Source organism: Lissotriton helveticus, chromosome 5_1, assembly GCF_964261635.1.
Source record: "Lissotriton helveticus chromosome 5_1, aLisHel1.1, whole genome shotgun sequence".
Classification (NCBI taxonomy): Eukaryota; Metazoa; Chordata; class Amphibia; order Caudata; family Salamandridae; genus Lissotriton; species Lissotriton helveticus.
The window spans coordinates 728,162,747-729,316,179 of NC_136065.1; the positions used below are offsets into that span (position 1 = coordinate 728,162,747).

The 1,153,433-nt window shown below is 47.3% G+C and overlaps 3 protein-coding genes across 6 annotated transcripts in view; all 3 read left to right on the plus strand.

Moving 5' to 3' along the window:
• Positions 1–21,129: 21,129 nt before the first annotated feature.
• STOX1 (storkhead box 1) lies at positions 21,130–202,573 on the plus strand. 2 transcript variants are annotated; one of them, XM_078643196.1, is made up of 4 exons: positions 21,130–21,695; positions 94,590–94,742; positions 151,661–154,010; positions 201,765–202,573. In XM_078643196.1, the coding sequence occupies exons 1-4, from the start codon at positions 21,395–21,397 to the stop codon at positions 201,916–201,918; spliced, it is 2,958 nt and encodes a 985-aa protein (XP_078499322.1). In that variant the 5' UTR covers positions 21,130–21,394; the 3' UTR covers positions 201,919–202,573. The 2 variants fall into 2 exon arrangements, with proteins under 2 accessions (XP_078499322.1, XP_078499323.1); XM_078643197.1 differs by lacking the exon at positions 21,130–21,695 and adding an exon at positions 21,985–22,100.
• Positions 202,574–404,720: 202,147 nt separating this feature from the next.
• Positions 404,721–879,105, plus strand: ARL6 (ARF like GTPase 6). Of its 2 annotated transcripts, none has more exons than XM_078643198.1 (8): positions 404,721–404,894; positions 495,977–496,125; positions 558,170–558,231; positions 629,145–629,213; positions 730,756–730,850; positions 743,280–743,409; positions 785,730–785,785; positions 878,534–879,105. In XM_078643198.1, exons 2-8 carry the CDS (start codon positions 496,003–496,005, stop codon positions 878,557–878,559), a joined length of 561 nt encoding a protein of 186 aa, XP_078499324.1. In that variant the 5' UTR covers positions 404,721–404,894; positions 495,977–496,002; the 3' UTR covers positions 878,560–879,105. The 2 variants fall into 2 exon arrangements, with proteins under 2 accessions (XP_078499324.1, XP_078499325.1); XM_078643199.1 differs by having other exon boundaries at positions 404,782–404,899.
• Positions 879,106–1,152,428: 273,323 nt separating this feature from the next.
• LOC144754879 (nucleolar RNA helicase 2-like) overlaps positions 1,152,429–1,153,433 on the plus strand; it is a 650,789-nt gene continuing 649,784 nt past the window's right edge. Inside the window, exon 1 of one of the 2 annotated variants that reach the window (XM_078643201.1) lies at positions 1,152,429–1,152,644. In XM_078643201.1, the coding sequence (XP_078499327.1) occupies positions 1,152,546–1,152,644 (99 nt within the window). In that variant the 5' untranslated portion in view covers positions 1,152,429–1,152,545. The remainder of the gene's footprint in view (positions 1,152,645–1,153,433) is intronic. The other variant, XM_078643200.1, reaches the window with a different exon arrangement.

A 1,153,433-nucleotide genomic window follows, 5' to 3' on the forward strand; every position in this document is an offset into this window, starting at 1 on the left:
AGGTCTGCGAACTGTCCCAGCAGCTTCCGGCAGTCTTGGTGCTGTTCTGGGGTCAGGGTAGAGGAGAGCGTGACCCCTTCGACGGAGCCGTCTTTCTCAGTGGTGCTCAGGAGATCTGGTAGAGGTTCGGAGTCGACTTCAGCTCCGTCATCGGTCGCTAGCAGCAGACTTAGTTCAGTGCGGGCAAAGTGCGGCTTGAGCCGGTTAGCGTGTAGAACCCGGAGGGGGTTCCTGGGGGACTCCATGTCCACCAAGTAAGTGACGGGGCTCTTGCGCTCCACCACCTTGAAAGGCCCTGTCCATTTGTCCTGGAGGGCGCAGGGTTTAACCGGGGACATGACCCAGACCTGCTGGCCCGGCTCGAACTCGATGGACGAGGCGTTCTGGTCATACCAGCGTTTCATCTCCTCCTGACTAGCCGCCAGGTTGGCTTCGGCCAGTTCCCGGAACTTCCGAGTTTGGTTGCGGAGGGTCAGGAGGTACTGGTAGACATCTGGGGGAGCACCTCGGACAGCCGTCTCCCAGCCTTCTTTGACCAGGCTGAGGGGGCCTCGGACCGGGTGCCCACCGGGTGCCCATACAATAGTTCGAAGGGGCTGAACCCCAGGGACTTCTGGGGTACTTCGTGATATGCAAATAGGAGGCAAGGCAGCAGGATATCCCATTTGCGTCGTAGCGGTTCTTCTAGGCCCTTGATCATCCCCTTTAGTGTTCGGTTAAACCGTTCCACCAGTCTATTTCCTTGGGGGTGATACGGGGTGGTGAACTTATAGGTGACCCCGCACTGTTGCCACAGGGATCGCATATACTTGGAGATAAAGTTTGTGCCCCGATCACTCACGACTTCTCGGGGGAAGCCGACTCTGGAGAAGATCCCCATTAGGGCTCGGCCTACGACCGGGGCCGTGATGGTTCGGAGGGGGATGGCTTCAGGATAGCGGGTGGCATGGTCCACCAGAACGAGGATGCCCTTGAGAGGTGCGGGGGTCCAGGGGCCCCACAATGTCTATCCCCACTCGCTCGAAGGGGGTGGTCACCACCGGAAAAGGTTGGAGCGGGGCTTTGACTTTCCCCCCGCTCTTCCCGCTGGCTTTACAGGTCGGGCAGGTTCTGCAGTGATGATGCACATCGTGGCGCATTTTCGGCCAGTAGAAATGGGTCACCAGGCGGTTGTAAGTTTTGTCCTGCCCCAGGTGCCCGGCGAGGGGCACATCATGTGCTAAGTTCAAGAGGAAGTCCCTGAATCGGAGGGGAACGACCAGCACCCGGCTGGCCCCTAGTTCGGCAATCTTCTGCTCACTGTAGAGGAGGTCGTTGTCCCAATAGATCCAGTGGGACCCCGCAGGGTCCCCAGTGGCTTGAGTGGCGGCTTGTCGTCGGATTCCCTCGAGGGAGGGACAGGTGTTCTGTTCCTGCCGGAATTGCTCGCGGGTGGGGCCACCTTCTTGGTGCCATTGAGCTAGTTCTGGAAGGTGGCCGAGCTCGGCGAGATCTTCATGGCTGGGCCCCTGGGGGCCTGGCTCAGGGTCGGCGTCCTCGGGGACGGCGGGCGGCGGAGGTGCGGGCCACTCCGGCTCCTCGGTCGGGGCTTCCTCCGTTGGGGTGGAGGCTCGGGCGGACATGGAGCGGGTGGTCGCACAGACCCACTCTGGAAGGCCTAGCATCCCCAGATGCTCTCTCCACTCTACGCCGGCCCAGGGGGAACTTTCCAGGTCGTTCCCGAGGAGGCAGTCCACGGGGGCATCGTCTCGGACAGTCACTTTCAGTATGCCCGACACCCCTCCCCACTCGAAGGGGATGCGGGCCATCTGGCACAAACTCTCAGAGTTGTCCGCCGACCGTACTGGGCACAAAACGTTGGGAAGAATTTGTTCGGGGGTCACCAAGTGGCAGCGGACCGCCGTCACGCTGGCTCCAGTGTCACGGAGGGCTTCGGCCCGGCGTCCATTGATGGTGACCCATTGGCGGTACTTCTGGGTGTTGCCTGGGATCGGGTCTCGGGGGATCATGTCTCGTTCACCCAGGCATGCTAAGATCATAGCGGCGGGCTCCCACTCGGCCTACTCGTGGTCGTCGTCTTCTTCCTCGCCTCTTTCTTCACCCAGGGCGGCGGCCGCGATCTGGCGGTTCGGGGGACCGGTGGTGCTGGGTCGCTGGTTCATTGGGCAGAGAGGGTCATTCACGTAATGGCCCTGTCGCTGGCATCTGTGGCACGTAACATTCGGGCGGGGCCCGGGTCTGGCTGGGGGGCCCCCTCTTCGGCCCAGGGATGGCGATGTGGAGGTAGGGGAGGACCCCGTGGGGGCGACTCGGCCCCTGCTCTGGCCTCCTCCGCCGCCTCGTGGTCGGTGGTTCCCCGGGGATCCCCGGCCGTAGTCTCCCATCGGACTCCGGGGAACTCGGGTGCTCACCCATCTATCAGCCTCGACAGCGAGTTTTCGGGGCTCAGTCAGTTTGCTGTCGAGGAGGTGTTGCCGGAGTTCGATGAAGCAGTTATTGGAAAGATGTTCCCATAGAATGAGGTCGACCAACTGCTGGTAGGTGGTGGCCTGGCAACCTCTGATCCACCCCTCGAAGGCTCTGCTGTAAAAGTTTACGTACTCCACCCAAGTGGTACCGGGGATTTTTTTACAGTCTCGGAATCGCTGCCGGTACATTTCGGGGGTGAGTCCGTAGCGTGTGAGGAGGGCGGTTGTCACGGGGTCCAGTCCTGCCCCGTAACAGACTCTACATCTCGATTGCAGGAAGGGCGCGGGCCCTTTAACGACTGGGAGCCCTGCGAGGAGGAATTCCCTCCTCCGATGACGTAGAGGCCGTCCCGCCAATCAGAGAGCGGATCAGGGCCTGAAAGGGAAGAGCCGGAAGACGCCGAGGTGTGGATGGTGCGGAGCTCGTCGGCACCGAAGCCCCGCAGAGGAATCACCCACCAAGGGACCCGGACGACGGAAGGAGGTCAAGAGCGAGGAGCGGCGGAGGAGGAAGACGGCACAAACACGAGCACTCGGCTTTCTGACCAGGCGGACGAGGACTTCGCGAGGACACCGGAGAAGCCAGGAGGCCACCGTTCCTACGCACCGCCCAGCCACGCGCAGGAAGACGCGTGGCTACCCCAGGTACGTGAACGTTTGCGTACCCTGTTTCCATTTAAACGTGTCGGGAAGGGGCAGCAGCGGGAGGAGGGAGGTCGGAAGGGGCACGGAGACTCCTGAGCACGCACATACACTCTTTGTGGTTGGTCTGCTTCCTTGGTGACGGTAGCCTGTTCTCCCCTCACGCGTGTTGCCCTCACTCCCCTCCCTGACGATATTTTTGTACCGTAAGCTGTGAGCTAACAGCCACCTGTCTTTCCTTTGTTTTGGGCCGGCGAGAGAAAGAAGAAGACGACGGAGCCAGGCTGGGAAGACGTTCCTTCCGTTACATCGACATCCCGCCTAGCTACTGTTGTTTACCTGTGCCTTATGATACTCGCTGACTGTGTCTGCAATAAAAACCCATAGACCCTCACTTCCTTTTGGGCTCAGTTTCTTCTTGTACACCCCTAAGGTGACAGCGGTCTTCATGTGCTCGTACGAGGTCATCTCGGCGTCTGGGAGCTCTAGCAGGGCGTCTCTCCCCTCGTTGATGAACTTCCCCCATAGGCCGGCGCCCCAGTCCTTGAGGGGTACTCGATGGGCGGTCATGGCGACCTCGTAGGCTTTGAACCACTGTTGGATGTCGTCGTTCTTATAGTACTCTTTGACGACATCCTTGGGTATGTGCACCTTCGTGTCCACCGGTGGGGGTGAGGTCTTGCCTCCGGAGGTGCCGGTCTCGTTTGTCTTGGCCTTGATTTCTAGTTCTCTGAGGCCGCGCTCATGCTCGAGCATGAGTTTCTTTTCTTCGAGGTCTCTTTGTCTTCGCCTTTCTTCTAGGTCTCCTTCTAGCCGTAGTTGCTCGAGGGCTAACTTCCTTTCTGCCAGCTGTATCTCTTCTTCTTGTCAGAGTCGGGCGAGCTCCAACTCGTGGAGCCGGTTCCTCTCTCGTTCTCGGGCGTCTTCGTGGGAGAGGCCCGTGTCTGGGTTTGCGGGTCTTTCCCCCGCTGGGTTCTCGACGGTCTCCGGGCGTCCGTTCGGGCCCGGGTTGTCTTCATTCTGGGGTGGCGTATCATCGGCGTCCACCCATGCTTGCAGGGCCGATTTAAAGTCCTCTTTTGTGTTGAGGCCCGTGGTAGCGATGCCTAGGTCCTTGCAGAATTGTTTTAATTCTTTGTGGCTGTAATCTTCCATTTTTTCTTTCTGGAATTCCGTAGTTGGTCTAGTCTCCTGCGTAGACAGGGTCGTAGTGTGTTTTTCTCGGTAGTGCGTGAATCACTCTCTGTGCGCTCTGCGTCGGCTCGGATCCCGTTGCTTGCCACCAATGTTAGAAAGGCGACCCCGGGGGAGGCAGAAGAGGTCTGACTGGCCACCCCTAGACCCACCTCTCTGTCAAGAAGTAGCCGAGCGTTGCCGAGAGGCCTCCTGGGTGAGGGTCCTCTCCTAGGATCATACAGCAGAGAGATCACAACACTACAAATGGACACCACACCAGAGGTTAAGTTCGTAAGTTTTATCAGGAAATAAAGGTTGCTGGTTCTCAGCGATATGTACAAGCAGATCGAGGGATCTGTAGAGTCTCGTAAAAAGGTCAGGGTAGCGGGACAGTCTCGATAGGGGTGCCAGAAGGGATACCTTGCGCACAGCTCTCAATCCTCGAGCCGGGGGTTCCGAGAGGTCGAGTCGCGGCAGCGCCAGCAGGACTCGACAGGTGGTCGGTGTCGGAGGGGGTGGCCGCGGCAGCGCCAGCAGGCTCCCAAGGGGGTTCAGCGAAGGTGGGCCGCGGCAGCGCCAGCAGGCTCCCAAGATGGTTTAGCAACGGTGGGCCGCGGCAGCGCCAGCAGGCTCCCAGGACGGTTCAGCAAAGGTGGGCCGCGGCAGCGCCAGCAGGCTCCCAAGATGGTTCAGCAAAGGTGGGCCGCGGCAGCGCCAGCAGGCTCTCAAGGTAGCTTCGTGTTACAGGAAAGATGAGTTTGTCTGGTGTCGGCCGCGACAGCGTCAGCAGGGCTTCCAGTCCAGGATACAACTGGCGTCCTACTCCGGGGCTGGCCCAGATATAGGACTGGGGTCCTTTGATGTCCGGACCCTCGCGCCTGGGGGCCAGAGGGGCCGGGATGATGGTGTCCAGACACCCAGCAGGAGGGTGGAGCCAGCGCCCAGGGAGGCCGGAGGGCGATCGATACCAGGCGTCCGGGGACGGCTGGAGGGCCATCGAAACTCCCCTTCCTCCGGGATCTGTCGAGTGGCCACTCGACCACCTGGGTGGATCTTGGTGCCTCGATGTCTGGGCTTCGCTGGGGGCCTGGGCCGGGGCCGAGGCCACGTGGTCGTGGCGTGGTGGGCCCAAGATGGAGCCAGACCGGTAGTGGGGGTCTGGGATGGTAGCCGGACCGGTAGTGTTGGGACGTGCAGGGTCGGGCGAAAGGGCTGCTCGAGGCTCGGTGGAGGCCCGATGTCGTCCTGGGCCCGCCATGCGGGAGGGGTAGGACCATGCCATGAGGCCGGGTCCAACAGGAGGGTTGAGTCGAGTAGGTCCCAGAGTTCAACGGCGTGTTTGCGGGTGGAGTGGGTGTTGAGGAGAATGCATCTGAGGTAGTTGGGTTCTTTCCTGGTCGGTCGATTGGCGGGCTGGATGCTGGTGAAGCTGCAGTTCCGGCAAGTGAAGGGTCCTTGCGTGTGTTTCAGGGCGGCCAGGAAGCAGGGGTGCGATTGTCTGGTGTTCAGTGCAAGGAGGGTGCTAGCATCCTAGCGGTGATTGGTGTCGTGGTGTTTGCGTGGGCCAGGGGTTCTGGTGCTGGTCTCGGTCCGGGCACGGGCGGGCGCAGACGGGCTTGCCTTAGGCGTGCACTCGGCGCGCCAGCGCGGCCGCCATATAAGGGGTAATGGGAAGGGAGGAGCAGCTGGGAGGCGGAAGCGGGGCGACGAATGGGAGAGCGAGGGGGCGGGCTCCAGGGAGACAGCGGCGGGAAGATGCGGGGAACAGAAGGCAAAGTGGACGGGGCACAAACCAGATCACACGGGCAAAGGGGTTCAGAAAAACGGTAACAGAACAGTAAATACAGTAAACACAGTACACTACGTGAATAAGAGGGGAGGCACAAAATAACACAGAGCAGGGGAGGGGAGGGCAAACTCACGGAGCAGCAGAGCAGCGGGCACCATGGGCAGAGCAACACAGGCGGAGGTGTGCGGCGAGGGAGCGGCCTAACCTGCAAGCAGGGTCAAGGGTCGAAGACCGCTAACGGCTGCAGTACTTATTGTGACACCCTTAGAGGCCCTCTACCATTACACTCACACACTGCTTTTGCAGGCTGCATGTTTTGATGTAGAACAAAGTGAAGAATCGACATGGCACACATCTCTGTGTGCCATGCCTACAACCCACTGCCCTGGCATAGATCAGTCACCCCTCTAGCTGGGTGCACTATACCAGTGGTTAGGATACAGGTGCATGAGCCCTATACCCCTACAGTGTCTAAGTCCATTCTAAGACACTGTAAGAGTATATGGTGCTGGGAGTTTGTCATTACGAACTCCACAGCACTATAATGGCTACGCTGAAAACAAACTTCTAAGCACATTAAACCCACACTGATGCCAGTGTGGGATTTAATGAAAAATGCACACAGAGGGCATCTTAGAGATGCCCCCTAAAAAACGACCTACCACTGGTGTCCAGGCTGAGTGGCTGCTTTCAGCTGCCACCACCAGACATGTTTCTGGACCCCTGGGTCTAGAGCCTGCTGCTCTTGGGGGCCTGAAACAATGCACATCCTGGGACGAGGTGCCAATCCACCCCCCCCAAGATGGGCAAGGTTCACGAAGGGGAAGCTTTAAAGGCTTGCTGCCTTTTTGAGCTTTCCCGGGCTACTTGCTGCTTTCAGCAACTGGTCCCCACTGGTTCTGACCCCCACTTAGGGCGGAAGAACCGGCGGAAAAAATAGCAAGGAAGGGAGGTGTGCCCACCTCTGCCAACTCCATCCCTCAGGTAGGGGAGGCGAGGTGAAGCACAACTCTCAGTCCCCGCTATCTTGCAGATCGGGAGACCCAGCCAACCAGGGAAAAGCTTATGCCCCCCTCCCACTGGAGGGTGGCATAATAGGGGCTGTACCCACCCCAGGGAAGGGATCAATTGGTCCCACCTTTTTACCTACCTATAATGCCCCTAAATGTATTATTTAGGGGCACCCCTCAACCTTGCTTCCTCAGATAAGAACCTGCAAGAAAAAAAAAGGAAGGACCGAACATCAGTGCTGAAGCTAACAAGATGATGATGACCACCGACTTGGCCCCAGCCCTACGGGCCTGTCCCCACCTCGAACACGCTCCAACGAAATCCGGGTGTGTTTTCTGCAGCCAGCAACCTCAAGAAACCCAGAAGACCTGCCTGCCTTCAATCCCAAAGCCTCTGTCTCCCGTGAACACCGGATTTGTTCAAACAACAGACTCCAGCTCCGCAGGGATCCGCAAGTTTGCACCACTCTGCACCCGATGCCCATGGCCCAAGTTTGAGTGGCCCAACACCAAGATGAGGTCTCACCGGCGATCCTGACCCGAGATACGGTGACCCCTGACCTGCCTCAAGCCTCCAGCCGAAGCCTGCAGCCTCAAACTGGAAGGTCCCCCCAACCGCGACCAGGAGCTGGTAGGAAGATCGACCCTAAAAGGCACCCCTGCACCCTATGCCCCACTGCCTTGGGTGGCCCAACCGAGGGTGCCTGACCAACCCTTAAGATCCCAACTTACCTTTCCAAGTGGGGGTCGCACCCAGAAGACCTTCGCCCCCGAGCCTGCAGTGCTTTTGCAAACCGGAGACACCCCATTGAAAGCTACAGGGCTTCCGACGCCAAACAGCACTCTGCACCCAGCCGCCCCAGTGCCGCTGAGGGTGCCTCTTTTGTGCTGGCCTAAAACCATATTTGCCCTGCGCTTAAGTCCAGGAGCTTTGCTCCCACAACTCAGTGGCCTGCTCGTCAGCAGCCACCAACCGAAGGACCCCTATCCCCCATTGGATAACATTAGGCCTCAGCGCTCTGCACCCTAGTGCTGCTGAGGGTGTAACAAGAGTGCATCCTTGACCCTGGGGGATCCCCGAGTCTAACCCCAGAACACCAACTTCCACAACCAAGTACTTACCTTTAAACCGATAACACTATTTTTCTTCATATGATAACATTGACAGTTTTCTATGAAAAGTTTCTAAGTGTGGAGTTGGAAAACCTAAAGAAATCCTTTAAAATTGTACTAACTAACAAAAACGCTTTTACTTACCTGTTTACAGGAAATGTCCCAGTGCAGTATCCAGGCATACTGCACTGTGTAAGAAAAGTTATCCCAAAAGTAACATACCTGTAATTTTACTAAACATCTCATAAAAAGTAATATGTACTGGATTCTGAAAAGCATTGCATTATCCGTAATACTTCTGTAATCCCGTGAAAGTACATTTACAATTACAATTAAAACTATTTAAAAACTGCATTACTACTGTAATGGCTGTATTGCTTACCTGTGAGAGGCTTGCTTGGTTCTAGAAAATAAAATAAATAAAAGAATATTTTTATACACAAACAATTGGTCTGAAGTTCAGTCTTTGAGTGTGTGAATTCATTTGCTCACTGAGTGTGTACAACAAATGCTTAACACTGTCCTCTGATAAAGCCTTACTGCTCAACCACACTACCACAAATAGAGAGTGAGGTGCTATCTACTTTACATCTGCCTACCTTTTGGGTTCCACTGGACTCTGTGCACATCTACCTCACTTTGGTATAGTATATACAGAGCCAGCTTCCTACAATACCTCCGTAAGACTAAAATCCTCAATTGAAACGGCATGGGAACAAGACCTCTCGATGTCCCTCTCGACTTAGCAATGGAATAAATTATGGCATAACATTTTTACCACCTCCAAAGCTGCCAGTATCACTTAATTCCTATTTTTCTTATACAATAGAGGTGCGCACACCAGTTTTTATTCATAAAATCAATCCTTCCACCTCACCTCTTTGCTAGTCATGTCTACCCTCAAATGGCACACTAATTCACTTAATATACTATTGGCCTAATGTTCTTAACTTTTGGAAACCCATTTGGTCTAAATGTTCCAAGATATTTCAATGTTGTTTTCCATTATCAATTCAAAATGTGTTTTTAGGATCCTTATCTGTTGATTTCCAAGAAAGTTCTATGAAGTCAGGGGTATTTGAACGTTTTATTGCTCTTGCCTTTAAAGCTACCTTTACTTGTTGAAAGATCATTTTAAAATATATACATCAACATGGTGGAATTTTAAATGCGAAGAACATAGAATTTCCACGGTTTCATCATCTCTGTTATCTCAGAAAATCAAGTCTGATTTACTCTGGCTACCTCTTACTACCTTTTTATCTTCACACTCATCCTTACCCTAATTCCGACTTGCCTTTTCCCCCTCTCTTTCTCTTCTACTATTCCTTTTCCTTGCCTGTCTCTTCCTTCTCTTTCTCTATCTCAAATGTATAAAATGACCAATGCTTGATAGGTAATCTAATCTATTTTTACTTACCTTATAGCATATGATTGTACTTTACAGTTTTTCTAACGTGACATTATTATATTTAGTATTGTATTATCTTTCATGATATCTGTTTTTATTATGTTATCTTTCTTCCTTATGCTGCTTGCACTTATGTTACTCTTTTTAATCCCAATACAAATTATTTTACTTTCTTTTTAAATCCACATTTGAAACATTATTCTTTCTTTTTTAGCCTAGATAGCAGACAAAGTAGACATGTTAGACAAGGTATAAGAGCAAAGAACAGACTTACATAATACTCAAATTTATATTTCAGTAGACAATAAATAGATTCACATGTAATATTACCAATGTTCTAAAAAGCCCGACTCAACCTTCATAATACCCAAATTCATATTACAGCAGACACATAATTAGATTCACATATAATATAACCTTCATAACACCCAATTTCATATTCCAGTAGACAGATAGATTCACATGTAGTATAATCAGCATTCTAAAAAGCCTAACACAAGGAAGAACACATGCCACAAGAACAAGAACCAGCCTCGAATACACAATTAAAATTAAAAAGCAGGCATGATATACAATAAAAACCTCAGATTCCCAAGGAGATATCCTGCCTTACACATTTGCATCTAAGTGTGAAATCCGAGCATAGCCCTCCCAAGTTATCTTGAATCCTCGAAGCGCCCCAACTCTTTTTGCATATGCCTCTTCAAATTGGTAGGTCCGGGCTAACTTGGAAAGCCATTGTCCCATTGTTTCTTAACAGTTTCACTTTGTAAGTGGGAGAGTGGATTGGCTTGCAACAGGCTGTGCAGGGCTTGTGGTATGGGAAGAAAAATACTGAGCATATCTTGTTTTTTTGTCCTATCTATTCAACAGCAAGAAGGAAATGGTTAAACCCTCTTTGTTGTAATATAGGGTTCCGATATTATGAGCTAGCCTTATGAGTGCTGAGGTCTGACACAAGCACTGCAATTTTGTCTGGCATTAGTATAAATGTTATTTTTTGTATGGATATAGCAGTGAAGATTAAGGCTACACTATTAATTGATAGATTATCAATCAATCAGAGTACTTGTAAAGCGCGCTACTTACCCGTGAGGGTCTCAAGGCGCTGAGGGGAGGGGGTGCCGCTACTGCTCGAAGAGCCAGGTCTTGAGGAGTCTTCTGAAGGCGAGCAGGTCCTGGGTCTGCCGTAGGTGGGTAAGGAGGGTGTTCCAGGTCTTGGCGGCGAGGTAGGAGAAGGATAGGCCACCGGAGGTTGTTCGTTGGATGTGGGGGACAGCGGCGAGGGCGAGGTTGGCGGAGCGGAGCTGGCGGGTGGGGGTGTAGAAGCCGAGTATGCTGTTAAGGTAGGCTGGTCCGGCGTTGTGGAGTGCTTTGTGTGCGTGGGTGGGGAGCTTGAAGGTGATCCTCTTGTCGAAAGGGAGCCAGTGTAGGTCTCTCAGGTGGGGGGTGATGTGGCTGCGGCGGGGGATGTTGACGTTCAATTGGGCGGAGGCGTTTTGGATGCGTTGTAGTCGTCATAGGTGTTTGGCTGGGATTCCTGCATAAAGTGCGTTGCCGTAGTCCAGTCTGCTGCTGACGAGGACCTGTGTCACCGTTCTTCTTGTTTCGGTCGGGATCCACTTGTAGATCCTGCGGAGCATGTGGAGGGTGTTGTAGCAGGAGGAGGAGACGGCGCCGACCTGTTTAGACATGGAGAGGGAGGAGTCGAGGATGAATCCCAGGTTGCGTGCATGGTCGGTGGGTGTCGGCGCTGTTCCCAGTGTGGTCGGCCACCAGGAGTCGTCCCAGGCTGAGGGGGTGGGTCCGAGGATGAGTACCTCCGTCTTGTCCGAGTTCAGCTTCAGACGGCTGTTTCTCATCCAGTCAGCGACGGCCTTCATTCCCTCGTGGAGGTAGGTTTTGGCGGTGTGCGGGTCCTTGGTGAGGGAGACGATGAGCTGGGTGTCGTCGGCGTAGGAGATGATTATAATTTTATGTAACCCAGCTGATATATTGTATATTTTGCAAACAGTATGTAATAGCTATGTTTTAAGAATTGTATTTTCTTTTATATAGTTTGTGGGACATTACAACGTAATATACATTTTCTACTACTACTTCAACACAAAAAACATTTCAGACAAACAAGGAACCATTATCCTCACTCTCTTTGAAATCCATACTAATATTATAAAGAGAGAGCCCAAACCTTTGAGGCGGGTAAGCTCAGGAACTACAGCGCCAATCGGAACACCCAATACAGTATTGAAAAACACAGTATCAGCAGATGGACATAGGCTATACAGCAGCCCACCATATACATTATAAGGGGAAAAGAACGTTAGGGGCAAAGTAGTCAGTTGTGGGCGTGATCGTTGTGCTGGGGGAATGTGCATAGAGCGATGGGCGCGGCATTCATCAAAACCCAACCCTGCTGAATTATACCGCTTGCGAGAAGCGTTCTGAGTAGTCCGTTGTGGGAGTGTGCGTTGTGCTGGAGGTGTGTGCATAGAGTGATGGGCGCGGCATTCGTCAAAACCAAGCTGGATTCCACCGGTTGCGAGAAGCGTTCTGGGTGGGACTAGCGTTCCAATACGAGTGGGAGGTGCATTTGGCATTGTTGTGGGTGTTGGCCGTTGACGCTATGTGGGGCGTCTAAGTTGAGCTACAGCGGACAAACACGTTCGCGGCTGACACAGTTCGCATGTTGCAGTGGCGTCAGGTACAGCGGACAAACACGTTCGCGGCTGGAGCCGACAAAGACGTTGCCAAAATTGCTCGGGTGCTGAGGCGATTCAGCGTAGCAGCGGGGCTAAAACGCAGTCACTGTGGCACTTCCTCACACTGGCTGGACAAGCGGAGGCACATGTTTGGCTGCAATGGACACCTAGTGTTACCGTGCATGCACTGCTCAACTACACAGGTAAAAAAGAACTTTCGAGACTTTCAATCAATCAATCAATCATAGCATTTGTATAGCGCACTACTCACCCGGAAGGGTCTCAAGGCGCTTGGGGGAAGGGGTCCTCTATTGCTCGAACAGCCAGGTCTTGAGTTGTCTCCTGAAAGCGAGATGGTCCTGGGTCAGCCGAAGGTGGATGGTGAGGGAGTTCCATGTCTTGGCCGCCAGGTAGGAGAAAGATCTGCCTCCGGCGGTGGTTCTTCGGATGCGTGGTACGGCGGCGAGGGCGAGGCTAGTAGACCGTAGCTGGCGGGTGGGCGTGTAGAAGGTCAGGCGGTCGTTGAGGTACTTGGGGCCCAGGTCGTGGAGAGATTTGTGTGCCTGGGTGAGGAGCCTGAACGTGATCCTCTTGCTGACGGGGAGCCAGTGCAGGTCTCTCAGGTGGCCGGAGATGTGGCTGCGTAGGGGATGTCCAGGATGAGTCGGGCGGAGGCGTTCTGGATGCGTTGGAGTCTTTTCTGTAGCTTGGCTGTGGTTCCGGCGTAGAGGGTGTTTCCGTAGTCCAGTCGGCTGGTGACGAGTGCCTGGGTGACCGTCTTCCTGGTTTCGGTCGGGATCCATCGGAAGATCTTGCGGAGCATGCGTAGTGTGTGGAAGCATGATGAGGAGACGGCGTTGACTTGTCTGGTCATCGAGAGGGAGGAGTGCAGGATGAAGCCCAGGTTGCGTGCGTGGTCTGTTGGCTTGGGGGTGGTGCCCAGGGCGGGGGGCCATCAGGAGTCGTCCCAGGCGGAGGGCGATGGTCCCAGGATGAGGACTTCCGTCTTGTCTGAGTTCAGTTTCAGGCGGCTGTCCTTTATCCACTCGGCGACGTCTTTCATCCCTTCGTGTAGGCTAGTTCTGGCGGTGTCGGGGTCTCTGGTGAGGGAGAGGATCAGCTGGGTGTCGTCGGCGTAGGAGATGATGTTGAGGTTGTGTTGGCCTGCGATGGCTGCAAGAGGTCTCACGTAGACGTTGAAGAGGGTGGGGCTGAGTGATGATCCTTGCGGTACGCCGCAGATGACTTCGGTGGCCTCGGAACGAAACGGGGGGAGGCGGACTCTCTGTGTTCTTCCGGCGAGGAACGAGATGATCCACTTCAGTGCCTTCTCTTGGATACCGATGTTGTTGAGGCGTTGAACTAGGGTGTGGTGGCAGACGGTGTCGAACGATGCGGAGAGGTCCAGGAGGATGAGTGCCGCTGTGTCCCTGTTGTCGAGCAGGGCTCGGATGTCGTCGGTGGCTGCGATGAGGGCGGTCTCGGTGCTGTGGTTGGCTCTGAAACCGGACTGCGAGGGGTCGAGGGATCCGTTCGTCTCGAGGAAGGCGGCAAGCTGTCGGTTGACGATCTTCTCGATGACTTTGGCAGGAAAAGGGAGGAGCGAGATGGGGCGGAAGTTCTTGAGGTCGGTGGGGTCTGCTGTTGGTTTCTTCAGCAGGGCGCTGAGCTCGGCATGCTTCCAGCTCTCCGGGAAGGTGGCGGTGTTGAGGGAGCAGTTGATGATGTCCCGGAGTTGGGGTGCGATGACGGAGTCGGCCTTGTTGAAGACGTGGTGGGGGCAAGGGTCGGTTGGGGATCCGGAGTGGATGGTGTTCATCGTGCGGGCTGTGTCTTCGGTGGTCACCGCGGTCCAGGTGCCGAGGATGGCGGCGGGGGGCGTTGGTTCGACGGTTGGGTGCGTGGTTGGTGCGCCGAAGCTGTTGTGGATGTCGGCGATCTTGTGGTGGAAGAACAAGGCGAGAGAGTCGCAGAGATCTTGTGAAGGAGTGATGTTGTTGTTGCCGGTGCGGGGGTTGGAGAACTCCTTGACGATGCTGAAGAGTTCCTTGCTGTCGTGGGCGTTGTTGTCCAGTCGTTCCTTCAGTGATTTCTTCTTGGTGGTGCGGATAAGCTGGTGGTGTTTGCGGGTGGCGTGTTTGAGGGTGGTCATGTTGTCAGTGGTCTGGTCGAGGAGCCAGGCTTTCTCGAGGGTGCGGCAGTTCTTGTTGAAGTCCTTGAGTTTGTCGGTGAACCAGGAGGCTTTCTTACTTCTTGGTCTGCTGGGGGGGTTCTTCAGTGGCGCGAGGTCGTCGGCGCAAGCAGTCAGCCACTTCGTGAAGTTGCGGGCTGCTTCGTTGGGTTCCGTTGTGCTGGCGGGTGGGTTCTGGCTGAGGGAGGTGGTGAGCTGCTCGGCGGTGATCTTGCTCCAGCTCCTGTGAGGAACCTGTTGCGGGTGGTGGTGGGTTGTGGTTCTTCTGAAGCTGAAGTGGACGTTCAAGTTCAAGTTCAAGTTCAAGGATTTATATAGCGCACTACTCACCCAGAGGGTCTCAAGGCGCTTGGGGAGGGGGATTATTATTTATCGAATAGCCAGGTTTTGAGTTCTTTTCTGAAGGGGATGTGGTTCTGTGTAAGGCGGAGGTGAGTGGGGAGTGAGTTCCAGGTCTTGGCCGCCAAGTAGGAGAAGGATCTACCTCCCATGGTGGATCTTTGGATACGCGGAACTGCGACGAGGCCTAGATTGGAGGATCTTAGTTGGCGGGTGGGTGAGTAGAAGGATAGTCGAGTGTTGAGGCATTCGGGTCCTAGTTTGTAGAGGGCCTTGTGTGCGTGGGTGAGGAGACGGAATGTTATTCTCTTGTTGACGGGAAGCCAGTGGAGGTCTTTCAGGTGGCTGGTAATGTGATTTTGGCGAGGGATGTCCAGAATGAGTCTCGCTGATGCGTTTTGGATGCGTTGGAGTTTTTTCTGTAATTTGGCTGTGATTCCGGCGTAGAGGGTGTTTCCTTAGTCTAGTCGACTCGTAACCAGTGCGTGGGTGACAGTCTTTCTTGTTTCGGCGGGGATCCAATGGAAGATTTTTTTGAGCATACGAAGTATGTTGAAGCAGGAGGATGAGACGGCGTTGACTTGTTTGGTCATCGAGAGTGAGGAGTCTAGGATGAAGCCAAGGTTACGTGCGTGGTCTGTGGGTATGGGTGCTGAGCCCAGATCCGAAGGCCACCATGAGTCGTCCCAGGCAGTGGGGGATGATCCTAGGATGAGCACTTCCGTTTTGTCTGAGTTAAGTTTTAGGCGGCTGTTTTTCATCCAAACGGCTACTTCTTTCATGCCTTCGTGAAGATTGGTTTTGGCGGTGTTGGGGTGTTTGGTGAGGGAAAGGATCAGCTGGGTGTCGTCAGCGTAGGAGATGATGTTAAGGTTGTGTTGACGCGCGATGGAAGCGAGTGGACTCATGTAAACGTTGAAGAGGGTGGGACTGAGTGATGATCCTTGTGGTACACCGCAGATGACTTATGTTGCCTCTGATCTGAACGGGGGAAGTCGGACTCTCTGAGTTCTCCCAGCTAGGAACGAGATGATCCAGTCCAAGGCTTTTCCTTGTATGCCGATGTTGTTGAGACGTTGTATGAGGGTGCTGTGACATACAGTGTCGAAGGCCGCGGAGAGGTCGAGTAGAATGAGGGCCACTGTTTCTCCGTTGTCCAGTAGTGTTCGGATGTCGGAACTGTTGCAGCGATGAGGGCGGTTTCGGTGCTGTGTTTGGCTCGAAAGCCGGACTGTGAGGGATCGAGGGAGTTGTTGGATTCGAGGAAGGCGGCGAGTTGGCTATTGACGGCTTTCTCAATTACTTTGGCCGGGAATGGGAGGAGGGATATGGGGCGGTAGTTTTTAAGTTCAGAGGGGTCTGCCGTGGGTTTCTTCAGGAGGGCGCTGACTTCGGCATGTTTCCAGCTTTCTGGGAAGGTAGCAGAGTTGAAGGAGCAGTTGGTGACATCACGGAGATAGGGTGCGATGATGGAGTCAGCTTTGTTGAAGATGTGGTGGGGGCATGGGTCGGTTGGCGAGCCAGAATGGATGGAGTTCATTAGGCGGATGGTGTCTTCAGTGGTGATTGGGTTCCAGGCGCTGAGGTTGTTGGAGGGCGGTTTAGGTTCTGAGGGGGGTGGAGAGGATTGTTCGTTGGAGCTGTTTTCGAAACGTTTATGTATGTCTGCAATTTTGTTGTAGAAGAAGGAGGATAACGAATCGCAGAGGTTTTGGGAGGGAGTGATGTCGTTTGAGGCTACGGTGGGGTTGGTGAATTCTTTGACGATGTTGAATAGTTCCTTGCTGTTATGGGCGTTGTTGTCGAGTCGATTCTTGAATGCTGATTTCTTGGTGGATCGAATCAGCTGGTGGTGCTTGCGGGTGGCTGCCTTGAAGGTGGTCATGTTGTCGGTAGTTGGGTTTTTTCTCCATGTTTTCTCGAGAGTACGGCATAGCTTCTTGGATTTTTTAAGGTCATCGTTGAACCAGGGGGCCTTTTTGCTATCTTGTTTGGTGTGGTGGTTTTTCAAGGGTGCTAGTTCGTCAGCGCTGTGAGTGATCCATTGTTTGAATTTGATGGCCGCTTCGTTTGGGTCCGATGAGAGGGCGGGTGGGTTTTGGTTGAGCGATGTGAGGAGTTGGTCGGTGGTGATTTTGTTCCATTTTCTTCGGGGAATAGGTTGTGGGGGGTTGTGGGTCAAGGTGGTTTTGTAGCTGAAGTGAACACAACTGTGGTCCGTCCAATGGAGAGCTGTGGTGTGATCGAAGGAGATATGTTTGCTGGAGGTGAAGATTGGGTCGAGCGTATGTCCGGCTACATGGGTGGGGGTGTCAACAAGTTGTTTGAGGCCGAGATTGGTCATGTTGTCAAGAAGGGTGGTGGTGCTGCTGTCGTTTTTCTTTTCCAGGTGGAAGTTGAGGTCTCCTAGTAGAATGTAGTTCTCGGAGGTGAGGGCATGTGGACTGATGAAGTCAGTGATGTCTTCGCTGAATTGTTTACGGGTTCCTGGAGGCCTGTAGATGAGGGTGCCTCTGAGTGTGGTCCTAGGGTCGGTGTGGATCTGGAAGTGGAGGTGTTCGGCGGTTGTAAGGTTATCGTCGGAGCTGGTCGTGATTTTGATGGTGTTCTTATGGATGATGGCGATGCCTCCTCCTGTTTGGATAGTGCGGTCTTTTCGGATGATTTTGTAGTTGTCCGGGATGGCTATGGCGATGTCGGGTGTTGAAGATGCGTTCATCCATGTTTCAGTAAGGAAGGCGACGTCCGGTGATGTAGTGTCCAGTAGATCCCAGAGTTCAGTGGCGTGTCTGTGGATCGAGCGGGTGTTTAGCAGGATGCACTTCAGGTGGTTAGAGTTGGGGGCTGTTTTTGGGGTTAGTGGATGTGGTAAGGGTCTTGATGCTGGTATATTTGCAGGAGTGGCAGGCGAAGGGACCGTGGGTACGTCCCGGGGCAGCTTCGTAGCATTGCGGTGTGCGGCCGGGGTTAAGGGCTAGAAGGGTGGTGGCGGCATACGTTATGCGGGTGGAGTGGGGTTTGCGTGGACCAGGGGGTCTGGCGCTGGGCGCGGTCCAGGCGCAGACGGGCGTAGACGGGCTTACCTTTGGCGCACCTTCGGCGCGCGACCGCTGCGCGTCAACGCTGCGCGCAATGGCATCTGTCATATGGGTATGGTGGAGGGGGCGGGGGCGAGGGAGGGTCAGCTGGGAGGCGGTAGCGGGGAGGAGACACGGGCCAGGAGTGGACACAACAACAACAAAATGGCTACGGAAACAGGAAGCGAAACGGGGCACAGCCGAGGACCGGCAATCTAAATAATAGCAGGCTACGGCAATTAGCTCAAACAATGCAGCGCCAACGTACACAAAAAGCAATCTGCTTGTACAGTTTCGAATTCCCAACAGGCAGGCTAAGTTATTATGAAATTTGCAATGCGGCGCAGGAAGGGCACTGATAGCGCTTTGCGGCTACGATACCAGGCGCTGTGCGAGTATGCACGAATCACGGGTCCAGCAGGGTAGCAGGCAGCAATGAGGCACACAATTAATCAGCAAGCGTGGGAGCGTGGTTGAGCGACCGCTTCGGGGCAAGCCCAGGTGGTCACAGCGCTAGGAGGGGAGGAGGGACGAGCTTACTCTGTCTGTGGGAGGGAGGGTCAGCTGGGAGGCGGTAGCGGGGAGGAGACACGGGCCAGGAGTGGACACAACAACAACAAAATGGCTACGGAAACAGGAAGCGAAACGGGGCACAGCCGAGGACCGGCAATCTAAATAATAGCAGGCTACGGCAATTAGCTCAAACAATGCAGCGCCAACGTACACAAAAAGCAATCTGCTTGTACAGTTTCGAATTCCCAACAGGCAGGCTAAGTTATTATGAAATTTGCAATGCGGCGCAGGAAGGGCACTGATAGCGCTTTGCGGCTACGATACCAGGGGCTGTGCGAGTATGCACGAATCACGGATGTATGTGAGAAGTTGGCCTGATATATAGTGCTCACTATTCTAGTGATCACTGTGTATCATACCAAACAACCCTTATTGATGATTGGTTGTAAGTCAACCTGATAGACCAGCTATCCTAGTAGCATGGACAAGAGCAGTCTTTAGGCTAAACTCTAGAGGGCGTGTTAAGCCAGCTGTTTTACCATCACATTTACCCCTTGAACACCAAGTGAAAGGACACCACACAAGTTGTTATGAAAATAAAGTATATTTATTTATAACAAGACTACCCTGAACTCTTTATGAGTCAGGGAGCTAAGCACAATACAAAACTCTTAAGAAAACACTTTAAGTTGCACAATTTGAGCACGAGTATGCACAATCAGCTGTGGTCGGTCCAGTGGAGTCCGGTGGAGTGGCTGAAGGTGATGTGCTTGCTGGATGAGAAGACGGGATCAAGCGTGTGGCCGGCGTAGTGGGTGGGGGTTGTCACCAGTTGCTTGAGTCCGAGGTTGGCGAGGTTGTCCAGCAGGGCGGCGGTGTTGCGGTCCTTGTTGTTCTCCAGGTGGAAGTTGAGGTCCCCTAGGAGGATGTAGTCGGTGGAGGTGAGTGCGTGCGGGCTGATGAAGTCCGTGATGTCCTCGCTGAATTGTGTGCGTGGTCCCGGTGGTCTGTAGACGAGGGTGCCTCTGAGGGTCGTCTTTGGGTCGGTGTGTATCTGGAAGTGGAGGTGCTCGGCGGTGGAGAAGGTGTCGTTGGAGTCGGTCGTGATGTGGATGGTGTTCTTGTGGACGATGGCGATGCCTCCTCCAGTCTGGTTGACGCGGTTCCTCCTGATGATCTTGTATCCGTCCGGGATGGCGATGGCGATGTCGGGGGCTGAGGAGGCGTTCATCCAGGTTTCCGCGAGGAAGGCGACGTCCGGGGATGTGGTGTCGAGCAGATACCAGAGTTCCACGCCGTGTCTGTGGACGGAGCGGGTGTTGAGCAGGATTCACTTGAGGTGGTTGCTGCTGGTGCTCGGCTTGGCGGGTGCGGTGCAGGTCCGGATGCAGGAGAACTTGCAGGAATCGCAGGTGAAGGGTCCGTGGGTGCGTCTCGGGGTGGCGCAGTAGCATCCAGGGATCCGGCCGGTGTTGAGTGCGTTGAGTGTTGCGGCGTCGTTCATTTTCATCCCCAGGCAACGTCGGGCGGGCAGCTAGTGTATTAATATTTGAAAGGATGTTTGCCATGCTACCCACAAAGTACTTCTCTAGTCCAATAATTGGGGGCATTCACACTGTCAATTCAATTCAATATAACTTTATTCGGTCTAAAAACAATAGGCCATAAAAGTACATAGAAATGTTGCACATGGCTGTAATCACACTGTCTCTGTGGACATTTTCCTTCGTTCCTATTTAATTGAAATTTGTAGCGGAAGGTGATCAACTAAATGTTACCAAGTGTCTGAAACTGTGATGCACCATATGAGCTGTTGTATTTGTAAAATATTTTTTTGTTTTGATCTGTAAATTTTGAAGAGGCATATCTAGATGTGAAGGCTCTTGTTCTTTCTCAACTCAGTTCAGCTGTTAATGCAGTGGTGTGTCGCAAAAGCCATGGGCCTTTCCGTAGACCTCAATGTTTAAGTAAGTCTCTTTATTTTTATTTATTTACTTACTTCAATAGTTTTTTATAGCGCGTACCCTTGCGGGTATCAGAGCGCTTTACAAATTTAAAGAATGCATTACAATAATATCATATTTGAAGAAGAAAAATACAGGATAAAAAAGGCAGCACCCAGAAAAGGGAGGGTAACGACCTAAAATAATCTATTATGACAATTACTATGCGAATCTCCAAATGACTCATTCAATTCAACAGATAGTTCGAGTTCGATCAGCCTTTTAAAGTCTGAGGGCCCCTATTAATATTTGAAAAGGTCGAGTCTGCCGCAGCACTGTATTGCCATCATCACCACGTTCACTCTCGCAGAGAGTGCTTTAAAACAATTCCGTGCCTTAGGCTCAGTAACCGGATCTGTTTGTTTGAGGAGGGCTGGAACCACGAAGTGACTTAAACGCATGCATAAATGTTTAAGTTCAAACGAAACTTTCCCCAAATTAGCACAACAAAATGGGATTGTGGGGCCGGGTAAGAGTCTGGGGTGAAAGTGTGGTGCTCCTGTCCAGCTCTTTGTAGCGGCCGAGTCGATATATGTGCGCCACGCAAACTTACAAAAGGAGGTCCCTGGGGGGCCGATGCAGCTCGCTGGCAGGCGAGGCGAAAACCATAAGGCGGCAGCGTCTAACAAATTCCAAGCCTTGTATACAGGTGGTTAGGGGGAGGGCCTGCCCCCCCCCCCCCCCCCTCCCGCCGGGAACGGAGACTTTCCCCTGGCCCTCTCGAATGACAAACACATTTAGACCAGCCCAGGACCTGAGTGGGTTACCTAGGCAGCGGTGTAAACTGATCCTCCCATGCCGCCTCGGGGCACACACTTGTTCCTCCTCCTCTCAGTAGGTATGAACGCCGGACGAGGACTTCCCAAAAACACACCCGCCGGGCCCCTAAGTGAAAGATGAAGGACTTCCCTGCCTGCGGTGCTGTTTAGTCACCTCACCCTTTCAGCCTGTGTACCCGCCATGCCGCTGCCCCGGCCGGTGCGACTGGCCGCCACCTCGCTTGCGTTGGTGCTGTGCCCTTCGAAACCCGGGCTCACGGAGCAAGGCGGCCCAGAGGTGTTCAGGCTTTTTCAGGCGGCTAACGGCCGGTCTTTCTGGGATCGGCGGCTGGTGGCTGCCGTGAACCGGGTATTTTTTCAAGGTTGGCTGCGAGGCGCCGTGCTGCTCTTACTGGGCGAAAGCGGAGACCTGGAGGAGCTAAAGGAGGCGTGGGCAAGGAGGGCGCTCAGGGCCCCCAGGGGCTACAACATCCGGGCTGTGGGTAAGTATTCTGTTCTGCTGCAGCCCTGCGTAGCAGTGCACGCGCCTTGATGCGATGGCCACAGGAGTTAAATCTGGTACATAGAACGAGGTTCGTGGGGGTGGGGGTGTTGGCCTTACCTGTTTCTTACATAAAGGGTACAAGGGGGTTCAACTGGTGCTGCACAACCAGATACATGTGGAGCACCCTCCGTTCTATGGTGAAAATTCCATTGATCCAATTCAGGGTTGCATTTGGAGAAGGACCCCATCTTCTCTGGTGGCGCCAATGAGTTACGCCATCCTATTCCTACCTTACACTCAGCTGAGCAGTATGTCATGGCTAGATGTAGGCTGCAGAAAAGTCGAGGAGGCTGAGAGTTGTACCGTTGTTTTCATCTCAGGAGAACAGAAGCTGTTCGTTGAGGTTAGCCATATTGCTTTAATTTCTCCTGGATAGCATGAATTTATAGTGGAGACCATGGCGAATGAGAAGTGGCTCAATGTACTCAAATAACTGTTTTGAAACCCCACCCTCTTTGTGTGACTGTTCTGGAGTAGGTTGGAAATTAGACTCTTCTTTGTTTTATGATTGCGGATGAAAGATGTTGGAGACAACTTTACCCTGGTTATTTGGCATTTCTTTCACTTTTGAGCTTCTTAAAATCTGATGTTCTCATGCTCATGGAAGCTTTGTGACTTTTAACTTGTTTTTGTTTAGATGTAGATGTGACTAGGAGGGCACATTGGCGGCGTACAGTTACAGCACGACTATCACTCTGTTCATCCACCCATCTTAGTCTCAGAAAACTCCACTTAACTCTTGAGGGCTCTCTTTAATCTACCATTATGATTTTGTTTAGAACACAATCCGGGTCTTCAATCCGATCACCCTCGATCCAGGGGTAAAAAAAGGGACGGGCCGCAATCCAATTGCAATCAATCCAGCAGTGGTTTATTGAATCCTGAAATGGCAATTCAGTGGCGGCTCCTTCATTGGGGCAGAGGGGCGTCTCCTCACTGCTTTCTCGCAGTACAAGCAGCAGAAACCTAAAATGGTAAAACTACAATTTTATGTTTCTGCTTCTCGCACTGCTAGAAAGCAGAAGTGTGTGGTTGGTTCGGTCCTGCTCGAGGGCAGGTAGGGAGTGACTTGCCCACTGTTGTGGGCCCTGACTGTTTGGTCGACCCCTGGGGCCGACCTAACCCGTCATGCGCACTCTCCCTTTTTAGGGCAAGACCTGCGTAGGCTGCGCTTGCGCAGTCTCTCAGGGGAGATCTTATGTTTACAGTGTGGGGGCTTGGACCCGCCCCTCTTCTGCATTGGCTGGCTTCCTAAACGGAGGCCAGCCATTGGAGGAGAGGGGCGTCACTCCCGGATTCGGTGGGTGTTTTTTACTTTCTTTCTCTTTTCTTTCTCTCCTCTTCCCATTGGCTGGAATTTTACATTCCAGCCAATGGGAAGAGGAGAGAAAGAAAACATGCCCGTATCCAAAATTGACGCTGCGTTTCTCTGAGGCTTTCTTGCTTCACCTCGGAGAAACGTGGTGGTGTCATGGCGGAGCTCGCTTGTTCCTGCTTCTCGTGGGTCTTTTTTTCCTACTTACTATACAAGCCTGCTTTGCTATTTTATATAAGGAATTGTATATTTACTGTAAAAATAACAATAGCGTAAAAATAGATTCTCTAGATCTGGATCGGACCGTGACTTGATGGGGATATATTAAAGATTTACATTGAAACCTTATTCTAACGCTCTCTGTTACCGCGTTACACATGGTCTGTCTTTGTTTTCTTTGACCTCTCCCCTTTTGTCCTCCACTCTCACGCCTCATGCCCGCCCCCCCAACACGAATACACATAGTAAATAAGAAATGGAAATGCTTTTCCCGTCCCAATCGCCCAACAGCCCGCAGGGAGCCCGCAATTTTCACATTAGAAAGAACATGTGAGGATATTCCGCCGGAGCTGCTAAATTAAGTGTATCGACTGCGTCCCCCCTTCCCGCGGCTCCGAGGCTGATAGATGGCCATCCGCGACCCCGTGACAGCGTCGGCGCGATGCTGAGCACATTACAAGGCACAGCGAGGAACAGGCTATTAATTCAGAGAGACATTTAGAAACCAAGGATGCTGGCAGCCAGCCAGAGGGTGTCCAATAGGAACCACTGGGGTCAGGCAAGGGATTGGTGTCAGTACAACGCGGATTTTTACATCGCATTCCGTTACAACGGAATTTTTACAACGCAGGATCCATTACATCGGATGCCATTACAACGCATGGCATTACATAGCAGATGGTATTACAACGCATGGCATTACATCGTAAGTATAGGTAAGTATACTTTTTTTTAAAAATGTTATTAAGTTAATTTAATTAATTTAATTTAATTTAATTAATTTAAATAAAATACATTTTAAAAAAGCCATTAATTTAATTTAATAAAATAATATCTATTTAATAAATGTAATTTTAATAAAGAAAGGGAATATTTTAATTTAATTAAAATAATAAAATTAACTTAATGTACATATTTTTATAATTGATATTAAATTAAATTAATTGAAATAATGTATTTAATTTAATTAATTTAATTTAAAAATGTAATTAATGAAATAAAATTAATTTAATTTATTAAATATATTTTAATTAATTTAAAAATGGTAAATATATTTTAATTAACCCAAAACACAAACCCCTGTACCCCAAAACCCAAACCCTGCCCTAAAACCTAAAAACACTCCTGTACCCCAAAACCCAAACCCTGCCCTAATACCTAAAAACACCCATGTACCCCAAAACCCAAACCCTGCCCTAAAACCTAAAAACACCCCTGTACCCCAAAACCCAAACCCTGCCCTAAAACCTCAATCAATCAATCAATCAATCATTGCCACTTGTAAAGCGCGCTACCTACCCGTAGGGTCTCAAGGCGCTGGGGGGGGGGGGTGCCGCTACTGCTCGAACAGCCAGGTCTTCAGCTTCTTCCTGAAGGAGAGGTGGTCTTGGGTCAGGCGCAGGTCGGTCGGGAGGGAGTTCCAGGTCTTGGCGGCCAGGTAGGAGAAGGACCTTCCTCCTGTAGTCGCTCTTCGGATGCGGGGGACGGCGGCGAGGGCGTGGTTGGCTGATCGGAGGTGGCGATTGGGAGCGTAGAAGTTGACTCGGCTGTTGAGGTAGCTCGGGCCTTGGTCGTGTAGGGCTTTGTGTGCGTGGGTGAGGAGGCGGAAGGTGATTCTTTTGTTGACGGGGAGCCAGTGAAGGTCTCTCAGGTGACCGGAGATGTGGCTGGTTCGTGGGATGTCGAGGATGAGTCTGGCTGAGGCGTTCTGGATCCGCTGGAGTCTCTTCTGGAGCTTGGCGGTGGTACCGGCGTAGAGGGCGTTGCCGTAGTCCAGGCGGCTGGTGACGAGGGCCTGGGTGACGGTCTTCCTGGTCTCGGTGGGGATCCACCAGAAGATCTTCCGTAGCATGCGTAGGATGTTGAAGCACGCCGAGGAGACGCTGTTGACTTGCCTGGTCATGGAGAGGGAGGTGTCCAGGATGAAGCCCAGGTTGCGCGCATGGTCTGTCGGTTTGGGTGCGGTGCCCAGGGCGGGGGGCCACCAGGAGTTGTCCCAGGCGGAGGGCGAGGAGCCCAGGATGAGGACCTCCGTCTTGTCCGAGTTCAGTTTCAGGCGGCTGGTCGTCATCCACTCGGCTACCTCTTTCATCCCTTCGTGCAGGTTGGTTCTGGCGGCGGCGGGGTCGTTGGTCAGGGAGAGGATCAGCTGGGTATCGTCGGCGTAGGAGATTATGCTGAGGTTGTGTTTGCGTACGATGGCCGCGAGGGGGCTCATGTAGACGTTGAAGAGGGTGGGGCTCAGAGATGAACCTTGGGGGACGCCGCAGATGACTTCGGAGGCCTCTGACTTGTACGGTGGTAGGCGAACTCTCTGTGTTCTTCCGTCGAGGAAGGAGATGATCCATTCCAGTGCCTTCCCCTGGATTCCGGCGTTGTTGAGCCGCTGTACTAGGGTGCGGTGGCAGACCGTGTCGAAAGCCGCGGAGAGGTCTAGGAGGATGAGGGCCGCTGTTTCTCCCTTGTCCATCAGGGCTCGGATGTCATCGGTGGCGGCGATGAGGGCGGTCTCGGTGCTGTGATTGGCCCGGAAGCCGGACTGTGAGGGGTCGAGGGATCCGTTCGTCTCGAGGAAGGCGGCCATCTGCTTGTTGACGGTCTTCTCGATGACCTTGGCTGGAAACGGGAGGATCGAGATGGGTCGGTAATTCTTGAGGTCGGTGGGGTCCGCTGTTGGTTTCTTGAGTAGAGCGCTGAGTTCGGCGTGTTTCCAGCTCTCCGGGAAGATGGTGGTGTCGAAGGATGTGTTGATGATGTCTCGCAGGTGGGGTGCGATGACAGCGTCGGCCTTGTTGAAGACGTGGTGAGGGCAGGGGTCTGTCGGTGATCCGGAGTGGATGGAGTTCATCGTGCGGATGGTGTCTTCGGTGCTGATCGGGGTCCAGGCGTGGAGGGTGGTGGTGGGGGGTGGTTGTTCGGTCCTGGTGTGCGTGGGTTGGTTGTTGAAGCTGTTGTGTATGTCCGCGATCTTGTTGTGGAAGTATGAAGCGAGGGAGTTGCAGAGGTCTTGCGATGGGGTGATGTCGTTGTTACCAGCGCTGGGGTTGGAAAGCTCTTTCACGATGTTGAAGAGTTCCTTGCAGTTGTGTGCGTTGTTGTCCAACCGGTCCTTGAAAGCTGTTTTCTTGGCGGCGCGGATCAGCTGGTGGTGTTTCCGGGTGGCGAGTTTGAAGGAGGTCCTGTTGTCTGGTGTCGGTTCCCTTCTCCAAACTTTCTCGAGGGCTCGGCAGTTCTTCTTGGAGCTCTTGAGTTCGTCGGTGAACCATGGGGCCTTCTTGCTGCCGGGTCTGCTAGGCGGGGTCCTCAGTGGGGCGAGTTCGTCGGCGCAGTTGCTGATCCACTTCGTGAGGTTGTCGGCGGCCTGGCTGGGGTTCGCTGAGCTGGCAGGAGGGTGCTGGCCCAGAGAGGCGGTGAGCTGGTCTGCCGTGATCTTGTTCCAGCTTCTGCGGGCGGCCTGTTGCTGGTGTTGGTGGGTCGTTGTTCTCTTGAAGGTGAAGTGGACGCAGCTGTGGTCCGTCCATTGAAGCTCTGTGGTGTGGCTGAAGGTGACGTCTTTGCTGGATGAGAAGACGGCGTCGAGCGTGTGTCCGGCGAGGTGGGTGGGGGTGGACACCAGTTGCTTGAGTCCCAGGTTGGCGAGGTTGTCGAGCAGGGTGCTGGTGTTGCGGTCGTTGTTGTTCTCCAGATGGAAGTTGAGGTCTCCCAGGAGGATGTAGTCGGCGGATGGGAGGGCATGCGGGCTGACGAAGTCGGCGATGTCCTCGCTGAATTGCGTGCGTGGTCCAGGGGGTCGGTAGATCAGGGTGCCTCTGAGGGTGGTGTTCGGGTTGGTGTGGATCTGGAAATGCAGGTGTTCGGCGCTGGTCGGAGTGTTGTCGGTGCTGGTCGTGAGACGGATGGTGCTCTTGTGGATGATGGCGATGCCTCCTCCCATCTGGTTGGCGTTGCGGTCCCTCCGGACGATCTTGTAGCCCTTCGGGATGGCGATGGCGATGTCGGGAGCTGAAGAGGCGTTCATCCAGGTCTCCGTGAGGAAGGCAACGTCAGGGGCTGTGGCGTCTAGGAGGCTCCAGAGTTCGATGGCGTGTCTGTGGACGGAGCGGGTGTTGAGCAGGATGCACTTGAGGTGGGTGCTGCTGGTGTTCGACTTTGCGGGTGCTGGTGCGAGGCAGGTCCGGCTGCAGGTGAACTTGCAGGCGTGGCAGCTGAAAGGTCCGTGGGTACGTCGTGGAGTGGCCTGGTGGCAGTCTGGAAGTCGGCCGGTGTTGAGTGCGATGAGGGTAGCGGCGGAGTACGTCCTGCGGGTCGGTCTGGATCTTCGAGGTCCAGGGGTCCTGGCGCTGGTCGCGGACGGGCGCAGACGGGCTTACCTTTGGCGCGCCTTCGGCGCACAATCGGCGCGCCCGCTGCGCGTGACCGCTGCGCGTTCGCACGGTCGCCATTTAAGGCGAAGTGCGCGGGTGGGCGGAGCAGCTGGGAGGCGGGAGCGGGGAGGGTTACAGAAGGCAAAAAGGGGCGTGGCTAAGCGGCGGTGGCGGGAAGGGAGGGCGGGGGGCGTCGAGGAAGGCGGTAGGCGGACAACAAGGAAGGAGGGCAACACGGAGGAGAAAACAATGAAGAAAAACAGGCACAAATGCACGCAAAAGCGGGGAAAAACAAGGAAAAACAAGTTAACACAGACAAGCACAAATCACTGTCAAAATAATACAAAAAACCACTCGCAGCGGCGGGAGCCGGCAACGAGGCAGCAGCGAGGCAGAGGCGGCTGGGGGCACACGCAGCAGCTGGTGGCCGTGCGGCGCGGGGGTGTCCCACAAGTGGGTCACACTCACCTGCGTCGCACGGTCGCCATTTAAGGCCAAGTGCGCGGGTGGGCGGAGCAGCTGGGAGGCGGGAGCGGGGAGGGTTACAGAAGGCAAAAAGGGGCGTGGCTAAGCGGCGGTGGCGGGAAGGGAGGGCGGGGGGCGTCGAGGAAGGCGGTAGGCGGACAACAAGGAAGGAGGGCAACACGGAGGAGAAAACAATGAAGAAAAACAGGCACAAATGCACGCAAAAGCGGGGAAAAAACAAGGAAAAACAAGTTAACACAGACAAGCACAAATCACTGTCAAAATAATACAAAAAACCACTCGCAGCGGCGGGAGCCGGCAACGAGGCAGCAGCGAGGCAGAGGCGGCTGGGGGCACACGCAGCAGCTGGTGGCCGTGCGGCGCGGGGGTGTCCCACAAAACCTAAAAACACCCCTGTACCTCAAAACCCAAACCCTGCCCTAAAACCTAAAAACACCCCTGTACCCCAAAACCCAAACCCTGCCCTAAAACCTAAAAACACCCCTGTACCCCAAAACCCAAACCTTGCCCTAAAACCTAAAAACACCCCTGTATCCCCAAACCTTGCCCTAAAACCTAAAAACACCCCTGTACCCCAAAACCCAAACCCTGCCCTAAAACCTAAAAACACCCCTGTACCCCAAAACCCAAACCCTGCCCTAAAACCTAAAAACACCCCTGTACCCCAAACCCAAACCCTGTCCTAAAACCTAAAAACACCCCTGTACCCCAAAACCCAAACCCTGCCCTAAAACCTAAAAATACCCAAACACCCCAAAACATATACCTCAGTACCCCAAAACATATACTCCTATACTCATACTTATTTAAAAAATTACTTAAATTAATAAATTTAATTTATAATATTTAAAAACATAAATAAATATTTTTATTTATAATTAATAATAATTAAATCAATTATATAATATTAAATAAAATTAAAAAAAATTATATACTTACCAATACTTACGATGTAATGGTATGCGTTGTAATACCATCTGCTATGTAATGCCATGCGTTGTAATGGCATCCGATGTAATGGATCCTGCGTTGTAATAGCTGCGTTGTAACAGCATTACGACGTAAAAGTTGCGTTGTAAGTGATACACACCTCAGGCAAGGTGTGCGTGGGCCAGGGGTCAGGGCTGCTGAGCTAACAAAGGCGCCGCCTGAGAAAGGCTCCATTAACACACAATCCGCAGATTTAATGCATGGATCTCAGGAAGGAAATGTTCAAGCACCGTTGATAGGTTGATTTTTTAAAGCACACGGTTATTCGGCATGCACACAATAAATGCATGCTTCATGGCGGGCTCACCAGGTGGTGAGAGTATTAATGTAATTTTATTTTTTCTTAGGTGCGGACAACTAATTAAAATAATTTAAAAGCTAATACCAACAAAACTGGTTACAGGTAACATTGCAGGCATGCAGACCCTGCTTAAATTTCCTTGTAAATAGAGAGGCGTTGTTTATTGTGCGGGAGCATCCAAGCTTCAAACTTGAAAGATGTGCACGAGCACTGCTACCATGTTGCCAAGATCCATGCCTGATGTACTGCTCAAGTCATTGTTTTTTTCCCATTGAATTCTGGATCTTGTAGTCCTATTTTATCTAGGAGTAAACAAGACTACAAATTCCAAGAATTCAAAGTAAAAGGCCTATACTGAAGCAGCACATTTCTCGTGAATCTCGAAGACTTGGTAGGACTTCACGAGGATGAAGAGCTGCGCAAGGACGTTGCCAGTGATGTCTGGTTGAATGTAGTGACGTACAAAAATAATAGACACAATCATTATATGAAAGACCACTCAAATCACAAGGGAGCCTGAGGTCGGACACTGTGTGTATATGTTCACCAACTCCTTGCGGTGCTGCTGAGGATTGGCGGTGTCTCTCTTAGGTGACAAACAACGCTGTGTGTATATGTTCATCCACTCCTTGTTGTGCTGCTGAGGACTGGTGGAGTCTGTTGTGGTTGATAACTGACACTCAGTGTATATGTTCTTTCACTCATTGTGGTGCTGCTGAGGATTGGTGGAGTCTGTCTTAGGTGATATAAATAACACTGTGAGTATACGTTCATCGACTTCTTGTGGTGCTGCTGAGGACTGGTGGAGTCTATTAAGGTTGATAACTAACACTGAGTGTATATGTTCTTTTTTTTTTTTTTTAAACTGTTTATTGATGTTTTTCACAAAAAAAGTCACATCAGTTAGGAAAGACAATCCAGGTTACATCGATAATTGACGTAAGGTTAAATGCAGCATAGCTCTAACTAATCAATTGTATAATAGCAATGAATTATCCATGCAAAAGTAGGCAATAAACAGCAATATACAGCAGTCCACATGTGACATCATGACATATGACGACATTAGGAGATCAGAGGCTTGAATTAATAATTGATAAGAATCATGACTGTGTTGTGTGTGGCTCTGTGTGTGGCTCCTGGTGTTGCTCTGTGTGTGGCTCTGTGTGTGTGTGGCTCTGTGTGTGCATGGCTCTGTGTGTTTGTGTGTGTGGCTGTGTGTGGCTGTGTGTGTGTGTGTGGCTCTGTGTGTGTGTGTGTGGCTCTGTGTGTGGGACTCTGTGTGTGTGTGTTGCTCTGTGTGTGTGTGTGTGTGTGTGGCTCTGTGTGTCTGTGTTTTTGAAACATAAATAAAACGCATTGTTATTTGCAATGTCAATAGCTCAAAGTAACGTAAATACGCGACCTATTGCATTGTAAAAGCAATAGGTCTGCATTTGCGAGAGATTAAGCTATTGGAATTGTAAATGACAATGCCATTTATTTATCTGTTTTCAAAACAAACACATAAATAAAATTTGTCATTTCAAATGACAATAGCTCTAACTTTTGCAAAGGCGAGACCGTTGCATTGTAAATGCTTGTTTTTTATGTAGGCTGGTCCACTTACATCGAGAAAATGGCCTCTCTATAGGTGCCTGGCTGTGCGCCGTCCACACCAGTCAAAACGCTGCCATTGCAGCATTGAGATTGGCTTAGTGGAGGGAGGCTGCCTGTGGAAAACGCAGACCCGGCCAAGAGCAGCAGGAGCTGAGGCGGCGGCGCGTGACCCGGGGGAAGGTATGTTTTTAAAAATTTGAATTGCCGTCCCGCTTCACAACCCCTCCCAGCGAACCCCCGCGTCATGCCAGCCGCGGCTGGATCATTTCTTCACACAAATCCCGCTTTTAAGTGGTCCTTTTTTGGTTGGTACAGTAAAATAATCCGTTTGTGGTTAACAGCTATGCCATTGGGCGGATCGCATTTTTGTGCATCAATCATTATCAATTGGAATCAAGATAGATGCTGAACCAGAGCAAATATGTAGCGCCCTGAATCTGCTTCACTGCGCTACATGTTGAGTGCTAGATGCAATGAAAAGCCTTCGGCACACGGAATGGAAAAGGCGGGGTTTCCATAGGTTGTGGACCCCAAAAAAAACATTTCTGCTTTTACAGAAGAATTTACGGGGGTCTGTCTTCTAGCGGCTGTATGCTTTTTCATGATGGAGATTATAGTATAAAGGTTACACTTGTGCCGGGAGGAGGGTTTCTGCTAGAATGTGTATCCCAGACTTTTGAACAGTTCTGCAGGACGTTCCCTATGTCGTTTAATTTTAAATCCCGCCTGCTCCACCATTGCAGAGTATGACGGGGCGTTAGACAGAATTTAGGGAACAGGTGTTTGTGGTAAAAGGGCAGATAACATATATGATAACTGTTAGAATTGGGGGTCTCTGGTTGGCGCAGTTAGGTACTTGTGCCAAGCAGGGACCCTCTCCTCTAGTCAGGGCAAGGGAATTACCCTCTTAAAATAACCCCTGCTCACCCTCTACACCGTGTGACGCGAGCAGTCAAGGCTAGTTCAGAGGCGATGTAAGTTGAGCATTTGTGACTACATACAGTAACCCAGTGACTAAATGGACACCACACAAGGTTTTGTATCAAAAAGAAGTTATACTTTATATAGAGTTACCACAAGACCAATAAACAACAAAAAGAATCCACAGTACAATTAAATATCAAGAGTTCTGGTTAAAAAGGTGTAAATCAAAGTTCTGTGCGAGTCGGTAGCCTTCTCCGGCTACGGCGTGCTGAAAGAACACAGAGCCTAACAGATCCAGCGGACAGCAGCGGTCCGGGCCCACTCAAATGTCGACAGACTCAAACACAGTACCTTTTCCTTGAGGCGGCCCGCACGGATGTGCGAGCCGCCTCAAGGTGTACAAAAAGAAAGCGTTGCAGGTCACGGTGTCCCTTCCGTCGAGGTGCAGGCTATGGCGCAGGCTACGGCTCGTTGACGGCGTCGGTGAGCTCAGAGCTGGCGTTGTTCGGGGCGGACGTTGCTCAGTGTGGTGCCAACAGGACACCGGGCCGGTCGTGAGAGTCGGTCACTGCTCCCTGCCTCTGTTGCCACTGGAACAGCAGCAATTCACAAAGGCTGGTGAAGTCCACAGGTCCTGGGACTTCGGTCAGGGGGTAAGCTCTCTTCCAAGCCCTTGGAGATCTTTTTAGCACAAGTTTAAAGCAAAGGTAAAATCCACAAAGTCCTTTCTCCTCTCTAGGCAGCCAGACAATCACTGCAGGCCAATCCCCCAAGCAGCACGTCAGCTTGGGAATAGTCTCTCCTCAGTTTCTTCAGGTTCCTTCTCCTCAGCAGAGGTTTCTTCTTGTCAGTTCCAGGAGTGATCTAATTTCATGGGATCAGGGTCCCAATACTTATACCCCAAAATCCTTTGTTCTCTGAGGGGAGAGGGGCCTGTGCCTAGTCCAAACCAGTTCTGAAGCACTCTGTTTACCAGACTTCTCCTTTCCTTTCACAGTACAGTCCTGGAGCACTTTGTTGATAGTCTTCCTTCTCTTCTTTCAGTGTGCAGGGAAGAGACATCAGATGCACCACAGGGGGTGGAGCCAGAACTGTGGGGGGCGGGCACAGTTCTATTCAGGTCCCAGGTGCAACTCCTCCCTCCCATCTGGTTGCAGATCTCCCTATTCACCACCGGGCTGCCCCAGCCTGTCTCCTGGAATTCCCCAGTCCTGTCACACACAAACCCAGACAAGGAATACACAACCTAGCAGAGGCGGGCTCAAATGGTTAGGCAAGCAAATACCTACTTTATAAAAGTGGTATTTGCAAACACAGAATATTAAAATAAACTTTACTAAAAGATGTATTTTATTATTCTGAGTCCAGGCATACTAAACTCGAATTTCTACAATGTTCTCTGAGTCTGCTAGGATTATAAACATGTAACAATCCAGCACCCCATTCTAGCCTATGGAGAACAGGTAGCCTTGCAAAAGTAAAACACGAAAATGGTTGTAATTCACTATTAGGATATGCCACACACATCAGGGCTTGTCGTACCTTATACTTACAATGCACCCTGCCCTTGGGCCTACCATAGGGGTGACTAATATGAAGACAAGGTAAGGTTTAGGGACCGGCAAGTGGGTGCCCTTGCCCAGTCAGCATGACAGTACCAGACTGCACGCAGGCTCTGCAATGGCAGACCTTAGACACATTTTACAAGGCCGCTTCTGTTGGTGGCACAACCAGTGCTGCAAGCCCACTAGCAGCATTTGGATTTACACGCCCTGGGCACACTCAGTGCACTGTACTAGGGTCTGACAAGTAAACCAAATATCCAATCAGGGAACCACTAATCAATACATACATTAGTTTACAGTAGGGAGAGCATATGCACTTTAGCACTAATCAGCAGTGGTAAAGTGCCCATAGTCATAAAATAGCCAACAACAGGTCAGAAAAAATATAGGAGGGAGGCAAAAAGTTCAGGGATGACCCTGCAAAAAGGGCCAAGTCCAACAATAACTTTGTACTGTAGTGTTTATTTCCTTTGTAGAGTGCTTGAGCGTGTCATGGGAAGCTGCCAGGGTTGAGTCTCTGGTTTGCCTTTGAGCTAAGGTGGGACAGTTGAGATTGATGCTGGGCAAGATGGAAGTAGCTCTGTGTGAGCATGGGTCTCTGTGGAGTTGGGTGAAGGTACAAGAGCAAAGCTGTGTGAAGTGAGGGGAGGTGCAGTGACCGATCTATGTTTATTAGGCCCAGCACTAATTGCTTTATTACCCTTCCTGGTTCCTCAAATTTGCTTGAAAATGCACCATTTGTCCATTCTTTTTTCAAGCCCGTAGTTTGTTTGGGCTCGCTACCCTCAATCGCCTGCCATAAAGGATACATTAGCTCTTATTCTTTTAAATGACTGAACTTCGAAATTACTCAAGTCCGACAGATATATTAGCCACTTATCTTTTCACATCCAGGTTCATAACACACCTTGTGGATACCTAAAGAGTGCTAAAAAAGAAAAGGGAAAAGATAAGAGAGAAAAGAGAAGAAAAACTGAAAACTACTTAAAAATTGTAAAACACTGGTAACCAACCTGATGCTGGCAGAGATATGGGGATGGGAAACAAAGACAACATATTTACCAACAGGTTATAAATTACACACAGTACCACCACATTCAGCTACCTTCATGGGGTTGAGATGGAAAACAGCCTCTGAATCCTGAAACTCATACATATACATCAACCTAAATGTACTAATAACTTTTTATCAAGATTCAAACCCACTGGATGTGGAGTACCGTAGCCAAGTATGAGTTTTGATTCAAGCCTTCTGAGATCGAAATTTCAAGTGTTTGATATTCTCCATAAGACACACAATTTCAGAAGGTTTACATTTTTATCATGATGTGATTTGAAATGTCGGGCGATAGTATAGTGCTTATTTTCATTCACAATAGACTGCATGTGTTCCAATACTCTCTTCTTGGCTTAATGCAGAGGTCTTCAAACTATTTTGGTCTGAGCCCCCTTTAAACAAAATGTTTTGAAGTTGGGCCCCCCTCCAAACCTATATGGCAAGGATTTGGGGAGTGGGAGGGATGATCACAGGGGGCAGGGATCATGAGACCATTTCAGGGGTGCTTTTTCTGCATCTTGTAATCCACACTAAATGTGTAGCATCAAACAAGAACAGAATTGACCACAAACACTACTGCCCATAATTGGGGTGCCGTGGGCCCCAATGCACTCCACCTGCTGCACTAATGATGGCTGTAGCCCTGAGAAACAAGCTATTTCCTCTTCTTTCATTCCTTCTCCACCATGTCTGACCATCACTTCAATCTCAAAACAAGTCAAGTCTCTGTCTGAAAGAAAATGAGCTACTGCATGCTTCCCCAGTTGTTTTACGCCAATGGTGTAATCTTCCCTAATGCTAGCAAGGAAAATGAGCCCCCATGGCAAAATTCTATTGTTAAAACATTCATAATTGTGATGCAGTGTGCCACTTGACAAAAGTGTCACTGTACTTGCTTCACTAATATCATCTGCTGCCTTGCTGTTGCCTCTGACCTTTAACAACATGGGATCCCATCCCTCACCAACCCTCTCCCTCCCCACCCTCTCGTCTCTCTGATGCCCAAATCAAGGTGTTGCCTCTGTTTAATTTCCCCCCTCCCTTGGGTCATTGTCCCAAGGCTCAAAGAAACACTGGCACAGGAAGTGTGTCCTAGGCCTCTTATGCAGCTGCAGCATCACAGATGCCTAGAGCTCTGAAAAGCAGGCTCTCTATTCTTCCCACTCAGCTGGGCTATTACTTAAAGGGCAGATGCCCAAAGCAGGCTTTCTGCAAAAAATAACCACACGAATAGCACATTTAGCACCCCCTCCTTCCGCTGCTTGGGCCCTGTTCCGTGCGGAACAATAATGTCCTGGGCCCTAATGCTAGCAAGGAAAATGCACCCCCATGTTCTTTTTCATAGCAAGACTGCCATACCTGAGGTCTAGGGCCCACTCACAGAGTGTCTGTGGAGGGGGAGGGCTCCTGTGCTGCAAAACAGATTGAGAACTAAAGAAGTAACATGCCTTCTCACCAAGGTTCCCGCTACCTGAAAGAAATGCAAATGTGTGGAATGGTTGGAGCCAGTGTAGCCTTTAATTATTAGAGTCACTTCGTTTCATGGTGACAAATATTTATTCTTTCTGGGAAGAAATATATGTGTCCATCAAAAGGAGTGCGCCCTTTTAATGGGCATATATAAAAATATTTACATTAGATATAGTCTGGATTCTTATCCCTAAAATGTATATTTTTAAAACACTTGTTTTTATCTTAAACAGTATTTTCCTACAGTTTGTTTTATCCAGAGTAATACAATTTTAAAACAATGACATTCACAGTGCTTTCTGTCACAGACTGGGACCTTGTAGCACTATAAACAAGCCGCTATTCCTCACTGCACTAAACCAAATTTAATTCTGTGACTTAGTAGTCACACACAAAGACAACTGCTGTGATCATATTAGCTAACTGTGGTTTCATAAGGTAAAAGAGTATATTTCCTTTTGATTAGTTTAACTTGCATTTATTTTTCAACTGAGGTGTGTGTACCTTTATTACAAATACAATTACATCTTCAAAAATAGAAAATAAATAAGGGATATTGCATTTTACAAAATGTAATGTAGTCTCACAGATAGTATGATGTAGTGTCTATGAAAAACCAGATGTCTCTAACTGCATAACCTCAAAGTCCTTTTAGAATGGTCACTGTGGTGCAGTAATTGTGTGCAGAACAAGTGACCATCATGTCTGTCAGTGCCCAACGAGCATGCTAGGTGACAAATGCCATCCATTTACCACTCTCCTGACTGCAATCTCCACACTTGAATACAAAATCGGAAACATTGAGAGCACTTTATCCTCACCAGCTCCAAAATACAACAAGCATTGGAAATGCAATAGGTCTCGCAGCATTAGAGTTAGTGCTTTTAGAATTGTTTATGGGTTTTTTTGTAAATCTTTAGCATTTTTGTTTCCTGTAGCCAATGCTAAAGAATTAAAAAAAAAAAACATAAACATTTCTAAAAGCTCTAACTCAAATGCTCCGAGACCTATTCCACTGTGTGAGGGTGAGGGGTTGAGGGTGAGTGAGGGTGAGTGAGGGTGAGTGAGGGTGAGTGAGGGTGGGTGAGAGTGGGTGAGGGTGAGGGGTTGAGGGTGAGTGAGAGTGAGGGTGAGGGTGAGTGAGGGTGAGTAAGGGTGAGGGTGAGTGAGGGTGAGTGTGAGTGAGGGTGAGTGAGGGTGAGTGAGGGTGAGGGGTTGATGTTGAGGGTGAGGGGATGAGGGTGAGTGAGGGGTTGAGGGTGAGTGAGGGTGAGTGAGGGTGAGGGGTTGAGGGTGAGTGAGAGTGAGGGTGAGTGAGGGGTTGAGGGTGAGTGAGGGTGAGGGTGAGGGGTTGAGGGTGAGTGAGGGTGAGGGGTTGAGGGTGAGTGAGGGTGAGTGAGGGTGATGGGTTGAGGGTGAGTGAGGGTGAGGGTGAGTGAGGGTGAGTGAGGGTGAGGGGTTGAGGGTGAGTGAGGGTGAGGGTGAGTGAGGGGTTGAGGGTGAGTGAGGGGTTGAGGGTGAGTGAGGGGTTGAGGGTGAGTGAGGGGTTGAGGGTGAGTGAGGGTGAGGTTGAGTGAGGGTCAGGGGTTGAGGGTGAGTGAGGGACCGCAAAGCTATGGGGGGCAGAAATACCACAGGAGGGGGCTATAGCATAAATACCACTGGGAGTTGATAGAGCGGGAAAACGGCCAGAGATTTGCAGGGCAGAGAGAGCACCACAGCGAGACAGCAAGGTGCGAACTGTGTGAGATATTGTGACCGGCGCACGGTGGGGCATTCCCAGGGTAGAAACGCACTGGGACAGTGGCAGGACAGAGAACCCGCGCGAAGCTGGAATGGCAAGAAGATCTCTGGGGTTGGTATGGGTTGAGTACCACTAAGGCTGGTAGGAGGGGTGTACCACGTGAGACTGGGGAGTGTGAAATAGGAGCAGCTTTGTGAAAAACGCCGGAGGGTGGTCCGTGGAGAATTTGGAGATTATTGAAAGCATGGCGGCGCCCCCAGATGTTCTTGTTCTGCGTACAGTGTTGTGGACGCGCAAATAGCCGGAAATCCGTGAATTGCTCACGGCAGCAGCGGCGGTGTTGCAGGACTCCTGCATGGTGCTTGCCAGAACTTGGATAACTTCAGAGAATACGGATAAAGTACATTTCAATGCACGCAGGAGACTCCAGGAAAAGGTGCAAGGCGCACCGAAAATGGAACTGCCTGACAGGATGCAGATTTAGAAGGTCGCGTGCCAAATGCAAATAATTAAGACAGTGCTGCATTCCGTAATGTAGCCCGTGAAGCAGCATGCTGGAACAATGACAGAGGGATCTGCTTAGCAAAACAGTCATTCCAGGGAAAACAGCATGACCAGGCGAGAGCAGAATGCTGTGACACACTTAAAGCAGGCATGGAAATTCTGCCAGGCTAACTCAATCTATCTTCGATGATTCAAGTCTCTTCTGCAGGTAAAGATTACGAAGCGGACGGCACATGAGCGTTTGTTATAATGCAAACCGCTCGAGCTAACTCGACAGACGTCTGAAGCAGGACCAGGGCGCCTAGAAGACCACCCGAGGTGATACACAGTGGTATGCAAGGGATGGCACCCACTCATTCGATCTCACGCAGGTTCACATAATAACAGCTCTCTAACACTCTAGGTCAAATTTTGAAGTGCATATTAGGGAGTCAGGGAGGAGATATGGTGGTGGTGGGGGGGAGGGGGGGTAGTGTTGCTAAAGGAGATTTTGAAAATCGTCAGGTCATTTAAGATATAAATGCGCGAGCGATAAGGATTAACACAACCAAGAATGGGGAAATGAAGCAAAATACACGCAGAATGGGGCAAGTGGCAAGACAAACTTGAAACAAAAGGGGGAGGGTAAGGGTTCGTAGGCATGCTATAGATGCCGATCCTGCCACGCCTCTGTAGCAAACTAGAAACTATATGGTAGGCAGGGACATTCGGAAAGATGTCAGCTACTTTAGGCAGTGTTCTATCTACCGTAACAGCATAAAAAATGTTTTTAAAAACGGTTCGACTTAATGGTTTGACGGTAAGAGCTGTAATTTTAAGTACTGAAAAATAGAGCTTGTGCAAATTCCATGAAAAATAAACTGGAAATCTTTAGATTTATACAGCAGCTGAGGAAATTGCCCACTTATTTTCATTTTTTTCCATTTCAAAATACTTATTTTTTTTCACGCTGCATACAGACATGTAACATAATTTTGTTAAAGATTTGATCCAAACTTCAAGTTACCGGCAATATTTTCCATTATACAGAAAACCATGGCAGTTCACAGCAGCTGTGCTTTAATGTACAACAAATCGGGAATCTTTTTTTATTCCACTGATACATTTGCCTTTTAGCGGAATTGGAAGTAACATTTTCTTGACAGCTAAGGTGTGTTTAAATTGTGCCTGTGGTGGTGGGCCCGCACACTCGATGGTGACCCAGAGCTAAACAGAGAAAGACAGAAAACGAAGAAAGACCGAGGAAGATATAGATAGAAAAACAGTCACAAAGGAAGACAACAAAGATGAAAACAAGACGGAGGGAAGAGAGGGGAGGGGGGAGGAGAAATGCGACACGGCGGGAAGGGGAGGGGGCGGAGCGGGTACAATAAACAAGACGGAGGGAAGAGAGGTGAGGGGGGAGGAGAAGTGCGACAGGGGAAATGCGAGACGGCGGGAAGGGGAGGGGGCGGAGCGGGTAAACAAAGACGGACGTGCACGCGCTTTTAAGCTCAATGCGCATGCGCATTGAGCTTAAAAGTCACGGGCACTGCAAGGAATCGCCACGATTCCTTGCAGTGTGGATAAAGAGCGGATAAGTCCCAATACTCTCGCCTTGCTCGATGCGCATGCGCATCGACAGGCGAGACCTAAAAATGCAGCAGTATGTCCTGTGAGGTTCTACTTGCGCAAGGTTTATTTTTCTCAAAAAAGAAAAAATCCCTGTTTGTTGTACCTCCCAACAAGTAGTTCTTAAAGACTAGGTTCAAAGTCATCTTCAGTAACAGCTTCAAAAGCATTCATTCATTTTAGGTTGGTGGCAAGTGTTCACAATCCTCAAAGGTGTAAAATGGCTATAAAAAAGCATTTTCTCTGGGTAAAACCTGCTTTAATGTTAAGCAGTCTGTATTAGTGAGTGGCAGTCTGTCTGTTTCTGCTAGTCACTGGTCAGATTGCAGCCAAACATCTCCTGTGATACATGGGTCATGTATAAAAAGCCATCTTGATCCTTATGATCCCAATACACTTCTGACATTGTGACAGACATGGACAGTAAGGTCTTGTTATTCACCATAAAGAAAAAAGCCTGTGTTGTGGATAAAGCTAATCAGCATCAAACAATTGTCTTAAATTACGTCATGGTCAGCTCTTCGGGAACAAGAAATTTCCTTTATCCAATACAGGCAAATACTTTTCTCTTTGATACCTTTCAATGACCACTGGTAGTTTGGACGGAAACTGTCTGTTTCCAGTTTCTCTGCAGACTTTCCATGCCTTCCCTGACAGTTTTATGCTGTTGCCTGCTGAACACAGCACTACACCACACGCTCCCTCTATGCCTAATTGACAGTTAATTGATGATTTGTCCTCGAGTGGTGTGCGTGTTTTCTATATGCAGTTATTCCAAGGTGAACAGCAAACAATGGAATGCATTTTTTGTCTTCTTTTTAGCCTGTTCTTTGACCCTAACTTCACATTCACTGGCCTCCCCAGTGCCACTTAATAGTACCATCCTTTCACTTTTTTGTGGCGTTTCACTGCAGCATTTAAATGAAGACAGCCTAAAAATGGTGCCTTTTGCTCTTCCAGGCTCTCCAGCTGACCCCTGTCCTCCCAACATCTTTAAGATGGCATGGCTGGGTATTGAGGACAGGGTGCTCACCCTCCTGAATCGCTCCTTGGTAACAGGGCTTGTTCCCTCCAATTTTAAGGAAGCCCGGGTGATTCCGCTTTTAAAGAAACCGGGCGCTGATCCTAAGAATTAAAAGAATTTTAGGCCAATTTCGCACTTGCCTTTTTTGGCAAAAATATTATAACAGCATGTCTTACAATCTCTTTCCCGCCACTTGGAATTTAACCATCTCCTCAAGTTCAACCAGGCTGGGTTCAGAGCTCATCATACCACGGAATTGGTTATGCTCTCCGTGCTAGATGATTTGAGACTTAGGGCAGACAGAAAAATGCCGTGTGCTCTGGTATTACTGGACCTATCCGCGGCATTTGACACTGTTAATCATGGCCAATTATTGTCGCGGATAGCGAATCTAGGAATTCAGGGCACGGCCCTGGCCTGGCTGACCTCTTTCTTCAGGGGCCGCTCCCAGCGAGTCCAACTAGCAGATATGGTGTCCATCCAGCCACTCTGGCATGTGAAGTGCCTCAGGGCTCAGCATTATCACCTCTGCTTTTCAATGCTTATTTTGCAGCCCTTGATTGCAGCACTGAACCAGATGGAGTGCAGGGTTTATAACTATGCTGATGACACTCAAATTCTGATCCACATTGACCATTCACCGAGGGCTCACTTGAGAATGCAGGATATTCTGAAGTTCACCGTCAACTGGATGTCGGTTAATTCGTTACAAATAAATCCTGACAAAACGGAGGTTCTGGCGGTCACCACAGCCTCAATTCCCTGGAATGATGTGTTCTGGCCTTCAGAACTTGGGCCCTTTCCTGAACCTGCCGTGGCTGTAAAAAGCCTTGGCATCAAAATTGATGCCTTGCTATCTCTGACACAACAGGTGTCGGCTGTGATCGGAACAGGTGTTGGTTTAATGCGACAGCCGCAGAAACTGTCCCCACTGTTGTCCTTTGCTACCCTCAGACTGGCGGTTTCAGCATTAATTCTGTGGCGTCTCGATTATGGCAACTCTTTGTACTATGGTCTACCAGAAAATCTATTGGCCAGGCTCCAGGTTGTCAAGAATGACGCGGCCAGATTAATAAAAACGCCCTTACTGCAGGACTTACACTGGCTCCCGATCTTACAGAGAATCAAATTTAAAAGCCTCTGTATTGCGCATAAAGCCATTCATGGTTTAGCCCCCAGCTACATCAAGGACCGATTGACTAGTTTCATTCTGAGCAGGACGCTTCGGTCAGCTGATGCATGTCGCTTGGTTTGCCCCCGGTTTAATCTTTCGTCCATAGGTGGAAGAGCCTTCTCGACCACAATTCCTCAGGCATGGAATAGCCTTCCTGCAAATCTTCGCAAGGAAACAAATCTTCTCCGATTCAGAAAGAAACTGAAGACTGTGCTTTTCTTAGAGGCATGGGAGCCTCTCTGAGCAGGCCACTTTCATCTCATCTAGTGTCGGGCGTCCGCTGACAGCGCTTAGAGACCTCTGGGTGATAATGCGCTCTGTAAATCGACATTAACATAACGTCTTTATTTCCATGTAGTTGCAGACCTATTCGCGCCCCCCCCCCCCCCGGCAACACATCCACACCCCCCAGGGGGGCACGCCCCACAGTTTGAAGACCTCTGGCATAATGTATCATGCTGTAAATATACAATTTTGTTAAAAGGTCAGCACAAAGCATAAATGCAGTAATAAGAATTACAAGTGAGATTCGTTTTTTATTGTGTAAGGTCGAACAATCAAAGGAAATTGAATCTGCTTCGTATTCTCATTGTACCTGCGGGCTTTACCAGAGAAGCTGGAGAACATATTTCTTTTGCATATGTCACTCTAAGTGGGAAGGGTATGCCCAGACGTGGGTCCCGTGCTCACTACACCACTGTATTCAAGCTAGCCTGGCTGATGAAGGGTGATGCCTTGAAACCAGTCCCAGGCAGCTTGTTTCTGGTCCAGGGAGGACCTGGCTTGGCAGTTCAGGCTGGCCTGTTTCCACAAGGAACAGGGTGAAGACTGATTTGCATATGGCTGGGTCCAAATTGGGGTGGTGTGGTGAGCAAAAGAATGATGGATTAAAGCCAGATCCTTGTGACTGGGGGTGAATGTTTGCATTTTCCAGCATTCCGTCCATCAATTGTTAGTTTTCCATTTTAAATTGTGGCAAAGATTACTCGAGGCCACACAAATTACCTATGTAGGTATTACTAGGGTTATACCACAACTTGTCTTAAGGGCGTGCAGATGCAGGTGTCTCTGGCTGGTAAATAGTGAGGTTGTTCTTAGACGAAATGTCCTTTGCTGGAAGCTATAGCAGCTTGGTGCTCACAGAAATCCTAACCGAAGAGTCACATCCACTCTGATACCACCTTGTTGGTTGGACTACCAAGGTGAACTTTTACAATTCTTGCTCTATGTCTGGTATTTAGTCTAACAATAAAAAAAGTTATTTGACCATTTTTCAAAAAAGGTACAGCACAGACATATTTATTTTATTTTTGTGTTTTATAGAGCGCGAACTTGACCTGTGAGGGTATCGGAGCGCTTTACACGGTATACATTGTTGAACAAGCAAAAGGTTTAAAGTGCAGAGACAACCAAGATCAACATGTATGGTTACAATCACCGTCAGTCAGTAACAAAAACAAAGGTTCCATGTGTTCTAGTTGTGGGGAGTTGGTGATATGGGAAAGCGGTAGTCATAGAATAGTCCCGCACAATGAGGTGGTTGCGGGCAGGCCTTGGGCGAGAAATTTACCCATGAGGAAGATTTTGGTCTCATTTTTGAAGCGTGCTAGAGAAGGGGTTTTCCTGATGGAAGGTGGGAGAGAATTCAAAATTCTTGGTGCTACTCCGGTGAACGCCCTGTTGTAGGTTCTTTTTTTTAAAGGCTTTGCGTCCTACAGATGGAGGTACACCCACTGAATATTCAGTGCGTAGAGTCCCCCGTGTTATTACTATGGGCGAGAGTGGAGAGCAGCATTATTAGGATTGTGAGCTGGCAGGTATTTAGCCAAAATGTAAATATGTCTTGTGACATTTTATATAAGCTGGTACCTGTAGTACGTCCCCCGTTGTCGCGTTCGGGGACGTAGTTGGTACCAGAGGTTCAAGCACTTACCAAGGTGGACTTTTAGCAGGTTTTGCTCCCTTTGTTATTTCTTGAAAAATTAAACGGGTAGCATCTAGGCCAGTACTGAGGTTTGTGTTTATCTCCGACGTGTCCAGTCTCTCCTAGTGTCCGTTATTAGTTTTTAGCTCTTGCCTGGCGTTAGCAGAGCTCATGCGCTGCTCTCGCCATGGCGAGGGCATTTTGGAATCAATACAGATTCCAAGCGTGCACGTGGTGGGACAGAAGATGTGCACGCGGGGACTGGATGCTTTACTGGCGGCGTGACACTGTGGGGACTTTTTTTTTGGCTAGGCAAACTGTACTTTTCAATATCGGCAAACTATACTTTTCAATATTTGATGCTTTTAATAAGCAGCGAGGCATGCTGCGCTGCTTACTAAAATGATCAAATATTTTATTTTTGTCAGACTACTACGCTATCCGTGAGCAGGGCGCGTATATTATTTTAAATGTCCGCTGAGAGGAACGGGTTGTTTTGAGTTGCGCGTGCACACTTGCATTGCAGAGGTTCCCGCGAGGAGCCAGCACTTAGGAAGGAGAAGGTCTTCTCCATAAACGGCCCCTGAAACACATCATTGGTGATGTTAATAACGAGGTATGTGAACACCTGCAGTGCAGAGGCCCCAGACAAATAGGACATTAGTCTGGTGATGGCGAGATTAAGTTAATGGACAGTAGGCCCTTGCCCTCGTGTTTACTGTGAGTCGGGTCCCAGACTTGAACAACAGTACTTTTCAATATGTGATGCTTTTGATAAGCAGCGCGCCCCTGCCCCTAATCTTCCCCATCCGTCCATATGTGGTTCGCTATCCAGTGCATTGGTGATGCAGGGGTATCAATTGTCAGATAGTCTTCGACAATGAATTCAATATATACCAGATTATAGCGAATCTGTCCATGTTGGGGATGTCAAAATGCCTCAACAAGGAATGCTAGAAAAGAGGCCGCTTGGGACCAAATGAAGAAAATGAAGAGAGGAAAATATCCCCTTAAGCAACATGAAATAATGGGGGGGTATGAACAAAAGGGGGAAAAAATTGTGAATATGAAACAAATAGGAGGATATTAAGAAGTGAATGCGTCATAATGAATGTCAATGAGTGGCCGTGGAGTTCTGTCTTTGAGTCCTTAATCAGATTGCTGTTCGGTGGGGGTCTTGTGGGGTGTGGGTCTCTTTCAGGAGGGGGGGGGAGGGGGTCATCTGCGGCCAGTTGTAATCAGGGCGCCGGGGTCGTGGGCATGGGGGTGTTAAGCAGTGATTGTGATGCAACACCGTGTGAGTGTCCCTCTGTGTAGGTAGACATCGCTCCCAGTATCGCGCTCAGATCGTGTGGGTGGCATCGCGGGTGTGCGCTTTGCTGCTGTGTCTTGTGTACATGGCCGGCTCTGAGAAGGCTGTGATTACGTTATTCCCTGGTCTAGACTCGCCCGCTGGAAGGATAGCAGGGTGTCATCCCAGAGTTGTGCTATGGGGAACTTCCTCATGCCCGCCGTCTCCTCTCGATGGAGGGTGGCGCTTTCTGCCCTTGCCCAGTTGGTAAATGAAGCGTGCCAGTGTTTAGCATGAGGGGGTTCAGTCTGCTTCCAGCGTTTGGTGAGCAAGCGCTTGGCTGTGACGGCTTCCAGGTCCCAGAATCTAGCCGGTACCTTATTCAGTTTGGTCCTTTTGTAGAGCCCCAGTAGGCAAGCCTCCCATGTGTGTGGTATTTCTTCACCAATGCTGAGTGTTAGTAGAGTTGTGACCATGGTCCAGTATGTTTGGATAGAGGGGCATGTCCAGGGCATATGTAGAAGATCCGCTCGGTCGGGGTGTTGTAGTCGCCATGGATCAACTAAGTTTAACCTGCTGCATAGGTTCATTAGTATCTTGTGGGACGTCGGGGTGCGTACTTGGGTTTTTGATTGTCTGTCAAGTGTTTGGTCTAGCGCCAAGTTGAAGTCACCCGCCACAACTGTCATGTTGTGCGAACTGTTGGTCTCTAGTTCCTTCGCTACCCTCTCCCAGAATTGTGTGTCGTCGGTGTTTGGTGCATAAATGTTTATCAATAGTATTGTCTCATCTCCTCTTTTAAGCTGCGTGGTCAGTAGTCTGCCTTCATTGTCATGCTGTACATTCTCTATCGTTATGTTTGATTTGCTGTTGGTCAGGGTAATGAGCCCCTTCTTTTTACCCACCGCCGGCGAGCAGGCTACCTGACCTATCCACTTGGTTCTGAGTTTGCCTGCTTCCTCTGTAGAGAGTTTGGTTTCTTGTAGCAAGATAATGTCTCCCTTGGTCTTGGCTAAGTAGTCTAGTATCTTTTTCCTCTTGATAGGTTTGTTAAGGCCTTTAACATTGAGGGAGATGATCTTAAGGTCTGATGACAGTGTCGTGTTATTAGACTGCGTCATTTTTAATATTGCTGTGCGCTAAGCCTGGACTCTCTGTGGATAGCCTAACTATGACCGGTCTGTGCTGTGAGCTAGCTGCGTATATAGGATCCAGTGTTCTCAGTGTTTTTGGTGGTCTATCTGAGGTGATTGCATTGGCTACGTCGAAGACATGGACAAGACGTACGCGGCAAACAAGACAAACATGACATACAGGACGGACAACCCTTCTCACCCCTCATTCAATTCCCTCCTCCCAACCCCCCTCTCTCTCACTACTACTTTGTGCTGTGGGCGTGCGACAGCAAGGTCCCCCCCCCCGCCCCGTCTTGACCCCGGGATATTAGGGCTGAGGTAGTTTGTCGCGTTCTGAAAAAAATAACATTTTGATAAATTTAAAGGATATATAGCTCTGTGATAAAGTCACTGTAATCCTAGGTAGATTTTGTTGCAGGTCTTTGGCGTGGAAAGTCAGTTTTTTGTGGTACCTTTAGGAGCTTGTTTCTTTGTGCTCCGTCTCATTAGTTCTGGTCGCTATACCTTTAGTCCTTGTGTGTATTCGGTGAAGCACCTCTTTTGGCCGTTGGTGCTGAAGCTTTCATGTCCTGTGTCGGTGGGCCCTTTAGATAACGTGACAGTTCTGCTGGATCCTCGAATGTTAGAGTGACCCCCTTGTTGTTTATTCTGAATCTTGTGGGACCTGCAAAGGAGAAGGTGATGTTTTCTCTTCTCAGCTTGTCTCTCTGGGCTAGAAAGCCTTTTCTAATGTCCACTGTAGGTTTCAAATAGTCCTGGGTGAGGATGAGCTTGTGTCCGTTCCATAGCAGATTGGGGTTCTTCCTCGCTACTCCAAAGATGGCGTCCGAATAGGTTTGCATATTATAGGTCTGGGGCCTGCTCTGCTCGCTTGTCTGCTGGCTGGGACTCTGTACGCCTTGTCCAGCTCGAAGGGGCTGTCGAATTTAAGTTTAGTCAGGTCAGGTATGAGGTTCTGTATGAGTGTAACACATGATCCGGCTTTGTCTTCTTTTCCCTCTGGAACTCCTAGGATTCTTATGTTACATTTCCTGTTGCGATCTTCGAACTCTGCTGCTTGTCTGCATAGTTCGGCCGTTGCCTTGGTGATGTTGCCTATGGCCTTCCCTGTGAGTTGGGATCTGTCCTCTATGTCGCTTACTCTTTGTTCCATCGCTTCTATCTTGTTGTTTGTTGCGTGGATGTCTGCCCTTATTGCTGCTAGTTCTAGTTGTATCGTATCTGTTGTTTTTTTTGTGGACTTTGCAAGATCGTGTACTTTGGCCAGTTTTTTGAGGATACTGTCTAAAGTGCTACTGATGTCCGCTTTTAGTTTTATGGGGGATTACGCATTGTTCTCTAATCTATTTTTCTTTTGCTGTTGTGCCAGTTTATCTTCCCTGCCTGCCATTTCCGTCCTTTCTTTTGTGCCCCGTTGAGGTGCCTAGTCTGTTGTCGCGGCTACTTCCCTGACTTTGGCCCCCTTTTTGTCTTCCGCAGCTCCGTTGCGGTGTCAAGTCTGGTGTCACGGTCTGTGTTCTTTGGCTCCTCCACCTTCCTTAGCTTCCTTTGTGTCCTTCACTGCCACACGTTGTTAGCTCCTTTAGCGATTGTGCCTCTCTTGTGAGTTTCGGCGCTGAAGCGGCGTGTACAAGCTCGATTTACTTGTCTCCCTTCTTACGGCTTTCTTTGCCGTGTGTTCAGTGGTCTCTTTGGTCGTGCCCCCTTTCTCAGCTTCTTCTTAGTGTTACTGTTCACTTCTGTGTTAGCGGCGCTGCGTGCCTGGTAGTGGTAGTTTTGGTTTCGTTCACTGGCGTGTGAGGCTTTTAATTCGGATTGATAGCTCCTTGGTGTGTACTCGGGCTTTCTCCTTAGTTGTGCCACGTGTTTCTATTGTGTCCCCAACCAATATGGCGGCGTGCGGCAGTTGAGACAGTATCGTTTTCACTTTCCTGCTTGCCAAGTTATTGATCTGTTTTCTGTTGCGGCTATTGTGGGGGGGAGGTAGCACTTCCTGATCGGCGCGCTTGACTTAGTGTGGGCGACTGTCCCCAGCACAGGTTTGGGTCCTCGCACCCCCCGCTGGCCTTCTATGCCTCTTGGCTATGCCGTTTGAGTACCTGTTGAAAATGTGGTGATACGGGTGGTACACCAGCATAGGCGCTTGAGTCCGCTGGCCGTCCTGCAATGGCAACCTCTTTCACACCCCACTTTCTCAGCTTCTTTGGAGTGCCGCGCGTTGCGGTTCTGTTCCTTCTTCTAAAATGGCGCCGCCCAGGGGGGTTTCAGTTTTGTTCGCTTGCGCGCTAATTTCTTTATTTGGCAGGGGGTTGGTTTCCTATAAGGGCATTGGACGGGTGGCAGCCCAGCGAAGGCGCTCGCGTCTGCTGGCAGTTCACACCCGCGACCTCTTTCTTGCCCCTCTTTCTCTGCTACTTTGTGGTGCAGGGCGTTGCCGTTCTTTTCCTCTCCTAAAATGGCGCCGCCCAGGGGAGTGTGGGTTTCGGTTTCGCTTGCCTGTGCGCGGATTTTCCTTATTTAGCGGGGGTTGCGAGCGGGGGTAAATCTTTTACGTTGTTGTGGTCGTCTGCCGCTCACTGACCTAAGGTGTGTGTTGAGGTCGAATGCTGGTTTTGGTTGAGGTTGAAAGCTGGTTCTCGTATCCTTGTTGTTTTGCACTGCGGCGGGTCGCTTATTCAGCGGCGACTCCCGTCGGTGCCATTTTGTTCCTCTTGTCTGCTTCTCGGTGCTCAATCGGAAACTTGTGGTTTGTCGTTCTTTTGGTCCTTCTTTGTACCTTCTGACACCACCTGCCAGTTCCCGTTCCTTTCCGATTTACTCCGCACCTTTCTGTTGGGTCTTCCGTGTAGTCTTTGCGCTGGTTATTCAGTCATGAGTCCCGGGGTCTGACGGAGCTCCGGATTTAGGCGACTGTGCCCTTTGCCATCCAAGCCACACCCCTCCAAGGCATACCTTTTCTAGTGGATACATGCAAAATGTTCTGACTAATATGTTCTGTTGGATATTTAGTCATGCCTAGTTGATTGTGGATGAAAGGTGCGACCTTCTTTAATTACAAAGTTTGGGAGTATCTAGTGGTCCCAAGGAGCCATTGCTGATAATTCCAAAGTTCGTTTCTCAGAGACAAAAACATAAGACATAATACTACGTAAGTCATATTTATTAAGCGAACAAGAGTACGTCATAAAATAATGGAAATCTTGACATAGTGTGGATTGGAGAAGAGATACAGTGAAAATCTAAATGCTGAAGAGCAAACGTTTTAACTTGGTGGAGGATTGTGGATGGTCTTTTTGTTGCTTTAATTTGATGGAAGCAAGTGTACAAGTAAAAGAAAGGCTACAGTGTATGATGTAAGGCAACAAACCGAGTGAGAGCAGACCATTTTAAATATCATTTAAATATTATTTTGGCACTTTGCTCCCCAGATACCTATGAGTCGTGCAGACTAGTAGTTTGTTGACATTCAAGTGCAACGAAGGTGAAGCATGCACGTTTGAACTTCTTTTTGGCCTCAAATGGCAACTAATGGTAAACTTTCATTATAGTTCAAATTTCTTGAAGTACAAATTCAGAGAGAGAGGAATAATTAAACTTTCCATGAACTGATCAGTAAAGCATTTCTATAGCCTATTTTAGAAACGACAATGGTTTGGACTACAGTTGCCTGGTTGAGTTTTCATCTTTTGTGAAAAAATGGACCACCTTTGGCTAACGTCTGGTTGGGTTTCGTGTGACAGCTCATGAACTGGTGGGGATCAAGACACTAACCACGGAATTTTACTCCCTTATTGAAGTGTAGGAGCTAAATTCTCAAGTTCAGTTAACCCTGCAGAATTATAAGCAAAAAGATTATATACTGAAGATATCTTCAAATTTTGATATTTTTATGTAGATTTGAATGTTTGCGTAGTGATAGTTTGAGATGCCCAACTACTCCATCACAATTCGCTAAGATTAAGGAACTACAAACGTCAGAAATTTGGGGGAAGAGCAGACGTTAACTGTTTTAGCTAGCTGTTTGCATTTGGGGCAGGAGAATAAAAAGTAAGATTTTAGGACTGTTGTTGAAGCCCTTGACATTTAATGTATTATTTAATAAATGGTTTCAAATGTAGTTAGGAGATCAAGGAGACAAACGGTATCGTCCTTGTATGTTTTAGATAATTCTCACAGGCTTTGGGGGTTGATTACTGTGCTCTCCTTTCCCTTTTAGGAATTAAACTCATCTGTCAACTAAAGGTTGGCCATGTGTAAGGGTTTTTTCGTCAGCTTGATTAGAGCAATTTTGTCAGCTATTCGTAGTAGAAGTCAACTTGGAGTTCTTCGGTACTAAGTTAGTAGATCCAATGTGGTGGTTTTAATAAAATAATTTGCAGACTTTTTTCATTAGAAGAATCTAAATTTGAAGACATTTTCTGTTTACGGATGGTTGGTGGGAATTGTAGCATTTAAAACTGAATGGTGCTTGTATTCCAAGTGTGTGTCACCCTTCAATCCGTGGCCTGTTTAAACTACCTTTCTGCTTTATTTCTAAGTTCTGATTTTTTTATGATGAGAAAAATGTACAGCCTGCAGTTTTTCGGAGGTGAGGTGAGAAATAAGTGCACCCATGGAGAACTTCCTATCCATGTTAAGTGTAGTAACACCACCCCTTGATGTGGGGAAGCAAAGGGGAAAGATAAACCCCAATTCCATGCCTAGAACCTCCATCTATGTGAACCGGAGAGGGAGGGCGAGAGATCAACTGCGGGACAGAATGCTCTAACCCTCATTCCGATCCTTCAAGAATGGTGGGAGATTGGCGATTAGGTCAATTATAGCAGAACTGAGGGTCTGGGGGCAAGACTTGAGCAGCTGAAACCCTCACCCCAGTCCCTAGAGACATTCAGAATCCCAAGCAATGAGTTGCTGCAAAGCAGAGCTAGTTCAGGGGAGCTGATATGTGGATCAACTACCGCAGTGGTCCCACCTCCTTTTCTCGCCCCTCCTTCCCCCTCTGGAAGAGCACATAGGCTGCAATAATGAAAGAGGCTAGCTGAAGTATACTTCCATGAGATCAGCATGTAAGGTTTTAGTGTAAACAACTTTGGAGACCTGACATTCCAATATAGTTTAAATGACTGTAATGTAAATGTTTATCGTGGCTTACTCTTGCCACTGCCATTGGTGCACTCCTTCTTATTTGTTTATAAGTTAATGTTTAAAAACTAATACTTTCTGTAAGTCACTTAATGCAGTAATGCATTATGTTTAGATTGATTTTTTAGGTCCCGCCTACGCAGCACGCATGCGCTGCATAGGAGGGCAACTCTTGGAATCGATCAGCTTTTTGGCCAAAAATGTGCACGTTTTGCATTGCTTTCTATAGCAACGCGTGCACGTTTGGCATTTCCCTTGCTGGAGCGAGCTTTGCGACAGGTCCCGCCTAAGCAGCACGCATGCGCTGCATAGGAGGGCAACTCTTGGAATCGATCAGCTTTTTGGCCAAAAACGTGCACGTTTTGCATTGCTTTCTATTGCAACGCGTGCACGTTTGGCATTTCCCTTGCTGGAGCGAGCTTTGCGACATCTGTTTGTAATTATCTTACAAACATATGGTGCCCCTGCTTGCTCCTGCTAGGGAAACGCTGTGTGGCTGTGTGAGTTGCTTTTCAATTCGATGCCACGCCGCACGCTCCCTGTCTTGCGTTACTCTCGAACTGCCCACGAGCCCTCTCAATTTAGACACAGAAAGGCAGTGATTTGGCCTGGGTGAAGTTTTAATCAATAACTCGTTATATGCCAATTTCGAGTTCCTCAACAGTGACAGAGGAGACATGGCGTTATGCGACAAGCATGCAAGTCGTCTTTTCTTTTTTTCTAACACCCCCCCCTTCACCGTTCCCTAGCAGGCGCCACTAATGCCACAGACGCTCATCTCTCCACCCGTGGTCTGTCGCTGTTCCAAGGGTCACTTGTCCGTTATCCCCTCGTGTGTTATCGACTGTATGAGAAAAACAGCAAAGATTGGGAAACAGAAGGATAAAAAGCAGCCCTCTGTAATGAAGCGCGCGTTGTCTTTTGCCGCGCCCGTGGAGCCTGTTGGGGTCTGAGCGGCCGTCGGCAAATGTGTCCATTTTTGGTTCTAATTATTGCATCACGCCCGCGTTTTGTCCCTCGGATGCTAACGGCGTGCCCGGATCAGAATGTGCGGCCTGTGCTCTGAGGTGTGATATATTGAGTGGCACGTGGCTGTGGAGCAGAGCCCACGCCACGGTACCTAAGAGAAGTATGCAACCTAGCGAGGGGGCAGGGGTGGCGAGGTAAACCACCACCGCAGCTGCAACGGCATCTCCCGGATGCGCTGCCATGAATTGCCTTGAAACATGTCAGACGCTACGCGCTTGTTGTTTTACACCATGGGCACTGCCACAGTCCAAAAGTATTGATTCTCTTCTCTGTGTGGAGACAGAAACTGTCAGCCCTAGCAGGCTGACCTTGGCACCACTCAGACAACTATTCCCCACCCTGCCTACTCGACGGAACCCCCAAAGGAGATGTAAAGGCAAGCAAATGCCAGTGTCTGCTGCACACGAACAGTATGAAACCGAAGCCTCGCAGTCAACCCCTGCCCCATGCGTAGCAGGAAGTCTTGGCAAGCAGTTGTGAACTACATTCCACGTGACAAGAAGCTTTGATTTGTTGTTTACTTTGTCGAGCTATCTCAAAAATGCAAGAACACCTACTGCACATAATTGGAACGGCCAGGCGATTTGTTGAAAGAAAAATGTAATTTGAACACTGGTCTAAATTATGCTTCGGATTTTCGAGAGACAAGTGCTGACAGATAAAGTGCATTGCTTTTAACTCTGGGCAGTGGCTGTGGATGTGTCACAAGTATTTGTTGTTGGTATTTAGTATTTTCTGAGATTCCTGGCCAATTGTCTTGCTTCTCTAACCAGGTGCCAATAGCCATGTCTTTATAAAGAGAGCAAAGTCATAACGAAACGGAGAAAATTCTTACATACACCACCAATACTAAAATAGAAATAGTGCACTACTATCATTAACAAACATTGGCATAGCGAATAGGTCTCACCTTTGGGACCTGCTGCATGACCTATTGGCTATGCCAATGCTTGTTTTCAATGTTACAAATACAGTAACCGACCATTGCAAGATGTCCCTAGGCTGCTGACACTATAGGGATATATAGTACTGTACACAGATGTCATTAATAGATCTCCATCAGGCATCAGAATTCTCGTCCTGACTCCACAGGAAAGTTTAATGGTAGTCTGTGGTTCATGGCCCATTTGTTTTCCACCGTGCAGGGAGAGTTGTGGTACAGGCTTTTTGCCCTTCAACATAAGTGGTGAGAGGGAAGGTGAGCTGTTTTCTGTGGATTGGACAAACCCCCAAATAATGTTTTTCTTTCCTACAGATCTGTTTATCTCTACTGTTTTTATGGTTTTTTTCTCACACTGGACAGAGGCGCGGGTACTAGGAGCCTTTTCAATTTAGCCCATACGATAAAGAGAAGGTTATGGTGGGTAAAGCTATTATTGCACTACCTCTCCCTGGCCCCTAACATACCAGGAGCTAGAAGGTGTCAACATTGTTTTTTTTAAAAGAAGCACTCCCTGTCATATTTTTGTGACTAGAGAAAGTCTGGAGCACCTTAAACAGTAGAGACTTGTGGTAGCAGATGGATGTGAACAAACTAGGGTAAGGTGTTTTATACCCTAGTGTGTCTAAATTCTGTATTTTTAGGTCTCGCTTAAGACCAAGCATGCACTGTCTGTTCTGAGACATATTGTTAACTTCCAGTGGGCTTACAGTCTTCCCACTGCCATCCATAGGTTGGCTTCATTGTCACTTGTTTCTTATTCGTTAGCGTCTTTAGGCTTTCCTTTCTCTTCTTGTGTTTGTCCCTCCTGTGGAGCGTGGATGCATTACTTTTGTCCTTCCAATGCTCATTTTTCAGGCGCTACTTTTTTCTTTCTGTTTAACTCCGTTACCGCAGTGCAAATTCTGCCACGGTGCGGGAGTTCTGAAGAGTGGGCGGGGCCGCGTAGGCCAACGGATGTGCGTATCGCTACCGAGGTAGTGCTCGCAACGGCCGTTGGCCGACACCCGCAGCAAAGGAGTTAAGCACCCTACGAGAGTGCATGCGTTTTCCAGCTATCTCCCTTGTGCACTTCATCCCCCTATGGCTCTGTTTCTCTCTGTACCTCATTTGCTGTTCTTGCTTCCTCCCAGCCCACCTTCCCTTGCTGTTCTTACTTTCCCACCTCCCTATTGTCTGTTTACTCCCCCAGTCCTGACTACCCTCCGTTGTCCATGTGCGTCCCCATCTCCTCCCTCCCTCCGTTGTCCGTGTGCTTCCTCATTCCCGTCTGCCTACCCTATGTTATCAGTGTGCGTCCTCCACCCATCTACCCTCCATTGTCGCTTGCTGCCCCAGCGCCTCCTGCCTATCCTCTGGTGTCAGTTTGCTGCCCCCCCTCCACTGTCAACTTGCTGGCCTAGCCTATTCAGCCCACTCTATTCTGTTAACTTGCCCTCCTGCCCATCTACTATTGTAAGCTTCCTCTCCCAGTCCCTCCCATCCCCTGCCCCACTGCTGTGCAGCATGGCTAAATATCATTGCCAAATCCAAAAGCACTCTTAGACGAGATCTGTTAGTTTTTCCAATGCTCGTTTGTTGTTGTTATTACCTGCCATACTACTATCTGCAAATTCCCCTCACCCCAAGTGTACAGAAAGAAATGTGCAGCCGTTTCATTTTTAGGTCGAGCCTAGCGCAGCCCGTATGCGCTGCTCCAGGAGAAGGGCCTCCTGGAATCACTCCAGAAACTCGTGCGTGTCCCACGACCTCCAGCTTGCGGGCGCAAGCAGTGGCACGCATGGTGCCATCTGTTCCATCTGTTCTGGATCATGTTTCCGGTCACTTTCACTTTCGCGGCTGCTCTTGTTTTAAAAGACTGTTCCTGTCTGCCGTTACAGCCCCGCCAGCAGCAGCAAGTTTGTTTACTTTAAATGATCCTTCTCATTGATCATTAAACACAGCGCTGTCACGCGCAGCTCGATCCAGACAACTTGTTAACCACGTGTGTCTGAATTATCGTGGTTGTTCTGCCGTTATTATCCCTTGGCTATATTTTAGCGCTCTAGTTTTTGGGGTGGTGTGTGCGCGCTCGCGCATGCTTGTTAACCTTTCTGCTTGTTTTAATTGTGAATAGATTACAATTTTTTGTTCAAGAGAAATTAGGCCTCACAGCCACGCTGTCTCTGAAAAGGCTTCTTGGCTGTGGCAGTCATTCGCGTTGCAGCGGTAGTGACTGACTACGCCCAGTGCCTATATTTGCTGCTGACCGCTTGATTTCTTGCCCTCACTTTTCAACGTACTTGCCTGCCAGCCTTCCGGCTTGCTTCCATTTGCCACCAAATTGTAGTTCTGGTGCTATTTTCCAGTGAACTCTGCCTATTTTTCCCACCCCGTTCTTTGCAACTCTTTGACACTATTGTTACAGTGCAAGCTTTGCTGTGTAAGTGTATCCTGTGGTCTGGCCAGCACTACGTTTTGCGGTCTCTTTGCTGGCTGAATGTAGACTTTACAGTGTATAGCGCTCGAAACCCAGTTGGGTAGGGTCTATGCTATTCAAGACAACTTTTCTAGATAAAGAGCCCCGGTGTCTCTTAGCAGCAACTTACTCTGCTCCTGCTCTTCTGGACTTTCAAAGGTACCGGTTTGTCAAAAAAAGGCCTCCCGTTGTTATTGCAGAAAGACACACATATTATTAACCTTAAAAGGATGAATGGGAGTGATGTGGCCCACACATGTGGCTGACCAGGCTTGAACCTGACTCTGTCCCAACCCTACCGGAACTCTCAGCTGCGAACCCGCTGCCTGCTCCCTGCCCCAGCATCTCCCGAGAGCCCTTTGTTACACGGCCAGAGTTCAAGTCGAGTCTGCTGTGTATGCGGGTTTATTGATTAGATTCCGACTGTCCCGCCTCCATTATCTTCAGGCTCTCTGCGGCACCCTCTGTCACTTTGTTTTTCTGTGACATTATCTCATCCAAGCTCTTCCCGAGGCTCCCCGCCCCCTCTACTGGACAGCTGCTTGGCTCCCAGGGAGGTTGGGACGGGGCAGGGTTGCAATGCCTTATGCAACAACAAAGCTGGGCTCTCTTTCTCCATGCCCTCTCCCTCCCCTCTCCCCCCCCCTTCCCAGAAGCCTGTTGTTTTCCAGGCATGTTTTATGGCCTCCTTTCGGCACACTGGCCCTGTGACTCCCAGTCCAGCCGTGGGGAGTCATTCTAATGCAGGGGAAAGCGCCTGCCACTTTGGATCTCTGCTTTGTGCAATGAAGATAAGTAAGTCCCAGTCTGCAAGACATAAGTGCTGCTGCACGCCAACCGCTGCACGCCAACCACAAGCACAAATTCTAAGCACTCTGCACACACTTGTTTCCAGCGTACACTCATTTGGTGGTCACTTCCAAAGAGTTGGCACATTTTTTGCTGTGACCCTTCAAGCCATTTTTCTTATTACATGCATTGCAGCGTTTATTTCAGGCAGGGACACTACTTTCAGGGTTCCCAGGTACATACAAAAGCAGTATATCAATGCCAGTTTTTAGGTCTCGCGACCTATCGATGCGCGCATGCGCATCGAGCGGAGCGAGAATTCAAGTGGCGAAAATTCTCGTGAAACCACCAGCTTTTTGCCTGGCGTTTTCATCAAGTTCACGTGAACCACGTGATCAACATGAACGCGCATCAGCCTCCCTCCCTCCTAATTGCATCTTGCCGCAGAGCACATCAAAGGGCTTCGCCCAGCGTGCGCTCTGCGGCTTCTCGGCTTCTCCTCCCCTAATTGGATTTCTCCTCCCCCTCCCCAGCCAGCTTCCCCCAGGCAGTGTTCCCTCATCCCTCGCACCCCCTCCCCCTCCTCACTCGAGAGCATTACACTCATACCGACTCGTGACTCCACGTCTCGGTCCTTCCTTCACCGCGTCTTCCTTTCTTACATTTCTCATTTCTTGTCTGTCACCTCAGCAGTGCCCGCTTTCCTCTCCGCACTTCACCCAACCCCGTTCTTTCTTATTTTGGCCATTTGCTACCCCGTCCTCCCGCCCCCAGCAGTTCACTTGAGACTTTTACAATACCAGACGCATTTCTCTCCTTTTACAACATGACGCGATTCCTCACTGCTACACAGACTATCAACCTATAATTGGGACTCAGCAACTGCGATAAACATATTTGTTAGCCAGCCATACGAAACAGGCAAAACATTACCTCCCCCACCACCACACCAAAAAAAGCACATGCTAGACTGCTTGCAGTACCTCGCAGCAGAACTTTTGGCGGTTCTTGTTTCCACGGTCATCACCATGAACATGCTGCAGAAATCTTAACTTTCCAATACAATTGATGCTCTTATTCGCAGCAAAGAGATCACACAGAATCATGACATTTGACGCCCCAGTAACACTGGACACCGCCCTTCATCAGGGAGATAACACAGTAGCTGAGGGATTCAATGGCAACAGTTTGAACATGCTAGCTTTCAAAACCTTTGCCGTGCAAATCATTCGTTCGTATGCAGAAGAGAAACAGAAAGCTGCGGCCACATGTGTAGGCGGAAAGGGCAGAACATTTGATAACCAGTGAGAGAAAATAACGTGAAAACTACCAACCAGGGGACGCTTCCTAGAATCTCCGAGCAAGCACAAATGTCGGTCAAGACTAATTCCGATGTACGTACAGGTAATTCATTTGGTGTGGATGCTATCCTCTGAACAGTTACACTTTTAAAATTCTTATTTTAAAGCATTAATAAAAGGAACTTTTGGAGAACGTATTAAATGCCAATTCAGATTAACTGGCTCTGGTCGATCCAGATGGACACTACCGTGGTGTTAGTTTACAAAGGGGTGCCGAGGGTTCTAGGGCAACAGGGTGTTCGCATGGGGAGTAAAGAGACTGCACGTGCTCGTACATCTCTTTAAAGCGGATAAGTTTACTACATTGAAGATAAGAAACAAGCATTGGCATAGCCAATAGGTCTCGCTTGTGGGACCTTATAAGTATTTAGTTTTGCAGCACAATATCCGATTATGCAACAAGGATATTGTGCTGCAAAACTAAATACTTCTAAGGTCCCACAAGCGAGACCTATTGGCAATGCCAATGCTTGTTTTCTTTGCCTCCTGATACTTTTAGTCTTGATTACTCACTTATAAATTTAGTAGCACCACAGCAAAATGCAAAACTTGAGAGATCTGCATTACTCACCCCTTCTATCTCTCTCGCCCCTTACACATGATACCTTTCTTAAAGAGTTACATGTGTTTAAGTAGAATGTCCCTCGAGGGAAATCTAAAAGTTGCATGTACCACAACTTTCACAATGCAGAAGCACGTCTGTTATTCAGCGCCAAGATGCCCCTTTGCGGGTTAAAGTGCGCTTTACTAATACACGTTATATTATGTTACTATGATGAACTGCCCCCACCTAACAATAAAACTATAACAAAAAAGCATTAGAACAGGCAGGGAAAAATTGACAGCATTTCATAAACCCAAAAACTAGAACACATTTTTGGTGTTAATTCTGGTTTTTATTAGGGTACTTCAATTGTATATAATGTTTTCTAGGTTATATATAAGGTGACAAAAATGGTTATAACACTTTTTTTATTATAACATAACTTTGAACAGGATACACAACATTCACAATGCTCTACAACACATATTAAAATCGTTAACAACGCCTATAGCTCTCTGTAAACACTTATAAGGCCCCAAAGGCGAGACCTATTGGCTATGCCAATGCTTGTTTTGGATGGTTTGTGTACACGTCTGCAGACCATGCAGATAGTTTTTTTTCCCCATGGGTGTTAACAATAACGACATTTTCAACCCTCTCGGTTACGCCTTGTAGAAATTATTTAGCTGTATTACAAAAATTCAATAAAATATTTATAACACTTCAGCCTGAGTACAAAATGCACCTCTAACAATAGCACACCTGCGTGTGGAGGGAGGGAATTCAAAGGGAAACATCATGTCATATCTGCTGGTAAATCAAGCGATAATACTCAGTAAAAACTAAAACCTCTCCCCTTTGTCATTGACGGGATTCGCACGAGTTTCGATAGAGAGCGGTGTCTGCCCAACACTAGTGGGAGAGAAGAGAATTAACACCAGCTGTTCTGGCAACACCACTGACCCAGGGCAGCCCCAGGTCGAGCTGCAGCTAAATAGGGCCTTTTTAAATTGATGTTTGGAGAGCCCCCCTGCCTTCCACATTCCGATATAGACATTCGCTTTGCAAATACCGAAAACAGAATCTTACAACAATTAAGGACATAAAATAACAACATAAAAAAACCTGCTCTGAGCATCTGTGAAAGCCATCGCACGAATGCTGCTAGCTTGCTTGTATATAGGAAGCTGAGGCTGCAGGCTCGTCCTCAATTGACAGGGATGAACGTCCTGATGCCGGGCAGCTTCTTTAGACCGAACCACAACCCCCTCTTGGGTTTCTATCAAAATCCAACTGTTTCTTAGCAGCACTGGAGCTAGAAAATATGCAAACTTTACCATCGCCTTGGACATTTAGCCGCACAGGAAACGAAAAGTAGGCCTCTTCACCAAGAGTCCGAATTCCCAAAGTGGAGTGACTCAGTACTTTGAAGACGTGGTCTCTGGACCAGTCTACCATGAATTTTCTCTTTATAGAAGCTGTCCTTGTCATATGTTCTCTCTGTTCTGAGTACTTTATTTCGACCAATGTGGTACCAGGGTTAGACCTGCCCTTGAGGTGTTTGTAGTCAAAAGGCACCCTCCTTTAAGAGCATTACTTGAGTGTGACTCCATCAGTTCTAGGATCATTGGATTGAAGAACCACATCACCTCTGCCTTAAACCCCTGACCAGCAGCTGGAGTTGGCAAACCTAAAACTCTAATCTCCCAGCTCTAACCGCATTTTTAAGGTGTTTCACTTTTGTTTCCGCAAGGGAAGAAACAGCCACTGCATACAGCTCAGAAATTACTGGTAACGCTGGTTCACTGTTGCCCCCTCCTTCTGTGTTTTCTCCAAGTCGGTAATTCAGCGGTTTAGGTCTCCAACATCACACTCTGTTTTATAGATGCGTCGTGTAAACACCTCAAGATTCCCCTCTACTGAGGACACATTATCCTTGATTAGCATTTTGGCAATTTGCATCTCAGTTAGGGCAGGTGTAATTAGAGCCTCATCCTATGTCAATCGGAGCATGTCATCCTCCAACCAGTCACCATCGTCCCGGTGGCGTACTACCAAGGAGGTGATTTCAGGGCAGAAAGGTCACTCTTGGGCTTTACTGCTTTCTGCTTGGTTTCTTAGGCCAGCCACATACAAATAAGGGGCAACCGGTGTTCCTAGGAGACTAGGGGATAAAGTCTTTGTAGAGTAAAGGGAATCCTTATGAGTTCTTTTTAGATCAGGGTCAAACATTTAAAGAGTCAATGTATCACCACAAATCAAACATTTTAGAGGTCTTTTTAATGCATCTCCACAGCCATTATTGGCGTGTACACTAGCTAGGATTTTCCCTAAGGTTAGGTGCAGTTTTCACAATAATTAACCCATTGAGTTACAATCCTTTTTTGTAGATCCAACATCAGCATTAAAAATGACTGAATATAATATGTATGTCAGGCAAGTGGTCCTGCCTTATGTTGGTGAGGTAAAACCCATAAGGAAGTCTCAGAAACCATTTGCGTCATATGTTTCACAAACTAGTGAAAGCTGTGATGAAGGGAACAGTCGTATGCTGGCTCATGTAGTGCATTTAGTCACATTACTGTTAAGCTGACAGATTTTTGCACACTATACCAAAGTTGCAGCCAGTAGCAAAAGTTGCTCCTTTAGCTATTTCTGGGAAAGATTATTACCCTGATATAAATAGTAGCTACTTGGTAGTCACTTCACAAATTCACTAGGTATTAACATGTGGATGCTGCGGCCTACCAAGAGGACGCATTGGTGCAGACAATACAAAATAATTTGTTTCCTAGAAATCGCTCTTCATAACCTCTGCCATAAAGTGAAAACTGCTTTGCAAGTTTGTATGTACATGGCATTTCTGTAGCGTGAACCTAGGCAAAAGACAGCAGAGCTTTGTACAGGATCAGAGACAAGCATAAAGTCAACGGGTGATAAGAGAGGTAGCTTGGTTGTGGATGGTTAAAGCATTGTGCTACATGCAGTGTTCTTTAAAGAGGTGAGTTTTCAACTGTTTCCAAAATTGGAGTAGAGTTCGGGTGGTCCTGATGGATATGGGGATACTGTTCCAGATCCTATGTGCCTAGAAGGGCAAGGCCTGCTGCCTTTTTTTCCTTTTTTACACTTCTTAGTCTGCAATCCGATGGTATCCTGGTTACTGGTGTGCCAATAACTACCAGAGATGAGCTTGTCTGCAAGATAAGTAGGGGTGCTGGTCATGATGGCGTTGTAAATGATGCAGCTGGCTTTGAAGATGGTGTGGTCTGGAAAGGGGAGCCAAATTGACTTCCATCAGGATGTGGGAGACCATGTTAACCATATTTTTTCAGGCTGAGGATGAGAGGAGCTGCAGTATATCGGTTGCCCTTAAAGGATGCCATTGTGGAGTCTGGAGGGCCAAGAGAGCAGGGCATTACCAATATCCAGATGCGAGATGTTAAGGGCTTGAACAGCAATTCCGAAGTAGTGTAGTGCAAAAAACGGTTTCACTTTCTTTAGAAGTGAGAGTTGGTACTAGCTGGTCTTTGTTTTTCTGGCAAAGTGCTCCTTGATGGTGAGGTTTGAATCCAGGGTTGAATCCAAGTGACTAGGCATTTGGTAAAAGTTGAGCTTCGAAGTTGTAATGCACATTAGTAATTTACATCATGTGAATCTACAATAAGTTTGTCACAAAAGGAAACGTGTACTTACAAGTCACAATAGTTTTGCTTCTTGAGGCTAGTCTAGATCCAGATAAAACCCTCCCACTATCTCTATCAAAAAATAATGTTTGCATATGTTCTTTATATAACATCTCAAATTCTTGGTTGACTTTCTCATGATTCATATTGACTCCACTACTAATCAAAACCCAGAATATTACATTTATGAAAAGAGGTTTACTTGGCCTAGCCACTAGGTGACAGAATGTTGTGAATCTAGACGTATTTTAAGCTTTAAACTGTTGCTACGGTTAAGTAACTGTTTTCTTTCTTTGTTATTTTAGAAATAACCCGAAATCTGTTCAACAAACTAACAGATACTGTTTCACTATATTTTACTTGCTGGCAGGAATTGATTAACACTTTCCAAAGCCATCATGGATTAAAGAACTTGATATTTTTTTCTCCTCACTGCTTTTCAGAACACAGAAGTACGGTATCAGTGGTTTGCTACAACATTCCTTCAACTTGTGGCGCCCTTAATTGTCTTGTCACTTTCCCAGTACTTCAAAGTAAGATCCTCTTTCTTGGAAGACCTAAGGCAGTGTCTAGCACAATATACCATTCTCTTTGCAAATATAACTAGCATATGTTGCCTTCGCCTCTATGTGCTAGAATCATAACTTCAACTGGGAGTTTAATTCGCATGTTTGACTGCTTCTGAATTTTAGATGCATGTAGTTTCTTTGATCCCTTAAACCTCCCACACAGTGGTTATGTTCGTGATTTACTTTCCTTGTGAATAACTACAACCTGTTCCCTAATCTTTGCCTTCACCTTTGGATTTCATTTAAAGTCTGATCAAGACTTTAGTCACTCATGGACTAAGATGTACATCATGACCTGAATCAATTTACTGCTTAACCAGGTAGCCAATCTCAGTCCTTCTTCCCGTCTCCTTGGTACCTCATCTCCAGACTGTTTCCTTGGTCTTGTGGGGATTCATTGAGGTTTGTGAAAGCTACATTTGCAGCATTTTCACAGAAACGCCAAAATGTAATCACTTCCCGAGATTTAGTGATACTCTTTCTTATTGGCTAGCGTTTAAATAAGCACCCGACAGTCCGACCTGAGTAGGCCATTTCATAGCTGATTATGTAATTGTTTGTTCTAAATGAATTGAAACCAACGGAGCAATATCATTACAGAGCCAATGTGTCAACGTAACCCATATGTGGATTTGATGCCTTTTGCCATTCTCAGATTACACTATTTCAAAGCCTTTTATACGCAGTTTATGCTGCACATGAATGCTGTCGTGGTTACTTTTAAATGTACACAGTGATACAATTAGTGCTCTTTTTTCCAGACTGAGGTTGAAACTAACTTTTAAAAACACGAGCAGTAAACCTGTGTAACATGTGGTCTCCAGGCTTTGCCTGCAAAAGACATTAACTGAAAGAAGTCCGATGACATTTGATGTGGTATTTGTGCACAGGAATGTGTAAATTGCATGTGTGGCAGCGCAACAGCAGGTGGGCATGTTGTACTAGGCTTTTTCGTTGTGGTTTTCCTTCTTTCATCGTTATTTCCGAACAGACTTTCCCAGAAAATAAGGGTGTGTGTGTGTTTTCTTTTAATTGAAGTCCAGTAATGTGAAATTTCTCCCATTATGGTGACTGGAGGTTTATATTCTTGTAAAGACTCTGAGATACATTTATGAAAAAGCTTCATTAATGACAAACTCTAGCAGCAAATACGAACTATTCCTAGGAGAAAATCCAACATACACTCCCCATTTTACCAATGCAGAATTAACAGCATACAAGACATCACGTCCGCTGACCGTACAGCGAGCCCTTTCGACATAACAAACCCATCAAATGTTGCAGCCACAGTCAACACTTCCTCCTCTTTTTACACTGGAAGCTGGACTGTCAACAAAGGATCTCAAACTGGAAAACGACTTGATGAATGATGTATGTTCACAACCTTTTGTATTGTATTGCAACATTTCTATAGATCTCATTACCCCTATGTGGGACCCTGAAGAACTTGCCTACATGGATAGCACACTGCACCATGTAGGGTGTTTGGCTGGAAGTGTGTTGTCTTTGTTTTCATCCTATGTGGTTTCCATGTCATGCGCGAGGACCACCGTTATGGGACACAGCACTTAGCAGTGTGATGGATGAAGGAGTGTGCGAGATAGGTGTTCAGTTTGATTTGTTCTGTAATCTGCCAGCTTTGAGCAGCTCTGTAAGTTCCTTTTTGGTATTTCATATATTCATAGTCCACTTAGCTGGTTACTATGCTGGGTTGTGCATTCAGAGATATTGTGTTTAAGTTTATGGCCTGGAGCAGTCACAGGTTAAAGGGAAAAGTGGTGGAGAGATCTGCTGGGATTGACTTTGTTAACCCCTTCCATGCGGGGCTAATCCCCCCACTGTGCAGGGAGGGGGGGGCTGCGTTGCGCCACGGTGCTCGTGACGATCCCAGCTCGTCATGCTGCACAGTGGAGCTGTGCTCTTGATGAGCTGGACTCGTCACAACTCTGCCCACTCCTTTACAACGCCCGCACAGGTGGGGAATTAGCCGCGCATGGATGGGCCGCAGCAGTTCTGACGAGCTCAGCTCCACTGTGCCTCATGACGAGCTGAGCTCGTCATAAGCATGGAAGGGGTTAATATCATCCCAAATATGATTGTCATTGTGAGATGCCAGGAAGTGGCCATCTATGTTGTTAACCAGGACCTGCAGAGTTGGTCTATATTGATATCCTCCGTTGGACAGGGTATGTGGTAGATCTCTTTAGTTATTCTGTGACTATTCATTTGGTGATGGGTGGTTTGTTACTGGGGACTGGCATAGTACTGGCCTTATGTGAGTGTAAGAGTTTTAACCAGTACAAGAAAATTATTAAGCAGCCTGTATTAACTATAATCTGCGGCCTGACTACTGGGTGTTATGGAATTAGTTTTAGTGTGGGTATAGTTTGTATTAAAATTGCATTATGTTAGATCTGGGGGTCTGTAGTTGGCAATGGTTTTCACCTTAGTCCAAAAAGAGACCCTTACTTCTAATACAGTAAAAGGGGATTACACTCCTAAATAATCCCTGCTCACCCCCTTGGTAGCTTGGCACGAGCAGACAGGCTTATCTCCGAGGCAGTGTGTTAAGCATTTGTGAATATATACACAGTAATACAGTGAATACACTACAGATGGACACAACACAGGTTTTATAAAAATAAGTATTCTTTATATTGACTTAAAACGAGACCACAAACGACAAAAGTCCACAATACTACACTTAAGATTGACTTAAAGATGGTAAAAGTTACTTAGTTCAAGTTGATGATAAATGCAACAAAGTTCTCAACAAAGTACCTGGATACGTAACGCAAAATGAACAAAAGGCTAGCAAAAGGGGAGATGCATCGTTCCGTGATCCGGGGGAAATGATGCGTCGTGCCTCAATGCTTGCGCAGAGTAGGGGATGCATCGTGATCCTTACCGGGGTTGATGCGTAGATTCTCGACTTGCGGGCAAGTTGCGATGCGCAAGATGGCGCCTTGATGCGATGCGTTAATCGTGGTGCGATGCGAAAAGATGGTGCCCTTGATGCGACGGGGATGCTGCCCTGGCAGCCTTGCGACGACTGTGTTCTTTGGAGCCGCGACAGGCCCTGCGACACGCTTCTCCGGTGATGCGGCGGCGGCACGCTTCTCCGGCGGTGCGACAATTTTAGCTGCGGCGGTGACACGCTTCCTCTCGTTGCGTCGCGCTTCCAACTCCCAAAGACACGCATGCTTCTGCAGTTAGAATTCCCAGCAAGGAAATTCAGGGAGTAGCTGGAGATGAAGTCTTTTGTCCCTGAGACTTCAGCAGGAGGCAAGCACAAATTCAAGCCCTTGGAGAATATTCAGTAGATGATGAAAGTCCTTTGAAAAGTTCCTTCTCCTTTCCCTTGGCAATGAAGAAACCACTGCAGGCCAACCCAGCAAACAGCACACAGGCAGAGGGGCAGTCCAAACCCCTACGGCTTCCTTGTTTCTTCTCCTTAGCAAAAGGTTTCTTGTTCCCAGAAGTGATCTAAAGTTCTTGGGACTGGTTCCCAATATTTATACCCCAAAATCCTTTGTTCTCTGAAGGCAGAGAGGCCCCTGCCTAGTCCATACCAGTTCCTGAGCACTTTGTTTACAGGACTCCTTCCTTCCATTCACAGTGCAGGGCAGAGACATCAGAAGCCCCACAGGAGGTGGAGCCAGCACAGTGGAGGGAAGGCACAGCCCTGGAGCAGTTTGTTGACATGATTCCCTCTCCTTTCACAGTGCAGGGCAGAGCCATCAGACAAGCCACAGGAGGTGGAGCCAGCATTGTAGAGGAAAGGTCCTGCCCTATTCAGGTCCCAGGTGCAACTTCTCCCTCCCATCTAGATGCAGACCTCTATATTCACCACTGGGCTGCCCCAGCCTGTCTCCTGGAATCCCCCAGCCCTGTCATTCAAAACTCCAGACAAGGAATACACAACCTAGCAGAGGCAGCGCTGGACAGTTAGGCAAGATAATACCTACTTTCTAAAAGTGGCATTTTCAAACACAGAATGTTAAAAACCAACTTTACTAAAAGATGTATTTTATCATTCTGAGTTCAGGCATACTAAATTTGAATTTCTACCATGTTCCCTGAGTCAGTTAGGATTATAAGATGTAATAATCTAACTGCCCATTCTGGCCTTTGGAGAATAGGTAGTCTTGCAAAAGTGAAAAACGAAAATGGCTGTAATTCACTATTAGGACATGCTACACACATCAGGGCATGTCCTACCTTATACTTACAATGCACCCTGCCCTTGGGCCTACCATAGGGGTGTCTAATATGAAGCAAAGGGAAGGTTTGGGACTGGCAAGAGGGTTCACTTGCCAAATCGACATGGCAGTCACAGACTGCACACAGGCCTTGCAATGGCAAGACTGAAACACATTTTACAAGCTGCTTCTGTGGGTGGCACAACCAGTGCTGCAAGTCCACCAGCAGGATTTGATTTACAAACCCTGGGCACCCCTGGTGCACTGTACTAGGGTCAGACAAGTAAATCAAATTAACCAATCATGGAATCACTCATTAGTACATCAATTTAACATCGGGAGCACTTGCACTGTGGCATTGAATAGCAGTGGCACAGTGCCCAAAGTATATAACCAGTAAAAACATATCAAAACAGAAGAGGCAATCCGACAAAATGGAAGGGAGACTCACGCCAGTGATGCCAGGTCTAACACGTGTCCCCTCCAGCTGAAATGTGGGGAGAACTACGCTTCCCCTTGGGAGTTCTCTTCACCAAGGTGGACAAATCTGGACAGACCATCAGCGTTGGCGTGTTCTGTACCAGGGCGGTGTTCCACCGTAAAGACCATACCCTGTAGGGAAATGGACCACCTCAACAACTTTGGGTTCTCACCCCTCATCTGCATTAGCCATCTGAGGGGGCCTGTGGTCGGTCTGAACCAGGAAGTGAGTCCCAAACAAGTATGGTCTCAACTTCTTAAGTGCCCAGACCACAGCAAATGCCTCACGCTCAATTGCACTCCACCTCTGTTCCTGTGGAAGTAACCTCCTACTGATGAAGGCTATAGGTTGGTCTAGGCCCTCTTCGTTAATCTGTGATAGAACAGCTCCCACACAATGCTCTGAAGCGTCTGTTTGAACAATGAATTCCTTTGAGAAGTTGGGTGGCTGAAGCACGGGTGCTGTGCACATGGCAGTCTTCAGGGCGTCAAAAGCCTTCTGACAGGTGTCAATCCAGTTCACTTTCTTGGGCTGCTTCCAAGAAGTCAGCTCAGCCAAGGGTGCAACAATGTTGCCATACCCCTTGACAAACCTCCTGTAGTACCCCGTGAGTCCTAAAAAGGCTCTCAACTGTGTCTGAGTCTTGGGGGTTCCCATGCCAGGAGGGTATCAATCTTGGGTTGTAGGGGCGCTACCTGGCCGCTCCCTAGCTGGTGACCCAAGTACACCACGGAACCTTGCTCGATCTGGCACTTACTCGCCTTGACCATGAGGCCTACCTTTCGCAGTGCCGTCAAAACTTCCCAGAGGTGGTGCAGATGTTCTTCCCAACTGGCTCTGAACACTGCAATGTCATCCAGGTAGGCGCCACTGAAATCCTTCAGTCCAGCCAACACCTGGTTGACCAACCTCTGAAAGGTGGCAGGGGCTTCTTCATCCCAAAGGGCATAACCTGGAATTTGTAGTGCCCATCTGGTGTGGAGAATGCTGACCTCTCTTTGGCCCCATCAGTCAAGGCGATCTGCCAGTACCCAGACGTCCAATCAAACGTGCAGAGGTACCGTGCAGCCCCTAACCGATCAATGAGCATATCAGCTCTGGGGATGGGGTGCGCGTCCGTCCTGGTGACTGAATTGAGTCCTCAGTAGTCCACACAGAACCGGAGTTCAGGTGTGGGACCAAAACCACTGGGCTGGCCCAAGGACTGTTGGAGGACTCAATCACCCTTAAAGCAAACATCTTGGAGACTTCCTCCTTGATGTAAGCCCTGACCTTATCAGTCACTCTGTAAGCCTTGTGCTTCACAGGAGGACTGTCTCCAGTGTCCACATCATGGACACACCACTCAGTGACACCAGGAACCAAGGAAAATAGATCAGAGAATTGCCCCAACAGTTGGCGCCAATCTTGCTGCTGATCAGTGGTCAGAGTGGCAGAGAGGCTGACACCATCCACTGACCCATCTTGCTCTGTTGCAGACAGGAGGTCAGGAAGAGGGTCGGTCTCCTCCTCCATTCCATCATCTGTTGCTAGGAGCATGCCCACTTCGGACCTTTCTAAGTGGGGCTTCAGGAGGTTAACATATAGGACCCGTAAAGGGTTCCTTGGTGACCGCAAGTTCACCAAAAAGGTGACATCAGTCTTGCGCTCCACCACCTCATATGGACCGGTCCACCTGTCCTGGAGCGCACAAGGCTCTACAGGGGCCATGACCCAAACTTTCTGTCCAGGCTGAAGCTCAATCAGAGTGGCATTCTGATCGTATCACCGCTTCATCTCTTCCTGGCTGGCTTTCAGATTTGCCTGAGCGAGATCTCTGAATCGCCGAGTCTGGTTCCTGAAGGCCAGCATGTAACTGTATACATCCTGGGGAGGTTTCCTGGGAGATTGCTCCCAGCCTTCCTTGGCCAGACTCAAAGGACCTCTTACCGGGTGACCATACAACAGTTCAAAGGGACTGAACCCTATGGAATTTTGTGGCACCTCACGGTAAGCAAACAGAAGGCATGGCAAGAGGACGTCTCACTTACGCCTCATTCATTCCTCAAGACTCATGATCATGCCTTTAAGGGTCCAGTTGAATCTCCCAACCAGCCCATTACCTTGTGGGTGGTAAGGAGTGGTGAACTTATAGGTAACACCACACTCCTTCCACAGAGTCTTCATATAAGTGGAAATTAAGGTTGTACCTCGGTCAGACACAACCTCTCTGGGGAACCCCACACGGGAGAAAATCCCCATCCGTGCACGTTCCACCATGGGGGCGATCACTGTCCTGAGCGGGATGGCTTCCGTGTACCGGGTAGCATGGTCCACCAAGACCAGGATAAACCTGTTGCCCATGGCTATCTTGGGGTCCAGTGGCCCCACAATGTCAATTCCCACCCATTCAAAGGGGGTACTGACTACTGGGAAAGGTTGGAGAGGAGCCTTGTGCTTCCTTCCACTTTTCCCACTTGCCTGGCAAGTTTGACAAGTTCTACAATGAGTATTTGAACTCTTCCGTATCTAGGGCCAAAAAAAGTGGGAGACAAGCCTTTCAAAGGTCTTGTTCTGCCCCAGATGTCCAACTAAAGGAACGTTATGAGCCAACCCCAGTAGGAAGGCTCTGAAGCACTGGGGTACCACCAGCACACGGGCTGACCCAGGCTCAGCAACCTTAGGCTCGCTATACAGGAGACGTTCTCCCAGTAGATCCAATGTGACCCAGACTGATCACCTGCTGCCTGGTTTGTGGCCTGTTGTCTCAAACCCTCAAGAGAAGGGCACTTCTTCTGCTCTGCACAAAATTCCTCCCTGGAGGGCCCCCTTTTTGCTGCCAATGGGTCGGCTCAGGTAGGTTCCCCAGTTCAGAAACTTGCTCCCCTGTAGGTTGCAGGGCATCCCCCTTAAAGGTCTGCCTCCTCCTGGACCGTGGGAACAATGGGGGCTGGTTTCCCGTGCCTCTTCTCTTTAAGGCAGGTTCCTGGGCCATACTTTCAGGCTCCAGGATCTCTTGAACACCCTTAGCTGCCATAGACCGAGTGGTCACACACACCCACTTAGGCAGACACAGCATCTCCAAATGAGCCTTCTTCTCTACCTTAGCACAAGGGGAGCTTTCCAAATCATTGCCTAACAAACAATCAACAGGCATGGATGGCCTCACAGCCACTTGAAGAGTACCAGAGACCCCCCCCCCCCACTCAAAAGGAACTTGAGCCACTTTGCAATGGCTCTCTGTGTTGTCAGCAGCAACATCTGGGCAGAATGTATTGGGGACAACCTGCTCTTCACGCAGCAAAGGGGGCACCCCCTCTAAAAGAGTAATATACGGTCAGGGAGAAGAGGGGAAATGCAAAACAATCATAGCAAAAAGAGTCTCCCTCCGACCTACAATTATTTTACATTGGTATTATATCCCTTTTCATATGTGAGCCATACAAAAAACTATTCAAAACGCCAACAATTCCCCAAAATATCTTTTTAATTTCTTTTATCAAAAATATTTCTATCTTAGTCTCTCTTTTTAATATAAGTATATATCAATTCTTTTTCTCTTTTTTACAAAAAAGCAATACATAAATTATCGACAATCAAAATATATATAAACAAACAATCAAAGAACATAATATACGCAACACATTTTTAATCCCACGAGAGGAGACACTCAAACTCACACACACACTTTCATACCATGGAACCACTTTCCCCAAACACATTCAATCAATCTGGGGGGGGGGGGGTGGCTAGCGAGCCATGATGGCGGACGGAGCCTGCTAGTGCTCCGGTGCCGCCGGGGATTTGTCATCCTGATATGTGCCTCTGGTGAGCCCAAAGCCTACTGAAATGAGCGGCTTCTACTCCGCTGTGACATCCGGAAGCTCCGGGACGTTTTTGGCGGCCCGGCGAGTGGCGTTAGCCGGAGATCGCGCAAAGGCGATTGCGGCCTTCCTCCTCGAGGACAGCCGGGGGCTGCAGTTGGGAGAGGACCCGGGAGGCTTCGGGCGCCGGCAACCGAAAGTGCCGCTGCTGGCCCGCGGAGCGAGGTCGGGACACCTGGACCCCTAACAGACTGTCCAAGGGCGCAGCATCGGCGAGACTGCCTCGCGACCTGGCCGTCCCAGTCACAGGGAACGCTCGGAGAAGGCGGGGCTCACGACCAGCGTGGAGCGAGGCTGGCGGGCCCTGAGGGAGGAAGAGGTGTGTGCTCCTGTGCGCTGGAGCGCGACTCTAAATTAGCAACCACGACGGTAGGGGGCGAGGCTGGTGCCACTTAGGGTGACATTGGCTGGCCATACCCTTCGCCTTGCCCCCCCCCCGCCCTTCCCTCTCTCCCTCTTCTCTCCCCCCCTTTTTGCTGCAAAGAAGACCGCTGTCGCTGGGGGACACCAAGATTTTCCCCTATCACCGACCCTAGATGACCGCACAGCGGGCCCGGGACACTGCGCATCCACTGGTATCGCCCGGGACGAGCTGGGGCCCCAGACACCGCTACGCATTGGGCCCTGACATGACGTGCTAAATTGAACTGGTGCCCTGAAGGGGGCTCCCCCCCGGTCCACAGCTGCTGACACAGAGACGACGGTGAGTGGGGAGCCCAGAATCCGCACATCCACGCGAGAAGGAGCCCGGACGGCCCGACACAAATCGAAGGGCCCCGCACCACGTGAGGGGCGCAGCGACGAGAAAGAGGTGCCCAGTGTGGCCGCCCAGAGATACTGGCCACATTTTGGTAGGCACTTCCCCAGAGAGGACCGGACACGCCTGATCTGCGACAGCCATGGTGCGGAAAGGCGCCAAACCACTGGACGGCCGGGATGGCCCCGCTATACCGGTGGCCACCCAAGGACACGCAACAGGGGAGGCCCTTCCGGGAACATTCGGCCAGGATCCTACCGGGGACCAACAGATGGACAAACTGGACCTGGTCTTAAAGGAGATTAGGGACTCTAGTACGGCGGTGGAATCGCAGATGGGAACCCTCACTACCAACCTCTCCTTGCTTAAAGCGGACCACACTAAATTGGCCGACAAGGTCAAGGACCAGGGTATGGCGATAGCAGACCTGACTCCGATGGTGGCGGAAAACACCGCCTCCGTTCAACAACTGCAGGAACAGGTGGCATCTCTGATGGACCGCGTGGAGGATGCGGAAGGCCGCAGTCGACGTTATAACATCCGCGTCATTGGCCTTCCGGAGCGCAGCGAGGGGGCCCACGTGACGGAATTCATAGAACAGTGGTTCCGCGACCATGTGGCCCCTGACGGACTATCACCGCTCTTTTGTGTGGGGAGAGCACACCGTATCCCCACCGGGCAGCCTAGACCTGGCCAGCCGCCGCGCCCACTGATCGTCCGGATACTCAACTACCGGGATAGAGATATACTACTGCAAAAGGCCCGAGAAAAATCCCTCATAGAGTTTGAAAACCGGCGCATCTCCCTATTACCGGACTATACCAATGTGGTACAGAAACAACGATCATCTTACTTTGAAGTCAAGAAGAGACTCCAGAAGGCTAAGCTACGTTACGCTCTACTATTCCCGGCCCACCTCAAGATAGTGTACGACAAAAAGACGCACTTCTTCGAAAGCCCCACTGACGTGGAGGAATGGCTGGAGGTGATGGACATTGAAGGTAGCCAGGTCACAACCCTAGGAGCGTCGGCCAGTGAACCTCGACAGGGTTCGGAACATGTGGATGAATCGTCTATCACCTCGACGACAGGGCCAGGACGGAGGAGACCCTCCCGAGAGCAACAGAAGGATGACCAGCTGGGAGCTGTTGCCTTAGTAGGCAACTTCAGAGAAGATCAGGCAACTATCAATACGGACATGGACGACAGCACGATCCACTCGGACTCGGAACACAGCATGGTCCTATTCCCGACTGTAACGCCCAGAGCCGCAGATGAAATATTGGACAATGGACAAGAGGAACCTCCTGGGGAGGCATGAACTGCATATCCTGAGGACCACTGATATCCTTTTTCTTGTTACTTGCTTGATACCAACACCTACACAGGTTGGGAGAGCGATGGGGAGGTCGGGAAGCTATCTTTACAAGGTACCGTACACATGACGGGCATGGGACTGACTACACGCACTTCCCTAACGAGTAACTTGAAGAGAGTAACGCTTACCTTGCATAGAAGATCCCGGGAGAACTTGGCACTCTTAGAGTGGGATTCCCCAGAGGCTATATAGAACTAATTTCCTGATAACCACATCCCTGGCGGCGCCATCGAGCCGGCAGCACAGCAACGAATGGTTAACTGGACTAGAACAGTGCTTGGCCACCCCCCCAATGGCGTATGCACTAGCGCTTGGTTGGTTATGTTGCAGGTTTTCTTGTTCGGCCCATCAATGTTTTCAGGCTGCGCCAAATTAGTTTTGGTCTTGGGTGGGGAGAAGTACGTCTCCTGGCTGATATTTATATAATGCGCTATGAGGTGCATGGCACCCTACTGTTCTTTCACCTGGGTCCGACCATGGCTGAACCTATAGGGAGGTATAGATTGACTACCTGGAATGTGCGAGGGCTTGGGGCCATTCAGAAGAGGCATATGATCCACGCATTCTTGCTGCGCCATCATGCCCAAATAACCTTCATGCAGGAATCACACCTGACAGTGACCGAAGCACACACTTTACGAAAGAGATAGAGAGGAACCGTAATTTCCACTTCCTACTCCGCCTTCTCCAGAGGGGCTATTATTTGGGTACGTCACAGTACTCCCTTTGTAGCACTAGAACGGAAGGTGGACGACCAGGGAAGATATGTTTTGGTAAAAGGCACACTAGAAGGTACCCTGCTGGTCCTAGGTAGTATTTATGCCCCGAATTTTGACCAAGACACATACCTTGCGAAGGTGGGAAGGGCTTTAGCTGATTGGATGGATATTCCCTGGATCCTGGGAGGGAACTGGAATATGGTGCTGGATGTAGGACTAGATAGATCGCACCCTCCACTGCAAATGACTGGGATACATAGAGTGGCGGAAACATTCCAGACTTGGCTTGCGGGTTGGGGACTGGTGGATGTATGGCATGCATTACACCCGACCCACAAAGAATACTCTTACTATTCTCCGGTACACAACCTTCATACACAACTAGATAGATTCCTTTGCACTAGCTCTCTGCTGTCCAGGTGTACCTCATCGGAATACCTGGCTAAAACCTTCTCGGACCATAGACCACACACATTAGACCTGCAGTGGGGTAGTGTGCCGTCCCCGGTGCCCACCTGGAGGCTCAACCCACAGCTGTTGGAAGACGGCCCCTTCTGCGTGTCGCTGTCAGAGGCCCTGGATAACTATTTTCGGGAGAACTGGGACATGGCAACGTCCAATATGGTGGTGTGGGACGCCCTGAAAGTTGTAATTCGAGGGGCGGCCATAGGCCAATTAGTGGGGGCCCGGCAGGAAATTCATAAGAAGCTGTGCGTGGTCGAGGACCGGCTGAAAACCCTGGAAAGAGAGGCAAGCGTAGACCCCAACCGGAAGGGGGAGCTGCAGACCAGCAATATCGAAACGCGGAGTTGCTGGAAACACTACGGGGCATAGACCATAAAGAGTATTTACGCAGTCAGCTGGCCGAATCAGACAGATCGGGAGCCCTATTGGCCCAACTAGTACGAGACTATCCCGAAACCCTGGTAATTACACAGATCCGAGACGGGTCCGGGAGAGTCGTGCATACACAGTCCGAAATTAACAATGCATTCCGGGTTCACCTGCGAACACTATACGCCCCCTTTCCCACGGACGCCACAGACAGGATAATAGACTTCCTGCTAGACTTACCTTTCCCAGTCCTGACTCGAGATGAGCAGGCGGAGATGGACGGACCCATCACGCAGCAAGAAATTAGAATAGCACTCCGATCCCTTAATCGCGGTAAGACGCCGGGCATGGATGGACTCCCTGTGGAGTTTTACCAGACTTACTCTGCAACCCTGGTGCCTATTTTAGAGAACGTCTACAAGACGTTGTATGAGTCTGGTCATCTGCCTGCCTCGACGATGCAGGCCCTTGTTACCTCTATACCCAAACCTGGCAGGGATACTCTTGAGCTGACTAATTATAGACCCCTCTCGATGCCCACAGTGTATAAGATACTCAGTAAGGCCATTGCTCTGAGAATACAGGCCCGACTCCCTGCCCTGATCAACCCAGACCAGTGCGGATTCCTCCCAGGTAGGAGCACTTCCCAAAACACGCGGAGACTCCATTCCCTCATGTCGGCCACGCCAAAGGACTTTCCCCGGGCAGGCTGTATCGCATTAGATCCCCGACAGGCGTTCGACTCCTTGTCGTGGTCGTTCATGTTCGAAATGTTGCGACGCTTTGGCTTCCCGGACTCACTAATAAAATGGATACGACTACTATATACAGACCCTTCAGCCAGGGCACGTACCGGCAGATACATCTCGGACAGTTACTCCATCCACAGAGGCACCCGACAGGGCTGCCCACTATCGCCCTTCTTATTTGTTTTGACGCTAGAACCCTTAGCTATCGCTCTCAGAGCTCACGCGGATACAGTGGGCATCTCCATCAGGGGGACACATAACTTGATATCGATCTATGCTGACAACATCTTCTATACTTCCGGGACCTGGAGGGCGACCACTCACCCATAGCATCCATACTTGACCGATTCTAAGCCGTGTCGGGACTAGCCGTTAACCCTGCAAAATCTACGGGATTCTACTTTGGGGCACTACAGCACGCTCCCCATACTCAGTTTGGCGGACACCAGATTCCAATAGCGCAGACTACGTTCAAGTACCTAGTTATTAACGTTTATAGATTGCCAGAGGACCAGATCGAGGGAAATGTACGTAGAGCCATTAATGGTCTACGGGGTAGTGTGGGATTCTGGACGTCCCTGCCCCTGTCCGTCATGGGCAGAATCGCCGTCTCTAGGATGGTCATGCTCCCGCGTATGCTATATTATTTTGTAAACCTACCGGTTCTCCTCCCACAGCAAATCTTTAACACACTGAATACGCTCCTGATCACTCTGATTTGGGGCACTGGAAGGAGGAGAATCAGTCTCCGGAAATTACAACTGAGTACCAGAAGGGGAGGTCTTGGGGTACCGGATTTAAGGGGGTACTATTATGCGAGCCAGCTCCAGTGGTTGGCGCGATGGATAGCAGGTAGAGATCTCCATGAGATTGACTTCATGACCGATCGACTGGCACGCGGTGAACTGCACTCCCTACTGTTGCCTGGGGCCAGTATCCCTCGGGACTGCCACCCTCTCTTACACACTGCCCTGATGTGCTGGCGGAAAGCACTAGCGTACACGTCAGAGGCCACGCCTTATGCAGACAATATCCCTCTGTTAGGTGTCCCAACACAGCAGGGACGACTGACGCGGGGTAGAGTGCAACCCTGGGCAGACGCGGGGGTGGACACAGTGGGAGGTCTTTTTGGAGATGACGCACTATTGGACCATGACCCCTTTTTGCAACTTACTGGTGCACCTCCGAGGCTATACATCCTACACGCCACAGTGTCACACTATGTACGAACTACATGGGCCCTACGACGAGTAAAACCCGCACAGCACGAACTAGTGCATCTCCTATTACATGGGAACCGGGGGACACTTGGTGCGCTGGCTCTACACTGGGGTCAGGGAACACGCTGCCATATCTCTTAATCCATTCCGAGACTCCTGGGCACTGGACTCGGGTGAGGCGCTGTCGGATGGTGCCTGGAAGACTGTCCTTGAAAATCCTAGAAAGGTGTCCCGGAATGTCACATTCAAATTTATACAAGCTATGGTACTGCACAGGGCATACCTCACCCCCCAAAGGCTACATATGATGTTCCCAGATTCCCCCCACTGCTGTCCCCGTTGCAGGGCTGACGACGCCGGGCTTCTCCACATGTTATGGGCATGCCCACGTCTACGAAGATATTTGGGAGGGGTTTGCCAGGTCTTGAGTACAGTCACAGCCCTGCCGGTACCGGAAGAGGCGCTGTATTGCCTGATAGGTCACCGGAAACGCCCCAAACACCATGAGGCCCAGTTGAAGCTCCTTGATCTATCCTTGCTGCTGGCAATCAGAGTTTTAACCATGAGTTGGAAGTCCGCCAGACCTCCTGATCTGGAGGTATGGCGATCTGATTTGCTGAGGTGGGGCAGAGCTGAGGGAACTGTTCTACGCAAGGAGGCAGAGAGAGGACAACGGAAATACCCAATTGCGCAGGACTGGGAACGGATGCTACTGGAGGTGGAGGAAATGGAGAAGGAGCCATCACTGGCAGACGGCTCTTAGGTGTGAGTGTGGGGAGAATGGGTGTGGGGCTGTCATGCAGCGAATAAGCCCAGAAAGCGCGCAGGTTAGTCAGCTGGGTATGAGTATGCTAGCCGAGATGAGGCCGGTTTAATGCCAGGACAGGTTACCAGGTACACGAAAAGACCAGGAGACGTACGAGATGGGGTGGGGGGAGTTGGGTGGAATGGGAAAAATGTTCAGACTAAAGACTTCCAGGACTAATGTTACATACCTAAGACACAATACACGGCGGTGTAAGGGAGGTAATATCATAGGTGACTATTGTATTCCTGTTCTACAGCTTATGGCCGTGCGATACTTGACAAGTCTTAGAAGTAACATGTTATAGCAATTAGTTTTTAAGTCTGCAGTTATTTGTTGTGGGAGTAAAGAGAAAAGACTGTACACTGTTGGAATTGCCTACTTGTATAATGTGATATGATGTGCAGTCGCAAATAAAGAGTTAAAAAAAAAAGAAATTCAATCAATCTGGGAGGATCTGCTACAGAGTGACCTAGTAGTTTCCACAGACTATATCCAACAGCTGCACAAGGCAAGATCTTGATTAGGCTCTAGTCGACGCGTTTCGGTGGCTCAACAAGGATAACATGCCACCTTCTTCCGGACCAGCCAGAAAACAAAGTAGAGTGTCTACTCAGCCCAGGAAAAATAACCACCAAAAAATTATATGTAATGTTTTGAATCAAAGAAGCATAACGCTTAACACAGTAGAAGGAAGTATACCTTTCCTTCCAAGTCTCGGGTGTGGAATAGAAATTGAAGTATTCTGTATCCTATCCTGTAATGAAATCTAGCAAGGTCAGGCACGGGCAACGGATTCAACCCTAATATACATTGAATGAGGCTCTCCATTGCCGCAGTGATATTTGATTTTGCCTTCCTGATCCACCACTGCTCACCCTTCAACCAGTGCGCCTCCTTCAAGCGTTTATTCAGCAGGAAAATGTATTGCAAGCGGAACAGGAGGTAAAAGCGGGTCTGAGGTTATTTTTTGCATCGTGCTTTCAGTTTCAGTGAAAGCGCGATGCAAAAAATAAACACGCGTCACTATTAACAAAGCCCCTGTCCCGGCTGCTCACGTCGTGCAGCTTTTGTAAACCGATCCAGCACGCAAGTGGTGCGCGCGCGCACTCCACAGCGAGACGTCTGTTTTGCATTATCGGGCACGATAATGCAAAACAGATGTCGGGCCTGCGGTAACCGACACCAATAGGCCGTGGGCGGAGCAATGCGCCCGCCTTTGGCCAATTGCGTGCTGTCTTTTTTAAAAAGACGCACGCAAAGGCCAATAGCATGGGGCAAAACAAAATACACACGCACGAGTGTGTGCGATTCTTAGGTTAGTTTCAGAAGCCCCTATATGTGATCTTTTGCCAGAACAGCGCATGCGCTAAAAATGTAAAACAGGAGAGTGGGTTGGGGTACAACACACAGCAGAGGGAGGGCAGGAGAGAAGGATGTGCTTAGGGGTGAAGATATACAAAAGACAATAGACAGGAGGTGGTGGAGAAACAAGCCGACAGCCGAGGAAGGATGGGAGGGGATGGATAACTAAGCCAACAACAGAGGTTGTGGGGTAGCGAGCTGGAGAATCACAGACAACAGAGGGTGGGCGGGGGCAGAAAAGCACACGGACAACAGAGGGTGGGTGGGGCACATGGACAACAGACTGGAGGAGCATGTGGGCAATATAGGGTGACAGTCGGAGGGAGCTGGAGAAACACAGACATCGAAGGGTGGTGGTCAGGAGAGATGGCTACATACACAGACAATGAAGGATGGGCAGGGAACACAAGGGGAGCAAATGGCCAGCAGAGGGTGAGCATGCAGAGCAAATGGGAAAGGGAGTGTCGGGGAATCAAAAATGGCACTGCAGGCTGGTTGGGGAGGAAGCAATAAAGGCAACTGAGGAAGGCGAGAAAGAGGAATACAGATGAGAGGGAATTACATGAAACATACAGCTGTTAAACACATGTACTCGGCCTCAAAACAGTGCAGAGGTTAGGGGAGGGCAAGCAACATGAGGGGGGTTAATGAGAAATGGAAAGGAGGAGGAGGGCGGGGTGAACACGAAGGATTAAACAACAGATACAGGAGGAGGACGGGAAAGTGATGAAACAACGGATAGTGAAGGAGGACAGGAGGAGTGATGAAACAATGGACAGGGGAGAAGAGGGGTGGGGGAGTAATTTAACAGACAGGAGAGGAGGGCAGGGGGAAAGGATGAAAGAACAGACAAAGGAGGAGGGTGTTAGGGAAAGGTTTGAAAAACAGGCAAAGGGGTGGTGCGGTGGGAGAATGATTAAACAACAGACGCAGGAGGAGGGCAGTGGGGGAATGATTAAACAGACAAGAGGAGTGCAGTTTGGGAATGATTAAACAACGGACACGGGCGGTGGGGGGTGACTAAAGAACAGACACAGGAGGAGGACGGGGTGATTTTACAATTGACAAGGGGGAGTGCTTAAACAATGGAAACGGGTGGATGATGGGGGGAGAGGTTAAGCAACTGACATGGCAGGAGGCGGGGTAGTGATCGAACAACGGACGTAAGAGGAGGGTGGGGGAGTGATTAAACAACGGATAGGGGCGGGTAAACAACAGACATGGGAGGTGGGAATGGGGAGACAATAGGCAGTGGAGGAATGAGGAGACAAGGGACAGCGTGGGGGTAAGTGGGTGGGGAAATAGCCAACAGTGCAGGATGAGGGTGGGGTGAAGGAGAAGGTCTGCAGACGCATGCACTTGGAGCGCATGTGCAAAAGTAAAATTTGAGTTGAATGACCATCCATTGCAGACTGATCAGAAAGGGTATATATCATCTTATTCTACATGTAACAGCACAGCCTTTAACAATGTGTCTGGGCTCACTCATAACCCCAAAGTCATGTCTCTGCACGCTGGTCTAAAGCCACATTCTAAAAAAGTATCCATACTTAAAAGGTGATGTTTCGTGAGACTTGACTGCAGTTCGTTATACTAAATCTTTGTGAGTCAGCACTCCTCTCAAGAGTTCCGAGAATAGATATTTGTTAAAGTCTTCTAGTTCTAGGTAGGGATTTTCCTTAGTATGTTTTAGATGTCCGAATATTCGTTCAACGGGGTAATTTATGACTTGAGATATAGATGTGCAGCTTCGCAGGGGCAGCATTTGATCAAATTCACCACAATTAGGTTGTTAGAGTTGGTTGCAGTTTCTGTCACATCGGATTCTTTGGAGAGGCAGTAAGATAAGAGGCTGAAATGATGACTAGGTGGAGATAGTTTATTGCTTGATTGGGTGTGGGAATGCTCCATTGCAGGTCAGAGTTTGCTTTTGTCCTAGAGCACTACACAAGCTAGTCGCAGGAAGGATGCTATGCATCATTAGGAAATAAGGTAGGCATGTTGTAGTTTCCATTTTCTAAGGCTCAAAGGCAGTGATATAAGGAGCAGACTTTAGGATGATGCTTTGTGAAGGGATGGCATAGCCTTCTGTAGTGTAGATGGAGGAAAGTTAGTACAGATCATGGCTATGAAGTTAAAGGAGGGGACTGGATCTGGAGCTAACAAATATGGCTGGTGGTTTTCAAAGAATGGTTGAAGGCATACAGTGTGAAAGAGCAAATGCACAGAAAGAATGAGCGTGTGCAGAGTGCTGACGGACTCAGTCTGCAAAGTGTGACTGAGTGCATGCAGAGCATTACTGAGAGTTTATGCACCGCCTCGGAGGGCGTGAGGAGTAGGATTGTGGGTATGTATCAAAAGTATGTCTACAGGTGTTGAGAACATGGATTAGGAAGTACATAACATGGCTTTGGAGAGTAATGCTCTGGCTTTATAGCGCATGGGTGAGTAAGCGCACAGCATGGCACAGGAAGAGCGTGGCAAGGGGAGTAAAAAGCAAGGGTGGAGGCAACCGTGTGAATTTGCAGAGGTTGTGCATAGGGCTACTGGGGCTGTGGAAAGCACATGTGAGCGTGTGCAGGGCATGGCTAAGGACACAGCAGATATACAACTGTTCAGGATGGGTTTACCCATGGGGCCAAAACCCCAGGCCACATTTGTTTAATTTTCAGTACCATTTAAAACATTAAAAGTAAAACGCTGGTGTCGCTTTTGGTATAAGTAAAGCGCGGGTGCCGCGATTATGGCAAACGTAAAGAAATAGAAAAAAAACATCTATTTCTTTACTTTTGCTATAATCACGGCACCCGCCCTCTACTTTTAACATTAAAAGTAAAGTGCGTGTCCCGCGATTATACCTCAAGTAAAGAAATAGAAAAAAAATCTATTTCTTTACTTTTGGTATAATCGCGGCACCCGCGCTTTACTTTTAATGTTAAAAGTAAAGCACGAGTGCAGCAATTATGTCAACACCTAGAGGTGCTCGTGCAGCACAGAGGAGGGGGGAGGGCGCACGGCAGCGGCAGAAAGGCGAACACACGCTGATGCACGTTCTAGCCACTGTCGGGAATGGGCGTTTCAAAGGCGGAACATTGTCCCGCCTGTGCCCAATCGCGTGCCTTTTTAAAAAAAAAAAAAAACCACACGGAAGCCAATGACACACGGGGAAAGCAAACCCACACGCACGAGCGTATGGGTAGCTTTCAAAACCCCACACAAGAGGTCTCGTGCTGCGCACTGCAACGCTAGGCGTGAGACCTAAAAATGAATAAGTGACGGTGCATGTGAAACAAAAATGATTGCCTTTCATATTCTTAATTATTAATTTTCGAAATAGCAGTCAGGTAGAATTGTTTTAATAAAAACCATGACAGAAAGCATTGCTTCCAGTTTTTGACATACTTTGTGTTTGACATTTCCATTGTTTTATTGTGTTTAGGAATACCATTCTATTGCCTAATTTGTGACGCTTTGGGTGAGTCTGTGTCTGTGAAAAAAAAAAGGGGGGGGGGGAGATCCCTTGGTGGACACACTCAAAATCAATCAAATGGTGTATTACTAACACCACAGTTAGCCCATATATTAGCAATGGTCTCTAACACTATGTGATACACAAACAATGAATTCTATAGATTCTTTTTATTTTTTAGTTAAAAACATATCCTAGGTATTACAAATTCTAAAACCAACATATTACAATTCCATTAAAAACATATACAATATCATCACATTTGTATTCATCTGAATTCCATAAATCTATTATAGGCAGAATATACAGACAACAAATTATTTTAACAATGTATTATACAAAAGGGAGAGAGACAAACACAGACCCTCCTATTTGTCATAAAAATGCACATCAGGGAAACCCAATTTTCAAAAGAAATAATCCTGGACACGCTTAATTTATCTTGTCTGCAGGATAGACTTTGTCCCTTGATTGTGCGGATGTAGGCGTCGACGCGTTTCGATCGATTTTAACAATAATAAACCATCTTTTTCAAGACAGATTGATAAGTCTCTCCTAAAAAGGGCACTGGTTGGTTGCCACTTTGAAAGATTTCCTGTAGATAAACATATTTGCATGACTATTATGCATAGATGACACATTCATGTTATCTCCTACAGTACAATTATTTCTCTGGATGCTTAAATACTATCAAAATGCATTCACAGGAAGTCCTTTATAACCTCTTCATTACTTAAATACTTTAGACGTGATTTTCTACTCCTTATCACACCTCTTTCATAAGATCTAATCATCTGTTTTACAAGTAACATGTTCATTTCTTTGGGATGCATTGACTATTTAGCAGTTAAACGCATATATTCATATGCAATCATACTTATCCAGTTCTAATATATGGGCTTCCGAGACCACATTCAATGTTTACCCAGCAGGCTCCTTTTAAGGATTATACATATGTATGTATCGGCCCGACTGACCACCCCCTTTGTTGTCCCACGGTGTATGCTTTTAATCATGTCATTAAAAATATTAATGAGAGGATGTATTAATTTACCTTATTGCATATTACTTCCTTGCATTAATCCTATTCCACATATCTTATTTATATAACCATCGTGCCTTTGAGTTGTTTCTGTAACATAGATGGGTTATATTAATATTGTTATATGTTTGACATTATAGCATCTATAATTGTGCTCTCTTATGGGCTTTTCCTCAAACAATTACCTTTATATCCAACAGTCTTTGCAGTAATTACTTTTGCGCAGCAACGACTTCCTATGTGCGATATCCTTTCATGTTATCTAAAAAAAAAAACATAATTTGGACTATATCTTGGCCCTAAGTGTAAAAAAAAAATTTTTAGTTTGTCCTAGCCGTTTTTATTACTAGTATACCCACTTTTAAAACACCCTCGTTTGGACTCTTCTTGTTCTTCACCCCACAGTAATCACTTAAAAAGGAAGAGGAGGAAATCGGGGGACTACACCGGAGGTTAAATCTTTACTCCTACACGTGGAGCTCCTGCCCTGTGTCTCTCCTCTAAACGGGGAAAGAAAGGAAACTCTAATCATTATAAGCATTGGAGTATGTTTGCATGAGAAGTCTATAGCTCAGAAATCCCTTACCCAAGTCCACACACCCTTGGTGTCCCAGGTGTGAATTTAAACTTCTGTACTTGTTGGATTTGGTTCTCTATACAGATAGATATAAATATAACAGAAAAAACCTCACCAGTAAAAACAAAGAATGAAATTCATGCAGCGGGATAAAAACCAGAAAATGTCTATCCTCTTTTGCACTGGGAGATACCCTCGTGAAATGTCTTTTAAACATGTGCCACGCCTCATAAGGGCTAATGTAAGGGCACTAAATTGTTTCGCTTTTCTTACATGCTACCACTGGAAACAACTGTGGCATCATTATTTTTGCCATTTCAATCCAATCTCTGAGGCTATTTTCTCACAGGAAGGACACACACATTTATTTGCATTGTATTGTATTGCAACATTTACATAGCACTTACTACCCCTACATGGGATGCTGAAGCACTCACTTACACTTTGTAGGGTGTGTGGTTGGAAGGGTGCGGCCTTTGTTTTGATCCTGTGTGGAAAGTAGTTCCAGTTTGTTCGTGAGGACCGTCATGCAACAAATAAAGAGTACGCAGTTCCTTGGTGAAATATTATTCACAAAAAAACGCCACCAAGATAGGTGTATATGGTGGAGTATGTCAAACAGGGGTCTTAAAATAAAGGAGGAGGGGGAATTCCTCCTTTTGGAACTAGGGCTCTCGGACACCCAGCAAGCTAGGTGTCATGCTTCATCATTTGAGCCTGCTCCTCGTTGGGCCGGCGCTGCAATGCCCAACGGGCACCCTTAAAGGGGCTCTTTATTGGAGATCTTTTGTTCCGTGCCGTAAGGGTGCAGTGGGGGTGAGAGGGCCTAGTTAGATGTAGATGTATGTAAAGTGTTTTTTATAAAAATAGGTTAAGGATTCCTCTGAAAAACTTTATTATATTGGGTACCTATCCTAAGTAAAATACAAAAGGAGGGGTAGTGCTTTTTATGAACTAGGTAACAGAAAACTACTCTACTCCTTAGTGGTCGACATGTTTCTCGCCTTGTGATTGTCTATAAAAGATCATTGGCGATTCTTCAGGACTGTGCAAAAACAATTCGTGAAAATAGAGCTATCTACATGAAAGTGTGGTAAGTGTAATTTTCTACTTGCCACTGGTAATGCCCTATGGGGGATCCTCCTAGGCGCTGGAGACCACCTGAAATACAAAAATAAACAAAGGGACAAAATATATATACAAGTACAGCACTCCTGAGTTTGTGCTATGCTGCACATGGGATGTAGTGCAAGTGCTAATACATCAAAATACCAGTGTTTTTTTCCGTAAGGGCGACCTATCTATTGGTGCCCTTCTGGTGAACCACACGTATGTGCATAAAGAGAAGGGAGCAGATTCCACACCATGAGCTGAGAAAACAGCTAAAAACAATTAAAACATCCAAAGAATGCACCACAAGCATATAAGTGGGACTCACCTAAAATACTGTATGTTTAGGCCTCATCTGGTGCAGCGGTACGAAAGACACTAAGACAGTGATGTCCCTACAGTCGGGTGAAAAAATAGGGTGGCGGGGGGAGGAGGAGGGTAGTATGGCACGTTAGATATGGGAGGCACATTGGTCCGCATGCACAAGGTCTGAAAAGACCGGGGACCTGCATCACAAGAGGCGAAGAAGCTGTGTCATACATCAAGAACGCCCAAGGGGTTTAGAAGTTAGATGCGGTGACAAGAGGTCAATTGCAAATGAAAACCCTCAAGGAGCCTCACTCCGGGCCCACAACCGGGGTTAAGAAAGGAGCAATGGGCATCATAATCACTCCAAGGCGGAACCAGCAATAGCAGATCACGCCCAGGAGCAAAAACGAGCCCCTGCTTGCCTAGCGGGCACGTTGTGGGCGTAACATTGACGCGCAATATGTACTCAAGACGGGGGGGGTGCAAATTCAATTAACCAGTACACCCCGTTCGTGAGGACCACGATCTTCTGGACGAAGCACTTAACAGTGTGATGAATCAGGAAGTGTGAGAGACAGATACGCAGTTTATGTCTTTCAGTTTGCTGGCAGGTTTGAACATCTCTCATTTTCATAGTCCACTTATCTGGTTACTGCACAGGGTTGTCCTTTCTGTGATATTTTGTTTAAAGTTTAGCATTCTGAGCAGACATAGGTTGGAGGAAGAAATGGATCAGAGATCTGCTGGGATGGCCTTTGTTACTATCATTCCCTATCTGATTACTATTGTGAGATGTCAGAAGGTGGTCATAGTATTTACCTAGTTGGGACCCGCAGTGGTGGACTAAATTAAAGTCATGCAGCATGTGGCAGATCTTTTCAGTTATACCATGCTTGTTCAAATTGTCATGGATGGTTTGTTGCTGTGGACTGTACAGTACTGGGCGATGGGCTTGACTTGTACAGTTTTGTCTTATGCAAGAGTGTCCGGCATTACAGGCAGTATTATGCAGTCTGTATGAACTACAATCGACTGCCCAACAGTGTTATGGCATTAGTGTGGTATATATATTGTTTTGTATTGTAATTGCATGTATATACTATTTAGTACCCCTGAAGAAGTATTGCAGCACTTTACACCGGGCAGCAGGCTGCTCTGGAACCCAAGGTTAATAAGATTTAGTTTTGTGGCCTAATATAGCCTTATAACCTGCCGTAGAGGGCTATAACGGCTATTAAAGGCTCTCTCCAGCTTCGGCGAGGGCCTGTAACAAGGGTGAGGGACTTTAATAGCCGGTATAGCCCAGCTACGAAGGGCTATTAGAACATTCTGCCACTAGAGGGCAGAATGTTCTAACAAAAAAAAAACAAAGCCTTATGGGAGCGTTAGGGGATTGGAATCCCCTCAGGCACCCTGAAGCCTTTGTTCACAGCCAGAGCTGTGAACAAAGAAACATTGGAATGTTGGAGCTCCAGGCTTATACCAGCCATTATAAGCCCAGAGCTCTCCATTGTTTTCAATGGAGCTACCAACATTCCAATGTTCTAATATAGCCTTATAGCCCGCCGTAGAGGGCTATACCGGCTATTAAAGGCCCTCTCCAGCGTTAAAGGCCCCGAGCCGAAGGCGAGGGCCTTTAACAAGGGAGAGGGACTTTAATAGCGGTATAGCCCATCTACGAAGGGCTATAAGGCTATTAAAACATTCTGCCACTAGAGGACAGAATGTTCCAACAAACAAAATAAAGCCTTTTGGGAGCGTGAGGGGATTGGAATCCCCTCAGGTTCCTTGAAGCCTTTGTTCACAGCCAGAGCTGTGAACAAAGAAACATTGGAATGTTGGAGCTCCAGGCTTATACCAGCCATTATAAGCCCAGAGCACTCCATTGTTTTCAATGGAGCTCCCAACATTCCAATGTTCTAATAATGGTTATAGTGATTGGTCTTCCACTCTTAAGAAAACTGTGCTGTTCATTCACTCCAGTTTATATGTAGTAGATTAAATTAATAGGAGGTAGGTGTGATCTTTAATGGAAGAGGGAGATACGAGAATTCATGCAGTGGTTAGCGGTTTTGAAAGATGAGCTACAGGAGATTAGGTATTGTTAGTTTATTGTGGTATTACTCCTAAAGGAGAGGTTGTAATCTTTGAAGTGAGGTATTGAGATTTTGAAGAGATACAAGAATAAGAATAAAGGCAAACATGCATGTCACTTGAAGTAGGCTATACTTGGAGAGCGGCCGCATGCAGAGGATGGAACGGAAGGAGAGAGTCTTTACAAAGGAGAGGAAATCGAAGTCGTTATGCGAGGTTTTTAGGAATATTGTGGAGACTTTTTGGGATTGCCTGCTAAACTGTAGAAAGAAACAATATTATTTGCATGTATTGCAGTATCATTATAGACTGTGAGAACTCTACCATCACCTGTGAGTAAATAGATTTAAAATACTTTTTTTGTAATTTTCTCATAAATCAGATGAAAGGTAAACGCAAAACAGGAATGTTGTACTTTATCTGTTTGTGCTTGAGTTGCTCTTCCTGTTTCCTTCTGGTGAGCAGGGTTGGATTAAGGATAACTGGGTCTGTTTAGTGAAATTGTGTAAAGTAATGCTTCACTGGGCAGTTAGCAGTGGGGTGCTCCAGTCTGAAGCATCCACAACATAGGCACAATGAAGTTTGAGATCTTGCATCATCAGTCTGTCATTCAGCCTTCCTGTAGCAGTAATCAGACACACAAAAGGAAAGGTCCTGTCTAAAAGCTTCCCCACCTTAACAATATAAACTGCAGTCTTCCCCTTCCCCCTCATACTTGCCATATATCTACCTGCAGTCCACGTGCAAAACAAGTAATCAGCATCCCCTTCTTGACAAGGCTCTTCCTCTGCCTAGAGAGGTGAATGCACTTGTTGTTCTTGCGTTCAGAAGCATTATAACAAGGTGCACAGTTTAGTATTACATATGTTTATTGATGGTACAACATGTGATAATACAAAATGAACACTTGAAAATTACAAAACTGGCTGGGAGCAGTCCCGCCAAGCAGTGTTGAGGAATACCCATATCCTGATCACGTTATGAGCCAGCAAACTTATACACAGCAAGCCGCCTACAACCCAACCAGGGCCGGCCGCGTCAAAAACATAACGTGAATGGTGCGCTTCCCTGAGGTCTTGCTACCCCCCCTCCCGCTGAAAGGCCAGTATTCTTGACCTCTTGCATTACTGCCGCTGAATGTCCATCATTCCTTCAAAGCGCTGTCATGTGCATTTACAGCTTATCGGCCACCTGAAGACCCCCATCCTAAAAGTTCAATAAACAACTCCGAACAAAAACAGAAAAGAGAGGAAGGGAGGGCCTAATGTAGTCAGTTTCAACTTTTCTCGAGCCCCTAACCCCTGTCCCCCCCCCTCTCGTCTCCCCCCCTCCCCAAACTCCGTCCACCCTCCCTCCCAAGGTCCATGGTCCACTTGTGCCCCCTCCTAGGGCCTACAAAGTCTTCACTGGCAGGTCACTGTGAGTTTGGCTCCGTTCCGGTGTCTGACCGCTTCAACAGCCGGAGGTACTTGGGACAGGTCACCTCCATGAACTCTGACGCCAATAAGGACAAGAATGGCTTCCACAGGTCCGCACAACGCGCTCCCTCCCCCCCTCTAGATAGAGACAATTTCTCCATGCCTAGAACCATCCACAGGCGATGAAGCCATCCCTGATATGTGGGGACATGTTTAGATCGCCAGTACGCCACTATGTTCTGTACCGCTGACCCCAGTGCGATCGCTATCAATCGTCCTCTCCGTGATTTCAGTGGGTAGGTCAGTGCGTTCGGCAACCCCAGAAGCACGTATGTGGGGAAGCGTGGGATGTCTGTTTCAAAGTGTGTGTCTACCTCCCCTAATATCTGGCTCCAGTATTCTTGTAGAAGTGGGCAGTCCCAAAGTACATGTACCAATGTGCCAATCTGACCGCAACCACGCCAGCACCGAGGATCTTGTTTGCTATCCATTTCGTACAGGCGTTCGGGGGTGTAATACCAGTAAGACGCGATTTTCGTGAGTGTATCTGTGAGGCCCATGTGGTAGGCCGAGTGTTGCGCTCTATAGTAGACTCCCTCCCACTCCTTGTGCGTCAGGGTTCTCCCCAGCTCCCGCTCCCAACGCACCCTGCCCGCATTATATGTGTATTTGTGTTTCTCCATGAGCATCTTATAGAGGTCTGAGATCAGTTGTTTGTCGTTGGTGCGGGAGATCAGCCAGCATTCGAATTTGGTCAGGTGCCTGTCCGCCTCCGACCTCACTGCTGTGTTGAGCGCCCAATGCCTAACCTGGAAGTAACGGAGCCTTTCCCTCTCTGGCAGGTCAAATTCCTGTCGAAATTGCTGAAAGGGAATCACCCCTTCTGCGTCGTAGACGTGGTGGAGAGCCCGACAACCTGCAGGCCTCCAGCGCGCAAACGCCTTCTCATCCAACCCTGGGTGGAAATCCGGATTCCCTATGATGGGCGGAAGGGGGGAAGGGTGGGTGGTGAGTTCCTGACTAATCCCCACTCGGTCCCAAATCTCCAGGGGAACCCGTGTGATGAGGGATGCGTAGAGATTGGGAGGCCTGTGTTCTCGTCTCATAAAGGGGATTTCCTGTAGAGTCCGTCCCGCTACAGCCTCCTGAAACAACCAGTGTTTCCCCGATTCCCACCTGACCCATTCCACTAGAAAACGGAGCTGGGATGCTTGAAAATACGTCGCTAGGTCTGGTATCCCGATTCCGCCTTGTTCTGGTGCCAGCATGGCGATCTGGCGCTTCAGACGGGGTTTCCGCCCATTCCATATGAATTGTGACAAGTCTGACTGCGTCTGTTTTATCCAGCCTCGAGGTGGTGCAAGAGGGATCGTACGGAAGAGGTATAAGACTTGTGGGAGAATTGTCATCTTAACCGCCGCCATTCTACCCAGCCAGGACAGCGGATAATATTTCCATCGGCCCAGCTCGTTTCTGATTTTCTGTCGCAGCTTAGTGTAGTTGATATCTACTGAGGTCTGAAGGGAGGGTGCTAATTGAATCCCCAAGTATGGGATCGTGTCTGTCGTCCACGGTATGGGGAACAATGCCTGTAAATGATTGTGCGTAGCGGGGTCCAGGGAGAGGTCGAGGGCCATCGATTTGGTTATGTTGACTTTAAAGCCAGAGACCCTGCCGAATCTCTCCAGGACCGCAATGCACGCCGGCAAGGAGCTCCGGGGATTCGCGAGGGAAATCAGCACATCGTCAGCGTATAGGCTGACGGTGTGGATGCAGCCCCCAAATTTGATACCCTGCACCTCCGGATCGGTGCGCAGGAGGTGTGCAAGAGGCTCCATATATAGGGCGAATAAGAGAGGGGACAATGGACAACCCTGCCTGGTGCCGCGTTCGATGTCACATCGGGGATACGAGCACCCATTGACTCGGACTGTTGCTGTCGGAAATTTGTAGCAATTGAACACACTATTACGGAATTTAGGCCCTATCCCTGCTTTTAGTAACACCTTCTCCAAGTAGGGCCAATGTACTCTATCAAATGCCTTCTCGGCGTCAATGGTCAGCATTATGTATTCACCCTCTGTCCGTGCGGCTTTTTCTAGTAGGTGAAAGGCTTGTTTAGTATTATCCGAGGTCTGGCGCTCCGGAATAAATCCGGATTGGTCCGGGTCGATCAGCCCCCCCATATACGGTCCCAACCTGGAGGAGAGGATCCCTGTATATAGCTTGAGGTCAACGTTCAGGAGGGAGATTGGTCCTAATGCTCCGCACTCACCCGGATCCTTACCCGGCTTAGGTATCACTGCGATAGACGCCTCCAGTAGGTCCCTATGGATCGCACCCTCTTCGGCGAAAGAGGTAAAGAGTCGAGCGAGTAGCGGGGCTATTTGGCTGCAGAACGCCTTGTAAAAGCTTACCGGGAAACCGTCTGGTCCCGGGGCCTTGCCTAATTTGAGCCGGGAGATGGCGGAGATTACCTCCTCTGGTCGGATGTCTTTTTCCAGGCAGTCTATTTGTTCCTGTGTCAACTCCGGCAGGGGGACACTTGCCAGGAACTCAGTCTCCACCTTTGAGCAAGTAGGGTCGGCCGTGTACAAGTCTGCGTAGAATGTGCTGAAGGCTTCCGCTATGGCTTGGTTTCCGTCTACCGTGATACCATCACCCCTTCTTATCTCTCGCACCTCTCTGCGCTGTGTGACCTCGCGAAGTTTGTGTGCCAGCAGGCGCCCACACCTGTCTCCGCCCGTATAATAAGCGTGGCGTAGTCGTAGTGCTGCGTACTCTGCTCTATCTAGGTCAAGTGCTGCGAGCTGTTGTCTGACCGCTTTTAACTGCCGCCATATTCTTGGGGCCCCCGTCCTCCGGTGCATTTGTTCTAACTCTCTAGTCTGCCGTGTAAGTTCTTCTCTCTTAACCTGACGTTCTGCATTTTCTGCAGTCGAGAGTGATATGAATTCACCCCTAAGAACTGCTTTCATTGCGGACCATTGCGTGGAAAGGGTGGTGTCAGTGTTGCTGTTATGCGCCAGGTAGTCAGTGATTGCACTTTGGATTTTGGTGACCACCGCTTTTCTCTCCAGCAGTGAGTCTCGGAGGCGCCAAATCCTGCTTGGGCGTTGGGTATCAGGCATGGAGAGGACGACCTTAACCGAGGCATGATCGGAGAGTGAGGCAGTGCCTATGTCGGTACTAATGGCGAGTGATTTTGTGGCAGTGGAAACTAGCAGATAGTCAAGCCGTGCATATGTTTGGTGTGCAGCTGAGAAGTGCGTGTAGTCTCTCTCACCAGGATGCAGCTCGCGCCAAAGGTCTATTATTCCTAAGTCCCGCATTCTGACTTTGCAAGGTGCACAGTTTAGATGAGATTTAACACCATGAAAATGTAGAGGTGAAGGCTTCACACTAAGAGTTTGATCAACCATTCTACGAGATGCAAAGCACATGCTTTCAACAAACTCATAGAATGCTAAAAGCGTGGCAGTGTGATAGATATGAATTGGAGTGCTCCATATTCATTGCAGTGATGGAGTGACATATATGCCTGGGGATTCACTACTTTTCTCGCAGTGATGCTGTGTGATAGGCATGCCTGGGGATGCTGTGTATTCTGTAGAAATGCTAGGAGTGTTCTTGGTTCCGCGCTGTAATACAGTGAGAGACTTCTGTGGTGTTCTTTATTAATGGACTGAAACAACTAGAAACTTTGTTTGCAGTTACTCTATATTGCGTTCAGTGATACTGTAAGATTTTAGGGGTACAAATATGATATGATACAGTGGGATAGGTTTCACTTGTGCTCCACAGAGCTATGTACAACATATGGTAAGCATTCTTTAAATTGTCTATTACAAAAAGGTGTAGAAGAGACCCAGGATTAACAGTTTTTCCATCAAATATTCTCTAATATGACATTCAATTGATTTTTAGTACTTATCATTTCTTGTAGTATGCAATATATATATATATATATATATATAAATATATATATACACACAAACATATAGTCCAGTGGTGTATTTTAAAATATATATATTTCAAAATACCACCAGACCTCGATTTAACACAAGTTTGTGTATATATATATATATATATATATATATATATATATATATATATATATATATATATATTTATATTGTGCTCACACTTGGTATCGTTACAATTGAAGAGCACTCGCACATCAACACGAGCTTCCAAGCACAGATCTTTATTTACACGGCAAGGAGAACGTCCACCTGCTACCTTCACAGCTTGCACCACATGTGCCGACGCGTTTCGAGTTCGTTACTCTTCTTCATGGGCTGTGGTGAAAGAAAGCACATTCCGGCCACTTCCTCTCCTTAAACCCTGACGAGGCACGCCCTCTGTTGGACCGCTCCGTATGAGTTCAAGACAGCATTCTGGGATTTGCAGTGCCGGTTATATGAAAGTGCAATGTCCTGCTGATAACAAGGCCCCCAATGGGCCTCGGCAGAGGGTTTGCGTCCTCCTCAATGCCTTGATGATGTTCCCCATGCAGAAGTCGGCAAATGCTGATTTTAGGGGCCCCCATGCTGTGCTTGGAAGCTCGTGTTGATGTGCAAGTGCTCTTCAATTGTAACGATACCAAGTGTGAGCATAATATATATATATATATATATATATATATATATATATATATATATATATATATATATATATATATTTTTTATATATATATATATGTATATATTCAAGAACGTAGCAGTTCATCGACTTGCTTCCTGAGCGAGAGTGGTGCACAGCTTTCTCTTTGTGGGCCTATTCCATCAAATTAGCTAAACAGCCTCCAGTATATGTGGTATGGTTGTGTATGATGACATAGAATGAGTTCAATAGCTTTGTGAAGTAAAAAAATCAGTAGAAACAAATACTGAAAGGTCCACCCGGAGTCATGCTTAGGAAAACATGCAAGGGTTTGTTTCAGAACTAGAATTTGGGACATTGCTCGGAATGGGCTAATCATTTTAAATAGTGCTTACATATAGACCAGTACTTTCGCAACCCACAGTTTGAGAAACGTTAGTGTATAGCATCACTAAAAACATTGGCAAAGCAAATACACCCCAAAGGTGAGAACTGTTGATTTTGCCAATGCTTGTTTATTATAAAAATCTAAGTGAATTTAAAGAGCACTGAATTCTTTTAAGGTACTTACGCTTTTTAAGGGTTCTAAAATGTGTTAATGGTATTTTTGTTTTTATTTTAGGTGATGTGTCTCCAGTTAATATGAGTCCAGTTCCTCAGTCTCAGTTCATTCCCTTGACAGAAGTAATTTGCTGCACTATATCGGACATGAATGCTGATCATATTGTTGTTACTCAGGACGCATTGATGGAAACATTAGTAAAGCATCACCCAGGTAGCATGCTTATAATTTTAGCACTTCTTAAGTGTGTTTTGTGGAGGTGAATGAGTGAAAAAAGACTGAGAGTCACAAAGACGCTAATGGGATGAAATTGTCAACAAATAAGAATTATACGGCATGTTTTTGTGTTGCACAACATTCACTTTTTAAATGTATTCTTACTACCGTCAGTTCACTTTGTGTGCAGTCTGTCTTCCAGTGGCAGTTAATGAATTTTGAAAATGGCGGGCTTATATCCCTTGTTGGAACTTAAGTGAGCCCGATCTCCTTTAAGAAGGTTCGAGGGAGTACTTCCCTGGGAAAAATTTGAAAAAACCCATTGCTGAACAGTTTATTTTAGAACACACTTTTTGCATGAATTGGCGATGTATCTAGGAGGCTGTGATGGGTCACTAATGAAATATTTCAATACTTCTGTTGTGTTTCAGGCAAGTCTCACTTGGCTCAGTAGAAATTCGGGGTCGCCATGAAAGCTGTGAAAAAGATGTGCTGCATTGCCTGTGCGGATTACTATGCAAGTGATCCGACAGAAGAATTACAAGAGTCATATAGTCTTGACTTCCGACATTTGTCTAGTAGGATTCATTCATAGATAACTATCCGTCAATTATACCTAGTGTATCAATATGTTCCTTGTTTTTATTTCATCAACCACATTGAATGAAAACATTACGAAAAGAAATACAAACTGTTTGTCTTGTCCTAATGTTTTCAATGAATGTGGTTGATGAAATCTAAACCAGGACAAGATTAATACACTAGGGGCACGATTCTGATGCGGATTGGAAAGCTTCCCAGCCAAATGGGTTTGGGAATTGTTTCCGATCAGATTGGGAGAGTCCAACTGACCCAGTACGATGCATCCGGATGCTTCCAGATATGATTTGGTTGGACTCTGATTAACTTCAATGGGAGCCTTTGTTCCACCCAAAAGCATAGGCTCCCATTGAAGAAAGGGGTGGCTGGGGAAAATCGAACACCCTGTGGTCGGCGCCCCCTGGTGCCTGCCACACTATGTGGCTGGTAAGGGAGACCCAAGGGTACCCCCATGGGCCCAATTGGGAAGGCTCCAGGTGCAGGGGGGCCCCAAAAGTTTGATTCCGACTGCCTATTTGAGTCAAGCGACACGATTTGGAAAGGCTGTCCAAATCCAACATCGTACTCAGTGTTTTGGAAGTGCGCTCCGTAGAGACTTACGATTCTGCTCTGTACAGCTCGGTCATTACAAATGCCGTCTGGTTCGGATTGGGATATTCCTAACGCCTTACTCGCATAATAGTCGGTTGGTCGGAAACCTTTCCAAGTCGGTTGGAAAGACACGTTCCTGATCCGATTTGGATGGAGCAAATGCTGTTAGGAGGCCTTCCTAACCGCATCAGAATCAGGCTCTAGGTATAATCGACTTTAGGAAAACAGATTCCATATCCGAGTCTCTGAATTAGTTCTGACTCCCTCTAAGATGCAGTGGAATAAAGGGACCCAGAAGTAAGATGGGGCCATGTTACTCATGACACTGATCTATTGCTAATTTATTAGATAAAATCACTGGATGGACTAGTTTGCCATTATTAACTTTTGACATTAAAATTCAAATAAGCATGTTGTGGCTGGGTAAAAATCCAGAGCTTGTAACGTGTATTATATGTAATGAAGACATAGGGCTTCATCATTATCAGCCAGCAGCGCGCACTCTTTCTAAATATGGCATATTCACATTTACCAACGCCCCTATTGCAGAAGAGATATCAGATTTTTGCCAAAATACTGTTTTTTTCCCCCCGGACTAGCACTTCACTTATCAATTTAGTTCAATTGATTGGACTTTATAAAGACTTTATAAAGATGCTATATTCCGCCGGCCTGGGGCTCGGAGATGCCTGGAGACTTTGGCACCCGACTGCGCGGCAATACACCCACACCTCAGACTCACACGCACCCATGCGCGCATAGATTATATCTTCCTGCCGGCCTTGGACTGTCGGGCGACTCAAACTGTCTCTATCCTTCCCAGGGGCCTTTCGGATCATTCTCCAGTGTCCCTCTGTGCGGGGGCCCTCCCCCATCCTCCCGCCCATTTTGGCAGCTCAACGCCTGGTTCTTCCAGAACGGTGAGTTTAGAGACAGCGTTGGTGCCGAGCTCCGACGCTATTTCACTACAAACCAGGGCTCAGTGTCCTCCTCTCGCACCCTCTGGGAGGCCGGCAAGGCCACCATCCGAGGATTTGTTAAGGGCCAGCTTAAGCACACCCATGCAGACCGGGAATCCCAGGTCACACTTCTTGAAGCCCAGGCTGCCCAGCTTGAGACACTCCAGCCCGAGGACAGGGATGAGGCCCAGGATAGGAGGCTTACATTCCTGAGGGATGAGATCAGACAGACCTCCATGGAAGCTGCCAAACTCCTTTGGCGCTCTTTGGTGGTCCGAGTGTATGGCTGGGGGGATAAAAATGAGACTTCTTCATCGCCTAGCTACCTACCCATTGGCAATCGTATAATACCGGAAGTGGTCGATGCGAGTGGTGGGATGCAACGGGCTCAGTTGGAGGGGCTCAGTGCTTCGCTACCTGCTACACTACCCTATATTCGGAGCGGGTGCCTGGTCTTTCCCTCCACGAGCTCCTCCAGCGAGAACATTTCCCTCTTCGGCGTCTTAGTGATTCAGCGACGGCGGACCAGGATGTTCCGCTTACCCCTGAAGAGGGGACGGATGCCATTTCCCGCATGGCAGCTGGTAAGACGCCGGGCCCAGACGGGCTCCCCCAAGAATTACTTGTCCTACCGAGATACTTTGGTCCTGCCTCTCATTGAGATGTATAACGAAGCGGTGGAGTGTGGCTCCTTTTACCCGGAGACGGACCTGGCGACCATTGTAGTGATCCCAAAGTCTCAACCCCCCTCGAGTTGTTGTTTGGATTATCGTCCTATCTCGCTCATCAACACTGAACTTAAGATCTTCGCCTCCATCCTGGCAAACCGCCTATGACCCCATCTAGCCACACTGGTTCATCCGGATCAGTGTGGATTTATGCCTCTCCGAGGCACCAGACATTGTCTCAGACGCATCTTACTCTTGCAAATCGGCACTTGCTGTCCCCATATTTATCTCTCCTGCTGGTTGACTTTAAGAAGGCTTTTGATTCGGTCGATTGGGGTTACCTGGAGGATGTCTTGGAGCATATGGGCTTTGGTGCTCCCTTCCGCAAGCTGGTGAAGACGCTGTACCAGTGGCCCCGGGCGCAGGTCTTAGTCAACGGAGCTTTATCTCACCCTTTCCCCATTCGCTGTGGTACGCGACAGGGATGCCCCCTCTCTCCGATCCTCTTCGCTCTGGCTATTTGTGCCTTATTCGTGGTGACCACTCCCTCGCGAGCTAGCGGTGGCCCGGCTTTAAGAGGACAAAATCGCACTTTATGCAGATGACGTCCTGCTGTTTTTGGCTGACCCAGCCCAGTCGGGCCCGATGCCTCCGGGCACTTAGCCTCTTCGAATGTACCTCTGGTCTACGGCTCAACCCAGCTAAGTCTGTGTTGGTCCCCCTGCACGTATCGCGGGAGTGCTTTGATTGGCAGTCGACGATCCCCCTTCGACTGCAGTCCTTCATGTACTGGGGGATCTGGGTGGCCCTTCTCCCCGAACTTGCATGGTCACTCAATGTCACCCCGCTGGTCAAGCGGCTCCGTGCGGATCACTCGAAACGGCGTACTCGACCCCTTAACCCTTTGAGAAGGATAGCCCTTTTCAAAATGAGGATTTTACCCCGTTTTCTCGACATGCTTCAAAACACACACCTCTTGCTCCCCAGGTCTTGGTTCCGGGAGAGGATGGTCTGATTGCGAAGTTTCTATGGGGTGGGGAGTGGCCCAGGCTGGCCCTGGCCCCTTGCCGCATTCCATCTTTTGACAGAGGTCTTGGTCTGACGAGTCTCTATATGTATTATTTAGTGACACGACTACTCACGCTTCACGACTGGTTTAACGGCGGATGGTCCGATCCGGCGTATCACCTGGAACTGCACACTCTGGGCTTCGCCTCTCTCCAGGGGATGCTCTATGGTGCGGTTGTCGCTCGGGCTATCCCTAAGGTTTCGTGGAGTGTTCCTGGCTTGGCGGGCCTCATTGCGCCATACCCGCTGGTCGGGCAGGCTGACGCAATATACCCCCGTGTGGTGTGGTGCTCGGGGAGGTGGCGTCCCTCGCAGGGTTCCGACAGTGAGACCTCATTGGGATATCCCTGCTGGGCGATGTCTGGAGTGGTACCCACTTGCGCTCCTTTCAAGACCTGCAGGCCAGGTATTCTCTCCACCCCTCCCAACTTTTCCGCTACCTGCAGCTGCGCCATGCCCTTCGCTCATACATTCCAAATGTACTTCCTTGCCAGAGTTTAGTCCGCCAGAGGCGCAGATTATGACTGGTGATTTGGGGAAAGGGGGGATTTCCAGAATATACAGATCACTCACTAATAATAACCCCAACTCCCTCTCTCACCTCCGTGATAAGTGGGAGGGCTGGCTTGGGGCTCTAGAAGATGCCGACTGGAGAGATGCCTTGATGGGCCCCAAAACAATCACGGTCTCGGCGGGGCTTCGGTTGGTCCAAATGTACTTCCTGCATGCTGCCTATCTTACACCGCTTCGCCTTCACAGCGCAGGGCTCCGGTCGGATGCCCTTTGCCCCCGCTGCTCCCATCCCAGCGCAGATTTCTATCACATGGTGTGGCTTTGTCCTGCGATACAGAGGTACTGGGAGTCTGTAACAGGAGAATTGACAGAGGTCTTGGCCTGGGAGGTCCCTTTGGCTCCTACACGTATTCTATTGGGCATAACTGATGGTCTGGGCGGTAGCAGAGCCAAAAAGCTTTTTCTTAACAGGGCCTTGGTGGTAGCTAAGAGGGATATCGCTGCCCATTGGCTGACGGCTACAGCACCAACATTGGCGCGTTGGTGCAGGGGGGTGGACTGCTGTGCCGCCCAGGATCGACCTCTTTATGTGGCCAGGGGATGCCCCAGGAAATTTCTCCGAATGTGGGGGAAGTGGGTGGGGGTGATAGAGTTTTAAGGTGGGTCGGCTGGATCTACGGAACGCTTCTAGGGATTTGGGCCTTTGATTTGCATGTATGTCACCTTTTATGTCAATGTGAGTTGTGCTTACCCTGGACTATTCCTATGCGATGTAATCCTGAATGGTGCTGTTTGTTTGGTTTCATTGGAAACTCAATAAAATTGATTATCGAAAAAAAAAATATATATATATATATGCTATTTTTGTAGGATGCACAGCCCTGAATGCCACCTGTTAATTAACTTTGAAGACCAGTTCGACGGGATTTATTAAAATGTGCACATATATCCTTGTTGGATATTAAGTAGGTGTTTCGATACAAGTCTATTTTTGTGATTTCGTTATGATAATGATCTTGTTCTCCGCATTTGATAAAATAGACGTTTTAATTAGTTAGACAAAATAATAAGAAAATGTATTTTTTCATATGACAATCCTGAGGAAGCATTCTATTTTAGCTTAGGTTGAATTTTAAGTTCGTTTTTACTTGTTTTGTAATTGATATCCAAATAGCTAAACAAAATAAGCGTAAATGATTATGTGAAAGAATAATGAAAAGCTAGTTTTGTGGCCTTGTCATGATGTGGCTGGGCTTGTATTGGAGAGCCTTTCCAACAGGTGCTGCCATGAGATGCTACACCTTACCGATGGCAAGGACTGGTATCCAAGCAGTTAATGGATGAACACCATTGCTTGCTTTGTATACTCCAAAGCATGAATGCCTCATAAGATACAGGCACTAGAAATATATATTCAAATCAAGGCATGTAGTTATTCCCCTCTTTCTACCCTAAAGCAAGACCGCTTTATTTCTTCGTCATCGCATGTTATCTTTTTCTGTATTTAATGCACAAAGCACAGGAGAGTTAAAGTGAGGAAGGCTTCATGAACCCTAAATATAGTCTTGGGAACATACAAGTAGATGGGTTTATTTAGCAGGTCTATATGAAGAAAACCGGATCAAGGCGCGAGGGTAACGTTTTCTGCAGTCAAAAACAGAGACTAGAGGTCTCTGTTCAAAAGAGAAGGTTTTTCAACATTCAAGAGACACTGTTTGCATTCTAAGTAGGGACAGGAACTGGCCCACATTTAGCTTGTTCATCTGCATTTGCATTAGACGTCTTAAAATGTGTTTGAATTTTTTTATTTATTTATGAACTACAGTAGAAATAGACTAAAATCAACTGTTCGATCAGAACATTTGGGACAGGCAATTTTCTGTGAACGTTTGTCACCCTCACTCTCTCTGCCTGTTGAGGACAGTTTGCAGGTAAAATGCAGTGGATTCAATATATTGAAACAAGCATTTGCATAGTCAATAGGTCTCCCCTTTGGTACCTTATATGTATCAATTTATGCAGCACAATATCCTTGGTGCAACAACATTAACTGTTGCATTGCTAAACACTTATAAGGTCCGAAAGGCGAGACCTATTGGCTATGCCCATGCTTGTTTGCATTGTAGTGGCGCAGGGCACCATTTACTGGCACTCGTGAGTTCCACAGACAGAAGGGTGTGAGGGAGCAGTGCAGATATTGAGAGGATCACAATTCATTAAAATGCATAAGGGCCAACATTAAGAAGCATGCGGGGGGCACATTGCACAGTTTACGATTGTTGCAGGTAACTGTTCACTAGAGGGGTTCACAGTAGAAAGGGTGCAAGGGCATAGTGCCTAAATGACACGTATTTAACAGAGAGAGAAAAAGCTAGGTCTTCAGAGATTTCCTGAGGTTTAGAAGAAATAATTGTTACTGCAAAGATAGAGTAAGCAAGGTCAAATCTGAGGCAGTTGCTGCCGAAAACGCTCTGTCACTAATTGCAGAATGGAGAAACTGATGTACTGACAGAAGGAAAACATCCATAGACCACAAGCAACTGCTGGGTTTATAGCAATACAAAAGGGGGTGGTGATGGACGGAGCATCTGAATCAATCAAACACTCACACCCAGTCAAAAGATCTGGGTTTAATCCATCACCGTTCTTTAGCCCACTCTGCCACCCCAGTTCAGACATGGCTATATGCAAATCAGTCTGACCCTGTGCCTTATGGGAACAGTCCAGCCCGAACTGCCAAGCCATGTCTTCCCTGGTCAGGAAACAAGCTTCCGAGGACCGGTTTCTGGCATTCCAGCCGTCTTCAGCCCGGCTTGCTTGAATCCAGTGGCAAAGTGAGCAAGGGACTCACGTCTGAGCATACCCTGCCACACTTATGGCGGCCAAAAGCGGTACAAAAGGGGGTGGTGATGGACGGAGCATCTGAATCAATCAATCAAACACTCACACCCAGTCAAAAGATCTGGGTTTAATCCATCACCGTTCTTTAGCCCACTCTGCCACCCCAGTTCAGACATGGCTATATGCAAATCAGTCTGACCCTGTTCCTTATGGGACAGTCCAGCCCGAACTGCCAAGCCATGTCTTCCCTGGACCGGAAACAAGCTTCCGATGACCGGTTTCTGGCATTCCAGCCGTCTTCAGCCCGGCTTGCTTGAATCCAGTGGCAAAGTGAGGAAGGGACTCACGTCTGAGCATACCTTGCCACACTTATGGCGGCCAAAAGCGGTACAAAAGGGGGTGGTGATGGACGGAGCATCTGAATCAATCAAACACTCACACCCAGTCAAAAGATCTGGGTTTAATCCATCACCGTTCTTTAGCCCACTCTGCCACCCCAGTTCAGACATGGCTATATGCAAATCAGTCTGACCCTGTGGCTTTTGGCCACCATAAGTGTGGCAGGGCATGCTCAGATGTGAGTCCCTTGCTCACTTTGCCACTGGATTCAAGCAAGCCGGGCTAAAGACGGCTGGAATGCCAGAAACCGGTCCTCGGAAGCTTGTTTCCGGTCCAGGGAAGACATGGCTTGGCAGTTCGGGCTGGACTGTTCCCATGAGGCACAGGGTCAGACTGATTTGCATATAGCCATGTCTGAACTGAGGTGGCAGAGTGGGCTAAAGAACGGTGATGGATTAAACCCAGATCTTTTGACTGGGTGTGAGTGTTTGATTGATTCAGATGCTCCGTCCATCACCACCCCCTTTTGTACCGCTTTTGGCCACCATAAGTGTGGCAGGGCATGCTCAGACGTGAGTCCCTTGCTCACCTTGCCACTGGATTCAAGCAAGCCGGGCTGAAGACGGCTGGAATGCCAGAAACCGGTCCTCGGAAGCTTGTTTCCGGTCCAGGGAAGACATGGCTTGGCAGTTCGGGCTGGACTGTTCCCATGAGGCACAGGGTCAGACTGATTTGCATATAGCCATGTCTAAACTGGGGTGGCAGAGTGGGCTAAAGAACGGTGATGTATTAAACCCAGATCTTTTGACTGGGTGTGAGTGTTTGATTGATTCAGATGCTCCGTCCATCACCACCCCCTTTTGTACCGGGTTTATAGCAAGGCAGCAAACTGACAAAGGTGTGTAACAAGCATTAAAAAGTGTTTTATGTACTAGGCAGAGAGATGTAAACAACCCTCTATCCTTCACCGGTAGCCAGTGGAGAGAGGTTAGGGCACGATAGACAAAAGTGAGAGCGCATGCAATGTGTGCGCTGTTGCAGGCGAGATCTAACAATGAGTCGCTAATCAGTATACGTAAATTAAAAAGTAAACTATTAAGCAGCGAGTTCCATATGCATAAATACATGTGACCCTTAATGCTGTGAGTCCCAAACTCCTAAAAGCTTCAAGCCCTATATGAATAAAGAGTGACCCGTTCAGAAGCCAGTTTAGGGGGTTTTCCCTGTATGGGTCCGGGCTCGCGTCTCTGTCCAGGGGGAAGCTGTGGGGGCCGAGACGTAGAAGGAGCTACATTGTGTGCACTGAGGATATAGCCACTGCCCAAAGCAACAGGAAGTCTTCTAGCACAGGCCAAGTGCCAACATTTAAGAAGAGGAAAGTGAGAGACATAAAAAATAAACTAGCGGGACGCAGCGGCATGTGACCCATGTGCGTGCGCTGTCAGGGTGCCCGCGAGCGATGCGCTTAATGAGCCATGACGGCAAAGCATCCCGCGTGTGGCACACGCTCGAGAGCGAGCACCAGGCCATATGTTTTGCATTCTCGCGCCCGTGTCTGGGCACGATAATTCAAAACATATGGCGCCCGTGCGAGTAACCGCAAGCAATAGGCCACACGCGCACGAGCGTGTGGTGAGCTTTTGAAAGCCCCTTACTATAAGTCTCGTCAGAGCAGCGCTGAGACGTAAAGTGAAGGAAGGATCAGGCCATGAACATCTCGTTCGATTTAAAAGCTATGGGAATAAGTGCTGGTCCGAGGGTATAACCAGATTAAGTGGAACTTTTTTCGATTTCAGAATACAGTGGGCAGCAAGTGTGGAAAAGTAAATTTTGCCATGTTATATGTGCCTACGTGTTCCCCATCTTATGCTATATGTGCATGATCGATATGCATGTATCCCCCTGTGATCGATAAAAGACGCAATCATAGTTGTGTCCAACTCTAGTATGCCAGTTCCCAGTTCTCGTGAAAGCAACGAGTATTAGGCCTATGTTGCCACGTTTTACAGTGTGCACGTTAATTCATTGAATTGTCCCCGTTTCTAGGCCTCAAAAGGGCCCGGACACCAGATTCAGCTCCAGTCTCCTGAACCCTCTCCGAGGAGCGATACAGCCCCCACCTGCATCCCTGACCCTTCACTTATTTCCTGCCTCACAGTGCCCGGCCCGGCCTGGCTCTGCCTGCCAGTCTGCCAAGAGTATGTTATGCTTCTAGTTATCAGTCCAGCCCTCCTTCTCTGCATTCCTAAGCTACTGAATCGCATCAACAGTTTCAGCCATGGTCTAGCCTTACTGTCTCCATGTAAGAAATACTGTATTAATATTCATAGAATACTCCTAGCACACGCAATACATGTAGAATTATGCATGCATCAGTCTTAGTGTCTAGTAGCCTTTGCCCTGATAACTTTTGGATTCTGAAAATAAGAAGGTCCCCCTACTGGGAGGAGAACTAACCAGTGCACAGCGAAAGGACCGTAGTCTTATTCCATAAACATCATAATCACAGCAGTCTGTGTGAAAAGTTTCAAGGATTTTAATCCATTCGTGAAGAATATTCGAGCATATTCAAGTTCAGCCAGAAGCGTGTCGTTACCCGTCAGATAATCCAACCATAGTGATTAAATAAACAAGTCCCGATGCATTTCGGGCAAAAGCCCTTTCTCAAGGGAATGCTCTACAAAGAAATACAAATATGAACAGAATCAATAAACTGTACAAGTTACAAACGATCGAATGCAAACATGCAAAAAACAAATTGGAGTGACTGGAATGACTCGTGACAATAGTTACAATGCTGTGTGACATATCCCAAGGGTTGCCAAGTCTAGCGGTCATATCCGAAGTTGTGCAAAGAACGTTGAGGCGTGGGAAACAGACCACCCGAGAATGCGTGTAAAACAAACAAAGTAAAGAGTATCCGCAACGGTACCAAACCAAAGAGTGAGACGGCAAGGAAACAAACATGCCAAGAAGTGCAGGCAAATGGTCGAAGAATTACTCACATGCTGGGATTCTACGGGATGCCAAGCGGCATAACAGCCAGGTAGTGTTTGTGAAAACGAAGAGTGCTCCTCGCGGTTAACTACCGACAGTGAACATAAACGAAGGACGCAGTGCAGGGTGTTAGTGAACAAGAAAAACGGACTACAGAGTGTGAAAACATCGCCATTTTGGAAAGGTGTGATGTGAGAGGTGAATGACAGTACACTGAAGTGATAAATGGTGTGTGCAGATAGCCAAGAAATATTACAGATAACAAAGAAATTCAATTCGATCGTTAAGCCCGTTGGGCGCCATCGTTGAGAGGAAACGGATCCAAAAATTTTCACGCTTAAGTAAAGTGTTCTTGTTGTTGGAAGTTATTGGTACTTGTTCCAGAATCAGGAATTTAAGTTGAGCCACAGAATGTCTCAATTCGGAAAAATGCACCGCCACAGTGGATTTTGGGTTATTGGTGCGGATGTTACTTTTATGTTCCAAAATCCGGATACGGATTTTTCTTTCAGTGTGTCCTACGTAACATTTGCCACACGGACACTTCAATAGATAAATGACATTGTTCGAGTTGCAGGTGGCATTTACTTTGAGCTTGATGGGATGCCCTTTCATGGGATGACACATGATGTTACCAGTGATGCAGTTGTTACAATTAGAGCAGTTGTAACAGGGTCTCAGTCCTTTGTATTCCTTGTGTACGTCTTCTTGATTGGATTTGCTCAGGATTTCTTTGAGGTTTCGTCCTCGGGTAAATGCAAAAATGGGAGGTTGATTAAACAAACCATTGAAGTCAGGTTCCAGGGTTAAGATAGACCAATGTTTTCGGATGATCGATTGAAAGCGGTTGGATGTTTTGGAATATTTCGAAACTACTACTAAACGTTCAGATTCAGTTTTTGTTTTAGGTTGCAGTAAGGTGGTTCTAGTTTTTTTGGCACTTCTTGCCATGGCGAGATCCAATATTGGCGTGGGGTATCCTCTTGATTTCAATCTATCAAGTGTGTTTAACATTTGTACTTTGCATTCTTCTTTGTCTGAAACTATGCGTTTAATCCGTAATAGTTGTGCGTAAGGTAAATTGTTCTTCAAACCAGAGCGGTGAAAACTACTGTAGTGAAGCGTGGAGTTTCTATCGGTGGGTTTCCGATAAACTGTGGTTGACCAGTCTCCTTGTCTCCTATGTATTTCAACATCCAGGTAGTGTATTGTACTCTCGTCGTGTTCCCATGTGAATTGAATTCTTTGGTTGAATTGATTCCATGTTGTCAAAAAGGCGTTCAACGTATCTGCATTGCCCTCCCATAGTATGAAGATATCATCTATGAAGCGTAGGTATAGTCGTCCATGTTCATGCCAGCTGCTTTGGTTCAAGATGTAAGATTCCTCGAATTGTTTCATATAAATGTTCGCATAGCAAGGAGCTGCCGAATTGCCCATGGCAGTGCCATTGAGTTGCAAAATCCATTTGTCTTTGACTGAGAAGTAGCTGTGGTATAATGTGAATATTGTCAATTGCATAAGGAACACTTTGAAGTCTGCGTCCAGATCAGATGAGGATAACACTTCTTCAATGGATTCAATACCTCCATCATGTGGGATGGAGGTGTAAAGTGAACAGACGTCCACCGTACACATGATAAGTTGGTTGTTCCTGAGTTCGTTCATGATGGGTGCAATTTTCAATAAAAAATCAGTAGTGTCTTTGACATGTGATTTGGTAGCCGCAACGAAAGGTTGCAAATATTTGTCCAAAAATTTGCCTACATTTTCGTGTAGGCTGCCTCGAGTCGACACAATCGGTCGGAAAGGAGGGTGTGTGGGATGCTTATGCATTTTGGGTAGCATATACAATGTAGGAGGTCTAGGATTGGATGGTGTCAAAAATCTGCGAGTCTTGTCGTTGATCGTTCCTTGATCAAATGCTGCCTGAATGATGAGTACCAGGTCCTGTGTGTACTCCTTCGTCGGATCTTCGGGTAGAAAATCATAAGTGTTTTGATCGTTGATATGTGAGTCTACTTGTTGATCATAAAAGCTGGTGTCCATGATGACCAGGGCACCACCTTTGTCAGCATTCTGACAAGTTATCGTTGGGTCATTGGCCAGTTTCTGGAGGATGTTTCTCTCCTTACGAGTAAGGTTACCTTGTTTGACGGTTGTTTGAAAAGGCAGGTTCAAGATTTCTTGTTTGATCAGGTTCTCAAAGGCGTCGATGATCTTGTGGCTTTGTGGTGCCATGAATGTGCTATGGGGTCTCAGTCCTCGTAGCATATCTTCTTCTTGTATTGTTACTGGAATGATGTTGGTGAAATAATGCCTAAGGCGAATGTTGCGCATCAATTTAAATGCGCTGACTTCCAGTTCAAGTGTGTTGATAACGGTAGTAGGCACAAAGGATTGACCCTTTTGCAGGGTGTTGATTTCGTCGCTGGATAGAATGGTAGAAGATATGTTAATTACCAAGTTGTCTTGAGCCTTCACCGTCTGGCTTTTCTGTTCTTCTTGGTTTGCGGAGGCGTTTTTTCTGCAACTCCGGCGGGTTTTGCCCCCCCGGGATCTTCCTGTTGATCCGGGCCTGACTCTAAAAAATGAACCGAGGAATCTGTAGAAGTGCTGGGTGTTTGTGATTCAGGGTTAGGAGTTGCACGGGTTGGTCTAGATCTGTTGTCGTCTTCTGACGATGATGTTTCAGTGGCAGAAGCAGGGTTATAGGGTTTGTTGGAGCGTCGGCGGGCATACACCTCTGCCCAGGTGTATACCTCGCCGAGCTTATAATCTATAGTGTCCCTTTTGAATTTACGCAGTTTTCTCTCCTGAGTCTCTCGGGTGTGTTTCTCAAGTTGAATGCTGATGTCATCCAACATTTTCTTCAGGTCATCTGCTGTGAGTGACTCGGTCAGCTCCTCTTTTATAGTGGTAATTTCCAGAGATAGTTCTGCCAGAGATTTGGAGAGTTCCTCGACGATCAACAGGATCAAGTCGAGGGAACACTTATTCAATATAGCGTACCAACGCTCCACAAATTTGACATTGTTTTTGCACAAGAGCGGTTTAAGTGGGACACGCAGGCCCCGGGGAATCCGTTGCACTCGATGGTACCGTATCAGGGTACTCGCATGTAATTTCTGATTTGTTTCCTTCTTTAGCAAGTAGAGCAATTGTTTGAGGTTGCTTTCAGCGCTGCGGGTGTTGCCAGCAGCGGTAGCTTCTTCCTGAATTAAACTGTATATTTTATCAGCGTCAGCAGTTGTATAGGCGAAGGTGGAAGCTTTCTGATCAGTCATCCCTGAGACTGTATCAAAATTCATTTTGAAGCGCGTGCTGAAATCCTGGGGCAGAGTAAGTAGAAATCAAAGATAAGTGGGAGTTCGCACAGCGTAATGACATTTGTGGGTTGTAAAGAATTGTAGCGTGCCACTGGATAGAACACTGTCTGACCAAGCAGTGTGAGCACAAAGCTGAAAATAAGAAGGTCCCCCTACTGGGAGGAGAACTAACCAGTGCACAGCGAAAGGACCGTAGTCTTATTCCATAAACATCATAATCACAGCAGTCTGTGTGAAAAGTTTCAAGGATTTTAATCCATTCGTGAAGAATATTCGAGCATATTCAAGTTCAGCCAGAAGCGTGTCGTTACCCGTCAGATAATCCAACCATAGTGATTAAATAAACAAGTCCCGATGCATTTCGGGCAAAAGCCCTTTCTCAAGGGAATGCTCTACAAAGAAATACAAATATGAACAGAATCAATAAACTGTACAAGTTACAAACGATCGAATGCAAACATGCAAAAAACAAATTGGAGTGACTGGAATGACTCGTGACAATAGTTACAATGCTGTGTGACATATCCCAAGGGTTGCCAAGTCTAGCGGTCATATCCGAAGTTGTGCAAAGAACGTTGAGGCGTGGGAAACAGACCACCCGAGAATGCGTGTAAAACAAACAAAGTAAAGAGTATCCGCAACGGTACCAAACCAAAGAGTGAGACGGCAAGGAAACAAACATGCCAAGAAGTGCAGGCAAATGGTCGAAGAATTACTCACATGCTGGGATTCTACGGGATGCCAAGCGGCATAACAGCCAGGTAGTGTTTGTGAAAACGAAGAGTGCTCCTCGCGGTTAACTACCGACAGTGAACATAAACGAAGGACGCAGTGCAGGGTGTTAGTGAACAAGAAAAACGGACTACAGAGTGTGAAAACATCGCCATTTTGGAAAGGTGTGATGTGAGAGGTGAATGACAGTACACTGAAGTGATAAATGGTGTGTGCAGATAGCCAAGAAATATTACAGATAACAAAGAAATTCAATTCGATCGTTAAGCCCGTTGGGCGCCATCGTTGAGAGGAAACGGATCCAAAAATTTTCACGCTTAAGTAAAGTGTTCTTGTTGTTGGAAGTTATTGGTACTTGTTCCAGAATCAGGAATTTAAGTTGAGCCACAGAATGTCTCAATTCGGAAAAATGCACCGCCACAGTGGATTTTGGGTTATTGGTGCGGATGTTACTTTTATGTTCCAAAATCCGGATACGGATTTTTCTTTCAGTGTGTCCTACGTAACATTTGCCACACGGACACTTCAATAGATAAATGACATTGTTCGAGTTGCAGGTGGCATTTACTTTGAGCTTGATGGGATGCCCTTTCATGGGATGACACATGATGTTACCAGTGATGCAGTTGTTACAATTAGAGCAGTTGTAACAGGGTCTCAGTCCTTTGTATTCCTTGTGTACGTCTTCTTGATTGGATTTGCTCAGGATTTCTTTGAGGTTTCTTCCTCGGGTAAATGCAAAAATGGGAGGTTGATTAAACAAACCATTGAAGTCAGGTTCCAGGGTCAAGATAGACCAATGTTTTCGGATGATCGATTGAAAGCGGTTGGATGTTTTGGAATATTTCGAAACTACTACTAAACGTTCAGATTCAGTTTTTGTTTTAGGTTGCAGTAAGGTGGTTCTAGTTTTTTTGGCACTTCTTGCCATGGCGAGATCCAATATTGGTGTGGGGTATCCTCTTGATTTCAATCTATCAAGTGTGTTTAACATTTGTACTTTGCATTCTTCTTTGTCTGAAACTATGCGTTTAATCCGTAATAGTTGTGCGTAAGGTAAATTGTTCTTCAAACCAGAGCGGTGAAAACTACTGTAGTGAAGCGTGGAGTTTCTATCGGTGGGTTTCCGATAAACTGTGGTTGACCAGTCTCCTTGTCTCCTATGTATTTCAACATCCAGGTAGTGTATTGTACTCTCGTCGTGTTCCCATGTGAATTGAATTCTTTGGTTGAATTGATTCCATGTTGTCAAAAAGGCGTTCAACGTATCTGCATTGCCCTCCCATAGTATGAAGATATCATCTATGAAGCGTAGGTATAGTCGTCCATGTTCATGCCAGCTGCTTTGGTTCAAGATGTAAGATTCCTCGAATTGTTTCATATAAATGTTCGCATAGCAAGGAGCTGCCGAATTGCCCATGGCAGTGCCATTGAGTTGCAAAATCCATTTGTCTTTGACTGAGAAGTAGCTGTGGTATAATGTGAATATTGTCAATTGCATAAGGAACACTTTGAAGTCTGCGTCCAGATCAGATGAGGATAACACTTCTTCAATGGATTCAATACCTCCATCATGTGGGATGGAGGTGTAAAGTGAACAGACGTCCACCGTACACATGATAAGTTGGTTGTTCCTGAGTTCGTTCATGATGGGTGCAATTTTCAATAAAAAATCAGTAGTGTCTTTGACATGTGATTTGGTAGCCGCAACGAAAGGTTGCAAATATTTGTCCAAAAATTTGCCTACATTTTCGTGTAGGCTGCCTCGAGTCGACACAATCGGTCGGAAAGGAGGGTGTGTGGGATGCTTATGCATTTTGGGTAGCATATACAATGTAGGAGGTCTAGGATTGGATGGTGTCAAAAATCTGCGAGTCTTGTCGTTGATCGTTCCTTGATCAAATGCTGCCTGAATGATGAGTACCAGGTCCTGTGTGTACTCCTTCGTCGGATCTTCGGGTAGAAAATCATAAGTGTTTTGATCGTTGATATGTGAGTCTACTTGTTGATCATAAAAGCTGGTGTCCATGATGACCAGGGCACCACCTTTGTCAGCATTCTGACAAGTTATCGTTGGGTCATTGGCCAGTTTCTGGAGGATGTTTCTCTCCTTACGAGTAAGGTTACCTTGTTTGACGGTTGTTTGAAAAGGCAGGTTAAAGATTTCTTGTTTGATCAGGTTCTCAAAGGCGTCGATGATCTTGTGGCTTTGTGGTGCCATGAATGTGCTATGGGGTCTCAGTCCTCGTAGCATATCTTCTTCTTGTATTGTTACTGGAATGATGTTGGTGAAATAATGCCTAAGGCGAATGTTGCGCATCAATTTAAATGCGCTGACTTCCAGTTCAAGTGTGTTGATAACGGTAGTAGGCACAAAGGATTGACCCTTTTGCAGGGTGTTGATTTCGTCGCTGGATAGAATGGTAGAAGATATGTTAATTACCAAGTTGTCTTGAGCCTTCACCGTCTGGCTTTTCTGTTCTTCTTGGTTTGCGGAGGCGTTTTTTCTGCAACTCCGGCGGGTTTTGCCCCCCCGGGATCTTCCTGTTGATCCGGGCCTGACTCTAAAAAATGAACCGAGGAATCTGTAGAAGTGCTGGGTGTTTGTGATTCAGGGTTAGGAGTTGCACGGGTTGGTCTAGATCTGTTGTCGTCTTCTGACGATGATGTTTCAGTGGCAGAAGCAGGGTTATAGGGTTTGTTGGAGCGTCGGCGGGCATACACCTCTGCCCAGGTGTATACCTCGCCGAGCTTATAATCTATAGTGTCCCTTTTGAATTTACGCAGTTTTCTCTCCTGAGTCTCTCGGGTGTGTTTCTCAAGTTGAATGCTGATGTCATCCAACATTTTCTTCAGGTCCTCTGCTGTGAGTGACTCGGTCAGCTCCTCTTTTATAGTGGTAATTTCCAGAGATAGTTCTGCCAGAGATTTGGACACCAGATTCAGCTCCAGTCTCCTGAACCCTCTCCGAGGAGCGATACAGCCCCCACCTGCATCCCTGACCCTTCACTTATTTCCTGCCTCACAGTGCCCGGCCCGGCCTGGCTCTGCCTGCCAGTCTGCCAAGAGTATGTTATGCTTCTAGTTATCAGTCCAGCCCTCCTTCTCTGCATTCCTAAGCTACTGAATCGCATCAACAGTTTCAGCCATGGTCTAGCCTTACTGTCTCCATGTAAGAAATACTGTATTAATATTCATAGAATACTCCTAGCACACGCAATACATGTAGAATTATGCATGCATCAGTCTTAGTGTCTAGTAGCCTTTGCCCTGATAACTTTTGGATTCTATCAATATGTACTCCAAACACCAGATACCAGATATGATATAGGTACATGTCGTCCTGACACTGTAGACTGTAGTCTCCTCTTCTAGCGCAGAAGTCATAGCCCCCAGTTCTCCCTGGTAACACGTCATTGCCCGTTTGCGCGCACCACTAGGTTAAAGGTCCCAGCTGCTCAGGTAGCCCCCTCCATATTTCCGCCCCATTTATGACACTTCTGTTACGTTTACATCACATGTCTATGTATACGCCCTGTACACGCCTTCTTGTTACATCATTTTGTCCTTATCTTTCGCGACTGCTACGAGATACGCCTACTGCTACGCCTACTGTATTGAATGTAATGTATTTGTTTTAGTATATATACCATGTAATGTTGCTTTTCGGTGTGCAGCTGCCGTCCCGTCCCGTGCTTCCAGGCTGTTCTGTCCCTTCCCCTATGCCTGATTAAAGCCTGAAGACTCAAGATACCTCGAATCCTGTCTCTTATTTATTGAGCTATCTGTTTTATTCATTGTATTCAAAAATAGTACCGGTAATTAATTATTTATTTACCACATAATGGCGCCCGAACAGGCACTTGCCCTTTCCCCACGCGCCGGTGAAGCCACGCAGGCCCCCTGATCCTCTGCAGCCGTGATGGAACCATACCGTGCACGTGCAGATATTTCTGCTTCAAGTATCCCTCAGGCCCACGGAGGAGACGGAGGTTGCGGTCCAGCATCCAGACGAGGCGGTGAGGAACGCGGCGAGTCCCGACCAGAGCCCAAGCCGAGAGTCCAAGGTCCGAGGTATCCAGAGGCCCACCTGTAACTGAAGTCCGAAGTTCGTAGTCCGACGTCGTAGCAGTCCAGTCCAGTCCGAGGCCTTCCGTTCTTGCTGCCCGGTGAGTACCGTTGCTGGGGTAGTATCTAGACAGGGTCAATTAATTTGTCTCTGGTCCGTGGGTTTGGGTACACAGATCCAACACGAAGTGTCCACCTAGGTGGATGCGGGTCCTGACGTGTCTCTTTATGGGACCGGTATGTTCGTACTGTTTTAGCAGTGCATCTAGTAATTCTAGTAAGTTCCGTTCTCGAGAAATTCAAGTCTCTGTTTTCAGTATACCAGGTAATATTTCTGTCCGAACTGTTATTCTAAATGTTATTTAATGTGTTTTCAATGTCGTGGTATGAGTGATTTGTTTTTCCAGTCATTACTGTGTTTATCGTGTATTGTATTGTGTTCGGATTCCAGTCTAGAGAATGCCTCTATTTTCCAAATTACGTCAGTTAAAAACCCGAAAAGGGTTACTCGAGGAAGCAGTTCCTGTCCCGCCTAGGGACAGTCCAGGTCATTTTATGTATCACAAGCATGGCTTAAGTGCCATATTATATCTAGACTTATGGGCGGACTATACCAAGGAATTAGAACAGCAATATAGATGGCCCGTATCAGGTACATGGGATGCCGAGTGCATCATGCGAGTAGAAGAAGCATTATGGAAAAAGAAAGCCAGACAGTCCCAGAAAGATGCCATCGAGTTATGGCGCAAAGAATCTCATAGAAGAACCGAAAAAGAAATCAGAAAAACAGAATTAAGTAGGGAATCCTCAGAAAGAGCCCAAGAAAGGGAATTAATGGAAGTAGGTGAACGAGTTAAAGCAGAACAGTCAGATAGACAGAGAAATGCCCTTATTAAGGGTATGTATCCTCTTCTTGCCGAGGGCTTGCCAAAAGCAACCCCGGAAGCACCATGTAATTTTCCGCCGCCATTAGTTCCGATCAAGCTACGTCATAAACCGACCGCAGCTGATATTTTTCTCTCGTCCTATTTGGACGATACAGTCCCGGAATATGCAAACCCTGTTCCGCCTGCTCCCGTAAATAATGTAATTCCTGTTCCTCCAGCCACCGGGGCACCCGTTACAGCATCTGTTACGGCACCCCCGGTCCAGCCTACAGTACATGTACCCGCTACATCAGTCACTCTGCCAGCACGTACAGTACCCACCGACGATTCCAGTTTAGGAGCCGTGGGGGGGAAGTCCTCCTGGTACCCCGCCTCCACACAGACGTATGACGCTACATGAACTAGCGTTACAGCGTACGCCAAAAGTTCATACCTTCACAGATATCAAGCGAGCACTTACTGAATGTCGTTATGATCCAGTTCCAGGCGATGGTACTATGGTCATATATTCATTACGTTTAAGACGGGTGACCGACTATTTGGACACCCTGCCCAATATGAAAGAATATCTAGACAGAATATATCGTTTTATCCGTACAGGAGTGGACCCAGAAAGTATCCGCGACGCCATGATTCAAAGAAAAGTCGAGATCCAGCTTATGCTTTTAAAGTTTTTAATTAATTGTTTAATAAGAGAACAAGATTATCCGGATAAAGATCCAGAAGAAATGAAAGTCTTGACCAGGTGGAGTGACCATATAACCGAGGGAAGACACAAGACACAGAACTGTATAGAGAGTATGTACAAGAAAATTCGTAGGGAAATAATAAAGTTACACGAGAAACGAGAAGCAGCACAAGTAACCGAGAAAGAAGACAACTCTGATAATGAAGAGGTAGACGACGAGAATCCCTCCAGAATAGCGTATGTAGGTAGAACTAGACTTTCCGACCGACATTTACGCCTAGATCACAAGAAAGTTTTCCCTCCTCCCGTACCAGAACAAGGTTCTCTTGAACAAGTATTCCAAGCTACCGATCAGATTCTGAAATCACGAATAGGCTATAGTGAGCTTAGTACAATGCATGACCAAGAACTAGCCCGATCAGCAGTCCGATGGACTACTGATTCTACCACTTTTCCAGACGAAATAGTGGCACAAATGTTTCTGAAATTACCCCCAGCCAAGCAGCGACTGGTGGGTATGTATATGATCCAGCACCTCATTACACTGTATGAGGGACAGCATTCTGATCCAGGTCCGCTACATGATGTATTGAACGAGTTACTACAGTATAGATGGAGAGGTCTAGGTACTGATTTAATTAGTATCATTCTTGAACAGCGCCACAAATATCAAACGTTTCTGAATCCGCATTTTGTTCACGTCTCACCTCCAGAAAATAAATCATATTACATAGATAGACAGCATCCGTTACGAGAAGTACACCCAGTTAGGACAACGGGTGGTGATCTAGAACGAGTATTTGTTTACACCCCTATCACAAAGATGGAACTCTTGGAGATGAAAAAGCTAATTCCCTGTCACGATAAAGATCCAGCAGGGTTCCATCGAGAATTAAAAGACATGCTCCGTATGGGAGAATACACGTATCCTGATATCATTAAAATGTTAAAGGTCCTGTTGCCCGCAGGGGTATATGAAAAACTCAAGGAAAAAGAATGGGAGGTGGGAGAGAAAAAGATCGATTGGACAGCTTTAGAAGCTGAAGATAATTTACGAGTACCAGGTACCGGTCTTGGGGAGAAATGTAAAGACTTGCCCGAGTTATTGATACAAGTTTTGCCCAGATTACTAGCCACGAAAAAGGAAGATTGGGATGCAATCTCAGCGTGTAAACAGAAACAGGATGAAGACACTAGTGATTTTTATTCTAGATTCGAAAAATGTTTTATTATTAACAGTGGTCTGAAAACAAGTAGTGAATCGTACCCTCATCTTTTTGTTACCAAACTAGTCGAGAATTCAAGTCCACAAGTTAAAAATCGAGTTTTGAAAGTCGAAAGTACCTGGCAAGCTAATACTCCGTCACAAATGTTACAAATGCTCCAGTATCACCAGAACAGAATCAGGGAAGAGCAAGAACACGAAAGGAGACGTATGAAAGACACGAAAATGAAAGTATTAGTTGCACAATCTGTTCCACAAGACAGTCAGAAGAGGGGTCCGAATCAAGCCAGTCATCCTGCAGCTCCCGTTAAAGGGACCTGCAATTACTGTAAACAGCCAGGTCATTTTATAAACGAGTGTGCAGTTCTGAAACACAACATAGCTACTGGTAAAACTAAAGAAAGACCACGTCCGCCTAGACAAGAACAAGTTTCACAGACTTCTCAGTCACCACAGAATGCACAACAGACAGTTCCAGCACCGCAGCCTATCGCTGCAACACAGCATGTTACACAGCAGATGTACCAGTATGCCCAGACAGAGTATCCAGATTATCAGCCGTATTCATGAAACAGCCTAGAGAGGGAGGTAGGCTTGCCTCTCATTGAGATACCTGTAGATCAAGAGGGTCCCTATGTACACAGTCAAGTATTAGGGAAAGACAGAAAGTTTCTGATTGATACAGGGGCAAGTAGGACTACTATCAGTCATGACGAGGTTCCAGGGGCTCCGCTCTCAGGCTCTAGAAATGTTTCCCTTGGATTTTCAGGAAAGCCGATTGTTAATGAAATATCGAAACCAGTTACTCTAGAAGTCGGTCCATTGTCCCGAACTACTGATTTGTTACTCACGAAATCATGTCCAGAAAATTTGTTAGGCATTAAGACATTGAAAGAATTAGGTGCAGTAATTTGCTGTTCCCCAGAGGGGGTTCGTTTGTTTTTGAGAGACTTCAAAGGTCATTATGTATTACGAGATTTTGATCCAAGATTATTGAATGTACCACAGCATTTATGGGCGCAAGGTCCAACTGATGTAGGTTGTATGCATATCACACCCCATCGTGTGACTCTGAAGCAAGGTGTAGTTTTGCCACGAATCAGACAGTACAAATTGCCACCTGAGGCTGTAGCAGCCTTATCCAAAATTATTGACGAGCTCATTGCTCAAGGAGTGGTTGTAGAAACTGACTCCAATATATGTAATTCTCCTATCATTCCAGTCCTGAAACGTACTGATCCAAATGCACCTCCAGTATATCGATTAGTGGTTGACCTTCGAGAACTTAATAAATGTATCATACCTCAGTATCCAGTAGTCCCAGATATTTCATCTCTATTGACAGCCATTGATTCTGAAGCTACGTTCTTCACAGTTATCGATCTCAAGAACGCATTCTTCAGTGTCCCCATTCATCCAGACAGCCAGTACCTTTTCGGTTTTTGTTTAAATGGAAGAAGCTATAAATTCACACGAGCTCCTCAAGGTTTTACAGAAAGTCCTAGTATTTACAGTCAAGCACTTAAAAGACAACTAGACAATATTCACATGCCAACTGACACTGCCCTGCTCCAGTATGTCGATGATCTACTGATCACAGCCCGTTCTGAACGTGACTGCGAGCGAGCGTCGCTTACAGTCCTGTATTTTCTGGCAGAGATGGGGCACAAGGTGTCCCCTTCCAAATTACAATTCTGTGTCCAGCAAGTGGTATACTTGGGACACTTACTGTCCAAGTGGGGTAGGCAGTTGACACCTGACCGTATCCAGTTAATAGCAAGTCTTCCACAGCCCAAGACACAGAAGGAGGTACGAGCTTTTATCGGCCTCACTTCTTACTGCAGACAATGGATTCCTCAGTATGCATTTCTAGCCAAGCCACTGATACAGTTAACGACACAGGAGGCAGCCGTATCGACTGTCCTCCCTTGGACCCAGGAACATACACTTGTTTTTAATGAGTTAAAGAAAGCCTTATGTCAAGCACCTGTTCTAGCAACACCAAACCACAGTAAGCCTTTTACACTTTTTGTCACAGAACGTGATGGTACTGCATTATCTGTTCTCACACAAGATCAAGCAGGACAATACAAGCCCTGTGCTTATTTTTCTAGCACATTAGATCCAGTGGCCCAGGCTCTGCCTGCGTGCCTCAAGTCAGTTGCAGCCACAGCTCTAGCTATCAGACAAAGTGATTCCATAGTGTTAGGAAACTCCCTGACAGTACAAGTTCCACACTCCGTGGAAGTTCCTTTAAACCGAACCCAGACTCAGCACTTGACAATTGCACGTTTAACAGGTTATGAACTGACACTGTTCCAGCCACACATAGAAATCAGACGCTGCAACATTCTAAATCCTGCTACACTGTTGCCGTCAGTTACTTCAAATCCTGCCACACATGACTGTGTGGAAGTTGTTAACACTATGACAAAGCCAAGACAAGACCTGACAGATATTGCATTACCTGATCCCGACCTGACACTTTATGTGGATGGTTCATGTATGAGAACAAGTACAGGAGAACTAGTAGCCGCGTATGCCGTGACTACTGAAACCGAAGTTATAGAAACACATCGTATTGATACCCTGTCTGCTCAAGCAGCAGAGCTAGTCGCTCTGACCCAAGCCTGCATACGTGCCAAGAACCTGAAAGTAAACATATACACAGATTCACGTTATGCATTCGGAGTCGTACACGACTTTGGAGTGCTCTGGCAAGAAAGAGGTTTTATGACTTCTCATGGAACCAAGATCCAGCATGGTCTTCTCATTCAAGCTTTGTTAGATGCAATACATTTACCGACAGCTATTGCCATCATAAAGTGCAAGGCACATACGAAAGTCACTGACATTATTTCCCAAGGTAACGATCTAGCAGATCGAACAGCCAAGCTCACAGCTCAGACTCCAGACATTCCAGTTAACACGACACAGACACCCACTCCAGATCAGACTACTTGTATGACAGTTAAGGACCCTACACAGGATGTCATAGACATACAGTTACATGCTACTCCCGAAGAAATCAAGAAATGGTCCGAACAAGGAGGGGTCCAGACAGATCAAGGATGGTTGACGAAGGGAAAAGCCACATGGTTTCTCCCCGACTCTATGGTTCAAGTCATTATTAATACCGCACATAGTCCAGCACATCTAGGAGAAAAAGCTATGTTAGATAGTATTCAGAACCTTTGGTTCAACAAGCATTTACGAGCTGCAGCCAAACAGAAAGTCCGTACCTGTATGATATGTTGTCAGTTCAATCCAGGTAAAAGTGTCCCGGTGGAACAAGGTGGATTCCAACCTCCTGACCATCCTTTTGAGGTCCTCCAGATGGATTATATTCAGATGGAGCGATGTCGAGGTTTCAAGTATGTCCTCGTAGTTGTATGTGCTTTGTCCAGGTGGACAGAAGCATATCCAGTTCCAGATTACACAGCTGCGACCACTGCCAGGCAGTTGGTTCGTGAGTTCTTTCCCCGCTATGGACTCCCTAGGGTCGTGTATTCAGATAACGGCCAGCCATTCTCATCCGAGCTCATGAAACATGTTTCCCTTCTGTTAGGGTACCAGTGGAAGTTCCATTGTGTACGCCATCCTGAAGCAGCCGGTCTTGTAGAGAGACATAATCAGACTTTGAAAATCCGAATTGCTAAAGTATGTAGAGAAAAAGGTGTAGACTGGCTAGTAGCTCTGCCAGTTGCTCTGTTCTACATGAGGATGGTTGCACATTCCAGATCAGGTCTGTCCCCGTATGAGGTCGTATTCGGCCGTCCTCCAAACATGTGGGGTACACCTAGACCCCGTAGTATTACAGACGTTTCCAGTAATATACTGACAGATTACCTAGCTTCCTTGATGTCTGCCCTACACTCTTGTCGTTCACAGGTTGCCGCTGCATTTCCAGACAACACCGAGGTGAAACCGCATGAAGTCGTTCCGGGAGAATATGTTTTGGTCCGCAATTTTGATCGTTCAAGTCCGCTGGAGCCCCGGTGGAAAGAGCCTCGAATGGTGTTATTGACAACAAGGACCGCCGTGAAACTAGAGGGCAGGAAGGGGTGGGTCCACACCAGCCATATTAAAAAGTTCCATGGATTACGACAAAAGACTTTTGTTAAGGACTGCCTTATTCCTAAAGACTGCCTAAAAACAGACTCTGAACTCAAGCCTCCCCTGTTAGAGAAAACTCCGCAGCAGGAGTATAAAGATAAGCTAAGGTCTAGTAAAATAAGTCAGCCAGTTTAATTTTCTAAGTCCCTCTCGGGTGAAACGGTTAGACAGGTTCCTGACATGTATGAGACAGACCCACACAGTGAGAGAGTTAGTCAAAACTCTAAAAGATGTATTATCGTTCTATTTTTCTTGCTATTTTTGAGTCTTATGGTTACCTGCACAAGTTATGCTTTACATTTATGTTTTCCAATTTCACATGTACATATGTTTTCTAATGCTACAGTAGAGCACACATTTAGTGATCTGCCTCCTCACGAGCTATCCTATCGTCTTGCTATGCGTAATAACACATTCATCCGAATGTTACACTATTCACACCAGACCAGCAATGCCACTAATTGTTGGGTGTGTGGTCGACTCCCCCCTTTCCAGACACCGAAGGGAGTTCTGCCACTCTTTCCTTATCCGTTTTCACATAATGGTTCATGTGGAGCATGGTCCACGTTAACGTCTTCCTCAACTGATATGTCCTTTCTGAATCGAACATGTTTTCCAGACAAGCAAGGTCTTTCCCATAGAACAGGGTTAGATCTAGAAAATGAAGTGTATGATTTAGGTAATTATTCCTCGAATTTCATGGTCTTGAATGTTCAGTCCGATACTACCCCAGATTTGCCTGCTATTTCAGTACTATCAGTCAAAGGCGAATTATGTATCAGAAAGAATGGTTCCGCACATGTAGGACATAGTGATTGTACTACTACTATCGAGTATAGTGACAGTGGGAAATCTATTTTCAAAGCCTCACGTCATTCTTATTTTGTTTGTGGTCAGACCGCATATGTTCGTCTGCCCCTCGATTGGGATGGAACATGTTACATTGCCTTCCTACTGCCACCAGTTTTTCTAGCCCCATCTGATTATCACAGAAACACACATCTAGTACACGTCAGACCTAGAAGGGAGATCGAGTCCCCAATTGTCGATCAAACTGAAACTACTCTAGAACAATATCAAGACTTCAATAAAGGTTTCTTTTTCTTTATAGGACCTGTCCAGAATAGTAAGTTAATACGTAGGCTAACCAGAACCCTTGAAGCAGTAGTGAATGAGACTACTTCTGCTCTAGGTAACTTAACCGAAGAGCAATCTGCTATGAGATTTGTCGTGCTCCAAAATCGTCTCGTTCTTGACGTCATACTGGCCGATAGAGGAGGAGCATGTAGAGTCATCGGATCTAGTTGCTGCATTTTCATCCCTAATAACGCGCCGTCTGTTTATTCAGCTATAACCAGACTTCATAAAATTGCCCATCAGTTACACCAGAATCCAGGCACCTGGACATGGTCCGGTTGGCTCTGGAGTATAATATCTGCCTGGGGATGGAAAGTATTGTCATTCCTGGGTATAGCAGTAATGATCATATTCAGTTGCTGCCTCTGTATACAATGTGGCCCTGCGATTTGCGGCATGTGTGCTACCTCTTGTATTCCTAGTCCTAAAACCCGTTCCAAGACAATCCGAGACGAGCAAATGATGCTATATGAACAGATAGATGGTATCATGAATATTGATGTTTCCTGATGGAAACGTAGGGCACAAGGAGGGAATGTGGAAAAGTAAATTTTGCCATGTTATATGTGCCTACGTGTTCCCCATCTTATGCTATATGTGCATGATCGATATGCATGTATCCCCCTATGATCGATAAAAGACGCAATCATAGTTGTGTCCAACTCTAGTATGCCAGTTCCCAGTTCTCGTGAAAGCAACGAGTATTAGGCCTATGTTGCCACGTTTTACAGTGTGCACGTTAATTCATTGAATTGTCCCCGTTTCTAGGCCTCAAAAGGGCCCGGACACCAGATTCAGCTCCAGTCTCCTGAACCCTCTCCGAGGAGCGATACAGCCCCCACCTGCATCCCTGACCCTTCACTTATTTCCTGCCTCACAGTGCCCGGCCCGGCCTGGCTCTGCCTGCCAGTCTGCCAAGAGTATGTTATGCTTCTAGTTATCAGTCCAGCCCTCCTTCTCTGCATTCCTAAGCTACTGAATCGCATCAACAGTTTCAGCCATGGTCTAGCCTTACTGTCTCCATGTAAGAAATACTGTATTAATATTCATAGAATACTCCTAGCACACGCAATACATGTAGAATTATGCATGCATCAGTCTTAGTGTCTAGTAGCCTTTGCCCTGATAACTTTTGGATTCTATCAATATGTACTCCAAACACCAGATACCAGATATGATATAGGTACATGTCGTCCTGACACTGTAGACTGTAGTCTCCTCTTCTAGCGCAGAAGTCATAGCCCCCAGTTCTCCCTGGTAACACGTCATTGCCCGTTTGCGCGCACCACTAGGTTAAAGGTCCCAGCTGCTCAGGTAGCCCCCTCCATATTTCCGCCCCATTTATGACACTTCTGTTACGTTTACATCACATGTCTATGTATACGCCCTGTACACGCCTTCTTGTTACATCATTTTGTCCTTATCTTTCGCGACTGCTACGAGATACGCCTACTGCTACGCCTACTGTATTGAATGTAATGTATTTGTTTTAGTATATATACCATGTAATGTTGCTTTTCGGTGTGCAGCTGCCGTCCCGTCCCGTACTTCCAGGCTGTTCTGTCCCTTCCCTTATGCCTGATTAAAGCCTGAAGACTCAAGATACCTCGAATCCTGTCTCTTATTTATTGAGCTATCTGTTTTATTTATTGTATTCAAAAATAGTACCGGTAATTAATTATTTATTTACCACAAAGTGATGGACTGTTGACCCTTATACTGGAGCATCTTTTGTCTGAATTAAAAACCCCAGATACACAGTGGTATCAAATAGATATGGAAAATTATCCATGAAAAATTGAAAAGAAAGAGAATATGTCTTGTCACCGAGTGCAATAGCACCGGTTTTAAAGAAAATTTTGTTTTTTTAACAAAAACGGAAAGGAGGAAAGTGAAATTCATGTTTGTCCTGATGAAGGTGGTCCGATTTATTTTATCCACCGAAACGCGTTGATGTTGGAAACTCTGTTAAATTTGCTCAAAACAGTAAAGACTCAAAGGCGGAAAATTGATTCCCCTATGTTGTGCTGTATATGATTGCAAATTAACATCCAAATTACAAATTTGAATGTCTTATGATATTCCTTTCCAGGGGGTTATTAAAAATGTGTAAAAGTATATTATATTTTGAGCTTTAAATAAATTGAATGTACTTTTTTTAAAGAGTATGTTTTTATTATTGTGAGAATTTTTAATAAATATTTGTATAAGTGCCTTGACATCCTGAGTTGGTGGGATACCTGGTTGAGCAGTTGATGATTGCACAATAGTGGTGTGGATATCTGTTTGCATACATAAGATTGGAAGCATCTTAGAAGGGAAAATTGTTATTTGACTTTTGTAAAGTTACCAACTACAAAGAACAAGCATATAATCTGTCAATCACACTTTAAGCAAGAGAATACCCTGAAATAATTACACAAAGGCCCAAGAAAAGAGCAAAAAATAATAATTGCTAAACTCTATTAGAGATCACTAGCTCCTCTACCCGGGAAAGGTAAACATGTGCTAACATCATTACAGCCAATATCAAATGATGTAAAAAAAAGAAGAATGATCAACAAAAACTGGAGGATACTGAACACATAAAAATTAACCCTATCAAAACCAATATTTGCCTACAAAAGATCACAAAACCTAAAAGACCAGCTAATTCACACCAGCTGAAGAACCAGGAAGCACACTGAATCTTAGGCCAGAATTTGGGGTTTACCACAGATTAATGGACATTTCTCATCTGCAAACTGTAATATAGGTCATCTCACTACACTAAGCAAAATATATTTATATATATTTGATCACACGCCCATAGGAGCCATGATCAATGGGACTAAGACTGTTGAAATCAATTAACATAGAAGTACTGTTCAATGCAAGTTGACCACCACTAAACTCGACACACACTTTTTAGATACTCACCAAGACAAGGACACAATGTCCCCAGACCCAATAATTTGAATGACACTAACCTCCGCCTTCCTTCTCTGCCTTTTTAGGTCTCGCCTTGTGAAAGCAGCACATGCCCTGCTCTCGCTATTACGAGTGCCTTTTTTAATCAATTCTGCGAAGGGCTTGCGTGCACGCGTCTGCATGGACAAACATGGCTGCTCTTGCCATTTGTGCATAGCAGACAGCATGCGCGTGTCGGTAGTCCGTAGGCACTGTGGACAGCCCGAAGCCATTTTGCAATTTGGTGTCCTAGCAACGGAAATGCTTTTTCCGGTATGGCATGTGAGTGCACCCCCCCCCCCCCCCCCTGGACCCTCCCCCTGACCCTCCGTCCCTCCTCCCCCCGATCCCTGCCTCTGACACTCTCTGTCCAGTGCCTGGCAGTGTTTGTGAGTGTTAATGCACTCCCCCTGTGCCCTCTTCCTTGCGAAGGGCCTCTCCCCATACGTTAGTAACTTATGTTAATATGCCTGATCCTAGTGTGGCAGTGGCTGTGGCGCGGCCCATCCCTTGCGCAGTAGGTGGTGCGCAGTGGTAGTCCTCAGGCGTTCTAGACAAGTTTGCTTAGGACGAGCGGCGGCCCCGTGTGACCCGAGAGCACTAACTCCCGCAGTGCGACTATCTTTTGACCCGAATTCAGGCGCAGTCTCGTTGCCGAGCCTCTCTGCCCCCGCCGGAGCCCCGCCCTCAACACAGCAGCAGTAAGAGGGACCCGCAGCTCCCCTGCCACCTAATGTTTGTTGCGACATGGATTACTTCCAGGAGCAGGTGCAGCAGAAAGACGTGGGCCGCCGTTTGCAGGTGAGGCCGGAGCTATTGGAGTATGTGTGCGATCCCCGTCGTTCACCGGATCTAGAACAGGACAAGCAGCACCTGGACAAGATAGTTAACGGCTGGGTTAACTCCAGCAACTATAAGGTGAGGAAAAACATGAGACTTGCAACTCATAGTCATAACACTGGTCTTGGGAGTGAATCAGTACCCGTATGATGGTGATCGGGACTGTCAGGCTAGGAAATTATAGTATTATGATTGGACCCCACACTGTTGTGATAGAAATCCGGCGCGTATCATCGGGGATTTGGCATTTGTACCTGGGTGCTAAATTGCTTGCTTTTTAACCAGGATAGTTTGATTCAAATTGTGACCTCTTGACCTGACCAAAATATAGTGATTTTGATCGAAACTATTTGAAGATACATGTGTGACTGTAAGACAAAATAACTTGAACCTTACTTTATGCGATCTTGTAACATCCTAGATGGTGTTTCACTCCTGTATCACACTATGATTCCTGTAGTCTTGTTTCAACAGGTCTCCATGTATTCTATTTTCTCTGTGGACAGCACAGTTTTCTCTCTAAAGTGTTTTGTTCTTTGGAGCTAAATGAATATTATACCCTGCCGTCTCCACTAAAAGCTGTCTTATAAAGAATTATCTGGAGCTAGGGTTGTAGTGCATATTCCATTTGAGCAGTATACTTTTTGGACGTAATTAATTGCTATGGGAAAATAATTTGTGTCATTCTAGTTGTGTCATGTAAATAGTAATCAGCACCTCTTGGTTTTATTCGGTACCGTTCAACCTGTGAAAATTTCCATTGCTTTTTTTTCTGGGTGCAGCAGTGAAATGTCCAAACCCCATAAGCCTCACCTGGATTTAGGATACCATGTTTGCATCTGATAAGCATGAATACCAGGGTTGCTAAATACCCAGGTTTAAAGACCAATGTTGTTGGACTAGAGGTATTGGATATTGGCCCAGTGCCCTCAGGACATTCTGCAAAGGACAGAGCTCCAATCCGTGAGAACATGTTGCTATGGACCGATCTTCGGATCCCAGGTGTCATAATAGGAGATACCATACTGTACGGGGCGACATATCACCCCAATCCCAGCATACCCACTTACATCCCAGTCTGGCCATATACACTTGCATACACATACCCACTTACATCCCAGTCCAGCCATATACATGTGCACACACATACCTACTTACATCCCAGTCGGCGATGTACGCTTACATAGATATACACACACTGACGCATGTGCACACCCATGTAGGCCTGCACGCACATGCAGACACTGTTGCAGAAATGTACGGACAGGCTCCGGCCTAGTACAAAGCATATACCCCTACACTCAGATACATAAAGACACAAATACATGCACGTACTCCAACACTTATGTACACATGCACACATATAGACACAAACACCCACATATCACACTGGTAATCTTACCCATACAATATATATACATGCACAAAAACATATACACAGGGCTTTAAGTGGGATGGAAAAGCTGGGTTGTCTGCTTTGCCAAGGACGACTTGGGTTAATTCTAAAAAACCTCATTGGGAATGCATTCTGCCCATTACTTACAGTTGGCTTCATGTTTTGTAATTCACGGTTGCTTGCTTTCTGTTTGCTGGCTTCATTTATTTCAGGCTGTCCAGCATCTAGCATTTCTTTGTCCCACCCATGGCGCAAAGCCTGTTTATAATGTGCTGTATAACTAAACACGTATAAGGTCCCAAAGGCAAGACCTATTGGCTATGCAAATGCTTGTGACTCCCAAGAGCGATTCTAGTTTTCAGGAGCACGAGTCACTGGACCTAGTTCCAGCTCCTTGTCCCCCCCTACCTTTATCGTGTCACTTTAAGATGGCTCCTAAATAATCATTGCCGTGGCAATGTCACTTGGATTCCACAGTTACACTAGATCTCATTACAACCGGGATGTCATTAATAGTGACAAAAGTAGGAAATGAGTTTAAACTGAGACCACAAAATGCAGCATCTTGAAAAGAAATAATCGAAACTTTATACTTTTTGTCTGTGCCCCCCGCAAATATGTCGTACTTCTCTAACATTCAAAGCTGGCACTCTCAGTGACTTGGTAAACGCTGTCAAGTTCGAAGTCATGTGAATGAAACAACACGTTTGAAAACAAGGAACTGGAAGTGTAGAAGACACTAACCAGTCCTGGAGGGTGGAGAGTTACTTTCTACCCTAGGAAAGGTAAGTGGGATACGTCCTCCAAGGCTCAATGTCCATTTCTTAAAGGTATCCCAAATAGTCTCATGCCACTGGCCATGATGAGAGAAAGTGCTTGCCACAAATAGACTCCACACCAGTAGGAGCAGGAAAGGAAAACAAATATTTTATGTAAATACAACACACCCATGCTTGCAACGCAGAACAGGGCTCAGCACTTGTTTGTGATTACACACAGAGTAGGAATTTAAATAACGCTGTTCCCGACTCCTTCAACATCATTTGGGAGCGTTAGACCACAGGGCCATCATTTTAACACTTTCACTCTATTATGACAGATCAGTGTACCAAGAGGATGCCATGTCCCCACATCATGTGGGGGCACTGACAAACTATAGAATAGTTGAGACCCGCTGTTAAATGAGATTTATCCTACAAAACAGGTTTTTATAGAAAAGAATCCCCAATGAGTAGCAATACACTATGACTCACGTGTTAATGTGCCCACTGTAGTGCATTTTTAATATGTAGAGTGAACCCATGTGTTACGAATAGTCCTCAGGATCGTTTTGTTGAAAGGTAAGCCCACCTCTGAATCTAGCCAACACCTGGATAGCCGTTACAGCACAGAGTGTTGACAGGATTGAGTGAGGGAAAAAAAATAAAGAATAGCAAGGAAGGAAAGGATGGGGACAGCAGGGAGGGAGATCTGAAAGACACAAACAAACACAGGCATAAGACTAACTCCCTATACAGTAAATGGGTAGCTTTTATGACGGTTGCTATGAGGTTTCCTACCTGTAAAAGAAAGAATAAAGCCTTGAGGATGTGAAGAGGTACGTAGGGTTGGATATGCTGTAACTATATGGATACAGAATATATACATGAGTGATACATACTCCAACGTAACAAATAACACAATGCTTGCTACGACAAACCAGTTCCTACTCTAAGCACATACCTATATAAGACTCCAATAAACCTCACAGGGGTAGAGTGTAATCCACACCTCCTAATCCCCTGTTAATAGAAAAGCCAAAAGAACAAGTTACACATCTGTACATATATTTATATGATCCGTGATACCCATTCACTCACAGTGATTGTTATGTCTCTCAAAGCTCCTCTGGAAATCCCAAAGGTGGAATTCCCAACTAATACCTCTTAGCTGGGTTCCAGGTATAGTCATATGTACACAAGAAAAAGATCACACCAAAATAAGTAACTATCCAATGTTCGATAGTTACAACTGAAATCACCGCCGTTGGCCGACAATACCAACCGGGACAAATCCAAAGTAAATCCCCAAAGCAAAACACCAGCACTAATCAAGGTCTCAAATAATGCTTTACAGCCGGAGGTGGAAGGAAACAAACCGCCGCTGAGAAGGAACCCACAGCGTCACGGTATACACACCCTTACCACACCAGCAGGACAGAACTCCAAAGACGAGCAAAGCTACGGGTCCGGAATCACCGACAACTTGCTCCGGCCGCCATTTCCTTTTTTATCGCATGGCGGAAGCATGATGCGCCGCAAGGAATGCCGGGAGTTGTAGTCTTTTCCCGGAGGATGCCGGGATTTGTAGTACGCGGTACCTCCGCGATCGTAACACCATGTCACCAGACTATGTGGGTATGGCTCATTGGATCAAACAAAATAGTCATATTGCGATGGCAGTGTTTTATGCAAATGTCTGTCTACGTATCTATGCATTCTCTTTTGCTTTCAAGGTTCTCCAGATTATTAGGATATGAGTTCCCAAAATATGGGACACACCTAAAAATTCCTACACCCATACACAATAGATTAATCATTTAAAAAAGCTATAAGAAACAGATATAAAGCTGTATATGAGTAAAGTAGGGCTCTACGCATGGGTCTTGAAGGAAAGCCATTGACCGATTATGGCAGAAAGGCGTGAAACATGTTGACCACAAATTGGACCAGAGAAGGAGTTATGTTCAATCGGTCCATATCGATTTTTATCCTTGCCATAGATCACCCCCTAAAATAAAAGCAGTGTGAATTGGTCATCTATAGGAAATGTTCGAATCACCACACCCACTACTCAACTATTTTCACTGACTCACCACAATCCCATCAGGATAAGGTCAGTAAATTATTTCCACTGAGAGACCCCTTTTGGAAAGGCATGCTGAGTACTGCTCTTCCCTTGCAGCATGGAGCACGACCTGATGATGAAGCATGTAACCTCTGTGGGTGAGGGTCAGTGCAGCTTATAAAGGCTACTCCTAGGGACATACGTTCCACAAAAAAAAGTATTTGGAATGTTTGTGTTTTTCCTCAATGAAGATCAGAAACCACACAGAACTTCACATCTTTTGTGAGTAGTCAATTCAATTCAAAATATCTTTATTCGATTGTTAGATGCATTCATAAAATTACAGATAAAAAATTGCCTAAAAATAGTCATGTTTAGGGAAGACATATGATGGGTCGTCAGAACCCTCTCATTACCTCTTGTGACTTTTGGTTTATTATGACCAAGCCAGAGCAATGTCTACACAAAGGCTTGGCTAAGAGGTAAGTCCAGGACTGCACATATGCCAGAGAACTGATGTTCTACCTACCCAGTCCTGCCAGTCTGTGCTTTATGTTGCTGGTAAGTGAGAGCAATATACCAAGTGAGAAAGACAGTTTCGCCTGAAACTGATTACCATGAAGACACTGAGGAGATATATATTTTGAGCTCTGCACACTGGTGTAGAGGAAGGAGAGGACCAGAAGCAGAATTATTCACTGATTCTCTTTTAGGCTTATGATGCATACCCCAAAAAATGATTAAGAAAATATGCACCTGAAGAATTCAGGAAGATGGCCCCACTTCATGTAGAGCACCTTCTTGATCATTGTGAGGCTAGATTTGGCTTCTTGCTTTCAGGAGGTGGATGAATAGGGCCACTGCAAAAACCTCAAGAGCCTGCAGTACTGGCCAACCTAATTTGTGGTCTCTGCCATGAACACTCCCTGAACTGGTGGGCTTCAGTCTGCTGCCACTGCAAGAGACATTCTTCAGGTACCAATTATCTTTTGAGATCCTGCAAACCTACACCCTGCATTGCCGTAGAGTTGTCTCAACCCAGTGCCTGTGTGGTGCATCCTGTTCTTGTGTATTTCTTATGCAAGTCTTCTTTGACCTTTGATCTTGTTATACTTTGCATTCACCACCACATTTCTTTGTCCAATTTCTGTGTAACGTTGGTCTCAACAGGAGGGCTTATGTACCCATCAAAACTGCTGTTTGTTCCACCCGCTTCGCCTGGACTGTAGCTTCCATCTGTCCCAGCAAGCATTGACCTGAGAATGGTGTGCCTCCTGCCGAACAGCACCGTCCTCATGCATGTCATATGTAATGCATAAAGAGCTATTCTGAAACACTGAACCAGGTATTAAAGTGTGCCAAGAGAAGGAATACATGTAAATGCTGTGCTTGGCTATAGTAAGTAAATAGCTTTATTTCGATATAATTGATATCATAAAAAGCAATACATGTACATTAAAAAACAGTAAAAACAATACATTAATAATAACATATACTTTAAGCGTCAATTTACATATAGAACTGCAAATAAACAGTCTAAAATACTCTCAGGCAAGGTGGGAAAGTCTGTTAAATCTAATACGCCATGCCCAACCTAAAAATGTAGCCAGTCCACTAGCAAACAGGGGCCGAGGGTCCGTTTTTAAAATTCTTAGGGCCTCCTTGTGGGATCTAGTCCCGAATTCTCTACAGAGTGGCTTCAGCCATCTGCTACGGGGGACTGCGTAGGCCGGGCATTCAAACAGTAAGTGTGAAACTGTCTCTAATTATCCAAACAACAGGGACAAAAAGGGGTTGTCTGCACCGGGACCTTCCAACTAGCAGTCATGATTCCCACTGGAAGAACGCCTACCCTAAATTTGAAATAAAGGTCCCTGTCCCAGGGAGCTAGGATAGTATCCAGGTACGGCTCACGGAAATGCACCTCCTTAACCAAAAGAAATTCTGCCGTTGACCTGCACAAATTGACATTACTCTTTCTGCCCTCGATCACCCAGGACCAGAATAGTTTTTTCAGAATTGGCTTGGGCGGGGCAGATCTAGTAATCCAGGCGTCCTCAAGGCCCAGATCTATTAGAAGACGCTTAACTTCCCTTAGCCACTGAATCTTTGCCCAGCCAGGCATTAGAAGGATCTCTTTTAGACCATCTGCGTAGCTGGACAGTTCAGGGACTCTCCAGATACGAGCCCATAGAAGGAGTGGGCGCAGCCTCGCCTGGTCACTGATAGGGCGGGTACCCATATCTAGAAGAAGAGGGAGAGTTGGGGTGCTGTGAGGGAGGGCCATTAGATCTTTATGGAATTTATTTTCGGAACGGGTCAGCTGATCCACGTTCTGCACACCCCATAGTTCTGCCCCATAGAGAGCTGCACTGACACCTCGTGCCCTATAGATATCAAGAACCGGTGCAATTGGTTTGTGGGAAGAGGCCCGTTGTTCCTTAAGAAGGGCCCCCGTCACCCTCTTATGGGTCAGCAGCATCTTTTGGTGATGGAATTTCCAACTCATGGAGTCACAGAGACGAATGCCAAGATAATCGAACTCCTTGACCCTCTCGAGTGGGACTGAATCAAGGGTAGATGGTTTGACTGATTTCTTCGGTGGGTTTAAGACCAGGAACTTCGTCTTCCCCGTGTTTATGACTAGTCCCCTTGAGTTGCAGAAGGTCTTAAAGCTGTTTAAGAGACTCTGCAGGCCCACTGGTGACTTAGAGATCAGGAGGGTATCATCTGCAAATAGAAGGTAGGTATTCTCTTGCCCGCCAGGGATGGTGCATCTGCTGGATGTTGTAGCAGATGCTCCACCACTCCGTTGACATATAATGAAAACAGAGTGGGGGCTAGAACACAACCCTGGCGGACACCTCTATTTACAGTTATTCGTGATGTTTTTTGTCTCTGATTACCCCACCTGATCTGTGCAAAGTTGTCTACCTGGAACCTTATCAGCATGTCCAGTAGGTATGGGGGAATGCCCAGCGCATCGAGAACACTCCAGAGGTGGTTGCGTGGGACCAGGTCAAAGGCAGTCCTTAGGTCTATAAATGCAAGGTACAGACTGTCTTTGCCCAGTACAACCACTTTCCAAAAAAGCATCATCAACCGGAATGCTTGCTCGATCGTCCCCATGCCAGTTCTAAAGCCGGCTTGGAAGTCTGATAGAATATTGTTCTCTTCGACCCACTGCAAAACCCTTCCTAGGACCACTTTGCCTGCCACCTTCTGCGAGGAATCCAGGAGGCTTATAGGACGGTAATTAGCAGGGTCGTCCCGACTCCCTTTCTTAAAGATAGGGACGACCTCTGCGCCCCTCCATGAATCTGGTAGGGCCGCACCAGCCAAGCCAGCATTCATTACGGAGGCAATAAGTCTCCCCCACTCGACTAGGTTAACACGGAGCAAATCCCCCGGGAGGCCGTCAGGGCCCGCCGCCTTGTTGGGGACCAGGCACTCAATCGCCCCTTCTACTTCTTTGCAAGTGAATAGGAATTCCTCACTGGGCTCTATGTTGCCCGAGGGATACTGTCCCACCTCGGTAATCTCGGGGCCCACGGCCACTGCATAAAGCTTGGAAAAATGATCGAACCATACTCCCTCGGTTATGTTACATGTTATGAGGGAGTCCGTGGGTTTGTCCCTAGTTCTTATTAGGTTCCAAAAACCCTTGGAGTCCTTCCTTGAGCTAGCTGCCAGTAGGTCTTGCCAAAACTGGTTCTCATGCTCGGCCCTCGCCTTTGATAAGGTCTTTCTATAGTTGCGCCTAGCGAAGCTAATCTGGGCCCCATCCTTAGCTTTCACCGCCCTGGTTAGCTCCCTTTTGGCAACACTGCAGGCATGGGAGAACCAACCCGCGTTGCGCATGAGTCTACCATTTGCATTGCCCCTTGAACCTGAGGAGTGAGCCACAAACAGTTCACCTAACACATTTGTTGTTTCAGAGAACAAGTTAGGAACCTCGAGATTGATGGCCCCCAGCGAGTCTAACCGCGTCGCTTGGCAATAGTGTGGGCATCATCCCTTGTTAGACCCCAATTGGGAGGCCACTGGGCAAGCATTTGTCTGAAGAGGAGATATGCGCTCTAAAAGACATGCACTGGAGGCCAGTTCTACCCTGTACCTCATCAAAAGGGGGTGAAATGTGTCCTGGAAGAGACCACAGACAGTATGGCGTGCCTTATGAGAAAGATCAGCAGGGGTAAGAGGTCCTTGGAAGAATATTTCCTCAGTGATGCTTGATGTAAATCAACGGTTTTATTAACACAAGGATAAAGCAATGTACGTTATCGTCATTTCTTTTCAGAACAGTAAATAAAATGCAAAAATGTTTACTTTTCGAATGGACTCAAACTAGGTTATGTAATAAACAATACCAAAAGGGCCTTCAGGGAGACCAGTCCACTGTTAGAAATGTCAAAGTAGGAGAAACTTATCTCCCTGTTTCCTAACATACTGAAGGACTGAGGAAGTATCCGAAATAGAACCATACTTTGATGTTGGAGGATTGGCCTATATCAAGGATTTCGAGAAACAAACTGCCACTGGCTGTTGTCAGACAACGTTCCATGTATACAGATTGAGTCTAAAAAAGATGGTGGAAATTACCTGTCAATAGTTCTGTAGAACAAACCCTCCTGAATTGAGGAAGAAAGAAAGTCTATGGTGTCTTTCTCAGAAACCAAAAACTGCCTCGGGTACTCCTTCTCACTTTAACTGCCAGATAGGCACTCAAGGACATACTAATTGCAGTATGGTATTCTTCAAATGACTTCATCATAACATCTTTAAAGGCTAAATGATTGATGTTGGCCGTCAAGACCAAGTAGTAAGTTAGTTGATCCTGGGAGAAGAGGAAGACATAGTGCTAAAGAATGAAACAGTATAGTACGCAGTGGCTTATTTGGCGAAGTTCACCAATTGACTGCTGGAGTCCTTGAAATGATGGCAAATGGAGACTGAAGATTTGCCTTAACCCCAATTCTGAGAAAAAGCTTACAATGCCACTACTTGAATATTTAATTTTCATCTGTAAAAAATAGAAGCTGGTCATGGAACTGACCAACAAAATGTGAACTCAAATAAACTAAACCTTTTGAACACCTGACTATATGGGCTAGCTGCTGGTGTTTCTCGATTTCCTTGAAAACCAGTCCTCGGTTACACTGGACTCTCGCCGAATGTGTAGTATCTGAACAGTTAACTAGCAACTGAAAAATCATTTTCAAAACAGTACAGTAAGACAGGTCAGGACCAATGTTCCCTCTAATTTTTTTCCACAGTGTGCGGCAGTGCAAGCTCCCTGTGCACTGCAACCAAGGCTATGTGCGCCAACCAACTGGACATGCAAGCGAGTACTGCTCTCAGCAGTATAAATCTATGGCAATTAACACTCCAAACTTCTGTTTACAACCAGAGCGAAAACAGGTGCATTACACACACACATAGCTCTATATAAAAGGGTCTTGAGACAGTTTTGCAACGTACATACATACCTTTGTGACATGAATTGTTTACTCATGTAGCACCTACACCCTAGGTTTAGAAAAGGACTGAACATAGAAGGTGGAACCATTATATTTTTCTGAACAGCAGGGTTGATGCAAACAGTTAGAAGGAGGCAGTTATTATTGAGCGTGAACCCAGATCCATGCTGGTCATATCAGTGAAATATGCTGACATTTTTCCTAATGTAAATTACCGACACCAAGGCACATTGAGCAGCGCCCGCAGGTTGTCTGCTTTATTGTTATGAACAAGAATATGCAGTGTGAATGTGCTCTCTTATTTACAATTTAAGTTGCCCCAAAACAAAGCCCTCATTCAAATGGCAATGAGCCCTACTTTTATTAAAAAATAGGCCTGGCTGGGGGTCACGGGAGCCTAATACATATACACCAAGCAATGGAGGGGAAACAAAGGTACATAACTTATCACTTTACAAGTCAAGTACTAGGGAGAAACATTTGAGGCAGGCTTTTGACTTTGTTTACCCCTTGCATAGGAACTGTATGCAGGTACTGTAAGAAGGTAGGCATATGTTAAGAGTGCAGAGCCGGAGAAACAAAAAAGTCTGGATTTAAAATGTAACAGTGCCTAGGATATGTCTATATTTATAAGACTTTACTGAACCGCAAGTAATAAAGGATATGTGTCAAAAGCAAAAACCCACTTACCTATCTACAATTAAATTTGGAATTTGCATGTCACATAGTGTGCTCCACAGGAGATGCATTGGCCCTCTATGCAGCATAATGCATCAAAACTGTAACTAGACAAAACAGATCTCTCCAGCAACTGCATTAACCACTAGAGCTCTACTACCATTACTATTGCTCCCTGAGATTTTTGAGCACCCAAATATATTTGCAGAAGGTTTCTTAACACAATAAGATATTTAAAATGTCAGCCTTTGTATTAAGTTTAGCCAGAACAGATGTACTGTCACATTTGTACTTTTAGCCAATTTCTTTGCTGCAGAGTTTGAAAAAAGTAAAGGTATAAGATGACAGCCACACTGAGTTTCATAACTCCATTTCTCGAGACTGCACCCTCTTTCTGTTATCACGTCTTGACCACCAATTTATATATTGGTACATCTATGAGGTCTTTGTAGTAGGTTCATGGTGAATTGGCAAAAAAAGTGCATCCTGTTCTAAGATCAGCACCCACAGGATAAAAGCCTACAGCCATCCATTCCCCTACCTCTCCAAGTTCTAACAGCACTATAAATAAATGGTATGACTTGGAAAGGGTTGCACTCTGTATGAGCTCAGCCTTGAAAATATTTGGAATGCAAAACATTCACAAACATCCTGTTAGAGGATAGCAAGGTTGTATATGATAAAGTGACCAGGTAAGAGAAACCCTTCAAATGGCATGCGATACAAGATGAGCCTTTCACTAATTCGATGAACTGGTTATGGTCTACCCTATTATGAACGATCCAGATGAAGGCCTGCTCCTCATTTCTGAAACCGATGCATCCTTGTAGTACATCCAGTGGTGTTATTTTCTCAAACCTTAACTACTGTAGAGAATAATTTAGGACAGTTATCAACTGATTATCAATGATGACATTTCTCATTAATGACATTACCTTGAGGGGGCACTGCATACTGTGGCTGTGTGGAAACATTTTTATAACATGGCCTTTTTGAAGTTGACGATGTGTCCTACCTCCGGGGGTGCTCAGTAATCTGTTTTTTGTAATATGGCATCTGCTTTGTCTCAGGCAGCAGAGGCCTGCATGGATCTGGGGTGGTAAGGATGTATAATTATAAAAAAAGAAAAATGTACTTACCTCTTCGCCGCTTTTTCCCACTTTGTCTCTTCTCCACCGAGCAGGAAGCAGCAAGGCTCCCCCTGAGCCAACTCTACAATACAGTGTTGTGATTGACTCCCCTAAACCAATCACAATGTTGCAAACGAGAGGGCCGGTCAAGGCATCATGCACACTTTAGTGTGCCCACCACTCTCCCCTGCTCTGTCATCAAAGCAGCCCCCCCCCCCCCCAAAACATCACGTTATTATCATTTTATTTTTCCTTTCTTTTACTGCTGCAGACGAGGCTATTCTGCCTTGGCAGAGAAGCCACTCGGCTCAGGACAACAGCATGGAAAGGCTGTTTCTTTACCTTTATCTCATCATGAGGATATTGAAGTAGCATACACCACAGCAAGTAATTATTAAAAGTAAAATAGTTAAAAACATGAACTGAGAAACAGTCCGTCACATAACAGGAGTGACTGTGCATACTATGGACGAAATGTAAAGTGCAAAACATAAATGTTGTGTACAAAACATTAATTCCTGCTTTGTGCCCCCAAATGCTGCTGTTGATAGTTTTATATAACGTAAACCTCAGAGTGTTTTACATGAGCACCAGTTGCTTTACACAAAGACACATACATTTTTTTTTAATATGGGGGGATTAAGTGCACACTTCGGCAACATTTTTCTTTGGAGGCTAACGCTGCCTTTGGTGATTCTAAAGGCTTTTCAGAAGATTTTCTGGGGGGGAAGCACAAACAATAAAACTTGATGCAATCCTGGACTTGAACTTGGCTCCCCTGTTCCAAAGACGGAAGCACTGCCACTACTCCACACTGTCGCTGCAAATGTAAACAGCACCTGACATTAACAGAGCAAGCAGAAGCTGCGAGCTCTCTAATGTGCAGCATATCTTTTGTGCCCGTAACAGCTGCTTTTCTGTCTGTCTTTTTAAACGTACTGCCACTGCTCCTAGCACTTCACCAAGAAAGTGACAGTTTTATTACCATTCCGCATCATGTCTTTAAGTATGTGGTTTCAGGAATGGGCTCTTTGTGACCTGCGCGCTTTGGAAGTGTGTGTGCACGCTGGTGGCAAGCCCTGTATGCGCGCGCGCACACACCCACGCATGTTAGAGAGAACTTTGGTCGGGACCATACATCTGGAATATCCTCCACCCGTTTGACTGTGGATGGTGAAGGATTTAGATAGAACATCTAAGGCACTGATGTGAAAATCAAACTTGTTGAGCTTCTAACTGCCAGTTGATGCAGTCCCTCAGTAGGTTTCTGTAGGAAGCTGGCTCTGTATATACTATAGTATGAACAAAGGAGAGAGTGTAGGGATTTAATCCACCTTAGTGGATGGAAGAATACTCCTGGTCCCCTGGGTTAGGTGTCTAAATTAACAAAAAGAAGGAGTACCACCAGAAAAAATGCTCAGCAGAGCGATTTCGGCGGGATGATTCGGTTTCAAAAAGAAAAGAGTCCTTCTTTGTTTTTTTGTTCAAATCTGTTTTTATTGTGAACACAGCGATAAGCCTACAACCCCTTATCGAGGCCGGCCGCGCATATGCAAGTCTGTAGATGGAGTTGACCAGGGGAGATGAGATCCTTAACACAGCGCCCTGCCTACAACCCCCGGGGGGGCCGGCCGCGTGGCTTAGGGGAAAATATAGCAGAAGGTGGTCATGTGCTGGCAACGCGCCGCTGTACGGGGGGGGGCGCGTATGGGGGGGAGAGCAGTGGTGTCACATTTTCAAAGGCCCAACAGGGGCCAAACTGTCCCAAAGGGGGGCGGAAGCCAGAGTGGCAAGCAAGAAAGAAGAAAAAGTCGGAAGTAGAAGAGTAGCGGTGTGGCGGAGAGGGGTTAGGGGGGCATAGCTACGATCGCCTACAAGAGGCGTAGAGCGCGAACCAGCACTGGGAGGGGCAACTAAGGGCCTAGTCTGCTTGGGTCAGCAGGAATGAGGGCGTCCTCGAACAATTGCAGAGCGCGGAGCCTGGGGGGCATGTGGCGGGCATAACTGATGGAGCACAGGTGACGCACGAGGGGTTCCCACACTGCCTTGAATCGCACCCCCCTTGATTGTATCCGCGCCGTGAGCAGCTCCATGGTCAGGACCTGCCAGAGGCGCACGAACCAGGAAGCGATCGGCGGTGCCTCAGCCCGCTTCCAGTACAGAGCAATGAGTTGTTTGGCAGCGCCTAACATGTGGAGGGTGAGGATCCAATCGCTGCGCGTGAGTGCTTTGAGTGTGGGGGGTCGGACGCCCAGCAGGAGTGTGCAAACCTCTTCAGGGAGGGGAAAACCCAACACCTTCTTAATGTGGCTAAGGACCTCCTTCCAAAAGACAGCCAGGGCAGGGCACGACCACCAGATGTGTATGAAGTCACCAGTCGCAGTGCTACACCTCCAGCACAGTGGTGAGGAGGCGGGGAACATTTTGTGGAGGCGCAGGGGGGTGTAGTACCATTGCGTTAGCATCTTGTACGCATTTTCCCTCTGCGGGATACTGCGGTAGGTTTTGGGAATGTCACTCCAGAGCCTAGACCATTGAGATGGCGTGAGTTCAGTGCCAGTCGCCGTCTGCCACTGCCCCTGGTAGGGATGCGCAGGGGGGGTGAGAGGGTGCTGCAGGATATTGTAGATTTGGGAGATAAGCCGTTTCAGTCCCCCGAGGGAGCGCGCCAGCTTCTCAAACGGAGTAAACTCCCTGGAGGCAGCCTGGGACATGTCGTCTCCCGAGATCCAATGGCGCAGCTGCGCATACTGTAAGCCAGCGGTTAGGGGGAGGTTAAATTCTTCCCTGCAGTCCAGCCATGATTTAGGGGATCCACCAAGAAAGAGGTCCCCCGCAACCCTGCAGTCTCCCTGCGTCCAGCTCTCGAAGGCTCGGGTCCGGGCAGCAGGGGGAAAATGCGGGTTACCAGCAATGGGGGTATGCGGAGAGGGGAACGTGGTTAAACCCTTGGACACTGCCACTCGGTCCCATACCTCAAGCACCGTCCTCGTGGGGACCGCCATATACGCACTCCTGGAGCGCGCCACCCGCGGTAACCAGGGCAAGTCCCATATGGTGCGCCCCGTGACCACTCGGTCCATGTGGAACCAGTGTTTGTCGCTTTCGCGTGCACCCCATTCGATCACGAACCGGAGATGCGCCGCCCAGTAGTAGTGGAGGAGATTCGGGCAGGCGAGGCCACCCCTGTCTCTCGGTTCCATGAGGACTTTTTGCGAAAAACGAGGCCGCTTACCTCCCCATATGAAGGACGTGAGGTCGCGCTGGAGGTTCCTGATGCAGTGGATCGGGATCGGAGTGGGGAGGCACTGGAAAACATAGAGAATGCGGGGAAGGACCGACATCTTGACCGCATTGAGCCGCCCCAGCCAGGATATCATCAGGGGCTTCCATTTCCGCAGGTCTGCCAGGACTTCTTTGCGGCAAGAGGCCCAGTTTCTGGGGGACCACGAGTCGAGGTGGGGCGTGATGTCAAGACCCAGGTATGTAATGTGATCATCCGCCCAGCGGTAGGGTGCGATCTCCTTCAGGAAGGAAACCTCCTCCTCGGGGATGGTGAGGTTGAGAGCCCAAGATTTGGTGTGATTAATTTTAAGGCCGGACGCCTGCTCAAACAGTGAGAGGGCGTCGTGCACCGCTGGGAGGGAGATCCGAGGGTTCGTAAGGGTAAGGATCAGATCGTCCGCGAATAACGCTACCTTGTTGGTGCGTCCCCCGTGAGGGACACCGTGAATGTCAGGAGCGCGTCTAATCAGCTCCGCCAGCGGTTCTACCGCTAAAGCGAACAGGAGCGGCGAGAGCGGGCATCCCTGTCGTGTTCCCCTGTGGATTGAAAGCGGTGGCGTCAGTTGGCCATTGACCCGTATTCTGGCCTGTGGTCCGAGGTAAGGGGCCATGCACCTGGAGATCATGGTAGGGCCAAGACCCAGTTTCCTGAGAACCGCCCGCAGGAAGGTCCAGTCGACCCGGTCGAAGGCCTTTTCCGCGTCCAGGGAGAGGAGGCAGGCCGGGATTTTCCAATGGTGCACCTTTCCCACCAAGTGCGCCAGCCTGCGGACATTATCAGCCCCCTGTCGATCTCGAATAAAACCCACCTGGTCTGGGTTCACCAATCCCGGCATAAGCGGGTCCAGCCGTTTGGCCAGGATCTTAGTGTAGATCTTGAGATCGGTGTTAAGGAGGGCGATGGGGCGGTAGGAGGCGCAGAGGCCGGGATCCTTCCCGGGCTTGGGGATCAGGGCTATTTCCGCCAGACCCATATCGGGGGACGGTCCAGTGTCGTCAGAGAAGGAGCCGTAGAGCCGCAACAAATGCGGGCGGAGCTGGGTCAGGAACAGTCTATAGAAGGCCAACGGCAGGCCGTCCGGCCCCGGGGTTTTCCCCACAGGGAGGTCCTTGACAGCTTCCGTTATTTCCTCTTCCAGCAGGGGACCCTCCAGCGAAGCGGCGCACGCCGGGGACAGTGGAGACCCCTCGAAGTCCGCGAGGACGGCCTCCCGTGCCTCCGCAGAGGTGGGCTCCTCAGCATACAGAGAGGAGTAGTAATCGACAAAGGCAGCCTGCTTGGCCCTCTCGGAGGTGACACTAGTGCCATCCTGCCGCTTGACATTGGCGATGTGGGCCCGAGCGGCACGCGCCCTCAGCCTGCCGGCTAGTAGGCGACCTACCTTGTCCCCCCCCTCGTAGTACCGCTGCTTGAGCGCTAGCAGGGAGTGCTCTGCCTTGTTGGTGCGCAGAGCGCGGAGTTGTCCCCTGAGGTTGGCGAGAGTCCTCTTTGACGCCCGCGAGGGGGTGTCCCGGTCCCGGGCCTCTGCCAGTTTGATCTCGGAAGCCAGGTCGGCCTCCACCTTGAACGCCTCCCTCCGCCGTGCCACCGCCAGGGAGGTGATGTGGCCCCGAATGGTGGCCTTAAAGGCATCCCAGATCGTGTGGAAGGGCAGGTCGGGGGTGTCGTTGACGGCAAAATACGAGTCTATGGCGTCACGGATGCTAGCGGCGTCGTCTGGGTCCCGAAGGACCCTCGGCGGGAGCACCCACCTGCGTTCACAAGTGGCGCGGGCCAGGGGATCCTGGAGCAGGAGTTCCACATGGGCGTGGTCCGACAGGGAAATGTCGGATATAGCGGCTGCTAAGGAGTCGCGAGCTAAGTCAAGGGAAGTGAAGAGGTAGTCGATCCGGGAGTACGTCCGGTGGGAGTGCGAGTAGAAGGAGTAATCCCGGGTCCCCGGGTTGTGATAGCGCCACACATCCACGAGTCCCAGGTCGAGAAGTTGCGTTCTAAGGGTAGAGGACATCGCTCCCGCACCGTTGAAGGGGGCTCCCGCACGGTCTAGCTCCGGGTCCCAAACAAGATTGAAATCTCCGCCCAAGATCACATTGGCCTCGCCCGGTGGGAACTGATCCCGCAGAAGTGCCTGGAGGTATTTGTCCTGCGACTGGTTGGGCGCATACACACAGCCTAGAGTAAACCGCGCACAGCCCATCTGTACCGAGGCTCGGAGGAACCGCCCGTCAGCGCTCCCGAAGGGTCTCACGGGTCCCCGCCAGATGCCAGCCCTGCAGAGAATTGCCACCCCCGCTGTCTTGGTGTCAGAGGATGCCCAGAACTGTGTGGGGTATCTAGGGTGCGCCATGCGTTTGGTGTCCCCCCTGAGAAGGTGTGTCTCCTGGAGGAGGATAATGTCAGGGGAGTGGTGTAGGAGGTAGCGCCATACTTGCTTCCGCTTATTAGGGGAGTTGAGCCCTTTGACGTTGAGGGAGAGGACCTTCAGGGGTGTAGGAATGTTCGCTGTCATAGCACTAAGGGGGAGTGAAGTCGCGCAGGCCCCAGCTTAGCAGACACCCCCGCGGAGAGAGCAGCGGCATTCTCGTCCCGCCCCCAGCGCGCCAATCCCCGCAAGACCCACCATGCCGCCCCTCCGTAAGCGCAGAGGGAGAGTAGTAAGAGAGGGCAATGTGAAGGAGAAGTAGGAGAAGGAAAGAGAGAGAAAAGAAAGGAGTCACAGGGAAGAAACAGAACCAGAACAGGCCAACAGGGCCAATACACAATGTCCCAGGTACCGGACATCCTCTACCCGAGGGTTCGGATGAACTCAGGAATGTCACTTCCTACAGGACAAAGGGGGGGTGAAGATGCGGGTAGATGGAATGAAGTTGAGTCATCTCAGAGTCCGTGCATCCCGCTGCCTCAAGGTAGTCCGGAGGGGAGTCGAGCCGTGGGGTGTACATGGTCTATGCAGACGCCTATAGAGCGCTGGGGCTCAGTGGTGCGGCTCATGACTTGGTAAAGGTAGGGGGCATCGTCCAGCCCGGTAGTACCCCACTAGTGAGAAGGGGGGGCCCTACCCCCAAGAACAGTGGGGTGAAGTCACCATAGTGCAGGAGGGCAGACCAAAGTGTCCAGGGGGGAAGGGCGTGTTTAGGGCAGCTCGGGTCACCGTAGCGATGGTCAGCTGTCTTCCGGGGTTGAGGGGCGACCCCCACCTTCAGAGCCAGAGGCGACAGGCTGGGAGGACTGCTCCTCGCGATCGCCCTCAAGAGAGCGGATGTGCGCTATGATGTCCTGCTTGGTCTGGGAGGCAGATAGAGCGTCCACCGGGGGCGACCGTCGGCGTTTGCGCACAGTGGACCATTCTGGACGCGGAGGCGCCTTCTCCGAGTGGGAGGGGCGAGTCGGGCTGTGGTCCGGGGATTCCGGCATGCCTAGCAGTTGTGCCGCTTCACGATAGGACCTGAGGGCCCTGCGTTTGCCCTCCCACCTGAAGATGAGTGCAAAGGGATGTCCCCACTGGTAGGAGATGTTGAGGGCCCGGAGTCTCTCGGTGACCGGGCGGAAGACCTTCCTTCTATGGAGTGTGGTTGGGGCTAAGTCCTGGTAAATCTGGATCTTGTGGCCCTCATACCGCAGGTCCGGGTTGTCCCTAGCCGCCTTCAAGATGGCCTCCTTCTCGGTGAAGTAATGGAGTCTGGCGACGATGTCGGGCAGGAGGCCCGCTTTACCTCCCGCTCCAAAGACTCGGTGAGCGCGGTCGAGGCGCGGCGGGGGGGCGTCTTCCTCACCCCTCACCGCTTGCAAGAGTAGGGCCACGTAGGCCATGGTATCAGTCTCCTCTTCTCCGAGTGGCACACCCCGGATGCGGAGGTTGTTGCGGCGCCCCCTGTTTTCCAGGTCCTCCTGCTTGATCTGGAGCTGGATATGTTGCTCTTCAAGGGTCGCCACTCTCTGCCAGATCAACTCGAGGTCCTCGGTGCGGGAGTCGACCGTTTTTTCCAGGCCGTCGACCCGGTCGCCAAGGTCGGTGACTTCCCTGCGCAGTTCTTTGACGCACGTATGGACCTCCGTCCTGAGGGATCCAATTTCCGTCTTCAAATCGGCCATGAAGGAGGACATGAAGGCCTGGGTCACCGGTGGAGAGACGGCCGGTGGCGGGGGATTCCCCCCCGCCGGTGCGGGGCCCCCAGAAGAGGACGGCGAGCCCGTCTTGCCCCACATAGAGGCCACTGATGTACCCCTTGTTGTCGGTGGCGGGGGTTCCGGTTTGTTCCCCCTGCCGCGGGTCATGGTCCACGTAGGGCGTCGAGGGATTGCGGAGGACAGGGGCAGCTGATGCTCGTATCCCTCGTACCTTGGCGGAGTAGAGTCGAGTAGCCCGAGCCGCTCGTTCAGGGGGCAAGGCCACGTGGTAGAAGATGGCGATGGGGGGGTCAGAGCACGCTGCTGAAGGCCGGGGTGCTGGAGTGCCGCTGGTGCTGGGAGGGGGTGAGTCCTCTGGGCAGGCAGGGCAGTGCGCAGGTGGGGAGCCGTCCGCAACAGGCGACTCAGGGCTCAGGGCTCACAGGCGGAAGGTCCCCGATAGCTTGGGGCGGGATGCGACCACCCGCTCCCACCTGGTGAAGGGTCTGCTCCCAGCACAATGTTCAGGTGGCCCCCCAGTTGTGGCCCACGAGCGACCAGGAGGGTCCCCTGAAGTGTCCCAGCAACAGCAGGCCCAAGGCTGGGGTAGCCGGTGTTGGCGTTGGCTATGGCGGGGGCCCCCCGGAGTCTCCGCAAGCCAAGCGGGGGGATTGCCCCGATGGTAGATCGCTAGGCCCAGCAAGGCCTCAGGGGCAGATCAGTGAGTGGTTGGATCCTGCAGTGCCGGGGTCCTCCGAGGCCGGTCTCACCCACACATGGGCCCCGGTCAGCCCCTCAGCCCGCCGGGATGTCTAGGGCAGCAGGGGGCACTCAAGCGGGGGCCACCTGCGCCAGGGAGCCGGCCCTCTGCCTCCAGGAGCGCCGCCGCCGTGGGTCAGCCAGGGGAGGTAAGCGGCGGGCAGACCCGCGCCCGGGCCTCACCAATGTCGGGCCCCTCCCGGAAGAGACAGGGGGAGGGGGGATGGCGCGCCGCTGCTCACCGGGGTGTCCCGCGTCGGATGTGTCGCTGCCAGGCCTCTCAAGCAGGGGGCCTCCGAAGATCTCCGCAGCCCAGGCCCGCCGCCTCCACCAAAGCCGGGGCCTCGCGCGTGTGCGGCGTCCAGGCAGCCGCCGCGTTTCCCGCCGGGGGTAGCTCGGCCCCAGCTCCAGTCGCCTCAGTGCGCAGGGCGGTAGCAGGAAGGTCCGCCAGGGGAGGATGGCCTCAGGTGGGGTCAGGGAAGCTCCGATGCCACACTCGGACCGCCCCGCAGGTCCACTCCGCAGGAGCCGGCCAGGACGTCTCGGCAGCAGACCCGCAGTCAAGATGGCGGCCAGGGAGGCGATCACGGCGGGCCCGGGGCTTCAGCACCGGTCGCCTCGGTGCTTAGAGCGTCAACAGACAGGCCGCCAGGGAAGTATGGCCTCAGGTGAAGTCAGGAAGGCTCCGATGTCGCACTCGGACCGCCACGCAGGTCCACTCCGCAGGAGCCGGCCAGGACGTCTCGGCAGCGGACCTCAAGATGGCGGCCAGGGAGCCGATTGCGGCGGGCCCGGGGCTCCGGTCACCGTCCACACGAACTTGCCCAGCCGCGGAATGTCACCAGAAAAGATCGTTGGCAGTGCCAGCAATGGTTAGAGGGTCCCCAGGGACAGAAACCCCCCGGTATCCGCTGAAACAGGCTCAAGTAGGCAGCGGGGCAACGGAGCTCGCACGAGATGCGACTGCTCACATCGCTGTCTCGGCCACGCCCCCCCTTCTTTGTTTTTTAGTAACCCCTCACTCACCGACCTGGTCGGTGACATGCTTCATCATCGGGGCCACCTCGATGGCCGAGTGCCATCAAGGTGTGCTACAACACCTGAAATACAGTGGAGCTGGTATGTGAGTGATGAATGTAGAGAAAAGAGTGGGTGTGTTAAAAATTGTCCTGGTATGACTTATTTTGGAAAAAACTTTATTCTTTAAGACTACTGGACAATATTAAAATCTATGTGTAGATACAGTAATAGGTTTAATTATGACCAAGTGTATCTGGATTATATGTGGTGGGTCTACATGTTTCAAACCGTATTGGGAGTTACCGGTTATTCTTCAGGACCAAAGCAAAGAAATGGGTGGTCAGGGTACACTAACACCCTGCCGTGCCGTCATTCCTTTGTGCCTAGGTAACCAAATCGTGACACTAGGCAGAAAAAACAACAAAGGTATAACCCGGTGGTGGTTATCCTAACAATAAAAAGACGTAGTGAAGTGAAGAAATCTCCTGTCTTTGTGCTTCATCAATGATTGATGAAGCACAAAGACAGGAGATTTCTTCACTTCACTACGTTGAAGGCTTGTAACGAGTTTTCTTGTGATCAATATTCCTTTTCTCCACAGGTCTTTTTATTGTTAGGATAACCACCACCGGGTTATACCTTTGTTGTTTTTTCTGCCTAGTGTCACGATTTGGTTACCTAGGCACAAAGGAATGACGGCACGGCAGGGTGTTAGTGTACCCTGACCAACCATTTCTTTGCTTTGGTCCTGAAGAATAACCGGTAACTCCCAATACGGTTTGAAACATGTAGACCCACCACATATAATCCAGATACACTTGGTCATAATTAAACCTATTACTGTATCTACACATAGATTTTAATATTGTCCAGTAGTCTTAAAGAATAAAGTTTTTTCCAAAATAAGTCATACCAGGACAATTTTTAACACACCCACTCTTTTCTCTACATTCATCACTCACATACCAGCTCCACTGTATTTCAGGTGTTGTAGCACACCTTGATGGCACTCGGCCATCGAGGTGGCCCCGATGATGAAGCATGTCACCGACCAGGTCGGTGAGTGAGGGGTTACTAAAAAACAAAGAAGGACTCTTTTCTTTTTGAAACCGAATCATCCCGCCGAAATCGCTCTGCTGAGCATTTTTTCTGGTGGTACTCCTTCTTTTTGTTAATCTGTATATACTATACCAAAGTGAGTTATAGTGTACAGAGTCCAGGGGATCCCCAGAGATATGGAAGAGGCTGAAGTAGATAATGCTATCAGCTCTATTTGTGGTAGTGTGTTTGAGTAGTTGGGCTTATCCGGGGGCGGTGTTAAGCATTTATTGTATACACTAGTAAGTATAAAAAGTTATACGTTGTAATTTATTTAAGAACCAAAGGTTACTTAATTAAGGCAAGTTGTAATGCTTTCAAAGTATCAATGTTTTTCAAATAGAAAGGTTTGTAGAGTTTCAAGCAGTACTTATCAGTCGGTAAGAAAATACTTTGTATTCAGGATATAGAGTTAGTGCAATACATAGAGAAAGCCAGGCAATCCTGGGGGGAAAAAGACAGGTGATGGACTTGCAAGTAAGCACCATGCTTACAGTTCCAGTCTACGAGTGGTCCAGGCCAACACTGTGGGCAATGTCGGTCATTGGGGACTGGGGGCACCCAGAGGTGCAGTTTCAGTATCTACATAGCGGCGGTTTATTCTCGCGATCTACGGAGAGTAATGTAGTAGGTTGGTTTTCAGCAGACCGTCAACACTTTTTCAGTTGTGGTCGCTAGTGGCTGCCTGCTGTCCTTCGGCTGGAGGAGTTCCGTCATCGTCCTACCGTCACTGGCAGGTTGCGGTAGGGCTGGAGGCAGCCGACAGGGATACTTGCTGGTAAATACGGGCTCTCGGGCACCGGCTGGGCATCACTGGGGTTGTGGGGGCCAAGAGGACTCCCTCAGGGTCTTGGAGACCGAATGACTTGAATGCTTTTCTTCTGGCAGGGCAGAGTTGCATCGACACAAGTGTCGGTCCTCTACCACTGCGGTCGGGGAGTTCTTTTGTAGCAGTGAGTGGCGTCGGCACCAGTGTCGGTCCTCACTGTGGCGGTTCAGGTACCGGTGGACGCAAATGCTGCAGGGCGTCCAGGGTTTCTTGGAGGTCAGGCAAGGTTTCTGGAAGTGTAAACCACATATGACAGTGGAGATCCCTCCACTGGCAGACAATGGGGTTAAAGAGGTGAAGACATGGATACCTCCTCCCAACTAGAAATTCACTACCAAAATTGTATCCAGAGTAAACAGAGCTCTAGAAGCTAGATAAATCCTTACATGGCGTACATCGCGAAATGCGGGAATGAAGCAATTCCTTTTTGTTATTTAACCCTCACACACCCTATTGGTGTCATGCCTCATCATCGGGTTCACCCTAACTCCTAAAGGTCAGGGTGAGCTCAACCATATTTCAGGGAGCTCTTAAGAGATGTAGGACAGGGGGACTTAAAGATAAAAATCCTACTCCGTTCCCCAGGTATCCCTTTTATTCGCTGGGATGTAGTGGATCTTAAAACAAGATAAGAAACTGGTATTTTTGGAGTTATGGTCCTATACCCTAATAATCTGCCAACATGTTTCAGCCCAAAAAATTGGCCATATAGGTCCTGGGCTTTCATCGGGCACAACAAACATTCCCTCCCTGGTGTTGACCAAATGTTGTCCTATATATTTGTGTTGAAGGTACAGAAAGCTGTAACCTTCAAGAAAATAATAATGGGGAGTATACCTATCTCCCTTCTTTGTGTACGAAAACATTCCGCACAATTAGAGGGGAACAAATGTTTCTCATTATTCACGGGAAGGGGAGCCGTGTAGTAAAACGTACTTCAAAGGTCCTGCCCCACATTATACCTATTTGGTACCTGTGTATCCCGGATCTTGGTCTGGATACAATTTTGTTAGGGTTTCTGGAAGGACAGCAGGTCCGGTAGTGGGGGACAGGGGTGCAGGTGACGAGGTTCTTGCCGAGGTTTGTCTGCAGCGGTTCAGTTCCTGCCCCAGCAGCGGTCCTGGTCTGTCTTCTTATTTGGTCTGTCGAATCTGAAGAGATAAGGTTCAGGGGTGCCCGTAAATACTAGATTTAGGGGTGTTACAAGGGGGTGCAGGTCAGGACCAATGGTTCCATTCCCTGGGGTGTCTACCATCCTCTAGTGGGAGGGGGCATAATCCTCTTCCTAATTGGCCCCCTCATCTTTAAGATAGAGGGGACTGAGATGTGTGCTTCACCTCGCCTCCCCCACCTGAGGGGTGGGTTTTGCAAAGGTGGGCACACCTACCTTCTTGGCTAGGTTTTCCTGTTGGTTCTCGCACCCAAATGGGGGTTCAGAACCAATGGGAGCCCGTTGCTTATAGCAGCAAAATACTGGGGGTAGCTAACGAAGATGGCAGGCCTTTGAAGCGTCCTCTTTGTGGACCCTGTCCATCCTGGGGGAGGAGGCATGACGCATCTGCCCCGGATGTGCTTTTTTTCCAGTCCAAGAGAGCGAAGGGCTCTCTACTCCGTGGTCCAGAAACATGTCGGGTAGTGGCAGATGACTGGAAGCCAGCCAGGAACCACACCAGGGCTGGTTGTGTTTCAGGGGTCTGAGTTGATTTTACACTAAATCTGACACTGGCATTTGTGCGGGTTTAATGTGCTGAGACGTTTGATACCAAACTTCTCAATCGTCAGTAAAGCCAACATGGAGCGGGGGAGTTTCTGATGACAAACCCCCAGTCCATGTACTCAAAATGACTTCACGGCACTTATAATGTCTGTGAATGGCACAGACACTGTAGGAGCAGAGAGTTCATGCCACTGTGCCCTCCCCTGTGGTATAGTGCACCCTGCTAGAGGGGTGGCTTGTCTATCCCACAGGCAGCTTTTGTTAGGCATGGCACCCAGGGATGGGTGCCAAGTCGACTTTTGGGTTTGGGGTCCCACACTGACACACAGTCTGCAGTGGCAGGGTGTATGTGTCAGGTGAGGAGTCTGAGGGAGGCATAATACATGCTGCAGCCCTCAGAGGCTCACTCTGGCCACAAGGTCCTTTGGTACCAGTGGGACCTTTTACAATGACTTACATAAGGGCCTGAGGTTGTGCCTATTGTGGATGCAAAGATACCGTTTTGGGAAATAACACAAGTGCCGGGCCTGGTTAGCAGGATCCCAGCACACAGTTTGTTCAGGTTGGCATCAGTTTTAGGCAAATGGTTAGGGGCTAACCAAGCAAAAGGGAGCACTTTCCTAAAGCTCCCCAATATAGTCTACTGTTCTGGAAATCAAGTTCCAGATCTTGCTTGGAGTCACAAATTTTACATCAGGATTCGTTTATAACGGGTTTTCCTCTTTTCTGGCTTCAGACCTATGAAGTCCTTTGCGATAAGACCCTACAGCACTGTTTCTCGCAGTTAATCTTGAAGATGTTGAAATTGTATATTGTAAGCCAGCCCAACATTCCTAGTAGTACTATTTGAGACTTGGAAGCTTCAGTAAGGTGCACAATGTCAACATTTCATTGATATAAAATCACAGTCTGTGTGGATTTTAGGACTGCTTTGAAGCAGTTTATTACAAATAAAAGAGTTTCAAGGAGAACGATAGTGATTATACTGTCTGTTGACAGCCTCATTTATCCCGACTTTTAAAAAGGATGTCATCTGAAGAGGGGCTAATAAATGTCACATCCTGAGCATGTTAATTGTTTAGTACTTTTTCATTCCAACATGGCCAATGCTTTGCTTCCAAACGTGTACACCATCTTGTAAAGTAAAGAAGCTTAAAATATGCAGAAAACATTACAAAATGGCCACCCATGATTGCACATGTTGGGGGCTACCATCTTGGCATACTTTATCATTAGTATAAGGGCTCTATTTCACATATTTTAAAAACATGTTTAATGGGAGAAGGGGAGATTATCAATCCCTTCCTCCTAGTGGCCTTTAAAACCTACCCAATCTTCTTCTTTAAAGTGATTGGCATCATGTGCTACGTTTTTGGGGAGAAAACTTCCCAAAGCTTTCTTACAGCGGCTTTATAAACCGTTTTTTATTGCTGTATTTCAGTTGATTTGTTTATAAAGTACACAGTTTGCCATTCCACTGAAAATGTTTCTGGGAGGAGGATTTGTAGGGACGTCACAAGATCTCCATTTTGAAAAAAAAAGGTTTTGCTTCTGAACACACATGCAGTTGCTTTTTTAAACAAAAAATCGTTTTCTGTGCATACAGTATTAGTTTTGTAAAAAAAATCGTTTTCTGTGGATACAGTATTAGTTTTGTAGAGTGTTATCACACTGTCAATTTACTTTATCATTTTTTGTTTTGGTCAAACCAAAAATCTAACTTGAGGCTCCAGGAACGTGTTGGTGAATAGATTAAATCAACACAAATGTAGCTGGCAGCTAAACATTGTGCAGGAGACAGTGTACAGAATAATTAGATTGCCAAATTAACTTTTTCTTAAAGAGCACTTGCAGTCTGTGATGTGAACGCAATACTAAAATTGGTGCAGTTCCTAGCTACACTGTTGTATTACTTTGTAAAATTGTTTTCTTACCACCATTTTCCATTTCATTTTAGAAATAAAGATGTATGTCAAAAGCTTAATAGTATTCGTTTATTGCCAAATTTATATCTAATATTAAAAAAATTCTGTTCCTTCTAGGCATGGCAACACCTCCACAAGACGTTCTCTATTGTACCCTTGGAAATCTGATAAAAGAAAGAAAGATTTATCATACCGGAGAGGGATACTTTATTGTCACGCCACGGACATACTTCATCACAAATAATGGACAGAATGACAACAAATGGCATGTCTCCGAGGATAATCCTCCTCTGCCACCATGTGCCACATATCTTGTCAGCATGGCAAGCAGCACAGACTTTACTAAAGGGAACCTCCCCACTGTTTCTCATTGTCCATCCTGTCACTGTTATTCAGATCCATTAACGCAGAATGTACCAGAACAACCCCACGATCAGAAAGATATAAAAGACCCCAAGGAACCCACACCTTGGGTTCAGACTTGTGCAGTGGTTACATCGGTTGAGCACACCTTCAGTGAACAATCAAAGCCATCCGCTTCAATGAGGCAAAAGGAAACATGCAGCCGGAAGTTTGGTCTTGGACTTTTTCGACGTAATCTGTCTAAAAAGGAAAAATCTAAAAAGCAGTATACAACTTTTGCAGCACAGTTTCCACCCGAGGAATGGCCAGTTAGAGACGAAGACAACGTGGACAACATTCCACGTGACATTGAACACGAAATAATTAAGCGTATTAACCCCGTCCTAACAGTGGACAATCTGGTAAAGCATACAGTGCTAATGCAAAAAGTTGAGCAGCAGAAGAAATATATCAGTAAGGGCACCTCAACTGAAGTGCTGACAGCCAGGCAGAAACATAACTCCAAAACAGGTGTGAGAAAGAAAATCAATAAAACCACCCAGCACCGCAGGAAACTGCCAGTGGGCAAAGAAAAGTACCCTTTGAAAAACCAGAAGGAATTTCTGGTTGAAGAGTCCCTTCTGCCTCATGACTGCTTAAGGGAGAATTTGCCCTCGCATCCCAGTTGTGTCATCAATTCTAGTGTGACGTTTCAAAAACAATTCAAGACCAAGGTTGCATTGGAGGGAGTATCCCATTGTATTTACAAGAAACGTATTGATAATCCCTTTCAAAGTCATCCGTGCAAAGGCCATCAGTCTGCAAAAAGCCACAGAGTCCGTCAGAACTGTGAAACGAGAGATCACAGGAGCAGGAAGGAAGAAAGCAGCGATCAGAGGTCCAGGTCCCTTGATTCCAGAACAAGATCTACTGCAAATGAAGGGAAACATTTTTGCGCTGAAAGGCTTACTATTGAGAGTAAAGAAAATAACCCATTTCCCATGGAATCTGTCAAAGTGGATATTCTCAAATACCCTTCCAGTTACCAGGATACATTAGAGGGTACATCTAAACATTTTGGAGCATACACCTCTGATCATAATTTAAATTATGTGAACCCTCCAAATAAAATGGGAAACCGTCAAAACAAAGCCCATATGGATGATGATGTCCTTGCTCGAAATGAAAAAGAAGGAATCAAGCACCCACAGACGTCAATGGGCACATACCCATATGATGGGCCGCCTGTTTTGTATGGGTTAGCCCAAAAAACAGCAGCTCACTGTCACACTGTTGGCATTTTTGATAAGTTTAGGCTTGTTGAAAAGGTTACTGTTCCAAGACAGAATGGTGAACCAAAACATGGCGTATCCACTGCAACTGCCCCTGCATGCTCAGAACCAATTGATGCCGCAAGCGAAGGCTGCGCTGATGATGAGCTGAACTTCTATCAGAAGCAAGTGGAAGATGATGTCTGTAGCTCCTTGTATCTCGAAGACAACGACTCTGATGAGAACAATGCAATGCAGCATGTGCTGCATGGGCATATGCAACATATGTTTACTGGTACTTGGGACGTCAGCAACAAGCAGGTAGCAAAAACAATTGAAATACCAAACAGCTGGAACCATAAAGCAATCTCCCCTCAGTACAGCGGTGAAGTGCACAGGTTTGATCAGTGCCATGTCAAAGAAAGAAATCAGCAGTCGAAGCTGCAGGAATCTCTGAACTCGTCTGAATGTCAAGGACTCCCCGAAGAAATGTACTTGAAAAATGAAACCTCTCCATCTTTTTATGAAAAGGCTGAGGCTGAGTGTATATTAAATGAACATCTGCAGGTTTCCAATATTCTTGATGCCAGTATCTTTGACTACTGTAATGGAAGTGATATGGATTCGCAGGCCGAAGTTCTGCGGAAATCATCCAATGAAAGCGAAGAAAAATCAGCATGCTGGAGTTCCGACCAACAGACAGAGGGAATGAGGGAGCATTTTGAGAAGAATTTCAAGCTTTTTAACACTGCACGCCACACAGCTCTGCCGCCAAACCCTCAGCAAAAACCAAATAACTTGGAGAGAACAGAAAATCTCAGTAATACAGGAGACAGTGGAATTGATTCCCCAAGGTGAGATGGGATGTTTTGATACTCCCTTTTTTCAAAAAGTTAATGCCAAGATTTTAGTAGTATAATTGGCTGCTGACGTTGCACATGCAGATTTCAGGTACTGTTGGAAACTCCAAGTACTTCATTAATTAGTTTTCCAGGTATATAAAAGAAAAAGAATCTCGTTGCAAACCTCCTTCATAGTTACTTGGTAAACAAGCATTTTCAATGCAATGAATCTCGCGTTTACGCAGGTTTAAACTATTGGCATTCTAAATGACAATGCCTTTAATTTATGTTTTAAAAACGAAAACCAAAATAAAAGGCATTGTTATTTGCAATGTCAATAGCTCAAACACGCGTACATGCGAGACCTATTGTATTGCAAATGCTTGTTGGATTTATTTTTAACAAGAAAATCCTCATCTAATCCTATTTATCAAAACTTCATTGGATGGTAATGGGACCTTTTAAAATCAGGATGTCTAGAGCAGATCAAAGAAAAGCCTTGAGTGATCAGCGTGATGTCATCTCCTCCATTTTGATGGTGGATGCTGCATAACCTTTCCATTAGTCTTCATGTGGGAGACCATGAGGGAGTAAGTGCAAGTTACTCACTGTAGTGACTTACACAGCTGCCCTGTGATAAATAGCCCCTGTGTTGGCGCTGTTCCCTGCTTGTTTCTTCAGATTGGAGTCTGCACATTGAGAAATCAGCACCTGGTTTCTAGAGGTGTATTTTACCTTTAACCCCTTCGGTGCTCATGACGGAACGGTTCCGTCATGAGCGTCGGTTGGCCTGTGCTCATGACGGAACCGTTCCGTCATGGGTCCATAGGTTCTTTAGAACCTTCAGCACCGCAGCGGAATTCGCGCAGCACTGAAGGGGTTAAAACATGAACAGAAATTGTCAGACCCATATGGGTGCTTGTAATTGCATATAAATGTATGTATTTGATCAGATCAGAATACGCTTTATTCGATTAAAAAGTTGTTTAACCATAAAAGCACAATACAAAATAAAAGATAAAACCATACATTTCAAGTATATATACAAAATAGAAATTCAAGCGATATTTTAGGAAAAAGTGGGACCATCCATTGACAGCCGTTGTCTAACCACCCCTTGCAAATATTTAACAATGTGATCAGTCACGGATCTGTCATTCAGATACTGCAGCTTTAGAAGGGCGGAGCGACAGTGTCCCAAGCCATAACTCATTAAGATTGGTAAAATCCATTTTTTCTGGGTGTAGAATAAAACTTGCAAAAAAACATAACATGGATTTTCGACTGAACAGAGATATTGTCACACAGGCATAGACATAAGGTGCAGGACCAGTCGTTGGTTTTTGAGAAGGTTACCCTAGTGTGAAAAATGCCAAGGCGTAGGCGGGTCAATAACAATCTATCATAGGCTCCTGCAGTATTCAATAAGTATGGATGTATTCCTGGTTGAGTCAAAAGTAGTTGGTGTGTACTCACTGATGATTTTACAATGTTGCTAGATAGATTAATGGACTCCAAATAGTCCAAGCATAGTGATTTAAAATTATTTCTAGTAATATTGTTCAAAATGTCAGGATTAGAGAAATATTCCGGATGTCCTAAGCTCTCTAAGATTTTTTTAACATAAGTCAACCAGGAAGTAAAATCAAACCCATCAAGGGACAGACAATCATTAATCAGGTCCCTGTTCAAGCCAGTAGAAATACTAGTCCAAACTTTATGCCACAAAAAGATGGGCTACAATTTAGGGTGAGGGTGAGTGTGAGTGAGGGTGAGTGAGGGTGAGGGTGAGTGTGAGTGAGGGTGAGGGGGTGAGGGTGAGTGAGGGTGAGTGAGGGTGAGTGAGGGTGAGTGAGGGTGAGTGAGGGTGAGGGGTTGAGGGTGAGGTGTTGAGGGTGAGTGAGGGTGAGTGAGGTGTTGAGGGTGAGTGAGGGTGAGGGTGAGTGAGGGGTTTTGGGTGAGTGAGGGGGAGTAGTTGAGGCTGAGTGAGAGTGAGGGTGAGTGAGGGGTTGAGGGTGAGGGGTTGAGGGTGAGTGAGTGAGGGTGAGGGGTTGAGGGTGAGTGAGGGTGAGTGAGGGTGAGGGGTTGAGGGTGAGTGAGGATGAGTGAGAGTGAGGGTGAGTGAGGGGTTGAGGTTGAGGGTGAGTGAGGGGTTGAGGGTGAGTGAGGGTGAGTGAGGGTGAGGGGTTGAGGGGGAGGGGTTGAGGGTGAGTGAGTGAGAGTGAGGGGTTGAGGGTGAGTGAGTGAGGGTGAGGGGTTGAGGGTGGGTGAGGGTTTGAGGGTGAGGGGTTGAGGGTGAGTGAGTGAGGGTGAGGTGTTGAGGGTGAGGGGTTGGCGATTCTAAGGTGGCCCCTTACTGCAAAACTGGTTGCGGAAATCCTGGTGCATGAGCTGGACTGCTGCTGGGGCGCATTGGTGCTGTTACAAGGGTGTAAGTGCAGCAAAATCACCCGATTGAGCGCTGGGCGCTGCGCATCTAAAATGACGGCAGCGCACTGAGGGGGAGACTTCCACCGGCTGCGGCAACGGGAGATGTGCACTCTGTTTGTGAGCGGCTGGGAGGCGATTCGGCGTGCAGACTCACAGCGGAAAACTGCGGAGGCGGCAGTCCTGGGGGAGAAGTCTGGAGGGCGAGATCGCCTTAACCTTCCTGTGGTGCACTACGCTCCCAAGATGGCAGTTATGGGATGCGGGCGGAGGCCTGATGCCGACGAAGGTGAGAGGCAGACCGAGGCGGTGAGGCGAGGAGGTGCTGAATGCTGGAGTTTCTTTGTAGCTCGGGACCTGGTTCAAGCAGCTGTAGGGACCACCAGCAACCAGGTTTGATGTCCTTGCGTGGCAGGCCGCGTTGTTTGGGGGAGCACGTTTGGGTGAGGTGGCGAGCCTGCGAGTATATTGAAGTTACAGTAGGAGAACGGGTGCGTTTGCCTGTGCTGGATTTTATTCATGCAGTCAGGATTAGCACGGTCGGGCAACTCATGTGTGGGATAAGAGAAGGGCGATCCAGCACCGGGCTAAGGGGGAGCGTGGATATTACAGCACCGGGCTTACGAGGACAGATCCAGCTATGGCAGAGGAGATCCTCCGGACCGGGCGGGGTAAAGAAAAGGGGAGCCAGCAAGAGGATAAATAAACGGAGACCTCGCAAAACCGAGTTAAAAAGGGGAGAACGATATATCAAGCACTGGAGGTAAAAAGGGGGAAACATCACGAAGGTTAAAAGGGTAAGATTTAGTAAAAGCGGTGCAAGTTTGAGTAAGAATAGATCATCCAGGGCAGCTAAAGGAAACAAGACGGAGGGAAGAGAGGGGAGGGGGGAGGAGAAATGCGTCTCGGCCGGAGCAGGGGGCGGAGCAGGGAGAGCGGGCTTTGGAATGTAATTGACACGGCCGGCCGGTCGTGAAACTGAAAGCATGGCCGGCCGGCCGTGAAAGCCTTTGATGCGGCAGGGGAAATGCGAGACGGCGGGAAGGGGAGGGGGCGGAGCGGGTAAACAAAGACGGACGTGCACGCGCTTTTAAGCTCAATGCGCATGCGCATTGAGCTTAAAAGTCACGGGCACTGCAAGGAATCGCCACGATTTCTTGCAGTGTGGATAAAGAGTGGATAAGTCCCAATACTCTCGCTTGCTCGATGCGCATGCGCATCGACAGGCGAGACCTAAAAATGTTCCTGTTTTCGATAACAAATTTTTGGCACTTCATACTGGGCTTACAACATTTAATTGTAAATGTTTTGGTTATATTGACACGAAGATCAAGATCTAGCATATAGGCAGAAAAGATGGTAATTACATTTTGTAGGCCAAGGGTGGTACGAGCCAATAGGACTGCATTGTCCGTATATAATAAGGCTCCTATTGGCCGTCCTTTTATGTATGGCAAATCCTGACAGTCATTACCTAATTTTGCTCCCAGGCTATTGATATAAAGAGTGAACAAGAGGGGTGCCTCACCCCCTTCTTTACCGATAGGATCTTACTGAGTTCACGACCCCTTCCATAGCTCACCCGGGCGCTAGCATCTAAATAAGACTGTTTTAAAAAAATTAAGAATGGGTGGATCAACCCCCATGAAGTCTAAAATGCTCCATAATTTCTGATGGTTAACACAGTCAAAGGCTGAACTCAAATCAACAAAACATAAGAATAAATCCCCCTTTTAGCATTTAAGTACTTTCCTACCAGTAAGTTCAGATTCAAACATTGTTCGATGGTTCCCACACCTTGGCGGAAGCCATACTGTAATTCAGAAATTATACAGTTTTCATCTGCCCATAACTGGAGGCGGTTTAAGACAACACGCCCAGCCCCCTTTGCAAAAGAATGTAATAATGATATTGGTCTATAGCAGGACGGATCGTCCCGATTACCCTTCTTGTAAATAGGGACAAGTATCGATTCCATCCAAGTGGCTGTGAATCCCAGGGAGAAACAAGCTTTTAAGACCAGGGCTAGCAAGGGTCCCCATAGCAATGGATCTGATTTAAATAAGTCCACTGGTATGCTGTTGGGGCCCGGGGCTTTACCCTCCATGCTTTCATTAATGGCCAAGATCACATCCTGGGCATCAAAGTCAATTTCAATAGGAAGATGGTTTGGGTGATTTAAACATATGGCCACCTCATTTTGGGTGTCCACCTGATTATTATAAAGGCCAGAAAAATGGGACACCCATGTATCCTCCCCTATTGCTATTTCGATACTAGGCAGGTTACCTGGGGCAAGGAAAGGGGCATTCACTGCCTTCCAGAATCCTTTCGTATCTTTCAAGACTGATGGTTGTTTTAGATCTTGCCATAGTTCATGCTTTATGATCGCCTTGTGTTCCTTGATAGACGTCTTATATGCTAGTCTTGCCCTTTTTATATCTGCTCGATCTTTTATGGGCTTATGTAAGGCGGTTATCAAGGCTGCATGGGTTTGAGAACATTTGGAATCAAACCAGCCGTTTCTCTTATCAGCCCATTTCTTACTTTTTGCCCGTAGTCTGTTTTGTATAGTCTGAGTTATTTTCCCAAAAGAACTAAGAATATCTGTTTTGTTTGTTTTTTCATCAAGACAGGCTATAAAATCGTCTTTGCAGACGGTCAAAAGGTGCTTACAAAGTTCAGGTTGATTTATACCCGCCCATTTGACTGTGTAACCATTTCGTCTATCAATAGCAATATCTCCCGCCAGATGAGTTGCCAATGTTTTACTTGTTAATACTTAGGCAGGGAGTTTTAAAAGGATACTGATTGGATAATGATCGCTAAAAGCAACAGGATGTACTTTAAAATTGTGTATTCTGTCTGCATATCTGTTTGATACCAGTATATGGTCTATGGCTGAAAACAAGCCGCATCCATTAAAGGTGCTATTAGAAGGAGTTGGGGGCAAACACACACTGTTTCCAAATCCCAAGTCCATAGAATATTTCAACAAATTAAATAAATCTCCAGGAGCAGTATGCAAAAAATGGGACGAATCATTTGCATCATCTAGATCTATACCACAAACATCTCCCACGGTTTGTGGGCAGTGTCCACAGTTAAAATCCCCGCCCCAGATTATACAGTAGTCTTTCCCAGAACTTCTTTGGGTCTTGTCCAGATCTCTCTGCAGATGCATTAAAGTTTATCTGGTGTCCGCAGTTGGTATGTTATTATAAAAATTTGACAAGACTAAATAATGCTTGTTGTCTAAATTAATTTTAACACCTGATAATAGGTTTTGGACTTCGTGAGATCTATCTTATGAGCATTTAACCTTTAGGACACATAGATGCAAAGACCGCCCTTATTCCTTCCCTTACTTGATGGCACAGCTGGGCTGGAAAATGTCCTAAAGCCATTAATATGTAAGATGTTATCAGACCAGGGGCTAGATGTAGGTAATTGAAATTCACCGATTCTAAAATACCGAATTTTACCGATTCGGTATTTTAGAATCGGTAAATGCAATGTAGGTAAATATTCGGTAAGTATTACCGAATCAGTACGAATCGGTATTTACCGATTCGGTAATTCCCATTCATTCCTATGGTCCTGGAGGCCCATAGGAATGAATGTGAATTACCGAATCGGTAAATACGAGTCGGTAATATAGGGAAACATTCAAGAGTGGCAGGGTGTCACATTAACACCCTGTTCCACCCCTGAATAGTGCTTGTATGCACATGTGGCACACATGTCTGTCACATGGCACAGTTGAAAATGCACAGAATTGCATTTTCAAAGGGATTCGTTATTTACCACCAGCTAATAGTTGGTGGTAAATAACGAATCCTTAAAGCACATGAGCACGCATTAAAGTGCTTCCTACATGCCATTTACTGATTCGGTAAATACCGAATCGGTAAATAATGATTCGGTAAATACCGATTCAGTATTTACCGAATCATCCCCTACATAGGAAATGGCCCAATACCGGTCGGTAAGCCTGAAATTTACCGAATTTCGGGTTTACCGACTGGTAATGGTCCACCTACATCTGGCCCCAGGTTTCTTGAATACATATAATGTCAAAATTATAGATGAACTCCAGCAAGGTAGGGTAAGATAGTTTATCTTTGACCTGCCACATTCCAGAACAGGATCTCTATTTCTTTCAATCTGGGCTCAGACTGTAATGTGCAGTCAGTAGGGACAGGAGCTACGTTGGGGCCACCAGAGCTATTTGGTGTTTCACTATAAGAAATGCTGACCTTCGATTGGATTATTTTACTCTGAGTTTTACATTTATTACAATTATTAGCGGCATTTATTGCCTTAATGTCAGGTTGTTTAATATTTGCAAGTAAAGCTGTGTATTCGGAGGATGTTCCTATTGGTTGACATTGTGCCTTATTGCTATTACTGTTACTGAGTCCATTGTTCTCTTCCAGAGAAGAAAGGGCCTCAAATCTATTAGTCAAGGGTATACTAAATTGAGTATGGTGCATGTTGTTCATGAAGTGGACTGGGGGCTGCATCTTCAGTCCTGCACTTCGGAGGTAGTTAGTGAGGGATAAAAGTAACCCAATGGGAGTACATTTATACCTAAATTGGTCACATGGAGGGAGCCCTGTCGACGCAAAATTTCTTGTGTTAAACTAGGTGTTCTGAAAGTGAGGACTATGCAATCACCCGGGAGCCTCTTATCACGTTTCCCCACCCATCCCACTCTACTTGCCATTTTAAATTCCCTAAATAGGGCATCAGTCAAACCAACGTTAGACCCAAGCCAACCAAGAGACATGTTATGTAAAGTCTCTCAGGATTCAATAGATTTGGACGTGGATTGTGGTACATTTGCCAATATTATTGTATACGGTGTGGCTTCTGGAGGTAGATTTAAGGTCAGGCCTTCTTCATTTAACCTATCCCTTTCCCTATATGTAATCTCTGGGTTGGGCAGTCTTTGGTTACTAACGGGTGCTATATTGGATATCGCTTTGTTATGATCTACATTAAGAGGACTCATATGTCCAACACCCCTCCCAGATTTTACGGCTGGTTTTAAAATATCCGTCATATGGGCGTTGGCTATATTTCCACCATTTGATGTACTCGCTGAGCACCCTGAACGACTAGACGGTATGTTGTTTGTGCCTACACCCTGTGTTTTGCTCAACAATTCCTCGATCCCCAAGGTCATTGCCAACAGTTTCTCTAATGTGGCCGAGGCCGCTAAAGGAGGTTGATGGTGTGAGACATTGCCAGGGTTCTGCCCCTCACTGGGCACCGAAGAGTTTACAGTAGTAATACGCGACTCCAGTCGCCCAGACAAATCAATCAAAGTATCTTCCAGAAGCTTTAAGCGGCCATCCAATGAGGCAACATTTTTGTCTATAGATTCTCTGATCCGACCAAGGGCAGGGTCCAGTACAGTCATATCCGTGGCATTGATGGCTATGCCAACCTCCTTAGGGCAGGATTGCGTAGACAAAGAAACATCCATGGTCTGAGTAAGAGCGACTCTTTAGCGCTGTATTGGTCTGTGAATCGCACTGGGGCTCTTTTTGGAGTTTTTGTTTTAATTGACAACATACCGTTCTTACGGTTCACGGATGCCTTTGCCTTCGGCTTAGCCTTTGTGCCCCCAACAGAAGAATTGGAAGTCCGAGTTCTAGAGGCTATACTTGGCCCATTAGAGGTATCCATTTGTTGTACTGGCGGCTCGTCGTGTACAAGGGCCTGCAAATCCAGAGCCACCGGTGCTGTCCCCAAGTTATAAAGTGATGAGCAGGATTGAATTGAATTTTGAAAAATACCTGCTGAATTATGTGATCCTAATGAGGTACGCCTTGCATGCGATAAAGGGTCTAGGGACAACCGCCTCTCTGTTAGTTCTATCTCGTGGCATAGTAAGGACTCTGCCCTCGTTATAAATGCATCCAAAGTCCCCTTGACCCCCTTTCTATTTGTCATTGCAGAGTTACTCATTATTGTGCATCAGAAAGTCACTCCCCCACGACATTGAATACCAGTCTCACTTCACACAATTCAATGGCGCGAAAAGGTGTGATTAAATCTGTACCTGGGGGTTGTTATAGAGATTGTATGATGTAGGGCCACTTGTTAAAGGGGGGCCCTGGCCAGCCTCCTCCGGACTTTGCCCGGGCGCGTCCCGTGCCGCGGGAGCCCCCGGCGAGTTTTGTGGACCAGGTGGCTGGCTGGCGCTGCTCCTCACGCGAGACCGCACTGCCCTCTGTGAGATGGAGTCCGGGCAGTTTGCGGTCCGTGTCTCGGAGCAGAGGAGAAGAGGAGAGGTAATGCAGAGTCCAACATTGGTGGCACCCAAGGCCCAGGCAGCAACACAAGCAGCAGAGCAGCAATGTAGGTAAGTGAGGGCGTCCCGTGCCGCAGGAGCCCCCGACGAGTTTTGTAGACCCGGTCGCTTGCTGGCGCTGCTCCTCACGCGAGACCACACTGCCCTCTGGGAGATGGAGTCCAGGCAGTTTGCGGTCCGCGTCTCGGAGAAGAGGAGAGGTAATGCAGAGTCCAACCATGGCGGCACCCAAGGCCCAGGCAGCAACACAAGCAGCAGAGCAGCAATGTAGGTAAGTGAGGGTGTCCCGGGCCGCGGGAGCCCCCGACGAGTTTTGTGGACCCGGTGGCTGGCTGGCGCTGCTCCTCACGTGAGACCGCACTGCCCTCTGGGAGATGGGGTCCAGGCAGTTTGCGTTCCGCGTCTCAAAGCAGAGGAGAGGTAATGTAGAGTCCAGCGATGGCGGCACAACACGCAAGGCCCAGGCAGCAACACAAGCAGCAGAGCAGCAATGTAGGTAAGTGAGGGCGTCTCGTATTTGGTTTCAAAGACACTGGCAAGCAGCCTACCTGTTCTTTGCATGATTAACCTGCAGAAGAGTCAGGGCTGGCCCCCTCTGCATTAACCTAGAGGGGACCTGCAGCCAGAAGCTGGAGGAGGCGGGCCGGCGTCCCATCCATGGCAGGCACCGAGGTGAGCAAAGGAGTGTGTGGGCGAGTAGTTAAACCACATTTAAAGTGATGATTCAAATGGCAAGAAAAGCTGCGATGGCGGAAGGGAGAGACACATGCTTAAGGCCTGCTTGCTCATGAGGTTTCAGATCATGGGCCACCAAACCAGCTGGGTTGAGACCAGCATTGCTCTCTTTCATGGAGAATGAATGCGAATGGCCTTCTCGAAGGGCAACTCATGTTCACTGTTCCGATTGTAAAATATTGAAAGCTTTGAACTGCCCACTCACGTTACAGAGTTTTAGCTGTGGGTAGAATACCTGTAGTAAATTAGGGAGTGTCTGGGGTTTGAGAATACAGACATCTCCACTTCTGCTAAATTTGCTATAGCTATGGTGTTTGAATGGAAGAGTTGTATTTTGTATGAAATACTTCATGTGGTGATGTCTGCTGAGTTCCACAAGCAGAACAAGACCTGTACACAGACCTCCAAACAGAAGGAAGAGCTTGGAGGTCGTGTGTGACCTCATAAGCACTGGAGCCAACCCTTGTGACTGCTCCCAAGAGACGAACACAGCTGGAAATCTCAACATGTGGGGAGGCAGACAGGCCACAACAGTGTGTGCTGCAGATCCTGGACACTGAGGAGAGACTGCTGGGAAAGTGTAAGGGGTTGTAACTGCTTACACCAACAACTCTTCACTTCTAACAGAGGATCAGAGTGACCTGGTCTCCTGGTTCTCCTCCTAGAGCACAGTGGGGCACAAGAATTTGTTTTGCAAATCAGATCAGTTGTAACTGGTTTGCCACGGGTCTTTGGAAAGATTCTTGTTGGAACATGGAAGTGGGTGATAAAGCGGGTGGGTGATAAAGCTAACTTTCAGTCACAACAAGCTGGTATCCGCAAGGAGCGCCCTCCAGTGGAAGGCAAAGACTTTGATGTCAGCATCAAGGACTGAACGTGTACCCAGAAACGTAGGGGCACCCCTTCAGGTTTAGGCAGACATGGAAGGACCAGAGAACACTCTGTTTTTTATGGGGAAAGACACCAGAGACTCCCCATAGGAACTCTCTGAAGTTTAGAAATTGTGATTTGTGCCTGCCTGCACAAGGTAACTGACTCTCATTCATCCTGCCAGCCCCACTGACTGCAAGAGCCAACCCGGCCTGTTATCCTAGGTCTGTTATCCTTCTGGCGTGGGAGGAAGCCTGCAGTGTCCACTTCGAGTAATGTGCAGGAGCTTTGATTGACTGCGCATGGAGAACAGAGATGTGTGGCAGGGAACTGTGACTTCGAAACCGTACATCTTTTTGGTGGCAGACCTACTTGTTATTTCGACCTATTTTTAATCATATTTTTTTCTTTTCACTAAATTGGTTTAACTGGCTTTTTTGAGTGATTTCTTGATTCAAGTATTGCCTCAACATGGCTTATCCCTAACCCCCTTTCTCAGAAGGAGTCTTTCGTCTCAGCTTGGTGCTAAGAGTTCAAAGAGATCTTGGAGAAAAAGTGGTTGGTTGTCTGACTAGAAACTCGTGGGAGAATCTGCCCCTCCAATCACAAGCCCATTCCTTCTGATGACTCAGCCGCTCTCCTCACTGTGTGTTTTATAGCACAGGTACTCATAGTACGGCCCGCGGGCAGCCAGCGGCCCGGCAAGCCTTCCCTGGCGACCCGCGAACCTTGCAGACTCTGCTGCTCTGTGGGGGACCGGCATTCCATTGATAGTCAGAGTGGAGCTGCAGGGGCGCTAAGAGGTTAAATACAAAAGCCTCATTAACATACACATGGTCTTTTAAAGACCTGTGAAGTGCTCAGGTGCGGCTCTGTGTGTGTGTGCCCGGAAGCTGTCTCATCCCGGGCACACAAAGGCAGGGAGAGATGAAGAGGGTGCCAGAGGAAGGTAGAGGGAGGGAGACAGAGGGAGGGAGACAGAGGGAGGGAGGGAAAGGGATGGAGACAGAGGGAGAGCGAGGAAGGGTGTGAAAGGGAGGGAGAGCGAGGGAGGGAGGGAAAGGGAGGCAGACAGAGGGAGAGCGAGTGAGAGCGAGAAAGGGAGGAAAAGGGAGGCAGACAGGGAGAGCGAGGGAGGAAGGGAAAGGGAGGCAGAGAGAGGGAGTGAAAGGGAGGGAGAGGGAGGGAGGGAAAGAGAGGCAGACAGAGGGAGAGCGAGGCAAGGAGGGAAAGGGAGGCAGAGAGAGGGGGAGGGAGGGAAAGGGAGGCAGACCGAGGGAGTCCGAGGGAGGTAGGGAAAGGGAGGCAGAGAGAGGGGGAGGGAGGGAAAGAGAGGCAGACAGAGGGAGAGCGAGGCAAGGAGGGAAAGGGAGGCAGAGAGAGGGGGAGGGAGGGAAAGGGAGGGAGAGCGAGGGAGGGAGGGAAAGGGAGGCAGAGAGAGGGGGAGGGAGGGAAAGGGAGGCAGAGAGAGGGAGCAAAAGGGAGGGGGAGGGAGGGAAAGGGAGGCAGACAGAGGGAGAGCGAGGCAAGGAGGGAAAGGGAGGCATAGAGAGGGGAAGGGAAAGGGAGGCAGAGAGGGAGAGCGAGGGAGGGAGGGAAAGGGAGGCAGACAGGGAGAGCGAGGGAGGGAAGGAAAGGGAGGCAGACAGAGCGAAGGAGGAGGGTGACAGAGGGAGGAAGGAGGGTGACAGAGGGGAGGAGGAGCGTGACAGACAGGGAGGGAGGAGGGTGACAGAGGGAGGAGGGTGACAGACAGAGGGAGGGAGGAGGGAGACAGGGAGGGAAGAGGAGGGAGGGGGAGGGAGATAGAGTGAGGAGGGAGATAGAGTGAGGAGGGAGACTGAGTGAGGAGGGAGACTGAGTGAGGAGGGAGACTGAGGAGGGAGACTGAGGTGAGGAGGGAGGCTGAGTGAGGAGGGAGACCGAGGGAGGGAGAGAGGGAGAGGGAAGGAGAGAGGCAGACAGAGAGGGAGTGAGACAGTCGGAGTGAGTGAGACAGAGTGAGACAGAGGGAGAAATAGGGAGAGATGGAGGGAGAGAGAGGGAGAGAGATGTGTGTGTGTATGCCGGGTCTGGGGGCTCAGTGAACAAAGGCGTCCGCAGCAGGGACCTGTGTTCAACCTCCTGGTCACGTTGTTTTTGTTGCTCTAGCCCCGCCCCCTCCCCCACTGACTCCGCCCCCACCGGTGCGGCCTCGGACGCAAACCACACTGTAAATTTGGCCCCGAGAGAAAGTTTGTGAGTACCCATGTTCTAAACTAAAGCCTGACCGAGTGTGTATTATAGGATATGTGAACGTACATGGGGTTATCGCCAAAACAGCATAACGGGCGTTGCAGCATCTATTTTTTTTAAATACTGTATCCAAGGAGTAATAGGATTTTTCAACTTTTTAAACCACAAATTAGTACAGTACCAACACCACACAATCGAAGGGCCTAATATCATAAAAAAAATTACCCTAGTTGCTAATGGCTACCATCGTAAGAAAGTTCCACATGGCTTCCCACCCAGATGGCAACTTTAAAAATAAAACGCACGGCATAAACGAGTTACATTTGTCTGCTGAGACTAGTGTGACTTTTGCAAACGCATCCCATCGGTGAAGCAACTTTATTTCTAGACAAATATTGTACAGCTTTAGAGACCGCTTTAAAGACAGTCCCTTTGCAACGCAAAGTAGGTAGCGCACACAGAAGTTCTTCCATCAATGTTGACAGGCGCGTTTCTGCCAGAACGGCCTTTCTCATGTCAACGAGCATGAGTGCATCGATTATTTTTAAACTGCCAGTGCTTAATAAATGAGCAATGAAAATGCAATGGGTCTCGCCTTTGATTAAGTTAAAGCCATTTGCTTTGCTAATGGTATTGTATAGCAAAGCAAATGGCTTTTAAATGGCTTTTTCGAGTTTAAGCTATTGTAAATGATAATGCCTATTTTTATGTTTCAAAAACGAAAATAAAGATAAAAGGCATTGTTATTTGCAATGTCAATAGCTCAAACTTGCATAAAGGAGAGACCTATTGCATTGCTAATGCTTGGTTAGACTGAGGACCTTAGAAAGGGAAGAAAGGGAGCTGAGGAAGTACGCAGATTTGTCATCCTGACCACTGTGCAATCTACCGAACCATATCTTTTGGGGCCACTTGGAGTCTACAATCGTTTTTTATTGACCAGGTTCCGTTTTGATCTCTTTTACCTCCTACTGGTGCAGCCTCGTGGGTGTAGCAGGAGACAAAGCCTAGAGTTCTGTGGCTGCAACGGAAAGTCCCCACAGGACATGCTCCATTCTGGAAAACTTTTATTCTCCCTATTTTGAAAAATCTTGAGTTTAGGCAGGTGTGAACTGCCTTTATCTTTTTACAAATGTTATCTGGCAATACCGTCTTTTATGTCCTCAATTTCTTAAAAGCAGCTGTCAGGCTTAGAGCCTGTTGCAATTAACCGTCAGAGGCCTATAAGGGTTGGTTGAAACATGTCCTTGTATGTATTGCTAGGTCATATCTAGTCTGTGTAGGTACTTTGTTTTTATCTCTTTTTAAAGGCAAATTATACATTCATTTTATTTATATATTGTTTTAAGGTATAGTATTTGAGGTCATGAAGTAGATCTGTTTCTCAAGAGACCTTTTTGTACACACTGTTTTATCTGACTTTTATGGTTTTATGCACAACCGAATGAAGTGAAAGTGGAAAGTGGAGTGCTGAGTTAAACATAAACAGCAGATTTTCAAAATCTCATTTTTGACTGGTGCCTGTACCTTGACACCTATGACATTCTTTTCATTTTTGTTGAGATTCCAGTTTGTTTTGACAGCCACTATGCTGAAGTTTATTTAGCACATATTTTTGTATACAATTCATTTCTTCAGTGGCTTGTCATTAACCCATTCCGCACTACGCGAATTTCCACGCTGTGCGGGGGGGTTTTATTGAGTGGGAGGGCTTTGGACGGCGCCCGACCATCAGCATACGCCCACCGTGACGTTGGATGGCCGGGGGCTGTCCGAAGCACACAAGGGGTTCAAGAGTGCTGGGTTTATATCGTTCAGATACAATTGTATCACAACAGATAAGCATTTCATTTACTTAATTTATTTAATGTTATTGTTCTTAAATTGCTGTTTTTATTTGAAATTACTTATGGGTATGAAGTAACTTGTAGACTATAATTCTCACTTTCACGCATATGTAGAATTTAAATGCAGTTACATAGACAAATTGTTGCCTGTTAACGAGCATGGTATCCATTTAGCACTGACATCTGCTTCTGAAACGGGTGACTCTGGTGGTGGGTGGGCACTACGATGGTATTTTTGCTGAGATCTAGCCTTGTGGTTCACTGCCTTTTCTGGCCCCCTACTCAGGCACTTCAGTGCGCACCTATGCTGTACTGTAACCTGATAAGGCAGTCATAAAGACAAAACGCAAGACAAATACAGAGAACTGTGAACATCGGCGGCACCTGTGACCGTCTGCCACAAGGTGGCGCTGCCTGTCTAATTTAGAGATGACCATCAACACAATTATTAATTCAATATATATATTAAAAATTACTATTACCTGCTGCCCAAGTCATTTATAGCTTTGCGGGCCTGAAATAATCTGAATTCTCACACTTGTAGGAGTGTGATGGGTAGTAGTTGTGGTGTTACTATCAACCAGTCCCAGGATGCTTGTTTCTGGTCCAGGGAGGACCTGGCTTGGCAATTAGGGCTGGACCGTTCCCATGAGGAACAGGGTCAACACTGATTTGCATATGGCTGGGTCCAAACTGAGGTGGCATGGTGAGCAAAAGAACAATGGATTAAACCCAGATCTTTCTGGCTGGGGGTGAATGCTTGCATTGTTCAGCATTCCGTCCATCAATTGTTCCTTTTGCAGTTACTATAATTGGCAGCATAGCAGGGGTAATATGTGGTGCACGCTGCAGTGGCCTCCTGACGAGAGCCCAGGTACCTTGTGTTTTTTTTTGTTTGTTTTTATTTACAAATTCGGCAACTGGAATAAGGGCCAAGGCACCTATCTAGTGTAAAGTTCTTGTTCCTTCATACAGAAAGTCAGAAGCAGGCACAGTCTATTTATCTCATTTGCAGCTTTGTTAACTGAAAAAAGAATCTCCCTTTTAGGTCTCGCCTACGCAGCGTGCAAGCGCGGCTTAGGAGGGGACCTTTAGCCATCGCTCAGGACTTTTGCCTAAATGCGTGCATGTTTTCCATTGGTTTCTATTACGACTTGTGCACGTTTAGCATTTCCCTTGCGGGAGCGAGCAGCAGCGCCATCTGTTAGCAATTATCGCGCTCACACCCGCAAGGTAAACGCTGCGCTTCGCTGCACTCGCACCTGGCTTGGCAATTCGGGCTGGACTGTTCCCATGAGGAACAGGGTCTAGACTGATTTGCATATGGCTGGGTCCAAACTGAGCTGGCATGGTGAGCAAAAGAACGATGAATTAAACCCAGATATTTGTGGCTGGGGGGTGAATGCTTGCATTGTTCAGCATTCCGTCCATCAATTGTTCCTTTTGCACTTACTATAATTGGCAGCATAGCAGGGGTAATATGTGGTGCAGGCTGCAGTGGCCTCCTGACGAGAGCCCAGGTACTTAGTGTTTTTTTTTTGTTCGTTTAAGGGCCAAAGCACCTATCTAGCGTAAAGTTCTTGTTCCTTTATACAGAAAGTCAGAAGCAGGCACAGTCTATTCACCTCATTTGCAGCTTTGTTTACTGAAAAAAGAATCTCCTTTTTAGGTCTCGCCTACGCAGCGTGCAAACGCTGCTTAGGAGGGGACGTTTAGCCATCGCTCAGGACTTTTGCCTAAACGCGTGCATGTTTTCCATTGGTTTCTATTGCAACTCGTGCACGTTTGGTGTTTCCCTTGAGGGAACGAGCAGCAGCGCCATCTGCTAGCAATTATCACGCTCGCACCCGCAAGGTAAACGCTGCGCGTCACTGCACTCGCCGTCGCTCGCCCACAGATTGTCCTGATGTAATTCACACAGGTGCTGCGCGTCGCTGCACTCGCCGCCGCTCGCCCACAGATTGTCCAGATGTAATTCACACAGGCGTAGTGTTGTTTGGCTTCATAAATGATTGCAATATGAGCTGACGCCCCGGGAAATGGGAGACGCGAGCTGCTCTCAATGGGACCATGCACGCGCTAAACCGATTAAAGGAAAAAAGAGTGAGAACATAGAATCTATATCAAGTTTTGTATTTTATTAGGCCGTTTCACCTTGCAATCGGATACCGATCCATTTCAACATTGCAACTGTGGACAGCAGGACCACCGGGCTAAGCCCCTTGGAGGAAATTCCAGTTGACCAATCTCAAAAGGCTCCGACTGGAAACAACAGCAAATCAGTTTTCTTAGGTCTCGCCTAATAGGTCTCGCCTTTGGGACTTTATAAGTGTTTAGTTATCCAGCACAATATCCTTGGTGCAACAACATTAACTGTTACATGGCTAAACACTTATAAGGTCCCAAAGGCGAGACCTATTGGCTATGCCAATGCTTGTTGTTCCCTAGGTTGATCATACACTAGTAGTTCACATATAAGGCAATAATGTCTTAGATAATTCAGACTCAGTTTATGGTAAGCTTGCAAAGCAACATTGCAACAGCTTTCTGGTTACCCCAGATGTAAGGCCAGAAAAGGTAATGGTGGAAAGAAATGGACATCTTCGCTGATCTCCAGTGGACCTCAAGGCACTTCTCAAGGATGTGAGTGTCTAATGTACTAGTGTCATCAAAGGAATGCTGCTCTTTACTTTGCTAGTGATATATCTCTACCTTAATCAAACACGTTTGTTGCATCTCTGTGTTATCAGTTCTTACATGTCATTCAGTCTGTTTGGCACACTGAATGAAGCATTTCTTCCCTGCGATGGCGAGCTGCTATTCTGCAGACTCCTTCCCAGAATGCTTCAAGAACCATCGAGCTAATGTTCGTTTGCTGGCCTGGCCTCTCAAGCAAGGCAGTTTTAAACAAAATGTACCACTCTTCTTAATGCAGAAGTAATTCTAGGGTACTTCCACGGCAGCCATAAATCCAGCCTCTCTGACTTCACCCTTAACCCCACATCTTTCCGTTGGCAGAAGGGTCGCCCATTTTTCAACCAGTTGTTTAATAATCATGAAGGATCCCTAAGTCAATCAGCTAATCCGTAAAGGTAACACCTTACTTTTCCTGTCCTTACCTCCAAATCACCTGCCTTCCACCAGGATATACTCTTCAACACACACCTTGATTTCTGAAATGGAATTTCTTTCTCTGCCTAACAAAGGCCATAGAAGAGGTGCCTCTTAGGGTAAGATTCTACTCCCTGTACGTATTGGCCCTCAGGAATGATGGAGGTCTGAGACGCATCCATAATCTCTGCCTCTTGAACATGTTCATTTGGCAGTATATGTTGAAGATATTGTCCTTGAGCCGAATCCTGCTTTCTTTCAATGCAGGGCATGTATGCCATGCAGGACACTGACATCCATTCCTGGTACGTTTTTGTCCCCATCAAGGAATGCAGGAAGGAACTGATAAAGCATAAACAACTGCAGTAAATGCAACCTATGAATTGTTTTCACACTTTGGCATCCTATTTTCGCTAATAAAATTCAGGGCATTGTTGAAACTCTTAACTGTACGGCCCCTTATGATATTTGTGACAGCAGTGTGTTGGCGTGGTTTGCACTGCCTCTCTTAAGCCTGTGTCCTGTTTGTTCTAAGAATGTGTCCCCCTTACTCTAAAGGAGGCTGAACAGGCTTTGGCTGGATCCAAATCAGTCTTGATGACCCATGTCCGCCTCACAACCTGCATTTGTGTCCTTTGGTCATCAATCCCATTCCAAGTACATTTCTAAACTGCTCCATTCAATCAGCAATGGTACCTAGCTGAGGAAATAAGTTAAATTAATACCCCTCCTGAAAAAAACCTCCACTGGCAGATCTATTCTTTCTAATTTTAGGCCAATTTCCCTTCTGTCTGACTTCTCCAAGATTCTTGAGAAGCTTATTAATCGTCAACTGTCTAGCCAATTGGAGATCGGCTGGTTGCTTCATCCATCCCAATCTGGTTTTCGCCCCAGGGTTAGTACGGCGACCACCCTGGTTGACATTGCAGATACTATCAGGTTGGCGGTAGATCAGTGGAAGCAAGTTGCATTGATACTTCTTGATGTATTGGTGGCTTTTGATACAGTGCCTCATTCCATTTTCTTGCACCGTCTGGAAGACATCGGAGTAGGTGGATCAGTGCTGGCTTAGTTACATTCTTTTATTGACAGGCCATAGGCAATGGGTTTGGATGGCCCCATTTGTCCCCAGTCCCAAACCTCTGACATTGTGCCCCGCAAGGCTATGCCCTTAGCACGACACACTTTAACATTTATATGACCCCCTTGCTTTATTGGTGGTGTAATTTGGTGTACGCAATGTATCCTGTGCTGATGATATGCAGCTTCTTCTTACCCTGGATAGGAACACACCCAATTCTTTTAGCAGTTTTAATACATGTTTGACGGCTGTTACTGGTGGATGTGGCTCAGTAATCTTCAGTGCAGTGCCAATAAAACAGAGATTCTCCTATTTGGCTCCCCTCCCCCATTATGGGATGGTGGATGTTAGCCCAGTTATCTCCCAGCCCCTCCAGTCCTGGCTTCCATAGAACGCAGTCTTGGAGTGAAATTTGACAACCTTGTGGGTCTTCAACCTCAAGTGGCAGGTGCGGTTGGCTCTTGGATTGGATTTCTGAAATCTTTAAAAAACAAATGTTTGTACCTATTGCCATTTGATACTCAGAAATGAGTCCTTTATGATTTAATCACCTTACAGCGCGGTTTTTCCAATGATCTCTAGTAGGGCCTCCTGGATTAACATCTGAAGAGACTTCAGTTGGTCGAGAATGCCACAGCTCTGCTTTTTCTTAAGATCCCTAGAGGGTCTCCTATTCATTTTCATCTTAAGGCTCTGCATTGAGTACCGATTAAGGAAAGCATACAGATTAAAAGACTTCTTTTGGCTCAAAGAGCCTTTTAGTAAGGCCCAAGTTATGGTACCCACAGGCTGATCCCAAAACATCCGACGAGGGCTCACCGGTCTTCTGATGTCTTTCTGGTTGTGGTTTCTCTTTTCAAAAAGAAAAGATGGAGAGGCACCTCCTTTTCATATCTTGTGGCTCCTGCTTGGAATGCCCATCCTTTTCATACATGTGTATGTGTGTATGTAGCGTAACTTGAAAACTTGGCTTTTTGATTAGGTGTTTTACTGGTAGATGGATCTAATTAATGCCAGGACACTCTTTGAGTAGCTGTGCGCTCGATAACACTTTTATTATTGATATTATTATTAATGAAGGCAGTAACTCACCGGGGAGGAGAGAGTTTTGTGATGTATCTGTGGCAGATGATGTATCAACCAGAATTGTCATTACAGGAGGCCAGCAGCTCAGATTCCTCATTTAATGAAAGATTCCCTAAGCAATGGTCTCCAGGAGGTGGGATTGAGTAGCACAGATCAACCAAAAAAGTCTTACAATACAACCTAGGCAAGGTCCCTGTCACTGCATGTTTGGACCGTGTAGCAATGTTTTGCAGAAGTTTGCAGTGATGACCATATAATCACCCCACCAGATGTCAGCTGCCAGGAAAGCTGTGGTTGCAATCATCGCCCTAGTGACATGGGCGCAAATACTTTCTGAAGGGTCTTTCTTAGCCAAGACTTAGCAGATCATGATACAAGGGATAACCCACTGTAACATTATGTTTGGTCACTGCCTTTCTCTTTTGGCTCCAGTGAAGCCCATGAAGAGCTGATCATCTGATCTTTCCTGTGGACTGCGACCAATGCAATATGATACTGCATGCCTGGTGTCCTGTCTATGCAGCTGTCCCTCCTCCAAGTGTGATGGACTGGCCCATATGAAAAGTAGATTTATGTTTTGTTATAAATAATCGGCAGGTGAGAAGAACCAACTTGGATAAACTTGAGAGAGCCTCATGATCTGCGACCCTATGAGTTGAAGTAATTTCCACCAAGAAAATGGTCTTCAGAGTGATAAATCAAGCTGGGCAACTATGTCTCAACTTGAATGAAGATACCATAAGGAAAGTAGACTCAAGATTCAAACCCACAGAGGAATAATAAATTGAGTGGGATGAAACAAGTCCAGCTATTAAGAAAACATTCCACTAGTGGTGATTCAAACAGAGAAGGCTAGTGAGTGACTACAAGGTGGCAGATAGGGCACCCAGATTACTATAAACAGTAGCCACATGTAGTTTTTTGTTGGCGAGTTACGGTGTGAAGTATATAACATTGGAGAGATGAGACCCAGCCTGGTACAGACTTTCCTACACACACCAGTGAACATACTTCTTCCAGCTACCCACATTTGTGGTGCTATGTTTTCTGGCAGACAAGCTGCTGTCTTCACTCCTGTGCTCTATCTCCATTTGTCCAGCCACAGAGTTTGGGAACTGGGGTGAAGCATCTTGCTGTGTGAGCATGTAAATGTAAATGTCCAGTATTTGTTAAGCGCGAACAATTACCCGAGGGTGTCAAGGCGCTGGGGGCCGTCGGGAAGATTAAGCAAGCTATTGCCCAGAGTCACATGGTGCTGGGCTAATCTGCCGCCGCCACCGGGGATCGAACCGTGAGCCCCCGGGTTCCGGAATCAGTCGCCCTGGCCGCTGTGCTACACCTCTTCCCACTGTGGGCAGCAGAGTAAGAGAGAGCTGAATAATGAGTGTGTGCCAACACACTGGCACACTAAGCCCTCCTCACCCAGTTTGAGACCATCATAAACATCTGTTGAACTTCTCACACCTTCTGCGACTACTCCTGTTCTGGGAGGTGCTGAAAAGTTTCCAAGCACAGGCATCTCAATACACAGAAGATCTTGCCTGTGACTTTGTGATGAAGTTGCAACTTGTGGTTCTCTAAGAACCGTTGACTCACACCATCTGCTCTCATGTTGAGGGAGCCTGCTTTCTGTGCTACCACTTGAAAAATTCTCTATTATTGGGCTCACTTTTTAGATTTAATACAAATCTGTTGATATAGTGGATTGTGGTGGTGGTGTCAGATAGATCACGAACAGCTGTTCTTTAGATGCAAGAGAGGAAGGCCTCAATGGCAAGTTGAACCACCCGCCGCTCCAAAACGTTTTCTAGTAGCTGTTTTTAAGCAGATGAAAAGCCCCATGCTGGCATGTCTCCCAGATGAGTGTCCGAACCCAAAAGAGGTATCCGTGAACATGATAGCCTGCATCTTGGAGGGCTGAAGACATGACCCACAGACAGGTTGTAGGGACACCTCCAGAAGTGTAGGTCTGGATGGGTTGACTTAAATGTAGGCACCTAGGCTAAGAGGCTCCCCGCCACAGCCTTCTCAGGTACCACTGAAAAGCTCAAAGCCGCCATCTGGCATGAGGCACAAACATGATGAACAAGGCCATTAGACTCTGAAGCTGTCGTACTAGCTGAACCGGAACCATGCAGAGTCAGAAACATTGCAATGATATCCTACATTTCTCTATCACAAAGTACAAATGGTCGAGAAGAGTCTTAGACTGTTGAAAATGCTCCTTGACCAGCACCAGAAACCCTGCCTTCACTAGCCAGTTGCGCAAGTACGCAAGTACATGAACTCCTAAACTCCATAGCCAAGCTGCCAAAACGAATGATGCTTGCAAGAAAACCTATGGTACTGTCATCAAACATGTCTTCCATAGTCCCCAGGCCTTCATGCTCCTTTAAAATGTATTGATACTGTTATGCACTACAGTCTGACCTGTGTATTTCGATACTGGTTTAAGAAGTAAAAGTAGAAAATGCATCTCGCCTTATTCACTTACTTATATGGTTTTGAGGTCAGCGTTTCAAACATAATGTGCAAACAGTAGTCACAAAAGTGTGCATTCTTGTGGACTATGTGACGGTGATATGATTGCAAAAGCGGCATAAATCCCTCTCTCCTCTCCCTACCCCTCAGTCGCCCTCCCTTTGATGCAACCGTTTTCGTGCTGCTGGCTTCTGGCTGCTATTTTAACTTGCTGAATCGTGTCTTTCTTGTCAAGACCAGAAGAGAGAAGTTTACTAAGCTGACACTAATCCTGTTGCTAACAACTATCCTCAATGGACTCGCATCCTTGATTTATCTTTTCTATCATACGTACTTAACTTTTTTTTTTTAAAGTGTTCATTTATTAATGAACACCAGCTGGAAGTGTAGATTTAACTTCACCCTCTCCGTGTGTTTCCCCCGTCCTAGAATCAATGACCATGTACAGCGTCCTTTGTTTTTTGGAAGTGTCTTTCCTCTGCTTCCACTTTTCTCTTCAGCCAATTTTTTCTTCTACTTGCAGCACTCAGTAAGAGTGTGTGGGGTTATTAGGCTGTCTTGTTCCTGGTTTTGCTCCACGTTGGTTCCACCTGCTTGTTTACCGTGTTCATTTTTGTTCGCTTTTTCTTTTCATCGTCTCCCCTTCTACTCTTTGGTGCTGCATAGACCAGCAGGCCATAGGTTGTTAGTGTCACTCATAACAATAAATGCCAATTACAATAATGGCTTCGCTCAATCGCTATTGAGTAATCACTTATCTTGTTTATAACTAAGTGCTTTTTTACACGTTTCATGATTTATGAGATGCTTGAGCATGATTAAAATGTTTTTTGTGTTTGAAATTGGTTCATGTTTGTACGATTGCGGGTTGGATAGACCATTCTATCGTGAAAATAACATTATATTTTAAAGCCCTAATTGGGCTGATCCTATTCAAGTCAAGTCAAATTGTCTTTATTCGGATATAAAATATCCATAAAAGTACAAATCATCACTGCCAATATACATATAACATACATTCATCAATATCAATAAGAATACAAAAAGATTAAAAAACGGGATAGGACAATAATCTGACAATCAATAAATAAATAGCATAAAACCAGATGTGCAAGGTGTAGCAATGAAGTGCAAATAAGCGTGATTTTTAACCCTACTAGCAGCATTATTGTGCAAAAAGCAGATGTGTAAACTTTGGACTAAGTGCAAAATAAGCAATTCTAAACATCCGAATAAATAAACTATCACATATATGCTAAATCCAAATTGAGGAGCAATTGCAAATGTATAACAATTTTAAGGTGCGTTCATGGAAGCTCGTGAGCGTACCACTGCTCGTAGAAATGAGCTCACTCAAAAAATCATATCGTCACAACCCAGCTATAATATTTCCTGGTATACCAAAGTATAATCAGAAATCACATTTGCCTTAAAATAGGGGATTAAATATTGTTTAGTATATTTTACATAGAATTTACAAGCAAACAGGAAATGTAACATTGTTTGTTTACAACCAATGCCACATGGGCAGCATGTCTCCTCCAGGTTACTATTAAAACCAATCGGGAAGCAGATAGAATATTTTATGCTGTTATCCCTGAGGCGAAAAAGCAAACTCCTGTTCCATCTTCCAATGTTTTTCCTAAGATAATCCTGTGGCATCTGATAACTATTACTTAATGTCCTCAGGATAGGAATGTATCTAATAATTGACGGTTTACAAAACTCATTTTTCCTTCTTTCTTCACAATACAGTTCGAATAGTGCCCCTCTCACAGCTTTTAAATCTAACCCGTCTGCAGTTAAAGGAAGATGAAAGGCATACTCTAGTTGGAAGCTGGCCAAACTATTTTGCACTGCAGACAGTCAGGGTATACCTCTACCTCCATCACATTTAAAGCAGTCTGTGATAATTTCTTGGGTTAAAATCGCAGCTGGATTTCGCCATATCTTTAGCCAGAATAAAGCAGGTCGTGATTTAATAAAATCCTCCACATAATGTAAATTTAGTTCTTTATGGCATATGTAGGTAGGTGATGAAATTTGAGCCCCTAAAATCTTTCTACAGAATCTATTTTCCTCCATTTGTATTCCGTTACAATTTACATGCCCCCATACTTTGGCGCCATAAGTCGCCGTAGGCAGGCATTGGGTTTTATAATCTGTAATAGTGGCATCACCACTTCTGCCTTCTTGGGCTGTCGCAGGCTAATAACAGAATTAATTGCCTTTCCAAGTTTACTTCTACCTTGGACTATATGCGAGCACCATGATCCTGATTCAGAAAAAACGAAACCCAAATACGGGAAAGTGCTGGTGCTTCTTAAAAGGTCGCTTCCCGACATTATGTGCTTAATAGAGTGCTTTTTTGGTCCACAGGACATTATATATGATTTTTTTAAATTAGTGCAAAGTCCTAAATCCGCCATGAAGGATACAAAGCCTGAGATTAAAGTGTGTAATGCATTTGGTGTGCTGCCCATTAGGACCGCATCATCCGCATATAAAAGTACGGGGTAAAATTGACCATTCATTTTCGGTACATCCCATGTTAATTCAGACAGGGAGTTATTTAATTCATTAATGTGAAGAAAAAAAAGTAAGGGGGCTAAAACGCACCCTTGTCTCACCCCTCTGCCGATTAGGATGTCTCTAGAAACCTCTCCTTCATTATTGATTCTTACCCGTGCTTTCAAATCTCTGTGCAAATACGCCAAAAAGTGCACAAGTGCAGTGTCCAACCCGTACTTTAAAAGAATCTCCCATAAACGAGAACGATTAACAAAATCAAAAGCTGAAGTTAAGTCCATAAAACCTAGATATAAAGGTACTTTTTTAGCAACAGTATATTTTCACAATATAAGACTTACATTTAGGCACTGTTCAACAGTTCCAACATTACTACTAAAACCCAACTGGCAACAGTTTAGAATTTGGTTGTCCTCTGCCCAATTCCTGATTTTGTTAAAAACAACCCTGCCCAAATTTTTTAAAGTATTATCAATCAAGGATATTGGGCGATAACAACCAGGGTCAGATCTATCCCCTTTCTTAAAAATGGGCACAATTATACTTGTTGACCAGGTTTTTGGGGTTGGGGTGTTGACCAAATTATTAAAAACATTGCATAAAAGAGGGGACCAAAAATCCGGTTCAGATTTGATGAGATCAATTGACAAACCATCTGAGCCTGGGGCTTTATTCCCTGCGCTTTGATGTATAGCATCTTCCACCTCAGCTAAGTATACTGATACATTAGTGACTGGGGGATAGCTATCAGTGCTTGTTGTATGGCCTGTATATATTCTTGAAAAATGTTCCTCCCATACCTTACTAGATATATTACAATTTAGGGGAGTAATGTTCAGACCCATAGCCCGCATTGATGGAACCTCTTTCCAGAACCCAGTTACATCTTTGAGAGCAGCTGCGCAAAGAAAGGGAGTTCCACCGGTCCTTTAGTACCTCCTCTGCGCGTAATTTAGTAGCTTTCTTATAGCGTTCTCTCAATAATCGGACTAATGCCATGTCCCTGGGTTCACAATCTAATGCGTCGTAGAGAGCCCTATTGGCCCGAGAACAAGTACCATCAAACCATCTAGGGTTCTTGCCCTGACTCATGACAGGTTTAGAGATCTCATGTTTAATCCAGGCACATAGCTCAGAAAAAGCCTGAACTATCTCGATTCCTGAACATGTATTCGATAAACATGTTTCCACTAACAATGGATAAGATTGTATGGTACGGGCGAGTAAGGCTTTGTTGTATATGCCCTTCCAAATTACTTTAAATTTATCTGTGGATGCATCCAGATTTTTCGCCCCTATTTTCACTCGTTTTTCATGTTTGTTAAAAAATTGAACAATTGTTAAAATTGGGTTATGGTCACTGTAACTTGTGCCTAGTACTTCAGCCTTGACTAAGAAATCCTCAAGGGATGAGGAAATAAAAACATAATCTATAGTAGTTGAACAACCGCGTCCTCTATAGGGAGGCAATACACATTTGTCTGATTCACATCCTACTTTGTCCATTACATTGACCAGATTGCGGGTAGACCAATAACTAGACAATTCCTCTCCTTTTCTACAAGGAATTATCCGGGGAGATGTAACAGCAAAATTATCTGTTCTTTTGTTCAAATGGGCATTAAAGTCCCCCCCCTAGACAAATTCCATCTAATTTGCCATACCTTTCCTCATCTACTAGATTATCAATAAATTCAAATAGATTGTTAAAATTCTTACTGGGCAGTGATGTAAAATCATTATTATAAAAATGTATTAAACACAAAGTAATTCCTTGTGAAAAAATCAGAGCCTGGAAATTCCCATCGTTCGTCTCTATGGGTTTTATATTACTGTCCGCAGTAATCTTTATCCATATTGATAATCCCCCGCTTGGTCGGCCAAATCCGGGACTGGGTACGATCTTGTTATGGCAGGCAAACCCATCAAGCAACAAGTCTCTAGTGCACCAGGTTTCTTGGAACATTAGGATATCAAATTGGCTAATAAAGTTGATCCACTCCATTATGTTTAATTTAGCTTTTAAACCTGCGATGTTCCAGCTAATTATATTTAAATTCTGATTTAAGGATCGTGGTACAGAAATCACGGGATAAGTTGCGGAGATTTTACCAGGCAAATTTCTTTGGGGGTGTCTTATCATTCTAGATTCGGCAATGGCTGAAAAGTTCAATAATAATCCCAGTTGCCCTTCTACAATGTTCAAAGATCTATTTGATGGTCAATCCTGCCTCTCCAGGTCAGATAAAACTGTGTACCTATTATATGAGGAGTATAGTGGGGTGGCAGGGTTGTATGCTCTCTGCTGAGGTCTGTAGAAAAAGCCCAATGGTAATAAGGTGATATTTGTAGGACCATTAAACTGATCTAACGGAGCTTTTAATAACCATTTCACCAGTGAAGGGTGCCGCAAATTCACAACTATACAATCTCCCATGATGTTTTTAGTCGAGGATCCCACCCAACCCACCCAGCGCGCCATCAAGATATCATTAGCAATCTCCCAACCCGCCCCCTTATATTTACACAACCAATCAATACATTTATTCTTAAGCTGATCCTAGGATTCATTTTGATCGACTCTAAGGGGGGGTACACCAGTTAAAATTATTGCATAAGGGCATGCCTCTGGGGGTAGGTGAAGAACGTCCTCCGCATGTTTTTTGACCTGTGGGACAGTAATAGACCTGTTGCTGAAATCTGAAACTTGTTTTACCCGGGCCGACGCAGGGACTACAACCGGGGCTACTATCGGGGGTAAATGGTTACTAGGGGGCCTATTTTCTACAGACACTTTCTGCAATGGCAACATACTGGCTCCGGTGTTAGACACATATTTAACTGGTAAACCTTTAGTTTTTCCATTACATTTTTCGCATACATTATTGGTGCCCAGCAATGCACAGGTATCACTTCCACCTTGGGTTCCTTTACTAATTGCTTCCAAATCCTTTAGAAGCCTATCACCCCTAGCCTGATCAATGATAGTAGTTCCTTTTCTCTTGGCATCCTCTTTCTTCACTAGGTTTTCCAACCTGTCCAGTCTTTTAAAAATAACATTAAATTGTTTGTCCATTAGACTTTTCAAACGATTAAAAGTGGAATCCCCTATGGTCTCAATTAGGTTTCCATTAGACCGGTCTTGTATGCCATTTCCCGGTGCTGACTCTGTTTGTGTACAAGCAGAAGGCTGAACGACTTCTGCCTCAGTCAGATCTACGGTACTATTGTTAGGTTGTGCAGTAGAACTTAAAAACGACCCAGTGGATCCAGTAGTTCCTCGTGTCCACAAACTCATGGGTGTTGGTTGAGATTTATTGCGGGGTGGTTGTTTCCTCTTGCTTATAGGTAATTTCGCACAGCCTCTTTTCCTTTTTTCCCCCACACTCTTTGTCGTTATAACCTTGGGTATAACATTGTCTATGACTTGGGGACCCTACTGAGAGTCAGGAATCTCTCTTACATCATCGTTAATCACAGGGTCCTCAGGTACATTTCCGCGATAAACAGGATTATTTATTGTTATAGCTGGTGATCGTGGGAGAGCGGCCTCAACACCACCTTCCTCTAAACCATCCGGTGGGACTTGGTATGATGTAATTTTGCCCATGGAGAGTCTTCTCTCTGCATTTTCGATCTCTAACCATATTCACCTCACTTTCCAACACATTTTCAAATGAGGATGTATTAGTGGTAGTGATCTTAGGGACCGAGGTAATAATAGGGGATATGCGTTTTCCCATTGTGAACTAAGGTATGCTCACTCACCGTGGACCGCAACTCAAGGGGGTGGCCCAGCCCGGCCTCGTCTGGCCCCGGACAGCCACAGACAGCCCGCCCTTTGCCCGGGCTTAGCCCGCGCGCGATCCTGCGACGCGGGGGCTCTGTGGAGCTTTGAGCGCCTCCGGGCGCGATGTGGGCGTTGGCGGCTTCCGCCGCTGGGGCACCTGGACGTTGTGGTCCTCCCTCCGTGGCCACGCCACATTGATGGTGGCTGCGGCAGCGGCGAGGGAAGACGTGTGGCACCGGCAGCAGACTTGCGACAAGGGAGACAGGTGAGTAACCCCACCAACAGCACGGGTAACAGCCTCAATTCCCCCGCTTCACCGGGGCTCTGTGGAGCTTTGAGCGCCTGCGGGCGCAATGTGGGCGTTGGTGGCTTCCGCTTCCGCCGCTGGGGCACCTGGACGTTGTAGTCCTCCCTCCGCGGCCGCACCGCGTTGATGGTGGCGGCAGCGAGGGAAGACGTGTGGCACCGGCAGCGGACTTGCAACAAGGGAGACAGGTGAGTTACCCCACCAACAGCACGGGTAACAGCCTCAATTCCCCCTGATCCTATTGTGCTTCTTCCCATAGCTTAATGTATATACTGTAACAAGGATTACCATACCATACCATACTATACTATACTATACTATACCATGGCAGGCCATACTATACAATGACACCCCATACCATACTATACAACGACATACCATACCATCTCATACTGTACCAAGCCTTAACATAATGTTCGGGGCATGTGTGCTGTAGATACACATGCTTTCCATACTCCTGCCATCTAGTCTTGGGTCCGGATGTTTGCAAGTTGTTTTTCTCCGAAGAAGTCTTTCGAGTTACAAGGTAAGGGGACTCCTCCTTTCGGTGATAGTGCGAATGGCCATCGACTCCATTGTTAGATTGTTGTTTTCTGCCATCGGGTCCGGATGTGTATTGCTGCGCGCCGGTACGAAAACGTTCTTTGGGTTCCCAACGGTGCGCAATCCATTCTTCTCTCAATCGTATGGTGTCCTACACGTTTCCTACTCCTCCGCGTATTCCTTCGGTCAACGAATCCTTCATTCTCAATCAAAAAACTTTGTGGGCTGCCTTCGGGCCTGACTGCATAGGTCCGGGTTTCTGTCAATGGCACAGACTCTGTTTAAATTATGTCCTCGGTGCCACGCTAAGTATCCTCGCACCGACTCACATAAAGTGTGTAACTTGTGCTTTTCTCCTGAGCACAAGGAAGACAACTGCAATGCTTGTAAATCGTTTCGGTCTAAGAAGACTCTTCTGGATCGACAGGCGTGATGTTATGAAATACAGCATCAGAATATTCAACCCACCCCGGATATCTTCCGTAAAGAATCCGAGCATGATGATGGTGAAGAGTCAACGGCAGAAGAAGAAGAGGCCATCTCGGTTCCAGAGTCTGATTCTAAACTTGAGATAGACATGGGGTCTGAAGATGTGCCTTCAGGACAGGGTGCCCTGAGTCCCAATGACCCCTTGCCCCTTAAGCCCATGCTCAAAACTCATAAGGCTTCAACATCACCTCTGCGTTCTGGCCACGGTTGGCACCGAGACGATGTTTGCGACGCCCCGCCTTCTGGCTCAGGCACCACACGGCTTGGGACAGAATCGACCGAAATCCTCTTTGGATCCGAAACTTTCCAGTTCGAAACCCACATCTGGTTCGGAACCAAAATCCTCCACGCCGAAAGAAAAGCATGTTTCGCAGCTGAAACTTCCACTCCTAGAAAGCGAGTCCATCTCGGCACCGAAACCTTTGGTGACAAAATCAAAAGACAGCAGTTTTGAATCTTCTGACTCTAACCTAGACACTGTTCATCCCAAACTGGATCCCAAATAAAAGAATATTCATATCAATCCTGATACAGGCCATATTCATGCTAACTTTCCAGTTAAATGCAAGCTTCCTTCTGAGGACTCTCACTATAAGATTCCTTTAAAGAAGATGGATGTGGCACATTTAGATCCTTTACACATTACACCTCAGGGTTCTCCACTTTCACAGCCTGAAGAGGGAGAAATTGTTGAGGAAGATATTCATTTACCTATAGACCCATGGAAGGATTACACTATTGAGCCTCTATTAGACAATGACCCAGACCTTTACCCTGCAAAGCCTTCCCCACCTGATGATAATGTGGCTTATCAGGAACTCATTGCTAGAGCAGCAGAGTACCATGAAGTGGCGTTACATAAAGAGTCGTTAGAAGAGGACTTTTTATTTGAGACACTTGGGGCCACACACGGGTCAAGACACTCCCTATTCTGAATGGCATGATGAGGCATGCGGATGACAATTTCAAAGACCCCGTGCAAGCACGCATTTTGACTCCTAAAGTCGATAAAAAAGAAAACATTCACCATCTGATCCTATCTTTATTAAAGGTCAGCAGCCTCCCTTGTAGTGTCCAACACTTTCAAAAGAGCTAATTCACAAACTTCTGGTTATGCTCCTTCCCCAGATAAGTAATCTAAGCTCATAGATGCTTCAGGCAAACGTGTAGCCGTTCAAGTTGCTAATCACTGGCGCATCACAAAAACACAAGGCTTGCTAGCTAGGTACGACGGCGCACTCTGGGATTAGATGGAGCAACTGTTCCAATATCTCCCAGAAGAACACAAAAACAAAGCAAAAGAGTTAGTTCAAGACGGCAAACTTATTTCTAACTCTTCTATTAGATGTGCTGCTGACACCACAGTGAACAACGCAAAATGCCTAAACTTCGTCTCCAGGTTTTGACACCCTCTCTCCAAAGGCAATACCATATGGATGAAAAGGTCAGGGATATTTGACTATGCTTTTCTGCATCTCCCACTCCTTCAGTTTCTGGTTCAGAAGCTCAGGCAAACATCAATCACACTGATTCTAGTAGCCCACCATGGTCCTTTGTCCATGCCCATGCCCCCTCCCTCTAGCCCACCATGGCCATTGTGGTGCCGCTAACCCTCGCGCTTGTCATGCTTGGCCTTCTGTGCTGCCACAGCCCCTCCCACCTGCCTTGTCCGATCAGCTTACTGCCCCTGACCCTCTCCCACCTTCCCTCTGTTGTCTGTGTGTATGCCATTATAGCCTCAGTGTTTCCCTCCATGGTGTGATGTGCTTCCAGTGTCCATTCCGCCTGCCCTTCATGGTCAGATTGCTGCTCCCGCCCTGCCCCTTGACCCATGCCCTTTGATTTCCATGTGCAGACCCCTAACCCCTTCCAACTGCCTTGTCTGGCCCATTGTCGTGCCCCTGCCCCCTCCCTCCTGCCGTTCATGGTCTGTTATGCTGCAACTGTCCCTCCTGTCTGTCCGATATGGTCAGCTTTCTGCCCTTTCCTCTTTCCCCTCTGCTCTCTGTTGTCCATATGCAACGCCCTGTCGCCTCCCTATTGCTATCCATAGTCCGCTGTGCTGCACTGCCATCCCACTTGCCCTATGTGGTGTATTGTGGTGCTGCAGTCCTTGATGCGTGCCCTGTCAGGTCAGTTTGGTGCCGGTGCCCATCTCCCTCCTTCCCTCTGTTATCTGAGTCCATGTCCCTACTCCATTCCTCCTCCCCTCCGTGATCCGATGTACCACACTTCCCAACATTTTAAACTTAATAAGAGGAAGATTTTGAAAACAAAACTTGGGGAATTGATTTTCCCCCAATAACTTACATTGATTTTTTGGCTCAAAAACATCAGGAGTCTCATGTCTGAATCGGGCTGTTGGCATCTATGGTTGTACTGCGCCTGCCTCTACCTTCTGCCCTCAATGGTCTGTTATATTGTCACAGCCTCTCTTGCCTGTCCAGCATGTTTTTTAGTTGCCCCTGCCCCCCTTTCCCCTGTACCCTATGCTCTGTAATGCTGCCACTGCCCCTCCCATCTGCCCAGCGTCGTCAACTTGTTGCTTCTGCACCCTCCTCCCCCTTTAATTATTCAATTCCGTGACCCTGACCTCTGCCTCCCAACAGTATTCTAATGAACAACTAGATTTCTATTGTTCTATATTTGTTACAAAAGCGTTGGTCACCTGACATCGTCTTGATGTAATCAAAACAGTAATGCCTACAGCATTTCCTTTCGAAATTATAAAAATGAGACGGTCTTATTTCCATAGAAATTATGGTTAGTGCTCTAAAAAACTAAAATGAGGATATGTTTCCTGAGTTCTCAAATAGTGGCAAAGCACTTCAAAATTATTTGCTATCTTTGTTTTTTTATCCAGTTGATCACTTGATTATATGTTACACTTAGGGGAGAGGATGTGGCCAGAGATCCAGACTTTGCAACAGGGTAACCAGGTTCAAAGTCAGCTCAACATCCGTGATTCTAGGCAAATCACTTAATCTCCCCGTACCTAAAACCAAAATGAATGTGTCCTTGTGTAATGTAACTGATGCTCAAGGAAAGCACTCCAATACCTTTGAGTCAAGTCTGCGCTATATAAAACTACCTCCAACACCCCCCTCCCCAAAAAAAAACTATTGAGTGTTTTGCATACTCCTATTTTTGGGCTATTCTTGGGTGGTATTTGTGTTACATTTGGGCTCTCTGGTAGCTATCTTGGGAGACGTATTTGTTATCAAGCTCCCTAATTTCCTCATTTACTATAGTATCCTCAATAGAAAATAGTTTCAGTTTTCCACTTCGATTCCATCAAGATGACGTTCAGATGTGCCACACTTTTGGCATATATTCAGAATGTTAGCACTCTAGTTGCTCATTAGAACACTGTTGTAAAGCTGCTGATAACCAGGGAGTTCGCTGGCAGTCTGCTGCTGGTGTTGAAAGTCTATGTTGCAGTTTGCATGTCAGAATGTTTTAATTAAGCAGAAGAGAAAGATATTTGAGAACTAACTCAAAATGTGTCCTAATTTTTCTTTCTGCAGCACTGACCATCATTTGTATGACAAAATGAACCTTCTCATTTTGTTCCTTTCTCAATTAAATGTTTTAAATTTTAGCAGTTTGATTCAATCATGATGCCTTAAGGTGTGCCATACGTTTGTCATAAATAAGACTGCTAGCACTCTAGTTGTTCTTTAGAACAATCTGGGAGGCTACAGTAGAACACAAGAAAATCAACTGACCGACTGCTCCTGTTGGAAGTACTTGTTTTCCTGAGAATGTCAGACTTCTTTCTCATATGGCTGAATTAGCAGTAAATAAGCTCTATTTAACTTCTGGAGCACCTTTCTTAACCTCTATGAGAAAACAGTTTTCTCTCAAACATGATTTATGACATCCTAGCAGAAGGCTTTTGTACTGGGCATATTCACCTTAGAACATACGTCAATTCCTATAATTGGTATGGTACCATCAACAAATGATTTATATTGTGACTAAAATCTGTTAGCACCCTTTATATGTTCTCCTTTTTGTGATCCTCAAAAGCTGCTATTCATTACAATGCATTTCAATGGGGTGCTATCATGTATATTGGTCCCGAGATGGCTTCCAACACTTCCTGGCTGAAGTGCTGGCCGCCAATCGGATCCCACCATGAGATCTGTGCTTAGGCTCCGCCCAGATATACAAATTTGTGTTTCCTTTAATATCTCCAAAACGACTCCATGGTTTTACACCAAATAACAAAGAGCGTGATCTTCAGAACAAAATCTAACTTTCGGACAAATTTGATGTAATTACATCCAGCGGTTCGGGCTGCAGGTGTGTCTAAAACACTATGGGAATTAACATGGTCATAACTATAACTATCTACTGGAGACCTGAAGGAGTAATTTATGTATATCAGGCTTTGAATAATCCACTCACCCAATCGCAATAGTGAGTGAGATTTTATCAGGTCGAGCTATTTTTACTGAAAAAACAAATGTTACAGGGACGTTATAGTTAGGAAATAGGATTTTTTTTAAACCTTACAATTTTACTAGAAAAAACTAGGTTTCAGGGACGTTCTAGTTAGGTTAAACTTTAACATGTGCAAAACAATAGAAATTCAACTGTAATAGTTATAGTTATCTCAAGAAAATACACCTTGTGCCTTATTGTAACCATAGCTCGGACCCTTATCATGCACTGCTGCTTACCCCATACATTACATCAGTATTGACATCTTGTATGACATAATTCATAATGTAACTGCAACATTTGCAATACATTTAGTGATGAGAAACCTGTGCATGGCAGGTGCAAGTTATAGCTACCTTAGGGAGTTAAAGTTTCTTGAGAGAAGTATAACTTTAACCGTTGAATTCCTATGGTTTGTGCATTCAAAACTGGAACCTAACCATAACATCCCTGTAACCTTTGTTTTTTTCAGTGAAAACAAAATATATATATATATATATATATATATATATATATATATATATATATATATGCGCAAACTCCAAGGAAACGCCACTTCCAAATCCCAACACAACACAGCGGACCGGCGAGGCAAGTAGGAGACGGACCACAGCTTACAAAATCACAGGTTTAATTGCAGGAAAGGATGAAGGCAAACGGGCAAGACGCGTTTCGGGCTCCACGAGCCCTTGATCACATGCAAAGAACCAACAATTTTCATTTGTATTTATAATGCAGTGAAGCCCGCCTCCCCGCCAATTTTCAAAACTGGTCACATGATCATAAAAATAGAGAAAATACTCTATAGTGCCGCTGAAATACCTAAACACATGTTAATAAGTTACTTTACAATTGAAAAAATAACTAAGCAAGACGGAAAAAAAAAGTATATAACGTTGAATTAATACCATCTATTATATTTAGTTTCAGAAAATTATTTCGGGATAAATCCCTAATTAAAGAAACAGTGTGCAAAGTATAGCCTAGCGACATGTACCAAATTGGGGAAAAACGGGTAAAATTTAAAGTGCAATATACAACGATCGTTGACCCATTGTCTGACATAAGTGGAATAAACATATTTATGTGCAAAATACAACTCAAAAGGGAAGGAAAAAATAGTGCTAAGGGTGACTGATACTCGTAACCTGTGTATATAATGCATATATGTCTTTTACAACATAGGAAGACAATATTAGCCTAACATATGTTATGAATTAAGCATATCTTAAAAAGCATTTGATACAGGTTAAAATATTTATTCTTATATATAAAATATAAATTCATATATAAAAACACCACATGTGTAAAAAGTGCTAAAAAATCACACATCTAGAATAAAAATGGTTGCATAAAATTGCATAAATTTATATATACATGAAGAAGCAGAACAGTTATGATTGTCTATGGAGTGGCTAACAAGGAACTTGACTAACCACCCCTGCCATTGTTTAGAAAGCAACACTGTATAGGACTATTATTGAAAGATAAATCATCTCCCTAGATCACAGGGACCCTGATATATCTAGGGAGCAGAACAAGAAACTAAGTAGCCTGTTTCACATAGATGGACATGTTGACAGAGTCGAAGCATTAAAGAAAGTGGCGCAAATCCTCAGTGTTATTAAGCCCATTTGGCCACTTGCTATCGAACTCAAGAATCAAACTTGATTCTAATCGCCTCAGTTTGAGCTCACGGTTACCTCCTCTTCTGGATTTGGGAACAGACGCCACCACATAATACGAAAGACAACTGATGTCTTTATTATGTGTACTCTCAAAGTGGCGAGCCACCGGGTACGCCTGATCGCAATGTAGGATTGCCCGAATATGCTGGAGAATCCTGACGTGCACTTGCTGTTTAGTACTGCCTATATAATTAAGGCCACAAGTGCACGTCAGGACATATACCGCATATTCTGTCTTGCAGGTGTGACTACCCAGAATTGGGATTTCAGAGGCGGAAAATGGGGTTTCGTAATGAGTTTTGTTTATTCCAAACTTACAGGCTCTGCAAGTGGTACATTTACGGAACCCAACTGGTGACAGCCAATTCGGTTTTTGTTGCAGTTCTGGACTGCTACAGTCCAAAACTGCACCCATACTCTGTGCTCGCCTAAAAGTAACCGATGGTTTATTTGGCAGCAAACATCCCAAAACAGTATCTGATTAATTATTTGTCTAATTTTCTTTTCTTGACTGCTATAGTTTGTTATAAACCTGGGACAGTCTGAACTCCTTAAACTGGTCTTGTCAAGGACTGTGTCATTTTTGCTTTTAGTATCTGTAAGCAAGCTGGCCCTGGAACGCTTTTGTGCTTTAGTTAGTTAAAGCTTGATTAAACAACCGTTCCGAGTATCCCCGAGCTTTCATTCGATGTTTTAAATCAATGACACATTTGTCAAAGTCCTTAGTGGAACTACAAATTCTCTTTAGCCTAAGGATTTCTCCATAGGGTATATTATGGATGGTATGACTGGGATGAAGACTGGACGCATGAAGCGTGGTGTTGCCCACTGTGGCTTTTCTGTGCAGGGTAGTTTGTATTCGTTTGTCATTATCTACATATATTTTAACATCTAAGAATTCTGCTTGTTTGGCGCTTATATTAGAAGTACATTTTAAGTTAAGGTGGTTGTGGTTGATCTCGTTAATGAATGTACATGCTTCATTTTCATCACCTTGCCAAACAATAAAGATGTCGTCAATGTAACGAAGGTATTTAACAATTTTCTCACGTACCCATGCTTGATGTGTGACCCTGAGGACCCGCTCCTCCCACCAGCCGACGTGTAAACACGTGTAGCTGGGGGAGAAGCAGGCCCCCATAGCCACACCTCTCAGTTGTCTCCATATCTCCTTGCCAAAAGAGAAATAATTGTTATCCAAACACCATTCAATCAAGCCCAAAATCACCTTATTGTGTTCGTAAAATTCTGCTGGTCGCTGACCAAGAAAGTGTGAAACTGCATTCAGACCACAAGTATGAGCAATGCTCGTGTACAATTGTTCAACATCAAGTGTAATTAACAACATGTCATCTTGCCATTCTAAGTCCTCTATTTTAGCTAGAAAATCACTAGTATCCCGAACAAAGCTGGGAAGGTTGTTAACCCAATTCTGTAAAAAGAAATCAATATATTGACCCACATTTTCTCCACAACTATTAATAGCGGAGATGATGGGTCTGCCGGGAACCGGTGATATCCCTTTATGAACTTTCGGGATAAGGTAGAGGACTGGTAGGACCGGATGTTCATTGTGCATGAATTTGTATTCGTCCACAGAAATTAGACCTTCTCTACGATATTTTAAAAGCAACTTATGAAGACCCTCCGTTGATTTTAGATACTCTTTATTAGTTGCTTTGATGTAGCAAGCAGAGTCTTGAAGCTGTCTTTGTGCCTCTGTGGAATAATCCGATTTGGGCCAAATAACAATGTTACCCCCTTTGTCAGCAGTTTTGACTACTATATTGGGGTTATCTTTTAGTTTTTTCATTAATTCAAAGTACTTGGCTTTTTGCACATTATATTTCTTTTTCTTTTGGTTGTTGATTTTTTTGTACAATTCTTTAATGTCTGTGATAATGCAATCTTGGAAAACATCCACAGCGTCTTTGGTCATAATGGGCACAAAGTCTGATTTCCCTTTGAATGGCGTAATACCTGCACCTTTCTGAATCATATCAATTTTTTCTAGTCTTTTTTGTGTGCTGGTGTCAACTTCTCCACTCATGCTTTGAGAGTTTATGGCTTGATTAAGGTCATATATGTCAAGAAAAAGTGGGACATCTTGTGCCGAAATCTGTGGTTCATTAGCCGTGTCATCTGTGTCATTGTTGGTATCAGTTCCATTATTGGATCTAAGTTTCTGTAATGCAAAATATTTTTTCAGCTTTAATTTGCGAATGAAACGATACACGTCGACTCTGGTGGAGGCGTATTTGAAACTCTGTTCAGGGCAGAAATTCAAACCCAACTCCAGGAGTTGCTCTTCCTCTTTGGTGAGAACTATATCAGATAAGTTTACAATTGATCTCCCTATTTCTACTTTTTCTTTCTCCAAGATCCGGTCGACTTCTTGTTCTGGTCCCCTTTGTTTGTGTTTCCGTCTCCTTTCGCGTCTTTTTTTGTTTCTACGGGTTTTACTATGTTTTTTTGACGTGGTCTCAGTGTGCGCAGTCTTTCGGTTACTAAAAAATCAAGTTCCTCATCAATGTCGAGAATAGGCATCGGCAAGCCAGATGTAGTCAAATCTTCATTTGAACTCATGGATCCACTTGAGGTAGAAGCTATATCAGAGTTGGAACTTGCCGTTGCATTGTCTTGTGCTTCAATTGATTTGAGTGTTGAACTTGGATTTGACATTGCATTTCCTTTGCTTTTATATTGCTGCCGTTTAGTAACATTGCATTTACGCGCAAAGGTGAAAATCTGGCCATTCGCGTAATCTGCTGCATCTCTTGCAAATTTGCTGACTTTCCTTGCTTTAATCTTGTCGGCATGTTTTTTGAGTCTCCCTTGCATTTCTTCATTTAGTATTTTAACGGCTTCAGTTTGTTCTGCAGAGTTGATTTGTTCTTGAATTTTATCGATAGTAGTCAGTATTGCGTCTCTGTCAATGGCAGCATATTTAATCAGGATGTGTACTGAATTCATACTAGCCGTCAGGTTATTTTGCGCCCATTCCTTTAACATCAAAGGGTTTGGATTCTCAAAGCTCGGAGCGAGCATAATTCTTAAACGCCTTGGTACACGATTGACATCTGCGTATTTAGATAGAGAATAGTGCTCCCACCATTTTGTCACTTCCAGGCGTTTCTGCCTTTCTAACGCCTTGTATAAAGCCTTGATGTCTGTGTCTTGTTGGGTCTCAGTAATGGGTGCCGTGGTATTGCTGCCTGGCGTAATGACCTGATTAAATAACTGTTCCGCTTCCTCCTCCCTCATACGAAACTCCTCCGCAGACATTGTCCGTTGCCACCACCTTTCTTATGTCTCTGCTATGCGCCTCAAATAATTGCACCGGCGCGCTGTATTGTGTTAATCCCCCACCGGGGATGTAACCTCTTCACCTCCGCTCTGCCGTACAGTATTACTCACCAGGTTTCCGATGACAACACGCTTTGGCCGTGTCTTCCGACTCGACCGCCGAATATCGTCCTCGACACTGGTATTCCGAGATTGCTGAACTTCTGGCCGCAGGAGGGGGCATCCACTTAGAATTCCATCCGGAAATTTTGACAAACAGTAGCTTGATAGCGGATGCCTGCTTGCTGAGGAGGGGGTCCGTGACGGAAACAAGCCGATTTCCGTAATTCAATGTGCGCAAACTCCAAGGAAACGCCACTTCCAAATCCCAACACAACACAGGACCGGCGAGGCAAGTAGAAGACGGACCACAGCTTACAAAATCACAGGTTTAATTGCAGGAAAGGATGAAGGCAAACGGGCAAGACGCGTTTCGGGCTCCACGAGCCCTTGATCACATGCAAAGAACCAACAATTTTCATTTGTATTTATAATGCAGTGAAGCCCGCCTCCCCGCCAATTTTCAAAACTGGTCACATGATCATAAAAATAGAGAAAATACTCTATAGTGCCGCTGAAATACCTAAACACATGTTAATAAGTTACTTTACAATTGAAAAAATAACTAAGCAAGACGGGAAAAAAAGTATATAACGTTGAATTAATACCATCTATTATATTTAGTTTCAGATATATATGTATATGTGTGTGTGTGTGTGTGTGTGTGTGAACGTCATGAGACTACCTGCACTAGAAAATAAATAAGGAAATCACCTAACAGGTCTGTGTCCGTGTGCTCTGTATCCTGGCTGGTGTGACTCCAGAGCGTGGTAACGAGTGACGGAGAGTTGGATATATATATATTTAAGTTCTAGTTAGGAATATAATTTTAAAAAACCTTAGAAATTCACAGAAAAAAACAAAGCTTACAGGTTCGTTATAGTTAGGGTGATATTGCACTCATACAAAACCAGAGAAATTCAGCAGTTATAGTTAGCTGAGCTAATTATAACTTGCGCTCCTGCAATGCACTGTTTATGACCTCACATATTACATCACTCATGACATGGTCAGTGACATCACTGATGACATCTCAAATGAATTTCTAAGGTTTTTCAAGTTCTATTTCCCAACTGTAACATACATGTAACTTATGATTTTTTAATTGAATTTTTAAGGTTTTTAAATTGTATTTTCTATCTAAAATGACTCTATAAGGGGTATTTTTAGAAGCTTGTATTTTGTTCGTGGATTAATAAAGGGTTGTTTTCTTTAAATTTTTAATATTCGCGACGACAAAGCAATCCTGGCAGATACGTCACGATAACAGAACAAAAGCAACCACTTTGAACATTGCCCTACACATATTACTATATACACACTTCTTTCAAAGCATGTTTAAACTCATATTTGTATACTAAGTTTCTTTAAAAATCTTCTTTCAGACGTATTTTCTGTTTTGCAGTTATTTGAGACGTTGCGACGTCGCCATTAACCGCAATGGTCACACCATTTCCATAAAGGCATAACACATATATGGACACGTCTGGATTCCTTCCATCACGGTCGCTCCCCCTGCTCTCTGCTCTCACGACGGAAGGCTCTTCTTGCTGCCTGCTTTGCCTGACCTGATTCCTGCAGCCTGCCACCCCGCTACAGCGCACCACTCAGCGCCTGGTATCGTTATCAGACCACATTTATTTAATCTTACTTGCACACAGCCACGAACTGCATAGCGGCTAAGAGATTATATTTAGAAGCATTTTTGGACATCTTTGGTAACATTGTATCGAGTTGAACTCCGGCTGTGCCCCAGTTTCGGTTTATTACCGGGCGGCCATTTCAGAGTGTGTTTACCTCCACCCGTGTCTCCTCCCAGACCCCGCCTCCCAGCTGACCCTCCCACACACTGTCGACTACACCAGCCCCGTCCTCTCCTACCCTGTGACCGTCTGGATTCCTTCCATCACGGTCGCTCCCCCTGCTCTCTGCTCTCACGACGGAAGGCTCTTCTTGCTGCCTGCTTTGCCTGACCTGATTCCTGCAGCCTGCCACCCCGCTACAGCGCACCACTCAGCGCCTGGTATCGTTATCAGACCACATTTATTTAATCTTACTTGCACACAGCCACGAACTGCATAGCGGCTAAGAGATTATATTTAGAAGCATTTTTGGACATCTTTGGTAACATTGTATCGAGTTGAACTCCGGCTGTGCCCCAGTTTCGGTTTATTACCGGGCGGCCATTTCAGAGTGTGTTTACCTCCACCCGTGTCTCCTCCCAGACCCCGCCTCCCAGCTGACCCTCCCACACACTGTCGACTACACCAGCCCCGTCCTCTCCTACCCTGTGACCGTCTGGATTCCTTCCATCACGGTCGCTCCCCCTGCTCTCTGCTCTCACGACGGAAGGCTCTTCTTGCTGCCTGCTTTGCCTGACCTGATTCCTGCAGCCTGCCACCCCGCTACAGCGCACCACTCAGCGCCTGGTATCGTTATCAGACCACATTTATTTAATCTTACTTGCACAAAGCCACGAACTGCATAGCGGCTAAGAGATTATATTTAGAAGCATTTTTGGACATCTTTGGTAACATTGTATCGAGTTGAACTCCGGCTGTGCCCCAGTTTCGGTTTATTACCGGGCGGCCATTTCAGAGTGTGTTTACCTCCACCCGTGTCTCCTCCCAGACCCCGCCTCCCAGCTGACCCTCCCACACACTGTCGACTACACCAGCCCCGTCCTCTCCTACCCTGTGACCGTCTGGATTCCTTCCATCACGGTCGCTCCCCCTGCTCTCTGCTCTCACGACGGAAGGCTCTTCTTGCTGCCTGCTTTGCCTGACCTGATTCCTGCAGCCTGCCACCCCGCTACAGCGCACCACTCAGCGCCTGGTATCGTTATCAGACCACATTTATTTAATCTTACTTGCACACAGCCACGAACTGCATAGCGGCTAAGAGATTATATTTAGAAGCATTTTTGGACATCTTTGGTAACATTGTATCGAGTTGAACTCCGGCTGTGCCCCAGTTTCGGTTTATTACCGGGCGGCCATTTCAGAGTGTGTTTACCTCCACCCGTGTCTCCTCCCAGACCCCGCCTCCCAGCTGACCCTCCCACGCTCCGCCCCCTCCACCATCCATTTATGGCCAATGCCCCCACGCGCAGCGTCCACGCGCTGCGGTCCCGCCGAAGGTGCGCCAAAGGTAAGCCCGTCTACGCCCGTCCGCGCCTGGACCGCGCCCAGCGCCAGTCCCCCTGGCCCTCGCTTTGCCCAGCCCTCCCGCATTACCTACGATGCCACCACCCTCCTAGCCCTTAACCCCGGCCGTCCCCCCAACTGCGTCCAAGCCGCTCCTGGACACACCCATGGACCTTTCTCATGTTACTCCTGCAAATTTATCGGCACCGTCAACAACTCCGCTACGATCACACCTCAGATTCCCCACCCCAACCACCTACAATGCATCTTGCTCAACACCCGATCGGTCCACAGGCATGCCATTGACCTATTGAATCTACTAAACACCATCTCTCCGGACGTCGCCTTCCTTACAGAAACATGGATGAACGCCTCCTCCGCCCCAGACATCACCATTGCCATCCCAGAAGATTATAAGATCATACGCAAGGACCGTACCGGCCACACAGGAGGAGGAATCGCCATCGTCCATAAGAAATCCATCCACATCTCAACCAGCTCTGACATCAATCTCGCCAACTCTGAACACCTTCACTTCCAGATCCACATCGACCCCAAGACCACACTTAGAGGCACCCTCCTTTACAGGCCACCAGGTCCCCGCGCACAATTCAGTGAGGACATCACGGACTTCATCACTCCACACGTGCTCCCCTCCAAAGATTACATCCTTCTGGGAGACCTCAACTTTCACCTTGAAAAGAACAACGACCGCAACTCCACCACCCTTCTGGACAACCTCGCCAACCTCGGACTTAAACAACTTGTCACTACCCCCACCCACATCGCAGGTCACACTCTCGACCCTATCTTCACCTCCAGCAATCATGTCTCCTTCAACCACACTCCGCCTGATGAACTCCATCCACTCAGGATCCCCCACAGACCCATGCCCTCACCACATCTTCAACAAAGCAAACTCCATCATAGCACCGCACCTCCGAGACGTCATCAACTGCTCCTTCAAATCTGCCACCTTCCCGGAAAGCTGGAAACACGCTGAACTCAGCGCCCTTCTGAAAAAACCCACAGCGGACCCCACCGAACTCAAAAATTACCGCCCCATCTCGCTCCTTCCATTCCCAGCCAAAGTCATCGAGAAAGCTGTCAACAACCAGCTCGCCGCCTTCCTCGAAGCCAACAAATCCCTTGACTCCTCACAGTCCGGCTTCCGAGCAAAACACAGCACTGAGACCGCCCTCATCGCAGCAACAGACGACATTCGAACTCTACTGGACAATGGAGACACAGTCGCCCTCATCCTCCTCGACCTCTCCGCAGCCTTCGACACAGTCTGCCATAGCACCCTTCTACAGCGCCTCAGAAACATCGGAATCCAAGGAAAAGCACTAGATTGGATCACCTCGTTCCTCACCGGAAGAACCCAGAGAGTCCGCCTTCCACCTTTCAAGTCAGAGGCCACTGAAGTCATCTGCGGCGTACCACAAGGATCTTCACTCAGCCCCACCCTTTTCAACGTATACATGAGCCCCCTCGCGGCCATCGCCCGCCAACACAACCTCAACATCATCTCCTACGCGGACGACACTCAACTGATTCTATCACTCACCAATGACCCTAGCACCGCCAAAACTAACCTACACGAAGGAATGAAAGAAGTAGCCGAATGGATGAAACACAGCCGTCTGAAACTGAACTCAGATAAAACAGAAGTCCTCATCTTAGGTACCTCCCCCTCCGCATGGGACGACTCTTGGTGGCCAGAAGCTCCTGGAAAAGCACCCATCCCGACAGACCACGCACGGAACCTGGGCGTCATCCTGGATTCCTCACTTTCAATGAACAGACAAGTCAACGCCGTCTCCTCATCCTGCTTCAACATTCTTCGCATGCTCAAAAAAACATTTCGTTGGATCCCCACCGAAACTAGGAAAACGGTCACCCACGCTCTGGTCACGAGCCGACTGGACTATGGAAACACCCTCTACGCCGGGACTACCGCTAAACTCCAGAAAAAACTCCAACAAATCCAAAACGCCTCAGCCAGGCTCATATTAGACATCCCGCGTAAAGAACATATCTCTGGTCACCTGAAAAACCTCCACTGGCTTCCCGTCAATAAGAGGATCACTTTCCGGCTCCTAACCCACGCACACAAAGCACTCTACGAAATCGGACCAGAATGCCTCAACACACGACTGTCCTTCTACACCCCCTCCCGCCAGCTTCGATCTTCCAACCAAGCCCTTGCCACTGTACCTCGCATCAACAAAACCACCATGGGAGGTAGATCCTTCTCCTACCTGGCAGCTAAAACCTGGAACTCACTTCCCACTTACCTTCGCCTTACCCAGAACCACCTAGCATTCAGAAAGCAACTTAAAACGTGGATATTTGACAAGTAATTCCCCACCCCTCCTTAAGCGCCTTGAGACCCTCTGGGTATGTAGTGCGCTATATAAATTATCTGACTTGACTTGACTTGACTATTTGACACACTTGGGGTTTATTAATATACACTTCAAACTCATGTTTTTCTAGTGTATCTCTAGAACAACCATCTCTAAACCTTTTTTTCCGTTTAGGCAGTGAGGCTGATTATCGCAATGACGTCGGCAATCGTGATCCCCGTGGTTACGTCGCAAAAGCAGGAATTCAATAGCCACCACCACATTAAAAAATGATAACTATATAATTAATTCTAACCATCACAGTAGATAACTCACTATATAAATAAGTCTATAAAACATTTATCAAAATCTCAATATCTCTATAACAATGCATATTAATAATTTACTGATATATATTTTTTTTAATTTCAACCAATGTTGGCAATGACGTTGATAGTCGCAATGTCACCGCGATGGTACCCAGGGGGGAGGGGCACGCTGGCGGTTGAGACGTTGTCACGAATTTGGCCATGTTTAAAAAAAAAAAGTTACATAACACCCCCATTTCTCGACCATGGGGTTAGAGTATCTCCACTCTGACCCCTTATTTGGGCTTTCACACAAATTATCAGCCCCGGGAACCATTCTCAATGGATAAAATGGCAGCCGCAACTTTTTGTTCAGGTTACGTCCAGCCAATCAGAGCACTCCCGTTGGCACATGCGTTTGCGATTCATTGCGAAAGATCCATGGCCAAAGATATCACAATAATTTTTCACTTACATTTCTCAACAACTGCTGAATTGAATTACACCAAGTAAGCAAAAGGCACTTCCTTGAACCGACATCTACCTCCCTGCCAAATTTGGTGTAAGTCCGTTCAGCAGTTCGGGCTGTAGGTGTGGCTAAAGTTTCCAACGGGAATTAACATTACAAACGCAACCTTATTTCGTGACCCAAATTCTTGGTCCCCACTGCATGGATCACCCCCATAATTTCCATAACAATAAAACCCACCTTGACACTTTTTTGGGAAAATTTCATGAAGATTGGTCAAACGACAACAAAGTTATAGCCAAGTTAAAAAATGCTTTTCCTATGGAAACTAGGTTCCAATGACCCCCAGTAGGTAATATATAGGTATGTATATGTTATGTTATATTGATTTGTATAGTGCACTAATCACCCAAGAGGGTATCCACGCGCTTGGGCAGGTGTGTACGTTTGTTTTCCCCAAGGGCTTACATGAAGAGCCACGTCTTCAGATGTTGCAGTGATGTTATCAATGATGTAATAGAAGATGTCATGAATGGTGTAATATGTGAGGTAAATAGCAGTGCATGGCGAGGGCGTGAGTTATAATTATCTTAGGGCACAAGTTAGTCATTTGAGATTACTATAATTAGTGAATTTATATGGTTTTTACAGTTTAAAACCTGTTACTACTGACCATTTCACCTAACTAAAATGTTACTATAAACATTGTTTTTTTCAGTGAATTTCTAGGGTTTTTTGTAACGTAAAGTAATATTTAGTAACGATATACAAATCCTACCCCCGGCAAGCATGGCCACTGGCGCGGCGGGAAGTTTGGCTGCAGGGCATAGCTTTTGGCAAACCCCCAGCATGGAGCCAATGCTATGCCAGGGTAATATTTAGGGTGTGATCTCAGCCTTGGGGACCCATCCCCCAGGGCCTGGAGACATTTTCAGAGGGAGGCACTCGTCCCCTCTCCCTAGGCTGAATTCAGCCCCAGGCATCCCATCCCACAGGGCTTGGCATTAATATTAGGGGGAAGGGGTACACAGTGTCACTCTCTGGGCTGATTTCGACCCAGAGGACACGATCTTCCAGGGCCCAGCATTAATATAAGGGGGAGAGGGCCGCGGGCCCACTCCCCTGGCTGATTTCGGCCTCGGGGACCTCATCCCAGGGAGCCCAGCACCATTTCGATGGGGTAGAGAGCGAGGTCGATAAATCTGTGCATGTTCTTTATGCGTTTCATCAGCCCCAAAAGGCAGTATGTGGCCACCTTGGGAATCTGCATACCCACAATATCTGATATGTGCATCATCACCGCCTCCCAGTACTCCACAATGGTCGGACCGAGCCACATCTTATGGTAGAAGTCAGCATTAACCTCGGTGGATCTTGGACAGGTACGGATGGCCCCTGGAAGCATGCAGTCCATCTGTTGGGGAGTCAAGTAGGTATGCTTTAGGTAGTTGAACTGCAGATGTTTAAAGCGTGCCTTGAGGGAAATGTTCTCAACTATGAGTAACCATTGCACCCACTGGTCCTTCATCAGTTCGTGCCTGACATTGACCTCCCATTGTTACTTCAGTATAGAGTGGTGCAACCCTCTCTTTTGTTGTAAGGCCCTGTAAATGCATGTCACTGCCTTTCTGACTCATCCGTGTGTGGGAAGTGTTTGCAGCGAGTGGGACATATTAGACTTGTCATGAGTTGCATGTCAGGTCAAATACAGCTGGCACGTCAGCGCAGAGTATAGAAGGAAGTTCCTGGGGAAAGCCCTGTGGCCTCTGTCAACTCCTCAAATGTCTTGAGCATCCCATCTGTGGAAAAGTCCCTGCAAGTAAGTAGGCCAGCCTCTATCCAGCAGCATGTGTGGAACTAGATCCAGGCATCCCCAGAGTGGGACAGCCAGGGCATAGGATGCTAGTTCACCCCTAGAGTAAAGTCCCATCCTCCAGCAACATTTAGCCACCCTATTCCATACATCAATAGTTACTGTAAAATAATCCTTTCCTCTGACAGTGATGAAACTGACGTGACTCATATGTCTTAATGTATGTGAGGTATGTAAACAAATCCCTCTCTTTCTAACTTATTTTCTCTTTTTTCTTGCAGAACCCGTATCAGTCTTGCATCTACAAATTCTGTAATTTTAGCTGGTCTGAAAAGAAGAATTATTCTGCCAAATATGGATGGCATGAATGCCAATTCAAAGGGAATACTCTCAAAAAACACATTGCTGCAGTTGACACCTGTCATAAATGTGTAACTTGATCTTTCCAGAAGTGTATTCTTTTAAAATGATACAAATATTTTCGTGTAAAAATGCAGTGTAACTGAGCACACTGTTCTGGCCATGTTTCTGTATGGATCATGGAAATTGTTGAGATCAGTAAATAACGTTTTCCAACCAAATAAATTTTTTTAGTATTTAATGTTGAATAATTGTTGTCTTGACTATGTTGAACAAAGAACATTGAACCTTGTACCTGCAAACTCCAAAATCCATGATCTCCTTTCTTGGTAAACTACCCATTTTAAGAGCTTGGTGTTGTTGATTTCGTGTGATATAGGCTCAACAATCTAGAAATAATAGGGCAACGACCTTTGTGCCTTTCCAGTAGATACAATGCAATTTGTCATCATATAGATTAAACTATTCAGTTATTAGTAAGATTCTTTAGATGAAAATGCGTATTTTGGCATTACTCTGCTAGCTCGCCTACCTTCCCAACTAGTTAGTGAACACCTGATGGTAACCCCAAGAAGAAGCAGTAGGCCTGAGAGTGATCACTTTTATATGTATGAGACCCCACAGGTCTTGCTCCATGTAGTGTTGTCCAACTTGATTTTCTGCCTACTGATGATGATGATGGGAACTATTTAGCTGTGCTTAATTTTTAAGGATTTATTAAATCTGACATTTTTACAGGATTTGTGTTTTCATTATTTTCAGGCCTTTCGAAATGCAAATCTGCAAGCCACAACCCCTTTAAAAAATACTCAACTTGAATAACACATTCGGCCTCCCTCTGTCTGTTATTATTTACTACTGGACTCAGTGCTAGAGGGCTTCTCTGCAACTCAGCTGCATGATTCATTTACAATTGCAATTTAATTTCTGAAATTAACTGAGGATCTCTCAGTTGCAGCCTCAATGTTAGACAAGAAAAGAAAGTAAAATATTCAGTTTTTTGTATTTTTAGAACAGTTGTTTTTAAAATATCTTAAATCAAATTGCAATGCATCAATTAGTGATGAACACACAGTCCATGTTAAAAAAAGTCTGAAAATATGAATTTCTTTATTTCATATGCATAATATCCCAACCCATTATTGTCATGTAAAAAATAATCTTTACATTAAGAGCAAATGGATTTTGCGAAACACTATGCACTATTTTTTTGATAAGCAAATTTTTATTGATTTTAATGGATATAGAAAAACAAATCAGCCAATACATGGAAATCACAGATGAGTTCATTCAGATCATCGCTGTACTCCCCAATCACGGACCCTCTAAAAAGGAAAATCATAACCCCTAGGAGATGCTGGAGTCCAGTCAATCGGGACCCTCCACAGCCCCCAGCCACTTCCCCCCCACTCTACGATATTTCTTGGCACGCCCCTTCGCTATAAACATGGCTTTCTCTTGGGTCGCACACCAGTCCACCCCTCTTCGCCATTTCTCCAGGGTAGGAGGATCAGGGCTTAGCCAGGCCGCCGCAATGTCTCGCTTGGCCACCATCATTGCTGTATTGTAAAACAACTTATCAGACCTGGACCCATCCAGCCCGTCAGTGATACCCAGCAAGGAGTGACGCGGGTCATGAGGAACATCCCAACCAAGAACCTCCTTTAACTCTCCCTCAATGGAACCCCAGAACTGCCCCAAGCGGGGGCATGACCAAACCATGTGGAGGAAATCAGCCAGGATGTGCTTGCATCTTGCGTATACCACATCTGGGCGCAAACCCACTCGCTGCAGGCGCAGGTGGGTGAGATACGCAGTGTGTAGATAGTATAATTGGATCAACTTACGTTTGGCAGAGACAGTAACTGTTCTGGGGGCCATAAGGGCATCTCGCCAGTCCGCATCATCTAGGGGGCCCACCCATACCACCCATTGATCCCTCAACTTGTCCAGTGATGTGGGGGTGCTATTGACTAGAGTGCAATAAATTCGGGAACCCCCCCCAAGTCACCCATCAGTGTCTGAGCCTCAGTGGGGCTGTATTTAGGGAGCCTCGTGTCGCCCGTGATGTGTGTGAGGAGGGCATGTCGCAACTGCAGGTATTTATAGTGTTGAGAGGAGTGCAGAGAGTAAAGGGTTTGGTGCTCTTGGAAGGACAACATCTGGCCTCTCGCCCACACATCCCCTAATTAATTGAGAGATACCAATGCGGTCCCAAGGTGTAAACCCCCTCAACCCGCTGACCTCACGAAGCCAGGCCCCCTGCCAGAGGGGGGTGCACTGGGTCAGTTTCCCCGACCACCCCGTGTGTCGGAGCAAAGCCCGCCATGCCAACAACACTGATCGCGTCACTTCAGGAAGCCGGCTCAGAATGGGTTCTCCATATGTCCTGGACGCCCGTTATCCCCAGTTCACTCAATTCAAGCCTATAGGCAGGCTCCAACCAGCCCCCATTAAACCAATTGTGTATCACTAATAGGCGCACCGCCAGAAAATACAGGTATAGGTGCGTCAATCCCATGCCACCGTCGTAAGAGGGAATCCGAGAGACAGACAAAGCCACCCGGGCCCTTCCACCGCTCCAGAGAAACTTAGTGATCAGAGTGTCCAGTTCCTTGAACCAGACCATGGAATACCAGAAGTGGGTGTTCTGGAGGACGTAGAGGAACCTGGTGAGGATCATCATTTTAAAGAGAGCTACCCTCCCCAGGGGGTTCAGGGGTAGCGCCCTCTATTTAAGGAGATCCTCTTTAGCCTTCTTAACCAAGGGGGCCACGTTGAGGGACCAGCTCAGTTCAGGCAGAAGGGTGATCCAGATCCCCAGATACTTAAAGGACAGCCTCCGAATCGGTATGGTGGACTGCCTCCGGTGAGACCAGGTTGACTGCCTCCTCAATCTCTTGTGAGGAGATGGGGCACTCCAGGTCCTTCTGGGCCGCCTGTTCCAACGTGGGAAGGCGCACCCCGCCCCAGTCAAGGAGAGCAGCAACTGTCAGCCCGGGGTCCCGTGCCGTGTATAATTCCCGCTAGTACGCGGCAAAAGTATTTGCCTTAGCCATGGGAGCCCGGTGCACCACTCCATTTGCGTCGACCACCTCCGGAATAATACGGTTCGCCCTGGGGTACGTGGCCAGCCTGTGCAGTATGGTCCCTTTCTTGTCACCACAGCTGTAGACTCTGGCCACCGATGACCGCCAGAGGAGCTTAATTGCTTGATGTCGCCCCGAATAAGGGCCAGTTGACGAGCCTGAGCGGCGTCATCCGATGTGGATAAAAGCCGTTCCAATCGAAGCGCCTGCGTTTCTTTGGCAGTAATTTCCTGCAGCTGCGCTTGCCTCCGGAGTTTAAGCTACCGTTTTACAAAGCCCCTAACGGTCGCCTTTCCTGCCCCCACAGGATGCCCGGGATGCCACCGTCCCCTCGTTGGTGTCGAAGTAACAGCTAAGCTCCCTACCAACCTCTTTCTTAAACTGTTTGTCCTGAAGGAACCAGACATTCATCCTCCATGTTTGGCGGGTTGCGGGGAGCCCCGGAACCAAGAATTATCGGGGAGTGGTCAGTAATGCCCCTGTGGAGGATACGGACATCTACTATCATTGAACAGTCAAAGATCGCGTCTATGCGGGCCTGGGTGTGATGTGCCGCAGATGTGTGCGTGAATTGGACAGTACGCGGGTGTAACGTGCGCCACGCATCACAAAGCCCCAGGGACTCAGACCACCTCCGCAAGTGTTTCGCATTCGCCACCCGGGCCGTCGAGGGGGGGCCCGATGTATCAAGGCTTGGAGCTAAGACTGCGTTAAAATCACCCGCAATGATCATGCTGCCTGCAGGCATGTCGTGTAGGAAGGAAGCTGTGTGCGCCAGAGTGGTCGCAAGCAATGAGGGAGGGACACATATGGACATGAGAGTCAGGGGCCTACCAGACACTGTCCCATAAACCGCCACAAACGAGTCTGGGGGGTCGTGAACCACTTGAGAAAGAACAACGGGCAATGTCCGCCTTAGAAAGATCGCCACCCCACGGGAGCCCCTGGAGAAGCCGGAATGCCATACCCTGTCATAGCGATACAGAGCCAGGAAGGAACAGCAGTTACCCAGAAGGTGCGTTTCTTGGAGCATAAGGAGGTCTATGTGGAGACGTTGTGCATATCTTAAAACCGTGGTACGTTTGTGACGGTCCAACAGACCGTTGACATTCCACGACAGGATGTGGAGGGATCCTGTAGGGGAGGTGTTATCTGTCATAGTAGTGTGGTCTTGGTCTAGGCGGAGCGCTTGGTATGGAGTGTACAGCCGCGCTGGAGCGCCTATGGTGGTGCATGTGCGGACATAGTACGGGAACACACCCACCCGCCCCACCACCCGCCCCACCAGTGAGTCGTATCAATCCGTGATGGCTGAAACAGAAAACAAAACACAACAGAACAACATACCAGACTAAACCGTCCCAAACCCACCCCTCACCCCCACCCCCCACCCTACACTTCAGGAACAGAAGCATCTGTCATCCCCCCTAATCAACAGTATACTGGGTGAACAACCAAACTAAAACGCCTGGGAATCGGGAATCGTGGAGGACCCCTCCTCATAAGCGGATGCTTAATGATAACCATCAACAGGAATTTGGGAACAGATCAGGCCCGGCGGGCAGAGAACGGCTCATGCAGGGTCTTTCAGCAGCACTGGGCTACAGAAGAGGTCTGTGTCTGGAAGGTCAGCCACGGGGGTGGGCCGGGGAGCTTCACCTCCATTGTCCTGCGGGCCAGATGAACCCGAGCGCCTCCCATTGGATGCTCCTTCCTCAGCCTGGGTGGACTGTCGTGTGTGACCCGGCGGGGAGTCCGATCGGGCCCGCCTACGATCACGGCGCCTACGGGAACGATTACGGGGAAGCAGAGGGAGCGGACCGACCTGGACCGCCCCCCTCCTCTCTCTCGTCCATGGCTCGGCCCTCAACCCGCGGAGGACGCTCTTCCGTCGACCAGGTCCACGCCTCCGTCGGATTGTCAAAGAACAGAGCCTTGTTCCCAAATATCACCTGCAGGCGAGCCGGGAAGAGGAGCCGATATTGAATATTAAGTGCCCTCAACTTTTGCTTGATCTCTCCGAAAGAGCGCCTCTGACCCTGATCCTCGCGGGTATAGTCCGGAAAGATCATGATGGTGCAGTTTTCATACAGGAGCCGTTGTTGCTTGCGGGCCTCAGCCATGATGATGTCGCGATCTTTGAAATTAAGGACCCACATGATAAGCGGGCGAGAAGGAGCACCCGGCAGTGGCCTGGGGGCCAGGGACCGATAAGTCGTTCAATCGCAAACCAAGGGGATAGGTCCCCCTCAGGAACCCACGATCGCAACCACCGCTCCAGGAAGTACACCGCTCGCCCCTGCTCCGCTCCCTCCGTAAAGCCCACAAGGCGGAAGTTGTTGCGCCTCGACCTACTTTCGGCGTCCTCTGCCCGGCGGTGTAACTCCTGTGTGTGTGACTGAAGACGTGCCACCTGACTCTTAAGTTACTGCACGTCATCCTCCACCGAGGAGATCCTAGACTTCTTTAATCCGGGCATTTGCGTTATGGAGGTCCTGCCTAATGAGAGTCATGTCCACCCATACCTCAGCGATTTTTCCCTCCACCAAGGTCTGGAATGCGTAGATGGCCTGGAGGATGGCGGCCAGCTCCGCGGACGGAGGAGCATCCTGTCCCATCGTCCCCCAGCAGCCCCCCCCTCTGGGGTGGTGAAGCGGTCCATTTTGGTCTGGGTGGCGGGGACCTATGAGGACCAAGTTCCCAACGACTCCCAGGCCGGACCCCACTCCAGCTCGTGCCAAGTGCTCACCGGATGAGTGACAGCTGCGCAGGGGGTTATTATTGTCAACTGCCACTGTGCGTCACTGGGCAGCGCCCGGTCCAGTCAGGTCAGATCGCGTCAACCGCAGGATGTAGGAAGTGTGCAAGGAGTGTGGGGGAGGGGGAGGAGACTGGGTGGCCCATAGGAAGCTACGGTGACCAGGGCCCCCTCACACCTGTCTGCCACCCGGCTGATGGTTGAAACCTCCACCCAAGCCCCGGCGCCTCGCGCCCTACTCCTTACCTCTACTTCCAGGCACAGGAGCTCGTCACAGGCCCTCCACCAACCGCCAGCTGGGCCCCGCAGCAGCAGCACCTGCTTCACACCCAACCGGGCAAACAGGAATCGGGCAGGTCTCCGCACATGTCCACCACAGGTTCAAGGCGCCCAAGGATGCCGCACCGGCCCAACCGTCACATTCCCGTAGTCCTCCACAAGGCACCAATGATACATTCTCCTGAAGAGTCCACAGATCCGCAGCCAGCCCCCCTGCAAGTAGGGCCCACAGTGCATGAGGAGTCCAGGGGCCCCAGTCCATGAGAGGGCCCCGGGGTGGGTGGCCGCTATTGCCTGCGGCAGACTGAGTCACTGGGGGCTCCAAGCAGCAGTGTCCACAGCCAGGGATTAACCAGCAATGAGACCACAACCCTCTCAAATAGCATAGCTGAGAGGGCCCCATAAATTCACAGGGGCCAGGGCCGGAGGCGACCCGTCCAGGGGGCCCTAGACGCAGAGCCACGCATACATGGGATTACAAGGAGAAGGAGCGACTAAGCCGTGGAGATCCTCCTCAGCAGTCCTCCATCCAGCTAGCGCAGCCCAGGCTCCTCTTCACTCGGGGCGCTCGTACACAAGATGGTGCTTTCCCTGGGCAGATGGCAGGCCCCGGTCCGGAGAGCGTGTGAGTCACCACACTTCTAGCAACAGCAGGAGTGAAAGCTGCAGGTATCCCAGGTCCCGATTCCGATGGGGAGGAGGGGATGCAGCCGATACCTCCCCCCTCCAGCAGGGCCTCACCGCCCCGCGGGTCTCAACGCAGGGATGACCCTGCCTACGCCACCGCCCGGAGTGGCGGCGGAGCCCTTCAAATGCAGATGAGGTCACTTGGGTCCCAGGCCATGTGTAGAGGGCCCCAGATGCTGCACACGCAGGAGGGCAGCGGCCGGGGTGCCCCACTTACACCGTTGTTTTATGCAGGAATAAGCTCGGAGAATGCCCCATGCGGCGAGGACTCTCCCGGAGGTCGGGAACCCACGCTCAAGCCGTACCTCAGGTATTCTTCTTCAAGTGCGCCTCATGGTTACCCAGAGGTACAGTTCACCCGCCATTTCACCCCTATGCCGCCCGAGCCGACGGCCAAACCACTCCGTCTCAGCAGCGGTGCGTCCATAGGGGCGTAGGGGCGTAGCCCCACTAAGCCTGGACGCACCTGACGAGCAGCATACACAAATTGAATCATTGAATTTTATTAGCGCAGCGCTCCTTCAATCCGGGTTGCGGGACACACCCGATTGAATAGGGAGTGCGCAGGGGGTGGGGCTGGCTGGTCTGCTGAGTGACAGTCTGCAGAGCAGGCGTCAGCAGGCCAGCAGCAGTACTTGCGCATGAGGAATGTAGGGCTGCAACTAGCCCGAGCATGCGCGCTGGCAGGAAGTCCCCAGATGCTCATACGGAATAGGGGGCCAGGGGAGGAGGGGTGGTGCTCTAGCCGGCCCCGTGGTAGGAAAGGCGCCAGGGCGAGGAGTCAGTGTGCCCCCCTAACCGCCAGGATTGGTTGGTCAATCGCGCCGAAGGCCTGGCAATCCATAATTGGATGCCGCGCCGCGCGTAGGTGGCACACTGGCTCAGACTCAGCACTGCATGGCCAATCACTGTGTGACTTCAGCATGTGAAGCCATGCAGTGATTGGCCATTCTGTAATTCTGGACGTGCACGCCGTGACGTTGTCCTGGGCTGGAGTTGCACTTGCTTGCTGCCTGCTGTACTTGGAGTCGTTGCCACTCGCAGTCGCCATGTGCACACACACAGGTAGCAGGCGGCAGCAGCAGCAGACGTCCGTCCGTCCGGTCCACAGTCCGAGTCCGACACTACCTGCACTTTATTGACTCGAATGTGAGTAGAGAGACAGAGGCTCGAGGAAATCATTTGATGTGATATGACATGAGGGGGGAGGCCGCGGAGCGGCGGATGGGCCCTGCCTTAATCTTTCTTTCATTATGTCTGACCCCTGACCGTCGAAGAAGGGGAGAGGGAGTGAGTCTTAAGTAAAGTTATACCACACACTACACAGTGGGGCAGAGTCACATGGCACAGAGGGGGGTGGCCGGGTGGGTAGGAACTTCTGATTGTCCTGGCCGCCGTCGTGGCCGGTACACTTCGATAGTCCTGGCCGGTACTACTAGCCTGAGCCTCATTTCACAGGCAGGGGCAGAGGGAGACTTCTTCTTTCCGATAGGCTGGGGGGGGGGCTGCTTGGACTGTGGCTAGAGATCAGATGAGGCAGAGGCAGAAGTAGGCAGGCTGCAGGCACTGTCAAAGGCAAAAACAATCACATTTCGCTATATTAAATAATTGAATTTTGCGGTGCGTGCATGTTGCTTTTAGATTTTACGTGTTGTAATCACCTGAATATTAACGCGGGACTGCAGGCTTTTACCGGGCATATTAAACTTTTAGAGCATCAAATCCTACCTGATCAAACTTCCAGCCAGCCAGTAATGTCAGCGCGGGAAACCTTGCTGTGGGCTGTCGACTAAATGCGAGTGCGACACAAAGCAAAATAAAAATCCCACAGCGAGGCAAAACGTCTGTCCTCTCTGTGAAGGGGCTTAAAAACTCTCCATCGCGTGTTTTAATGTGTACTGTACATCAGTAAAAATGAATTGAGCAACTGCTTTCGGAGGCCAACCGTCATTAGGGTTGTGAAGTCAAGTCAACTTAATATAAAATGTATTGTACAGTAAGCAAATCACTGGCACTGCAGGCGAAGGCCTGTCCAACTGTTTGGAGAGTTGTCGTGCAATCTGTGCTGGGGGGGCAGTAAATTATCAATAACCCTGCCTACAAACAATATGTCAATGCAAAAGCAGTGACTTAGCATACGAGCGTGGAGCGCCTGCGGGGCTGGGGCAGAGAGACTAGTCACTGGTTAGAGAAAAAATGAAACTGAAGGTCGGTGGGGTCGGGGAGAGCTAGTCACTCATTCGGCAGAATAATCTGTGCATGCCTAACAAAGGAAAATACTTCTTTAGTTCCGATGCAGCCTTCCCTCCAGGTAGTAGGTACGCTGTATCCTTGGAGTGAAAGGCAGCGCTACTGCTACTGCCTCGCATGTTATCACGGTGGAGAACGGAGGTACACTACTTTAACAATGCAGCCCCTGCCTGCATGTATTTTCTGAAATGTGGGTTGGTCCAAACATCAGGCGAGCAACAAGGCAGATGAGGGGCAAAACTATTTTGAAACTGGAGCGTGCCACGAGCAGTCAGCTCTATGTCCTTTGTCTGCTCAGGTTTTTTCTTGTTATGGGGGTGGGGGCTACAGGGGGTGAGAGTTTATTATGTAGAGCTACAGGGTGAAGTAGGAATGTGTTGGGGGGGAACTACGTGGCTGGTTTATATCTATGCAGGAGAGGCGTAGCCATCATGACTGCATGGTGCAGGGGTTATGGTGATAGATTACAGGATGCAAGTGTTTAGGGTGTTGGGTTTATAACATTTTGGTTAGAAGAAAGAGTTTGTAGGATACAGGTCCGTAGTGCAGAAGGGGTACACGGGTGTGAGATACAGAGGGCAGGCAGTGTGGGGATTTTTGGTGCAGGGTGAATAGGTATTGGGCTCATCAGTAGTGGGAGGAAGCAGGGCCTGATTTAGACTTTTAGAGGCCTTATGCACTTAAAAGATTTTGGTGCCCCATATATATCTAATTCAAAATATAAACAATAATAAACCTTAAAATGAAATGTTATTTTTTTCGAAATGAAGCAATACTTACAGTAAGATTGAAAGTAATGTTAATTTTTGTATACTTTCACTTTATAGGCTCAGCTGCTTCGTTTGCAGTATTGCACCATATGGTGCTTGGTAAATCCGGCAATGAAAAATGTCTGTGGTGCCCTCCCCTTCCCTTGATGCCCTAAGCACATGCTTATTTTGCTTAATGGTTAATCCAGTCCTGGGATGGGGTATGGGGAATAGAACTGCGTTGTATGTGGGGGGTGGGAGGGCATTGCCTTGGAATGTGAGGAGTGATCGTTTTCTTTCTGTTGCACCTGTTACTCGATGTCGATGCTGTTGAGACTTTTGGACTGTTTGCATTCATAATTCGTAAGATGACGCGATGTGCTCTACTGATAAAGTTAGACTACTTTGGAGCCTGCACTATCTATACCATCAGCTAATAGAAATTATAGTGAGCGTTGAATCAGACGTATAAAACGGGGCTGGTTAAAACCATGCTAGGACCAAAAAATATTTGGGCTGGCGTCCTTACCACCAAGCGTACTGTTGTATAGAGCATTGCCGGCGATGGCGTTGTCCCCACTATTAGCATCTATACAGTTCCCCACTTGGTTATATATGTTCATGCCCTCGGGCTTGGCTTTTGCAGTAATGCAGAAGATGCCTGACTCATGAAACAGAGTACATCAGATGGATGGAGTCATCTCTCACTTCATGTGTTTGAACGGATTCTACTAGAGGTCGGCCTTTTTTTTAATATCGTAAGTATTTGTAAAGCGCATGTTCTGTTCACCCGTAGGTATCTTGGCGCTGAATAACAGATGCTTTTTGTTATCCGATGGTACTCATTTTATCGACCTCAGATGGATGAAAGGCTGCGTGGACCGATGGGGATTCGAACCTGTGCCCATGCGGTTGCACACAGGCCCATGCAATGGACACATTAGTTCACTGAGCCACCAGACCTTACTAGCCAGCCACCAGACCCGGCTAATCCGTTGTCATGTTTAGACAGGAAGTGACGCTGTAGTTCACAAGCAGGGCTGTGTCTACAATGACAGTGCAGATAATAGATTGATTCAGTTCTCTACATAGGCACCTTCATTCTCAAATGTCACGAAACTATGATGAGCACTACCTTCACCAAATTAGATATTTCGATGGTAATCCAAGGTTTATCTCAGGGAAGCTGTATACAGTAAGGCAATTAATGTGGGCCTGCTGAGCAGCTAGTAAAAACGCAAGTCCTATGAAATAACGCTGCAGTTGGTATCATTGCATCCAGTGAGGTATGTAAACACCCATCCAGGAAGAATATTGCTTTCTAATCTGAGGGTGCTCGCAATTCATACTAGTATGCCAGTTCACTAGTCATGTGTGGTGCAGCACCTACTTATATTAATTCTGATATATACCTATACACACCTGCTAAAAGTTTTAGTTGTAAACCGGACTTCGATAGAAAACAGGCCTGGACACAAAAATAGAAGTGGCCTCCATTATAGAATTATTGAAACTAAAAAAAATGGCCCGTGTTTGCAAATGTGGGCATGTTTGAATACGTATAAGTGTTTTCTTCAAGGTATGGAAAATTGCATGGATTTGGGCTTACTGCAGGCACAATTTGTTTTAATATTAGGGAAATCAATAGTACAGCTGGGCCAGTAGACCCTAAAATAGGCCCATAGACAGCCAATAAAATGGCCCACACACTGACCTGTCAGAACACCCGGTCGGACATTGCCTGATTGCTCTATTGGCCAGTCTGGCCCTGCTTCACACCAATAACACAAAATAAAATAAAATATAACATATTTGAACAACTGTGACAATATGAAATAATGTTTCACACCGAATGCAAAAATATTAAAATAAATAAATTAGATGGCATTTAGGTATTTATTTTCAGCATTTCGGAATATTTTGAGAGAAGATATTGATATTTGCAAGGCCCCTGTCTCTGTTAGTTGCCCCTGCTCAGGCGCTCTTGGTGGCATATTTTCAAGCCCCTATCACCACATGAACGTCACTTTTTATGGCGTTCCTGTGGCGATAAACCCTTCCCCTCATTTACAAGGCAGAGTTAAGCCATTTAACATGACTTAACGCTGCATTGTTAATAAGGCCCCCTTTCACGCTACACTTTGAAAGGGGTGTGCAATGGGTGTGGCGTGCAAATAGGAGGCAACAATAAAATTAAGACTATATTAAGATGTACAAATTTTTTGCTGAGCATCTCTCGTTTTTTCAGCTGGATGTTAAAAATGCTTTAGAACTTCCGTTTGACGAAGGTATGTACTGTATGAATTTAGTCTTTCAATAATTATAGAGAGGACAATGCAACAGTCAAGTTTTATTGGTCTCTTTGTTTGATTCTCAAGCCACAAGCTCTCCATATAGGTATCTGCAATTTAAATGTACCACTCCCACCTACAAGCAGAGGGGAAAATTGGCTGCTCTAAAGTACCAGGAGAGGTGTTTATTAAATGGCTTATTCTGTATTAAAGGGGCTTACATTTCGGCAGACAAAAATGGGCGCCCCCTCGCTGGCTCCTCGTCAATTGTTGGTTTGAGAAATCTGCCACTCCCTATCTCCCCCTTCCTGTTTCTATAGTATTGCGCAACTTGGGTTTTGGGATAGGTACAGATACAGGCTCTGCCTATGCAGGGCAATATAGCTGGCCAATTAATGGGTGAGGCATCACTTGAGGAAGCTGCCTGGCCTACCTGTCTCTACCCACGAGGGTTTTTTTGAGAGTCCTGTTTGACTTGCTCTGCAAATATGATTATTTCGTGGGTGGCACTCAGAGACTGATAGGCCCAAGCATGGGGATTGGGAATACATGTGGCTGCACATTACAGCATTGAAGGAGGAGGCAAAATGAGTCTGAATCACCCCATGAAGGGTGAGTGGCATATGCCCATTCATGTGTTCATTATTGGGTCAGTACATTATTACGACCCTGGAGTTAATTACATTGATTTGGAAACTATTAACATGAAAGGTGCAATATAAATGCTCTGGGTCGAACATGCATGAATTATAGTATTTAACTTTTTCAATTAATTTTAAGATGGCCGCCTTGTAATTTATTTTGACGAAGTTCATTCCCATCTGTCTTCAGTGTTTGATGTGAGAAGCAAATGGTTGATGAAATGAATTGATATTATTGGGTTTCAGGGATATGGTTTCAAAGAAAGCAAGATTAAGGCAGACAGGCATGCAACAGAGTACTCTATATGCACGAGGCATGTATAGGGGAGGAGAGGGTTCTAATATTTGAATAAATAATTTAACAGCAATGGCTACTGCATGGTAACATGTGCACCTTACCTTTTGTTACTTGCAGTTTCTAAGTTAAAATCCTAACATACAACAGCGAGCTATTAACTGTCATCTAAGAGCTGGATGCAAACTGAATTCAGCACGTGAGCATAATAGGACAGAATGTATGAAGCTCTGAGGTTATACTGAATAAGCAGCTACCTATGTTATGCCATCTATTAATGTAATAACTGCACTTTCACAATTGCTTTATTAACCTTCCTGCTTTCTCAAATTTGCTTGAAAATGCACGATTTTTCTTCTTCTTTTTCAAAATTTTCTTGGGGGGGGTAATCCCACTAAACCCCCCTTTTGGGGTTCGGGCTCGCTCGCTGCGCTCGCTCGCTACGGTGCTGTATGCAAATCACTTTGCGACCCACCACTTGAAAATATCACCCACCGCCCCTGCTCCGTCTTCTCTCCGGCTGCTGATCATCAGCAATCAGGCGGCGCAGCAGGTCTGCTGTAGGGCGCCTCCCAGCTCCTCACCTCTTCTTGCCAGCTCCTCCAGGGCCCCGCGGCCGACCCGGTCCCACAGACCGCCTGTAGTCGCCGTCCCCAGCGCGATGCCACCAAGGGAGAGGTGTTACGATACGGGGCCCTGAAACCTCCATCAGCAGTCCGGGCCCAACACTCGCGTAATATGCGGCTCGAACTTCAGCAGCTACATCCACCAGCAGGAGCGGGACAGCCTCTCTCCTTCCCTCTTCTCACCGCACAATCAACAGCCGGTCCTCCCGCATTCCTCAAAGCACCTCAGGAGCCCAATCCGACTACAGCGGCAGGCCACCTCCACAGCCCTCTCACCTCCACCAGGTGTAGGGCTCACTGGTCTGCGGTGAATCTGTCACCTATAGATGACTAGGGAGTCTCCTTTCCCCGGGCCTCCCATCTCAGCACAGCACCTCAGGCAGGAGCAGACTACCGGAGTTTGCTGCCATTTTGGAGCTGTCACGCGACGGGTTGCTCCACAAGGCTGACAAGAGCATCACCACGCCACCCGGTAAGCTCCTCTCATGGATTCAAGGCGTAGACGCAGTCCAGGGACAAGAACTGAAGTTGATGGTCCCTGATAGTGGCGGATAAAGGAGCGGATGACGGAGGGGTCCGGAGCACTTCTAAAATGCAACCGCCATCTTGACGCTCCTGGCCACTATGCACTATTTATTAAACGGTAGATGAAAATATATTCACAGTGGGGATAAAAAGCAAACTGTCCATTAACCAGTGGGGTATAAAAAAAAAACTGTCCATTAACTAGTGGTACAACTTGAATTTCACCCCCTCCCTGCACATGCATTTCTCATCATTGCATTAACAAGATACACATTTATCAATTTTCCATGCTATGTACCCCTATCCTAAACTAAAGGATTTTAAGGCATAACCTTTTTTTCCTAAATAATTGGATTGCTTTGTAGCAAAAGAATGCGTGGCACACACAGACATATTACAACTTAAGATGTTGAAAGGGGAACAAATCGCATGAAAAGTATCCAATTTGTCTAGATGGTACATAAACAGATTTATTGTATAAGGCATCCACAACCCCTGTGTTTGTCAGGTTTGTATCTTATCAGAGCAAGTCCCGGCATCACCCATCCACTGGGGCTGTTAGACCCCACATGCCGCCCCGTCAGAGGCGCAACTCGAGTAAAATTTCGGGGAGGGGGGGGCTAAGAAATGTTTTCGGGGGGGCTGATTCTTCAAGGAAAAGGCAGAGTGGAGCTGCAGGGGCTCTAAGCGGGGGGGGGGGGGAGACATCAAAGCGTCATTAACAAGCAAAAGGTCTTTAAAAGACCTGTAAAGTGCTTGGGTGCGGCTGTGTGTTTGCCCAGGAAGCTGTCTCATCCCAGGCTGACACACACGACGGGGGGGGGGGGGGGGGGGGGGTGGATGTGAAGCCCTTTGAGTCCAATGGGCGTTGCGCACCTGCGCCCGGTTGAGTTGAGGCTCGACCAGGAGCCACCATATGTAACATCATTATCATCCAGGCTCCCTAGATTATGGTGTGTTTTTGAGGACAACAGCTGGCCTTAACAACTGCCCGTCCAGGGTTCCAGCTGCAATACTGACCCTTCAATGATGCAGGGTGGGACCTGAGGGGGTCAGAGTCCTCCACTTTTTAATTATATCTCCTTTGGCTATCGAGTAATCAAGGCCAATAAGTGTTTTGTGTGCTCTGGTGCCCTCCAGCTCCTCCACAATCCTATTTAGGGCCACCTTGGGTGTCAAACTAATGGGTTGCCCCACTACGATGGCCAAGGTCTGTTGAACTCGTCTGCAATCGGACTGGATGTCAGGAAAGTCCCAAATCCTGTGCCTCAAGGTGTCCCGTAAAGTCTGACATCTAGTGCAGCTATGGGGGAGCATGGCTCCCATACTCCATAGCTGCTCCGGGGTAGAATATATTCTATGTAAAAAATACAATTGGACGAGTCAAAGCCAGGCTATAATTGCAAGTGATCATGGTGCCATCTTCGCCTCTCCCCACTCATCGTCATTAGTCGAGGCCAGATCTGCTAGCCAGCTAGCAAATAAGTGGGTCATTGGGTTTTACGTATTTGTGACTAGTGAGCGATAATCGCAAAGACTCCTCTACTGAAGGGATCTATTGTCACTTTGGCCTCGAAGGTCGTGTATGTCTTAATTAAAGGCATCGATATTTATGCAACTGTTAATCATCTATTAAATCTTTAAAGGATTTCACATACTCTCCCCTAAATGTCTCCCAATTTGGAAATTCCAACATAGTCTCACCCCTCAAATTAGTGTCCTGAGAGTAGAAAGGTGCAGGTCCTCAAGCCAGAGGGAGAGATTTCTTGTGTTTGTTTGCCATCCAAACCCGTGTGTCATAGGGCTTTGCGCCAGGCTGTCATTGTCGATGTTGTGATTGTGGGGAAATTTGTACCGACCTTGGACTGATGTAGGACCTGTAAAGGGCTTGCGTTGTGGAAGATATCCAACTTCAGCCGATGGGCTGAGTCATCTCTGTCCCCGAATATCAAATCATTGACAATGATGAGGTGCATGGCCCAGTAACAGAGTTGAACATCTGTCATGCTTAGCCATCCTTCGTATGCTGGTTGCATGCATTTGGCCATGGACTCCCATGGTGGCTTACCAGACCACAGAAAAGTCCTAAAATTGGCATGTAGGGAATCTAAGAATGTGTCCGGGATAATTTGTGGTAAGTTCTGCAACAACAAGAGAATCTTGGTGAGGCCAATCATTTTTATAGTAAATACGGTGTTCAGTTCCTATATTGAACAGTGATGGAGTGTGATGACCAGTTCACTCAAGTCCCGAGTAGTCAGCAGGGAGCGCGACTCCTTAGGAGCAAGAGCCATTACACATGCTTCATCATCGGGCTGGCGCTGCGGTGACCAATGGGCACCCACAAGGGGACTCTTTAACTGAGATCTTTTCAATATGCCATTTTTTAACATGTGGGGCTGAACTGTGTAGATTGGTGAAAAGGATTTTTGAACTATGAATACTAAGAGTGCAAGTAAAAATAGGTCTGACCGTCCTCTAGAATGTTTTTAATAAGTGAGTTCTGTACCCTATGTTAAAAACGTGTGCGCCATCATCAGAAATGATGGTCTTTGATAGCTAGTGGGTTGACACGTTTCTTGCCCTGATCAGTCCACTATGGATCTGGGGAAATTCTTCAGGACCAGTGAACCCTAATCTACACAATGGCTGTAATCGTTACTTGCTCAATAACCCCATTTCCAATCACCAGACAAATGCCTGCATATATAAATTCCTTACAATGTGAAAAAACCGACCTGTAATCAAGAAAGGCAAAAGTTTACAAATAAACATTAACAAAATACTGGTGCGACATGCATGACACTGCAAAACATGCTGTTAAACTGTGCTCATTACACAAGTTGTGGCTTATATATTGAATTAAAACGAGACGTCACAAACACCACATATAGATTCCAACCACTATGCCCCCAAAGGTTTTCAACACAACTTATTATGGTGCGGTGGGGCTTCCGCTAGTAGGATCATAGCTACACGCGTGCTGAAAGACAAACATAAAAGTGTCTCCAAAATTAGGACGACAGCACTTTATACATTCCTTCTCAGGAAGGGTGTCCAAGTAGGGGATGTCTTTGGATTTTGTAAATACTAAGGGAGTTCGCAATAAAGGTGCGCGGGGTGACCTACCCGGGCTCCTCTCTCGGAAGTGAGGGGGCTGGTCGGGTGACCACCGTTATGTAACTTGTTAATGCATTCAATTGGCTTCAGGTGCAGTCGGCCCTGGGTAGCTAGAACGCTAGCTGACCCCAGTCGGAGACTCATTGTGGGCACCATTTTTCCCTTTGAAATGTCTAAGGTGGGGTTAGTCCACCCGATCGCAATAGAAAGTGAATGCGTACATATGCCTTTAATATGAAAAATTATTAAAAACTGTTGGAAAAACCACGTCAAAGGCCGCTGGGACAAGTAAATCAGTGTCTGGATTGGCCAGCATTAAAAATTGTTGGAAAATTGGCAGGTGAAGGCCGCAAGGACAAGTAAATCAGTATCAAGAGTCAAAAGGAGGCGAATATCTCCAAAGTTAGTTTTTTTCAGTTTCATGTCCCTGCATGTGTACTGTTAGAGACGTCTAGGTGTCAGACCTCACTTCCTGGTTCTAATCAAAATTGTATGTGTCAACCCAGATAGTCGAAAGACTTGCAAAACCTATAAAATAGGGGTAAAAAAAGAAGCAGATAGACAAAATGTGTCTCTTGAGCGAAAACAACTCCAACGTTTTGATTCAACCTTTATTTTGTGACGTTAGTGTCGAATTTTGCTCCTTGGAATCTCATTGTTTAATCCCTTTGAATGTTACCTGGTCATCACGCTCCATCGCTGTTCATTATAGGAACTGCATTCCCTATTTGCTGTATTATAGTTCTATTTGGAGCATGTATGCTGGACTTCAAGCCCTCCAGATCCCCTTTTTTGTGAGAAAATGGCAATAATCTTTACCAATGTGATCTTACTCATTATTCACAATGGGAGAACCTTTTTATTTTATTCAATTAAATGTACTTTATTCGGATAAAAACATATCCATAAAAGACCAAATCACATTTCAGCATATAAAATACACAATTGCATCATAATATCAGATATAAAATCAAATACGTTAAAACATTGTTCATAATGTGCACACCGTATTGCGAACATGCCCGTTTTTCAGAAAAGCGCCTACGCATAAAACCAATTTGTCATCTTTCAAATGGAGGATAGACCTGTATGTAGCTACATGGTGGACAGGTGAATTATTTCTTTAAAAAGGTATTAAAAGAAATTTAGCACACTTTATATAAAACTTACAAAAGAATAAAAAGTGTAATATGGTTTGCCCGCTCTGACCATCACACGGGCATGGCAAAAGATCAAGATTAGCATGAAAACCAAGGGGAATACAAAGTAAGAATTTCACCGTGCCCGCTCTTAAGCAGAAAAGGAGTCCCCTTTCCCAACGACCTACAGGTTTTGTGAGGTAGCTGGCCAGCTGGTAATAAGTATTCTCAATTGACATAAAAGCAGCTACAGTTGGTTTCTTAGACTCCCTATCTAGTCTTGCCTTGCTATAATGTGTATAGAGTGCTGTTCGAACTTCTTCTTTGCTGATGTGAACCATCTCATTTGGGCTTACAAAAATATGTTTGTGGTTAGCCCTGCTTAGGCTTCAACGCACCTCAGCTAGACGCAGAATGTCCATTCCATTTTCACACTTGAGGCAATCTATATTCTCTCGTGTGAGGGTCGCTGCTGGATTTTTCCAAATGGCTTGCCAGAATAGGGCAGGGCGGGTCTGTATGTAGTCTTCAATATAATGTAAGTTCAATTTGGTGTGGCGCGCATATTGGGACGTGGAGTCGGGGGCAGCTAGGCATTTCCGACAGAACCTTTTGTTTTTCTTGCGGAATGATACAGCTCCTTGACCTCCGCACCATAGGTTGCCGTGAGTATGCACTGAAATTTAAAACATTTTAAAATAGCTAAAATAGCCTCCGTCATCCTAGGTTGCGGTAGGCTGAGAACTGAGTTAATAGCTTTAGAGAGCGTATTCCTACAGCATACCATGTAGTCTGACCAGGAGCCATTAGCAGCAAAGACCAACCCCAGATAGGGAAAAGTGCTAGTGCCTTTTTAAACTTTGATTGCCAATGGAAATCGAGTTTAAAAGGCGCTTCCTCGGTCCACAATCCATTATAAAATATTTTTTTTAATTAGTGCATAGATCTAAAGTGGCCATGAAATCGACAAAACCCTGCACTAAAAGACGTAGAGCTTAAGGTGTGTGGCCCATTAATACTGCATCATCGGTGTATAATAGGGCGGGGAGTATATTGCAGTTAATTCTTGGGACATAATTAGTTAGCTCGATCAGTGTTTTGTGTAAATTATTAATGTATATAATGAAGAGTAGAGGGGTCAGAACACTTGCCTGCCTGACCCTCTTCCAACCCTGATATCATTAGACATCCCCACCTATATTGATCCTAACCTGGGCTCTCAGATCCTTGTGCAAATATGCTAAGAAATGTACTAAAGCCTTGTCTAACCCGTGTTCTCATAAGATGGACCATAATCGTGACTGGTTAATATAATCAAAAGCTGAAGTCAAGTCCATAAAAGCCAAATAAATGAGTGACCTCTGTGCGATAGTGTATTTCACGATTATTAGATTAAGATTTAAACATTGCTCGATGGTACCTCCTTTACTCCTAGAACCTAATTATCTGAAAGAAACAGGTTAGTATTAGATTCCTTACCTTAGAATATCCCCAGGCGTCAGACTGGATCCGGAAACTTTTGCGTAGCAGTACCCTTGCACGTCGATAGGCGTCGTCTGCGGCTCCGCGTCCGTCGTCGGCGTCGTGGGTGCCGGAATGACGTCGCCGGAGTACTTACACGCCGCCCTCGCGCGCTGACGTCAGTTCTTCTGTTTTCCGCGCCAGCAAGCGCGATCCGGAAAAAGTGGTACCCTTAGTCAATTTTTTACTAAACTTTTTTGATCATTTTTGATCTACTTCGAAGTCTGTACGACTCCGACGGTGCCGGTAGGGATGCCCGGGTTTAAACCCTGCGCCGACTGATGTCGGTTACCGACCCCCATCGCCGGTGTCTTCATTGCCTAGGCCTCGACCACGACCACAAGGCCTGCTCTGACTGTCGAGCCCTGACGTCCAAGGCTAGGCAGGAGCGGTCCCGCAAGCGGCTCGAGCTCCGGCAGTCGGCCCGCGCCGCTCAAGGTCCCAGTCCGCGAGGAGGTCGAGGGACCGGTCGCAGGGTCGGAGCCACCATGGCTCCGGGAGTCGTCCACGATCTTCGGTCTCCTCAGGTAAGCACAAGAAGTCGAAGAGACGTCATCGCTCTTCCGACTCCCCCTGACGCCGGGGGTTCTGGCGATACCGCCCGTGCGGCTCCGCTGAAGCCGCAGGCGTCGCGGCCTGCTTCATACCCAGTGGTCCCTGGGCTGCACGGAGGAGATAGAGGCCTTCCTCACGGCCATGAGGTCGCTCACTCCTCCGTCGGGCTCCGCGGCGCCTTCGGGCTCTGCGGCCCCGACTGGGAGTCCCAGCGGGTCGGGTGCTTCGGCCCGACGCCGTCTGGTGTTTCGGTCCCGACGCCGCCGGTGACTTCGGTCCCGGCGCCGGAGGATCCGGTTTCAGATTCGGGTCACTGCTGGTCGCCCTCACGACCTCGCCGGCGTCGGCGCCTAGGGTGTTGGCGCCATCTTCGGGGGGGCGCCGTCCCCGATCCCTCCCATCGATTCGTGTCCGGCGCCGATAGGAGATTTCTACTTCAATAACCCGGCCGCATCCTTTGGTACTGAGTCTCAGGAGATGGGTGGTTAGGGGGATTGGGAGGGGTCTGAAGACCCTCTGGCACTGGAGTGCCAGTCTTATCAGGACTGGTCAGGTGAGCTAGGGGACGCCAGTGGTCTGGACACCTCGCCAAACACTGGTTTTGTCTCCCCTCCTACCGTGGCTACGGAGGAGGGGGCTGCTTATAGTGTGGTGTTGACGCGGGCAGCCAAGGCCTTGCATCTTGAGCTCCCCGTCGCGGCCGTGAGGACTAACCTCCTCACTGAGGTCCTTAAACCGCAGGCAAGCTCGGCCGAGCTTCTGCTGCCGTTTAATGAGGCCTTGTCTGACGTTCTTCTGGGCACCTGGTCCAGGCCAACTACAGGTCAGCCTGTAGATAGGAACGTAGCCAGACGCCACTGACCCTGCTTTCCTGTCCACCCACCCCACCCCCGCGTTCCCGGTCATCCAGGCCTCTAACTCCCAGACCGCGTTCCCGACGGCTCCCCCCGGGAAGAAAGTATTCTCATCCCTGAGTTTGGGATTGCGGTCAGTCAACACCGCATGCCTCTTGAGCCGCTACACCCACTCTCTGTGGGACACGGTTGCGGACATGCTGCCACAATGTCCGGAGGAGGTCTGGACTAAACTCACCCAAGCCCTTGCGGAGGGTCGAGATGCGGCACGGTACTCCATCCGGTGTGGGCTGGATACCACGGACTAACTGGGCAGAGCGATGGCAACGACGGTGGCGATTCGTCGCCACGCCTGGTTGAGGTCCGCCAACTTCTCGGCTGATGTCCAGAAAACTCTTATGGACATGCCGTTTGATGGCCGTCGCCTCTTTGGCGACAAGGCAGACCATGCGCTTGAGCGCTGTAAGGACTCGAGGGCTATGCCCAAGTCCTTGGGCCTCTCGGCCCCGCGCCAGCCATCGGCTGCCTTTCGCTCCTTTCATGGCCAAGGAAAGGGCACCCCCACACGTGCAGCCAGCCACGGACCGCAGACTACCGTCCAGTGCGGTGGCGTACGTGGAAACCGCCGTGGCAGCGGTCGGGGACAACGGCGCGGCCAGTCCACACCTGCCCCTGCAGCATCCGCCTCAAAACCTTCATAGTCCGAGCTTTCAGGACCATGTGACGCCAGTGGGGGGCAGGGTTCGCCATCACCACCTCCACTGGCACACTGTTACATCGGACAGGTGTGAGCTGCAAATCGTCCGAAGGGGCTACTCCCTCCCCTTCAAGGCGACCCCTCCAGCCATGCCACCGCAGTACCATCGCGTGTCAGGGGATCACTTGGCACTTCTCAGAGAGGAAGTTACGGCCCTCTTGGCCAAGGGGGCCCTCGAGCGCGTTCCTGGGCCAGAAGTAGACTGTGGTTGTTACTCCCACTACTTTCTGGTACCCAAGAAGGGCAAAGGGGGCCTACGCCCTTTCTTGGACCTGCGGAACGTCAACGGCATCCTCCGGCAGGAGAAGTTGAAGATGCTGACACTAGCTCAGGTCCTAGCTGCCCTGGACCCAGGAGACTGGATGGTAGCGTTGGACTTGCAGGACGCTTATTTTCATATCCCCGTCCTGCCGGCCCACCGGCGTTACCTGCGGTTCACAGTAGGCCATGAGCACTTTCAGTTTACCGTGCTCCCCTTTGGCCATACCAGTGCCCCACGGGTGTTCACGAAAGTGATCGCGGTGGTTGCAGCTCATCTGCGCAGGTTAGGGGTTTCAGTCTTCCCCTACCTCGACGACTGGTTGTTGAAGGCGGGCTCACCCCAGACAGTCGTCAGCCACCTCCAGACTACGGCCGACCTCCTGCACCTGCTGGGGTTCTCCATCAATGTGCCGAAATCACACCTGTGTCCCTCTCAGAATCTCCTCTTCATCGGAGCGGTTCTAGACTCAGCGCAGTTTCGGGTTTATCCTCCCGAACAGCGGGTTCGGGATATTCAGGCTATGATTCCGATCTTTCATCCGTTATCCCGAGTCTCGGTCAGGTTGACGCTGCGGCTTCTGGGGCTGATGGCCTCCTGCATCCTTCTGGTGCATCACGCCAGGTGGTAGATGCGGGCTCTGCAGTGGGACCTGAAGTTTCAGTGGGCCCAGCATCAGGGCAACTTGTCCGACCATGTCTTGATCTCGGAGGGCACTGCAAAACCGTTGCAGTGGTGGCTCACGGACCGCAATTGGGTCAGCGGCAGATCCCTCTCCATACCCCAACCAGAGCACGTAGTTGTGACAGACGCGCACTCCAGGGCTGGGGGGGCCACATGGGAGAGACGGAGATCAGAGGCCTCTGGTCTCCGGCGGAGTCCCGGCTCCATATCAGCCTTCTGGAGGTGCGGGCGATCCGACTTGCACTGAAGGCATTCCTCCCCTCTGTCCGGGGGAGTGTAGTGCAGGTGTTCACGGACAACACCACTGCCATGTGGTACTGCAACAAACCGGGCGGGGTGGGGTCGTGGACCCTATTCCAGGAGGCTCTGCGCCTCTGGCAGTGGCTGGAACATCAGGGCGTGACCCTGGTGGTTCAACACCTGGCAGGTTCCCTGAACGCCAGGGCGAACGAACTGAGCCGTCGGTGCATGATGGATCACGAATGGCGTCTGAACTCGGACGTGGCTCAAGGCCTCTTTCAGCAGTGGGGAGAGCCTTGGTTAGATCTATTCGCCACCGAAGAGAACGCGCAATGTCATCAGTTCTGCGCGTTGGAATTTCCAAGGCGGCACTCGCTCGGCGACGCTTTTCGTCGCGAGTGGAGCTGCGGTCTGTTGTACGCCTTTCCGCCTTTACCACTTCTGCCCAGAGTGCTGAAGGAGATCAGGCGTGACCGGGCCCAAGTTATCCTTGTGGCTCCGGACTGGGCACGAAGGTATTGGTAGTTTTGAAAAGAAATTATAGCAAACATTTCATAAAAGAACGCCACAAACCTCTCATGCACACCCTCGTGTGTATAGCTACGACATTGACACAGTGTTATATTTATAAGATCACAAAGAGATATATATTTTTTATGAATCTTTTATTTTTATTTTATCACAGTAGTTGTCTGATTATTTTTGGTGTCCTATGTAGGCTCTTTAGATAGAAAATTATACTTATAAAGATTGATAATTCATTTGATAAAAATATATACAATTACAAAGGAAGCTTTTGAAAGATATATAAACACATATCACAAAAACCAACAAAGACAAATCGGTCAGTAGTCTTATTGTAGTGGGCAAAAGCGGTGAATATTGACACTACGCGCGTTTCGGCATTCTGCCTTCATCAGGTGACCGTCTTTCACGTATAAACTGTACAGGACAACAAAAACTTATTTTGGATAATACGATATCGCTATGTAGATAGTAGTATGGTTCATATACCGGTCCTCATGGGTTATTATGTCGGTTTAAACGAATTTTGTTGTATTGAATAATGTAACATTTATCGGACAAAATTTGTGCTCGAGGTACTTGTTCCGATGTATTTTTCTCCTTTTTTTCTCTCTATTTTATTTCTCAAAGACCCAAACTCAAAAGTCCCCGAGTTGGAACATTATCTAATCATAGATGTGCTGAAAATCTTGAATCGTCATAATTGGGAGACCGGCAAGTGTAGTTTATTCTCTCTTCTCTTGCTCATAAAAGATGATAGCAGGATAATTTCGCCATGGGTTGAACTGAAGAGGACATAAGTCATAAAAAAATGATGAGTTCCCCGTGCTTCGTGTTGTCAGGTGGTGTCTTCTAGGCCAGATCTCCCCTCGACGTGCCGGTGGTTCAAGAACCACCGGCACGTCGAGGGGAGATCTGGCCTAGAAGACACCACCTGACAACACGAAGCACGGGGAACTCATCATTTTTTTATGACTTATGTCCTCTTCAGTTCAACCCATGGCGAAATTATCCTGCTATCATCTTTTATGAGCAAGAGAAGAGAGAATAAACTACACTTGCCGGTCTCCCAATTATGACGATTCAAGATTTTCAGCACATCTATGATTAGATAATGTTCCAACTCGGGGACTTTTGAGTTTGGGTCTTTGAGAAATAAAATAGAGAGAAAAAAAGGAGAAAAATACATCGGAACAAGTACCTCGAGCACAAATTTTGTCCGATAAATGTTACATTATTCAATACAACAAAATTCGTTTAAACCGACATAATAACCCATGAGGACCGGTATATGAACCATACTACTATCTACATAGCGATATCGTATTATCCAAAATAAGTTTTTGTTGTCCTGTACAGTTTATACGTGAAAGACGGTCACCTGATGAAGGCAGAATGCCGAAACGCGCGTAGTGTCAATATTCACCGCTTTTGCCCACTACAATAAGACTACTGACCGATTTGTCTTTGTTGGTTTTTGTGATATGTGTTTATATATCTTTCAAAAGCTTCCTTTGTAATTGTATATATTTTTATCAAATGAATTATCAATCTTTATAAGTATAATTTTCTATCTAAAGAGCCTACATAGGACACCAAAAATAATCAGACAACTACTGTGATAAAATAAAAATAAAAGATTCATAAAAAATATATATCTCTTTGTGATCTTATAAATATAACACTGTGTCAATGTCGTAGCTATACACACGAGGGTGTGCATGAGAGGTTTGTGGCGTTCTTTTATGAAATGTTTGCTATAATTTCTTTTCAAAACTGCTTTTGCCCTACCTATAGCAAATATATTTTGGTGTAGGGGTCCCCTGTTTTTCAAACCACGAAGGTATTGGTATCCCGAGCTATTCAGTATGTCTGTCGATCCCCCGATCCGTCTGCCTCTTCAGGAGGACCTTCTGTCGCAGCAGCAGGGGACGGTCCTCCACCTGAACCTGTCCAGTCTCCACCTCCATGCTTGGAGATTGAGCGGCAACAGTTGAGGCCATTTGACTTGCCTCCTGAAGTTTGTACTGTGATTCTGGCAGCCAGGCGTCCCTCCACAAAGTCGGGATACGCCTGCAGGTGGAACAAATTTGTGGCATGGTGCACGGCAAAGGCTGTGGATCCTCTCTGTGCACCCCTTTCTGAGGTTCTCCTCTTCCTTCTTTCTCTTGCCCAGCAGGGCTCTGCTCTGGGCACTATCAAGGGCTACCTTTCTGCCCTTCCAGCCTTTTTAAGGCTACCTGATCAGCCATCTTTGTTCAAGTCCCCAATTGTAAATAGGTTTTTGAAGGGCATCACACACATGTTCCCTCCTGTTCCATTCGTGATGCCTCAGTGGGACTTGAACCTTGTACTTACTTATCTGATGTGCGCTCCCTTTGAGCCACTTCATAACTGTCCTCTCCGCCTTCTTACTCTGAAGACTGCTTTCCTGGTTGCCATCACCTCTGCCAGGAGGGTGAGTGAGCTCCAGGCTCTTTCCTCTAAACCTCCTTTCCTTTCTGTCCATCCGGACAAAGTTGTGTTGCGGACAAGACCCTCTTTCCTGCCCAAGGTAGTCACAGCCTTCCACATCGGGGAGTCCATCACCTTTGCCCACCTTCTTTCCGCCTCCGCATCCCTCGAAAGAGGAAGAGAGGCTCCACCGTCTGGACCCAAAAACGTGCGCTCTCCTTCTATCTGAATCGCACTCGCCAGTTCCGGGTGGATTACCAACTCTTTGTTGGTTACGTGGGCGCTAAGAAAGGTTGGGCGGTGCACAAATGGACCATCTCTCGGTGGATCGTCTTGTGCATCAAGGTATGCTACTCCTTGGCTAAGAAAGAGCCTCCTCTTGGGCTGAGGGCCCATTCCACTCGGGCCATGGTGGCTACTACTGCCCTGGGCCGGGGAGTCCCCTTGCAGGACATATGTCAGGCAGCTACGTGGGTCTTGCTGCACACGTTTGCAAGACACTACTGCCTGGACAGCCAAGTCCGGAGGGATGGCTTCTTTGGCCGTTCCGTCCTCCAGGACTTTCTGGTGTGATCATTGGTTCGCAGACCCACCACCGGGGTTGGTATTGCTGGGGTATCTATTCTAAGGTAAGGAATCTAATACTAACCTGTTTCTTTCAGATGCACAAGTTACTTACCTTCGGTAACGATATATCTGTAAGAAACAGTAGTTAGTTTAAGATTCCTTACCGACCCACCCATCCTCCCCGTTCTGCGAACAAATATCTAGGGTTAAAGTCATCCCCTTTCAGGGCCCTAGTTTCTTGGCACAAGTGTTGGTTTTTATCATGGCTCTGCGTTTCTGGCGCTGAAAAGCTGTGTATAAGAACTGACATCAGTGCGCGAGGGTGGCGTCTAAGTACTCCGGCGACGTCATTCCGGCGCCCACGACGCCGACGACGGACGCGGAGCCACAGACGACGCCTACTGACGCGCAAGGGTACTGCGACACAAAAGTTTCCGGATCCAGTCTGATGCCTGGGGATATTCTAAGGTAAGGAATCTAATACTAACTACTGTTTCTTACAGATATATCGTTCCCGAAGGTAAGTAACTTGTGCGACATGATTGTAAAATGAGATTGTCTTCAGTCCATGTTTTGATCTTAATATATAAAACCTTCCTTAAGATTTTCAAAGTATTATCAATCAGGGAGATGGATCTGCAACAACTAGGTTGGGAGTGGTCACCCATTTTAAAAATTGGGACGATAATACTAGTTGACCAGGTACTAGGTAGTGGGGCATTGGTTAAATTGTTAAAAACATTTAGCAAAAGCAGAGCCCAAAAATCGGGTTTGTGCTTAATGAGGTCAATGGGAACTCATCAGGGTCAGGGGATTTATTGCCTGTGCTCTGATGTAAAGCTTCCTCAATTTCGGGTAGGGATATTAATATCCCAGTGGGGGCACGGAGCCCTCGCGGGGCTTCTCTGTATGTAGGGGCTGTATATATCGTCCAAAAATTAGCCTCCCAAACCTCACTGGTTATGTTACAGCTGATTCGTGTTAGTTGTTGTCCCATTGCTCTCATGTCTTTAACAGCAGCCCAAAAGTTGTTCCCATTATTTAGGCTGGTGAGGTACTGGGTTTTTCAGAACCTGTACCGAACCGGTAACCCAGCGGTGTGAGGGTACACCCAAAGACCTCGGGTACTTTCCTGATTCAGACACAGAAACTCAGAGTCTTCTAGGTGAAGTCAAAGATCGGATTTATTGGCTGCAACCAAGTAACAGGCGTCCTAGAAGTACAACAACACGGTGTGTATATTCTCAGGAGACTGCTCAATCTTACAAAGCCAGTCTTCTCTTTTTATACAAAATATTATGCTTCAGGCGAACATTCTTAGATTTACAGTAGACCATTCACATATTTTCACTACAAAGAAAAAGCAGAGTCATGATGACAAACCCACATTTCAGTTCATAAAGCCCACAACAAATTACCCGGCAAGGCCCAACATTTTCATCAGATATCGGTGGACCCCCAATAAAAACGGGCACCTCCTCCTCGTAAAGCAAGATGTAGAGAAAGGAACAGGGACAGATGTGAGCAAGATTAGGCAGGGTGTGTGTGCGATGAAAAGGTTTATGGTAGGCTGTGCCTTGATGCTATCTCGCTCGGCCACTGGGAAAGTAACTGGCCGGGCAGGTTCGGCCTGGGGCGATGGTTCCAGCTTGCCCAGGTCGCAGAGAAGTCAACCAAGGTGTACGTGTCCTTTGGAATCATGTTTGGCCTTAATCTTAATCAGTGGCCTATGTGAGGGAAACTCACAAAATGGCTGCCGTTCACAAAATGGAACCCAAGGGTTCAGAACGAAAACTACGATTTCGAGGTGAAATCGTCACTCGAGTATGACGAAAATGCTTGTACATAGTGTACTAGCCATTCTCGGTCTTTTGATACCAAAATCGTCATACTACGACAAAGTTTATTACACGAGTCCAGAATTTTCAGAACCACAAACCCTCCTTTTGCCCTTACATAGGCAATTAACCTACCCTCATGCTAATCTGAGTCCAGGTCTATATTCCTAAAGTCATTGAGATGTTGCTGTAACATAATCCTAGTACTTATCTCGTCTCTTGACACAGGTTTCCTTATACAAGATGTAGCACAGAGGCCACATATTGCAGGAGCACACTGCACACACAGACAGAACAGGAAAAGAATGGCTAAGACCATCCCAATGACCATCAGAATTTTCCATCCCCAGGCGGATATCAGTTCCCGGAACCATCCCATTAACAACCAATCTCCTTTATCCACATGAATAGATTCGGAAATCTTATGCAGTTTGGAGATGGCCTGGTACACTGTTGGAGCGTTATCTGGAATGAAAACACAGCAACTTGATTGGATCAATTTACATACCCCACCTCGGTCTGCAAGTATGACGTCTAATGCGACCCTGTTCTGAAGGGTCATGAGACGATCCGACTAGAGCTTAGCAGTCAAGTTACTAAGGGCACCGGCAGTTTCAACTACGGTGGATTCAACTACCCTTGTCAATTGCCTTATGTTCCTGCTGTTAACCATGGGTCCCCAGAACAGCAGAAAACCTTTTACGAAGTCCCCCTATTCTTGTCCCGCAGTGTCTTCTTCACTGAAGACACCTCTAACTATCCTTGTCTTGTGGTAATCTGCCGCCGCTGTGTAGGTGGGAGGCAACAGGAACGAAACAAAACATGTGCCCGAGAAGTCAGGGGGCAACCATGTATAGGCTCTATCGTGGCAGATGAAATAGGTACCCTTAGCTGCTAAGAACGAAGGGGAAGTCTGGGACGCAAAAACATATGTTTCAGTACAGATACTCTTCCCTAACTGAGCTCTGGGATTCTTGCCATTGCCTTGCAGACACAGGTGACCCTGATGGGGTACAATCCAAATCGGGGAAGATCTCTTAGCTTGCTGTTTCTCACTCAGAGTAGCTCCATATCCGGTCACGTTCCATCCTATATATACTAGTGTCTCATCTCTAGGGATAGTCTCGTAGGATATATCTTCCTTAATCATGTCTACTATACCCTTAACTAGAGCACTATTCTTAGGATTGTCTGTTATAGAACGTAGGGGATAGACTTCATGTACATAGATGAACATTGTTCTGTATGCCCACACAGAACCATTGTGGCTGAATGGCAGGACTAGATAAGGGATACCTTTATCCGTTGTGTGAGGCATAAGACCACACACCCAACAGTTAGTCGTGTTCATTACTAGTTGGTGTTGGTGCAAAAGCTGAACGAAGCAGTTATTAATAAACTCTAATCTCCTAGCGGATTCATGTTCAGGAAGGGGTTGAAAAGAGTGCGGGGAAACAGTAGAAGGAGGAGGTATGGGCGATGTAGTGGGTGCAAATGTCACTTGAAAAGAGAATAAAACATATCCTATTAAAAATATCATTACACTAAATAACATGAAAATGCATATTATCAAAAAGCTCTTCTTGGTCATCATTTTACATATTCTGCTTTTAAAGTTCATTTCTTTGGCAGGTCTCTCCACCTCGAAAAACTCCATCCTCTCTAATATGCTGCTCGCGATGGTTGGGTGTTCTTTGCTAAGGAATGCTTCTGTCAGTCCAGGGCAACTCCCTTAGACCAACCAGAACTGTCGACCTAACGTCTTCAGCTGCACCCCAAAGACTTTGGGCAACCGCGACCCTACAGCGGAACCCGGATGGTGGTTCGAAAAACAAAAATAAAAAAGTTTCTCAGATGGGAGAGCTGCACTTTCAAAAATAGCAAAAAGGAAAAATGTATTTATTTGTCCATAGGTCTCGGCCTCAAATTATATCGTTGTTTTCCCGGTATTGTCTGGTCTTGGAACAAGAGTTCAGGTTCTGCAGTGTCCAATTGAACTGACGGTGATACAGCTGGTTGCAAAATATTGTCACTCTCTTTTTCAGTAAGTGTTCCTTTTATACGTGCATCACTGAAAGGCAGAAAACTAGGCACGGTTTCAGTCTCTGAGTCGGCGACACCCTCCTGGACCCACCGGTCGTACGGCAGAGGCAAAGGCACCCTCTTGCAATGTACACCGTGGATCCAGTGTTTCTTTCCTTCCACACGAACAGCTGATCTTGTTGACAGAAGGACGAGGTGAGGGCCGGTCCACCGGGGCTGGTCGTTCTTTGTTCGTTGGAAGTTCTTTACCAGCACCCCGGATCCAGGATCGATTTGATGACCTGGAGCTTCAGAGGCTTGAGGCAGAGTGTCGTGGACCTGTTGGTGTAAAACACGCAATTTAGCCGTCAATTCGTACAAATAGTCAAGCAAAACAGGGTGTTCGATTTCACTAAATTTTGTGGGCCTTGGCACTCCCCATATGTTGGCCGGGCGGCCAAAAAACGATCTCATAAGGACTAAGTCCCACTCGCGAATGCACAGTCATTCTGGTTGATAGGAGTGCTAAAGGGAGAGCGTCAGGCCATTTAAGACCAGAGCTCGCTTGGATTTTGGCCAGTTTTAACTTTAGCGTGCCATTGTAGCATTCTACTAGTCCAGCTGATTGAGGGTGATTTGCAGCGTGGAATTTCTGCTGGATGCCTAGCCCTTCACATACTTTCGTCATCACACGACCCACAAATTCACTTCCATTGTCACTCCAGACCATTCTCGGCATTCCAAATCTAGGGAAGAACTCTTTCACAAGGGCTTTCTGCTTGAGCTGAATTATGTGGGATACGTGCAGCTTCAACAATCGTATGCAAAGTCGTGACAGCATATGCTGCAGTCGTATCACCATTCGGAAGCTTGAAGCATGAACCATCCACCCATAAGGTACCATCACACTTTGCAAGGGGAGTATCCTGGAGGTCTATTCTCCCTTTCGTTTCTTCTTCTGTTCTGAGAAAACAATCATGTTGTTCAGAAGCATCTAACTCTGCTACACTCGGCAACAACATAGCTGGGTTAAGCGTGTTGCATCTTTTTATGTGCACATGACTCGCTAACAATGTCAACTCGTAACCTGACAATCGAGCACTAGTTAAGTGCTGTGTCTTGGTACTGTTTAACAATGTGTCCACTGCATGTGGAACCATTACAATCAACGTGTTATTCATCACTAAACCAGCAGACTGCCGAATAGAAACAGCTGCTGCCGCTGTTGCTCTTAAACAACTCGGCAATGCTTTAGCTACTGGGTCCAAAGTCGACGAAAAATACGCGCATGGACGCTGCTTGTCTCCGAACAACTGTGTCAACACTGACAATGCACAACCTTCTTTCTCGTGGACATACAATGTAAAGGGCTTTTTGTAGTCGGGGGTACCCAACACAGGAGCCAAACATAATGCATCACGCAATTCGGAAAAACTTTTCTGACACTCTTCAGACCATGGGTCGGGATTCGGTGTATCTTTACAGGTTAATGCCACCAAAGGTTTGGCCAGCAAGGAAAAATTTGGTATCCATTGCCTGCAATATGATGTAATGCCCAAGAAAGCACGCACTTCTTTGTGTTCTTGGCACACTCAATTTCGCTATTGCCTGAATTCTTTCTGGGGTCAGTTTCCTTCCCTCCTTCGATAAGAGATGACCTAAGTAGGTCACTTCTTGTCGACAATATTGCAATTTTGAGAGAGACACTTTGTGATGCAAATCACACAAATGACGCAACAATGACAACGTGGCTTCTTTACATATTTCCTCAGTATCTGCAGCAACAAGCAAATCATCAACATACTGAATGAGGGTAGCGCCATCAGGTAAAACAATCGTATCAAGCTGTGTTTTTAGAGCTTGACTATATATTGATGGACTTTCACAGTAGCCCTGGGGAGCGCGTTTAAAGCGGAAGCTTCGACCTCCTAAACTGAAGCCAAAAATATCCCTACTCTCCTCTGCAATCGGGATGCTGAAGAAAGCATTCTTCAAGTCAATCACCGAAAACCAGGTCGCGGAAGCTGGAATCATAGTCAATAGGACAGTAATGTCAGGAACAACTAGAAATTGTGGCACAACTATTTTATTCACCTCTCTAAGATCAATCCCGAATCTGTAAACAGGTGGCTGAGAAGGGTCAGTTTGTTTCAAAACAGGCAGAACAGGACTATTGCAAACATTGCCTCTTGTCTCTTCAATCACATCTTTTTCAATCAGATCGTAAATGATCGCTAACAAAGCTTTTTCACCTTCACTAGAAATTTTGTATTGGGGAATGCGGGGCATTTTAACATTGGCTTTCAATGTCACAACATATGGTGGTATTTCCAAAAGACCCACATCATTAGGACCAGTAGCCCAAAGAATATCAGGAAAGAACGACAATTCTGTCGGAAGTTTGTCCCTCGACAAATACATTGGAGAAACCACTTTCTTACCCAGTGTAAGTTGTACTCCTGAAGGAGAACAGTACAAAGTTGCATACAATCTTTTTAACAGATCCAATCCTAACAAGTTTTCACCACAACCTGTCGTTAAAATAAGGGGTGCTTCAAATTCGCAAGGTCCAACAGAAAGGGACAAAGGGTCAGAAATCGGGTTTCTAACTGGGGCGCCAGAAAAACCTACTGATACATTCGTTTCGCCAGACAAAGGTGCGCCAGGAAGTTTTGAGTGCATAATAGAACTCTTTGTAGCACCAGTATCCCAACAGAAAAGGCTCTGACACACCTGATGTAATCACCTCAACGTAAGGTCCACTCTGATCTACTGGAACTGAAACAACTCCCTCTCTTTGACTATGGCTGTCCTAGCAATCATTACCTTCCAAATGCTCAACTTCTGCATAGTAATCATCAGCATAGTACTGAGCTGTCCTACCAGACGCATTATTCTGCTGATCAAAACTGTTCATTGAATTCTGAGGCGGAAAGGAACGAGCGTTTTGGGGGAAGTTTCCACGTCCTCTACCTCTAGGAGATTGCTGAACACCTCGACCTCTTGAGCCAGAAACACCATTTCCACGCTGTAACAAAATAGGGCAACTATACTTAAAATTACCCTCTTCCTTACAATATGAACACTGATTGGGACCTACAGGGACACGTGGTTGAGTATACTCGACTCTTTGCGAGTTCCTCTGAAACTGTTGAGGCTGCTGATAGTTATTCTGATAGTTACTCTGACCACCACTATTTTGACCACCACGTGGCGGATATGCTTGCTGTAACAGAACCTTCGTTTTTAACTCTTTAGTTTTCTTCTCTGCTCTATCTTTCTCATCTTTGTCTCGGTTTTCATAATACTGTGCAGTAGCCAATATCTGCGCTGAAGAGGAAACTGCCCAAGAACTCTCTGAATCCTTTAATTTCTTACATAACTCGGGTAACAAATTATGCACGAACTTATCGACGAACAACCGTTGGCCACCTTCTGTACTCATATCTTGACCACTGTGGTCGACAAACGTTTCCTCAAACCTGGTAAAGAAATCTGACACCGTTTCATCTTTCTTCTGCTTACACGCAGACAATTTATCCCAATTCACACGCATCGCAGGCATTAAAGTTTTCATGTAATTAATGATCCTACCAGGGAGGTCTGCTACTAAAGGCTCGGGTTTAGCACCACCAACTTGTCAGGCATCTGCAGCAGTAATATTGGCCCATGAGTCACCTAACTCCTGATCATGATCTGCATGACGAATCTTTCCCCATAAAGGCTGTGGAACAACATTCCAAAACAACATGTCTATGTCGGCTAAATTCATAATGCAAGAGCCTGCAGTCTGTGACAATTCCTTGTAATACCCTGCAGGATTTTTACGTGGATCAGGCAATGTCTGTTTAAGGGCCAAAACTTCAGCTCGCTTCCAAGGGACATGTACCCAAACACGCTGAAAATGTGCTGGTACCGCATCAATATGAAGAGCGGCATCGGCCTGAATTGCTTCCTTCCATACCGGAGGAACTTCTCTCATGGGATATTGTCCTACCTTCTTTTTAACCGAGGAATCAGACTCGAACAATGACCGAGAAACACCTTCAGTCCTTAATGACAACAATGTCGCAACTGCTTTCTTAACATCTGAACCCACAATTGCGCCTTTTCCAAATTCGAACCGTGCACGGCACAACTCAGGCGGATTGGGCTCCAAATCATTCTCTTCTAAATCGTCACTAAGGAAAGTACACATTTTCTCAAAAACGTACCTCTGCTTTGATGCTTCCCACTGATGGAAAACATCCATGACAGACTCTAGCCCATACCTCGTCGGGTCGGTAACCCATTTATGTGCCAAATAATTCAACGTTTCTTTCTCCCTAGAATCAGGCAGTTGGCTACGCAACTGTTTACGCTCTGTGACAGGAGTCGGACTTGTCGCTCCAAAGAGAGGGTATAGAAGACTAGTAACAGTACTAGCCACTCTTTGTCGCACAGAAGGAGAAGTCGATGAAAAGACAGGCGGAAAAGCAGAGTGAGGCAAGGCAGACGCAGAGGCAGTGTCAGGAGGAGTACCAGGAGTGGTAGTCGATATAGTAGTCAAAGTTGTAGGTTGTAAAGGAAGAGCAGATGTCAAAGCCGGTGGCCCTTGAGGAGGCTGCACCGGAGGAATAGGAACCAACTGAAGAGCAGCTGGTAGTTGTGGAGGAGCAGGAGGCAATACAACCAAAGGTTGCGCAACTAAAGGTTGCGGAGGTGCCGTAGCATTTTGCGCATAAGGGGGTGGCGAACTTAGCAAATGCGACATTAGGGGATCTTTTTCAATGTCTTTTGCTGCATCTTGCTGAGGAGGCGGCATAACTGGATAGCATTTATCGATTACCATTTTACGTTGCCTGTGCAACTGCTCACTCATCTGTTCTTCTTCGTTATCTTTGTACTGCATAGCAACTTGCATTATCGAGATGCCCCTTTCTCTCTTATTTTTCTTCGCTAATTTAATTTCCTTCTGTTTTGCTTCCTTACGCCATAGGCGGAAAGAGTCAAACATCGCCGGCCGAGCTTTCTTCTTGAAAAGTTTAACTTCGAGGTTATCTAAGATTTCCGTGTCAAAGCTACCATATTGGGGCCATTTTTAAACACCATCTTTTCTGGTGTATTTGATCCACACTTCATTGTATGTGATGGGGCCTACGCCATGTTTCACATACAATTCATAGGTCGGAGTTCCAATCGGAGGAACCGGACACGAGTCCTCCAATCGGGAATCCCTATTACTACCACAACAAAACAAGTTTCCAAGTCTGCTAAGACCAGGCATCTTCGCTCTCTAGTCTAGCTTCAAACTTCAAAGGATTATCGATTACGATATTCTCGTGAATACACGAGTCCTTCGGCTTTGGTACTTGCAAGTTCCAAATCAAAGATCCCAAAGGGATACCCAAACTAAGAACCAACTAAGGACTGGGAGACGCTCCACTTATACTTAACTGAGATATCGATGACGTCACCAGAAGACTCGTCTATTGTTTCGCTCTACCAAACATCAAGGGTCCAAATCAGGGCGATAGCCAGGGCAGCAGTCCTTCGTAGCCGTCGGGAAGCGGGGAACCTCGCAGCAAAGACTTTCGGACCACGTCGACATGCAGGGGTCGATGAAGTGGCGGCCTTCTTCCAGAATTTTCACACGAAGCTCCTCACGAACCTCTGGCTTGGACCGGTACCGTTGGTATCGCCCCACGTTGGGCGCCAGCTGAGGTACTGGGTTTTTCAGAACCGGTACCGAACCGGTAACCCAGCGGTGTCAGGGTACACCCAAAGACCTCGGGTACTTTCCTGATTCAGACACAGAAACTCAGAGTCTTCTAGGTAAAGTCAAAGATCGGATTTATTGGCTGCAACCAAGTAACAGGCGTCCTAGAAGTACAACAACACAGTGTGTATATTCTCAGGAGACTGCTCAATCTTACAAAGCCAGTCTTCTCTTTTTATACAAAATATTATGCTTCAGGCGAACATTCTTAGATTTACAGTAGACCATTCACATATTTTCACTACAAAGAAAAAGCAGAGTCATGATGACAAACCCACATTTCAGTTCATCCAGCCCACAACAAATTACCCGGCAAGGCCCAACATTTTCATCAGATATCGGTGGACCCCCAATAAAAACGGGCACCTCCTCCTCGTAAAGCACGATGTAGAGAAAGGAACAGGGACAGATGTGAGCAAGATTAGGCAGGGTGTGTGTGCGATGAAAAGGTTTATGGTAGGCTGTGCCTTGATGCTATCTCGCTCGGCCACTGGGAAAGGAACTGGCCGGGCAGGTTCGGCCTGGGGCGATGGTTCCAGCTTGCCCAGGTCGCAGAGAAGTCAACCAAGGTGTACGTGTCCTTTGGAATCATGTTTGGCCTTAATCTTAATCAGTGGCCTATGTGAGGGCAACTCACAAAATGGCTGCCGTTCACAAAATGGAACCCAAGGGTTCAGAACGAAAACTACGATTTCGAGGTGAAATCGTCACTCGAGTATGACGAAAATGCTTGTACATAGTGTACTAGCCATTCTCGGTCTTTTGATACCAAAATCATCATACTACGACAAAGTTTATTACACGAGTCCAGAATTTTCAGAACCACACTGGCAGCATTGGCAAGAGCAACCCATCGATCATTTAATAATTCGTCCTTTCTATGAGATATGACCAGCTTGTACGTCTGTCTGAGCGACCTGATTAAAGGGGGACACCTTGAGTTAGTTGATAGAGCCTTCCGTAGTTTTCTATTAATCACTGATCACTCGCTACTGAACCAGCTAGGTCCATGCTGCCTAATGGCATCAGGTTTTGATAGCGCAGATTTTGTAGCCTTACAAAGTTTAGCAAATGCGCTAATAACCTTGGGGTTGGGTTCCCATCCGGACAAACAGGAGTAAGAAAGTCCCAAATTATCTGTGACCACCATGTGGAACAGATCAGCGCTATTAACCCCTCGCCACGCGAGTCTTTATTTGTCTGTTGAGGGTACCAATTCCCTAGCACTGCATTCTGTTATACTCATCGGCCTTGGGGACATTTTCAGCACTACTTGAATCGGATTGCAGTCATCGTGGTGTATAGGAACAACCTTGGCTTTCACTAAGAAGTCTTCAAGGGCGGGGGAAATAAAAATATAGTCAATGGTGGTTGCACTACCCCTTCCTCTGAATGTTGGGTCGGGTGAGCTGTTAACATTAGTTACGGCAGCAATGTCCATGACATTACTCAAAGCATGCTTCCGCAAATGTTCCTTTAGCTCCACGCCCTGTGACAGGTTTGTCCTCTTTTACTTTGCCTTAGAGCCTCGGTGTCTTCACTGGGGAGCCCTGGCATCAAAATCTCCCCCCAGACAGTTACCAACTTTTGTATCGGAGCCAATACAGTTCTCTAGGGTAGCAACAAAGTCAAATAGATTATTAAAATTTGTGTTGGGGGAATTGTGAAAATCATTGTTATAAACATTGAGTAAATAGATAGATACCCCATTTTATATAACAAAGCTTAAAATGTATTGCTTTGGGTATGTAAAATCGTAATGCTACCCCCTGCAGCAATGTTCACCCAGATAGAGAGACCACCAGATGGTCGATCAGATTTAGGAATTGGGTCCACGACATTAAAACATTCAAACCCTTTGAGATCTAGATCTTTAGTAGCCCAGGTTTCTTGGAACATCAGAATATCCTGCTGTCTGACCAGTTCCAGACAATATACTAGGTCTATTTTTGATTTAAGGCTAGCAACATTCCAACTAAGTATGTTCCGATCTGGGTTACTGCGAGCCTTGGGGATAGTTATGGCAACGTCCTTGTGTATCTCAGATATGTTTGAAGGGTGTGTGGGTATGTAGTCGACCCTGTCAGTCACAGGGGTGGTGATGGTCAATCCTGAAAATCCAGGGCAGACAAAGCCAAAAATGTATTTTGGGCAGCTAGGAGAACAGGCTCGTTTAAAAAGCATCTGGGTGTTGGTTTGTAAAAGTAACCCAGTGGTAGAGACCAGATTTTTGGCAAGTTGGTAGTTGTGATCTCCTGGCTTCTCAGCAGTGACCTTACTACAAATGGTCTACGAAGTTAATAACAATACAATCCCCCTCAATATTCTTGGGCGAATCGCCTACCCATCCCACGCTTTGTACCATGATAATCTCTTGCATGTTTAACACGTTGAACCTTGTATTCTTGGACAGCCAATCCACGTATTTAGTGCGCAATTGATCCCAAGTTTTCCTCTGTTCCTTCTTGCCCTGCCAACACCAAAACATAAGGGCATGCTGCCGGTGGCAGACCGAGCACATCTGTATTGGGACAGGGATGGGTCCTACTCGATGGATCAGGAATGGTACTGGTAGATGTGCCTGGGTTTGGTCGATCACCAACTAATCTGTTAATAGGTTCAAATGTTGGGATAAGGGGCCTGGATGAATCAGTCCTAGTCGGAGCTGGACAGCCATTATCATAAAAGGGGGATTTTGTTGCAATGTTGACCTTGGGGAGGAGGCATTCCCTTAATTGGGTGCATGTATTACAAGAGGACACAGCTAGGGAATCAACAGGTGGGCAAGTGACAATAGTGGGGGGATTGACTTTGGTTAAAACACTGGATGAAGAAAAAGTAGACACCCCCCCGAAGCAACGTTAGTTAGGGCTATCTCCCCCGTTGAGTACGTTTACTCACTACAGTGTCGAGGAGATCCAAACGCTCCCATAGAGATGTGAATTTCATGTCTATTATGTCAAGACCCGCGAACAAACGGAATTAAGAAAAATCTCCCCGAGATCTAGTGCACTTGATCCCGCTTCCATTTGGGTGCAAATAGAATGGCTAGAGTTCCTACTTGACACTGGACCACAAGTACTGGCTCAAGGTGATGATGATAATTGCATCTAGGATGACAAACCTCTGCGGGAGGAGCTAGTATGTGGGGGCTGTTTCCTTTTAGTGCAGACAAGCTTTCCACATTTCCTTTTATGTTTAGTGGTCACAGCAACTGCAGATGCAACATTTATGGTACCCATAACTGGGCGTGGCATGCCCTTGAGCCCCAAGGGTGCATCCGCTGGTAAGCGGGTGTTATTAGAACCAGCTGTCTGGTACAAGGGATCACAGGATGGAGTGCTATATGCATGCCCAAGTATTTGAAGCTGTCTAATCTGACCTGAATAACTGGCTGCCACATCACCCCTTCCTTTGTCTCCGTAACTGGAACTGGAACTGGACCGATTTGTTCCAGTTGACCCTTAAACCAATTGCATCTCTGTTATATATCAGTATTTGGATTATACTGAGTCCTACAAACTGGGGGTTATTTATATAGAGGAGCATGTCATCTGCATATATTGAAATTCAGTCTTCCTGCAATTCCTCCCACTCGAGACCCTCCACCAACACATCCCTTGTGATCCATTCAGTCAGGGGATTGATGGACCGGGCAAAATGGAGGGGAGCGATGAAACACCGTTGACTAGTGCCCTTTGCGATCAGGAAGAGGTCAGATGATTACAGCATCTTAACTTACTTAAGAATTGAGGGACAAAATGTATTTTCTCTGGGGTCTCGAACATGAACTCCCACTCAATGGAACGGAAGGCTTTTTCAAAGTCTACTAAAAAGAGGTCATAGGGTCAAGCCAGTTATTGGCACCCGGCCAGTACCTGGTTCAGTCTCTTAAAGCAATGGCTAGTGCACTCTGGGCATAAACCCATTTTAGTCCCAGTGGACTAGAGAAGTTATGACCTTTATGATGACTGATCCAAAATTAGTTGGCTTTTCAGCCCTGCCCAGGATGGCGTATAAGGATTTGTAATGAAAAGCAAAGGCATCTGCTATCCCCTTAATGTCTGAAATCGTATTTCCCTTATTATCCGGAATACTCAGGATCACTTTAGCTGCTGACTCAGTGGCTACCCAGTAAATCAATATACCAGATTTATCTCCTGAGTCACAGATTCTACTTTGAAAGGCTATTCACGTATCTGGCTGTTTCTAATGTCGGGAATAGGCAGGTCATCAGACTTGCCTTGTAACTGAAGAACCTTCACCTCTAGAGTTGTGACAGCCACCCCCTGATCCCTCTTTTTGTATCTAAAATGTGCAATGGCCTTCCCCTGGATACAGTTTTAAATGCCTCACATAAAGTAATTGTGTGGGGATCTCGAAGTTTTCTTCGAAGTCCAGTCAAAGTGAGGCAGCCAAGTCATCGCATGCAACCCACCATGGGCTGAATCCCCAGTCATCTCTGGGTCCTGAGTCCTGCGCCGACAGTTCTAGTAGTAAAGGGGAGTGGTCTGACACGTCTATTGACAGCAGAAAGAACTAGGCAAGGCAGAAAAAGGAGCAGTGCACAGGCGAGTGGAAGGTCAACATTCTCTCCTCCCCTCCATGTCAGGCATCCATCAAACGCAGGATGTTAGCCCAGTCTGGGAGTCCTGTGGGTTGGTGCACCGCCAAGGATCCCGCCCACCACATTTCTCTGTTTGTCCATGACTGCAATAAAGTTCTCACCAATTATGAGTTTTCTAGGTGGATAGCAGTGAGAGCCCTCAGTGTATTGTGAAGAAGAGTGAGTGGGGGTATACGCACAGCAGCGACCATCCTTGACCATGTATGGATCCTGTGACTAGAGCATATCTGCCCTGGGGTCTTCCCTGGACTGATCTATGATAAGGTGGAAGGACCTGTGAACCAGTATCGCAACTTCCTCGAATCTGGATGTGAACCCTGCATGATTGACCCAGTCATATATGTACCAACTCAGGAATGTACAACTACTACACAGGAGATGGTTTTTCTGGGAGGAGAGAATTCCAGGACATGTCTCTTCACAAACTGCATGAATGTCCCTCATTTGTTCTTGTTGTTAAGTCCATTAATGTCCCACTACAAAATTCTCTATGTGAGGTCTCCGTTTAGCTAATCATTGGATGTCATTGTGCTGTTGTAAATAGGCTTGTGTAGTCTGCTATAAACTATAAAGAACTCTCCCCATCCTTACACTAACCATAAATGTAATTCCCAACCCATCCAACTCCCCCAACCTTCCACACTACAGTTCCAGCCAAGAAGTACGTTTTTCCCATAATCAACCTGAAAAACAAAAACTAGTGTTAGTACACAACTACAAAGGTTGGGCTACATTTCAAGTTGTGGCCCAATGCAGCAAGGGACACCCACTCCAATCAAGCGGCCCAAACCATGATTGGTATTTTGACATTCACAATTATAGTGCCATCTGCATTTGTCAGCCTGTCATACTAGGTCTCGTAGAGTTCGGGCACCGCTGGATAAAAGATCCCCTCTTGCATTCAATGTCAGGTGGTACATTTCACATATCGGTGGTCTGACAGGTTTTGTAGATTAAAGTCTGTGGTGTGTATTCGGTGCGATGATCAGTCCGCAGTTCCCAGCGAGTGCAGGTGGGCAGGTGGGCAGAGCAGAGGTCCTCCCTTGCTTCGTCGTTGTACTTGGGGGAGAGGGGACTTGGGGATGCTGCTGGACTTTGATTGTATAGTTGTGTTGAGGGGTGCCATGGGTTTATAGTCGTGGGAAGGAAAGTATTTTTTTCCTCCATGCACGTGCGCTCCAACCCCAGAGCTTGGGTACACGGCACTGAGATACACCCGAGTGGAGTAGTGTGCTCGGTCACTTTCCAAACCGGTTTTAGCATAACCTCCCGTTGTAGTGGAAATATGAAATCAGAACCAAGTTGAAGGAGCCCATCTGACACCCACAGACCCCACAGGAAGGCATGTACTGAGGCCCTGCCCAAATTAGGGCAGGGCAAGCGTGGCTGCAGGGTCCTCTATCTTCATATACGGGTGCCCATAGGAGAGTCAATAGAGCTGACCACTGTATCCCATCCATCGGGCCCTTATGATTCTAATGAGCAAGTAATGCCTGACATGAGAAGGGTAGGGCAGAAATCTCTCACAAGAGACCCCAATAGTTAGAAAGGTTCTTATGATTCGTGTAGCAGGGCAATCTTCAGGCAGTATGACCCACTACTGGTGGGTGATCTCAGGCTCACGTTCCAAGATCTCCACTCTGCTTCATTGGGACCTCACCTTGCTGGTCTTTGCTAGCCTCTCCAACAATACCGCTATGGGTTATCAAGGCTGTCTGATCATCCAGGAGGCTGCCGGGGGGGGTCTCAGGATAGCTGCTTTACTTGAGCCCCCACCCGCACTCCAATTCTGCAGTGACCATCAGAGATCATCCAGGACCAGCACAGTGGCAGAGGCACAAGGCCGCCAGTCCTCGTCCAGAATGCATAACCTTTCTATAAAGGAAGAGTGAGAGGGCACTCACCCAGTTCCAGGTATGCTGCAGGGATGCCTTTTTAGCTAACCTGACTTTCACCTGCAAAATGCAGAACTCATTTGTTGCATTATATGAACAATTCTACTCACAGGCAATCTATTTCTAGAATCTAGACCAAACATGGATTGCAAGTGATCCGCCAATTCAGTTATCAGCCTGGCACACCTTTAAGCATGTTACACGAGCACATCGAGGAAAATGTAGACTCCTCAGGAGACCTTAAGAAACAAAGAAACTGACTAAGTGGAGAGAACAAGCTTTACCCTTACAGCATGAACAATAGAAATGTCTGGATGGGAGAGGTGGCAAACACGTCTAATGTTTGCCCTCTAGGATGGCTCAGATCAGTCCTTCCATTCGAACAAGTTCTTACGCCCTACATAGAGTGAGTGGCACAGCTTTACTTTGCAAGACTTTCACTGGAGGTGGTTGTTATTCAGCATAATGTAGTCTTCAGTCAGGTAGAGATCTTAATATTACTGATTCGAGCTAGAGCGTTCAGTAGGGAACTTCTTGTGGCTCTGCTCCGCTCCAACAGTTTTCTACCCATCCTAACGTTCATATTCAAATATTACAAATGTTCCTCTAATACTCAATGCTTGCTGGACCACTTTAGAGAAAGAGGTGGAAGGAAATACCACACTCCTCTTCTCGTATTATTGGAACCTAGGATAAGATTAGTATTCAAAGCACTGATGAAAAAAACTACATCGCATAGGTCGCAAAGCTTCTGTAATCTCTTCTTTCTTCCAGGTCTGTTTATCTATACTCTCTCCTTCGAGTTCTCTACTGTCACCCAAAATCAGGGAATCATGGGATGAACCACAACCACACTAATAAAATCAACGCCTTTCCTTCTGTACTCACAGCTTTGAACCTCTCCTTCACTTGAATTGGAGATGGGTATGACCTCCCTCCTTTTGGCACTTCACCTGGGAGTTTAATCTTCAAATAATCTCTCATATCCACCAATTTGTCTCTGACTACTCTTCTCTCATTCTGTCTCTTTTCTGCCACTTTTTCTCTTTTACTCACTAGATTTGAGTTGCCAGTCATTCACCTCCTACTATCTAGCCTCACCTACCCACACCAGCACGCTCTGTCTTAGGTTTCCTTCCTTTTAACACCTCACAGGAAACGACCATTGGCACTGTCATGTCTGCAATTGGCATTCTGTATGCTGCCACTCTTTCCTTTTGTTACTTCTTTTAATTCTAGTAATCACTGGTGTGGGTTGTGCACCTACCGTATTAACCTTTCTCTCAGCGTACTGTGCAGTATGACTCAATTCCAATACCCACCACATTTTCCTAGCTCCAGGTATCATCCTTTAACATCTAACGTTAATGTAGCTTTTTGTTTGCCTTCCATCATTCCATATCTGTCTCCTCTTGCAGTACTTTTTCTTCCTTCATCTCATGGTTCCCATCCACTCTTCCCTTTTGGATGATATCCTGTCCACACTCATTACAACAAATACTTTTTAGGTTTCGCCCTGGCCGTAGCACTGCGTAGCAGTGCTCGCCAGGGCGAGATCTTATGATCCTACAGTGTGGGGCTTTGTCCCGCCTTCTCTTCCATTGGCTAGCTCCATAAATGGAGGCTAGCCATTGGAAGAGATTCGCTGTCAATTACTCTTTCCCGACAGAACGCGATTCGGGGGCGTTTCCGTGTCTTTTTTTAAGTCCCGCCCTCTTCTCTTCCCATTGGCTGGAATTTTACCTTCCAGCCAATGGGAAGGGGAGAGCACGAAAAACACGCCCCCGAATCCCAAAATGACCTTGTTTTTTATTTTCAGCGCCAATAGCACTCACTAAAGGCTTTTGCAAGACATATTGCATTACAGATGCGTGTTATGCTGTATGCACATTATTGTTGTAATTTCAGAATCCTCACATTCTCAAAGGACTGGTGTAGCAACGCTATGCTTATTTATTTCGGGCATGCTCACAAATTACACTCGTTTCAAAGATTACCGCCTCGCCACTTATACAATTCAGCAGCTGTCACTGTCCCGGGGCCGTTATTCCCTATAATAACATTCCAGAACTGCTTCTTGGCAATAGTATATACATTTATTAACTTTCCACTAGCATATCTTTTATTCAGTCGTTTATTTATATGTTTTCACTGGCCGTTTAATCAACGTTTATAGAATTGTATGCGTTTCCTATTAATTGCCGGCTTCCTTTGCCAGCTCTGAAGAGAAACGACGCTACTGACGCAGCGTAAAATACGGTCGTTGCTGTTTCAGACTCGGAAGGGACTGCGCCCTTCGACGCTTGATAACTTGTGACAGCTGTCTCTAGGACAAGGAAGAAAAAGTTAGGAGAAGGCGGGGCGGAAAGGAGCAAGAGGAGCTGGACTGCCTTTGCCATTCGTCCTCGGCGAAGTAAAAGCGAAAGTTGTTTCCTTCCTTCGTACACCGCAGATCTGGGTCGCTGCTCACGCGGGCGCTGCTGAGATAAATAGACCTCCAGACCACGGAGATGGAGCAGGCGCGTCTCGAGAAGCTGCTCGAGCGCCTGAGGGACCTGCAGGAAAGGCGGCCCATAGACACCCAGATCCAGATACTGGACGACCTGCTCGTCTTCACGTACGCCGAGACCGGTAAGCTTCTCTTTTCCACACCAACCCATCCATCCTCCCTCCGCGTAATGTCTTAACTAGCTTCGGGGGATGCGTAACTCTTTCTGCCAGGTCTTTCTTTTTTGCAAGTTTAATACAACTCGGCCCGAAGGCATTGCTGCAATTGTATATGATATAAATATTGATATATCACGTTACAGTTTTACTTTTTTGTTTACTGTCAGCCCCTGAACTTTTCAAAGGAAAAAACGTCCATGCTCCGTTGCTGCTGGTTCTGCATTCTTACAACAAAATTGCCGGAGTCCAACAGGTACGTGTGCCTCTTCCGTGTATTTGTTACATTGTAACGCGATTCACCGTTCAACGACCAGCATTTAAAGCCGCTGTTGTGGAAGTAATAAATTCCAGGACGCTAATTGGGAGAGGATTAGCGTTTAGTGTCTTGTCAGGGTTGAGTCACTTAATTGCAGGACTTGTGTTTTTAAGGAAACCCCGCTTTGTTTTGTTCTCTCTTTAGCATGACTCAGGCATGTCAAGCATCCCGCTGGCATACACATACTGGAGACAATGTTGCCTGGAAGCTTTCTTTGCTGGGAAATGCTGACGCATTCTTCAGTAACGAGGCCATGCTCCGTATCAAGTTAGCATCTCTCTGGCCGCAACAGAAGTAACTTATACAACAGCTATGGATTCTATTTTGACCTTTTAGTTGCTTGAAAGAAAGTCAGTCATCCCTATTAGAGTGTCAGCCGCAAGGCTATTGAGGAAGTATGTGTCGTTGAGCATTCCAGCAGCCTATCAAAACACTTTTGCCTACAAACTAAAATGCTCAACAACATCCTCTACATGTGGAGACTGGGAAGGGGGGCGGTGGAGGGCACATGATAGGGAATGGGAGAAAAATATACTTCTATGTTAATCAAATACAGACATTTGTGCAATATTTCCTCAAGAACTATTCAGTTGCTCACCATCGTGTTTTTTTAATTGTTCATTACGCCCTCTTGGTCCAGCTGTCATGCTCCCCATCCGCTATCTTGTTTCCCTTCTCTTTGTCCCCTATAACGACATGTCATGAGGTTGTAAATAGTACAACGCTTTTGTTTGAAGGAAATGAAGCAAAAATGTGAAATTGCTTCACAGTCTCGCCGCTCTGGTTGGAGTAGCCTCCCATGCCGTGTGCAGTCGGTCATCTGAAGAGCACAAGTCCTGAGTTGACGCGGTCCAAACTGTACTGTCGGCAGATGCAGCCCCAAAGGGGTTCCTCGTATTTGCAGTTGGACCTCACATCCTGGCCAACTGGAATGTATCTGTATCCCCAGACCGGGCCTGGCCTATGCAGATGCAGTCCTGTAATGGCACGTTCAGCAAGAAGTTCTATTTTACTTTAATTGTTTCAGTGTTATGTACCTTTAGTTTGGCTGTTATGTATTCAGTTTCTTGTGTTCCTTTTATGTTCTTGTACTTTATTGAGCTACTGTTCGTGCGGGGGGGGGAGGGGGCGAGTGAGGGGGAGATGTGTGCTATTCTGACTTCGATTATAGCCCAGTGTGAAATGTGTGATGTCTTTATTGTGAGTGCTCTATTCCTGTATGTTGTAGTTCCTGTCTACAGCTAGGGGCCGAGATGGTTACATCCTAGGTCCTGGTGGGATTCCAGCACTTTTAACTTGTTTCTTAATATAGTACCTGGTCCTGCACACACCTGCCTTCTGCGTGTTCCTACCAGCGAAGGAAATGCAACAACATGCTAGATGGGCAAACGAAAAACAGTTTTATTATGCTTATAGGGTCCGATTCACAAAAGTATGAAAAGTCGTATTCCTGTAGTACTACACATTAATGCAGATCACATAAGCACATGCATAGATCCCTGCGTCTACCTCTCCTACCTCTCATGGGCAAAGTTCTCTGTCACATGTGTTGAGAAGTAACGCACTCAGTTCTTCCTAGGCCCTCACTTCTGGCACCTGTGCCCTCTGACCTCAACCCAGGCCTCCAGCCCTCACCACGCTGCCCTCACCTGTGCCCTCAGCTCTTACCCCTGTGCCCTCAGCTCTTACCCCTGTGCCCTCAGCTCTTACCCTTGTGCCCGCAACTCTTACCTGTGCCCTCAGCTCTTACCTGTGCCCTCAGCTCTTACTTGTGCCCTCAGCTCCTACCCCTGTACCCTCAGCTCTTACCCCTGTGCCCTCAGCTCTTACCCCTGTGCCCTCAGCTCTTACCCTGCCCTGTGCCCTCAGTTCTTCCTAGGCCCTCGCTTCTGACTCCTGTGCCCTCAGCTCTTACCTCTGCCCTCAGCTCTCACCCCTCTGCCCTCAGCTCTCACCCCTCTGCCCTCCACTCTTACCCCCGTGCCCTCTGCCCTCACCCGTGCCCTCTGCCCTCACCCGTGCCCTCAGCTCTGACACCTGTGACCCTCGCCGGTAGCCATGGCCAGCATGGCAGGGGAGATCGTGGCCTTCCTGCTGGCACTGTCGGGCTGGGTGCTAGTCTGCTCCACGCTGCCCACCGACTACTGGAAGTGTGTGGCTCTGTGTGTGTGTGTGTGTGGCTCTGCATGTGGCTCTGTGGGTATGTATGTGTGTGGGACTCTGTGTGGGTCTGTGTGTTTGTGTGTGGCATTTGCGAGAGATTAAGCTATTGGCATTGTAAATGACAGTGCCATTTATTTATCTATTTTCAAAACCAACACAAATAAAAATGTGGTCATTTACAATGCCAATAGCTCTAACTTTTTCAAAGGCGAGACCGTTTCATTTTAAATGCTTGTTAAGGTTGAGCCTGCAAGAGCATGTGCTAGCTAGCGCATGCTTCTCACTTGCAAGACACTATTGTTTATAAAAGGGGATTGGAAGCCCACCCATTGCTTACCTTTCGTTGACTGTAGTGTCACTTCTTCTTTGCTGCCTCCTAAGTGGACAGCGCAGGCCAGGCGTCGCTTCCTGTTTCTTCTCTGGTGCATGGACTAAGCACAGATTGATTCTTCTTAATTAGTGTCTCTCCACTGCTGGCGCTGTGATTCAGGTACTTTTGTTGCTTTTTGGCCCGTTTTGTTCTTTACCCTCCCACCGCCACTTCTCCATGTTGCTGTCTCTCCGCTTCTCGCAGTGATTGAGGTTTTTGTTGAAATTGTTTTCTGTTTTGTCCGTGAAGTTGTTTTGCCCGTGTTGCTTTTTTTCTGTTGCTCACTGAAAACTCTGTCTGTAGCCTACGAACACTTTCAAATGTACTGAAACATGTGACATGATCCTCCCTCCCCTCTGCTGCCACACCTTAACTCCCACTTTACCGCTTTCCAGAGTATTACTTTTTTGTATTACAATTCCAGCACTTATTGGCAGCTATGGCAGTACACGAGTTTGATGATAGCAGCTGTGGTCAATTGTCTGGACTAAACCTCTTTTAGCATTCTTCTTTCATATGTCATCATTGCTCCTGCTTTTGCTTGGAATGTTAGAATGATGGGAATGAGAGTTCTGCAAGGTGGGAATGGGCCCCCAGGGGCACTTGGCAAAGCCAATGTCCCCCTGGGGTATTTCGCGCGAGGGACGACCTCACGCAGCCTGATTGGGTGGTGGGAGGGGTTAGGTCCAAGTGAAGGGAGGGGAGGGAGGGCTGACGTCACTCTGAGCGAGTGAGAGGAACAGTGGTGTCGCTTTTGAGGGGCTCGTTTGGCTCCCCCCCCCGTTTTTCCTGTCAAACTGCATATTTTCATGGAGCTGAACTGTTTTCTGTCAGCTGAGGAGACTCTTTCTGTCAAGCGTCGAGCCGTTTTTCTTCCTTCAGGCGGAGAAGAGAGGAGAGTTGCCATGACGGAAGCTGCTATCGTGAGGGGGGCTGAAGACGTGTCAACATGACGGACGTCGTCAGCGCGAGGGAAACTGTGGAAGCTTGTTGGCGGTAGGGAGAGGTTTTTTACAGCGTCTTGGAGCTGCTGTGGACCCGAGGGCGTCAGAGCGCTTCACATTAGGAACTTGAAATTACAAATGAACGATATTACAATAGCAGGTTAAGTTACATGGGGTACAAAGTGACAATGGTGAGCAAACAAAATACATGAGGTAGCATACAGTGCAATACGGGGGGAAAGAGTGTTAAGTGTGCAGGTTACAAGAGAAGACAAAGTACATTTAGAGGATAATACTGCATTATATGCTAGACAGAGGCACAAGAACAAACGTTACGTAGGCAATGGTGGCACTTGGGCAAGTATCATCAACAAACACAATATATGAGAGGTAGCAAAACAGGTGTTACAAGAGACAAGTGATGTGTGCAAGTTACAAAAGGGTACCATACACAGGTACAAGGATAATACTGCAATAAATGGTAAACACTCAAACTACCGGAACACACTGGGAAGGCCCTTCCATAGTCATGGAGAATAGTTTTTTCAGTGATGGAAGGAGGGCTCAAGGCAAAGCAGCGCCAGTGTTGTACATAGCCCTTAGCAGCTTTTTTACGAATGAAGAACCATTGGTTATAGACGGTGCAGCGGGAGTCAGAGATTCTAGCAAGTCCACAGCGGGGCCAGTGGTTGTGGGTTGAGCACTCACATGTGTCCACTAATGAGGCGGCTGGTCTACGTAAGGGATCAGATAAATGGTAAGTTGGTGGCGGTTCCTGGCTGGAGCGGCTAGGAATTGTTAGCGGACTCTGGGAGCAATTCTGGGTCTCAGATTTTTTCTTCCAGCTAAGGCAAAGCAAGTGCGGCTTTTGGTAAGTCAGATTATACCCGAGGCGGATCTTTGGCGGATCTAGCGGCTTCGGCTGGGTACTCTTAAAAAGTCATGTGACCTCATGGGTAAATTTGGATGGGGGTATTGGAGATGGAGAAAGCAGAGTACAAAGGTTGACGTGAGCAAATTCGCTTGGGGCATAATACATATCATGGTTCTGATAACGAGAATGGGATATTAATGTTTAAAATTTGGTCCAAGAAGCGGCTCCTGTTTTGGTTAGTCAGGAGTTTTGGGTAGCTGGGGCTAGGGTCATTTTACGTTTGCTAGTTTCTGCAGAGATCTGGAGCGGATTTCTCAACATTTTCATCATGGGCGTGATGTTCTTAAAGAAGTTGGGTAACGGGGGATAGGGGTTATTTCACGTCTTTTCGTTTTTTACAGAGATCTGGAGCGGAGTCTCAACATTTTCAAGGAGTCGTGGCGGACATCACTGGGCGTGATGATCCTAAAGATAAAAATAAATTAAATAAATAAATAAAAAGGGGGCTACGCAGTTACTTCAGGTAGGAACAAATGGTGGGCGGTGTGGTTTTGTTCTTTACTGGGCGGCAATTTTGGGTTCGTGGGAGTTGAATTGGGGGGGGGAGGGGTTTGGTTTCTTTGGTAGCAGAGAATTTTTGTCAATTCCCTGCACAGTTAAGGCAGTGCCACAAACCGCTGGGGTGCCATTATTTCCTTGTAGTCCAGTTATGAATGTGGCCAGTAAACGAAAGAGGTGGTTTTGGGTCTGGCCGGGCGAAAATACCTTATATGGGATTGGCTATGTGGGGGCGGGTGGTATCGGAAGAGGTCAGCTACCCACAACTGGAGCATGTTGGAACTTTAATAGAGGTTCCTGCGTGCGCCAGTATTGTAAATTCAAGCATGAATGCACTCAGTGCGGGGGCAGACATGCCATCTTTCAGTGCTTTCCCAACCAGCACCCCGGAGATCATGGTAGAGGTCAGAGGGGGGGGCGAGGATCAGTGCCGCCTCTTCTGCCAAAAGGCGCCTACCCCAATTAGGTTGCAGGCCATGTTGAGTTCTTTGGAGAGGTATCTGGATTTGGAAGGAGCGGCCAAGTTGTTTTGGGGATTTCGGCTAGGCTTTAGGATTGGCTACCAAGGCCCCAGAGTCTCGCGCTGGGCTGATAATCTCAGGTCCGCAAAGGAGATGGCTTCAGTGGTGAGGGTGAAGTTGCAGAAGGAAGTGGATTTAGGACGTATTGCTGGTCCTTTCGCGGTGTGCCCCTTACCAAATTTAATTGTGTCGCCTCTTGGCGTTATCCCAAAGAAAGCGCAAGGCGAGTTCCGCCTGATACATCATTTGTCCTGGCCGGAAGGAATGTCAGTGAACGACTTCGTCTCCACATCTGATTCAGCAGTGTCATATTCATCAGTGGATGACGCTTTGGAATTGGTGCGTAAGGCAGGGGTGGGAGCTGACCTTGCAAAATGTGATGTTCAGGCTGCTTTCCGTCTTTTGCCGATTCACCCGGCGGATTTCGGGCTGCTGGGCATGTATTTTGAAGGAGATTACTATGTGGATCGGGTGCTACCCATGGGTTGTGCTATCCCTTGCTCACTGTTCGAAACCTTTAGTACATTTTTGGAGTGGTGTGTAGTCCAGCGCTCAGAACATGTGGCGGTATGTTACTACTTGGATGATTTTTCAAAGTGGGGGCAAAGCGGATACGGGGCAGTGTGCCAGAGTTTTGGCATGTTTAAGGAGGTGGCAAGGGAGTTTGGTGTGCCTTTGGCGGCCGACAAAACGGAAGGTCCAACATCCATGTTGACTTTTTTGGGCATTGAGATAGATTCGAAAGAAATGGTGGCCCGGTTGCTTGGAGCGAAAGTGCAGGAGATCAAGCTTTTTCTTCAGGAAATGTTGGGAGCCAAAAAAGTGCAGTTGCGTCAAGTCCAGAGGCTTCTGGGATACTTGAATTTTGCATGTCGAGTTGTCAGGGCAGGCAGGACCTTTTGTAGGCGTTTGGGCTTTGCTATGGCTGGGGCGTGCTTGCCACACCATCACATCCGTTTGACATCAAAAATTAAGGAGGATTTGAGCATATGGTTGCGAGTTTTGGAAGAGTTCAATGGTGTGTCCGTCAATTTTGTGACGGAAGACATGGTCTGGCCAGTGCAGATATTTTCTGACGCGGCTGGGTCGTTGGGACTTGGCTTGTTTTGGGAAGGAAGGTGGTGTGCGGAGCAGTGGCCGGCACAATGGTTGCAACAGGGTCGCAGCATTGCTTTTTTAGAATTTTTCCCATTGTTAGTGGCGCTGCAGGTTTGGGGTGAAGAGTTCAGGGACCGCTGCGTGTTGTTTCATATCGATAACATGGCAGTGGTTTGTCTGGTTAATGGGCAGCGGGCAAAGGATGTCAAGGTGCTGTAATTGTTGCGGGCTTTCATGTTGCGTGTTCTGCAGCTGAATATTGTTTTTTAGAGCTCAACACATCCCTGGTGTCAACAATTCAATTGCCGACGCTTTGTCTCGTGTCAGTGGCAGAGGTTTCGGGACTTGGCACCTGGAGCGGACCAATGCAGGACACCGATTCCACCGAACATGTGGGACCTGGGGAAATGAGAATGGCAGAGTTTGTCGAGCAATCATTAGCAGGCTCCACGCGACGCAGTTATCAGCTGGCATGGTCTGGTTTTTTGGAATATGCGGCACAGCACGGCTGGGATGGTACAGTGGTGTGTGATGAAAAGTTTATGTGGGAATTTGTGTTGAGTTTGATAGGCAAAGGTTTGTCGCCATCAACCATTTCAGGCAAGTTGGCGGGCATTTCATTTTATAGTCAACTGTTTTTGGGGTGGGAGGTTCGAATGGGTTTCCGTTTACAAAAAATGTTGAAAGGTTTTGGGAGGTCATTTGGGCAGGCGAAACAGTTGAGAAATCCCATTACATTTGCATTGTTACAAAAATTGTTGGGCGTCCTGCCCGCGTGCTGTTATGATGAGTGGGAATGGTTTCGATTCAAGTAATGTATGGTATGGTTGTTCTTTGGTGCATTTAGAATATCAGAATTATTGGGGTTGCGAAATCAGGAAGGGATCCAGACATCTGATATGGAAATACTGGGTTTAGGAGTATTGCAAATTACATTGAGGCAGTCAAAGACACACCAGAAAGGGAAAGGGATGTTGGTGCGACTTGGTAGGAGTGGGATTGGGGGTTGCTGCCCGGTGGGGGAGTGGGAGGCATTTGTGGAGTCGGTGGTATTCCAAGAGGGTGGGATATTTTGCCATAAGAACAAAACACAATTGACTTGTTTTAAATTTTTAGCGGTTTTAAGGAAGGCGTTGGTATTGGTGGGGGAAAATCCGCACAGTTTGGGACGCAATTATTCAGAATCGGTGCAGCTACCGAAGCAGCAAGGTTGGGTTGGGGGAAAGAGGAATTGCAGCGAATTGGGCGTTGGAAGTCAAATTGTTGTTTTAAATATGTTAGGTTGTAAAAAAAAAAAAAAAATGTTGAACAAAAGAAGGTTTTGGTTGGTTAGTGTTACTTTTTCCACCACAGGTCGAGTGGCGGACTTTCCTCAGAAAAAGAGGACCTGGATTGTCGGCCATTCAATAGTAAAGTGGGCGGCGAACTTTGCTGAACAGCAACTGTGTGGGAGAGGTCTGGGATTGTATGGTAATGACCATGAGGTGATTTGGAAAGGTGTCGGGGGATGAAATGGGGGGAGTTGTTCCAGGTTTTAAACAAAATGGCTGAGGCATGGGGCATTCCAGACGTGCTGATCCTGCACTTAGGTGAAAATGATCTGGTGGAATGGTCGGGACTAGCTTTAATCAAGCAAATGAAACTTGATTTGGCGGTGATCAAAGACAGATGGGAGGGGACCAGGGTAGTGTGGACAGAATTTTTGTTCAGGAGCCAGTGGAAAGGAGCTAGGGTTCATGCAGCGGTAGAAAGGGCCCGCAAGAAAGTTAATAAGGCTTTGAAAACGTACTGTGTGGCAATGGGCATCACGGTCATTGCACATGAGCATTTTAACAAGGAAATGCTGCATTTGTTGAGGAATGATGGGGTTCATCTCTCGCAGATGGGTCAGTCTTATTACCTGATGGAACTCAGAGACACATTAGCCAATCTGTGGTGTGTTGATTTGTGGTGCTCCAAACCAAAAGGAAAATGAGGGGATGAAATATAAAAGCAGTGTTTTCCTTTACCGTGAATGGTATATTGACTTGAGCGGTCCATTTCTGACGTGAGAGGGAGGTTTTTTGGGTGGGGCAGGAAAACTCGGGGGCTTTTCCTGGGTGGCGTGTGTGAAGGGGATTGGATAATCTAGAGCGGATTCATCCTTTCTCTAAGGGGCAGGGCTCGGGAGGGTAGGTTGGGAAGAAATGGAAAGAAGAAGGAAAACATACGGATGGTATGGAAACAAGTTATGGTTATTGGGTAATAAAGCATTGGAAAAGGAAATGTTTTATATGGAAACGTTTGGAGAAAAATAAAAGCAAAAGCTTGGTTTGGAAAAGTATGTTGCGGGTCTGTCTTTGGCTGTCCTGGTAATAAAGGTGACCTTTTATGCTATATTCAGAGTTGTGTGAGAGTCCTTATTTGCGCGATGGGCCCCCAGGGGCACTTGGCAAAGCCAATGTCCCCCTGGGGTATTTCGCGCGAGGGACGACCTCACGCAGCCTGATTGGGTGGTGGGAGGGGTTAGGTCCAAGTGAAGGGAGGGGAGGGAGGGCTGACGTCACTCTGAGCGAGTGAGAGGAACGGTGGTGTCGCTTTTGACCCACCCACCCACCCTGGTTGCAAAATCATGGGTAGGGTGTTTTTTGTCAAATGTCACGTGTTCTTGTTGTTATGTGTTTAAAAAAAAAAAAAAAAAAAAAAAAAAAAAAAAGAAATGCAGTATGTCAAAAATAAATAAATAAATACAGAGATGAATAACTATTCTGGTTACATGACAAAATTGTCAGGATGTCACCTCAGGACACCGCAGGCAGATTCTTTTGTTGTTTTGTTGGCGTGTGTGAAGGGGATTGGATAATCTAGAGCGGATTCATCCTTTCTCTAAGGGGGAGGGCTCTGGAGGGTAGGTTGGGAAGAAATGGAAAGAAGAAGGAAAACATACGGATGGTATGGAAACAAGTTATGGTTATTGGGTAATAAAGCATTGGAAAAGGAAATGTTTTATATGGAAACGTTTGGAGAAAAATAAAAGCAAAAGCTTGGTTTGGAAAAGTATGTTGCGGGTCTGTCTTTGGCTGTCCTGGTAATAAAGGTGACCTTTTATGCTATATTCAGAGTTGTGTGAGAGTCCTTATTTGCGCGAGCACAATTTGGCAGTTGATGGAGAGTTGGCTGCTCGTCAGGGGTCGTTGCTGGGATCTGAATAACCTATCTTCGTTCTACTTTTGTACTGTCATCTTCGTAAAACTAGTGACAAGGATGGGATACCCAACTGGTTGCACTCTATTGTGCTAGATTTGCTTTGGATCCATATTCAGTGATCCTGAAAAGGTCTATGACCCCCTATTTCATCCTGTGATAATATTTTTGGTGATGGTCACTTTGAGGTGATTACAGGTGAAAGTGTAGCAGCCGTTTGGACTGTGCAGCAAGTACTGGAAACTGAATTGGCCTATTTATAATTGTATATTATGTCCGCAAGCCAACCGTGAGGGTGCACGAGGAGGTCTGTGTGAGGCACAGCGCATGCAGAACATTTATTTGACATCCAGTGTTGACGAGCAGCACGTGTGCAGGCTCGAGGATGCATTCCGAGGGAGCGCGAAGCATTATGTCTGAGTAAGAAAAGACACCTGGTCCCAGCGCTTTTGCCGCTTGGAGTCTGCCCAGGCGCAGGGGAGTGCACTTACCAGTGACATCAGGGGCAGAAATCGAGCCTCAGCTGGCACAGGCGAAGAGAACGTCATGGCGTTTTCTCGTCGAAGCCGCCGCTTCCTACAGGAAGTGATTGCCTGGGATGGTGGCTCTGCCCTGAACAGAGTGATTTGATTGGAACAACAGAGCAGGATAGCTGTTGGATCTGAAACACTAACATTTCAGTACTGGGAAAGTGACTTATAGAACTGATTCTAGAACTGGGTTTTCATTTGTTAAAAATAAAGTGTGTGCTAATTGCCATTGCATTGTTCTGTGTGTGTGAGAGTTGGTGTCTGGGATCACCATATGTGCTGATTAAGATGGGTATATTAAGTAGTGTTTAATGTTAAGTTTTACAGAATGTTAAATATGACTTAACCTTTGTCATTCTATTATTTTGGTCAAATTGAAAGCGCCGACAATTGTCCACATCTGTATATTGTGCTGAGTTATTGTTCCAGAGTATTTATTCCTATTCCAATGGGTTGACATGGGTGTACATTCTATACCTGCACCCCCACTATTTTTGCAAGAGCCAAGACTTCCAAGTATGGCATGGGCAGACTGGAAAGAAACTTTTGAAACATATTTAGAAGCCATAGGAGCAGACATGTTTGTGGCTAAAAGAAAATTAGCCCTAGTGTGGAAGGGAGGAAAGACCTAAAAACATTACCAATTCCTATGGATGAGAGCAGAAAGGTGAACACGGTTTCTGATGCAGATGAAGTTTTATCAGATAAAAATTTCAGTTCTTTAAAATAATTATAATAGACTCGTGGTAGGAAAGTAAGTATTGTGATTGAAAGGCACACAGTTTTTTTCTCATGCCCAAAAGCATGAGGGAAACAACTGAGCAGTATGTTGCAGTTTTGAGGAGATTGGCTATCATGTAAATTCAGAGACCTACATGATAAAATAATAATGGATCAGTTGATCAATAGAACAAATAACTTCGATTCAGTGTAAGTTATTAGGCTTGAAAGATCCCACGTTAGAAAATATAATAGACATTGCGAGGAATTGGGTGATACTGTATCTAAACAAAGAGTTGAACAGGTTGAAACTTATGATGTAAATGCCCTGCAAAAATTCACATGTAAGATGGGTAGTGAGTCTGTTGACAAGGGTGGAGGAAAATCACAAGAGTCAGACAAAAGGAGGATATGCTATAGATGTGGGAGTGTGAAACTTACAGCTGAGGCAAGCAATTGTCCTGCTTCCAAAATCAGATGTTACAAATGCAAACAATTGGGGAATTTCTCCAATGTATGTATAATAGCTGATAATTTCAATTCTAAACAAATGGTTGATCTTGTTAATGAAAAGGTGGGGCATATTGCCTTCAAAGTGTTCTGTCAAAATGAATGGCAAATAAGTGCAAGTATGGGCTGACTCGTGTTCACCATTTACCTTGATAGACAAATCATTATGGGAGAACTTGGACAAGTGTGATTTGTAGCCTACTGGTGTGGAACCGGAAAGGTATTGTGGGAGCAAATTGCAGATGGTAGAATATTTCACAGTACAACTGGAGTTCCAGGATAGGAAGGCAACGGGCAAGATTAATGAATAGAGAAAGGGAGAACAATTTTGGGATAGAAGGATCAGCATGCTTTGGGTATGATATTAAATCCCAACCATCCAGACCAAGAGTTGTTTATGGTGCAAAATGATATGAAGAGGAGATGGTGCACTTTATTCTCAAAATTGTTTTCTGAAAGATTGGGTTTGCTATTGAAATTTGAGCATAAAATAATACTAAAAAATGAGGTGCTGGAAATTTTCTGCTTGCTTTGCAAGAGCAATTAAAAGATGAATGACACTGAAGCAGTTGTGCAACAGTGGCGTGATTGAGCCGATAGAAACTTCCAAATGGTTGAGTCCCATGTGTTAGCCAAGAAAATCAATGGCAAAATATGCATGTGTGTAGATCTCAGGAACCTCAATGAGTGTATATAGGTAGATCGGCATCCCATTCCTCACATCAATGAGATGTTAATGCATGTGGGAGGTGCCACATGTGTCACTACTCTGGATCTATCTATTGCTTATCAGGTGTGGATACATCCAGAAATCTTATGTCCTTCGTAACATCCGAGGGGGTGTACCAGTTCGTTCGCTTCCCTTTGGACTTGCCTCTGCATCTAATGTATTGGTTTTTCAGGACAATGTATTGGGGTGGGGTGTAAATTAAGAACAGCATAATGTTGGATTGGACAAATGTAAGTTTGGTATTGAAGAGGTGGAGTATTTGGGCCATACTTTGACTTATGAAGATGTTAAGCCCAAGTTCAGTTTGGTGGAGGCAATCCAGGAAGCACCTCCTCCTCAAGATAAGGAGCAATTATGTTTGTTTTTCCGTCAGGAGAAGTACTACTCCAAGTTTGGGGATCACTTTTCTGAAAAAGTTTATCTGTTGAACCCTTTGATGAAGAAGGGAGTAAAGGGAGTAAGGCTTCAGTGGACGCCATCTTGTCAACAGGCATTTGAAATTGTAAAGGACTCTATTGTCAAAGCTGTGTTTTTTTCAACCATTCAAACCCAGTGATGAAACCATCATCGGAACATTATCAGACTCGACCGAGTTAAGAAATTGCGAGGTGGCATAGCCTGTTTCCGCAACTCTCTCACAGCAAAACAGTCCCCTTCAGCTAATCTCTCCTCCTGTGAATACCTATGCATAGATATCACTAGCACATGGGTGCGCCTACTCTACACCTCTCCCACGGCGAGAGCTCGCACCGGAGGGATATTTCTCGGGAGTACACAATCCACAGGGGTACAAGGCAGGGATGCCCTCTGTCCCCCCTGTTGTTTGTACTCGCATTGGAACCACTAGCAATAGCCCTGAGACAATCAGCAGAACAGCTGGGAATACCCATTGATGGCACAACCCACCGTACTTCCACATACGCCATGATATCCTTCTCTATCTTCGTGATTTGTCTGCCGAAACCACACCCCTCCCCACTATTCTTTCAGACTTCGGGAAGATATCGGGCCTTGTTATTAATTCAAGGAAATCACATGCCTTTTTCTTCCGAGAGGGGCCACACCCGGCCGAGGTACAATTTGGTACCAATACTTTACTAGTAGCCCACACCACATTCAAATACCGAGGAATACAGGTATATAGATCACAGGCGGATATGCTGGAAGGTAACCTCTTGAAGGCCTTTTGGACATCCTTGCCCCTCTCAGTGATGGGACGAATTGCCATCTCTAAGATGGTAGTATTCCCCCGGTTATTATATTATTTCGTTAACCTACCTATAGTGGTTCCCCAATCCATATTACGCACCTTGAACACTATCTTAGTGGAACTTGTCTGGGGTGCTGGTCGCTGAAGAGTGAGCCTTCAAAAATTTCAACTGGAATCCCGCAAGGGAGGGCTAGGGGTCCCTGATTTCAGGGCATACTACTATGGTTGCCAAATCCAATAGCTGTCTTATTGGACAGCGGGGAGGAATCTACATGAAATTGGATTTACGTCGAGAGACATTGACTGGGGTATGCTACATTCCCTGATTCTGCCTAAAGCTAAAATTCCCCAAGAGGGACCCCCATTGCTGAAGACTGCACTGCAATGCTGGAAGAAAGCACTACTGTATACATCATATATAACGCCATACACCGCAAATATCCCATTACTGGGTATTCCTACCCCCGGTGGTATGCTTACGAGGGCTGAAATACGCACCTGGACGGAGGCAGGGATGGAGAAAGTTGGTGCTTTCTTTGGCGATGGCAACCTTCTTGATCACGACACATATGTACAGATTCCTGGAGCACCGGAACACCAGTACCTACTACACACAGTCGTATCACATTATATTAGGAACACTTGGGCACCACAATGTAGGGAACCCCCGCAACATGATCTGGTTCATTTACTATATTATATGGGAACAGGGGGACATCTTATCAAATGGTTGCATACCGGTATCAGGGCGCATGCTGGCATAACACTCACAACTCTTAGGACGAAATGGGCAGAGGACGCTGGTATAGACCTTACTGACAAAGCATGAGCGATCATGCTAGAATATCCCAAGAAGGTGTCCCGCAACGTTAAAATTAAATCTATTCAAACAATGGTCCTACATAGATCATACCTCACTCCGCAAAGAATACACCGGATGTTCCCAGAGGCCCAACACTGCTGCCCCCGCTGAAAAGGCGACGAGGCAGACTTTATCCACATGCTATGGACCTGCCCGTGTATACTAGATTATTGGACTGGTGTTCGGCATTACCTAGGAGTAGTCACGCATATGACGGTTCAAGACAAGGCCCTAAAGTGTCTTATGGGGCTACGTAGACCCAACAAAACGCAGAAGGTTTAAGGTCGTTTCCTGAACCTTGCCCTTCTGCTAGCTGTTCAGGCCCTCACTAGGAGATGGAAATCCCAAAGATGCCTGACATTATCTAGCTGGCAAAATGACGTGATACAATGGGGTGGTGCAGAGAGCTCGGGCGCTGCGCAGGGAGGAGGCAAGGGGGTTGCGGAAACTGCCTATCTCCATGGAATGGGACATCATGTTAGAGGACTTCAAACAACTAGATCTAATCCCTACACAGCACACTCCTACAGGATAATCTACTTTCCTTCTCCATGGAAACATAGATAGACCCACACGGACCCCAGACCACATACCACGGATCTCAGATAGGTGAGGACGCATAGTACCACAGTAATAACCTATTAGACGAACATATGACTCAGGAACGGCAGATCAGGAAGGGGGAGGGTCGGGAGGTGGGTAGGGATCAGTTAGTAAGTGAGAGTTTGGTTAAACATAAACATGCTTGGTATTATTGATCTTGATGTCATGTTATTGGCCGCTTATGTGAAAATACCTCTAAAGCCGCAACAGCGGTCGACTGACGAACTACGTTTGTAACCAGTAGTTATCCCATGGTCAAATATGTATTATGTATGAGATGAGAACAACAAAAACAAAATACCGTATGTGTTGCAAATGATCCTACTTTTACGCTGAAGAGGTGTTTCAATAAAGTATGTTTAAAAAAAAAGAGATCACTAGCACACAGACCCTTATGCACCCTTCAAATCTTCTACCACCCCCCATGTGATAACCTCCATCAAATCGAACAACTTATGGAAACCATCTCATCCAACCTAGGCCGACACTCCCCCAGATCTTCCTGGGTGACTTTTATCTCCACTGGAATGACCCGCATGATCAGGCGGTTACAACCCTCAAACACTTCCTAACCGACCTATCTCTGACCCAATTCTGCGATAGCCCCACTCACAACTTAGGCTCAACACTGGATCTTATCATCCCCAACCCAAACTCCATTCATCTCGAATCCATTGTACCCTGTGACTGGTCTTGTGAGAAGTTGGCCTGGTATATGCTGCTCACTAGTTCTAGTGATCACCTTGTACCATGCCAAGCAACCCTTATGATGATTGGTTGTAAGTCAACCTGATAGACCAGCTATCCTAGTGGTAGCATGGACAAAGCAGTCTTAGGCTAAACTCTGTAAAGGCATGTGAAGCAAGCTGTTTTACCATACACAATCCCCTTGAATACCAAATGAAAGGACACCACACAGATATATATTGAAAATATATATATATTTATTTACTACCAATATCCCCTATACTCTTTATGAGCACAGAAGCAAATGCGTTAAAACAAAACACAGTTTAAATACACGAAAGTTGCACAATATGGATGAGCCCTAGGGGCCACCTAAACCATATTCTAAAATAGTGGTATAAGAACCACCATTGGGAAAGGAAAGAAGCCTAGGGCCTGGGGAATCGCTGGAGCTGTTCGGGACTAACAGTGATGAAGTCGGGAAAGGCCCGCGGGACTCGGGTGCAGCGCTTAAAGCGCACGCATGCACCAATGCAATGTCAATGGTGCGTAAAAGTTACAAAGTTAGTGTTTAAGGAACCTTCCGATGGACCTAGAAAGACAAAACTTTAGACCTAGGCACTAGAGGTGTGTACCAGTGTGGGAACACCGGCGTTGCTGAGTTACCTCACCCACAGGAAGCAGGTGCACAGGTACGAAGTAGTGTCGGGTTTCGTCACGCAGGTCGATGGTGCCTGGAGATGAAGATGCTGCAGGCGGGTCGTCGAGGAGAGTTCCGGTGGATCCAAGGGTGGATCTGAAGAGGTGAAGACCTGAAAGCAGAGGGGACAGTGTTCAAAGTCACTAGCCAGTGACTACCGTGGAACCAGGACGGAACCAGGCGATGTCGGGTGCAAACAGGTGAAAAGGTGAACATTGTCTCTGCAGCCACGTGGACACGAAGAGGTCAAGGACGTCCAGGCGTTGGTCACGAGCTGTTCCACGAAGGCTCTAGCTGATGGCAGTGTCGGCTTCTTGATCGGAGCAAACAGGCCTTGGCTAATGCAAGCCACGCAGAAATCGATGTAAGCTTCTCACTTGGACCAGCAAGGTCAGAGTGGGTGCTCCTTTTCAGGGGAGTGAGGGCCAGTCTGGAGCAACCAGACCAGCGGTGTTGTTTGTAGTTTTCATCACCAAGATGGCCGCTAGACACGTGGCAAGTGGCCGGGATGGCGCGTCGAGTGGCAAAGTGCAAAAGGGCCCCACGCAGATCGTGGAGATGCTGGGGGCTGATCTTCGGTGCAAATGCTGCTCGATGGTGGGGCTTCTCAAACCCTAAAGCACAGCGTCGAGGGTGCCTTGGGTGCTGCGCAGTCAGCTTCCCGGGGGTCTTTCAAGGGGTCCGGTCCCACGGTGCCTCCACGGGTCTCTTCTTTTCAGGGACTGTGGATCGGGCTCTGAGATGTCTGGGAGTCTGGGTCTTGTCAGGCTCTGGGCTCCGGCGGGAGGCGGCGGCAAAGCAGACGTCGAGTTGCTGGTTGGTGCCTGTATTCACAGGGTGGTCACTCCTTGGCCACAAGGGAGATTCTCTTCAGTCTTCTGTGCAGCAGAATGTCGAAGTCCAGTTTTCTTCTTAGTTTCAAGTCGAGTTCAGGATGATCTGAAGTCCTGGGACACAGCTCCTACTCTTATTCCAATTCTAGGGGCCGGATTACCTGCTAGGTCCCTCCTCTGGGTGGGACCAGGAAGGGGGGCGGTTACACACCCTTTCCTTTGTCCAGCTTCGCGCCAAGACTGGGGCTGGAGAGCCCCAGCACCGGTTTAAACTGGCAAATGCACAGGGACACCTTGTGTGCCCCAAGCATGTCGGATTCTATTCAGCCCTGTCCTACCCAATACACAAAATCCTGTCTGGGGTGGTGCTAGCACCTCCCAAGGCAGGAAACCCTTTGTCCAAGCCTCCCTCGCTGGAATGACTACCAGCAGCAGGAGGTCAGACTTGTGTCTGTGGTGGCAGCATCCATTTTGTGATGCTAAGGCTCACGTTTAACTTTAACCGGGGTTCAGGTTAGGTACATGTCGTGTCCCTCTAAAAGGGTGGAATGCTACCCCCGTCGCCAGAACTGGCAAGGGGGTAGTATTCCAATTCGAATGACACCTTACTCGACATGTTTTGATAAAGCCAAACCAAAGATAGCATTTAACCGCGAGGTTCATAATGCACTTAAGAGTATATGGTATGGCAGTTTCATGGAACAGCTAAAGGACGTGGTTCCGAAAGCTGCAGACAGGCTCAGCTCATGCCAGAGCACCATCTCACATATTTCCAAGCACTCTGCCTTCAGGATTGATGGGGCCTTCCATAGGAGTGGCTGATAGGAACATATGTGCCCATTTTAGGTTAGATATAGGCATACTATACCTAAGTAAGGGGTGATTACACCGACTTACCCCAGCTGAATGATCAGCCAGTTATGTCAAATATGGAGGCCAGTCCAGGGGTGGCACAATACGTGCTGCAGCCCCTGGTAGGCCTTGGAAGCACCTGTGCCCTGGGTACCTGGGGTACACTGTTACAGGAGCCAATAAGGTGAACCAGTTCCAATTTCGTAATGCACCTAATGTGCATTGGAATTAATTTAGAGAGAGAACAGCAGGCTGCGGGTCTGATTAGCAGGCCCACAGCCACATTAAGTCATAAGCGAGTTAAGCAAAAAGCTAAAATTTGGGGTGACCATAGGATAGCAGTCCCTACTCTCCTACACAACCCCCCCCCCAAACGCAGGGACATTAGACTAACCTTGACCAGTTGTGTCTTCATGTTCTAAGTGGAAGTACCTGGAGAGACCATCTGCATTACCATGGTCAGTCCCTGGGCGGTGCTCCACTGTAAAGTCCATCCCCTGTAGGGAAATGGACCACCTGAGCAGTTTGGGGTTTTCACCCTTCATCTGATTAAGCCATAAGAGGGGCTTATGGTCGGTCTGAATCTTGAAGTGAGTGCCACACAAGTATGGTCTCAACTTCTTCAGGGCCCACACCACAGCAAAGGCCTCCCTCTCAATGGCTGACCAACGTTTCTCTCTGGGGGTCAGCCTTCTGCTAATAAAAGCAATGGGCTGGTTTTGACCATCTACATTAAGTTGTGAAAGCACAGCTCCCACTCCCAACTCAGAAGCATCTGTTTGGACAATGAACTCTCTTGAGTAGTCAGGACTCTTCAGGATAGGTGCAGAGCACATGGCCTTCTTCAGGTCATCAAATGCCTTTTGACAGTATACTGTCCACTGAACCTTTTTGGGCATCTTCTTGGATGTCAGATCATTAAGAGGAGTCACAATTGACCCATAGTTCTTAACAAACGTCCTGTAGTACCCAGTCAGGCCCAAGAAAGCTCTGACCTGAGTCTGGGTAGTTGGAGGGGACCAGTCCTTTATGGTCTGGATCCTACTCTCCAGTGGTTGAACTTGGCCTCCACCTACAAGGTGGCCCAAGTATACAACTTTACTCTGCCCTATCTGGCACTTGGTTGCCTTGATAGTGAGGCCTGCCTTTTGCAGAGCCTCTAGCACTTCCTTCAGGTGGACCAGGTGATCCTCCCAGGTGGAGCTGAAGACAGCAATATCATCCAGATATGCTGCGCAAAAGTCATCCAACCCAGTAAGGACTTGATTCACCAACCTTTGGAAGGTGGCAGGTGCATTTTTCAAACCAAAGGGCATCACCACAAATTGGTAATGACCTCCTGGGGTAGAAAATGCAGTTTTGGCTTTAGACTCCTCAGCTAACCTGATTTGCCAGTAGCCAGCTGTCAAGTCAAATGTGCTCAAATACTTGGCAGAAGCCAATTTGTCTATGAGCTCATCTGCCCTTGGAATAGGGTGTGCATCTGTCCTGGTGAAAGCATTGAGTCCTCTGTAATCCACACAGAACCTCATCTCTCTCTTCCCATCTTTGGTGTGAGGTTTGGGGACCAGAACCACTGGGCTAGCCCAGGGGCTCTCTGAAGGCTCAATAACACCTAATTCCAGCATCTTTTGCACCTCAGTCTTGATACAATCTCTGACATGGTCAGGTTGCCTGTATATCTTGTTTTTCACAGGGAGACTGTCACCAGTGTCCACCACATGGGTACACCAGTTAGTCTGACTGGGTGTCAGGGAGAACATATGTCGATATGACTGCAAAACTTGTCTACAGTCATTTTGCTGATGTTCAGTGAGGCTGCCATCTAAGGCCACACCATCAACTGAGCCATCCTCCGGGTTCTGAGTCAGCAGGTCTGGGAGAGGGTCACTCTCTTCCTCCTGCTCCTCATCTGTAGCCATGAGCAAGCCCATGTCTGCCCTGTCAACATATGCTTTCAGCCTGTTAACATGGAGCACCCTGTGGGGGCTCCTGGGAGTTCCTAGGTCCACCAAGTAGGTAACCTCTCCCTTCTTTTCAATGATAGTATGGGGTCCAGACCATTTGTCATGGAGTGCTGCTGGGGCCACTGGCTCCAACACCCATACTTTCTGTCCAGGCTGGTATTCAGTCAAGACAGCCTTTTGGTCATGCCAAGCTTTCTGTAATTCTTGGCTAGCCTCAAGGTTTTTTTATGCCTTCTCCATGTACTCAGCCATCCTGGAGCGGAGACCAAGTACATAGTCCACTATGTCTTGATTGGGCTTTTTGAGAGGTAACTCCCATCCTTCCCTCACCAAACACAGGGGTCCTCTTACAGGGTGCCCAAACAACAATTCAAAGGGGCTGAAGCCAACCCCCTTTTTGTGGGACCTCTCTGTAAGCAAACAGAAGGCAGGGAAGAAAGAAGTCCCATCTTCGCCTGAGCTTTTCTGGTAATCCTTTGATCATACCCTTTAGGGTCTTGTTAAATCTTTCAACAAGCCCATTGCATTGTGGATGATAGGGAGTGGTGAACTTGTAGTTGACACCACATTCCTTCCACATAGCTGTCAAGTATCCTGACATGAAGTTGGCACCTCTATCAGATACTACCTCCTTAGGAAACCCCACTTTGGAGAAAACTCCAAGTAAGGCCCTGGCCACAACAGGAGCTGTTGTGGTCCTAAGTGGAATTGCCTCTGGGTACCTGGTGGCATGGTCCACCACCACCAGTATGAATCTGTGACCAGATGCTGTAGGGGGATCCATTGGACCTACAATATCAATCCCCACTCTTTCAAAGGGCACCCCCACCACAGGTAGTAGTATCAGGGGGGGCTTTGTGGTACCACCTGCTTTGCCACTGGCTTGGCAGTTTACACAGGAGCGACAAAACTCCTTTGTATCTTCAGACATGTGAGGCCAGTGAAAGTGAGAGACAAGCCTGTCCCAAGTCTTATTCTGGCCTAGGTGTCCTGCTAAGGGAATATCATGGGCCAAGGTAAGAAGGAAGCCCCTAAATTGCAGAGGTATGACCAACCTCCTGGTTGTACCAGGCTTGGGGTCTCTACCCTCTGAATAAAGGAACCCATCATCCCAATATACTTTATGGGTACCTTGAGCATTCCCAGCAGCCCCAGCAGAGGTTCAAGAGAAGGACAGGTTAACTGAGCCTGCCCCAAGTCTGCCCTAGAAGGTCCCCCTGTCCCCAGAAACCCAACCTGATCAGGTTCAAGTTCTTCAGGGACAGTTCCTTCAGGGGTCTCAAGATCATCTTCCTGTGAAGGCTGATCCTCACTTGTAGGCAGTTGGGAAGGCACAGCCTTTACCCTCCTGTTCTTTGTCTTGGAAGGTGCTTGGTCCATTGTTCCAGGATCCAAGACCTGAGGTTCAGAGAGGCACTTTTTGGCCTGTGACCTGGTCACAGCAAGGACATGTGATGATATCCCTAACATCTCTGCATGAGTCCTGTACTCAACTTCTGACCATAGAGAGCTCTCCAGGTCATTGCCCAACAAACATTCAACTGGGAGATCAGCACTAACCACAACTCTTTTTAGGCCAGTTACCCCTCCCCAGGAAAAGTTAACAATTGCCACACTATGGGTAGTAGTGACATTGCTGGCATTGGTCACCAGGTAATTATCACCTGGTATGTATTGTCCAGGGTCCACAACACTAGGTGTCACCATAGTGACACTGGCACATGTGTCCCTGTATGCTTGAGCCACTTTTTCATTAATCAAAGGCGTCTGCCTGTACTTGCCCAGATTACTGGGACTGACAGTAGTGGACAAATCAATTTCCACATCACAAATCAGAACAGCCTGTGTAGGGGTTCTGACTAGGCCAGAATCTCCCTCAGTTCCCAAGGTGATACCCACTGCCCCCTTAGTTTGTGGTCCAACACTGCTAACTGTACTAGTGGGTGCAGGTGCCTTAGGGGCTGCAGTGTTGGGGGCTCCACCCTTTTTACAATCACTTGTCCAGTGAGAGGTGTTTTTACAGATACTACACCAGGGTTTTCTTTGACCTTCTTTCTTCTTCTTCTTGGAAGTTTGAGACCCACCCTCAGTATTAGTTTGGGGCCCTGTTGAAGACTTCTGGTCTTTAGCTTTCTGCTCCCCACCCTTCTGGTCTGTTTTCTTTTGGTCACCACCCTGGTTCTGGTTCTGGTTATTTTGCTTAACTCTGGTTCTAACCCATTTGTCTGCCCTCTTTCCCAATTCTTGGGGAGAGGTTAGATCTGAGTCAACCAAATGTTGATGCAACTGCTGGTTCTGATAGTAATTTAACCCCTTCAGTGCGGATGACAAAGCCAGCTCGTCATGGGCGTTACCTGCGCTACGCGCATGACGAGCTGGCTTTGTCACGTAACCCGCGATTTTTAAATTTCAGCGCGCAGCGGGAAAACCCGCTAGCGCGCGTGCGGTTAAAATCTGTTCTCTCATAAGCAAATTGTACAATCCTTCATAGTCTGTAACCTTACTTCCCAGCAACCAGCCCTCCAGAGCCTTAGTGGCACATTCAACTAATTCAGACCAGACCTGAGTCTGTGTCTTCTGGGTGTCTCTGAACATTAACCTGTACTGTTCAGTGGTTAAGCCTAACCCATCAATCAGAGCACTCTTCAGGACCAGGTAGTTTCTAGAATCCCCATCACTAACTGTGAGGAGTCTGTCTCGGCCTCTACCTTCAAAGGAGAGCCACAAGATTGCTGCCCACTGCTCCTGAGGGATCTGCTGTACTCTGCAGGCTCTCTCAAGGGCAGTCATCCATTTGTGGATATCATCCCCAGCTTTGTAGGGGGGCACAATCTTACTCAGGTTTCTATTGTCATAGGACCTGTCTTTATCCTTAGGGATAGTGCTGCCACCAGTGGATCCTAATCCACTCTCTCTAGGCTGTCTTGCTCTAGCAAGTTTCTCTTTGGCCAGGGCAACTTCTAATTCTTGCTTCTGGATCCTAAGTTCAGCCTTTCTCATTTTGGCCTCATGTTCCCTTCTCTGAGGGCTAGACATCACTCTTCTGGAGTGACCATGAGAGCCTCTAGAAGCTTGGGAGGTATTGGATTCACCTGAGTGATTCCTCCTCCTCCTGGGCTCCTGGTTAAGTCCACTTGGGGGTCTGAATGGGTTGGACCCACTTTCAGTCCCAAATAGGCTTAAGTTAGCCTGGTTAAGCCTGCTGACTAACACCTGACTATTTCTCTCATCATCAGAATCACTTTCTTCCTCCTCCTCCTCTTCTTCCTCATCCTCAGGCTGAGTATCCCCAGTGGTCTGGTTTTCCTCATCTATCTGGATGACAGGGACAGGGGCATCAGTGTTATCATCTTCAGAGGGAGAGCCTCCATCTCCATTCCCTGAGGGGCCTGGTTTGGAGGTCTTTAGAGCTTCAGACTTTTCTAACAGCTCTCTGAGCTGGTCTGCTGTAGGGGTAGGACCCGTTTTGATACCTCTTAAGGTACACAGCTGCCTCAGTTCTTTAAAGTTGAATATAGCAAATCTGGATGGTGCCCTTGGAGGGTCACTCTCAACAGAGATAGGTCCAGTGGACCCCTCTGCTCCAGACATTGCTCTAGTGTGGGTGGATGTGTTGCAATCTACCTACACTGGTGTTTACCTACTAAACCTATCTAGTAGTTGTAGTCAGGGTGTGCTACTCCCTATCCTCTACAACAACTAAGTTCAGTAGAACTTAAGTATACTAGTCTTGTTTAATGTACCTAACAGGTACCTGTATGATCTTTCAAATGATACTCTCAAAGATTGTAATGGTAAAACAGCAAGCTCAAATCCCAATCCGCTGCTCACCAATGTGAGAAGTTGCCTGGTATATGCTGCTCACTAGTTCTAGTGATCACCTTGTACCATGCCAAGCAACCCTTATGATGATTGGTTGTAAGTCAACCTGATAGACCAGCTATCCTAGTGGTAGCATGGACAAAGCAGTCTTAGGCTAAACTCTGTAAAGGCATGTGAAGCAAGCTGTTTTACCATACACAATCCCCTTGAATACCAAATGAAAGGACACCACACATATATATATTGAAAATATATATATATTTATTTACTACAAATATCCCCTATACTCTTTATGAGCACAGAAGCAAATGTGTTAAAACAAAACACAGTTTAAATACACGAAAGTTGCACAATATGGATGAGCCCTAGGGGCCACCTAAACCATATACTAAAATAGTGGTATAAGAACCACCATTGGGAAAGGAAAGAGGCCTAGGGCCTGGGGAATCGCTGGAGCTGTTCGGGACTAACAGTGATGAAGTCGGGAAAGGCCCGTGGGACTCGGGTGCAGCGCTTAAAGCACACGCATGGACCAATGCAATGTCAATGGTGCGTAAAAGTTACAAAGTTAGTGTTTAAGGAACCTTCCGATGGACCTAGAAGGACAAAACTTTAGGCCTAGGCAGTAGAGGTGTGTACCAGTGTGGGAACACCGGCGTTGCTGAGTTACCTCACCCACAGGAAGCGGGTGCACAGGTGCGAAGTAGTGTCGGGTTTCGTCACGCAGGTCGATGGTGCCTGGAGATGAAGATGCTGCAGGCGGGTCGTCGAGGAGAGTTACGGTGGATCCAAGGGTGGATCTGAAGAGGTGAAGACCTGAAAGCAGAGGGGAAAATGTTCAAAGTCACTAGCCAGTGACTACCGTGGAACCAGGACGGAATCAGGCGATGTCGGGTGCAAAGAGGTGAAAAGGTGAAGATTGTCTCTGCAGCCACGTGGACACGAAGAGGTCAAGGACGTCCAGGCGTTGGTCACGAGCTGTCCCACAAAGGTTCTAGCGGATGGCGGTGTCGGCTTCTTGATCGGAGTAAACAGGCCTTGGCTAATGCAAGCCATGCAGAAATCGATGCAAGCTTCTCACTCAGACCAGCAAGGTCAGAGCGGGTGCTCCTTTTCAGGGGAGTGAGGGCCAGTCTGGAGCAACCAGACCAGTGGTGTTGTTTGTAGTTTTCGTCGCTAAGATGGCCGCTAGCCACGTGGCAAGTGGCCGGGATGGTGGGTCGAGTGGCAAAGTGCAAAAGGGCCCCACGCAGATCGTGGAGATGCTGGGGGGCTGATCTTCGGTGGAAATGCTGCTCGGTGGTGGGGCTTCTCAAACCCCAAAGCACAGCGTCAAGGGTGCCTCGGGTGCTGCGCAGTCAGCTTCTCGCGGGTCTTTCAAGGGGTCCGGTCCCACGTCTCTCGGTGCCTCCACGGGTCTCTTCTTTTCAGGGACTGTGGATCGGGCTCTGAGATGTCTGGGAGTCTGGGTCTTGTCAGGCTCTGGGCTCGGGCTCCGGCGGGAGGCGGCAGCAAAGCAGACGTCGAGTTGCTGGTTGGTGCCTGTATTCACAGGGTGGTCACTCCTTGGCCACAAGGGAGATTCTCTTCAGTCTTCTGTGCAGCAGAATGTTGAAGTCCAGTTTTCTTCTTAGTTTCAAGTCGAGTTCAGGATGATCTGAAGTCCTGGGACACAGCTCCTACTCTTATTCCAATTCTAGGGGCCGGATTACCTGCTAGGTCCCTCCTCTGGGTGGGACCAGGAAGGGGGGGGCGGTTACACCCCCTTTCCTTTGTCCAGCTTCACGCCAAGACTGGGGCTGGAGAGCCCCAGCACCGGTTTGAACTGGCAAATGCACAGGGACAACTTGTGTGCCCCAGGCATGTCTGATTCTATTCAGCCCTGTCCTACCCAATACACAAAATCCTGTCTGGGGTGGTGCTAGCACCTCCCAAGGCAGGAAACCCTTTGTCCAAGCCTCCCTCGCTGGAAGGACTCCCAGCAGCAGGAGGTCAGACTTGTGTCTGTGGTGGCAGCATCCATTTTGTGATGCTAAGGCTCACGTTTAACTTTAACCGGGGTTCAGGTTAGGTACATGTCCTGTCCCTCTAAAAGGGTGGAATGCTACCCCCGTCGCCAGAACTGGCGAGGGGGTAGTATTCCAATTCGTATGACACCTTGCTCGACATGTTTTGATAAAGCCAAACCAAAGATCGCATTTAACCGCGAGGTTCATAATGCACTTAAGAGTATATGGTATGGCAGTATCATGGAACAGCTAAAGGACTTGGTTCCAAAAGCTGCAGACAGGCTCAGCTCATGCCAGAGCACCATCTCACATATTTCCAAGCACTCTGCCTCCAGGATTGCTGAGGCCTTCCATAGGAGTGGCTGATAGGAACATATGTGTCCATTTTACGTTAGATATAGGCATACTATACCTAAGTAAGGGGTGATTACACCGACTTACCCCATCTGAGTGATCAGCCAGTTGTGTCAAATATGGAGGCCAGTCCAGGGCTGGCACAATACGTGCTGCAGCCCCTGGTAGGCCTTGGAAGCACCTATGCCCTGGGTACCTGGGGTACACTGTTACAGGGGCCAATAAGGTGAACCAGTTCCAATTTCGTAATACACCTAATGTGCATTGGCATTAATTTAGAGAGAGAACAGCAGGCTGTGGGTCTGATTAGCAGGCCCACAGCCACATTAAGTCATAAACCAGTGAAGCAAAAATGTGGGGTGACCATAGAATAGCAGATCCTACTCTCCTACAGGTCTGACCATCATTTTATCAGCTTTCTGATACTTGAAAGTTGGAACCACAAAATTCCTCTACCATTGAAACTAAAACACTGCAAAAGACCGCTCCATAACACAAGCGTTAATGAGCTCATAGAGCGATGCAATCTCTCCTTTCCGCCCCCTCTAACATGACTGACGTTCACAACCTCACTGACCACTATAACAACACCATGCTATCTGCCTTGAATGATACGGCCCCCCTTCAACTTAAAAGAATTTCCATAAAGACTCCAAACCGTGGTTCAATGACAATCTAAATGCTGACAGTCTCAGTCTTAGACTACCTGAACGCAAGTGGAGATCCACTCTCTCCACGGATCTTCTAAAAACTCCAAGATTCAAAAGAAGTAAATACAACAAACGCATTAGAATGGCGAAAGCCAACTTCTTCAAATACCAACTTGACAAAGCCAAAAAGCGCCCAAAACGACTTTTTGAGCACATTAAATCACATTCCAACAACACCTCTACCCAATATCAGCACCCCGCTCGCCAGCAACCAAACTGCGATGCGGTTGCTGAATTCTTCCTCGAAAAGAAGAAAAAAATCGAATCAGATCTATGGTCTGCTGCACTCACTCTCTCGCCCTCTCCTGACTCCTCGGTCTCCACACCCCTGCCCTCGCCACTTGGTCTCTCACTCAAAAACAATGCTTCATGGAGTCAATTCACTCCCCTCAATGACATTACCATCCTCAATACTCTCTCAGCCCTAAAACCCTCAAATCACTTCAATGATTCAATAACCCCCTCCCCCCCAACTTCTTTAAAGAAATGATAGGTTCACTAGCACCACTCTGGTCTAAGATCACCAATGCCTCACTTCTTCAAGGTGAGATCCCGGACTGCTTAAAGGCAAGCCTAGACTCCCTATTCTCAAAAAACTCTCGGCTGACCCTGTTGACTACTGCCCAATCACAAATATACCCACCCTGGCAAAACTTCTGGAGAAATGTGTTCATGAACAACTTCGCAAACGCATTGAGCAATACCAGCTTCTCAACCTATTCCAATCGGGCTTTTGCACTGGACACAGCACTGAAACGGCCATCACATTGTGGACGACGCCCTCACTTTACTTGACCAAAATGAAGCCTGCCTTTTAATTCTGCTTGATCTCTCATCGGCATTTGACACTGTCAAGCATGACAATCTACTCTCCCTCTTGGAACACAGGATGGGGCTCTCAGGCAAGGTCCTTAAATGGTTTTCCTCTTTCCTCAGCAACAGAACACAAAGAGTCAAATCCAACCAGTCTCTCTCCAACCCGAGTCCCTGCACTCTTGGTGTCCCCAAGGATCCTCACTCTCCCCCACACTCTTCAACCTTTTTCTGGAACCCCTGACTGTAATTCCGAAAGCCTCCAACATCCCATATCACATGTATGCGGACGACACCCAGCTCTACATGAAAATCTCCTTACCCGAAGACATCAAATCTCTCAACGGAACCCTTCTCAAAACCCTCAACTGGCTACCCACCAACCATCTCAAATTAAACGCCCTCAAGACAGAATTCTTCCTCATTGCACTCGCTAGGCAAACCCGCACTGTGGTGACATTTCTCTGTAACCTTACCGCCCTCAAGAGCACACCTCACAATGTGGACTCCACTAAATCACTGGGAGTTGTGCTAGACAAAAACCTAAACATGCAAGACCACATCAGATCATCGACCAAAGGAGCGAACTTCCAACTTAGCATCCTAAGAAAACTCAAACCCTTCCTTCCCCAAGATGACTTTAAATTGGGGGTGCAAGCACTTGTCATCTCCAGACTAGAATACGGTAGTGCTACTCTTCGCGGTCTGGCGAAATTCAGTTTAGCACCTATCAGAGCATCTCTAAATGCTGCTACTAGACTCATCACGGGTTCCAAGAAGATCAACCACATTTCGCCGGACCTGAAATCGCTCAAGCGGCTTCCATATGAAGTAAGGATAAAACTAAAGATCGCTTGTATGACCCATAGAGCACTACACTTTAACACCCCACTCTTCCTGACAAACAAGCTGAAACTCTCGAGTGGCTCCAGGTCCACAAGGAGCACCGGCACATTGCTACTCAAGCCCAAGAAATGTAATAAGCTTAAAACCTAAACATCGTACATTCTCTAGCATCGTCCCGAGAATCTGGAACTCCCTTTCAGTGGAAACAAGACTGATTCCCTCTACACTTCAAAAGGGACGTCAAATCCCTACTAATGAACAATGCATTGATCTAGATGCTATGCTCCTATTGCCTATAAGTTGCTGTATACTGTCTTGTTTGCTCTTGATGTATATTGCCCTACTTGTCGTTCTCACCCAACCTGCTTCCTATGTCCACCTCAATTTCATCTTGCACCTGCTGTATATTGTCTCACTGTTTCCCTGATTTCTCTTCCCTATCAATTTTCCTTTGTCTACCTAAACCGTATGTACAGCGCTCTGATACCCACCTGGGTCATGTCCGCGCTAAACAAAACTTTAAATAAAGAAATAAATAAAGTAACTGTTGCTAGTAATTATGGTCTAGGGGCAGTGTTGGTGCAGATGCATGAAGGGTGTGAGAGGGTAGTGGCATTTGCTTTGCTCTCACTTAAGGGTGCTGAGAGCATGTACTCCACTACAAAAAAGGGGGAGTTACCTTGCTGGTGGGGAATGCAACATATCGGATAGAGACATCTAGCTGTAGATTCCTTAACGTCTGAATTCTCCCCAGGCATCAGACTGGATCCAGAAACTTTTCAGCAGTATTTCTGTGTGCCGTAGCTCCTGATGGAGTTGTTGTCGATCTCTTTCAGTACTCCTAAGCAGTCGGCTTCGCAGTCTGGGGTTCGGATACAGAGCTGTTCCAGAGGCTGTTCCTGTGAGCGTTGCATTACATCCCGTGGACGACATCAGCGGTACAAGTCCCCATTCACATCTTACGCTAAGCATTGTCATAAGCCCTTCTGCTGAGGACTCCACGCAAGAGTCGCTCCCGAGCCTCCCTTAATTTCCTGGAGCCGGGGCGACCTGGGCCCAGATGAAAGATTATTATGATGCTCACCATGTCATCTTTGGACCTACACCTTCCTCTGGAGCGCCTTCAGGCCCCAAGAAGGTGACTGCATCTTCGCTGATGGATTCGTTCTCTACTGTGGTCAGGCCCTTCGGGACAACGGTGCACAGCCCTCGGGGGCTCACACCTGTGGCGTCGACTGACTCCGAACCAACGTCAGTTGTTCTTCAAGAAGTTTTGGAAGGCTTCGAACTGGAGTCGGTGCACTATCCAGCAGAGAGTCTTGAAGTGTCAACATTTTCTCTACTAATTCTGTCCACAATGCCGTCGGTGTCGACAGATGTCCTACCAATTTCTGAGCCTGATTTTTTTTTTTTTGAAATATGTTTTTATTGCAGAGTTAAAAAAAAAAAGAACAAAGCATCCAATCAAGTCAACCAGTACACCCTTGACCCCATAATGCCCAGTAGTATCCACACAGTTGCACACAGCCATTTCGCCCACATCCCGGAGGCTGGGTGGCGTATCATTATTCCGGCATAGTGTCACGGTGACCCTCTCACTGAGATGCCTGGTCAACAACAAAACTTAATATCTGCATTTTCTAACCAACAAAACCCTCCCTCTCCCCGAAGCCCCGCCTAGTGTAGCTGTGTAGCCTATATGGGCTTCGTCAGTATCAACTGTGCCCGCTGTCATGGATCCTTATCAGTACCTTCCCATTGTGGCTGCTCGTGAAGTCTATCGAGGACCATTACCCCCATAGTTAATACTCTACACCCATTAGTCATGCCCAATCTGATATGTGTGAAGGATCCCCACTACAGGCGCCCTTCCTAGTACTACAGCGGGACTCTAACACCTACCCACCTCCCACCCCCCTCTCCAACTGCAGTTGATGTGGGTAATATTCATGGGATTCGGCTCTAGGGCTCTCTACCTATTAAAGTCAGCTTATCGCACTACCAGGCTTCACTCTACCTCTCTCTCTGGTCGTTCTCGCTCTCCACCTGACGTCAGGTAATCACGCAGCGCCTGCACAATTGTCTCCCAAGCTCTCGCTGCTTCCAAACCCTTCTCACTACCCGCCTTGGTGGCCTGCCGCATTCTCACCACACTCTCAAATCTGGACCATTTTAGCAACTCATTCGACCATCTCCTAATGGAGGGGCCCTCCTTGGATTTCCAATGCCAGGTAATTTCTCTTTGGGCCAATACGAGTCCCAGGTCTATAAATTTACTCGTAAGTTTTGTCCGCTTTGTATGAGGGAACCAAAGCAGCAGGCACGTCGCCATGTCGAATTCCACCTCCCTGTCAGTCACCGTGTTCAGAAGTTCTCCCACCTCGGGCCAGTATGTTCCTAAATTCGGGCAATCCCATAATAGGTGATCCAGCTCCACCTCCAGCGCTGAACACCTTGGGCACGCAGCGTCTTGTACCCGAAAATATCTTCTAATATTCCCTGGGGTGAGATAAGCCCTGTGGAGTATAAAAAAATGCACCTGCTGGAAGCGGGCATTCCTGCTACTCTTCCATGTCCTTTCCATTATATGGCTCCAGACCGTGTCCGGTATCGGTTTGCCCACACTTTCCTCCCACTTGTCCTTTAGGGTAGTCAGCGGCTCCAATCCTTCACGCAGCATTCTAGAGTGAAGGCAGGTCACCGCCTTAATCGTTCCTGCCGCCATCACCACATACTGGCAGGCCAAAGTCGTGTTCGGCTCCGTCAGACCCCCCTTCCAATACTGCCGTATCGCTGCCACCACCGCCGCATGCAGTAGGTAGTGTCCATCGTGAAGGCCATATTGGTCCCGCAGCACCTGGAAGGGGACCAACAATCCGTCGACAAATAAGTCCCCCACCATCTGCAAACCCAGCTCTTCCCACTCCCGCAGCGGGGACCAATCGCCCCCATGCAGAAGCGCTGTCAACATCCCCAGCGGGATCTCTGGCGCGTACGGGCGAGTTGCTTTCGCCCTCCGTAGGCTTCTATTCCAGCTCAGCCGGAGAATCCTCTCTTCGACAGCCAGACCTTTCAAGTCCAATTTCTGCTGCATAATTATGTATGAGAGGACATGACGCTGTATGCCGGACCCTCGGTCCTGTTCCGGGCCTCTAAATTCTTTAGCTACATTTTGCGTCAACACCTGTAACTGGGCAGCCAGGTAATACAGTTCGAAATCGGGAACCGCTAACCCTCCCTCAAGTTTGGGCCTCATCAGAGTGTTCAAAGCCACCCTACGCCGCCCGCTCCCCCAGATAAAGTCGATTGTCATTGACCTAAGGTCTCTGTATATCCGCTGAGGGATCCAAATCGGTAGGGTACGGAAGTAATATAATAATCTCGGGAGAGCCACCATCTTTAGCAGTGCTACCCGGCCCTGTACCGACAAGGGGAGGGTGGTCCAAAAGGCCATGCATCCTCTCAGAGCCCTTACACAACGGCCAACATTCCCTTCTAGCAGATTAGCGGCATCGTGGTAAATGCGGACTCCCAAGTATGTAAAGCATGTACCTTCCCAAACCACCTCAACGGTAAGAGGGGGATACCGCACATTCGCCCGCAATGGGAAAACGCATGTCTTTTTCCAGTTGACCCTAAGGCCTGAGTGTTTGCCAAAATCAGACAACAGCCCTACTTCTCCCTCTAGCGCCCTCTCTGTGTCCTCCAGGTATAACAGCAAATCGTCCGCGTATAACGAGATGTAGTGATTCTCCATTCCACAGACAATCCCTTCATACCACATTGTCGACCTCGCTCGTGCTGCCAGCGGCTCCATTGCCAGTGCGAACAGCAGGGGGGAGAGCGAGCACCCCTGCCTCGTCCCTCTACACACCGGGTAATCCGAGGATATGACAGATCCCAATCGCACCCTGGCCGTAGCTGGCGAGTAAAGAACCCTCGTCCACCGCCCAAAACCTTCTCCCAGGCCAAACTTCTCCAGCACCCCATCCAGGTACCTCCATTCAAGGCTATCAAAAGCTTTTTCTATGTCTACTGATAAGACTGCTGGTAACTGGTCCGACTCCGTCACACCGTCCAATATCCTGACCAGACGGCGAGTGTTTCTGGAGGTGTTTCTAGTCGGAATAAACCCGGCTTGATCCCGGTGCACCAGCGTTGTCATGTGCGGCAGTAGCCTAGTGGCGAGGATGCGACTCAAAATTTTATAATCCACCGTCAACATAGACAGAGGTCTGTAAGACGTCACATCAGAAGCCTCCTTGCCAGGTTTTAGCAGCGGCACCACCAAAGCCTCCCTCATCGATTGGGGCAGGTGTCCCAGCGTCATTGCTTCAGAATACACCGTTAACAGCCTGGGCGCCAGGACATCAATATACTTTGCATAAAATTCAATCGGTAGTCCGTCCACCCCCGGCGTCTTATTCCTAGCCATCTGTTTGACGGCTACCCGGATTTCCGACAGTGTGATAGGGCCCCATAGCTCTTTCGCGATCTCGGCTCTTTCGCGATCCCGGTAGACAAACTGTCGCTAGATATTCCCCTATCTCAGGGGCCTCCACTTCCAGCCGACTCTTATAGAGATTCCTGTAATAGGATTGGAAGCGCAGCACAACTGCAGTCTGTGAGTAAACCACCTCCCCCGTTTCTGTTTTAATGTTCATGATCGGGGCGCCCCTAGGGTCCGGATTGGCGAGTTTAGCAAGGAGCGTTCCCACCTTATCCCCTTCTGCATGTATTTTGGTGGCGTACAACTTATAGTCAAAACAACGCAAGCGCTCCGTTTCCGTTGCAACCAATTCTTTCGCCTCTAGCAGTCGGCCCTGTAATTCAGGTCGCTCCGGCCTACGCTGCTCTAGATCCCTCAGTACTCCCTCTGCCTTCTCCAGATCAGCCACAACCATCGCTCTTTCATTCGGGAACCTACCCATGCATACACCCCTCACCACCACTTTCAGTGCATCCCAATCAACCGATCTCGTGGTAGCAGTACCTTCATTCTCAGCAAAATAATGCTCAATTCCCTGGAGGACCATGTCACTGAACACTGAATCCTCCAAAGCAACAGGCTGCAGCCTCCATGATGGAACCGCCGATCTCGCCTGCTGCCACTGCATCGTCATCAGGAGGGGGTTATGGTCCGAAAGGGTTCTAGTCAGGTATTCAGTATGTGCCGCCATGGCTGCCAAAGGGCCGCTACACAAGATGGAGTCTATTCTAACGTGTAATGCATGTAGCGCTGAAAAAAAGGAATAATCCCTGACTTCAGGATGCTGTTCTCTCCAGATATCTATGAGGCCCCACCTCTCTTGCCAATCTTTCCTATGGGCGGCTAGCCTACGTACTGGAGAGTCAGACAGTGGGGGATGTGATCTATCCAGTGCAACATCAGTAATTGAATTGAAGTCCCCTCCAAGGATGATAGGGCCCGCCAGAAAGTGCGCCAGCGAGCCGGATAAGCCGTCAAAAAACCGGGCCTGGTCAGAATTAGGGGCGTACACACTACACAATATCACATCACGACCATACAATCTTCCCTCTACCACCACAAAACGACCCTCAGGGTCCACCAACTGGTTCGTAGCCTGAAAGGGGATCCCTGCCCTCACCCATATCAGTACCCCTCTGGCGAACGCCGAATACGCGGTGCCGAACACCTGGCCATGCCACCTCCTCTGCAATGCAGCACATTCCTGCTTGGTTAGGTGAGTCTCCTGCAACAGTGCAATCTGGACACCTCGCCTCACCAGATGGGCGTGTACCTTATATCGTCTAGACCTAGTTCGAAGTCCGCGAACATTCCATGTGAGGCATTTCAACTTAGGTAACGTCCCCATTGCCACCATCACCCAACCAGTTTCTCATAATCAACCCACTACCCACATCAATGCAGTTTATCCCCCAATTCAAAACACCCCAACAAACTCCCTCAACCCCACTCCCCAGAACAGGACCTAACAACGCTGTATCAGTTCCCATCCAAACTCGTAACACAACACACAATCCACTATCCTGTGGTCGTCACCACAGAAGGCCTTAAGGGCCACGGGAGGGGTAGTCCGGGCCGACCCGGAGCAGGCGGGGCCCTCACCCCGAGCCCTCGACCCCAGTCAGCGGTTCAACACAGTACCTGCCCATCTTCAGAGCACCAGGGCAGCTCACTCCAACAGGAGTCAAGGACACAAGTTCCGCAGGCAATGTCATTCATTAAATAGACCATCCGCCGTCTGCGGGGTAACCGCTGTCCCCCCGGAGCTATCAACATCCGAAGCGTCCCCTTTAGACTTGCTATCGTCCTCACCAGAGTCTGATTCCAGCGAGGTTCTCTCTTGCTGCGAGCCCGTGATGATCACCGTCGCAGCAAGCGCCCCCCTCTTGTCTGCCGCCATCTGTTCCGCCTGCTGCGCTCTCTTGAGTTTATCCTTTTTGCGGAGACGCTGTGATTTCCGCACCTTGACCAGTGGTAGCCTCTCCTTACCCCCTTTACCTTTACAGTCCGTACCAGCACGACATAACTCGAGCCATGACCACACCTCATCAGGGGTTTGAAAGAACTGGGTCGTGCCATCTATGATCACTCGCAGCTTTGCCGGAAAGAGCAGAGAGTCCTGTATGCCCTCATCTCGTAGTTCCTTCTTCACGGCCCGATACGAGGCCCTGCTTCTTTGGACCTCCTGCGTGTAATCGGGGAAAACCGTGACCGGACTGTTGTCCACTTGGAAGGGGCCCACAGAGCGTGCCCTTTGTATCAATAGGTCACGGTCCTTAAAGTGCAACAGGCGGACTACCATCGGTCTGGGAGGGCGGCCCTGCATAGGTGGACGGGCGGGACCCTATGTGCGCGTTCGAGAGAGAAGGGGGAAAGCCCTTCCGGGGCCACGACCGATTTAAACCAGTTCTCCATGTACGCTACTGCGTCATCCCCCTCAATTTTCTCCGGAACGCCCACCACCCGCACGTTATTCCTCCTATTGCGGCCTTCGGAGTCCTCTGCTCGCTTCTCAAGCGTCGCCAAGCGACTGAGGATGTCAGATAGTTTATGTTCTGCGGTCACCACCGCCGGCTTCAGTTCTTGCAGCAGTAGTTCATTTTCCTTTACCCTGTCCTTGAGTTTAGCATGATCCGCCTTCAAGAGGCCAAGCCCCGTGGCCAATTGCGCTATATCCTGACGCAGGGCCTCCTTGGTTGCGGTAATCGCCTCCAATATCCCATCCAGCCGCGCAGTCAGCCTCCGTTCCTGTGCCGAGCTCTCCGGGTCAGTACATGTTCCACCACCTGCATCCGGCGTCTTCGCCCATTCCTGTTCCTGGTGCAGCAGCAATCCGCTGCCGTCGGCGGCCATCTTGTTCTCCGCAGAGATCGTCCCAGTGCCGTTTCCAGGGACTATTCCGGCCCCAACGGTCGTTCGATCAGGGGAGAAGGCCCCCGAGCCCTCTGCTCGCTCAGTTGTCCAGTATCCCCTCCACCTCCAGGAGTCAGGTCGTCCGCGGCTATCGGGCCCTTACCGGCTAGCAAAGATGGCCGCCCACTGTCTAGTACTCCTCATGCCGGAAGGCCTTCTCAGCCACCATGCGGCGCTCCACAATCCCAGGCTAGGGAGAATCAGAATCCCATTCGGGGGCACAAAGTGTTCAGCGGCCCTCGCTCGGCCACCCCGAGCGGTTCTGCGCCTGACCGAGCACTCGGCTAGTTCTGGGGCGTCGTCCCACAGCAGGCCGTCTCATCGATCTCCAGTCGGCTCTGTACCCCGACACACCGCCATTGCGCGGACACCGAGTCCTGCCGCCAATCGACGGGTGCCCGGCTCCGCCGCCTCCCCGGTTCCACACTCCTCTTCGTCCCGCAGTGCTTCCCAGACGCTCCGGTGCGGGGTCAGCAATCTTCCTCGAGGTTGATCACAGCAGCCGCTTTCTCGCGGTTGTCCTCGGTGGGCCACCTCCGTTCAGGTCTCCTAGGCCCAAAGCAGACTCTCGGCACCCAACCACTGCATGCGTCAGAGGTACCCGCTAGGCGGCGATGTCCTCAGCTCCAGGCCTACGCACTAGGTGCCAGGGGAGGGGCGCCCCAGTCCAAGATCTCCGGTACGGCGGGGACTACTCCCAGTTGCTCCTATGATCAGCGAGCCTTCAGCGGCAGGGGCCACCTTCCTCACACCCCACTGCACCGCGCTCAGTGTCGTGTCCCAGCTACGGCGCCGCTCGCCTCGGAGGGCAGTTCTCTCAGGCCCAGGCTGCCGCCATCTTGAACACGGTACGCAGCTCTCTCAAAGTTCGAGGTCGGGTCCGGGCATCATCGGCAGACCCTCGCCGGCCCTCAACAACGACCTTTTGTTCCCCTGGTGCTCTGTGCAGGGCCCCCGTGCTGCAAGCAGCCCGGGCGGGTCGTTTTCAGGATGTTCGGCGGGATCAGGCACGGAGCTGCAGGCTCACGGCGCCATCCCGATCGGCGTCCAAGCCACGCCCCTCCCAATTTCTGAGCCTGATGTCGATAAGGCACAGTGTCAGCATTGTGATTGGTGTCAGTTGCAAAGCTGGTAATTCAGGGTTCTTTGGAGCTGATGGAAGGAAATGAGGAAGAGGTTACTTTGGTGCAACCTGTAAAACTACCTCCTGTGGGGGACAGCTGGATTTCGGAGTTAGATGAAGCAATCGGGCTAGAGTCTTCCCCTGCTTCTAGCCTTCTATCTATTCCTGGCCTCGGAGGCCAGCGCTTCTTTGGCAGAGGTATTAAGAAGGGTGGCAGACGTTTTACATTTAACTCTACCTACAGTGGAGACATTTACAGACCCCCCCCCCCCTCATTGAGGTTCTTCTTTAGTGGTCAGCCATGGATTGAACCAGTGCTACCCTTTTGTAAGGCACTACATGATATTTTACTGGAGACGTTGGCGCAGCCTGATTCTGGTCTACCTGTGGACCGTACTATTGCCAACAAGCACCATCCGGCCCTCAATGATCCTGTTTGCCTTCTTCGCCAAGCCACACACCACAGTTTTGTGGTTCAGTCCGTTACAGCTTACCACAATGGGGATAGCCTGCCTCATACTCCAGTTGACAAAGATTCCCGGAAGCAAGTCTCTTTGGAAAATGTATGTACTCTTCCACTACTGTGCCGTTATGTTCCGTTAATACAACTTGCTTCCTAGGAAATTTTTCTCATGCCTAATGGGATTCATTGGCACAGCTATTGCCTTTGTTTCCATAGGCTAATAGGGACGAATTGAGTCAATTGATATTGGATGGACGGAAGGCGGCAAGGTTGATAATTTGGTGTGGAATGGACACTACTGATTGGATTGTTCGGGCCATGGCGTCTTCTGTGGCGTTGCTTCAGAGCTGGATTTTCAGAGACCGTCCAGTCAGTTTTAATTGACATTTCATTTGTATCTGTGGTCTTGCCACGGTTTAAAAAAAAGAACCCAAGCTTTTTTCATCTGGTTCCTACACATAAGTGGTCGATTGTTGATTGCAACTGGCTGGTTCTTGTTGTGAACTTTTGTAGGATTAGCTTGCAGACCCTCCTGTGTTGCGTATAGCTATGGTATTTAATTCAGAAGTTAAGGAATCTGCGGCTAGCTGTCTCTATCGGATGAGCAAGTTACTTACCTTCGGTAATGTATTATCTGGATGAGACACATGCTAGCTGCAGATTCCTTAACTCCCTGCCCATCCTCCCCGCACTGTGAACGATTTGTAGTGTAAGGGTTATACTCTTTTTCAGTACTGGTTTTATATACCAGTGAGCACTGTTTCACGTGTTTGTGTGATTCAACAGACCATGGGGTCTTACTCCTTTATCTTGACTTGGTATTGCTAAAGTTTTTGTTTACGATTGCGTCGTCATTCTGCGAACAACCTATGATGTAGGAGTTATCCCCCTTTTCAGTGCTGATTTTATACATCAGTAATCACTGTCTCATGCAATGGTATGACTCAACAAACTAGTTGGTCCTGTCTCATAGCCCTTGCCATTGGTGAAGGATTAGTAGAGTCAGAGGTGCTTCCTCTGCAAAGATGGTTGACATACCAGCGCACAGGGTTTGTTGTAGCTTGTGCGTCGTCCATTTATTTAAGGAATTTTCCTTGGAGTCTTTGTCTGGTTTTATCATACCATTTATTGTTACTTTTTAATTATTGTTTCAAGGATATTTTTTATTCTTTTGACACACTGTTTCCACAGCCAGTTTCTATAGTGGCTCTGCGTTCTGGCGCGGAAGGTTTCTTCGCTTCTGTGCCGAGTGGTCGCTCCCCTGTGCCTGTGGTATCGTTGTGCAGCGTATTGGAAACTGCTTGTGGAATCTGCTGTGTGCTTTTGACTGCCGCTTTGCCTATTTACTTATTTGCATTTTTAAACTGCCAGCGCAACTCTCTTGCTGTATCTGTTATCGTTGTGCAGCGCATTTTCACGGAAACTGACTATTATATATTGCCTGCTGTTTGCTTTTGACTGGCGCTCTGCTTATTAGCATATTAAAATCGCTAGCGTTTATTCCTTGCTGCATTCGCGTTCTCCCCCAGGCGCTCTTGCCGTGCTGACCCCTCCGCCTCCATTTTGTTGTTGTTGTCCTCCTACGTCGCCCGCCCCGCCTCCCAGCTGAGCCGCCCTCCCACTAACTACAAACAGCGCTCCCTTACCTGGAAGCGCTGTGACTCGCTCTTCGCTTCTGTGCCGAGTGGTCGCTCCCCTGTGCCTGTGGTATCGTTGTGCAGCGTATTGGAAACTGCTTGTGGAATCTGCTGTGTGCTTTTGACTGCCGCTTTGCCTATTTACTTATTTGCATTTTTAAACTGCCAGCGCAACTCTCTTGCTGTATCTGTTATCGTTGTGCAGCGCATTTTCACGGAAACTGACTATTATATATTGCCTGCTGTTTGCTTTTGACTGGCGCTCTGCTTATTAGCATATTAAAATCGCTAGCGTTTATTCCTTGCTGCATTCGCGTTCTCCCCCAGGCGCTCTTGCCGTGCTGACCCCTCCGCCTCCATTTTGTTGTTGTTGTCCTCCTACGTCGCCCGCCCCGCCTCCCAGCTGAGCCGCCCTCGCCCCTCCCCCTCCACTCTCCATATATGACAGTAGTTCCCGCGCGCAGCGTTTACGCGCAGCGACCGCGCCCAATCCGCGCCGAAGGTGCGCCAAAGGTAAGCCCGTCTATGCCCGTCCGCGCCTGGACCGCGCCCAGCGCCAGACCCCCTGCCCCTCGCGCTGCCCAGCCCTCCCGCATTACCTACGATGCCTCCACCCTCCTAGCCCTTAACCCCGGTCGCGCCCCCAACTGCGTCCAAGCCGCTCCTGGACACACCCATGGACCTTTCTCCTGCTACTCCTGCAAATTCATCGGCACCATCTACAACTCCACTACGATCACACCTCAGATTCCCGACCCCAACCACCTACAATGCATCCTGCTCAACACCCGCTCGGTCCACAGGCACGCCATTGACCTATGGAATCTACTAGACACCATCTCTCCAGACGTCGCCTTCCTAACAGAAACATGGATGAACGCTTCCTCCGCCCCAGACATCACCATTGCCATCCCTGAAGACTATAAGATCACACGCAAGGACCGTACCGGCCACACAGGAGGAGTAATCGCTATCGTCCATAAAACATCAATCCACATCTCTACCAGCTCTGACACCAATCTCGCCAACTCTGAACATCTTCACTTCCAGATCCACATCGACCCCAAGACCACACTCAGAGGCACCCTCCTTTACAGACCACCAGGACCCCGCGCAAAATTCAGTGAAGACATCACGGACTTCATCACTCCACACGCGCTCCCCTCCAAAGAATACATCCTTCTGGGAGACCTCAACTTTCACCTTGAAAAGAACAACGACCGCAACACCACCACCCTCTTGGACAACCTCGCCAACCTTGGACTTAAACAACTGGTCACTTCCCCCACCCACATAGCAGGTCATACTCTCGACCCTATCTTCACCTCCAGCAATCACCTCTCCTTCAGCCACACTACGGCTCTCCTCTGGACTGACCACAGCTGCGTTCACTTTACCTACAACAAGCCGAAACCCATCAACCACCCCCAACCGACTCTGCAAAGAAACTGGAACAAAATCACCAGCGACCAGATCTCCTCATCGCTCCTTCTAAACACCCCAGCCCACTCTTCTAACCCAGACCAAGCCGCCACCAACTTCACCCTTTGGTTATCCAACTGCGCCGACATCCTAGCACCACTGAAAAAACGTCAAAGCAAACCTGGCAGCAAGAAGGCCTCATGGTTCAACGATGATCTTAAGAAGTCCAAGAAACTCTGCCGCTCCCTTGAAAAGGCCTGGAAAAAAGACCCAACCACCAGCACCAAGGACGCCTTCAAAAACGCCACCCGCATACACCACCAACTAATCCGAAAGGCCAAGAAAACCGCCTTCAAGGACCGACTAGATAGCAACGCCCACAACAGCAAGGAACTTTTCAACATCGTCAAGGAATTTACCAATCCCTCGGCCAACTCCAACGACATCACCCCTTCCCAAGCTCTCTGCGACTCCCTAGCCTCATTCTTCCACAACAAAATTGCAGACATCCACAACAGCTTCGACAACCAACCCGGCGACCAACCCACCCAACCATATGCGGAACATTCACCCCCCTTGAACACCCTTAACGACTGGAACCCTATCTCCACTGAGGACACCATCCGCCTGATGAACTCCATCCACTCAGGATCCCCCACAGACCCATGCCCTCACCACATCTTCAACAAAGCAGACTCCGTCATAGCACCACACCTCCGAGACGTCATCAACTGCTCCTTCAAATCCGCCACCTTCCCGGAAAGCTGGAAACACGCTGAACTCAGCGCCCTCCTGAAAAAACCCACAGCGGACCCCACCGAACTCAAAAATTACCGCCCCATCTCGCTCCTTCCTTTCCCGGCCAAAGTCATCGAGAAAGCTGTCAACAACCAGCTCGCCGCTTTCCTCGAAGCAAACAAATCCCTCGACTCCTCACAGTCTGGCTTCCGAGCAAAACACAGCACTGAGACCGCCCTCATCGCAGCAACAGACGACATTCGAACTCTGCTGGACAATGGAGACACAGTCGCCCTCATCCTCCTCGACCTCTCCGCAGCCTTCGACACAGTCTGCCACAGCACCCTTTTACAACGCCTCAGAAACATCGGAATTCAAGGAAAAGCACTTGAATGGATCACCTCGTTCCTCACCGGAAGAACCCAGAGAGTCCGACTTCCACCATTCAAGTCCGAGGCCACTGAAGTCATCTGCGGCGTACCACAAGGATCTTCACTCAGTCCCACCCTCTTCAACGTATACATGAGCCCCCTCGCGGCCATCGCCCGCCAACACAACCTCAACATCATCTCCTACGCGGATGACACTCAACTGATCCTTTCACTCACCAATGACCCCAGCACCGCCAAAACTAACCTACACGAAGGCATGAAAGAAGTTGCCGAATGGATGAAACACAGCCGTCTGAAACTGAACTCAGATAAAACAGAAGTCCTCATCTTAGGTACTTCCCCCTCTGCATGGGACGACTCTTGGTGGCCGGAAGCCCTTGGAATTGCACCCATCCCGACAGACCACGCACGGAACCTAGGTGTTATCCTGGATTCTTCACTTTCAATGAACAGACAAGTCAACGCCGTCTCCTCATCCTGCTTCAACATTCTTCGCATGCTCAAAAAAACATTTCGCTGGATCCCCACCGAAACCAGAAAAACAGTCACCCATGCTCTGGTCACGAGCCGATTGGACTACGGAAACACCCTCTACGCAGGTACTACCGCTAAACTCCAGAAAAAACTCCAACGAATCCAAAACGCCTCAGCCAGGATCATATTAGACATCCCGCGTAACGAACACATCTCTGGTCACCTGAAAAACCTCCACTGGCTACCCGTCAATAAGAGGATCACTTTCCGACTTCTAACCCACGCACACAAAGCACTCTACGAAATCGGACCAGAATGCCTCAACTCACGACTGTCCTTCTACACCCCCTCCCGCCAACTACGATCCTCCAGCCAAGCCCTCGCCACTGTACCTCGTATCAACAAGACCACCATGGGAGGTAGATCCTTCTCATACCTGGCAGCTAAAACATGGAACTCACTTCCCACTTACCTTCGCCTTACCCAAAACCACCTAGCATTCAGAAAGCAACTTAAAACGTGGATATTTGACAAGTAATCCTCCTCCCCTCCCTAAGCGCCTTGAGACCCTCTGGGTATGTAGTGCGCTATATAAATTTTATGACTTGACTTGACTTGACAGAAGAAACTGACGTCCACGCACCGGAGGGGACTTATGTGGCTCCACTGACGTCACAACCAGAGTTGGCATCATCACGGAGTCGTACTGCGCCATCCCCTGGCGTGCAGAGATACTGCTGAAAGGTTAATGGATCTAGTCTGACGCCTGGGAAGAATTAAAAAGTTAAGGAATCTGCCGCTAGACTGTGTCTCTCCCAGATAATATGTTACCAAATGTAAATATCTTGATCTTTAGAGCCTTTGTATGGAGGACGAAATTTGAATTGTGCAAGGATTAAAAACCATTGGTAGATTTGTTCTCCACAAGAAGGTGCTAGTAGATCACTCCATGTATCTCCAAGTGGCTGCATTGTCTTTAATAATTTATGTTTTCTATCATGTACATGCCAGGTACAAAGAATATCAATGCAGATTGTTTATCAAGGTTACCATTGACCTGTGATTCTAGTGTCCAGGAGGATAAATGGATTGCAGCAGAAATTGAAGAGGTGCTTATTGGTGCCTTTAGTGAGGAAGAATGGCGGAGGGCAATGTTGGAAGATGTGGAGGTGGCAATGTTGATCAAGTCATTATCATGCTAAAATGGTTAGAATGCGTAAAGAGGAATTAAATGCGTTCAAGAATTTATGGTACAAATTGTCGATTGTGAATGGAATAGTGAGAAGGAGTGATAGGTTAGTTGTGCCAAGCAATTTACATAAGACACTAATGGTTTTGCTACATGATGGTCATGGTGGCATGTCCGCTATGAAGAGGAAAGCCCGTCGATGCAGCAAGCACAAGGTAAGTGGTTTTATTTATTTATTTAACTTTCCCTATCCCGTCGTCTGTCCACTACCCCCCGTCCACCCGCCCCGCCACCAGTGTTACCTGTGCCGGCCATGCCGGATACCATTACCACGCATTTACATTGGATCACATTAAAAGTTAATCTACCACACAAACAACTAGCACACAGACATTCACTACGCTTACCATTTCATCATATTTTTTAAATATTGGTTTTATTTGCAATTTACACTTGCAGTCTTGTTTTAACCACCAATGTTTGATAACACAGTAAATAAAACTGTAAATTATAAATTAAACGTTGTATTTCACACAGTTTAAAAAAATACCACCACCAAGATGGCGGATCTCGATAATTGAAAGGGTCACATTAGTAATGTTGTAAATAAAAATGTCAATCTAGATTAGTTGTTCAGTCATACTTTAAAGGAGAAAAAAAAAAAATAATAATTTCTAGAACATATTTTTTTTTGTCAAAGGTATGTTTATTGAAATTTTTTAAACACAGAGAAAAAATAAAGCGACAATCCCGCACATCTCCCACGCAGGGGTAGCATTGGAATCAGCCCACACTTATCTCGTAAAGTCCGACAAAGCTCCCTATCACCAGACCCTTAGCCAAGAATCAGGCCTCCCGCAGGTGCAATTCAAAATGGAGACGGGGAGAATCCAACTGCTCGTGGGGCAAGTGGGACGCAATGATAGGCAGGGCAAAAGTCCCCACAACTGCGTAGCCGAAACCTGCTGGCCCCAGGTAGTTACTAATAGCCGCCCCCTTACTCTGGATCAAGTGGCGAGATGCCTCGCGCAGAGTGCCTGGTGGGCAAGCCATAGAAGAAGCGGTACGTCGGATGCACAGTAACAACAACATCCCCAAAGAGCCCCCTCTCCCGCCCACCTCCCCCCTCCCCAGTGGTGGTAGCATCAGTAGAGGACAGAAATCAAAGCATGGATGTTGGGAGTTTACAGTTGGAACAGGTGGAGAGATCTCACGCTAGCAGGACACACTGCCGAAGGCAAACCCTTGGAAAGAAAAGTGACCAATGGGCCCCAGCGGAATTCGAAGTTCTTAAAAATCATCCAGGAAAATATCAGCCATCCTCTCCAGACCCAGTAACTTCCAGAGGCGCGAATGCCAAAGAGAAATGGCAGAGGCCTCCCTCTGTTTTCATGCTGCCGCGAGGGTGAGTTTGGCCGCACCTATATTGAGCCACATAATCTTCTTGTCCGCCTTAGTCTGATGTTCAAGACTAGGATCACGAAGACCCAGTAAGGTAGTAGCCATCGCAGTAGGAATGGGGTAACCCAGCATCTCTTTAATTTGGGCTAGAATTTCCTCCCCGAACGGCCGGATAATAGGGCAGTCCCACCAAATATGCTGGAAGTCTCCTAGTAACCCACACCCCCTCCAACATCTATCAGAGGTGTTCGGGAAAATCTGCCGCAGCTTGGCCGGATGCAGGCACCAATCCATCATGGTTTTCATGTGTGCCTCCCTAAGTTCCACGGAGTGGTTAAACTTAGCTATGTCAGACCATAAGTGTATCGGTACAAAAGGGGGTGGTGATGGACGGAGCATCTGAATTAATCAAACACCCACACCCAGTCAAAAGATCTGGGTTTAATCCATCACCGTTCTTTAGCCCACTCTGCCACCCCAGTTCAGACATGGCTATATGCAAATCAGTCTGACCCTGTTCCTCATGGGAACAGTCCAGCCCGAACTGCCAAGCCATGTCTTCCCTGGACCGGAAACAAGCTTCCGAGGACCGGTTTCTGGCATTCCAGCCGTCTTCAGCCCGGCTTGCTTGAATCCAGTGGCAAAGTGAGCAAGGGACTCACATCTGAGCATACCCTGCCACACTTATGGCGGCCAAAAGCGGTACAAAAGGGGGTGGTGATGGACGGAGCATCTGAATTAATCAAACACTCACACCCAGTCAAAGGATCTGGGTTTAATCCATCACCGTTCTTTAGCCCACTCTGCCACCCCAGTTCAGACATGGCTATATGCAAATCAGTCTGACCCTGTGCCTCATGGGAACAGTCCAGCCCGAACTGCCAAGCCATGTCTTCCCTGGACCGGAAACAAGCTTCCGAGGACCGGTTTCTGGCATTCCAGCCGTCTTCAGCCCGGCTTGCTTGAATCCAGTGCCAAAGTGAGCAAGGGACTCACGTCTGAGCATACCCTGCCACACTTATGGCGGCCAAAAGCGGTACAAAAGGGGGTGGTGATGGACGGAGCATCTGAATAAATCAAACACTCACACCCAGTCAAAAGATCTGGGTTTAATCCATCACCGTTCTTTAGCCCACTCTGCCACCCCAGTTCAGACATGGCTATATGCAAATCAGTCTGACCCTGTGCCTCATGGGAACAGTCCAGCCCGAACTGCCAAGCCATGTCTTCCCTGGACCGGAAACAAGCTTCCGAGGACCGGTTTCTGGCATTCCAGGCCGTCTTCAGCCCGGCTTGCTTGAATCCAGTGGCAAAGTGAGCAAGGGACTCACGTCTGAGCATACCCTGCCACACTTATGGCAGCCAAAAGCGGTACAAAAGGGGGTGGTGATGGACGGAGCATCTGAATTAATCAAACACTCACACCCAGTCAAAAGATCTGGGTTTAATCCATCACCGTTCTTTAGCCCACTCTGCCACCCCAGTTCAGACATGGCTATATGCAAATCAGTCTGACCCTGTGCCTCATGGGAACAGTCCAGCCCGAACTGCCAAGCCATGTCTTCCCTGGACCGGAAACAAGCTACCATAAGTGTATCCACTCCGAGTCTGAAATGTCCCGTTGAAGGACCTCCTCCCACATGGACATGTATCGAGGTCTGGGTGAAAGTGCTGGGAAAGGAGGAAGCCATATATAAAGGTGATGGCAACTTTCATGGAGGAGGTTTTGGTAAGAAAGGCTTCAAATTCAGTGAGGGGACGTGTAGCTGCCTCTCTCACCTGGGGAGACAGTGCCCAGTGGAGTAGTTGCATGTGGTGGTAGCGTTCCTCCTCTTGCACCCCGTAGTCCCTCCTACAATTATCGAAGGTTAGTGGGTCGAAGTTATGAAATAGGTGCGTTAGCGCCAGACAGCCCCCGTCCCTTCAAGCATCAAAGGGGCCCTCCATCTGGCTGGAAAGCGGGATTAAAATGTAGGGACGTAAAAGGGGAAGGAAATGTGGTCCACCTATCATCTTTGGCGACGGAGTCCCAGACTTTCAGGGAGGTGCATGTGGGGGTACTGATGTAAGCATTTTTGGGCCTATCCCCCTTGGGCTTCCACACCAGGTCCCAGTTCGTCCTCCCCACTACACTCATCCATGTGCAACCAGTGTTTTTCCGACTCCTGTTGTGACCATTCTACTAGTATGCGAAGTTGTGCCGCTTTATAGTACAGATGAATGTCAGGTAGCCCACGCCCCCATCCTTCTTTGGTCTGCGCAGGACGCCGAAGGAGAAGCGTGCTTGATCCCCCTGCCAAATAAAGCGCAACATCATAGACTTAGCTCTCCTAAAAAAGTCCCCATCGAGGTCAATGGGCAGGGCCTGGAACAAGTACAGAAGCTTGGGAAGAAGGGTCATTTTAACCGCATCAATCCTCCCCAGCCATGATATGAACTTTGGCTTCCAGCGGTTCAAGTTAGCCTGAATCCTGGATAGGAGCGGGGGGAAGTTAGCCGAGTACAGTTTCCCCAGCGTGGGAGTCAAGTGGACTCCCAGATATAAAATGGAGGCACTGGTCCATGGAAGGGGTGTTAGTGTCTGGAAGCGAAGGACTTCAGGTTGGGGGAGGGTGAGGTTCAGGAAGTAGGATTTATCGTAGTTGACCTTAAACCCTGCAACCACTTCAAAGCGCTCTAGTTCCGCCTGCACATGGAGGAGAGAATGGGCCAGGTCAGAGAGGGAAAGAAGGACATCGTCCGCAAAGAGGGTGATCTTATGCGACTCCCCAGTGAAGGGTAGGCCGTGGATGTCGGGGTTGGCTCTCACCGCCAATGCCAAGGGTTCTATGCTGAGGGCAAAGAGCAAGGGTGAAAGGGGACATCCCTGCCTAGTGCCCCGTGAGTGTTAAAAAAAGGAGGACGAATGACCATTGACCACCACTCTGGATCTGAGGGCGAGGTAATTCGCCCGAATCATTGTCAAAAATTTAGAAGAGAAGCCGAAGGCAGCCAAAGTCCGGAACGAAAACCCCCAGTCCACCCTGTCAAACGCCTTCTCGGCATCAAGCCCCACTAGAACTGCCGGGATTTTGAACCTATTGGCCTTTTCAATCAGATGAATCACCCGCCTCGTGTTGTCGTGGGTCTGACGTCCCTTGATGAACCCTGATTGGTCCGGATGTATTAGTACCGGAATTAGGTCATTGAGCCGTCGGGCAATGATGGAAGAATAGAAATTCAAGAGAGCGATCGGCCTATACGAGGCGCACTTACTGGGATCTTTCCCGGGTTTGGGTATTATAGATATCAAGGCTTCAGCCATCATACCCGAGGTCTCACCTTCGTCCGCCATGCTGTTGAACAGTCGGACCAGATGAGGGCTGAGCTCAGAGGCGAAGGTCTTGTAGAAAGCGGCTGTGTACCCATCCGCCCCCGGGGCCTTATGGGGCTTCAAGGCCTTAATGGCCGCCAATACGTCTTCTCTGGTGAAGGGGCAGAGAGCGTCTTGTTACATGCCGCCGATACCTGTGGTAATGGTAAAGTTAGCAGATACGCGTTTTGCGCGGCAGCGTCGAGAGCCTCCCCGGAATAAAGACTCTTATAGAAGGAACCGAAGAGTTCGGCTTTAGACTCATCGTGTTGTGTCAGTACCCCCTGAGTGTCCTTAATCCCCCCAATGTATTCCCGTTCTCTCTTGGCCCGGAGCTGTCTGGCTAGATGCTTACCCACTTTATTGCCTTGTGAGTAGGAAAGACGTCGTAGTTTTAGTAAGGTATACTCCGTCCTGTTGTTGTAGTGTGCCCGGAGCTTACCTCTAACTGCCGTGAGCTGCCGCAGTGCACGCCTGGAAGGGTTTGCCTTGTGTGCTTTCTCTAAGGCAGAGAGTTCTTCCTCCAATTGCTCCCGCTCCCGACCTCGCAGTCTATTAAGGGCAGAGTTCAGAGCCAGGCACTGCCCGCGAATACAAGCTTTAAAGGCGTCCCAGGTGGTAAAAACGGAAGTGTCCCCGGTGTCATTCAGTACAAAGAACTCATTTATAGCTCCCCGCAGAGCGTTACAGGAAGTCTTGTCCCGGACCAAGGATGCCGGGAAGTGCCATTTAGGGACCGACTTGTTCTTCACGCCCCAATGAAGGCACATTGCGTGCAAACTATGATCGGACACAGACAGTGGGAAAATCTTAGCCTCTCGGAGGTCGCCCCGGAGAGATTAACTCAGGAAGAAGTGATCGAGACGGGAGTAAGAGCAATGCACGTGTGAGAAAAAGGTGTAGTCCCTAGATTGGGGGGACAGGGACTGCCACGCATCGAAAAGTCCCATATCCAAAATCTTCTGCTGCGACTCAGGGGAAAACGAGCCCATATCAGATCTTTGTGTATGAGTACTACCTATGTCTTTTTGACAAACCAGCAGTGGTCCTTCCGCAAAATCTACAACCTTTCCCAAGAGAGTTTGGAGGAAACCATTCTGGCCGGTGTTGGGTGCATATAATACGACAAATGTGCAAAGTCTACCTCGCAGAAGGCCCTTCACCATGACCCAGCGTCCCTCCCTATAACTGAGTACCTCCAAAGGCTGAAAATGCAAGGCTGATCGAAACATAAGAGCCACTCCTCTCTGATTCGTGGGGGCGGAAGACCTATAGATAAGTAGAAATTGTTTGTGTTTAAGGTCCATGATATATTTCCAGATCTTCTGGCGTTTCTGGGGTGAGTTCAGCCCCTTAACATTCTACGTCCCCAAGGTTAGTGGCATCGTCTAGTGTACCTACGAGGCTGCTCTGCAGGGGCCGTCCACCCCAACCATCTACACTGAGCCAAGGAATGGGTGACCCCCCCCTTTGTGTGTCCCCCAAGTCACCAGTGGTGGCCTGAGGCCGCCCAGCCCAGCTAGGGTCCCCCCCCCTACGCTTGCTCCACCCGCCCCCCGCTCCATCCTCCAGCTGCTCCCCATGTGTGTGAGGACCCCCCAACGCGCTCCCTGCTGTACGTCAGTAATCCCCTGCTACCACCACTTCACCCCCTGCCCCCACCCACCCTTCCCCCCCCCAGAACCCCAAGACCCCCAAGAAGAAAACATGATACAATGGACATTGTGAAACAGAGTCCATAGAGGATGGGACGTGGCACCTTTCAGAGTGCTCCAGAACGTGACGTAGGCGTTCGTCAGAAACAGGAACTAAGTCCAAAGACAACCATCCCTCTCCGCACCACCCTGCAACTCAAACCGGGCAACCTCATCCACGTCACTGGGGTGGTTCGCTTTCGGTCACCAACGCCACCTTTGAGACGGCTGCTTCTCTTTCCAAGAGGCTTGTAGAAGGGTCAGGCTTCCCCCTTGGTAGCGGTCTACCCACTGTCTGCCAGCCGCTAGAGCGCCTGCGTTGTCGGCGCGGGGAGCCCTCCGCCGGTGGATCAGGGTCCGGATGTTCCAGCCCCAATGCTTCAAATGCTGCATCCAAGGAGCGTACCTGGAGGAGCTTCCCCTTGAACTTGAAAACGATGCGAAATGGGTGGCCCCAGGAGAAGGGGATGCCCTGCTCTTTGAGATACGAGGTAATTGGTCTGAAACTGCGGCGCTTGATGAGTGTGGAGGCCGCAAGGTCCTGGAAGAGGGCAGGCTGGTGACCACGGAACTGGATGACGGCAAGGTCCCGTGCTTTACGCAGGATTTACTCCTTAATCTGAAAGTCATGGAGGCAGACCAAGATATCCGGCGGCGGGGCCTGGGCACCCCTCGGCAGACCAACTCTGTGCACCCTATCCAGTTGGAGATCGACGTCGTCCCCCTCGCCCAGCAGCTGACGGAACAACGCTGTGACATATTCTCGGGGGCTCTCGCCCTCACCCCTCCAAGGCACCGCCCGAATTCTGATGTTATTCCTCCTCGAGCGGTTCTCCAGGTCCTCTGTGTGCACTTGCAGGTCCAGGTTTTGTTCTGTTAGTCGAATGACGTCTTGCTGGAGTTGGTGCAGATCATCCGCAGTGCCTACGTCATGCTTCTCTAGAGTGGCCACCCGTTCACCAATGGAGTGAACGTCGCGGTGCATTTCGGGCATGTCTGAAGAGAGCTGGGAGCGAACCTCCAAGATGTCCGCTTTGATAGCGGCAAAGAGCTCCATCATTAAGACCTTAGTAGCTGGTGCCTCCTTATCGGCTGGCTGCGCGCCTGTGTAGTCGTCTGCCGAGGGCTCCCTCCCCCCGGCTTTGGCAGCGTGTCCTTAACAGTCTTGCCCTTCTTGCCCCGATTCCCTATTGGCTGCCCTGATGGAGATACTCCGGCCCTCCGGGCTGTCTCAAGCTGTCAGAGAGGAGTCCCACAGGAGTCAGGAGGCCTTTGGGGCTGTATACGGTCTGCGTGGACTGGCCGCTCCCGCCTGGCGACGCAGCCACCCCTATGCCGGGCCCTCAGCACAGAGCCCGTCCCGGGCGGCCTGGGGAGCAATGGCAATGAACAGTGTCACCTGTTGTTGGGGCGCTCAGTCGTCAGACACACTGCTGGTTGCGAGCCATATCACCTCGCCGGGGTCGCAGCTCCCCAGCCGGCCAACGCTGGGACACCATGGGCCGGCAGTTCAAAGAGATTCCCCCCATGCTCCTTCTCCCTCACCGACTCCGCCGGTCGACCCCCGTTTGGAGCCCAAGAACGCCAGTAGCACTGCAGGCTGGAGGTCACTGGGGAGGGGGGCCCGTGTCTCTGCTGCCGCTTGTGGCCTGCTCCTCCGCACCGCACGCCAGGCCCACCACCACCGCCGAGGCGCAGGACGACACCTCAGGCCCCCAGCGGCACGGCCGCTGGGTCCTGTATCTTCACCTCCCGGGCAGCCACACAGTTCAGTCCCGGGGGAATGGCCTGCTCCGGGGTACGCTGAGGCTCCCCCTTGTTCGCCACTAGGCTGCTGCACAGCACACCGGGAAACGCTGGGCCGTCCCTCCAGTCCTCACCTTCCTTGACGATCGCTGCCGAGGCCACCACCCGCCTCTCCACTCCTCCGTCGGATCTGTAGGCCTCACCGCAGTCGCTTGGGCCCACCTCCTCGCAGTCCCCTGAATCGCTGCCGCCCCGCCTTCTACACAGCCGGGAACCTCAGGCCGCTCTGCTGTTACCGGGCGCACCCCTTCACCACGCCGTGCCGCTCGATCCCGGCCCACGTTCTCCAGGCCCGGGAGAGCCGCTCCAGTCACCCGGCGGGTGGGGGGGGCGCCACTCTCCGCACTCCTCACAGGCCTGGGCTCCGCTGTCCGCCGATGCGTGGACCGATCGCCGCCTATTGCCCAGCCCCGCCGTCAGACTGCTGCTCCCCGGCCGGCAGGCCCCATGAGCCGCGCACACCCCTCCGGGCTTGCCCCGCTCAGCGCTGGGCACCACAGTGTCCACGCCCCGCAAGCGTCTCTCGGGCAGGGGGCACGCAGCTCAGCAGCAATCGCCGGTTGCCTCCACCGCTCAGCTCCGCTCCGCTCCACTCCCAGCGACCGCCGTCCGGTCACAGTAGGACTCCACGCGGCGGCGGCCCAACCAGAGGGCACCCAGGCCGCGGCCGTGTCTGAGGCGGATCCCCGGTGACGGGACCCGAGAGAAGGGTACCCCCAGTACCAGCTCCGTGTGGCAATCGGCAGCAGCCCCCTTTTGTGTGTGGATGGGCACCAGGGAATGCAAAAATCAAAGCTTTAAGCCAGGCGGCGTGGGAGGGACAAAAGGACACGTCCTACACCACCGCCATCTTGGCCACGCCCCCCTAGAACATATTTTATATTTAATAGAGGTTATACTCCTATTACACCGCCCCGCCCCACCGGTGTTACCTATGCCAGCCACGCCTGATACCATTACCACGCATTTACATTTGATACAAGATTCAGTGATTGACAACTCTCCCCTGAGGCGGAAAGCCGGGGGACTAGGCAGCCAAATTTTTAAACCATTTGTTACTTTGTTTTGGGCTATGTAAAAACTTGCTTTGACTTTAAAATTGCCACTCACCCTTTTACCTCGCCGCATCTAGAACCCTACTCCACTCGCAGACGAATAGGAGCTGACGCGATTGGAGACAGGGCTTGCCGCCATCTTGGGGGTGAAAGTAGGTTAGCGCACCAGGTCTGGGATGCCTCCCGCCCTCCCTGGTATTTAACTCGCGTTGTACTACGCGCGCCTAGATTCAGTGATTGACAACTCTCCCCTGAGGCGGAAAGCCGGGGGACTAGGCAGACACATTTTTAAACCATTTGTTACTTTATTTTGGGCTATGTAAAAACTTGCTTTGACTTTTAAATCACCACTCACCCTTTTCCCTCGCCGCATCTAGAACCCTGCTCCACGCGCAGACGAATAGGAGCTGACACGATTGGAGACAGGGCTTGCCACCATCTTGGGGGGTGAAAGTAGGTTAGCGCACCAGGTCTGGGATGCCTCCCACCCTCCTCCACCAACATATAAGGAACACCAGTTCCCGTCCGCGCAGCGGGCGGGCGCAGCGGGCGCGCCGGCGGCACACCGAAGGCGCGCCAAAGGCAAGCCCGTCTGCGCCCGTCCGCGCTAAGTCCGCGACAGGCGCAGGAAATGCCGGACAATTACATCCAATCCAAACGTACCCGGGAAGAGAGCTTCTAAGTCTCAATGCTGCAAATAACTGCTTTTGTGGTTTCTTAATGGAGAAGATAGAGGGACCGTTCTCATGCAGGTTATGCAGCTGGTCTTCACCTTGGTCCCCAGTCGAACCCAAGGCTTACTCAGATAATACTTCTGCTGGTAATTGGAATTTTAAGGGAGGGCTAATCAATGCGCTTTCTATGTGTTGCCATAGCCAAGATATTAAAGATCTTATTCTTGACTTAGACTTAGATTGTCTTTTTATAACTGAAACTTGGCTAAATGATAGCTGTAACCCAGACCTAGAAACAGCCCTTCCTCCTGGCTTTACCATCTTCAGGCAGGATAGACCGAAAGGGAGAGGAGGAGGAGTGGCCGTGGTGTTGAGAAATTCCATGAAATGCCATACCTTCAATTTAGGCTCTCTTAAAGGAGCTGAAGGAATTGGCTTCTCCATCAACTTAAACGCGATCTCCTCATTCTAAGGAAGCCTCATATATCGTCCCCCAGGCAACGCAACTACGTTCTTAGACTCCCTGAGTGACTTACTAGGACAGCTCCTGCTACGTTACACGCATTTCACACTGTTGCGTGACTTTAACCTCCAGTTAGAATCTAAAACCGATGTGCACGCACTGAATTTTCATCAGACTCTCGAGATTCTTTTTTTTTTTTTAAAACCTTTATTATCAGAAAAGTCATACAAATACAGACCTACAACCCCCAGGGCCGGTCAGTAATAAACCGCAACACAGTCGAAAACAGTACAAGGCCCATCAACCCCTGGAATCAATCGCAATGTTTACACATCAATAAACAGGGTTGGCGGCTGTAAGGGGATAATCAAAAGGTTTCACATTTTATATTTTAACAAAACAACACAGAAACAAAGTCCGAGGTAAGAATGTTGTCGAAGTGACCATCTCCACCAGCAGAGGGGGAAAGCCAGCCAATAAGGCTGGTATAAAGAAGGATAAGTCTTAAGGGGGTGGAAAGAAGGGCCAAGAGTGGACAAGCAGACAGTGTGGCATAGGAGAAGGATGCACGGAAAGCGAGATCACGGAGACAGAGGGGTAGCAACGGGATCTACGGAGGGGGGGGTACAAATCTCTCCCCGATACGCATTCCACTGACCCCACACCTTACCCCATTTCCTAGGCCTACCACGGGCAGTATACACCGTTTTCTCCCTAAACATACACCAATCCATGCATTCCATCCATGCCGATGCCGAGGGTGCCCTCTGGGATCCCCACAATTGGGCTATGTCCCTTTTGGCGATCATGTTGCCTAGGGTGGCCCACAGAGTCTGCGCAACGCTATAATCATTGGGCTCCCAGACGTTCAGAAGGCACCTCCTAGCCTCTGGCAATAAAGACACACCCGTCACCTCCTCCATAATGTCATGTACACTTCTCCAATAGGACACCACATCCGGACACTCCCATATGATATGGAAAAAAGTAGCAAGCATACCACAGCCACGCCTGCACAACCCATCTAACGAATAACCCATCCTCATCAGGCGTGGACCCGTGACATAGACGCGGTGTAAAATCTTCAATTGCACTAGCCGTAGACGCGCCGGAATCGCCACTTCCTTCGGAGACGACACCGCGGCCTGCCAGTCTTCGTCATCCAACTCAAGCCCATCCGCGGTCCAGGCATTACGGAGCTGTAAAAGGAGGTCAGATCGGGCGTTAATAAGCTTCTTATATATAAGAGAGATGGTACTACCAGGGACATGTCCATCGAGCACCCTATCTTCCAGAGGGGAGGATTCCGGGACAACGGCACCAGCCGGAAACACCGAAGCAAATGCGTGGCGAATTTGAAGATAGCGGTAGTATTCCCTGTCACTCAGGCTGTATTCCCGCTGGAGTTCGGCAAAAGTCTTGATCCTGTCCTTGATCAGGAGGTCCCCTACTCAACTGATACCTATAAGATCCCACTTGTCGAACCCCTTCGTCGCCCAGAGATTCCCCAGCCGTTCAGCCGCATAAAGCGGAGTTGCTCTAGTCAGCTTGTCTGTCCATCCCGTGGCAGCCGTCGCACTAGTCCAAACTCGCACCGCGACCGCAGTGGGACCAGTAAGTGACTTCCTAGCAGCTTTAGAATAAAGCGCTCTATTGTAGTCGCCACCCGGTAGCTGCCATTTGTCCATCTCGAACGCAGGGTTAGGGGTAGGACCATACATGGCATGGTTGATAGCACTCAACTGAGACGCCCAGTAATAGCGCCTGATGTCGGGCAGCGCTATACCGCCATCATACCAAGGTAGAGTAAGTTTCGAGAACGCAATGCGAGGCCGCCCGCCCCATACCAGTTGCCGTTGGAGGCCCTCAACCTCACGGAAATAACTAGCTGGGACCAGATCGAGCGTATTCTGAAGGGCATAAAGGAACCGGGGGAGAGACATCATCTTAAACAGGGCGGCTCTCCCCAACGGGGACAGCGGCAAGCCACACCAACCCGCGACATCCGACCGCAGCCGACGAAGTGGCGGCAGTAAATTCCTCTCATACCGCACCGCAGAGTCCAAGGAGATATAAATCCCCAAATACTTAAAGCCGTCACGTACTACAGGAATTGGGCAGACACGGGGCAGCAAGGGCATTTCTCCAGTGAGCGGATAAATACAAGACTTGGTCCAATTGATGGACTAGCCAGAGTTTCTCCCGAAGGAGCGCAACACGTCAAACAACACTCCCAAGGATTTACGAGGGGAAGTCAAGTACAGAAAGGTATCATCCGCATACAACGAAACACGATCTTCATATCCCGGGGACCAACTAATGCCCTTAAGCGACGGCTCCCATCGGAGCCACGCGGCAAGGGGTTCAAGAGCAAGTGCGAAGAGCAACGGTGACAACGGGCAGCCCTGCCGCGTGCCTCTGCCAAGAACGAAGGACTCCGAGGCCCTGCCGTTCACCACCACCTGAGCCAATGGCTGTTCGTAGAGGAGCTGAACCCACCCAATAAAACGCGGGCCGAAACCGAACTTCGAGAGAGCCGCCCATAAATACGACCACTCTATTGTGTCAAAGGCCATCGAGGCGTCTAAAGAAACCAAGATGGCCGGTTCACGAAGAGACCCCTCCCGCGCCAGAACGCCATTAAGACGGTGAAGGTTGAGCGCAGTATTACCGTGGGGGATAAATCCAGACTGATCCGGATGCACTAATTCACCAATCACCGTAACTAGACGGTTCGCCAATACTTTCGCCAGAACCTTAGGTTCAACGTTCAGAAGCGAAATCGGTCTATACGATGAACACTGCTCACGGGGTTTCCCATCTTTATGAATTACCACAATGGACGCCAACCTCTGATCCCGGGGAAGGATTCGAGATCTTGCGATTCCAAGAACATGTGACGGAGATGCGGCGCCATCTTATCCGGGCACAACTTATACAGCTCCACCGGAATACCATTCGGGCCAGTGGCCTTGCCTGAACGAAGGGAACGGATAGCAAGCGCTATTTCGTCAGCGGAAAAATCCGCTTCCATAAGCTCACGGTCAGACTCTGAGAGGCTAGGCAGCGCGATATCTCTCAGTAGCAAATGTGAGTCCTCCTCCGGCCTGTCCGAGACCGGCGCGTAAACCTTCTGGAAGTGCTGAGCAAAAGCCGCGACTATCTCAACAGGGTCCACAACCCGCGAGCCATCCACCCCTTCCACAGCAGGCACAACCCTATTCAAACACTCTCTCCTGTCCAACCAAGCAATCAACTTCCCGGCCTTATCACCAACATCATACATTCTCCCTTGTTGCACACGATACATCATCCTGGCTGCATCCGTCACCAAAGCCCTGTATTCAGCCTGTTTAAGGGCCAAAACATGCAACTTCTCGGGTGTAGCCCCAGATCCCAAGTCTTCCTCCAAAGCTGTGATATCATTCTCAAGGCAAACCACTTCCTCATGCTTACTTTTCTTCGCGCTAGCAATCAAGGACAGGACCTGACCCCGAATCACGGTCTTATAGGCCTCCCAGAGGGAAACGGAAGAGGACACCGATCCCACGTTCTCATTAAAGTAGTGTTCCATGCATTGAACCACTGCAGCCCTAGTTTTGGGGCTGCGTAGGTGCCAGGGGTTGATCGGGGCAACACGGCCCTCCGCTCCCAAGGACAAATCAATCCCAAGCCAAAGTGGAGAGTGATGCGAGATCCCCCTAGCCAAGTGACGCACTTCCGTTACGGAGACCATCTGCACCGCTGGCACTAGAATATAGTCAAGCCTCGAAAGACTACCATGCGCTCCCGAGTGAAAGGTGTACTGTAACTGTCCAGGGTGCAGGTGCCTCCAGCTATCCACTAAGCCCATCGCATCCAGAAAATCACCCAACCATGACTGCGATCTCAAAAGAGTTCTTGGGGGGTTACGATCATCTTCACCACTGACCACTGAATTGAAGTCGCCACCCATTATCAACATGCCCTCGGGGAGGCTCAAGACCACCCCACCTAAATCAGAGAACGTAGTGGACTGCAGACCTGGTGGGACATAGACAGAGAGTATGGAAATCGTCCTCCCCTCCCATCGCCCCGTAATGGCCGCATATCGGCCACGGTCGTCAAGCACGACATCATCGATCTCCAAGGGGAGGGAGTTACGAACCAAAACGCCCGCCCCCCTCGAACCTGTGGTGAAACCTGAGTGCGCCACCAGACGATACCCCCTCCTATTCAGCGCATGGCAAGTGTTACCTATCAAATGAGTTTCTTGAAGCAACACAACATCAGGTGAAAGACGTTTCAAATACTGCAAAACTATCCCCCGCTTGATCCTATCACCCAGCCCGTTTACATTCCAACTCAACACCCTCAGCCCCCTCCCCCCATTGCAGAAATGTACCCAGCGTCCCCCCCGCATAAGGACAGTCACATCCAGCGAATCGTATATTGAAATGAAACCTCGGAGTAAACAAAGAAACAGAAGACCCCCCCGCCCCCGAAAGAATACCCAATACACCCCCGCCCCACCCTGCACCCCTGCGTCGATCCAAAGAACCACCCCAACTTGCAGTGTGCCTGTCGCCCCATTAAACTAATCTACGAAAAGAGAAAAGAACCCCTTAGAGGAGGAAGAAACCCGAAACCACCCACCCCCGGGTAGACAATATACATGCGCTCAATAACAGTCAAACCGCCGCTGCAAGTCCATATAGCCGGCCCTTTGGCGGGAACTCACTCCACCCGCTCCTCCAGGCCACCTTCAGCACCGCCGGAGTGTTCAGATCGATCGCGTCGTGTAGGCAGAGTATCAAGCCAGTCACTAACAACCTCCGGGCGATCAAAAAAGAAAGTGCGCTCCTCATATTCGACCCTCAAGCGGGCCGGGAACAGCATAGCGTACTTTAGGCTCATATCTCGGAGGCGTCGTTTCACACCCGTGAAGTTCATGCGCTGTTTTTGGACTGACTGCGTGAAGTCCGGGTAAAAACTGATAGATGCATTGTCAAATTTCGTGGGCCCACCAGTGCGCGATGCCTGAAGAATAGCGTCTCTGTCCCGAAAGTTGAAGATCCTGGCTATAATGGGCTGTGGCGCCGCTCCCGATTTAGGCTTACCACCTGGGACTCTGTGGGCCCGCTCCACAGTGAAGAAGTTACTGAGGCCCTTAGGTGCCAAGTGGTTCAGCACGAGATCTTCAACCAAAAGATCCGTGGACACTGCTTCGGAACTTTCCGGAACACCAATGATGCGGACGTTGTTTCGCCTGGCCCGGCTCTCGTAATCATCCAGCCGACGAGCAAACAAGTCATTAAATTTCCGGAGATTGTGGACCTCAGTCTGAAGGTCCGAAACATCAGTAGTGAGACTTCCTGTTTTAATGTCCAGCGATTTTACCCGCTCATTAGTCTTTGCAAGATCCGTTCTGATGAGGTTAACCTCGATAGCCACAGTGTCTATCTTCGAGGCCAGTGTCTCGTACTGCTGGCCCATGGAGGTCTTTACACTGGCAATGGCGCCCATGACGTCTCGCAGCGTCAGGTCGTCTGTCGCAGGAAGGTCCTCTCCAGATTCACCCGGGGCTCTACCCAGCCCCCCAGGGGTGCTTTTCGGGCGGGCAAAGCGATCAATGGTATTAGACTGAGTAGAACCCCCTCGGTTCGTGACCCTGGTGGCCCGCTTCTCGCTCTCAGGTTTACCCGACATGGTGGCCAAGGAGACCTGGCAGACCTCCGGAAGGGTACGGTGAAGGCAGCTCTCTAGAGATCCGACGTGTACAGTCAAGAAATACGAGAGACAGGAGAGGCGCTGGGGGCGGGCTGCAAGGTATGGGCCAGCAGTACTGGCAGGCAGGAAGCCACGGAGGACAGCGACCAAAAACGAAACCGAAAGTACCACGAGGGTTGCGATCAAGCCCCAGTGACCGTTGTTATTCAATTACCACTCGGGTAGTTCGGCAACTCGAGACCGTGGGCATCCGCTGGTGTAGGCCAGAAAGTTCGAGATGCAGCAAGTACGGTGTCCGGCGGCCAAATCGAATTACGAAAGACAATTTCGTATCAGCAGGGCTTCCTTCAGTCGAACCCGTCGTCTGAATCAGGATATTGTACAGGATAGCCGCAGGAGGTGGAAGGGGTCTCGGGAGCCCTGTGCTCACGTGTCCATCTTGGATCTGCGCGAAGCTCCTCCTCCGACTCTTGAGATTTTTAATCTACATCAAAAGGTAACTCAGTCCACACATCATGCAGGACACACTCTGGATGGGGCATGTTCTAATTTTCCTTTCCTAACGACCCAGTCACCTATCCCACAAATGTGGACAGATCATAGTTTAATTCCCCTTAACATTTGCGTCCCTTGTTCCTGGAAACCAGTAAAGGCAAGTCAACACCCTACAACCAATGTAAATTGGAGAGCAGTGGAGGACAGTATTAAGCTTAAACCAACCCACCAATCCCAGACCCCACCATGTCTGGAGAAGTGGTGCAGGATTCTAAACTTTTTCACACTTGGTCGAAACAAGTGATTACAGAACGGGTTCCACCTAAACGCTCTTCTGGAAAGGAGAAAAGAGGAAAGATAAGTGCCCCATGGTTTTCTTTGGAGTTAGCTGAAAAACACCTATTATGTAAGAAAAAGTGAACGCAAGTGGCGTAAAACGTACGATCATACCGCTAGAACTCTCTATATACAGCAAAGGAAACTATATCTTTCCTGTATTAAAACCGCTAAGAAGGAATACTACATAAAAGCCATTAAAGAAGCCAAGCAGAAACAGAAAATGGTATTTGCTATTGTCAAGGCATTTACACACCCCAAGGCCTTGCAGCCAGAAATTCCACCATCCATAGATTTCTGCAATCAAATTTCGGACCATTTCGAGGAGAAAATCGAATTGTTACAAAGGGACTTTCCGGCCCCTCTGGTGTCCCCAGCTTCAGATCCCTTAGACAAAGCAGAGACCAGGGTTCACACTATTAGTGTCTTCAAACCGGTCTCCTTACCTCAAACTCGTGAAGCGATTTTGACATGTAAATCTGGAGCTCCCTCCGATTCATGTCCTCCATTTATACTTCACCAGATAATTGACGTGGTCAATCCCATTATCAATGGGATTGTAAATGCTTCTCTCGGCACAGGCCTGGTTCCCTCCGATTGGAAAAAGGCAATTGTTAAACCACTCATGAAAAAAACCAATAAATCTACCACGGACCTTACAAATCTGCGTCCAATTTCACTCCTTCCAGTGTTAGGCAAGATAACTGAACAGATAGTCCATCAAGAGCTAAAAAACTTTGTCGAAACTCATAATATTCTCCACCCCCAACAATCGGGATTCCGCCCAAAGCATTCAACTGAAACGGCCCTTATTGAGCTCACTGATTCTATAACATTTCTACAGGACGAAGGGAAAAACGCCGTTTTGATTTTATTAGACCTTACAGCAGCCTTCGACACCATCTCCCACTCAATACTGATCAACAGGCCAAGAGACTTAGGCATCACAGATACAGCTCTTGCATGGATAACTTCGTTTCTCTCAGACAGATCTCAAAACACCGCATTGGGCCCCTTTCTCTCTAAGGAAAAAAAGGTATCGTCAGGAGTTCCACAGGGCTTGATTCTCAGTCCATTGTTATATAATATCTACATGATCCCCCTTATCTCCCAAATTGAGTCATACGGCATACTTGTCACATCTTATGCCGATGACACTCAATTAATTGTACCTCTTGACAGAAATTCCATCGTTGCCGAACAGAAGCTAAAGAATTGTCTGATGGAAGTTTTCCTTTGGATGGAAAATAACCATTTAAAATGTAATACCAGAAAGACAGAGGTCCTACCTATGGGGAAGAATGCCCTATTTCATCCAAGCAAATGGTGGCCTGAGGACTCTCCTGTACCGCCTCATGCTGTCAAATCAGCCAGAAATTTGGGGGTCCTATTTGATTCTGAGCTGTCCTTTGACCAGCACGTGAGGAATGTGGCAGGAAGCTGCTTCAGTATTATCAGATCTTTAAAGAAATTCTTCGACTTCCTCCCCACAGACTCTACAAAGGCAGTGGCAGTGGCACTAATACTCTCCTGCCTCGATTACTGTAATGGCCTAATGGCCGGGGTTAAAAAGGCCACGCAAAAAAAACTCCAGAGTGTGCAACATGCTGCGGCCAGATTGGTATTAAAATTACCGAGGAAATCCTCAGCATCGCCGGCTCTCAAGACTTTACATTGGTTACCACTGCACAAGAGGATCCTGTTTAAAATTCTTGTGATTGCCTTTTGTGCGTTTATCCACACAGGCCCAAGGTATCTTATTAGGCGATACTCTCGCTACAATCCCTCTAGGTTGTTGAGATCATCAGGTGGTAACCTGATTAATCTTTCCAGATTTCACTACAAAACTAATGGGAGATCTTTTTCGTTTGCTACTGAAGCCGGCTGATAATTGTGTGAATAGCTGAACCTTCGCCGAGACGCCTGAACTTGCAAGGCTCCTGAGAATCCTGAAGTGCTCTCTTGCTAGCGCTTGTGCTTAAGGGATATTTGCAGCGCTATTTGGCAGCGCTTGTCATTCACTGCTCGCGTTTCCCGCTTCGCGGGAAACACTCGCTGTTTGTGGGCTTGTTGGCCGTCAAGGAGGCCAGGGAACATCAGCGCCCACAAGCCAACTGGGCGTAGAGAACCTCCCCGCCACGCCCCCCTCAGCTGGAACAAATTGCGCTGAGGCAGCGCTGAAGTGCGGAGATCTTTTTCGTTTGCTACTGAAGCCGGCTGATAATTGTGTGAATAGCTGAACCTTCGCCGAGACGCCTGAACTTGCAAGGCTCCTGAGAATCCTGAAGTGCTCTCTTGCTAGCGCTTGTGCTTAAGGGATATTTGCAGCGCTATTTGGCAGCGCTTGTCATTCACTGCTCGCGTTTCCCGCTTCGCGGGAAACACTCGCTGTTTGTGGGCTTGTTGGCCGTCAAGGAGGCCAGGGACCATCAGCGCCCACAAGCCAACTGGGCGTAGAGAACCTCCCCGCCACGCCCCCCTCAGCTGGAACAAATTGCGCTGAGGCAGCGCTGAAGTGCGGAGATCTTTTTCGTTTGCTACTGAAGCCGGCTGATAATTGTGTGAATAGCTGAACCTTCGCCGAGACGCCTGAACTTGCAAGGCTCCTGAGAATCCTGAAGTGCTCTATTGCTAGCGCTTGTGCTTAAGGGATATTTGCAGCGCTATTTGGCAGCGCTTGTCATTCACTGCTCGCGTTTCCCGCTTCGCGGGAAACACTCGCTGTTTGTGGGCTTGTTGGCCGTCAAGGAGGCCAGGGAACATCAGCGCCCACAAGCCAACTGGGCGTAGAGAACCTCCCCGCCACGCCCCCCTCAGCTGGAACAAATTGCGCTGAGGCAGCGCTGAAGTGCGGAGATCTTTTTCGTTTGCTACTGAAGCCGGCTGATAATTGTGTGAATAGCTGAACCTTCGCCGAGACGCCTGAACTTGCAAGGCTCCTGAGAATCCTGAAGTGCTCTCTTGCTAGCGCTTGTGCTTAAGGGATATTTGCAGCGCTATTTGGCAGCGCTTGTCATTCATTGCTCGCGTTTCCCGCTTCGCACTCGCTGTTTGTGGGCTTGTTGGCCGTCAAGGAGGCCAGGGAACATCAGCGCCCACAAGCCAACTGGGCGTAGAGAACCTCCCCGCCACGCCCCCCTCAGCTGGAACAAATTGCGCTGAGGCAGCGCTGAAGTGCGGAGATCTTTTTCGTTTGCTACTGAAGCCGGCTGATAATTGTGTGAATAGCTGAACCTTTGCCGAGACGCCTGAACTTGCAAGGCTCCTGAGAATCCTGAAGTGCTCTCTTGCTAGCGCTTGTGCTTAAGGGATATTTGCAGCGCTATTTGGCAGCGCTTGTCATTCACTGCTCGCGTTTCCCGCTTCGCGGGAAACACTCGCTGTTTGTGGGCTTGTTGGCCGTCAAGGAGGCCAGGGAACATCAGCGCCCACAAGCCAACTGGGCGTAGAGAACCTCCCCGCCACGCCCCCCTCAGCTGGAACAAATTGCGCTGAGGCAGCGCTGAAGTGCGGAGATCTTTTTCGTTTGCTACTGAAGCCGGCTGATAATTGTGTGAATAGCTGAACCTTCGCCGAGACGCCTGAACTTGCAAGGCTCCTGAGAATCCTGAAGTGCTCTCTTGCTAGCGCTTGTGCTTAAGGGATATTTGCAGCGCTATTTGGCAGCGCTTGTCATTCATTGCTCGCGTTTCCCGCTTCGCGGGAAACACTCGCTGTTTGTGGGCTTGTTGGCCGTCAAGGAGGCCAGGGAACATCAGCGCCCACAAGCCAACTGGGCGTAGAGAACCTCCCCGCCACGCCCCCCTCAGCTGGAACAAATTGCGCTGAGGCAGCGCTGAAGTGCGGAGATCTTTTTCGTTTGCTACTGAAGCCGGCTGATAATTGTGTGAATAGCTGAACCTTCGCCGAGACGCCTGAACTTGCAAGGCTCCTGAGAATCCTGAAGTGCTCTCTTGCTAGCGCTTGTGCTTAAGGGATATTTGCAGCGCTATTTGGCAGCGCTTGTCATTCACTGCTCGCGTTTCCCGCTTCGCGGGAAACACTCGCTGTTTGTGGGCTTGTTGGCCGTCAAGGAGGCCAGGGAACATCAGCGCCCACAAGCCAACTGGGCGTAGAGAACCTCCCCGCCACGCCCCCCTCAGCTGGAACAAATTGCGCTGAGGCAGCGCTGAAGTGCGGAGATCTTTTTCGTTTGCTACTGAAGCCGGCTGATAATTGTGTGAATAGCTGAACCTTCGCCGAGACGCCTGAACTTGCAAGGCTCCTGAGAATCCTGAAGTGCTCTCTTGCTAGCGCTTGTGCTTAAGGGATATTTGCAGCGCTATTTGGCAGCGCTTGTCATTCACTGCTCGCGTTTCCCGCTTCGCGGGAAACACTCGCTGTTTGTGGGCTTGTTGGCCGTCAAGGAGGCCAGGGAACATCAGCGCCCACAAGCCAACTGGGCGTAGAGAACCTCCCCGCCACGCCCCCCTCAGCTGGAACAAATTGCACTGAGGCAGCGCTGAAGTGCGGAGATCTTTTTCGTTTGCTACTGAAGCCGGCTGATAATTGTGTGAATAGCTGAACCTTCGCCGAGACGCCTGAACTTGCAAGGCTCCTGAGAATCCTGAAGTGCTCTCTTGCTAGCGCTTGTGCTTAAGGGATATTTGCAGCGCTATTTGGCAGCGCTTGTCATTCATTGCTCGCGTTTCCCGCTTCGCGGGAAACACTCGCTGTTTGTGGGCTTGTTGGCCGTCAAGGAGGCCAGGGAACATCAGCGCCCACAAGCCAACTGGGCGTAGAGAACCTCCCCGCCACGCCCCCCTCAGCTGGAACAAATTGCGCTGAGGCAGCGCTGAAGTGCGGAGATCTTTTTCGTTTGCTACTGAAGCCGGCTGATAATTGTGTGAATAGCTGAACCTTCGCCGAGACGCCTGAACTTGCAAGGTTCCTGAGAATCCTGAAGTGCTCTCTTGCTAGCGCTTGTGCTTAAGGGATATTTGCAGCGCTATTTGGCAGCGCTTGTCATTCACTGCTCGCGTTTCCCGCTTCGCGGGAAACACTCGCTGTTTGTGGGCTTGTTGGCCGTCAAGGAGGCCAGGGAACATCAGCGCCCACAAGCCAACTGGGCGTAGAGAACCTCCCCGCCACGCCCCCCTCAGCTGGAACAAATTGCGCTGAGGCAGCGCTGAAGTGCGGAGATCTTTTTCGTTTGCTACTGAAGCCGGCTGATAATTGTGTGAATAGCTGAACCTTCGCCGAGACGCCTGAACTTGCAAGGCTCCTGAGAATCCTGAAGTGCTCTCTTGCTAGCGCTTGTGCTTAAGGGATATTTGCAGCGCTATTTGGCAGCGCTTGTCATTCATTGCTCGCGTTTCCCGCTTCGCGGGAAACACTCGCTGTTTGTGGGCTTGTTGGCCGTCAAGGAGGCCAGGGAACATCAGCGCCCACAAGCCAACTGGGCGTAGAGAACCTCCCCGCCACGCCCCCCTCAGCTGGAACACATTGAGCTGAAGCACCGCGCATCGCGGGACGCGCGCGGGCGACGCCGGGCTAAGCCCGGGCAAAGGGCGGGCCCTCTGTGGCCCTCAGTGGCCGAGGTAGGCCGGGCTGGGCCCAGGTATTTTTATTTTTATTTCATACTTTTGTTGTCTGCACATCTTCGCTGCTCCTAATTGCAGCAAATATTCGAACAAAAAAAACACTGATGATCTGCAGACTGTAACTCTGTCATCTGCTACTGTGAACTTATCGGCTTCCTCCAGTATTCCAGTATTTATATTTTTATAAACTGTGTGTGTTGATATCTGCGATTGCCTATCAGGCGTAAGGGCTGGTTTCTCTAGAAGTATTATGTCTACAAAGAAATTACGTTCTGGGAAAGTTTTAAGGGACAAAGTAGAGGTGATACCTGAACCCGCACGCCTGAGGAAAAAGTCTGAAAATAGTGCGTTAGTGAAAGGTCAGATGCAGCTGGAACATATTTGGGAAAAATCAGGAAATAAACTCGCAAAAGACCCAATAATCTTAAAGTCTGCTTTTTCACCTCACTCGCAACCACAAACCAATGTGGAAATGGATTTAAACACTGACGTACTGGTTGAAATAAATAAATCTTTTTGTCCTCAAATGAATGATTTAAATTCCTTAGCTCATGATCATAATACTCTCATCGAAAGAGAAAAGGAGGAGGAAGACTTTGCTGCTACATCTATCTCCACTAGTATTGATCTCGAACTTTGTGGTCGATACATGGATAAGAAACCTTTTGTCCAGGTTGGGGATAGTAAAACTCCAAGTAGAGCAACTCCATCTGGAATGCTTTTATATAGCAGCACCCCATCAATCAAATCTCAAGATGATTTATTAATGCATAGTGATTTGAAGTCTCCTCAATTTAATTTATCAGGGATTTGTTCTTTTGTTCAATCTAGCTACCCAAAAAATGAGAAACCAATTTCTGAATCTCTGATAGCGCTTGAACAAATATTGTCTTCTATATTGTTACTCCTTGGTAAATTTGCTGTGAGTTCTGATTGTATTTTGTCATCTGTGTCTGAGATATTGAAGGAAATGTTGTCAAAAAAGGGTGCTAATGTTTCATTACCCCCCTCCGAACCTGTAGTTGAAAATGTTACATTACCCCCCACTGAACCTGCAGTTCGAACTGCGTCAAATTGTATCAATCTCTTGCAGGGTAATATCCCTATGAAATTGTCTGTAAAGGCAGACATCCATACACCTCTCAAGAGCCCTACCTTATCTGTCACTGGGCAGAGCAAACTCTTAAAGCCCATTGTCAAGGATGATAGCTTGGTAGAGATGGTACAAACGATCGAAAATGATCTTTTTCCCATCTTTAATCAGGAAAAAAAGGGCCCGGATGGATTGCCGGCTCAGACTAAAATCAGAAAAGAAAAATCAAAAGGGAAAAATAGGAAGTTATTACGTAAATATAAGAAAAAAAGGCCAAGGCAAATCATTTTTCAAAAAAACATAAGCCCTGAAGCGCGAGAGGAGGTAGGAAATGGGGAAAACCCACTACTGAATATCACCAACAATAAGGTAGCGGACGATGCATTTAATAAAGTATTGGAGGATAATATGGCGGGGGGCTGTACAAATGAGGTAATTCCATCTCATGTGTTACAAGCGCCACAACCCTTATCCGTGCTGGTTGACGCTACGGGAATTCCGCCGCAAGTGGTAAAAATATTAAATCCAATTGCATCTATTTTCCGGCCCCAACCTGATACTGCTAGTGGCTTAAATATTGAACCAGTAAAATGCGCAACGATATGTGTGGATACATTAACACTGGATTTTCTTCCGGTGTTTGATCAGGATGTAAAAATGAATAGGTCTTGGCTGCTTAACTGTTTTAAAGAGATGGATAGTCTAAAATTGATTTTGTCAAATGATATTGATTTAGTTCTTCCAATAAAATCAATTACTGGACAACGAACAAGAGTAACTTTCTACTCAAAAATAATTACTAATCTTGTTCTACAACAGGCGGAATTTTTCCAATGTAGAGGAATTGACGTATTACCTCATTGTAAGAAGGCCTTATCTATTGCCTCTAGAGATAGTATTGTTAATCCAGTATTTACACAGGATGATTATTACTTTGGTAATAAAGATCTAAAAATCTGGGTCTCAAAGGGCAAAAGAATGGTATCTCAGGCTCTGCCATTGCCTGATAATACAGATGTCCCTCTAATAGAAGACAATCAGATGTGGAACTGGTTGCCCGGGGTTTTATCTACTAATTCCGCGAGTAACCCACGACTCTTCCAACATCTTTAACAATAACTTAAAAATTGTCTCTTGGAACGCTGCTGGCATGTTTAATTCCCCTGAGAAATTTGACTTTTTATCTTCTTTAAACGTTGATGTAATATGTCTCCAGGAGACGTGGTGTAAAAATCTCCCCTATGTAGGGAAAGAGTTTTTTGTCCTGGAGGCTTCAGCAAAACCTTCAAAAAAAGGCCATGCGAAAGGTGGAATTGCTTGTCTTTTATCCACCTCTCTTCAATGGCAATATACACACTACTCAGACTCTAGTAATCTCTTTCAATCTATAACTATCAGTAACTTAGGCAATGTAGGCACGCGGTCTTCGTTTGTTATTTTAAATGTATACATCCCTCCCGAGGAATGTTTTAATTCAGTTATGAAGCGAATGTTTTCTTATGTAACAAAGCTATTGGAGGCTGAATATCCCCCCTATATACTGATGGTTGGAGACTTAAATAGTAAAATATCCAACTCTACTTTAGTTAAGTTCAGAAATAAACTTAAGGAAGAAGTATATAATATACCCCAAATGGCTTGGCCTACTAAAATAAAATCTAATAAAAGAGGTAAGATTCTCTTGGAGGAACTTAGCCTCTTAGAAGGGCTTATTATTAATGGTAGAATGCCCTCTGATAGTCCTGCCCATTATACACATGGCTCATACAGGGGTGAGTCTATTTTGGACTATGCCATTACGGACTATGAGTCGTTCCATTTGATTAGGGATATGGTGATCACTCATTCTATACTGAGTGATCATAAAATAATTAATTTAACTCTTTCACTAACCCTTCCTGAAACTAACTCTTGGTCCTTAAAGCATAGAGATCTTTCCATTGATTGAAGGTCGGGTAGATGTTTTTGGGGTCCCACTACCATGAAGGATGTACAAAGCCTCCTGGCTCAAACTTTACTAGAACTCGATCAGTGGGAGGGTACAGAATTCCTACAACTCGAAAACCTTATTAAAAAAGTTATTGGATTTGCCAAGAAAAAGGGAAACCCTAAAAGACCACATTTTTCTCCTAGTCCTCTACTTTTCCTGAATAGGGAGATAAATGCACTAATCAGGAAACAATATCTTAATAGATCTGAGGAAAATGAGTCTCTACTAGCCTTATTAAAACGTAGAAGAGTTAGATTGAGACTAAAATTGAAAAGAGAAAAAGAAGATTCTCTTTGGATTAGTTTGAGGGAGGCTATAACCTTTAATCGATCTAGAGAATTTTGGTCCATAATAAGGAAAGGCTGTGGTACCATAGTAACTGCCCGTCCTATAGCCATCTGCGAAGAAGTCTGGACAGTATTTGTAACTGCATTATATGCTCCAAATGAAGTACTGGAGGATATAGGTATGTTGGATTTAAATGGTATGCAAAAAATCATTCTCCCTACTGAAAAAACAATAGTTGCTGCGATAACGAGTATGCGCTCTACCGGAGCCATGGGTCCAGACGAACTGCCCATGTCAATCATTAAGCAGGATATCGCTACCTGGAGTAGGATTCTCCTCCCTATATTTCAGGCTTGCTTTTTAACAAGAACTGTCCCTGACTCCTGGAGGGGTAGTATATTAATTCCTATATTTAAAAAGGGGGATCGGGAGCTGCCATCTAATTATAGTCTAATAGCTTTATTAGATGCCATAGGAAAAATTTTCGCCAAATGTTTATTAATGTTAATTATGGAATGGGCAGAAATTAATAAGATTTTACCAATGGAACAAACTGGTTTCCGTGAAGAGCACGGAACGCTAGATAACCTGACATTATTGCAGGTGATCAGTGACAAGTATGTATGCATCCGTGATGGTGGCTTATATGCCGCATTCATTGACTTCTCCACGGCGTTTGACAAAGTGGACCGCCCATCGCTGTGGAGAAAATTGGCGGCATTGGGTATGCCAGGATACTTACTTGCATTGGTTCGTTCTCTGCATATGAACACATGGTGTAAGGTGCTACAAGGCGGCGAAGAGGGTCTTACATCATCCATCCCCTCCCAGAATGGCCTTAAACAAGGGTGTATACTGGCACCTATATTGTTTTCTTTATATATGGCCGACCTCCCAATTTTTATTTCATCTTGTGAGGGAGTGGCACCGAAAATTGGAGGGTCTGCTATATCTATCCTAATGTATGCAGACGATATTCTTGTCTTGGATTTGACCCCGAAGGGTTTATCTAATCGTCTGCTTGCATTGAATGAATTTGCTGTAGCACACCATATGAAAATTAATACATCAAAAAGTAAAATCATGTGTATCTTTGGTAAGAGAAAATGCAGATCTAGCAATTATAAGTGGTTTATTGGGGGGCAAAAACTCGACGTGGTTAAATCTTATCCTTTTTTAGGCAAAATAATATCAGCGAATCTTAGTGAGATTCCCCATATCGAACATAACTCTCGCAAAGCATTGACCCATGGTATGGGGTTATGTTCGTTATATAATGCCACTGGGAAGAGACACTTCTCACTCTTTCTGGAAGTTTTTAAAGCAAAAGTGCCAGCTACTCTTTTATATGGAATTGAATTAGTGGAGCTGAAATATTGGGGTTTCCTTCAAAAAATGGAAGGACGGGTACTTCGGAAAATTACATCGCTTAGTAATGCATGTTCTACTTCTTCATGCAGATTAGAATTCGGACTCCGAAGTTGCTGGACACAGGGACTGGTGGCCCTGGTAAGATGGGTAGCATGCTTGGCTAGAGGAAAACCTGGTACCCTAAGAGAACTTATTAAAAAGGAGTTACTGGGTAATCTTAATGATTTTTCCTCTCTACTAAAAAAATTTAGGAAAGCTGTGGCCCTGTTAGAGTTGGATGAGAGTACCCTATTCTTACTTACTCCCTCTGAACTTAAAGCTTCATTAAAAAGAGCTTCGTGGGAACTATGTTATAAGATGGATACCCTTGCCCAACCCAGATTATATGACAGGGAATCTCTGCTAGAAACATACACCCCCAAGCTGGCCCAACAATATTTGACCTGGAATATTCCTCATGGAGTCCGTAGGATATGGTACCTCCTACGACATGATTTGCTCCCTCTTAATTCACTCTTAGCAAAATGGTACGGGGGCTCCCCTATATGTAACTTCTGTAATGTCGCTGTACAAGATCGTAACCACGTCTTGTTTATCTGTCCTGCTTTACGCTCCTTACGATCTAAGTGGATTAAACCTATTTGTTTACAATTGGGAATTTCAAATGCTAAATTGTTTTTACATGCTCTTTACTGCCCTCCTAATGAACTGTTTTGTTGTAGAATTTTTAAATTTTTTAAAGGGTTCTTAAATATTTATTGAGGTTGCTGGGATGTTGCCGTGGTTCACTTTAAGAGCCGATTACTGTAGTATTTTGCTCTTTTGTCATTAATTATGTATGTTTATATATCTCTTTTTCTTTTATCTGTTACTATTGTATTATGGTGTATTTAATTTTTATGTGGCCCTCAGCGAGAGCCAAAACATAATAAATTTTTGACTTTGACTACAAAACTAAGGGGGGGAAGACCCTATCCTTTCTGTCCTCTAAAGTTTGGAATGTAATGCCCAAGGACTTGAGATGCCTGGATCAGGAAAACCTGTTCAAGAAACAATTAAAGACCTGGATTTTCAACCTTTCCGATGAGTTTGTAATGGCTTCCATCTAGCTCCTGTAATTGTATCACTCACTGTCTTCTAGCGCCAGGATGCTCCTTTTGGAGCGATAGCCGCGCTCTATAAATACACAATACAAAATACAAATACAAAATACATTTGGTCACATTAAAAGTTCATCTACCACGCAAATAACTAGCACACAGACGTTCACTACGCATACCATTTCATCATACATTTTTCATTATTGGTTTTATTCGCAATTTACACTTGCAGTCTTGTTTTAACCACCAATGTTGGAGAACACTGTAAATAAAAGTGTACATTATGAACTAAATGTTATATTTCACCCAGTTTAAAAAAATACCACCAAGATGGCGGATCTCGATAATTGAAAGGGTCACATTAGTAATGTTGTAAAAAAAATGTCAATTTAGATTAGTGGTTCAGTCATACTTTAAATGAGCAAAAGAAAAATCAAAAATCATTTCCAGAACATATTTTATATTTAATAGTGGTTATACTCCTATAACACCGATCATAAAGTCGCCCAGCCTCCATTTTGTGTGCTTTGTGCTTCAACACAGCCGGAGTTTCATTCACAGAGTTTACAGTGCCACCTACTGATGAAAGTAAGTGACATAATCAAATTGATTGCAATTAACTATAATCCCTAATACACTGAAAAAGAAAATTCATATATATATATATATATACTTCCCAGAATGCACTGTCTCATTTGAGCCTCCCATCGGTGGGTGTGTTGCATATAAAATGGAGAAGTGGGTCGGTGGTTGCGCACACCGCTTCCGTTAAAGCCCCTGAAGAGAAGCATATGGAGCTTCGAAACGCGTCGGGCGGATCCCGTACGGAGCGGCATCTACGAGTGGATCCCCGTCCTCACCTATACATAAACCAAGCTGCTGTTCGCGTGCTACTCAAAGGTGGACACCTTCGAGCTTTGATTTATACGCGGCCTTCCAGCCGCGGAGTATGCACCACCCCGGTACCCTGGGGGTCACGAAAGTGAAGCAGCAGTCGTACTTGGAATCGAGGACGGGCCCACTTGTGGAGTCCATACAGGACTTGATTGTGTGCTTCCCGGACCACACTTCCCAGAATGCACAGTCTCATTTGAGCCTCCCATCGGTGGGTGTGTTGCATATAAAATGGAGAAGTGGGTCGGTGGTTGCGCACACCGCTTCCGTTAAAGCCCCTGAAGAGAAGCATATGGAGCTTCGAAACGCGTCGGGCGGATCCCGTACGGAGCGGCATCTACGAGTGGATCCCCGTCCTCACCTATACATAAACCAAGCTGCTGTTCGCGTGCTACTCAAAGGTGGACACCTTCGAGCTTTGATTTATACGCGGCCGTCCAGCCGCGGAGTATGCACCACCCCGGTACCCTGGGGGTCACGAAAGTGAAGCAGCAGTCGTACTTGGAATCGAGGACGGGCCCACTTGTGGAGTCCATACAGGACTTGATTGTGTGCTTCCCGGACCACACTTCCCAGAATGCACAGTCTCATTTGAGCCTCCCATCGGTGGGTGTGTTGCATATAAAATGGAGAAGTGGGTCGGTGGTTGCGCACACCGCTTCCGTTAAAGCCCCTGAAGAGAAGCATATGGAGCTTCGAAACGCGTCGGGCGGATCCCGTACGGAGCGGCATCTACGAGTGGATCCCCGTCCTCACCTATACATAAACCAAGCTGCTGTTCGCGTGCTACTCAAAGGTGGACACCTTTGAGCTTTGATTTATACGCGGCCGTCCAGACGCGGAGTATGCACCACCCCGGTACCCTGGGGGTCACGAAAGTGAAGCAGCAGTCATACTTGGAATCGAGGACGGGCCCACTTGTGGAGTCCATACAGGACTTGATTGTGTGCTTCCCGGACCACACTTCCCAGAATGCACAGTCTCATTTGAGCCTCCCATCGGTGGGTGTGTTGCATATAAAATGGAGAAGTGGGTCGGTGGTTGCGCACACCGCTTCCGTTAAAGCCCCTGAAGAGAAGCATATGGAGCTTCGAAACGCGTCGGGCGGATCCCGTACGGAGCGGCATCTACGAGTGGATCCCCGTCCTCACCTATACATAAACCAAGCTGCTGTTCGCGTGCTACTCAAAGGTGGACACCTTCGAGCTTTGATATATATATATATATATATATTATTTTTTTTTATTTGTAATTTTTAGGTTTAATTATACTTAACCCCCCAGTGCCTCTAAACCCCCTGTATTCTGTTCTGAGAGTATATAATCATTAATACAACATATATATTACTATTCAATTAATTAATATGTTAATAATACATCATTTTAAATACACTTTTTCATCCATTATTATTGTTTACCCATTTAAAATAATAAGGTGAAAGGGTTCTCAAAGAGTAACACTGCCACCTACTGATACATTCTGTGGTAAAGTCTTGTGATGTAAAGACTAGTGTGCCAACAGTCATTTTGTTGTAAAACAAAATTCATTGTAATTGCAGTACGATGTTAAAGGCTGTTCCCCCTCCATCCTCCTCCAGCATTGTTGCTGGTCCTGTTTACCTCTCGCCTGTTGTTGCTTCAACCGTCCAGCCCCTCTCACATGCTCCCCCAATGTTGTTCACGCCCTCCCACCCGAAAAAAATCACCCAAAAGTAATACCAACGGGTTTCAAGATTATACAACAATGCAAATGACACTGCACTCCCTGCTCTGCATGGCGTTTTTGACGTTGTCTTCATGTGGGGCCAACCCAGCAAACGTTAGCTCAAACATAAAAATACTGATACTTTTTTTGTGAAAGCAGAGAAAAATCCTTTATTAACGAAACTGATCACTTCCGTTCGTGGTCACTGCTGGCGGTTTCATAGCACTTTTTTCTAACTTTCAGCCATTCTGCTGTACACCATGGCTAAAATAAACTGACATATAGCTCTCTCATTGGCAACACCTATTGGCTTTCCCAATGTTTTTTACTGTTATAAACTATACACATTTCATGAACTAGGACAGGGTGTTGATGTTTCCTAAAATTAAAAAATATCCTTATTGTGCATTTTTGAGTGTCTCTATTCATGGTGAAAAATTATTTGAAACCTACTAACAACAAATAATCCTTTGAAGTCTTACAGGACAACCTCAACATCATCTCCTACGCCGACGACACCCAGCTGATCCTCTCCCTCACCAACGACCCCGCCACCGCCACAGGCAACCTTCACGAAGGGATGAAAGAGGTAGCCGAATGGATGAAGAACAGCCGCCTGAAACTGAACTCGGACAAGACGGAAGTCCTCATCCTGGGATCTTCACCCTCCGCCTGGGACGACTCCTGGTGGCCCTCCGCCCTAGGCAACGCACCCAAACCAACAGACCACGCACGCAACCTGGGCTTCATCCTGGACTCCTCCCTCTCCATGACCGGACAAGTCAACGCCGTCTCCTCGTCGTGCTTCAACATCCTGCGCATGCTACGTAAGATCTTCCGGTGGATCCCCACCGAGACAAGGAAGACAGTCACCCAGGCCCTCGTCACCAGCCGCCTGGACTACGGCAACGCCCTCTACGCCGGAACCACCGCCAAACTCCAGAAGAGACCCCAGCGGATCCAGAACGCCTCAGCACGACTCATCCTGGACATCCCCCGTCGCAACCACATCTCCAGACACCTGAAAGACCTGCACTGGCTCCCGGTCTACAAGAGAATCACCTTCCGCCTCCTCACCCACGCACACAAAGCCCTACACAACGAAGGCCCAGGATACCTCAACAACCGCCTCAACTTCTACGCTCCCAAACGCCAGCTTCGATCGACCGGCCTCGCCCTCGCCACCGTCCCCCGCATCCGAAGAGCCACCACAGGGGGAAGGTCCTTCTCCTACCTCGCCGCCAAGACCTGGAACTCCCTCCCGACCCACCTCCGCCTAACCCAGGACCACCTCGCCTTCAGGAAGCAGCTCAAGACCTGGCTGTTTGAGCAGTAGCGGACACCCTCCCCTAGCGCCTTGAGACCCCCCGGGTGAGTAGTGCGCTATATAAATGCTTTGATTGATTGATTGATTGATTGTTACCCAGAACAGATCATCCTCATGGAATGCATAGGTAGATTATGGCTACAGTCCTCTGGGATGCCCGTCTCTAGCTAATAAGTTTGCATTGTCTCTGTACTCGCAGAGAATTTAGAAAACTAAATTGCAGGCTGTATTTTGTATGGGGTTACAAAAACATATCACGGCCTGCAGGGCAATCTTGCCTCAATGCTGTATAATCTGCATTCAATGCAAAGCAACAAGTAACCATTGAAGTTTCTGAAGAATATAGATCGCATCCGAATGTGTTCCAACTGATCTCCTTGCTGCGTGATTTTTTTCTCCAAGTCAACAATAATGAGTCACAGCAGTATTAAGTGGGAGCCAGGAATGGCCCTCACAATGGTGGCTTAATGCTTCTTCTCTAAAAAAGGATACAGTTGTTTGAGGAGGAAGCACCAATAGAAACGGCTGTCCTTCAAAAAGTAGTTGGTTTGTCCCTCCAAATAGCGTTTTTGGGTCAATAGGACTCCCTAGATTTTTGTCCTTCAGTGAGATGTTAATACAAATTTCCCCCAATAAAATATAACTGTATAGATTTTAATTTTTTTATACAGACAGCCTAAGGTTGAACAGACCTATTGTTTGCAATATAATTAGTGTTCTTTAGATCAGACCTTTGTTCATGATTGGAGGACTTTGCTGTCTACCTCACTTCCTTGCTCCTGATTAGATTGCTTTCCTCTCTATTCTTATGTTTATCATGCCCAGAAGTAATTCAATTTCACATTTTACTTACTGCTTGACTGGTATCGTTGCACTGCTGACGATGCTTGCATTAGGGAACTACTTTTTTCTTTTTTTTAGCACTTCATGGGAGGGCATGTGTTTTCTTGCTCTCCCTCACATTGCCACTCAGCTTTATTGGTGGCCTTTTTCAAAAATACTATCATGTTCAGTGCTATAACAGAGAGGGATATGATGATTTGAGTGTCATCTGCTTATAAATGCTACTAATAAAATATTGTGTAGGAGTTGGGGAACACCGAGGAACCCCATACTGCATCTCTGTAGGGTGGCAAGCAAGACTTTCCCAACACATAACCTGAGCTACCCTATTGTCTAGGGGAAAAAGCTAACTAGCGTGGGCATGCTCATCAATTCTTAATACCACAATCAACCTTTCCAATAGAAGGTCTTGTATGTGGTATTGGAAGCAAAGGAAAGGTGCAGCAGCATAAGACGGTCTGCTTTTCCCTTATTCACTACCTCTAGTAGCTGCTCACTGACATCAAGCATAACCTAAACCCCATTTGCCTGAAGAATTCAATTTGATGGGAAATGTTAGATGCCACCGTTTAAAAAAACATTTTGCTTAAAATGTAGCTCCAGCCTCATAAAAGGTGTGTATGGCTAGCTTGATGGGCTGGGCATCCTGGGTTCCCTTTGCATGAGTGGCGCATTTCTTAGTAATAGGAGCCTTGATTGAGAAAAGAACCAACTGCCAGTGTAAGATACACTCGGATGTGGAAGGTGCAGGCTTCTTGAAGAAATAGTATTTTCTTTAAGTCCGGGTTAAAATGTTGCCTAATTGGAATCCATACACCATCAGATAGTTTTTTGTGTGGGTACTTATGGTGCCAGATGAGCACTTAGCAGTTGTCATTTATGTGTAAATAAAAGTGCTCAGCGATCGATCCCTGCTTTCAGGCAGGCAATGTTGTAACTTCAATGAAGATACTTTTGAGGCTGAACAGACAGTCCACAAAAAGGTATCTCATCGCCACTACTTCCGCCATGCCCATCACTCTACACATCACTTTTTAACATACCTGAAATGCCTATCAGAGTGGCTATGTCTGACGATGACTAGTACACAGATGTGTAGGGGAAGGAAGTGCCTAGCTCAAATAAATCAAGAGCGGATTAGCGGGATGGGTGCATCATTTGGTGACAGGTGCACCAACAGCAGCTCCGATTGACTCCCCAACTGATGACATCTACAAATTTCATATCTTGGTGGAAAGAGCTGAAAAAAGATGTGACCTTCCTGCTGCAGTCAGGCAGAATTACTTTTTTATATGACTTAAAAGTCGGCATGGAGACAAGTAAGTGCTATTCCTCTGGTGTATCACATTTGGCAGGGGACCATTAAGTTGATTCAGACCCCAGCCACAGTTACCACAATAGTTCCTAGTCTGGACCCAAAAAAATGTAAAGTTCCAGACAGTTCACCACGTTGTCTCTTATGTCACCCAAAGCCAGACTCTGTTGTAATGCTGGCTGCTCAATGTCAATCATGAAATCCTATGATTCCATGCTCTGTTCCATCAGATAGGGCAGTTCATAGATAGGGAAGGTCGTAAAATTGGATATGTCTCAACAGTAGCGGCAATGCCCATCTGAGTTGCAAATGACTGTCAGATGTGGTCATATAAAGCCCCATATCCTGATATGTTACTAGAACATAGAAGCAAGAGATCAAGGCTATTTTTCAAGAAGGTGAACAGGCTTCCACAGTACTCACTGGGTCGACTATGGATGTAGAAAATATTGGCTTTCATTAGCTAGCTGGAATGGTGGTCCTCAGAAGGCAGGTGTAGTTAAAAGCCACTTCATTTAGGCCAGAAGTTTAAAAAAATCGTGGACATGCGGTTTTATTGGGGGCTGCTATTCAGGTAGCATGTTGACGTTGCACTCCAAAACATTAAAGCTGATACTAAAGCCACCTGATCATTAAAGACATTGCAGAAACCACAGGCACAATCTTTTTGAGGTACAGGAAAACAATACTGATACCGTGGGTCACACCAGCCTTACTGATTGCCATCATACCAATCTCAACAGTATCAGCAATAGCATATCCCTCATCAGCAATATTAGATTTGGGGGTCTCTAGTTGGCACAGGTAGGTACTTGTGACAAATAGGGACCCCCGCCTCTAGTCAGGGTATGGGGATACTGTTGGGTTCCATTCCATGTGTTCTGTAAAGAACTTTCCGATATGAAGTTCTAGAAGGGGGAGAATGGCAGTTGGTAAGGACACAGGAGGCAGTACAGTTGGATGCTCCATGTCCTGCTGGGAAATAAAGAATAATACTTAGGACTTACCTGCTGTCAAGGTCCTTCTTTTCATTGGCAACGGGGTTCCCAGCAAGACGTCCACGCGTGCAGGTTCCTGAAGGTTTTACCGCATATCAAATTCTGGAATCATCTGCAGAACGACCATGGAACAACGAGGATCCACAAGAAGAGTATTGTGCTGATTGTATTGTAAGAATCTGCTGGTTTTGTTGTGCTCAATCATCGGAAAAAGGTACGTTTCATTTTTAAGAAATAGCGCTCGTGTTGAGTCTCACGCTTCTGACTGTGCGCATTCAACTGAGCGTGCTACATATGTCAGCTAACGTGCATTCCAGCTTCCTGAGATTTGCGTTCCACATATGTCACTGTGCGTCTCAACCAAGACGTAATTGGCGCCTAGGTGCTGCCATTTTTATTCACAACACATACTCTGTTACTTGGCAACCGCATCAATCTTCTTGGAGTTTATTTTGCTGCCTTTAACCAGTGTATCTTACAGTGACAGCGATTCGCACGCTAATAATTGGACTATTGATGAAGCAAGGTGAAGAACAAGATTTTGTTCAAACTTGTGAAGTTAATCTCCCATAACAGTAATTAAATTAATAAGCTTGTGGTGAAATTACTAATCAACTTAGTTTAAGAATACATTCATCAATACACGTGGGATAAACTAATGTGCTTTATGTTGCAAACGCAAAAAAAAATAAACTAACCTTGTCTATTGTCTTTGTCAGTATTAAATGCGGCTGTTTAACTAATGGCATGTGCTTATTTTGTGTGCTTATGTTATGTCTTTTCTGTGACGAAAGCTCATGGAGTTCGTGCAGTTCCTAAAGGAAAAGTAATTATAATGCTGCCTGATTGTGCTTTTTGCTAGATAACATAATTAACAGGATTAATTAGTAAAGGGTGGGTAACCGAATGGGTCTCAATTCTTTAATTAATTGATGTCTTGTGTTTGTTTAATAATAGTTTCCAAAGTAAGGCCTAAAGGTGGTTCAGAAAACATGGCTGACAGAGCTGCAGACGCAAAAGCTTGTCCAGAGTGGAGTCTTTGCACATGCGTAGCTGTGAAGATTTTTACTGCACTGTCATCGTTAATTGAAAGAACAATTCTTTGGTTGAGTTGAACGTGCTCATGGAGAAAAGGCTCAAGGACAGGAACTTAAAGTGTCTGCCAAGGCTAGGAAGTAAATGTTCGAAACTCGAGGAAAAGTTACTTTCTTGAGGAAGCTGAAAGATGTGGAAGTGAAAGACAATAGGGCTTATGTGAAGCCTGGACTTGGTCAAGAATCGGAGATAACCTAATGTATTTTATCATGGACTGACACAGGACAGCCAATGAAAAGCTTGGATTTGCTTAAAAGAATGTAAAATGTAGAAAGTTTAGCTAGAAAGAAAGGTATAAAATCTGGCACTATGAGCAGGGAAAAAACTCTTACTTTTCCGATTCCTGAATGACGTGACATGCTGTTGGACTTTTTGCGCACGTAAGGACAGCAGACTTTAAATGATATTTCCTTTCTAGGTGAAGTGAGAAATAGACAGGGAAATAGATTTAGGGAATGGAAACTGTTATTCTGCTAATATTTCAAGTTTCTGAGCTTGCTTTGAAAATGTCAGTTTATTAATTCATTTCCTTATTAAAATGCTGCTTTCTTAATTGCATATAAAATAAAGATTCTAAAACGTAAATGCTATGCTATATCAGCGCCAGGATACCCGCTGGGTGACAGCTGCGCTTAATAAGCATTAAAATACATACAAATACATACATACATTTTCTTTATGAAAAATAAGTTAATAAAATTAGATTTGAAAAGACAAGCTGGTCTTGTTTATTCATGGACTAGTTTCCATCAGATGATCCAATCGCCTTAGTGGTCTGATTAATAGATAATAAATGTTTAAAGCCATGGTGAAAATAGATAAACTGCAGCTGTAAATAATAATGTAAATAAAATGTGAGTAGTATTGATTAATCATACCACCTGATTCAGTTGCTCAAAAATTGTCTCATTGGTATTATGGGCCTTTATATGTGTTTCATGATTAATGGTGAGTGTCGAGACAGTTTTTCAACCAGAGCGCTGGATCAATTTCTTGGTAGCAGAGTTAGGGTTTCTATGGTAACTAGCATTTTACATGGTAATACATAGGATTGATGTCTAAAACATGTTAAGTTTGTTCAGTTGTTATATGTAGTCGAAAGGTTTTTTCCAGCAGTGTGAAAATTCCTGGTTTGTGCCGGCATGAGAAGTGTGACAGGTGAAGTTACACAGTGCATTTGTTCTGTTTCAAAATAGTGGTATCGCCGTATATCACAAGTGTTGTGGTCGTACAACACAAGTTTAGGGATTTTAGGTGTGTAAGGTAAAATGCATAGTGAGGATTGTCTATGAAATTGTAGCTTTCGAGTATAGGGACTTCTGTCCTGTTTTAAAACTCATTGTGAAAAGAGTAGTAGAATTTATCTAAACTTGAGTGAAGGGTAAGGAAGCGTCGTCTATCTTACTGGCGAGTGAGGATTTCTATTAGTGGGTTAAAGTCCTACTAAAGATTTATGTATGCATGGTTAGGGATTTTTCTGTATGAATGTGCGTAAATGAATTTGTAATGTACGATCGAGTGAAACTCTGAATTGTCTCTAAGGAGGTGTAAAATACCTCTGTATGTGCATTTAGAGAGAAACGAGTTCGTTATTACCTGCTAGAAGGATAAAGAGCCTTACTTTATTGACGAATTTAAATATTCTGTGAAAATAGTGTTGTCTATTTCACGTGAAAAGAATACTTGAATGTTTGGGAAAGCTATCACTTTATTTTAGTGAAACAGACAAATGGTTTGTTTTTGTGGAGTTATTAACTGAATTCAATTGAAAGATTTGTAAAAATAGCGCTGTGAGAATTTTTTGTAAAGGAGATGTCAGTTTAAGGAGTGGAGTGAGGGATAGAGCAGCTGCAGCGGTAGCATACGTCACAAATGTCGCGCTGTGATTGGCTAACATACGTCACAGTATTCGCACATAGATTGGTTAATGTGACTAAGGCAAGCTAACAGCTGATTGGCTCATCCTGAAAAACAGTAATTCTATTGGTTGTGCAAAATAGTGACGAAGCTTAACTTGATTGGTTTGTTGGAACGTTTCGCGCACGGATTGGTTGGTGTTGTGGAATAACAAGGAAGTTGTTACGATTTTTTCCGAAGTAAGGAAAATTGTTTAAAAAAATGGATTATTATTACATAAAGGAGAAAAAGAAGCTTTCATGGTTTCAGAAATTGAAAAACAAAATTAAACCTGACAAGAAAATTTCAACGCGAGGTGGAAGATTACTTCATAAGTACAAAACAACAAAACACCTGCAGCCTATATGTTGGGTGAATATGGATATCATACTTGTCTTTGGATTGAGAATTGGATGAAGTATACTGAAAATGATGGTGTATTAGCATGGCCGGTAGATGGATCATTTAACATAGCAGTTTAAAAAAATTTAAGAGAAAAAAATGATGAAACTCGTACCAAAGCCTAGACCTACTCAAATTGAAGCTTTAGTTGAATGGGAGGATGAAATGTTTGAATTAGGACGAGAGAGTGGAGGAATATTAAGGGGAACAGGATTAGGTCTTGATAGAGAAACACATGAGGATAGAATGCGTCGATGGAGAAGTGCAGACATGTGTAAAGGCTTGTACCCGGTGAGACTAATTGATGAGGTAACTGGACAAAAGAAAAAGAAAAATAGTGAAGAAAGTGATTCAGAGGATGCGGTATTAGAAGAAATTTATACTAGAAAACCGTCACCTTATCATCCAGTTTGTTCATGGACTTCTCCAAGTGCCCCTCCAAGAGAAATTATTGATGAGACATCTCCTAAAACAAATCCGAAAAATAGAAATACACCTGAAAGAGTAGAAACAAGACGTAATTCAAATATATCAGGAGAAAATAGAAATTATACTGAAACCCCGGTTCAAAGAAATGAAACTCCAAGAATTGAAAAAAGAACAGAAAGGTATGAGGAATTACCAAATACCTCAGAATATATTCGTTCTATGAATGAATTAATACAGCAGTTAACTAAAAGCATGGAAGCAGTAACAGTACCTGTAACGATTGGACCGGTTCTTCCAGTATTTGATCAAAAGGAAATTAGACATTCAGCTTTAACTGTTCCATTAAATTCAGAAATACAGAAAGTGACTGAAAAATGTTATTCAGACTTGTCTGAAATACATTGAGAGAAAATAATGATGCCTGATTTAACTTTTAATCAAAGTTTGTCATGTAAAACTCCATCTGGAGCAGAATCTGACTCTGGAACTCCGGAAAAGAGTCTGAGTAAAATAGATTTAACACAAATCCCGGAATGTAAATTACTTGATGTTCCAAAATTGAAAGCAGATTTAGAGGAATTAATAATTGGAACGATTGGAATTGAAAGATTGAAAGCGTATCAGGATGATGAATTATTATTTATTTGCAAAAGCATAACATGGAAAAAAAAACAAATATGATCAATTAGAGGATATAGCTTTTGAATTAGAAGTAGATTTAAGTAAGCAGAAGAATTTGCAGGAAACATATAGGGTGGATTTCTCTGAATAAGATATTGAAAATATGAATACCACAGGAAGAATAACTCATATAAAAGACTTAATTGTGATTTTGAGAAAATGGGGTGAATTAAGTAAATGGAGAACGAAATGGGCAAAGAAAAGAGATGAAGACAGAACAAGTTTAGCTTTTCCTATCAGAGAAAAGGAAAAAGTAGTAAATGAGTTTCCAATGAGAGAAATACCGGGAGGAGGGTATGTGCATGTCCCATGGACAAGACCTGACATTTTACTGTTTACAAATGATTTTCCTCGATTAAGAGAAAAACCTGTAGAATGGTATCGACAGGTAGACAGATTTGTGAAAGTTTCAAAAGTTTTGTGGATTGATCCTGATGGATTCTTTGACATAGTTGTCCCATCAGATCTTTGGACAGAATGTAAAACTACTATAAATTGGCCTAGAGAAGAATACCCTCGAGATAAAGTAACAGGTGCTCCTTCACCAGAGGTAATGAGAAAGTACGAACAGGTAATTGTGTTTTTGAAAAACAAGATTCCCCCAAAAGAGATAGATTGGGTTAAAATAGATAGAACAAACCAAGAGCCAAAGGAATCAGTACATTCATTTTATGAAAGATTACTGCTGGTATTTAAACAATATAGTGGTTATGAACATTTAAGTGAAAAAGACATGAGCCATTTTATATACAGATTTGTATATGGCTTGAGACCTGAAATTAGTGAAATGGTAAGAACTGGAATAGTTGGTTGCAATCACACACAGTAGATGACATCTTGAGAAAGCAAAATACTGTAGTGAGGAAATAGATGCTAAACAAAAGAAGTTAAAAGAAAAGGCTATGTGGGCACAGGTAAAAGTGGCAGAACAACAAATAGCAACTTTAGAAAATAAAAATGTTGATCAGAATCAAGGGAAATTTAAAAGTAATTATAATAAACCAAAATTGATGGGAAATATAGAAAAGTTAAAACAGAAACTCCCATGTTTTAAATGTGGCGAATTTGGACACTGGAAGCGTGAATGCAAGAATCCGCCCAGAAATTATTTAGAAACTGCATAATTAAATCCACAGATGCAGAATGAGATAAATCAGCAGCAACAGCTACAGCGACAGGTAGTGATTCAGCAAAGTCAGTTACCACAACCGCCACTTCCAAACTGTGTAAATGTGCAGAGATACAGTGCAGAAACAGGATTCAGCGGAGGTGAACAGGTAAACAGATCGCCAAGAGTGAATGTGTCTCAACAATATTGGTTGAAAGAAGATGGAGGGAGTGAATCTGAAGAATACTTCTGATGGTGCCTGAGAGAGGAGGAAGAGTGTGTGCTTGGAGCCACTCTTGAGGTAGATCAATCTGGTCCATTTGTAAATGGTAAAGTGAATGATGTAGAAATTACTTTCCTAGTGGATACAGGTGCTACCCGTTCTACTGTTAGATCAGTGGAAATAGAAAACCTTCCTCTCTCTGGAGATAAAATCCAAGTAGTAGGTGTAGCTAATCAGCAAATAAAAACAGATTTAACTGAATCAGTTGAAGTTGAAATAGGTAAATTTAAAGACATGCATAGATTTGTAGTTTGTGATAGCAGTCCTGTAAATCTATTAGGTAGGGATATCTTGTGTAAAATGAATTGTGCAATATATTGCTCATCGGATGGTATAGAGATTCAAACTCCAGAAGAAGATGGGCTTTACAAATTAACAATGTCAATGGTTGAGGCAGAAGAAAGTAAATTATTTCCTGTGTTTGATAAGAATAATCTACCTGAAGAATTAAAAGACACAGTGAATGTAAAAATTTGGGATTTCACTGGAGATGAAATGGGTTTGAAGAAAAATGTAGATCCAGTAAAAATATCAGTAAAACAAGGAGCAGATTATCCAAACATTCCTCAGTATAAAATGAAAGCAGAAGTGATCGAAGGTGTTACTCCTGTAATAGACAAATTCATAAAACAAGGTGTTCTAAAAGAAATTGAGAGTAGTCCATGTAATTCACCTATTATGGGAATTAAAAAGCCAAACGGAACTTTCACGATTGTTCAAGACCTGAGAAAGGTTAATAAAATTGTTGTTCCATGTTGCCCAGTTGTACCAAATCCAGCGGTAATTTTATATCAGATTCTGCACGATGCAGAACGGTATACGGTTATTGATTTGTGTAATGCATTCTTTACTGTTCGATTGCATCCAGAAAGCCAACAAATTTTTGCGTTCCGGTTCAAAGAGCGTATTCTAGCATGGTGTAGAATCCCTCAAGGGTACACTGAAAGTCCATCTAATTTTAATCAATTGTTAAAGAAATCATTGGAAAATCTAGATTTACCTGGAAAATCTACGTTAGTGCAGTATATTGATGACCTCCTTGTGGCTGCAAAAACGAGATAATTGTGTAACAGATACCATTACTCTTTTAAATCATCTGGCAGATGAGGGACATAAAGTATCTCCTGCAAAATTACAGTTTTGCAAACAAGAAGTAAAATATCTTGGTCACAGAATTGCAAAGGGAATCAGACAAGTGACAACAGAAAGAATAAAAATGATTCAAGCAATGCAACCTCCAAAAACACAGAGACAGGTTAGAATGTTTCTAGGAATGGTAGGTTATTGTCGCCAATGGATTAGTGGGTTTTCAGTAATCGCAAAGCCACTGCAGAGACTGACAAAAGCAGACATAAAAGACCCAATTAGCCTAACAAAAACTGAATTAGAAGCTTTTGAACAGTTAAAGAAAAGTTTGTGTGAAGCTCCAGCATTAGAAATGCCTGATTATGAAAAAGAATTTGAGCTGTATTGCAGAGAAAGAGAAGGATGTGCATTAACAGTTCTGATTCAAAGACATGGAAGACTGAGAAAGCCAATAGCATATTTCTCAGCTGTTCTTGACCCTGTTGCAAAAGCATTACCAGGTTGCTTAAAAGCAGTAGCTGCAACAAGTGTAAGTTTGGAACAAAGTGAAGGAATAATAATGGGATTTCCTGTAAAAGTATATGTACCACACTCAGTTGAAATTCTCCTCACTAGAAGCAGAACACAACATTTGACAAATAATAGGCTAACAAAATATGAAAAGGTTATCCTTGGCTCGGACAATGTTTCAATTGCGAGATGTGTGAATTTAAATCCTTCCACATTATTACCTGACACTACTGAAACAGAAATCAGGGATGAGGTTGATCATGAATGCCTGGATGTATTAGAATATTGCACTAAACCAAGACAAGACATAAAAGATGTCCCATTAGCTGAATCAGATTATGTTTTATTTGTTGATGGTTCATGTTTAAGAACAGATGAAGGTGTTCTGAGTGCAGCATATTCAGTATGTACAGTTGCAGATGTAATTGAAGCTTCCTGTCTCAAAGGAATTCGTTCAGCTCAAGTAGCAGAATTAATTGCTTTGATTCGTGCATGTGAATTGGGAAAAGAGTTAAAAATTACCAAAGTGACTGATAGTCAATATGGTTATGGTGTAGTCCATGACTATGGCCAGCTCTGGTCTTAACCGCTTCCGTGCGGCGCGAATTCCCCGCCCATGCTGACTCCGCCTTGCGCGGGCGGAGTCATGACGGAACGGTTCCGTAATGAGCACAGCTCAACCGACGCTCATGACGGAACCGTTCCGTCATGAGCATGGAAGGGGTTGAAGAGGTTATTTAACTTCTGCGGGATCACCAATAAGAAATGCTCAGTTGATTAAAAGATTGATTGATGGAATTCAGCTATCAGAAAAAATTGCAGTAGTAAAGTGCACAGCACATAAAAAAGGTGAGGATTACATAACAAAAGGAAACTCATATGCTGACTCAATAGCAACATTCTGTGCAAAACAAAATGTGTCTATTAATCAGGAAAAAGAAAATGAACATGTTTTGAACTCACTTATGCTGACATCTGTAGTTGAGACTTGGCAGGGAGTAAAACAGTTGCAAGATGAGGCAAATGATGAGGAGAAAAACACATGGTTAAAAGCAGGATGCAGACAGAGAGAAGAAGATGAGGTTTGGGTTCACAAAGATGACAGACCAGTAATGCCAGATAGTATGATTTCTGACATGGCACGCATGTACCATGGTCCAGGACATATTGGTAGAGATTCAATGATTAGATTATTCAGACAAATATGGTACAATCCAAAATTCAGAATAATTGCAGAGTCCTTTTGTCAGAGGTGTCTTATCTGCCAACAGATCAATCCAAACAGAAAAACTGTTGTGAGCATGGGAACCATAGGACGGGAGGGTGGTCCATTTACCAGAATACAGCTTGACTTCATTGACATGCCACCTCACACCACACTCAGATATGTCTTGGTGATAATCTGTTTGTTTTCGAGATGGGTAGAAGCATTCCCAACAAGTCACAATGATTCAATTACTGTGGCAAAATTGCTTTTGAGAGAAATCATACCAAGGTATGGATTTCCAGTGACGGTCGAGACAGATCGTGGCACACATTTTGAAAACAGATTGCTAAAATTGATTTGTGAAGCACTGGATATAAAGCAAAAATTACATTGTGCTTACAGACCAGAAGCATCAGGTGTTGTTGAGCAAGTGAATGGTACAATAAAAACAGAATTGCAAAGATGTGCTTAGCAACAGGAATGAAGTGGACAGATGCGCTTCCACTTGTTTTGATGTCTTTGAGAAGCATTCCAGATAGAAAAACAGGTTTGAGTCCACATGAGATACTAATGGGCAGGGTTATGAGGCAAGCATTTGTTCCAGTTGATAAACTGTTGAGCATTAATGATAGCGTCATTATGGATTACTGCAAAAATCTATCTGATGTGGTGACTTCTGTGTTCCATCAGGTGGGAACTGAAGTAATTACAAAAGAGAAAGAACAAGCTCATGATCTGTTACCAGGAGACTGGGTAAGGACAAAAGTACATCGAAGAAGAAATTGCCTAGTACCAAGGTGGCAGAAGGCAAGACAGGTGATATTAGTCACAACAAATGCAGTAAAGTAAAGTGTAGGGGATTGAAGAGATGGATTCATGCTAGCCACACCATACGTGTACCAGCACCTAAGAATCCTGACGAAGGTGAAACAACAGCTGATTCAGATTCAGAAGAAGAACCTGAAAGAAATCCAGATCCTGAAGATCGACAAGAAAGTCGACATCTGGGAAATTCAAATGTGAATGAAGCATTGAATGAAGAAAATGAAGAAATTGTGATACAAGATTCTGAAGAAAATGAAAATGATGAAGATCTGCTAGATCAAAAAGCAGAAAAGGAAACTGAACAAGAAGTGATTCAAGATCAGGAGAGTATTGAAAAGCAGATTGGAAGCTCTGGAAGAAGGCACGAAAATTCTGAAACTGGAGAATTGGAAGTAATTGAGGAAGAAGGAGAAGAAGAAATTCCAAGTACCAGCTATAAGGATGTTGTTCCTAACAGAGTGAAACTGCCGAGTAAAGAAGTACTTGAATCTAAAGAAGAATCTGATACAATAAAACTGATTATTAATGAATCGGCTGATAATACAGAAAGTGAAGCAGATGATAGTGGAGATGAATCAAAAGTGAAAAGATCAAGGAAAAGAGCTTGGAGAGTGGAGTATAATTTAGCAGAACCGAAAAGGAAATTAACAAGAAAAGGAGATAATTGGCCAAATGAAAACGAAGGATTAAAATTTAAATTAGTGAATAAAGCAAAAGAGCAGGTGAATGAGATCACAAGTCAAAAGGAAGAAGACTCAAATAAGAAAAAACAAGCAGGAAAGAAAATAGAAGTGATAAAAAGCAGAGCAAAAAGAGTAATAAAGCAAAATCAGAAGTACAAATCACCTGAGTGGACCTATATTATAATTCCACCAGTAGTAGAAGTAAATAGTAGTCAAGGAAATTTAGATGATGCAAGTGATAATGATTGATTTTGTTCATTAGGTGACACAAGGTTGAAGAAATTGTGCTAGGTGACACAAGGTCGAAGAAATTGTGTTAGCTGGAAAACACATTGATGTATGACATAAGGTCGAAGAAAAGCTGTTAGAAAAAAAAAGGGGAGTATATTTAGTAATTTTTCATTTTTCATTTTTTTTAAGGCTCTTGTTTGAAAGTAAAGATGCCTTCTATTAATAATAATTCGAGATGCTCAATTTTCAAAAGATGTTGCAAATTGTCTTCAATATGTGTAATCTTGATAATTTTAGTTTGGTTAATTTTAGCTGTCATTTTTCCTTTTGGAATAGATAAAGAGATGTATAAAACTAACATGACTAGTAAAGTTGTGGTTAATCATGATAAAGTTGATAAGACTGATAAAATTATTGTACATAAACCACAGATTCATCAAGATAGATCTGTGGGAGATTTTTCTAGTAATACCTTTTCAAGACTTTTATCTGAATATGTTAAGGTGATGGACGCAAAAGATTGCTACATTTGTGTGAAGTTACCTACTTCTGTGTCTGAAGGTGTTACGTATAATATGCTTCCTCTTATTTATGGCATAACATGTAGTGTGATAGCTAGTTTGTTTTTATCAAACTGGACGTTTGGAACATTATTATTATTCAGATTTTGATGAGATTTTTGCAAACTTAAAAGTTGAAGATAGCTTGAATAAAGTGAAATATGCTAAACAGATGAGGGAATTTTTCCTAGTGACTAGTGAACTCACTTATGAGTACGCTTTTAGAAATAAATTTAACATGTAAATTGAGAACAGAAGAGAAGACGTTCTTAAATATGGTGGAAGAGAGAAGGGCAATTTACAAGCGAAAGCAGATGATGAAACATATTAAGTCTATAATTTCGGCAGATGGAAGATGAAAAGCTTAATGTAAAGAAATGAAAATGTTGCAATTCACATAGATAAACCTGTTAGTGGAAAATTTTGTATAAGAAGAGATAATACTTTGTTTGATAATTATTTTGTAGGTGCAAGTCAATGTGAAGACACTTATCGTATTACAGGGGGTTGGGGATTTAAAGGAGGCAAAGATCCAATTTTTCCTGGAATTTATTTTGTTTGTGGGAATAAGGCTTATTACAATCTCCCAGACCATTGGTATGGGACATGTTATGTAGGTTTAGTTTTTCCAAAAATGTTTCATGTAGATAGAAATGCAAAAGGTTCATTTGAAATTGGCAATCACCTGAATAGATTTAGAAGGGAAAGCTTTTCAGAAATAATGGGAAACATATTTGGTGCATTAATACCTATGGTAGGAATAACCCTGAATGCAAACAAAATCAGAAAAATGTCTACAATTGTTGATAGATTGTCAACAGACACTGCAAGTGGATTTCAATTAGTGAATACAGAGCTTGTTGCTATGAGAACTATGGTGATGCAAAATCGTCTTGCTCTTGACATTTTGCTGGCAAAAGAGGGTGAAGTCTGTGGAATTTTGCATGTTCAAAATTGTTGTACTTACATACCTGACAAAAGTCAGAATATAGAAATGTATATAAAAAATATTACTGAATTACATAATGAAGTTGAACCTTTAGAAGACGAAAGTTTTTCAGAACGTTTAAGTAAAAGATTTGCAGCAATTAAACACTGGTTTCAAGAGATTGGTAATTCAATTATTGGTAAAATAGTTTTTCCTTTAATAGTCATAGCTATAGTGATACTTTTGTTAAAAATTAGTTGCATGATACACAAGAGAAGAAAACATGTAATAGAAAAGAAAATTATTTGTAAATTAAGAAAAGAAAAAGAAATAGAATTAGAAGAGTTTCGGAGAACTCAATATGAAAAATGCAGAAAAACAGATGAATCTAAAGTTTAGAAATACTAATATTAAGAAAGTCCAAAACATGTTCAAGGGTTGAAAATTTATAAATTTTGGGTATTATTTGGTGATTTAGAAATCACCAGATGAGGGAGTTGATGAAGCAAGGTGAAGAACAAGATTTTGTTCAAACTTGTGATGTTAATCTCCCATAACAGTAATTAAATTAATAAGCTTGTGGTGAAATTACTAATCAACTTAGTTTAAGAATACATTCATCAATACACGTGGGCTAAACTAATGTGCTTTATGTTGCAAACGCAAAGAAAAAATAATAAACTAACCTTGTCTATTGTCTTTGTCAGTATTAAATGCGGCTGTTTAATTAATGGCATGTGCTTATTTTGTGTGCTTATGTTATCTTTTCGGTGACGAAAGCTCATGGAGTTCGTGCAGTTCCTAAAGGAAAAGTAATTATAATGCTGCCTGATTGTGCTTTTTGCTAGGTAACATAATTAACAGGATAAATTAGCAAAGGGTGGGTAACAGAATGGGTCTCAATGCTTTAATTAATTGATGTCTTGTGTTTGTTTAATAATAGTTTCCAAAGTAAGGCCTAAAGGTGGTTCAGAAAACATGGCTGACAGAGCTGCAGACGCAAAAGCTTGTCCAGAGTGGAGTCTTTGCACATGCGTAGCTGTGAAGATTTTTACTGCACTGTCATCGTTAATTGAAAGAACAATTCTTTGGGTGAGTTGAACGTGCTCATGGAGAAAAGGCTCAAGGACAGGAACTTAAAGTGTCTGCCAAGGCTAGGAAGTAAATGTTCGAAACTCGAGGAAAAGTTACTTTCTTGAGGAAGCTGAAAGATGTGGAAGTGAAAGACAATAGGGCTTATGTGAAGCCTGGACTTGGTCAAGAATCGGAGATAACCTAATGTATTTTATCATGGACTGGCTCAGGACAGCCAATGAAAAGCTTGGATTTGCTTAAAAGAATGTAAAATGTAGAAAGTTTAGCTAGAAAGAAAGGTATAAAATCTGGCACTATGAGCAGGGAAAAAACTCTTACTTTTCCGATTCCTGAATGACGTGACATGCTGTTGGACTTTTTGCGCACGTAAGGACAGCAGACTTTAAATTATATTTCCTTTCTAGGTGAAGTGAGAAATAGACAGGGAAATAGATTTAGGGAATGGAAACTGTTATTCTGCTAATATTTCAAGTTTCTGAGCTTGCTTTGAAAATGTCAGTTTATTAATTCATTTCCTTATTAAAATGCTGCTTTCTTAATTGCATATAAAATAAAGATTCTAAAACGTAAATGCTATTTTCTTTATGAAAAGTAAGTTAATAAAATTAGATTTGAAAAGACAAGCTGGTCTTGTTTATTCATGGACTAGTTTCCATCAGATGATCCAATCGCCTTAGTGGTCTGATTATTAGATAATAAATGTTTAAAGCCATGGTGAAAATAGATAAACTGCAGTTGTAAATAATAATGTAAATAAAATGTGAGTAGTTTTGATTAATCATACCACTTAATTCAGTTGCTCAAAAATTGTCTCATTGGTATTATGGGCCTTTATATGTGTTTCATGAGTAATGGTGCTTATCGAGGTGATAGGTAGCGTTAGTGAGACAGTTTTTCAACCAGAGCGCTGGATCACTATCATACATATAACGCGCATCTTGCAGCGACACCGATGCGCTCGCTAACAATTTAAATAACATACATATTAAGCGCATTTTACAGCATTAGCGATGCACACGCTTATAATTTGAACTCACAAGAGAATTCATCTTTTCACAGCAATGTGCTCGTCGATTAGCTTCACAGCGACGCGCTCGCTGAATTTCTACATTTAAATGCTTACATATTTATTACATGTTTCCTATTCATGTTAGTATTATTTTATCGTACATTATTATTATATCATTTCTTCACTACATTCCATTGTTCAAAGAGTTGTTACAATAGTGTGTTGTTTAACAGTAGTGTGCAGATTTGCCAACTAATACAATTTTATGCCATTTTCACAAGCAATTTTTAACTGTGTTGCATTTGCATTGCTGTTTATAATTATTATTATAATCTGTTGTATTATACATTAATTATATTCAATATGCAAGTCTTTAACAGCTCCTCCAGCTTTTTCACCAAATCCAGCTTCTCCTGAATTAGATTGGGAGAAGTGGAAAGAAAGTTTTGAAGCATATTTAGATGCTCTGGATGGTGATTCGTTCACACATAAAAACGCCGCCCGACTGAGCAAGGAGGATGCAGAGCGAAGACGCCGAGGCTGCTGCTGCTCTCTTCTCCCGGCTCTTGGCCCCTGGCAACTGTTACAGGCCCACGGCTTCCCTGCCCCTTCTTTCCCTTGGCCTCGGAGGGGCACGGAGTGGCCGAGGGAGCCCGTGGGGTCAGCGGCCGCAGTGAGCAGAGGAGAGCAGAGAGGAGCCGGGAAACAGCAGCACGACCAGGAGAGATCTGGGGCCTCAGTGTTAACCTCAGACCGGCCACGGCAGCATGAGTGCATAGAGTGCACATAGAGTGTGCGGTGAGTCATGTGCACAAAGGAGTGTGCACCAAGGAGCGAGCGCGGCCGCAATTAACTGTTGCCGCAGAGTGCGAGCCCGATGAACTCATGGAGGCGTGCAGCCCGCACTCACCAGTGTGCACTGCTCGCCCCCCACCCTCCGCTTGCCCTGCTTACTCTGACTGAAAGTGGCACTGCTCCAGCTCTGGATACTACTCTTGACTAGCCGGTCCAGTCTGTGCTTTGCGCTCACCCCAACCGCTAGTTGTGAGTAGTGAGCAGGGCACAGGAGGCGGGGAACACAGGATTCCTGTCCAGCACAGCCTAGAAAAAAAAAACATTCAGCCAACAAACTGACCCATCTATCCCAAATGACATCAAACAAAACTCCGGACAATTGGAAAAGTAGAAAAGGAGGAGTGATCAAGCAAAGTGCTACCACTCACAAGATGTGCAAAACCTTGATATTTAAAGAACATAGATACGGGGTATATAGCTGAAAATCGACATACAAATTACCATACAAACTTGGTGACAGGATTGCACGAGAAAACCAAAGACAAGCTCACGCACAACAGGGGAGGGAAATGACGAAGAGCAGACCAGGCATCAAAATACGTAAAACCAGGGTCGGTTCTGGCACCAGCATCAAGAAAAAGTCGGATAAGGTGGCCCAAGCGCAATTAGAGTCTACCCCTATCGTGCATTTCACATTATATTCAAATCCCAACTTAAAAAGCAAGGGAATCTGCCAATACTTTATGCCAAAACTGACTGGACAAAGAACCTTGGGGAATGGAGAGCCCGACGCCAATACACCAAAACAGGAGAAACAACAAGCTAAAGACACAATGCGACAGGAATCAAAAATACAGAGCATTGACATACTGGACGATGGGAACTATTCTTCCTCCCGGAATAATGGAGCAGACCCCTGTACATCCCCGGAAAGGAGACAAGACGTATTAGGGCAAGATAACCCGGAAATCCTGGAAATATCTTCAGTATCTGAGCCATTTGATAGGAGGCAAGATGTACCGGGCCAGGAAACCCAGAAGTCCTGGAAATATCATCAGCTTTTGGGTCCCCAAATAAGGTTAAACTGCAGATGTATGGGGAGAGCCCGGTGACCCCACAGGTAGCTGGCAGAGGATCTCATTACAAACTGTCCCAGTCACCGTATCTATCAGCAATCAAACTCCTCACCTTCAACCAAAGCTTAATTTTGCAGGGAGCGGAGCTTAAAGAGAATAGCTATCTGGTGGTACAAAATCCCCATCAATTAACTGTAGAAACAAAGAGCACAACCCAAAGTGGCTCTTACCAACAAAACAATTTGTTATTGTTAATAAACTCCACATTGTCGACGGCCATCAAGGCTCTTACTTGGCAAACACAAAAACTTGAAATTCAAATGGACACAATGCAGGCAATTACAACAGCTATGATCAACATAGAAGGGAAAATCGATATATTGGCAGGACATTTGGAGTTGTTACAGCTGTAGACAACTGCTGGGTGTTCTTGTTTGCCAATAGTCGAGAAGTTTAGCTCTCTTCCAGAAGTTTTAACATCAATAATATCAGAGCTAAAGGAAAGACAATTGAAGTTTACAGATCAACCAAAACAAAACATAGCTGAAAGAGCACTAAATCACGCAAAACATAATGGTATCAACGCCACAACAGGGGCTGATAGCCCCCTCATTTTGTTACATCAAACAACGAAGAGCGTGAACCACATCCCAAGACTAGAAGTCAAGTCTTTCATGGACAATAATATTCAAGGTAGCAAACTCAATTTAGGGCCGGACACACCTCCGACATCGACGCAGTTGGCGTTAGTAATGCGCCAAAATACACCCAACCACTAGGAACCGGTGACGGGCAAGACTGTCCATAGCAACTTTAACCATTCAGTTAACTCGCAAGAAGCCACAGAACCTGCCAAAGTATTATCAAGGAGAGAAAAAAAACGCTTGAAGAAGCAAGCAAAAAATAATATACAACGGCTGGGCCTGGCTACATCACACGGCAGCCAGAGTCAAAAAACTAACCCAAAGAAGGCCCGTGCACAAAGCCTTCCGGAGTCTCAGAAATATTATCATATATTTCAAAAGTTTAGACCAGGAAAAGATCAGCCAAACAAAATACCGCCATTGAAACTAATTACAAATACAAATTGTGACAATAATCAGCTAAATCAATCATTGGCTATCAAATTAACCACAAGCACAAATCTCGATGCTGGTCATATTTTCAAGCACAAAGAGCAGCCTATTGGAATCCTAAATGAGCCCAAACCTTCACTAAACATAGATAGCGGGGAGCGCCACCTTTTTGAACAGCACTTAGAAAATCAAGAACTGGTTGCATCACCACAGGCTAGGGGCAGAGAAAGGATATCCTTCCCTTTAGCTGAAAACCTCGGGACATGGGGGAATAAGGCCAGACTAGACGACAACAGAGTAACCACAACAACGGTTCAAAGTTTGGAAACACAACCTCCTGCTGGCGGCCAAAGGGTTCAAGTGCAAATGGAGACGGAGAACAACATCATAATTTTCTCACCTGAATATATATCTTGTGGAAGCTCCGACACATTAATCAGATCTAATATTTTACAAATCTTCCGATACATCCCAGAGCTCTCTTTTATTGTGACTGAAGACCTTATTCAAGTCCAATTCAAGGTTCTAGGGAGTAACACAACAAGAGAGTCAACAATATCAAAACGGAAAAATAATTCAATAGTCTACAAAATCATGCCAGAAAGAGATCAATTTGCGAAATGGGGGATCAGTATATACATACCAAAAGAGGAAAAGTACCCGCATATGTTAGGAGGCGGTTCAAACGACAAAAAGACAACAACCCCAAGAAAGACCATCTTAAGAGGGACAAAACCAATTCCCCACACGTCATCGTTTCTTAACTTAAGAATACATCTTTCACCAAACCTCAACCAAACAGAAAGAGGACAAATTGACCAATCTAGAAAGTCCCAAAATGGAACCATAATGACCCGTACATGCATAAAACCAAATTGCTCCTAGCACAATAAGGAACGATCGTTTGGGGAGTCAAATGATCACTACTATAAAAGTCATCTCATGGAACAGGTACAGATTAAAAACTACGTTGCAAAATAGAGCTGCATTTGAATTCTTACAGTCTGGGGATCTGTTGTGTCTCCAAGAAACCTGGTTACTTGCTCCAGTGGTCATTCCAGGCTTTGTAGAATTCCAACAACCCGCAAAAAAGTACAATATATTTGGCAGGCCATCTGGGGGCTTATCCATATACATACGAATTGGCTGTAACATAAAAGCTAAAACCGTGTTAAACACGGATTACGTTCAAGCTATCTACTTGCAGGGATTTCAATTGGAAGGCCATCTATTTACAATTCTCCTATTGAATATTTACTTTAATTGTAAAGATAAACCAAGATACTCCTAGATGAGGGCCATGGTAGACAGACTTGAAGACTTGCTTAGTAACCACTCAAACAGCGGGATCATATTGGCTGGGGACTTCAACACCCAGAATCTGGGGAAAGTAAAAGATGCATCACTGCACATGGCTCTCGCTGGGACTTTATTAAACATCTTTTTAAACACTTACAGATTAAGGTCAACGCACAACCCACAACTTACCAACTATGCCACGAATAACGCTTCACAGGGGAAGACCAAACCCTCAATTGATTATATCTTTATGTGCAATTGCCTGTATGAACAAGCTGGAGAACTCCGCAATCCAGTGCTTCAGACCAGTGATCATTTTCCATTAGCCATAGCCATCTCGCTGCAAACAGCCAGTCTTTTGAATATTCCCCTCTTAGGCCACTCTAAAGGAGAGGAAATACATGTACTCCCGAGAAGGCTAAAATGGAATAAAATAGATACAACTGGCTTGTCAAAGTGGAAAAGCAATTGGCCCGCACTCGCTAAAGACTTTACAGCTGGCAATATATGTGAGAATTGGACCAACTTGGCGCCAGAACTGTATCGCCTTTTGTCAGGCAAAAGACCACACCAGCAGCAAGACTCTGTAGAAAAGGTGTGCTGCAAAACTCAACCAAGATGTGAAAAAATCGCACAAAGCAAGCGGGACTTAAGACAAGCCAACCGTGAACATACGAGAGAGGGTAACGATAAAACACTTCAAAACCGGTTGTTAGCAAGAAAAGCTCACAGGAAAAACCTATGGGCTCACAAAAGTCAATTGCAAGACTCACAATGGCTGCATATCTTTAGCCTGTTGATGCCAAACAGACAGGCTGAATTCTGGTCATATATCAATAGGCTGTCCAGCCACGGGCAAGACTGGCGCAATGGGGTTGCCAGCCACACATGGGTTTCCTATGTGACTACACTGTACTGTAATGTTCCGGACCACAGATCAGTAAACCATCAAAGAGATTCTACCAACACCAGTTCAATTAACCCCCGTATAATGACCACGGAGGAAGCTCCTGAAACTCTAGACCCAGGCCCTCGGGTGACACTAATATTAAAAAATATTAGAAAGGATGGGGCCCCGGGACCCAATGGTCTGCCTGGATGCCTCTTTAAAGAAGACAGTGATTTCTGGGGAACTTTACTTACTCCACTTTATCAGTTCTCCCTGAATAACTCAATGGTGTCTGAAGCCTGGAAAGGCTCCCTGCTTCAACCGATACACCAAAGGGGGGACACTGGGGATCCAACTAATTATAAGTTGATAGCCCTCTTTGATATTGAGGCAAAAGGATATGCAAGCCTCTTCCTGCAAGACCTGCAAAATTGGGGTAACGAGAATGAAATTCTTCCAGTATATCAGTCCGGTTTCAGGTCAGGAGTTTCAACACTAGACAACATCATAGCCCTCGCCTATCTGGTAGAACAGCCCACCCAGGAAAACCAGCTTCCACTCTTTGCATGCTTCGTGGATTATTTCACAGCATTCTATGGAGTCAACAGGAATTTGCTGTGGAGAAAAAAATTAAAAGATTGGGGGATTCCGACTACCCTGCTGAAAGCAATTATTGCTCTCTATACCGGAACTTGGGTACGCGTGAAGGTATCGACGAACGCAGTAGCCAAAAAAATCGACACATACAGAGGTTTAAAACAAGGGTGTGTACTGGCACCCTTGCTTTTTAATCTCTACACTGCCGACCTTGGCAAAACAATATCTAAAGCCAATCTGGTACCCCCGAAAACTGGATCTACTAGACTGTTTCTACTGCAGTATGCAGACGACATGGTGCTCATGGACCATACCAAAACGGGCATGCACCAAACACTGAATGCATTAAGCATCTATAACGACGAACACGATTTAAGAGCAAACGCAGGGAAAACAAAGGTAGTAATTTGCGGGAAGTATGCAAATAAACTAAAAATAAAATGGAGAATAGGTAACCTGAAAATAGCAACAACAACCAAATACAATTACCTAGGGGTTTGGATTATGAGCAGTGGGAAATCAGCAGCATACACTGCATCCATGGAATAAAAAGCTAAGGCAGTGACATACGCCCTTTGCAAATTAAACTCCAAACTAAGTAGCCCGACAACTGGACCCATTAGAAAGGTTATAAAAGCTAAGCTACTCCCTTCAATTACATATGGCCAACTAGCATTCCCTGCGGCATCAATCAACATCATGGAGCGTGCCAATTGCCGGGCATTTAAGCAGATCTTCCATATACCTGCTCATGCTCGAAACATCTTGGTACGGCTTGAATTTGGGCTAAACAAACAGTGCTATGAACACTGGGCGTTGATTGTTCGGTACTATCGAGGGGTCTGTGCTGCCCCCTCAAACACAATGAAGGCAATCTTGAAGGAAATTTTTATGAAAAGTAACAACTCGTGGGCCAACGGCCTTCTAACTGCTTGCACTGAATTGCCCCTTGACATGTCCAATTGGCAGGATTTTATTTATCAACCTGGAATTTTAAAAACCATTTTAAAGAAACAAGTTAGACTACTATCGAAGGAAGTGGACATGAAGGAACTAGAGTCCTCTAGTAGCAACATCAGTCTACTAGCCAGTTCCTTTCACGATAAACTGAGTCAGCCATACCTTGACTCCACCTTGAACAAGTCTATTTTAAAGCAAATTCTGTCTGTGAGATTGATGGTATTACCGATAAAAGACATCAACGGGCGTTGGAAAACACTAGAGTTGGTTACTACTTGTAGATTGTGCCATCAGTACGAGGAATCCATGACCCATATGATCTGCTTATGCCATCGCTTGTATTATGCATGTCGCACTTTACTGAAACCCCTCTTTTTAAAATATGGGATACGCACCTGCACAGACGCTATGAAACTCCTCTTCAAGATGGAGATGCCAATGGAATTAGCAAGATTAGCGAAATTTGCACATACTACACAATGACTCAGTCAAAGACTAGAAACAGTAGTTTTAACCCACGTTTCATTGCTGTAATTATGAGAATGGCTCAGAAATGATTATGTTTTAGATATGTTTAACAGTCTTGTTAAATGAAATGACCATGCTTATTTATGATCGAACCCAACCAGTTTCCTTTTGTAACAATTTTAATTAATTGAAGCAATAAACAAAATACAAATACGCACATAAAAAGAAGTTAGCAATTTTAAGACATTGTCTTGGATCTGAAGGTCGCACCATCCTTAAACATACCACGAAAATTGTAGTTTTATTAAGTGGTGGCAAAGGTAGTGGTGAAGGTGAAGATGAATATGCCACGGCAATTAAATCTCTGGATAATAGATTTAAGGCCTGTAAGAATATAACATTAGAAAGACACAAATTTAGGAAAAGAGCACAGCACACGGGTGAATCTGCTACTACCTATGTTGGAGCATTACGCATTCTAGCTGAATCTTGAGACTACAAAACTTTTGAAGAAGAAATGATAAGAGATCAGTTAGTAGAGAAACCTAACAGTAAAAAAGTACAAAAGGCTCTGCTTAACAAACCAAACTTATCTCTACAAAAAGCATTAGAGATTGCGGTGAGAATTGAGAGCACGTCTTCTCATTTAGAACAGATATCTATTTCAAGTTCGGATAATCAGGCTCAGCCTCAAGCTGTTTCTGCCATTAAAAGCAAATCAAATTCTTCTTCAAAAGATAAACAAAAAGTAAAAAGAGATGGACGTGTTAATCCTGAACTTAACTCAAGATTTTCCAAACCTTGGGAATGTTATCGTTGTGGGAGTGGTTCTCATCTTGGAAATGCAAGATTTTGTCCTGCACTCAACAAAACTTGTACTAAATGTCAAAAGAAAGGCCATTTCGCAAGTGTCTGCAGGTCTAAATTTAAACCATCATTTGGAAAACCAAGTACATCAAGTGAAGAGGATCAAATCTGCATATTATCTACTCCTCAGGAAAATGGTGTTGTAGCTGCTGTAGAAACTGAATCCAGACGTCCCATAGGCACTTTAAGTGTCAATGGTATTGAAATCAAAGTTTTAGCGGAGTCAGGATCGCCTTTCACTCTTATATCAGAAAAAGTGTGGGAGGATTTGTTCAAAAGTCATGGTCATACATTAAGACGCTCTATTGTTAAGCCTGTTGCATATGGAGGGAAAAACATAGATGTTATAGGCAAATTTGATGCTAATTTAGGATTCAAAGGGAATTGTTTATGTAGCCAAGGATGACACATGTTTATTGAGTTGGAAAGATCAAGGTAATTTAGGAATAATTTTAGATCTCAACAATCCTGAACAAGTTATACTCAAGAAAGACTTAATTTCAATATATGCTCTTGGAAATGCGCCTTGGCTGGCTAGTCACCCTGAAGTTTTTAATGATAAGCTTTGTTCAATTAAAGGCTTCATGCATAAATTTAAATTGAAGGATGGGAGTAAACCTGTTATCCATAAAGTTGGGAGAGTACCATTAGCACTACGTGAAGAACTTATAAAAAAATTAGAAAAACTCTGTGCCAATGATATAATAGAACCCATAGAATCTTCTGATTGGGTTTCGCCAATTGTTTTGGCACGCAAAGCTAATGGTTCCCTTCGGATGTGTGTGGATCTTCGCGAACTAAATCGCAACATCTGGATAGATCAGTACCCATTGCCCAACATAATTGAAATGACTAGCACTCTTAAAAACAGCAAAACATTTAGTTTGCTTGATATGACATCAGCCTTTCATCAGGTTGATTTACGTCCAGATTCACGTCATTAAACTGCCTTCATCACTCCTGAAGGATAATTCCAATTTAAACGCATGCCATTTGGACTTGCGTCTGCTTCGGCAGTTTTTCAGATAATTGTTGAGAGCATGTTTATGAATATTCCTGGAGTGATGGCGTTTCAAGATGACGTGCTGGTGTATGCTTCTGATCAGGGTCAACATGACGTGACTTTAGAAAAAGTTTTTGGAATTTTGAAAGAAAAAGGTATCACTCTAAGTGTAGAAAAATGTAAGATGAATGTAGCCTCTGTAGATTATTTAGGGTATAACATTTCGGAATTTGGAGTTGAACCTAAAGCTAGTTTTATCAAGGCCATAGAAGATTTTAGTACTCCTATTGACAAAGACCAATTAAGATCCTTCATGGGGTTAATCGCATTTTATGCCAGATTTGTCCCTAATTGTTCTTCAAAAATATTCCACATGAGGAATACTCTTAAGAATGTTTTTATTTTTAAATGGTGCAATGAGTGTAATAAGGAATTCCAAAAAATCAAATATGAAATTGCACATGCAATTCCTCTTAAACCCTTCAACATCAATGATGAGACCATACTTATGACAGATGCCAGTCTTAAAGGTCTGGTTGCGGTGCTTATGCAACGAAGAGAAGGAAGAGAAGAAGTAGTGGCATTTGCATTTAGAAGCCTTAAAGGTGCAGAAGCCACTAACTCTGTAATCGAACGTGAGTCTCTAGCATGTTGGTGGGGCATTGTTCACTTCAAACATTATCTATGGGGTTCCAAATTTACTGTTAGAGTTGACCACAAACCCTTGGTACAACTTTTTATAACTAAGGGTGCAGAAAAAGCAACACCTCCTATTGCCAAATGGCAATATAGATTGTTGGAACACAATTTTGTTGTTGAGTATGTTCCAGGGAAGAAAAACATTATAGCAGATTGTTTATCTAGATTACCAAGTGAGAATAATGATTTTAGAAATGTTGATGATAGTGAGTTATTTTGTTTTGCCATTTCTGAATCTTTTGGGGCGATTTCAGAAAATGAATGGAGGTATTCTTACTCTCGTGATGAGAACATAAAAAAAGTGATGGAAATGATTCGCACTGGATGGTGGAATCAGTCTTCCTTGGATGATTCTCTTAACAGGTTTAAACACGTTTTTGAAGAATTATCAGTAATTAATGATTTTTTATTTCGCTCCAATTCTCTTGTAGTTCCGATAGACATGAGAAACAAAATACTCAATTTAACCCATAAAGGACACATAGGTATACGAGCCATGAAGACAAGAATTAGAGAACAATTTTGGTGGCCTGGCTTCGATAAGCAGGTGGAACACATTGTGAGAGATTGTTTGCACTGTGCAATTAATGTTAAGAGTCAAGTCACCATTCCAAGTCCCATTCAAGCTGTAGAAGTGCCTTCGAAACCTTGGTCTAAGATAGCTATTGATATCATAGGTCCTTTAAAACTTTCTGATCATGGTATCACAGAATATGGAACAGTTGTAATTGATTATTATAGTTGTTGGCCTGAATTAAAGTTCGTAAAAGATCCTACTACGTCTAGCATTATAGAATTTTTAGAATTTCTTTTTGCTAGAGATGGTATGCCAGATGAAATTGTATCTGACAACGGTAGTCAATTCACATCCGCGGAGTTTGAGGAGGTTTTGAAATTTTTAGACATTAAACATACTAAGTCATCTTTGTATCATCCTAGAAGTAATGGCCTTGTGGAAAGGTTTAATAGGGCGATTAAAGAGAATATTCAACTTTCCAAAGCCAGTAAACTTAAGTGCAAAAAATAACTTAAAAATTTGTTATGGGCTGTTCGTACCACACCTAACTCTGACACTGATGTTTCTCCCTTTATTTTGCTAAGAGGAAGAGTTCCATCTACCAAATTGTTAAGAGGATGGATCGGTGCATTTAGTGTACCTATAACTAAATTGGAAGAAGTTGATAAAAAGAGAAGGGAAGCTCAAAATAAATACATACAGTCTAGCACAAGACATCTCATGGTAAAAGTAGGAGATTTAGTGTGAGTTAAGTGTTCAAGAATTTTACCTAAAGGTTTATCAAAGTTTTCTCATCCTCAACTTGTGGTAAGAGTTATTAAAAATGCTGTGCAATTGGGAGATGGTAAGTGGTGGAATAAAAACAAGTTATCTATTTTTAATTCCCCGAAATCATCTTGTATGAATCAATCCAAATGTGAAAATCAATCTACTACCAGTATTAATCAAAATGTTTTTAATCAAAATGTCACTGGTCAGTACATACACAGGTGTGAGCCCTCTGTTAGGTCTACTAGATTACCAAATAAGTTTCGTGATTATTTGATGTATCAGTAACTGTTATATATCAATCAGATTATTTAATGTGGTTGTTGAAATATTTCATTTTCTGTTTGTATTGTGAAAAATGTTCTTATTGATTTTTGTTTTTGTTTTAAATTTTTGTTTACTTTTCTATTGTAAAAGGGGAAGATGTGTTGGGTTCCATTTTATGTGTTCTGTAAAGAACTTTCCAATATGAAGTTCTAGAAGGGGGAGAATGGCAGTTGGTAAGGACACAGGAGGCAGTACAGTTGAATGCTCCATGTCCTGCTAGGAAATAAAGAATAATTCTGTCAAGGGCAAGTACCTGGAATTCCAGATTTCCGTAGGAACGCCTGGCTGAAGACGAGATGCTAATTTCCCAACTCCCTTTCACCACTGAACCAGATTTCTCTGAACCCAGAGGCGAGAGGGAAAGGGGAAGTGGATGACAAACAGAGAGACAGACACACTGGTGACTTCCTTCTTCTTCAGAATATGGTTGTTCACCTGTAAGAGTTAACAAACCATTATTACATTCTCACAACATTGGAATTAACTAAAATTTACTTTACGCTAACCCCTAGTGTTACCTGACTGAGTGTGTGCATAAGCCTCTCTCTGAAAAGACTCAGAAGCTGGATTAGCTACAGCTGGATTTCTTGAGAAATGTCAATGAATCTTTAAATCTGAATAAGGCTGAGTTATGGTCTGAGGAGCTGGAACTGCTAGTTCTAGAAATTGTTTTCCAGAGGGTTGAAGTTCTCCGAGGAAAAGAACTCTGTAGCTGAAGTGTAGAGTTGGTAAGCAAAAATATATATATATATATATTTCTATCTACATACAGGAACCTGCTTGAAGAATATTCCAACTGCTGCCAATATCACAGAGCCTTATGAAGAGTGAAATAACTGAAGCCTTACTCAGAAGATTGCGAAAGACGCAATATCAGGGATTACTGGCGCTGTACATAAGTCTATTTGTACACAGGAACTCATGAAATATTACACTGTTTTTAGTCTTAGTTCCACTGGAAATAAACTCCTCACAAGTGAATAATATATTGTTTACTGGAACAGCAAGAATAATCCAGTGATGACTCAAGCCGGTACAACAAGGAAAATTCTTACCGGCAACACTGCTGAAGTTCAGAGCGGCTTGACAGGAAATAGCACAGTCGTGACAGGAATGTGCTCAAAGGGTAAATACTGCAGAAGCTCTGACTCGACGTGAAATAGAATAGCGCTGTCTATTCAGGAATGCGCTCAAAAGAAAATGACTCCGTGACCGCTTCTCAGCTGACAGTTCTCTCAGTCACTACGGAAGGAAGCGCTGTCAATTCAGGAATGCGCTTGAGAGAAAATAACTCCGTGACCGCTTCTCAGCTGACAGTTCACTCGGTCACTACGAAAGGAAGCGCTGTCACAAGGTGAAGACGGGGAAGGGAGACAGGAACTCGAAAGACGTCTACAATGACGGACTTGAAGTTACCACAAGAGTCAGTTCAATAGCGGGAAGAGAGCACGGAAAGGCATCCGTCTCTCCAGGAATTTCAGTTGAAGTGCGCAGCGGCTATATCGCTCGCGCATCAGATTTCCTGCATCAGCGCGTCAGAGCGCAAGACTAGAACGCTGCCCAACAGCACAATCAGTGGCATTGGAAATGGGACTCTCCATCTTGTGTCTGAATCTTGCCACTAGTTGTGACCATTTGGCAGAGTGACAAAGCATCTTCGTGTTGGTATGAACCAGTTGATGAGGGGTTGTAAGCGGAATTAAAGTATCACCTAGACCATTCCTGACAAATACTTAAGACTTACCTGCTGTCAAGGTAATTCTTTTCAGGTACACTCCTAAAATAACCCCTGCCACCCCCTTGGTAGCTTGGCACGAGCAGACAGGCTTATCTCAGAGGCGGTGTGTAAAGCATTTGTGACCACATACAGTAACCCAGTGACAACACTACAGATGGACACAACACAGTTGTATATTAAAAATAAGTATTCTTTATATAGTTTTAACACAAGACCATAGGAATCCTACAAGTAACTGTGTAAAAAATCCTATGCACAGGCTGTTAGTATTCTATGAGAGTTCATCATGTAATTGGAGCACAGACGTTAGTAAAGTCTCATAAAGTAAAAAAAAAAGTATTCTTTATATAGTTTTAACACAAGACCATAAACGACACAAATCCACAATACTGTACTTAAGATGGTAGTTTTAGCTTAGTTCTGTTCAGTTCTTAAGACGCGACACTTTAAGTCAATGTACCTTGTGATGCGTTGTGCTTCCACAACAAAAGTGTTGCAGCGATGGAAATGCGGCAAAGTTTCGGTGCAAAGAAATAAAGACGTGAAGATCTTCCAAAAGCGGCATGCTTCTCCGATGATGCGAGAAGTCTCGATTCGATGCGGCAGCGGCTACACCCTTGTTCAGCGATGCCACGGCAACAGCCTCGGTTGCGGCACTCTTCTCCGACGTTGTGAGACGCTTCCGCACAATGCGACAACTACAGCGGCGACATCCAAGATGCGACGGCAGCAGCTCCGACGGTGGCACGCTTCTCCGTGGATGCGAGGCGCTTTACTTGATGCGGTGCAATACGACTGCTACAGCGGTGACATCCATGATGCGACGGCAGCAGCAGCGACGGCGACACTCTTCCTCTTCGTTGCGAGACGCTTCTCTCAATGCGGTGCAATACGACAGCTATAGTGGCGACATCCAAGATGCGACAGCAGCAGCAGCAACAACGACACGCTTCTTCCTCTTGAGTCGCACTTCCAGCTCCTTGCGACATGTAGTACCTCAGGAGGCCCAAAACAGCAGCAGGCACTTCCCAAGGAACGCTGGGGAGCTGGGGGTTGAAGTCTGTTGTCCCTGAGACTTCAGCAGGAGGCAAGCTCTGTTCCAAGCCCTTGGAGATCCTTACAAGTTGAAAATAAAGTACACAAAGTTCCTTTCTCCTTCCTTTGACATTCAGGCAAACACTGCAGGCCAATCCTCCAAGCAGCACTTTAGCTCAGGGATGGTCTCGCCTCAGTTTCTTCAGGTTCCTCTCCTCAGTAAAGGTTTCTTCTTGTTTGTCCAAAAGTGATCTAATTTCTTGGGATCAGGGTCTCAATACTTATAACCCAAAATCCTTTGTCCTCTGAAGACAGAGGGGCCTTTGCCCAGTCCAAACCAGTTCTGGAGCACTCTGTTGACATGAGTCCTTCTTTCCTTTCACAGTGCAGGGCAGAAACATCAGACGCCCCACAGGAGGTGGAGCCAGCATTGTGGAGGGAAAGCACAGCCCTGGAGCACTTTGTTGACATGATTCCTTCTCTTCTTTCGCAGGGCAGAGACATCAGGTGCACCACAGGGGGTGGAGCCAGCACTGTGGGGGGCAGGCACAGTCCTATTCAGGTCCCTGGTGCAACTCCTCCCTCCCATCTAGATGCAGATCTCTCTATTCACCACTGGGCTGACTCATTCTGTCTCCTGGAATCCCCCAGCCCTGTCACTCAAAAGCACCAGACAAGGAATACACAACCTAGCAGAGGCAGGTTTGGATAATTAGACAAGAAAATACCTACTTTCTAAAAGTGGTATTTTCAAACACAGAATGTTAAAATCAACTTCACTAAAGGATGCATTTTATCATTCTGAGTCCAGGCATACTAAACTCGAATTTCTACCATGTTCCCTGAGTCAGTTAGGATTATAAAATGTAATAATCTAACTGCCCATTCTGGCCAACGGAGAACAGGTAGCCTTGCAATAGTGAAAAACGAAAATGGCTGTAATTTACTTTTAGGACATGCCACACACACCAGGGCATGTCCTACCTCAAACCTACAATGCACCCTGCCCTTGGGCCTACCATAGGGGTGTCTGATATGAAAAAAGGGAAGGTTTAGGGACTGGCAACTGGGTGCATGTGCCCAGTCAACATGGCAGTACCAGACTGCACACAGGCTCTGCAATGGCAGACCTTAGACACACTTTTACAGGATGCTTCTGTGGGTGGCACAACCAGTGCTGCAAGCCCACCAGCAGCATTTGGTTTACAAGCCCCGGGCACACGCAGTGCACTGTACAAGGGTCTGACAGTAAATCAAATAGGCCAATCATGGAGTCACTAATCCATACATCAGTTTACAATAGGGAGAGCATATACACTTTAGCACTGATCAGCAGTGGTAAAGTGCTCAGAGTCATAAAACAGCCAACAACAGGTCAGAAAAAATAGAGGAGGAAGGCAAAAAGTTCAGGGATGACCCTGCAAAGGGCCAAGTCCAACACAACCCCCTTCCAGCCAAAACGCAGAGTTGACCAATCACTACCTTGATGGGCTTCTCTGCTTTGGGCAATAGAACATGGACCTGGCCCACAACAGCAGGGGCATATTCCAGTTCTACGCCAATCTGAACCCATTTCAATTCCTCTGTCCATACTCTCAGGGCCTACCATGCTTATCCATGGAGAACCCTTCTCCTTAACTGTGGACACCTCCTGTGCAGTATCTAACCTTACCTTGCTCACAGGTGTGTACCAACACACAGACAGCAAGCCACAGTGGCCACTGACAGTAGTCAGTGATGAGACCCAGGCCTTATGCCTCTCCGGGCTCTCAAACCTCTGTGGCATCCGAGAGCAGGGGGCATTAGCCTCAGGTGCTTGGCACCCTTTGTCCACTCTCCCTGGAGCAGCACTACCAGGCACTAGAACTGATGGGGGCCTGCTTACAGACACTCCCAGTTCACCAAACACCAGGGGATCCCCCTCAACCGGCAGCCCATCAGGACAGCCTAGGCTCCCCACCTGGTGTTCCCCTAAAGAACCACCCAGGCCCTGAGACTGGGTTTCGGGCACCTTGGGACACGCAGCCCCACACTCACTCCTTCTCCACTGAGACAGGACGTGAGTCCCTACACCCTTCCCACTACACTGGGACCTAGCTGGACTACACTGAACCACTTCCACCACTCGGGTTGAAAGATACCTGAGCCACTCCCCACAGAGTCATTCCCCAATGCCTCTCCAGACCCTCTGGAATCCACCAAAAGGTCTTCCTCCAATGTGGGCTCCCTGGGGTCAGAGAACTAACTCTCCAACAGGTGTTGGCATAGCACTGGAAAACAGTGACTTACAATATGCTCTCCCACAATTGGATGACACAGCCCCCTACAAGGGTTAACCAAACTATCTTTCACCTCTCCATCTAGTGCCTCGCACACATACTCCACACCACTCTCTTGAGATTGGGAAGACAGTATCTGACTGCCTCTGTCACTCAACACACACTTCTCTGGGCGGTCTTCACACTCACATACCAGGACTTCAACTTTGGGGGAACCCCTCTCCCTGCACCTCTCATCTAGAGTCAGTAGAGTGTCCCTCCCACCACTAGGACCATGAACCCCTGCGCCAGTTTCCCCATTCTCCTCAGGGACGCTGTGCACTACTGGAGCTACCTCATGTCCTTGAACCTCCTGGTGTATGTTAACCCCCTCTAAGTCAGGCGCCACATCTCTGGGTATGTGTACTACTCCCTCAGCACTAGAAAATTCCATTTTGCTACCACCATCTGAGCTGGACCCACCTCCAACTCAGCAAAGCTCAATGTCTGAGCTACACACATTTCTTGTTGCTGGGATGAGACACTCATGGCCTCAAGCCTCTCAAGCTCTAAATCAAGCTCCCTCATTCTCAACTCATGCTCCATTTCCATTCTCTTTTCCTCTAGGGCCAATTTCCTATTCTCTAACTCCAGTTGTACACTCAACTTGAGCTTGGCCAGCTACAGTTCATGCATCCTACATCTCTCTCTGTCCTCCCAATCAAAATCAACAGATGCTATGGATACTGCTTTACTCATGGTGGTTAAACTTGGCAGTTCTTGGCAAAAATAGAAAATCCCAAAAAGAAATCTACCAAAAGTATGTGGTTGCGTTTTGGTCTGCACTCACTAGTAGTGTTCACCAATCACTGTACATGAGGCACAAATGCAAGTCCAGAATCCTCACCGCTGACGACCAATGTTAGATTTGGGGGTCACTAGTTGGCACAAGTAGGTACTTGTGACAAATAGGAACCCTTGCCTCTAGTCAGGGTAAGGGGGTACACTCCTAAAATAACCCCTGCTCACCCCCTTCGTAGCTTGGCACGAGCAGACAGGCTTATCTCAGAGGCAGTGTGTAAAGCATTTGTGACCACAAACAGTAACCCAGTGACAACACTACAGATGGACACCACACAGTTGTATATTAAAAATAAGTATTCTTTATATAGTTTTAACACAAGACCATAGATGACATAAATCCACAATACTGTACTTAAGATGGTAGTTTTAGCTTAGTTCTGTTCAGTTCTTAAGATGCAACACTTTAAGTCAATGTACCTTGTGATGCGTTGCGCTTCCACAACAAAAGTGTTGCAGTGATGGAACTGCGGCAAAGTTCCGGTGCAAAGAAATAAAGACATGAAGATCTTCCAGATGCGGCACGCTTCTCCGATGATGTGATAAGTCTTGATTTGATGCGTCAGCTGCAGCGGCGACACACTTGTTCAGCGATGCGACGGCAACAGCCTCGGCTGCGGCACTCTTCTCCGATGTTGCGAGCTACTTCCGCACAAAGCGACAACTACAGCAGCGACATCCAAGATGCGACTGCAGCAGCGCCGACAGCGGCACGCTTCTCCGTGGATGCGAGGTGCTTTTCTTGATGCGGTGCAATACGACAGCTACAGAGGCGACATCCACGATTCGACGGCAGCAGCGACGGCGACACGCTTCTTTCTCGTTGCGAGACGCTTCTCTTGATGCGGTGCAATACGACAGCTACAGCGGCGACATCCAAGATGCAGCGACGGCGACACGCTTCCTCTGCATTGCGAGATGCTTCTCTCGATGCAGTGCAATATGACAGTTACAGTGGCGACATCCATGATGCGACGGCAGCAGCAGCGACACGCTTCTTCCGCTTGAGTCCCGCTTCCAGCTCCTTGCGACACGCAGTCCCTCAGAAGGCCCAAAACAGAAGCAGGCACTTCCCAAGGAACTCTGAGGAGCTGGGGGTTGAAGTCTGTTGTCCCTGAGACTTCAACAAGAGGCAAGCTCTGTTCCAAGCCCTTGGAGATCCTTACAAGTTGAAAATAAAGTACACAAAGTTCCTTTCTCCTTCCTTTGGCAGTCAGGCAACCACTGCAGGCCAATCCCCCAAGCAGCACTTCAGCTCAGGGATAGTCTCTCCTCAGTTTCCCCAGGGTCCTCTCCTCAGTAAAGGTTTCTTCTTGTTTTTCCAAAAGTGATCTAGTTTCTTGGGATCAGGGTCCCAAAACTTATACCCCCAAATCCTTTGTCCTCTGAAGGCAGAGTGGCCTTTGCCCAGACCAAACCAGTTCAGGAGCACTCTGTTGACATGATTCCTTCTTTCCTTTCACAGTGCAGGGCAGAAACATCAGACGCCCCACAGGAGGTGGAGCCAGCATTGTAGAGGGAAAGCACAGCCCTGGAGCACTTTGTTGCCATGACTCCTTCTCTCCTTTCACAGTGCAGAGACATCAGATTCACCACAGGGGGTGGAGCCAGCACTGTGGGGGGCAGGCACAGTCCTATTCAGGTCCCAGGTGCAACTCCTCCCTCCCATCTAGATGCAGATCTCTCTATTCACCACTGGGCTGACTCATTCTGTCTCCTGGAATCCCCCAGCCCTGTCACTCAAAAACACCAGACAAGGAATACACAACCTAGCAGAGGCAGGTTTAGATAAATAGACAAGAACATACCTACTTTCTAAAAGTGGTATTTTCAAACACAGAATGTTAAAATCAACTTCACTAAAAGATGCATTTTATCATTCTGAGTCCAGGCATACTAAACTCGAATTTCTACCATGTTCCCTAAGTCAGTTAGGATTATAAAATGTAATAATCTAACTGCCCAGTAATAAACAAATGCACACAGGGTATGGGGCAAAAGCGACTGCACCTATCCCCTGAATTGGGTATAGTGATTGGTTTGGGTACCCAGGACCTGAGACGCAATACCCTTCCGTCTCCTATGGAACACTCCACAGAACAATAGTTTAGCAAACAGTGATCCGGCACTCCATTTAGTAATAAGATTAATATAAAAAGAAACAAATTCTCAAAAACAAACAGAGCAGGTCGTGGTATGACTTCTTTATTCAAGATTCTTCCTTTTTATAAAAACACGAAGTAGCCACTTCGTTTGTTAAACTAATAATCTAACTGCCCATTCTGGCCTATGGAGAACAGGTAGCCTTGCAATAGTGAAAAACTAAAATGGCTGTAATTCACTATTAGGACATGCCACACACACCAGGGTATGTCCTACCTTATACTTACAATGCACCCTGCCTTTGGGCCTACCATAGGGGTGTCTGATATGAAGAAAAGGGAAGGTTTAGGGACAGGCAAGTGGGTGCACATGCCCAGTCAACATGGCAGTACCAGACTGCACACAGGCTCTGCAATGGCAGACCTTAGACACACTTTTACAGGCTGCTTCTGTGCGTGGCACAACCAGTGCTGCAAACCCACCAGCAGCATTTGGTTTACAAGCCCGGGGCACACGCAGTGCACTGTACCAGGGTCTGACAGTAAATCAAATAGGCCAATCATGGAGTCACTAATCCATACATCAATTTACAATAGGGAGAGTATATGCACTTTAGCACTGATGAACAGTGGTAAAGTGCCCAGAGTCATAAAACAGCCAACAACATGTCGGAGAAAATAGAGGAGGAAGGCAAAAAGTTCAGGGACGACCCTACAAAAAGGGCAAAGTCCAACAAGCAACAACCACCAACATATAGATAATCCTACAGCAGGACTGGTCTTTTATTTCACAGGGCATTTCCCTGGTTGGCTGGATCCCTGAAAGGCCGGTTTTGAGACCCCAGGACCACTCCTAGCACCTCTGTCACTGCTCCCAAAGACACTGAGGTTTACTGCAGAATGCGCTGAGAGGCTTCAAAAGTGAGATTAAGAGAGGGAGTGTGGTAAAGAAAAAACGATCAGAGAGGGCGAAGAGAGACAGAGCACAAAATGAGAGCAAGAGAATGGATGGATGGAAAGAGACAGCTTACACAAGGAAATGAAGCGAGCAGGGCTGATTTGATCTTTTTGCCAGGGCTGCAATTAAGTTCCCCAGTCCAGCATTGCACCCAGCCAGACAGTAGAGCCTCTTTCAATTACAGACGAGGTCAACAAAAGGATCAGGGCACTAGACTTCATTGATAGCGCCATCTTTCAGCCCCTCATGATTTTGTACCCTCATGCAGGCAGAATCGCAACATTTTGCAAAAAGTATGCAAAAATCACCAATGAAAAGTGGGTGTTGGATATCATCCAAAACAGCCAGGCACAAGAATTCACTTACTGTCCACTCGCGCCTCTGCTAAGGGTCAAACATTGGGGGCATATTATCAAGGACGGTGTTAAAATGATCGCCGGTTTAGCGGCAGAAAACTGCTGCTAAAGCGGCGATAATGGGCTTTATAATATGCCCTGGAGAATTCCAATAGAAGCCCATGTTCACACCAGAACATGGACTTCTATTGGAATTCTCAAGGGCATATTATCAAGCCCATTATCGCCGCTTTAGCAGCAGTTTTCTGCTGCTAAACCGGCGATAATTTTTAACGCCGTCTTTGATAATATGCCCCTAAATGCTTAAGTAGGTTGAAGGCAGAGTTTCACAGCATGCTACAGAAGCGAATCATAAAACCAGTCCTGAAACATCCTCAAAATGCCAGGTTTGATTCTAGGGACTTTCTCATAAGGAGAAGGACTTCAAAAGAATGGTGGCCCATCAAGATCTAGGACAACTCATCCCATTTCTAAGGAACCCATTGTTCAGAATGTTAAAACTTCAAGAGGTGCTACTGTTACTCATAAAGAAGGACTAAATGGCATTGCTAGATCTCACTGATGCATATTTCCACATACCCATCACAGAAAACCCTGCAAATTCCTATGATTCGAGATAGCTGGCCACCATTATGCATTTTGGCTTTTGCTCTGCTCCCAGAATATTTACCAAGTGGATGACATAGTGGCAGCCCATATCCAATGTCTAGGACATCAGTTGTGTCCATCTCTAGATAAAGAGATGGTCATCTATACCATGTACAAGACACTCAATTACAGCCTGCATCAAGCTATACAAAACTTTAGGGCTGGTCGATGCATGGCGATGACTTAACCCCAATACCACAGAATTCACCTTTCACTCCAGGGCCCATAACAGTCAGTCACTAATTGATTATATGTTCACACACGCACAGGACATTCATGAATTCTCTGAGTCCTGCTGCCTCACTCGGGAATCTTGGACCACTCCCCCATTCTCACAAAGATGTCAGTTGGCTCCCCACCTCGAAGCACTACCCTGACCATAAATCTCTGGGTGCTCAAAATACCACACATTAAAACAACGTTAACTAAAGACACCGAGCTATACTTTAAAGAAAATGTCAGTTCGGTCACCTCAGCCCAAATCCTGTGGGGCGCGTTTGGTGCTCTTGCTCTGATGGTGGGCCATAAGAGAGAACTAACCAAACATATAGAGGAACGTGAGGCAGATATCCTACAGAGGGAATTAACACTAGCATAAACCCCTGATCAAGTCAAGTCAAGGAAAGCTTTATTCGATTGTTATTGTACCATTCATAAAAGCAAAAAATACATTAAAAAAATTCATATAAAATTTAATTAGAAATTACACAAGATAAAATCTAAAAATATACAATAAAATGTTTAAGATGCCATAAAACCATACAAATACAAATGTTTCATTTTAAAAACCTGCTATTTACTGCAAGGGAGGTATCCAGAGTTTACAGAGCATCAAATATCATGTGTTTTCACTGCAGGATAGCCTTCTTTTGATATTGTATTACTCTCCACGCAATGTGTTGATCTTTCAAGAACTGAACCCAAATAAAAGCTGGACGGCATTGCCTTACACCTTGACATTTTAAAAGTGGAAGTATCCACACTTTCCTCAACTCTTCATAAAATTTATAAAAGAACATTAAGTGAATCGTGGACTGCTCTGAGTGTCTGTCACAGGGGCAGAGTGAAAGGTTACGTGACCAGTCGTTCATAGATGGTATTGTCGTTATTCTGTGGACATTACCCAATCTCAATCTTATCAGAAGCATCCTATAATACGCTCCTGGTACGAATATTAGGTAGGGCTCCATTTATGCACAAGAGAGCGTTAACTGATGCTGCATAATGCTAGGTTTCACCATTTCCCCTGCCATTCTCCAGGAGCCCAATAATTGTAAACCCTCAATTCTCTGAGCTTTTCTCGACATGGCTAGCATAGTGGTAGGATTTGTAAAATATTCCGGGTGACCTAGATCCTTCAGGAAATTACATATAAAGTTGATCCACGGGATCTTTAGTATTAAATTTGTTTTATTGGCAAAATACTGGGCATGAAAAAAAAATAAAAAAATAAAAGTCGCCTACAACCCAGCGGGCCGGTGTGGAAGGATCAGTAGCACAGCAAAGAAAAAATCATAAGGGGGTGTCAGAACTTAAACACAGCAAGCCGCCTACAACCCTTACCGGGCCGGCCGCGTCTTAAGCAAGTAGAAAGGCGGTAGGAGGGCTGCACTCTAGCATTCTCATCAAGGAGGCAGTCATAGGCCGCCAATCCAAGCCAACCCCAAGAGGCAACCCCTCAAACCCTCATTGAATCCCTTCCACCGGCCTTGGGCAGGCACGCTAACTTGTCGATTATTACAAACAAGGAAAGGAACCCCAAAAGGAAGAACTCACCCCCCAAACAAACCCAGCCCATTACCCCCACCCTCCCCCAACTCACCCCTTCCCCCACCCCTTCCCCCCGCTCCCCATGGTCCATGTCCACCGTACACTGTCAGCCATACCTACTCCGCCCCAACCTACCCTATCCATGACCCCCTACCCTGTGTCCGCAAGGCGCACCAGTCTGAGATATCTGGGGCAGGTAACCTCCTGAAACTCGGAAGCCAACAGAGACAGGAACGGTTGCCACAACTCAGCGTATTAAGCGCCCTCCCCTGCTCTTGATAACGAGAGTTTTTCCATGCCAAGCACCATCCAGAGGCGATGAAGCCACCATTGGTATGTGGGAACTTGCGTCGAGCGCCAGAGTGCCAATATATTCTGCATCGCTGAACCCAGGGCTATAGCTATCAGTCGGCATCTACGGGAACGCAGCGGCTAAGTCAAAGGATTGGGGAGTCCTAGAAGGACGTACGAAGGGATACGGGGGATCTCTGTGTCAAAGTGGGCATCTACGTCGTCCAGAATCTGTTTCCAGTACCCCGTGAGCAGCGCGCAGTCCCAGAGCAAATGGATCAACGTGCCCAACTGACCGCAGTCGTGCCAACACAGGGCGTCCTTGGCAGGATCCATCTCGTGGAGGCGCTCAGGGGTGTAGTACCAGTAGGTCGCTACCTTGGTGAGGGAGTGATACGCTGAATGCCGCGCTCTATAATATATCCCCTCCCATTCTTTGTGAGAAAGCATCCTCCCCAAGTCCCGCTCCCATCGCACCCTGCCAGCACTGTAGATGTGAGTGTATTTGCCCTGGAGCATCTTGTAGAGGTCCGAAATCAGTTGCTTGTCTGTTTGGCGCGTAATCAACCAACGTTTGTAGGGCGTTAGGTGTCTGTTCGGCCAGGGGCGCACATGGTCGCTGAGAGCCCAGTGCCGCACCTGCAAGTAACGGAGCCTCTCCGATTCCGGCAACCCGAACTCTTGGCGGAACTGCACAAATGGAATAACACCCGCTGGGGTGTACATGTGATAAAGGAACCGGCAGCCAGAGGGCTTCCACCTACCAAAGGCCACCTCGTCCAACCCCGGCTGGAAGTCCGGGTTCCCCACAATGGGGGTGAGGGGGGACGGGAGAGTCGTGAGTTCATGGCTCACGTTCGTACGATCCCAGATCTCCAGCTGGACTCTCGTGACATAGGGGCGTACAAGTTAGGAGGTCTGTGTCGTCTATGCAGGAAGGGGATCTCCTGTAGGGTTCTACCAGCGATAGCTTGATCTTGGAATAACCAATGCTTCCCAGACTCCCACCTGCTCCACTCCACCAAAAAGCGTAGTTCCACAGCTTGAAAGTACGCTGCCAAATCCGTAACCCCGATCCCGCCCTGTTCAGGGGCCAGCATTGCCAGACGTAGCTTCAGGCGTGGTTTCCTCCGCCGCCGAAATGGCAATAAACTCCCCCCTAAGCACCGCCTTAAGCGCAGCCCACTGCGTGGCAAGCGTGGTATCAGCATTGTTGTTATGTAAAAGGTAGTCCGCAATCGCACGCTGAATCTTAGAGACCACCTCCTCCCTGTGTAGCAATGTTTCCGCAGTCGCCAAACCCTGCGTGATTGCTGTGCGGCCGGCATGAAGAGGACCACTGTCACTGGGGCGTGATCAGAAAGTGAGGCTGTTCCTATGTCCACCTTGGTAACAGGTGCCTGAGTAGGCGTGGATGCAAGCAGGTAATCTAAACGCGCATATGACTTGTGTGCATTGGAGTAGTACGTATAATCTCTCTCACCTGGGTGGAATCTGCGCCAAAGGTCTTGGAGGCCAAGTTCAGCCAAACGTTCCAAGCCCTCCGACGAAAGAGCCCCTGCCTGGGAAGTGCGCTGACACAACCTGTCTAGGACATTATCGAAAACAATGTTCAAGTCGCCCCCTAGCACTATGTAGCGGTCAGCTGCGGTCGTGATCTCTGTGAGCGCCCTATGGAAGAAATTTTCCTGGCCCTCATTGGGGCCATATACAGTGCCTATCGTGAGTGTGGAGTCTCCTATTGAGAATCTGTAAGCTAACAGTCTCCCCATAATCTCCGCAGATTTGTGTAACACCTTACCCCTAAACTTCTGGGTCACCAAGATCGCAACACCGGCCGTCTTAGTGGGGCTCGAGGAAAAGAATTGAGAGGGGAACTTGCGGGAACGAAGGTGATGACAATCTTTGGGGAGGAGATGTGTCTCCTGGAGGAGGCAAATGTCGGCCTGGGATTGCTCCAAACATAACAGGACAGCCCTATGCTTGACTGGATTGTTCAGCCCTCAAACATTAAGTGTTAGTATTGTAAGTTCCGTAACCGGCATTTAACCAGTGGAACACCAAACCAGCCATAGCAAAGCTCTAGAAGCACACGGTATCGCAGCGTATAAACACATCTCCACCAAGGGCCCCTGGAGTAGAGAATAAACACAGACCCAAACCCTCGGTGGACCATGAACCATTCCCAACCCCCAGAACCCCCCACACAACCAACATACAATGAGTCCATCATCTACAGATGATAGGAAAAATGTAGAACGGGGTAGTCCACCAAACCCTCCAGTGGTCTCTCTCCTGCCAACGGCCAGGCAGTCAAAACAGGAGCTCATGGCTTGACAGTGAACTTGAAATGTCAACCATTGAGGGCCAAGCTGCCATCTGAAGCCACCGCCTCCACCGCAGACCTCCGGCCTTCTGCTATTTCCGTCACTGGAGGTTTCTTCACTCTCCGTCGTCTCCTCTGTTGTCGCCATCTTGGCTTGGAGTCGTCCATCTCCGGCACTGGCCCCTGTCCTTCATCCTCCTCGGAGGGTGGTTCTATGCCCAGCAAACGGCAGGCCTCCGAGACCGAGCGAAGCTGGTATTGTTTGTTATCCAGTCTGAAGACCAGGCGAAATGGGTGTCCCCAACTGTAGAGTATATTCTGCTGTTGCAAATGGGCCGTGACCGGTTTGAAGAGACGACGCTTGTGCAACGTGAGAGCCGCCAAGTCCTGAAACAGCAACGGAGAGTGACCCTGGAATGAAAGTGGATGCATCTGTCGCTCCTTCTGCAGTATCTCCTCCTTCGTTCGATAATCTTGGACGCAAACCAGAATGTCCGGCGGCGGAGCCGGCAATGCCCTCAGGGGACCCGCACGATGCGCCCTGTCAAGGCGGAGTTCAGAATCCAGTGGATTACTGTCCTCCAAAATGCCACCCTGTCTTTCAATAAGGCCGCTGTGTGAAGAGTTTCCCAAGCTTCCTGCCTCACGATACATTTTCTATCCATGATGGCCCGCTTGTACTCTAATCTAGCCTGTCTTACCCGATCAGGGGATCTAGGTTGCCTATGCATCTCCTGTTTCAGGTTAGTGTGTGCTTGTGTGCAATGTTTATCAAATCCCCCTTGTTTTTAATGGTTATTACGATGTTTCGCAGTTAATAGACTCCTGATCTCATTACATATAGTTAAAAAAGACTGTACAATGCTGTCATAGGGAGATGTCTCATTCAAACAGATTTCAAAGGATAATTTGCTATTCCTAAGTAGTTTAGTAATAACCACCACTAGGTCCACTTTGGGCCAGCGTACTGAACATCCATTAGTTCTGCTCAGTTGAAGGTTGCCTGTTAATGGAAGGACCTTCTTAGCTTTACGAGGAGGGATTTTAACCTCCAAACAAAGCGGAAAGTGGTCTCTCATTGGGTTATCACTGACCTAAAAAGAGGAGACCCTGGATGCTGATGAGCATGAAACTAACATAAAATCGTTTGTGGACGCTAATCCTCTTCCGTTAAAAGTACATGGCATGGGTACAGGGGGGGTTAATAGATCATTCACAAAGCCCAAATCATTCATGTACACAATCTCATTAAACAGATCTCCCAGTGGCGTGTGACAGTAGTGAGTGTTGCGACCCCCACCATCATTCTCAAGTCCACATGTTCTGGTGTCTACAGGGTTACATATTGCACAGTTAAAGTCCCCCATCAAAATAATCATACAATCAGAGGTGTCCTCATTGCAGATATCTAACAAAGTCTCCGATAGCTTCCCAAACACAGTGCTTATTTCCCCAGGCAGTGCATTGTTATACAAGTTGGCCAAAACTATACGTTGATTAATGCCCAAGGAAAACTCTAAGGTATGATAATAGGGGTCCCCCGCACCGAAGGCTACATCTTCAGTTACCAAACTATTCAAAATATAGGTACAGAGTCCGCCCTTAGGTCTGCCCCCTAAACCCTTTATTGCTGGAGTATTAAACGTCTTAAACCTGTTGATATGGATTGGGTCCAATGACCATGTTTCCTGCAGACCCATTACATCAACTTTAGCTATGACCTCACACCAGGCAGGATCTTGGGTATTTGAGCGCAGCCCCGCAATGTTCCATGCAGTAATCCTCCAAGTGGGGTCCACGGAATTGGGCAAAAAAATTGTTGGAAGCACGCCTGAGGGGAGGATCTGATCCAACCCTCCTATCTCCAGTGGGCTAGTGCAATTTACACATGGGTCTGTTTGCTGATCCCGAAATACTGGGTCGCCATCCCTTAATGTTGGGTCAGGTTTCAGCGGTATATGTGGTACTCTTTTCACTTCTTTACAACAATCTAAACTGACCACTTGTTCTGAGAGATCCTCTCCTTGATCCAAAACTACCTCACCACCCGGTTCTGACTGCTGATTATTATGAGTTAGTCAGTCAATCTCCTCCAGGTTATTGAGGGGCTCAAAATAATTATTATTCGAGACAGCATAGCCAAACCGCGATGGCCCTGCTGAAAAACCCTGCTCTTGGGGAAATCGCAGAGATCTAGGGGGTTAGTAGAAGTAACCTAATGGAACAACACTTATCCTATTACTCCTAACCGACCAATTGCCAGCCCTACCTAGAATTGTTCGAATTAAGGCTGGAGACCTAAAAGATAGCACAACACAATCGCCAGGTAGGGTTTTATTAGATAATCCGACCCACCCAATTTGTTGTGCCATCATAAATTCCTCAGAAAGTTTTGAATTCAGCCCTACTTTTCCGCTCAAGAAATGCAAGGCTTTATTTCGCAGGGTGGACCAATGTTCGGTCTCTCCTTCTGGTAATGGGGGAACATTTACCAATATCACTGAATACGATGTGACTTCTGGCGGAAGGTGCAAATTTCCTACGCCCTTCGAACTACCTTGGGCGGGCAGCTGAATACCCATCCTAGCTTGATTGTGAGCCCTTTCTCCTAGCAATGAGCCTTCCCTACCTATTGTCACCCATTCAGAGTCAGATATACTATTAGCATGCCCTTGGGGTCTGCGCTGTGCGGTGTAAGACCATTGTCTGAATACATTTGAAATTAGCATTCCTTGAGGCTTTCCGAGGGTGCTCAAGTATTATTGACCATTCTTTATCTGTTAGGACTCTGCCTATGTCTACTTCCCAAATTGCCTTCAGCGCATGTAAGGGTGCTCTTGTATGGGAGCTAATACCAGCATATAGCCATCTGATCAGATGTCTTCCTCTCCCCATGTAATATGCCATTTTGACAAGTTTGTTGTCAGGTGGTGCTCTCCTTTGCGGGGCCCAGTGTGTCCTTATATATCGGCACAATGCTGCATGTGTTAGATATAATTGTGCCGGGGCGCCGGTTTCGTTTATAAAAGTATCGTGGTCCATCAGCGTCTCTTCCCCAAACAAGTCCACCACTGTACTAATACTCACCTCCAGCCAAGGTGTCAGATTGCGGTTTATAAGCCTACCGCTAGTCAATGGGATGCCTAACAACGGTATGTTCCCTGCATTTGCATTAGGTGTGTTTGTGTATTGTAGCATCGCTTTCCAGCATCTCAGTGCAGTCCGCAATAAAGGGGGGAGGTCATCTGGGGTCCTGTTGCCCGGCATGAGCAAGGCGTGTAATGCTCCGCTGTCAACATCCGCACTCGTGTAGTCTATTTCCTGCAAATTGCGTCCAGCCGTCCAGTACGACAACCATTGTAATTGACATGCGTAATAGTATGCTCGAAAGTCCGGTACCCCCAGGCCTCCCATCCGGGTTCCCACTTGTAGCTTTTTGAAGCTAATGCGTCTCCTGCCCTTTCCCAATATTAGTTCTGTGATCCGAGTGTTCAGTAATTTAAAGGTAGTCTGCGGTACTATTAACGGAAAATTCGTAAAATAATATAGTAATCTTGGTAAGACAGCCATTTTTGCGATGCTGCTTTCCCTGCGATAGACAGCGGCAGTGTTGTCCAGAAAGAGACACTAGACCTCAAAGCTCTAATTGCTTTGTTTAAGTTACCTTCTAGCATATCGCCCTGTGCCCTGTATATTTGGATGCCCAAATACCTAAATGTGGACTGTGTTACTTCTATTCCAGCACCCCCAACTTCCATGTCGGTAATGCCCTCCTGGACCTTGAAGAAGAAAGCATGTGTTTTAGTAGTATTTAAGGTCAGGCCCGACAGGAGAGAAAAGTGGCGATACGTCTCAAATAATGGGGACAGCGGTCGACGGAGATCATGTATGTACATAAGAATGTCGTCAGCATACGCCGAAAATAAATGGGTCATATTCCCTATCTTTATCCCCCAGTCCAGAAAGTCCTGTCTTAACTTTATGGCTAGTGGCTCTAACGCCAGAATAAAAATGAGGGGCGATAAGGGGCATCCCTGTCTGGTCCCTTTGTGTATAGTGGATTCCTCCGAAATGTATCCCCCCGTTCTTGTGCGCGCTGTTGGGGCGTTATACAGTAATCGGAGCCATGTTATGTATTCGCCCGGTATCCTGAATTTCAGTAGTGCCTGAAACATGTATTCCCATGTAATGGAGTCGAATGCCTGCTGGAGGTCCAACGAGACGCAGCCTGCGGGTAGCGTCTCGGCGCCTCTGTCATCAAATAGTGTAGTTTCCTGATGTTGAGTGAAGTCCTGCGCGCCGGTAGAAATCCGGTTTGATCTATATAAATCAGGTTCGATAAGTGTGGGAGCAGTCTGTTTGCTAACACCTTACTCAATATTTTATATTCAGTGGGTAACAGCGACAGTGGCCGGTAGTTCGCCATGTCGGTATGATCCCTGTTTGGTTTCGGCAGCGATATGACCAGGGCCTGTGCCGTTGTGACGGGCAGAGATCCCGCCTCCCACATTGCTTTATATAGCTCCACCAGTTGGGGCACTAGGGCCTCAGCATACGTGTCATAAGATTCAATGGGGAGTCCATCCATGCCAGGCGTTTTGTTGCGCGGTAACCCTTTCATAGCAACCTTAATCTTGTGTGGTGTGATGTGTCCTATAAGGCCTTTCCGCACCGACTCCTGTATTTCTGGGACTGTTAAGGTGGACAGGAAAGCTTCTGTTTGTTCCCTCCTGTCAGAATCAGACGCCCCGTATAATGTGGCATAATAGTCCCTGAATGCAGCATTGATCTCTCCTTGGCTAGTCACTATATCCCCATTACCTTTAACAATCTGGGGGTAACCACTGTTGGGGGGGTATCGCGTATTATACGAGCGAGCAGTGCTCCTGCTTTGTCGGCCTCACTATGCGCATGTTGTGTGTATGCCGTGTGGTCTAAAACCCTAATTGATTCTAATAATTCAGCGTGCCGAATTCTTACCTCTTGTAGAAGGCCCTTTTGCTGTGCATTATGTACTACTTCTTGCTCAAGTCTACCCATCTTTTCTTCAACGTTCAAAAGGGACTTATGTAGCTCCTGTCGTGCCCCCATTGTCAGGCTAATTGCTTTCCCCCTGAGCACTGCCTTAAAGGCGTCCCATTCCACCAGTCTGCTTGTGGCAGTGTTGCTGTTTTCTGTGAAATAGTGTACTATAGTGTCAGAGAGGGCCCCACGTAATACCTGATCCTCAAGAAGCTGCGGCCAAAGACACCATGTCGGGACCGGCGTAGGCACCCTGCCCCATGCAATGGTTATCTCTAAAGGGTTGTGATCCGAGAAGGTCTTGGACAGATAAGTGGTCTGGAGCACCTGCATGGCTATTCTGTCAGAGCTTGAACATTGACAATTCTGGTGTGTAGATCGTGCACCGCTGAGTAGCAAGAGTATTCCCTATGCGTTGGGTGTCTTAGACGCCACACGTCACGCAGCCTCCATCCTTCAACCCATCTTCGCAGTGCTTCAGCCTGTTTGTGAACACTGGCGCTGTGTAAGGGTGGGTGTGATCTGTCCAAATGCACATCCAAAACTGCGTTGCAGTCTCCCCCCACTATCCATGGGTGTGCCTCCCAGCCTACCAATGCCCCACTCACTACATTCCAGTATTTAACCTGATCATAATTTGGGGCATATATATTGCCCAGCACCACCAACTGACCATCCAATGTTCCCTTTACAAAAACATATCTGCCCAGTTTATCTATTCTCTGTTCCTGTGCCACGAAAGGTACTCCATACCGTATTCATATTGTGGCTCCTCTCGCATAATTAGAGTATAGGGTGGAGAAGACCTGACCCCTCCATTTCTTTCGGAGTTTTACCACTTCACTTTCCACCATGTGCGATTCCTGTAGATACACTATTTGTGCTTTGCGGCGCAGTAGGTGTGCGTATATCCTGTGGCGTTTTTGTATTGTGGCCATACCTCGTATGTTCCAGGTTATGATTGTGTATTTCCCAAATGTATGCATCGCGATATTAGTCGTGTTAGGACATGAAGTATTGTGTCACCTGACCAGGCCTTCTGACTAGACATAGCCGACAATTTGAGACTGACCCCCCTCCCAACCTTCCCAATACTCGGTCCGGTCGTTGAACTATACCGGTCCACAAAAACACGAACATAACCATTACAAACATAGTTGTCTGGAATAGAGCCTTCGCCTTGTGGGGGGTGCGCTAGCTCTTTACATGTAGGCGATACGAGTTACCTCCGTAACATGAAGCTACAACGGCAGCCTGGGCCATAATACCATAATGCCTACCACTGTGCGGATATTGATGTCTACTATATATCAAACATTAGGCACATATTACAGTTACAATTGCAAGGAGGATGAAAGAGATTTGCGCGAGTCCATCTAGCCAAATAAGTCTGTAATCAGTTGCGGGGTGGCCGAAGGGAACAGAGCCACACTGCTTCCAGAGTCCGATTCACGTGGTGTGTCCTCTTCCGATGGTGATTTAACGTCCAACCTGGGAGTGTTCGTGAAGGTGGCCGTGGCAATGATCGCTTGGGATTTGGTCTGTTGTATCTGTTGCGGCGTGATGGGTTTCCGCGCCGGTGTACGACGCGGTCTTCCACCCCTCCGACCCGCTGTTGCTCCGGTAGTAGATTGAAGTCTGGCCGCAGCTTGCGTTGGGGTCGCTGCAGCATTGGTCAGTTTCATCATCTGTAGCCATTCCTCGATGTCACCTGGGCTTTCGAAGAAGTACGTTTTCTGCTCGTACAGTATTTTTAGTCGTGCAGAAAAAGCAAAGCATATTTCAGTTCCAAATCCCGCAGTCGTCGTTTCACAGCCAAGAAGGAGAATCGCCGGCGCTGTACCAGCATTGTGTAATCCGGGTATAGCGAGATTTGTGCATTCTCAAAGTTAATTGGGGTCAATTCCCTGGCCTTCTGCAGGAGAGTGTCTCTATCTCGATAGTTCAACAGTTTAAGGATAAGTGGTCTCGGCGGGCCCCCGGCTTCGGGCGTCCCGTTGGTATTCTGTGCGCACGCTCTATAAAGTATTGCTCGGAGAGGCCTTCCGCCATGATGTGGTCGCGAAGCCATTGCTCCATATATCGTGGTGCATCAGTCCCCTCGCTTTTCTCCGGCATACCGATTAGGCGTATGTTGTTCCTTCGCACCCGGCCCTCCGTGTCCTCCACACGGTCGAGCTGAGTGGTCACTTGTAGTTGTAATTGTTTCACGTCACTCAAATTTGTTTCTGCTTCGGCACCACCTCCGCCAGCGTCGTCTCATGGTCCTTCACCCTGTGCGAGGTATTTGCATGGTCAGCCCGGAGCAGGTCCAGGCCAGTTGTAAGGGTTCCAATCTGGAGCTCTATTGCCTTCCTGGAATCCCACAGCTCCTGCAGGATAAGGTCAAGTTTGTCCATTGTCGCCAAGATAGCCGTAGGCGGGATGCAGCCAGGCCCCGGTGTGCTGTCTGCCTGGGCCACTTTTTTGGGCGTGGAATTTGTGTCATTTTGGCTTTGCTGTTTCGCCCTGTTGCGCCCCATTCTCCGTGGCCTTGGAAATGTCAAGGAAGGAGGCGCGGATAGCCCCCGTGCCCCAGGAGCCCAGCCCTATGCACGGTGCGTCTAGCAGGCACCCCCGTTGTTCGTCTTACTGCAGTCGCCGGGACGTGGTCTCAGGCACAACCCATCATCTAGCACCGTGCCGCTTCACTGCACCAAAATGGCGCTGCCCGTCCTCGTGAGTATCTCGCAATGGCTTCTTGGGTGCAGAACTTCTCACCTCATAGGACCTGTATTAGGTGGACTCCATGAATCCTGTTGGGGCAACAAGGGACCACGAGTCCTGGTTTAGTGTGCGCACTGTACAGGGTACCGCCCCCGGCGTGCCCGGACTGTCCAATATTCACCTCCTTAGCTTTAGTCCCATAGAGTCCCAGTGCGTGTTGCTCAGTATATCATGTGGGTATTCCTCACCTCTTGTGTGAAAATCAGAGGTGGCTCCACATATAAAATCTGCTCCACAGAGGTTCCAAGTCACAGGCTCCGCCCAGGTCACCGTCGCTCATATCCACTCCCCCCCCCCAGGGCAATCAGGAGCATCTGGCGGTATCTCGTCGCCCCAGCCACGGCGGGGGGGAGGGGGGAAAAGGGGCCAGCACACACACGATCCGCGGAGCGCAGGCACCCTGCCGCACAGGGCCCCACCGCCTCACCGGGCCCCACACTGAACCCCGAGGCGAGTAGCAGTATTATAGACCGAGGGCGGCACTGGGTCTCGATGCCTCAGGCGTCTCTCCGCCGCCTCACCGCTCGGCCCGACACGTCCTCCAGGGGCAGATCGCCACAGCGTAGAAGTCTCCGCGTCTCAGGGGTTTGGTCCACCACCAAATAGGGGAAGAGAGGGAGGGGGCAGGGGAGCGGGACACGGAGGCCTCACCGCCGCCCCAGGCTCACCTCCCTCGTCAGACTTCGTATGGCTCCCTCCTCTGTATCGGTATCAGCCGTGACCCAGCGCCTCCTCCCTCGTCGCAGCATGGCACCCGGGCTCCTGTCCGCACCCGGTCCGCAGCTTCACCACCTCCGCTCAGCTCTATATTGGGTATCGGCCCGCCGTCACACACCGCTACTTAGCAGGAAAATGGCGCCTCTCCAAGGCGACGGCTCCGGGCTCCCACACTCCGGGTCGCGACCTTCGGCGGTGTACTCTGTCACTGGCGGTATCTCCGGGTCCCCGCTGCCTACCTGGTAGTTGGGGAGTCAAGTATGCTCACGTTTGTGCTGTTTCTACAGGATTAATGAAGGATGTTGGCGGACCAGGTCCGGAGCTCTCCTATCTAGCGACCGCCTTGTTCAGCGCTTAGCCACGCCCCCTCGATGCCTGGTATCCTTGATTCTTAAATTCATTCAGCATTGTTCTGAATTCACGGCGTCGTCTTGTGGCTGCTACTGAAATGTCAGAATAGATGTTAAACCGAAATGTATTCTCTGTTTGAAATCCCTTCATTTTATAGTGCAGCAGCTAGAATGGACTCCTTAATACGATAGTCTCCAAAATTAAAAAGGAACGTGCGTGGATATTTGGCATTAGGCTGCTGATGGAATGGGACACGATGAGCTCTCATGATCGTATGATAGTAACTACTAGACTGTTCAACTGGGATCGCATACTTTTGGATGAGATCTGAAATAAATGTAATGGGATTTTGCCCAGCTTCTTGCTCTTCTGGGATACCCACAAAACGCAAATTTGACCTCCTTAACCTGTTCTCAAATTTTTCAAGCTTGATTTGGATATCCTCAAGCTCTCTACTACGTTTAGACCGACAATGTTTACGTTTTTTCTGGATGTCCTCACGGTCGAGCAGAGTGGTCACTTGTAGTTGTAATTGTTTCACATCACTCACGATTTGTTTCTGCTTCGGCACCACCTCCGCCAGCGTCGTCTCGTGGTCCTTCACCCTGTCCGAGGTCTTTGCATTGTCAGCCCGGAGCAGGTCCAGGCCAGTTGTAAGGGTTCCAATCTGGAGCTCTATTGCCTTCCTGGAATCCCGCACCTCCTGCAGGATAAGGTGAAGTTTGTCCATTGTCGCCAAGATAGCCGTAGGTGGGATGCAGCTAGGCCCCGGTGTGCTGTCTGCCTGGGCCACTTTTTCGGGCGTGGGATTTGTGTCATTTTGGCTTTGCTGTTTCGCCCTCGATGCCTGGGATCCTTGATTCTTAAATTCATTCAGCATTGTTCTGAATTCACGGCGTCGTCTTGTGGCTGCTGCTGAAATGTCAGAATAGATGTTAAACCGAAATGTATTCTCTGTTTGAAATCCCTTCATTTTAATTGCAGCAGCTAGAATTGACTCCTTTATACGATAGTCTCCAAAATTAAAAAGGAACGTGCGTGGATATTTGGCATTAGGCTGCTGATGGAATGGGACACGATGAGCTCTCATGATCGTATGATAGTCACTATTAGACTGTTCAACTGGGATCGCATACTTTTGGATGAGATCTGAAATAAATGTAATGGGATCTTGCCCAGCTTCTTGCTCTTCTGGGATACCCACAAAACGCAAATTTGACCTCCTTGACCTGTTCTCAAATTCTTCGAGCTTGATTTGCATATCCTCAAGCTCTCTACTATGTTTAGACCGACAATGTTTATGTTTTTTCTGGATGTCCTCGAGATCAGAGATTCGCTGCTCTGCAAGGGCTAGTTTCTGATTTAACTGCGATACATTTTCATTGATCTTCTCTAGCGGGCCCTTGACTTCATTGTGGGCTTTTTCCTGTGCATTCCTTAATTGCCTTATTTCCTGCAAGATTTCACTCAGGGTCACTTGTCTTTGGAGGTTATCTACGACTACTTCTGTCAGGCATTCCTTATTTCCCCCAGACTCTGTTTGTAAATTTTCTTTGCCTGGTGCTACTGAATTAGAAATATCCTTTTGATACTCTGGCTGCCCCTTAGAAATGTCCTGTACATTGATTGCAATCATCGAGAGGTTACTTCCCTCGGGCAATGGACTTAATGATGGAAAAGATTCAACTTGCAATTGTCCATCTTGAACTGCCACTGGAGATTCACCCACTGCCTGAGCTGTTGTCTTTACTGCTTTCTGCCCAAAGCCCAAAAAGCGGATACGAGGGTTTGGAACCAAGGTCATTGGTTTGTGATATCACTGATGCCTCTGGAAGGGAACTATTTATTTATTTATTTGATTTATATAGCGCATTATAACCCAGGGGTCTCTAAGCGCTTTGTCAGGATCCACTTAGGCAATTAAAAAAGGATACAGCTGGTCAAAAATTAGAGGCAACCCCACGCTTGCTGAAAGAGCACTGTTTTTAATCTCTTTCGGAAGGACAGCAACTTGGTTTCTTTCCGCAGTTCCATTGGTAGTTTGTTCCAGAGAGCTGGGAGAGTATGGGAAAAGGCACGACCTCCCACGGTAGCCAGTCTGCAACGTGGTTGGGTAAGGAGGGTAGCTTCTGCAGATCTTAGCGCCCTACCCTGTAGAGGGTCAGGCGTGATTTCATATAGCTTGGTGCCCTACCATATAGGGCTTTGTGGACAATGCACAACCCTTTGAACATTATCCTCTGCTTGACTGGCAGCCAATGCAATTCACGCAGGAGGGGGGATGCATGAGTGTTCCTCGGCTTATTAAAAATAAGTCTAGCAGCGTCATTCATGACAACCTGCATCTTGTTCAGAAGTTTTTGCGGCAGCCCTATGTACAGCGAATTGCCGTAGTCCAGCCTGGCTAGGATCATAGCAGAGACCGCACTCCTCAAGGTGGAAAAAGACAGCAACGAGGAAACTTTCCTAAGTTGTCGAAGGAGACCGACACAAGTGCCCACCACAGCCATAACTTGTTTTTTCATGGCCAGCTTACCATCCACATGGATGCCCATGCTTTTTACAACAACCGCCGATTCCAGAGGTGTACCTAGCTCCCTTGGCCAGAATTGATCCTTCCATGGGTTGCCAGGGATGGTGATTGGCAACACCTCGGTCTTATCCGGATTGATCTTTAAAGAGTTCCTGGACATCCAGTTGGCTGTGCATCTCAAGATATTTTGCAATCTTGCGAAGGCATCCTGGCCATCATCCAATTGGATGATAATCTGGGTGTCGTCCGCGTAGTTGTACACCTGGCATTCCATTTGATTGAGCATCAGAATCAAAGGCTGTAAATAGATGTTGAACAAAAGGGGTGACAGTGCAGACCCTTGCGGTACTCCGCAGGTGATCGATGTTGTGGTGGAAAACAGGTCACCAAGTTGCACTCTCTGCATCCTCCCTAGGAGGAAAGAGGTGAACCATGTAAGTGCTGTGCCCTGAATGCCGAACTCCCTCATCCGCGACAACAGTTGTTTATGACAAACGGTATCAAATGCCGCGGAGAGGTCCAACAGCACCAGGGCACCCAGAGTTTTCTTATCTGCTCTGTTCCTCAGTTCATCCACGATCGACAGCATGACAAGCTCCGTGCTATGATTCGCACGGAAACCCGCCTGATTCGGCTCTAGCAGGGCGTTACTTTCCAGGTGTTCCGACAGAGTGGTGAGTATGTGTTGCTCCACCACCTTCGCCAGGAACGGTAACTGGGAAATTGTCCTGAAATTTTTCAGACATTTCACGTCCGCCCCCGTTTTTTTCAGCAGGGGAATCAGCCGGGCCTCCTTGAAAGAGGACGGAACTCGTCCTATCTGTAGAGATGAATTCAGGAGGCTCAGCACGTCTTCCTGTATACCAGGGAGTGCTAGTTTGAACACTTCAGGTGGGCACGGATCAGCCCGGGAGCCCGACTTGACACGCCCCATAAGAAAAGACAACCTCTCCTTTGTAATCAAGGGTAAGGCAATTAATGGGGTTGACACTGGCATTCTAGCTGGCATGACCTGCGACGGGCAGTCAATCTTGGGGGTCGCCATAATTTCAGAAACGAGATCAGTAATCTTGTTAGTAAAAAAGTCTTGAAATTTTTGGCAGTCCTCCTGCATGAACTCCGTAGTCTGCTCCTTATTTTTCCTAAGCTCCGTGATGACTCGGAAGATTTCTTTCTGGGGGTTCGTGGCAGTTACAATCCTCTCCTCAAAGAACTCGGATTTCCTAGCTATGATCGCCTGCTTATAACTAGCGAGTGCCTGTGTATATCGACTCCGGGAGTAGGAGTTGTAATCCTTCCGCCAGGCTCTTTCCAGTTTCCGTAGCCCCCGTTTCTTCTCCCTAAGTGGTTCATGTCCTCTGTCCACTAAGTTCATCCTGCGGATTGGTGCCACCCAATCCGTGGCCTTCCTGAGTTTATCCATAAGTTCCTTACAAAGGACATCTGGATTGTCTGTCCGAATATTAGGTAGTGGATAGGTTCGGAGAAAGTCTACCATTTTATCTCCATCGATGTTTTTCCACTTTCTGACAGCCTTCCGCCCTCCCCTGGACGTCATTTTTTGTTCGTCCACTAGGATCTCACCCCTCACCAAATGGTGATCGGACCATACGCACGGTTGGACAATTACCGAGCCTTGCGCTGGGACTGTCATCCAAACCAGGTCAAGGGTGTGGCCCTTGACATGTGTCGGGCCCTTCACTTGTTGGACAAAATCCAGTGATGTTAATGCCTCCTCAATCTGGAAAGCTTGTCCTTCTTTCGGGACTTTTTCCCAATGGTAGTTAAAATCACCCATGATGACTACTTTATCATACCTAGAGCGTATATCCTGGGCCAGTCTCAGGAACAAATCTGGGAAGTCCGGCGATGCCCACGGAGGGCGATATACTAGGAGAATGATCATGCAGTCTGTCCCCAGCTTCAGCTTAACACCCAGCACCTCCGCACCACCCAAACTTTCGACCAGAATCCTTTCGCCCCGTAGGCGAGAGCTATACAGAAGGGCCACACCACCCCCTCTCCTAGCTTCCGTTCTATTGTAGCATAGCGCCGAAAAGTCAGCTGGCATAGAAGCTACGAGATCAGGCATTGAGGAGTCTTCTAGCCCCGTTTCCGTTACTCCTAATAAATCCCATTCTCCTTCTTACAGGAGAGTAAAAACCTCTAAATGATGACGCTGAAGGGAGCGAGTATTGAGGAGACCATAGCGCAGGCCCCGAACCTTATGTACGTCCTTTCGACCTGGATAAGACCTAGGAGCTTTCAACAGCCCTTCCTGGCTGAGTATGGCAGCACATCCCTGACTGATAGATATATTTCCAGAATTAACTGCCCATAACTCACCTCTAGTATAGATGATACGCAGAACAGGGGTCATGGCCCCGGGTCCCGTTTGGGCACGGATGGGCACAGATGGGCTCGCCTCTGGCGTGCCCATGGCGCGCCTGCTGCGCGCGTACGCTGCGCGCTTGCATAGGACAGGTTTAAGTAGCCCCGAGTGTGCGAGGTCGTCAGGCAGCAACTAGCCTGCATCCAAAGATGGCGTCCCGACCCGGCACTTCCTCCCCCAAGATGGCTCCCACCCCAAGGTACCAGCTAACGACCCGCTAAACAGCGGTGCAGTTGTATTTTTATGTGCGAGTATGTCCTAGCACAAACCCACTGATCACAAATCACACGAAACAATATTAGAAGCCCAGAAACTAAATTAAAATTGTCGCGTTAAAAGCGCTGTACTCGCGCTAGTTCAGCAGCGTTTTAAAATTATCAAGCAGCCTTCAATGATCGCGGCGCTTACCTAACAGGGAGAGACCCTAATGAGATCGTCTTAAGTAGCCCCGAGCGTGCGAGGTCGTCAGGCAGCAACTAGCCTGCATCCAAAGATGGCGTCCCGACCCGGCACTTCCTCCCCCAAGATGGCTCCCACCCCAAGGTACCAGCTAACGACCCGCTAAACAGCGGTGCAGTTGTATTTTTATGTGCGAGTATGTCCTAGCACAAACCCACTGATCACAAATCACACGAAACAATATTAGAAGCCCAGAAACTAAATTAAAATTATCGCGTTAAAAGCGCTTTACTCGCGCTAGTTCACCAGCGTTTTAAAATGATCAAGCAGCCTTCAATGATCGCGGCGCTTACCTAACAGGGAGAGACCCTAATGAGATCGTCTTAAGTAGCCCCGAGCGTGCGAGGTCGTCAGGCAGCAACTAGCCTGCATCCAAAGATGGCGTCCCGACCCGGCACTTCCTCCCCCAAGATGGCTCCCACCCCAAACTATTAAGTCGAGCTACATCCTCCTGTAAAGATCTTTTCTGGAAATTTGAGAGCTCCTTGTCTTGTCCCGTTGAGCAGCCTGGCTCTCTCGACTCAGGTGAAGCCAGTAGTCTGTAGAGTGAACGTCTGAGATAAAAGCGGTCATTACTCTCCTCTGTCAGAACAAAAGAAATGGCGGATTTGCATAAGACAATCAGCACATCGTAAAGTATCCCCTTGTTTTTATCAATCTCGTCCGTATTAATTGAATTACTCTCTTGGAGTGCAGAACTGATATTGTGCTCATCCACCTATAGCACTAATCTATGATCATCCACCCACACCAGGTATGGCAGAAAATCAAATACATTTAGCAAAAAATACCAGTGCACATCCTCTTCTTAATAACTGTTATCCAATGGGCATCTAGCCACAAACATCTAATATATCCAATTTACGTCAGTCCGTAATTAAGGCACTCAAATTTCATCAATATTCTTTTATTTTCTTATCACAGCCAGCCGACGCGCGTTTCGCCCTTCCCTTGAGTAATTTTGTTATCGATCCCCAGTTTCGGGAATGGTGCCTTCTTTCCGCGTGACGCGAAAAGAAGGCACCATTCCCGAAACTTTACACGCGTAATGGCTCCAAGACTAAACCTTTGAACTTACAATAGCCATATGGGGATCGATAACAAAATTACTCACAGCAACCTCACGTTTTGAAAATAAGAAGCCGGGAGGAACAATATTGCCAAGCATATAGTGACAAACCAATGCAGAAAATACAGAGGGTCCAACTGAACGATCATTTGCCTTGAAAAAGCCCGGGAAGGGCGAAACGCGCGTCGGCTGTGATAAGAAAATAAAAGAATATTGAATATTGATGAAATTTGAGTGCCTTAATTACGGACTGACGTAAATTGATTACTCTCCTCTGTATTGGCTTCCAGATTCTCTGGCTTAAAGGGCTTAGTGTTTCCATCTGTTTTTTGCCACCCTGCGTCTTTGATGTTTTATTAGTCCTTTAATTCTTGGCTGGGGTAAGAACTTTGACTGACCCATTGCGTGCCGTCAGCCGCTTCATAATACCTACTTATGGCAAGGTTATATGAGACTACTGCACTAAAACACTGGAGGATATTGGAGGGTGGGGTTATGTAGGCCAAATGGTACCAAGCCGCACCCAACACCTAGGAAGGGCTGCCTCCGCTACCTATCTGGCTCACTACCGATACTAAGACTGGGGATATACAGCACTTTTGAGCCAGCTTTCAAGCCAGCTTCCAGCAAATCTCCCTCATGGAAAAAAAGCAACAAAAAAGCAACAACAAAATAAGACCCCCCTCCTACCTCACAAACAGAGCAGCCAAATCCAGGTTGTATATTGAAGCAGTGTCCGAGGTCACAGTAACAGGCGCTCCACTGCCTAGGATGGAAAAGATACATGGGGCAGCCTGCACTCTTGTGGCTTAATGGCCAAGCAGTTAAGCTGTGGTGTGGAATAGTGAGGGAACGAGCCGTCATGGCCCGACTCAAATTTTGTCCATCCTCTGGGCAATCACAGCAAAAATGAGTTTGCTTTCAATGATTACTGCCACACTTGCACCCACTTCATTAACGCAGCACCTCTGCTTCAAACGCGGTCAATGCCGGCGGTCAGCAACGGATGTGTCGTGAACTCTAGCTGAAGAGCATGGCGGGTCGCTCTTTCCAGCTCCGAATCTGCAACTTGTTTATATGTAACTCTAATCACTAGTATCTGTAGTAGACTTTTGTACTTACTACCATTCTTATGTGAATTTAGAGTTTTTCTGTTTTTATCTTTTATGTAACTCATGTACTCTGAAGTCCTTATGTAATGTAACTGGTCCGATTGTAAAGCACTCCAACACGTTCAGGTAAAGTTTGCGCTATATAAAAACGCATTAAGTTTATCTGTTTGTATCTTTTTCTTGAGTAAATCTGCAACTTGTATATATGTAACTCTAACCACTAGTATCTGTAGTAGACTTTTGTACTTACTACTATTCTTATGTGAATTTAGAGTCTTTCTGTTTGTACCTTTTCCTTGAGTGAATCTGCAACTTGCATATATGTAACTCTAACCACTAGTATCTGTAGTAGAGTTTTGTACTTACTACCATTCTTATGTGAATTTCTTACTGTTTGTATCTTTTCCTTGAGTAAATCTTCAACTTGTATATATGTAACTCTAACCGCTTGTCAATAGCGGATCCTGATTTCCCGGCGACTGCTCACCCATAAGTCCTAACCAGTCAGGCAGTCTCTCCTGCACGAGAGCTACCACGTCCTGCTTCATCCCTTTGTCTGGCTCGGTCAACTAAACCAAAGCCACTAACGGCCTCTATCTCGTACGGCGTCTCTTGATACGGCCATAAAACTCCCTTAGCCAAGAGCTGGCAGGCCAACATATACTCTTTACGAGCGAGTATCATTGGCCACTCATGAAGATCCTCCACATAAAGATTATTGCTATAAGCTGAATATATATTAGAAGCCCACAAATATTCAAACACAGGTCCAGGCCTCACAGCTGTTGCAGTAAACGTACAACACATCTCTAGTTGCCGGACCCTAATTGTCGAAACCCACAGCAAGCTTCCGCAAGTGTAACTACGGATAACCAAAAAGTACCCATCACAAGATAAGGGATTCGCTTGCTAAGGTCACATCTCCACAAATACCAACGTCTCCTTTTATTTATTTATTTTTCCGAAACTCCCTCTTCCCTTGTGGTACTCCTGATGAAGGCACTGCTGTGCCGAAACCCGCGTTGAGAGAACTTGCAGCTTCCAGTCACACTACATTAGTTGTTTGTCTAAATGGTGTATCGTATAAGTGTCAAAAGTATGTTAGTAATGTATTGTTTTGTTTTGTGAAGTAGCACTCACCCATCGTGACTCAGGGTGAATACATTGTATCAAATGTATTATGCATACTTTTTTACACTCAGATATATGTATTATGTATGTACTGTGTTCAATCCTTTTTTTAAAACAAACAGAATAAAAGAAATATCTATGTTTTAACATTTTGTCGTGGTTTGCACCGAGCCAGGGTTATCCCCCATCATTTGATGTTTGATCAGTCAGCATGTTAATTGAATCCTAAATACTGCCTAGGAAATTTCTCTGCATTGTATTATTACCCTGTCCTAGGAGCTATACAAACCTTACAGGGGGTCCCTATGTTTTGCCCTACTCTAACCACTAGTATCTGTAGTATACTTTTGTACTTACTACTATTCTTATGTGAATTTAGAGTTTTTCTGTTTTTATCTTTTATGTAACACATGTACTCTGTTTTTAAAAAAAATATATATTATTACGTTTTCGCTCCTTTTTGTTTGTTTTTTAGATGGCACAAACCGAAGAAACACGGTTATGGTACATTCAAGACAATAAAAAACAGAAGTAGTAAAGAGAAGAGAAAAGAATAAAGAAAAAACTGCCCTATTTGGGCTGGTTATCCGCCACAGAATACTGAATATTACAATAGTTCCTTACATTGTTTCTCAAACACAGCCAATTGATAATTAGCGCAGACATAAAATCCATCAAGAAAATGAACATCAGCAACAATATGCAAATACTGGCAGCCGAGCTTCCTTAACAACTTATCATACAGCCTACCCTAAATTTACTGTATTCAGTCCGTGACAGGAGCCCAAATTTTACAGCCCAGGGTTCTTTTTCTTCTCCCTTTGGTCTTATATATTGAAAATTCTAAATTATATATAGCTAGTAATCTTGACCGCCAATTAATAAAGGTAAGTGGATCGGGACTGATCCATTCGTTGGTGATGAGCGAACCATCGCCATAGCAATACACAATATAGCAGTCATAGATCTTGACTTTGAATTACCCTCCCTATCAAATCCCACACCCAAAATTACTGATATCCCGGTGATTTTTATCGGTGTCCCAAGTATCGTACCCCAAAAAATCTCAATCTCTTGCAAAAAAGACCCTAGTCTAGGACAGAAGAACATATGGACCGAATCTGCAGCTTGTAGTATGCACCTATTACATTTATCCCCCTTTGATGCCCCCCATTTAGCGATTTTCCCTGGGGTATAGTATAGATCATAAAGAGACATAAAATGCTGGCTCCTTAGTCTACCAGTCATTAAAATCTGGTTTGCCAGACCCAAAGATTCTTCTATATTTATACCGACGATCCCCAACTTATTCCCCCATTTTACATTCCATACATCAATATCATCCGGGAATGTTTCCAATATCTGTAGGTATACCAGCCCAATTGAAGATTTTTTCCTCACTTTTTCAATCAGGGGAATTTTAGCCAGCTGTAGCTCTGTTCCTGACCCAAGCCGACCTAAAAAGCTACGAACTTGAAGATATTTAAAAAAGTCATGCATTGCTAGGCCGAACCTCTCCTGCAAATTTGAGAAGGACATAAATTGACCCCCATCAAACAAATCTCCCTAACAGCTAAGTTCTTTCAAGCCCCATCTAAATGTGACTTGATCCCAAAAAATTGTAGCAAGCAAGCCTGAAGCGGTAAAAGGGGTATAGACATTAAGGTTTGGAATATTCAGCTTTCGCCTAATCTGTTTCCAGACTTGATATGCAGCCTTAAGTATCTTAAACTTAGTCTTTTTGTAATAAATGGGCTCCAGTATCCTAACCAAACAGCTATTAGCATCGTCCCCCAACCCCAAAACATAAATAGATGGTCTGTTAAAAACAGGGATCTCCGCCTTAACCCCAACTAAGAGGGGGCCCATATGCTGTAGCATAGATGCCCAATAATACACAAAAAATGTGGGATGCCCCATCCTCCCCGGTCTCTCGGTAAGAACATTATTTTAAATGCCCTTCTCGGTCTCCGATAGCCTCAAAGAAATCTGGAGCAAATACGCTCTAACTTAGTATAACAAGAAACAGAAAACTCAAGGGGGATTGTTCTAAACATATAAAGAAATTTAGGAAGAACCAGCATTTTTAAAACATTACAGCGCCCATGAAGAGAGAGATGTAAGTGATCTAATCTTTCCAAGGTTTTGTTAACTTTATCCATCACCGGTGCGATATTCAGATCCGGGATCTGATCCACTTCCGGTGTAATTTTAATTCCCAAATATGTTGCTGAAGCAACAATTGGTAGATTTGCCGGAAACTTGGTACGCGAATGAAGCAACTGAGTTTTATCTATATTTAATTTAGAACCAGAAAATCTACCAATCTGTACAGCCAAAATCCTTATTACAGGAAGTGCCGCGGTAATGTCAATGGTAACGACCACAATGTCATTGGCATACGCTAATGCTCTATATTCAGTATTATGAGCTCTAACCGGTTTGATATTAGCACTTAGGTTGAGTTTATTAAGGAATAAATCAATATAAAGTGCAAAAAGCAGGGGAGAACATGGGCACCCCTGCCTGGTACCTCTACTAATACTGAACGGTCTTGACTCCTGTCCAGATATATGTATGACTGCCACTGGGCTAATGTATAAAGCCTTCACTGCTTGGATGAATTCCGAGCAGAAACCCTTCCAGTGCATAACATCCCACAGGAACCGCCAGGAGACCCTGTCGAACGCATTCTCGGCGTCCAACAGGATCCCCTCCAGTGGAAACTACGTTGCCTGAGCCCAGTCTAAAAGCGCTATTAAGTGTCTCACATGATCTGCTGTGTCCCTTCCGGAAATAAACCCATGCTGATAATCTGAAAGTAAAGAAGTAATAACCTTCCCTAAGCGACAGGCCATGATTTTTGAAAAGATCTTACTATCAGAGTTGATCAAAGAAATAGGTCGGTATGAAGAAGGGTACAGCTCAGGTTTGTCTTTTTTCTAAATACAATTATAGTGATTTTTCGCCAGGAATCTGGTACTGAGCCCCTTTGAGCAGATTGGAATAATAACATAAGTTCTGGTGGAAGCACCTGCCGAAACGTCTTGAAAAATTCAAGAGGGATACCATCCAGACATACCGCTTTTCCTGTGGCTAAAGACATTATGGCTCCCGCCACTTCTTCCCAGGTAATATGTGTAGCCAATTTCTCATTCTGATCGAATGTGACTTTGTTTGTCTCTACTTCTAAGCTAAATTGCTGCATCATATAATTTCCAGCAATAATCTCTCCCTCTGTATATAAATGATGATAATACCTGCTAAACACGCTTATAACTTCGGGGAATCCTGAATCTGGTCGAGATGATCCTTGATTCTGTAGATTCGGTTAGCCACTTCCCTTTGCTGCAATCTCTTTGCTAATATTCTACCTGATTCTCCCCGATTTCATATACTAGAGCCCTGGACAGACCCTCCAGGATTTTGCGATTTCGCAGTTTGCTGCGAAATCGGTACTTTTGTTAAAATGCCGCGATTTTGACAAAAGTCCCGCGAAATCGGGACCCGTGTAGCAATAAATCATAATCTCTGAAGCATGGGGAAGGGAATTGTTGGACCATTCAAGGTGAATATGGCTGCTTTCATACCGGACTGATGTTTGGGATAAGTTCTCAGTAGGGCGTTCTAAATAAATCGATGGGCAACAATCACATTATGTATCAAATGTAAATCCATAAAGTAAAATCAAAAGGTTTCTCAAACAGAGTAGCTGTGAGTGTTTTAATAGTTTCAATGAGTCTAGTTGTCAGAGGCATTCGGTTTGGACGAAAACAAGTCATATCATTTCCTGTCTGTGCCTTAGTGTGTGTCCCCTATTTTGGTAATTACAGAGCTGTAGCAGTTTAATTTCCAAACTGCTCCCAAATTGTAAATGTAAATGTCGGAATTTGTAAAGCGCACAGCTACCTCCACTGGAGGTGTCCCGGCGCTGTCCATATACCGCTTAGGAACCCTTCCTGGCTTTCCTGGGAAATGTCCACTCCTGGGCACCCCCCAGGTGCAGCCAGGCATCCCAGCGCTTTTGGGGCCGTTGTGGAGACTAAGCAAGCTATTGCCCAGAGTTGCAGCGTGGGACCCATGATCAGAACAGGCACTGAGGCGAGAATATCCAGTCAGGGGAATTAATGAGCCAGAGACCCGCCGAGCCGGGAATCGAACCCTGGTCCCTGGCCAGAGCTCTCCATCAAGGTCTGCCTGCTCTAAACATTGAGCCACACTTCTCAGTTGTCACTTCGCAGTATTGCCATCTCTGCATGGCACTGATTTTAAATTCAACAGCAGCTCACATCATCATCACATCTACCATTTGCGGCTATATTTAGTGTGACTTCGGTCCGATGTTACGGTGCAATGCCAGGCGGTGGTGGGGGGGGGTCTAACATTAAAATTCTCTCAGATACGGGCTCGGCTGGTCAGCGCATTACTGTTCTTTAACTGCATTTAGGAGGTGATAACTGTAAAAGTGTAGGATAGTATATATTAGCTTTATTGTTTAAATGGGGAACGAGTATTCAAAGTGAATCGAATGTTAAATCATCTGAGCTTTCGTTTTACACTTGCCACTGAACTTTGCTTGCAGTGTATTTCAAGTATAATGATTTTTGGTCCTGTGATTATGCACAGTTGATCTACTGTGGTTTGCATCGTATTTCTGTGACTAACTAGATACGTTTAATGTGTGGCGGACAGTGAAATGTCCTTCTAGATTTCACAGTTACACGAAAGCAGAGCGGGATATATGCCTTGTTTCAGTATACAATCTGGTACAAAAAAGGGATATCATGTCCCCATCTTGGGGTAGTTGAGGGCAGGCCTCAAGAAATACACAAATTATCTACAAATAATTTTATTCAATTCAGTCCAACGATTATCTAGCCTACTTCGTACATTCTTAAGGTAAAACATCCCTTAGACTGGTGTCCTTTGTTGTCAATAAAAAATATCCTCCTCTCTGAGGCCCTCATTACCAGTGGTTTAGAATAAAACTGTTAGAAAATGGGTTGGTGGTTGACTTGGAAGGGAGCCCGGGCAAGCAGCAACCAGTGGTCTAAGTGCCTTAAAAAAAGTATGGGAACTGTGATGCTGCGCACAATGGGGGCAAGTATGAGCGTGGGTGGGGGATGGTCAAAGGTGTGGCAAAAAAAATGTATCTGTAAATTTTTTCGCTCTTTCACCTCCAGGTAACTACACATAAAAACGCACACGAAAGCGGTGTCCAGCCGCCCTCAGACTCTCAGGAGAGAAAAGGGTTAAGGATGTGCCAAACACCGGTCCCGCAATGTGTCAAAAAGTGTGATAACTGCTACCAACCTATACTAAAGCAAATGCAGAATTGCATTTCCAAGGGATAACAACAGCCTTCACCTGTGGGCTGCTTCCTCTATTCCATATTCCAGGTTGTCTATTCAAAGGGGAATATTCTGCTAAAACATTTTCCATTGATTTAAGGCTGAAAATTAATGGTTATGAGTAAAATAAAGTGCCGCAAAAATGCAGCTAAATTTCCATATTTGTACCGCTAAATTTCCATATTTGTGCCGCTAAATTTGCGAATCCATGCCACTATATCCTGGGGGGTCTGGCTGGAGAGGGTTTATTTGGCAGCTACCTTCTCGGCGAAGTGCTGATTAATTTTATTTTTAAAACAGCAATAGCCTTATGAGTTTCCTCATCATTTAGATGCCTTGATATTTTCCCCATGAGTTCTATTTCTAATAATCTTAGCTGTTCAATCCAACCCTTGATTTCCCCAAGGATTTTCTGCGGATTAGATAAAAAGTAGCTAAGTGTCTTCCCCCGTACCCCGGCCTTAAAGGCGTCCCATACAATGGGATCGGGAGCTGTGTCCCTATTAATTAAAAAAACCTCTTGAATCCAGTTTCCCATGTGAGCACAGTATGCCGAATCCAGCAATAATTTTCTTTCAAAAGTCTAGGGCTTCTGTTGAATTTTAGAGCTGACTGATAATTCTAAAATTAACGGGTTATGATCTGAAATAACCCTGGGTGTTATCTCTAGCTTAGCATTGTAAGAAAGTGGCTCTGTATATACTGGACCAAAGTAAGGTGCAGTGTGCACAGAGTCCACAGTCCCCAGAGGTTTGACAGAGGCTAAAGTTAGATATGACCTTACTCTCTAAAGTGGTAGCTTGGTCGAGCAGTAAGGCAGTATCATAGTACAGTGTAAAGCATTTGTTGTACACACTCAGTCAGCAAATGGTCTCACACACTCAAGTACTGAACTCTAGGCCAATGGTTTGTAAAAGAAATATATAGTTGTTTTATTTTAGAATCAACAATAGGTATCAAAATATACTTTCTCAGAATGAGTTACTTTAGTTAAATTAATTACTTTATGGATTACTTTTCTAACCACAGGACTGGATCCTAGATTCAGTCCTGGGACATCTCCTGTAAACAGTTGAGTAAAAGCGTTTTGGTTACAGTAGTGATTTTTAAGGAATATTATTGTATTTTAAAAGTTGACCCTTAGAAACTTTTTCACATAGAATCACCAATGTTATCCTACGGAACGAAATTCAAGTTACTGGTAAGTACGGTTAGAATTACTTTTCAGGGTCAGAGCTGGGCACCAAGATCCAGCACTGGGATCTCTCCTGATAACAGGTGAGTATTTTCGTTTTCATGATTTGGCTGATTTTAGATGAATATTTTAAAGTTTCAAAACTCCACACTTGAAAGAATTGCCAAGTGAAACCAGTCAATGTTACCCTATGGAAGAAAAGTGAGTTATCGGCTTTTGGGTAAGCACTCGACTGGTAGAGTTAAGGTTCTGGGCATAGACTCAGGGGTCTCCCAGGGTCAGGTAGGTACAGTTGTTACACCCTCAGCGGCACCGGGGCAGCCGGGTGCAGAGAGAGTAGGCCCAATGTTATCCTACGGGCGGCAGGAGGCCTTTGATTGGTGGCTGCTGCCAAGCAGGCCACAAGGCTGTGGGAGCTGGACTCCTGGTCACTTGCTCAAGGCAAATGGGGAAGTAGATTAGGACAGAGGTTGCACTCCCAGGGGCACTCGGGCGGCCGGGTGCAGGGTGCTTTTGAGCCGTCGGGCGCTCAATGTTATTCAATGGAAACGCTGGAAGGTGAACAAAGGCTGCAGGCTCGGGGATGGAGATTCTTCAGGTGCGACCAACACTTTGAGAGGTAAGTTGGGATCTTGGAGGCTAGGTAGGCACCCAGGAGTTGGGCATAGGGGGCTGTGGGGCGCTGGGGTGTCTTTTGATGTCGGTAAATCTTACCCTCAGCTGGTCGCAGTTGGAGGGATCCCTCGTTGTGAAGCTGCAGGTGTTGTCTGGGTCGTCGAGGAGGTTCTTTGGGCACTGGATTTCAGGTCACAATCGCCGGGGGGCCGTCCTCAGGGTCTTTGTCCACTCAGGCACAGGCCGGGCTCGGCGGGTGCAGAGTGTGCTGGATTCGCGGTTCCTGGCTGGCACCAGGGGTGTTGCTTTTTGAGCAGAACCACTGCTCGTGGGAGTCCCAGTCTTTTAGATGAGCAGGGCAGGCAGGCCCTCCGGGGTTTTCGAGGTTGCTGTCCGCAGGAGACGCCGGGGTTTAGCAGGAGCAGGTTCAAGGATCGACAGGCCTGTAGGGCTAGGGCCAAGTCAGTTGGTGTCGTCCTCTTGTTAGCAGCTGCACGGCAGGTCTTCCTTCTTCTTTTTCTTCTTTCTTGATTTCAAATCGGGATCTAAGGAAGGAAGGTTCAGGGTGCCCCTAATTAATACATTTAGGGGTGTTACAGGTAGGGTAAGGGCTGGGACCTTACATACAGCTATGGCATGGAACTCCTTGCCCCAGGAATTACGGAACACTCAGGACCTCAGACTTTTTAAAAAGCAACTGAAAATCTTCCTTTTCAAGCAGACGTGCTAAAGTTTATGCTCCAACGGGTCACTGTTATTTTGCGCGCCAGGACACTCTTGAGTATTTGTGTGCGATATAAATCCATTATAACATAACATCCTGCTCCTCTCCTGTGGGAGGGGGGCAGGAGCCTATCTCTGATTGGGTAGGGCTCCCCATTCTCAAAATGGCCAGAGCCCGGAGTTGTGCTTTACCTCGCCTCCCCCACCTGAGGGGTGGGGTTGGCAGAGGCTGGCACACCCCCTTCCCTTCCTTTGTTTTTACCGCCTGTCTTCCCGCCAGAGTGGGGGTCAGAACCGGTGGGGGCCAGTTGCTGAGTACAGCAAGTGGTCTAGAGAAGCTCACCCTAGCACCTCGTCCCAGGATGTGCGTTATTGCAGGCCCAGGAGGGCGGATGGCTCTCTACCAAGGGGTCCAGCAACATGTCTGCTGTGTGGCAGCCTCTCAGTCAGGACACTGGTAGATGGTTAGGTTTCAGCTGGCATCTCTAAGATGCCCTCTGTGGTGTATTTTACATTAAATCCCACACTGGCATCAGTGTGGGTTTAATGTGCTGAAAATTCTGATACCAGACTTCTCAGTGTACAGTGTAGCCAATATGGTGCTGTGGAATTCGTAATGACAACCTCCCAGCACTATATACTCTTAATGGCATCACCGCAATTACAGTGCCCTGGAATGGCCCTGGGACTGTAGGGGCACAGGGCTCATGCACCTGTGCCCACACCTCTGGCATAGGGCACCCAGCTAGAGGGGTGACTGAGGTATGCCAGGGCAGTGTGCTTGTGGGCGTGACACACAGGGATGTGTGCCATGTCGACTCTCTGTTTAGTTCTGCACCAAGATACTCAGCCTACCAAGGCAGTGTGTGTGTGTCAGGGTACAGGGCCCCTAAGGATGGCACAATAAGTGCTACAGCCATCAGGGATCTTCTCTGGTCACAATCCCCTGGGTACCTAGGGTGCCATTTACCAGGGGCTGACATGTGGCCAGAGATGCCAATTGGGTTTAGGCTTTAGTACAGTTTTTAGGGAAGGAAAACAGGCCCTGGGTACCTGATTGGCAGGGACCCAGGGCACACCAAGGAAAAGTGCATCAGTTATTAGGAAAAAAGTGGGGGGGGGGGGGTTACTGCAACATAAACCCACTTCCCTACAAGCATTCTCAGCTTTTTCCACAGAAACAAAAGAAAATCCAGACGCACACATTTTTTATGGGGAGCTGAATAGAGAGTAGCTCCAGGATCAACTCTTTTGTGCCTGTGCCACACATCCAGCAGCCCAAGCTCCTTAACTAACCCTTGAGTAGCTTTAAAAACTTTTACTTGTTTCCCCCTATATGGGAGATTACTAGTTATGTCAAAACAAGTATCTAAGTGTAAGTTAAAATCTCCACAAAGAATTAAGGAATGAGGCCAAAATGCTAGTTCAACACTCAAGTAATGCATCACTTCCGGGTCATCTAGGTTAAATCCATAAATAGAGCAGATTGACAATAAAGAACCATTAACCAGGATTTCAACAATTCCGGCGGTGTGCACAGCTGCCGACTTGCACCGTTGGCATGAAGCTGGGATACGGACCTTAGGTGATCTCTATCACGAGGGCTCACTGATTCCTTATGCGACACTAGCAGCAAACGAGGAACTTCCCGCAGGACAATTCCTCCTACATTGCTCACTGGTGGACACCCTTACAGAGAAATGGGGAGATCTAGGCACTGAACCACAGATGCACCTCACTATCCAATATCTCCATGTCATGGGATGGGGCAGACACCTGATACGTTGGTTCGCCGCTTCACTGCGTCATCACGCGGCTATCAACCTTGATCCCCTCAGACGAAAGTGGGAGCATGACTTGGGACGCCAATTCTCAGATAAAACCTGGACACAGATATTGGCCAGCCCGACCCGTATCCCACGAAACATGCGACTCAGGCAAATACAATACTTCATTACGCAGCGTGCATACTTAACGCCAGCTAACATTAACAGATACTTCCATTGAGCCGACTCTGCCTGCCCCCGCTGTGCGACTCTTGATGCAGACCTAGTGCACATGCTCTGGGGCTGTCCCAACCTCAGCGCCTACTGGAGAGAAGTGGCAGATGCACTCCATACCTGTACGGAAAGAGAACTACCCTTTGAGTGGCAAACATATCTGCTACATGTCTTCCGTAGGACACGCAATCTAAGGTCACCTCCCGGTTCCTGGACCTGGGCATAGCCACTGCCAAATGGCTAATTACAAAGCGATGGAAAGCGTCAGACCCCCAACAAATACAGGACTGGAAATGTTCCACCATTGCGTGGGCCAGAGCAGAAGGCATAGCGATCAAGCGGGAAGAACTAGTGGGTCTCAGGAAAGTATCTATAGCTGAAAGCTGGGACGATATCCTGGCAACACTGCAGCAATCCACAGACCTGCCAACCCAGTCTCTTTAGGCACCTGACTTAAACAGCCAACACCGCACACGTGACCCTCACTCATAGAGCACATTTCCGCAACCGATCATGCGCCGCAAGCTAAACGATGCTACTTTGATGCACTAGAGCATCATAACTTTATGGCAATGGCGTTGCTAAGGGGCACCCTCGTAGGCATAAATACAGCATTCTACATATTCCAACCTGCTTGAATATTCCAACCCTACTCCGAGTTTAACACCCCATGTACACAGTTATTGCCACATGAACAGCTCAACCAGTCTATCTGCACCGAATTGACTATTAAACATAACCTGCTTCGCAACATGTACAAATACACCAGATGTATGGATTGTGGAAAATACTATACTATAAGCAATAATAGGTTAAAATACTGTGTTGAAAACAGCTATTGAAGTCAACTACTGTATTAATGTATATTGATGTCCAGTGACGCACACCATCTAATGTTGTTACAAACTGCAGAAAAAATGAAATAACTGCTCATGTATTTGTTTATTAAATTGCTAATAAAAACAGATTTAAAAAAAAAAGGATTTCAACAATGGCCCACCGCCCCAAAATATCCTCTTTTACACGTTTACAGACTCCTAGACCACGCTTAGCCAATATAGCTACCCCTTTCGCCGTTGTACTTTGTCTAGTACAGGCAAGTACATCCATACCCAGATCCCTCAACCACCCCTGATTCTTCCAGGAATATGGATTTCTTGTAAACAAAGCAAGTCAATATGCATAACCTGCAGGATCTGAGCGGTCACCTTTCTTTACCTCCTATCATTTAAACCACATATATTCCATGAACAGATACGTAATCTACCCGTCATCGCCATTATATCTAAAAAATATCAACTCAAGTCGGACCAGCCCATACCCGGAGCTAAGTACCTTGAACATGAAAAAGATTATCTTCTCTCACAAAAAACATGTACCATAACAAGCAAACCACATCCTACACCGCCAGTGCCTCCCCCTCCCCCACCCCCACACCAACCCATGCCCACCCCAACCTCCCCCTCCCCCCGCATGAGGCATAAGGACCATAGTTCTCTGTGATGGGAAGCGGATAGTAGACCACCCCCCCGATCCCCCCCTGGTATGAACAGGGAAATAGCACAGTCAGAAAAAACTAAATTTTAAGTTAGGAAGCCGGGAAGGGCAGCGCAGACGTCAAACAAACATAAGAGGCTAAACACCTTATCCAGCTCAAACTGCACTCAAAAAATCCTTAGCTAGAATTTCAGACACAAACAATTGTGTCTGACCCCTGTGTATAATTTTCAATTCGACTGGATTGAGTAAGAAAGCCTGAGCCTCCTTCGCCTGAAATACAGGGATCATTTGCCAAAGGTGCCACCTCTATTGGACTGTAACCTGACAAAATTCAGGGCGGACAAAAAATTCACATCCCTTGCCCGCTCTCTTCCTGTCTGGTCTTGCGAGATCGTATATTGCTTCCCGTAGCAAAAAATTGTTAAGACAGATAAAGATTGCCCTTGGCCTTTCAATTGATCCCCCCACTTTTTTCGGTTGATTGAATGGAAACCGATGAGCTCTCTGTAGCTCAACTTTCCAGTCCCATTGCTGCAGCTCTGGGAGGGCTTCTGAAAATAGTTCAGCTACAAACTGCCGGACATCTTTGCCCTCCGATCCTTCGGGTACTCCCAGAATCCGTAAATTGTTCCTTCTAGAGCGATTTTCCAAATTGGTAAGCTTCCAGACTGTATCATCTTTCTGAGCCTTTAAAGATTCAGTAATGACCTCCTGCTGTGCCAGTTCATCTTCCAGTAATGAAATTCTGGATTCAGCTTCCCCGATTCTAGTTGCAAAGTCCGAGCAAGTCTTAGCTACTCTGCGCACAGCATTCTGCAGTTTGCACACCGCCCCCTGGGTCCGGAGCCCTTCCACCCTGGTTTCCTCTCGGTGGGCCATTAGGCTTTGATAAATGGTAGCAAGGGTGATTTCCGGTGGCATGACTAACCCAGCAGCATCTTTAAGAGTTTCTCCTTGCCCCACTTCGTCAGCAATTTGTGGAGAGAACGAATAGTCCCAAACTAAAGAGCCTACTAGCCCAAGAGCTCCATTTAACAATGAATCACGCCCCCCCTTTTGTTTACGGACAGTCCTGTAGTTTACAGATCCCTCCTCACTCATCTCCTTCATCCAGCTGTACGCTGCTTGTATCACTTCTATATTCTGCCCACTCTTTCCCATGGCTCTCATCCCCGGAAGAGTTAGAGGGATCTGACATAGAATAGAATTCGTCACCCGAATCTACTTCTTTGGAGCCGACTGTGGTCAATTGGTCTGGATTCTGCAAGCCCTGAATTCCTTCTTCCCCACTTTCCAGACGGCTACTGTCGAAATTATGGCTACTGACCTCCAGCACCTGACCGGTCACCAAGGAGTTAACAATAGGGGTTGTTGCAGAAACCACGATCTTAGGATCACTTTCCGATGCTGCATAACTAACAGTCTCATTTCCTGCCAAACCCAGCTCATCCTCCGGTAGAGAAATAACCACTTGGTTGTTTCCTTCAATCGTGATCCCAGTGCACTGCATAGCACTTCTTAAGCCCTCCGAACATCCCTGGAATGCCCCCTGCCACCATTTGCCTCATCCAAAATCATCCGTGAAATGGAATCAATACCTTGCACTGTCAAAAGTGTTGGTCCCGCGACAACATTGTTTCCAGAGAATTCCGCGAAATTGTTGCCAACATCCACCGGAGCGTCGACAGCAACAGCTGCTTCCACCGGATTCTTGCCTTTACCAATTTGTTTTTTAAACAGACTTGGAACCGTGTGGCGGCCCCGAATAGACATGCCATCTTTTACTGCAGAAACTGATGAGGAGCCGTTTACGTGTCGGCGTGCACCTCTGTCTCCTCCTTTCCAGAGACTGACCTTCATCGGGCTCCCTGCAGCTGGGGCTGTGCCTGCTGGAGGCGCCCAGGTCCTAGCGCCCTTGGCCATGCTTTTCGGAGGCATCCTAGCAGGTATGACAGATAGGGCAGTGCGCCGCCAACACAGAAAGCCGGTAAAAACGTGCTTGGAACATTGCAAAAGAGTCAAACACCAAGACCAATACTGCCACAGCATATCAAATTGTTCACATTCTCCAATGTATCCTTCTGATAGAGCATGCAGGGACCTACTAGCTCAGTTTTACCATACTCACCTGGGCCCATAAAACATTCACACTTTGAACTAGTAGTCCTGCCTAACTAATTACTCGGTTTAATCACCCTATCAGTACTTTGAGTCCTTTTAGGACTAATACCTGTAAACCATGACTCACAAATCCTTGTCACCTTAGCTATAAGTCCTAGGGATCGAAAGGGAGTTGAATTTAAATAGGCAGTATTTAAAACGCATTTACTCTTCCTGTATTAAACCACAGACTCTGGGAAAGTTTTTAAAACCTTTATCTATGAGAGATTTTCTGAGTCAAAATGAGAAAAGCCACAATCTCGTGACTAAGAATTTTACAATCAAGAATATAACCAGTAGGACATAGAGTTTGTAAGAAATCACAGTAACACCTTTAGACATTGGTACCTGGGAAGGGTGAGAAAAGGAAATAGCACAAGGACATACCACATAGATTATATTTACCTAGAATGGTGCAATGACCAATCCTGGTCACGGGCTGGGGCAAAAGGACCAGGCTAGGCTCCCGACTACTCAGGTGCCCACGGGACAAGACAGGTGCAGATCAGGACAGGTGACCTCCTCTAAGTGCAACGCCAGCGTCACACCCCTCTCTCTAGGATAAGCCAATTAGTACCTGGATTGGGCAATGGATTCTTCTGACAGAGTGCTCCGCCAGCACCTCTGCTCTCAATCGCCCATTGAGTGCGTTGGGTCAGTGACAGGTCAGCTATTCGGACAAGTCAGACAAATTCTCTATCTAAACCTACCTTAATTATACCATTTCGAGGGCAATTTACCACCCCTAAATGTTGCAAATCTATGTGTTCCCCTTCAGTGATTGCTCAGAAAGATGAGGAGAGGTCATCACACCATATTAAGATGAGATCATCTAAATTGACCTGAATTGATCAAGTTCCCACCCACAATTTACTTTCTCACGTTTTTATTCCGCCCACCAATATTGGCATACAAATATATACATTGTATTTGTTTGAGTCTTCTTGCTTCCTCTTTATAGGTCAGTAGAGCAGGTTCCCAGGAATATCGTGGGTAAGAAGGGTGTTGGCAGCTATTCAATGCCAATGCTTCAGCAATTTCAGAGTCTGAGTGCGCTTACGCTGCATCGTCAAAGATGGAGGATGTGACAGTATTCAGGCCCAAAGTACGAGCTATCAGCAAAGTCAAGGAGAAACATATTAGAATAAAAAAATTAATGAATGCACTGTATACCACTTATCTCTACTCTAACCCATTACTTTATTTTAACTTTTGCATTAATGGTTAAGCAAGATGAACAAGCTTAGGACAAGCTGCAGCATAAACGTGAGCATGTGAGGTTTGAAGCGGCCATTTCTGGCACTAATGCGCAGAAGTAAAGATTTCCCACCAAAGCAGAAAAGACGTCACACCACGTGAGTGTGGCAGACACATGCGCAGTGAAATTCCTGCGTTGCAGCTGCCATTTTAATGCATTTGAGTTGCTGTCAGTAAAAGCACATACACAAGCTTCCCCAGCTTACTAAATATGTTGTGTAATGCAAATATTAATGGACAAAACATGTTGATTAATATATTATATGTTATTTTGAGAGGGTTGAATACAAGCAAGTTTCTGTATGTATGAAACCTTGCTCCATCACTTTGTTGCTGGAGTTGAAGAAAGCAGGTACGTATGAAGTGGTCAGAGTCTAATTGTTTTCAAAGCATCAAATGTCACATATAAACATTACATATCTCAAATTATAAACAGTCCATTCATATAGTGCCTATTTTATTTTAGCACAAAGTTAAACGGATACTTAGTATCAATCAATAAGTTCCGGAAATTGTTAAATCAAACAAACGTATGAAAAAACATATCAATTAATTCATTGAATCAAATAAACTTGTAGACAAAAATATGAATCAATTCATTGGAAACTCATCATATGTATAACTTGTAGTTGTCAAGAAATATAACATTATTTACATGATAGTATATCAACGCGCTCTTGGTGATGAAGAAAAAGAGGTAGTTAGGTGGGATAGGTGTGATGGGATAATAGTGGGGACTGGGTAAAGGTGTTGTGACCATAAAACAATCACAGTTGAATTCAGTACAGCCTTTACAGTCTAGTTTAGATCAGTAGTTCCATATTGCTCTTTAACATAGGATTTGTATTATTCCATTAATTTCTCCTATGTTTAGAGAAAAGGTGTGGTCTGGTCTACGTTTCGACCCCTGGTGTAAGGGTTAGTAGAAACCTCATGCTGGGGTCTTCTTCAGGACACGAAAAGGACAGGAGCGCCTACAAATGATACAATTAAAATGAATGTATCGATCCACTGACAAGGGTCTTAAGTACATATGGACTGGGCTAGAGATTAAGTACATACTTTACGTATGGCCATCCATTGGCCATTAGGGTGGGACCATCATGGGTTCCTATGGTGAAGGATATCACCTACAATAAATTAGAAGGATTGGTGTTACAAAGGGGTACCTAGGGAGGGATCCCCTGTCTACATTTCGAATGATGAAATTAACAAGGGGGGGCACTTACTGGGACGTGGTGACCATCCAGTCGCGGTTTCTAGTATTGTTTTAAAAACTTGTCATATGTACAACGATTGCCGTGGGGGTGCGCAGGAAGTCACACTTCCCCGGTGGTTCTAAGAAAAGAGGATAAATAAGTCCATTAAGGGTCTGCTGAAATGGGGAAACCTTATCTAGCGCCGCGTTTAGCCATCAAGGAAAGGGTCATGCCAGAATCTCAATTATTGCAAGACACACAACCCATGCTAGTATATATGCCATATTGGTGAGAGGGGCTCTGTTAGGGTGTTTTACATGTTAATCCTCGAGGGCGCCAAGCGGGTCACCTCCGGTAGTAACGACAATCTTGAAGAAAGCGGCGGGGGGTGGGGGGAGGGTTAATCCGGGAAAGTGTCAATATCCAGCTTACTCGGCCGAGCAAGCGGCCGCCATCTTGCCTCAGGGACCCTTGCTTCTCTCAGCCATTTTTTAATTTTTTATTTAATGCGATTTTATATAGCGCGAACATTACCCGAAGGTGTCAGAGCGCTTTACATAAGAACCAGTTGCGTTACATAAGGACTCAGGATTACGTGCGTTGCATAAAAGGCCTTATATAGCAACTCAGTCCCCTTAGAAGGATCTTCTTCTGTAACATCGATCAAGGAGGACTCATGCACCTCCTTCCCACTGGATATACAGTTTCAGTTGGAGGAAGTGTATAAGGCTCTAGCAGAAAGTCCAGCGGCCAAGGCCCCGGGTCCTGACTGTGTTCCCATTGATGTTTTTAAAAGCCTACCTGACCTATGGGCGCCAATCCTTACTGGAGTCTTGAACTCCTCAAATAAAATTGGCTTCATTTCCACTTGGTCGGAGGCAGTAGTGGTCCCGATTTACAAAAAGGGGGACAGGAATGATCCTGTTTGCTATCGCCCAATATCCCTCCTTGATGGCCTCATGAAGATAGCAGGCAGGATGATTCTTGCTCGAATCCAGGACTGGTTGGATGAACAACAGATATTATCTAATTTACAATATGAGTTTAGGAGAGGAAGAGGGACAGTTGAGCAGGGCCTAAACCTATCCCTAATAATATCTAAATATATCCATTAAAAAAAAACAATTTGTACATAACATTTGTAGACCTCAGTTCTGCATTCGATTGTGTAGATCGTGACATACTGTGGCAAACCTTAAGGGACATTGGCCTGGATCATCGCATACTCACCTTTATTAGAGAACTGTACAAAGGAGCAGGTGCTCGGATAAGACACGGTAGAATGGGGGAATGTTCAGACTTCTTCCGCATTCATAGAGGAGTAAGACAGGGGTGCATACTTGCACCCCTGCTTTTCAACTTATATATAAACAATGTGGGATCTTCCCTCTCTAATCAATACCACGACTACCCCACAGTAAAAGGGAAACCTATCCCCATACTCCTCCATGCTGACGATGCGGCTATTCTCTCGCAGACAAGGGTGGGCCTCCAAAAAGCAGTGCAAACATTTTCACACTTCATGAAATCAAGGGGTCTATGTCGTAAACGTTTCTAAGACGTTTACCATGTCATGTGGGCCAAACAAACGCAGAGCACCATGTTCGATTACATTGGACGACAGGCGGGTGGAGCTCGCGGACATCTTTTGCTACTTGGGGGTTCATTTTGAAAGAAAGGGCTCATGGAAGCCTGAAGTAAACGTTAGGGCTTTAGCACTTACCAGAGCAATAGGCGCACTACTAAATTTTGCCAAAAAGCTAAAGAGCAGGCCAGTCAGGGAGTTGCTACAAATTTTCAAGGCTAAATGTGTCTCCACCGCAACCTATGGGGCGGGCATCTGGGGTTTTGAGTCAGCAGACTCTATCCAACGCATTGAGAATCGGTTTCTGCGATACCTACTGGCCGTCCCAAAGAGCACATCAACCTATGTGTTGCACGCTGAAGTGGCCCTACAACACGCTACGGATATTATAAAATCTGCCCCGGTTTTACTCTGGCACAATGTCTGGACTAATCCAGCCACGACTCTTAATAGAGATATAATAGAGGACTGCCAGGCATCAGATGGAGCCAAAAACATTAATTGGCTTACCTATATTAAAAACTTCCTCTGTGAAATTGGGCACCCTGAATATTTTACCAACCCAGACACCATTGAGTCAGTGTCAAGATCTGCTCTAAAAAACTCCGTTCGAGAATATCTCGAATCTAAAAGATGGAAGGATCAAAGGGCAAAGAAAACTGTCATGATTCATGACGAGGTAACATTACATCAGGGCATCCAGCGGTATCTTTTGCTAGACCAACCTTTTTATCACCGTATGCTTCTCACTCTGTTCCGGCTGGAAACCTTCTATAGGCTTGTAACTTTACCCCAGTGCAATGACTGGTCGAGGGTAAAAATAATTTGTCCTTGCAATGATGTGTCTACTCAATCGAACATTCATTGTATCCTCTTTTGCTCCTTTTATACTTATCCAAGGAGGAAATTGTTGAAACCCCTTCTTGTTTTATGGGGCCTAAGATCATCTAGAGAGGCTTATAATAAGTTAAGAACTTTAGTCGATGAGTACACCATCAGTACGGTAACTTCCCTCCTGAGAGCAATTCTGAGGTTCAGAAAGACTATTTAATTTGAATATCCTCGGAATGTGTAAATGCTTGTCTATAAAGATCCAAAAACCTTTAAAAAAAAAAAAAAGAACTCTTATCAAATTTTACTTTTTAATATTTTACTTGTATAGAACAAATAGTGACCATGTTATGAATATATTCGCTGTTTGTTTTTTAATGTGATTTTATCTTGTATGCTTTTATGAATTTGTTTATTCAATTCGAATAAAGCTTGTTGAAACAAGCATAAAAGATACAAAGAGAAAAAAATTGCAAATGTACGAGTTATAGTCACACAAGGAGGAGCATTCAAGGAAGGGATACGAATGGATATACTCTAAGAGTCACATAGGAATGGTAGATAGTTCAACGGTCTATTGCATATACTATTGATTAGAGTTATCTCTATATACATAGGGAAGGGATACGAATGGATATACGCTAAGAGTCACATAGGAATGGTAGAGAGTACAAAGGTCTTCTGCATATGTGGAGAAGTGTGGCTCAATGGTTAGAGCGGCAGACCCTGATGCAGAGGTCTGGCCCGGGACCAGGGTTCAATTCCCGCCTCGGCTGGTCTCGGCAGATCTTGGGCTCATAATTCCTCGGACCTGATTTCTCGCCTCAGTGCCTACTCTAAGCATGGGTCCCACGCTGCAACTCTGGGCAATAGCTTGCTTAGTCTCCGCAACGGCCCCCTACAGCGCTAGGGATGCCTGGTTGCACCCTGGGGATGCCCAGGAGTGGACATTTCACGGGGAAAAACCAGGAAGGGTTCCCTAGCGGTATGAGTACAGCGCCAGGACACTCAGGAGTATCAGTGCGCTTTACAAGTACGTATACATTTACATCTACATTTTACATATACTAGTGATTAGAGTTATCTCTATATAAATAGGGAAGGGATACGAATGGATATACTCTAAGAGTCACATAGATGGTAGAGAGTACAAAGGTCTACTGTATATACTAGTGATTAGAGTTATCTCTATATACAAAGATATACAAATAGTAGATTTTCTCAGGTCAAGACCCAAAAAACCAGGAGAGCAGAGTTCCATTAAGTGGGGTCGGAGGGGGGACGCAGTCACAACACCAAGGGAGTGTGGGAGGGATACACGGGTATTGAGAAAAGGCAAATCAGAAAAAGGAAGAAACATTTGAGGATCGTCAAGGGGGAAAAGAGGGAAAAGGGGAAAGGACGAGGGAATGGACAGGATGGCGGGTCAGGGTCCAGAGAAAAGCGGCCGCGAACAGCAACAAAATGGCGGCCAGGACAAAAGAAAAAACTTAAAGAAGTCCATGAGGGTAACCCAGTGAGTATAACTCATGTACTCTGAAGTCCTTATGTGATGTAACTGGTCCAATTGTGAAGCGCTCCAAAACCTTCAGGTTAAGTTTGCGCTATATAAAAACGCATTACTTATAATAAAATAAATAAAATGGGGGCAGAATCTGAAATCAACAGCTTTCATCCATGCTGCTTTCACACCTCATCCATGGCCTAAAGTGTTGCGTAAGTAAGAGATACTAATGCATAAAAGCCACGATTTTGAACGTATTAAAAGAGAGATTTTAAGAAATCGGGGAAATTGTTTATCCCCTTTTGCGTTGTGTCTGTTCTAGCTGTGCTCTGCATAAACTAGATCTACTCACCCATCGAAGTGTCCGGAGTCACTTTCAACAACTTACACAGAAGAGAATGAGATTTTACGTGGGAGACACCCAACATAAAGCCATTTGGCGCTTTGAAAATCGAGAGTTTCCCGCCTGCATCGGGTATGTGATAATGTATGGTACTTCTTGTCTCCTTTAAAAGGGAGATACATAAGCGAGTGTGGAGAGTGGAAGGTGGAACTTGGTCGGAGAAAAAAAAAATGAAGGTACGTCTCGCTTTAAAAGTACTTTACAGTGAGGTGAGATCAATGTCTCATAGCACCTGAATTGCGGGCCAAGATGCCATTCAACAACCGCAGCCCATGGCAGGTGACGAGGGTGGGGTGTAAAGATCTGGCGGACGGTGTTCCACTAAACTTCAAAACACCCCGCATACGGCAGATACTATATACACAGAAATACATACATTCAGCAAACGTAGACTCAAAGCACGGCTCGCGTGCGGCTGGGCGATCACTTCTGGGGCGTCTCATAAAGTTTCCTTCCGGGGCGAGTGGGCCGTCTTTTCCTTGGCTGTCATTTTATTCTAGCCAATGGCGTGGTCCGGGAGCAGTGCTGGCGCTCACTCCTTCCTAGTTACCGTTGCACAGTGTCAATCGGAATACACTAGCTTTCCGATTGTCTCCTACTGTACTGAACTGTAGGATCTGAGACGAAGGCGGCAAAGCAGAGGAAATCAGATTGAGGTTTCTGTCTGGAACCGGGAGGTAAGGTTCGTGCTTGAGAACATCTCGCCTGATTCGGGAGTGAGCAGAAAAACAAGTGGCGGGCAATTTCAGTGTGCAGGGACATTTTAAGGATTTTGGGGGCTCTGGGCCAAACATATTTTGGGGGCCCCTCTTCAGGACAGCTTTGAATTTATGATCCAATTTCAGCTCGTTCATACCTAGCTGACCAGGTCATTGACAGTGCACAGGCACACTCAGCCAAATTCTAAATGTGTTTACATCTAATATTCAGAGACAGTGGAGTGTGTTTTCAATATTGTAACACAACAGCAGTTCACTAATATTAATGCAAATAATCTCTATAACCCCCCCTCCCATTTCTCATTTGTGAGAACCTGTTTTGATCTAAAGGAAACTTTTTCTAAGGACTTTACATGAAATACAAACACATTTCCTCAAAATGTCTGTAATAGTCCACACTCATATTAAAAATAAAGAAAAACGGTATTTAAAACTAACTGTTTGAGAAATATTTACGTAATCGGAGCAAGACTCTGCAGAAAAGAGCTGGCTCTATCAGGGACCCCTGAAACGTTGGGGCCCTGGGCCAGATTACCTTAAAACATCTCTGTCTGTGTGATAGGAGGGTATGGTACGCCTGAGGAGTAGGATGACAAGGGCTTCTTAGGGTCAGCGATCGAAAGGTACTATTGGTATTGGCAGGGGAGTTATCAGATGAGTTTATTTAATCAAATTGTGTTCGTACCCCTGCGGAGGCTGGCTTGTTTGCGGTTGGATCAAGTCATTTACTTCTGGCCATTCTTCAAGTGACTCGAATTTAAAATGGGAGAAGATTTTACATGGACACCCTATTAATGTTGTTAATCGAAGGGAACTAGGGCCGCTGTGACTTCCTTCTTAAAGGTTTAGTAATGCCATCTCTCTGAGATGAACCTTCTTTTTTTTTTTTTTATAATTCTTTTTATTGAAATAAAACATCAGCAAAGAGACACATTACCCCCTCATGGGTCCTCCCTGTCCCAGTCCTTACTACGTGAGGCAGTCCTGCCTCCACCCAGCCAATCACAACGCCAGTATGCTTAAACTACATAAGCTCCGCCCACCTACCGCCATGCCTGTTTTTTTTCTGCTCCGACGGTGGTCAGAACGCTGGTGCTCCCGGTTCCTGTTGCCTGGCCTAGTTTTTCTTCAGGAGGGTGCCGTGAGTGTTTGTATTTGCAGTTTTGTGTTTCTGCTTTGTTTTTATTGTTATTTTATCGGCGTGGCCGCTCCGGTATTCTGGTCAACTGTGCTTCTGTTCTGGGGTCAGGGACGCTCCCTGTTCATGTGCTGGGCTGGGGCAGAGAATCGGTCAGTACTGCAGATTTGACTTCGGGGGGTCACCAGATAATCAATACATGCAATTGAATAGGAACATCACGTGGAGGGGGGGTCATCTAGAGCAGCATTTCTGGGTGTTGTACAGATCTCTCCTCTATGACAGTTCCAGGGGCCCCAGACCAGTGACCACTTCCTAGGGCATCCCCTCGCCAGATACACAGTTTTTTCCCTAAACATGTGTTGGACCCGGCCTCATGGCGTGGTCCTACCCCTCCCGCATGGCGGGCCCCGGACGACACCAGCCCTCCTCCGAACCTCGGGCGGCCCCTTCGGCCCGACCCCGCACTCCCCAACACCACCGATCCGGCTGCCATCCCGGATCCCCCTCACCAGCCTGGCTCCGGCGTAGGCCCATCACGACCTAAGCACGAGGCCGTGCCCGACTCCATCTTGGGTCCCCCACGTCACGACCACGTGGCCTCGGCCCAGGCCCAGGCCCCAGCGAAGCCCCGACATCGAGGCACCAAGATCCTCCCAGGTGGTCGAGTGGCCACTCGACAGATCCCGGAGGGAGAGGAGTTTCGATGGCCCTCCAGCCGTCCCCGGACACCTGGTATCGATCGCCCTCCGGCCTCCCTGGGCGCTGGCTCCACCCCCCTGCTGGGTGTCTGGACACCATCATCCCGGCCCCTCTAAACCCCCAGGCGAGAGGGTCCGGACATCAAAGGACCTCCGTCCTATATCTGGGCCAGCCCCGGAGTAGGACGTCAGTTGTATCCTGGACTGGAAGCCCTTCTGACGCTGTCACGGCCGACACCAGACGAACTCATCCTTCCTGTAACCCGTCGCCCATCTGAGAGCCTGCTGGCGCTGCCGCGGCCTACCTTGCTGAACCATCCGAGAGCCTGCTGGCGCTGCCGCGGCCTACCTTGCTGAACCATCCGAGAGCCTGCTGGCGCTGCCGCGGCCTACCTTGCTGAACCATCTGAGAGCCTGCTGGCGCTGCCGCGGCCTACCTTGCTGAACCATCCGAGAGCCTGCTGGCGCTGCCGCGGCCTACCTTGCTGAACCATCCGAGAGCCTGCTGGCGCTGCCGCGGCCTACCTTGCTGAACCATCCGGTAAGCCTGCTGGCACGGCCGCGGCTCGAACCTCTCTGAGCCCCCCAGCTCGAGGATTGAGAGCTGTGCGCAGGGCATCCCTTCCTCCCCCCAGAAGCGAGACTGTCCCGCTACCTCGCCCCCCTTTCGAGACTTTACGGATCCCTCGATCCGCCTGTATATACTGCCAAGAATCCGCAACCCGTATTCCTTATAAAAGCTTAAGAACTTGACACCCGGTTCAAGGCCCCCTCAGCCTAGTCAAGGAAGGCTGGGAGACAGCCGTTCGAGATGCCCCGCCGGATGTCTACCGATACCTCCTGACCCTCCGCAATCAGACTCGGAAGTTCCGGGAACTTGCCGAGGCCAACCTCGAGGCCAGTCAGGAGGAGATGAAACGCTGGTATGACCAGAACGCCTCCTCCATCGAGTTCGAGCCGGGCCAGCAAGTCTGGGTCATGTCCCCGGTTGAACCGTGTGCCCTCCAGGACAAATGGACCGGGCCCTTCAAAGTGGTGGAGCGCAAGAGCCCCGTCACCTACCTGGTAGACATGGAGTCCCCCAGGAACCCCCTCCGGGTCCTACACGCTAACCGGCTCAAGCCGCACTTTGCCCGCACCGAACTGAGTCTGCTGCTGGCGACCGATGACGGAGCCGAAGACGGCTCCGAGCCACTACCGGATCTCCTCAGCACCACCGAGAAAGACGGCTCCTTCGAAGGGGTCCGGCTCTCCTCTACCCTGACCCCAGAGCAGCAACAAGACTGCCGGAAGATGCTGGGGGCAGTTTGCGGATCTGTTTTCCCTCACGCGGGGGTCACCCGGTGGTGTGTCCACGATGTGGACACCGGGGACAGCCCACCTGTAAAACACCGAGCTTTTCGAGTGCCCGACCGCCTGCATCCAATCAGAAGTGGCCAAGATGTTGGCCCTGGGGGTAGTCGAACCCTCCAACAGTCCCTGGGCCAGTCCCGTTGTCCTGGTCCCTAAGGCCGCCTCCCCCGGAACAGCTCCAGAGCTCCGGTTCTGTGTTGACTACCGGGGACTGAATGCAGTCACCAGGACCGACGCCCATCCCATCCCCAGGGCGGATGAACTGATCGATCGCCTAGGGGCCGCCAAATACCTCAGCACCTTCGATCTCACGGCGGGGTATTGGCAGATCGGCCTTACTCCTGGTGCACAAGAGCGATCGGCCTTCTCGACCCCTGATGGCCACTATCACTTCAAAGTGATGCCCTTCGGCATGAAAAATGCGCCGGCCACCTTCCAGAGACTAGTGAACCAGGTGCTGGCCGGACTAGAGGAATACAGCGCCGCTTATCTAGATGACATTGCGGTATGCAGCCTTCAGTGGGATGAGCATCTGACCCACCTCGGGGAGGTCCTGACGGCCCGCCCGGCGGGCCGGACTAACCATCAAAGCCAGCAAATGCCAGATAGGCCAAGGGTCCGTCACCTATCTGGGACACCAAGTGGGGAGCGGCCAAGTAGCTCCCCTCCAACCAAAGATAGACGCCATCCGGGCCTGGGAGCCCCCGGTCACCCAAACCGCCGTCCGAGCCTTCCTGGGGCTCACCGGATACTATCGGCGATTTATAAAAGACTACGGGAGCATTGTGGGGCCCCTTACAGAACTGACCTCCAATAAATTACCCCCGAAGGTGCATTGGACCCCTGCGTGCCAAACGGCCTTTGAGACTTTAAAGACTGTCATGTGCACCGCCCCTGTGCTCCAGGCCCCCGACTACAGTATAGAGTTTGTAGTCCAAACCGACGCCTCGGAGCACGGCATCGGGGCAGTCCTGTCCCAAGTTAACCCCGAAGGAATCGACCGGCCTGTGGCCTTCATCAGCCGACGCCTATTGGCAAGAGAACAGCGATGGAGCACCATCGAGAGGGAAGCCTTTGCCGTGGTGTGGGCACTCAAGAAGCTCCGGCCCTACCTCTTCGGCACCCACTTCCGAGTCCAGACCGACCACCAGCCCCTGCGGTGGTTAATGCAGATGCGGGGAGAGAACCCGAAACTGCTGCGCTGGTCCATTTCTCTGCAGGGGATGGACTTCACTGTGGAGCATCGCCCCGGCAACGACCACGCCAATGCTGACGGCCTGTCCAGATTCTTCCGCCTCGGCGAGGAGAATCCCCAAGAAGATGGGTGACTCTCCCCTGCCTTCAGCTGGGGGGGACGCGTGTTGGACCCGGCCTCATGGCGTGGTCCTACCCCTCCCGCATGGCGGGCCCCGGACGACACCAGCCCTCCTCCGAACCTCGGGCGTCCCCTTCGGCCCGACCCCGCACTCCCCAACACCACCGATCCGGCTGCCATCCCGGATCCCCCTCACCAGCCTGGCTCCGGCATAGGCCCATCACGACCTAAGCACGAGGCCGTGCCCGACTCCATCTTGGGTTCCCCACGTCACGACCACGTGGCCTCAGCCCAGGCCCAGGCCCCAGCGAAGCCCCGACATCGAGGCACCAAGATCCTCCCAGGTGGTCGAGTGGCCACTCGACAGATCCCGGAGGGAGAGGAGTTTCGATGGCCCTCCAGCCGTCCCCGGACGCCTGGTATCGATCGCCCTCCGGCCTCCCTGGGCGCTGGCTCCACCCCCCTGCTGGGTGTCTGGACACCATCATCCCGGCCCCTCTAAACCCCCAGGCGAGAGGGTCCGGACATCAAAGGACCTCCGTCCTATATCTGGGCCAGCCCCGGAGTAGGACGTCAGTTGTATCCTGGACTGGAAGCCCTTCTGACGCTGTCACGGCCGACACCAGACGAACTCATCCTTCCTGTAACCCGTCGCCCATCTGAGAGCCTGCTGGCGCTGCCGCGGCCTACCTTGCTGAACCATCCGAGAGCCTGCTGGCGCTGCCGCGGCCTACCTTGCTGAACCATCCGAGAGCCTGCTGGCGCTGCCGCGGCCTACCTTGCTGAACCATCTGAGAGCCTGCTGGCGCTGCCGCGGCCTACCTTGCTGAACCATCTGAGAGCCTGCTGGCGCTGCCGCGGCCTACCTTGCTGAACCATCCGAGAGCCTGCTGGCGCTGCCGTGGCCTACCTTGCTGAACCATCCGAGAGCCTGCTGGCGCTGCCGCGGCCTACCTTGCTGAACCATCTGAGAGCCTGCTGGCGCTGCCGCGGCCTACCTTGCTGAACCATCCGGTAAGCCTGCTGGCACGGCCGCGGCTCGAACCTCTCGGAACCCCCCAGCTCGAGGATTGAGAGCTGTGCGCAGGGCATCCCTCCTCCCCCCAGAAGCGAGACTGTCCCGCTACCTCGCCCCCCTTTCGAGACTTTACGGATCCCTCGATCCGCCTGTATATACTGCCAAGAATCCGCAACCCGTATTTCTTATAAAAGCTTAAGAACTTGACCTCCTGTGTGGTGTCCGTTTGTAGTGTTGTGATTACTCTGCTGTACGATCCTAGGAGAGGGCCCTCCCCCGGGAGGCCTCTCGGTAACGCTCGGCTACGTCTCGACGGAGAGGTGGACCTAGGGGTGGTCAGTCAGACATCTTCTGCCTCCCCCGGGGTCGCCTTTCTAACAACATGCACCAATCTAAATCACCTTCCCATGCTTCCAGGGTGGGAGGTTGCGGCGCCCCCCACAATTGGGCGATGTTTCTTTTGGCCAGCATAAAACACAAAGTGGCCCATTGTGTCTGGGAGATTTTAAGATCAGAGATATTCAAGAGGCATCTCCTAGCTTCCGGGAATAGGGAGACCCCCAACACCCCAGCCAATGTATCATGCACTTTACGCCAATAAGTGGCGACGTGTGTACACTCCCAGATGATATCCATAAATGTACCAGTGGGACTACATTGTCGTTTGCATAGCCCAGAATCTAACAAACCCATGTGTACCATTCTGGGTCCCGTGATGTAGATCCTATGTAGAATTTTAAGCTGGACTAATCTCATGCGGGCTGGGATGGTGACCTCCCTCGGGGATGACACCGCTGTCTGCCAATCTTCGTCGTCCAACTCTATCCCATCTATCCCACAACTTCTGAAGGGGATCAGCCATGTGGTTGATTAGCTTTTTTATAAATTAATGAAATTGTTTTGTCGGGGAGGTGACCATCCAGTATTCTATCCTCTAATGGAGAGACCTCTGAGGGCTCGGCACCTTTGGGCAATGTGGAGAGAAGCGAGTGCCGGACTTGCACATAGAGATGAAACTTCTTAAAAGTTTAGTAATGCCATCTCTCTGAGAATGGAGAGCACCAGGTGTCACAACAAAGTCGAATACTGGACCAAATCTAGGGGCCAGATTTACGACCAGTTTTTGCGTGTGCAAACAGGTTAGCGACCCAGTTGCCTACGCAAAAACTCTACATGGCCATGTACAAACACTATTTTGCGACTCGCAAAATATTGTGACTCGACTCGCTATTAGGAAGGGGCGTTCCCTTCCAAACAGCGACTTTCTAGCCATGTATGAATGTTTTGCAACCTCAATTGTGGTTGCAAAACACTCGCAATTTACTGCCCTCATCAAGAGTGTGGCAATGGAGTTGCAAATGGGAAGGGGTCATCTTCCTCTTTGTGACTGTCTCTAAAAATATTTTTTAAGGGCAGGCAGTGGTCCCAGAGACCACCACCTGCCCTTAAAATATGAAACGAAAACGTTTCATTTAAAAAAAAAAAAAAAAAAAAAAAAAATGCATTCAGTTTTCCTTTAAGAAAAACGGGCTGCATTAAAAAAAAAAAACACAACACCGTCCCTGGGAGGGTCAGCCATTCCCAATGGGGTTGCAAATTGCTAGTGGCTCATTAATATTCATGAGCTTCCCATTTTGCGACCCCAATGGAAATCGCGATCAGTGTCTCTGACACTGTTGTATATTCCAAATTATGACGTGCAACTGAGCGCAAATTGCGAGTCGTAATTTGGAATGGTCGTACCTCTGACCCTAGGCCCATGAGTTGGGTAATCTCATATTAACTATGCTTGGAATACTGTTGAGTCCGGGCGCCTGGGTCACTTTTGAAGTACTGATTATGAGGCATACCATCAAGGACCGGCGATAATTATCGCTAAGCGCACTTAGCGCTAGGATAATTATCGCCGGGTAACGTGGAATTTTATCGCTGGGATAGCGTGCTATTAGCAACGCTTATCTCAAAAGCGATAAAATTCCAAGCGCTAACTGCCAAATGTGAGATTATCGCTGGAAATCCAGCGATAATCTCACACAGTTTGGCGTTAGCTTGATGATAGGGCGAGGCATACTTAGTCATGATATCCACCTTACATAGGATATCATGGCTAAGTTAGTCTCGAAGCAGCATAAGGAAAGTAGCGATAACAGAGGTTATAGCTACTTTGCTTGTCGCTCTGCAGGTTAGCGTGCCCCTTGTTAATTGGACAAATGTCCCTTAGCGAAATTTCTCCAGTAATGTCAGGGTAGGAACGCCCACTTTGCATCTCATTAGAGATGCAAAGCTGGGCGTTCAGTAAACAGGCGCTGATGCAAGGTTTCACGCAATAGCGTGACCTTGCTGAGTAGGCAATATAATTATTGCCGCTTTTCGTCCGAAAACGGACGCAAAAGCGGCGATAATTTTACATCGCCCTGTTGATGACATGCCCCTATGTTAGTTAGTGGCATATTTTCTACGGAGCTAAGGTGCTAAACTGATTCGACGACCTCTTGATTCATGTTGTTTGCTTCTAGTTCTTTAATGGTCTAAAAGAAATGTGTGATTAAAAGATTCAATTCTCTGAAGTACTTTATGTGGACACGTTTTCTTCTTTCTGGTGCTTGTAGAAAATTGCTTGTATTCTTTCCTGTTTCTACTTGAAAGTGAACGTAAGTATTTGAGATTAATAGTAAAAAAAAAGGGGAAAGTGGTCACTAACAAACTTTGAGAGCACTCTAAAATCCAAGCATATTGCAAAATCTTTAATGCCAAGTCTATATGACATAAAGAGTCACTATACTAAAACTTATCAATTTGTTGGACAGTTATGGGCAAATCAATTAGTCAAAGTATAGAGTTTAAATTGCTTTAGAAGTTGCATCAATGCACGTTCTTTAGCATGTGATTCTTTATCTAAAGAAGCAAAAAACGTAACATAGTTCCTCCATAAACGCATAAGGGTTTGAACAAATGTGCTTTCCAATCTCTGCCCAACAAGAGTAAGGCAGATGGAAAAGATAACCTTATTTACTAGCAGATCCCTCTCAAATTTTGTATCTCTTCTTTGAGCAAAGACAGGTGAATTTAAAACTTAAATATAATTAATTCACCGCTTCCTTTCTGATTATAAAACATGCAAATTGCTAATGTATTTGGTCTTGTAATCTTTCCAACAGTCATAAGCATATTTACTTTCAGTAAAATAGTGACTCCTCCCGCGGGGTGCCCTCTGGAGCTGTTTCAAGTGTGAAAGGAGAAGGAATGTAAGTTATTTGCATGTTTGTGAATTCTAAGGGATTTATTCAGTTCTGTTTATTTAATTTTAGATATTTAATATACATCAAATCTAATTGACTAAATCTATTTAAAATAGCAATAAAAAAAGCACAGGCCCTGCGCTTCAAAGAACAAAAACAAACACATCTTAGGATCGGCCAGGGTCCATGGGGCGGTGCATTTGTGTAATAATTCACGCCAACTCGATGTAGGTTAAATAGTTTATTTCCAGAGACTACACAGCTGGCCGGTCAATAAATCACCAGGTCCAGCAGTAACTGACTACAAATCCAACTCTTGAACATCAACATTCTGAGAATGCACATTACTCCTATAACATCGTAGAATCTAAGTCAGCATATGCAGTAAATACAACATACCTTCCCTTCTTCTGCATGAAAAAAACAAGAATCAAATCAAATAAAGAAAACAAAAAGAGAAAATAAAAAAACGGAATACAGTAGAAACTACAATGAGAAAAACCCTAGGATCACTCACAGAATCTTTGTGACTATGACCCTGAAACTCCTTCTAAGTTCACCAAACCCGGGCAGATCAGTCACCTGACTACCTGCATAGTCATTAGACACACGCCCACATTTGTGACACTTTGGTCTTACCGTAACAACTTTGTAAAGATTCCACCAATGGCCACCTTCCACCTGAACATCATTGCTGCCAATCCTCACAACTTTGGTGGGTTCACCATATTTACCCTTCCCTTTTTTGACTTGAACAGGAGACTTGATCCAAACAACATCCCCCACACCCAGAGGAACTATTTGAACACCTTTTTCTTATCATACCAAGATTTTTGTTTACTTTGGGTCAATTCAGTATTCTCTTTAACTATGCCCATCCACCTGGGCCTGAAACAAGTACATGATCCACGTTGGGGCCATAGTAGTTCGCATTAGCAACATCATGTGAGTTCAACCTCCCCCAAAGAAGACAATACCTCCCTTCAGGATCCATTTCCATCCCACCCAGCACAAACCTGACACCTCCTTTAATAAGTATAGCCACTCCCCTGGAGTAGTTTGAATACGATGCGAAGCAACTATGCAAGGCACATCGTGTAGAAAATTGGGGTGTCCCTCCGTGCGGAAGGTGGGTCTCTTGTAACAGCGCCACATGGACATGGTGGCGATCTAAATACCCCAGCACCTGCCTCCGTTTCCTCGGATCATTCATTCCTCTCACATTCCAGGAAAGGATGTGGAGGTCAGTCCTATTACTTACGTCATCAGTCATAGCTGCTATCTATTTCAATCTGTTTTATGCAGTGGTCGCGGTCGTCTTGCTCAAACATACAGTGTAAACTAACCCCCCCAGCCCTCCCTCTCCCTCCCACTGTGGCTCCCCAAACACGCCGAGCAATAACTCCCTCCCATTCCCCAACTGCACAACCGAACCCTTCCCTGTACATCCCTTAGCAAAGCAATTAAGGGGTATGCCCTCCTACAGGGGTCACTAGGGGCTCACGCCTGCCCACTCAACCCCCCTATTACACCCGCCTGCCGCACCGTTCAATGAAGCGGGCAACATTAGCGGGACGGAGGTGAGCGCCCGGGCGGAGCACGGCATAACAGATATAAACAAAGTAAATACATCACCAAATCGGTATGGTTCCCAAACAGTCTAGTAGCCCAGCCGACTCTTACACAATATACCATATGATTATGTCCTCATCCTGGCTCCGACGCGGGGGACTGCGATCTGGATCTTCTGCGAGCAGTCATGGGCTGCCTCTTTGCGTGCATGTTTGAGGTAATCCTCCACTTGCCTGGGGTTATTAAAGAAATGTTGCTTTTCCTGATGGGTGATCTTCAGCTTTGCAGGGTACAACATGGCATACGTGATATCCTGCGCCTGGAGTTTTTTCTTGACGGCTGCGAATTTACGCCAGGCCTCCTGTACTGCTTGCGTAAAATCGGGATAGAAGGCGAGGGTGGCATTCTCATATCGCACTTGTCCCATCTCACGTGCTAAACGCAACACAGTGTCTCTGTCGCGGTAGTTCAGAAAGCGGACAATTACAGGACGCGGCGACGCCCCAGGGGTTGGGAGAGTAGCCAGAGAACGATGGGCCCGTTCGATCGTCATATGTACCGAGAAGGAGTCCTTTCCAAACAGGTTGAGGTAACGGGTTTTTAGGAACCCGTTTGGTGCCAGGGGATAACACCCGAAGACCTCTGAGTTCTCCCTGTTCCGGACCACAGAAACACGGAGTCTTCTAGTCGCAGTCAGAGATCAAGTTTTATTGGCAGCTACCAAGTAACAGGTGTCCTAGAAGCACGACAAACACGGGTCATGTGTTCTCAGGAGACTGTTCGTTTTTACAGAACCAGCCTTCTCCTTATATACAAAAATAATAGCTGCAAGCAAGAATTCTTGAGTTTATGATATGGCTATACACATATTTCTACAATAATACAAAAGAGCGAAGTCATGTAGGCAAGCCCGTATTTTAGATGTCCAATTCGTGATAGATTACCTAGCCAGGCCCGGAACTCCCATCAGATATCGGTGAAGCCCCAATAAAGGAAGGCACCTCCTAGTCATAAAACTGGCCATAAACAGGGAGCGTGGACAGGTGTGTATGTGTGTAGAAAACATGATCTGGATGTAGTGAATGGTTTGGGGCATGTTGTGCATTGATGCTATCGCATTAGGCCACTGGGCGAGGAGCTGCCTAAACAGGTTTGGCTGGAGGCAAGGGAGTCAGTTGGGACAGGTCAGGGGGGAGTCAGGGAAGGTGGACGTGTCCTTTTAGATCAAGCTCGACCTTTAATTGACTTATCATGAGGGCAAGACACAAGATGGATACCGTTTACAAAATGGAGTCTGAGGGGTCGGGACGGAAACTACAATTCAGGGGTGTTAGCATGTCTCGATCATGACGCAAATGCATAGGAATGATGTCCTAATCATTATCGGTTCGTCGACACCAAATTCGTCATGGTACGTTGATGTTTCGGGACACGGGTATCGGACCTCGATACTGGGACAACGGTAGGGTCCAGAATTTCAGAACCACAGACCCTCCTTTTGCCCTCATATAAGGCAATAATTCATGTTAATCCGAGTCTAAATCTGTATGAAGGAATTTGTGGAGATGCTGCTGTAGCATCATTCTGTTGCTCAGTTCGTCCCTTGACACAGGCTTCCGTACACATGAGGTAGCACAGAGGCCACATAGTGCAGGAGCGCACTGTACACACAGGCAGAACATAAACAGAAGTGCTAAGATCATCCCAATGAAGATCAGTGTTTTCCATCCCCAGGTAGCGATCAGTTCCCAGAACCACCCTAGTAAGGACCAGTCCCCTTTTTCTACGTGAAGGGAACCAGATATCTCGTGTAGCTTAGAGATGGCCTGGTACACTGTCGGTGCGTTATCAGGGATGAAAATGCAACAACTGGATTGGATCACTCTACACACACCACCACGATCGGCGAGTATGATATCTAGGGCAACTCGGTTCTGAAGGGTCATAAGTCGATCCGACTGAAGTTCGGTCGTCAAATTGCCAAGGGCTCCGGCCGTTGTAATCACGGCGGATGCAACTATCCTTGATAACTGGCGAATATTCCTGCTGTTCACCATAGGCCCCCAAAATGGCAGAAAACCCTTTGCGAAGTCAGCGAATTCCTGACCCGCGGTGTCGTCTTTACTCACGACACCTCTAGCTGTCCTTGTCCGATGGTAATCTGCTCTGGCCATGTAGGTGGGAGGCAGCAGAAATGAGATAAAGCATGTACCTGAGAAGTCAGGGGGCAACCAGGTGTAGGCTTGGTCATGGCAGACGAAATACGTGCCTTTGGCTGCTAATAGTATAGGGGAAGTTCGGGAAGCGAACACATAGGTTTCCGTGCATATACTCTTTCCTAATCGTGCTTTGGGATCCCTGCCGATACCTTGTAAACATAAGTGACCTCGGTTGGGTACTATCCAAACTGGGCGGGATTTCTTTGCTGTCTGGCTCTTACTCAGGTAAAACCCATATTTAGTTACGTTCCAACGAGTGTACGGAGTGAGTTCATCTTTGGGAATCGTTAGATATGTGTCGAACTCTCTACTCATATTTCTTATCCCTGCTACTAGTGCCTTGTTACTGGAATCACTCTCAGTAGAACGGGTCGGGTATGGTTCTAGGGCGAATAGGAACATGGTCTGGAAAGCCCACAGAGAACCATAATAACTGAAAGGCAGGATGAAGTATGCGATACCCTTATCAGTCGTGTGCGGCATGAGTCCGCATACCCAACAGTTCGATGTGTTCATTATGGACTGGTGTTGGTGTAGAAGTTGAATGAATGAGTTATTTACAAATTCGAGTCTTCTGGCAGACTCGTGTTCAGGTAGAGGGTGAAAGTAGTGTGGAGAGATAGTAGGAGGAGGCGGTGGCCGGGTGTCATTTGAAAAAGTAACTTGGAATACGAATAGAGTATAACCAGTCAAAAACATCGTTATGCTACACAACATTAAAATACATGTTATAAAAAACCTTCTTTTGGCCAGTACAGTGCATAATTGTCTTTCAAAGTTCGTGAATCTGGTAGGTCTCTTTACCCTAGGAAACTCCATCCTCTAGTTGCTGCCCGCGGTGGTAGGTTGGTTCTGCCAGGGAGTGCGCTCTGTTCAGTCCGGGGTAACTCCCTTGGACCAACCAGAACCGTTGACCTAGACGTCCCCAGTTGCACTCCCCAGACTTCAACCGCGACCCTAGCAGCAGAACCGGATGGCGGTTCGAAAATCAAAAATGAGCAAGTTTCCTGAGAGTGAGAGAGCTGAAAAATCAAAAATAGTTCTTGGGGGAAGGGAAATCACATTGGTTTGCTTTTTATTAGTCTCTTTGTCTTGACCTTAGATTATATTGTTGTTTCCCAGGTACGGTGTGGTCTTCAAACAATGTCTCAGGTTCGGTAGTGTCCAACTGCATAGACGGTGGCACAAGTCCTTGTAAAATATGATCACTCTCCTTTTCGGTACCAGTTTCTTTTAAACGTGCATCGCTGAAAGGGATGAAGCGAGGTATGGATTCTGTCTCGGAGTCGGCAATTCCTTCGTTGACCCACCGGTCGTATGGAAGGGGCAGAGGGACCCGTTTACAATGGGTCCCGTGCACCCAGTTCTTTTTACCTTCCACCCGAACAGCTGATCTCGTGGAAAGAAGTACCAGGTACGGTCCGGTCCACCTCGGCTGTCCGTTGTTTGTGTGCTGGAAATTCCGCACCAAGACCCACGTGCCGGGTTTGATGGAGTGACCTGGATCGTCAGAGGCTGGCGGAGAGGAACTGTGAACCTGTTGGTGTAAAACAGGCAATTTAGTTGTCAATTCGCACAAATAGTCAAGCAGTACGGGGTGCTCTATTTCGCTGAGTTTCTTTGGCCTTGGCACGCCCCAGACGTTGGCTGGGCGGCCAAACACTATCTCATGGGGGCTAAGTCCTAACCTGGAATGGACGGTCATTCTGGTTGACAAGAGTGCTAGGGGCAAGGCGTCAGGCCATTTAAGACCTGTACAGGCTTGGATCTTGGCTAATTTGAGCTTTAAAGTGCCATTGTAGCACTCTACTAATCCAGCTGATTGGGGGTGATTCGCAGAGTGAAACTTTTGTTGTATGCCTAAACACTCACACACTCTCTTCATCACGCGTCCTACGAATTCACTTCCATTATCACTCCAGACGATTCTAGGCATACCGAATCTCGGGAAGAACTCTTTGACAAGGGCTTTGGCAGTTGACAAGGCAGTATTGTCTTTAAGGGGGTACGCTTCCACCCACCTGGAGAAAGCGCAAACAACAACGAGCACATACTTCAGATTGTTGCATCTCTCCATGTGAATGAAATCGAGCTGCAAAACCTCTAACGGATACGTTGGAGGCGCAAAATGACCAGCTGGAGTTGGGGTTCCCCTACCGGGATTGTACTTCAAACACACCATACAGTTTCTGACCACATTCTCTGCATATTTCGGGATATTGCTATTTTGCCATACTGGGGCCAATACTTTACAGATTCCTTTCGAACTGATGTGCGCAAATCCATGAGCCATTGTTACTACTGCAAGTACACAGGCGTTAGGTAATAGCCATCGCTGGTGTTCTGACAATTCGACCCAACAACCATTCGCATCTAACCTACCCTTACTTTCTCTCCATTCATTCACCTCTTTCTCAGTTGCCTCGGCTTGTATAGATTTCACTCTTTCGATGGTGTCCTTACACATTCCCACATCAGTAATCCATCTAGCGGGACCTACAACATACATCCGACTCATTGTGTTCCTTGCAGTCTCTTTCGCAACCTCGTCTGCAAATGCATTCCCGCGGCCAACATCATCCTGAATCTTTTTGTGTGCACTGCATTTTACAATGGCAACTTGTAGTGGCAAGGTCAGTGACTGGAGGAGCTCATTAACTAGCTGACCATGTTGTATCTTTGCACCATGTGACGTAAGAAACCCACGTTCACGCCACAATCTCCCAAAACTGTGAGCCACACCAAAGGCGTATTGGCTGTCAGTGTACACATTCACTCGCTTTCCTTTCGCTAACACACATGCTCTGGTAAGCGCAATCAATTCTGTGGCTTGTGCAGAATTGTGGGAAATACGCGCGGTCTCTATAATGGTGTGTAATGTCGTTACGGCATATGCTGCAGTCGTATCACCATTCGGCAGCTTGAAACATGAACCATCAACCCATAAAGTATCGTTGCATTCAGGAAGGGGAGTGTCCTGTAAGTCTACTCTCCCTTTTGTCTCTTCTTCTGTCCTAAAACAGCAGTCATGGTTATCAATCTTGTCCGTTTCTGTCGGAATGGGTAATAACGTTGCGGGGTTCAGTGTATCACACCTCTTTATGTGGATGTGACTTGCTAGCAGTGTAAGTTCGTAACTGGATAGTCGAGCGCTAGTAAGGTGTTGTGTCTTCGTCCTGTTTAGTAAAATGTCTACTGCATGCGGAACCATAACGATCAGAGTATTATTCATGACTAATCCAGCGGATTGTCGGATGCAGACAGCTGCTGCGGCGGTAGCCCTCAGACAACTTGGTAGGGCTTTAGCCACAGGGTCTAGAGTTGCCGAAAAATACGCTCATGGGCGCTGTTTGTCCCCAAAATGTTGTGTTAAAACTGATAATGCACAACCTTCCTTCTCATGGACATATAATGTAAAAGGCTTACTGTAGTTGGGGTTTCCCAACACAGGAGCCGAACATAATGCATCACGCAACTCATGGAAACTCGTCTGACAATCTTCAGACCAGGGCATAGGATTTGGCGTGTCTTTACAGAGTAGTGCCAGCAAGGGTTTGGCTAGTAGTGAGAAATTCTGTATCCATTGTCTACAGTACGATGTAATGCCCAAGAAGGCTCGAACCTCTCTCTGTGTCCTTGGGGCACTCAGTTCTGCAATTGCCTGTATTCTTTCTGGTGTCAGTCTCCTTCCCTCCTTCGACAAGATGTGACCTAGGTAGGTTACTTCTTTTCGACAAAATTGTAGTTTGGAGAGAGAGACTTTGTGCTTCTTGTTACACAAGTGATGCAATAATGATAACGTAGCTTTCTTGCAAATCTCTTCAGTGTCTGCAGCGATCAGCAGATCGTCTACGTACTGAATCAGAGTTGAACCATTCGGTAGAATAATCGTGTCTAGTTGTGTTTTCAGGGCCTGACTGAATATTGATGGGCTTTCGCAGTAGCCTTGAGGAGCGCACTTGAAGCGGAAGCTTCGTCCTCCTAAATTGAATCCAAAAATATCTCTACTCTCCTCGGCAATCGGGATGCTGAAGAAAGCGTTCTTCAGGTCGATCACCGAGAACCAATTTGCTGAAGCTGGAACCATCGTCAATAAAGCAGTAATGTCGGGGACAACTGGAAACTGTGGGATAACTATCTTGTTCACTTCTCTGAGGTCGATCACGAACCTATACACAGGCGGTTGTAAAGGATCAGTACGCTTTAAGACGGGCAGAACTGGACTGTTACAAACATGTCCTGTTGTTTCTTCGATGACGTCTTTATCAATCAGGTCATAAACAATCGTCAATAACGCCTTTTCACATTCGTTAGATATTTTGTATTGGGGAATACGTGGCAACCTAACGTTGGCTTTCAATGTTATGACATACGGTGCTATCTCCAAACGACCTACATCATTGGAGCCATTAGCCCAAAGTATATCAGAAAGTGATGACAATTCAGTCGGAATATTGTCCTTTGACAAATACATTGGAGAAATGACTTTCTTACCTAAAGTAAGTTGTACTCCCAAGGGGGAACAGTACAAAGTCGCATATAACCTTTTTAGCAAATCCAAACCTAACAAATTTTCACCGCAACCTGTTGTAAGAATGAGGGGTGCTTCTAATTCGCATGGGCCAATAGAAAGAGATATAGGACTAGAGATCGGGTTTCTAACAGGGGCGCCAGAGAAACCTACTGAAACATTCATTTCGCCAGACAAAGGTGCGCCAGGAAGTTTCGAGTGCATGATAGAACTTTTTGTAGCACCAGTATCCAGCAGAAATGGCTCTGACACTCCTGAGGTAATTACCTCGACATAAGGTCCATTCTGATCTACTGGAACTGAAACAACTCCCTCTCTTTGTCCATGGCTGTCTTAGCAATCGTTACCCTCATTTTCGTGTTTGGTGTAATAGTCGTCAGCATAGTACTGAGCTGACCTGGACGACGCATTATTCTGTTGGTCAAAGCTGTTCATCGAATTCTGAGGCGGAAAAGAAGTTGTATTCTGGGTGAAATTTCCACGGCCCCTACCTCTAGGGGCATGTTGAACACCTCTTCCCCTTACACCTGAAGCACCGCTCAAACGTCGCGCAAGAGACGGACAATTACCTTTAAAGTGACCCTCTTCCTTGCAATACGCACATTGATTCGGGCCATAAGCAATACGCTGATGGGAAAACTCGTTTCCTTGCGCGTTTCTCGAATACTGCTGTTGTTGTTGATAATTGGGCTTGACTAGCCGTGCGAGGCGGATAGGCTTGCTGGAGAAGAACTTTAGTTTTTAAATCTTTTGTCTTTCTGTCGACTTTATCTAGCTCGTCTTTGCGCCTATTCTCATAGTACTGGGCTGTAGCTAAAATTTGCGCTGACGTAGAGACAGCCCAAGCACTCTCTGAATCTTTCAGTTTATTACACAGTTCAGGGATTAAATTATGTACGAATTTGTCTACAAACAATCTTTGACCACCCTCGGTAGCCATATCCTGACCACTATGATCGGTGAAAGTCTCCTCAAATCGTGTGAAAAAGTCAGACACATTCTCATCTTTCTTCTGCTTGCACGCAGATAGCTTGTCCCAGTTTACGCGTACTTCAGGCATTATTGTTTTCATGTACGCGATAATTCTACTGGGAAGTTCAGCTATTAACGGCTCAGGTTTAGAACCACCAATTTGTCTAGCATCTATAGCTGTAATGTTCGCCCATGAGTCACCTCGTTCTTGGTCATGGTTCGTATGACGTATTTTGCTCCATAAAGGATGTGGAACAACGTTCCCAAACAACATGTCTATATCCGCTAAATTCATTATACATGAGCTTGCAGTTTGTGATAACTCCTTATAATACCCAGTCTAGTTTTTACGAGGATCAGGAAGTGTCTGCTTGAGTGCTAAGACATCGGATCTTTTCCAGGGGACATGTACCCATACACGCTGGAAATGAGGCAGAATTGGTGGATTCGCATTTGCATCACCTTTCCTCCAAACCGGAGGAACCTCTCTCATGGGGTACTGTCTCGCTCTTTTCCCGCCTGGTGCATCGTCTTCGTGACATGATCTAGAGACGTTTCCCTTACTCCTATAAGAGAGCAATAACTCTATCGCTTTCTCAACATCTGCACCTATAATCATACCTTCATAGAACTTAAAGCGTGTACGCCATAGTTCGTTCATTGTGTATTTGGGATCATTTGTCTTCACATCTTCGCCCAGATATACACACATCTCTTCGAATACGTATCTCTGAGTGGGTGCATTCCATTGACGGAAAACTTCCATAACAGACTGAACATCATATCTAACAGTATCCGTAATCCATTGGCGTGCTAGTTCATTCAGCACTTTTCTTTCCTCGTAATCAGGCAGTTGACTACGGGACTGTCTATGTTCTATTTTAGGGGTCGTTTTAGGCGACCCGAAGAAAGGTGAAAGCAGACCAGTGACGGTACCTGTCACTCTTTGTCTAATAGAAGGAGAAGCTTGCGGAGGAGTAAGTGCCTCGGAAAAAACAGGCTGAGGCAAAGAAGAAGTAGAGGCAATAGCAGAGGAAGTTGAAGTAGTAGTAGACGTAGTATCATAGACAATAGCTGGAGCTGTAGGCAAAGTCGTAGAAGTAGATGGAGTAGGTAGCAAAGATGGCGGCCCTTGAGAAGGCTGCGCCGGAGAAGTAGAAACCAGCTGAAGAGGAGCTGGCGTTCGTGCAAGAGCTGGGTTACGTGCGCCGGGGCACGGTATAGTAAAATGCTTTGGCATTGTAGTAGCGTCTAACGCATACGGTGGAGGTGAGCTTAATAAGTGGGACATTAATGGATCTTTCTCGGATCTCTCCTCTTGACCTTGTCCCTTATTTGGTAACATCGGGTAGCATTTATCTACTGCTAGTTTCTTGCTCCTAAGTATTTGTTCGCTTTCTTGCTCTTCCACGTTATCCCTGTATGCAACGGCAGCTTGCACCATTGACATACCTCTTTTATTCCTTTTTGCTAATTTTATTTCTTTCTGTTTGGCTTCTTTGCGCCATAAGCGGAAAGAGTCAAACATCGCCGGCCGGGCTTTTCTCTTAAATAATTTGACCTCTAGGTTATCTAATATTTCTGAGTCGAAACTACCATATTGGGGCCATTTTAAAACACCATCCTTGCGGGTGTATTTTATCCACACTTCATTATATGTGATGGGACCTACGCCGTGCTTTACATAGAGCTCATATGTTGGAGTTTCAATCGGAGGAACCGGACAGGAATCCTCTAATCGGGAGTCCTTACTATAACAAAGACAAAACAAGTTTCCAAGTCTGCTAAAACCAGGCATCTTCGCTCACTAGTCTAGCTTCAAACTTCAAAGGATTATCTGTTACGATATTTCTCGTGAATACACAAGTCCTTCGGCTTTGGGGCTTGCAAGTACCAAATCAAAGCGTATCTCAAGGATACCAAAAACTAAGGACAAACTAAGGACTGGGAGACGCTCCACTTATACTTAACTGAAGTATTTGAAGATCGATGACGTCGCTAGAAGGCTCGTCTATCGTTTCGCTCTACCAAGGATCACTGGGTCCAAAACAAGGCGATAGTCAGGGCAGCAGTCCTTCGTAGCCGTCGGGACGCGGGGAACCTCGCAGCAAAGACCTTCGGAACCACGTCGACATACAGGGGTCGCTGAAGTGGCTGGCCGTCCTCTGGAATTTTCACACGAAGCTCCTCACGAACATCTGGCTTGGACCGTCGCCGCTTGATACCGCCCCGAGTTGGGCGCCAACTGAGGTAACGGGTTTTTAGGAACCCGTTTGGTGCCAGGGGATAACACCCGAAGACCTCTGAGTTCTCCCTGTTCCGGACCACAGAAACACGGAGTCTTCTAGTCGCAGTCAGAGATCAAGTTTTATTGGCAGCTACCAAGTAACAGGTGTCCTAGAAGCACGACAAACACGGGTCATGTGTTCTCAGGAGACTGTTCGTTTTTACAGAACCAGCCTTCTCCTTATATACAAAAATAATAGCTGCAAGCAAGAATTCTTGAGTTTATGATATGGCTATACACATATTTCTACAATAATACAAAAGAGCGAAGTCATGTAGGCAAGCCCGTATTTTAGATGTCCAATTCGTGATAGATTACCTAGCCAGGCCCGGAACTCCCATCAGATATCGGTGAAGCCCCAATAAAGGAAGGCACCTCCTAGTCATAAAACTGGCCATAAACAGGGAGCGTGGGCAGGCGTGTATGTGTGTAGGAAACATGATCTGGATGTAGTGAATGGTTTGGGGCATGTTGTGCATTGATGCTATCGCATTAGGCCACTGGGCGAGGAGCTGCCTAAACAGGTTTGGCTGGAGGCAAGGGAGTCAGTTGGGACAGGTCAGGGGGGAGTCAGGGAAGGTGGACGTGTCCTTTTAGATCAAGCTCGACCTTTAATTGACTTATCATGAGGGCAAGACACAAGATGGATACCGTTTACAAAATGGAGTCTGAGGGGTCGGGACGGAAACTACGATTCAGGGGTGTTAGCATGTCTCGATCATGACGCAAATGCATAGGAATGATGTTCTAATCATTATCGGTTCGTCGACACCAAATTCGTCATGGTACGTTGATGTTTCGGGACACGGGTATCGGACCTCGATACCGGGACAACGGTAGGGTCCAGAATTTCAGAACCACAAGGTCTGTGAGTTGTTTTTCCATGAAGTCCTCCATTCTTCCTATATTCGTGGATTCTGCCAGGCCCAATACACAAACGTTATTTCTACGTGAGCACGCCTCCAACTCCTCATTTTTGTCCGCAGTCACTTTTAGTAACTTGTCCATTTGCAGCGCATGTTTCTTTCTGGTCACCGCCCCATCCTCCAGTTCGGACACCCTATGTTCCGCCTCCTTGATCCTCTGATCGTGCTGGTCCAGCTTGGTGACCACCGCATCCAGTCTGGTAGTCATGACATCCATTTTGGCGTGATGGAGGAGAGACTCTGCCTCATTCCCAGTAATATCGCCTTCCAGTCCTCTTCCCGCGGCTCCCGGGCGCCCGATTTCCGCACGGTCCGAGGAGAATGACCGCGGCGCCCTACGCTGGTCAAAAGACAGCTTCGCCTGTTTGGCCTCTGACCTCCCCATAGCAAGTTCAGCGTATTTGCCGTGGGGCCTGCTTGTCAATGCGCAGTCACTATGTACCACGTGGGGGATCTGCAGCTCACTCACGCAGTTAGGGCCTCCCAATAGATTGCTTGTTGTCACCCTCCTTTTCACAGGATACCTCCAAAGGGGCACCGCTGGGCTGCTACTCCGGTCTCAAAATGGGCGTCAGTGGCAGCGCAGGGTAGGCGGCTCCGACAGCAAATGTTCCACCTGGGCCTATTCACTCCCCAGGGTTGTGCACCTCTCAGCCCTTCTCCAGCCGCTTTGGTGTGGGGGTGTATACCCTGCAGTCTCACAGCACCCCAGGCTCCTCCAGATTATGCTCTTGTGGGGGCTCATGCAGAGGGGCAGCTTCACGATAAAGTCCCCACACAGGCCCAGGGTGGTTTAAAATGGCCACACCTTCAGCACGCCACCTCACCTCGCGCCCCGCACTAGGTCCAATGCACAGCCAGTTCTTCCGCAGCAACCGCAGCCAAAGTGGTTAAGGGCAGCTCCGCCGCAATATCTCAATGCTTCCAGCGCCGCTTACAGTCACTCCTACAGACTTGCTTTTGCTTTCTTAAATCTTCTGTGAACCATGGTGCGGAAGGCACCTTCCTATTTCTAGATATGGTCTTGAGCGGCACCAGTGCGTCCATCGCACTGCCTAACCAGACAGAAAATTGTTTCGCAGCTATGTTAGAATCTGCGGAAATAGTAGGACGAGAACTGATCAGCAACGCTCTAAGAGCCGTGTTATCAATGTCCTGCCAAACTCTAAAAGACTCCTGGCTTAAGGGGACCTGTTTGGGTGTGGAAGCCTGACCGGTGAGAATGGTACAAAAAATGGCATGATGGTCGGACCAGGTGAGGATCTCATATATTGTTATCTCTTTTATATTAGAGAAGATACCATCTAACGTATGACCGGCCTCATGTGTGGGTGCTTTTACCAGCTGAGCCAGCCCCAAAGTTTCTAAGTTGGCCGTTAGGGTTTCAATGTCATCTGTTTTTTCTAGATGAAAATTTAAGTCTCTCAGGACCATAAAGGAATCTTCGATTGCCAGGGGTTCCATCAGTGACATAAAGTTGGACAGAAATTCGGATCGGGGACCAGGTGGTCTATATATAAGTACTCCTTTAAGATTATACGAGGGGGTAAGCTTAATGGCGAAGTGTAAAGCTTCGCATGTTGTTGAAGGTATGGGAGATATTCTGATCGGAAAGATGTTTCGGCTGATTATTGCCAAGCCCCCACCTTTTTTTCCCTGTCTATCCAGCCGATGTACATTATATCCCTGTGGCACTGCCACCACTAAATCTGGATCAGATGCTCCGCCCATCCATGTCTCTGTACTAAATAGTAAATCTATTTTCCGGTCTTGAATTAGATCAACTATCTCCTGTCTGTGTCGGCCCAACGATCGGGCGGTAATAAGTGATATTGGAATGTTCTTTGTTTTGTTGTTGGATCTTTTTAAAGAACTGGCTTTCTTGTTAATAAATGGTAGGAAAGAGTTACAACTAGGACAGCTAGTAGTTGTAGTACAGGGAATTATTTCAGGATCATACTGAGGGCATGTACCACCATGGAATGACCTCAGCTGTATAAGATCAGCAGATGAGTACATAGTCCGCTCCGTCGTGCCTGGACCAGGGGTCCTGGCGCTAAGCGCGGTCCAGGCGCGGACGGGCGCAGACGGGCTTGCCTTTGGCGCGCCCGCTGCGCCCGACCGCTGCGCGGATGAGACAACGTTCCCCTTTTATCCAATGTTGAGGAGGGTGGGAGGCGGCCAGCAACTGGAGCGCAACCCTTTCCTCCCCCCAATATGGCGGCTGCTCACCCTCTCTTTCACAGCATCAGCACTTAATCTGCTGCGCTGGGAACAGCGTGAGGATACGGCGATTTCCGAAAGTAAGGCTTTCAGTTTTTAAAAATTGCCAAAATATCAAATGAAATGTCACAAAATAAACATCAAATGCACACTTTTTAAAATTGCAAAACTGAGCCCCCGGCTTCCGCCTCAGGGGTGAGATCGTAATGTAAGTCAGCGCGCTTGCGCTTTGATGGTGGTTAAGTAGCCTAAGAGGGCGGGAGGGCGGGAGGCGGCCAGCAACTGGAGCGCAACCCTTTCCTCCCCCCAATATGGTGGCTGCTCACCCTCTCTTCCACAGCGTCAGCACTTAATCTGCTGCGCTGGGAACAGCGTGAGGATACGGCGATTTCCGAAAGTAAGGCTTTCAGTTTTTAAAAATTGCCAAAATATCAAATGAAATGTCACAAAATAAATATCAAATGCACACTTTTTAAAATTGCAAAGCTGAGCCCCCGGCTTCCGCCTCAGGGGTGAGACCGTAATGTAAGTCAGCGCGCTCGCGCTTTGATGGTGGTTAAGTAGCCTAAGAGGGCGGGAGGCGGCCAGCAACTGGAGCGCAACCCTTTCCTCCTCCCAATATGGCGGCTGCTCACCCTCTCTTCCACAGCGTCAGCACTTAATCTGCTGCGCTGGGAACAGCGTGAGGATACGGCGATTTCCGAAAGTAAGGCTTTCAGTTTTTAAAAATTGCCAAAATATCAAATGAAATGTCACAAAATAAACATCAAATGCACACTTTTTAAAATTGCAAAACTGAGCCCCCGGCTTCCGCCTCAGGGGTGAGACCGTAATGTAAGTCAGCGCGCTCGCGCTTTGATGGTGGTTAAGTAGCCTAAGAGGGCGGGAGGGTGGGAGGCTGCCAGCAACTGGAGTGCAACCCTTTCCTCCCCCCAATATGGCGGCTGCTCACCCTCTCTTCTACAGCGTCAGCACTTAATCTGCTGCTCTGGGAACAGCGTGAGGATACGGCGATTTCCGAAAGTAAGGCTTTCAGTTTTTAAAAATTGCCAAAATATCAAATGAAATGTCACAAAATAAACATCAAATGCACACTATTTAAAATTGCAAAACTGAGCCCCCGGCTTCCGCCTCAGGGGTGAGACCGTAATGTAAGTCAGCGCGCTCGCGCTTTGATGGTGGTTAAGTAGCCTAAGAGGGCGGGAGGCGGCCAGCAACTGGAGCGCAACCCTTTCCTCCCCCCAATACGGCGGCTGCTCACCCTCTCTTCCACAGCGTCAGCACTTAATCTGCTGCGCTGGGAACAGCGTGAGGATACGGCGATTTCCGAAAGTAAGGCTTTCAGTTTTTAAAAATTGCCAAAATATCAAATGAAATGCCACAAAATAAACATCAAATGCACACTTTTTAAAATTGCAAAACTGAGCCCCGGGCTTCCGCCTCAGGGGTGAGACCGTAATGTAAATATGGAAGGAAACCCCTTTGGGTGTAAAAAATCTCCCAGAGATGTTCAGTGCCCGGACGTCGGAGACTCGATGGCAAGACACCAAGCATAAAAGCATAGCCAGCTTGCCTGAAAGTTCTTTGCGGGATAGATATTTGTTTGGCTGCCAAGATTTGAACAAATGCAGTACCCTATTAACATCCCATAAGGAAGAATAGCTGGGCTCCGGAGGGAGCAAAAGGCGAATCCCACGCAACAGCTTGCACACCAATGAATGCTCTTCTACAGGCGCCCCCGCAATCGGGAGATGACCGGCCGAAATTGGCGACCTATAAGAGTTAATAGTTCGGTAAGCCAGGCCCTGAGCCAAGTAGGTCAAGAAATTCATAATGGCTAACACTTCGCACCCCATGGGATCGTGGTCGTTCCGAAGACCCCAACCGACCCATCTGGTCCATGCTGACTTGTAGCGCTTGTTAGTGCTGTAGACCCAAGCCGCTCACAATAGAGTTTGAGCTTCCGCCGATAGGCCTGCGACTCGCCAGCGATGCCCGAAATCCGCCAAGCTACTAAGGGCATTTGGCATTGCTGGAGGAGAGGGTGTGGACCTCCTTGAGGATCCCTCGGAAGGAAAGGATCTCGGGGTAGAAGGATTGGAGAATCCCAGGAAAAGTTCCAGAAGAACTGGAAACCATACTTGAAACCTCCAATACAGGGTAACTAGAACTACCCTCGTCCTTTGCCTGCGGACCTGAGTTGTTTGTCTCATGATCATAGCGAACGGGGTAAAGGTGTATCCCGCTTCCTTGGACCAATCCTGGAGGAAAGCATCCGTTGCCATTGCCAGAGGGTCCGGCTTCCAACGGTAGAACCGCGGTAGCTGATAGTCCAGCCGGGACGCAAAGAGGTCAACCGAGAACGGGCCCCACAACTCGTGGAGCCTCTGAAAAAGCAGCGGGTGGACTTCCAGAGGCTCATGTCCGCCCAACTCCTGGAGCACCAATCCGATATTACATTGGAAGCTCCCGGAAGATACACCGCCGTCATAGAGACATTGTGGGATAGGCAGAACGTCCAAAACTCCTTGGCCATGTCTGCCAAAGCCTTCGACTTTGTTCCTCCAAGGTGGTTGATATAACGGACCGCTGATACGTTGTTCATCTTCAAGAGCATGCTGCAGGACGCTTTCTCTTTCGTCCAACACCGGATCGCAAAGGACCCTGCCATTAATTCCAGGTAATTGATGTGGAGATGACTTTCCTCTGCAGACCACTTTCCTCCGGTAAAGGAGTCCCCGCAACGAGCCCCCCAGCCTGACATGCTGGCGTTGGACTCCATCACGAGTCTGGGTCGCAACCAAATTTGGCTCTGCCATTCCAGGCGTCCATATGGTCCAACCACCATTTCATTTCCATACGCACTTCCTCCGTCAAGGGAACCAGGTCAGAGTATTGTAGACCCTTGCGGAGATGCAACGCTTTCAGGTGCTGTAACGCTCAGTAATGGGGCGGGCCCGTAAAAATCACCTGAATCGAGGAGTTGAGGAGGCCCACCAAGCGGGCTATTCGACGCAGGGAGGTGGAGGAGCGAGCCAAGACTCGATGCAATTCTCTGCGGAGCTTGGTCATCTTTGCGGGAAGACTCAAAGAGTGAGAAACCAAGTCTATGACAAAACCAAGAAAGGTTATCTGCTTGGAAGGCAACAGAATCAACTTTTTGGCGTTGATGATGAATCCCAGGTTTTGGAGGAGGGTTACTGTCTCCTGCAGCTGCTGAGCAAGACTGTGAGGAGACTGCTCCAAGAGGAGGATGTCGTCCAGATAGATAATGAGGCAAAAGGCCTTTGCTCGCAACATTTCCACCAAAGGCTTGAGCACCGGGGTGAAACACCAAGGGGCCGAGGGAGCCCGAAAGGGAGTGAGGCTAACGTGAACACCCGGTCTTTCCACAGAAACTGTAAGAAATGACGTGCGGAGGAAAAATGGGGACCACCAAATACGCGTCCTTCAGATCCAATCTGGCCATCCAGTTGTCCGGCTGGAGGAGATCTCTGAGCAGATGTATGCCCTCAATTTTGAAATGGCGGTAGACCAGCCATTGATTGAACTCATTTAAGTTTATGACAGGACGCTGACCACCGTCCGGCTTGTCCACGAGAAAGACATTGCTGAGGAACCCTCTGGGATGAAGATGCGTGGGGACCACAGCTCCTTTTTGCAACAGATCCGCTACCTCCTGATTTATGAGGTCTGCCTGATCTTGAGCGAAAACCAGAGGTCTTGGACGGGAGTCCTGTAGAACTCTATATTAAACCCTTGCACTGTCTGCAACAACCAGGCGTCGGAGATAATAGCCTGCCAATTGCGCACGAAACCAACAGCCTGCCACCCACCGTAGTAAGTGGAAAGGGAGAAAGGCTCACCTGTGTTAGGCATAGACTGGCCTCTGGGTGCTCCTCTGCTCCCACGGCCTCTGATTCCCCGACGGGATCGTAAGAACTCTTGACAGCCCGGATCCTGGCCTTTCTTGCCGGTGCCTCACTGAGGGCCTTGGGTGTAGAAGCAGCCGGTCAAACGCCCTCTACCACGACTGGCCCCAACAAAAAATCTTGGATGGAAGACCCTTTTAATGGAGGTCCAATGAAGTGAACGTGTTGACGAACTTAGTGAGCTCTTTGATGAATGGGTCTCCAAAGAGACCTCCCTGCGCTACTGGACCTGCTTCAGAGGAGGAGAGGTCACCTAGCTTAGGGTTGACTTTCAGGAGAAAGAAGCGCCTCCTTTCCGCAGAAAGGGCACAATTTGTGTTGCCAAGAAAGACAATCGCGCGCTGGGCCCAACTGGACATCCTCTCTGGGGAAAGTGGGGTATCAGTCCGCTTGGCTTCCTCCGCTAATTCAAGGACTTTGGTAATAGGGTCGGCTATGTCAAGCAATTTATCCTGACACGCCTTCCAGGAACGATCAATTCCCTTTTTGGGGTTGCAGATATACTTCTGCAAAAAGGTTGCCACCCTAGGGTCAACCTCCGGAGTCAAAGCCTCTTTGCCCACTAGGGCAGGGCGTGGGCACTCTGCCCTGAGACAAGCTCTGACCTCCTTGTCAACGGACTTACGCAGGCGGCAGGCCACAAACAATGACACTTTGGCCGAAGGGGCCCATTTGGAGGAAGGGGGGTGGACCAGGTCCTCAGGGACCAACATGTCCGAGGGCTCCCCCTTGGCATCAGGGACTGGGGACTCTACAGGACGCCATGGTCTGGATCGGCCTGCCTCATCCGGGGATTTGTCTGCGGAGTCCTCCTCCTCTTCTTGGAAAGTAGAGGGCTCTGGGGTGTCTGGAAGAACAGGTTGGGAACCGCTGTCAGGTCTGGCCAAAAACTCTTTTTTGAGGCGATCAAAAGCGCCTAAATCCATGCCAGAGGAGCTCTTACGCTTCGGGGAGCGCTGTGTCTGGCAGGCGTGGACAAACTGCATGATACGCTGCTCAAAGGGGCCCATGGCCACCGAGACTGCCTGATGGATTGACGCATCTACTGCATCACAAAAGTCATCATTTAATGGAATTACTTCAAGGGATTCCTCTTCTTGGTAATCCTCTTCCATTGCAAGAAAATTAGGGTGTTGCAAAACAAGCAGCAAATATCCCGGGCGCTTAAAGCTCTTGCCAAGCTGACAGTAGAGTGCTGTGAGAAAAGGGCAAAGTGCTTTGTAGTGATAAGAATCACCAGGCTAGAAACCCCAAGAGTACTCTTATAATGGGGAAAGGTTTGGCGTGAGGAAGAATCACTAGAGTTGTGGGCACCCAGGAGTGCAATAAGCGGATTAACAGAGTCCTCAGGGGCGACTCACCATGAATCAATGGGTATCCAGCTCCAGGCCCAGCCCAGATCAGCGCTCCCCGCAGCAACAGCAGAAAATATGCAAATTCGCCTACCAGGGTTTAATTCGGACCCGCTTAATAACGGGTGTAATGAGAGACCAGCAATTCTATTACTGACCCACAAGTATGGGCGTAAGGGCTTCCGAGAGCACAGGCGGCTGTGGTAGTGAGGGCGTCCGTCTCAAACTCGTTGGTTTCGCCGCAACGCGCGCGACGAGAACCAACGAGGCAGATGCGCCCCCTACATCCGAGTGCGTCTACCGCATCCCTGCCGTGATCGGCCCGCGAGCGGAGCATTAGAGAGCTCCCGCAGCCCCAACGAAGAATAAGCGCTTTTAACAAAGCAATCCGCACACCACACAGCAAGCGTGATAAACAAAGCGCACCAAAGCGCCAAAGCCATACAATTAAAACACAATAACCATGAAATTTCCCTCACTCAGACGAGCGAGCAGAAAAACAAGACTTATCTGATTGCTGAGCAGGAAAGAAAGGAGGAACAGTGTTGCCAGATTTTTTCACAACTTTCAAGCCCAAAAGCAACGAAACGGTAGCCCAAAGTAGCAAAAAGTAGCCCAATTTTGCCACTCCATTAACTTACGTGTAGCCTGACTACAACATTCTCAAATATACTTCTATTTCAAGGATTATATGTTTACCTTCCACATTAATCAGATAACTTACATTTTGTACACTGAAATCAAAGTTGGTCTGTCAGGAAAACTGTCACTCACTTGATATCGCATGGTGTGGAGCAAGCCGGCCCAAAATATTCTGGGTTCAATTTGGGGGACTGCAAGTGCGGAAACGTTCTTCTTGGGAAAGGTGCTCTTCAGCTTGCATACTCACGTCAGGCCCCCCAGAATAACGGCAATATAGGCCAATGCTTCATGTTTTTTCACACTTCTTTGAATTCTCCCAAAGCAATGCTGAACATCTTTTTACATACGCAAATTATGTATGTTTCGTACTTTTTGGTACTCATCAGAAGAGAGCAGTTCGAGGCATGGGGTGCAGGGCTTGCTGCTTGATGTTCCCATGAGCTGATACCTGATCAAGTGCATTTTGCAGACTCACACAAGCGCCATCTCCTGTTTTTTGCCAGGCAACAGCATGGTAGATCCTTGTTCAGACAGTGGAAAGTTCAATTGTGCCAAAGAGTTCTTCTGCGCCAGGCACTGGCAAGATAAGCAGCATCCCATAGTCTGGCAGTGGCATGGTGAAGGCTAGCAGCATCTCAGTCTGTGGTTCTGCCAAGATTAACAGCATCCTTCAGGGTCTGGCAGTGGCAGGTTGAGGTGTGGAAAATGCTTCTGACAGTGCAGAATGTAGCAGCACCATTCAGGGTTTGGCAGTGGCAGGTTAAGGTGGGTAACATTGTTCTGACTGGTTAAGGTGCACAAACTTCTTCTTCTGGGCCAGGCACTGCCAAGATTAGCAGCAGCCCATAGTCTGGCAGTGGCATGGTGAAGGCTAGCAGCATCACAGAGTCTGGCAGTGCCAGGTTGAGGTGTGGAAAATGCTTCAGGCAGTGCAGAATGTAGCAGCATCCTTCAGGGTTTGGCAGTGGCAGGTTCACATTCGTGAACACAAAGCCGCCCTACACATTTTGTATTGCAATACCTCCAGGTTTGACGCACTTCGCCAGGGGGGGCGGGGGAACAGCGCTTCACTGGCAAACTCGGTAAAATGACGCTAATGTTTTTGTGGTTTGAATAAAACCAATCTGCCCACTTTAAGAACACTCAGTCTTCCTTTATTTCATTATTGATTTTTCATATTTTGAACCTTTTTTTATTTCCGAGGCTGCTGCAGGATCGGACATTTGAAACGCAAATGCACGTTTTTTCCCTTACCTTTCTGAAGCATGGAGCGCAATGGCAGGCAGAGAGAGGGTGATGCAAGTGTTGTGCACCCTGGCAGGTTGCTGGCAGTGCGTCCCCCCCCACCCTGTGGCAGCCCGGGCTGAAACTGCTTGTTAATGGGGCTTTGTTGGTTTTTCACCCCTCCTAGAGCCCCTGCATCGCCACTCTAACTATTGCTGGAAGAATTTACGTTACACAATACCAAGCCCGAGGCGGGAGACTAGCCTTGAAATCGGTAGTTTCCCGCCGGAATCGGGAGGGTTGACATGTATCTATACAAATAAAGTAGGGGCACTCTGTGCCCTGCCGATCCCGCCCACTTCGACCATACATTTAAAATTACACACCTGCCTCACCTTTAAACTTGCTGGGGACGGCCGCCGGTGCAATCTGCAGAGTTCACAGGAGAGGAGGGGCTGGGGCCGGGAGGAGCAGCTGACTGCAGGGAAGGCTGAGGCTGCTACAAGTCGAAGGCCAAAGACGAGGAGCCACGCAGAGGCCTCGTCGTCGTAATCAAGATGGTCGGTCAGTCAGTGGTACTGGTCACTCTCCCTCGCAGTCCGTAGTCGCAGCGCAGGCTTAGCTCGGAAGTTGAAAAGGAGGAAGTGGGGGGGGGATTCCAAAGATAAAGGGCAAAGGTATGGGGCGGGGCAGTACCCTACCTGACGCGCCCACCACAGCACCACTGAGTAAATAATCTGATCCACGATTGGGTCACAGGAACCCCAGGGCAGGTCAGCACACTTTTGGGGGCAGGTCGGGAAGTCGCTGCTGGTATAGCAGGACCCTCATTGGAAGCAGCTTCCCGCCTGCAAAGATATACAGCCCTGCAGGTGTTACTTGTGGGCAGGGGCCCCAGGGCACAGACACCTTAAAGTCAAAAAGGGGTGTGATGAGGAAGGCAACCATCGGCTGCAGCGTGGGCGGGGCGGCGCCGCACAAAGCTTTGAATCCGCCGCACACTCGGCGGATTCTAGCCCAAATTTCGGCAGCCCGCCCAACACGATTTTTTCTCGCGCAATCGGGCAAAATATCGCCCAGTTGTGCGAGAAATAGCCCAATCTGGCAACCCTGGGAGGAATGGTGTTGGCAGCAGCATGCCCTCGTCACACATAGTGCAGGCTGATTGGTGGACTGTGATTAACCCCTGAACTGCAGGGCTCATGGGACTTGAAGTTTTTTTAATGTTATGTTGAAGTTGCTGAAATGGAAAATAAAAGAAAGATGAGCATAATCCTCGCCTCCGGTCCTGACATAGAATTAAATGTTTACAGCTGCAATAATTAAAGGTTGTCAAATTGCTTGTCATATAAGTCGGTATGCTCTGCATAATCGTTAGGGTCTGTGCATGGTGCATAAATATCGTAGGCTTGTATAGTGGATCTCTGATGTCTGTACATTAAATGTGTATAACTAACTGTAGCATATATTTGTTAAGTGTGCTATAAGCAGCAATGCAAAGCCTCAGAGTGCTCTTTGACAATAGAGTAAGATCCTGCTGTCACAATGTAGAACCTGATAAAAGATTCATAAAAACAAATTTAAAAAAAGGTTTGAGGAAGATTAGGCTCAGCGAAGGATGGAAGCCTCGTTGGAGGTTGGAGTAAGGAGTACCTGGCTATCTTCAGCTCATAGAAATAAACTTTCGCAAAGGGATTTGAATTGAATTTCACAACCTCTGACCAAGCCCTGCATGTATTCTGGCTTGAACATTTATGTCCTTTGTTCAGGTTGTAATAAGAAAATGAATAGAGCTTGACTAGGGGGCTCTTTCTGTGAGGTAGGTCTAAAAGTAGGAACTGAGGTAGTTGAAATTGTTTATTAAAATGCGTTGTGCAGGAAAGATCCTAAAAGGAATGTGCATAATAAATAGTGAAACATTTTTGGTATTATCTGCGGACTACGACATGGTCCCTTCGAAATTCAACTTCACAAGTGACACTTCCCAAAAAGAACATTTTAAATCTTCATAATTTGGTAAAAATAAGATTTTGAGATGTAGAATAAAAATGAAAGGGAGAACGGGAAAACACGAGGGAAGAGGACAAAATAATGGCTGAAGACAAACCGGGGGAAAGAAAGGGAAAATTAGAAAATGGAAAAGGAGACAAGAGAAACTAAAAAAAGAGAAGGAAGCGAAGGGAAAAAAAATCATTGAACAGTGGCAAATCAAATAGGTCTGGCTGTAATGTGCTAACACAAAACAGACATAAACAAATTGTTTGCTTCCCCATTATGTGGTGCTTCATGGTATGAGCATTGGAAGCTTCAGGATTAAAAACAGCAGCACACTGAGCTTTGACATGTGTCTTTTGGTATTTGAAATGAGCCTTGCTGCTGAGTTAAGGGCTGCTTTCAGGAACAGAAAAGCTACATTTGAGGAGGAGGCCTACGCGTACTGCAATTCTATTGTCAAGTCTCCGTAAAACTACGAGCCTGGAACTGGACTGGAGACTGCTTTTGTGACAAGGTAACTGGCCTACCCTCACTGGCCCCCTTGTCCTGCTCCTTGCCGGAGTTAGTCCCCCAAAGCAGTCCGGAGTACCCAAATACAACTTTATAAAAGTTTATCCTAACCACAGTAGTTACCAATGCTTGTTTATATTTTGAGTAAAAAGCAGTGATTTTCGTTTCACTTAAAATTCTGTATCTCCGGATCCCTCTGTTCAATTTTATTCACTTTGGTGTCTGAAAATTCATAAAAAACTAGGATCTCCTTTTATAAATTGGTGTCAGGTGTTTTTCATATTGTGTGACTTTCTTATTCGGTTGTTTTGGTACTTCTAAATGCTTGCACTTGTTCCTTTGTTTAAGCCTGACTGCTCAAAGCCACCGCTACCCAGGGTTGAACTAAGGTTTAAAAAAATGAGCCTGACTGGACTCAAGATGGTATTGTGAGTGTATTACACGCGAGATCGCACAGCCACTCCATATAATACACCACTTTCCTCACAGGATGGATATTTAGCATGTGAGGGGAGATGTTTGCATCTTGGTTTTTACTGTTGAGAGTACTCCCATAGGTCAAACTCTTCACATTTGTTTAACATTTTTCCTTTTAATTCTATGTCCGGACCGGAGGCAAGGATTATGCTATTCTTTCCTCACTTTATTGAATAGCAGCCATTCAAAGAACACAGTAAAACTACTATTCCATTAAAACATAGGGAATAAACAAGTTTTAATAATAGAGAGTCCAAGTACAGAGTGTCCATGCAAGTCCACCAATCACAGGGCTCCAGGCATATCTTAGTCCTCTGTCAACCTCCAATCCCCCTCTTTCTTCGCAGCTTGCAGCCAGATAAGTGCTTTTTCTATATCTCTCAGTGTTTGCCTTATAGTGCTTACCATATTGAGTATTATTGAGTATTTTTAGCTGTGATGCTGTTATTTTATTCATATTGCTTGCTTAGTTTATGCGGTTACCTATTGTATCTGCCTTTCGGGTTTTTTTGCTAACTTTTCCCCTCAGGTAGTGTTATTGCGTATTTTCAACTGTGGTGCTGTTATTTATGCATATTGTGTGCTTGGCTCATGCGGTTCTGTTCTACCTACCTTCAGGGGGTTTTTGCTATTTTTTCCCCTCCGGCTCTTTAGCGCAGTCGCGCGCTCTATTCCTGCCGGCGGCGGCCATGTGCTCGCTGGCAGTTGTGCTGTTGATCACCGTTAGGTGTCGCCTCAGCGCGTTTTTCTTGTGGTGCTGGCAGTTTTAAGCGCCGCTCGCTCGAGGCTTCTGGACCGATGTCAAGCCGATTTTCGGCCATCGCTCCCACCTAGACTTTTCTACTGCCTCATACCTTGTTCAGTTTTGGGTTTCTGCGAGTCAGCCGCTACTTGGCTCACCCGCTTTCAGCCGTGGGAGTGTTTCTCCCTAGCGGCTTGCGGCGCTCTCCCCCCGCCGCTTCAGGGCCCGTCTCTGCGTCCTCCTCACGACGTGCAATCCCAAGATTCCACGCATTTCGATCTCGAGATTGCAGTGCCAGTGAGACGAGCCTTCGCCTGCCTTCTACACCGGATTACCGATCTGTCAGTTGCTATTAGGCAGTTTTACTGTTTACTGTTTATCGAACGTCCCCCAAACGCCTCTGCTAAGGTCTGTACCTGCGATCAGGCAGTTTGACAAGGATTATATCCCGCATAGGGGGGTCTGTATATTTAGGCCTTATTAACGCTCGACCAGTCGAGTCAGTATTGGCAGATTAGACCTGCGGGGCCCTTATTAGGCAGGCTGCCCTTATATAAAAATTTGGACCAGGGCTGTTGGGTCCCAGGGCTCCGCCCGATTGCGAATACTATTCGCCCAAAGTGTAGGCTGACACCCAGCCCCCCGTTATTAGAGGCTACCCCTCCCCTTTGCCTATCTCTTTAACTGAGTAGTGTCTTTTACTGGCCCTTCTGGAATCCTACCAGGAAGACACATACTAGGACGACCAATGGGAGGAGGACCCACTGACAGCCTTACAGTGGGATGAAGATTTTCACAATGCTGTGGACGACTCGATCCATAAAGTGGTGGAACAGGCTATGGGGCCTCTAGAGGACTGCCTATCCCGCAAGATCGAACAGGCCTGCAACAGATTAGCCAAAGTGGCCCAGGCCATCCCGGCCCCTCTCCCATCCAACGGAGTCCCTGATGACATGCAACCCCCTTCGACCAAGCACCCCAGGGACACAGGAGTTGACACAGACGCCTTTGAGCGCCTTAAGCAGGTTTTCCTGGCAAGCTCAGCCCCACCAGCGGCTCCAGCCGCTCCCGGGGATCCTGCTCAAGGGGACGATGACGATGCCGGCCCATCTCGCCCCTGGCGCCCAACGCCTATTTCAGATGCCCAGAACATTTGCGCAGATATATTCGATCCTGAGAACATTCTGCACCCCGATCTTCAGATTGGGCAAACTCCAAAAAGGATGCCCTGTATGTCGCCACCCACATCTGCCGGCCGTTATAGGCCACGGTACGTAACTGTCTCAGGGCGGAATGTCCTCGCCCCTCCTTAGAGGGAAAGGTGGCGGTCACCCCAGATATTGATCCGGGGATGGCGACGTTCCTTCAAAAATTTGTCAAGGACCCGAAAAAGGGCATTGACAGATCCTGGCGGGCTTGCCAGGACGAGCTCCTGGACGCCCTTGGCCCAATAACAAAAATACTGGACATGGCAGAAGAAGCCAAGTCATCCGGCTCTCTGATTTCCCCGGAGCACCTCTCTTCCTAGGCCCAACGCGTGGTGGTGTTTATAGGAAACACAAACTGCGCCATTTCAACAGAGCGCTGCAGATCACTACTCATCAAAATTGATCCCAAACTAGGGTACTTGCCCTACTCATAAGCAGGCCCAGTTGCTCAGGGCAGCCTCTTCGGAGAGCCCTTTATAAAGGAGCTTGGGCACTTCATTAACACCTTCACCTCATTAGACAGAGTGCAGTCTTCCATAAAGAAGGTGTTTCGCCCTCGGGTTTTCCGAGGGGCTGGACGAGGTAGGGACCGCTCGTCCTGCCGTTCAAATTCGCGCAGAGGGCAAGGCTCCAACCAGGGAAATTACCAAGACTCAGCCAGATTAGGCAACTTCTATCCTACAAGAGGACGACGCATCCAGCTCTTCCGATGAGTGTTCTCCCTTCTTCCCTTCTAAGAGTGAAGGGACGTCTGGTGCATTTTTTCCGGCCTTTGTCTACTGTCACGGGGGACGCCAGGGTTCTACAAACTGTCCGGGGTTCTATATAGAGTTTCAGGGAGAGCATTCACAACCGGTTCCGCCGCGCGCTCTCGTTTTCTCATCAACAGATTTTACTCTGGTCTACCAGGAGGTTCGTTCTCTTCTTCACAAAGGAGCGATCGCGGAGACTCTACTCCACCCTTGAGGATTCATCAGCAACCTCTTTGTGGTGGACAAGACCGACGGGGCCAGAGACCCGTCGTCAATCTCCGCGAGTTCAATGGGTGACTAGTTTACTGCCACTTCAAGATGGTAGGAATACATCTGCTCCTCGACCTCCTCCGACCAAACGACTGGATGGCTCGCCTCGACTTCAAGGACGCCTATCTGACTGTACCCATTTTCCCTCCTCACCGGAGGTTCCTGCTGTTCCTTTGGCGCAACAAGGTGTTCGAGTTCACCACTTTTCACTTCGGCCTCTCCTCTGCCCCTTGGTGCTTTACCAAGGTGCTCCGTCCAGTGATCAAACGTTTACAGGCGTCCGGCATGCGCCTCATAGTTTACCTGGATGACATTTTACTGATGGCCCAATGCCCCAACACCTTGACGCATCAGCACCAAACAGCGGTCAACATGCTTCACAGCCTGGGCTTCATGATCAACGAAGCGAAATCGACACAGGTCCCTCCTAGCAGGTCATTTTTCTCGGGTTTTCCATCGATTTCATGGCGGCGACCCTCCGTCTACTCTCCAGGAAAGTGACGAAAATCTGTCACGAGCGCAGGAGAGCTCTCACGCTTCAACAAATCTCCCTAAGGCAGCTAGCCTGGATCGTAGGCCTTCTCTCTGCCTCAAACCAGGCTATCTTCCCGCGACCACTTCACTACAGGGCCCTTCAGTGCCTCAAAGCCCAACACCTTCGCAGGGGTCTCTCCTACTCTCAGAAGGTGGCTCTCTCGGCAGATGCCTTAGAGGAGCTTCGATGGTGGCTCACTAATATGGAAGTGTGGAATGGATGCGCGATCTTCGGTTCCGCGCCAGACATCGTCATCGAGTCAGACGCCAGCAGGGCGCGCAGTGTGGCGACTTCACTACTGGTGGTGTGCGGTCTCCACATGAACAGCAGTTGCATATCAACTGTCTGGAACTTTTAGCAGGATCTTTTGCGATTCAATGCTGGACCAAGGACTCAGTCCGATCATGTGTGCTTCTCAAGATGGACAACGTATCGGCAGTTCAATACATCAATCACCTCCGGGGTACACGGTCGAGAGCACTCTCAGACCTGGCAGTGAACCTTTGGCAATATTGCCTGGATCATCATGTGTCGATCATGGCGGAATACCTGCCGGGTCAGGACAATCAGGTCGCGGATTTCCACTCTCGTCATTTTCACGATACGAGTCTGTGGAAATTGCATCCGGGGGTCTTCGCGGATCTACAGAGCGCCTGGGGTCCGTTTTCAGTCTACCTGTTTGCTTCCCGCTCGGATCATTAACTTCCCCCGTTTTTCAGTTAGAGGCCGGATTCCCTGGCGACCCAGACGGACGCGTTCCTCCAGAACTGGTGGGACAAGAAGGGTTATGCCTTTCCCCTATTCGCCATGCTCACCAGGGTCTCAGCCCAGGTTCGTCGCCAAGAGGCGGATGTAGTTCTCATATCCCCGATTTGGGGATCCCAAGCTTGGTTTCTGGTTCTTCTGGAACTTTCTTGGGATTTTCCAATCCCACTCCCCCGATTTCCAGCTCTCCTCAGTTCGAACAAAGTTCTGCATCCGCTGATCGAGCGAGGATCTCTCACCCTGATGGCGTGGTGGATTACAGGGGACGCAGGTTCATGTCCAAGGCCTGGGCGGATAGTACTGTCAAACGATACCGTTCTACCTGGAGAAGGTGGTATCATTGGTGTCTGCAACGGGGTCTCAATCCTGTGGCAGCAGATGTGACCCCTATCTTGAATTTTTTGGCCTCCCTAGCGGAGGAGGGTCTGGCGTATCGCACATTCAACACGTTCCACTCTGCCATCTCAGCAGGTCATGCGGTTGTGGATGGCTCTCCGGTGGGTGAGAATCCTTTGGTCTGCCGCCTCCTTCGGGGTATCCGCCTCTCTTTACCTCCGGAACCTTGATATTCTCAGCTCTGGGATGTCAATCAGGTTTTAAACCTGTTTTTGTCATGGCAGCCGAACAGATTCCTTTCGAGGAAGGAGCTGTCAGCCAAATTGGCGATGCTTCTGTACCCCACAGCCTCTCGGATGTGAGAGCCCTGGATGTTTCCAGCAGGATTTTCTCTCCCACAGGGGTCACCTTCACGATTCGGAGACGAACGAAGTGTGGCACAAAGGCCATTTCCTATCCTGTGTTCCCGGATACTCTGAAGTTGTGCGTGCTTTCTTGCCTCAAGGCTTACGAGAAGATGTCAGAAGAGTTCCGTCCTCCAGTAGAGCGACAAATGCTTATTCTGCTCAAAACACCTCATAATGCGGTCTCTTCCCCCACCATCGCCCGTTCGGTCAGGTGGGTAATGCAGGAAGCTGGAATTGATCTTCGGATCTTTGGTGCTTATTCGGCCAGAGGAGTGATGGCCTCGAAAGCGTTTACCCTGGGAGCTCGTCTTGAAGACATTCTGAATGCAGCAGACTGGTCTTCAGACTCTACCTTTAAACGGTTTTATTTTAAGCCAGTTATTGATATGGCTCACTTGGTGGTGAGCAAGCTTTAAACAAGCATAATCCTTGCCTCCGGTCCTGACACAGAATGAAACATTTCCTAGCTAGTGTAACGGAAAGTTTCAATTCTATTAAGGGCTCAGAGGCGAGAATTATCCCACCCAGGGTACATCTTTATGTATTTTCCCACCCTCGTATTGGTGTAAGTAAACTGTTTATCCTTCTCAGAATGCTTATTTGTATATTGTCATTTGCAGTGCCTGTGTTTGCCCTACAGGGGTAATCCTTAGCCAATGCAGTCGCCTAATTATATCCTTTGTTCCTGGCAGGAGATTCTAGCAAACAGGATTCTTGAGACATTCGGCATGGCTGACCACAAGCAACGAAAGAGGGTGATTCGAGGTTGACAGAGGACTAAGATATGCCTGGAGCCCTATGATTGGTGGACTTGCATGGACACTCTGTACCTGGACTCTCTACTGTTAAAACGTGTTTATTCCCTATGTTTCATGGGAATAGTAGTTTTACTGTGTTCTTTGAATGGCTTCTATTCAATAAAGTGAGGAAAGAATAGCGTAATTCTCGCCTCCGAGTCCTTAATAGAATTGAAACTTTCTGTTACACTAGCTAGGAATATTTTCATTCTCTCATAAGCCTGTTTCCTAGGATTGCCTGAATATAGTGTACCTGTAGTAGTTAGGGCTTTTTCCCCCTCACCTTTCCTCCCTTAATCCCTTCCCATCCCTCACTTCTGTTCTATACTCCTTTGGAACGTTCTAGGCTTTGACAGTTGGAATGTTAGAATATTGAGAGAGGTATTTGGGGGTTAGCTGAGAAGCCATTTGACGAGAGCTATGAAGGCAACCTTATGACGTAATCAGTACCCAAGAACTCGCATAGAACAAATGTTCCATACACATACAGAAAATGAATGGAGACATACAAATGCCCTTGATATCTTTAAACTATAAACACTCCTCTCAGCATGCAGATTCCAAATCAACCTGTCAAAGCCTCTTTAAAAACCTACTCAACTAAGTATCCAACATTAGCAACGCTTTTTTCATAGCAACTGCAGCAGCCTCAGTAGTGCCACAGTTGGTTGCCAGGAGTAAATCCATCAACCACTTCGTCACAGGCACAACTAGAAAAATGAGGTCCCATATAGTCAACTCGAAAGAGAAACTACAATCCTACATTGTTTTGCCCCCAAAGTGACAACCTTCAGCCCCCACTCACAAGCTGACACAACCAAAGTCCTTCTCGCACTCAAAGCCACCTCTTGTGAAGAGAACCTTCCTCTTTCATACATCGTGAAGTCTCTCCATGGAGAGTCCCTGAAACCCTGCTTCAGCATTGTCAATACCATCCACAACCAAAGAACTTTATTGAGTGAGCTCAAAACCGGAAAGATTGCAATTGGAGAATACCCTGGTGTCTTGGCACCCAGGTGGGGTGCGTGTGATTGTTGTAGCAACACATTCTGTGTATCACTGTTGTGAATCCACAGTGTGTGTGTGAGACCTTACCCTAGGTAGGCTATGCCCACAGTGTGTACATTGCTTTGCAAAACAAGTTTTGTACTTGAAAAAGAGCGCATTAAGATGAGATTCTTAAGGTTGAAAATTGTGCATCATGTTTTCTTATTTGTGCATTTCATTGTTGTGATATTTTAGCACTCACACACTTGTTAGCCTTCATGGTGTAGTATGAGTCTACCTTTCTTGGACAAAAATTATTTAAAGGCAAGCCTATATTGAAAGTATAAACATAGTGGCAATATGTGTATAGTTGAGTGAGTTAACCCTGGGCGCAAGATATATTGTTCTGCCGCATTTTGCAGAACAGAAGTAGGTTCAGAAGAAATGTGGCTATAGTTTTAAGGGAACAGGGATTTATGTATTTAACAGGGCATCCTGTCATGTTTTCCATTGTCTTGCTTATACTCTTACATCGGTTTAGCTTCAGCACCTTCAACAGATGGTAGTGCAAAAAGTGACATCTGGGTAGAAGTTACCTTCTGGAACAGACTCCTATCTCTTCCTTTTCTCTTGGGTTTGTCTTACATTTCTGGTTTTCAATTAGGATTGATTGGAAATCTAAGGGGCATTCGGACTTCTTGTCATTCTGCAGATGAGGACTTTACCTGTAACATATTATCAGCTCACCGCTAGCTATCCACCCTTCCAACACACAGAAATAACCACAGACCTATCTCTTCACCGAACGATCCTCTCTCATCCATGAAGTACCATTCTGTGTTCTGTGTTCCGGTGGGGGAGCTTTTCTGTTTCAGTTCCCGGTACACGCGTGGTCCTGGTACGGAGAAATGCGGCTACAGCCATCTGGGAACGCCGCTAAAAGATCCTACTGACGTCTGAAGATGTGAGGCACCTGCGGAGGTCGGTTTTGATTCCCGACCACCGTGAGCAGTATTGCATCTGACCTGGCTTCCTCGGAAGGTGGAAGCGCACCGCATTTAAGATGGCAGCGCGAGGCCCGCGGTGACGGCCCCCCTTCGCGGATTCCCGCTGCAGCGAGGATGCCGTTTCCCCCTAGTGTCACACCTGACCCGTTCTAAGGTACCGCTTGGCAAAGGGGTGCTATCGGCGGCAAAACTGGCTCTCGGGCTCGGCAGGACATTTCTCCCTTCGCCTCTGCCTGACTCTAATATGGCGGCCGCGTTTACTTAAATGGCGGTGATCGCCGATACTCCCGTTTTGTGCGCTAGGATTGACTGTTTCTTCCAGGTTGGGGGGCCCACCGCTTGAGGCAATTGCGTCCTGCTGTCTCCATTCTCTGGAGAACTGATGCATGCGGCCTGATTTCTTGAGACCCCCATTTCAGCTTTATGTGGCCCTGCGTGTACACCACCCCCGCTGCGAGATCCAATGCTACAAACTCATCTCGGCTGAAACATCCCACGCTGGCGACTTTACAGCCCCGGCGTTGGAGGAGAGGTGCGCGGGCTCCGGACGTCATTCGTGTCACCTCTCCCCTGCGAAGAAGTCCTGCGTGTCTTGCTGAGCCAGCACCCGTCCCACAAGCTGAGGAGCGGGAGCGGGTCCTTGGCAGGCCCCCAGAGGACTCTGAAGGAGCCGTAACATCGCCGGATGGGGTCTTAAAATACGTGGATGTGGTCTTAAAATACGTGACGTTTCCCCCGGTACCGGGGGGAGGGGGGACGGACGCGCTTCCACTGTACTGTGGCTGAAGTCTGGGCGACTTTCGACTGTTGCGCTGATGCTGCCAGTTGCCTGTGAGGAGCGCTTCTTTCTGAGGCCATTTTTCATCCGCTCTGACTGACTGTACCTGAACTTACAATGTCGCATACCCCCTGCCTGAGTTCTAGATGGCCGACTCAGTGAGACCCTCTGTGATGTTTTCGTTCCTCCCCTGGTCTTTAATCATTGATCTCCCCAGGACCTCAACCAGCCTTCGCCCGTCCCTGTCCCCGCCCAACTACCTGGTCCTTTTCCCTGCTTACTTCCCTAGACAGCTGAGACCTAGCTACTTTTGTATGATGCCCGGTGGAGATACCTCGCGAGCTATAGGGGAGATGGACTTTGGACTCCCTCCTTTGACTATCACCTACCCAGCGGGACTTAGGGCAAAGGCTCCTGTGTCTCTCCTGACCTTATCTTCCCCCTCTCCCTTCCCCCAACCCTCACCCCTCCCGCTCCTACTCTTTCCAGCTTCTGTCCACTGCCCTCACAGGCCCTTGCCCTTTGTCCCCACCCTGTTTTTCTGTGAACCTCTTGCCTCGCCACTTGAGACCGAACTATTTTGTCTGATGCCCGATGGAGCTACCTGGTTTAGCTATAGGGGAGATGAGCCGTGGATTCCCTCCTTGGTCGTCACCTACCCAGTCGGTCTTTAGACAGACTTCCTTTCGTCTCTACTGTTGTCTCTTCCCTTATCCTCACCTTCTCACCTCCCCTACCCCCCACTACTTTTCTCTCTCCTTTCTCTCCTCTCCTAATGTATTGCTGATTGTTCTATGTAATGTGTAATTGTTGATCTTTTTCTGTTATATTGTTGAACCACATTGTTGCACTTCCTCTCGTCTCTCCTGTCGTCTCCTCCCGCATCCTCCCTCTATTTATGTCTCTCCTTTTCTCCTCTCTCAATGTATTGAGACTGAACTATTTTGTCTGATGCCCGATGGAGCTACCTGGTTTAGCTATTGGGGAGATGGGTCATGGATTCCCTCCTTGGTCATCACCTACCCAGTCGGTCTTTAGACAGACTTCCTTTCGTCTCTCCTTGTTGTCTCTTCCCTTATCCTCCCTTTCTCACCTCCCCTGCCCCTCCACTATTTTCTCTCTCCTTTCTCTCCCCTCCTAATTGTATTGCCTATTTTTTTATGTATTGTGTAATTGTTGAACTTTTTCTGTTACATTGTTGATTCTCTTGTAAAGCGCTCCGATACCTTCGGGTCTAGCCAGCGCTATATAAAACTCTTTAAATAAAATTCTGTTTGGCCTTCCTGTCAGAATTATGACAGTTGTGACAGTTGTGACAAAACATGTTCCAAATGATGTACCTGGGCTTCTGCTCTCTGTTGCTTCCGGGCTAGGTTTGAACTATACAAGTACACCACACACATGTATATACATACAGGAGTTTCTTACTTTTTTGGTGATTGTTATGAAGAACTATGTACCCTGTTCGGATTACTTTTTAGAGTTGTCAGGAGGAATACGTTGGTGGGAGGTTTAGATACTTTTTTTGATGAAGCAGGAGAGGGTTTTTGGTCAATGATATGCTTTGCTCAGATTCTTACGAAAGTATGTGTTTTTTGCCTCAATGCTTTTGGTAAACATTTCTTGCTATATATACAGTGTGCTCAAATTAGGGATGTATTGCTTTTTCTTGTCATTTAGACAGCTTCTACTGATTTCTTTTCCCTTAAGGTATTTTCAGAATCATGGTGCTGATTTCTGTGCTTTCTCTTTTTTCAACATTATTAGGGCGATTGCTGCGGTACTGTAATTTAGTGTTAGTTGATTTAAGTCCCTTTTGATTTTATAGGTTGTTGGACCAGGCCCTTTTTGCTGGGTTATCCCCAGGCCTTCTGTCTTCCTCCTGTATTTTTATGACTTAGTTGTTGCTGGTTTTAGAACTCTGGTCACTTTACTACTGCTGACCAGTGCTAAAGTGCAAGTGCTCTCTGTTTAAATTATGATTGTGATTGGTTATCCATGATTGACATCTTTGATTTACTAGTAGGTCCCTGTTAAAGTTTGCTGAGTGTGCCTAATGCCTGTAAATCTAATGCTACTAGTGGGCCTGCAGCACTGATTGTGCCACCCACATGAGTAGCCATTTCAATGTATCTCAGACTGCCACTGCAGTGTCTGGGCGCGCAGTTTTAAACTGCCATGTCGACATGGCAAGTGTACCCACTTGCCAGGCCCAAAACTTCCCTTTTTGTACATGTAAGGGACCCCTAAGGTAGCCCCAGGGCAGGGTGCCGTGTATGTGACAGGTAGGACATGTGCTGGTATGTTTTACATGTCCTGATAGTAAAATACTGCCAATTTCGTTTTTCACTATTGCAAGGACTATCTCCCCCACAGTTTATCATTGGAGCTGCCTTGTAACATCTTACAAGTGTAACTTTCACTTGGGAAGAGATGGAGGTTTGGAGTTTGGTTTCCCTGAACTCAGAATCCAAAAATAAATCTTTTAGGGAAGTTGGATTTTAAATTGTGTGTTTGAAAATGCCACTTTCAGAAAGTGGGCATTTTCTTACTTTACCATTCTATGTCTCTACCATCCTGTGAAATCAACGTCTGGTTTAGACTGACAGTTGGGCTGTTTGTGCATTCACTCTAAACAGTCGCACAAAGGGTGATCAGGTGTGCTGAGGTCTGCATATCCTGATGGCCCAGCAACAGGCTGATGGCCCTCCCTGAGCTAGAGTGGTGGGAGGAGTTGTCACTGACACCTGACTAGAGCTCTGCTTGTCCTCTCACAATGCAGCTCCTCCCCCTTGTAGTGTGTTTGGAGCCAAATCAGGGCCAAGCAGGATCTTGTGGACAACATAGACTTACCTTTGAAGTATGCCTGCTTCAAAGGCCAAAAGGGATTTAAGTATTGGACCTCTGACACCCCATTTTTAGAGCACTTCTAGACTAAGAAGAGATTCTGCCAAGAAGAAGAGCTGGGGAAGCTGTAGGAGGGATCTGCCACTCTTCTTGTTGCTGTGTTGGGCTGGCCTGCTGCTTGCTGCTTCTGTTTTAGAGATTGAAAGGATTGGACTTTGCTTTCTGGTATCCAGCTTGCCAAGGTTTTCCAAGGGCTTGTGTGTGCTTGCCTCCTGTTAAAAAGTCTCAGACTTCACCTGCAGCCCCTGACCTGCCAAGTGGTCAAAGAATCGACGCAGCGCCTGCCGTGTGAGACGAAAATCGCTGCCTCCTGAGTACCGTGTCTCCAACGTCGGAGACACCTGCTCTGACTCCGACACAGGCCCTGCTGTGTGGCTGAAGCTTTGATGCGTCACCTGCATCACGGCTGGAAAGTGAAAGCAGCAGCTGCTTCGCCACTGCAGCATCGACCCAGTGCAACTGGATTTTCCACGTATCGCACTTGTGCGCCAACTCTCCATCGACGCTGGGCTTAAGTAAGGAACCAAGGCTGTGTGTCCACAGAAATGACGCATCATCTCCCCTCGCAGTAAGAAACTGATGCATCATCTCTCCTCGATGTAAGAAACCGACATATCATCTCCTCTCACAGTAAGGAACCGACAAATCACCTCCTCTGCCTAGCAGTAAGGAACAGACGCATCACCTCCACGGGGAGCAAGAAACCGACGCATTACCTTCTCTGCGAGTAAAGAACCGACTCCTCATCTTCCCTGAGAGTAAGGAACCGAAGCATTAATCTGCCTTTCTGGCGCCTCACCTCCTCTACGCTAGTATTCGTCTTTGATTTTGACGCATCACAGGTACTTTGCGCTGAAAAGTGACGCATCCCTCGTTTTATATGGACTCACCTGTTTAAACTTTTCTAAAGTGATATCTTGATTTCTGTATGCTGGATTTGTGTTGTTCTATTTTGGTTTTGATTAGATAAATATTGGGTATTTTTTTTAAATGGAGGAGAGTCCTTTTGTGCTGTTTTCACTATGTTACTGTATACGAACACAAATGCTTTACACATTGCCTCTGTAGTTTAATCCTGACTGCTCTGTGCCAAGCTATCAGAGGGTGAGCACAGGTAAACTTAGGTTGTGGGACATTTGGTTATTTTTTTTTATACTGTTTTGACATAGGGTATGTTGAATGGTATCTGTCAGTGGCCACACCAGTCAACATTTACATGGTTCCTAACAATACTTTTGCCAGCTATGGCTATTACTAGTTTTAAAGTTGCATTTCTGGCCTGAGTGGGAAAGTTGGAAATATTGTTTGAGGTTATCTTGCAGAAAAGAGCCAGTGTTTTTGCCACTTTTAGAGTTGTCTCCCCAGAAAATATTGAAATCTATCAGTATATGTTTAGAGATTATCAAGAGAGCATATTCTTTGTGTTGTTCTAAGAATGGTGTATACTGGCAGCACCTGGGTAAATAATATTGCAAATCAGAGGAGTCATGTTTGTTCTGATTTCTATTGCAGAGTTTTGGATGATTAAAATTGTGTTTATGTGAATGCTAATGAATAAGCGGCACTGTTGCTCTTGTCCTATTATCTCTTTCCCTGTCCATTAATTAATACCATTTCCAACTGGTAGCATGAGATCGATTAGAGGTTAAGAACGGCTGTTAAGCCTGGTGTTCAATTTACTGAGTATCAAGGTGTCTCTAATTTAAATTCTGTGTACGACAGCCAATCTGCAGTTGGGCAGTATGCATTTTAAAGTGCCATATTGTGATATCTTTGTGGATTGAGTGTTCATATGGAAGAGGTTAGTCAGATTCTTTGTTATGGGCTTGTTAACTTTCTTCTCATTTACAGTTGGACATGAATCTAGAGCTCTTTGTGTTTTGTTCTTATTTGCTTATGATTTTTTTAATTCATGTTCCTACTTTTGTATTTCTGCTTTTCAATTTGTCAATTATCACTAATTGCAATAAAAACCTAATTTTTTGTTTGAATCTGTTAGTTAGTTAGTTAGTTTATAACTTTATTCGAATGTTTAAAAAACATCATAAAAGTATACAGTTAAAAAACATTACATATACATGATTCATAAAAAAATATACAGGGATAACCTTGTCACAAGGTGTGCGGGTTGCTGCACATAAATTTACACGAAAACCATACTAAGTCTAGCTCTAATAGATTTCAAAATAAAAGTGGCAGTAAAAAAACATATATCAGGGCTTGAGAGTGAGAAGAGAAGCCTCATGGCGTTACCTGTAGTATACATGGAATATTTAAGAAACATAGGCTTGAGGTAGCAAATGCGCTGCGCTTTATACAAAGGACATTGTAGTAAAAAGTGCGATGTGCTTTGTTTGGTAAAACCGTCACATGGACAAGGAGTAACTGGATGAGATTTCATTGTTGGGAAGGCAACCAGATTATGAACTATACCTAGTCTCAATCTTGAGAGGACAAACTGGTGAGACTGTCTGTGAATAACATTGAGGTACATAGGAATACCACAACTATCATCTTTCAATGAGAAGTGAAAAATATGTGTGGAATATTCTCTGGTAGCATACCTTCGCACATCCGATTTCGCCCTAAGATAGACATTTTTTAGTTCCTGTTTACTAACTAAGTTCAGAGAGGTGGGGTCATTACATAAGTCCATGTCAAACAAGTCCTTGACAGTCGCAACTACATATTTTAACCATGGTATACTTAAAACTTTATCCAAGAGTAAGCAGTCCTTGATAATGTCTTTGGTAAAGACAGTTTCCGTCTTGGTAAAAATGGATTTCCATACCAGCAATGGCCTTAGTCCGGTAAGATCCGACAGGTAATCCAAATCTAGTTCCAAATGAGTTAAAACAGTAGATGCCGAGGAGGGAAGACAAAGCAACCGTTTGATGAACTTGTTTTCTTCGGTTTGCAGGGCCCTGGCATTGCAGTGTCCCCACACCCCCACATCTGTTAATTATTGAAGTTTAAACAGGGGCAAGGGGTTGACATGTCTGTACAAGTTACATTGCCAAGCATACATCAGTACATAATGTAAAACATTAGGGAGCAGTATTAAGCCACAAAGGGCCAGATGTATCAAAGAGTTTTACCCATTATGTGTCTATATGAAAATGAGTTCATACATATGTCCCTAAATGCGTAGTGCACAGTAGTGCTACATGTAACAATGCAACATGCATTTGGTTGTGCATAAAGGACAGAGGGTATCTGTGCCTCAGTGCAATGAACGCGCTACTGACCGTTCATGATATGCCTCCTGCAGGGTCCACGGCATGTGGTGTTGGCAGAGCATACATGCATATAGACTCTATTCAGGTGGGAGACTCCCAATTGTTAAAGCCAAAAATGGCTTTATTTCGGCTGACTCCCACCTGAAACTGGCTCTGCTTCAATAGATGCCAATGGGTAAAATACATTCTCCCAATTATTTTTCTAAAATCTTCCACCTTCCTCTTCAAAACTGTTGGCATGTATGGCAGAGGTAGAGATGCTTTACAACATCATCAACAAAGGGAGACATCAAAAGAAACAAATAGGCCCATAGGGCATGTAGGAAGCCCCTATAGGGTGCCAATGTGGAATCTGGGAGGCCATTGAATAGGACATTACCACCATCTAGATGCAGGAGCTCGAGGGCTTGAGCAGCAGTTCCAATGGTGCTTTCTTGAAGAAACTATTTTCCCTTTTCTTTTGTTGTTGTTTTTTTTTTTTCTGAAGAGCCAGCTGGTAACAGGCAGTATTTTTTTTTAGACAATGTGTTTCTTGATGATGAGGCTGGTGTCCAGGGCAGTATTGTGTATCACCAGCATATTGGTGAATCTTGATGTTGTTATCTGCACCAAACTGCTCCATGTAAAGGTTGATGATGGCAATATAGACCTGGGGGTCTCCACGGGTTATAAGGATCTTTGGTGAACTGCAAATGTCTATGTGAAAATAACCTAGTGTTGGCAGTAAAGGTAGGAGGAAACCAGTGAAGAATACTGCTTGTGAATCCCATTTGAGACTCCAGGGTGAATATGAGTGTTGGATGGTTTATTGTGTGGAAGGCAGCTGAGAGGTCCAGCAGTATCAGGAAGCAGGGTTAATCATCATTCCCTTTGTTTAAGAGGACATTCTATACAATATTTAAGGTTGTAGGCAACCAAAAGAACAGCAACAGGTTGCTGTTAGGTTTGTTCTGTAAGATGTTCTTTATTCCACTCAATACCTGAGTCTCTAGCCAACACGTGTTTTGGCAGACCCACTATGTGAAACTGCATTCAATAAATCGGCGACTCCCGTGAGGGTACTCGCTACTACAGTCAGTGCACTTCCGGCGCTATGTACCCCCTAAGATGGGGTAAGAGTAGGAATACTAGGTGGACCCCGACAGGACCATGTCATGGGGCTGGAAGAGAGACAAGTAAAAGAACTTAAGGAAGAAGCAACGCAAACTCAGTCTATAGTTCAGGGCCCACAAGAAGCTCATTTAATGCTGGGAAAAAACCACGACCAGCGATCAGAACCAAATGACACGAAGAGATCATTTTGGATCCTTTGAGCTCACCAGATGCCAAAATAATCCTGGCCAAGGCTACTATGGATCCCTGAGTCTAAGTCAAAAGGTCCGCAGGATGTCTTAAATAGTTCAAGTGTCTTAAAGCTGATAAAAGCCCTACCGGGTTTAGATCATGTTGGGTCAAAGGACATTCTTGCGATTAAGTTTTTTCCTGTGAAAGGGCGACAGCAAAAAGATCCCACCTTGGTTACCTTTTCTACGCCGGTCCGCCCGGCTCAGGTCCTTAAGAGAAAACATTTAAAAGACTGGGGCACTGAAGTAAAATCATATCAAGGGTATAGATACCCCCACTTACTAACAGCAAGGTCACTCTCAGAGGAGAAGATAGCGACCACCGTATTTGTACTAAGAGGAGCAAATGGAGGGGACTCATCTATGGGCTTTAACAAAGGTGCCCCTGAGTACACAAACGTTATAGTCAAGCTAACCAAACTAGATGAAACTGGTATGCAGAGAACTGTAACAAACGATGAGCATCAAAATAACTGGGTTGGTTACATACAGCCCACTCACGAGCTGGGAATAACAATGTCTGAATGGTAGGGCAGCCACCTACAAGCGAACAGGGTGGCCTAATAATCTGCTCCTGGAATGTCAGCGGCTTGCAGACAAAATCGCTGACCCAGTAGTGGTACAATACCTGGGACCATTTGACATACTAATGTTTCAGGAAACCTGGGTACAAGACAGCAATCCCATAATTGGCTATAAAGAATATACAAAATTGCCGAAAGAAGTAGCACATATGGATGGCAAAAGGTGGCCTGGCAATATAAATGAATACTAATCTATTGGTCAAGGCTGCAGAGCAGCATGTGGATGATTTGGGTATGTTGGTATTGAAAATGGATGGCCGGACTAATCATTTTAAAGATTCCATTATTCTTGTGAATCTGTACAATAATCGAAAGAAAAAAGAAGCAAAAGCAAGAAGAATGGCAGCACGCTTAATACAACTAAAATATACATTTTATAAGTCGCACTGGTTAGTTACAGGTGACTTTAATCTTAACCTGTTTTACCAACTGACTGAGGATCACACGGATGCTGTCGGAATCCTTCCTGTGCAAATAATGCCACCCAATAACCGGAAGGATAAAATAGAAGAAGAATTAATAAAGGCCTGTGAACTAACTGGCCTTCTGGTCCTGAACGTCCGGAAGCCAGGTGAGTACAAGCTTGTCACTAACCTCCTGCGAGCAACTAGATTAATAAACTCCGATACGTGGGTTAAGATAAAGAGTGGAGATGGTACCCATGTATCAGAGAAAGTTCAAACATCAATGGGCTTAAAGTAAGGCTGCCTGTTAGCACCCCTCTTGTTTAATTTATATACGGAGTTGGATGAGTTGACAGTGCATGCCCCGGGATGAGTGGACAACAACTGTCAAATATTCTGTACGCAAAAGACTTATTACTACTAAACAACACACAAATAGGCCTTCAAAGTCTTAATTGTCTTCGCTTTTACGAAGAGAAGAATGGCCTGGAAATGAATCACACAAAAAAAATGTGATTGCTTTTAATCGGTGCATTAAAAAGAAAAACTGCAGACGGTACCTTAGCGAAAATACTACAGATGAGGCATCTACTTACCTATATTTAGGGGTAAAAATAGATGCATGTGAAACATTTGTACCCCAAAGAAAGGCAATCAAGGGGAATGCCCATGCAATCAATTATTCCTTTTCAGCGTTGGTAAGATCCATTTGAGGCCACGACCTAAAACCGTTTGGTAGCAGTAATTGAGGCCAAACTTATACCTTCCCTTGCGTATGGATCAGAGATAATGCTAGGCACTAAGGCCAGCCTACTTGATACACTAGTGATAAGACTGAATAAACAAACCTTTTGGCTACCCAGATCTGCCTCGCCTGGCCAATGTCGGCTGGAGTTTTCAATCACAAAACAGTCCCTTGCCAGGCCTGCCGCATTCGTAAAGCTCTGCCATAAACTGAGTGCAGCTGCTGACAAGACTCTAGCTATACGAGCTTCGACTGAAATTAATCAACAACGGGGTAATGGAACCTATAAGAAATATTTGGAGAATAGCATTCTGATGATAATACCAGGAGATCTATGGAATGCTAAGATATCTGGGTAAGTCTATAAGAAAATTGTCCAAATGCCTTCACGGATGGATGGTATTGAAATCCTATTCAAGCCTAAGAGAATCTTTACTTTTGGAAGCACCTTACTATTGGAAGGTAAAACAGACATTCATGGCCCTAAGGCTTGGTGAAATGCCTACACTAGACTTGAAGGAAAGGCAGTGCAGGTGAAGACAAGTGTTGCCGCCTATGCCATCAGGCAGCATCCGCTGTTATATGTATTTGTCCTGTTCTAATAAATCAGCAAAAAAGCTTATTAAGAAGAGAGTTTAACTGCTTAGAAATGCAGTGCTGGAGTCATTTGCCCCAAGAAACACAAAGCTGAACATCACATTAGTGCAGTTACTGGCTATTTTCAAAACCATGACAGGAGCATATGTATGGTTATGGGACGAGCAGGGGGTATGGGGGGGGGGGGGCATTCGGGATTGCTGGCATTGCAAAGAGTCCAGGTAGCCGATATACTAGGGCCCCCCAATTCGCATACTGGTAATCGTATTGCATCATATCTTGCACATTGGCACTTTATATGTAAATCAACATCCTGCTGTATTAATTGTACGATTATTTAGCTATCCTATGCTTTCGATCTGAACTTTCACATTGGCACTTCAACCGTATTTTACTGTATTAATAGGTATTTGTATATACGTGCTACTAGTTGGTTAGTCTACGTTCTATAAATATTTTTAGATTGTAGATAGGTGCGGTGAATACTTAACTTCTCAGCCATCCCAAACTGTGCATATTGGTGCATGTTCTGATTTGTAATTAGGATTATAAGGGGGTGCAAATAATGAAATTGTTTGTCAATCAAGAAATGAACTGGTTTGCTGATGATGGTTGAGATGTTTTTTTTTAACCTTTTTAGGTAACTATTTTCACATTGTGCGGTTTTTTTGTTGTAATATTTATTGTTTGAATTGACTAATACACTACCTTATTCATTCAACACGTGTTTGTCAGACCTTGTTGCCTAAACTTCCTCAGGGTTGGAAAATGTACTCAAGAACATACCATTAGCCTAATCATATTCAATTCTATAGGAGTAAAGTTAGCACCACGTGCTTTTCATTCCAAGAGTTATGCATTACTTCACTCTTCCTGTGCACAGTAAGGGTATCAAACCAAAATACATAATCCATTCCCAACAGTGAAATTTGTAAACCGTATCCCTACCAGTTAGGGAATAAAATCACGTGCTTGTGGTAGTTCTAGTAATCATTTCTAATTATAGAAACCCAACGGAATAGGTCTATCATGCATGTTTACATAACAATCCATGAGGTTAAGTATTTGGACAGGGTCACACTTGTGGTGCTGTTAATCATAAAGAGTACCTCACACCCATCCATCAGTTAATGCACTGTAAATTAAGTCAACATACTTTAATAGGTTCTTGAAAGGAGAATCCTTGCAGATAATATGTACTTCTGTAAAAGTCAATACAATTTACAGTGATTCTGTTCCAGGAATATAAAATAAGTACTATAGTCCATGTCAGTGTATAAAAATCTTAGAAGCGTATGATCAAAGTATTGAAAAATTACTCCTTTTCCAAGTAACACTTCCTTATCAAAAGATCTCATCCAACCATATACCTACTGCAGAAGATCGACATCCTGTATCTTCACCTGTACATCATCTGAACTTTCCACTATTTGCAAATAGTTATGTGAAAGTCACCAGTTACTGCAAAAAATAGCACCTATATCTCAGCCATCCTCAGTCATCAAATAGGGAAAGCCCCAAAAAATAACCACTCAGAAGCTGGAAAGAGCAGAAAGAGCTGTGCGTTTCACAATTTGACACCACTATCATTATATATCGTCACCACGTAATAACTCCCTATCAGTTCACTATGCAAGAACCACATAGAGATAACTCATAGTACACTGTACACAAAGTATTACATGGAAAAGAAATCGCATGTTATGCCGAGTGACATGATAGTCGTAAGCAGTTTTGTAAATCTGTTGAAGTATGTGAAAGCACTCACTGACTAATTTCTGTTAAAAACCTATTATGTTGATGCAGCTCAAAACTCATTTGCCCGCTAAGATCAAGTGAGAAGTTAATTCCGCCCAAATTTAAAGTTGTGCACTTACATAACTATACGTAGTACCTGCGTCTCATGGTGCTTAGGAAATACACTTATTTGTCACAAATTGTACATAGGCTATATATAGGGTGAGCCAAAGTATTGATACAAAGGCAGTTTGGGTATGTGTGCACTACTCATTAAGCAACTTGCGTGAATCGTCAATACAAGAGTTCGTCTACGTACATATTCCTCAGCGTATCATGATTACAACAAAATGTGTCCACCGACTATCCATCTCCTTTTATTTATAATTTTTTTAATTGGTAGTAAAGCAAATTAGGATCATCGTACATCTATTGTATCAAAAACATCGGTAGCTGTGGTCTCACCGTACTAAGGGACCCTTGGTACAGGTCTTATAACACAAAGTGACAATTTGCAAGATTCTTGCATAAGCAGATCTTTTTGTACTCACCCAGTCCCCATCTTAGGTACATAATTTCCAATAAACCTAGCAAATGAGCTTCTCCTCACATTGCCCAACCTATAGCCACTTTTGTACGACTGCAGGAGTGATCCTTGTGTAGTTGCTACCCTCCCTTCATCTTACTCCTTTTTTTTATTTTACCAAACAAAAAATGTAATCTTATTGGTGCTATTGACAACTGCTGCCGGTTACGGCATCCTCCCTCTTGTTACACTTTTGTGTCTTTAAGTCAGTGTAGAGAGAGGTTTAGACGTGTTGGTGCGTCCCTCAACCCCTGTCCCCAGCAGAGGTGTGTCTGGGTGGGTGGAGAATGATGCAGTGGGGACATAAGTGAAAAGTAGATTGGTGAAAAAGGCAAGGTTAATCCATGAGATCGCTGAGGCAGCGGCATGGGAGCTAGCTAGCGGCCGGCACCCGAGTGCATGTTGTGGGCCAGGAGATGTTTCCTCAGTGTGGAAGGGGCCTGAAGTTATTGTCATTATGGAGCTATTGGGGGGGGGGGGCACCAGGGATTCCCTCCGTGTGGGCATCGGAGTCCCGTTGCGTGATCGTTCAGTATCGCTCCCTCCAGTGTGGACTGTCCCCTGTGTACTCTCCAGCATAATTCCCCAAGTCTCTAGGTTGCTGTCAGCGTTCTCGTCTGTACGTACCGAGCGTAGACGGTGTTCTTTTGCTACCCCCCCATTTGCAGAGGTGCGCCCTCCATTTCTCTGGGAGGCTGTGGCTAGCTTCCAGTGGATAGCTATGTAGCGTTTCACCAACACCAGCCCCAGCATGTTAAAATTAATCTGCATGCGGGTTGTGGCCTTGGGGATTGGTAACACACCCAGCTGGCAGTGTTTGACTGTTGGGTCAATTGGGAGCTTCGTTGCCGTCTGCAAAGTATCCAGTACTGTACTTCAGTAGGAACAGCTCATGGGACAATCCCAGGTCATATATACGAAGTGGGCCGGGGAGGCTTTGCATCTCAGGCATTTTGGCAAGTGCGAAGGGTTGAACTTGGATAAGCACGGAGGAGTCAGGTAGGTGCGGTGGAGATAGTTGAACTGTGTAAGCTTAAATTGGGCATTGCTTGAATTGTCCTGGACCTGTGCGAATCCGCGTTTCCATTCCCCCTCTGTTAATGGCACAGCTAGATCCTCCTACCACCTGTCCAGAGTCTCTGCTAAATCAAGTCTACGATCCTTAATCCTCGAAAGCAGCCTGGGTCTAGGATTGTGCACAGAGTACTCTATTCCTCTGGCTCGTTCGGGAACGTAGTAGGAGATTTCGCGGATTGTATGAGCTTACTTTGCATACTGGAGAAAGTGGCCTTCCGGGACCCTATAGTGTTCTTTTGCAGCCTGAAATAATGGAAAGGTGTAGTTGAGGTAAAGGTCCCCCGCCAAAGTGCAGTCGCCTTCATACTAACCGGCCACGTCCATTACCGATTATATATCACGGAAACCGGGAAGCCACTTCAGGGGGATAGCGCAGGCATAAGGGGCCCTCCACAGCACAAGGGTGACCGCTCGCTCCCAGGCCCAGGCAACCTCTTTAATAACAAATGGGCAGTCTTGGGGGGGGTCCTTGAACCCATCATTAGGTACCTAGGGAGGAAAGTTTCTGGCCACCAACCAGTCTTTTTTCCGTGCTCGGGCCGTCCGCGTACCACTGCACAGCATACTGGAGAAGACCCGCGATATAATAAACGCACAAATTCAGGAGCCACAGGCAACCGTGCTCCATAGCCAGCTTTAGGAGATCGAGTTTCACTCTGCTACATGGCTTCAGCGGGTTAGTGCTTGTATATCAATGCGTCATCCGCACAGAGGGACAAGACATGCGCCCCCCCCACTACTAGGCCCTAGCGCTCCATGTCTCTCCGCAGACGAATTGCAAGAGGGTCCATTGCGAGTGGAAATAGGAGCTGGAACAGGGGACAACCCTGTCTTGTGCCCCTTTCGATTAGGGTAGAAACCAGTCTGCTATTGCGTACTCTGGCTGTGTGACGCTGGTACATGAGGTGCACCCATGCCACAAAATCCGGGCTCAGTCCCATTCTAAGTAATACTTGCCATAAGTACTCCCAAAGCAAAGTGTCAAAGGCTTTTTCTATGTATAAGGAGATCACTGCGGCCGGTATCTCCAAGCCTGCAACCGAGTGTAGTACGTGCACAAGTCTACGTAAATTCATGTCTGTACCCCGACCTGGCATGAATCCGCATTGGTCATCATACACTAGTTGGGTTACTACTCTGTTCATTCAGCCCTGATGCCAGAAATTTGGCCAGGATTTTGGTGTCCACTCCTAGCATGGGAAGGGGGCGATAGGAGCTCGGCGAAGTAGGGTCCTTGCCCGGTTTGAGCAGCATTACTATTTGGACTTCTCTCATGGACTTCCGGAGTATCCCCGTCTGCATTGCCTTGGGCAGGGTCTCAACAGCCTTGGGAACAGCTGTTCTGCAAACGCCCAGTTGTATTCTAGTGGGAGGCCATCAGGCCCAGGGGCCTTACCGCCTGCCATGTCTCGCACTGTCTCTTAGAGGTCTTCTTAGCTGATCTCCGCCCCCAGCGTATTGCCCTGCTAGTCAGTGAGTCGCGCCAGGGGTATTCCGTCCAGGAACAGCACTATACCCACCCCTTTGGTCGCCCGGCCCCTGCTATACACGTCCGCAAGACGTGTGCGTAAGCGCAAATTTGTGGCAGACTGTGTGTAAGAGACCCATCCAACTGGCTAATCGATAGCATGGTAGGGGGTGGGCGCTCTCTCTTGAGAAACCACGCTAATAGCTTCCTGGTTTTATCACCTTCTCTAAGTAGGAGCTGCCTGTATTCTTGTTTTACCAGGCAGTCCAGCCTGTTCCATATTTCTCAAGCTCAACATTGAGCTCTCAGCCGTTCCTCATCTACAGTTCCTGAATCAGGGATCTTACTCTGTAGAGTGTTCAGATCATTCTCAGCAGCCACAAGCTCCCTTTACAGTTGTTATCTCATCCCGCCCACCTTAGACAAACGTTCTCCCCGCAGCACCACCTTCAATGCGTCCCACTCCGTACCCCTGGCGTCTGTAGACAGCCAGTTACTGTTGACGAAATTAGTGATTGAGATACCGAGCTCTGTTTGGAATATCTCGTCTTTCAGTAATCTGGTCTGGAGCTGCTAGAACGGGACCGCAGACCTACTGCACCTGGCGCCCTATTGGAGTATCACTGGTGCATGATCCAATAGAAATCTTCAGAGTATACGTATGCTTTGAGCATGTTCAGCTGCCTCCGTGGAAAGCAAAAAGTAATTGAGGCGGCTGTAGAACACATGGTTCGGAGCAAAGCATGTGTATTCATGTTTCGTCTGGTGTACCTTCCTCCACCAGTTCACGCATACCAGCGTCCACATCACTCCCCGGATGGCTTCTGCCATGTTGGGTTTAGTGTGTGGTTTTGGGGGGCGTCTAGCAATCGCACACAATTAAAAACGCCGGCCGACAAGAGAGATGTGCCTCCATAGGATACCAAGAATTCTTCTAGGCCTAGTTAAAAAGAGCCATTGTCCATGTTTGGAGCATAGGTATTCAGAAGGCAAACTTCTGTGCCATCTTTTACTCTGTGAACCAGTATGTACCTCCCCTCTATGTCTGTAGTATAACTCAGAACCCAAAATGGAGTTTGTGGAGCTATCCAGATTGCCACCCCCTGGCGTAGTTACAGAATGTTGCATATTACATCTGGCCCCTTCACTTCCTGTGTAGTTTTTGGGCCTCATTATCGTTAGATGTGTTTCCTGCATCATGGTTATGTGGGTCCGCTGCCTACGGAGATATATTTGTTTACTATATCTGTTGACTTTCGAACAAGCGGTAGTAAGTGACATTAAGAACTTATACCAACGAGAACAGCGATCATTTATGAACTTCCCAAAGAAAGAACGAGAAGCTCTAGGAAGCCTTGTCAATGATGAGTGTCTAACTATAAAACCTGCGGACAAAGGTGGGGCTATTGTCCTACTGGATAGTACCATCTACCATGAGGAATGTTTGAGACAGCTGCAGAATACCAGTGCGTATCGAGTCTTGACGGAAGATCCAACCGAGAGACTTGCTAACATCATTGGACACATTACCGAAGAAGCACTCTCGGAGGGATGGATCACACAGCAAGAAGCACTATATCTATGTACCAGGAATCCTACGATGCCATACTTTTACGTGCTCCCGAAGGTACACAAGAGCCAAAGACCACCCCCAGGTCGTCCCATCATTTCTGGGATTGGCTCATTACTGGAACCGTTGTCTACCTTTGTGGACATCTTTCTAAGACCTATGGTAAAAGAAATTCACACATACTTACAAGATACGAAAGATGTACTTTGTTTACTACCGGAAATAGAGTTCGACATGGCAAGTGATCTGCTAGTTTCCTTTGACGTCGAATCGCTTTACACGTCAATACCGCAAGACGACACTCTAGCGGTAATACAACATCTATTATCAAATAGAGATCTTGTCTCTATTACGCCTGTGCACCTTATCTTATTTATTTATTTTATTTTAAGGTTTTATAGAGCGCGAACATGACCCGTGAGGGTATCAGAGCGCTTTACAGATACAGTAGAGTAATACAGGGTCATAGCACACAAAAAAACAGGTAAAACGATAAAACTTGGTACATAGGAGAGCTTACAGAGCATCAGGGGGATGAAGGTGGGACAGGGTAACAGACGGGTACTGTACCTGGGGGATATGATAGGCTATACAGCAGGATGAATATAATACAATGAACAAGAAAGGTGATGTACAAGGACGCAGGATAGGGCAACAGTCTCTCAGGTGGCTGAGGGAACGAGATTAGCCAAGGAATTTAACCATGAGATAGGCCTTGGCCTCTTTTTTGAAGCAAGCAAAGGAAGGGATTTTTCTAATGTCGGGAGGGAGGGAGTTCCATATTCTTGGTGCAGCTCCAGTGAAAGCCCGATTGTAGGTTGTTATTTTCCTAAAGCGTGCAGGCCGGAGTAGGAGGGCCTTGGTCGATCTTGAGTGTCTGTTTCCTCCAGATAACACAAGCTTCTGAGCAAGATACGCAGGGGAGTTAGAGTGAAGGGCCTTGTGCGTGATGCATGCCAGCTTGAGGTGAATCCTCGCCTCGAAGGGGAGCCAGTTTAACGCTTTCAAGTGAGGAGTGATGTGATCGAATTTTTTTGAGCCTGTAAGTAATCTGGCGGCTGCGTTGAGGCAGGCTTTTAAGGTGGCCAGCGAGATCTTAGGTAAGCCAGAGAGGGTGGAGCAACCGTATTCCAGTCGAGAGATGACTAATGATTGGACAGCGAGTTTGAGGTCCGGAGCGTCTAGAAAGGGTTTCAATTTCCATAGGTTGCTCAGGTCGAATCTGGCTGATTTCGCCATTGTGTTGATGTGGTCTCACATATTTAGGTTATAATCCAAGGTGATTCCCAGAGATTTGGCAGAGTTCACAATGGTCAGGGAACAGTTTAAGGCTGTGATGGCTTTAATCCATGTCTGGATGTCGGGGTTGTTCTTGGGTGGGGAGATTAGAAGGAACTCAGTTTTCTTGGCATTAAGTTTTAGTTGATTGGAGGAGAGCCATCTGACGGTCAGCTTCAGGGCATCATTCAGGGTGAGGATCTCTCCCAGAGATTAGATTTTTATGTAGATCTGAGTGTCATCAGCGTACATTTGAAAGGAGATATTTGCATTGCGCAGGACTTCAGCAAGGGGTTCCAGATAGAGATTGAAGAGGGTAGGGGACAATGTTGATCCCTGAGGGACTCCCACCGTGACAGCGGAGGGAGCGGACAGTTCGCCATTGACTAGAAATCTCTGAGATCGGTTCTGGAGCTAGGATCTGAACCAGTCGGGGACTGTGCCTTCTATTCCCATCCTGAGTTTAAGGCGTTCCAGTAGCATCGCATGGTTGACCGTGTCAAAGGCCGATGATAGATCAAGGAGGATCAGGAGACGGGTTTTGTCTTGGTTAAGGGCTTGAAGAGCGTCCTCAACGATGTGGAGCATGGTGGTTTCGGTGCTGTGCCCGGGTCAGAAACCTGATTGACAGTCGTCGAGTAGATGGTAGTTGTTGATGTGGTGACTTAGCTGTAATTGTACACACTTTTCCAGCACTTTCGCCAGGAGCGGAATGTTGGAAATTGGTCTAAAGTTGTCTGGGGAGGCTGGGTCCAGCTACTTTTTTTTCAGAATGGGTAGAACTTGGCCTGTTTTCAGCGAGGTCGGTATTGATCCCTGTATTAGGGAGGCATTAATGATTGCAGTCCAGCTAGGAATGATGGATTTGGTAACGGTCGCGAGACAGTTTGAAGGGAGCGGGTCATTGAAGTGGTTGTTGGGGTTCAGGGAGGCCAGGATTTCCGCGACAGTGACTTCGTCATAGGATGCAAATTCGGACCAGTGAGCTAAATTCTTTGGTAAGTATCGTGGCGGCAAGGAAGGAGGAGGCAAAGGGTCAAAGTTCGGAGGGGGGAAGGAGGCGGCCTTGAGTTCAGTATCTAAGGTTTTGATTTTGTTTGTGAAAAATGAGGAGAAAGCCTCAGAGGAGATGAAAGACTTGGGGTTTTCTTTCACTGTTTTGGACAGTTTGTTCGATTGTAGTTTAACCATCTCAAAGAGTTTGCGAGGTCTGTTCTGGGCGTTTCCTAGTTCCGCTCTGAAGAATTCTTTTTTAGAATTGACGATGTTCTTGTTATAGATATTTCTGGCCTGGCGAAGGAGTTTTAGGTGGTCTGTTGAGGGGTGCTGTCTCCAGGTTCTATCATGATGTCGGAGGGATCTTCTCTCGTCGTTGAGGGAACCAGTGAACCATGGGCTTTTATCTCTGACTTGAGTTCTTTTTAGTTTAAGAGAGGCTAGATCATCCAAGATGATCGACATAGTAGCCGAGTAATGATCATTGAGGTCACTGACCGATGTGATGTGGGGGGGGGTGGTAGGTCTGTTTTGCAGCGGATCTCAAGCTTGTTGATGTCTAGGTTTTTGGTGTCTCTGACCAAGCGCTTTGGGAGTACCTGTTGTGGTGTCCTTGTCTTGCGTGTGCTTGGTAACAGAAAGATGATGGTATGGTGGTCAGACCAGTCGCAGGGCTCTATCGAGGTGAGCTTGACGGTGGTTTCCTTGGAGATGATCCAGTCAAGAGTGGCTCCTTTCAGGTGGGTTGGGAGAGGGCAAGCTTGGGTCAGGGCTAGATCGGCCAGGAGGTCTTTAATGCCGTTGACATGGGGATCCTTAAGATCATTCCAGTGCAGGTTGAAGTCGCCGAGGAAAATGTCCTTGGAGTTAGGGGAGATCTTAGCCGTAATAACTTCCATGAGGTAGTCAGTGAAAAGCTCGTTTGTGCCTGGGGGGTGATAAAAGATGTGTAGGTTACATATGTGGATGGTGCTACTGAAGACTGAGAGGGCTAGATATTCGCAGGAGTCCGTAGTATTCGTTGTAAGCTCAGTGACAAGGAGGTTAGCGCGATGGATGCAGGCAATTCCACCTCCTTTTTTGTTGTGTGGTCTGTCGAGCCTGACAATGTTAAAGTTAGGGGGGATTAAGAGGTCGAGGCATGGGGATGAGGATTCATTAAGCCATGATTCTGTAAGAATGGCTATGTCGGTGTTGTTGTTCAGAATGAGTGCGGCGACATCAGCCGCATGCTTCACTGCCGAGCAACAGTTGATTAAGAGACCCGTCAGGGCAGGGAGAGGAGTGGTGGCGAGGGTCGGGACGGACAAGTGCACTGGCGTGAGGTTGCTTCTGAGCATTCTTCTATTGCTGGGGGGCTGATCTGTGTGGGTCGATGGCTACCGTGTGGATGGGGTGTGTGGCACTCACGTCACTCACACAGGTAGACGGGGAGAAATAGGGACTGTGTTAAGGTTCAGAAGGAGGTCCTGGATTTCCTTTTCGGTGAGATCTAGTGGATTAGTTGTGGTGAGGTAGAGGTTGTAGGAGAGGGCAAGGTCAAGGGTTTTCTCCTCGGACAGGTAGCTAGTGTGCTTGTGAGGGCGCAGATGTCTTTAGGTTGTCGGTAGTGGTCGTTTTGGGGGCTCTGGAATAAGAAGGGAGGCAGTCTGGGGCAAGAGCTTTGCGAAGGAGAGTTCAGCGAGGTGGTGGAGTTTTGGAAGATCGAGGAAGGGAAACGGAGGTTCTGAATTATTATGGAAGCTCTGGAGTGTAAGGAAATGATGTCTGCGGAGTGGGGTGTAGGAGGGCCCGGTGGACTGAACTGGGAGTTGTAGGAGAGGTGGCTTGAGTGTTAGAAGTGTTGGCCTGAACTGGTACCGTAGGAGTCATTGAGGGGTGTGGGGCTTGGTGGCTAGGATGGATTGTGTGTGGGGTCATAGAGGGAGTGGCTTGAGTGTTAGCGGAGCGAGTTTGACCTGCTATAGCCCAGGTCACTGGTGACGTAGAGGTAGTGGTCCTGGAGGTCGAGGAGGGAGGACGGAGGGAGGGGGTCAAAGGTTCAGTGTTAGGTTCGCACGGGGCGGTTGAAGACGGACTGATGGGGTTAAGGTGCAGTGTGATGGGGGCTGTGGATTCCGAGTGGGAAGCGTGGGGGGGTGAACTCATGTGGAGGGGTGGACTCAGGTCCATGGTGTTAGGGAAGATTGTAGGCGTAATGATGGGTGTGCAGGTGTGCAGTTTGGCCGGGTGTTGGTCGGCGACCCTGTGTCTTGCACATAGTTTCGGAGAGTAATGAAAAGCTCTGAGAATTTGTCAAGGTTTTTAGGTGAGGCTTGGGCCAGTACAATGCCGCTTTTGTAGAGGGTGATAATGGAACTTGCTAACCTGGCCATGAAGGAAAATTTCTTTCGTTTTGAAGAAACCATCTTCCTCCAAACATCTGGGACGAGCATGGGAAGTGTCTTTGCTCCGAGCTTAGCGAATTTATTTGTCCATCAATTCGAGCACAACCATGTCCTGACACCTACGAATTCCTTTTTTGCCTCCTTACATACATGGAAAAGATACATAGATGATATCTTGGTGGTATGGAGAGGCACCACTGAAGAACTGCTCCAGTTCCATATGTGGCTGAACAGTAGGAACAACTGCCTATGATTTACGGTGGAATATCATCAGCATCAACTGTCCTTTCTTGACCTACTTATCACGGCAACCCCTACAGGCTTAAGGTCAGAACTCTACAAAAAGCCGATTGCACGCAACTCTCTTCTGAAATATGATAGCTGCCATCCCAAAGCCCTTAAAGATTATCTCCTGTATGGGCAGTTCTTGAGGATCCAACAAAACTGTTCCGCAAGAGAAGCTTTTCAAGAACACTCAGGGGCACTAGCGAAACAACTACGAGCAAGGTATTACCCTAAGCAACGGATTCGTCGTTCCCTGAAAAGGGCGGCTAACAATAATCGGGAAGCACTACTGGAACCATCAATGCCCAAAGAAAAGAATTAAAGGATTACGTGCGTAAACACTTTCAGCACAAAATCCAATGAGATACAAAAGATCATTAAAAAACACTGGTCGATTCTGAACACGGGCTCTGACCCTCTGTGGCCACCTCTCTTTGCCTTCAAAAGGGGACCGAATCTTAGAGACAAGCTCGTGCACACCAGACTAGGACCAAAATACCGAGAGCTGTAGGAACACTTTGGGGCATGCCGGCAGTAGAAGGACATCACCCCTGTGGTAACTGCACAGCGTGTCCACAAACATCTAAATCCACAAGTATAGACATCGGAGGCAATCGCCCATGGGAACAGAGACGCCTCACTAACTGTAACAGCCAGAATGTTATTTACTTGATCACGTGTCCGTGCAAGTTGAAGTACGTAGGGATGACTACCAGGACAGTCAAGATCCGAATCTCGGAACATAAGAGCACAATTCGGTGTAAAAAACAAGCCACACGCTTGACTAACCATTTCCTTGAGGTTGGACACACGCACACCGACTTTACCTGGACTGTCATCGAACAACCCTTGATTCCACAACACACTACAGACATCAGCAAATTCCTCTTCAGGAAAGAACAGAGATGGGTGTTTAAACTTAACACAGAGAAAGACGGTCTGAACGAGGAAATACCATGGATGTCTCTCTAACTACATCCTAGCATCTACATGTCATGGCATCTTGTTATGTTAGTCTGAATTTGTAGAGCGCACGTTCACCACATGGTTTCTTGGCGCTGTGTGCCGCTGGGGAACCCGTCCTGGCTTTCCCTGTGAGATGGTCCCTGTTGGGCATCCCCAAGGTGAAGCCAGGCATCCCCAGCAGCGAGGGGGCCGTTGTGGAGATTAAGCAAGCTATTGCCCAGAGTTGCGGCGTGGGACCCATGGTTAGAGAGGCACCGAGGCGAGATTTATCGAGCCCGCTGACATTGGTTCCGTACCCTGCCGCGTCGGGAATTGAACCCTGGTCCCGGGCTGACCTCTGCTTCTGGGTCTGCCGCCTCTAACCGGCAAGGGTTTCTTGATAACTTGGCAAGGGTTTCTTGATAACATCGCAGACCACGATGTTGGGCACCGTAATACCCCATACCGTTATTGGGTGACTGGAAAATGGCTTCTCCATGACACCAATGACATTGACAATATCCATTTAGAGTTTTAAAGATAATGAGAAGGACTAATGTCTCTAGTGTTGCCACCTGTGTCTCTGCGACAACACTCACTCACTCTTATATCTGCAATAATCATAGAAGAGTGGAGTGTTGCAATGGAGACAGAACTAACTGGTCCTCATTGACCAACTTAAAATGCCCACGAGGTCACCTCAGAGTGCAGCGGTTGCCTCGTTGGAATTTTGTATAAAGTTAAGAAGAGCCGGGAAGCTGTCATGTCACCCATAATAAATGAGTTATTAATTATCTAGTTATTTTGGGCTAAGATTCAGTATAGTGTATATTTATAAACAATCTTTACACAGAATGCAGTCCTGATAGAATTTTTAGGAATGACGGGAGCGGACTGATCTGAGAACTGCTCTAAAACCCGCCGCCTTTGTTCAATAATTTTAATGATGGATCGGAGTGTTATAAACATAACATTGAGCTTGCTAGGACTTCATTTCCCATCATGCCCATGTGGTCGCATGACCAAGTCACGTGAGGCTTGGCAGCAACCAGGAAGTAGAAATAAGGAAACAGAACAACCCGCCCGGCACCTCCCCGAGACGGGCCAGGGGGACGCTCGGAGTACCGACGGGAAGGTAAGAAGATTCCGCTTTGCCTCATTACCGGCTCGCCCTCTCAGGCGTAGAACGGCAGACTATAGACTATTACAATACGTTGTACAGAAAGACTGACTGAGAGAGGCTCTGTGCACTATTGCCCAGGCGGTTAACTTTTGGGGTTTTATGAATGGCAATCCCGATAATCATACAGCGGCTAAGCATTCCCTCGCGAGTAAAATAAATGCTGTATAGAAAGCATTCTTCCGCGAGCAAAATAGATCGAGCCAGTTTGCAGTGCTTATCAAGCCACACTCAAGACGTTTTTGTGACCAAGTTTGCGTATTGAAGCGCGCTGATATAGTAAGCATTAGGTATATGACCTCATATTGGTGGAGGTCAACAGACGTCTTTTCTCCCCCTTTTTTGGTGACAAATGGATTGGAAGAGGCTGTAGGTAGGGGCTGAGTCATCGGATGGTGACTCGCACTCTTGTGCTTAAGTCTTGCTCTTATAACGGCATACGATGCTCTTGGGCTTTGTATTAATGAGTTTGGAGTACTGTTGCTTGTTTTTAATAGAGCGGTGCTCTCGCTACCTGAGCCGCAGCCAGGTGAGGCGTAGCAACCACGTCCTACCAAATGGGTAAGTGGACGACGTCCTGACAGCATGGCTGAATATACCAGCTGGAGGCATTCACGGCACTTAATGATCTGTGTATGTACCTCACCACTAAATGTGAAGTGAGTCTACAATTACCAATGTGTTTTTGTCTCCTTTTTATGTTGTATGTGTCTCCTCCACTGATTTGCTTCACCCGGACGCCTCTAGTAAGGACGAATACACTTCAAAGACGTCCAGGTGATATCTTTAAGATTGTTTTGATCACTTCTTTCATCACTATGCAGTAGCGTAAATACGGTCCTGAAGAAAGCAGAGGTCACCATCTGGGGTCCATTACCTGCAGAAACATGTTGACCTATTACATCAACACGGCAGATATTTGTTTCAAACTGCTGTGATTTCGCACTGGTTTTAAGACTTGGAAATAGGCGAGACACTTAATAAAATTGTTTAGCTCTCTATTATCCACTTTTAATAACACACTTTCACCTAATTCACGCTGTCACTTCACGCACTGCTTTTCAGCCACCTCTATCAGGTTACATGACCCATATTAAATGCCACATTGGGATATCCATCTATGCACTCAGCAGTCAACACCTAAGTAAGTGCTGTCTCCTTGGTGAAAGGAGTCCCAAATGATGACAAGGGCGGAACCGAGAGATGACTGATGGGTACTTTTTCATCGTAGGAAGTACTTTGCTTCAGATGTAGCACTCACATCTACATGTGTTCACTTTAGAAGAGGTCAGTGAGCAGACTCCTTCATTATCAAGGTCAAGACCACCAGTTACTCATTGTTTAGTATACTATATCTTTTGCCAAATGTGTTAAGCCCCCGTACATTCCAAGGGAAGATATTTAAAGCATCCATCTCTAGACTACGTGGTTAAACTGGTACTGTCATGGCCTCCCCGCCATGACAGTGCTTCGCATTAAAAACAAGTAACTAAAATGTTCCCCTGCCCCCACCCACGGGGTAAATACATGATAAATTAACCGTGCCTTCCCAATTTGGTCCTAGCATTGTAACACCTGCTTAAAGATCAAAACTAAATTTATCTGGCATATAGCATACCAAACGAGCAATATACAAATTAACTCCAAGAAATTGCGCTGACCACACCCTTTCGCAATCAATCGCATCACACCACACTCACGCTGCGCATTTTCCTGCGCAAGGATGCAGGGGAAGTCCCGTCCACCCACCGAGGCGAGTAGCCGGTGTTCTCATGCAACCACCGCTACTACATTCACTCTATAACTAGTGTCCACAAAACACATGTTCTACAGTTGTCGACTACCCAGAATAGAGAGAAGGGGAAAGGAAAAGCTCAATATGCATACAGAGCTTAGAACTTCGGGGAGGGAGAGAAAAGGGGGGAGATAGCATGCGAAGGATGTGGGGTTGAAGAGAGGTGGGAGGTAAGAGGGAGTGTAATGTTGACTCCACGCATAAGAAGTATAATTAAAGGTTTATTAGAGAAAGCACAGGAGCAAGGTAGGTAACAGCCTACGCAGGACTTCTTCCCTAGCAACTGCCAATACAGAGATGAGGAAGAGAATACTGCACAGTACAGAAAGTAGGAGGCAAACAATTCCAATAATATTTAAAGAGACAACATGACACATCTTCTTCCTTATGGAACAAATTAAATTAAAAGATTAACAAACAAAATCTTGTAACCATTTGGGTTTGGAGCAAATACGTTTTTCACATACATTCGCATTATTAACACTATCAGAATCTACAATAGTGGAACTGTTGGAGACGGAATTCTGTGAAGAACATTCATTTGACACTATGGAAGATGAACCAGAATTAATATTGTTAGTAGAATCCATACACTCATCAGAGATACTTTCTTAAATAACGAAACCACCTTGATCCTCATTATGAACAGAATGAGGTTCATGAGTAGCAGTAGGAGAATGTGAAGAGTAAGAAGAATTAGCAGTTAAATCTTTTTTTCCTTTGTAAATGGCAATTCTTCTCATATTCCACACCCTACCATCAGTTAATAAAACTGCATTGCGTAAAACTTTCTTAATCATTAATGGTTTTGAATATTGAGATTCTCCTTTTCTAACTTTCCAAGGTTTTTTTAACTTTGACCCACATGCCAGCTTTGACATCCACAGTACAAGCATTGCATTTTCCATCAAAACTTTTTTTATATTGTAAATGTTTCTCAATGATATCGGATCTAACTTTGTTCATACATATGTCCCGACAAGAATTCTTATGTAACCAATTAGGATTAGATTTGGTCCTGGCAGTACGACCTCTCATAATTTCGAAAGGTGACATTTTTAAAGCATCATGGATATTGGTTCTGTAAGACCAAACAGCTTTGTAGATACAAATTTCCCAATCTTCTTTATTTAGATTGGCAATTTGGATAGCGTTCTTCAAAACTTTATTGAACCTCTCACATAACCCATTTCCACTAGGATTATATAACGAAGTAGTTTTGTGGATGATACCAGTTCTGTCAAAATAAGATTTAGTCAATTTGGACATGAACTGAACCCCATTATCGCTGATAATTTGGGTGGGAAGGCCTTCGTCAATGAACACTTTGTCAATTAAATCTAATACAGCGGCTGAGTCAACTTTGTCTACAATGGTGATGCAAGGCCACCTAGAAAAAATGTCAATAATAGAAATTATAAACTTGTGATTGACACCTATGGGCCCCATAATGTCAATGGCCACAGTGTGCCAAGGACCATCAGGAATGATGGGTTACTCAATTTTAATTATAAAATCCTGTAAACGCATAGACATTCTTGCTATTCTAGCAGTGGCATTATAAAGACCATCAGTGGAGAGAAGTTTAGTCAGGGGTTTATGGTCAGATCTAACCACGCATTTCTTGCCCCACACAAAACTCCGGAAGTGTTCTAAAGCCCAGACAACGGCCAAAGTTTCTCTCTCAATAACAGAAAATTTGCTTTCAGGAACAGAAAGAGCCCTGGAAGCGAACGCTACAATACGTTCTTTGCCTGAATTATCTATTTGTGAAAGTACTCCACCTAGACCTTTATTGCTGGCGTCTACAGTAATCACGGAATCCAGATCAAGGTCAAAAGCAGACAACACAGGGGCTTTATTAATGTCTGTCTTAATCTTGTTAAATTCATCCTCACAAAGAGCAGACCATTCAAATGTGACTTTACTTTTCAACAGTTGTCTTATATTATAAACTTTGCTGGAAAAACTTTTGATAAATTTCGAATAAAATTCTACCATCCCTAAGAATGATCGAACATCATCTTTACTAGAGGGGGGAGGAGCTTCTTTAATAGCATCAACCAATTTGGGTTTGGTAGAAACACCATCTGAACATAATACATGACCCAAATAAGTTACAGATTTAACTCCAAAGTGGCACTTTGAAAATTCAATTGTCAACCCTTTTTCTTCAAGAATGCTTAAAACCTCTTCAAGGATGGTATTATGTTCACTTTTATCTTTTCCATAAACTAGAATGTCATCTTGGAAAAATTTAACATTAGACATATGGCCAAAAAGGTTATGCATAATGCGTTGGAAAATGGCAGCTGCGGAAGCAAGACCGAATGGCATTCTCTTAAATTGATAACACCCCATAGGGGTGATGAATGCTGTAAGGTGTTTACTGTCATTCTCAAGTGAAATCTGGTGATATGCAGCGGAAAGATCCAATGTTGTAAATATAGTGGCACCATTAACTGAGGACAACATCTCGGAAATTTTTGGTAAAGGAAACTTATCAATTACGATGTTATCATTTAAGTGGCGTAAATCAACACAAAAACGAATTTTTCCATTAGTACGTCTGGCAATTACAACTGGAGAAATCCACTCGGAGGATTCAATAGACTCTATTATATCCTCTTTAATTAGCTTATCTAATTCTTTTTCTACATCACTACGTATTAAAATGGGAATGTTTCTAGCTTTAAAGGTTTTGGGATTGGCATTACTTTTTAAAATAATGCGATGAGAAAATCCTTGAAAATTACCAATTTTCCCACAAAAAACTTTGGGAAACTTTTTAAACATAGATTCACCAATCTCTGAGCCATCATTAGTAACTAAGACAGGTTCAGGACTGTTGGGATTTAGTATAATGTCTAAATCTCTTTGGTCTCCCCATCCGAGAACAGAAGGACCGTATTTTGCAACATAAAGTTTTCCGAAAGATTCTCTATCTTTGAATTTAAACTTTAACGGTTTGAAACCAATCATGTCAATTCTTTCCCCTGAAAATCCTTCAGGGGCAATGTCTGACAAGTAAAGGTTATTTCCAAGATGATGTACAAAATTAGAATTCCACACTTTCTCATTAACTATAGTGTAGGGAGAACCAGAGTCAGCATAGATGTTAATAGGAACTCCTCCAATGTGCATATTACAAATGGGTTTTTTGAGAAAATCTTTCTTATAGGAATCATTAATATTGTAAATATAAACTTTTTCAAGAGGTCTTTCCATACATTCATCACCGACTGAGCAAAACATAACTTTGTTAACGTATTCGTCTTGAACAGAGCAATGCATAACTTTTTTAACTATTTCATCATCATCACTTGAAGTTGAATCACAAATAACCTTAACTTTTTTTCCTTTAGCTCTGTAACAAGCTCTGGAATAATGTCCAATTAACCCACAATTGGAACATTTTTCTTTATTGGCTGGACACGATTTAAAATTACCTAAATGTGAACTGCTACAGCACCTAAAACATTTAAGTTTATCACTATTTTTAATCTCAGCAGGTTTAACTTTAACAGGATATCTTTGTTTGTAATTAGATTTACTTTGGACTTTAGAAATAGTTTGGTCAGGGACTATTTTTTGTTCAGTGGTAGACTTTTCACTAACTTTAATAGCCTTAGCACTGCAACCCGAGAGTTCTGCCTTTCTAACAATGGCCAAAACATCCTTAAGTTCAGAATCTCCATTAATCCAAAGTCTGTCTTGAATTGATGGATCTGAAGCGTGCATAACTACTTGATCCCTTATAAACTGTTCTTGGAGATGATCAAACTTACAGTCTTCTGCCATTTTTTTAAGTTCAGCCACATATAAGTCAATAGTTTCATTCCTGCGAAAAAACTTGTATCTGGTGATACCAATACATACCTTGGGAGAAAAATGGTTATCAAAATCTATCAAAATATTAGAAAATACATTTGAATCACCACCTCCTGTACACTTTGACATTTCTTCATAAATCTTTAAGCCACCAGCACCTAATGAATGTAAAAACTGTTTTTTCTTTCTTTCTGGCTTCATCTTCCCGTCTTCATCAATGGTGTCAATAAAGTTTAAAAAGTATGCTTTCCATTGAAGCCACTTCATACAGGGTTCTAATCCTGAAGGCCAAAAAGCTTGTGGTGACTGGATAGTAAAGTTTTGCGTGGCCATATTGAAAAGAAATAGTCAAAGGCAAGGGTTAATTTAAAGTTTGAAAATAGGCGCCTTAAAATTTTTTATCTCCTTACTTGTAAATGGGATGAGTAAATATGTAAGTCAACGAGGACTACTGCAATGCCCACCCCTGCCCGGGGGAGGCGTCTCCGAGCACTACGTGAAATGACCAACTGGGTCTTATTCCATAAATGAAGTTAGTCCAAGCAGCGTGGCTTTCTTTGAACCATCCTCGATTTATTAAACACATTAACGTTTCATGGTTTAATTTAAAGCTGTTGCTGCACAGAAGGTATCATAATTATAGCCAATCCCGATGCATTTCGGGCTCTGCCCTTCCTCAGGGGATGACTCTAAAGGCAAAAAGAATGAAAGAATCGTAGTACCAATATACAATTGACCATCACGTTGTTACTCATGAGTCCGTGTACTAATAGACAGTGCAGGAAACAAGTAATGCATGCGTGGTGACATCGTGAAGTTAAAACGAAAATCCAAGAACAGAATTATGCAGGCTACTCAGCGGAAGGATTGAACCCTCCGTGTGAAGGACCGTGCATACCCGGTGAAAAGGTTTAACAACATGACACCCTCAGTTAACGTGCGTGAAATCAGTTACAGAAAAACAAACGTGGACTGTAATGGACCAATCTGCCCACACAGCCACAACCCGGATAAGTGCTCATGCAGTTAAAACCATTGCATAAACGGCTACATCCCGCTCATCAAGTACTCACGTTACACCAAACAGTGCCGGGGCTCCGAGGAGTTCCAACGTGCAATGGAGAAATCAACGTGTTCAAGTAAACGGACGTATGCAAAAGGGGGCGTGAACTAAACATAAAAAAAGGCCGGTGTCTAGCAGGGTCAGGTGTCAATCGTGTGTGAATACGGGCGCCATCTTGGAGTGTGGTAAAGGACCGTGAATCATATATAAGATGAATGCATTACCAGTGCTGTATGAATCAGGAATCTAATGGTGATACATAAAACGTGAAGTTACATGCAAATGCACGAGTGTACAAAATTATATCATAAGTAACATTGAAATTCCATTCTGTCATTGAGCCCCTGTGGTATCATGGTGGACATATAACGGATCCAAAAGTTCTCGCGTTCCAACAGTGTGTTCTTATTGTTGATTGTCACCTTTACTTGTTCCAGTATTAGGAACTTCAATTGTGCCACATTGTGTCTATTCTCAGAGAAATGTGTGGCTACACTGGATTTGGAGTTATTAGTCCTGATGTTGCTCTTGTGCTCCAAAATGCGAACACGTATTTTCCTTTCCGTGTGGCCGATGTAACATTTGCCACACGGGCATTTGAGTAGGTAAATAACATTACTGCTGTTGCACGTGGCATTGACGCGGAGTTTGATGGGATATCCTTTGAGTGGATGGTTAGTAGTGTTCCCACGAATGCAATTGTTGCAGTTGCTGCAATTATAGCAAGGTCTTAGGCCTGTGTACATGAGCTGACCGTCAGATGACGTTTGCTTCATAAGGATTTCCTTCAGGTTACGGCCTCTTGTAAAGGCAAACATAGGTGGTGAGTTGAATATACCTTGGAAATCTGGTTCCATGGTTAAAATTGACCAATGTTTGCGAATGATCTTTTGGAAAGTGTCAGATAATGTAGAATACTTGGACACCACAACCATGCGGTTGGACTGAACCTTGGGTTTGGGAAGTAAAAGTGTACTCCTATTGATGACTTCACTTCTCTGCATGGCCACATCAAGGATCGGTGGCGGATAGCCACGAGCTTTTAGTTTATCTGTTTATCTGTGCGAGTTCCATCACCCATTAGTCTAAATATGTAAGTCAAAAGGTCCATAAAGCGCTGTAATTCAAAATTTAATTGGCGCAGGTTTAATAATGTATTTCCGAGCGATGTGAAGCGGATGAAATCAACAGGAAAACATTTCTTCGGTTGCTATGGTAATTTCCTAAATTGGCCGCTTTGCGTCTTACATCATATCATAGCGCAGCGTGCATCACGTTCGTGTAGCGTGTGACAAGTGAGGACGTCAGATCTCGCGGTTGGAGCGCGGAGAATGTAGTAGAGAAGAACGTGAAGGAGGCAGCGTTCGGGAGAGCGTGCTGAAGGTAACCGTTTTCCCTCCACTTGAATGATGCACAATAATAAGCAGCGCTGTTTTAAGGCCTTCCACAAGTTTTACTTTGCGCAATTAGTCGATAAAGTCAATTTCAAAATGAGCTAGAATTAAAAGGAAATATTAGAAAAAGCAACTCACGGAAAGTAGTTTCTTCCGAGACGAACTGATTTCAATTCGGTTCAATCAATTTCAGATCGGTTCCGCTTCATGAATGAGTGTTCAATTCTACAATATACTTAATTGTTATTATTAAATTAAAACGGTGAATGTAGAATTCGATCTCCTCAATATCTGATAAACAACGAAAATTTTCAATACGAGGTCTTCGGAGGTTCGTGGGTTTCCTAGTGCTTCTCCGCCATCGTCGCCAGAATTGTAATGTTGACTCCACGCATAATAAGTATAATTAAAGGTTTATTAGAGAAAGCACAGGAGCAAGGTAGGTAACAGCCTACGCAGGACTTCTTCCCTAGCAACTGCCAATACAGAGATGAGGAAGAGAATACTGCACAGTACAGAATGTAGGAGGCAAACAATTCCAATAATATTTAAAGAGACAACATGACAGGGAGTCAGAGAGAGGTAGTGGGAGAGAGGGGTGCTCGCTCTATCACAAAGCAGGAGGAGAGGGGCGCCGAAGGAAGAGCCGCCCTGGTCCACTTTTCCAGGCACAGTTCGGGTTCAGAGCCCTCCACACCCTCCGGAAAACCCACAAAGCAGGGATTACATCTGCGGGAGTGTCCTTCAGCATCCTGGGCTCTGTTCTCCACCATGGCCATTTTCCCAGTTAATTCCGTTAAGGCAGCCTTTAGGGAGGAGACCTCCATCTCCAGTGTCGACACCTTTTGTTCCGTGGCTAGTGATCCCTCCGCAACCGTCTGTAAGTCTACCCTCAACAGGCCCACGTCCAATGAAACTGTGTCTATCTTTGCCTGGACCAGCTGGTTGGAGGCCTCTATAGCAGCGAGAATCTGAGTACCTGAGGGCTCACCCGTGGGGCCCATCGTGTGAGGCCCCCGGAGGCTCCGAACACAGTGCAGTGTTCTGAGCCGTGAATTAGTCCATTTTAGTTTGTTTGACCCTCTCTTTCCCCATGCCAGCAATCCTCTGTTGCTAAGATGTGTGCCCTGGTCCACTCAAAGCACGTTCTCCCCCGATCTCTAACGCTCTGATTCTACATCAGTCAGCTCCTGTCAGGGAGGATCTGGTCGGCCTCACGTGTTCACTCGTGACGAGAAGGTCCAAAGTTTCAAAGGGCAGCGGGGTTCCTACTCAGCTAGTTCCGCCATGTCTACCTGGCAACACGGACCCGAAGGCGACCATGAGCCCCCCGGGGCAGCCGGGGGGGCCAAGGAAGAGAAGCACGGCGACCGCTATTCCTTCCTAGAGGGGGGCACTTGTGGTCTCTGGGCGCAGTCTGGGGGGCGCCACTCAGGCGTGATTGGGCCACCAAATGCTCCACTCCCTTTATTCGTCACTTGGCTTTGTGGGATGCTTCAGGTAATACAGCAGATGGGCCCTCGCTGCCTCAGAGTTCCCCCACCATGTGGCTGACGATTGGGCCGGCCCCCAAAGGACTCTCACCTAAGTATTTTGTCCCCAAGGCCCCAGATGTCACAGCTGTGGGCCACGGGCCCAGGGCGAGCTGCAGTCGGCAACCCCCAGCGAAGATTAGGTAGTGTCCCCGGGGCAGAAGCAGCAGGGCTCCCGTCCCTTTCCAGATCGCTTTCGGCCAATCAGGTCGCCACCTCACCTCCAGGCCCTCACTCCTCAATCCGGGCCGTCTTGCAACTACGATGTCGCTGCGCCACCCTCTCCTGGGCTGGTCTGTCCGCAGCCTGCTTACCGCTGACCTACAGCATCGAGTGGGAGCTGTCCGGACTGCTATTTGGAGCCGCTGGGTCTTTGCCATGATCCAGTATACCGAAGAGGGATTGATGGAATAGGAAGTGAGGCTATCAGTCTGTAGCCTTGTGAAAGTTCGGCAAATTAAAGTTTGGCTATTGTTGCGAAGCATCCCAATTAGCGTGCTTTCTTACAGGAGAGTATCTCTGCCATTTTAGGCCCTCCTTGGAGACACGCAGTGCGGAGCATCAGTATGAGATTTGCCTGTCGCAGGGTCTTTTAGATCATCGTGGTTTTTTTCTTCTTTTTTGCCCATGTCCTGATGTGGCCCGACTCAGTGGGCCGAAATGCGTCGACCACATAAACTGGAGAAGTCTAACGGTTCAAAAATTATGTGTAAAGATTCATGAATACACACTTTTTGGACTCAGCAGAGGTGGAACTATCCCTCATTTGTGTGTATTGGACTTTCTCCCACACAGATTGCATATGAATTAGTGTTTGTTGGCAACCAGTTTTAGATTGTATGGGTAAGAAGGAATCCTAAATGATTCATTATTTTCATGTATTTTTTTAATTGGTATATTTCCTGTTTGTTTAGTTTCGCTTGTTATGCATTTTCAAGAAAATATAAAATTCTACTGTGTAAGTCAATTGGGGCAGATTTTGTGAGTGTTCAAATTATTAAAATAATTAGCCTGGGGACTAGGGGCCCGATGTAGGTAGGCCGTTACCGATCGGTAACGGCCGAAAATACCGATTCTGGGCCCTTACCGATCGGTATACTGGCATCGAGATGTAGGGCACAAAAAAATGTACAAATCGGAGCGAAAACCGAATCGGAATGATTACCGAATGTAAAAGAATGCGATACGTACATACCGAAAATCGGATACAGTACGAATCGGTAACACACCGAATCGGATGCAAACACCGAATCGGTGCATGTACCGATTCGGTAGTGACACCGAATCGGACATAAGCCGAATCGGTGCATGTACCGATTCGGTAGTGACACCGAATCGGACATAAGCCGATTCGGTGCATGTACCGATTCGGTAGTGACACCGAATCGGACATAAGCCGATTCGGTGCATGTACCGATTCGGTAGAGACACCGAATCGGACAGAAGGCAAATCGGAGAACCTACCAATTCGGTAGATTCACCGATCGGGAAAATCCCCGCTTCGGACAGATGGGGAGATGTAGGGAGACACAGAAACACCGATTTTGGCTCAAAATCGGTAGAATCCACTCGGCAATTACCATGGATTACGATCAGGTGGTAACCAACTCCAACCCATAAAAACAGCCCCAAAATGCATTGCAACTTGCAGGATGGCAGCTTTTTATGTCATAGCGAGGCGGCTACGGCTACAGCAGCAAGGAGAGAGGGAATGGCAAAGAGAGGAGCAGGTATACAGACAACGTATCACCCTGGTCATGCTGACAGATGCAGAGATCCTACAGCGGTACAGGCTGGACTCAGAGACCATCACAGACCTCATTAGGGACCTCCAACCCCTGTTGCAGCACCCCACCCCAAGGGCACACGCAATCCCTGTGCAGGTGCAGGTGCTATGCTGCCTACACCTGCTGGCGTCTGGCAGCTACCAAAGTGTAGTCGCTGTGGCAGGAGGGGTGACCCAGAGCAGCCTGTCAAGGTTCTTCCACAAGTTCCTTGATGCCATGATCCAGAGGATGGCCCACTACATTTCCTTCCCTGCAACCCAGGCAGAACTTGTACAGACCAAAGCAGACTTCTACCAGATGGCAAGATTCCCCCACATCATTGGCTGCATAGACGGCACACACATTCCGATTTGCCCACCATCTGACACAGAATACATCTACCGCAATCGGAAGTCCACTCACACCATCAACGTACAGGTGATCTGCAATGCGAAATGCACCATCACAGACCTGGTAGCAAAATTTCCGGGTAGTACTCACGACTCCTACATTTTCCAACAGAGCGGCATCTATGCACGGCTGATGGCTGGGGAATTTGGAGAAGGATACCTCCTAGGTGAGACACATCATCAGCCCCCCATAACCAAAAACAGCAAAGTGAAATACATGTATGCATGTAAGTAATTTTACCCCTTTTCCTTCTAGGCGACAGTGCATATGCCCTCCGTTCATTCATTCTCACCCCCTACCTCAACCCCTCTACACCCAGCCAAAGGAGGTATAACCGTGCCCACAAAAGCACCAGGAATGTTGTGGAAAGGACATTCGGCATCTGGAAAAGCAGGTTTAGATGCCTGCACAAGAGTGGAGGTGCAAGGCAGTACACCCCCATCACCTGTTGCAAAATCATAGCTGTCTGTGCAATGTTACACAACCTTGCGGTGAAGAAGGGCACTGAGGTGGAGTTGAGTGACTACGAGGACCATGATGACGACGAAGCTGTGCCACTAACACAGCCAGCTGGGGTGTGTACGCCAAGTGATGGCAGATATAGACGTGAGGAGATAACAGCAAACTATTTCTGAGTGAGTAGAAATGCACAGACAGGTGAATGGTTGTGTTGAATAAGCAATTTTTAATACTGTTGCTACACAGTTACTGCACTGATGTGCAACAAAAAAAAGGTGTAATGTCAATGAAAACAAAAGTCTAGGGTCCAGGTTGCCTCACCCGCCCTTGCTAGGCTATTTCTTTGAGCGCTTTGCAGCCCCACTGTGGTGTCCCTCACCCCCTTCAGAATGACCAGCGGCATCTGCGGAGCGCCTGGTGCTCCTGCGTGGCTCTGACGCAGCGCTGGCCGGGCTGCTGCGGCTGCTGCTGTCCCCAGCATCCCCCAGGTCCAGGGCAGGATTTGCGGCAGTGTTAGAGATGATCAAGGCCTCCATTGCTGTCGTGATGCGGGCCATTCCCCTTGTCAACTCTGCGGTATTTTGTGCTAGACTAGACTCCATGTTGGCACCACGCTGACAGAGTTGTGCCGTTGCTGCAGCAAGGCGGCTCAAGGAGCGGTTCTGCACCCGGGCATCCCGCCTGCGCACCACCTCTTGCTCCTCCATTCTGCCACATAACTGTGTGATGGCAGTGGTTAGCCTGGCTAAACCTGCTACTGCCTCCTTGTTGGAATCCACAAAGGCCTGAAATCCTTTCACCATTTCCCCCATCTGCAGGTTGTGCTGCAGGAGCTGGCGTTGGCATGCCATGATGGATTTCGCCTGCTGCCTTTGGATCTTCACCATATTGCCTTCGAGGCCCCGGAACACACTGGCCTCCCGTGCTGGGTCTGCAGTGGTGAGAATGGCACGGCGCCGGGTACTGCTGCTGCCCGCCTGCTGCGTGGGCTGGGGTGCCACTGGTGGGGGTGTGGTGCTGGCCGGGGCCTGAGCCCCTGCTCCCAGGACAGGGTGTACTGGAGCCACAGTGGCAGGAGCTGGTGTAGGTGGAAAGAGCTCCCTTGTCGGGGAGTTCTCTGGGGAGAATTGCAAGGAGGGTGTGCTTTGCATTTGTGGGGAGTGAAGTGCATCAAAGTCAATTTCCAGGTCTCCCTCAATATCCAGCCCTATGGTGTTTTCCTCCTCCTCCTCGGCAGCCTGACTCGTGCTCGGCCCTGCGAGTGCAGTGGTAGATGGTGCTGCTGCCTCCTTTGGCAGTGTTTGTCCGCCTGATGGTGCCCCTAGGTACAAAGAAGCATTTGTAAATAGAGTGCCGATGTATTACAGTCAGTACAATTAAAGCATTCCACATGTCCTAGCATCTCCGTAGAATGTGTTCCACTGTTTCATGTCTTGTGATTCTGCACTGCCATATTTTGATACCTACTGCTGACTGGATGTACCATGATGCTTGTCTCTTGTATGTTGGTTACAGTACTGTGCTGGGGTTTGGCTATGCATTGTGTCTAATGGGGAGGTGTCTGGTAGGGTGTGTCCTGATGCGCATGCCTCTTACCTGTAGCTGTAGCTCTGGCTGAGCTGTCCAGGGTCCCAATTCCGGTCACGCTCTCCCTCTCAATGGTGCTGGAGACCAGTTCCTCCAGCTCGGTGAGGGGTGGCGCCGGGTTCCTGCCACCACCAGTGACTCCAGCCTGCTTCTGGATCTCTGCCATCTTCCGTTTGGTCAGGCTGCGGATGTCGTAGAAGCGCTTCTTCAGCTCATCCAGGGACCTGGGGGTGACACCCACAGCGTTGACCTTCTGGCCGATTTCGCTCCAGAGCCTCCTCTTGGTGCTTTCTGGCACATTGAGGGACAGCTTTCCGAATAGCTGCCGGTGCACCCTCACCACCTCCTCAACCAACACCTGCAGCTCGGTGCTGCTGAACTTAGGCTTCCTCTTCTGGCTGGACTTCTGGCTCTCACTCTGGTTTGCCATCTTGCTCTGAACAGTTCACTACCTCCTACTCCCACTGCTGCTAACTGTGACTGCTCAGCTCAGGCTGGCTCTCCAGAAAGTTCTTAATTGGCTGCACCTGCCAGGGTTGCCACTCCCTGTTTGGGAGGGGGAGGGGGAGCCACCTCATTGGCTGAAGCGGCTTTTACCGAATCGGCTATCTCCGAATCGGATATTACCGATTCGGTAAAATCCGATTCGGTATCATCCGATTCGGAGATAGCCGATTCGGTTTCTTCAATGCATTCCTATGGGCTTTTTGGCCATGGGTGTGTTTTCATTCCTCCGATTCGGTAATTGCCGAATCTGATTTTTCCGACTCGGCTAATTCCGAATCGGTGGTAGCCGATTCGGCTAGTTCCGATTCGGTGGTAGGCGATTCGGTACTTTCCGATTCGGTCCATGCAGATTCGGTACGTTCCGATTCACATTACCGATGCCGACCGATTCCCTATTATTTCGCTGTTTGTTTCCTACATCTCGTTTTCCGATTTCAGAATACCGATTCGGCCCGCCTCGGTATTTTGGATTCGGAAATTCCCTTTTACCTACATCGGGCCCTAGGTTCCCACACATAGGAACTAATGGATTTTCTTCCTACAGAAAATTAGTCTGATCGTTTTCCAAAAATCTTTTGCCTATTTTCCTATATGCTTGCCACTGCGGCAACTCCTAGAGGGCCCAGTCAGTCCTCCCGGGCCACTCAGGGCCCCGGCCTGGCCACTGCTTCCCCGGAGCTGTGTCAATGGACCTCAGCGGCCCAACACAGCACACTGGTTCTCCATGCACTGGCCGGGCGCCCGGTCAAGTGCTGCAACCAAGAAGCCTCCGCGGGCCGCACGCTCACTTCTCGGCACCGCCACAGGCCGGCACAGCGCCTGCCCTCCGATCATCAGAGAGCTCCTCCATCACAATCAGCTAGGGCTTCAGCCGCCAACAGCCGGCACCGCAGGCCCTAACACCGGCACCCACCGCCACGGGCCCCCACAGATGTCCGCCTGGAGGTCGGCTTGTTGATCCCTGGATGTATATAAATCAGGGTAAAGGCACCCAGGGTTCTTATGGCAGGATAAAAGCAGGATATTAGGTGGGCCCGCCACAGAGCTTTTTAAGAAGAGTCCCCCATCTTGGTCACACCCCCGACTATCCATGTCCTTCCCTCTAAACGGCATCTTGAAAATAATCCATCCTCTACTAGAAACCAATACAGTACTGCTTTAGATGTATACTACACAGCCACCATCTTTGAAAGGTAAAACGTCAATAAGAGTAATGTCCATTCAGGTGTAGGATTTTCCATTACTTCTGAATCAAATGTGAATGGAGTACATACATAAATCAGAGGGAAGAATAAATACATCTCTAGCACAAAATAAACAAGCACACAGCGGGATTACAGCGCCAACACCTAATCCGTACAAATAAATTAAAGATTAATGATCACAATTATTACACTCCTACAAGACTAAGACTGAACAGCAGCTAAAATAGTGCACCTACACTCAGAGGTAGACATATCTTTTTAAGAGATTAAATAACCAATAATCCAACATTAGAAAAAACGTTTTGAAATAATGGCTGGATCTGTCTTGAATTTACCAGTTTGTACTTGGCCAGCCTTTTCACAGTGAAACTATGGCAAACAGAAAGCTCTTTTCAGAGAATGGCTTTAAGATCTGGCACAATGCCACTGTTCAAAGTATCAACCCATGATATGAGGTAGTAATATGCATTTTACCATTAATTGTCCAACAGTTACATCCTGCAGCTCTTATTTCATTGGGAAGCACCGGGCCCACACTGCATGAACACTGTTGTGCCTGACTTTTCGAAAATCGGTTTTAGGTGAATTGTAGATGAATCTAGAGTTATCTGCCTCACTCACATTCACTTTATCCCTTGTCTTCCTACTGCATTCCCTCATGTTCATGCATATAACACTCCGCCCCTATTCCAACCTTCTCCTCCACTTTCCTTCCACCCACATTTCCCTACAATCCCCTTACCATCTTTTGCTTTCGCTCAAACTTTCCCTCTGCTTTCACTTCACTCTTCTCCCTTCTCCCCAACATTACATCTGTGCTCGTCTTTCACATGATCTTTCTCAAACATCTCTCTCTTACCCTTATCCTGTCTCTCTTGTTCTACCCGGCCTCCCACCTTGTTCTCGACCAAAGCCCTACTCATATACCCTATGAAATCAATTTTAGGGAATTGCTTATTTTGATTTATGTGCAGAGTATGGACCACCTCCTGTCCAATTATCTCAACTGATGTTCCTACAACATCAAAGTTATCTGTTCACATGAAAGGGCCTGATTATTGTCCCCTGACCCCCAAATTCAGGCTTGTTAATGGACCGTCTAAAACGTGTCCAAGCCATTGGTAAGTCATGATTGGATATTTGAAATGCAGCACCAATAAGGCCTTCTAATAACCCGACTCTCCCCCTCAAGGGCACCATCCAGGCTAGAAGTGAATCACAGTTTTCCTACCTCACCTGCTTTTCTCTTTGCCATTTCTCTTTCATTGCTGGCTCTCCACTCGCTGTCCTTTGCAGCAGATGCTTCGCAATGTGGCTTAAACAAATTTTCAAAAAGCACTATGATGCAGTCCTGGTTAAAGCACATTTATAAAAACTGCATTAGCGATGGATGGCTCAAAGTCCTTTTTTATTATTATTTTTTTATCTTGCCTGCACAGCAGTCATGCTGCTATTTAGCATGGCTTCAACATCTACATGTTGTCATCATCAGGCACCACGGACTCCGCATAGTATCCTATGCTGACAACACCCAGCTCATCCTCTCCCTCACCAAACACCCCGTCATCACCAGACTCAACTTCCAGGAATGGATGAAGGATGTCGCATCCTGGATGAGCAGCTGCTGCCTAAAGCTCAACTCAGAGAAGACAGAGGTCCTCGTCCTCGGACCTTCCCCCTCCGCATGGGACAACACCTGGTGGCCCACTGCCCTCGGCAGCCCTCCCACCCCACGGACCACGCTTGAGACCTCGGCATCGTACTCGACTCCTCCCTCTTCATGACCCGACAGGTCAAAGCCATCGCCTCCACCTGCTTCAACACCCATTGCATCCTCTGGAAGACTTTCAAATGGATCCCCCCGAATCAAGGAAAACCGTCACCCACGCACTCATCACCAGCAGACTGGACTACGGAAACCCCTCTATGCCGGGATCAACAAGTAGCTGCTCCACAAACTCCAGACCATACAAAACACCTCATGATAAGTACAAAACACCTCAGCCAGACTCGTCCTCGGCATCCCCCGATAATAACACATCACCCAACACCTGCACAACCTCCACTGGCTCTCCGTTGAGAAGAGAGTTACTTTCAAGATACTCACCCACGCCTTCAAATGCCTCCACAACACCACACCCAATACCTCAACGAGAGAATCCCCTTCCACATACCCAAGAGAAACCTCAGTTCCGCCGACCTCACCGAAACCCCACAAATCCGCAAAGCCAGAACAGGTGGAAGGGCCTTCTCCTACATCGCGGCCAAAACCTGGAACAAGCTCCGGATTGGCATCAGACGTTCCCCCTCCCTGAATATCTTCAGGAAGGCACTCAAGACCTGGCTGTTTGACTGAACGGAGCTGCTGACCCCCCACCCCAGTGCCTTGAGCAGTGGTCCTAGTGGGGGGAAAAAGTAGAGGAACTGTGGGCGGAGAATCAGAGGGCAGGAATAACCCGGGGATTGGAACATTGGGCGGAGTCAGAGGTGTGGCCAAAATGCCCAAAACATCCCAATTTTTAGTATTTGTTTGTCATTTCACTGACCAGTTACAGCTTATTATGTTATTTAATTCAATCAATGGATACACATAATAATTTAAGGTTTTATATGAGTTATTTAGAAGAAACCGTCACCTCCCGTCTCTGATGGCAGAGACAGGGGTGTCGGTTTCTTCTGAATAAAGATCGGCGCAGAAATTAGGTACTTATCATAGTGCCCCAGGTGCCGTATTAATTATCTACAACGCTACTAGGAATAGTGCTTATTACATAGTTCATGAATATGATCCTTTCGAGGACAGGTTTTATTGTATCTTCAGCTATAACAGAGACAGAAGAAGAATGGGACACTACTACTATTAAACTCTGAATGCTGATCTGACAGAATCTTTTCAATTAAGTCCTTTGAGCCGTCAAACTTCTTTGTATAAACTTTGACAATTTTGAGCCTTAAGAAAGTCACGGTGGTGACAAAATGCGCGTTGGCTGTTTCGCGTGTTCTTCGCAACAATGTCTGGACTACTATTCACTAATGTGGGGGAAAGGATCACTCCTTTGGATTTCTAACTTTTAAGCGCATGAATTTTTTTCTTTTTTAATTCGGCGTGTTACAGGGGCTGGCATGCTGTCTAATCATGCCAATGAAACATTGCAACATAACTCAAGTCTAAGAACTTGACCTCTGTGGACTACTATTCACATCATGGTAGAAATTCTATGATTGTGTATACAAGACTGACATGTTCTAGTCCTTGCAACTTTTTGTAGTAATTTTGATACGTTCTCATTATAAAATAGATCAATGACTGATTAGATGACTGTCTCTCCCATGTTTCCTGTGTTATGAGGAATCTCTCTTCATTCCTTTCTCTTTGGGTTAGACTGACAGATTATTTCCATTTTAATTTGAAATATTGTTAGTGCCGGGGTTTCTTTGCAAATGTTTCACAAGCTACTGTTGTTTCTTGTGTCCTTTACACCGTAGGTAGTGGAGTGTTTCACCCTTAGTGGCACCAACCCTACTTTTCTGTGTGAAGGCTACTTTCCAATATTTATTCTGTAAGCCCATATATTTAGCAATTTTGAGGTGCGACCCTTGTATCCACCACTACCTTCCTTTTGTTTTTCATACAATTTTTATTGTTGTCAAAATTGGCTAGAGGCCAAGAAGGAGGCAGCAAGAGCTTTTAAAACCATAATATACTTGAAAACACGATGCCCCCACCCAGTCAGTGACCGGTGCGGTCACACCGGTCGCACTGCCCTAGAGCCGCCCTGCTCAAGGGTCCTGTAACCTCAGTGACAGTCACTGTTGCTCTAGGGCAGAGGTCTTGAATCTGTGGGGCCCGACCCCCAGGGGGGTCGTGGAGTCCTGGGCAGGGGGTCGCAGGTTCTGTCAGAGCAGTTTCTTGAAACGCGTGGCGGTGGGCTGATTGAGGGTGCTCACTGCGGAGGCCTAACTCACACAGAGGGGTGAGAAACATCAAAGCCTCATTAACAAGTAAAAGGTCTTTTAAAGACCTGTGAAGTACTCGGGTGTGCCTTTGTGTGTGCCTGAAGCTGTTTCAGCCGGGCTCACATACACGAGGGGGGGTGGGGGGGCTGAGGGAGGAGGCTGTAGCCCTTTGAGTACAGTGGTCGTTGCGCACCTGGAGCTGTGGGGTTTATTTTTATTTTTAACGTTTTATATAGTGCTAGCTTAACCCGTAGGTATCCGAGCACTTTACAAACACATAGTAAACTGCAGAAGGACAATACAATCATTGGTTTAAGTCCCACGAGCCCTCATAACTGGCGTCTGTGCGGGAGAAATGTGCCTGAGAGTCTGTTCTTCACGGTGAGATGTTGTTACAACCTGTCTCCCCCCCCCCCCCGGCCCTCCCCCCGGCCCCCAGCAGGGATGCACAGAGATGCCCTCCCATGAGAGAGGAAGAAGAAGGAAGAAGACGGCGAGAGATACTGACACCCCCCCCCCCCCCCCATGAGAGAGGCACAGGAAAGGTGGGTGGATGAATGATGGGTTGATGGATGAAAGGGTGGATGGATGAAGGATGAATATATGAATGGATGGAAGGAGGAAAGGGTGGGTGGATGGATTATGGATGGAAGGAAGGATGAAGGATGGATGGATGGATGTAAGGATGAAAGGATGGGTGGATGTGTGAAAAGGTGGGTGGATGAATGATGAGTGGATGGTGTAAAGATGAAAGGGTGGATGGATGGATGTGTGAAAAGGTGGGTGGATGGAGGATGGATGGATGTATGGATGAAAGGGTGGATGGATGAAGGATGTATGTATGGATGGAAGGACGAAAGGGTAGATGGATGAAGGATGGATGTATGGATGGATAAAAGGTTGCATGGATGGATGAATGATGGATGGATGGGTGTGTGAAAAGGTGGCTGGATGAATGATTGGGTGAATGGATGGATGAATGGGTGGCTGGATGAAGGATGGATGTATGGATGGAAGGGTGAAAGTGTGGATTGATGGATGAAGGATGGATGTATGGATTGATAAAATGTTGCATGGATGAATGATGGCTGCATGAATGGATGTGTGAAAAGGTGGGATGAATGATGGGTGGATGGAAAGATGAAAAGGTGGGTGGATGAAGGATGGATGTATGGATGAAAGGGTGGATGGATGAAGGGTGAATGTATGGATGGATGGATGGAAGGATGAAAGGGTGGATGGATGGTGGATGGATGGATGTGTGAAAAGGTGGATGGATGGAGGATGGATGGATGAAAGGGTGGATGGATAAAAGATGGATGTATGGATGGAAGGATGAAAGAGTAGATGGATGAAGAAAGGATGTATGGATGGATAAATGGTTGCATGGATGAATTATGGATGGATGTGTGAAAAGGTGGGTGGATGGTGGATGGATGGATGTGTGAAAAGGTGGATGGATGGAGGATGGATGGATGAAAGGGTGGATGGATGAAGGATGTATGTATGGATGGAAGGACGAAAGGGTAGATGGATGAAGGATGGGTGTATGGATGGATAAAAGGTTGCATGGATGGATGAATGATGGATGGATGTGTGAAAAGGTGGCTGGATGAATGATGGGTGAATGGATGGATGAAAGGGTGGCTGGATGAAGGATGGATGTATGGATGGAAGGATGAAAGTGTGGATTGATGGATGATGGATGTATGGATTGATAAAATGTTGCATGGATGAATGATGGCTGCATGGATGGATGTGTGAAAAGGTGGGGGGATGAATGATGGGTGGATGGAAAGATGAAAAGGTGGGTGGATGAATGATGGATGGGTGGATGAAGGATGAATGTATGGATGGAAGGATGGATGTAAGGATGAACGGGTGGATGGATGGATGGTGGATGGATGGATGTGTGAAAAGGTGGATGGATGGATGAAAGGGTGGATGGATAAAAGATGGATGTATGGATGAAAGGATGAAAGAGTAGATGGATAAAGAAAGGATGTATGGATGGATAAATGGTTGCATGGATGAATGATGGATGGATGTGTGAAAAGGTGGGTGGATGGTGGATGGATGGATGTGTGAAAAGGTGGATGGATGGAGGATGGATGGATGAAAGGGTGGATGGATGAAGGATGTATGTATGGATGGAAGGACGAAAGGGTAGATGGATGAAGGATGGGTGTATGGATGGATAAAAGGTTGCATGGATGGATGAATGATGGATGGATGGATGGATGTGTGAAAAGGTGGCTGGATGAATGATGGGTGAATGGATGGATGAAAGGGTGGCTGGATGAAGGATGGATGTATGGATGGAAGGATGAAAGTGTGGATTGATGGATGAAGGATGGATGTATGGATTGATAAAATGTTGCATGGATGAATGATGGCTGCATGGATGGATGTGTGAAAAGGGGGGGGGTGAATGATGGGTGGATGGAAAGATGAAATGGTGGGTGGATGAATGATGGATGGGTGGATGAAGGATGAATGTATGGATGGATGGAAGGATGGATGTAAGGATGAAAGGGTGGATGGATGGATGGATGTGTGAAAAGGTGGATGGATGGATGAAAGGGTGGATGGATAAAAGATGGATGTATGGATGGAAGGATGAAAGAGTAGATGGATGAAGAAAGGATGTATGGATGGATAAATGGTTGCATGGATGAATGATGGATGGATGTGTGAAAAGGTGGGTGGATGGTGGATGGATGGATGTGTGAAAAGATGGATGGAGGATGGATGGATGAAAGGGTGGATGGATGAAGGATGTATGTATGGATGGAAGGATGAAAGTGTGGATTGATGGATGAAGGATGGGTGTATGGATGGATAAAAGGTTGCATGGATGGATGAATGATGGATGGATGGATGGATGTGTGAAAAGGTGGCTGGATGAATGATGGGTGAATGGATGGATGAAAGGGTGGCTGGATGAAGGATGGATGTATGGATGGAAGGATGAAAGTGTGGATTGATGGATGAAGGATGGATGTATGGATTGATAAAATGTTGCATGGATGAATGATGGCTGCATGGATGGATGTGTGAAAAGGTGGGGGGATGAATGATGGGTGGATGGAAAGATGAAAAGGTGGGTGGATGAATGATGGAAGGGTGGATGAAGGATGAATGTATGTATGGATGGAAGGATGGATGTAAGGATGAAAGGGTGCATGGATGGATGGTGGATGGATGGATGTGTGAAAAGGTGGATGGATGGATGAAAGGGTGGATGGATAAAAGATGGATGTATGGATGGAAGGATGAAAGAGTAGATGGATGAAGAAAGGATGTATGGATGGATAAATGGTTGCATGGATGAATGATGGATGTGTGAAAAGGTGGGTGGATGGTGGATGGATGGATGTGTGAAAAGGTGGATGGATGGATGGAGGATGGATGGATGAAAGGGTGGATGGATGAAGGATGTATGTATGGATGGAAGGACGAAAGGGTAGATGGATGAAGGATGGGTGTATGGATGGATAAAAGGTTGCATGGAAGGATGAATGATGGATGGATGGATGGATGGATGTGTGAAAAGGTGGCTGGATGAATGATGGGTGAATGGATGGATGAAAGGGTGGCTGGATGAAGGATGGATGTATGGATGGAAGGATGAAAGTGTGGATTGATGGATGAAGGATGGATGTATGGATTGATAAAATGTTGCATGGATGAATGATGGCTGCATGGATGGATGTGTGAAAAGGTGGGGGGATGAATGATGGGTGGATGGAAAGATGAAAAGGTGGGTGGATGAATGATGGATGGGTGGATGAAGGATGAATGTATGGATGGATGGAAGGATGGATGTAAGGATGAAAGGGTGGATGGATGGATGAAGGGTGGATAGATGGATGTGTGAAAAGGTGGATGGATGGAGGATGGATGGATGAAAGGGTGGATGGATAAAAGATGGATGTATGGATGGAAGGATGAAAGAGTAGATGGATGAAGAAAGGATGTATAAATGGTTGCATGGATGAATGATGGATGGATGTGTGAAAAGGTGGATGGAGGATGGATGGATTAAAGGGTGGATAGTTGAAGGATGTATGGATGGATGGAAGGACGAAAGGGTGGGTGGATGAAGGATGGATGTATGGATGAAAGGGTGGAGGGATGTATGGATGGAATAATGAAAGGGTGGATGAATGGATGGATGTAAGGCTGGATGGATGGAAGGATGAAAGGGTGGATGGATGAAGGATGGATGGATAAATGATTGCATGGATGAATGATGGATGGATAAATGATTGCATGGATGAATGATGGATGGATGTGTGAAAAGGTGGGTGGATGGATTAAAGGGTGGATGAATGAAGGATGTATGGATGGAAGGATGAAAGGGTAGCTGGATGAAGGGTGGATGTATGGATGGATAAAGGGTTGCATGGATGAATGATGGATGGATGGATGATGTGTGAAAAGGTGGGGGGATGAATGATGGATGGATGGACGGAAGGATGAAAGGATGGATGGATGAAGGATGGATGGAAGGATGAAAGGGTGGATGGATGAAGGATGGATGGATGTGTGAAAGTGTGGGTGGATGAATGATGGATGGATGTGATGAGGTCTAACAGGCGCTTTTGTGGTTGTCGATAGGTGTTGATGATTAGGAGTATCACGGCAGTAACACTGCACGCACAGGCCCTGTAAAGGTAGAGGCTTGAGACAGGTTTGAAAGGCTACTTTGGTGGGTGGCGCAATCAGCCCTGCAAGCCCACAAGTACCATTTAATTTACCGGCCCTAGGTATCTGAGATACCACTTTACAAGGGACTGACAGGTAAATTAAATATACCAAACAGGTGTAGACCAATCTTTACCATATTTACCACAGAGAGCACACGCACTTTACACTGGACAGCAGTGCCAATGTGCCCAGAATACTAGAAACACTAACACCATGTCAGAAAAAGGCTAGGAGGAAAGCAAAAAGTTCAGTGATGACCCTGCAAAAATGGCCAAGTCCAACGGTCTCTAATTATTACTATTCACTAATCTGGTAACACACAGTCAAATAAGAGTTCGTATAGCCATCTTTGTGAGATCTGCGTCTAGCTTTTCCATCCAATGTGACTAATGTAATCCACTTAATACAGTTTTAAAATAGACGTATTTAATTTGGATATTTGTCTTTTAATTCATGTTACTGATATCAACACTATCTCTTCAGCAATGACAAAGATCAATGGTCTTGTGATGTCGGTTTTCTATGTCACTTCTTATGATGTCACATGCAAATTAGAGGGGCCTCACATCTTCCTTTTCGCCCAGGGCCCCTCAAGTCCTAAGACCGGCCTTGCACACACCGACACCCCCTCCCACCCCAACAAACAACTTGGGGCCGCAGCGTGAAGGATGTAAGCTTAGTGATTCAGGTGAGTTGGGGAGGTGCGGAAATGTGTTCAGAGGCAAGTCACTGCTTTGATGCAGCCAGCCAGGAACTGACCTGTGAAAGGTGGCCCCTGCTGCCTCATTTCATTTACCAGCTGGGACGAGGGTGAAACATTTATTTCCGTCCAGGGCACTATCCAAGCAAGGGCCGGCTCTCGCATTGATGCGGATGTTGGTGAGGTGCAAATAGTATATGGTTGCTAGCTGGTTCATGCAGTATGAAGACGTGTGTAGTGGCAGTAGCGTTTAAAAATCTGATATGCATTCTTATCCGTATTTTATTGCACTGTGATTATCGGCACATTTTCTGATGACGCTATATTTAGAACGAGTGTGTTTTGAAGGGCAAGATGTTGTATATCTAGGCTTATTAGTCAATCTGCTTTAGTATGAAGCCTCATTCCTTATAATCAGCTTAAACCATTGATTTACCATGTTAGCTAAATCCCCTTCCAGTTTGCTTGGATAGAATCTGTTTGCTTTCCGTGTTGCCTGGCGATGGATCGTTGTGTGCTGAAAAGCTATGTCTCCCGAACATACAGTGTTTCACCCTAGGGTTTTATTTAATTAATTACCAGGTGGCGTCTGTGTCTGCGTTGGATTCATGGGGCTGTTTGACAGGCTTGCAGGATGGCTTGGTCTGAAAAAGAAAGAGGTTCACGTTTTGTGCCTTGGTTTGGACAACAGCGGTAAAACTACGATCATCAATAAACTTAAACCTTCAAACGTAAGTATGCTTTTCTTGGGCTGCGGGAGGGGGGTGTATATATATGGACGTTTAACGTATTCGAAGAGGAGCATATATTCCCAGGTTATATAGATCACTTATGTCTTTATTAATGTAATGCAAACAACATACTTGCCTTTTCCACAGTGTTTGGCTTTCGACGATATCCACTTTGCAAACATGTTTGTGCTGGGTGCCTAGGGCGATTAATTGCGTTTCGTTAAAAGCTGTGTGATTTAGTTTGTATGCACGCTGGAGGCTGAAAAACTGTTTTAGTTTGTTCACAAACGATGTAGCCTGTATGTAAACTGGTATTCCCTTACAGTTAGTAGGGCTATGAAGCTAAGAGATGTAAAAGACGGTTGTTGGTTCTACGTGGCCATACACGATGTCCAAGGACATTATTCCCCATTCTTTCAGTTGATTGGAGTATGAGTATCCTAACCAGCCTCATTTGCAGTTCTCTTCTTATCAATGCCGGTGTGCTAGTCTAGGATCTGAGCCTAGAGACATTTTAAGGCTAGGTCAAGTGGGCAATTGCACAGGGCCCCCTACCTTCTAAGGGCCTTGCTACTAAACTGCACAGGATAGTCAAAAGACTTCTTCTGTCGCGGTCTCTATCTTAACATTCTCCCTCTTTGGCTAGTTTCTGCATCTGTTTCTCTCTACCTATCCCTACATTACCACTCTTTCTGTACACCTCTTTTTCTCTGCCTCACCTGTCTCTTGCTGTGTCATATCTCCCCCATCCGTTAACACTACACTTCACTTATTTCTGTACTTCTCTTGTATCCTCCCTTTAACATACTCTTATCTCGGTTTGTCTAACTTGTCTCTCAACCTCACCCCTACATCATCTTTCTTTTCTTCATTGTCTGTATCTACTTCTCTATCTTATTGTATATCACCTCTCAGCACCTTGCCAATCACTGAAAGCACCCTATGCCTTTCTTTCGAAGTCTCTTCTTATCTTATTGATTAATGCCTCCTTACTTCGCCTCACCTCCTCTAATTCATCTAATCTTATAGAGACTTCTGACTGCAGATTCCGTACCATAAAATATTCCCCAAGCATCAGACTGGATCCGTAGAATCTTGAGCACTGCCTCTGCGTGCTGTTAGTTGATGGCAATCGCTGCGTGTCAGTGTTGTCCACGCTGGATGTGATGTGTGCAGTGCCTATATAAGTGTATAGGCGCCACCCTGCATGCTGACATCAGGTATTTTCTTTCCGCGCCATCAGCGCAGATCTAGAAGAGCAACCTCAGTCATTTTTTGGCTGCTTTTTGTCAGCTTTTTTGTCGATGCTTTTTCAGCTTATGCTCCGAGTGTATCTTAGGGATGTCGTGTAAGAAACATGTGAGGTTTAAACCCTGTGGGGCCTGCGCCAGGCAGATGTAGAACCCCCACCTGATTGGCTTGTGGTGCCGGGAGCTGGACCAAAGTTCCAAGGCCTGTTCTGACTGCCTTGTGGTGAACCCCCACAGGGGTCCAGGAGTAACAATTGAAGCTCCTTGTTACTCGGCAACGGATGACTTCACACCACTCTAGGTCCCGGTCACATGGAAGGTCCTTGACCCGCTGTTGCAGTCGTTCCTGACGATCGTCGTCGAGGTCAAAATCTTCGTCGGGTAAGTTCCACAAGAAAAAGAAGGTCACGAATTTGAAGCAATCTTCGACTTTCCTGCACCCGTCCAAGTCATCGGATGAAGCGTAGAGAAAGTCTAGGCTGAATATAGCTGGTGTGAAGAGCATGCTGATCCCAGTGGTCTGAATACCTCGCCAGACGCTGGCCTGTTCTTTCCCCCGAGTGTGGCTACAGCTGAAGTGTCTACATTTGCCATGGTGGAGCAGAGATCAGCTGAGGTCCTGGACCTCATGCTGCCCTTAATGACGGCCAAGATCAATGTCTTAACAGAAGTGCTTCAACCCAAGGTAGCCTCCATGGAACATCTCCTTCACTTAAATGAAGTGGTCACTGATACCCTACTTTAGGCTTGCAGAGGTGCCCGTGTGCACTGGATGATTTGACGCCACCACCACTCCACTCCTGGGGATCCAGCTTTCCTCAGCCAGCCCCCCCCCCACCCCTGAAAGTCTGGTTGTGCAGGTCTCCATGTCCAAGGTTAACCGCGGCACATTCACTACTGTACCACTGGATAAAGAATCCAAGAGACAGGACACCTTTGGTAAGAGGAATTTCTCTTCCACCTGCCTTGCATTGCTGTCCGTGAAGGCGCTACAAAGAGCAGACGCTCTCTCGGTGGAGCGGGGGGTCAGTCACAGCGAGGAGCTTACCGGCCAGGACACCAACGCCGACAGCAGCTCCAGCGCCAGCTCCTGGGTGGGGAACGCTGTGGTCTCGCCGCCTTAGCTCCAACAACGCGGCTGGAGACTACAGCTCCCAGCGAGCTTTGCGGGCACTTCCTGCCTCCCGCACTCTTCGCGCCCGGAGGCGCTACAAAGAGCAGACGCTCCCTCGGTGGAGTGGGGGGTCAGTCACAGCGAGGAGCTTACCGGCCAGCACACCAACACCGACAGCAGCCCCAGCGCCAGCTCCTGGGTGGGGAACGCTGTGGTCTCGCCGCCTTAGCTCCAACAACGCGGCTGGAGATAACAGCTCCCACCGAGCTTTGCGGGCACTTCCTGCCTCCCGCACTCTTTGCGCCCGGAGGCGCTACAAAGAGCAGACGCTCCCTCCGTGTCGCGGGACGCGTGCGGGTGACGCCGGGCGGAGCCCGGGCAGGGGGCGGGCCGTCTAAGGCCGTCCAAGGACGATCAGGGACGGGACGGGCCACATCCCTTTCACCATGGGTAAGCGCAAACTTGTAACATCGGCGGTAGGCGAGGCGAAAGCTAAGGTGCCTAAGCACACCACCAGTATCATTACGTACCTGACAACGAAAGTGGGTGAACTATCCACACAGATTGCAGAGTCAGAGCGCGAGCTGGGTCTTGTAACTACCCCAGTGGGCGCAGACGCACTTAATACCTCCATCATTAACTGTATCCCGCTGGAACCTAGGATCATTATCGAGTCCTGCAGACCCATCCTGCCACAATCTCCTACTGTTCTCCCGTTCCCGGTACTGTCTGAAACAGTGATACCCTCAATACCGGTTGCCACGGTTGATTTAGGAAGTATAGCAAGCAGCCAGCCTGGGGCTCAACGTGCTATGTATGTTACTGAGGAGGGCATCTCGTCTTTATTAGAAAAACTTTTTTCGGATAGGCTTGAATCCGCCCTAATCCAGATTGCCACTGACATTACTGAAACTCTGAAGGATTGTGTCAAGGACCTTGTGGCGAAATGTGAGCGCATCAATGATGTTTTAAATACCCGGGCCCCTTCCTCTTCTATACCTATGGCGCAATGTCCAACAGTTGTGCAGGTTTCTGCCCCCAAGGTTGGCGGTGTTCTAACTAACATAGCCACCATGGCTACTAAAGTGGCCATTGATAACCCTGCTCAAAACAAAGGGAAAGTTGACAAGGGTATATATATTCCTATGCAGGAGGCTGTTCCTAGTGTAACTCCCATAGTAAGGCCCAGAGGTACACAGGGGGGTCGGGTGGGAAGGGTGCCCCCAGTGAATTTACCTCCTGATGCAACACCATTTGTAGCAATTCTGGTTAATGTGCCCAAATTAGCTGATGCGGAGGTAGAACATCACAAAACCCTTCTTAAGCATATTAAAAAATGGTGTAATGCGAACTGTACGGGAGAAAGCAACATCGCAGACAACATTCTGACAGGAAGAAGGGTTAACTGGGTGGGCACGACCAGGAAAGATGTAGCAGGAGACTGCGTAATAGTTAATTTTAAATCCAGAAATGTCTCCAGCCGTCTCTTTTGGGATGGTTCCCCAGTGGACCCAGTATGTAAGGGTGTTCGCGCGATGCCCCTCGGCTTTTTTTATCCCCGAGTACATAAGCCAGGTGGTGGAGAGAATACCATGTTACATCATATTGAACAAGTTTGGGCTGAAGACAAACTTATTTCACCTTTACATGTTAATCAATGGGTGACAAAGCATCCCAGGGCTGGTGGCTCAGCTAATTCTGTAAGGAACGTCCCTACCAATGACCTACTCCTGTCCAATAGATTCTCGGCTCTAGCTAATGATATAGATATTGATTGACTAGAGCATAAGCATAAAAGCCTGAATGCCCCTTGTAGCGACAATGTTTCTATTGATTCATCATGTAACAAAGCAAGCGCAGCCGTAATTGATCCTTTAGACCTGGGCAGGGGGAACATTAGGCTACTTTCATGGAATATTGCGGGCCTACGGGCTAAGCAGGAGGACTTGATTTGGTTACAAAAGCTAAAGGATCATGATATAGTTGCCTTACAGGAAACCTGGGCTAGAGACAATGCTTTCTGGGTGGATGGTTATACATCGTTCTTTGTCAAAGCTCAGAGTTCCACGGCGGGAAGGGATAGAGGGGGTCTGTTGTTTCTAGTTTCAGTTAAAGTAGCAGGTACTGTTAAGGAAATCCCCAGCTCCTCATACTATTTTCAGTTGGTGGAAATCCTCCTGGCAGATAAGAACAAGATTGTACTAATAAACTGTTATAACTCTATGCAGGGGGGCCCCCCAAATTTAGTTTTAGATGGTTTATCTTCTTTTTTAACTAATTACATGTCAAAACAAACCACTTTTGTTCAACTCATTCTGATGGGAGATTTTAATGTTCATTTGTGTGGGCAATATTGTCAGATTGAGGATGATACTGGCCCAGATCATACGTCTTTGCCACATTTTGAGCACAGCCCTAAGGGTGTGGCATTGGAAAATTTGTTAGCATCTAACGATTTATTGGAACCAGGGTTTTCAGACTTAAAGGACCGTGTGGTCACATACAACGCAAGGGGAAGTGAATCGATCATCAACTATATTTTTATGTCCCCGGGTCTTCTCCGCTATGTACTGTTTTATAATGCTATTGTTAGTGGGTACAGTGACCATAACCCGGTGTTGCTAGTTATGGACGCTGCCACTAGGCTAAGCAAAGAGGCCTTGAGGGCCACCTCTGTGAAGGATATAAGGAGTACAGACCAGGGAAGGCGTCTTAAATGGTGTAAAGTTTGCCCTGAGGACTTCCTAGGACTAATTGAGCAAGACATGGCAGCAGAACTTGTTAAATGTAGGGATATAGATGGGGGGGGGAAAGAGGTAGTCAGTGCTTTTGAGGCTATCTGTGCCAGAGTGAAAGAAGAGCTTACAGCTAGACCCAAGAGGGGTCCTGCTCCAGCTTTTGGCTGGTTTGATCACACATGCTCCAAGACTCACTCCGCTCTCCTGAAAGCCCTTAAACACTCCCCCAGAGACAAGCCACAGGTGGTACAATTGAGGAAGAAATATGCCTTGGCGGTCAAGAATCGGAAAAAGGTCATTAAAGAGGAAGCCTGGGACTCTTTAATGGATTCCACCACCCTTAAACAAAGTTCCAAATTCTGGTCCATTATTAACAATCCTTTATTTGCTCAATCAAATAATATAGATCTAGAAGTGAATATTCCTGAAGCAGAGTGGCTCAAACATTTCTCTAATATATATGGGTCAAATGAAATGGTTGAGACATCCGCCTTGCCTTGTTTCCCAACTTCTCTTCCCAAGCTCAAATTCAGTAAAACCGAAGTGGAGGTTGCGATAAAAGGCTCAGCTACAAATAAAGCCCCCGGCCCAGACGGGGTCCCTTTGAGCCTCTATAAACTAAACCCAGGGATGTGGGCTGAGTTATTAGCCAATGTTTTTAATTGCGTACCTGAGGGGGGTTTGCCAAAAACTTGGGCATGCTCAATCATAGTCCCTATTTTTAAAAAGGGACAAAGAAGCGACCCTAAGTGCTTCCGACCTATATCCTTGTTGGATTCTTCTATGAAGGTCCTGGGCAAAGTCTTGCTGGCAAGAATTAACAATTGATCTTTGGAAAATGACATTTTAACAGATGCACAGTACGGGTTCCGTTCAGGTAGAGGTACAGAGGACCAATGTTTAAATCTTCATTTGATAATTTCAAAATATTCCACGGCAACAAAGGGGTCAATTTTTGTTGCTTTTATGGACCTATCCACGGCCTTTGATTTAGTCAATCGAGCTCGGCTGAGGTCCTTGTTGTTAAATTTGGGACTCGATCCTCCTCTTGTGCACTTTCTGGCCGAACTCCACAAGGACTTAAAAGCATCGATTAGAATGGACCAAGAAGGAAATCGTACAGCCTGGTTTAAATCGAGCAGGGGTGTACGGCAGGGCTGCATCCTTGCTCCCATGCTATTCACTCTTTATATAAATTCGTTAGAGAAAAACCTTTTAACTGCTACCTTGGACACTCCGCGTGCAGGGGATACCCGCATCCCTGTTCTCCTGTACGCGGATGACGCTGCATTGATAGCTCGGACACACTTGGGCTTGCAGAGACTTTTAAATGCTTTTAGCAATTTTATGTCTTCACTTGACTTAGTGGTTAATAACTCCAAATCTCATGTTATGGCTTTCGGGGATGTTAAAAACAATACCAAACAGTTTTTCTGTAATGGTGAAGTGATCACTAATGTCAAAATATTTACTTACCTTGGAGTAATTTATGATATTAAGGGCAGCTGGGCTCCCCAAATTACAGCCAAAACTAAAGCGGTTAGGAGCTCGGCAAATGCAATTTTAAGTTTTTCTAGGAGACTTGGTGGGAAGCCGACTGGTGCTTTATTAAGCTTGTACAGGGCAAAAACTGTGGCAATAGCTAGGTACGGTTCAGGTTTGTGGGGATATGTGAACAGTGAAACCATTCAAAGGGAAGAAAATAAGTTCCTTCGATCTATACTAGGGCTCCCACAATCAACAGCCACGTTTTCAGTCCATCAGGAGCTGGGTCTAGGGTATATTACCGATATCCTTTCAATGGCACCCATTCTTTTATGGATTAGGACTTGGACCAATAACAACCTTGGTTTAAATCATAAAATAACTGTTTAAAACTGGACAAATTCAAAAAAAATTGCATGGCTGTCATACATTCAAAAGTGTTCTTTGGAACTTGGTCGTCCCGAGATTTTTTCCGCCCCTCTGGGTTTAAAGAAATCTGATTTAGATTGGGTTAAGCTTAATTTCTCTAAATTGAAAACCTTGGAGAGAGAGGAATGCCAACTCACAAAACCCACGGTTAGAGCCCATTTTCTGACTATTACCTGCCTAGCCATACAACCGTATCTTGCCATAGTTACCATCCCTTTTCATAGGGGGCTTCTGGTAAAACTCCGGTTCAACCAGATTTATACGGTCCTTTGTGACAGTCAAGGTTGGTACAAGCAGGAGGATGCACCAGTGTGTAACTGCGACAATTTTTCATTGCAAGATAATATGCACCTTATGCTGTTCTGCCATTTTTACATTGTGCCCAGACAGAAATATTTGGTGACTCTATTGAAGGTCAAAGCTTTTCATCAGGCAAAACCAGCCCTCCTGTATCTCCAAATGCTGGACTCACCTTTAGTTATGTTTAGCGTAGCTAACTATCTTGTTGCTGCTGTTAGGATTAGGAGGAGGCGAATGCAAATGTATCATAGGGGTTTTGCTTTGGAGGATGAAATGTGTTAATAATTACTTCTTTTTTTAGCTGTTTTTAAACTGTGTATAAATTTGTTATTGTTGTATGTAACTTCTCATGAAATCGATTTGCTCTATTTAAATTGATTGTAGAATGCTTTTATGATTTTTAACTAAATCGAATAAAGTGGTTTTTGAATTGAATTGAATTGTCCGTGAACACCGTGTTACTCTTGGGCCAGTATTCCCATACATTGTGGGACTCGGTTGCGTATGGGCTGCCCATGGTCTTGAAGGAGGCCCAAGCTATCCTGCCCCAGGCTGTTGAGGATGACAGGGATGCTGCAAAGTTCACAATACGCTGCACACTGGACACAATTGACTTGTTAAGTAGATCGATTGTTTCATAGGTGGCAATTCGTCGCAGCACCTGGCTGAAATCAAATGACTAATTAGGGGATGTCCAGGCTTCCCTTATGGACATGTGCTTTGACGACCCTTGCCTGTCCTGCGTCAAGACAGATTGAGCGCTTGAGCCCTTCAAGAAGCGCAGAGCCACCACCTTGTCATTGGGACTTTCCATGGCCCCTTGCCAGCTTCATTCTGCCTCCCACTCCTTTCTTGGAGACATTAGGAGCTACCAGTTGCGTCAATTTCCACCCACCTACCACATCCAACAGACTCCCCAGTCCTTTCCTGGCCACGGCTCCCATAAGCCTTGTGGACCCAAAGCCAGAGATCTGCCAAATCTGCCACCTCTCCGGCTGCCGCAGACTCCAAATCTCTTTAACTTGCCCTTGCAACATCACAAGCAACTGGTTGGCAGCAGGATCCAGCACCACCTGCCCCATCCATTCCAAAACTTTGGACAAGTGTGTGCTCCAAATTCACAGAAACCACTCCTCCTATGCCACCATCCTCACACGGGTGACCGAGGATCCACAGAGGCCACTGAGAATGTACCAGCATCAGAAGTAGGTTGGTGTTGGTATTCCTGCCACTTTCTGGTGCGGACGCTGAGCTGAGGCCTCCATCCTATTCTTGATCTGCTCCCTCTTACCTACTTCCTGGAGAAAGAGAAATACAAGATGCTTACGTTAGCACAGGTCCGGTCTGCCCTATATCTTGGAGACTGGATTGTAGCACTGGACCTGCAGATTGCATATTTCCATATACCCATCCTGCCAACCCACAGAAGTTACCTGTGGTTCATGGTGAGCCACAAGTACATTCAGTTTGCTGTGCACCCCTTTTGGCTTCACTCTTCCCCTTGGGTGTTCACAAAAGTGATGGCGGGGGTCACAATCGATCTGTGGAGGTCAGGGATTCCACTTTTCAATTAGCTTGGTGATTGACTGTTAAAGGCAGGCTCACTCAAAGCAGGTGTCATCGACCTTCAGACTATGGCGGACCTCCTGCATTCACTAGGGTTCACTATCAATATCGTGATGGAATGTGCCAAACTGGCCAACAAGGAAAACGTTTTTGAATTTGAAGACACACTCTTTCTCCAGATATACTGCACTTCAGTAGTGATGATTTTTTATCCTAGTGTGGCTGGGCTCTATGTATTCGAGAAAATATATGTTTTGGACACCACAATACCTTCTAGACCAAGATAACATTTTAGAAACGGTACATTGACGATGTACTTTGGATATGGGAGGGTCAGGAAACCTCTCTCAAACAATTCCTAGATTGGCTCAACGGCTGTGACATTAACCTCAAATTCACCCACACCATAGGCACCACGTAAATTACCTTCTTGGATGTCACCATTTTTTATGATAACAACAGACTACAGAGAAAGACCTACTACAAACCAACAGCCAAAAACGCGTTACTGAAGTTTGACAGTTTTCACCCCAGGGCCCTGAAAACATACCTTTATGGTCAATTGATACAACTAAGGAGAAACTGTAGCAGAATGGAAGACTTCCACACGCAGGCCAGGGACCTCTCAGAAAATTAAGGATTAGGAACTACCCGTAAAAGATCATCAGAACCACTAGAAAAAGAGCTTGAAACCAGAATAGAGACACGTTATTGGAAGACTACCAAAGGAGGGAAACCCAGCCACCCCTTAATTGTGTTACCACCTACAATACTATCTCTAACGAGGTAACCAAAATCATAAACAAACACTGTCTGACCTTACAAACAGGCATCTTCAATTGGGAAAGGCCCCTTTTTTAGGTTTCGCCTGGAGCACGGAGCTTTAGCTCCGCCTCCAGGAGAAATCTGTAGTCTTCAGTAAGGGACACTTGAATCCGCCCTCTGTTCCATTGGCTAGCTCCATAAATGGAGGCTAGCCATTGGAACAGAGATCTGTCCGTCAAGGCCGGACCAGATTCGGGGGCGTTCCCGCGATTTTTTCGCTCTCCGCCTCTGCGATGTCGTCATCGCGGCGGTGGGCGGAGATTCGTTTTTTAAATTTGTTTGTTTTTCCCATTACGCGGCCGACCGCCGCTGGAGGAAGTCGAGGTGAGTGCTGCCGTTCCCTCCCCCTCCCGCTGTCCGTGAGCCCCCCGCCCCCCTCCCGCTGGCTCTTTAAGCCGCTCGACTTCCCGAGTATGCTACGGGACATATTACCTTGCCCATCGGATACCCCCACAGCCTCCCTGGCCGCTGCACTCGGTGAAAAACCCTCCTTTCCCTTGGCGTGTTCTGTGCGGCTGTCCTGGGCACTGAAGACTGCTTTATAGCGCCTCCCTGTGAACCGGAACTCCTCAAGGCGCTGCCCGCGTGACTTGGCATAGTGCTCCGCTCACTGTGTGGATGGGGCCCGTTGTGTCTGTGTTTTAGGAAGTCAGCGCTGTAATTGGGGAAGCGCCCCTGGCATGCGTGTGACCCCCTGAGCTCGTGACTAGTCGCCATGGTTGACTCAGAAGGAAAGGCCTCGCCTGGGTAGTGTACATACTTGTGAAACTCCAAGCGGAGGTGGTCCGTTGTCCTGCTCTCTCCCATATCCCGAAGAAAGGGCTCGTCCTTTCGTATTAAGGCAGCCTGGACTGATGCGTGCGGTGTTTGTCTGGCACACTGTCGGCTCACGTGGCACGGCTCGTGTGCTCCCTGAATTCCTGTCCCCCGCCCAGGACCCCCCCTCCCTCCAGGACTGATGGATATCCTGTACCTGCTGGGCATACTGGTCTCGTGCGCGGTGGGCGGCACCCGGGTGCTGGCCGGGTACCCCATCTGGTGGTGAGTGGCCTCGCGCTGGGTCTTGGGTGCGGGTTTTGGGTGGCGGGGGAAGAGGTTCTTCTTTGTCCCCTTTCCCGGAGTTGAATGGTTGAGTGTGTAGACATGCATAGACCTGCAAACTGTAGCGCCTCGAGGCGGATTGTCATGAAGGGTGTATACGCACAGAGTTCACAGGAGTTATTTTTGAAGGGCTCTCCCAGTTTGGGTGTTTTTTTATTTACGGCTGGTATTCATAGGCAGCAAAGGTGCCGCCCTGTTCAGCGCACACAAGGGCTTGCAGAGAAAGCAGCGGCAGAACAGACTCGGGGTTTATTTTGTGGCGCTATCTATCATTGCCGAAGTGAGTCGAAAGTGTAAAGTTTGTGAGTAGAAGCCCGCGAGGTAGCTTGTGCCAGTGTCTGTCAGCCCTAGAGTGTGAGTGTACGATCATGTCCGCATTTGAGTGAGTGCCCTGCTGTGAACGAGTGAGTGTCTGGATGCATGAGTGAGTGCGTGACTGTGGATGTGAGTGAGAGCGCATGGGTGCACGAGTGTTTACATCAATGAAAGTATGTTGGCGTGCTTGGGTGGGTAAGTGGAAGAGTGCGTGCGCGTGAGAATGCGTAGATGATGAACACCAGTGTGTGTAAGGCAGAGATTGCCTGGGTTCATGATCACTCTGTTGTGACAGGCAGCTCTCTTCCAAGCGCTTCGATAGATGTATGGAGCGGTAATGCCCCATGGCCTAATCTTGGTTTGTGACTGGATGCAGAAACAAACCGCAATAAACTGTCTAGATAACGAGGTCTGCAGTGAAAGGGCTGTTAATCAATATCCTATGATGCTGCAGCTATTTTATTAAAAAAAAAAAAAAAAAAGTCAGTTCCCGTAACTCGAAAGCACACTGCCAGGAGCTACAACACTAAGGAAAATCCGCTCGATGTCAATAATAAATCCTGTTTGCATAGCAGACAGATAACAAGCATTCTAGAAGACTCCACTTATTAAAACAACAGAAGGACTCAATCCAAACAAATATTAAAGGATGATCATGTTTACCCATTTAATATTCACGCAGATTAGTGGCGTTCGAAAGCTGTGCCAACCTGACAGGCAGGAAAAGCATCAGAGAAAGCTTCCACGCAAAGACCAACAATTTGCGATCTCGTTATACTGCAAGCCACAATTTATTCACACATCTTTGATAGTCTTGGGCATATCCATTTCTTTAATAACTCCAAGCCCTCCCTTTTCAGTAGTACAATGTGTTTGCATCACTCTGTGTACTGGCGCTGAGGGGTGAGAGGGGGCGGCTCCCAGGCTAAAGCTGCCGGACACCCTGCTGCTATAAGCGCAATGCGATTTCAACTTTCACTTTTAGAAATCTAACCTCTCAACTCTCAACACAGGTTGGTAAATGGCAGTACAGAACTCTAGATTCATGGCAGCCTCAGTACTTCTGCCATTGGACGGGTGTGCCTGCACCTGTAGTGTCAGCCGTTGGCAATGTAAATAACAATGCCATTTATTTGTAAGTAAAAAAAAAAATGTCATGAGCAATGCCAATAGCTCGAACTTTTCCAAAGGCGAAACCATTGCATTGTAAATGCTTGTTATTTTAAAAGAGATGGAAGTCTGAAAGATTAATTGGTCTCAACCTGTCCTAATAAGATTAAACTACAAACCACAGTCCTGAATATGTGGGGACTACTGAACATGTGACCACAATTCAAAAGAGAAGGGGACAAGGAGCTAATTGAAAGAGGTCCTGGACCAGTGCTCCTAAAGGTAATGATAATTACTAATGGTGGTACCAGTTCCTAAAATGGAGTGGAAAGGTTGTAGCCTGTTGTGGTTGCAAGATAGGGCGGGGAGTCTCCAAGAACAAGGTATGAGTGTGAGTGAATGAGGAGAGATACTCCTGTGTCTGTTGTGCCCTCACGGGCCCTCAAAGAGGGCTCTTTGATGGAGATCTTTTTAGGAGTTGCCGCAGTTGTGCATGTGGGCCAAGTGAAGGTTGTGAGTGAGAATAAAATAACCCTTTGGTACCCCAATATATTTATTAGAGGGTCCTTGGGTTAGGTTAAAATCTGAACGGGATGGAGATGCTCTTTATGCTGGTAGAGTGGGGGAAAAAGCAATAGATTCCCACTTCTCTCTACCCGTGTGACTATGTAGTGTGGTGTGTTTAAAAGTGAGTGGTCGACATGTTTCGCGCTATCTAATGGTCCCTAATGGATCCCAGAGCGTTTCTTCAGGACCGTGAATGTAAGTGTAAAAAGGGGACGAGTAGGGAAAAGGACACCCTATAATCCTACCATGCCTACTGTGAGGATATCAGATGTCTTAAAGAGCAATGTCTTATTCGTATGCTCTAGTTCAAAACCTGTTAGAGACAAGGGAAAAACACGGAAAAAAAGGGGGGGAGAAAGAGAACACTGCAAGAGTCAATATATTGGCAATGGGAGGTGGTGTACTACACACAGCGTATCATGTGTGGTGAATGCCAGATCCATGCAGACTAATCATTAAAAACAACACAGGCAGTGTAGATTCCAGGTGGTGCTGTATAATTAAAGTTAATGTGACAAGCGAGAGGAATAGTAGGGCTCTAAGTGGGCCCTAATAGGCAGCATGCAGAGCCAATGTTATCCATAAAGAAGGTATAGACATAATGGTATCCGCCTTTAAAGTAGAATGTGACTCAGTGGTTAATATTTACATGATGACTTCTGAACATAACCGGACATTATCCTTGTGAAAATTATATCTCCTTCATCGTTTTCAGGGAGTTTCACCTTTCTGACAATGGTCCTGTGCTTTTAAATGTAAACATTATTTGGCATGTAGCCATCATGTCGAGTAGAGAGCTCTTTAAGATTCTTGCCCTGTGTCTGATTGGGAACAGTATCAGGGGTGTAGGATCCTGTGCAGACATGAAACCTATTCAGCATGACTTGGCAGTTGCACATATAGGTGAGATTGTTACCTCACACCAGGATTATGGTTAAGAATGGTTTAAAACGCCTAGAAGGGGCTTTGCCCTTTGAACTAATGGGACGAGATGTTCTACAGCTGTGACGTCACTGTGCTCCAGACGCAGGTTGACGCCTCCTCACATCACCGCCAATATACACACAATGACTGGAGACCCGGCTTTGCCATGATCCCAGAAGGTATGTGGGCACAGGTAACCGGGCAGGTGGCAGACCTTGACGCAGTAAATAGACAGGAGTCTTGAGTGCTACTCTGTGATTGATCTATACGCACCCTAGCTTGTAGTGATGAAAGGAGGCAGGAATTGTAGTTCAAGGCTTTATTCCAAATACAATGTAGGAAAAAAGGCAAGCGTCAGGCAGAACGGCCTCCAGTCCAAGGCACCAACTGCCCTGGACTGGAACCCTAATGACACTACAGTATGTTCTATGGCTTGCACTGCCACAAGCCATTAAAGGAAACACAACACAAACCAATGAATGAATAACCATAAGAAAGTGCTACACAACACATCCACCCTCTTTGGAACAAGTAAAAGGTAGCGGCTACATCAAAAGGGAAAAAGGATGAGGTAACACAAGGGAAGGTGGAACCAGAAGGAAGGTGAAGGGAAAGGAAAAAGCATAAAGTGGGAACATTAAAAAAACCTATAAATTTACATAACATATTCTTTCAACCATGCCGGAAGGACTCTCCTCCTCTTACTGCTGATACTCATATCAGCACCAGAGTTAATACACTCATTAAATGGTTCAACAATATTAGAATTACCAGCTTCCGAAGACCCTTTTCCCCCGTTAAAGAAGAGTTTGAAACACTATGGGCTGTATTTGTGGTGGAAAGACTAGAATCCATAGAGTGACCTCCATGATTGACCTCTGAAACTTGGAAACCATTAGAACCCAAATGAGATTCGAGAGTACTATTATCAAAATATTCTTCCACCCACTCAAAATTGGATGAATGTTCAGGCTGTTGAGTGCCCTCAACCCATTGTTGATTAAAATCAAGAGCAACATTCTTAAGATTCCAAACTCTAACAACACTAATTCTAATGGAATTGCGTAGAACCTCCACCACCTGTTGCGGTGTTTCAAATTTGCTTTCACCTTTGGGTACTTTCATCCGTTTTTTTTATGCGAACCCAGTCACCCACCATAACTGGAACATCTTTTGTGTCATGAAATTTATCATAATATTCTTTACTTTTCATATGTACAGATTCCAGGCTTCTTTTCACCTCGGTAGGGGACCATTGTTGTACTCTGCTTTCCAAAAGCCAACCTGGGTTAAACTTACATCTGGGTGTTCTTCCCCTCATCATTATGAAAGGGGATAACCCCGTGGTGGTTTGAGTTGTAACTCTGTAAGCCCCAACTGCCTTTTGTATTTCTAGTTTCCAGTCTAAGAGTTTACACATATACGCCTGAATGACACCTTTAATCGCCCTATTAAAGCGCTCTACAGTGCCGTTGCCACTGGGATTATATAATGATGTTGTTTTATGCTTAACACCGCACCACCCCTCAAAATATTCCTTAGCCATCTTTGACAAAAAAGTGTACACCATTGTCAGTTAACACGCAAACAGGCAACCCTTCCAACACACAAATCTTGTCTAAAAATTCTAGTACAATACGTGTGTCCACTCTGTCTACAATCTCAACAATAGGCCACTTAGTGAAAAGGTCAATTGCAACTAGGCCATACTCTTTCAAATCCCCCACAGGTCCAAAAATGTCAACTACAGTAGTCTCCCAAGGAAGACTGGGAATTAACCTCTCACTCATTGGGGGTCTCAATGTTTTTAATGACTTATCTGCAGAGCAGCAAATAGAACACCCTTTCACAAACCTTTCTACGTCTTTATCGACCCCAGACCACCAAAAGATTCCTTTAACAATCAACTTTGTTCTGATGATGCCAAAGTGGCCTTCGTGGCATAATTGTAATACGTTATTGCGTAACTCCCTAGGAGGAATAATCCTGTCTCCTCTCATCAACAAGTCTCTGTCAAAAGATAACTCCATACGTACGTCCCAGAAGGGTTTCAAATCAGCACTAATGTTATGTTTCCTAGGCCACCCTTTACAAATGTAAACCGAAACCATTTCTAAATCATTGTCCTTATGTTGTTCATCCACCCATTCAGTTTTTGTGATGGCCGCAGTACCAGAATCATGAATGAAGGCTATACTGAAGTTTCCCTGGGGATCGCCTACACATTCTTCCAAAGGAATAGGTAGCCTAGATAAACAATCGGCAACCACATTGTCTTTACCAGGTTGATAAATGATCTTGTAAATATACTCCTTCATCCTCATGGATATCCTGGCTAATCTGGCAGAAGCCCAGACACTACCGTCAGTGGTCAAAATGTGTACCAAAGGTCGATGGTCAGTGCAGATAACCACAGGCTTCCCCCAAACAAAGGCACGGAATTGTTCTAAGGCTCAGGCGCAAGCCACGGCTTCGCTTACAATGCAAGGGTACTTCCTCTCTGCAGGGGATAAAGCTCTGGAGGCAAACAAAATAATTTTCTCCTTACCATCACTCTCTTTTTGCGAAAGGACTGCGCCCAATCCTTTGTCACTTGCATCCGTAGTTAATAGGCATTCGAACTTGTGGTCAAAGCTACTCAGAGCATTCACATGTTGTAAATCAGCTTTGATCAACGAAAATTCTCTCTCGCACTCAGTAGACCATTCAAACTTTACATTCTTTTTAAGGAGGGAACGTATATTGTAAACTTTGCATGCGAAATTTGGTATAAACTTAGCACAATATTCCGCCATGCCCAGAAAGGATCTTGATTTCTTCCTTGGATGTGGAAGCGGGTGATCCCACAGTAGTGTTTATAAGTAAGTGAAGGCTTTGGCTCTACACCCTCTTCACATATAATATGCCCTAAGTATGAAACACTTCTTTGTGCAAATTTTCATTTTGAGAGTTCAACAGTTAAACCAGCACCCTGTAGTGTCCCTAGTACTTAATTCAAAATAGAATCATCTTCTTTTCCATTAGCAGTGATCAAGATATCCTCTTGAAAAAAACATACGCCTTTCATTTCTCCCAAAAGTCTGTGCATCAATTGCTAAAATACAGCAGCGGCCGATGCAAGGCCAAAAGGCATACGCCTAAACTGGTAACACCCGAAAGGCGTAATGAAAGCTGTAAGTCTTCTTGATTCAGGTTCAAGCATGACCTGATAATAAGCTGTGGAAAGGTCTATGGTAGAAAACCAGGTCGCCCCTCTTAGAGAAGACACCATCTCATTAATCCTTGGCAGGGCAAATCTTTCAATAGCAATATTATTATTGAGATGGTGCAAATCAATACATAAACAGATTTTTCCATTAGATTTCCGTGCAACCACGACCGGAGAAATCCATTTCGAAGTGTTTATCTCTTCAATGATCCCCTTGGATAATAAACCCTGTAATTCCTTGTTGACTTCATCTCTTATTAACATGGGAATGGGTCTTACCTTATGCACTTTGGGTTCTGCATTCTTTGTGAGTACAATCCTGTGTTCACATCCCTTAAGTGCTCCCAAATCCTTCCCAAAGACACTAGGAAATTTGTTATTTAAAACCTCACCTAACTTACTGGTCTCGTCTATTATAAGTACTTTCTCATCACTATTAGGATCCAGTATGATGTGCAAATGTTTCTGATCTAACCAGCCTAGTAGAGAAGGTCCAACCTTAGCAACATACAATTTTCCTCTGGCTGATCGCCCTTTAAAAAGGAAAGTGAGCCATATGAACCCCAGCATGTCTATTTTTCCCCAGTGAAACTTACCGGGTTCACATCTGAAACGTTCAAATGGATCCCAATTTTACCCACAAACTTTGTTTACACACCTCTTTGTTAACAATAGTATATGGTGATCCTGAGCCGGTGTAAACATTTACATTAACACCACCTAAGGATAACTCACATATAGGTTTACCTTTCAAAGAATCATCCCTAACATTCAAAACAAAATTGCCTTGTAAATTCTTAATACAATTCTCTTCTACATCAAGGTCCTCTTCAGTACCCTCCTCTTCATTCCATACATACTTCACATTATTACGCCTACGGCACATTTTGCTAAAATTACCTAAAAGACCACATATGCAACATTTCTTTTTTAAAGCAGGGCATTCTCTGCTAAAAGCCAAATGTTCTTTACTGTCACAGCAATAGCATCTTCTCTCTTCTGGTCTCCTGTCTCTCCCTACATTCCTTTGGGGTTGGATCAACCAACGTCCAGAAGCTTGTTGATTTTGGCTTTTAGCAGGATTCTGTAGTTTAAAAACACCTCCAGAAGCTATCGCTGAGTCTTTCTCTGACTCTTAATTACGGTGGCGCATTTCCCTGACATTTCGGACTTTCTCATTATGGCAAACACATCCTCTAGTGGTGCATCTCCATTCACCCATAAACGGTCCTGCCTACGGCACATTTTGCTAAAATGACCTAAAAGACCACATATGCCACATTTCTTTTTTAAAGCAGGGCATTCTCTGCTAAAAGCCAAATGTTCTTTACTGTCACAGCAATAGCATCTTCTCTCTTCTGGTCTCCTGTCTCTCCCTACATTCCTTTGGGGTTGGTTCAACCAACGTCCAGAAGCTTGTTGATTTTGGCTTTTAGCAGGATTCTGTAGTTTTAAAACACCTCCAGAAGCTTTCGCTGAGTCTTTCTCTGACTCTTTAATTACGGTGGCACATCTCCCTGACATTTCGGACTTTCTCATTATGGCAAACACATCCTCTAGTGGTGCATCTCCATTCACCCATAAACGGTCCTGCCTACGGCACATTTTGCTAAAATGACCTAAAAGACCACATATGCCACATTTCTTTTTTAAAGCAGGGCATTCTCTGCTAAGAGCCAAATGTTCTTTACTGTCACAGCAATAGCATCTTCTCTCTTCTGGTCTCCTGTCTCTCCCTACATTCCTTTGGGGTTGGTTCAACCAACGTCCAGAAGCTTGTTGATTTTGGCTTCTAGCAGGATTCTGTAGTTTTAAAACACCTCCAGAAGCTTTCGCTGAGTCTTCCTCTGACTCTTTAATTACGGTGGCACATCTCCCTGACATTTCGGACTTTCTCATTATGGCAAACACATCCTCTAGTGGTGCATCTCCATTCACCCATAAACGGTCCTGTATAGGTGAATTGTTATTAAGCATGACCAACTGGTCACGTATCAAATCGTCATGGAGATCCCCAAACTTGCAGTCCATTGCCAATATTTTTAAGTCACCAAGCCACTCCTCTACAGGCTTTTCCTTATTTTGCTTCCTTTGGAAGAACTTATGTCTCATTACTCCTATGCATACTTTAGGAGCAAAATATTTATCCATGTCTTTAAGTGCACATTCAAATACATCCATGGCAGTATCAGAAATTTTTGTCATACGAGAGTATGTTTTTAATCCACTGGGCCTAAAGAGTGGAGAAGTATTCTTTTCTTTTGTTCCGGTTTCATTTTCCCTGCCTCATCAACAGCACAAATGTAGTTCACCAAATACTGAGGCTGGGCTGGGCTGAGAACCTGTAGCCCAAAATGGATGAGGAGAACTGATAGAGACATTCTGTTGTGCCATGGCTTGCTCAACACCTGCAGCACCTTGATCCCCTTGTTCCATTAGTGAATATCTTAACAGTATACATATGAGAAAACAAATGATGGTGTTCACTGTAGGGTCACGATGCACAAAAATATAAGAATGCCAAAGTGGATTAAAGTGTAGAAATAAAATATAGCCGTGTCCCGACAATTTCACCTGTTTCTACTACAAATTTTGAAAAGGGCTGTCAATAATAAAGATCCCACGTTGCAAGAGTTGAACACAAGCTCCGACACTCCTACGAGCTTTGATAAACTCTTGTTTACTCAATTCCCTAATATTTTCCTTTTTAAAAATGGCCGCTACGCAAGGTCACGGTGTGACCTTGCATGATGACAACAACACTCCGTAACTGCTCCAGCTATGCATGGTCCTTTACGTCATCAAGATCGCTGGGCATCACTCGTGCATGGAATTCTGCCGCTGCTCGAAAGACGCAGCCGATGGCGGTTGCCAACAGTCATGAATCAAGTTATAAAGGTAATCCTACCTTATGAACTGTTTGAAATATGTGCTGGTCGATCGTAAGTTGCCGGAATTTGTTTGAAGGTCTAGTTCTCTCAGAAGAAAAATATAAGCAGTTATGACCAACAGGTCTCACGCTGTTAAAAAAAAAAAGATATGGTTTATCCTCCAAACTAAGAAATGCTGAAATCCGTGGTTCCGTTTCCGTGATCGTCGCCAATTGTAGTGATGAAAGGAGGCAAGAATTGTAGTTCAAGGCTTTATTCCAAATACAATGTAGGAAAACAGGCAAGCGCCAGGCAGAACGGCTTCCAGTCCAAGGCATCAACTCCAACTGAATGCCCTGGACTGGAACCCTAATGACACTACAGTATGTTCTATGGCTCACACTGCCACGAGCCATTAAAGGAAACACAAAACAATGAATGAATAACCATAAGAAAGTGCTACACAACATAGCTATACGGAGAGTATGGCTGCCCATCCCAATGCACTATGACTAATGTTTGGGCCATTTTTTGTACTTTCTCTGATGGAGTGTGACTGCAGTCACCGACTCCTACCGGGATCTATGTGATGCATAATTATCGTAACTTAAGTAGGTTTACCCTTGCTATTAATACATTTGTTTGTAGGGCCTCTGTTTGTCTGGTGTAGGATACAATTTAGTAAGTGCTATAGATTTGGCAATATTAGCTGGTTAAAATAATTAAGTCCTTTTTCATAACCCTTTTAGCGTCCTCATGGTGATTGTCTAATTTTTCAAATGAAAAACATGCCGTTGGAAGTTCTGTGTAGCAGAAGATAAAAAAAAAAAAGCAATTTTGAAATGTCTGGCTAACTTTTACAAGCTCTTCTAGACTCCGATTTTTAGCAGAAAAGGTGATTGCCCTTATTTGGAATTCTTTAAAGTAAGCACCACAAACCATTGTTAAATTCATCTCGTGGGCATGTTGCGGCAGGTACCACTTAGTTGTAAAGTGGCATCGATGTGACCCCCTGCTCCGAAGCCCTCTCTACCTGAAAAACTACGCTTTGCCTCTATCCCCCACACTATATTTACTGCATTTTTCTAAAAGTATGCTGGCGGCTTCGTTCACCTCTAAAGAAGAACAGGCATTGAAATTTCTCTTCAGATGCCTTGTTTTGCAACACTGCTTAAATGTTTCTACAGTTTCAGCATTACTTCTTGAAAATGTCAGTGCAACAGCAAGGCTTCATAAAATATGTTTCATTATTGGGCAAAGTGCTACTGTTTCTATGAATGTGAAGCAAGTGGATAGCTCTGCATCATTTGAGTGAGTGTCAAAATGTCACAAATGCTAGGCTCTTGACTTCTGGGCCAAAGTGTATCCTCACTCTCTTCCGACCAATCAGTGGATTCCGGCAGTCATGTCACTGCTGTTTGGTTTTGCAGATAAATGGTAATGTACAACTTGCAGGTGAACTAGTCCATTTTTAGTTTTCAAGATGGGTACTGCATTATAGGATACGGTTGCCTGTTGCTGATGCTTTTAGCGCCGAAGATAAACCTCCCATGATGGTTCGTTCATGTGAAAATAATGTGACCATTTCCAGTTAAATTGGCCTAACCATTTACATTTTCCTTGATGCAGCAGAATTGTACCCTTTATTTTGTTCTATACAACGATATTAGGGATTTGAAGCTTTATTCTGTGTACTACTGTGATGTATTCCTATAGGTTCTGTATCGATCCCCCTATTCCTGACCCTGTTCTGGTTAATAATTAACTAGCAGCCATCCCACGGTACAAAAAAACGTTATCTGATTAAGCCACACCACGGCACAGGAACGCGTTATCTGATTAGGTCATAACGCTTGCCATCTAATTAGGCAAGCACTATTCCTCCAGCCCCTGATAAGGCATACGGAATTCTCAAAACAAATCAAACCTATGACAACCTGGGAAAATCCCTGCGGCCATTGTTTTGATTTCACCGAGAACTTCAGCAAAAGAATGTGCGAACAAGCCCGTTCGTATGACATCCTTATTGACGTATCCATGTCCATCCTTACGTCAATCTCGGCACCTTACAGGTATAAATATTACCGACATTGCCTTAAGCAAACACACACGGTGGTGACGAGATCGGAGCAGCGAGACGTGCTGAGGAGCCCAGCAGAGAGCGAAGCCCACACGCGCTGCCCCGCCTTCCTGACGCGCTGAGAACGAGACGCTGCTTTTCTCCTGCCGAGAAATCCAGCTCCGGCGCTTCCGAGCGGCCCTCGCAGGCAGCTGGAATATCAAGACCAGATACGAGAGATACCAGCCCTCAATCATTCTAGACCTCAGGTACAGAACTGAACAACCCCTTGCAGAGAATTCTTGAGTCAGTCCCTTGGCAAAACAAACTTAACTTAAACTGCTACTTATCTACTCCCGCCCACGTATTAGGCTTAGGTCAGGTACACTGGGGTAGGCGTGGTTAGAACCACCAGTTGAGTACGATTAGTCAAATGTATATATGTATGTATCTATTTTATCAGTTTTAAATATCATATGGCTTAGAAACCATATCAATGCTTCTGCAGTATTATTTTATACTCCTGCTTTTATTGTATGCACTTTACTTAACCATAAGTATCGCAATAATATCGATTCATTTCTCTTGTACGAGAAAAGAGACTGATCAATAAATACCATCTTTTATTGAACACGCCCGTCTCTTCCTTTTCTCTACAATATGGTGAAACTAAGAATGCACGTACTGACTGAGTAAAATAAGTTGTCTTTTGTTTTCACACGACTCTAGAGATACACTCTTGATTAGGGGAAAGCAAAGTTGTCATGTTCTATGGTTGTGAGAAACTAAATCCCTTCTTGTCTATCCAGGGAGGTTAAACTCCTCCTTGCCTATTCGAGAAAGTTTCTAGTGAACTCTGAGCTAGCTGGCAAAACCAAAAACTTTAAGTCTAATATCGTCAGTAGAAGACCTAGTTAACCTCTGCCCTAGGTCTATACTATTGAAGATATTATTCCAATGCGCAGAGCCTATTGGGATAATAGGAACTACATTACATGGCGCCCAAACGTTTGGATAGGCGATAAAACTAACGCAAGACATTAGAGTAACTCAGTCGTGCTTTTTCACACAGAACCCCTTTTTTTCCCATAATACTCCAAAGACGTCTGGAGTGGGTGAAAGGTCATATCCGCCAAACCTCGCAGGAGGAGACTCCTATGTATGGTTCTTGGTTTAGTCAACGTTGAAGGATACACTGTTCCAAAATATTGTGCATCTAATCTTTGTTTCCATAGAAACCTGATCTGCAAACAAACAGAATAACCTTCCTGTCGGTAAAATGATAGACAGTGATGAAGAAAGGGAGACAGTTAGACTAGCAGCTGAACTCCTAGTAGCAGACAATACTCTGCTGGAAAATGACCCAAATGCAATACTCATCCCGGTCAACATAAGGAAATCTATAACCTTAAAACTTATAGAAAATGGACTGACATCGAGAGGTGGTACAGTCATATTCGTAATTGAGGCACACGAATATCGGCAGACAGAGGTATTCTATTCATGGATAAACTTTCCAGCAGCAAACGCTGTAACAAAAGAGTTCCACTATTATAAAATAGAGGAACCACCGGATACCTACACTCCTTTCGAGGAGGTGGAAGTACCACTCAATTTCCAAGAGCACCTGCTCTTGTTTAAAGGCGCCCTAAAACATAATAATCACATCACCAGACTCGGTCCACTAGGTAGACCAGGAGCAACGCGGCCGGTCCTAGCCGGATATACACCACATCCAGACATTGAAGAAATGCCTGCACTAGATCTTTTAATACAGCTAAAACAACTAATCAAAATACATAGACAATTAGTCCAATATGTAATGCGGACTTCAACAGTCCAACCAGCAAGTAAAATTCCACAGCTGAACCCTCATCAGGGTAACACAAATAAAATTACACCACAGAGCATACAGTCCTGTCTGGGTAAAGTACCCGCAAAACGGGAACAAATACCCTTCTGGCTAGCACAAAAAATCACTCAAATAGAGGCGGTGTTTCCAGACACCACCCCGGTAGAAAAACACAGGATTCTGACTATCTGTCTTCCAATGGGAATCACACCACACGTGGAGGACTGTGACACTTGGGGTACAGTCTTTGCTTCCATATACACAAAAACACATGGTGTACCATCCATGTCAGTAATACCAGATGTGCTAAAACAGATTCAAGATGAATATGGTCCAGAACCCGCTTTAACTCTTGGTATGAAATTACTGAAAGACTTCAAGCAGGTCTCGGCTATATTATTAGCCAACATAAAGGGAGAAGCAGCAAACGTGGCGATCCGCCAAAGGTGAAAAGAGACAGATATAGCAGACCAACCAACTGAAATTGCCAGAATCATAGAGAAATCCTATGAAGAACTAGGAAGAGATAGTCTGGGTGGAATACCGGTAAAACCTCAACTGATTGAAAGTCCTGAAAAGGTATTTATTAAAAATAATTTAAACACTCAAAAAAAGAGCTGTGATGGAAACAAACAATCCAATCCTAAAGAAAAAAGATTCCAGTCCAGAGGAAGGTCTCCTCGGCGGAGAGAAAGATCTCCGAACCAAGGACGCAGGTCTCCCCAAAGTGAGCCCTCTGGGAAAAAATACAACCTTAGAAATAGGGATAATATAAAGAAACCTGATAGATATCAAGATAATGATACACGTCCCTCTCAATCTTTTCAGACTTCCTCGCAGAAATCGGAAAGAAGAGGACGATCAGAACACAGGGAAGAGCACGTCAAGTCCAAAGACAAGGAACCTGCTCATCCAAATAAAAAGTTACAATTTCCAAAAAAGATGGTAGCCAGTATTAAAGTAATCAAAGATGCAGAGAATACTGAGAACACAGCTGAAAAACGGAGAATGGGCTCAGACAATGCTAGACAGCGCAGCAGAAGTGAGCATAGCTCGCAAAGTCCTTATGAATCATCTGGAGACAGTGGACACGAATGAATACATTCAGGTGGAAACTGCAGACACCAGAGTTAGCAAACCTCATAAAATATATGAAATTACATTGCGTATAGAGGGGGATAAGACTAGAAAAATAAGGGGACTATTTTGGGATAATCTCTCCCAGGGCTATGACATCCTTCTAGCTGAGAAAGACTGGCCACCAGAGTTTGTCAGGGAGTGTCCTCATGGCGAATAAATAATTATGCCTGCCTTCTCAAATCATATTCCAATTCATAAAAAATATACACTTGCTAGAAAGTGGGCAGTAGCTCAAGCTCCTGCCTTATATAAAAATCATGTAGGATGGGATGAGGACTCTCCTCCTCACAAAATCCAGTTAAAATCACAACCTACTGCACAGAGGCAGTACCCAATTAAGCAAGAAGCTAAAAAACAGGTAAAAGAGATCCTAGATCAACTTGAATACCAGGGGGTGATTGAAACTTGCACCTCACAAATGAACAATCCTTTGTTTCCTGTCTCCAAACCAGACAACTCATATCGTCTAGTTTTGGATTACAGACACCTTAACTCATGTTGCAAAACCTTTGCAGTGCAAAACTCGCATAGTGCTGCACTAATGAATAACATAGTGCGCAAAAAATACAAAACAACATTAGACATCTCTAATGGGTTCTTTTGTCAAAATATAGCACCAAAGAGCAGATATTTGACTGCGTTCTCGGTAAATGGCTCGCAAAAAAGTTTCTGCCGTTTACCCCAGGGGCACAAGAACAGCCCAGGATTATTCTCAAAGAGAGTAACAGAATTACTACAAACATACGATGACGAGGCATTATCATATGTCGACGACATTTACCTAACAGATGATGACTTGGATACACACTTGAAGAGAGTGAACACCATAATACTTGGGTTCGCAGCAGCAGAGGGTTACAAATTCAACTTTAAAAAATCAAGAATTGCCCATCTAACAGTCCTGTTTTTAGGATATGAATTATCAAGTGAAGGCAAAAGCCTGGCTGACAATTTCCTAGAGAAATGTGCTGTACTCCAAGCTCCTAGAACACTAAAAAATTTACAATCAATTCTAGGCTTCCTAAATTTCGGAAGAACATACATTGCAAATTACGCAGAAAGGGTTAAACCCCTTTATGATCTAATAAAACCAGATTTTAAAAGAATCAATTGGACTCAAAAACACACAGAAATTTTGAGATCTTTACAAACAGACATGTTAATTAAAACAAAATTAGAAACACGTGACAACACACGCAATCTTGTGATTCGAGTCATCCCAGGAAGATGCGGATTCACATACCTGACCTCTAATGAGGGAGACAAGGTACCAATTGCATACAAATCACACTTGTACACAAAGGCTGAAATGAAATTTAGTCCAACGGAAAAAATTCTGACCGCGGTACAGACTGCTGTAGCAAAGGAGCGGGCCCTAGCACAAGGTAAACGAATAATCATCGTGACACCGATACCAGCCCTGGAGGCGGTAACAAAGGCAAGCATTCCGAATGCTAAAGCACTCCATCCAAGGTGGATACAGTGGGCTAATTCTCTTGCTGCAACAGACGTGGTATACGAATTTGATCCCAACTTAAAAACACAAGAATTTCTCCAATACGAATTTGAATGTCCTCCGCCAATCGAAATTCTGCCTCTAGAACATTACGGCTGTATAATATATACAGACGGGTCAGCACAACCCGCAGTAGGGGGTAAACAAGCTTACAGTGCTGCGTGCGCGATTGTTAAAGGTCGCTGGCACGAAGGGAAATTTAAACCAGCGGTCACTAAAACACAATCTCTGGGAGATTGTACAGCTCAGCGAGCTGAACTACTGGCATTCAAGATGGCGCTTGAAAATACGGATCAAGAATTCCCCACACTCCTAGTGTGCGATTCGTATTATTGCGTTCAGTCTTACAATGAATACTTGCAGATCTGGCTTCAGAATGGTTTTAAGGATGCAAAATCAAGCATAAAATGCTTTGGGAACAAGTAGTTCATTTGCAAAAAGAACTACCAAAGACTCACGTGATACATACACTGAGTCATCAACGTGATGGCGTTCACGTTGCAGGGAATTCATTGGCTGATGAGGCCGCGAAGGCAGCTGTGCAAACGGCTTCCGTAGCTGCCATCACACGGTCAAAAACAAAAATAGACAGCGATATATTGCAAGCTGTCAGCGCTACAGAAAAAGATTCGATAGAAACACTCCCGAAAGGCTTTCCAGTGAAGTACTCATATATAACTGATACAAACAATGTTCCGTTTGCTCGAATCCCTGGAGTGGGGGATAGGGCAATTCCAAACATGGAACATAGGTTAGGACTAATAATAGCGGCACACGAAGGACTTGCTTCTGTACATGCTGGCGTCTCAGCCACAGTATCGTTATTAAAACAGAGATACTGGTGGCCACAAATGAGAAGACAAACACGGAACTATGTTCTAGAATGTGAAATATGTCAAAAAATGAAAGTATCAACAGTGAGACGACCAGCGCAGACGCCCCTTCTAATCTCGGATAAACCATTAGCCTGTGTTTACCTGGACCACTGCGGTCCCTTACAAAGGGATGGTAACTATAAATATATCTTGGTTGCAGTGGATTCTTGCACGAGATTCATATGGATGTGGCCCCAGCGATCGGCTGACGCCAGAACTGTTATAAAAGATTTGCGAGTCTTTATCGGCACATACGCAATTGGCATGCTGCATTCTGACCAGGGTCCTGCTTTTAGCTCTAGAGCTTATAAGGAGGCCATGACCAGCATGGGCATTGCATTGCGGTACTCTTGTCCATTTCATACCGAGGGAAACGGAATCGTAGAAAGAAAAAACCGTGACATAAAGCAATCTATAACAGCGAAGGTATTAGGTTCGGGAGCTGGGTGGGTCAAACATCTAATAAGTGTCCAACGTAGTCTAAATAACCTGCCAAGAAATTCTCTGAGGGGATTCAGTCCGTACGAATTATTGTTTGGAACTAGAATGATGATCTTAGATCTTGACAGTCAGACTTCAGTGGTTAAAGAAAAAAGCTTTGATATCAAAGATCGTTTGGCTATTTTACAGGACTTAAGCGAAACAAGGAAAGACCTGAGCAACATAAAGTTGAAACAACAGCCAACGACCACTGAAGAAAAACCACCTGTCCCAGCAAGACCTGTCTGGATTCCAAAAGTCGGGGATCTAGTCAGAGAAAAGATCGCGGTAAAGAAGGAATTTGGGCCTTCTTACAGAAAAGCAGTTCCTGTCTTGTCTATCAACGGGACAAGATCAGTAGTACTACCGCCCCTTGCTGGTAAAAAGGAGAACAGGATTGTATCAATCGACCTGATAAAACCACAGTCATGTGGCCGATAACAAACAGTAGGCCAAGTGGACTCCCGATAAGTAGCAGAATACCAAGGTTTGCTACAAACATAGAGGTTCAATCTAAGAGGCTACTCACATTTGAAATGCCAACAGAACAACAACAAGGACTATGCAACAATGCTATGGAACTTAAACCTCTAAAAACCCAAATAAAAACATTTAGCAGAGACACACCAATCTACAATGAAGTAACAAATGACTATGCTGCTGCAACAAAACACACTAATAAAGCAAACAGCAATCCTGAAACAATAGGAACAATAGACAGAACGGCATCCGGTTACTTCATCAACTTCAGTGATTCATCTGAAGACCTGAGTGAATCAAAGGAACAAACATCAACAAAAACCTTTAAAGATAAAGCTAAGGAACTTTTTCAACATCTGAAAGAAACCTATCTGATTTCTCCATGGATTGAATTCTGGGTGGCCTTAGGTGCAATAATCCTCATACTTTGGCTCATCATGGTACTATGTATGGGACACTTCATTGAGGGAAAATATGCAAAAATGGACACAGCAAGCCAGAAAATCAACTTGGTCGTCAAACCACACACGTCTTCACACGTCAAGAAAAGAGAACTTTCTTCAGTCAACTTCACAGCCAATCCTATACCCGGTGGGGTAGCATGGGACAATACTGATTATGAAATCTATGGTCCGGTTGAAATCCTGAAGTATCCACATCAAATCAAGATCTCATTGAGTGACTTTGTAAAACCAAGCTCAGTTGCTGATGATTGGGACGTTGAAAGCATTAATAATATGATGTCTGACCTAGTGATGTCTGCTAAATTTACAAAACATGATTATTTGCAGGGTTCGTCTAATTATGATAAAATGTTCTGCTATAATCACTATAGTAATCATTATCTGCATAAATCTGCACAACCTAGAAATGTTTAAAATTATAATCAATGGGAACACTGTGCAACCCCTCCAAAAGGTAGCTGAAGAACTTTTTATGACAAATATTCATATTTTTCAGGGTTCAACACAAGCAATGCAGAAACATTTTATTTCAAATTATCAAATAAGACAGGTACAAAGACCATGCTTACAAACACTAAATTGATATATTCAGACTCGTTTTTTGAGCAAATGAGTACATATGGTTTTGATTACTGGGACAAAAATGTTGAAGTAAAAAGTGTTTGGGGTACAAAGGAATGGCAAGTACAAGGTATAGAATCATTGTTTAGAGCCTGCATGATCCCAGAACAAATTATATTTTTGAATGACACTGTTCAACAAACTACCTGTCTTGGCCTAGCCAAAATCAAAGACTTAAACAAACCGTCTATTCCAAAGCCATCAATGAACAGTAATAGCTCTATAGATGTTGAGATAGACGTAAACCATATATTAAGCCAAAACAGAACACATCCTGATTGGAAAAAGTGGTTGAACTGGCCCACAGATACAAATAACTGTCAAGACAGATTCCTGAACAAAATCCAAGGGTTCACATTGACCAGGCCAGACCCTAGATATTCCCAAAGACAACACCCAGGGATAATTACCACGTACAGTGTGGGCAAGCTCTGCCTTCAATGGCTACAAACATCCACACTGGCAGAAATTAAACAACACCTGACTTTACTTACTGATGGTGCTGACTTGCGTGATTTCATTATGGGACCGCGCAAACAGCGTCAAAAACGCTTCATAGCAGCCTCTGTATATGCAGCTTATAACGAAGCCTGGAAAATAACTCAAATTGAAACATCAGAGAGAATACGGGAAATTGACCGTATTAATTTGGAAAAATCACTTTCTGTAGTGGACAATGGGTTAATGACTCTGTCCTCCAGAATATACTCTTTGGACAGCATTGTGTCTTCAGCAATCGACATAATATCGCAAGACTTACTGTTGTTACAACACGGTCAGTCTCAATTGCGTTCTATTGTACAACTTGGCTGAACGTTACAAAATCTGCGTTCAGGCTATGTGCCTTGGCGTTTAATCAACACAACGTCACTGTTCAATATCTTTAACCTTACTGATAAACAAATCAGTATGGCACAGAAGGGTGCTGATTATACAATCCTGAGCATTGAGAAACTCGAGAGATTACCATTGACAATGTCAGAACCACCTGTCAGTGAATGGATAATACATGGAATAATTAATATTCCAATATCTACTTTCAGGTTTCAATTTTGCCAAAAATATATACAGGCTGGCATGTACGAAAAATTGGGTAAAGGGTACATTAAGTCAACATGGAACTTGCCCTATTCACATGCTTGTGTCAGTAATAAAGGCCGAAAAGTGTTTCTTAGTGGCAATAATTGTGCAATGTCACTAAGCGGTACACTTCTGTGTAATGGTATTAGTTTACACGGAGCCTGTGAAGGGTCCTCAAATAACCTTTCATGTCACCAGCTAGGCACACCTGCGACACAAATAGAACCATTCTTTAGGAGACTATCGAACGGGAGTTACATTATAATCGTAGACCGCAGATGTTGTAGCTTGGTGCCCGGAATAGCTTATCTCATAACTACGACTGCGAAGGTTATGTGCTGTGAACGAGTATTGTTCCCCAGCGCAATGCCAGACAGGGAGGCAAGGTTATGGCCGAATTTGAAAATTGCTTCCATTCGAGTTGATACTTTAAGCAGAATGAAAACAGTGCTCCTTCAGATGCCGACCAGGCTCACGTCCTCAAAAGAAACGTATGATCTCCAAGTTGCAAGGACAACGGCAGAGATTCATTCATTGTTATCAACTAATTCCCCCATACATTTCGCAGAAATCCTGAACGAAATCTTAAATATTTCTGATACCAGTGGAGTCTCAAATGTATTTAAGACAGTGTTTTCGGGGGCTTTAACCCCATTTAAAGCCATTCTGGGTATTTTTCCGGACTTTGTCCATTCCATCTTTGGTGGACTTCCTCTCCTTTTGGGACTAGTGGCAGGAATCCTATTTTTGATTCTGTTATTTCGCTATGGCAAACCGTGTCACAGACAAAACACCTGCGACAAGGGAAGAAACAATCCTAGCCATTGGATACCGGGACCGGATATCTAAAATCCTTGGAATGTCCCGGCTTAGAGACCTAAACATGACTTGGTTTCTTTCATTTAGACCAATGTGGCAAAGCTGTGTTTTACCTGTATTAAGGTGCTTGCTATGCGGAGAAGAATGCGTGTTGGACACCTGTCTGACGCTACAATCGGATGCGCCAATGGATGCAGAAACTTTGTTGGGTCCGGTCACGGCTCATGCATTGTGCTGTCCCGTGCGGCTACCAATCCTGATGACGGCATTCGTGGAGACTTCACCACTACGATTGAGGGGTAGTGAGGTTCAAGATGAAAGCAGCATCGATCAGGTACGACCTTCTGTCAGTTATGCTGATCAAAACATCAATGAAGGCAATCATGCTCATGAATGCATGGTAACATCTTTTTCCGAGTTAATGGAACTTTCACAGGAAGCTGTTGACAGTTTTTTCGAGAGTCTAAATGATATGATGTTCTCACCAGAGCAGAAATAATGACTTTTGAACAGGCTAGCACACGGCGTTCCCAACACCCTGAATTTGGCCTTCAACTCTGATAATAAAGTATCATGAACAATTTTTTCCAGTTTACGGACAGCGGAACATAATTTTTCAGCGGCCCCAAAATATTTTGCAGTTTTTCGGGACACTTATCTTCTGCTTAAAGTAGAAACTATTCTTAGGGAACTAAATTTCTATTTTTAGGAACTTTAGAGACATTAGCTGCCCTCTGGCATGTTCATAAATGTTTTATTTTGTGATGAAATGGTCTCGCATTTTTTTTTTCTCTTCTGTATTAGGAGCCATTTCATGTGTAATTTTCATATTTTATTAATAATGATGTATGAATATGCGTAATTTATTTAGCATTGTTATACTGCTTGAGTGCATATAATGCATATATATATCATTTCGTATATTTCATGGTTTCAAAATGCATATGGATGTATTTTGGGGTGGTACGGTATACACATGCTCTACTAGTATATTTACTATGCCTAGATCTTGTAAATATGGACATAGTCTGCGTGGAGTGGGTGTGATGTATTCCTATAGGTTCTGTATCGATCCCCCTATTCCTGACCCTGTTCTGGTTAATAATTAACTAGCAGCCATCCCACGGTACAAAAAACCGTTATCTGATTAAGCCACACCACGGCACAGGAACGCGTTATCTGATTAGGTCATAACGCTTGCCATCTAATTAGGCAAGCACTATTCCTCCAGCCCCTGATAAGGCATACGGAGTTCTCAAAACAAATCAAACCTATGACAACCTGGGAAAATCCCTGCGGCCATTGTTTTGATTTCACCGAGAACTTCAGCAAAAGAATGTGCGAACAAGCCCGTTCGTATGACATCCTTATTGACGTATCCATGTCCATCCTTACGTCAATCTCGGCACCTTACAGGTATAAATATTACCGACATTGCCTTAAGCAAACACACGCGGTGGTGACGAGATCGGAGCAGCGAGACGTGCTGAGGAGCCCAGCAGAGAGCGAAGCCCACACGCGCTGCCCCGCCTTCCTGACGCGCTGAGAACGAGACGCTGCTTTTCTCCTGCCGAGAAATTCAGCTCCGGCGCTTCCAAGCGGCCCTCGCAGGCAGCTGGAATATCAAGACCAGAGACGAGAGATACCAGCCCTCAATCATTCTAGACCTCAGGTACAGAACTGAACAACCCCTTGCAGAGAATTCTTGAGTCAGTCCCTTGGCAAAACAAACTTAACTTAAACTGCTACTTATCTACTCCCGCCCACGTATTAGGCTTAGGTCAGGTACACTGGGGTAGGCGTGGTTAGAAGCACCAGTTGAGTACGATTAGTCAAATGTATATATGTATGTATCTATTTTATCAGTTTTAAATATCATATGGCTTAGAAACCATATCAATGCTTCTGCAGTATTATTTTATACTCCTGCTTTTATTGTATGCACTTTACTTAACCATAAGTATCGCAATAATATCGATTAATTTCTCTTGTACGAGAAAAGAGACTGATCAATAAATACCATCTTTTATTAAACACGCCCATCTCTTCCTTTTCTCTACAATCTGGTGAAACTAAGAATGCACGTACTGACTGAGTAAAATAAGTTGTCTTTTGTTTTCACACGACTCTAGAGATACACTCTTGATTAGGGGAGAGCAAAGTTGTCATGTTCTATGGTTGTCAGAAACTAAATCCCTTCTTGTCTATCCAGGGAGGTTAAACTCCTCCTTGCCTATTCGAGAAAGTTTCTAGTGAACTCTGAGCTAGCTGGCAAAACCAAAAACTTTAAGTCTAATATCGTCAGTAGAAGACCTAGTTAACCTCTGCCCTAGGTCTATACTATTGAAGATATTATTCCAATGCGCAGAGCCTATTGGGATAATAGGAACTACACTACACTACTAGTTTCATAGGAGGATTTAAATGTCATTTTTAAATGTCCTGCACCTTTAATCTTTTGTAGTTGTTTTATGCATCAAGTAAAGCACTTAATAATATGAAGAAAAAAAATAATAATAAGTAGGTTTACCCACTATTATATACACCTATGGTAATTTGACGATCCTGTGACAGCGACGGGCATGTATGTACACAGACTGATTTTTTTTGCCTAGAAGCATAACTTATGTGATTTCTTGTGTGTATATTTACAATACGATGCTTCCTGCCACCGTTTGGGTGACGTGCCTGAGCATCCAATTTGCCACTGGATTCAAGCAAGCCGGGCTGAAGACTGCTGAAATGCCAGAAACCGCTCCTCGGAAGCTTGTTTCCGGTCCAGGGAAGGCATGGCTTGGCAGTTCGGGCTGGACTGTTCCCATGAGGCACATGGTCAAACTGATTTGCATATGGCAATGTCTGAACTGGGGTGGCAGAGTGGGCTAAAGAACGGTGATGAATTAAACTCAGATCTGTTGACTGGGTATGAGTGTTTGATTGGTTCAAATGCTCCGTCCATCACCACCCCCTTTTGTACCACTCTGTATCTAATAGGGCAATCCTTCCACATTTTTTTTTAAATTCTTTTTATTAAAGTTTTGCATCAATAGACACATAACCAATACAATTACAAAAGGAAAACATTACCACATTTTACCCAGTACTCCTGTCAATATAGTGATTCCATCATCCTCACTGTGCCAAACGTTGTCCATCCAATGGTATTACAGACATTACAGAGTGCACTCACCACAGATTACATTTCAAATAGTAAGTCATGCCACTTTACAGGACCTTACAACCAATCTGGCACATGATTCTAATTGCATAGTCCAGGTCGAGCTGTGCTTACTCAAGTATATCTACCCTACATCGCCGTCAGCAACGCTGAGCCAACTGGTGAACGGCCGCTTTTGAAAATTATTGGGGCTAAATTGCTCCCAACCATAACATACGGTACTGAGGCATTAATGGGGATGGATGCGGAAATAATAAACAAGGTACTTTCCAAAACATATAAATCTCTCTTTTATCTTCCAAATAATGCTTCACCAGCACAAATTAGATTGGAATTCGGTCTAAATAATCAATGTTTTGCAAGAAAAGGCCAATTTATCAAAACGTGGTATAGGATAAAAAACGACCATGATAATCATATATCTCAGCTTCTCTGGCAAGAAATAAATAAGAATATGAATTCACTTGCATGGAAGTATCTAAATGAGGCATTAGAAGAGTTTGGACTTATGCCAACTTGGAATAATAGGATAAGCAATGGATCGTTTAAAAAAATAGTAAATTGAACAACAAATCACCTATCACTTGTAAGTGACAAAGATACGCTGGCAAAAAGAAAGCATTCGTGGTCAGTAATAAATGGATATAAAAAAAAGAAGATACAAGAATACTTGGAGATACCATGGTCTGAAAAATATAAACAATGTCTCATAAGAGCAAGATTTGGAATTCTACCGGGCCTTAGTCATGTCCTTCCGTGGAAAAAAACTAACATCAGCACATTCTGTAGACTTTGTAAAAGTGGTGAAGAGAATATTGTTCACCTCTTATGTATCAGTCCTGAACTCCGTAATGAAAGATGCACACTACTTAAATTGCAATTTAATATACGTGGAATAAGGACATGCAGGCAGGCACTGAAAAACTGTCTTCATTCAAATGATATAATCATGAACGCTGCCTTTGTAAGGTTCTTAACGTTAGTAATTGCCTAACTAGGTGAATACATTAGAAAAAATGATTTTAATGAAATTTTAATGAACTTTTAAGGATATAATCGCTTTTATTGTATTGTTATTAGACATATGTTTTTGTACTGGAAATATTGTAAGATTTTAAATAATCAAACAATAAAGAATTTATTATTATTATTATTAAAAACTGGTGAACGGGGACTAGATATCTTTGGGACGGGAACGAGCCAGTAGGAGTTCCTAGTAGCATGACAGTTGATCCCTACAATAGGTGATATCTTTCACCCAGGCCTTTACAGTTGGGGGTGATAGGGTTCGCCAGTGCATGGCCACCTGTCTTTTGGCCAGAAGTAGCATTGATGCAGTGTTTTTTCACGGACGCCTGGGTATTGTGTATGTATCCCAACAGTGCCACCAGAGGAGTACTCTGCAAGGTTTGCTCAGTTATTTTCTCTATGTGTGTTAAGTATCTCCACCCAGAAAGTGGCTATGGGTCGGCACTCCCAAGCCAAATGTAGGAAAGTTGCCTGGGGGAGCCCGCATCGCCACCAACCTGTGTCAGGTAGTAATCCCATGCAGTGTAATATTGTCGGGGTGCGGTAGATGTGGTGTAAATATTTCAAATGAATTAGCCTAAGGCGGTAGTTGGGAGAAAGTTGCTCTAATTGACTGCAATAGAAGGCCTATTGTTTATCTGAAATTTCTTCTCCAATGTCTACCTCCCAGGCGGTGCGTGATTGGGGGACGAGGTCTCTTTGTGTAATGGTATATAAACAAGTCACTAGCTTGCGGGCTGAAGGTTCTGTGATTATGTGTTCCAGCGGCGACGGGCCGTGGGAAATGTACTGTATCTTGTCCAGCACGCAGCTCATAAATGGTAATAATACAGTAGTGCATTTAGTGCGGAGTGTTGTGGTGAGCTGCACATTTGTTGGAGTGTAAGGAACTTACCGTCAAGGTACAAGCCGCTTCCGACGACGAGTTTCGCCCACTTACAGAGACCTCTTCAGGCCCAACGCAGAGTTTCTGTGGTGTCGATTTTGTGTCAAGGGCGTTTGTAGTTTTGGTATAGTGCCGTGGTCAGGGGTAGAGGGCCAACTGGTCTATCTCAATGGCCACGTGAGGTTGAAATGGGGTTGGATGTTGCCAGAAGTGTAAAAATTGGGCTGGGGCGCTGTATGAATATAATTCAAAATCTGGAGCAATCATTCTACAATTAGTTGGCGAGGTACGTGAGCTTTTTTTTGCAAAGAAAAAAGACCACTGGTTCTTGTATAAGGACGTTCTTGGACATGCTTTTGTAATTCATACATTAAGGCATTAGGTTGCAGCTCGTCTGGTTGTGAGAACTAAGAAGGGAGACATTCAAGAGTTTTGGTCAATCCAGGGGGTTTTATTAGCATAACAATGAAAGGCAGTCCAAAAAAGCAAACAGGATTTTGGTCTATAAACCAATGGCGGCACTATCCAGCCCCGTTTGCTGTGCTGCAGGTCTGTGGACAGGTATATATTGAAAAGAAGAGGTGCAATTTAGGAGCCTTGGGGAACACCTACCTTTTGTGAGAATGGTGATGATGAGAATGAAGGTAAGGATACAATATGTGCTCTCTCATTCATCTAGCTTTTGAGTAACAATAAATGGGCCACGGTATCAAAAGCAGCTGACAGGTCAAGTAGGAGTAGTGCTGCAACTCCCTTTGACCTCAGTGGTATTGATATCATTAGAGATAGTAATTAGTTCTGATTCAGAGCTGGTTTCCCTATGGAATCCTGTTCATGATCTTTGAGGGGATTGTTTTTCTCTACAACGTTTGAAACCTGGATAAATGCCGTCTGGTCAGTTTGATATAGGTATGTAGTCTGACAGATTCTCCAGTGTGTGCTTTCCAAACTTCCAATTTTTCCTGTTGATTGTGATTTGTTGATAATTGTTCTGACTGTATAGCTGCAGAGGTAGTTTCAAGGACATTTTTTAATACATTAGCCGGAGGAAGGGGCAGCAGGCAAGTTGGCAATACTGACACACATATTCAGCTTCTTTGTTTCTTTCATGGATAGGTGATTACCCCTTAAGTGCAGGGGATCTGATGTTCATGGGACTATTCCACACTACCTTTCAAGTGTGGAGGGTGCGAATGTCACGCCCTGAGCACTACAGGGGGAAATCCTCTGGTGCTATCACCAAAGGGATTTCGTTTTTTATCCTCCAGCTCAAGCTGCAAGGAAAGAGCATGCCTAACAGCACAAGTGCAGAGCATCATGTGTCCTGAGGTCTTAAGTTTGTTGAAGTGAAAGCACCAAGAGCTATAGCCTCCGACTGATTTCACTGTGATTCATGCTCAGGAGCATATCAAAACCCCACCAAACACCAACCACAATTGGAGAGGTACTGTTGTAAAGGGGAGGATGTCCTGTCTCCAATGTGACTTCTTCCTAGTGGATCCCAGCTTGGGGATCGCCACAGGAAGACCACCACAGAGCAGGGATCCACCCACTCGACCACCATGGATTTGAAAGGTGGATCTTGCAGCCCTCCAGATATCAGGTTTTAATCCCATTCTGCCCCTGCAAGGGTACAATGCCCACCAGCCACCAAGGTTTGGTAATATGATAAAGGAGAATGGAGGTGAAGGCAGGCCTGTCATGACACTGTGCAATATCACTTATGTCTCGTACTCTAACAGACATTCTGCCGCCTCCAGTGTTGAAGTGGATCAGGAGGCAGAAAGACCACTAGACACCAGGGATATATGTATTTTTTTAGACAACAGAATGGGGTGCGGCCTGCTACCGGGCCGCATCCCCCACTCAAATAAACTATCTGCCTTTGGGGGCAGATTGAGGAGTTAACCCTAATCAGCAATGCCCACGGGGAGGGAGGGAAAGGGTGGCAGAAAACCCACTAAATAAGAGGGAAAGATGTTTCCCTCACACCCTCAGGAGCAGATTGATAGTTCCCATTAGGCGGGTTGGGGTGACAGAAAGTGCTCTTGACACCAGAGGTGATATTACAGAAAGTACCTCCCAGGAAGGGGAGGGAAGAGACAAAACAGGCATTAGCAACAGCTCCTTGTCCCCCCCAGCACCTCCCCCGGCATTAACCATTGTAAAAGGGGTTGAATATACTTGTGAACATGGATGATACCGAGAAACACCTTGCACTGGAGCAATCACTATAGGGCATTCCCTCACTTGCCTGAGGAAAAGGCTCCATGAGAACTAAGGAACACTATGCCTTTGCGCCATATTACTAATGTGGGAGCAGAAGCAAAAAACATCTTGGGTGATGCAGTGGCAGTGCGCCACATAGGTGTTTCATTGTCAATACACCCTCAAGGGCTGCCTTGCCAGGGGGTATGGGGTCCCAGCATCCACCCAAGAGCAACCTCCTCTTCACAGAGAGGTCAGTCTGCATACAATGCAAGAAAGAGCCGCAGTTTCAACCTGAAGCCACGTATTTCACTAGTGTCACCACCTCTGAGCTGTAGCACACTGTCGGAGTTCGCATATGTGCTGAGAACAGTTTTGTGGGTTTTTTGGCATTGGGCACATTGTCATATTCTGTGTCACTCAAATTTAATTACGGTTGCACAATGGAGCAAGCAGGGACACTGCGCCCAATGTATAATTCAGTCTCAGTTCTTTTCTTGTAAAATAAATGGGGTAGGGGATTGGTCCGTTATGGCATCGAGCCACATCCCCCACCCCAGGAGCTCAAACAATATTTATATCCACCACCCCGAATACTACAGCCATCCCTATGTCAACTAAGAGATAACTTGAATTCTTTTGGGTGTTTTTTTAAATATGAGCCTGAAGGGAGGGTATAACCTCCTCTATTCGGCCTCCATGTGACATAAAGACTTTCTGGTGCCTGGGTTAGGATCTGATGCTATGACTGGTTGATGCCCCACATCGTTCCTTTATTAACTCCAATCCATGGTGTCTAGTGGGCTTTTAACCCCCTAGGACAGGAAGAGAGGAGTTCTCTACTGCTGGGGCGGATGCTACAACTGGCGACGAGTAATACATGGGGATACATGCCCTGAAGAAACAAGACTGCTCTCCCTAAGAGTTTGCTAAAGTCTAGCAAACTGCTCCTGTGTGCCACTTGCGCCCCAAGAAGCAGGCTACAGTTGGCATATGTAGAGTCAAAGTATTACTCTAGCTAGTACAAGACCCTCAAAAAGGGGAAGGCCCTACAAAGGAGCACTGCCAGAAAGTCTGCCAGAAGCCTACTTGTAAGGTCGAAAAAAGAGATACTGCTCCACAGTTCAACTCAGAGCTCTCGCCTATACAAAGCAGAGACGCTAAATGCAGCAACAACCAGGTACGAAGAATTGCTGAAGGCAGCGGCAGCCAGGTGCAAAAAAGGGCTAAATGTTGAGACCACTAGGCACAAAAAACACTGAAGTCAGTGACAACCATGTACAGAGAGTACAAAAGTACTTACTAGCACAAGCGAGGGAAGTGCCACACAACCTCAAATCGGGTGTGACGACCAAGCCCGAGTGAGCCGCTGATGCGTGCAAAGTAGCAGGTTGCATCCAATACATCGAAAGACCTTCGGAATCGGCAGCGCCAAATACAGTGCAGCAGCGTTCCTGAAACCACCATCGTTATTCGACACTGCCAAAAAGCAGAATATTGTCGCCAGATGGAAGGCATGGATCGAAACATTTGACGACTTCATAGATGCTCTAGAAGAAGTAGATGACAAAAAGATCCTCAAGTACTTTAAGAGCCTTGCAGGTGATGGAGTGAAATAAGTGATATAGAAAATATCTCAAGCTGATGATATATCATACCATCAGATCAAGGAAACGCTGGAAGCCAAGCTCAATCCAATGCCAAATGTCGACTATGAAAGGTACATTTTCAACCAGGCAAGACTGCAAGCTGCTGAAACGATGGATGAGTTTGTTGAAAGACTTGATGCCCTTTTCAAGCACGGCAAGGTCAGTGAGTTTAATGATGAACAAGTCATGAATGGTTGTCTCTCCTATTTGTTCAGATCATGCATGCAGAGAGAGACACTAGGTCTAGAAAAGGTACTCATGGCTGCGAGAGTTGAGGAACGTGCAGATCGGCAGGCTACAACCCAGAATGAATCAGTATTGATCTTGAAAAATAAGCTGAAACACAAAGTGGAGGCTCAGAAGATGATGATGTCTCTGAGGAAAAAGAAATTGTGTCTCCGATGTGGATTCTCGATTCCACACTAATGCAAATGTCCCGCCATTGGACAGATATGTAAAGGCTGTGAGACAGAAAACCAATTCATAACAGTCTGCAAAGTGAAAGAGAAACGAAGTGCGTCAGGACAAGAGAAAATGGGTGCCAGAAAGTTCAAGAAGCACTCTATCTACGCCCTCATGGCCAAATGGCAAAATCAATTGAGGCAAGCAGAGGCCAAACGAAGTCGATCGTCATCAAATTCATCATCTAATGACTCTTCAGCATCATCATCAAGTGCAGAGAAGAAGATGGATGAGCAATGGTGATGTCAACTGCAGAAAGGCATGCACATGTAAGATTAGCTGCTTGTAGAGAACACAAGTCAAAGACTGTTTGCCACGTGAAGCAACCAACTCATTTGGACGATGCCCCAAGAGCACACTAAAGGTGAATGGCTGCCCTACAACTTTCTTTATAGACCGTGGTAAATCGATCAATATCATGCCGACAGAAAAATACAACAAACTGTCTCCGAAACCACGTCTAATGCCATCGAAAACAAAGGTGTACACATGGGCTGTCCTACGCCATTGCAAAGTCAAGTGTAATTTCGGGCGACCACGAGGCATAAGAAAATGTCAGTACAAGTAGCAATTCATGCCCTCCAAGGTACTTCGTTGAGTGCATATCCACACAGTATCAGCACCGCAGTTGACATGGAACTAATATCCATCAACTACAACCTCATGCACATTCTGAAATAGAAAGTCAATTCCCTTCATTGTTTCATAGACTAGGGAAACTCAAGACAATAAAGGTGCAACTTCACATTAATGAGGACATTCGTCCTGTGCTCAGCGAGACCGTTGGATTACTTTTCATTTACAAGAGGCCGTTGAGAAAGATCTAGAAAGATTATTAAAGCATTACATCAGCGAGTGCTCTAGTGGTTCGAAGCCATGGGTTTAGCCCATAGTGGTTGTGCCAAAAAAGTACAGTGGAGGTGCAGTGCACTTTTGTGTTAAAATGGCCATGCCAACAAAGCAATCAAGAGAGGAATTCATCCATTTCCACATATAGCAGACATTGCTGAATAGTGCCAAAGTCTTCTCCCTTCTTGATTTGAAAAAAGGATACCATCAGCTCGAGCTGGAAGAGAACTGTGGGTACATTATAACTTTTTCAACTCATGTTGGTTTGTTCAGATACAAAAAACTTAGCTTTGGTATGTTGTCAGATGCAGAAATCTATCAGGATATAATTTGCTGAATAATTCAACCGGTCACACATGCTTTTAACTACAGTGATGATATACTAGTGTTTGGGAGCACACGAAAGGAGCATGACAAATCTCTTACACAAGTATGCCGTCTGCCCACTGATGCAGGTCTCACTTTAAATGTAGAGAAGTGTGAGTTTCACAAGACCAAATCCAAATTCTTTGGGCATATTTTCTCTGAAGGGGGATTGACTCCTGACCCTGAAAAGGTACAAGCATTGTCACACACCTGTCTCCCGCAAGATGTAACCATGCTGCGATCCTTTTCAGGCAGGGCCAGCCATTACTCCAGATACATTTGTTTGTGACTTTGCCACAGAGAGTGACCTGTTAAGAGACTTGGCAAAGAAGAATATTCCCTTCCAGTGGTCCTCTGCATGTGACCAAAGTTTCAAGAAAATCAAACATCCAATTGAAAATGTAACTGAAATGGCTCACTTTGATCCAAAGTTACATACTGAGATTGTAGTATATGGCAGCCTGGTGGAGTTGGGCACAATCCTTGCTCAACACAACGGACATCCAAATGCTCAGGGACACATGTGGAAAGCATTTCACCCTTGTCGCTGACCACCAGGCGTTGCTCACCATTTTCGGTAATCCGAAAGCCAAGATGCCCCCTCACATAGAGAGGTGGGGGTCCAGACTGCAAGAGTATGATTGCACTATTGTGCATAAGCCAGGGAAGGCTCAAAAGTCTAAAGCGGGTAAGCAACATCTAAAGTGGCTAAAGCATTCATCAATTTCATAGTAAAATCTAGGACCCCTGCAGCTCTAACCATTGAGCAGATAATTGTGGATGTATGACATTACAACGCATGCTTTTACCACGCATGCCTTTACAGCGCGGTATTTACAACGAATACCTTTACAACGCATAGTGCTTTGGGGCGCTGGATAGTGAATAGTTTAATTTACTATTCCAACTCCAGTCCCCGTGGATAGTAGGGAAGGTGTTGGATAGTAAATTAAATCTATTCCCTATCCTAGAGCTCCCCCCAGCGCAATGCGTTGTAATGGTTTGTGTTGTAAAAGTTGCGTCGTAAAGGCACTGCGTGGTAAAAGTTGCGTTGTAAAGGATGTTTCCCGATCATTGTTGCTACCAACATAGATTGAGACATGCTCACACTCAAGGATATCATTTGACCACAATCATAGAGAAAACATATTCGACCTCTCACAGATGACGTGGAATATCAAAAATAAAAAAATGTGCGTGGAAGAACTTTCTGTCACTCAGGAAGGCATTATACTAAGAGGTTAAAAAATTATCATACCTGGGAGCTTGAGGCAACAAGTCATTGAACTAGCACACATAGGAAATTGTGGCACGACAGCCACCAAGAGAGCCCTTAGAGACTGAGTGTGGTTTCCTCGCCTTGACGAGCGAGTTGAGAAGGAACTAAAAGCATGTCACCTCGGTAACTGCTTAGCTCCCAAGATAACACAGCATCCGCTAAATATCTCGGACCTTCCCAAACAAGCGTGTTAGAAAACTACAGTTGATTTCTTTGAACCTTTAAACAATGGCCATCCTCTCATGGTAGTCACTCACGAGTACTCCATTAGTGGAAGATTTATCATCGATCACTTCTGACAAAGTCATCAAGAGGCTGGATGGTATTTTTGCAGCGTGGGGGGTTACCTCCATCCTCTTGAAAATTGGTGCAAGCACCTCAGCGACTCATTGAGGAACTCGATGTTTATATGTTGTCTGCATTTTTTAGTTAACAAAGGGGGAGATGTAGTGTTGCATGATCATGTGCAGTAGAATACTTGTGGTCCTAGGCGGACTCTTTTACAAATTAGTGTAATCAGTTGGGAGGTATTGGGGTGTGTCTGGGTGAAGCCAATAAAGTCTATGACGCAGTGTGTTGAGTTACAGTTGCATGCCGAAGAATAAAGACGTGTATTACAGAGCTCCATGTGTAGTTGTAATTTGCAGGCTACAGAGCTGGGGTGGATGCTACAGGTTACCATCTCTCTGCAGGCCCATATGTCAAAACAGCTCAAAATAAAACAGCCAGGCTTTGCCCCAGTCAAATTAAGAAATATGTAGCAGTTTAGATTAAAGTTCAAACGTATAAAAACTTGCCCAGTTGGTCAGCAAGCTACACGCTAGCATATCCCCATAGTCAGTATTAATAAGCACCTTTATCACCTTTACCGACCTTTGAATTCTATTAATTCGTAATATCTCCTGGGGCCTGCTTAATATCTTGAATTATATTCTGGGACCTATGCGTTATCCTTCCTCGTAGGGGAAGTTGTGCCAGTCTGCGTCTCTTTATTCGAAGATGTCACAAGCTTGGTTTATGATCTGAGGAACGAGAGAGTTGCATTCAGATCATTAAACATTTGTGCCCCTTCCTATAGTGTATAATGTGAAGGCATACCAAGTATTGCATACAATATTCTATGTGTAGCTGCTGCAACTCTTTTTCCACCAGCAAGAACACTCTTTCTACACCTCTATTGTGCAGTCTGGACATATTGATAGAGAACTGCCTTTGTATACTAATTCTTTGACTTATTTTACCATGCGAAGATTCGCATAGTAATCACAGTAATTAAGGATACATGCCAAGATCAGTCTCGAGCGAGCTCCAAGCACCAGGTGCACTGTTATTGTATGGAATCACTTTCCACAATACATACTGCAGATAGTTTGGATCTGCCATATACATACATGTATCAATTACTGTTTAAATTACAATCTTTTGGCGCGTAATCCAAAAGTAACATAAAAACAGTTTCAAAGCAATGTATTATTCATGGATGTTTTAATTGTGATTCTTTCGAATGTTCATTTTTATGGTATAATGGTATAATTTACAGAATGATGATAAACAAATATATATGATACAGTGGAGAACGAGGTACAAGTATGTGGTGAAACTGGAATTCACACTGGGGGAGGGATAATCTTTTTTACATTTCAGTAAAGTATATTGCAAAGATCCAGAAAACGAAGGGTTCCATACTATCTTCCTTCTTAGATATGCCTAAAAGTGTCCCATGAGCTATGTCACCAATTCATACCTCAAATTCTAACTATGTTTGCGTCCCTGCAGAGCATGAAATTTCAACAATGACATTTCAGGAGTAAGGGCACATATGTCCTCTTATTGGATTAGTCAGAGATTTCTGAATGTCTTGGCTGCCTTACCGTTCAGTCATTGACCTCCTATAATGATTAAATCATCCCATCTGGGCATTTCAGGCGGGAAGAAAGGCTTGCATATGCAGTATCTGGATCTCTCAGTATGGAGACTGAACATTGGTGCTTGCAACAGAGATCTCTAGGGAATGTCTCTAGGGAATTAACCCAGATTTTATAGATAGTGGTCTCTCAGCATCCTTCAAACTTGTGAGTCTTGTACAGGCAAAGAAAAATGTTTCAGAGGTTGGGCACCTTCGATATGTCTTCTATACCCACTTGTGGTATTCCAGGTGTGTTGGAACTTTCTATGGAGGTTTTCTTTGTGTCTCTTTGGGGGTCTTCATTGTCAGGATTGTGCCCCGTAGGTGGGACTCTTTGGTGGAGGTAGGGTGATGGATGTAAAAAGCCTGATCTCTGCTAGCATGATTATTTTCTACCACTGCTATCTCTCAACCTCCATATGAGTATATATTTCCAGATTGGGATCTTCCTTCGAGAAGGGAGCATATGAGGTTCATCTATTGAGAGCTGATCTTAAATGGGACCACAAAGGCTTTAAGTCTCAAGGCCATTTGTGCAGACTTTTCTCTGCATCCTGGGGCAGAACCCATGGTTGGTTGTGCTGTTTATCAGCACAACCAAGCTAACCTGGCTGATGAGGGTTGTTAGCCCGAAACCGGTCTCAGGATGTTTGTTTCCTGTCCTGGGAAGACATTGCTTGGCAGTTCGGGCTGGACTGTTCCCATGATTCACAGGGTCGAGAGTGATATGCATATAGCTGTATCTGAACTGGGGTGGCGAAGTGAGCTAAAGAACGATGATGGAATCAACCCAGATCTGTGACTGGGGTTGAGTGTCTGAAAAGTTTCAGTGCTCCGTCCATCATTTTCCTGTGTTTGCTTTGATTGCCATAAGTTGGCAGGGTATGCCCATTCGTGGGTCCTGTAGTCCAGCGCCCTTCGCGGGTGAGAATTCAAAGATGGCACCTGTGACTAAACCGCCGGAACTAGAAATAGGCGGTCTAGTCTTTCCAGAAGAGGATCCAACAGCCCGGCAGGAGGAGGAACAAATAGCGGTAGGAGAGAACGCCAAGGGAGACGGAGGTTCGTTTTACGCCGCTTACCCAGACTGCTGTTTAGGAGACTGGACCGGAACCTCGTCCCAGGAGAAAGACAACGCCGAGGAAACAGAGAACCCGTTGCCAGAAGAACCGCCTAGTGGCAACACGCTAGAGTCCAGCCGGCCCGGAGAGAAGCAAGACTCCGATTTATCACAGTGGTGTCAGAAGTGGGATAAAGTCATTTAAGCCTAACATGACCCAACCCGTCACCATATAAGCCACGATCACCCAGTTAGCTGAGGGACAGAGACACCTACAGTTAGTCCTCGAACGCCAAACACAGGCAGCCCAAAAAGAAAGAGAAGCCTTCCAATCTGCCCTGAAGGAACAAGTAACCCTGTTGACTACGAACCAGAAAATCCAGGACACGGCTATCCTACGACTCACTAACGCTATATCTACGGCCAGGGTTCATCCTAATATTCCCAGCTTGGTGCTCTAGAAGTACCAAGAAGTGGAAGACCCCGATTATTTCTTTGTAAATTTTGAGAGGGTGGCCACAACTGCCAGCTGGCTTCCCGAACAGTGGGGTCAGTATATAGCCCCCCTCCTGTCTGGTGAATTACAAGCTGCCTATCAGGCCGCTAACCCTGCTGGTCTCACACCCTACCCTGAGATAAAGAAAACAATCCTCGAAAAGCTGGGATATGACACAGAATACTATAGGTCAAAATTCCGTAAGGAGAAGTGGGTGGCGGGCAGCAACCCTAGAGCCCTGTACTATCGGGTCAGAGACCTGGGAGAAAGATGGCTACAACCTAGCCTCTCCACTATAGAGGTTACAGAAAAGGTATATCTAGAGCAGTACCTGGAGGCTCTCCCTACCAACACCAGGTCCTGGCTAAAACAACACCCCCATTTGACTGCGCAAACAGCGGTAGAGTTGGCCTGTGCCTACCATAGGTCCCAGGACTTTAGAGCCCAACACGTAAAAGCACCTCCAACCCTCCCCCACAAAACACCCCTCAGACAGACCGAGAGTAGAAGTGACAGCGTAGGAAGAGGGATAATGAAACCACCTACACAACCCTTCCCTTCAGCTACAGGTCCTCAGTGTATGGAGTGGGGGCATATAGCCAGACACTGTCCAGTGAAGAGCGAGACGGTAGAAGGTATGGAGGTTGGTTTGACCCGGGGAAGAGTACTAGCTACAGGGGGAGCAGAGCCCCGATATAGGAAGATCATCCGTCTAAACGGCCGGTCTATTAACGCTCTGTTGGATACCGGGTGTCATCACATGGTAATATCCAGCGACCTGGTCCCCATTAGTCACATCAAAGGTGAAGGTCAAATACAGGTGTCCTGTGTCCATGGGGATGTCCGTCTATACTCTGTGGCCAATGTCCTAATGGAAATAGAAGAGGAGCCCCAGGTGCGACAGGTGGGCATAGTCAGGACACTCCCAGAAAAGGTCATACTGGGAACAGATCTTTTTTTTTTTTTTATAAATTTTTATTGTTGCACTAATCGCATCATAGGAGAATACATGGGGACACGGGCTGGCTTCAACATTCAGCCAGTATCCGTAGGTTCCGCAATACTAGGAACAGATCTTCCCCGATTTGATGAGTACTTGGCAAGCGTACCCAAAAAGCTCCCTAAGACAGACTGGCTGTAAGAAGTGCCTTTTTCTACCTCCGAGTAGCCACAGAGCGAACTCAAAGTCCCAAAGTCCAGGTCGGAAAAAGGAAGGAGCCGGTGGCTTACGCAAGGTCCTTGCGCCCCCCCTGTTACTTGTCTTCTTTCCTTCTCAGAAGAGAGCGAGTGGCCGGTCCGTAACTTCAGGACGGCTCAAAGGGATGACTGCACCCTGGCCCATGCATGGAGCCAAGCCCACAAAGAAGACCCTAACAAGGTAGGACCATACTTCCTTATTAAGAAGGGACTCCTTTATATAGTCAGTGGGACCCCCTCCTTCACAAAACGAGCAACTCCTGGTTCCCCTAGCATTTAGGGAACAGGCTTTACACATAGTGCACAGACAGGTTGGGGGTGGACACTACGGACAGAAGCACACTCTGTGCTATTTACTAGAGTAATTCTATTGGCCTGGGTCTACAGGGAAGTCGCCAGACTTTGTGCCTCTTGTCCCAGATGTGAGTTAGTCAACCCCTCCACAGATAAAAAGGCCCCTTTGAGACCCTTGCCTATCATTGATGTCCCCTTCAAACTGGTGGGTATGGACTTGGTAGGTCCCCTGTTACCATCATCTCGGGGTCACCAGTACATATTGGTTTTAGTGGATTATGCCACCCGATACCCCGAGGCGATACCTTTAACGAGCATGACCACCGTTGTGGTTGCTCAAGCCATGATCTCTTTCTTTTCAAGGGTTGGTTTTCCAACCAATACGCCCCAGGCCCTGGTCCTTTTAGATCTCTCCGCCGCCTTTGACACGGTTGATCATTCCATTCTTCTCACCCGTGTCAGGGCGGCGGGTATCGAGGGTCCTGCCTTGACCTGGATCAGCTCCTTTCTGAGGGATCGCTCTCAGGCCGTCCATCTGGCCCAATTCATCGCCTCCCCTCACTCAGTCCGGTGTGGTGTTCCCCAGGGTTCCTCCCTTTCTCCGCTATTATTTAACCTATACATCTATCCCCTTATTTTTGCACTTCAGAACATGGAGGTCACCGTATACAATTACGCTGATGACCTCCAACTCATTTTTCACCTATCACATTCCCCTACCAGTATACACAACTTCCAGTCGGTCATGCTGTTCATCAGCGATTGGATGAGCGGCAATCATCTGAAATTAAATCCGGACAAGACGAAACTTGTTGTTACTGGTAGCACTCCCAGTCCTTGGTCCCCTAGCTTCTGGCCCCTTTCCCTGGGTTCTTCCCCCACCCCTTCTTTTTCAGTAAAAACTCTAGGGATCTCACTCAACAAGCACCTCACCCCCCACACTCAGATCAATTCTGTTGTTTCCTCCTGTTTGTTTGCCCTTCGCACCATACGTAAAATCTCCCGGTTCTTCTCTGTTCCTGCCCTTAAACTCATCCTGATGGCGATGGTTCTGTCCCGGCTGGATTATGGGAACATTGTATATAATGGAGCCCCCGCCTATGCCTTCCACCGTCTCCAGCTAGTCCAAAATCAGGCCGCCCGACTGATCCATGGCCTACCTAGATTTCATCACGTCACTCCCCTTCTTCAATCCCTACACTGGCTCCCTATCAAAGAGCGGGCCCTCTTTAAATTGGGTTGCCCCTCCTTTCAGGCCTTGGCGGGAACTGCCCCTGACTTCATCTCCTCCGCCATCAGTACCTACTGCCCCAACAGAGAACTCCGTTCCTCTACTAAATCTCTGCTCTCTGTTCCCCGCTTTAAGAAAAAGAAATACGGGGGCTCAAAATTCAGGGTTCATGCCCCTATTTTTTGGAACTCTTTTCCCTTTCACATTAGATCTACCCCGTCTTATTCTGATTTTCGCAGAGCACTTAAGACTTTTCTTTTCTCCCGTGCTTTTCCATCCTAGCATTTTGCTTCACTTACCTTTCACCTCTGGCTAAGCGTCCTCCTAGCACCATGAAACCGCATGGTATAAGTGCGCTATATAAATTGCTGTAAATTCAAATTCAAATTCCATCAGAAATTTTAACTGATCAAGGGATACCCTTCATGTCCTGGTTGATGAAGGAAGTCTGTACCTTACTGGGTATTCACAAGCTCCGAACGGCCATTTACAATCCCCAGACGGACGGTCTGGTAGAACGTTATAACAGAACCATAAAGACCATACTCAGGAAGTGTATCACAGATTCAGGGAGGGATTGGGACCGTAAACTCCCTGTGGTACTATTCGCCATACGTACCCATAAACAAGCGTCAACCGGGTTCAGTTCCTTCGAGCTAGTCTTCGGACGTAGGCCTCGTACCCTTCTAGACATGACAGTGGAACAGTGGACTGAGGGGGAGAAGGAGGGAAGGCCAGTGTTAACTTACTCAACTGCTCTAAAGAAAAACCTCATGGCTCTCTGGGAGGAGGTCCACCAAAACCTTGAGAAGGCCCAACAAAAACAAAAGAAACACTATGACAGGGGCACTCAAGTCAGACAACTGACAGTGGGAGATAAGGTACTCATATTGATGCCCACCTCGAAAAAGAAACTGTTAGCGACCTGGCAATGCCCCTATACCGTCATTAGTCAGGTAACCCCCGTCACCTATAGAGTGGCTATACCCAGAACCGGACCTCAGGGACAGGTCTACCACATTAACTTGTTAATAAAATGGGAGGAACCGTCCCCCCAGGTCAGAACCCCAGTGGCTTCTGTAAATCACATCACCTGCACGAAGACCCTAGAAATACCTGACCGACCCCCCAAGTTCATCACCTGTAGAACGGCTCAACACGGGAGAAGCACTCAACAGCCACCAAAAACTACAACTGTATAGTATATTGGACAGTTTCCCAGGCGTTTGCTCCAGCGCCCCAGGGAAAAACACCTTGATCTATCATGATATAAAAACGGAAGCAGGAACAATCATCAAGCTAAAACCCTACCATATAACTGCCGCCAGACGACCGGCTGTGGAGCAAGAAGTGAGCAACTGGTGTTCCCCGGTGGTGTTGGTGCCCAAACCAGATGGTAGCCTCCGGTTTTGCATCGACTTCCGCCAACTGAATGCACATTCCAAATTTGACAGTTACCCTATGCTGAGAGTTGATGAGCTCGTAGAAAGACGCGGAGGGGCTTGTGTGATGTCCATCATCGACCTGACAAAGGGGTATTGGCAGATTCCTCTCCATCCAGCTGCCAGGGAGAAAACAGCCTTCTCCACCCCGTCCGGCCTGTACCACTTTAAGGTCATGCCCTTTGGATTGCACGGAGCACCCGCGACTTTCCAGAGACTAATGGACATCATTATACGTGCTCATCAACAATACACAGTGGCCTCTCTAGATGATATTGTGGTGTACAGCCCTGACTGGGAGACACACCTAAAGCACCGTCGGTGTCTTTTATCCTCTCTCCACCAGTCGGGTATGACACTCAATCCAAAAAAGACCACCCTGGGAACAGATCATATAGAATTCTTGGGGTACTCCATTCAAGCAGGGACACTACAACCACAACACACCAAACTAGAGGCAATACAGAACATACCCCAGCCACTCACCAAAAAGGACATGTGTGCCTTTCTTGGGTTGGTAGGGTATTACCGACGCTTTATTCCAGACTTTTCCTCCATAGCATGCCCCCTAACTGATTTGCTAGCACACCGATACCCCAACAACCGGTTGTAATGGACCATCCACCAAGAACACAGCTTTCAGACAATGAAGACCCTATTGTGCCAGGCCCCTGGACTAATGTGTCCCGACTTCGGAAAAACCTTCGTCCTACAAACTGATGCCTCTGACCGTAGACTAGGGGCTGTCCTATCCCAGCCTGACCAACAGAGTAACTTGAGGCCCATCTTATTGTTACAACCCCCATTCACCTGAATACCAGGTACCGCAGGAACGAAGAGAGCCATCCCTCTCACCTCTGGACCAATCCTCCACACAGACTACCAAAGTATGGGCGATTGGTCCCAAGGGGAAAGGGAAGAGAAATACATCACCGCTGGTGTACTGGGAAATGAAGGAAGGGTACTAGTCGTAATGTCAGATTGTGGCGTGATTAGGCGGAAGGGAGATACAGACAGCGTCTGTAGGGTAGCCGCAGACAAGGTAGGAAAAACTTTAGGTCTCCAAGACAGAAGGATTTAAAATGTGAGAAAATAAGGTGCAGGAATTACACTCTAGTGAAAGTCATTGTCCTAAATAAGATTGTAGAAGAAAAAGAAAAAGGAAAACGCACTCACCATGGTTGACATAGCATGGCAGCGTATAGCACAATCCAGTTGAAATAAGATGTACTGGCCCAGAGGGCCTAGTTATACTTCATGGATACTATGCAGAAGGGATGGTTGGTCTTGGGAAAGGAAAAAAACTCCATACAAGGTAGTGCAATAGGCTCTTGCACAGTAAGAAAAAACAAAACGAAGGAAAGCGTTCTGTTCACACCCTACACGGGTTCCAAGAAAAACGCTCAACCTCAGGGGATTTATTTCATAAAGTACGGAACAAAGCGCTGGCAACTACTGTTGGCGCTCGTTCCGGCAAAACTGCATTCGCATTGGAGGCGGTGCTGCCGGCTCCTGCCGTGCGCCTCTTGGGGACTCCAAACACTGAGGAATAGGGTCAGATTGATTTGCATATGGCTATGTCTGAACTGGGGTGGCAGAGTGGGCTAAAGAACGGTGATGGATTAAATCCAGATCTGTTGACTGGGTGTGAGTGTTTGATTGGTTCAGATGCTCCGTCCATCACCACCCCCTTTTGTACCACTGTTAGATACAGAAGCAAAACAATATCTATGTTTACTTCAGAATGATCTTAGAACTTGGAGCTAAACCCCTGGAATCAGACAGGTTTCAGAAATAGCCATGGCACAATGGACAATATTTGGACTCTTTAGATGTCAGTCAGCAAACACATAGTCCCCAATATAACGGACCTCTATGCGTGTTGTATTGTGTTCTGGACTACGTACTATATTACGAACATTCGGTTTTTAGTGAAATTTGATGACCGCATTTTACTAACTAGAATGTTATACGCGACCAGAGGCCTAAAACAGGTCTGTGTCCTACCTCACTACTCTTTCATCTTTGTGTTTTGAACATTGCAATCGAACTGATCAAGGAAAGAGCATGCCCACCAATTGCTGATGTATGCACTGTGATTTTTTGACTATATTGAACCATCTTCAATCAACTAGTTTTAAATTATGAAAAATCCAATGTATTGCACATTGGTAGCAGGGAGATTAGAAAGAGTAGTTGGAATGTAGAATATCAAGCTAGCAGAATCCAATAAATATGTGGGCCTATGGTTTAATAGTCAATTCATCCAGTCAAAAAGAGGTAATAGCCACTAATGCAAGCACATATCATTTGCGCTTCTGAAACTGGCAATCAACCTGACAGGTCCTTCAGGGATGTCTTTATTTAATATCATCAAAGCGAAATATATGCCATTGATTATTCTATACGGATTTTGAAGTGTTTCCCACACCATACCATTCTTCTGGCCGATGTTTTAAAAAACATTTTCATATATCTTTATTGGCATTTAAGTTATCGCATAGACAGTACATCCACCAGAGGTCACAGGAGGAACATCATTTTCCCAGCCTTCCACCCCGCCTCCCAACGTAATTGGAAGAGAGCAGAGTAATATCCATACATCTGTATGTAGTATAGGATAGGGAGTTAAGAAAGGGGGAACATTCCACCCCAATCACTTTACTGAAAATCACTTCAATATTCAGTTTTTTTGCATTCATTTAATTTTTTGCTATTTCTACCTTAATGGATCATAAACCATACCGTCCCTCAAACTTTTGTGCTGCACAAGTGAATGGACAGATTGGGTGGGGGGGTCGGGGGAGGTGCGAAATAAAGACCTCCAGCCCCGACATAACATATTTACCTCCTACCGCAAGAACTCCCATCAACAGTGTTCAATATCAAGCCTATGGGACGAAGTTAGGTCCTCAGGAAAATAAAAATATCTCATCTTGATGTTATGGCCAAATCAGTCGAAATCTTTCAGCTGACTGAAGCTTGGGACTCAACTTTATCTCTCATTTTATGGTTTAAATCGGTTTTATTGTCGCATTGGCATGTAAAGATAACAATACACTTCGAGAGAAAGGTCTCTCCGAATCACAGAGTAATAATTCAACTTTTAAATCCCTTTAGGGAGAAATGAAAGAGGGAAAGAGAGAACAAAAGGAACAAAACTACCCCCTCCCATCCCACCCTAGTACCACCCCTCCCCAGTACCACTTGCAGCAAAGCTATGATGTCAGGGTAATAGAAGGATGTATGTGTGTGTTTCCGTGATCTAAGTTGTCTCTAAGTCGGCCAGACGGAGTATCCACTGATAACGGGGCAGATCAGCTCTCTGAATTCCTTAGTTAGTAACTCAAGGAGGGGGCGCCAGATGGTTCTAAATGTCTCGCCTAGTGACGTCAATGTAAGGGTGAGTTTCTCCATCCTCAATATGTCCCATAGGCGTCTCAGCCAAGCCACGTGGGTCGGAGAAGTGGGAGTGCCCCATAGGGCCAGAATAGTCTTATGGGCGCCCCCAAGGGCCATGCTAATTTGGCACACTCTACGAGATGAAAGATAGGTGAGGGGGTTGGGGTTGGGGAGGCCTAGCAGTATGTATGATGGGAATCTAGGTAGCAGAGTAGAGAGGTGAGTGTCTATGTCATCCAATACTGAGGCCCAGAACGCTGTGATACCCAGGCACTCCCAGCGTTGGTGAGTGAGCCTGCCTTTTGCCCCACATTGGCGCCAGAATGCATCGCTGCGGGCCGGGTTACCCCTATGAAGTCACACCGGGGTTAAGTACCGATAAGAAGTAAGTTTGACAGCCGTTTCAGTACTAGCTATGTTATAGGTGCTGTGTCTGGCCCTGTGGTATAAGTTGCGCCATTCCCTACAGGAAAGTGAACGACCCAGTTAAGATTCCCAGCGCTTCTCAGAGGGGTATTTGTCGTCGGTGAAGGTGGGCTGGAATAAAACATATAACTTCGAAATGAGAGGTTTGTCTGTGTGTTTGCCCTGAAGCCATTTCTCGTGCGGTGTCAGCAACCTCCCCGCGCCCTGGCGAATCAACGGGTGTGCTACCCAGTGTCTAATTTTGAGGTATTGAAAGCCCTCCGATTTGGGGATAGCATAACCTGTTCTTAGGGTGTCAAATGGGACCAGCCCATCCTGATCCAAAAAATGTCCTATAGACCTGCAGGTCGCCTCCTGCCATACCTGGAATGGTGCTCCCAATACTGGCGTAAAGTCCAAGATGACAGCGATTGGAGTCAAGGGGGACGCCAGAGAAGTCAGCATTCCCCTACGCATGCATCCGTCCCACACCTGTAGTAAAGAACGAGTTATTAGGAAGGTGTATAAGCTAGGAGCACAATGGGCTTGTGGCAGGAACGGGACCTTCACCAACGATGTTCCGGCCAGGGCTCTGTCCATAAACAGCCAGTACTTCTCTTACTCTGCCTTGTACCACTCCACTAAATATCGAAGCTGGGCGGCCTGGTAGTACCTAAGAAGGCAGGGCACCCCTAGGCCTCCCTACGCTGGGGGAACCAGCTCCGCTCCTTGCTCATTCTGGGTCGTTTACCAGCCCATATGAAGTGGCTCAGGGCTGTCTGATGGGTTGTGATCGTACCCGCCGGGGGGGGGCAATGGTAGGGCCTGAAATAAATAGAGGACCCTGGGCAGGGTAGTCATTTTTATGGCCGCAGCCTTGCCCAGTATAGAGAGTGGGTAGTGTCAAGTTCAGTTAGAATTCGACCAGTCAATGCTCCGTAATTTAGAACGTTTGTCTTCTCTAGTGTCAGGCATAGGTGGACTCCTAAGTATGGAATAGAGTTGGGTTCCCAACAGATCGCATGTGCTCTCGCTAATGTCTCCAGCTCGAGAGGGGGGATGGTGAGGTTGAGGGCCTGCGACTTGTGGAGGCTCATGCGAACTCCAGATACCTGTCCGAACTCTATTAGTTCGGTTAGAAAAGGGAGGCAAGCTCATAACTGGGTTGTCTAGCATAACTAAAACATCCTCTGCATACAGGCTGATGGGATGTTCTTCCCCTCCTAAGGGAAGCCCGCTAATTAGGGGATGGTCTCAAACCCTCTGCACAAAGGGCTCCAAATAGAGAGCGAATAGGAGAGGGGAAAGCGGGCAGCCCTGCCTTGTACATCTGCGTATGGGGCAGCTCTCCGAGCTCAATCTGTTGACCCTCACCAAAGCCGACGGGGCCCCGTAGCCACTAAAACCCCAAAATGAAAATTTCTCCCTGGACCCAAAGTGCGCTAGTGTCACCTGGAGGAAGGGCCAATGGACTCGATCGAAGGCCTTCTCAGCGTCCAGTGAGAGTAACATGCTGGAGCCCTGTCTGCGATGCACCTGGACTATAACGTGCAAGAGTTGTTTGGTGTTGTCCATACATTGCCTCTGCGGATCAAATCCTGCTTGATCAGGGTGGATAAGACCCTGCATCAAGGGGTCGAGGCGAGCTGCGAGGATGCCTGTGAAGAGCTTTGAGTCCGTATTTAAAAGCAATATGGAGCGGTAGTTAGCGCAGAACCGTTTGTCCTTTCCAGGCTTGAGGATGACAACAATAGCCGCCTCAAGCATGGAAGCTGGGAGGGAGCCTGTGTCAGCGATAGTGTTAAAATGCTGGGTGAGGATTGGGGCAAGCTCCACACAGAAGGCCTTGTAGAACCCGGAGGAGAAGATGACGGTACCCCGTGACCTCAACGGCTTCTGCCTTGAGATAGCGGAAATAACCTCATCCACACGTATTGGCTCGTCCAGGGAGGATGCTTGGGAGTCAGTCAGCTTGGTCACAGGAGGGCCTTGGAGGTAGCGCTCTATGTCTCCAGTGGGGATGGGTTGGTTCCGAGTAAAGCGTCGCATGGAAGTCCCTAAACAGGTAAGCTATGGAATCGTCGCCCACCAGTTCCTCCCCGTTCTTTGTCAGGAGGGAATGGACTGTGTTGGCTTGTCATTCGGCTCGGAACTTGGTGGCCAAGAGTCTGCCACTTTTGTTCCCCTTCAGGTAGAATGAGTGTTTGAGGCGCAACAGAGCATATTCCGCTCTGTCAAGGTCCAGGCCAGCCAGTTGTTTCCGTGCAGCCTCTATCTGGGGTCAAACCCTGGGGGTACCAGTACGGTGGTGGATAAACTCCAGCTCCCTATTCTCATCCTGCAGCTTGGTCTGCTTAAGCTTCCACTGTTTGTTCTCGGTGGCCGAAAGGGATATCAGCTTCCCTTTAAGCACTGCATTTTAAGCGTCCCAGGTAACCTGGAGTGGCACCTCCGAATTGTCATTAGTTTCCAAGTACTCACCAGTGGCCATCTTGAGCCTGCTATCACCTCAGGTTTTCTGGAGCAGCGACTCCCTGAGCCTCCATTGCCGTCGCCTGTGCTGCTTTTGGGGAGATTGTATCTCGAGTATCAAAGCACAGTGGTCGGAGAGGGCTCTCGGCTCTATCTCAACCGTGTGGTGGAGTTGGCGTAGGTCTGAGGTGCTTAGGAAATAATCTAGGTCTGCGTAAGATATGTGTGCATGCGAGCAGAATGTAATGTCCTGGGTGGCAGGATGGGATGCTCTCCACAGATCTATTAGCCCTCCCTCCTTTAACCAGACGAGGCCATCCATTGACATTGACCTGGTGCTCCCCTCCCTGTGTGTGGTGCGGTCCATGTTCTTATCAAAGACTATGTTTAGGTCGCCCTCTATCAGGACCAGTCTGTCCTGCGATGTTAGGGTCGCCGCTAAAGCCTCCCGGATGAACCGCTCTTGCCCTTCGTTAGGTGCGTAGAGGGTCTCTTGTGTTAGCATCTCTAACCTCAGCTGTATTTGATAAACTAGAAGACAGCCTATAAGTTCCATCAATTTGGGGACGATTGAGCCTTGGAATGTGCGTGAAAATAGTATGGCCACCCCTGCCGTCTGGCTCCCTGAGGAGAACAGCTGGAGCGGTAAGGATCTAGATTAAAGCCGCTGAAGATGGGTCTCCTGAAGGAGGCAGATATCTGCCCTAGTGTGCTCTTGGTAAGAGAGGATAGCCTAGCCTGGGTTATTTAACCCTTTGACGTTCAGAGAGATCACCTTAAAGGCCATTGTGGAAGAGAGTAATCTTGCTGTGGGGAACGAACCTGTCCCGTCAACCCCCCGTCTGTGTTGTCGTATAATACGGAAATCCGGGATGTAAAAGGTGGTAAGGCAGTGTCCCTCAGTAGTGCAATACAGTGGTACATTTCTAGCAAACTTACAGAAACTAAAACCCAAAAAAATCAAACTCGCTAGATTACAAGATAAAGTCTCTGGAAGAAAGAAGGCCATCCAGGCTGTCTCCACCCTTCGACGAGAGGACCATGGAATTGGGTTTTTGGTGGCCAGAGGTCTTCTTGGGGATCACCCCCCTCACAGCCCCGGAGAGCGTCCGTTTGTGCCCTAGTGGCAGGCAGGGTAAGCTTTGCAGTGTCAGTTGCACCACCAGACACTCGCTCCCCCACCAGACTCTCCAGGACCACCCTCCTCTCTAACGCCATTGCTTTGGGATCAGGTTTTAGGGCCCCCTTACCCTTACGCCTCCGTCTCCTTCCTTGTGGCTTCCAGCGACCGGCTCTGGTCTCCGATCTGCCCCCCCCAGTCCCCCACCCGCCGATGCGTCTGGCTGCTTGATCTGGAGGAGGGCACTAGCCGCACTGAGGGAGCGTATCTGACGGGTTTTCCCTCCCCATGTGAAGATCAGGTGGAAGGGGTGGCCCAAGGTGTATGAAATTTTGTGATCCCATACGGATGGAGGTCATTGGTTGAAAATCTCTCCTCTTCTTGAGCGTGATCACCAAGAGATCCTGGTATAATTGGAGCGGGTTTCCTCGTAAATGTGTCTCATCGGAGCATCTGCCCCCGTTTTTTTAGGGGGAAACTGTGAACACAGGCTGTGATGTCCGGGGATGGCATATTCAGGGCTCTGGGGAGTCCAGCCCGGTGGGCCCTGTCCAAGTGAATGTCTTAGGAGTGTCATCTAGGATCTGGGCGAAAAGGGCCTTCACATATTCCTCCATGCTCCCTGCTTCAGCCGAGGTAGGAACATTTTGGATCCTGATGTTGTTTCGCCTCGACCTATTCTCGAGGTCCTCGGCATGGGCCTGAAGATCAATCTGTCTGTCCGAGGGGCGAATTATTTCTTGTCGAAGTTGCTCCATTTCCTCTTCTCTGGCGGTCTCGTTCGATTCCAGCTTGTCCACCTGTCCCCTATATCTGAAAGCTCCTACCTTACGCCTTGCAGATCCCAGGCCAAATCTCCTTTGATTGATTGCAGGTCTTCTTTGAGCGACGTAAACAGGGAATCGAGGTAGGAGCGAGCAATGGGAAGCCTCTGCGTCGTCCATACCCTCTGGGCGAGCAGAGAGACACATTTACGAGCACACCCGCTCCAATTATACCAGGATCTCTCGGCGCTCACGCTCCAGAAGAGGAGGGATTTTCGACCAATTACCTCCTTCCTTAGGGATCACGAAATTTCATACACCTGGGTCCACCACCCCTTCCGCATGATCTTCACATGAGAAGGGAAAACCCATCAGATAAGCTCCCTCCGTGCGGCCAGTGCCCTCGGGGGATCAGGCGTCCTGAATCGGAGCCTTGACTAGCATGACCTTTAAAGTTTGGTCTCTATTGACATGGGCCGTCGCCATCCTGCTGCTTGGGATGGGGGCCCGGGGGCCTCCTTGGTAGGGAGGAGAGTAGCCCCCATTTACAGGAGAGAAGCGGTGGGAGCGGGGCACCTGTCACCTCCTCCTCGGCTCAGGACAGTCCAGCGGAGTGGGCCAATAGCGTAACACTGGGTGCTGGAATCCTGGCACTTTTTGCCCTGGGAACACTCAGTCCAACAAACAGTCCTGACCCTTCTATGGGGGGGGGGGCAGGGGCAGGCCTTCCTGTGCCGTTGTAGTGCAATGGGGGGGGGGGGGCTAGCAATGGGTCTCCCAGGGGTGGCCACCAGGATATAGTGGTTTACTGTATCCCACTCCTTGTTATTCAAACAGGCAGTGTCCCGCAGGAGCAGAGCCAGGCAGGGCGCCGGGCCCTCCACCCCTGTTCTCCTCTATCTGGGGCCACGTGACCGTCGTCTATAGACACTTGGAAGTGAGGCCGGCTCCTCTTCACAGATCAGGGCCTCCTCCCTCAGCGGAATCCAGCCCGTGATTAGTCCCTTTCTCCTAGGTCTGCCTCCCTTCAGGGCCCAGTGCCAATGGAATTTGCCGCTCCACCCCCTTCCTCCGCACCTCGGTCCCTAGCCCCCGCTGTCTGCAGGCTAGCACTTGAGGTGAGGTAAACGCTCCTACCTCTACAGGGCCAAGGGACGTCTGTCAGCTGTAGTCCCACGGGGCTCTCCTCTCGAGGCTCCACCTTCCTCTGGTTCTGTCACTCCCTCAGGCCAAGCCCACAGGGGGAGCAGAAAGTGCTCCAGGCCAGCTAGGCCCAGGCCAGACGTTGCTCACCCACAGGAGCTCTGGGTGTGCCTACTGTCTCTGGGGGAGCAAGCCTCACTGTATCCTTTGGCCCAGGCTCGATCCCTCTACGTGCACAGGCCAGGGATTAAAGGCCCCGGGACCGAAGTCCGCAGTCTCCCCGGCAGGCGCAGGGTTTCTCCAACAGGGCAGCGCACCAGGAGGCCACAAGTACCTAAACCGGCCGCCCCCTCAGCGCCGGCTTCTGTCTCCACTTGGCGCCCTCAGCCACTGCGGGTAAGGCTCAGTCTTCCTGGAGGTCTGCGCACCACCACAAGGCCTCAGGATCAATCCCTGGGACCGGGCACAGGCATCGCTGCCCAGCACCGCTGGTGGGGCCCCGTGTCCCCCCCCCACCCACACACACACACACACACACACTGAACCGCCGGGCTCCTTTATTTCAGGTGCTGATCAGGGGCCGGAGCAGAGAGATCGCCGAGCGTGTCTGCTCACTCCGCCCCTATCTCTCATTTTAAAACCACAGTTAAAAAAAAAAAAACTTCTGCTTTCCTTACAATTGAGTATGTCAATATTTTATTGGAAACCTATGTTCAAGGCTTAGTGCAACCTTATATAATAGAAGTAGCCCTACCGATCAGATTAAAAAGAGCTCTTGCAGGACTTAGATTTGGATTATTCGATTTGGGTGAGTTAAAGCAAAACACTCATCAAAACATGAGCTGTCAATTTTGCCTCTTTAGAAAGGAATCTCTGGCTCACTTAATATGTTGCTGTCAATGTATTTTATATGAACAAACTACATTTGTATCTCCATCTTTTAGATGCTTAAGTATTAGCTCATGCTCCGTATCAATAAAGAACTGTTTTAATCCTATGGACATGGCCAGTGGCTTTGTAAAATGTATCATTGAGTTTCAGTAACTTTAGCAAAGATAAGTTTTACAGAAGTAACCACGGAGACTACTTTGCAACAGCATACTTGCGAAGAACTCTCTTTCCTTTAAGGCAACACTGCTTAGAGCATGTCTTAATTCAGATCAATTTTAAGAATCTTTTTTATCTTTCTCTCTCTAATGGGCAGAATTAGTTCGCCATTTATATATTCTTAAAGCATGTCTTAATCATGATCAATTCTTAGAATTGTGTCATATTCTTTTGTAATGGTTTTTATTAATTACACAATAAAAGATTTACTTTACAAAAACCACTTCTCAAAGACAGTAAGTTCCAGTTGGGCAGCTGCGAACTATCCACTGCGCAGCTCACACGATACCTCTACCCTGTCTACAAACTGCTCGGACAGCACCAACCATTTGTCATCTAAGTCCAACTGTCACCCTCTTGCAACCTTGTAATAATGGGTACCCAGAAACATGATGAAAGACAAAGTGCTCCAATGACCGTTAGTACTACGAAGAGCTGCTGTACAAACGTTTCATAGCGAGCACTTGTTCATCAACCCAAAGCTCTTTAAGTCTTGCAAGGGAGTGGACGTTCTATATAAATACAATAGATTGGGCATAATGTCCTAAATACTTTCAAGATCCCTTATACAAACAATGAGAACTCACATTTGAAATCAATCATTAAAAAATATGGAAATACCTTTTAATTTGAGACGTACTTATTTGTCATATTTGTTTCTTTTATAAATATCAAGCTGTTTGAATTAAATTAAATGATAAATGAATCCTAATGACATCTGTGCAGTATTTGGTATACAGCTTTCATGTTGAATTATATCATTATATTGTCCAATATATATTTAGCCACGCTAGAAATAGGTATTGGGAAATGTTTAGCAACTGTTTCATCAAGTGGTTTTTGAAGCACTGCAAGTTATAATGTTTTGATTATTTTCTTTGCAGTAATTTAGTGTTGTTTTTTCTTCCAAGGCTCAAACCCAAGATATAGTCCCAACGATAGGCTTCAGTATAGAGAAATTCAAAACGTCCAGGTAACTTGATTGATTTTTCTATTTCTCGTCTAACTAACTAAAAAATGGCAAGCATAATAACATTTGTCTTTGTTGTAAGTTGTTAATGAATCCTTTTTTCTGCAAACCAGTAAGAACGCCACTGAGGACATGAATATGAGAAACTTTAATTGTCTATATGTATCTTGAAGTAAAAATAACATGGTAGCACCATTGCCCACTGTTGAATTTATTAATTTTGCATAGGGTGATTGTAAATGCTACGGTATGCTTTCATAAGTTAAAGCAATTGTAAGTCTTGTTTTTAGAAAGTGCTTGTTTCTACTGTTGTAGTTGTTTAGTTGAGCAGTGAATACCTAGCACTACTATAAACCACTTTAGGCACTGATTAAGTGTGTCTCGATTCGATGTTGGGGAAAAGCTCCTGTTTGCCCATAAAATGACACCACAAATTGGTTGTAAATTACGCCTTACATGGATGTTTGCCATAAGGATTTTCGATAGGTTAAGAGACGTTAGTGTACAACGGCGGTTTGTGCAGCTTAGCTTGGACCAGGTGAAACCATTCACAGTTTGTGCCTGACTCTTCATTTGCACATTTGCACTTTGGAATCTGGTGCAAATTGCCCACTCGCTAAATATTGCACCTTGCAGCAACAGTAATTAGCATGAACACAGTTTTCCCCCAATTCCGTATAACTTCGAGTTGGACCCTACCGTGCTTCAAATTAGTTTCCTTTTATTCATACTCCAATGTGGATTCGACCAGCGCAAAATAAAAATAATAAGTATGTATGAAACCGGCATTGAAGTTCCAGCTAAGTATTCAGTTTAACATTTTCGTGTTAGGCCTCTCTTCGTTGCTTTACTTTAGGTTTCTTTTTTTTCCAAAGATGATTTCACCTGCTTTTGTTTATGATCTATATAATTAAATGTGTTATCAACACACCACCAGCATCTTTCCACCTCTCCTCTCATCATTAGGTATCAAGAACATTTTTAATTATGACGAAAAGGTGAAGGAAATAGCAGGATGGGGGCCTCAAAGGAGGGTACACCGTAGAAGTGTGACTGACAGAGAGGTATAGATGTGAGAAGTAGAAAGATGGAGGACTGTTTCAAAGGTAGACCATTCTGCCTCTTGAATATGGAGTCACTTGTACTTGCTCAACCAGCATCATGGAGTATGATGTTTATGGAGGTTTTCCATTTTTCCCGGTATAGGTCTCGCTTCTTCCAGATTTATTGGGGAAACTTGATTCTGAATGTTTTTTTAGGATGATATTGTCCGAGCTTCGTATAAAGCAGACCTACCCTGCTAGGTGTGATAAAAGACATTTTTAAAGCGGTTCCACTCCCATGGGCTAGCTTTATTCTCATTGTTTGTAGTAGGTCCATAAGAAGACAGCCAAGTTCTGTTTTGTTGAGTGGAGTCCATGGGCCTAGGGCTATGTTGATAAAGTTTAATAAAATATTTGTTAGGAATATGTTGTTCATGGTTTTCTCTATTTCTTTCCAGAAGGTTCTGATTTGTTTACCCTTATATAGCAAGCACTCTAAGGGCCTCGTTACGATGTTGGTCAGAAAACATTCCGAACAACTCCTTGTCGGAATCGTTTCCGACTGACTTGGGTTCGGGGAGTCTGACCGATTATTATGTTTCCGAACACCGTACGGTCGGTCTTCCATTGGCTTCAATGCTCCGACCGACAACACGGGCTCCCGTTAAAAAAAAGGGGTGGTTTGCGGAAAACCTTGCACCCTGTGACGGGTACCCCATGGAGCCTGCCACACTGTGCATGGTTGTAAAGCGGGTTCCCATGGATACCCCATGGCCCCAACCGGAGGCTTCCGGATGAAGGGGGGCCTGCTATGGGACCCTAAAGCCAGTTTCCGACAGCCGTTTCGTGTCGGACAGACCTATTCGAAAAAGGCTGTCAGAATCCGACATTGTTAAACATCGGTTGGAAACGCAGTCCATAGACCTGTACGATTCAACTCCGACCCACTCGGAGTCTCCGAATGCTTGTCGGAACCGTGTCGGAAAGACTGAACAGTTACCTTTCCAACATAATCGGTTGGTCGGAAATGTTTCCGAGTTTGTTGGAAACATAGGTTCCGCAATGGGTTGGGAAAATCTGAATCCCGTTTGGAGGCTTTATGACCAAAATCGTAATCAGCGCCTAAGTCTCTGTTGTTTTTTTAAAGCAATTCCAGCATACATCTAAGGTGATTCAGCCTAGTTTGTGAACTTTACATGAGTTCCAGAAGAATCTATTTATAGTCCAGATTGTACAGTGGGATAATACAGGAGATATTTGTGCTTTGATTGAGAATGTCCAGATGTTTAAACATGTTTGTTCTGGGTGAGGTTGAATGCACATTTTGGAACAAATAATACCCCATTTCTCTCTTTTTTGTATGTTATTTTTAAGGCTTTAAATTTGAGGAGTGTGTGCCATTTTGCAACTATGTGTCACTCCTGAACTAATTTGGACAGGAAGTTAATTAGTTCTGGGGCCTGTGGTTTATTTATTTTGCTCACTGCTACTTTGCGCTTGAGGACCATGTAAAACCACCAATGGAGAGGATGTTCTTCTGTTATAGTGCTTGCAATGTTAATGGGTCCTTTGGGTAGCTAAAATCTTGTTAACACAAATTTGGACGATGTAGGGTCATCTACCCGGTGCACCAAAGAGCAATCTTTTGTTTGGTTATACTTAATATAATTACAAAATTACGCTCAACCACTCTCAGAGACACCGTCCTACCTCTGCACACAATTAACATACACCAGAAGAGGAAGGAGCGTATAAATTGATACAATTTATAATCCACAACACCATAACACAAAATTTCAATGACAGTCTTCCAAATGAATCTTGTTTTCTTGAATATTCCTTTTATGTTTCTGTTTTGTGTCAGAAGTCAAAATACAAACAGCCAACACGTTTCGTCCTTGTCTAGGACGTCATCAGGGCTTTCTTGCAAGATGATGCTTAAACTTTAGAAACAGAGATTGCTTCCTTTCATGCATATCCAGAAGGCGACGTAAAAAGTAACTGCTCAATAAGAAATATATATTGGTATCAGAAAAAGTCCTTCGTTGATAATCTCTCCTTTGCTTCAGTAGCCAATCCTATTCAATTAATTACCATCTGTTTGTAAATTCCAACACTTTCCTTAGCCGCCTCATCTCATAGTTAATTCTGCTGCACACTATTTTATGTGTGTGGAGTTCCACCTTATATTCCTCAGTCGTATACTTATGTTTAAATCACCAAACGGCCTGTCCGATCCGCACCACCGGCCCGATAACTCCAGAGTTATCGGATGCCCTACGGGTCCCCCAAAGGGTCACTTTATCAGAGATCTTTTGAGAACTGCCGTGTGGTGCATGGGGTGTGTGAGGGCTACAAGACTTGCTCTTTTCTTTCCCCCCTCTTTAGTGAGTGAGTGACTCACTGCATCACTCGCCAGGAACAGTGTCCCCCTTTTTAGGTCGAGCCTGTCCCATTCCGCAGGAATGGATAGGATCGAATTCATGTCGGCAAAATCCTCTTCAAACTAAGGGGTTTCAGCCCAGCGTTTTCTTGCAGTTCACGTGAACATGCACGAGCATTCACGGCCAGTGCTTCTCCTCCCCTAGCAGCACTCCTCCCACACCAGCAACTCCCCCCTCCCACACCAGCACCTCCCCTCTCTCTCCCCGCAAACACAGCCTTGCCGTAGCAGCACTCCTCCCACACCAGCACCTCCCCCCTCCCACACCAGCACCTCCCCTCTCTCTCCCCGCAAACACAGCCTTCCTTTCATTTCTCCTCCCCTTCCCCAGCCAGCTTCCCCCAGGCCGTGTTCCCTCAGATATGCTATTGCATATCGTTTGCTACCTCTTGTATTTTGTTGCTCTTGATACTTGCACAACTGTCACTATTGTCTCATGTAACGTAACGTTTGCTTTTGTAACATGCTCACTTGTAATTTTGGCTTCATGTATCTAAAAACGCCTCCCTCGCCCTCCTTTCTCCCTCTCTCCCGCTGCCTAGTCCTCCCACCCCTCCCTCTCCAGCGCGCGCTCCACTCGCATCTGCCTGCTGCTCCCCCGCCCACCCCCCCACTCCCCCAACCAGCAATGCCGAGAAGCTTGTTTCCTCTAAGAACATATCGTTTGCTACCTCTTGTATTTTGTTGCTCTTGATACTTGCACAACTGTCACTATTGTCTCATGTAACGTAACGTTTGCTTTTGTAACATGCTCACTTGTAATTTTGGCTTCATGTATCTAAAAACGCCTCCCTCACGCTCCTTTCTCCCTCTCTCCCGCTGCCTAGTCCTCCCACCCCCTCCCACTCCAGCGCGCGCTCCACTCGCATCTGCCTGCTGCTCCCCCGCCCACCCCCCCACTCCCCCAACCAGCCTCGGGCCAGGCAGTCACTCGCACACACCCTTTTCAGGCAGAGTGTAATCTGCAGGCCGCGTCGCTCTTTTCTCATCCCCAATATCTGCAGGCAGCTAGTCATATCTTTCCGCTGCCCTCTGTGGCCTGTTCATTTCCCCCTCGTGGATCAGCCACACTGCAGAACTGATTAATTTCCTCTGGCTCGCCATCTTCCCCAGCAATGTAGGCTGCTCTCTAATCTAAATAGCACATGGACAGCTCAGCTTGGGGGCACGGCGCTATCTGACACGCCGATGCGGCCCCCGAGACGGATTCACTTCAATGGCTAGCTGGCGTGGGCTGCGGGTTTCCGGTTCGGTAAAAGCTGCATGTCTGGCAGCACTTTCCATGCAGGGATTTGGTAATATAAGTCCACAGGTGCCAAGCTTCCCTGTAATTTTGGCTTCATGTATCTAAAAACGCCTCCCTCGCGCTCCTTTCTCCCTCTCTCCCGCTGCCTAGTCCTCCCACCCCCTCCCTCTCCAGCGCGCGCTCCACTCGCATCTGCCTGCTGCTCCCCCGCCCACCCCCCCCCACTCCCCCAACCAGCAATGCCGAAAAGCTTGTTTCCTCTAAGAACATATCGTTTGCTACCTCTTGTATTTTGTTTGCTCTTGATACTTGCACAACTGTCACTATTGTCTCATGTAACGTAACGTTTGCTTTTGTAACATGCTCACTTGTAATTTTTGCTTCATGTATCACTACTGTTGTCCGCACTATATAACAAGCATTGGCATAGCCAATAGGTCTCGCTTGTGGGACCTTATAAGTATTTAGTTTTGCAGCACAATATCCGAGTTGCATAATCGGATATTGTGCTGCAAAACTAAATACTTATAAGGTCCCACAAGCGAGACCTATTGGCTATGCCAATGCTTGTTTGACTTCAAATCTAGCGCTTGGAGTACGGGCACTGGACCGTTAACTAGCTCCTGGTCTCCCTTCTCTCTTTATTGACATTGTGATTAGCCATCTACTTTCATTGTCATATGTGCTGTTATTCAGTGCAAATCTTTAAGATCAAGGGTATCACTCTGTTCCTCCTCCCTTTGGTAGAGAGAAGCCCTATTCTGTATGCACTGGTTATGCATACTCTATGTCTCAGGGCACCCAGTTTTTGATTTTTTAGTAGGATAATGTCCCCTTTAAGTTTGTAGCAGTAATCTGTGTTTTTCTTCTGCTTAATAGGATGGTTGAGGCCCCTAGTGTACAGCCATAGAATCTTCAAAGCGTTGCTTGTCATTATGTTATTAAAGTATCATTATGTAGAGTTTTCCCGTGCGTTGGTGATTGTAGAAGATGATGTGTCTTTTAGAAGTGATGTTTAAGCCTCCCAGGCTGAACCAGACTTCTAAGACTATTGGTGTAGAAAAAAAGGGTAACAGGTAGGGAGTAAAGTATATAACTAAGGTATACACCTGCCCCATTTAAACCCCTCCACCAGATGTATAATAAAAAAAATTGTGGAAGTCTCAAGTGGGCAGTTCGAGCCAGCTCCAGGAGAAAAAGAGTAAACATTGGTGCAATAATACAGACCATTGTTTTAAGGTAATTGTAACATGTAATGCATCAGTGGTGTGTCAGAACCCTGCTATCTTCTGTGCATTGTAAAAGTTTTCGAACACGGCAATTAGGATTCTAGAAAATGTGTTACATTTTAATTCATGAACAGTTCTGGGCAAAAACAATAAGAATTAAGGTTTGGCTTTTCTGATTACCTTTAAATAACCTGATCACAGACTATACCAAACCAATCCCGAAAAGATCAGATCCACAACTGTCTAGAACAAGATAGACCAAAGCAATAAACTCTTAACTAAAACAATATAGCAGCAGTTTGGAGACTGACCTGGCTTTGACTTTGTATTGAATGAGCATTGTAGTTTAACATAGTATGCGAGTGAGTGAGTGAGTGATGGTATGTCTAAAGCGCACTAATGCCGAGGCATCTTGACGCTGTGCAGGGTAACTGAGATATGCGCTGACCATTGTCCTATCGAGTAAAGAGCCAAGTCTGGACTTCCTTCCAGAACCTTCTATGGTTGGAGATTTGTCTTAGCTGCTGAGGTAAGGAGTTCCAGAGCCTCAAGGCCAAATTTGAGAAGCCATATATCATAAAGGTGTAATGCATAATGCCCTGCTATTATGTATATTAACTGTGTAAGCATAGTGCTGTATAGAACTATATATACCTAGAACATGACCTGGACTTATCGAGGCATGGTGGATAGGCAATCTCATCATCTTCATATAAGCTTTATTTCGACAACTCGTGTCATAACGGCAAAGAAACAAGCAAGCATAAAATATGATAAAAGACATAAAAATAGACGATTCATAAAACACATGTCACAATATATATTCAGACTCTTCCTTATACTAGGACATGGCTTGTGCAACATGCAGACTGTTGGATGATTATAATAATCAGATCCATCGTGCAGTGGCCACTTAAATCGCTCAGTGCTGGTACCGAAGCCAGCTAAAGGTAAGTACAGTCCAGTTTGTTTACCTTAACCCCTTGGCTGCGGCGGTAATTCCGCCGCAGCGCTAGGGGGGCCACGCGGCGCTGCCATGCTCGTGACTGAACCACTCCGTCACGAGCCTCGGGCGCGCTGTGCTTGTGACGGAGTGGTTCCGTCACGGCCCCGCCTGCTCAATAGAATGCGCCACGCAGGCGCGAAATCAGCGCCGCGCAGGCGGGGCCGTGACGGAACCACTTCGTCACCAGCACAGCGCGAGCGTGGCTGGTGACGGAGTTGTTCCGTCACCAGCGTCGATGGTGTTAAGGAATTACCATACCCGTCTGTCATGTTCCAGTTAGAAACTATTCATTATGCAGATAAATTCATTCATCAGAAAGTTAAAATTAATAGAAAATTGAGTTCACACCAGTAAAAGAGAAAATTCGGAAGAAGGAAGAGAAGAACAATCTAGGTATTTCAATGGTTAAAATGTGCTACAAAGGTAAATTGCCCAGCAAGCATGAATCATAATATTTGTCTTAACACCCTTTTTTGGGGGGGCTGATGTAATAACCAACTATCAGTTGTTTTACAGTAAAGTGCTTGGTTGTCACCTCTAGAAAAATAGAAGTTTGCATAGATAGAGGTGCTTAGTGCCAGGTGTAGGATCTGCTTTCTATGGTTACCCCCATTTTTAGCTGGTGTTTCACAGTTATTCGACTTTAGTCTGGCTGGGGCCCTGCTATTGAGGACCCCAGCCTAGCTGCTTCCTCTCTAAATTGATTGCATGTACTTTAGGTACACTCCAGATTGGTTACTGGGTTACCATTGTGAGTCCCTAGTATATGGTACCTTAGGTACTAAGGGCATAGGTACCCCAGAGACCTACAAGGGGCTGAAGCATGTATTATGCCACCCCTGGGAAGCCTTCCAAAATGGCACCACAGGTCTGCTACTGCAGCCTGGGTAAGGTGGTGCTTGCACCCTTTACTAAGATGTAGGCTCCCGAAATTTACCCTTAATCACTGACATATATAAACCTATATGTCACTCCTATGGCAGGCCTTATCAATCTGAAGGCAGAGTGCTTGGGTTTGTGTGAGAGGGTGCCCAAGCATGAGCTGAGCCCCTCTGCAGCTTTCGAAATCTATTCTCTGAGGCTGTTCTGTGATGCAGCCAGACCATATACTCTTAAGTGCATTATAACCTCGCGGTAAATGCTAACTTTGGAATGGCTGCATAGAAACATGTCGTGTTTGGTGTCGAATACTTTGGAATCCTACCACCCCCGCCAGTCCTGACGGGGGGGGGGGGTAGAATTCCACACTTCTAGAGGGAGAAGACATGTACATATTTACTTAACCGGTAATAGTTTTAAAGAGCCCTGGCATCACAAAACTGAGGCTGCAGCCACAGACACGAGTCTGACCTCCTACTGCTGGACGAAACTCTGGCAGGGGAGGCCTGGACAATAGGTTTCCTGTCACAGGGAGGTGTAGCCGCCTCACAGACAGGCTTTAGTGTATTGGGGCTGGGTGGGTGCATTCATAGAATGCTTTTCAGACAGCGCTTGGGGCACACTTGGTGTCCCTGCGCATACCCCAGTTCAAACCGGTTGCAGGGGCACTCAGCCCCTGCTCTGGCGCGAAACTGGACAAAGGGAAAGGGGTGTAACCACTCCCACCCTGGGTCCTCCCATAGGTGGGACCCTAGAGTAAGTCCAACCCCTAAACTTAGTATAAGTATAGAACCCAGTCCTTAGGACTTTAGATTACACCTGGACGAAACTCTGCAACATATATCCTGGAACTTCGACATTCTATTTCGACTAGAAGACAGAAGAATCTACCTTGGGGTCAAGGAGTGACTCCCCTGTTCAAACAGGCACCAAAGAAGCATCTTGACGGTCTGCATTTCCAAGGCTCCCGTCGGATCCTGACGGACTTCCAGACATCTCAAAAGCCGACACGAGATCCCAGCAAAGCTGAGACTCGCAGCCATCACGAGAGACCGGAACTCCTGGACACCGTGCACATTTGCTAGTGCATCGACTTCCTGAGCTTTCCTGAAGTTGTGCATTGGGCTACTTGCAGCCTAAACCCCGACCACCATCTGCACCGAAGATTGTGGACCTACACTCCACGATGATTACGCGAGGAGTGGAAGATTTTCGGGCAAAAACAAAAGAGCTGCCCCTTAAATTTAGGGGATTACAGGAGCTAGTAAAATGCTACCTCACCTGCGGCGGCGAAAAGGCACAACGGAACTGCTGGCAGTTTCAAAGGCGGCCGCTGCGGGAGTCAAACAAGCCCGCCGGAGCCACAGCAGGAATTCTCTGAAGAAGCCGCAGCGGGAGACAAGAAACCTCCGCGGCCGCTGCGGAAGCACAGGAAACTGCCGCCTGCACAGGATAGCTGCAGTTAAAGTGATCGCAGGAGGGAGATCAGCTGAGAAGACCGAAGGGAACACGGGGTAAGAGAACAATATACGCTGCAGTAGATCGCTAACAGATAGCAGGACGTTAGGAAACTGGAAGGGGGCGAGGTACAGGACGAGATCCGAAGCCAAGCAACCACGCTTCGGTTACTCGTGATTTTAAAACAAGGGAGTGTTAGCAAACTCCACCTCTGGCAGCGCAGCTAGGGATTATCAATAAAGTGTCTATTTTCTATAGAGCCGGCACTGATGTTGTTCCTGTAGCCCAAGAGACCGTGCAAGAGGCTTGACGCCTAAAACCAGGCATACGGGGGCCAAGCCTTGCTGCTAGAACCCCAGTAAATAACTTTAAATCCAGGTTGAGTAGGGTGATCGGCCGATATGAGCCGCATTGGGTGGCATCTTTCCCGGGCTTGGGAAGAACGATGATATCGGCGATGAGCATATCTGGGGGAATAGATCCAGGGCCCTGGAAGGAGTTAAAAGGCGATTTAAGATCGGCCTATGAGTGGGCAGAACGATTTATAAAACCCGGCCGAGATTCAATCCGGACCTGGAGATTTCAAAGGCTTGAGATGGAAGATTGCACCTATCACTTCTTCAATCCTAATGGGCGCGTCTAACGCTTCTGTCCCCGCTGCATATAAGGCCGTTGTAGCGGCTTGGTGAAGATATATCTCACCATCCAAGTGCAGCTGTGGATCTTTATTATATAGAGAGGCATAGAACTCCCGGAGGGTTTCAGCTATCTGATCATCTTGATCTACCATTTCTCCCTTCGTATTCCGGAGGGCCGCAATTTTGGAGCGCTGAGCGCGGGCTCTAAGTCTACTCGCCAGCAGGCGTCCTGTTTTATCTCCCCTACATAGTAGGAATGTTTAAGCTGCAGGGCCGCGTATTCCGCTCTGTCTAGATCCAGGCTTGCCAATAGCGCTCTGGCTGCTTTCAGTTGGTGCCATACTCAGAGCCCCTGTTCGGCTGTGTACTTGTTCTAATTCTACCACACCGGCCTTAAGCAGTTCTTTCTTTTCCTTCTGCTCTCGAGCCTCTGCCGCAGAAATAGCTAGCAGCTCTCCCCTCACCACTACCTTGAGAGCCCCCCCCATATTGCCGCTAGAGATGTGTCCAGGGTGTCATTTGTTGCAAGATTGTAAGTGATCGATTTGTGCAATTGTTGAGAGATCCCTTTGCGCTGGAGCATGTTCTCCTGTAGCCTCCACCTCCCTTTTGGTCTATGAGTCGGGGGGTACGTCGAGTGTCACTGCGTCATGATCAGAAAGCGCCGCTGGGGTAATGTCTACTGTATCCACTAAAGCGGTAAGTTCAGTCGATCCAATAAAGTGAGCAAGTCTGGCATATGTGTGGTGTGCGTTGGAATAGAAAGAGAACTGCGTACTCTGGGGATGAGCCACCCGCCAAAAATCCAACACACCCCTGTGTTTCATCCACTCCTGTCCCTCTTTTGATAGAGCACCCTTTTGGCCATAGCGTTGCCCGAATCTATCTTCCTCTGGGTCCATAACCAAGTTGAGGTCACCCCCACTAGTATTCTCCTATCATGTGAACTAAGAACCTCTGACATGGCTCCCTTAAGGAATTTTTCTTGCCCTGAATTGGGGGCATATATGGATCCCACTACCATGGCGTCCCCACCCACCCCTATCTTGTACGCCAGTAGCCTGCCTTTTACCTCTGCCACTTTGTCTCCCACTTTGCCCTGAAACTTTCTGGCAAACAAAATAGCTACCCCTGCCTTCTTATCAGTTGTAGAGGAGTAACACTGTTGGGAAAAAGGCGTGGGACCGCATTCTGTGCCAATCTTTGGAGAGGAGATGGGTTTCGTGCAGAAGGCACACATCCGCCCGAGTGCTCCAAGTAAGATAAAATAGCTCGCCTTCTAACGGGATTATTTAACCCCTTCACGTTGAGGGTGATCACCTGAAGAGCAGGACGCGGCATAGTGTGTTCACATGTGGTGTTTGCAATGCCCCCAGGAATCTGTCTCCTCTATGTAAGTAACCGAACCCCCAATCCCTGGCTCTGTCCGTCAAGGTTTCTGGCCCTCGTCCGTGCCCCGTTCCCAACAGCACACCGGTCCCCCCTCCCTCCCTCCTCCCTAACCCCAAAAAACAATCCCACATTACTTACAGGGCTTCTCCCCCTTTGCCCTTGTAGTCTGCTCCACCCCAACCCCCCAATCCCCCTGTTCCCTCCCGAAGCCCAACTAAACAGTCCCAAAGTTGTACACTTGTCCAATGCCCATCGTCCAGTAACGCAGACATGTGGAAAAAGAAAAGGTGTGGTCCAATTGACCCGGTCCCCCCCAGACTCCCCCCCAGCCAGCTATAGGTTGATGCTGTATTGTCCCATGGTGCAGATCAAAGTCTATCCGGTGTTGTGGTATCTCTGGACACCGCTTTCAGTGCTGCTGGTGTTCTTGCGTCATGGTCTCCAGGTTTGGCTTCAACACCAGCTACGGCGAGCATCTGCGGCATACCTTCTGCCATTCTCCTGTGGAAGATCTTTGAGTACCGCTGGGTGACTCCTCCGGGATCGGCTGATCCAGCCCTAGGAGCGCATTCGTTTCTTGGAGAGATCTCAGTTGATGCAATTTGCCATTCCATTTAAAGACCAATCGGAAGGGTGACGCCAGGAATATGTCACTCCCTTTTTTTTCAAGAATGTTGTCACCTCTCTGAATGCTTTCCTCTTCTGTAAGGTATTAGAGGCCAGGTCTTAATATAGAGCTATTGAGTGACCTTGGTACTTGAGAGGTTGTTTAAACCAAGCTTCACATAGAATGCGTTCCTTGAGTGGGAAGTCCAGTAAAAAGGCCAATATGTCCGGTAATGGGGCCGGCGCACGTCTCGCCATACCCACCTGCTGTGCTCGGTCAATACGGATTTCAAAGTCAGAGGCCTCTCCCAGAATCTCCCTGAACATGCCTTGAAGGTATAGGGCGACGTCGGCCCCCTCTTCTTTCGGTGGGACCCCCTGACGCAGATGTTGTTGCGCCATGACCTATTCTCGAGGTCCTCCGCGTGGGCCTGCAGGTCTAGCTGTTGATCTTTCATTTGTATAGGTTCCTGCTGTAGTTGCTCTGTCTCCTCACCTTTGGTTTGGTCATGGTCTTCCATAGCGGCCACTCGCTCCCCAATCTCGTCGACGTCGTGGCGTATCTCTCTCACCTCTCTCGCCACTTCATGCTTGAGCATTTGATAATCCTCCCGGAGAGTGTTAAAGAGTGTTTCGAGGAATGCATGTGTGATGGGCACCTCCCCATCTCCTTATTCTGCTTGTGCTTTAGGGGCTGGAGACGTTCTGCCCCCTTTCTCCCCTGTCGTGGAGCCTTTAGTGGGGATCTCTTTTTGTGATCTCTCCCCTTTCTTCCGCACTGTGGACATTTTGGGCCCGCAGGAGGCCGGCCTCCGCTTTCGAGCCGCTGGTGTATCACAAGGGTAGTGCTGCTAGGTATCTTATAGTTCGGATTGAATCTAGACTCAATGCAATTTGTACGGAACTCACCCCTCCGTCTGTCCCCTGCTGCAGGACTGACCTCTCTCCAGGCGGCCAACCGCCGTGTTCCATGTCTCCTTTTCCTTCTGCTCACATGGGGACGTGCAAGCTACTGGTCGTGTGGCCCCCTGTTGGGTGTGGGCCCCCAAGCAGCGCCGGCCGTACTCGCTGCGGGATTATGGAAATGTGCAGCAGGTGCGCTTACAGGCCGCCTCTACTTTGCCGCCCGACTCTTCTTTCTTGCTCCCGCTTTGGTGCGTATGGCTAATAAACACTGTGCTGTCCTCAACAGCTCGAAAGGTATCCCGCCAGATGCATGTGGAGGCCGGTTTGAGGCTGCCCCGCCGTCCTCCTTTGTCTCCCAGTTGGGGGAAGTGTGTGCAGCTTTTCTACAATCGCGCCAGCTTCGCGTCCGGGAGTCGCCAAACCCCCGCAGCACAGTTCTCCGTAGTCGCTAATCTGTAGTGGCCTCTCCGAGCCTTCACCCGACCATGATGTAGGCCGCACCCAGTACCGCAGTAACTCCATCCAGCAGGGGGTCCTGTTGCCTCCGTCGGCATAGCCGCTCAACACCGCCACAGGCCCTGGCACCTCCTTTCATGCTGCTGGGCAGGTCTCGTCTGTTATCGCCCCGGGGCACCCGTCCATCACGTGTGCTCCCGGAGATGCCCCGTGCCTCTTTTCTCGGGGCTGCAGTTGTGCTCGATTCGGTGGCTCGCAGTCTCAGCCGGGCGCCTCTGTCTTTTCCCGCCTCAGCACCAGTCGCACCGGGCCGGGCCTGGTCTGCAAGGGTGGGTGAGTGGCCCGCCCGGCTGCATGGGAAGTGTCTCTGTCTCTCTCTATTCTCTACCCCCGCTGCACTTCCCCCACGGGGGTTACCGCACGCCGCTCCTCCTCTGACTTTCGTGAGGGCGCCGGGCCCGCACCCAGGAAGGCCCGCAAGCACCGCCCTCGAGTTTGTGCTGTTACCCGGGAAGGGGCCGCTGGCCCCGGCAGCCTCACTCCCAGCTGCTGTAAGGAGCCATGGCCGTTTCCACAGGAGTGCCAGGAACCGAAGTCTAGCCCAACCCGTCCCCCCCCCTTCACCAATTGCGGCTAGTGAACACTAGAACGCAATGGTAATAGGAAGGGAAAGGAGGGAACAAAACAAGGTAAGTAGGGGAAGAAACACTGGACCTCTTGATCGGCTTCCTCTCTGGATGGAGCTGGTGCTAAAAGGAATGGTTCATTAGTACAACAACAAACCACACACAATAACTACAGTACTCTTCATATATACATATGGCCTGTTACCTGGCGAGGACACAGGGGTGATCTGGGTTATCTGTTTTCCTAATGGTCACAATGTTTAAGCAGCACAAGATGTCTGTCATAAATAAAAGCATGTAACCAATGGATACGCCACAAACTATAGAGGTAATATATATATATATATATATATATATGGCTGAGCTATCTTACCCTTTGAGAACAACGGGTTAGCAGCGTGGTAACCAATGGAGCTATTTAGGATCACAGCAATAATGTGTCTGGAAGAGCAATGTGAGTATGTGTAAGAAACAGCAGAGACCTCACATAAGAAATGTTAAAATAAAGGTGCGCTACAAGCGTGTTACCAGGTCATCTTCTCCCCAGTACTGTGACGAATGCCAACCTCCAAGTAGAGCAGTCGAATAGACAAGGTACAGGAATCAAAACATAAATAAATAAAAAGGAGAGTACCACCAGGCGGACCACAACTCCCAGAATCCAATGTAAGCACCAACCACCCTCACCCTGCAAGGCCGGCCCCTCGACGGAACAGTAGTCCGGCAGAGTGACAGATCCGCAGGAGTGTAGGTGAGTGGCCCCCCCAAGACTCTGAGAGGAGACAGCCGGCACTGGGAAAAAGTTTGAAAACAACAAAGGGGAAGATCGGAACAAGACCGCAATTATATAAGCAAAACGGTATTCCGACGCTTAAGCTCTGCGCTACGAGGTTCAGGGAAGCACAACAACGCTTCTGTAAACGATATGGGCAAAGGTCCCTTAGGAGAAGGATAACTCGGAAATCCGGGAAAGAAAAGGGTCCGAACTGGCTGGAACCTCAACAGGAAACAAGGAGAACGAGACGGGCTATGCGGTAGTGACGCGCCGCAACTGGCGACGGGGAAACTAGAGCACGAAGCCCAGAGCAGCGGGGAGATCAGGCTTTAGTATCTTGCCTGATCCCCTCGCATATGCGCAGTACCACGCGGCCATCTTGGATGGGTCTCGCGTTGTCTACCTTACTTTGGAAGGGCTGGCAGGCGTGACAGCTGCTCCCACTGGGACACTGCTGCCGCGGGTACTCACTCGGTGCCGGGACGCTGCTGCTCAGGTTTTCCTTCACAGGATCCGCCGCTGCCTCCGCTGGTGATGGACCTGGGCTGGTCTGTCTCTCCTCTTCTCCCACACTCTCGGGCCCCCGGCCCTTGCGCCATTTCCTTGCGTTAGCGGCCGGGCCGCCTTGCGTGCATCCCAGAGCGCAGGACTTCTGCAATCGCTCCCGGGACCACTGCTGCACTCTCGTTCGTCCCCTCAATGTCCACGGTACATCACGGGAAGCTAATTCAGGATAATGACTGGATTAGGAGGCCAAGGGCGAGGAGCCTCCGAGTCTTGCGGACGTTCACGTCGCCATCTTGGCCACGCCCCCGGATGCAGTCTTTATAACAAACCACACCCAAGATGGCTGCTGAGATCTGGTTATCTTGGAAGCTCTTGAAAACGCTAATCTTCTGAGTTCTCAGGAAATCTCCAATCCTACTGATTGTGTTTATCTCTGGAGTAGGCAGAATACCTAGCAGTTCCACGGTGACTGCAGCCCCAAGGTGTATGATGCTGACATCTCATTAGGCCCTAGTGGAGGTGCCATGTTATAATTACCATGCTTTGTCCCTTTTAGGTATCCCCTCTTTTGAGATATATATGTTGGCTATTAGATATAAATTATAGAAATATAAAATGCACATGTATTTGTGCTATTATTTATTGGCAGGCAATATCAAGTCTGCTTGAATAATCCTGTGATACCAAATAAATCAAATCTTCTGTTACTGTGATTTTTTTGAATGATGAACAAGGTTTCATGGAAGCTAATGTTTAATTTCTATTTTATTGTTTTTAAACAAAAAGTGGTGTTCCACAGAATGTAATTAAGTGAAATGGAATCAAGGCATTTTCTGATTATTGCTTATTCTAAAAGGTTCAACAATGAACAGACCCATTATACAAACTACGAACAAAATATGAAAAGATATAGAGAAATTTGGTGATAGAGACTCAAGACAGAGGCCGTTCAAAACCATATAATTTTCCTTTGCTGAAGGCTCCTGCTAGGCACACTTAGCCTCTGTTATGTGAGCGCCATGAAGTGGTCAGGAAGATCTGCTCTGAGAGACTTTGTTACTAGCACCTCATGTCTGCGTGCCATTGTGGAAACGTGTAATATTTTGTATTAGCATAAGCAACAGCCATTTTGGCTGTGGCTTCCATTTTGTTTCCTTCGTCCTCTGCTGTTCGTCTTTTCACCCTGCTTGTGTCTTCTATTTTAGTTGACCTCTTTTGACATGGCTCAGCAATGTGCGTGCTGGGGGATTGTAGCTGCCGGTGCACCTGGTCTTAGAGGCTATCTATTGATTGTTTACTGCTGCCATAAGCATTCCTGCTCCCCCTCCCTATTTACTGACCAAGTGATCATCCATCTGCCCTTGTTTGCCGATAGCTGTGTTTAAACTTGCTCTTTCCATTTCTGTCCATATGCTTACATTGCAAAAAAACTGTATATAAGGACAATGGTTTGTGAGTTCAGTGTACCTCCTCCCACAATACTTGAGAGTGTTGTGTGGACATGGTCCCACTCATGAGTGATTAATAAACTTGTTGTTTTACTTCAGCTCCAGTGCTGAGCTCTCTTTTGTTAGTCTTTGGACCTGTGGACAAGAGAGTGACCCTGCACCAGTGTTCTCACTTTTGGGTACATTTCCACAGTTGGTGCCCGACACGTAGGGCCCCATCGGAGACACGGCCGTCCAAAGGAGTGGTCTCGACAGAGGATCAAAATATTACTGAGGATGCGCACTGCATGAGGAGACCCTTGTCTTTGAAGACTGACGTGACTTTTCCGGTTTTCGTGATTTGACCCTCCGGGTAGTGGCCGGTCTCGACTGGGGCTTTCTTTGGCGTATTTTGTAGTGACCATTAGGTTGACCAGGTGGGAGTTGGAGACTTTTGTTTGGTAAGGGCGCTAAAGCAGCACTCTTGATTTGCTTGTTTTTTTTTTTTGTTTAGTACTCATTCTTTGCAAAGACTGAAGGCAGGTAATGTGGAGATTTTTCTCCTTTTGGAATATTTGTTTGGAGTAGTAATATTTTACATATACTTGTGAAAACATGCCCGTTCTCAGGACACTCCGTAAGTGGTGTTGCTGCTCTTGTGGTACCAAGAATACTTTAGAGCAAATTCAGCCGGCTCCTCCAGAAGGGACGCCAAATAGAGAGATGTATATCAAATATGGTATTTGTCCCATAATGTACATTGTGGAACAAATGCACCAAGAAAGAGTCCGATTTACAATGGCCGGTGAATGGGCCATTCGATTCTAAAAAGGTTCAGCATGTAGAACAGTGTTTATTTAAAAGAAAGAGTAGACAGGATATGTTTGATTGTATATGTATGTGGGATAAAAAAGTGCAAGAAAGAGCAAAGAGAGCGGAAGCTATAGCAGAGAAAGAGCAGCGAAAGACGATATATCAGAAAGGGGTGGAATTAAAAGACAAGGAAATGAAGGAAAGAATAGAAAAGAAAGATAGAGAACGTCGATTAGCGGTAAATGGCCAGTATCCTATTAGGCGCCTTATCTATCCACTACTTAATACGCCCCAGGATGATGGTATCCTATTAGAACGACCCCCATAAATTTTCTGCTCCAAGTACCCCTGAGGGAGGTACTTCTGATGAGGAAATCTCATCAGATGACAAGGACAAGGATCAGCCATCCATTCGACAGACTTGCTGTACTCTGTCAAGCTCAGATAAAGATGCATTGAAGGGCAGTGCTATAGAGGAATCTTGTCAGAAGACTACAGCGACGATCCTCACAACTACAGTTCAGGCTTGGGAAAATGCAAAATAGATATATTATTTAGAAAAGTTCTGTTGGAAGATATTATATATCTGAAAGAAACAGGTTAGTATTAGATTCCTTACCTTAGAATATCCCCAGGCGTCAGTCTGGATCCGGAAACTTTTGCGTAGCAGTACCCCTGCGCGTCGGTAGGCGTCGTCTGCAGGCGTCCCCTGCGGCTCCGCGTCGTCGGCGTCGTGCGCCGTGATGACGTCGCTGGAGTATATAGACGCCGCCTCCGCGCGCTGACGTCAGTTCTTCTTTTTTCCGCGCCAGTTAGCGCAGATCCGAAGAGCAGTACTCCGGTCTTTTGACCTAGTGTTTGTTTAACTTAATCTTCTACGGTGCCGGTAGGATGCCTGGGTTTAAGAGCTGCGACGAGTGCGACCGCATGATGTCGGTCACCGACCACCATCGACTCTGCCTCCGGTGTCTGGGCGCGGACCACGACGTGGAGTCCTGCGTCGACTGTCGGGCCTTGACTGGAAAAGCTAGGCGGGAGCGGTCCCGCAAGCTTCTCGAGCTCCGGGTGTCGGCCCCGCGTCGAGAGCGGTCCCGGTCCGGTCGGAGGTCGAGGGAGCGGTCGAGGGAACGATCGCGGAGCCGCCATGGGCGCTCCGGGAGTCGCCACCATTCCTCCGGCTCGTCAGGTAAGCACAAGAAGTCGGGGCGTCGCCATCGCACCCCCGACTCCCCCCGACGCCCGCGTGCTGCGGCCGGGGGCTCGGGTGACCCCACCCCCGCGGTCCCGCATGGGTCGCCGACGCCGTCTACCCCACCCCCGTCGGTCCCTGGGGAAGGCGCGTCGCGTGAGGAGATCGAGGCCTTCCTCGTTGCTATGAGGGCGAGGTCTTCTCCGGCGGGGCCTTCGGCGCCTGCGGGCCCGTCGGTCCCGTCTGGGGGCCCGAGCGGTTCGGGTGCTCCTGCCCCGGCGCCGCCGGTGGCTCCGGCCCCGGCGCCGCTGGTTCCCTCTGGTTCGTCGCCGGCTGGTCTCCCGGCCTCTCCGGCGTCGGTTCCTGTGGGACAACCCGTGGTACCGCCCCCGCGTGGTGCAGCGACTCCGCCGTCGGCTCCGGCCGGCGTCGGGTCACCTGCGCCGACGCCGCGCGGCGCCACCCCCCTTTCCTCCCCGACTCCGGACGCGGAGCCGGACCGGCGTCGATCGGCGCCGGATCCGACGCCGATGGGGCCCGTTGACCCCGATGTCTATATCGTCGACCCAGAATATGGGTATGACGAGGAGGAGTATGGAGAGGGTTGGGAGGGGTCTGAGGACCCTCTATCCCGTGCCTGCCAGTACGATGTGGACTGGGTAGGTGATCTGGGTGATGCCAGTGGCCTGGACGAGTCGCCCAACCCTGGGTTTGTCTCTCCGTCCCCTGTGGCGTCTGAGGCAGGTGCTGCCTATTCGGTGGTCCTGATGAGGGCTGCCAAGGCCTTACACCTTGAGCTCCCCGTCGCGAAGGTCAAACCGAATATTCTGACGGAAGTGTTTAAACCGCAGTCATGCCCCCAGGAGCCTCTGCTGCCGTTTAATGAGGCCCTGACGGATGTCCTTCTGGGCACCTGGTCCAGGCCCGCTTCTGGTGCGCCGGTTGACCGGAACGTTGCCAGGCGCCACCGTCCATGCTCGGACGACCCTGCCTTCCTATCCACCCATCCCTCCCCGGAGAGTCTGGTGATCCAGGCCTCCACTTCACAGTCAGCGTTCCCGTCGGCTCCGCCCGACCGGGAATCAAAGAGGTACGACCAATTTGGTAAAAAAGTATTTTCCTCTTTGAGCGCTGGACTGCGGTCTTGTAACACCGCGTGCCTCTTGGGTCGCTACACCCACTCCCTGTGGGATACGGTCGAAGAGTGTTTGCCGCAATGCCCCCAGGAAGTGCGGGACAAGCTCACCCGGGCCTTGGTTGAAGGCCGGGATGCGGCGCGGTACTCGATCCGTTGTGGCCTGGACACAACAGACTCACTGGGGCGGGCCATGTCCACTACGGTGGCGATTCGTCGCCATGCCTGGCTGAGATCTGCCAACTTCTCGCCAGACGTCCAAAATACGCTCATGGACATGCCATTTGATGGCAGTCGCCTGTTTGGTGACAAAGCGGACCACGCGCTGGAGCGCTTCAAGGACTCCAGGGTCACGGCCAAGTCCTTGGGTCTCTCGACCCAGCGCCAGCAGACGGGTTCGTTTCGGCCCTTTCGTGGCCAAGGGAGGGGAGGTCCCACACGTGCTGCCAGCCACGCGACGCAGAGCGCTCCCCAGCGCGGTGGCGCCCGTGGTTTCCGCCGTGGTGGCGGTAGAGGCCAGCGTCGTGGTCAGTCCACGCCCCCCTCCGCTGCTGCATCCAAGCCTTCCTAGTCCGAGCTTTCGGGCTCACGTGACGCCAGTGGGTGGCAGGGTTCGCCATCACCACTCCCGCTGGCGCGCGATAACATCGGACAGGTGGGTGCTGCAGCTTGTCCGAAGGGGCTATGCCCTCCCCTTCGAGTCCACTCCTCCAGCCATGCCACCGCAGAACCACCGTGTGTCGGGGGACCACTTGACACTTCTGCAGGAGGAAGTTACGGCCCTCTTGGCCAAGGGGGCCATCGAGCGCGTTCCTGGGCCAGAAGTAGGGTGTGGTTGCTACTCCCACTACTTTCTGGTACCCAAGAAGGACAAGGGAGGCCTGCGTCCTATCTTGGATCTACGGGACGTCAACGGCTTCCTCCGGAAGGAGAAGTTCAAGATGTTGACTTTGGCTCAGGTCTTGGCTGCTCTAGACCCACAAGACTGGATGGTAGCGTTGGACTTGCAGGATGCGTATTTTCACATCCCCGTCCTGCCGGCCCACCGGCGTTACCTGCGGTTCACGGTAGGCCACGGGCACTTTCAGTTCATCGTGCTCCCATTCGGCCTTACCAGCGCCCCACGGGTGTTCACGAAAGTGATGGCGGTGGTCGCAGCTCATCTGCGCCGGTTAGGGGTTTCAGTCTTCCCCTACCTCGACGACTGGCTGTTGAAGGCGGGCTCGCCCCTGACAGTCGTCCACCACCTTCAGATGACGGCAGACCTCCTGCACGAGCTGGGGTTTTCCATCAATGTGCCGAAATCACACCTGTGTCCCTCTCAAAAGCTCCTTTTCATCGGAGCGGTTCTCGACTCGGCGCAGTTTCGGGTTTATCCTCCGGAACGGCGGGTCCGGGATATTCAGGCTCTGATTCCCATCTTTCAGCCGTTATCCCGGGTTTCGGTCAGGTTGACGCTGCGGCTTCTGGGGCTGATGGCCTCCTGCATCCTACTGGTGCATCACGCCAGGTGGCGGATGCGGGCTCTGCAGTGGGACCTGAAGTTTCAGTGGGCCCAGCATCAGGGCAACCTATCCGACCATGTCCTGATCTCGGAGGGCACTGCGAGACAGTTGCAGTGGTGGCTTACGGACCGCGATTGGGTCAGAGGCAGATCCCTCTCCCTTCCCCAACCGGAGCACGTGGTTGTGACGGACGCGTCCCTCCAAGGCTGGGGTGGCCACTTGGGAGAGGCGGAGATCAGAGGCCTCTGGTCTCCGGCGGAGTCCCGGCTCCATATCAACATGTTGGAGCTACGGGCGATTCGCCTAGCACTGAAGGCATTCCTCCCCTTTGTCAACGGGAGTGTAGTGCAGGTGTTCACGGACAACACCACCGCCATGTGGTACTGCAACAAACAGGGCGGTGTGGGGTCGTGGACCCTTTGCCAGGAGGCTCTGCGCCTCTGGCAATGGCTGGAACGTCAGGGTGTGACTCTGACGGTTCAACACCTGGCAGGTTCTCTGAACGCCAGGGCGGACGAACTCAGCCGTCGGTGCTCGGTGGATCACGAATGGCGTCTGAACTCGGATGTGGCGAGAGGCCTCTTTCAGCAATGGGGAGAGCCTTGGTTAGATCTATTCGCCACAGAAGAGAACGCGCAATGTCATCAGTTCTGCGCGTTGGAGTTTCCAAGACGGCACTCGCTCGGCGACGCCTTTCGGCGCGAGTGGAGTTGCGGTCTGTTGTACGCCTTTCCGCCTATACCACTTCTGCCCAGAGTGCTGAAGAAGATCAGGCGCGACCGGGCCCAAGTTATCCTTGTGGCTCCGGACTGGGCTCGAAGGTACTGGTATCCCGAGCTACTCAGCATGACAGTCGGTCCCTCGATCCGCCTGCCCCTTCAGGAGGACCTTCTGTCGCAGCAGCAGGGGACGGTCCTCCACCCGAACCTGTCCAGTCTCCACCTCCATGCGTGGAGATTGAGCGGCGACAGTTGAGGCCATTTGACTTGCCTCCTGAAGTCTGTGATGTCATTCTGGCAGCCAGGCGTCCCTCCACGAAGTCGGTATACGCCTGCCGGTGGAACAGATTTGTGGCATGGTGCACAGCAAAGGCTGTGGATCCCCTTTCTGCCCCTCTTTCCGAGGTTCTCCTCTTCCTTCTTTCTCTTGCCCAGCAGGGCTCTGCTCTGGGCACTATCAAGGGCTACCTTTCTGCCCTTTCCGCCTTCTTAAGGCTACCTGATCAGCCATCTTTATTCAAGTCCCCTATTGTGTTAAGATTCTTGAAGGGCATCACGCACATGTATCCTCCAACCCCGTTCGTGATGCCTCAGTGGGACTTGAACCTGGTTTTGACTTTCCTGATGTGCGCTCCCTTTGAGCCCCTTCATTCCTGTCCTCTCCGTCTTCTCACCTTAAAGACGGCCTTCCTGGTAGCCATCACCTCTGCCAGGAGAGTGAGTGAGCTCCAGGCTCTTTCTATTCAACCTCCTTTCTTGTCTGTTCATCCTGATAAGGTGGTTCTTCGGACTCGACCTTCTTTCCTGCCCAAGGTAGTCTCTGCTTTTCACATTGGGCAGTCCATCACCTTGCCCTCCTTCTTCCCGCCTCCGCATCCTTCAAAGGATGAAGAGCGGCTCCATCGTCTGGACCCAAAACGTGCGCTTTCATTCTATATGGATCGCACACGCCAGGTCCGGGTGGATGACCAACTGTTTGTTGGCTACGTGGGTGAGAAGAAGGGAAGGGCGGTACAGAAACGAACCATCTCTCGGTGGGTCGTCCTGTGCATCAAAGCATGCTACTCTTTGGCTCGGAAGGAGCCTCCTGCTGGGCTGAGGGCCCATTCCACTCGGGCCACGGCGGCTACTACTGCCCTGGGCCGGGGAGTCCCTTTGCAGGACATTTGCCAGGCGGCCACGTGGGCCTCGCTGCACACCTTTGCGAGGCACTACTGCCTGGACAGTCAAGTCCGGAGGGATGGCTTCTTTGGCCGTTCGGTCCTCCAGGACTTTCTGGTGTAGGTTGTATTGGTTCGCAGACCCACCACCGTGGTTGGTATTGCTGGGGTATCTATTCTAAGGTAAGGAATCTAATACTAACCTGTTTCTTTCAGATGAACAAGTTACTTACCTTCGGTAACGATATATCTGTAAGAAACAGTAGTTAGTATTAGATTCCTTACCGCCCCACCCATCCTCCCCGTTCTGCGAACTGATACCTAGGGTTAAGGACATCCCTTTCAGGGCCCTAGTTTCAAATGGCACCAGTGTTAGTTCTCACATGGCTCTGCGTGTTCTGGCGCGGAAAAGCTGTGTGCAAAGAACTGACGTCAGCGCGCGGAGGCGGCGTCTATATACTCCAGCGACGTCATCACGGCGCACGACGCCGACGACGCGGAGCCGCAGGGGACGCCTGCAGACGACGCCTACCGACGCGCAGGGGTACTGCTACGCAAAAGTTTCCGGATCCAGACTGACGCCTGGGGATATTCTAAGGTAAGGAATCTAATACTAACTACTGTTTCTTACAGATATATCGTTACCGAAGGTAAGTAACTTGTTCAATTGGCAACATATCTCTGACGAATCAGGCCCAAATGATTTGAAGACAGATTATAGGCAGTTAAGAGATGGGACCTACCCTTTCAAAAACATATCTGACACAATTAGATGAGCGGTTAAATTACGGGATGATACATTGCAAATGCAAAAGGAAAAAGAATTCGCTAAAAAGCAGCAAGCAGGCATTGAGACAACAGAATCTCAGACAGAGAAGACGGATATTCCGGTGGATGTGAATGATCCCAACAGTAGTGAGTCTGCTATGAGACCAATGCCTGAAGCTGCACCCCTGTATGTTCCCCCGAAGGGTGCGGGAACAAATGATGATAAGACTTTCAATGATGCAAATGGATATTTTATGTATAATTGGGTTCCTACTCCTAGGAGCTGAGCAGATTTTATGGCTCTTAAGGCTGCTTTGGCCAACCCTCGGAAAAATCTAGCCGCCTTCTATGAGGAGGTATAAGGAGCCATCAGCTCCTGCACTATGACCTTGCCAGATATTGATATGTTCTTCGGGCTTATTTTTCCCCCTGATATGTGGAGAACAATATGTAAAATAGATGACAGTGTGGCATTTGGCGATACCTGGGAAAATTTAGAAGAGATAGAAGTGGACAGGGAGCCTGTGCAGAAACCTCAGAAGGAGATATTCGACCTTCCTAAAGCTATTGTGACTAAGTTGAAGACTCTCATACCACCTAAGAAAATAGATTGTACTACGTTAGCATCTTGTAAACAGAAAAAGGATGAGTCAGTTTCTGATTTCTTTTCAAGATTTGAGGAGACATTCCATGATTTTAGCGGCCAGTCATTGGCCGATGATACAGGTAAGCTTTTTTTTTGTCGACAAATTTGTCGCTAATATGTTACCAGAAGTAGCTAGTTGATTAAAGGCTAGTGAGAGTTCTTGGACCACCTCTTCCCCAGTTTCCCTTTTGACCATGGCCCAATATTATGAGCGATGGGAGCAGGAAGCGAAAGGCAGGGAGGATAAGAAGGTTAAAGACTTAAAGACAAAAGTTATGATGGCTCAAGTATATGGTCCACCATATAGGGGAGGTGGAAGAGGCGGACGGGCAGTGTATGCACCCGGAGCGCTCCCTCTTTCTCGAGTAAATTTGTCTCCTGTGTGCCTATTGTACAGAGACTGGGCATTGGCATCTGAGTGCCCTCCTTTGAGAGATCCGCCGTTCCAGCTGGGAAGGGGAAGTATGAGAGGACGTCCAGGGAATTCAGGAAACAAGGGAGGTGAGGGAGCATGTCCCAGGTTTGAGGCAGTTAAACAAGGGCCAAATTACTCTGATACTTTTGATTGACGAAATCAATACCAAATGTATGATTATTCTGCTGATGCACTTGCAGATTCCGATTACGCATAGGGATGCCTAGGATGGGGTAATGGACCCGTTGAGGTGGCAGTGGACCAAATGGGTCCTTATGTTGACGCAAATGTCTTGGGATCTACTGATCGGTTTCTGGTTGACACAGGGGCCACTCGTAGTGCTCTGTCTAAAAGATTGGTTCCTAGGGCTCCCCTGTCCAGCGCAATGATAACATCGATAGGATTCGATGGAACACCTATACCTAGCACGCTATCACAGCCACTTGAATTCAGACTTGACAAATTCACTGCAGCATGTCCATTTTTGCTTTACCCTAGCATGCCGGATAAAATTGTGGGTATTGATATGCTTAAATATTCTTGTGCTACAATATAAATTGTTTTCCGGAAGGTGTGCGTGTTATACTGAATGACAATTATCCAATGGTTGAGAGGTCCTGTCTTATCAATGAGGATGCCGCTCTGGCATCCCTACCTTGTACTCTGTGGGCCACTTCAGATACTGATGTGGGTCAAATGGTTATTCCACCTGTGTATATTCAAGTAAGGGAAGGTGTCACACTGCCTTGTTTGCCACAATTTTAAAATATTCCGAGAAGGTGAAGAAGCATTAGCACACATTGTTCAGGATTTAATCAAAGTGGGGGTAGTGGAAGAAGTCCCCTATAATACTTGCAATAGCCCATACTTACTATTTTGAAAAAAGACACTGACACTAAAATTTACAGACTCATTATTGTTTTGCGGAAGGTTAATAAAATTGTAGTGCCCCAATATTCGGTAGTTTCTGATATCACAACACTTCTCACTACGGTCCCTCCCACTGCCACTACATTTTTGGTTATTGATTTGAAGAATGCGTTCTTTTCAATACCTATTCACCCAGACTTTTTGGATTTGCACTGAAAAATAGATCCTTCCGGTTCTGTAGAGCTCCACAGGACTATAAAGAGAGTCCTGGCATTTACAGCCAGGCATTAAAAAGACAGCTTGATTCCTTTCCTGTACCAAAAGGGTGGCCCTTATCCAATACGTTGACGACATCTTGTTAGCTGCAGATACCCCTGAGCAGGTTGAAGAAGGAACACTGTTATTGTTATTGTTTCTTGCATTACATAATCACAAAGTCTCGCGAAAGAAATTGCAATATTGTAGATAGCAGGTTACCTATTTAGGTCACCTCCTGTCTAAAGAGGGACGTGCACTCACACCAGATCGTATTCAGACCATTTTAGATACTCCTGTGCCCCGTACTCAGAAGGATGTCTGTGCACTGATTGGCCTTACTTCATTTTGTAGGCAATGAATCCCCAGTTTTTCGCACATTATTAAACCTTTGTTGGCCCTTTTGACTAAAAATACTCCAATGCCCCTCCTATGGACTACTGAATGTCAGAATGCCTTCCAACAGCCACACGCAGCTCTTTGCTCTGCACCAGTATTAGGAACTCCAGACTACACCAAGACTTTCACACTCTATGTACACGAGAGGGAAGGTAGTGCCCTCTCGGTTTTAACACAGATACATGGTGATAAACAACGTCCTTGTGCATATTCCTCAGCTGTCCTTGACCCAGTCGCTCGCACGCTGCCTCGATGTTTCCAAGCGGTGGCAGCAACGGCTGTATCTATACGTCAGAGTGAAGGAATAGTTTTGTTACACAAACTGCTTGTGTTAGTACCCCATTCAGTTGATGCTTTACTAAATCAAACGAAAACACAACATTTGACTAGTGTTCGCTTGACAGGATATGAATTTATACTTTTGGCCCCTCATATCACATTGAAAAGATGTTTGACACTAAATCCTGCTACACTACTACCATTTCCAGCTACTCAGCCTCAGTCCCAAGATCCACATAATTGTATATTTCTCACTGAAGAGCAAACAAAGGGTCGTGTTGACCTACAAGATACTCCTCTCTTTATTGCTCATGGGAAGTTGTTGGTTGATGGGTCATGTTTGAAATTACCCAATGGCAGTACATCTGCTGCCTATGCTATTACGACACATCCAATAGTAGTTGAGACAGCTCGCATCCAACAGAAGTCGGCCCAAGCGGCTGAATTGATTGCACTGACGAGAGCATGTGAGCTTAGTACAGACTTACTTGTCAACATTTTCACTGTCAGCCAGTACGTATTTGGGGTGGCACACAATTTTGGCCACTTATGGAAAGAAAGGGGTTTCCTCACCTCACATGGGACACAGATAGTACATGGAGAATTAGGGCATAATCTTCTTACTACCCTAACCTATCCTAAGAAAGTGGAAATTGTTTGGTGTAGTGCACACAAGAAGGTGACTGATAAAACAGGAGCAAGTAATGCCTTTGCGGATCACACAGCCCGTGAGACCGCAATGCAGTGAAGCACCACATCTGTGTATTTGGTTAAGTCACAAGCTGAACGTTGGCATGATGCCAGGCAGAAAGTGCTGGACATCCAACAATCTGCCTCTGTTGACAAACTAGACCAATGGTCTAAGGAGGGAACACTGGATGATGAGTGCTGCTGGAGGAATAAAGATATGACCAAATGGAGGTTACCCATAGCATACTTGTACCCCTTTATTCACATGGCACATGGGCCGGCACATGTTGGTGCATCCTCAATGGCAAAACAACTCATGCAAGTTTGGGATCATCCTGATATTACTGGCACTGCTAAAAAGATAGTCCAGTCTTGTCTGGTCTGTCTCCAGTATAATCCTGGAAAGGGAAAGCGAACTCCAACAGGAGGGTTTCTGACACCATCTGCACCTTTTGAGGTCTTGCAAATGGACTACATTCAGTTTGAGCGCTATAATAATCTGATATATGTTTTAGTAGTGGTTTGTGCCTTCAGTAAATGGGTGTAGGCGTATGCTACGAAGGATAATACAGCTCTCACAATAGCGAAAGTTCTCTTAAAGGAGTTCTTTCCCCTCTTTGGCGTTTGTAGGGTCCTATGGAGTGACAATGGACCTCATTTCATTGGGCAAGTTGTAGAATATGTCATGAAAGGGTTGAGGATTAAGCAGAAATTTCTTGCTGCTTTTTCCCCATGTCAGCAGGCCTTGTAGAGCATTACAACTCCACCCTGAAACTGAAATTTTCTAAAATACAGGCTTCCACGTCTTTGAAATGGCCTGATGCACTGCCCCTAGCCTTGCTTTCTATCAGATCGATATCACATGCATGATCTGGCCTTAAACCACATGAGATCGTCATTGGAGGCCCATAAATATTTGGGGGGGTCCCTAAGCCTCGCCCTATACATGATGTTCCCCACGTGTTGATGAGTGACTATTTGTCCCAGTTAACTGACAGCTTGTCTTCTATTTAACAGTAGGTACTGGAAGCTCTTCCAGACAGGTCGCAAGGTGATGGTCATGATCTGAGGCCTGGAGATTTTGTTTTTACAAAATCGGTTTAACTGACAAGTTCCTTGGCACCTCACTGGCGGGGCCCAGAGCAGGTCCTCCTTGCTACTAGAACTGCAGTCAGACCCTGTTTCCTATACGCCTTACAAAACTCGGTGGATCCTGTCCCAAACTCGTACTTTAAGGAGATTGAAGGGCTGCAGCGGGACTTTCTATGGGGTGGGAGACCGCGTACTGCCTTCCAAAAACTTACGCTCAGCTGGTACGATGGGGGCTACCCGACATTAAAAAATATTACTGGGCGGCGCACCTTACGGCAATAAACCATTGCACCTATGGCTGCCCTGACGACCCAGGGTTCAATATGGACAGTTGGCTCCTTCCGAACGGGACCTACACCCGTGCAATATATTCCAAACCTGATAGATACCCACTTACTGGCCCAACCAATCACACAGTTAAAATATGGCACTCCGCAACAAAGTCACTTGGCTGGAGCAATAGGCTGACCCTCGCCACTCCCCTATGGGACTCTCAAACGTTAGGAGACTTGGGAAACTCCAAGGGCTTCGACAGGTGGGACCTGATTGGTATCTCTCACATCAGGGACCTGTGGAACACAGAGGGCGTGAAGTCCTTCGAGGCTCTCAAAAACCACTATTCCCAGTCGGACACAGAGCATTTCCGATACCTCCAGATTAGACACTTACTACAGACAGCTTTGCAAGACAACCCCTCTCCACCAGATAGCTCCCCACTAGACAGACTATTAGATGGTCACCTACCCGAAAAGGCAATATCCCTTACCTATTGAAAACTCATTAACAACATGGATAACCCCTTACTGCCACTACGGGAGAAATGGACTAGAGATGGAATTGAATTAGATGACGAAAACTGGCAGACTGCGGTTTCCTACCCCAAAATGGTCACGATCCCGGCGCGGCTTCGCCTAGTGCAATTAAAGATCCTGCACAGAATTTACATAACAGGTCCTTAACTGGTACACATGGGTGGACTGACAGACGGGTGTTGTAGACGAGGATGCACTCAGACGGGTACATTTATACATATTATTTGGCACTGCAAACCAATCCAGGAATATTGGCCTAAAATCCATGTAGTTATGAGCCAAGTATTGGGGGTCGAAGTTATGCCAGAAGCGCCCAGGTGCCTTCTTAACATCTGGGAGCCAACCGACGTCAGCACACACGCCGCGTAGTGGGTCACACTCGGCTGCATGATCGCCAAGAGGAACATAGCACAACTTTGGGGGCCTCACATGCACCCACGGTTACTGATTGGGAAAAAGATCTTGATTGGTGCATGCTAAGGGAAAAAAATGTGTATGCTGTCCCCGGAAATGGTCCAAGATATGGGCCCCCTGGAATGCATACCGTGGTGATATATGTACTCCTCCCCGCGACGTGGACAATGATGATCCCCCCTCCCCATGATTTCCAATGTATTGTCCTTTTGTATCTACACATGTACTTGATTTCGCTGTACTTTACTTATTGACCTTTGTGGCACTGTACCTGCTGTCGAATCTGTTTAATAAAATGATTTATAAAAAAAAAAAGAACTGCAGTCAGAGTGACCAACAGGAAGAACTGGGTCCACGCCAGCCACTGTTAAAAGATTCCGCATACCTTCGTAAGCCCTGCTGTGCTGACAGATCACTGCTACATGCTGGTCGACGAGAGAGGACGAGCTGCGTCACCTGAAGGGCCTGAGGAAGTCTTCCCGGACCACACGATCCCCGGCGCATCTAGATACCTATTTCGATCCAGGAAGAGAGACACTTCTTTTTTTTTTTTTTAAAGATCTTTATTTGGTCAACCAAATCATATGCTTGTTACAAATACATAAGCGAAAAGAAAAAATTGTAAATGATACATGCCATACAAGCATAAACATAATATATATCCATTTTTGTTTTGTTTTAATGGGCACTGTCAAAGCCTGATTGCTGACCCCCAGTAAAATGACTTGTGGAGACAGCGTTATATCATAGTCCAAAATTTGTTTAACATAATACGCTATTTTGCCAATCAATTCAGTTAAGCGGGGGCAGGTAGCAAACAAGTGGACACTATCGGCAGCGAGCTCTACACATCGAGAGCAGTAAATACCTGTAGAGCCTCCCCACTTGAAAATACGAGAAGGAGTGATATATAAGTTTAACATGTTTTAAAACATTGAACTTGTATGTTGGCGGAGATGGCTGCTGTTGACCTTAGCAGCAAGGAGTCCTTACACACCCCTGCGTCCTCCGCCTGCACCTTATCCTGCCATCGGTCCATATGTTTAGCGAGGTCATCCTCCATTGTATCACTGAGCAGTATGTAACACTTAGAGATGGATACCCCTTGAGTCCCCAGGGCCGCCTCTATAAGGGGGATTTTATAACCCTGAATCTTCTTTTTCGAAAAAAAATCCCTAATTTTTAAAAATTTAAAGAAGTGGTTATTTCCCACTCCGAATTTTTCCTTTATTGCATCAAATGTTAGTGTTGTGTTATCCCGTATTAAGTCCCCAATATATCTAATCCCGTTCTCCCTCCAGAGTTCCATATAGCGAAAGTTGAAGATTTCTGGTAGAAGTAGGTTATTTTGCAAGGGCGTATACCTGTGGATCCTATTCAGCTTAAGTTTTTCCTAATCGCGGTCCAAATTTTTAAAGCACCCAGCAAGACCTTGAACTTTACTTTTTTAAAGTAGGCAAAATCAATATGCCGCATCAAACACGTGTGTGCCTCCTCCCCAAGCAGTAACCTATAAATGGACGGATAAGATCCGACTAGAACCCCTGGAGGACCTTTCCCCAACAGATTAGTCATCTGACAAAGATTTGCAGCCCAATAAAAGATCTGAATATCGGGGCCAGACCACCCACCCCGCGTCTTAGGAAGGGTCATGTATTTCAGCTCTCTCCGCGAGTGCTTCCCTGCCCATAAAAATTTAGAGATAGCTCGATTGAAGGCGGAGACACAGGTTTTGTTAATCTCCAGTGGGATGGATCTGAAGAAGTATAAAATTCTAGGCAAGAACAACCTCTTTATAACGTTGCACCTTCCCAACAGTGTCAAGTGTAAACTATTCATTCTGTTAAAATCAGATTTGGTCTTAAGTAGCAAGGGCTCTAAGTTACATTGCACAATGTCATCCACATTTGCAGAAATTTCCACCCCCAAGTATCTAGCCGTCTCTGTAACTCTACTATCCATCAAAGCTGCCCCAGAATTTTTAACAATCATTGTTTTTCCCCTATTCAAAAAATAACCTGAGACTTCTCCAAACTTTTGGGCCTCTATTTCCACTTCCCTTACTGAGTCCCCGTGATTAGTGGTTGTTATGGCAAGATCGTCCACATATGCTAAAATCTTCGACTCCCCCCCCCGAGTTTGAATTGCCCGTATGTTATTGTCCCCCACAATTATCCTAATGAAGGGATCTATATATAGCGCAAATAGTAGGGGGGAGCAAGGACACCCCTGCCGAGATCCACGTGTGATTTTAAATATATCCGACTCCGCACCCATCATAGTGACCCTAGCCTCGGGTTTCAGTACATGCAGCCTATTGCGTTAATATATGTGCTACCCAGACCCTGCCTTTCCATAGTGGCCCATAGGAAGGGCCAAGAGACCCTGTTGAAGGCCTTCTAGGCATCGAGGAAGATTGCTGCAACAGGGTCTCCTGACACCTTTGCCAGGTCAAACAGAGTGATTATTCTTCGGATGTGATCTACCGTACCTCCTTCTGGCACAAATCCATGCTGGAACGGAGAGACTAACTTTCCTATGACTGATGACAGCCTGTTAGCTAGAATTTTTGAATAAATCTTTTGATCACTATTCAGAAGGGTTATTGGCCGGTAAGACCCTAATCCGGCGATAGGTTTGCCTTTTTTTGGAAATACGATGATGTTTGCCCCTTTCCATGTGTCTGGGGTAGCCTGGTCCCTCTGAGACCTTTGGAAGACTTCCAGCATCAAACCCATGATCTGTTCTTTACAATTTTTATAAAACTCCCCTGGGATTAAGTTTGGACCAGTAGCTTTGCCTGAGGGGGACATATCTATAGCTATTGAAAGTTCTTCCCAGGTGATCAGCTCATCTAATCTCTCTCTTTCTTCACCTGAGAGCTGGTCCAAGACCACCCCCGATAGGTAGTCCTGAATTTCCCATGGCCCACCCTGAGAGTCGTCGGTGTACAGATTTTGGTAGAATTTCTGGAAGGCTAAAATGATACCTTTTGTCTCCGACACCAGTCCCACCCCGGGTCCCTAATCTCTCTTATTCTGGAATGAACTATTTTTTCCCTGGTGCGTGCTGCTAGCAAGTGACCTATTCTCTCGCTGCTCTCGTAAACCCGGATTTTCCACGCCATATATTTGCCGGCTGCTTTTTTAGCTGAGATTTGTATGATTGCAGCTCTGGCGACTGTGACTTTTAACTGCGTTGCCTCTGATTCCATGCCAGCAGACAGTGCCTCTATCAGTTCGGCCTCTGCCACACCTAGGTCTCTGTATAGTGTTTGCAGCAGGCTTTTCTCTTCTCTCTGGGACTCCCACACAAACCTATTAGATTCTCCTCCTATCCCTGCTTTCAGTGTATCCCAACAAGGGGTGGTGATGGACAGAGTCTCTGAATTAAGCAGAGTACTCTCACCCAGTCAAGAGATCAGGGCTAGATCCAACACCGTTTTTTAGCTCATTGCACCATCCCAGTTTCAGAACCTGGCTGTATGCAAATGAGTCTGTCCCTGGCCCAGTGCATCATGGGAACAGGGCAGACCAGACTACAAAAGCCAATTCTTACACTGGGAAGGAAACAAGCTTCCGGGGACCGGTTTCTGGCATTACAGCCGTCTTCGGCCCGGCTTGCTTGTCCCTCACCACCCCTTGTTGTAAATAATTTTGTCCACCCTAAGCGTGGAAGGGTATACTCAGACATGAGTCCCTTGCTCATTGCACCATCAGGATTCAAGCAAGCCGGGCCGAAGACGGCTGTAATGCCAGAAACCGGTCCCCGGAAGCTTGTTTCCTTCCCAGTGTAAGAATTGGCTTTTGTAGTTTGGTTTGCCCTGTTCCCATCATGCACTGGGACAGGAACAGACTAATTTGCATACAGCCAGGTTCTGAAACTGGGATGGTGCAATGAGCTAAAAAACGGTGTTGGATCTAGCCCTGATCTCTTGACTGGGTGAGAGTATTCTGCTTAATTCAGAGACTCTGTCCCTCACCACCCCTTGTTGTAAATAATTTTGTCCACCCTAAGCGTGGAAGGGTATACTCAGACATGAGTCCCTTGCTCATTGCACCATCAGGATTCAAGCAAGCCGGGCCGAAGACGGCTGTAATGCCAGAAACCGGTCCCCGGAAGCTTGTTTCCTTCCCAGTGTAAGAATTGGCTTTTGTAGTTTGGTTTGCCCTGTTCCCATCATGCACTGGGACAGGAACAGACTAATTTGCATACAGCCAGGTTCTGAAACTGGGATGGTGCAATGAGCTAAAAAACGGTGTTGGATCTAGCCCTGATCTCTTGATTGGGTGAGAGTATTCTGCTTAATTCAGAGACTCTGTCCCTCACCACCCCTTGTTGTAAATAATTTTGTCCACCCTAAGCGTGGAAGGGTATACTCAGACATGAGTCCCTTGCTCATTGCACCATCAGGATTCAAGCAAGCCGGGCCGAAGACGGCTGTAATGCCAGAAACCGGTCCCCGGAAGCTTGTTTCCTTCCCAGTGTAAGAATTGGCTTTTGTAGTTTGGTTTGCCCTGTTCCCATCATGCACTGGGACAGGAACAGACTAATTTGCATACAGCCAGGTTCTGAAACTGGGATGGTGCAATGAGCTAAAAAACGGTGTTGGATCTAGCCCTGATCTCTTGACTGGGTGAGAGTATTCTGCTTAATTCAGAGACTCTGTCCCTCACCACCCCTTGTTGTAAATAATTTCAGTGTATCCCAGACATTACTTAGGTTGGTGCTTCCCACGTTGTCCTCAATAAACCTAGGGAACCACTCTCCAATCTGCCGGATGTATTCTGTGTCGCTTAAAAGGGCCCTATTAAATGTCCACCGAGCCTGCCTGAGAGGGAGCTGAATATCTAGTTCAATCATCAGGGGATTGTGGTCAGACATAACCTTTGGGAATAGATCTATAGTGCTTTTTGAGACTAGCTCCTGTGAAGCGAATAAATAGTCCAGCCTAGCGTGTACCTTGTGAGGAGCAGAGAAATATATATATCCTAATTCAGACCCCGTAAGCGAGGCCCATACATCCTCTAGCCCATGCACTGCTTGCATTTGAGATAATGATTTAAACACTTTGGGCTTCCTGCCCTGATAGGGTGATTTCCTGGTGGCAGCTTGGCAATTCAGATTAATATTTAGATCTCTGCAGAGAATTAGAGGTAAGGTCCAGCCTACTAGTTCAAAGTTGAGCCAGTCAAACAAAGCTGGGTCATCCAACACCGAACCATATACTGAACAAAGGGTGAAGATTTTATTCTCTATACATCCCTGTACAATTACCCATCTACCCAAGCTATCAGCCATGCGTCGAGGGAAGCTAAGAAAGCTACTCCTTCCATTCCGTGCCAAAATAGCCACCCCCTTTGTGCGAGTCTCTTGCGTTGTGCTGGCTACAATATAATACCCGGACAGCTCCAGAAGCCTCTTTCTGCTACCCTCAGTGTGAGTTTCCTGTATGCATAAAACATCAGCTCTTAGGAATTGCATGTCCACACAAACTCTCCTCCTCTTTTGGGGATCATTTAAGCCACAAATGTTAACAGTGGCTAATCTAATTTTCTTCATTACATACTAACAGTAGAGCCAAAAACAAACCGCCCTGCAAACAGTGAAATTGTGCAATCCCATGAACCATGAATATTCTGCTTCTCCCTTGGTCCCAGATCCCCACACCCCTCCCCCGCCCAGCCCTCCCCCTCCCTTCAAAGTGGCAAAATAGGTCTGAAGACCCTTGTGATGCCTCCTGCATGTGGTTGCGCCCCTAGCTGCTCCCGACCACGGCCCAACTACAAAAACCCAAAAGAAAAAATTATAACCAAAGACCGTCATAAAGTGATGCTGCCTATTGCCAGCTTAGCCCTAATTTCCTAACATCCCTATTCGTGAGCTCGTTCAAGTACTCCTGAGTTTGAATTTCTGAAGTGAACACTCTAGTCGTGCCCTTACAAATAATTTTTAGCCTAGCCGGGTTCAGAACAAAAACCTCACATCCCTGCTGCTGGAAGGGAGAGATACGTGAGCGGAGTCTCCATCTCCTCTCTACTGTAGAATGACAAAAGTCAGGACGCACGAAGAAGGAGTGTCCTGCAGCAGATCTTCTTGCATCTGGCCTGGCTTTCTCAAAGATAGCTTGGCGTGATAGAAAGTTACCAAAGGAGATCAATATGGCTCTTGGTTTTTCTTCCTGGCCTGTTCTTTTCTTGAGCATTAGAGGAAACCTGTGAACCCTTTGTACCTCTGCATCCCAGTCCCAGTGAGCCAGTTCAGGGAAGGCCTCTCGAAAAAGCTTCAGTACGAAGCCACGAATGTCGCCGCCTTCCTCTTTTTCCGCAATTCCTGGAAGCCGTAGGTTATTTCGTCTTTGTCTATTTTAGAAATCCTCCAGCTTCCAGAGGACATCGGTCATTCTACTTTCATTAGAAGCGGATTGTTTGTCAGAGTTCTCCACACTTGCTTCCAAGTGTACTATGCGCTCCTCCAGTGCTGTAGTCCGTTCATTAATCTCTGAGCAGGCCTTATTGACTTTCCTGACTGCGCCCAGGAGTTTCCTGGTTGCCGCATGGGCCCTCTTATGCTCCTGGCGGGCTTCCGACTGTATTTGTTTTAGAGTAGCGTAGATCAGTTCAATAGACGGTTGGCCGCCTTGAACCCCTATGGCTCCGTCAGCCCCGCTCGTGCTACCCTGCACAGGTAAGGATTCAGACTCTTGAGCTCCTTCTAAATGTGAGGCAGAATAGTCCCATTTCAACTGGCTTGACTGGCTGCAATCGGAAGTAAATCCTTGGTCTTTCCCCAAGTTTTTTAGACCTTTCTTTTTGCTGCGGAAGGATGTACGCCTCTGCGTGTCGGGCTTCTGAGCAGGGCTTCCGCTGTCTGTTGAGAGCCCACCTGGGCTGCTTTTCCAGCTGTCCTCTGATATATCGGAGTCATCCGTCATTGAGTAAAATGTATCCACCTCTGGGGTCTCTGTGCCAGTTCTTTCAGCTTGTTCCTGAGAGGGCATGTCAGAAGCTGCTTTTACCAGGGAGTGTGGTAACCTGTTGCCATTTTAGCCCCTGGATGACCCCCAGGTTGTCCCCCGTCCTTCACGGGAAGTTCCTCAGAGCATAGTATTTTTGAGCCGCTATTTACCTTAAGGGGAGCGCTGGGGGGGCACTGGTAAAGATATTCGCTAATTCAGTGGCAAGGCCGTTAATTTCCTCAGCCCTTGACCCCGCACTATCTGTCTTCGCAGAGCTATTCATATCATTGTTTTGCGCCCCCTTGTCCTCAGCAACTTTTTTCTTTCCAGTGTCCTTAAGGATTTTAGTGTTTAAGTTAGTATTTAAATTAGCAGCGCTTTTACCCTTGGTAATAGACAGTCTTGAATCCACCTGTGCTGGAAAGCTATTGCCTCCTTTGCCTCCAAACATCACGGGAACAGTGGGAGCCTTGCCACAAGCTCCCTTCTCTGCCTTCTGCTCGCTGGCTCCGCTCAGCGCTGCTCTTTCCCCCTGTCCGCCTTCTCTGTGCAGCCCTGATTGCCGATCGTGATCCGCGCTGGATTCCAGGGGTTGTTTCTCTCCGGCGCGACTGGTCATGGAGACAGGCTTGATTCCTCCGGTCCCTTCTGCGTCCTTCACCATTTTCCCCTTCGGAGGCATACTTGCAGAGGTACACAATATCTTGTAGGAATTTGCTAGCGCTGCAGATTCCACAGCGTTATACCGCTGCACTTCCAGCCTCCTCACACGTCTGTCCGCGACCGCTGATGCTCTCAGCTCTCTCAGCGCTCGGGTTGCTAAGGTCAGCGCTGCCGGCGAGAGTTGAATCAGCATCTGTTTGGGGCGATGAACCTCCAGCCAGGTGAGTGAGGTTGTAGGAATCTGAACATATGCTATTTTTCCCCTTCCAGACCTCTGTTTAGGCAGTCATTCTTTTAGGCATTTGGGTTTGGTTTTGACATCTAACGGCCGTGAACCGGAGAGCAGCTACCTGCAGGAATCACGCAGCCGCCATCTTGCCACCACTGTCCTTTTTTTTCTATGTCAAAGGTAACTCTGGTGGCAACAGACCATAGGAAGAGAGACACTTTATTTCAAAAAGAGACTGTTAGGCCACTGTCCTGGGTGTTTAAAGACTGACTACGAAGGGGGGTCACCTTTTAGTGACTACTCGTCTCAACGTTAGTGAAGAAACCAACGCCTGCCCAGGACCTTAGGGCACCATCTATTTTGTTGTTTGTCGACTAAATGAACAGGCCTGAGGAGAAGAAATCAACAGCTGCAAAGATCTGTAGCGGCTGCACAATGTTTATTACTGTATTGACTTTGACTGCTGTCATCATTGCTATGATAATGTGGGTTGTGGAGAAAGTAACTCCTGCTCGAAACTTACTGCCTGCTATTACTCCTGTCCCCATGGAACATTATTACTTCACTCTTCCCTATCATGAAAAGAAGCATTGAATGCCATATCTCAATAACACTTTCACACAAATGCTGCATCATACTCATAATGCTACGAATACTACCAACTGCTGGGTATGTGGAATGATGCCAGCCCATCCGAAGAAGGGATGAACGCCTCTCATTCCCCTGCCATTATCACATAATGGCTCTTGTAGATCCTGGTTTGCACTGTTGTGGGCCTCTGCTGTTAGTAATATTGCTCCACCGGATGTAGGAAGACTTAATGCACAGTTAAACAAGGTTTGTTGCCCTGATGATGAAGGCCTCCCACAGGCCAAAGGAACTATATGGGAAATGGAGGAGTATCGCAAAGGAAATTCCTCCACAAGCTATGTTTTTCCCAACACTCAAATGACCAAGGGTAACAGGCCTCCTGTTATCGCTGTTACTAGAGCCCAAGCAAATATTTGTGTGAGCAGTTTTGGCAGTATCCCAGTGGGAAAAGTGACTGTACTACAGTTTTGAATATCACTGAAACAAACAATAGCAGTTTTCTATCCTCACATAGCACTTATTTCATTTGTGGAAGTAAAGGTTACTATCATCGACCAATTCGATGGTTCTGAATATGCTATGTTTCCTTTTTGCTTCCCCCCTGTGTTCTTAGCACCTGCATCCTATCCTAAAGACCAAAAATAGTTTAATGACATTTCCTTGAACCGATTCAAAAGAACTATAAATAATGTTGAAGTGGATCAAACTGACACTGCATTACAACAATATGTTGACTTTAATTTGGAACTCTTTTCTTTGTTGGTGCAGCTTTGAACAGTAGAAAAATAACACGCTTGACCCGATTGGTAGAGGCTGTGACTAATCAAATAGTAATGGCTCTTGGAAATATTACAGAAGAACTCCAAATTACGTGAATTGTGACTTTGCAAAATAGAATGGTTCTAGATATAATATTAGCCGATTGTGGTGGAGCATGTCGCATTATCGGAAGTAGCTGTTGCGTGTTTATCCCTGACCACGCCCCTTCTGTTTATGATGCCATTTCCAAACTGCATACATTAGCGACTGAGATACATAAAGACTCAGGAACATGGACTTGGACTGGATGGTTCTGGAACTTATTTTCTGTATAGGCTCAGAAAGTATTGTCTGCCTTATTCATAATTATTGCAATTATCTTCTCTTGTTGCTTATGCATACAATGTGGACCAATGCTCTGCTCCCTCTGTATTTCCACTTATACTACTTGTGTACCATCTAAAACCAATATCCAAAATGCAAATGTCCGTTTAGCAATGGAACGAGAAATTTGTGAACTGATGTTAAGTGATATTCATGATGTATATCCTACCCTGTAGAAGGGACAAGAAAATGTCTTAGCTTATGCTAAAAGGGTCGTCTGTGGCAACGTGTAATATTTTGTATTCGCATAAGCGACAGCCATTTTGGCTGTGGCTTCCATTTCGTTTCCTTCATCCTCTGCTGTTCGTCCTTTCACCCTACTTGTGTCATCTATTTTAGTTGACCTCTTTTTAAAAAAAATATTTTTATTAGCTTTTTTGAAACATAACATGCATGTCACATAAGACTGTCTACCATATCCTACCCCCTACCACCCTCCCCTCCCCGAATCTCACAGAAACCCGTACACATGGATACGGAGGTGCTCCACCCATCACAGCATTGCACAGTGCCATCCATAATCTCCCCCACATGTACCGGGACAACAGGGTGGCCTGACCTCCCACCATCACAATCCTCCATCCAGGCCATAGTACCGTCTCCATTTCCCCCAAACTCTATAGAACTTCTTGGGGCAACCTCTGGCTTTGTACGTGACCGTCTCAGCTGCCATGTAAATATCCATGCCCCTTCTCCATTCATCTAGTCGAGGGAGGATGGGAGCGCCCCAAACTCTAGCCACATCTCTCTTAGCTACCACCAGGGCCAGTATAAGGAAGATCAAGAGTGGGCGAGTCAGATCCACCTCGGTTGTGATACCTAGCAGCACCAGTTTAGGCTCCACCGGGAGGGACATTTCCAGAATATCACTTAATTCGCTCAATATCTTGGCCCCGTAGTCCTGAATGACACTGCAGTCCCATATGGTATGATAAAAGTCTCCCTTCTCGCACCCACATAGCAGACAATTAGGATCACTGGCTCGCCCCATCCGGTGCAAACGATGTCTATCATAGTAGACCCTATGGAGGATTTTAAATTGTATAAGCCTTAGTCAAGACTTTATCGCAACCTCCCTAGGGCTGTCTCCCAGTCAAGAGAGTCCATATCTCCCAGATCGAGTTCCCTTGTGCCTTTCAGTTTCCCCAGGCCATCAGGCATATTGTTAATCAATGTTTTATTGGTCAGGGACACCAGTTTAGTCGGGACGTGATCTTGCAGCAGACGACCCTCAAGCGGTGCATACTCCGGGGGTCCGAAAGCGCCCTCTCCGCCCTCCATGCATGACGTACTTGCCCATATTTCAAGTACTGAGTATGGTGCAATCCATACTCCAACCTCAACGCCTGAAAGGACTTCCGCGCTCCCCTTTTTAGCAGATCACCCAGAACCGAGATACCAATGTCATCCCACCGGTGGAATCCCTTTAATTTATGCAAGTCCTTTAGCCATGTACAGTGCCAAATTGGCGTTTGTTATGTCGGTTTGTGCGCCCATCCAATTCTCTTAGTCACCCTCTCCCATGTCTCCACCGTCACCCGCGTTGCAGAGAGAAGTCCCTCCCTACCCCTTCCTCCATACAAGTAATGTAGACCGGTGCGCTGCGCCATTATCCCTCTCTCCAGTCTATATGTGGGGTGATCCGCCGGGGCATGGAGCCAGTCAATTATTGGCGATAAATGTTTAGTTGACCTCTTTTGACATGACTCAGCAATGTAGGTGCTGGGGGGGTTTGTATATGCCAGTGCACCTGGTCTTAGAGGCTATCATTTGATCGTTTACTGCTGCCATAAGCATTCCTGCTCCCCCTCCCTATTTACTGACCAAGTGGTCATCCATCTGCCCTTGTTTGCAGATAACTGTGTTTAAACTTGCTCTTTCCATTTCTGTCCGTATGCTTACTTTGCAACAAAACTGTATGTAAGGACGATGGTTTGTGAGTTCAGTGTACCTCCTCCCACAATACTTGAGTGTTGTGTGGACATGGTATTACTCATGAGTGATTAATAAACTTGTTGTTTGACTTCAGCTCCAGTACCAATCTCTCTTTTGATAGTCTTTGGACCCGTGGATAAGAGGGTGGCCATGCACCAGTGTGCTCACTTTTGGGTACATTCCCACACCCTTGTGAGATGTAAAGCGGCACGCATAGGTGAACTAAAGGGAGGATTGCTGTGATGAACCCACTATAGGGAACTCATTATGGGTGTTTCAGCAAGGGGAACTTAAAATATGAAATCTGACTTTGCTTATGGGGGCTTCACAGAGAGTTGCACTAGCTGACGGAAGTCACAACGGCGCTTTTCCCTGCAGCTTTCTTAAAGAAGGCACTGTCTATACAATATTGCATAGTTTCTTATTTTTTTCACAACAAATTTTATTTATTGATTAGGTAAAAGCATATATGTGGCTCTCCACAATCAGGAGATCACCACCAAATATCACGACATGTTTCAGCATTATTGCATAGCCCAATCAATGAATAGAGGAAAATACAAACCACCCCCCCACCTCCACCCCCTTACCCAACCACCCAACGTCCCGTCTACCCACCCCTTATCCCACCCTAACCCCATGCACGTGATCACAGTAAGCTGTCAGCACTTGGTCGTAGTGTGCCCTGTATGGCGCAACCCCCTAGGCCCGAGGGCCCTCTTCCACCTGTAGTCCATCCTCCTGTTCTGGTGGAGGGTACAGAAGCAACCCCCTATACTCTGCCCATCGTTTCCAGATTTTATAATGCTTACGGGGGCATCCTCTGGCCTCAAACATCGGGCGCTCCAGCCCCATAAAGTGGTCCAGACCTGCCTTCCATGCACACAGTGGGGGGGCTCTCACTCCCTTCCATGCCCTTGCCAGGTCCCTCTTTGCGACGACCAAACCCAGGAACAATAGGTGGCGCTTGTATATATTTCCTCCTACACCCTCCAGTACATGGAGGAGCCCCAATCGGGGGGTGCGGGGAAGATCCCACCCCAATACCGCTGACAGACAACTCCATACACCACTCCAGAATCTGGTCAGGCCAGCACAAGACCACACAGTGTGCAGCAGCGTACCCCTCTCAATTCCACAGCGCAGGCACTCCGGAGACACAATTAGACCCGCCTTCCACAATCGTTCCCGGGTGTAATAGGCCCTGTGTAGGTATTTGAACTGAATAAGCCTGAGTCTTATCGCTATGGCCGTCCCTCTCGGGGACTCTAGTGCCTCCCTCCAATCATCATCGTCTAGGGGTCCAACGTCTTTCTCCCAGGCATCTTTAAGAGGAAGTAGGGAGGAGGAGCAGTGCGTAACTAGCGTCTGATAAATTCTGGACACTTTCTTATCGCCAAGGTCACCCATGAAGACTTTCGCCTCCACTGGGCTGAATTCCGGCAATGACTCCAAGCCCGCAATGCTAGGTTCTAGTGCATGGCGAAACTGCAGGTAGCAAAAGAATTGGGTCTTGGGCATTTGGAACTCGGTACTGAGCTCCTGGAATGATTTGAGGGTGACCCCGGTCAGTACGTGACCTAGTCCTCAATGCCACCCTAGCTGCCCCTCCAGCCCACAGGAAACGGCTCAAGACCGAGTTAACCTGCCAAAACCATTGGGGAACAATAATGTGGGGGTGGTTCTGCAGCTGCTACAAGAGGCGCGGGAGTGCGACCATCTTAAAGATCGCAGATCTACCAAAGATGGTAAGAGGCATACGAGACCACGTTTTAATATCCGTCTGGACCTTTTCCCACACCGGTACCACGTTGCGTTCCCATGCAACGTCTGCGGACTCGGAGAGGAACACTCCTAGGTACTTCAATCCCCCGGCCGCCACCTGCAATGGCGATGCCCATGGATCCGCCACTACCCACCACCCAACACCCACAGAGTGGACTTACGTGGGTTCAGACAAAGGCCCGATACTTCCCCAAAGACGCGCATTATCTCCAAGACTCGGTGGCCCGATCTGCGTAAATCCGTAAGGAAGAAGAGGACATCATCTGCATATAGTGCAATTCTGTCGGTGAGGTTTCCACCCCACTCAAAGCCCCGCAGCTGCGCGTCCATACGTACCCAAGAAGCCAGGGGCTCCATAGCCAATGCAAAAAAATACGGGGAGAGCAGGCATCCCTGTCGGGTCCCCCGGCCGATCGAAAACTTCTCAGAGACCGCCCCGGAGACACGGGCAGATGCCGTGATATCGGTATAGAGCAGTTTGATGTAGGAGATAAACACCGGGCCCAGGTTGAGGATTGGCAGGAGCGCGAACAGGTATGTCCAACTGACCGAATCAAAGGCTCTATCTATATCCGCTAGTAGTAGGGACGCCCGTTCTTCTGTGGCCCCAATAGCATCCACTGCCGCCTGCGCCCGCCTGATATTATGCCGCGTTGCCCTATTCGGCATAAAACCAGCCTGATCCGGATGGACCAGGTCAGTCACATATGGGAGAAGGCAGTTTGCCAAGGCCTTAGCCAGCAGCTTAGCCTCGATATTGAGTAAGGAGATTGGGCGATAGGAGTCCGGCCTGTCTGGGGGTCTGCCAGGCTTTTGAAAGACCACAACTTCGGCGTGTCGCCAGTCAGCTGGCAGTCTACCCTGCGATCGCGCCGCCTCCAGTGCGGTCCGGTAATGGGACCCCAATTGGAGTTGAAATGTTTTATAAAATTCACACGGGAAGCCGCTTGGCCCAGGCACCTTCCCTGTGTTGAGCTGTCCCAGTGCGTCACCCAGTTCCTCCGCAGTCAGGGGAAGGTCTAGTGCCGTTTTGGTTTCATCTGAGACCGCCTTCGGAGGCAAGTCTCCAATGAATTTATCAATCTCGTCCGCTGATAGGCAATCCCGCGGAGCATATTGCTCCCTATAATAGTGGGCGAAGTTCGCCGCCAGTTCAGCCGGGTCCATGATCGCCACGCCATCCCCATCGGTGAGACCCGGCAGTGTAAGTGGCTGGAGGGTACGTTGACATAGTCTATGGAGCATGGTACAGGACTTATCTCCCCACTGATAGACTCTGCTCCGCGTGGCCAGCCACGCTTGGCGAGCCTCGTCTAGCAACACAGATGCATAGAACTGTTGTGCCTGCAGGAGCAACCTCACCGCCACCGCGTCCCCCCCTCCCCGGCACTGCTGTTCTAGAGTTTCCACCTGCGCTGCCGCCGCAGTGATGGCCTCTCGACGTTGTCGACGTGCCGCCGCACACCATGCAATGTCTACCCCTCTTATGGTGGGCTTAATGGCCTCCCAGACCACGACTGCATCTAGGGAGGGAAGGGAGGGACGGTGGCAGAGTCTCCCCGACCCGCTTTACTATCAGCTGTGATTGTGACAGCGCTCCGCGCTCCCCACTAGCCGGTACCTGTTTGTTGTGCACCTGCTTGAGCTTATTTTAAAACTTGTGATTTTAAATTGTGACTAATACTTTTTAAAACCGATTGTACACTCACCGCCTACACTGCGCTGACTTCCTGGGCCTGTGCTCGATCTTCCCCCTGCCCCGCCCCGTTCCGACACGGCAACCAGTGCCGCTTGAGCGGAGGGCGGGACAGGAAGAGCCAGTGACCCCACCCACACTCTCGCGCTGTTAGCGCTCTAGCAGTTCTTCAGGCAGGGCATTTAAGGCGGCGAGGAGCTGCGGCAGCTTGCGGAAGGGAGGGACGGTGGCAGAGTCTCCCCGACCCGCTTTACTATCAGCTGTGATTGTGACAGCGCTCCGCGCTCCCCACTAGCCGGTACCTGTTTGTTGTGCACCTGCTTGAGCTTATTTTAAAACTTGTGATTTTAAATTGTGACTAATACTTTTTAAAACCGATTGTACACTCACCGCCTACACTGCGCTGACTTCCTGGGCCTGTGCTCGATCTTCCCCCTGCCCCGCCCCGTTCCGACACGGCAACCAGTGCCGCTTGAGCGGAGGGCGGGACAGGAAGAGCCAGTGACCCCACCCACACTCTCGCGCTGTTAGCGCTCTAGCAGTTCTTCAGGCAGGGCATTTAAGGCGGCGAGGAGCTGCGGCAGCTTGCGGAAGGGAGGGACGGTGGCAGAGTCTCCCCGACCCGCTTTACTATCAGCTGTGATTGTGACAGCGCTCCGCGCTCCCCACTAGCCGGTACCTGTTTGTTGTGCACCTGCTTGAGCTTATTTTAAAACTTGTGATTTTAAATTGTGACTAATACTTTTTAAAACCGATTGTACACTCACCGCCTACACTGCGCTGACTTCCTGGGCCTGTGCTCGATTTTCCCCCTGCCCCGCCCCGTTCCGACACGGCAACCAGTGCCGCTTGAGCGGAGGGCGGGACAGGAAGAGCCAGTGACCCCACCCACACTCTCGCGCTGTTAGCGCTCTAGCAGTTCTTCAGGCAGGGCATTTAAGGCGGCGAGGAGCTGCGGCAGCTTGCGGAAGGGAGGGACGGTGGCAGAGTCTCCCCGACCCGCTTTACTATCAGCTGTGATTGTGACAGCGCTCCGCGCTCCCCACTAGCCGGTACCTGTTTGTTGTGCACCTGCTTGAGCTTATTTTAAAACTTGTGATTTTAAATTGTGACTAATACTTTTTAAAACCGATTGTACACTCACCGCCTACACTGCGCTGACTTCCTGGGCCTGTGCTCGATCTTCCCCCTGCCCCGCCCCGTTCCGACACGGCAACCAGTGCCGCTTGAGCGGAGGGCGGGACAGGAAGAGCCAGTGACCCCACCCACACTCTCGCGCTGTTAGCGCTCTAGCAGTTCTTCAGGCAGGGCATTTAAGGCGGCGAGGAGCTGCGGCAGCTTGCGGAAGGGAGGGACGGTGGCAGAGTCTCCCCGACCCGCTTTACTATCAGCTGTGATTGTGACAGCGCTCCGCGCTCCCCACTAGCCGGTACCTGTTTGTTGTGCACCTGCTTGAGCTTATTTTAAAACTTGTGATTTTAAATTGTGACTAATACTTTTTAAACCGATTGTACACTCACCGCCTACACTGCGCTGACTTCCTGGGCCTGTGCTCGATCTTCCCCCTGCCCCGCCCCGTTCCGACACGGCAACCAGTGCCGCTTGAGCGGAGGGCGGGACAGGAAGAGCCAGTGACCCCACCCACACTCTCGCGCTGTTAGCGCTCTAGCAGTTCTTCAGGCAGGGCATTTAAGGCGGCGAGGAGCTGCGGCAGCTTGCGGAAGGGAGGGACGGTGGCAGAGTCTCCCCGACCTGCTTTACTATCAGCTGTGATTGTGACAGCGCTCCGCGCTCCCCACTAGCCGGTACCTGTTTGTTGTGCACCTGCTTGAGCTTATTTTAAAACTTGTGATTTTAAATTGTGACTAATACTTTTTAAAACCGATTGTACACTCACCGCCTACACTGCGCTGACTTCCTGGGCCTGTGCTCGATCTTCCCCCTGCCCCGCCCCGTTCCGACACGGCAACCAGTGCCGCTTGAGCGGAGGGCGGGACAGGAAGAGCCAGTGACCCCACCCACACTCTCGCGCTGTTAGCGCTCTAGCAGTTCTTCAGGCAGGGCATTTAAGGCGGCGAGGAGCTGCGGCAGCTTGCGGAAGGGAGGGACGGTGGCAGAGTCTCCCCGACCCGCTTTACTATCAGCTGTGATTGTGACAGCGCTCCGCGCTCCCCACTAGCCGGTACCTGTTTGTTGTGCACCTGCTTGAGCTTATTTTAAAACTTGTGATTTTAAATTGTGACTAATACTTTTTAAAACCGATTGTACACTCACCGCCTACACTGCGCTGACTTCCTGGGCCTGTGCTCGATCTTCCCCCTGCCCCGCCCCGTTCCGACACGGCAACCAGTGCCGCTTGAGCGGAGGGCGGGACAGGAAGAGCCAGTGACCCCACCCACACTCTCGCGCTGTTAGCGCTCTAGCAGTTCTTCAGGCAGGGCATTTAAGGCGGCGAGGAGCTGCGGCAGCTTGCGGAAGGGAGGGACGGTGGCAGAGTCTCCCCGACCCGCTTTACTATCAGCTGTGATTGTGACAGCGCTCCGCGCTCCCCACTAGCCGGTACCTGTTTGTTGTGCACCTGCTTGAGCTTATTTTAAAACTTGTGATTTTAAATTGTGACTAATACTTTTTAAAACCGATTGTACACTCACCGCCTACACTGCGCTGACTTCCTGGGCCTGTGCTCGATCTTCCCCCTGCCCCGCCCCGTTCCGACACGGCAACCAGTGCCGCTTGAGCGGAGGGCGGGACAGGAAGAGCCAGTGACCCCACCCACACTCTCGCGCTGTTAGCGCTCTAGCAGTTCTTCAGGCAGGGCATTTAAGGCGGCGAGGAGCTGCGGCAGCTTGCGGAAGGGAGGGACGGTGGCAGAGTCTCCCCGACCCGCTTTACTATCAGCTGTGATTGTGACAGCGCTCCGCGCTCCCCACTAGCCGGTACCTGTTTGTTGTGCACCTGCTTGAGCTTATTTTAAAACTTGTGATTTTAAATTGTGACTAATACTTTTTAAACCGATTGTACACTCACCGCCTACACTGCGCTGACTTCCTGGGCCTGTGCTCGATCTTCCCCCTGCCCCGCCCCGTTCCGACACGGCAACCAGTGCCGCTTGAGCGGAGGGCGGGACAGGAAGAGCCAGTGACCCCACCCACACTCTCGCGCTGTTAGCGCTCTAGCAGTTCTTCAGGCAGGGCATTTAAGGCGGCGAGGAGCTGCGGCAGCTTGCGGAAGGGAGGGACGGTGGCAGAGTCTCCCCGACCCGCTTTACTATCAGCTGTGATTGTGACAGCGCTCCGCGCTCCCCACTAGCCGGTACCTGTTTGTTGTGCACCTGCTTGAGCTTATTTTAAAACTTGTGATTTTAAATTGTGACTAATACTTTTTAAAACCGATTGTACACTCACCGCCTACACTGCGCTGACTTCCTGGGCCTGTGCTCGATCTTCCCCCTGCCCCGCCCCGTTCCGACACGGCAACCAGTGCCGCTTGAGCGGAGGGCGGGACAGGAAGAGCCAGTGACCCCACCCACACTCTCGCGCTGTTAGCGCTCTAGCCGTTCTTCAGGCAGGGCATTTAAGGCGGCGAGGAGCTGCGGCAGCTTGCGGAAGGGAGGGACGGTGGCAGAGTCTCCCCGACCCGCTTTACTATCAGCTGTGATTGTGACAGCGCTCCGCGCTCCCCACTAGCCGGTACCTGTTTGTTGTGCACCTGCTTGAGCTTATTTTAAAACTTGTGATTTTAAATTGTGACTAATACTTTTTAAAACCGATTGTACACTCACCGCCTACACTGCGCTGACTTCCTGGGCCTGTGCTCGATCTTCCCCCTGCCCCGCCCCGTTCCGACACGGCAACCAGTGCCGCTTGAGCGGAGGGCGGGACAGGAAGAGCCAGTGACCCCACCCACACTCTCGCGCTGTTAGCGCTCTAGCAGTTCTTCAGGCAGGGCATTTAAGGCGGCGAGGAGCTGCGGCAGCTTGCGGAAGGGAGGGACGGTGGCAGAGTCTCCCCGACCCGCTTTACTATCAGCTGTGATTGTGACAGCGCTCCGCGCTCCCCACTAGCCGGTACCTGTTTGTTGTGCACCTGCTTGAGCCTATTTTAAAACTTGTGATTTTAAATTGTGACTAATACTTTTTAAAACCGATTGTACACTCACCGCCTACACTGCGCTGACTTCCTGGGCCTGTGCTCGATCTTCCCCCTGCCCCGCCCCGTTCCGACACGGCAACCAGTGCCGCTTGAGCGGAGGGCGGGACAGGAAGAGCCAGTGACCCCACCCACACTCTCGCGCTGTTAGCGCTCTAGCAGTTCTTCAGGCAGGGCATTTAAGGCGGCGAGGAGCTGCGGCAGCTTGCGGAAGGGAGGGACGGTGGCAGAGTCTCCCCGACCCGCTTTACTATCAGCTGTGATTGTGACAGCGCTCCGCGCTCCCCACTAGCCGGTACCTGTTTGTTGTGCACCTGCTTGAGCTTATTTTAAAACTTGTGATTTTAAATTGTGACTAATACTTTTTAAAACCGATTGTACACTCACCGCCTACACTGCGCTGACTTCCTGGGCCTGTGCTCGATCTTCCCCCTGCCCCGCCCCGTTCCGACACGGCAACCAGTGCCGCTTGAGCGGAGGGCGGGACAGGAAGAGCCAGTGACCCCACCCACACTCTCGCGCTGTTAGCGCTCTAGCAGTTCTTCAGGCAGGGCATTTAAGGCGGCGAGGAGCTGCGGCAGCTTGCGGAAGGGAGGGACGGTGGCAGAGTCTCCCCGACCCGCTTTACTATCAGCTGTGATTGTGACAGCGCTCCGCGCTCCCCACTAGCCGGTACCTGTTTGTTGTGCACCTGCTTGAGCTTATTTTAAAACTTGTGATTTTAAATTGTGACTAATACTTTTTAAAACCCGATTGTACACTCACCGCCTACACTGCGCTGACTTCCTGGGCCTGTGCTCGATCTTCCCCCTGCCCCGCCCCGTTCCGACACGGCAACCAGTGCCGCTTGAGCGGAGGGCGGGACAGGAAGAGCCAGTGACCCCACCCACACTCTCGCGCTGTTAGCGCTCTAGCAGTTCTTCAGGCAGGGCATTTAAGGCGGCGAGGAGCTGCGGCAGCTTGCGGAAGGGAGGGACGGTGGCAGAGTCTCCCCGACCCGCTTTACTATCAGCTGTGATTGTGACAGCGCTCCGCGCTCCCCACTAGCCGGTACCTGTTTGTTGTGCACCTGCTTGAGCTTATTTTAAAACTTGTGATTTTAAATTGTGACTAATACTTTTTAAAACCGATTGTACACTCACCGCCTACACTGCGCTGACTTCCTGGGCCTGTGCTCGATCTTCCCCCTGCCCCGCCCCGTTCCGACACGGCAACCAGTGCCGCTTGAGCGGAGGGCGGGACAGGAAGAGCCAGTGACCCCACCCACACTCTCGCGCTGTTAGCGCTCTAGCAGTTCTTCAGGCAGGGCATTTAAGCCCTCTCGTCGCTCAAGCGCGCAGCGGTTGCGCGCAGACGGGCGCCTTAGACGCGCCTGAGACGAGCCAGAGAGGAGCCCGTCTGTGCCCGTCCGTGACCGAACGGGGCCGGGGGCCATGACCCCTACCTCTGCCGCCCCTAATTCTTTAGCTGCGGATAGATTAAGGTACTCCTCCAGGGACCTACGCAAATTGTGGCACCCTCCCCTTAATGGTTGTGGTCAGGAGGACGGCCCTTGTCCCGGGGGTCCGTTCTCTTGCAAACAATGTCATTTTCAGTCACTCTCTGGTTTCCCCCTCTCAGACATTCGAACCCCGGTGGTCCCCAACGCCCCGCCCCCCAGGGGTAATAGCATACTATGTAACGTCAGATCTCTCCCGAAGCATCATTCGGAGGTATGGGACTTAATACAATCAACCCGCCCCGACTACTGCTTCTGCACGGAGACATGGCTTAAGCCTCACCTAGTCCCTGCTATTACCCTGGCGGTTCCCTCAGGGTATAAGATTCTCAGGCTTGACCGCCCTGTTAAAACCGGCGGCGGGGTCGCAGTAATCTATAAAGATACTCTCACTGTCACTCTCCTCGATCAATGTTGTACTGACGACATTGAGATACTGGTTTTTAAATTTGGCTCCTCGCCCCCATTCTTCTGGAAGGGAGCATTGGTCTACCGCCCTCCGGGTCCTTACACTGAGGCCTCGACCACTCTCCTGGAGACACTAGCCCCCCATATTAGATCCGGGACTAATTTTGTACTCCTAGGGGACTTCAATGTCCACAGCGAACTGTCCGACAACGCTGAATCCTGCAAACTGTTGACCGATCTATCTGCCCTAGGCTTCAAGCAGTGTAACCAGGGCCCGACTCACCAAGCCGGCCACACTCTTGATCTAATTTTATCGAACTCCCATGCCCTGATCTGTCATCCCCCTTTGCAGGTTGACTGGACCGACCATTTTATAATTAATTTCTCCCTCCCTACTCTCTTGGAGGAACGCCCCAACCCTGTCCCCTTGCCGTTATGGCGCAGGCAGTGGCATAAGGTATCCGCCAACTCCTTTGGAGCCGCCTTCATTCCTCCTGAGTTTCTCCCATCAGATTCCCCCAATTTGGCTTTGTCCAAATTCAACAAAGCCTTGAGTACGGCGGTCAATCTGATCGCCCCTCTAAGACGCTGCAATATGCGGTCGGGTCGAAAACAAGAACTATGGTACTCAGACGCACTGCGCACGGAGAAAAGAGCCTGCAGAAAGCTGGAGAAATCCTGGAGACTCTCGCGCAGCTCCAGTGATAGAGACAGGTATAGCTCAGCTATGCGACTCTATCATAAAAACATCAGAGCTGCCCGTAAGTCCCACATCATCTCCCAACTCTCTGAAGCCAGCAACGACCCCAAATTGCTGTACCAGGTGCTTTGCACATTCACTAAACCTGTCGCCTGTGACAGTGCAGAGGTGCTAACCCAAAAACTGTGCGACGAAACAGCTGGCTTTTTCACGGAAAAAATTGACGCCATCTACCAAAAAATCTCCCAATCCAGCACATCCGCGGATGATAACGATCCCTCTTCTAGTTTCCAGTCTGGAACAGCCTGCGCTGTCCCAGCCTCACTATCTCTCATCCCGGAGATCACCTTAGACCAGGTCAATTCCCTGATTGGGACCATCAAGTCAGGCAGCCCAGTTGACCCCGTACCTGCCCGTGTCATGCACCTTATTGGGAGTGTTATTAGCCCCTGTATTCAAACGGTGATCAATCGCTCCCTGTCTGAGGGACTGGTCCCCCAGGTGTGGAAGGAGGCCATGGTCAAGCCTATCAGGAAGAATTCCACCATTCCCTGGTCGGACTTGACCAATCTGCGGCCAATCTCTCTGCTGCCATTCATCGGCAAATTGACGGAGAAGCACGTCAACTATCATCTCTCCGCTTTTATTGAGCAGACTGGCAGCCTTGACCACTCTCAGTCCGGGTTCAGGCCTAGGCATAGTACCGAGACCGCCCTCCTCTCTGTTACGGATGCCATACGCCTGTCCCTGGACAGAGGTTTGTCTGTGGTGTTGGTGCTGTTGGACTTGTCCGCAGCATTCGACACCATATCCCACGACATTCTCCTCTCCAGATTAAAGGAGATAGGCATTGACAGATCTGCCCTGGCGTGGTTCACCAGCTTTCTCTCAGAGCGGACCCAGAAGGTGAACATGGGCTCCTTTACTTCCGCCTCGGCCAACATCATCAGAGGAGTCCCGCAGGGCTCCTGCCTTAGCCCTACGTTGTTTAACGTATATGTCTCCTCTCTGGCCAACATGATTAGGTCCTTTGGGTTTATGCCTATCTCCTACGCTGACGACACGCAGCTGCTGTTCACTTTTAAAACCTTTACCCCGGAGATAAGACAAGCATTCTCCAACGGCATGACTGCAATTGCCAGCTGGATGGCCAAGAATTTTCTACAGTGCAACGTGGGAAAGTCTGAGGTCATGTTATTTGGGGAGGCGAAAATCCTCTGGACCCCAGACTGGTGGCCTTCAAGCCTGGGACATCCCCCGCTCCCTAAACAGGTGGTCAAAAACCTGGGGGTTCGTCTAGACCAGGACCTCACCCTTTCTCACCATGCCGGCACTACTGCGGGTTCATGCTTCCACGTCATTGGCCTCCTTCGGAAGGTGTTCCCCCTTCTACCCGATGACACCCGGAAGACCTTGGTCCAGGCCCTCGTTTTGAGCCGCCTGGACTACTGTAATGGCCTACTCTTAGCGGCCAGTGAGGGAGTGCTCAACAAACTACAGGTGGTGCAGAACACCGCAGCACGGCTGGTGACCAACTCCCCCCCTAGAACTCCTTCCCTCCCCCTCCTCAAAGCCCTTCACTGGCTTCCTATCCGGAAACGGGTAGAATTTAAGATCTGCTGTGTGATACACAAGAGTCTTCACAATCTGGGACCCCATTACCTGGCGGATAAATTTGCCTTCCATCGTCCGTCTCGTATCCTCAGGTCTACCAACCAACAGCTGTTGCAGGTTCCCAGACATTACAAGACCAGACAGGGAGGCCGCGCCCTCTCCATCATGGGTCCACGTCTATGGAACTGCCTCCCCCTCTCCCTCAGAGAGTGCCCCAGTCACCCAGCTTTCAGGAAGCGCCTAAAAACTGTACTATTCTAGGAGGAGGCTTCTCTACCTGTCCACATCGCAGCACCGCGCGGAGATACACCTTCGGGTGTGATGCCGGCGCGTAACAAACCCATAAATAAATAAATAAATAAATGCCTTCCACCAGATTTTCCTGCCAGTAATGTGCAATCGCACCCCGCAGATGCTGGATGTAGTCGGCCTGTTGAAGGTGCCATGAGGACATTCTCCACCGGAACGGCTGACGTGTCCTATGTAGTCCAACCCTAACGGCTACCGGGGAGTGGTCAGACAGCCCTCTAGGTAAGATCCCCGCCTCCCACACCCTGTTCAGGAACGCATTGGGCGCAAAAATATAGTCCAGTCGCGAGAATGAACCATGCACTGCCGATACATATGTGAAGTCTCGCACTTTGGGATGCATATGTCGCCACACATCCACCCAGCCCATCCCCTCCACCATCGCATTCAACCGGGCAGGGGCAGCCGCCGTCAACATCCCCTGCAATCTCCGACGGTCCATACTCACATCCATTACCTCGTTCCAATCACCTCCCAGCACTGCCAAGGACTCCGGGATGTCCGCCCACACCACAAACAACTTCTCAGCCAAGGACCATTGCAATGGAGGAGGGGCATAAATACTTCCAAAGACCACTGGTTCAGTGCCTACCATCCCCTTAATAAAAATGTATCGACCCTGTGGGTCAGACCACTGTTTCTCATGGATGTAGGCCAGCCTGCGATGTACCAAAACAGCAACCCCTCTGGACCCCCTCGAAAACCCGGCATGATAGACTTGTTGATAACCAAACCTCTGCAGGCTAAGCACTTTCGTCCCCATCATGTGAGTTTCTTGCAACAAAAGTACATCCGCTGCCTCCCTCTTCCCCCATCGTAAGATCGCCCCCCGTTTGATCTTGTCAAGCATCCCCCTCACATTCCAAGTTATCACACGCATGGACTCCCTGGGGAGCCCTGTAAGCGGCGCGTCAGCCATAGTCGAATGGAATGGAACGAACCCAGCGGGCCCCCGGTGCCACGCCCAAGCACACATCACAGTCATTGGCAAAGCATTAGAAATCATGTGCAATCCCCCCATCTACCCCTGTGTTCCCTAACAACAACAATCTCCCCCCCACCTCGTCAACAACCAGACCCCCCAAACCCACCCCCCGTCCCCCCTTGCCCCCCACCCCTATACCTCATAGAACACTGAAGTATCTGTCGCGGCATTGGCAACCTCGAGCCCAAAACAGAGCGCCCAAGGCCAACCATACCAATGGATCCCAACTACCCCAGCAAACAATATGAACCCCCCCCCCCCTCCCTAGTCAACTCCCACTAACGTAGGAGGCAAGTAGCCCCTATACAGGAGCACCCCGAACCCCTCCCCTCCACCCCACACAATGACAAATAAACAAACTAGCCGCGGCAGGAGGCGCAGCAGTCTATCATCAATTCAGTAGAATACAGCGGTACAGCTCCTCTCTATCGGAGCTCACGGCATCCTTAGCAGGGCACACAGCCCCACAGTTTCTCATCAGCCCTTTCCAGACTGATCGGAGTCGCCAGGCGCAGCCGCGGGAGACCCACTTCTAGAAGCAGAGCGTTTCCTAGATCGAGACCTTCTATTCCTTCTGGTACGGGCCGTCTGGTCCCCACGGTCCTGCGATGGGTCTCTCGAGTGTCCCGGGTTTAAACAAGGTTGAGCATGGGGCCTGACGCTCACCGTTTCATCAGTCCATTTGAAGACATCCTCCGGCATGTCAAAAAAGTGAGTACGTGACTGAAAGACCACCCGAAGGCGGGCTGGGTAGAGCAAGGAGTATTGAATTTTAAGGCCATGAAGTTTCGCCTTGGCTGCAATGAAGGAGTGCCGCTGTTGTTGTACAAGTCTAGTGTAGTCAGGGAAGATCATGATCTTTTGGTTTTCAAAGAGAAGGGAGTCTTTGGCCCTTGCTTCCCGCAATATAGTGTCACTGTCGTGAAAGTTCAGGATTCTAGCAATCACCGGTCTGGGCCTCTCTCCCGCTGGCGGCTTCTGTGTCAGGGCCCTATGTGCGCGTTCAATCACAAAACAGCGGGATAGGACATCCGGGGGGAGCCAACTCTCCAACCACTGGGATAGAAACTGTTCCATGTGGCCCTTCTCGCAACCCTCCGGAAAACCCACAAAGCGAAGGTTGTTTCTGCGCGCCCGCCCTTCTGCATCCTCCACACGGAGCGCCAGGCCCCTTTGAATGTTTTCCATCGCCGCCATTTTCCGCTTCAGGGTCCCAACATCGTCCTCCACAACCGACATCCTAGATTCTGTCTCTGTGATTCGTGCTACTGCTTTGCGCAGGTCTTGGCGCAACAGGGTCACGTCCGCCCCAACTGCCCCAATCTTGGCATCCAGCATGTCCCTGGACTGGGTAATTGCCGCCATGAGCGCTGCGTTGTCTGGTCCCGACCCCTGGCCACCAGATGCTCCGGAGCCTCCACTTGGTCCCGTAAACTTGTCAATGGGACCCTGCTTGGCAGGCCCACCCCCCCCCCCTCTGGTCATGGTCAGGCTCACACCGGGGCTCCTGCCCTCGTAGCAGTCGCGGGTCTTCTCGGCGAGGTATCCCGCGTCTCCAATAACCACCAAAGAAACAGTTCAGAACGGCCTTCCCCTCCTCCACACCTCTCGCAGACCGCTTCAGTCCGCCACTGGAGGGGGGCACCTGTAAGGCTCTACAGGGCAATCCTCCGAACTCAGGTTCGCTGCTCCCTATGGGCTCCACTGCTCCAGAGTACAGGGGCCCACGACACAGTCGTCTACTCCAGCGCAGGAACACCGTGGGCAGGCACACAGCTTCGGTCGTGAACCGACGGGATCAGCGTGACACCAATCTAGCTACACCTCCCGGTGCATGTGGCTCCAGTCCTGACCGTCTACTGCCAGGTACACGGCGCAGATGTTTGGGGGTCTCCCACACCTCTAGCCGTCTCCCCAGGGCGGTCAATTGGGTCACTCCGTGGGCTCCAGCCCCACTGCCCCTTAACCAGTTGCACGGGGCCCCAGAGATACACCGTGTGCACCCCTCGCCACAGCCGCCAGCATCCGCTTACACACCAGATTGCAGGCCCCAACTCCGGGGGGATCAAACATCGGGGGGGCCCCCGAGACCAAGAGACCAGGCAGGTCCAGTTACTCCCGGGCCAGAGAGCGATTAGGGTCTCACTCCGGGGGGCCCGCACCACTAGCAGTCCCGCTGCTGCCCGGCTTCTGCCTCACTCGCGCTTTACCTTCGGCAACCGGAGGGTCGCCCAAACTCTAGGCCCCGGCTTCCGGATCTCAATGTAGGCCGCAGTCCCCTCTCGGTGCTCCTGTGGCGCCTGCACACACTCCTCTATTGTGGGGCACTGACGCACATCCTCTCACTGCTCCGCTGCCGGCCCAGACCCCGGAGCGCGGGCCCCACCGCCGCCACAGCTGGCCGACTCCGGGAGCTCCCGGCCGGGGATCGCTAAACTCAAGGCCCCGGCTTCCGGATCTCGATGGAGGCCGCAGTCCCCTCTCGGTGCTCCTGCGGTGCCTGCACACACTCATCTATTGTGGGGCACTGTCGCACCTCCTCTCACTGCTCCGCTGCCGGCCCAGACCCCGGAGCGCGGGCCCCACCGCCGCCACAGCCAGCCGACTCCGGGAGCTCCCGGCCGGGGATCGCCAAAATCGAGGCCCCGGCCGTCCACGATGTGTGTAGGCCCCGGGGTGCCGCCACCGAAGATCCGGGAACCCAGATTTTTACACCGACAGGCACCCTTTGCCAGCTGCTACCTCCGCCACAGGTGTGAGGTGGGATACGGGTCCAGAGACCAGGATAAATAGACGGATTAATAACGGGCTGGTGGGAGCTCTAGCAAGCCACGTCCACCATCTTCTCCCTCGTAGCCACGCCCCATAGTTTATTTTTGACGCCTTGCCTATTGCTAAAAACACAATACACATCTCAAGCAAAGCTCATGGCATTATGAGGCCCTCCCTAAAGCCTTACATCTAAAACAAAACATGCAAACATTTACAATTACTAGTGTAACATTCAAATAGCAGTTGGGTGTCACTCAAAAGGTCATCTATTAATTCTTTCATCCATCATCCAATCTTTCACCATTCATTCTGTCCTTCCATCTGTGTGCCCATCCATATCCAAACCTTGTTAACCATTTGCAAACCTCTATATCACCTATCCTTCAATCCATCATTTCACTCATCCAACCCTTTAACTCATCCATCCATCCACCCTTTCACCAAATCCATCCATTCACTCATTCATCCAACCATTTACCCTTTTACACATCCTTTCACTTACTCATCCATCTACCCAGTCACTCATCTGTCCATCCATTCACCCTTTCACTCATCCATCCACCCATTCATCCTTTCTTCCAGCTCTCCACCCTCCCTTTCACTCATGTATGCATTATTTCACTCATCCATCTTTACATTCTTCTTTTCACTCATCCATGCACCCATTCACCCAGCCATTCTGTCAACCATCCATCCATGCGTACACTCATCCATCCATCCATCCATCCATCCATCCATCCTCCCTTTCTCTCTCCATTCCCCTTTCACTTAGCCATCTATCCTTTTATCCACCCTTCATCCATCCATCCACCCACCTATCCAGTTGCAGACAGAAGAGGCCAATCAAGAACTTCACCCTCGCAGTAGTTCCTAAAAAAAGGGTTGGAGGATGGTTCACTGTGCCCCTGCACATAGGCAATCTGAAAACTTGGCTGTCATAAGTCAAGCATGATGCACAGTGTCAGGACATGAGGTGAATGTGACATGGTATTGTTTCCAGGGATTTAAGTGGGATGAAAAAAACTGGGGGTCGCTCCAAGGGGCGTGTCTGATGTAATTAAGGGTGTGACTTAAAACTTCTCAGCGAGAAATATGTGCTGAGAATAATGTGCCGCCCGACTGGTATTGTACTGTTACTATCATTGCATCCAGTAACATTAGACCTAAAACAAGCCATGACTATTGGCTTTGTCAATGAAAAATTGTAAATTGATACTTGTATAGCGCACTACTCACCCGCAAGGGTCTCAAGGCGCTTGTACGAATACCGCTGTGGAACCCATCCTGGCTTTCCATGTGAGGTGTCCACTCCTGGGCACCCCCAAGGTGGAGGCCAGGCATCCTTAGCGTTGTGGGGGCCGTTGTGGAGATTAAGCAAGCTATTGCCCAGAGTTGCAAAGTGGGACTCCATGATTGGACTAGGCACCGAGGCGAGAATTATCAGGTCCGTGGAATTTTTGAGCTCAAGACCCGCAGAGGCGGGGAATTAAACCCTGGTCCCGGGCTAGACCTCTGCATCAGGGCCTGCCGCTCTAACCACTGAGCCACACTTCTCCACCTCCATGACTGTTAGTTGCATAAAATAAATAAAAAAGCAACAACTATAGCTTCCTTTTTATATAATAAGAAAAATTATTCACCTCTGAAATCATTTGACTGTAAGAGCTATACCCTCTTCTTTTTAACTTTGTCCTAGACCTGGCAGGAGGAGGCCAGCACATGCTGTAGCAGCCCAAACTGGCCCATTGAGATTCTTTACGTGACAATCAGCTGCATACAGAATGACAATGGACAGGTTGGGGCTGCTCTTGTGCTCCAAGGATGAGTGAGAGGCGGTCCCATCAGGGAGCTGAGGCCTCTCACAGGGGAACAGCTCTGCCCCCTACAAGGCCCAAAATTATGGACAAAAGGCATCCCGAAAAAGGATCCTCACGGACAACAGACGTCAGGTGCAAATTACGAACGGTCCATGAAATTTACGGACGGTTGGTCACTCTATGTGCACATAGCGCATCATTGATATTTATTCTGCTGCCGTTGGGAGAAGCTCCTTCTTCGAGAAGGACATTGCACTCAGTAATAAGTACACAGGCGGCAGATGTCCCCCCAGAAGCGGGCTGTAAATATGACTTTTTACGTCTATCACTACATCGGCAGAGCTCACGCACTGTTTGTTCTGTTTTTTTAATCCACACGTGTAGTCAGCCGCATGGGGGAGAGAGTGTAGGGTATGGTAACTTTCTGGACCTGTTTTCTGGTCTGGAAGTGTCCTTGATGTTCCGAGGTTGCTGCCAGGGTCAAATTGGAATGGCCCGGGCACTCCAACAAAAGTGACCCACAATTGCAGTTCGCAACCATTCATGCCAAAAAAGGTGATTTCTTCTCATCTGTTTCTAGTCAGATTTTTTTTTATTGCAAATGTATTTAAAACTTTTATGTTATGTTTTTTCCTCCCATTCCATTGCACAGTATTTTATTGTAATTCCTTACCTCAATCCGAGAAAACTGGCAGCAGGCACCTGAGGCTTGTCTGTCTGGTCGTTGTGAGCTGCTGTGGAGAACAAAAGCCTCCTCCCCACACGGACGACTTGTTAATTGCACTGCTCCTTCCACAAAGGCTCACTGACACCTTCTGAGGCCCGGGATGGAAGGAGGTGCACCACAAGATGTGCGTCTCAGGCTGCCGTATTGTCATTCTGCAAATAACAATTAATGGGCCTTATATGTGGCCCCCTTTGACTACCTCTCACCTGAAGCTGCAGCTCTCTGGGAAAAATCAGCACAGGTTTGTGGAGTTGCTTGAGCCACAGACTAAAAACATTACCTGCCCCGCCAATCCGACCCTGTTTGTTGCCACAAAGCGCTTTGGCTCTACATAAATCAAGAAATGAATGTGCGCTGCTGCTTGAAAGGGCACACTTAACTTCCAGTGCTCCTCACTGGTCTGTACGTTCTATACTGCGCTATTGTCGTTTGTATGCCTCTGTCTTTATATTGTCGCTAAGCGCCCTGACACAGCCTTAAATCCCACTTGTGGACGCTGTGTAAAAGAAAAATGCATATTGTTCCACTAAAGCCTGCTTTATTACCGAGTCAGGTTAAAGTTTACTTTTTTACACATGCTGCCTAATTTACAGCACAACCTATTACGTCTTTCAGAAAGAAATAATACATCGATTCATCTCAAATTTCTCACACCCATTACAAAAATTATCCTCCCCTCATTAGCTTTCCCCAACGTTTGCCATTCATGCAATTTCTCAGCTCCTAGTTCCTAGTTAAGCCTACCGGTCCCTCCTCAGCCATAGTAAGCCTGCCCTCTATTGGACGTGTGGTATCTATAGTGTTACCTCTATATCCTCAACAAACCATTTTCGTCTCCTGTGACTACATATACTGTATAACAATCAATCTCTCTACTTAATCCTCTCTATAACTGTTGCTTCCACCTGCAGTCAGTGAACTGCAGGTACACATTTCCACTCCCCTTACACAACAGAATGTCTTCTCTTGATGCAAAATCTGTTGTGTTGTCCTCCAACTGAAGAAGTGACCAGCTTGCCTACGGCATCTTCTAATAATCTGCATAATGACAATATGCTTATACTTAAGTGAAGAAAATGTATGCAATGAAAAGTGTAAAATAATTAACATAAATGTATTTCATATAATATACATTGGTCCTCTCCATGTACCAACAGATAAGCTACATTGGCATTGTGTGAATTGAAATGCAAGCCTAGGAAGTTCTACCTGTACAGCATTACAGATTTTTAGGTCAAGCCTAGGCAGCACATGCGCTGCTCTGCGAGGCATGCTGTATTCGAGTATGGATTTGAAGCTCTGCCCACTCTCTGCCCGTATTTTTAATTGGCTTGTGTCATTGCCCTTTGTAAATGCTGGCTTCTGATTCGTTAATAGGCCTGTTAGCCCTCCCTAGTACTGCCTTGTCTTCATTTGAAACCTCCCATGAGGACTGGCCCTTTTACTTCTGTTGTTACACAGCATGTCTAATTTAGTCTGTAAGCACTATTTTCTTTAATGAGTTTTTAGGTTTCGCCTGCGATGGCTGCGCATGCGCAGTCTCGCTGGCGAGATCTTATGATCTTGAGAGAGATTCGCTAGCAGGCTTTAAGCCCCGCCCCTCTTTTCCATTGGCCGCCATCACCGTTTATGCTAAACGGTGGCCGGCCATTGGGAAAGATCTTGCGTTGACCTACAGTTTTCTCTTTTTCGTTCGTCCCACTTGGACTGACTTCCCTGACTTCCTTCTGCTGCAAAAGCTTTGTTATCTTTATGGGGGTGAAACAGATGGCCCCATAAAGATAATAAAAACCTTTTGCAGCTGAAGGAAGTCAGGCCAAGGCCGTCCACTTGGGATGGCAGACAAAGAGAAAAGTCTGTGGCCAGCGCTTGTTTTACAGACTATTGCAAAACTCTTTCCTAACTTTCTGAAACGTTTTAAGGAAGGCGTCCCCAGTTCTTTCCGATGAAGCGTGTTTTTCGGAGTGCCTGTGTTCAGCTGGCACTATCGGCTCCCTCCATCTACTTGGAAACCCTCTCCGTGAGTGGTCCGGCCGCAGATCCCGGGCGGCCCCGCTTGGAACAGTCGGGGCAGTGTGAGCTCCACTCCGGGCCGGGGTAACCTTATCCAGGACGGACCTGGGCAGGAAAGTGCAGGCCAGCCCGAGACCTGGGTAAATGTTTGTTCTCGAAAATGAAAGAGCGGAGCGTGTACTGTGGTGGCTCAAAGCCCTAATTACAGCAAGAGGAGATTTTTATCAGACTGCCGGCATCGGGGAAGGGAGGGTGGGAACGGATTAGCCACCTTTCTCAATATATTTTTATTCTCAACGTTTTTACCTCTTGGCCATCTCATTGTTTCCTCCCTTCCCCACCTTCTACTGGTATTTCCTCACTTCTGCTCTTTCTTCTGCTTTTACCTTCCTGTGCGTATACTCTTTCTCTCTTGTGGTTGTTTTCCTTCTTTCCGCTCATCCTTGGGTCGGGGGCGGGGGATTTAGATGTTTCCCTTTCATTGTAGTGCTCATGCATATTATAAACACATAGAGGTTCGAATATATATGAGACTCTGAGCCCACACACAACTTGATGCGTTCTTTAAAGTTTACGTGACACTCATCAGCCTGTGGTGTCCTTTCTTTACAATTATTATTAAGTTAAAACGCTTCAGTCCTAAAAAGCTGTGGAACCTTCGTGCTTTCAGTCTCAGCTGAGTGAATCAGTGCTTCCCTTTTGTAGCCTGGTCCATGCCGCGCAGTTGTCTGTGCATTTCACAACTGGCCGAGAGTTTTATTGCCGTTCGCCTTGGAATGGACTCCGCGGGGCAGGAAGATCCGCTATGCGAAGGATGTGTTGGCGCTGTGTTTGCCTGCAGCACACAATTTCTTGGATTACATGCTTGTAGTTCAGCTGCGACCCATGCCTTTAAAGGCACCAGAACTCTCTACCCAGGTTTGCCTCCCTGAACGAGGCAACAGAGATGTCTTTCGTGCGACCTGCAATGCTGCGACATTGATTAAAAAGGTTTGTCCACTATACCGGAAATGCATTGAAGGTACGCGCTTAATGATGTCTGCCCACTCCGTCTCTACTCGTCCTCTTGTAGCCTGTGCTTCACACTCCCGTCTCATGGAACTTTTGTGCTGGTGCTTCTCACTCAGTCCCTACTTATCCTCGTGTGGTCTGTGTTTCACTATCTCTTGTGCCCCTGTTTCACACTCACACCACATGGCCTGAGTGAGTTCTTCTGCTGCGCTATTGGTATCCGCTCCGGAATGCGCCCGTCTTTATCGGGCCCTCTTCTGTCACTGCTCCTCTTGACTCCTTCCCGGGGGAGTTAAAAGCAGAGTTCCACAAACCGCAAAGTTAGTGCAGTGCGGAAACTGTGGGTCACGGGGTCAAATGCAGGTAAGTAGATTCGATCCGGTCTGTGGGGTAAAGCTTCTGCTAGCAATATGTGTGGGGAATGTAGGCCACTGGATTTGATAACAAGATAGCTCCGCGGGTTAATGCGTCTGCTGTATGTTAATGTATCTATGCACCTCTTCGCCGCACAGAGTAACACAATACCCCTGGGAGTCGCATGGAAGGCTGACCACAAGATACTGCTGAACCTCGCACACAGAAGCCCCAGGGGCTCCTAGAGAGGAAGGGGCCGCCCCATGCACTGGTCCATTCTAGTTTCAAGCATCCTGCTCTTCACAGAAGTTAAAATTCATTTTCAATCGTGATTTTCAGCAGTTTCTTCGATGCGTGATTCAATCAATCAATCGATCGAGATTTATATAGCGCTGCAAATCACTTGATAGGGTATCCAGGCGCTAGATTAAATGCACTTTTGTATTCTGAGAATCCATGACCCCTATCAACCAATGGGCAAGGCTATTTTCTCTTTGTCATGGGATAGAAGCAGCCATGGGCTTGTGCTTGTGACCAGCCAACAGGGCTGGGGCAGGACGAGCTGCTCGAGGACACCTCTGGAAGTCTAGCTGGGTGGAGGGAGGAGCCGTTCCCATGTCAAACACAGGTCACAGCTGTGACGTATGCAGGCCGGTACGGATGGGGCCCGAGTGAGCTGCCTGTCAGACAGGTGCCAGACTCTGCCCAAGCCCACCCAGCCTGGCCGAGACCCCTCCCTGTTGGTAAACCTTCGTGCCATTGCTGGCAATCTCCACATGCCCCTACAAGCCTCTTGGGCTGCAGGGCTGCTCCAAGCCCCCCAGAGCAGTGGGAGATCCTGGTTGGCATTGGCCAAACCGTGCCCCCCACCCCCCTTCCCCACTGCATGTCTCTGTCCATTATCTTCCTTGTATCCCAAAAAAGCCTGACAGCTGTTGTGAGGTTACTATAAGCTCAGGCATCGGAATGAGAGGGGGGATGCTGGAGCTGGGGGGTCCTGGGATGCTGCTGATGTCCGCAAGAGTACAAATAGTCTCTGGGCCGGCCAGATCTTTCTCACTCCACCTTACCTAATCCCGGCCACCCTCAGGGAGCCTTCAGCAGCCACAGGACCCCGCACATCCTCCAGGACCACCACCAGCCCCCTCCATGAGCCAGTCCTACTCCTCCAGTCAGAGGGTGTCCTCCTACCGCAGAGCCTTCGGGGCTCCTCGCCCTCGGTGGCCCGCGCCTCCCTGGGCTCCAAGGGGAGATCCACCAGCAGCCTGTCCTCCAGGGTCTACCAGTTGTCCAGGAGCTCCGCTGCCCCTTCATACTCCAGCTTCCGGGCCAGTCGGGCGGCCCAGCTCCGGGCCTTCGCCGGCACTGATGTGCTGGACTTCAACCTGGCCGACGCCATGAACCAGGAGTTCCTGCAGACCAGGACCAATGAGAAAGTGGAGCTGCAGGACCTCAACGACCGCTTAGCCAGCTACATCGAGAAGGTGCGCTTCCTGGAGCAGCAGAACCAGGTCTTGGTCAAAGAGGTCAACCGGCTAAAGGGCAAGGAGCCCACCCGCATCAGCGAGATCTACTCAGGAGGAAATGCGCAAGCTGAGGCGGCAGGTGGACATGGTGACCAACCAACGCTCTCGCGTGAAGGTGGAGCGGGACAACCTGACCGATGACCTGCAGGAGCCCAAACTGAGGTGAGTGGGCTCCTCTACTACTCACTCTCTACTACACACTCTACTACACACTCTCTACTACACACACTATTACACACTCTCTACTGCACACTCTACTACACACTCTACTACACACTCACTACTCTACTACACACGCTCTACTACACACTCTACTACACACTCTACTACTCACTCTACTACTCACTGTACTACTCACTCTCTACTACTCATTCTACTACACACTCTAATACACACTCTCTACTACTCACTCTCTACTACTCATTCTACTACACACTATTACACACTCTCTACTAATCACTACTCACTCTGCTCTCTACTACTCACTCTCTACTCTCTGATGTCATGACATGAGTGACAGTGAATCGGGTACCAGCATGATCTGCCATTGCGGCGCTTTCATTACTCCGGTAGCGGTTACCGCTATAAACAAAAAGCATTAAAAATGCAATATGTCTCGCCTTTCATTAAGGTAAAGCATTTGCTTTGCTATACGATACCATTAGCAAAGCAAAAGGCTTTAACTTAATAAAAGGCGAGACCTATTGCATTTTCATAGCTTGTTCCTCCTGCAGGCACAATGTGCTTTCCTGCAAAATTCAGCACACCATGCGTGCTTTCACTTTCCAAGTAGCCCGGGATAATGATGGCCGCTTCTTTAAGATTAATTTGGTCTCGCATTTACAAGAGTTTGAGCTATAGGCATTGTAAATGAAAATGCATTTTATTTATGTGTTAATTATCAAAACAGATCAATACAAGGTACTGTCATTTACAATACTGATAGAGCGCGCAAGTCACCTGACTAGTCTTTTATAAATATTCGCCTGGGCCCATAATCAATAAATCTCACAAATTATGCAGGTAACCTTCGCTCTACTATCAGTGTATTTTAAACATATAGGACTTTGACCTAACCATACCTTGACTTACCAATCCACGTCACCGGTACCTAAAGTCCTAGGGATCAAGGGTGTTAGCATAATAGGAATAATAACACTTGCACTCCTATAATAACCACAAACTCGGGAAGTTTTAAATTCTTTATCTAAGTTTCTTAAATGGCCATGATCCAAAGATTAAACACCAAAAGACTTTCAATTATGAAGATCAGAATCACAATGTAACTATGCAAAAGATGTGTTAAACTAATTTCGATCATTTAGCAATAGGGAAGGTAAAGAAAGGGAACATAAAATACGATCAAAACGTTTAAGCATTTAACAAAAGGGAGGGGAAAAAAGGAACATATGTCAAACTTTATCAATAGGAAGGGTAAAGAGAAAAGGAACATCGATATGCAAGCACTATTATCAAATATGTAACATTTTTAGGAAGGGGAAGAGAAGTAAACAAGTTAATGACGAACCCACATAAATTTATATTTACCTAGGAATGGTGTGTAGAACTAACCCTGGCCACAGGTCAGTTTGAAGGACAGAACCCCGAAAGTTGCAGTCGCCAGTAGGCTAGCAGGTGCAGATCAGAATCAGGACAGGTAAAACCAAATTGGATCAGGTCAGGACCACCAAGGTTAAAACTGGCACCCGCAGTTAAGTTGCAACGCCTGCGCTACTCCCTCTCTGCTGTCAACAGCCAGAACCCCGATTGGGTTATCGATTTCCCCGACAAAGTGCTTCGCCAGCACTGCAGCTTCCCAGAACCCCGATTGGGTTACTGATTCTTCTGCCAGAGTGCTCCGCAGCCCTCTGCTCTTGGTCACCTATTGAGTGTGTTGGGTCAGTGACAGGTCGCTATTCGGACAAGTGGGACAATTTCTCTAGCTAAACTTACGCTAGTTATACTGTTTTCCAGGTCAGTGTACCACCCCCCAGTGTTGCAAGTGTAAGGATCCCCAATTTTGATTGGGCAAGGAATGAGGATAAGTCGTCACACCATACCAAGATGACACTTTCTGCATCTCATATTTGAATTTTTTTTTGTCCCCACCCATCAATTTTATTTTCTCATGACATCTTTATTCCACCCAACAATGAATGTTCTATCATTTGTTACATTTTAGTTCATATTAGAATTCTGTTTCCCCTGTAGAGTTCAGGAGGGGAGGTTCCCAGGCGCATCCTGGTCAAGACTGTCCTGGCACTCATTCAATGCCATGACTCGATGAATTTTCAGTCTCTTGTGCGCAGGCTCAAAGGTTTCAATATGGAGTTCAGCGACAAGCGTCAGGCCCAAAATTCATTCATATAAAAAATAGAAAAGAAACAGTTTGAGAACACAGAATATATGAATGCACTGTATACCACTTATCTCTACTCTATTCCCATTTATTTATTTGTAACTATTGCGTTAAGATTAAGCAGAACGAACAGCTTAGCAAAAGCAGCAGTGCAAGCTTCATGCATGCTGTAACACATAGCAGCCATTTTAATTATAGTGCGCAGAAGCGAAAGATTCCCTCCAAAGCAAAGAGTACATCATGTCACGTGAGTATGACAGACGCATGCGCAGTAGAAAATCCCGCGTAGCAGCGGCCATATTAATGCAAGCAGATTACAGTTAGTAAAAGCACATATGCAAGCTTCCCTCGTATGATATGTAATGCAACGTTAGTAATACGAACATGTTGATTAATTTATTAACGTTATGTCGAGAGGGTTAAGTGCAAGCAAGTCGCGTTCCATGCGAATCTTTGCTCCATCAATGATAATAGCTTAAACTCTCATAAATACGAGACCTATTGCATTGCAAATGCTTGTTTTATTTAATGTGCAGATGTGACATGAGGGTGTAACATAGTAACAGAGCATAAAACCACATAAACAAATGGTATCTTCAGCACTCACACACACACACATACACACACACACACACGCGCGCGCGCACACACACACACTTCGCCTCTCACACTCCTTTCAGACAGGAAGAGACGAATGCAGTCCCAGGTTCTGGTGCAATACGTTTTATTTCATGCCCTGCACCACCACCATAACGCGTTTCGGCCTTCAGGAGGCCTTGATCAAATGACGCGCATGTGGAGTGCCTTCACATTTTTAAAGTGACAGTGCTCTGAATCGTGACGTAACATCTTATCATAGACATGGAAGAAATAAACATTGTAGTCTGAACTGTATATCCCATCAATACTAAAATGCTTTTTTCATTCACATTTATAGGTGTCAATAACGATGTTATAAATATTTATAAATGTATAAATAAATATTTATTTATTTAAAATAGGCATTGCATAATAAATAATTCAAAGTCCCAACGAGAATTAAAACCACAATTCTGGATAAAATGCATATTAAAACGTTGATCTAGTGCAAACTTTTCATGTGTGAACATAACCCAGTCTTGTATCAATTGGTAAAAACTCTCATGCCCATATCACCCCCGAAGCATTTCTTAATTTGTGGGGGTTTCTAATGCATATATATATATTTATATTGGAAAACATGAACAGTTTCCAATAGAAAGATTAGCAAATCTTAATATTTGACTGATGGGTGGGGGTATACCTAATAAATGAATTAAAGGGAGCATCATTTTATTACAGAACAATTATCAGCAAATTAATACATAAACCTATCCAAACTTAGGACTTTAAGATAAACTAATCTTAATGGCTTATGATACAACTATGTCTAGCACTCCTATTCCACTGCAATATACGCAGCACCACTCCATGCCACTATACAGTACACAACTTTACTCTACATCACTGCTCTCTACATCACATAATTACTATACACATAATTCCACTGCGGACCATACCACATATTTACACTACACAAATCCAATACACACCACACAATTCCTCGCCGCACGATTACACAACTAACAATTCCAATCCAACACACATAATTCCACTGAAACCACATACATCCACTCTATAACACACTGGTAAAAGACATTGCCATTTACAACGCCAATATCTGTAACACTTCCAAAAAATGCGAGACTCTTGCATTTCTGATGCTTGTTTTTAAGTAGCATCAATGCAATTCCGGTCCTTGAAGGCCGTCACCACACAAAGAAGGCAGTGAGCCGTATTTTACAATATTTTAAAAGCAAAAATAAAATAAAAAAGGGTAAATTGAAAAAGGCAATTCTGTAAGACAGACGACAGACCATTCTGTGTTGTGAATTAATATATTTAAAATATTATATTCTATACACAATCATGTTTGCGGCCTTGAACCTGCAGGTTACAGCACATCCCCGACTTCCCACGTCAGCCGCAGTCAGAAAACTATTTAAAGCGGCCTGAAGAATTCATCTACTCCTCCCAGGGCTGCCAGGGATGGGCTTTGTAAATTCACAGTGGCGGAAGGCGTGCCTTGCATTACTGCTGCTTTTTGTTCTTCAATACCCCATTTCTGCTCTCATCAGGCCCTCGCTGGATGACTGCTCAACACAGCCCATTTTACTTGGACCCAAAAGTGAGCAGCACGTCTTCTCAGTATGAAGGCTTTCTGCTTTTCACATAGCTTTTTGATATAATAAAATTTAAGTTGTTTATTACAACCTCTTCATGCACGCATCAATCTTTTTATAAGCGCTCCTAAATGTATATGGGAACTGAGGCAAATTAAAGTAAGCCAGTTAGCCCTGGATCACAATGTGCTGTGGTGTGGAGGCATCGGGGTCACAACCATAACTCCTGGAAGGGGAGTCAGCAGTTTTACCACAGAGACTCATCTCGCAAAGCAATCTCCCCCTCCATTATCTCATTTCCTAAAGACCACTGGCTCCTTACAGAGCTGTGTAGTACTATTTAAGAAACTGTAAATAAAGAAATAAAATGTGTTTTTCAGGTGCTAGATAATTCTGCAGAAAAAAAGATACCACAGCCCAATTTCAGCTCTTGGGGGTCAAATACAACCTTTCTATGCTCACTAATAGTAGCCACATTTACATCTATCTGTGCGCCCACTCAATAACACTCCGCACCACGCAATGCGACTCCGCTCCACCGCACAATATGCCACACAATCCCACACCACTGCACTCCAAAAAAGCAATTAGATCTCACATAGGTGAGACCTATTGGCTTTGCCAATGCTTGTTAAAATAAGTTCTGACTCAAATCTGTAGATTGGAGTTGGAGTTCATCTTGCAGGGTTGATGTCACTATGATGGAGAGCTGTGTGTTGGACTAGTGTTCCTATGATGCACTGCTCTCAGTTACAGTTAACTTCGGGTGCAGTGCAGTGGTTTTGGGTAAGAGTCCCTAAGATGCTGTATGTCAGTGTCCGTGCAGTGAAGTGCAGTGGGCTGGGGTTATATTTAAGGCAAATTACAGTGTGATGAGCTGGGTTCTTTCGAAAACGAAATTGAAAACTAAGCCAATTATTGAGGCTCGGATGCAGACTCCATATAGTAGTCATTACACTGTATCATTAGTCGAAGCTCCCGAGTACATATTGAAGCACCACTCTTGTTTCGAAGTCATAGATGAACACCAGCCACAGCAAATATTTCTTGCAACCGTTCTCTTTCTTTATGTTGGCAAGCAGAACTCATGTTTTTTTTTTAGCTGGACCTTAAAGACTACTGTTTGAATTGAGGCCTTCTTTTTTTTATTTGTGATAAATCCAATATTTGAGCCATTTTATAATATGCAATTTAGCTGATAATGGTGTCATTTTGATGTACTGGAGTTTTAATACCTGGACCTATAATTTATATATATTCTGCTATACTGCCACTCCTTTCCCAAGCCGATTGGACTTCAATCTGGGACATAGTTAAGTAAATCCTAAAAATGTGCTTCTTATTTAAAAGATATTTAAAGTTCACCAAAATTCGCTCGAACAATTGTACCTGTCCGAAGAACAAACCTTTTTAGAATATATTTGTTAGCACAGTAGTACCAACCCCGTTCCGTTTATCTATAAAAAATTATTGTTTAGGAATATTATATATTTTTCTTTTTTATGGAACACTAAACATGCCTTGACGTAGAAGTTGTATAATGCATGTGATTTGTACGAAAACACATTTAGGTTCAGTTGTAGATATCACTGATCAACTTGTTTGTGACAGCTGAACCTATTATTTGGGCGAAGAGCCTCTTTTTATACAAATCTGATATCTTTTCTCTTGTACAGTTTGTCTTTTACAGTGTTTGATATGTCTGGTCAAGGCAGATACAGAAGTCTTTGGGAACACTACTACAAGTAAGCATTTTGGTTATATGTTTGAAGTTTCTTTGTGCAGATGTTGTAATGTACGTGTGAAGTATAGTTTACATAAATAAGCCTCACAGTAAAATGGTGGTCCATGAAAGAAGAATAGTATAAATGATTGTTTTCATGCAAATTGGAAATAACACGGGCTTGTCTTTAATAAATAAAAATAATTGCAAAATACATTTTCTACACTTTCATAACTTCTTGAGAATGCATTGGAAAAGAGGGTTGGTTACATTGGACCTCGCGATCAAAGCGTTTTTTGTTTATTTATTTCTGTGTACATTGCCACTTTTACTAGCAAACATGCTGCACATTCATACAGACATTGTAGACTCTAAAACAATATTTTTGTCCATTTGGTTAAGAAAGCATGTGGCTAAGTAGTCACCAAACTTGGGAATGGTATATTACCATTTTACTGCAAACAACCTTCAAAGGTTCGCAAGAAAATATCCACAGAATTTCTTTGCTTGAGCATTAGTTTTAACCAAGATCAAAAACGGTGATGGCAGCAGTGTTTACCTCAGTCTCACTTTTTCTCTGTTTCCACCCTCTATTCTATTAGCTTCATATCAGAACTTTCCACTTTCTATAGGCAACAGGCTTGTTCTCACAAGATATAACAGGGCCTTGTCGTGAACAACCATAACCCACAACTATCTCCAGATTCGAGGCGAAATGTACCAGGACATCCCATTTACCTTGTTGACCTTACTGCTTCATCTCTCCTCTCACCATGCAGTCCATTGCCTCTTGAGAGCTTCCTGCTCTCTCCTCCTATCCTTAACCAGGAGACAGAAGCAAGCAGAGAAAGAGATAGAAAATTAGTGCCGAGAGGTGAGGTAAGTATGTTTAGGATCAAATCCGGCACCGCACCAAAGTGTCTACAATCCCTAGCGACCCCTAACATCCCGGGAAGAGAACTGCGCTCCCAGACCGCAGCAAACTTTACGACCCCGAGATTTAAACTAGCGAGAATGGGAGGTAGATCCATCTCTGTCCTAGGGCCCTCTCTTTGGAACAAACTCCCCCCCCCCCCATATTCGCAAGGAAGAAAATTATGCCAGATTCAGAAAGAACATAAAGACCTGGCTCTTCCAGAAATAAATATAATGCCCTTTACCTCCTACTACTGCTCATCGATAAGTCATCGGTGCCGGGAAACCCTTTTTGGGTAGCTGTGCGCCATACAAATGTAAAAAATAAAAAAAATAATAAGTACACGTGGTATAAGTGCTCTCATCTCTCAGCAGGGGCGACTTCTGGAATACGCCTGGTACACAAATAGCAACAAAAAGGTTTTATACATCAGGAGCCTTCAAACACTTTTCAAGGAGATACTGTGGTGGGACAATCTTTCCAATAATCCATGCTGCAATAACTACGTTAATATAAATACCAGATGGTTCTAGACTCATTTAGCGCGCATCAAGTAAATGAGGTTCAGAATTCAAATACAATTTAATACATAAAGGAATCAGCACATGGTAATTAATACATGACAAAATAACATAATCAAATATGCACCTGGAAGAGGAAAAGACGCTAACTGTTTTTCTTTAGGGTACATCGTATCTTTTTCATAAATAAATAGAAAAGGTAAAGACATTACCAAGTGTATATCAATCAAGAGGTTGCTGAAAAGAAAGGGGTGTGAAAGAGTAGTGCTCGTTTGTGCAGTAGATGGGAAAAGGAAAAGGACTACAAAGTGAGGATAAATGGATGGTAGTTATTGCAATAATTTTTACAATCCACACTGGTTATTAGTACAACATACACCAGTGAGTGAGTTAAACCCTTCGCTGCTACCCGCCCCCCCCCCCCACCTGTGCTAAACCTTTTTTTGGCTATTTGGGGGAGTTAGCGCTTAGGCCCCTGTACCTTTTTGTCTACATAAGGTAGCTGTGGCATCCTGCTGATGCAGCTTGTTGCCAGGTTGCCTCATGCTTTAGAATACTCTGCACAGGTTCTGAGATTGTTTGTTTTAGTTTATGGAGACAGTTAAGCCTTGGTGTTCCTACTACTAACAGCTATCCTGTGGATGGGATCCTATTCTACATTAAATGCTTATTTAAATCTTCAATCTACCCTTTGAACATCTTTACATTGGCGACAGGACGGGATATAAAAGAAGAGAAAGAAAGGATCTCAACAAGGATATCTTCATATACTTTACATTGGAAATTTCACTAAAGGTACTGTAATTATTTCAACCTCTAAGCTCTTATCAACTCTACAGTCTTTCCTCAACTAAGGAACCATCTTTATGACAGTTTTTTTTTCTACATAAATATCCTCGAAATCACCAACATATTTTATGTTTCAGTGGTAGGATTCCTTTCTAACTCTTGTGACAGCGCTAGATTTAAACAATATACAAAACCTTTTTTTTTGGTTTTTAACTTCAAAGCAAGCGCTTTATAATTACTCTGCCACATCTTAAAAAGAAAGCACTCCCGTTTTGAAAGGAGGGCGCTCCGTTTTACAATTGCTGCATGATCGTGTATTACTCTGGCTAGATGGAGATGGTGTTCGGCGTATATGTGCACCGCTCACGATTTTGAACAAGCAACTTGAAGGTGAGAAGACGACACGTTTCCTTTTGCATTTGCATCTTTTAAAAGGAAAAGCCTCACCGTGTGTGTGTCTCTCGCTCAAGCGCTGCAACGTTCTCCCTGCTCGAGCGCTGCAACGTTCTTCTCCCTCAGCGCCACAGCGTTTCTCCGACATCACAGCCTCACAGTCTTCAGAAGTGATTTCTGGGTAATTCGTCATCGCGCTGAAGCGTCATGATGTAATCACGACAACGTGGCAGCCATTTCCTCCTCACAAGAGCGTTTTCACAACAATTTTCTTTGTTAAGTGGCAGATTCATCAATAACATTTTTCTTTCTTTTTCTGGTATTGCTGTCAATTTCTCCTCGGGATAATTCCAAGACTGTGCAGTGTATCGACCACTCGAAGTGACATTTTCAGAACGTAGAGGTATCGAAATATACAGTTTTTTTTCCCCAAAAACAAAAAGAGGAGGTTTTTTTTTTGTTTGTTTTTTATTTATATAATTTCACTGTAGAAGAAAACTTCCTTTTAATTCTGGAACTCATAGTACACATTTACCCATGTTCTAAAAAGGAATGTGTATTATTCTTTTGTTTAACATTATCTCTCCTAACACCTTAAATTGTTTAGTGAAAGCTTTACCATAATTTTATTTAGTCTGTATAAGTGTTTTTTTTTTAAATATCCTCATATTGCGATTTTATATATGAATGGAACTTTAGGTTTCTGCCTCTTAGCGTGGATTCCGGGGCGGTCCCTTGGTCTTCCTCTTCGAGGAGTTACGCAGAGGAGTATCCTCAGCCCATTATATATTAGGATATCTGGTTTGCGAATGAGGTAAGAGCTAGCCACCTTGACTACTCGGCAAGTACTTTACTTGTCCACCAGATGTCATTTCGCATTAATCATAGGATTGTTTGTGTCAACTCTAAGTTAGCAGTTAAGTATTTTTCCAAAATTTCCCAAAATTTAAACTTTTTGGAAGTTGTCCCTCTTCTATCTAGCTTATTAATCCTTATAACAGAATTCATCCATGACTCAAAAGTGGGAGGTGCCGCATTCAACCAATTAACACAAATCTCTCTTCTCGCTAGTACTATCAATACGAATAGAAGGTTCTCATGGTGTTTAGATAACCTTATTCCATCATTAGTATCTTCTATTCCAAAAAGAGTTAAAGTTGTACTTACAATTAGTTGTTTCTGTAAGATCTTACTCACGGTTTTACCGATTTCCTCCCAGTAATCTTCCAGAGACGGGCAGTTTTTAAACATATGGATGTCATCTGCTTTTTCTTCCCCACACTTCGGGCATTTTTTAATGTCGGCATTCTTAAATTTGGAGAGTTTTTTCGGAGTCCAATAAGCACGATGTATTGTATATAAGTGATTTCTTTTTAGTGCCACTGACTTTAGGGTTGACCAACATTTCCCAACTGATTTTTCCCAAATGTTATCCAAGTTATCAATTTGCAAGTCTCTCCCCCAGATTTCCTCCTCAATTCGTGTGCCCTTATTTGTTGCTTCAATAAGAATCCAGTACCATTTTGAAATCTCTTTTTTGATGTGTAAGTCTTTTACCATATCCTTTTCCAAATTCTTACTATCTTGATTATTTCCGAGGATGGTCTTAGCCCAGCTTGACATTTGGTAATATTTGAATTTTGCTATTGAATCGTTAGTAATACTTTGTAATTCTTCCCAAGTTACCAGAGAGGATCCTTTTATTATTTGGCCCCAGTAGTCAACATTGGCTAGTTTCAAGGGGTTTGCCAGTGCATCTTTTAGAAATTCTGGAGTTCCTGGTGAATCCCATATAGGGGCCAGAGTGCTGTAATAGGAAATATTCAAAGCTGTTCTGATTTGTGTCCAAAGTTTCGCCGCCTCTCTTAAGGTCTTTAATTTTATTTTTTTAAAGTATTTTGGGTGTCCGAATTTGAATAAAAAATGGTCTAATGAATCCGTTAATGCTTGTAGGTATATTGGATAGTTATAATGGGTTCTGAGTAATGTCCGTATATTTTTAAATTGAAACGCCTTGCAGTATTCCGTCAAGTCTGGGCTTGCTAGTCCTCCGTCTTTCTTGCTTCTTCTAAGTTTTCTCCAGGCTATCCTTATTCCCTTTGAGGCCCATATAAAACTGGCGATTTCTCCTTGTGATTTTTTTTAGTAAAGATTTTCTAAATTCCAAGGGGATGGTGTTAAAGAGATAGGTGTACTTGGGCAGAATAGACATTTTGATGATATTTGATCTTCCAATTATGCTAAGGGGGAGACAGGACCATACTTTGAATAATTTTCTCACTTCCCCTGCTACTTTGTTTAAGTTACGTTGTGGAATTTTTTCTAGATCATGGTTTATCAGGATTCCTAGATATTTTATTTCCTTTTTGATATTTGGGTTTTTGAAGTGCGTATTCCATGTCATTATTTCAGTCTTGGAGTGATTTACTAGGTAGCCTGAAATCTTTCCATACGTAGTTAAGATCTTTTCTATGGTCGATTTGGAGGAAACATAATCTTTCGTGAAGATCATCAAATCGTCTGCATATAATGCGATCTTTTTTTCCCAGTTACGATAGATAAATCGAATTATTTCTTTAGTATTTCTTATCTTATTCGCTAGTGGTTCAATATATAAGTTAAAAAGCAGGGGTGAGAGAGGGCATCCCTGTCTAGTTCCTCTTCCTATAATCACGTCTTCTGTCAAGCTACCATTGACTAGAATTTTGGACCTTGGTGTTTTGTAGATTTCTTTCATGGCTTGGATAAATGGTTGTCCTATGTTATTCTTATTCATCACCTTTTCGAGAAAGAGCCAATTGACTCTATCAAAAGCCTTTGCGGCATCGATAGTTAGTATTGTAAGTGGAGTTTTCTCTTGTATAGCTATGTCAATAGTGCTCAGGAGTTCATGAGTTATCTCATGCAATTGCCTTCCTTTAGTGAAACCTTTTTGGTCCAAGTTTATAAGTTGAGGCATTACCTTTCCTAGCCACGCTGCCATGATTTTCGTGAAGATTTTATAATCTGCATTCAGCAGCGATATGGGTCGATAAGACTCACATCTGCTAGGGTCCTTGCCTGGTTTTAGTATAATCGTAATTATGGCATCATTCCAGGAGTCTGGGATTTTGTTTTGATGTATAAGAATCAAGTTTGCCAGCTCTGTAATGTATGGTGCGAGAGTGTCCTTTAATATCAGATAGAATTCATTTGGTAGGGCATCTGGGTAAGTGTTAGATATTTGTTTACAATGCAGAATGTGACAACACCTCCCTTCTTCTTGCAATCTCCTGGAGATCCTCCCATCAGATGGAAAAAATGGCGTAAGGTCTTTGAGAGATATGCAAAAGTTTGTGGGGCCAATTTAAGTGCAGAAAGGAAGACGGCTTTATTATTACACTGTTTGGGATCAGAAGGTCAGGAAGTATTTGATCATCTTCCCGAACTACAAGATCGTAATTTGAATGAGTATGAAATTTGTATAGCGATGCTTGATAAACATTATCTTCCTAAGGTATCCACCATTTTGGAGAGATACCACTTTGGTCGCAGGATACAACTTGAAGAAGAAAGTATAGAGAATTATATAACTGCGCTGAGGAAATTAGCATCGTCTTGCAAATTTGCAGCCTCTATTGATGAAAGAATAAGGGACCAGTTTATGCTGGGATGTAGCATTGAACGTGTTAGGGAAGAGTTATGGCAGAAAGATGAACCTGATTTAGATGATGTAATAACCATAGCAAAGAGAATTGAACATTCTATTAAGTGTGTAGAAGTTATAAAAAAGAATGGGGAAAGCAAAGACAAAAACACTGTTAGTCTTGTTAAAACTTCAAATACCAGTCACACAAGTAGTACAACTAGTAACAAACCTCTTAATGATAAATCGAGTAGGAAATTTGATTTTACACAAGTAAAATGCTTTAGATGTGGCAAAATGGGACATTTTGCGAACGACAGACAATGTCCTGGGTGGAAAGTCACTTGTAGTAAGTGTAAAAGGAAGGGACATTTCTCAATAGCTTGCAAGGGGAGAGAGTACAAAGGCAAAGTTAATGAAATTTATTATGATTTTGATGAAACAAGTGAAAGTAATGAAAACCTTGTTTGTGGTCAAATTCTAGTTCAAGTGGTTTTCGGTCCCCAAACAAAGAATTGTCCCACTGATGAAATTTTAGTTAATGGTCACTCTATTAGAGTATTGTTTGATTCAGGTGCCAAAATCACCATTGTAGCGAAAGAGTTTTATCTCAAGTATTTACAAGGAAGAGTTAAAATGTTCCATCCTGATATAAGACCACTTGCTTATGGTAGGAAACCCATAGAGCTTTTAGGATACTTTTTAGGAACCGTTGATTACAAAACAAGGCTTACCAGCTCGAAAATCTATGTTTCACAGAAAGGAGATAACATCTTGAGTTGGTTTGATCAAAAAGATTTGGGAGTGATGCTTGATCCCAATTCCTCTCCACCCATCATCTTGAACGATCTTCCCATTGTTAATACCAATGATGTTAATGTAAATCAGAACTCTGATGACTCTTTTTTGCATAAATTAAGAAAAGATTTTCCCAATGTTTTTTAATAAAAAATTAGGTTGTTTAAAAAACTATAACCACCACATCAAGTTAAAAGAGAATGCCATACCTATTTGTAGTAAGGTACGTAGTATTCCCATTACTGTTAAAGACCAAGTCAAAGCTGAATTAGAAAAACGAATCAAGGAGGGTATCATAGAGGAGGTTGAAGCAACTCAATGGGTTGCTCCGATTGTAGCCGCTAAAAAATCAGACGGGTCCCTTCGTTTATGCATTGACCTCAGGGAGTTGAATAAGAATGTGGTGATGGATCACTACCCTTTACCTAAAATTGCGGACATGTTAATGTTATTAAAGGGGGCTAGAGTCTTTAGCACAGTGGATTTAAGACCCGCGTATCACCAGATAAAACTTGATGAAGACTCTAAAGATTTGACCTCCTTTATAACGCCTTTTGGCACTTTTCGTTTTGTAAGACTTCCCTTTGGTCTTGTATCAGCTGCCTCCGTCTTTCAAAGAGCTCTGGAAGGTGTTTTAAAAGGTTTAAAAGGTGTGAGGGTATATCAGGATGATATTCTTATTTTTGGGGCAAGTGATGAGGAACATGATCATAGACTGGAAGATGTTTTGAAGAGATTGAATGAATCTGGCCTGACAGTAAAGATGGAGAAGTGTAAATTTAAAAAGGACTCTATAGATTACCTTGGACACACAATCTCGAAGGGTAGTATTTCGCCAAAAGCTAGCTTAATCAGCACCATGATGAAGATGCCTTCTCCAAAGAACAAAGAAGAATTAGTTAGTTTTCTAGGTATGGCAGAGTACTATAATAAGTTTATAAATGGTTTCGCTTCTTTGTGTGTAAGTATGAGGTTGTTGTTAAAAAAAGGGTGTGAGTTTGTGTGGAGTAATGAGTGTGAGAAAGAGTTTGTTTTTTTAAAAGAGAAATTAAACAGTGCCCCCAAACTGAACAGTTTTGATCCTGAAAGAAAATCTATTTTGATAACAGATGCAAGTTTAAAAGGGTTAGGAGCGGTTTTAACACAGGTAATTAAAGGACAGGAAGTGGTCATCTTGTTTTTATCAAGAAGTTTAAGAGGCCCAGAGTTGAGGTATTCTGTAGTTGAACGTGAAGTGTTAGCTGTTTACTGGGCTATAAGAAAATTAAAGAACTTCCTATGGGGAAGTACTTTTGAAGTGAGAACTGACCACAAACCGTTATGTGAAATCTTGAAGACCAAAGGGATTGATGCGGTAGAATTATCAGATGGGTTGTAGGACTACAAGATTACAATTTTGAAGTCAAGTACCTGCCAGGTGTTGAGAATAAAGTGGCAGATGCTTTGTCTCGCCTTGTTTCTGAAGAAGTAGTAAATTTGGAGGATGATTGTGAAGGTGAAGATGAGATGGTATGTGCTATAGGTGAAAGCATCATTGATAAATGCAAGTGGTTGGAAGCTTTACAAGAAGATTTGAGTCTTATGGAAATATTAAGATTGATCAAAATTGGTTGGAAGGTCAAGCCAAAGAATGATGATAATTTAGAGAAATTTTGGCATGTTAAAGATCAACTATCTGAACATGAAGGTTTGCTTGTTAGAGGTACTAGGTTGATTCCCCCAATGTCTATTAGAAACAAGCTCATTATATTAGCTCACAGTGGACACATGGGCATCTCAAAGACTAAAGAGAATTTGAGGATGTCGTACTGGTGGCCTAGCATGGATTTGGAAGTGGAGAGGAAAATTAGAGATTGCATGGAATGTGCTTTGAGTGAGAAGGTAGCAAAACCCAAAGTTCAGCCCATGGTCATCAGAACACTTCCTGACAAGCCTTGGGAAGAAGTTGGCTTAGACATTCTTGGGCCAATATATTCAGCAGGATCTGAATGGTATGTTCTGGTTTTAATAGATTTCTTTTCTAGATGGCCAGAGATTGCCATTACTCGTGGCATAGAATCTAAACATGTAATTAAATTTTTGGAAAAGCTTTTTGCTAGGGAAGGTATTCCTGACATCATTTTGACGGACAATGGGAGTCAACTTGTCTCCAGGGAGATGGAATCATTTTTGTCTAAACATGGTATAAAACATAAAAAATCGTCGTTGTACCACCCAGAGACGAATGGTACTGTGGAGAGATTTAACCGCGTGCTCAAAGAGACAATTAGAATGTCTAAATCTGCAGGCTCAGACTGGAGATCAGATGTTTTTAATAAAGTGAAGCTTTACAGGTTATCTCCACATGCCACAACGGGTAAAACACCGTTTGAACTCTTCAGATGTAGATGTGCCAACACTTTGGTTACTCCACCGTGGGTCAATGGGCTACATCTGAAGAGTTCAACTGATAATGATGAGTGGAAACAGAACCAAGAAAGAAAACTTCAAGCAAGGAAGAGGATTCATGATTTGAGAAATTCGGTAAAGAAAACAGTAGTACATGTGGGTGATTGGGTTCTCATAAAAAATCCTTGTAAGAAGAACAAAATGGTATCTACCTCATTTTTGAAACCAATACAAGTTATTAAGGTTTTAGGCAATGCCATCAAAACAACTGATCATCGCATTTGGAACTTGAACAGGGTAGTGGTGATCAAGAAAGACTTTGTAGACAATTCTAAGTCTCCAGTATCTGACTCTCCTTCTGCAAACACATCGTCACATCGTGCCATCATTGGTCCTACCATCGCCAGGAAATCTTCAAGGATTACACGTGTACCCACCCATTTCAAAGACTTTGTTAAATAGTGTTTTTCTTTAACTTGTTATTTGTTATAAGAAGGGAGATGTGTGGCATCCTGCTGATGCAGCTTGTTGCCAGGTTGCCTCATGCTTTAGAATACTCTGCACAGGTTCTGAGATTGTTTGTTTTAGTTTATGGAGACAGTTAAGCCTTGGTGTTCCTACTACTAACAGCTATCCTGTGGATGGGATCCTATTCTACATTAAATACTTATTTAAATCTTCAATCTACCCTTTGAACATCTTTACATTAGCCACACCAAATTTGCAAACCTTTTCTTCCAACATCATGGAGATTCTAAAGGTACCCAGGGTTTGTGGATTCCCCTGGAGGGGACCCAGATATTAGACAAAATACAGCAAACTTTTCATTTTTTTGGGGAAAAATGGGAAAAAAATCACCATTTTACCAGCTTTTAGGGCATTACAAACTTTTGTCAGAAAACCAAATTTTTACACCGTTTTGGCATTTTTCTGGGGCATAGCCTAATTTTGCTGTTCAACCTCCTTCCAGTTAATGGTAGAAATGGGTATGAAAGCAATAATGGATCCTGGAAAGCTATACATGTTTGAAAAGTAGACAACATTCTGAATTCAGCAAGGGGTAATTTGTGTAGATCCTTCAAGGTTTCTTTATAGAAACTAACAGGTAAATATAGGAAAAATTGAAAATTAGTTGGAAAAAAACAGCCTTTTGTGTCTACGTTTTCACCTGTAACTTCTAATTATGACAGCTATTTAAAAGCAATATACCGTTACATCCACTGGACCTTACTGGTTTGTGGATTCCCTTGGAGGGGACCCAGAAATTAGCCAAAATAAAGCTAAATTCTGTTTTTTGGGGGGAAAATGGGAAAAAAGTGCTGCAAATGAACACGTCTGAGTTATTCCCTGCAAATGGTATCAAAGAAAGGGTTTGTGGGTCTGAAATCACCCCTTTACCAGCTTTTAGGGAATAACAGACTTTTGTCAGAACACCAAAATGTTTTTACACAGTTTTGGCATTTTTCTGGGACATAGCCTATTTTTGCGATTTGTTGTGCTTTCAACCTCCTTCCAGTTAATGGTCGAAATGGGTAAGAAAGCCATAACGGATCCTGGAAAGCTATACATTTTAGAAAAGTAGGAAACAATTCTGGATTCAGCAAGTTGTCACTTGTGTAGATCCATCAAGGCTTCTTTATAGGAATTGTGGTAAATAAAATATTACCCTGGCAGAATTTCTAGGCATTAACAAAGTATCATGCATCAAATGAGAGACAGGATCCGTGGTGTCCAAGTTAAAATGGGCTTTATTCCAATAACTCGAGTCAAAGGGAGAATCAGTTCCATCACCACAGAGGCTCAGGAAGGGTCATCTAACAATTATTTACTGAACATGGGTTATATACATTTTATCTTGTACATAGGACGTAGGAAGGAACGCTCGAGGCAGAGCAGAGAAAGAACATGAGATAAGAACATGTGGGTGTACACTTTGATGAGTCATAGGTAGGTGATAGATAGGTGTCATAGGTGGGTGGATACTTAGAGGAGGAGTTTGGATAGCTAGCTGGAACTATGCCCTAATTGTGCAACTTTGAGCATGACGTGCAATTGACGTGTAACTGGGAGGAAGCTGACTTTCAACCTAGTAGAGAGATCTCTTGTGTCAAGGCGACCAGCACATCTAGTACAACTGATATCTAGAGTCAGGGGATGTATTATCTGATTATTCGTTCATTGCATGAGGGCTGTGAGCTCTTCTATGGATGCAAGCACTGTAATCCACTTAAACAGAGACAGAATGGCTGGGCCCTATCTATGCAGATGGGTTCTGTGTACCTTCTTCACCAGACTGTAATGTGATTCTGTAAAGCAACAGATAACTGTTATTCATAATACTGTCTTGGCAGGCCTCTTGCTGGGCTTCTTGCGGCTTTCAGTGTGTCAGGAGTCATGAAATGCAAATACATGGGCCTTATGCTACCTTAACGTTTGGGAGACTTTGATGACTGGCATTTCTAATGCAGGACATGAATGCAGAGGCCTAGTGATTCAGGCCACTACAAGGAAATATGCATGGATGACATGCACACACATGTAACATAGGGTATACGTAGGGGGCATCTTGGTCAGGCAAAATTTCATTTTCCTCAGAATGAACAGTTAAATATAGAAGAAATTGAAAATTAGTTGAAAAAAACAGCCTTTTGTTGCAACGTTTTCACCTGTAACTTCTTCTAATTATGACAGTTCTTTGAAAGCAATATACCGTTACATCCGCTGTACGTTACTGGTTGTGGGAATATACAGAACTTGTAGGTTCACCAAGAACCCGACGAGCCCAGCGCCAAAAATTGAGCAGCGACTTGCAATGGTTTTTTATTATGTACCGGGTACATAGCAATTATTCTGGAAAGTGTATACATGTAAAAATCGGTATGAAAGACACCTATGGATTTCTGAAATGGGAACAAAATATAGAGTTTAGAAACAGTAGATATTTGCACATTTCCGAAATTGGAAATACTTATACTAGCATGAGAATTATAGGTCATTTTTCAAAATGACTTCTTTTTTACACATTGTCTTTCATTTGGAAGGCAGAAATGCATCGAAAGTCAATAGTTAATAACATTTACTGTACAAATCTGAATTACCCTAAGTCTCCCAATAAAAATTGTACCTCACTTGTGTGGGTAGGCATAGTGCCCACGACAGGAAACGGCTCAAAACGCAACTTGAACACATCACAATTTCACAATGAAAAATTACCCTATTTTGTGCCTAGCTGTAGTTTTTGAACCCTAGCTCTGACGGCACCTACGGAAACCTAGCAAACCTATACACTTTTGAAAACTAGACACTCTGGGAAATCCAGGATGGGGTGACTTGACTGGCTCTCACCAGGTTCTGTTACCCAGAATCCCTTGCAAACCTAAAAAATTGTCCAAACAAACACATTTTCCTCACATTTCTGTCCGAGAAAAACGGTACCTCACTTGTGTGGGTAGGCCTAGTGCCCGTTACAGGAAACGGCGCAAAACGCTACGTGGACACACCACAATTTCACAGTGAAAAATGTCCCTTTTTTATTCAAAGTGCCTAGCTGTAGTTTTTGAACCCTAGCTCTGCCGACACTTGGGGAAACCTAGCAAACCTATGCATTTTTTAAAACTAGACACCCAGGAGAATCCAGGATTAGGCGACTTGACAGCCTCTCACCAGGTTCTGTTACCCAGAATCCCTTGCAAACCTAAACAAGCATTTACAATGCAATGGTTTCGCCTTTGGAAAAGTTAGAGCTATTGGCATTGTAAATGACAAAATTTGTATTTATGTGTTGGTTTTGAAAACAGATAAATAAATGGCATTGTCATTTACATTGCCATTAGCTAAATCTCTCGCAAATGTGAGACCTATTGCATTTGCACCCACACATACACACAGAGCCACACACACACGAAGGCACACACACAGAGCCAGCCGCACACACAGAGCCAGCCGCACGCACACACACACACACACACACACACACACACAGCCAGCCACACACACACAGAGCCAGCCACACACACACACAGAGCCAGCACACATACACACACACACAGAGCCAGCACACATACACACACACAGAGCCAGCCACACACACAGAGCCAGCCGCAAACACACACACACACACAGAGCCAGCCGCACACACACACACACACACACACACAGAGCCAGCCGCACACAAACACACAGAGCCAGCCAAGGCTGCAAAGAAGATAAAAAGTAACTGGGTAATATAAATGAGGTACAGGAATATGAGTAGTAGAGATTGAAAAGGTGTGTGGCACACGAAGAGGTCTGGCAACAGATTATGAGGTAAAAAGGCTGAGTGGGTTTTAAGGAATGGGTGGGATCTGCAGAGTGGGAATGAAAGTTGTCAGGGGTGGAAGAAAGGAGCCCAGGATGGGGTTCAGGATGAAGGGAAGAATAGCAAGCAACACAGAAGGCAAGGAGCAGCATTAGCACTCCATGTGACCTCACACTGGACAACCGGACAGAAACCGCAAGATTTCCAGCCCACAGATTTACATATTCTGCGCACTAATGCACCCATCACTGGAGAGACTAAATTGCATGCATCCTAGCATCAGAGCGCAGACAGCCATGGGAAGGGGCAAATGGAGCAAAGAGGCGGGAGATATTACCTGTAGCAATGGAGGAGGGGGCACAACTGGGTGCCCTGGGCCATTACCTAGAGCAAAATGTGAGCGGGGTGCATCGCCTGCAGCAACGGGGGAAGTGGTGACGTAGCAGGGGCAGATGGAACTGGGAGCATGAACCACAGCAGTCAAGGTGGGAGGTAAAGGGACTGGGCAGGGACAGCAGGCATCGAGTATTACTAGCAGCACAGAGGAGAGAGTGCAAACAGCGATGGCAAGAAAATAGGAGGCGCAGGGGAAGTAGAAAAGAAGGGAAGAGGAGATGAAACAAGCTAAGAAAGGAGTGAATGGCAGAGCTCAGAGGAAGTTGAAAGAACATGAGTAGTATTAAAGCAGTGGGGGTGAGAACAGAAGGCAGTGACAGCGGTATGGGAAATAGGTGAGTGATAGTGCGAGGGACACGGATGAAGCGGTGGAGGGAGTTTAGAGAACAGACACAGAAGGTGCACTGAGGATATGGGAGAGTAAAATGGGAACGTAAAGAGTAACAAGCAACGTCAGGGGAGGGTCAGAGAAAGCAAACAAGGACAAGGCAACCAATTGGAGACTTGGCAATGAACCTGTGGCAAGCAGGGACAGAAGAGGGTCAAAGAAAGCAAAAACTGACAAAGAAAGCAACAAAAAGGGACAGAGAAGAGTCAGAGAAAGGTAGCAAAAACAGGGCAAGCAATCTGGAACAGGGCAAATAATCTAGGGCACGCTGGCGATAGGTGAAAAGGCAGGGTCAGAGGGACTCTGCGAAAGTAAGGAGGAACAGAGGAGAGTCAGAGAAAGCAAGCAAGGACAGGGCGTGGATCTGGGGAAAGAACAGAAAGCAAGCAGGGACCGAGGATCGTCAAAGAAGGAAAGTAGGGACAGACGAGGGTGAGAGAAAGCAAGCACGGACAGGGCAAGGAATGGTCGGCCTTGGCTCCCGCGGGAACATAAAGAGCGTCGTTCTCGCATATGGAACTTCTCATGCAGTACAGTGGCCTTCAGGTATGCCAGCATATGACAGAAATACTCGGAATGTAATATTATGACGCAGCTAGCACACTTCAAGTGCAATGTCGTGACTGCACGCCCACAACCTCACTATCGTCCTTTAGTGCCCACTACAGACAGATTAAGAGTAATCACGACTCTTCACCCATACATTCCTTAGCACTCTTGATAAGGCAAAAAAGAATACATTTGGAAACAAATATGATGCTGTTAATTATTTGGGCCGAAATGCATATTTGGCGCACTGTTGCTGTTTGCACCGCGCAGACCGGTGCAGTGCACTACATGAGGGAGTGCCTCGTGTGATTGTGCTGGCGCAAAATGTTCGTTCGGCATGAGACATCATTTATTTCGATACGAAATTGCAGATTCTGTACTGCTGACATGCAGAGGGAATACAAGAAGCTGGTGTAAACGTATATGCACTACACAAGCATGTTCAGGCTACATTCAGCAGACTGTTTTGAAAAATTTGAGGAGCACTGGGGAATTCCGCAACATTTTGAGTTGAAGTCACTTATCATGGCATGTTTTCATGTTATTTTGCTCCTTGCTGGTGCCAGCGAAAGAGAATCAACCTGATTTAGAGTTGGGCAGTCACTGAAAAGCCCTCGATTAAGCACCAAACTGGTCCGGTGTTTTGATGCAAGGTGCACAGACATTAAAATAGACCCTTACCGTACCTCTCATCTTGTGTGCTTAGAAATACACATACACGCACAAAGACGGATGCGCATGTAAACACAAACGCACACATAAACAAGCATTTACGATGCATTTACACACGGGCTCACGGACAGCGGGGGGGGGCGATACGAAATTGCAGATGGGGGCTACACAAACATCTGTAGCCCCTTCTGTACTGCTGACGTGCAGAGGGAATACAAGAAGCGGGTGTAAACGTATATGCACTACACAAGCATGTTCAGGCTACATTCAGCAGACTGTTTTGAAAAATTTGAGGAGCACTGGGGAATTCCGCAACATTTTGAGTTGAAGTCACTTATGGCATGTTTTCATGTTATTTTGCTCCTTGCTGGTGCCAGCGAAAGAGACTCAACCTGATTTAGAGTTGGGCAGTCACTGAAAATCCCTCGAATAAGCACCAAACTGGTCCGGTGTACTTAGAAATACACATACACGCACAAAGACGGATGCGCATGTAAACACAAACGCACACATAAACAAGCATTTACACACGGGCTCATGGACAGCGGGAGGGGGGACGGGTTCACGGACAGCGGGAGTGGGGGGACGGGCACACAGACAGTCGGGAGGGGGGGGTGGGCGCACGGACAGTGGGAGGGGGGGCAGGAACGGGAGTAAAATATGCCGCTTACCTGCTAGCCGATGCCAGACAGATGTCCCTCGTTGCGGTGCCTTCCAGGACAAATGACCAAAACAAACCTTCCCCCCCCCCAAAAAAAAAGCACCGCCCACCGCCGCGATGACGATCGGAAAGGGGTGAAGAGGGAAGAAATCGCGGGAACGCCCACGAATCTGAACGAGACAGATCTCTGTTCCAATGGCTAGCCTCCATTTATGGAGCTAGCCAATGGAACAGAGGGGCGTATTCCCAAGCCACTATTATTCTCATTAGGTTTTCGCCTGCGCCGAAAAGCTGCGCAGAGCGCAACTTTTGACGAGGCGAAACCTAAAAACTGTCCAAAAAAACCACATTTTCCTCACATTTCTGTGGTGGAAAGTTCTGGAATCTGTTTGGATCCACAAATTTCCACCCACCCTGTGTTCCCCAAAGTCTTTCACGAAAAACGGTACCTCACTTGTGTGGGTAGGCCATCCGGCTTGTCCACCAAGAAAAGGTTGCTGAGGAACCTGTTGGGGTGGAGAGAGTATTCCACCACCGCGCCCTTGGCGAGAAGGGAGTGGACCTCCTGGTCGACTAAGGCAGCCTCTGCTACCAAAAAGGCAAGAGGACGTGGTAGAACCGGTTGCACGGGTGACCGTAAAACTCGATATGGAAACCCTGCACGCTCTGTAGAACCCAAGCATCCCCAGTGACAGACGTCCAAGCCTGGAAAAAACGCGCTAGACGGCCCCCCACTTTTGGAAGGGAAGAAGGGAGAGTACTCACCGGATGAACTAGAGGAACCACTGCCTCTGTTCTTCCCACGACGTCCTCTTGTGGGATAGAAGTTTCCGAAGCTGGCTTGATCCTGGTATTGCCCGCCCCTGGAGCCTTGTCCTCGACTCTGATTTGGACGGCCGGACGAGTGCCCCCTTCCTCGGCCAGCCCCCCTGAAAGCCCGGGGGTGAAACACCTTCTTAATGGAGGGCTGAGGCTTATCTAAAGATGTAAAGGTGTTTACGAAACATCCGAGCTCTCGGAGAAAAGGATCCCCAAAGAGGCCGCCCCGTGCAACGGCGCCAGCCTCAGAGTCGGCAAGATCCCCAAGCTTGGGGTCCACCTTAACCAATAGGGACCATTGCCGTTCCTTGTTAATAGCACAGTTCACTTTCCCAAGGAACACTATCACGCGCTGGGCCCAGGCGGAGAGGTTGTCTGGGGAAATGAGCGACCCGACGCCTTAGCCTCCTCCGCCATATCTAAGATCTTCGTGGCGGGCCCCAAGATGTCCAACAGCTTGTCTTGACAAGCACGCCACGTTCTGTCAAAGCCCTTTTTAGGGTCCTTGACGAACTTCTGCAAAAAGGTCGCCATGCGAGGGTCAATGTCAGGCGTGGCGGCTACTTTACCCTCCAATGAGGGCCGAGGACGCTCCGCTAAGGCAGCTCCGAGCCGAAGCCTCTAACAGCCGGCAGATACTGCTAGCCACATACTGGGCCACCTTCTCACATGGCGCTTAGTCCGAGGAGCGAGGATGTAAAACATCTTCAGGATCCAGCATGTCTGCGCAAATATCCTTGGGAGGCTCGGACGCCGGGCGGGACGGACGGCAGGGGCGCAAAGGGCCAGCAGCATCATCATCTCCAGGAACAGAATCCCCCACAGGGGTAGGTGCCACAGGTGGGGCCGTAGCTGCCAAGAAGGCTTGCTTGCGGCGTGCAAAGAAGTCCATATCAACCCCTGCCTCCTTTGGGCGTTTGGCTGGGGGGGCCTGCGGGTCAGCTATGGTGGCGTTAGTCTCAGGAGTGGCGGTGGAGACGCTAGGGACCGGGATGGCCGGGGTGGGCTGTGCAATCCTGGCTAACTTCTCACAGGCCTGCTCAATGTGCCTGGAGAGGCAGTCCTCTAACGGACCCAGAGCCTGTTCCACCGCCGTATAAATTGACTCATCAACTTTGCATTAAAGTTCTCATCCCACTGGAGTGCCGTTAGTGGGTCCTCCTCCCACTGGTCATCAGTATAGACATCTCCCTGGTAAGAGTCCATGCCAGACGGTGATGACACAACAAAGGTAAGTGGGCAACTAGAAGAGGGGTTACCTCTGATGTGAGAAGCTGGGTCTCAGCCAAAATCAAGGGGAGCAGTTCTCCAGAGAGGGGCAAGCCCTGGGCCCAAACAGCCCCAAACAACTCTAGGAGGGTGGCCTGCTTCTTGGGCCCTAGCAGGAAATCCTGCTGTACAGACTCGCCGGGAGCGTTTTAAGCGCTGCAGGAAAACAGACCTTAAGTGACAAAATAAAGGCCACTCACTGTCTAATGACTGGAGATACAGGCAAGGCAGGCTCAGACACAGCTGACCGCTCCGGGAGTACATCGCGGAATCCCAGGAATGCCCACCGATCCAAGGACGCGATGCGACCTCTAGCAGCCGGAGGTATGCCATGAGCCGCACTACGTCGTGGCCGTTAGGGCGAGCACTCCCACGGCCGCGCGCGAGTCCGCCTCCGAGAGGCTGACTCGCGCTGAGGAAAAAACAAAACATTTACAATGCGGTAGAAGTAAGGCGAAAACAGTACTTCCGAACAAATACAGGCTACTCTCTGACAAAAAGCCAATGAGGCGCGCGGCAGCCGACGGCCGATGCGTGCCAGGAAATGCAAGAAGCGGCGCTGCCTGTCACAACCACCTGAGTGAAACCCAACGCGGCCGCAGAGGCAGGAGACCCGCAGTCGCACCGGCAGACAAACTGTCAACACGCGACCACAATAGACTCTATTACAATGCTAACATAAAGCACAACAGCATAAAGCAAGCAATATAATCACTACAGCATAACAGCTAGAGAACAAAGAACCATGACTTAAGAAGAAAGAGGGGGAATGGAAGTTGACAAAGGACTATTGTTACCACGGAGGCCTGTGATTGGTGGACTTATGTGGACATTCTGTACTGTGACACTCTATTGTTTAAATCTTGTTATTCCCTAAGGTTTCCGGGAATAGTGGTTTTGTGAAGTTCTTTGAATGGCTGCTATTCAATAAAGTGAAGAAAGAATAGCATAATCCTCGCCTCCGGTCCTGACATAGAATTTAATTTAAAATATGATAACTGTAAGACAGAGAAACATTTCTGAAACTGAATTGAAAGATTATCCTGAAGAATGGGATTACAACACTCTCCTAGTCTAGAGCATTTTAAGGTCTTTGTCTTTAGATGTAACTAAAAGCTTTTCCAAACAGGCTCCTAATATGTTTCTACCGACTAAGTATCTTTGCCCTAATAACTGACTCAAGACCTGTCAGTTTTTCATCACTGAAACATGGCTTAATGATGACACAGCTATTCCTTAATGCAATCACACCAGAATGTCGAATCAATATACATATTTGCCATGAGAAGGCGGGATGAGTCGGAGCACTGATATTTAAAGAATTAAAAGTAACTTTCAAAACTTAAGATATGCAACCTTCAGGCTATGTATCGCTGCTCTAGAGATGCAACCAATGGAGCCTTCACAGGTACCCTCCAAGATGCATTATCAGGTATATCCACCAAAAATGTTAACCTGTGCATCTTTGGTGACCTGTATTTTTGGTTTGACAGACCAACTGAGAAATTTGATAACGAGTGTTGAAGGGCACATTCTCTGTCAACTCGTTTCCAGGGCTACACACGCAAGGATATGCACTGGAAATAATGTTCAGGGTTCCAGAAACTGTAATGATCAAAAGAATGTCACCCATTAACATGCAATCTCACTCTTCTCATTGCTTTCACCCGTGACCTGTGAAACTTATTATCACATGTAGACTGTCCGTTGCAACATAAAAGCATTGGAATAAACTAAACATGGAATTACTAGAATCTCACCTGGCTGCAATGTTAAATCTAAAAGAAATAATCATCATCAAGCAGAATAATTGGTCGAGCAAAACTTTAAACAAAATTATCTCTTTCAAAACTTTCACAGACCCAAAACTAAAATGGAAGAAGCCATAGAGTAATGACATAATAAGGAAGAAAAAGACATAACTATCCATCCTTCAACTTCAGTTATATGAATAGGGAGATCCGCTAGCGAATATCCGCTTCTAAACACGATATAGGATCTACAAACATCAAGAAAATGTATCCTACTCTTACAACATTTCTCAATACCTGCAATGAACATAATCAACACTTCCTTATTCACAGCCACATTTCCAGTCGAGCTCAAGTCACTCTATAAAAACAAAAAAGCATCCTTGACATGGCATACTCAAACAAGTACAGGCCAAACTCAAATGTCCCATTCCTTGTACCTGTTACGAAGGGCAGTCTTCACCTGTTATATTATTTTAATAACACTTATATAGCGTGCAAATACCACTGGTCTCTTGACACTTACCTGAGGGCTGTAATAACATGCTACTGCCAAGCTTGTATAAAGAAAAGAGTTTTCAGATTTTTCCAAAAGGCAAGGAGGGTTGTCTCTTTCCTCACACTCTCTGGCAATCCATTCCAAATCTGAGGTATCAAGACTGAAAAGTCCCTGCCGCTCAAGGTTGGTTTCCTAAAGTGTGGACAGGTCAGCAGATTCACATCGGAAGACAGTAGGCATCTTCTGGGCACTTACCCCCAGATTCATCAATGTCCCGATTTGCGAGTCCTTAATAGCGATTATTAAGGAATCGCTATTAAGGACTTGCAAATCGGGATTCATGTAGAAATCGCAAAATAAATTGCGATTCCTACAGCCTCCTTATTTGCGATTAGCAAATTGCTAATCGCAAATAAGGAATAACTCCCCATTCATTCCTAATTCTCAGAATCTGGCCCTTTGCGAGCCAATTTTCGTTTCATGAATCTGGCCAATAGTTCCTTAATGCAAACTGGCACAGTGCCATACAGTGTCTTGTGCGCACCTATATCTCAAACTTCCTTGAAGGGAAGATCCTGCAATCTGACCAGCAAAAGTCTCTTTTTGCCCAAGAAGATGTACCAAAAATGTCATGCTCTCCCTCTGGAATGGTCAGAAAACCACTATAGATAGCAACATGTCGCAGCACTATTACTATTACTTCTGGACCTATTTGCAGTGTTCAACACCATGCATCACAACTTCTCACTAAACAGCTGGAAAGAAAGAGGCTTTAAATGATGCATCATGGACTGGATCTCTTCCTACTTTAAGACAAATCATGACCAACCTCCATCCACTTCCCCACTATGCAACATTTAAGGCAGTAGTACCTAAATGGTTGATAATTTCAACTGATCAATTCCCCATTTCACTTCAAAGTGTACCTTGGTTCCCTGCCAGAATACATGAAATCATTTAATCTCACATGGTATAAAAATGATGATGGTACACATACCGTCCTAGAACTGGAAAATCCTAGCAATCGCGAAAGGTGAAGACTAGTTGACAGACTGTGTGATTGAATACCAAATGAAATCAATTCACCGTAAACGTTTTGCATCAAAAGATGATAATCAATTATATGGAGTTTTAAAAGACAAAGGGCCAGATGTAGGTATACAGCCACCCAAACACTATACTCAAGGGAGATTTGAAATGGATCAAAGAAAATTTCATGAGGAGGGCAGTTCAAACACGGGAGGAGAAAGAACTAACTAGACCAAGAGTCAGAGCCAACTTCTTACTCCTGACCTCGCCCCAAATTGAACCATATTTAAAAATCGTGAGCAGACCTTACCATCGTCACCTGCTTATTAGATTTAGGTTCAATTTAATCCAATACTCCTTGGGCGATCTTCCTGTGTGGGGTGTTCTTGATGAATCTACCCCGTGTAGCTGTGACAATTTTTCTGACCAAACCCTCATGCATTTCATCATGCTTTGTAGTCACTACAAAGCGAGTAGGTTGAGGTTTTTGGCACCCATTTTAAGAGATGCAGGTTTTGTTCAGGTACGGCCTGCTCTACTTTACCTTCAGTTATTAGGCAGCATCAGGACAATTCTCGGGGTTGCTAGCTTCCTGGTCGCCGCTATGCGCACTAGGTCCAGGATGCTATCCCCGAGACAACTGGAAGGGTGATTTTATTATTATGATTCCCGGCTTGCTTTTTAACCTTTATGGATTTTACTGAATTGTTCTGTTTTTGTAACCCACATGAATTTATCAAATTGTAATGAATTTTATCAAATTGTAAATCAATTTTTAAATACATGTTGTTTGGTGCTTTTATGATTTTAAATGTAATCGAATAAAGCTTGTTTTGACTTGACTTGACTTGACTAATCCCAATTTACCGATTCTAAAATACCGAATTTTACCGAATCGGTATTTTAGAATGGGTAAATGGCATGTAGATGAAAAATCGGTAAATAATACCGATTCAGTAAAAATCGGAATCGGACAATCGGTATTTACCGAATCGGTATTCCCCATTCATTCCTGTGGGCCTTTTGGCCCATAGGAATGAATGGGAAATACCGAATCGGTAAATACCGAATCGGAAAGCAAACAAAAGTGAAACTTAAGTAGGCAGCCAATCAGGTGCTACCACCCTCCCCCTCCCTACCAGGAAGTGGCTACACAGGCAGCTGCAACTAATTAGAAGCTTCTGTAGAGGCAGTTGGAGCTGAGCTGAGTCCCTGAGCAGCAGAAAGGGTTTTGTGCACTTTTAAAACTTCAAAATGGCAAGCAGCAAAGACAAAGAGCAGCCAGAGAGGAGGAGGAAAATGAAATTCAGCAGCATGGAGCTGCAGGTCCTTGATGAGGAGGTGGTGAAGGTGCACCAAAAACTGTTTGGCAGGCAGTCCCTCACTGTGGCAGAATCTGCCAAAAGGAAACTCTGGCTGGACATACTTGACAAGGTGAATGCAGTCGGAGTGACAACCAGAGACACAGAGGACCTGAAAAAGAGATTCTATGACCTCAGGAGCAACACTAAAAAGAAAATTGTCTGAACTCCACAAGCAGGCAACCAAAACTGGTGGAGGCAAGAACCCAGCACCCCCCCTTACTGGCCTGGAGGAGATGGTGGCCACAACCATTGAATCTGACAGCGTCTGCGGACTGGGAGAAGTAGACAGCTCAGCCAGAGCGACAAGCAGAAAAGGTAAGACGCATGCACAGCGTTCCCCCCCCCCCCCATTCCATCATCCTTACCTTTCCTTTGTGGCCAAGTGAACCCCAGTCCAGTACTGCTAGCACTATACAGGAGCAATGCATTATGGTACATGTAGTTAGGAAATGTAAGACCATGTCATACAGCACAGCAACCAGCAAGTTAGGGAAATGATTGCAGAGAGAATAAAGCTAAAGTCAGAAATATTTATTTGTAGTGACTGAGTCAGTAGCGCTTAGCTTATGTACGCTCATATGTCCACAGGTGACACATCTCGCAGGCGTTCCCAGGAGCGTATATTTACCGATTCGGTAACTTTACTGAATCGGAAACTTTACCGATTCGGTATATTTACCAATTCGGACAGTTTACCAATTCGGTAAATTTACCGATTCGGATGTTTTTGTGTCCCCTACATCTCACAAGCCAAATACAGGTCTGTAATGGCCGAAATTCGGTAATTTCGGCCGTTACCGACCGGTATTGGGCTTCCTACATCTGGCCCTATGATCCTTTTTCCATTGACAGTTTGGCCCCAGGAATGTGGGGATCTATCAATACCAACAAAAGTAAGAAACTTTGGAGTCCTCATGGACTCTGCCCACTCAATGAACCCTCAAATTAACCAAGTAACAAAGTATGAATTTCTTACCATGCATACACATCGACCAATCGTACCTTCCTGCATTTAGAACTCCGGCAGAAGGTCTAGGCAGCCATATTCTTATTATATCCCAACTGTGTATATAACTGGGTTTCCTTATGAAACTCCTACAAATAATTCAGAATATAGTAGTGTGAAAACTATACATTAACCTATGAGACGAGATCTCCTCTGCTTTAAAAGCCATTTACTTGCTGCACATTGACAGAACAGTTACTTTCTAGAGTCTTGGATTATGTGGTAGGCCATAAGCAGCTCTGATTCAGCTTTCCTACATCTAACACTCAAGATATACTCAAATAAGAGACCTGCAATCTAGTTTACCTCCCAAGCTAATTATACCACCTTGAAAAACTGCTATAAGTGGTACCTTCTTCTCATTGCAAGCTGCAAGACTATGGAACTCACTTCGACAAGGATAAGAGCAAGTGACAACCACTTGCATTTCAGGAAAATAATGAAGTCCTGGCGATTCCTACCTGAAACCATAGGAAAGGGACAGACTAGACCTACCTAAATACCACTCCATAATGATAAGAAGAATAGTGTCATATATCAGTACTTGCGATAGCTGTGCAACACATATTCTTCCACCCTCCAATATCATCTAGCCCTCAGAACCAAAAAGGCAACAAAGATTCATATAATCCAATAACTAATCTCCCTGAAAGAGCAACTGAAGGAACAACACCTGATATGGTTGAAACTAAGAGTCAGAATCCGTCAACTCACAATAACATAACCAAGTGGATAACCACAAATATTGATTCCCCGTCACAAGAATACCCTTATTGCTACTGAAATGTAATAAACTTCTTAGTGACTCTCTTGGGTAATTGGGAATTACTATTACCGGTGTAATGCCCATTCATGACATTTTCATATCTGCTACACAGTGCATGAATTGTAACTTCATAATTGGCTATTCTTTTGACCTGTGTTGGAAATACTGTTTACTGTTTATTGTTTATTTTAGAGCTTCACTGAATGACCGTTTATTACATCCATATATAATAATATCTCACGACAATTGTTTTTGCCAAATGTTTGCAAATGTCGTAAAACTGAGAGACAAAAGGCTTGAGAAATTAATTGTAATTTCCTAAAACTTAATCGCGTTCCTGATAGCCTAAGCATCCCATAAAATTCAAATTGCCTTAAATTCATATCAATGCCAATTGGACATCAGAACTGCACGATACATTATTACAAACCAAATGACAACTGTCTGATAAACAGCATGATAACCTGTATTTCGTTACGCATGACAATCCCTTGCATGCATGGACACCCATGGAGTAGTGTGTTACTCAGCGGCAAAAAAACCTCAACATCTCGTCAGGGTCAGTAAGTGTTATATAAATATCCATACCGTACCATAACAAATATTATTTCGGTTATAATGAGGACATGCAGACAAAATGCTTCTGAATGCTTTGGGAAAAACTGACGGTGATATTTTCAGTCCAGCCCACTATCTGCTTTGTCTTCTTTTCAGTTGTTGTAGTCATGTTTGTTTTTCTGGATCTGGCAGCACAGTAGGGAGTAAGAGGGAAGTGGGAGCACCTTTGCTTAATAAATTGGCACTTTAAAGTAAGTAAGTGTATTTATTTAGACAGTTGTCCATAAAACATTCTAAAAAAACAAATGACAATTAGGATCATAAAAACGTCCCATCCTAGCTACCCAACACCCTGACCCACTACAGTTCATCATTAAAACTCTGTTTAACAGACCGTAAAAACCGAGCAGTTCCAACAGCTACATCTAGATAACGCATTTCTGTCAACAGCTTTCCTCCTATGGACAACACCATATTTAAAAAACAGAGGTCTTAAAAACTTAATTTGATTTACAAGATAAAAGGTACAATCCATCAATATATGCAGTAGGGAACATTTAACTTTCAGGGGGCAGGGGCAGGGGCAGAGACCTCGCTCATCCTGGACCATGAACCAGTATAGGCGGGATGAATAAATTGGATTGCAACCCACCATGACACTTAATATTTCATTTCGCAGCCCTAGGTCTGGTAGCTGCAATAAATAAGGAAAAACAGTGTCCTGGCTCAGTGTAGGGATTGAGAAACTGATGGAGGGTTTCTTGCGCAGATAAGGTAATTCAATTCGGACACCGAAGCAACCGATTCGTTTAAGGCGCGCTTGCCTGGGAAGGGGGACCAAGATGTAATTGTACCTCTATATAATGGAGGTTCCTAAGAGTAATTAATCTATTTCTAACAGCCTTTGCCCAAGTTCTTTCGCTGCATTGAATCTCTTCCCAACACAATTTCAAGACTTTTAACAGCTCATCATTCTCCCAAAAATATTAATATATATCAGGGCCAGAGTAAAGACCAGCAGGCTCCAAGAGTCCAGATTGCACTCTCTCCTTATTGTGTGAACCTTAGTACCCTAGGGGAGGGATAGAAGCCTTCTAAGCACTACCCCTTCTAATCTGTCCCATTCATATGTCGGGTCAAGCGAGAAACCCTCTCCTACGGAGGAGATAAACCCAGTGGAGGTATACGGATAAACCTAGTGAAGGTATCTTCCCCTTATAGACCCTTAATAATGGAAGATGAGAAAGTCCCCCAAATCTGCTTTTAAAACTTGATAAACAGCTGGCCTGCAATAAGGCCTTCTACTTGATGGCATTCCACTATAACGGAAATAAGTTGCCTTGAAGAGAATCAATGTTTCTACAAACATCAGTTCACTATGTTAAAAGGTGGGAGCTGTACCTCTCCTGTAAGCGTGCAAGTCTCTGGACCTCCTTTGACCTTCTCTGATGCAGTTTCTTGTTCGCAGTAATAGGCCTGACCCCTTTGAAATTCACTGAGCTGTAACAAGTGATTTGAATAAAACAGATACATGTAGAAAATCATATCGCCCATCTCCTGGGATACATAAAACAGTACTTTATTTTGATGTCTTCCATGCCATTGCTAAGATAACCTTGCTCTGAGAAATGTCTCCTCTGGTTCCTTGAAAGTTTTCACATATATGTACCTATTTTAGGGAACTATGCTGGGTTAACCATTGTAGTGCTTGCTTTTTCTAGCTCGCATTTCTTAACAATATAACTTTGTCCATTCACTGTCAAGGTCCATACACAAATCTTATTGTTCTAAAGGTCAAATGGTAACTTTCGAACGTTAACAACCGCAATTAGAGTTGTGAAATATGGATACTCCTTCAGTTGGCATATCTGAAATCTGGATGGTAAAGGTGAAGTTAGAGACAGTAGCCACTTTTTTCCTTGACAGGATAGTCAAATTTCAGTGCTTAGGAATCTGTAATCACTACTTCCATCGTGCTTGTTCTGTTGACTGGTTTTTGTACCCATATATTTTTCCTGTGCTGATGTGACCAGTTGTGGAGGAAGCTGAACCTGTATTGCTTAGCATGGAGATGAGAGTGGCCCCACTCCCTAGCCATTTACACCACATGGCAAGAAGCAGCACCTTCTAGACAGGGGTGTGCATGAAGGTCATAGTAAGGGCGTAAAATGGACAGGAACCATAGTTAAACTGTAGCCCAACTTTCCAGAATCAACATCTGCTTTCCAGGTCACAAAATGGTGACATTCCACAGCTAAATGTATGCTGAAACTTTATTACCCTGATCTGGCACATACCTGCTGGACTCTGTGTGAACTTGTGTCATCTCTTTTCCACCCCAAGAGAAACATGAGGATTTTTTATCTTTCACCCAAGGACTTATGTTTTGACAGTCCCTTCCCAGCAGTAGTAGCCCATGTTTGGTCTTTAACGTTGTAGATGAATTGGAAAAGTAAGTGTTTCAGATGCCTAATGACCCCATTAACTAGGCTTTGAGATGTTAACTTTGAGACCAGTTGTTTTGCAAACTACTGCCATAATTTTCAGCAAGTGTGAATACTAGTTCCCGCTCCTTAACATTGCTCCCAGTGATCTTCCTCCCTTTTATCGTGAGCTCATGAAAAAGATACAAACCGAAGGGGTGTCATAGATACTTGACACTGTAACATCCTTTCTAGCCTTTTAGTTACATTGGCAAGGAATATTAAAAAATATATATATAATTCAGAACTGAAAATATGTGAGAATAGTCTATACGTAACAAACTTGCCACCAATGGACAACATTGTCCGTATCCACCTATGTTATTTGAATAATAGCGTCCTATTTCCCAAATTCAATAAAACTATTGAAAAATCACCAAATCACACAGGACTCCTAAGTAGGTTATTCACAATGTATTGCAGAAGTAGCATGTATACGACCGGCAGAGCATACAACAACAAGCTACTTCCAGACTGTTCCCCAACATTCTCATTCCACCTAGGCTGTGGTTGCCAAGGTGGCTCATGTGCCCAAAGTTCTAAACCCAGAACCTAACACATCTTTCCCCTTATAAACAAAACAAAAAAATACAAAAAGAAAATGCATTCAAGTATGATAGCCAGATAATGCATAACTGTAAGTAATATCACCGTACAAATATGCGCAGTAGAAACTGTACTGAATAGAGAATAATGGCATTCTCGTTAAAACAAATAACAGATAACAGAATAATGGCATTCTAGTTAAAAGTGAGCACTTTGCATCTTTAATTACACCAAAAACCCCAAACCTGCAAAAACAGCAAAGATACCAGACTTAAAAAGGAAACCCCACATAATCCTTGAAACAAGAAGGTGCCTTCCTCATTCTAACAGACCTTCCTGATCCAGAATCTTTCTGATCCTCTGAATGTCCAGGAGCGTTTTTGGACTGCTCATGCCCCTCACTATATTTAACATAACATAACGTGTATATGCAAGCGCATGTTCACCCAGAAGGGTATCTTGGTGCTGAATAACAAATGTTTATTGCTACCCAACTCAATGGTACTCACTTTATTGACCTCAATGGATGAAAGGCTGAGTGGACCTGCTAGGATTTGAACCTGTGACCATGAGGTCAAACACAGGCCCCTACAGTGGCTGCTTTAGTCCACTAAGTCACCAGACCGGCTGGGGTTATTCCTTTTTGCTTGGACAATTTCTATTTGTTCCACTATTTCCCATCGCTTAGCTTCGCCATCCTGTCCTTGACCACCTTAGTCTTCATGGGCTTGGAGAACTTGGAAAGGCCCTTTGCCACAATGCCTTGTAGTTTTACTTTTATCAAATCACCTTTGTTAAAAACAGATTGCCGTCTTCTCTTCATCAATTTTGTGCCAGCATATTTCTCCTGAGCCTTCATACAACTGTCCTTGACCTGCTATAGTTTAACACGTAACACCTTCAAATCATTCATCCAAGGTCTGACCAGTTTGGTGGCTGCCATCCTTCCCTTCAACAGAACAAAAGGTGAAACATTGGTGGTAGCACAAGGAGTGGTGCTCATTGCTCACAACAAATCCATATATTCTCTCTCCCAATTCAACCCATTGGCCATGTTATGCTTGATGGCCCTGTTGCTGCATTCCACTAGACAATTACTATGAGGATGGTAAAGAGAAGTTGTTATGTGCTTTATCCCCAAATGAGACATGAACACCTGAAACTCTTTGGATGTAAATTGCACACCATTGTCCGTGACAAGTTCAGCTGGAGCGCCCTCCCTAAAGAACAAGGTTTGCAAAAACTCCAACACCTCTTCCGTATTGGCTTACCTCACGAACTGTACCTTTGGCCACTGTGTGTCATAATCCACCGGAACCAACCCATTCCTATTCCATTCGTTCAAAACTTACATGGGTCCAATAATGTCCAAACCCAACTTAAACTCACTGCACATGCCACATTATCCCTGACATAATGCTCCAAACCCAATCCATTCCTGGCCACCAGAACAACTCCTCTTCTTCATGGATGTCATTCCTACATGCCCTCATGAGCCAACGCCAAAATCTTACCCTGCATCTTCAGCGGAACCACCAACAAATCTGTCCTTCTCATCACACCATCGTCCATGCTCAAATCAGGGAATACATGCTTAAAGGAATTCACACTTGAACTGTAATCTTTGGGCGTCCAACATACCTGCCACATCTTGCATCACCACATCTTCCAACACAGGTACTTTTCATTCTTCATTCTTTCTCTGAAAAGTATGCAAAAACAGCTTCTTCCAAAAATGCCACCATGTAATCCTCCTCACACTTCATACCTGTAGCCTCACTTTTGAGTGGCAAGCTGGATAAACAATCATCCAAAACATTTTTTGCACCAGGAATGTATTCTAAACTGAACTGGTACACCATCATTCTATAATGTAATTTCGCTATGCGAGGAGTGGCTTTGCTAACTACCATGGTAGTAAACACATTCACTATTGGCTTGTGGTCCAGGTGAATGACAAATTTAGTGCCCCACAAATAGTTCCTGAAATGATCCCCCCACCACCAGCAGGCCAAAGCTTCTCGCTCGATTACCAAGTATGTTGTCTTCGCTCCTCTCAATCCTTTAGAATCTAAATCTACAACTACCTCCCTGCCTTCCCTTTTCTGTAACACAACAGCACCCAAACCTTGCTGACTGGTATCAGTTACCAGTATAGATGGATCATTGGTGTCAAAACGTTGGAGGGGAATAACTTTCCCTACTGCAAATTTGACTTCTTGAAATTCCTGTCCGTTCTCTTCTTTCCATGCAAACTGCTTATTCTTCCTCATCATCCCTCTCATATTATGCTTCTTCCCACTGTAATTCGGATTGAAACATGCATAAAATTCCAACATCCCAAAGAAAGAGCACAACTGATCCTTGTTCTAGGGGATGGGAAAGTCCTCGATGACCCTAACCAAATCCTCCTTTGGTTCAATACCTCGAGCTGACAACTTGTAACCCAAATAGTCTACTGTGTCCACGGCAAACCTATATTTGTCCACCTTCCACGTGACACCCCTATCTGTCAAAATGGACAATACTTTTGCTACCGTGCTCTCATGAGACTCCATGTTCTTTCCATTCACTAAGATGCTAAGATGTCGTCGTCAAAACACTTCACATGTGGAACCCCCACAAACATGACTTCTACGACCCTCTGAAATTCTGCTGATGCCATTGCCAGACCAAAGGCCATCCTCTTAAATCTATATGCGCCAGAAGGGGTCATTAATGACTTCAAATGACGACTCTCCTTGCGCAGAGTGACCTGATGATAAGCAGACGACATGTCCAAGCTCAAAAAAACTTCGGCATCCTTAAGTGAACTTAACATTTCAGTGGTATTGGGCAAGGGATGTCTATCCACCCAAATCCTTTTGTTAAAATCCCTTAAGTCAGTGCACATTCTTAAAGTGTCATTGGCTTTCCTAGCTAGAACCAAAGGGGATAACTATTCAGAGCTTTCTATATGCTCAACTATACTTTGTTAGGACAAGCATTCCAATTCCTGCTTGTTAGACCTGACCTCATTGGTGTGAGTCTCCCTTCTATTTTTGCCGGATTGCCTCCTCTGTTTTGATATGTTTTTGCTGGTTATATGTTTTGAGCACTGTGCCACTGCTAATCAGTGCCACAGTGCAAGTGCTCCCTAAGTTAAATTAATGTACTGATTAGTGGTTCCATGATTGGGTTATTTGCTTTGCTGTCAGACCCTAGTACAGTGCACCATGTGCGCCCAGGGCTTGTAAATCAAATGCTGCTGGTGGGCTTGCAGCTCTGGTTGTGCCACCCACGGAAGCAGCTTGTAAAGTGTGTCTCAGGCCTGCCATTGCAAGGCATGTGTGCAGTCTGTGACTGCCATGTCGACTTGGCCAGTGCAACAATTTTCCAGTCCCTAAACCTTCCCGTTGCTTCATATTAGGCACCCCTATGGTAGGCACAAAGGCAGGGTGCATTGTAAGTATAAGCTAGGACATGCCCTGATGTGTGTAGTATGTCCTAATAGTGAATTACAGCCATTTTCGTTTTTCACTTTTGAAGACTACCTGTTCTCCATAGGCTAGAATGGGCAGTTAGATTATTACCTTCTTATAGTACTAACTGACTCAGGGAACATGGTAGAAACTCGAATTTAGTATGTCTGAACTCAGAATAATAAAATACATCTTTTAGTGAAGTTGGATTTAATATTCTGTGTTTGAAAATACCACTTTTAGAAAGTAGGTATTTTCTTGCCTAACTGTCCAGGCCTGCCTCTGCTAGGTTGTGTATTCCTTATCTGAGTTTGTGAGTGAAAGGGCTGGGGGTTCCAGGAGACAGGCTGGGGCCGCCCAGTGGTGGATAGAGTGATCTGCATCTAGATGAGAGGGAGGAGTTGCACCTGGGACCTGAATAGGGCTGGGCCTTCCCTCTACAATGCTGGCTCCACCCCCTGTGGCTTGTCTGATGTCTCTGTCCTGCACTGTGACAAGAGAGAAGGAATCTTGTCAACAAAGTGCTCCAGAGCTGTATCTTCCCTCCCCTGTGCTGGCTCCACCTCCTGTGGGGCGGCTGATGTCTCTGCCCTGCACAGTGAAAGGATGAAGAGAGTCATGTAAACAAAGTTCTCAGGAACTGGTTTGGACTAGGCTGAGGCCTCTCTGCCTTCAGAGGACAAAGGATTTTGGGGTATAAATATTGGGACCATGATCCCAAGATATGAGATCACTTCTGGAACAAGAAACCTTTCTGCCAAGGAGAAGAACCAAGGAAGCTGCAGGAGTTTGGACTGCCCCTCTGCCAGTGTGCTGTTTGCTGGGTTGGCCTACAGTGGTTGCTTCATTGCCAAGGGAAAGGAGAAGGAACTTTTTAAGGACTTTCATCATCTACAGAATAGTCTCCAAGGGCTTGAACTGTGCTTGCCTCCTGCTGAAGTCTCAGGGACAAAAAACTTCACCTCCAGCTCCCCCTGGGATTTTCCTTGCTGGGAATTCTATCCACAGACATTTGCCTTTCGCTGGGAGCTGGAGCGCGACGCACTCAGAGGAAGCGTGTCGCCGCCGCAGCTGAGATCGTCGCATCACCGGAGAAGCGCGCCGCATCTCCCTGGTAGCGTGTGTTCATCGAAGCTGCCTACTGTCGCATCACCGGAGAAGCGTGACGCCATTGAGAGAGTCGCCATCGCATCACCGGAGAAGCGTGTCGCAGGGCCTGTCGCGGCTCCAATGTACAGAGTCGTCGCAAGGCTCCCAGGGCATCATCGCATCGCCGCGTCAAGGGCGCCATCTTCTCGCATCGTAACCAGATCATCACATTGCATCAAGGCGCCATCTTGCGCACCGCAACGGGCCTGCAGGCCGAGAATCTACGCATCACCTCCGCACCGGTAAGGATAACGACGCATCCCTTACTCTGCGCAAGCATTGAGGCAGGACGCAACCTTTCCCCCGGATCACAGAACCGACGCATCTCCTCTTTTGTAAGCCTTTTGTTCACTTTGTGTTACGCATCCAGGTACTTTGTTGAGAACTTTGTCGCATTTACCATCAACTTGAACTAAGCAATGTTTATCATCTTTAAAGTTAACTTTTAGTATAGTATTGCGGATTTTTGTCGTTTGTGGTCTTGTGTTAAGTCTATATAAATAATACTTATTTTTATAAAAACCGGTGCTGTGTCCATCTGTAGTGTTTTCACTGTATTACTGTGTATATTCACAAAGGCTTAACACACTGTCTCTGAGATAAGCATGTCTGCTCGTGCCAAGCTACCAAGGGGGTGAGCAGGGGTTATTAAGGAGTGTAATCCCCTTATCCTGACTTAGAAGTAAGGGTCCCTATTGGGACAAAGGGGAATACCATTGCCAACTAGAGACCCCCAGATCTAACACTGCTCCAATTCCTTCCTCATAGCAAAAGGTATCAGTCTAGGTTTATGGACTACTGGCTGGACCCCTTCCTTTCAAATTGTGCGGTAGGAAAACCCTTTGATCCTCCCCATTGTTTTGCTAAACCCCTCAGAAAAAAATGTTTCCCTGTTCCTTACTTCAACTGCCCATACAGATCTGCATTCACCTTAAGTAACCCTTGATCATGACTGTTAGGATCCAGAATGATGCCTAAATTCCCCTGTTCTAACCACCCCAATAAACTTGACCCGTCATTTGCCACATAAACAGTTGCAGGGGGGTATGAGCTTTAAAGTTCAAGACACTGTCAAATTCATCCAACATCTCCACTGGCTTACCAACATAAGCGATGGCTTTAAATTGTGACTTCCTCAAGGGAACATTATCTAATTTGCTCCACTCCTCATGACCTATGAGGGTAAAAGCATGACCCTGAATCTGCCATAATAGAAACAGCAATGGCTGACATACCAATTTGACACAGTAAACAAAAGAGGGTACGCAGTTCCCCAAAGTGTTGCACCACAATTAAGTCAGAAAAGGTTGGGAAGAGGCCCCAGTGAACGAAGGGGGAAAGGGAGGGGAAATCTCCCTTTCGGGACTAAAACCCTCACACACCCAGCAAGCTAGGTGGCATGCTTCATCATTTGGGTGTTGCTCCTCGTCAAACTGGCGGTGCAATGTCTGACGGGCACCCTAAAAGGGGCTCTTTATCGGAGTTCTTTTGTCCCTGCCAATTGGTGCTGTGGGTGTGAGGGCCCTAGATGAGGTGTAGATGCAAGGGAGTAGTGAACATTTAAAAAAGGTTAGGTAGTCCACTATGCAATTTTAATGGTGTGGCTAACTACCTTATTAAAAGAAAATAGGAGAGGTCACTATCCGGTACAAAGATCCAGGGAAGTACGCTCTACCTAGCGGTCAACATGTTTCATGCTTGGTGCTCAAAGAGATGCTGTGCAATTCGTCAGGACCTAAAATTTAAAACTATCTACACACTGTGGTAGGCCAATCCTACCTACTCCACATGGTATTCAATGGCAGGCCGGAGGTTCTGCCATTCCTTAGTGGGACCTGGAGTGGGGTGACAAAAAAGAGAGGGTGCAACAACAGTCAAGAAAACATTAAAAACAATTAAAGACAGAGAGATTACTGGAGAGTGTGTAGCCAGTCAGTAATATTTCAGCCATAATGCACATAACTCAAGATTCGTGCATATAGTGGACCTGCCGTGCATGGGTCCAATAGGAAGCAACAACGGTAATGACAAAGAGTGTGTGACAACTACAACCCACGGACAGGAGTAAGACCATGAAAAGAAGCAATAGAGCACCAGGGTACTCAGGCTCACCCTACTAATTTCGAATGCGTTGCTTCATAGGTCTCCTCCCATTTAAGGGAACTTCAAGGTTAGTACCCTAAAGGGGAATAAGTACAGTGAAAGGAATAATGCTGTTGAGGTGTGGAGCGCGGTTGATAACACCTGCAACAAGAAACCCACAGCATAAACCTACACGCGACCAAAACCTCACACTCCTGAAATGCTGCCAGAGAAATGTGAGGGGTAGGTAATTAACCCGTCAAACCCAGCAGTAATTCACCACGGTGGGAAATGCCAGGGTCCCGTAAATGCCGTATGGGAAGGCTCAGGGTGCAGCAGATTGACCGAAGAGGCGTCCCACAATTACATAGCCAACAGACATGTTCGGGGCAAAGAACAGAGTGTCCTCTCGACACAAAGACATGTAACCATTAGTCATGCTGATCGTAGAACACGTTACAACCAATCATTGCACCGGCTTCACACAGGCAGTCCACAAGGAGGCACAAAGTAAGCACCAGGTCGTAGAACCGCCCCCCTCACATACACACTCAGAAGCCCTGCATTGCCGGCGGAGCAGGATTAGCGTGCTGGTAGTGTTATGGGGATCAGAGTTAGTAAATACCAGGAGTCCCACTCACCTCTCGCTCCGCAGGATCCAACAGTCCACCTACCCACCTACCCAGGGCTTTGACAACGGTCCAATGTACCATGGGCCGCCTCAAGCACACCTCCCACCCCCGTGGCACTACCCCCAAGCCCCCCCACAATACTATCCCATGAGCAACCCCCCTTTTTTAGGGAGAGGTTGGGGCAAAGGAAGAGGGCGCCGAAGGGGAGGACAGAAGGGCGTGCAGTGGCAGGACTAGCCAACCCCACAAGTAGAAACCAGGAGCACGACCAGGGGAAGGAGCGTTTAGTGGTAAATCTTTCTACTAGAACCCTCACCCCTATTGAACAGTCAGTTTTGGAGAAGGGTCTGGGGTTTGTCCCCACGCCTACTCCAGACAGATTCAATGAGACCTGTGAGCTTAAACAATTCTTCAGAAAAGTGCGACTTAAGGCGTTCTTCCAAGGTGAAGACGAACCAGACAAAGATGACACGGGCCAAGCAACCCCTCCACGTTCACACCTAACAACATGGTTCCTCCCGAGATCCTGGCGTTTCAGGGGGTAGTCCTGAAGGGTCCTGAAACGATGCCTCGGACGTCCTTGTACCACAACTTAAGCAATGCAGAAAGAGCTGCAATAGGGACCCTCTCTAAATATCATACTTTTACTATCAAGCAAGCAGACAAGGGGGGTGCGATAGTCATTCAATCCTCCAAAGACTATGATGCTGAGTGCAGACGGCAACTAGCAAACACCAGACACAATGCCCCGCTCAACATTGACCCAACACCGAGACTCAAGAATGAAATCACATCATTAGTCATGGAGGGTGAGGTCAATGGTTGGCTTAGTAAAAATGAGGCTCTCTTTATTTTCACCACCAATCCCAAGACACCCTACTTCTACACCCTCCCAAAGATACATAAGGGCACAACTCCAGTCCCAGGAAGACCTATCGTATCTGGGATAGGGTCATTGCTGGAACCCCTGTCAAAATTCGGCGACAAATTCCTCCAACCCTTAGTTAGGAAGATACCATCCTTCCTTCAGGACACCAGCGATGTACTCCGACTCATTGATCACATGGAGGGTAGGGAAGAGGTGGACCTCCTGGTGACCCTGGATGTAGAAGCTTTATACACGAAAATTCCTCAAAGGGCCACCCTGGCAGCAGTGGAAGCGTGTCTACAAAAGGAGGATTGGTCATCACCCACTCATATCCCCTTTATCATGGACTGCGCGACAATCGCCCTTACTGAGAATTTCTTTGAGTATGAGAATGAGCTATTCCACCAGGTGCAGGGCACGTCTATGGGGAGTACTTTTGCCCCTAGCGTGGCCTGCATCTACATGGCTTGGTTTGAGGAGACCGTCGTAATGAGCCCCACTAATCCATACAGAGACAATCTCACGATTTGGAGAAGGTTTATTGACGACATCCTCATTCTCTGGAAGGGTGACTCAGACACCTGCACATCCTTCTGTGAGTGGCTCAACACACAGAATACATTCCTTAGATTCACCAACACGATGTCAACTACTGAAATATCCTTTCTGGACCTACGCATTAGGCTTAATGACAGGGGTCTGAGTACCAACTTACATAGAAAGGATACAGACAGGAATAGCCTCCTCCTCTACAAGAGTCATCACCCAAAATCTCTAAGGGATAACCTGCCTTTCGGTCAGTTCCTCCGCATCCTGAGGAACTGTTCTGACTTAGCTGATTACAAGACGGAGGCACTCTGTCTACAACATAAGCTACAGGACAGGGGATACCCTACCAGACACATTCGAAACTCCTACAAGAGGGCCATGAATAACCATAGAGAGTCATTACTTGAACCCAAGATCAAAGAGCCCACTGATGTACTGACCTGTGTCACCTCGTTCACTAAAAACTCAGCATGGATTAAAAAGACAATCAATAAACATTGGGATCCATCCCCCGACCCAGATTTGCCTTTAAGCGCACAGCAAACCTAAAGGATAATTTGGTACATACTAAGAAAGAATCAAACACCCAACGTACCCTGTGGGCCTTACCCCGTCACCGGACATTACCCCTGTGGGGGGTGTGTTGTCTGTAACCAGACGAGCATTTGCAAGGAGATTAGGCTCTCCAAGACCTTCACGTGGCACCTCAATAAACATACAAATTGCAATACACCCAGGTGCATTTATCTCCTCACGTGCCCCTGTGGGAAAAGATACGTGGGAATGACTATGAGACAGGTGAAACTACGCATCACGGAACATAAGAGCAATATCAGATGCTCGAAGACACATACTAGACTGTACACCCACTACAAAGATATGCAACACTCTGCGGACAGCCTTAACTGGACGGTGCTGGAATCACACCCCAATATTACTCAGCAGGCACTTTTCAGATTAGAACAGAGGTGGGTCCATCGGCTGGGCAGTGACCTGATTGGGCTTAATGACTCCATACTATGGGCTACATTTGCCATAAGGTGATTACCAGGTATCTCTCACAACCACATTCTATTCTTACCTGCCACTTGATGAGTAGAGACCCGTTGCAGATCGAACGGGCTGTGTTCCTGCTTCCCTGTCCCGCATCACACGGTATTAGCTTCCAGCCAATTATCCTGAACCCCCTATTCGGTTCCAATAGTACCCCCAGCGCCCCACCACCTTATGCGCTGGGGGTTGATTCATGTCCTACCCTGGAACCGTAGGCAGTTTTTCGACATTTAGGGGCCAGTATAATTTTTCTGACATTATTGTGTCACTGGACACTTTATTCTGCTAACCACAGTACCTCACTGACTCCGAGTCTTAAAGGGCGTCAGACTTGCTTCCCTTGTTTTTATTTATTTCTATCTTAACTCTTTGGCGCGTCATTTAACTCACGAGTTGCTGTGAACCTACCATTTTACGCTTGAGCTGGGGGTATATATATATATATTTTCCCCCGTTATCTAGGCACTCTAAAATGGCAGCCTTTTCCGACAACATCACTCACTCCAGCAGACCTTGTTCTACGGACACGCCCGCCTATTCAACCGCGCATGCGCGAGCCACGGCTCCCGCCCCACGTAACCGGGACTAGTTGGCGTCCGGCAGCGTATTCAAAAGCGAACCGATGCCGCAGTTTATCGCTCCGGCTCCTCTACACCGTTGTGCCGTGTGGGTAGGTGGACTGTTGGCTCCTGCGGAGCAAGAGGTGAGTGGGACTCCTGGCATTTACTAACTCTGATAACAGCTGAGAGAGACGCGCGGAGGCTGGTGTACCAGAGGAGAGTCGGACCTGGGGGCACCACGGAAGTTACGCTGGGCTTGTGTGGCAGGACAAGAGGCCCTCTGTGACTGAGGGCCCAGACACGATCACTGAGGCCTAGCTGACTACGGCGTGATACACTACCCGAGGCTACCAAAGGTTGCGGTGTGAGTGGGCAAGACACGGCTTTGGGATACTCCACGCCAGCGTGCAATCACGGGAAAACAGGACGCAAGGCAGCCGAAATTGACTTTCGAAGCAAAACGCAGCGCACGCGGCATGCAGAAAGAGCGTATCCTGGAGGTAGGAGAAGAGACCCAAGGTGGCTCTACAACGCAAACGTCCGACGTGCAGAGCATACTGATGGAGGTCCGCCAGGGCTTCGCCACAGTAGTGGATAAAGTTGATCGCATGTCATCACGTATGGATGCAATTGCGCACAAACTGGAGGGGCACGAAGATAGAATAAAGGAAACGGAAAGGCACATTTCTGATTCGGAGGATGCGACGGCCAGACACACCACGCAAATTGCTTGCATGGATGACCTCCTAAAAATCATAGCAGCCAAGAATGAGGACTTGGAAGCGCGCAGTAGGGACACTAATATATGCGTTATTGGAATCCCGGAATCCACAAACACAGGAAACATGGAGGAGTCCGTGAAAAAAATGCTGCTGACAGCAATAGGGTCTAAGTCCTTCTCGAATCAGTTCATTGTGGAACGGACCCATAAATCACTTGAACCGCAACCGCCTCCAGGCGCTAACCCAAGGCCTATCATAGCGAGTCTTCTAACCTATAGGGACCGCAACGTGGCTTTACGTGCAGCAAGAAGCAAACAGACCCTGTCCTATGACGGGAATACTTTTTGTATCTACCAAGACTTCATGCCCATAGTGCAAGAGGAGAGGCGCAAGTTTCTGGATGTAAAAAGAAATTGAGGACAGCGCAAATCGATTATGCATTGCTATACCCCGCACGTCTCAGGATAACCTATCAGGGCAAACAAAGATTCCTTACAAAGCCGCAACAAGTGGAGGAGTTCCTCAAACATGTGAAGCGCACACAGCGCCCTGAGGGGGAAGCGTCGGCCTCACAACAATCTGCATTGACGGGCGCTGAGGAAGACTCACAGTGACATATATCCTCATCATCATTCTTTGAGTGTTAACTGGTTCTGTACGGACAGTACAAGACCCATCATAGCGAGACTTTTAAATTACAAGATCCGTGATGTGGCCTTGCGCGCAGCAAGAAGTAGGCAAATCTTGTCATATGATGGAACTACATTATCCGTCTACCTGAACTTTACGCCCATAGGACAAGAAGGACGGCGCAAGTTTCCGGATGTGAAGAATACATTGGAAAGGCACAAATAGAGTATGCGTTGCTCTACTCGGCGCGGGTCGGAGTACCTCAACAGGGCAAGCAGTGACTTTTTGCCAATCCACAACAAGTAGAAGAGTTTCTCGAACACGTTAAGAGCACGCAGAGACCTGAAGAGGATATGTCGGCCTCACAGCACTCTGCCGCGACGGGCACAGAAGAGGACTCACAGTGAAATATATCCTTGTCATAAACACTAAAGTATTAACTGATTTAATACGGGGAGTAGGGAATGAAGGTGGGGATGGGCTCCAAGTTCAGAATGGCATAACGTTTTGATGCAGTACTGAGATATACTTTCTATATACCGGGCACCCCCACCCCCCTTGGAGTCCGTTGGCTACACCTCAGAAGGGCTCAATGGGGGAGGGGTTTCTGTGATGCCGCCTAGACACGTCCCCCAATGGGTGTCCCCCCGGTAATGGGCACTGCAAAATGATGGAAGGGATTGCAGTGTCGCAATTGTTTTTTCTGTTTCTGTTCTTGTTTGGGATGTGGGGAGGGGCGGGAGGGTGGGAGTCTAATACTGGCAATTTGGAGTTACTTCAGTGGGAGGGGGGTAGTAGGGGGGAATTTTGGTTGATGTATTGCATATGGTTTATGCGTCAGGATTGTACGGGTAGTGCAACGGTTTTGAGCTGCCTATCGCGTTTGTATTGGAGCATCAGGAGAGACTTTCCTTTTCATTAGGTGATAGGGTACATGAGAGGCACAGCACTCACTGGTTCACAGGCGATAAGATAACAGACACTGGACAAAACGGCTGAGACTGGGGTGGAGACCCTGAATGTTATAACATGCGCGCCTTAAGAGGTATCTGGACCTATGAATATTTTCGGCAGCCCACGCAGCAACCCCGTGCACATGCCTAATCCCTGCTGATGAGCGTTAATGAACGCGAAACACGTGTCCAGGGATGGCAAGCACACCAGTGAACACCCTCAAGACTCTAAACTCGGGTAGAAGCGCACCCGCTGATACCGACCACATCGACCATCATGCTTCGGGGTCACACGCTGATGGGACGAGCAGTGTGCGACCTCATTCGGACTTATGGAATTTTCGGTGGCTGGGGGATCCCAGAAAGAGGAGACAAATGTTGACGTATCTGGACAGGCATAAGGCACATATAGCCATGTTACAGGAGACGCATTTCACTCCACAAAAGTCACACAACTTTGCTAGTAAATGGGCGGAGCATAGAGTATTCTCCTCATACTCCTCTTATGCGAGGGAAACAGTGATACTAATAAAAAAACGGGTACCATTCCACCTAGCTGGTGAGGACTCGGACCCACAGGGTCGCTATTGTTTGATATGGGGGAGACTGGGGACTGTTTCTATTACACTGGCCTGTTGTTATGGACCTAATGTCGATGCCCCGGATTTCTAAACTTCAGTGTGGGCCAAAATATTTGCAGTGGGATCTGGCCACGTCATATGGGGTGGAAATTTTAATGTAACATACAACCCAGGGCTGGACAGATCACATCCGGCCCCGCACCATTACACCGGAGCGCGCAAGGTGATACAAGACACGATCACCGCGTATTAACTGTTGGATGCGTGGCGACATGTGCATCCGTTGGCGCGAGAGGGAACACACTACACGGCGCAGGTGGCGTCATGGGCAAGGTTAGACTACTGGCTTCTGTCCAGAGGGCTAGGCCCTGTAATAGCCAGCGTGCAGCATTTGGCCAGGATGTATTCAGATCATGCTCCGGTGGTGCTTGCTCTTTCCTGTGCTGAATTTGAGGCGCCGCGCAGGGTGTGGCGAATGTACGCACCTACTTTCGTGGATACAGTCTTTCAGGAAGAATTAAGGGAGGAGATCCAAGATTTGTTTGTACGAAACAAGGGGTCGGTAGATACGGTAGAAACCATATGGAAAGCATTTAAGGTCACATTACACGGAGTTTGCATATCAAAGGGGGCAGGGGTGCTCAAGGATATAACCAACACGATACACAGATTGGAGGCCAAACTTAGAGCACTAGAACTGGAGATGGCCGCGGACCCGACTCCCCCTGTTCAGGCACAATTCCGGGAAACACTCACAGAATATATGGACAATGCGCAGAGGGAAACGCGATTTAGGCATAAATACTGGACGGCCAGATGCTACGGAGAGGGAGAAAGACCAGGCAAGGCCTTGGCACAGTTGGTCCGACAGCCCAGACACTCGGGATATGTCATAGAAATTGAAAACCTAGATGGGTTGGTGTATCGGGACACGACTAATATTTTAAACTTTTTCATGCAACATTACTCTCAACTCTACTCCTCGCAAAGCGGGGATGCCTTGGACTTGGACAGCTACCTGGGGGATGTTTCACTGGGCTGGCTGAGCGATGTCCAACGTACCTTTCTGTGTGCACCATTTGTATTGGACGAAGTTTGTGATGCCATCATGGGGATGCAGTCAGGGAAGGCCACAGGGACGGATGGAATTCCGGTGGAATTCTACAAAACATATATAGATCTAATGGCTCCCATCCTGCGAGAGGTATATGAAGAGACGCTCGAGGTTGGAGTCCTTCCCGCATCCATGCGGGAGGCGCTGATAATCTCCTTACTCAAACCGGTAAAGACGCCCCAACACTGTGATTCATATAGGCCACTATCTCCTCAATTGTGATACAAAGATCTTAACTAAGGTAGTTGCAAACCGGTTGGGCCTCCTCATGGAAAACTTAATCCTAACAGACCAATCGGGATTCATCCCTGGAAGAGCCACGTCCCATAATTTGAGGACCCTTTTTGCCATCCTAAACAATGTCTCGGCCGACCTACCCTTAGCTGCAGTGTTTTTAGATCCCACTAAGGCGTTTGACTCACTCGAATGGGACTACATATTTGGGATGATATCACGTATGGGATTCCCTCCCCCCCCCTTTTTCTATCATGGATCAGGCTGCTGTATCAGACGCCAGTTGCCAGGGTGCATATAAATGGGCGTACGTCTCAAACATTTCTAATAACCAGAGGCACGTGACAGGGGTGCCCACTTTCTCCCCTGCTGTTTGCCATAGCGGTAGAGCCATTGGCAGCAAAATTGAGACAGCATCACAAGGACAAGACACTACGTTGCAATATGCGTCAAATACTTATATCACTATATGCTGACAATATCACCCTGTACATACAAGATCAACAGCAGAATTTGAATCCGATCCTTAGAGAATTCATAGTGTTCAGGAAATTATCGGGGATCCAGATTAACTGGGGAAAATCGAGTATATTTCCATTGACGGCTGCTACGTCCCCTTTCCCAATCGATTACCCATTGGAATGGTGTGAGGATGAGCTGCACTATCTGAACATCCGAGTAATGAGGGACAGGGAGGAACTCATGAGGATAAATTATGGCACTAAGACAACCCGCATAACGGAGAGCGTAACTCACTGGATTACACTGCCCCTTTCCATGGCGGGAAGAGCATCGCTTATTAAAATGGTGATACTCCCCCAGCTTTTTTACCTGTTTTTAAATATTCCATACTTTCCGGGAGCTTTCTCCTTTAAGACTCTGAGGTCGGAGATGACGGGTCTAGTGTGGGGTGGTAAACAACCGAGGTTACAATGGAATGTCCTTATACGATCATATTCTCAAGGAGGATTTGGAATCCCGAACTTTGAACTGTATTATATTTGTGCGCAGGCTCACTATGCGTGGTTCTGGATATCACAGCCACGGAATATGCCGCAGGTAGCCGCGGAACATTGGCTGGCGCACCCTGTTCCTATTGATGGCGCACTGTATGAGGTGAAAGGCCCCAGAGAGACTGCGCCTACCACTGTCACATGTACGACAGCGGCATGGCAGCGAATTGGAAGCATGATGAAAACCACCTTCATGTATTCTCCGTTATTGCCACTTTCCTACCACCCAAACATGCCCCTTCTTCAAGAAACTATATTTCATAAATTTAGAGAACGCGCTAACATTCACACATGGGGGGATCTATATCAGGAGGGGCGCTTTCACACAGTGGAGCAAATATTGCAGGGATCACAACACACTGCACTTGACTTGTTTCTTTATACTCCTCTACGGCAGGGAATAAGATCTCTCACACCAGACTTTCCGGCGGAGCCGCAGATACTGGCACCGCTACAGGGCATGCTGCAGAACGTGACGCCCAAGCGCCTTGTCTCAACTGTTTATAGAATGGTCCACAAACAGAGACAGTTGCCAATCATGACTTCCCGTGCTCGATGGAGTGAGGAGCTGGGGATGGAGGTAACGGATGACCACTGGGAATTCTGCTGTCTACAGACGGAAAGGGGAAACAACCATTACAAGGAGGGTTTTACCACGCGTTGCTTTTACATCGCATGCATTACAACGCATGCGATGTTACAACGCGTGGTAAAACCACGCATACCATTACATCGCATGTGATTTTACAACGCATGCGATGTAATGTGTAATGGCGGCGGCAGCGGGGGCGGCTATCCACGTCGTTGTGAGGAAACTTAGGCTGTTTCCTCACAACGACGTGAAGCAAGCAGGAAGGAGGAAGCAGGATCCGACGGCGACGCTGGAGAGGAGAGAGGTAAGGGGGTTTGTGCATGGGGTGGGGGTTACTTTCGTAGGGTTTAGGGTAGTTTAAATATAGTGTTTTTTTAAAAACGTTTTAGTGTGTGTTGTGGTGTTGTCGTGTTTGTTTAGTGTAGTGTATTAGGGAGGGTAGTGTAATGTTTATTTAGTGTAGGGATTTAGGTTTTAGGGTATTGTAGTGTTGTAGTGTTTGTTTATTGTAGTGTATTAGGGTAGTGTAGGGGTGGGAGTAGTGTGGGTAGCGTAGTAGTGTTTTAGGGTTTAGGGTAGTGTAGGAGTGAGATTAGTGTGGGTAGCGTAGTAATGTTGTAGGGTTTAGGGTAGTGTAGGGGTGGGAGTAGTGTGGGTAGCGTAGTAGTGTTTTAGGGTTTAGGGTAGTGTAGGGGTGGGAGTAGTGTGGGTAGCGTAGTAGTGTTTTAGGGTTTTTGGGTTGGGGTAGTGTAGGGGTGGGAGTAGTGTGGGTAGCGTAGTAGTGTTTTAGGGTTTAAGGTAGTGTAGGGGGTGGGAGTAGTGTGGGTAGTGTAGTAGTGTGGTAGTGTTTTGGGTTGGGGTAGTGTAGGGGTGGGAGTAGTGTGGGTAGCGTAGTAGTGTTTTAGGGTTTAGGGTAGTGGAGGGGTGGGAGTAGTGTGGGTAGCGTAGTAGGGTTTAGGGTAGTGGAGGGGTGGGAGTAGTGTGGGTAGCGTAGTAGTGTTTTAGGGTTTAGGGTAGTGTAGGGGTGGGAGTAGTGTGGGTAGCGTAGTAGTGTTTTAGAGTTTAGGGTAGTGTAGGGGGTGGGAGTAGTGTGGGTAGTGTAGTAGTGTGGTAGTGTTTTTGGGTTGGGGTAGTGTAGGGGTGGGAGTAGTGTGGGTAGTGTAGTAGTGTTTTAGGGTTTAGGGTAGTGTAGGGGTGGGAGTAGTGTGGGTAGCGTAGTAGTGTTTTTAGGGTTTAGGGTAGTGTAGGGGTGGGAGTAGTGTGGGTAGTGTAGTAGTGTTTTAGGGTTAAGGGTAGTGTAGGGGTGGGAGTAATGTGGGTAGTGTAGTAGTCTGGTAGTGTTTTTGGGTTGGGGTAGTGTAGGGGTGGGAGTAGTGTGGGTAGCGTAGTAGTGTTTTAGGGTTTAGGGTAGTGTAGGGGTGGGAGTAGTGTGGGTAGTGTAGTAGTGTGGTAGTGTTTTTGGGTTGGGGTAGTGTAGGGGTGGGAGTAGTGTGGGTAGCGTAGTAGTGTTTTAGGGTTTAGGGTAGTGTATGTGTGGGAGTAGTGTGGGAAGTGTAGTAGTGTTGTAGGGTTTAGGGTAGTGTAGGGGTGGGAGTAGTGTGGGTAGCGTAGTAGTGTTTTAGGGTAGTGTAGGGGTGGGAGTAGTGTGGGTAGCGTAGTAGTGTGTTAGGGTTTAGGGTAGTGTAGGGGTGGGAGTAGTGTGGGTAGTGTAGTAGTGTGGTAGTGTTTTGGGGTTGGGGTAGTGTAGGGGTGGGAGTAGTGTGGGTAGCGTAGTAGTGTTTTAGGTTTTACGGTAGTGTAGGGGTGGGAGTAGTGTGGGTAGTGTAGTGTGGTAGTGTTTTTGGGTTAGGGGTAGTGTAGGGGTGGGAGTAGTGTGTTGTGTAGGGGTAGGGTTGTCACTTACCTTGCATACTTTTACCACGAGTATAGCTTTACCACGCATGCCTTTGCGTTGTAATGGCATGCCTGGTAAAGGCATACTCGTGGTAAAAGTATGCGATGTAATGGAATGCGATGTCATTGACATTGCGTAGTAATACCCGCGTTGTAATGGCATGCGTGGTATTAGTATGCGATGTAATGACATACATCCGACAGAAAGGGTGTCAGCTGCATAGAATATACAACACCCCGGCTAGGCTACATAGGTTCCACTTACGGGAATCGGACAGGTGCGATAGATGTCATGCCCCGGGAGCGGGTTTTCTGCATGTAGCGTGGGAATGTCCGGGAGTGCACGCATATTGGGAGCAGGTGTTTAGCGCCTTGGCACTAATGATTAATGAACGGATTGAACCCACCCCATTGATGGCCCCGCTGGGCTATGTTAGACCACTGCAGACAGTGCACCACAAGTATTCTGCCCTCGCCCTACTAATGGCCAAGAGGCGGGTGGCGTGTCGCTGGGGGAGCGGGCGAGCACCCAAATTTAGGGACTGAATAGCTGACATGGTGACTTGCCAGGAGCGCCTCACTGTATATGCGGAACTGTTGCCGAGCGCCTCCCGACCCAAGGATATCTGGGCCCCCTTAACGTGTTATTTATTGGCACACCCACAAGACTCAGAACAGACAAACATAGCTACTCCTTAGCGCCAACAGGAAGGAGATATAAGTAGTGTAAATGGACCTCAGAAGGGAAGGGATAACGAATATGACATGTAAGTCCGATTTGTTCATAACAGATATGTCGACTGAAATGAGAGGGGAGCCGGAATATTAATGAGCAATGTGGGACCATTGGAATTCAGAAACTGTTAAATGTGCTGCGAATAGATGCCTGATTTATGAAATGTTGTAGGAATAGCTGTCATGTGCTGTTATAAACTATATAAACCTGCTGAACCTAGAGGAACCGTGAGTGCAGATGAAACCAATATGTACTAAAGACTCTGTGTAATGATGCCACTGATGCCGTGTATTTCACCTGAAAATTCAATAAAAAGAAGTTTTAATAAAAAATAAAAAAAGTATGGTTAAGCATGTCTCTCTGAATTCCAGACTTAAACATGTCCAATTTAATTACTTACAGTATACACACCTAACCCCCAAACGGATAGGTCAGATGTTCTCAGGGGCCAATGATGCTTGCCCTCGCTGAGGCAGCCTATTTCCTCCATGTGCTGTGGGTGTGCCCACTTATCAGTGGCTACTGGGATGGGATAATTGCTCACATTTCGCACATTCTAGCCAGTCAGATAGCCAAAGACTCTGCACACTGTTTATTGGGTCTTTCTAAGCGCACCAGAAAACATAGATCTCGTACTAAGTTTCTTGATCTGACCCTCATTCTCACTAAACGGCAGATAGCCATGTCCTGGAAATCGGCAAATCCCCCCTCCCTTGCAGTTCTGCCTCAGATATTGGAGGTCTAGGATACTTGCAGAGTTGGATGTTCTGTATCAGGGCGACACAAATGTGGGGAGGTTTGCTCCACTTCCTGAATGGAAGGGGTACCTAGCAGCAGTCAAGTCTGATGAGAGACTGCTTTGAGGTTGCCTGGAACACACAATAATAGCGTTAAGATGTGACCCGCTTGTTCTTTGCTATGCTCCCGCACGACCGCCCTCCTCCTCTGGGACCATGTCAAACACAATTTATAGACTTTTGTCTAGACCATTCACCATTGCTGCTCCACCCGCCTTTCCCGTCTCCTTCCATCATAGCCCCTCCCCCAGGAATCCAGACTGTGGCATCCAATTAGTGCAAGATATTATCTATCTGTTGTTTGGCTTTCATGTTTATTTTTCTGTACTCCTATATCTGCGTCAAGAAGTGGATCCTACGATTTTAGAGTAGGATATTCCTTACAGTTGTATTGCAATATGTGCTGTATCCTATAGATAGGCTATCCTGTTTTAGGTTTACACCTATAATAACTGATAAAACCCTACCAAAAATGAGATAGCCCTCACCAATGTAAACATATAAACACGGAAAAAACACGTGCACAACCAGAAAATAAATACCATTCAAAGAAAGGAAAAGGAGAGTGAAGGACTCATTTTTATTTTTTCTTGAAGGGCCCAATACAATATAACTTTGTTATACAAGGTAGCAGCAAGAAAGACTGGGCAAACATTATTCTGCTTGCATTTTCTTGTTTAGGGATGTCACTAAAATAGTGTTTCTTCTTTCTTTAGTTTTTCTCAGTTTTGTGGTCTTTGGTCTAAAAATGTAGGGTTTAGAAGCATGTTGTACGTCTTGTTTAATAATTTTATAAACTGTAGAGAATCGCAAAATATCAAAATCATATTTGATAATTTGGCTATGTTTGATTCTTTCACTGATAGGTAAAATGGCTGGTTTCATAAAAAACTTTCACAATATGTGCCATCACATTTACCTGTAGAGAATGGGTTAAACCCCCGGATACATCAGCCCCCTTTTCTAGCGAGCCAATATTCATAGTAGGTGAATTGCCAAACACCCCAAGCTTTCAACATTCAATGCAAGGTGTAGTGACGCGTATATATGAAAAGAGTGCTTTCACCAAGCATCTGGGATAGTGGTGAAAACATGACATGAGACTTTTGGAAAACATGGAACAAAGTATTACTTGGAATTCTGCTGCAAAAGGTTCTTACCAAATTCAACAAGTATTGCAGTGATATTGTTTATATTTGAAGTGATTCAGCTACGTATATGAAAAAGTTGTGTGATGAACTGTCAAAATCGATACCTGACATGCAGGGCTTCCCTGTAAGAGATCCTTGCTACTTGCTAGGGATGGTATGCTGAAAGCTTCTTTACAATCTTTAGAGTTAATGAAGAATGCTATTGAACTTTTAGTCCATTGTGCACTGCTTTGGTATGCTCGGGAACTAAAACGAAAATATTTCTCATTTTGTGATTTGTGTGTCATCAAAGAAAGAGTCATCCCAACTGTGTCATGTAGCTAGTGGTTCTTAGTCCTAGATGCCGTGAATGCTATATTATCCATGTCGCAAACGTTTCAGAAATTTTGCTGAGTGATGACGCCAAAGTCAAGAAATGTGAGGATCTTCGCTTATTGTTAGTTATGTAGTACACCCTACTGCATTCTTAGATTTTTACAGGAAAACATGACTGTTGTAGTGGACCTAATAAAAATAAACTTGAGTCTGAAAACACCCTTGTCTACCAAGTGTTCAGCATTCTTGGTGTAGATGTGGGCTGGGCGAGACTTTTAGTGATTTTGGAACTGCAACATGTCTCATGTTAGAGTGCATGCCACTTAGTAAGCAAAGATATGTTGAGGTGCGATTCAGGAAATATTACTTTACAATGTATGAGAAATGACATGCAATGATGCATAGAAGTTTCCCTTCACCAACCATGGCGTTTGAAATCAATGAAGCCTCACTGTGGTACTCTGTACAAATTCCAGATCACTTCCGTAAATGGGAATTTTCTCTGGACCTTCGAAAGTGCTGCTTCATTTGTGACCGCTTAATCACTCTGAGGACATATGCACCCAGTTCACCGCGTTTGTTGCAGAACCTGTCCCAGAGAATCACAATCTTCAGCTGCACCAGTATTGGCACGGAAAGCTGTGTCAGTGGCCAGAGTTAGCAAATTGTGAACTGGCTGTTTTTGCTTTGCCAGTCTCAAGTGTAAAATGTATTTCGGCCTCATACACACTCTACGTACACTGTCTATTTACCATGCACTATTAGTTCAGAAATCAAGCAATAATAAAAGCAAAACATTACATAAACCCGGAAAAACACTGTTTCTATTGTTTTTAATGGTGCGAAAATGTGTAACCACTGATCCACTGTATTTTTTTAAGGTATTGAAATCACTTGAAAATGCTAGAAAAAACAAACAATTTAACAAGCAAATGTTCAATAGTTCCCTCAGTAATATAGATGTGTGGGTCTGCTGATAAAGCTACCAGTTGGCGATTGCATTTGTTATCGCAAAACTAATAAAGACATATGTTATAAAAAAGAGGTAAGGAACTGCTGATAGTGCTTCAGTGCCGGCTCTGTTGCTGTACAAACAGTGGCAATGCCCTGCCTTTCTCCTGGCTTCCTCCTTTAACACCTTGGCTGCTAAGGGGTTTTCCTGCTGTGTGCTACAATCTCAGATTCTCCATTGTTCATGACAAGGTCAACTCGTCATAAGCACAGGGCAGGTAAAACCCATGACGAGTTGACCTTGTCATTAGCATGGAAGTGGTTAATGCACTGGTAGGCTACTGTCCGGCCATGCCCTGTAAGGCATGGTGGACACAAGAAAGGAAAATAACCAATTTACCCGTGCACACAGACAAAACTCCTTGCACCTTGGTTCTAAAGTAGAATAAACAAGCATTTGCAATTCAATAGGTCTCACATTAGTAAAACTTTGAGCTCCTGACGTTGCAAATGGTAATGTTTTTTTTTGTTTGTTTAAAAATATCCCAGTAATAGTAAATGAAATTCCAGGAATGACGGAAAGGGTGCAGTACCAGAAGCTGTTACTAGCTGTCCCTGTGGAGTTGTAAGGGGACCTCTATTAGTCAGTCAGTAAGTCAATTTACTTTATTTGATACTTATAATATAAGATCATAAAAGTGCAGATGAACACAAATTAAAACTTCAATGCAGGAACGAAAATGATATACATATCAGTTTAAAAATGATAAGATCAGAATTATAACATTCACAATTAGAGGACAATTAATAAAAATCAATTTGAAATTCATTCGCTAATATTATACAGCTGCCTGATCTTCCATGATTGAATTTATAAAGACGCCACTGAGAAACAAACCATAGGATTAGGCAGAGATTGTAAGAAAAACATTGCTACACGACATTGTTTAAAATTAAATTTGTGCATCAGAGGCAGAATATATCTTTTGTGAGGTTCCATGTAAAATTTGCAGGAGAAAAAAATATGTAAATTTGATTGTGCAGAGACACCATCAAAGGGACAGAAAGGTAATTCATTTATGGAATAAATTCCTGCAAAATGTGCCAAAATACAAGGGATAAAATTCAAACAGAATCTGATTAAAAAGAATCTACGGTGCGAGTTTGTCACAGTAAATAAATATGGGCCTTCAAGGTATCATTTTACCAATACCGTTGTGCAATTTGTTTGCAATTTAGCGCCTGCCCTTTGTTTAAGAAAACGGGATTCTATCTCCCGTTTTGAAATGCTCAGACAGTCCCTGGGGGCAACAAAGAAACGCTCTAAGCCTAAGGAGGAGAGAGTGGATTTGATATACGAAATCCATGGGAACCTATGGACATTTTCCATGGATAAACAGTCTTCAATTAGTTTTTGAGTAATGTGGATAGACTCCCTTCTCCAAATGGAGTGCCACAAGATAATTGGAGCCGAAGAGATTGTATCAGTCAAATATGGGACATCCAATTCTGTGTGAGTAATAACGTTGGAGGAGCTTATAGGGAGACCTACTAGTTTTTTGCCAAAAAGTGTCCTCTATCACTTGGAGGGCATACGGGTTGGTATAACCCTATATCCCTGCCCCGTAAGTTGCTACAGACACTGATTTAGCTACATAAACCTTTTTTTACTGTGTCAATAGGTTTCGGCCCCAATCTTTTGATAATGAATGGAGAGCAATGATACTTCTCTCAAGTGATAACCCCCTAGTAGCGTGCATATGGGACCATGATAATTGCCTATAACATTTTACACCTAAATAAGAGAAGGTATCGGTTTGGGCTACTTTTTTCCCAGATATATAGAAGCTCAGGACCTTCCTGTCCTTCAGGCCAGTGGTTAAGATGAAAGACTTTACCTCGTTAGTTTTAAGCCCTAATTTTTGCATGTAGGTTACATAGATGTTTAGTAACTTTTGCAGGGCGAGGCCCATGCGGGCAATTAGCACTGCATCGTCCGCATACAGGTGAATCGAAATTTGCCTAGCTTAGTAACGGTAAATTTCAATTCTCCGGGCGAGCGACAGCTCCTTATTGCATTAAGGAAACCGCACAAGGCAGTCTCCTCCACCACCATTGCTAGGTGGGTGCGATGTGTCATGCAAGAAAGCAGGTATTGACACAAAACAGTTTGGTGCTCATTCCGCCACGGGGGCAATGGCTTCTAAGGCTTTTTCCCACGGGAGCTCCCTTGGAGGATTTGATGCGAGCTGCGGACTGGTCCTCGGATTCCACTTTTAAGCGTTTTATTTCAAACTAGTGGTGGATGTGGCACAGTTGGTGGTAAGTAAGCTTTGAACTAGCATAATCAGAGCCTCCGGTCCTGACATAGAATCGAAATTTGCCTAGCTTAGTAACGGTAAGTTTCAATTCTATTAAGGACATAGAAGCAAGGATTATCCCTCCCGGAGCACGATTCTGTGCGAACCCACCCATATGTCAGTAAGTAAACCTTTCCATTACTGGTTGCATGCGATAGGATTCATATTGGACTTATGGTTGGTTGATAGCTCTGTTTTCGATATGCAGGTATCATAAAAGCATTACAAAATATATAAAAACAGCACATCGTCAAAGGACTGTACATTTAAAAACAAAGGAAATACAAGGTAGCAATAAGATCAGCAATAAATTATTTAAAAGTATATTAAATAGATAAGGACAGTCTTTTTAAACGGATACAACCAAGCCCATTTTAAAAATTTGGATACAGCACAAACGACCCGAGAGGATGTATCAGATAGTAAAATCCGTAAAGCCACCAAATGCTGGCGAGTACCCAATTGTCTACAAAGTGGTTTTAGCCAGTGGGATCTTGGACGGGTGTAATCTGGACATTCAAAAAGGAAGTGAATCACAGTTTCGGGTCTATTAGTACATTGGGCGCAGTAGCGTGAAGCCTGCGCAGGCATGTTCCATCTAGAGAGGCGGTCATTTAGAGGTAATGTACCTAGTCTAAATTTGATGAAAAGACCCCGGTCCATAGGTGCCGTAATTATGTCCAGATAAGGCTCAAGGGCAACAACGTCTTTTATTTGCAAATAAGCTGCGGTGGAATTGCAGTGACGCTGATTGCTGATGAGCTTAGCAGAGACCCATTCCCAATACAGTTTTTTTAGGGTCGCTTTCGGGGGGGCACAGTGGGTGGACCAGCACGACCCCAAGCCTAGGTCCCCTAAAAGATTTTTAATATCCCTAAGCCATTTGATCTTCTTGCAGCCGTCCAAGCCCATCACCTCTGACAGCCCGTCTGCGTATGATTTTAATTCCGGAACCCTCCACAGACGAGCCCAAAGGAGGAGAGGCCGTAAACGGGCCTGGTCCTTGATTGCTTTACAACCCGTATCTAAAAGCACAGGAACTGTCGGGGTGCTCATCGGGATGGCCAAGAGGTCCTTTAAAAATTTATTCTCTGCCTTGGTCAAAGCCTCCACGTTACCTAAGCCCCAAAGCTCACCCCCATAAAGTGATGCGGTTACAGCTCGGGCTTTGTAAATATCTATTATTGGAGCTACACATTGTTTAGATGAATTATTGTACTCCTTCAACAGAGCTCCCCCCACCCTTTTGTGACTGATGGTCATTTTGTTTATATGGGGAGTCCAGCTCATGACATCACTCATTCGAATTCCCAAGTAGTCAAATTCTGACACTCTTTCCAGAGTGATAGAGTTCAGAATAGGAGGGCGGCCAAGCTTACGGGGTGGGTGCATAATTAGATATTTGGTCTTATCCACATTGATGACAAGTCCTCTTTTTGTACAGAAGTCCTGGAAGCGGTTCAAAAGCTTCTGGAGCCCCTGGGGGGTTTTGGAAATGAGGAGGGTGTAGTCGGCAAACAACAGGGTTGGAATTCTAATGCCCCCCAAGGAGGGAGCATCTGCTGGTTCGCCAAGCAGGTGCTCTACCACCCCATTCACATACAGAGAAAATAGGGTGGGAGCTAGTACACAACCCTGCCGGACGCCCCTAACGACCGGGATCCTATCGGTCTTTTCCCCATTTAATCCCCATCGCACCTGAGCATAGTTGTCATTATGCTGTTTGATGAGGAGCATTAAGATGTAAGGGGGCATCCCAAGACCATACAACACCCTCCAAAGTTCCTCCCTAGGAACCAGGTCAAAGGCAGTCTTTAGGTCTATAAAGGCCAAGTAAAGACTGCCTTTGCCCAGCTCCACCACCTTCCAATAAAGTAACAGGAGTCTAAAGACTTGCTCGATAGTTCCTGTACCTGAACGAAAGCCAGCTTGCATATCGGACAATATGTGGTTGTCATCCACCCACTGGATAATCCTCCCTAGAATGGCTTTACCCGCTAACTTCTGGGTTGAGTCAATGAGGCTTATTGGCCTATAATTTCCCTTATATGCTTCTCTTGGTCAAGGTTATGTTGTGCTTTTACACGATTTTTCCTAGAGAATCTTATATGATGTTTTTGTTTCAGGAACTGATGGTTCCAAGCAAGATCAATGATTCTGAGGCATACTTGCGTTAAGAAAAAGGAAGGACAATTACAGTGGAGGGTCTTTCTATGCACTGTGGACACTATGAAGGGACAAATGTTGGGTTATACCCTGTGGACTCATGGGAGTTGTAGTCTGTTCGCGGACTTGTTCCTTTTTGTTTGTTCAAAGAAATGTTTCCCTCTTGATGGGATAAAATCTTTATGTTGCTTTTCTAAGGCTGCTGAAAAAATGTTATGGTAAATAAAGCGAAGAAAGAAAAGCATAATCAGAGCCTCCGGTCCTGACATAGAATTGGGATGCTAGCATTGTTAATTTTAGGAACGTCTGATGTTGAGTCCGACAGGGGAGCCTCTACCCCATGAGTATATATAGAAAAAAGAAATGGGGCGAGTACGCAACCCTGCCCAACTTCCCTGTTAATTTTAAACGCCCTTGTGCACTCCCCTTCTCTCCTGTATCTGACGCAGGCCGTGGCTGATGAATAAAGCTGCCTAATGAAAAGTATGATAGCCCCATCTATGCCCATTTCCTCCATTATCCTCCATGGGTGTTTGTGTGCCATGCAGTCAAACGCTGCAGACAAGTCCATAAACGCCAAGTATAATCTACCAGATTTTGCTTGGGAATACTTGCCGATTATTTGACTTAAGTTGAGGCACTGATCTTGGGTACCCATTCCCTTTTCAAAACCGTATTGAACTGGGATTAAAACCTTATTTTTAGCTGCCCATTCATCTCATCGATTCAGTAGAACCCTACCCATAGGTTTAGCTGTGATTGGCCTATAATTTTTGGCTTTGGGTTTATCTCCCTTCTTGTAAATTGGTATTAGAATTGACTTATTCCATGAATCAGGTGGGCCCACCTTTGCGACTGCATTAAAAACATTTGTCGGCACAGGACCCTATAAATCTGGCTGATCAATGAAATAATCTATAGGGGTACAATCCAGTCCTGACGCTTTATTAATGGGGCACTGGGTAAGAGCTTCTCTGATCTTGTAATAGTCAAAGATCAATGGGGGTTCTATGGAAGGGATCATGGGCACTTTCTGTGATGTAACCCCCTCCGCATTAGGATCAAATATGCAAGAAAAATATGCGACCAATGATTCCTCGTCCACATGGCAATCCAATGTAGGTGCCGATGGTGGTTTGAGAAAAGGGGCGTACTCCAAAAGTCCTTACAGTTTTTTGAGATCGCCGCTAGGTAGAGTTGTTCCCACGCTTCTTCCTTTAAGGTTTTAATTCTATTCTTCCTGCCCTTATTATATTGGAAGCAAAGTTGCTTCACTAGGGTTGTATCTCTAGGGATTGACTCCAGGGCCTGTTGCAGAGCTATTAGGGACTTGGTACATGATTGATCAAACCATCTAAGCCCTGATGTTTTGGCAATTAGTTTTTTCCTGAATAAATGGTGCCTGACCTCCATTAATATAGACTCGAATGCCATTGTTACTTGGGTTGAATTGGATGCTGATTCTAGGCACATTAAAATGTCACTATGGCTCATTTTGATTATTTTTGGAACAAGGGATGATTTTTCTACTAAAGCCCATTTTAAGGTTATCCCATTAGTTTTTCTTATCATGGGTTTAATGTGCCATATCTGTTCCGAATGAGTTCCTGCCCAGTTTAGTTTACCAGTGATGGCGGCGTGATCCCGAAAGTTTAAATAATTAATCTCACAACTAGAGATACATTTTTTAAGGGGTTCCGCTATGATTATATAATCAATTATGGTGCCGAGAGGGTATGCCAAATGTTGTTTTCAACATACCAGAAGAGATGCCAACCGGGTTACAAATCTCTTAATTTTTGATCACTAGAAGCCTAGTCAGAGCTTCCCGGTACTGGTTATGATTAAAATGATATAGGGGATCACCTTCATCATCGTTAAAACCACATGCTGCTGAATTTGATAACTGGTGGTACAAAAGGGGGTGGTGATGCTCCGTCCATCACCACCCCCTTTTGTACCACGTATTTGACAGCAATGTTTGTTAAAATCACCCAGCCACAATATTTTTGGAGTGTCTCTTAAAGTGCTAGAACCATTGTTAATATCTACCTCCAGCTGAACTACAACCTTTTTCTCGTCTCCTGTAAAATTGTTATTATAAAAATGTACTAAAACGATGTCTTCATCTGGACCTTTTAAAAATAGTAAGTGATAAAAGGGGGAAACATTATAATATAACACGACTTCCATCCGTCGAGTATTTCTGAGCAAAGTTAAGATTCCTCCCCTAGCTCTTCCTGATCTTGATGGAAGGGCAATGGTATGAAAGGAACGGTAACTGTCTAGATTAGTCAGCTCGGTCTCCCATGTTTCCTGAAAACAGATCAGGTCATACATGGTTACAATATTTATACAATCTGGATCTAAAATTTTACTACTCAGACCGGCAATATTCCATGCCGTGAAAGTGGTTTAGGCTGATCATATGTTTCAATTACAGGCATATGAGTTTCGGAAACCCGTATAGGGGGATTTTGAACAGGAGTGGAAACGCTCCTGTTCGGTTTATTTAAATCGCAACCCTCTAAGTCTGTTAGCACATTGAATCTATTACGTGTGGGAAGGGGGCGGAAAACGGAACCCAGAGAGTGTTGGGGAGTGTTAAACAGGGGTAAGGGAGCGGGATCCAATGCAGGGGATTGTCGACCCCGCAGCCTCAATGTATTGGGTTTATAAAAATATCCCAATGGTAAGGCAAATATATGTGTGAGTGGTGTTGGGCCAGTAGGAAGTCGTTGTAATAAGTGCCGGACCATTTGAGATGAATTGAAATGAGCCACCACACAATAAGCCTCAATATGTTTCTCCGAGTCCCCCACGCAACCCACTCTTCTGGCCATTAGGATATATGGCAACATCGCCTCCCTACCCCCCACAAATTGATTAAGCCAGTGACTTGCTTTAACATCAATTGATCTGTGCTCTCCATTTGGGTGTAATCTCGGAACATTTGTTAATATTACAACATCAGGACAAGCTGCCGGGGGGAATGCCACCATCGTATGATTATCATTTGGGCCCCTTTTTGCCAGTTCAGTCCTTTGGTCTGCTCTTATGTTGAGTTTTAAGGGGGTCAGTGTGGTATCCTTAGATGTTCCTTAAGATAGGATACCACTAATGTTGTCACTAGTTGGTTTCAAAACCATAGAATTGATATTTTGAGAGACAAGTTGCAGCTGATGGATTGTTGGGGGGGGTCAGATGGAGTTCCTCCAAAAGTTCATATTTCTACCCAGTCTAGTTGGGCCCTGATTAACTGAGCAATTGATATGGCAGCCGACGTTATGATGGTTTTGATCTCCCCCTACAGATCGGAAAGTTTCTATATTTGCCTCGATTCTGGAGAGTCTATCTATCAATGGTTGGAGTAAAACGGTAAATGACTGTTCTATCTTTGAAATCAAGGAGTCTGTAAAAGATTAATAAAAAGCATTAGATTCTTGAGGTGCAACAATTTTTTTCTTTTGTTGACCTCCCCTACCTTTTTTCTTCTTGGGGGGAGGGTAAGGCATTGGGTATATGGGAAATCAAACGTTTGGACCGAGTAGAAGTAGGCTCTGAATTTGTGAGTAGGAGATCTATTACTGACGTTGTATGGTCCTCCTTATTTAAAAACTGAGTCTGAACAAAGGGCACGCCCTTTTCCCATACAGATAGCATACCTTTGACAGATAAAATCTCCTTATGCAGTGCATCAGTAGCTCTTAGAAGAAAGGAGTCTAAAGTGTTCGTAGGCTCACCTCCATTAGTTGTAATTGTCGATTTCTGTTTCCCCATCTTATAGATCGGACCTGGTCCTCTTATACAACTACTGCCGTACACATTAGAGGGGGGGCCCAGCCCAGCCTACTCTGGGCTCTGAATGGCGCAGACGGGCCCACCCTTTGCCCGGGCACGCCTGCTCGTGTCTGGCACGAAAACGAGCGCGTAGGTGGCTCCTGCCGCGAGGACCACTGGGGACTGTAGTCCCCACCAAAGTGTTGGCGTGCAGTGAAGGGCTCCCGTGCCGTGGGAGCCCGGAGCAGCTTTATGCGCCTCCTGATGCGAAAACAAGCGCGTAGGCGGCTCCTGCCGCGAGACCCACTGGGGAATATAGTCCCCACCAAAGTGCTGGTGTGCATTGAAGGGCTCTATTAGTCAAAGAAGGTACTCCACCCTTAATGGAATTATAAAGTGCAAGATTACTGTTGAGCATACATTTTTATTTGTTTGTATTGGAAGTGCGATTGTTGTTAGTTTGCATTTTGAAAAAGCACCATTGTTTATATATTTTTGTTTGTGAAATAAATCTAAATAAACAACAATGGTGCATTTTTGAAACGCGAGCTAACAAAAATTTCATTTATAATAAAAACACAAATGGAAACTAATGCTCAGCTGTAAAACATCTGTTTATATGTGCATTAAGGGTGCAGTCCTTTACACAACTCTACAGGGGCACCGAATAACAGACTGCTGCTGCACATTTTCCTTTTAGACCTCAAAGGGAAATAGAATTACGCAGTGTCGTAAATATTTTTACAAAAAAACGAACACTAGCATTATAAATGACAATAGCTGAAAGTTGCACTAATGCGAGACCTATTACATTGCAAGTGCTAGTTTCACTTTGGTTACCGATCAGTGCTGGATCGATGACTAAAAATAGAACAAAATGCGTGAAAGCGTATTTCTTTTAATTTTTTTTGTTGAATTTATGTTTATTGAATTATCAACAAGGAAATCACAGTACAGCAATTTAGAAATTCTCAGATGTACAGTATCAAACTTCATTATACATTCGGACCTCATTGTTACAGGCAACTCATTTACAAAGTACGTTTTCCCTTCGTAGCCCATTCCCCTCGTAGTTCTAACATTTCTTTCCACGCTATTCTTCCTCCACACTCTCCTCATCTCGATCACTTGGTGGTTCACATATATCTCCCCTGAATTTGTTCCACGCCCCCCAGACTTTACTCCACTTCCGGGGACACCCCCGATTGGTGAATACCGTTCTTTCAGCAACCATGACCGCGTCCATGTCATTGCACCATGAGACCAATGTTGGTAGTTCCGCTGAGCCCCATTTTTGTGCGATATTACGCTTAGCTAACATAATCTCTAATATGACCCAGTCCTGTGCCTGGTGAGTTAGGTCGTTTGGCTCCCAAACATTCAACAAACAGTGTCTGGGCTCTGGTACTAATGAGACGTCCTCCGTTTGGGAAATCGTTCTCATCACTTTTACCCAGAAATCCATATGGTGTGGAAAAAGGTGCCTTCGTCCCCACAATGACGTAAGCAATACGGGTGTGGTGTTTTACCTATCTATCCTGTGCAAGGTGTCTGGTGTAGTAAGAGCGGTGTAAGATATTCAGCTGCACCAGTCTGAGTCGCGATGGTATACCCACCACCCGTGGGGAAGCCAGTGCCTCCTGCCATTCAGTCTCGTCAAGGTCTCCCACGTCTTGGGTCCGTTTGTCCCTAAGGGGTCCAGTGGGGACCGGCAGGTTATTAACCAACTTCCGGTATGTATATGATGTTGCCTTCTTAAACATGCAGTCTGTCAGCAACCTGTCCTCCAGAGGGGATGCCTCCGGGACATCGGTACCAGGCGGTAATGCCGCTGTCAGTGCGTGCTTTATTTGCATGTACCTACATTTTTTGGAGGAGGCCAGTTCATATTGTCGCTGAAGATGCGCGAACGTGACTACCTCCCCCTTACTCCACATATCCCCAACTGTAGATATACCTATGTCGTCCCACTTATCAAAACCCTTACTATTCCTGAGCTTACCCAGTCGCTTTGTATCCCAGAGAGGTGTCAGCTGAGTTATAACCCTGTGCCATCCGAGTTTTGCCTGAGCCCTGTGCCATATGGTGACTGTGTGTAGCGGGTCCCACCAATGTTTTGGGCAGCCTCCGGTCGTAGAGGGCAGACAGCATACCATTTGTTCCCAGGGCAGATCTATCCGCCTTAAATGCTGGGTCATCCTGCGGGGCATGGATCCACTGGTTAATAACTTTCAATTGCGCCGCCCAATAATAGAGCTGTACGTTAGGGAGCGCTATCCCACCATCGTACCATCCCCAGACTAACTTGGAATGTGCTATACGCGCCGGTTTATTCCCCCACAGTAAACTGGAAACCTGGGCTGCTACCGCCCTAAAATAGCTTGGTGAGACTGGGAACGGTGTGTTTTCAAGCATGTATAAAAATCAGGGGAGGGCCATCATTTTGAAGAGTGCTGCCTTACCTAACGATGTTAACTGCAAGGTCCCCTAGTGTGCTGCATCCCTTTTAAGGCGGTCTAATGGGGTTTGGAGATTTCGCTTGAAGAATTCGTCAGGGGAGGCTGTTATTTGTACCCTTAAATACTTAAATGCATTTTCAGAGATTTGTAGTGGGCAGTCCAAGGGGAGCTGTGGTGGGGGTCCACTTAGGACATAAAGGACCGACTTGGACCAGTTTATAGTGTATCCAGACGCCCTTCCAAAGATTTCACAAATGTTTAGGATAACTAGTATGGAACGTTTAGGGGAGGTTAAATATAACAGGACATCATCCGCATATAAGGAAATGCGGTCTTCCCACCCTGCAGTCCATTTAAGTCCCCGTATCATCGGGTCCCACCTAATCCAGGCTGCCAGTGGTTCCAACACCAGGGCAAAGAGCAGTGGCGACAAGGGGCAACCCTGACACATGCTATGCGACAGGGGAAAGTCGTCTGAAATGTGTACATTAGCCACAACCTGGGCCATCGGTCTAGTGTAGAGAAGACGGGCCCAGGCCCAAAAATATGGCCCAAAGCCCACATGGTGGAGCACGGCGAATAGGAAGGGCCATTCAACCATATCAAAGGCCATGCGAGCATCCAAAGACAATATGACCGCCGGCTCTTGTATGTACAGAGCGCGGGCCATTACCCCATGTAGGCGCCGTAGGTTGAGGGCCGTATTCCTGCCGGGCATACACCCGGACTGGTCCGGGTGTATCAGGGTCGTTAAGTGCGGTGTGTGCCTAATCGCCAAGAGCTTAGCAAGGATTTTGGCCTCCGCATTAATCAGCGATATTGGGTGATACGAGGAGGTGTCTTCAGCAGGTTTGCCCGGTTTCGGTATAGCCACTATCGTAGCCCTGCGTTGGTCTGGTGGGAGCTCGCCCAATCATAGGCTGTCAGAGAACATGCGCAGCAAGTGTGGGGCGACAGTTCCCGCAGTTCTTTTGTAGAGTTCTATAGGTATCCCATTTGGCCCTATCGCTTTGCCAGTCTGGAACGAAAAAATTGCCCCCTGCACTTCCTCCACCGAGAGATCTGCTTCAAGCTCAAGTGCCGCCTCTGGGGTGAGTTTGGGTATATTAATGTCCTTTATATAACTCAAAGCCTCCTCTTGCGTCATCTTAGAGGTGGACGTGTATACCTTTTGAAAGTGTTGTGCTAGTATGTGCACTATCATCCGTGGGTCCGTAGTAATCCCACCCCCTTCCGTAGAAATCTGCGCTCTCCACCTACTAATGACTAGCAAGAAGTTTTCCTGCCTTGTCATCCGTTTCGTACACCTTATGTTTCACGGCCGTTAACCGTTGCATGGCCAAAACCCGGAGATGTTCTCTGTGATGCTGATGTTGAAGACGCAGGGCTTGGGACGTGGCGAGTGTTGGATTAACAGTGTGTTGTGTCTCTGCATTATGTAAGTCCAATTAGAGATCTAGGAGCTCTTGCTGTTTCTCCCGTTTATGCCCTGTAATAGATGCGATAGCCTGCCCTCTCAATACTGTTTTATATGCTTCCCATAGAGTGGTGGGGGATCCAACCGAGGCAACGTTTTCTCGGAAGTAGTCATCTGTCGCCTTAGTAATGGCCTTTTTGATTTTGGAGACCTGTAGGTAGCTAGGGTATATTGGGTAAATACGCTGTTGCATTTTGTGATGGTACGAGTATTGCAGGAGTATTGGAGAATGATCTGAGATACCCCAGGGTCTGATATCAACACTTTCAATATTGTTAAGGCTGTTCAATGACGGCAAAAAATAATCAATTCTTGTCAAACTAATATGTACGCCGGAGTGAAATGTGTATTGCCGTGCTGTCAGGTGGTGCCGTCGCAATACATCCGTGAGTCCGAGTGCCTCCAGAAAACCCCCAAGGCAAGATACTCCGGAGCCATCGGCCTTCACAGGGTACCGGTCAATAGTCCAATCTATAGTAGCGTTGAAGTCTCCCCCAATCAGCAACTCCCCTGCCGGAAGATCAAGTAGAAACTTACTGAGAGCTGGGAGTTTAATCGTGTGCAAAGCCGGTGGGACATAAACTGAGATTATGTTAATAGAGCGCCCCTCCCACTGTCTGAGTAGGGCTGTAAACCGACCTTGATCATCTGTTTTTGTGTTATGGACTATCAGTGGAGATTGCTTTCGCACCAAAATACCTACCCCCAGGGATCCTGAGGAGAATTCTGAGTGCACCATCATTTTGTACCCCCATCTGTCCAGTGCTTTACAGGCGGTGCCAGTAAGGTGTGTCTCCAGCAGTAATACCACTGCTGGCAAGCTCCGTTTGATACACTGTAGGACCAAACACCTCTTAATTTTATCCCCCAGACCACGCACATTCCATGTGAGCAGGGAAAGAGGAGCCACCTGGGTCAGCAAGCTCGTCCCCCGTGTAGGCTAGGGAGGGCGTGTTGTGTTATGTCTGGTGAAGTGTATGCAATGCCTTGCCGGAGCACTGGGGTTATGCCTTGTACAGTGTTGGAACAACGCACATCTGAGTACTGCACTTGAAATCATAATAACAAATAAACATGAACAAAGAAACTTTCCCATGCCTTCCACCCCCACACCCTGCCTCCCTGCCAGACTGACTCACAACTGCCCGCCACCCCAACGTAGCAGAGTGCTTAAACCCATTTCCCATTAAACGTACATGCGTGTCGGGGGGAGAGAAGTCTGAAGGAAGTTACTTCTGTCCCCTCCTCAAAGGCAATTCTACTGAAAGGTCCAGTATCGTCTCTGATAGACAGTGAGTTTGGCTATGCTACACAGCATAAGTCCTTAATCCGATGTCAAACTGTATGATGATCTCTCACTCTTCGCTCCATGTTTCCAAAGTCACTCTTCAGCTTCTGACCTCTGTGTATTTTCATCTTCTTGCTCCTGTCTAAGTTCCTCGGGGTCGTCTTCTGTCTGCCGCTGTTGCTGGCGTCGTCCTGTGCGTCTGGACCCCTCCACCCGTCGCCATCCCTCGAACCAATCGTGAGCCTCCTCAGGTGTGTTTAAGAACGAGGTTTTCCCATCCGCTACCACTCACAACTTCACCGGAAACAGCATAGAGTAAGCCAATTCCATGCGTCGCAGTTCCTTCTTAACTTCAAAGAAGCTCCTTCGGCGTTTTGAGACCGCTGTCGTGTAGTCTGGGAAGAAGGACACCACTTAGTTGTGAATGTGAATTGGTGGGGACACTCTCGCAGTTTGAAGTATCGCATCTCTATCTCGGAAATTAAAAATTCGGGCCAGGACAGGTCTGGGAGGTGCCCCGGGCTTGGGCCTACCCCCGGCACTCTATGGGCTCGTTCCACTGAGAAGAAGGTGGAGAGTCCCCTGGGCTGGAGTGTGGTTTTTATAAGTTCTTCAGTGTAGACATCCATGGCTGGGCCCCCTTCACTTTCCGGAATGCCCGTAAGTCGGACGTTATTGTGGCGGGAGCGCCCTTCTTGGTCGTCCAGCTTCGCCGCCAGCATTTTGTTTTCGGCTTCCAAGTGTCTGACTTTTTTAATCAACGCGGCCGTGTCCCTGGACAGGGTTTTCGTTACTTGCTCCACCTCGGTTTCCCTTGCCGTTATTTTCTGGAAGTGCGCCCTTAAGAAAGACACATCTGCAGAAATGGTGCCCACCGTCGACTGCACACTTTGTGAGGGCCGCCATAATATCATCAAGGGTCACTTTGCTTGCCCCCTCTCCTCCCTGGGTCTTGTTCTGCGTTTCTGTGCGTTCCGGGAGCACAGGAAAGTCCTTAGCGTACGCATACTTGTCCAATTTGCCCTGAGTGGTGGTGCACGGGCCTCTGCCTCCCATGCTTATCCGTGAAACATGCGCCGTCTGGTAGCCGTTGCTGCCTGCCGCTGGAGCAACTCCACGCCCCGTCGTGCAAGCAGCTGGGTGGTACCGGGGGCCAAGGGCCGTTGATCGCCCGCCAGAGAGGTACCCCAGCACCGCAGGGGGCACCCCACAGGGTCACACTCACGTCCACCGCAACTGTAAGGCAATTGTAAGGCAATACTCCTACCCAGGAGATGTCTGCGCAGGTGGTTAGGCCAGCCGCGGGCCCCGTGTGTGGATGCAGGCGTAGTCTTCCGGGCCCGCTATGTCCCGCGTCAGAGAATGCAGGCGTGCTGAACAGCAGGGCCTTGGGTTCCACTCCCGGATTTAGGCACACAGTACTGTTGTGTCTCACAAGGCGGCAATTATACGTGGGGCCCGTGGGGAATGGAGGGCAGAGTTTCTGTTGGGCCGTTGGAAGTACGGTCTTGGTGTAATGAGACCCAATTCACACAGTGTAACAAAGCTTCATCACACACTGTTCTTTTTGGCATACAGCGCCAGGAAAATATGCCCCTCAATGTGGTAGGAGTGAGGCCGATACACGCTGGGCGGTCTTCCATCTCGCTCGTCCCCTCTTCCCCGCCTGCAGGCCGAATCCAGCGCCGGGCCCCTCTCACCTCCGCTGGGCGCGACGTCTCCGAAGCTCCCGTAGCAGCCGTCAGTCCGACCGCTCCTCCTCCTGTGCACCTCGGAGGGGTCGAGCCGATAATGCTGTGCGGGCACGCTTCACGGGCGTCCCTCTGCTGCCCGGTGCCCCCTGCTAACTTACTGAGGGAAGGCGGGGGGACATCCCTCACTCCTCGCGGTCCGCACCCGACCGCGCCACTCCATCTCAGTCTCCCTCCTTCATCCCCGAGCCCAGGGCCAGCCTCCAATCACTTCCCGCCAGGGCCCGACTGTACGACAGTCCCCGGCTCCAATCTCTTTAGTAGGCCGCGTTGCTGCCCACGATCTCTCAGGCGTTCTGGTGGGCACAGACACTCACGGAGGAGGTCGATAGAATCACCACTGGTTACACTTCCAGATAATCGCCATTAAGGTAGGATTAGTGCCCGGATTGATACAGGGATTGCTTGGGGAATCTGCTCTTCCCACGGAGCTCCCCTAGGCTGCTGCCATTTTAGTCGGCAGCAAGCCACGCCCCCCCCCTTTCTTTTAATTTTTAAAGTGGATGAGTGATTCTTCTGAGGGGGAATGTGGTGGGAGCACCATGTTTGAGGGCAGTGTAGTGTTCTCCGACGCGGGGTAGCAGTGCAGTCTACCCGCGTCGAGGTTTTACGCTAGCGCTGGCGCGTGCCGTCATGCGCCAGCTATAAATAAAGGGGCATTGTCCCATGTGTTTACTGCGCCCTGCAGTGCTGATAACACGTGCGCAAGCGGCCTCTCCCCACCACATTGGCAACGAGGGGCAGAAACGAACCCATGCAGAGCAGTTAATGGATCTGCATCTCTGGAGGTTAATGAGCCTTTGTTCAAGGCCCTGTGTCCACGGAGGTGCTGCCTGCCCAGTGATGGCCTGCTGTGTGCCCCCAGGCAACTCTGCTGCATCCATGGAAGACCCTACAGTCCCTGAGGGTGCCTGGAAGGAAGGGGGGCCATCTCTGCTCACCCTGGTGAGCCCAAGCACGTGTGTGCCCCAGCACCCTGGAAGAGGAGGAAGCTGCAGTGAGTCCTAGCACCCACGGGCCACAGGAGGGACCCTGTCCGCGATTTCATCACCCTCTGCCAGGTGACTACTACCGCTCCCAGGAGGTAAGCAGTGCACGTGCCGCGAGGTGTGACTGCGTCTGCGCCAAGATGGCGTTGATTCCCGCCATTGAGCCCTTCGTGGTGGACGGCGCCCCCTCATCCCTCGCCCCGCGATGGAGAGACTGGACTGACCGTCTTCAGATCTACTTTGAATGGGCGGGCGTAGCCCGGGACAGGCGCAGAGCCCTACTCCTCCACCTTGGAGGCAAAGACATCCACCGCATTTACAAAACCCTGGTGGAGGCTACACCCAAAACATATGTCACGCTTCTCAACGCCCTAAATGCTCACTTCGAGCCGATGGCGAACAGGGACTATGAAAGATTCATCTTTCGCTAGGCCAAGCAAGAGGCGGAGGAATCGTTAGATACATTGCACGGGCGTTTGAAAGAACTGGCCAGCACGTGCGGATTTCGTGACGAATAGGAAGAAATCCGAGGTCAGATAATACAAGGGTGCTACTCGTCCAAACTCAGAGTTAACATTCTTCAAGAGGATGGCAAGTCCCTAGCGGACATCCTCACCCTGGGCCGGTCAAAATAACTTTCGCAAGCCAGAGCATCCCACATGGAGGCGGCCCTCCACCGACCCATCAAGACGGAGCAAGTCAACGCGGTGGAAAAGGCTTGGTGAGGCCCAAAGCGCGCCAAAACACAGAGAGAAGTGCCAGTTCTTAAAGAACAAGAACAGCTTCTTTGGCTACACGTTCTACGACCAAGGAGTTTCCCCGGAACCCGACAAGGTGCGAGACATACAGGAAGCCCCAGCACCCACCAACATCTCGGAAATAAGGAGTTTCCTAGGGATGGTGAACTTTTGCAGGCGGTTTGTCCCGGATTTGTCCAACCTCACAAAGCCCCACAGGGAATTGACGAAATCCACCACGACATGGCAGTGGGGCCCAGAACAGGAACAAGCCTTCAACGATACCAAAGCAGCCCTGTCGGCAGACACAACACTGTCATACTTCGACCCGGCCCGATCCACCAACGTCGCTGTGGACGCCAGCCCATATGGGCTAGGAGCCATGCTCACACAGTTGGAAGGAAATGGAGAGTGGGCTCCGATAGCATATGCGAGCCGCTCCCTGACGGACACCGAACAGAGATACTCGCAGATAGAACAAGAAGCGATCGCCATCCACTGGGCATGTCGGCATTTCCACGTCTACATGTACGGCCATACATTCACAGTGTCCACAGACCACAAACCCCTCATCCCCCTATTTCAAGGGTCAGCATCCAAACCTCCACCGAGGATTGAAAAATGGGTCCTTCAACTGCAGGGGTATGACTATCGAGTGGAATACAAACCAGGCTCGTCCAATCCAGCGCACTACCTTTCGAGGCATCCCAGGCCTGCCACCAAAGCGGAAGAAGAGGATGCTGAAGACACTGAAGAATATGTCCGACTTGTATCGGAAAGGTCCCGACCACTTCCCATGAGTCTTGAGACCATTGCAGAAGCCACACGGATTGATGAATGCCTGCAACTGGCCATAATTGCGGTCCAATCGAATGACTGGCGCCCCATTCGGTCCACAATGACCAGCCGGACGCCGCAAGCAAAGACCGTCCTGGAGTCAATTGTGCGGGTCAAGGATGAACTTTCGATCGACAGCAGTGGTTGTCTGCTCCGAGGCCCGCGACTAGTGATCCCATCAAGTCTGGCTCAACAAGCTGTGGACCTCGCACACCGGGGACATCAAGGCATGGTAAAGACCAAGAGTCGGCTAAGGTCCAAGGTGTAGTTCACAAGGATGGACCCACTGGTTGAACAAACAGTCAGAACATGCTCATGGTGCCAGGCATCGGGCCAACCGGTTCACCCTCACCCCGTCATCACTGAAGAAAAGCCCCAACGGCCATGGGAGTGCGTGAGTGTGGATTTTGGACACCTCCCAGGTGGATGCTATGCCCTGGTGATCATCGATGACTACACGAAGTACCCCGAAGTCGAGATTGTGGGAAGTCAGACAGCCACGGAGGTTGTTACAAAATTCGAGAAGACCATTGCTACACATGGAATATTCGAAGTGGTGAAGACAGACACCGGCCCACCCTTCCATGGACAAGAGTTGCAGATTATCTCAAGGCCTGGGGGATTCAGCACCGGAAAGTGACCCCGCACTGGCCCCAAGCAAATGGTGAAGTAGAGAGGTTCATGCGCACTCTCAACAAAGTAATACGCATCGCGCATGCGGATGGATCACCGCTCGAGAGGGCCATATACAGTTTCCTGAGAGAATACGTGTGACGCCCCATCTCACGACCGAGGCAGCATGGGCCGAGTAGTGCGAGACACCATCCCTCATCACCCAAGCTGGACCCCATCTCAGATTGACGCTGGGAAGGTCCTAGCCAACAGGACAGCTCCAATGACCAAGCCATCGCCGACCGACGAGCAAGGATGTCAGTCATTCAAGCAAGGGACAGAGTCTATGTCAAGGACAGGCACCCTGTGAGCAAGTTCCGGCTTCCGTTCGAACATCAGCCATGGACAGTTATCCGCCAAACCGGCACTATGATAACAGCCAGAAGAGGAACCGAGGAAATCACACGCAACATCTCTTTCTTCAAAAAGGTACACACCGGAACTCCGGACCAGCAGCTATCGGACAACCTGGATGCAAGACCACGTCAACCGCCAGTGGAGGAAGGAACAGATGGTGACCAAGGGACGACCCCCACTGAAGATGGGAACCGATCCGACCATGGCACCCCTTCACTGCCTGGAACACCAGTCGGAGGTCTGCCAAGTTCCCCTGTGAGATCCCCTGAGGGTGAAGTCTTGCAGGAAATGACCCCGTCGTTGCCATTATCACGGGGAGAAAACTCCAGATATGGCCTGAGAAGAAACCCGGCTCCATCCTCCCGGCTGGCAGACTTCATGGTGTGACAAACCTGGGACTGGAATTCTAGTGACTGGTAACAGATCTACATGATCAATGTTTGTTTGTTGTTTAATAAAGGTTGGAAGGAATGTAGTGTTCTCCGATTCGTGGTAGCAGTGCAGTCTACCCACGTCGGAGGTCTTACGCTAGCACTGGCACGTGTCGTCACACGCCAGCTATAAATAAAGGGGTGTGGCCCGGCGAAAGCAGTCAGGTCCACGCAGTGACTAAAAGAAGTTGTCCCGTGTTTACTGCGGCCTGCAGCGCTGATAAAATGTGCACAAGTGCCCCCCCACCCCCATCACAGGCAGGAGAACGCAGAGGCAACAATGGTGAAGGTGGAGAGAATGCGGTAGTAACTTGGTGACAGGGAAAGCAGCGTGAAGGGCGTGGGTGGTGGAAGCCGTGGATAGAGCACATGGACAAGCGCAAGATAGAGGAAGCAGATGGGTGAAAGAACAGAGTGCAGGGGGTAGGCCTTAATTAGCACGAAAGGGGGCAATTTTTGGGGGTAGTTTTTAGGCTTTGCGGTATGGCACGTGCATAACTTTATATGTTTTAAGCTAAAGCATCGAAAAATACAACGGTGGCTGGGCCCAGTGGGAGGGAGGGTAGGCAGGGCCACCATATTGTAAGAAAAGAACTTTTGCCTATGCCTCCAAATTTTGAATTAAACACTAATCGGTTAAGGATAAACAACACTTTATTAGTTTACCCTGACATTAATTTATGTCTTTGAATTGTAACTCAGTTTACAAAAAATTGTCTTCATTCTACATAAACAGACCTAAGATCACTATCAACTTCATGTCTGGCCATATACAGTTCGAAAAAACAATTTGTGCATATATACAGTGCAAAAAAATCAACAATGAACGTTTTACAGAAAAACTTTTAACCATAGGTGCATGGTCGTGACATGGACAAATTAGTCATGAACATTGTGAGCAAATTAAACATTTCACAATCAAAGGATCACAATCATGGGGAGATAGAAAGAGAAATGTATTTTCATTTTTTTCAAAAAAAAATTCATTTGGGAGTTGATTTTGAAAAAAAAGAAAAAAAAAATCTCTTTCTATCTCCCCATGATTGTGATCCTTTGATTGTGAAATGTTTAATTTGCTCACAATGTTCATGACTAATTTGTCCATGTCACGACCATGCACCTATGGTTAAAAGTTTTCCTGTAAAACGTTCATTGTTGATTTTTTTGCACTGTATATATGCACAAATTGTTTTTTCGAACTGTATATGGCCAGACATGAAGTTGATAGTGATCTTAGGTCTGTTTATGTAGAATGAAGACAATTTTTTGTAAACTGAGTTACAATTCAAAGACATAAATTAATGTCAGGGTAAACTAATAAAGTGTTGTTTATCCTTAACCGATTAGTGTTTAATTCAAAATTTGGAGGCATAGGCAAAAGTTCTTTTCTTAAGCTAAAGCATAGCATGCCGTCAGTGCAATCAAAGTGAATAAATAGAAGGTAAAGGCTGGCGGGCTCCATGTGAAAGGGAAAGCTGCAATGTGCGGCCACTGCCATTTTTTCTATTTATTTACTTTTGTAGCTGCTTTGTTGCTGCCGCTGTTGGGGGACTCCAAGCCCCAGAATCCTGCACTTTACTTCTCCCAGGAGGGAGGAGCCTACCTGTTCCTAAAAGCACCAAGAAGTACTGCGGCGCGGGATGCTGCTTTGTTGTAGCCGCTGTTGGGGGACTCAAAGCCCTAGAATCCTGCACTATACTTCTCCCATGAGGGAGGAGCCTACCTGCAATTAAATGCGCCGAGTACCGTGGCGTGGGACACTGCTTTGTTGCCGCCGCCACTGGGGTCTCCAAGCCCAGAATCCTGCACTTTACTTCTCCCAGGAGAGAGGAGCCTACCTGCGCTTAAATAGCGCCAACGGGCACCGCGGCGTGGGACGTTGCTTTGTTGCCGCCGCTGTAGGGAGACTCCGAGCTCCAGAATCCCGCACTTTACTTCTCCCCGGAGGGAGGTTCCTACCTGTGCTTAAATAGCGCCAATGAGAACCGTGGCGTAGGATGCGCACGGGCCGCGCCCGAACCAAGGGCGGGCCCGTCCCGCGCCCGTCAGCGACAGGAAGAGGAAGGGCAGGGCCATCCCCCCCTTGGCTTTTCAATTTGATCCAGTGACCTGGGGATTTGCAGTATCCTGTGTGCACCAAGCCCACAGCCAAGGTCTGTTTATTTGCTTGCCTCAACTTTGTTCCTGTTGCCTACGTTGATCTGTGCTTTATGGTCATCATGGCAACCAACTTTTGATTTGGAACTTGGGGTTTTGGGGATTGGCAATGTGACTATTGTCTATTGTTTTAAACTTCACATATCTCTATTTTTAAAACAGATTCTCCATTGAATGTAAAAGGTTTCCTTATACATGTTATCTGTTGGGACCTTACTGTATATATGGCCATGGTGAAAAGGAAGTACCGGGGTGGGGGGGGGGGACTAAATCCCTAAGGGAGACCCTGCCGTCCTCTTCTATCCTGAACTTTATTATGGGTGCATTGGAGGCAATGGTGGCGCTGGAAAAACAGATCATAAGGGGTGCCCCGGTTGTAACTCCCATTGTTATCCCCGGCAGCCCACTAATAAATGGTCAGCGGGAGCTAAGGAGCCTGATAAGTGTAATCCAAAGTCCCCACCTACCGTTATATTAGATAACCTGCCACCTAGAAAATGTTTTAAAACCACTTTAACTACTATTACTCCGATCCCTTCCTTGCCCGGAAGTGCAGGAGGGGGAGGTAAACGTACCCAAAAAATACCGCTCCGAAAGCAACCATCAACTGCTAAACACACTAAAACACCGGTCAACCACCTGTACACAGATCACGTTTCCCTGACCGTCTTAGTACAGACCCTCTCTGGCACACTTACGACTGCGCTTAGCTCTCTTGTGGAGCAACTAAAAGTCTTTGAGCCGAACATGTTATCCCGTTTAAATATGCTGGGGGCGATTCAGGTAACATCAGCATTTCCCCTCATCCCAGTGAGCCCTCAGCTCAGACTCAACATCCTCCCCTGCTGGAACCCGCACAACCCCCTCAGGGTATTTATTACCCTCCTTCCACATCCATAGCGAGGGCTGGCTATACGAACAGCGCCTACTTGCCCAACTCACAAGGTTACCAGCACCCTCCTTTTACTTCTTCAGTGAGGGTAGGGGTTATAAACAAACCATTTGGGCCTAGTTCTAACTTTGCCTCACCGTCTTTACCATCCCAATCAGTAACCTCCCTTCTACATCACTCATTAATCCCCAAAGCTCCACACTTTCCAACCATGTAATCTCAGAGACACCACGCGTTTTTCCTATCTCTAAAATGGACCAACTGGAGCTTCCGCCTGCAGCCACACCTTACATGGTAATGTTAGTCAATGTTCTCAAAGTTTCCAGCCCAACACCAAAATAATGGAAGTCCCTTCGGAACAAATGTTTAAACTAGCTGAATGCAAGGGTAGGGCTCGGCGGGGTACTTTTTGCTGACTTGAAAATGATCAGGAGAGTTAAATGGGTAGTAAAACCCTGGAGGGAGATTGTGTGGTTCTTTCGATTACATCTATCATTTTAGTGAAATTAATACTCAAGAGAGCTAGTTCACCTTCCATCACCACAAAGCAGATTGCTTTTCTACCTCTTGTTTTTTTCTACCAGCCGCCACCCTCTTTTCTAACAACAGCTCGCTCACACCACCAGGCACATCTCCCCGCCCCCCAACATCCTCCGAATTAAACTTTCAATAGGTTTGACTGTCTTTCCACTCTTTGTGGCTTGGATTGACTAAGGGTTTTTAATCATTCAAATGATGGCAATCTGTGTGGATTTGTTGCACCTTTAGAGTGTGCTTGGGCACCCTGCTTGGATATCGATGAGACCTGTGTGCCTCACAAGCCCCGCACCGCTGTACCTTTGAAGCCTTGGATTGCTGCTAATTCTATATTACAGAGAGCTTCATCTACTGTCACTAAGTTTCCTGCGTAAGCCAACACAGTTCTGTTCTGGAATGTTGCTGGCTTACGCAATAAAAGTGTTATGAGCGAGTGGTCCGATTTTACATGCCTACAGGAACCTTGGTCAGTGGATCCAATACATCTAACTGGCTTCAAAACATATCATTGTCCAGCGGTTCAATCAAACAGTGGACGTCTCAAAGGGAGCTTGTGTATTTACGTTTCGAATTTGTTGTCTCCTTTGAACACAACTGTGATTGTTACCAGTGCATTTTATCAAATTGTCATTCTACAAATGTCTGCACACTCTTCTATCGCTATTGTAAATTTTTATAACAACGCTTGTACTCAGGAATTTACTCTAGCTCTTAACCGTTTAGATCATGACTTAGAGACAGCTTTTCCTGGTGTTTGCAAGAACCCAATTATCCTATGGATCGGTGATCTTAACATTCGCGCCTACCCGCATCCATCTAATAGGGTCTGTGGCATGACGTCTCCAAATAATAATGATATTACTCACTTCTCCCATTCAGCCTATGGGGACTCCCTAAATGATTTTCTTTTTAAACATAACCTGGCTTTTTGTAACAAGCTTCTTAGTACTCCAGTTACAGTGAGTTGCACTTACAATGGCAGAGGTGAGAACAGCGTGATCGATTTTCTACTTTTCTCCCAGTGCTATTCTGAGTTGGTTTTAGTATTTTCTATACATGACATTGCAATTAGCGATCATTTTCCCCAAAGTGTTGCCCTGAACATCAATATTTTGACTATAAGGGGGGATGCACATAGAGCCACCACCTTGCAGAACATTTATATTTCCTGTTGAAATGGGTATGCATTAAGATGGTCCCTGGTGGACCCACCCAACTTATTAGCTAAATTAATTTGGAAAGAGAGGGAGGCATTTGAACTGTGCCTCGATGAGAACATGGAGGCACACGAGTTTATACTAGCGTTCGACCACATAAAAAGGGGCTCAACGTCAACCAGAGTACACCTAGGGCTTCCCACCCTGGCTGGTTTGACTCAGCATGTTCAAAAACACATAGAGATGTAAAACTTGCTCTAGCAAAAAAACTGAGACGGGTCTTGGAGGTACAGGAATGCAGATCCGCATATAAATTGTCCATTTTCCAACCGACAAAAAGCCTAAAGGAGGATACCTGGAATCGTTTACTTGAAGCCAGTCTGCCTAATGACAACATTATGTTCTGTCATATTATTAATACTCCTTACGACCCTGCGGACTGCCCCCGAGGTGAGATAGCCATTACTCAGGCTGCTTGGCTTTTCCACTTTACAGATTTATATTCCTCTACGAACGACATTGCGAATCCCCTGCCCATTGCACCCTTCACTAGTGAGTCTGCCACTATCTGTAACCCCCAACCAAAGGAGTTATGCGCTTTTCACTTTGGATGAAGTAGTTGTAGCACTGAAGACAAGCAAGGGTGACTAAGCCTCAAGCCCGGATGGGATCCCCATCGATTTGTTCAAGTTCAACACTGACATGTGGGGCCCCATCATTACTCTTCTCTTCAGAGCCTGTTGGGAAAAGGGATTTCTGCAAACCTGGCCTGAGTCTCCCATTGTCCCCATATATAAGAAGGGTGACCGTAATAGTCTGACACAATATAGGGCAATTTCACTTTTAGAATCCATGATGAAGGTAGGCCGGCGCATTCTTCTCGATCGCCTACAGCACTGGGCAGAGTCTAATAATATTCTCTCTGACCTGCAGTACGGCTTTTGGTCTGGGTTGGGGACCGTAGAGCAGGCCATTAACTTGGATTTTCTCATTGATAAATACACGCACATTAAGGAAGGGAACCTGTTTTTAGTTTTCGAGGACTTATCTTCTGCTTTTAATTTTGTGGTCCACGAGAAACTATGGTCCATTATGACTAGCCTGGGAGTTGAGTGCACCATTGTAAATTTCCTCAGAGATTTATATGCTCTAGGTTGTGGCAGAGTATGCTATGGCCTCAACGGCAACTGTACCCAGCCGTTTAATAAAAGAAGAGGGGTACGACAAGGTTGCATACTTGCCCCCTTCCTGTTTAATCTCTGTCTCAACAGTGGAGGTGATACCTTGGTAAGCAAGTGCTCTGATTTACCCCAAGTAGGCCATCGTCCAATCCCGGCTCTGCTTTACGCCGACGGTACCGTTTTAATGGCTCGTACTCCCCTCGAACTGCAATGCCTAGTCGATGAATTTGTGAGTTTTATGCATGACCACGACCTAAAAATTAACATCAGTAAAACCTTTGCCATGAAACTTTGGCACACAGTCCCTTTTTGTCGTGACATTTTATTTGAGGGCGTATAAATTTAGTACACTACTACTTTCTCTTACCTGGGGATAGTATTCAGTCATACTGGGAAGCGGCAACGGGCAGTAAAATCTAGGCACCTCCATTTCGTTAAAACTACAAGAGCACTGCTGCAGTTTGCTAGTACTCAAAGATTGAAACATCCCAGGGAAATGTTGACCATTTTTAAGGCAAAATGTAGACCCACTGCCATGTATGGGTCTGAACTATGGCGACATGGGCAGAGTAATAGTCTTCAATCAGAAGAAAATGCTTTTCTAAGAAACCTTGCTATTCCGAAAAGCAGTGCAACTTATGCCTGTCATACAGAATTAGGAGTTCCTTATATCTCAGACCTGATGAGGATACAACCAGTGTTATTATGGCACAACATTTGATCATCTGAGCATACTACACTGAACCGATCTATTATAACTGACTGTCTTAGATCATCACTCGCCTTCAAGGTTCCTGGCTCAAATTTGTGCACAACCTTCTGGCAGACATTGGTCATCCTGAGTACTTCGACCATCCTGAGAGCTTGGTTTTCGTCCAAAGAAAAGTACTCAAAAAGAAATGCTTATCATTATTAGAGGAAACAAGATTAGCATCTGAAATTCTGAAACCTTCAGTCTTGAGGAATCAGATTATATTGACTAGTTTTAATTTGCAATTTTATCTAGCCAATGTGGTCAATGCGTGCCACAGGTTATGCTGATTCAGTTCCATTTGGATATTTTCCATCAATTAATCAGCTTCCCCATCGTTGATAACTGGTCATCTGACCTGGGGAAATGCACCTGTGACGACATCTCTTTGCAGAGCACTATGCACAATGTCCTATTTTGTGAACATTTTTCTGAGATGAGGAAGAAACATTGCAAACCCTTGTTACTGCAGCTGTGCCTTACACAATGCCATCCAGCTTACTTGTACCTGCAAATGCTACCAAACATCTATATATGTGCTGTAATCTCTTGATTTCTGTGTGCCGTCCTCAATTGTAGGAAACATCTATAGGCTGTAGTCTACAGCTGTAATTAAAATTTAAATTGACGATGTACTGGAATATTGTATTTTCATCTATGTGCTGTAGTTTTTAAACCTTTTTAAACTATTTTATCTTTTATACTGGTTGTTAATCAAGTTTGTTATGGATGCAATAATGTAGCTATTGTGATTAACGTGGGAATTCAAATAAAGCTTATTTTGACTTGACTCGACTACTTTTGTAGTAATTGCGGCACGCAGCGCTTTAGCTTTAAACGTGTGAAGCTAAAGAGGCGTGTTTGGCGATTGCTACCAAAGCAAATAAATAGAAAAGAAAGGCAGCGGCCCACCCTTTTTTCCATTTATTTACGCGCCTTAGCTTTCAACATGTAAAGCTAATGCGCGTCGTGTTGTGAATGCTAATAAAATTAATTTATTTTAAAAAACATAACCTTAAAGCCAATATCTATTAAAATAAATATATAAAATGAAACTTAAACTTGAAGCCCACATACCTAAATAATTATTAACGAGCAGGAGCGAGGTGAAGAAGGCAGATGCAGCGCTAAGAACTATTAAAGATATAAACCAATGAAATACCAACAAGTCTGAAAGGCACTGAAAGGAGTCAGTAAAATACATATGTGGAACATAGGCGGAGTATAAAGCCCATATCCTGAATACAGCATGTCTCGTAGAAACAGTGCAGGCGCTGCCTAGGTGAGACCTAAAAATGTTGAGTTTGCCATAGCAAGTTTGTATCCTACTCAACCTTCTGTTTTGATCAAAGTGTTTCCGCTGCAATTGCATAAGCACTTTTGCATAAAAACAGTCTCCTACTAAGTGGGCAGACCTTTGCTTGGAAGGCAAAGGTGAGGACTTCCACCAACCCAGCAGACTTGTGGACTGTCTGCAAGTGGTTAAATGTCTTTGTATCGAAATGGAGCAAGCGCCCCCTAAAGTGTCAAACTCTGGCCCAGGAAGAAGTATTTTCGAATAAGTTGTACTAAAACACTAAAGACTGCAGTGCTGTAATAGAGAACGCCACCTGCGGATTATGTGAGAATTCTGTCAGTGCCATAAATAATTAAGAATGTCTGGAGGTAGGCAGCATGAGAAAATAGAGGGGCAACGGTTTCCCAGCCAAACACAGTTTCGGGGCCATAAAATACTAATCTGTCAGCGTGTCCAAACTTAATTGGAGGGCTCATCTGTCATGGACATCTTCCTCCGTTCCTATTTCACACCCCTCTGTTCTGCTCTAGCATGATGTTCAGAATGGCGAGTTGGCTTATTGTCTTGGACAGGTGTGCTCGGGTAGCATGTAAATTTGAAGGCTGGCAAATGGGAACAACCATTCGGAAAACAGCAGAAACACCCACACCAAGTAATTTAATGAATTCCTGCAATAATTCTTTGAATATTAGCACTATAATAGAAACAAAGCTGATTTCCCAAAACATTGCATACATTCAAAGTTTAGACAATCAGTGACATGGGAGTGCAGACCTAACAGTTAAAGACTTTACATTCCTGTAAAGCAATGCCAGAAACCCCTGGCTGGCTTTCTAAAAAGCAGCACCGTAGAAGGAGAGCAGTGTTCGGGAGACATACAGCAATATACACTACTTTGCGTTGAAGTCTTACATGGGTCCGGTGATACAGCCTTTTAAAGCTAATGAGTTGGAAATCTTTCTCTTTGATCAAATGGGGAGACTTTAATGTATTCATGCTCGTTGTTGCAAGCTCCAGTGTTTTGGCTGTTTGTCCATATGAATCAGATGTTTGTTTTCTCTTCGTGTCCAAAAAACCTGGTGAGAGTTACAAAGTCCCTAGCCAAGGTTTCTGTTCGCATCAAAAATGTATTTGCTTATACATATCAGGGTTTCCTGTCCTCCAGGTAAGATTTCTATCCTTAGTCTGATAACTAGGTAAAGATAACTCATGTAATATTTCTTGCTTCTTGTGAAATTTCTTGGCAGCATTTATGTTAGCAAAACTTACATTTAAGATGCTCTGAGCAAGTGCACACATTGGCACACAGCATCAAGTAAGCTAAGCTAATCTTCAAGTGACTGAAATTCTTGCAGAGACTAAACCCTGCTTAGTACATTTTTTGAACATGTTGACTTGAAGCCTGTCCCCTCTTGTCTTTTCCATACATTTGTAAACTGTTCTTCCAAATTGGGAACAGGAGAGTGTCAAACCCAAGAAACATAAATACTCTACTTCTCTCCTAGTCCTAGAATCCCTTTTGTTACCACTATCTACTGACCCACTACTTCCTACATGCGCTGCTGGTCTTATTAATGACCAGCTCTACAAGAGAACCGGATGCAGCACAGTGTGCATTCTCCAGTATTAGGGGTGTCTTTCATAGATTCACAAGCCTGAGTCATTCCCCGTCGGCGGAGTGGGAGTCCCACGGTACATAAAATAGCAATAATATGCCAGAATATCATAGTATAACCAGTAATTCCCAACCAGGAAGTAAAGTAGCCCAAGCTACAGGAGAAAAAACTTCCACACTCATGACTATCCTAGTCATTTTGAATAGACCAAACTGCAGCCAATCAGGCAAAAGGCACCCACCAGAAGGTTCTCCCCAGAGGCTCAGATTTTCTACTTCAAGTCGTGTGAAGGGAGTCTCCCTGAGCTCTGCTCAGTACTTCTCTATTTTCCTTCTGGAATCTAGTGTTTTGAAGATGTCTACCAAGAAATCTTTCTTCAGGCCTTTTGACTCTTGTGATAAGCTCTGGCTTTTTAAAGAAGACCCCCACAAGAAGTGCATTTACTGCCTGTATCCTGAACATCAAGTGAAGGACTGCAAGATCTGTAGGACCTTCCCTCAGAAGACCCTCAGGGACAGAGAGGGCCGCCTGCTTTTGTGGCTACAAAAGCTCAAGGATTTGGATTATCCTGCTTCTGAGGTAGGCAGTATTGCCTCTGGGTCTACTTCAGCCTCTAGGAAGAGAGCTGCTGATGAGGTTTTAACTTCTCCTGGGGCTAAGGTTGCTAGGAAGCAACAACCTGTTAAGGGGTCTGAGAGGCCTTTCCACATCTAAGGCTACTCCCCCTGTTAAGGAGAAAAGTGGTTCATCTACGCCCCCGAGAAAATCCACAAAGAAGTTACCTCAAACATTTTCTGAGAAGACTTTACCTCAGAAACAGACCCTGTCGTCGACGAAGATCTCCGTCGACGCTACGTCAACGGTAACTTTTTCCTCTCCTAAGCCTGAGATAATTACGTCGACGGCAGAGTCTTCATCTTCTGCCATCGCCGACGGCTAAACTAAAGAAGATCCCGTCGACGACACCGTCGACACTTGTTCTCCCGTCGATGAAGAAGCCACCGTTGACAGGATCGTCGACGACCACCACACCGACAACGAAGACACCATCGGCAACGAAGACACCATCGTCGACGAAGATACCATCATCGATGAAGCCAACATCGTCGACGAAGCCAACAGCGTCGACGAAGACAACATCGTCGACGAAGACACCACCGTCGACGGAGCCATTATTGTCGACGACGATTACTGTACCGTCGAGGACGACCTCATTGTCGTCTACCGCCAAACCCAGGTCGACGAGTCCTTTGGTAGAACCCCTGTCGATGCCACAGCTATCTTCTTGTACCGCTTTGCAAGTGTGGTCGCCGTCTACGGCTTTTCTGTCGACGCCAAAGCCGTCTTTACTTCAGAGACGTGGTTCAACCTTGGAACCTTCATCTCCTCTACATATTTCACCGCAAAAAATACCTCTACAGGTTCCAGACAAGCTACTGGATTCTGAGGACAGTGAGGAGGATTCTGTTATTGAAGAAACATTTGGAACGGAGACAAGTCCTTCCGAATTGAATATAAAATATCAAGAGGACGACCAAGAAGATCAGCATTCGCCTGAGCAAATGATATTAACTGTGACAAATGTCCCTTCAGCTCAGGTGTCGATAGCATTGCTCACCAACCTTCAATGCATGCTAGATGACTATTACAGGCATTTTCCGCCATCGGAGTCAGCAGGCTCTGTTCCTCCTACACCTGTGGTTGAGACGCCTTTGCCTGACCTCAGACCTCCAAGGTCTCCTCCACCTGCATCATTCAATCAGCCGGACGAACAACGTTCTTCAGACGAATAAGAAAGAGAAGAGGAGAAGTCGATAACGAGTCATTGATGTCGGAGTGGGATGATTACCAGGTTCAAACTCCTTCTCCTTTGCCACCGGCTACTTCAGATTCACCTCCAGTGGACGTGGGTGGATTCCACCTTTTAATGGAGCGGGCCACGAAACGCTTCCACATTCATATGGAGCATACAGAACAGGAATGCTTCCTAGATGATTTTAAAGACCAGCCAAGGAAGCAAGCGAAGTCTATATACCTATTATAGATTTCATCTGGAAGGAGTGGATTAAGGTCATGTCTAACCCGGCTTCCATTCCTCCGGTCCTGCCAAGGATTGATAAAAAGTATAAGGCTCCGGAGAAGTCCCCTGCTTGCCTTATAGGACAAACAAAACTTGTAGGAGAGTAGGGTCTGCTATCCTATGGTCACCCCAATTTTTTGCTTTTTGCTTCACTGGTTTTCGACTTAATGTGGCTGTGGGCCTGCTAATCAGACCCACAGCCTGCTGTTCTCTCTCTAAAATTCACAGACATGTACTATAGGTACATCACCAATTTGGTACTGGACACCTTGTCAGCCCCTGTACCATGCACTATAGGTGCTCAGGGCATGGGTGCATCCAAGGCCTACCAGGGGCTGCAGCATATCTTTTGCCACCCCTGGCTGGTACTTAAATCGACACAACTGGCTGTTCACACAGCTGGGGCAAGGTGGTGTAATCACCCCTTGCTTAGATATAGTATACCTATATCTAAACCTATATCTGGACACATATGTACCTATAAGTCACTCCTATGGCAGGCCTTTACAATCCCGGAGGCAGAGTGCTTGGTTTTATGTGAGATGGTGCTCTAGCATGAGCTGAGCCTGTCTGCAGTGTTCGGAACCATTTCCTTACTGCTGTTCCAGTGATACTGCCATACCATATACTCCTTAAGTGCATTATAATCCTCGCGGTTAATGCTAACTTTGGTTTGGCTTTATCAAAACATGTCGTGTTTGGTGTCATACACTTTGGAATACTACCCCCTCGCCAGTTCTGGCGATGGGGGTAGCATTCCACCCTTCTAGAGGGAGAAGACATGTTACTTTACTGAAAACGCGGTTAATCCTAACCAGAGCCCCAGCATCACAAAATGGATGCTGCTGCCACAGACACATGTCTGGCCTCCTGCTGCTGACCGAAACTTGGCAGAGGACGCCTGGACAAAGGGTTTCCTGTCACAGGGAGGTGTCACACCACCCCAGACAGGAGATAGTGGATTGTAGCAGGGAGGGTTGAAAGAAACTAGACACTGCCTGGGGCGCACAAGGTGTCCCTGGGCAGATTCCAGTCAAACCGGTTCTGGGGCACTCCTGCCCCAGTCTTGGCGCGAAGCTGGACAAAGGGAAAGGGGTGTAACCACCCCGTTCCCAGGTCCCACCCATAGGAGGGACCTAGCAGGTAATCCAGCCCCCAGATTTGGAATATAGGTGGGAGCAGTGCCAATGCACATCAGATTATCCTGACTGAAACTTATGAAACGAAACTCTGGACCCTTCGACATCCTACTCGACGTAGAAGACTGAAGAATCTCCCTTGTGGTCAAGGAGTGACCACCCTGTGCAAACATGCACCATCCAGCACCTCGACGTTTGCTTTGTTGCAGTTCCCGCCGGAACTCGAGCGACAGAGATCGACAAGACCCAGCGTGCCTGCCTTCTAACAGCCCGATCCACAGTCCCTGCAAAGCTGAGACCTGTGGAGGCGACCTGAAGCGTGGGAGCGGCCATCTTGGAGGAACAACGAAGCGCTGACCGTGCAGCACCCGAGGCTCCCTCGAAGCTGTGCATTGGAGTTTGAGAAGCTCCAGCCCCGAGCAGCTTTTGCACCGAAGCTCACCCCTCCACACTCGACGAGTGCTGCGTGGGGCCCTTTTGCATTTTCCTGCTCGACGCTTTGGTCCGGTCGCTTGCCCGTTGGCTAGTGACCCCAGAACCGACGAACCTAAGAATTTACACAGCTGGTCTGGTTGCTCCCGACTGGCCCTCGCTCCCCTGAAAAGGAGCACCCGCTCTGACCTTGCTGGTCCGAGTATTAAGCCTTCTTCGAATCCTGCGTGGGCTACCTTTGCCAAGGTTTGTTGACTCTGATCCGGAAGCCGACACCGCCGACAGCGAGAGCCTTCGTGGGACAGCTCGTGATTCACTCCAGGACATCCTCGGTGCCCCAGAGTCCACGTGGCAGCGGAGACAAGGCACCCGACACCCACCTGATTGCGCCCAACATCGCCTGGTTCCTTCCTGGTTCCTTCCTGGTCACTGGCTAGTGACCCAGACTCTGTCCCCTCTGCTTTCAGGTACTCTTCAACTTCGATCCACCCTTGGATCGCACCGGACACTTCTCTTCTGGACGCCTGCAGCATCTTCATCTCCAGGCACCATAGAACTGCGTGATGAAACCCGACACATCTTTGCACCTGTGCACCCGCTTCCTGTGGGTGAGGTAATACTTGAACGCCAGTGCTCCTGTAGGGGTTAACACCTCTAGTGTCTAAGTCTAAAGTTTTGTCCTTCTTGTCCAGTCGGAAGACTCCTAAAACTGTAACTCGATAACTTTTACGCACCATTGACTTTGCATTGGTGCATGCGTGTGCTTTCTGCACTGCACCCGAATCCCGCGGGCTACTCCCGTCCTAACTGCTGTTAGTCCAGTGTAGTCCCAGCGATTCCCAAGGCCCTAGGCCTTACCCCCGATTGATTAGTGATTGTTAAACCACTTTATTGATATATGGTTTGAGTGGCCACCGGCCTCATCCAAAACGTGCAACTTGTCTATGTTATACAGTGCTTTTATTTAAACGCTTGTGCTTCATTGCTCATAAAGAGTAGTGGGGATTATTCTGATAATAAATACATATATTTTTATAATATATAACTTGTGTGGTGTCCTTTCATTTGATATTACAGGATTGCATATGGTAAAACAGCTGGCTTCACATGTCCTCTTAAGCCTTTAGGCTGCTTAGTCCATGCTACCACTGGGATAGCTTGTCTTTAAGGTTGACTTACAACCACCACCATAAGGGATTGTTTGGACTGATACAGGGTGCCCACAGAACTGTGGACATCATACATCAGGCCAACTTCTCACATTGGTGACCAGCGGTACGGATTTGAGCTTGCTGTTGTTTTACCTTTGCAATCTTTTTATCAAATTGAAAGATCACATTAAGTACCAATAGGTACATATAAATAAAAGCTTAGCATATTTAAGTTCTACTGAACTTAGTAGTTGTAGGTAAAAGGGCTTAGGACACCCTAACTACAACTCACTAATAAGGGATAGTAGGAAAACACTTAGGGCCCGATGTAGGTGGCCATTACCGGTCGGTAACGGCCGAATTCGGCCGTTACCGACCGGTAAATGGGTCATTGAGATGTAGGGGACCTTTTTTACAGAATTGGTAAATTTACCGAATCGGTAAATTTACCGATTCTGTAAAATACCGAATCGGTAATTTTACCGATTCGGTAAATCTCACATGTAGGTGGCACTGCAAACAGCGCCACAGGCCTTTAGGAGTCTGTATTTTACCACCCAATCGGATTGGGTGGTTAAATACCGAATCCAGGTGTGCATGCACATCTGTGCATGCACACCTGTGCCATGTGACACACAGACATGCCCTTAGGGCATGTATGTGTGCCACATGGCACACATGCCTGTAATTGGGGTGCCAGAGGGTGTCAAAGTGACACCCCCTGCACCCTTGCAAAATTCGGTATTTACCGATTTGGTAAATACCGATTCGGTAATGCCCATTGATTCCTATGGGCTTCAATGCCCATAGGAATCAATGGGCATTACCGATTCGGTATTTACCGAATCGGTAAATACCGATTCCTTCCGATTCGGTAATTATAAAAATAAAATTACCTACATCTGCCCTCCTCTTTTTTACCACTTCTTAAATACCGATTCAGTATGAATCGGTATTTAAGAAGTGGTAAAAAAGATTTACCTACATCGGGCCCTAAGTGTAGGTAGGTGCATCACTTACACCACACTAGAGTCATGTCTACCACAGGTGAAGCTCAGAGCTCTCTACCTTTGGTGGTTGACCCTCCACAGGCAACCTCAGACTATGACAAATTCAGCCATAGAGACCTGAGTGCCCTGTGCACTGCCAGGAAGCTGAAAAAGGTCACAACCCTACCATTCCTGTCATGATAGCCATCCTGGTGAAGGATGACCTTGAGAAAGGCAGAACAGTCCCCTCAGGATCAGGAACAGGAGTGCATCCCCCAGACAATGAGAACACCACACCAGAAGAGGAGGGGGAGGATCCAGAGTCAAGTGATGATGTAGACAATCATCCAGGGGATACCCAGGTCCCAGTGGCAAGGCTTAGCCAGGCCAACTTGGACCGACATGGAAATGGAGAGGGCCAGCACCTCCCCAGAGTACATAGCAGGATTTTCCCAGGCAATAGGAGAGAGAGAAGCCCTTCCAGGGATTCTCACATTTCTAGTGCCTCAAGAGAATCACCAAGAGGAATGACTTCCCCTCAAAGAAGAGAGCATAAGGCCAGGATGAGAGCAGTTAATCTCCAAATAGAAACAGAGGAATTAGCCCTGGCCCAAGCTAGACTAGCTTTTGCAAGAGAGCAGAAGCTAAGTGGTGAAATACCCACTGGTGGCAGCATTATCCCAAAGGATAAAGACAGGTCCTATGATCATAGAAACCTGAGTAAGATTGTGCCCCCTACAGAGATGGGGATGATATCCACAAATGGATAACTGCTCTTGTGAGGGCTTGCATGGTACAGCAGGTCCCTCAAGATCAGTGGGCAGCAATCTTGTGGCTCTCCTTTTCTGAGAAAGGGAGAGATAATCTCCTCACAGTTAGACCTGAGGATGCTAAAAACGACTCTGTCTTGAAGAGTGCTCTTATTGTTGGGTTTGGCCTAACCACTGAGCAATACAGGTTGTTGTTCAGAGACACCCAAAAAGCACAGACTCAAGACTGGACTGATTTCGTTGATTGTGCCACTAAGGCTCTGGAGGGTTGGTTGCAGGGAAGTAAAGTTTCAGGCTATACAGGATTGTACAATCTTATAATGAGAGAGCAGATCCTTAATAACTGTACAAACCAGCTGTTGCATCAACACCTTGTAGAGTCTGATCTGACCTCTCCCCAAGAATTGGAAAAGAAGGCAGACAAATGGGTCAGAACAAGGGTTAAGCAGAAACCCCAGAACCAAGGAGGTGATCCGAAGAAAGCAGACCAGAAGGGTGGAGATAAGAAAGAAAAAGACCAGAAGTCTTCTACAGGCCCTCAAAATAATAATAAGGAGGGTGGTTCCAAAAATGGTAACAAGAAAAAGAAGAATGATGGCCCAAAGAAACCTTGGTGCAACTTTTGCAAGTCCACTTCTCATTGGGGAAGTGAATGCACTAAGAGAAATCCAGTTCCTACCACTGCAGCCCCTAAGGCAACTGCACCCCCTAGTACAGTCAGCAGTGGTAGTACACAACCCAAGGCTATAGTGGGGTTAACCCTGGGTACTGAGATGGAGACTGGCTTAGTCAGAATCCCTACTCAGGCAGTTCTGATCTGTGAGGGGGACATAGTTATGTCCTCTACTGTGAGTCCCAATAACTTGGGCAAGTACAGGCAGACGCCTTTAATTAATGAGAAACTGGCTCAGGCCTACAGGGACACTTGTGCCAGTTTCCTTATGGTGACACCTAACTTTGTGGACCCTGAACAGATGATACTAGGTGAGAACTACCTAGTGACCAACGCTAGCAATGCCAGTACTACACATAGTGTGGCTGTTGTTAACTTCTCCTGGGGAGGGGTAACTGGCCTCAAAAGAGTTGTTGTTAGTGCTGGCCTTCCAGTTGATTGTTTGTTGGGCAATGATCTTGAGGAATCCTTATGGTCAGAAGTGGAGTACAGGACTCATGCAGAAATGCTAGGGATTTCAGCCCATGTCCTTGCTGTAACCAGGTCCCAGGGCAAGAAGTGCCTACCTGAACCTGTGGTGGATCTTGAAGCAATAGACCAACCACAACCCAAGAGAAGGAGCAAGAGGGTCAAGGCAGTGCCTTCCCACTTGCCCCAGGTTGAGGATCAGACCTCACAGGAGGGTGATTCTGTGTCCCAAGAGGAGACTGTCTCTGAAGAGCTTGAACCTGATCAGGTTGAGTTTCTGGGGACAGGGGGGCCTCAAGGGCAGACCTGGGGCAGGCTCAGTTTACTTGCCCTTCACTTGAACCCCTCAGACAGCAAGCTGCTGCTGAGGCTGCTGGGAATGCTCAAGGTACCCATAGAGTGTATTGGGATGATGGGCTCCTTTATTCAGAGGCTAGAGACCCCACGCCTGGTACAGCCAGGAGGTTGGTTATACCTCTGCAATTTAGGGGCTTCCTTCTAACCTTGGCCCATGATATTCCCCTTGCAGGACACTTAGGCCAGAACAAGACTTGGGACAGGCTTGTCCCTCACTTTCACTGGCCTCATATGTCAGAAGATGCCAAGGAGTTTTGTCGCTCCTGTGTCACCTGCCAAGCCAGTGGCAAATCAGGTGGCACCACAAAGGCCCCCCTTATACCTCTACCTGTGGTGGGGGTGCCCTTTGAGAGAGTTGGGATTGACATTGTTGGACTAATGGATCCCCAAACAGCATCTGGGCACAGATTTATCCTGGTGGTAGTGGATCATGCCACCAGGTACCCAGAGGCAATTCCCCTGAGGACCACAACAGCTCCTGTGGTGGCAAGGGCCCTACTTGGAGTTTTCTCCAGAGTGGGCTTTCCAAAGGAGGTACTTTCAGACAGAGGTACTAACTTCATGTCTGGATACTTAAAGGCAATGTGGAAGGAGTGTGGAGTGAACTATAAGTTCACCACACCCTATCACCCACAGTGCAATGGGCTGGTTGAGAGATTCAACAAGACCCTAAAAGGAATGATAAAGGGATTACCTGAAAAGCTCAGGCGTAGATGGGATATCCTTTTACCCTGCTTACTCTTTGCTTACAGAGAGGTCCCACAGAAGGGGGTTGGCTACAGCCCTTTTGAACTTTTGTTTGGCCACCCTGTAAGGGGTCCCCTGTGTCTTGTGAAGGAAGGATGGGAGTTACCTCTCAAAAAGCCTAAGCTTGATATTGTGGACTATGTACTTGGTCTCCGCTCCAGGATGGCTGAGTACATGGAGAAAGCATCCAAAAACCTGGAGGCCAGACAAGAATTACAGAAAGCTTGGCATGACCAAAAGGCTGTTCTGACTGAGTACCAGCCAGGACAGAAGGTGTGGGTGTTGGAGCCAGTGGCCCCAGCAGCTCTCCAGCACAAATGGTCTGGACCCTACACCATACTGGAAAAGAAGGGAGAGGTCACCTACTTGGTGGACCTTGAAACCCCTAGGAGCCCCCACAGGGTGCTCCATGTGAACAGGTTGAAAGCATTCGTTGACAGGGAAAGCATGGGTTTACTCATGGCTACAGATGGGGATCAGGAGGAAGAGAGTGACCCTCTCCCAGACCTGCTTTCCCAAAACCCTGATGATGGCTCAGTGGATGGAGTAGCCTTGGCAGGCAGCCTCACTGACCAGCAACAGATGGACTGCACACAGGTTTTGCAAGCCCATAGACACATGTTTTCACTTACACCCAGTCAAACTAACTGGTGCACGCATGTGGTGGATACTGGTGACAGTCTGCCTGTCAAGAATAAAATCTACAGGCAACCTGACCATGTCGGGGATTGTATAAAGGCTGAGGTGCAGAAAATGTTAGAACTTGGAGTGATTGAGCCATCAGAGGGCCCATGGGCCAGCCCAGTAGTCCTTGTGCCAAAACCTCATACCAAAGATGGAAAGAGAGAAATGAGGTTTTGTGTGGACTATAGAGGTCTCAATGCTGTCACTAGGACTGATGCTCATCCCATTCCAAGGGCAGATGAGCTCATTGATAAATTGGCTTCTGCCAAATATCTGAGCACATTTGACTTGACAGCTGGCTATTGGCAAATCAGGTTAGCTGAGGAGTCTAAGGCCAAGACAGCATTCTCTACCCCCAGTGGACATTATCAGTTTGTGGTGATGCCCTTTGGTTTGAAGAATGCAACTGCCACCTTCCAAAGGTTGGTGAATCAAGTCCTTTCTGGGTTGGATGACTTTTGCGCAGCATATCTAGATGATATTGCTGTATTTAGCTCTACCTGGGAGGATCACCTGATCCACCTGAAGAAGGTTCTGGAGGCCCTGCAAAAAGCAGGCCTGACTATCAAGGCTACCAAGTGCCAGATAGGGCAGAGCAAGGTTGTGTACTTGGGCCACCTAGTAGGTGGGGGTCAAGTTCAACCATTGGAGAGCAAGATCCAGGCCATACAGGACTGGGCTCCTCCAACTACTCAGACACAAGGCAGAGCCTTCTTGGGCCTGACTGGGTATTACAGAAAATTTGTAAAGAACTATGGGTCCATTGTGACACCATTGAATGATCTGACATCCAAGAAGATGCCCAAAAAGGTTCAGTGGACAGTTAGCTGTCAAAGGGCATTTGATGACCTGAAGAAGGCCATGTGCTCTGCACCAATCCTTAAGAGTCCTGACTACTCCAAACAGTTCATTGTTCAAACAGATGCTTCTGAGTTGGGGGTGGGAGCTGTGCTTTCACAACTTAATATAGATGGTCAAGACCAGCCCATTGCTTTCAATAGCAGAAGGCTGACCCCCAGAGAGAAACGTTGGTCAGCCATTGAGAGGGAGGCCTTTGCTGTGGTTTGGGTCCTGAAGAAGCTGAGGCCATACTTGTTTGGTACTCACTTCCTAATTCAGACAGACCATAAGCCCCTCTTGTGGCTTAATCAGATGAAGGGTGAAAACCCCAAACTACTCAGGTGATCCATTTTGTCCCTACAGGGGATGGACTTTACAGTGGAGCACCGCCCAGGGACTGACCATGGTAATGCAGATGGTCTCTCTAGGTACTTCCACTTAGAACATGAAGACTTATCTGGTCAAGGTTAAGTTTAATGTCCCTGCGTTTGGGGGGGGGGGGGTTGTGTAGGAGAGTAGGGTCTGCTATCCTATGGTCACCCCAATTTTTTGCTTTTTGCTTTACTGGTTTTCGACTTAATGTGGCTGTGGGCCTGCTAATCAGACCCACAGCCTGCTGTTCTCTCTCTAAAATTCACAGACATGTACTATAGGTACATCACCAATTTGGTACTGGACACCTTGTCAGCCCCTGTACCATGCACTATAGGTGCTCAGGGCATAGGTGCATCCAAGGCCTACCAGGGGCTGCAGCATATCTTTTGCCACCCCTGGCTGGTACTTAAATCGACACAACTGACTGTTCACATAGCTGGGGCAAGGTGGTGTAATCACCCCTTGCTTAGATATAGTATACCTATATCTAAACCTATATCTGGACACATATGTACCTATAAGTCACTCCTATGGCAGGCCTTTACAATCCTGGAGGCAGAGTGCTTGGTTTTATGTGAGATGGTGCTCTAGCATGAGCTGAGCCTGTCTGCAGTGTTCGGAACCATTTCCTTACTGCTGTTCCAGTGATACTGCCATACCATATACTCCTTAAGTGCATTATAATCCTCGCGGTTAATGCTAATGTTGGTTTGGCTTTATCAAAACATGTCGTGTTTGGTGTCATACACTTTGGAATACTACCCCCTCGCCAGTTCTGGCGACGGGGGTAGCATTCCACCCTTCTAGAGGGAGAAGACATGTTACTTTACTGAATACGCGGTTAATCCTAACCAGAGCCCCAGCATCACAAAATGGATGCTGCTGCCACAGACACATGTCTGGCCTCCTGCTGCTGACGGAAACTTGGCAGAGGACGCCTGGACAAAGGGTTTCCTGTCACAGGGAGGTGTCACACCACCCCAGACAGGAGATAGTGGATTGTAGCAGGGAGGGTTGAAAGAAACTAGACACTGCCTGGGGCGCACAAGGTGTCCCTGAGCAGATTCCAGTCAAACCGGTTCTGGGGCACTCCTGCCCCAGTCTTGGCGCGAAGCTGGACAAAGGGAAAGGGGTGTAACCACCCCCTTCCCAGGTCCCACCCATAGGAGGGACCTAGCAGGTAATCCAGCCTCCAGATTTGGAATATAGGTGGGAGCAGTGCCAATGCAGATCAGATTATCCTGACTGAAACTTATGAAACGAAACTCTGGACCCTTCGACATCCTACTCGACGTAGAAGACTGAAGAATGTCGCTTGTGGTCAAGGAGTGACCACCCTGTGCAAACAGGCACCATCCAGCACCTCGACGTTTGCTTTGTTGCAGTTCCCGCCGGAACTCGAGCGACAGAGATCGACAAGACCCAGCGTGCCTGCCTTCTAACAGCCCGATCCACAGTCCCTGCAAAGCTGAGACCCGTGGAGGCGACCTGAAGCGTGGGAGCGGCCATCTTGGAGGAACAACAAAGCGCTGACCGTGCAGCACCCGAGGCTCCCTCGAAGCTGTGCATTGGAGTTTGAGAAGCTCCAGCCCCGAGCAGCTTTTGCACCGAAGCTCACCCCTCCACACTCGACGAGTGCTGCGTGGGGCCCTTATGCATTTTCCTGCTCGACGCGTTGGTCCGGTCGCTTGCCCGTTGGCTAGTGGCCCCAGAACCGACGAACCTAAGAATTTACACAGCTGGTCTGGTTGCTCCAGACTGGCCCTCGCTCCCCTGAAAAGGAGCACCCGCTCTGACCATGCTGGTCCGAGTGTTAAGCCTTCTTCGAATCCTGCGTGGGTTGCCTTTGCCAAGGTTTGTTGACTCCGATCCGGAAGCCGACACCGCCGACAGCGAGAGCCTTCGTGGGACAGCTCGTGATTCACTCCAGGACATCCTCGGTGCCCCAGAGTCCACGTGGCAGCGGAGACAAGGCACCCGACATCAACCTGATAGCGCCCGACATCGCCTGGTTCCTTCCTGGTCACTGGCTAGTGACCCAGACTCTGTCCCCTCTGCTTTCAGGTACTCTTCAACTTCGATCCACCCTTGGATCGCACCGGACACTTCTCTTCTGGACGCCTGCAGCATCTTCATCTCCAGGCACCATAGAACTGCTTGACGAAACCCGACACATCTTTGCACCTGTGCACCCGCTTCCTGTGGGTGAGGTAATACTTGAACGCCAGTGCTCCTGTAGGGGTTAACACATTTAGGGGCCCGATGTAGGTAGCCAAATACCGGTCGGTAACGGCCGAAATTCGGTAAAATCGGCCATTACCGACCGGTATCAGTGCAACGAGATGTATGTCACCAAAAACGTACCGAATCGGTAAATACCAGTCGGTAAAACACCGAATCGGTATTACACGAATCGGAATTTACCGAATACATAATCTCCGAATCGGTAAATAAGAAATGGTAAGTTACCGAATCGGTAAAGACCGAATTCATATTTACCGAGTCGGTAAATAAGAAGTGGTAAAAAAGGCCATTTGAGATGTAGCAAAGTCAGGAAATAGTCGGTAATTACCATGGATTGGGAGCAGGTGAAAACCAGGAACAGGATATATAAGAAGCTCCCAAAATGCAACAGTACACCCACAATGGCGGCCTTCTACGTTATTGCAAGGCGGCTACGGATACAGGCAGCAGGAGAGAGGGTCTGGCTAAGGGAGGAGCAGGTGTATAGGCAGAGGATCACCCTCTTCCAACTCACTGAAGCTGAGATCCTGCAAAGGTACCGACTCCACCCCAGAACAATCCTGAACTTGATCAGGGACCTCCACCCATATCTGGAACACCCAACCCCAAGAGCACATGCCATCCAACCACATGTACAGGTGCTGTGCTGCCTACACCTCCTTGCCTCTGGGAGCTACCAGCACGTGATAGCCACTGTAGGCGGAGTTTCCCAGAGCTGCCTGTCACGCTTCTTCAGAAAGTTCCTAAACGCCATGATGCAGAGGATGGAGCACTACATTGAGTTCCCTGAGACACCTGCAGAACTAGCAAGGACAAAAACCGAATTCTATCAGCTTGCACAGTTCCCGCACATAATAGGCTGCATCGATGGGACGCACATCCCATTATGCCCACCTGCAGCAACTGAGCACATTTACAGGAACCGGAAATCCACACATTCAATCAATGTGCAGGTGATCTGCAACGCTAGCAACATGATAACGGACATCGTAGCCAAATATCCTGGGAGTACCCACGACTCCTACATCTTCACCAACAGTGGGATATACAGACGCCTTGTTGCTGGTGATTTTGGTGATGGATACCTGCTGGGTAAGTATGTGTGAGACACCCTGACAGTTCATGCTGAAGGAGCACTCCTGAGTATGTGAATAATCTAATGATCCTTTCCCACCCAGGTGACAGTGCATATGCCCTGCGTTCATTTGTGCTCACCCCCTACCTGAACCCATCCAACAGGAGTGAAAGGCGTTATAACCGGGCACACAGAACAACACGTAGCGTTGTGGAAAGAACATTTGGCCTACTGAAAAGTAGATTCAGGTGCCTCCATAAGAGTGGAGGTGCACGGCAATACACGCCAATTATCTGTTGCAAGATTATTGCGACCTGCGCCATGCTGCACAATCTTGCCACCAAGGATGGCACAGAGATAGAACTCACATATCATGAGGACATTGATGATGGGACAGTACAAGCAGATCACAATGCAGCAGGAGTAGCCCCAGCAACAGATGGTCGACTGCGACGTGCTGAAATTACCAACAGATACTTCTAATTGAGCGAAGACACACAGCCATGTCCAGTGATTTGAACACTCACTTTAATGTACACAACTGCACCTTCCAAAAAATAACTATAATCAAATTAAATTCACTTTGCACAATGTCTGCCAAAGTTTCCTCACTTTGACCTGTCATGTGCGCATTAATTATGTCACTGCTTGCGCTTACGCATGGTGTTTTGCGAGGCACGGGGCTGGGGGTCTACATGTGAAGTGGTGCCGGTGTCTTCGGCATGGAGTCTGCTGCTCCTACGTATGTCCTGAACAGGCGTGCTGGACCCACTCCTGCTCGTTGTCTCCTCAGTGTCCCCAACAACCATGTTGCCACCTGTGGCTGTCAGCTGGGTCAGCATTGCCTCCATTGCTGAGGTCACCCTACCCATCCCCCGGGACAAGTCACTGCAGCAGTGAACAATGTCAGTCTGCAGATTTACAGAGCGGCGACACTGCAGGGTGGTGGAGGTTGCCAAGCGGTTGATCGACTGATTGAGCAGCCTGACCTCGCGCCTATACCTGCGCCTCTCCTCTTGGTCACTTTGCAGCCTGTCACAGAGGGTGCCCATGCGCTCCTCCATGCCCATCACCCCCTCTGCCATGGACTCCATCCCTTTGCCCATTGCCTCCATCCCTTTACCCATGGCCTCCATTCCCCTTGCCATGGCACCAATCCCACGATCAATGTCCGACATCCTGGTATTGAGGATGCGCACCTGCCGGTGCACAGCCATGATGCCTCTGGCCTGCATACGCTGGACTTTCACCATTGTGGCTTCAAGCCCAGCGAAGACACCCTGCACATCCTGCCCCTCATCCGGCTCTCGTGCCCTACGGACACAGTCACCAGCACGGCCAGATCCCTGTGAGCCAAGTTGTCCAGCGTGGCCAGACATTGTTGGTGCAGTAGGTCTGGGAGCCACTACCACTTCCTCATCGGAGCTCTCCAGTATGCGTAAAGGTGGGACATCCTGCCTTCTTGGCCCCACGCGCACAGGGGACCCTGAGCTGGGTGTTGTAGCTCCTGCTGGTGCTGGCTGTGGCTGTGTGTCAAACAGCAGGGGCGAGAGTGGCTGAGCATTGGTGTCGTCCTCCATTGCTGTGGGTGCCTGGGGTGTGGATGTGTCCTCAGGGACAGTGGTAGGTCCAGCAGTGTCTTTTGCCTTCTCCCGCGCTGCCGATGTTGTGGCACTACACTCCCCTCCCAGCGCTGCTCTGCGCGATGACTCTCCTGTGAACAGACATGGACAATGATCAGCTGCCTGTTTTGCCAACACAGATTCCTAACACACATTGGCATTTACCTAGACTGTTTGTGCATGGGGAGTGTGGCATGGCATGCAGGGTTTGGTGTTGGCAGCTGTGATGTATGTACCTATGACTACAACTACCATGATGCATTGCTGGGGACTACAGTCCTGTGTGCTGGATTGTGAGTGATTCACCCACATTGGGGAAGGGGCCTGGGAATGGGTGGGGTACATGTACATGCATCTTACCTTTCTTACTTGCAGCTCTGGCTGAGCTATCAGCATCCCCAATCCCATGTATGCTTTCATGCTCCATGGTTGATTCAACAAGCTGCTCCAGGTCGGTGAGGCTTAGGGCACGGCTCTTCCCCCCACCAGTTGCTGCTGATTCCTTCCTCTGGGTGGCTAGTTTTTTCTTGGTGGTGATCCTCAGATCATACCACCTCTTCTTCATGTCGTCAATGTCTCTGTGGGTCACTCCTAGAGCATTGACCTTGCTCTGTATTGCCAGCCAGGTGGTCCGCTTTACAGACTCTGCAACATGCAGAGACTGTTTCCCAAACAGCTGGCTGTAGTGCTGCACAACCTCCTCCACCAGCACCTGGAGCTCTGTGGAGCTAAATTTCATCTTTCTCTTCCTGTCACCTCCATCCTTTGGTGCCTCCTGGGACTCCATGCTGTTTCCCTTGATCTCACTGCTGCCTGCTCCTCTGTCTCCCTTCCAGCTCTCTCTGCAGTTCTGTTGCTCTGCACCTGCATGGGCGTGGCCACCTCCAGGTACTGGGGTGTGGTACTTGCACCTGATTGGCTGATCTCTCAGGTGCCAGGATGTGGGGTGTGGTGGGTGTCCCTGATTGGTGCACAGGCTCACATGACATGTATTCGAAATTTCGAGATCGGAATTTACCGATTCGGTATTTACCGATTCGGTATTTACCGATTCGGTAAATTCCGAATCGTTGTCTCCCATTCATTCCTATGGGACTGGAAGGCCATAGGGTTGTATGGGTGTTGCCGAGTCGGAATTTACCGATTCGGTAGATACCGATTCGGTATTTACCGGCTTTTAATACCGATTGATACCGAATCTGTATTTTTTACCGGATTTTTACCTACATTTGGGTTTCCGGTTCATAAATACCGATTCGGTATGAGTCGGTATTTATGAACCGGTAAAAAAAAATTACCTACATCGGGCCCTTAGTGTCTAAGTCTAAAGTTTTGTCCTTCTAGTCCAGTCGGAAGACTCTTAAAACTGTAACTCGATAACTTTTACGCACCATTGACTTTGCATTGGTGCATGCTTGTGCTTTCTGCACTGCACCCGAATCCCGCGGGCTACTCCCGTCCTAACTGCTGTTAGTCCAGTGTAGTCCCAGCGATTCCCAAGGCCCTAGGCCTTACCCCCGATCGATTAGTGATTTTTATACCACTTTATTGATATATGGTTTGAGTGGCCACCGGCCTCATCCAAAACGTGCAACTTGTCTATGTTATACTGTGCTTTTATTTAAACGCTTGTGCTTCATTGCTCATAAAGAGTAGTGGGGATTATTCTGAGAATAAATACATATATTTTTATAATATATCACTTGTGTGGTGTCCTTTCATTTGATATTACAGGATTGCATATGGTAAAACAGCTGGCTTCACATGTCCTCTTGAGTTAAGCCTTTAGGCTGCTTAGTCCATGCTACCACTAGGATAGCTTGTCTTTAAGGTTAACTTACAACCATCAACATAAGGGATTGTTTGGACTGATACAGGGTGCCCACAGAACTGTGGACATCATACATCAGGCCAACTTCTCACAAAACTGGATTCAGTAATCGTTCAAGCTGCACAAAAGGGATCTAGGAACCCTTCATCTCCAATCGCGGCTCCACCTGATAGAGACGCTAGGCGCCTGGATACCATTGGCAAGCGTGTTTCAACGATGGCAGCTACCACGGTCTGAGCTGCTAACTCATTGGCCATCCTGGGCAGATATGACCGGCAAATGTGGTCAGATATCTCGTCATACATAGACCAACTTCCAGAACCTTCTAAGTCTGAAGCGCAAAAGATCCTACAGGGAGGTGAAAGGATCTCAGCTGAGATTATTGATTCTGCTGTTGATGTGGCCTCAACTGGCTTCAGGCAATTGGCAGGTGCTGCTGTCCTGCGTAGGCAAGGTTGGCTACGTTCCACTTCGTTCCGTCAAGAAGTGCAAACAAAGGTATTGGATATGCCTTATGACGGAAAGTTTCTGTTTGGTCCGCAAGTGGAAGAAGCCCTGCAGACAATCAAAAAGGATACAGAAACCGCTAAATCCTTGGGCACTCTGCAATTTTGTAAGCCGTCCTTTCGAGGAGCGAGAGGACGTGGATCGTTCTCTAACCGAGGCGGATATACACAACAGTCCTCTTACAGGCAGGGGAATCAACGCTATCAAACACAGCGTTATCAATCCTTTGGTCAACGAAACAATAATTACTCCCAGAACAAGAGGAGACCGGCCTACTGCGGAAAGGATAAACGGCAATGAGCCTTATCACCTGCCACCGCTTCTGTCCCAATCTCATGCACAAATTGGAGGACAAATATCGAAATTCTACTCAAAATGGTAATCGATAACATCGGACAGGTGGGTCCTGGACATTGTGGCCAAGGGCCATGCCCTCGAATTAGAACAGTTTCCTCTGAACGTTCCCCCAAGGGGACCATCTCCAGCTCATCTAAAGGAGCTGTTTACCCAAATCAATTTGATGTTGAAGAAAGGAGCAATCGAGAAGGTTCCTCAAACTCTGAGGGGAACAGGATTCTACTCCAGATTTTTTCTAATAAAGAAGAAGTCTGGAGAATGGCGTCCAATTCTGGATCTCCGTGCCCTAGACAAATATCTGAAAAAGCTAACATTCAGAATGTTATCGCTACAGGAAATACTGCATCTCCTATCGGCTGGAGACTACATGGCCACCTTGGATCTCCAAGATGCATATTTCCACATCCCCATCTTACCTCGACACAGAAAGTTCCTGCGATTCAGAGTGGCTGGCAGGGATTATCAATTCAAGGTCCTTCCCTTTGGACTGCGCTCGGCACCCAGGGTCTTTACAAAGGTCCTGGCTCCGGTAGCAGCACACCTCCGGCTGGAGGGAATACAAATATTTCCATATTTGGACGACTGCCTTATCAAGGCCAGTTCTTATGCAGACACAGACAACCATTTACAACAGTGTCTAGCTCTCTTTCAGTCTCTGGGCCTTTCCATCAACGTCAGCAAGTCCCAGTTGGTACCATCCTGAAGACAAGCTTTCTTGGGAGCGACCCTAGACAACCAGCTGCTCCAAGCCTTCATGTCGGACGAAAGACAAGTCGGAATACAGGACATGGCTCGAAATCTAATTTAAAAAAAGTCCGTTTCATTCCGACAGTTCAAATCCTTTCTGGTAATGGTATCGTCTTGCATTCCGTGGATACCGAATTGCCGTCTCAGAATGAGGCCTCTTCAAGAAGAACTCAGCTTACAATGGCTGCAGGTCTCGGGTTCATGAGAGGACCTCATCCAGATCACCCCTCGCATGCAGGGTTCCCTTCTCTGCTGGATGCAAAGAAGGAATCTGCAACAGGGCTGCGCGTTACTTCAGGATGCATCAAACTATACGATCACCACGGACCCATCACTCGAAGGCTGGGGAGCTCATCTCCAGGGACTGACAATCAGCAGCAAATGGAGCACTCAGCAGAAACGTCGGCACATCAATCTGTTGGAGCTGAGAGCCATCTTCCTTGCCCTCAAATCATTTCGAGCAATCATTCAAGGAGCCACTGTATTGGTTCGCACGAACAATACGACAAGTATGCCCAATGTCAACAAACAGGGAGGGACAAGATCGGCTCTCCTGTCTCAGGAAGCCTAGGAGCTATGGGGATGGGCAATACGACACAGAATCAATCTTCTGGCGGTGCATGTACCGGCAACAGAGAACGTTCTTGCAGACACTCTCAGCAGGACAACAGTGTCCACTCACGAGTGGGAACTTCGTCAACAGACGGTGGATCGGATCTTTCGGCAGTGGGGTCATCCAGATCTAGACCTCTTTGCGACCAAGAAGAACAGCAAATGCCGGTTCCTTGCAAGTTGGCATCCCCACAAAAACTCTCAGGGGAATGCGTTTTCAATCAACTGGTCTCAAATATATGCCTACGCTTTTCCACCGATACCGTTATTTCCCAAAGTCCTGCGGAAGATGAAGAAGGAACCGTGTCGGCTGATTCTTATTGCCCCCAGATGGCCTCGCCAATATTGGTTCACTGAGCTCCTTCTCCTATCGGAGTGCGAACCAATCCAGTTGCGTCCAACTCCGGACCTGCTCTCCATCCAGAACGGTCAGATTTACCATCCGGACCCGACATCTCTGAAGTTAGCGGCCTGGCGCCTGAATACCTTGAGTTCGCCCACCTAAACATTCCTGCAGATTATAAGGAAGTACTAGCCAAAGCAAGAGCACCTGCTACTATAAAGACGTACAGTCTCAAATGGAAACGTTTTTGTATCTGGTGTCGTACAGCTGGAATTCATCCTCTTTTGGCTAAACCAGAACAAATCTTACCTTTTTTTCTTACATCTGGCAAAATCAGGATTGTCTCATGCAACCCTAAAGGTTTCCTGGCAGCGATTTCAAGATACCGACAAGATGGGACCACTTCTCTTTATTCTTCAAGAATTATACAACAATTCTTTAAAGGTCTTTTCAGAATGTTCCCTCCAGTACGTCGTCCACCACCATCGTGGCATCTTAGTGTAGTGTTAGCGCAGCTCATGCGCCATCCTTTTGAGCCTATCCACAAAGCCGATTTGAAATTCCTTACGTGGAAGGTGTCACTTTTATTGGCTTTGACTTCCTCTAGAAGAGTCAGTGATATCCAGGCTTTCACAGTTCATCATCCTTTCTTACAGTTCACAAATGACTCGGTGGTGCTCCGCACGAATCCAAAATGTATACCTAAGGTGCCTTCGGACTTCCACCTTAACGAGCCTGTCATCTTAAAGACATTCTTTCCTAACCCACAATCCCCTGCAGAAAGGGCATTGCATACACTGGACATTAAGAGATGTTTAAAGTTCTATTTGCAGAGAACTTCTATGTTGCGCAAATCTGAACAACTATTTATCACCTATGGTACGATTCGTAAAGGCCAAGCAGTATCTAAGCAAACAATTGCGAGATGGATCTCTGCAGCTATTGACTTTTGCCATAAACAAGCAGGATGACCTTTGGAAGCAGCTCCTAGAGCGCACTCTACAAGGGCAGTGTCTTCCTCAACTGCTCTTTTCGCTGGAGTCCCTCTCCAGCACATCTGCAGAGCGGCGACCTGGGCCAGTCGGCATACTTTCACCAAACACTACTGTTTGGATGCAGCCAGCGAGACCGATTCTTCAGTGGGTCAAGCAGTTCTGCGTAATCTTTTCAAATAAGGTGAGCATCTGTTTCCCACCTCCTCTTACTGCTGTCAGACGCTTGTTATGCTTATTTTATTGTGCACATGCTCCAGTATTTGCATTTTATCATGCTTTTAGTGATGTGATTATTTATATATATACACACACACACACACATATATATATATATATATATATATATATATATATATATATACATATATATATACATATATATTTCATGGTTATGTGCATCTCATATTTACCAGCTTATGCTACAAAGAGCGTCTTCCAGGCACGGATGTGTACTGCTATCTACTCTGATTCAGGCATATGAATCTATGAAAGACACCCCTAATACTGGAGAAGAACAATAGTTACTTACCTGTAATCTGTGGTTCTCCAGTATTGGTGTCTTTCATAGATTCACATGCAACCCGCCCACCTCCCCTCAGAGGCTCTTAGGCTACATTGGTTTACCATCACTCCTTGCGAGAAAATCTGAGAGCCTGAGCCTCTGGGGAGAACCTTCTGGTTGGTGCTCTCACCTGATTGGCTGCAGTTTGGTCTATACAAAATGACTAGGATAGTCAAGAGTGTGGAAGTTTTTTCTCCTGTAGCTTGGGCTACTTTACTTCCTGGTTGGGAATTACTGGTTTTACTATGATATTATGGCATATTATTGCTATTTTATGTACCGTGGGACTCCCACTCCGATGACGGGGAATTATTCAGGCATGAGAATCTATGAAAGACACCAATACTGGAGAACCACAGATTACAGGTAAGTAACTATTGTTCTTATGAGGCGCTGAAGCAAGTTGTGCAAAGGCATGTAGTATCCACTGTGCAAAACTTTAAATATTGCAACTCTTAGCGGAAGTGTTTAGTACCACTATCAGAACACTATCACAGGAAAGTACAATACATTGTTACAATTAATCAGTCTTAAATTTGTATTTTTTTTGCAGAGAAGGGCAGGCAATTATCTTTGTCATTGACAGCAGTGACAGGCTAAGAATGGTTGTGGCCAAAGAAGAACTTGATACCCTCCTTAACCATGCAGGTGAGATTGTTTGATTATCCTTTCCCTTGGTTTAGTGATTGGACAATAATTAATCTTAATAATCAAGATGCTGGGTGTCAGTGGATTGGGCTAAACTTCTATTGTTAGACATGTCATTAGTTCACATGTTGCCCTTTTTATCTGGAGCAATTGTAGCCGTGTCCCTTACCAGCTAAAGACGCACAAGATTCCCTCTTTAAACGCAACGTGGGGATACTATGATGACAAAATATGTATCTCAATCTCTGCAGTTACAAAATGTAAGAATAGACATTTGTGCTGCTAGTGCCAGGAAATGGATGCCAACTTCCCTTCTAAGCACGGATTTCCAGTGTGTGCCTTACACTAGGAGGCAAAAAATAATCTCACAAAAGTCATGGTGAGGCAACATTTCTTAACTGTTGTTTTAATTTAGCTGACAAAAAAATGAGGCTCACGTTTCAATAGCTAAATCTAAGTTTGGAATTCTTTTCCTCGGGGATAACTTAAGTTTCGACACAGTTCCCTAAGAAATGTATTCAACATGTTGTCTTCTTGGGCACTGACTTCTTCTCAGTGCCCCGATTTAAGAACATATTCAAAGTCTTCTTTTATTGTCTCATAACAAAGACAAACATTTCTTTGTCGTGCCTTCCATTAAAGAGTCTTAATAAGTATGTCCATTGTCCAGTCATAACCGCCTAGACCTCCTTGCCTCCTTATAAAGTATGTTTCAGTGCGTACAGATTTTAGAGGCTAGAGACTTGCCCCACATTAGATGACAAGATCAAATTAATCCCAGTCTATATATAGAGCAGTTATCAAAATGGCCCTTGAATTTTTATAATTGCACAATCTCAGGTACCACCCAATTTGTTCTCTAGGGTTTGCATGAAGACATATGCTCACAGTACAACACTTCCTCTTGAACACACTGAAAGGGACTATTATTCTCAGTTGAGACCTCCAGACTCTGTCAAACCATCCCATAATTCACCTGACCGTTTTTATCTACCTGGGCATATACCTTCCCTGAAAACACAGATATCTTACCTCCCTCTGTGACCAACCACCCATTAGGCTATAAAGAATAAGCACGATTAGCCCGATTTTAAACATACTCTGCTGTTAAGTTCATCTGATAATATCTGTGCCTGAATCCCAAGATCCTGCTCTAGCCCACCGTTCAAAAGCGGGAGGATCATACACGCCTGGTTTGTTGAAGCAAACTGGGGTCCTGATTCATAGTGTTAAACTTATACTTTGATGCAATTTTACTGTTTTTTGGTATTCACAGACTACAAGTTTAATTTTATTGCTAGCTAAAAACATGTAAGTTTTACCTTCAAACATACAAATATATACATGTATATATATACATAAACATGCAGCCTGAAACCATTCAACAGGCTAAAATCCAAGATTGCATTGCATTTTTCATTTAAAATAAAAATAAGTTTATATAGCATTTCTGTGATCACCTTCTTGGTCTACAGCGTCCTCTCTGTCTTCGGTTCGGGACTATTCACCGACTCTATTTCCTACACCGCCAGTTAGAGTGTCTCCAGTGGATGACATGACCACCTTCAATGAAGTCCTAAGCAGGGGAGCCAATAAGCTGAACTTTGAAATTACTACACAGGCTACCTCTTCATCAGTAATGTTTGAGACAGTCCATCACAGGTCCTCAGCAAGGGCTCTGCTCCCTCTGGTTCCGGGGCTGCTTGTACCAGCTCTACAATTATTTTTTACCACGGTAGGATTGGCTCTACCACACATTATTAAAAAGTACAAAGCTCCTGACCGGGACCCTCTGTTTCTTAGAACAGATCCACCACCGGATTCTTAATAGTGGCAGCAGCTAAGAAGGCGCATCCAGGGGTTGCCTCCTCTTTGGTTCCACCTGAGAAGGAAAGCAAACATATGGACTCCCTAGGGAAGAAGATGTGCAACACTTCTGCGTCTTATATGAAGGTTGCTAGTCCCTCCATGCTCCTGGGAGATACGACAGTTCGCTGTGGGATTCTCTTGCATTGTTCACCATAAGCTGCCCAAGGATGACCAACAAGACTTCCAAGAGATCTTACAGGAAGGTAGCCTTGTGGCAAAACCAGGTGATTAGCGCGCCGGCTGACTCTTCGTTTTTGCGGCACATGGATACTCGCACGGCATCTGTACCAGGCGCTCCGCCGGGCTGCGCTTAAAGGTCTCAAGCCTGAAGTGAAGCGCAGGATCATGAACCTCCCCTTCAGCGGAAACTCCCTGTTCAGCACCCATGCCGATGATGAGATGTCCAAAGTGAAATCAGAGTTGGACACGCTGAAGGCAGTCAGCTTTGAAAAACATAAAGAGTTCAGGCGCAGATACCGGCCTTCTGATCGTCTTCATTTCCAGGAGAGCGTTCAAGCCCCTCACTGGTCGTCACAACAGCAACAATCCAGGATGCATTAGCACCAACGTCGACGAGGAAGAGGGGTCTTTAGATCAACACCCTCCTCATAAAAACAGCCGGCAAAGCAATGAGCACTTGCTTCCCCCATCCCTGTTGCACAGTCCGGTGAGTGGAAGTATAAGGTTTCACTTGGACGAGTGGAGAAAAATCACAAAAGATAAATGGGTGCTCAACATTGTGCAGAATGTCTGCTTACCTGTTGGACCTGACCCTCTTGGCAGGGTCATCCCTAAACTTTTTGCCTTCCTCCAATACTCTCTCTGACCTGTTTTTGTTGGTTTAATGACTCTGGGCACTTTACCACTGCTGACCAGTGCTAAAGTGCATATGCTCTCCCTACTGTAAAGTGTACATGTGATTGATGTCCATGATTGGTTCATTGGATTTACTGTTAGTCCCCAGTAAAGTGCACCAGGAGTGCCAGGGCTTGTGAATGCCAATACTGCTAGTGGGCCTGCAGCGCTGGTTGCGCCACCCACAGAAGCAGCCCTTTTAAAATGTGTCTAGGGTCTGCCATTGCAGAACCTGCGTGCAGTCTGGTACTGTCATGCTGGCTGGGCAAGTGCACACACTTGCCAGCCCCTAAACCTTCCCTTAGCTTCATATTAGTCACCCCTATGGTAGGCCTGAGGGCAGGGTGCATTGTAAGTGTAAGGTAGGACATGCTCTGATGTGTGTGGCATGTCCTAATAGTGAATTACTGCCAAATTCGTTTTTCACTATTGTAAGGCTACCAGTTCCCTTTAGGCCAGATGGGCTGCTGGAATTATTACACTCTATAATCCCAGCAGGCTCAAGGAACATGGTAGAAATTAATGTTTAGTATGCCTGAACTCAGAATAATAAAATACTTCTTTTAGTAAAGTTTATTTTAATATCCTGGGTTTGCAAATGCTACTTTTAGAAAGCTAGCATTTGCTCGCCTAACCATTTCAGCCCGCCTCTGCTTGGATGTGGATCTGACTGTCTGGTGTGTGTGAGTGACAGGGCTGGGAATTGACAGGTGGTGAATAGCAGGATGACACCTTAGTGGGAGGTGGGAGTTTCCCTGAATGATGCATCAGGCTGTGCTCTGCCTCCACAATGCTGGCTCCGCCCTCCTGGGGAGCGACTGATGACTCAGCCTGCACCTGGCCCAGGAAGGACCGAAGCTTGTCAACAAAGTGCTCAGGCTGCACCTGTCTTCACAATGCTGGCTCCGCCCCCCTGGTGAGCGGCTGATGTGCCTGCCCTCACACTGAATGCAGAAGCAGAAGTACCCACCACAAGTGCTCAGGGACTGAGAGCAGTTATGCAGAGGCCCCCCTGGCCTGTAAGAACAAAAGAAACTGGGTATAAAAGTAGGAGCCCTGCTCCTTGTAAATTAGATCCTGTTTGCGCTACAGAAGAAACTCTGCCCGAAGAGAAGGACCTGGAAGGACTACAAGGAGGAGTGCTGTCTCTGGCCTGTGTCTGGTGCCTTGCTGCAGAAGGAGAGGAAAAGAAGAGACTACAAGAGACTTTTGCTTTTATTGAACTTTGTGCCAAACTTCTACTAAAGATCTCCAAGGGCTTGCTGTTGAACTTGCCCCCTGACCAGCGCCCCAGGAACAGTGGGCGCTACCCCTCTGAAGAAAGCTGCTGCTGGCATGTGCTGTGTGTGCCTACAGCGCCGAGTGGAGGAGAATTGAGAGCGCTGTGCCCTCCGCCACGCTCTCTGCCAATTCGTGCAGCCGTGTCCCTCCCCCGACCACTGTGACTGTGGCCTGATCGTGTGCCAGCTCCAAAGTGAAGACCGGCCCCACGCTGGTCCGAGCGCCGTGACTGTTCCTCGCTGAGCCGCACTCACATAGGAAAGGGAGGACCTGTCCGGTCCGAGCGTCGCCGCCTGTTTGCCCCCGAAGCACAGGCCGCCCCGCAAAGACAGGCACTGCCAAGATTGTGCCCCTCGTAACTTGGGCGCTGAGTCCCCTTGTCCCCGCAGCTGGGAAGTGACTCGCTGCAGGGCCTCGCCTGATCTGGGCACCGCGCCTCGTGGAGTGCACCCCCCTCAGCCCCGCCTGCTGCAGCCCCCCCCCCCCCCCTTCAGAGCCTGAAGCGAACCTTGCCGGGAGAATCCTGCCCCGTAACCGCACCGCCATCCCGGGTGCCCGGTGACCTGCCGCTGAGATCCGCAGGCCGCCGCACCCCCCAAGGAAGACAACGCGACGTGGGACAGCTCCCCTTGTAGCCGTCCGCTTCAACCAAGATCAGGAGCAGAAAGGTACTGTGCGCTGTGCCCCATCATTGTGTGCTTGGTAGGGAGAGAATCCAGACCGCGCCGCTCACGCAAGAGGCGTGGGGCGGGAGGAGACGCTCGGGCAGAAGCCGGGCCAAGCCCCCAAGAGCGCCGCAGCGCGGCACAGCGCTAACACAGGGTAGGAGGCCCCAAAACCCCTTTCCTGTGGGAACTTTGCCTTTTTGTCGTAACTACAAGAACTACCTAACGAAACAAGCTGAATAGAACTGTGACATTATTGAAAGTAACTGGAACCTTACATTCTCAAAGTAACCAAGACTGTATTTACAAGCCTGCTTCTAAAAAGTATATAAAGAGAATATATTTTTAATACAATACAGTTTGGTGTCATTGTGTGGTGGGTTGGTTGTGATGGTATGATATTGCAAATGTTTAACCCTATGTGCCCCAGAGATTAGCCTAGACTGCTTGCGCCACACTACCTAGAGGGTAAGCAGAGGTTGTTCTTGAAGGTAACTCTTAGCCCTGACGTGGAAGAGAGGGTCCCTGCTTGTCGCCAGTGCTGCACTGCGCCAACCAGAGACTCCCCTTTCCAACATTGGACGCAGCGGTGAGGATCGCGGATTTACATTTGCAGTGTCTTTACCTTAACTACTGACCATTGCACAGTGATGACAGTCCAGTAACTAAGCCACAGACTCTTTTTGATTTATGTTTTACTGAGAGAATCCCCATTTGTTGTGAAGTCATGCCTGGATCAGTCAGAATGGAGATTGAACCAGCAGGAAGCATCATGGATTTTGGTAGAGCCCTGTCGCCAGAGGAGTTGACGGACAGGAAGGAGGCCAGAATACATGAAATGAAGTTGGCGGAGCTGAAATTGAATTGCCAACTGGAGCTAGAATCTAGGAAGTTAGCCCTGGAAGAAATGAAAATGGAGCTTGCGCATGACTTAAGAATGAGGAAACTTGACTTGGAGCTCGAGGGCTTCAGCCCAGCAACAAGAAATGTGTGTAGCTCAGAGATTGAGCTTTGCTGAGTTGGAGGTGGAGTCCAGCTCAGATGGTGGCAGCAACATTCAGGTATCTAGTGCTGACAGCATAGCGCGCGCACCTAGAGGTATGGCACCTGACTTGGAGGGGGTTAACAGACACCAGGAGGTTCAAGGGCATGAGGTAGCTCCAGTAGTGCGCAGCGTCCCTGAAGGGAATAGGGTAGCTGGCGTAGGAGTTGATGGTCCTAGTGGTGGGAGGGATTCCCCCATGGTTGAGGTCCTGGTGGGTGAGTGTAAGGACCGCCCAGAAGAGTGTGGGTTGTGTGACAGAGACAGTCCTCTACTGTCTGGCCAGTCTCAGAAGGATGGTGTGGAGTATGTGTGTGAGGCGCTGGATGGTGAGGTGAAGGATAATTTGGTTAACCCTGCTAGGGGGCTGTGTAATCCAATTGTGGGAGAGCATACTTTAAGTCCCAGTTTTCCAGGGCTATGCCAACACCTGTTTGAGAGTGAGTTCTCTGACCCCAGGGAGCTCACATTGGAGGCAGGCCTTGTGGTGGATTCCAGAGGGTCTGGAGAGGCATTGGGGTGTGATCCTGTGGGGAGTGGCTCAGGTATCTTCCAGCCCAGAGTGGTGGAAGTGGCGCAGAGTAGCCCAGCTAGGTCCTGTAGTAGTGAGAGGGGTGTAGGGCCTCACGTCCTGTCCTTAAGGGGAAGGAGTGAGAATGGGTTTTGTCCCGGTAGTGCCCAACCTCAGTCTCAGAGCCTAGATGGTTCTTTAAGGGAACACCAGGTGGGGAGCCTAGGCTGTCCGGATGAGTCACCCTTTGAGGGGGATCCCCCAGTGGCTAGAGAACGTGGAGGCTCTGTAAACAGAGCTCCAGTAGTTCTGGTGACTGGCAGTACCACTCCAGTTGGGAGGGTGCAGAAGTCCAGAAGGAGGGGCGAGAGGGGGAAAGAGTCCCCAGTGGAAGAACCAGTGGGTCAGGGGCCAGCCGGCAGGGCTGCGTCCCCAGTGAATGACCAGGGGGACACCACTTCTGTCCTGGGCGATCGTCCCGCACTGTCAGAGGGACAGGGGTTGGGAGATCTGCGCCAGGCAGACTGTCGCACGACACATGAGTTATGTGCCACCCTCAGGGGGGGCAGGCGTGCTCCCCGGAAAGTCCTGGTGCGCCAGGCAAGTGTTCAACTGCAGGGTTGGGTCCCTGAGTTGGAGGGCCAGGTTCAGGTGGTGTCTGACCTGGAGGGTGGGACCACTGTAATCAGTGTCCTGACCCATGTCACTTCTAGGGGTACCACTCCAGTGGGGAGTGGGCAGTACTCTGGAAGGGGGTGCAGCGGGAGGGAGTCCTTGCCTCTGACCCCGGTGCAGTTTGAGGGTTTAGACCCTAGGTTTAAGGGCCAGGTGCAGGGTGTCCCCCCTGACCTGGTGCCCCAGTTGCAGGATAGCACCCCTGAACTGGTGGGCGAATTGTGCAGGTCACCTGCCACAGGTGCCCTGACAATTCTGGAAGGGGGTACCACTCCAGGTGGGAGGGTACAGAGCCCCAAGGAGGAGGACCGGGTGTGGGAGAGGCCACCCCAGTCTTTGGTACAGCCGCCAGGTACAGACCTGGGACTGGTGGGTCAGTGCCAGGATGTCATACCTGACCTGACAGGAGGGAGAGTGGACAAAGGGTGCCAAGCACCTGGGGTTACTGCCCCCCACCCTTTAAGGCCACAGAGGTTTGAGAGCCCTGAGAGGCATGAGGCCTGGGTCTCATCTCTGACTACCGTCAGTGGCCGCTATGACTTGATGTCTGCCTGTTGGGACACACATGTGAGCAAGTTAAGGTTAGAGGCTGCACAGGTGGTGTCCACAGAGGAAGAGAAGGGTGCCCCATGGATTAGCTGGGTGAACCCTGAGAGTATAGACAGAGGATTTGAAATAGGTACAGATTGGCGTAGAACTGGAATGTGCCCCTGCTGTTGCGGGCCAGGTCCATGTTCTATCGCCCTAAGCAGGGAAGCCCATCACAGTGGTGATTGGTATACCCTGCGTTTTGGCTGGAAGGGGGTTGTGTTGGACCTGACCCTCTTGGCAGGGTCATCCCTAAACTTTTTGCCTTCCTCCAATACTCTCTCTGACCTGTTTTTGTTGGTTTAATGACTCTGGGCACTTTACCACTGCTGACCAGTGCTAAAGTGCATATGCTCTCCCTACTGTAAAGTGTACATGTGATTGATGTCCATGATTGGTTCATTGGATTTACTGTTAGTCCCCAGTAAAGTGCACCAGGAGTGCCAGGGCTTGTGAATGCCAATACTGCTAGTGGGCCTGCAGCGCTGGTTGCGCCACCCACAGAAGCAGCCCTTTTAAAATGTGTCTAGGGTCTGCCATTGCAGAACCTGCGTGCAGTCTGGTACTGTCATGCTGGCTGGGCAAGTGCACACACTTGCCAGCCCCTAAACCTTCCCTTAGCTTCATATTAGTCACCCCTATGGTAGGCCTGAGGGCAGGGTGCATTGTAAGTGTAAGGTAGGACATGCTCTGATGTGTGTGGCATGTCCTAATAGTGAATTACTGCCAAATTCGTTTTTCACTATTGTAAGGCTACCAGTTCCCTTTAGGCCAGATGGGCTGCTGGAATTATTACACTCTATAATCCCAGCAGGCTCAAGGAACATGGTAGAAATTAATGTTTAGTATGCCTGAACTCAGAATAATAAAATACTTATTTTAGTAAAGTTTATTTTAATATTCTGTGTTTGCAAATGCTACTTTTAGAAAGCTAGCATTTGCTTGCCTAACCATTTCAGCCCGCCTCTGCTTGGATGTGGATCTGACTGTCTGGTGTGTGTGAGTGACAGGGCTGGGAATTGACAGGTGGTGAATAGCAGGATGACACCTTAGTGGGAGGTGGGAGTTTCCCTGAATGATGCATCAGGCTGTGCTCTGCCTCCACAATGCTGGCTCTGCCCTCCTGGGGAGCGACTGATGACTCAGCCTGCACCTGGCCCAGGAAGGACCGAAGCTTGTCAACAAAGTGCTCAGGCTGCACCTGTCTTCACAATGCTGGCTCCGCCCCCCTGGGGAGCGGCTGATGTGCCTGCCCTCACACTGAATGCAGAAGCAGAAGTACCCACCACAAGTGCTCAGGGACTGAGAGCAGTTATGCAGAGGCCCCCCTGGCCTGTAAGAACAAAAGAAACTGGGTATAAAAGTAGGAGCCCTGCTCCTTGTAAATTAGATCCTGTTTGCGCTACAGAAGAAACTCTGCCCGAAGAGAAGGACCTGGAAGGACTACAAGGAGGAGTGCTGTCTCTGGCCTGTGTCTGGTGCCTTGCTGCAGAAGGAGAGGAAAAGAAGAGACTACAAGAGACTTTTGCTTTTATTGAACTTTGTGCCAAACTTCTACTAAAGATCTCCAAGGGCTTGCTGTTGAACTTGCCCCCTGACCAGCGCCCCAGGAACAGTGGGCGCTACCCCTCTGAAGAAAGCTGCTGCTGGCGTGTGCTGTGTGTGCCTACAGCGCCGAGTGGAGGAGAATTGAGAGTGCTGTGCCCTCCGCCACGCTCTCTGCCAATTCGTGCAGCCGTGTCCCTCCCCCGACCACCGTGACTGTGGCCTGATCGTGTGCCAGCTCCAAAGTGAAGACCGGCCCCACGCTGGTCCGAGCGCCGTGACTGTTCCTCGCTGAGCCGCACTCACATAGGAAAGGGAGGACCTGTCCGGTCCGAGCGTCGCCACCTGTTTGCCCCCCGAAGCACAGGCCCCCCCGCAAAGACAGGCACTGCCAAGATTGTGCCCCTCGTAACTTGGGCGCTGAGTCCCCTTGTCCCCGCAGCTGGGAAGTGACTCGCTGCAGGGCCTCGCCTGATCTGGGCACCGCGCCTCGTGGATTGCACCCCCCTCAGCCCCGCCTGCTGCAGCCCCCCCCCTTCAGAGCCTGAAGCGAACCTTGCCGGGAGAATCCTGCCCCGTAACCGCACCGCCATCCCGGATGCCCGGTGACCTGCCGCTGAGATCCGCAGGCCGCCGCACCCCCCAAGGAAGACAACGCGACGTGGGACAGCTCCCCTTGTAGCCGTCCGCTTCAACCAAGATCAGGAGCAGAAAGGTACTGTGCGCTGTGCCCCATCATTGTGTGCTTGGTAGGGAGAGAATCCAGACCGCGCCGCTCACGCAAGAGGCGTGGGGCGGGAGGAGACGCTCGGGCAGAAGCCGGGCCAAGCCCCCAAGAGCGCCGCAGCGCGGCACAGCGCTAACACAGGGTAGGAGGCCCCAAAACCCCTTTCCTGTGGGAACTTTGCCTTTTTGTCGTAACTACAAGAACTACCTAACGAAACAAGCTGAATAGAACTGTGACATTATTGAAAGTAACTGGAACCTTACATTCTCAAAGTAACCAAGACTGTATTTACAAGCCTGCTTCTAAAAAGTATATAAAGAGAATATATTTTTAATACAATACAGTTTGGTGTCATTGTGTGGTGGGTTGGTTGTGATGGTATGATATTGCAAATGTTTAACCCTATGTGCCCCAGAGATTAGCCTAGACTGCTTGCGCCACACTACCTAGAGGGTAAGCAGAGGTTGTTCTTGAAGGTAACCCTTAGCCCTGACGTGGAAGAGAGGGTCCCTGCTTGTCGCCAGTGCTGCACTGCGCCAACCAGAGACTCCCCTTTCCAACATTACCCATATTGAAGACCCCTCCAACACCAATACGACCTTGGGGAGTGTCTGTCCATCAACGCCATTTACTTCAGACAGAGGCGAATACTCTACTACAAAAAGACGCTATAGACGAAGTTCCTTTATCCCAACAAGAACAAGGAATTTACTCCTGTTACTTCCTGGTTGTAAATAAATGTCCAACTCCGGAGTACAGACCCATACTCTATTTAAGGCACTTAAACAAATTCATCTTCAAAGAAAGATTTCGGATGCTAGCACTGCACCAAATTTTTCCTCAACTCCTTCAATGGGACTGGATGTGCTCCATAGATCTTCAGGACGCATACTTACATGTTTCAGTTTTCATAAAGCATCAAAATTCCTTTGTTTCCAGGTGGAATCGAAGCACTTCCAGTAAAAAGTCCTCCCGTTTGGGTTAAAATCAGCGCCCGCACTTTCTCATAATGCATGGCAGTAGTAGCTGCTTTTTTTACGCAAGCAGAAAATCTTCATCTATCCGTATCTGGACGACTGGCTTCTGAAAAGTTTGTCACCCGGTCCGCTGCAGAGACGCCTCCAATGCTGCATTTGAGTGTTGGGCCGTCTAGGTCTACAAATCAACTACAAGAAGTCTATTTTCAATCCAACACAAAATATTTATTACCTTGGGGCTACTCTGTATACCGTAAGCACAAGCGTGTGACCTTTGGAGGAGAGGTCATCCTCAATAACCAACAAGTGCCACACTCTCCTCCGCACACACCTCTCCACAGCCAGACAAGTGTCCTCTCTTCTGGGCTCAATGGCGTCCTGCATCTTCATTGTCCCCAATGCCAGGCTGCAAATGCGCCCTTTCCAGCAGGCTTTGGAGGATCAGTGGTCACGGACCTCGAACCGCTTGGAAGACACAGTGGCTCTACCTCAGGTAGCCAATGATTCACTCAGATGGTGCCGTTCCATCAGTACCTACCCAGTATATGATCATCACGGACGCCTCCCTCCAGGGTTGGGGAGCTCACATGGGCCCTTTCTAAGTACAGGGATTGTGGCCAGATGCGGAAAAGGAATATTATATCAGTATGTTAGAGCTGAGAGCCGTACATCTTACACTCAAGGCATTCTTCCCTTCCATCCAGACAAACTCCCTGTTGATTCAGACAGACAACACCACCACCATGTATTATCTGAACACACTGAGAGGGACCAGGTCGAGAGCCCCCTCTCAGGAGTCTCAAACCATATGGAAGTGGCTGCTTGCAAGGAAGCTAAGCATTTCTGCGATTCACCTACCAGGCACTCTCAACGTTCATGCAAACACTGTGGGTGTTAAACAACGAAGTTGCGGAAGACATCTTCCAACGATGGATTCTGACGCATTCCCTGATTTATCAAAACTTGTAGACCTGGGAATGCGCCAGAATGCTACGCCTTCCTAGGGTTTTTTTGTCGCTTTTGCCTTGCCCCACGCTAGAAGACGCAGGGCAAAGCAAAACATATAATGAGATTTACCAGGCCATGCAAGGCCACCTTGCTTGGCCCTGCATGGCTTGGTAAATCTGAAGTAATACAATGCAGCTAAAGTTGCTGATTTGCATTCCAGGAGTGGAGCGTGGGTGTTCCCAAGCATCCACCCATGGATTCTGACGCATTCCCTGATTTATCAAAACTTGTAGACCTGGCAATGCGCCAGAATGCTACGCCTTCCCAGCAGAGGCGTAATGTTGCAAAATATCTTTTTCTTCCTATTGTTTTACTCCTTCTGCATGGAAAGAGGGAAAAAAGTCTCAGAGGATTGTTTTTGTTCAGGAATTTGCCCCTTCCTGCACAAAAACAATCCTGCCTGTAACTCAGGCACACTTGCACCATGGTGCAAGGGTGCCTGTGTTGGCGCTAGACAGAGTTTGTGCTCCAGGGCAAACTGGGAGCCGGAATGTGCCATATCTTTATAGATATGGAGCATTCCCGACCTCTCCCTTTCACGCAGCGTAGCACAGCAAGGTGTCTTACTGCTTTGCATGAAATGATAAATATGGCCATTATTTTCTTGAGGGTCTTTTTTTAATATTTCTTTTATGTTTGTTACATAATCATACTTGACACTCTTGTTGTTCTGTTCTGATCCCCAGACATAAAACATAAAAGAATACCCATTTTATTCTTCGCTAACAAGATGGACCTGAGGGATGCCCTGTCATCTGTGAAAGTATCCCAGCTGCTGTCTTTGGAAAACATTAAGGATAAACCTTGGCACATCTGGTAATTGTTGAGATTTGCTTTTGTATGGTATTTGTAGTATTAAACGTGATTACCATTTACTGTTATGAATGCACTTACTACCTATTCCTGCTCATGAATTAAAAGCATCAAGTAATGTTTGAAACAGCGGGTTCTAAAGAAACTTGACAGGTCAAAAGTCTGACTAGACTTGAAGAACATTTAATCTCTAACCCGCTATTTGGAATGAGTCAGTCACTACTGGACTTCATTACAGGGAGCATAAACTTTATTAGGGAATATGTTAATTGTTATGTTTTGTTTTACCTTGATATAGTTCAATATAAACCATGGTACAGGCGACATGAGTGGAAACATAAATTAGGTCCATAGTAATAATCACAGGTGTCATCTGTAGTTCCCAATGCAAATCATTCAACCACAACATCACTTTATCACTGGCTCCATTCCCATTTTCTAGTATCAGCGTATCAAGCATTACCATAATTATAGATCTTCAAGGAGTTTAGTATCTGTCATAACCGTCTTCATTCGAATGCCATCTCTGATAGCCCCCTTCCCCATATCTCTCGCCCAGGATGTGGTAACTGACCAAGTGACCTCATCATTTGAATAGCAACACACAGTGTTTCTGCACTAATCCCAGTAAAGCACATTTGTATTTGACTTTCAGGTTTGGAGGCCTGGGTTTAAGATTAAACAAGCAATGTCGCACTGTGAGCTTAGGAGGAATATTTATAATGCCCATTAATTCAGGCACCACGACTCGCCAGAATGTTTGCAGATGCGTACAACTCCATGTCATGTGAAGAAAGCCATTACTCTGTTCTCTGCATTTTAGACATGTCAATAATCTGCTAGAGTAAACCCCATGCATTTGCAGAGGGGTCATGTAAATGTGGTGGAGGTAAATAAAATGTGTCAGCCAAAATTTGGCATTTCTCGAAATCTGCTTCACTTGCTCATGAGTTGAGCTATATTCTTTATCCGTTAGTGGCGACTCTAGGTCGATGTCCTATATCCATCGAACGAAGGGATCAATTCTTTGTCTGTCAGCCTTCAGTACCCTGTAGAAATGAGGGATAGCATGTGCAGTGTGACCCAGTTCCAAAAGTGTGGTTGTAACCGCAGAAGCTGTGGGGGCAGCCGGAAACCTCTGTGAAATTTTCTTTCCATTTTAGATATTTTTGCAAATTGGAAAAACTTTCCAGGTACCACCCCAAACTGGAGTTGCTACCTCAAATGAAAGGAAACTGTGGTTGAGCTGAATGGAATAGTTGATAGTGTTGCCAGCTGCAGATAAATGAAGCTTTACCTTTCTGATTTATTCATCTGCCAGTGGATTCCTCACCTTGTGATTCCTCACCTTCTTAATATCCCCTGTGGCAGCAGCATTCGGAAATTTTTTGTAGCTCTCCACGCTGACGAGGACGTCGTAGAACCTTGGCTCCGCTCGTGACTCTGCTGACGTCACTGGAGCCATAAAGGAGCCTCGTTGGCGCGATGACGTCAGTTCCCTTTTTTCTGCGCCGTCGACGCTAACGGTTTTTCTGGGACTCTCCGTTGTTTGGCATGATACTTTGTGTTTCTGGCTGTATTCCTGTGCTTCTTCTTGTTTGTTCTCAAGGATGACATCGAGGAAGCTACAGTGCAGTTGTGGCCTCAGATATGTAGGTAGCACCAAACTCCAAGTCCACCTCAGAATTTTGCAACATCTGAGGGCCATTGTCAACAATGACCCTTCATACCCAGTGGCACGGCACTTCAAGGAGGTTCACAATAACAACCTTGAACATCTCAAGTACTTTGTTATTGACCGTGTACTTAGATGCGGTGGCAACCGTGAGAAAATATTGAGGCAATTAGAGGCACACTACATCTTGGATTTCAAACCAAGACTTCATCTGGACTCAATATTGGTGACGATTTATACAATTATCTTTAAATGAATATGAGCCACACTATTGTATTGCTTTTGATCATCAAAGGGGAAGCTATTTCTTGATGTCTATATTCCTGTCCTAGTTTCTATACATTTTATTGCTCTCTCAGTCAATGTATTTAAACAGTAATATGTATTTATACTCCTAGAGCTTTTCCCTATGTATCAGATTGCGCTTTTTGGGCATTTGGTCTACGTTGATTGTTCCTGCTGGAACGTCATGACATCCGCTCATGAATCTGATGTTTGCATCAACTGTTTTCTTCAGCACCTTGTGCTGGTTTGTAGAAGGAGTTTGTTTTTTACATGTTTAAATTGAGAACTTTTTGCAATTATGCACTTACACACCACTTGTCCTCTATCTGCCCTGACTTTTTAACCCCAGGTATGCTTGTCAATATATCAAATCTGTCAACCTGGATCACAGGCATGGATCAAGTACATGATTTCGGTACTGTCATTTATTCCTGAATGTTTGAGGTCATTAACATAGCTTCCGTTTTTAGGTCGAGCCTAGTGCCATGCTCATGCGCTGCTCTATGGGAGGCTTCTTGTGAGCACTCTAAACTTCCCTAGAACTTCTCCGTGTGGGTGTGACTCCACCCACATATTTGATTGGTCTTTGCGTGTGGCTTTCAATAATGAAAGCACGCAAATGACCAAAGGCAGGTGCATGTCCCACCTCTTCTTCAAATGTTCACTCCCACAGCCTTTGGTTCCCGGGAGTGAGCAGTGGCGCGCAGGGTGCAGCTGCATTCCTCGTCGCGGATCAGGTCACTAAATAAACACAGCGTAGTCGCTTTCACTTTCGAGGCAGCGCTTGTTTTTGCAGGTATGGTTTAATTTCTGGTGCATGGTTGAAGTGTTGTCTTGTTCAGGGCTAGTGTGGTTTCTTATGCTGAGTTAGTGTGGCTTATTCAGGGTCAGGATTGTTTCTTGTTAAGGGTTAGTGTTGCTTCTCATGGAGGGTTAACAGGGTTTCTTGATCACACCTAGTGTGGGTTACTTCTGCACAGCTAGTCTGACCACAAGCGATGCGAAGCTCGGAACTGCAAGCCACACTTATCCCTACAGCACGCGCTTAACCCACTGAGCTACCTCTTTCAATCAATCAATCACTGCATTTATAAAGCGCGCTACATACCCGAGAGGGTCTCAAGGCGCTGGGGGGGCCGCTACTGATCGAAGAGCCAGGTCTTGAGGAGTCTTCTGGAATCATTAGCGCCATGTTGTCTGCCATTGTAGCAATACAGCTCCAAGTTTTTAGAGGGGAAAGGGACATGCGCACCCACCACCGCCCTTCTCTCCCCCCTCCTTCCTCTCCCCCCTCCATGGAAACGCGAAGGCCGGCACTCTCGCCACATCCCTGTCCCTGCCCTCAGCCGCTCTGGGGAAAGCACTGCAATTCGATTGTCTGCAGTTATTTCCCTGGAAGCTAAAGCTGTGCAGCCGGAATGCAAAAAGGGCAGGTAATAACTGTTCTGTCCCTTAAGCACAGACTAATCTCCTGGCCTGCGCACGGTCACACATGGTGCCCGTGGGGGAGGAGGTGTCCTCTCACATCACTCTCCTCAGATTGCATATCTGTGTATATTGGGAGCTATGTGCTCTGCTCTGATGGGGACGGTGTGCGCTTTCCATTTGACTCGGTGAGCTGTGCACACACGTGTGGTAATGTGACTATACGTCAAGTGTGCACTCACACTACCACAATGTGGAAATGTGTATTTACTTTGCCGTAATACGAAGTTACTTTGTGTGGTTTTTTTGGGCCGTCACATGAAAAAACTCTCCCTTTAAAAGGCGGAAACTGCAGTCTGGAAGTCTCCTGTCCGCGCTGTGATAATATAAAGTACTTTATCAGTGCGATAATACTGAAGACGTATTTTCTTTCTGGGTGAGTTGAAAAGTTTGCTTACCCATTATAATTTCCAAAGTTTATTTTATTCCTTTGATAATGATGACAGCGTATATTATTAGCGCTGTGCGGAAGTGAGCACTCTATGTATGGATATATAGGAACTAGGTTCAATTTCCCAGGGTACTGCTTCAAAACCCAGTTATTTCCCGCCTAAAAGCTTATTTCCTGAAGAAATCCCCCAAACGCTCTCTGCTTCCTGGGCGACCTTCAACAAAAAGGGAATACCTTGAAGGAACATTAATTTTGGGGATATTTGGACTCAAAGAACAAAAACCGTGCTCTTATGAAGAAACACATACATATTAAAAAAAAAACCAATAAACCGCAGAAACCATGGCATTGTAAATCAAGCATTTCCAATGCAATAGGTCTTGCATTTACGCGATTTTAAGCTATTGCATTGTAAATGACAATGCATTTTATTTATGTTTCAAAAACAAATCATAAATAAAAGGCATTGCATTTACAATGCCAATGGCTCAAACATGCTTAAATGCGAGACCTGATGCATTGTAAATGCTTGTTCTGAGTATGGTCATTTTATCACATACCTGTGTGTGCTAGGTGGCTGTGAACCCACAATACTGTTATATCTGACCCTGCTACAGTCTTTTCTTTATATCCATGATAATGCAGTCAATATATATACCTTTTAAGAAATTAATTTTTTCAGTGTATCTATATTAGCACTATGCTGTCATATATGCTGCAAATTACTTTCTTGTGCATACTGGATTCACCCAGAGCTATTTACTGCATTCTTGTCTACTGTGGCTTTAGATGTTGTGAACCCCTGCTGTGCGTCTGTTTATAATGTCCATCACTTTTCCTGTTTTAAAAAAATAAGACGTCACTTTCGCGTAGCGTGGTATGTGATCAAAACGCGTCATATGGACCATGTATTTGTGAAATAAAGCTGCATATCAATCGGAGTCTGTGCCCGTATTGTCTTGCTTCATCGGTGAACTTGGGAATTTGTCTGTGTGTGTGTGTGTGTGTGGGGGGGGGGTTGTGTGTGTGTGTGTGTGTGTGTGTGTGTGTGTATATATATATATATATGTATGTATATATATATATATATATATATATATATATATATATATATATATATACACACACACATACTAGCTTACCCGTCGCGCGTTGCTGCGATCTCCGAAGAAAGGAAATTCAAGGAAACTCGTCATGATAACATTCAATTTACATTGTGTCATTTTTATTGAAACACGTATTTATTTTAAAATGGAAAACATTTCAAAGTGTCGTTTTAATTCTATTTATTTATTCGAGTGCTTGTGGATACACAATTTTTTGTTTTTCCGTCTGGTGCGTACATCAGTATTCAAAAGATTATGAGGGCCCTGGGGGGCCGATAGTTAAAAAAATGTTATGCCAGAAACCTTTGCGGGAGTGTACTCAACAACTTCCCAAAGTTTCCTGGCGATCGGGTGAATGCTGTTTTAATTCTATTTATTTATTCGAGTGCTTGTGGATACACGTTATTTTTTGTTTTTCCATCTGGTGCGTACACGAATAAATCAGAAGGTTTTCCGACGCGTGAGCTGGCCACATACAGTTGTCCATGTGATAAGCATGGATTCTCCAAATCTAGTCCACACACTCTTCGCGGGAGTGTACTCAACAACTTCCCAAAGTTTCATGCCGATCGGATGAACGGTGTAGTAATGCATAAAGGACAAACGGACATACTTTGGTTTATATATATATATATATATATATATATATATATATATATATATATATATATATATATTCACTGAAAAAAACATAGGTTATAGACCATATATAGTTAGGAATTAGCATTTACAAAACCTTGAAAATTCACTGAAAAAACCATAGGTTATAGACCATATATAGTTAGGAATTAGCATTTACAAAACCTTATTTTACTCACACAAAACCTTTGAAATTCCATATATAGTTAGTTGCACTAACTATATATCGCGCACCCGCAATCCACTGCTGATGATGTCACATATTACATCATTCATGACATGGTCAGTGACATCACTGATGACATCACTGATGACATCTCAAATGACATCACTGATGACATCACTGATGACAACATCCAGTGACTGTATGTTTCTGTAAAGTTAAAATATGTCTTACACATTGAAGAATGAGTGGATGTATAAGTGTCTGGACGAAGGATTTAGTAGGTGCATGACTGAATGTATGAGTGAGTGATTAAATGTGTCTCACTGAGTGCATGGGTTAGTGACTAAACTGTCTTAATTTGTGCATCATTATGTCTGTTGTTCTGTAAACTGCTGCATGTGTTGATCAGTAGCTATATGAGTAACTATATGGGTTATTGATTGATTGCCCAAGTATTTGCATGGGAGACTGAGTGTGTGTGTGGCTGGCTGGGAGGTGTGTGACTCTGTGCAGATCAATGTGTACTTGTATCAATGATTGTATAAGAGAGTAAGTATGTGTTAGTATATGGTTGAAAACGTAAGGTGCTCTATGTTTAACTGTATAGATTAGAAAATGGAAGTGTGATTGATTCTTTACAGGACTGACTAGGTGTGTGAGTAACTCCATGGATGAGTGGCAGAGTGTGAGTGTCTGTATAGGTGTATGAGTGCATATGATAGTGTTGTAAAGATGAGTGATTGTATGTATGAATGATTGTATGGGTGAATGAGTAAATGTGTGTGTAGACGTACGAATCAGTGAGTGCGTATGTAGTAACTAGTATTGGTGTGTCAATGGTTTCAAAAATTATACTCTGTATTTAACACTGGGTGAAACAGAGGTTATATTAAAATGTGAGGAGATGCATTGTATTGTCACATGAATGATATCATCAGTGATGTGGTCATTGATGTCAAATGCTAATTCCTAACTATATATGGTCTATAAACTATGTTTTTTTCAGTGAATTTTCAAGGTTTTGTAAATGCTAATTCCTAACTATATATGGTCTATAACCTATGGTTTTTTCAGTGAATTTCAATGGTTTTTTAATAGCAAATATCATAAGCTGTCGAATGTCAAGTACGTGGTAAGTAAAAACATTTTCGTGTTTATGCACACTGATCTGCTTTGAATGCTGCCCCCCCCCCCCTCATTTCTATTAGGAGTACTCTCTCTTTGCAGATAGTGAAGGGTAGTTAACGCAGGCCTTTGCCCCCGTTGTAATCCGTCGTGCCTGCTTCTCTCTCCATTTGATTGATTGTTCTCTTTGGTTCATTCTCTATTTACAAACAAGCACAGAGTCGCAATACTCTGTTTAGTCTTTGCAGATAGCGAAAAATCGTGTAAAAAAACAAAAGGAATCGAGCAAAATCAGTAGGCCACTAATGGGATCTCTTTTTGACCTCGCTAAAATAGAAACATTAGGAACAACCTGTTGAAAATAGCAATGTGTATGTACATAAGCGGCGTTCATTTGTGTTCACAGTACCCCTTGTTGATTGTTTGAATCGAGCATTGAATTGTTCGAAGTTGGTTCTCTTAAGGATCTTCTCTGCCTGCAAACGAGGAAGAATAGGAATATTCTCTCTCCCTTTGCAGATAGTGAAGGGTAGGTAACGCAAACCTTTAACACGTCGTGCCTATTTCGTTCCTCATTGATTGATTGTTTGCCCGAACATTGACTGTTTGGGAATTGGTTCTTTTTGGAGGTATTCCCTGTTTGCAAATAAACGTAGGAAAATCTTTGCAAGTAGTGAAAGGATAGGTAATGCGGACCTTTCTCCCCCGTTGTAATCTGTCATGCCTATCTACTCCCCACTGATTGATGCACCTGTTTCACCCGGACCATTTACTAGAGATAGGTCATCTGGCCCGACCAGAGAGCACCCCAAGTGAAAAGGACATATGCAATAATAACGAAGTGATCACTGTATCCTGTTAACAGAAACTTTAGCATGAAACAACCTGGAAAGAAAGGAATAGGAAAACGAAAATCAGTAGGCCACTGATGAACTTTTTATTAAATAACAAACAAAGAAACGATAACAATACGTAATGATAAAACCTATTATTGTCCTAGAAACAAGAAACGTTAGAAGTAAGCCCGTAATAAGAAACCTGAAAACAGTAAGAGAAACCAAGTGTGACATTGCAACGGCCACAAGGCAACGAGGCTTCATCGCCCCTCACTGCCCCAAAACGTGTCTGTCCCACCGCCTGCCACGCCCAAATAACGGCAAACTGGGAAAGATACAAGTCAGCAGACATCCGCCCCATTCTGGAAACTTCCAAAGTGCAACAGGTTTGCGGCTACGCCCAGCCGGAAGCAACACATATAAGGCGGGTCCTGCTGCCAACTGTCGGCCAGGAGATCATCACGTAGGGTGTAGCCGGAGGAGAGGCCGAGGCCAGTGGGACCCGGCCAGGGGGATTGACAACACTGGAGAGTTGCAGGGGGGGGAATGTCCGTGTCCTCGACCCTCCCCTCTCTCTCCCAGTCCGGCCACCATCAACCAGAGGCCGAGGCCGACGGGATCCGGCCGCGGTGGCGGTAACCCTGGAGAATTGCAGGTTAGACCCTCTCTCTCCCAGTCTGGGCCAGCATCCATGGAGGGCCTGGGAGTGGAGAGGCCACTGCACGAAAGGCCCAGGAGAGGCACCACACGCCAAGGCCTGCCCCACCGGATGAGCCAAGGAACCCGTTCATGGGGCCAGAGCAAAGGGCGTCCGGCCGCCATCCACCGGAGGTCCGGCCCAAAGACGGACGGGACATTTCTTCTTTCTTTTATAATGGCTGCGACAACACTGGGGGGGGATGTCTTGCACATGCCTCCGACCCCCCCCCCCCTCGTCCTCATCGCCTGGTCCGGCCATAACAAATGTCAAGCGAGACGCCGTGGGGTGCACTGGGTGGGAGAGACGGTGCGAACAGGCCTCTCCCGCCTCCCCAGGTGGAGGCTTCCCAGCTGCACCCTCAGCGCTCCAGGCGCCCGGAAAAGGGTTCTTCCACTGTGGCGATGCTGCAACGTCTCGCCCGGCAGGGTGGAGCCCGTCCGCTCATTTGACCCCGCGATCGCCAGTAGCTACCGAACTCTCAAAATGGCGGTCGACCTGGCAAGAGCGGGCCCAGCATAAAGAAATGGCCCGGTCACTGGTTGACTCCACCACCGTAGTCCTCCACGACCTTGAAGATTCTAGAGGAGCCGCGGGAGTCCCCGACCCCCGCAGACACCCCCGATGGGGAATGACTGCCATGATCGCCCGTGGAGTGACGAAACTGTAGCCGCGGGACGTTGGCGCTCCCATGCTGGCGCCAGCCTCAGTTTGAATGACTAGAATCCTGCAGACCTCAGTTCCGGTGAAAGCACAGTGTGACCCGGTAGGAAAAATTGTTGCACCCCCTCCCCTTTTTGACTGATGGTTCAAACCACCGATCCTTTCCTTTGCCCTTTTAACGGAACTTTGGACTGCCTCCCCCCCCCCCCCGCGGCGCCCCACGCCGTTATTTGCTGGGCGGCAACTTACTAGACATCACCCTGTGCCATCTAGATTTCAGCGCGTTCTGCTGCCTTGGAACTATTCGCACAACAGACCGCTACTGACAACCCACCCCCCGGGACGCCCCAAACCGGATACCCAAATCAGTGCGGCACCCAGGCAACATCTTCTGAATTTTCATAATTTGAAAGAACTAGTAACATGTCCTCATCAGGAATTTCCTCTTCAATCATCTCATCAGGAATCTCCTCATGAAAATTCTGCAATGATGATTCTTGTAACTCTATGGTCTCCAAACATTCGATAAATTCGCCATCAAGAGATTGATCAAAAAAATCATTCGTCATCTCCTCCTTGTGAGAATATTTCATTATTGGTGCTGTCAATTTCATTAAATGTAGTGGATAATTCAAAAGAAATTGCCACGGTCTCTTCATTGTTTAAATGTTTTTACTGTTTTTGTTTTGTTGTATATATTTATAAGTTATTAAAGTTTTATATTCCTACTACTTTGTTGGAGTGCTATATATTTTTAATGTGACACATAATTGTAAAAACTTTGATGTACAAAGAGTCATCCCTGGAATCTTCCGCTTCAGGCTCGGTCCCCTCCCCAATCACAATACAGGATGGTTTTCAGATAGTAGGAACGCGTGTGGTTTGACGGATCTCATCGGGTGTGGGCCTTGATCTACTATAACTCCTTTGAAGAGGGGTGATTCTTTACAGCTGGGGCCATAAACTACATCTGCAGGGCTAGCTGATAGCCTGGACAATCGGACACAGAGGAAGAGGAGTGTCAGAGGGTGCGGTAGTGAATAGGGCGAAAGGGAGGTGTCGGGCGGGCACAGAGTGTGATTCTCAGGGAAGAGCAGCGCAGATGGGGGGAGGTTTATTGCCGATGCATAAGACAGAGAGCGGGGGTGACCAGTGCCTGGGGGAGATGCTTGCGAGGGTGGGGAGCCATGCTAAGGATCGACAGCGTGCAGAGAGTGGGTCTGGTCAAGGCATCTAAAATGGCTGCCGTGCACGACAAAAGTGTGGCATTTCAAAAAAGGCAAGATGGCGCAGACAATGTTTTTCAACACTTCCTCATTTCCTTCGAATCGAACGTTAACAGACGTTGGTGCATATTACCAAAGTTAAGTGATATTTATCGCTAACGATGCTTAGCAACGAATTTTTTACCGCTAAGCATCGTCAGAAATTATCGCAGATAAACCTTGCTATTATCAAGGTTTATCGCAAATGCGATAAAAAACGGCCGCAATGCATGAATATCGCTAAAAAGTCCGCGATATTCATGCATTACCGAGCTAATGCTCTTAGCCATGTTATCCACCTCCCATTGGATAACATGGCTAAGAACTGCTCAGGGCAGGTGTTAGTTTTTGGAGATATTCGCGCTTAGCGCGAATATCTCCAAAAGTTGGTAATAGGAGATAGATATCTTGCATGTTGTAATGCAAGTTATTGTGGTATATGGAACTCATACCATAATCTCTCAGGAAAACAGAAACTGATCCTTTTGGGACCGCCTGAGAAGGCCTAGGGGGTGAGGGGTACTCTACTTTGCCCCCTTTTCACGTTCCGAACTATTTTATTTTACTCTCTTCTGTAATTACACAAAATGGCAGCGATAAGATGCATCAGAGACAGACAGTGAGAGAAAGGAGGCCGGAGATGAAGAAGAGATGTCAAATACACATTGGAGATAATATAGTGGGAGAAGGGAAGTAAATATGAGTAAACTTACCATGTAACATAAAAATGTTGCACTCTATACTATAAGTCTCATTTTATACTACAATCACTTCGCTACAACCTCATAAATTAAAAATAAAAATGAATAATGTCTCAAACAATTTTTGATTTCTAAATATAAATTTATTCTTCTGAATTTTCAAAATTTGAAAGAACTAGTAACATGTCCTCATCAGGAATTTCCTCTTCAATCATCTCATCAGGAATCTCCTCATGAAAAGTCTGCAATGATGATTCTTGTAACTCTATGGTCTCCAAACATTTGATAAATTCGCCATCAAGAGATTGATCAAAAAAATCATTCAAGTCATCTCCTCCTTGTGAGAATATTTCATTATTGGTGCTGTCAATTTCAATAAATGTAGTGGATAATTCAAAAAAAATTGCCACGGTCTCTTCATTGTGAGCCATTTTATTTTGAAATTGCTTGCTGTAAATTGCAGAAAAAAATAATCACTTTCATTTATCGTTTTTAGTAATACATAATATAAAACTAACTTAACCAAGTATTTAGTATAACAGAAGGACTGTAAATAAATAACAGAAAACATTTTTCAAATTATCTTAAAGTGTACAACATAGTTCCCCTTACAAATTAACAACTCACCTTTTTAAAAGTAGGAGAAGTGTTAGTACTGTGTAAATCAAACACCAGAAATTGAGCACCAAAAATTCCTCACAAATGTACCTCAGACAGTAGTATCACAAAATGGCTGTGGTTTCCTCTCATTTTAGATATATACATAACCAATTAACTTTCATCACACACAAATACAAAACCAAAGTAACATTTTAATTGGTTCTAAATTTCAACACTTTCAAATGTGTTTTCCCCATGCAATTTTCCATAGGACATTTAGATACGTCTACAGCCTGAATGGCTGAACGGAATTACACCAAACTTGGCAAAATGGTACATCAAACCTAAGAGGTCAGGGAGGATCTACTATGCCCCCTTATGGTCATTTGCCCCTTCGCTTTGGCCTCCTCTTGTCTCTCGATTCTACCGAGAGACAAGATGGCGGCCGCTACGGACTGTTTGGAATGTTTACAGACGCCGGAGAACCAATCAGCTTCGCAAAGCTCCGTAACGCGAAAAGTACGCGAAGCGGAGCGCTGTTACAGATATATATCTTTTTTTGAACGTTAATTTCTCAAAATCCACTGGAGCACATATATTGAGACCTAGCAAAGGCACATCGGGCTACCAGTCCCTAATATGTTGCCAAGTTTCGTGCAAATCCATTCAGCCGTTCGATTATTATTATTTTTTTTTTTTTTGCTCCGCGGGGCCCTTTTAAAACCTCCACATCAAACCTAGGGGGTCAGGGAGGATCTACTATGCCCCCTTATGGTCATTTGCCCCTTCGCTTTGGCCTCCTCTTGTCTCTCGATCCTACCGAGAGACAAGATGGCGGCCGCTACGGACTGTTTGGAATGTTTACAGACGCCGGAGAACCAATCAGCTTCGCTTCACAAAGCTCCGTAACGCGAAAAGTACGCGAACTGGAGCGCTGCCCGGTCCGCTGTTACAGATATATATCTTTTTTTGAACGTTAATTTCTCAAAATCCACTGGAGCACATATATTGAGACCTAGCAAAGGCACATCGGGCTACCAGTCCCTACAATTTTGCCAAGTTTCGTGCAAATCCATTCAGCCGTTCGGGCTAAAAGTGAGGCCAACCGCCCTATGGAAAACTCAATGTTAAAAACACGTTTTGGGACCCCCCTTTTTTCTCAGCCCCCCCTTGACAAACCCCCCCCAAATTTTCAGTGGCTGCTCAGAAACAAAATGTTCCATTTTCCTGAAAATTTCAGCCAATTCCGTCCACAAACGCCAAAGTTATTAGACATAGAATTTTCAAAAATCCCATAGAGAAAAAATCCTAACTATATATACCTACTGGCGACCGCCAGTAGGTAATATATATATATATATATATATATATATATATATATATATATATATATATATATATATATATATCCTACTGGCGGTCGCCAGTAGGTAGTTATAGTTAAGACTATTATCCATAGGATGGCACCGGTTGACAAATCTTTGCAAAATTTTCAAAACTGGTGGCCAGCTCCGGTCCGCTCCTATCCTGAAAGTCTCGGGGTGATTCGTCAAACGGGGGCCGAGAAAAAAGAGGGGTCCCAAACTAGTTTTTCCCATGCAATTTTCCGTAGGAACCGTTAATCACGGCTACAGCCCGAACTGCTGAACGGAATGACACCAAATTTGGCAAAGAGGTAGCCCTTGGTTCACACTCGTGCCTTTTGGTTAAATGGTGTAAATCCGTTCTGTAGTTCCTGAGAAACTTAAAAGTAAAATCCGAGCACGAGCTGTATGCTAATTGGCTGTCAACACTCCAAACCAGGAAGTGTTGGCAGCCATCTTGTGCCTCAGTGGAACCGAGGCACAGGAAACCTAAATAAAAAAAATGTGAAAACGCAAAAAGGGGACAGGGTAGAAACACCCTGACCCCCTAGGCCTGTTCAGGGGGTCCCACAAGGACCCCCAAGGCCCCCCAAAAAATTCTTTAAAAAAAAAAAAAGCGGCAGCGCTTCTTGGGTAATTGCCCCAAGCAGTCCCGGGGACCGCCACCCACTGGGGCTTTTAAAAAAAAAAATACAGGGGCTCTAAATATGTAAATTGGGGGGTCCCTGATGGACCCCCCAACCCCAGGGACCACCACCCCCCGGGGCTTTCAAATAGGTGGGAGGGGGGCCGTGCGGCCCCCTCCTGGAGCCCTCGAGGTCTATGGGGACCGCCACCCCCCCAGGGCCAGCTCCTGCAGTGTCCCGGGGTGCCCACCCCCGGGACACTGTAGTTTGCTATGGCAGGGCGGGAGTCTCGCGACTCCCGCCCTGCCATAGCAAACTTGGTTTGCATTTTGAAAGAGACAGCAGGAAACCTGTTCTATCTTTCAAAATGCAGACCAAATTGCTTTTCCACATGGGGAGCAGCATGTTAGCTGCTCCCCATATGGAAAAGCAATGCCGACTCTCGCAGGAGGCGGGAAGCCGGCTGGGACCGTGGGGGATAGGGGACCCCGCCACGGTCTCCAACGAGAGGCCAGGCCCCAGGGGATGGGGTCCCAAGGGCCATAAGTGCCCTGAGGAGGGGGGCAACACAGCCATCCTCCAAAAGATAAAAAATAATAATAATAAAGGCCATGCCCCGGGGGATGGGGTCCCCGGGGCCGATTAAGGCCTTGGGAGGGGGGCACGTGGCCCCCTTCCAAATCATTTTTTTTTTATTTAAAAAGGGGTCAGGCCCTGGGGGATGGGGTCCCCAGGCCCAAAAAATAGCCCCCTTCTTTAAAAAACGGCATTGCGCTGAGGCCTGCCCCCTCGCTACAGCACTATGCAAATGCTCCCCCTGGCATGTTTGCAGATGGGGAACAAATTCCACTTGAATACTGGGGGTCTCCCTGGGGGGCAACTAGCCCACCAGGGACCTCCAGTATGCACCAGGGGGCTGCGTTGCAGAGAGGTGTTCTGAGGCACCGCCCCTTTTTACACCTCTCTGCAACGCAGCTCTGTGGCGCTTAATGAAGGTAGCTGGTGGCCTAGTTGCACCCCAGGGAGCCTCAGGATTCAAAGGGAGGTAATCCCACAACTTAAAACGTGCCACGGGGCGCGGAAGGGGGCGGGCCTGAGGTGATATGTGTGCAAACACGCCCTGTGGTGCATTTTAAGTTCAGGAGCTGCGTTGCAGTGTTGTCAAAAGGGGCATGGCCTCTGAACACCTCTCTGCAACGCAGCTCTCTGGCGCATACTGGAGGTACCTGGTGGGCAAGTTGGCCCCTAGGGACCCTCGGGATTGAAAAGGAATGAATTCTCCAACTTAAAAACACGCCACAGGGCGTGTTTGCAGACATGTCACCTCAGGCCCCACCCCCTTCCTTCACCATTGTGCAAATATTCCTCTAAAATCAGCCGAACTACAAATTCCGATTTACTCACCTGTTATCAGGAGATACCTCAGTCCTGCACCTTTGAGCCCAGTACTGATCCTGAAAAGTAATTCTAACCATACTTACCAGTAACTTTAATTTCCTTCCATAGGCTAACATGGACTGCTTTCACTTGGAAATTCTTCTAAGTGTGGAGTTTTGGAACTTACAAATATTCCTCTAAAATCAGCCGAACTACAAATTCCGATATACTCACCTGTTATCAGGAGAGACCTCAGTGCTGCATCTTTGAGCCCAGTACTGACCCTGAAAAGTAATTTTAACCGTACTACCAGTAACTTGAATTTCCTTCCATAGGATAGCATTGCCTGCTTTTTGCTGAAAAAGTTTGTCAATTTTTGAAATTTACATATATTCCTCTAAAATCAGCCGAACTACTAATTCCGATTTACTCACTTGTTATCAGAAGAGACCTCAGTGCTGCATCTTTGAGCCCTGTACTGATCCTGAAAAGTAATTCTAACTGTACTTACTAGTAACTTGTATTTCCTTCCATAGGAATCCATTGTCGACTTTCACAAACTACAAATATTCCTTTTTTTTAACACTTTATTTATAGCATTTTGCAATAAAACATACAGGGGTACATTCTCGTGTGGCTTATTATACTCCACATCATGTTTCAGAGACAAACATCTAAAACAATGGGAAATTGTGCATGAATCAGACAGTAATCATTGATGTCAGGTCCAAGAGATTTAGTCCATCAAGGGCATGAACACATCAGAATACACACTACAATTATTACATACTGAAAGAAAGGAAAAAGTAACAAACAGTGCACAACATCGCATATCGTCGTATCAAAAAGCCTGATACCTCCTTCTTTCTCGACGCTCGTGCCATATACCACATAGCACTACATGTAATGTATCCATAAGTAGCAGAATATAGACCAATGAGTCCATGTTATGACAGTAAGACCATTTCCTCTCCACCCCCGTTTTCTTGAACATTACCATGTAACGAACCCTCTGAGTCCGACTCCACTGTAACCTGAAGGTAGGTGTGCAATGGCTCCCATATATCCAGAGGCCTACTTGCCATTGGTTGTGTTTCAGCGTAAATGGCATTTTGCTCTTGACAATATAGGACATCATTAAGCCATTCCTTAAACTTTGGAGCCCTACCCCTTCCCCAGCGGCATGCCACTCGTCGTTTAGCCAACAGTAGGGTGATGTCTAGGAACTTTCGGTATTGCTTGGATATTTGCATAGTGTAACCCAACAGCATTACAAGTGGGTCTCTATCCAGCGTGAGCTCTACCATGCTCTCAAGAGCCGTATGCACCTGCGTCCAATATTCCCATATAACAGGACACTCCCACGCCAGGTGCAGAAATCCAGCTCCAGCTCCTCTACACCTGTCACATCTATCATCGGCAGACAGCTGAAGCCGATATTTCTTAGCCGGTGTGTAATACAGTCTTTGCAAAAACCTATAATGAATAATCTTGAGCCTGCAGCTAGATGACCGGTTTGCCGTTAGTCCAAAACAGTAGCTCCATTGGGCATCAGACACCTCCCCTCCCATGAGCTCGCCCCATTGCATGCGAGCCGACCCCTCAATCCCCTGCTTCTGTGCCCTGATACTACTATACATACTAGATACCAAGTGCGGGCCACCCTTTGGCCCCAGCATACAATGCAGCGGAGATAAATTCTCTGGCTCCCGAGGAAAGTCCGGTAAGACCCCTCTCATCCCCTGTCTCAGTCGTATATAATAAAAGAGCTCAGTGGTGTGGGGCTATATCTTTAAAAAACAAGTCAGTAGACCGAAATTGCCCCTCTAGGAACAGATCCCCCCCAAGTTGCTACCTTGAGGCGCCGACACAGTGTTTGGAACCCTTTTTCCTGTAATAACACCAATTTGGGATGATATGTCAGAGGCATTCGTGCCGAGTACAACAACGTAATTTTTAACATCTGTGCATTCGTCTCCAAGCATCAATCGTGCATGTCACTCTTGTGGGCGGTATTTCTAGGGCTTCAACAGGGCCATGTATTAGGCCAGTCAAGGGGAGGGGATCTGCCACCCAATCCTCCACCGCTATTTGCGGCATATAGGGTGTAGGTGCTATCCAGTGATAGGCATAATGAGCCTGCGCACTCAGATAGTATACCTCAAAATCAGGAATGTCAAAGCCACATTTATCGTAGAGCTGCACCAGAACCGACCATCTAAGCCGTGGTTGCTTACCTCCCCAAAACAATCGTATCATTTCCGTGCGCAATGTTTTAAAGAAAAAGGCACCTGGGTAATAAGAATGTTTAGAAAGAGATATAAGAATCGCGGCAAGATCGCCATTTTAATGAGCAAAGCCCTGCCAGCCATGGACAATGGTAGAGAAATACACCGCGTAACATTGGAGGTCAATTTAGTAATCGCAGTGCCAAAATGGGGTCTGAGTGTCTCCTCCTTGTCTCTAGACACTTGAATCCCTAAGTAGCGGAGGTCAGAATGACAACATTCTAATGGGTAGTCCAAGTGGAACTCTGAATCTGCGGACGTAAGGGGGAAGAATTGTGATTTTCCCCAGTTGATTTGCACGCCCGACAATCTGCCAAACACCAAAAATTTGCGCAGTAAGGGATTTAAATTTTGTTGCGGGTCTGCGACATACAATGTTATATCATCTGCATAAAGTGAAATCGCAATTTGGCGCTGGAAGCATTTAAACGCGCTATTACTATGAAGTTGTCGTAACCGACATGCTAGGGCTTCTCTCACTATAGCAAAAAGGAGAGGGGAAAGCGGACACCCCTGCCTGGTACCCCGCGTTATTGAGAGGGAGGTGGAGAGTCGACCATTGATAAGAACTCGAGCAGTAGGTTGAGTATAGAGTAGTTGCACCCAAGAAATGAATAATTTAGGGAATCCTATTCTTTGCAGCACCGCAAATAGGTAACTCCATTCGACCGAATCAAACGACTTTGAGGCGTCCAGAAATACCGCAGCAACCGGGAACTCAGGCGCTACAGTCAGGGAAAACAGGGTGCGCAAATTATGATTGGTCGATCTACCAGGGACAAACCAGCCTGATCCGGGAGTATTATCTTTGTCATCAGGAGGGACAATTGAGTAGCAAGTACTTTAGCTAAGATTTTCGCGTCGCAGTTGATCAAGGAGAGCGGACAGTAAGAAGCACAAATCGTGGGATTTTTACCAGGTTTCAAAAGGGACGTAATCACTACTTCTCGCATCGAACGGGGAAGAACCCCAACCTCTAGCGACTCCTCAAACACCTCTCGTAGCACCGGGGCCATAATATCGATATAACATTTATAGAATTCTGCGGGTAATCCATCAAGCCCTGGTACCTTTCCATTTTTAAGTGACATTATCGCTTCTCTGATCTCATCTAGGTCCAACGGGGCGCTGAGTAATGTCCTGTGGACATCGCTCATCCAGCATAGGGCAACATCCCCCAGGAAGTCCTCATACCCTAGCTCTCTCTCCTTCTGCGTAGTGTATAATTGACTATAATGCGACACAAATATGTCCAATATTCCCTCAGTGTCCTGACATGTCCCGCCCTCTGATCTGGTTATTTCTGCGATACAAGTACTGAAACGTGGATTCCTAGTAAGCTCTGATAACGCCTTCCCCGGCCTTTCCCGCTCACAATACCTACGTGCCACCCAGTGTCGTCCCCGAAACTTAACCTCCCTCGCAGCCTCCTCTTCGTACTCCGACAACTTAGCCCTAAAGTCTTTGTGCGCCTTCCCCACCTCCCCATGCATCATGAGTGCCTCCAACCCCTTCAGTTCCCGTTCCTGGGTACGCAGTGTCCTACGGATATCCCTTAAGACCCCAAAGCTCTTAGAGATACAGTACCCGCGAACTGTAACTTTAAATGCTTCCCACACAACTTCAACACTGTCCACCGATCCCTTGTTTCGGGGGGAAAACGCCGCAATCTCCTCCCCAAGTTCCGTCCTAAACACTTCATCTAGCAATGCATTAGGTTGAAGGCGCCATGTTGGCCGAGGTCTATCACATGCAGGCATTCGCAACTGTATCCTAACAGGTCAATGATCAGAATATGTTCTGGCTAGGTGTGCTGCCCCTATCAGACCCCTACTCAGCCCTCGAGAAATAAAACAATAATCAAGGGGTGCCCATGTGTCAGTGTAAGATGTGAAGTGTGTTCCTTCCTTTCGCAAGGGATAGACAAATCGTCAACTATATAGCAATCCACCTTCTTCCACTATTCCCTGCAGGGCTTTTCTGGACCAGCTATTGTAGTGTGCGACACCATCAGTTCTATCCTGAGCAGCTATGATTGCCACATTAAAATCACCCCCCCCCCCCAGATAATGTGCATAGACCCAATGTTCACAATGCAACCCCACAGTGCTGTAAAGAATTCCGGTGTATCAACATTAGGGGCATAACAATTCACAATGGTCACAGTATCGGCCCCCAGCCTACCCCATGCGATAACGTATCTCCCAGATGGATCCAGTAGCTCACCGAAGAGCATGAACGGTATAGACTTTTTAATCAATATGGCAGTGCCCCTGGCGTACGAGGAGTAAGATGAAAATAACCATACATTCGCCCATCTACTAGCGAAGGTGTTATGTGAATGGGGATGGAAATGCGTCTCTTGTAGTAGTGCAATATGCACCTGTTGACGGTCTAAATATGCCAAAATATTCCTACATTTCCTCGCATCATTCAGCCCTCTTATATTCCATGTCATGATAGTTAAGGACGTTTCATCCGCAGTTCCTGCCAATCCCGATTCATGTAAATGATAGAACATTCTTGCAACACAATAAGTCACATACCCGCCTCCCCAAAGCGATGCTTCCAACTGTACCACACTCAGTACAGTATTACCCTGCATGCAGAAACCTTTCCCAACCCCACCCCTCCCACCCACTGAAACATCCCAATCATGCCAGCCAGTGACCACCCATCCCCCCTCCCCCCCAAACAAACCCAAACCATAATTCAACAGGGGTACTCCCATTGGGGTCGTCCCTCCAGGCGATGCACGTAACCTTGCGCCTAATCAGGGAACCACCTAGCCTCGTTAGTCCCCAATTGCAGCGCCTGGTTGAAATTACTAATCAAACTATGCCCCCCAACCACCACAACTGGTAAGTGATTCATCATTAACAGGTAATATAGCCCAATGCAACAAAGGACATTATACATTGCAGTTGACCATTGTCCACAATAGTGCCAGCACAGTCCCACCATCGGTCAGCTATCCTCGCCTTTGCAGGCGATACCATCACAATCCTGCTTATGCTCATTCAACATCCGAAAGGGGCGCCTCTTCCAGCTCGTCTCGGCCTGCAGAAGCAGTCTTGCGACGTTACAGCGTTTTGAAGAATTTCTCCACTGATTGTAGCGTCGTATGTATAGTTTGTGTTCCCTGGTAGGTGACACGCAATCGCGCAGGGTACAATAAAGCATAGTCCACTTGCTCTTGTCTCAGCTTCTGCTTCACTCCATTGAACTTCCTTCTCTCCTCTTGCACCCGTGCCGATAAATCAGGGAATATGGTAAATGTGACTCCATCGTGATGAAGTTGTTTCTTCTCTCTCACCACCTTTAAGACCGCGTCGCGGTCCCAATAATTAAGAAGCCGCGCTATAATGGGACGATGAGAAGCTCCGGGCGGTGGCCTTGGACCAAGCGATCTATGCGCCCTCTCCACTATAAACTGAGCTGAGTGCGCACCCTCGCCGGTGACCGCTGTAAGTATTTTTTCTACATATTGCTCTAAACGCCCCGTATTGGTGCTCTCAGGCACACCTAAAATTCGCACATTATTGCGGCGGCTGCGGGCTTCAATGTCCTCGTTTTTGGCATCTATTATTCTCATGAGCTTATGAGTCATAGCCGTCTTCAGTTGTTCCGGAACATCTTCTGAGTCGGATATCCGCTGTTCGGCCTCTTTTATACGGGTGTCATGGTTGTCCAATTTGCGTGCTATATTATCCATGCGAATTGTGAGCTTGTCTACCTTTTCCGCTATCGTCGTGAAGCCGTGCCTCATTTCTGTGAGTATGGTGTGCATATCGTTTTCCAAGCCCGAGTTCCTGTCTTCCGCTAACTCCGGCGCACCATTCCCCTCTTCCACAGGCGATTTTTTCGAATTTCGCTTAGCCTCAAAGGTGAAGCGCGGTTGCCGGTAGTCCAACTTGCCCATGTCGCACCTCGTGTGTCCAAACAGCACTACGCTCAGCTGCTTTGTAGTATATGATCTGGATAGTGCAGGCTAAGTGATTACCAATGATCCGATCTGTGGCGATGAGTTCCCTCTGCAAGAGCAGCCCCACCAAGACCTTGCGACAATTCTCCAGCCCCTGCTCCAATGGTGCAACACTCCGATGTTTGCGAAGAGCGGTAGAGCGCCGCATCCAACCCACTTGCAAACAGCACTGTCGGAGACAACATAAACAGCAGGCAACGTCGCAACAAGCAACTTCACTCATCTGTGCCCATGGGACATGCCGCCCTCAGGACTTCGTCAGGGAGCAGCGTTCATGCAGAGCAGTGAAACCAGTACCTCGTCTCAGTGTGTCCGTAGGTCATCGCCTGTCCGCATCCACCGTCCGGCAAGGCAGAGTAGACACAGCTCAAAGGTCTCCAGGAGTAATAGCCAATATCAAATTTACTTGGCAGCGCCTCTCCTATCCAGGAACGTCGTAGTACCAGGCAGAAACGTAACAACAGTGGCCCACATGTCAGTCAAATTACATGCTCCGTAGCGAGCCACACACCCCACAACCAGCGTTAAACATGCACGGTGGCCGCCGCCATTTTGTGTATCCTGCACAATCGTCACCTCCCCGGCAATCCACCGCTAGTATCTTGTGGCCTCCCGAGATATTGGCATTGTATCCCAGTCAACTGAAGCTAGGCAGCGTCCTCTCCTGCCCCTTCCGACAGTCCCATAAGTCGTGGCTCAAGGGCTCAGACTCCACAGTCACACGGTCTGCACTACTCGTTGGAGCCGCGGCACTTGCATAGCTGCCGCCCCAAGCACCGCCTCTGGCGTGTCAATGTCTATCAAGAATCTCGCACCTACAAAAAGGAGGTGACCGTGCGCAAAAACGTTCTCACCACTTACGTCGAGCCTGGTAAAGTCGATGAGCTCCGGCCTCAGCAGCCTTCCTTCAGCTCAATCGAAGTATGTCTCCGTAACAGTTACCGCCATGTTGTAGGGCTGACCCATATACTAACTGCCTCGGGCATCCGCGATCTCTCGGGGCGGCAACACCGCAGTCCAGCCTGTCGTAGCCCTGCAATGGCCTCTCCTGCCCCCTCCGACTGTCACAGATACCACGGCTCGGAGGCTCGGTCACATACACTTGCGCTGCCTGCTTCCCACGTGGAGACCAAGGCACTCCCGTACCTGCCGCTCAGAGGTCCACGCCGACCCCGGGGTAGCGTCGCAAGCTCGTCTCCGGGTGCCAGGAACCCCACAGCTGCAGCCGGACGGCTGAATCACTCAATCCGCTGACACCACCGGCCTCAGATCATGCAAGACCCGTAGTAGACCCAGGATAAATGTAGGATAGTAAACCGGACAGCGGGAGCCTCCCGAATCCGCGGCCATTTCGCTTGTGCGCCACCTAGTGCCCCCCCACAAACTACAAATATTCCTTAAAAATCGCCTGTATGACTTAAACGCATTCTTTCAACTGTTTACAGGAGATGCACCTATGCTGGATCCAGGATCCACCACTGAGTAAGAAAAAGTGACGATAACACTACTTACCTGCTAAGTGAATTTCCTCCCATAGGATAACATTGGTGATTCTATGTGAAAAAGTTTCTAAGTGTCAACTTTTATAATACAATATTATTCCTTAAAAATCCCTACTGTAACCAAAACGCTTTTACTCAACTGTTTTCAGGAGATGTCCCAGGACTGAATCTAGGATCCAGTCCTGTAGTTAGAAAAGAAATCCATAAAGTAACTAATTGCATTGAACTAGAAATTCACATTGAGGTCAATGTTGCATTGTGTTTGAAATTGTGCTGCCCATTGCAACAACTGTAACTACTGTACTTAAAAGTCTATTGCCTATTTGGAAAGTATTTAAACTAAAGTAATTCATTCTGAGAAAGTATATTTTGTAATGTAATGTATAATGTAATTTAAAAAATAAAATATCTAAAAATAAATAGTTTAAAAAATGTAGTAAATCAGAATCAAAAAAATAAATATAACAATTAATACATTTAAAAATTGTCATTTACAAAACCTTGGAAATTCACTGAAACAAAATAGGTTTCAGACATGTTATAGTTAGGAATTAGCATTTAAAAAACCTTTGAAATTTACTGAAAAAAACATAGGTTTCATACATGTTACAATTAGGAATTAGAATTTAAAAACCTTAGAAATTCACTGAAAAAACCATAGGTTTTAGGGGTGTTATAGTTAGCTGGACATTTCACTCGTACAAAACCATTGAAATTCCTCTGTTATAGTTAGTTGTACTAACTATAACTTGCGCACCTGCAATCCAATCGCCGGGGACGAGGGAGAAAAGGTCAGAAAACTGTTCCAGTAACTGGTGACAGTCCTCGCGCTGCTCGGGGGTGAGGGAGGAGGAGAGACTCACTCCCTCTACGGAGCCATCTTTTTCCTTCGCACACAGGAGATCGGGGAGAGGCTCCGTGTCCTCTTCCGCTCCGTCATCGGTGGCGAGGAGCAAACTCAACTCGACCGCACGAAGTGGGGTTTGAGGCGGTTCACATGGAGGACCCGTAAAGGGTTCCGGGGTGACTGCACATCGATGAGATAGGTCACCTGGCTCTTACGTTCCACCACCTTGAAGGGCCCGGTCCACTTGTCCTGAAGGGCACAAGGTTCCACTGGGGCCATCACCCAAACCTGCTGTCCGGGTTGAAACTCGACCAGAGTGGCATTCTGATCATACCAACGTTTCATCTCTTCTTGACTGGCCTCGAGGTTTGCCTCGGCCAGCTCTCGGAACTTCCGAGTCTGGTTTCGGAGGGCCAGGATGTATCGAAACACATCTGGAGGGGGAGCCGGGTCCGCCGTTTCCCAACCTTCCTTGACCAGGCTGAGGGGCCCCCGGACGGGGTGCCCGTAGAGCAGCTCGTAGGGGCTAAACCCCAAGGATTTCTGGGGGACTTCTCTGTACGCGAACAGGAGACAGGGAAGGAGAACGTCCCACTTACGCCTCAGGGGCTCCTCGAGACCCATGATCATTCCCTTGAGGGTCTGGTTGAATCGCTCAACCAAGCCGTTACCTTGGGGGTGGTATGGGGTGGTGAACTTGTACGTCACCCCCCACTGTTGCCAGAGGGACTTCATGTACTTGGAGATGAAGTTCCTCCCTCGGTCGCTCACCACTTCTTGCCCATCCCCATGAGGGCCCGCCCCACTACGGGAGCCGTCACCGTTCGGAGGGGAATGGCCTCGGGGTACCGGGTGGCATGGTCCACCAGGACGAGGATAAACCGGTGGCCTAAGGAGGTCCGGGGGTCTAGAGGTCCCACGATATCTATTCCCACCCGTTCAAAGGGGGTACTGACCACGGGGAAGGGTTGGAGAGGAGCCTTGCGCCTCCCTCCACTTTTCCCGCTGGCCTGAGACGTGGGGCAGGACTTGCAGTGGGCCTCCACATCGGAGCGCATGCCGGGCCAGTAAAAGTGAGTGACCAGGCGGTGGTAGGTTTTGTCTTGTCCCAGGTGTCCCGCCAGGGAAACATCATGGGCCAGGTTCAGGAGGAAGCCGCGGAAGCGTAGGGGTACCACCAGCACCCGGGCTGACCCCAGCTCAGCGGACTTCTGTTCACTATACAACATGCCGTTTTCCCAATAGACAAGGTGGGAGCCGGACGGGTCACCGGCGGCCTGGGCGGCGGCCTGCTGCCGCGGCCCGACCAGGGAAGGACAGGAGGTCTGTTCCAGGCAGAACTCTTCTCGGGAAGGTCCGCCTTCCTGGTGCCACTGGGCTAGCTCAGGAAGGTCGCCAAGTTCATGATCTGTTCGACGACAGGGCCTAGGGGACCTGCGTCCGGGTCAATGCTCTCACTGGGGGAAAACCCGGGGACTTCGGATTGCCCGCTGTCCTCCGGGTCGTCAGAGACCGGGCGAGGGTTCGCGGGCTCCACCCCCCCGGGGGTGGCCAGTCGTGCGGTCATGGATCGGGTGCTCACGCAGGCCCACTCGGGCAGGCCTACCATCTCTATGTGAGTTCTTCGCTCTACCTGCTTCCACGGGGAGCTCTCTAGGTCGTTACCCAGTAGGCAGTCCACGGGCATGTCGGTGCGGACCGCTACTCGCAACTCCCTGGAGACGCCCCCCCACTCGAATGGAACCTGAGCTATTCGGCAGGTGCGGATGGAATTGTCAGCTGAGATCACCCGGCAGGAGGCGTGGGGTATAATTTGGTCCTCGGTGCCACCTTACTGCAGTAATGCTGGCCCCTGTGTCTCGGAGGGCCCCTATGCGGTGCCCGTTGACGGTCACCTGCCGTCGATACTTCTCAGTATTGTCTGGCAGGGGGGCTCCGGGGACCATTTCTCTATCCCCCAGGGAGACTAACGTCATGGCTGCTTGTTCCCACCCCTCTGGGTCCTCTACCTCTTCCTCTTCCAGGGCTACTGTGGCTAGCTGGCGCGCAGGGGGGCTCGCAGCGGCTGTTTTCTTGAGCAGGGGCACTGGGGGTCACCGGCATAATGCCCTGGTTGCTGGCACCTGTAGCAGGCTGTGCTGATTCTGGACCTTGTCTAGCTGGAAGGAACCCTGCTCTCGCGGCGGGAGGAGAGGTTCCGGACTGATTTCTGGGGGGGGTTTCGTTGGGGCCCTGCCTGGGACCCCCTCTGTCTACCCTGGCCTCCCCCTCCCCTCTGGCGGGAATGTCCTTGCTCGTTTCGGCCAGAGTCTCCCACGGGCCCCCGGGAGACTCTGGTGCTCACCCAGCGATCCGCTTCGACAGCCAGCTTCCGTGGATCGGCCAACTTGCTGTCCAGAAGGTGCTGTCTCAGCTCCACAAAGCAGTTGGTGGATAAATGTTCATAGGCGATGAGATCAATGAGTCCTTCAAAAGTGTTCACCTTGCTGCCCTTGATCCAACCTTCCAAGGCTCGACTGTAAAAGTTCACATACTCCACCCACGTGGTGCCAGGGATCTTCTTGCACTCTCGGAACCGCTGGCGATACATTTCGGGGGTGAGTCTGTATCTCGTGAGGAGGGCCTCTTTCATATGGCTGTAGGAGGTCTGCACTGCGGACGGTAGATCTAGTAGGGTGTCTCTCCCCTCACTCAGGAATCGACCCCACAACCCGGCTCCCCAATCCTTCTGCGGAACGCGGTGGGAGGTCATGGCGACTTCGTAGGCCTTGAACCATTGCTGGATATCGTCGTTCTTGTAGTACTCTTTGACCACATTCTTGGGGATGTGGACTTTGGGTTCCGCCGGGGGAACGGCTTCTCTCTTCTCCGAGGTTCGGTTGTCTTCGCTCCGGGCCTTGAGTTCGATCTCTTTCAGGCCGCGCTCGTGCTCCAGCTGGAGTCTCTTGCCTTCATGTTCCCTCTGGAGCTTCTTCTCCTCCAGTTCTCCTTGCAGCCGTAGCTGCTCGATGGCCAGTTTCTTTTCGGCCAACTTGAGCTCTCCTTCTATTTTAAGGCGTGCCAACTCTAGCTCGTGGCTTCGATTGCGTTCTCGGTCTACCAACTCCTCTGGTGACAGACCTCTCTCCGTGCTGGGACTCCGTGTCAGGGACTCGGTTCCCTCACCCTCTTGGTCGCGGGATTCGGTCTGTTGCCCTCCCTCTCCACCGTCTCCTTCTGGCGGGGGAAGATGGGCTCCGGCCGCTACCCATGCTGTCAGGGCTTTTTGGAAATCCTCTTTGGTACTTAAACCAGTGGTAGCGATATGGAAGTCTTTGCAGAATTGCTTCAGTTCTCGGTGGGTATACTCTTCCAGAAGGTCCTTCTGGAATATGGTCTTTTCGCTTGTTGCAGTGAGACTCATGGTTGTTCCACGTTCAGGTAGTGTGTCAGTCGTTTTACTGTACGATCTCTTAGTAGGCTCTGATGCCGTCGCTTGCCACCAATGTTAGAAGGGGCGATCTCAGAGGGCCAGGTTATGCTCACCCGAACACCCCGTGACCCACCTCTCCCACCAGTAATGCCGAGTCTTAATGCGAGGTCCCCACCGGGGAGGACTTCGAGTCTAGGATCGTACACACTGAGCTCACACCACACTTACGAACGGACACCACACCGTAGGTTTTCAGTAACAAGTTCTTTATGAGCAGTAAAAAGGAATTGGCACTCTTATTTACAAGCGATCGAGGGATCGTAAAGTCTCAGGAATTCGGGAAGGGAAGCGGGACAGTCTCAGTCTTTAGGCCAGCACGAAGCGTACCCTGCGCACAGCTCTCAATCCTCGAGCCGGTCACAGTCACTCTGAATCTGCACCCTGCACTCTGAACTCTGCACTCACAATCTGCACTCACAATCTGCACTCTGCACTCACTCTCTGCACTCTTCACTCACTCTCTGCACTCTTCACTCACACTCTGCACTCTGAATCTGCACTCTGAATCTGCACTCTGAATCTGCACTCTGCACTCACAAACTGAAATCTGCACTCACAATCTGCACTCTGCACTCACAATCTGCACTCTGCACTCACAATCTGCACTCTGAATCTGCACTCTGCACTCTGAATCTGCACTCTGCACTCACAGTCTGCACTCTGCACCCACAATCTGCACTCTGCACCCACATCTGCACTCTGCACTCACAATCTGCACTCTGCACCCACAATCTGCACTCCGCACTCTCCACTCTGAACTCTGCACTCACACTCTGCACTCACACTCTGCACTCTGAATCTGCACTCTGAATCTGCACTCTGAATCTGCACTCTGTACTCACACTCTGCACTCTGAATCTGCACTCTGCACTCACAATCTGCACTCACAATCTGCACTCACAATCTGCACTCTGCACTCACACTCTGCACTCACACTCTGCACTCTGAATCTGCACTCACACTCTGCACTCTGAATCTGCACTATGCACTCACACTCTGCACTCTGAATCTGCACTCTGCACTCACACTCTCCACTCTGAATCTGCACTCTGCACTCACAATCTGCACTCTGCACTCACAATCTGCACTCACAATCTGCACTCTGAATCTGCACTCTGAATCTGCACTCTGAATCTGCACTCTGCAACTGCACTCTGAATCTGCACTCTGCACTCACAATCTGCACTCCGCACTCACAATCTGCACTCCCCACTCTGCACACTGAACTCTGCACTCACAATCTGCACTCTGCACTCACAATCTGCACTCTGCACTCACACTCTGCACTCACACTCTGCACTCATACTCTGCACTCATACTCTGCACTCTCCCTCTGAGTCTGCACTCTGTACTCACACTCTGCACTCTGAATCTGCACTCTGCACTCACAATCTGCACTCACAATCTGCACTCACACTCTGCACTCTGAATCTGCACTCTGCACCTGCACTCTGAATCTGCACTCTGCACTCACAATCTGTACTCTGAATCTGCACTCACAATCTGCACTCTGCACTCACAATCTGCACTCTGCACTCACAATCTGCACTCACAATCTGCACTCACACTCTGCACTCACAATCTGCACTCTGAATCTGCACTCTGAATCTGCACTCACAATCTGCACTCTGCACGCTGAATCTGCACTCTGAATCTGCACTCTGAATCTGCACTCTGAATCTGCACTCTGAATCTGCACTCTGAATCTGCACTCTGAACTCTGCACTCACAATCTGCACTCACAATATGCACTCTGCACTCACACTCTGCACTCACAATCTGCACTCTGAATCTGCACTCTGAACTCTGCACTCACAATCTGCACTCTGCACTCTGAATCTGCACTCACAATCTGCACTCTGCACTCACACTCTGCATCTGCAGTCTGCACTCGCAATCTGCACTCTGCACTCACACTCTGCACTCTGAATCTGCACTCTGAATCTGCACTCTGCACTCACACTCTGCACTCTGAATCTGCACTCTGAACTCTGCACTCACAATCTGCACTCTGCATCTGCACTCTGCACTCACAATCTGCACCCACAATCTGCACTCTGAATCTGCACTCTGCACTCACAATCTGCACTCTCAATCTGCACTCTGCACTCACAATCTGCACTCTGCACTAACAATCTGCACTCTGCACTCACAATCTGCACTCACCACTCACAATCTGCACTCTGCACTCTGAATCTGCACTCTGAATCTGCACTCTGAATCTGCACTCTGAATCTGCACTCTGAATCTGCACTCTGCACTCTGAACTCACAATCTGCACTCTGCACTCACAATCTGCACTCTGCACTCACAATCTGCACTCTGCACTCACAATCTGCACTCACACTCTGCACTCTGCCATCACAATCTAGCACTCTTCCCTCTGAATCTGCACTCCGCACTCTGCACTCACATTCTGCACTCTGCACTCACAATCTGCACTCTGCACTCACAATCTGCACTCTGCACTCACCCTCTGCACTCTGCACTCACACTCTGCACTCTGAATCTGCACTCTGCACTCTGAATCTGCACTCTGCACTCACAATCTGCACTCTGCACTCACAATCTGCACTCTGCCATCACAATCTAGCACTCTTCCCTCTGAATCTGCACTCCGCACTCTGAACTCTGCACTCTGCACTCTGAACTCTGCACTCACATTCTGCACTCTGCACTCACAATCTGCACTCTGCACTCACCCTCTGCACTCACACTCTGCACTCTGAATCTGCACTCTGCACTCACACTCTGAATCTGCACTCTGTACTCACACTCTTCACTCTGAATCTGCACTCACAATCTGCACTCTGCACTCACAATCTGCACTCTGCACTCCCACTCTGCACTCTGAATCTGCACTATGCACTCACACTCTGCACTCTGAATCTGCACACTGCACTCACAATCTGCACTCTGCATCTGCACTCACAATCTGCACTCTGAATCTGCACTCTGCACTCACAATCTGGACTCTTCCCTCTGAATCTGCACTCTTCCCTCTGAATCTGCACTCTGAACTCTGCACTCTGCACTCACAATCTGCACTCACAATCTGCACTCTGCACTCACACTCTGCACTCACACTCTGCACTCACACTCTGCACTCACACTCTGCACTCTGAATCTGCACTGTGCACTCACACTCTGAACTCTGAATCTGCACTCTGTACTCACAATCTGCACTCTAAATCTGCACTCTGCACTCACAATCTGCACTCTGAATCTGCACTCTGCACTCACAATCTGCACTCTGCACTCACAATCTGCACTCACACTCTGCACTCTGAATCTGCACTCTGTACTCACACTCTGCACTCTGAATCTGCACTCTGCACTCACAATCTGCACTCTGAATCTGCACTCTGCACTCACAATATGCACTCTGCACTCACACTCTGCACTCACACTCTGCACTCTGAATCTGCACTCTGAATCTGCACTCTGCACTCTGCATCTGCACTCTGAATCTGCACTATGCACTCACACTCTGCACTCTCAATCTGCACTCTGCACTCATAATCTGCACTCTCAATCTGCACTCACAATCTGCACTCACAATCTAAACTCTGCACTCTCAACCACTTTTCGACGCACACGTTGTATTGTCCCTTCTGAAGTACGTGTTGTGGTTGTTAACGCAATTCCAGTCAGATGCGAATAAAAACCAATATGAGATGTAGAGTTATTAGGAATAATTTTAAACTGTAACACCGAGGTCGAAATGTCCACAATTGCAATCATCACAAGGAAGCTTTTGATGATAACGACTGTCAAGACTAGAATGCTTAAGGATGGGATGGAAATAGACCTGACCGTCCTATGCTTTAGGTTCTTCAGCTGCTGGGCAAAATGCGGGGAGAGGCGACGTCAGAGGCCTCGAGAGGTTAATTCCAGCGGTGGGGGCTGAAAGGACGAGCAGGCGGGGAGAGGCGATGTCAGAGGCTTCTGTGAGCTCCCAGCCTGTTGTTTCCAGTGGTGGGGGCTGCAGTGAGGAGCAGGCTGGGAGAGGCGATGTCAAAGACCTCTGCGCGCCCGGCATCTGGCTTCAATTACCACGGGCCCACAAGCTTTGGCAGGGAGCCAGCATGCGCGCACACACAGCTGAAAAATAAAGTAACTGGAAAGAGGTGAATGCTCGCCGAGCATCTGGCTTCAATTACCGCGGCCCCTGACAGCTGGTAATTGATGAAATATAGCCTTCTGCTGCGCATGTCCGCACGGAATATGCAGGAAGCGGGGCAACTCTACAGCCTATGGCCTATTGCGTGCTGGCTTGTAAAAACACAGCCATGCGAGGGCCAATTGCCATGCAGTTGACGAGCAAAAATCACGAGCTTCTCTGGAATTCGTAGGTTAGATTTTCGAACTCCTCACAAAAGGACTCTTAAGCCACGCCCACTTCGTGGGACGTAGGCCGAGCCCTAAAAAAGGGTGCTTTCTCAACCAAGGGCTACCTTTTTGTCAAATTTGGTATAATTCCGTTCAGCAGTTCGGGCTTTAGCCATGAATAAAGTTTGCCATGGAAATTAACATCGGGAAAGCGCGTTTTGGGACTCCCCTTTTTTCTCTGCTTCGCTCGACGAATCACCCTAAAACTTTCAGGACAGGAGCTGACCTAAGCAAACCTTTTTTTTGGAAACTTACACAAAAATTTGTCAAACGGTGCCAAAGATATTGGATTGAATAGAAACGAGGTCCTAACTATAACTACCTACTGGCGACCGCAAGTAGGTAATATATATATACCGGACACTATGGTAGGATTGAGTGCGGTCCAAACATTTCCGCCAAAACTTTGAAATGAGGCTATCCCAGTAAAGTTTCATGCCGATGAAATGGTTATATTGAATCTGACGCCGGATGACCTGCAGAGACAATTGGATGCATTTGCTGAGTAAAGCAGGTCCAACTGTTTGAAAATAAATACGGCTAAGACTAAGGTAATGATTTATACGAAAGAGAGTGGACAGAAGAAAAAGCCCAAGTGGTGGCTAAATGGAGCTCTAGTAGAGGAGGTAAAAGAATATCGCTGTCTTGGCCTTCTTTGTAGATATAATCTTAATTGTATGCCTCATATAGATATGCAGAAAGGGAGGGTTAAGACCATTGCAGGTGCATTATTTAGGATGAATGTTGCACTGGGTCATAAATACATCAAAGTGCTCCGAGAGACATACAAAGCAAAACTAGTGAGGTTTTTCCCTTAAGATTTGCAAGAAGAATGCAAATCATCTAAATGGTTTGGCCTACTCAGAGGAACTGTAAACAGTGTACTGTGACTGGAATTGGGTGTAACAAATGCCCTATTTAGGTATAAGCAATGGCTCCTTAGTTATTGGCTTGGTCTTCTTAGAGTGGAAGAGGGTTCCTTAAGGCAAATTATAAATTCCAGCCCGCAAGAGAAAATGCTGAAAGGTGGGTGGCTTTCTACTCAATATTAAGGCTTCATTAGATGTTACAGTAGGGGAGAAACTCCAAGGGCTGTACGTTATACATCAGAAGCAAATAGTGATGCATTTAGTTAAGGAGGGTGCTAGAATAAGTGATTTAGAAGATGTGTGTAAGAAAGATAACCTGCGCCATTTAATGGATGTAAAGTACCGGGGCATATCCAATCATACTTGCGGGATATAAAGAGCACAAACATAAGGAGGTGGGAATTAAATGTTAGATTGGGGCAAGTAACAGCTTTTATACCGTGGAAGCTGGTCCAGCAACCCAGTATGGAGAAAGCCATGCGTCCCTTCTGTTTAAGGGGACCAGTGACCTTTTTGCATTTACTTATAATTTCCTCCAGTTTCACAGCGAGTAGAAGAACGTTGTTGCTACCGAGCATTAGATCGATTCAGATTCAACATACAAAGGATCTCCTTCAATTGATTGTAGGATGTGATAATATGCTCGTGTGTAATGTAGTAGGAAAATTCTTGGCTGTTCACGATCAGATAATTAAGAAAAAAGGCTTGCTGCATTAGGGAGCTAGACTCGGTGTATGGAGGTTGTTATGTTTTAGTTAAACCCCCAAATATAAGAAAGGGTATCACGAGGAAGGGTCGTTTTTCCTAATAGAAATAGAACATGCACTTTTCTGTCTAATCCTGCACAAAGGAAACAATACCCACTATAGTCAAAGTCAAAAAGGTTTATTGCATAATTAATTAAAATTATTACAATTTTCACATGATAAATAATAATGCAAAATGTAATATATTTTACTAAAATTATATCTCCTCCTTAGTTAAAAAAAATTAATGTAGAACGATGTTTAAAAGTTTCTTCAAGAGATACTCCCCCTTTCTTGGATTATCAGAATGTTTTTGCATGTTTGTGCAAACTTTTTCAGTCTTTAGATTCAAGGCGGCCAAGATATCCCGCTTCTTGACCTTCCCCCTGTTCTACTTGACTCAAACGTTGTTTCACTTCTGCCAAGAATTTTGTTCCCCGGCACGCCATGATAATAGAACTCCCTCCCAACCAGCATGTTACAGCTTGTCTGCAGGAGCGGATATTTAGCTCGTTAAAAATGTGTTTTAATAGTCGTTGCAGCTGTGCCGTAAGTGCCGGTCAGACACACAAAAAATGTGCTAAAGATTCTGTTTTATAACCGCATAGTCTGCATTGCTCAGATTGATGGTTACCTTTCCAGGATGGTAATAGATCCTTCGAGATGTGCATACCCATCCTGTAGTCTGTAAAAGCTCTTTTTAAGTACTCGTTGAAGTGGGAGATTAAGTAAGCATATGGTAATCCTGCTTTGAAGGAGTTGATGATGGTCCAGCCATGTCGCCGTTTTATTTATTTTTGAATTTGTTTATTGGGTTTTTTGGTTGCATTTACATAAACAATACTTCAGTGATCAATCGAGGTAAACGTTCAGTACAAAAAATGTTGTAAGTCGTTGAGATACAATTGGAGATCAGGGTTCTGTTATACATTTCACAATTCAGGGCCAGTGTCTGTCGATCGTCCCTTTCTGTGTGCTTTGGTAGCGCGCATCATGCGGCATCCCATCAATGTATCTGCGCACCCCGTGGGCGGGATCGTCTCAGATATATGTGTCTGTGAACTACACCTGCGGCATCGTGGTGTCTCTATGTTTGCAGTCAATTCTTGAGTAACATATATGAGGTGCACTCTGTCGAACTCGATCTCGTCTCCATACCCAATAACTATGGGGGTGAACCAATGAACTCGGGGGAGGGATGGGTGTGGGGGAAGGACGGGAGGGGGGGGTTTTCAAGGTCACCTGTGTCCAAGCACAGAGTACATATTCTCCGGTCATTGGGCATATGCCTATAGTGAGCGTCGGTATTTTGTGTCTAGGTGTCGTTGGGTCGCCGAGTGTGGTTGCTCACGACATGTACGTAGCATCTGTGATATGCTTATGTAAGCGTGGGGGTTGGTGTCGTCGGACGTATCGGGGATTGTGGGGCTGTAGGTGGCTCCTGAGGGCTAGTCGCTTGTGTGAAGGAATATAGTAGTTGCGCCCACTCCTGGGATATGGGATGTTTGCGATGTCCCCGCACCTCCTCCTCCCGGAGTATCTCCTCCTCCGCCTTACCCCATTTACGTACCGCACCGATCCATGCCGCCTCTGGTGGCCCCGCTGGGGTCCTCCAGTGCATGGCAATACTGCGCTTCGCCAGGAGGATTGCTAGTGATAGGAATCGGCATTGCGTTTTCTCAGTCTTCCGTTTGCGGAAAATCCCGAGTGCGCTTGCCTCCCACGTGGGCATGGTGGCAATGCCCGTAACCTCCTCCAGTATTCGATGGATCGTGTCCCAATACAGGCGGATAGTGGGGCAATCCCAAAACATGTGTCTGAAGTCGGCCCCCGGGGTGCGACATCGGGGGCATTCGAAGTGGGTATCCGGGAAGAATCGTTGGAGGCGGCCCGGTGTGAGATAGGCCCTGTGTAGTATGTTAAATTGTATGTTACGGAACCTTGCGTTTCTGGAGACTTTTTTGGGAAATTCCAGGGCTGATTTCCATTCCCCGTCGTGGACCACTCTGCCGAAGTCTGTCTCCCACTTCTGGCGTAAAGACTGGAGGGATGGGAGGAGTAGCGATCGTATCGCTCTGTAAAGCCATGTTACCAGGTGTCTCCCCACCCCCATGTGCATGATCGTGTGAATGACCGGATGTGTCGCAGGCTCCCCGGCCTCCGAGTTCCAGTGTGTATTACTGCTATCTAGTATTTGCCTATGGAGCAAAAACTGTCCGGGGGGCAAGTCGTAGCGGTCCATCATCTGTTCGAACGTTTGTAACTGTCCATCTTCGAACAGAAATCCGATTTCCGTGATTGCCAGTTCTGTCCAGACCCTAAGCCTTCCCGGGGAATAATACGACTCTCTACGAGGAAAACCCACCAGTGGCAACAGAGGCGAATATGGTGGCTGTGTTTTGGACATGCGATGTATACGCATCATGCACGTTCGGGCAACGGACACCTGCCGTGGATATGTCCGCAGTGGTTTAGTGCCTGGCAGCAGGAGTCTGACAATCGCGGCCTGCGAGAGCGGGCCGTTAGCTGTGATGATCTCTCCTGTGTGTCGTCCCGCCGTCCAATAAGACAACCACTGGAGCTGAGCCGCCAGAAAGTATGCCTCGAAGGCCGGTGCCCCCAGTCCTCCCTCCGTGGTAGGTAGGTAGAGTGTGGTGAGTGCTACTCGTTTTCGACCCCCTCCCCAAATCAGGTCCGTCAGAAGAGTGTTCAGTTCCCCAAAGAATGCACGCGGTGGGATCACTGGGAGATTCGCGAAACTATACAGCAGGCGGGGGACCATAATCATTTTTGCTAATGCCACTCTGCCTATTGGTGCCAGCGGGAGTGTCTTCCAGAAGGTGACCGCTGATCGAAGACCAGCTAGCGTCCTACGGTGATTCCCTGTGTATAAGTCTTCCGGGGTGTGGTACAACCGCACTCCCAGGTATCGGGGGGCATCGGCATTCCAGGCCAGTGTTTGAGTGCCCATCTGAATCTCGAAGGGGGCCACATGGGGGCTCAACGGGTATATGGAGGATTTCCCCCAGTTGACTTTTAGGCCCGATACCATCGCAAACTCCTCTAGTGTCCTCCAGATGCACGTCAGGTCGCTCGTGGCATCCCTAACATAAATCAGGAGGTCATCTGCGTATAGAGATACGCAGTGCCACGTGTGCGCTAGGGGGATACCCCAAGCTTCACCCTCCCGTCTTAGGCGTATCGCCAAGGGTTCGACCGCCAGGGCAAACAGGAGGGGTGACAACGGGCACCCTTGTCTAGTCCCTCTGTCCACGGTGAATTCCGAGGAGATATAGGTGCCGATCCGGACCCTGGATTTGAGTTGTGTGTACAGGAGCTTGGTATAGGCGATTAGGCGGGAGCCAAAGTTGTTCTTGGCGATGACGTCGAACAAATATGACCATAGGAGGGTGTCAAACGCCTTTTCGAGGTCTAGTATGAGGCAAGCTGCATTCGGGAACTGGGCTCTAGTTATGTCTTGGACATGGAAGAGCCTACGGAGATTTTGGGATGTGTTGCGGTTTGGCACAAACCCGTTTTGGTCGGGATGGACCAACTGGGGCACGACTTGGGCATACCTCGTCGCTAACAGTTTACCTAGAATTTTACAGTCCGAGTTAAGTAGTGTGATCGGCCTGTAGGATGAGGGGAGCTGGGGGTCCCTATGTGGTTTCAGGAACGATACTATTATTGATTCCCTGAGGGAGCATGGGAGGACTCCCATTCCGAGTGCATCTTCGAACATAATCGTCAGACGCGGGACAAGGTAAGGCAAGAAGGTCTGGTAATACTCGAGGGGGAAGCCGTCCATGCCTGGGGCCTTGTTTCTGGCTAGCATCCCTATTGCGGCCTTGATCTCGGCTTGTGTTAATTTCCTGTCTAGGTCCTTCCGGAGCGCCGGCGAGACTTGGGGGATAGGCAACGGGATTAGGAAGTTAGACGCCGCGAGGGTGTCGCCTTGGTTAGGGGTCTGGTATATTTGCGAGTAATATGTGTGAAAAACCTGCATGATTGCTATCTGGGATGTTTGGAGATGGCCGGTCTGATCTGTGATTTCCGTGATAGGTTTCAGATCGGGATCCTGTCGCGCCACCCATGCCAAGAGTGTGCCACCCCTGTTGCCCTCCCGGTGCATCCTGCCGGCATATTGTCTGAAGTTGTATTTACGCAGGTCTCGCAGTGTCTCAGCATATTTTGATTTAGCTTCTGCTATTTGCCGCTGGGTCACTTCGCCGCGGTCATCCGCTCGTAGCATGGTCGCCAACTTCTGTTCTGTGTCATGTAATGCGCGCTCTAGCCCTTGTCGTACCCCTAGTACTTGTTGGATGCATTGTCCCCTCGCTACCACTTTGTGTGCATCCCATTCCACGAGACTAGACGATGCCGAGCCCGCATTGAGTCTGAAGTGTTCCTGCAGGTGTTCCCCGTGTTCATGTGTGAATACCTGATCTGTGAGGCACTCCCGAGGGAGTTTCCAGGTAGGAACTGGGGGGTGGGGTGGTCTCCATCGGAGGGTCAGGGCGTGGGCGTCGTGATCTGACAGTACTCTGCCTAAGTAGTCTGTGTGTCTAGCTTTGGCGTGTATATCAGGTGAGCAGAGAAATCGGTCAAGTCGCACTCGAAGGTCGTGTGGAATGGAGTGAAACGAGTACAGTTTCGTCGTGGGGTTCAATGCTCTCCACGTGTCCGTCAGTGCCCAGTGTCGAACCCATATGTTGAAGAGTTCCGTCTGTCTGTATATCGGTGATCGTGGTGGTGGGGGACGGGACCGGTCGAGGGCCGTGTCCAGAACACTGTTATAATCCCCTCCTAGGAGCCAAGGGGTGTGGGTGTAATGTGCCAATGTGTTTGTGAGGCGAGACCAAAAGACGTTCTGCTCTACATTGGGGGCATAGATGCTGCCTATCAGGATAGGTTGCCCATCCAGTTGTCCTTCCAATAATACGTAGCGCCCCTCCTTATCTACCACCCTGGATTGTTCACGGAAGGGGACTCCCGGTCTGATCCAGATTAGTGTGCCCCTGGCAAATGCAGAGTACCCTGTGGCACAGATCACGCCCCTCCACTTCCTCTGTAACTTGTCGACTTCCGCTGTCGTCAGGTGAGTCTCTTGTAAGAGAGCTATATGTGCCTGTTGTCTCTTTAGATAGGCATAGACTGCATACCGTTTACTTGCCGTATGCAGCCCCCTGACGTTTAGTGTGATAAAGGTAAAGTCCGTGTTAGGGGGCTTCGTCATGTGTTTGTGTCCGTCGTAATGGTTGGCTCCTCCGCCAACTCTCGGCTACGTCTAGAATCGTTCTCGCTCACATCACCTCCCTCCATACTTGATTTCACCGTGACCAGAACACCACCTCCCGTGTAGGTATCAGGGTTAAAAGGAAAGGGGCTTAACATGGTAACAACATATGGGAAACAGTCCCAACTGAAGGGGCCCATTGCAAGGCACGATGAGCCCAAACTGTACATCTCGTACTGTCTCTAGTTCGTTTGGTGTGAGGGGGTGGTAAGGCGGCGGAACCCCGATCTGGGGCCAAGGCCACTCGCCATAATGTGTCTCTGTGTGTGTGTATGCTACCACCCATACCTTAGGCGTGTCTTCTCGGCTTCCGCCGTCGGCTGGATGCTCTTCCATCGCAATCTTACCGCTGGGCGTGTCTGGCACCATCAGATGAGTGTGTCCGCCGTCTGTGGGGTCACCAGTGGCGGGGAGGCGGAACCATCTCTGGAGGTGCGGACGTCGCTCTGACCTTCATCTTCGGATGTAAAGATGTGGGGGCCTCGATCCACCTCCCGTTCGGCGTTCAGTTGCTCGATCCCCGCCGCTGCCTGTATGGCTTTCCGTCGCTCTGCTATGATTTGTTCCAAGTCTGGGACACGTTTGACGTTGGGCGACGGTGGTCGGTTCATCTGTGTGAGCATGACCTTTCTGGCACGAAGTCGCCGCCGTCTGCTGGATGCCGTGCTCGACGGTGTGTCCTCGTGGTCCGATCGCGGCTGACTGCGGTGATCCAACCAGTGTCGAGCCTCCGCCGGGTCCGTGAAGAAGTGTGTGGCATCCTCATAGATGATCTTGAGGCGGGCCGGAAACAGAAGGGCATATGGTATCTTAAGTTGACGCAAGGCTTGCTTTACTGTGAGGAATGTGGCGCGTTGGCGTTGTACTGCTTGGGAATAGTCCGGGAACACCATCACAGTTTTGTCTTCCACCCTGAGGACTTTCGCTTGCCTGGCCGCCCGCAGGATTGCGTCCCTGTCCTGATAATGCAGAAGTTTCAAAAGGAATGGCCTGGGTGGGAAGCCAGCTCGAGGTCGTCCAGTCGGCACCCTGTGTGCCCTTTCTACTGAGAAGAACGGCGTCAGGTCTTGGGTCCGGGTGAACGTTTTTATCCAAGACTCGATATATCGAATAGGGTCTTCTTTCTCCACTCCTTCCGGTAGATTGATCAGACGTATGTTGCTCCGACGGGAGCGTCCTTCTAAATCGTCCGCCTTGTGTTCCAGGAAGGTGACCTTCTCCTGCAGGTCCTTGATGGCTTTTTGGTTGAGCTGGACCTGAGGTTTTAGTTCTTGGAGCGTGTGGCTCTCCTGCTTCACCTTATCTGCCAGCTTTCTATGGTCGTCTCGCAATAGGGTGATATCCGAGGCCAGTTCTCCGAACTTCGTTTCCATGGAGACTCGTGAGTGCTCGATGGCCGCCAGGACTTTGTCCAGCTTCGTGGACATGTCCGATTCCTGTATAGGACCCCCGGTCTTTGATCCACGTGAGGGGCCCGGGGATGGTGATCTTCTCTGTGCCGGCGCCGGTGTTGTTGGCACCGCTCGCTGCGTTCGCCCCATGGGTGGTGCGGGTGATCTACCGGTCCGATCCGGCCCGGCTGATGTGATGCAAACCCCCTATGTGCGGCGGCGCCAAGCAGAACGAGCTTCCGACTTCCCCTCCGCCTATTGTAGTTCTCCCAGGTGGGTCCCCTGACACCCGACTGGGGGGGGCTTGTGGTCCGCCCTCGATATGAGAGGTAGGGGGCCCTCCGAGTGAGCGTACCCCGTTCTGATCTTCTATCGTGTCACCGGGGTGGTCGGGGGACTCCTTCACTGCTGCCCGCCACTCCCGGTTCCCCTGCAGAATATAGTTACAGCTAGTCGATGCTCCCCGGAGGGGTTTGGGTCTGGGGCTCAAGTTGGGGAGTCAGGGCTCACCTCGGGGACGCACGTGTTGCTGCGTCCTGTCACCCTCCGCCTCGGGTTGCCACTGGAATTGTCACTTGGGCGCCAGTCTCAAGGGACCCCCACTGGTCGCTATGGTCGTTCTGCCCCTCTCCCTCGCGGGCTCATTTCGGCGGCGCCATCTTGGAATGGGAAGGTCTCAGGGATATCTGCGGGCGGCCTTTCCAGTGTCCAGGGGTGGTCGGCTGAGTTCTCACCGGCTTCCGCGTCCCCCTGGTGCATTGGGTCTCCAGGGGTCACCTCCGTTCGAGTCTCCCGTGGTAGAAAGGTCCCGCGTCGACTTCTGGTCGCCGGGTCTCCTCGGCGGGTCCTGGTATCGCGACTCCTCCCCCGACACCGCCGCGGTGAGCAAGGGGCAGCGCTTCCGATGCGGTGTGTGGCGCACTCCGGGTCCCAGCAGATAGGGTCGCACTGGTCACTCGGGACCCTCCTCGTCAGTAACTGGGCGCCGCCATTTTGGTGAAGGCTCGGTCGAGGTCTTCCAGGGCCAATGCGGGCATAACTCGGATCCGCCGTTTGTTCTCGAGGCGTCCCAGGAGGTCCCTGCAATTTCCTACATCTGTTGGCGGTGATCAAGGCATGCGGCGGCAGCTAAAATCGTTGGCGTGGCGAGTGGCTGACCGGAGCTCTAAGGGAGTCCGTCCGCCATCTTAGCCAGCTTAGCCACGCCCCCCATGTCGCCGTTTTATTAATGTCCCTTTATCTTCTTGAAAAGATTTCTTCCTTGCTACCATGCTGGCCAATCTACTTATACTTGCTTTGTCCGTCGCGGATTCCCATGCTGCTTCCAACTCCAGCTCCTTCACACAGATTTTCAGATACTTTCCCCAGGAGCACGGGGTTACCCACTATAGATTCATAAGTGATAATTTTTAGTATAAAAAATTCTTTTGTCTGTTTTATTTAAGGGAATATGGTTTAAAGAGGACTGTTGAATTACAGTTTCACTCCTATTATCATGTAATTATCTTTTTAATATAAGAAACTGTTCTTTGTACTTGGTGATTCTCTTATCTAATGTTTTGATTACATGCCTAAGAGATAAAAAATATTCACATCCATGAAATTATTACATTAGTTTGCCCCGAACTGGATTTTATTTTGGACAGAGATAATATTAACCCTGTATGGAATTAATATGGAAGAAATGTTCATGTGGTAGGGGGCTAAGGTCAGTCATTTTATTATGAAAAAGGAGAGATGTTATTGTTTTTAGACATAGGAGGGTCAGGATTAAAGCAAGTACTTGTTGATTTTAAATTCTTGTAGGTGGGCATGTAAAAGTATATTAGTACTAAAAAAAAATCTTAGTTGCAAAAGTATATGTTTTCAGACATGATTTGAGCTGTGTGTATCTGAACTGTTTGTATGTTCTTTTTAGGCATGACATCAAACTGTTAATAAACTGAAATGGAAAACTGAAACTGTTGTATAGGCCACATGTTCTCAATCATAAAGAGTATGTTTGATAACTTAACTTGCTTCATTTTCCTCCCTAGCATCGGTCTGCAGTTTCTTTTACATTACCTGTGGCATTTGAATTCACTGATTATGCACTTTGCACACCTAAGAGAAACTGAAGGGCACAAAATATTTGGTGAATTTTCTCTTAAGCTCCCACCATTTACAGCACACCCCCACCTTCCTCGCAGCTCCGCAAACCTAGGGAGAACGAGGCACCATGGAAGCACACAGGTTACTGTCTGTGACACTTCCTATAAGGTATCAATATTCTTTCAAATTGGGTCTTAGGAAGGCTCAGTGAATTTAACACAGGATGCTGTAATATGCAGACATTTTAGTTCCTTGATTTTCGTGGAAGTTAGTATCTACTTGTTTACCATTTCCTTCACTGTGAAACGTAATTAATCTTGCTGGTATTTAAATTATTAAACACAACAACTGATCAATCTAACCAATGCTTGTAAGGGATGATTGGTCATCTTGTTACTTTTATGAGTTTTGTTAATTTATCACCTATATGTGTGTTTCAGTGCCAGTGACGGACTTAAAGGTGAGGGGTTACAAGAAGGAGTAGATTGGCTTCAAGGTAGGTTCTAAATGTCAATTAATATGGGCTTTTATCCAAAACAGTTATTGCTTTTTCTTCTATGCATTTAATGAGACTATTTATTTCCATTTAATCTGCTCTCAAAACAAATTGTACACCAACTACCAATAGCAAACCCGCGTGGAAAAAGTATTACCAGTACAAAGATGCTTAGGCCATATCTTGTTTAAACTTTACATTGAAGACCTCTTCTTTATATTAAAAAAAAATGCTTTTTTAAACTAATTCCCTTTACTGGGCTAAAAAACTATTTTCAGCAGTAAAAATAAATACCTACAACAACCAAGACAGGATTTTTTAATTGCTTAGTGCCCTATACCTTTTTACTCAAATCTGACATTTCTCCTACATTTTTGCTGATAACATCATTATTGTACCCAGTTCTTAAATTGTGCCAGTGGTTGAAAGGTGTGAGTACTCTCATTTTGAGGACCTGGATTTATTTTTCATTATCAGACTCCTACCTGTTGGAAGAGAGAACATGGCATAACAGGGAGGAAGAAGAAGGAAGAGAAGGATAGGTGAACATTAGGGAAAAGTGCCAGACCTTAAAGTCCCCATGTAGTTTTACAACCACAGTCCTCAGTGTTGGTTGCTATTTGTACTAAAGCTGCCAGTGTAATTCTTAGAACAGGTAACATTCCAGGGGCATAGCAAGGAGCAGAAATAGTCCCAACATTTACACAAACATTGGCAAGGCAAATAGGTCTGGCATCGGCACTGCAGGGAACTACTTGGTGTGTTGATGTGTTCCCTGTGAAAGGGCAACATGCTGAAACTCATAATCAAGTCAGCCAATGGCTTAAGTGGGTGGCTACATTTCCCCTTAATGCATGCTGGAGTGGGTGGAAGAAAAACGAGACAGACACCAGCCACAGACAAAGGAATGTACTCTGACTGAAACCCTTATAAGTAACTGTTATACTCATAATTTTATTAAAATCAAAAGGTCTTGGCTAACACAGACCTAAATAAAGTTAGTCAGTCTGGTGTTGGCTGTAAGCCTCTTGCTTTTGAGAAAGAACAAAGGTAGGAGTGATGGAAAAAGAGGGAAACAAAAAAGAAAGAAAGAAGGAAAGAAAAGGAACGAAGGAAAGCAAGAATGAATGAAAGCTAAAGAAGGAAAAATAAGTATGAGAAAGAAAAAAGTTTAAATTCAGAGCAGTTTCAAATAGACACAATCTGATCTAGTATGCCATGAAATAGCATCTGTCAGAAAAGCAAAACACCTCAAAATTAATCGAAATTTGCCTAGCTTACGTAACGGTAAGTTTCAATTCTATTAAGGACACGGAGGCGAGGATTATGCTTTTCTTTCTCCGCACTTTTTTCATAACACAAAACACAGCAACGTCAGCAAAACTTCCAACAAAAAAATGCTTATATACCACAATATATAGAAAAGCATTTCGCTGAAAACATCAAAAATGACTTTGGAAACTACAACTCCCATCAGTCCATAGCGATAGTCCACAACATTAGTCCTTCCACTGTGTCCATCAACATTAGATAGGGAGTCCCTTCGCTCTCTTCCTCCTCTTTCTTCGCGTGAAATTATACCCACATCTCATTGGTCCTGTTTGGCACCGTCATTTCCTAGTAGAAAAAACACGACAGCGTAAGCATTGTAAAAGGAAACTGTACACTTACGACCATCATTTGTATAACAACATTATCTAGCACTTAACAGGGCAGAGAGTTCAGATTAAAACCTGATTACTTACTGACATACGGGTGGGATCTCACTCGAAGATGTCCTGGGAGGGATAATCCTCGCCTCCGTGTCCTTAATAGAATTAAAACTTACCGTTACGTAAGCTAGGCAAATTTCGATTCTAGGGCAGGACTGGAGGCTCAGATTATGCTAGTTTAAAGCTTACTCACCACCAAATAAGTAATATCCACCACCGGTTTAAAATAAAACCTCTTAAACGTGGAGTCTGAGGACCAGTCTGCAGTCCGCATCAAGTCCTCTAAACGAGCTCCTACAGAAAAACCCTTAGAGGCCATGGCCCCCCTGGCAGAGTGAGCTCCAAAACGCTTGGTATCTATGCCTGCCTCTTGCATGACCCAGCGCATCCACCTGGCTATGGTGGGGAAGAGACTGCATTGTGTAGTTTTAGCAAGGCAATTAACAACTGTTGTTCGCCCGGAGGGCGAATATCTAGTATCATATCCTCATAGGCTTTCAGACATTGAACGACGCACAACTTAGGAACATTCACAAAAGCCGGATACGAAATTGTTCTTGATGCGGTTTTTGTGCGACGCCCCACTGTGAAGGTAACTCCGTCCGGGGAAAGAACTCGTGCGGAGATGTCTAAAGCACGAACATCCGACACTCTCCGACATGATACCAAACATAAAAGCATGGCCAACTTGGCCGAGAATTCCTTCAAGGACAGATACTTATTGGGTTGCCAAGATAAGAAAAGATTCAGAACCACATTGACGTCCCAAAGGACCGAATAACGAGGTTCTGGGGGTAACGACAAGTCTACAAACGAAAGGATGTTCTCCAACAGGTGCTCCCTCCACCAGTTGTTGGGCCGCCGAAATCGCCGAACGCATTGCGTTAATTGTTCAGTACGCAAGACCATCTGTGGCCAATTCCACCCAAAAAATCAGAATGGAAACGACTTCCGCGACCAAGGGATCCAAGCCCCGTTGAAGACACCAACGTACCCACTTAGTCCAAGCGGATTTGTAGCGCTTCGCCATACTGGTTGCCCAGGCCCAGGCCTTTGACAAAAGTCCTTCAGCTGATCTCGAAAGGCCCGGGAGCGACCAACGTCGCCGGAAAGCCTCCATGCCATGAGGCGGAGAGAACCCTGAACGATGAGATGATGCGGCTCCCGATCCGGATTGAGTAGCAGGTGAGGAAACCGGAGGAGTAGGATTGGAGAATCCCAAGAAAGTTCCAGAAGAACCGTAAACCAAACTTGGTACCTCCAGGGCGGCGTCACCAGAACCAGCTCCACATGCTGTCGGCGAACTTGCTCCGCAGTCCGCACCACCATCGAAAAGGGAGAAAACCCAAAGGGTCTCTCCAGACACCAATCTTGGAGGAATGCGTCTGTAGCTTCCGCTAGAGGGTCCGGCCTCCAACTGAAGAACCTCGGAAGCTGGTGATCTAAGCGAGACACAGACCGGTCCACTGAGAAAGGACCCCACAGAGTGTTTAGCCACTCAAAAACCTGAACGTCCAACATCCACTGACTGGAGTCCCGCAGATGTCTGGAGTGCCAGTCCGCTACTCGATTGGCCTGACCCGGTAAGTACTCCGCCGTCACGGATACATGATGGGCCAGGCAGTAATCCCAGAACTCTTTCGCTAGATCAGCCAGAGCTCGAGATCATGGGCTTCCCAGATGGTTGACGTATCGAACCGCTGAGACATTGTCCATCTTCAACAGTACACATGACTTCGCTGAATCTCTGGTCCAGCTACTTACTGCGAAGGAACCCTCCAGAAGTTCCAAGCAGTTGATTTGTAACTTTTGTTCTTCTGACGACCAAGTGCCGCCTGTGGAGAATTCCCCACAGCGTGCGCCCCAACCGGACCTGCTGGCGTCGGACTCGATTACCAGATCCGGGACTGACCCGAAGATCGCCCGACCTTTCCAGGCCTCCATGTGGGCCAACCACCGCGACCTTTCCTCTTTCACTTCCTCCGAGAGAGGAACCATCTGGTCATAAGACATGCCCCTCCGCAGATGATGCGCCTTGAGGCGTTGGAGTGCTCTGTAATGAAGGGGTCCTGGGAAGATCGCCTGGATGAAAGAGGATAGGAGTCCCACCACCCTGGCCATCTGCCGTAAGGACGTTCTAGACTTTGCAATTGTTTGTCCCAGACATGACGGATCTTGCACATCTTCCGAGACGGAAGGCTGAGAGAGGCTCCGACGGAGTCTATGACAAAACCCAGGAATATCACCTTCTGACACGGCACGAGGACCGACTTGTCATTCTTGATGATAAACCAGAGTCCCTGCAACAGGGCAACCGTCTGCTGAAGCTGAGAATTCAATTTCTCGGGGCATTGCGCCATCAGCAGGATGTCGTCCAAATAGACGATCATCCGTATACCCTGCCCCCGCAGATATTCCATCGCTGGGTGCAAAACGTTCGTGAAGCACCATGGGGCTGAGGAAAGCCCGAACGGAAGAGCGGTGAATTCGAACACCTGATCCCTCCAGACAAACTGCAGGAAACGGCGATGAGGAGGGTGAATGGGAACCACAAGGTAGGCGTTCTTGAGGTCCAATCGCACCATCCAGTCCTGTGGAAGGAGGACATCCCGGAGGAGATGTATGCCCTCCATCTTGAAATGCCGATAAACCAACCACCCGTTGAACTTTTTGAGATTGATCACCGGCCGTCTGCCTCCATCGGTTTTGTCCACCAAAAACAGATTGCTGAGGAACCCTGAAGGATGTCGCGTTAATTGACGAATGGCCCCCTTGCGAAGGAGCTCTGATTCCTCTTCGGCAATCAACTGCGCATCGGACACTGAAAAGACTATAGGACGCGGGGCACCTAACTGCTTAGGCTGGTCGTAGAAATCTATGTGGAATCCGCGCACGGTCTGTAAGACCCACGCGTCCGCAGTGAGCTCCGCCCATTCCCTTTGAAAGGCGGCTAGCCGACCGCCAATTTGAACCTGATCTACAGGGATAATACTCACTGTTCGAATTGTTAGGTCCAGCCTTTTTCCTGTAGCCCCGACCACCGAAGCGTTGCCCTCTTGTGGGGTAGAAGTTATTGTAGTTGGCTGAGGTGTTATACTGGCCTCGCCCGGAGCCTTGCCCTCTATTGTTGGCATTCTGACCGCCAAGGCCGGTCATGCGGCCCCTACTACGACCGGCCCCTTGGGAGAAACGCTGCTTGAAAACCCTCTTTATGCTGGAATGGGCTTTATCCAGGGAGGTAAAAGTTGACTAAAATTTTCCCAACTCCTTTATGAAAGGCTCCCCAAAAAGGCCACTGCTCCTGCCTCCGAGGAGGCCAGGTCTCCCAATTTTGGGTCTAGTTTAATCAGAAGGGATCTCCGGTGTTCGGTCGATAGGGCGCAATTGGCGTTCCCTAAAAGAATTATCACCCTTTGTGCCCAGTTCGACAGGACATCGGGAGAAATGGTGGACCCTGTCACTTTCGCCTCCTCCGCCATATCAAGGATCTTCGTGATGGGGCCGACCGCGTTTAACAGCTTATCCTGACATGACCGCCAGGAGCTGTCAATACCCTTACACGGGTCCTTCATGAACTTCGCCAGGAAGGTGGCCATCTTAGCATCTAACTCGGGTGTCAAGGCCAACTTACCTTCCAGCGTGGGCCTCGGGCATTCTCCACGCAGACACCCTCAAGCCTTTTTCTCCAGAGGCTGGCGCAGGCGACTCGTGACGAACTTCGCCACTTTGTCACCCGGGGCCCAGGCCGCGGATCGCGGATGAATGATCTCGTCCGGATCCAGCATGCCTGAACTATCCCGAGCCAACTCGGCGGCCGAGCTCGAAGGGCGCCAGGAGCGCACTGACTCCTCATTAGTGTCTGGGGTATCCCCATCCAGAGATGGAGGAGCCATACCCGAAGCCACCGAGGGCTATGGGGCCGAGGGCGGTACAGGGAGGGGGCGGTCGCCTTAGCCAAGAAAGCACCACAGAGACGCTCCAAGGCACCCCTATCCACTCCCTGACTCCCCTAAGACAACCCCTCCCTGCAGGGTTTCTTCGGGGGAGGGGGACCTTCACCTGAGGGACCTGGGAGGGCTAATGGTACTCCCCCCTGAGCGTGCGCAATTTTTACGCACTCCTCCACAATGTGAGCTGAAAGACGCTCTTCCATAGGGGCCACCACCTCGGTGACGCAGCGGTAAATGGAGCTGTTCACCGCGGTATAAAACTCCTCATCGTTCAGGTATGACTGGGACTCATCCTCAAAGTAATCCCCCTGTTCCATGATAAAAGGAGATGGACCTAAGAGTCCCCTAATTACTGCCCAACCTGCGTGGGCGTCAAGAAAAATATGGGCAGACCCAAGGACTGCAACGTTTTTGGGAGCCAGCAAATGGCAGGTATAGGGCACACTCGACCCTGTAAAGCGCACTAACCCTCCTCTGGGGACTGGGTCTGCCCACCTCACAGCGTGCCACCACACGCTAACACTTACGAGCGCTGACCTGCCCGCAGGCGATTTTTGCGGTTTTCCCGCGATACAGACCCCAACAGGGGCGTTCAAAAAAATATCTGGGGCAATACAGACCCGGTAATCGGGCGTACAGTGAGGCGGCAAGGGCAAGGCTCCGTCGCGGTAAAACTCCTCAGCGCGGCTCCTCTCTTGTGAGGAGAACCGCGCGGCGGAGCAACAAGACGGAACAGCGCCCTCTAGCGGGCGCATGCGCACCGCACTCTCAAGGTAGGGGACATGAGACGCGATAGAAGCGAAGATCGCTTCCGCTGCTCAAACGGGGCTCTGTGGGAAGAAAACCCCAAACAAGAGCCCCCCCGGCCCTAAAACAACATTACCCTCACATACAGAGCAATTAGCCACAAACAGGGAGAGTAAGAAAAAGAACACTTAACTGGCTGTGTGAGCAGCGAAGAAAGAGGAGGAAGAGAGAGAAGGGACTCCCTATCTAATGTTGATGGACCTAGTGGAAGGACTAATGTTGTGGACAATCGCTATGGACTTATGGGAGTTGAAGTTTCCAAAGTCATTTTTGATGTTTTCAGCTAAATGCTTTTCTATATATTGTGGTTTTTAAGCATTTTTTTGTTGGAAGCTTTTCTGAGACTGCTGTGTTTTGTGTTATGAATAAAGAGAGGAGAAAGAAAAGCATAATCTGAGCCTCGGGTCCTGCTATAGAATTTACAACAGCATTGGCAAGAGATGGGACTGGATAAAGACGGAATGTGCATCAAGGTGGCGTGCTATCACATCAGGCTGTAAACACAAAGTAAAAACAAAAACACTGGCAATGAAGGGAGCTAGCTTGTTTGTGGATGTGCTCCTTGTGAGAGAGCAAAATGCAGTCACTCAAGGTGAAGTTAACCTGTGGCTTATATAGGCTGACCCACTGCCCCATTTTATAATCTGCAATGGATGGAAGGAAAATGTGAATGACACAGCAACAGACCAGTGGATGAAGAGAGGTGCCTGAAATCCCCTATATGTAAGTACACATTTTGGTATAATCAAAAGGTCGTAGCTAATGCCAGACCTAAAAAGGTAGATACCACAGACCCAGCAAATTATCACCTTAAATCACTTTTAGATAGCCTCATAGGATATTGGCTAAAAGCCCATCCAGATTCTTTAAAGGTATTGGAATAATAGTCCAAGCAATATATGCCTAGCTTAAAAAAGATGTCTACCTTGCATTTCACAATCTGAAAAGTGTCTTTGATATTGAGGAAAGACCCCGATTAACTGATACTATGAAAAGATTGGGGTTTGAGCCTGGCCCAGTTGAACTTGTAAGTAAAATTATTACTTTTGAACACTGTAGAATGTTCGCCATGGCCAGGATGGAAAGTGACCAAGAACTTTGATCTTCTTAAAAGTGTTTTCACAAGCCTATACCCTAGCCCTTTTCCTTTTTAATTAAGTTATAAATAGTCTATGTGCTGTTTTTAAAATGGATCAAGTGCGATGCACCTAAACTGGGCTCGGATCAATTCTCCTTTTTACTGTAAGCCAATGACGCAGTATTACATTCATTCTTGGAGTCACTTCTGGCAAGGTTTTGGAATTTTTGCTTTGAATCAAAGCTTATCATTAATGTCTAAAAGCCTAAAGTTGTAGCAGTAGGTCACAAGCAAAATTCGAGAAAGAGGTTTCGCTTGAATGGAAGTTAGGGACTTCCGTTACTCAGGCACCTGGTTAGCTGCATCCAGGAAATGGACTAAACAGATAACATATTTTAACCACTGTTGCTGGACTTCACGACTCAACATGCTTTAGTAGTCCGACATATGGGATTGAGTTATGGAGTCAGAGCGATGTAAAATATTTGCCTACTATGAAAAATGTTTTTTTCAAATCCTTATTTAGCCTCACACAATCTTCTTCAAGTATTTTTGTATTTAGGTATTTATCACCAAGCCCATATGAGACCCCTATTATACTTAGTACGTCTTGGGACGAATCCTCACAGAACAGTATTTAAATATACTTGCAAGAGATCGCCTCTCCATGGAGGGCACCGCTTCACTCCCATGGTTTCTGCACGTAAAAAAAACTGTCTTACTAAATAGGCCTCTCTGAAATCAGGCCTTCCCCTTATACATTATTTTCTAGGGATGGATATGTTACCAAGACAAAGTACAGAGAATGGACGGAGCCTCTAAACCAGGAATCCCTGGTATCAACATCATGAGGCAAGTTACCTCACCCATAAATCTGCAAGGTGCTGCAAGCCTCACTTGGGAACTGGGTACCTCCTGACAATCCAACCCCCCCCCCCCCCCCAACGCGACAAACATTAAGTTTATGTCAAACTTAGTCTCAGAGTGTCATCGATCAGGGAATAGACTCAGAAATGGAGCAATGATCACTCCCAGTCTGAAACCAAGTTTTGTTACTACAACACGATTGAAACCAGCTTCAATTTCTTACAATTCTACTCTTTTGCTCCAGTATTGTATATTTTATAGATTTACATGCTTGAATCTTCCCCATCGTCATGGTGGGGGTCCAACAGTAAAAATAGCAGTACTGAAACATTAGCATACACCTCCATAAAAAAAGAAAAACACAATTTAGTAACCTTCCAACATAATTTTATAACACCCAAAGTTCAGCAAATCAGAGTAGAGACCTCAGATTATACTTCCCCTACAGGGCCACTATACCTCAGATTTCTTAGCCCACGTTGTGTGATAGGGAGTCTCTCTGCTCAGTGACAGTGTCTTTTCTTCAACTTTTGACCTCCAGCTTTCAGCTTTTAAGCTACATTCAAGGTACTATTGAACTGTGTCTTTGCTCGTTCTTTCTTCTAAATGGTAGAACCTAAAAAAGGTCTGTTTAGGCCCTGCAAGATCTGTGGGAAGTATTGACATTTCTCAGAAGACCACCACAAACAGTGTCTGTATTGCCTCTACCCTGACATAAACCTAGGGAATGTAAATATTGTCGCACTTTTTCAGCCAAAACCCTCAATGATAGGAAGGGTAGGCTGCTCCTCTTGCTCCAAAAAAGAAGGTTGCCTCAGACTCTGGGTCTGAACCGGAGGAAAAAGCTCATTCTTCCTCTAGAAAGTGAAAGGAAGATGGCTCCTCTTTTTTTCATGAAGACTCAAAAGGATCCAAGTCCCGGATAAAGGATAAGTCTGAGGAGAAACACCTCAAAAAACCTCAGACAGGACTCAAAAAGGTTCTTCAGCGTAAAATTCTGCTCCCCTGACTCCTGTCAGGGACCATTCATCTTATCCGTCAATGGCTGCACCGTCAAAGATTCCGCCGCTTACAAGGAAAGCTGACGTTTACGCACTGACGACTACCTCGTCGGCGACAGCCACTATGATGTCAACGGCAGCAGCGTCGTCAGGTTCTCAACTGATATTGGCATCGAGACCATCTCTATCGATGAGGATTTTGACGCCTTCCACCGGCCTGCTGACGGCTGCCCCACAGACGAAGATCGTCTGTACAACGTTGACGGTGTCACAGATGGCTGTTTCGGTGACAGCACTGTTGTCGAGCCTCTTGACGGGAAGAAAACCCAGCTCCCTGCAGCCACAGAAATACATGGCTTTTCAAAAATATCTCAAACAACAAGAGAGGGGTCCACCTTACACAAAGGGACAGGACACCAAATTGACAAATAATCAAAAACAACAATTCCCTTTGTGTGTATTTGGACAAACTGATAATAAATCATACACCATTCATTTTTAAAAAAACTTTATTTATCAACTTTTCATTGATTATACAACACATAAATAGCATGTTCATAGCAAATCCGCATATACCAAGTTAGTATCATTCAATGAATTTCAACAAAACGAGGCCAAAGAGTACAGAGATTCCTGTATGGAGTAGAGTACCACAGTTAATACAAGATCACGGAGGGCAGTCCGCCTGCAACATATCATCTGGCTCTATCAGCACATGGCACAATAGTAACGATCTGGCATCATCTTCATCCCCAACTGCACATTATATGGTTACAATTCGCCCTCATTGCTAACCTCACAGCATGTTAATAAATATTCCCGTATGGGGGCCTAGATGTCCCTGGGCTTGGAGGTAGTCGGGAGCTCTTCTGCATATGTCTCAAGTTGGTCCCTGCAGTAAACCATGTCTTTCAGCCAACAGTCCGCCTTGGGGCACCTGCGACTATCCCATGTGAATAGCGTGCGTCTCTTCGCCAGAAGCAAAGCTAGCTGTACAAATCGCCCCAGGACACCCTTGAGTTGGGGGGCGTGTCCGGGCTAGACTGTTCCCATGAGGCACAGGGTCAGACTGATTTGCATATGGCCATGTCTGAACTGGGGTGGCAGAGTGGGCTGAAGAATGGTGATGGATTAAACCCAGATCAGTTGACTGGGGGTGAGTGCTTGTATTGTCAACGCTCCGTCCATCATTTCCTTTGGTTTTTCTTAACTCGTAGCACTGTGTCACGATCTCTGAAATTTAGCAGTCGGGCTATGATGGGCCTCGGAGGGGTCCCCGGTGGATGTCGCGCCGCTAGAGACCTGTGTGCTCGTTCAATTGCGAACAGTGGGGAGAGCTCGTCCTTACCACATATTTCCTGAAGCATGGCCTCCATGTAGTCTTCCAATTTTCCCACGTTTGTGGATTCTGGCAGACCTAGGACGCAAATGTTATTGCGGCGGGACCGAGCTTCAATGTCCTCATTCTTCGCCTGTATAATCGCCAGCAGCTTGGACATGTCCGTCGTCTTTTCCGCGACTTGTGGTAGCCCATCCTCCGCGTCGGTGATCCGCTGTCCCGTCTCCCCTAGGCGGACTGCCTGTTTGTCCAGTTTCGTGGAGAAGTGTTCCATTCTGCCATTTAATGCCTCGATCTTGCCATCAATCGCCTGCAGGCTGGCATGTATGGCAGCTAGTGACTTCTCGATTGTCGCTCCGGGTGACGTCGCCGTCTCTAGTTCCGAGTCCGAAGTAGGAGCCTGTCCCGGCTTGTCCCCTTTCTGCAGTTCGAACGTGAGACGGGGCTGGTTCCTGTCTGGTTTCCCCATGTTGCGTGCCTAGATGTGCTCCCAGTTCTCTTCAGGATGTGCAGTGCCCACGGATGATGCTGATGTGCAGCGATATCGCCAGTGGGACTTCGGGCCCTCCAGACAGTTAGGCCGTGGTTCAACTGTGCTACACACCACGTGGATTATCTAAAATATGGCGCCGGAGATGCAGATTAGGTGAGATGGCGCAGGCCGTGTAGCCTCCCCAGGCTGCTGTAAACGCTTATGTTGTCCGTGTCTCAACGACAGCAGGATAGCCTCCCTATAGTAACCACAACACAGTTTGCACTTTATCAGTCCCATTCGGCAGGAGTCGAGCACCAAAGAAGCCAGGGGACAGCGTTCACTCAGGGGGGCGGGGGCCCAGCTACTGTTCGTGAATTACACCATTTAAACAGTCGCCCCCTCAGCGTTATGTCCCTCTCGTGAAGTACATTATGGGGCAGGTGTCCGTGGCCGTGAGCAGCTCCACTCCTCGACTGGCAGCAATGTGGTGCCCCACTCAGCCTGCAATAGCGTGCAGTAGCGGGCCTCTCTCGTCAGGTTGACCCAGGGCAACTCGGTGGGACATGCACCCTCAGCGGTTGGCCCTGTAATGGCGCCCGGATAAGCGCTCAACTATACGTGTTTCCTAGGGGAGGGGGGCGGCTCTCCGGTCAGTCCTCAGCAGGTCGTCAGCACATAAACCAGGTGTCCCCCCCCCGCCCTCCCCCGCAGCACAACGTTTTTCAGCAAGGAGGAAGGCAGGGGGGAGATCGAGCACAGTGTCCCAAGTCACTAAATCTCTAACACGGCACTCCGCAGTGACACGGCCCACGGGCACCTTCAGCTCCGGGGCCTCGCGTAATCAATAGCCTGGGTCTTTTGCCAGCCGTCCCCGGTCTTTGCCGCAGTCGCACAACTTCGTCCCCTGCTCCCTCCGGTACCTGAAGCGTAGGTTCACACGGCACCGTGCAGATTGCCGACCAGCTCCCTCTTATGTAATCCGCCGATCGCGCCGCCTCACGGCACTGGAGAGTCGTCTCCTTTATCCTCACGCCGCCATTACTGTTGAGCTGCGGGCGGTCATGCGGTATCGCGGACTCCGCTCTCGTGCTTCAGTGCAGTCCACAGCGGGCGGTGTCGAGTGTCCCCAGCGCTTAGTTCAATAGTTTTATGGGGTGATATCGCCAGATGGCAGGGTTAAGGCAAGGATTTTGAAGGATTTTCTGTTGATGGCTGGCAGAGCTGCACTAGAGTGCGGCCATCTCGCCGAGCTCCAAGCCACGCCCCAAATCATACACCATTCATCCAAGCATACCAATATCAACAAAGAGAGCTCATCGTTTGCATAAATCCAATATATGAATGTTTATTCTGTAAAATCAGTTCTAAAGTTATATAAACAGGGTGTGGCTTAGCAAGCCATCATGGCTGATGTGTGCTAAGTGAGCTCCGTCCAGCCTCAATTACCATCCTGCATTATCCTGCTTCTCTGGTCTATCTTTCCATCTAGACTATACCCCAAGAGTGGCGCGAACCGGAGCCTTAAGTTGGCAGGGTATGCTCAGACGTGAGTCCCTTGCTCACTTTGCCACTGGATTCAAGCAAGCCTGGCTGAAGACCGCTGAAATGCCAGAAACCGGTCCTAGGAAGCTTGTTTCCGGTCCAGGGAAGGCATGGCTTGGCAGTTCGGGCTGGACTGTTCCCATGAGGCACAGGGTCAGACTGATTTGCTTATGGCCATGTCTGAACTGGGGTGGCAGAGTGGGCTAAAGAATGGTGATGGATTAAACCCAGATCTGTTGACTGGGTGTGAGTGTTTGATTGGTTCAGATGCTCCGTCCATCACCACCCGCTTTTGTACCGTATTTAAAATGGATGCCATGGCTATGTGTTGTGCCACCTGACTGCAGTAGGTTAGCGGTCTAGATGTTAGGTACCCAGCCCTCCCTGCTTTTGGAGGGAAAGCCTGGCACCCAGGGTGCTCTACTCCTCCCCCTGAGCCAGTTAGAACTAGTTCCCCTGAGAATTCCAGAAGCTTCTGGCACTGATTGGTAGGTGGGATGAGGGGCATATAAATAAGGGGGCTGTGCCACCATGTGCTGAGACAGAGCAGGGACAGGAACGTGAGGGGAACTGCTGCCAGGGGATACCGCCACCTAGGCCTGTGTGCTGGACCCTGCACCCATCTAGAACCCCTCTGCTGTCCCCAAAGCGAGTGGAAGCCCCACTTCAGGAGTTCAGGCTGCTGTGTAGGAGGAGCGCCACGCTACAGTGGAGGACGGTGCAAGTCTACCACCCTGTTTTGATGAGTTCCCACTAACTGCTGACCTGGCCCAGGAGTGCCTGCTGTTCTGTTCCCTGGCCCCTGAGGAAGAAAGGATTGCCAGCCTAGGTCCCTGAGGTTGCTGGGAACTTGTGCCACGCAATCGCTACACCTGAAAGCGCCTGAAGAGGAAAGCGCTATATTGGGGCTGGACTGGACCCCCCCCAGGAGGTGAGAAGCGCTACCCTGGGGCTTGCTGCTGGGACTGTCTGCCCCCTAAGTGTCACAATCCTAAAGCGCTATGCCTAGAAGAAGCGCTGTGTCTGCTGGAAGCGCTGTGCCTAGAAGAAGCGCTGTATGCCTGCAAAGCGCTATCCTTGCCCATGACTGTTGTAGCCTGCTGGGCCCTGCATCATGGCCATCTAAGCGCTGCATGGATGACCTGCACTGTGCCTTTTAAGCGCTACCTCGCAAGAAGCTGCCCCTGGTGCTAATTTAAGTAAAAGCAGGTCCCTACCCCGCGCTGGCGAAGGGAGGAGAAGCACCGCCGCCGCCCGGGGCAAGAAAAAGGAGAGTGCTGTGTTTGCACCCCCCCATGTCATGCAGGATTCATGCCTTATTAATATGACGGGTGCCTACCCCGCGCTCTAGTGCCTCTAAGCGGGTGCCTACCCCTCGTTTGGAGTCTGCCGTCATGACCGCCGCGGCCCGGGGATTGCTGGCGCTGCCTTGCACCAGCCGGAAGCCTCCTGGGCCCCCGCCGACACCGCCGCGGACTGTCGTCTGCTGGTAGAAGCCCCCGCTGCTGTTGGCATCGTTGCGGCGGCCCCCGAAGCCAAGAGAGGGCTGCCGTAGTATTGAGGAAGGCCGAGCGAGGCCTGTGAAAGCAGAGCAATCCACCATCATGTGGCTGGGGCGCCAGTGACGACACCGCCAGCGCCCCCAGCCGCCGCACACGGATTGGCGGCGGCCGCCACTCCCCGAGAAGCCACGCACTGGTTGGCTGCCCGGCCGGGCTGCAGGAAGAAGCCGACGAGAGCCCCGGGTCCCTGGAGGGAACCCGGGTGAAGACCGGAAGGAGGCGGTGGCATTGTGGGGCCCCCGTGGCAACGAGGCAGCCCTGTATAGAACCAGGAGCCAGGCGGGAGCCTACCCCGCGCTGGCCCAGAACCCCTGAAGACGCCTGCAGCCCGGGAGAGGGGCGCGCGGAGGACGGGAGCCTACCCTGCCTCCGCCAGCGAAGTAGTGCCAGAGGGAGCAGGGGGCGGTCGAGGCACAGATCGGTGCCTGTCCCCTGCTGTAAGGTCTGCGAGAGACCCGCAGGAAGAGGCTGGAGACCGAGTGAGCCCCAGAAGAAGCCCGGTGAGTGAGGTCTCTGCTTTTACCTGGTGGGGGGGCTCTGCATTTACCTGGTGGGGAGGGGCTGGAGTCGGGGCACAAGGTCGGTGCCCGCCCCCCTGTAACTATATATAGGGCTGAGACTTTCACCAGGCTGAAGGCCCCGGGAGAGGGGCTTCCACACTTATCAGAATTGACTGGGTTGCAGCCCCGCTCCGCTGGACAGTGGGCAGTGGTCATGTCGGGCCCTCTTCAAACCTACACGGAATCTCCGCTTAGAAAGTGTTAGCTGCTCTTGCAGACAGGTCGGAATAAACCAGTGTTAGATTTGGGGGTCTCTGGTTGGCACAGGTAAGTACTTGTGACAAGCAGGGACCCTCTCCTCTAGTCAGGACACGGGGATTACCCTCTTAAAATAACCCCTGCTCACCCTCTAGGTAGTGTGGCGCGAGCAGACAAAGCTGATCTCAGAGGCGTTACTGGTTAAGCATTTGTGAACACATACAGTAACTCAGTGACAACACCACAAATGGACACCACACTAAGTTTGTATCAAAAATAAGTATCTTTTATATAAAGGTTTAGCACAAGACCAATTAACATCCAAGGTTACCACAATACTATTAGCAAATAGAGTTCTTGTTAAACAAATGCGTAGTGTACAGTCTGGGTGGTTCGTATCTCTCAGTTTGACCCTGCTGCGTTGAAATGCAGCGACAGAGTCAAATGCGCGAAGCGGACGCTTCTGTGTGATGCGCTTTAACACCTTCGCCGCTCATGACGAGCTGAGCTCGTCATGAGCCACGGCGCTCCGGTGCTCATGACGAGCTCAGCTCGTCATGGCCCGTGGAACGCTCAGGTGCGGGGAGAATTCCCCTCCTGTGCTGAGCGTTCCACGGGAGTCAATACACCTGTGACGAGCTCAGCTCGTCATGAGCACCGGAGCGCCGTAGCTCATGACGAGCTGAGCTCGTCATGAGCATGGGGCGCTGTGTGTGCCCCCCTTCCCCCCAGCACAGCGGGGGAATAACCCCCGCAGCGAAGGGGTTAAACACAGAGTGCAAGTCGTACACAGTACCTTAGTTTGTCACGAACGATGCGATGAAAAGCCCAAGCGTTACACGCGGCGATGTCCTCTTTTCGTGGTGCGAGCTATGGCTCGTAGGGGCCCAGAGTCGCGTTACTCGAAGGGACGGTGCCTTGTGTGGTGCGGTTGCTGTTCGTTGCGGCGTACGCGCCGTACCTGGAGAGCGGGCGCCTTTGTAATCCTTCGAGCGCGGTGCGAGGCGGCAGTACGCTCCGGTTGAGCGAGACGTACCCAGCAGCTCTACGCACTGCAACCTGTCAACATCAGCGGCAGGGTGCTCGTGGAGCAGTGCGGTGCGAAGGGGGAGAAGCGAGGTACGAAGCGGAGTCCTTCCTTCACGTTGCGAGCTATGGCTCGTGGGGGCCAAGAAGTCGCGTTGCTCGGGCCGGACGGGTCCTTCCTTTACGTTGCGAGCTACGGCTCGTAGGGGCCAAGAAGTCGCGTTGCTCGGGCCGGACGGGTCCTTCCTTTACGTTGTGAGCTACGGCTCGTAGGGCCACACAGTCGCGTTGTTTGGGGCAGACAGCTGGGCACGGGCTTCCCAGTGTACGCGGTGATTCCTCACAAGGCGCACACCTCTCTCTGCTTCAGCGCTGCGGGAAAAACGGCGTTCTCAGGTTGTTGAAGTCCACTGGTCCTGGGACTTTGTTCAGGGTTGAAGCTCACTCACAAGCCCTTGGAGATCTTTTTAAAGCGCAAGTTTTGAGCAAAAGTCTTTTCCAGTCTTTTTCCTCTCCTTCAGTAGCAAGGCAACCACTGTAGGCCAATCCCCCAGGTCAGGGACAGTACTCCTCCTTACTGCTTTCCCAGTTCCTTCTCGTCGGGCAAAGGTTCTTCTTGGTTTAGCAGGATCTGATTTCTTGGGAGCAGGGCCCCAATATTTATACCACAATTCTTTTGTTCTTTGAGGCCAGGGGGGCTTTGCCTAGTTCAGTCCAGTTCTTGAGCACTTTGTTGATATGACTCTTGCTTGTCTTTTCAGTGTGCAGGGCAGAGACATCAGATGCTCCACAGGAGGTTGAGCCAGCATTGTGGTGGCAGAGGACAACCCTATTCAGAGTCCAGGTGCACTCCTCCCACCCATCTGGATGTAATCTTCCTATTCACCACCTGGCTGCCCCAGCCTGTCTCCGGGAATTCCCCAGCCTTGTCACTCACAGAAACCAATAAATCAATAGGAGTGTGGGGGGAAAGAGGTAAGGCCGCCCCCCACTCAAACAACTATAAACAAAATACGCCTTACCTGCTTAACAATACCTCTCAGCTATATGACCATCATAGGGGATCTGATATACCATCTAGATCCTTCAAGTGTGTTAAATAACACTAATCTCATGGGTCAAAGATGTAAGTTTAAGAAAGACAAACAGACACAGGTCCCCAAAAACCACAAAAAAATGTGTGAAAGAGAGAGTGCCTCACGGTCGTAACTCCAGAGGGGGTTCCTGGTTAACAATTGCCAGTGTACCCACTTCTCATCATCAGTGAAATCACAGAAACCAGACAGCAGATACACATCCTAGCAGAGGCGGGCTGAAAAGTTAGGCAAGCAAATACCTACTTTCTAAAAGTGGTATTTGCAAACACAGAATATTAAAATAAACTTTACTAAAATATGTATTTTATTATTTTGAGTTCAGGCATACTAAACTCGAATTTCTACCATGTTCTCTGAGTCTGCTAGGATCATAGAATGTAATAATTCTAACAGCCAATTCTGGCCTATGGAGAACAGGTAGCCTTGCAATAGTGAAAACGAAAATGGCTGTAATTCACTATTAGGACATACCACACACATCAGGACTTGTCCTACCTTATGCTTACAATGCACCCTGCCCTTGGGCCTACCATAGGGGTGACTCACATGAAGTAAAGGGAAGGTTTAGGGACTGGCAAGAGGGTGCATTTGCCCAGTCAGCATGACAGTACCAGACTGCACGCAGGTTCTGCAATGGCAGACCTTCTGTGGGTGGCACAACCAGTGCTGCAAGCCCACCAGCAGTGAAACCAACAAAGGCTTGGGTCTGTTTATTGCCTGGCCTAGACCTCTCTTATTAAATAAACAAACAACATGGCCAGGTCAATGAATTCAATCAATTAGTTAGTGCCACACCTAGCCAATAATCCTAAGCGGACAACGTTTTGACTCTGATAATTTTTTACTTATTTACATATATTTTCTTCATTTCAATATGTGCGAAAGCAAGACACTGTTATAAAACATCAGGACTGGTAACCCATGAACATAAGATTTGGAGGCATTCCCCACTTATTTTTCCCTTGTTTATATGGTGTATATATGAATGTCTTTCATTTGTGATTCATGTAATATTTGTACTGATGGTGTTTAATGTTTTTGATAACAGTGTCTTGCTTTCGAACATATTGAAATGAAAAAAATATATGTAAATAAGTAAAAAATAATCAGAATGAAAACGTTGTCCGCTTAGGATTATTGGCTAGGTGTGGCACTAACTAATTGATTGAATTCATTGACCTGGAAAGCCCACCAGCAGCATTTGGGTTTACAAGCCCTGGGCACTCCTGGTGAACTGTACTGGGGTCTGACAGTAAACCAAATAAGCCAATCATGGAATCCAATCAATGTATACATTTTATACCGGGAGCACTTGCACTGTGGCACTGATGGGCAGTGGCACAGTGCTCTGAGCAGCTAACTCCCACAAAACACAGGAGGCAACAGCAACAAAAATGGAAAGGAGACCCACGCCAATGGTGCCAGGTCTAACAAGCAGGTTTAGTGAACAAGCCTTAGTGAATATTTTTGTGTAGGGCATGATCCCCTATTGCAGATATAATTCCCCTGAGCTTGGTAATTGGATCTACCTATTCAAGTGGACCTAAGGGCACGGTCCCAGAGAAGGTTGCTTAAGTGTGCCGGCAGGGAACATATGCCTAGGGATGAGTTATTAAAGGATGCCCCGAGGTTCCTCTGCTGATGCCTGTTTTGCATTTATGGGTAAGGGAGCTACTGCTAAGGTTAGGCCTCTCTGTTCTTATGCTTTGGGGCTGATGAGGTATAGCGAGTCATTTGCTTACTCAAAGTCTTCCTCAAATGTGTTCTGCCTATGTGAGGGGGGCCTAATGTTAATGACGATTTATGCCAAAGTGATAATGCTTGATGTATTGGGTTCACCTAATGTTTTATTTTACGCTGATATGCCCCAAGGCTGATGCCTAGTGTTTCTTCCCCTCACGGTTGCATTCCTGATGTTCCATGCCAATTGATAACGCTTGTCCTCATTTCAGCCCTGGAGACTAATGGACTCACCTTTTTCTTGCTTTTTCCATTCCCCCTGAAAATAATCCCCCCTGGAAGACATTGCTCTGGCGCCCGTTGGCGCCCCACTGTGATTACTGTGATTTCTGTTGCAGGTTGGAGACAATACAGGAGTTATTCTTTTTCAACCAAAACTGGTGTTGTGTTTCTTTTTGTGCTGTGCCTGGTGTGTCTTCTGTGGGTACTGTGTGGATGCTTCACACATGTCCTCAGGAGTTTGGCCTGCCCGCTCCGCTCCATGCTACCCCCGTAGAATTGGTAACCCCATTTCTAACAATACTTCGTAGATTCCACTGGGGGTTAAACTCCGACGAAGAGTCATCAGTACACCTCTAGCTCTCTGCCTCTCTTATAACCTGGCTGATTAGATATAGGAAAATACACACTGTTTCATACTCATCTTATTGTGTGTTATTTAAATGTTATTTTATCTTTCAGTACAAAAGCATAATGACCTCTTGATCAGTCCATGTATTGGGAGTTGGGATATAATTGCTTATAGTGGCTTTGCATTCCACCACACTGCATGTATAGTTTACATTTTTTTCTGGGGTAGTGAAGGCCCACTTGGGCATTACCAGGTCTATTATCAGAGAGCGTAAAGATATTCTCTGTATTTTAATTTGCTTCATTGTGTATATACTGTATCTATCTGTTACATCCACAATAGAATGGTGCTTACACCATTGAGGATTTATAATGGTGCATTACCCAAAGGTTAAATTGGTGGACGTTATATATTTGGATACATAGTATCCCTAAAGTGTTGAGTATTTTGCCTGGCCACTTTGTAGTATGTTTTCACTTTCTCCTCTTACATATGCAATCTGAACTGACAGGCCGTACTAATTTACATTTTATCGTTTTTTTCCAATTCACAATTTAAGTGCATTTCACTGGATCTGATGTATAGTCTTTACGTTTATTTTGTATTATTTTAATTTAGAGAATCAATCGTACTTAAGGTGATTCTTTATGTCAATGATACTCCTCTGTTGCTGTGCCAACCACTGAGAGTGATGAGGCATAAAAGTGAAACTTTTCAATGGCACCCGATGTTGTGAGCAAGGCGGTTCATCCGTCGAAACGTGTCAGGGCTTTTTGCACAATACATTTTGGTGTTCTATTATCCATGGTGTTGGCGCCTTGCTTTGGAGCGGGATTGGTGTGTGTATACATATATATATAAATATATTTCGTCATTTGTAACTCCTGTGAACAAAGGCAAAGGAGTCTGAAACGCGTCAGGAGATGAATAATATGTTCTGGATGTTTTAATCTGGTATGCTGGAAATAAAGGGTTTTTGTCTGCTACCGAGTGCATCTTCAAACCCTGGGGGCTTTGGAATACAAAATGTTAAAAAGACAGCCCTGCCATGAAGATAGCACCGCTGAGGACGGCCGAAGCTGGAACTTTGCCATAACTTCAATTAAACGGGTAACAGCGTTAATAATACCAGCAGAGACAATCAGAGGCCCACTGGAGGGCAACAATGATTTATACGAAATTCAATAACGGAACAAAACCCACTAGAGGGAGTGATTAAGCCTGGGAACACTATGTCCAACAATGCTAGAGACAAACTTACATGGGAAGCCCAACCAGAGGGGCAAGAAAGCACTTAAATGTACGGTAAAGGAGGCTTTTTTGTTTCGTCATTTGTAACTCCTGTGAACAAAGGCAAGGGAGCCTGAAATACGTCAGGAGAAGAATAATATGTTCTGGATGTTTTAATCTGGTATGCTGGAAATGAAGGGTTTTGTCTGCTACCGAGGGCATCTTCAAACCCTGGGGGGTTTGGAATACAAAATGTTAAAACGGCAGTCCTGCCGTGAAGATAGCACCGCCTCGGACGCTGCGGACCGCCGAAGCTGGAACTTGTAATATCCCCAGCGGTCTAGTGGTCGTACGCACACACGCATCCACAAATCCGCATGCCAGGCGTGGCCTGCGGGGTTAAATAAAAGGAGGACGCCCGCCCGAGGACGTCACTTCCGACTCCAGCACTGTGTCGGTGTGGTTTGTCTGCTGCTCCGCGATCTGCCCCCGCGCTGCCTCGTGAGCCAAAATCGAGGCCTGAGTCGCCCCAAGAGCACCCCACAACATTGGCGACGAGCGGAGGGGCCCAAACCCCCGTCCGTGCACCGGAGAGTGAGGCGGAGCATACTGCCTCCCTACGCGACCTGGCCGTGTGTCTGCTCTCGACACCGGCCCTGCCTGTCGCCACCTAGCCACCCCTGCCACCTCACCTTGGGGATCGCTGGAGGCCCCAGTGGCATGCCCCCGGTAGCGGCGCACCGCGGAGAAGAACCGGGCCGGCGGTGCGATTTGGTGCCATACCCCACGCTTCTCGCGTGAGCCGCGGGTACGCGGAGGACCCTCTCAAAGCTCACGCATCTCGCGTGAGGCGCTGCAATTGGCTCCTGGTGTTTCTTTTCTGTGCCTGGATGGAGTGTAAGCAACATTCTGGCCTGAGGAAGAACTCTGACGTCCCTCCACGTCCAGACGCCCGCAGAACACCCGACGACGCTGAGGTAGGCCACCTAGCTGCCACGTGGTGTCGCAGACTTGGCGGGAAGGCGGGAACGATCAGTGAGGACACGCACCACCCCGATAAGGCTGCAGAAAAGGGGAAGAAAGGGTAATCATCCCGACGAACCTCCACCAGGGGGGATGAGGACGCTCCAGCAGCCACCATCAACATTCCGTTCCAGCATGCTGCATCTGGGGTCCTGCCACCATTCAGCGAAATGGAAGACCCATCTACAGCGTCCCCACGTTGGAAGGTATGGCTCGAGAGACTGGAAAATTACTTTGTGGTCACGAGAGAGACCGACACGGCAGTGAAGAGGTCCCTGTTACTACACGACGCAGGGGACGAGATATTCAGACTATTCAAACACTTGCCTAATACGGGGGCGGCGGCTGATTATGACGCTGCTGTAACCGCCCTCAACGGTCACTTTGACCCACAACTGAACCTAGACTTTGAAGTTTTCAAACTGGGACAGGCGCGTCAGAGGGAAGGTGAGACCATGGACCGTTTCTATGCCCGTGTAAGGGAGCTAGCAAGCTCCTGTACCGACGAGGACCAACCGAAAGCCATGCGGAGGCAAATCATCCAAGGGTGTCGAGACAAGGCGCTGAGGGGATCGATACTACGCAAACCAGGGATCTCCCTCGAGGACATCCTAATACTGGCCAGGTCTCATGACCTCTCGAATGTCAAGCCCTCCATAAACCCCAAGGTAAACCAGAGGCCATCAAGAGTGAACGAGCAGTGGAGCGGAATGTTGATGCTCCCCCGCAATGTCTTGTTTCTAGCACGTATGATTCGCCTGATGCAACAATAAAAAGAATTTGGAAAAAAAAAAGAGTGAACGAGCAGATGCGGTGATGGCCCAGCCACGCGGGCCACCACAGAAAGAATACCGGAAAGAGCAATCCCGGGGAAGGTGTAGGTATTGCGGACACGAGCCCCATGCGGCCAAAGACTGCCTAGCCCAGGGGAAAACCTGCGCAAACTGTGGGATCCCAAACCACTTTGCGACGGTGTGCCAAAGAAGGAACACATCAAAAACATTCAGAAGAACGCGCACACCTACCAAAGCCAATCGGCAGCTGTCGCTAGCCGAGCCACCATCCCTGAAAGCGGAAAAACACCTACCCACGATGGACGAAGACTCGGAGTCCGAGGACATAGAGGCATACATCATCTCTTTTGCGCGGGAACTAAAACAGTGACGGCGGCCACAGCCGACATGCATTGTGCAGATGGCGGGAAACGAAGTCAAGGCAATAATCGACACAGGGGCCACCGTGAATGTCATGGGTTTGCAGCAATTCAGGAAATTACGCCCACGCCCACAGGTGCTACCATCCAGAATGAGGATATTCGCATATGGAGCGGATACACCACTACCCCTTAAAGGCAAAATTACAATACCCATCAAGGCTGATGAATCGGAAGTTGTGGCGACAATCCACATAATCGACAGAGAGGCTGACACCCTGCTAAGCAGCCACACGGCCGAAGATCTGAAGTTAATAGCAGTTGCCACCGCATCCGAGCACACCAGGTGGACGAGCTACTGGGACGGTTCCCCGAACTCTTCAGGGGTTTGGGCTGCATAAAATGTGAACCAATCAGACTACATATCGACAGGTCCGTCACCCCCACCGCCCTTCGACACCGCCGGATTTCGTTTCACTTACGTCCACTGGTGGAGAAGGAGCTTGAGAAGCTGGAGAATTTAGGAGTCATCGAAAAAGTCACAGGACACACTCCGTGGGTTTCACCAATGGTCATTGTGGAGAAACCCAAGCAACCGGGTGAAATCCGGTTGTGCATCGACATGCGACTACCGAAAAACGGCGATCCGGAGGGAGAGGCACCTGACCCCTACCATGGACGATATCATTGCAGACGTAAATGGGTCGAAGTGGTTTTCGAAGATTGATCTAAATGCAGGATACCACCAGTTACCGTTGGCGGAGGAGAGTCGATTCATCACCACTAGTACCCATCTGGGGCTACGACGATACAAGCTGTTGAACTTTGGCATCTCCTCAGCAGCCGAGGTGTTCCAGAACACCATTAGAGAACTCTTGTCCGGGCTGCCTGGGGTAATCAATGTCAGGGATGACATCCTGATCCACTCTGCCACCGCTTCAGACCATCACAAACACCTCCGAGATGTGCTGAGGAGACTGAGTGCCCACGGAGCAACACTCCACAAGGAAAAGTGTCAGTTTTTTCCAGCCCTCTATAGAATTCTTCGGATACGTTTTCAACAAGGAAGGGATCCAGGTAGACCCGAGGAAATCCAAGGCCATCAAGGACGCCCTGGCACCGAAATCCCCAACGGAGATAAGAAGCTTCCTCGGGATGGCCACCTACTGTGGCCGATTCATACCGGGCCTAGCCACCTAGAGTGAACCACTAAGGGCGTTGACCAAGGCGGACGCAGTATGGCAGTGGGGTCTGAAAGAAGACGAAGCGTTCCAGGGGATCAAGGACGTTCTCCTGGAGAAAGCCACCCTGTCGTACTTTGACCCCAAGAAGCGCACAGAGGTGTTAGTGGACGCTAGCCCGGTGGGCCTCGGCGCAGTACTGACCCAGGAACACGAGCCCGGCCAATGGACGGCGTTAGCATTCGCCAGCAAAGCCCTTACCCCAACCGAGACCAGGTATGCCCAGGTTGAAAGAGAGGCCTTAGCCATTAAGTGGGCCTGTGGCCACTTCCACCTATACTTGCGAGGACATCCCTTCGTCATGGTCACCGACCACCAACCCCTGGTGTCCCTCTTGAAGGGGACTGCTCCACATCCACCACCCCGGATAGAGCGATGGGTGATCCAACTCCAACCATACAAGATGGAAGTCGTATATCGACCGGGAGCCAAAAATCCCGCGGACTTTCTGTCACGCCATCCATCCCTGCCTGAACCAGAGTCGGTGGACGACGACTGTGAGGAGTATGCCCACTGGGTGGCACTTACCTCATGTCCTCAGAGCATGACGCTAGAAGAAGTTAAAGAAGCAGCCGCAACTGACAATGTCTACCTGAGGTCGTTGAAAGCGGTTCAAGAAGGCTCGTGGGCTGAGTACCTATGTCCCTCAAATTCTTGGTCAGCCGAAGACCGAGAATCCCTCACGAAAATGTGGAGAGTCAGGCATGATCTAAGCGCGACGGAAGAAGGAGTGTTACTAAGAGGGTCGCGCCTGGTCATCCCCCAGAGCCTGAGGAACAGAGCGGTGCAACTTGCCCACTGGGGCACCAAGGCACCACGAAGATGAAGGCGCGAATGAGGGAGAAGGTATGGTTCCCGGAGCTGGAGAGCATGGTGGAGGAACACGTGCGGAGATGCATGGCCTGCCAGCTGACGAGTGACCCGGAAAGGCCCCTGCCCGTGATTTCTGAAGAAGCCTCTACATCTCCCTGGACCAAGGTGAGCATCGACTTTGGGAGCTTTCCGGGAGAGGGACACACCCTAGTGGTCATCGACTCCTACTCAAAATATCCACTAGTAGACAAAGTAACTTCCACTGCATTCACCCATGTGGGCTCTAGAAAAGATGTTCTCCATGTTTGGATACCCGTCAGAGATACGAAGTGATAACGGACCACCGTTTCAAGGGGCTGAGTTCGCCACGTTTCTCCGGCAAAGAGGAATTCAACACCGCCGGATCACACCTCAATGGCCCCAGGCCAACGGAGATGTTGAACGATTTATGTGAACCCTAAACAAAGTATTCCGAATAGCAATGGTTGAACAGGCCGACCCGGAGCAGAGGTTACATGAATTCCTCCGGGAATATCGGGGCACCCCTCACTGCACCACCCAGAGCAGTCCGTGGACCCTCATGTTTCAAGGGCCACGAAGAGACCTTCTCCCCAATGCCCAAGGGTGGACACCGCCCCCAGCTGACAACAGTGAGGCCCAGGAACGGAGGCGCCAGGGGAACCAACGAGCTAGTCGCCGCAGAAATGCCACCCCTCGAAGAATGAGCCCGGGGACCCGGGTGATAATACGGAACAGGCGCCCAGGGGGAAAATTCCAAACTCGGTATGAGCCCGGCACCTGGACGATTACGTGCACGAGAGGCACCATGGTCACGGCTAAGAAAGGAGAGGAGAAAGTATCAAGGAATACCTCCTGGTTCAAGGCTATATCGTCAGGCAACAGACAAGACTCAGAGTCAGACGGAGGGAGCCCCGACTCGAGTGCGTTGACAGCCCCCGAAGGAGCAGAAGAGAGAGCGGGGATGGAAAGACAGGTAGAGGGACCTGAGGACACATCAGAGTCTCTCACACCATCTACCACGACCGGCAGTGCCCGTCAAGATGCTGAAAATGGTAGGGCCAACTCACAGCGGTACAACTTGCGGCCCAACCCTCCACCAAGCCAAAGGCTGAGAGACTACGCCTGCCAGCTGAGACCCTGGAAATTGTCACCAAGGGACACGTAAGTACTCAAACGATTTTGTTTGCAAATGTTTTGTTCAGGACTTGTTTGTTTGTTTTGGAAACAAGAAAAAAAAAACAATATAGTTGTATAGGGATGTAATATTCCCAGCGGTCTTGTGGTCGCACGCACACACGCATCCACACATCCGCAGGCCAGGCGTGGCCTGCGGGGTTAAATAAAAGGAGGACGCCCGCCCGAGGACGTCACTTCCGACTCCAGCACTGTGTCGGTGTGGTTTGTCTGCTGCTCCGCGATCTGCCCCCGCGCTGCCTTGTGAGCCAAAATCGAGGCCTGGGTTGCCCCAAGAGCACCCCACAACAGAACTTTGCCATAACTTCAATTAAGCAGGTAACAGATAGCGTTAATAATACCAGAAGAGACAATCAGAGGCCCACTGGAGGGCAACAATGATGTATACAAAATTCAATAACGGAACAAAACCCACTAGAGGGAGTGATTAAGCCTGGGAACACTATGTACCACAATGCAACCGAGACAAACTTACCTGGGAAGCCCAATCAGAGGGCAAGAGAGAACTTAAATGTACGGTAAAGGAGGCTTTTTTTGTTTCGTCATTTGTAACTCCTGTGAACAAAGGCTATGGAGCCTGAAACGCGTCAGGAGAAGAATAATATGTTCTGGATGGTTTAAGCTGGTATGCTGAAAATAAAGGCTTTTTGTCTGCTACTTCAAACCCTGGGGACTTTGGAATACACAATATTTATATATATATATATATATATATATATATATATATATATATCTCAAACAACCGCTGATACTTAATATACGTGCCTTTCAAAAAAAGAATTCTTTTTGGGCACTCTGATTCTATACTTGGCTCTGTGTTTTAGTGCGGAAAGTAGTCGCGGACGAAACTGACATCAGCACGTCAGAGGAGGGCTTATATGGACTCTAACAATGTCTCATCCGGTGAACAACGTCATTACGGAGTCGCTCAACGCCCTCTACCGACAGGCAGAGGTACTGCTATAGAAACATCAAAGCATCCAGTCTGGCGCCTGGGGGTAATTCTATGGTAAGGAATGTGCAGCTAGATCTAGTCTCTACCAGATAAGGCATTACGGAAAGTAAGTAACTTATTCGTCGGGCGCCATGTTCCCATTTTTCCAGCCTCTCTACAATTTTGTATACAACTATCAAAAACTGGTATAGTGCCAGACATAGACAACCATGCTTCCTGTTAACAAATTATTAGATTTTCAGACATTTTGTTTAGACATCCCATATGTAACAATCTCTTTAACTCATGAACATTCCAGTAGAAAATTCCTAGATTATCTGGCAGACATTTTTCCTAATAAATATAGCTTAAAGTTGAAAAGTCCTCTGTGTGAAGAATACGTAAGCAGGAGTATTTGTTGCTCAGCCATAGATGACAACCTGAGCTGTTATTACTATTTTGTGGTACAGTAAGTTTTTGCTTTCCTCTACGGACCCCGACAAATCTCCTCTGCACCTCCCCAGGGCTATCCGCCCCTAATAGATGTATCCTCCTATTGCAGAGCCCTGCGTAATTATTTAGAAATATCTTCTCCATTCATTGCATTGCTTCCACATTTTGCATTATTATAAGCCCCTGGGTCTTTAATTCCCTTTCTAGCACCAATATCAGATTATGGATCAACTTTGAAAAAAAACTACTTCACACACATTTTTCCCTGCCTTGGTACTAACAACAGCGACCTCTTTTACATTTTGAAGGATATTTTCATCAGGGAGGTGCAGATTTTAAAAGTTTGTTGGGGATGAGACCTATTCAACGGCTTCCATTTTATAAATTTCTTACCCTTTTGAACTATATCAAAATAGAAGAGGGGATCACATTTGTCTCTTTTGGATTTCTGTTGTCCTCTTTTAAAGATGATGTAACCATCGGACTCTTAGGCTTCACGGGTGCTGGCTGATCTACATATATGTTAGTTTGTGCCCTCATTTTCCATGGTTCCTTACAACCATCGATTTCATCCCTCTAATGATGAATGGAAAACTTTCTCGTCATTCTGTCTTTTCCACTTTACTTATCACAGTATCATTCTTGACAGAGCTACTCTTCTATTTGTCCCCAGATTTGGCAATCTTTGAAGCTTTTCCTGATATTTACTTTTTTTTTTTTTTTTTTTAAAGGCCTTTATTGCACACTTTTATAAGAACACAGCGTTTGGCCTACAACCCCACGGGCCGGCCGCGTTGGTCTCTTCATATTAACAGCATCATGGAAATTAACACAGCCATTTAGCCGATAGCCCTGAGGTCCGGCGGCGCATATAAATAAGGTGTACACAGTTCAGGCAAATCCTGTGTCGGAGAACCTAAAGGCCTATGAGTTTTCAATTTTGTAGCATTTTGCTTAGATTCAGTAAAACCTGCAAACCAACATACATATTAACATATTACACGACAATTGAACCACAAGGTATAGAAATATATCCTGTTCCGAGACCCCAAGCCATAGTCCCTGCCGTCAGCATGAGGTTTCCCCCAAATTCTTTTTCAGGAATTAGTGCGGCACATTCAATCTCAGTCTCCCTCCAAATCTTCCTCAGAGCTGTCTACCTCATCCTCCGGCAACGGGTCACACAGGTCTCCTCAATATTTATTCCATGGCGACCAAACCGTATTCCATTTACGCGGGCATTCTCTATTTGCATAGACTGCCCGTTCTGTACACATTATCAGGTCCAGGTTCCTGCCCCATTGTGCCAATGTGGGTAGGTCAGCTGCGCCCCATTTCTGTGCTATATCTCGTTTTGCCACCATGATTGCCAATGTACCCCATATCTGACCATACCTAGATAGATCGTTCGGGTCCCAAATGTTCAATAGACATTTACGTGGCTCAGGAGTCAGAGATATCTGTAGTGCTTGTGACATTGTGCGCATCACCTGACACCAATAGGCGGCGATCAGGGGGCACTCCCAGAGGGTGTGGAACAATGTGCCCTCCTCCCCACAACCCCGAAGACAATAAGGATGTGGAGCTCGCTGTAATTTATGGAGTGTGGTTCTAGTGTAGTATATACGGTGTAGAATTTTCAATTGCACCAGTCTAAACTTTGCTGAAATGCCCACCTCCCTCGGTGACGCCAGCGCCTCGTTCCACTCAGTCTCATCCATGTCTCCCAGATCCTCCACCCATCTTTCGCGCAGTTTCAGTGTAGGGTCTACTTGATTGTTCAGTAGTTTTTTGTAGGTAAGAGAAGTGGCACTGCATTGCATGTAGTCTGTGAGCAGTCTATCTTCTAGCGGTGTGGATTCTGGGACTTCAGTGCCTGGAGCAGTGCGTGTCTTATTTGTACATATCTATAGGTCTCATTGGGTCCTAAGTTATACTGCTGCCGTAGCTTTGAGAACAACAATACAGTTCCCTTGTCCCATAGGTCTCCCACTGTAGATATGCCTATGTTGTCCCACTGCGTGAACCCTTTACAACGGGGAACATCGTTTACAACGCGGTGTTTACACCGCAGTACCTTTACAACGGTGCCATTACAACGCAAGTCGTTACTACGACTTGCGCTGGATGGCGCTGTTGTATAAGGAATATTGTAATTTTATATTCCAACACCTTCCCTACTGTTACGTGGGCTGGTGTTAGAATATAAAATTATAATAATCCACAATCCACGCACACCAACGCAAGTTGTTGTAACGACTTGCGTTGTAAAGGCAGCGTTGTAAAGTACCGCGATCTAAAAGATCGCGTTGTACTAACGTACATCCCTTTACAACTCCTCAGTTGACCTAGCGCCTTAGTGTCCCATAGCGGAGTAAGCTTGGTGATCACACCCTTCCACCCCACTTTCGCCTGTGCCGTGTGCCATAGTAGAGCCGTGTGTCTTGTGGGGCCTAACAGTCGTGTCGCCTGACCTTTATTGTAGAGCACTGCAAGCATACTGTCTGTGCCTAGTTATTTCCTATCCGCCCTGTATGCTGGGTCATCAATGGGCGCGTGTATCCAGTAGTTGATGATTTTGAGTTGGGCAGCCCAGTAATATAATTGCAGATTTGGCAACGCGATCCCTCCCTCAAACCAGCCTTTATTCAGCTTCACATGAGCAATGCGTGCTGGCTTGTTGCCCCACAGCAGGTTGGATACCAGCGTTGTGACTTGCCGAAAGTACCTCGGTGGGACTGGATAGGGTGAGTTTTCCAAGGCATAGAGGAATCTCGAGAGGGCCATCATTTTGTAAAGCGCCGCCCTTCCGAGGAGCGTCAGAGGCAGTGACGCCCAATGTTTGACGTCTGTGCGGAGCCGGGCCAGACGTGGGGCAAGCTTCTTATCAAAGAATTCCGATTGGTTATCTGTTACGTGAACCCGAGGTACTTGAATGAGGAAGTTGCCAGCTGTAGCTGGCAGTCGACGTCAAGTTGGGGCGGAGGACCCTTTAGGACGTAAAGGACTGATTTCGACCAATTAAGAGTGTACCCAGATGTTGTCCCGTAGTCGTGGCAGAGCGCCAGCAGGGCTGGCACACTCCTGTCCGGGTCTTTCAAGTATACCAACATGTCGTCGGCGTTTAGGGAGACTCGGTCCTCCCACCCCTCTTTCCAACCAATGCCCTTTAGCAACGGAGTAGTCCGCAGCAACGTCGCCAGTGGTTCCAAGACTATGGCGAACAGTAAAGGGGAGAGGGGACATCCCTGCCGGGTTCCTCTCTTCAGATGGAATGTACGCGAAATGTGGCCGTTGGCAGCTCGATGTGCCACTGGGTTCGTATACAACAGCCGCACCCAGGCAATGAAGTTGGGGCCAAAACCCATACGCGTCAGAACTGCAAAAAGGTGACCCATTCCACCAAGTCGAACACCATCCTGGCGTCTAAGGAGAGGATCACCGCTGGTTCCGTTAGAGATGTGGTCCGTGCTATTACCCCATGTACCCGCCTGAGATTGAGTGTCGTGCTCCTGTGTGGCATAAAGCCTGACTGGTCGGGGTGTATTAGTAATGGGAGGTGGGCCATCAATCTTGTAGCTAATAGCTTCGCGAGGATTTTAACTTCCGCATTAAGGAGAGAGATTGGGCGGTAAGATGCACAGGCCGACGGCGGCTTGCCAGGTTTGGGGATCACCACTATAGTGGCCGTTCGCTGATCCAGCGGGAGTTCCATTTTCTCCCGACTCTCTCTGAACATGGCCAGCAAGGGCGGGCTGAGCGTTTCCGGTATCTGTTTGTACCATTCTATAGGGATCCCATTTGGGCCCATCGCTTTCCCTGATTGTACCGCCTGGATTGCGAGCTGGATTTCCTCAACAGAGAGGTCGGCGTCTAAATCTTGTGCCGCGTCGTGTGAGAGAGTTTGGATCTCTATATGGGCCAGAGCATCTAAGGCTGTAGTTTCGGTGACAATTCGATCCGGGGTATATACCCTCTCGAAATGGTCCGCCAGTGTGTCTACAATCTCTTCTGGGTGTGTCAGCGGACAGCCTGCAGCAGAGTGTAGCTGCTGAATGCCTCTATGACTCCCTCCTCTCTTTTCCAACCAGTTTATGGGCCGTAGCTGACATGTTATGTAGCACCTGTAGTCGGAGGTGTTCCCTATGCCTCTGCTGACAGAGCTGCAAGGTGTGGGCTGTTTCTACCGTGGGATCTACTGCATGGTCCTCATTGGCGGCTTGGACAGATTGCTCCAGTTTCTGGAGTTCCTGTCTCTGTGATTTTTTGTGTCCCGTAATGGAGGCCATTGTTTGGCCGCGGAGGACCGTCTTGTACGCTTCCCACAGGGTCGAGGGGGAGCGTACGGATGTTTCGTTTTCAGCAAAGTAGAACTTGGTCGCTGTCTTTAGGGCCTTCCTGATACCCGGAATTTTAAGGAAGTTAGGATATAGTGGATATATCCTTTTGCGAGTTTTAGTCCGACTGTGTAGTGTCATTACTACCGGAGAGTGGTCTGAGATGCCCCTGGGCTGTATTTCTATGTTTTCCACATCTTGTATACCGTCACCCAGCCCGAAGAGGTAGTCAATACGAGAGAGGCTGTTGTGCACTGTCGAATGATAGGTGTATTGCTGTGCAGTCGGGTGTTTTGTGTCTCCAGATATCTATCAGGCCCAAGGCCGCTAGGAAGCTATGGAGGCTGGTGAGGCTGCGCCCTCACCGGGAATTTGTCCAGCGCCGGATTAACCACTGCGTTAAAATCTCCCCCAATGAAGGTGTCTCCCGCCGGGAGGTTAAGTAAAAATTCTCCCAGCACCGGAAGCGCCACTGTTTGAAGCGCTGGCGGAACATAAACTGAGACAAAGTTAAGCAGGCGACCCTCCCACTGCCCGTGTATTGATGCAAATCTTCCCTGATCGTCTATTTTGTGGTTCAGGAGAATGAAGGGGGAGGTCTTCTTCAACAGTATGCCCGTCCCCCTGGACCCAGAGGAAAATTCTGAATGCGCCACCATTTTATAACCTCTACGGTCCAGCGCCTGAACTGTCCCACCTGTGAGGTGTGTCTCCTGCAGTAGAACCAGGTGAGGGCCCTGTTGCCTGAGGGCTTGTATCACCAGACCTCTCTTGATCCTGTCTCCCAGACCTCGCACGTTCCAGGTCATCACCTTTAAAGGCGGGACCACTGTGAACTGCAGAGCACCGTTATACGCTGTGGTCTGTGAGTGTTGTGACATTGGGAGGTATCGTAGGTGGGAACCTTTGTGACGTCCCCCAGGGTATCGTAAACTGAACAGTCGTGTATGTGTTACATGTGGTCTCTTCAACGTGTCGTGACTCTTGGTCAGCATCCAACTGTCCCGTGTCCGAGACAGCGTCTGAGCCGTGTCTTGGCGATGTTTGTGAGTTCATATGGGTTTCGTTTTGCTGTTGTCGCAGGCTCCTGCCCGTGCGACGGGGCGGTTCCACCTGTCGCCATCCGTCTAGCCACTCCCGCGCCGCCTCAGGGGTGTCGAAGAACCACGCTTTATGATTGTCCACTACCCTCAGTTTTGCCGGAAATAGCATGGAGTAAGGCAGTTCTTTTGCTCTCAGGGCCTTTTCAACGTCCGTGAAGGTTTTCCGACGTCGTGCCACCTCAGACGTGTAGTCCGGGAAGAAGGCAATAGTGGAGTTCTGCAGTTTAATAGGAGGTGAGGTCCGTGCCGTCTGGAGTATGGCGTCCCGGTCTCGGAAGTTGAAGAGCCTGGACAGCACCGGTCTTGGTGGGGCCCCCGGTTTCGGTACTCCACCGGGGACCCTGTGTGCCCTCTCCACAGAGAAGAAGTGTGAGTGTCCCTTTGGTTGCAGCTGATTCTTAATTAAATCCTCAATGTATAGATCCATTGCTCTCTTGCCCTCCGATTCTGGTATTCCCAGGATTCGTATGTTATTTCTTCGAGAACGCCCTTCCTGATCATCCAGTTTGTCCTGAAGTTTCTTGGTGACAGCCTCCATACGTTCCATTGCTAGCTGTAATTCCGAGGTATCGGCAACCAGGGACTTCGTAACCACTTCAACCTGGGCTACCCGCTCCGTCATTTTGTGTAAATCCGCTCTTAGAAGGCCGACGTCTGTTGAGATGGATCCCACTGTTGTTTGCACATTAGACAGTGTGTGCATCAGATTTTCCAGCGTCACTTTTTTGGTACCATCTTTCTCCGGGCTCTTTCCCGTGGAAGGGCGTCCGTCTGACTTTTGCGCGATAGCCTTGTCATATGCAAATTTGTCCAATTTCGATTGCGTCGTGCCACCTCGCGCATTTCTGCCCGTCATGTTTTTCACCCCTTCTGCGCCGCAAAATCTGTTCAGCCCTGTGCGGATATTGGATATTAGTGAGGTATCTCCGGGACTGGGCCACTGGCTGTGGCTTCACGACGTGCTGCGGTAGCCCCGTCCAGGCACTTAAATCAAAATGGCGATATACCTTGGGGCGCCTTAGAGGCCACGGATGATAACACTCCGGTGGAGCAGCAATCCCAGTTCTTCGTTAGTTTGTGTGTTGTGGGACCTCTCCCTTCTCTCCAAATACAGCCCACATGCGACAGCCCGCGTGGTTTGTTTGCATTAGGCGTTGTATCTCCTCATCTCAGCCCCGGGCTGTCGCACTGTGTCACCTGCGCGCTCGGAGGTCTGCAATATCCACTGTGTATGCCCTTTGCGAGACGGTGTTTCTGGCAAGCGTTAGATTATGCCTCCGCTATTATAGACAGTCAGATTTGCCCAATTCCGGCCGTCCGGTGTGCGTTCCCGGCACTGTGTGTCAGCACAGCACCCCCCGGGACTCGTGCGTGCGAATCGCACCTCACCGGTCCTCACTGTCCAGATATGTTCCAGGGGGCCAGGGGGTCCCGGACCTGAGCGCCGGTAAGGATTGGGGAGTAATTGCGATCCGTCCGCCGCCCCACCCTTCGCTCGGAAGCAGCGCCCCAACCGCTTCGGTTACGGGGCCACTCTCGGTCGCTCTTGTAGTTTTGGGGCCGGCGGGGGCGAGCAGACGGACCCGCACTCCAGAAGGCCGAGGGTCATCCGCCTCCCTCACTGCGTTCTGCCGCTTTCAAGGCCTTCCGCCAGCACTCCTCACAGCGGGCACTTCCGGCGGTCGATTCCGACTCACAGGCACTTCCGCCCAGATAGTCGGCCACGCCAGCCCGGTGTCGCCAGGTCCGATCAGGGCCCACTCCGCTCACTTCGCTCTTTGTGCGGTTCTCCACGGCTGATCAGTGCCGGAGTTGCAGCGGACGGTGCCGCTCAGCCTCACTCTTCGGAATCCGCCGTCTTTGGCGAAGAATTTATCGGATCAGTGACCGGATTGCTTCGATGAGGCCGCCTAGGTCACGGAGCTCTTCTGCTACGCAGCCATTAGCCTCGACTGCTTTTTACTTTTAATGCTCCTATTTTCTATTCTTTCTCTGGCTCCCTTGGTTTTACATTTCAATATTAATTTACAATGCTTGTGGACCTTGGTGAATCTACTACCATATATGGTATACCTCGGATAAATTATTGGATTGCTCCTTATCTTTTAAGAAGTATTGGAATATCTAAGGTGTAAATTGAAGATTAGTTTTGCGGGGAATCCTTTATCTGCCCTTCTTCTCCTTCCTCGTACTACTTCTTGGGGAGATGGGCAGCTGCGGGGGTACCACTAGCCCTACCAGAGCAGGCATACATGAATTTAGTACACACATATCCTTAGCTATAGATTTTAAAAGCACAGTCTGTGTTTTCATTCCATCATAATATCTCTGATTACTTGTGCAATGAAAGTGAGGGTGGAATCGGTGACCGGAACACCCCGGGGCGGTCCTGATCTGCCCGGACCTCCACGACGAGGTCCCTGAAGCATCCACGGCGCTCTGCTGTTGCTCCCCATGTGCGGCCTGACAAAATGGCGGCCGCCGGGTAGAGCGACGGCGCCTGAGTGCTGCTGCATCCGCGGGACGTGCATCCAGAGGTCCCAAGCGGCAGATCCACACTACAGGCTGAGGTGAGGAGGTGGCATCCCTGCGACGGCGTGCTGGCGCCGTTCGCTGCTTGCGGAGTTGGGGTAGGAGGGGCCTGCGTGGCCCGTGCAGACCGCGCTGCCGGCGGGGAGCCCACCCCCACGGGCTAGATCATCGTCGCTGCGGCCCAGACCACGGCATATAACGCAGAGAAGTAGCGTGCGAAACCATCGCGGAGGGAGGCACTGATGGATGTCCTGCGACGGTGAAGATGACCGCCCCCCCCCCTTGTGTGACCCCGGCGGTACTCGTAGTGGCCCCCCGGCTGTGGCTGCGCCTCCCGCGAAGTGCTCCCTGTGAGGAGGGAGTCGGGACAAGCTGGTACCTGAAATCACCCGGCGGGGTGCAGTGCGGCTCTGATGGCCTGGGGCGCCAGGAGGGACTGACGGCATACAAGGGGGCGCCGGGGATGGCCCATAGCCGCTGAGCCTCTGTCCCGGCCCGGTAACTACCCCGGCTCCCCGCCATTAAGTGAGAGGGGCCTGGTCTACCACCCCGGGGGCGACGCGACGTACGACCACGGGGGTGGGTTGCCCCCCAACTCCCACCTGCTAGCAGCACACGGACCACGAACGTGTGGAGTGCAACGTGTAGACAACGGTTGACCGACTGAGAGCAGTAGAACCCCCGACGACCATAGGATTGGGAAACCTATGTGACGACCTCCCCCCGCGTCGAGACAACAGGTCCCAGATTTACAAGTAGGGCAATAAACGGCAGCGTTGTCGGGGGTTGCGGTGCCACTGGACCCCCCCCTCCTGAACAGAGCATTTATTGATGCACGGCGGGGTAACGCTGAGATATATTGACTCAGCACAAAGCGCGGGCGCTGGAATTGACGGCGCTGTGAATAGCCACGAGCGTCCGACCCCACCCGCCTGCCATTGACCAAGTGGACTCACACGGTGGGTCCATTGCCCCCCACAATGGGCCGCCAACAACGAGTAGTGGGGACCACACACGGAGCAGACCAACAGAAACTACTGCCTCAGACTCCGGCCTGTGGATGGACAAGACAGTGCCGACTCCACGTCCAGAAAGTTGGACCAAGTACTCGCGGCTATAGAACATTCCAGGGTGGCAATGGAGAACAAATTTGACACTCTAGCTACGGATCTCAATCTTCTCCGCGATGACCACAGGAAGCTATTGGACAAAGTCACCCAGGGAGAAAAGACGTTGCAGGCACTGGACCCGCGGGTGCAGCAACACCACCATGACATTGCAGACCTACAATCCCGGATTAAGGCCTTGGAGTACAAGACGGACGAGTCAGGAATCTGCCAGAGGGGGCGGAGGGGGCCGACCCAATACAATTCATCACGGGCTGGATCATGACCTTTACACCAGCCAAACACCTTTACACCTTTACACCAGCCAAAGACTTAACTCCCTATTTCTCCATTGAACGAGCGCATCGGGTCCCAACGCATAAACCTAAGCCGGGCCTACCCCCGCGACCGTTCCTGTTGAAACTCCTACACTTTCGAGATAGGGACGCGGTCCTCCGGGCGGCCAGAACACACGGGCGGCTGCAGGTGGAAGATAAACAAGTGATGCTGTTCCCTGACTACTCCCAAGCCGTACAGCAACAGGTGATAAAGCAACACTTCGTCAAAAGAACATCCCGTACGCTCTTCTGTTCCCGGCCAAACTTAAGATTATCCACGACGGCGCTACACATTTTTTTACAGACCCGAAAGAAGCGGACACCTGGGTGGAGCAACATGTCTCATCACCCTGGTACGACGGGCACACAAAGCAGTCAACCTGGACGGCAACCACGGAGACAGGGCCGCAAAATCACCCTGACGCAGCTCAGTGTCCGATCTACTCAGACGGGGAGCAGCTCCCCAGATCTAATCCAGATCTTAGCAGAGCGTAGGAAAGCGATCCAAGCGGTCTCCGCGCTTGGCCCGGAGGGGGTGGGAACGGATGTGTACCGAGAGCCCCGCCTGCTCAGCTCTGAAGACGAGGCCAGCGATGCTCCGGCCTCCCGCGAAGGTTCCATGTCGCCCCCAATAGTGACACCTCAGACCGCGGATTTGTTGATGAGACAATGATATGAACACCAGGACAACTCGGTGTTACGACTCAACTAGCGGTGGACTGCCGTGCATACCTTCTGCCGCCCGGACGACCGTCTATAGGGACGAGTTAACTATCGGGACTTCGGGCGGTCACAATGCTCCGCCACACTGCCCCGAATTTGTACCAAAGAACCGAACTGCCAAAGAAACCGGAGGGACCACTTACGTAGCTCATCTACCTTGATCGTAGAGCCGGCAGCAACAAGGAAGGCTCCCGACCACCACCCCGCAACAACGAACTAAAGAACTCACATGATATATTGTTTGGACGTATTGCCTCGAGCAATAGGTCCCCTCAGTCTGGAATGTTCCCCAGTGTTTAGGTTTATCCCCCTTTACGATGTTACTTTACTAGACACCATGGAGCGGGCGGGCTTGGGAGGACAGGGCCACTGCATGCATCCCCGGATTATTGGGGCGATGGGGAGCCGGAGGGGGAGTCCAGTGAGGATGACGGGTCGTCACACCGGGACCACAAACTACTCAGCTGACACATGACACCTAGTTACCGAATACACACCTTAAATTCATGACTCTAAACATCAGGGGCATGCACACGGCCACTAAGAGATACTCGATATATGCCTATATTAAGCGGCAACAGGCGCAAGTGGCCCTCCTACAGGAGACGCACCTGACGGAACAAGAGGTAGGCCGCCTTCATAAAAAATGGCGGGGAATTGCATGTGCCACGAAATACTCAGCCTTCGCCAGGGGCACGTTGATATGGATTAGACCTGGCATGCCATTCAAAGAACAGGCCCGATTGATCGACAGCGAGGGGAGATATGTAATTGTTATTGGCCTATTAGAGAGCCAACCGATACTTATAGGTTGCGTGTACGCACCAAATACAGAGCAAGAGCAATACTGGGACAAGTTAACTACAGTGCTAGCCCGTCATACGACGATGCCATGGCTCCTAGGGGGGGATTACAATTGTATACTAGATTTACACCTAGATAGATCGCACCCTCCCTCGCCGCATTCCCCGGCGCACAAACAAACAGAACACTTCCGCAAATGGATGGAGCACTGGGCGCTGGCGGATGTACAGAACCCGGCGGCCAGGCTATATTCCTTTCACTCCATCCCACACGTCCTTCGGGTGCGACTTGACAGGTTTCTGTGTTCAGCAGATGTTCTGCCACAAATACAACATACTGACTATCTGGGACGTATAGTGTCGGATCATGATGCACACACAGTGACCCTTCGCTGGAGACCACCCCACCCCAGGATCCCCACATGGAGGCTCCCCCAGGAATGCCTCACTGATCAGGCCTTCCGTCAAACACACGGGAACTTCATCCGGGAACACTTTCTGCACAATATGGGCTCTGCCTCCTCCAGAGCGATGGAGTGGGACGCATACAAGGTTGCCGCACGTGGACACTGTATTCAGCAGGTGGTGGGGGTACGGAGAACACTGGAGCAAGCACTACATAAGTCAGAGACTACGCTGGCAGACACGTCCCATGACTCGGACCAGGGGAGGGCCACGATAGAGCAGGTTGTGGCAGCGAAGCTCGCACACGCCGAAACACTGCGAGACTTACGGAAATACAATTTCCGTATGTACGCTACACGGGCACACAGTGAAGGCAACAGAGCAGGGGCACTTCTAGCGTGGGTGGCCAAACAAGACACGACTTCACAGCCCATCACAGAACTAGTGGACGAGACTGGACGGCTCCACACCTCCAACTCGACATCCTGAGCATATTCCACACCTACTACTACGACGTGTACCGCAGCCCAGCGCCGGCACCGCCATGCACGTTAGCACACTTTATGGGCACACAAACGCTCCCCACAATTTCCTCAATGGATAAGAAATAACTAGACAGTAAGATCACGTCCTCAGATATTAAGCGCGCTATTGGGTCCCTAGCACGGAAGAAAACACCAGGGATGGATGGGTTCCCGCTGGAATACTATGGCGTATTCGCGGCCCAGATAGTACCCCATCTAACGACCACATACGAGGAGGCCTTATCCAAGGGGATTCTGCCCGCGTCATTCCGCGAATCCACGATGGTAACATTTCTAAAACCCCACACCCGTCCTCGTATAGACCCATCACACTCCTAAACACGGATTGTAAAATTCTGAGGGAAATCCTGGCCGACCGCTATAGCCAAATTCTTCTGGCCTTAGTAAATCCCGATCAGTGCGGATTCGTGCCCAGGCGCCACACATCACATCATTTGAGACGGCTCTTCCATATTTAAGACAGTGCGCAAGCCAGATTCCCCAGTGCAGCATGCCTAATCTTTGACCTGGAGAAGGCGTTTGACACTTTTCTGTGGTCCCACTTGTTCGTGGTTCTCCAGAAACTGAACATCGGCCGAGTTCTTAGGCATACACGCGACTCTTATATGAGGGACTCACCTCCAGGGTAAGAGTCGGCAGGCTTATCTCCGCTCCATTCCCGGCAGAGAGAGGGACCAGGCAGGGGTGTACACTCTCCCCCCTCCTTTTAGCGCTAGCAGTTGAGCCATTGGCCACACGGCTGCTAATGGAGGGAGCGGCATGGGGGATTCCGATCGCGGGAACGACACACTGCGTATCATTGTACGCAGACGATTTGCTGATTTACGTCTGCAACGTGACGGAGGCCCTTACCTTGATATGTGATACCCTGCAAGCCTTCGGAGACACCTCAGGTCTCAGGGTCAACTGGGAGAAGTCGACCATTTACCCTCTTAGCCCCCACCTAGCACCGCACGATGTGATGTTGGGCACTCAGACCTTAAAATGGAGTGGGGCGGTCCCCAGGTACCTGGGAGTGCCACTCTATCATTCCCCTACGAATTTATATAAGGGCAATCACCGCAAAGTGCTGGTGGGTCTGCGGTCGGCGATGGGTTTCTGGAAGACTTTGCCCCTGGCACCCATCGGCCGGGTGGCCATAGCAAAAATGATAATGGTGCCCAGATTGCTCTACCATTTTGCCAATCTCCCGGTTATCCCGCCCCGGTCATTCTTCCGGGAACTGGATACCCTACTCACAACGCTAATATGGGGTAACGGCCAGCGTAGAGTAGAATTGCGTACGCTATATTTGCCCTCCGCAGACGGAGGTCTGGGAGCCCCATCCTTCGAATCATATTTTCTGGCTGCACAGCTTCAGTGGCTGTCCCACTGGATGGCGGAGCGCTGCGTCGGGGAAACGTCAGCGGAGACCGGTCGGATACCTCTTCCGGTCATCAGGAGAATGCTCTTACCCGGTTCAGGTCTCCATTGCGCGCAAATGTATGATGCGCATTCATTGAATGTCGAAAGACCGGCCACTATATTCCCCACTGCTGCCTCTAGTGGATCTCCCTCGTGGGGAAAAACATTTCACTACCAGGGCCCTACGAATTTGGACCGATCACGACGTGACGGAGATGGAATGGAAGCGTTGTTCCACGAAGGGCAATTGCGAACCTATGAACAGCTGGTAGAGTGGTATGACCTCCCGCGAGGACAATTTCTCATGCATAGGCAACTTCTAGATAGTACGCGACCGTTCTGGAATCTGCGGGACGGAGAATCACCCACACACCCGATGCTCCACACGATACTCCACATGGGAACTGGCAGGCACCTAGTTACATGGCACTACAAGGCCATCAGGAATTAACTAATGTTTCCCTAGATAATTTGCGACATTCCTGGGAAGACAATATCGGCAGGGTATTTCATGACACGGAATGGACGCGCGCTTTGGAATATACAAAGAAAGTGTCCAGGAACGCGCGGTTCAAAAACATACAATTTAACATACTCCATCGGGCCTCACGCCGGACAAACTGCACCGGTACTACCCGGACACACAATTTAATTGCCCACGTTGTCAACTGTCGGAGGCGAACTTCAGACATATGTTCTGGGATTGCCCCTCCCTGCAGCAATACTGGACCAAGGTACACCAAACACTCCTCACACTGGTTAACCTGCCACACATTGATACCTGGGAAGTCTGTGCATTGGGGACATATAAAAGGAAGAAGTCCAAAAAATTGCGCTGGCGGTTTGCATCCCTCGCCCTGCTACTGGCAAAGCGGGCTATCGCTATGCACTGGAGGGCCCCTTTGGGCCCCCCGGAAGCAGCCTGGATGGGAGCAGTGAGCAAGTGGGGGGCGGCAGAAGAGGATACTCTACGAGACGAGGAAGTAAAGGGAACACGCAAACACCCTATCTCCCTCGAATGGGAACAATTGCTCATACAATTTAAACAAGAGACAACTCCGGACGACACGCCAAGACCATCCCCGTCTCACGCCCAAGATTCCCCACAGCGCCCCAACCCACCTAGTCAAATGCCTGGAGACTGAGTTCCCTGCCAACTAGACGGGACAGGACGAGCGCCGGTCCCTCTTGGAGACACGGCCCACTACCCCTGGTAGAATACTCCCCCCTCTCCCTGGAGCCCTCGCGATCCCAGCCCCTTGGACCACAAACCCCTGCACCCTCTGCTCACCATGTCCATTAACACTAGCCAGCCCGCCGCGCGCTCTCCCACCACATAAGGATCTAGGAAAAGTTTTCCCCATAGTTCCATGTTTAGTTTCAGTCGGTAGTTTGGATATCGACGCACACTTCGTTTAACCGCAACTACCAGTTTGGTAAAGGTTCCCATAGACACACAGGGATGACATTCACACCTGCCCCCGCCAGCACGCGGCCCAAGGGATAGGACGTACCAAGTCATACCATGATACAATCAGATCCTATGCCTGCAAACCTGCGAGTGACTATGTACAATCTTGCTGGACGGGGTGGCATCTACCCGTTGAAAAGGAATTCTATTTGGGAATCTCATGTAACCCTTCTATGTGTGACATAACTGATTCATGATTGATGTATTACACCCATTGGGGGCTTTGAAATGTAAAACCTTAATAAAAAGATTTAAACAAAAAAAATATATCTATGATTACTTCACGTACACCATGCAGAGACTTTTGCATTGGAAGCATTACTCCTAGCAAGGATGAAGAAGGTACAGATGCAGGCTTACTTGTTTGAGAAAGATGTTGAGTTTAATAGCCCAGTAAATTTACACCTTTAGCTGATCCCGCTCAGCATTTGTATAGGACAGAACTGTCACCACCTAAGTGTCTCTTGGCACTGGGGATGTTGGGTCTCTGTTGAAAAGCCAGGTCATGAGTTTCTTTATGAAGTCCGCCAGGGGGTGCTGTTCGGAGTTGGAGGGGTAGGTCGTTCCAGTGTTTGGCAGCGATGAACGCGAAGGAGCAGCCTCCACTGCGGCTGCGATTGATGCAGGGGGTGTGCAAGTGAAACGGAACACAGGTGTCTTGCGGGCAGGTGGCAGTTCAGTCGATGGTTGATATATGAGGGTCCTGGATCGTGGAGAGCTTTTATGCCTGCGTTAGGATCTTGAACTGGCATATCTTCTGGATGAGGAGCCAGTGGAGGTTTCTGAGTTGAGGAGTAATGTGAGTTTGTTTGGTGAAGTCCAGGACGAGTCAGGCCGCGGTGTTCTGTATGGTCTGAAGTCTTTTCAGGAGCTGGGTGGAGATTCTGGAATAGAAAGCATTGCCATAGTCGAGGCGAGTGGTAACAAGGGCTTGCGAGTGCTAACAAGGGCTTGAGCGATGGTCATTCTGGTATCGATGGGGATCCATCTGAAAAGTCTGCAGAGCATTCAGAGGATGTGTAAGCAGGAGGAGGCAACTGCGTTATCATGTAATTTTATGGCAAATTGGTTGTCTGGGATGATGCTGAGGTTGCGCGCATGGTCTGTCAATGTGAGTGTTGGTCAGAGTTCTGCCAGCCACTAACTGTAGTCCCATATGGTGCTGTTTCTTCCTAAGATCAGTACCTCTGTTTTATCTAAGGTGAGTTTGAAGCAGCTGGCGCTCATCCATTTTGCCACGTTGGTCATGGCATTGCAGAAGTTGGTTTTGGTGTTGTAAGGGTCCTTGTAGCATCTCAATTTGAGTGCTCAGTTTGTCTGAAGACCATGATAAGGCTCTAACTATGGCTTCCAAAGTGCAGCACAATCTTTTCATGGTGTCAGTGAGTCTGTATGAGTGTTTTTAATATTGTTCCCTATCTGGGTCACCATACATATATACTATGCCACCCTGAAGACACTTCTGAGGGCGCACCTCCTGCTTGATAGTCAATGAGAGTTGGTCCTGACTTTGAGGGACTACCTTCTCAGACTTCTCCACAGATTCTATCATTTGTATCTTTGTGCTCGCCAATGGCCTTTAGTGCACAGGAGAAATGCTGGTAAGCACCACTAGGAGATCTTTAGCTGGACAGCTGTGCAGCTAGTCTGCCCTGACTTCATGATGTTTTTCTGACATTATGTTCACCCTTTTGTTGTCAATCACTGGAGCCTCGCTCTGGGTTAATGTGAGACTCTTTTGTTTCAAGACGAAGTGAGTTTGCTTGATGAACTCAGCCTACTTATGCCAAGGTTTGTAATAGATTTTATTGCTCTTCACTTCCTTTCTGGGATGCCTGTTCACTCTTGACAGAGTTGATATTGTCCTTGCTGTGTTTATAGCTCAACTTGAATTTAGCCAAGAGCCAAAATTAAGGCTCACTCCTCTCACCAAGTGTTTCAGATAGTGCTTCTGGCTGAGTTGAGTGGTGAAGGTGCTTCAGCCTTATACCACAATGGCGTGTCACTATGTGCGCCATGTCGTCTCACGCCTCGTAATTGGCAGTAATGTAACTGACAAGACAATCCTTAAAGGTTCTGACCTCTCATATAGGGATTATATTGCCTAGTTTGGTACCTATTACTCAACCATTTACTAAATGATCCTTCATCTCGTACCAGTTTTATTAGCTTGTGCTGGGATAGTGGCGCACAAAGACACACTGAAGAAGGGAAGTAGTCAGTATAATAATCGCACATCCATGCATTTTGCTTGGTCCCTCTGATCAATGTCTTGTGGGAAGCAGAGACTGTGAGGGCCAAAACCTTTTTTCAGGTTTTTGGGATTCACTTAGCTAAGCCTCAGCCGGCCAGTCCATCATTATTTTAGCTAAAATAATTTTTTTCATTTCAAAGTGTTTTTATTGAGTTTTAAAACAGAGAAAACAGGCATGGCATAGCAATGGACATCAACAGGCAAGTTGGGCAAGCGAGACAGACAAACATGTCTTCTCTAGTAAGCGTCAGGTGAGCAGGATGAGCATGCCCAGATGGAAAGGTGGTGCCTGGAGGTCGAAAGAAGCCCCCAGTCGGGGCGACAGTACACAGGCCAGCCTTAAGAACCCTCCTCCCCCCCCAACCCCCAACTCTAACGCCCCCCCCCCCCACCCCCACCAGTACGCCAGTTTTCCATAGTAATCGTGTGAGTGATAGCTAGTCTAGATGTATCAAGGTGCCTCTGGCCGCGTACGGTCCACCATGCAGTCTGTAAGTCGTAGGATGCGAAGGTACTTCGGGCAGGTGATTTCGTGGAATTCCCTGGAGAGCAACGTCAGGAGCGGTTGCCAGGCAGTGCGGAATGTGTCGGTGGTATGTGTGAGTGTGGCCTGGATCCGTTCCATGCCCAACGTGAACCATAGCTTGTGTAGCCAGCCCGTGTGGGTGGGTGGGGTAGTGGAGCCCCAGAGCGACAGGACGTGTTGCGACGCAGCCTGCATAGCGATGCCCATCTGCTTGCCGCGAGCTGATCGCAGGGGGAATGTAAGTGCATTGGGAAGCCCTAGGAGTGTGTAAGCTGGGAAGCGTGGGATCTCAGTGTCGAACGTGGAATCAATATCGTCCAGGACGACCTTCCAGTACTCTTGCAAGGCGGGACATTCCCACAGGAGGTGAGTCAATGTACCCCGGCTGCCACATCCTCTCCAACACAGCGCGCTTCGGGTCGGGCTGCCTTGATTGAGTCTCGCTGGGGTAAGGTGCCAATAGATAGCCAGTTTTATCGCTGATTCCTTGGCTTTGGTATTGCGGGTAGTGTGGGCAGCCCTGTAATATATGTGGTTCCATTCCATGGAGGAAAGAGGTCTCCCAAGTTCAGCTTCCCATCGCCGCTGTCCAGCAGTTTTCGCAGGGTCGACAGCAGGGGAGAGCAGCCGATAGAGGTCCGAGATAAGATGTTTATCTGAGTCCTTGGACACAAGCCAGCGTTCGAATGGTGTCATTTGCCGGCCTACCAGGGGGGCAACGTCCGGCCTCAAGAGCCAATGGCGGATTTGGAAATATTGAAACAGGTGAGGGTTCTCCACTCCATAGTCTCGCGAGATGTCGGCGAGAGAGAGGAAACCCTCCATGTCAAAGAGGTGCCCAGCTGATCGGCAAGGCGTATCACGCCATTGCAGGAAAGCCTGAGTGTCCGTGCCTGGTAGGAATGCGGGGTTGTCAAAAAGCGGGGTAAGCGGGGATGGGAAGGTCGTGAGGCCCCGTTTGACCGCTACCATGTCCCAAATCGCCATAGTGGTCCGAGTAATAGGGGAGCGGAGGAGGTAGCGCGGCCTGTGCCGGCGAGCAAGAAACGGTATCTTCCACAGGGAGGTCTGGGCCATGGCCCTGTCCTGAAAGAGCCATCTCTTCTCTGATTCGGGCCGGTACCACTCCACTAGATATCGGATTTGCGAGGCCTGGAAGTATTGCAACAAGTTTGGGATCCCGAGGCCGCCCTCATCTACAGTCCTGTGCGCTACTCGTTGATGTAGTCTGGCGCATTTCTTCTCCCACACAAATTGATGAAGATCATGTTGGAGGTCAGCTAGCATTCCCGTTGGCGGCGACACCAGGAGGGTCTGAAAGATGTACAATATTTTGGGTAGGACCGACATCTTCACCGCCGCGATCCTCCCAAGCAAGGAGAGGGGCTGCTTCGACCAACGCGCGAGGTCAGCCCGGATCCGGGATGATAGAGCAGAGTAGTTGTGATTGACCGTGGAGGAGGTCAGGGTAATCCCCAGGTAAGGCAGCCGAGTGGTGGACCGCAGTTGGCACCCGAAGGTGGGTGGTGGGTTATTGGGAAGAGCATGGCTGCCTAGGGGCAGTATCAGGGACTTCCCCTGGTTAACCTTGAAACCAGATACCTCGCCGAATTGTGCCAGCTCCGCCAAAAACGCTGGTATGGAGGTAGAGGGGCGGTCCAACGCGGCGATTATGTCGTCTGCGTATAGTCCCACCACGTGGGGTTCGTTGCCGAAAGACATTCCTATAATGTGGGGATTGTCGCGGATCTTCTGCGCTAAGGGCTCCACATATAGAGCAAACAGGAGTGGTGAGAGGGGACACCCTGGCGGGTTCCTCTCTGGATCTCGAAGGGGTCGGACTTGAGGCCACCCAGCCGGACGCGCGCCAAGGGACGGTGGTAGCAGCTCGCGATCCATGCCTGAAACCGGTCGCCCAGGTGGTAGCGTCGCAGCACCGCTTGTAAGTAGGTCCAATCGACACGGTCAAAAGCCTTCTCTGCATCGATGGCCAATAGGGCAGAGTCGGAGACCTGAAAGTGGGCTTTGTCCACGAGGTGCAGGAGTCTTTTGGTGTTGTCGCTGCACTGGCGGTTCGGGACAAAGCCCGATTGGTCCGGTTCGAGGATGCCTGGGAGGCAGGGACCCAGGCGAGCCGCCAGCACCCCCGTGAATAGCTTCAGATCTAGATTGAGCAAGGAGATGGGGCGAAACGCGGAGCAGTGCGTTGGGGGTTTGCCCGGCTTAGGCAGGACTACAATGTCGGCTGCAAGCATATCGGGCGGGATGGAACTCGGCCCTTCAAAGGAGTTAAATAGCCTGGCAAGAATAGGCGCCAGGACAAGGCCAAAGGATTTATAAAAGCCCGAGGAGAAGCCGTCAGGGCCCGGGGATTTAAGCGGACGGAGGCGTGCAATGGCAGCAAGGATCTCGTCGGGGCGAATGGGGGCATCAAGGGTTTCCACGTTCGCCGAACATAACGGCGTAATGTCTGCCGATTGCAAGTAGGCGTCAATGGCCGTCGGGGACGCTTTATCCGCGCTATAGAGAGAGGCGTAGTAGGAGCGAAAGGCCGAGGCAATCTGTGCGTCCTCAGTAACCGCATCGCCGGCTTCGTCTAGTAGCTTTGTGATTTTGGAGTGTTGGAGTGTTGGCTTTCAAGGCGCTGGCCAGGAGCCGGCCGGTGCGGTTGCCCCCCACGTAGTACGTGTGACGGAGGCGAAGAGCGGCAAATTCTGCCCTGTCAGTGTCGAGACTAGCCAACTGAGCCCGGGCGGCCTTAAGTTGGCGCCAAATTCTCGGGGCACCAGTGCGACTGTGAACTCTCTCCAACTCCGTGACCTTGTCGGAGAGGTCGCCCCTCTTTTCTTTGCGAAGTTTGGCGTCAGCGGCAGATATTGCTATCAGCTCCCCCCTAACGACAGCTTTCAAAGCTCCCCATAAGGACGGCATTGACACATCAGGGGTGTCGTTGGTGGCCAAGTAGTCTGAGATACATTTATGAAGTTGGCGGATCACCGCCGGTTTTTGTAAGAGGGTTTCGTTAAGCCTCCATGATCCCAGAGCGCGCGGCGAACTGGGCACGTTAAGCGTCAGTTCCACTGCTTGATGGTCGGAGAGGGCTGCCGGGACAATTGACACTGTAGCGATGTGGGGAATGAGGATCGAGGAGCCCATGAAGTGGTCTATGCGTGCGTAAGTGTGGTGTACATGTGAGTAGAATGTGTATTGCGTTGTAAGTGGGTGTGCGTGTCGCCAAAGGTCCGAGATATCTCTGTCATGTAGCCAGGTGATGCCCTTCTGCGAAATCGCCCCAGTGTCTCCGTAACGGTGTCCCGATCTATCCTTGACTGTATCCATGACGAGGTTAAGGTCCCCCCCTAGGAGCATGTGGGTGTGAGGTGCTTGAAGCGCTTCTGAGATCGCGGATAGCAAGAAGGGTTCCTGACCTGTATTGGGGGAATAGATGGAGCCTATCGCGTAGGTGGTAGTGCCTATCTGGAAAGCGTGGACTAGAAGGCGTCCCTTAATTTCCCCTATTTTGGCCCCTACCTTGCCTTTAAAGCGCCGTGATATGAGTATAGCCACCCCAGCTTTCTTTGATGGGAAAGAGGAGAAGAGTTGCTGTGGGAAAGCGCGGGATTGCAGCCTGTGCCAGTCCTTGGCTAAGAGGTGGGTTTCCTGCAGCAGGCAGACGTCAGCCTCAGAGTTTTCTAGGTAGGAGATGATAGCCCTGCGCTTAATCGTGTTGTTGAGTCCCTTGACGTTAAGAGACAGGATTTTGAGCGTGTCAGCCATCGCTGGGGTATGAGGGTGCGAGCTGGCTCATTAGTGCAAGACGCAGCGCAATGGTGGAAAACGTGGGCCATCCCTGATGTGTGTAAGGACCCCATGGCGTACTGGTCCCCCCCAATAATTCCCCCCCCCGTGGCCACCCTAACCCCAACAGAGTGGACCTTCCCAACCCCCCTCAAGTACTGAACCCCCCATTCCCAACTTCCCCATCCCCTCCCAGAACATCCCCCCCAACAGAAACCGGTAAAAGTCTCGGGCCTAGTCGTGCAGGGCACAGGTCCGTAGAATGTCAAAGAAAGGGGTACCGTGGTTGCAGCCCAGTTGGCGGCTCCCCGGCCCAGACCCCACTTAAGCCATGATGCGAATGAGAGAACACCCCCAAGCTGGTCAAGGTTCACAAGGGCAATGTTCTACAGGTCGGGTGCTGTGTTATCTGCCACTTCCTGTTCATCACCACCCCCTTTTCTGTATCGTTTTTGGCCACTATAGGTGTGGCAGGGTATACTCAGACATGAGTCCCTTTCTCACTGCTCCATCAGGATTCAAGCAAGCCGGGCCGAAGAGGCTGAAATGCCAGAAACCGGTCCCCGGTAGCTTGTCTCCTTTCTGGTGAAGAATTGGCTTGGTAGTTTGGTCTGCCCTGTTCCCATGATGCACTGGGCCAGGGACAGACTAATTTGCATATAGCCAGGTTCTGAGCTGGGATGGGACAGTGAGATAAATAACGGTGATGGATCAAGCCCTGATCTTTGGACTGGGTAAGAGTGGTCTGCTTAATTCAGACACTCTGTTCATCACCACCCCCTTTTTTGTATCGTTTTTGGCCACTATAGGTGTGGCAGGGTATACTCAGACATGAGTCCCTTTCTCACTGCTCCATCAGGATTCAAGCAAGCCGGGCCGAAGAGGCTGAAATGCCAGAAACCGGTCCCCGGTAGCTTGTCTCCTTTCTGGTGAAGAATTGGCTTGGTAGTTTGGTCTGCCCTGTTCCCATGATGCACTGGGCCAGGGACAGACTAATTTGCATATAGCCAGGTTCTGAGCTGGGATGGGGCAGTGAGATAAATAACGGTGATGGATCAAGCCCTGATCTTTGGACTGGGTAAGAGTGGTCTGCTTAATTCAGACACTCTGTTCATCACCACCCCCTTTTCTGTATCGTTTTTGGCCACTATAGGTGTGGCAGGGTATACTCAGACATGAGTCCCTTTCTCACTGCTCCATCAGGATTCAAGCAAGCCGGGCCGAAGAGGCTGAAATGCCAGAAACCGGTCCCCGGTAGCTTGTCTCCTTTCTGGTGAAGAATTGGCTTGGTAGTTTGGTCTGCCCTGTTCCCATGATGCACTGGGCCAGGGACAGACTAATTTGCATATAGCCAGGTTCTGAGCTGGGATGGGACAGTGAGATAAATAACGGTGATGGATCAAGCCCTGATCTTTGGACTGGGTAAGAGTGGTCTGCTTAATTCAGACACTCTGTTCATCACCACCCCCTTTTCTGTATCGTTTTTGGCCACTATAGGTGTGGCAGGGTATACTCAGACATGAGTCCCTTTCTCACTGCTCCATCAGGATTCAAGCAAGCCGGGCCGAAGAGGCTGAAATGCCAGAAACCGGTCCCCGGTAGCTTGTCTCCTTTCTGGTGAAGAATTGGCTTGGTAGTTTGGTCTGCCCTGTTCCCATGATGCACTGGGCCAGGGACAGACTAATTTGCATATAGCCAGGTTCTGAGCTGGGATGGGACAGTGAGATAAATAACGGTGATGGATCAAGCCCTGATCTTTGGACTGGGTAAGAGTGGTCTGCTTAATTCAGACACTCTGTTCATCACCACCCCCTTTTCTGTATCGTTTTTGGCCACTATAGGTGTGGCAGGGTATACTCAGACATGAGTCCCTTTCTCACTGCTCCATCAGGATTCAAGCAAGCCGGGCCGAAGAGGCTGAAATGCCAGAAACCGGTCCCCGGTAGCTTGTCTCCTTTCTGGTGAAGAATTGGCTTGGTAGTTTGGTCTGCCCTGTTCCCATGATGCACTGGGCCAGGGACAGACTAATTTGCATATAGCCAGGTTCTGAGCTGGGATGGGGCAGTGAGATAAATAACGGTGATGGATCAAGCCCTGATCTTTGGACTGGGTAAGAGTGGTCTGCTTAATTCAGACACTCTGTTCATCACCACCCCCTTTTCTGTATCGTTTTTGGCCACTATAGGTGTGGCAGGGTATACTCAGACATGAGTCCCTTTCTCACTGCTCCATCAGGATTCAAGCAAGCCGGGCCGAAGAGGCTGAAATGCCAGAAACCGGTCCCCGGTAGCTTGTCTCCTTTCTGGTGAAGAATTGGCTTGGTAGTTTGGTCTGCCCTGTTCCCATGATGCACTGGGCCAGGGACAGACTAATTTGCATATAGCCAGGTTCTGAGCTGGGATGGGACAGTGAGATAAATAACGGTGATGGATCAAGCCCTGATCTTTGGACTGGGTAAGAGTGGTCTGCTTAATTCAGACACTCTGTTCATCACCACCCCCTTTTTTGTATCGTTTTTGGCCACTATAGGTGTGGCAGGGTATACTCAGACATGAGTCCCTTTCTCACTGCTCCATCAGGATTCAAGCAAGCCGGGCCGAAGAGGCTGAAATGCCAGAAACCGGTCCCCGGTAGCTTGTCTCCTTTCTGGTGAAGAATTGGCTTGGTAGTTTGGTCTGCCCTGTTCCCATGATGCACTGGGCCAGGGACAGACTAATTTGCATATAGCCAGGTTCTGAGCTGGGATGGGGCAGTGAGATAAATAACGGTGATGGATCAAGCCCTGATCTTTGGACTGGGTAAGAGTGGTCTGCTTAATTCAGACACTCTGTTCATCACCACCCCCTTTTCTGTATCGTTTTTGGCCACTATAGGTGTGGCAGGGTATACTCAGACATGAGTCCCTTTCTCACTGCTCCATCAGGATTCAAGCAAGCCGGGCCGAAGAGGCTGAAATGCCAGAAACCGGTCCCCGGTAGCTTGTCTCCTTTCTGGTGAAGAATTGGCTTGGTAGTTTGGTCTGCCCTGTTCCCATGATGCACTGGGCCAGGGACAGACTAATTTGCATATAGCCAGGTTCTGAGCTGGGATGGGACAGTGAGATAAATAACGGTGATGGATCAAGCCCTGATCTTTGGACTGGGTAAGAGTGGTCTGCTTAATTCAGACACTCTGTTCATCACCACCCCCTTTTCTGTATCGTTTTTGGCCACTATAGGTGTGGCAGGGTATACTCAGACATGAGTCCCTTTCTCACTGCTCCATCAGGATTCAAGCAAGCCGGGCCGAAGAGGCTGAAATGCCAGAAACCGGTCCCCGGTAGCTTGTCTCCTTTCTGGTGAAGAATTGGCTTGGTAGTTTGGTCTGCCCTGTTCCCATGATGCACTGGGCCAGGGACAGACTAATTTGCATATAGCCAGGTTCTGAGCTGGGATGGGGCAGTGAGATAAATAACGGTGATGGATCAAGCCCTGATCTTTGGACTGGGTAAGAGTGGTCTGCTTAATTCAGACACTCTGTTCATCACCACCCCCTTTTCTGTATCGTTTTTGGCCACTATAGGTGTGGCAGGGTATACTCAGACATGAGTCCCTTTCTCACTGCTCCATCAGGATTCAAGCAAGCCGGGCCGAAGAGGCTGAAATGCCAGAAACCGGTCCCCGGTAGCTTGTCTCCTTTCTGGTGAACAATTGGCTTGGTAGTTTGGTCTGCCCTGTTCCCATGATGCACTGGGCCAGGGACAGACTAATTTGCATATAGCCAGGTTCTGAGCTGGGATGGGGCAGTGAGATAAATAACGGTGATGGATCAAGCCCTGATCTTTGGACTGGGTAAGAGGGGTCTGCTTAATTCAGACACTCTGTTCATCACCACCCCCTTTTCTGTATCGTTTTTGGCCACTATAGGTGTGGCAGGGTATACTCAGACATGAGTCCCTTTCTCACTGCTCCATCAGGATTCAAGCAAGCCGGGCCGAAGAGGCTGAAATGCCAGAAACCGGTCCCCGGTAGCTTGTCTCCTTTCTGGTGAAGAATTGGCTTGGTAGTTTGGTCTGCCCTGTTCCCATGATGCACTGGGCCAGGGACAGACTAATTTGCATATAGCCAGTTTCTGAGCTGGGATGGGGCAGTGAGATAAATAATGGTGATGGATCAAGCCCTGATCTTTGGACTGGGTAAGAGTGGTCTGCTTAATTCAGACACTCTGTTCATCACCACCCCCTTTTCTGTATCGTTTTTGGCCACTATAGGTGTGGCAGGGTATACTCAGACATGAGTCCCTTTCTCACTGCTCCATCAGGATTCAAGCAAGCCGGGCCGAAGAGGCTGAAATGCCAGAAACCGGTCCCCGGTAGCTTGTCTCCTTTCTGGTGAAGAATTGGCTTGGTAGTTTGGTCTGCCCTGTTCCCATGATGCACTGGGCCAGGGACAGACTAATTTGCATATAGCCAGGGTCTGAGCTGGGATGGGGCAGTGAGATAAATAACGGTGATGGATCAAGCCCTGATCTTTGGACTGGGTAAGAGTGGTCTGCTTAATTCAGACACTCTGTTCATCACCACCCCCTTTTCTGTATCGTTTTTGGCCACTATAGGTGTGGCAGGGTATACTCAGACATGAGTCCCTTTCTCACTGCTCCATCAGGATTCAAGCAAGCCGGGCCGAAGAGGCTGAAATGCCAGAAACCGGTCCCCGGTAGCTTGTCTCCTTTCTGGTGAAGAATTGGCTTGGTAGTTTGGTCTGCCCTGTTCCCATGATGCACTGGGCCAGGGACAGACTAATTTGCATATAGCCAGGTTCTGAGCTGGGATGGGGCAGTGAGATAAATAACGGTGATGGATCAAGCCCTGATCTTTGGACTGGGTAAGAGTGGTCTGCTTAATTCAGACACTCTGTTCATCACCACCCCCTTTTCTGTATCGTTTTTGGCCACTATAGGTGTGGCAGGGTATACTCAGACATGAGTCCCTTTCTCACTGCTCCATCAGGATTCAAGCAAGCCGGGCCGAAGAGGCTGAAATGCCAGAAACCGGTCCCCGGTAGCTTGTCTCCTTTCTGGTGAAGAATTGGCTTGGTAGTTTGGTCTGCCCTGTTCCCATGATGCACTGGGCCAGGGACAGACTAATTTGCATATAGCCAGGTTCTGAGCTGGGATGGGGCAGTGAGATAAATAACGGTGATGGATCAAGCCCTGATCTTTGGACTGGGTAAGAGTGGTCTGCTTAATTCAGACACTCTGTTCATCACCACCCCCTTTTCTGTATCGTTTTTGGCCACTATAGGTGTGGCAGGGTATACTCAGACATGAGTCCCTTTCTCACTGCTCCATCAGGATTTAAGCAAGCCGGGCCGAAGAGGCTGAAATGCCAGAAACCGGTCCCCGGTAGCTTGTCTCCTTTCTGGTGAAGAATTGGCTTGGTAGTTTGGTCTGCCCTGTTCCCATGATGCACTGGGCCAGGGACAGACTAATTTGCATATAACCAGGTTCTGAGCTGGGATGGGGCAGTGAGATAAATAACGGTGATGGATCAAGCCCTGATCTTTGGACTGGGTAAGAGGGGTCTGCTTAATTCAGACACTCTGTTCATCACCACCCCCTTTTCTGTATCGTTTTTGGCCACTATAGGTGTGGCAGGGTATACTCAGACATGAGTCCCTTTCTCACTGCTCCATCAGGATTCAAGCAAGCCGGGCCGAAGAGGCTGAAATGCCAGAAACCGGTCCCCGGTAGCTTGTCTCCTTTCTGGTGAAGAATTGGCTTGGTAGTTTGGTCTGCCCTGTTCCCATGATGCACTGGGCCAGGGACAGACTAATTTGCATATAGCCAGGTTCTGAGCTGGGATGGGGCAGTGAGATAAATAACGGTGATGGATCAAGCCCTGATCTTTGGACTGGGTAAGAGTGGTCTGCTTAATTCAGACACTCTGTTCATCACCACCCCCTTTTCTGTATCGTTTTTGGCCACTATAGGTGTGGCAGGGTATACTCAGACACGAGTCCCTTTCTCACTGCTCCATCAGGATTCAAGCAAGCCGGGCCGAAGAGGCTGAAATGCCAGAAACCGGTCCCCGGTAGCTTGTCTCCTTTCTGGTGAAGAATTGGCTTGGTAGTTTGGTCTGCCCTGTTCCCATGATGCACTGGGCCAGGGACAGACTAATTTGCATATAGCCAGGTTCTGAGCTGGGATGGGGCAGTGAGATAAATAACGGTGATGGATCAAGCCCTGATCTTTGGACTGGGTAAGAGTGGTCTGCTTAATTCAGACACTCTGTTCATCACCACCCCCTTTTCTGTATCGTTTTTGGCCACTATAGGTGTGGCAGGGTATACTCAGACATGAGTCCCTTTCTCACTGCTCCATCAGGATTCAAGCAAGCCGGGCCGAAGAGGCTGAAATGCCAGAAACCGGTCCCCGGTAGCTTGTCTCCTTTCTGGTGAAGAATTGGCTTGGTAGTTTGGTCTGCCCTGTTCCCATGATGCACTGGGCCAGGGACAGACTAATTTGCATATAGCCAGGTTCTGAGCTGGGATGGGGCAGTGAGATAAATAACGGTGATGGATCAAGCCCTGATCTTTGGACTGGGTAAGAGTGGTCTGCTTAATTCAGACACTCTGTTCATCACCACCCCCTTTTCTGTATCGTTTTTGGCCACTATAGGTGTGGCAGGGTATACTCAGACATGAGTCCCTTTCTCACTGCTCCATCAGGATTCAAGCAAGCCGGGCCGAAGAGGCTGAAATGCCAGAAACCGGTCCCCGGTAGCTTGTCTCCTTTCTGGTGAACAATTGGCTTGGTAGTTTGGTCTGCCCTGTTCCCATGATGCACTGGGCCAGGGACAGACTAATTTGCATATAGCCAGGTTCTGAGCTGGGATGGGGCAGTGAGATAAATAACGGTGATGGATCAAGCCCTGATCTTTGGACTGGGTAAGAGGGGTCTGCTTAATTCAGACACTCTGTTCATCACCACCCCCTTTTCTGTATCGTTTTTGGCCACTATAGGTGTGGCAGGGTATACTCAGACATGAGTCCCTTTCTCACTGCTCCATCAGGATTCAAGCAAGCCGGGCCGAAGAGGCTGAAATGCCAGAAACCGGTCCCCGGTAGCTTGTCTCCTTTCTGGTGAAGAATTGGCTTGGTAGTTTGGTCTGCCCTGTTCCCATGATGCACTGGGCCAGGGACAGACTAATTTGCATATAGCCAGTTTCTGAGCTGGGATGGGGCAGTGAGATAAATAACGGTGATGGATCAAGCCCTGATCTTTGGACTGGGTAAGAGTGGTCTGCTTAATTCAGACACTCTGTTCATCACCACCCCCTTTTCTGTATCGTTTTTGGCCACTATAGGTGTGGCAGGGTATACTCAGACATGAGTCCCTTTCTCACTGCTCCATCAGGATTCAAGCAAGCCGGGCCGAAGAGGCTGAAATGCCAGAAACCGGTCCCCGGTAGCTTGTCTCCTTTCTGGTGAAGAATTGGCTTGGTAGTTTGGTCTGCCCTGTTCCCATGATGCACTGGGCCAGGGACAGACTAATTTGCATATAGCCAGGGTCTGAGCTGGGATGGGGCAGTGAGATAAATAACGGTGATGGATCAAGCCCTGATCTTTGGACTGGGTAAGAGTGGTCTGCTTAATTCAGACACTCTGTTCATCACCACCCCCTTTTCTGTATCGTTTTTGGCCACTATAGGTGTGGCAGGGTATACTCAGACATGAGTCCCTTTCTCACTGCTCCATCAGGATTCAAGCAAGCCGGGCCGAAGAGGCTGAAATGCCAGAAACCGGTCCCCGGTAGCTTGTCTCCTTTCTGGTGAAGAATTGGCTTGGTAGTTTGGTCTGCCCTGTTCCCATGATGCACTGGGCCAGGGACAGACTAATTTGCATATAGCCAGGTTCTGAGCTGGGATGGGGCAGTGAGATAAATAACGGTGATGGATCAAGCCCTGATCTTTGGACTGGGTAAGAGTGGTCTGCTTAATTCAGACACTCTGTTCATCACCACCCCCTTTTCTGTATCGTTTTTGGCCACTATAGGTGTGGCAGGGTATACTCAGACATGAGTCCCTTTCTCACTGCTCCATCAGGATTCAAGCAAGCCGGGCCGAAGAGGCTGAAATGCCAGAAACCGGTCCCCGGTAGCTTGTCTCCTTTCTGGTGAAGAATTGGCTTGGTAGTTTGGTCTGCCCTGTTCCCATGATGCACTGGGCCAGGGACAGACTAATTTGCATATAGCCAGGTTCTGAGCTGGGATGGGGCAGTGAGATAAATAACGGTGATGGATCAAGCCCTGATCTTTGGACTGGGTAAGAGTGGTCTGCTTAATTCAGACACTCTGTTCATCACCACCCCCTTTTCTGTATCGTTTTTGGCCACTATAGGTGTGGCAGGGTATACTCAGACATGAGTCCCTTTCTCACTGCTCCATCAGGATTTAAGCAAGCCGGGCCGAAGAGGCTGAAATGCCAGAAACCGGTCCCCGGTAGCTTGTCTCCTTTCTGGTGAAGAATTGGCTTGGTAGTTTGGTCTGCCCTGTTCCCATGATGCACTGGGCCAGGGACAGACTAATTTGCATATAACCAGGTTCTGAGCTGGGATGGGGCAGTGAGATAAATAACGGTGATGGATCAAGCCCTGATCTTTGGACTGGGTAAGAGGGGTCTGCTTAATTCAGACACTCTGTTCATCACCACCCCCTTTTCTGTATCGTTTTTGGCCACTATAGGTGTGGCAGGGTATACTCAGACATGAGTCCCTTTCTCACTGCTTCATCAGGATTCAAGCAAGCCGGGCCGAAGAGGCTGAAATGCCAGAAACCGGTCCCCGGTAGCTTGTCTCCTTTCTGGTGAAGAATTGGCTTGGTAGTTTGGTCTGCCCTGTTCCCATGATGCACTGGGCCAGGGACAGACTAATTTGCATATAGCCAGGTTCTGAGCTGGGATGGGGCAGTGAGATAAATAACGGTGATGGATCAAGCCCTGATCTTTGGACTGGGTAAGAGTGGTCTGCTTAATTCAGACACTCTGTTCATCACCACCCCCTTTTCTGTATCGTTTTTGGCCACTATAGGTGTGGCAGGGTATACTCAGACACGAGTCCCTTTCTCACTGCTCCATCAGGATTCAAGCAAGCCGGGCCGAAGAGGCTGAAATGCCAGAAACCGGTCCCCGGTAGCTTGTCTCCTTTCTGGTGAAGAATTGGCTTGGTAGTTTGGTCTGCCCTGTTCCCATGATGCACTGGGCCAGGGACAGACTAATTTGCATATAGCCAGGTTCTGAGCTGGGATGGGGCAGTGAGATAAATAACGGTGATGGATCAAGCCCTGATCTTTGGACTGGGTAAGAGTGGTCTGCTTAATTCAGACACTCTGTTCATCACCACCCCCTTTTCTGTATCGTTTTTGGCCACTATAGGTGTGGCAGGGTATACTCAGACATGAGTCCCTTTCTCACTGCTCCATCAGGATTCAAGCAAGCCGGGCCGAAGAGGCTGAAATGCCAGAAACCGGTCCCCGGTAGCTTGTCTCCTTTCTGGTGAAGAATTGGCTTGGTAGTTTGGTCTGCCCTGTTCCCATGATGCACTGGGCCAGGGACAGACTAATTTGCATATAGCCAGGGTCTGAGCTGGGATGGGGCAGTGAGATAAATAACGGTGATGGATCAAGCCCTGATCTTTGGACTGGGTAAGAGTGGTCTGCTTAATTCAGACACTCTGTTCATCACCACCCCCTTTTCTGTATCGTTTTTGGCCACTATAGGTGTGGCAGGGTATACTCAGACATGAGTCCCTTTCTCACTGCTCCATCAGGATTCAAGCAAGCCGGGCCGAAGAGGCTGAAATGCCAGAAACCGGTCCCCGGTAGCTTGTCTCCTTTCTGGTGAAGAATTGGCTTGGTAGTTTGGTCTGCCCTGTTCCCATGATGCACTGGGCCAGGGACAGACTAATTTGCATATAGCCAGGTTCTGAGCTGGGATGGGGCAGTGAGATAAATAACGGTGATGGATCAAGCCCTGATCTTTGGACTGGGTAAGAGTGGTCTGCTTAATTCAGACACTCTGTTCATCACCACCCCCTTTTCTGTATCGTTTTTGGCCACTATAGGTGTGGCAGGGTATACTCAGACATGAGTCCCTTTCTCACTGCTCCATCAGGATTCAAGCAAGCCGGGCCGAAGAGGCTGAAATGCCAGAAACCGGTCCCCGGTAGCTTGTCTCCTTTCTGGTGAAGAATTGGCTTGGTAGTTTGGTCTGCCCTGTTCCCATGATGCACTGGGCCAGGGACAGACTAATTTGCATATAGCCAGGTTCTGAGCTGGGATGGGGCAGTGAGATAAATAACGGTGATGGATCAAGCCCTGATCTTTGGACTGGGTAAGAGTGGTCTGCTTAATTCAGACACTCTGTTCATCACCACCCCCTTTTCTGTATCGTTTTTGGCCACTATAGGTGTGGCAGGGTATACTCAGACATGAGTCCCTTTCTCACTGCTCCATCAGGATTTAAGCAAGCCGGGCCGAAGAGGCTGAAATGCCAGAAACCGGTCCCCGGTAGCTTGTCTCCTTTCTGGTGAAGAATTGGCTTGGTAGTTTGGTCTGCCCTGTTCCCATGATGCACTGGGCCAGGGACAGACTAATTTGCATATAACCAGGTTCTGAGCTGGGATGGGGCAGTGAGATAAATAACGGTGATGGATCAAGCCCTGATCTTTGGACTGGGTAAGAGGGGTCTGCTTAATTCAGACACTCTGTTCATCACCACCCCCTTTTCTGTATCGTTTTTGGCCACTATAGGTGTGGCAGGGTATACTCAGACATGAGTCCCTTTCTCACTGCTCCATCAGGATTCAAGCAAGCCGGGCCGAAGAGGCTGAAATGCCAGAAACCGGTCCCCGGTAGCTTGTCTCCTTTCTGGTGAAGAATTGGCTTGGTAGTTTGGTCTGCCCTGTTCCCATGATGCACTGGGCCAGGGACAGACTAATTTGCATATAGCCAGGTTCTGAGCTGGGATGGGGCAGTGAGATAAATAACGGTGATGGATCAAGCCCTGATCTTTGGACTGGGTAAGAGTGGTCTGCTTAATTCAGACACTCTGTTCATCACCACCCCCTTTTCTGTATCGTTTTTGGCCACTATAGGTGTGGCAGGGTATACTCAGACACGAGTCCCTTTCTCACTGCTCCATCAGGATTCAAGCAAGCCGGGCCGAAGAGGCTGAAATGCCAGAAACCGGTCCCCGGTAGCTTGTCTCCTTTCTGGTGAAGAATTGGCTTGGTAGTTTGGTCTGCCCTGTTCCCATGATGCACTGGGCCAGGGACAGACTAATTTGCATATAGCCAGGTTCTGAGCTGGGATGGGGCAGTGAGATAAATAACGGTGATGGATCAAGCCCTGATCTTTGGACTGGGTAAGAGTGGTCTGCTTAATTCAGACACTCTGTTCATCACCACCCCCTTTTCTGTATCGTTTTTGGCCACTATAGGTGTGGCAGGGTATACTCAGACATGAGTCCCTTTCTCACTGCTCCATCAGGATTCAAGCAAGCCGGGCCGAAGAGGCTGAAATGCCAGAAACCGGTCCCCGGTAGCTTGTCTCCTTTCTGGTGAAGAATTGGCTTGGTAGTTTGGTCTGCCCTGTTCCCATGATGCACTGGGCCAGGGACAGACTAATTTGCATATAGCCAGGGTCTGAGCTGGGATGGGGCAGTGAGATAAATAACGGTGATGGATCAAGCCCTGATCTTTGGACTGGGTAAGAGTGGTCTGCTTAATTCAGACACTCTGTTCATCACCACCCCCTTTTCTGTATCGTTTTTGGCCACTATAGGTGTGGCAGGGTATACTCAGACATGAGTCCCTTTCTCACTGCTCCATCAGGATTCAAGCAAGCCGGGCCGAAGAGGCTGAAATGCCAGAAACCGGTCCCCGGTAGCTTGTCTCCTTTCTGGTGAAGAATTGGCTTGGTAGTTTGGTCTGCCCTGTTCCCATGATGCACTGGGCCAGGGACAGACTAATTTGCATATAGCCAGGGTCTGAGCTGGGATGGGGCAGTGAGATAAATAACGGTGATGGATCAAGCCCTGATCTTTGGACTGGGTAAGAGTGGTCTGCTTAATTCAGACACTCTGTTCATCACCACCCCCTTTTCTGTATCGTTTTTGGCCACTATAGGTGTGGCAGGGTATACTCAGACATGAGTCCCTTTCTCACTGCTCCATCAGGATTCAAGCAAGCCGGGCCGAAGAGGCTGAAATGCCAGAAACCGGTCCCCGGTAGCTTGTCTCCTTTCTGGTGAAGAATTGGCTTGGTAGTTTGGTCTGCCCTGTTCCCATGATGCACTGGGCCAGGGACAGACTAATTTGCATATAGCCAGGTTCTGAGCTGGGATGGGGCAGTGAGATAAATAACGGTGATGGATCAAGCCCTGATCTTTGGACTGGGTAAGAGTGGTCTGCTTAATTCAGACACTCTGTTCATCACCACCCCCTTTTCTGTATCGTTTTTGGCCACTATAGGTGTGGCAGGGTATACTCAGACATGAGTCCCTTTCTCACTGCTCCATCAGGATTCAAGCAAGCCGGGCCGAAGAGGCTGAAATGCCAGAAACCGGTCCCCGGTAGCTTGTCTCCTTTCTGGTGAAGAATTGGCTTGGTAGTTTGGTCTGCCCTGTTCCCATGATGCACTGGGCCAGGGACAGACTAATTTGCATATAGCCAGGTTCTGAGCTGGGATGGGGCAGTGAGATAAATAACGGTGATGGATCAAGCCCTGATCTTTGGACTGGGTAAGAGTGGTCTGCTTAATTCAGACACTCTGTTCATCACCACCCCCTTTTCTGTATCTTTTTTGGCCACTATAGGTGTGGCAGGGTATACTCAGACATGAGTCCCTTTCTCACTGCTCCATCAGGATTCAAGCAAGCCGGGCCGAAGAGGCTGAAATGCCAGAAACCGGTCCCCGGTAGCTTGTCTCCTTTCTGGTGAAGAATTGGCTTGGTAGTTTGGTCTGCCCTGTTCCCATGATGCACTGGGCCAGGGACAGACTAATTTGCATATAACCAGGTTCTGAGCTGGGATGGGGCAGTGAGATAAATAACGGTGATGGATCAAGCCCTGATCTTTGGACTGGGTAAGAGGGGTCTGCTTAATTCAGACACTCTGTTCATCACCACCCCCTTTTCTGTATCGTTTTTGGCCACTATAGGTGTGGCAGGGTATACTCAGACATGAGTCCCTTTCTCACTGCTCCATCAGGATTCAAGCAAGCCGGGCCGAAGAGGCTGAAATGCCAGAAACCGGTCCCCGGTAGCTTGTCTCCTTTCTGGTGAAGAATTGGCTTGGTAGTTTGGTCTGCCCTGTTCCCATGATGCACTGGGCCAGGGACAGACTAATTTGCATATAGCCAGGTTCTGAGCTGGGATGGGGCAGTGAGATAAATAACGGTGATGGATCAAGCCCTGATCTTTGGACTGGGTAAGAGTTGTCTGCTTAATTCAGACACTCTGTTCATCACCACCCCCTTTTCTGTATCGTTTTTGGCCACTATAGGTGTGGCAGGGTATACTCAGACATGAGTCCCTTTCTCACTGCTCCATCAGGATTCAAGCAAGCCGGGCCGAAGAGGCTGAAATGCCAGAAACCGGTCCCCGGTAGCTTGTCTCCTTTCTGGTGAAGAATTGGCTTGGTAGTTTGGTCTGCCCTGTTCCCATGATGCACTGGGCCAGGGACAGACTAATTTGCATATAGCCAGGTTCTGAGCTGGGATGGGGCAGTGAGATAAATAACGGTGATGGATCAAGCCCTGATCTTTGGACTGGGTAAGAGTGGTCTGCTTAATTCAGACACTCTGTTCATCACCACCCCCTTTTCTGTATCGTTTTTGGCCACTATAGGTGTGGCAGGGTATACTCAGACATGAGTCCCTTTCTCACTGCTCCATCAGGATTCAAGCAAGCCGGGCCGAAGAGGCTGAAATGCCAGAAACCGGTCCCCGGTAGCTTGTCTCCTTTCTGGTGAAGAATTGGCTTGGTAGTTTGGTCTGCCCTGTTCCCATGATGCACTGGGCCAGGGACAGACTAATTTGCATATAGCCAGGGTCTGAGCTGGGATGGGGCAGTGAGATAAATAACGGTGATGGATCAAGCCCTGATCTTTGGACTGGGTAAGAGTGGTCTGCTTAATTCAGACACTCTGTTCATCACCACCCCCTTTTCTGTATCGTTTTTGGCCACTATAGGTGTGGCAGGGTATACTCAGACATGAGTCCCTTTCTCACTGCTCCATCAGGATTCAAGCAAGCCGGGCCGAAGAGGCTGAAATGCCAGAAACCGGTCCCCGGTAGCTTGTCTCCTTTCTGGTGAAGAATTGGCTTGGTAGTTTGGTCTGCCCTGTTCCCATGATGCACTGGGCCAGGGACAGACTAATTTGCATATAGCCAGGTTCTGAGCTGGGATGGGGCAGTGAGATAAATAACGGTGATGGATCAAGCCCTGATCTTTGGACTGGGTAAGAGTGGTCTGCTTAATTCAGACACTCTGTTCATCACCACCCCCTTTTCTGTATCGTTTTTGGCCACTATAGGTGTGGCAGGGTATACTCAGACATGAGTCCCTTTCTCACTGCTCCATCAGGATTCAAGCAAGCCGGGCCGAAGAGGCTGAAATGCCAGAAACCGGTCCCCGGTAGCTTGTCTCCTTTCTGGTGAAGAATTGGCTTGGTAGTTTGGTCTGCCCTGTTCCCATGATGCACTGGGCCAGGGACAGACTAATTTGCATATAGCCAGGTTCTGAGCTGGAATGGGGCAGTGAGATAAATAACGGTGATGGATCAAGCCCTGATCTTTGGACTGGGTAAGAGTGGTCTGCTTAATTCAGACACTCTGTTCATCACCACCCCCTTTTCTGTATCACTTCCTGTACTGCAGCTTCTCGTTTCTGGGCGACCGTGATCGGGTCTGGTTTCAGGATAGGTCTCGGCGTTCTCCTTCTGCGGACCGTCTGCCAGCCGTCTCTTGTAAGGCGAGGCGGGTCTTCTTGCGACCGGGACGGAGAGGCGTCCCTGGAGGTTGAACTGTCCGGCATGTCGATCCCAAGTAGGGAGCAGATGTCGGGGAGTGATCTAAGCTGATGAAGGGATCCGTTCCACTTGAAGATCAGATGGAACGGGTGGCCCCAGGAGTAGGGTATCCCGGCATCTCTCAGGAAGTTCGTCGCAGGTCTGAAGGACTTGCGCTTTTTTAGGGTGATATTAGAGAGATCCTGAAAAAGGGCTACAGGGTCATCGCGAAATTTGATGGGTTGTGCTTTCCTTGCCTCTCTAAGGATGCTTTCCTTCAGGGGGAAGTCCGGCAGGAACGCTAGGATGTCCGGAGGTGGTGCTGGCGCCCTGCACGTCATGCCCACCCTGTGCGCTCTGTCGATTCGGATTTCAAAGTCGCTCGTCTCCCCCAGGATGTCTCTGAATAGGTCCTGAAGGTAGTTGGTCACACTGTTTTTTTCAGCTTTCAACGGAACACCCCTGACCCTTATGTTATTCCGCCTGGAGCGGTTCTCCAAGTCCTCAGAGTGCGACTGTAAGTCCACCTGTTGATCCTGAAGTCGCAGGATTTCCTGCTGGAGTCTCTCCACCTCCCCACTGCGGGACTGATCAGCTTCTTCCAGAGAGGCAACCCGCTCACCCAGGCCGTCAATGTCACGACGGAGTTCGCGTTGTTCCCCAGCCAAGTCCTGTTTTAGAGTCTGGAAGTCTTCACGCAGTGTGTTGAAGAGGGAGGCCAGGAAGGCTTTCGTAATCGGAGCGGAGTCTTCGTCCTGCGGCTGAGGGCTCGCAGGGGGTTTCGGGGACGACTGTGGCTGGGTCTTGTCTCCTTTCGACGCTGCTTTATGCATGAGTTCCACAACATTCCGGGTCCCTTTGCGATTAGAGTGCGTCATTGTGTCCAGAACAGGGTGGTGGCCCAACTGGCGGGTGTCGTCGGAGGTCGTCGAGTGATCGCCCAGCAATGAGATTAACCGTGAAGGGTAGTGGACGAACCAGAGCCGGCTCCGGGTCCCGCGAAGAGGCGAGGAGCGGCGGCCCAAGAAGAGGCTCCGCAGGTTGCCTTGGGGGCGGCCGGAGGAAGAGTCTCTCGTGGGGCGCTGCAAGGGCGGCGCTCAGGGTGCGTTGTGGCTAGTGAGGTGGTGGGGGTAGAGGCGACCAGGTTAGTCGGGCTGGGGCCACCGTGCCTCGTTGAGCAAGGTTATGCCTGAGAGAGGAAGAGTAACGTGGACCTAGGAAGAGTGCTTAGGCGCCAGGCAGAAGAGCAGCGCCTCGGGAGCAGCCGGAGGCCGCGGAGATGTCCACTGACGTCCCTATTGACCAAGCGGGGGATCCGGTGGACAGCGGACAACAGGCAACAGGGAGGAGGCCGAGGCCGACGGCTCCGGCGAGCGGGGGCCCAGGGCAATGTCCAGCAGGGTTGTGTCGCCGACCTCAGCAGTCGAGGGGCACCCAGCAGAGAGTGCAGGGACCCGGGGGGGGGGAAGCAAGCGGTAGTCCAGGTCGCAGGGCGCCGCTCACCTGATGCCCCTCGTCCAAGGGGTCGTTTTCAATGCGGGGGTGCACTGCTGGGTGGCTTCTCACGTTGGTGGTGTATCTCTCCGCCGGGAAATCAGGGGGTGGGGGGGCTCTGGGACTCCCCCGGTGGCGGGCCGACGCCGCTTAGTGAGATGTCCGCCGTGGGTGGAGTGGCGGACGGAGATCTCTCCGACCATCGAGCAGGCCCACGCCGGGGCGCGAAGTGGCAGGAGGGTTCCGGTGGGGTTCGCTGTTCCCGGAGGGGCCGGGTGAGTAGGCCCCAGCTCAGGTGTTATCTCCCCGCTGGCGATCGGGGATGCGGGGGGGATTCCGGTGAGATGTGAGGGGCGGATGAACGACGCCCCGCCCGTTGTACGGCGCTGTGGGCTGAGTCTATGCCGCCCCCCGATAGGCCCACGCCGGGGCCTAGAGTGTCCAGAGGGCTCCCGCTGGGGTGTACGAGGCACCGGCGGAGCGGAGCCACCGATCCCGGCGCGCCCCTCCCAGGGGCCGCTGATGAGGTGGGGGATGGCCGGCGAGAGCGTGCAGGACCGGAGGCCGGCGCTCCGTGCGGTTCAAGGTTCCGTAGGCCCGCCAAGAGAGGGCGCGGGTATGCGCCTGGAGGCCGAAGTCGGTGGCTGGCTGCTGACGAGGCACGGGCCGCCCGGGAAGGCTGGGATCACCGACCCCTCAGGTGCTCCGCCGTGAGAGGTTCTGGGCGTCTTTTCGTGGGTGGCCGACCGCAGGACTGGCAGGCCTGTCTACGCCCGCAGCCGTCGGGGTGTAGGCGCGCGGCGGAAGGGCTCTAACCTTCTTCGCCGGTGCACCGGTCGCAGCATCAGCGGAAGCCGCGGGTCATCGGCGTCCGTTGGTGCCCAAAGCTCTGGTCGGCGGTCCCTCAGTGGAGCAGGGTCAGTATGCGCAGGACGTGGGCGCCGTGGGTCCGCCGGGGTCGGCCCAGTCCGGTCGTCTGGTAGGCCCACGCCGGGGCCTGGATTTGCCAGGGGTCCTCCTGCGAGACGCTCTGTGTCCGTGGGGGGGTCGGGCGCACCGCGTCCCCCGGCTATCTCCCGCAGCCGCTGGGTTCGCTTCTCTGCAGTCCGGTGTGCTATTCCACGGCGCTCCGGTGTGGTGCATGCAGCCTCCGCGGTGCAGCCGCGCGGTGGAAGGGCTCAGACCCCCGTCGCCATTACGCTGTCCTCCCCGGCGGCTGGGAAAGCGGGGCCACAGGCGGTCAATCGCCCAGAGAAGTCCGATCGGTAGCTCTCCAAGGCAGCAGAAAGGGTCGAGCTTGGTTTGGGCTGAGTCACCGGGGGTGATAGCTAGAAGTTACGTGATAATGGGGCTTAGGGCCGGGGAGCCTCTCGAGATACGTCTATTCAAGCCGCCATCTTGGCCACGCCCCTAAAATAATTTTTTTAACAATAAATTACACAATGCAGAAACGTATATCATAGGTCTAACCAAATAGTTATCACTAAAAATTGGCGCCTGATGCCAACAAGAAATTGAACCACTTTTATCATTAGCAAAGGCAAGTGTGATCCAAATATTCTGGTCAAACAAAAGATCACTGTAGTAAAAGGTTGTAGAAAGGTAGGAGCAAGAGAAAGGAAGTCAGGGAATAAAGCAAAGCTATGATGAAATAAAAAAAGAAAATAACAATAGTGTTCAGAGAAAGAGAAGGAAGCAAAACGGTTATGTGGAAATAGGACAGAACATAGAAGGTAACACGAGGAGCTGCAGAACATTCGCAGCTGCTTGCATGAAAATTATGAAAGCTCCATATAGAGTAAAATCTCAATAGAGAAATCTGGCGGTATAGATTGTAATGAACCACAACAATTAATTGCAAAGTCATTTTGCCTCCCTGAGCGGGATGCCTCATTAAATTATTAATATTTTTATTAAACAAGGTCAGTATAAAACACAGTGTCTCCATTTCCAAGGTACATGTACAGAGCATGTAGTCGTTATTGACAGTATACCCACAATCACAGCCCTCTCCTCGAGTCCCTAGTGAACTCTTGAAGTGTTTTAATCTAATCTGGAATTCCCCCCCTCCCCCCTATTCTACCTAATACCCACAGTATTTCCTCCATTCGCCCCAAATTCTATCCCTTTTTTGTGGACAACCTTTGGCTTTGTAGATCACTTTCCCTGCCCTTGGGCTATATTTCGTCTTGCCACCATCGCAGCCACTTTCAACTGGTTGTGTACTTCGGCCATTTCACTTCCCCTGTTACACACAGAATCATCCAGTGTGAGTCAACTGGAATTGTTAACCCTGTGACTTTTGACATGCCTTTTGCCACTCCCTTCCAGTATTCATGTATATATTTACAGTCCCTCAAAATATGAAAAAAGGTACCCATTTCTCCACATTCCCTAACACAAAATTCAGACAATCCGTATCCCAGTTTATGTATTAGCGATCTGGCGGCATATGACCTATGTAATATACGCAACTGTACTAGGCGGAACCTGGCTCTAATTGCCACTTCTCTGAGGCTTTGTACCTCCTCTTCCCAGTCGTCATCCTCTAGTAGCCCCGAAGCCGTCTCCCATGCCTCCCGGAGAGGATCTATCGGATTAGGAGAGTTATAGAGCAGCTTTTTATATGTCAAGGAGGTGGCTTTGGTCTCCATAGGGTCCATCAGTAATCTATCTTCCTGCAGGGAATGGTCTGAAAGGGTATCACCCTCCCTTATGTGCTGGTGTAATGCATGTGTGAGTTGTAAGTATTTATATTTTTCTTTTTCCGCCAACTTCTGCTCCCCCATGGAGTTCCATGAATGTAAGTGGTTTCTGGCCCCTCCATACATCCTAGCATTTCTCAATCCCAAGCACTTCCCATTTCTTGAAAGTCTGCCTGAGGGCCCTCAGTTCCGTCAATTGTTCACTGTCCCACAATGGCGTTATCCCTGTTAACTTGCCCTTCCACCCCACGTGTTTTGTCGCCGCTTTCCAGACATGGATAATTGATCGCGTATGCGTATGAAAATACTTAACTGTGTGTCCGCCATATAAAGCTGCCATGTAGCCGCTTGTCACCACGCTCCCCAAAGGTCCAATCATTGACCACAATCAATTGTGTAGCCCAGTAGCATTTGATGATATCTGGGACAGCCAATCCCCATGCGTATACTCCCCTCTGCAGCTTCCCTAGGGCTATTCTGGTGCTACCGCTGTCCCAGAGGAGTTTATGCACCCCACTATTTATATCTCTGAATACTTTCTGTGAGATCACGTGAGGAGTATTTTGTATTACATATAATAGCAGGGATATTGACATCATTTTATAGAGGACCGCTCTCCCAATCAGTGACACCGGCAGTTTCCTCCAATGTTCCATGTCCTCTCTTAACCTCTGTATCAGTGGATGTACATTCTCCACAAGAAAGTCTTCATCATTCGTGGAGATCTGCATGCCTAGATACGTAAATCTAGTTTTAATTTGTAAAGGAACAATAGTTGCTAGTCTCTGTGGGATTTCACTGGCCAGCGGGAACATAAGAGATTTTGGCCAGTTGATTGTGTACCCAGAGTAAGTGCAGAGCAGCCGAAAGACCTGAAGGACCCTATGAAACCGACCTATATGGGTTAGTTAGATACAAAAGGATCTCATCTGCATATAGAGATATTCTGTCTTTGCAGTCCTCTTTTCCCGGTATCCCCTGTAGTACCGCGTCGTAACGCATCCATATCACCAGAGGCTCCAATGCAAGGGCAAAAATCATCGGCGACAGCGGACATCCCTGTCTCGCACCTATACTGAGGGAAAAAAAGCGGAAAACCTCTCCATTCACTCGCACTCTAGCCTGTGGGTTTTGATATAAAAGCTTCACCCAGGAGCAGAACTCAGGACCAAAGCCCAAACTGTCCAGGGTGGCCAATATAAACTGCCACTCTATACTATCAAACGCCATCTGCGTGTCTAACAATAGGAGGACTGCGGCCCTCTCCGGCGTTCGTTTGTTCCAGTGTAAAACCATGTACAATCGCCTCCGATTCAGTTGCATACTTCGGTGGGGCATGAATCCAGATTGATCTGGATGGACCAGTGAGGCTATCACTGGTCTCAGCCTGTTTGCTAGGACCTTGGCTAGGACCTTTGCCTCCACATTCAAAAGCGATATGGGTGTACTTGACTCAGTCGGGACTTGCCCTTTTTGGGGATTACTACGATAGTAGCTGTGCTCAAATCTACTGGGAGTTCCCCTTGGCTGCCTTCCCTTTTTGTCATTCAGCTAGGGCATTTGTGACCTCTTCCACCGTTATTTCTTGGACCAAGACCTGTCTGTCATCTTTCTCTAAGCTCGGGCCATTCATTTCGCGCAGCAGAGCATCACAGTCTCCCTTGTCCGCTCTGTACTGGAGGTATATATGCCCTCGTAGTATTTAGGTAATTCCTCCGCTATTTCCTTTCCTACTTGTTTACTTCCTCACCCAGTGTTTTGTATTTCTGGGACCCAGTTCCTATCTCGGTTCCTGCACTCAAATCACGCTATTAGCTTATTTGCTTTGTCCCCCACATCATATATTTTCCTCTGGACTGCTAGCGCATGTGCTTTTGCTTTATTACTGCTCAGTTCTTTCAGTTCCTGTCTCTTGTAAACCAGCCGATGAGCCACCTCACTACCGGTCCTTCCCTCCTCTCCCACTTTGTTTGTTACCCTGTGCATTATCTCAATTGTCAGTGTTTCTCCCGTAGTCAGCTATCACCACCTCCCTAACCCCCCTCGCCCAAAATCGGGTCACATGTTACTTTCTTTTCAGATGGTGCCGCTTCTGAAGGTCATCTCACATCGATCTCCTTGCTGCTAAGTCTCGCCTGTCGGTCCGAGTCCACAGAACCTTGGGTTTTCCTTTCATCCATATTTCTTGCAGCTTGTTGCTTCACTTCACATAAGCCTTCAAGCCACTCCCGGCGTCCTCAGGTGTGGCGAGGTACCAAGACTTCCCCTCTGCCACAACACACAGTCGTGCCGGGAAGAACATCATGTACTTGAGTTTCCCATCTCATAGCTCTTTTTTAACAGCCTCAAAACTGCAACGTAGCTTCTGTACTTGAAGTGCAAAGTCTGGGAAGAAGTGAATTGTTACGTTTTCATAATGTAGGTCACCATGGGTTCTGGCTGTTTGCAGGATTATGTCTCTATCCCTAAAGTTAAGGACTTTGGCAATGATCGTTGTAGGCGGAGCCACTTATCTGGGTCCCGGGCCTGGGGTTCTATGAGCCCGTTCGTAAGTGAAAAAGTTCAGCATTCTTTTGGGGCACAGATGTTGCATGATCAGATCTTCCAGGAAGAGCTCTACACTTGGCCCTTCCATTCCCTCTGGCAACCCTACCACATGCATATTGTTGTGCCCCACCCTTCCTTCCTGGTCCTCAAGTTTTGCTGCTAGAACGCCTTGTTGTTGCTTGAGGGTCTTCACTTGATCCTCAAGACCTTTTGTGGTGTCCTGAAGCTGTACAATGTTTCCTGCTGCTGTTGTTACTTTCTCAGAAATGTTCTTAAAGTAAGCCCTCAGGAGGTTCACCTCTACTGTTACTGTGTCAATTTTGGGCTCCAACACTCCTTTAAGATCTGTGATTGCCGCCATTTTGGCCGCCAGGGAGGGCCCCGACCCTCCCAGTTCCTCCTCCTGGTCCCCTATATCTCCAGGTCCCGATCTTGGCACCACATATTTATCCATTTTGTTGGTTTGTGTCATAGCAAGCCCTTTTGGTTTCACTATTGCCGTTGCAGTCCCTTCTAAACAAGCGTCGGTACCCTCTCCACGCTCTGTAGACTACTGTCCTTCCCTGGGGATTTGTAGGTTGAAGATCCTCCACCAATCAACTCTCTATCACACAACTTACGCCGTTCCTGTGCCTCTGCACTGTTGCCCTGTTGTCTCTTTTAGCTTTGTGTTACTGTCTGACATTGTACTTCTCGGGTTCACTCCAGTCCTCTATTCCGTGGCCCTGTCCGGTCCCAGGCAATCCAGCTGTCTTTCCGCTTTTGTGTGGGTCACCTTTCTCCCCCACAAGTCCAATACGTGTCCTCACTGACTTAACAGCCTTACCTAGGTGAGGAGGGCTGTTCGCCCGTGTACACGTTCAGCTCGCACCCCGCTCTCTTCCACTCCCCCTCGGACACTCGCAAGGCCTATGGTAATACTGGTCCCCAAGCGCTTCAAGATGGCGTCAACTTTGTTGCTTATGCCCCAGTATCTGCAGGGACCCTCTGCACTTCACTTGCACTGTATCCCCGAAATATCCACCTCCGCTGCCTCCTTCACTCCGCAGGCTCAGTAGCTTGCATATTACTCTTTTGAGTTCCAGCGATATTCAAGGCCTTGCCAGGCCCATGCATTACTCACTGTTTGGGTCTTGGTGCGCTCCAGAGCGCCTCCACGATGTTCTCGGCGCCTGATTTCGCTGTCGTGGCCCCCCCCCCCTGTCTGGGCTGCTGACGTTTGAAAGACTTATTGCCAGCGATATCTTTGCGGGCATTTCACATCCCAAGTGCCTGCAATTGCCTCAGCGTCCTGTCCCAGTTTCTGGAGACAGCTACGCACTGGAGTTGTATGCGAGGTGGGATTACCTTCGGGCCACTAACTGGTCTACGCTGCGGCCACAGCCAGCCCTCTGATGGTTCAGTCTCACTTGGGTCCCAGGGCTTAATTCTGGAGCCCACAGCCGCCAGAGATCGCCAGATAAAGTTCAGTAGAGTTCCTAGCTCTCCGCAGGGTGAAACACTCCAAGGCCAGCCTACACTTTCGCTTTCTTTCCCCACCCTGCGTTCAGTCTTCAGCCGGCCACCACTCCCGTTACTTTTACACGGCGTTCCCAGGGGATTCCAGCCGCTCCGATCATCTCTACGGGGTAAACATTGTTTTCCCCATGTATTTGTCACCTCCAGGGACGGATTTTGCTTTCGATGTCGGGCTGTCAACAGTTACAAGCGTGGAGCTCCTCTAATGTGCGGCCATTGCGGTTGCCTCCAAGCCACGCCACGCCCCCCGGGATGCCTCATTTTTAATACCCTCTAAAGAAGACTTGGCTGAGTCTGCTGACAAAAGTCTTATTGGCTCTCACACCTGAAACCTTGATGGGTATGAAAGGGAGGAAGGAATGTCCATAAATGTCAGTTCCCTACACTGAGCTTTTAGGTCTTTTCTTTTTGGATTGATTTGTAGGGCAAAGGTCAGAAAGAAGAGACCTTGCATACCAGCTACCTGGAGATTCTACATCAGCAGGGCCGTGTTTTTCAAATTAGAATCCAGTGAACGTATCTGAGGGTCTCAATATTATGAACCCTTCCTTCATCAATCTGCGGATTTGGCCTGCCTTGGTATTCAGATGCGGACAGGTAACTTCGAGAAGAATGCCTCTATCTCTTCCAGTATAGAGGATTCAGGATCAGTTAACAGATCTCCAAAGAGCCTAACGTGGTTACAGCGCTTCATGTTCTCTGAAAACTCTACTCTGGTGTCCAAATTCAACAGCTCCCCCAAAATAAGAGAGTCAAATACTCTTGGGCCTTCAGCTGTTCCTCTACAATCACTCTTATTGCACTCTTCTGCTGTTCTAGAGGTAGTTCAAGTAATTGTAAGCTCTTTTTCAATTTGTTCGACCACAATGGAATTGGGAGTATTTAACATCTACTGGAAATACTGGGATATTATTTGACAAGTTACTCTTGTAAACGATTGGGCACATATTTTGGCAATATAAAATTGTTCTTAAGAGGAGAAATATTTTAGTCTTTTCTGCTCATTGTTCACACCTTAGTAATGCCTTTGTTGGAATAGGTAATTTAAAAATATTTTAGTGATACAAGGCAGAAGTGTCACTTGATTAAATATGTATATTTTTTGTATTGGTAAGCAGGTGTTATTTTTTGCTCCTACACACACATTTTAGGTCGCTGCCCACCAGACAGCGCAGCTGGGTGATATGCGAAAGACGTCTTGGGGAGTTTCATTAAGTTGACCTGGGAATTCATTCTGCTCGTTGCTTATTATTGGCTATGTGTTTTGTAAGAGAGCCAAATACTCTTGGGTCTTCAGCTGTTCCTCTACAATCACTCCTATTGCACTCTTCTGCTGTTCTAGAGGGTAGTTCAAGGAATTGAAATCTCTTTTTCTAATTTGTTCGACCACAATGGAAATTGGGCGTATTTAACATCTACTGGAAATACTGGGATAATATTTGACAAGTTACTCAATTCAATTCAAAACTTTATTCGGTTATTAAAACAAAATAACCATAAAAGTACAATTAAAAGTCACGATTAAAAAGATTCTTACAATACACCCAAGATAATTCCACATAGTTCAGATTACAATTGATTTTCGTAATTTAAAAACATTTTTAAGGAATGAGGAAATAAATACGACACTTAAAATACTATCGAGCTTCTGCACAGCTAAAAAAGCAGGGCAACAGTGATTAATTCCCATGGTCTTCAGTAATGGAACGACCCACGTTCGTCTAGGTACAATGTAAAATTTGCAAAAGAAAAGTATATGTATATCTGATTGTACTGACAATTCATCACAGGGACATTTTATCAAAATTTTTGACCAATCATTCATAACTGGAAAACTGAGTAACCGAAACAACAGATTCAGTCTAAAACGAATTAATAAAAACCTTTCATGGTCACTCATTGGTAAATTCAGGTAAGGCTGTACATTCCTAGAAAACACAATTTGCTCGTGGGCTACTACCGTTATTTTCTTCATTTCAGTCATGGTTCTATTTTCATGCAGGTAAGTCATACATTTTTCTTTTAAAAACTTTCTAGAGATGTTACATAGAGAAGATGGTTCTGTGAAATAATGCCCCATACCCAGTGCCGTGAGGAATTTCCTCACATAGCACAGCCATATTATTTTACCACACTTCTCTAGCCCAACCGCATTATTCATAATCAAGCGGTTCAGTCCACATTCGTCAACTGTCCATATTCTATGCCATAGTAGAACTGGGGCCGTCTTTATAGTATCTTCCAAATAAGGCTCCCCAAGTTCCACATGACAGACATATGTTGAAACACTCTGTGGGACGGCTAGAAGATATTTCTTGAAAAGATTTTCAATCACCTGCAGAGAGCTCACATTGGCGTGTACCCACAAGCCTGCGCCGTATGTTACGATCGCTACACAAGTAGCTTTATATACAGTTAACATTTCCTTGATTGGTTTCCGCCCTATTTTACGGCTAAAATTCTTTAAGGCCATAATTGATTTGCAGTACAATAGTATCCTGGTACTAATAGTGGTGTTCCATAGGCCCGTACAATCAATTAAAACTCCTAAGTAACAAAACGTTGGGGTAACATCAACTGGGGTAGTACCAATATAAACTACCTTTCTCCCTTTTTTTGCACCCGATCCACAGTCCATGGTAAAGGTCTTAGTGCAATTAATTCTCAGATCTAACCTTGTCATGAAATCATAAAAGGAAGTAACCCGTCTTTGCATGGCCTGCGGTGTTCTGGCCATCAGGACAGCGTCATCGGCATACAACAGAGTTGGTATTGGCCTTTCCCCCACCATTGTCATGTCCCTACACTCGGTCAATAGTGTGTTCTCCACATCGTTGATGTAGAGTGTAAAAAGAAACGGAGCCAGGACGCAGCCTTGGCGTACACCCCTTCTGATTCCAAAAGATTCGGTACATTCTCCATTTTTCCCAAATCTAACTTTTGCGGATGCTCCTGCATAAAGTTCCCGGAGGAGGTTTATAATAGAAAGGTCTACCCCCAGGTTACCCATAACCAGCCAGAGTTTACTGTGCGAAACACAGTCAAAAGCAGAGGTGAGATCTACAAACGTTAAAAATATTCGACCCTCCTTGGCTTTGGTATATTTTTCAGTTAAAATGTGCACGTTCAAACATTGTTCGATTGTTCCAAGCCCTTTCCTGAAGCCGTACTGTAAATCGCTTATTATTTTATTCTCATCTGCCCATGTTTGAAGTCTGTTTAAAATTACTCTTCCTAGAATCTTGACAGTGGAGTCCAGAAGTGATATTGGACGATAACACTGGCAACTATCTCGATCGCCTTTTTTTTTTTTTTTTTTTTTTTTTAAACCTTTATTCGCAAAATAAGAACATATGCAGACCTACAACCACCAAGGCCGGTCAGTAATACAAAACAATAAAAGTAAAGCAGTACACAGCTCATCAGCCGACAACCCGAGGGTCCGGCAGCGGAAAAGCATGACGTGGTTAGGAGCGTCTGGTAAATGAGGAGGAATAAAAGGTTTCCATTTTATAACACACAAAGAACAAAAAAGAAAACCCAGAAGAAAAAGAAACGAGGCGAATTTACTAATATAAGGGCTGCTACGTGTGATATGAGGTGGGCAACGAAAAGCAAGCATCAGGAAATCATGGAGGTGGGGTGTGGGGACCAAGAGCGAGCAATACTTTACAGTGAACAAAAAATCAAAAATACTGGAACGTACAATCAGGGAAAACCTATATCATCATGGGACTCTACAAAAGGAGGGTCACAAATCTCACCACGATACGAATTCCACTGACCCCAAATCCTACCCCACTTCTTAGGCCTACCCCGGGAGACGTATACAATTTTTTCCCTAAACATGCACCAGTCCATGTTCTCCTCCCAGGTCGAGATCAGTGGTGCCCTATGAGACCCCCAGAGTTGAGCAATATCTCTTTTTGCAATAATGTTTCCCAGTGTAACCCACTGAGTCTGGGCAACGGTGCAGTCATTCGGTTCCCAAATATTCAGCAAGCAGCGCCGGGCCTCAGGAAGTATCCCGACGCCCGTCACCTCTTCCATCACCTCATGCACTCGAGACCAAAAAACCACTACCTCCGGGCACTCCCATATAATATGGAGGAAAGTAGCAAGCAAACCACATCCACGCCGACACAACCCATCCATCGAGTAACCCATATGTACCAATCGTGGACCCGTGACATAGGTGCGATGAAGAATCTTTAGCTGCACCAGTCGGAGACGCGCCGGAATAGCAACTTCCTTTGGGGAGGAGACTGCAGCCTGCCAGTCTTCATCGTCGAGCTCCAGCCCGTCACCAGTCCATGCCTCACGCAGCTGTATAAGAAGGTCCGAACGAACATTAATACGTTTTTTGTATATGAGGGAGATAGTGCTGTCGGGGACATGTCCATCAAGCACTCTATCCTCCAAGGGAGAAGACTCAGGGACCGAGGTGCCAGCAGGGAAAACCGAATCGAGCGCATGGCGGATCTGAAGGTATCGAAAATATTCCCTATCACTCAGCTTATATTCCCGTTGTAACTCGTCAAAAGGTTTGACTCTATTGGTGGCCCAAAGATCACCCACTTTGCTGATACCAATAAGGTCCCACCTATCGAATCCCTTCGAGGACCACAGACCACCCAATCTCTCAGCTGCATAGAGAGGAGTCGCCCTAGTGAGTCTATCAGTCCAACCCGTGGCCGACGTTGCACTACCCCAGACACGCAGTGCCACTGCAGTGGGGCCTGTCAAACACCTCCTGTCACTCTTGGAATAAAGCGCTCTATTATAATCGCCCCCGGGAGTTGCCACTTATCCATATCATAAGCGGGATTAGGGACAGGGCCATACATGGCGTGATTAATAGCACTCAACTGGGACGCCCAATAATAACGTTTGACATCCGGTAAAGCTATCCCACCATCATACCAGGGCAAAGTCAATTTCGCCAGCGCTATATGCGGTCTCCCGCCCCAAACCAATTTCCTCTGGAGACCCTCGATTTCACTAAAATAGCCAGCTGGAACCAGGTCCAGCGTGTTCTGGATTGCGTATAAGAATCGGGGAAGAGACATCATTTTAAACAGGGCCGCCCTCCCCAGGGGGGAAAGAGGCAATCCACACCATGCCGCCACATCCGACCGAAGTCGGGCAAGCGGAGGCAGCAGATTACGCTCAAATCGGACCTTAGGGTCCATAGAGACGTAGATCCCCAAGTATTTGAAACCACCACTGGAGACAGGTATAGGGCAGAAGCGAGGCAGAGAAGGTTGTCCACCCGCAAGCGGGTAAATACAGGATTTAGTCCAGTTAATAACCAAACCAGAATTCTTCCCGAAAGAGCGCAGGACATCAAACAGGACTCCCAATGACTGACGGGGAGAAGTGAGGTACAATAGAATATCATCAGCATAAAGGGACACCCAATCCTCAAAGGTAGGAGACCACCGTATGCCCTTGAGCGAGGGCTCCCAGCGGAGCCACGCGGCAAGGGGTTCAAGAGCAAGCGCAAAAAGGAGAGGCGACAAAGGGCAGCCCTGTCTTGTGCCACGTCCGAGGACAAAGGGATCCGAGGCCCTTCCGTTAACCACCACCTGTGCAAGCGGTTGTTCATACAACAGTTTAACCCATCCAATAAACTTAGGACCAAAGCCAAATTTAGCGAGGGCAGCCCACAAATAAGGCCATTCCACCGTGTCGAAGGCCATCGAGGCGTCAAGGGAAACCAAAATGGCCGGTTCCGCAAGAGACCCCGCCCTCGCCAAAACACCGTGTAGACGGCGAAGATTGAGTGCAGTGTTACGGTGGGGGATAAACCCAGATTGATCAGGGTGCACCAATTCGCCGATCACCGTGATCACGCGGTTCGCCAAAATTTTAGCAAGAACCTTAGGCTCCACATTCAGAAGCGAGATCGGCCGATATGACGAACAATGTTCCCGGGGCTTTCCGTCCTTGTGGATGACCACAATGGACGCCAGTCTCTGATCTCGGGGAAGAAGCCCGAGATCTCGTGACGCCAAAAATGTCTGACGAAGGTACGGCGCCATTTTATCAGGACACAACTTATACAGCTCGACTGGCAAACCATTCGGGCCCGAAGCCTTACCAGAACGAAGTGCACGGATAGCGAGCGCTACTTCATCGGTAGAAAAATCCGCCTCCATAAGCTCTCTGTCCGAATCCGAGAGACTAGGCAACGCGATATCGCGGAGCAACAGGTGCGAGTCCTCCTCAGGTCTGTCCGAGACCGGCGAGTACACCTTCCGAAAATGCTGGGCAAAGACCTCAACGATCTCGACCGGGTCCACAACTCGCACACCATCCACTCGCTCAATAACAGGCACAACACGATTCACTCTATCCCGCTTATCAAGCCAAGCAAGCAATTTCCCCGCCTTATCACCCAAATCATACAAGCGTCCCTGCTGTTCACGATTCATCGCTTTAGCCGCATCAGTCACCAGAGCTCTGTATTCAAACTGTTTAAGCGCCAAGGAGTGTAGGCTATCAGGCGTAATCAAAGATCCCATCTGTTCTTCCAATTCAGAGATATTGTTTTCAAGCCGTACCACTTCTTGAGTTCTGCGCCCCCTTTCGCTGGCAATCAAAGAGAGTGTCTGACCCCGGATCACAGTTTTACACGCCTCCCACAGAGTAACAGGGGAGGATACTGACCCTTCATTCTCAGCAAAGTAATAATCCATGCATTTAACCACTGCCTTACTAATGTTGGGGTTACGAAGATGCCACGGATTAATAGGAGCAACACGACCCCCGGATTCCAGCCGCACATCAATGGTGAGCCATAGTGGGGAATGATCTGAAATCCCCCTCGCCAGATGTCTAATTTCTCTCACGGAGACCATCTGTGCCGCTGGAATAAAAATGTAATCGAGTCGTGATAGACTACCATGGGCCCCCGAGAAAAAGGTGTACTGGAGCTGGCCAGGGTGAAGTTGTCTCCAACAGTCCGCTAATCCCAGTGTATCCATAAAACGGCCCAACCATAACTGCGACGTGGGGAGGGTTCTACAAGGGTGTCGATCCTCCTCTCCACTGACCACCGAATTAAAATCTCCACCCACTACTAGCAAACCATCGGGGAGCCCCAGGATTACCCCACCCAAATCAGAAAATGTGGTAGACTGTAGACCAGGGGGAACATACACAGACAAAATGGAGATCGTCTTCCCCTCCCATCGACCCACGACAGCAGCATAGCGACCCCTATCATCCAGCACCTCGTCATCTACCTCGAGGGGGAGGGAGTTCCTAACCAAGATACCCGCCCCCATCGACCCAGTGGTGAATCCAGAGTGGGCCACCAAACGGTAGCCTCTTCTATTCAGCGCACGGCACGTATTACCCACCAAATGCGTTTCTTGTAGTAGAACAATATCCGGGGAGTGCCGCTTCAAGTACTGCAAAACTATCCCCCGTTTAATTAGATCCCCGAGACCATTAACGTTCCAGCTCAGCACCCTCAGCCCCCTACCCCCCATCCCAGACAAAAACCAACAGCCCCCCTCGCCACAGAGCAAGCACAAAGGATAAAAGAGCGACCGAATCAGAGCCTCGAAATAAACAAACAAGAAAAGACCCCCCCACCACCCCCCAACCCTCAACACACAACCCCCCTCCCTGCACCCCTGCGTTAGACCAGAAAGCCACCCCAACTTGCAGTGTGCCTGTCGCCCCATTAAACTAACCTACAAGAAGAGAGAAAAATGTCCCATGAGGAGGAAGAGTCCCGAGTCCAACCACCCCCGGGTATCCGCTACGTATAAACATCGCTATCACAGAGCCACTGCAAAGCGTCCAATAATGGCTCATCGGCACCGACTCACCACTCCAGGTCTTCCAGGCCGCCCTCGGCACCCCTCATATTCTCCGAGCTGTGACGCTGTGTCGGCAAAGTGTCTAGCCAGTCACTGGCCGCCTCAGGGCGATCAAAGAAAAATGTACGTTCGTTATGCTCAATCCGCAGGCGAGCCGGGAAAAGCATGGCATATTTCAGTTCCATGTCTCTAAGGCGTTGTTTCACCCCCGTAAAGGCCATACGTTGCTTCTGCACTGCCTGGGTGAAGTCCGGATAGAAGCTGATCGAAACATTTTCAAACTTAGTGGGACCATTGACACGGGAGGCCTGCAGGATAGCGTCTCTGTCCCGGTAATTAAAGATCCTGGCTATGATAGGCCTCGGAGCGGCCCCAAGCCTGGGCTTCCCGCCAGGAATCCGATGAGCGCGCTCCACTGCAAAAAGACTACTAAGACCCTTTGGAGACAAATAGTTCTGGATACGGTCTTCAACCAGAAGATCCGTCGGTACTTCCGTGGAAGTCTCCGGAACACCCACGATGCGGACATTATTCCGTCTGGCCCGGCTCTCGAAATCATCCAGCCGACGGGCAAACGAGTCCCTGGCCATGCGAAGATCGCGGACCTCGGTCTGAAGATCTGAGACATCTGTAATTAGGCTCGCCGTCTTCACATCCAAAGATTTGACCCGTTCGTTGGTTTTCACCAGGTCCGTCCTGATAAGGTTGACCTCAATCGCAACCGTATCCAACTTAGTAGCAAGAGTTTCATATTGCTGCCCCATCGCAGTCTGGATATTGGCAATGGCGCCCATAACATCTGCCAAAGTCGGCTTCTCAGTTGCAGGGGTACTGTCACCAGCCTCTCCGGGGGACTTGCTCGATCCACCCGGGGATCCCTTCGGGCGAGTAAAGCGGTCTATAGTCTGGGTCTGAGCTGCTCCCCCTCGATTCGGGCCTCTGGTGTTGCGCCTCTCGGGGTCCGTCCTGCCCGTCATAATGGTCGACGAGCTCCAAAGGGTCTTCCGAGATCTAGTCAGAATGATTCCCCCTATGGCAAGCTGAAGGAATCGAGAGGTCGAGGAACGACAGCCGAAAGAGAATCTGCGACTAGAGCAGGGCAGCAGTATCTACCAGCAATGAGTCGGCACCAACAATGACCGAAATCGAAACCGAAAGTACCACAGGGGCAGCAGAGGCGTCTCCCCAGCCGTTGTTGTTCAATTGCCATCTGGGCACCTCGGGAACTCAAGCCCCTGGATGGCCACTGCCGTAGGCCTCAGATTATGGAGTGCAGCAAGTCCAGTTCCTGGCGGCCAAATCGAATTCTGGAAGAAGCTTTCGATATCAGCAGGGCATCAACAAGAAGCACCCGTCGTCTAAAGCAGGATTTGTGTCAGGATAGATAAGGGTGGCGGAAGGGTTCTCAGGAACCCTCTGCTCACGCGTCCATCTTGGATCCGCGCGTAGCTCCTCCGTCTCGATCGCCCTTTTTAGGTCGAGCAGACTACTCTCAATGCGTGAGCATTGAGAGTCTGCTACAGACCTAATGTGGCCCGTATTCAGGAGAGTGGACACGACTCAGACGCGCGCTTTTGCAGTCTCAGTTTTGACCGCGGGAGCGTGCGTCTGAGCCGCGCCTGCGCAGATGAACTCCCAGCCCCTACTTTCGCGTCGCTCTGCTCTCATGCATTAATGGCACAGACACAGCCAGCCCCCACCCCTCTGCATGCACACACATACAGGGGCGCGCGCACATAGACAGACAGACACACGCAGACAGACACACACACGCACACACACATACGCGCGCGCACCCCCTCCCCCCACACTTACCGGGGTCTTTTCGTGTGTCCCTGTCTCCCTCGGCAGCCTGCGGGTCAGTCTTGACAACAGGCGGGGCTCTCCACGACCACGGGAGCTCCGCTAGTTCACAGGCAAATCTTCCGGCTGACTACAGAAGCGCGGGGCTCCCGTCCGCTTCCTGTTTGCGGCCCCGCCCCCGTCCCAAAACAAGTTGCCTGGCTTCCGTTCTAATCCGGACTGCAGACATAAAGCCCACAGGTAGGTCCCCGGGTTTCCTTTCACGGGTAATACCTTGTTAACATTTGCCAATGTGTGTTCCTTCTATAAAGTGCAACATGAAATAATACAACTTACATTTGTGCATAGCTTGTTTAATAGTAGTACTGTAAAAACTCTACTGTAGTGCGCCTTTAAGAATCCTCTGCGAGGCCCGAGCACTTCGCACGGCACCCCAGCTCTCCTCCGCTCGCCCTTCGTCAACTGGTGAGTGAAATGATATCAATAGCGGATTTGTGTGATGTCCTTTATTTTTTAATAAATGCACCTCTTACTAGCTATTGAAGCCTGCTAAAAGCTTGGACTTCTCTTTACCATGCTAGTTTCTGAAGGCTGCACAGGACGGATGTCTGATCCCACAACTGCTCCCCTCCACCCTGTTCCGCCACAATCTTGTTTTTCGTTGCAGCACGCTTTCACTTTGAACAATAGCGGGCTTCTCCATACCACCCGGTCGCGCCCTCCAAACCTTCCATGTTCTTGCTGGAGTTTAGCATTAAACAAACAGTGCCTGTTTGTTTTTACAGTGCTTGTTTTTATTTGCAGTGCGCATTCACTTTTAACAAGAGCGGCCTTCCCCATACTCATGCATAATTGATATCCTCAATGTGTGCCTCAGCCCTTATTGAAAATACATTAACCAGGCCGTGACATTTGTAAATAAGGGAATAACCCTCGGCAGGTCAGCAGAGATAAACAAGCATTTGCAATTCAATAAGTGTCGCATTACTAAAACTTTGAGCTATTGGCGTTCTAATTAATGCAACGTAATTAGCTCAAACTTTAAGTAATGCGAGACCTATTGCATTGCAAATGCTTGTTAAATATAGGTACTATCAAAGATTGGCACCACGTAGGGAGTAGACCCTTATGTAGAGTGGCATTAAATAGGCGTGCAAGGATCGGGGCCCATAGTTCCCTGTTGTTTTTATACAGATCGACCAAAACCCCATCGGGGCCCGGTGCTTTCCCTCCCAGGCATGCGTCAATGCATTCATGTACCTCTACTACAGTAATTTCAGAGGCTAGGACACTACAAGGGTAAGTACAAGCTCCCGTTTGGGCATTCTCGATTGCACCATCCCTATTGTCATGTTCATCAGAGTACAGCCTTGCAAAGTGTTCAACCCACTCTCTCTCTGGTATTGCCACTTCTAGTGGATCTGTTTTATTATGATTCAGGAAAGTAGCATTAAATAATGCGGAGTCTTTACTCAATGAGGCCGCACACAAGGCATCCCATGCCTCTTTCTTAAGGGCGTTTTTTCTACTTTTAAGGGTTTGCTTGTAAATATTCCTTCAATCTCTGATTAGACCAGTGTCCTTCACTGGGGCATGTAAGGCCTGCTTTAAATTCGAATATGCCTTTGTACATGCTGAGTCAAACCACCCCTTCTGCACCTTGTTTCCGCCTTTAGTTTCAACCCATAATAACTTCCTAATTTGCACAACAATCATCAGGAAGTTCTTGATTATATCAGGGTCGGCGGTATTTCCATCTGTGCATGCATAAAATTGGGGCAGCGTGCTTTCTATTAGTTTTTGCAGAAAGTCTTCTGGGGCAATTTTAGTCCACTTTAGGGAGTAGCCATTTTTTCGGACCAGGGAGATATTGTCGACTAGTGTTTTAGGCTTGACCTTACCACAAGGTTCCTTAAGTTTCCCTCTTAGAGTTAAGCTAAGTGGAAACTGGTCACTAAGTGAAATGTCAAGAATAGCAAAATCCTGTATCATACCCCCATGTCTAGCGGTCATAATAATGTAATCAATGGTTGTGTTTGCCCCGCTTCCATTAAAAGTAGGAAGAAAAGGGGCCTAAGGACTAACCAGTCCATTTGCAAAACCCATATCATTCCCAAATATGACTTCATTTAAATAATCCCCACACTTGGAATGTTCAAAGTGTCTAAAACTAGTATATTTATCAAGTTTTACTCCGCATGTTGCTCTCTCTCCTTTAATACATATGGAACAATTAAAGTCTCCAGCCCATATAACACAGACTTCCTTGGATCTCCCTTCCATCACAGATTTAATATTGCTTCCTAGTGTTTTAAAAACATTATCCACGTCCTCTCCTTGGACATTATTATAAAAATTTACCAAAACTAAAACCTTCACTTTGTCAACTGTAATCCTGATAATGTGATAATACATGTTATTGAAAACTACTTCTATTTTTGTACATACTAGCATGTTGGAAACGTAGGTGCACAAACCTCCTTTAGCCCTGCCATGAGATGAACTAATTGCTGGGGAAAAATAAGTTCTATAACCAATGATGTGAACTGGTTCCATTGTCCACGTCTCTTGAAGACTAACAACATCATAATTATTCAACAGTTTGACCCAGTTTTCATTTTCCAATTTAGATCTTAACCCTGCAATATTCCAGCTCATGAATGACCAGATTCCCTCATTTGTTTGGCTGTGGTATTTTCTTTACTACTGAGCTCCAAAATATCCCCTTGGAGTATCTCATTGTGTGGACCATTACGACACACAGAGCCCTGCTCCTTGCTCGTGTGTTCCACTGTACCTATCTTATTGTTTATAATGGTATTTTCCGTCCCACGGTCCTCAGGCTCTGACCACTCGCAGGAGATAAGGTTAGTGGTTCTAAAGTCTGTGGCCAGTCAATCAATATCCTTTAGCCCTTGAAGAGTATGATATCAATTTGATACTGGTATGTCAAAGTTAAAGTTATCTCTATGTCTGGTCCTATACTCCCCTTGCTGCCATGGATTAAAATTAATCATCCTAGGCTTCATTAATGGGTAAAAGTGGGTCAGGTCCACTGTTTGAATCCCACCAGTACCATGATCGGAGTTCCAGTTGCAGATAAATCTTACCACACGTCTGTCTCTAAAATTAACAATTATGCAGTCTCCAGGGAGGTCTTTTTGCCTGTGGCCAATCCAGCTTACTCTTCGGACGTGCATAATCTCTGCTTGTGTGTGTCCCGGTAAGGGTCTATTGCTGTCTAACCAATGTATTACCTTATTCTTGAGTTCTATATAGGTTTCCCCTCTTTCATTTCTTAACTCTGGCACCCCCGCCATTACAACGGTATAGGGAGTTGACTGAGGGGGAAGGTCGACACGTAGATGTTTGATCTTCTCCGTTCTACTGATAGTCTTATCTGGATTTTTATCATTCTTGTCCCTAATGTCTTCCCTCCTTATTAGTCCCATGCCAAGCTCCCTCTCTGCCCCTTCTTGTCCAAAGTTCTTACGGGCTTGTGCTTGGGTCCCTAGAGGTAAGGTATGTTGAGCGGGGCGTTTATCGCCATTTACTGCCAGTGTCGTTGGCTTAGCAGTTACCTTTGGAGCGCCACTAACAATACTTGCGAATGGGCTGGAGTTGGATGTAACCACAGGCTTAGCTGAATATTCATATGTTTCAATATTTCTGAGTTGACTAAGCCCAACTTTTCTAGGTTCCCTACTTTATCTACTAGGACCCTTAATCTTTCCACTATTGGCAAAATGAGTGACTTAATTAACTGCTCGAATTGACTCATAAGATCCGCCGGGCTTAGGGGTGGTATTTCTTGTTGGACACTACACCTCTCCTCATTATGCTGCTGTTCAGCACTGTTAGACTGTGGTTTATTCTTATCCCCTTCTGATTCAATGGAATGGGTACCATTTTCTTCTGTTTACCTTTCGGTTTCCCCCTAGTTTTATTTCCAGGCAGCAATTTCCTACTAGATGCCAGTTTGCCTTTAAGACCTTTCCCTCTTGGGTTTTTTAAGGGAATCACACTGGCTGTCTTGTCTACTAAATTGGTATTATTAATAATACAATTATCTGTCCCTTCTATATCATCTGACACATTGATTAAAATGGGGGGTTCCTCATTTAGCCTCATATTGGGTGTTAATGACAGCCTACTTTTCCGACATACAAAATCGCTAGGAGGGCTTTGATGTGATATAGTAACACAGTTTAATTCTTTTCCCGGGAAGTCTGCATATGAGTCCATGAGGATGGAATCCTGGGAAGACGCCGTAGCTATGGAGGTGTTTACATATGTATTTTTGTCTTGTATAGATTGAGTAGGTAAACACATACTTGGGGGTAATGAGAGGCGCCTCTCGGTGCTCTCTATTGCAGTAACGACAACCCCTATGGTTTTCTATAACATCCTTTCTATTGCAGTCAGGCTTGGAAGTGGGGTTGTTGTTGTTTGTGCTTTTTTTCTCGAGGAGGAACGAGTTGACATAGGTGTGTTTTTACCCATATTTATCCTTATCAACTATAGATATACAATACAATACTTATCTGCAGTTTACTTGCAATCAAATGTTTGGACACAATATACCTTGTACAATAACCTGTTAGAAAAAAACAAAGAGAGTGGCCCTGCCCGGCCTCCTTAGGCCCCGGACGGCCACAGACGGCCCGCCCTCTGCCCAGCCTCAGCCCGGCTGGTCCCGCGCGCGTCCCGCGAGGCGGGAGGTAATACGCCTTTTTAAAGCACCTCCGGGCACGTTTAGGGGCGTGGAGTAGGTGAAGGCTCCTGGGTGTTGTAGTGCTCTGTTCCCCCCACTCAGCGGCTGCGCCTGATGACCTGCGGCCCTGGCGGCGGGGGGGAACGGCAACAGGGCAAAGTGATGCCAGGCAGGAGTCCCAGCAAAAGAAACCGGCACTTCAAGGTCCCAATAACACGGGCAACAGCAAGGTCAGTTCCACAAAGATGTACGAGGCAACCCGCTCGCCAGGTGGTAATACGCCTTTTTAAAGCGCCTCCGGGCACGTTTAGGGGCGTGGAGTAGGTGAAGGCTCCTGGGTGTTGTAGTTCTCTGTTCCCCCCACTCAGCGGCTGCGCCTGATGACCTGCGGCGCCGGCGGCGGGGGGGAACGGCAACAGGGCAAAGTGATGGCAGGCAGGAGTCCCAGCAAAAGAAACCGGCACTTCAAGGTCCCAATAACACGGGCAACAGCAAGGTCAGTTCCACAAAAATGTACGAGGCAACCCGCTCGCCAGGTGGTAATACGCCTTTTTAAAGCGCCTCCGGGCGGGTTTAGGGGCGTGGAGTAGGTGAAGGCTCCTGGGTGTTGTAGTGCTCTGTTCCCCCCACTCAGCGGCTGCGCCTGATGACCTGCGGCGCTGGCGGCGGGGGGGAACGGCAACAGGGCAAAGTGATGGCAGGCAGGAGTCCCAGCAAAAGAAACCGGCACTTCAAGGTCCCAATAACACGGGCAACAGCAAGGTCAGTTCCACAAAGATGTACGAGACAAGTTACTCAAATGATAGGGCACATATTTTGGAAATATAAAATTGTTCTTGAGCAGAGAAATATTTTAGTCTTCTCTGCTCATTGTTCACACCTTTGTAATGCCTTTGTTGGACTAGGTCATTTTAAAATATTTTAGTGATCAAGGCAGAAGTGTCACTTGATTAAATATGTATATTTTTTGTATTGGTAAGGAGGTGTTGTTTGCTATTGGCTTTGTGTTTTGTAACTCACGTTTTCTGGCTTTCCATTTGCTTGATTTATCTGCTTTCAGCTCCCCAGCTGGAGTTTGTATCTCCCCATGCCAAAGCTGTGTTTACAGTAATTATTAGGCCTGTAAATCTTATTCTTATCTAGTCATATATGCTGGGCATTCAAAGACCGAGGTCAAATGTCAAGCTGTGTCTTCAAGGGAGCCTGGTGTTTATTTTGCTTTCGGCTGACTTCAAAGTGAGAGAATTCACAGGAAAGAGGAATGCAGCGTACTTTCTCCATGGAGCCTGCATATGCCTTTTAAAAATATATATTTTATTTTAGACATAGCCATCTCAAATGTATAATGTTCTTTAGCTGCACAAATCATTTGCATTCATCCGTTGGGCATGAACTTCACTATTGGTATTGTCAGGGTAGGTGGAAGCCTGACCTTTTCAAATATCATGTTTGGAAAAAACGTGCACTGATTTAGTATGATGTACTAGTACTCCTGAGATGAAACAGTTCCGCACGTGAATTTTGATTTTTTTGCGGAGACTTTCTCATATTTAACACGTTTTTTGCAAAATTCCTCTTCTTTGGTGAGTCAGTTTAATTTTTTTAACTGCCTTTTTAGTAACAAAGTACAAAACCGCATTCCAGTCTCAGCTTCAGCCTAACCTATGGTGATCTTGGGCAAATTACAGTGTTTGTTTTCACTTTGATGTGTAAAGCCTATGCTTTATTTATGAAATCTGTGGCAACTTGTTTTGGAGAGTTGAATACGTTTAAAGACTCTTTTTATGAAAGCTTTTGTGTTTATATTTAGCTATACTATAATTATGTATTCCGTCTGCAACTGTGCCTTTTTTGGAACACGTATATTACTGTTTATAAGTGGTTTCCTCATTTGTCCTTGTAGGCAGTAGGGTCATGATTTGAATGGTGCAGCAGGTGCAGTGACACAGGGGCCATAAGGTTTAGGAAACCCAGTGAGCACTGTTTTATTGCTGTATTTTACTATTAAACAAGCAGTCACAGGTACAGTTACCTTGCAGGCACTAGGGTCATTATTTGAATGGTGCCGTGGCACAGGAGTCAAAATGTCAATGAAACTCACTGAACACCAATTATTTCTATATTTATGCGAATAAACAAGCTGTGGCACAGGGGCCAAAACTTTAGGAAGCCCACTGAACACTGATTATTGCTACATTTTACTTGTAAACTGGCATTCACAAGTGCAGTTACTTTAGGGTCATGATTTGAACGGCGCAGCAGATGCAGTGGCTCAGTGGCTGAAATCCCCTTAACACCCATTATTGCTTAATTTTACTACTAAACAAGCAGTCAAGTGCAATTGCCTTGCAGGTACTAAGGTCATGATTTGAATGGTTCAGCAAATGACACAGGGGCCAGAAGCTCTAGGACACCCTCTGAACACTGATTATTGCTGTATTTTACTACTAAACTACCAGTCACAAATGTAATTACCTTACAGGAAGTAAGGTCATGATTTGAATGGTGCAGCAGGTGCAGTGGCACAGGTGCTGAAAGGTCTAGGAAACCCCCTCGACACCCAATATTGCATAATTTTACAGCTAAGCAAACAGTCAAGTGCAATTACCTTGCAGGGACTAGGGTCATGATATGAATGGTGCAGCAGGTGAAGTGGCACAGGGGCCAAACGCTCTGGGAAACCCACTAAACACTGACTATTGCTATATTTTACTACTAAACATGCTGTCACAAGTACAGTTAATTTTCAGACACTAGGGTTATGGTTTGAATGTTACAGAAGGTCCAGTGGCACAGGGGCCATAGAGTCTAGGAAACCCACTGATTATTGCTATATTTTACTATTAATAAAGCAATCAAGATCAATTACCTTGCAGGCACTAGGATAATGATTTGAATAGAACAGTAGCACTGGGGTCAAAAGTTCTAGGAAACCCACTGAACACCGATTATAGCTATATTTTACTACTTAACAAACAGTCACAAGTGCAATTATCTTGCAGGCACTAGGGTCGTGATTTGAATAGAGGGTATCCTGAGGGGTTTAAGGGTTCTAGCTTCCGATCAGTATCTGCAGCCATCTAAATCTTCAACCTACAAGCTACAGGCGGGGGCTGTACGGAGGAGAACTGTGGGGACATGAGAGGACTACCACATTGGAGGTGGGTGAGAACAAATGTTTGTGATCTTTGGCAAACCTTCCAACTAGTAGCCCACTCCTGCCAATGTGGATGGATTTAAGCCACAGGTCCATCGCTCATAAAGCAGCCCTCAAACCTCTGCTCTACTGGAGACGGCTATGGGCTTCAGCGGACCTTGCACTGTATCCGATGGGTTTGAAGACGCTGCTTAGGCAGCCTGGAGTTTCTAGGATTCCCTGGTTAGTGCACATTAAGACTTACTTGGCAAAATTGGGATGCAAACATTTGTGAACTAACCCAGGAGCCATTTCTGGTTGTGCCCAAGGCAGCACTCAAGGGGATTTACTGGAGATACGTGGATGGAGAATTGAGTAGCAACAGGAGTTCGGGTCCTCCTGCACTAGCTTTCCTATAATTCAAAGATTCTTACCTTATGGAGGAATATTGTACTTTAGATTTCGATTTGGAACCCTACTGTTGCGCCCCTTTACTGCTAAATGGGGGCACCATGATACTAACCAAAACATGTCCTGCCCCTCTTGCCCTCAGATCAAGGAATGTATTAATCACATATTGTTCTTCTGCAAGTGTTATTACAATCACAGGACGAAGTGTTTACTGCCACTATGTCGGAACATGGGGATCGGGAATTTTAGGGTTGTCTCAAGAATCCTCAGATCAAGTACATCATCCGATTGTGTTTGCTCTGTCTCGCTTCTTATTGGGAGTATGGACAATCAGACAGGGCAGTGTATCTTTTTAGCTTCACTTTCAGCTATTTGCGACATGGCTGAAAAACATTGGCAAAGCCAAGTAGATCTCGCTTAGGCTTTTCCAATGCTTGTTTAACTTGTTTTAAAGCGGCAGATGTAGGTTAGAGTTTTTATATTATGATGATTTCATTAATATTCAATAAAAAAATTACTTAAGATTGTAGCTTGCCCCATTGCATGCCCTATATCTAGTATTTTCTGTATGAATGCCTACTAAAGGTTTCTGCCTTTTCTACAGAAGGAATGGGACAAATTAACAAACACCCTGCTTTTGCTCATGTCTGTGCAACAAAGATATTCTAGGCTTAGTTATTTGATGCCTCCGTTGTTTTCTTTTTAAATAAATTATCAGTGGAATACATCTATTTTAGGAACCTTTGTCTTGGTCGTTAACCTGTGATGGTGATCTTTGAGTTTAGATATCCACCACTACAACTCCAGACATCTGCATCAATGTTTACTTTTGCCAGCTTGGAGTTTAACAATAAAGAAGACTTTCTTTCGAACTCTTTTTGATTTTAGTGGAGCTGTGTTGTTACTGATGTAAGATACTGTTCCAGCAAAGTCATTGAATTTAATAAGACGTTTCTCAAAGTTTTTTATTTGTTGAATTGCCTTCCTTTTCATAATCTGGTATGTTACTGTTTCTCAGTTCTTGTGATCAGTTGCTAAGATGAGTTGCAGTGAATGCTCGCAGCGTGTACCAAAGCTTTTTCCCGGTGCAATGCGCCATGCTCGTTAGAAACATGAAGTATAAAACATGAGGTAAAAAACATGAGGATCACTAAAGAGTTCTCCATTGCAGATTTTGCATTCTGATGTGAAGAAAAGCCATCCGGGTCTACACAGACTACTTACATAGCACCACAAATTTAGGCTGCTATTAACTTTGTGCCTATGTGTAGACTATCATTGCAAATGAAAGTTACCTGTGACTCGGGGCTTGGTCTCTCTTTCTCCTCAGTAGCGCATCATATCTGTTGTGTCTCATTTGAGAAAATATCTTCGACAAATCATTGTATTTGAAAATTCAGAAGGGATCAAAGGCAAAGACAGATATAGTGGGTTAATTCTTGGAAATGATAGTGATTTACGTTTACATTTAATGTATTTACATTTAATGCCAGTGCCATTAATAGGGGCCCCTTGAGGAAATGCCTCAATTTTCAGGTCATTATTATTGACAGATGAAATATGTTTTTGTGAATCTCGTGCCAGATGTATCACAAGGATTCGGAATTAGGGAATCACAAAATGCAATGTATGAAGGTGTATAGTACATCTTTTGAGATTCCTAGGGGTCGCATATGACCTACCTCATGAATATTAATGAGGTAGGTCGCAATTTGGGACCCCCTAGGAATCGCACAAATCACGGGGATGGTGGCCTGCTGATATCAGCATACCACCACGTCCGTGATTGCTTTTAAATAAAGCAATCTTTTTTTTAAGCAGCCCGTTTTCGTTAAATGAACACAAGATGCTTAACATAACGAAAAATCTAAAGTTTTCTTTTAATTTTTTAAGAGCAGGGAGTGGTCCGTGGGACCACTGCCTGCTCTTAAACGTTTTTACAAACATTCACAAAGGGAAAAGGGTTCCCTGGGGACCCCTTCCCATTTGCGTATGGGTTAACACCTTCTTAAAGTAGGTGGTAAAATGTGGATTTTTGTGACCGCACATGCGTTCACAAAACATTCATACACACGAATGCGATTTGGTATTAGGAAAGGATGTCCCAAAGACGCCCCTTCCTAATACCGAATCACAAACCCATTTTGCGATTTGGTAACAGGTACCAAATCGCAAATTAGGTTTGCTACATAGGAAAAGCAATTTTTTCATTTGCTAACGGGCAGATTCTGCGAATCTGCTCGTTTGCGAACACAAAAAGGCTTGATACATATGGCCCCTCTACACTAAATAAGAAATCCCAAAATTGCTCACAACATCTTTAATTTCTTGTAGGCCCTACACCATCTATGAATACTCAAAATTGGCAAGCGGTGATGCGCACAATTGTGTTGCCATTTGTTAAGCAGCCAATGCAATTTTGTTTTTCTGTGTTTTTCTTTTCTGTTTTATTTTATGTTGTGATTATTAAATAATTTCTGGGTACCTGACAAAAGTTACTAAAGCACTCCCGAGTGCCTGTCTTTTACTTTTGTAATACTATTTTTGACAGCAGCGCAGTTAGTATGTTTATGCATGTCCCTAAATATATTTTGTTTTTTTTACCATCAGACCAGATTCAAGCAGTGAAGACATGAAATATTATTTGGAGAGTGTACTCCTGCAAAGAACACTAAATGCAAGCGTCTGTTAACATCAAAGAGAAAAACTATTCAGCCATTAGGACCAACGGTTGTATAAAGGTTCTGTAAATAGTGTACTCTGATCTTCTCTTTGACCCTTAAAAATTGGCATGAACATGTAAGTGCTATGTTTAGAATAATGTAGCATATAAATGATAGAAATCAGGCTACTCCCTGCTTGAGCAAACAGTAATACAGAAGTGGATTAACTGCAAAAGATTAAATATATTTATTAATTTATGTTGCTTCATAAATCAGTGAGTTTAAACAATTTGAATGTGTAGAGAAACTGCATTTCAAGACTTTTGTACCTGTTCTTCATTATTTTCTACAGATGTAATATTGGCTGATAACGTTTAATTTAATATCCATATTATTAGAGAAAATGTAAATTGTGTTAGGACATGAATTCAAATGTTAGGGAAATATGTTCATGCAATTATTTTGATTATTGTGCATTTTGTACATACAAGATCCCCTGTGAATAAAACATACAGTCTACATTATGAATGCATTCTTCCTAGGCTAATTATCCAATGAACTGTAAATTTTCACAGACTGACTTGGAGAGAGGGCGCAAAAGAGAGAGATGGAGAGAGAGAGAGTGTCGGGTGTAAACAATGGTTATTCAAAGCTGTGAGTGTTGCAAAATGCCCACTATAAAATAGCATCAAATTTGGAGATGGTGCATTAAATATTGTAAATATAGCATGGCCCAGATGCTTGCTTAATAGATTTGCCATTGAGCCATAGACCCAAATACACACAGGAGAGAAACAAATAGATGCAGAAATGATTCAATTAAAGCACCTTGAAAATACGTCATCTGTTTCAATGTAATTTAAGGTGGAGTTTGGATGCCGTCTCGTTCTGTTTGCCAGAAAATGCACATAATTAGGTTACAGAATAAACAAACCTTGTTTCCTAATAAATTAGCTTTTTATTATATACATTATTTGTGTATTTATTTAGGTTTTATATGTGGTGCTGCTTCGCCTTGATTTCCTAGTGTTCTTTGCTTTAAATTTGTAACACTTGAATAAAGAAATAAACATAGCTAGACTGGTGATAGGGAAGAAAACCAGGAAATAGCGCGCAAAGGTATTCAACCGATGGATCATTAAACTTCAAAGGTGCAGATGTTAATCAAGACATATGATGTAATTCACCAACAGACAGAAATGGGTTAGTGGCACGGGTTGGGTTTAGTGTAGAAAATGATTTTAGGTATTTGGAGGAATCTGAAGAAGAATAGGTCAAGAGCTAGCTAGATCCCTAGAGGTGAAATTTCCAAATTCTGGGACTGTGGAAATTGTTCATAAAATCTTTATTTCGGTTTATAATACCATAAAAGATACAAACATTTAGTTCCTTATCAATAGTGCTCGAAATAGCATAAGAACAAAAAAAAAATCCGTACCCCAGTTTCTAAGGAGTCAATTTTCCTAAAAAACAGTCTTATTAAACGAAAAAGATCAACAAGGCTACGTTCAGGCCTGGGGCAGTATGTTAAATATACTGCTACAGCGAAAATGACATCTGTAAACATATTAACCAGGAATTGGGGTGGGTATGCACACACCTGCGCGCTGATGCTCGTCTATTCCTATCCCATGCGTAAAGGAGCACACTTTGCCCTACTGCAGGAGACCCATCTGACTGGTCTGGAGATGGGACGCCTGTGACGTCGTTGGCGAGGACAGGTTTATGCTACTGATTATTCCTCATATGCAAGTGGTACTGGTAGGGGTGTGGGTGGGGACCCCATTTGTATCAGAAGAAGTAAAAACTGACTCTAACTGGAAATATGTCTTTATAAAAGCTTGCCTCAACGGTACTCTGCTGGTGCTGGGCGTGCTAAACGCTCCCAACACAGAGTAGGTGCAGTTTTTTTGGTTACTTTCAACAGTCCTGGCTGGATGGAGTGGCCTCCCGTTGTTGATAGGTGGTAATTATAATCCTGTCATTAATACATTGCTGGACCGTGCCTTTCATCCAGTGTTGGGTACACAATCCATAAACAATGCACAGGGGCTACACAAATGGCTTCAATATGGTCACTGGTAGACTTGTGGCAGACACAAGAATATACTCTAGTTCAAGTTCAAGTTCAGGGATTTATATAGCGCACTACTCACCCAGAGGGTCTCAAGGCGCTTGGGGGGGGGGGGGGGGGTTTCGTTATTTGTCGAATAGCCAGGTTTTAAGTTTTTTTCTGAAGGAGATGTGGTTTTGTGTAAGGCGGAGGTGAGTGGGGAGTGAGTTCCAGGTTTTGGCCGCCAAGAAGGAGAAGGATCTACCACCCATGGTGGATTTTCGGATGCGCGGGACTGCGGCGAGGGCTTGATTGGAGGATCTTATTTGGCGGGTGGGTGTGTAGAAGGACAGTCGAGTGTTGAGGCATTCGGGTCCTAGTTTGTAGAGGGCCTTGTGTGCGTGGGTGAGGAGGCGAAACGTAATTCTCTTGTTGACGGGAAGCCAGTGGAGGTCTTTTAGGTGTCCGGTAATGTGATCTTGGCGAGGGATGTCCAAAATGAGTCTTGCTGATGCATTTTGGATGCGTTGGAGTTTTTTCTGTAATTTGGCTGTGATTCCGGCGTATAGTGTGTTTCCATAGTCCAGTCGACTAGTGACTAGTGCGTTGTGGAAAAGTAAATTTTGCCATGTTATATGTGCCTACGTGTTCCCCATGTTATGTCATATGTGCATGATCGATATGCATGTATTCCCCTCTGATCAATTAAAGACTCAATTACAGTTGTGTCCATCTCTAGTATGTCAGTTTCCAGTTCTCGTGAATACAACGAATATCAGGCCTATGTAAAGCTACGTTGCCACATTTTACAGTGTGCACGTTAATTCATTGAATTATCCCCGTTTCTAGGCCTCAAAAGGGCCCGGACTCAGATTCAGCTCCTGTCTCCTGAACCCTCTCCGAGGAGCGATACAGCCCCCACCTGTATCCCTGACCCTTAGCTTACTTTCATGCCTCACAGTGCCCGGCTCGGCCTGGCTCTGCCTCTTAGTCTGCCAAGAGTATGTTATGATTCTAGTTATCAGTCCAGCCCTCCTTCTCTGCATTCCTAAGCTACTGAATCGCATCAATAGTTTCCGTCATGGTCTAGCCTTTATGTCTCCATGTAAGAAAATACTGTATTCATATTCATAGAATATTCCTCACACACACACTACATGTAGAATAATGCATGCACCAGTCTTAGTGTCTGTTAGCCTTTGCCCTGATAACTTCTGGATTCTATCAACATGTTCTCTAAACAACAGATACTAGATATGCCTGGGTACATGTCGCTCTGACACTCCAGACTTTCGTCTCCTCTTCTAGCACAGAAGTCATAGCCCCCCAGTTCTCCCTGGTAACACGTCATTGTCAGTTTGCGCGCACCACTAGGTTAGAGGTCCCAGCTGCTCAGGTAGCCCCCTCCATGTTTCCGCCCCATTTATGACATATTCTGTTACGTTTGCATCACATGTCTATGTATACGCCCTGTACACACCTCTTGTTACACCCACTTTATGCCTTATCTTTCGCGACTGCTACAAACTCCGCCTACTGCTACGCCCCCTGTATTGAATATAATGTGTTTTGTTTAACTATAAATGTTGTGCACTGTTATTAAAGTTTGCTAGCCATTCCCAGATCCTGCCCCGGCAGCTGCTGGGCCCTGCCATCCCATCCCCGTACAGGCTGTCCTGTTCCAGTCCTTTATGCTTAATTAAAGCCTGTCAACTCTAGCTACCTCGTATCTTGACTCTTATTTATTGAGCTATCTATTTGTATGAGTATCCTGAAAAATAGTACCGGTAATTAATTATTTATTTACCACATAATGGCGCCCGAACAGGGACTTGCCCTTTCCCCACGCGCCGGAGAAGCCACGCAAGCCCCCTGACCCTCTGCAGCCGTGACGGAACCATCCTGCGCACCGGCAGATATTTCTGCTTCAAGTATCCCTCAGGTCCACGGAGGAGACGGAGGTTGCGGTCCAGCATCCAGACGAGGCGGTGGAGGAACGCGCCGAGTCCCGACCAGAGCCCAAGCCGAGAGTCCAAGGTCCGAGGTATCCGGAGGCCCACCTGTAACTGAAGTCCGAAGTTCGTCGTCCGTCGTCGTAGCAGTCCAGTCCAGTCCGAGGCCTTCCGTTCTTGCTGCCCGGTGAGTACCGTTGCTGGGGTAGTATTTAGACAGGGTCAATTAATTTGTCTCTGGTCCGTGGGTTTGGGTACACAGATCCAACACGAAGTGTCCATCTAGGTGGATGCGGGTCCTGACGTGTCTCTTTATGAGACCGGTAAGTTTCGTACTGTTTTAGCAGTGCATCTAGTCATTCCAGTAAGTTCTGTTCTGTTCTCGAGAAATTCATGTGTTTCTGTTCTCAGTATTCCAGGTAGTATTCTGTCCGAATTGTTATTTTAAATGTTATTTCATGTGTTTTCAATGTCGTGGTATGAATGAGTTGTTTTTCAAGTAATCATTGTGTTCATTGTATATAGTATTGTGTCTAGACTCCAGCCTAGTTATGCCTCTGTTCTCTAAGTTACGTCAGTTAAAAACTAGGAAAGGTCTGCTCGAGGAAGCAGTTCCTGTCCCGCCTAGGGACAGTCCAGGTCATTTTATGTATCACAAGCATGGCATAAGTTCCATATTATATCTAGACTTATGGGTGGAGTACACCAAGGAATTAGAGGAAAAATATAGATGGCCTGTATCAGGTACGTGGGATGCCGAGTGCATCATGCGAGTAGAAGAAGTATTATGGAAAAAGAAATCCAGACAGTCCCAGAAAGATGCCATCGAGTTATGGCGCAAAGAATCTCACAGGAGAACAGAGAAAGAAATCAGAAAGTCAGAGTTAAGTAGAGAATCCTCAGAAAGAGCCCAAGAAAGGGAATTGATCGAAATAGGTGAACGAGTTAAAGCCGAACAGTCAGACAGACAGAGAAATGCCCTCATTAAGGGTATGTATCCTCTTCTTGCCGAGGGCTTGCCGAAAGCAACCCCGGAAGCACCATGTAATTTTCCGCCGCCATTAGTTCCGATTAAGCTACGTCACAAACCGACCGCAGCTGATATTTTTCTCTCGTCCTATTTGGACGACACAGTTCCAGAATATGCAAATCCCGCTCCGCCAGCTCCTGTAAATAATGTAGTTCCTGTTCCTCCAGCCACCGGGGCACCTGTTACAGCACCTGTTACGGTACCCCCGGTCCAGCCCGTAGTACAAGTACCCGCTACATCTGTCACTCTGCCAGCACGAAGAGTATCAGTCGACGATTCCAGTTTAGGGGCCGCGGGGGGAGGTCCTCCTGGTACCCCACCGCCACACAAACGTGTAACATTAGTCGAGTTACATGAACGTGCGTTACAGCGTACGCCCAAATATCAGTCCGTTGCAGATATCAAGCGAGCTCTTACCGAATGCCGTTATGATCCGGTCCCAGGCGATGATAATATGGTTATATATTCATTGCGTGTAAGACGGGTGACCGAGTATTTGGACACCCTACCGAATATGAAAGAAGATCTAGACAGAATATATCGTTTCATCCGTACAGGAGACGATCCAGAAAGTATTGGCGAAATCATGTCTCTAAGGAAAGCTGAGACCCAGCTCATGCTATTAAAGTTTCTAATCAATTGTTTAATAAGGGAACAAGATTGTCCGACTAAAGATCCGACCGAAATGAAAGTTCTGACAAGGTGGAGTGATAATATAGCCGAGGGAAGACACAGGACACTCAGTAGTATAGAAAGTATGTACAAGAAAATTCGTAAGGAAATAATAAGGTTACACGACAATCGTAAAGCAGCACAAGTAAGTGAGAAAGAAGACAACTCTTCTACTGAAGAGGTAGACGACGAGAATCCCACCAGAATAGCGTATGTAGGTAGAATCAGATTTCCAGACCGACATTCACGCCTAGAACACAAGAAAGTTTTTCATCCTCCAGCACCAGAACAAGGTTCTCTGGAACAAGTATTTCAAGCTACCGATCACATTCTGAAATCACGTATCGGTTATAGTGAACTTAGTACTATGCATGAACAAGAACTAGCCCGATCAGCAGTTCGATGGATTACTGATTCTACCACTTTTCCAGATGAAATAGTGGCACAAATGTTTCTGAAACTGCCCCCAGCCGAGCAGCGACTGGTGGGTATGTATATGATCCAGCACCTCATTACACTGTATGAGGGTCAGCATTCTGATCCAGGTCCGTTACATGATGTTCTGAACGAGTTACTCCAGTATAAATGGAAAGGTTTAGGTACTGATTTAATTAGTGTCATTCTAGAACAGCGCCACAAATATAGAACGTTTCTGAATGCGCATTTCGTTCACGTCTCACCTCCGGAAAGTAAACCGTTTTACATAGATAGACAGCATCCGTTACGAGAAGTACACCCAGTTAGGACACCGGATGGTGAAATGCAACGAGTATTTGTTTACACCCCAGTTACCAAGATGGAACTCTTAGAGATGAAGAAATTAATCCCCTGTCATGACAAAGATCCAGCAGGGTTCCACCGTGAATTAAAAGACATGCTCCGTATGGGAGAATATACGTATCCAGATATTATTAAAATGCTAAAAGTCCTGTTGCCCGCAGGGGTATATGAGAAACTCAAGGAAAAGGAATGGGAGGTGGGAGAGAAAAAGATAGATTGGACAGCTCTAGAAGCTGAAGATAATGCACGTGTACCAGGTACCGGTCTTGGAGATAAATGTAAAGAATTACCAGAGTTATTGATTCAGGTTTTGCCTAGGTTATTAGCCACGAAAAAGGAAGACTGGGATGCCATCTCAGCTTGTAAACAGAAACCAGACGAAGATACTAGTGATTTTTATTCTAGATTCGAGAAATGTTTTATCATTAACAGTGGTTTGAGGACAGGTAGCGAGTCATACCCTCATCTTTTTGTTACTAAACTAGTCGAGAATTCAAGCCCACAAGTTAAAAATCGAGTTTTGAAAGTCGAAAGTACTTGGCAAGCTAATACCCCGTCCCAAATGCCCAGATGCTCCAGTATCACCAGAATAGAATCAGGGAAGAGCAAGAACACGAAAGGAAACGTATGAAAGATACGAAAATGAAAGTACTAGTTGCACAATCTGTTCCCCAAGACAGTCAGAAAAGGGGTCCGAATCAAGCCAGTCATCCTGCAGCTCCCGTTAAAGGGACATGCAATTATTGTAAACAGCCAGGTCATTTTATAAACGAGTGTGCAGTTCTGAAACACAACATAGCCACTGGTAAGACTAAAGAAAGACCACGTCCGCCTAGACAAGAACAAGTTTCACAGACTTCTCAGTCACCACAGAATGCACCACAGCCAGTTCCAGCCTCACAGCCTATAGCTGCAACACAGCATGTTACACAGCAGATGTACCAGTATGCCCAGACAGAGTATCCAGAGTATCAACAGTATTCATGAAACAGCCTAGAGAGGGAGGTAGGCTTGCCTCTCATCGAGATACCTGTAGATCAAGAGGGTCCCTATGTACACAGTCAAGTATTAGGGAAAGACAGAAAGTTTTTGATTGATACAGGGGCAAGTAGGACTACTATCAGTCATGACGAGGTTCCAGGGGCTCCGCTCTCAGGCTCTAAAAATGTTTCCCTTGGATTTTCAGGAAAACCCATTGTTAACGAGATTTCCAAACCAGTTTCTCTAGAAGTTGGTCCATTGTCCCGAACTACTGATTTGTTACTTACGAAGACATGTCCAGAAAATTTGTTAGGTATTAAAACATTGAAAGAATTAGGTGCAGTAATTTGCTGTTCCCCAGAAGGAATACGCTTGTTTTTAAGGGACTATAAAGGTCACTATGTATTACGTGATTTTGATCCAAGATTGTCTAAGGTTCCGCAGCATTTATGGGCGCAAGGTCCAACTGATGTTGGTTGTATGCAAATCACACCCCATCGTGTGACCCTCAAGCAAGGTATTGTCCTGCCACGAATCAGACAGTACAGATTGCCACCTGAGGCTGTAGCAGCCTTATCCAAAATTATTGACGAGCTCATCGTTCAAGGAGTGGTTGTAGAAACTGACTCCAATGTATGTAATTCTCCTATCATTCCAGTCATGAAACGTACTGATCCAAATGCACCTCCAGTATATCGATTAGTGATTGACCTTCGAGAACTTAATAAATGTATCATACCTCAGTATCCAGTAGTCCCAGATATTTCATCCCTATTGACAGCCATTGATTCTGAAGCCATATTTTTTACGGTAATAGACCTCAAGAATGCATTTTTCAGTGTCCCCATTCATCCAGACAGCCAGTACCTTTTTGGTTTTTGTTTAAATGGAAGGAGCTATAAATTCACACGAGCTCCTCAAGGTTTCACAGAAAGTCCTAGTATTTACAGTCAAGCACTTAAAAGACAACTAGACAATATTCACATGCCAACAGACACTGCCCTGCTCCAGTATGTCGATGATCTACTGATCACAGCCCGTTCTGAGCGTGACTGCGAGCGAGCATCACTTACCGTTCTGTATTTCCTAGCCGAGATGGGGCACAAGGTGTCCCCTTCAAAGCTCCAGTTCTGTGTCCAGCAAGTGATCTACTTAGGCCACTTACTGTCCAAGTGGGGTAGGCAGTTGACACCAGACCGAATCCAGTTAATAGCGAGTCTTCCACAGCCCAAGACACAGAAGGAGGTACGTGCTTTTATTGGCCTTACTTCTTATTGCAGACAATGGATTCCTCAGTATGCATTTCTAGCAAAGCCACTGATACAGTTAACGACACAGGAGGCAGCCGTATCGACTGTCCTCCCTTGGACCCAGGAACATACACTTAGTTTTAATGAATTAAAGAAAGCCTTATGCCAAGCACCTGTTCTAGCAACACCGAACTACAGTAAGCCTTTTACACTTTTTGTCACAGAACGTGATGGTACTGCATTATCTGTTCTCACACAAGTTCAAGCCGGACAGTACAAGCCCTGTGCTTATTTTTCGAGCACATTAGATCCAGTAGCCCAGGCTTTGCCTGCGTGCCTCAAGTCAGTTGCAGCCACAGCTCTAGCAATCAGACAAAGTGATTCCATAGTATTAGGACACTCCCTGACAGTACAAGTTCCACATTCCGTGGAAGTTCTTTTAAACCGAACACAGACCCAGCACTTGACCATTGCACGTTTAACAGGTTATGAACTGACACTGTTCCAGCCACACATAGAAATCAGACGCTGCAACATTCTAAATCCTGCTACACTGTTACCGTCAGTTACTTCGAATCCTGCCACACATGACTGTGTGGAAGTTGTTAACATAATGACTAAGCCAAGACAAGACCTGACAGACATTGCACTACCTAATCCCGACCTGACACTTTATGTGGATGGTTCATGTATGAGAACCAGTACAGGAGAACTAGTAGCCGCGTATGCAGTGACTACTGAAACTGAAGTTATTGAAAGACATCGTATTGACACCCTGTCTGCTCAAGCAGCAGAGCTAGTCGCTCTGACCCAAGCCTGCATACATGCCAAGTACCTGAAAGTGAACATATATACAGATTCACGTTACGCATTCGGAGTTGTACACGACTTCGGAGTACTCTGGCAGGAGAGAGGTTTCATGACTTCTCATGGAACCAAGATTCAGCATGGTCTCCTCATTCAAGCTCTGTTAGATGCAATACATTTACCGACAGCTATCGCTATCATGAAGTGCAAGGCACACACGAAAGTTACTGATATTATTTCCCAAGGTAACGATCTAGCAGATCGAACAGCCAAGCTTACAGCTCAGACACCAGACATTCCAGTTAACAAGACACCAACATTCATTCCAGAACAGACTACATGTATGACAGTTAAGGACCCTACACAAGATGTCATAGACATACAGTTACATGCTACTCCTGAGGAAATCAAGAAATGGTCCGAACAAGGAGGGGTCCAGACACATCAGGGATGGGTGACGAAGGGAAAAGCCACATGGTTTCTCCCCGACTCTATGGTTCAAGTCATTATCAATACCGCACATAGTCCAGCACATTTAGGAGAAAAAGCTATGTTAGACAGTATACAGAACCTTTGGTTCAACAAGCACTTACGAGCTGCAGCCAAGCAGAAAGTCCGTACTTGTATGATATGTTGCCAGTTCAATCCAGGTAAAAGTGTCCCGGTGGAACAAGGTGGATTCCAACCCCCTGACCACCCTTTTGAAGTCCTCCAGATGGATTATATTCAGATGGAGCGATGTCGAGGTTTCAAGTATGTTCTTGTAGTTGTATGCGCTTTGTCCAGGTGGACAGAAGCATATCCAGTTCCAGATTACACAGCAGCGACCACTGCCAAGCAGTTGGTTCGTGAATTCTTCCCCCGTTATGGACTCCCTAGGGTCGTGTATTCTGATAACGGCCAGCCATTCTCATCTGAGCTCATGAAACATGTTTCCCTCTTGTTAGGGTACCAGTGGAAGTTCCATTGTGTGCGCCATCCTGAAGCAGCCGGTCTCGTAGAGAGACATAATCAGACCCTGAAAATCCGTATTGCCAAGACATGTAAAGAGAAAGGTGTAGACTGGCTAGTTGCCCTGCCAGTTGCTTTATTCTTCATGCGAATGGTTGCACACTCCAGATCAGGTCTGTCTCCTTATGAGGTCGTATTCGGCCGCCCCCCAAACATGTGGGGAACACCTAGACCCCGCAGTATTACAGATGTTTCAAGTAATATGCTGACAGATTACCTAGCTTCCTTGATGTCTGCCCTACACTCTTGTCGTTCACAGGTTGCCGCCGCATTTCCAGACAATACCGAGGTGAAACCGCATGAAATCGTTCCAGGATGTTTTGTACTTGTGAGGAACTTTGATCGTTCAAGTCCGCTGGAGCCCCGTTGGAAGCAACCTCAACTAGTCCTTCTGACCACCCGCACGGCCGTGAAGTTGGAAGGCCGCAAAGGCTGGGTGCACCTGTCCCACGTCAAGAAATTCCATGGATGTCGCATAAAAACATTGGACTGTTCCATTTCTAAGGACTGCCAGAATTCTAAAGACTGCCCTATTTTCAAGGACTATCCCGCTACAAACTTTGAGTCCAAGCCTCCCCTGTTAGAGGAAACTCCGCAGCAGGAGTATAAAAAGAAGCTCCGGTCTAGTAAAATAAGTCAGCCAGTTTAATTGTCTAAGTCCCCCTCGGGTGAAACGGTTAGACAGGTATCTGACATGTATGAGATAGACCCCCATAGTGAGAGAGTTAGTCAAAACTCTATCCGATGTATCGTTTTTCTAAGTTTTCTATTGTTTCTAAGTTTGATGGTTACCTGCACAAGTTATGCATTTCATTTATGTTTTCCAATTTCTCATGTAAATAAGTTTCCTAATGCTACAGTAGAGCACACGTTTAGTGATCTGCCTCCTCACGAGTTATCCTATCGTCTTGCTATGAGAAATAACACATTCATCAGAATGTTACACTATTCACACCAGACCAGCAATGCTACTAATTGTTGGGTGTGTGGTCGACTTCCCCCTTTCCAGACACCGAAGGGAGTTCTGCCACTCTTTCCTTATCCGTTTTCACATAATGGTTCGTGTGGAGCATGGTCCACGTTAACGTCATCCTCCAATGATATGTCCCTTCTGAATAGAACATGTTTTCCAGACAAGCAAGGTCTCCCCCATAGAACAGGGTTAGATCTAGAAAATGAAGTTTATGATTTAGGTAATTATTCTTCGAATTTTATGGTATTGAATGTTCAGTCTGATACTACTCCAGACTTACCTGCCATTTCAGTACTACCAGTCAAAGGCGAATTATGTGTCCGAAATAATGGTTCCGCACATGTAGGACATAGTGATTGTACTACTACTGTCAAGTATAGTGACAGTGGGAAATCTATTTTCAAAGCCTCACGTCATTCTTATTTTGTTTGTGGTCAGACCGCATATGTTCGTCTGCCCCTCGATTGGGATGGAACCTGTTACATTGCCTTCCTACTGCCACCTGTTTTTCTAGCCCCATCTGATTATCATAGAAACACACATCTAGTACACGTCAGGCATAGAAGGGAGATCGAGTCCCCAATTGTCGATCAAACTGAAACTACTCTAGAACAATATCAAGATTTCAATAAAGGTTTCTTCTTCTTTATAGGACCTATCCAGAATAGTAAGTTAATACGTAGGTTAACCAGAACCCTTGAAGCAGTAGTGAATGAGACTACTTCTGCTCTAGGTAACTTAACCGAAGAGCAATCTGCTATGAGATTTGTCGTGCTCCAAAATCGTCTCGTTCTTGACGTCATACTGGCCGATAGAGGAGGAGCATGTAGAGTCATCGGATCTAGTTGCTGCATTTTCATTCCTAATAACGCGCCGTCTGTTTATTCAGCTATAACCAGACTTCATAAAATTGCCCATCAGTTACACCAGAATCCAGGCACCTGGACATGGTCCAGTTGGCTCTGGAGTATTATATCTGCCTGGGGATGGAAAGTATTGTCATTTCTAGGTATTGCAGTAGCGATCATATTCAGTTGCTGCCTCTGTATACAATGTGGCCCTGCGATTTGCGGCATTTGTGCTACCTCTTGTATTCCTAGTCCTAAGTCCCGTTCCAAGACAATTCGAGACGAGCAAATGATGCTATATGAAATGATAGATGGTATCATGAATATAGATGTTTCCTGATGGAAACGTAGGGCACAAGGAGGGAATGTGGAAAAGTAAATTTTGCCATGTTATATGTGTCTACGTGTTCCCCATGTTATGTCATATGTGCATGATCGATATGCATGTATTCCCCTCTGATCAATTAAAGACTCAATTACAGTTGTGTCCATCTCTAGTATGTCAGTTTCCAGTTCTCGTGAATACAACGAATATCAGGCCTATGTAAAGCTACGTTGCCACATTTTACAGTGTGCACGTTAATTCATTGAATTATCCCCGTTTCTAGGCCTCAAAAGGGCCCGGACTCAGATTCAGCTCCTGTCTCCTGAACCCTCTCCGAGGAGCGATACAGCCCCCACCTGTATCCCTGACCCTTAGCTTACTTTCATGCCTCACAGTGCCCGGCTCGGCCTGGCTCTACCTCTTAGTCTGCCAAGAGTATGTTATGATTCTAGTTATCAGTCCAGCCCTCCTTCTCTGCATTCCTAAGCTACTGAATCGCATCAATAGTTTCCGTCATGGTCTAGCCTTTATGTCTCCATGTAAGAAAATACTGTATTCATATTCATAGAATATTCCTCACACACACACTACATGTAGAATAATGCATGCACCAGTCTTAGTGTCTGTTAGCCTTTGCCCTGATAACTTCTGGATTCTATCAACATGTTCTCTAAACAACAGATACTAGATATGCCTGGGTACATGTCGCTCTGACACTCCAGACTTTCGTCTCCTCTTCTAGCACAGAAGTCATAGCCCCCCAGTTCTCCCTGGTAACACGTCATTGTCAGTTTGCGCGCACCACTAGGTTAGAGGTCCCAGCTGCTCAGGTAGCCCCCTCCATGTTTCCGCCCCATTTATGACATATTCTGTTACGTTTGCATCACATGTCTATGTATACGCCCTGTACACACCTCTTGTTACACCCACTTTATGCCTTATCTTTCGCGACTGCTACAAACTCCGCCTACTGCTACGCCCCCTGTATTGAATATAATGTGTTTTGTTTAACTATAAATGTTGTGCACTGTTATTAAAGTTTGCTAGCCATTCCCAGATCCTGCCCCGGCAGCTGCCGGGCCCTGCCATCCCATCCCCGTACAGGCTGTCCTGTTCCAGTCCTTTATGCTTAATTAAAGCCTGTCAACTCTAGCTACCTCGTATCTTGACTCTTATTTATTGAGCTATCTATTTGTATGAGTATCCTGAAAAATAGTACCGGTAATTAAATATTTATTTACCACAGCGTGGGTGACATTCTTTCTTGTCTCGGGGGGGATCCAGCGGAAGATTTTTTTGAGAATACGAAGTACGTTGAAGCAGGAGGATGAGACTGCGTTGACTTGTCTGGACATCGAGAGTGAGGAGTCTAGGATGAAGCCAAGGTTACGTGCGTGGTCTGTGGGTATGGGTGCTGTGCCCAGAGCCGATGGCCACCAAGAATCGTCCCAGGCAGAGGGGGAAGATCCTAGGATGAGCACCTCCCTTTTGTCTGAGTTGAGTTTTAGGCGGCTGTGTTTCATCCATTCGGCTACTTCTTTCATGCCTTCGTGAAGATTGGTTTTGGCGGTGTTAGGGTCTTTGGTGAGGGAAAGGATTAACTGGGTGTCGTCGGCGTAGGAGATGATGTTAAGGTTGTGTTGGCGCGCGATGGATGCGAGTGGGCTCATGTAGACGTTGAAGAGGGTGGGGCTGAGTGATGATCCTTGTGGTACGCCACAGATGACTTCAGTGGCCTCTGAGTTGAATGGGGGAGTCGGACTCTTTGAGTTCTCCCGGCGAGGAAAGAGATGATCCAGTTCAAGGCTTTTTCTTGTATGCCGATGTTGCTGAGGCGTTGTATAAGGGTGCTGTGACAGACTGTGACGAAAGCGGCGGAGAGGTCGAGTAGAATGAGGGCCACTGTTTCTCCGTTGTCCAGTAGTGTTCGGATGTCGTCTGTCGCTGCAATGAGGGCGGTTTCGGTGCTGTGTTTGGCTCGAAATCCGGACTGAGAGGGATCGAGGGAGTTGTTGGATTCCAGGAAGGCGGCGAGCTGGCTGTTGACGGCTTTCTCAATGACTTTGGCAGGCAATGGGAGGAGGGATATGGGTCGGTAGTTTTTAAGTTCAGAGGGGTCTGCTGTGGGTTTTTTCAGGAGGGCACTGAGTTTGGCGTGTTTCCAGCTTTCTGGGAAGGTGGCAGAGTTGAATGAGCAGTTGATGACATCACGGAGATGGGGTGCGATGATGGAGTCTGCTTTGTTGAAGATGTGGTGGGGGCAGGGGTCGGTTGGCGAGCCAGAGTGGATTGAGTTCATTAGGCGGATGGTGTCTTCAGTGGTGATTGGGTTCTAGGCGCTGAGGTTGTTAGTTGGCGGTGTAGGTTTTGAGGGGGGTGGGGAGGGTTGTTCGCAGGGAATGTTCTCGAAGCTGTTGTGAATGTCGGCAATTTTGTTGTAGAAGAAGGAGGATAACGCATCGCAAAGGTCTTCGGAGGGAGTGATGTTGTTAGATGCTGCGGTGGGGTTGGTGAATTCTTTGACGATGTTGAAGAGTTCCTTGCTGTTGTGGGCGTTGTTGTCGAGTCGCTCCTTGAATGCTGATTTCTTGGTGGATCGAATCAGTTGGTGGTGTTTGCGGGAGGCTGCCTTGAGGGTGGTCATGTTGTCGGTGGTTGGGTTTTTTCTCCATGTTTTCTTTAGGGTACGGCATAGCTTCTTGGATTTTTTAAGGTCACCATTGAACCAGGTAGCTTTTTTGCTACCTGATTTGATCAGGTGGTTTTTCAAGGGTGCTAATTCGTCAGCGCTGTGGGTGATCCATTGTTTGAGTTTGGTGGCAGCTTGGTTTGGGTCCAATGAGAGGGTGGGAGGGTTTTGGTTGAGTGATGTGAGGAGTTGGTCGGTGGTGATTTTGTTCCAGTTTCTTCGAGGAATAGGTTGTGGGGGGTTGTGGGTCGAGGTGGTTTTGTAGTTAAAGTGAACACAACTGTGGTCTGTCCAATGGAGAGCTGTGGTGCGATCGAAGGAGATGTGTTTGCTGGAGGTGAAGATAGGGTCGAGCGTGTGTCCAGCTACATGGGTGGGGGTGTCAACAAGTTGTTTGAGTCCGAGATTGGCCAGGTTGTCCGGAAGGGTGGTGGTGTTGCTGTCGTATTTGTTTTCAAGGTGGAAGTTGAGGTCTCCTAGTAGAATGTAGTTCACGGAGGCGAGGGCATGTGGGCTGATGAAGTCAGTGACGTCATCGCTGAATTGTGTACGGGTTCCTGGAGGCCTGTAGATGAGGGTGCCTCTAAGTGTGGTCCTAGGGTCGGTGTGGATCTGGAAGTGGAGGTATTCGGCGGATGCAAGATTATCGTCTGAGCTGGTTGTGATTTTGATGGTGTTCCTATGGACGATGGCGATGCCTCCTCCTGTTTGATTGGTGCGGTCTTTTCGGATGATCTTGTAAGCGTCCGGGATGGCAATGGCGATGTCGGGTGCTGATGATGCGTTCATCCATGTTTCTGTAAGGAAGGCGATGTCCGGTGACGCAGTGTCGAGTAGGTCCCAGAGTTCTGTGGCGTGTCTGTGGACCAAGCGGGTGTTCAGCAGGATGCACTTCAGGTGGTTAGGGTCGGGGCTGAGTTTGGAGGAAGAGGATTTGGTGTGGGTCCTGATGCAGGTGAACTTGCAGGAGTGGCAGGCGAATGGGCCGTGGGTACGTCCTGGGGCGGCATCGCAGCATTGTGGTGTGCGTCCGGGGTTAAGGGCAAGGAGGGTGGCGGCGTCATACTTTATGCGGGAGGAGCGGGATTTGCGAGGACCAGGGGGTCTGGCGCTGGGCGCGGTCCAGGCGCGGACGGGCGTAGACGGGCTTACCTTTGGCACACCTTCGGCGCGACCGCTGCGCGTGGACGCTGCGTTTAGGTCCATCTGTCCTAAATGGAGAGTGGAGGCATTGTGGCAGAGTGGAGGGGGCGGAACGTGGGAGGGGCAGCTGGGAGGCGGGAGCGAGGTGAAGGGAGGGTCTTGGACGGGCCAACAAGCAAAACAAAATGGCAGTAACAATAACAAATACTTCGAAGGGTAAAGGAACTATTTTGGCAAAGGAGCGCTATGTGACAAATGAATTTCAAGGCAGCAGTGGAAAAGCGCTACGCACTCGGCAGCAGGCAAGCAAAGTTACACACACAATAAAACTAAACAAAATGCAGAGTAATGCCCAGCAGTGGCGAGCGCTTCAAAGCGCTACACAAAATGAAATGCAATAATGAGGCAGACAATCGCAATATAAGCAATAATGAGGCAGACAGTCGCAATGAGCACGATACCGGAGGAGAGGAGGTGAGGGGAGCGACTGCTTCTGTAGAGAACAGGACGGTCACAGCTTCCACGAGGGCGAGGGCAGCTCCTAGTCTCTGTGGGTGGGAGGGGCAGCTGGGAGGCGGGAGCGAGGTGGAGGGAGGGTCTTGGACGGGCCAACAAGCAAAACCAAATGGCAGTAACAATAACAAATACTGCGAAGGGTAAAGGAACTATTTTGGCAAAGGAGCGCTATGTGACAAATGAATTTCAAGGCAGCAGTGGAAAAGCGCTACGCACTCGGCAGCAGGCAAGCAAAGTTACACACACAATAAAATTAAACAAAATGCAGAGTAATGCCCAGCAGTGGCAAGCGCTTCAAAGCGCTACACAAAATGAAATGCAATAATGAGGCAGACAATCGCAATAAGCAATAATGAGGCAGACAGTCGCAATGAGCACGATACCGGAGGAGAGGAGGTGAGGGGAGCGACCGCTTCTGTAGAGAACAGGACGGTCACAGCTTCCACGAGGGCGAGGGCAGCTCCTAGTCTCTGTGGGTGGGAGGGGCAGCTGGGAGGCGGGAGCAAGGTGGAGGGAGGGTCTTGGACGGGCCAACAAGCAAAAACAAAATGGCAGTAACAATAACAAATACTGCGAAGGGTAAAGGAACTATTTTGGCAAAGGAGCGCTATGTGACAAATGAATTTCAAGGCAGCAGTGGAAAAGCGCTACGCACTCGGCAGCAGGCAAGCAAAGTTACACACGCAATAAAACTAAACAAAATGCAGAGTAATGCCCAGCAGTGGCGAGCGCTTCAAAGCGCTACACAAAATGAAATGCAATAATGAGGCAGACAATCGCAATAAGCAATAATGAGGCAGACAGTCGCAATGAGCACGATACCGGAGGAGAGGAGGTGAGGGGAGCGACCGCTTCTGTAGAGAACAGGACGGTCACCTTGAACTTGAACTTGAACTACCCAAGTGGCACCTCCAGCCGGTGGTGTTGGAGGATGCACCATACCAAGAGGCCGTAGGCGTGGCCACGGCTGAATATTTTGTACTCAATGTTAGGTCGACTGGCAACACGCTGATGGAGTGAGAGATGTTCAAGGTGACCATCAAGGGCAGATGCATGGGCATCGACTGGAACATCTTCAAGCACCTTGAGGGTGCAGTGGCGAGGGTAGAAGGTGGATTGATGCACTTAGAAGCATAATGGGCAGCTAAGCCTGAGAACATAGCAGCAGTAGAAGCAAAAAGAGGGGAACTGGTAGAACTATTCGAGTGCTTGCAACATGTTAATCATGCAGCACACTCAGCCAGAGTGCCCGCACACTCGAACCGGGCGGGCTATCTACTAGCATGACTTGTATGGCAAGATCAAATATCACAATCTATAATGGCCCTCCGGGATGTGGGTGCCAACTGCTCTACACACAGGTAGAAATACATGTGGAACTAACTTGCTTCTATAAAGTTCTTTAATCGTCCAAAAATACCTTTAACGACACACACCTTACTTCTGTGCTCTCTCAGATAACACTCCCGGCACGAGACCAAGCACAAATCCTAGAACTAGATGAGCCCATCAACACTATGGAGATAGGAGCGGCAATAAGGGCATTAGCTACCGGCAAAACTCTGGGAACGGATGGCCTTCCTTCCGACAACTGCAAAGCTTATAAAACTGTAGTTACACTACATCCTCAGCAACTGTATAATACTACGCTTGATGCGGGCATCCTTCCCCCACCATGTGGGAAATATTACTAGTATTTCTCTCCAAGCCAGACAAAGACCAGACCGAACCCGGATCATATTGTCTGTTAGCCTTGCTAAATACGGATTCCAATCAATCAATCAATCAGGCATTTGTTAAGTGTGACTACTCATCCGTAAGGGTCTCAAGGCACTGGGAGGGGTGGGGGGGGGGGGGTTAGCAGGCTCCAGTCCATCAATGGAGGCGGGTCTGTCGAAGAGCCAGGTTTTGAGGATTCTTGCAAAGATGGGGAGTGATGTTGTCTGTCTGAGGTGGAGCGGAAGGGTGTTCGAGGCTCAGGCCGCAAGGAAGGAGCGGCTTCCCAATCTGGTCTTTCTGGTGCGGGGAACCACGGCGTAGGAGAGCTGGGCTGATCGTAGGGTTCTCTGGGGTGGGTGGAATTTGAGTCGGTTATTCAGATATGCTCAGCCGGTGTTGTGGAGAGCCTTGTGGGCGTGGGTGAGCATCTTGAAGGTGACTCTAGCTTTGATAGGGAGCCAGTGGAGTGTGCGCAGGTGCTGGGAGATGTGGCAGTGTCTTGGCAGGTCGAGGACTAGTCTTGCGGCGGCGTCCTGGATGTTCTGTAGCTTGCGGGTGAGGTTTTTGTTTATTCCGACGTAGTCGAGTCTGCTGGTGACAAGCGCGTGAGTGGCGGTCTTTCTGTGTTCGAGGGGGATCCATTTGAAGGTCTTACGTAGGAGGCGAAGGGTGTGGAAGCAGGAGGACGAGACGGAGTTGATCTGGCGGTCCATTTTGAGCTCGGAATCCAGGATGATTCCCAGATTGCGTGCGTTGTTTGTGGGGGTGGCCGGGCTTCCTAGGACGGGGGGCCACCAGGTGTCGTTCCAGGCGTTGGGGTTTGGGCCATTGATGAGTACTTCTGTTTTTTTGGTGTTTAGTTGTAGGCAGCTGTTTTTCATCCATTTGGCGACGGCTTCCATGCCTTCTCGAAAATTGTGTCTGGGGGTATTGGGTTTGTTGGATAGGGAGAGGATGAGTTGGGTGTCGTCTGCGTATGACACAATGTTGAGTCCGTAGGTTCTGACAATGGGCGCGAGCGGAGCCATGTAGACGTTGAAGAGTGTAGGGCTGAGGGAAGACCCCTGGGGACTCCGCAGATGGTAGGTGTAGGGTCCATGAGGAAAGGGGGAGGCTGACCCACTGCGTTCTGCCAGAGAGGAAGGAGCGGATCCAGTTTAGGGTCTTGTCTTGGATCCCTGCGTCGGGGAGTCTGCATATTAGGGTGCGATGAGAGACTCTGTCGAACGCCGCTGAGAGGTTGAGGAGGATGAGGGCTGCTGTTTTTCCTTTGTCTAGTAGGGTGCAGATGTCGTCTGTTGCAGCGAGGATGGCGGTTTCCGTACTGTGGTTTTTTCTGAAGCCGGATTGGGAGGAGTCCAGGATGTTGTGCTCTTTGATGAATGTGGCGAGTTGGCTCTTGATGGCTTTCTCAATGACTTTTACTGGGAATGGGAGCAGGGAGATGGGTCTGTAGTTTTTGAGGTCGGAGGGTTTCTTCAGGAGGGGGTTGACCTTGGCGTGCTTCCAGTTGTCAGGCAACGTGGCGGTTGCCAGGGAGCGGTTGATTGTGTGGCAGACCATGGGTGTGATGGTGTCGGCGGCTCTGTTGAAAATGAGGTGGGGGCAGGGGTTCGTGGGGGACCCGGAGTGGATTGACTTCATCGCCTTCAGTGTGTCTTCGGTGGGGAGGGCTGTCCAGTTGTCGATCGCTGGCTTCAGGGTGTCAGGGGTGGTTGGTGAGGGTTCAGTGTGTTGGTCGTCTTCGTCGAAGTTGTCGTAGATGCTCTTGATTTTGTGATGGAAAAAGGTGATGAGTTTGTCGCAGAGGTCTTGTGAGGGAGGGATGCCGGTGGACTCGCTGGTGGGTTGGGCGAACTCCTTGATGATGTTGAAGAGTTCTTTGCTGTTTTGTGCGTGAGTGGATATTCTGTCTTCAATTGCTTTTTTCCTCGTTTCTCTGATGAGTTGGTGGTGGGTGCTGGTGGCGGCTCTGAAGTTGTTGTGGGCTTCTGTGGATTTGGTGTTCCTCCAGGCCTTTTCAAGGCGGTGGCAAGTGCGTCTGGACTCTCTAAGTTTGGTGGTAAACCAACTGGCTTTCTTGGCGTGGGTGTTGTTGTTATTCTTGAGGGGGCTATGGTATTGGTGCTTTTGGAGATCCATCTGTGCAGGGTTCAGATGCTGGTAGTTGGTGATTCTGGTCCCGTTTTTTCGTGGGTGTAGGTGTCTGTGGATGGTGGGTGTTCTGAAAGTAAAGTGGGCGCATCGATGGTCAGTCCATGGGAGATCAGTGGTGTGGCTGAAGGTGATGGAGTTACCTGTTGTGAAGAGGGGGTTGAGGGTGTGTTCTGCTGAGTGCGTGGGTTCGGTCACGATCTGGCGGAGTCCAATGTTGTGGAGGTTGTCCAGGAGGGATGTGGTGCGAGGGTCCAGTTGGTTGTCGAGGTGGAAGTTGAGGTCTCCCAGTAGGGTGTAGCTGGTGCACGCAATGACATGGGGGGGGAGATGATGTCTGTGATGGAGTTAGCGAAAAGTCAGCGGGGGCCAGGGGGTTGGTAGATGAGGGTTCCTCGGAGGGCAGTGGGAGGGCTGGCCAGTATTTTGAAGTTAAGGTATTCCATCAGGTCTGTGGGCTCGTCAGGGAGTGTGCTCAAGCGGAGGGTGGATTTGTGGACGATGGTGATTCCTCCTCACGGGCTTTTGGGGCGGTCCTTCCTGGAGATCTTGTATCCTTGGGGAATGGCAATGGCGATGTCCGGTTTGGTGGTGTTTGTCCATATTTCAGTGAAGAACGCTATGTCGGGGTGGTGCTGTCGAGAAGGTCCCAGATTTCAGTGGCGTGCTTGTGGAGGGATCGGACGTTGAGGAGGATGCATTGCAGGGTCTTCAGTTAGGTTGTGGTCTTGCGGGCGGGTTGCGCGTTGCTGCAGGTGTGCTGGCAGCGGTGACAGCTGAAGGGTCCGTGGGTGTTGGCTGGTGATGCTAGCTTGCAGTTGTTGTTGCGCCCTGGGTTGAAAGCGTGGAGTGCCGCTGGGTCTTAGCATTGGCGTTGCGGAGGTCCAGGGTTCCTGGCGCTGGTCGCAGTCGAGTCGCGGATGGGCGCAGACTGGCTTTCCTTTGGCACCAGCAGCACGACAGCGGTGCGCCTTCTGCCTGTGTCCTCTGTGCGGACGCTCAGCAAACACCATTAAGGACGGGTTGGGGAGGGCTGGACAGCTGGGAGGCGGGAGGGGGAGGAGAGCTGGATTGGGCCGGTTGCATTGGTCATGCTGGGGGGAGGGGCCACGGGGGAAGCAGCAGCAAGGAAAAACAGGCAGAAAAAGGCAAAAGAGAGGAAAGAGTGGAAATGAGGCAGTGAAAGGTACAAGAAAAGTGGGGGAAAGACACAGAAGGAAAGTGTGAGGGGAAGATTAAATCTGTAAAAAACGAGTGAAAACGGAGGAAAGACACAGTGAAAGAGGGAGATTGAAATCAGTAAAAAAGGAGTGCAAACAGAGGAAAGATACAGAGGGGGAGTGAAAGGAGGAGATTGAAATCAGTAAAAAATGAGTGAAAATGGAGGAAAGACACAGAAGGAGAGTAAAAGGGGGAGATTGAAATTATTGAAAAAAGAGTGAAAACAGAGAGAAAGAGCGGTGCGAGAGAAAGGATACAGAGGTCCACTGGACCGCCAGGGATGAGGCGCAGGTAAAACCTGCGGGTGGGGGAGGGCCTCGAACACCAGCACTCGAGAGTGCAGGGGCTCGGGAGAAGGCCTCACTTGATGGTGGAGCTGCGAGGGGGGAGAGCAATTTCACTGACAATGAGTCAGTGGTCTTGCTCGCCTGTCCCCGCAGCGGGCGCCATTAAGTAGGGGTCGGGGAGGGCTGGACAGCTGGGAGGGGAGCTGGATTGGGCCGGTTGCATTGGTCGTGCTGGGGGGGGAGGAGCCACGGGGGCAGCAGCGGCAGGGAAAAACGGGCAGAAAAAGGCAAAAAGAGGAAAGAGTGGAAATGAGGCAGTGAAAGGTGCAAGAAAAGTGGGGGAAAGATACAGAAGTAGAGTGAGAGAGGGAGATTAGATCAGTGAAAAACGAGTGAAAACGGAGGAAAGACACAGAGGGGGAGTTAAAGGGGAGATTGAAATCAGTAAAAAATTAGTGAAAATGGAGGAAAGATACAGAGGGGGAGTGAAAGGGGAGATTGAAATCAGTAAAAAACAAGTGAAAACAGAGGAAAGACACAGAAGGAGAGTAAAAGGAGAAGATTGAAATCAGTAAAAAACAAGTGAAAATAGAGGAAAGACACAGAAGGAGAGTAAAAGGGGAAGATTGAAATCAGTGAAAAACAAGTGAAAACAGAGAAAGAACGGAGCCAGAGAAAGGAGACAGAAGTCCACTGGACCACCAGGGATGAGGCGCAGGTAAAACCTGAGGATGGAGGAGGGCTTAGAACACCAGCACTGGAGAGTGCAGGGGCTCGGGGGAAGGTCTCACTTGATGGAGCTGCGAGGGGGGAGAGAAATTTCACTGACAATGAGTCTGTGGTCTTGCTCACCTATCCCCGCATCAGATCAGCCGCCATTAAGTAGGGGTCGGGGAGGGCTGGACAGCGGGGAGGGGAGCTGGATAGGGCCGGTCGCGTTGGTCGTGCTGGAGAGGAAGGGCAGCGGGGGGGGCAGCGGCAGGGAAAAACAGGAAGAAAAAGGCAAAAAGAGAGGAAAGAGTGGAAATGAGGCAGTTAAATGTGCAAGAAAAGTGAGGGAAAGACACAGAAGGAGAGTCAGTAAAAAACAAGTAAAAACGGAGAAAAGATACAGAGGGGGAGTGAAAGGGGGTGATTGAAATCACTAAAAGAGCAGAGCGAGAGAAAGGAGACAGAGGTCCACTGGACCACCAGGGATGAATGAAGCGCAGGTAAAACCTGCAGATGGAGGAGGGCCTCGAACAGCAGCACTCGAGAGTGCAGGGGCTCGGGGGAAGGCTCACTTGATGGTGGAGCTGCTAGGGGGAGAGAGCAATTTCCCTGACAATGAGTCAGTGGTCTTGCTTCCAAAATATTGGCTTAGGTGCTCGCTGACCGCCTGGGACCGTTGGTGCAGTTGCTGGTGGGAGCTGATCAAAATTGCTTTGCCCCAGTCCATAGCACATCACAGAACCTCTGCCGCTTCTTCACAGTCGCTATTTATTCCCCCTGTGACTGGAAACACTCAGGTGGCTTGGTGTTGGATCTGGAGAAGACATTTTATTCCCTAGAGTAGCCTTACCTATTTGCGGTGATTATTAAACTAGGCATTACGGGACTCTTCCTTCAATTAGTCTAGCTACTATACAAACCGCCAACAGCAAGAGTGAAGTCAGGCAATTATATCTCGGAAGTCATACTGATTGGGCGCTGCACCCATCAGGGGTGTCCTCTGTCTACACTGTTGTACGCCTTGGCAGTGAAACCACTGGCCAAGTTGCTTAGAAAGCAGTTTATGGAGTGGGGCATCCCCCTGGGAGATGGCACACATGCAGAATCCTCTTACGCGGACGACATTATGGTATATCTCAAGGATATGCTTACATGCATACTGGCAACCTTCGGTGACCTTTCAAGGCTGAAGGTCAACTGGAGTAAATCCTGCCTATACCCCTTTAGTCCAGAACACTTGGACCCTGCACTCCGGTACGGTGATGTGTGTATACCCTAGCAACCTGACACGTTCAGGTACCTTGAGTTCCCCATTTAACACACGCAGGAGGATCTGTTAGCGGGCAATCTAGGAAGAGCAATCACAGGATTGTGATCACCAATGACCTTCTGCCACACACTTCCGCTGTCGGTTGGGGGCTGCATTGCATTAGTGAAAATGGTGGTGCTGCCAAGGCTGTTGTATCATTTTACAAATCTACCTGTATATGTGGCCCCAGCCCTCTTTCGGAGATTCAAATTTGTTCTAAGGGAATTCATGTGGAATGGCTCCCGTTGCCATGTAGCCCTTGTGAATCTTTACCTTCTGCTTGACGGGTGGCTTAGCGGTTCCTAACATGGAGCAGTCTTACTTGACTTCACAGCTTCAATGGCTGGCGAAATGGTTGGCGGGCTGCAATTGACTGATACTACCACAGAGGGACAGCGCTGGACTGTGGGGAATACCCTTCGCCTATTTTACCTGTGCGCCAGGTACCTTCCGCCTGGACAGCTCTTAGGGTTGCACATAAAGTTTATCTTAGAAGTCTTTATATAACATGTGCAACAACACCAAGTGCGCCGGCCTTACCACTTCAGGGCACACCCAGTAGAGATGGCTCTGTAACCACTGCAGAACTGACATCCTGCCTGGCGGCGGGGTTGCAAACACTGGGCGATCTTTGTCAGGAAGGGCGCTTATTTCATTTGTGGAATTAGCGGAGGCAAATGAGTTGCCGCCTGGCCAGTTCCAACAATATTACCCAATACTAGCAACACTTAGGTGCCGATGGGGAGACATAAGTGCGGAACATCCACCATCTCACTGTGCAATATCTGCAATTCATGGGTTGGGCAGACATCACACAAGTTGGTTTGCGGGCTCGCTCCGGCTCCACACAGCAGTCCCAATGACATCCGTTAGACAGAAATGGGAAGCAGATAGGGGCGGCCATTTACAGACCAGGAATGGACAGAAATACTGCTCAGGCCTACATATATTCCACATAACTCACGCTTTAGACTTATACAACACTATATAATCCAGAGGGCCTATCTTAACCCGGAAAAATACATCACATTTTATTGATGGACGGATGGGCATGCATCAGATGCAAAAGTTTGGGAGCTGACTTGTTACAAACGCCATGGTCCTGCACCTCCCTACAAGTTTATTGGAGTCATATATGCGAAGCCCTGGTGACTTCCACGGATCGTCGGCTGGAGCACACTTGGGAGGGATGTATAAGCATTTTTACCCCAGGGCCAAGAAACTGAGAACAACTTCCTGCTTCCTTTATTTAGGCATCCTTATTGCAAAGCGCCTGATAACTAAAAAGTGGGAATAGCCAGAACCACCAGCTACAACAGCATTGAGTCAATTCTTTTTAGTAGGGGCTAGAGCAGAAGGCAAAACACTCCACGTAGCAGACATTTGAGGCCTTCGTAAAGTGCCCATAGCAGCGCAATGGGAGGCCATGCTGCCGGAGTTTTATAGGTCATTGTAGGGTGGCACCAGAGACTCAACCATTGCCTCCCTTAGAGCTGTCATATTAGATGGGGGATCGCGTCCAGCACACCCCCCACCCCGGAATGTGGTAGGCCGGGAGGATTGCCTCCCCTCCCTGTTCACATGCCTTGTTTCTTATGGCCATGGGCCCTTGAGAGCTGCTGTGAGAGAGATAACGGTGGAGTTGTCCAAGGGATAGGAGTACATACAAACATACGCACATTACTCAAACACATACCAAAATAACAAATTGACAGCGCATGACCCGCTCCATAACAATCGGGAAAAGGTAACAACAAGGCTGTTACATGTAGTCGTTGTAAATTAAAACTGTTAAGTCCCTGTAAAATTGTGCAAATTATATCTATGTAACATGTATGCAGGTGCAGTATAACAAAAACCTCAATTAACAGATGTTATCTATATATATAAAAACCAAAGTATGTCCGTTTGTCCTTTATGCATTACTACACCGTTCATCCGATCGGCATGAAACTTTGGGAAGTTGTTGAGTACACTCCCGCGAAGGTTTCTGGCAAAAAAAAAAACAATTGTTAAATATCAGCCCCCCGGCCACCCAGGGCCCTCATAATCTTTCCAATACTGAACATTTACAGTTTACAGTGCGACTCGCTTTTGCAATGACCATCAACAAAGCACAAGGGCAATCACTGCAAGTGTGTGGACTAGATTTGGGGAATCCGTGATTCTCACATGGACAACGGTATGTGGCCAGCTGAAGCGTCGGAAAACCTTCTGATTTATTTGTGTACGCAACGTTTACATTTTCCGATGCGACTCGCTTTTGCAATGACCATCAACAAAGCACAAGGAAAATCGCTGCAAGTGTGTGGACTAGATTTGGAGAATCCGTGCTTATCACATGGACAACTGTATGTGGCCAGCTCACGCGTCGGAAAACCTTCTGATTTATTCGTGTACGCACCAGACGGAAAAACAAAAAATAACGTGTATCCACAAGCACTCTAATAAATAAATAGAATTAAAACAGCATTCATCCGATCGCCAGGAAACTTTTGGAAGTTGTTGAGTACACTCCCGCGAAGGTTTCTGGCATAATTTTTTTTTTTAAATATCGGCCCCCCCAGGGCCCTCATAATCTTTCGAATACTGATGTACGCACCAGACGGAAAAACAAAAAATCGTGTATCCACAAGCACTCGAATAAATAGAATTAAAACGACATTTTGAAATGTTTTCCATATTAAAATGAATACGTTTCAATAAAAATGACACGATGTAAAGTGAATGTTATCATGGCGAGTTTCCTTGAATTTCCTTTCTTCGGAGATCACAGCAACGCGCGACGGGTAAGTTAGTATAAAATAAAAATAACTATGCTGGATTCAACCCAGATCTGTGACTAGGGGTGAGTGTCTGAAAAGTTTCAGGGGTCCGTCCATCATCTCCTTGTGTTTGGTTTGTTCGCCCTAAGTTGGCAGGGTATGCCCAGACATGGGTACCTTGCTTACTTTGCCACTGGATTAAAGCTAACCTAGCTGATGAGGGGTGTCACCCCGAAGCCGGTCCCAGGATGCTTGTTTCCGGGCCAGGGAAGACATGGCTTGGCCGTTCGGGCTGGATTATTCCCATGAGGCACAGTGTCAGGACTGATTTGCATATAGCTGTGCCTGAACTGGGGTGGTAAAGTGAGCTAAAGAACGATGATGAATTCAACCCAGATCTGTGACTGGGGGTGAGTTTCTGAAAAGTTTCAGCACTCCGTCCATCATCTCCTTGTGTTTGCTTTGTTTACCCTAAGTTGACAGGGTATGCCCAAACGTGGGTCCCTTGCTCACTTTTCCACTGGATTCAAGCTAACTTGCCTGATCAGGGTTGTTACCCCGAAACCAGTCCCAGGACGCTTGTTTCCGGTCCATGGAAGACATGGCTTGAAAGTTCAAGCTGGAATGTTCCCTTGAGGCACATGGTCAAGACTAATTTGCATATAGCTGTGTATGAATTGTTTTGGGGAAGTGAGCTAAAGAACGATGATGGATTCAACCAAGATCCTTGACTGGGGGTGAGTTTCTGAAACGTTTCAGCGCTCTGTCCATCATCTCCTTGTGTTTACCCTGAAACCGGTCCCAGGATGCTTGTTTCCAGTCCTGGGAAGACCTGGCTTGGCAGTTCGGGCTAGACTGTTTCCTTGAGGAACAGGGTCAAGACTGATTTGCATATGGCTGGGTCTGAACTGGGGTAGTGAAGTGATCTAAAGAACAATGATGGATTCAACTCAGATCTGTGACTGGGGTGAGAGTCTGAAACGTTTCAGTGCTCAGTTCATCATCTCCTTGTGTTTGCTTTGTTCGCCCTAAGTTGGCAGTGTATGCCTAAGCGTGGGTCCTTTGTTAACTTTGCCACTGGATTCAAGCTAGTCTGGCTTATGATGGGTGTTACCCCAAAACCGGTCCGAGGATGCTTGTTTCTGGTCCAGAGAAGACCTGGCTTGGCAGTTCGGGTTGGGCTGGTCTCATGAGCAACAGGGTCAAGGCTGATTTGCATATGGCTGGGTCCGAACTGGGGTGGTGAAGTGAGCTAAAGAATGATGATGGATTCAACCCAGATCTGTGACTGGGGGTGAGTTTCTGAAAAGTTTCAGCGCCTAGTTCATCCTCTCCTTGTGTTTGCTTAGTTCGCTCTAAGTTGGCAGGGTCTGCCCAGGCATGGGTCCCTTGCTCACTTTGCCACTGGATTCAAGGTAGTCTGGCTTATGAGGAGTGTTACCCCAAAACCGGTCCCAGGAAGCTTGTTTCTGGTCCAGGAAAGACCTGGCTTGGCAGTTCGGGCCAGGCTGTTCTCATGAGGAACAGGGTCAAGACTGATTTGCATATGGCTGGGTCTGAACAGGGGTGGCGAAGTGAGCTAAAGAATGATGATGGCTTCAACCCAGATCGGTGACTGGGGATAAGTGTCTGGAAAGTTGCTCAAAACCAAAGAAAGACTGATGTAATGACAAAGGGATACTATCCATGTCACAGAATATTAATAGCACAGTAGTGAGAACACGTCATGTTTAATAGAGATAAGAGCATATACAATACTTTTTGCATGCCGCACAGGAGTGTGAATCTTTTTAACCACTTGATGAAAGGGCATGTTTCAAGTTTTGTGAGAAATTAATAATGTGTGGGTTGAGGTGCACTCCCTTAAACAGTTTCCAAAAAGAATAACCTTTCTTAACAACTGGTGCTTCACCACCGCTTGTGTTGACAGCACATGCACATGTAAACAATAGTCTAACAGGAACCCCGTCCTGATTGTGGTGAGCACAATTCACTACGAACCTAAAGTTAAAATCTTTTTGTTGATTTCTGTGTGAAATATAATACGAAATAAATAAACTCACAAGAGCTTGGTGTTCGTTGCAATTGTTATTGTGTAAATCACATCAATCTGACGAATTTAAGAACACACATAATGTCTGGAATCAACTTGATATCAATAGCAATACATGTTATACATGAACACAATTGAGGTTCAAACAAAAAAATGTTTGAACAGCACAAAAAAAATTCAAATTCCAATGGCTATGGGAATTTCTGTTGTCTTCCCATTGATGACAAGACCTGGTATCTAGCCCAATGCATTTCGGGACATCGTGGGCCCTTCCTCAGGGGAGTGTCTATATTTTTAGTGATGAAACCGAAATGGTTATAACATGGATTACCAATTTAAAGGTCTAGAGAAAGGTAGATTGTTGTGGTCATGAGCATCACGAATGTGTGCGAAAAAATGCCGAACATTGTGTAATCCATGTAAAAGGGCTGGCTGGGTAAGAAGACATGGCCATTGGGATTGTAAAAAATGTTGTGCTGTGCAAAAGATGTTTTGTTTGAACTGCAATTGTGTTTCATGTATAACATGTATTGTTATTGATATCAAGTTGATTCCAAACATTATGTGTGTTCTTAAGTTCGTCCGATTGATGTGATTTATACAATAACAATTGTAACGAACACCAAGCTCTTGTGATTTTATTTATTTCGTGTTATATTTGACATAGAAATCAACAAAAAGATTTAGAACTTGAGGTTCGTAGTGAATTGTGCTCACCACAATCAGGACGGGGTGCCTTTTAGACTATTGTCAAGTTTTTTTATAGAAGATTTTATTAGGTCGCGCCCAGCGATATTCTGACAAAAAATATGGCAGAACCCTGCAGCGTCCCTAACAAGCGAGATCATCACCGACTGCCTTAAGTGCGACAAGGCTGGTTCCATACCCTGGCTCTCTGCTGTCAGAAAAAGTTTTACCAGCGTGAACCTGGAACATGTCTTTGTACATCCACTTGCAATTGAGGGTATGAACAAAAGATCACTCATGGGGGCATTATATGAATTATATAACAATGAAAGACATGCTACAGAATGCATCAAACCAACAGTAGTCAGGTACATGCTCCTCCGGGAGGCATCCGGCCCCCAAAACCGTATGCTACCTAAATATCTTTTGAATAGCGTTGGGCGCTGGAAGAGGAGCCTACTCTTTCGCCTCAGAGATGGTTCAATAAAATACTCACTTTGTTTCCCTTTGGGATTCAATAATAATCTTGAGCAGATGCCTTGTCCGTGTGGCACCGGTAGTAACCAAACGGTGGTACACTTTCTATTGTTCTGTAACTACTATGGTAAATATACAAAGCAATACCTGATCCCGTACTTCAAGGCAGCAACCATTATTGACTACAAAACAGCGTACCTTGAAATCTTACAACTCTGAAGTGATGATTTGACCTTCCGAGTAAGCTCGTTCTTAGAAGCGGCAGTACGCTCACGCGCCTCCATGGGTGACTTATAATGTGATAAAAGCACTTAATAATGTCCAGGTGTACATAGCTATTATCATCTCTCTACTCGAACATTTACCAAGGTGTCACCTTTTAGGGATGGAAGCGCAAGCAAAATTAATTATCCTGCACTATGTTGCAGACATTGTTTACAATCAAATTGCACTTTACCTTAATATGATGCTGCTGCTGGTACTTATATTCAACTATATGTGCACTATATGGCTAATACTGTTTACACTCATTGCACTTTATTATAATATGATGTTGTTTTTGAATGACCGTCCAACTGTCTTTTAAATATTATCTTATTGGTTTATTTATTTGCCAACTTTTAATATGACAGTGCTTATTTTCACTGTGCTTTTTCATACATTGTTTACCGTGGAAATTCTTTTTATCAAACCTATGTGTTTCTTATTAGTCGCAATCACAGCGGATTCATATAATAATTTAGTTGTGAATCTAAATGAGACTTTTTATATAACAGTTGTTTTTCCTGTTCGGCTGTGATTGAATTGCGCTTTTATGGATATTTTATCCGAATAAAGATTGAATAATCACATATTGTTAAGTTTTGTGAGGGCATACGCCATCAGTAATGTCACAGATATCCTATCTGCACAGTTGCAAAGACATTACTGCCTATGGGCCTTAATTTTAGTTTGACAATTGTGTTACTACGTCACAAATGTGACAGATATCCCATCCACCTCATTACAAGTGCATTATATCCAATAGCACTTTAAATAATGTGGACAAAATGTTTGTCACATTTGGGACATTGTAGCCATCCGCCTAACTCAAAATCAGGCCCAAAGTCTATTTTAACCTATGTGACTTGTAATCGGAACATCGGTATATCACTGATTTTGTTTTAACTCTTACATTATCAATCAATCCATTTATAGAGCGCGCTACTCACCCGCGAGGGTCTCAAGGCGCTGAAGGGAGAGGGGGGGGGGGGGCGCTACTGTTCGAATAGCCAGGTCTTGAGGTGTTTCCTGAAGGTGAGATGGTCCTGGGTCAGTCGTAGGTGTGCGGGGAGGGAGTTCCATGTCTTGGCGGCCAGGTAGAAGAACGACCTTCCTCCGGTGGTGGCTCTGCGGATCCGTGGGACGGTTGCGAGGGCGAGGCTGGCGGAGTGGAGCTGGCGGGTAGGAGAGTAGAACAAGAGGCGGTTGTTGAGGTATTCGGGGCCCATGTCGTTGAGTGCTTTGTGTGCGTGGGTGAGGAGCCTGAACGTAATCCTCTTGCTGACGGGGAGCCATATGTGGTGGTGTTCGCGAGTGGCGTTCTTGAGGGCTGTCATGTTTTCTGTCGTCCGTTCGTGGCGCCAGGTTTTTTCGAGCGTGCAGCATGATTTCATTGAGTCTTTGAGGGCGTCGGTGAACCATGTAGTTTTCCTGTTGCTGGTCTTGCCTGGGGGGTTCTTCAGCGGAGCGAGGTTGTCGGTGCAGTTGGTGATCCACTGTCCGAGATTGTGAGCTGCGCATCGGTGTCGGAGGTATCGGCTGGTGGGTTCTGGCTCAGTGATGTGGTAAGCTGGTCTGTGGTGATTTTGCTCCAGCATCTGCGGGGGATCTGTAGCGTGCTGTGGTGTGTTGTAGTCTTTTTGTAGGTGAAATGGATGCAGCTGTGGTCGGTCAAGTGTAGTCTGGTGGAGTGGCTGAAGGAGACGTGGTTGCTGGTGGAGAAGATGGGGTCCTGCGTGTTGCCGGCGTAGTGGGCAGTTGCTTGAGTCCGAGGTTGGCGAGGTTGTCAAGCAGGGTGGTAGTGTTGCTGTCGTTGTTGTTCTCCAGGTGGAAGTTCAGGTCCCCAAGGAGGATGTATTCTGGTGAGGCTAGTGCGTGCGGGCTGACGAAGTCGGCGATGGTTTCGCTGAATTGTGTGCGCGGGCCCGGGGGTCTGTAGACGAGGGTTCCTCTGAGTGTGGTTTTGGGGTCGGTGCAGATCTGGAAGTGTAGGTGTTCAGCGGTAGAGAGTGTGTCTTCGGCGTTGGTCGTGATGCTGATGGTGTTCCTGTAGACGATGACGATTCCTCCTCCGGTTTGGTTGACGCGGTCCTTCCGGGTGATCTTGTTGCCGTCCGGGATGGCTATGGCGATGTCGGGGGCCGAGGAGGCGTTCATCCAGGTTTCCGTGAGGAAGGCGATGTCCGGTGCTGTTGTGTCGAGGAGGTCCCAGATTTCGATGGCGTGTTTGTGGACGGAGCGGGTGTTGAGGAGGATGCATTTGAGGTTTTTGTTGTTGTTGCTGGGTTCAACGGGCGGGGTTGGGAGGCAGGTGAATTTGCAGGCTTGGCAGGTGAAGGGTCCGTGGGTTCACTTCTGGGTGGCTCGGTAGAAGGCGGGTGGTCGTCCGGTGTTGAGTGCGTTGAGGGTGGTGGTGTTGTATCTCAGTCGGGTGCCCTGGCTCCGGCGAGGACAAAGGAGTTCTGGCGCTGGGCGCGGTCTAGGCGCGGACGCCTATGATGTTATAATTTAGTTGGCTCAGGTACAGACAGGGGGTGTCAGCCTATGTTTGTTACATGCATACTCCCTAGCAGTGACAAAACAGGAGGTTTCACAGCAATTGCATTCAATATATTATAGAACAATTAACCCGCCCGTTGAACCACCCAGCTAACGAACTGCAGTGAAAAAAGGATCCCGGATGGTTTGTCAGGAAATATGAAGTCCTTGAGCCAATCCCTAAACTGGGAGATCTTCCTCTTCCCCATGTCATGGCAACTCTTCACTTTCCATCAGTGCTGCAATAGACATGAGTTCCCTATATTTCTTTAGGACATCTATATGTAATCCATGAGGTCTATGAATGGTGTGATCGCCACCACCCTATGCTCGGTCATGTTATGCGCCAATTTCCCATCACCCGACCAAAATGACTTAATCAGGAATCAGTGGCATGCTAAATGTAGGACGTCTGCCCCTGTAGCTGCACATCTTCAAAGTGAGTTATCAATCATTTCACCTTCCACCATGCTTGCTGGAATTTAATATGTCCTATGTATATACGTAATGTGTCTTAATCTGTATCTTGTATTGTGGGAGATTTCTTTTGCATGCTGACAGCAATATGCCCATTGGGCCTCTGACAACTTGAAACCCAGGGTCCCCTGACCACAGCTCTGCTTTGCATATCGTCTACTCCCATTTCTGACATTACGGCAAAATAGATTGAGTTAATCATCCAAAATAAATAAGATAATGTCCTGGGAAATGAGAGAAGCTTTGACTCTGCCAGCTCGTTCAGAATCGAGAAGAGGTCCTCAGCTGCATTGTGCAGCCTAAGATATATCTACACACCCGCAGCCCTACTAACAAAGCAATACCAAAGGGGATGATGGACGGAGCGTTTGAGCAAATCAAACACTCACCACCATGAGGCACGGGGTCAGACTGATTTGCATATGGCCATGTCTGAACTGGGGTGGTGGAGTGAGCTAAAGAATGATGATGCATTAAACCCAGATCAGTTGACCTGAGGTGAGTGTTTGATTTGCTCAAAAGCTCCGTCCATAATCCCCTTTGGTATCACTTTGTTCGCCCTAAGTTGGCAGGGTATGCTCCGACGTGGGTCCCTTGCTCACTTTGCCACTAGATTCAAGATAGCCGGGCTGATGAGGGTTATGAACCCGAAACCGGTCCCAGGATGCTTGTTTCCGGTCCAGTAAAGACATGGCTTGACAGTTCGGGCTGGACTATTCCCATGAGGCACAGGCTCAGACTGATTTGCATATGGCCATGTTTGAACTGGGGTGGTGGAGTGAGCTAAAGAATGATGATGGATTAAACCCAGATCAGTTGGGTGAGTGTTTGATTTGCTCAAACGCTCCGTCCATCATCCCCTTTGGTATCGCTTTGTTAGCCCTAAGTTGGCAAGGTGTGCCTAGATGTGGGTCCCTTGCTCACTTTGCCACTAGATTCAAGATAGCCGGGCTGATGAGGGTTATGAACCCGAAACCGGACCCAGGATGCTTGTTTCCGGTCCAGGGAAGACATGGCTTGGCAGGTCGGGCTGGACTGTTCCCATGAGGCACAGGGTGAGACTGATTTGCATATGGCCATGTCTGAGCTGGGGTGATGAAGTGAGCTAAAGAATGATGATGGATTAAACCCAGATCAGTTTACTGGGGGTGAGTGTTTGATTTGCTCAAACGCTCCGTCCATCATCCCCTTTGATATCGCTGTATTCAGGATAAGGGCATAAAGTTTTGCCCACTTTCCACCCATCTTTTTAATTGGCTCCTGTCCCTGTCTTTGTAAATGGTAGCTTTTCATTGGTCTATAGGCTTAGTAGTCCCACCTTAGTACCACCTTGTCTCTCCTTGTAACCTCCCATGAGGACACGCCTCATGAGGACACGCCCTGTTACATGGTTGTTACTCTCTAAGTTTTAATTACAGCCTCAAGGAACTATTTTCTTATAAGGCTTCAGGCAAGACACAGACTTGGTCCTACGCTATGCTGCCAGTGGTTGCTTTGCTCACTAGAACATCTCATATTTATATGAGACCGTCTATAAATTTCCCTTCATCAGCTCCACACAGAGTACAACCTAATCCAAAATGAATGTAATGATTCTTTTGTCAAATTTCAAAGCTACTAATCGTATATATGAACATAGCTATTTGAATGTACTTGTAGTACTGTCTTGCATGCAATACATTATGGGTAGGGTAGATTTACCATATCTTCTGCAGGGTGCAGTACCATATGTGACCAAAAGAGGTCCGCAGTGCTGGTGCCTTGCTCACTAGGGACCTATAGGAGCAGCTTGCGATATTGCACCAAGACATACGTTGCTGGTGCCTTGCTCACTAGAGACCTGTAGGAGCAGCTTGCGGTACTACACCGAGACATGCAGTGCTGGTGCCTTACTCTCTAGGGACCTCTGGGAGTAGCTTTCAGGACTGCACTGAGACATACAAATCTGGTTCCTGGCTCACTACGCAAGCATTTGCGATGCACTAGGTCTCGTATTACTGAAAGTATGAGCTATTGACGTTGCATTATTATTTGCAACACCAATACCTCAAACTATCAGTAATGCGAGACCTATTGCATTGCAAATGATTGTTCAAGTTGTCGTGGGGTGCATACTGCTAATGTGGAACCAATGATGGGCAATTTGTGCCTGCAAGACCAAGTATTTTTAGAAAACAATGGTCCTAAGTACACAATTATATTTGGAAAAGATTCAATATAGACCTTGTTGGGTACTAAAAATAGTAAGGAATATACAAAGGAACATTACAACGGAACGCAATCCTGCACCCGACACAAGGAGGGAAGTGAGGGAAAACGGAATAACAAATAAACAATTAAACAAAAGAAGTTACAGGCAAAAACTAAGAGCTGTTGTAGCTTGCATTCAATAAAACAAGCTTAACCAAATAGTAACCACAGTAATTACACACATTGGACCATTTATTTATTTATTTATTCATTCAAAGTTTTATATAGCGCGAACAATATCTTTGCAGATATCAGAGCGCTTCACAGAAACAGGGGGTGAGGGTACTTAACAGAAACAGGGGGGTGACTAAACATATTATTGGGTACAGTATAATAGTCAATAGCATGATCGGATAACAGTCGTGCTGATAAAATAACCAATAAACAATTAGGGCAACGATAATATAAGACGGTGTAGACTCTTTGATCCAGCTACAATAGAGATCAGGAGAGCTTGGCTATAGGGATGGCTTATACCACTTTCTTAGAGTTACAGCGAAAAGGGGTAGGGACATCAAGGGGGTGATTAGCAAACTAATGTGTACAGTATAGTAGTAGGAAGTAAGTGAGTAACATAATAGGATCGCAATCAAGTAAGAATATGATATCATTAGACATTAGACAGACAGGTAGCCAGTGATACAAAAGCGGTGCAAAGTCTCTGATCCAACAACAATAAAGTTCAGGTGAACTGAAGGAGGCGAGTGGTTCCATGATGAGGTTGAACAGTGTGGGTGAAAGGGAGGATCCTTGTGGAACGCCTAAATCTACTAATCTACTAAATCATAGTGACACTATTTTGAAATGTCAACGACGTTTCGATCCCAAGCTTATTAATTAGAGGGATCATCATCAGTTACAGCGGTGAATCATAACACGGAGTGCTCATTTGCGAATATTACATAGCTGTGAAGAAGGAAGTGGTACAAGAGAAATAGCTCAAAGTGGCACAAGGATGAATATATTTTAAAAATTAACGTGCACGGCGGAATAGGTGACCACTTGGCGTGGATATTCTGGTGCATTGCACTGTGTTCCTTTTCATGGGTTACATATGCATGCAGTGCCTAATGGCTAGGGCGTACCGGGGTGTCTTAATACTCGAATTGCCGTCTCTGCGAGGCTAATGCATGGTGCCTAAATGTATTCCGTGTGGTGTAACCGGCGCGTGAGTTATTGTGGGCAACCGCGAGGAGGCTTACCACAATGATGGTGATGATTGTGGCACGTTGGGTTTATCGAATGGCAGTTACTCCGAGCCACTGAGACCCGTGTGGGTCGTGAATAATACGGATCGCTGAAAAAAGAGATTAAATATGTGATCGGTAGTAGGTGCACAATTATGATTTACTAAATGTGGAGCATAGAACGCATACCTCTCATGAGCTTCTCGTCATAAATGTTTTAGTGAGGGGAGCGAGGCTCCTGTCCAGGGTAAGGCACTCGATTACTGCGAGGCAGGGTTTTGTTCCACGTCCTTCTTAGTGAGGGAGGGGCTGTATTAAAGGCTCGGCGTTTGTGGAGCTGAAGGGGTAAAAGAAGGAGAGGGTCTGATTAGACACTAGGGCATTAGGCGGATTGCCAAAAAATCGGACTTCATGAGCGTACCGCGGGGATTGGGACCCATTTGAGATCGGTTCTCTTACCTCTAATGAGTACAGCTGCGGTGTGCTGTTGGTTCCCAGGCGCGATGGCAGGAACTACTGGATTGGTAAACCAAGCTCGTTTTATTAGAGCACTGGTGGTCGCCATATTGGATGAGTCAGCGGATAAAGAGTGAAGAAAGACTGTGTTAGTCTGTGTGGGGAGTCAATGCTGGCTCGCCAAGGAGATTGTCAATTTGGTTGAAATGAGACGTTAGTGTGTTCTATTTGGAATTTACAATGAATAATGATATGGGTGCTCAATAAGGTTAAGTGAGCATAAGTGAGCATAAACAATACATATTTACAGTTTCATTTACAACGTGTTATGTACATTTCTTAATGCTTAAGATTAAATCAGAGAAGCGTGGGAGACTCAGGCTAGACTTACAGAGGATGCCTGAATGTTTCAATTGATTACGCAAAGGACACATTTTTGAGACTGAAAGAATGTACCACCAATGTAGGATTTTCAAGGTGGTATTTGTAAAAATCATTTTACAGAAACTATACAAGTGGCTAGTTGATGTTGATCAGCACTAGGTTTACTGTTTCAAGATCATAACAAGGTAGTCCAGACTTCAGTTCTGTTCAGGCCATTCCTGATGGTGTCAAAGAGAATTATTGATTTCAGTTCTTCTCGAGTGAGTAATTGAGCCATGTTACCTCCTCTTTGTGGGAGTTTCAGTACTTTCAAGATTGTCCAGCGAATATCATCTTCGTCATGGTTGGCCTGTGTGAAATGATCCATCAGTGGTGCGTTGGGTGTTTTGCACCTGATCCGACTTCGGTGCTGAACAATCCTTGTTTTTATTTTCTGAGTTGTCTGTCCGATATACAGTTTGAGGCAGGGACAATGTATTAGATAGATTACATTGCAAGTATTGCAGTTCGAGAAGGCACGACAATTTACTGTGATGTTATTAAAAGTGCAACTTTTTTCTTCAATCGTGAATTCGCAAACATTACACCCCCCACATTTAGAGTGCCCCAAGATAGGGGTCAAACCCCAGACAGAATCAAGTGTTGTGTGGGGTATGGGGGTGGGCAAGGCTGCTCTCACTAAATGATCTTTTAAATTCCGGCTTTTGCGAAAGGCAAATAGTGGTCTCTCAATATTCAAGCTGCCTGCATTTATGATTGGCCAGTGTTGGATTATCATTTTGCGTATTTTACTCGAGACTGGTGAAAAAGTGGTAACGTAAGTGATTCTTTCTAGTTCACTTTTGGGTTTAGGAGTCAGAAGAACATCATGAGGGCAGTACCATGCCCGTTTGGATGCATTTCTGACTATCCTTTTTGGGTAGCCCCGTTCTTTCAGTTTGGCTGAGAGGGTTGATGCCTCTTTAAAATAGTCTTCCTAGAGGGGCAGTTCCTCCTAATTCTCAGGAATTGGGAATAGGGAAGCGAATCCCTTAGGGCCCTAGGTTGATTGCTTGAGTAACTCAAAAGCGTGTTGCGCTCAGTGGGTTTTCTATAGAGACGCGTGAGCAGTTCTCCATCAGAGTGAAAGATTGTCAAGTCAAGGAATGCAATGGATACTTTATCAAAGGTGATTGTGGATGATAGACCGGAGCAATTATTGTTGAGCCAGTGTAGAAATTGAAGCACATCATTGGTGTCATTTTTCCAAATGATAAAACTGTCATCAATGTATCTCCGCCATAGGCAAATTCCAGGGAAGAAAGGGTTTGTTGGGGTAAGGATGGATCCTGTTTCCAGTTGATCCATGAACAGGATAGCTAGATTTGGGGCAAAAATTGCACCCATGGAGGTCCCTTTGATCTGTTGGTAGTAGAGGTTATCAAAGGTGAAGACATTTCTTGTAAGGCAGAGTTCTAAGAGTTGGAGATTTAACAATGTGGGGACATTATGGAGATGTGGTTGTGAGTCCAGTATTTTCTGTATTACCAGTAGGGCTGCAGTCTGGGGGATATTGGTATACAAGGACTCTATGTCCATCATGCATAATGTATCTGATTCCGGGTTAAATGGGAGATGTTCAATGAGGTTTATCATAGCCATGCTATCTCTCACATAGCAGGTTGTTAAAGGCACAAAGTCCTTAATGAAGAAGTCTACATAGGAACCTAATGGTTCTAAGATGGAACCACATGCTGGGACAATGGGTCGTCCGGGGGGGTTGGTTGTATTTTTATGGACTTTTGGTAGGGTGTATATAACCGGTGTTCGTGGTGATTTGACATTTAGGAAACTAAATTCCTTTTTGCTGAGGAAGCCATCATTGACAACTTCAGTTGTTATTTTGTGGATAAGACCCTGGATTTCCTTAGTGGGATTGGAGGACAGTCTTTGGTAGCGTTCAGTGTTATCGAGTTGTCGTAAACTTTCTGCCTTGTAGGTGTCTCTTTCCTGTAACACTATGCCGCCCCCTTTGTCGGCACTTTTTATTACAAGGGAGTCATTTATTTTGAGTGAATTCATCGCTTGTCTCTCTTTAAGAGAGATATTGTACGGGATAAACCTTCTTGTGTTCTCTAAGCTTGACAAATCCTTAAGTACCATCTTCTCAAAAGTGAGAATCTCAGCAGGAATCATTCCAGCAGTGGGGGAGAATGTCGATGGTGGTCGAAAGGGAGTGTTTGTGGTGTTATTAGGTGTGGGATGGAGTTGAAAAAAGGCTTGTAGACGGATCCGTCTAAAGAATCTAAGCAGTTCCGTTTGTAACTCCAGAAAATTGGGTGGGATGGTGGGTACGAACGAGAGCCCTTTCTTTAGCAATGAAAGTTCATGCTCTGCTAATGTGTGCTTTGATAGGTTAAAAAGGGGATGACATCAGTTGATGTCATGGTCTCGTTTGGGGACTCTACCATTGGTAGAAATTGTTGCGTGTTTTTCGCTCCCCTGGTGGATTGTACAACCGTTGAGCTTTCTTCACTCGCCCACGTTGTGGTGTGTCGTGTTGGCCTCTGCCTAATAAATAGCTGGAGTGGGTACCACCTCATTTTTAACCTATCAAAGCACACATTAGCAGAGCATGAACTTTCATTGCTAAAGAAAGGGCTCTTGTTTGTACCCACCATCCCACTCAATTTTCTGGAGTTACAAACGGAACTGCTTAGATTCTTTAGACGGATCAGTCGACAAGCCTTTTTTCAACTCCATCCCACACCTAATAACACCACAAACACTCCCTTTCGACCCCCATCGACATTCTCCCCTACTGCTGGAATGATTCCTGCTGAGATTCTCACTTTTGAGAAGATGGTACTTAAGGATTTTTCAAGCTTAGAGAACACAAGAAGGTTTATCCCGTACAATATCTCTCTTAAAGAGAAACAAGCGATTAATTCACTCAAAATAAATGACTCCCTTGTAATAAAAAGTGCCGACAAAGGGGGCGGCATAGTGTTACAGGAAAGATACACCTAAAAGTCAGAAATTGTACGACAACTCGATAACACTGAACACTAACAAAGACTGTCCTCCAATCCCACTAAGGAAATCCGGGGTCTTATCCACAAAATAAAAACTGAAGCTGTCAATGATGGCTTCCTCAGCAAAAAGGAATTTCGTTTCCTAAATGTCAAATCACCACGAACACCGGTTATATACACCCTACCAAAAGTCCATAAAAATACCACCAACCCCCCCGGACGACCCATTGTCTCAGCATATGGTTCCATCTTAGAACCATCCGGTTCCTACGTAGACTTCTTCATTAAGGACTTCGTGCCTTTAACCACCTGCTATGTGAGAGATAGCATGGCTATGATAAACCTCATTGAACATCACCCATTTAACCCGGAATCAGATACATTATGCACGATGGACGTAGAGTCCCTGTATACCAATATCCCGCAGACAGCAGCCCTACTGGTAATACAGAAAATACTGGACTCACAACCACGTCCCCATAATGTCCCCACATTGTTCATTCTCCAACTCTTAGAACTCTGCCTTACAAGGAATATCTTCACCTTCGATAACCTCTACTACCAACAGATCAAAGGGACCACCATGGGTGCAATTTTTGCCCCAAATCTAGCTATCCTGTTCATGGATCAACTGGAAACAGGATCCATCCTTACCCCAACAAACCCTTTCTTCCCTGGCATTTGCCTATGGCGGAGATACATTGATGACATTTTTATCATTTGGAAACATGACACCAATGATTTGCTTCAATTTCTACACTGGCTCAACAATAATTGCTCCGGTCTATCATTCACAATCACCTTTGATAAAGTATCCATTGCATTCCTTGACTTGACAATCTTTCACTCTGATGGAGAACTGCTCACACGTCTCTATAGAAAACCCATTGAGCGCAACACGATTTTGAGTTACTCACGAATCACCCTAGGGCCCAAAGGGATTCGCTTCCCTATTCTCAATTCCTGAGAATTAGGAGGAACTGCTCCTCTAAAGAAGACTATTTTAAAGAGCCATCCACCCTCTCAGCCAAACTGAAAGAACGGGGCTACCCAAAAAGGATAGTCAGAAATGCATCCAAACGGGCATGGTCCTGCCGTCGTGATGTTCTTCTGACTCCTAAACCCAAAAGTGAACTAGAAAGAATCGCTTGCGTTACCACTTTTTCACCAGTCTCAAATAAAATACGCAAAATGATAATCCAACACTGGCCAATCATAAATGCAGGCAGCTTGAATATCGAGAGACCACTATTTGCCTTTCGCAAAAGCCGGAATTTAAAAGATCATTTAGTGAGAGCAGCCTTGCCCACCCCCATCCCTCACACAACACTTGATTCTGTCTGGAGTTTGACCCCTATCTTGGGGCACTCTAAATGTGGGGGTGTAATGTTTGCGAATACACGATTGAAGGAAAAAGTTGCACTTTTAATAACATCACAGTAAATTGTCGTGCCTTCTCGAACTGCAATACTTGCACTGTAATCTATCTAATACATTGTCCCTGCCTCAAACTGTATATCGGCCAGACAACTCAGAAAATAAAAACACGGATTGTTCAGCACCGAAGTCAGATCAAGTGCAAAACACCCAACGCACCACTGATGGATCATTTCACATAGGCCAACCATGACGAAGATGATATTTGCTGGATAATCTTGAAAGTACTGAAACTCCCACAAAGAGGAGGTAACATAGCTCAATTACTCAATCGAGAAGAACTGAAATCAATAATTCTCTTTGACACCATCAGGAATGGCCTGAACAGAACTGAAGACTGGACTACCTTGTTCTGATCTTGAAACAGTCAACCTAATGCTGATCAACATCAACTAGCCACTTGTATAGTTTCTGTAAAATGATTTTTACAAATACCACCTTGAAAACCCTACATTGGTGGTGTAACGTCGCTGTTACACCCAATAATGACGCTGCAGCAGTTGTGGGTATAACTGGTTGTTTATTGTATTTCTGTTCTCTAAAGAGCGCTGAGCCGCTACCTCCGTAACCTCGGCTTTCGCGCCACTCAATGCGCGATGCGCGCGCAGCCTCAAACATGGCCGCCCAGCACGTCACGTCGGCGCGTGACGTTCAACAACTAGATCGCGCCACCACATATCTCCCTTTTTTCCCAACAATGAAACTGTTAACTCACAGTCCGCCGCTCATGTCAAAGTCTCGGAACCTGGCTGGTTTGACCACCGCTCTACCCCTCCGGGTCAGTCTCACCGGGGTAAGTGGGGTCTCTCCTTGCAGAGTCCCTTCGTTCTGTCTTTCACTTCCAAGTGCAGCCGCACTTCCATCTCGTCTACTCATGTCCCCTTCACTCACCGGCCCTTGGTTGCCGTCATCAATCCTCTCTCCTTGATGATCTCCACTTCTCACCTCCAAGTCCACCTCTGATTGTTCTTGCTCCACGTTTCCTTCCCTTGCGTCTTCTAGGTCTGCTCCGCCTTGGTCCCATCGTAGAACTCTGTTGCATCTTGCCATGCGGTCCAGTGACCACACGTTTCCATCACTTAGCTGAGCTGCTCTGCCTAGCACTTCCTTGACCTGCATGGGTTTACTGTACTTACTGTCCCCTTTCCTTTGAATCGCGGCCAACTTCACTCGCACCCATTCACCTTTTTCCAAACCTGTCTCTTTCACATTTTTCCGGTTGTTGTAGTGTCTCGAGTAAATGGCTTGCACCTTTTCCAAGTTGGCTCGTACCACTGCAGGGGACCACTCGCTCGTCACAGTCTTTTCCTTCCATACTCGATTGTCCCGGGTGAATGGTTCCCGACCCCTCAATATTTGGAAGGGGCTGTACCCTGTCCTTGTGGGGGTGATCCTGTACGCCCACACCATGTGCCATATCTCCCTTTCCCAGTCCTTGTTGTTGGAGATAGCTGCCTGGACAGACCCCATCACCACTCTGTTAAATCGCTCTACTAGTCCGTTTCCGGCAGGGTGATATATGGACGTGTGCTTGGCTAGTATGCCATTCCTCTGCAGGAAGTTGTTCCATTTCTCTGATCTGAATTGGGGGCCATTGTCGCTTAGGATGGACTTTGGGATACCTTCCCTCATAAAAGTGTCGGCCAGGAACTTTATGATGGTCTCTGTGTCCATCGCCTCATCCACTTTCAACTCTGGCCATTTCGAGTACCTATCCATGAGGACGCATACATACTTTTGGATTCCGTGTGCATCTAGGATCGGGCCCAGAATATCCACTGACAACTCCTCCCACGGACTCCCCGGAGGGTCAAATTTGCCGAGGGCTGGGCGTAGTGGTTTGAGTGTTTTATCCGCCCCTTGGCACTGTGAGCAGTCCCTATCATGCCTCTCGGCCCTTACATCCATCCCTGGCCACCTGTAGTTTTGCTTAGCTCTCAGCTTCAATTTCCCTATCCCCAAGTGTCCTTCATGGAGCATGTCTAATAGTTTGGGGATGATGCCTGCCGGGGGGATGACCTTCTCCCCCCTGTACACAAACACTCCTTGGTCGTCCATCGACAATTCTTCCCTGACTTCATAGAATGGTTTGAGGTCCCCACGGGTCTGTCTTTTGTCTGGCCATGTCCTTGTGATGTATGATTTCACTTCCTCTAGGGTCTGGTCTTCATCATACGCTTCCTTCCACTCTTGAATACCTATTGCTGTTTCTTGGTCCTCCATGAGCGCTACCAATTCTTCTACTCCCGCTTGATCTTCCCCACTCGGTTCCATGGCCGCTGCTCTGCTCAGATAGTCCGCCACTCTGTTCTTACTGCCCGGGATGAATTCTACATCGTATCTGAATTCTAGCAGTTTTAGAGTCATTTTGGAGATCCTGGGCGTAGCATTGGCATGTCCACTGGATGTTAGCACTTTCAGAAGGGGCTTGTGATCCGTTTTCAATTGGAACCGTGTGCCCCATAGGAACTGCCTGAATCTGGTCATAGCCCACACGACTGCCAGCATTTTCTTTTCGATTACACTGTACTTCTTTTCTGTTTCGCTCAGCGTGCTGGACGCGAAACTGAGCGTCTCCATCCTTCCTTGACCTCGGTCTTGCATCAGGACAGCGCCCAGCCCCTTGTCGCTGGCATCAGTGGTGAGTACTGTCTTCCCTTGGGGGTCATATCCTTGGAGTGGTATTGCCCCTGCCACTTCTTTCTTGATGACTTCAAATTCACCTTGCTCTTCCTCCGTCCAGCGGAACTCCGTGCTGTGTCTCGTCAGCTGCCTCATGTGATGGGTCTTGGCAAAATGCTGCAAAACTTGCTATAATATTCCGCCATCCCTATGAATGATCTGACTTCTTCCTTGTTGGTGGGCGGTGGCGCTTCACAAATGGCTTTCACATTCTCCGCTTTCGGGGTCACCCCTCGCACCCCTATTTCATGTCCTAAGTAGGTCACCGACTCCATTCCTATCCGGCACTTGGTCCATTCAGCCGTGAGGCCCTTTCCCTCGAGGATCTTCAGTACCTTGCTGAGTTTCCCATCATGATCTGGTCTGTCTCGCTCCATTACCAGGATGTCGTCCTGGAAATATTGGACTCCGTCCGTGTCTTTGAACAGTTGGTGCATCAGCTTCTGGAACACCGCAGCCGCTGAGGCCAGCCCGAACGGCATGCGGCGGAACTGATAGCACCCAAATGGGGTGATGAACGACGTCAGTTTGCGGCTCTCGGGTTATAATGCAATTTGGTGGTAGGCGGAGGTCAAGTCTATAGTGGAGTACCACTTGATTCCCCTGATGCTGGCCAGCATCACCTCGATCCTGGGCAAGGGGAACTTCTCCACCACGATGTTCTTATTCAGTTCGCGCAGGTCGACACACAGTCTGACCTTCCCGCTTGGCTTCATTACTACCACCAAGAGCGCCAGCCACTCCACACACGTAATGGGTTCGATGATCCCTTTCTTTTCCAAGTCCTGTAGTTCTTCCTGTACTGCTTCTCTCACTGCCAAAGGCACATTTCTCACTTTGTGGGCGACCGGTACGGCATCCTCCTTCAGTATAATCTTGTGTGAGAATTTCTCCATTCTCCCAACCGTGCCTCCGAACACCTTGGGGAACTCACTTTTCCATTTGTCCAGGTCCGGCCAGGTTTCCAGTTCCGTAAGGTTTCCAGTTCCGTAGTAGTATTTGTTCTTTTCCCCCAGGATCCAACTTGATGCCCAGGTCGCCTTGGTCCAGCCATCCTAGGACCGAGGGTCCTCTCTCCGATATGTAGAGCTTGCAGAACGCGGACCGGCCTCTAAATACAAATTTTTTTTTTTATTTTTTTTTTTTTTTTTCCAAAACCTTTATTGCATCAAATAATCACACACAGCACGTGGCCCACAACCCAGCGGGCCGGCCGCTACAACATAAAAGAATGAGCCTCCGTATTGGAAAAGTTTGCACATCAGTTACTGTGGCCGCGTTCCGGACAACTCGCTCTGTAGGGAATGTGCCTTACTCACAAGTAAAGTCCTGCTCGCCCAAGGCTTAGGTTTTGGTTTTTATGCTTTAAACAATAAACAAACCCAAAAATCAACAAAGAAATCTCGGGTAGGTCGGCTCGCGCCGAAGCGATTCCGCACACGTCGTGCTTTGCAAAGTTCCTGGCAAATTGTCCTGCAAAATATTCTTATCATTACCCACAACAAATAGCGCTGATGACAAGGTTGCATGGAAGTCCTACGGTGCACCTGCTATATTGTCCCCTTTCGTGCCATCCCCCCCACCTCCCCAGTGCCACCCGCTGCCCCCACACCTCCCCCACTCCACCCCCTCCTGTGGACGCTACTCGTCCTCATCTTCCTCGTCAGACGATGGCGGTTCGTCCTCTGGTAGGGGCTCACAAATGTCTCCCCGGTAAGTGTTCCACGGGGACCAGATCTTATTCCATTTCCTCGGGCAAGCCCTGTTTTTATACACCTCCCTTTCTGTGAGCATTACCTTGTCCAAATTCACACACCACTGTGACCTCGTCGGCACTTCCGCGGCCCCCCATTTCTGTGCTATGTCCCTCTTAGCTATGACCAGCCCCAACGTGACCCATTGCAACCCGTACCTGGTCAAATCATTAGGTTCCCACACATTAAGTAAACATTTGCGCGGTTCAGGGATCAGGGAGGTTCCTACAGTTTGTGATATGGTGCGCAGTATGCTTCTCCAGTATTCTTGAATGCGGGGACAGTCCCATATCGTGTGGAAGAAAGTTCCCTCCTCCCCACACCCTCGGAGACAAAATGGGTGTTGCGCGCGGTGTATGAGGTGTAGCGTCGTCCTAGTATAATATACCCTGTGCAGTATTTTGAGCTGTATGAGCCGGAATTTAGCTGATATGCCTACTTCTTTGGGCGAAGCCACTGCTTCGTTCCATTCGGTTTCATCCATAGCTGCCACATCCCCCTCCCACTTTTCCTTAAGTTTGAGCATGGGGTCCGGTAGATTGTTGCCTAACTTTCTATACGTGAGTGAAGTGGCTCGTTCTGGCATATACTCCGTAAGGAGACGGTCCTCTAGTGGCGAGGCCTCTGGCACCTCCGTGTCTGGGGGGATGGCTGCTAGTAATGCATGTCGGATCTGTGCATATCGAAATGCTTCTCGAGGTCCTAGCTCGTATTGTTCTCTCAGTCGTGCAAACGGAATCACCGTGCCCCGGTCCCACAGATCCCCCACCGTGGATAGGCCTAACATGTCCCATTGGGTGAAGCCCGCACTGTTCCGTAGATTCCCCAGCGCCCGGGAGTCCCACAAGGACGTAAGTTTAGTTATCCTCCCCTTCCACCCTAGAGTCGCCTGGGCCCTGTGCCATAACCCCGCAGTGAGTTTTGTGGGTCCCTGAAGTGCGCGCACCTTGCGTTGGTCGTATAAAGGGGCCAATAGGGTACTAGTTCCCAACTGTGTCCTGTCTGCCCTGAACGCAGGGTCATTGTGGGGGGCATGTATCCACTGGTTTATAATTTTCAGCTGCGCCGCCCAATAATACAGTTTCAGGTCCGGCAATGCAATCCCTCCATCAAACCACCCTCTATGCAGCTTGGCCTGCGCTATGCGGGCCGGGCGGTTACTCCACAGGAGACTCGCCACCACCGCCGACACTCTCCTAAAGTATCCTGGTTCCACCGGGTACGGCGTATTCTCCAGTATGTAAAGGAATCGCGGCAATGACATCATTTTATATAAAGCTGCCTTACCCAGCATCGTGAGGGGCAGCCCGGCCCACACCCCGACGTCTTGTTTGAGTCGTTCTAAAGGAGGCATCAGGTTTTTCCGCGCAAATTCAGTCGGGTCCCTGGTGACATGTATGCCCAGGTACTTGAAGGAGGAACCGGCCTCGGTCAGGGGGCCACGAGCATCCAGTGTCGGGCCTGGTCCCTTCAAAACATACAATACCGACTTATTCCAGTTCAACGTGTATCCCGAGACTTTCCCGTGATCATCACACAGAGTCAGAAGCGCCGGAATGCTATGGTCCGGGTCAGTGAGGTAAACCAACATGTCGTCTGCGTATAGCGAGACGCGATCCTCCTCCCCCCCAGCCCAGGAAATCCCCCTAATCAGTGGTGTGGACCTTATCAGGTGCGCCAGCGGTTCCAGGGCGATCGCGAAGAGTAGTGGCGACAGGGGGCAACCTTGACGAGTTCCTCTACCCAGTGGAAATGTGCGTGAGATATGACCATTCGCTACCACCTGTGCCATCGGCCCCGCATATAACAGCCTAACCCATGCTATGAATTTGGGACCGAACCCCAAGTGCGCCAGGACTTCGAACAGGTAAGTCCACTCAACCATATCGAATGCCATTTTCGCATCGAGTGCCAATACTACCGCCGGCTCGAGAATCGACTCCGCTCCCGCCATCACTCCGTGCACTCTCCTCAGATTCAATGCCGTGTTTCTATGCGGCATGAACCCGGACTGGTCGGGGTGTATAAGGTCCGGCAGGTGTGTCAGCAACCGGGTAGCTAGGAGTTTGGCTAGTATTTTAGCTTCTGCATTGAGCAGGGAAATGGGGCGATATGAGTCGCAGTCTTCCGGTGGCTTCCCGGGTTTGGGGATCGCGATAATCGTCGCTAGTCTTTGGTCTGGTGGTAGCTCGCCCCTCACTAGGCTATCCTCGTACATGGCTAGCAGGTATTCACTAAGCCGTCCCGATGCGGCCTGGTACCACTCAACCGGGATGCCATTCGGGCCGCTCGCCTTACCGGGCTTCAATGCTCGTAATGCCATCTGGACTTCATCCACCGTCAGGTCTGCCTCCAGGGCATCTGAAGCCTCCGGCTGCAACCGCGGTGTGTGGATCGGCTCTAGCGCTGCCCTGGCCATTTCCACCGTCACCTCCCTATCAGACGTGTAAACACCCTCAAAATGGACAGCGAATATCTCTACGATTCGCTCCGGGCTCGTATGTAGCACCCCCCCTCTATCTGCCACCCGTTGGATACCTCTAGAGCTCCCTCCTTTCTTGTCCAACCAGGCCAGCATCTTGCCCGCTTTGTCTCCTATGTCATATATTCTGTTCCTAGTTTCCGTTATCTGCCCTCCGACCTGATGCCGCAGATACTCCGTATATGTGTGCTGCTGGAGGCGCAGTGTGTGGGCAGAGTCCGGTGTGGGGTGTGTCTCGTGTGTCACTGTCGCTTCTCTCAGTGCCAGCTCTATTTCGGCCAATTCGCGCGCCCTTTCTCTCCTATGGCCTGCAAGTGTAGCGATTGCGTGCCCCCTCAGCACTGTCTTGTACGCCTCCCACAGGGTCGCTGCCGAATGCACGGACTCTAGATTCTCTTCGAAGTAAAGCTTCGTCGCCGCCTTGAGCGCCTTCCTGACCTTGGGCACCTTGAGGCACGCTGCCGGGATAGGGTATATCCGTTTACGGATTCTCCCCTGGGTGGAGAGTGTTAAGAGAACCGGGGAGTGGTCCGAAATGCCCCTAGGGTGAATGTCTATGTTGTCCATGTGTTGCATACTTTCCCCCAGCGCCAAGAAGTAGTCTATCCTCGTGAGGCTGTTGTGGACAGCTGAGTGGTAAGTGTATTGACTCATGTTTGGGTGTGCATGCCTCCACATATCCACCAGACCCATTGCAGTCAGAAATCGTTGGAAGCGTGAGGGAACCCCTGACGGCCCCATGGGTGGGAATCTATCAAGTGTGACGTCCACAGTGGCATTAAAGTCCCCCCCAAGGATAATGTCCCCCTCCGGAAGTGCCAGCAGGAATTCGCCCAGAGCCGGGAGCATGTTGGAATGGAGGGCCGGTGGAATATAGATCGAAACCACATTAAGAAGTCTTCCTTCCCACTGACCCTGTATGGCCGCAAAGCAACCCTGCCCATCTGTCTTCGTGCTTAGTGGTATAAATTGTGAGGATTTCTGAAGTAATATCCCAGTCCCTCGAGACCCAGAGGAGAACTCTGAATGCACCGCCATTCGATAACCCCTCCTATCAAGTGCCTTTACAGTCCCCCCTTGGAGATGAGTTTCCTGTAGAAGCGCCAGAGCCGGCCCCTGTCTTTTCAATGCAGTGAGTACCAGCCCTCGTTTTACCTTATCCCCCAGGCCCCGCACGTTCCATGTTAGAATGCGAAGGGGTGCACCCCGGGGACTAGGTGCACTCACTTCCCCCCTACGTTGTGAGTAATCTGCCATGACCCATCTTGTGGCTATCTATGTGACCAAACCGCCCTACGACCATCGTGTCTCTCCCTTCCTGACCCTCGTTACATCGTGGGCACCCGCCAGCACCACCCGACCAACCCAGTAGATCTCCTAAAAACTCAACTAGCCCCCCTTCTCCCTTCCCCAACTGAACCTGGAGAAACATGCAGCAGAATACAATTCGCGGTACACATAAAATGTTCAAACATCCCCCCTCTCCCCCCCCTCCCTGCCTCCCTGCCAGACGGGCTTAAAACTGACCGCCTCCCCAACTCAGCAGAGTGCTTTACCCAACCCATTAACAGTACTTGCTTGCTGGGGTGAAGTGTCCTCCGGAGTAGACATGACCCCTGCCCCCTCCGGTCTCCCCCAGCCAGTGTCTAAGCCGGGTCACACCCACGAAGCCATGGCAATGTTCATTCCATTCATTGTCGGGGACTACTCCTACACTTCTTCCAGACTAACGGCGTGCTCCTGCGCTTGTGAGTGCGTAGATTCAATTCCACCTGATGCTTGGGACCTCGGCTGGCTGCCTCCTCGGTGGGTCTGGTTCGTTCTCTGAGAGCGGCGGGGTAATCCTACCTGGCGCCATCCATCCAGCCAATCACGCGCTGACTCTGGCGTATCAAAAAACCAAGTCTTGCCGTCCGCGACCACCCGCAGCCGGGCCGGGAACAGCATCGAGTACGGCAATTCCTTAGTCCTCAGTTCCCTTTTGATGTCAAGGAAGGTCCTCCGTCGGCGCGCCACCTCCGCTGTATAGTCCGGGAAAAAGGCTATCGTGGAGTTCTGGATTTGAAGCGGCGCCGCCCTCCTAGCCGTCTGTAGGATCGCATCCCGGTCTCGAAAGTTGAACAGTCTCGCTATGATGGGTCTGGGGGCGGCCCCCGTCTTGGGCTGACCCCCTGGAACTCTGTGCGCCCTTTCGACGGAGAAGAAGTGCGAGAGGCCTTTGGGCTTGAGCTGTGTCTTGACCAGGTCCTCCACGTACAGATCCATGGCTTTAGTCCCTTCCGACTCCGGAACCCCAAGAATTCTTATGTTGTTGCGCCTCGAGCGCCCTTCCTGGTCGTCCAGTTTTTCTTTCAGCGTCTTATTCTCGGCCGCCACTCGTTCCATTGCCAATTGTAGGTTGGAGACGTCCTCCACTAGAGACTTAGTGACCACTTCGACCTGTTTCACTCTTTCTCCCATTTTCTGGAAGTCCGCCCTCAGGAGCGAGACTTCTGTGGCCGTGGATCCCACTGTGGCCTGTACCTGTGCCAGCGCCTTCATCACGTCCTCAAGCGTCGCTTTTTTTGTCCCATCTGTCTCTGGCGATTTACCCGATGACGTGCGTGGTTCAGCCTGAGAGTGCGCCTGCCTCTCGTACGCAAATTTGCATAGTGTAGATTGCGACGAGGAGGTCTTCGGGCCCCTGCCTGCCATGTTGCGACCCTGCTCCTTACAGTCTGTGGGGCGTCAGTGAGTAATGGGTGAGGGGTGGACCTCGATGTTCGCGTCCACGTACTTCCCCTACTTGTAGAGCGGGCAGTCCGTGTATGGCAATGTGTCGGGCAAGATCCCTGTCCTGACAGACAGCCAGAAGAGGCTTCAGTCCAAGGGCAGACCGGGTCAGACCCTGTGCACCGAGCTACCAGCCCTCCACTCGTCGGTCCTCCTTGCCTTGGGGTGCCGCCCTCCACCTCAATCCGCTCTACGTGATGACTCCTCAGCAACCCCAATCCAATGCCAGCTCTGTGTGGGTGATGTGGGATGGAAGTCTCTCCCAGCCCACCGCCAGATTCTGGGGCTGTATGCTGTTAATGGGCTCCTCGCTCGTGCCCTCGTCGCTGCCCGGGCCTTCTCCTCTTCCTAAGTCGCTCCTCAGCTTTTTGCTCCCCCCCTGCCTTGCGCACAGCCAAGTCCGCCCCCGTTCCTAGATGCGGCCGCTTCCAGAGTAGCGCCGGCCCACTTCAGGATGCGGCAGGTTCCGCGAGCCGCACGAGTGCTGGTCCCTTGTATTCGGGGACTGAGAGCCGGCCCGCTGCGTCCCCCGTCAAGCGTGCTCACCGTACTCCCCCTACCGCCTACTTCGTTCTCCGTCCGAGTGCACCCACACTGACCTTGCTCCTCCTCCGATCGGCGCCCCACCACCTCCGCGGGCGTCTCAGGAGCGCAGGCACTCGGGGAGTGGTCCGATCCGTGGGTCCGGCTTGTTTTCGGGGGGGAGGGGTGAGCAACGCTCACTTCCGGTCACTCCGCGCCGCTTCCCACGCACTTCCTCCCGGCCTCCAGATCCACGAGATCCCGGTGATGCTGGAGCGACGGAGGCCCTCTGGTGGCGGATGCTGGAAGTTAGCCTCCCGGTGTCCGTTTTCGGCCGTTTCGCCTCCGGGTGGGTCCCGCTCAGTCCCGGATCCGGGTTCCACCGGTCCAAGGTTATTCTAGAACGGATTAGTGGTCGGATTGTTGTGGGGTCGCTGTCTCACTCACGGAGCCCTACAGCTATGCGACCGCCATCTTCAGTCGCTAAGCCACGCCCCCTCTAAATTCAAATTTTAGTGGTCTGAATCCAGCCATGGGTATACGGTCCCCGTTATATGTGACTGGACGGATATCCAGCTTCTCCAGTTCTGGGCCTAGGTGTGGTGCAAAGCTCTCTTCCCACACCGCTCTCTGGACGATGGTGTAAGGCGAACCCGTGTCTGCCACCACGCTTATCAGTATTTCCCCTATCGACATCTCCAGGACGGGTTTCGGCGTTCTTCTACCATACACGCTCAGCACTTGGTCATCGATGTAGATTACCGTGACGACATCCTCCTCTGTGCCTTCCTCTTGTTCTTCACTTTCTTGTCCAATATATTTCACCATGCCCTTAGAAGCCTTATTCCGACATACCTTCTCATAGTGGCCCACTATGCCGCAGTACATACATTTGGCGCGGAATGCTGGGCACTTCCTGTCGTGCGCCTCGTGGGACCAGCTCCCGCACCTGTAGCATAATTTCTTGTTGCTCCCCACCTGTTTTCCTGGGGGGCCTGGTTTGCCTTGCCATTTGTTGGGTCCCTTCACCGACAACCCCTTGTACTTGTAGTCCCTGCGGGGCTCCTCATTGTCAACTCTGTTTACCATGGTCCTGGGCGCCGTCTCCTTCTTCGTTGCCTCCGCACACCTGTGCGCCAGTTCTGCTCTCTTGACGATTACCATCACTTCCTTTAGTGTGGTGTCCCCGCTGGCCCACATCTTGTCCTACACTGCTGTGCTCGTAGTGTGCATCACCACCTGGTCTTTGATGAACTCTTCTTCCCAATTGTCATATTTGCACGTGGACGCCAGTCTCTTCAGGGCCGCTACATATTCCTCTACCGTCTCGCCTGGGCGTTGTTTCCTTTGCTGGAAATTAAATCTGTCCACCGATACACACACCGCCGGCCTGTAGTGTTCATTCAGGTCATCGATGGCGTGGGCATACACATCATCATCAGTACTTCCTCTTTCCTTTGGCACTAGGCTCTTATAGATTCTCAGACCTTCCGGGCCTAGGTTTAGCAACAGGATGCGTTTTTTCCTCTTGGGATTGAACTGTTCCTCACTCTCATCTTCCAAGACTCCTATGAAGTTATCAATATACTCTCTCCAGTCCTCCCACTTCATCAGTGGTTCCCCTGGTCTGGGCAGAAATTGCACTGGCGCCATTCCATATCCTGCTTGCGCACTCATCTTCTCACTCTTGATCGTGGGTTGCGTGCTCTCTTGGTTTCTGGGACTGCCCGGTGTGGTGTCTTGTTCTTCTTTACTTGCGTGAGACTGGGGACTACCTGCGTCAGCCCCCTCGCTCTTTTGTGCGGAATCCAGCGCGGTTCTCCCTGTCTTGAGGGTTATTGCGTGATTTGGCACGCTTTGCTTTGTGCTCCTGGGGCCTGACCACCCTCTTTGGCTTGGTTGCTCTGCCTTCCTGGGTGGTCCTGGGCTCTGCCACTGTAGTGTAGTTCCTATTATCCCAATAGGCTCTGCGCATTGGAATAATACCTCCAATAGTATAGACCTAGACCAGACGTTAACTAGGTCTTCTACTGTCGATATTAGACTTAAAGTTTTGGGTTTGCCAGCTAGCTCAGAGTTCACTAGAAACTTTCTCGAATAGACAAGGAGGAGTTGAACCTCCCTGGATAGACAAGAAGGGATTTAGTTTCTGACAACCATAGAACATGACAACTTTGCTCTCCCCTAATCAAGAGTGTATCTCTAGAGTCGTGTGAAAACAAAAGACAACTTATTTTACTCAGTCAGTACGTGCATTCTTAGTTTCACCAGATTGTAGAGAATAGGAAGAGACGGGCGTGTTCAATAAAAGATGTTATTTATTGATCAGTCTCTTTTCTCGTACGAGAAATGAATCGATATTATTGCAATACTTATGGTTAAGTAAAGTGCATACAATAAAAGCAGAAGTATAAAATAATACTGTAAAAACATTTATATGGTTTCTAAGCCATATGGTGGTTTAAAATGGATAAAATAGATACATACATATAAACATTTGACTAATCGTACTCAACTGGTGCTTCTAACCACGCCTACCCCAGTGTACCTGACCTAAGCCTAATACGTGGGCGGGGATAGAAAGTAGCAGTCTAAGTTAAGTTTGTTTTGCCAAGTGACTGATTCAAGAATTCTCTGCAAGGGGTATTTCAGTTCCGTACCTTGAATCTAGGATGATTGAGGGATGGTATCTCTCATCTTTGGTCTCGATATTCCAGGCTGCCTGCAAGGGCTGCTCGGAAGCGCCGGAGCTGGATTTCTCGGCAGGAGAAAGCAGCGTCTCGTTCTCAGCGCGTCAGGAAGGCGGGGCAGCGCCGGGGGCTTCGCTCTCTGCTGGGCTTCGGCAAGTCTCGCTGCTCCGATCTCGTCACCACCGCGTGTGTTTGCTTAAGGCAATATCGGTAATATTTATACCTGTAAGGTGCCGAGATTGACGTAAGGATGGACATAGATACGTCAATAAGGATGTCATACGAGCTGGTCGTTAGCGCATTCTTTTACTGAAGTTCTCGGTGAAATCAAAACAATGGCCGCAGGGTTTTTCCCAGGTTGTAATAGGTTTGATTTGTTTTGAGAACTCCGTATGCCTTATCAGGGGCTGGAGGAATATTGCTTGCCTAATTAGATGGCAAGCGTTATGACCTAATCAGATAACGCGCTCCTGTGCCGTGGTCTGGCGTAATCAGATAACGGTTTCTGCATCATGGGATGGCTGCTAGTTAACTCGTTAACCAGAATAGGGTCAGGAATAGGGGGATCGATACAGAACCTATAGGAATACATCACACCCACTCCACGCTAACTATGGCCATATTTACGAATCTAGGCATAGTAAAACATACTGTAGAGTATCGTGTATACCTTACCACCCCAAAATACATATAATGCATTTCGAAATTATGTAATGTATGGGAAAAATAAAATAGCCACATGTACTATATGCATTTAAGCAGTAGACTAATGCTAAATTAATCACGCATGTATACATTATTAGTAATCGAATATGAGAATTACACATGAAATGGCTCTTAATACAGAAGAAAAGTTCGAGACCACTTCATCACAGTTCCAAAAATATAACAAAAATATTTTGGGGCTGCTAAAAAAATTGCTGTCCGTGGACTGGAGGAAAAGTCGATCTTGCTACTTTATTATTAAAGTTGAAGGCCAAATTCAAGGTGTCGGGAACGCCGTGTGCTAGCTTGCTCAAGAGTAGTTATTTCTGCTCTGGTGAGAACATCATATCGTTGAGACTGCTGAAAAAGCTGTCAACAGCTTCCTGTGATAGTTCCACTAACTCGGAAAAGGATGTAACCATGCATTCATGTGCATGATTGTCTCCATTGACGTTTTGATTAGTATTGCTGACAGAAGGTTGTACCTGATCGATGCTGCTTTCATCTTGATCTTCACTACCCCTTAATCGTAGTGGTGAAGTTTCCACGAATGCCGTCATCAGGATTGGCAGCCGTTGAGGGCAGCACAATGCATGAGCCTTTACCGGACCCAACAATGTTTCTGCATCCATTGGCGCATCCGATTGTAGCGTCAGACAGGTGTCCAACACGCATTCTTCTCCGCACAGCATGCACCTTAATACAGGTAAAACACATCTTTGCCATATCGGCCGAAATGAAAGAAACCAAGTCATGTTCAGGTCTCTAAGCCGGGTTAGTCCCAGGATTTTTGATATCCGGTCCCGGTATCCAATGGCTCGGATTGTTTCTTCCCTTGTCGCAGGTGTTTTGTCTGTGACATGGTTTGCCATAACGAAATATAAGGACTAAGAATAGGATTCCTGCAATTAGTCCCAGAATGAGGGGAACTCCTCCAAAAATCGAATGGACGAAGTCTGGAAAAATACCCAGTATGGCTTTGAATGGTGTTAATGCCATCGAAAATACTGTCTTAAATACATTTGAAACTCCACTGGTATCAGAAATATTTAAGATTTCATTCAGGATTTCTGCGAAATGTATGGGGGAATTAGTTGATAACAATGAGTGAATCTCTGCAGTCGTCCTTGCGACTAGGAGATCATACGTTTCTTTTGATGACGTGAGCCTGGTCGGCGTCTGAAGAAGCACTGTTTTCATTCTGCTTAAAGTATCAACTCGAATAGAAGTAATTTTCAAGTGAGGCCATGCCCTTGCCTCCCTGTCTGGAAAGGAGCTGGGGAACAATAAGCGTCCACAGCACATGACCTTCGCAGTCGTACTAACGAGATAAGGAACCCCGGGCAGTAGACTACAACATCTGCGATCCACAATTAGAATGTAACTCCCGTTATAGAGTCTTTTAAAGAATGGTTCTATCTCTGTTGCAGGTGTGCCTAGCTGGTGACATGAAAGGTTATTTGAGTTCCCTTCACAGGCTCCATGCAAACTAATTCCATTACACAGAAGTGTACCGCTTAGTGACATCGCACAATTATTGCCACTAAGAAACACTTTCTGTCCTTTATTACTGACACATGCATGTGAATAGGGCAAGTTCCATGTTGTCTTAATGTACCCTTTTCCCAATTTTTCGTACATGCCAGCCTGTATATATTTTTGGCAGTATTGAAACCTGAAAGTAGATATCGGAATATTAATTATCCCATGTATTATCCATTCAATGACAGGTCGTTCTGACATTGTTAATGGTAATCTCTCGAGTTTCTCAATGCTCAGGATTGTATAATCAGCACACTTCTGTGCCATACTGATCTGTTTATCAGTAAGGTTAAAGATAGTGAATAGTGACGTTGTGTTGATTAAACGCCAAGGCACATAGCCTGAACGCAGGTTTTGTAACGTCCAGCCAAGCTGTACAATAGAACGCAATTGAGACTGACCGTGTTGTAACAACAGTAAGTCTTGCGATATTATGTCGATTGCTGAAGACACAATGCTGTCCAATGAAAAGATTCTGGAGGACAGAGTCATTAACCCATTGTCCACTACAGAAAGCGATTTTTCCAAATTAATACGGTCAATTTCCCGTATACTTTCTGCTGTCTCAATTTGAGTTATCTTCCAGGCCTCGTTGTAAGCTGCATATATAGAGGCTGCTATGAAGCGTTTTTGATGCTGTTTGCGTGGTCCCATAAGGAAATCACGCAAGTCAGCACCATCAGTAAGTAAAGTTAGGTGTTGCTTAATTTCTATCAGTGTGGAAGTTTTTAGCCAATGAAGGCAGAGTTTGCCCACACTGTAGGTGGTGATTATCCCTGGGTGTTGTCTTTGGGAATATCTTGGGTCTGGCCTGGTCAATTTGAACCCCTGTGTTTTGTTCAGGAATCTGTCTTGACAGTTATTAGTATCTGTTGGCCAGATCAACCATTGTTTCCAATCAGGATTTGTACTGTTTTGGTTTAATACATAGTTTACGTCTATCTCTTCATCTGCAGAGTTATTGCTGTTCATTGTTGGTTTTGGAATAGACGGTTTATTTAAGTCTTTGATTTTGGCTAATCCAAGACAGGTAGTTTGTTGAATAGTTTCATTCAAGAATATAATTTGTTCTGGGATCATGCAGGCTCTAAACAATGATTCTATACCTTGTACTTGCCATTCTTTTGTACCCCAAACACTTTTTACTTCAACATTTTTGTCCCAATAATCAAAACCAAATGTATTCATTTGTTCAAAAAATGAGTCCGAATATATCAATTTCGTGTTTGTAAGCATGGTTTTTGTTCCTGTCTTATTTGACAATTTGAAATAAAATGTTTCAGCATTACTTGTGTTGAACCCTGAAAAGTATGAATATTTGTCATAAAACGTTCTTGAGCTTCCTTTTGGAGGGGTTGCACAATGTTCCCATTGATTATAATTTAAAACATTTCTAGGTTGTGCTGATTTATGTAAAAAATGGTTACCATAGTGGTTGTAGCAGTACATACTATCATAATTAGACGAACCCTGCAAATAATCATGTTTGGTAAATTTAGCAGACATGACTAGATCAGACATCATGTTATTAATACTTTCAAAGTCCCAATCATCAGCAAATGAGTTTGGTTTTACAAAGTCACTCAACGAGATCTTGATTTGGTGTGGATATTTGAGGATCTCTACCGGACCATAAATTTCATAGTCAGTATTGTCCCATGCTACCCCACCCGGTATAGGATTGGCTGTGAAATTGACTGAAGAAAGTTCTCTTTTCTTGACGTGTGAAGACGTGTGTGGCTTGAGGATCACGTTGACTTTCTGGCTTGCTGTGTCCATTTTAGCATATTTTCCCTCAATGAAGCGTCCCAAACATAGTATCATGATGAGCCAAAGTATCAGGATAAATACACCAAATGACACCCAAAATTCAATCCACGGAGAAATCAGATAGGTTTCTTTCAGCTGTTTCCATATTTCCTTAGCTTTATCTTTAAAGGTTTTTGTTGATGGCTGTGTCTTTGATTCACTTAGATCTTCAGAAGAATCTTCAAAGTTGATGAAGTAGCCGGATGCCGTTCTGTCTATTGTTCCAATTGCTTCAGGATTACTGTTTCTTGCAGCTTCAGCATATTCATTTGTTACTTCATTGTAGGTTGGTGTGTCTCTACTAAATGTTTTTAATTGTGTTTTTAGAGGTGTGAGTTCCATTGCATTGTTGCATAGTCCTTGTTGTTGTTCTGTAGGCGTTTCGAATGTGATTAGCCTTTTAGTTAGCACCTCTGTACTTGTAGCAAACCTCGGTGTTCTACTACTTATCGGGAGTCCACTTGGCCTACTGTTTGTTATCGGCCACATGATTGTGGTTTTACCAGGTCGATGGATACAACTCGGTTCTCCTTTTTACCAGCAAGCGGCGGTAGTACAACTGATCTTGTCCCGTTGATGGACAAGACAGGAACTGGTTTTCTGTAAGAAGGCCCAAATTCCTTCTTTACCGCGATCTTTTCTCTGACTAGATCCCTGACTTTTGGAATCCAGACAGGTCTTGCTGGGACAGGTGGTGGTTCTTCAGTGGTTGTTGGCTGCTGTTTCAACTTTATGTTGCTCAGGTCTTTTCTTGTTTCGTTTAAGTCCTGTAAAATAGCCAAACGATCTTTGATATCAAAGCTTTTTTCTTTTACCACTGAAGTCTGACTGTCAAGATCTAAGACTAGCATCCTAGTTCCAAACAGTAATTCGTACGGACTGAATCCCCTCAGAGAATTTCTTGGCAAGTTGTTTAGACTACGTTGGACACTTATTAGATGTTTGACCCACCCAGCTCCCGAACCTAATACCTTTGCTGTTATAGATTGCTTTATGTCACGGTTTTTTCTTTCAACAATTCCGTTTCCCTCGGGATGAAATGGACAAGAATACCGCAATGTAACGCCCATGCTGACCATGGCCTCCTTATAAGCTCTAGAGCTAAAAGCAGGACCCTGGTCCGAATGCAGCATGCCAATTGCGTATGTGCCGATAAAGACTCGCAAATCTTTTATCACAGTTCTGGCGTCAGCCGTTCGCTGGGGCCACATCCATATGAATCTCGTGCATGAATCCACTGCGACCAAGATATATTTATAGTTACCATCCCTTTGTAAGGGACCACAGTGGTCCAGGTAAACACAGGCTAATGGTTTATCCGAGATTAGAAGGGGTGTCTGTGCTGGTCGTCTCACTGTTGATACTTTCATTTTTTGACATATTTCACATTCTAGAACATAGTTCCTGGTTTGTCTTCTCATTTGTGGCCACCAGTATCTCTGTTTTAATAACGATACTGTGGCTGAGACGCCAGCATGTACAGAAGCAAGTCCTTCGTGTGCCGCTATGATGAGTCCTAACCTATGTTCCATGTTTGGAATTACTCTATCCCCCACTCCAGGGATTCGAGCAAATGGAACGTTATTTGCATCAGTTATGTATGAGTACTTTACTGGAAAGCCTTTCGGGAGTGTTTCTATCGCATCTTTTACTGTAGCGCTGACAGCTTGTAATATATCGCTGTCTATTTTTGTTTTTGACCGAGTGATGGCAGCTACGGAAGCCGTTTGCACAGCTGCCTTCGCGGCCTCATCAGCCAATGAATTCCCTGCAACGTGAACGCCATCACGTTGATGACTCAGTGTATGTATCACGTGAGTCTTTGGTAGTTCCTTTTGTAAAAGAACTACTTGTTCCCAAAGCATTTTATGCTTGATTGTGCCTCCTTTTGCATCCTTAAAACCATTCTGAAGCCAGATCTGTAAGTATTCATTGTAAGACTGAACGCAATAATACGAATCACACACTATGAGTGTGGGGAATTCTCGATCGGTATTTTCAAGCGCCATCTTGAATGCTAGTAGTTCTGCTCGCTGAGCTGTACAATCTCCTAGAGATTGTGTTTTAGTGACTGCTGGTTTGAATTTCCCATCGTGCCAGCGACCTTTTACAATCGCACACGCAGCACTGTAAGCTTGTTTACCTCCTACTGCGGGTTGTGCTGATCCGTCTGTATATATTATACAGCCGTAATGTTCTAGAGGCAGAATTTCGGTCGGTGTCGGACATTCGAAATCGTATTGGAGAAACTCTTGTGTTTTTAAGTTAGGATCAAATTCGTATGCCACGTCTGTTGCAGCAAGAGAATTAGCCCATTGTATCCATCTCGGATGGAGCGCTTTAGCATTCGGTATGCTTGCTTTTGTTACAGCCTCTAGGGCTGATATCGGTGTAACGATTATTATTCGTTTACCTTGTGAAAGGGCTCGTTCTTTTGCTATAGCTGTCTGTGTTGCAGTAAGAATTTTTTCTGTTGGGCTAAATTTCATTTCAGCTTTAGTGTACAAGTGCGATTTGAATGCAATTGGTACCTTTTCTCCCTCATTAGAGGTCAGGTATGTGAATCCGCATCTTCCTGGGATGACTCGAATCACAAGGTTGCGTGTGTTATCACGTGTTTCTAATTTTGTTTTAACTAACATATCTGTTTGTAAGGATCTCAGAATTTCTGTGTGTTTTTGAGTCCAATTTGATTTTTTAAAATCTGGTTTTATTAGATCATAAAGGGGTTTGACCCTTTCTGCGTAATTTGCAATGTATGTTCTTCCGAAATTTAGGAAGCCTAGAATTGACTGTAGTTTTTTTTAGTGTTCTAGGTGCTTGGAGTACGGCACATTTCTCTAGGAAATTGTCAGCCAGGCTTTTGCCTTCACTTGATAATTCATATCCTAAGAACAGGACTGTTAGATGGGCAATTCTAGATTTTTTAAAGTTGAATTTGTAACCCTCTGCTGCGAACCCAAGTATTATGGTGTTCACTCTCTTCAAGTGAGTATCCAAGTCATCATCTGTTAGGTATATGTCATCGACATAAGATAATGCTTCGTCATCATATGTTTGTAGTAACTCTGTTACCCTCGCTGAGAATACTCCTGGGCTGTTCTTGTACCCCTGGGGTAACCGACAGAATTCTTTTTGAGCGCCATTTATTGAGAACGCTGATAAGTATCTGCTCTCTGGTGCTATATTTTGACAAAAGAATCCATTAGAGATGTCTAATGTTGTTTTATATTTTTTGCGCACTATGTTATTCATTAGTGCAGCACTATGCGAGTTTTGTACTGCAAAAGTTTTGCAACACGAGTTTAGGTGTCTGTAATCCAAAACTAGTCGATATGAATTGTCTGGTTTGGAGACAGGAAACAAAGGGTTGTTCATTTGTGAGGTGCAAGTTTCAATCACCCCCTGGTATTCTAGTTGATCTAGAATTTCTTTTACCTGTTTTTTAGCTTCTTGCTTGATTGGATACTGCCTTTGTGCAGTAGGTTGTGATTTTAACTGGATTTTGTGAGGAGGAGAGTCCTCATCCCATCCTACATGATTTTTATATAAAGCAGGAGCTTGAGCTACTGCCCACTTTCTTGCAAGTGTATATTTTTTATGAATTGGAATATGATTTGAGAAGGCAGGCATAATTATTTCTTCGCCATGTGGGCACTCCCTGACGAACTCTGGTGGCCAGTCTTTTTCAGCTAGAAGGATGTCATAGCCCTTGGAGAGATTATCCCAAAAAAGGCCCCTTATTTTTCTAGTCTTATCCCCTTCTATACGTAAAGTTATTTCATATATTTTGTGAGGTTTGCTAACTCTGGTGTCTGCAGTTTCCACCTGAATGTATTCATTCGTGTCCACTGTCTCCAGATGATTCATAAGGACTTTGCGTGCTATGCTCACTTCTGCTGCGCTGTCTAGCATTGTCTGAGCCCACTCTCCGTTTTTCAGCTGTGTCCTCAGTATTCTCGGCATTGTTGAATACTTTAATACTGGCTACCTTCTTTTTTGGAAACTGTAATTTTTTATTTGGATGACCAGGTTCTTTGTCTTTGGACTTGACGTGCCCTTCCCTGGGTTCCGATCGTCCTCTTCTTTCCGATTTCTGCGAGGAAGTCTGAAAAGATTGAGAGGGACGTGTATCAAAATCTTGATATCTATCAGGTTTCTTTATGTTATCCCTATTTCTAAGGTTGTATTTTTTCACAGAGGGCTCCCTTTGGGGAGACTTGGGTCCTTGGTCCGGAGATCTTTCTCTCCGCCGAGGAGACCTTCCTCTGGACTGGAATCTCTTTTCTTTTGGATTGGATTGTTTGTTTCCATCCCAGTTCTTCTTTTGACTGTTTAAATTATTTTTAATAAATATTTTTTCAGGACTTTCAATTAGTTGGGGCTTCACTGGTATTCCACCCAAACTATCTCTACCTAGTTCTTCATAGGATTTTTCTATAATTCTGGCAATTTCAGCTGGTTGGTCTGCTATATCTGTCTCTTTTAACCTCTGGCGGATCGCCACATTCGCTGCTTCTCCTTTTATGTTGGCTAGTAATATTGCCGAGACCTGCTTGAAGTCTTTTAGTAATTTCATACCAAGAGTTAAAGCGGGTTCTGGACCGTATTCGTCTTGAATTTGTTTTAGCACATCTGGTATTACTGACATGGATGGAACTCCATGTGTTTTTGTGTAAATGGAAGCAAAGACTGTACCCCAAGTGTCACAGTCCTCCACGTGTGGTGCGATTCCCATTGGAAGACAGATAGTCAGAATCCTGTGTTTATCCACAGGGGTGGTGTCTGGAAACACCGCCTCTATTTGGGTGATTTTTTGTGCTAACCAGAATGGTATTTGTTCCCGTTTAGCTGGTACTTTACCTAGGCAGGACTGTATGTTCTGTGGTGTAATTTTATTTGTGTTCCCCTGATGAGGGGTCAGCTGTGGGATTTTAACTACAGGTTGGATGGTTGAAGTCCGCATTACATATTGGACTAGTTGTCTATATATTTTAATTAATTGTTTTAGTTGTACTAAAACATCTGCTGCAGACATCCTTTTGATGTCTGGATGTGGTGTGTATCCGGCTAGGACCGGCCACGTTGCTCCTGGTCTACCTAGTGGACCGAGCCTGGTGATGTGATTATTATGTTTTAGGGCGCCATTAAACAAGAGCAGATGCTCTTGGAATTTGAGTGGTACTTCCACTTCCTCGAAAGGAGTGTAGGTATCCGGAGGTTCCTCTATTTTATAACAGTGGAACTCCTTTGTTACAGCATTTGCTGCTGGAAAGTTTATCCATGAATAGAATACCTCTGTCTGCCGATATTCGTGTGCCTCAATTACGAATATGACTGTACCACCTCTTGGTGTCAGTCCATTGTCTATAAGTTTTAACGTTATAGATCTTCTTATGTTGACCGGGATGAGTATTATATCCGGGTCTGCTTCTTGCATAGTATTATCAGCTGTTATTACTTCAGCTGCTACTCTAGCTATCTCTCTTTCATCATCACTGTCTGGCATTTTACTGTCAGGATGGTTATTCTGTTTGTTTGCAGATCAGGTTTCTTATGGAAACAAAGATGAGATGCACAATATTTTGGAACAGTGTATCCTTCAACGTTGATTGAACCAAGAACCAATCACTAGGAGTTCCCTCCTGTGAGGTTTGGCGGATTTTACCTCTCACCCACTCCAGACGTCTTTGGAGTATTATGGGAAAAAGGGGTCTGAGTGAAAAAGCACGACTGAGTTACTCTAAAGTCTTGCGTTAGTTTTATCGCCTATCCAAACACGTTGGGCGCCATGTAGTGTAGTTCCTATTATCCCAATAGGCTCTGCGCATTGGAATAATACCTCCAATAGTATAGACCTAGACCAGACGTTAACTAGGTCTTCTACTGTCGATATTAGACTTAAAGTTTTGGGTTTGCCAGCTAGCTCAGAGTTCACTAGAAACTTTCTCGAATAGACAAGGAGGAGTTGAACCTCCCTGGATAGACAAGAAGGGATTTAGTTTCTGACAACCATAGAACATGACAACTTTGCTCTCCCCTAATCAAGAGTGTATCTCTAGAGTCGTGTGAAAACAAAAGACAACTTATTTTACTCAGTCAGTACGTGCATTCTTAGTTTCAGCAGATTGTAGAGAAAAGGAAGAGACGGGCGTGTTCAATAAAAGATGTTATTTATTGATCAGTCTCTTTTCTCGTACAAGAGAAATGAATCGATATTATTGCAATACTTATGGTTAAGTAAAGTGCATACAATAAAAGCAGAAGTATAAAATAATACTGTAAAAACATTTATATGGTTTCTAAGCCATATGGTGGTTTAAAATGGATAAAATAGATACATACATATAAACATTTGACTAATCGTACTCAACTGGTGCTTCTAACCACGCCTACCCCAGTGTACCTGACCTAAGCCTAATACGTGGGCGGGGATAGAAAGTAGCAGTCTAAGTTAAGTTTGTTTTGCCAAGTGACTGATTCAAGAATTCTCTGCAAGGGGTATTTCAGTTCTGTACCTTGAATCTAGGATGATTGAGGGATGGTATCTCTCATCTTTGGTCTCGATATTCCAGGCTGCCTGCAAGGGCTGCTCGGAAGCGCCGGAGCTGGATTTCTCGGCAGGAGAAAGCAGCGTCTCGTTCTCAGCGCGTCAGGAAGGCAGGGCAGCGCCGGGGGCTCCGCTCTCTGCTGGGCTTCGGCAAGTCTCGCTGCTCCGATCTCGTCACCACCGCGTGTGTTTGCTTAAGGCAATATCGGTAATATTTATACCTGTAAGGTGCCGAGATTGACGTAAGGATGGACATAGATACGTCAATAAGGATGTCATACGAGCTGGTCGTTAGCGCATTCTTTTACTGAAGTTCTCGGTGAAATCAAAACAATGGCCGCAGGGTTTTTCCCAGGTTGTCATAGGTTTGATTTGTTTTGAGAACTCCGTATGCCTTATCAGGGGCTGGAGGAATATTGCTTGCCTAATTAGATGGCAAGCGTTATGACCTAATCAGATAACGCGCTCCTGTGCCGTGGTCTGGCGTAATCAGATAACGGTTTCTGCATCATGGGATGGCTGCTAGTTAACTCGTTAACCAGAATAGGGTCAGGAATAGGGGGATCGATACAGAACCTATAGGAATACATCACACCACGCTCTTTAGGGTGGGTACCTGTGTGGTAGCTATGGGTCTCTTCTTGACCACTGTTTCCCTTGGCCACTTGGCTCCGTGGTCCTGCTCGCTGCTCCGTGTCTCCTGTCCACCGGTGTAGATGATGTTTCCCTCGGTGACTTCTGCAGTGGGGTTCGTCCCTCGTGGTAGGTGGGGTCTAGCATCCCACCCTCGTCGCCATTGTAACGTCGCTGTTACACCCAATAATGACGCTGCAGCAGTTGTGGGTATAACTGGTTGTTTATTGTATTTCTGTTCTCTAAAGAGCGCCGAGCCGCTACCTCCGTAACCTCGGCTTTCGTGCCACTCAATGCGCGATGCGCGCGCAGCCTCAAACATGGCCGCCCAGCACGTCATGTCGGCGCGTGACGTGCAACAACTAGACCGCGCCACCACAGGTGGTACATTCTTTCAGTCTCAAAAATGTGTCTTTTGCGTAATCAATTGAAACATACAGGCATCCTCTGTAAGTCTAGCCTGAGTCTCCCACGCTTCTCTGATTTAATCGAAGGTTGATCGAAAAGATGGCCGCTGACCAGGAGTCCTAGGCAAGGGCTCCGGGATTTGGGATCGCCAATCCTGGCATAAATCCCTGAATATCCCGACCCTACAGCCCAAGACCTGCCTAGACCGGCGACCAAACCGAACGGAAAGGAAGAAAAAGAAGTTAATGTGATTACCTCCGTGCATCATCCGGACAGAGAGGGGACTCGGGGACGCCCGAGCGGGGACGGCATCAGCTGACTCCTCGGAGACTGTTGGCGGAGCGGACGGAGAGCGGAGGACTCTCGGGGCGGTGCGGGCGGGGTCCGATCCATGAGAGGGACGAGGCGGCTTCACCAGGACTCAGGACGGGGATCGGGGGACCGAGCGCGACGAGGAGGTGAGGGCACTCGCGCTGCTGCGGCACAGCCCCACGGCGCCCAGTCATCGCCCCCCCCCCGCCCGCCGCCGCCAGACTTCAAGATAGACCGGGAAAGTGTGAAAAGTCTGCAGTCCGCCCCGCCTGACCTTAAAATGGCGGCCAATGCGGACAAGTAACAATAAACATTCAAACATTTAACGCAGAGGAGCTAACACAAATACCCACACACCTGTGTGAAAAGCGGAACTCGGCTAGATTAGATGCAACCAAAAGAAAAGCGGAATCTCTGCAAGTATACATACAACAGCAATCAATCTGACTAACTAAAGGAAAGCCAGGGAAATTGGACCAATCAACGAGGGAAGCTGGACCAGAGAAAGAAGTGGACCAGAGAAAGAAGTGGAAAGTGAGAAAGGACTCCCTGCCTGTATAAAAACAAACATAACGGCAGCCATCTTACAAGGATTGTTTTTACACCCAGCATAGAGCAGTACAAATGTCAGCTGGCAAATAATTAATAAACACTCGGAAAGCACAACGACTAGAGGTAAATGAAGAATAATTATGGAAAAGAGAAGCCATATCCTGTACTACTCAGTGAAACTATAAATGCACAACTCTAGATCGGGGATTAGAAGCAGCAATAAATAACATCAGCAGTGGGGCTGCATGGAATAAAACGGAAAAAGAAACACCATAATACATGCAGAACGGAGCAAAAATGAGCGAAAGATACCCAGAATCTACTGGCTTGAGTGCCCAGAGTATAAAATACCCCAATAATTTAACTAAAAATGCAGCTAAGAAGTTTAAACACGACTACTTGAGGAAAAACCCGGACATACTATTCGCAGACCTATACTTTAATGCAACTAATGGTTCGAAAATGAATGACCTCATATTCTATACATTCAGAGCAGCTAAATGGCGCAATGCCTTCTCTAGGATGCTTACCATAAAAACTACGATAAACATTCCCCACGGCTTAAAAATGTCAACCGCACCATCACAAAGATGCAGAGCCGAACTTAGCATCACGATATATAAATCTGGAATAGTGCTGATACAAGCAGCAAATCGAGATCTAGAGAGATTTGCCAAGACCTTCCTATCGATAAAAGACTGAATGGACGACCCGAGTAATCAACCTCTCATAACCCCACCAGTAGTCACTCCAGACATTCACGATGTCACCATCAGAGGCGCAATTAGAACCAGGAGCCATCATGCACCGGCGCCTACACCAGCGACTATCCAGGTAAAGTTAACTGGTCTAGTAAGGCCTCTACCAGAGAACACGTCTAGAAGAACTGAGAAGTCTACCCTTCAAACAAACAAAGAACATTATCAGCGCCCAAGAGAAGAATCGTCCCTACTCCCGAACCATGAGACCCCTCAAGTAGATCATACACTGGCAGTGAGGGTAGCACCACCTAACAACCAGAAATTGGATGAGACAGAAGACATCAGCCTTCCTACATCCCAAACCCTCGCCAGCACTATACCTACTTCGCACACACCTCCATCAACAAACGAACTCCCAACAACACAGGACCTATCTAACTCCATCAACCTCCTTACACCTCACGCTAATACAACACCAGCGGCTTACAGACCCTCAACCTCAAACATGATCCTACCAACTCAGAACATATCCAGCACCAACGACATACCTAATGGAGATGGAATAGACAATCAAAAAGAGAAGATAAAGAAAAAGGCAGCGCAACTAAGAACCGTTCCAAAAAGGAGAAGAGTGGAGCGGATGTACAGGTCGGCAGCCCCAAAGAAATCTCACCAAAACAAGAAGGACTTTAATAAGCTTCAGAATCTAGTGAGCAAGCTAGCACAAGCCACTATGAAAACCGTACAGACGATAGAAAAAATCGAAGAGAGGACGGCGAACATTCACGCCAAAGTCACGGATATCCAAAATCTTGTACAATCCTCACATAGAAAGAGCAACGAGGCGGACATGCGTTTAAAACAGAGAGACAACCGACCAGACAGGACGGAATCATTATCTAAAGAGGAAACGCTGGCCTTAATCCGAACATATGACCTATCGGACCACAAGGAAGAAGAGAGAATCCAAACAGTCCCACTAGACGTTAACAGAACAGCGAGAAAAAACGATAGAACATCCAACCCCCACAATTTACAGCACATACAGCTAACACCAAACGAAGCCGAAAATGCGAACGCTAGTGTAAAAGAAAAACATCTATCCTGTCTACTACTCAACTGCCGATCAGCAACCAAACATGCATCGGACATAGCGGACCTCATTATCAACAAGGACATTGACCTGGCAATCCTTACTGAAACTTGGCTTACGGAATCCGCATCCCCAACCATGGATCTATTGATACCACCGCAATTCAACGTTTTGAGACTGGATAGACACGGAAAGCTAGGGGGAGGGATAGCCTGTATTCATCGATCCGACATAGAGGTTAAACAAATTCAGGCCGACCCACTTGAATCCTGTGAGTATCTTGGTCTTAACATAAGATCAACTAACACTCAACGGTGCAACCTGCATACTTTCTACCACCCACCAGGAGATAACACAAAGTTTATAGCAGAGTTAATGGAGATCATAACAGCCAACTCTAACGACGCTGCCAATAACATATTCCTAGGCGACTTCAACCTGCACTGGGAGGACTGCAATGACAAACTGGTCAACATGCTTAAAGGTTTCCTCACTGAACTAAACCTCACTCAAGCGTGCACGCTGCCCACACATTCTAAAGGAGGGACGTTAGACTGGATAATCTCAAGAAACAAAGCTGCAACAATCCACTCCATAACACCATGTGACTGGTCTGATCATCACGCCATATCATTCATGATACCCACATTGAGAAAAGGTAGGACCAGACAACCTTTCAAGACCAAAAAATGGACCCGAGACACAAAAGAAGCAAATATGGAACTACTGGTCGAAAGCTGTGAAAGAGACTTAAAGCCACCCAACAACCTGGAAAAAGTTAACGAGCTGACGGAACACTACATAGCAACTGTCGAAAATATCGTTAATAACACCATGCCTTTAAAATCGAAACGAATCTCAGAAAAGACTAAAAACCCGTGGTTCAATGAAGCACTAAATGAAGATAGACGTAAATTGAGAATGGCAGAAAGAAAGTGGAGGCAACACCCATCATCTCCTGAACTGGAAGCCCTCAGAAAAACAAGGAAACAATATAATAAAAAGATCATCAACTCAAAAAAGGAATTTATAAGAGCTGAACTGGATAATGCCAATAACAGACCACGAAAACTATTTGAAATCCTAAAGGAGCAATCAAACAAACTAGCCAAAACAGTACAAGAAAATTCAAAAACACCTCTAAGCTGTGAGGATTTCTCCACATTTTTCACGGAAAAGGCCAAAGCTCTCGAAATAGAGCTTAAAAACTCGGCTTTGAACCTTCCCAACGAACGTCGGTCTACTAACGATGCCAATTCTACAACGGATTGCACTATGGCAAAAAACAAGGCGAGCTGGGAAACATTCGAACTGTACGACCAACACACGATTGCCAAGACGCTCTCAGGAATCAAACCTAACAACCACTACCAAGATCCTCTGCCTGCAAAATGCGTTAAAGAAATCAACCACATCCTGATTCCAATATGGACCGAAATAATAAATGCGTCACTGTCACAAGGGATCCTTCCCGACTGCCTAAAAACAGGTCAAGTCGTTCCAATAATCAAAAAACCCACAGCAGACACATCAGATCCAAATAACTTTCGCTCAGTGACCAACATCCCTTTACTGGCCAAGTTGACCGAGAAATGTGTGCAGAATCAACTGAGCCAACACATCACTAAATTCTCCTTGCTAGATGAATGCCAATCAGGATTCAGAGCAGGGCACAGCACTGAAACAGCGATTCTCCACATTACTGATGACGCATTACAGGCCCTTGACCAAAATCAAGCATGCTTACTGATCCTCCTAGACTTGTCATCGGCATTTGATACGGTAAATCATGAAGCATTACTGACCAGGCTACGGGACAGGATGGGAATATCGGGAATAGTGCTGAAATGGTTCGGATCCTTCTTACAGAACAGAACACAGCGCTTCCTGGTTAACCAATCAATCTCACTTCCTTGCCCCATCACAATTGGAGTCCCTCAAGGATCGACACTATCCCCAGATCTGTTTAACCTTTACGTCGAGCCACTCACAGAAATTCTCCAAAAATCTCAAATATCCTATCACATGTATGCTGACGACACGCAAATTTACGTAAAGATCGGATCCATAAAAGAATTGGAATTAATGAATGAGACTCTAAAAATGGCACTCCAATGGTTAACGGCAAACCACCTGAAGCTGAATGCACACAAAACAGAGTTCCTACTAATCTCTCCACCAAAGAGGAATACAGAATTAAAGGAATGGTTGAAAGTCGTGACTGCGCTAAACTGCACCCCAACCCTTGTCAATTCAGCCAAATCTCTAGGAATCATCTTAGATGAGAATCTAGATATGAAAGCCCACATTAACTCAATGGCGAAAAGTGCCCGCTTTCACTTGAACTACCTTAGAAAATTGAAACCATTCATCACTGAGTCAGACCTCAAATTGGCAATCCAATCCTTAGTTATCTCGAGGATTGAATATGGGTGCACCACCTTGGCTGGATTACCAAAAATGTCCACAGCACCATTGAAAGCCTGTCTTAACGCTGCAGCAAGACTTATCACCGGAACTAGGAAATACGACCATATATCCCCGCACCTGAAAGCATTAAACTGGCTACCTTATGAAGCTAGAATCCAAATGAAGATAGCATGTATCACACATAAAGCATTACACGACAACACCCCAAGATATCTAGCAAAGAAAATTCAGTTGTCCGGTGGCAACCGACCTTCTAGGAGTGCTGGGGAGCTGCTACTACGACCAGCCTTCTTCCGAAAGAAAAAAACCTATGACAGAGCGTTCTCAGGAGCGGCCCCCAGAATATGGAACTCACTCCCTCCAAACATCAGAGAGATCCAGAATCTGGTAACATTCAAACGGGAAGTGAAGAGCCTGCTGATGAATAGATACATTACTTAGCGAAGATTCACTGATCATGGATCTGCTAAAATACTGCCTGAGTACCGATCATGTACGCCATTAAAAATGGGAGGCACAGACAATACTATAATGGAACACGTATCCTATGATATGAGAATAACCCAAAGGCCAATAGGAATGGAGATTTGATTGAACAGGAGAACAGCATCTTTCACGAACCCATACCGTGCTACCTCATACATGAACCTATACAGTACTACCTCATAGTTGTTATATATACATGTTTATAGAATAGTTTTGTTATTATTTAATCATAGTATATTTACTTACGATAACGTCGCATGTGCTAGGAATATATTTGTCATCTACCTCACTGCGGTTGCTTGTTAACTGCTTATACATATGTCAACCTGTTTCCTTTTCTTATTTCATGTTAAGCGCTCTGATACCCACGGGTCTTGTTCGCGCTATACAAAACTTTTTAATAAATAAATAAATAAATAATCTTAAGCATTAAGAAATGTACATAAAACGCTTTTCTGAATTAATCTTAAGCATTAAGAAATGTACATAACAAATTGTAAATTAAATTGTAAATATGTATTGTTTATGCTCACTTATGTTCACTTAACCTTATTGAGCACCCATGGCACATTTTCCTATTTTTCAATTCTTTCTCTACCCTTCGTGAAATCGCACATTCCAATATACTGTTAAAAAAACCTCTATTTCCGTTTCCAACACACCCTTATCATTATTCACTGTAAATTCCAAATAGAACACACTATCGTCTCATTTCAACCAAATTGACAATCTCCTTGGCGGGCCGTTATTGCCTCCCCACACAGACTAACACAGTCTTTCTTCACTCTTTATCCGCTGACTCATCCAAGATGGCGACCACCAGTGCTCTAATAAAACAAGCGTGGTTTCCCAATCCAGTAGTTCCTGCTATCGCGCCTGGGAACACCGCTGCTGTACTCATTAGAGGTAAGGGAACCGATCTCAAATGGGTCCCAATCCCCGCGGTATGCTCATGAAGTCCGATTTTTTGCCAATCCGCCTAATGCCCTAGTGTCTAATCAGACCCTCCCCGCCCCTTCTTTTACCCCTTCAGCTCCACAAACGCCGAGCCTTAAATACAGCCCCACCCTCACTAAGGAGGACGTGGACCAAAACCCTGCCTCGCACTAATCGAGTGCCTTACCCTGGACAGGAGCCTCGCTCCCCTCACTAAAACATTTATGACGAGAAGCTCATGAAAGGTATGCGTTCTATGCTCCACATTTAGTAAATCACAATCGTGCACCTACTACCGATCACTTATTTAATCTCTTTTTTCAGCGATCCATATTAATTCACGACCCACACGGGTCTCAGTGGCTCGGAGTAACTGCCATTCGTTAAACCCAACGTGCCACAATCATCATCATCATTGTGGTAAGCCCCCTTGCCGGTGGCCCACAATAACTCACACGCCGGTTATGCCACACGGAATACATTTAGGCACCATGCATTAGCCTTGCAGAGACGGCAATTGGAGTATTAAGACACCCCGGTACGCCCTAGCCATTAGGCACTTCATGCATATGTAACCCATGAAAAGGAACACCATGCAATGCGCCAGAATATCCTCGCCAATTGGTCACCTATTCCACCGTGCACGTTCATTTTTAAAAGATATTCATCCGTGTGCCACTTTGAGCTATTTCTCTTGTACCACTTCCTTATTCACAGCTGTGTAATATTCGCAAATGAGCACTCCGTGTTATGATTCACCGCTGTAACACTATGTGCCTGCTTTATGATGAACAGCCCCCCTCTCTTTTCACGTCACTTACGGATAAACATTAGCTGTCCCTATGTTTCATTATGTTTCACTTGCTCGCCTGAAATCACCTGATATGTGCACTCATGTAAAAACAGTTGTTGACATGCTGTAAACTTTACTATTCCGGTGATTCTGACAGGTCCCTGTCCATTGTTTCCCTGTTTTTTCATCCCAACAGGCGTTATTGGTATAACCAGGCAATTGTTATTTTATTGTCCTGATGATGATCCCTCTAATTAATGAGCTTGGGATCGAAACGTCGTCGACATTTCAAAATAGTACCACTATGGTCCAATGTGTAATTACTGTGGTTACTATTTGGTTAAGCTTGTTTTATTGAATGCTGAATGCAAGCTACCACAGCTCTTAGTTTTTGACTGTAACTTCTTTTGTTTAATTGTATATTTGTTATTCCGTTTTCCCTCACTTCCTTCCTTGTGTCGGGTGCAGGATTGCGTCCCGTTGTAATGGTCCTTCGTATATTCCTTACTATTTTTAAAACATTGTCACAATAAAAATTCTCTGTCCGGCTGGGCATTGAATACATATAGGATCCAACAAGGTCTATATCGAATCTTTTCCAAATATAATTGTGTACTTAGGACCATTGTTTTCTAAAAAATACTTGATACCCGTGGTCCTCAGTTACTTATCGGGTTCCTTTGTTTGAAAATAAAAAAGGCAAGACCAAGTAACACACTTCAAAGTTATGGGCAGCAAATCACTGCCTCATAAGGTAATTGCATTTTGTTTCAGCTAACTCTGGGTTGTCTAACAGCCCATGCTAGTTTTATCATGAGTATTCCAAGATGTGCAAAGAAAGCATTGGTTAGCGGAAAGGGAATGTTTTGAAATAGATATAGTCATTTTGGCAGCAGTACCACCTTCATGGGAGCCAGTCTACTAGCCACTGCCATGGACAGCCTAATCCATTTCTCTGTCAGTTATGAGCCTAATGTCAAGCATTTACCATAGTTTTCTCTTATAATAATGTATATGTCTCAGTGGAATTGTATATCCAAATGTCTAATTGGTTCAACATGCCATTTTAATGGAAATTCTAATGATGGCATGCCGGTCGCTTTAGTCAAAGGTACCATCACTGATTCGGGCCAATTGCTCATAATTTCTGACCACCTATCAAAGGCCAGGATCATCCATAATGGGATTTAGATTGCTTTCCAGATCCTTAACCAAGAGCAGTATATCATCTGCTTACACTGACAACTGTTCTTTGCTGGACCCCAATCTGATGCCACTTGTATGGTGAAATTCTCCAAGTATACTGCCCAATGACTTTATCACGAAAGCAAATAATATCGGTGTTAACACGCACCCCTGTGATGTATCTCCACCTACCGTGATGGGCAGAGAAAAAGTAATAGAATATTGGGTACAGAGTTACCCAAGACCGCACAGGTAGTCAGAGGAGAAAATGGATCCTAAGGGGAAGCTTTGCACAAGGGAACAAGATGGTCAAAGCTAAGAAAGGACAGGCACTCAAGAGGCAATTTGGCATTCAGACTAACACACAGGACCAACGTGCAAGACATATATATAACAACATTAACAATAAAGGGAATGTGGGGTAAATCACTCAAGAGCCCCACGCTGTAAGACTGAAGCTCAGTAAGTTCCTCACCCACAATTTCTGTTAAAGATACGGACTGCAAATACCCACATATAGGATATACTTGCAAAGGCAGAGTCTGTGATGCTTATACCTATGGTTAAAAACGTAACTCAAAGACAATGTTCACAGTGGATGAGAAACACCACCTAGATTGCCGGCTGTGCCAACAGATCATGGCGAGTAAACAGTAACTCACAAGGCAGTAACAGCAAAGGTGTAGATCTAAATACACAGCCACTATAGACATGAAACTAGCAAGGAGGAGTGCTTAACAAGAAAGAAGGGAAAACAAAGGGTACACTTGACAGAAAGCAAGTAACAACCACACAAGGGATATGGAAGCTAAGACAGCAGGAAAGAGAAAGTAGCATACTAGAAACTGGAACAAGGGTAAAGGGAAAGGAAGCAGGCACTGGAGAAATGTAAATACAGAAGTAGAGAGTGCAAGGTTGCACTAAAATAGTGCTTGGTCAGAATTCAAGGGAGCAGTGCAGGGAGTGCTAGTTCCAGAACAAGGGTTAGCTACAGCTCAGGAATCAAGGACTAGCAAATGCTCAGGAACTCAGGAAACAAATGGATTTCCTAACAGGAACACAGCTACAATGACCAACACTAGGCTAAAGGGAACTGGGGTTTAAAACAAATCACTGTGATCACATGCTTCAGGTGTGGGCAGACTAGCACCTGCCAGCCACAGGTGTGCTGAATTCCTCTACCCATCCTTGTCCTTCAGGGGTGGCGATGATGCAGTGAGCAGGGAAGTCTAAGTAATAGAGGGGCATATTATCAAGAAGGGCGTTACAATTATCGCTGCTTTAGAGGCAGGAAACTGCTGCTAAAGCGGCAATATTGGGCATAATAATATGCCCTTGAGAATTCCCATAGAAGCCCATGTTCACACCAGAACATGGGCTTCTATGGGAATTCGCAAGGGCATATTATCAAGCCCATTATCGCTGCTTTAGCGGCAGTTTCCTTCTGCTAAAGTGACAATAATTTTAACGCTGTTTCTTGGTAATATGCCCCAGAGTTTTTAGTATGGCGAGACTGGCTTCCATAAAGGGGGGGCAGCAGGATCACGTCCCCTTTGATCTTTACTAGATAGTCTAGGATTTCTTTCCTCTTGACTGGGTGGTTGAGGCCTTTAACATTGAGGGAGACTATCTTTAGGTTTGTTGCCAAGGAGGTCATGCTATTTTGTGACATTGGCTAAAGTGTGTGTTGGCCGCTATTCCTTACTCTCCCTTGTGATGTGTATGTGGCCTTGTTTCATGCTGGAGATTCTTGTCTATTCGGTGGATGGTACCTATGGTTCCCCCTGTTGGTTCCGTTGCTCCTTCCATCAGATCTTGGTTTCGTGTTACTTATTGTATGTAGGTATGTAGCTAGAAGGGTGAAGATAGGATAAAAGACGGTGGATAGAATCAGAGTATATAGACGAGACAGACAAAACAGACATTCCCCACCTCCCGCCCCCCTGTCCCAAAACTTCGTACTCTGGACGTGCGTCGGCCAGATCCCCATTCCGCCTCCCTGGGAGCCTTTATGTTAGTATGCTAGTCTTGATAATAGTAATATTCACCCACCCCACCCCCATTTCTGCTTCTCTTTCATCTGGTCTTACATAGCATATGCGCGTTTTTCTTTGTTTGTCCCTTGCATATTACGATCCCCCAGTTCTTTCTCCCCCAAAGTAACCCTCCAGATGTCTGCATCTATATCAACAAAAGGATATAAAGATATTATAGTCTCTCTTTTCTCCTGTTGTGCGGCGTTCTGCTCACCCTTGTCTCTGTACTCTTATCAGCATTATGAGGTAGAAAATGTTTTAGTATAGTTAGAAAAGGGCATTGTTCTGAGGTAGTTACGCCAAGGTATTTGATTAGTTCTGAGGTAGTCTTGTCTGATCTGAGGTAGATATGGTTGTTGTCCCTGAGTATGCCTTTGGCTCCTTTACTCCAACTGATCACTCCACTCTTGGGTCAGGCGATGCTCTTCTCTTGCTTGTTCCTGCTTGTGTGGTTTGCATCTCCTGTTGCATCGGCCCTTGTAGGTATCTGCTCAGCTCTCTAGGGTCTTCGAAGACGTGCGTTCTTCCTTTGTCACTAATTCTGAATTTTGTGGGGCCCACACATGACAATATGATGTTCTCCTACCTTAGTTTGTCTCTCAGGGCCAGGAACCCTTTTCTTATGTCCACTGTGGGATTGGAGTAGTCCTGTGTAAGGATTATCCTAAGTCCATTCCATTGCATATTTTGTTTTTTTCTTGTTACCCCAAATATAGCCTCTGTGTGTTGTGATCGTAGTGGCTTGCAAATTATTGGGCGAGGGCCCGCCCTATTCGTAGCTTTGAAGGCTGGTACCCTGTACGCTTTGTCTAGCTCGAAAGGGTGGTACAGCACACTCTACATGATCCTGAAAAAGCTAGCGGAGGTCCATGACCTAGCTAAAACAACAAAACAAACCACGGATGCAATCCAACTGGAACTAGCTGCGGTCAGAGCGGACATTCACGCGGCAAACAACAGATTGACGGTGGTGGAACAGAGAGTTAGCGACATAGAGGACGGTGACCAACAAGCAGAGACGTTTTAAGGCATGGGCAAAGTGAACAATTGCCAAGGGCCCCCACCTTCCGGGCCCCCGTGAGAAAGTTACCTTTATCTCTGTTTCACCTCTGTTTATTTCTGTATGTCAACCTCTCTCCTCGCTGGCTACCTCTACCCAGGGTCCTCTTAGGAATGCTTGGGGCCCAGGGCAAGTATATTTGAACTGTTTCTGAGTGACCCCATTTAAGAAAATTTGTTTAGTATTATTCGGGCTTCCATTATCAGAAGATAGGTAACAAAAATTAAAGTTGTTCCTAAAAGACGTCCCCTAATTATGCCTTGCCAGGGCTCTAACAATCCTTATAATGATACTGAAAGAGAAGAAAAATATAAAAGGTTGATATTATATGCCCAATCAGTGCACACCATGTGGCGGACACCAAGTTTAAATCTTTCTCATGCACGACATGTGTGAGTTGTTTATCCCCCTGACACTCTATGTCATAAACTTTGGGCCTGTGTTTCCACTGTCTCCATAAATCAAATCATCTACCATCTTCTCTGGTTTTACTCAGATTGACCCGAGATATCATTTACATGTGTGAACCAGTTGGACTCATCCATTTTTTCTGAATCTGACCTCCATCGATATTTACCTCCCAGCACTCCCTACCCCTACCCCACCAGGCCTAAACTTTCCAGCGATGTTCCCTTCAACTGCCCCATAATGTACGAGATGATCACTGGAATTATATACCATCTCAGTCACTCAAGTGTACTATTTAGATTACAGCAGGGTGGCAAGCACAGTTGATCTATAGTGAGATCTACCATACGATATCTACTCTGATGCGATATTTGGCGGCAGTAACAGCATTTGGGAGAAGTGTTACTTTAGGTTAACACTCAAATCTAAGCTCAATTATGCAATGAGAAAATGGTATTTACATTTACTATATGCTGAGCCATGTGCGGTTGGAACTGCATCAAGTGAAACACCAGAAACATCATAAATATGAGAGGCAGATAAATGGAATGACTGCCATATCAAGCGTGCAATCTTTCAGGCATTTGAAATGTTAACAAAATCTCTGTATAAGCAAATGTCCAGCTAAATGCTTCATTTGGCATCGCTAAGCTATTGTATGTCGCAATCTTTTTGTCTGTCGCCGTGGCATGTATTTGTTTCAGAAACACAGAGGCCTTGTTCTGGTCAGAGAAGATATGCATCTTTATTTTCAGTGTGTATTTGAGTCTGGCAGGATAGAGCATGGCATACCGAATGTTGCATTCCTGCAGTATCTTTTTTATTGGTATGACTTTCTTCCTGGCATCTTGCACACTCTGAGTAAAGTTGGGGTAGCAGGAGAGAGCCATTTCGCATTGCCGGGTATATTTCTTTTTTCTGGACATGCTTAATGTCTTGTATCGATCTCTGTAGCTATGTAACGTAGCCGATAATGTGTTTTGGAGTGGTACTTTGAAGGGGCCTGCACTCCAATGTGCTCTCTTAACAACAAATGTCTAAGACAGTTTCCTCTGTCAAATATCGCGGTCAGCGTTAGTTCTATGTAGTCCGCCTTGCATTCTATCACTATGGAGGCGGTCATGCTAGTTATGCGTAGATTGCTTCTAAAGGATCTCCCGTCCAGGTATTCGATTTTTAGGTAGAGCCTAGACAGCGCATACTGCAAGACCTGCAGTAATCATTATACAAAGTGTTGTCCCGCCTGCTGCTTACCATTGGCTCACTCCTGCATCATTCTTTTTTGCTGTGTTCTAACTTGTTCACGCAGCCTATGCGGCACTTCCGGTGAAGTACAATTTACATGCGCTTGCATTCTTTGTGTGTTGGTTTGGAGAACTATTTTGTTTAAATGCTTCTTTTCACCCGTTGCTGCTTCTATCTTTAGATTGCCTTGTGTTTTTTCCTTCTCCCAGGAGTCCTCTTGTGTAATGTAATTGGTGATCATGTAAAGCGATCCAAAACCTTCGGTTCGATATAGCGCTACATAAAACTGAAAAAAGTACTATGCTGCTCGTGTCTTTTCCTTCTCCCACGAGTCCTATTGTGTAATGTAATTGGTGATCATGTAAAGCGATGCAAACCCTTCAGGTCGAGATCGCCCTACATAAAATGGAAAAAAGCACTTTGCTGCACATGTATTTTCCTTCTCACAGGAGTCCTCTTTTGTAATTTATTTGGTGATCATGTAAAGCGATCCAAGGTCCGCACCGGAAATCTGGTCTCCGATTGCATTAGGGTGAGACGTGGGATGCGCCAAGGCTGCCCGCTGTCTCCGTTATTTTTCTCCCTAGCTATGGAGCCCCTGGTGATGCTACTCAGGCGAGATGGCGAAGACTGGGGTATACGGTTGGGGGATGGGCTACATGCCGTTTGCCTGTATGCAGACAATTTATTGTGATATCTTCGGGATGTTACAGCGATCCTGGCTTCCATTGCAGATATACTTCAGACATTTGAGGAGAAATAAGGTCTCTGGGTCAACTGGGCCAAATCAGGAATCTACTCATTCAATGTTGACATAGTAGAGGAAGATATATTTCTCAATGGATCGCTTCTCACGTGGTATCCCACCGCTTTCAGATACCTTGGCATTTTTATATCTCGATCACCTGACGACTTATTGGAGGGTAATCTGTTACAGGCTATTTCAGCCATACGAGCCCAGGTGCAATTTTGGAAAACACTTCCACTGAATATACCGAGCCGCATTGCTCTACTGAAAATGATTGTACTTCCCAAATTGCTCTATTACATTTCAAATCTCCCTCTTTATGTCCAACCTAGAATCTTTCGGGAGCTGGAACGATTGTTTTGAGATTTAATATGGAATAAGGGCAGACCGCGAGTTGCTTTATGGAAAATGTATACTCCCACTGGCCAAGGTGGATTAGCCGTCCCCAATATGGAATTGTATTATTTGGTTACCCAACTCCAGCGGGTGACAAAATGGTTGGATGGTAGATATTTGGAGTATACCGCAACTATGCAGCAGCCCTGGACACACTCTCAAATTCACCATTTGTTCCTCCCCATTGCTAAACCCCTGCGGCCAGCACAAATATATCTAGGACTGGCCCATAAATGATCCAAACGGTGTTTATATCTTACCCGCACAACACTCCTTTATGCCCCGATCTTGCCATTATTGGGGACGCCAAGAGGAAGGTCGGGCACATCAGATAGCCTTGACAACCTGGCATGCGGCAGACTTGCACACTCTGGGCGATTTATATAGAGGCAGTGCAATAATATCATTTGAGGCGTTGTTCGAGGAGACTCGGTTGCCAGTGGGCCAATTCCTTTTACATACCTCTCTTTTGAAGGCTCTATCAACCGCCTGGGGAGATTTGGCAACCGAACCACCATCGCATGTAGTGTTGCAATATGTGCATGTTATGGGGGCGGGATCACACGTAGTACATTGGCTAGTGGAGGCGTTGCTTACACACACATTGAAACCAATGCAGCGCCTTCGCGTTAGATGGGAAACGGATAGGGGCCGACCTTTAACAGATAAGGAATGGGATGCCATATTAGCAGGAGCCAGGAACCAGGAACATACCAAGAAACTCTAGATTTAAACTCATACAAACATATATCATACAAAGGGCATACCTCTCACCGGACATGACAAACAGATACTTTAACACTGCCGCCTCTGCATGTGCACGTTGTCAACAACTAGACGCAGACCTTCTTCACATGATATGGGCTTGCACATCTCTTCAGCATTACTGGCGAGAAGTAATCACAACTTTGAACTCCTGTACGGACATGCAGCTGCCAATGTCATGGGAAGCCTGCCTCCTAGGGCTCTATGCCAGAGCTAAAAAAAAAACAAAGTCGCCTCGAGATTTCACGACTTAGGCTTAAATACTGCAAAGCGCCTCATAACCAAGAATTGGAAAAGCACACATCCTCCAGTAACCAGGGCTTGAGTCGGGGTACCACGCGGGTGGACGGCGTCCCCCCACTTATTTTACCAGGGGGACGCCGTCCCCCCTGCCAAAGAGCTGGACTTCACTCTTTGGCCTCTCTGGGACGAGGAGCTCTGCACCTTTCGTGACGTCACTTCCTGTCGTGACGTCACTTCCGGTGACAGCGTCCCCCCACTTCTTTTTTTACGACTTGTGCCCTGCCAGTAACGACTAACTGGCACTGTCCCATTGTATTGTGGAACATGGATCCAACAATATCTCCTCGTACCCTGCCAAAAGAGAATGATATTGTTTGTATTTTGTTGATGGCAAACTTTTTTCCCCCTTTTTTTCCCCCCTTTTCTCCCCCCCCTAGTTTTAGATAATAAGATTTATTGGTAATTTTCAGTGATTTCTTTTCATAAATTGTCACTGGACGGAAACTCTATTTCCCCCCCCTTTTTTTTGTAATGATGTGATGTTCAGTTCCGGAAGGTAGTTGATGTATGTTCATGTTCTATGTGCATAAGAATATATCAGTATGGACTTTGAAAAAAAAAATATACAGTGTACAAAGGAAAATGCAATCTTTTTGGCACTGATTTAGATAATCAAAGAATAGTCCAAGCACTCAAACAGTAAAGATACATTAATGTCCAAACAAGGTAAATATCACTAAATCCACTTTTAATCCACGTATAAGTCCAAAGATATACAAATCCAAAAGCTCTTCACATCGGATGAACTTTCCATACAATACCTACACATTTCCAACATCAATAGTTTAATGAGGAGGGGGCGTGTCTAGTTGCCTAAGATGGCAGACGTGTTCTGGTGAAGCTCCAGACCCTTGGTGGGGTGGGATCCTTTATATCGCATGAAATGGAACTACGACTGCCACCTGCAACTATGAGCACCTGAACGACGACCCGGTGCAGTAAGCAGCCGAGTCCGGACCGGAGACTCGCAGCGCCATAGCAGATTTGAAGCCCGCCCATGGCTGCGGGCAGAGTGGCCTACATATGATGTACTGCTGAGGCCGAGACATCGAGTTTCCTGCTGGCCGTTTGCGGAGCAAGCGGAAGCCCTGAACATTAGTAGCTCAAAGCCGCCTCTGGAGACCAGCGGAGGAGGGCACCGTAGCATCTAAGCCCGCAGAGGAAACGAGTGGTGCTAACCCACATCAAGCTACAGTTAACCGGTGAGTGCGGAGGACAGAGTCGGGTCTGAATGATGTGAGAACGTATGTTATTTCCCCGCAACGCTGCGTTAAAGTGAGAAGTGAGCGATACAATTCGTTTGCACAGTGACATAGGGTGTGGGGCTTGACCCACCGCGACGCTGCCTCCGAGACGGCCCATATGATCCCGCTTGACTAACCCCTGGGAACATCCCCCCCCCCCCTGAGATGACATGGCCGCTGCCTCCGCTGGATCCGGCGACAGGACGGAACACTGGGCCCGGACCGATGTTGAACGCTTTGCCCGCTACCCACCTAGCCCTCAGACCATAACTGCCCGATACCGCTGCTACAGGCCGCTAAATACGGCTCCTCCTGAACACAAGATAGAGGGGCATCACAGCAGTGTTTTGGATCACTGTTTGGGGGCCACAAGGCTGCGAAATACCCGCCTACCAATCCAACAGTCGTCACCAACTACAGGCCTGTCGAGGTTCACACTGGGCTCTTACGCAGCATTCTACGAGGGCGGCCACGACCCGAGATACACATGGTGGAAGAGCCGTACCCCCCAACAACACACGCATGCAACTTATAAACTATAGTGAGTACTATTACTAATTACACACCAACACTACTGCTGTAACAGCCTAAACAGTGCCCGGCAGCTAGCCCTGATAAAGGGAGGAACGTGGATTCGCAGACTGTTTAAAGTTCATCACAAGACTGTGACCCCACGGAAGTGCTTCCCTAAGGCGAGGGCCACGGAGAGCGCTAAAGCGTAAGAAGGTGTCCCCCCCCCTCCTGTGTCTCATTGGCAAGTACGTGGCCTCCCCAATTACAGAAGGCGGTCAACATGGGCAGAGTTAAGGGAAAGGCATTGGACAGCCATATAAGTATGGGTAGCCACACTAATGCATCCAAAGACACCAGCAGGCCCCCATCGCCTGGGGCTTCATCCTCTGACACTGGAGCGAGCACTCCAGACAAACTGGACTTGATTTTTAAAGAAGTCCGGGAATCTAGACTAGCTATTGAGCAACAAATCGGGACCCTGACATTGGGCCTTACCCTGCTCAGAGCAGGCCATGGAAAGTTGGACAGGATGGTCCAGGAACACGGAAGAACTCTACATGTCATAGAACCTCAAATCACTGAAAATGCAGCACAAATCAAGCAACTCCAACAACAGGTCAGCGGCCTCCAAGACAGCGTGGAGGATGCAGAAGGCAAAAATAGGCCTAATAACATAGGTGTTATTGGCCTTCCGGAACGCAGCGAAGGAACCAAAGCCGCAGACTTTATGGAAGCTTGGTTTAAAGAACATATAGCCCAGGATGGTTTCTCGCCATATTTCTGTGTAGAAAGAGCTCATCGGATCCCAACATGGGCACCAAAAACAGGGGCACCCCCACGTCCCCTAATAGTCAAAATTCTAAATTATAGGGACCGAGATGTACTGTTGGAAAAAGCTCAGATCCAATACGAAAATCACCGCATATCGTTATATCCGGACTACACAATCCTAGTGCAGCGTCAAAGGTCCTCTTACCAAGCCGTCAAGAAAAAATTACGGGCGGCCCAACTCAAATACGCACTACTTTTTCCAGCTAGATTAAAGATAATTTATGACAGGAAAATGTACTTCTTCGACAGCCCGAATGACACTGAGGAATGGCTGGAAGTAATGAACCTGGACTCCAGCCAGAGAGGTTTATCGGATTCAACAGGCCAGAGACACGGTTACCACCGCACTCACAAGAACATACAGGACAAAACTAGCAGTGGTCCGACCCGCGACCAACAACGGATGGACAGGGCGGAGGGCCTGGCCATGGCAGGATCCGTCAGGGATAACAGCACAAAGATCCTAACAGACTCAGAGGACAGCACCATGCACTCGGACTCGGAACATCCCCTCCATAACGCCACAGACCGTGGACGACTTAGTATATACCTAATGTAATTTATCCTCATATATCATCTGCACCCATGTGAAGAGCCTGATGAAGTATTGACTACAACAGTATCCTTTTATAGTGTCTGGTCATAGGTGACACCCTATGTATAAGTGACCTGCTGTATTATTCCCTTATTATGCTGTACAGCATTTAACCTGTCTGGACATGTGCCACTGATCACTATAGCTGCTGATACCTAAAAAGAAAAACGAATGCACAGTTATGTGTTATCTACATGTTAGCATTGAATGAAAAAACGTGCTGTCAATTGAAAATTGATGGCATCCCTTTAGGGCACACAAAAGGCAGGGGTAATATTCCTCCTTGCAAAGTTTGAAGAAACAATCTTAACCAGTTGATTCAGGTTCAAGATATTGTTTTAATCCATTATAAACATTGAAGTATGTTTCCCCACATACTTAACGTGGTAAATAAAGTTTTTGTTTTCAACATCAACAATTAATTCCTCCAGCTCCAATGCATTTCGGGCCATTGCCCTTCTTCTGGGAGCATCTGAAAAATGACATGTAAAGCATATATGTAATATCTTCCTATTTATCAAACAACACTGCTCTCTGTGTTATCTTGCTTAATGGGGTGATCGTGCTATTTTTAAAAAATGTGGTCTTCCAACGTTCTCATGATTGTGTAAGATAATGAACTGTGCACGAAAAGGTGTTAAAGCATGCTGTTAGAAAGTTACTGTCCGTGTTGGTGTTCAGTCAGATAAAAAACGGGTAATACAGGGTGAGTTGTTACGCCTTTCAGTATCGCGGTAAATGAAAGCCAAGCTAAAAACTAGTGCCGTGGCTGCTTTGCGGTAGGACTAATGGATAGTGGGCGCATAAAGCTTCCGTGGTTACGTAAATGCTAAACTTCGATGTAAAATATGTCAACATGCATATAGAGTTACTTACGCTCGGAGGTCAGAGTTGGAATAAGCTGCGGGTAACGCAGAATTCCTGGTGGTTCAAACGCTCGGCAGTTAGTGTGTGAAACTTGCGGAACTAACGCAGCTGTGTAAATCTGACGGAGTGTGCCGATCATGTGACTGGAAGTGTAGAAGTAAACAGAGGACTCGGTTCTATTACAGCGGTAATGAAAACAGTAAATAGTAGCATGAAAAATGTGAAACAAGACATTTCCAAACAATGAAGTAATAGAGCATTAAATCACCCCTAATTTCAATGAAAAATAAACATGAGTAGATACAGTAAGGAGACTGTCCAGAACTGATGGCCCCAAGACAGGGGTATCACGTGGGTTTCATAGATAACAAGAAAATTCAATCCGTTCATTTAAACCATATGGCTTCATGGACTTGAGTCTGTAAATCCAATAGTTTTCTCTTTGGAGTAAATATTTGTTGTTGTCTCTTCCCTCAACTTTATTGATTACTTCCAAAATCATGTATTTAAGTTGAGAAATGTTGTGATTCATTTCGTGGAAATGGATTGCGACTGTCGATTTTTGATTCTTAGTGCGAATGTTGGACTTGTGTTCATTAAGACGTAATTTGATCTTACGTTCAGTCTTACCAATGTAGATTTTTCCACAAGGACATTTCAAAAGATACACCACATTGCTGGTGTCGCAAGTTGCTGTGACGTTTATGGCTATTTCGTGACCTTTCTTCGGATGGGTTACCTTATTACCCAAGATGGTGTTGTGACAATTATTGCAGTTGTTGCAAGGTCTCGTTCCCACTGACTCTTTTTTAGTGGTTTTGGTTTGTTTAAGGACTTCTCCCAAGTTTTTCCCCCTTGTGTAGGCAAACAATGGTTGAGGCTTGAACATGTCTTTGAAGTCTGTATCCAATTGTAATAATGGCCAGTGTTTCAGTACTAAGTTCCTGAATGTAGTGCTTACATTAGAAAATTTAGAAACTACAACCATCCGGTTGCTTGTTGATTTTGCCCTGGTTTGTAACAAACTTTCCTGATGGTTGAGTAATTCAACCTGACTCTTAGCAGTTTCCAATATCTGATTGGGATATCCTCTTTGACTAAATCTGTCCGTCATTTCATTCATTCTTGTTTCAGCCATTGTACTGTCTGATGTGATACGTTTAACTCTCATCATTTGGGACTTGGGTAAGTGCTTTTTGAGGGATGCCTGATGGAAGCTTGTATAATGTAGGATGTTATTTCGGTCCGTGGGTTTACGAAATATATCCGTGTTCCTTTGATTGTCCTTCAATGTGATCCTAACATCCAAAAATGTGATGGTTTCTGCATCTATGTTCCATGTAAATTTAATGCGTTCATTGATGGTGTTTAGGGTAGTTAAGGCTTGTTCTAGACTCTCTCTGGTGTCCTTCCACAGTATGAATAGATCGTCTATAAAACGCACATACATTTTAAGATTTTTACTCCAATTGGGATTGGACCATATGTTGATCTGCTCAAACTCCCCCATATATATGTTCGCGTAGACTGGAGCTGCGCAGTTTCCCATGCTAGTGCCCACTAATTGCAAATACCAGTCGTCCTGGTGTTTAAAGTAGCTCTGGTATAGGGTAAACTCACTAGAGTGAGTCTCCAGAAACTACAACTAGAGCCCCACAAGGGAAGTCTGGGGGCTCCCGATTTAAGGGCCTACTACTATGCCTGCCAACTCCAGTGGCTGTCCTAATGGACAGCAGGTAGGAATCTACAAGAAATTGGATATACATCCAGGAACATCGATCGGGGTACACTACACTCCTTAATCCTGCCAAAAGCCAAAATCCCATCGGAGGGGCCTCCACTGCTTAAGACTCCTACATCGGGGGCAGCAGTGTTGGTCCTCCGGGAACATGCGGTGTATTCTCTTAGGGGTTAAGTAGGATCTGTGTAGTACCATTGTTTGAATGAATTTAAGTTTGACGTTGCGGGATACCCTCTTGGGATGTTCGAGCATGCTCGCCCAGGCTTTATCAGTGAGTTCTGTGTTTGCATCCTCCGCCCACTTCCCTCTAAGAGTAGTGAGTGCAATAGATGCTTGCGCCCTAATACCCGTGATTAACCATTGACCAAGTGGCCCCCTTTCCCCATATAGTACAACAAAGGAACCAGTTCATGTTGTGGAGGTTCTGTGCGTTGTGGCGTCCATGTTTCTTTGATATATTGAGATACTGCTGCATGTACTAAATATAGGCGTTCCGGTGCTCCAGTGGCCTGTACGAATGTGTCGTGGTCAAGGAGGACGCCGTCGACAAAGAACGACCCGACATCCTCCATGTCTGTCTCTGTCCAGGCATGTATTCTGGCCTTCGTAAGTCCACCCCCAGGGATGGGAATGCCCAGTAATGGGATGTTAGTCGCATAAGGGGTTGCTCTGGAAAGTATACAGCAGAGCTTTTCTCCAACATTGTAATATGTTGTGGGCATGCCATCGCATTCATGACTATTGGAGCGGAATCCGGCATTCCTTGGGAGAGGTTACGCACCTAATAGTCCAGGACAGTGTCCTGGAATGCCTTATGGGGCTCCGCAAATGTACTACGGCTCTGAAAGTACAATTGCGATTCCTGGACCTGGCCCTTATACTGGCTGTGAGAACCATCACCATGAGATGGAAATCCCCTAGATGTCTCTCATTGACTGTATGGCAGGAATATATGATACAATGGGGCTGTGCCGAAAGCGTGGCACTAAGAAGAGAAGAGGCAAGGGGGTTGCAGAAACATCCCATTTCTATGAACTGGGACTTATGATGGAAGATTTTAAACAATTGGACCTTATACCTACACATGGTCACCCCACCGAATACCACACTTAAATATTTTAAGTAAGGTGCGTCAAGAATATTTGCAGGTCCTAGTCATGATACACCCTCCTCCCACCGCCTGAGGGTTATGGATATAAAGAAGGGACCAGGCCGTCCGCGCAGCGGGCGGGCGCAGCGGGCACGCCGATGGCGCGCCGAAGGCGGGCCTAAGGCAAGCCTGTCTGCGCCCGTCTGCGCCGGACCCGCGCCCAGGGCCAGAACCCCTGTTTCTAATGGCCCGAAAATCTCATGGACCTTTGATCAGCTGCTTCACTTCCGTCACCATTCTTGTAGCCCTATTCACTGTTGTAAACCCACTAGCTTGGATGCTATCGGCTACTCCTGTTCACAATGCACGTTTTCCATCCCGGCTGCTTCTCATGCTTCCCATCACCTTCTGAGAGATCAATTGCAGCCTCCAGCTATTTTAAAAGCGGCATTGATCAACTGCAGATCACTTCCAGCCCACACTACCGATATTTGGCTCTTACTTGATACCCATAAATGGGACATATTGTTTCTTACCGAAACATGGATCAAAGATTCATCTACACCGGACATTAACTTAGCTATCCCCCCTGGCTACTGCTTCACTGGCATTAATCGCGAAAACTCCAAATCCGGAGGGGGCCTTGCTATAATTGCCAAATCTCACTTAAAATTGAACCTAACTAAAATCCCCAATCACGGTCTTACTGAAGCTGCCTACTTTACTATAATGGACTCAGCAAGTACCATCTGTGCCGGTATTCTGGTTTATAATCCCCCCACAGCTACCGTATCCTCTCTCAATGCTTTGACACATTCTATTGCGGACTTTCTACTTAAACACCCTCATTTCATTGTATTGGGAGATTTCAATCTCCATATTGATAATTCCTCCTGTACCAAAGCCTCCTCTCTGTTGGACTTTCTTTGCCTCAATTAGTTATAGGCCCGACTCACATTGCAGGGCATACATTAGATCTCATTTTTTCTAATCATCCTGGCTTATCTGTTTTATCCCCTTCTCCTCTGACCTGGACTGATCACTTTCTTCTTCCTTTTACCATCACCCTCTCTTTTCCCTCTTCTCCATCGCCTCTTCATAGAGACAGTGGCCATAGATGGACCAAAGTGACTTGTGAGTCCTTAGAACCCCATCTTCAGTTTCAATTTAACCATCTTGAAGACCTTGACAAAGAAACTGCTAGACTTAACTCGGCCCTTTCCACGGCCCTTGATTCCGTTGCCCCTGTTGTTCCGTTGTCTTCTTTCAGAGCTCGTCTCTCTTCTCCTTGGTTTTCTTCCTTGCTTCGTGAGGAGAAGAGCTTCTGTAAACAATTGGAACGCAAATGGAGAAAAAATTATGACCCTCTTGCTAAATTGGCTTATAAATCTGCCCGGAATAAATTCCATAAGCTGAAACGCTCTACGATGAGAGCTTATTTCTCCAACCTTATCCATCAGGCACAGAATTCTTCTAAAACTCTTTTTACCATCGTGAAAGACTTTGTCAATCCTCCTGCCATTAAAACCCAATGTATTCCTACGCAAGATCTTTGCAATGGACTCTCGGATTTTTTCCAGGACAAAATTATTAAACTCTCCTCTTCTTTTGATACTGTTGCACCTTGTCACCCCCCTGATACAACATGTTCCAGTCATAGCTCATTTAATCATTTCGATGAGCTCTCCTCCGAACAAGCCTTGTCCTTGTTATTTAAAGTGAAGTCCGGTTCTCCTTTGGACCCAGTCCCTGCTAAAATTATGGGTAATCTTGCCCCTGTTCTGGTTAAACCTCTCCTCACGATTTGGAACTCCTCTCTGTCTCGTGGTCAATTTCCCTCAGATTGGAAACAGGCCAGGCTAATCCCTATTTTAAAAAAACCCGGTGCTGACCCTTCACAATTTACCAACTACCGGCCCATCTCACTTCTGCCTAAACCTGCCAAAGTTTTGGAGAAAGTGGTACAGACTCAGTTGGCTCAGTATCTGGCATCTAATCAGCTGTTACACGAGTCTCAGTCCGGCTTTAGAGCGGGTTACAGCACCGAGACTGCGTTGCTAGAGGTCTCAGAAATTATTAGGGAATCAGTGGATAGGGGCGAGGAGGCCATGTTGGTCCTCCTCGACCTATCCGCTGCATTCGACACTGTATCCCATGACATACTAGCAACTCGTTTACATCAGCTCGGGATCAGTGGCACAGTACTGGCCTGGATTAATTCCTTTCTGTCAAATAGGACCCAGAGGGTTTCGCTGCACCCATTTGTATCAGAGGATAAACCTCTTCTGTGCGGTGTGCCCCAGGGCTCTGCCCTCAGCCCTCTATTGTTCAACATCTACGTGGCTCCTCTTGCTAGGGTAGTAGAATCTTGGGGTGTCAGGGTGGTCTCCTATGCTGATGATACTCAGCTTATTTTTTCATTTAGAGGCCACTCTGACTCCCATTTTTCCAACTTTAGAAACTGCCTTGGCAACATCTGCACGTGGATGTCCGCCAACCACTTGGCGCTCAATGCCAAAAAAACCGAGGTTCTTTTCTTCTGTCAGAAATCTCCTCCCCTGGCCAGCCTTTGGTGGCCCACTGTTCTGGATCCCCCCCCTAAGCCAGTTCAGACTGCCCGCAACCTAGGCTTTACATTTGACAACACTTTGTCTGGTAAGTCCCAAGTCAACAAGGTTGCGGGGGCTTGTTTTGCGAAATTGCGCATGATTAGGAAGATATTCCCGTATCTTCCTCAATCTTCCCGTAAAACGGTGGTCCAGGCGCTTATTACTACACATTTGGACTATGCTAACAGTCTATATGCTGGTGCCCCCCAGTACTTGATTGATCGCCTGCAGATTGTCCAAAACGCCGCGGCTCGGCTTATTGGCAATATCCCTGCTCGCACCTCAGTGAGAGCATATAGAGATGAGCTTCATTGGCTCCCTATAGCTCGGCGTATTGATTTTAAGATCTTGACTTTGGCATTTCGTGCCATTCATGGAATAGGCCCGCCTTACCTGAGTAAACGCCTTAAAATTTCATCTTCAGTTAGACACCTCAGATCTAACAGCCTTCGTTTACTGACCGTCCCAAGATTCAGACTTTCCAGGTGTGGCGGCAGAACTTTCACCGTCACCGCTGCCAAACTCTGGAACAGCCTACCTTTGGATCTTAGGTTCATTGAATCTGAGACGGTCTTCCGACGTAAACTTAAAACCTGGTTGTTTACTAATCGGGCTTAATCGTGTCTGCACCTTCTGTCTCCTTTCTGTAGGATTTACTCCTGGCACCTTTCTTGGGTGGCACTAGGGTAATCTTAGCGCCGGGACACCTCCGCCGGAGGTAGCCGTGCGCTTTATAAGCTTCAAAAATAAAATAAATAAATAATACAACCGAGCACAGGCAGCAAAGGGCCAGTAATGCTATGTTGATAGTACTAATAGGCCACAAACCATACAAGTAACAGGAGACCAGGAGAGAGGGTGGAGGGTGGGGGGAAGTTTCTAAATGTTAAGTTCTGTAGCGTTTAAACATACAAAGTGCAACTACTTTTGAAGAAATATTGTATTTCAAGTATACACACAATCATTGCTTGGACACAGAGGCAGATATTCAGCAAAGAGCTTTTGAAACCGAACAGTATATTATGTGTATAGATGTACCATGTATAGGTTGAGGGAAACAACAAAAAGAAAAAATGCCATACGTACTAAATATGTCACATTGCAATTCCATTGTGGTATCTAATAAAGTATGTTTTAAAAAAAAAAGAAATCAATAGGTTCATGAGAGTTTTCAACATCAATGGTATTATGTTTTCATTATAAGGAGATCAGCCAACACGTATTTCGTCATTAGGATAGGATAGGATAGATGTTTTTAGAGCTCTCAATTGCCGTGGCGTCTTGGCGCTAGTGTATGTAGAAGGGAATACCACCTGTATTACCAGGGGGACTAGGTGGAAGTGAACAGCCTTTTTTTCAAAACCTTCCTAAAAAGCTGCCGGTTAGATTGAAATCTCATGGCCACTGGTATTCTATTCCATAATTTTGCCGCCCAGTTCAATAGAGTCCTGCCGCCCCATCTTGCCCACCTAATTTTTGCAGTCTGGTTTAAGCCCAAATTTGCAGATCTAAGAGTACGAGAGGTGGTGTAAGGTAGGAACATTTTTTGAATGTCCTCAGCGCCCACACCGTGAAGTGCCTTGTGCACCAGGTATAAGGCCTTAAATTCCACGCGCTGCTGGATCGGAAGCCAGTGCAGTGACTTGATCCCTGTCGAGTTTGATTGTCCTTTAGGAATGTTTAAAAGCAGGTGTGCTGTTGCATTCTGTAGAGATTGCAATTTCCTCATCTGGATCTTGTCAATGCTCAGAAAAAGGGCATTGCAATAGTCCAGTTTGGACAGAAAAAGGGCCACCACCACTGTCTTTTGCAATTCTTGTGAAATAAAAGGAAAGATTTTCCTCAAGGTTTTTAGTAAAAAGAAGCAGGACGATGTGAGACTGCTGACTTGGGCAGAGAGGTTCGAAGATAACTCCAAGGTTTCTGACCTTAGCAACAGGGCTCGGGCATTCCCCAGCCTCAGCCGGCCACCAGGAGTCATTCCAGAGGGATCGGCCCTGGCCAAACTCTTTCACCTCTGTTTTATCGGTGTTGATTTTCAGGAAGCTATGGTTCATCCAGGTCATGATCTCAGTAAGACATGCATGAAACCTGACAGCTGTCGCCTACAGCTGATTGGATATAGAGATCACAAGCTGAGAGTCATCAGCATAGGAGACCAGGGCAAATGCATGCCACCTGATGAGTCTGGCCAACGGAGTGACGTAGATGTTGAACAACGTCGAGGATAGGGCCAATCCCTGTGGGACCCCGCATGGAAGATGGAAATTGTCTGATTGCAGACCATCCCAATGCAGGCTCTGCTCATTGAGTAGGTAATGGTAAATAGTGCTTCTGACACTATCTGGTTTTAATTGTGCCGTGCGCTCAGCTAATCTTTTGTATTTTTTAAATTAGCAGCCTGTAGTCCTCGTTCCGCTACCGCTTGTGCCGGTTGAGCGGAGGGACGATAAGGCATAAAACATCGCTTCCGGTCATACAACCGGAAGCGATGTTTTATGCCGGAAGCGTAATCAGCGCACTAGCTCCCGAATCCATCTTCAAGCCTACAAAAGGTGAGGCAGGGCGCAGACGCACACAGCGGACGCTCTGTGAGTGTTAGCTGGGGGGTAGGTCCTAGCTCTACGCCTGTCTTTTGTTGTTACAAGTTCTTGATTATGCGAACCGAAATCTTACCTGTCGTTTGGTAAATAGTGCTGCTGCCTCTATCTGGTTTTAATTGCGCAGTGTGCTGAGCGAATTCTTTTTATCTTCTTTTAAATTAGCAAGCTGTAGTCCTCGTTCCACCACACCTTGTGCCGGTTTAGCGGAGGAAAGATAAGGCATACGACATCACTTCCGGTCGTACGACCGGAAGCGCCACCAGCACACTAGCTCCCGCATCAATCTTCAAGCCTACAAAAGGCGGGGCAGGACATGGACGTGCGCAGCGGACGCTCTGTGAGTGTTAGCTGTGTGAAAGGTCCTGGCTCTACGCCTGTCTTTTATTGTTACAAGTTAATGATCCTGCGAACTGAAATCTTACCTGTCGTTTGGTAAATAGTGCTGCTGCCACTATCTGGTTTTAATTGCGTAGTGTGCTCAGCTAATTCTTTTTATCTACTTTTACATTAGCAGCCTGTAGTCCTCTTCCGCCACGGCTTGTGCCGGTTGAACGGAGGGTTGATAAGGCATACAACATCACTTCCGGTTGTACAGCTGGAAGCGCAATGAGTTAGCTAGCGCCCACATCCATCTTCAAGCCTACAAAAGGCGGGGCAGGGCGCGGACGCGCACTGCTGAGCGCTGGTGGCGCGCCAAAAGCAAGCCCGTCTGCGCCAGACCACTGCCAGATCCCTTCTCCCTTCACCTATGTGCCTGTGTCTATTCGGTAAGTGACCATAATGGCTAAGTTAAAATACTCTAGTCAAGAACTCCAAAACCTTAATCATTTCCATCCTGAACAGTCAGTCACACAGGGAGATATAACTACTATCAGGGTGCAAGACATTTCATGTTTCAATTAATTGGCCCCATCGAGCAAAACACCAACATCTTGTAACTCGAACAACATCAAAACCCCCAAATTATTAAAGGCTATTTATTTCAACACATGCTCTATTCCAAAACATACAGTCGAAATATGGAGCCTCATGGACATGGAATCACCAGACATTTGTTTTATAACGGAAACTTGGCTTCATGAGCATGCCTCCATAGATGTGGCAATTGCCATTCCACCTCAATACAACATAATCAGAGTGGATAGAAAGGACAAAAGAGGAGGAGGTTTCCTCATAGCCACTATCTCTGGAGTGAGCATCTCCTCCTTAGAAACCATGAGCTTCAACCAATTAGAACTATGTATTTTTAGAATAGAGGGTCCTTCTCGCTGCACTTGGAAAGGAGCTCTAGTATACAGACCTCCTGGCCCTAAAACCGACTTCATACATAAGTTGCTTGAGACAATTGCCCCGCATATATTGGCCTCTAATCTCTTCCTTTTAATAGGAGAGTTTAATTATCATGCAGAGATATTGATCTCGGATACAGATCAGCTGATCACAAATATGAGCGTGCTGGGACTAGCCCAATTGGTGACAGGCCTCACCCACACTGCCGGCCACAAACTCGATTTACTGTTCACAAATTCAAAAGGCATCGTAGAGGAACCTCCGTCTCCACTACCATAGTCAGAGCATGACCTATTAGAATTTGCAATTCTAGTCCACACTACCAAAATTGACTACAGGCATGAATCAATATGGCGAAGGTCATGGCGAAAAGTTACCTCTTCCTCCTTTACAACCTATTTTTGCCCCCAACAACATAGCCTAGAAGTCACCATTGATCAGGCAGCAACCTCCTTTGAGAGAGCAGTAACAGATGCTCTAAACAAAATCTCCCCTCTTACTAGGGCAAAAATCAAATATAGAGCTGCTCCCTGGTTTACGGAGCAACTGAAGATAGCGAAGCTCTCCTGTAGGACAGCGGAGAGGAAATGTAGAAAAGTAAAGATTCGACGGACCGCGAAAAATTGTTTCTCCTAAATCGGATTGAAATGGCGGCTAACTCAAATAAGGAGCTCTATAAAATCTTAAAAGAATTTCCGACGCCTCAGGCTCAGACACATGCCCATATCTCTCAGGAATGGACGGATTCTCTTTCCAAATTCTTTGACGATAAAATCATTGCAATTCATAACTCCTTTCCCCTCAAGACAATATAAACCTCTTAGGTAACTATTGCGCTAGATCTACAGGCTCTCCTCCTATTTTGGAGGAATTCTCCCAGTGTAATCCAGAGGAAGTGGCTAGAGCAATGTTAAAAATCAAATCGGGTTCGCCTGTGGACCCGGTGCCATCGTGATTACTCCCAATCATTGCTCCGGTACTGCTCGACAGTCTCACTGACCTACTTAATAGGTCATGAGGTACTGGGTTTTTAAGAACCGGCACAGAACCGGTAACCCAGCGGTGCCAGGGGATCAACACCCAGAGACCTCGGGTTCTCCTGAGTCAGACCGACAGAAACTCAGAGTTTTCTAGGTGAAGTCAAAGATTAGTTTATTGGCTGCAACCAAGGTGACAGGGTCCTAGAAGTACAATACGAGTATATTCAGGAGACTGCACACTTTCACGAAGTCAGGCTTCTCTTCTTATACGTAATATTCAGCCTTGAGCAAAACATTTCTTGGATTCGTGGTATTTCATTTATGGTTACTGATTACAAAAGAAAAGCAGAGTCATGATGACATGTACATATTTCACGTCGTGCTGCCCATAACAAATCATCCGGCAAGGCCCAACATTTCATCAGATATCGCTGGACCCCTAATAAAAATGGTCACCTCCCCATCATAAAGCAAGTGAAGGAAAGGAGTGGAGAAAGATGTGAGCGAGATATGGCAGGTGTGCGCGCTGAAATGGTTTTTGGCTGGTTGAGCTTAGATGCTATCTTGCTCGGCCACTGGGAGGGAACTGACCTAACGAGTTCGGCCTGGGGCAATGGTTCTAACTTGTACTGGGGTCAGGGAGAAGTCGATTAAGGAGTATGTGTCCTTGTGGAATCAAATTCAACTGGATTAAGGCCTATGTAAAGGGCAACATGCAGCTAAGGGTTTAGAAGGTAAATGACGATTTCGAGGTGAAATCGTCACTCGAATATGCCGAAAATACATGTACTTGATGTACTCTTCATTCTCGACCTTTTGATACCAAATTCGTCCTATTTCGACGAAGTTTTTATTCTCGAGTCCAGTACTATTATATGAATCCAGATTTTTCAGAACCACAGACCCTCCTTTTGCCCTTACATAGGCAATTAATCTATCCTCATGTTAATCTGAGTCCAGATCTATATTCCTAAAGTCATTGAGATGTTGCTGCAACATCATTCTAGTGCTGAGCTCATGTCTTGACACAGGCTTCCTTACACATGATGTAACACAGAGGCCACATATTGCAGGAGCACACTGTATGCATAGACAGAACAGGAAAAGAATGGCTAAGACCATCCCAATGACCATCAGAATTTTCCATCCCCAGGCAGATATCAGTCCCCAGAACCATCCCATTAATGACCAATCTCCTTTATCCACATGGATAGATTCGGAAATTTTATGTAGTTTGGAGATGGCCCCGTATACTGTTGGAGCATTATCTGGAATAAAAATGCAACAACTGGACTGGATCAATTTGCATACTCCACCTCGGTCCGCAAGTATTACATCCAAAACGACCCGGTTCTGAAGGGTCATAAGTCGATCCGACTGGAGCTCAGCAGTCAGGTTACTAAGGGCACCAGCAGTTTCAATCACGGTGGATTCAACTACCCTTGTCAATTGCCTTATGTTTCTGCTGTTAGCCATGGCTCCCCAGAACGGCAAAAAACCCATTGCAAAGTCACCAAATTCTTGACCTGCAGTGTCTTCTTTACTCAAAACACCTCTAACTACCCTTGTCCGATGGTAATCCGCCGCTGCTGTGTAGGTGGGAGGTAACAGGAATGAAACAAAACATGAGCCCGAGAAGTCAGGGGGCAACCATGTATAGGCTCTATCATGGCAGATGAAATAAGTACCCTTAGCGGCTAAAAAGGCAGGGGAAGTCTGAGATCCAAAAACGTATGTTTCTGTACAGACACTCTTCCCTAGCTGAGCTCTGGGATTCCTGCCAATACCTTGCAGACACAGGTGACCTTGATGGGGTACGATCCAGATAGGGGACGATCTTTTGGCTTGCTGTTTCTCACTTAATGTAGTGCCATATCCGGTCACATTCCAACCTACATATGCAAGTATCTCATCATCCGGGGTATCTTCGTAAGAAGTTACTTCCTTGATCATGTCAACTATACCCTTGACTAGGGCGCTAGTCTTGAGGTTGTCTTTTACAGAACGTAGGGGTTGGATTTCTCGTGCATATATGAATATTGTCCTATATGCCCATGCTGACCCATTGTGACTAAATGGCAGGACCAAATAGGGGAGACCTCTATCCGTGGTGTGGGGCATGAGACCACACACCCAACAGTTAGTTGTGTTCATTACAAGTTGGTGTTGGTGTAATAACTGAACGAAGGAGTTATTGATGAATTCTAATCTCCTATTTGATTCGTGGTCAGGCAAAGGGTGGAAAGAATGAGAGGAAACAGTAGGAGGAGGTATGGGTGATGTAGTGGGCGCAAATGTCACATGAAAAGAGAATAAAACATAGCTTATCAAAAAGACCATTACGCTGAATAGCATAAAAATACACATTATTATAAAAATTTTCTTCGTTATTGTTTTCAAAAGTCTCTGCTTAAAGTTCATTTGTTTGGCAGGTCTCTCCACATCAGGAAACTCCATCCTCTCTAAGGTGCTGCCCGCGGTGGTAGATTGTTTCTGCTAAAGGATGCTTCCGTCAGTCTAGGGCAGCTCCCTTGGACCAACCGGAACCAGCGACCTATCGTCGTCAGCTGCACCCAAAAGTCTTTAATCAACCGCGACCCTAGCAGCGGAACCCGGATGGCGGTTCGAAAAAAACAAAAATAAGCAAGTTACCTAGATGGGAGAATCTGCACTTTCAAAAATAGGATTTGGGGAAAAACACACATTTTTATTAGTCCACAGGTTTTTCTCTCGGATCATAAAATAAATCACTTTTACTTTAGTCTCTTTTTCTTGGTTGCAAATTGTAGCGTCTTTTCCCGGGTACTGTCTGGTCCAGAAATAGTAGCTCAGGTTCCACAGAGTTCAATTGTTCTGGTGGTGGCGCAGTTTCTTGAAAAATGTTCCCGCTTTCACAATCAGGGTTAGCTTCTTTTACACGTTCATCAGTTGTGCGCTTTGAGTCAGTGCCTCCTTTCCGGACCCATTGGTCATGTGGCAGAGGGAAGGGTATTTTCTTACAATGGATCCCGTGGACCCAATTGGCCTTCCCCTCCACCCTAACAGTCGACCTTGTAGACAGGAGGACGAGGTGAGGCCCGGTCCATCTGGGCTGGTCGTTTCTTGTTCTTTGGAAGTTTCTGACCAGCACCCAGGAACCGGGGTCAATGGAGTGACCCGGTGTCTCAGAGATCGGAGGCAAGGTGTTGTGGACCTGTTGATATAAAACACGCAATTTAGCCGTCAATTCATACAAATAGTCAAGCAAAATAGGGTGTTGCAGCTCGCTAAACTTCATGGGCCTAGGCACTCCCCATATGTTGGCTGGCCGACCAAAGATTATTTCATAAGGGCTGAGTTTCACTCGCGAATGCACAGTCATTCTGGTGGATAGGAGTGCTAAGGGTAGAGCGTCAGGCCATTTAAGACCTGTGCTCGCTTGGATTTTGGCCAATTTAAGTTTAAGCGTGCCATTGTAACATTCCACTAATCCAGCTGATTGGGGGTGATTTGCAGCGTGGAACTTCTGCCTAATGCCTAACCCTTCACACACTCTTTTCATCACACAACCCACAAATTCACTTCCGTTGTCAGACCAGACCATTCTAGGCATTCCGAACCTGGGGAAGAACTCTTTCACAAGGGCTTTCGCTGTGGACAAGGCAGTATTGTCCCTTAGGGGATAGGCTTCCACCCATCTTGAGAAGGCACAAACAACCACGAGCACGTATTTTAAGTTGTTGCACCTCTCCATGTGTATGAAATCTAGCTGCAAAACCTCGAACGGATACGTAGGAGGAGCGAAATGACCAGCTGGAGTTGGGGTTCCCCTACCAGGATTGTGCTTCAGACATACCATGCAATTCTTGACAACATTCTCTGCACACTTGGGAATCCCTGAATTCTTCCACACTGGGGCCAACAACTCGCAAATCCCTTTCGCGCTGATATGGGCCATCCCATGAGCCATTGTAACCACTGCAGGCACATATGCATCGGGTAACAACCATCTCTGTTGCTCTGTCGATTCAATCCAACAACCATTTGCATCCATTCTCCCTGTACTTTCTCTCCACATGCTTAACTCTTTCTCCGTGGCCTCAGCTTGGATGGACTTCACACTTTCTATCGTGTCTTCACATATTCCAACATCACCAGTCCATCTTTCTGGGCTCACAACATACATTCGGCTCATCATATTCTTTGCAGTTTCCTTAGCAGTTTCATCAGCAAATGCATTTCCACGACCAACATCATCAATCACTTTCTTGTGAGCACTACATTTCACGATCGCTACTTTCAGGGGCAACGTCAGTGATTCAAGAAGCTCATTCACCAACTGACCATGCTGAATCTTAGCTCCATGCGAAGTCAGGAACCCACGTTCTCTCCACAATCGTCCAAAACTGTGAGCCACTCCAAAAGCATACTGGCTGTCGGTATAGACAGTCACTTTCATTCCTTTAGATAACACACATGCTCTCGTCAGTGCCACGAGCTCAGCGGCTTGGGCTGAACCATGTGGTATTCGCGCAGTTTCAATGATTGTGTGCAAAGTTGTGACAGCATATGCTGTAGTCACGTTACCATTTGGGAGTTTAAAGCATGAACCATCCACCCATAATGTACCATTACATTCAGCAAGAGGAGTGTCGAATAAATCAACTCTCCCTTTCGTCTCTTCCTCTGTTCTGAGGAAACAATCGTGCTGTTCTGAAGCATCCGATTCCTCAGCAATTGGTAACAATGTGGCTATGTTCAAGGTACTGCACCTTTTTATGTGCACATGGCTTGCTAGTAGCGTCAATTCATAACTGGACAGTCGAGCACTAGTTAAGTGCTGTGTCTTGGTCCTGTTTAACAACGTGTCTACTGCATGCGGGACCATCACGATTAGTGTATTATTCATTACTAGACCTGCAGACTGTCGAATAGAAACAGCTGCTGCTGCTGTGGCCCTTAAACAACTTGGCAATGCTCGTGCTACCGGATCCAAAGTTGACGAAAAATAGGCGCATGGCCGCTGTCTATCTCCATATAACTGAGTCAGCACAGACAATGCACAGCCCTCCTTCTCGTGGACATATAATGTGAAAGGCTTACTGTAGTTGGGGTTGCCTAACACAGGGGCCGAACATAATGCTGTGCGTAAGTCGAGAAAACTTTTCTGACACTCATCAGACCAAGGAATGGGATTGGGTGTATTTGTACACGTTAGTGCCAATAAGGGTTTGGCTAATAACGAAAAATTTGGAATCCACTGTCTACAGTACGATGTAATGCCCAAGAAAGCGCGTACTTCTCTCTGCGTTCTTGGCACATGCAATTTCGCTATTGCCTGAATTCTTTCTGGGGTCAGTTTCCTTCCCTCCTTCGATAAGAGATGACCTAAGTAGGTCACTTCTTGTCGGCAATATTGAAGCTTGGAAAGTGACACCTTGTGATGCAGATCACATAGATGACGCAGTAATGCCAACGTGGCCATTTTACAGATTTTCTCAGTATCCGCAGCGATGAGCAAATCGTCCACGTACTGTACGAGAGTGGAACCTTTGGGCAAAACCATTGTGTCAAGCTGACTTTTCAGAGCTTGACTGTATATTGAGGGGCTTTCGCAGTAGCCTTGAGGGGCGCGTTTAAAGCGGAAGCTGCGACCACCTAAACTAAAGGAAAAAATATCCCTGCTTTCCTCAGCAATCGGGATACTGAAGAAAGCATTCTTCAGGTCAATCACCGAAAACCAGGAGGCAGAGGCTGGAATCATAGTCAATAATGTTGTAATGTCGGGGACAACTGGGAATTGTGGCACCACTATCTTATTTACTTCTCTAAGATCAATCACGAATCTATACACAGGTGGCTGAGAAGGGTCAGTTCGTTTTAAAACAGGCAGAACAGGACTATTGCAAACATTGCCTCGTGTTTCTTCAATTACGTCTTTTTCAATCAACTCGTAAACAATCGCTAGCAAAGCTTTTTCGCCCTCATTGGATATTCTGTATTGGGGAATTCGTGGCATTTTGACATTTGACTTCAATGTTACAACATATGGTGGAATTTCTAAAAGACCTACATCATTCGGACCAGTAGCCCAAAGAATATCTGGAAGAAGTGCCAATTCTGCTGGAAGTGCATTTCTCGACAAATACATGGGAGAAACCACTTTCTTACCTAAAGTAAGTTGTACTCCTGAGGGAGAACAGTACAAAGTCGCATACAATCTTTTTAGCAAATCTAATCCTAGCAAATTTTCACCACAACCTGTTGTCAAAATAAGGGGTGCTTCGAATTCACAAGGACCAACAGAAAGAGATAAAGGGTCAGAAATCGGATTTCTAACCGGGGCGCCAGAAAAACCTACGGAGACGTTCATTTCGCCAGACAAAGGTGCGCCAGGGAGTTTGGAGTGCATAATAGAACTCTTTGTAGCACCAGTATCCAACAGAAAAGGTTCTGACACACCCGATGTAATCACCTCAACGTAAGGTCCACTCTGATCTACTGGAACTGAAACAACTCCCTCTCCTTGTCTAAGGCTGTCCTAGCAATCATTACTCTCCCACTGCTCATTTTCTGTGTAATACTCGTCAACGTAGTATTGAGCTGTCCTGTCAGATACGTTATTTTGCTGGTCAAACCTGTTCATAGAGTTTTGTGGTGGAAGGGGACGTGCGTCCTGAGTGGCGTTTCCACGCCCTCTACCTCTAGGCGCTTGCTGACTACCACGACCTCTTACGCCAGAAATTCCATTTGCACGTTGTGGCAGGGCAGGACAGTCATATTTGTAATGACCCTCTTGTTTGCAGTATAAACACTGGTTGGGACCTACGCGGTTTTGATTGTAATCGAATCTCCGCAAGTTTCTCTGAGGCTGCTGAAAAGTGTTCTGGTAGTGATTCTGACCATTATTATTTTTATTACCACCACCACGTGGCGGATAGGCTTGCTGTAGTAAAACCTTCGTTTTGAGTTCTCTAGTTTTCTTCTCTACTTTATCTTTCTCATCCTTGTCTCTATTCTCGTAGTACTGTGCGGTAGCTAATATCTGGGCTGAAGATGAGACTGCCCAAGAACTTTCCGAATCTTTTAATTTCCTACACAAATCTGGAAGCAGATTGTGCACAAATTTATCGACAAACAATCTCTGACCACCTTCTGTGGTCATATCTTGACCGCTGTGGTTAATGAATGTTTCTTCAAATCTGGTGAAGAAATCTGACACAGTTTCTTCTTTCTTTTGCTTGCATGCAGATAACTTATCCCAATTTACGCGTATTGCAGGCATTATCGTTTTCATGTAATCTACTATTCTACCAGGTAGTTCCGCTATCAGAGGCTCAGGCTTGGCACCACCGACTTGTCGCGCGTCTGCAGTAGTAATATTAGCCCACGTGTCACCTAATTCCTGGTCATGATCTACATGACGAATTTTTCCCCATAACGGCTGTGGAACAACGTTCCCGAATAACATATCGATATCGGCCAAATTCATTATACATGACCCAGCAGTTTGCGACAATTCTTTATAGTACCCTGCAGGATTTTTACGCGGATCTGGTAGTGTTTGTTTGAGTGCTAAAACTTCAGCTCGCTTCCATGGGACATGTACCCATACGCGGTGAAAGTGGGGCAGGACAGGTGGGACAGCTGTCGCGTCACCCTCTCTCCATTGTGGGGGAACTTCTCTCATAGGGTATTGTCGTGCCTTTTTCCTACTAGATGCACTAGATTCCGATGGTGACCCAGAACTGCTTCCCTTACTTCGATATGATAATAGCATTTCAACTGCCTTTTCCACATCGGGACCTACAATCATACCCTCTCCAAACTTAAATCGTACACGACACATATCTCACGGGATGCATTCTTGATCATTGTCTTCTAAATCCTCGCCAAGAAAGACGCACATTTGTTCGAACACATATCTCTGTGTCGCTGCTTCCCATTGATGGAAGACTTCCATGACAGACTGTACATCATATTTTGCAGTGTCCATGACCCATTTCCGAGCTAAACTATTCAGGGAATCTCTCTCTTGATAATCAGGCAGTTGACTTCGCAACTGTCTTCTTCCTATGTTAGGGGTCGTAGCAGGCGACCCAAAAAGAGGTAAAAGAAGATTAGTAACAGTGCTGGCCATTTTCTGCCGAAGGGAAGGTGAAACTGAAGGACAAACAGATGAAAAAACGGGGTGAGATAAGGCGGGGGTAGAGATGGCAGAAGAGGTATCAGGAATAATAGATGTGGTACTAGGCAAAATCATAGAGGGGGCATTAGGAGACGTAGAAAGTACAGTAGGCAAAATCGTAGAAAACATAGGTGAAACAGAAGTGGCCGGTGAGCCTGGAGGAGGCTGCACCGGAAAAGTAGGAGCCAGCTGAAGAACAGCTGGTGGGTGCTGTGGAAGAGCCAGAGGCGCAGCTTGTGCAACTAAAGGTTGCGGGGGTGCTGTGGCGTTCTGCGCATAGGGGGGTGGCGAAGTTAATAATTGCGACATTAATTGGTCTTTTTCACGCTCTTTTGCTGTCCCTTGCTGAAGAGACGGCAAAACTGGATAACATTTATCTATTGCCATTTTACGTTGCCTGTGCAACTGCTCATTTATCTGCTCTTCCTCATTATCTTTAAACTGCACGGCAGCTTGCATCACTGAAAGTCCCCCTTCTCTCTTATTTTTCTTAGCTAATTTAATTTCTTTTTGTTTGGCTTCTTTGCGCCATAAGCGGAAAGAGTCAAACATCGCCGGCCGGGCTTTCTTTTTGAAGAGTTTAACTTCAAGGTTGTCTAAGATTTCAGAATCAAAGCTACCATATTGGGGCCATTTAAAAACACCATCTTTCCTAGTGTATTTAATCCATACCTCGTTGTAAACGATGGGGCCTACCCCATGTTTAACGTATAGCTCGTAAGTCGGAGTTCCAACTGGAGGAACCGGACATGAGTCCTCCAGTCCCTATTATTACTACCAAGACAAAACCAATTCCCGAGTCTAAGACTAGGCATCCTCGCTCTCTAGTCTAGTTCCAAAACTTCAAAGGATTTATCGATTACGATATTTCTCGTGAATACACGAGTCCTTCGGTTATGGTGCTTGCAAGAACCAATAAAAACCTTTTGTATCTCCAAGATACCACAAAGTAAGTCCAACTAAGGACTGGGAGACGCTCCACTTATACTTAACTGAAAATATCGATGGCTTCACCAGAAGACTCGTCTCAGCGTTTCGCTCTACCGAAAACTTCAAGGGTCCAACATCAGGGCGATAGCCAGGGCAGCAGTCCTTGTAGCCGTCGGGAAGCGGGGAACCTCGCAGTAAAGACCTTCGGACCACGTCGACATGCAGGGGTCGATGAGGTGGTGGGCCGTCCTCCGGAATTTCCACACGAAGCTCCTCACGATCTTCAGGCTGATTGGTACCACTGGAATCGCCCCAACGCTGGGCGCCAATTGAGGTACTGGGTTTTTAAGAACCGGCACAGAACCGGTAACCCAGCGGTGCCAGGGGATCAACACCCAGAGACCTCGGGTTCTCCTGAGTCAGACCGACAGAAACTCAGAGTTTTCTAGGTGAAGTCAAAGATTAGTTTATTGGCTGCAACCAAGGTGACAGGGTCCTAGAAGTACAATACGAGTATATTCAGGAGACTGCACACTTTCACGAAGTCAGGCTTCTCTTCTTATACGTAATATTCAGCCTTGAGCAAAACATTCCTTGGATTCGTGGTATTTCATTTATGGTTACTGATTACAAAAGAAAAGCAGAGTCATGATGACATGTACATATTTCACGTCGTGCTGCCCATAACAAATCATCCGGCAAGGCCCAACATTTCATCAGATATCGCTGGACCCCTAATAAAAATGGTCACCTCCCCATCATAAAGCAAGTGAAGGAAAGGAGTGGAGAAAGATGTGAGCGAGATATGGCAGGTGTGCGCGCTGAAATGGTTTTATGGCTGGTTGAGCTTAGATGCTATCTTGCTCGGCCACTGGGAGGGAACTGACCTAACGAGTTCGGCCTGGGGCAATGGTTCTAACTTGTACTGGGGTCAGGGAGAAGTCGATTAAGGAGTATGTGTCCTTGTGGAATCAAATTCAACTGGATTAAGGCCTATGTAAAGGGCAACATGCAGCTAAGGGTTTAGAAGGTAAATGACGATTTCGAGGTGAAATCGTCACTCGAATATGCCGAAAATACATGTACTTGATGTACTCGTCATTCTCGGTCTTTTGATACCAAATTCGTCCTATTTCGACGAAGTTTTTATTCTCGAGTCCAGTACTATTATATGAATCCAGATTTTTCAGAACCACAGTCACTGTCGCAATCAGAGGTTCCACAGATATGGAAAGTGGCAAGGATCAGGCCAATTCTCAAAAAGCCTACCGCAGACCCTAAAATCCCCACTAACTATCGTCCTATCTCGTTGCTCCCTCACTTTGGGAAGATGCGTGAGTCACTGGTCAACCAACAACTTGTTATCCATCTTGACAGCCATGGACTACTGGACCCATCACAATCATACTTCAGGGCCGCCCATAGCACAGAAACAGCTCTGGCAGAAGTAACCGATAACAACAGATTAGCATTGGACAGAGGGCAGTCATCTATTCTCGTCCTGCTAGATCTATCAGCAGCTTTTGACACCATCTCCCACAGCATCCTCTAACTTCGGCTCTGGGAGATTGGTGTCAGAGGGAAGGCCCTGAGTGGCTCGGAAGCTATTTAACGGACCGAGCTACCACAGTACAGAAAGGCGACACCGTCTCATGTAGTAGGCCAGTTAGGATGGGAGTGCCGCATGGCTCCATTTTGAGCCCTACGTGCTTCAATCTATACGTGACTCCGCTGGCCAGGGCGATCAGATCTTCCGGCTTTGATGTTGTGTCATACGCCGATGATACTCAGATCCTGATCACCCTTGTCCAGATCCAACTGAAACAAAATTAGGTTTTAAAGACTGCATGTCCCATGTTGACAGGTGGATGAGCACAAATCATCTGCAACTAAACGGAAGCAGAACAGAGATTGTACTGTTTGGCAAGGCTCTCGAACATTGGTCTAGTGACTGGTGGCCTTTAAATCTTGGCCCCTGCCCGTCCCAAGACAGACAGTACGGAATTTAGGAATCCAAATGGATAACCAATTATCAATGAAAAATTAGGTCAAGAATATAATTGGCTCATGTTTTGGCATCATGCATAACTTACCCAAAGTCTTCAAATGGATTCCGATAGAAACCACTATTCCAGGGACTGATCATTAACCGTATGGATTACGGAAATGGCCTGCTGTCCTCAATAAACGAAGATCTTCTCTTCAGGCTTCAGGTTCTGCAGAACACCACAGCCAGGCTTGTCCTTAACCACCTGTCAAGATCCCCTTCGGCCCATAATCTGAGATTCCTCCACTGGCTCCCTGTCAGGAAGCGAATTCATTTTAAGACCCTTTGTTTAACACTTAATAATATGTACGGTAGAGGTCCGGGTTATTGGGTCAAAACACTAAGCTGGTACCAGCCTCCCAGGACTCTGAGATCCAGCAATAGATCACTTCTCACACCTCTCAGAATCCGTACAATCAGAAATGAAGGAAGGTCATTTTCTTTTCTCGCACCCGCTCTCTGGAACAAACTACCCCCGCACCTCCGCAAGATCACTGATCATAAATGTTTTCGCAGACAGCTGAAGACATGGCTGTTCGACAACTAACTAGCCCTCCCCTTCCAAGCTGTCCCCGAGCTGTCCGCAAGCACCATGAGACTTTCGGGTGATTTGTGCGCTCTATAAATACCCCTTAATTTGATTTGATTTGCTAATACCATGACTTCATGAGGGCTTAAATGACTTAGTGTTCTCCAAAAAGGAAACGAAAACAGAGCTGCTAAAATAGTATCGAAAACCAGTATTAGAACATGTAGTTAGACCTGAATCCAAGTTAATCCCAAATCTTCGAGTATTGGCGGTGAGGCAAAAGTAGAGTAAAGTAAAGACGCGCTCTCCCAAACGCGTCTTAACTTTACTCTACTTTTGCCTCACCACCAATACTCGGAGATTTGGAATTAACTTGGATTCAGGTCTCACTCTACGTTCTAATACTGGCATATATCTTTGTCAAAATGATTGCAAAGTGATCTTATCACTATCGATCTTGTGTGTCTTCAGATCAGGTAGGAGGAGGACGAGACGGCGTTGATCTAGCGGTACATTTTGAGCACTGAGTTCAGGATGATTCCCAGGTTGCATGTGTGGTCTGTGGGGGTGGGCGGGCTTCCGAGGGCGGGGGGCCACCAAGTGTCGTTCCAGGCGCCTGGGTTTGGGCCCATGATATGTACTTCTGTTTTGCTAGTGTTTAGTTGTAGGCAGCTGTTTTTCATCCATTTGGCGACGGCTTCCATGCCTTCTCGAAAGTTATGTCTGGCGGTGTTGGGTTCGTTGGATAGGGAGAGGATGAGTTGGGTGTCATCTGCGTATGACACAATGTTGAGTCCGTAGGTTATGACGATGGGGGCGAGCGGAGCCATGTATACGTTGAAGAGCATAGGGCTGAGGGAGGACCCCTGGGAGACGCTGCAGGTGGTAGGTGTAGGATCCAAGAGGAAAGGGGGGAGTCTGACCCTCTGCGTTCTGCCGGAGAGGAAGGAGCGGATGCAGTCGAGGGCCTTGTCTAGGATCCCTGCGTCTTGGAGTCTGTGTATTAGGGTGCGGTGAAAGACTGTGTTGAACACCGCTGAGAGGTCGAGGAGGAGGAGGGCTGCTGTTTCTCCATTGTTCAGTAAGGTGCGGATGTCGTCTGTATGTCTGTTGCAGCAAGGAGGACGCATCTCCAACTGATACCAGTTAGTTTTCCCTGTCTTTTGTACATGCCAATAAAAGGAAGAAAAGTAAATAAACTAACATACATCCTTCACAGAAATATAACAAGCAAATAAAAGCGTTGCTCAGTGAAGGTCACCATATCAAATGCAGGAGTGTCATATCTCCCTCTATCAGCGCAGTAGTGTGTGGCGAGTGCAAAGGGAGTGGAGGGTTCTCTGGAATTAGGTAGCCCGCTGCGTTCCATGCATGTATCTATGCACCCTTAGTGCCCTTGTTTATTGCATCCTAAGGGTCCAGACCAAAAAACTAGCCACAAATTCATGTCAAAAGACTGCGATTGGTTTCCTGCGTAGTCCTCTAGATTCTTCAGCTCGCAATTAAGCACCTTCAGGTAAGGCCCATGTTTCTACATCAGTCTGACATCTGCTGTGCGGAGGTCCTTGGAGTGATTTTTAATGACGCACTATGTCTCTGCTGGGTATTCCTAAGGCCAGGTCTAGGAAACTGTTAAAGACTTTTTTCTCTGGCCATCGCTAGGCCAAGAAGGCATAGCTCCTCTGTACAGAGCGGTAAGGATTTAAGGTTTGCTCCAGATCCACAACCACCTGCATCCAGAAACGCTTTTTGACTGGGCAGCTCTACATCATGTGGGTTTTGAACTGTATTTTAAAATGACCCACATGACTCCATTTTGTGTTGCCATGCTCTCGGCAACCTGGTGAAGAATTGCTTTCCACGTCCCTGTTGAAACGTGCACAACCCTCCCCGCTCCTTGTGGTTGAGCCGATTCCGAGAAGCTGCCTGTGTGCCTCACCCCCCCCCCAGTTGTGCCAGAAACTCAGCCACATCCTGTCCATTGTTGGTACCTCAGCCAGTCACGAGCACCTCCTGTGCCCCGTGACCACGCCCACTGATTGAGGAAGCACAAGGTTGTGCCCTGTGATACCAACTGATAGAGGAAGTAAGAGACTGTGCCCCATGACCACACCAATTGGGCAAGAAAGCACGAGACTGTGTACATTGTGCAATCAGAGACAGATGTCCCCTGGCCACGATTGCTCCACATAAGACTGACAAAGAACTTGTCTGATAAGGAACTTGTCAAAATGAGGAACTTTGTATTTTGCAAAGGGGCGTGGCTAGCGCTATAAATATGTGTGCGCTGAGGAGTAAAGCAGCAGTCTCCGTAGAATTATCTTTGTACCATTCTGGGACCCTGTCCTTAGCTCGAGCTAATAAATAACTTACTTCCCTCCACGGCTGGTTGTCCTGGTCTCTTTGGTAATGTGTGATTCAAGCAAGAAGAACCCGTAGATTCTAGGTGTCCCCTGCACCGCTGGCTTTGACTCTCCTAGTGGGGAGGGGTCTCCAAAAAGCCGGTTCTACAATTTGGCGCCCAATGTGGGGCGTCTTCGGTGCGCGTCATCGAGCCTGGTGGTCGTGAGGAGTCTGTGATCGAATTCTAAGGGAGGCGCGCCACTACATTAGCTGAAAATTGTCTTTGTGGGCCCGAGGACTCCGATTGCGTGATTCCTCCCTCTAGTGGGCTACCCGACTGCGGCCCTGACTGACGCCCCAGTTCTGGTTCCTAGTTTTGGGAGATCGGGACCTTTGTGACACCTGCCGTGTGATGGAAGATTAATGGTCAGGTAAGAGTGGGAGTGGCCCACTTCTGTGGTGAATTGTATTTTGGTTTTGGGTATTGTTCGACTTTTGCAAAAGCCGAAGCCAAAGGGTAAATATAGTTGTATGCTGTAAACATTAGATTTTACCCTTTGATGTTTGGAATCAGGATACACGTCTAGAGATGCCTGGATTTAGTACGTTTCGGAAATGGTGTTGTTGTTATTGTACACAGGACTCCGCATTGGAGGAATCTTGTCCGATTCCTCCTTTGGGGACTCCTAATCATGAAGTGTATGCTTAACACGGTGCTGGCCCGATTATATTTTGCTCACTTTGGCATAAGTATACAAAGGGTAATGCTGAGTTACAATGGCCAATATATGGTCGTTTTGAACCTCCTGTACTAGATAATTTAGAGGAGTTGTTTCAAAGAAAAGCTAGACCTGCGATGTTTGATTCCTTTCGGGTTTGGCGCAAGGAATCCAAACAGAAAGAAATCAAACTCAAAAAGAGTGAAGCTAAAGTAATGCGTATGAGTGTAATTCAGAAAGCCTAGGATCATGATAATCTGAGAATAGAAGAGGGTATAATAATACATGATAGATTAAATCGAATGCAGGTAGATGGATGTTACATTACAAAGAAGGTTCCCGAAAAGGCCCGGGACAAGGAGGATGACCCTCTCATGTCCTCCATGTTGAGCACCCCTCCACCTTATACCCCCGCCATGTATCCGGCCCATGATCCCGCACAATTGACTCCCGCTACTGCTCCAGTTGTTGCCCCTGCCCATGCCCTGGTTTGTCCGATTCCTCAGCCAAATCAAATCAAATAAACTTTATTCGAATTGAAATAACAATTCATAAAAGTGTACAAATACAAATCACAGTTTAAAATATCCTATATTTCATTCTAATTTAAACATTGCTAAGGTTTGACTTCTTTTAAAAGAGTAAAAAAGATAAAACAGTACAGACAGTTAAAATAAGTTATGATTATAAAAAGAGAAACATTTCACTGACTCTTATTATCCCATGACGATAGACTTTCTCACTCTTAAAATGGTATTCAGAAAAAGGCTCACTGTACTAAAAGTGAGGCAATCATCTAAGGACCTAAGTTTATTATAAGCTTCTCTTGAATTCCTTAGGCCCCAAGTTAGCAATAGAGGCTTTAAAATTTGTCGTCGTGAATGGCTATATAAAGTGCAGAACACAGTGCAGTGTATGTTTGATTGAAATAATATGTCATCACAGGGACACAGCCTTTTTCCCCTCGCCCCGTCATTGCAGGTCGGGAATGATATGAGTCTATAAAAGGTTTCCAAGCGGAAGTAAGTCAGGAGCCTGCGGTGATGTAGGGGGTGTTCTAATGCAAGATACAACTGGAGACCCCTCTGAGATGTCACTTCATCGTGGCTCATGACCGATTTTTTTGTCCTTACGCCCTTCCACCTTTGTGATTCCAGGTGTTCCAGCAACGTCTTTTTCAGAGTAGATCGCGAGAGAGATTCCAATGAGGCTGGGTCCGTAAAGTATTCAGGATGACCAAGCTCACCTACAAAGTTCTTAATGTAGATAAGCCATTTGATGTTTTTCAACCCGTCACAGTTCAAGCAGTCCTCTATAATAAATCTATTCAATTCTGTGGCAGGATTAGTCCAAACATTGTGCCAAAGTAAGACTGGGGCAAGCTTTATGGTATCCATAATAAAATTGAGGGCAACATCGGCATGTAATACATATATTGGGGTGCTCCTTGGTGTAGCAGTTATGAATCGGAGGAACCTGTTCTCAATTCGCTGGATCTCCTCCAATTGCTGCCAGCCCCAAATACCGGCCCCATAGGTCCCAATAGCCACACATTTCGATTTGAATATTCGGAGAAGCTCCATTACTGGCCTATTTCCTATTTTTTTCGCAAAATTCATAAGAGCCCCGACTTCTCTGTTAAAAGCCACAGCCCGTGCTTTCACGGCCGGCTTCCATGTGCCTTGTCTATCGAAGTGGACCCCCAGATAGCAAAAGATGTCGGCTAACTCCACCTTCCTATTATTTAGAACAATTGGGCATGGTTGTCTAAGTTTTTTTGAACCACACGACATAGTGAACGTCTTCGAGACGTTTACACATAACCCTCTAGCGTTCATAAAATTAGTGAAGGTGTGTACGGCTTTCTGGAGTCCTACCTCAGTCTGTGAAAGAATGGCCGCATCGTCAGCGTAAAGTAAGATAGGAATCGGTTTGCCCTGGATTACAGGGTAATAATAGTACTGCTGTGTTAGGCAAAGACCCACTCCATCAATATATAAGTTAAAAAGCAGGGGGGCCAAGATGCAGCCCTGCCTTACCCCTCTGCTAATCTTAAAAAGATCTGTACATTCCCCCCTCTGACCATATCTAACTCGGGCGCCTGCCTCCACATAGAGTTCTCTGATGTATACAGTTATTTTATTGTCCAGCCCAATGTCCCTCAACGTCTGCCAAAGACTGTCGTGCAAAACGCAATCAAAAGCAGAGCTGAGGTCCACATAGGTCACATACAGATTTGTTTTCCTTGCGTGGATATATTTTGAAATGATTAGTGAAAGATTTAGCCCCTGCTCAATTGTCCCCCGCCCGCCCCTAAACCCATACTGAAAGGGAGACAACACATTCTGTCCCTCCACCCAGTCCTGAATGCGAGCAAGAATGACCCTGCCTGCCAGCTTCATAAAGCCATCTAACAGAGAGATGGGACGGTAGCAGGCAGGGTCATTCCTGTCCCCCTTCTTGTATATCGGGACTAAGATCGCCTCCTTCCAGGTTGAGATAAAACCTCTTTTTGTCATACAATTCAAAACTCTAGTGAGTAGAGGAGCCCACAGGTCTGGGTACATTTTAAAAACATCAATAGGGACGGAGTCGGGGCCTGGTGCTTTCGAGGCTGAACTCTCCCTTAGAGCCTTATATACTTCCTCTAGTTTGAATTGAATGTCTAGGGGAAACGGGGAGTCCTCTTCTTCTGACTGTGTTTCACAAGCTGTTACAGGCAGAGCTTTATTGCTATACAGGGCCTCGAAGTGGGATACCCACTCCCTGGCCGTGATTGCATTATCTAAGCGAGGACCTTGACTTTCTTGATAAAAAGGAGCATTCACAGCCTTCCAAAAGGCAGCGGAATCCTTTTGTATTGCTGCTGTATGGAGGGCTTCCCAGGCTTCAGCTTTTAAAACTTTCTTCCTTCCAATCAAAGCGGCACGGTACTTGCACCTAGCCCCTTGAACCTGAACTCTATCTAATGGGGTAGAATGCAATGCATTTTTGAGTTCCCGCAATGCCCTAGAGCAATTTGGGTCAAACCACCCTGGTATTTTCTTAACAGTATTACGAAGGTCTCTAGTCAGAAGGTGCTTAATTAAACAACAAATTTTATTAAAAGAGTTCAAAACTTGTTCTTCATTCTCTTCTAATGTCAAACACTTAGTAATTTCTTTGTGGGAGATATTCACTAGGTTTTGTTGGAAACTCTCTGGTATTACCTTCTCCCATTTAATGCAAAATCCGTTACGCTGGCCAAGAATAGGATTAAAAGCATAATTACGTTGAATATTAAGTGGCCGCGTATCCTGATTTAGCTTGAAGGTAACTGAAATGGGGTAATGATCACTAATGCCACTTGTAAGTGTCTCCCAGGCATTAACCAGTGAGGCATAACGAAAAGATAGTAAGGCAAAGTCAATAATTGATCGTGCCCCTCTTGCGTTAAATGTAGGTGCAAATGATTTTGGCACAGAGCAAACCTCATTAATAAATGCCATGGAGTGATCCACCATTAAATTATTAAGTAAATCTCCTAATTTTGTGTGGGCAAAATGGCTTGTTGGTCCTATTGATTCGTCTTCCCAGCCACACACTCCCTGTAGACTCTTAGGGCACAATGGGCAGTTAAAGTCCCCGACCCACAAGAGGGCCATATCGCCTGAACAACTATCTGTAACAGACTTAAGGGTACTTGACAATTTCTTAATTGTGATTTCCACTTGTGCTCTCGGGATGTTATTGTAGAAATTAATAATGGCTAGATTTTCCAGAGCTCCCCAGGATACCCTTAGGATCTGGAAAAAAGGAGAATCCAAGAATCTCCCTAGAACCGTGGGACCCGAGCAGATAGACAAATACATAGCCAAACCTCCCTTGTGTCTACCCATTTTAGTGGGAATTGCCGGCGTAAAAAACGTTTTAAAGCCCAGCAAATGGGATTCTTCCCAAGCCCATGTTTCCTGGAGAGCTATAATTGAATGGGACATAGTTACTGACCGCCAGTCTGCATCGTTGATTTTTGGGGCCAGACCCGCTATGTTCCATGTTATTATGCTACCAGGAACTTCCGTGATTATTGGGGATGTTACTTCCCTAGATATCAAAGGAGCTGGTTCAGTTATATCGCAGAGTGTAGTCCCACCTGGGGACATTACAATCTTAGATATCTCAGAAGGTGGTCTCATTGTATCCATTATTTCAGAGGGAATGATCCCAGACAGGTTTTCTAACTGGGGAATTACCAGCACTTTCACCCCAGTAGTTTGTATTTTGGGATAAGGGACTATGACAGGGCAGGGGTCAAACTCGGACGTGATATATACAGGAACAGGGGTGTGGCTTTGGGCACTAACATTATGTTTTTTATCTTTAGCCCTGTGAGTTGGTAATCTATTAGAAGAGGGCCCCGACCGTCATTCGCAGTCATCCAGACCGGAAAGTGCTGCGAATCTATTAATATGCTCAAAAGGGGTGAATGGCAGCAAATGGTCCATTCCCCTGGTTCCTTGTGAGTGATCTAGTCCACTGTAGTTATTTTTATGTCCCCTATATGGGATGTTGTTCCACCCATAAGCATTTTGTTGGGTCATAGGGTAGGGAACCTGCCATAGATGTTGATTGTTAGATGTTGTAGGAAGGTTATTCCATAAACGGGAGGGGGGGCCTAAAGACATTAAGGAAGTTACCTGAGGTCTTGGGTAAAAATAAGTTAGATCGTGAGGAGTAATGGTTGTAGCATTAGTTCTTGTATTCCAGTTTAAGATGTGATTTACCGCGACAGGATCTCTAAAATTTATAATTATGAGATCGCCCTCAATATCTTTCTCTCTACTCCCCAGCCAGGGGAGTCGGCGTACGTGAACAATGTCGCCGTTGATATTATATGGGAGCGGTCTGTACTGGCTAAGCCAATGCATGGCTTTATTTTTTAATTGGCTAAAGCCTTCTCTCCTGCCCGCTTGAAGAATAGGGACGCCTGTAAGTACAACCACATAGGGGACCGCATCCGGTGGTAAATCAACTTGGCAGTCCCTGGTAATGCCTGATCTATCAGGATTTGGCCGCACCCTATGCTCATACCCATTTCCTCCATAAACTGTACTTGCCTTCTTCGGTAATTCTTTAAGAATATGTGGAGCGAGTTGATGGTCTACTTTTTGCGACTTCGCCCCACCGTCAATACCTGCCACAGTTTTGCTAATTGAATTTGTATCCCTTTGTACTACAAGGGTGGGTGATGGAGCTACGGCTTTGGGGGGTAAGGGTTGCTTAGGTGGAACTTTAGAAATACTTGCTTTGGTGGTGATGACGTGTTCTAGATCCCCTAGCCGCTGTTCTATCCTCTTCAGCCTCTCCAATATAGGAGAGGTAAATGACTTGAGTAGATGCTCGATTTTTTCAAGGGAAACAGAAGATAATTGTTTCTTATCAGTGCAATCCCATGGGTGAGGCAATCGCTGATTATTTGGTCGGGAATGTGGGTTCCATCACTAGTGCTGGGACACTGCGGGAAGCACTAAAGCCCACGCTACGGGGGTGGATATTGCTTGTTGCACAGCAGCCCGAAAGAGGCGCAGGGCGGACTTGGTGCGAGCCGAGGCTGAGATAGAGGTGCTGGAACGCCAGGGCCGCGCGGCGGGTGAGGGTCATGTGGTGGAGCAGCTGCTCCTAGCGCAACAGTCTTATGCTTCTCTCCTGATGGATGAGGCGCTACAGATCTGGCTTGCAACGCGCAGCAGAATATGTCAGTGGGGGGACAAATCTGGCAAAATGCTACATCGGCTCTTTCAGGGTGCCTTCCTTGCGCAGACCATACCGGGGATACTTGACGGAGCGGGTGCCCCGTTTACAGACCCGAGGGAGTTGGCAGAGAGCTTCGCTGCGTATTATGAGGACCTATATGCCCCGAGAGAGTGCCTACCAGAATATATGGTGGAGAAGTTCATAGATGATTTGCCGCCTAGAGCTGTGTCTGATGAGGTGCGTAAGCGGTTGTAGCTACCGCTGACAGACGGAGAGCTGGGCACGGCCCTGGGTGAGCTCAACTCGGGGAAAGCTCCCGGACCAGTGGGTTCCCCAGTGAATTCTTCAAGAAATATCCCCTACAGCTAGCCCCTCACTATAGGGCGGCGTTGGAGGAGGCCAGAGAGCAGGGCAGCCTCCCCCTGGACTGGAGACACTCGGAGGTGGTGGTGTTTCACAAGCCGGGCCGACCCCCGGAACATCATGCCTCTTACCGCCCAATTTCTCTTTTGAACGTGGAGGCCAAAGTCCTGGCCAAAACGTTATCCAACCGGCTTCTACCTCATATCTCAGCACTCGTACACCCAGATCAGACCGGCTTTATGCCTCAGAAGGTGACCAGGCACAACATCCGGTGAGCGCATGTGGCGGCAGTTCGACGTACTGGGGAGCAGGCCGCACTTCTCCTGGCAGATATGGACAGGGCATTAGACTCGCTGAGCTGGGTCTATCTGTTTGCGCTCCTGCCCCGACTTAACCTCAGGCCTCGCTTCCTGTCCTACCTGCAACTTCTATACACAGATTTGACGGCTTCGGTTCAAGTGGCAGGAGCAATCTCCTCCAGGTTTCCCATCAGGTGTGGCACCCGGCAGGGCTGCCCCCTTTCGCCATACCTATTCACCCTGGCTATGGAGCCGTTGGTGGCATGGGTACGTATGGATGCGCAATTGAGTGGGTTTGAGTGGGCACAGGGACTGTCCGATAGGATCGCACTGTATGCGGATGATGTCCTGTTCTTCCTCACGGATCTCAATGGGTTGGGCCGCGCCTCCTGCGGATAATGCAGATATTCGGAGAAACGTCGGGGCTCTACATGAACCCTCGCAAGTCTACCCTATGGGTGCTGGGGGAGCGGTCAGGAGTGGATGATTGGGCATCTACACTTCAGGTGGCAGTGGGGGGCATTAAATATCTGGGGGTGTTTCTATCGGAGGTGTCAACAGTCTCCTGGGAGCAGAATCTGACACCAGTATGGGAAAGAGTTCGGGCGGATCTCAAGACCTGGTCCCGTATGCCGCTGACGATCTACGGCAGGTCATCCATTTTTAAAATGGTGGCTCTCCCCCGGCTGCTGTACCAGCTGCAAAATCACCCATATCCCATCCCGCCCAAATGGTTCCGGCAGGTGAACTCTGTGCTGGGGCAGTTTCTATGGGAAGGTGGTACTGTGCGTGCGGCGCTGCGCACCTGCATTCCTCTCCTACTATCAGGCCTCTCACCTTCTGGTCTTGAATGAGTGGTGGTATGGCGACAGGGGGGGACCTGGCATACGCTCTGGAACGCAATCTTATGGAGTCTCATACGCTGCACACTATTCTTTACACAGCACCGTTGCGGAGTGCACTACCATCGGCCACACAGGTGGTGTTTAGAATTTGTAGACCGGCTCTGCGCTGCATGGGATGGTAGAATACCCTAACTGGGGAAACCCCCCTGTGGAACAATGGGCGGTTACGTAGCCTTGCGACATTACAGGGCTTTCGGGGATGGGACAACATTGGCATCTCGACTCTGGGGGATGTACTGAGGGGTATGACCCTTAAGTCCTTTCAGGATCTTTGCAAGGAATTTGGTATGCGCCACTCCCAGTTTTTTAGATACCTCCAAGTCTGTCATGCACTGTCCCCCAGCTTAGAGGGTTTGGAGTCCCTCCCTGAGTTTAGCCCCCTAGAAGCGAAGGTATTTATGGGGGATTTGGAGAATAAGAAGATATCACGCATATACCAGTCACTAGTCATGCACTGTTCCCCTATGCTGCAGAAGCTAGGGGAGACATGGGAGGAGGATGTGGGCGAACTTGAGGAGGAGGATTAGAGAGAGGCTTTGGCTGTCCCCAGGGGTGCAGCCATAGCAATGTGCCTCCGTTCCTTCCAATTTAAATACACAGAGTTTATTTCACCAGGGTTCGGCTGTGGCGGGCGGGAATGATTGCATCACCGGAATGCCTCCGCTGTGGCAGGGAGGAAGGGACGTTCTTGCATACAGTCTGGAGTTGCGGATCCCTAGATTGGTTCTGGAGGGGGGTCTTGGCCTGTCTGTCCAAAGTATTGGGGTGGGAGCCCCCATGTACGCCACAGTTTGCCTTGCTGCATGTGATGGATGGGGTGGGTGGCAACGTTAATAAGAGGCACTTGATGCAACTAGGCCTCACGTTGGCCAAGAGAGATGTTGCCAAAGCATGGAAAGATCCACAGGCCCCATCTGTGGCCGTATGGAAAAGGGGTTGGATTTTTGTATGGGGCTGGAGCAGCCGATTTTTGTGGCCAAGGTGTGCCCGCAAAAACATTATAAAATTTGGAAACGCTGGGTTGATTATTGGGGCCTGTGGCTTGAGCCTCCAGTGGAGCTGGATGACCTCCCGGGGATGTGATGCCGGGGTAGAGACTCAGGGGAATGGGGTGTGGGGGGGTCTGGGAGGGGGGTGTGCGTATGCAGCTATCTATTCGGTGCACGTTGTGTTGTGTGTGGGTGACACATGGCGGATCTTGTGCGACAGAGGGGCGGGAGTAGGGGTGGGGAGAGTTGGGGGGAGGGGGCGGTTGAGAGGTGGGAGCGGTGGCTTGTTAAGTGTTGCTCTGTTCTATACTAGCTTGTTCTTGCTTGTAAAGAAAAGTCGATTGCATTTCAGTTGATGTCATGTTTCTAATCTGCAGATGCCTCTGGTGCGCAGAGCCCTGCGAAATATGTGCAGTCTGTCAATAAAGTCTGTTTTAAAAAAAAAGACATATATATTCTGTCTTGGAAAATAAATGAATTCCAGAGTCCCAATCTTCATCAACTGGATAGTTTCCCTCATATTCAGGACATGTAATGATGAATTCAATGGAAACATCATAAGTCCCAACCATGTGAAAGTGTATGGTCCACCTGTTATATTTGCTGGAACATATGTAACATTACCACAAGAAAATAACCACCCTATAGGCAATTTAGCATTCTTGATATGACTGGCAGCAGATACTAAATTCCTATGTGGCATACTATTAGGTACATTTTTACACATGCTTTCATTTCGACTCGCACACATAGTTTGTTGTTTCCAAGTCATCTTTGAATTGTTCTCTTCAAATCATATCTCAATGCATTTACCAATGTTAGCTGGATCACAGGTCAGATTATAATAAACCTCACCTATAGTAACATTGTACATTATCACTGGAGTTAGATTGTGCCAGGTATCATCAGTGGCTTTTGGGCAAAATCTACAAAACTCGTGCAGCTAAATATGAGTTCCTACGTCACTCTCTTCCACTGCTCTGTCTGAACAAAAAAAACGATGGAATTAGGCCCAGATCTCTGTACTGGGGTGAATGTATGACATTGTTCTGCATTCTGTCCATCAACTGTTGTTTTTGCATTTGTCACCCCGAGTGGGATGGGTATGCTCAGACGTGAGTCCCATGCTCTCCACCACACCAGCTATCCTGGCTGAAGACGGCTGATAGCCAGAAACCGGTCCTAGGATGCTTGATTCCGGTCCAGGAAAGACATGGCTTGGCAGTTCGGACTGGACTGTTCCCATGAGGCACAGGGTCAAGGCTGATTTGCATATGGCCATGTCTGAACTGGGGTGGTGTGGAGTGCAAAAAAACGATGGATTTAGGCCCAGATCTCTGTACTGGGGTGAATGTATGGCATTGTTCTGCATTCTGTCCATCAACTGTTGTTTTTGCATTTGTCTGAACTTGCGGCATTAAATGCTTGCAGTGAGATATTAACTGGGGTAGATATAGCTACCAAACAAGTGGAAATAATGTCCCTAGTGCTCCTCATGTTTGTCATGTAAAAGCACATCATGTTGAGGACAGTCTGTGCTAGGTAAGCCCATACATTGTCAGGTCGATCTAGCAAAGACATCAGTCTGTGCTATCGGCTGGTCACTTCGGAGTTGGGGGCTCCCGGTCCCTCTCGGTCCCAGTCAAACACAACCAAGCACACCCCACTTAGAACAAGTAGGTCACAAACACACCATGCTGTGATATAGAAGAACAGAGAACAAAAAAATGATTTATTCTCGCAAGTAGCATTTCATTTGTTTGTAGGCACATGTTCCATTTCTCTTGCCCTGGTTTCATGATTAACAGATCATTGTCTTTCCCTATTGCAATGATCTCTGCCTGTTGGGGGGGGGGGGGGGGGGATTTGGAGATTCTACCCACACCTTGGCCCCTGGGTTTTTGTTGGTGAAGCCAAACCTTCCTTCCCCTCATACAGTGAGAAGGGCTGGGGCAGTCCCCTTCTTGACCAGCCCTCCATACACTGGAATAATCACTTTTTTAGCAATTCTTTCTCCAGCTTGTATTACCAAATCATTGTCTCCACTGTTCAATAATATCACTTTTATTTCTCCATAATAGTCTGCATCAATCACTCCTCTCAACCCTTGAATGCCCTTGAGAGCCAACCCAGATCGAGGAGCGGTCAATCTGAAGTGCACTAGCGGAATTTGCATTCCCACCCCTGTCTCAATGAGTATCATATCTCTTGGTTTGAGGTTGTACAGGTTTAAAGCATGCAAATCAAGACCTGCAGCCTCTGGTGTCACCCGGTATGGAGCAAAGTCTCCAGGAGTTGTCTCCAGTACAGAATAGCTTTAGTCGCCAAGTGAGGCTGAATCTGCAAAGCTGAGTTTAGCATCCGCATCATAGGTGTCTCTGCATTCGCCAGCGGTCTATTGTTCAATATTTGTAATGCTTCATTCATATGATCTCTCCAATTTTTCAATGACCCACCTAACAATTTACTCAACTGGGCTTCCAACAATCCATTCATCCTTTTGATGAGACCCGCAGCCTACAGGTAATAAGGAATGTGAAAGACCCGCCGCATATTGTGTTGTGCACACTAATCCTGTATCAATTTGCCTTTAAAATGAGACCCGTTATCACTTTGGTTCTGAAGTAGAATTCCATTGTACAGAATCAACAAGTATAATGTTTTAAGTGTATTCAACTGAGTAGCACGTTTAAATGGAAATGCAATCAAATAGCGGTAGTAGGTATTCACCGCTGTGCACACATATTGACATCCTATTACTTTGGCACACAATTTGGACTAGAGATACAGTGGGGCTCACATAAAATATTAGCCAAGATTGTGTATCCCTGGGCAAGGCGTTGCATATCCCATGGTTGCGCTATGTAAAGGATACTTTGCAAAAGGTGGAGTTAGCGACCCTACACACAGACCCATTATTATGTATGGGTACCTCAAAGGCGGAAATTAAAATACGTGCTAAAGAATATAGGGAAAGAGAAAGATATGCCACAAATCATGATAAAACCATGGTAGCACTATATTTGGCACTTCCACCTACTCCGGTGGAATCGAATTTGTATCTGACAACAGTAACAAATGCACAACTGTAAAGGGGAGTCAGTAATAGGCTGGGAACGTTGTTTAGGTAAAGCGGGTTTTATTTTCATATACAATTTCTTTCGACGGAATGTCAGTCTTTCTTTGGCAAACTCGGCTGGATCCGTGGTGCCTCTTTGGATATATGTCCCTTATGAATCTGTTTCACCCTATGTTTTGGCTCCTCGGGTTGTTGGAAGGTGAAAGACTCTTGTGGTGACCGGAAAGGGAAAAACAAATAAGGACCAATTAAAATGCTGTCCTCGCTCTGCTGTAATCCCGAGGGGACCGGGGTAGTGAAGGGACACCTCAGTTGTGACGCTTTACCGCTGCTGTGTATCGTGGTGGTGAAGGTGAGGGAAAATAGGGAACGGGAAGGTGAGGGAAAATATGGAACGGGAAACAGGGAAGAGGGTGCACTTGCTAACGCGGAACTATACTCCGACGTCCCACCCAACTTGCAAACTTGTCCCGTACCTGTCTTAGCCACACTCCTCCCTCGGGAGTGTGGCACGGCGCAGCGCGGTTCCGTTGGCTTCCTGGCTCGTCTACTTCGCCTTGTGGCACGTCTGCTTCTCCTCCTGGCTCGTCGTCCTCGTTTCCTCGCACACTCCAGCTCTTCTCCTCGTACTCTCCCGATCTCCGCTCCTCTTCTTCGGTGATGTCACACGCCAACCCTGGGATATCCGTGGGCTTAACCAATGCCCCGAAGCTGACGTCACGGTGGGAGGGGACTTCCTTGGATTCATACGACCAGTTAAAGGCGCCGTGCATATTTCTTCCTGATGCCGATTGCCATGGAAACTGTTCGTCCTGCGGGGAAGGAGGAAGGGAATCCGAGTCATTGTAAGTCCACCAGTCCACTTCATGGTTCACCCCTTGGGTACTGGGTTCCTTGTTACACTGACACAGATTTGTACTTCTGAGATTTAGGTTAAACCTAATCCCGTTTCTGTTAGTATTCCCGGGAGGGATATATTCAATAAATGATCTTCCAACCTGCCCCTGCGATGGTGAATCTGCTCAATCCATTTAAAATTGTTTTGTAAATGTTATTATTGTTTGCGGAAAAAATATATTTGTCCAATATTTTTAAAACAGAAATTTCTACAACGTCATCCTGCTTTGTTTTTTCTTCAAATGCTCCCAAATTTATATGTAAATTTTTGTGTGGCTTCATACTTATGTATGGCCTTATCAAAAAGGAGACGAATGAAATAATATCAGACAATACGGGTAGTTTTTTCTTAGCTCTTTTTTAATATCATGTATGGCATACTTTACCTGAATGATAGAAGATATTTGGAAATATATAAGTAAGCCTTCATTTTTAACTAAGCTCTTTGTAAAATATTGAATAAAATTGTTGTATTGGCTGATCTTTGGGTACATGTTTATATGTGGTCTTACCTTCCCTACCGTTGTATGTTTCCAGAAAAGAGGTTTTGACGACAGAAGGTATTTTAAATAAATATGGCACTGTGGAAGCACTTTGAAATGGCAGGCCGCGTGGTGACCTCTGATTGTAAGAGAGCCACTGGATGTAATGCACTAACGCACTTTTAAAATGGTAGGTCATTTGGTGACCTCTGATTGTAAAAGAGCCACTGGAAGTATTGCACTGGAAATATTGCACTAATGCACTAATGCACTTTTGGGAAATTAATGAATGAATTATATGCTTAAAACAAATGACAGCTCCTATATGTTTTAATATGTATCTCCTTTTCATTGTAATAGGTGAACAATGATATGGAATTTTAGTAGCTGATAAATGTTTTCCTCTCTGTGTACTTTTATGATCTTACTTGTTTTAAGATTGAATAAAGATATTTTGATTTGATTCGATTTGACATCCTTGACTATTTGTCATGGGCCCAATGTAATCAATCTGCCATATCTGTGCTGGTAATTTTCCTCTCCCAACTAGCCCCTCACCACCTGTGGGACTGTTCTATGTTGCGTATGCTGACAAATAGGACATTGAATGATCGCGGTTTTAAGCAAATCTAGGGGAATATGCATCCCTTAGTCTCTGCCCACCTGTTAGTGGCTTTCTCTGCTAGGTGTCCACATTTTAGTTGTGCCAACTTAGCCATTCCCACCAAATCAGAATCCTGCATCACCACCTCGGCCTCTGAGATTTTAGCCTTTTCAGCTGTAAATGACTTGAACCATCTCTCTAGTGAGTCAGTGGGACAGTGGGTGTCTACATGATACACAGTAACTGTTCTTTGCTGTAACATTTCCCAGATCTCTGGCCACAACGTCTTACCCCACACCTCTTTGATCGCATCATCCAGTTATGAGCATGCCATGTGGGAAGCCAGGCGGCTAATCCACTGGCAGTAGACCAGTAATCTGTATAGATGTGGCACTTATCCAGTAATTCTTGTTTCAAAGCTTAACAGACAGCATATAGTTTTGCGAACTGGCTACTCTTTCCCTCTCCTATAGTAGTCAACAATTTCTTGGTCACAGAATTGTATGGCACTGGTTTGCAATGCCTCTCAGCCACCACATACCTGACTGAGCCATCAGTAAACCACACATGTCTTTTATCTTCTGAAGACAATGCTGCAAACGACTCACCCCATTTCACAGGGGACTGATGTTTTTCAGGCCCATCCTGTAACACCTCTGTATCTTCCACTGGGGCCTGCACCGCCTGCTCTTGCAACACTGTAGTGCCTTTGGGACCTACTCGGGCCTTGTCTTGTATTTACTACTTCCACTTTTTCAACTTATAAACTTTATTCGGCATCAATACAATACCATAAAAGTATCAATAAAAAAACTTCAGTAACATAAATAACACAGTAAAACCAATCCCAGCAAGAAATACATGTACCGGACAGTCCATAAAAGGAATCGGCATCATTAGATACAATTTTAACACTCTTACAAGAGTTGATATTCCTGACAGGTTGGGCCAATAGGCTTGCATTTTACTTCCACTTAATTTTGTTGGCTTTCCTGTGCATGCCCTATTCTATGAGTCTTGGGGTAACTCATTACCTATTGTATTATAGGAATCTCAGGTCTCAAAACCACATTGCGCCCCAGAGTCAACTGCTTGGCGTCAACCAGAGCCCAATAACATGCAAGCAACTGCTTTTCAAATGGAGTGTACAGCTCTCCAGGATCTGGTAACTTCTTTGCCCCAAATCCTAAAGGCACCCTCTTCTTTCTATGCTTCTGGCAAAAAACTCCAATTGGCATACTGCCCTGTGCCGTTACATTCAGCTCAACATCCCCTTCTCGTACTGGTCACAAATCCAAAGCACACTGTATAGCCTCCTTTGCTGATTCAAATGCATTCTGCTGCTGCTCTCCCCATTCAAACTCATTTGTCTTTTGTGTAACTTTGCACAAAGGGGCCAAAATCTGACTCAAGTGAGGAATATGCTGTCTCTACAAACCAAGCAATCCAATGAACCTCTGAGCTTCCCTCCTATTTTATGGCACAGCAAATTCTTTAATCATTTGTCACACTTGCGGCACCACCTCTCTGTGTCCTTGATGCCATTGGATACCCAAAAATGTCAAATTTTGAGAGGGTCCCTGTACCTGTGCAGTATTTATATCCCATCCTTTACACTGCAAGTGTTCCACAATCCTGTCCAGTTGGATCTGTATTTGTTCTTATGTCTCTTTCTGTATCATCACGTCATCAATATAATGAAAAAGCTGCATCCCGGGAATAACTGATACCTCCTCTAAGTACTCTGCCATTCGTCCGGTGACAGATTGTAGGACAATGCAAATACCCCATAGGGAGTCTTTAAAATGTAAGCTGCCTACCGTTCCAGGACAAAGCAAATTGGTCTTGGTTCTCGGGGGCTATTGGTATAGAGAAAAAAGCATTGGCAATATCAATAGTTACATACCATGTCCCTGTGTGTTTCTGTATTATCTCAATTAAAGTAATTGTATCTGGGACAGCGGCAGTCAGAGAAGGAGTATGCTTGTTTTCATGATAGTCAACTGTCATACGCCAACTATTATCACTTTTGCGCAAAGGCCACACAGGGCTGTTCCAGGCGGTAGTGATTGGAATCACCACCCTGCCTCTATCAAGTCTTGTATGGTCTCACTGATCTCCTCATGCCCTCCTGGAAATCTGTACTGTTTCATATAAATTACCTTAGTAGCTAGAGGCACCTTCCCTGGAGAATTTTTTTTAAAAACTTTATTTTCATTGATTATCAAAAAATAAAAGCACATGTTCGATCCAATACAGTTATTTTTGGTAAGTACATCATAGATATCGTGTTATCCTGTATAGTTCACATTGTAATGGATACAGTTACCTTGTAATGTCAGCAAGAGATATAATATACGATACACTGTATGCCATATGCTCCCTCATTAACCAACTTGTCCCGGGTCCAAATGCCCCTCTCGTGTGTCAATACATCCTTTCTCTGGTCAGTCATCTGCAATCATCCGAAACCTCACGCAACAGAAAGTGCTGGTTTGATCAAAATAAGACGGAGCGAAAACCAGCAGTGTCATATAAAGCCTCCTCTTGCTTATCAAGGTGTATTCCATATAATCTATCCTATACCCGCGGGTACTATCCCCGAGCTAGACTGGGAGGCAGAGGAGTTGCGTAAATTATCAATACATGCCTTATATGGGCCGCCGATATCCTTGGGGCGGGCAGTGCTGGGCAGTAGGCTAGAGTAGATCTCGCTATGTACACTACAATGTGCTAGACTATTCAGCAGCCTTGCAACGTGGGATAAACTTTGCTGCCCCAGTGTAATGCTATCTCTGGTTTTGCTAAGAGAAGGCCAAGTGAAGCCAGCTTCCTAACTGTTTTAGGAAAATTAATCGTGTAACCCATCAGCGTCACCTCCGGTACAAGGACAAGTGCGAGCACAAGAATGTCTCCTAGTGTTTTGTGCACCTAAACACAATAGGAGTGTATGTGTGGGCATGTCCAGGTTAGGTGATCTAAATCTGTGTGCTAAGCGCCACATTTCCGGCATGTGTGTGGCCTATCCGGGTCAATTTTATGCAATTTGGCCGGCGTCATGTAGATTCTACGGAGAAATTTAAAGTGTAATAATTTATGGCGACTATTTAACGAGATGTCCTTTGTGACTTTACAGCAGGCAGACCACTGGTCGTCTAAAATCAGATGCCCTAAATCGGTCTCCCACTCCGCTCGGAGTCTGTCATCCACGATAGGAACCTGTGCTATGCATAGTTTATAAGGTTGGGAAATTATGTGTGTTCCACCCTTATGCTCAATCAGGAGAGACAGTGGTTCGAAGGAGAAGGGCTCCAGCGGGAAGCCAACGATCGTGGCTCTTAACAAATTTGTCCATGAACGTGGCCTCTTGGAAGCGAGCGTCCTCAGTAGCCGAGAAGACATGCCTGCCTGGGTACAGATCACCTACCATGTTAATGTCAAATTTAGTTAACATGCGTTGCACCAGTCTCTCTCCTGTTATGGGAAGCCAACGGGCATTCGGCAGCGGAAGGGCAGAGGAATATAAAACTGCAGTGCCAGTGTAGCGGATGAGCCTGTGCCAAGCCCTGCTGGTGGTAGAAACCGTTTGTATGTCAACTGGATCCCTGGGTTCGCCCCTGGGTACAATGGCAGCTAATCTCCCTGGGAGGACAAAGGCGGCCTCTGGGTGCAGAAATGGGATCCTAGCATCTGGGTGGTACCAGGCAAAGGCATAACTGCACTGCGCCACTAAATAGTATAAATAAAAGTCCGGCACTCCAAAACCTCCTCATCATACGGTAAAGTGAGTATCTTCCATCGGATAAGGTGAGATCGCAGTGTTCTAAAGAAACTGTGTGTGTGTGAGGGGCATGGGTATATTATTAAAAAGATATAAAAATTTGGGCAGGACCATCATCTGCATGCCCTGGACAAAGGGAGTCGTAACCATTTCGCTACCTGAGTCTCCAGTTTCGCAACCGCTTCACCGTAATTAAGGCGCAGAATCTGGTCTGGATCTAAGAGTACATGAATACCCATATATTTGACAGAATCCGAGCACCATTCCAATGGGAACTCACATTCCCAAGGCATCGTACTACTAGTCAAGGGAAAATTAATCGATTTGTGCCAATTAATGCCTAACCCAGAGTGTCGCCCAAAGCGAAGGATTTCTCGGATGAGGGGGCAAGGTTCAGTTGTGGTTCTCTGACATAAAGAATAGTCTAGTCAGCGTACAATGAGGCCAAAAGAGGGTCCGTTCGAAATTGTAGTCCTCTATGGAGATGACGTTCCTGAAAATGCTGTATCAGAGGGTCCATAAAAAGAATGAACAGAAGGGGCGACAAAGGACAACCCTGACGCGTACCTCTGGTTAGTGTGAAAGGGCCAGAAATAGTGCCGTTAATGCGAAGCCTCGCCGTAGGACGACTATATAGTAAGGCTATAGTAGATAAGAAACCCTCTGGCATACCCATACGATGCATTATGGATAAAAATAAGGGCCATTCGAGTGTGTCAAAGACTTTTTCGGCGTCTAGCAGAATAGCCGCAGTTTCAGGATTAATCCTATGCAATACTGCGAACAAGGTCTGAAAATTTAATGAGGTCGAGGAAAGTGGGACGAAGCCTGATTGCGCTGGGGAGATAATGAACTCCATTAACTGCGACAGCCTGTTGGCTACAATTTTAGCTAATATTTTGTAGTCTATATTTAAGAGCGAGAGGGGCCTATATGATCCGCTAAGGGAGGGGACTTTACCGGGCTTCGGCAGAAGAATAATAACTGCTTTGCTTAACGTAGGAGGCAGGATTTGCTATTCCAGGGACTCAGCATACACCTCGATCAATTTCAGTGCTAGTAGGTCAGAAAAGGCCTTATAGAACTCTCCAGTAAATCCATCTAGTCCTGGGGCAGAGGAGCCACGCAGTACTTTAATCGCCCCACGCACCTCAGTCACTGTGGTTGGCTCTGCCATGAATTCCTGTATGTTCTTTTCTATGTAGACTAAGGCAATTTCCGAGAGATAATCCTCTTGTGCGGACATGTCAGCACTGTGTCTGGATGTGTATAACGTAGTGTAGTATGATAGGAATGAATCTCTGATATCTGTGGGAGTTGTGAGTAGTGCCCCGTCATTGTTACTGATCTCTGTGATGTATGCTTTGCTGTAGGGTGGCCTAAGGGTCTGAGCCAGTGTGCGGCCTGGGCGATCGCCCTCACCGTATCTACGAGCTATTTGATATTTACCTAAATACAGGATCCGCTGTGTCTCGGTATTCCGCAAGGAGTGTTAGTCTCCTACCTCTCAAAGTACCCGGGGCAGCGAGTCGTGCCTCATTGTCCAGCACTGCCAGGTCACTCTCTAGTCTTGAAAGAGTTGTGCGTAGTGCCTTGAGTACCCCTGCATGCTTAGAGATACAGACCCCGTGAATGTAGGCTTTGAACCCCTCCCAAGGCACCGCCCAGGAGTCCACCGACCCAGTGTTAATAGTGAAATAAACCTTTATCTCTTCCCTGACCTCATGACAAAACAAGTCGTCTAGGAGAGCGCACCCGGGAAAGCGCCACTGCCTCTGAAACCCCTCAGGGCATGGGACTCGGAGACAAAGTTGGACCGGGGAGTGATCAGAATATATTCTGGGAAGCGTGTGCATCGCATGATACCAGGAGGAAACACCCGGCGAAACCAGCCAGAAATCGATCCTGGTCCATGTGTTGTGTTGCCCTGAATAATGTGTGTAAGTAGTAGTGGTAGGATTCTGCCTGCGCCAAATATCTGTCAATGAAAACTGGTCACATAGGTCTCTAACTGCGCGCCGCGCTTTAGGCTTTGTATCGGAAGCGGTGGATGTACTGTCCAGTTCTGCGTTCAAAATGGGATTGCAATCTCCCCAATCATAATCAGAGTCGGTTCTAGTTTAGAAAGTTGGGTGTGCACTGCATGAAAAAATTCCGGGAAGTCAGTATTGTGGGCGTAGACACACATCAAAGTGACCCTGTGACCCATCAGTGACCCCACTACAACAGTATATTGACCCTCCCTATCGTTGATGACCTGCTGGCAACTAAAATGAACTCTTATGAATCAGAACGGCAGTACCTCTAGCATAATTACTAAAATGAGAGAAATACCGGTGAGCTCCCCAACTAGAGGCGACACGTGCCACATCTGAAACTGGTAAGTGTGTTTCTTGTATGAAAGAGACGTCAATGTTATGTCTATCTAGGTAACGCAATACCTGCCACCGTTTACGCTGGTTATTAAGACCTCTGACATTCCACGACAGGGGCAAATTGGAGGGACTTATATTTAAACCTGGCTGTACCATCTGTGAACTTTCAAAAATCTGATGCGGACGAATGGCAGCTTGAAAACAATAAACCAATACCAAAGACAATCATTACGATAACCAATAAGAAAAACATTTGACCCTGCCCTAACCCCCACCCACCACCCAGCCTTACTACGAAAATGGCAAGGCCTACCCAATCCTGTAAGCAAAAAACAGAGTACCAATCAACTTTACAGTGAAAGAGCTCAACCTTGTATAGGTACATCAAAATCAACCAACACAAACCCATGGGTTCCACCCAGGGGGGTGGCAACGCCACGTCAGCCGACAAACTGTGCAATACATTTTTAATCAAAGCATAATGGGTCCCCATATAGTTCAAGAATCAAAAAGGAGGCAAATACATAACAATGTCACCCAATACCGGAGCCAGAAAATAGTTCCAAACTTGCAACGGAGCCGCTGTGTGGGGGAGACGGGTCGTCTCTATCATCCCGTGGCTGGTTATTGTCGATTTTATATGTGCAACAGAATTCATGGACCTCATTAGGATTGTCGAAAAACCGTACCCGGCCCCCAGCCTCAACCCTAAGCTGTGCAGGATATAGCATGCCGTATTTGAGGCCAAGGTTCCGGAGGGTAGCCTTCACCCCGGTGAACTTGCGTCTGGCCTCCTGCACCATCACTGTGAAGTCTGGGCATAGAGCAATCTTTGAGCCCTGCCAGGTAGTGTCCCCATGCTCCCTGGCCAAGCACAGAGCTGTGTCTCTATCACGAAAGTTCATAATACGGGCTATCAGCAGACGCGGAGGGAGGCCCTTGTTAGGACGAGGCCCCAGGGTGCAGTGGGCCCTCTCTACCACAAAGCCTGGTGTGAAAGCTTCCCTCCCAAACATATCTATAAGCAGAGTCTCAACAAAGAGGTCCAGAAGGCATGTAGCTGTAGACTCCGGGACCCCAAGTATATGCACATTATTGCTGGGGCTGCGCGCTTCAAGGTCTTCATTTTTTATGGCCACTTCCTTCAAAATGCGTTCCACCCGGTCTAATCTTTTAGTAGCTTGTGCCGTTCCATCCTCGATGTCAGAGATCCGTGCTTCCGCTACGTAGAGACATCTATCGTGGGCCTGGATCTTGGCACTCATTGATTCGAGCGTTTTGTCAAGGGAGTCGAAATGATTGTCTAGGGACCTAAAACCGTCTCTCATCTCCTGTAACCAATCGGCTGGAGGAGTAAGGGTGGCTGCGTCAGGAACAGAACTCTCGGCTTCCTCAGCCATGTCTGGGCCTGCCTCCATTGTCTTCTCCGCTGCCCTTTCAAATGGCAGTGTCCTTTGCTTCGGGTCCTTCGACCCATACCCCTGTGATATGTTAAGGGACCACCCAGCCACTGCTGTCCTCTCAGAGATGTCACTGATCTTGCAAGGGGAGGCGAGGCAAAGAGTTTTCCACTAGGCCATCCAACAGATGCTTAGACCCCTAAGCTCCACCCAGGATAAAGTGGTGCCAATTATGTCAGTAGCACCTCTGCTGCACAAACCAGGACCCTAACGTTGGTCAGAGAGAAGTCCTCACTGGGTTTGCCGACTGGGGTGCACTATATCCGTGTTATATGACCAGGCTGTGAAACGTAGGAGAGGCAGCAAAAGCAATCAACCCTGCTCATTGACTAGTATTTCACCCAGAACCAGCAATCCAACAAGCCAGGGGAGGCCAGCAGGCGGGGTGAATCCCATCAAGCCAGGATACACTAGGCTCTTATTTGCGGCGAATCCGCCTCACTTATGGCAACAGCAGAGGCGAAGGTTACTCTTTCCACCAGCACCGCAGTGCCTGCATCTAATTAAGCCCTAGAGGCCGGGGCCCGCACGGGAGACACTCCGGGCGCCGGGGCAACAGGGAACCTCAAGCTTACCCCCTCCCAGCAACTCACACGCTGCCTCCTTTACGGCCGCATCAATGACCTGCACATCGGTGGGGTCTACGGGGATCAGGAGACAGCGCAGCTGCAAATCCGCATCGGAGCCAGGCAGGCCCCGCATCAGCCCTGGCGCCCGTAATGCAAATAAAAGTGCGGGAGGGAGGGGAGCAAGCCAAGGAATACCTAACCGGTACCCAGGCACTCACCGGCATTGAGGGTCCCTGCTCAGGGTGTAAGGCTGCTCCAGCGATGATAATGGCTGGGCTCCGCCGTGATCCACATTCAGGCCGCCATTTTCTTCTCCTCTGTTCCGCCAGTAAAAACCGTCTAGGGACCGATGCATGTGCCCCGCACCGCTGTGAAGCCTCACGATGTACTCCGTGCAGGTTCAGGGGTGCATCGGTGTACTCACCTCCCTCACAACCATACTGTGCACTCACCGGCATTGAGGGTCCCCGCTCAGGGTGTAAGGCTGCTCCAGCGATGACAATGGCTGGGCTCCGCCGCAATCCACATTCAGGCCACCATTTTCTTCTCCTCTGTTCCGCCAGTAAACGCCGTCTAGGGGCCTATTCATGTGCCCCGCACCGCTGTGAAGCCTCACGATGTACTCCGTGCAGGTTCAGGGGTGCATCGGTGTACTCACCTCCCTCACAACCATACTGGACACAGGGGAAAACACCATCATCGTCGGTCGGCTGGCAGACCTTCAACGCCGTGTGGCCATTTCTGTCCGCAGCTTGGCCACGCCCCCTGGAGAAATCTGTAAATGACCTTGTGGCAGCAATTGAGCTGTTCCTTTTTGATCCAAATTGATAAGACTTATCTTGCAAATGCAGTAATTCCCTTGAAAATATCGATTCCCATAATGTATTCGGAGAGGGGCACTATTGATACAGTGTACTCTCTTCTTGGTATTCTCCCTGTTCTCATTTGGACCGTGATTTGCAAGGCTGGTGTTTCCTTACCGCCCAAATCCATAATGGTAAGGTACTGTCCTTTAAACTTTTTGGGGTTTCTATATCTCAAAGTGGCCTCTGATCCGGTATCTAGTAGTGCTCTGGCCTTCTGTTTCCAATACATTTCTATGTCAAAATAGGGTCCATTATCCTTGCAAGCCCATCCCTGTACCAGAGTTTGGCCTACTCCCTAATCTGCTTCAATCTGTCAACCTTCGCCCAAGTTAAATCCGTATACAAACTGTCATACTCTTGAAGAAACTCCTCCTCCCTCCTGTTTTCACTAAGCCATTCATTTTCTGAGACTTTCTCCCCTTTCACCTTCAAATGGGTAGTTCTCTCTCTCTTTTTCTTATTCCCCCAACTTTGGATTTCTTTGACTCACTTGCTTCTTTTCACAGCTTATTCACTTTCTTACGTCCTTCTTTTTTGGCCGACCCTTGCTTCTTATACATCTCCCACAGGCTCTTGGTTTCTATCCCATCTATCTGTTCTTTCTTCACCCCCTCCTTCAACAAGGCCATAAACATATCTCTCCGGGGCACCCTATTTTTGTCTGTCTGGGTCTCAGACCAGGAGGCTCTTTCAGTCCTTATCTAGTCCTCAACTCTCCCAACTCGCAGACTGCCTCAATCACCTGCGCTAAATTATTACCGGTCTGGTTAATTAGCAGGGTCATCAATGCCTGTTTGTAGACTGGGGGAGCTAAACTAATTATTTTATTTTGCACTGATACTGTTGACAGTCCTTCCATTAGCTCATTTGCATTACCCAGGAAACTATCAGTTTTAATGACTTCTTGCTTCAGTCCCTGCATAACATCTATCAATGTAAACCAAGGTTTGTCATTCACTGGCCAATCTGACTCTCTAGTATACTTGTGGCTGCACCCAGCAACTGCTAATTGTAACAAGCTGATTTGATTGTCTTCTCTGTTACTCCTATACTGTTCTTGTACAGTGGGGTCAGTGCTAAGTGTACAAACCGTTACTGCATCTCCACGATCTAACATCACCCCAGAGCCTCCCATGTCAAACAGTCACACCATCCAAGTAAGCAAAACCACCCCGGGTCTCTGTTGGAATCTATCTAGAATGTCATTAACTCTTGCTGAGTAAAATCCTCCATGGAGTCCATCGCAACCCCTTGTGGATAATTTTGGCCACCCTTCTGTCGAAATATGGGCTGTGCATGAACAACCTTCCAATTTTCCAATTCACCCTGGCTACTGGTTTGGCCACACTCTCCCTTGGAATCTGAAAACTCTGAAGAATCCCAGATGTTACCATCCCATTTCTCTGGGTCCCAGTCTGTTCCTGCCTTTGCAATGGCTAAGTGAACTTTTCTCTTATTAATGTTCCCCCTCCTTTTTTTGTATATATATTGTGCAACGTGCATGGCAGCTCTCTTAGCCACAGTCTTGTAAATGTATAATTCATCTTGCATTAGCTTTTTTTTTGACAGGTTAGCATTGTGGAAGTATTCTTGCCTTTCACCAGCTCCTTTTCTATTTGATCATTTTCCTGCTGTAACAGAACTCATTTATCATGCATTTTACAATAAGCACATAAGAGGATCCAGCTTCTTCGCCTTAACGTTCTAAGCTCTTTCCCTTTCTCGATTGGCACAAAAATATCGTGGGTCAGGAATATCGACAGACAAATTTTCGTGGTCAAGAATATCGATTTTATGTACGTAATATCGATTAAAAAAAATATCGAAGTGTTTAATATTGTTTACAAAAATTTAGTTGTTAAAAATATCGCTTTTTTATTAATGTTATGCATTTTTGTATATATTTTATGTGTGTGATGTTTGTGTTTTGTATAAGAATTGTTTGTATTTTTATTATATGTGTTAAAATGTTAGTAGTTGGGGCGTGGTCTCGGCAGCGATGTGGTGAGACGTGTCTCTGGGAGCTCTGGCGGTCCGCTACCTACATTAGCAATTATAACGGAGCTGGGGTGCTGCAACCACAGCCCCAGGGGTGGAAGTTGACCACTGCAATTCGAGACACCTGCGGGGGAGCTATAAGTCGTTTGACGGCGGTCTTTCAGGCACAGGACGGAAGAAAGTTGGAGGTCCGGAGGGAAGGTCCGCCATTTTGTGAGCCCTCTGGAGGAGCCCACCCCGCGCTCTTCAGTCCCCTTGGGATCCCTGAAAGTCGAGATCGCTGACTCCCCTGAAGGTCTGGCTCCGACTACAGCTTTCAGACCAGCAGTGGGGGCTTAGAAGACTGCTGCGGCGGAGTCCGTGCTGGAAGAGGAGGGGACGGGTGAGAGGCGAGGCAGGGGACAGCTGACTGGCCTGGTGGGGCCTCCCCTGTGGCGTACGCCGAGACATCGGTTGAAGAGGCCTGGGAGACCGGTGAATGAGCTGAATCTTCCTCGTTGCAGCTCGGAGGTACGGTGAGCGACTGGGGACGGGCGGCCGGGGGGAGAGAGCTGTCCCTTTGTGGGGGCCTAGGTGGAGGCCCTCCCCGCGCCCAAGCGAAGCGTCGGGACCCTGGCTCATAGGAGTCCATATCGAGCAGCGGAGTCGAGAGTGGCAGGGCTGAGGCCCATAAGCGCCTGGAGGAGACTGAGGCAAACTGGCGGACGGCGACCCGGGATCGTTCCGGCGGCCGGAAGAGACGGAGGAGCGGGCCCACCCTGTGGTTCTCACACGGCAGAACTTTGCAGCACAGGCCCCCGGTTGGTCTGTCGGCTCCCATTACACTGCGTAAGAACTGGGCCCACACCAGGTAAAGCGCGGCTGGGGTCTGGGGGCCATAAGAGAGCGGCACGGCAGTACCAGCGTCCCCCCACCATTTTAGAGACTGTTGCACCAGGCGGCCCAATGGCTCTGGATATTGTGCGCTGCTGCATCCGGGGAGTCTGTTACCGGCTCGAGGCCTTTGCACCCCGTGACACTATCTGGGGGGGGACAGAGAGACTGAGTGAACAGCGGCTACGAAGCGGCAGCTGGGTGTTTGCGAGGGGGGCCCCCGGCTCAGGGTGAGAGTGCCACCATTTTGTGATCGTCAAGCCCGGGGGCTCTGGGCCACTCGCCCCAACGCTACGGAGGCCTCGCACCTACACCACGTTGACTAGCCTACACTCACGGCACTGCAGGGCTTTTGGGGCCTCCATCAGGTGCAGCGCGGCTAGGGGCGCTGACCCCTGGATGCAGGTGGTGGGCACTCGAGGGGACTGCAGGAGAGTGGCGCCGTTTTAACGACCAGACTCTGTGCGCTGCTGCCCCTGGGGACCTGTGTCGCATCTGGGGCTCCCGCCCTCCCCTGCACCACTGCCTGGGGGGCTCGGAGAGAATCTGCGGGAGGCTACTGCTGCCCAGCTGCTGGAGGTCAACGGAGGGGAGAACCCCACATTACAAGTATCGGCTGCCATTTTGAGGATGCTGTACGGGGCGGCCTCGAGGTACTAGACGAATAGCAATAGCGCAGCATTGGTCTGTGCCCTACACCGCCCTGGTTGGATGAGAGGAGGGTAAGTGGACATTGCCCTCTGGAACTTGCAAGCTGGGGGCGGCGTGGCTGAGACTGGGAGCGGCCAGCCAGGGGTGAAGTGAGACAAGCGCACCCCCTCCGTTTTGATCCTCTGTTGAGTGGCCCTAAGACATTGGCATTTATGCGTTGCTGCTTCTGGGGGACTCCTGCTGCCTGTGCTACCTGCGGTGCCTTTGCTTCTGGGTGTCGGGGACGGGGATATGTTGCGCCGGGAGTGCTTGGCTCCATTCTGGGGCTGCTAGGGGAGGCGGACTGGGGACACTGGGTGGCTTGCTCTGGTGCTGACAGGGCCTGGGAGACACACCACACTGCCTAGGTAGAAGGAGGGGAAATCCAGGGCACACCTACTACGGCAGGGGAAAGATACCAAATCAGCTGCTGGTGTTTCTCTTGGGGGGCCCTGTTGCAGCTGGCCCTTTGGGGCCTTGTGGCGAGTAGTGGGCACCCGGAGCTGCTGACCGGCCACTGTGAGACGACGGGGGAGACAGCCATTTTGGGGCAGCGGCCTGTAGGTGCTGCTTGCCCCCCACACTCTGCCCTATTCTGCATTGCTGCCCGGAGGGTGAGTGGACACTGGAATACGCCCTCTGGGGAGAGGGGCTGCTGGACACGGTGATATCCGGCGAGAAGTGGGCGGCGAGGCTGAGAGTGCATTTTCCCTGCCATTCTGCTTTTCTGCATACCCGGGCTGCCTGTGCTGCCATCTTGGGGCCCTAACCCGGTGTTTGGAGTGCTGGCCCCTAGCTTATTGCTCACTGGACTTTGCGGAAACAGGGGCTGGGTTGGGGTCCTTCCTGGGCACGCAGCTCCTGGTGGGTGTGGAGTGTGCGGTCTGGCTGCAGAACAGCCGCCCCGGAACTGGTGATGACACGCTCTAAAGGGGGCAAAGCTGACCAGGCGGCGGCCTCCAAGGACAATTCGGTGGAGGCAATGTGGGGCAAAGCAGGAGCATCGGCGCCCGTTGAGGGGCCACCGCAGGCCACTGGGGACAAAATGGAGATTGGTTCGCTACGATCTGAGGTGCACTCTTGCGTGCAGGAACTTCTGAAGGAAGTCGCTGGGAGATCGAGTGGATGGACTACGACGCACGTACAGAAGAACAGGAGCAACTGTGGCAGCGCCTGGCAGTGTTGGAAGAACAAAACATAGAGTTACAAGTCAACCAGGAGGACTTGGAGGACCGGAGTCGCCGGAACAACCTCCGTATCCGGGGAGGCCCTATCGGAGCGGAGGAGCGGAGGAGCGGAGGAGAACAACATCATGACCTACGTGGCAACTCCTCCATGAGGTTTGGGGGGACGAGGACGCTTCCCCGCCCGCTTTGGACCGGGCCCACCGGGTTTCCGGGCCCGCGGGGAGACCGGGACTTCTCCCAGACATCTTGACACGGGTGCACTTTTTTACTGAGAAGGAGGCTATTCTAAAACCGTCAAGAAACAAACCAGACCTCAAGTACGAAGGGCACAGGATACAGATTTTTCAAGATTTGGCACCCAACACTCTGCGCGGACACCGAGCCTTCAGGCCAGTGACGGAGAGGCTGTGGGCCCTAGATATCTTATACCAATGGGGCCATCCCTTTGCCTTCATCTTCCAGAGGGAAAACAAGCGACAAGTAATCAGGTCCGACCGGGTGGCGGCACAGCTGCTTCGGCTGCCAGAGTCGCCCTCGACCAGCCCTCGCGACAACGGCACCGGGAGCAAGGCCCCTCCTGGACCACGGTACATGGTGAGCGATCTGCCTCGCAGGCCAAGCAGGACATCATAGCGCACAGTCGCTCCCGTGAGGGTGACCGAGAGGGGACACCCTCAAGCCCTTCCACGCCATGACTGCTTGTTCAATGATTCACAATGTTTGGAGATCTGCACCTCCGCTGATGCTGTCCTCCCCTCCCGGATATGCTTAGGTAGTGGATCCTGCCCATGCACCCCAGCTCCCGGTCAGCGTGTCTGGGTCATTGGGGTCCTACCGGTGTTCGCCCTTGAGACAACTAAGGGACTCCCCCAGAGATGTTCCTAAGGGAGTGACATCCCTGAGCGCATCTAAACCCTCGGGTGCAGGATGCCCTGTGACTGGGACAGTACAGTGCGGCCCTGTTGGCCTTTGTTGATACATATTGCTGTGTGGCCCGGTTGGCCGCTTTTGAGATTTTTGACCTCTTCTACCTCTTCTAATTCTTTACTGATCTCTCTCCTCCCCTCTCTTTTTCTATCTGTGTGTGATGGGTGGGGGTTAGGGCGGCTGCGGCCGCCTGAGTGGGTGAGGGTGGACTGGCCCCTTCATGTGTGTATGTCCCTGCAGTGGCGGAATTGGGGGGCGAGGGTGGAGCCCACATGGCACTTAACATGACTGCGACCCTGCCTAACCCCTTAAAGATCTTAACGCTCAATGTCAAGGGCCTGAACTCCCGCAATAAGCGGAGGCAAATGTGGCGCTACCTCCTCCAACAGAATCCCGACATCATATTCTGCAGGAAACTCACCTGCTGCAGGCGGATGTGAAGCGCATGGCGCACCCTAAATATCCTCTCCAATTTTGGGCTGAGGCTGACACTAAAACTGCAGGTGTGGCGATACTGTGCAGGTCTGGCTTCAGGCGGGGAGACACTAAACCTTTCAGGAGTGGGGATGGGCGTTTTCTTAAAGTTGCCGTGGAGATTGGGAGGCGTCGGCTTACTCTATATAATGTTTATGCACCCAACCAGCAGCAGGATAGATACCTCCAGGCACTCTTGCGGCAACATATGGCGACCCCTTTCTGGTGCTTGGAGGGGATTTCAACTTAGTTTTGGACATGGAGATGGATCGTAGCGACACTTCGTTCAGCGGCACCGGGGTCATGTCCTCTGCGCTGCGCAAGCAGATAACGGAATTGGGGTTGATAGATGCTTGGCGATACCACTCCCCGGGGTTGAAGGACCACTTGTTTTATTCCCATGCACACCGCTCGTACTATCGCATAGATTATTTATTTATCTCACACGCCCTGGTGCGAGATGCACTTGGAGTCTCCATATCGGATATCTCGCTGTCTGATCATGCCCACGTCGAGCTGCTCCTGCAGGACCCGGCCGCTTGCCCTACCCGGGAGGCGCGGTGGCGCTTGCCGCCGAGTATTCTCCAGGATGCAGCCGACGTTGAGAGCATCCGGACCGCCATTGACTCTTACTTTGCTAGTAACAACCTCCAGGAGACACCCTTTCCTGTGGTGTGGAACGCCTTTAAGGCCACGATTCGAGGTCACATCACCTCTCTCTGGATTGCGCGGAGGAAGAGGCCTGTAAGTTGGAAGATAGCCTGGCGAGGGACATCAAGCGAGCTGAGCTAAAATACCGGGAGTACTCTTCTTTGGAGTCCAGGCGGAGGCTCGCCAAACTGAGAGGACAACTCAGGCTTTTGCGTACTAACAAGGCAGAGCACTCCTTGCTGGCGTTGAAGCAGCGATATTTTGAAGGGGGGGACAAGGTGGGCCGATTGCTAGCGGGGAGACTGAGAGCGCGTGCGGCTAGAGCCCACATAGCCAATATCCAACTGCCGGACGTAACCAGGGTTACCTCGGGGAGAGATAAATGCGAGGCGTTTAGGGATTACTATGCCGCCCTATATCGGGGAGAGACTCCGTCCCCAGATGTGGTGGAGGCCGTCCTGCAGGGTTACGAGGGGACGCCTCTGCATCCACTCTGTGCAAAGGATCTGGAGGGGCCTATCCTCGAGGAGAAGATAACGGCAGCCGTGAGGGATCTTCCTTTGGGGAAAACACCGGGGCCAGATGGCCTTCCCCTGTCCTTTTATCGCATGTTCCAATCACAGCTTCGCCCCTATCTTCTGAGGTTGTTTAATTCTTTTACAGATACGGAGGGGCCATCTTCTGACATGGGTATGGCAGAGATAGCGTTGATACATAAGCCTGGGAGGGACCGGGAGGGACCCCACCCTAGCGTTGATACCCAAGCCTGGGAGGGACCCCACCCTCTGTGCATCCTACCGTCCCATAGCTCTATTAAACACCAATCTCAAAATGTATACTAAACTTCTCGTGAAACGCCTAGATCCCTATATGGCTATTGGGAAGACCTGCGGAGGTGGAGACCTATGATGATGTCATGGCTGGATAGGCTCAATGCCAGCAAGATGTCGATCCTCCCTAAAATTCTAAATCTGTTCCAATGTCTCCCCACTCCTATCCCGCTCCGCTTTATACGAGGCCTGCAGCGTGAGCTCACGTCTTTTATCTGGCGTGGGAGGTGGCCTTGATTCTCCCAGAAGCTCCTCATGACACCGCGGGATAGGGGGGGACTGGCCTGCCCTAATCTAGTGGACTATTACTGGGCCTCGCACCTCCGCTTTGTGGTGGAGTGGGGGGTGCGGGAGAGCGAGAAGGGATGGCTGCATATGGACCGACGGGGCGAACCATCTGGGATCCTGCATGGCTGCACCCGGAGGCACGATCTAAGAGTGCATACATAGCAGTACCTACAAGAACTGTCCTAGGGATATGGGACACCATAGCTGTCTCCAGAGGCCTTACCACGTTTCCCTCCCTGCATACCCCGATAGCGGGTAATCTGCTCTTCCCGCCGGCCCACCAAACCCGCGCCTTTGACGAATGGACGCAAGGGGATTGCAGGGTAATCTGCGACTTGTATGAGGGGGGCGCGTTTAAGACCTTTGACCTATGTAGGGAGGAGTTTCACGTGCCACCGGAAGCGAGAATGCAGCACGCTCAGCTGCGGCATTGGGTGTCTGTGGGGGGAATGTACCAGGCGGCCACCCGTGACTTTACTCCCTTTGAGAGGTTGGCACGCTCTCTCAGGGGATCCAAAGGGCTGATATCTCAGATTTACCAGATTCTGCAGCACCCGCCGACTGCGCCCTCCCACCCGTACCAGCAACAATAGCAGCTGGCGTCCAGCACAGACATTGAACCTTCGCAGTGGGATAGACTTTGGTGGGACATTCCCAAGGTGTACCGGAGCATCCCACAGAGGAAGAGTGCCTATAAACTCTTGACTCAATGGTATTATACGCCTCAGCGTCTTCACAGGATGTTCCCCACATCCTCCCCCCTGTGCTGGAGGTGTCAGTCTACATCTGGGTATTTTATCCATATCTGGTGGGCGTGCCCAATATTGACCATTTTTTGGATGAGGTCCTTAGCCATATCAAAGGGGTATTGGGGTTTCCACTGCCTGAAGCCACGGGCACAATCCTACTAGGCATCAAACCTGCCGGCCTGAAGGCGCTCACCCGTAGCGACTGGATCTTAACGCCTCAGATGCTGGGAGCGGCTAAGCAGCTTATAGCCCTATATAGGAGGAGGAATGAAGCCCCTCCAATAGCAGCTTGGTTTGTACGGCTCTGGCATGTCATCACGATGTAGCTTTTTACAGCGCGCTTGCAGGCACGCGAAAATGTGCTGCTTCCTAATGTTGTTATAGTTGCTCCCACCTATCGCAATGAGGTAAGACTTAAAAATACCTTCCCACCTCTTCCATGGAATTTCAGGCTCACCTAGCTCATTTAGGAAAGGGGGCGGTTGACTCATTCCTGCTCCCGCCATTGCCATATGGGGAAAAAAAAACACCAATCTAGTACGCCTCCCCCCCCTAATGCCAAACAAGAAGGAGGATAGGGCTCAAACCTAACAAAGGCAATACCCAGTATGTGAAAGGACCTTAAACGTCAAATATGCTAATGCTTAAAGCACACAAACGCACAGAACAGTTCATAAGCTTCCCTGCTAGTCTACAATGAGTCCCACAGGCAATCAAATAAAAATGATATTCTTTGAGAGGTGGATAGAGAATTTGAGATACTGATATAAACTTGAAGACCTACTGCTCAAACCTCATTTTAAATAAATAAAACATTACATTGGTAGACCCACCCTCAAAACAGTTAAGAGAAAAGCGGAGGATAAAAGCTGACTTTACTACCCAACTGATGTTAGTCCTATTTTTATGGCAGATTATGTTCTTTGTTTTGCTTTTCCCTCAACCAATGAGTACCGCCTAAAACCTGGAGGCGGGAACTTCCTGTAGTAAACAGATTCAGTCAGAAACAGGAGGACAGCGCTCAGAACTCTTGCGTCGACATTTTCCTTTTATATCGAATTCCTGTAGCAATTGCTGAATAAGACCACTGCAAGGCAGGAGACTGTTCCTCTCACAATTACCGCACTTCAAAAGCGTCAGACACTGTCTCTCTGTACAACGGCTCACGCTGACTGGAGGCACCCAACTCCCATCGACCTCGGCAAAAGCGGCGCGGCTGAAGTGAAACACGACACTCCTTGAACAGACTTTCGCAGCTCACAGCGGGAACTTAAACGCAGAGACAGAGGCATTCATTGTAGGAATTTTCTCTTTTTGCGCTGAAGGGAAAGCGATCCCAGGATCCTGAAAAGTGCTGTCCATCAACTCCAGGCAAGACTGAACACTGATGACAGTCACCACGGAGGAAACCATAAAAACCGGAGCCGGAATACTGGAGGCCAGGAGGCAAGTCTCTCAGCTGTGAGTAATTCACCAATATTTCCTTTTCTTTTGCACCAGCTTCCCGCACCAGTTCTTTTAAATTTCACATTCCGCTTTAGCCTCAAACTGTGCTTCACTCACCGGGAAGTCAAGATCCCTATATATTTCATTTCTTTTATTCCCGAAATATCTTCTCTTCAACATCCGGTCAAGCGTCACTAAACCAGGGAAGGGCACTCGAAATGGACTGTCCCTGACGCAGCCTCCGGACCTCGTCGCCACCAAAATGTAGTAATATGGGTCCAAACAGGTTGAATGTTATACTGGTTAATTTGCAGCATAAACATACGTTGCCCCCGGCTTGACAGGGCTCGCACAGCTCATCAGACGCATCAACGTTCTAACTCTGCCTTCAACAAGGTGGCAGGCACCAACCAAGTGGTATGGGAGGGTAGGGGTGACGGGTGGTACCACAAAGCGACTAAAGTTACAACACATGGTCATGATTGGTTTTAATTTACTGCCATGCCTCCCAAACGTAACTCAGGCAGAAGGACGTACGGTCACGCAGAGCTTATGACGTCGACATTCAGAACGTAATACAGCATGGAGGAGGCGGAGCGGGATACTTTTCTATTTGTACATTGTAGCATTCTAGCACTACTAGAGCAGCTTCTAGCTCAGCCATGATCCCCCAAGCACAGTGCTGTGAGCAGCCGGCACTACCAGCCACTCCAGACTCCAGTTTAGTAAAGCAGGGCTTATGGCTAGTAACCGAGGCTCTATAACGATTATGATTATGCGTGACAATGCATTTCAGTGCGGTGATGCGGACCACCACTGATGCGTGATACTTGGCAGGACTGCACCCCATCCCCATATGTTTATTCCCTCCCCCTCGCTCGCTCCCCCGCCCCCCCCCCCCACCAGACTTTTGAAGCGGCGCTCCGCAGGTCATAAACAGGACCATCTGCTGCATTCCTAGAGAAAGGTCACGCTCAACAATACCCTCGGAAAGGCAGAAGTCACGAGCTTACATGTTGGTGTGTGTAACTAATTAGCTGAAAGCCTGTGAATATCTTAATGAGAGTGTCTTACATTGAAGGTCTTGAAGTCAATCATTAATTTATAACGTTTCCTATCTTGTTTTCGGATTACAGTCATGGCAGCAACACACTTGTCATTTCTCCTATCCTTCGTTCTGGTGTTACTCTTTCCCTTCCCTTTGGTTGCTTTCTTCTTTGTTTTGTTAATGTTGCGAGGCTTATATTTCTGGCATCCCTCCCTAAACGCGTCCTGCGCCGCAGTCCAGATGAGGTCAGTGAGAAGCGTACCACCGCAATTGCTTTAATCAACATATTTCGAGGGCAGTGCCCCTCAGACCTCCAACACTCTAGTGGTGTTGGGGGAATACATGGAAGTTGCAAAGACAAACAGCAGTCCCTTAAACAGACTGGGGGCCGCTCAGTGAACCAGGGGCAGCGTCTGGTTCACCTCTCTGTCCTCCACTTATTGTGCTCTCCAGATTATCCTCCCGGTTGTTTTGGTGTCTCCGGGACATTGAGAACAGATTATGGCACCGGGTGCCGCTTTAGCGCGGAAGCGCCCTATCTGTTTTCAACATTATATGATCTAATCCTTTGTCTGACATCTGCTAAGCAAACAGTCATTCTGCTGTCCACTGTTTACAGAGAACGGCAGAAAGGGGCCTCTCATACAATTCTTCAAGAAGAGCTTTTCTGTGGTTTGTTGAATAGGTTCTCAGAGCAGCCGTTTTTAGACCTGGGGAAAAGGGCAGCTCTTACAAGAGAACGCGTTTCATGGGCAATAAAGTAGTAACATCACACATTTAAGAAATACAAACATAAGTATGTCCATGAAGAAGACAGTAAAAATAAATGCTTTTTGTTTTGATAGAATACGAATTTTAAAAATAGAAATGTTTGCACGTGTGACCTTCCTAGGACTATTATGTGTTCCTTTCTGACTGTCACGGTCCCATTGCTTGTTTTTATTCCCACTTAAAGCCCTGCCTCACCCTGCATCTCTGACTGCCCATAGTAATCTTGGCCTTCTAATTCACAAGAGCTTATGTTTTCTGTAGTGTTTCCATCCAACCCCCCCACTCCATCCATCCATACATCCCCCCCACTCCATCCATCCATCCATCCCCCCACTCCATCCATCCATCCATCCCCCTACTCCATCCATCCATCCCCCCACTCCATCTATCCATCCAGCCCCCACTCCATCCCCCCACTCCATCCATCCATCCCCCCATCCCATCCATCCATCCCCCATTCCATCCATCCACCCCCCCCATTCCATCCATCCATCCACCCACTCCATCCATCCATCCCCCCACTCCATCCATCCATCCCCCCACTCCATCCATCCATCCATCCATCCCCCCACTCCATCCATCCATCCATCCATCCATCCCCCACTCCATCCATCCATCCATCCCCCCACTCCATCCCCCCACTCCATTCATCCCCCCCACTCCATCCATCCCCCCACTCATCCATCCCCCCACTACATCCATCCATCCCCCCACTCCATCCATCCATCCCCTCCACTCCATCCATCCATCCCCTCCACTCCATCCATCCATCCATACATCCATCCCTCCCTCGCCCCACCCTCCATCCCTCGCCCCACACTCCATCCCTCGCCCCACACTCCATCCCTCGCCCCACACTCCATCCCTCGCCCACACTCCATCCCTCGCCCCACACTCCGTCCCTCGCCCCACACTCCATCCCTCGCCCACACTCCATCCCTCGCCCACCCTCCATCCCTCGCCCACCCTCTCTCTCGCCCTCCCTCTATCTCTCGCCCTCCCTCTATCTCTCGCCCTCCCTCTATCTCTCTCTCACCCTCCATCTATCTCTCTCTCGCCCTCCCTCTATCTGTCTCTCGCCCTCCCTCTATCTCTCTCTCGCCCTCCCTCTATCTCTCTCTCGCCCTCCCTCTATCTCTCGCCCCCCTCTATCTCTCACCCCCCTCTAACTCTCGCCCCCCCTCTATCTCTCGCTTCCCCTCTCTCGCCCCCTCTATCTCTCGCCCTCCCTCTATCTATCTTTCGCCCTCCCTCTATCTATCTTTCGCCCTACCTCTATCTATCTTTCGCCCTCCCTCTATCTATCTATCTATCTATCTATCTATCTATCTATCTATCTATCTATCTATCTATCTATCTATCGCCCTCACTATCTATCGCACCACCACAGCATCACTCAGGGGCAACACAGCATCACTATGCGCTACCACAGCATCACTGAACGCCACAGCATCACTCGTCGCCGCCACAACATCATTGAGAGCCACCACAGCATCAATCTGTGCAACCATTCAACAACAACTGATTCAAATATGTTCTCTTAATGTTTCAAGCTTTATTACAAATGTCACAAAAAGATGTTGATATTTCACTTCTGTTCTTGGATTTTGTCACAATAAAATACACTGAACATAATCTTCACAAAAGTTATTTACATAAGTTTAAGCTATTAAGCTATTGCCATTATAAATTACAATACCTTTTATTTAAGTATTAATTATTTAAAACAAGCAATAGGTCTCGCATTAGGAAAGTTTGAGTTATTGGTATTGTAAATGACACATTTTTGATTTATGTTTTGGTTTTGAAAATTGCGAAATTAATAGCTTTGTCATTTACAATGACAATAGTTTTAACTTTTGCAAACGTGACACCTATAGCATTTGTAATGCAATATGTGTTGTATTTACATGACTTAGATGTATTAATATTACAAATAACAATGGCTTTTATTTTTTTTAATAATTAATACTTAAATAAAAGTTATTGTAATTTATAATGGCAATAGCTTCAACTTTTGTAAATAACTTTTGGGAAGATTATGTTCAGTGCATTTTATTGTGATGAAAATCCAAGAACAGAAGTGAAATATTAACATCTTTTTGTGACATTTGTAACAAGAGGGCGAGAGAGAGAAGGAAGGGGGGGAGAGAGAGGGAGGAGAGGGAGGGAAGGGGGAGAGAGAGGAGGAAGGGCCGAGAGATAGAGGGAGGGAAGAGGGAAGGGGAGAGGGAGCAGGAGAGAGAGAAGGAAGGGGCGAGAGAGGGTGGAGAGAGGGGAGGTAAGAAGGAGGGGGAGAAAGAGAGAGAGAGAGGGGTTGGAGGGAGGGAAGAGGAGAGAGGGAGAGAAAGAAAGAGAGAGAGGGAAGGAAGAGAGCAAGAGAGTGAGGGAAGGAGGCGTGGGAAGAGGGAATGGGAGTGGGAGAGGGAGCAAGAGAGAGAGAGAGGGAGAGGGAGAGAAAGAAGAGAGGGGGGTCTATAAAAATTACTCTCTCTCTCGATCAGAAAATACTTAGAAGGTCCCAAAAGCGAGACCTATTGTCTATGCCAATGCTTGTTTTATTTTCCGTGGGAAGAGGCTCAGAGGAAGCAGCGATGGAGGAGCTGGGTGTTGAGGATGTAAACAAATGGGGGGGGAGCATTTGGTTGGAAGAGTAACATAGAGAGGGGGGCAGGGATGTGAATGGGCAAGCAGCAGATGGCGAGGAAAGAGCAAAGCCAGCATTGCAGAGGAGCATACGAACTGTCCCTGAGGTGAAGCCGGGCATAGAACTCTACCATGTTTTGTCACAATCATCATCTAAGCTGGGTAGCAGTGGTTATTTATGGCGCTTAAATAGGGAGAGTCTTGCACCAGAGGTATATGTAAATACGTTATTCTTTCTATAATGCTTGGTTACCGCCGGCTTCCTTTTTTAACACAGAGCACACTGTCTGCTCGTGTGCAATGGAATAATTACTAACTCTCATCTCATATAAACATAGCGTGAAGTTCCCTTTCATCGACACATAGAAGCTGTTTCTTAGGAAGCGCCTAAAAAGCAATTTTATCCATGCAAACTCTGTTCCAAAACACACCGTATTTTAGATTGTCCTTGCTGCCTCTGGGCGCTAGCAGGTGAAAGGAGATAACTGATCTCTCTACCTTCTCCCAACCTTCCTTATATCCATATGTTGACGAGTCGGAAAAAGCGCCTAAGGTTGTCTTTAAGGCGGTTTGGCGAAGAGCGCTTGTGTACGGCAGAGTTCTTCACTGGGGGTGTCACTGTGCGGGGGAGCACACCCGCCTGGCAACATTTCCCATGCAAATATGATTCGATCTGTAAGGGGCTCTTTGACAACTCTGAGCAGCGCTTGGAAGCCTGCCAGATTCCGGGGAATTATGGGGGAGATTAAAAGCGGCTGTTGATAAACGCGTGAATGAATCGGATATCTTTTAAGGTGTGTATTATACTCTAAGAAAAGGCGGCCTCTTAAATGTATTTATTCACCTATAAAGTAAAATACAGCAACAGATGTTCATACAGCCGCAAACATAAAATAGGTACGTTTGTTGCATGTCCTCATGTATTCCAGTGTTCAAAACATAAATGCCAAAGTACTTAGCAGTATTCGAACCGTGCCATTACTAACAAGCATAGCACGGAACAAGAATGCAGTACCAGCCGCAGACCCCTTTGAGTTTCTGACACCACAACACAAGTGACCTTCCTTCAACAAAGGTCCCACAAAGAGCAGCGGAAACTGGCATTGCTGTGGGGAGGGGGAAGGAGAAATGCGAGTCACGGCCTGGCGGCCGTGAAGTGTGAAGCAGTGGGCGGGGAAGCAGATCCCTTTGAAGCTCTCGGAGGCAGGAGGGGGGGGGGGCAGGGATGTGAATGGGCAAGCAGCAGATGGCGAGGAAAGAGCAAAGCCAGAATTGCAGAGGAGCATACGAACTGTCCCTGAGGTGAAGCCGGGCATAGACACACCAGTCAGTGTGGGGGGTGTGGCGTACGTGTATTGAATTAAAGCGCTTCAAAGCCATGCCAGGGGTAGCGAGCGCTATATGAATGTAATTACAATACATGTAGGTAGAATCAAATGCTGCTTTGTTTCTAACATTTTAAACATGTACAGTAACGTCGTACTGCAGGTGTTAATTATAAAAAAAGCCTGTAGGGTACAGGGTACTTACTTCCGGGTTGCAAGCCTCGCTTTGGCATTGCCCCTGTAAGGGCCTTTATTCTGTGGTATAGCGCTCTACATATGCTCGCGTTGGAAGTTAGCCGCCCAGTTAAATGGAGGTATAAAGCGAGGCCATTCATTCGATACTGGCGTGCTATTACCCACCTCGCGCCCACCGTCGTAGGCGCACAGTACAGTTGTGCTGGTGAGCTAATGGCCGGGGTCGATGTAATCAAAGTATACGCTGACCTCTGGGGAGTGCAACGGGAGCCCCTCTAGGACTGTGGGTTGCTGACCCCGGTAATTACAGGAGGTCAGATCTCTACAATTGAAAACTAACTGAAGTAGAATTGTGGTAACGGTGAGGAAAGAAGTTGAAGACTGTGCTTAAGGTGAGCTAGCAGCTCGATCGGACGGACAAAAATTTAAAAATTTAAGGAAAAACAAAGGGACACAAGTGTATGCCTGCCTACGCACCAGTGAGATTGAGAAAGAGTGGGAAAGTGCACTTCACGGGAATAATGCGTAAAACAAGACGGATGGATGGCAATTGAATACGCGTTTAATATAGTGAAGAGCGCAGCGGTGGAAGAATGAAGCAGTGAATAGCACTTTGCACCGCGAAGAAAAGGATTAAGTACGTCACAAGAAAAATCTCACCTAAAAAACGAAGGCGCAAGTGTGTAAGCGCTGTGAGGAGTGTCAGGAGCTCCGTGAGAGAAAAAGAAACTGTGTGGGGCATCCAGTTGCAGTGAATAGATATTTGTGGTAGCTGTGGACCTTGTAATTGCAAGTCTGAGGCATGAAAGGAGCCGAAGCATCTAGCGACCATATGGAGAGGGAGGGGGCGGAGAAGCAGATTGCCTTCAAGGCAGGGGGCAGGCAGAAGGCTCGGGCAAGCTCGTGGAAGAAAGCCGTGAAGCAGGGGGCGGGGAGCCGAACCCTTTGATGTATCTCACGGCCTGACGGACGTGACAACAAGCAATTAGCGGGGAGGTGGGAGGGAGGCTGATAGGCAGAAGGCTCGGGCAAGCTCGTGCACGAGGTTGATGATCTCGGCATTGAGGGGCGCATTCCTTCGAAGTGACGGGTCTGATGCAGCTTGTGGTCACGTGATTTCACGTGACCTGCTGAAAATCTGCTTTTGAGAGCCTTTTGAGAGCCTCTTGGTTTAGCGGTGGTTTAGCGGCATTAGACTTGCATATTCATTCCTGTGGAATGGAATAGGCGAGACCTAAAAATTAAAAGCCATTGTTATTTGTAATATCAATACATCTAAGTCACTTAAATACAACACATATTGCATTACAAATGCTAAAGGTGTCACATTTGCGAAAGTTAAAACTATTGGCATTGTTAATGACAAAGCTATTAATTTCGCTATTTTCATAAACCAACACATAAATACAAAATTTGTCATTTACAATACCAATAGCTCAAACTTTCCTGATGCGAGACCTATTGCATTGCAAATGCTTGTTTACTTTTAGAGTTTTTGGGACAATCTCGAGCAAAATGACAGGCTTTGCCACAATATAAACATAAATATAACTTTCTTTGACTTTCCTTCTCCTCTGTTGTTAAGGGCTAATGCCTCTTATCTGCATGGGTTCAACTTCAGTATTCCTACCATCTGTATCGTTTCTTTCACATTTTAGCTGATAAAATCGTGTATCAGATTTGGGACGCTCCCCTTTTCTTTCTCTTAATATATAATCTAATTTTACAACTAAAATCACAAATTCTGAGTACTCATCTGGGAGGACCACAATACGGGAAAGGGCATCTTTTAAATCTTCTCTTAAACCACAATAAAAACAAGCATTTACAATGCAATGGTCTCGGCATTATTAAAGGTAGAGCTATTGGCATTGCTCATGTCATTTCTTTTTTTTTTTATCATAAATAAATGGCATTGTCATTTATATTGCCAATAGCTTAATCGCTGGCATATGCAAGACCTATTGCATTAGCACCCACACACAGAGTAAGTAGTAGAGTAGTAGAGTGAGTAGTTGATAGTGAGTAGGAGAGAGTTATTAGTAAAAAGAGTATTAGAGAGCGAATAGTAAAAAGTGAAAGAGTGAGTATTAAATAGTGAGAGAGTGAGTAGTAAAGACGTCCTAGAGCCACACACATTTACATGCACAGCCACACCCTTACATATAAAAAGTGTATTTTTAGTTTCAGTAGTAAAGAGTGAGTAGTATAGAGTGACTAATTATGAGTGAGTAATGTTGAGCAGTAGAGAGTGTAGCAGAGTGTGTAGTACAGTATTACAGTAAGTACTATACATTAGATGCTATTTAGTAGAGTAAGTAGTAGCGAGTAGTTGATATTGAGTATTACAGTGAGTAGAGAGTGTTATGGAGTTGTATAGTAAGTATTCGAGTGAGTATTGATAATATTTGATAGTGAGTAGTATAGAGTGACTATTTGAGTGAGTATTTGTGAGTAGTAGAGCGTGTAGTAAAAGGTGTGTAGTAGAGTGTGTAATATAGCGTTATAGTGAGTACTGTAGAGTATTTATTTGTGTACTAAAGTGAGTAGGGAGTATTAGAGAGCTGTTGAATAAGTACTTTAGTAGTAGAGTGAGTAGTAGTGAGTAGTTGATATTGAGTAGTACAGTGAGTATAGAGTATTTGATATTTGTCGTGTAACTAGTAGAGTGAGTAGTGAGAATATTAGAGAGTGAGTAGAAGTGAGTAGTAAGTTGTGTGTAGTAGACAGTTTTTTGTAGAGTATTACAGTCAGTACCTCACAGCATTTTTTCTCATTACTAAATCTATTAGGCAGTATTAGAGAGTTGTAGAGTAAGTAGTACAGTATTAGAGTGAGTAGTAGAGAGTGATTAGTAGAGCGTATTAGCAGAGAGTCATGAGCGGTACTGCCAAGTGAATATAAACAATACGTTTAACTGATGCGACGGAGGCTAATGTGTATTAAACAGCCGAATAAAAAAAAAACATAAGCAAAGATAATCAATTTGTTCTAGGGTATTGTTCTTAAAAATATATTTCACACTAGACACGTTTGCTATGATTTAAAATATGCACGGTAACAACGAGAATGTCACGATCGTCCGTCCCCAAAATACCGTCTCCGCATGTCTCACGATTTCGATAGGAATTACAATCTGATAAACAAAATAAAATGGTTGGTTTGAAGACCGTTGCTACGATGCAGCTGTAACCCTCCTTTGTTTGAACACCAAGCTTCTCTCCCCAGCCCACCTCTTCCTGAGGGATGTATGACGTTACAACGCATACTTTTACATCGCATGCCTTTACAACGCGGTATTTACAACGAATACCATTACAACGCATAGTGCTTTTAGGCGCTGGATAGTGATTTATTTAATTTACTATTCCAACTCCAGTCCCCGTGGATAGTAGGGAAGGTGTTGGATAGTAAATTAAATATATTCCCTATCCTAGAGCGCCCCCCAGCACAATGCGTTGTAATGGTTTGCGTTGTAAAAGTTGTGTCGTAAAGGCACTGCGTGGTAAAAGTTGCGTCGTAAAGGTTGTACACCCTTCCTGAGGCACGGTCAGTCCTCGGAGTATTTTTAATGCGATTTTATATAGCGCGAACATTACACAAAGGTGTCAGAGCGCTTTACATAAGAACCAGTTGCGATACATAAGGATTTAGGATTACATGAGTTACATAAAAGATGCAAACAGAAAAAAATTGCAAATGTACAAGTGGTAAAGTCACACAAGGAAGAGATACAAGCAGAAAAAATTGCAAATGTACAAGTTGTAGAGTCACAAGGAAGAGATACAAACAGAAAAAATTGCTAATGTACAAGTTGTAAAGTCACTCAAGGAAGAGATACAAGCAGAAAAAATTGCAAATGTACAAGTTGTAGTCACACAAGGAAGAGATACAAACAGAAAAAATTGCAAATGTACAAGTTGTAACGCCACTCAAGGAAGAGATAGAAATGGATAAACTCTAAGAGTCATATAGGAATGGTAGAGAGTACAGGTCTACTACATATACTACATATACTAGTGGTTAGAGTTATCTCTATATACATGTATATAAAATAGTAGAATTTCTCAGGTCAAGGCCCACATTTTTTTTTTTTAAATGGCATTGTCAATAGCTTAATCTCTTGCAAATGCGAGACCTATTGCATTTTCCCCCACACGCACACACAGAGAGACAGACACACACACACACACACACATAGATGTGGTGATGGTGGATCTGGTGGATGTAGTGGTGGATGTGGTGGTGGTGGATGTGGTGGTGTTGGATGTGGTGGTGTTGGATGTGGTGGTGGATGTGGTGTTGGATGTGGTGGATGTGGTGGTGGATGTAGTGGTAGTGGATGTGGTGGTGGATGTGGTGATGGTGGATGTGGTGGTGGATGTGGTGGTGGTTGATGTGGTGGTGGTGGTTGATGTGGTGGTGGTGGTTGATGTGGTGGATGTGGTGGTGGTGGATGTGGTGGATGTGGTGGTGGTGGATATGGTGGTGGGGGATGTGGTGGATATGGTGGTGGCGGATGTGGTGGATATGGTGGTGGCGGATGTGGTGGATGTGGTGGATGTGGTGGTGGTGGATGTGGTGGTGGTGGAGGATGTGGTGGTGGTGGAGGATGTGGTGGTGATGGTGGATGTGGTGGTGGATGTGGTGGCTCAAACAGCTCTCACAGTCCACACAGCTCAGACAGCTCTCATTCCCCACACGGCTCTCACAGCTCAAATTTCTTACACAGCGTACACAACTCTCACAGCATACACAGCTCTCACAGCTCAAACAGCTCTTACAGCTCTAACAGCCCACACAGCTCACATAACGCACACAGCTCTCACAACTCAAACAGCTGTCACAGCTCAAACAGCTCTCACAGTCCACACAGCCCACACAGCTCACAGCCCACACAGCTCTCATTCCTCACAACTCTCACAGCTCCTCTCACAGCTCAGTCGTGAATGTAATGCAAGATCAAAGACAACATTTTAGACTATGTATCAATTATCATGTTTTATATACCACTTGACAATACTTCTAATGACAGTAAACACCAGGTGTTAATTTTTACCAATTTATAGTACTCTAGTTACCGACCGCAGAATGATGAAAGGCAGAGTCTGGCTTGCTAGAAATCAAAGTAGTGGCCCCGAATCGCAACATTTGTTGCCAGCCAGCGTTCAACTCGCTGAGCCGTCTTGCCAGCTAGACAGCGTCTTATGTTGTTTCTTTAAATCAGGGGTAGTGACGTCCAGCGGTGATTAACTATCAACTGTTTCCCATTAACATGGGATTAAATCAAACATAGATGAATACACAGTGCGTGTGTGTTTTTGACGCGTGTTCTTGAGTGCTTAAGAGACGGGTGCTGTCTCCCCAGGGGAAATACCCAGTTTGTACAGGGGCCCCTTTGATTTTATCATCGACATACCACGAGCAGTGAGCTTGATTTGAACCAATTCCAATCTTTGCATAGAACAGGAGGGGTGACTAAATACAAATATCCAAAATTAATCCTTTTGAAAACTGAAGTGCACTTCCATTAGACTTCCGGGATCACAGCTCTCACAGCCCACACAGCTCTCACAGCCCACACAGCTCCAACAGCCCTCACAGTTCTCATTCCTCACACAGCTCTCACAGCTCAAACAGCTCTCGCAGTTCAAATTTCTTACCCAGCTCACACAGCTTTCACAGCCCACACAGCTTTCACAGCCCACACAGCTTTCACAGCCCACACAGCTCTCACAGCCCACACAGCTCTCACAGTTCTCATTCCTCACATGCCTCTCATAGCTTACACAGCTCTCGCCGCTCAAATTTCTTGCACAGCTCACACAACTCTCACAGCATACACAGCTCACATAGCTCACACATCTTTTACAGCTCAAACAGCTCTCACAGCTCTAACAGCCCACAGAGCTCTCAGCTCACACAGCTCTCACAGTCCACACAGCTCTCACAGCCCACACAGCTCTCACAGTCCACAAAGCTCTCACAGACCACAAAGCTCTCACAGCTCACACAGCTTTCAACGCAGTGTTTTAATCTGTAGTATAGCCAAACGCTTGCGCATGTTAAATACACTTTTAAAAAAAGAAGCTATTTTAACATATTTGTATCTGATGTTTATTGTACGAGTAACATTTCCAGGACTCGGCTCCTCAGAGCCCGGTAAGATTCCTGCCTCGGTTCTCCCTGTTGATTGGTCGATCGCCACCTCTAGCGATCTAGCCGAAGAAGCTCTTCATGACACACTTCCAACCTGGCTCTGAGTCTGAACAGAGGATCCGCCTGAAACAAAGCCCATAATCGCGGCAAACTGCTTACAGCAGATAATTACTACTGCGCACTGACAGAAATCCACTGAACAACAAATGCTTTCGCGAGGACAACATTAACAAATTACTCCCTGCACACGTGGAATTGTTAAACGAACCAATGGTTTACAGTAATGGTATGTAAAGTAGTAAATGTTCTCATTACGTATGTAGGCCAGAGTCCCTTCAGTTAGTAAATCATTTTTTTGCTACCATTTTATGAGCTAAGAAATGCAATGCATTGTACTAAATACTAGTACAATTGGTGCTCTGCGCTGTATAAAACAAGGATGGAGCAGTAGTAAACGCGTTACTCCCCTCTGCCCCCTAGAAGAAAAAAAACAGCGAGGGGGGGTGAGGGGGTGAATCGTTTGAAGGAAGGTTTTCATTTTCGTCGCATTTAGCCTGTCTTTGGGACAGATTCCCTCTGACAGGAGGATGATGGATGACACAGGCCTGCACCCCCAGCCCTCTCTCCGCCCCCACCCCTGCTCTCTCAGAGCGACTTTACAGGCAGAGCCCGGAGGAGCAGAGGGTAGGGGAGGGGGGTAAAATAAACACAGCAAACGGCCCTGGAGCCCCAGACATCGACTGAGCTGCTATCAGAAATTCACGACTGCTGGAAAAGCGCTTCAGCGCCGGATATAGCGCTATCACGAGACATGGGCGGCCGGGTCCACAACGTATTTCCATCGGGGAGCCTCTGCGCAGCTCATTTATCACTGCCACCCTCTCATGACGGCCTCGGCAGAGCTCTATTGACGGCAATAATTACATTACCGAGGGCGGAGGCTGGAGGCGACAGGGTGGGCTCCTGTGGCCGTAGCCGGGTGTCCTGCTCCTTTTATTCAGAAATGTCCCAACAGCTGGAGGATCTGACGTGCCTGAAGCGGGGATGCTGCCTGTGAGCAGACCTTCAGTAGAGCAGGCTCTTTTGTTTCACCCGGGGAGGGAAAGGAGAAAGTGTTGCAGAGAGGGGGCCCCGCTCACCGAGACTGTGTAATTAATTAATGCATTTTAAATATTCTGACTTCGCCCACTCCCTCTTCCATCCATGTCCAGGACTCCAGGCTCTTGGAGCCTCTTCAGGACCTGTGCTAACAAGCGAGCTCAGCCATGACAAGACCATGTTTCTCCGAGGCGAGGAAGAAATGCCTAGGAGAAAGCATCTTCTTTTTCAGATTCGGGGGCGTGGTTTTCGTTCTCTCCTCTTCCCATTGGCTGGAAGGTAAAATTCCAGCCAATGGGAAGAGGAGAGAAAGAAAACAAGAAAGAAGCTTAAAAAACGCCCCCAAATCCAAAAAAGACGGGGCTTGAACCGAGTGACGCCCCTCTCCTCCAATGGCTGGCCAGCATTTACTAGGCCAACCAATGGAGAAGAGGGGCGGGTTCCAAGCCCCCTCTAAGAAACATTAAATCTCGGGCTCCGCCCACTGCTACGCAGTGCGATGGTCCGAGACCTAAAAAGAAAAGTTATTTTTTTTTCAGGCCACTTTTATTCTGTTTGGAGTCTATTAAAGGTTGTAATATATGTTAACAAATCTTTAGTTCCTTGGTGTCTAGCCAGCCAGCATGGCGGACTCAGCTCTGTAGAGCTCCGTCCCAGCAACCTGGGTTATCTGTAATTTACAACACAGATCACCGCCCTATAAACACCAAAACCGAGCGGCATAATAGCATGAACACCCTGTGAGCACATTGGTGCGAACCGAGCTGCGCAAAGCTACTGAGAGGCGGTGCAACACAACGCGAGGCCTGCAGCGAGACGCGAACCTCCGGAGCCGCCACAAGCAAAACTCCAACCTCCAGTAAGGAAACACCCAGACAGCCACGGCGCCTGCCATCAGAATTGAACACCATTAAGGAAAAGTGACTTCGGAGCCGCAACGACCCAGCCTCGACATAAACAGAGACAAAGTGACTCACCGTATCACCGACCCGTTCTGCTGTATGCGGCTCAGGCGAGAAGATTGACTGGCCCGCCCAACATAGGGGACGTACCTGTACGAGTGTGGGAGGAGCCTCCCAATGCCGACATAAGTTGCGAGAGCAGGAAATCAACTGAGCCCCATCACCATCGTGCAGATAGCGGCGAATGGAGCCACGACTACACCAGCGCGGACAGACTTCGCCAAATCAAAGAGACAACACTCAACAAACAGAAGCAGGAGATCCCCGCCCTCCCAAAGGTAAGACGCGAGCCCTGGGGGACGCGCGGGAGGAGCAGGAGCCTCCGGATCAGATCACGGGATAAGATTCACCAGGGCCAAAGTACTATTAGCGCCCTCCTCCATTTTCTGCAATCGCGCGCACAACAGAGTGACAGCTATAGCAGAGGGAATTTAGGTACCCCATAAAATACAATAAACGCTGACCAGCACAGGCACAACAGAGTGACAGCTATAGCAGAGGGAGTTTAGGTATCCCATAAAATACAATAAACGCTGACCAGCACGGGTACAAGACGACGAAGCAGGCCATCGCTGTGGAACCTGGGTTGCAAAAAGAGAGGCTATTAGCATTGTGTAAGCTAAAGGCAACAAGCTTCAGGCGCAGACCACAAAGCGACCACGCCGATAAATTAAGGGCACACTAAGCGACAGCCCCAACAGCGGTGGCCGCAGCCCATATACACCTGATGGAGCCAAGCCAGAAGCCAAGCGACAATTAGCACCGCTAAACTGCAGCACAACCTGGTACCAAGCAGCACCTATATCTCATCGGGCAGGCCAAGACCCAAGGTAACAAATGCCTTATTAATAAAAAGTGGACACTTGCCCCTAGCCTGATACGCATCCTCCAGAAGAAACACTACTTTCTAAGACTCTGCATGGCAAGAGACCCCCCAACAGATGCTCCTGATTTGCAACAGACATCCGATGAATCCCCGAGTCCATAACAAAGAATGCCAACACAATGTCCGAGGCGAAACCCAAGGGGAATTAGTCCCCAACCTGCAGACATCGCCCCTTGACTCTGGAGTAACGTTGGACTCTCCAGGGACCTGGCCCTACAACAGGCACTAGACGGCAACAGATAAGTTCTTCCCCATCCACAGAGACGAATAGTGGGGCTCATAAGCAACCAGACGACAGAAGCCTTGAGCAAAATATCGCAGTGCGACACCTCCCGGACACCCGACTGGAAAAACGAAGGGGGGAGAACAAAGCCAGCGACCAGCCCATTGCACACTGCACGCAGCAGAAAGCAATCTCCCGGTAAAACCCACATGCCCACAGCACAGAAGCTAGCAATAGGTCACCTAAGGAGCAGCACGCAGTAGCTCGCTGCACAATCAGAGGTGCAAGGAGGACAGCACGTGGGAGAGAAGGAACAGGGGAAAACCCAAGCTTAACACTTTCATCCAAACTCGTTTCAGTTTTGGTAGCAGTGCAAAAAATAGGTGCCGCACTAGACCATACTCGCACAATGCTCAAATCCAAAATAGACAAAGTTGCATCAGACTTCATCCTGCTCAGAGCAGACCACTGTAAATTGTCAGATAAAATACAAACACACAAGCAGGCCCTATCAGAATTGAAACATACCACCCATAGCCATGTAGCAGCAGTGCAAGACATCATAGACCGTGTCAACATACTTGAAGACCTGCTAGAAGACGCCGAAGGGCGCTCGCATCAGAACAAAATACACATGGTCAGCCTCACTGAAGGAGGAGAAGGACAAGATACAGTCACATATATAGAAAACTGGATACAGGAACTTCTCCCGAAGGACTCTGTCGCCGCAATTTGGAGTGGAGAGGGCGCACCGAGTGCAGCTCGTCCACCGCTCCCAGGATCCAACCACGCCCATTGTTATTTAAACTACTAAATTACAGAGACAGAGACCCAGTGCTCAGAGAAACCCGCAAGCTCACAGAAATTAAAATACAAAACCAACCCCTAATGCTGTTCCCGGACAACACATTACAAGTACACAGACGATCATTTACAGAAGTCAAGCGACAACTTTGGGCATTAGACATCCGCTACTCCCTGATGTTCCCAGCCAGATTGCGAGTATCTACAAAAGGTCAAGTAAGATTCTTTGACAGGGGGGCCTAGAGAGCCCGGAGCAAGATGGCCGTACTTTATGGTTGCTCTGCCGGTCGAGATTACCATCCGCCTAATATCCTGACTGATTAGCGCCATCGATGGCTCTAATGCATATATTTGGACAGCCTGCCTCTTACGGAACGCTCTAATAACGCTCATCTACAGATTACAGGCCTGCAGCCGCTTGCTATCGCTTCGCTAGCCCCTGGCGCAAAATGGCCGGCCCTGACACAAAATGGCAGCCTCGGAGTAAGAACCACTACTAACCTCCCTGTGTATGGCCGCTGCCTATTGTGTTGCTGTGCCTGGCCCCTGCAGCGGAGATCCGGAGCTGTGGTGGTGCGGGTTAGCCAGAGCATCTCTGCCGAGCTGATTGCTGCTGAGATTGGTGCTGGCTCCCCCCACGCCGGGGAATTCCTCTGCTGTCATGGGCCCGGAGTGCGGGAGGAGTGATTTTCTCTGAGGCCCCTGGCACGGCTGGCCGCTGTATGACGGAGCGGCCTGGGAGCGGCGGGAGTTAACCGCTGCGGCGTTCTGTCGGCTGGGCAGCCCGCTCTCTGCGGTTCCGCCCTAAGACTCTGACTGCATGATTGCATCGGCCCTGGCTGCCGCTCCCGCTGTCTGGGCCTGCCGCGTGGACGACTGACTGCAGTAACCCACCTCCCATCAATTTAATGAGCCACGCGCTGCACTTTTCAAACTCTGCCTTCTCTGTGGCCTGGCTTGCGATGCTCTGGAGCTTTGTCTGGCGCTGCCGGTGGTGAGCCATAAAACACAATGCTCTGCCTATCCTTGCCCTCGTTGAGCACACACGGCTGGATTCCTGCTGCAGAGGGGGAAACGGCCACTACAACGCGGCCTTTTCTACGAATACCTTAACCACGCATGCAGTACAACGCATGCGTGGTTACCACGAAAGCCTTTACCACGCATACCTTTACTACGAGGTATGTAGTAAAGGCATATGTGGTAAAGGTTAAAAGTAAAAAAAGGGGGCTTTGGGGGGTCTCCCCCCCCCCCAAAGAAACTCACCAGAAGTCACGTCGGGATATGCAGGCAATCAGCGTCCTTTAAGAGAAAACGGAAAAAAACTTCCGCTTCCTCTTAACGACGTATGACGTCACCACGCAAGTATTCGAGGAAAAGCTAATGCGTAGAAATTCCATTCCGTTGAAACGCATGCGTGGTAAAGGCATGCGTTGCAACGGAATGCGTTGTAAAAACATACAACCCTGCAGAGGCCCCTGCTTGCTCGAGTTGCTCTGCCTGGACGGAGCTCCTGCACTTGCATCAGCGGACATCTCCCATTAATCCCCAAGCAAATCTCGGCATAGATGCGGGCGCTGCACTGTTTATTACACACAAGCTGCCATATTAATCTGCCTCCGTCCTCGCTGGAGTTGAAGATAGCTGTGGGACAGTGTATGTAGATCCTGAGAGGCGAGGGCACGTTGCATATTATTTTGAGCGTGATGCCTGTGTTTCTCTAAAACCTTATCCCACCTGCGTGTGCACAAACACACCTACAGTGCTTGTCATGTCGTGGCACCAATAACGACAGACACTTAGATTATATTTAATGGAGCTTTATTCTCTTGCTTCCATACAGGTCCCAGTCCCTACTCTAACTGCCCTTTCCTCTTCATGCTCCGCCTCTTCCCCCAGCCCCAATGCTCCTCCCATCCCAACTACTAGACTGCACAACATTACATCTCCCCCTTTGTTAACAAAAGAAATTTGAACAGCTTCTAATCCATTTCCTCGATTAGTCTTCTTGGCTTGACAATGTCTCTCCGTGGTCTGACATAGGGTCCACTGTCAATCATCGCATTTCCTTGCGACTGGACAGACCGCAATGACGGGCTTGGTTGAGTTGCTTCCTGAATGTCTGGCTGCACCGTGTCCTTCTCAAGTATTTCCTTCATACCTGGTGTGCATTTCTGAAAATGGGATGCATTGCGAGTAAATCTTCTTTGCTCCGACTCAGCTGTGATCATGGTGCCTTTGTGCTGGGTAACAGTGAGAGGTTCGTCTTTGAACCTGCAGTCAGTCTTCCTGGTCTGTTCCTGTTTGACCACTACACAATCTCCAGTTTGCAAAGAGGGGGGCTTGGCATGCCGTCGGGCGTCAGCATATATTTTCATTCGATTCTTCTCTGCACAGTCAGCTTTCGCAGTTTCATGGTGAAGGCGTGTCGGTGACACCGGTGTTAGAGCTCCTTCCCACGTAGGAATCCTTGTCCTGATGGGCCTACCTAACATGAGTGTGGTAGGGCATTTTCCTGTGGTCGCGTGAGGGGTGGTTCGATAAGCCCTTAACACTTCATTCAGAGCCATCTGCAAGTCTTTCTTTTCTAGCATAGCTTGTTGAAAAGTCTTTTTCAAAGTGGCCATGAATCTCTCAATGGTGCCGTTTGCTTGTGTCCATAAAGGGGTGACTTTCCGATGGTGAAAGTTCAGGTGTTTCGCAAACTCACTGAATTCATGACTATTGAACGGAGGGCCATTGTCTGTTTTAAGTTCCTTAGGAACACCCCACGCAGCAAACACTTCATCCAGTACCGCTATTGTGCTGGATGCATTGGTGGATGACACAAATTGAGCAATCGGGAATCGCGAGTATTCGTCCATAATCGCCACCACATACCGACCAGATTGGAGGGGTCCATAAAAATCCATGGCGAGTTCCTGCCAACTCCATCCGGCAAAGGGGTCATTTGAAGTGGAGCTGGCTGATCGCCTGATTTTACCAGTTGACACTGTGGACAGTCTTTCAACGTGGACTCCACTATTTGATCTAGTTGTGGAAACCACACTCTCTCCCTTAAGGTCCTCTTGGTGGCAACCAATCCTCTATGTCCTTCATGTGCAAGGTTAACCACTCCTTGGCGTAGTTGTCTAGGGATGACGATCCGATGGTCCCTCAGCAGGAGCCCTTCTGAGGTAGTTGATAACTCATCCCTGACGTGACGGAATGCTTGCATCTCATGACGTATCTGTGAGTCTTTCATTTCATCCTCACTCTCATGTCTCCATCGGTGTGTACCTAACCGACCCATTACTTTCTGGAGGATATTGTCATGGGCCGTCGCCTCCCTGATTGCCTCAAGGGGAACGGCGGGTGGTCGGGCTACACTTACCACGAAGTGTATGTACTCTTCAGCCATCGACGGGCGTGATTCATGAGCTGCCAGTGGATGTCTGGACATGTAGTCCGCAGGATTCTCACCCTTCCCGGGTTTGTGAATGATTGTGAAGGTGTATTCCTGCAATCGCAGACCCCACCTCTCAATGCGAGGAGGCATCTTGGCCTTGGGGTTGCCAAAAATCGTGACACGGGCTTGGTGGTCTGTGACCATGGTAAAGTGTTTGCCAAAAATGAACTCATGGAAATGTTCACATGCCCACACAACCGCTAGACTCTCCTTCTCGAGTTGCGAGTAGGCTTTCTCAGTGTCTGAGAGGCTGCGGCTGGCGTATGCCACAATGTAACGTCGCTCCGTGTCATTGTCATATTGTGCCAGAATGGCGCCTAGACCAACCGGACTGGCATCCACAGTGATTTCCGTTTTCCTTTTTGTGTTGAAGTAGGCCAGGTTGTCCGCTGACTCTACAGCTTGCTTGATTTCTTGAAAGGCCCTCTCACACGAGGGACTCCACACAAACGGTTGTCCTTGCTTTGTGAGGGCACGAAGAGGATGACTGATCGAGGCATAGTCTTTGATGTATCTGGAGCAGTAACTGGCCATGCCCATAAATGATCGGACGTCACTGACATCCAGAGGGCTCTTGGTGGTATTCAACGCAGTTACTTTCTCGGGATCAGGCTTCATCCCAGCCCCTGAAAAGACGTGACCAAAGAACTTGAGTGTTGATTGATGGAACTCACACTTGTCTTTGTTCAATGTTAAGTTAGCCTCCAGAAGGGCGTGACACACACGGTCCAGGGCCTGATCATGTTCTTGAGTGTTTGATCCATACACCAGTATGTCATCACTGTAGTTCAGTGAATTTGGGATGTGCCTGATGGTTTGGCGGATCACCTCGTGAAAGATTTCTGCTGCGGAAGAGATTCCGAAAATTAGTCTTTTATAGAGAAATAGAGCCAGATGTGTTGCAAATGTTGTGATGTATCTCGATTTTTCATGTAACTCCAATTGATGATATCTCTTGTTGAGATCTAATTTGGAGAAGACCCTGGCTCCATTAAGCGCTGCTATCATGTCGCTCAGATGAGGCCCCGGATGTCGTTCCCGTTCAATTGCGGTGTTGGGAAGCCTCATATCCACACATAGTCTTACTTTCTCAGGGGTGCCCTTCTTGGGAACGATTACCACAGGGGACACCCATGGTGTGGGACCGTCTGTTTTTTCAATTATGTCCGCTTGAAGCAATTCTTGAATCTCATCCTCCACGGCCTGTTGTAGGTGAAAAGGAACTCGTCGTGGATGTTGAGCAATGGGACGCACCTGATTGTTTATGTGCAAACGAATCAGGCATTTATTCATTTTGCCAAGTCCTTGGAAGAGTTTGGGAAACTTCAAAATGATGTCAGGATTGTCATGTACTCGATATAATATTTCAACCAGCCTGAGTCTTTCAGCTGTGGGCAGACTGAGGAGACAGTCAGCCTCCGGTCCATGGATGACATGAATATAGGCTTGAATTGTTGTTGTCTCATGCCTAAGTGTTGTAGCGAACTTGCCCAGACAGTGAAGTGGTTTCTTCGACATCCAGGTGAATACTCTGACGTGCGCAGGGCTTAACGTGGGCTGCGGTCTCATTTTATTGTATTCAGTCACTGGCATGTAGTTGAGTGACGCCCCACTATCAAGTACAAATTTTGTGGCATGAGTCCCCACTTCGATGTCCAGCGGAGGATATTTTTTTGGTTGATCCGGGTCTGCCACCATGCAGACATACTCGTCAGTGTATTTTGTTTCTCGTGAGGTCGACCTTGAGTCCCTGGACGTTGACCGCCTTGTCCAGTGCGAGTTGTGGGACTCCAGGCTGGAATGTGACGAGCCAGAGGATGACACGGCCCTGTCTTGCACAGCCTTTACATGGTGGCGCCTTTCATCAGTTCGAGATCTGGTTTTCTCACTTTTCCTCTCCGTGTTGTAGACTCCACACGTGATTTCGAAATGGTGCATACGTCCGCATTTACGGCACTGCTGCCCCATCGCTGGGCAAGAGTCGGTGTGTGGGAAATCATACCCACATCGGTAGCATTCCCTTGTCCGTTCTGTCTTCCTGGTGTAACTCGATCTCTTGCCTCTTCTTCTCGAGTCGGGGCGTTGATTACTTCGACGTGTGTGTCTGGACGCCGGGCGACATTTCCTCTGGTGGTCACCAGACCTTCTCTGACGGCTGGAGCTTTGCGTCCAGTAGGCCTGTTCCCTTTTTTCGCCCCGTCCTGTCTCCATGACCTTTGCATGCTCTTCTGCCTGGTCATGCACTCTCGTCATCTCTTCAATCTCATCGAGATTATGACCTTTTCTCAATAGTCGCCTGCGAAGGGTTTCTGAATGACAACCATCGATGACTTTCAATCTGATGGCATCGTCAGTTGAAAAGGAGCCAAAATTGCAATATTGTGATAATCGCCGCAATCGCGAGATGAACGTGCTCATCATTTCTTCTCTATCTTGGCGAGCCTGATGAAACACGTACCTCTCGTAGTCCACATTTCTTTTATGTACAAACTTTTTGTTGAGTGCTTCACGTACTTTATCATAGGTCCCTTTGTCATCTATCGATAGTTCTTTGATCACTTTCCCAATGTCTTTGCCAACAAGATTGCGGAGTGCAATTAATTTGTCTCTGTCGCCGGCAACTTTCGATCCCTCTAGGTAGTCTTCAAAATCTTCCAGCCATTCCTGCCAGCGAGGACCCATACTTCCGCCCGCCACTAGTGTCAATGGCTCCGGGGGGCGTAGATGAGAGACGATGGGCACGACAGGAGCAGCCACAGCCGCGGCCGCACCACCTCCATTTCGAACGGGTGAGGTTGACATGGCTGGGTTGACGCACTATCGACGCGCTTGCGTTCTTTGGGACACTCACTTTGCACTGCTCACAACTGGTGTCAGTTATGGTCATCGTACTATCTCTTGCTTTAGCCAATGCTTGTTGGGTTTTCAACAATGTTTATTTGCAGTTGTCAATGTTTGTTTTGCATGTACCACTAGTTATTCCTTGATTTCTGACACTGCCTGACCTTAAAATGGCCGCTTGTAATTTACACATGGAAGATGTCCCAAAAGCTGCCTGACTTCAAGATGGCCGCCGTCACTGAACTCTCATTTCCCACGAGGTTTCACCTCCATTCATTCTCTCTTCAGGACTCACCGGCAGCCGGTCTCATGGGCAGCACGCTCCAGATTTCCAGATTTCCTCAGCAGCTGCCACGTTCAGGTAAGGTTGGGGTGGGCTCCCACCTTGCTTCACCAGGTCCCGCGCTCACTCGGCGACAACCTGCCGAAACTCACGCATCGGGAGTGAGATTCCGATGTCGGGCCGCTCGAGCTCCGTTTTTCACCGCGCTTGATGGCGCTTACCAGCCGGCCTTCTTGGGGCAGCGTCCACCGCCAGGGGCAATCTTCAACACTTTGGGGTGCCAGGCAGAGTCGGAGTGGGCTCCCGATTCCTGCTCTTTCAGTGCACGCCAACTTGCACGCATCAGGCGTGAGTCGCGTTTTGGCGCGATCGAACGTTTCTTTTTTCAGACGCCCAGGCGCTTGATCTCTCGGTTCCTCTTGGGCTCGCACAGTCGCCTGACTTGGGAAGAGGATCACCTGCTGCTGGCCTCTCGATTTAGGCGGCAGTTTCACTCTTTACAGCAGCACTTCTCTTTTCTGACGCTGCTCGGGACAGGACGCTCCTGCAGGGTTCTGGGGGTGAATTTACCACTCATCCCACATCTCGTCGCCAGTTGTCATGTCGTGGCACCAATAACGACAGACACTTAGGTTATATTTAATGGAGCTTTATTCTCTTGCTTCCATACAGGTCCCAGTCCCTACTCTAACTGCCCTTTCCTCTTCATGCTCCGCCTCTTCCCCCAGCCCCAATGCTCCTCCCATCCCAACTACTAGACTGCGCAACATTACAGTGCTGTGGCTGTAAAGACAATAAATTGTTAAGTAGGTTACATGAACCTATCAGCTGTCTTGTATTTTAAGAGCGTTGGGCTATTCGATACGTTGCGAGGGCATCCAATGACACTCATGGTTTAGAGCCACAGTACTGTATTTTTGTTTATGGTTGATTAGCCCAGCAATTTATGTCTCGACCCACCGTGTCTTTAGGGGGTGCCTATGGCTACTAGCACTTCACTGAAAGGGAATTCCCCACAAAGTTTTTCCTATTGTTAGTGCACTGTTGAGTGCTTTGGTTGCACTGATGTCTATGATTCCAATTTTTGTGCACACTTATTCAGCCGTGCAATGATCTAACTGTTTTAATTGTCGTACCAGGGTGTGTTTAGCAGGTTTCCACTGCTGGAGTGGGCGGGAAGGGTTGTTAGGGAACAATGTTTTATGGATAGTACATTGGCTGTATAGCTCTGGTTTGGCGGGGCTACTACAGAGACACTATTCAGGCGTTATCACAGACAAATACAATTGAGGACAGGACATGACTGGACCCAAAATCTCGACAATATCATGGCTTAGTTGGAATGTTAGGGGGCTCAATATTCCTAAGAAAATGCGTCAGGTGCTGTCCTATCTAGATAGTCATCTTATCCAGATAGCCCTTTTACAAGAAACTCACCTACCTATCCACAGTAGCCACTAGGTAGGCGGGGGTGCGGCTGGCTGCATCCTATTCCTACTATGCGCGGGGTGTAATGATTCTGATCAAGAATGGAATCCCCTTTGTACCGATCTCTGTGGATGAGGATGACCGTGGCAGATATGTAATAGTACAGTGAACTTTATATGGTACGTTGATGGTGATCATAAATGTGTATGGGCCTAATGATGATCCTGCCTTCTATGATGCATTATGGGGTACGCTTTACAATCTTCCCCCTTCTACTATTATTTGCGGGGGATTTCAATGTGATTCTGGACCCCGTCATGGAAAGGATGTCCTTGGCGGACCCCACTCCTAAAAGGGCTGCTGCCTCGATACATGATGGAATGCTAACCTTGGGGCTTACGGATGTCTGGAGGTCACGCCACCCTGATTCTAAAGAAGGCATATGTCACTCATATGCAAGGCAGGTCTGGTCTGGTATATATTATTGGCTAGTCACACAAGACGTAAATGCTTGGATTGTACACATAAATCACCTGCCTAGGACGTTGTCCGACCACTCACCCGTTTATCTTAGCATGGCGTTACCATCTTATACCCCCTCTCAATTCCAATTGAGGTTACAGTCCTCTTCTCAATTGGACATAGTGTTCTGTTTCACACAATGCCGGCTCGGTCGAATCAGTGGGAACATTATGGGAGGCTTTTAAAGTGGAATTTATTTGAAGGAGGGGCACTCCTGGGTTATACTTATTCTAGACTGTTTTTGAAAATAACTAATCAATGCGTGCTACTGAGGTTGGCGCAATGTCCCAATCGCGCCTTGAACAAGAAATAATACAACCAAGCGAAACCGCTTGTCCTCTGTGCACTGTTGCTGATCCCAATTGGGAATTAATAAACAAAATTAATCAGATGTATTGCATAATATTATACAAAAGGCTCAGCCTATGACTTAGTTCAATGCTTTTTTACTGAAAATTTATAATCCATCATAACAATATTGCATTTCATAATGTTTAGTATACATTTACAATACAATCCATTTTCAATCCATTACTTCTTTCAAGAAATGCCCAATGCATTTCGGGCCACACGGCCCTTCTTCAGGGGAAGTATCTGAAAAACACGAAACAATACATTCACAACACTGAAAAACCTCCAATGACAAGGGTTACAGTATAGAGCTTCATCATTTCATGTGCAACATTATGTTGTCCCAAATTTTATATATAAACAGAATTTGCACTGCACGTCTTTAAATTTATGAATGAAATGAGAAAATGAAAAACGAAATAATGACATAACACAAAATGCATGGTTCCTAGATAAACTGTGTCTGGAGAAGTTACTCACTTGTGTGTGAAAAACCCTTGACATTAAAAAAGATAGATGGAAAGTCCTCACTAATCTAGGGTTGTCCTGTAATAAACGTACTCCTTTCTATCTGAGAAAAAAAGATCTCACTGCACTGTGACACACTGTCAAAATAATAATCATAATGCAAAGATGATAGTCGCGGCACTGACCTTAATGAGAGTAACACTCTATGTTCGGGTGGGTATGCAACTTATGTTCCGCCTTGCTCGGTGCCTGTAAAGCACATAATTTTGGTGACCACGTTGTGTTCAATAGGGGCTGATAAATAAATAACGTAGACGAGTTACAAACGAGTTACGAACCTGCAGTATCACAGTCTGCCCAGCAGAGTTACTTCCGTGAACTTCAAAAGACTCGCCTCCATGTTGCGGCATTTAGTTACGTTCTTTCTAAAAGATAATAACACGGATAGGCGTAAGGGATCATGGCCCTACATGTGTTAAGGCGAACCTACCCGCCGAAGGAAAGTGGCCCGCCATACCTTAAGTAGAAACTGCAAACGATGTGCGGAGTTAGCGGACGGGGCAACTCCGGATCTGTGATAACGCCCGCTTGTGTTCAATGGACACAAGATCGCGCATGCGTATAAAGAGGGTTGTAGAAAAATAAAAAGAGGACTGTCACGGCTTATAGAGGCCTCCAAACTAACTATAGTAGCACGCCATTTTGAAACCTGTTAATACTGAGTAGAACGAACCTATAGATAAGGAGGGAGCACTATGAATAATTAAAAAGATTTATAGTGCAATAAAGTGGACCTTCTAATATGAAACGGTGTATGTCAAATGGGATACACAATGTATACAAACAAACAGTAAATAACATTGCAATGGCAAATAAAGCTGTAAATAAATGAATGAAATCAGGTCTTCATGCTCACAACAATGGTACAGTAATTACAAATAACATCCTAGATCTACTCTATCATTGATCCCTTTGGGATTCTGAGTGTCTAAACGTTTTATCCAGAATACCTCCCTCTGGAGTAAACATTTTGTGTTGTTTTTCCCGGGTGCGGGAATGACCACCTCTAGAACCTGAAATTTTACTTGAGCAATTGAATGTCTGTTTGACTCCCAGTGTACTGCCAAACTACTATTGGGATTCTTGTTGCGAATCGTACTTTTATGTTCAGAGATACGTGTCTTTACTTTGCGTTCCGTTTTACCTATGTATAAAAGTCCACAGGGACATTTTATAGCATAAATTACATTCTTGGTGTTGCAGTCTGCATTATGCTTAGTGATGATGGTTTCTCCCGTGTATGGATGTTTCACTGTGTTAGTCACTATGACATTGTTACATTGAACGCAGTTTTGACATTTTCTGGTTCCTGTGGATGTTGTTTGTGTTTCTTGCGGTTTAGGTTTCAATAGCTCCTTTATATTTTGAGATCTTTTATAGGCAAAGATAGGCTTTCTTGCAAATAGTTCTTTGAAATCAGGCTCATTGCTCAAAAGTTCCCAATGTCTATTGATACTTTTTTTAATTTCGTTGGTGCTAGTGGAGTATTTGGAAACAAACACTTGCCGCGTTTCTGTAGCTTTAATTTTGTTTTTTAACAGCAAATCTCTCGCTTGATTTTGCACTTTTTCTCTTGTCTTTTCCAGGAGGATTTTAGGGTATTTTTTTGCTGTGTATTTTGTAGTGATCATGTCTAGATTGGATTCTAATACCTCATTCTCTTAACAAATCCTTTTCGCTCGCAACATTTGGGAGTATGGTAAGTTGTTGACGAGGTTCCTTGAATGAAAACTATTATACATCAGTGCAGTGTTTTTATCCGTGGCCTTGTGATACACTTCAGGCTTTTAAAGTGACCATAAGCGGAGCCTGTATAAGTTTACAGGCTGGTGTCTTGAAGTCGCTACGTAGCACCATGTCCTCGCTTGAACGCGAACTGGAAGAGCTAGAGAGACAATATGAAATCATGGCTGACCCTCCCACACTGGCACTCATAAAAGAAAAAATTACAGAATACAACGATGTTGCGGACCAGGAGATACGACATATGTCCCATTGAAGCAAGGCTAGATACTACGGGGAAGGGGGTAGACCTGGTGGAGCACGTGCCACCCATATAACAGAACCCCGGGGCACAGCATATATTGTAAACGCACTTGCTGATGATGTAATGCATTATGACACACACAATATACTAAGCACTTTTGCAGAGTACTATACTGAAATGTATGCTCATCGACAAACTGCAGATGAGACTGAGATAAAACAGTATCTAGACGATATAGCGCTGGTATGGCTCACTAAGGGGCAACAAGAGTTTTTAATGCATCCTATTACCTTAGATGATATACGGGACGCCATTACTGCGCTTCCTAATGGAAAGTCGGCTGGCACCAATGGTCTGCCTGCAGAATTCTACACGGCGTATATAGACATCCTCGCCCCCTGTCTTCGCCAGGTTTACGAAGAAGCGTATGAGACTCAGTGCTTACCTCCGACTCTGCGGGAGGCCCTTGTGGTCACACTACTCAAGCCTGACAAATCGTCAGCTAGGTGCGACTCCTATCGACCACTCTCCTTAATTAATACTGATGTAAAGATTTTAGCAAAAGTTCTAGCGACCAGATTGAAGCTACTCCTTTCAGTAATGGTACTACCAGATCAGTCTGGTTTTGTCCCTACTTGCTCAATCTCCCATAATCTGCGGACACTCTTTGCAGTAATGCATGTAGTGGAGCCCACTCTGCTGGCGGTGCTCCTTGATGCCGCTAAGGCGTTTGATTTTATCTCCTGGTCTTATATGTTTGCAATTCTGCATCGCATGGGGTGCCCTTTATTTTCACCAATTAGATAAAGTTGCTCTATACACGTTCCACTGCACGGGTGAGGGTCAATGGTCGCTTGTCAGAGGTGATCAATATTCAACATGGCACATGACAGGGATGTCCGATTGTCCCCCTTACTATTTGCTCTCATACTTGAACTGTTGGCCTGTGTCCTACGGCAGCGCTATGCTCGGACGGCACTGCATTTCCACCAACGTCCTCTGGCAGTCTCCATGTATACAGACGACATGGTGCTGTATGTCCGGGAGTCTGCTCTGCACCTGGCACCCCTCATCAGGGAGTACATCCGATTTGAGTGGTTCTCAGGCCTTGGTATAGACTGGACCAAGTTGGTAATCCTACCCCTCATGGACTGCACACCCCCACTTGATCTGGACTACTCCTTGGTATGGTGTACTGATACCGTAAAATATGTGGGTATATGCTCCATAGAGATCCACAAGTAGTGATACAATCCAATTACGGCACAGCCATCACTCGACTTGAAGGGCAAATAGCCCGCTGGATCAAGCTGCCCCTGTCCTTTGCAGATCGCATAGCCTTAATGAAAATGGTAATTCTTCCGCGATTTCTATATCTCTTTTTAAACGTTCCTGTCTCACTGCAGTATCATTTTTTAAACACACTCCACTCTCTTCTGGTGACGCTGGCGTGGGGGGGGGGGTAAGAAGCCTCGCCTTAAATGGGAAACGCTCACGCTCCCTTACGAGCAGGGAGGTTTTACAGCACCCGACTTTCATCTATATTATCTGTGTGCACAGGCTCACTACGCCTACCGCCTACTACTGGCAGCAAGATCCAGTTTATATTCCCCATGTTGCGGTGGAGGCGGGAGACGTTCACCCGATACCACTCAAGGCCATGATAGTGAATAGCTATAGCATTATTAATGGGCAAGAGAAGAGTCTCTATATGCTGGGGGGGGTAGACCTGCGCCTACCATAAAACTATGGCTGCAGGACCTGACTTACTGTTGTGATCAGTTCACATTCTATGCAGAGGAATTGCCTATGTCGTCAAAGCCACGGGACATTTGGGCTCCCATTACTACTTATTTGCTGTCTGCAGACACTATCTGATGTACTGTACTTACGAGAGGGTGAAACACAAAAAGAGGTGGAACAAAAAAGAAATATATGTATGCTCTGACCTCCACTGTCATGAAATGTATCCCTTCTGTTCTTCTCTTTTGATTATAATGTCATGTGATGCCTTTTCCTTTCAGGTACAATATCCTTATTGTGATTGTAGATAATACCTTGCCGTGTATTATTCAGAACTATCAGCTTACTTGTATTTTGTCAATACCGAGCCAAATGCCACGTACTGTATACATTTATGTTGTTTTTCGTTACTCTTTGAAAATGAATAAATAAAATAAAAAAAATTAAAAAAGATTCTTTGGCACATCATCTGAAGTATGGGACTGGCTGGAAGAGTCAAGTCAACTAGCAGAGCCTAGACCGCCTGCAGAGTCACACCCACTGTGCCAAATCAAAAGGAACTGCTGACGAGGCAGAGGAGGAACTCCCAGACAAGCAAGAGCCCCGATGGTCATACCAGACAAGGAGCAAAGAATGATGGAGTGCCAGGAGGCCCTTCCAGTAGACACAACTATCCAAACTGCCTTACAACCCTCCGAACAGGACACACACTCAGCCCATTCCCTGAGCTCCACTGACCGTTCACTGACGCGGTCTGAAGATCGGGACTCCATCCAGCTCCCTGATATTACGCCGCAGTCATCTGAGAACATAATATAGACAATAGACAATTGCACAGTATAATGTATCCTTTCAAAGTCGGTGTACACATTACACTCAAGCAAACATCAAAACATAACCTTGAAGAGGTTAACACAAGCACCCTGCGTTGCTAACAATGAAGGCTAGAAAACAGAGCACCCCCACCACAACATGCTCTTCCCACCAGGACAGCCGCCCTCCTAGCACAAATTAAAGAAGGGCAGTTGCTCTGCAATTATCCCCACTTGGAAACAGGGTGCACCCCAACACACACAAATACAGTACACGTTACCCTGAATTCAGTCATTACCAACATGACAGTTGCCACTGTATGGCCCCACAGTTTGGCTGAGTATCGGCCGCAATCTTACCCTTATAGAGTTATGCACTACCCAATTACACCCCCAATCCCTGTTACGATTACCCTGTTACTGGATATTTAACTAGGCACCCTGGTTGCTGATAGTCTCCAAAGCTTCCCCCATACAAGGAAGCACCGAATACACACATGGCACAGACCAATATCTTGACATGGGATGTGAGGGGCATGCACACGCCCAGCCACAGGTATTTAATATACGCGTATCTAAAACGCAGGCATACCAACATTGCACTATTACAAGAAACACACCTCATCAGAAAGAAGCAGACCGCCTTTGCAAGAGCTGGAGGGGGCAAGATTACAGCACAAATTATTCCTCCCAGGCCAGAGGGGCTATGAAATGGGTCTAGGCAGGCGTCCCACAAACAGCAGATGAAGTGGTCATAGACCTAGAGGGAAGATACGTGTTTGTGAAGGGTACACTGAATGGTCAAGCCTTACTAATATGCTCAATACACTCATGAATGTGGATCAAAACTCATGTCTCAGGAAACTTAGAAGAATACTAGCTAGCCGGAGCGGACTCCCCTGGCTTATAGGAGGTGACTTAAATTCAGAACTAGATGTGGAGCTGTATAGGTTATATCCCACCCAACACGCACCGTACCAACATCTAACGCACAGGCCCCACACAGAATGACTAACAAACTGGTCACTAGTAGATACATGAAGGGCACTTAACCCTATAACACAAATCTACTACCTCTACTCCTCAGTGCATGACCTTCAAGGCCGATCGAATAGTAGTATCACCCCTCCCCCGTATCCTCTCATTAAGCACATAGACCACCTAGGATGCATGCACTCAGACCACAACCCACAGCTTTTGCAACTCACATGGGACACTGTCCCCCTCCTGTTCCCACGTGGCGCCTACAACCAGTAGCATAAGAAGTTTATACATTTCGCTCATCCCTGGGGACATCCATATTAGAATATTTTGAGACAAATAAACACACCGCGGAAGACCCCCTCATAGAGTGGGACCCCTTTAAGGTGACCCTGAGAGGCCACTGCTTGGGGGCCACCTGGAACATTCGGAAACAACTGAACAACAGACTCAGTCGAATAGAGCAGCAGCTGTTAGGGCTAGAAACTAAGTAGTCAGCGGACAACCAAAATACAAGAAAGCTAGACGCATTAAGGGCCAAACACGCAGACCTGCTCGAATGGCTTCATTGCCATAACTACGCAGCACATTCAGCGCACAGACACGCTGCTGCTGACTGTGCAGGTAAAATACTGGCATGGCTCCTGTGCCAGGAACAGACAAATCACCCCATAGAAGCTTTACGCACCGAGACAGGACAGCTAGTATATGCACAACATGAAATACATGACACAATGGCCCGACACTACACTAAACTGTACCAATCTGTGAGATCATGGGACGCTCTTAAAGTTCCTAGATTCGGTGTGCTTACCCGAAACAACACATGAACAGAGACAACAATTGGACGCACAAATAACCCTTGAAGAAATTAGAAGCGCTATCATGACCCTCGCAAATGGGGAGACGCCTGGGCCAGACGGATTCCCAACCAGATTCTACAAAGCATATCACACAACACTAGTTCCCCACTTGCACACACTATACACAGAAGCAATCAACACGAAGAGTCTCCCTTCATCCATGAGGGAAGCGAAACTGGTATCCCTACCCAAACCGGATAAAGACCCCACAGATACGGGATCTAACAGACCACTAGAATGCCTGATTTTAGCTCTATAGAAGGCTTTTGATTCATTAGAAAGGGGGTTTCTCTTTGCAGCATTAGAAAAAATACAAATATGGGGACTATTTCCTTAGCATGGTTCGACTACTCTATGACGTGCCAACGGTACGGGTAAAAACAGGCCCTTATGTATCAGAACCTGTAAAAGTGTGCAGAGGGACCAGGCAGGGATGCCCCTCTCCCCACTGCTCTTTGCCTTAGCAATTGAGCCACTAGCAGAGGTGCTCAGATCAGAAATAGGGGAGGGCATCACCATGGGCGATGGCACACATGTCATATCACTGCATGCGGACGATCACTTGCTAACGTAAGAGTCATCCACCGAATAACCCAACAATTGCCACACATACTGGGCAGATTTTCTACCATATCAGGACTGAAGGTGAATGACCCCAAACCCGGCCTATACTCCTTTGTCGAACGTGATATAGACCCGGTCTACACACTGAATGTAGAACAAGTTAAATGGTGCGCAGCTACATTTCGTTATCCCGGGATACGCATATATCGTAACCCTTTAGAACTACTAGATGGAAACCTAGGCAAAGCCCTAACTGCAGTCAGGTCCCAAATGGCCTTTTGGAAGACCCTGCCACTATCAGTAACGGGTAGGGTGGCACCGATGAAGATGGTAATCCTCCCCATTTCTTATACTATTTTTCGAACCTCCCACTATACGTCACCCCATCCTATTTCCACCCCTTAGAGAATCTGATCAAAGACTTAGGGGCTCTTTAGGATGGCGGACGGAAGAGCCACCGCGGCACTGGAGTAGGCGGAAAAACCCTTTTCCGTGTCCGCCTGCCGCGGATACTCCGTCCGCCATATCAGGATAGGAAAACGTGTCAAATTTCCGTCCGCGACGGGAAAGCACGCACCGCCGTCGAACTACACACGACCACGCGGCGAACGGAACACATCCGGAGGCTCCGCCGTACGTACTGACGTCTAAGACCGTCCCCCAAATCAAGATGGCGGAAAATACACATAAAACCGCTGCGGAAAAACAACCTGTCTGAACACGGCGGAATCCCCACAGCGAACATAGGTGACATAGCAGAGATACCCACCGCAAGCTGACCACCACCATGGACCCAGCGCTACACGCTTTCCCGATGCTCTTCGCGATCCACCACGTCCTAGTCATGGCCCACTATCGACGACGACGCAGGTAAGGCACAAACCATTGGCTGTCTGGAGGGGAATACCAGCAAGGGTCGTGACGTAGGGAGGGGGAGTGTCATGTTACCGAAACCACTGATGAGAAGCAAATACGAATACACATTTGTAGTACGCAAGCAGGAATGACAACGACATACCACGAGACTTGATAGACTACCTTTATTGTACATAATAGGGGTATAATCACAGTGTATGCGTGAGCATGGGCAAAGTGGGCACCAGAGCAGCTACATCATTGGCAGTAAACGAGAGGGCAGAATGCAGTATCAGAGCATCAACAGGGCATTGTGGAGTACAGAGCAGGTACATCATTGGCAGTAAACGAGAGGGCAGAATGCAGTATCAGAACAGCAACAGGGCATTGTGGAGTACAGAGCAGGTACATCATTGGCAGTAAACGAGAGGGCAGAATGCAGTATCAGAACAGCAACAGGGCATTGTGGAGTACAGAGCAGCTACATCATTGGCAGTAAACGAGAGGGCAGAATGCAGTATCAGAACAGCAACAGGGCATTGTGGAGTACAGAGCAGCTACATCATTGGCAGTAAACGAGAGGGCAGAATGCAGTATCAGAACAGCAACAGGGCATTGTGGAGTACAGAGCAGGTACATCATTGGCAGTAAACGAGAGGGCAGAATGCAGTATCAGAACAGCAACAGGGCATTGTGGAGTACAGAGCAGCTACATCATTGGCAGTAAACAAGAGGGGCTAAGTGCATCAACAGTCCATTGCACTGAACAGGTTGATCCGAGGCAGCACATGAGAGGGGCTAAGTGCATCAACAGTCCATTGCACTGAACAGGTCCATCCGAGGCAGCACATGAGAGGGGCTAAGTGCATCAACAGTCCATTGCACTGAACAGGTTGATCAGAGGCAGCACATGAGAGGGGCTAAGTGCATCAACAGTCCATTGCACTGAACAGGTTGATCAGAGGCAGCACATGAGAGGGGCTAAGTGCATCAACAGTCCATTGCACTGAACAGGTTGATCAGAGGCAGCACATGAGACACCCACACCCACAGACCATGCACGTAACCTTGGCTTCATTCTAGACTCCTCCCTCTCAATGTCCAGACAAGTCAACGCCGTATCGTCCTCCTGCTTTAACGTCCTTCGCATTCTCAAAAAGATCTTCCGCTGGATCCCCCTCGAAACAAGAAAGACTGTCACCCATGCACTGGTCACGAGTCGACTGGACTATGGCAACACACTCTACGCAGGAATTACAACAAAATTGCAGAAAAAGCTCCAGCGCATCCAAAACGCATCAGCGAGACTCATATTAGACATCTCGCGCCAAGAGCACATCACCGGTCACTTAAAAAACCTCCACTGGCTTCCCGTCAACAAAAGAATTACTTTCCGCCTTCTTACCCACGCACACAAGGCCCTTTATAATCTAGGACCCGAATGCCTCAACACCCGACTGTCCTTCTACTATCCCACCCGCCAACTTAGATCATCCAATCAAGCCCTCGCCGCAGTCCCGCGCATCCGAAAAACCACCATGGGTGGCAGATCCTTCTCCTTCCTGGCTGCCAAGACCTGGAACTCACTCCCCACCCACCTCCGCCTTACTCAGAATCACATCTCCTTCAGAAAAGAACTGAAAACATGGCTATTCGATAAAAAGTAAACCCCTCCCACCAGCGCCTTGAGACCCTCTGGGTGAGTAGTGCGCTTTATAAATGCATGAACTTGAACTTGAACTTGAGAGGGGCTAAGTGCATCAACAGTCCATTGCACTGAACAGGTTGATCAGAGGCAGCACATGAGAGCGGCTAAGTGCATCAACAGTCCATTGCACTGAACAGGTCCATCCGAGGCAGCACATGAGAGGGGCTAAGTGCATCAACAGTCCATTGCACTGAACAGGTTGATCAGAGGCAGCGCATGAGAGGGCAGAATGCAGTATCAGAGCATCAACAGGGCATTGTGGAGTACAGAGCAGGTACATCAGAGGCAGCACAAGTACATGTCCCTACCAACCCGTCACAGGGACCACAAGAGTGCCACGCAGTTCTCAATGGACACACCATGTGAAATAACATTGAGTGAAGTGTTCAGCACCTCACATCACAGAATCAGGGGGACTGCGTGAACTACCTGCCTCGGACACACTGGCAGCACCAGCAACAGGAGTGTGAGACACAGCCACAGCCCGAGTGACACACACATGGGCCACGGACCCAGACACACTGGCAGCACCAGCAACAGGAGTGTGAGACACAGCCACAGCCCGAGTGACACACACATGGGCCACGGACCCAGACACACTGGCAGCACCAGCAACAGGAGTGTGAGACACAGCCACAGCCCGAGTGACACACACATGGGCCACGGACCCAGACACACTGGCAGCACCAGCAACAGGAGTGTGAGACACAGCCACAGCCCGAGTGACACACACATGGGCCACGGACCCAGACACACTGGCAGCACCAGCAACAGGAGTGTGAGACACAGCCACAGATGTAGTCACTGACACGTGACCCACTGACCCAGACAGACTGCCAGCACCAGAAACAGGAGTGTGCAACACAGCCACAGATCTTCTAACTGACACGTGAGCCATAGACCCAGATAGACTGCCAGGACCTGCAACAGGAGAGGGCACAACAGAGACTGTGCCACTACATGATGCATGACAGCCAACAACAGACACAGTGCCACCATCTGATACATGAGAGTCAACTGCACCTGCGCCACTGGGACAACTGAAATGATGAGCCACAGGGCTGTATGGGCCAGGAGGCAGGGTGGGCCTGGGAGCTGGGGATAGCTGACCTTGAGCCACATCGGGGTTGTCAGGTGTCAATGGTGTGTGTCTGCGTTTCTTAGGGATGTGTGAGTGCACCCTGGACAGGACAGGACTGCCAAGTGGTGGGGACTCTAAAGAATCACCACCCACCATAGGTGGAGCATCTGCAGCCGGGGATCGGGTTTCTGGGGACGTGCTGGAGCCTGCTTGTCGTTTGCTGTGTGCCTGCCGCCTGGACTCTGAATCATGTGTAATGGGGGATGCAACAACAGGGGACACCCTCCTCTGCTTCTGACTGGCCTGGATGGGAGTGGAGGTATGGGGGGACTCCGCCGCGGAGACATCTGTTTTGCGTTCAGTAGAAAACATCAGCCTCAGTGCAGCCAGGGGTGAAGTATGCCTGTCCTTGATTGCGCCATTGTCCATGCTAGAAGCCTTGTCCGTAGGATGTGCCTTATCCTTAGGTGGAGTGTTGTCTCTGGGTGTAGCCTGTGCCCTGGTCGCCGCCCTGTTCCTGCCAGCAGACTTGTCGTCTGTGGTGCACCTGTCTCCAGTAGACACCTGCTCTCTGTGTGTGTCCCTGCCCTTGGGAGATGGACCTTGCTCTGTTGTGGTCCTGCCCTTGGGAGTCTCCCTGCTCTTAGGAGGTGCCTTTGTCTTTTCACTGTCCTTGGGAGGGTCCCTTTCCTCTGCTGTGGTCCTGCCCTTGGGAGTCTCCCTGCTCTTAGGAGGTGCCTTTGTCTTTTCACTGTCCTTGGGAGGGTCCCTTTCCTCTGCTGTGGGCCTGCCCTTGGGAGTCTCCCTGCTCTTAGGAGGTGCCTTTGTCTTTTCACTGTCCTTGGGAGTGTCCCTTTCCTCTGCTGTGGGCCTGCCCTTGGGAGTCTCCCTGCTCTCAGGATGTGCCTTTGTCTTTTCACTGTCCTTGGGAGTGTCCCTTTCCTCTGCTGTGGGCCTGCACTTGGGAGTCTCCCTGCTCTTAGGAGGTGCCTTTGTCTTTTCACTGTCCTTGGGAGGGTCCCTTTCCTCTGCTGTGGGCCTGCCCTTGGGAGTCTCCCTGCTCTTAGGAGGTGCCTTTGTCTTTTAACTGTCCTTGGGAGGGTCCCTTTCCTCTGTTGTGGGCCTGCCCTTGGGAGTCTCCCTGCTCTTAGGAGGTGCCTTTGTCTTTTCACTGTCCTTGGGAGTGTCCCTTTCCTCTGCTGTGGGCCTGCCCTTGGGAGTCTCCCTGCTCTTAGGAGGTGCCTTTGTCTTTTCACTGTCCTTGGGAGGGTCCCTTTCCTCTGTTGTGGGCCTGCCCTTGTGAGTCTCCCTGCTCTTAGGAGGTGCCTTTGTCTTTTCACTGTCCTTGGGAGGGTCCCTTTCCTCTGCTGTGGGCCTGCCCTTGGGAGTCTCCCTGCTCTTAGGAGGTGCCTTTGTCTTCTGACTGGCCTTGTCCAAGGTACAGTCCATGGACATGTGAGTATCCCTTGCCTTGGGAGTACCTTTTGTGTTGAATGCCTGTGTAGCTCCTGAAGGCATGTCCCCCAACAACACTTGTGGATCATGTGTGTGTACTCCAGTGTATCTGACGTTGTCTACGTGAACAGATTTAGCTGATCTAGGGGATGGGGTCTGTGCCCTGCGTGCCCTGACGTGCTGTCTGACGCTGCTTCTAGTGCAATAACCTGTATTTGAGTCCTGCTCAGAATAATCACTACCCCCTGAGACATCCAGTGGTGTAGATGGGGAAACAGAAGTAGCACCCTGTTCATGCGACTGTACTATTGCAGACGACACACTGCTTGCCAATTACTGCACTGTCCTGTGTAGACCTGCAAGATCGCCATGCATCCCTTCCATGAATGCCACCACCTGCCCCAACTTCCTATCATGGTCCTGGAAAGCATTTGTCATATTGGTCTGCCCCACACACAGCTGTCGCAGCAGATCAACGGCCTCAGCACACAGTGCATTTTGGCTCACCGTGGCAGGGGCAGCGGTGCCTGCACCGAACGCCACTCTGCTCCCCCTACTCCTCCGGCCACGAACAGTACATGGTGCAGTTGGCGGAAGTGTGGGCCCTGTGTGCTGTCTTCCGACAGAAGGTGATGATTGCCCACTCCCAGTCTGTGACAACAGTGCAGGCTCACCAAGAGTGTCCGACGAGGAGGACGATGGTGTCTCCACATGCGAGTCCTCAGGGACGGTCCTGTCCCCCTCTCCGGCGCTGGCCTCCTCTGTGTCAGTCTGCGTGTGTGCGAAGTCTGAGCCAGACTCATTTCCTCGACTAATCTCCACCGTCTGTGGCTGAGTGTCCTCTGTCATAGCTGAAATGCACATAAAAGATGTGTGAGTCATGGGCACACTGACGTACAGAAGGACCAGGATTGCCAAATTCCATAGCTGACAAAGATTTAGTAGCCCCCATCCTGCACACGGCCCACCTCTACCAGTCATCCTCACATTTCCTGCCATGGGGCCATGGACCACTAGGGGATGTGCTTCAACACTCAACTAATAAGCAAGTGGCGTGTCAACATGGCAGACCTGGATGTCAAATGACAACCACCCAATGGGACCAAAATGGCATCACAGAGATACATACGCAACACGGAACTCAATACTGTGTCTGTGCACCAATACATGCATAGCACTCACAGGTTTCCTACACAGACAGTATGCTCACCGCTAGTTTGCTGTTGATCGGCACTCAGACGTTCGGCCAGTTCAGGATGCGTCACTGCAATGATACGGTGCATGAGAGGGGTCATGAGCGTCGGGCCAGACGGGGCGTCCTTGGAATCATGCCCAGTGTTACTTCCGCTACATTCTTGCTCAGCCTGGAAATGTCGTCCCAGCGTTTGTGGCAGTGTGTATGTCGTCTGTTGCACACCCCCAATGCCCGTACTTCCCGTGCTATGCTCCTCCACAGGTCCTTGCGAAGGTGCAGCTTGACCTACCATGATGGGAGACAAAAGGGTTTAAGTCAGTGGACAGTTGGCCTGTCACACACATAGGGGCAAGACGTAACTGTCAGCAGCCATGCACAATCAGGAACATATGTCTAGCTCACACTACACAGCTAAGATAGAAATAGGCCTGATTATTTGGCCCCCTCATGCACACCAACATGTCCCACACTGCACTTACCACCCGTCCTGGTGCGCCGTAGAGGCGTCCATAGTTGCGGAGTACACCGTCCACGAGGACATCAAGCTCCGCGGCGGTGAAGGGTCGAGACCGGATCTCTTTGCCTCTCGACATGGCAAGATCACGGAGTATGGCACTAGAGCAGCAGTCGGTGGTCAGCTCAGCAGCAGCAGCAGGTCGAGGTGATGGTCACAGGCAGCAGTCGGTGGTCAGCTCAGCAGCAGCAGCAGGTCGAGGTGATGGTCACAGGCAGCAGTCGGTGGTCAGCTCAGCAGCAGCAGCAGGTCGAGGTGATGGTCACAGGCAGCAGTCGGTGGTCAGCTCAGCAGCAGCAGCAGGTCGAGGTGATGGTCACAGGCAGCAGTCGGTGGTCAGCTCAGCAGCAGCAGCAGGTCGAGGTGATGGTCACAGGCAGCAGTCGGTGGTCAGCTCAGCAGCAGCAGCAGGTCGAGGTGATGGTCACAGGCAGCAGTCGGTGGTCAGCTCAGCAGCAGCAGCAGGTCGAGGTGATGGTCACAGGCAGCAGTCGGTGGTCAGCTCAGCAGCAGCAGCAGGGCGAGGTGATGGTCACAGGCAGCAGTCGGTGGTCAGCTCAGCAGCAGCAGCAGGTCGAGGTGATGGTCACAGGCAGCAGTCGGTGGTCAGCTCAGCAGCAGCAGCAGGTCGAGGTGATGGTCACAGGCAGCAGTTGGTGGTCAGCTCAGCAGCAGCAGCAGGTCGAGGTGATGGTCACAGGCAGCAGTCGGTGGTCAGCTCAGCAGCAGCAGCAGGTCGAGGTGAACAGGCAGCACTGGTCCCCAGGGTAGGAAGTGTCATTTTGGCCAACACACATATATAGGGCCCTCAGCACGTGTCAGTGGCATACGTCGCCAGCAATTGGTCAGCCCTGGACGCGTGTTCGTGAAATGGGCCAATGACTGGCCCTGTTATTGCGGTGCACTGCTTCCGCTACTTGCGATTGGCCATATGCGGCCAGCGTCCCTCTTCCCATTGGCTGCATGTGCACGGACCGTCACGGGCACACATCGGCAACCGCACGTGCAAGCTTCAGGCACGGATGCTTCAGTTGCAACAATGTTCTATCACTGGCGCCACCATGGCGGTGCACGTACTCAGCGGGGGAGGTGCAGGCCTATACACCCTTTAGATGTACTCAATGGACATGCCAGTTCATGTCCCCTCTTACAGTCACATTGCATCATCCACCGTACACCGGCCGGAGCGGCCGGGCTAAGGACGGCCGTGCCGGCCATGTCCACAACCGCCGTGCCCGGCCATGTACACACCCGCCGTGCCCGGCCATGTACACAACCGCCGTGCCCGGCCATGTCCACAACTGCCGTGCCCGGCCATGTACACAACCGCCGTGCCCGGCCCGGCCTAGGACGGCCGTGGCCGGCCATGTCCACAACCGCCGTGCCAGGCCGGGCCTGGCCGGGCACGGTGGTTGTGTACATGGCCGGGCACGGCGGTTGTGTACATGGCCGGGCACGGCGGGTGTGTACATGGCCGGGCACGGCGGTTGTGGACATGGCCGGCACGGCCGTCCTTGGCCCGGCCGCTCCGGCCGGTGTACGGTGGATGATGCAATGTGACTGTAAGAGGGGACATGAACTGGCATGTCCATTGAGTACATCTAAAGGGTGTATTGGCCTGCACCTCCCCCGCTGAGTACGTGCACCGCCATGGTGGCGCCAGTGATAGAACATTGTTGCAACTGAAGCATCCGTGCCTGAAGCTTGCACGTGCGGTTGCCGATGTGTGCCCGTGACGGTCCGTGCACATGCAGCCAATGGGAAGAGGGACGCTGGCCGCGTATGGCCTTTGGGAAGTAGCGGAAGTTGTGCACCGCCATGGCGGCGCCAATTATGTTATCTTGTCAGACGCTGCACCGTGATGTGTTGTGTGCAGTTGCGTCATGAGGGTTGTGAGCGTGATAGGGAAAGGTCATATGTCATACAATATAGCATGTGTGTCCATACTATGCCCATCGGTCGGCACACAATGGGCAACAGATGTGCATTTGGACGTGTTGACGTCGGGTGTGACCCTACAGACGTTATTACATCTTCACAACTACACAGTACATCACGGCTGTATGGCCAAATTATGCATCTGTTGTCAGTGTGTGGTTCTGGCGAGGTGACTACAGTGGTGGTGGTACACATGCATTCCGTGTATGTGTTTTGGACGTTGTGTCACCATGCATGTAATTACCGTATGCACAACATTATTGGTGTTGGCATTGGTGCTTGATGACATGGCGTGTGTATCATTATCGTTTGTGTGCATGCAGTTGCATGTGTGTCTGTGATGTGGCTACTAAACATTAGGGTGAAGACTGACGTTTTGTCAGTAAGATTCACATGTGATGGAGTTGTACACGTATGCGTCGTTTGTAAGTTGACCTAAGTTACATCTCTCTCCCACACAGGAGGGCTCCAAATGTGCATCGGCCATACACTGTGCTGGAGGATATGGTTGACGAGGAGGTGATTAGGAAATTCCGGCTGGATCGACGTCGGTTGCTGGAGCTTGTTGCTCAATTGTCTCCTCATCTGCAGCCACGTAGGACGTATCCTGGTTCGATTACACCCACTGCAAAGGTCATGGCGGTACTACATTTCTTTGCTACTGGCACCTTTCAGTACACAGTTGGACATGCCGGGGGGATGTCACAGGCCATGTTCAGCACGGTTCTTCGGGATGTCTTAACAGCTATGATGCTGTACAAGAATGACTACATACATTTCCCACGGCCGGAAGAGTTGGCAGCAGTCAAAGCTGACTTCTATGCACTGGGCCACATACCTCACATTGTGGGTTCAATTGATGGCACACACATCGCTATCATTCCACCACGGGCACGTGAGCAAGTTTTTAGGAATCGCAAACACTTCCATTCGCTGAACGTGCAGGTGGTGTGCCTGGCAAACAACATCATCTCCCATGTGTGTGCAAGATTTCCTGGCTCCGCACATGACGCCCACATCATGCGGAGCAGCATTGTCCGACGACTTATGGCAAATCTGCGACCCGGTCAAGCGTGGCTTGTTGGTGAGTGTGCAGTGGGGACTCTTGTGATCTCTGTGTGGCATGGGGTACCCACCATATCTTGTTGTGATGTTTGTGTCTCTCATCCCCCTACATAGGCGACTCGGCGTACCCAAACCGGCCCTGGCTCCTCAGTCCCCTACGTAATCCTACAACAGCGGGTGAAATGCGGTACAATGATGCACATGGAAGGACACGGAGAGTCATCGAACGTACCTTTGGACTGCTAAAGTCTAGGTTTAGGTGCCTCGATAAGACCGGAGGGGCCCTGCCTTACTCACCAGGAAAAGTATGCAGGATCGTGATTGCCTGCTGCATGCTCCACAACCTGGCAGTACGCAATGACATTGAACTGCTCTTGGACCCTGAAGACGAAGAAGTTCCTCGGCCTCCCATCCCACCCATGTCGACTGATGAGGATAGTGGTGAGGAGGAAGGTGTGGACCAGAGGCGCCAGCTCATTGATCGCTACTTCCCTTGAATGTGAGTAACAACCTCTAGTGGCGGTTGACAATGCCTCATGTATGTTTGCTGGTGTTGTGTGGATGTGGGGTGCATCAGCTGTGTGTTGTTTGTGATGGTTGCATATGTGTGTCTTCATTTCTTTGGACATACAAGTCTCCATGATGTGTGTGCTCTCATCCCATGCTTTTGTGATGATTGTAGTTTGTGTAATGTTGCTGTGCATTGTGTTGTGATGTGTGTCAATCTGTTTCCTGACGTGTGTTTGCTGTCTCTGATTTTCCCTAGGTCACTCCCGCAGCGCCATGATCATGTACGACTATGATCCCTGAACCTGTTTACGTCTGTTTCTGAAGGCAATCATGTGAATAAACATGGAGGCAAAACATCATTGTGTGTGTAAGTGAAATTTATTTACAGGTTGTGCTTTTGTGCTGGTGAATATTTACAAGTAAGTGGGGTGGAGGGAGTTGGAGTTGAAGGTAATGGCAGATGAAATGTCCGTGCTGACACCACATTGGGGGGTGTCAGGGTAGTCCAGCAGACCAGTGGGAATGATTGTCTATGTGGGACAGGATACTTAGCAGGGTGAATGTCTGGCACAGGGAGTGACATTGTCATTGGCGTCCCCTCTTGGAGCGTGTGGATGGCGCTACAACACTGCTCTCAGCCACTTCCTGCCTCGGCCGGCCCCTCCGTCTCTGAGGTGGAACAGAGGCAGCTGGGGGGGCAGGTTGTTGATGGGCCACATCCGTCGCCAGGGGCACAGGTGGTGGTGGCGGCGGTGGAGGCAGAGGTGACGGTGGCGGTGGAGGCGGAGGTGACGGTGGCGGTGGAGGTGGAGGTGACGGTGGCGGTGGCGCTACGACAATTGGTGGAGGGGGGGGGGGTTGTTCCGGCCAACCCATTCCCTCCACATCGTTGCCTGCTGGCCCATGATGTGCACCATCTGGCCAAGGAACCCAGAGATTTCGCGCAACATGTTGGTGTTGTCCACTGAGTCCTGGTGTGCACGATCAGCGTTTGCCTGGGACCGGTCGTATGACGCCTGGCACCTGGCAAGGGCTTGTAGGGACTCTGCCACTGGATGGGGTAGCTGTCCTTCCTCTGTACGGCGGTGTGTGGGTCGCCTGATTGGCTGATGTCCCGTTGCCTCTCTTTGTGGCCCACTCACCCTGCTTGTGTGTGAGGCCGATGGACCAGCGTCGTGCGCTGGGTTAGGCTGGGTGGCACAGGCAGGAGTCGTGGTACTGGTGGTACTGGTGGTACTGGTGGTACTGGTGTTACTGGTGGTGGTGGGGACTGTGCAGATCACAGAGACAGGTGTCGCTGGAGTCACACATGCGACGGTGGTCGGTCCCGGGAGTCCCTGTGAGCCAGATGGCCCTGGCTGTGTGCTTGGCCCCGCTCCATCCTCCGCACCGGAGCTGCCTGTGTCCTCGTCACCAGAGAGTCCTGTATGTGTGGGAGGCGAGGCTGGCGGCCGGGTACTGGTTTCCCCAGTCAGTTCATGATCACCTGAGGGACAAGATAGAGCTGGTCAGTAATGTGGACATTACATGGTCATATAGATTTGTAGACATTTCTGTTTCCTGTCGCACACACCCCACCCTCCACCACCACCACCATCCCCGTGAACATGGGGGCCTGTTGGGAGTTGTAGTTTGGGCCTCTCACACACCCCACCCTCCACCACCACCACCCTCCCCGTGAACATGGGGGCCTGTTGGGAGTTGTAGTTTGGGCCTCTCACACACCCCACCCTCCACCACCACCACCCTCCCCGTGAACATGGGGGCCTGTTGGGAGTTGTAGTTTGGGCCTCTCACACACCCCACCCTCCACCACCACCACCCTCCCCGTGAACATGGGGGCCTGTTGGGAGTTGTAGTTTGGGCCTCTCACACACCCCACCCTCCACCACCACCACCCTCCCCGTGAACACGGGGGCCTGTTGGGAGTTGTAGTTTGGGCCTCTCACACACCCCACCCTCCACCACCACCACCCTCCCCGTGAACACGGGGGCCTGTTGGGAGTTGTAGTTTGGGCCTCTCACACACCCCACCCTCCACCACCACCACCCTCCCCGTGAACACGGGGGCCTGTTGGGAGTTGTAGTTTGGGCCTCTCACACACCCCACCCTCCACCACCACCACCCTCCCCGTGAACATGGGGGCCTGTTGGGAGTTGTAGTTTGGGCCTCTCACACACCCCACCCTCCACCACCACCACCCTCCCCGTGAACATGGGGGCCTGTTGGGAGTTGTAGTTTGGGCCTCTCACACACCCCACCCTCCACCACCACCACCCTCCCGTGAACATGGGGGCCTGTTGGGAGTTGTAGTTTGGGCCTCTCACACACCCCACCCTCCACCACCACCACCCTCCCCGTGAACATGGGGGCCTGTTGGGAGTTGTAGTTTGGGCCTCTCACACACCCCACCCTCCACCACCACCACCCTCCCCGTGAACATGGGGGCCTGTTGGGAGTTGTAGTTTGGGCCTCTCACACACCCCACCCTCCACCACCACCACCCTCACCGTGAACATGGGGGCCTGTTGGGAGCCATGTACATGTTTGTGAGTTGGTGTCCAACGTGCATGGGTTGGGGCGTAGGAGATGTTTCTTCTCAGTTGTGTGAGCCTGACCATGTCGTGCTGATCGTGGTGCTTGGTTTGTACTTACCAGCCTCTTCTCCTTCGTCAAGTCCGTCTAGGCTCTCTGGGTGTAGTATCACCAGCACCTTCTGCTCCCAATCGGTGTAGGGTATGGGCTCCGGGGGTGTTCCACCGCCAGTAAGAATGGCTCTTGCATTATTTTTCGATCGGATGCCCTTCACCCTGGTCTTCAGGTCATGCCACCGCCTCTGAATTTCATGCTTCGTCCTCGGCACAGTCCCCGACGCATTCACCCGAGTGACGATCCTGTCCCACATGTGGTTCTTTTGCGCCACAGACGTCTGCTGGACTTGGGCCCCGTAGATGTGGGGCTCAACACGGATTATTTCATCTACCATTACCCTCAACTCGGTCTCCGTGAATTTAGTTTTTTTTTTGGGTGCCATGGTGTGTGGTGCTCAGTGTGTGAGTTGAGTGAGTTGGGGGGTGCAGGTGTGTGGTGTGTGATGTGTAGGAATTGTGTGGTGGGTGTTTGTGTGGTGGGTGTGGTAGGGTGGTGGTTGTGTGTCTTCTATGTGAGTTAGCAGTATCTCGATTTGGGCCTCTTGCTATCAGCAATGCTGTGATGCAAAGGATTGTGGTAGTGTGTGGGTGTCATTTTATAGTCGTGTCTCAATGGTTGTTGGCAGTCAGGTGGTAGGTGGGCGTGTTGACTAGTGTGCATTATTGGATACTTGGGACGTGTCATGGTGGCTTGTGCTTGGTGTTGGTGTATGGGGGGGGCGTTGTCAATGTTCGTATGTTTGCTTTGGACTTGAGGTACACTTTCTAACATTTGTTTGCCGCTAGGGATGTTGTGCGTGTTGGCCTTCCGCAGTGATGCAGTGTTTATCGTTGCAATCTTTCCGCCGCGGACGTGGATGGCTGTGCGTTCCGTGGTACGGGCGGATTTATCCTAATTGCGGCCACGGAGTATTCACAGGTATGGCGGTACATGTGTTATTTTCCGCGGTCATTTCCGTCCGCGGCAGTGGTTGTTGATTGGACTCCGTCCGCCGCGGACGGAGTTGGATATGTTCCGTCCACCGCGGACGGTGTTGGTTATGATCCGTCCGCCGCGGTCGGAGTTTCGTGACATGATTATCCTAATCCCAACCGCGGAATCTCCGCGGCGCAGCCGGGAGTAAAATTTCCCCGACCATGGCGAACAGTACCCATTTCCGTCCGCCATCCTAATCGACCCCTATATGTGGAGAAGCTCGAGACACCGTGTAGCAATTAAAAAGTTGTATCTGCCAGTAGACCATGGGGGCCTAGTAGTCCCAAACCTAGAACAATACTACCTGGCTGCCCAACTGCAGTGGGTGGCCAAGTGGATGGCGGATAGATATAGAGAAGATACAGCGACCACACTCCCACCTGTGCAACTGCCAGACCTGATGAGGCTTTTCCGCCCCTGTGCCAAAACCAAACCCCCATACTCATTATGCTTTGCGTGGTGAATAAATGCTTCTGCAGACACTATACATAATCCGTACATCCACTCCATATGCTCCCGCCCTACCAGTAGAAGGGACTACCAGAGGCACCATAGCTGCCTCAGTGGTAGAATTACAGCAATGGCGAGACACAGGAGTTCAAGACATAGGAGACTTATACCCCGATGGGGTTTTACTCCCGTACATCACACTTGTGGAAGAAAACTAACTACCCCCGTGCAATTACTATTGCACCGCTCTCTCATAGCAGCACCCGCCGCCAAATGAGGTGATTTATCCACAGAACTAGCCACGCACCTTACAGTGCAATATGTACACATCATGGGTCAAGGAGGACACTTGACCAAATGGTTTGTGGCTCGCTAAGGCATCATACAGCCACTGACCTGTTGCCACTCAGGCAGCATTGGGAAGCCAAGATAGGTTGACAACTCTCAAATTCAGAATGGTCTTTGATTTTGCAGAGCCCCAAACACATCCTCAGAAACACATGTCTACACCAGATTCCATTTTTCATCATACACAGAACTTACCTCACACTTGGAAAGATTAACCAATATTCCAAACGCCAAGGCGCAATATGTCCCAGATGCTCATTCACGGATGCTGATTTACTACACATGCTTTGGGGATACCCTACTCTGACCGAACACTAGAAAGCAATAGCAGAAGAACTAGCCCACTTCACGAGCAGAGACCTCTCCCCAGAATGGCATACATATATTTTATATCTATATTGCATGGAACTGCAATAATAAAGTTACTTCCCGATTGCTGGATCTGGGGATGGTGGTAGCAAAGAGGCTGATCACCAGAAAGTGAAAAGCCCCACATCCCCCACACATCATAATGTGGAGATGCTCCATGCTCACATAGGCAAAAGCAGAGAGTGTAGCACTCCATAGGGAAGACCTGCTAGGTATTCACAAGATCCCCATTGCTAGCAGCTGGGAGGAGATCTTGTCAGCTCTGTCCCACATCCATAATAACGACAAGCTCACCTCACCCCCAACAACAGTAACAACTTAATATGAATAGATATACAACAAGAATAAGTCAAGATGCTGACTAAGATATAGAGCAGATCAAACACACAACAACGACAGGTGGACCCCCTCACAATCCAACCAACAACAAGAAATAAACACTGGGCGCACATATTTTTTTCTTTCTTCATAAAACAGAATAACCAGGGTGCCAAGCGTTAATATCACAGCCTAGATCAAACACCACTACTTATTATTTATTATTCGGTACCATTACATTATGCCCCCCACCCCCCATGGTTTAAACTGTTTGCATGCATAATCATTGACAGAATATGGAAGTAGAGCACAAGTTACACTCACCTTAGAGGGTCCGATCAGCTTCAAAAGTAAAAAATAAAAATAAAAAAAGGGGAAAAAAAGCTGCACAACAGTCAGAAACACATAAATGTTATGAGACGATTAAAGCGTAAAATACGTACTGTATGGTGAACTGATAATATGTCTGTACTTTATACATATAATGTTGTGGACCTGATCAGCGGATTTATGTACAAAGCAACTTTAACAAGCACCAGTTTGATGTATATGTGAAGCTTATGTATGACATGCCATAATGTGAAAATTAATAAAAACAGATTTTAAACAAAAAGCCAAATCTTTAGATCCTTGTCTTAAATTCAAAAGTTCGTTATCACTAGTTTGTACAAAAACATGCTTTGCAAATAAATGATGCATGGATGTTTTGAAAGCCATCCCACTGTATAAAATCGGATCATCATTCTCAATTAGAGGTATTGACCAATTTGCTTCCACACCCCCAAGATAGGATAATACAAAAACAACCTTGGCTGAGTCAGTGGGAAAAGATTGAGGTTTACATAAAAAATTTAACTGAGACTGACTAATAAAAATTACAAACTTTGAACTATCTCCTGTGAATCTTTCTTAGGCACGGCTAAGCGAATAGGATTTGGTTCTGCAGCTGTTACTTGTACAGGTTTAGAATTTTCATTAAATGTGATGATTGAAACATTTTAGGACAAGAGCCATAATCAAAAGGATTTTTTGCCCCCTTTTTAGGTGATGTATCCCAGGGACTGTCCCTTGGTTTAAAACGAACCACTTCTTTTCGTAACTCTTCATTTTCAGCATGTAATCTATGCATTTCAATATGTACTAACTGGATCGTATCTTGCTTATCTAAAATGTCTGCTGCTAGGGCTTGGGACATTTCGTGGGCATCAACATGTCTGGGTCTCACAAACTCCTTTCAACTACAATGTTCTTTCCAACAATGAAGTTGTAAAAGAGCATCAAGAGGAAGGGGGAATGGGATGAGAATAAGACAAAACACTATACGTGTGTTCATAATCATTGACGTCTTCAGGATATGCTAGGCTTTTGTGAGACCATGATAGTCACTTCACCACTGTGTTGTATTTTCTTTATCACTTCTTTTACTCTTTCACCCACCAAATTCTTTAGATATTTAATGATCTTTCTGTCATTTGCTTCTTCCAGTGCATCAATGAAATTGTCGAAGGATTCAATTCATGCAGTTCATCTGTCATCAATATTCTGCTTTTTGGCAGTATCGAAAGGAGGCTGTGGTTTTAGTAGTGCAGCATCATCATAACCTGTGGAATTTTCTGCTGTCGGGAGTGGAGGCCGCTCCGGCAGCGTCTGCTGCCCGCTTGAACCAGCACCTTTGTCAAGCACTAGCCACATGCTAACATTTGGGTAATCGTGCCTGCTCTCGGTTGTAATGTGCTGTCTTCTTCTTTGGCAGAGATTAGCAGCTTTGTTTCTTGCATGCGTTCTTCACCCTTCTCACCTCTGTGCATTGTATCTGGTTTCTACTGCTTTAGTGTTTGTGTCAAAAGAAATTCTGCTTTTAGCGCTTTCTTGCACTCAGCTATTACTGCCTTTAGCGCGTCTCTGTACCTGGTTGTCGCTGCCCTTAGCGCTGTCATACTGTATGAATGACTGCACTGTGTTAGACTGTGCCGCAGTATTTCTTGTTTCGATTTTACCAGCACATTTCTAGCTGATGACAAACAAACTTTCTGCAAGGCCTTCACTTTCTTCACAGGCCTTGCTCTGGCTGGAGTGGCTTTTTGGACTCCACATATGCCAATCGTCGAATTCCACTTCGACTGAGGCACAAGTGCACGCACGAGAAGGTTGCTGGATCACAGCAAACTCTCTGGGAGAGCACTCTCGGTTCTTCGTATCGAGGGGTTTACGTAATCCCCTATCTCATTGCCAGTTGTAGCATCCTCCCCTGCCCGGGTACATGCAATGATCATGCCCCATGAGCGTGGTATTACACATCTTTATTCCTCAGCATGAAACCGTTAACTGAAACATTCTTCATCATGAATTCTATCACCCACACCCATGCACTTATGGCACTGTTCTATGGAGTCCATCGGGAACCAAAAGGGTCCTGTCATCTTTAAATCACAAGACACTACATTTACCTCGCAGGCAGAACATGACAACTAAATAATGATCAACTCCGACTCTGAAGAAGATGTCAAAGACACAGGAGATACTCCAGCAGGACCAGTAGTAGAAATCCTAGAATAAATCAGACGGTTACACCCGGTGAAAAAATAATATTTTTCTCATGCCAATACTGATTCAGGCAGGAGACAATTTTTTTAGCCCAAAAAACATAATTTTAGCTGTTTCCCACCTGAAATTGTGTCTATTTGAATAGAAGTTAATGGAGAAAATACACTCTCTCGATTTGTTTCTAAAATCTAACACAGGGGTCGCCAACCTTTTCCATAATAAGAGCTATTTTTGATCAGTGAAAAAAATCCTGAGCTACTATTGTTAATAATGGTGTAATAGTGTCCACATCAGGCAAGATTACATTAGTGGCCACCCATGCAAGATTACTAGCAGTGATCACCTCAGTGCATAGGGCATGGTTGCCAGCATGAACGTAATGCCAATTGAAATGCTTCTACATGGTTAATACTCAACAGTCATAGCTGCGATATCCATTGGACCAAAGTAATAATATCAGTCATAAGTCTCTATAACACCACAATATATGACCACTTGGTTGACTCACTTCCAGAATACTTTTCATTCACAGAAGGATAGGATACTAATGACTCTGAGGATTCACCGCTGGTTCAACTGGCGTTGGAATTCTCCTTACAAGAAACTGAGTTTGCACTGTCCTAATCTCCTGCCTTAAAGGTAGCAGTCCGGATGGGGTCCCACTGGATATTTTTCTTGCCCATAAGAATTTGTGGGCCCTCTCCTTGCTCAAGTTTTTAATTCTGTTGTCAAATGGGGCCACCGCATCCAGTGGCGTAACAAAACTTGAGCCCCCCCTGCAAAGTACATGGAGAGGGGCCCCCATTCTCCACGTCAGTCAAGAGCTCTCAGGCCAGCGACCCGCCATACTGCAGGGGCTCACCCCAGCCATAATAAAAGGATTCTGGTTCCTCCATTGGTCACGTCCGTCCTTTCATTGGGCGATTTACATATATCAGTAAATACTGCTGCTGCATCCTCCAGCAAAGTTACATAACACTGCCTCCAGCCGGCTCACCAAACACATCCTCCTACTTGATGACCCACCTTCAAGCAAAGCCCGCTCAGTTAACCACCTCCAAACATAGACCATTGCCTTTGTGCCTGCTACCAACGCATCCATTAACTCTACTGTCACCCCTACGAAACCCGCAGTTATGCTTTTCCACCCACCTTTAATACCACCCCTCAGATGTCACTGCGAACCCGTAACCGCCACCCACTGCTCCCCAGTCCACCACAGACAGAAAGACTGATGATCGGTCCCTATCTAATAATTGCCTACCATTAAAGACAGAGCCTTTCAGCTGCTGCCCTCCCCAATGCCACTGTAGTAGTTTAAAACATGTTAAACAATCTCCTCAACTGAACACCCCAAAACAGTTCTTCCTGCTAGCCTCTACAGCATCAAAGAGGTTCCTGCTACTTTTCATCCTCTGCATGATGCACACAATAATATTAAATGTACAAATGTTCCGATTTCTTTTTTTGCTCACGCCAACATTAATTTACAGTATGTACCCCACTAAACCATACCTCCTGTCAAAGGCAAACCTGATCCCATGTATAGCACCAGTCAGCAAGTACCCCAAGGGCAAACACCAGAGAGAATGCGCGATTCATGTAATTAAATCTATAGTGACAATGTAGCATTTCCCCACCCACTGTCAGCCCAGCGAAGTCTGCAACCGCACAGTAGCCATCAATACCGGCCACCAGTAAAGCGCATTTCTACTTCCTTTCAATGGCAGCTCCTGATACATATACTTATGACTTCTGGGCGGCATGTACCACTGACCACACTATTCTTTGTCTCCGTAAGACTAACTGAATGCTGTCGGTGAACGCTTCTCTTCCCCCTTCCTTACTAATAACTAATGGAGGATAATGAAAAAAATATATAGTATTTTCTCATGCAAATAGCGTACCAAGCACTTGCTGCCCGCAGTCCTCCCAAGATCCACATATATCAATATTCTGCTATCGTACCTTCCTGTCAACCCTATTATTATCTGGAGATGTTTTTTGATCCCTTCCGTTAACTGGGAAAAACAGTACCTTGCACGAAAACAAGTCCCTTTAAAACCTTTGCTATTTATACAGGCACGCAAAGAACTTACTTGTTTTACTAACTGTCGTTGTAAAGCAAACAGGTAACTCATTCTAGGATTGGAATTACTGCTTAGAAGTGTGGAAGTTAAGACTGAGACGTAGGATGATCTTTTGCATGTCTGCCAGACACATGTTCTTCCCTGCATGCGCACACAATGCAACAATACGATTAAGCTTAACAAATTGTTCAGAAATGTACCGGAAGGTAAAGAAACAGCCCATATTATTTTTACAAAGAAAAATAGACAAACATCCACTTTATACCCCATGACATAAAAGCCTTAGTGTGCACAGCTTGTCCAAATCCACGCCACCTAATTCAGCCCTGCCAAGTACCACGCATCTGGTGTTAGACTAACGCATTTAAGTGTGGTGATCCGCATCACCGCACTGAAATGCAAAATCAAGCATAACAGGCATCGCGCCTCCTCGGGTACCAGTGCTGCTAATCAATGCTGGTGTAATATTTTTTCAATGTGGCCGCCCTCTATTTTCTAATGCTTACCCTGTCTCCTAAACGTGATCCGGTAAATTTCGTTATGCAGTACAGCTGCCTGTGTGGTAGTCCTGTAATGCATGTCCCTTTTCTATGCCCACAACATTTTAGTATTAAATCTGTTTATTAACAAATGAGCACATACACAGATTGAACGGCTTCCCAAAAAGCCATGGACATGCAATGCATTAGAAATTGGCAAGTGAAGACATGGATGATAACATAAGTAGGGCCCAACTTGATTATGAGACCCCCTCCCTAGCTGAACCTGCCAAAGAAGCACACAAATGTCTAAAAGGAAAAGCACAAACAGTAACCAACCCACCAACCCCCACACCCCTGCCTCCCCCCGCCTACCCACCCACCACCCACGTTCCAGGTCCAAAACCCATCTATGCCGTCTCAATCATCTGCCATGGGGCGCTTCAACACTCTTCCTGGGACAAGCGCAGCAAACAAAGATATCGGGGACATGTCACCTCCCTAAATTCCCTAGTCAGCAAAGACAAAAAATGGCCGCCACAATTCTGGATACTTGGCACCATCCCCTGCCTTAATCAAGGACAGCTTTTCCATACCCAAAACTGACCATAGGCGGTGCAGCCAGCCTTGAAATGTAGGAACATGAGGGGTGCGCCAGAAGGATAGCACATTCTGTATTGCAGAACCCAAAGCAATGGCAATCAGCCTGCCCCTGCATGATCTCAATGGATAGGTGATAGGATTAGGCAAACCCAACAATACATAGGCGGGGAACCTCGGGATTTCTGTCTCAAAGTGGGAGTCTATTTCATCAAGGACTAGCTTCCAATACCCCTGGATCCGAGCACAATCCCACAGTATATGGACCAACGTGCCCCTCTCCCCACACCCGCGCCAACAGGATACCTCTTTTGTCGTGTATTCCTATAGGTTCTGAATCGATCCCCCTATTCCTGACCCTATTCTGGTTAAACTAACTATCAAGTTAACTAACAGTCAGCCCATGAGGCAAGACAAGCCCCCATGATGCAGATACCGTTATCTGACGCAGTCACACTACGGCACAGGAACGTGTTATCTGATTAGGTCATAACGCTTGAGATCTAATTAGACAAGCGACATTCCTCCAGCCCCTGATAAGGCATACGACGTTCTCATAACAAATCAAACCTATGACAACCTGGAAAATCCGTGCGGCCATTGTTTTGATTTCACAGAGAACTTTAGTAAAGAATGTGCTAACGAGCAAGTCGTATGACATCTTTATTGACGTATCTATGTCCATCCTTACGTCAATCTCGGCACCTTTAAGGTATAAATATTGCCGATCTTGCCCTATGCAAACACACGCGTGGTGACAAGACGGAGCAGCCACACTTGCCGAAGCCGAGAGCAGAAGCAGACCCCGCTGGCGCAGCCCCGCCTTCCTGACGCGCTGAGAGACGCGCTGCTATCTCAAGCCGAGAGACCCAGCACCGGCGCTTTCGGGCAGCCATCGCAGGCAGCCTGGAATATCGAGAGCAGAGAAAGAGATACCATTCCTCATTCATCCTAAATTCCAGGTACAGAACTGAATAACCCCTCACAGAGAATTCTTTAGTTATTCACTTGGCAAAAACAAACTTAACTTAAACTGTAACTTTCTATTCCCGCCCACGCATTAGACTTAGGTCAGGTACACGGGGTAGGCGTATTTAGAAACACCAGTTGAGTACGTTTAGTCAAATGTATATGTGTATGTAAATATATTTTAATCATTTCAAACATCATATGGCTCAGAAACCATATCAATGTTTTTACAGTATTATTTTATACTATTGCTTTTAATGTATGCACTTTACTTAACTATAAGTATTGCAATAATATCGATCCATTTCTCATGTATGAGAAAAGAGACTGATCAATAAATAACACCTTTTTATTGAACACGCCCGTCTCTTCCTTTTCTCTACATTCTGATGAGACTAAGAATGCACGTACTGACTGAGTAAAATAATTGCCTTGTGCTCACACGACTCTCGAGATTGACTCTTGATTAGGGGAGAGCAAAGTTGTCATGTTCTATGGTTGTCAGAAACTAAATCCCTTCTTGTCTAATCAGGGAAGTTAATTCCTCCTTGAACATTCGAGAAAGTTTCTAGCGAACTCTGAGCTACGCTGGCAAACCCAAAAATTAAGTCTAGTATCGACAGTAGTAGACCTAGTTAACGTCTGGTCTAGGCCTTTACTGCTGTAGGTATTATTCCAATGCGCAGAGCCTATTGGGAAGATAGGAGCTACACTACATGGCGCCCAACGCGTTTGGAAAGGGCGATAAAACTAACGTAAGACATTTAGAGTAACTCAGTCGTGCTTTCTCACTCAGACCCCTTTTCCCATTGTACTCCAAAGACGTCTGGAGTGGGTGAAAGGTTATATCCTCCAAAACCTCGCAGGAGGGAACTCCTATGTATGGTTCTTGGTATAGTCAACGTTGAAGGATACACTGTTCCAAAATATTGTGCATCTAATCTCTGTTTCCATAAAGAAACCTGATCTGCAAACAGCTATAATACCATCCGGTCAGTAAAATGACTGAAAGTGATGATGAAAGAGAAACAGTTAGATTAGCAACTGAACTCGCAGATGCTGATGCTACCATGCAAGCAGCAGACCCGAATATAACACTCATTCCGGTCATTAAAAGGAGATCTATAACCTTAAAACTTATAGAAAATGGACTGACACCTAGAGGTGGCACAGTCATATTCGTAATCGAGGCACACGAATATCGGCAGACAGAGGTATATTATTCATGGATACATTTTCCAGCAGCTAATGCTGTAACAAAGTACTTCCACTATTACAAAGTAGAGGAACCTCCTAATGAGTACACTCCTTTCGAGGAGGTGGAAGTACCACTCAAATTCCAAGAGCATTTGCTCTTATTTGATGGCGCCCTAATACATAACAATCACATTACAAGGCTCGGTCCTTTAGGAAGACCAGGAGCAACGTGGCCGGTCTTAGCCGGATACACACCACATCCAGACATCGAAAGAATGCCTGCAGCAGAGCTGTTAATACAGCTAAAACAACTACTAAAAATTCATAGACAATTAGTTCAGTATGTAATGCGGACTTCAACAATTCAGCCAGCGATTAAACTTCCACAGCTGACCCCTCACCAGGGGCACACAAATAAAATTACACCACAGAACATCCAATCCTGACTAGGTAAAGTTCCAGCTAAACGGGAACAAATACCATTCTGGTTGGCACAGAAAATTACCCAAATAGAGGCGGTGTTTCCTGACACCACCCCATTAGAAAAACACAGGATTCTGACTATATGTCTCCCAATGGGAATCACACCACACATTGAGGACTGTGACACTTGGGGTACAGTCTTTGCTTCCATCTACACAAAAACGCACGGTGTTCCATCCATTTCGGTAATACCAGATGTGCTAAAACAAATTCAAGATGAATACGGTCCAGAACCGGCTTTAACTCTTGGTATGAAATTACTAAAAGACTTCAAGCAGGTCTCGGCTATATTATTAGCCAACATAAAAGGTGAAGCAGCAAACGTGGCGATCCGCCAGAGGTTAAAAGAGACAGATATAGCAGACCAACCAGCTGAAATTGCCAGAATCATAGAAAAATCCTATGAAGAACTAGGCAGAGATAGTCTAGGTGGAATACCAGTAAAACCACAACTGACTACAAGTCCAGAAAAAATATTTTTTAATAATAATTCACCAAAAAAGAACTGGGATGGAAACAAACAATCCAATCCTAAAGAAAAGAAATTCCAGTCCCGAGGGAGGTCTCCCAGGCGAAGAGAGAAATCTCCAAACCAAAGACAGAGGTCACCGCAGAGTGACCCCTCTGGGAATAGATATAACCTTAGAAATAGGGATAATATTAAAAAACCTGATAGATATCAAGACATTGATACACGTCCCTCTCAATCTTTTCAGACTTCCTCGCAGAAATCGGAAAGAAGAGGACGATCAGAAGAGCACGCCAAGTCCAAAGACAAGGAACCTGCTCAGCTAAAAAAGAAATTACAATTTCCAAAAAAGAAGGTAGCCAGTGTCAAGGTAGTTAACAATGCCGAGAATACTGAGGACACAACTGAAAAACGGAGAGTGGGCGCAGACAATGCTAGACAGCGCAGCAGAGGTGAGCATAGCTCGCAAAGTCCTTATGAATCATCTGGAGACAGTGGACACGAATGAATATCTTCAAGTGGAAACTGCAGACACCAGAGTTAGCAAACCCCACAAGATATACGAGATAACATTACGTATAGAGGGAGATAAGACTAGGAAAATAAGGGGACTATTTTGGGATAATCTCTCCAAGGGCTATGATATCCTTCTAGCTGAAAAAGACTGGCCACCAGAATTTGTCAGGGAGTGCCCTCATGGCGAAGAAGTAATTATGCCTGCCTTCTCGAATCAAATCCCGATTCATAAAAAATACACACTTGCTAGAAAGTGGGCAGTGGCCTTAGCACCTGCTTTATATAAAAATCATGTAGGATGGGATGAGGATTCTCCTCCTCACAAAATCCAGTTAAAATCACAACCTACTGCACAAAGGCAGTACCCAATTAAGCAAGAAGCTAAAAAACAGGTAAATGAAATACTAGATCAGCTAGAATACCAGGGGGTGATTGAAACTTGCACCTCACAAATGAACAATCCTTTGTTTCCGGTCTCCAAACCAGACAATTCATATCGTCTAGTTTTGGATTACCGACACCTTAACACATGTTTCAAAACCTTTGCAGTGCAAAACTCACACAGTGCTGCACTAATGAATAACATAGTGCGCAAAAAATACAAAACAACCTTGGACATCTCCAATGGATTCTTTTGTCAAAACATAGCACCAGAGAGCAGATATTTAACTGCATTCTCAGTAAATGGCACTCAAAAACAATTCTGTCGGTTAGCCCAGGGGTACAAGAACAGCCCGGGGGTATTCTCAGCGAGAGTAACAGAATTACTACAACTATATGATGATGAAGCATTATCCTATGTCGATGACATTTACTTAACAGATGATGACTTGGAGACTCACTTGAAAAGGGTGAACACCATAATACTTGGGTTCGCTGCAGAGGGTTACAAATTCAACTTCAAAAAATCCAGAATTGCCCATCTGACGGTCCTATTCTTAGGATATGAGTTATCAAGTGAAGGCAAAAGCCTGGCAGACAATTTCCTAGAGAAATGTGCCGTAATCCAAGCACCTAGAACACTAAAAAACTTACAGTCGATTCTAGGTTTCCTAAATTTCGGAAGAACATACATTGCAAATTACGCAGAAAAGGTCAAACCCCTTTATGATCTAATTAAACCAGACTTTAAAAGATCCAGTTGGACTCAAACACACACAGAAATTTTGAGATCCTTACAAACAGACATGCTAATTAAAACAAAATTAGAAACACGTGATAACACACGCAATCTTGTGATTCGAGTCATCCCAGGGAGATGCGGATTCACATACCTGACCTCTAATGAGGGAGAAAAGGTACCAATTGCATTCAAATCACACTTGTACACTAAGGCTGAAAGGAAATTTAGCCCAACGGAAAAAATTCTTACAGCAACACAGACAGCTATAGCAAAAGAACGAGCCCTGGCACAAGGTAAACGAATAGTAATCGTGACACCAATACCAGCCTTAGAGGCGGTAACAAAAGCAAGCATTCCAAATGCTAAAGCACTCCATCCGAGATGGATACAATGGGCTAACTCTCTTGCTGCAACAGACGTGGTGTACGAATTTGACCCTTACTTAAAAACACAAGAATTTCTCCAATATGAATTTGAATGTCCTACGCCAACCGAAATTCTGCCTCTAGATCACTACGGCTGTATAATATATACAGACGGATCAGCACAACCCGCAGTAGGGGGTAAACAAGCTTACAGTGCTGCGTGCGCGATTGTTAAAGGTCGTTGGCACGAAGGGAAATTTAAACCAACCCTCACTAAAACACAATCCCTAGGAGATTGTACAGCTCAGCGAGCTGAACTACTAGCATTCAAGATGGCGCTTGAAAATACCGATCGAGAATTCCCCACACTCATAGTGTGCGATTCGTATTATTGCGTTCAGTCTTATAATGAATACTTGCAGATCTGGCTTCAGAACGGTTTCAAGGATGCGAAAGGTGGCACAATCAAGCATAAAATGCTCTGGGAACAAGTAGCTCTTTTACAAAAAGAACTACCAAAGACTCACGTGATACATACACTGAGTCATCAACGTGATGGCGTTCACGTTGCAGGGAATTCATTGGCTGATGAGGCCGCGAAGGCAGCTGTGCAAACGGCTTCCGTAGCTACCGTCACCCGGTCAAAAACAAAAATAGACAGCGAAATATTGCAAGCTGTCAGCGCTTCAGAAAAGGATTCGATAGAACCACTCCCTAAAGGCTTTCCAGTAAAATACTCACACATAACTGATGCAAACAATGTTCCTTTTGCTCGAATCCCTGGAGTGGGGGATAGGGCAATTCCAAACATGGAACATAGGTTAGGACTAATAATAGCGGCACACGAAGGGCTTGCTTCTATACATGCTGGCGACTCAGCCACAGTATCATTATTAAAACAGAGATACTGGTGGCCACAAATGAGAAGACAAACAAGGAACTATGTTCTAGAATGTGAAATATGTCAAAGAATGAAAGTATCAACGGTGAGACGTCCAGCTCAGACGCCCCTTCTAATCTCGGATAAACCATTAGCCTGTGTTTATCTAGACCACTGCGGTCCCTTACAAAGGGATGGTAACTATAAATATATCTTGGTTGCAGTGGACTCATGCACGAGATTCATATGGATGTGGCCCCAGCGAACGGCGGACGCCAGAACTGTTATAAAAGATTTGCGAGTCTTTATCGGCACATACGCAATTGGCATGCTGCATTTGGACAATGGTCCTGCTTTTAGCTCTCGGGCTTATAAGGAGGCCATGGTCAGCATGGGCGTGCAATTGCGGTACTCTTGTCCATTTCACCCTGAGGGGAACGGAATTGTTGAAAGAAAAAACCGTGACATAAAGCAATCTATAACGGCAAAGGTATTAGGTTCGGGAGCTGGGTGGGTCAAACATCTAATAAGTGTCCTACGTAGTCTAAATAACTTGCCAAGAAATTCTCTGAAGGGATTCAGTCCGTACGAATTATTATTTGGAACTAGGATGATGATCTCTGACCTTGATAGTCAGACTTCAGTGGTGAAAGAAAAAACCTTTGATGTCAAAGACCGTTTGGCTATTTTGCAGGACTTAAACAAAACAAGAAAAGACCTGAGCAACATACAGTTGAAACAACAGCCAACAACCACTGAAGAATCACCACCTGTCCCAGCAAGACCTGTCTGGATTCCAAAAGTCGGGGATCTAGTCAGGGAGAAGATCGCGGTAAAGAAGGAATTTGGGCCTTCCTACAGAAAAGCAGTTCCTGTCTTGTCTGTCAACGGGACAAGATCAGTTGTACTACCGCCACTTGCTGGAAAAAAGGAGAACCGAGTTGTATCCATCGACCTGGTAAAACCACAACATGTGGCCGATAACAAACGGTAGGCCAAGTGGACTCCCAATAAGTAGCAGAACACCAAGGTTTGCTACCAGCACAGAGGTCCTATCAAAAAGGCTCATCACATTCGAAACGCCTGCAGAAGAACAAGAAGGACTATGCAACAATGCAATAGAACTCAGACCTCTGAAAACCCAAATAAAGACATTTAGCAGAGACACACCAATCTATACTGAAGTACCAAGTGAAAATGCAAAAAACAAAAATCCTGAACCAATTGGAACAATTGACAGAACTGCATCCGGTTACTTCATCAACTTCGATGATTCCTCTGACGGCTTCAGTGAATCAAAGACACAGCCATCATCAAAATCCTTTAAACACAAAGCGAAGGAACTTTTGAAACAACTGAAAGAAACATATCTGATTTCTCCATGGATTGAATTTTGGGTGGGTTTTGGTGCATTTATCCTCATACTTTGGCTCATCATGGTATTTACTTTGGGACGCTTCATTGAGGGAAAATATGCTAAAATGGACACAGCAAGTCAGAACATCAACTTGATCCTCAAACCACACACATCTTCACACGTCGAGAAAAGAGAACTTTCTTCAGAACTTTCTTCAGCCAACTTCACAGCCAATCCGATACCTGGTGGGGTAGCCTGGGACAACACTGACTATGAAATTTATGGTCCGGTCGAGATCCTGAAATATCCACACCAAATCAAGATCTCCTTGAGTGATTTTGCAAAACCAAACTCATTTGCTGATGATTGGGACTTCGAAAGCATTAACAACATGATGTCTGACTTAGTAATGTCTGCTAAATTTACAAAACATGATTATTTGCAAGGTTCTACAAATTATGATAGTATGTATTGCTATAACCATTATGGTAACCATTTTTTACATAAATCTGCACAACCTAGAAATGTTTTAAATTATAATCAATGGGAACATTGTGCTACACCTCCAAAAGGGAGCTCTAGAACCGTGTATGACAAATATTCATATTTTTCAGGTTTTAACACAAGTAATGCTGAAACATTTTATTTTAAATTGTCAAACAAGACAGGGATGAAAACCATGATAACCAACACAAAATTGATTTATTCAGACTCATTCTTTGAACAAATGAATACTTTTGGATTTGATTATTGAGACAAAAATGTTGATTTGAAAAGTGTTTGGGGTACAAAAGAATGGCAAGTACAGGGTATAGAAGCTTTGTTTAGAACCTGCATGATCCCAGAACAAATGATATTTTTAAATGACACTGTTCAACAAACCACCTGTCTTGGCTTAGCCAAAATCAAAGATTTAAATAAACCGTCTATTCCAAAGCCAACAATGTTTAGCAATAGCTCTGATACAGATGAAGAGATAGACGTAAACCAGATATTAAACCAAAACAGAACACATCCTGATTGGAAACAATGGTTGATCTGGCCCACAGATACAAATAACTGTCAAGACAGATTCCTGAATAAAACACAAGGTTTCAAAATGACCAGGCCAGACCCTAGATATCCTCAAAGACATCACCCAGGGATAATAACAACCTACAGTGTGGGCAAATTATGCCTTCAGTGGCTACAAACTTCCACACTGCCTGAAATTAAGCAACACCTAACTTTACTTACTGATGGTGCTGACTTGCGTGATTTCATTCTGGGACCACGCAAACAGCGTCAAAAGCGTTTCATAGCAGCCTCTGTATATGCAGCATACAATGAGGCCTGGAAGGTTACTCAAATTGAAACAGCAGAAAGAATACGGGAAATTGACCGTATTAATTTGGAAAAATCACTTTCTGTAGTGGACAATGGGTTAATGACTCTGTCCTCCAGAATTTTTTCATTGGACAGCATTGTGTCTTCAGCAATCGATATATTATCGCAAGACTTACTGTTATTACAACATGGTCAGTCACAATTGCGTTCTATTGTACAGCTTGGCTGGACGTTACAAAATCTGCGTTCAGGCTATGTGCCTTGGCGTTTAATCAACACAACGTCACTATTCCAAATCTTTAACCTTACTGATAGACAAATCGGTATGGCGCAAAAGGGTGCTGATTATACAATCTTGAGCATTGAAAAACTAGAAAGATTACCAATGACAATGTCAGAACGACCTGTCAGTGAATGGATAATCCACAGAATCATAAATATTCCAATCTCAACCTTCAGGTTTCAATACTGCCAAAAATATATACAGGCTGGCATGTACGAGAAATTGGGAAAGGGGTACCTTAAAACAACTTGGAACCTGCCCTATTCACATGCATGTGTCAGTAATAAAGGACAGAAAGTGTTTCTTAGTGGCAACAATTGTGCTATGTCACTAAGCGGCACGCTTCTGTGTAACGGTATTAGTTTGCACGGAGCCTGTGAAGGGAATTCATACAACCTTTCATGTCACCAGCAAGGCGCACCTGCAACTGAAATAGAACCATTCTTTCAAAGACTCTATAATGGGAGTTACATTCTTATTGTAGACCGCAGATGTTGTAGTCTTAGGCCCGGGACTCCTTATCTAGTTACTACGACGGCGAAGGTCAAGTGCTGTGGACGTTCTTTGTTCCCCAGCTCCTTTCCAGACAGGGAGGCAAGGGCATGGCCCAATTTGAAAATTACTTCTATTCGAATAGATACTTTAAGCAGAATGAAAACAGTGCTTCTACAGACGCCTACAAGGCTCACGTCATCAAAAGAAACGTATGATCTACAAGTCGCAAGGACGACTGCAGAGATACATACATTATTATCAACTAATTCCCCCGTACATTTCGCGGAAATCCTGAGCGAAATCTTAAATATTTCTGATACCAATGGGATCTCAGGGGTATTTAAGACAGTATTTTCGATGGCATTAACACCATTCAAAGCCATACTGGGTATTTTTCCAGATTTCGTCCATTCGATTTTTGGCGGACTTCCCCTGATCCTGGGACTAATTGCAGGAATCCTATTCTTAGTCCTTATTTTTCATTATGGCAACCCATGTCACAGATCAAACTCTCGCGACAATGGAAGAGACGATCCTAGCCATTGGATACCGGGACCGGATATCAAAAATCCTGGGACTCTCCCGGCTTAGAGACCTGAACATGACTTGGTTTCTATCATTTCGAACAATGTGGCAAAGGTGTGTTTTACCTGTACTAAGGTGTCTGCTATGCGGAGAAGAATGCGTGTTAGACACCTGTCTGACGCTACAATCGGATGCGCCAGTGGATGCAGATACACTGTTGGTTCCTACCAAGGTTCACGCTTTGTGCTGCCCTCAAAGGCTGCCAATCCTGATGACGGCATTCCTGGAATCTTCACCACTACGATTGAAGAGTAGTGAAGTTCAAGATGAAAGCAGCATCGAACAGGTACGACCTTCTGTCAGCAATGCGAATCAGAATGCCAATGGAGGCAATCATGCGCATGAATGCATGGTTACACCTATTTCCGACTTAGTGGAACTTTCCCATGAAGCTGTTGACAGTTTTTTCGAAAGCCTGAATGATATGATGTTCTCTCCAGAACAGAAATAGAGACTTTTGAGTAAACTCGCACACGGCGTTCCCTGAATTCGGCCTTCAACTTTAAAAATAAAGTCACATGAACAATTACAATCCAGTTCACGGACAGCAATTTTCAGCAACCCCCTAAAATATTTTCCCATATTTTTTCCGGGACACTGATCTTCTGCTTAAAGTAAGAAACTATTCCTAGAGAACTAAGATTTCTATTTTTAGATACTTTATAGACTTTAGTTGCCCGCTGGGATGTTCACAAATATTTTATTATGTGATGAAATGGTCTCGAACTTCCTTTCTGTATAGCTATATTAAGAGCCATTTCATGTGTATTTCTCAAATACCAAATTAAGCAATAATGCATACAAATGCGTGTTTACTTTTGCATTTAATTCATAGCTTAAGTGCATACAAAATATATGACTGCAATTTTTCAGTATATTTGAAAATTTCAAAATGCATTTATGTATTTTGGGGTGGTAAGGTATACACTATTCTCTATAGTATGTTGTACTATGTTATACTATGCATAGATTAGTAAATATGACCATAGTTAGCGTGGAGTGGGTGTCGTGTATTCCTATAGGTTCTGAATCGATCCCCCTATTCCTGACCCTATTCTGGTTAAACTAACTATCAAGTTAACTAACAGTCAGCCCATGAGGCAAGACAAGCCCCCATGATGCAGATACCGTTATCTGACGCAGTCACACTACGGCACAGGAACGTGTTATCTGATTAGGTCATAACGCTTGAGATCTAATTAGACAAGCGACATTCCTCCAGCCCCTGATAAGGCATACGACGTTCTCATAACAAATCAAACCTATGACAACCTGGAAAATCCGTGCGGCCATTGTTTTGATTTCACAGAGAACTTTAGTAAAGAATGTGCTAACGAGCAAGTCGTATGACATCTTTATTGACGTATCTATGTCCATCCTTACGTCAATCTCGGCACCTTTAAGGTATAAATATTGCCGATCTTGCCCTATGCAAACACACGCGTGGTGACAAGACGGAGCAGCCACACTTGCCGAAGCCGAGAGCAGAAGCAGACCCCGCTGGCGCAGCCCCGCCTTCCTGACGCGCTGAGAGACGCGCTGCTATCTCAAGCCGAGAGACCCAGCACCGGCGCTTTCGGGCAGCCCTCGCAGGCAGCCTGGAATATCGAGAGCAGAGAAAGAGATACCATTCCTCATTCATCCTAAATTCCAGGTACAGAACTGAATAACCCCTCACAGAGAATTCTTTAGTTATTCACTTGGCAAAAACAAACTTAACTTAAACTGTAACTTTCTATTCCCGCCCACGCATTAGACTTAGGTCAGGTACACGGGGTAGGCGTATTTAGAAACACCAGTTGAGTACGTTTAGTCAAATGTATATGTGTATGTAAATATATTTTAATCATTTCAAACATCATATGGCTCAGAAACCATATCAATGTTTTTACAGTATTATTTTATACTATTGCTTTTAATGTATGCACTTTACTTAACTATAAGTATTGCAATAATATCGATCCATTTCTCATGTATGAGAAAAGAGACTGATCAATAAATAACACCTTTTTATTGAACACGCCCGTCTCTTCCTTTTCTCTACATTCTGATGAGACTAAGAATGCACGTACTGACTGAGTAAAATAATTGCCTTGTGCTCACACGACTCTCGAGATTGACTCTTGATTAGGGGAGAGCAAAGTTGTCATGTTCTATGGTTGTCAGAAACTAAATCCCTTCTTGTCTAATCAGGGAAGTTAATTCCTCCTTGAACATTCGAGAAAGTTTCTAGCGAACTCTGAGCTACGCTGGCAAACCCAAAAATTAAGTCTAGTATCGACAGTAGTAGACCTAGTTAACGTCTGGTCTAGGCCTTTACTGCTGTAGGTATTATTCCAATGCGCAGAGCCTATTGGGAAGATAGGAGCTACACTACACTTTTGTACGATCCATCTCGTGCAACCTCTCTGGGGTGTAGTACCAGTAGGACGCAAGCTTGGTAAGAGTATCAGTCAGTCCCATATGGTATGCGGAATGCCAGGCTCGGTAGTAGACGCCCTCCCATTCCTTGCTGCTCACTGTCCGCCCCAGCTCTCTCTCCCAACGTGCCCCCCCGGCATTGTAAACGTGGGTGTACCGATCTAAGAGCATGTGATACAAATCCGAAATGAGCTGCTTATCCGTAGTACTTGTGATCAGCCAGTATTCATACGCCGATCCGCCCCTTCCCTAACCTGGCTATTGAGCGCCCAGTGACACACCTGGTGGTATCTAAGCCGTTCCGATTCCGGCACGCCATACTCCTGTCTAAAGGTCTCGAAGGGAATGACCCCTTCCCCGGAATACAGGTGGAACAGGAACCTGCACCCTGCCGGATGCCATCTAGCAAAAGCCTGAGCATCCAGTCCAGGCCCGAAGTACGGGTTATCTATCACTGATGTCAGCGAGGATGGAAAAGTCGTCAAGTCATGTTTCGTGTTGGTCTGATGCCACACCTCCAACGGGACCCTCGTAATGTATGAAGCGTACAGGTTGGGGGGCCGGTGCAGCCTACAGAGGAAGGGAATCTCCTGTAGTGGGCGGCCCGCAAGCGCCTGATCCTGAAAGAGCCAGTGCTTTTCGGACTCCCACTTGCTCCACTCCACCAGGGTCCGCAGTTGGGCCGCCTGATAATATAGCAACAAGTCCGGTAGGCCCAGACCTCCCTTCTCCGGAGGCAACATTGCCAGCCTAAGCTTCATTCTCAGCCGCTTGCCGTTCCAAATGAACTGAGTGAGCTCCGCCTGGGTCTGTCGAATCCAGCCTTCGGGGGGACGTAGCGGGATTGCGGAAATAAATACAGGATTTGCGGAAGAATTGTCATTTTTATGGCAGCCACTTTACCCACCCACGAGAGCGGAAGGTGCCGCCATCTACCCAGCTCCTGTCGGAGTGTCTGATGAAGCCTAGCATAATTGATACGCACTGTATCCTGCAATGTAGCCACCGACTTCGACATGTTGACTTTAAAGCCCGCCACCCCCGCCAATGTGTCTAAAATATCAAGACAGGCCGGTAGTGATTCACTAGGAGAGGCAAGGGAAAGAAGGACATCGTCCGCGTATAAGCTGATTGTATGCACATATGCGCCAAACTTAATCCCTCGCACTCTCGGGTCCAGTCTCATAGCCTGCGCCAACGGCTCCATATATAGGGCGAAGAGCAGAGACGACAGAGGGCACCCCTGCCCCGTCCCCCGCTCAATGGGAAAACGGGGCGAAGAGCAACCATTAACTCTCACCTTCGCCGTGGGAAATGTGTAACCGTTCAAGACACAGGTTCGAAATTTTTCTCCCATCCCCGCCTTCACCAAAACCTGTTCGAAATACGGCCAATGGACCCAATCGAATGCTTTTTCCGCATCGATCACGAGCAGCATGTTTTCACAAGACGTCCGCATGGCCTTTTCTATCAGGTGCAGTGCCCTTTTAGTGTTATCAGCGGTTTGTCGCTCTGGGATGAACCCCGCCTGGTCCGGCTCAATCAACCCCTGCATGAGCGGTGCAAGCCGTGCCGCCAAGATGCTCGTGTAGAGTTTGAGATCGACATTAAGGAGGGAAATGGGGCGATAGGCCTCGCACTGCGAGCGATCCTTCCCTGGCTTAGGGATGACAGATATAGTGGCGTCCAGGAGGTCCCTCAGGATCGCACCCGGCTGTGCAAATGAGTTAAAGAGGGCGGTCAATAAGGGTGCAACTTGCGAGCAAAAAGTTTAATAAAAAATGGCCGAGAAGCCGTCCGGCCCCAGGGCTTTCGCCAATTTTAGGCGCGAAATAGCCGTAATTACTTCTTCTGGGCGAATTTTGCTGTCCAGGAGATCTGCCTGATCTTTCGACAAGACTGGAAGAGGAATAGATGCCAAAAATGCATCACTGGCGGCAGGGTCAAGCCTCGCTCCTGAATATAGGGAGGCATAGAATTCGCTGAAAGCTGTCGCTATGTCAGTGTCCTCAGTGACCCGCCCCCCGCCCCATGTACTAATTTCCTGTACTATGTACCTCTGCCGAGTTTCTCAGAGCGCTAGACCCAATAGGCGCCCACACCTATCGCCCCAGTGTTAGAAGGTGGTTCTGACACTATGGGCCGCCCGGATGTTTCGCTTTTTGAGCACCTAATTGTTGAGCTTTTACTGAGGGAAGCCTCATAATCTGGGACTCACCCACAGTGAACTCATAATGAAGCAGACTGCATGGAGATTTTACTGGTGTCCCCCTGGCTTGACTAGGCTGCTGCGCAGCAGCTGGAGTATGGGGCACCGTGCTGGTTACATGCAGACACAGGTGTACATGCGTGTGCACACGTGTAGGGGCTGCGCAGGGGAGAGTCCTAGCGTGCACAGTCCAGGAGCAGCTACAGAGTGAATGGCGTGGCCGGCTTATGCTGAATTGGGTGGTGACATGGAATAGGCTTTATACACTGGAAATGAACATGCCAGGCAAAGTCAGTGTGTCTTACTGTGTTTTACTTCGTTATTTCCCTATGGGGATGTGGGGCCCATGGCTAAAATAACTTCCACAAAGCCTACAGATTCCAGACACGCACTAATGTACAGTGTAGCAGATGTGAAAATGAGTATTCTGCTAAGTTCAAAGTCATATTTGTACTGCTTTTGGGTCGTCCAGAAATGTCTTATGTCTCTGAGTCCCTGGCTGGGGTCTGGCCATGGCAGGTTAGATTAATGACCTTTCCTCCCAGAGCGAAGATCTTCCCTCCAAGGAGAAAAGATAGGTGGAGCTAGAAGCCAATCCATCAACTGCTGTTGCTGGGTGCCAGGCACCAGGTTGCCTCATGTGAAGGCAGTGAGGGGGAAAGGAGTTGGGTTTCAGAGGCCATGTGGCCAGAGACACTGGACGACGCCATGTTTGAACAACCCAGAGGCTGGACAAGGAGGAGGGAGCAGGGGCAGGGAAGTGATGTGTCGCTGTTTGATAGGACACACAGAGACTTGCTGCCAGCCCCCTACTCAACTTTTTAAAAGTACTTGCACTTGAAGAGAAGCTCTCTCTGGGGTGTGGTCTGCGGAGGCGAAAGGTGCTGGAGCCTGGTGCAATGGGCAGTTGGAAGGAGAGACCCCCTGACTGCCCCCCAGGGCACTAACAGCACCAGAAGAAGAGCCCAGGACCGGTGCGCAGAAGAAGAGGCCTCTGCACAGGGAGCAGAGAGGCGCAGGAGGAGAGCCAGGCGAAAGGCTGGCGCAGGGAGCCAGTGCAGGCTGCTCCCTGCAGAATGCACCCTCTTGGAGACCCGGAGGGGGGAGGAGAGTGCTCCCAGTGGCTGGGGGGCGCCGCCAGGAGCAAGAAGACGCGAAAATGGGGCAGATCGGACCTCCAGGGGCTGAGATATGGCCCCCAAGGGTGAGCGACCTTTGACTTGTGGCCCCCTGATGGCGAAGCGTGTGAGGCTCCGCTGCCGGTCCAGAAAAGGTCCCCGGGGTGGGTCAGGTCCCAGGGACTGCCCTCCAACGTGGAGAGCCTGCGGGGGTCCCAGCTGGGACCGGGGTCCCGGACAAGGAAGGAGGAGCCAGGGGCCCGGGTGGGCTCCCCGCATCGCACACCCTTACCCGGGGGTCCGGGTGGGACCGGGCCCCCCACGAGGCCCCAGAAAGCGGCAGGAGCTTGAAGCGCCCCATGATGCCTTGTAAGGCATGAGGAATGGATTGTTTTGGCGTTTTGGTGGCCCCCAGAGGAGAGGGGTCACCCTTGAGTGTGAAAAGGTGCTGGGGGAGCTGCTGGAGCAGCGCAGTCTCGCCCCCAGCACAAAGCTAAGTCCCACCCTAAGTTTCTTGAGGATTTAAAAAGAATAACCCCTCAACTCTCAGCAAAGATTGCATTACCTCCTAGGCTGGAACTTTTGTTCTGCAGCTGGGAGTTCATTGAGAAGTGCATCAAAGATTGAAGGGCTGAGTTGGAGATGTCTCGAGAAGGGCATCCCCTGGAGGTGAAATGGCGTAATTGCACTGAAATGCATTTATTAATGGTTATTTCTTTTAGAGGGACTGATGTTCAATGTGAAGTACTGGTGTAAGGTGATGTCACAAGCAAAGTGGATTTAAGTGGCTAGACACTCCTGCTATGGTGTCTGACGGTATTTACAACTTAATCCTGTGATCATCTGTGATGCCTTTAGGGGCTGTAATTGCAATGCATTTTAAATTATACTGTCATTCTAAAGTGTGCGTAAACATGTAGTCTTGCTGCTGCGATTAGGTGAAGACCCCAGACTGTTAGCCCTTAAGATATAGCGGTGTATACTTTAAGGTCAGTAGGAGATGCTTGGTCAGGGTCATGTGTCACCAAGGCAGGTGTATCCTTGTTTAATGCTTGTTGAGGTAATGGTGTAGTGTAGTTCCTATTTTCCCAATAGGCTCTGCGCATTGGAATAGTACCTACAGCAGTAAAGGCCTAGACCAGACGTTAACTAGGTCTACTACTGTCGATACTAGACTTAATTTTTGGGTTTGCCAGCTAAGCTCAGAGTTCGCTAGAAACTTTCTCGAATGTTCAAGGAAGGATTAACTTCCCTGATTAGACAAGAAGGGATTTAGTTTCTGACAACCATAGAACATGACAACTTTGCTCTCCCCTAATCAAGAGTCAATCTCAAGAGTCGTGTGAGCACAAGGCAATTATTTTACTCAGTCAGTACGTGCATTCTTAGTCTCATCAGAATGTAGAGAAAAGGAAGAGACGGGCGTGTTCAATAAAAAGGTGTTATTTATTGATCAGTCTCTTTTCTCGTACAAGAGAAATGGATCGATATTATTGCAATACTTATAGTTAAGTAAAGTGCATACATTAAAAGCAATAGTATAAAATAATACTGTAAAAACATTGATATGGTTTCTGAGCCATATGATGTTTTAAAATGATTAAAATATATTTACATACACATATACATTTGACTAAACGTACTCAACTGGTGTTTCTAAATACGCCTACCCCGTGTACCTGACCTAAGTCTAATGCGTGGGCGGGAATAGAAAGTTACAGTTTAAGTTAAGTTTGTTTTTGCCAAGTGAATAACTAAAGAATTCTCTGTGAGGGGTTATTCAGTTCTGTACCTGGAATTTAGGATGGATGAGGAATGGTATCTCTTTCTCTGCTCTCGATATTCCAGGCTGCCTGCGAGGGCTGCCCAGAAGCGCCGGTGCTGGGTCTCTCGGCTTGAGATAGCAGCGCGTCTCTCAGCGCGTCAGGAAGGCGGGGCTGCTGCCAGCTGGGTCTGCTTCTGCTCTCGGCTTCGGCAAGTATGGCTGCTCCGTCTTGTCACCACGCGTGTGTTTGCATAGGGCAAGGTCGGCAATATTTATACCTTAAAGGTGCCGAGATTGACGTAAGGATGGACATAGGTACGTCAATAAAGATGTCATACGACTTGCTCGTTAGCACATTCTTTTGCAAAAGTTCTCTGTGAAATCAAAACAATGGCCGCACGGATTATCCAGGTTGTCATAGGTTTGATTTGTTATGAGAACGTCGTATGCCTTATCAGGGGCTGGAGGAATGTCGCTTGTCTAATTAGATCTCAAGCGTTATGACCTAATCAGATAACACGTTCCTGTGCCGTAGTGTGACTGCGTCAGATAACGGTATCTGCATCATGGGGGATTTCTTGCCTCATGGGCTGACTGTTAGTTAACTTGATAGTTAGTTTAACCAGAATAGGGTCAGGAATAGGGGGACTGATTCAGAACCTATAGAAATACACGACACCCACTCCACGCTAACTATGGTCATATCTACTAATCTATGCATAGTATAACATAGTACAACATACTATAGAGTATAGTGTATACCTTACCATCCCAAAATACATAAATGCATTTCGAAATTTTCAAATATACTGAAAAATTGCAGTCATATATATTGTATGCACTTAAGCTATGAATTAAATGCAAAAGTAAACACGCATTTTTATGTATTATTGCTCTTTGGTATATGAGTAGTACACATGAAATGGCTCTTAATATAGCTATACAGAAAGGAAAGTCGAGACCATTTCATCACATAATAAAATTCTTGTGAACATACCAGCGGGCAGCTAAAGTCTATATAAAGTATCTAAAAATAGAAATCTTAGTTCTCTAGGAATAGTTTCTTACTTTAAGCAGAAGATCAGTGTCCCGGGAAAAAAAATATATAGAAAAATATTTTAAGGGGCTTGCTGAAAAAAGTTGCTGTCCGTGAACTGGATTGTTATTGTTCATGTGACTTTATTTTTTAAAAGTTGAAGGCCGAATTCAGGGAACGCCGTGCGCGAGTTTACTCAAAAGTCTCTATTTCTGTTCCGGAGAGAACATCATATCATTCAGGCTTTCGAAAAAACTGTCAACAGCTTCATGGGAAAGTTCCACTAAGTCGGAAATAGGTGTAACCATGCATTCATGCGCATGATTGTCTGCATTGACATTCTGATTTGCATTGCTGACAGAAGGTCGTACCTGTTCGATGCTGCTTTCATCTTGAACTTCACTACTCTTCAATCGCAGTGGTGAAGATTCCAGGAATGCCGTCATCAGGATTGGCAGCCTTTGAGGGCAGCACAAAGCGTGAACCTTGGTAGGAACCAACAGTGTATCTGCATCCACCGGCGCATCCGATTGTAGCGTCAGACAGGTGTCTAACACGCATTCTTCTCCGCATAGCAGACACCTTAGTACAGGTAAAACACACCTTTGCCACATTGGTCGAAATGATAGAAACCAAGTCATGTTTAGGTCTCTAAGCCGGGAGAGTCCCAGGATTTTTGATATCCGGTCCCGGTATCCAATGGCTAGGATCGTATCTTCCATTGTCGCGAGAGTTTGATCTGTGACATGGGTTGCCATAACGAAAAATAAGGACTAGGAATAGGATTCCTGCAATTAGTCCCAGGATCAGGGGAAGTCCGCCAAAAATCGAATGGACGAAATCTGGAAAAATACCCAGTATGGCTTTGAATGGTGTTAATGCCATCGAAAATACTGTCTTAAATACCCCTGAGATCCCTTTGGTATCAGAAATATTTAAGATTTCGCTCAGGATTTCCGCGAAATGTACGGGGGAATTAGTTGATAATAATGTATGTATCTCTGCAGTCGTCCTTGCGACTTGTAGATCATACGTTTCTTTTGATGACGTGAGCCTTGTAGGCGTCTGAAGAAGCACTGTTTTCATTCTGCTTAAAGTGTCTATTCGAATAGAAGTAATTTTCAAACTGGGCCATGCCCTCGCCTCCCTGTCTGGAAAGGAGCTGGGGAACAAAGCACGTCCACAGCACTTGACCTTCGCCGTTGTAGTGACGAGATAAGGAGTCCCGGGCATAAGACTACAACATCTGCGGTCTACAATAAGAATGTAACTCCCATTATAGAGTCTTTGAAAGAATGGTTCTATTTCAGTTGCAGGTGCGCCTTGCTGGTGACATGAAAGGTTGTATGAATTCCCTTCACAGGCTCCGTGCAAACTAATACCGTTACACAGAAGTGTGCCGCTTAGTGACATAGCACAATTGTTGCCACTAAGAAACACTTTCTGTCCTTTATTACTGACACATGCATGTGAATAGGGCAGGTTCCAAGTTGTTTTAAGGTACCCCTTTCCCAATTTCTCGTACATGCCAGCCTGTATATATTTTTGGCAGTATTGAAACCTGAAGGTTGAGATTGGAATATTTATGATTCCGTGGATTATCCATTAACTGACAGGTCGTTCTGACATTGTCAACGGTAATCTTTCTAGTTTTTCAATGCTCAAGATTGTATAATCAGCACCCTTCTGCGCCATACCAATTTGTCTATCAGTAAGGTTAAAGATTTGGAATAGTGACGTTGTGTTGATTAAACGCCAAGGCACATAGCCTGAACGCAGATTTTGTAACGTCCAGCCTAGCTGTACAATAGAACGCAATTGTGACTGACCATGTTGTAATAACAGTAAGTCTTGCGATAATATATCGATTGCTGAAGACACAATGCTGTCCAATGAAAATATTCTGGAGGACAGAGTCATTAACCCATTGTCCACCACAGAAAGTGATTTTTCCAAATTAATACGGTCAATTTCCCGTATTCTTTCTGCTGTTTCAATTTGAGTAACCTTCCAGGCCTCATTGTATGCTGCATATACAGAGGCTGCTATGAAACGCTTTTGACGCTGTTTGCGTGGTCCCATTATGAAATCACGCAAGTCAGCACCATCAGTAAGTAAAGTTAGGTGTTGCTTAATTTCAGGCAGTGTGGAAGTTTGTAGCCATTGAAGGCATAATTTGCCCACACTGTAGGTTGTTATTATCCCTGGGTGATGTCTTTGGGGATATCTAGGGTCTGGCCTGGTCATTTTAAAACCCTGTGTTTTATTCAGGAATCTATCTTGACAGTTATTTGTATCTGTGGGCCAGATCAACCATTGTTTCCAATCAGGATGTGTTCTGTTTTTGTTTAATATATGGTTTACGTCTATCTCTTCATCTGTATCAGAGTTATTGCTAAACATTGTTGGCTTTGGAATAGACGGATTATTTAAATCTTTGATTTTGGCTAAGCCAAGACAGGTGGTTTGTTGAACAGTGTCATTTAAAAATATCATTTGTTCTGGGATCATGCAGGCTCTAAACAAAGCTTCTAAACCCTGTACTTGCCATTCTTTTGTACCCCAAACACTTTTCAAATCAACATTTTTGTCCCAATAATCAAATCCAAATGTATTCATTTTTTCAAAGAATGAATCTGAATATATCAATTTTGTGTTGGTTATCATGGTTTTCATCCCTGTCTTGTTTGACAATTTATAATAAAATGTTTCAGCATTACTAGTGTTAAAACCTTGAAAGTATGAATATTTGTCATAAACGGTTCTAGAGCTCCCTTTTGGAGGTGTAGCACAATGTTCCCATTGATTATAATTTAAAACATTTCTTGGTTGTGCAGATTTATGCAAAAAACTGTTACCATAATGGTTGTAGCAATACATACTATCATAATTTGTAGAACCTTGCAAATAATCATGTTTTGTAAATTTAGCAGACATTACTAAGTCAGACATCATATTGTTTATACTTTCAAAGTCCCAATCATCAGCAAATGAGTTTGGTTTTGCAAAGTCACTCAAGGAGATCTTGATTTGGTGTGGATATTTCAGGATCTCGACCGGACCATAAATTTCATAGTCAGTGTTGTCCCAGGCTACCCCACCAGGTATTGGAATTGCTGTGAAGTTGGCTGAAGAAAGTTCTGAAGAAAGTTCTCTTTTCTCGACGTGTGAAGATGTGTGTGGTTTGAGGACCAAGTTGATGTTCTGACTTGCTGTGTCCATTTTAGCATATTTTCCCTCAATGAAGCGTCCCAAAGTAAATACCATGATGAGCCAAAGTATGAGGATAAATGCACCAAAACCCACCCAAAATTCAATCCATGGGGAAACCAGATATGTTTCTTTCAGTTGTTTCAAAAGTTCCTTAGCTTTGTCTTTAAAGGATTTTGATGATGGCTGTGTCTTTTGTTCGCTGAAACCTTCAGAGGAATCATCGAAGTTGATGAAGTAACCAGATGCAGTTCTGTCAATTGTTCCAATTGGTTCAGGATTTTTGTTTCTTGCATTGTCACTTGGTACTTCATTGTAGATTGGTGTGTCTCTGCTAAATGTTTTTATTTGGGTTTTCAGAGGTCTGAGTTCTATTGCATTGTTGCATAGTCCTTGTTGTTCTTCGGTAGGCGTTTCGAATGTGATGAGCCTCTTTGTTAGGACCTCTGTACTGGTAGCAAACCTTGGTGTTCTGCTACTTATTGGGAGTCCACTTGGCCTACTGTTTGTTATCGGCCACATGTTGTGGTTTTACCAGGTCGATGGATACAACTCGGTTCTCCTTTTTTCCAGCAAGTGGCGGTAGTACAACTGATCTTGTCCCGTTGACAGACAAGACAGGAACTGCTTTTCTGTAAGAAGGCCCAAATTCCTTCTTTACCGCGATCTTCTCCCTGACTAGATCCCCGACTTTTGGAATCCAGACAGGTCTTGCTGGGACAGGTGGTGATTCTTCAGTGGTTGTTGGCTGTTGTTTCAACTGTATGTTGCTCAGGTCTTTTCTTGTTTTGTTTAAGTCCTGCAAAATAGCCAAACGGTCTTTGACATCAAAGGTTTTTTCTATTACCACTGAAGTCTGACTATCAAGGTCAGAGATCAACATCCTAGTTCCGAATAATAATTCGTACGGACTGAATCCCTTCAGAGAATTTCTTGGCAAGTTATTTAGACTACGTTGGACACTTATTAAATGTTTGACCCACCCAGCTCCCGAACCTAATATCCTTTCTATTATAGATTGCTTTCTGCCTTGGTTTTTTCTTTACACCATCCCATACCCTCAGGAAGGAAGTGAGAAGATTCCCGCTGGGCTGTGCTCATTTGGCCATGTTTCCCCCCCAGGCTGGTTTGCCTGAGTGAAAGAAATGGTCGAACGTAGCATGCTCTTAGCGTATATGCCATTTAGACTCGCAAATCTTGTATAACAGTCCGGACGTCAGCCGAGTGCTGTGGATCTACATTATAAGTGGAAACTAGCCTGTATATGTTAATCGCAAGCCTTTCTTGCTGGTAATATTATCTGCCTTGATTCGACGAGGTATTAAACTGCTTCTCTCCCCTCTGCGATCTCTGTTGCAGTTTGGGCAGTTTTTTACAAACATGGTGTAGTGCAGGCTCATGCCTGGCCACCAGTACCGTGATTGTAATTCTTCCAGAGAATCTTTTAATTTAAGGTGTCTGTGACCCTCGCCCATGTGTGCGTCTGCGATTAACAAGTTTCTCCTGTCCATGTTTGGAATCACTCTATCCCCCACTCCAGGGATTCGAGCAAAAGGGACGGAGTTTGCATCGATTATGTATGTATAATTGAGTGGATAGTTGATCGGTAACGCTGAGCAGTCGCCTTTTGATGATGTTTTCACCGCCAGCATTGTTTCACCGTCAATGTATTTTAATGTACGCTTTTTTCGATCTACGGGAGCCAATTTAGTGGCTGCCGCTGCGGCTGTTTCAGCCAATGAATTCCCTACAACGTGAACGCCATCACGTTGATGACTCAGTGAGTGAGTCACGTGAGTCTTTGGTAGTTCTTTTTTCAAAAGAGCTACTTGTTCCCAGAGCAGTCTCTGCTTTATTGGTGCATCTGTGTCATCTTTGTAACCGTTCTGAATCCATGTCTGCAAATCCTTGTTATATGCTTTGACGCAGTAATATGAATCAGACACTATAAGTGTCGGGAATTCGCGATCCGCATTATCCAGCGCCATTTTTAATGCTATTATTTCAGTTTGTAGTTCTGAATTAGTTTCTACTGAGTGTGATTTTGTTAATAGAGGTTTTAATATACCTCCGCGCCACACTTCTTTTGTAATCTCACATGTGGGGTTGTATGCATGTTCTCCCCAAACGGAGGGTTGAGCATGTCCGTCTGTATAGATTACACAGGCGTAATGTCGTAGAGGCAGAATGTCGATTGGCAGAGGATACGTCTTTTCATATTTTAGATTTTTTAATTCTTCTAGTTCTGGATCAAAGAAGTAGTATACTTTGTCCATTGTGATTGAATTCACCCATTGTATCCATTCCGGATTCAATGTTGTTGTTGGTAAATTACACGGTGCTGTTAGTGCCTCAAAGGCTGATTCTGCTGTTCTGACTGTGATATGTCTACCGTCAGCTATGTCTTTTTCTCTAGCTATTGCGGTTTGAACTGCACGAATGATTTTTTCTGTATTACTGAATTTCTGTTCAGCTTCTGTGTACAAGTGTGATTTAAATGCAATTGGTACCTTTTCTCCCTCATTAGAGGTCAGGTATGTGAATCCGCATCTCCCTGGGATGACTCGGATCACAAGGTTGCGTGTGTTATCACGTGTTTCTAATTTTGTTTTAATTAGCATGTCTGTTTGTAAGGATCTCAAAATTTCTGTGTGTGTTTGAGTCCAACTGGATCTTTTAAAGTCTGGTTTAATTAGATCATAAAGGGGTTTGACCCTTTCTGCGTAATTTGCAATGTATGTTCTTCCGAAATTTAGGAAGCCTAGAATTGACTGTAGGTTTTTTAGTGTTTTAGGAGCTTGGATTACGGCACATTTCTCTAGGAAATTGTCTGCCAGGCTTTTACCTTCACTTGATAGCTCATATCCTAAGAATAGGACCGTCAGATGGGCAATTCTGGACTTTTTGAAGTTGAATTTGTAACCCTCTGCAGCGAACCCAAGTATTATGGTGTTCACTCTTTTCAAGTGAGTCTCCAAGTCATCATCTGTTAAGTAAATGTCATCGACATAAGATAATGCTTCATCATCATATAGTTGTAGTAATTCTGTTACTCTCGCTGAGAATACCCCTGGGCTGTTCTTGTACCCCTGGGCTAACCGACAGAATTGTTTTTGAGTGCCATTTACTGAGAATGCAGTTAAAGATCTGCTCTCTGGTGCTATGTTTTGACAAAAGAATCCATTGGAGATGTCCAAGGTTGTTTTGTATTTTTTGCGCACTATGTTATTCATTAGTGCAGCACTGTGTGAGTTTTGCACTGCAAAGGTTTTGCAACATGTGTTAAGGTGTCGGTAATCCAAAACTAGACGGTATGAATTGTCTGGTTTGGAGACCGGAAACAAAGGATTGTTCATTTGTGAGGTGCAAGTTTCAATCACCCCCTGGTATTCTAGCTGGTCTAGTATTTCATTTACCTGTTTTTTAGCTTCTTGCTTAATTGGGTACTGCCTTTGTGCAGTTGGTTGTGATTTTAACTGGATTTTGTGAGGAGGAGAATCCTCATCCCATCCTACATGATTTTTATATAAAGCAGGTGCTAAGGCCACTGCCCACTTTCTAGCAAGTGTGTATTTTTTATGAATCGGTATTTGATTCGAGAAGGCAGGCATAATTACTTCTTCGCCATGAGGGCACTCCCTGACAAACTCTGGTGGCCAGTCTTTTTCAGCTAGAAGGATGTCATAGCCCTTGGATAGGTTATCCCAAAATAGTCCCCTTATTTTCCTAGTCTTATCTCCCTCTATACGTAATATTATCTCGTATATCTTGTGGGGCTTGCTAACTCTGGTATCTGCAGTTTCCACTTGAAGGTATTCATTCGTGTCCACTGTCTCCAGATGATTCATAAGGACTTTGCGAGCTATGCTCACCTCTGCTGCGCTGTCTAGCATTGTCTGAGCCCACTCTCCGTTTTTCAGTTGTGTCCTCAGTATTCTCGGCATTGTTAACTACCTTGATACTGGCTACCTTCTTTTTTGGAAATTGTAATTTCTTTTTCAGTTGAGCAGGTTCCTTGTCTTTGGACTTGGCGTGCTCTTCTGATCGTCCTCTTCTTTCCGATTTCTGCGAGGAATTCTGAAAAGATTGAGAGGGACGTGTATCAATGTCTTGATATCTATCAGGTTTTTTAATATTATCCCTATTTCTAAGGTTATATCTATTCCCAGAGGGGTCACTCTGGGGTGACCTTTGTCTCGGGTTTGGAGATTTCTCTCTTCGCCTAGGCGACCTTCCTCTGGACTGGAATTTCTTTTCTTTAGGATTGGATTGTTTGTTTCCATCCCAGTTCTTTTTTGGTGAATTATTATTATTGTTAAAAAACGTTTTTTCTGGACTTGTAGTCAGTTGCGGTTTTACTGGTATTCCACCTAGACTATCTCTGCCTAGTTCTTCATAGGATTTTTCTATGATTCTGGCAATTTCAGCTGGTTGGTCTGCTATATCTGTCTCTTTTAACCTCTGGCGGATCGCCACGTTCGCTGCTTCACCTTTTATGTTGGCTAGTAATATAGCCGAGACCTGCTTGAAGTCTTTCAGTAATTTCATACCAAGAGTTAAAGCAGGTTCTGGACCGTATTCATCTTGAATTTGTTTTAGCACATCTGGTATTACCGAAATGGATGGAACACCGTGCGTTTTTGTGTAGATGGAAGCAAAGACTGTACCCCAAGTGTCACAGTCCTCAATGTGTGGTGCGATTCCCATTGGGAGACATATAGTCAGAATCCTGTGTTTTTCCAGCGGGGTGGTGTCAGGAAACACCGCCTCTATTTGGGTAATTTTCTGTGCCAACCAGAATGGTATTTGTTCCCGTTTAGCTGGAACCTTACCTAGGCAGGATTGGATGTTCTGTGGTGTAATTTTATTTGTGTTCCCCTGGTGTGGGGTCAGCTGTGGTAGTTTAATCGCTGGCTGAATTGTTGAAGTCTGCATTACATACTGAACTAATTGTCTATGAATTTTTAGTAATTGTTTCAGCTGTGTTAATAATTCAGCTGCAGGCATCCTATCGATGTCTGGATGTGGTGTGTATCCGGCTAGGACCGGCCACGTTGCTCCTGGTCTTCCTAAAGGACCGAGCCTTGTAATGTGATTATTATGTTTTAGGGCGCCATCAAATAAGAGCAAATGCTCTTGGAATTTGAGTGGTACTTCCACCTCCTCGAAAGGAGTGTAAATGTCAGGAGGTTCCTCTACTTTGTAATAGTGGAAGTACTTTGTTACAGCATTTGCTGCTGGAAAATGTATCCATGTATAGTATACCTCTGTCTGCCGATATTCGTGTGCCTCAATTACGAATATGACTGTGCCACCTCTAGGTGTCAGTCCATTTTCTATAAGTTTTAAGGTTATAGATCTCCTTTTGGCGATCTGGATGAGTATTATATCCGGGTCTGCTGTTTGCATGGTAGCATCAGCATCTGCTATTTCAGTAGCTAATCTAATCGCCTCTCTTTCATCATCGCTCTCTGCCATTTTACAGACTGGATGGTATTATGTTTGTTTGCAGATCAGGTTTCTTATGGAAACAGAGATTAGATGCACAATATTCTGGAACTGTTTTATCCTTCAACGTTGACTTGACCAAAAACCATACATAGGAGTTCCCTCCTGCGAGGTTTTGGAGGATATAACCTTTCACCCACTCCAGACGTCTTTGGAGTATTTGGGAAAAGGGGTCTGAGTGAGAAAGCACGACTGAGTTACTCTAAATGTCTTACGTTAGTTTTATCGCCCTTTCCAAACACGTTGGGCGCCATGTAGTGTAGTTCCTATTTTCCCAATAGGCTCTGCGCATTGGAATAGTACCTACAGCAGTAAAGGCCTAGACCAGACGTTAACTAGGTCTACTACTGTCGATACTAGACTTAATTTTTGGGTTTGCCAGCTAAGCTCAGAGTTCGCTAGAAACTTTCTCGAATGTTCAAGGAAGGATTAACTTCCCTGATTAGACAAGAAGGGATTTAGTTTCTGACAACCATAGAACATGACAACTTTGCTCTCCCCTAATCAAGAGTCAATCTCAAGAGTCGTGTGAGCACAAGGCAATTATTTTACTCAGTCAGTACGTGCATTCTTAGTCTCATCAGAATGTAGAGAAAAGGAAGAGACGGGCGTGTTCAATAAAAAGGTGTTATTTATTGATCAGTCTCTTTTCTCGTACAAGAGAAATGGATCGATATTATTGGAATACTTATAGTTAAGTAAAGTGCATACATTAAAAGCAATAGTATAAAATAATACTGTAAAAACATTGATATGGTTTCTGAGCCATATGATGTTTTAAAATGATTAAAATATATTTACATACACATATACATTTGACTAAACGTACTCAACTGGTGTTTCTAAATACGCCTACCCCGTGTACCTGACCTAAGTCTAATGCGTGGGCGGGAATAGAAAGTTACAGTTTAAGTTAAGTTTGTTTTTGCCAAGTGAATAACTAAAGAATTCTCTGTGAGGGGTTATTCAGTTCTGTACCTGGAATTTAGGATGGATGAGGAATGGTATCTCTTTCTCTGCTCTCGATATTCCAGGCTGCCTGCGAGGGCTGCCCAGAAGCGCCGGTGCTGGGTCTCTCGGCTTGAGATAGCAGCGCGTCTCTCAGCGCGTCAGGAAGGCGGGGCTGCTGCCAGCGGGGTCTGCTTCTGCTCTCGGCTTCGGCAAGTATGGCTGCTCCGTCTTGTCACCACGCGTGTGTTTGCATAGGGCAAGGTCGGCAATATTTATACCTTAAAGGTGCCGAGATTGACGTAAGGATGGACATAGGTACGTCAATAAAGATGTCATACGACTTGCTCGTTAGCACATTCTTTTGCAAAAGTTCTCTGTGAAATCAAAACAATGGCCGCACGGATTATCCAGGTTGTTATAGGTTTGATTTGTTATGAGAACGTCGTATGCCTTATCAGGGGCTGGAGGAATGTCGCTTGTCTAATTAGATCTCAAGCGTTATGACCTAATCAGATAACACGTTCCTGTGCCGTAGTGTGACTGCGTCAGATAACGGTATCTGCATCATGGGGGATTTCTTGCCTCATGGGCTGACTGTTAGTTAACTTGATAGTTAGTTTAACCAGAATAGGGTCAGGAATAGGGGGACTGATTCAGAACCTATAGAAATACACGACAATGGGAGGGGGACGCCACTGGGATGGTGCCAGTACGCAGGGCCCTCGCTCCAGGATAGGTTCAACTAATTGCATTGGGGGCAAGATGATGTGCATACATGGGAGTGGTGGTACTAGACCCCACCCCCTTGCGGGAGGGGTGGAGATGTTATGCAATGTCACAAAGTAATTCCAACAGCTTATGTATATTTGTAAATTTCTGTATAGTATTGAGTGGTGTGTGTGTTTAATAAATGTACTCTTACTTTTATAAAGCAAAGTACAGACTGGACAATCAAGTATTGAGTGTTATTTTTGCGCACCTGCAAATGGCGATTACTAGCCCACACCACCTCCCTTGAGTAAGCCTCAGACTGCTCTGCAACGCTACCCTCTGAGAGTCAGGCGCTGCCCTAGGGTGTTTGGTTCCCAGGGAAGGACAAATGTGTCATGTTGTTTGTGCAGGCCTCACAGATGCTGCCTCGTTTTCCAACACCCAGCATAAAACATATGCCTCGCTCTCAGGGCCGCAAATTCCGCCCGATCCTGATCCAACGCGGCCAGCTGTTGCCGCATCAGGCGTAACTGCTTCCACACCCTAGGCGCTCCCGTCCTTTGGTGCATATGTTCTAATTCCCGCGTCTTCTCTGTGAGTTCCTCTCTCTTGCGTGCCCTCTCTATATTTTCTGCTGCCGAGACCGCGATGAATTCGCCTCGCAATACCGCTTTAAGTGCTGCCCAACGTGTTGCCAAGGAAGTGTCAGCAGTGTTGTTGTGTGACAAGTAGTCGGCGATGGACCCTTTAATTCTCTGCACTACATCTTTACGATATAACAGCGTGTCACGCAACTTCCAACAACGCGTGGAACGCCTCACCGGTGGGAAGGAGAATGCCACAAACAGCGGCGCATGATCTGAAAAAGCCGCAGTGCCTATCTCTACCTCTGTCGCAAGTGCCTGAATAGATGTAGAAGACAAAAAATAATCCAGCCTCGCGTAGGTTTTATGGGCATTAGAATAATACGACTATTCCCTATTGCCCGGGTGAAAGCTGCGCCAGAGGTCCACCATTCCCAGCTCATTCAACCTAGCCAACCCTCCATCAGAAAGGGTTCCTGCCTGGGAGGAGCGCTGCCCCGACCTGTCCAGGAGATTATCAAAGACTAAATTAAGGTCTCCGCCCACTAAAACATGTCTATCGGGAGCGGCATCCGCCTCGCTAAGCACCTGATGGAAGAACTTTTCTTGACCCTCATTTGGCATCAAATGGTTCTCTACCGTGGACTTATCATCGGCCTACCATCAGGTAGTGTTGCACCCATCATGCTGCCACCTCACGTCTTTCATCACGCCCTTTGGGTGTTACAAATTCGTGAGAATGCCGTTCGGACTGGCATCTGCCGCTGCTGTTTTCCAAAAGCTAATGCACAAGATGTTTCAGAAGGGGGAGGGAGTTCAGTACTTCCAAGATGATATCCTAGTGATGAGAAGGTCTAAAAGAGACCACAACGAGAAAGTGCACAAGGTCCTAGAAATATTGAAGATCAACGGGCTCAAAGCCGAATGGGACAAGTGCAAGTTTGAGAAGCGATCAGTGACCTATCTAGGACATGAGATCAGCGAGAAGGGAATCGAGCCAAAAAGAGCCAACATGATGGCAATAAGAGAAGCGCCTGCCCCCATGAAAAAAGAAGGCGTCAGGTCGTTCTTGGGGATGGCTGAATTTTATAGCAAATTCATTCCCCACTTTGCCACAAAGACCCACCACATCAGGCAACTGTTGAAAGAGAAAAATGGGTTCAAGTGGGGCAAAGAAGAACAAGAAGAGTTTGCGGCATTGAAGGAAGAGATGAGCGAGGCGATACCACTCAAAGGATTTGACCAATCAGCGGGGTCAATACTGACCACAGATGCCAGCGACAAAGGCCTTGGGGCAGTCCTGATGCAGCAAACAAAAACAGGAGAATTGTCCACGGTCTGCTTCGCTTCGAGATCCCTGGCTCCCAACGAGGACAAAGTTTTGCGTGATAGAAAAAGAGATGTTAGCGGTGGTATGGGCCATGGAACGCTTTCGACAATTCCTATGGGGGGCCAAGTTCTTAGTACGCACAGACCACAAACCACTCATCAAGGTTCTTACCTTCAATGGACATGCACACGCCACGCCCAGGATAGCAAAAATGACGCTGAGATTGTTGGACTATGTGTACGAGGTGGAGTACATACCCGGTCCAAAGAACCGAGTTGCAGACTTCTTGAGCAGAGCGGCAGCAAAAGAAGGAGTGGATGAGCAAGAACCCCCAGGATGGGAGGGGTACATGGTGGCCACCACGGAAGACATGGAACAGAGCATCAGCGGGCAAGAATGGGCAGATGCATATGAGAGAGATGAAACCCTGGAGGTTGTCAAAGGATACGTAATGCATGGATGGCCGGACAAAAGACACTTGGACAGCCAGATGAGGAAATACTGGGAAGTCAGAGAAGAACTGTCGCTGGGGGAAAATCCAACATTCCTCTTAAGAGGGGACAAAGTAATTCCTCCTCAGGCATTGGTTGAGCACCTGCTAACTATACTACATGAAGGTCATCAAGGGATACCAAAGACAAAGGCTTTGGCGAAACAAATGTACTGGTGGCCGGCCATAGATGCACAAGTAGAGAGGTATGTGAGGAACTGTGAGTCGTGCTCCCGGGCAGACAAATCGCAGATGTTGATGAGACCACCACTAGGAAAGTTCCCCACACCAAGCAGTCCGTGGGAAATGGTGTCCATAGACATCATAGGACCCATTCTGGACAAGGAAGGACTGCAGAAGTATGCCATAGTAATGGTGGACAGATACTCTAAATGGCCAGAGGTGGAGGTAAAGGAAACAGTGGACACAGAAGCAGTACTATCCTTCCTGAACGCAGTGTTTGTGAAAGAAGGTATCCCCAAAGTGATAACGTGTGATAACGGGCCACAATTTGTGTCAGCTAAATGGGAAGCCTACATGGCCAGGAATGGGATTGAAGTAAAACACACACCCATATATCATTTTTTTTTTTAACGATTTTTATTGCAGACTTAATAATAAACACAACACTGCCACATAGGCATCATGGTTCCGATTCCGCAGTGCAGCGTTTCTCGTTCAGCTTCACACACAGCCGGTAGGCCCACAACCCGGCGGTCGGGCGGCGTCAAACAAGGGAACGTCAGAAGCAAAAAATGCAGTAGCTGTGGCAGTTCATTCCAATTGTACACGTGCTCGCTTTTAGTTTTTCACCCTTGCATCTCGTCTGGATTTCTTAAACTATCCCCCAACTCCTCCCCCCTCCCCTCCATATCTCAACCCCCTCCCCCCTCCATCCACGCTAGAGAAACCGCTTAAATTCGTATCTGGGAAGGATATCAGGATCCAACAGTAGTCTGGGTACGTGATGTGCCTGGAGTGTCTCGGGGAGTGCCTACCTCTGGGTCAGGAGTGTCCCCCTCTTCTTGCGTCGCGCTGTCTCGTAATGCCTGCACTAACGCCTCCCAAGCATTCGCAGTGTACAGGGCTTTATCAGTGGGTGTGCGGCGTGCCAGCTGGTAGCGGAGTATGCTTTCGCAAGCAGCCCACTTCAGGAGTTCATTAACCCACCGCTTGTGCGTGTGGCCCGCTCTCGCTTTCCATAATCTCGTGACCTCTCGCTTGGCTAGTATCAGGCCCATGTCAATAAATTTACTAGTAATTTTTGTTTTGCGAGTATGCGGGAACCAGTGCAGAATACACACGGCCATATCAAACAATAGTCCCCGTTCCGTGATCTCGTTCAGCGTGGTCCCAATCTCCTGCCAGTATTCCCCCAGATTAGGGCAGGACCATAACATATGAGGCAATTCAGCTCCCTCCATAGCACATCTAGGACAAGTCGCGTCCGCCGTTCCAAAATATTTTCTGAGTTTGCCAGGAGTTAAATAGGCTCTGTGGAGGATATAAAAGTGTATCTGCTGGAAGCGTGCGTTCCTCGTACTCTTCCGTGCCCGCTGGACTATCTGAGCCCAAGCTATTTCGGGGATCTCCTTGCCCAGGTCAGATTCCCACTTGGCCTTCAGCGTTGTTAGGGGCGGCAAGTTCTCTCTAAGCATACTCGAATATAGGCATGTGACTGCTTTGTAGGTTCCCGCCGCCATCATGGCATATTGACAGGCCATGGTCGTCACTGGTTCAGAAAGTCCCCCTTTCCAGTGCGCCTGGATGGCCCCAGCTACCGCTGCATGTAGCAAATAACTCCCTCTCGGGAGGCCAAACCGCTCCTGCAGAGCACAGAATGGCACAGGCACTCCGTTCTTGTACAAGTCTCCCAGCACTTGCAGCCCCGCATCTTCCCAAGCCTGCAATTGCGACCAGTCTCCCCCTTGGGGTAGCGTTGTTACCATCCCCAGAGGTATTTCAGGGGCATACGGATGCTTCACACCCGCTCTGCGTTGGGAACGATTCCAGCAGAGCCTGAACGTTTGCTCCTCGAGGCTAAGATCTCCAAGGGCAAGCCTCTGCTGCAATGTTATATAGGCGAGGACATGTCATGGAGTGCCTGCATCCCTCTCATTCTCTGGTCCGCGGAACACCCTTGCTACCTCCTGCGTGAAAAGCTGCAGCTGAGCTGCCAGATAATAAAGCTCGAAGTCCGGGACCGCCAGGCCACCCTCGTCCTTTGGGCAAGTGAGTGTCGCTAGTGCAACCCTGCACCTCCCCGATCCCAAGAGGAACGCGATCAGCTGCGAACGCAGTTGGCGAAAGAAAGAGCTGGGTATCCACCCAGGCAGCGTGCGGAAGTAGTAAAGAATGCGCGGAAGAGCAATCATTTTCAAAAGCGAGATTCAGCCCGTCAGCGAGAGCGGGAGTGTGGCCCAAAAGGCCATGCTTCCCTTCAGTGCACGCAGGCAGCGGCCGACATTGCCGTCAAGCGTGTCAGCCGCCGTATGGTACACGTGCACCCCTAGGTATTTCAGGCAAGTGGGCTCCCAGTTGAGTGCGGGATGGTGGTCAGGCCGCTCCTCACCCTGTCGCAGGGGGAACAAGCACGTCTTGGACCAATTAACCTTCAGGCCCGATAACTCGCCAAAGTGCAGGAGTAACCTCTCCGCACCCGCCAGCGCGCTCTCCGCGTCCTCAAGGAACAACAGTAAGTCATCGGCGTACAGGGAGACGAACTGGCACAGCCCTCTGCTTTCTATGCCCCTATAATGTTTCCCCGTTTGGATCTCCACCGCAAGTGGTTCGATCGCCAGGGCGAACAGGAGTGGAGAAAGCGAGCACCCTTGCCGCGTTCCACGTTCCACCGGGTACTGGTGCGAAACAAGAGAGCCCACCCGCACTCTAGCTATCGCCGAAGCGTACAGCACCCGATCATATGCTGGTGAAGATGGTTGTCCCTATGTCCGATCCTCCTTTTATATCTAAGGATAAAAAAATCCTTAAACGCCGTTGGAATAAATTAAAACTGGAAGACTTTTATCGTTTTTTGGAGAAAACGCCCTTGGGCCCGGTCATTAATGTCGATGATGGGTACGACGCTTTCTGTGTGTGGATTTCTCGCGCTCTGGACTTTTTGATCCCTTTGGTACGGTCTAAACAGGGCTCTAAAGAGCATAGCCCTTGGTATGACGATACCTTAGCGTCCCTTAAAAGAGCCTGTAGGCAGGCTGAACGGCTTTGGAGAAAATCGTTTGACCCTGATCTTAAGGCCCGCTACTTTGCTAAAACTAAGATCTACCACAGAGCGGTATGCAGAGCCCGTGCAGCTTATTATGCTCAGGAGTTTCGGAATAGCCCTAACCCCTCGAAACTTATATTCAAGGTTTTAAAGGACTTAGTGGCTAAGAGGACAACGGCTGTAGAAATATGTTCAGATTCCCATTGTGAGGGTCTGGCCTCTTTTTTTCTCGAGAAGGTGCAAGCCATATATCGAACCTTCCCTATGGTCTCGTCCAATTTAGTGCGAGACAGGTGTATCGTGAGAGATAGTGAGTGTCTCGACACCCTGCCTTCCATAACAAGTGAGGCTTTTGACCACTTGAGTTTAAAAATTAAGTCGGGCTCTCCTGCAGATCCGCTTAAACTGGCTCAGCTTAGGACTATGCTGCCGCTGTGCAGCACTCCGGTGTTGTCTTTAATCAACCTGTCATTATCCTCAGGTGTAGTGCCTACTAGGTGGAAGCAGGCCATAGTCACACCCATATTGAAGAAGGCTACCCTCGATCCTCTCAAACCTGAGAACTACCGCCCGATCTCCTTGCTTCCCTGGGCCACAAAAGTTGCTGAGGCCCATGTGAACGGTATCCTGGCAGACCATCTTACCAGAGCTAACATCTTAGACCCAACTCAGAATGGGTTCCGTGCGGGCCACAGCACAGAGACGGCCCTACTTTCCATGGTCGAACATCTGCGATCTGTGCTTGATGCGGGTCGGACAGCGGCACTATTATTATTAGATCTGAGTGCCGCGTTCGACACTGTATCGCACAGGATCTTACTTCAGCGACTGGAGGAAGTAGGAGTCAAGGGCTCTGCCCTATGCTGGTTTCGATCCTTTCTTACGGGCAGGTCGTTCCAGGTTGCGATTCCACCTGGCAAGTCTAAACCGTACCCGTTGTCTCTGGGGGTCCCACAGGGGTCTTCGTTGAGCCCCACTCTTTTTAATCTTTACGTGAGACCGCTGGCTGCGGTCGTCAGGCAATGGGGCCTGACGATGGTCTCATTTGCTGATGACACGCAGCTGGCGGTCACGTTGAGTGGGGACTCTGATGTGGAGGCCCTCAGGTTCCGGGACGGCTTACGGGCAGTGGCCAATTGGATGAACTCTAACTGTCTCCAGTTGAACACCAAGAAGACAGAGGTCATGGTGGTAGGCAAGCAAGTGGGGTTGTGGGGCGACGACTGGTGGCCTTCTGAACTGGGTGTGACCCCCTCTCCGGTATCGGAGATAAAAAATCTTGGGGTTTGGCTTGATCCAACACTTAGTTTTATCTGCCACACCAAGAGGGTGGCGGCCTCTTGCTATGGCGTTATTAGAGGACTAAGGCCTATAATGAGATTCTTTGATGCCCCCACCAGACAGCTGGTGGTTCAGGCATCAGTACTGTCTCGACTGGACTACGCCAGCTCGCTCTTGGCCGGGATAAATCAGGCTAAACTCATTCGGCTGCAGCGAGTTCAAAACGCTGCGGCCAGAATAGTGGTAGGTTTGCCTAGACGGTGCTCGGTCTCCAAGACGATGCACTCGCTTCATTGGCTCCCTGTAACTCAGAGGATTAAATTCAAGGTTCTCTGCCTGGCATTTAAAATCCTCAAAGGTATGTCTCCCCAAATTCTGGCGAATCTTCTAATTCCTTATGTCCCTTTGCGGACTCTGAGATCTTTGGGCCAGAACTTGGCAGTGGTTCCACGCTTCAGGCTGAGTAGAACTGGCGGCCGCTCCTTTCGAGTACTGGCAGCGAAGTGGTGGAACCTCCTCCCTTCTGAGACTCGGGCAATTGATGACCTTCTCCAGTTTAGACGCGCTATCAAAACCTTATTGTTTGTCTAAATTTAGGTTCTTCTCTGCGCCAGACTGATGTTGTGTTGTGTTTGCCTTCTCATAGCGCCAGGACGCCCCTTTGCTGGGGCAGCTGTTGCGCTGTACAAATAATAATAACATAACATAACATAACATAACACCCTTGTCCACTGGATGTAGCCATCTCCAAGACCAAAACACTTCATGACCTTGTAGAGGTAGTCCCACTCCAAGCTGTCGAAAGCTTTCTCGATGTCTACCGAGAGGACAAGGGGCGACTGCGCTCCGACATAAGCGTTGTCTAGCAGGCGTGTTAATCTCCTAATATTCATAGTTGTGTTACGCGACGGGATGAATCCGGATTGGTCCTTATGGACCAAACCGGGCATGTGCTGTAATAATCTCGTTGCTAAGATAGTGCTTAATATTTTGTAGTCCGTGGTCAACATATAGAGCGGCCTATAGGAGGCCGGATTACTGCTCGCCCTCCCCGGCTTCAGCAAAGGGATCACCAGTGCCTCACGCATGGATTGGGGCAAATGGCCAACGGTCTTGGCCTCGTTATACACCACTTGAAGACGCGGCGCCAGTAGGTCCAAATACTTGCTATAGAATTCTATGGGTAGTCCATCCAAGCCCGGCGATTTGTTGCGGGCCATCCGCTTCACAGCCCTCCTAATCTCGCTCAGCTCGATGTTTTTTCCCAGATCTTTCGCCTGTTCTCGGTCCAACTGTGGCAATTGTAGCCCTTCAAGGAAAGCATCAGTGTCGTTCTCTCACCCCCGAAGAGCACTTTTATAGAGGGACTCGTAATAACCCTGAAAGCCATCAAGTATTGCCGACTGGGTATAATGCACATTCTCCTCTTCTCCCTCCAGAGCTAGGATCGGGGAGCTACGCCTGGTGGGATTGGCCAACCACGCCAGCAGCGTACCTGCCTTGTCCCCCTCAGCATGAGTTTTCAGCATGTACGTCTTATAGTCAATTCAATTCAATTCAATAAACTTTATTCGGTTAAAAAAACAATTAACCATAAAAGTAGCAAACATAAAACAAGGTACAATAATTACAATAAATTCTTCTCATAATTAATAATACAGTGAGGTAGATCAATAGGGAATCTATGATATTTCAATTTGAATTTGTTTTCTGAATTTAAAAACACTTTTTAAATAACTTAAAATCACAGTAACAGTTAAAATCGTGTCCATTTTCTGTACTTCTAAAAAAGCTGGGCGACATCTGGTTAAATTCATATTTTTTAAAAAAGGGACAATAATTTTCCTACGTATAGCAGTATAAAATTTGCAGAAAAAAAGGATATGAATATCAGATTGTTGTGATGTACCATCACACAAACAAGTGGGCAGAATATGAGTCCATGAGTTCATGCATGGAAAAGACACTAATCTAAAAAATATACAAAATCTAAAACGAGTTAAAAGAAAGCGATCATAGTTAGTCATGGGCAGGGATAAATATGGCTGTACAGTATTAGTATCACAGAGGGTAGGAAGGTGAGAGTGTACTGTAGATTTCAGAATTTCCACTCTCTTCCTCTTACTCATCAGGTGGTCCAGGCAGATAGTTTTTAATAGCTTCCTAGGAATATTATCCATTGAGATTGGGTCCGAAAAATATGAGTGTAGTCCAATCTCGGTCAAGAAATGATTTACGTAACTCAACCATTCCATTCTGTCCGCATGGTCCAAGCTGAGGGTGTCACATAGCAGAGCCCGATTCATAACGCACTCATTAGTAGTCCATACCCTATGCCACAATAGGATAGGTTGAATTCTGATAATGTCCGTTATGTAAGGTTGACCAAGTTCAGCGTGACAATTGAATGTGGCTGCACACTGTGGGACTGCTAGAACTCCCCTCAGAAATTTGTTCTCTACCAGCTGGATTTGATCAACATTTGCATATCCCCACAGACCAGAGCCATACATAGCCACAGACAAGCATGTAGCTTTGTAGATGGTTAACATTTCTTTTATCGGCTTCCTGCCCAATTTCCTAACAAAATTCTGTAAAGCCATGATCGTTTTCATAAATAAAAGAGTTCTAGCCTTAATAGCGCTTGTCCAGGAGCCTGACTCATGGAATAAAATGCCCAAATAAGAAAAGGTTGGGGTGTTATCCAGCGGGACATTGTTTAAAACAATACGCTTCATTGATTTGCCTGGTTTTAGGCCGCAATTCATTGAGAAAGTCTTACTACAGTTAACTAGTAGATCTAGGTTCAACATAAATTTCTCAAAGCTAACCACTAGTTTTTGTAGAGCACGAGGAGTGCGTGCCATGAGTACTGCGTCATCCGCATACATGAGCGCAGGGATTTCCCTCCTCCCCACCCTGGGCATATCCCTACACTCATGCAGCAGGTGACGCTCGAGCCCATTGATATAGAGAAGAAATAGAAAAGGTGCCAATACGCAACCTTGCCGCACTCCGCGACCTATGCCAAATTGTCTGGAGCATTCTCCCCCCCTGCCGTAACGAACAGAGGCTGTAGCTCCACTGTAGAGTTCCCTCAAAAAACAGATAATGTTATTATCCACTCCCAGACCTTTCATTATATCCCACAATTTAGAGTGTGAAACACAATCGAACGCTGAAGAGAGATCGACAAAAGTAAAATACAAGCGCTCGGATTTTATCCTTATATATTTATGCTGCAAGAGCATAAGGTTTAACCCTTGCTCAATTGTACCAATCCCTTTTTGGAAACCAAATTGCAAATCACTAATAATATCATTATCCTCTGCCCAGCTTTGGAGTCTTGCCAACACAACACGTCCTAAAATTTTTACTGAGGAATCAAGAAGGGAGATTGGTCTGTAACAGGCACAGCTATTCCTATCCCCCTTCTTGTAGATCGGGACAATAACTGAGGTGAACCAAGATTCTTTCAGGCCCGATGAGAGAGCTGCATTAAAAAGTTGTACTAACATTGGCCCCCAAATTTCAATATTAGCTTTAAATAAATCTGCCGGAATCCCATCAGGTCCGGCAGCCTTACCGCATTTAGTTGATCCCAGGGCTAAGAGCACTTCCTCAATTGTCGTAACCAAGTTGTAACTCTGTTGTACGTCCAGGCTAGAGTTAATACCCCCAACATGGATGTCTTCCTGAGCCTTATAAAGATTTGAAAAATGGTCTACCCATTTATCTTCATCTATTGCAATCTCGATTCGCGCCGTATGGGTTTCATAAGGGAAAGGAGTATTAACTGCTTTCCAAAATGCAGCGGAATCTTTGGATTGCGAGGCCTCACAAAGGGAATCTAAAGCCTCCTTATTTAATGCGGTTTTCCTTGCTTTCAGGGCCTGAGTATATGTATTCCTACATTGTCTTATTTCATTTTTATCCTTAGGGCATCTATGTACTGCCTGTTTTAAATTTTTCAAAGCCCTTGTACATACAGTATTAAACCAGCTCTTTGGCCCCCTGCCTCTGCGTTTTGCCTCCACCCTTAGGCTGCTTTTTATATTTGCAGCTATTGTTCCAAAGTGCTCAATGATTTGATCTTTAGTAGAGTTATCACTTAGGCAAATCCTAAAACTATTTGAGCACGCCTCCCACAGTTTCTCAAAAAAGGTTGTGGGGATTACTTTACTCCATTTAAGTGTGTACCCATTTTGTCTCCCAAGGACAACATCAACCGCTGTCTCTACTAGAGGCGCGGCCGTCGATGGGTCTGGGAACAAATCTGCTACCTTAAGAGATTGTGGGAGGTGGTCACTTATGGGTAATTGGATATTCGTAACCCCCAGGAGTCTATGATTGAGATTACTGGAAGTGATAATAAAATCAATAGTTGTCGATGAGCCTCTACCAACAAAAGTCGGAACAAAGGGTGTAGGTTCTGGGGCAGATTCGTTGGCAAACCCCAAGTCAAACATGAATAATAATTCATTTAGTAAGTCCCCCATCAAGGTATGATCAAAGTGTGTCAAGTACATATCTCTCTCAGTCATAAGGCCACATAGGCCCTGATTCCTTTTAGTACATAATGAACAATTAAAATCCCCCCCCCATATGATTATCAGGTCCCTTTCATTTCTGTCTACCTCTAACTGAATTTCATCTTTAAACTGCTTCATTACAACCAGAATATCATCTCTCGGGACATTGTTATAAAAATTAATAATTAGCACCACAGCTCCTTTATGATTCCGTAAAGTTATAATTTGGAAATAACAAGAACTTAAATGGCAGTGAGCTTGTTTAATTTTAAGTTGATTTGAAACAAGCGTTGTCAACCCACCCTTAGCTCTTCCAAAATGACCTCCGACAGCTGGTGTAAAGAAAGTTCTATAGCCACTTACATGAATTGATTCCTGTATCCAGGTTTCTTGCAGAGCCACTATATCCTGACCATTTATTACTGACTCCCATGCCGGATTTGTGATTTTTTGCCTAAACCCTGCTATATTCCAAAACAACAGTGCACATAAATCATTCTCTTTCTGGGACAGGCCTTCACCTGCCTGTTCCCCACCCCTAATAATGATATCAACTGTGGGGGATTGCATCTGTTCCTGGATATTACTGTTACATAGCAATAAGCTGTTGGTATTAGGGGTCTTTTGTAAAGTTGGCAAATCTTGGGGAATCCTACTCAGAGTCTCAGTACTTTTAAGGGGAACTATATCCTTAATAAAGGGGTAAGAGACTAGAGGATAAAACTTATTGCCAGCCAAATTTTTTGGGGATATCTGAGCTTGTTGTCAATCCACCCCGTCCAGCCCATTAAAAATCTGGAAACGATTTTGAATAGGTAAATTGTACATGGGCGGGTGGAACTCTTTATTATACCATGGCCTCCCCTGCAGGAGGTTGGACTCAGGATGTAGTGGATATCGGCTATTTATAGGGGGGTATTGATAATCTAATACCTGGTGTCTGGGATAAAACTCCTCCGAGCTTTGCATATGAATATGGGGCTCCTGAGCATTTATGTAAAGAGGATAACCCCTCAACGGCGGTGGCCCCATTAAACCGGGCATATCCCATGGTCCCACTTTTCTAAAACCCCGCTGTCGGTATGGTGGTTTCTGAAATAGCTGCCTATTCCAACCCTGTTTATTATTGTCTTTTGATGGTGCATAGGGGTAGAAATAGGATAAAAGATGTGTGGAGATGGCATCGCTGCTACTGGCATCAAACCAATCTCCAATGTGCCTCACGGCCCTATAATCCTTAAAATTGATGACTATTACATCACCCATTCTGTCCTTGGGTCTGACTCCCACCCAATGGGCACGTCTTACACTTACGATTTCTCCATTGATGGATGCAGGCAACGGTCTGTTGTCTCGGAGCCAGAATGTAACCTTGTTCCGTAAGGCAACGTGATCTTCCCATTTACCTGTAGGTAACTCTGGAACCCCTGCCATTACAATGACAAAAGGGGCACAGTCTGGGGGTAAGTCTATTGTATGACTCGGTTTTTCTAAGGCAATAGTTTGGGGATTTTTATTTCTTGGATTAGTTATTAAAGGGTCTTTTCTCCCACCATGATTTTGGGATCCCCCAGATTTTTGAGTTTGTTCTTTAGTTAGTGGGGCCGCCAGCTGAATAGCAGGCGGTTGCAATGTGGGAGCTGATGGCACAATTGTTGGACTACCCACTTTACCCTTTTCTTGTACTACTTTCCTTTTTTTAAACACGGGTGCTGATATCTTAGTTACTGGAGTAATAGGAGCAGATGTTATAAGGGGCATTACAGCGTTAGGTTTTGCAGGAGGGTTAATCTTAACTGTAAGATTCGTCCTAACTTTTTCCGGGCCTTTTATTAATTCATGTAAAAGGACGGAATTCTGTTCAACCTTTTTCTCTATGATGTCCAAATGTGTGGACATCAAGTCGGTCTTATCCAAAATCGGTTGCAACACACCCCTAATTAATTCTAAGATTTTGGCCAGCATGGCCTCTTCACCTAATGGGATTAAACCAATATGTGGCTGTGGGGACTGAACTACCCCTTTCCTTATCTTCTGAGGTCTATTACACAGTGGTTCACCCCCCCTTTTTTTACTTATTCCTATAGAGGGTGGTGAAATGGAAGACCTAAAAGATGCCTCAATGGGCATTTCTGGAGATCCTGATAGCCTTCCATTATCGTTCCCTGTATATGAATCTGGTAAAGGAAAGCTAGTTGGCGTACTAGACAAAGGAAGCTTACTCATTGTGGTGGGGTCAAGGGGAAAATTTTCAGTATTGTCTATGATCCCTGAATGTAAACAGTCAATAAGCATCACAGAATCTGTGGGTCGACTCTGTGAGATAGCATCCCCCACTCCTCCCAGGTTTGAGGATCTCAACTCAAGAAGAAGAGGTGCAGTTTCAGGCACACTCCCCCCTCCTTGTGTAATTTTATAATTTGCCTTACTTTGCTTCCCCCTCCGTCTCACTCGGGCTTTCTTGTATTTTCTAGGAGATTTTTTAGTTGCGAGATCATGTATTCCTGTGGCTGATGATATAGCCAATACTGTGGGAACTGGAGCACAAAAGTTATCAGACTGGCCTGCATGGACCATAGCTGTTACAGTGGTTACTTTGCCTGCAGGGACTGAGTGTTCCATAGCCACAGGGTTATCAGGATCAGTTACTAGGAGTTCTGGTACAATAGTAATAATAGGTGAGTGTTCCAAACCCAGTGAAGCCCTCCTGTTACTGTTAATTTGCGCTACCTTCTTTATAAGGAAGTTGTCCATAGTAACCACTTTAGTAATCATAGTGGCTGATGGTTGAATGCTGGCTTAATACGAGAAGAATAAGAAGACAGATAACAAGTTCTCACTCACATTAAGAAGCTGCTCGTAAGATGAATAAAGGGACGTAAAGGATATGGCCCCGGCCCGGCTCCTCGGTCCACGGAGGGCCACAGAGGGCCCGCCCTTTGCCCGGGCTTAGCCCGGCGCTGCCCGCGCGCTCCCGCGTCGCGGGGGGTGATGCTGGACTTTATGCGCCGCCTGGCGCCAACTCTCTGTGCGCGGCTTCCGGCCGCTGGTAATGCTGGGGGTTGTGGTCCTTTCCCCGAGTCCCGGTCTCTGCTGCGGCGCTCGGTGGCAAAGAGCGCCGCGGCTGTGTGCAGGCTGAGAGGCTGAGAGAAACCTCCGTTCAGGCGTTGCGTGGCGGTACCTCCTGGTGAGTCCTGAAATGTCCCCCGCTCTGCCGGGGGTGGTGCTGGACTTTATGCGCCGCCTGGCGCCAACTCTCTGTGCGCGGCTTCCGGCCGCTGGTAATGCTGGGGGTTGTGGTCCTTTCCCCGAGTCCCGGTCTCTGCTGCGGCGCTCGGTGGCAAAGAGCGCCGCGGCTGTGTGCAGGCTGAGAGGCTGAGAGAAACCTCCGTTCAGGCGTTGCGTGGCGGTACCTCCTGGTGAGTCCTGAAATGTCCCCCGCTCTGCCGGGGGTGGTGCTGGACTTTATGCGCCGCCTGGCGCCAACTCTCTGTGCGCGGCTTCCGGCCGCTGGTAATGCTGGGGGTTGTGGTCCTTTCCCCGAGTCCCGGTCTCTGCTGCGGCGCTCGGTGGCAAAGAGCGCCGCGGCTGTGTGCAGGCTGAGAGGCTGAGAGAAACCTCCGTTCAGGCGTTGCGTGGCGGTACCTCCTGGTGAGTCCTGAAATGTCCCCCGCTCTGCCGGGGGTGGTGCTGGACTTTATGCGCCGCCTGGCGCCAACTCTCTGTGCGCGGCTTCCGGCCGCTGGTAATGCTGGGGGTTGTGGTCCTTTCCCCGAGTCCCGGTCTCTGCTGCGGCGCTCGGTGGCAAAGAGCGCCGCGGCTGTGTGCAGGCTGAGAGGCTGAGAGAAACCTCCGTTCAGGCGTTGCGTGGCGGTACCTCCTGGTGAGTCCTGAAATGTCCCCCGCTCTGCCGGGGGTGGTGCTGGACTTTATGCGCCGCCTGGCGCCAACTCTCTGTGCGCGGCTTCCGGCCGCTGGTAATGCTGGGGGTTGTGGTCCTTTCCCCGAGTCCCGGTCTCTGCTGCGGCGCTCGGTGGCAAAGAGCGCCGCGGCTGTGTGCAGGCTGAGAGGCTGAGAGAAACCTCCGTTCAGGCGTTGCGTGGCGGTACCTCCTGGTGAGTCCTGAAATGTCCCCCGCTCTGCCGGGGGTGGTGCTGGACTTTATGCGCCGCCTGGCGCCAACTCTCTGTGCGCGGCTTCCGGCCGCTGGTAATGCTGGGGGTTGTGGTCCTTTCCCCGAGTCCCGGTCTCTGCTGCGGCGCTCGGTGGCAAAGAGCGCCGCGGCTGTGTGCAGGCTGAGAGGCTGAGAGAAACCTCCGTTCAGGCGTTGCGTGGCGGTACCTCCTGGTGAGTCCTGAAATGTCCCCCCCCGTCTTATAGTCAAAGCCTCGGAGTCGCTCCATCTCAGTTGCCACCGCTTCCCTAGCCGCGCCAACCTCATCTTGGAGCTCAGGGTGGCCCGGTCGCGCCATCTCCGCTGTCCGCAATTTGTCCTCTGCTTTAGCGAGGTCATCAAGTAGAACCTTCCGCACCCCTGCGCATTTCCCAATACAGTGCCCTCTAACAACTACTTTAAAGGCGTTCCATTCCAATCGCTCTGGAGGTGGTGGAACCATCGTTCTCGTTAAAGTAGTGAGTTATACCCTCCTCCAACGCTGCGTGGAACAGAGGGTCATCTAGTGTTTCAGGTCTCAGTTTCCATGTTGGAACGCGTAAGATCGCCGTCACCCATTTCAGTGTAAGCAGCATGGGGTTGTGGTCCGAAATCGTCCTGGCTAAATATTCGGTACTCGCAACAGCTGGCAGCACAGTTGGGGAGCACAACACCGCATCCAATCGGACATGGAGGTCGTGCAGTGCAGAAAAGTAAGAATAGTCCCTATCCGTTGGGTGTTGTGAGCGCCATGCATCTATCAGTCCCCACTGCTCCTGCCAATCTAGTCTACCTTTTGTGAGGCGATGTACTGGGGAGTCCTTCAGTGGTGGGTGGGATCTGTCTAACGCAGTGTCCATCACGGAGTTGAAATCGCCTCCCACCATAACTAGGCCCGCTAAATAGTGCGCAAGCGCTCCAGAAAGTCTTGTCAAAAAGGGAATTTGGTCGACATTCGGGGCATATATACAGCATAAGGCTATGTCTCTGCCCTGCAGCTTGCCCTCTACAGCAACATATCTGCCCTCAGGATCTGCCGTGTGCCTAGTTGCTTGGAAGGGAACACCCGCTCTGATCCATATGAGTGTGCCCCTTGCAAATGCGGAGTATGTGGTGTTGAATATTTGCCCTCTCCATCTACGCTGCAGCGCGATACCTTCCTGTTTTGTCAAGTGTGTTTCCTGCAGAAATGCAATGTGGACCCCCCTGCGGACCAAGTGTGCATGCACTTTGTGTCTCCGTGCCATCCTATGTAGGCCCCTCACATTCCAGGTTATACATCGCAGTGCCCCCACATCAGCCATTGTCCCAGATCAGTTGAATCGCCGTCAAGCTGTGCCATGTCTCCACGTGGATGGAGGTACCCTCCCATCTCGCCTCCAGGTGAACTCTCCCTCCCCCCAGAACAACAACAAACCAATCCCAGTGGAGAGTGCCCTCATATATTCTCTCCTCCCACCCCCACAGAACAGGACCCAATATCAAGCAATCAGTCCCCATCCAAACTTAGTCAATCACCCAACTCCCGCCTATTCCACAGTCGTCACTGTGGTAGCCTTAAGGGCTAACAGCACGCAGCTCTAGATCCGAAGGTGGTCCGGCAGGCCCGACCCCGCCCCTAAGACCCCCCAAGAAACCCCCCAGCAGCAGCCCTGTTCTCACTGCAATACTCATCTGCATCAGACAGTCCCAATGTCCCCAGTTACCAGTACCGGTCCCAGCCAGCCGTCGATGCATCAGGCCTCCATGATCTCTTCGGAGGTCTGCGGTGTTACTATCGGGCCCTTGGTGCTGTTAACGTCCAAAAGTTCTGTTTCCGAGCCCGTGGCATGACCTTCTGACTCCGTGCCCCGGTGCAATGAAGTCGCCTCGCTTCCAGACAACGCCACCACAGCATGCAGCGCCGATCGCCTCTCCTCATCCGTTTGGGACGGGGAAGGTCTCCGGGATCCCCGTCGTCGTCCGCGGATTCTCTGCGATTTCCGCACCGGTTGTAGTCTCCGCTCCTCTTCCTCCCTGTATCTCGCTCCGTCCGTGCCTCCTTTGTAAGTTTCCCACCATGCCCAGGCGTCGGCTGACGTGTGGAAGAAATGCGTGTTGTCATCCACTACTATCCTTAGCTTGGCCAAGAACAGCAGGGAGTACTGAATGGCTTCAGTCCGGAGTTCGCGCTTGATGGACAAGAATGAGGCCCGCAGCTTCTGCGTCTCGTAGGTGTAATCCGGGAAAAGCGTCACTCTGCTATTGTCCACTTGGAACGGACCCACATCGCGGGCTCTCTGAAGCAACAGGTCTAGGTCCTTGTAATGCAGGAGTGTTGGCCTCCAATTCCCGGTCCTGGAGCTGTTGCAGCTCTCCAGTCCCCGGGGCTGAACCCTCCGGCATCTCTGGAGCAGCGGCCCCATCGACTCTTCCACTAGCCCAACAGGTCGAATCTCCAGTGCAAAGGGATGTTCGCAGATCGCTGACGGAGCGTGGGCGCCCCTTAGACCGTCGCTCAGGTTCTAGCGGCGTCCCCGTCGGCAGTACCAGGTCCCCTCCAGTGTCAGCCGCGTCCAGGGACACAGGAAATTGCCCAGCGCGTAGGTCCGATTCAGTGCAGCTCTCGGTGTTCCGGCCAGATCCCTCCGTATACTAAGGAGGCGCCGATTCTGCCTGCAGTCCTGACAATGAGCGTCTGGTGGCATGCAGGAGGTCGCGGGCCAAAGCGTCTCGCCAGTCAACTGCCGCGCCGGTCAAGCCGCGCGGTCCCGCAGGCGCCCCAGATTCCACCACCAGGCCCGATGCGGCAGGGCCGAGCCACCAGCCCTCTCGTGGGTCACCACTTGCGTTACCTCTGGCTGCAGTGTGCTCCCAGCCGTGATCAGGCAGGCGCAGGCTCAACAGGCGCAACCCAGCAATCACAGCCACCGAGTTGCTCTCCCCTCAGTGTTCTGCTCCACCGTGGCTCTCCTCGGTTACCCTCCAGTTCATTGTGCCAGGAAACGGGGCGCCCAGGTCCCCTCACTGCTCCGAGGGCCGGGACCCTCGCGATCTAGTGGGAGCCCGCCCGCAGGGATGCCAGCCAGTGCCTCTCAGGCGGCTGGCGCCGCGCACCTCCCACGGCTACCCAGGCGCTCCCGACGCCTTGCTCTTTCGCTCTGAAGTCCGCACCTTCGCCGGTCCAGCCGCGTCTCAGTGTCCGCCCAAAGTCCCAGCCTCCTGCTGCACGCACTGGCCAGCGCCGTGCACGCTCGCCGCAGGAGCTCCGGGCGGTCCACTGTGGTAAAGGCCCGCAGCTGCCTCCACTCAGCAGCCGCACCTCCAGTCACCTCCGGTCCGGACCAACTTCCCGGCCGCCATTTTACAGGGCGCCGTCCAGAGCAGGCGGAAACAGGGTCAGTGCCGTGTGAGTGTGCAACGGCCACAAAGCCCTCCACCGCGGCGCCAAGTATGTCGCTCCGTGTTCCTCGCTCCGCGGCGAGTCGCTCCCCAGGCCTCCACCGCTCTCACAGCTCTCGGGCTACCGGCGCGGTCGCGTCTGCCATTTTAGGACGCCGTCTTCCCCGGGCTGCCTCGCTGCCTCGTCCGGATCAGCGCTCTATCGAGGGATCGCCCCCCCGAGACGCCAGGGTGCTGCCTCTGTTCCCGCGCAGTTCAGGAGTGCAGCGGTGCAGTGTCTCTCAGGCCGCCGCTTGTAAATTTAGGATTAATTAGGGGTCAGGTGCGGAGCTCTGGGCTCACGCCGCCATGTCCTCCGGCGTCCAAGCCACGCCCCTCACACACCCATATATCATCCGGCTGGGAATGGACTGGCCGAACGGTTCAATAGAGTTATCATGGGAACTATTCAAGCAGCGATCAGTGCAGGATTGGACTGGGAAACGGAACTGTCGAAGATGTTGTGGGCATACCGCATCACTCCTGGAAGCACAGGGTACAGTCCGTTCAAGGTGCTGAGAGGAAGAGAACCGTTCACATGATGGAGCGAGTTTCAGAAATGCATTCATTTCAGCTCGTGAAGTTACACTTCCATAATAAATTAATAATATTAATGATGATGTGTGTTGTGTGTTTACTAAATCAACCTAGACTAAAGTTACATTCACAAATACACGGGATTAACATTATGTGCTATATGTTGCAGTAAGTATGTTTTTTTGAAAACTAATTAACTGACCTTGTTTGTTTGTCTATTTGTCTTATTAATTGCGGCTATTTAATTAATGGCATGTGCTTATTATATGTACGCTTTTGTCTATGTGGTGTCTTTTATTTTATACAGGTATGCGGAGAATCCTGCTGGACTAAATGAAGAATGGTAGATACAAATGCTGCTTTATTTGTTTGCTTTCTGCTAGGTAATTTAGACTAATGGGTTAATTATTAGCAATGATGGGTGGGTAACAGAATGAACTATATTTCTTGCATTAATTATTTCTTTTATGTTTGTTTAATCACTAGTTAACGTGAAAGCGTTTTTGAGGCCTAGTGCATTCGTGATTGAGAAATATTCTGCTCGGAGTAAGCAAGAGTCCAAATGTGGTCGAATCCCCTGCCAAACTGATTGTCATGATGAAAATTTGAAACGTGATGATCTGACTGTTCTTTAGTCAAGCACGGCCAAGGCCAGATCCGGCAGAGGAGTATGACGAGCTGAGGAAGCTATGAACTATTATAATGTTGCAAACTGGAGGAAGCCTCGCAATTCGAAAAGCAAAGGACAAAGGACTCTAAGAAAGAGACGGAACTAAGGTTCAGAAAATGCGATGACATGATGGCCTGTCACTTGACAGCCAATCAAACTCCGACTTGAGCAGAAAAATATACGTTTTTCTTAGATTAGTTTAGCGTAGAAAGGTATAGAAACTCTTCCCCCGGGGAAGAGGCTGCTGCTTCTTGCTGACCTTTAGATGGGAATATCGTGCTGACAGACTTCTCTTGGAGCACGTAAGAGACCTTAAAGACTTTTACCCTTTATTCTTCAATGTAGCAAGTGTAGCTAGGGACTTAGAATTTGATAATGCCTAACTGCTATTTTTCTATTCAAATTATGCTTTTGATTTTCACTTGAAACCGTCATTATCTTTTGTATAAAACTTAATAAAATTGCTTTAATAAAAGATTCAAATGCTCTTTCTAAAAATTGGTTAATAAAAACATTCTTTGAAAGACAAACTGGCCTTGTTATTCATGAGTTCAGGTTACCATTAGCAGATCTTTTCGCCACAGTGGCTTAATTAATTGTAGGGTTTGATAAAGTGTGATGAATTCGTTTTACTGCAGTTGTATATAAATGTATATAATTTGTGAATAGGTAAATTAGGTCACATGATTCAGTTGGTCAAAATATGTCATGTTAGTTTATGGACCGTATGAATAATTTTTGGTGAGTATTGTAAAGTTGGGTAGCGTTGGGTAGCGTTGCTGATGGCATATTTCCTATCGGCCGCTGGATCAATTTCCTGGTAGCAGAGATATGGTTGCTATGGTAACCAACATGCTATATGGTAGTTACATAGGATCGATGTCTAACATATGTTGAGTTCGTTCACTTGTGTTTCATGTAGTCGAAAGGGTTTTCCTGCAGTGTGAAAATTCCTAGTTGTACCGGTACAGAGTGGTGTGACGAGAGTGAAGTTACACAGTGCATTTGATCTGTTTCAGAATAGTGGTATTAAATTTATATCACAAGTGTTGTGGTCGTACAACACGTATAGGGATTTAGGTGTGCTAGATAGAATACATGTATAGTGAGGATTATCTATGAAATTTTGGCTTTGAGTATAGGGACAGAGAGCCCGTTCTAAAACTCACTGTGAAAAGAGTAATAGAATATTCGAGCTTAAGTGAAGGGTAGGATAACGTTGTTTATTTTGCTAACGATTCTGGATTTCTATGGCTGGTTAAAGTCCTGCCAGGATTTTTGCGTGCATGTAGTTAGAGTAATTTTCCGTTTGGAAGTGCGTAAATGATTCTGGAATTCCGTCCGAGTCAAACTTTGAATTGTTACTTTATGTGCATTCAGAGGGAAACGAGTTTGTTATTATTTGTTTGAAGGGTAGAGTAAAAGTTTACTTTATCGGCGAATGTATATTCTGTGAGAATAGCGTCGTCTATTCAACACAAAGAATTCTTGCATGTCTGTAAAAACTGTCACTTAATTTAGAGAAACAGACAAATGGTTTGTTCTTTTTGTCGTTATTAATTGAGTTTTCATTGAAAAAGTGGTCTTAAAATGGCGCTGTGAAAAGTTTTTGTGAAGGAGGGGTGAGCGCTGAGAGTGAGACGCGAGAAACCGCAGCGGCTGTGTACGTCACACGGTCCACGCAGTGATTGGGTAACATACGTCACAGCTAGTACTCTGATTGGCTCACGTGACTTTGACGAGCTAGACGCTGATTGGCTTTTGTAAAAAGCTTTGTTTTTACTGGTTGAGTAAGGTGGTGACGTAGCTCGATCCTCATTGGTCTGTTGGTGTGTTTCGCGCGCGGATTGGCTAGTGTCGCGAAACAACAAGGAAATATTTACGAACGTTTTCAACCAAGCGAATTTGATTTAAAAATGAGTTATTTTTACAAGAATGTTGAGAAAAAGCTTACGCTGTTTCAAAAGTTTAAAAATTTTATTTCACCTGATAAGAAAATTGAAACGCGAAGTGGTGAATTACTTCATAAATACAAAACACCTGCAGCATATATGGAAGGTGAATATGGTTATCATACTTGCCTATGGTTTGACGTTTGGAAGCATTATACTAGAGATGATGGTGTTTTAGCTTGGCCGGAAGATGGTTCATTTAATAGGAGGATTTTGAGAAACTTAAGAGAAAAAGTGACAGCTCTTGTTCCAAAGCCTAGACCAACACAATTTGAAGCATTAGTTGAATGGGAAGATGAGATGTTTCAACTTCAGAAGGAAGCAAATGGTTTAATCAGACCTCCTAAAACATCGATTTACAAACGATAAACACATGAGGATAGAATGTGTGTATGGAGACAGGCAGACATGTGTGAGGGTCTTTATGTAATTAGAGAAATGGTTTCTGGAACGCAAGGTGAAAAGAATACTCAAAAGAAAAATAATGCTGTTGTAGAAAGCGAAACAGAAGATGCAGTTTTAGAAGAAATTTATACCACAAATAAAACTCCGATGGTTTCTACAGGAACTACACCGAGTGCACCTCCATTAAATGAAGAATCATCCAGATTGTATCCCAATAATTCTGAATCTTTTGAGACCCCTGAAAGGTTTGAAACAAGAACAAATTCTAGTGTCTATAATGAGAGTAGAAATTTTTCTGAAACCCCAATGAGAAGAGAAGCTCCTAGAGATTTAATTGAAACTAGGAGAGATGAGGAATTTGCAAACACATCAGACTACTTACGATCAAAAGAGGAATTAATTTGGCAGTTATCAAAGGGAATGGAAGCGGTGACAGTTCCAGTAACGATTGGTCCTGTCCAGCCTGTTTTTGATAAAGGAGAAATTAAACAACCAGGTTTGACAATTCCATTAAATGCAGAAATTCAGAAAGTAGCTGAAAATTTTTATTCAGAATTAACTGAAATACATCGTGAAAAAAACAAAAATGCCTGATTTAACTTTTAATGAAGGTTCATTAAACAGAACACCAATGGGTGCAGAGTCAGATACAGAATCATCAGAAAAGACAGAGTCCACTTCGAAACTTGATGTGGCAAAACTAAAAGCAGATTTGGAAGAGTTAATAATTGGCACAATTGGTCCTGACAGTTTGAAATATTATCGAGATGATGAACTCCTGTTCATCAACAAAAGCATTCAATGGAAAACAAAAAATAAATATGATCAGTTGGAAGAATTACCTGCAGAGTTGGATTTTGATTTGACTAAACAAAAGAATTTTGGAAAACATTACAGATTAGATTTTACTGAGAAAGACATTGCAAACTTTAACACAATGGGAAGAATTATGCACATAAAAGAACTGATTGTGTACATCAAAAGATTAGGTGATCTGAGTAAATGGAGAGTAAAATGGACCAAAAAGAAGGAAGACGAAAGGTTAGAAAAAGTATCTAGACAGCTTCCAATGAGAGAAATTGCTGGTGGTGGATATGTTCATGTCCCATGGTCAAGACAGGATATTCTGCTTTTTACAAATGATTTTCCTCGGCTGAGGGAAAAGCCTGTGGAATGGTATCGGCAGGTGGACAGATTTATCAAAGTTTCGAAAGTTCTGTGGATTGATCTGGATGGATTCTTTGACATAGTTGTCCCATCAGATCTTTGGACAGAATGTAAAATTGCTGTGAGTTGGCCAAAAGTAGAACCAGATCGTATCAAGGAAACAGGTGCTCCAGCACCGGTGGTCATGGATTTATATGACAAAGTGATTTACTGGTTGAAAAAGAAAATTGCCCCAAAAAAAGTGGATTGGGTAAAAATAGATAGAACGAACCAGGAACCAAAGGAGTCAGTTCATTCATTCTATGAAAGATTATTACTGATTTTTAAGCAGTACAGTGGCTATGAAAAATTAGATGAAAAAGATATGAGCCACTTTATTTACAGATTTGTTTATGGTCTTAGACCAGAAATTGGAGAAATGATCAGGAATAATATTGTCGGATGGCAGTCAAATTCAGTTGATGATATTTTGAGAAAAGCAAAATACTGCAGTGATGAATTGGAAGTAAAACAAAAGAAATGAAAGGAAAAGGCAATGTGGGCACAGGTGAAGGTGGCTGAACATCAAATTGCAAGCCTTGAGAATAAAAATGTCAATTTTGTTCAGAATCAGAATCAAAATCAGGGTCAGGGAAAGTTTAAAAATAATTTTAACAAGCCAAAATTTAATGTCAACATTGAAGAGTTAAAACAGAAATGACCTTGCTTTAATTGCGGGGAAATTGGACACTGGAAGCGCGAGTGTAAAAACCCGCCCAGAAATTTTAAAATTGCATCGTTAAATCCACAGATGCAGAACGATGTTGATCTGCAGCAACAGATACAGCGACAGTTGAACGACTTGAGTCTTCAGCAACAGCTACAGCGACAATTAGTGCAACAGCAGAATCAAATTCCACAGCCACCTTTTCCAAACTGTGGGAGTTGTCAGAGGTTTAATTCAAACACTGGATTCAGCGTAGGTGATCAGGTAATAAGAGCTCAAAGGCCAAATGTGCAAAATGCATTGGGACAATTTTTGATAACAGGAAACCAAGGAAGCGATTCTGATGACTGCTTCTGACGGTGCCCGAGAGAGGGGGAAGAGTGTGTAATTGGAGCCACTCTTGAGGTTGACCAGTCAGGTCCATATGTAAATGGTAAAGTGAATGATGTAGAAATCACTTTTCTTGTGGACACTGGTGCTACCCGTTCTACTGTTAGATCAGTGGAATTCGAAAACCTGCCTCTCTCTGGGGATTCCATCCAAGTAGTCGGTGTAAGTAATCAGCGAATTAAAACAGATCTGACAGAACCTGTGAAGGAGGAAATTGGCAATTTTAAAGACCGACACAGGTTTGTAGTTTGCAACAGCAGTCCTGTAAACTTATTGGGGAGAGATATATTGTGCAAGATGAATCGCAGAATATATTGCTCACCAGAAGGATGCGAATTACAAACAATGGAGGAAGATGGGCTGTACAGATTAACAATGTTAATGGTTGAAGCAGAAGAAGCAGGACTATTTCCTGTATTTGATAAAGAAAATGTGCCTGATGAATTAAAAGAGACAGTCAAAGCTGAAATTTGGGATTTAACAGGAAACGAGATGGGTTTGATGAAACATGTGGACCCAGTCAAGATTACAGTAAAGCAGGGAATAGATTTTCCAAATATTCCACAGTACAAAATGAAGGCTGAAACAATTGAGGGTGTTATTCCTGTGATTGAGAAATTCATTAAACAAGGTGTATTGAAAGAAATTAAGAGCAGTCCTTGTAACTCACCGATTATGGGGATCAAACGGAACATATAGGATTGTTCAGGATTTGAGAAAGGTTAACCAAATTGTTGTTCCTTGTTGTCCAGTTGTTCCAAATGCTGCAGTCATTCTTTATCAGATTCCACATGATGCAGAATGGTATACTGTCATTGATCTTTGCAATGCGTTCTTTACTGTTCCATTGCATCCAGAGAGCCAGGAAATCTTTGCGTTCAGGTTCCAGAATAGGACCCTAGCATGGTGTAGAATTCCTCAAGGGTATACAGAGAGTCCTTCTATCTTTAATGAGTTGTTAAAGAAATCTTTGGAAGATCTAGATTTACCAGGTCGATCAACCTTGGTACAATATATTGACGACCTGTTAGTGGCAGCAAAAACAAGAGAAAATTGTGTTACAGATACAATACTCTTTTAAATCATTTGGCAGATGAGGGACATAAAGTGTCTCCAGCAAAATTACAGTTTTGTAAACAGGAAGTAAAATACCTTGGTCATAGAATTGCAAAAGGAGTCAGACAGGTGACTACTGAGAGAATCAAAATGATTCAGGGAATGCAACTTCCAAAAACGCAGAGACAGATCAGAATGTTTCTGGGAATGGTTGGTTATTGTCGTCAATGGATTAGTGGATTTTCAGTAATTGCAAAACCACTGCAGAGATTAACAAAATCAGACATAAAAGATCCGATTGTCCTTACTGAAACTGAGTTGGAGGCTTTTGAAAAATTAAAAAGAAGTTTGTGTGAAGCTCCAGCTCTGGGCATGCCAGATTATGAGAAAAACTTTGAGCTGTATTGTAGTGAAAGGGAAGGATGTGCATTGTCTGTGTTGATTCAGAGACATGGAAATTTAAGGAAACCTATTGCTTATTTCTCAGCAGTCCTTGATCCAGTTGCAAAAGCATTACCAGGATGCTTGAAAGCAGTTGCAGCAACTAGTATGAGTCTGGAGCAAAGTGAAGGAATCATAATGGGATTTCCTGTAAAGGTCTATGTACTTCATTCAGTTGAGATCCTTCTTACTAGGAGCAAAACGCAACACCTGACTAGCAATAGACTCACGAAGTATGAGAAAACTATTCTAGGATCAGACAACGTTTCAATAGTTAGATGTGTGAATTTAATGTGCGAGTCATCATTGAAGCTCAACGGATCGAAAACCGAAGTCATGCTCATGGGCAAGAAATGGTCCATCATCCCACCTTCGGTCTGGCCAGACGCTTTCGGTGAGGTGCCCTCCCCGAAACCAGAAATCAAGACATTGGGAGTCTGGCTTGAACCGGAGTTGTCCATGAAGACCCAGGCAGCCAAAACAGCAGGCACCTGCTTCGGACTTATGCGTTCCATCCGTAAAATCCTCCCACTACTCCCGCCCCTATCTAGGAAACTCTTGATTCAAGGTTTGATCCTTGCCCGGCTAGACTATAGCAATGCTGTCTATCTGGGAGCCCCTAAATCTACCCTGGCCAAACTCCAGCGAACTCAAAACGCGGCAGCCCGGCTCCTTATGGACCTCCCTTCCAGAACCTCTGCCAGACCAGCGCTGAAGGCCCTACATTGGCTTCCAGTGCGGCAGAGGGTAGAATTCAAGGCGATGTGCACTGCCCACAAACTCCTCAATGGTCTTGGCCCTTCTATCCTGAGAGACATGGTCACCCCCTACAAGGCCCCTAGACTCCTACGCTCTGACAACGAACGCCTGGCCACCGTCCCGAGATTCAGGAAGGCACGCACTGGCGGTAGACGGTTCGCAGTAAAAGCGTCTGCAGGATGGAACTCACTCCCCCGCTTCCTGCGACTGGAACCCTGCCACCTCCTCTTCCGTAAAAAACTGAAAACTCTGCTTTTCCCCAAATAAGCTCCCCTTCCCCCTCTGGTCTCCACTTGTATCATTAGCGCGGGGATGCCTCCGGGTCACCAGGCGCTTTATAAATCACTAAATAAATAAATAAATAAATAAATAAATAAATAAATAAATCCTTCCACATTGTTGCCTGATGGTAATATAACAGAAATTGAAGACAAAGATGATGTGGATCATGAGTGCTTGGATGTTTTGGAATACTGTACAAAACCAAGGCAGGACATTAAAGATATACCTTTACCTGTTTCAGATCATGTCTATTTTGTAGATGGTTCCTGTCTGAGATCAGATGGAGGCATCTTAAGAGCAGCTTATTCAGTCTGTACAGTTGCAGATGTTGTGGAAGCATCATGTCTTGAAGGAATTTATTCAGCACAAGTAGCTGAGTTGATTGCTTTAATTCGTGCATGTGAAATAGCAAAGGACTTGAGAATAACAGTAATAACTGATAGCCAGTATGGGTATGGAGTTGTGCATGATTATGGACAACTCTGGTCTCAGAGAGGCTACATGACATCAGCAGGTTCACCAATCAAAAATGCAAAATTTATCAAAATATTGATTGATGGCATACAGTTGCCAAAGGAAATTGCAGTAGTGAAATGTGCTGCTCATCAAAAGGGTGAAGATTTTATCACCAAAGGAAATGCTTATGCAGATGAAAGTGCAAAATATTGTGCAAGAAACAATTTTGCACTTAATTGGGAAAAGGTCAGTGAACATGCTTCGAATTCATTAATGCTAACATCAGTAGTTGAGACATGGCAGGAAGTCAAAGATTTGCAAGATGAAGCTGATGATGAAGAGAAAAACACATGGTTGAAAGCAGAATGTAGGCAGCGAGACGAGGATGGAGTTTGGACCTACAAAGATGGTAGGATAGTTTTACCAAATTGCATGATTGCTGACATGGCCAGAATGTATCATGGCCCAGGTCATATTGGAAGAGATTCAATGATTAGGCTTTTTAAAGAAACTTGGTTTAATACCAAATTCAGAACGATTGCAGAATCTCTCTGTCAGAGATGTTTGACTTGCCAACAAATGAACCCAAACAGAAAGACAGTGGTGGGAACGGGAACCATAGGAAGGGAGGGTGGTCCTTTCACAAGGTTACAGATGGATTTCATTGAGATGCCCAAACACAACAGGCTACAATATGTTTTGGTAATTGTGTATTTGTTCTCAAGATGGGTAGAAGCGTTCCCCACACGTCACAGTGATTCAATTACTGTAGCAAAACTGCTTTTGAGAGAAATTATACCAAGATACGGATTCCCTGTGACTATTGAGAGTGATAGAGGAGGTCATTTTGATAACAAACTGTTGAAATTAATTTGTGAAGCATTACACGTTGAGCAGAAGTTGCACTGTGCATACAGACCAGAGGCATCTGGAGTAGTGGAGCAAATAAATGGAACAAATAAAAACAGAATAGGAAAAATGTGTTTAGCTACAGGTATAAAGTGGACAGATGCTCTTCCATTTGTTTTGATGACCCTAAGGAGTACACCAGATAAAAAGACAGGCTTAAGTCCACATGATATCCTCATGGGCAGAGTCATGAGACAAGCATTTATACCAGTGGGAAAACTGTTGAGCATTAATGACAGTGCAATTTTGGAATACTGTAAGAAGCTGTCTGACGTCGTGACTTCTGTGTCCAATCAGGTGGGAACTGAAGTACAGTCAAGAGACAAAGTGCAAACGCATGATCTGAGACCTGGAGATTGGGTGAGAACAAAAGTTCACCGGAGAAGGAATTGTTTAATGCCGAGGTGGCAGAAACCGAGACAGGTGATACTTGTGACAACAAATGCAGTGAAGTGTAGAGGAATAAAAAGGTGGATTCATCCCAGTCATACTATTCCTATACCTACACCTGAAAACTCTGATGAAGAGAGTGATACAACGGATGATTCAGATTCAGAAGAAGAAGCTGAAGAAAATATAGATTCTGAAGATCGACAGGAATGTCGACATCTGGGAAATACATCTGTGAATGGAGATTTGACTGAAAAAGATTTAGAAATCATTGTTGTAGACTCTGGAGATGATGAAGATCTGCTAGAGAGAGAAATAGCAGAAGAATCTGAAAAAGAAATAGAAGAGGCGGAAGAGTCTGATCAAGTTCAGAAGCAAGACCAGGAGAGTATTGAAAAACAAAAAAGAAGCTCTGAAAGCAGGAACGAGAAATCTGAAGCTGGGAAGTTGAAGGTAATTGAAGAAGAAGACGAATTGCCGAGTACCAGTTATGGAAATAATGTTCCTAACGGAGTGAAGCTGCCGAGTAAAGAAAAACTTGAGTCACAAATTGAAGTTTCTGACAGTGATTCTGGAGATAGTGATGAGAATTCTCAAATAGGCAGATTGAGAAAGAGATCCTGGAGAACGGAATCGAATGTGACTGAGCCAAAGAAGAAAATATTAAGAAAAGGTGATATTTGGCCAAGTGCAAATGGAGATCTGAGATACAGATTGATAAACAGGTCAAAAGAGCAGGTGAATGAGATATCTAGTCAGGGAGACCCTGAAAAGAAAGCAGAGGTGGGAAAGAAAATAGAAATTGTTTCTAGAAAAACAAAAAGAGTTTTAAAGCCAAATCAAAAATATAAGTCTCCTGAGTGGGCTTATATAATTATCCCGTCTGTAGTTGAGATACATAGTAGCAGTCAGGAGGAAATTGAGGAGAATAGTGACAATGATTGAAATACTAATCTGTTAGAATTTAGGTTTCTGTTTTTGGCATAAGGCTGAAGAAATTGTGTTAGGTGACTCAAGGTTGAAGAAATGTTGTTCAGTTGGAAAATAACTTGCGACGCAAGGTCGAAGAAAATTTGTTAGAGGGTTTAAATATATATATATATATATATATATATTTTAAAGGGGGGGTGTTTAAATTTTAGGTTTTATTTTTACACATATTTTAACATTTTGTTTTCTTTTTCTGTGACAAGGCTAGTAAGATGCCTTTAGTTCTGAAACGTAGTACCTCGAAATGTTCCATTTTTAAAAATTGCTGCAAGATGACTCTGATGTGTGTGCTCATATTAATTCTGCTCTGGTTAGTTTTAGCTGTCATCTTTCCTTTCGGGATCGAAAAGGAGATGTACAAAGTCAATATGACAAGCAAAGCTTCAGTTAGTCAAGACAAACATAGTGCAACAAACAAAGCTAACAAAGTTATTGATCACAGACCAGAGGCTCATCAAGACAGGTCTGTTGGTGATTTTTCTAGCAATAAATTTTCAAGGCTATTGGGAGAGTATGTTAAAGTTATGGGTGTCAAAGATTGTTACATTTGTGTAAAGTTACCTGCTTCTGTTTCTGAGGGAGTGACATACAGTATGCTTCCTCTTACTTATGGCATGACTTGCAGTGTGATAGCTAGCTTATTTTATCAAACTGGTCGCTTAGAGTATTACTATTCCAATTATGATGAGATTTTTGCTAACCTGAAAGTTGAGAAGACTTTAAATAAACACAAACAAGCTAAACAGATGAGGGAATTCTTTTTAGTTACTAATGAACTTACTTATGAGTATGCTTACAGAAATATTTTAACCTGCAAATTGAGAGCTGAAGAAAAGACTTTCCTGAACTTAGTTGAGGAGAGGAGGGCAATCTATAAAAGGAATGAGATGGTCAGACAGACCAAATCCAAGTTTTGGCAGAAGGAGGATGAAAAGTTTAAAGGCAAATCTTTTGATAATGTTGCAATTCACATAGACAAACCAATTAGTGGTAAGCTTTGCATTAGAAGAGATAATACACTTTTTGATAATTATTTTGTGGGTCTAGTAATTGTGAAGACACTTACCAAATCATGGGGGGTTGGGGATTCAAAGGTGGTAAAGACCCAATTTTTCCTGGAATTTATTTTATTTGCGGAGACAAAGCCTATTATAACCTCCCGGACCATTGGTATGGGACGTGTTTTGTTGGTCTTGTTTTTCCAAAGATTTTTCACGTTGACAGAAATGCGGAGGGCTCATTTGAAATCAGTAATCATGTAAACAGGTACAAAAGAGAAAGTTTTTCAGAAATTTTGGGAGACATTTTTGAGGCAGTAATACCTTTAGTAGGTATTACCCTGAATGCAGGTAGAATCAGAAAATTGTCCGCAATAGTTGACAGATTGTCAACTGACACAGCTGGTGGTTTCCAATTAGTGGATACTGAAGTCATTGCAATTAGATCGATGGTGATGCAGAATCGCCTTGCCCTGGACATACTCCTAGCAAAAGAGGGAGGAGTCTGTGGCATTTTACATGTCCAACACTGCTGTACATACATCCCAGATGAAAGTAGAAACATTGAAATGTACATTAAGAACATCACAGAGATGCATTCGGAAATAGTTCCCTTAGAAGAAGATGATTTTTCAGAACGTCTTTCCAAAAGATTTCAGGCTATTAAAACCTGGTTTCAAGAAATTGGTGGTTCAATTCTTGGCAAGATTCTAACACCTTTGTTTGTAATAATTTTTGTGATAGTTTTGATTAAGATCAGTTGTATGTTACACAAGAGAAAGAAGTACATGAAAGAAAAGAGAAGAATTTACAAAATTAGAAAGGAACAGGAGAGAGAGATAGAGCCGGAGGAATTTCGTAGAGCTCAATATGATAGTTGCAAAGACACAGCTGAAACAAATCTTTAGAAATACTAACACAGTGAAATCAAATCATGTTCATCTTAAATAAAATTTGCTAAATTTTGGGTGTGGTGTGGTGATTTGGAAATCACCAGATGAGGGAGTTGATGGAGCGAGTTTCAGAAATGCATTCATTTCAGCTCGTGAAGTTACACTTCCATAATAAATTAATAATATTAATGATGATGTGTGTTGTGTGTTTACTAAATCAACCTAGACTAAAGTTACATTCACAAATACACGGGATTAACATTATGCGCTATATGTTGCAGTAAGTATGTTTTTTTTAAAACTAATTAACTGACCTTGTTTGTTCGTCTATTTGTCTTATTAATTGCGGCTATTTAATTAATGGCATGTGCTTATTATATGTACGCTTTTGTCTATGTGGTGTCTTTTATTTTATACAGGTATGCGGATAATCCTGCTGGACTAAATGAAGAATGGTAGATACAAATGCTGCTTTATTTGTTTGCTTTCTGCTAGGTAATTTAGACTAATGGGTTAATTATTAGCAATGATGGGTGGGTAACAGAATGAACTATATTTCTTGCATTAATTATTTCTTTTATGTTTGTTTAATCACTAGTTAACGTGAAAGCGTTTTTGAGACCTAGTGCATTCGTGATTGAGAAATATTCTGCTCGGAGTAAGCAAGAGTCCAAATGTGGTCGAATCCCCTGCCAAACTGATTGACATGATGAAAATTTGAAACGTGATGATCTGACTGTTCTTTAGTCAAGCAAAGCCAAGGCCAGAAACCGGCAGAGGAGTATGACGAGCTGAGGAAGCTATGAACTATTATAATGTTGCAAACTGGAGGAAGCCTCGCAATTCGAAAAGCAAAGGACAATGGACTCTAAGAAAGAGACGGAACTAAGGTTCAGAAAATGCGATGACATGATGGCCTGTCACTTGACAGCCTATCAAACTCCGACTTGAGCAGAAAAATATAAGTTTTTCTTAGATTAGTTTAGCGTAGAAAGGTATAAAAACTCTTCCCCCGGGGAAGAGGCTGCTGCTTCTTGCTGACCTTTAGATGGGAATATCGTGCTGACAGACTTCTCTTGGAGCACGTAAGAGACCTTAAAGACTTTTACCCTTTATTCTTCAATGTAGCAAGTGTAGCTAGGGACTTAGAATTTGATAATGCCTAACTGCTATTTTTCTATTCAAATTATGCTTTTGATTTTCACTTGAAACCGTCATTATCTTTTGCATAAAACTTAATAAAATTGCTTTAATAAAAGATTCAAATGCTCTTTCTAAAAATTGGTTAATAAAAATATTCTTTGAAAGGCAAGCTGGCCTTGTTATTCATGAGTTCAGGTTACCATTAGCAGATCTTTTCGCCACAGTGGCCTAATTAATTGTAGGGTTTGATAAAGTGTGATGAATTCGTTTTACTGCAGTTGTATATAAATGTATATAATTTGTGAATAGGTTAATTAGGTCACATGATTCAGTTGGTCAAAATATGTCATGTTAGTTTATGGGCCTTATGAATAATTTTTGGTGAGTATTGTAAAGTTGGGTAGCGTTGGGTAGCGTTGCTGATGGCATATTTCCTATCGGCCGCTGGATCACAGATAAGACAACTTAGCATGGAGGCACATGGTGGTGCAGAGCAAATGGTCTCCTGCAGTAGTAAAGAGGAACTTAGAGGAAGCACAGGCAACCTATGCCCAACACTACAACAAAAGGCGCAGTGCAGAGGGGAAGGCATCGGAAAAAGGAGAATGGGTGAGGGTCAAACTGGCGATCATGAAAAGGAAGGGAGAAAGCAAGTTCACCCCACCCCTCAAGGGCATCGAGCCATATGCCAGATCTGCACTACTCAGCGACGGCAAAATATGGTCGCAAGACAGAATGGCGAGATGTAACAAAATCCTCAACTGGGAAGAGACAAGAGAGGAGGAATCGCATCAAGAAGAAGGCAATGAAGGACAAGAAGGGAGAAGTGCGGAAGAAGAAGGAGGGAAAGAATACACTGCATCCAAAACAGGAGAAGATAAGGACAAAGTGAAAGGAGCAGAGACACCCCGTAGTGGAGTCAGCAAAGATGCAGACAAGAGGCGAGCTGAACAAGAGCTAAACAGCACGTAGTGGAGTCAGCAAAGATGCAGACAAGAGGCGAGCTGAACAAGAGCTAAAGAGCACGGCCGAGGATTGTCGGCAGGAGACTCCCCAAGGGGTGGACATGGACTGCAAATGAAGGGCATAGACAGGACCAGAGTTGGCAGAGCAGTAAGGATACCCAAGAAGTTTGAAGACTTCATTATGGACACCAAGTAAGACTGTTCTCTTTAGGTTTGTTGTATTATTAAGGGGGGGGAGACATGAAGTGACGGTCTAGTTGTTCAGGGGCACTGTTATATATTCACAATTGTTTATTAATCTTGGTTCTCTCGTGCTTGCAAGCACGAGAGACCTTCAATGTCTGTTCTAGAACACCATGTCCAGCCTCGAGGATTCCTGGAACGTCACTTGAGACGTTGGCTTCCTCAAGACTGGACGGCTCCGGCAGTGGGTGCTTACTTATATATTTATTCTTAAAAATAAATACTGAATTGAACCCATGATAGTCTCCAAGACTATTCTTAACATATTTGGCGACGATCTGGATTTTCTCCGCACCCACCGCCAGTCAAGACTCACCAGGACAACAACTCGACCACTGCTCGTCTTTCACCGAACCTGCCTCCAGTCCAACGATACCAAAGGTCGTATAATTCTTGGACATTATCTCCCGTCCATCACCTGGCTCCCGGCATGAATATCCGTCAATTTTAACAATTTCTCGGCGTTGCTTGTTACTGGCAGTTGCTGCCTCGCGCTCTATCACACGTGCAGCATTCCAAATAACTCCTCGCGCTACTTCACGCGCTACTTCACGCGCACTGCGCCTACGCCACAAAACAAGCCCACCGCCTTTAAAAATTCACGTTGTCTCGTACTGTCACCTTGACAACGACGCCGGCGGCCATTTTAAGCAACTTTTACACAACGTTCAATATTAATTACAGTTTACCGCTTTCAATAATACTTGCATCTACAGCGATAGGCACGCTTTACAGCCTATCATCTTCAGCATTAACTACAGTTTACCACTTTATAATACTTGCATCTACAGCGATAGGCACGCTTTACAGCCTATCATCTTCTTCAACATATCATTTTAACAAATCTTCTAGTCAATTACAACACAGCGATAGGCACGCTTCACAGCCTATCATTCTCATTGTATTTACATTGACAAGATTCAAATTACAATTAATACAAGTTTTCAAATAAACTTTAAAAACTGTGGCAAACAAATACAAACAAAGTCACACTTAATAATATCATTTATTATTTTACATTTTGAGCCTTTCATTCACCAATTGATAGACAATACTTATAGTACAATGGCTTCCTCTCAACAATTTCAAACCCCAGCTCCTTTCCTACAAACACCTGGAAAACCTACTCTCGCTTGGCGCAATTGGTTCAAAAGTTTTGAAAACTATTTAGTGGCCATCGATGCTACCAAATATGATCCCCCTCGCAAAGTTGCCATTCTTTATGGATGTTTGGGAGTTGCTGCTCAACAAGTTTTTGAAAATTTACCCCATATTTCTGCTCCCACTGGCGAAGCAGGTGACGGCTAGAACGCTTATGAAGAAGCCATTGCTCGTCTCAATAAACAATATGACGATGAACCTAGTATTGTTCTAGAACGTCATAATTTTTTCAAACGTAAACAAAGTGTTGAAGAAAGTGTAGAAGACTATATCGCTCAACTCAGAATTTTAGCTTCTACCTGCGAATTTGGTGCTGGCACAGATATCTACATTAGAGATCAATTCATTTTGGCTTGCTACTCAAAGAAAGTCCAAGAGCGTTTATTAAGCTGCAAGAATCCTCCCTTATCTGAAACAGTCGATATCGCAAAAGGGATTGAACGTGCAACTTATTCATCCAAAATTCTACAAGAAAGTCTGTCTCAACCTTCAGTTCATTTAGTTGATCAAGCTTCTGGTTTCACCTCCATTGACCTTGTCAACAATTATTCAAGACAACCAAACAAGAGACCACTCATTTGCTACAGATGCGGATCCAAGAATCATCTTGGCAATTCTCCCACGTGTCCGGCTTCTGGCAAAAAATGCTCTTCCTGCAAGAAGATTGGACATTTCCCCTCCGTTTGCAGAAGTCGTAAAAGATTCACCAGAGTCAATAACATTGAGTTTCAAGAAAATGTAGAATCTATTTCCTCTAGACTCAATGATGTTATGTTATCCATTGAATGTGATTCTATTGAATTTACTAAAATTAAGAGTCCCTTGTGTGAATTGTTAATAGGCACAATTTCAATCCAAGTCAAAGCAGATTCTGGATCTCCCATCACCATTCTATCCGACCGCACATTTTATGCTAATTGGAGTCATGTTGTTCTTTCAGAGTCAGACGTCAATCCCAAGGCCTTTGGCGAAAAGGACATCGATATGTTAGGTTTCTTTTATTCTGATATTGCTTGCCTAGGCAGATACACATTTACTAAAGTATATGTTGCACTTAAGGGCAGGGATATCGTAGGTTGGTTCGATTTAGCCAGAATGGGTTTGATTCTCAAACCTGGATCTGATCAACCTATCGCCCTAGGCGACATTCCGGATGACTATTATACTAGTCATGATTCGGGAAATTTCAATATCTCGGACATTTCCTTTCCCATAGTCCAAATGGACACCTTATTAAATTCCTTTCCGAATTTATTCAAAAATAAAATTGGCACAGTAATAGGTTTTATGTTTAAAATATTTTTATTAGAAAGGTACAGTGGAAGAGGTAAACAATTATGCAAAGGGTCAGTGCTCGCGCCAGAGGCGTCTCCGGAATGCAGTTCAAATGTCCCGGCCTCTAAGGGCCGCCCAGCACCCGACCCAGCAAGTCGTAATATGCAAGAAACAAAGGCTTAGAAGCCATACCCAAACCAATCGAACCCTTCATGAACAAACAAACTCCCCCCCACAGTCCCTCCCCCCCCCCCATCCCTACTCTGTCCAGCGCTATGTAAAACAAAAGCCTTGGTGTCGTCTCGGGCACTCACCCTCCCTTCAGCACTACCTTTCGGTCACACTCAGTCGCTCCGCTCAAACAGCTCCTCACATCGGCGGCACAAGCCTCATGAGCCTCAGGTATCTAGGGCACGTTATTTCCTTGAATTCCGTGGACAGCAATGCGTGAAAAGGCTGCCACAGCTCCTCAAAGCTGTCCACCTCCCCAGCCAATGTGAGAGAGAGCTTTTCCATCCCCAGAACATGCCACAGCCTGTGTAGCCACCCCGTTAAAGAGGGAACGGTGGGCGTGCGCCAGTGCAGTAAAATATTCTGAACCGCAGAGCCCAACATGATTGCAATCTGTCTCCCCCGTCTAGATTTCAAAGGATACATTAACCTATTGGGGAGGCCTAGCAGGGTATAAGCAGGAAATCTGGGCAGTTCAATCTCAAAGCACACATCAATCTCATCAAGTATCTCCGACCAGTACACCTGTATAACTGGACAGTCCCACAGGATATGTGTTAGAGTGCCTTTCTGCCCACAGTTGCGCCAGCACCTATCATCAAGCAGCCGGTTCATCTCGTGTAGCCGTTCTGGAGTGCGGTACCAGTAAGTAGAGACCTTGGTAAACGTTTCAGTGAGGCCAACATGGTAAGCAGAGTGTCGTGCTCGGTATGATATTTGTTCCCATTCCTTATGGCTAAGAGTCCTTCCCAACTCCCTGTGCCACCGCTCCCTGCCGGGGATATGGAAATGTGAGGGTGGAAGCTGCAACATCTTGTACAGATCAGATATTAGTTTCGCGTCTGTGGAGCGTGTCACTAACCATTTTTCATACGGCAACAGTTTCCTGTCCGCTGATTCTCTAACCTGTGGGTGAAGGGCCCAGTGCCTGACCTGCCAATATCTCATACGGTCCGTTTCGTCCATCTGGAAATCGTCTTTCAGGCTTTGAAAGGGGACAATCCCGTCAGTCGTGTACATGTGGTATAGTGCCTTACAACCCCTCTCCCTCCAGCGTGAAAAGCCCCCAGGTTCTGTCCCCGGTGTGAAGTCGGGATTGCCCACGATGGGCGTGAACGGGGAGGGGAACGTGGTGAGATCAAATGCACGATTGGTGACGTCCCACACCCTTAGCGGGACCCGTGTGACATGAGAGGCATAGAGATTCGGGGGACGGTGCGATCTGCGGAGAAACGGTATATCTTGCAATGGGCGCCCGGCCACTGCCTGATCCTGGAAGAGCCAGTGTTTGTCAGATTCCAACCTGCTCCATTCCACCAGGTATCTCAATTGAGATGCCTGGAAGTATTTGCGCAAGTCTGGGACCCCCAATCCTCCCGATTCCGGCGCTAGAGTAGTGAGCGCACGGCGCATTCGGGGGGCGCGGCCCTGCCACACAAAACGGGACACATCAGTTTGCATCCGTTGAATCCACCCCTTGGGGGGCTGTAAGGGCAGAGCGCGGAACAGGTATAGTATTTGGGGTAAGACCGTCATCTTGACAGCCGCCACCCGTCCCAGCCAGGATATGGTCCCCTTGTTCCATCTCCCCATTTCTTCCTTAACCTTCTTACTCATCGCCTCATAGTTGATGGTAACCGTTGCCTGCAACGTGGGAGCCAGTGCGATCCCCAAGTATTGCACTTGGTCCCGCGACCAACGTAGGGGGAAGAGCCCCTGCAGCTCGCGTCTAGTTGCGGGTCGGAGGGAGACATCCAAAGCAGTGGATTTCGCCACGTTCATCTTGAAGCCTGCTACTCTCTCAAAAGCCTCGAGTTCAGCTATGCTTGCGGGCAATGACCGCCTCGGGTTCTCTAGCGCGAAAATTACATCGTCCGCATAGAGACTGACCGCGTGGGTATAGCCGCCCATTCTTATGCCTGTCACTTCCGGATTCTGTCGCACTCTCTGAGCGAAGGGCTCCATGTAGAGCGCGAAGAGGAGAGGGGAGAGGGGGCACCCCTGTCTCGTACCGCGTTCAATGTTAAATCTTCCCGAACTGCAGCCATTCACCCGCACCACCGCGGAAGGGAACCTATAACAGTTAAACACCATGCTCCGAAATTTCTCCCCCATCCCCAACCGTGCCATCACCCTCTCAAGGTAGGGCCAGTGTACACGGTCGAATGCTTTCTCGGCATCGACCGAAAGCAACATCCTCTCCCCCGGGATACGCGTGGCCTTTTCCAAAACGTGCACCAATCTTTTCGTGTTATCAACAGTCTGTCTGCCCGGCACAAAGCCAGACTGGTCCGGTTCAATCAAGCCAGGGAGGTATTGCGCAAGTCGCGCCGCTAAGATCCCAGTATAAAGTTTTAGATCTACATTCAAGAAAAAGATCGGCCTATATGAGCCGCATTGGGTCCTATCCTTCCCTGGTTTGGGTATCACCGACACCGTTGCTTGCAAGAGATCTGGAGGAATAGCCCCTGGGTCTGAGAAGGAATTATACAGCTTAGTCAGAATAGGGGCGAGCGTCGAGCTAAACGTTTTATAGAAAAGGGCCGTGTACCCATCTGGGCCCGGGGCCTTTCCATGCTTAAGTCTAGAAATCGCTGCAACCACTTCCTCAATCCTTATCTCCCTTTCCAGATAGATGGCCTGGTCCGGCGTCAAGGACGGGAGGGGCACCGAATCCAAGTAAGCTTCCGGCTCCTCGACCCGTGTGTCATCTGCAGCATACAGGTCAGCATAAAACCGACGGAAGACGTCCGCCACGGCAGCGTCATCTGTGACCAGTTCCCCCGCCGTACCCCGTAGCTCTTTCACCCGACGGCACTGGTGCACCGCTCTAAGTTTAGCTGCTAATAAGCGGCCACACCGATCTCCCCCCGTGTAGTAGGCATGCTTCATGCGCAGCGCAGCGTATTCCGCCCTATCTAAATCCAAAGAAGACAAGAGTTTCCTGGCCGCCTTGAGCTGTCTCCAAATCCTCGGAGCCCCTGTTCGGCGATGTACCTGTTCCAGTTCCCGCACCTTCTGAGTGAGCTCGTCACGCTTTAGTGCCCTATCTTTATTGTCTGCAGCCGAAACCGCAATGAATTCTCCCCGCAGCACCGCCTTAAGGGCTCCCCACTGAGTAGACAGTGAGGTTTCCGAGTTAGAATTATGTAACTGAAAGTCCTTTACTGAGTCGGTGATCTGCTGCACTACCGTTTTTTTGTGAAGAAGCGTGTCTCGCAACCGCCAAACCCCCCGCCTCCCAGCACTCCACAGGAGCTGGAAAGTCCCCGAGACCGGAGCGTGGTCTGAAAGACTGATAACTCCTATGTCCGAAGCCATGGCCATATCACGGACAGGACCCGTGACCAGCAAGTGGTCCAGCCTGGCGTAAGTTTTGTGTGCATGCGAGTAGTAAGAGAAATCCCTGTCCGCCGGGTGTAGACTCCGCCAGAGGTCGTGCATGTCCAAATCCACCAGCTGGGATTTAACTGCAGGAGACAGTTCCCCTGCCTGGGGACGCCGCTGCGCGGATCTATCCGCGGAGGAATCAAAGACCACGTTAATGTCCCCTCCCAGAATGATGTTCCTGTCCGGGGAAGCGGTAACGTCGTCAAGGGCGGCGCGCATGAACCTATCCTGCTGCTCGTTCGGGCCGTAAATCGTTCCCACCGTGAACAACTGGGATCCCAGTTTAAGGCGATAGGCCAGGAGTCGACCTTTCTGTTCCGTGAATTTGTGCAATACCTCCCCCCGGAAGGACTTGGAGAACAGGATAGCTACCCCGGCAGTTTTAGTCGTGTTGGAGGAGAAGAATTGCGTGGGGAAGTGTCGGGACCGCAATCTGTGACAGTCAGCAGCCAGTAGGTGGGTCTCCTGAAGCAGACAGATGTCCGCCTGAGAGCCTTCAAGCAGCGATAGAATCGCCCTTCTTTTCGTAGGATTATTTAACCCCTTAACATTCAGGGTCACTACCTTCAGTGTCACCATGAGGTGTCTAAGTTATCTCCCCTGTGCAGTGTATCGGAGGCGTGCCGCCCGGTGAGTGTAGGTAATGTCGCACGTGAGTCAGGACAGGTAAGTGTATACGCCCCTGTGGCGCCGGACAGAGTAGCCTCAAGCCCCCAACTCCCCAACTCTCCCCTACCCAACTCCCAAACATCATTAACCCCCCACATTCCTTTCTTCCCCAGTTCCCCCCCCACCCTTCAACTCACACCCCAACTTCCCCAGAACTTCTCTAAATAGTCCCAGACAGGCCCAAGCGGACCAATCCGTGGAATGTTACCTTAGTGGACGTCCAGCCACACGTGTCCAATCCGGCGCCCCCTCCCCCCACCCCAAGCCAGCAATTGGAACGGTGCTATGGCGAACTCCCCCCGGAGCACATTCAAGCGGTCAATGCCACCTCCTCCACGCCTCCAAGCTCCTCAGAGGCCGTCCGGACAGCACCTTCCTGTTCAGCCCTGATAGTCGGAGATCCCGGTCTTCGTGACACTCCCGTCGTCCTCCTACGTGCCACTCGTTGCCATCCCCCGTTCGTCGTGCGTCGCCTCCTCGGCGTGTGGGATTCCTCCTCCGCCGCAGTGATGCCCAGGATGTCGCAAGTGTCCTGTAGGGATCTCAATTGGTGAGTCTCTCCTTGCCACTTGAAAATTATACGAAAGGGGTGACCCCAGGAGTAGGGCGTGTCATGCTGCCTGAGGAAGTCTGTCACAATCTTGAACGCCTTACGCCTCTGAAGCGTGAGTGTGGACAGGTCCTGATACAGCGCCACAGGGTGATCGCGAAAGGTGAGTGAACGTGCTTTCCTTGCCTCCCCCATTATCCTCTCTTTCAATGGGAAGTCCGGGAGGAAGGCTAGAATGTCCGGAGGGGGGCCATTAGCCCTTCTGACGGGCCCCACCCTGTGAGCTCTGTCAATTCTGATGGGGAAATCATCCCCTTCGCCTAGGACTGATCGAAAGAGTTCCTGTAGGTACTTAACGATGTCCGGGGTCTCCTCTGAGGATGGCACACCTCGGACCCGTATGTTGTTTCTGCGTGATCTATTCTCCAAATCCTCATTATGCAATTGGAGGTCCAAGTGCTGCTCCCGGAGAGTCAGCACTTCTTGCTGCAGAAAGGTGATCTCCTCATCTTGTCTGTGCGTAAAGTCCTCCGCCGTGGCCACCCTCTCGCCCAGTCCGTCCACCTCCCTGCGGAGTTCTCTCACCTCTCCTGCTACTTCCTGCTTCAGGGCCTGGAAGTCCTCCCGCAACGTACCAAATAGGGATTCCAAAAAGGATCTGGTGACTGGGGGTTCCGCCGCTGCGCCAGACTGTGAGCTCCCAGCTGTTCCAGGTGAGGAGGAGGCCCTATCTCCTCTGTTCTGAGGTCTGCCGAGCATCTCCGGCAGCGTGCGATCGTTCCTTTTACCACCCTTTTGAGCGGCCATGATGCAGGCCCTTCCGCCGACCCGTGCGCCCGTCGCCGTTTTGCACACCACCGGTCCACGCTCCACCAGAAGTCTGCCTCCAATCCGGGGCGGGCGTTGGCTTGTGACACTCCTAAAGTCCGTAGTCTACCAGGGTCGGGTGATGTACCACAGTTCAAGACGGGGCGCCCCTCGTTCTAAATCTGCTCCCGGCGCTGCACCCCCGGGGCGGGCCGTGGCGCGGAGGCCCCAATGCGGTGTCGAAGTCCGCGGAACCCGGGGCCAAGGCCTTCACCCCACCATCATGGCTCCTAGTAGTGCTGCACTTCAACTCCCCAAGACGGCCCCTCACTCCTTCCTAGGCTGCACCCCAGTCGTGGCTCCCTCAGGCGGGGCCCGCCGCCTGTACCCTCGAGATGTCTGTGGTGGTGAGAGCCACGCCGGGGGGGGGGACCTGCCACACCCACGTCCGTAGCTCGGCACGGTCCGCTGTCGGCCTCCTTAGCGGTGTCACACAGGAGCAAGCTGGCGCTGGGGGGCTGTGGGGGCCGCCGGCCCGCTATGTGCCTGCGGTCTCTCGGCCACGATCAGTGCCCGTCAGGGGTGCGACTCCGCAGTCTGCCGATCCTGGCCCTCCGCACTACTCGGAGAGGGCCGCCAAGCCGGGCACTCTCGTAGTTCCCACCCCAGTAGAATCAGCACCCCGGGCGTGGAGAGCACTAGCCGTCAGCCAATGTGTCCGCCGCTTCAGGCGCTCTGTCCGGGTCGCCGCTAAGAGCACCAACCTGTTGACGGGAGTCGGCAGTCTCAATCCCGGTCTCCACTCAGGACTGGGCGAAGAACCCCGGTCTCAGCTTGCCGCCATCTTGGGCCGCTGGGGGAAGGGCGGAAGCTCCTCAGGCACCTCGCAGTGCCGTGCAGGCACGGTCGGGCCCCTGGTCCAAGGCCCGCCGGCTCCGATCAGCTCCGTCCACTCTGTCTGGGCAGGTCTCCGCTTCTCCGCCGCCCCGTAGTCCTCTGCACAGCCGGGACGGAGGTGCCCCGCCAGCTCAGGTCGGCACCGGCCAGCCACTCGGCCCTCCGAACTCGGTGAGTTCGCGCTCTGCGGGGTTCAGCCGGCGGCAGTCGGGCAGCCCCCGACTCCCTCGCTCCTCCAGCGATACAGTGCAGCTCCGGGGGGGAGAATTCAGCTAGAAGTAGGGCTCGGGGCCTTGGACGGGGTCAGGAGCTCCGGCAAACACGTCCTTCTACCCCGCCATCTTGGCCACGCCCCCTCCAGTAATAGGTTTTAAACATGAAATTCGACTTAAACCCAATGCTCAACCCATTGTTCACAAAGTTCGTCCTCTTCCCTTGAGTGCTAGAGATGAACTTAAGACTGTCCTAAAAAGTCTCTGCAATGAAGGAATCATTACCCCTTGTGACTCATCTGAGTGGGTATCTCCTATCGTTGTAGTTCGCAAAAAAATCCGGAGAAGTGAGATTGTATGCTGATTTACGCTCACTAAATAACAATATAATTGTAGATTGCCACCCCCTTCCCAAAATTCATGACCTTTTGGCTAATTTGGGTGAAGCTAAATGTTTCTCCCTCCTTGATCTCAGATCTGCTTATCACCAGATTCCCTTGTCCCCCGCATCTCAAGAATTAACAACATTCATCACACCCTTTGGTGCCTACAAATACCTCAGGCTTCCCTTTGGTTTAGCTTCGGCAGCCAGTATTTTCCAAAAACTGATGGACAATCTTTTTCAAGACATCCCCGGTGTGCAGGCATACCAAGATGACATCTTGGTCTATGCCAAAGACTCTTTACAACATAACCACACTCTTAATACTGTATTACAAGTTTTGGAAAAAGCTGGCATGACTATTAGACACGACAAGTGTAAATTTGGTGTTCAAGAGTTAGATTACTTAGGCCACTCTCTTTCTCCCAGTGGCATTAAACCTAAATTCTCTTTAATCAAAGCCATTCGAGATGCCAAACCCCCGAAGGACCGTGATGCTCTTCGCTCCTTCCTGGGCTTATCTGAATATTACGCCAGATTTATTCATGGCTATGCCCAGATTGTTGAACCTTTAAGAGCACTTTTGAGAAAAGGTGTCAAATTCGTTTGGTCTCAAGACTTACAAAAAGTTTTTGATCAAGTCAAAAAGATCATCGAAAATTCACCTGCATTAAATCCTTTTTGCGACGGCTCCAAATGTTTTATCACAGTAGATGCCAGTCTTACTGGTTTGGGTGCCGTTTTGGGACAATGGGTTGAAGGCAAAGAACACACAGTTGCCTTTGCCTCCAGAACGCTGCTTCCAGCTGAAACCAGGTACAGCACAATCGAAAGAGAAGCCCTAGCTTGCGTTTGGGCAATTCAGAAATTCAAATCTTACATTTGGGGTCGAGAATTCGAGATTTACACAGACCATAAACCCCTGATGCATATGCTGTCTGACAGTACCTCCAATAGAGCTTCTGCCAGACTTGTTCGTCTTTTATCCAAACTCCATGAATTCCATTTTGTCATTAAACACATTCCCGGGGGTAAGAATTTCAGGGCCGATTGCCTTTCAAGAATGTCTTTAAGTGATGATTCAATCATTAATGATGATATTGAGTGTGTTGTTGCCACAATTGATGCAGTTGCTGAATGTCAACCCATTTCTGTAACACAATGGAATGTAGCATATAAGAATGATCTTGTTCTTTCCAAAGTAAAAAATGTCATTGTTAACAAATGGCCTGAAACTAGAACCCTTTCCCCCGAGCTAAGAGGTTTTGCAAATGTATCAGACGAACTATCTTTGGTCAATGATATGGTCATGCGCAATGATTTATTTGTTCCTCCTCAGTCTGTTCGTGATCATATCATTCGCTCTGCCCATCAAGGTCACCTTGGTATTATTAAGACCTGTCAACGCATCAAGCAATTTTATTGGTGGCCTTCCATGGACTCTCACATTAGAAAGATGATTGAAAATTGCACACAGTGCATTCTTTCTGATAAGCACTGGAAGACTCTTTCTACACCTTTATGTCCCGTTCCATTACCGGCTGCTCCATGGGACAAAGTAGCTTTAGACTTTGCCGGTCCATATGATGTTTTACCTTCAGAACACAAATTTCTTATCCTTCTTGTTGACTATTACTCTAGATGGCTTTATTATTCATTTTGCAATTCTGCATCTACTGACAATGCTATTAAGTTTTTACAGTCTATTTTTGATGTTGAAGGTTTTCCCAAGTCCATCATTACCGATAATGGTACTCATTTTGTCTCACTGAAAATGTGTTCCTTCCTCAAGACACACGATATTTCTCACCTCAAAGTGGCCTTGTATTCACCATCATCGAATGGTCTAGTAGAAAGATGTAATCGCATTATTAAGGAGGGTATTCAGACTGCTTTGTCTTCTAGGCTCGATCCTTTAGCTTTTGTTCATGACAAAGTGTGGGCATACAATACTTCCCCACATTCCACCACTGGTGTCTCGCCCTTTAGTCTACTTCGTAAAAGAGGTTTTCATTCTGCTCTCAATCCCAGTTGGTTACATAAAGATTGTGATTCATCAAATTCTTCCTTTTCTGTACAGGATCGTGTGTGTGCAAAACAATTGTCGATGAAATCACGCTTTGACAAAGGTAAACATTCTGTTGACCAACCTCTACAAAAAGGTGATCTTGTTCTTGTCAAACATCCCAAGAAAGTTTCTAAAGGAAAATCTAAATTTTCTTCACCTAATTTGGTTACACATGTCAGTAAAACGTCAGCTCTTCTTGATGACAGTGGATGGTGGAACAAACGAGCTCTTGTTAAAGTTTCTCCATTTCAAGCCCATGTCATCAGGGAACATGCCACTTCAGATTCCGAACATTGCGATTGGTTTGATTATTCACCCTCATCCAATCCAATTACTGAATCTTCTTCTAATCCACCTATTGAAATTTCAGATGCCATACCTTCCACTTCCACCTTACCAACGATCTCCATTTCCACAGAGTTACCCGTGTCACATGATTCGATTCCACAAGAAACCTCTGAAGTGACAACAAAAAGAGCTTTCCGTTTAAAGCAGTTATCATGTAGATTGAGAGACTATGTTTTAGAATAACTCTGTTTTATTATTCAATTGCTCATGTTCACACTCATATGTTTTCATTGTTTCTCATTGTAGTGAGAAGGATGTTATATATTCACAATTGTTTATTAATCTTGGTTCTCTCGTGCTTGCAAGCACGAGAGACCTTCAATGTCTGTTCTAGAACACCATGTCCAGCCTCGAGGATTCCTGGAACGTCACTTGAGACGTTGGCTTCCTCAAGACTGGACGGCTCCGGCAGTGGGTGCTTACTTATATATTTATTCTTAAAAATAAATACTGAATTGAACCCATGATAGTCTCCAAGACTATTCTTAACAGGCACGCCCCGACCGGAACCGGAAGAGCGGCCATTTGAGATGCGAGGCCGGAGCTCTGTAAGCAAGCTGCGTCTCCCCAGCGCTCCTATTAAAGTACATACTCAAGCTCAAAGATTGCCTCACTGTGGTTATTAGATCAACGGGCTGACCACTACAGAAACAGCAATTTTCAACCATAACCACGGGATTACAAAGCTGTTAAAAGTAACAACATTATTACTCCCGCTAATGACGCAGACCTCGAAGAAACTTCATGCAGCTATCCTCACTATATTAGAGGAAGTGACGCATTGCTCCGTGTTGTTGACACACTCGAGTATGCATTCTAGTGTTTGCGTGTTCTGCTCTAGTTCTGCTCTAGTCTTTCCTTTGTGTTTACTACTGTCTGTTGCGTGCACCGGAAGCGGTGACCCTAGCTTTTTCCTTTCACACTAATCCTGGGACAGGCGTGTTCTGCTCCTGGATTTGGGAGTTTTAAAGTTGTCATAAAATGCCCAGCAGGACCTTCGGGGACGACGAGAGCTCGGTGGCGGAAGCAGTGACAGCCATGGTTTATTCAGAGGAGTCAAAGAAGCGGAAAAAACACAAGGTGAAGAGCTTGGGAGACCACGCTGTTGTGCAATAACACGGGAGCAATATGTTTGGCGGGTTTGCCGCCGCAACTCTGCAGAGTTGTTTTTGCGGCTCCTGAGAGCAGAAGCTACACGTTTGAGGTTTATTGTTGAAGTAGTATTCAAGCCGCCGACGAGGTCTTCTACTTCGGGGGGTGTGCTGATCAGAGAATTCTCTGGACCAACCGGAGAATTCAAGAGAAGACCCGAACTAGATGTCTGGTTTAGCTCTAAGAGCTCGAGCAGAGCAAATAAAAAGCAAACGCTTTCCAGAGTAAATGACTACAATTACTCGCCATGCTTAAAGATTAACCTTTCTAAACATACCAGGGGTGCAACTTGACCCGAACGTGGGGGAGGGTCTAAAATATCAACTGATTGAGGCCGGGCTAAGTCTTAAAATATTGTGGGGGAGCTATCCGAGCCAATACTTGAAAATATAGTAATTAAACTGTATTTTAAACATACTGGTCAAACCCAATATGGTTACAAAATACATGTTTTTATCGATTTAACAATGTTTATAGGCTACTGACGTATATTTGAAAAAGGTGATAAGCGAATAGACAACTAAAAAGCAGCTTATACAGACTACAAAACAAAGCGTTTTACAGTCGGTTCCACAAAGCTATTTCACCACAAGGACACATTTTGCCTGTTCCCTCTGTGAATTGATAATCAGCTTGTGAAATATTTTCATATCCATCTTCAGTAAAAGGCTTCTGCTTGGCCGTTGACCATAGACACGTTTTAAGTCTGCTCATTGG

What these genes read in the sequence shown, in the direction of transcription:
- STOX1 (XM_078643196.1), top strand. Translation starts at nt 21,395, where the DNA reads ATGCCGCTGCCCCGGCCGGTGCGACTGGCCGCCACCTCGCTTGCGTTG. An exon ending in CTACAACATCCGGGCTGTGG is followed by an intron (nt 21,696 to 94,589) that starts GTAAGTATTCTG and finishes TTTTTATTTTAG; the next exon opens with GTGATGTGTCTCCAGTTAAT. An exon ending in ATTAGTAAAGCATCACCCAG is followed by an intron (nt 94,743 to 151,660) that starts GTAGCATGCTTA and finishes TGTTCCTTCTAG; the next exon opens with GCATGGCAACACCTCCACAA.
- ARL6 (XM_078643198.1), top strand. Translation starts at nt 496,003, where the DNA reads ATGGGGCTGTTTGACAGGCTTGCAGGATGGCTTGGTCTGAAAAAGAAA. An exon ending in GATAAACCTTGGCACATCTG is followed by an intron (nt 743,410 to 785,729) that starts GTAATTGTTGAG and finishes TGTGTGTTTCAG; the next exon opens with TGCCAGTGACGGACTTAAAG. An exon ending in AGGAGTAGATTGGCTTCAAG is followed by an intron (nt 785,786 to 878,533) that starts GTAGGTTCTAAA and finishes TTTTACCATCAG; the next exon opens with ACCAGATTCAAGCAGTGAAG.